Source organism: Muntiacus reevesi, chromosome X (genome assembly GCF_963930625.1).
Source record: "Muntiacus reevesi chromosome X, mMunRee1.1, whole genome shotgun sequence".
Lineage (NCBI taxonomy): Eukaryota > Metazoa > Chordata > Mammalia > Artiodactyla > Cervidae > Muntiacus > Muntiacus reevesi.
Genome location: NC_089271.1, coordinates 104,376,045 through 105,529,477, shown reverse-complemented (window position 1 = coordinate 105,529,477; position 1,153,433 = coordinate 104,376,045). Strand labels below are relative to the sequence as shown.

The window sequence follows — 1,153,433 nt, the reverse complement described above, 5'->3', positions numbered from 1 at the left end:
GCCCTCTTTCCCCAGAGGTCCACCTCCCCTTCTGCTCATTCTTTTCCATGCGCTCATCTTTCCCATGCTCAGGAAAACACTGTTCTTACTGTTCCTTTTTCTTATGAGGCTGTGTCATTCCCCCTGAAGCTTTTTCTGTCATGCGTGTTCTTGTCCTGACTCTTGAATTTTTCATAGTCTAGTCAGTGGGGAGATCACTGCCCTCTCAGACCCGGGGCTCCACATCTTATCATGTCTCTTGATGTCATGGGTGACATGTGACATGCTGCTTTCTTCCTTCATGGACTAACTTTGGGCCTGTGGAGGACCCCTGTGAATACCACTTGAGGAACCTCTGTCCTAAAGTGCTTTGAAGTTCAGAGAAAAACACCAAAGCTTCACTGACAAGCTCCTGTTTGTCCATTGAATGTTTCTGCCATTGTTTACATGGGGGGGCTTACTCTCTACAGTACCACTTTTGTTTGTGAATGTCATTCTTCCTACATTCTTCATCTTGAACATCTTAAAATGACAGTCATTTCTATTCTTTTATTTTGCTAACCAGAGAAGCTTACTTTGACTTGAGGGAACCCAGATGTATATGTGTGTGTTTGTGTGTGTGTCCCTGCGTGTTTGTGTGTTCATGCCTGTCCACTCATTTCAGGGGATTGTGTTTCCTTGTAGGGACCTTGACTCTGGAGATACTTCTAGTGCCCATCTTGATGCTTACAAGCCATGTGACTTTGGGAAGGTCTTTTTACTTCTTTCCTTTGTAGACAGTCAGGACTTTGTGTTGTTATGGGGAAGCAATAGAAGAAACAAGCTTATTAGGAAACACATGCATGACAAAAAGAGGAAAAAAGATTCCTCACTGGTGAGCCATGGTCTTCAGTAAGGAACTACTACCCACTCTCTGTCCCCTTGCCTCAAAGTGGGCAGTCCTGAGTGGATGGAGAAGCTAGGTTACATGTGAAATTGTTTCATTCTGAACACTCTTAGAGAAACTAGTCAGGCTTTCTTTCAATACTATAGACATGCTATCTCATTTACATTTTAATGCAAGCAGTGGTTGGAAATGATGGCTGTTTGCCTCTGACCATAACCAGGCTCATTCAGTTTTTAAAAATTTTTGCTATGTTATTTCAAACAGAGTAACCTTATAATTAATCCCGATGTACTTTCCTGTATTGGGCTGAGTGGATGTAATCAGAGTCGGGATGTTGAATTATAAACCAAAAGATCCTCATTTTCCTGGTGAATCTATCACAAAGCCCTTGTGTGCCCCTTTGTCTTTTATCTGCAGCCAGTAATGGGTCTTGTTTCCACTCTCTTTTGTCCTAACTGGGGATTCAGTTGCCTTTTATTCTCTGCTTATCTTTGTTTGAGGAAGTATGAAATGCAGATGGAAAGGGCTGATTCTCCTTGGACATAACCTTGGAGTTGGACCCTAGAGGGTCCTAGGAATTTTCTAATTATTTATTCCAGTGTTAACATGTTTTATGATCTCCCTGGGCTCTTCTCTGCTCATACCATCTCTGGTTAGGAGATTGGATCAAGTGACCTCTCATTAAGTGAATACTATTGCCCTTGGTTTCTTAATTTGGCCGCTGGCCAGTATCTGTTCCTTTCTACCTTTGGGTCTGAATTGTGTCACCTTTGGGTCTGAAGCTGATGCTGGGATTATTTCAAGTCAGAAAGGTTTGTTTAAAACAATTGAAAGAATCCATCATTTTTAAATACTTCATATTATTTGGTCATTGCTTCATACTCTTTTCAAATTCTTTTTAAAAAAATTCCTATATAATGGTTGGGAAACCTTGTGGTAATGCTGGCTCTCTTGAATGTACAGCCACTTTGAAATATACTGATTAAAAGAAATTATTTATTTTAATTGGAGGATAATTGCTTTACAATATTGTGATGGTTTTAGCCATATATCAACATGAACTGGCCATAGGCATTCATTTGTCCCCTTCATCCTGTACCCCCTCCCACCTCCTTCACCATTCCATCCCTTCAGGTTGTCACAGAGCACCGGCTTTGGTTGCTTTGTGGAAATATACTGACTTTTTATTTTTGTATGATCTTAAGAACTAGAGGATATTTCATGATATCATTGAAGCCAGATTCTGCTTTTGAGAACTCTTCTTAAATTATCCATGATAGGTAGTTGCTCTCTGAGGGTACACAATTCTCTAAGAACATTTGAGAGCATATTCCAGTGTCTGGGCAGTTGAAAAGAGGAGACTCCTCAGATCTTGTTGTGGTGCACTAGAAAATAAATGAGATTCTCACTCAATTTCTTTGAGTTAACAAAACACCAGCCAGTCATCTGCTCACAGAGCCTCGGCTGTGAGGATTGTGACATTGCTCACTAGAGTTGATTCAGCTGTTCTAGCAGACTCAGAGGCTGTGCTCTTCCTCCCTTGGTGCTCTGGGCTCAGCTGAAGAGATCAGCCTACCAACGTCGTGGTAACAGGTCGTAACACCAAGCATCAGCTTGTGAGCTCGAGTTCATGAGAGCCTTATTGTCTTATGTAAAGACATACCAGGAATTTGAGTCCTTACAAGCACCAGAAGGGCCACATAATGTTGCTGTCCTGCCAGCATCGACTCCTGTGAAATGCATTTGGTGTGCAGTTTTCCAGTGGTGCTCCAGGGACTCTATACTCCATTACTTCCTTTGGTACCTTCTCATATCTTTACTGACTTGGGCCATGCCTCAGTGCTCCCAGAAAGAAGGCTTAGAATTGGTTTCCATGTGCTAGGCTGCTTGGGGGGCAATTTTAATACTTCAGAAGATTTTCCTTCTGGTCCTTTGTTAAGTCCCACAACTTTCAATTTCTCTGTGTTACCCTGAAGAGACAACTTGCATGAGCCTTGCCATTGCTGATGTTGTGGTGGAAATAAAGATGTGGCTGTCCTCAACTTGGCCATGGATCCCTAACTTGGGGCTGACCTACCTCTGAAGCCACGCCTCTCCTCACTTACATCATTAGGGATACTCTCATCATAGGCCTTCATACCTGTTGGTTTCCTAGTTTTTGAAGTACTTTCCTTTTCATTACCTGACAGTCTCATTTGCCTGGTTAGCTCCACTGTCCCGACTTATGTGCCACCTCCTCAGGGCTGCATTTCTCAACACCAGAGATTATGTCAGGACTTCCTGGACCATGTATGTCCTTGGAAGGCCTTGTCTGAGAGGGCAGTTACAGCTTTACTTGCATTATCACTTCATATGTTGAGGAATGGAGAGCAACAAAACTTCCCCTAAAGTCAGATGCTGGGCTGGGCAAAGGGATGTCCTTTTTTGTAGCTCATGCTAATACACGTGTACTTCTGAAAGATTCTTGGATCAATAGAGACACTTGCTCCTTGGAAGAAAACTATGACAAACCTAGATAGCGTATTAAAAAGCAAAGACATCACATTGCCGACAAAGGTCCATATACTCAAAGCAATGGTTTTTCCAGTAGTCATGTATGAATATAAGAGTTGAACCATAAAGGAGGTTGAGCACTGAAGAATTGATGCTTTCAAACTGTGGTGCTGGAGAAGACTCCTGAGAGTCCCCTGGATTGTGAGGAGATCAAACCAGCCAATCCTAAAGGAAATCAACCCTGAATATTCATTGGAAGGGCTGATGCTGAAGCTGAACCTCCAATACTTTGTCCACCTGATGTGAAGAGCCATCTCATTGGAAAAGACCCTGATGCTCGGAAAGATTGAGAGTAGGAGGAGAAGGGGACAACAGAGGATGAGATAGTTGGATGGCATCACCAACTCAACAGACATGAGTTTGAGAAAACTCCGGGAGGTAGTGAAGGACAGGGAAGTCTGGCGGGTTGCAGTCCATGGGGTCACAGAGTCAGACATACCTTTGCGATTGAACAATAAAACCAACATTAAGTCTATGAATGCCAACAGATTGTGAGGGTCTGTTGTATGATTTTAATCTGGATGGCATGTTGAGAAACATTTGATACGTTTTCTTTCAAGTTAAATCAGTGATTATCAAACACCCATGTGCAGTTCTGTGCTAGGTATGTTGAAATAGAATCAAATATATAAAACATGGGTCCTACCTTGTGCACTGCTTGTGTTAGCTTTGTGATTTGGTTGCAATAAGAGAGACAGAACACTCAAAAAATTATGACTGTTGTAGGTTATTTACTTTCATAGCACTTGGAGTTTTTCCTTCATAACACTTTTTCAGTTTGCTACTATGGTGAGCAGAATTCTATGGTGATCCTCATGCTCCCCACCTCCTGGTGACCAGACTTTCAAATATTATTCTCTCCTTGAATATGGGTGTGGCTTATGACTTGCTTCTTACCAATAGGATATAGAAAAGGAGATGGTTTCTCTCTGATTACATGTCCATGATCGCATAATCCAGCCTGTCTTGCTAGAGTCTTTCTTTGTGTTGTTGGCATTGAGAAACCAAGCTACCATGAATCCTATGGTCATGTGCAAAGAAATCAATTTTGTCAGCAACCTGAGGAACCTTGAAAGTAGGTCCTTCCTCTCTGGAGGTTTTAGATGGGATCCCAGCCCTGGTCAGCACCTTGCTCGCGACCTTGTGAGAGACCCTCAGCAGAGGGCCTGGGGAGCTGTGCTCAGACTCCTAGTGCACAGAAATTGTAAGATAAGTGTGTGTTGTTTTAAGCCTCTGAGTTTGTGGTAATTTGTTACATAGCATAGAAAAGTAATACAGCTATTGAATACTTATTTGCATAATTACATTCCAATGTTTATCTCATATTTTATGAGTCCTTTGTGGAAAGGAACATGTCTCTCTCCCTTACTGCTTTATCCTCTGTGTATACTATAATCCCAGACAGAGTTACCATTAAGTAAACACTGGTTGAATGAATACACTTATGAATATATGAACAAATGAGTTGAAGCATGAGGCTTGTTTCTGTGCATGGAGAGAAACATTTAGCCAATTTTTGGATCTTCACTGGAAGGTTGGAAGATGCTGGATGTAAGGTAGAGTGTGTGTGTGGTGGTGGTGATGGTGATGGGGTTAATGATTATAGCTGCCCTTTTAGGATTATTCTGTGAGGTGGTAGTAAATTCCACGTCACTTGAGGTGCTTAATAAGAGAAGGGTGGAGGAGGCGGTCCTAAGATGGCAGAAGAATAGGATGGGGAGACCATTTTCTCCCTCACAAATTCATCAAAAGAACATTTGAACACTGAGCAAATTCCACAAAACAACTTCTGAATGCTGGCAAAGGACATCAGCACCCAGAAAGGCAGCCCATTGTCTTCGAAAGGAGGTAGGACAAAATGTAAAAGATAAAAAGAGAGACAAAAGAGGTAGGGACAGAGATCTGTCCTGGGAAGAAGTCTTAAAAGAGGAGTTTCCCCGGAGTCTTCTGTTGTAATTTGTTAATTTCCTGCATTTGTCACCTACACAGCTGTAAGGGAGAAGTGAGTGAAGTATCTAACCAGAAGTTTAAGAAAAATTAAAGACATGTGTTCTAATTGTGCACAGTTAGACAAGCAAAACAATAGTTACTTTTTAAAAATTAACAAGACATTTTTAAAGTGATTTTATTTATTTATTTATTGGCCACACTGCCTGGCATGTGGGAACTTAGTTCCCTGTCCAAAGATGGAGGCTGTGCCCCTTTCATTGGAAGCATGGAGTCTTAACCACTGGACCACCAAGGAAGTCCTCCAATTAACAAGACATTTTTAAGTTGCTAGGTTAGGATTTAGAATTAGATCCTAATTATGAGTTAGAATTATGTCTCAGCCTGATAGTAGCCACATCACTGTGAGCAGACCCTTCCATTCTCTGCGGTTTCTCCTGTTAAAATGGGTAAACTCTCCTCCATTCTGCCCTCACGGGGTTGAGGTATTATTGAAGGAAAGTATTTTGTCAGTAAAAAAGGCTTTTCTTAATTGTAAGAAATACCATCCATTTCTCATAACTTCTCAGTCTAGAAACTGTGATCTAACATTAACAATCATTAACTGGATGTCTGTGCATTCAGATCCTCAGAATAGCCCTAAGATTGGGGAGGGGGCTTGTCACCCTGGTTTAGAGGGGACAGATCCCCAAAGATGAAGTAATTTTCCTGGAGTCATGTAGTGAGTGGTATAGCCGGCATTCAGTCCCAGTCTGTCCAAGCTGGAACCATACCACTTTCTCAGCACTGGCTTGGTTGTGCTCTTTCTCTACTTAACTCCAGCTTTTTACTCTAAAGGAGGAAAAAAAGGATTTGAGAAAGCAGTATTTGTTTTGCAAACTTCTTTACATAAAACAATGATAGAAATACTGTAGAGAGGAGTAAAGAAGGAAATAGAAGTCACAGGATGCCACATGGAAAAAAATGTATCTTAAAGAGCAAAAAATTAAGTTACTTTACAATTTAATATTTACACATAAATAAAAGCTTTTCTCTTAAACTCAGTGATCGACAGTTGAATATTGATTTCATTATTACTCCTTGAACTGAACATATATATTTTATATACTTGTACATGTAGTTTATAATCCTAATAAAAGTTTAAAAAGAAAAAAAAAAGAGGCTTTTCCAAACACCAAGAAACATTCTCACCGGTGGGTCTGTGGGAAGTCTTGGAATCTCAGAGGGCAACATAACAGGGAGGAAAAATAAATAAATAAATAATTAAACCCCACAGATTATGTGCCTAATGGCAGGCAACTCCCAGTGCTCGCAGCTGCCACCAGGAAGCAGGGGCTGAACAGGGAGGCACAGGATGCATTGCTTAGGGTAAGGACTGGGGCAATCTGAGGGAACTAACGTGAGATAGCAACCCAAACTGTGGGATAGCTAGAGAGATAGAGAAAAAGAGAGAGAGAGAGAGAGAGAACTATCCTGCAAAAAGCCCTAACCTAAGACACTGCCAGGCCCCCTCACAGAACAAAGGACTGAGCAAATATCAGAGGAGAGTTAGCTGGCTGTGGACTGTCCCATCTCCCACCAGAGACAATCAGGTGGGGGAGGGGGGAGCAGCCAGGGCCAGAAAGGGGACAATTGGAGCCCCAGAGTGGCATCCTCTACCAAACTGTAAGCAGGCTTTGTTGCTAACCAAGGCTTCTTGGGATTCTGGAAGGTTGACATCCACTGGGAGGGTCACAGCCAGAGATCAGCTCCCCAGAAGAGACACACTGCACAATTGAGAAGGCACGCCCATTATACACCCAGAAAACCGAGTGGCTGGGATGGGGGAGGCAATAAGATGCACTGCCTACCTGGGGATGACTGCGCTAATCAAGCACCTGGTCACCTGAACTGCTTGAACCTAGGAAGGGCACAAAATGCAGGCCTAACCAAGTCTGCACCTTTGTGGAGTACCTGAGAACCTGAACCTGAGTGGCCTAGTCCTGGGAAATGCACCAAACCCAGGGCCCACCTCAGACAGTTCCCGGCAGAGCATCCTAGAGCCTGAGAAGTACAGACCATGAAAGCACACACGCTGTGAGCAGGGGGCAAACCCAGTGCATTTGAAACACTGTGAGCATGTGTTATTTGTTTGCAGTATTCTTCCCTCCCCACAGCAGGACTGAACAAGTGAGCCTAAAAAAGTGACCAACATTGCCCTCTTGTGTCAGGGCAGAATTAGACACTGAAGAGACCAGCAAACAGAAAGCTAAAATAAACAGGGGGAACTGCTTTGGAAGTGAAATGTGCAACAGATTAAAACCCTGTAGTTAGCACCGGCTACATTGGAAGGGGCCTATAAATCTTGAGAAGTATAAGCCAGATCGAGGAACTGTCTGAAACTGAACTGACCCCACGCAGTCCACAACAGCTCCAGAGAAATTCCTAGATATATTTTCGCTATTATCAGTTTTTAAATTAAAAAAAATATTTTAAGTCCTCTATTACTCCTTTAATTTTCATTTTTATAACGTACTATTACCTTTCAAAAAAAGACCCCATTTTTAAAGCAAACTTCATATAAATATTTTATAATTTTTGTGACTTTCTTTTGTTTTTTAATATTGTACTAACCTCTATTCTAGATTTTTAATCTTTGCTTTTTGGTATTTGTTACCAATTTTGTACCTTTAAGAACCCAACCTTCAGTACCCATTTTTACTTGGGAGTGTGTTTACTGGCTTGATTGCTCTCTCCCCCTTTGGACTCTCCTTTTCTCCACAAGGTCACCTCTATCTCCTTCCTCCCCCGTCTCTTCTCTACCCAACTCTGTGAATCTTTTTGTGTGTTCCAGACTGTGGAGAGCACATAGGGAATTGATTACTGTCTAGCTTGTGCTCGTCCTTTTTGATTCCCCCTCTTCTCCTCCTGGTCACCTCTATCTCCCTCCTCCCTCTTCTCTTCTCCATGTAACTCGGTGTACCTCTCCGGGTGTCCCTCACTGTGGAGAAACTTTTCAGCATTAACCGAGATGTTTTATCAACAGTGCTGTATAGATGGAGAAGTCTTGAGGCTACTGTAAGAATAAGTCTGAAAACCAGAGGCAGGAGGCTTAAGTCCAAAACCTGAAAATAACAGAGAACTCCTGACTCCAGGGAACATTAATCAATAGGAGCTCATCCAAAAGCCTCCATACCTACACTGAAACCAAGCACCCTCTGAGTCAACAAGCTCCAGAGCAAGACATACCATGCAAATTCTCCAGCAACACAGGAACATAGCCGTGAGCTTCAATATACAGGCTGCCCAAAGTCACACCAATCCCACTGACATCTCAAAACTCGCTATTGGACACTTCATTGCACTCCAGAGAGAAGAAATTCAGCTCCACCCACCAGAACACCGGCACAGGCTTCCCTAACCAGGAAACCTTGACAAGCCACCCGTCCAACCCCACACAAACTGAGGAACCTCCACAGTAAAGAGGAACCACAAACTGCCAGAATACAGAAAGGCCACTCCAAAAACAGCAATATAAACAAGATGAAAAGGCAAATAAATAATCAGTAGGTAAAGGAACAGGATAAATGCCCACCAAACCAAACAAAAGAGGAAGAGATAGGGAATCTATCTGAAAAAAATTCAGAATAATGATAGTGAAAATGATCCAAAATCTTGAAAACAAAATGGAGGAACAGATAAATAGCCTGGAGACAAGGATTGAGAAGATGAGAGAAATGTTTAAAAAGGACCTAGAAGAAATAACATAGAGTCAATCAATAATGAATAATGCAATAAATGAGATCAAAAACACTCTGGAGGGAACCAACAGTAGAATAACGGAGGCAGAAGGTAGGATAAGTTAGGTAGAATATAGAATGATAGAAATAAATGAAGCAGAGAGGAGAAAAGAAAAAATAATTAAAAGAAATGAGGACAACCTCAGAGACCTCTGGGACAATGTGAAATGCTCCAACATCTGAATCTTAGGAATCTCAGAAGAAGAAGACAAAAAGAAAGGCCATGAGAAAATACTTGAGGAGATAATAGTTGAAAATTTCCCTAAAATGGGGAAGGAAATAGTCATCCAAGTCCAAGAAACCCAGAGAATCCCAAACAAGATAAACCTAAGGTGAAACACCCCAAGACACATATTAATCAAATTAACAAAGATCAAACACAAAGAACAAATTTTAAAAGCGGCAAGGGAAAAACAACAAACAACACACAAGGGGATTCCCATAAGGATAACAGCTGATCTTTCAGTAGAAACTCTTCAGGCCAGAAAGGAATGACAGGACATACTTAAAGTGATGAAAGAGAAAAACCTACAACCCAGATTACTGTACCCAGCAAGGATCTCATTCAAATATGAAAGAGAAATCAAAAGCTTTACAGACAAGCAAAAGCTGAGAGAATTCAGCACCACCAAAACAACTCTTCAACAAATGCTAAAGGATCTTCTCTAGACAGGAAACACAGAAACGGTGTATAAATGCAAACCTAAAGCAACAAAGTAAGTGGCAATGGGATCATACTTATCAATAATTACCTTAAAATATAAATGTGTTGAATGCCCCAACCAAAAGACAAAGACTGGCTGAATGGATACAAAAGCAATACCCCTATATATGTTATCTACAAGAGACCCACCACAAAACAAGGGACACATACAGACTGAAAGTGAAGAGCTGGAAAAAGATATTTCACACAAACAGAGACCAAAAGAAAGCAGGGGTAGCAATACTCATATCAGATTAAATAGACTTAAAACAAAAGCTGTGAAAAGAGACAAAGGAGGATACTACAAAATGTTCAAAGGAGCAATCCAAGAAGATATAATAGTTATAGATATATATACACACAATATAGTAGCACTACAATACGTAAGGCAAATGCTAACAAGTATGAAAGGGGAAATTAACAATAACACAGTTTTAGTGGGAGACTTTAATACCCCACTCACACCTATGGATAGATCAACTAAACAGAAAATTAACAAGGAAACACAAACTTTAAATGATACAATAGACCAGTTAGACCTAATTGATATCTATAGGACATTTCACCCCCAAACAACAAATTTCACCTTTTTCTCAAGTGCACATGGAACCTTCTCCAGGATAGATCACATCCTGGTCCTTAAATCTAGGTTTGGTAAATTCAAAAAAATGGAAATCATTCAAAGCATCTTTTCTGGCTGCAATGCAGTAAGATTAGATGTCAATTACAGGAGAAAACTCTGGGAGTTTGTGATGGACAGGGAGGCCTGGTGTGCTGTGATTCATGGGGTCGCAAAGAGTCAGACATGACTGAGCAACTGAACTGAACTGAACTGACAGGAGAAAAACTATTAAAAATTCTAACATATGGAAGCTGAACAACACGATTCTGAATAACCAACAAATCACAGAAGAAATCAAAATATGCACAGAAATGAATGCAAATGAAAACACAACAGCCCCAAACCTATGGGACACTGTAAAACAGTGCTAAGAGGAAGGTTCTTAGCAATACAGGCTTACCTCAAGAAACAAGAAAAAAGTCAACTAAATAACATAATTCTACACCTAAAGCAACTAGAAAATGAAGAAATGAAGAAACTAGGGTTAGTAGAAGGAAATAAATCTTAAAAATCAGGGCAGAAATAAATGCAAAAAAAAAAAAACAAAAAACAAAAAACAGAAGGGACCATAGCAAGAATCAACAAAGCTAAAAGCTGGTTCTTTGAGGAGATAAATAAAATTGCCAACCCTTTAGCCAGACTCATCAAGAAACAAAGGGAGAAGAATCAAATCAAGAAGATCAGAAATGAAAATGGAGAAATCACAACAGACAACACACAAATACATAGGATCATAAGAGATTACTATCAGCAACTGTATGCCTATAAAATGGAAGACTTGGAAGAAATGGGCAAATTCTTAGAAAAGTACTACTTTTCAAAAATGAACCAGGAAGAAATAGAAAATCTTAACAGACCCATGACAAGCATGAAAATAAAAACTGTAATCAATAATGATCAGCAAACAAAAGCCCAGGACCTGACGGCTTCACAGCTGAATTCTACCAAAAATTTAGAGAAGAGCTAACACCTATGCTACTCAAACTCTTCCAGAAAATTGCAGCAGAAGGCAAACGTCAAAACTCATTCAATGAGAACACCAAAACCCTAATACCAAAACCAGACAAGGATGCCACAAAAAAAGAAAACTACAGGCAAAATTCTAGCAAACAGAATCCAACAACCTATTAAAAAGATCATACATCATGACCAAGTGGGCTTTATGCCAGAGATGCAAGGATTCTTCAATATCCACAAATCAATCAATGTAATACACCACGTTAACAAATTGAAAGATAAAAACCATATGATTATCTCAATAGAGGCAGAGAAAGTCTTTGACAAAAGGCAACATCCATTTATGATAAAATCCCTCCAGAAAGCAGGCATAGAAGGAACATATCTCAACATAATAAAAGCTATATATGACAAACTCTCAGCAAACATTATCCTCAATGGTGAAAAATTGAAACCTTTTCCCCTAAAGTCAGGAACAAGACAAGGGTGCCCACTCTCACCACTACTATTCAACATAGTTTTGGAAGTTTTGGCCACAGTAATCAGAGCAGAAAAAAAAAAATAGAAGGAATCCAGATTGGAAAAGAAGTAAAACTCTCACTATTTGCAGACGACATGATCCTCTACATAGAAAACCCTAAAGATTCCACCAGAAAATTACCAGAGCTAATCAATGAGTACAGTAAAGTTGCAGTATATAAGATTAACACACAGAAATCCCTTGCATTCCTATACACTAACAATGAGATAACAGAGAGATTAAGGAAACAATTCCATTCACCATTGCAATGAAAAGAATAAAATACTTAGGAATAAATCTACCTAAAGAAACAAAAGACCTATATATAGAAAACCATAAAACACTGATGAAAGAAATCAAAGAGGACACAAATAGATGGAGAAATATACTATGTTCATGGAATGGAAGAATCAATACAGTGAAAATGAGTATACTACCCAAAGCAATCTATAGATTCAATGCAATCCCTATCAAGCTACCAATGGTATTTTTCAGAGAACTCGAACAAATAATTTCACAATTTGTATGGAAATACAAAAAAACCTCGAATAGCCAAAGCAATCTTGAGAACGAAGAATGGAACTGGAGGAATCAACCTGCCTGACTTCAGGCTCTGCTACAAAGCCACAGTCCTCAAAACAGTATGGTACTGGCACAAAGACAGAAATAAAGATCAATGGAACAAAATAGAAAATCCAGAGATAAATGCACGCACCTATGGACACCTTATCTTTTTTTTTTTTTTATTTCTAGGTATTTTATTTTATTTATTTATTTTTTAATATCATTTTATTAGTTGGAGGCCAATCACTTCACAACATTTCAATGGGTTTTGTCATACATTGACATGAATCAGTCATAGAGTTACATGTATTCCCCATCCCGATCCCCCCTCCCCCCTCCCTCTCCACCCTACTCCTCAGGGTCTTCCCAGTGCACCAGGCCCGAGCACTTGACTCATGCATCCCACCTGGGCTGGTGGTCTGTTTCACCATAGATAATATACATGCTGTTCTTTCAAAACATCCCACCCTCACCTTCTCCCCCAGAGTTCAAAAGTCTGTTCTGTACTTCTGTGTCTCTTTTTCTGTTTTGCATATAGGGTTATCATTACCATCTTTCTAAATTCCGTATATATGTGTTAGTATGCTGTAATGTTCTTTATCTTTCTGGCTTACTTCACTCTGTATAATGGGCTCCAGTTTCATACATCTCATTAGAACTGATTCAAATGAATTCTTTTTAATGGCTGAATAATATTCCATGGTGTATATGTACCACAGCTTCCTTATCCATTCATCTGCTGATGGGCATCTAGGTTGCTTCCATGTCCTGGCTATTATAAACAGTGCTGCGATGAACATTGGGGTGCACGTGTTTCTTTCAGATCTGGATTCCTCAGTGAGGACACCTTATCTTTGACAAAGGAGGCAAGAATATACAATGGAGAAAAGACAACCCCTTTAACAATTGTTCTGGGAAAACTGGTCAACCACTTGTGAAAGAATGAAATTAGAACACTTTCTAACACCATACACAAAAATAAACTCAAAATGGATTAAAGATCTAAACATAAGATCAGAAACTATAAAATTCCTAGAGGAAAACATAGGCAAAACCCTCTCTGACATAAATCACAACAGGATCCTCTATGACCCACCTCCCAGAGTAATGGAAAGAAAAGCAAAAATAAAGAAATGGGATCTAATTAAACTTAAAAGCTTTTGCACAACGAAGGAAACTATAAGCAAGGTGAAAAGAGAGCCTTCAGAATGGGAGAAAATAATAGCAAATGAAGCAACTGGCAAAGAATTAATCTCAAAAATATTCAAGCAACTTCTGCAGTTCAATTCCAGAAAAATAAACGACCCAATCAAAAAATGGGCCAAAGAACTAAACAGACATTTCTCCAAAGAAGACATACAGATGGCTAACAAACACATGAAAAGATGCTCAACATCACTCTTTATCAACGAAATGCAAATCAAGACCGCAATTAGGCACCATTTCATGCCAGTCAGAATGGCTGCTATCCAAAAGTCTACAAACAGCAAATGCTGGAGAGGGTGTGGAGAAAGGGAATCCTCTTACATTGTCGGTCGGAATGCAAACTAGTACAGTCACCATGGAGAACATTGTGGAGATTCCTTAAAAACTGGAAATAGAACTGCTATATGACCCAGCAATTCCACTTCTGGGCATACACACTGAGGAAATCAGAATTGAAAGAGACACATGCACCCCAGTGTTCATCTCAGCACTGTTTATAGTAGCCAGGACATGGAAGCAACTTAGATGTCCATCAGCAGATGAATGGATAAGAAAGCTGTGGTACATATACACAATGGAATATTACTCAGTCATTAAAAAGAATACATTTGAATCAGTTCTAAATAAGTGGATGAAACTGGAGCCTATTATACAGAGTGAAGTAAGCCAGAAAGGAAAACACTGATGCAGTATACTAACACATATATATGGACTTTAGAAAGATGGTAATGATAACGCTGTATGCGAGACAGCAAAAGAGATACAGATGTGTATAACAGTCTTTTGGCCTCTGTGGGGGAAGGTAAGGGTAGGATGATTTGAGCGAATAGCATTTAAACATGTATATTATCATATGTGAAACAGATCGCCAGTCTAGGTTCGATGCATGAGACAGGATGCTCAGGGCTGGTGCACTGGGATGACCCAGAAGCATGGGATGGGGAGGAAGGTGGGAGGGTGGTTCAGGATGGGGAATACATGTACATCCGTGGCAGATTCATGGCAATGTATGGCAAAACCACTGCAATATTGTAAAGTAAATAGCCTCCAATTATAATAAAAATAATTTATAAAAAATAAATAATAAAATAGAAAAAAGAAGAGAGAGAAGAGCAACCACGTTTTAAGTCTGTTCTAAAGGGGATAACTTTGTTTAAGTGACTTACTGTCCAGTTGGGAAAAAGACATATATGGAAAGAAGATAAATATCAGCAAGATGTTATACTGAATGTCAAATGATATGTAGACAGCAACTCAAATCTGAAATACTTTAGAGGGTGACATGGCCTGTAAGAATGAGCAATTTGTCGAATAGTTTGTGGAAGAGACTGTGTTTGAAAGAAGAATAGGCCTCAGATATGTGAATCCAATGGGTGATGGTTGGGGTGGATTTTATCTAAGAATAAGAACGTGCACAAAAGATCAAAGGTGAGCACACTCTAACATCATATAACTAGGTCCACATGGCCATGTCCTGTTTAAAACCATTAGTTTAAAACCATTAGTAGGCTGTATTCTCTGATTGCCAACCATTTCTCCAGAATGCTTGGTGGGTGCTCCCCTTCTTTCAGTCAAATATTCCAGCTTCTCTGGGCCTAAAATTGCATAGACTACCAGAACTTCTTGGTAGCTATGTGGGTTTCTTTTTCAATTATGAATGAGATTACACTTCAGCTGAAAACACAGAGTAATTAGTCATGTGCTTTTCCAGTCGCAACAGTGAATTAATGTGAGATTTGAACACATTTCTTAGCTCCCCCAGTTTTTAATTTCTGCTACAAAATGGTAATGCGTCTTGGTTTCTCACTGAAACCTTAGTGTGCCAAGTATTAACTAAGGAGAAATAGCAGTAACTGGCATGCTTTCGGTCGACTCTGTTACCAAAGATGTCATCAACAGGCATGATTCCTAAGCCTTCATTCTTAGCCACCATGGTGGGTTTTTTAGAGAGCTGGGATACCAGGGAAAGAATTGCTGAAGGCTGGTGAGGAAGTATTCTTTGGATGGAAAAAAGAGTTTTCCCTATTTCAGAGTGATTTCTTGCCTTTTAATGTTGGGTTAGTTACTGATTTATGGAGGAGCTTCTGACAACACTGAGACCTAGAATTCTCTTTACAGCATGGTTACCAGCAGCCTGAACTTTTTCCCTATCCTACCCCTAGGAACTTTGACCCCCAAAGGGCCGTCCTCATACTTCTCCAAAGTGAAACACATATGTCATTCTATGTTGCCAGAACATTTTAAAGCAAAATAATGTAATTTAAGATCACCTGTCTGGGAAAATATCTATTTGGGTAACAGCCAAATTCTTAATGCATGGACTTTCTTATTGACTGGAAATTTGGAACTGTCTTTTCTTGTGTGGTGGCAAGTGGCTGTGTCTGGGAGAACAGATGAATGGTCTTTGTCCAGAAACTTTCTCCATTAACTTCCTTTGGCTTTTACCTAGATCTTGTTGACTTCATAATATAGTTTATATTAGTTTTCATATTTGTGTCCTTGAAGTCAAGCACTCCGTGTACTATTTTAATTTAGATGTGATAGACTGACTTAATGTCATGAGCTTATTTTTTTATGCAATAGGTTTCAATCTTATAGAAAGATAAAAATTAATGATTGAGGATCAGTAAGTAAACACAGGGATATTACCACTAAGGGCAAATAGGGAGGTCTGTGTGAACAATATAGAACAAAGAGATGTGTATAAGTGGGCAAAGATTAAGAAGGCAAGAGTGCGGTCTATTGTTTGGTTAAGTTAAATAAGCTTGATCTAGCAACACTTAGACTGGAAAATAGATGCCCCTACTAGGTCAAGCATGATTCTTCAACGATGAAACACCATTGTTTAGGATGGAAATGTTATTCTATCTCTGGCATCTATCACAGTGCCTGGAACACAATATAGGCTTAGAAAATATTCAAAGAAATAACGAATGAGTTAGTCTTTCCATTTATTTGTAGCTCTGTCTGTGACTTTAGCTTCAGTCTTGAAAGTACTTTAGATCAAAATGATTCTTTTTACAGGAAGTGGTGACTAGAATATTCTGGTTTTTGAATCTATGAGTAATTGGTACATACTAAGTTCTTGATAAATATTTTCCAAATGTAGCTGTTAGTGAAGATTCTTACTATTTTTCAACTTCCAAGATATCCCCCCTCCTGATTTTGTTTGGTTATTCCCACGAACCTTTGTGCAAAGATCAAGTTATTTTATACCCAAAGGGAGAAAAATCTCTCGGTGTATGTGGTATAGAGTATATCATGGATTCGACTGGCACTCCCACTCCAATGATAAAATGAATGCACATACAAATTATGCAGAAAATTAAAATTGGGGGTGGGTCAGGATACTGGTGAGTTAAAAATAGTTAGTTAGTTCAGTCGCTCAGTCGTGTCTGACTCTTTGCGACCGCATGAATCGCAGCACACCAGGCCTCCCTGTCCATCACCAACTCCCGGAGTTTACTGAAACTTATGCCCATCGAGTCAGTGATGCCATCCAGCCATCTCATCTTCTGTCGTCCCCTTCTCCTCCTGCCCCCAAACCCTCCCAGCATCAGGGTCTTTTCCAATGAATAAACTCTTCACATGAGGTGGCCAAAGTACTGGAGTTTCAGCTTCAGCATCAGTCCTTCCAATGAACACCCAGGACTGATCTCCTTTAGGATGGACTGGTTGGATCTCCTTGCAGTCCAAGGGACTCTCAAGAGTCTTCTCCAGCACCATAGTTCAAAAGCATCAATTCTTCGGCGGTTGTGGCTAAAAGAAAAGAGATGAGTGGAGAAATATTCTCTTTGTTGGGAAATATGGGTAGTATAAATAACATTTCATGAATAAAAATCATATCCTTCAAGATGCTCTTTATATACATACCTGTCTTTACCAGTTAGGTGAATGGGCAGTGATGAACGTCAGTCATGGGTGATTTGAACTTGCACTTGCATCATGCCAGTGGCTTGTAACAAGAAAGTAATTGCAAAAAGTCAGCACCCATTGTTAGACGAATTTAGGAAATAAGTTCTTAGTGCAATTATAATGCAGTTTAGAAGGACAGTCTTGGATTTTCTTGTAGTCTCTGTGCTGAAAAGGCAATGGCCACCTTCATGCCCCTCATACTCATTGAAAAACAGCAACCATTGTTGACCTAGAGCAGATTTTCTCAAAATGTGATTCTCCATTGGAACCACTGGCAAACATGTTAAAAATGCAGATCCCTTTAGAGAGAGAATTAGAGAAATGCAAATAAAACCACAAAGAGATATCACCTCACATCCATTAGGATGGATGCTATTTTTAAAAAAGTCAGAAAATAAGTCTTATTAAGAATATGGAGAAATTGGAATGCTTGTGCATTGCTGGTGGGAATGTAAGATGGTACAGCTGCTGTAAAAATTAGTATTGTGGTTCCTAAAAAAAAACTGTTACATAATCTGGAAACACTACTTGTATATATTCAAAATAATGGACAGATCATGAAGCAATATTAATATTATACACCTATGTACATAGAAGCATTATTCATAATATCCAAGAGGTGGAAGCAATCCATGTGTCCATCAACCAATGAATGGATAAATAAAAATGTGATTTTGATATATATATATATACAATAGAATATTATTCAGCCTTAAGAAATGAAGGGAATTCTGATCCATCCTGTAACCTGGATGGACCTTAAGGATGTTATACTAAATGAAATAAGCCAGTCACAAAAAGAGAAATATTGTATGATTGCACTTGTATGAGGTATGGAAAGAAGTCAAATTCATAAAAAGAGAAAATAGAAAGGAGGTTGTCAGGGGCTGGGGGGAAGGGAAGCAGAAAGCTGGCGATCAAGCTCTGTAAATCTGTTGCACAAGAAAGTGAATATACTTAGCACTACTGAACTGTACACTTAAAAAATCAGTGAAGATGGTCAATTGTATATTGTTTTTTAAACCACAATTTTTTTTAAAGAAAACCCCAGAACCCTATTGCCATCCTGCTTACCCAAGTCTCTGAGGCAGTGGCACTGGGAATGTACATTTAAACAAGCTCCCTGGTGGGATTTCCCTCAAGGTCCAGTGGTTAAGACTCCATACTGCCAACAAGCACAGGTTCGATCCCTGGTTGGGGAACTAAGATCCCACATTCTGTGCTGCACAGCCAAATGATTAAAAAAAAAAAAAAAAAAAAAAAAGCTCCCTGGTGATTTCCAGGGACACACCAACTTCTGAGAACAACTAAGCTTGGCCTTTCCAATTCACAGGGTTCTTTCTGCTTGCATTTTCTCATTTGATACACCAACTCTGTAGGTGCCTGTTATTGTAATCACTATTTTGCTAATATGGAAGGTCAGAGAAACTAAGTGAGTGGCCTCAGGTCCCCGAGTGGTGGAGCTGGGGTTCACCTGGCATCACACTCATCTTCCTTCCATGTATATTTCAACTTGTGATGCCTGCATGCCTAAGTTTCATTTTGTACATAAAAGTTAGACTTGATCTGATCACCTTCACATGTCTGACAAAATATTGAATATCTCATAGTGGTTTTTGTTTTGACCTCTTGTGGTTACTCACATTAGCAGTTTTAGAGGATGCTCATCCTTATTTATTACTGTCTGTCACTTGCTCTGATGCACAGGTGTTTTTTGATATTACCTGAGTTTTTCTTCTATTTGGATTGATGATCCCCATGTTTAATCACTCCGTGTACATAACTCATGTGGTTCCCTATGTATATTCATCTGAGGTTTCCTGTATTTTTCCCCTCTAACTTTTAGATATAACTTTCAGCTCTGTTGATATCTCTCACAAGTAGTTACTGAATTAATTTATGTCAATCTTCTACTCATAAATCTTTAGTGACTCTTGAGTAAAATTCTACCAAATTGTCTACTTAATACAGTAGTGTCCAAATTCATAATCTGGTATGAGGGACCTCTATAATCTGCCTTCCAGATACTTCTGTAGATTTTTTCTTTTCCACATGCCCAACATTATGTCTAATTGCATCTGGAATATTTCTCATCTCATGAATATGCACTGGATTTTCCTACCTACCTGCATTTGCTCCTAGAATCCCCAGTATTTAGAATATTCATCTCTTATAACCATATTCACTCATCTTTAGAAATCTGGCCCAATTCTACTTCTCTGTGACTTTCCTTGCATATTACCCCCTCCTAAAGTGATTCCTCATCTCGTGTATTTTTACTGCATTTAATGTGTTCTAGGCCTAGATACTTTTAATCAACTGCCTCATGTTATTGCAGTTTGCATGTGTACCCAATTTTCTCTATTCAAATATAAGAACTTCAGGACATAGACCTTGAATTTACAGTCCTTAGTTGAACAGCATTACTTTTGAACCTAATGTGTGTCACCCACTCTGCCATGAGCGCCACTGAGATGAAAGGTAGTTTCTGCCTTCATTGGGTTCAGAGCCTAAAAGAAGAGGCAGAGAAGTAAGAAAGTATATATTTTACACAAGTATACCCCCTTGGATTCACCCTAAGAAATGCCACTCTGTACATATCCTTAAACTTTAATAGAGTGGCCAGTAATTTAATTTCTTTGATAATTGATTAAATGTTTCCATCAGATCAAAAACTGCTAGTCAGAAACAACTTAGAACTTCTGAGCTGGCACCAAATTTAAGTGGAAATTCACTTAAGTGGCCTCGGGTAATTGAATTCACATTTCTAAACTTGAATTTGACCTGCTAATCCCTCTTCAATAGTGAATAAACTTTTTGCACTGAAGAATAAACATTGAAGAGTGACTATTTCTTATGTACCAATAGATGGCTGTGGATCTGATATTAACTTATTTAGTCAAATTTTCTTTATAACCTATGATTGTGCTCATCTGTAGGTATGAAAAACAAATCAATATGGTATTGGACTGGTTTTGGATGGGAGGAGGGTGGATTGGGGAAACAAGAAAAGATCAGACCCAAATACAATGGCTTCATGAGAAAGAATTACAAACAGATAAATACACGCTGAGAAAGTCCTAGAGTGAAATTGATATCCCTCCTATATTCATGTGTTGTTTGTTTGTTTTTTAGCATTTGTAGTGACGCTTAACAAAACCTTTCTTAGGCCTAAGAAAATTGTCCCCATGGACCATACACTTAAGATATGTCTGTTGGTTTAGCAGTATCTGTATTCTAAGTGATGGAAAGTTGATTGTAAACTAAAAATAACAAGAAGCATGGAGTGTTTGGAGCCTTTTGTTACTGGAAATGACAATAGGTAGTGCTCTTGGGTATTGCCCTACTATTTCTCGAAAAAGAGCGAGGCTGTCATTGGGGCCCCCGGCCTTCTGGGGGAGATGGTTATCTCTATTACTGTGTATTTGTTTAGCACTCCATGCTGTCAAAGCCCTTTCTTTGTTCACCTGCTGGATATGTCAGATGTATTAGTGAGATGTTTTAAGTTACAATTCATTGGTTTCTTTCCATTTTTGGATCATGATGAATGTTAAAGTTGGAATTACTGACTGGGTCTAAGATCACACAATATCTTTAATTAATGGAGTGCCTTGGCAAACAGAAACACTTCTGACACAAAGAAAACTGTATTTAATGATACTCCTCAGCTTGCTAAAATTCTTTTTAGAGAATTTCCCAGGGAACTGATTCTATTTTTAGGCTTCATGTTCATCCATTTAAGTCCCAGGTAAATGATGAATATACACACATGTTTATTTATGTATATGTGCACACACATATGCCTCTCTTCTGTTTTGCCTGGCCCTTCAAACTCAGCTAACCCATTTGCATGCTCCATCTGGAAATTGTGGAATAGCTTTGAAGATTCTAGATATTCAGTGATCACCTAGACTGGCAGTCGCAAACCATTTTAGCACCAGGGACTGGTTTTGTGGAAGAAAATTTTTCCACGGACTAGGGTGGGATGGGGATGGTGTCAGGAGGATTCAAGTGTAGTAGTGTTTGTGCTCCTATGAGAATCTAATGCTGCCACTGATCTGACAGGAGGCAGAACTCAGGTGGTAATGTGAGCCATGATGGGGAGCAGCTGTAAATACAGTTCAGTTCAGTTCAGTTGCTCAGTTGTGTCCGACTCTTTGCAACCCCATGGACTGCAGCAAACCAGGCCTCCCTGTTCATCACCAGCTCCCAGAGTTTACTCAAACTCATGTCCATTGAGTCAGTGATGCCATCCAACCATCTCATCCTCTGTCTTCCCCTTCTTCTCCCACCTTCAATATTTCCCGGCATCAGGGTCTTTTCAAATAAGTCAGTTCTTCCAATTAGGTAGCCAAAGTATTGGAGTTTCAGCTTCAGCACCAGTCCTTTCAACGAATATTCAGTACTGATTTCCTTTAGGATGGACTGGTTGGATCTTCTTGCAGTCCAAGGGACTCTCGAGAATCTTCTCCAACACCACAGTTCAAAAGTATCATTTCTTTGGTGCTCAGCTTTCTTTATAGTCCAACTCTCACATCCATACATGACTACTGGAAAAACCACAGCTTTGACTAGATGGACCATTGTTGACACAGTACTATATCTGCTTTTTAATATGCTGTCTAGGTTGGCCATAACTTTTCTTTCAAGGAGCAAGCATCTTTTAATTTCATGGCTGCAGTCACAATTTGCTGTGATTTTGGAGCCCCCCAAAATAAAGTCTGTCACTGTTTCCTCTGTTTCCCCATCTATTTAACATGAAGTGATGGGACCAGGTGCCAAGATCTTAGTTTTCTGAATGTTGAGTTTCAAGCCAACTTTTTCACTCTCCTCTTTCACTTTCATCAAAAGGCTCTTTAGTTCTTCACTTTCTGCCATAAGGGTGGTGTCATCTGCATATCTGAGGTTATTAATATTTCTCCCAGCAATCTTGATTCCAGCTTGTGCTTCATACAGCCCAGTGTTTCTCATGATGTACTCTGAAGAGGAAGCTTCAATCACTCAATGACTGCTTACCTCCTGCTGTGAGGTCCCGTTTGTAATTGGACATGAACTGATTCTGGTCTGTGGCTTGGGGGTTGGGGACCCCAGACCTAGGCTGTCCTCCTACCCATTCCCCATTTGATTTTGACCTTGACTCTTTTCTCCTTCATTCTATAGCCTGCCTCCTTTCCTTTCTCTGGTCACTTTGGGCTTTGACATCCTTCCTTCTGGATCCTCGTCTCACCCTAATATATTGTGGTTTTCACATGATGTTTTAGCTCTTGTGAGTTCACTTAACCATAGTGTTTTTGTTACCTTATAAAAGAAACCTCCTGCTGGTTGAGTCAGATGCTGGATGTACACATACACTGGATTACTGGTGTAAGAAAATAAGAGGGGTAGGGGGTGAAAACATGGAAACACTATGGCATTTCACTTTGTGTGGGGCCTCAATCTATATTTAATCACTGATAAAATAGTTTATTGAACTGAACGACCATCTGCAATACTTCGGTCTTCCCCCCTTCAATCCTATAGTCCAAGTACCACATAGCAGTAGAGTGCTTTTATAACCACAGAAGCCAGAAATCAGATACTGCCACTCACTGGAGCTGAAACCCTCCATGGGAAAATGGGATAAGAGCAATTTCTTAACTGTGGCCTATGAAGCTCTATATGATGTGGCCCCTGCCTACCTCTCCACCTCATCCCTGCCCTCTCTCCACTTTGCTCACTCTGTTTCAGCCTCTATAGCCTTCCTGCTGTTCCACAAAAACACCAAACTCTTTCCTACTTGAAAGCTTTGTATCTGCTCTTTAGTCTTTCTGAAATACCCTGCCCTCTGATCTTCACACAATGGATTCCTTCTTGTCATTCAGATTTCACGTAAGATATCACCTTTTTGGAGAGTTTTTCAGCCACTCAGTTGGTGTGTCTCCTAGTCACTCTCTACCATATCATCCTATTTTCATCATATGTTCTTATTCATCCATATATTAAACTGTTTACTGTCACTAATGTTTGAATTCTATAAGAATAGGCACCTTGTCTGGCTTGTTCCTTAATGAAAGCCCAGCAACTAGAACAATGCCTGGCATTGAGCGGGATTCAACAAATATTCCTTTTATTAATTGCGTCTCACAATGGGCCTGTAAGATAAATGACATAATCTCCATTACATAGATTAGGAAACTAAGGTCCAAAGTGTGAAGTGATATACATGCGTAGGAGGAGGTGGTGCTAGTGTTGGACTCCAGGTGTATATGATGCTATATTAGTTTTCCGTTGCTGCATTACAACTTTCCACAAACATAGCACTTGACATGACACTCATTTATTAACTCACAATTTCTGTAGGTCAGACATTCAGGTGTAGCTTTGTTAGATTCTCTGCTCAAGGTTTCACAAGGCTATAATCAAGCTATCGTCTGGGCTGCATTCTCATCTGGAAGTTCACTTAGGGAAGGACCCACTCTCAGGCTCTGATTGTTGGCAGAATTGATTTCTTATGTCTGTAGAATACATGCCGGCTTGCTTCTGCTAATCCAGCAATGAATAGAGTCAGTGTCTCTGGTCCTTCAAGTCTCTGACTTCCAGGAGGATTGAGATCTTGCTTTAAATGGCTCACCCGGCTAGGTCAGGTCCACCTAGGATTATCTCCCTTCCAACTAACTAAAGTCAACTAATTAGGGGCTTTAGTTACATATGCAAAATTCTATCACTTCTGCCATATTCTATTGATTAGAAATAGGTTACAGGTTCTGCCCATACTCAAGAGTAGGAGATTATGCAGGGATGTGGATCAGTGGGGGTCACCTTAAAATTTTGCCTACCATTTGGTGCCAAAGACCATGCTTTTTCTATTCTGTTGTAGTCTGGGTGAAAGGCTGGGATCAAGATCCTTTAGAATTTTAAGATATAATTGAAGCAATAAAAATGAGAAGGAATAACTCCCAAGTGAGTGAATGGTTTGGGAAGAGCTTCCCCAAACTGTTGTGCTTAAACATATAATGCAAATCACAGGAACTGGATGGAATGTTGTGGAAGATCCAGTCTAGGAGAATGACCCTCACTTCGCGGTTTGGATCACAGTTTGCTTTGCAGTAGTCCAGTCTTCCTGGCCATCTCATTTTGTCATTTGAAATGGAGCCACTCCACTTTAGAGGTAAACTCGTGTTGTCAGATGTGTGCCTTACTGAAGCAAAAAGATGGCCTCTATGAGAAGTGAGCAGATTTAACCAGGCAGCTGCAGTAAAGACAGACATTTGAAATGCCTTTTTGAATTTTCTGCTTTGAAGACTAGAAAAAAGGGATGAACTGTGTCTAGAGAGTCCACCTGGATTCATTCAGTGAACTTGTGCAGGGTACCTACCAGGCGCCAGACCCACAGAGCCTAGGCACAGAGGCCCAGAGATGTAAGAAGAGGATGCCTTGCTTGAGGACCTTTCTGTTGAGTGGGAGAAATAGATCTGTCAGATGAGTGGCATAAAGATGTGTGTGAGAAGAGGTTTGACACTATGGGAGTGGCCCTGGATTGTGCTATGAGTGGCCTCATTCAGGAGTAGGCCCCCTGATCACACTCAGTGATGATGGGACATGGTCTGCCATTATATGCTCCTGCTAAGAATTATTTACTAATGTAAGTAGCATGGTGCCAGCAATGCCCAAGGACTCCCTGAGGAGGGTGTGGTGATGTCGGCAACTTCCTTCTATAAAGCTAATCAGTGAAAACCTGTGAAACTCCTAATGCTGCTTTTGCTTTTCGTACCATTTCAATTGAAATCATGTATTCTCTCCATCCTAAATAACCAACACTGACAGTTTTATAAAATTGGAGTGTATGGGGAATAAAATATATACTTTATTTCTATTCATTTCTTACCCATTGAAGACCAAAAAAGTTATCCATTTGGATTTATAATATTAAATGTCTTTCAGCATGAATGTGCCTGCTTTTATATTAATATGAAATACATGAAATTGATGGAAGGAACTGAAAGAGCACGCAAGACCCTGCCTGGTATGCCTCTTAATGCTCACTGGGTGATTCTCATGCAGTGCTTTGAGTGAGTGATGCCAGGCTGGGTGTTTGCAGTAGGGGTTTCAAATGACTCTAAACCTGAAACCCAAGAGGCCAATAGACTGGGTATATGTGTCTGCATTTACAGAGGTGTGAGTGGATGGCAGCAAAGTTGAAAATGAGCTCAAGACACATAGCTCTATCACTTAAAGTAATGTTCCACAAAGATTCCTTTTTTCTTTTTCTTGAAGAGTAATTCATAATTGACAGATAACATGAAAAACTTGTAAGAAGGTCAGGATTGGGAACGTGCCAGATTCTCCCACTTCTTAGCTGTTTTTTCTTGTGGATTTGGGGAAGCCACTCACTCACCTTCAGCGAATTCCCGCTTCCTCGATTCTAAAATGTGAATGATATTTGTTTTGAAGTTTCACTAAATGAATTATGTGACAGCATCAAGAATGATGAGAGCACACACTTTGGAATTATTTCTTTATTCAGTAAGCACTGAAAACCATAAGAACATATGGTTACCAGGGGGAAGGGTAGTGGGAAGGGATAATTAGGGAGTTTGGGATGGACGTGTACACACTGCTGTATTTAAAATGGATAACCAACAAGGTCCTACTATATAGCATAGGGAACTCTGCTCAATGTCATGTAGTAGCGGATGGGACGGCGGTTTGGGGGAGAATGGACACATGTGTATGTATGGCTGAATTCCTTCACTATTCATCTGAAACTATCACAACATTGTTAATTGGCCATACCCCAATTCAAAATAAAAAGTTAAATTCCATTATTGCCATGAGAAATTTAAATTATTTGGGGCTGATACTACAGACTATTCTGGATTGAGGTTCTGTGGATTTTCCAGTGCCTTCTCTGGTGTTTCAGAACATTGAGACTCCCCTCTAATCTGCCCTCAATCCATTTAAGCTCAAGGAATAATATTAACTTCAACATTCTAAGACCATATAATTGTAGCCCCTGCAGAAGCTTAATATGAAATCTATTCCAACCTCCTTAATTTACCAATGAGAAACAGAGGATGATTGATGCCAGCACGGACTATAACCCTGCCCTTCTGACTCCAAGTTGACTGATCCTTCTACCTTCTCACTGCTGCCTTACAGAATGAAGAGAAAATGCAGCAGATGTCCTGCAAACAGTATATGACACAAAGTGAATGGTGCCTTAATATGCCCGCATGTAGACTGATAGCAAAAAGAGGGATTGCTTTATAAAGGGATGTTTGCCATCAAGGTTATTGATACTGACTTTAGTTTTGTAGTTTTTGTGTTGGGGAGGCTCAACTGTAGTTGGTTTCTGTTTTCTGTTTAGTTATTGGGATCTAGGACATCAACATAAGTCTGGTTTGTGATTAGCTAATTTATTGAGTTGGCCAAAAAGTTCATGCAGGTTTTTCTGGAACATGTGATAGAAAAATCCAAATGAACTTTTTGGCCAACCCAATATATTTTCTGCTGCCTATTTTACTTTCACCTTCAGCTGTAGAATGGCATCGTGAAAACACACAGATTCTGAAACCAGTGACAGTGTGGACTCAAATTCCTGTGCTCTCATTTATTTATGTGTGGGTGACTTGAGGGATGTTGCATAACATCTCTGAGCCTCAGTTTGCACATAAGTAAAACCCAAGTAATAGTATTGTGCGGTTGTGGTAAGGGATAGATGAATTAATCCATGTAATGTGCTTAGACTATAGAGGAAGTGAAGTCTCTCAGTCGTGTCTGACTCTTTATGACCCCATGGACTGTAGCCTACCAGGCTCCTCCCATGGGATTTTCCAGGCAAGAGTACTGGAGTGGGTTGCCATTTCCTTCTCCAGAGGATCTTCCCCACCCAGGGATTGAACCCGGGTTTCTGGCACTGTAGGCAGACACTTTACCATCTGATCCACCAGGGAAGTCAGACTATTACCTGATACCTAATATGCACTTAATAAATATTAGCCATTAAGAGCTTCCTGTCCATGGGGTCACAAAGAGTCAGACATGACTGAGTGACTTTCACTTTCACTTTGGGCTTCCCTCATAGGTCAGTTGGTAAAGAACATGCCTGCAATGCAGGAGACCTGGGTTCAATTCCTGGGTTGGTAAGATTCCCTGGAGAAGGAAATGGTAACCCACTCCAGTGTTCTTGCCTGGAGAATCCCATGGACAGAGGAGCCTGGAGGGCTACAGTCCATGGGGTTGCAAGAGTCAGACACGACTTAGTGACTAAACCGCCACCATTGTTAATGAACCCATATTTATGTACAAGACTATCACTTGGCAATTGCTACCATTTTAGATTTGATGCTATATTGAGAAGCATGGGCTTTGCTGGTGGCTCAGTGGTAAAGAATCCACCTGCAATGCAGGAAACGCAGGCAACACGAGTTCGATCCTTGGGTCAGGAAGATCCCCTGAAGAAGGAAATGGCAATCCACTCCAGTATTCTTGCCTGTGAAATCCCATGGGCAGAGGAGCCTGGCAGGCTACAGTCCTTAGGGTTGCAGAGTCAGACACAACTTAGTGACTAAACAACAATTGAGAAGCATGAGACTATGAAAATCTTTTGCTATGGTGATAATGTTTTCTTATCACCTTAGCCTCGGACAACACTCTCACTTTCTAATCTTTCCACATGTTAGTAAATATGGATTGAGTGCCTGTTCTGTGCCAGGCACTGTTTTATCCCTGTGGAAAGAGATGGGATCAGTGTAATTATCTCCATCTGAAAAAGGAGAAAGCATGTGTACCAAGAAAGTAGTGGATTTGCTTCAGGTCATGCTGTTTTTAGTAGTCCAGTTGGGGCTGGAGCTCAGATCTCTGGACTTTCTATCCGAAGCCCTTCCAGCCTTATCCTGCTTTTGAGCCTAGCACAATGGGTCTTGCCAGAGGCAAGCTAAGTCAGTATCAGGGATGCTCCAAGGTGACTGCTAATAAAGAAGGCTAGGAGTCACAAAGAGCTAGAGAAGTGTCAGAAATGTAAAGTCCGGGAGGAGAGTAGAGTTCAGAGGAGCAGGGAGCAGTCAGGTGCCCGGAGCCCAATAGGGTGATGGTTGCAATGTGAAGCCAAGGACTGTTACGGATGGCCTGGCTGACGTGGGTGGGGTTCCTGTCTCAGCGGCAGCTTTTGTCCTGAGGCAGAGCAGGACTCTTGCCCTGCACAGGCGCTTGCTTTTCCATCAAATGTGCCTCCATGTCGAGGCAAACCTTTCTCTTGACAGGGTTTCTTTTGTCTTGATTACAATAAAAAAGACTAGCATCATTACAAATCCACAGAATTTTATCATTACAGGTTAATTACAGGTGAACCCAGGAACCACAGACTACTCTGGCAGTCATGATGCCAGTGAATGAAGTTCAACGTGGGAGAGGAAAATCCAGCAAAATGAAATAAGCTGTCCTGCACGTCTCGAGATGGCTCTCCTGATTTCCCATCGTCCCTACAGCCACGAGGATGGGCTGTACGGATCTGGCCACATTTTCCCCTTAGCTCCCGTGGTGACCAACAGCACCATTTGCCAGATGGTTCAGTGGGGTGAGGGGACAGCATGCGGCTGTGATATGTGATGGAGTGAAGTTCACTGACCCATATGGGAACTGGACTGATAGCTTTCATATAAGGCTTTCAGAATCTCATTTCACAAAAACTATAGAATTAAACCAGAGGTTATGTAAACAGATCCAAACCAATTGACTTCAGAGTGAAAAAAACCATAACAAAACACAACAGCATTCATTCTGACTTCTAATTCTCATCAATTTTTTAGACAGATGTCTGGGATTAGGGGTCCAGACGAAGACTTAGTTTGAAAATGACTGGGCCCTCATATGGACGCCAGGAAGCCTTAGGTACCTATCAATTGCTAGCTAGTGAGAATATACTGTTGGCCCTGAGCAGGCAACTTTAAATGTCAAGAGGTTCAGGAGTAAAGGGCTGAACATCCCCTAAGTCATAGTCTTCAAATCTCAAGGTTCTTAACCCAATTGGTCTTGATCTGTGGCGCCTCTGTGGAAGAAAACACTGGCTTTAAAGAGCTCCTTGAATTTCTTGAAGTATGAAATTCCTCTCCATGTTGAAAGTTCTTTTCCATTTCTGTGCTGCACATCTACAGACGCATGGGAAGCAAAGCCAAACACGCAGTCACACAGAAAGTTCAAGTTCCACATTTTGTGGCAGGTAAGGATTCTGCTCTGCAGTTACCTCTGGCGTCTTCCCAGCCCCAGTCCTACTCTTGGGCCTCACAAAACACAAAACCAACAGCAGCATTTTCAGGGGCTCTGTGGTATCATCCTTACCCCTGGCCTCCTGCTCTTTGCCCCCCTCCTCTTCCACCCTTTGCCCCGACTTGCAGGGGGGTACAGACTGGATTGAAATTCACTTGTCCTTCCATGTCCGTAAAAACATTTCCTCCTTTCCTTCTCTACAGTGTCTCTAAATCTAGCCCAGTTTTTATAGTAAGGCTTCCCCACCTGCTTTCAGTTGCAGAATGACCTTGAAATCTTTCTCTGGGGGACCTCTTTTGCCTTGTGGCTAGTCATTAGTGTCACATGATGTAAACTGCACAGGTTACGGGTACAGCTAGGAAAGGTGAGAAATGCTTTTGGCTTGGAAATGTTCACATCCCAATGCGATAATTGGGAAACTTGAGCGGTGAGCCCATGCTACTATATGTATAATACAAACATGTATATAGAATGTGTACATGTAAATATACATACCTCTCTACATACACACATACACATCTAATTTGTGATAGGATACGGCTAAGGCGCAACTTGCCCTCATCCTTCCATTTGGAGCCTAGTTTCTTCACACTGCAGTATTCGTTTGGATAACCGTGCAGAGACAGATGGCATTTTGTCCTCCTTCCAGAACAGAGGAATAGTTTGCCGAGCTATAGCTGGTATAATGAGGAGCTGTGTAAGTTGAAGCTGAGGTGAAAGCAGAGCATCTGTCAGTCCTCGCGTGCCAGATTGGAGATGCTGCAGACAAACTAATATTTCAACAAAAAGTTGAAGCGAGTATAGATTTGTGACCAAAATGATTGCATTTGATAACAATGCCATAGCAGATGTCCTAGAGTTCATGCTTGGTTTTTATTACTGCTCTGTGAGTGTTTTTGGAAGCGAGACCTACCGGCACAGCTTGTATGGAGCGTGTTCGTTATAAAATTTTATTTTACAGAAAACAATGAGATGGAAAATTTGTAGCTAATTTGGTACTTTCCTACTCTGTCATGTTTCTTCACTTATTATTTAGGGAAAGAGTCTATTCTTGTTTGATTTACATTGGCGCTTCCTTGCCTAATGAAAGAACATCATGTTAATTTGAAATAGAGAATGAGAAACCCACGTTAATGCTCATTATCTAATATTATGTTTTTGGTATGGACCCTGGGAAGACGTACCTTAACCTCTTCAGCACCCTCCTTTTCAGCCTTTCAGATATTTGTGTTTTGTTACTGAGGGTAATTTTCTAAATGCCTTTTTAAAGGATTCCCTGATTAGAAGAGAAAGTGGGGATATATGATTTACCGATTATCTTTCATTGATAGTGTGATTAATAGTTGATATTGTCTCAGGAAAGCAGTTGTTTTTGATCCTTTGATTTAAGGTCTTGGCATATGGTGAAGAATGTGTTGTAAGTGTACATCATCCTTTTGGGGCTGAGTGCTACACAAGGCAGTGTTAATATGACCATGTAGGAAAGTCCCTTACTCAGAACCCAGTTCCCCCAATGTGTGCATTATAGGAAGGGCCTTTATTCTGGGTTGTGGTGGAATGGGAAATAACTATATAACCTGACTGCTTTCGAACAGATTCCTTATTGGGAGAAGGCAATTATTTTCAAAGGTTGTTGAATGTTAATAAAAGGTTACACGTGGTAGTCAAAATGTTACAGCATTGAGTTTACATATAGGGAGATAGTCCAGTTCCATAGAGAAATGTTTCCTGTTCCAGGGCTGTTAGGACCATGCCTGTGCCATCTCTTGTAAGTGAACTGTATTCACAGACTTGTGTTCCTGTATTCGTACATCTCAATGGCTTTGGGGAAACACATGTTTTAATTTCTGGCAGTCTTCTTTTTGTTTCCCTTTGAGGTCTTATATAATTCTATGTCCTAGAATTTTGGGGTGTGGAGTCTTCGGGTTACTGTGAAAGCAATAGGTCATGGTTTGCCTGAATGGGTTGATACGCAGTTGTTTTGTGGAGTGCTAAACCACACTCCCAGGAATTCTCAGTTTGAATTGGAAATGTTATGATGTGGTAACACACTAGTGTGTTAAAATAGATATGTGTATAATTAAATAAACATGTCTAAGCTGAAAGAAAAAAAAACAACCCATTCAATTTTGCTTTCATCTACTTAAAGACAGTCTCTCACTTGTCTGTTGTCCTTACATTGCCTGCTTTCTCAAAGCTCTTTTATTAAATGATTTTTTGGGTTTTTTTTTTTTTAAAGGATTGAATCTTGTGCTTTTTTAGACAATGAATCTAATGTAAGTAATTATCAAATACATCTAATGTTATGAACGGCATATCTAAGGCATGAGGTTTCTGAAGCTTTTAAATAATTTAAATTTGTTTTTCTGAAAATGTTTACATTGCATTGCAGAGAAGTTTGGTGTAGTTTTAACTGTCATACTATAGAAAAATTCCTTCTCCTCCCCTTGGATCTGATCAGATCACTTACTTGCTTATAAAAATTCAAAGGCCAGAGGAAAAACCCAACCTAAAGGAGAAGCTTCTTTGTACAGCATTCAAAATCTTTCACACCTGCCCCCTACCTTCCTAACTGGCCCTGACTCTCACCGCCCTCCCCTATCCATCTCCCACACTTCACACCCTTCCCTCCGGTCCTCAAAACCCAAGTCACACCAAGGCTTCCTCATGCTCCAATCCTCCCACCTAGGAACATACCATAGCCTCTGAGTAAATTGCCGTTTCTATTCCCTACCATCTGTTCTCTCCTTTAATTGCCCCATGAGACATGATGGGCTTCCCAGGGGGTGCTAGAGGGAAACTATCTACCTGCTAATGCATGAGACATAAAAGACACAGGTTCAGTCCCTGGGTCGGGAAGATCCCCTGGAGGAGGGCATGGCAACCCTCTCCAGTATTCTTGCCTGGAGAATCCTATGGACAGAGAAGCCTGGCGGGCTATGGTCCATAGGTTTGCAAAGAGTCAGACATGACTGAAGTGACTTAGCATGCATGCACACATAGATGAAAAAATTGGGGCTCAAGGAAGTTAAGTAGCATGTTTAAGGTTAAAAAGTAAGCTAAATCCTGTATTTGGGGACAGAATCTGTTTCTGACTGTGCCTCTCCTTTAGATTTCTGCTTTTGGATTTTAAAAATATTTATTTATTTGGCTGTGGCAGGTCTTAGTTTGTGGCATGTGGGATCTAGTTCCCTGACCAGGGTTGGAACCCGTGCCCCCAGCATTGAGACTGTGGAGTCTCAGCCACTGGACCTCTAGGGGAGTCCCTGCTTTCGCATTTTGGATTGTTTTTTGTTTTTGCCCTCCAGTCCTTGATTCCACCCTTGCCTCTTGGCAATGGGCCTCTTGGCCCATACTATGTGCTCTCTTTGCTCTCAGCTGCCTGGGAGGTGCACTCCATCTGGCTGATCCCTCAAGATCTGACTCTGACCACTGGGCTCACAGCAGAAGCAGGGAGGGAAGAGTTAGGCCACTTTTGGACCCATTTTGATTAAAAAAAAAGATACAAACAACTGGAAGATCACTTTCTCCTAAATGACTTTTCATGTTAGGATCAAATAGACATCATTTTCCCTTTTCCTCCTTTTCCTCTAATTAATTATTTAAACCCAAGATAGAAGTAAATTGTTTTTCTGCTATATCTGCCCAGATGTGAGTATGCAACTATGAACCAGGTTGATGATTCTGTGTCCGTGTGGACAGTTGCCGTGCTCAAAAACTTACCTTTAGAATGACTTTTGCCATTTGGCCACTTATTAAGCAAAACATGTTAATTAAAAATAAGAAATCAAAGACAGTTTGTGAAAGGATCTGCCTGCAGGGTAGGAAGAGGGCATATTGTACTCTCTCAAGGCCAACCCTCAGGTGGAGTTTCTTATTAGATAAATAAATGGCATAGGCACAAAGATGACCCAGGAAAATAGGAACAACCTCATTTTGTCTTCTGATAACTTAATCCTATGCATAATGTTAACCTCAGGCCCTGCAGTATTGCTTTTGCAAGACCAGGGTTAGCTTGAAAAACAAACAAATAGTAAATTAAATTCAGAATTGAAAGAAATTATTTGAATCTCACCTTTTTTGGGGTCAAAATAGGCATATTCACACCCCAAAAATAAACTCAGTTATACTAACAAAGTTTACAAATAAGTGACTTGGCAGAATCTATCTATTCTTTCCTCAAAGTAACATAATTTTAGAGAGGGTAAGATTCTCTTAGGAGTGCTATAAGGGAAGTTTCACATAAAAATGGGCAGCGATATTAAAGAGGTATCTGTACCCCAACGTTCATTGCAGTATTATTGACAATAGCCAAGATATGGAAACAACTTAAGTGTCCACCAATGGATAAAGAAATGTGGTATATGTATACAATGGAATGTTTTTTAGCCACGAGAAAGAAGGAAATCTTGCTATTTGCAATAACATGGATGGACCTGGGGGAGCATTATGCTACGTGAAATAAGTCATACAAAGAAAGACAAATACTTTATGGTATCATTTATATGTGGAGTGTTAAAAAAAAAGGTCAAAATCATAGAAATACACAGTAGAAAAGTGGTTGTCAGGGGGAAATTGGGAGAACTTGGTAAAAGGGTACAAAACTTTCAGCTATACGATACATAAGGTCTAAGCGTCTAATGTGAAACATTACTATAGTTGATGACACTGTATTGTATAATTTGCTAAGAGTGTGGAGTCTTTTCACAACATATCTGTATATCAAATCATCACTACACACACTTTAAATATCTTACAGGTTTGTCAATTATACCCCCAACAAAGCTGAAATAAAAACAAAAACAAAAAACTGGGTAGCATATCCCAGAGTTATCTACTGTATTAAGTTTGGTGAGTCTCATTTCTGGGGATCTGCTGAGGCAATTCTGGACTGTTTACAATGAAGAGCTCACAGCCAGCCTTGGTCCATGTCACCATTCTTTTACAATCCCTGTGCCTTAATTATGGTTTCTGGTTCTTGTGACATGTTAGGCATTTCTCACCTCAAGCTTTTGAGAAAAATTTAACCAAATGATCTTTCATAACCTTGATATTGTTTTTTGTTGTTATATTTTAGATCCATCTGAATTGAATTTGATATGAAGAATCAGGGAGAGTTTTAACTAGTATGTAGCTTTTGATTTCTTCTCATACACAAAATTTACTAGTTTAGTTGGGGCTGACTTTTTAAAATATTGACCTTTTTCCCATTTGCTATCCAGTTAACCAAATGCTATTTATGAAATAAAAATTCCTTTCCTAAATGAATATGTGCATATGATAAAATTACCATATATGGTATGTTCTATTTCTAGACTGTACTTAATGTAATTTTTGTATTTACTTTAAAAGACAGTATAACCTATTAGAAAAAGCATAAGTTTGAGGCCAGTCTTATTAGGCATGTTTATATCATTTTGAAGAGAACATTTTTGAGTGCCTCCTACCTTATATATGGTTCTATAATCTCTAAACTGTTTGACCTTTAGCTAGGCACTTAAGTTCCCTGATCTTCATCTGTGACATTTGGCTCATATACCTACACCCAAGGCTTTTTGTGAGTCTCACATGAAATAATATAAGGCAGTCCTTGCTTTGCACAATAGTGCAGAACCATACAAGTGATAAGTTGTAAGGTGAAACCATGCCACATGGTCCCACTGATTAATGGGAAAATTGTGACTGTTCCATGACCTTTAAAATTTTTGTAAAAACATTGCAGACTCTTTTATTGTCAGTTACAAATATATAGCGGAATGAAATAAAACTGTAAATGAATATGTATTTAGTATTCTATGATTTAAAACAGTAGAAAAGTTGCAAGTTAAAGTCTTTATTAAATTTTTCTTTATTAAAAAAGTATCGAGAGTAGTCTAAACAGTGTTTGTCTTTTTCTTGTGTAACTTACAATAGGGAAAAACCATCTTTTCTGTGCCTTGGTGAGTTGTTATACTCTTTTTCAAGTTTGGATCAATTTTCAGTATTTTAAACTTTGTACTTTCAGTACGGTGAACTATCTCCAAGAGTCTCTTTGATGCGAAAATTTTGCCACTGTCACTTGCTCCGGAACAACTATTTTTCATGGTTTATCAATAGCCCAAACAGAGGCAACACAACAATGACACACTTTGCTGTATGTCCTTGAACTAAATAGCACACTCAGTGACCAACCACAGATTTTGAAAGAAGTGACGTAATTCATCACTAGTCATGAGGCACAGCTGTTAATTCTGTGGTGATTTATGGGCTGAAGAGCTACCAGTGAAGTTTGTACTTCATGTAATTACTCACAACTCATAAACTGTAATAACTGAAATTTGAACTGTGTTGTTGGGGACAATTGTCCCTTAACTGAACTGAGGTGACTGTAATTTGTGCATATCAGAATTGTGTGAAATAAGGACAAAATATATACCACAATGCTTGACATGCAGTGTTATTCACTCAGTCATATCCGATTCTTTGCAACCCCAGGGACTGTAGCCCACCAGGCTCCTCTGTCCATGGGATTCTCCAGGCAAGAATGCTGGAGTGGGTTGCCATTCCCTTCTCTGGGGGATCTTCCCCACCCAGGGATTGAGGTGCTCATAAAAGATAAGTTCTCTCTCCATTACCCTTCAGATGACTCTAAATAGCCCTACCCAGAACTTTGGTGTTGATTGGGGTTAGTCATTGAGTTATTATTTGAATAAAGGAGATAAGTTTGGAAGGAAATCTGTGAATATATGACCTACACCATATGTTTCTATTTCCATATTATGCATGATTTTTTGCACCCTAAATATAGCCTTTTCCTTCAGCTACTACTAACATCCCCACACTCCCTCCTATCTTGGGAGTTTCCTTCCCCAGTTCGGTGCATTCATTTATAATATTTTCAGGTTGATTTCTGCTATCCACCCTGACAATTTTTGACAAAATTCAAGTACATATTGGGCTTCACATCTAACATTTTCCAACCATCATTTAGAAATACTTGAGTTTTAAAATTAAATCTTCTCCCTCAAAAACCCAAATGTTCCCCAAATCCCATATGCATTGTTAAGAGAACAAGTGTGTTTTATCAATAGGAGCAGAATGAGGTAGGTGACCAAGCAGAAAGTTAATTCTAGTGACAATGTTTGAAAGTATTACTTTTAATGATATTGGATTTGAATTATTTATAGGCTGTAGGAGACTAGAGTGTTGAATTTATTGTGTAACTTTGAAATGTCTTGCTGTTCTTTTTGCTAGCACCTTGGGACAGGTACACCATTGTCTCAGTGCCACTTCTTCCCCTGTTGGTTTTCATTTAGTATAAGAAATGACTCGAAATACAAATTGGAGACACATCATGGTTTCTCTTCCACAGAAAGGTAGACCACCATTTTGCCATTCTTCCCTGATATTCCAATTGCTGTTAAGTTAAACTTTCTAGAAACAATAGTAGTTCTCTGGCATGATGACTCTCATGGCCATCTGTTAGGGTGGCACTGTGCCCACCCATAGAGTGGTATGCCAGTTTCAACAGGGCACAGGTGCCAGCCAAACATAGGTTTAGAAGGATAGCCTGCAAGAACTCGGCAAGGAGATCCTCCAAGTGGTTAGTGATGCCAAATTAGACCCACATGCTTCATTACAATGGAACACATCTGTTGATGCTTGTGGGCATTATATTGTCAATTAAGGCTTTCTTGTTCTGTTTCTTTATTCATTCCAACTCTGGACAGGGAATACAGAAAATCAGGGGCAAAATTCATCCTTGGCCAGCAAAACAATCAGTATTTCCCATGTCTTTCCCTGATGTCTGTCTTCTGCAAACCCAAACTTTATTCTGAATTATGTGACTACTAGGATACAGATGACGTTAGCTTACGAGGCTCTCTGTTATTAAAGATAACATTTAGGAAACAACCAGCCAACTCAATCTCAGATTATCAGCAACATTTTCAGAATTTATCTTCTGGAACTAGAGACTGTGATTCAAGTTAAGCATGTGTCTTATGTATAATCTGTTATTTCGTTATTGAAGGATTATTTTCAACCAAGAATGAGACAGACCATAATGAGTCATTCATTATCCAGTGTTCTTGCTCAGGTCTGGGCTGCAGTGCATGGCTTGACTCCAGAAGAGTGTTATTACACCTTTGTGTGTTTCAAATGACATTACAGGTTAGGTACATGAGGCATGAGGGAAATACAGCTATCTGTGCCATAGAGAAAGATAGAAAGCTTGAAACAAACATTTTGGAGATTTAGTACAGGCAGGGCAATGGTAGGAGGTCTTATTACTGCGGTAGTAAGAACCCATCCTTTAATTATGGGATGAAATTTAAAAGGTTACGTCAGCCACTTTCTTCTCCTTCAACTGTTTGTGCACCCAGATTACAGATAAATTCATGAAAAGTCAACAATATCATAACTTTCATGAAAAAGACCTGACAGGATTTGGGGATTTATTCCTGACCTTTGTGGCTGCTAGTTTGCTGTGCCAAGTTTTTTTTTTTTTCTCTTCCCATTTTCCCTAGTATCACGACCATAAGCAGAAATCAGAATTAGCATGGAAACAGCCTTAAGGGATGTGGATGGTGGGATGGAAGAGAAGGAGGATACAATGGTAAGCACACCAGGCATTGGTATAGCAGAGACCTGGGTTTGAATCCCAACTTTATTAATTATGAATGCTCCTATTAAGGCTACTACCAGCTTGGGGAAACCACTGAAACGCTCTGGTCCTCAGTTATCTAATCTGTAAAATAAAGATTATATATATATATATATCTGGCACATAGTTGGCACTCAACAAATGGCAGTTATTAGTATTGTTTGTTTGTTGTTTGGTCGCTTCAGTTGGGTCTGACTCTTTGCAAACCCCTGGACTATAGCCCACCTGGCTCCTTTGTCCATGGGAATCTCCAGGCAAGAATTTTGGAGTGGGTTGCCATGTCCTTCTCCAGGGGAATCTTCCCAACCCAGGGATTGAACTCACTTCTCTCAGCTCCACAGCCTTACCAGATCTTAGTCTTGTTGGACTTTAAAAGTTTTACAAATCTGCTGTTGTAAAATTATACTTTATTGTGGTTCTAATTTGTGTTTCCCTTATTACTAAAGAGGGTGGGATTTTTCCCACATTTATTGGCCATTTGTGTTTATTATTTGTTGAAATGCCTGTTAATCTATTTTACCCACTTTTCTGTTGGCTTGCTTGAAGTGATTCTCTTTAGTAATATTTTTGCCTAATAGATGATTTTATCTGATGTTAATGAATGATTCCAGCTTTCTTTGAGGTAGCAGTAACACAGTGCAGCTTTTCCCTCTCTGTCATTTTAAACATAAAAATGTTTATTTTTATTTATTTGTGCCCAGTGTTAGTTATAGCACACAGGATCTTTGATCTTCATTGTGGCATATAGGAGCCAGTTCCCCAACCAGGGATTGAACCCAGGCCCCCTGCATTAGGAGCCTAAAGCCTTAGCCACTGGACCACCAGAGAAGTTCACTCATTGTATATTTTAGATATGTCTCTTGTAACTAGAAAATAGTTTTTTAAAAATTCAGACAATTTTTTATCTTTTAACTGAAGGATTTAGTTCATTTATATTTAATGTAATTAATGACATATTTGAGTTTTTTAAAAACCTATTGTTTTTACACTTTAGTCTTTTCTATTTAATTTTCCTTGCATTAATAGCTACCTTTCAGAGTGCATGCTTATATTTTCATTCTGTCCTCCCACATCTACTTGTTGAGAAGTATATGCCCTATATTTACTATGCTAATTATATATTTTACTTCTATTAATTTAGGTTATCATAAGCATATCAAACTTATAAAGCCTAATGGCAATGAATAATTTTACCTTTCCCCTGGGGAGTGAAAAGAACTTCAGACATTTTTACTCCTTTCATCCTCCTCCCAACTTATACTATGATCGAATATTTTATTTCTGTCTTGTTTTTAAGCCCACTGGATGTCATGACTAGTGACAGTCAGTGCTCATTACATTTGCCCACACATTTACTATTTCTTTTTTTAATACTTCTTGCAGCTCAGACCTTCCATCTGTGATCACTACTCTTCTGCTCAAAGTATATGTTTTTGTAGAATTTCCTTTAGTGAGTCTCTCTCTGCTGGTGGTAACGTCAGTTTTGGTTTATTTTTAAATGTCTTTATTTCCCCTTCATTCTTGTAATATATTTTTCTGGGTAAGGTAGTTTTTAGCATGTTGAAATTTTTATTACTCTCTCCTCTGGCTTCCATTGTTGGTATTTCTCTGGTTTCTTTAAAGGATTTCTCTTTGTCCTGTGATGTGTCAGGGCATAGATTTCTCTCTCTCTCTCTCTTTTTTTTTTTTTTCCTACTTAGGAGTTGTTGTGCTTCTAGAATCTGTGGATTAGAGTTTTTAGTTACAGAAAATTCTCAACCATTATTTTTCAGACATTGTCTCTCCTCCATTCTTTCTAGTTTTCCCCTCAGAGTAGACTTAGGCTAAACCTTTTTATACTGTATTCCAGAACTCTTATCTTGTCTTTCATATTTCCTCTGTGCTATAGTATAGATAATTTTTCCAATCATTGTTTTAGTTTATCATTTCTATCTTTAGCTATATTTAATCTGTTCCTTAAACCACCCGTTAAGACTTTATATGAATGGTTGTATTTATTTTTAGTTCTGTTTTTAATTCTCATATCTTCATGTTCATTGTTGATAGTCTTATTTTCTCTCATTTTTTGCTTCTGTGTTGTTTTTTGAAGATTCATATTATTGTATATTTTCCCTTATCAGTAATATTTATACTCCTTAAAGGTTTAACTTTGTTCTTTCTTGTTTCTTCTGCGTCTTATTCATTGTAACTTGTTCCTTGTGTGTTGGTGATTATTATTGTGTGTTTCTATTTAGCTGTACTTATTCCTCTGTGAGACTCCTGTAGATCTGGGTTGAGGAAGCTTCAATCATAGATGATTTATATGCTTTTGCTGGTTAACCAAGGTGCTACTATACTGAAATAACTTCTAGGCTTGGTGTTTCTCAATCATGGTGGTTGAATAAATTAAAATTTCAATTCCTTCTAAAGCAGATCTCTAGAAACAAATTCTTGGGGTGTAGTAGACACTCCTACTGCTATTACTATTATTGATTTCTGTTCTTCTGTTACTGCAGTGAAGAAGGGTTTCTTTGTGGGCTTGCTCTGCAGGCTACCAGGTTTTGTTTCTGGACTGCCTTTCACTGATGAGGGTGAGCCTTCAGGAGGGCCAGGTTTAAGTAAGGATCTCAGTTCAGTTTCTCCATTTGCCTAAGCCCAAGGATTCAAACTCATTTCTAGCTCCTAAAATTTTAGGTTGCTGGTTTCTTGTCACACTGAGCCCTATTTGCTTGCTATTCTACTCTGGTTTCAGATTGTTCCTCCTCCTATTTCCAACTCCTCCTGCCCTGCCCTGCCTCTCTTCATCCCCTATCTCCCTTCTTCCCCTTCCCATTGTCCTTCCCCTACTCCACCGGCTTGGGTTTCCCTTATTTTCCTGTGAGCTCAGCAATGCATTTAAAAATATATTGTTATAATTCATCCAGCATTTAGGAGTTTTGAAGTAGGAGGGCTATTTAGAGTATCTTATTCACAGTGTTGCAAAAGCAAAAGTCTACCTCTCTCTTAATTTGCAACTCTCAAATTATAGTGCCTTTTTCTTGCAAGTTAGCACCTCTTTTTGTGTTCTTGATCTTGTCTCTCCTACCTCCTCTGGAACCTCATTTTATTACATCTCTCACAAGTCTCTTTCACTTTCAGCCTTTCTTCCCTTCTCTATTCAAACACACTTGTATCTCTTCCCTCCCAAGATAAGTTTCCTACAACCCTGGTACCTATTAAACTACTGTTATCTCTAGCTTAACTAATTAATCAATATTATTATTATACATTTGTTATGTACTAGGTACTACACTGGGTTTTAGATGTTGTCAGATAAGACAGTTAAGGGCCCTTCCAGAAGTGGAACTCAGATTTTTCTTACTTTGAAGTCTGGAATCTTTCTACTGCAGCTTGCTTCACAGTTTAAGAATGTTCAGATGTATATTAACTTAAGCAAATATTTAATGAATACCTACTGTGTAGCAGATAATCTAGGGGTTATAATACAACAGTAAGAAAAGATGAAACATGGTCCTCACTCTAATGGAGCTTGTGGTGAGCAGTTAAACAGAAGAGATGTACAAGGTGGCAGCAAAAGATGTAATAGAGTGATGTGAGGTGTTCTTGGGGTCAGAAAAGGCATCTCCAAGAAGTAACAAGAGTGGTTGACCCTCTTTACTTATACTTCCTCACCACTGGTTCAGCATTTCTCTAAAATGCTGTCTTGAGGATTATTAATGAAACTCAAATGTCTGAATCTCATGACTTTTTTCTACTTTGCTTATTGAATGTCTCTGTGGCAGATAGTATTATTTGATGTCAACCCTAACCTGCCTGCCAAAGAAGGAGATGAAGGTTTGATTCCCAGGAAGATCCTCTGGAGGAGGAAATGGCAACCCATTCCAGTATTCTTGCCCATAGAATCCAGTGGACAGAGGAGCCTGGTGGGCTACAGTCCCTGGGGTCACAAAGAGTCGGACACAACTGAAGTGACTTAGCATGTATGCATGCTCTCTCTTCTTTGAATCCTTGAAATCAGTCTTTGAATTTCTCTCTTATTTATATACAGGTTCCCCAATCTTATATGAAAGGCCTTCTTCTGCAATGTATTTCATAGTCAGTATTTTCTTTTAAAAAAATTTATTTATTTTTGCCTGCACCAGGTCTTCATTGCTGTCAGGGCTTTTCTAACAGTTGGAGTGAGCAGGGACTACTCTCTAGTTGCAGTGCTCAGGCTTCTCATTGTGGTGGCTTCTCTTGTTGCAGAGCACGGGCTCTAGAGCACAGGCTCAGTAGTTGTTGTGCATGGGCTTAGTTGCCCCATGACATGTGGAATCTTCCAGGACCAGGGATCAAACCTGTGTCCCCTACATTGGCAGGCATATTCTTTACCTTTGGACCACCAGGGAAGTCACCCTAGCCAATGTTTTCTGTCCCCAAAATTGGCTCTAGTTAGGGAACTTATCATCCTTGGACTAACTTTTTGTTACATTTTGTGATTCTAGCATGCAGCTCTGAGTGTGATCTGTTGCTCTAATCTCATGGTTCTCACAGTTTGAAGTGCATCAGAATCCCCTGGAAGGCTTATTCAGACAGAGGGCTGGCTCGACCCCCAGCTTTTCTAAGTCAGTGAGTCTGTAGCAGGCCTTCAGTTCTCATAAGCTCTAGAATGAGGAGGATGAGGCTGGGCCAGGGATCACAGCTCTAGTTCTGTAGCCATTACCAAGTTTTCCTAAACAAGAGGTCTCATAGTATCACTCTCCTGTCATAAAACCTTCAAGGGCTGCCTGTGAGCTATCAAAGTAAGTACAGACCATTCATCATGGTCTTCAATGCATTTTACCACCTGGTCCTCGATTCCTGTCCTGCTATATTTCCAGTTACTTCTTTGCACCAACCATACAGGAATATTGGCCCTTCTTTAAACACACCTGACACTGTCTTGCATTCATGTATCTGCTCATGTTGTGATCTTGGCTGATACTTATTCCCATGTGTTCACCTGTTGGAATTCCAACCATCCTTCAAGGTTATGTTGTATAACTCCCACAATGATACTTGCTTACCTCACTCCCCAACTCCCAATACACACACACCTATTCACATTCTCTCTCAGTCAGTCACTCAGTCTTCTCATTCAGTATCACAATTTTCCCATTCCTTCACTGGATCTCCCAGAATCTTTGTGTGAGAGCTGCCCAACATGATCTTCCTCATATTATTTGCCTTTATGCTTAAGCTTCCCCCACCCCAGCCAACTAAATTATACATGCCTTGAAGGTAAGGAAAATGTCCATGCTCAGTTGCTCAGTCGTGTCCAACTCTTTGCGACCCCATGGGCTGTAGTCCACCAGGCTTCTCTGTCCAGGGGATTTCCCAGACCAGAATACTGGTGTGAGTTGCCATTTCCTTATGCAGGGGTTCTTCCCAACCCAGGGATCAAACATGTGTCTCCTACATTGGCAGGCAGACTCTTTACCACTGAGACACCAGGGAAGCCCAAGGTAAGGAATGCTTTGTATTTATTGGGTTGGCCAAAACGTTTGCTCAGGTTTTTTCCATACGATCTTATGGAGAACACCAAACAAAGTTTTTGGCCAACCCAATATCTTCTTATTTGGAGCTTCCCTGGTGGCTCAGATGGTAAAGAATCTGCCTACAATGTGGGAGACCCAGGTTTGATCTCTGGGTTGGGAAGATCCCTGGAGAAGGAAATGGCAACCCACTCCAGTATTCTTGCCTGGGAAATCCCATGGACAGAGGAGCCTGGTGGGCTATAGTTCATGGGGTCCTAAAGAGTCAGACACATCTGAGCGACTAACACTGTCACTTTCACTCAAAGTGTGGTCCAAGGCCCAGGAGCACTGGCTTTCTCCCGGATACTCACTAGGGATGTGAAATCCCAGATCTCACCCCAGAAGTACTGAAACAGAATCTTCTTTTAGAGACTCTCTGGGTGAATCTTATTAAAGCTTGAGAAGAGGTGCTATAGTGCCTAGAACAACTTGGCACATAATGAGTCAGTGGTAAACATTCGCTGACTTGAATTACCCAGAATAGAAAGTACAGCAGAATAAATCAGTGTTTTTTCCACCTCCCTCAGGGATGCAGCTCTTCAAACTGCTTCCTGCATCTTTTTGGCAATAAACAATAGGACTCATGGAGTCAAAACAGTGTCAGAACCCAGGATTAGGTGCACTGGGGACATAACCGAAAGCAGGAACACTTCTCTGGAAGAATGTGTAATCTAACTCAGCAGGTTCGCTAGGAGAAGCATGTCACTTTGGGGTGACCAGATCATAGCCTGGTTACAGAACATTTCTGCCCCAACATGCCAAGCCCCCACCACCTGTGGGCCTGAAGCACAATGAGGAGTGTTTCTCTCCTTCTGGAGTTTTGGGCACCTCTCTTCTTGAACTCTTTGACTTTTTATTCAGAATCCTAGAAGAGAGAAATTGATCAGCAGGAGTATTGCCTGGTACCAGTTAGTCCCCTCATAGTAAGGGACTTCCCTGAATTTGTACATATCAAGTCAATGAATACGATTATCTGTCAAACATTTTCTTATTCCACACTTGATGGTACAATCTGTGTACACAGTCCCCATTGCTGGCTTTCACGGACAGAGATAAAATGTTCACTTAACCAGTAATTACTTTTAAAACATTTATTTAAACTCTTTCATTGAAAACATTTCAGTGAACATTTCTGCAAAGGGTTTGAGAACTTTACCATCTTTACCATCTATGTGAATCATGTGTGAGGAAAGTAGACATGAAACATTTTAAAACTGAAGTCTGTAGAAAGAATAACGCTCAGACATAGATATTCTGAATCCACCCATACCCGAAGCTTTCAATAAATATTTGTTAAATAGGTGAAAGCAAAATCTGTATGGAAGCTTAGGTCAAAATAGGATACTTCAAAATAGTTCATGCTTGTTGCTGGTGTCATCACAGGAAAATGCAGTTAGACCCTTCTGCAGCTAGGACACTTTAGTGGGAAAATTTAAGACATACTGAAATAGTTGTGACTCGACCCAACAGAGCAACCACTTCTAGTCATGTGGAAGGCATAGTTCTTCCTTCATTCATTTACCTATTCCTTTTTCTACCCAACCATGAGGTCAAAAAAAGATGTATTAAGTATCCAGTTACTGGGGCCCCAAATGAGAAGAAATAAGTTTTGATGATCAGATATGTGCTTTTTGTTATAATTATGACCAGCAAGAATGGTGAAAAAATAAATGAACTAGCTATTTGATGTGCAAACAACTAAAGTTTGATGTACAAATTGACTGCTCTTTTTCTCCTATTGAGATGATCGGCCTCATACAGTCACAAAATAACTTTCATTTGGTTTGCTGTTTTTATTTTTTACTTTTTAAGATGGCTCCCTTCACTGTTTTCTCAGTGTCATGGCTGTATCTCAATATTAGCAGAGATATTTCCATCTTTCATTGGCTGATATCCCCAACTGTCTCAAATTAACTTGTGGAACCTAGTGACTTTTTTACCCTCTTCATGCTATAGAATGAATTTTCAGTGGCTGTGCTGCTTAAATAAGCACACAGCATTTTTTGAGAGAGGAGATAAGTGGGGCATCAAATAAAATAACAACAAGATAAGGTGCTGTACTCTAAAAGATTGGAAATTACTCATGTTATCTTTATAGAGTCAGCTTCCATCCACGATCCTCTCTCTCTCCTTTTGTCTCTTTCAGAAAAATCACAGCCTGACCCTGTCTGTAAACAATGAATATGTTACTCTAAATTCAATAATATTTCAGCTTAAAAAATAATACATGATCACTTCTTTGTTGTTAATCACTTGCCCTACTTAATTCATTCATTATACTCTGAAGCTCTGAGATTAAGCCCCCAGGCTGGAGAGCTTCATATGAATCCTTTCTGTTTTATCTGTTCCAAGTTAGATTAAGTCTAGGTCCTGTTTAATGAGGTGCCACTTGCTGGGTTTTCATGCAGAAAGAATTCCTCATCCTCAATGATATGTATATAGCAAATAAATTATCATTTTAAAAAGATTTCCGTCTACTGCTTCCTGTAGGAATGACTATCATTATGAGCTCCCTGGGATCTGGGCAGCTGGATTGCTTTGATTTGGATTTTTTTTTCCTTTCATGAAAACCCTATCCTGTTTTTCATTATATTTAGGGGGTGTGAGATTCTGAAGTGATTTCTAGGCAGTATTAAGCTCCATGTCATGGTGAACATGGGGAACGGGGCATGTATAAGATGAGTCAAGTTATGGGGCTCCCCATGCTCCAGGATGTTTGTACTCTTTCTGGTAAAATTTCCTTTAAAATGAGCACAACTGCTTCATGTTTCAGCCCAAATCCTATCATGTGTGTGTGTGCGCGTGCACACGTGGATGTTGAGGGCAGGAGGTATTTTTTCATTCATTATTGTACACACAGAGTCAAAAAATGGATTTCCCCTTAAATGCTACCCTTTGCTGAACATCCTGGCTCCAGACTCAGAAGGCCCACGTGGGAGTGTTTGCAGAGTACACCACATCCTGTCAAAGACTAGACTCATAAGGTTCTATTACCACAACCATGAGTCATTGTCCTGGCTCTGCAGACCTGTTCATGCCAGCTGCTTACACAATGGTGGTACTTCCCCATAGGCCTGCTTGGCTAGACTGGGACTCAGTAGCGCCACTGTAAGGCTGGAAGTAGTCAGGGAGACAGAAAACAGAGTGAAAGCGTTGAAGGTGGAGGTCAACGAGAAGAGGTTCCTATGACAGGCAACAAGATTCAGTAGTGCCCTCCTATGACCCCCAGTGGCACCACTTCCGGCCCATCCTAGACAGCCTGGATCTTCAACTTGCATTACTGTGTTTGGTAAGGACCCAGTAGTGATGCTTCCCTGGTGGCTTTCCAGGTGTCTCAGATGGTAAAGAATCTGCCTGCAATGTGGGAGACCCAGGTTCAATCCATAGGTTAGGAAGATCTCCTCGTGAAGGGAATGGCTACCCATTCCAGTATTCTTGTCTGGCGTATCCCATGGACAGAAGAACCTGGTGGGCTATAGTCTATAGGGTTGCAAAGAGTTGGACAAGATTGAGCGACTAACATTTTCACTTTCACTAGTGATGAGGCCAGAATCACAGGTGATGTTATTATATGGTCTACTTAGTTTTGTATAAAGGAAAAATCATTTCCACACACTGTTACTGCCACTAATCACCAACTAAGAAAACCAAGAGAAAATGCAAATGGTGGAGTGCGGCCTACCACTCACAACTGGAAATCAAACCTAGAAGCAGGATATATGTGATTAAAGCCTGTTCTCACAAAACAAATTGTAAAAGAACAAATGAATATTACCATGCTTGATATTCAGCTGTTTTAGGGTTCTGTCCTAGCAATGGCATTCTAGAGCAGTGCTTCCTCAACTTTCTCACGCCATGGAACAACTAGACTGTAATAATATCTTTTCAGCCTTCTTGGGTAACCAGAAGAGGCTGCACATGATCGGAAAAGACAGGCCCAGGGGTCCAACTGGCTCAGGTCTTAACCCAGCACCATGAAGACTGGAGGGATCAAAATAGGGGCAGTGTAGCCACTAATTGGATGAGCTCTGTTCTGGAGCATTTCAACACAATGGGGTTCTAGCACTTCATTTTGAAATCAATTTTGAAAGGATTACTCTGCCAACCACATTTATCTATTAATATTTAACCATTTGGATTGTGTGTGCATGCATGTGTGTGTGTGTGTATATACGTATTTCTGTGAATACATTTTAATTTTTCCCTTAAATCATTCCTCTTTCAAATTTCTACTTCCAAGACTGAGTCAGTCATGAGGTTTATTGCCTCAAGGAAGGAGAGGGCCAAACCTGCCCAAAGCAAAGAGGTTGTTGATCAGTTTTAAGTCTCAAAATTGACTATTTTAAAACCAGAGAAAAAGCATTGTTTTGAAAGCCCTGCTCTGTTGCGAGAGAAAATGATTTCCTAAATCCCTTTAGCTCTCATTTAACATATGACAAACTGGTCACAGCTGACTGGATCATGGATGTTTACTATATTCTCAGAATAGAACTCAGAATACGAGAAAAAAAGTAGAAAACCTTTTCCTTCTGGTCCTGGTGGGGAAAGGAGAGGGGAGGGGGAGAAGGAGTTCCGATGTGGAGGTCTTTGTTTTCCCTCTCTGGGAATGCAGGTTAGTGTAAGGTGGGTATCTAGAAGTCTCCAAGTTGGTGTGGAGGAGTCTGGAAACCTCAGGATGTAGAGGGTCAAGGAATTCTTGTTGTAGTTTCAGGAGGCCTCAGATGTCTGGTAAAAGGCCTACCCAGGGCCACAGCCAACACGCTGCGGGAGGAACAGTGCTGTGGGAGGAACAGTGCAGCGCTAGTCGAGGAAGGCAGTCAGACCAGAATTCCCAAGGACTGACTGTGGAAGCTGGAAGATTGCTATACCGGAGCTAGGGAGTGAGGTCGGGCCAAGGATGCCTGGAGTTAGAACAGAACTGACTCTAAATAAGGAACCCAGTTTGGAGGAAAATGACTATGGATGTGAGCTGGTTGCCCCAAAATGTCAGATGGAGCTCACTCTACCAGAGCAGATGTCATCAGGCCAAGGAGCAGAGCACAGTGATCTGCTAGAGATACTCGCTAGAATCTGGGGGACACTGTATGGACCCCAGAGTCTTTTTTGCTACTGCTGTCATGAAAATGGCAAAGAGGCTCTAAAATGGTCCCCCTCTGTCCCAGCTGCTGGTTCACAACCTTGTATAATACTCTCCACCTGCGTGTGGTGGGGGTGGGGGCTTGTGATTTGCTTCTAACCAACAGAATGGTGATGGGATGCCGCTCCCATCATAATGTCAACAATGAAGTGATGTCATGGCTGTGATAATGCTACATTATGTAAGACTTCATCTTGCAAACTGTCTCTAGTCTCTTAGCCCTGTTGCTGACTTTGAAGAAGCAAGCTGTCATCAATTGTCCTGCCAGAGAGAAATAAATTCTGGAGATAGTCCAAGTGATCTTGGAAGCTGGTCCTTCCCCAGTTGAGCCTAGAGATGAGAAACCTCAGCTGCAGCTTAAGGAATAGCTTAATTGTAGGCTTGTGAGATACTGACCAGAGGACCTAGTTAAGCAGTACCCAGACCTCTAACTCACAGAGACAGTCAGATAATGAATGTGTGTTATTTTAAGCCACTGAGGTTGTGATATTTTGTTACACAGTATAGGAAACAAATATGCATAGTATCATATAAACCTCAGCCCTCTTACACACCATCTTTAGGAGAAGGTAAGTAGGAGAGAATCTGGAAGATCTAAGAGAGACTGAGTTAAAAAGAGACAATTAAATGAATTCCAGCTTATACTTCTTGATATGGCTGATTCATGTCAATGTATGGCAAAACTCACTGAAATGTTGTGAAGTAATTAGCCTCCAACTAATAAAAAAAAGAGACAATTAACATCAGACTTCCCCAGCAGTCCAGTGGTTAAGACTCCATTCTTTCAAAGCAGGGGTTGAGAGTTTGATCCTTGGTTAGGGAACTAAGATCCCACGTACTGTGTGGCATGGTGAAAAGCAAAACAGAGCATCTGAAGAGACTGGATCAGACTGAGTTTATGCAACTGCAGAGAAATTTGTTAGAATATCCAGGAATGTGGGAGAGTTTTGATAAACTATAGAGAATTATGGAAACTTATGTGCATCTGAGTCTACTGGGAGTCAATGATACACACACACAAACACTTCAGCCCTAGTATTACTGTTATCTTGGAATTTATGTCTCGAGTCACTTAGGGGGCTGCCATCCTTCTTGGATCCATTGTTATGTCTAAAATACCTCTTTACTACAACCTGATATTACATAGAGATCAACCTGTGAACATAGAGGAGAATGAAATAGATTAAAGAGCCCCATAAATATCCTGTTTCTTTGAACACAGTTCAATAAAATGAATAAAGCCCAATATTGATGGCTTTTGTTTGTGAGATTTGGACACCTCAGTATAATGAGCCCTCATTTGGGAAATTGTATCTTCATTTGTAAGAAATCTTAAGATATGGAGAGAGCATGAAGCTGGCCCAGTTGATTAATTTACACTTGGATGGAGTTCAAATTTGTTCATGGCAGTGCATCTGGGAAATAGGACCCAGTGACAGAGTTCAGGCATCCTTCAGCAGCCATGTGGCTTGTGTTGACAGGGTGAAATGAAGGCTTTGCCCTCTTATAGGGACACCAGGATAGATCACAAGCAGAGTTCAGATTGTTCACTTGGCCGCCCCTTGGTAGATGTGGATCTCTCCAAAAACATAGCAGCTGATGGAGTGGTGGTGCTGTTCAGTCACTCAGTCGTGTCTGATTCTTTGCGATCCCATGGACTGCAGCACACCAGGCTTCCCTGTCCTTTGCTATCTCCCGGAGTTTGCCCAAGTTCATGTCCATTGAAACAGTAAAACGAAGGTTGGCACAGTGATTGATTTTCCCACCCAGCTCTGCCAGAGCCAATTGTTCCTGTCATGTTTCAGGGGGTCGAACTGTTGTTGAGTGCTGGGTTCTGTGCTTCCCTGACACCTCACTTCATGTGGGCAAGATCAGTGTGTCCCCATCCATCCAATACCTGGGGAAAGATTCATTTCCAGACTCCTCCAGTGGTGATCCAGGATCCCGGGGAGACCTGGTCTAAGAACATATCTCTGGGCAAGCATGGGCTGGAAGGAGACAAGAGGATGTACCATTGTCCTTCCAGAAATGGACATGAAAATGAGGTAGAAGAATTCCATGGTGGAGGGTGCACCTGGCAGTGGCCACACCAGCAGCTGGCAACTCCACCAGGTGGCAAACCATGGGTGCAGCTCGGGGCCTTCAGTGCAGCAAAGCAAGGGGAGGATAAATCAGGCAGAGGGTTCTGTTGTGAGGTTCTTCCACCTTCCAGTTCACGTTCAACAAAGTTAAATAGGCAACTGTTAAACTCGATTGTTCTCACATTTATATACATCACTAAGAAAGAAGTTCTGCTGCACAATAGATGCACCCTGAATTCTCTTCATTTCCTCAAAAATAGCATCTTGAATGAGAAAATGGTCCTGTTGAGACAGTGTGATGGTAAGAGAGAGGATGCTTTAAGACATTTGAAAGTACAATGGGGGCTTCCCTGGTAGTCCAGTGAGTAAGACTCTGTGTTCCCAGTGCAGGAGGTCTGAGTCTGATTCCTACTAGTCCCTGATCTAGTCAGGGAACTAGATCCCACATACCACAACTAAGTTCCTGCATGGTACAACTAAAGATCCCAGACACTGCAAGGAAGATGGAAGATCTGTGTGTCACAACTAAGACCCGGCATGGTGTAGCCAAATAAATAAAATATTTTTAAAAGGTATATTTTTAAAAGGTACAATGGATTGATTCACTTTTCCATGAAAAAGTTAAAGTTAGAGATGGTGGGCATAAAGGTAGGGAAAGGAGAAATGATTACTTATCTCCATGTGTCTGTGTCCATGGCTATGTCACGTGTGTGTGTGTGTGTGTGTGTGTGTGTGTGTGTGTGTGTGTGTTTTCTAAAAACAGCTACACTGCTTCGGGTATTGCCCCATTCATATATTATTATCCTTTCAAGAGCTGAAGCAGTCTGTTTGTTCAGGAGGAATAGCAAAGCCTTCACCTCATTTAGTATCTGGGTACTGTATTGGCAGCACTGTGCAGGAGGCCCGCTTCCCACTGACTTCTTTAGAGAAAAGAACAGTAACATTTCAGCTCCATAGTGGGATGTTATCAAATATTTTGAACTATAATCTTGTAATTACTATTAATGTTGCATTAAAAGATTATTTAATGAAGGAGATCATGCCGGGAATAAGCATTATAATGGCTCCAAGCAGCCTGCCTCCCACATACCTGGAAAAATTCCCTACTGTTGTGGAAAGTGAAGACGAGCCAGTTCTAAACAATAGGCTTCATACTAAATGTGTTAAGACCTGTTGCTTTTGGCAAACACACACACACACAGGCACACAGACACACACTTTGAAGACATGACTAAAAAATTTATACTGGTGGCTCAAGACAAGTTGACACAAGTTCTAGTGTCTAAAATTGCCGTGATTATTCTGAGGTTGTTGTTGTTTAGCTGCTAAGTTGTGTCTGACTCTTTGCGACCCCATGTACTGTAGCCCACCAGACTCCTCTATCCATGGGATTTCTCAGACAAGAATACTGGAGTGGGTTGCCATTACCTCCTCCAGGGGATCTTCCCAACCCAGGGATCAAACCCAGTTCCCCTGCATTGCAGGCAGATTCTTTACTGTCTGAGCCACAGTAGGTGACCTGCCATAAATAAATAAATAAAATTGGGGGGAAAAGGTGGATTTCCCCAGCTGATCTCCCACCAGTCTCTGGGTCCTGTTTTGTTTCATAGTCAAGTTTTCAGAGCCTGGTGCCTAATTTTGGAGTAAATGCCATGGCTATGTGTCTTACAGAGGAATTGGGTGACAAAGCAGGGAAACTGCCCAACTGCAAACTAGTAGAGGTGTTTATTTCTGCAGAAATTTGTTTCTGTTTGGGGCAAAATGGTTTTTTAGGACATATGTTTGATTGGTGTAGTTTACAATCCTTTCTTGGGGAACTCAGTTGAACATTCACCTCTGTAGGTGGAGAAAAGAAATTTCTGCAGACCAAGCTAGGAGTTTGGTTTCCATAAGCAGGTCCTCTGGACACCAAGAGCTCGCCTGTAGGCACCAGGGGAAAAGGAAAGGGACTGTCCTTTACTGAACACTGACATGTTCAGTAGCTGTGCTCTGCCCTGTTGACATCTGAGGCTAGATGACACTTTGTTGTGAGAAACTGTTAAGTGCCTTTTAGAATATTGAGAGGATCAATGATCTGCACCCACTAGATGCCCATAGCAGTCCCTGCCCAGTCCTGACAACCAAAAACATCTCCAGACTTTGTCCTCCAGTAGGGAAAGCCGAGGTGCCCCCAAGTGGGGAAGCACCATTCTGGTGTGATCCTCCAGCTTTTTGGAGCATGAGATATGAGTCTCACCATTTTCAGGATAGGGAAGCTGAAGCTCTAAGAGGTGGTGATTCACCAAAGTCACATAGCTCATGTGTGGCAGAATCCCTAGCTCCTTCTGCTCTGCTGGCATCTCCAGGCCATCAGATCATGAGGACAGCAAAGTGGGCCTCAGTGTCAGTTTTCGGCCACCTGGAAAGCAGGTCACTTCACATGCTGAGCCCTGAGTTTCTGTGCAGTGGAGGTGAGGTGACTCTGGCTTTAAAGGGAGAGCCCTAGAATCACAACTAGGAGCTTGGGGTCCTGCCCAGAATCGTGTGCTTCAGATTCAGCAGTGGCCGTCATCATTGTGATCATCATCACTGGGATGAATTCCTCTCTAGAGCTAGGTCCTGCTGTCTTTCTGGATGTCTGGAATCCACTTCAATCCAAATAGAATGACCCAGCAATCCCACTGCTGGGCATACACACTGAGGAATCCAGATCTGAAAGAGACACGTGCACCCCAATGTTCATTGCAGCACTGCTTATAATAGCCAGGACATGGAAGCAACCTAGATGCCCATCAGCAGATGAATGGATAAGGAAGCTGTGGTACATATACACCATGGAATATTACTCAGCCGTTAAAAAGAATTCATTTGAATCAGTTCTAATGAGATGGATGAAACTGGAGCCCATTATACAGAGTGAGGTGAGCCAGAAAGATAAAGAACATTACAGTATACTAACAGATATATACGGAATTTAGAAAGATGGTAACGATGGCCCTATATGCAGGGCAGAAGAAGAGACGCAGAAGTACAGAACAGACTTTTGAACTCTGTGGGAGAAGGGGAGGGTGGGATGTTTCGAAAGAACAGCATGTATATTATCTGTGGTGAAACAGACCACCAGCCCAGGTGGGAGGCATGAGTCAAGTGCTCGGGCCTGTTGGGCTGGGAAGATCCAGAGGAATCGGGTAGAGAGGGAGGTGGGATGGGAGACTGGGATGGGGAATTCGTGTAACTCTATGGCTGATTCATATCAATGTATGACAAAACCCACTGAAAAATAAAAATTAAAAAAAAAAAAAAAAAAAGTCCACAAGTGTGCCAAACTATCTTAAAGCAATAAATCCAGCAGAAGATAGATGTATTTAACCAAGCAAAATGAAAAAATATTTCAATGGCAAAACCGTCCCCTAAAGGTCAACTGAGAAACAGCTATTATTAAAAATCATTTCAAAAGTTGATAATGATAGTATGAAGAGGCATATTATTATGTGGGCATATAATAATAAAAATAGACACATCAAAAAAAAAAAAAAAAAAAGAAGAGGGGTGAAGCCTTAGGAGGACTGGGTTCTGATACTGTGGGACTCTGTACAAAGCCTTGCCCCTCTCTGGACCTCACTTGGACATGCGTATAAGGATAGGGTGAGATTGATCTCAAAAGGCCATTTCAGGTCTATCCATCTTACAAGACGTCTTAGCCAGTATTAATCCTTCATGTCTTAGGTGTTCCTGGGGTCCCACATTACTGGCTTACTGGCTATGGATTGGGTGAGCAGCTTGGGGAAGACTTTTTTTTTTCTGGCCACGCTTCATATGGGATCTTTGTTCCGTGACCAGGGGCTGAACCCATGTCCCCTGCACTGGTAGTTCGGAGTCTTAACCACTGGACTGCCAGGGAAGTCCCAAGACTTATTAAAGAGTGGTTAAAGGTCCCTCCCTTCAGCAGGACCTAGGCACAGTCCAGTTCTAGGAAAAATGCACAGAGAGGAGAATTCTGTGTCACTGCTTGCTTTTTCTATGTTTGCAAAACTCTTGCCATCAACCTGGGGAAATGCCACTGACTTGGCATCATAAAAAGAGTGTAAAGACTTTTTCTCATAGAGCTGTGGTTTTTATTAGGGTGCTAGGGAAAGAACAACAGAGCACTTCTTATTATATATCTTCAGGTCAGAATTTTATTGCTTTTGGCCAAAGGCCTTTGCAAGACATATAGAGTCAAGGGTACATATGATAGGCTTTTAAAAAATAAATTAGATCAAAGCAGAATTAAGTTACAGTCAATCTCTGAGTGTAAGAGCTGGAAACATTTTAACATTGTTTTCAGAAAAGGAATCATCCTCTCTAGGTTTTAAATAGGGTCTATAATAGCCCAGGCTTCAGTAGTTGAAGAATTCAATACACATAGATGCTTAAAATATATGCCTGCAAAATATGAGTGGTTAAAAATTAGCCCCCAAAATTTTCAGTTATTTCCAGAAACAGATCATTTGTGTACAAGAAGGGCTTCACACATGTGTGTGGGTTACCCAGGCTAAGGGATTCTTGTTGGCACTGCCTTCCATCATGGAAGTGAGGGTGTTTTAGCAATAGAGTTCTGTAATACAGTGGTCCTCCACCTTGACTACTTTTCTGAAGCCCCAGGGGAGTTTTAGAAACTACTGTTGCCTGCGTCCCACTACCTGTGATTCCCACTTAATTGGTCTGGCATGTGGCCTGGGCATCAAAGTTTTAAAAAGTCCTGCCAGTGACTTTAATGAACAGCCAACATAAAGATTTGTGCTTATGAAGGTTTGTCTCTGAAAAGTAAGTTTTCCCAAGTAATTTCTTTTCATTATTCCACAGCTTTTTTTTTTCCATTTATTTTTGTTAGTTACCTGGGAAATGATAAGTGAAAGTTGCTTAGTCATGTCTGACTCTTTGTGACCCCATAGGCTATAAAGTTCATGGAATTCTCCAGGCCAGAATCCTGGAGTGGATAGCCTTTCCCTTCTCTAGGGGATCTTCCCAACCCAGGGATCGAACCCAGGTCTCCTGCATTGCAGGCAGATTCTTTACCAGTTGAGTCACCAGGGAATTCCAAGAATATTGGAGTGGGTAGCCTATCCCTTCTCTAGCAGATCTTCCTGACCCAGGAATTGAACTGGGGTCTCCTGCATTGCAGATGGATTCTTTACCAACTGAGATATTAGGGAAGCCCTGGGAAATGATATGTGGCATGCTAATAGTTCTGGGCACATAAGGAGTATTGAGTCAGTGTATATTCTGTCTGCAAGTCCATCAAATGGGGCATGTGATCAAAGATCTCTTCGTGCTTCCACTTCTTACCTCAACTCCACTGCTCTACATGCAGTTTTTCAATGGACACCCTCTTCCATGTCTTCTGAGGACCTCACATTCCGTATGCTTGAGCCCCAGCTCATGATCATCCTTCTCAAAACCTCTTCCTCTTTTGGGGCTCTTCATGGGCATTGAGAGACACCATCACCCAAATATTGTCTGATTCTTCTCTTGAATCTCTCTCAACTCTCATATCCATTCAACCAGAGCCTTTTCAATTCTACATTAGCAATGTCTCTTTCATTGGTCTCTTCTTTCCTTTTTTCTTCATCTACATTATCGTTGTTTTAATACAAGCACATCTCCTCATTGATTGGTGGAGTCCCTGGAGATCACATTTCTGGCTGTTCATTGGAACCATCTGGGGGAACTTTGAAACCATCCCATTGTCTGAGACCACCTCCAGATACTAGTTGCAAATGCTCTGACATGGGTAGGCACATAGGCATGTTTTCCTACTTTCTAATATGTGACCGGGGTCTTTTAAACTTCTTTTAACAGCCTCCCTGCCCCCAAACATGTATATTTTGTTACCGTCTGACATGATCTTAGACAATTCCCATTTAAGTCCTTCAATGTCTCCTCTTGACCTCTACGGTGAAGTCCCCACTTTTTGTCCTGTCCTTCACCGTTTCCCTTTTGCACTCTCCTCCATTGGCTCATATACCTATCAATTGTTCCCACTGCTTCCTCTCCCCTGAGTGCCGTTTCATCCTTCTCTGCCCAGCATTAGTTCGTCAAGATCTTCATTGGGATTCCCAAAGCACATTGCTCATCCTTTCTTTTAGTAATGATTATACTGAAGACTAATTAAAATAGCTTATGTGTTTATTTTTACACCTCTCTCCACTCCAACTAATTGTGATCTCTTTGAGGATGGGGACTGTGTTGTATTCACTTGGTATCCCCATTGCCTGGGTCACAGCATTGTGCACTGTAGAGATTCAATAAATTGATTTAACTAATAGACTAGTAGTGCCTACCCTGACCCTGTAAATCAAAGATAATAGAATAGAACTGACACAACACACAAATTATTCATAAAATTTGTTCTTCCTATTGTGAAGCTGAAACCAACATAAATTTAAGACTTAGTTCTCAAGGGAAAATGGCTAGATTTTATTATGGTCCCATGAGTACAGAGTCTGATATAAATCCGAAAAGACTGAATTAGTGCTTCTGAGGTACTGAGAGGTGGTGGTGTTGGTAAACACAAGCGTTTTTAGGAACCATTTTATAATGTTGCCAGGTTTGCACTCTGTTGATTGTCCCAGTCCCATTCCTTTGTTCAGATAGAATTTGGGTCACTAAATACTACCATGGAAGTGTTTTAGAGAAAGATCGATTAAGTGGCCCCCCTTCGATGCAAGAGAGTTTCTGTCTGTCTCCTCCAGATTTAGTGACTGTGACCTCTAATGTCTTAGTATGTCATTTCCCAGAAAGTGCTTAGTTAAAATAAATACCTAGCTGCTATTTAAATACCCAGTGCCAATCAATTGACTGATAATATAGAGCCCATTAAATTACTGGTTTCCCCCCTCCCAATCATCAATTTTCTTTTTGGATAATTAATATTTAATGATGATTCTTTAAGTAAACCATACCACCTGGATATGTGTGTGTGTGTGTGTGTGTGTGTGTAAGTGAATATGTTTAGATATATTTACACTACTACTCATTTTACACAGGACAAAATTACATAAAAATTAGGGGAAAATTGGGGATTGTAAAGGCTATAAGCTGTTATAAAATATTAGCAAACACGAGGGTAGAGATTCTAGATAGGGTGAGGAAAAATACTGAGCAAGATATCATAGCTTTGACAATTTTTCATTAGATGTTACCCTGGATCTTATAGAATAAATTATGCTGACTGTTTTAGAAAATATTTGTTAAGGTGGAAAAAGTTTCACAGCTGCTTAGTCTGTATTGTTTTGATTTACACATTAAAGTTGCAAACAAGGATGATTAGCAGTATCCACTCAGGGATTTTTTAGGATTCCACGTCCAAGCAACAAGTTGGAATGCTCTTCACTGCTACCTTGGCAGGCCAGCCAAGGACTGGGGGATACTCACTTTTTTAAAGAGACAGAAAATATAAATAGCAGAGAAAAGTCATGAGGAACAGCTACTGTAGTAAATAAACTGAATAATAAAAGCAGACCTAAAACTTAAACTTTATATCTTACACACAATAGCAATTTAGAAATTGTATGGAGGTTCTGCTTCATTGACTATGCCAAAGCCTTTGACTGTGTGGATCACAATAAACTATGGAAAATTCTGAAAGAGATGGGAATACCAGACTGCCTGACCTGCTTCTTGAGAAACCTATATGCAGGTCAGGGAGCAGCAGTTAGAACTGGGCATGGAACAACAGACTTGTTCCAAATAGGAAAAGGAGTACGTCAAGGCTGTATGTTGTCACCCTGCTTATTTTTTTCTGTTTATTTTTATTAGTTGGAGGCTAATTACTTTACAATATTGTAGTGGTTTTTGTCATACATTGACATGAATCAGCCATGGATTTACATGTATTCCCCCACCCCCATCCCCCCTCCCACCTCCCTCTCCACCCGATTCCTCTGGGTCTCCCCAGTGCTCCAAGCCTGAGCACTTGTATCATGCATCCAGCCTGGGCTGGTGATCTGTTTCACCCTAGATAATATACATGTTTCAGTGCTGTTCTCTTGAAACACCCCACCCTCGCCTTCTCCCACAGAGTTCAAAATTCTGTTCTGTACATCTGTGTCTCTTTTTATATGCAGAGTACATCATGAGAAACGCTGGGCTGGAAGAAGCACAAGCTGGAATCAAGATTGCCGGGAGAAATATCAATAACCTCAGATATGCAGATGACACCACCCTTATGGCAGAAAGTGAAGAGAAACTAAAAAGCTTCTTGAAGAAAGTGAAAGAAGAGAGTGAAAAAGTTGGCCTAAAGCTCAACATTTAGAAAGCTAAGATCATGGCATTTGGTTCCATCACTTCATGGGAAGTAGATGGGGAAACAGTGGAAACAGTGCCAGACTTTATTTTTGGGGGCTCCAAAATCACTGCAGATGGTGACTGCAGCCATGAAATTAAAAGACGCTTACTCCTTGGAAGGAAAGTTATGACCAACGTAGATAGCATATTAAAAAGCAGAGACATTACTTTGCCAACAAAGGTCCGTCTAGTCAAAGCTATGGTTTTTCCAGTGGTCATTTATGTATATTGAGATTTGGACTGTGAAGAAAGCTGAGTGCCGAAGAATTGATGCTCTTGAACTGTGGCGTTGGAGAAGACTCTTGAGAGTCCCTAGGACTGCAAGGAGATCCAACCAGTCCATCTTAAAGGAGATCAGTCCTGGGTGTTCATTGGAAGAGCTGATGCTGAAGCTGAAACTCCAATACTTTGGCCATCTCATGTGAAGAGTTGACTCATTGGAAAAGACCTTGATGCTGGGAGGGACTGGGGGCAGGAGGATAAGGGAACAACACAGGATGAGATGGCTGGATGGCATCACCGACTCGTTGGGCATGAGTTTGAGTAAACTCCGGGAGTTGGTAATGGACAGGGAGGTCTGGCATGCTGCGATTCATGGGGTTGCAAAGAGTCGGACACGACTGAGTACTGAACTGAACTGAATGAAATACCCTGTAATCCGATTTCAAGATTAAGTATGTCATTAAGGTGAAGGTTGAATAGAAGCTGTATTATGATATGCCCTTGCTTAAACCCTTGGTCAAAAAACTGGAAATTTCTGCCATTATTTTATCAGGGGTGCCAGCAAGAAGCTGCTAAAGGAGAACTAAGAGATGCCTATCAATGATGCGGCAAGGCCATCCAGCTGGAGCTGATTTTTGGTGACAAAGCCAAAGACTGCCGTGAAGTCTACAAATGCAGCAGAGTTGTGTTTAATAGGGCTTCGTGTACTTTGTTGCACAAAAAGGCAAAGAATTGTTTTATTATATATAAAATTCTATGGGCACTGAGAGCAAGTCATGCTAAATAAACTGATAAGGAAGCTGTGGTACATATACACCATGGAATATTACTCAGCCGTTAAACTAAACTCAATGCCTTTAAAAAGAGTTTACAAGGCTATTACTGGATCCTTAGGTCAGCAGAATGCTATAGATGTAATATTTAATACATCAGGTTTTCTGCACAGTGCTTGATATTTATTCATTCAGCAAATATTTATTAAATCACTACTATCTGTTAGTCTGTGCCACACACTCTTCTAGGTACTCATTGTACAGCAGTTGACAAAACAGTCCAAAATCCATGTTTCTTGGAGCTGACATTCTAGAGTGGAAGAGAGAAAACTAAACCAGCAAATTGTATGTCTGCTGATGTTAAGTGCTGTGGGTTAGAGGGACCATAGGAGCTTGGGGATAGAGCAGAGGATATTATTTATTATAGGGTGACCAGGGGTGGCCCCTCTATTAAGGTGACTGTGAGCAGAGACCTGAAGGGTGAGAGCAAGCCATGTGTGTGTCTGGGTAGAGCATCCAGACCAGAGGGACAAGCAAGTGCAAAGATCCTGAACTGTAAAGGTGGGCATTTCAGAACTGCCAAGGAGGCCAGCATGCCTGGAGCTTACTGAGCCAGGAGGAGAGTGAAGGGAGAGGAGGAGGGGGTTGGCAGGCGATGGGAAGTAGGGGGCACGTCAATTTGTTCAGTCATGGTGGAAGCCTTGGACTTTACTGTGAAGAGAACAGGATGCTGGGGTCTCTTATGGCATCTTGAAGACGGAGAAATGAATACTGGCTGGAAGTACATTAAAGTGAGTTTCTGGCTGGTGGAGCCACTACATCCCATGTTGATTACTGGGACAATGTAAAAGTAGATGGAGATCTTTAAGTGGCGTTCCTAAAGCTCTGCACTTGGCTACACCATCATACACAAGGCTGTCCTTTGACTTGGGTTAAACAATCGTGCTTATACTAATAATACGGATACTTAAATAGAACCTAGTGCAAGCCAAGCACAGTTCCAATTGCTTTACGTGTATCCACACATTAAATTCTTACAGCAGCTGTATGACTAAGCACTATTTTTACCATCCCTTCACCAGTGAGGCAACAGAAGTACTGGAGGGCAAAACAAAGAGCCCAAGGTCACAAGGCAAGCAACATGGTGACTGGGCTCCAGACGTCATCCTTGTAATCATCCTACCATGCTCTCAGTATACAACACAGAAATGGTCACCAAATTTTCAGATAAAACAACACTAGACTAAGTCCTATTGTATTAGTTGACAAAAGCAAAGTTCATATGAAGGACACTTTTACAGTGTCATCTAGAACACAAACACATACACACAATCTCCAAAACACAAGTTCTATATGACAGTACTTACTTTTACTATGTGAGATGTACTCTGATTCTTTCTTCTCTAATTTTATTTTGTTTAAATAGGACATGACAGCCAAACAAATTTCACATCTCAGTAATGGGTCCCAGCCAACAATTTGTAAAACACTGACCTAGAGCCATGTACTAGTGAAGCCTAATCCTTTCAGGATGCAACGTACCCTTGCATTTGTCATTTGACCCACCAACACACTTCCTATCCAGGTATTTTCTGGGTATTGCATTCACTAACTGAATAAAGAGGAGCTGTATGAGTGGGCTGAGTGGAGAATAGAATTTTGGCTATATATAAATTTGCCCCATGGAGTAGAGAGTCAATGACCAGTTTTCTTGTTAGAATAGCTGAACCAGTGGGGACAGCAGGAAGGCATTTCTGAATCTATTTGTGTAGCACAGGCTGGACCATGGACTATATTGTCCCGTCCAGTGTCAATGACTTGGCAGTTGCAGTTGGTAGACATTACCTCAGGATTTTGTCAGTAGACCCGCCAACAGCCTAGTGTTCCATCCTTTCTTGAGTGTCTTCATAGAACTTTTAAGAGAGAAAGAGCTGATGATCTCTATTGTGATGTGGTAGACGATTTTTGCTAAAGTTCAATATTTATTATTGAATTAAGTAGTAGTATAATTTGGTCGTTTTAGATTTCAGTTCCTTCCTTCCCTCCCTCCCTTCCTTTGTGGCATAGCAAACCATCATCTGGGTCCCAATCATTAATTTTTACTTTATAACAGGGAACTAGACTTGGGGTGTCTCACTGTGGCTCAGAAGGTAAAGAATCTGCCTGCAATGCAGGATACCCAGGTTCGATCCCTAGGTTGGGAAGATCCCCTGGAGGAGGGCATGGTAACCTACTCCAGTACTCTTGCCTGGAGAATCCCATGGACAGAAGAGCTTGGAGGGCTGCAGTTCATAGGGTCACAAAGAGTTGGACACGACTGAAGCGACTAAGCAGCAGCAGCAGCAGATTTTGGGTAATCAGGTATTTATTTGAAGAAACAGTAAATTTAATATCCCTAAATATAACATATTAACATAGAAAAATGTCATTTAATGAGAACTTCATCTTTACATATTTAAAAATACCATTAACTTAACAACTTGGTAGGGATATCTCTTTGCAGTGTGAGTGTGCAGTGCCTGCTTTGCTGCAGCTTCGTGGGTACTTGCTGCATCTATAGGACCAAGGCCACATGGCATCTCCATCCTCATTGCCCTTGGTCCTCTTTGTATTACCCTCTTTTCTCTTGGTCTTCCATCATGGCATTTGACCTTCACTTGGTACCAAAGCTTTTATATTAAAACTCAAGAGTGAGTTCTGAGAGTCTATTCTAGTAATAAGCTATGAAGTGGCCACCAGATGAAAGTGATTCCTTTAGATTATAATAACTAATGAAAATGCACAACTAAAAATTCTTATAAAGCTTCAGGATCCTGGAGATTTTGTCATCTGATCTCAGTTTCAGATACATCTAGTTACACAAATCATGTTTCTAATGAAAGGCACTACTATTTCTTCAAGGGAAACGAAGTATTTCATGGTGAGGAATTTTAAGTTTCTCCATGGTTGGTACATCAAAAACAAGGCTGAGTGTCATATAATTCTTTCTCATGACATTATGAGCTCATTGAAAGTGACTTTGATGGGGCAAAGGCTGGTTGGTTGAAAAAGGTGGTTGAAGCAGGCACCATGCTGGTGGCTGGGCTTGATCTCAGGGGAGAACACGGAGAAGGAAGAAAGGTGTCTGGTAGGTCATTCAGCATGGTGTCAGGGTGACACTGTGCTTTGAGAGCAGAGACTGATCCCCCAAAAAAAACACACACACAACAACCCCATAGGTTGTAGAGTCACAGATCTGGGTTTTAAATCCTGGCTCTATATTCTAGGCTGGCCTCTGTTATTTTCTCATTAGCCTGAGACACTTAAAATATTTCTAATTGGCACCAGTGTGACTGTAAAGATAAAAGCCAACATGGGAGCTGAAATTAGAAGGCAGTGCCCAGCTAGAGGTGGTCATCCAGATAGTTGGTAAAATGCTTATAGGTGATATAATTGTTTAAATCTTTTGATTGAAATTAAAACTCCCACTTTAAGACATTCTTATGGAATTACAGAACCCTAAGAACATGGCAGTGAACTTCAGGTAACAGTGCATTAGATAAGGCTTGTTAGACCCATCAGAGTTGGGTGACCAGGGTTCAGCTCTAGGGCTAAAAAGGGAATTTACTCAATGCTGAAATGGATAAGGAGTGGGCCGGGGGAAGTCCTAAAATTTTGTGGCAAACCTTGAGTCAAAAGGTACCTTGCCTTATTTGAGGATAATTAAGTCTAAGATCTAAGAAAACAATATATTTAAACAAGACCAAAGAGAGTATACCTTACAGCTTGGCTTCTCTCACTGTAATGTGCACAGGAGTCTCAGTGCCTCTTGTCAGATGCAGATTCTTATTCTGTAAAACTGGAGCTGAGGCTGAGATCCTGCATTCCCGAGTCCCCAGGTCATGTTGGTGCTACCAGTCTGTAGAACATTCTTGAGCAGCGATGGTTTAGATCTCTGGTTCTCATATTTGACTACCCATTTCAATCACCCAGAAAGATTCAAAATACCCTGGGGTGACACCTGAGGTTCATCTTCAGTGATTCTGACCCAAATGATATGGAGTTTGACCTGGGCATCATGATTTGTAAAAGAGTTCTGAGTGATTTTTATTATGCAGCCAAGTATGAGAAACACTGCATTATAGACAGCTTCCAAAAATGGGTGGATGGAGGGGTGACAAAGGTCTAGAAATCATGCCACATACATCACACAAGTTGATGGCTTCTGACCCTTTGGGCTGTCCCACAGAGGAACAAGCTATCCCAGAATGTGGTAAGTTCCTTATCACTCAAAGTGTGGTTCCCTAGCTGGGTTTCAGAAGGATTTGCTTCAGAGCACAAGGATTTGGACTTGTGTGACCTCTAAGGGGCTTGTGGAAACCCCTGAGTGGACCCCAGCCTCTGCCCTAACCATGCATGTCAGGTTTTCACTCTTGCACTTATTTTATTCTTCACAAGTTTTAGTGACTTGGAATATAGATATAGCCAAAGAGACCTCACTATCTGACTAGGGCTTTAATTATACGATGACTTTCTTTTCTTTTAAATTTGAATGGTACATCATTTTTATGCAGTTGATTAAATAATAAACCTACCTTCTCACCCTTATTTGTGATTGCATTCATAAGCCATGAATAATTAGAAATAATATTTGAAACAAAGGCCTTCTGGGCTTATCTCTTGAAAAAAATAATTAAACCATAATGAAACTTTGTAAGAATAATCAGCTTCCCTACCCCCCAACCCTAAAGACCACACACACATGCACATACACCCCACTATGTTTAATATTTCTCAGAACCAGGAGAATCGGTGTAGGTAATTTGTTCTTCCTTGTGAGGCGTGTGTTCTGAGCACTGTAGGTGATTCAACTGAGCCCTGTTAGATTCACCTTCATTTTGTGTTGACCAAGTGGGCCAATCTTCACAGAAGTAGCCCACTTCACAGAAGTAGCACAGAGGAAAGAGACTGGGGCTGGGGGTCAGAGGACACTGGGGTGAACCATGGGGCTGCCATCTCTTAGTTGCCCCATGGTCTTGGGCACTGCTTAATGCTTCTAAGTCATGGCAGCAATACTGCCTTTATAGGGCTGTGGCCATGATCACTGACATAACACCTGGTAATTATCTAGTGCAGAGCTGGGCATGTTTTGGGGCTCAAATAAGGGCAGCTTGTGCTATATTGACACTGGTGTTTAAACCCCTGACTCTCAGGCACCTCAGACACATAAAACAGTGCTGCATAATACTGAATTGTAGCTGCGCCTCTTGCCTCAATGTGGCCACTCTTCTTCTGTTGCTGATTGAGAATACCTGAAAAGTGATGAACCTAAAGACGTGTCTTTACTGTGCAGATATGGAAAATTAACAAATCCTCCTATCTAGGTCTCTTCCAGTTCCTACTGTCATGGAGGGCAGAAGTGATGCTAAGGATGAAGGCAGCAGCAGTAACCATGAACTTAACATTTCTTTCTTTCCTTTTCTATTTTTTTTTCAGTTTTATTGAGATATAACTGACATACAGCACTGTATGAGTTTCAGGCATACAGTATAAAATTTGACTTACTACCTACATTGTGAAATGATGACCAAAGTTTAGTTAGAATCCATCATCTCATACAGATTGGATAACAAGAAGTGGAGATTTTGTTTTTTCTCCTTATAAGAGAACTCTTAGGATCTACTCTCTTAACTTTCATGTAAAGCATACAGCAGTGTTAACTGTCATCAGCATGTTATGCATTACATCCTTAGTATTTCTTTGTCTTTTAACTGGAAGTTTGTACATTTTCACCACCTTCTTCCAGCTCCTCGACTCCCCTCCTCCTCTCTCTGGGAACCACAAGTGGGATCTTCTTATATGAGTATTGTTTTCTTAAGATCCCACATACACATGGAGCATATAACATCTGTCTTTGTCTCTCTGGCTTATCTTGCTTAGCATAATGCCCTCAAGTTTCCTTGCATGTTGTTGCAAATATCAGAATTGGAAGATGGTGGAGGAATAGGATGGGGAGACCACTTTCTCCCCCACAAATTCATTGAAAGATCATTTGAACGCTGAGCAAATTTCACAAAACAAATTCCGAATGCTGGCAGAGGACAGCAGGCACCGAGAAAGGGAGCCCAATCTCTTCAAAAGGAGGTAGGACAAAATATAAAAGATAAAAAGAAAGGCAGAAGAGTTACGGATGGAGACTCATCCTGGGGAGGGAGTTGTGAAGGAGGAGAAGTTTCCAAACACAGGAAACCCTCTCACTGGTGGGTCTGTGGGGAGTTTTGGAATCTCAGAGGGCAACATAACCTGGAGGGGGAAAAAAAAAAAACCCACAGATTATGCGCCTAACTGCAACTCCCAGGGGAGAAGTAACCCAGACGCTCGTGTCCACCAGCAGCAAGCAGAGGCTGAACAGGAAGGTGTGGGCTGCATGCTTAGCGTAAGGACAGGGCCTAAATGCCCTGAGGACAATCTGAGGGAGCTAACATGAGATAGCAACCCAAACTGTGGGATAGCCAGAGAAAGGAAAATAGAGAGAGAGAGAACTTTCTCGTGGAAAGCTATAAGGCACAACCTGGCCCGCTCACAGAACAAAGAATTGAGCGAACTCCAAAGGAGAGCTAGCTGGTTGCGGACTGACTGGCCCCTGCCCCTGCCAGAGGCAGAGAGGCAGGCAGGCGACAGCCAGAGCTGGAAGGTGAGGGGGAGACTTAGCCCTAGAGATGGCATCCTCCAACAAACTGTGAGCAGGCTCCCAGTCGCTAACCAAGTCTTCCTGGGATCCTGGATGGTTGACATCTGGGAGAAATCAGCTCCCCAGAGGAGACACACGGCACACCTGAGACGGCACTCCCGCTGCACACCCAGGAAACCAAGAGGCTGGGACTGGGGTTGTGATAAGATGCACTGCCCACCTGGGGAGTGAGCCAAGCACATGGTTGCCTGAGCTGCTCAAACCTGGGAAGGACACAAAACGCACGCCCAACCAAGTCTGTGCCTTTGTGGAGTACCAAAGAACCTGAACGTGAGCAGCTTAGTTCTGGGAAATGCACGCAACCCAGGGCCTGCTTTAGACAGTTCCACTGTAGAGCAACCTGGAGCCTGAGCAGAGTAGACTGGGAAAGTACACATGCCATGACTGGGGGCAAACCCAGTGTGGCCCAGACACTGTGAGCACTCCCCACACAGGCCAGTGATATTTGTTTGCAGTGTTCCTTCCTTTCCACAGCAAAACGGAACAAGTGAGCCTAAACAAGTGATCACCCTCACCCCCTTGTGTCAGGGCAGAAATTAGACACTGAAGAGAATTGCAAACAAGGGAAGCCAAAATAAATAAAGAAGAGGGAACCGCTTTGGAAGTGACAGGTGCAGCAGATTCAAACCCTGTAGTTAGCACCGGCTACATTGGAAGGGGCCTATTGACCTTGAGAAGAAGTATAAGCTGGAAAAAGGAACTATCTGAAACTGAACTGATGACACACTGCCCTCAACAGCTCCAGAGAAATTCCTAGATATATTTCATTATTATCATTTATTAATTGTTTTATTTTCAAGTTATTTATTACTCCTTTAATTTTCATATTTAAACCTATTACCTCACAAAAAAGACCCTATTTTTAAAGTAGATTTCATATATATATATATATATATACATATATAAATAATTTTTTAAATAATTTTGTGATTTTGTTTTGATTTTTTAATTTTGTATTTTTGAGAGTCTACCCTCTACTCTAGATTTTTAATCTTTGCTTTTAGGTATTTATTATCAATTTTGTACCTTTAAGAATCCAATCTTCAGTACGTATGTTTACTTAGGAGTGTGATTACTGATTTCATTACTCTCTCTCCCCCTTTTGATTCTCCTTTTTCTCCCTCAGGTCACCTCTATCTCCTCCCTCCCCCTACTCTTCTCTACCCAACTGTCTGAATCTATTTGGGTGTTCTGGGCTGTGGAGAACACTTAGGGAATTGATTACTGGCTAGATCTGTCTCTCTCCTTTTGACTCCGCCTCTTCTCCTCCTGGTCACCTCTATCTCCTTCCTCCCCCTTTTCTTCTCTATGTAACTCGGTGAACCTCTCTGAGTGTTCCACACTGTGGAGAGCACATAGGGAATTGATTGCTGGCTATATTGCTCTCTCCACTTTTGATTCCCCCTCTTCTCTTCCTGGTCACCTCTATCTCCTTCCTCCCCCTTCTCTTCATGTAACTGTGAACCTCTCTGGGTGTCCCTCACTGTGGAGGATCTTTTCACCATTAACCTAGATGTTTAATCATCAGTGCTGTATGGATGGAGAAGTCTTGAGACTACTGTAAGAATAAGACTAAAAGCCAGAGGCAGGAGGCTTAAATCCAAAACTTGAGAACACCAGAAAATTCCTGACTCCAGGGAACACTAACTGACAAGAGCTCCTCCAAAAGCCTCCATGCCTACACTGAAACCATGCTCCACCCAAGAGCCAACAAGTTTCAGAGCAAGACATACCAAGCTCATCCTCCAGCAAGGTAAGAACATAACCCTGAGCATTAAAATACTGGCAGTGAAAAGTCACACCAAACCCATAGACACCTCAAAACTCACTACTGGACACTTCATTGCACTCCAGAGAGAAGAAATCCAGCTCCACCCACTAGAACACTGAAGCAAGCTTGCCTAACCAGGAAACATTGACAAGCCACTCGTCCAACCCCACCCACAGGGAGGAATCTCCACAATAAAGAGAAACCACAAACTTCCAGCATACAGAAAGGCCACCCCAAATACAGCAATCTAAACAAGATGAAAAAGCAGATAAATGTTCAGCAGGTAAAGGAACATGATAAAATCCACCAAACCAAAGAAAAGGGGAGGAGATAGGGAGTCTACCTGAAAAAGAATTCAGAATAATGATAGTAAAAATGATCCAAAATCTTGAAAACAAAATGGAGTTACAGATACATAGGATGGAGACAAGGATTGTGAAGATTCAAGAATTTCTTAACAAGGATCTAGAAGAAATAAAAAGGTCAATCAATAATAATGCAATAAATGAGATGAAAAACACTCTGGAAGGAACCAACATTAGAATAACAGAGGCAAAAGATAGGTTAAGTGAGGTGGAAGATAGAATGGTGGAAATAAATGAAGCAGAGAGGGAAAAAGAAAAAAGAATTAAAAGAAATGAAAACAACCTCAGAGACCTCTGGGACAATGTGAAATGCCCCAACATTTGAATCATAGGAGTCCCAGAAGAAGAAGACAAAAAGAAACCCCATAAGAAAACACTTGAGGAGATAATAGTTGAAAATGTCCTTAAAATGGGGAAGGAAATAGTCACTCAAGTCCAAGAAATCCAGAGAGTCCCAAACAAGGTAAACCCAAGGCAAAACACACTGAGACCCATGTTAATCAAATTAACAAATATCAAACACAAAGAATAAATATTAAAAGCAGCAAGGGAGAAACAACAAACAACACACAAGGGGATTCCCATAAGGATAACAGCTGATCTTTCAATAGAAACTCTTCAGGTCAGAAGGGAATGGCAGGGCATACTTAAAGTGATGAAAGCGAAAAACCTACAACCCAGATTACAGTACCCAGCAAGGATCTCATTCAAATATGAAGAAGAAATCAAAAGCTTTACAGATAAGCAAAAGCTGAGAGAATTCAGCACCACCAAACCAGCTGTTCAACAAATGCTAAAGAATCTTCTCTAGGCAGGAAACACAGAAAGGGTGTATAAACTGGAACCCAAAACAACAAAGTAAGTGGCAACAGGATCATATTGATCAATAATTACCTTAAATGTAAATGGTTGAATGCCCCAACCAAAAGACAAAGCTTGGCTGAATGGATACTAAAACAAGGCCCCTATATATATTGTCGACAAGAGACCCACCTCAAAACAAGGGACACAAACAGACTGAAAGTGAAGGGCTGGAAAAAGACATTCTATGCAAATAGAGACCAAAAGAAAGCAGGAATAGCAATATTCATATCAGATAAAATAGACTTTAAAATAAAGGCTGTGAAAAGAGACAAAGAAGGACACTACATAATGATCAAAGGATCAATCCAAGAAGAAGATATAACAATTATAAATATATATATGCACCCAACATAGGAACACCGCAATATGTAAGGCAAATGCTAACAAGTATGTAAGGGGAAATTAACAGTAACACAATAGTGGGAGACTTTAATACCCCATTCACACTTATGGATATATCAACTAAACAAAATTATCAAGGAAACACAAGATTTAAATGATACAGTGGACCAGTTAGACCTAATTGATATCTATAGGACATTTCACCTCAAAACAGTGAATTGCACCTTTTTCTCAAATGCATAAGGAAGCTTCTCCAGGATAGGTCACATCCTGGGCCATAAATCTGACCTTGGTAAATTAAAAAAGAATGAAATCATCTCAAGCATCTTTTCTGATCACAAGGCAGTAAGATTAGATGTCAACTACAGGAAAAAAACTATTAAAAATACAAGCATGTGAAGGATAAACAACAAGCTTCTGAATAACCAACAAATCACAGAAGAAATCAAAAAAGAAATTAAAATATGCATAGAAATGAATAAAAATGAAAATACAACAACCCAAAACCTATGGAATTCAGTAAAAGCAGTACTAAGGGGAAAGTTCATAGCAATACAAGCATACCTCAAGAAATAAGAGAAAAATCAATAAATATCATAACTTCACACTTAAATAAACTAGAAAAGGAAGAAATGAAGAACCCCAGGGTTAGTAGAAAGAAAGAAATCATAAAAAATAGGGAAGAAAAAATGAAAAAGAAACACAGGAGACCATAGCAAAACTAAACAAAGCTAAAAGCTGGCTCTTTGAGAAGATAAATAAAATAGAGAAGCCATTAGCCAGACTCGTCAAGAAAAAAGGGGAGAAGAATCAAATCAACAAAATCAGAAATGAAAATGTAGAAATCACAGCAGACAACACAGAAATACAAAGGATCATAAGAGACTGCTATCAGCAACTATATGCCAATAAAATGGACAACTTGGAAGAAATGGGAAAATTCTTAGAAATGTATATCTTTCCAAAGCTGAACCAGGAAGAAATAGAAAATCTTAACAGATCCATGACAAGCATGGAAATCGAAACTGTAATAAGAAATCTTCCAACAAACAAAAGCCCAGGATCAGACGGCTTCATAGCTGAATTCTACCAAAAATTGAGAGGAGAACTATCACCTATCCTACTCAAACTCTTCCAGAAAATTGCAGAGGAAGCTAAACTTCCAGACTCATTCTATAAGTCCACCATCACCCTAAAAGCAAAACCAGACAAAGATGCCACAAAAAAGAAAACTACAGGCCAATATCGCTGATGAACATAGATGAAAAAATCCTTAAGAAAATTTTAGCAAACAGTATCCAACAATATATTAAAAAGATCATACAGCATGACCAAGTGGGCTTTATCCAAGGATGCAAGGATTCTTCAATATCCACAAATCAATCAATGTGATACACTACATTAACAAATTGAAAGATAAAAACCGTATGATTATCTCAATAGATTCAGAGAAAGCCTTTGACAAAATTCAACATCCAATTATGGAAAAAAAAAAAAAACCCAGAAAGCAGGCATAGAAGGAACATACCTCAACATAATAAAAGCCATATATGATAAACCCACAGCAAACATTATCCTCAATGGTGAAAAATTGAAAGAATTTCCCCTAAAGTCAGAGACAAGGGTGCCCACTTTCACCACTACTATTCAACATAGTTTTCAAAGTTTTAGCCACAGCAATCAGAGCAGAAAAAGAAAAAAAGGAATCCAGATTGGAAAAGAAGAAGTAAAACTCTCACTATTTGCAGACGACATGATCCTCTACATAGAAAACCCTAAAGACTCCACCAGAAAATTACTAGAGCTAATCAATGAATACAGTAAAGTTGCAGTATATAAGATTAACACATAGAAATCTCTTGCATTCCTATACATTAACAATGAGAAAACAGAAAGAGAAATTAAGGAAACAATTCCATTCACCACTGCAACAAAAGGAATAAAATACTTAGGAATAAATCTACTGAAAGAAACAAGAGACCTATATATAGAAGCCTATAAAACACTAATGAAAGAAATTAAAGAGGACACAAATAGATGGACAAATATACCATGTTCATGGATTGGAAGAATCAATATAGTGAAAATGAGTATACTACCCAAAGCAATCCATAGAGTCAATGCAATCCCTATCAAGCTACCAATGGTATTTTTCAGAGAACTCGAACAAATAATTTCACAATTTGTATGGAAACACAAAAAGCCTCGAATAGCCAAAGCAATCGTGAAAAAAAAGAATGGAACTGGAGGAATCATCCTACCTGACTTCAGACTATGCTACAAAGCTACAGTCATCAAGACAGTATGATACTGGCACAAAGACAGTAATATAGATCAATGGAACAAAATGAAAGACCAGAGATAAATGCACGCACCTATGGACAACTTATCTTTGACAAAGGAGGCAAGAATATATAATAGAGAAAAGACAATCTCTTTAACAAGTGGTGCTGGGGAAACTGGTCAACCACCTGTAAAAGAATGAAACTAGAACACTTTCTAACACCATACACACAAATAAGCTCAAAATGGATTAAAGATCTAAATGTAAGACCAGAAACTATAAAGCTCCTAGAAGAAAACATAGGCAAGACACTCTGACATAAATCACAGTAGGATCCTCTATGACCCACCTCCCAGAGTAATGGACATAAATGCAAAAATAAATGAATGGGACTTGATTTAAACTTAAAAACTTTTGCACAAAGAGGGAATCCATAAGCAAGGTGAAAAGACAGCCTTCAGAATGGGAGAAAATAATAGCAAATGAAGCAACTGGCAAAGAATTAATCTCAAAAATATACAAGTAATTCCTGCAGCTCAAATCCAGAAAAATAAGCGACCCAATAAAAAAATTTGCCAAAGAACTAAAATGTGCTAAAGAACTAAATTTCTCCAAAGAAGACATACAGGTGGCTAACAAACACATGAAAAGATGCTCAGCATCACTCATTATCAGAGAAATGTAAATCAAAACCCCAGTGAGGAACCATCTCATACTGGTCAGAATGGCTGCTATCAAAACGTCTACAAACAATAAATGCTGGAGAGGGTGTGGAGAATAGGGAATACTCTTACACTGTTGGTGGGAATGCAAGCTAGTGTAACCACTATGGAGAACAGTGTGGAGATTCCTTAAAAAACTGGAAATAGAACTGCCATACAACCCAGGAATCCTACTGCTGGGCATACACACCAAAGAAACAGGAATTGAAAGAGACACGTGAACCCCAGTGTTCATCGCAGTATGGTTTACAATAGCTAGGACATGGAAGCAACCTAGATGTCCACTGGCAGACAAATGGATAAGAAGCTGTGGTACATATACACAATGGAATATTATTCAGCCATTAAAAAGAATGCATTTGAATCAGTTTTAATAAGGTGGATGAAAATGGAGCCTATTATACAGAGTGAAGTAAGCCAGAAAGAAAAACACCAATACGGTATATTAACGCATACATATGGAATTTAGAAAGATGGTAACAATGACCCTATATGCGAGACAGCAAAGAAACACAAGTGTAAAAAACAGTCTTTTGGACTCTGTGGTTGAAGGCGAGAGTGGGATAATTTGAGAGGATAGCATTGAAATGTGTATATTATTATATGTGAAATGGATCGCCAGTTCCAATTTGATGCATGAGACAGGGTGCTCAGGGCTGGTGCACTGGGATGACCCTGAGGGATGGGATGGGGAGGGAGGTGAGAGGGGGGGTTCAGGATGGGGAACACATGTACACCCATGGCTGATTCATGTCAATGTATGGCAAAACCACTACAATATTGTAAAGTAATTAGCCTCCAATTAAAATAAATAGATTAATTTAAAAAAAACAAAGATCAGAATTGCAAATACCATTTTTAGCGACTGAATAATATTCCATTGTACATATATATTTATATATATAGCATATATATATATACAATATGCATACAATGTATGTATATATCACAGTTTCTGTACCCATTAGATAAATGATTGTCAATTGATAATTAGGTGAGATAACATTTCTTGAGCTCTTATCACATCAGGCACTGGTCAAAGCTTTCCGTACATTGGCTCCTTTATTATCGTATTTCACAGATGAGGCAAATGAGGCTCAGTCAGGTGAGGAAATTGCCCAGGAATGAACAATTGGTAATGTGTACATGAAGGTATAGGGTTACAATCTCTCATCTACAATTCTGAAATCCAATGTGGATAGGAAACTGGATCTTTTGGCAAGCTTCCAGCAAACTGGTTTCATGGCAAAAGATGACCTGAATTGACTGTAAGTTTATTTTGAATCTGTTTATCCTATTTCATCTGAGAAATCACCTTCTTCACCTCAGAAAGTTTATTTACTGTCTTGATTACTGGATCCTGCTCCCAATCCCAATCAGGGCATTACATCATATACAGTATATATATATTGAGCTCCATTGCTAAAATTCAGACAGTTCTGATTTTTGAAACATTAGACAGAAAGCATTTTAAGTGAGGAATTGTGGCCCTGCTATTGGAAATATCCTTATTTAGGCTACCTGTGGGTCAGTTAACTATTTTTGAGTTGGACTGGTGAGCTTACCAAGTAAGGGACTGACTGACCAGTGGAATTTTGGGACAGAATCCTCTAAATTAGCTTCTCTACCTAAAAAATCCAAGGAGAAGAGATTATCTGGGCCCTGTCCTCTGTAATGTGCTGGTGTTGAAGAAAGCTTCTACTAGGATACAAGGTCAAGGACAAGGAAACCTAACTTGCAAACAACTGCAAGGAACACAGTCTTATTTCCATAAGGTTAAATGAGTGGTTTGGAGAACAAATATCCTATGATATTGCTTATATGTGGAATCTAAAAAGAATTGTACAAAACAGAATAGAGTTACAGATATAGAAAACAATCTTATGGTTACAAGGGGGAAAAGGGTGGGGAGGGATAACCTGGGAGATAAGGATTCATATATGGGCTTCCCTGGTGGCTCAGATGGTAAAGTGTCTGCCTACAATGCGGGAGACCCAGGTTCGATCCCTGGGTCAGGAATGTCCTCTGGGGAAGAAAATGGAAACCCACTCCAGTATTCTTGCCTGGAAAATCCCATGGATGGAGGAGCATGGTAGGCTACAGTCCATGGGGTCGCAGAGAGTCAAACATGACTGGGTGACTTCACTATACACACTACTGTGTATAAAATAGATAATTAATAAGGACCTACCCATATAGCACAGGGAGCTCTACTCAATACTCTACTCTATGCCACATGGGTAATGACCTATGTGGGAAAATAATCTTAAAAAGACTGGGTAGAGTGGAGATGTGTATATATATATATATATGATGTGTAGAGTGGAGATGTGTATATATATATATATATATATGAAAGTTGCTCAGTCATGTCTGACTCTTTGGGACCCCATGCACTATACAGTCCACGGAATTCTCCAGGCCAGAATACTGGAGTGGATAGTCTCTCCCTTCTCCAGGGGATGTTTCCGACTCAGGCATCGAACCAGGGTCTCTTTACCAACTGAGCTATCAGGGAAGTCATAATATATATATATGTGTGTGTGTGTGTGTGTGTATGCATATATATGTGTATATATATATATGTATGTATATGTGTGTGTATGTGTAACTGATTCAATTTACTGTGCAGAAGAAACTAACATGACATTGTAAATCAGCTATACTCCAATTTAAAAAGAAGAAAGGGAAGGTTGAAAGTGCAATTTCATTCCTCAGCATCTTGAAGTACTTCTATATTTCCTGTTGACCTTTGCTCCTAGGATTGGGGTAGAAGCTCAGCGGTGTGCAGAGAGAGGTAGCACAAAACTGTCGTTTCTTTTCTTTTTAAAATTGGATATATAATTGCTTTATTTTTTTTATTTATTTTTATTAGTTGGAGGCTAATTACTTTACAATATTGTAGGATATATAAATGCTTTAAAATGTTGTGTTAGTTTCTGCTGTGCAGCAACATAAATCAGCTATATGTATACTTATATTCCCTCCCTCTTTTTAAAATTGTTATTTATTTATTTATTTTTGGCTGTGCTGGGTCTTCATTGTTGTGTGAACTTTTCTCTAGTTATGGCAAGTTGGGGCTACTCTTAGTTGCAGTGCGTGGGCTTCTTATTGCAGTGACTTCTCTTGTGGAGCACAGGTTCTAGAGCGCACAGGCTTCAATAGTTGTGTTGTGTGGGCTCAGCAGTTGCATCTCCCAGCCTCTAGAGCACAGGTTCAGGAGTTGCAGTACATGGGCTTAGTTGCCATACAGCATGTGGGTCTTCCTGGACAGATATCCAACCCGTGTCTCCTATATTGGCAGGAGGATTCTTTACAACTGAGCCACCAGGCAAGCCCCATCCTCTCTCTCTGGAGCCTCCCTTCCCCTGCCCTCCATCCCACCCCCCAAGATGGTCACCAAGACCTAGACAGGGCTTCCTGTCCTATACAGCAGCTTCCCACAGGCTATTTTACACATGGGAGTACATGTACATCGATTCTATTCTCTCAATTCGTCCCACCCTCTCCTTTGCCTGCCTTGTCCACATGTCTGTTCTTTATGCCTGCATCTCTGTTCCTGCCCTCCAAATAGGTTCATCAGGGCCATTTGTGTAGATTCCAAAGCTGGCCTTCTTTATCCCACAACTACAGCTGTCACTCAGCCAATCAACACCTTCTTTGGGGGCATTCTTCGGGGATTTACCTACGACCATGCACTAGGAAAGTAGCTCTTGTAAGTTGCTGCAACCTGTCTGCTCCTATCTTGTATATGAACTTCCGCTTTGCATATTTCAACAGGATTTATTTGGCTGAGGAAGTAGCTCTCGAGGTTTTGAAGGAGAGAGAGAGAGGGAGGGCAGGGCGTGGAGGAGGGGCCACCCAGGCAAGACATAGGCAGTCTCCCTGAGGATTAATCAATTCCTTAAACACAAACAGGATGAGGTCTTTCCCCACCACAGTTGGTATTTCCCACCAAAATATTGGTTTTATTTTGCTTCTGTTTTTCTCTCATTTCTCCTGTGCAACTTGGCACTTCTAGCTGTGCGTTTCAGGTGACAGGATGAAGGGGACTTAACAACTTTCAGGAAAACACAATAAAATCGGGAGTGAAAATTGAATGTGATTTCTTGTGGTGCCCAAACAAGAACCAATATCCCGAGTCTGTTCTAGTACATTCTTTCTAACCTTTTAAAGTGTAAAAACAGCTAACGTGTGTTCAGGGCTGATCTTGTGCCAGGCATGCTTCTTGATACTTCATTCATTTATGCCAATCAACAATCTCAGGCCGTGAGGCAGTAATTTTTTTTTTCTTTACACAGATTCATAGAGGTATAATTCACATAAAATCTAATTCATCCATTAAAGTTTACCATTCACTGTTTTTTTTAGTGTATTTACAGATATGTGCAACAATCAGCACAAGCAATTTGAGAACTGTTCATCACCCCCCAAAGAAACCCCATATTCAGTAGTAGTCACTCCTTAGTACCCCTCCCCTCACCCCTAGAAAACATGAGTCTATTTTCCTTCTCCATACATTTCCTTACTTTGAACATTCATATAACTTGAGTCATGTAATATGTGACTATTTGTGCCTGGCTTCTATCATGGAAGATAATGTGTTTGAGCTTCATCCATGTAATAGGATGTACCATACTTCATTCCTTTGTATGGCTGAATATTCCACTAACACATTTGGGTTGTTTCCAGTGTTTGGCTATTGTCAATAATGCTGTCATACACATTTCTATCCAAGTTTTTGTGTGAAGGTGAAGTCGCTCAGTCATGTCCAACTCTTTGCAACCCCATGAACTGTAGCCTGCCAAGTTCCTCCATCCATGAGATTTTCCAGGCAAGCATACTAGAGTGGGCTGCTATTTCCTTCTCCAAGCTTTTATGTAAATAAATGTTTTTATTTCTCTTGGGTATAGACTGAGGAGTGGAAGAGAATATTTTCATTATCCTTATTTTACAGGTGAGAGAAGTGGATAGTTGAGAGCAAAAGGCATGGGACCCAGGAAGGGTGGTGTGGAAACTCACACTGGCTATAATCCACTAGGTTGCAAATCTCTTTTTCATTGGAAAGGCAGTGCATTGAGTTTCACGGCTCTAGTTGAGCATACTGGCTTTAGAGTTACACTGATGTGAGTTAAATGCTGACTGTCTCACTTAATTACCAAGTGATGTTGGACAAGTCAGTTTATCTCCATGAGCCTTGGTTGCCTGTTCTGTAGAACTGCACTGAAAACCATATTGCTGCATCATGGACCACTGTTTTTGTGAGTATTACAGGAGATATTACATGTGAAATGCTGAGCATAAGACTTGCCTGGTGCACAGTGCTCAGCAGGTGTTAGCTATGATTATTGTCTGTCTCTCCCACAGCACTTAAGATGGTACCAGTAAAGCATGGTTGGAAGTAACATTATCAATGTTGAGCTGTCACTGAGTGGCAATGGTCTCTGTGTGCTAAAGGAAAATGGTCTTTATGAATTGAAGGGACTCCAGTAAGTACCCTCTGAGCTTGAAGACTGATCCAGAGGAAGAGGAGCCCACAACTGAGCCATCAGGAACACCACTCTGGATGGACTTGGTGAGCAGACCAGGAGGCCAGCTCAGTAGCCATCATAAAGGCTTTCCTTCCAGCCAATCAGTGTTTTCAGGAAGTCCAGGCACCTTGGTAAGGTTTCTCATACATACTTGATGTACATGGTTGACACAAGTGATATTGTATGATGGGATGCATAAAGGCAGGGATTCTGACATCACACCATCTGTATTCAATGCTGCTTTATCACTTACTTGCTGTGGGAAGTTGGGTGAGTCATTTAGCCTCTCTGTGCCTCAGTTCCCTCACTGGTGGAGTGAGAATAATTACACTGCCTACTTCACAGGCCTGTTGTGTGGATTAAATGAATTCATAGATAGAAATCAGTAAGAACACTGCCCAGCACAGGTTAAGTCCTATATACAGGCCCATTGTTGCCACAGTTCCAGACCCCTATCCTGTTGAATTGTAGCCGAGGGTCTTTCTAAAGGCCTGTAGGCCCTGTGAGATGATGATTGCGTGGATTGCTTCTTCTGTTACTTCTGTTCTGCATGCTAAACCACTCAATTGTGTATGACTCTGCGCGACCCTATGGGCTGTAGCCCGCCAGTCTCCTCTTGTTCATGGAATTCTTCCAGCAAGAATACTGGAGTGGGTTGCCCTGCCCTCCTTCAGGGGATCTTCCCAACCCAGGAAAACCCGTGTCTTTTGCATCTTCTGCATTGGCAGGTGGGTTCTTTACCACTAGTGCCACCTGGGAAGCTGTAGCCCCTGTTACTATTACTGCAGAATAAATGACCCCAAAACTCAGTGGCTTAAAATTAACAACCATTTTATTAAGCTGACAGATCCTGTGGGCCAAGAATTAAGGTGATTCTTTTCCTTCTTGTGGCATCAACTAATGTTCTGCAGTGGCATTCAGCTAGTGTATAGATTGGTCTGGAGTACTTCTGATGCCATTGCTTCCATCTCCAGTGGCTGGGTAGGGGTGGCTCAAATCAGAACCACCGCCAGAGCACTTTCACCTTGCCTTCCCTTGTGGCCTAGGCTTCCATACTGTAAGAATGCAGCAGACCCTTACAGGGCAGCTCATAGCTCTGTACGTAAATGCTCACTTGCACAGATAAAAGGTGCATGACCTTTGTGACTGAGCCTGGGCAGTCACACAGCGTCACCTTGCCATGGAGCTTATAGCTTGTAAAGCCAAGATTTGAACACACATCTGTTTGGTAGCAGAGGTTGTATTTGTAATAAGCCTTTCTGCTTGCTCCAGAGAGAAAATAGGATGTGTAGAAAGATCTCTCATTGATATGGTATAATGACAACCACACATGGCAGTTTTCACAGAAATCAGAAATTATTCTCTTGATTTCCTCCCATGGTCACTTTATTACAGATAAATTCAGCTGACAGTTCCATTGCATGTGATATGATTTTGAGAGAGGGGGAGAGAAACAAAACAAAAGGAATTCCTTTTTCTCAAAGACAGTCAGGTTTATTCTTGCTGCCAGAGAGCTCTTAGTTTTCACTTAACTTAAAAGAGAGAGAGAAAGAGAGAAACCCGTGAGCCAGTTTGAGGAAGAAGCAGTTGGGAGCTGCTAAGATACATTTCTCTGAATTACCAAGTGTTATGTGTAGGGGGGAAATGGATTTATTGAAATGCAAAAATATACAGTACATGTTATGCTAAAAAGTGCCTATGGTGTAATTTAAATTTGGTATGCTACTTCCCCGCCCCCCAAAATGTATTGTGGAGTAGGCTTGCTTTTTCTATCTTGAGATTGTCTGTCTTTAGATTGTCTGCCCCTAATACAATAATTATCATGATTGCAGAATCATTGTTTAGAGGGATCAATGATTTTTAATATGACTGATGTCATGTGTATTGAGGTCTTTTGAAAACATTATGCTTGTGAATGACACAAGGCCAAGTGCTGTTGAAATGTGACTACATTCAGGTTTCTTTGTTTCATTAAGATGACTTCATCTGGTAACATGAAAAAGGAATTTATATCAACTGTTTGGCAATTTTAGTACATAGGGTCTTGAATGTGAGCTTCACCAAGCCCTCAAGAAGAAGAGGGTTGAGGATTTAAGGTTATCAGATTTTATTAGGTTGATGGTTCAAGAGACATTACCCATGGATTGAGATTCTGGTAATATTTCTTGAGTCCTTTCTCTGTTCCTGGCACTGTGCTAGGTATTTTCACCTGTGCTAGCTCAGTGACCCTTCCTCACAACTGTTGGTGATCACCATGATCAGCTCTGGTTTTGTCGATGAGGCAACTGAGACTCAGAGGACCCTTTTGGTGGGGAGTACCACCTTTGTGATCCTGAGCAGCCTCATTGTTCTGTCTCGTTTCACCTCTGCTCCTTTTTCAGCTGCTCCAGAGTTCTCCACTCCGTTTTTTTAAATTTTTATCAGAGTATAGTTTGTTTACACTGTTGTGTTAGTTTTTGCTGTACAGCAAAGTGAATCAGTTATACATATACATATATCTGGGCTTCCTTGGAAGAAAAGCTATGACCAACCTACACAGCATACTAAAAAGCAGAGACATTACTCTGCCAACAAAGGTCCATCTAGACAAAGCTATGTTTTTTCCAGTAGTCATGTTTGGATGTGACAGTTGGACTATAAAGAAATCTGAACGCCGAAGAACTGATGCTTTTGAACTATAGTGTTGGAGAAGACTCTTGAGAGTCCCTTGGACTGCGAGGAGATCCAACCAGTCAATCCTAAAGGAAATCAGTCCTGAATATTCATTGGAAGGACTGATTCTGAAGCTGAAACTCCGATACTTTGACCACCTGTTGTGAAGAACTGACTCATTGGATAAGACTTTGATACTGGGAAAGATTGAAGTTGGGAGGAGAAGGGGACGATAGAGGATGAGATGGTTGGATGGCATCACCGACTCAATGGACATGAGTTTGAGTAAGCGCTGGGAGTTGGTGATAGACAGGGAAGCCTGGCGTGCTGCAGTCGATGGGGCTGCAAAGAGTTGGACTCTACTGAGCGACTGAACTGACTGACTGACACATATATCCACTCTTTTTCAGAATTCTCCCCTCTTGAACCTATTCTGTTCTTTTTCAATTCTCAGTTTCAGACCTTTGGTTTCCTCTGCCTGGAAGACTTTTCCCAACTTGCAGAGATCCTTCAAGTCTGGAGATCTCCCTTCTCCAGGGGATCTTCCCAATCCAGGGATCAAACCCAGGTCTCCCACACTGCAGGCAGAGTTTTTACCTGCTGAGCCACCAGGGAAGCCCAAGAATACTGGAGCGGGGTAGCCTATCCCTTCTGTGGATCTTCCCGACCTAAGAATGGAACCGGGGTCTCCTGCATTACAGGCAGATTCTTTACCAACTGATCTATCAGGGAAGTTATACATCTACATAAATTCACTCTTTTTCACAATTCTCCACTCCTGAACCTACTCTGTTCTTTTTCAATTCTCAGTTTCAGACCTTTGGTTTCTTCTGCCTGAAAGGCTTTTCCCATCTTGCAGAGATCCTTCAAGTCTCGGTTTGAATGATCCTCTCCAAAGACCTCTTCCCCAACTCCTCAGATGGAGCTAGGCCTGCTGCCATTTGCTTCCAGAAAGTCCATACTGCATGTTCATTCACAGTTCTTTGCATAATTATTAAAGTACCTGGGTGATTCCTTGGTTACTTTGTTTCTATCACTAGTATTTATTGTCTAGCATGTCAGGGGCTTTTGCCTGCCTTGTGCTTCACTGAGTCTTCAGTACCTAGCCTATTGTCTAGCACATGAAAGTGTTAGTCACTCAGTCGTGTCTGACTCTTTGTGACTCCATGGACTGTAGCTCGCCAGGCTCCTCTGTCCATGGAATTCTCCAGGCAAGAATAATGGAGTGGGTAGCCATTCACTTCTCTGGGGGATCTTCCTGACCCAGGGATTGAATCCAGGGTCTCCTGCACCGCAAGCAGATTCTTTATCGTCTGAGGCACCAGGGAAGCCCTGGCATATAGTAGGTGCTCAATAGATATGAATTGGCAGACTGATCCATGGAGAATGATTGACTTATCTAGGACCACATGGTTGGCATCTGCAACAAGGAAGAACAATTAGCAAATTCATGATTCATGTTTCTGTACTCCATGATTCATTGCTGTACTCCAGCAATAAACTAGTAGTTTAAGGATTAGATACTGTCTGATCACAAGTGTAAGTTGCAGTGACTGAGTCAGGTTTCGAGCTAAGAAGTATTGAGGCATGAAAAATAGAAATCAAGTTTTCTTTTTTCAAAAACTTTTATATTGCAGTATAGTTGATTTATAATGTTGTGTTAGTTTCAGGGGTTCAACAAAGTGACTTAGTTTTACATATACATGTATCTATTATTTTTCAGATTTTTTTCCTATGTGGGTTCTTACAGAATATTGAGTACAATTCCCTGTGCTATAGTAGATCCTTGTTGGTTATCTATTTTATACATAGCAGTGTGTATATGCTAATCTCAAATTACTTATTCCCCACCTCCAACCTTTCCCCTTTAGTAACCATCAGATTGTTTTCTAAGTCTGTGAGTCTGTTTTGTAAATAAGTTCATTTCTGTCATTTTTTAGATTCCAAGTTAGTTTTGATAGAGAAGATTCTTGCAGTGGTTTAGAACATGGCCTTTGGAGCCAGACTGGGTTTGAATTCAGTGCTAGTATTTGCTCTGTGTGTGACCCCAGGCAAGTTACTTAGCCTCACTGTACTTCAGTTTCCTTATCTGTAAAACAGGGATAATCATAATAGTATCTACCTCATAGGAAAGTTGTGAGGGCAAAGTAATTTAATACAAATAAAATACTTAGAAACATGCTTGCCATAAAGTGCTTTACAAGTGGTATTTGTAGTTCATTGAATAGTGTCCCTTAAAAAGTTGTGTCCAGCCTGAACCTCAGAATGTAAACTTAGTTCGAAATGGTGTTTTGGCAAATGTAATTAGTTAAGGATCTTGAGATGAAATCCTCCTGGATTTTGTATGGGCCTTGCCTCCAAGGACTGATGTTCTTCTTTTTTTTTTTTTTATGTTCTTATAAGGAAGGGAGATGATGCAGAGACACAGAAAATGAAGTCACATGGAGATAGAAGCAGAGATTGGAGTTACGCATCTGTAAACCAAGGACTGTCACAGATTGCTGGCAAGCACCAGAAGCTGAGAGAGATGCCCGGGACAGACTTCACTGGTGAGAGGGAAGGGCAGCTGAGTGGCAGATTATAATTTACAGTGAGCTGTTACCCCTGTGGCCTTTCCAGCTCCACCAGTGCCCACCTTGCAAGGCCTCCCCAGCCCGCTCCTCTCTGCCTTCTTGTCACCACATTCCCGCTGTGTTTCCTTCTCTTCACTTTTCCTCCCTTGGCAACCTGACCTTCCTGCCAGTGGTTTTCGCTGGGCCCATTGCAGGCTTTGTCCTGGGCTTAGGTGTTTTCCTTACAGAAACAACCTTTTCATGGAATGGTCTCCTCACTTGAAACCTGCCTCCAGTGGGAGCTGCCCATTGTTCACGGGGTTAGGAGTCCTTTCCCCAGCTCCCCGTTCACACATGTTTCCTGTGGTGTTGTAACCAAGTGCCATCAATTTTGGGGCTTAGAACAAAAGAAATGTATTTTCTCAAATTTTGAAGTCTAGAAGTGTTAAAGAAGTTTCACAAGGCTGAGATCAAGATGTCAGCAGGTCTGCACTCCCTGTGGAGGCTCTAGGGGAGAATCATTCCTTGTCTCTTCCAGGTGGTGGCCCGATCACTCCAATCTCCACCTCTGTGAGCACATTGGCTTCTCTTCTTGTGTTGCTGGTTGTCTCCCTCTGCCTCTGTCTTATCAGGACTCTTGTGATGTCATTTAGGGCTTGCCTAAGATGTTCCAGGATAATCTCATCTCGAAATCCATAATTTAATCATATCTGCAGGATTCCTTTTTACCAATAAATCAGTATTCATAAATTCTAGGGATTAGTCTGCAGATAGATGTTTGGGAACCACTGTAGGCCTCTCACACAACTTCTGATCCTCCTTTGTGGCAGGCACCATCACTCTGGTGTTGAACCACCTCCCTGCAGTCACCTATGATGCTGTGGTCCTGCCCTCACAGTTCCTCCTTGGGGGCTTGTTCTTTACTCTAAAGCCAACCATGTCCTGGGTGGCTTCAGTCTTCATGCCAATAGCCCACCCACCAGGCTTGTCTCTCTGGCCCCTTACATCCTCATGAGCATGTATACTCTATGAGACTGACTTGCTACCTACTGTACCAATGAGGCACCTATGAGTGTCTATATTCTAGGTGCTTCTCATATTCATCATTAATGTCCCCTTGAAAATGGAAACAGCAGCATTTTATTCTCTGGCCACTCCACTCATCTATCGTCTTTCTCACACCCTTGCCTCTCTATTCCTGCTTTAAAAAATAAAATGTTAATAGCATTTAACCAAGTATGAGGCCCCGATGGCTCAGCAGATAAAGAATCTGCCTCTAATGCAGGAGGCACAGGGGAAACAGATTTGATCCCTGGGTTGGGAAGATCCCCTAGGGAGGAGGAGGATGGCAACACACTCCAGTATTCTTGCCTGGAGAATCCCATGGACAGTGGAACCTGGTGGGCTATAGACCGTGGGGTCACAAAGAGTTGGACACACCTTAGTGAGTAAGCATACACACACACCCAGAGTATTATCATTTCCACATGGAATCCATTTACAAAAGTATTAATGAGAGATTTTACTTTCTTTACTTTATGCAAATTGCTCAAAATTCAGAGTGTATATTGTACTTATGGCATGTCTTAATTTGATGCTAAGTTTTCATTGGAAAAACTTTATCTGATTTTCAATGTGGCTGGTTAATGCACCTGAGGAACTAAATTTTTTATTTTAATTTTAAAAATTAGATTAGATTTAATTTAAAAATTAGATTAGATTTAATTTTAAAAATTACAATTTGTTCCATTATTGGAACACTTGTAACTCTCTGTTTGGGACAATTCAGATATGTGAACATTTTGCTGTTTGTTTGATCACTATTTGACCTCTGGTCCAGTTACCCCCCATCTTGGCTTCACTGCCATGAATGGTCCAGCTCTCCAATGACCCTTTTTGCCTTTTGGCACATGTCTCTCTTCTTTTTTTGTGACATCTACCCTGTAAAATTCAGGAGCAGCTCAATCATCCAAACTCTTGGCTCCCGTACTCACTTGGGCAAGTGAGGATGGCCAGAGGAAAAGCACAGTTCTGTGGAGAAGGGGCCATACTGACATCAGAGGCCCCAGCATCACCTGGGGCCTGATAGTCCTTCCCTGATTTCTAGTTAGTGTCCTTGTCCATGCCCCAGAGCAGTGAGTTCAGATACCTGTATCCTACAAAAGCCATATGCCCTTGGGCTATGACAACCTTACTGGGCATCTGGATTATCTGGGAGAGGTTTTATAAATCAGAACTCTCAACTCCAACTCTAATAGACCCTGTATTCTCTTGGCTTAGACATTCCTAGTGGCTTTGAATCATCCCTGATGTGTTTTATATAAGGAGGTCAATGCATTTGTGTGTGTGTATGTGTGTGCTCAGTCCATTCAGTCGTGTCTGACTCTTTGCAACCCTATGGACTGTAGCTCACTGGGCTCCTCTGTCCATGGGATTCTCTGGCAAGAATGCTGGAATGGATTGCCATTTCCTTCTCCAGGGGATCTTCCCAACCTAGGGATAGAACCTGCATCTCCTCCATCTCCTGCATTGGCAGGCAGATTCTTTACCACTGAGCCACCTGGGAAGTCCATCAGTGAATTTACATTTTGCTAGTTATCCTCTTACTATCCTAGAGGGGAAAATAACAATTGAGCACTGTTAAAATACAAAACAACAAAGCTGAACTGTGTTATTTGAATCCCAACCCAACTTGGGTAAAAATGCAAATACCTAGACTCTCAATATGTTTAGCCTGGCCTCCTACAGGATGAGAAAAATACACATAAGTAGGAAATGATTGTTCTACATGAACGTAACTTTATCAGTTGGTTCTTTCTCGTTCTGTGTATAAGTCTTCCAAAGAAAGGTAATGTTTGAACTCCCCTGACAGTCTGTCCAACGATTAAGACTCCTTGATCCCACTGCAGGGGGCATGAGTTCTAACAATGGGCGAACTAAGATCCTGCATGCTGTGCGGCCAAAACAAAGAAAGGCAATGTTTCTTTATTTTGCAGCCTCATTTTAGTGATGAGAGGTGGGAATGTTGGAGTCCAAAACAGTTTCTGCAGCAATGCTCTGCAACACCATCCTCTGTCCCTTTGAGCCACCCCTACTGCTGGAATTGGTACCTCTGAAGCAGCACATGGAAGTTTCCTTATACAGTTTTATCTCATCCATTGCATTCCCTGTTCTTGATTTACACCTGGGGACATTCTAACAAATGAAATAAAAATAACCCAAAGAATTCCTGCAGCGATAAAACCAGACCTCCAAGACCAAATTACACTCTGTTCTGGTGCTGAATTTACTGTGAGCCTCTATCCAGCAATTCAGGCCTTTCCCTCCATTCTTGGTCTTTATGGATAGCTCGTTTTGGATCTTCCCTCAAGGATATGGATTCAGCTGTCCATACTGGGGCTAGATTCCATATTTATGGCTTTCAGTATTTTAACATTTTTTTCAGAACCTGCCTTGTCCAAGGTACTGAGCTGGGTACACAGATATAACTAAAGATATGGCATCTTCCTGCAAGGAGCCTGTGGGGAATAGTAGCAGAGATGTGCTGGATCTAGTTTGAGTCAGCTCAAAAGAGCTCATCATTAAATTTTTAGGAATTTTGAGAACAGATTGTTAAACACATCCATTATTGAAATTTAGATTATGTAAGCCTATAATAAATGTTTTACAGAAAACAGAGGTAATTCATTCATTTCTCATTGTTTTTCTCTATTTTATTATTGTCTATAATCTTGAGACTATTAACCTCTATTGTATCTGCATGGTGGAAATACCATAAAATTGTTTACTACCAAACATCTTTTTCTTTATAACTCTGTGTTCAGTGAGTGACATCAGATTGATAACTTGAGATTGACCACAGTGGAAATATTTGCATCATGGAAATTGGCAAATGCTGTAAATAAGGGCCTTTTCCCCCCAGAGTCTAGTGTTAAATACATACAAGTGCACCACTGGGTTGGGTGGGGAAGGAGTGAGAGAAATGTCTCAGTAAGAAGTACCATTACAGAAATTCAGAACAACTCCTCTGTTACAATTAGGGGAAATGCTTCAGGGAGGTGAAGATATTTGAGAAAGACCTTGAAGGATGGATCAGATTTTAGCAGGCAGAGATTGATAGGTCTGATATTCTTGACAGAAGGAATACTGAATACGGTAATGGAGGTAAGAAAGCACTGGGCACACTTGGGAAAGAGCTAGGAATGTATCTGGCTGACATATGAGGCTAGTGTAAGGTGGTGCTAAAGATAAGGGTGGGAAAGCCTGTTGAAGCCTAACTGGGGAGGGCTTAACAGTCACAGTGAGGAACTTGTACAAAAGTCAGTGGGAAATGGAGAATCATAGGAGATTTCTGAGCAGAAGCATAGCCTCCTGAAAGTTGTGCTTTTGGAAGATTACTGTGTCTGGTATAATCAATGGGGCCAGAAGTGCACGGTCCTTGCCTAGTTGGGAAGTCATTGCTTCAGTGCTGTGCAGTTAATAAGGACATGACTAAAGGTACTGGTTCAAGAAGGAGAAAGGAGATTTAGATTTAAGAGATATTTTCAATGTAGATTCCACAAGTATTAGCTTGTGATCATCTACCTTGTGATGCCAGCAGTTGTATAAGCTTGCACTATTATCTGGTCTCTTGGCCATTTGATAAAAATATATATCATCAGATAATATGCATGCTTTTAATGGGAGCTATCAAGAAGTGTTTCACTCATCACTTTTTAATTCAACTTTCCAAAAGGAGATGTGCCTGATACCTTTAAGATGCTTTCAGGAGAATGAATAACAAGATTTAAAATCTTTTGTATGGCTAAACTAATTCTAGGAGTCAGTGTATTAGGCAGCTCCTATGGCCATGGTTCCACAGCTTGACCTTTAGAAAATTAGTATGGTAAAATGTTAATGTGTGGCCTAGAAAAGCCTCTCTCTCTCTCTTTCCCCCTCTTCCTCCCTGCCCCCCCTCCCCACCTCCTTTATTTTTCTCTGAAAATTACATCCATGTTCTTTTTTCTTTAGCAATATCCATGTGGAGCCATTGGATTCCAGGAGAGGTGTTTGGGTGTCCTCACCACTCCCTAAGAGGGGAAAAATTAAATTAAGTATCAAAAATTTCATTCCAAGAAGAATTGTATGTAAAATCTATCTTTTTTCCCTCCTTTCTCCCCCTTTATTGAAAACTCAGGAATCTCATTTGTGTCAAAAGGTGGTGGTGGTTTGACAAATTCATCGTCAGACATCAGCAGACATGCATTTGGCACATTCAGTCCCTCAAGAACACCAAGCTTCATGCCTTACTTCTGAGATTTCTTAGCAAAGGCAGCTCCCCATATTCCTCTATCTTAAAACAGAGATAATACTGCTGCTGGCACCAAGGATTATTGTGCCTACATTTACTGAAGGGACTTCTGGGGAAAGGATATGAGGGAGATCTGCTGGCCTGGTGGTCTGTTTGACATTTGAGTCCTGGGACCTGGCACCTTGGAAGTAAGGTTGTTTTCAGAATGTTGCTCTGGGAAGTAGACTGCAGGAGGGATGTGACATACTGAATGTTTGTGTCCCCCAGCCCAAATTCACATGTTGAAATCCTAATCCTGAAGAGGATGGCATTTGGAGGCGAGGGCTATTGGGAGATGACAGAATCATGAGGTGGAGCTGTCATGAATTAGGACTCTTAGAAGAGGAGGTTGTTGTATTTTTCCACCTTGTGAAGATGCACTGTAAAGCTGGTAGTCTGCAACAAAAGAAGGTCCTGACCAGAACACCACCATGCTGGCACCCTGACCTTGAACTCAGAGAAGTACATTTGTTATTTAGAAGCCACTCCATTGGTGGTACTTGGTGACAGCAGCCTGAATGGACTTAGACAGAGGGTGATGGAGGCGCAGGGGGAACAGTTAGGCGACTACTGGAGAGAGGCCTGCTGACAGTGGCCGGGAGCCTGACTAGTGAAGCATCTCGAAGCTGAACAGTAATCATTGTGACAACAGGTTCTGAGGGCTGTGAGAAGAAGGGAAGCTGAAGAAAGAAATTTTAGACATCGGATACATCTATTTGATGCCAGAAAGGGTCAGCGGCACATACAAACCTGGGACCCTCAGTGCCAGAGTGTGGTAACTTCAGGTAATGACAGTCATGGCCTGTGTGACTGGCAGCTCATGGGCCATGCACCATCTTTGAACTCTGTTTTCCTGAACTCACCTGGACCAGACGTGCTTCCAAATGGCAGTTACATTTGGAGTGGGTACCAACCTTTTCCTCTTTGTGTTTCATTTTTTCCAAAGCCAACCTCAGGTTCTGTCTCCACATGGTTTCCTAAATTCCTGGCCTGATGTCCTTGGGGCCGCCCCTGGAGAGGCCCTGAAAGCCTCAACTTTGGCAGAGAGCCAGGTGGGGTTAGTGGAAGCCCAGCACAAAACACTTCTTCCTTATGTGTCAACTTAACTTTGGACTCTATCTGAGAGCCTCCAAGAACAATTTGAGAAAACTCCTTTGTCCTTGGCTTACAAAGGTAACACAGTGACAGGGTAACCCAGTTCTCTTCCCCTGAAAACCAGATTTGTGTCTGCTGTCACTGTCTGTATGTAACTCAAGGTGCAGGTTTCACACTCCAATTCCCAGAATAAAACTGCCATTCCAGCAGGAATCTCTGTGACAGAGTCCCCAAGCCTAGGTGGTGGTGTACTTATTCCAAGTAGCCGTCAGTGTGACACCAGCATGACATTCCAGGGCCATAGAAGTGCCTGGACCATGTCTTGGACTTGTTATAACCAAATTCAGTTGTAGAGTCAACCAACGCCAAGCCAACTTGGATCCTCCACTGAGTTGGAGCATGGTTCTCACCTGAGGTGAGGAAGCTTCTCATTGCCTGTCCCTGAATTGATCGCAGTGGTATAAAAGTCCACCTTTTCCAATATTGTGTTGGGCAGTGGATATAGTTACCTGGTAACCTTTATTTCATCCTGAAGCCAGACCTTGGTTTGGCTTCTGTTATTCCAAGAGCTGGTGGCACTAGTGGTAAAGAACCTGCCTGTCAATGTAGGAGACATGAGATGGGAGTTTGATCTCTGGGTTGGGAAGATTCCATGGAGGAGAGCATGACAACCCACTCCAGTTTTCTTGCCAGGAGAATCTCATGGACAGAGGAGCCTGGCAAGCGACAGCCCATGAAGTCACAAAGAGTTGGACATGACTGAAGTGACTTAGCACGCAGTACATAGCCCATACAAGAGCTATAACCAGAGGAGCAGTGAGAAGAGGGAAAGGAAAGTTTGGCAGCAAGAGATATTAGTGGAGGGGAGAACTTCCCTGGTGGTCCAGTGGTTAAGATTCCACGCTTCCATTTCAGGGGGCCTGGAATTCGATTCCTGTTTAGGGGACAAGATCCCACCGGCCATGGGGTGCAGCCAAGAGAGAGAGAGAGAGAGAGAGAGAGAGAGAGAGAGACTATTGGAGATTTCAGAGGGAGAAAACATTTGTGAACTATGTCTTTTATAATAATTTCCTTTGTTCTCATTATAAACCTTGCATTGCCGATTCTTAACCTCTCCTATCCACAGGAGATGGAGAGTGTTTTGCTACTATTCTTTGCCTTATGCTTTGGCCACCTGAGTGCTGCTTATTTGTTTGATGACTTTTCAGTGCTTGCTTCTTGATGGCCGCAGTTCACCAGCATTTATTTTGGCTTAATGGCTCATCACCCCATTTTATATTTCCTAACACAGTAAAACCTGAGTTATTAGGTGAAAGAACTCAAATTTTCTTTAGGTAATAGTTTGTTTCTCCGTTCACAGTGATCTCCTACCCTTTTGTTGGGGGGACTGGTTTAGGTACAAAAATGAAAGAAGTGAAAGTGTTAGTCACTCAGTCCTGTTGGACTTTTTGCGACCACCATGGACTGTAGCCCACCAGGCTCCACTGTCCCTGGAACTCTCTGGGCAAGATTTCTGGAGCAGGTTGCCATTTCCTACTCCAGGGCATTTTCCCAACCCAGGGATTGAACTTAGGTCTCCAGCTTGGCTGGTAGATTCCTTACCACTGTGGGAAGTATAAATGGGTTTCCCTGATGAATGAATGAAAGTTGCTCAGTCGTGTCTGACTCTTTGCAACCCCATGGATGGATTCTCCAGGCCAGAATACTGAAGTGGGTAGCCATTCCCTTCTCCAGGCAATCTTCCCAACCCAGGGATCAAACCCAGGTCTCCCGCACTGCAGGCAGATTCTTTACCAGCTGAGCCACCAGGGAAGCCTAAGAATACTGGAGTGGGTAGCCTATCCCTTCTCCAGCAGATTTTCCTGACCCAGGAATTGAACCATGGTCTCCTTCATTGCAGGCTGATTCTTTACCAACTGGGCTATCAGGGAAGCCTACATAGCCCATAGTGGGTAATTTCATATAAACCTTGATTATTTTCCATTGCTGAGCTTGTGCAATCATAATCTTTTCATCTAACATATTCCATCCCCTTAGACTTATTAACCCCCTATTTTTAGCCCAGCTTTCTTCTTTGGTATAGCAAGGTTGTGGCATTTACTCTATCAAGCCTAGGACTTTTAAAACTGCCTATGTTTTATCTGTCTGTATGTAAACTGTTTTCTTTGCTTCTTGGTCAGCTCTGTGATTTCCCTTTCCAATTTGAGACCTGGGAATCTGAGACCTATGTTCCCTGCAATGAACAACAACTATTTCTTGAGGATATTATGTAGTATCCACTGGCTGGACCTCTTTGGCCAGACCTGGAACCTCGATATTCCACATTCCAGGGCCTATTAAGTCTTCTATCTCAAATTCAGATTCAATCTGTCCCTTTCTTTTTTTTCTGTTAAAATCATTTGATGATGAGGGTAGTTCCTTTGCCCTTCCAGAAACAGAGTGGCCCCTAACTTAGTTAATAAATCTCTTCTCATTAAAGGGATGGGGCAATCAGGCACAAACAGAAATGAATGTAAAAACAACTGACAATTAGCATTGCGCAAAACAGGCTCCAGAAAATTGTCCCTGTTTTTTTTTTTCCCCTGACAACCCCATTACATATTCTTATGATTGCTAAGTTTTCCAATCCTTTAGGTTAAGACTGAGAAGGTTGGACTAGTGTCTATAAGAAATTCTACCAAGTGGCCAGCCACATTAATGATCACCCAAAGCTGGACATTAATTATGTAGACAGTATCTCTAGGCAGAGCTACTTTTGGCTTTGGGTTCCGTTGGTCTTTTGATTGCAAAACCAACAATGGTTGAGGGGCCCCCATCACTTTCTGGTGTCTGGGGCATTCCGTGATGGCTCAGTGGTAAAAGGATCTGCCTGCCAATGCAGAAGGTGCAGGAGATGCACGTTTGATCCCTAGGTCAGGAAGATCCCCTGGAGGAGGGCATGGTCACCCACTCCAGCATTTTTGCCTAGGCAGTCACGTGGATGGAGGAGCCTGATGGACCCCAGTCCATAGTGTCACAAAGAAGTGGACACAACTTAGCAACTGAGCATACACACATGCAGGCCCATAAACTACAGGTTTTAAGATGAGCTATGCCAATAGCTGTGGAAGGAGATCCAACCAGTCCATCCTAAAGGAAATCAGTCCTGAATATTCATTGGAAGGACTGATGCTGAAGCTGAAACTCCAATACTTTGGCCACCTGATGTGAAGAACCAACTCATTGGAAAAGACCCTGGTGCTGGAAAAGATTGAAGGCAGGAGGAGAAGGGAATGACAGAGGATGAGATGATTGGATGGCATCACTGATGCGATGGACATGAGTTTGAGTAGGCTCCGGGAGTTGGTGATGAACAGGGAGGCCTGGCATTCTGCAGTCCATGGGGTCGCAAACAGTCGGACTGAAGTGAACTGTGCCAATCGAGTTCTTTATTCTTCCAAGGGAGATAAAGGGAACAGTTGATTCTTTCTGTCTGGGGTGGCTTCCAGAGAGGAACTTAAAGACAAAATGCTTTCATCTTCGAGTAAACCTTACAAATCCTAGGCCCCTTCTCCCAAGGATATTCCTTATACCTCCTGAGTTTGCCTTTCCCCAAGTCATTGAGTTGGCCACTTGTCATTCATTGCCTGAGTCACATACCATTAGGTGCTCCAGCAGTAAATCATGCTGTCTTTTTTGTCCAAAACAATCTCTCACTCCATATGTAGAAATTCCAGTGGAGGTGATGGCCATATCTGTCCTGAGAGATGCTGAGGGAGGCTAGCCACCTCCCAGGACAGGCTCCACATACATCCGTTGCAGCCACAGTAACACTGCTGTGTCTCTGAAGGCTTGTGAACTTCCTAAAGGCTTTCCCATAAACTGTACATTTCCTTGAGGACTGTTTGAAGAAGCTGACTCCCAAATGGGATATGTAGGCTGCTTATTGACTGCAGTAAGGAAAACTAATTTTGTATCTCCTAAAGCTACTAAACCTTGACTATGAGAACTTAGGAACCCTGATTTCCAGCACTCAGCTGTTTGCTGCCTGGCAAACAAGATTATTCTTCTCATTGGTCTTGAATTCCCTTTTAGGTTTCTATAAATATATTTGTACTATTTGTTGGAATATAAATGTGTCTCCCAAGAATAGGATTTTCTGTTGCCTTATTCCTTTAGTGGTGGTTATTGTTACTGTGGTGAACCTTACAGAAAGACAGGGTATCAATGGGAAGATTGTGTTCATTTTCAAAGGAATGAAAGCACAGAACAATATCAAGCTCAGGCAGCCTATGATGTGAGCTTACAGCTGCAAATTTCTTATACCCTTAATTATGATTCTTTATGTTCTTTGTGTTTTATCACCTTTCAGATGCCATTGTCAAAGCAATTAAGACTCCTAGGAACTTAACCATTTGAATATCTCTTTCTTGATCTGAGGAAACTGATAAGTGACATCATTTACTGTGAGAGCAGTTTGAATTTTTGCTTCCCAGTCAACATATTTGCAAGCATCCTTGGACTTCTGGCTATTAATTTTAGGGATTACCATAGTTTGTATTCTGCCATTCTTCACTCAAGAAATTAATATCCTTCATGAATGAGAAAGTGTGCACCAAACTGGAAAGTACTGGATAGCTATGAGGATTCAGAGGGTCAGGGAAATAAAAGCCCAAATCCTTGCTAAAGCAAACTGTTCTGATCTCTTTCCTGCAAAATCTCTCCTGTTTCCTCTTAGATCCAATCTTGTACATCCCAAAGCCAAATGCCTTATTGCTGTGAATAAGAAGTCCTCTTTTAGAATGTGCCTGTGTCCTGGCAGGGAGGGGAGAGCCTGGCCTGATTGCAGCTGTGGGGGCTCTTCAAGGCTGAAGTTTGTGGAGAAGCATATCTTGCCCAGAACATCTGGGTCCAGGAAAATCAACAAGGGGTGCATCCTGAGGGAGAGGGGCATGGCTGAGGTCAGGACACCAGAGCAGGTCATTAGAAAAAGAGAAAGACTGAGAAGCTACTGTGGCGACAGAGAAGAGGGGAGTTGGTGGCGGTGGTGGCTCGGGGGTGGGGGTGGGGCGGGTAGGGCGCAGTCAGAGGTCATGGATTCAGAGGTAAGCAAGTGGGTGAGCCTGGGAAAATTCTTATGTAGTAGGTGCAGGGAGTTGTGACATACATCTGGCTTTTTATTTGCTTTCCTTGCCATGTGCATGGGAGAGCCAATCACATTTCCAAGTGTGGTCACTGACCCCAATCAACTCTGTCCTGGACAGGGCAATCACATGCCTTCCTCCAGGGGCGAGCAAACCTTTGTTCACAGGAAATCATTTTAGAAAATAAAACTATCTCTTGACCTCATGTTTCCCCATTCAAAATGAAAATTGCTATATGGAGTTCATGGTAAAAAATGCAAATGCTTAAAACTTAGCTTGAAATGAAGTGAAAGTCGCTCAGTTGTGTCCAATTCTTTGCGACCCCATGGAACTCTCCAGGCCAGAATACTGAAGTGGGTAGCCGTTTCCTTCTCCAGGGAGTCTTCCCAACCTAGGAATTGAACCCAGGTCTCCCACACTACAGGCACATTCTTTACCAGCTGAGCTACCAGGGAAGCCCAAGAGTACTGGAGTGGGTAGCCTATCCCTTCTCCAGCAGATCTTCCTGACCCAGGAATTGAACCAGGATCTCCTGCATTGCAGGCAGATTCTTTAAAACTTAGCTTACCAACTTTATTGAAGAACATGTATGAGAAAATCAGCACTGCTTTTTAGTCACTGAAGTGAGTTTCTGGACACATTTGAGAAATTGCTCACTGGATGGCTGCCTTATAATATTTCCTCCTGAAATGGGAGCACAGGCCCTCCATTTGTCTACAGGTCCTGAATTGTTCCTGGGGCTTCCCAGGTGGTGTTTATGGTAAAGAACCCGCCTGCCAATGCAGAAGACATAAGAGATGCAGGTTAGATCCCTGTGTTGGGAAGATCCCCTGGGGGAGGAATTGGCAATGCATTCCAGTATTCTTGCCTGCGAAATCCCATGGGCAGAGGAGCCTGGCAGGCTACAGTCCACAGGGTTACAAAGTGTCGGACATGACTGAAGCAACTTAGCACACACACCTGTGTTGCTCATCACTCTCGGTTGCACCAGAATGAGTGCTGGATATACTCTGAAATGGTTTCTGATTGGCTGCTAGGGCAATAATGGTCTCTAGAGTTCTGGAAAGTAGACCTCAGTGAGAAGGTAATATTTAAGAAACATTTATAGAAAGTGAGGACTTGACCCAAGAGGATATCTGTGGAAGAATATCCCAGGCAGAGGGAATAATAAGTGCAAAGGCCCTGAGACAGAATCTTTCCTGGCCTCTTTGATGAACAGTAAGGAGGCCGATGTGATGTGGTCCCTGGGCACTCTTCACAGAGATGGGAGTGCTACCAAGTGGGGAAATTCTTTGGCCAAAAGCATTTTTCATTCTTGTCATTGGCACCATCTGAGACCCTGAGTGAGTGAGAGATGGAGGACTCTGGAATTCACTGATGACAGACAGTTAAAATGAAGAGACACAAAAAACTGGTGAAAAGCAGAGGCTTTGTAAAATTTTTTTCCAAGTTGCTCTGTAAAAGACACTTAAGAGAATGAAAAGATAAGCCAAGACTAAGAGAAAATATTTGCAAGTTGCACATCTGAAAAAAAGACTCATGCCAAGACCATATAAAGAAACCCAACAGCAAGAAAAGAAACCAAGCAATTTTTAAAAGGGTAAAATAGATACACAGATGGCCAATAAGCACATGCAAATTAAGACAACAAGGAGATACTAGTACACACCTATTAGAGTGGCTGAAATCCCAAACACTGACAGCACCAAATGCTGTGAGGATGTAGAGGAACAGGAACATTGCTGGTGGAGATGCAAACTGGTACAGCCATTTTGGTGGTCTATTATAAGGTTGAACATATGACCTAGCAATCACACTCCTAGATATTTATTCAAGTGAATTGAAAACTTATGTCCACAGCTCTTGGATGTTTATAGTAGTTTCATTCATAATCACCAAAAATGGAAGCAACTAAGATGTTCTTTTCAGTAGGTTAATGGATAAACAAATTGTGGCACACCCAAACAAAGATATACTAATCAGTGATTTTAAAAAAGAATGAACTGTTTGGACTTCCCTGGCAGTCCGGTGGTTAAGACTGCAGGCGTCCAATGCAGAGGATTCAGGTTTGATCCCTGGACAAGGAACTAAGATCCTATATGCCATGAGGCAAAAAATAAATAAAATATCATCATATATCCCTCATATTAAAAAAAATATAAGAATCTTATAGGACTTTCCTGGTGGTCCGGAGGTTAAGAATCTGCCTTGCAATTCAAGGGACACTGGTTCTATCCCTGGTCCAGGAAGATCCCACATGCCATGGAGCAATGAAGACGGTGCACTACAATTACTGAACCCGAGTGCCCTAGAGTCTGTGCTCCTCAACAAGAGAAGCCACGTCAAAAAGAAGACTGTGCACAGCAACAAAGACCCAGAACAGCAAAAAATAGAATAAATAAATTTTTAAAAATTAAAGGAAGATTCTTATAAACTCAAAAACTTGAATGAATCTTAAGTGAATATTGCTAAGTGAAAGAAATCAGCTTAAAAGTGATATTTTGGGAAAAGCAAAACTATGGAATCAGGAAACAGATCAGGGGTTTCCAGGGATTTGGGGAAAGAGGAGCGTTAATAGATGAAGTGCAGAGAATATTCTTGAGATGGTAGAACTATTGTGTGCGATATTATACTGGTGTATTTGACTACCCATTTATCAAGACCCAGAAATTTACAACACAAACAATAAACCTTAATGTACACAAATTTTAAAAAGTCATTTTGAAAGTGGGAGAATCCTAGAGTAGAACACAGACCATCATAGAAGACTCTAACTGCACTGATAAGTATATGAAGTCATTTCATTGAAGAGCATGGGGAGGAAGGTACTGACCTGGGTAACTTTGGAAATTTGTGGAGTTTTTAACAATATGGACATAAGCACTTAATTCAGCTAAGAAGTTGTTTACTACAGAGATGGTGGTTGTTTAGTCACTAAGTCGTGTCTGACTCTTTGTGACTCCATGGACTACAGCATGCCAGGCTCCTCTGTCCTTCACTATCTCCTGGAGTTGGCTCAAATTCATGTCCATTGTGTTGGTGATGCTGTCTAACCATCTCATCCTCTGCTGCCCCCTTCTCCTTTTGCCTTCAGTCTTTCCCAGCATCAGGATCTTTTCCAATGAGTTGGCCCTTTGAATTAGGTGGCCAAAATATTGAAGCTTCAGCTTCAGCATCAGTTCTTCCAATGAATATTCAGGGTTGATTTCCTTTAGGGTTGACTTGTTTGATCTCCTTGCAGCCCAGGAGACTCTCAAGAGTCTTCTCCAGGACCACAGTTCAAAAGCATCAGTTCTTCGCCACTCAGCCTTCTTTATTGTCCAACTCTCACACTCATACATGACTACTGGAAAAACCATAGTTTTGACTGTATGGACCTTTGTCTGCTAAGTGATGTCTCTGCTTTTTAATATGCTGTCTAAATTTGTCAGCTTCCCTTCCAAAGAACAAGTATATTTTAATTTCATGGCTGCAGTCAGTGTCTGCAGTGATTTTGGAGCCCAAGAAAATAAAATCTGCCACTGCTTCCACTTTTTCATGGATTAACAATTCTGATACTACTAAACATATATCCTGGAATAGCCCTGCAAAGAAAATGGATGGCAGGTGATGGGCACCAGGATCTCCCTGTTGGAATGAGAGGAATTCAGATGAGCAAAGGGAGGAAGCTAGAATGATCCATGGGATAATGAATTGAAGTTGGGGACATCAATAAGAGCTCATGTCTAGCTTTTTATATATATATGAAGATGGTTACACACAGAGCTGTTTATAGATATGTTTGTATCCATGGATAAGATATCCCATCTTACTGGGCCTTTGTTTTATTCACAAAATAGAAGTAGAAGAAATTGGACCTGATAGAGTTGTTGTGAGAAATGTCATGAGGCAAATGGGACAGCGTGTGTAATCCACATGGCCATGTTAGAAAACACTCAATTAGTGGCAGGTATGGGTTCAAGTCATGGGTGCTTCTGCTCCCCAGTGAGGAGGTAGGGGATCCTGGGGTACCTGAAGGTCTCCCTAAAATGGAGTCAAAGCAGGGAAAAGGGCCTGCCAGCAGCATCACCCTGAAGCACAGTATGGAGCCAGGAAATGGGGATGGAGTTGAGAATCTGAGACTGTGTAGGCAGTCCAGCCCAGTTTAGCTTCTCTCCAAAGTCTTGCTTACTAGAAGGCCACCTGTGTTTACATACTCCCTGGTGGGTGAGCCAGTGAGCAAACTGCTTAAAGCGGCACTGTCATTGTCTCAATCAGTCTTTCTCTCATCTGCTCCCTCTTTTATTATTCTTTAATCTTTTGGTCTCATTCGATCTGATGCCAGTCTTTCCAGTGGGATGAAAATAAAGCCATGGCTCAGAGATCTGAAGATCTGTTGCTTATTTATATTATTTGAAAGGAAGTGTCATGGGCAATATATTATCCAGTTCCGGCTTGGGTAATAGTAGCCAGGGTCTCAAAATATACAGAGGTCAGGCTCCAAATTTGCATGTACAGAGTTACTCTTTGAAAATGAGCTCTACCAGTCCTTGCTTCATTAACTTTGTGGTGCTTACTTCATTAACTAATCTCGTTTTCACTTCATTAATTTGCCCAGAATCTCCTTAACTTTTTCCATGCCAGCAGCAATTCCTCGTCCACATCTACATAATGAAAATGCATGCTTGCATTACCCTTCCCCCCTTGCTCTCTTTCTTCTGAAGTCTTCTATGCATACCATACTTGATTTTGCAACTTGCTAATTATCCCTGGGAAATATTTAATCCCAGTGTTTGTTCTCAGTGTTCCCAGGATAGTTTTTTTTTTCCCCTGTGTTTAGTTTTCATGTGCAGGGGCAAAGCCTAAAAAAAGACCTAAAATGTTTTGGCTATAACATCAAGGTCAATGCCCCTGAATTAGATGTTTCTGGGACTTTGAATCTAGTTTCTTACCTCTTCTAAAAAAGGGAGAATGTCATTTTGTTCTTTTGAATTCATGCTGTGCCTATAATGTAATAATAACCTACACAGATACTATGTGTCCATGATCAGTCTCTTAGTTGTGTCCGGTGCTTTGTGATCTCATGGACTGTAGCCCGCCAGACTCCTCTCTTCATGGAACTTTCCAGGCAAGAATACTAGAGTGGGTTGCCATTTTCTACTCCAGGGTATGTCTTCCTGTGTCTCCTGCATTGGCAGGCAGATTCTTGACCACTGCGCCTCTGGAAAGTCCCAGATACTATGCATCAGGCACTAAATACTAGCAGGGGGAAATCCCTTTATAAAATCCAAACCTAATTTGCAATGGTAGAAGGGAATTACAGAAAACCTCAGAGTCTGCACTTGAAGAAGACAGTTCAGACTGTGATTTTTATACAATGTGTCTCACTGGGTATGGCTAGAAGGAGATATGAAACAGGGAGAAATCAGGTGCACAAGTCGAGCAATGCATACCTGCATGAACTCAGCCCATGGGATAGTAACCACCCTATGGAAAAAGTGTTGGTCTTCTGAACTCTTTTGGGATTCAAGTTGCTCAGGAACAAAAGGAGTCCCTTGTTATCTCATTGCTTCACAGCAAATGCTGTTCTTTGCCAAAGAACTGAGCCAAGACCTTCTTTGGTGGGCTTTTATAATTTAGACTTGATTATTCGTTGTCAGTTCTGCCTAGTTTTTTTTTTTTTTTTTGAAAGAACATTTTCTGATGTATCCTACAGCTGAAATCAAAGGCTGAACTTAGTAGAAATTTTCAAAGAAATATCATCTATTTTAAGAAATTACTATGGGAAGCCCCACATACCAGACTGGATGGATGATTTGCCTGACCTGGTAGGGCCTTCTTTTTGCAAAATAGCCCACCATGTGTGTTCCTCAGCAAGGGTAGTATATAGGGGAGTATGCAATAAATCTTGGTAGAGCAAATGGAACTATTATAGAATGCAATTTGATGCTTGTTATATATGCTATAGAAAATTCACATTTGAGAAGTTTTAGAAGAATTTGCATCCTGGCTAAAGACAGATTAAAGGAAGAATAAGTAGCAACATAATAGATTTCCTTCCTGTACAAGTGAGACTCTGTGTTGAGGACAGCCTCTTAGTCAATGAAAGCTGCTTCTTTTTCATGGTAAGTTTGATAATCACAGGTGAAGCATTTATAATATAGGCAGGTTCATCCAATTTTTCTTTGGATTATGACATTTGGTAAAGCAGGAGGACCTAATTAAACAATGGTTAGCTTTTAGACTAGTAATCTATTCTCAAACCCTGTGAGTTAATTAAATGCAACAAATTAATTTGATCTTTTTTTTTCCTACTTGGCTAATATTTGACATTTGGTATATTAGTTGTAAAATTATCAACTCCAAATTTTGACTACAAAATCAAAGGGTTGTTTTCTTGTCCTTTTCCTTTTTTTAAACAAAGGCACCCGAATTTTTCTCATTCTAAATGAGTATCGTTCTTCAGACTCGTCTCCTTGATAAAAACACACTCATTCCAATGATGTCGCAATTGAGCAAACCATTTTTGGAGCTCTTCTCTTCATCTGTTTATCCCATAAGCATTTATTAAGTGCCTACTTTGTGTCAGGCGCTTTGATAGGTCCTGAAGACAGAATGGAGAACAAGACTTGGCCTCTGATTTCTCACTTTTCAGTCTAGCCTCATAGTAATGCCTTCAGACAGTGTGGTCCTCATAAGAAAACTACTTCATCTAATACTTTTTCTTGCCAAATACTTTCTATCAGATGATTCCCCACCTGATTCACTACACATGTGTCTGAATCAACTTTTATAAGACAACAAAACAAAAAGGAATGACCATTTTGTTATCTTTGTTTCTCTCTAGTACCCTGCCTCTTCTGGATTAATGTGACTGATCTCCCTGCTCACTACCATTTAAGCACCTTCAAAGGCTTCCTATTACTCAAAAGAGAAAGTAAGCACTACCTTTCTGGTATCATCTCTTGCCTCATCTCCTTATTTTCATGCTCAGTAATCTGTGCCTCCTCGTTATTGGGTTTGCTGCATTATCTAAGACCTTGCAGACCTCAGGCTACCCTTCTGTTACCTTTACATGTTTAAGAAAGCTTTGCTGAGTCTAAATTCTTAGGTCACCAGAATGACCTACTCTCTCAAAACCCTGTGGATATTGCTCCTTTGTCTTTTGGTAATTATCGTTAAGAGCAAAGCATGGCTACTTTGATTTGAGTGTTTGTTTATTACTTGAATGCCAACAGGAGTCTTTCCAACAACAATTTCCCAGGACATATCTGGATATATGCTGATCTCTGTTTCATAATTTTGTTTATAATATGGGACATGGTGAGGTTCTCCAATATCCAATCTCAGTAATTTTTCTAAATGAGAAAGCTTTCTTGTATTATAAACTTGATTATTATTTCTAATTCATTTTCTCCATTTACTACCTCAGAGACACCTGGTACTTGTAGGTAGGTTGTGTGACCTACCTTCCACAATCTCTACAGAGCACTTTAGTGATATGTCTTGTATTTATTTGTTTACTTCAGTAATAAAGATTTCTGTGGTGTCTAGTGTATTCAGTGCTTCTGCTTCATTTTTTGTCATCTTGATTATTGCAGTTTTTTGTTTGGTTGCATCACAGGTATGGAAGATGGATAAATTTCTAAATAAATATATAATATGATCATTTTCTGTTTTTACTTTGGTTGCAGAGAAGACTCATTTCCACCCCCCCCCCTGATTATCTCAGTTCAGTTCAGTCTCTCAGTCCTGTCCAACTCTTTGCAACCCCATGGACTGTAGCACACCAGCCTGATCATCTCATAGTATTATTAATGGCGATTTGGGGGAGGAATTTTCAAGTGACCTCACTCATCTCTCTGTCTTCTTGGAAGACATTTAAACACAAGTACTGAATTCTGGAAATTTTATTACCATATTTTAAAAGCACAGATATGCATTTGCTGCGTTAGCCATCACCTGGATAGGGTCCCCATTTTCTGTAACTATATTGCTAGTTCTTCACTGTCAGTTATAGTACTTCATGCTGGTTATTATCTTTGGACAGATCATACATGGACACAAACTCATTTTTCCTCTCCTTGTTTGTACTATTTTCTTATCCTCTCCATGTCTGTTCCTTATTTCTTAATGATTTCAGCACCATATGTAGTTCTGCTAATAGCTCTATTAAAATACTACATGAAATTTTGATCATTTAACTTGCCCTTTTCCAGTTGAAAGTGACTTCATTGTTTCTCTGATTACAAAAGTAATACATACACATCCTATAAAAACAAATTATATGGAAGCAGATTACTTGTTCTATAAAAGTTCATGGAAGGGATAAATGATATAATATAGATGATAATTTTACTTCTGGGGGGTATTAACGGAAATAAATTATGATGTCTAGGAAAGAAATATTTAGATAGATACTGTTTTTATTCATTGTATGAAAGCCTCAAGATAATGTTTAGGCTTCGAGAATAAGCAGAAAAATCTTTTGTTTGGAAACTCTCAGAAACTGCTAAATGTTTAGAAAACACAAATATATAATGCTCAAGAAGTATGTAATTCAGCTATCCATTTTAAACTGTGATCCTGGTCATATTTCTAACTAGCTGGGCTGCCTGCATGTTTATGAGAGAGTGAGCATTTAATGGGGTTAGACAGACTGGAGTTCTCGACTCCAAAATACAGATGATGAATTGCAAATTCCTCAGCTTGATCCCTATGGGTTATGGTTCCCTCCTTAAAAGCTGTATTTGAATGATATATAGTGGCTAGTAATAGCATCCGGCTCTAACCTTGTAACTCCCTTTGGGACTTTGCAAAGCTTATAGGTTTTGTTCATATTCCTTTATTTTAAAACTATAGCTTCCATGTTCTTCTCCAAATGAGTATTATTTGAGGCAGCAGTTAGTTGGGCAATTAATAAGTCCTTTCAGACATAAATGTGTATGTATGCAGATATAAATGTAAATATAAATACATATATTGATAATGTACATCTTCAAGAAAAACAAAACCTTTGACCAGTTGCATGATATCTTAGCACCAACTGAATGACTGATGAAATCATTCTGACTTTATTTTCATTTTTAATGTAAATGTATACCTTTTGCTACCCAGTTGATTACCCATCATTTCCAGAGAGCATGAAATTTGCCATGGGAACATTGTTTCTCTGCGCATTCATTCCTTTACCTATCCATTTAATGAGAACCTGTTAAGTGCCAGGCAATATGGCAGCTTCTGGGTAAACAGACATAAAGGAGAAGGGATTTTGTTTTCTGTAAGCTAATAATACTCTAAAGGAGTCTATGGATAATCACAACACAGTGTGCTAAATTCAAGGACAAAGATGGCTCCATGATACCAAGGGAACACATAGTAGGGACATCTCATAATAAGAGACTAAGATGTAAAATGTCTTCTTATCAATGACAACCACTGGTTGAGTTTCTATCATTAAGAAGGATCCCATGTGGAGTTCTGAGTATCCAAGGGCTATATGACCTTGCTTAAGTTGCTTAAGATCAAGTTGGTGAGAAGGAGGATTTTCATGTTTAAGGAATAATGAATAGAGGTAGTATACAGGACTCTTGTAGGGTAAGAGTAGGAAATACAGTTGAGGAGGTATTTTAGGGCCACACTGTGGGAGCCCTGAATGTTACAAGTTTTATACAGTATTCAGTGTACTCACTAGTGAGGGCCAGTTGGAGGATTTTTGAGAGGGGATGATTATGAACGTCTAGTTTCTCTGCTATAATACAGCTCGAAGAATCAAGAGGCCATGCCTCCCTTGCTTATCACTGTCAGTCCAGATCCCATTGTAGTACTTAGCACATACTATGTACTCAATAAATATTTGTTGAGCAACTGTATTGCCTGTATACAAAAGTGTGTCTTAGGAAGACAAGCCTTGCTACTGTTAATAGCATGTATTGAGTGACAGACTAGAGTCAGGAAAACCAGTCTGGGTGCCTTTGAGCAAAGTAATGAAGACCTGAACTTCAGTGGGATTATCAGAAATAGAATGAGGAAATGATTGCAAAGAGGAAATGGATAGTACTCTATAACCGGAGAGGTAGTGGGCAAGGGACCTGGAGGAAACAAGGATTATCCCAAAGTTTTGAGAGGGTAGCCGAAATGAGGTGTTGGCAGAAATGGGGAGCCCAGTGAGGAAGCTAATTTGGGGAGAAAGATTATGAGCATAGAGTTTAAAAATGTGAAGACATAGTGTTGGATACCAGTCCACAAGTTTTCCACTAACCTCTAATAAACTAGTCATGGAAATGGCAAGTTACTTCTCTTGTCTGTTCTCATATGACATAGTGGTTATATCTGAGCCATCAGTTATAGGTATGGCCTGATGCCAAGGCCATAGTATTTTTCACATATGTGGCAGTAGGCAGAAAGGCCAATGTGCCTTCCAAGATTGAAACTTTTGAAATGTGAAAAAAGAAATGAAAGTTGCTCAGGCGCTCTTTGAGAGCCTGTGGACTGTAGCCCGCCAGGCCCCTCTGTCCATGGAATTCTCCAGGCAATACTGGAGTGGGTTGCCATTCCCTTCTCCAGGGTATCTTCCTAACCCAGGGACTGAACCTGGGTCTCCTGAATTGCAGGCAGATTCTTTACCATCTGAGCTACCAAAGAACCCAATGTGGAACAAACTAATCAATTTGGGGAAAGTGGAAGCAACTTCCACAGCAACTCAGTAATAATGATAATAATAATAACAATAATAAAAATCGCCCACTATATTTCAAAAGCCTAACCATTGGAATACTATCTTTTGAAATGCAGTACTGTAATTTCAAGGTCCAGTTCCATTAACTAGCATAATGAGGAAAAAATGCTATGTATGTCCTTATAGAGAACTAGCAGTTGAATAGTGTTTAAAAAATAGTAATAAAAAGATAACAGCCATTTGCTAAAGCAATATGTCATAACTTTGATTATATAAACAGTGAAGTGGAGTGTAGTGAATTTGAGGTCAACTTTTTAAACAAGTCATCAGGGGGAAAATAAGAAAAGTGCCAAAGAGCTAAATATGCATGAAGCTGCTATTGAAGTTTAATGGAAAAACGGGGCTCTTGTTAGCTAGCTGAGTACTTAATAATGTTAACACCACTACAAACAAGTTGTGGTTTATTGCTTCAATTTCCTACGTACTGGCAAGAGAATTAACAAGACTGATGCATTAAGATCTTAGATTTCAGTCAAATTAGGTGACTAAGAGGGTGATGAAAAAACACTTGTTCTCAAAGGGAACACAACTCTATCAGGAACTTGTTACATTCTGCCTCTGATCATTGGTTGAGCTGCTGATTTAACAGTTATGCTGAAAAGGAAACCCCTTAATCAATTTTTTTTTTTGGTACTGGAACTATTATGTATTAGGTGATTTAAAGAAATACTATGCAGAAGTAGGGAGCACAGGTATATCTCTGAATATGTGTGTGTGTGAATTCAGAGAGATGAATAAAATGACAGAACCTTTGTGAATATCCCTGTTTTATTTAGAAGGTAAGATACTAACAAAGTAGATTTTTTAAAGGTGAACTTGCTTTCATTTTCTCTCAGATTTCATGGGGGGATCTCCAAGCAATTAAATGACCCACCAGGAATCTCTTGGTCAGATAGAGGTTTTTGCCTTCAAGTTCTTTCTCAGCGCCAGTGTGGATGACGATTGTCTCTGTTATCCTCAAGCATCTACCTTTTCTAGTTTGTAAACCAGACAGAGAAAAAAAATGGATTGGGCCATTATAAAATAGAGTACACATCTGACCTCTTCAGAAAAAGGGAGTACAAACAAAAGACGAGAATAGTAGACTGATTGATGGAGGGTTGAAGATACTGATGAGACAGAATGATTTCAGCTTCTTCAGTGAAAAATATCCTTGTTGTGTACTTGAATCAATTAAAAGTCACTTCATCATAGTATGTGGAGGGAAAAAGAGACTGTCATTGTCCAGATATTACGTTTCCCCTGTAGAATATGGGAGACCTATCCTAATTTGCAAGTTGATATTTTCTCTGGAAGATTCATCGTTTGATTATTTTATTGGAATCAAAGTTACAGATTCATCGAATCATGAATTGTTGAACCTTAAAGGCCAGTAGTTTAAAATTTTTCATGGCAGAATCCTTTGTAAACCAAGACCTTGCGTGAAAGCTCATTATATGTATGGATGAAAAGACAGCTGCTTCGGGAAAAATGGGGGAGAGCTCTGTATCCAACAACTGTCCCTCCAGTTCTGCAGCATCTTAGAGGAGCCATAAACTAGTAGATGTGAGTGGGAAACACCAATTTCATACATGATCAAACTAAATCCCAGAGTAGTTAAATGACTTGGCTAAGGTCATACAAACAGCAAGGTTGGGGTAGCAGTTAGCACTAGATGCCAGGTCTTCTAAGTTTGGATAGCGATAAGATGTTAACGGACTTCTCTGGTGGCTTAGATGGTAAAGAATCTGCCTGCAATGAGAAAGACCCAGGTTAGATCCCTGGGTCAGGAAGATTCCCTGGAGAAGGGAATGGCAACCCACTCCAGTGTTCTTGCCTGGAAAATCGCATAGACAGAGGAGCCTGGCAAGCTATAGTCCATGGGGTCACAAAAAGACAGACACAATTGAGCGATAAACATTTTCACTTCACTTTCACTTTGAAGATGTTAACAGCCACTCGCTGAATAGGTAAAAGGTGACTTATCTTTCTAGGCCTCTCAAGCTGTCATTCTGTGGCAACTTTTAGAAATAATGAACACAAAGGAGAAAGCCATGTTAATTTCTGTCTCCTTAAATAGATGCTTTAGGAGTAAAAGGCAAAACAACTTTAGACTAGTGTGTGGTAGTTCTCAATTCCATGGAGGAAAGGAAGAGGTCAGGCACAGTCATTAGAAAGGCTTCTTAGAGAAGCTGAAGTTGCTTGGGAAATTGCAGAACCATTGACTAGAATACATCAAGTACAAAAGCGAGATGTAATAATAGAAGTTATGTGCCAAAGTCCTGAAATGTAGTGTTACAACCATCCTGAGAGGTAATCACTCCTGTCGTTACTAAGCTCTACCATTGCTCAGTCTGGCATGACAGACGGCTTCCAGCTCAGTCTCATCACAGGTGGATCTTGCTTCAGAACCCCAGGTTCTTATAGCTCAACTGGGGTTCAGACAGAGGAGAGGAATAGCCACCCTGGCAGTTTTCCACTGACCTTTAGGTATTGGTTATAGGCCTACTTAATTGAAATAAATGATTTTTTTTCATTAGTGCTTTATGGAGCCATTTAAAATTATAATCTTTCCTGTCCGAGAATTAGTTTAATATGATCCACTATGATTACTTCTAATTGGATTTAATTTAGATTGAAATGTTTGAGCTCCTATAATGGAGAGGGCTCTATGGCTCTGTGTGTGTGTGTGTGTGTGTGTGTGTGTGTCTATGTTTTCAAATTTCAGGAGATTGATTTTTCTTGCTATCGACTGTTGCAATTGTATGTTACTAAACCCTGGGCTAGCAAAACACCCTAGATGTTATTTTATTCCAAAGATAGTTTGTCCTTGTTGAAAGTTGTAGTTAGAGAACATACAGTGTACTAAAATTCTATCTTTGGAAGGAACAAAATCAGAGTTGCAGGATTCTCTTGTCTCCCTCCTCTTGCTCTCAGCCCTGAGGGTACCTTGTGAAGTATATTTTTATATCCTCACATCTCTCTAAACACTGGAGGGTTGGTTGGCCATCTCTAGCGTGGCAGAAGCATTTAACTGGGGGAATCGACTTGGAGAAAATAGTCCAGGGCTCTAAACACTGGTGAAATGCTCTTGGTTGTGAAAGATTAGGGTCTAATTGTTGGTGTTACGTGAATCCGCTCCCAGCACTTAACAGCGCTGTTTGCTTTCTGCTTTCTTCTAGGTGCTGAGTAGATTTTTCCTTGTGTCTTGCTGTTTCTTTCCTGTATGAAGGCTATAAAATGACTTTGTCTTACCATAATCAAGTGACTAAAACATTTTGGTGCTTTTCCAAACATGTGTTTTTAAAGTCATTTACACAGTGACACTGAGTCTTCAGAGCTTGGAGTCTCACCAGGGACCCAGCCTTTACGGCTCACTAATGCGCTGACCCAGCTCCCTTTCTTACAGGAGGCACCAGCTAAAAGCTTGTTCCCACCTCAGGTTGGTTGATGCTAAAACCCAACTGGCCCAGACAAGCCTTATTTTAGTGATTAAGACTTCACATGGATTACCCCCGACTCGGGTGCTGTGGGTGGATTTGGTTATCACAGTGTGCAGATTGAAGACTTGCTATTGAAGACCACAGAGATGAGTTATCAAGATGGCTCCCTGTAAGATTGGAAGCACTGTGTACCAACCAGATCTTCAAATGACACCAAGAAAGGGCAGGAAGAGAAAATCTGGTTCCAAACCCAATGGGTTTCTAACCAATCTTTCCTAGCTTTCTGGGAGCTATAGTTCACAGCCTTGGAAATCTGTTACAATGGGTTTCAGAATATTGTAGGACTGAAAAAATAAGAAATTGAGGGGGAAAGTGGTACCTTCATGGAACCAGGCAAATTTACTGTTACTCCCTTTACTGTGACTTTGCTCCACCTGAAAACATCCAGGCACTAGGGCAGTAGAGAAAGTTTTATCTGGACAACAAGTGAGCTGCTAGCATTACTACCTACACGTTGGTCCTGAAAACCCAGAAGGGAGAGCAGAAATTTGATAAATTATCTTTTATCTTTCAGAGACTGATTCTCCTCAGAAAATATTACCCTCAGGGTGAGATGCTGATAGTAACCAGACTTTGCATTTTACCATGGAATTTTTCTCTCTTTGTTTAAAGATAGACAGGAGGCCTCAAGGCAGATGCCATTGTTGTCAAGAGGGATGGGTGATCCTCATTCACTATCCAGAGAGGAGGTAGTCCAGTTTTCATTTCCTTCTGTGAGATGGAATAAATAAAAAACTGAACACCTCTCAAAGACCCTCTGGATGCTTCTGTTTAGTTTACAGCCAAGGGTAAGGTTCAGTATGAAGGAAAAGCTAGCTATATATTTTGGAACTTACATAATTTAATAAACTAGCTACTGAACAAAATAAATGAGGGAAAGTACAGTAGAATTGTAATAGTAGTAAGGAACTAGTAGCACAAATAAATAGTTTCCTGGGTGGTCAGGAACTTATTTGTTCATATAAATCCAATCTAGATTGTGAACTAGGGATTCCGTTTCTTCTGTAGTTGAGATGCTGTGTTCAGTACTCTTTCATGCCAGCCCCTTAACTCTGAATCAAAGTAGTAAGGGACATGTATATGTTAAATTTCTCATTAAAGTGAACATGCATTATTGTTAGATGGACAAATAGAATCTTAAAATTTTCTTTAAGACAATCAGAGGCACTCTGAGGTGTCACAAAACCAATATTGGGAAACTGAACTATGTGTTCCGTTAAATTTGGTTTAAAGTGTTGGTGACATTCAAATTTGTAATAAGTATGTTTAGAAATCATGAGGACAAACTTCCTTTGGGTTTTAACCGATTTCACCTTTTACTACAGCTCTTCCAAAACTGCAACCATCTGTTTTGAGGTGGGACTGATTAAGTCCCACAGGGAACTTCAAATTTTTAACTTTTTTCTTTTTTTTTCATTTGGTGTAAGAGACATCCTGGTCTTGGATCCAGATCTTTAACTAATAGCATCCATATTAGAAGTCACATTTAGTGATTTTCTGCATCTGAATGGACAAAATAAGAACCTGCCATGTGGTATTGGTTGATTATTAGTGCAGCCAGTCAGAGACCCCATAGCTGTGATCCATCGTTTGATTTTGAAAAGGGTGAAAGGAAGATGAATATGACCAGTGGAAGCTGTTATTGTCATGTTTATCATCATCATCATTGTTATAAAATAATGCACATATCAAAAATTCTAATAAATCTTAAAACATAAAAAGTAAGTTCTCCCCAACTCTCACCTCCTCCAGTATATTTCCCAGAGAAGCTACTTAATGGTTTTAAAGATTCTGGAAGATATCACCAAAATGATAAATAATATGACACTCTTGATTTGTCAATTTTTTTTGATTTGTCAATTTTTGATATCACATATTAGCTATATTTTCTATTCGTATGACAAATGAGGAATTTCACATATTACACTGTTTTCCACATCTCTCCTTCCTTCCACTTCTTTTATTTAAATATTTATTTTTCTATCAAATATATTGCAAACTGTTTTTTTTTTTAATTGGCCACGCTGTGCAGCTTGTAGGATCTTAGTTTCCCAACCAAGGATTGAACCTGTGCACCCTGCAATGATTTCATGTGCAAACTTTGAACAAGGTACATCTAGTTCTATATTTTGTTTCATCAAATGTTGACACTATGTAGTTGCTCCATACCTTGTAAACAAAGGAAGCTAGCAGGTACACATTTATCACCACATCTCCTTCTCCCCCTCTGCCTCCTGATGGTTGTCTCCCATGTCATTACTTTTATGTTGTCAAGGTTCATAACATTTACAATCTATTCTGTAACTGCTGAGTTGAATCATGTGAAATTATCATTTTTGTATATCGAAATAGCCAAACTCCAGCCATTTCCTGTGGTTCAATCTAATATATTTTCTGTGCTTCTCAATAGCTTAATTCTAAACATTGAAAACCAATAGACATTCATAATAATGGATACATGGATGTAAGTAGTGTCATTGGACTCATGTTTTTAAATGCTATTTAATGACTCCTAAATATAGATCCTCACATCCAACCTCTATTGTGAGGTACAGACTCATCATCTCATTACCCATTTGATACATGTGTGTCTACCTGCCATCTTAAACCTGTCAAACAGTTTTTCATGTCTAGCCTGCAAAACCATCTCTCCATTTTTTGCCATTAAATGGCACCATTACCATAGCTCAGTCAGTAAAGAATCTGCCTGCAATGCAGGAGACGCCAGTTCGATTCCTGGGTTGGGAAGATCCGCTGGAGAAGGGATAGGCTACACATTCCAGTATTCTTGGGCTTCCCTTGTGGCTCAGCTGGTAAAGAATCCGCCTGCAATGCAGGAGACCTGGGTTCTGTCCCTGGGTTGGAAAGATCCCATGAGAAGGGAAAGGCTGATCACTCCAGTATTCTGGCCTGGAGAATTCCATGGACTGTACAGTCCGTGGGGTTGCAAAGAGTCAGACATAACTGGACGACTTTCACTTTCACCCATCAAACTCCACACTCTGAGATTAGAGTCATCTCATATGGCTACCTTTTGCACCCTACTCTGCCCTTAGATAAATGTATTGACTCCTCCTTTAAAATATATCCTGAATTGGTGAGTTCTCAGTCCTTCTAGTACAACACCCTCATTTGACAAACCGTCATCTTTCATAGCACACTCCAATAGTCACCTAACTCCCTGCTTCTATCCTTGTTCCCTCCCTACAATCCCTCTGCAGTTCATATTTCAAAGTGTAGTGACATGATCCAGGGAAGGTCCTTTATATTTATGAATGTATAAATACATTGGTTAGAACAGCAGCTGGCATGAGTTTCTTTTGTAGCAGTGTATGTACATGTCTTCAACAGGCTATTCTCTGGACTGGGAGTACTGAATGTAGGCTGTGGAAGGGAGCTGGGCTGGTCAATTTGCAGCTTCTCTTTATGGTGTCTTAGTGGATAGTAGGCAGGCTGACTCAGAAGTCCTCCACAGAAGTGATAGATTAAGGAGGGCTTAGAAGTATTTCAGAGTATTTCAGATTTTGTTCTAGAAGACTTTAATGTATTTCATTTCTTGGTGGAGTTTCTTTTCCTTGTTTTTTTTTTCTTCCCCAAATGAGGTATAGTGTATCCTACTTTGTATCCTGCCTCTTTACTTATGGTAACACCCATACTGTTGGTCCTCTCCAGACAGATATTCTACTCTGATGAGGAAACTGTTCTTGGGATGTGAGCTTGGAGCAGGTGTTACAGTTAACTACTTAGTATGCATGAAGGTAAGCAGAGAACAACTGACTGTGTTACCCATTGACAGTTCTCTAAGGTGACCACTCTGATTGCTGCCCCATGGCCATCTTTTGCTCCTATTATCTTCTGACTCTGAATTTGGAGCCTCTCAGGGGCTCTGCCAAAAATGTATCTCCCACCTCCCTTAAATCTTCTTCCATATATATATATATATATATATATATATATATATATATATATATTTGTCTGACACCACGGAGTTTAGTCCCAACCCATACACTATGCTGCTTCTCAACAGGGCATTGGGTTAGTTCCTAGGTTCTCTGAGCCTCTGCTTCCTCATCTGGAAAATGGGGATATTATTCACTTCATAAAGCTGCTGAGGATCTTAAATGAAATACCCATGGAGGGCACAGACCAGTACTTGTCTCCCCAGCCCTAGCGTCTATTTTCATTCACCAGAAAGAAAGCAAAGGTGAGCCTGTGGTGGGATCTATAGCTGGAGGTTAAGGACAGTATGTTAAAGAGAGTTTGATACAGTAAACATATGACTAAACAAATTGGAAAGACAAGAAAATACTGTAGTTAAAATTGGAATATGGCCTCAGGACTTTTGGTTCCACATGGCTGTCTGAGCACATGTGTTTACTTCTCTGTCCTGCAGGACAGAGTTTATTTATCAACAGTGGCTAACTGGGCCTGGAATCCAAGTCTATTCAACTTCATTCCTATGTGCTTGCCATTATCTCCTACTCCTTCCCCAACTCTTTGCCATTGTTCTCCACCATAGCATACAACTCTGGTCAACTTAACTGTTATCTTTGTCAGCATTCAAAATAAAAATTAGAATGTGAGCTTGGTTTGTCTGAAAACCATTTTTATAAGCTTTAATTGGTGACTATTTAGGTTTCTTAGTATTTTACCATCTTTATTCTTCATCTATGAAACATTTGTTGTAGATTCAGTCACTAAATTGTATCCAACACTTTGCAACCCCATGGACTGTATGTAGCCTACCAGGCGCCTCTGTCCTACACTATGAAATACATTGTTTCTCAAGTTTCATGTTTTCTCTGTTTCTCAAGTTTCATGTTTTCTCTGTGTGGTGGCTGATAATCTGTGCTCCTTCTTTCTTTCATAGGTTGAACTAATAGTCAATGAAATTCTACTGAAGGGAGTGGCTGTGTTAATACTTCTGGTCATGTATAGTCCAAGTCTGCATTTCAGTCAGTGGCTCAGTTTTTCCAAATAGACAGTTTTTATTGACTAGGAGAGTGGCTGTCCTAAAAGAGCTTCATGGTTGCTGCCCAGCCATAACCAGCCAGATTCTCTGGACATGTGCTCAATTGTGGAGCTTTGGCCATCCCCGAAAAACAAAGGTCCAAACAGATCAAGAGAAGAGTGTGTTATATGACTCAGAAAAGAATGCCGGCTGTAGCAGGAGCGACCCCCCATATTGGGGCCGCAGAGGGGAGCTAGTCACACCTCTCCATTTTGCAGCCTCTTCTCCACTGACTGTTACTGGACCCCTCCCAGTCCCACGTGCAAGCACCCGGAGAACCCAGGGGGTGCACTGTACAGTGACCGCAGCAGCCACTTGTAGCTGCAGGAACGGTGACATTTGGGTGCTGGTGAGGCTGCTTCTGGCCCTCTGTGACTCCCTTTCATGCCCCCATTTCTCTTTCTTTCAGGGAGTTTGCCTATGTTATTGGGGACTGTAGAGCTCAAGTGCAACAACCTTACGTTGGTGGTGGATCACCTTATATCTGGTTGGCCGAAAAGTTCATTTTGAGTTTTCCCAAAAGATAGTATGGAAAAACCTGAACGAACCTTTTGGCCATCCCAACAAATACTTATTCAGTGCAGGCTACCTGTCAGACATCAAGTCTGAGGCTAGGATGAGGTAAGTGACGCACTCCACCCTGGGCGCAAAATTGAAGGAGTGCAAAAAAAAATAAATAAAAAGAAACCCAATCATCAAGATGATACCACCTAAATACAGTAAAATTTAAAAAAAATCAAAGTGAATGTAAAAAGTTTCACGATAAACAAAAATCCTACAAAGTCAAATAAAGACAGGATGTGACAGGTCTGGGTTGTTGGAGAGGTGAGCAAGAGGAGCCGCACAAGTTCAGCTGCTGATCCTGTCAAAACGCTTTCTTAAAATTTGAAACAAGGGCAAGAAATGTCCTTTTAAGACTTTCAATGAGAAAGAAATCTCAAAGTGTTTTCAAAAGATCTTAAGTGTGATAGAAATGTAAAATATGACTGTGTCGCTATAATCATTGTAACCAATAATGACTGCCTGGTTGGATTGACATTTTCAACAAGTCTGTTCAAGTCTTTGTGTCACTAAAGATTTACACTAATTTGACTTTTTTTTCCCCTCTAAGTCATACAGAAAACAATGAGGTGGCAAATGTATGCCGTAAATGTCACTCTAAGTAGGAAGAATGCCATCTATTAGAGAGCCTTCAATTCAACTTGCCACCCCTTCTTTCTTTTCTTTATTACCATTTACTTAAAACTCCAAACAGAGGGCAACCAGGTGCCGGCTCCCAGTCACAGTTAGGCAGATGCTATTTGCAATCCCACACTGAGAACAGAGAAGATAGCAATTGCATTTTATAAGTAATTAGAAGAACCTCTGGATTTTCCAAACTCTTTTGTGACTTGGCATCTTGGTGAAATCTAAAAGATTTTAATGTTATTGCTGAAAGATGGTAAGAATCATGTCTTGTGATGTAGAAAATGTAAGTTCCTTCCAAAGCTGTATTAATGAGCCAATTTACCTAAACTTCATTAAACCAACTGTAGCTGCTGTTCAGTTCTGGCCTGTCCTGTGGTTATTAGAAAATGGTGTCAAAGCAGCAAAGATTTAGAACTGACAACTTAAGACTTAGTGTTCAACTCCAATCTTTGAACTACCTTGAAGTTATCTTCTAATTTAATTAAGGGTATTTGTGAATTCAACAAGCTACCTGTCTCATGTCTTGGAGTGCATTGCAGGTAGTCTAGGAAGAGAAGAGAGAAATGAAATTATGTTTATACAAATACAGCATACCACAGGTGTTACTGGCTCCTAGAGATACTGGATTCCTGTGAATGAACATACCATAGCAGGGATTTCAGACAAGCCTAGAAAATTACAGACTAGATAATTACAAAATAGTGAAAAGAGATAAAGCTAATGTAAGGAAATCAGAATCAGCATTAGAGTGGGGAGTGTGTTCATTGAACTGTATGTAGCCTGAAAGTACAAAATAAAACTGAACCTCTAATTGAGATAGCTCAAATTTGTCTCTGCAGAAGCATGGTATTCTTCTCTGTTGTTCCTCTTGTGATCCATCACCTAGGAGCATTCAGAAGAATGAAGGTCAGTCATTTTCCTTTACATCAATTATAGTTGTAAGGAGGCCGGTTCTTAAAGATGCTCATTTCTATGTTCCCATTGGAAATGAACATTCCAAACAAATATCCATTTAAACAATCCTATGTTTTACTGTGCATTACAAATATCTCATTTATATACATTTTTATTTTTAAATTGGAGTATAGTTGATTTACAATGTTTTGTTAGTTTCAGGTATACAGCAAAGTGATTCAGTCATATATATACATATATCTATTCTTTTTTAGATTCTTTCCCCATATAAGGTATTACAGAATACTGAGTAGATGAAAACTCAGATAATACTTCTCACTGGTTCTCATGCATTCATGTAAAATTTATTGGGTGCCTCCTCCATCCTGTGCCCTTTGCATACAGAGGTGAATATGCTATGATCTGAACTTTTAAGGGATCACAGTCTAGGGAGCCGTCAGATTTAGAAATGGATAATTAAATAATAGTGTGATTAGTTCTATTAGTCTCTGCCAGGTTGGGACAAGGCTGAGGCACGTGAGATGCTTGCTTAGGACACACAATTTAAGAAGACTTCAAAACTCACTATTGATCATGGAGTCATTTCCTTTGATGATTAACAACATTTTAATGCAATATTTTTTAAAAAATCAAAATGACTGCCAAAAAAATCCATGATGAACAACAGTGCCCTTTTTTGACTTGTAGGGTAATGCATTCACTGGTTCCAGGGATTAGATCAGGGGCATCTTGGCAGAGGAGCTAGTATTCAACCTCCTACAGATACTGAAATGAGGGAGGCACTTTGTGGGACAGTGCCTGTGAGGGGCAACACTTGTCTTCCCATTGAGTCTTCTAGCTGTTAGGGGTGTTGGCAACGACTTAGCTTTGGGTGGAGGTCTGTAGGATTGTTTGTCTTGCCAAAACAGACTAGGCACTGATTGGATTTGGCAATCACTGCTCTGGGAAATAAAAGCAGGGGCTTGCTTAGAAATGCTCCACCTTGACAGGATGCTAGCTAAATGCAGTATGACAGCCATCTGGAGAGATGACTAGCGATGGGGGTTCCATATGTGTTCAGGGGAATATTTTTTTGGATTGGTCAAGGCAGCAACTGCCATGGTGCCTGAAAGGGGCAAGATTGAAATGTGTGAGTAGATCAGAGCTGTTACCTTCAGAATGGCATCCTTCGGATTCTGTGTTTCACTAAGTTATTGAGGGCCAGAGTGGACAAGGGGATTCGTGTGAATTCAGAGTCAAATTAGTGCAAATTTTAGAGGCAGCTTCTAATAGGCAGCAGCTTGAATTGAGTTCTATAAAGTTAGCTTGCTTGCATTGGAAAGAATTGGTCTTAGTTTGCTTCACTTTCAGCATAAGATCCATAGCAGTGTGATTCTGATCCAGTTAAAGCAGATCTTGCAAAGGGCCAGGTTCCCTGACCCACATTTCTCCTCTCCTGTCCTGCCCCCACATTCCATCCACATGGCATCCACCTGGTGTAGAACCCTATCAGAAGGTACGAGTTTCATTTCCCAAACAGAAATGATTTTCACAGGCTTCTAGAAGGCCCTTATTCATACTGTGTATCTACTCCAAGTCAGGGCCACCTCAAGATCAGCTAAGAAACCTCTTATTTTTTTAATGCAGTTTTCCATTACAAAAGTCACAAATATTCATTATAGAAAACTGGGCAAACATAAAACAATGAGATAAAGGGAGAGATCATATAACCTGGCCTTTGAAAGTTGATCATTGATAATGTTTTAGAAGATTTCTATTCGGTTTTTTCTTATGCATCAGAATATATGCATATGTGTATATGTAGATATAGATTTGCATATGTGTATATATGTATATGCATGTGTCCATATAGTTTATAAACACTCACATATGTATAATTAAGGATGGTTCCAATTTTTTGCTCTATTTTTTTTAACTTACTGTTCTTTGTTCTCATCAGCCCACACAGTCAACCACTTCCTTCTTGAAACTCTCACTTCCCTTGGCTTCTCCTACGTTTCCTCTGATTCATTTCTAACTTGTTAAGCATCGTTTGTCTGACCATCAAATGGTGGATTCTGCAGAGCCAAGGTGTTCCCCTTCTTCTCTTTTTATTTTGCATTCATGTTTTCAGTGACTTTACCCGTCACCATGACTTTAAATATAATTGACAAGCAGATATGTCCCACATTTCTATCTCTAGCATAGACTTTAAGATCCATGTTCACACATCCAGATGCCTACTTGACATCTCAACCTGAATGTTTCCCTGGCATCTCAAACCCAGCAGGTCTGCAGGGAGATCTTGACTTCCTCTTCTTGTTCCTTGCTCCTCAGTCTTACCCATCTCAGTAAATGGTACCACTCTCCACCAGTGACTCCATCCAAAAACTAAGGAATCATCCTTCATGTCTCTGTTTCCTTTATGTCTCACTTCCAGTCCATCACCCACTCCAGCCTTCTCTACTCTAAATTATATCTTGAACTGACTCACTCCTTTAGAACTCCATTGCTACCCCTTGGGCTTAACAAATATCTTTTTTACCTAAATGTTGCCCCCTCCAACCCATTCCCTACACAGTCATAATTACCTTTCTAAAAGACAAATCATATTATGTGATAAAAATCATTCAATAGCTAAACATTGACTGGTTAAATGTGTGTTCCTACAAATGGAAAGAGCTCTAGGATATATTATCAAGTGAAAAAAAATCAGTGTATAGAGTAGTATATATGGCATGTCACTTCTGACATATGACATAGAGACAAATCAACAGTATGTATTTGTATCTGCATTGAAACTCTGAAAAGATTCATAAGAAACTAATAAAAATGGTTACCTGTGAAAGAATTCCATGGTGGTCCAGTGGTTAGGACCTTATGATTTCACTGCTGAGGGCCCAGGTTCAATCCCTGGTCAGGGGAGTAGGATCTCATAAGCCATGGTGTGGCCAAAAAAATGGTTGCTTGTGGATAAGTAGGGAAAAATATCCAGTGGATAGGTACAAGGGCTGAGAGAGAGCAAGACTCATCACTCATCAAAAAAGTAAATCTTTTTTATACTGTTTAGATTTTTGAACCATGTGGATATATTCCCTATTCAAAAAATAAAAATAGAATGATCCTCCCGTTGCACTTAGAATTCAACTAATACTCTGTACCATGACCTACAAAACCCTGCCTGGTCAAGCCTCTGCTCACCTCTCTACTTTCCTCTTCTATCATCCCTGTCACTTTCTTACTCCTCCCAAATGATCTTCTTTCAATTAATCAAACTCGGCCTTTGTGTTTTTCTTCTCAGTGCTTTTGCACTGTCTTTTCCTTTTGCCTTGACTGCCATTTCAACTAATCTTCACAAGGCTATTATCTTTACATCTGTAAATCTCTGCCACCTAAGAGATATCTTCACTGGCTGCTTCATCTCAGTATATTCGCCCCATCCTACCTTTTATTCTCTCTCAGTCATAGCACCATGGTCTCTTTCTCTATAGCACTCCACACCATTGTTTATTGTTGATTTAAGTGAATTATTTATTTTGTTGTTCATCCACCAGAGACTAAACTTCATGAGAGTTGAAACCATTTATATAATTTTCACTGCTGTATAACCATCCTCTGTCCAGTGCTTAGTGCATAGTGGGTGATCAGTAAGTGTTGACTCAATATATAATTGTGGATGCCTATGTCATCAATGATCTTCCCTGGTGGCTCAGTCGGTAAAGAATCTACCTGCAATGTAGGAGACCCGGGGTTGATCCCAGGGTCTGGAAGATCCCCTGAAGAAGGGAATGGCAACCCACTCTAGTATTCTTGCCTGAAGAATTCCGTGGACAGAGGAGCCTGGTGAACTACAGCCCGTGCAGTTGCAAAGAGTCCGACATGACTGGGCAGCTAACACACACACACACACACAATGTCATGGACATTTACCCATGTCATTACAAAAATTTTAGAAGTATTCTTGTAACAGTTGCATAATATCCCATCCAGTGGATTTAGCACAGTTAACAACCATTTTCATATTTGTTGACAACTAGGTGGCTCTTGAAATAATATATAAAAGTAGGTTTAACTTCAAAATTGTTAGTATGCCGTATTATCAGATTTAAAATATTTTTATTTCTGTGATATCTTGAAAAGTGATATCTTCAAAAAATTTTAATTTGTATTTCATTGACTACTGATAGCTCTACTTGTTTTCCATATTAACCACTCAGATTTCTTTTATGGATTGTCCACAACACCTTTTGAATTATGTCCTTCTTTTTCCCCAGTGCTAATGTCTTAAGCCAGGTTCTTACCATTTATAACCTGAGTTGCTTTCACAACTTCCATATTGGTCCCATGACCTCCAGTCTTGTCTCCCTCCAATGTATCCTTTCTCCTGAAGTCAGAATTGTTTTCTCTAAAATGCATATTTGTTTACAGTTTACAGTTTTGCCTACTTACAACTCTTGGAATCTCCATTGCCTAGAAAATAAAAAGTAAGGTCTGCCATGTTCTGGCCTATAAGTTTAGCTTCAGTGGGCTCCAGCTGAAAGTCTCACCTTCATCTAACCTCATGCATCATGCCTCTTGATCTACTTAAAGTTGCTCTCTTTTTCTGAAATATCCTTACGCAGCATCTCCTGTACAACTATGGAGCCCTTTCAAAACTCACCTTTCAAAACTTCTTCCATGAAACTTGAGTTCCCCAAACTTGGTAAACCTTCCTTTTGTTACACTTCTATCTCATTCAGTCTTCTATCATCAAAACTCTGATGCTTGATTGTGCCACTTTTTAAAATTAAAAAAAAATTTTAATGTTTAATCTCTCTGTAGATTTTAAGCACTTCAAGAGACAGATCAGTTCTTATAAACTTTATATTCTATAATGTCTAGCACATGTCTTGAAATATAGTCTGTATCCAGTGACTATTTGTTCAGTTTTGTATCCAGTTATTTGAGTATTAGTACTTTCCTTATATATTTTGTATGAATTATTTTAATTGTTAAAATAAGACTTCTTTATTTATTATGAATATTTTTATCAGTTTTCAAATTGCTTTTTATGTTTAATTATGAAGTGATTGAATAATTTGGTGTTAAGAGAAGTTTTTAATATGTAAAAAGTCAAAGTTATTAATTTTTAAATTATTTCTTCCATATTTCTAAATTTAGAAATTTTTATTTCTATTAGTTATTTGATAAATACTCATTTCTGTTTTATTATGGCTTTATCATTTGAAGTTTTCGAACATTTGACTCAATAATTCATCTAAAAATTACTTAATGCTGTTTATTAATAATTTTATTTCTTTTTCCTGAGATATTTAACCACATTTTCCAATATCATTTATTACTAACCTTTTTCTTCCCCCTTTTTTGAGATGCCTTCTTCATCAGTATTAATTTCAAATATGTAGTAGGATCAGCATTGGGGATATATAGGATTCCACTGATTTGTATGTCTAAATTTGTTTCGGTATCCTGTCTTTTAATAATTGTAGATGTATAGTGTGCATTTTGCATGCAGTAGACTACAAATAAAAAAGTTAATGTCTGATAGGGCTAATTCCAGGGCTTCCTTGGTAGTTCAGCTGATAAAGTATCCGCCTGCAATGCAGAAGACCCCGGTTTTATTCCTGGGTCAGGAAGATCCCCCAGAGAAGGGATAGGCTACTCACTCCAGTATCCTTGAGCTTCCCTGGTGGCTCAGATGGTAAAGAATCCACCTGCAGTGAGGGAGATCTGGGTTTGATCCCTGGGTTGGGAAGATCCCCTGGAGGAGGGCATGGCAACCCACTCCAATATTCTTGCCTGGAGAATCCCCATGGACAGACGAGCCTGGCGGGCTATAGTCCACGGGGTCACAAAGAGCCAGGCGTGACTGAGTGACTAAGCACAAGCACAGGGTAATTCCATTCCATTTCATTGCTTTTCTTTTTCAAAAGCTTTCTGTGCACTTTTCTTCCATTTGCTTTTCCTATTAAATCCTGGGATCATTTTGCTAAGTCCCCCAAAGAATCCTGTTAGTGTTTTGATTGAAATTCAACTAAAATTATAAATAATTTAAGAACAAATTGATTTCTCTTTAGCACATTCAGCCTTCCAATTGCAGAACATGGTATGTCTCCTTACTTATTCAAGTCTCTTTTAATATATTTCTCAGTAAAGTTTTATAGTTCTCTTTTTATAGGTCTCACATGGTTCTAATTAAAGTTACTCTTAGGCATTTTGGATTTCATTCAGCAAACTTCTCTGGTATGACTGAGAATGCCCATGCAGCCCACTGATAAATCTACTCCAGGGTATTGGGGTGCATATTTTGTAGGCCAGGTGGTCTGACAGTAATCGAGGCCATATAGTGTAGTGGTGTCTAGGCAGATCTATTTCTGAATCCTGGTTCTGTCACTTATTAGCTATGTAACCTTGGGCAAAATACCTAAATTCTCTGTAAACTATATCTCAGTGGATTCATCTGTAGAATGGGCTACCCCTGCCAGGAGCTTAGGGTGCGCAGGTTAATGAAAGGGAAGGTTTAGTCTGGCACTTGGCACATGATAAGTGCTCAACAAATGTGAACTATGGTGCTGATGATGGTGATTGATAGGAATTGAGCATTCAGAGAAAAACTGGAAATAAGACTGTCTAGAGCAGTTCAGATTGTCAAAATCATAAAGAAGTGAAAAAGAAGAAAGACTTAAAAAAGAATGAAAGGTGAAGAGAGAGGAAAGAGGGAAAAGGGAGTTGCTTGTGGTCAGGAGTTGTAAGACCCCTCTTCTCATGGGAAGAGCATGTATGGGAAAAGACTGTGTTATTGTTGAACCGCATAGGAGGACCATTCTGGGGCAACCCCCAGACCCTGGGGAGAGGGAAAGGGAAGCAAACAAAACACCTGGAGAGTTGTTATTCACACAGCTGCCCATCTGCTCACCCAGCTGGGCCTCCACCCGAGATGGAGAGAGAAGTTCATCTGAGAGCTGTTGGAGGGATGCGTTCTGGTAGTCATGGGAAACTATGGAGCCAGATTTCTACTTGCAAGAGATGCTTCTTTGGGATTGTGGAGGTCAGAGTGCAGCTGACTGATTCTCTGAGAGCAGCCACAAAGGGAGGCCAGCATGGCTCTTGGAAAGAGATGGAAAAGTGTCTCATAGCCCAACCCCTTAAGCTGGGAGGCTGTGGATTTGGCTCATTACGATCTTATTAATCATAGCATATGTTGCTTGAGAGTGTTGGTGCCGTTTAACTAGGCCAAATCACTTCTTAAATGGTGATGGGCATGAAGTAGGGAGTGGGGAGGATGGAAGGAAGGGGGGAGAGAGAAAAAGAGAGGTTGCTATCTCTATGGGAATGCTTACACAACTATAGATTCGATTTAGTTGTATGCACAGCACAGCATGAGTTTTCCTCTGTAGTTGTTTTTACACAGTCAGTTGCAAGTAGGAAGTTTTATTTATTGTGTGTGGCATTGTTTTGGGACAAATAGAACTAACATCCTTAATTTAATTGGAGGTACAAATGGGAAGTTGAAGGACAAAGATTCCTGTAAAGAGAATATGAGAAACATCCTATTGCCTAATGAGTCCTGTTCTAATTCTGTTATATTCCCAAGAACATCCTCAAGACGCAAGTCAACAATGATTTTTCCTGATAAAAGTTCCAATATTAAAGAGCAGACAAGGCCAAAGATCTAAACAGATATTTCTCCAAAGAAGACATACAGATGGCTAACAAACACATGAAAAGATGCTCAACATCACTCATTATTAGAGAAATGCAAATCAAAACCACAATGAGGTATCATTACACACCAGTCAGAATGGCTGCTATCCAAAAGTCTACAAGCAATAAATGCTGGAGAGGGTGTGGAGAAAAAAGAACTCTCTTACACTGTTGGTGAGAATGCAAACTAGTACAGCCACTATGGAGAACAGTGTGGAGATTCCTTAAAAAACTGAAAGCAGAACTGCCATATGACCCAGCAATCCCACGCCTGGGCATACACACCGAGGAAACTAGAACTGAAGGAGACACGTGTACCCCAATGTTCATTGCAGCACTGTTTATAATAGCCAGGACAAGGAAGCAACCTAGATGTCCATCAGCAGACGAGTGGATAAGAAAGCTGTGGTACATATACACAATGGAATATTACTCAGCCATTAAAAAGAATTCATTTGAATCAGGTCTAATAAGATGGATGAAACTGGAGCCCATTATACAGAGTGAAGTAAGCCAGACCAGAAAGATAAAGACCAATACAGTATACTAACACATATATATATATGGAATTTAGAAAGATGGTAATGATAACCCTATATGCAAGACAGAAAAAGAGACATAGATGTATAGAACAGACTTTTGGACTCTGGGAGAAGGTGAGGGTGGGATGAGCTGAGAGAATAGCATTGAAACATATATATTATCAAGGGTGAAACAGATCACCAGTCCAGGTTGGGTGCATGAGACAAGTTCTCAGGGCTAGTAACCTGGGATGACCCAGAGGGATGGGATGGGGAGGGATGTGGGAGGGGGGATCGGGATGGGGAACACATGTAAATCCATGGCTGATTCATGTCAATGTATGGCAAAAACCACTATAATATGTAAAGTTATTAGTCTCCAACTAATAAAAATAAATGAAAAAAAAATAAAGAGCAGATATTCGAGAGATTCTTGGATATCATCATATCCTATATCATTAGCACTGGAAATGCCCTTTGAGATCAACCAGTGGAGCCAGTGAGGTCCAGCAGAAAGAAGTGACTCACGTATGGGTGTGTAATGAGCTGGTGGCAGAGCCACAACCAAAACTCCTGGCTCACAGGGCCCTTTCTTTCCTCTGTGACATTGAGTCTGCATAATTAAAAAAAAAAACAAAACAAAACACTGTTTATTTTGTATTGGGTTATAGTCAATTAACAATGTTGGGACAGTTTCAGGTGAAGAGTAAAGGGACTCATATATGATATATATGTACATATATATGTATCCATTCTCCCCAAACTCCCCTCCCATCCACATAACACTGAGCAGAGTTCCCTGTGCTGTACAGCAGTTCCTTGTTGGTTATCCATTTAAAATATAACAATATATACATGCACAGCCCAAACTCCCTAAGTATCCCTTCCCCTAATCTTTCTCCCCAGGCAACCATAAGTTTGTTCTCTAAGTCTGAGCCTCTTTCTGTTTTTTTTTTTTTTTTTTAAGTTGGAGGCTAATTACTTTATAATATTGTAGTGGTTTTGTCATACATTGACATGAATCAGCCATGGATTTACATGTGTTCCCCATCCCGATCCCCCCTCCCACCTCCCTCCCCAACCCATCCCTCTGGGTCTTCCCAGTGCACTCTTTCTGTTTTGTAAATAAGTTCTTCTATATCTTTTCTCTTTATACTCCACGTATAAGGGGTGTCATTCAATATTTCTCGAATTTGCCTACTTTTGGAAGCTCCTAAGACATCCTGTCTCTTTGCACTTCCTCAGCCTTTGCTCTGTGACCTTCTAGAGCATTTAGAACCTGTGTTATAAACCCACCCATGTGATTTTCTTTCTTCGGAGGAATAGGGTCATGGGAGTATCATATGGCCCACATATAGAAAAGGAAGGAATATTTTCCTGAAGCTTAATTATCTTTTTATCCTCTAGAGATATTTCTGAAGAGATACTTTAAATTATATAAACATTTTCATTTCACAGCGTAAAGACTGGTTCGTGCAGGTAAGGTTTCTCATGCAGTCTGGAGCACAACTTCCGATGTTACCTGTCACACTGTGTGGTAATTAGTTGAGTTCATAGCATGACAGCATTCTCAGTCTTTGACCTAGCTGTGATCTCTTGCAGGACCAGCACTAGGCCTGATTCCCTATCCCCAGTGAGGGACAAGGACCCAGGAAATAGCTTTGAATTGAATCCAGGAGCAGAGGGGATGTTAGGAAGAAGCTCAGGTTTTAGGCTCTGGGCTTGTAAATTTGTTGCGTAGCCACAGGTCAGTCCATGAACCCTTCTCTGCATTGTTCTCCTTTATGTAAAGGGATGTTTATGCTAGAACCACCACTGCCTCCAAGAGGAATCCTCCAAGAGGATGAATGAGACTGTGGTTACCAAAGCTCTCTGTGAACTGAAAGGGCCACTTACAGAAATATAGTGTTTGACAGTAGTGGCTAACATTCTAGGAGCACTTGTTGAGTGCCAGAAAGCACCTTCAACCAGCCCAACAGCCATATGAGGAAAGGGCTACTGTTATTCCATTTTATAGATGGGAAAACTGAGGTATAGGGAAGCAAGACAATTTTTACAAGATCCTATATCCCCAAGGACACAGATCTAGTAAGTGGTTATGATATTATAAGCTAATGAGAGGTTATAACTTGCTCAGACTGACACAGCCAAGTTTCAGAGACAGCATTTAAATCTAGGTCTCTTGACTCTTGGTCCAGTGTTCTGTCTACTGAGCCCGATGCTTGATGTGCTGGGAAAACCATACCTGGTATCTCCTACAGAAGCATGCTTGGGGTAAGGTACACCACTGCTCTGAATATGTCCTCTTGCCTGAGGAAAAGATATAGCAAGTGGAAATGATACATTATCCCTGGGTTGAAGGATTTCAAATCATGAGTCAGTTTTCAAAAGGAGCCACTGGGGGCCTGGGGGAGGGTGTGTCATCCCAGGTGGGTTGGTGAAAATGAAAAAGCTCAGTTGGTCTAGAAAGAAATGACACATTTCTCTCTTATCTATATTTCTATCCCAAACAACCTAGGTCCAGAACACACACACACACACACACACACACATATATTTTCATGTCAACTTGCTGAAAGGTTATTTTTAAATAAGATATGACACCAATATAACTTGGCCAATAGCAAGCACCTTTGTAATACAATTTGACATTTCTAATAAACACCCAATAATGTGGGGCTTATTACGTGGCCTTTGTGTATAAAGCTAGGACCTTCATTCTGTTTCTGAAAACAAATACCACAGCTCGGTGCCAATCTAAAGACCCTTTACACACTGCAAAGGCATACAGTCATACTGTATGGCCATTTCTGGGACACCTACCCTGAAGTCTTGCTATGTTGAGGATACAGAGGTACAAGGAAGTGATGTACAGTTCCTGTCCCCTCAAAGCTTAGCATCAAGTGAGAGTGAAATGGCTTTTACCTACAGAACACTAGTTTTCTTCCAAGTCTGTAATAAGAATTATAATAATATTGCCCACAGAAGGATTTACAGGTTTTAAAATACACACATTCTATTCTAAATAATTGTATTGATTTCCTGTTTATAAATGTGTTTGGTCTTTAAAAAGCCATGAGGACTATAGTAACATGCAAATTAGACAGTGACTGTCCTCCATAATCCCACAATCCCACATAATTTGAGGTAGTCATCTCAGTTAACCATGTAGGGTCTATTTCCTGTAGACTTTGTTCTCTCTCTCTCTCTCTCTCTCTCTCTCTCTCTCTATATATATATATATATATATATATATATATATATATATATATTTATATGCATATATATATGTATAAATATATATATAGTTTATTTTCCAAATATTGAGCTTTAAGCCAACTTTTTCACTCTCCTCTTTCACTTTCATCAAGAGGCTTTTTAGTTCCTCTTCACTTTCTGCCATAAGGGTGGTGTCATCTGCATATCTGAGGTTATTGATATTTCTCCCAACAATCTTGATTCCAGCTTGTGTTTCTTCCAGCCCAGTGTTTCTCATGCTGTACTCTGCATATAAGTTAAACAAGCAGGGTGACAACATACAGCCTTGACATACTCCTTTTCCTATTTGGAACCAATCTGTTGGTCCATGTCCAGTTCTGACTGTTGCTTCCTGACCTGCATATAGGTTTCTCAAGAGGTGGGTCAGGTGGTCTGTTATTCCCATCTCTTTCAGAATTTTCCACAGTTTCTTGTGATCCACACAGTAAAAGGCTTTGGCATGGTCAATAAAGCAGAAATAAATGTTTTTCTGGAACTCTCTTGCTTTTTCGATGCAGCATCTCTTGCAACATCGATCCAGCGGATGTTGACAATTTGATCTCTGGTTCCTCTGTCTTTTCTAAAATCAGCTTGAACATCTGGAAGTTCACAGTTCAAGTATTGCTGAAGCCTGGCTTGGAGAATTTTGAGCATTACTTTACTAGCATGTGAGATGAGAGCAATTGTGTGATAGTTTGGGCATTCTTTGGGATTGCCTTTCTTTGGGAAATAGATGGGGAAACAGTGGAAGCAGTGTCAGACTTTATTTTTTTGGGCTCCAAAATCACTACAGATGATGATTGCAGCCATGAAATTAAAAGATGCTTACTCCTTGGAAGGGAACTTATGACCAACCTAGATAGCATATTAAAAAGTAGAGACATTACTTTGCCAAAAAAGGTCCGTCTAGTCAAGGCTATGGTTTTTCCAGTGGTCATGTATGAATGTGAGAGTTGGACTCTGAAGAAAGCTGAGTGCCGAAAAATTGATCCTTTTGAACTGTGGTGTTGGAGAAGACTCTTGAGAGTCCCTTGGACTGCAAGGAGATCCAAGCAGTCCACCCTAAAGGAGATCAGTCCTGGGTGTTCATTGGAAGAACTGATGCTGAAGCTGAAACTCCAATACTTTGGCCACCTCATGCGAAGTGTTGACTCATTGGAAAAGACCCTGACGCTAGGAGGGATTGGGAGCAGTAGGCGAAGGAGACGACAGAGGATGAGATGGCTGGATGGCATCACCAACTCGATGGACATGAGTTTAAATAAACTCCAGGAGTTTTTGATGGACAGGGAGGCCTGGCGTGCTGTGATTCATAGGGTCGCAAAAAGTCGGACATGACTGAGCAACTGAACTGAACTGATATAGTTTATTGATATTACAAAAAGGGGAGCATGCAATGTGAGGAGTTTTGCACTTGTTTTCTTTCACTTATCTCAGAAGGCTTTTCAACCCCATAAGAGGTGGGAAGGGAAGAACAAGCAAAGGGAAGAGATTGTGTTGTTTATCTGAACGACAGCAAAAAGACCTTAATGGCAGGCACAAGTGGGGATCACTTCCTTTAAGTCAGACACTGGGTCAAGTGCATACCTGCAATTACCTTAGTGAGGCAAATCCTGGCCTTGTGCTTTCATGGCAGAGTGGCCTCAGCTCAGTCCCTTAACCTATCTGAGCCTCCATTTCTTCAACTATAAAATGGGAGTAATGTCATTAGCCTCACAGGTGGATGTGCTCAGCGTGTGCTCAGTTGTGTCTGGCTCTTTGTGGCCACATGTCCTCCAGGCTCCCCCATCCATGGGCTTTCCCAGGCAGGAATACTGGAGTTGTGTGCCATTGCCTTCTCCAGGTGATCTTCCCAACCCAGGGATTCAACCTGCATCTCTAGCATCTCCTGCATTGTCAGGCAGATTCTTTACCACTTGTGCCACCTGTGAAGCCCTCACAGGTGGATGGAGAGGGTTAAATAAATAAAGTACTTGTAAGAGTGTTGAGAACATTGCCTGGTGCATTCCCAGTACATGTTACCCATTGTCATCTTTGTTGCTATCATCATCATAGTTGCTTGCCTAGAACTTGGGGTGCTTTTATTATTCCTGCTTTACAAAAGATAAAACTAAGGTTCAGGGGATTTGCGTGACTTGTCTGGAGTTTTATGGCGAGTATGTTAGAAGAATGGTGACTCTGACCCCAGGTGAGAGCTCAAACACTGCCTTCTACTCCAGGCCTTCTGTGTGCAGATATATCACCCATGCGGCTGGTTTAAATGTAGGTTTTTGGGTCTTCAGGCCTGGGGAGGGGCCTGAGAGTGTGCACTTCTGAAGGTCTACCAGGGGATGCTGAGGCTGCTGGTCCTCAGGCCATGTCTTGGGGGGTTGGGCTCTGTTGCCTCTCTGTCGGAGACCTGAGCCTTCACACTGAATAGATTCTTCTTAAGAACCCCTAGCTGAATTTCCCAACTCTCTCCTCATTGAGTTTAGAACATTGGCTGTCAGGGTTTCTGCATGTAGATATGGGTCTCACAGGATTCAATTCAGCTTATCCTGTAGCTCACCTTCATTTTCAGATGTGTCTTTTGAATCAGCAATACATTAGCACTCACTGAGCTATCCCTGCTTTGTAGGTCAATTGCTTTTAGTACTTATCAGATTAATTTCAGCAATGACAGTTTCACATTGTTAATTAATACCATTTTACTTTTCTGAAAAGTAATGTAGGTAATTTCTTTGGTTCTTTTCCTAATCTTTCATTTAACAAATCTATATTATGTCCCATGGTGGGCCAGGCACTGTTCTAGGCACTCAGGATAGACCAATAAACAGAGACAGAAATGCCTGTCTTCAGGGAGCTTACATTCTGCTAGCAGGGAAGGCATGAAACAGATAATCAAAAACACTGGATAGTGTGTCAGATGAGAAGTCCCAATGGAAATAAGTTAATCCAGGCTAGGTAGGGAGAGAAGGCTGGGTTGGGAGGTGCTCTTTCCTATAGACCAGTAGATGGTAGGGAAGGCTCACAGCTAAGAGGGTGTTTACACAGGACCTTCAGGGAGCTGAGAAAGCATGAAGTATGCACGCTTACTGTGCCTGACTCTTTGTGACCCCCTGGACTGTAGCCTGCCAGGCTCCTCTGTCCATGGGATTCCCCAGGCAAGAATACTGGAGTGGGTTACCATTTCATTCTCCAGGGGAAAGAGCATAGCAAATGGCTATTTGGGAAAAGAGTATTTCAGGTAGGAGGAGCTGCAAATGCAAAGACCCCAGGGCAGAATTCTGCTAGCCAGTTTGGAGAACAGCCTGGAAGAGATTGTGGATGTGAGAGAGAGAAGAGGAGTAAGAAGCAAGTCTGCAGAAGTCCTGGGTGGTGGGTCAGGCTGGAGAAGAACCTTAGAGAGCCTTGTGAGGATCTGGATTTTTTTTTTTTCCTGTTATGGGAACCATAGCAGGATCTTTTCTTTTTTTAATGTATATTTATTTATTAGGCTGCACCAGGACCTTCAGTTACAGCATGTGAATGCTTAGTTGCCTCATGTGTTCCCTGACATGGGATCGAACCTGGTTCACCTGCCTTGAGAGCAAGAAGTCTTAGCCACTGGACCCCCAGGGAAGTCCCCATCATGAGATTTTGAACAGGCAAATTTCTGTAAGATCACTGTGGCTTCTGTATGAAGAATAATGGGAGGGGAGAGTTTGTCTTGTCGGTTCGGAATGGAATAGAGACACCAGCAAGAGATTGGAAATATTTGCTTTACAATCTTTCCTGATATAATTAAGCATTTAAAAACTGACAGAGTGACTGGGAAGAACATTAACAGCTAGCACTAACTGCAGACCTACTCTCTTCTGAGCACATGGATTATGGCTTCACATGCTGTGATTTCATGGAATCCTCACCACAACTTTTATCAAATAGGCCACTTGCCCCTTTCAGAGAAGTAAACTAAAGTTCAGAAAGATTAGTTCATTTGCTCAAGGTTACGCAGCTAAGAAAGGGCAGAATCAGGAGTCAAGCTTTGGTCTCTAGTTCTACAATGCTCCCCTTCCATCGCTCATCCTAGGGATCACAATTGAAGAAAGATTGAAACCACTCTCTACTTTGCAATTTATCTTTATTATCTATCTTTAATACTTTAAAAAAAGTCTATGTCTACTCCCCTGATTTTATGACTAGCTTTTAAGTTAGAGTGCTGTAAAAGAATATTATGAGTGCAAGGTCCTAGGTTGGGAAATTGGGCCCAGTTTCATCCGGCGCATCCCCTGGCAAAGGAGAAAAAGAGTCTGTTCTTAGCTGACTGATGAGCTTTTCCAGGCCTTTCGTGAGGACAAGCACATTTGTGTGTTTCCTTGACTCTAATTCAGGTAATTTCTTCAGCTACTTATATGAAAAGTAAGTGGCCAGTTCCCCCTCTGGACACTGCTGGTTAGTGTATGCTGGAGACCATCTCATCAGCTTGGCTATGTAAGTGTCTTACCTTTCTGAAATGACATTAAAGAAGGCAAAAGCAAAGCAAAGTTCATATTGCTTTTGAAGCCTGCTGTTGGAGTCGTATCCACAGTGGATCATATGCTCATAGAATTTGCTGTAACTTTTTAAGAACTCTATAGTGCACCCACTGCATCTTGGAAATTTAACTTAGTTATCAGAAGCGAAAGTTACTGCTATAATTTTTAAGGTCACATCCAATTGGAAAAACTGGAAACTTAAATAGGGAAAAGATACTTTGCTTCTAGGTAGAATAAATCTACTAAGAGATCCACTTAATTCAATCCTTCCTTGCTCTCTGGAGCATGTGTGCACACTTGCGCACACACACAGACACAGTCACAGAGACACACACAGGAAAAGCTGCAAGCTGTCTTTATAGACTTTCTATTGCTTCAGAAGCCACTTCCTGGCCTGCGCTTTCATCTGAAATCTCGGTATGATATCTCAGCCGTGAAGGCAGTTATTTCTGTTGGTCTCTGGTTGAGAGATAGGAAACGTCCCATCTCAGAAGCTTCACTCTGTGGGTTGAATAGCCATGTTGCCCCTCACCCCTACCCCATGAACCTGAAATGAAGAATGAAACTGGTGTCCACCTAACTTTTTTCTAAAACTGAAAATCCTTACTATTTCTTGCCAGTGAATAAGCATCCTGTGGATTTGCGTGTTTTTCTGGCAAACGCTCAGACATTCGTGCCCAGCTATTGCCTAAATTCCAGTGCCTAATGTGTTCCCTCTGGGCAAAAACTGCAAACCTTTTATCTGGAAGATGGCAAGCAAACCTTAAGGCTTTGTCACTTAACTGCCTTGTGACCACAAGCATGCCCCTTCAGCTCTCTGAGCCAGTGACCTCATTGGTAAATGAGGGAAATGGTGCACTACTCATTTGTACCCTGCTGGCCCTCACTTGCTCCAGGGAAGGTCTTCTGGTTTGGTGGTCAGTTTCACACTTTGACTTATCTTGAGTGCAGTCTACAGATAAAAGGAAAGGAGGAAGTGGCAGGCGAGAGCAAAGACCTGGTTGGCCATATGCTCCTTGATGCCACAAGAATCCTTGGACCCACATCATGTCCCTCAGTTAGAACACAGGTCTCCTGCGACCTTGCAGAGACACTGAGAACTCAGCCTGTGGAGGAGAGTGTGCTGAGTCAAGTGAGCCGAGAGCAGAGCCCCACAGGCCAAGGTAAGTGTATTCTGGGCTTCTGGGCAGAGCTTTTCACTTTACCAAAACTTTTACCATTCTTGATCTCATTTAAGCCTTCCAGAGTGCATGACAGAGGCAGGGCAGGTGACACTATGCCCATTTTTACAGATAAATAACCCGATACCCAGAAAATTGAAAGGATTTGCTCTTGGAAACAAGAGTCAAGTCCTAGAGACCAGCTTCCTTTACCATAAAGGAAGTGCCTTTTCATTGGATCCCTACCTCACGGCTATGTCTGTCCATAAATTTGAAATGGGAATGTGGCTCCTTTCCCTCCATAATGTGTTTGGGAGAAATGATGGGAGCTTGAAAGTCTTCTCTGTCTACATTTAGTCACTCATGATCTCATGGCTTGAAATGCTATTGACGTACTGATGGTTTCTCTAGTGTGGACTCTTCTAGAGCTCCTGATTAATCTATCCAAAACTGCCTACCCACTGGGCATCTCCACTGGGGTTGCTAGGAGATATTGCAAATTTGTCAGGTTCCAAACTAATCCTGATCTCCCCCAGCTCCATGCCCTCAATGGGCCATTCCTACAGTTTCTCAGGCCAAAATTCCCAGACTCACCTTTTGTCACCTCAAGCTCTCACATCCCACATCCAGGCTATCAGCAGGTCCTATTTGGTTATACTTTCAAAGCATATTCCCCAGTCTAAGCATTTCTTCACCCTCCACTTCTGCCAGCCTGGTCTGAGCCACCATCATCTCTCACCTATCAATACATTGCTGTATTAACCTCCTACTCTTCTGCCCTCTGGTCCTCAACACTTAATTCCTCCCAGTCAGTCAGTTCAGTCACTCAGTCATGTCTGACTCTTTGCAACCCCATAGACTACAGCACGCCAGGCTTCCCTGTCCATTACCAATTCCCAGAGCTTACTCAAACTCATGTCCATTGAGTCAGTGATGCCATCCAACCATCAAATCCTCTGTTGTCCCCTTCTCCTCCCACCTTCCATCTTTCCCAGCATCAGGGTCTTTTCCACTGATTCCTCCCAGAGCAGCCAGAATTCTTGATAAAATGTGAATCAGAGCACGACCCTCCTCTATGCAAAATCATCTTGTGGTCTCCCAACTCACTCAGAGTACAAGTCACCAGTGGTGGCTGCTGAGGCCTAATTTGGCCCAGCCATCTTATTACCTCTCAGACCTTCTCTCCTATTATTCCTCCTTCACTGCTCTTGCCACTCAGTCTACTCTGCCCATCGAGCCCACCAAGCATGCTGCTACACCAAGGCCTTTGCCTTACTCAGCTGGTCCCTTTGTCAGGACCACTTACAGTCTTCACCCCAGTGTCCTCAGACCTACCTCCCTCAGCTCTCAACTGTTTGCTCATGTCTTACTAACTAAGCAAGACCTCCCAAGTTATCCTACTTATAATGTCACCTACCTCCAATCAGGCCACTTATTGTGCTCTATTTTCCCCTTAGTCCTTATAACTCTCTAACATATAGAATTAACTTGAGTATTTATTGTCTGTCTTCCACCTCCCATTAAAGTATAAGATCCACATACAGGGATTTTTTCATCTTGAACACTGATGAATCCCAAATGCTTAAAGCAATGTCTGCCCCAAAAATATTGTGACTTGAGACATTTTGTTGAATATTTGTTGAAGGTAGAAAGAGAGAGAGAAAGCCAGTGAGTGTCATAGATGAAGAATGAAAGGCACCCTATCATGCTATTCATGCTGATATCTTAGTATTGGCCCTGTTGCATTGTAAGTTATGGGTTTGCATATGTGAATGAGTCAAGGTTAGGGTCATGATTAGAGACAGGGACCTTCTAGGCTTCATCTTTGAAATCCTGGCTTCTAGCGCAGTTATTGGGGTACACTGAGTGCTGAAGGAAATGTATTTTTTAAGGTGAAAAAGTAAAAGTCAGTCATGTCCAACTCTTTGGGACCCCATGGACTATACAGTCCTTGGAACTCTCCAGGCAAGAATACTGGAGTGGGTAGCCATTCCCTTCTCTAGGGGATCTTCCCAACCCAGGGATTGAACCCAAGTCTCCTGTACTGCAGGTGGATTCTTTACCAGCTGAGCCACCAGGTAAGCCCAAGAATACTGGAGTGAGTGGGTAGCCTATCCCTTCTCCAGTGGATCTTCCTGACCCAGTAATTGAACCGGGGTCTCCTGCAATGCAGGCGGATTCTTTACCAGCTGAGCTACCAGGGAAGTATTTTTTAACTGTATTTATTTCTTTTTATTGGAGGATAATTGGGCTTCCCTTGTAGCTCAGTTGGTAAAGAATCTGCCTGCAGTTTAGGAGACTGGGGTTCAATTCCTGGGTTGGGAAGATCCTCTGGAGAAGGAAATGGCAACCCACTCCAGTATCCTTGCCTGGAAAATCTCATGGACAGAGGAGCCTGGTGGGCTACAGTCCATGTCGTCGCAAAGAGTTGGGCACAACTGAGAGACTAACACACACACACATTGGAGGATAATTGCTTTATAAGAATCATTTTAATAAAAATAAAACTTAAAAATAATAGCAATATTTACTTCTAAATAGTATGAGGGTTAAGAACATTTATTCTGGATCAGACTGCTTTATGTATATTAACTCATCTCATTCTAAAGTAATCTTCTGAGGTACATATGTGTTATTATCCTCATTTTCCCATTGAAGAAGCTCAAGTATTTCAGAATCAAGAAACTTGACCATGACCATGTGTGGCTAGTTAACTTTAGAGGTAGAATTTGAACCTACGCAGTCTGATCCAGAATAAATATTCTGAACTCTCATACTATTTAGAAGTAAATAGCATTAATATTTTTGAACTTTATTTATTATTAAAATGATTCCTATAAGATTATTATAAAGTATTTACACTATTTTCACATGCTAGAGAAGATTAAAGGGGTGGTAACACTAGTAGACTTCAGTATTTTCCATTGTTTTTGATACCTTTATTAGACTGAACTTTTAGGTTTCCTTCTTGTCTAATGTTTGACAAGCTGTGGTATAATGTATTTTTCTTGACTAATGTTTGACAAGCTGTGGTATAGTGTACTATTTTACTTGCTGTTTTTTAAGCTCATTGAAATGTATGGGTTTGCATACCTCTGTGAGTCAAGGTTAGGATAATATTTGGAATTAGGGTTAGGAGTTGCCCCTCAAAACAGGACCTTCATTTGCTTCATCTTTGAGACTCTAGCTTCTAGCACAGAGGAGCCATTGTTAAAAGAAGGATATAAAAGTAAGTGGCTTTGTTCATATGCCCTCCTGAAAATATCATTGCTGGACCATGAAATGGGCTGCCTTTGACCTAGGCTAGAATGTCATCTTTCAAAGGACATGAGTATAAGGTATGTAAACTTGGGAATTGTTTTGAGACCCAAGGACTAAAATGCTATGGAATTGCCATGCAGTATAGAACTCCACCAAGATGAGTACATATTTATGCCAAGCAAGTGGAAATTATTGGTGTTTTCCTTTTGGTGGTTGTTCTTTGAACATCCTGGGGAGATAGGCTAGCAAAATTTATATGCATTCTTTTGAAGCCTTTTAAAAACATGTCACTATTACTGGAATGATGAAGGGACTCAGAAATATTCAATGTTGTTATCTTTAGATTGCATGATTTAATGTATGGGATTTTAAAGTTAGATTCCCATTATAGTGTTCCTTTCAGCCAGTAAAAACATTACAAGTACAGTGAAAATTGAATCAATGAGATCACATTATATATACTCTGTTGCACACCTTCATTGACCAAAGTACAATGAAGAGGGCTGTGTTGTGGTTTTATGTGACTCTGTCTGGGTGGTCCTCTTGAATAAGCATATTCTTAGACAAGTTAATACTTTCTGTTAAATATGTATAGACAATAGTGAACAATAGGTCCAAGAGATTACAACCTGAGTTTTGTGCTACAGTCTCTGTTTCTATGGCCATCCGTGTTTCAGTATAAATGACTGGACCAGGTGATTTGGACACAGGAGGCGTCCTATGCATTATGTTGAGAGACAAAAGCAATGAAAGAGTTGAACAATACCCTAGGGTAGTGGTTCCTGCAAATTGCTCTGGTTTTGCATTCCAAGGTACTGGATATATGGACAATGTTTTACTAACTTGGCAGAATGTATTTCTGTTATGTGTAGTTTCTGATGTAGAGGTTGTCCTCTTACCTCATACACAAATGACGTCATTCATCCCCATTCAACAGCCAATTGCAAAGTGTCTGCTCTGTGCCAGGCCCTGTGCTGGGCTCTGGGGGCACAGAGATGGAAAGGCTTAGTCCTGGTCCAATTTGCAGCACTTCTCTGGGATTTGAAAGAGTATCTAATAGCTTTAGCATCCAGTGAGAAGCTGATTTGTTGCTCTGGAAGGTAAAGGTTTTGTTTGACTCGAGGAGGAAGGACTTATCAGGATGTTCTGATTCGATTGCCTGACATTTTCTCTTTCACATTTTCACCAGTGAACAATGGCTTTCTGTGCAGAAATGAGATGAGTTGGCAATTTGTAATGTGGGTGATTAAGGATTTTCCCAAGAAATGTGGAGTTGACAACAGCTATAAATAAAGGTTTAACTATTCATAATTAATCTAATCATAGTTTATGTACTACTACAAATGTTAGTAATGTCACTTGTAAATGTATTATTGACTTGAAAATAGAAATGACTCGCTGGATTTTTTTGTTCATTCTCTATCAATGTAAAATTGTTTCCCCCTATGTTTTCTTAATTGTTTAAGTCAATCAGTCATGTTTTTAATGACTTGATATATTAATAAATTAAGATTTGGGACCCACAGAGGGAAAATGTATACACATATTAGAGTAGATTATGTTCCTTACAGGAGATTATATTCCTGCCAATATAGGAAATATTTGCTTTGAAGAAAAACAAAAGAGACTTCAAATTTTAGAAGATGGTGTTGAACTTAATATAAAAGCTAGCAAGCAAATTATAGTTATTTATAGGCCTTTTATTTGAGTAAAATGAACACAATTTAATACTTTACCTAATCTTGTGACAATATTTTTGTTCCTTTTAGTATTGTGGTTACATATTGGATGCCATGTACCTTGGGAGTTTTTCAAAACATCCTTGAATAAATGAAAGAACAATTAATTGCTTGGGATATGGGGTGATTCTGCATCTTTAGTATCCCAGCTTTTATCTAATACACAGTAAAGTTCCAGGTTTTTCACACTATTCTCCTACTGTGAACTCCAGTATCCTAATTATTACCCCTAAACACCGTCTGTTGTGTCCTATGGGTCACTAATCAACCAATCTCTTTCTCTCTCTCTCTCTCTCAGTTGGTTCCCTTCTTATTTCAGTACATCTTTCACCTTCTCAGCTGGTACCCAAGGTAGAAAAATAACCTCTGGACAGAGCCAATTAAGCAACTATTGATACAAATCTCAAAAATTAGTCCAAGAATAAATGAATAGAAGGTCAATGATTGGACTTGACTGTAATAGAAAGCATGAATTAATTGTGGGTACATATAGTCTTTAAAACATGGGGTGTTCAGTGCTGTGTGACAACATAGAGGGGTGGGATGGGTTGAGAGATGGGAGGAAATTCAAGAGGGAAGAGACATAAATGTATGCCTGTGGCTGATTCATGTTGATGTATGGCAGAAACCAACACAATATTGTAAAACAATTATCCACCAATAAAAAATTTAAAAAACAACATGGGATATTTCCCAATACCCCAAATCATTTGAAATTTATATGAGACTTTGTTTTCTTCAACACTTTGAGTACAAAGAACTTTGTGGGAAACAAAAGCAGACATAAAGACCAATGGATGAAGCTCAAGCTGGAATCAAGATTTTGGGGAGAAATCACAATAACCTCAGATATGCAAATGACACCACCCTTATGGCAGAAAGCAAAGAGGAATTAAAGAACCTTTTGATGAAGCTGAAAAAAGAGAGTGAAAAAGCTGGTTTAAAGCTCAGCATTCAAAAAAGGAAGATCATAGCATCTGGTGCCATCACTCTATGGCAAATAGATAAACAATGGAAACAGTGACAGAATTTATTTTCTTGGACTCCAAAACTACTTTGGATGGAGACTGCAGCCATGAAATTAAAAGATGCTTGCTCCTTGGAAGAAAAGCTATGACAAACCTAGACAGGATATTAAAACCCAAAGACATCACTTGACTGACAAAGTTCTGTAGAGTCAAAGCTATGTTTTTTCCAGTAGCGATGTGTGGATGTGAGAGTTGGACCACCAAGAAGGCTGAGTGCTGAAGAATTGATGCTTTCAAACTATGGTGCTGGAGAAGACTCTTGAAAGTCCCTAGGACTGCAAAGAGATTAATCCAGTCAATCCTAAAGGATATCAATCCTGAATATTCATTGGAAGGACTAGGCTGAAACTGAATCTCCAATACGTTGGCCACCTGATGCTAAGAGCTGACTCACTGGAAAACACCCTGATTGTGGGAAAGATTGAAGGAAGTAGGAGAAGGGGGCAACAGAGGATGAGAAGATTGGATGGCATCATCAATTCAATGCACATGAGTTTGAGCAAACTCCAGGAGATAGTGAAGGACAGGGAAGCCTGGCATGCTGCAGTCCATGGGGTCACAGAGTCAGACATGACAGAGTGACTGAATAACAACCAGTCAAAGGGTAGAAATTTTCAGTTATAAGAAGAATAAGTTCTAAGGATCTAAGATACAGCATGGTGACTCTAGTTAATAACATGGTATCGTGTACTTGAAAGTTGCTGAGTAGTCTGAAGCATTCTCGTCACATACACACAAAAGAAGTTCACTGCTTGAGCTGTTGGATTGTGTTAATTATCTTGATCTTAGTAATCATTCTGCAATATATGTGTATATGAAATCATGTTTTAGACTTTAAATATATACAATTAGGTTTGTCAATTATTCCCAATTACACCTCAATAAAATTAAAAAAGAGACTCTGGTATATAAACACAAGGGAATGCTATACATCCATAAGAAGCAAAGAAATCCAGCCCTTTGTGACAACATGGATGGACCTTGAGGCCATTATGCTTAGTGAAATAAGAGAAAGACAGAGACTGTATGATCTCACTTATATGTGAAATCTAAAAAGAAAACCACCAAACTCGAGACTTCCCTGGTGGTCCAGTGGTTAAGACTTTGCCTTCCAATGCTTGGGATGTAGATTTGATCTCTGGTCAGGGACCTAAGGTCCTGCCTTCCTCAAGGTATGGCCAAAAATTCGACAAAACAAAACAGAAACAAACTCGTAGAAACAGAGAGTAGATTGGGATGGACTGTGGGGGAAATGGGTGAAGATGGGCAAAGGGTACAAACTTTCAGTTAAGAGTAAGTTCTGGGGATTTGATGTATAGCATGGTGACCGTAGTTAACAATGCTGTACTGGATACTTGAAAGTTGCTAAGAGAATAGACCTTAAAAGTTATCACCCCCCCAAAAATGTTAACTATGAGATGATGGATTTCTTAACTAACTTCATTGTGGTAATCATTTCACAATATATATGTATATCACATCATCACATTTTACACATTAGTGTTAGTCACTCAATCGTGTCCGACTCTTTGCAAGCCCGTGGACTGAAGCCTGCAGGCTTCTCTAGAATACTGGAGTGGGTAGTCATTTCCTTCTCCAGGGGATCTTCATGACCCAGGAATCAAACTTGAGTCTCCTGGGAAGACCCAGAGGAATCGGGTGGAGAGGGAGGTGGGAGGGGGGATCGGGATGAGGGATACATGTAAATCCATGGCTGATTCATGTCAATGCACGACAAAAACCACTACAATATTGTAAAGTAATTAGCCTCCAACTAATAAAAAATAAAAAAAAAAAATAAAATAAATGAAAAACAAACAAACAAACAAAACTTGAGTCTCCTGCATTGCAGGTGGATTCTTTACCTTCTGGGCCATCAGGGAAGCACTGTGTATACTTTAAACTTATACAATGTTATATGTCCATTATAAGTTTAAAGTGTACAATATGATGATTTGATATAAATAAATATTGTGAAATGACAATGTTGTATGTCCATTATGAGTTTTCCAAGTGGCGCTAGTTGTAAAGTACCCTCCTGCCAATGCAGAAGTCATAAGAGATGTAGGTTTGATCCCTGGGTCAGGAATATCCCTTGGAGAATGAAATGGCAACCACTCCAGTATTCTTGCCTGGAGAATCCCATGGACAGAGGAGACTGGTGGGCTACAGTCCATAGAGTCACAAAGAATCAAACATGACTGAAGCAACCGAACACACATGCTTGCATGTCATTTTGAGTACTGTAACTTTGTAGTATAATCTGAAGACAGGTGTGTGATATCCTCCAACTTTGTTCTTCTTTCTCAAGATTGTTTTGGCTATTCAGGGTGCTTTGTGGTTTCATGTGACTTTTAGGATTATTTGTTCTAGTTCTGTGAAAAATGTCATGGGTATTTTGATAAAGATTGCATTAACTGTGTAGATTGCTTTGCGTAGTATGACCATTTTAACGATATTAATTATTCTTATCCAAGAGCATAGAATATCTTTCCATTTCTTTGTGTCATGTTAAATTTCCTTCATCAGTGTCTTATAGTCTTCAGAGTATAGGTTTCACTTCCTTGGTTAAGTTTACCCCTAGGTATTTCATTTTATTTTTGACATAATTTTAAATGGGGTTAAAAAAAACTTTCTCCTTTTGATATTATGTTATTAGTGTGTAGAAATATGACAGATTTCTGTGTGTTAATCTTGCATCCTGAAACTTTGATGATTTAATTTATTGGTTCTAATAATTTTGAGGTGAAGACTTTAGGGTTTTCTATATAAAGTATCATGTCATCTGAAAAATGTTTTACTTCTTTCCTTCCAATTTAGATGCATTTTATTTCTGTTTCTTTTCTGATTGTTGTGGATAGGACTTCCAATATTATGTTAAATAGCAGTGATGAGAGTGGACATTGTTGTCTTGTTTTTGAATTTAGAGGAAAGGCCATCAGCTTTTTACCACTGAGCATGATTTTAGTTGTAGGTTTGTCATCAATGGCCTTTATTCTGCTCTTCAGAAGTTATTTCCACCATTTTATCTTCCAGCTCACTGATTCGTTCTTCTGTTTCAGATATTCTGCTATTGATTCCTTCTAGAGTATTTTTAATTTCAGTAATTGTGTTGTCTCTATATGTTTATTCTTTAATTCTTCTAGATCTTTGTTAATTGATTCTTGCATTTTCTCCATTCTGTTTTCAAGGTTTTTGATCATCTTTACCACCATTATTCTGAATTCTTTTTCAAGTTTGCCTATTTCTTCTTCATTAATTTGGACTTCTGTGTTTCTAGTTTGTTCCTTCATTTGTGTAGTATAGTATCTCTCTGCCTTTTCATTATTTTTTTAACTTATTGTGTTTGAGGTCTCCTTTTCCTAGGCTTCAAGGTTGAATTCTTTCTTCCTTTTGGTCTCTGCCCTTCTAAGGTTGGTCCATTGGTTTCTATAAGCTTTGTATAGGCTGAGATTTGTGCTGAGTTTTTTTTCCCCCTCTGATGGGCAAGGCTTAGTGAGGTGACAATCCTGTCTGATGATGATTGGGTTTGTATTTTTGTTTTGTTTGTTGTTTAGATGAGGCATCCTGCACAGAGTGCTACTGGTGGTTGGGTGATGCTGGGTCTTGTATTCAAGTGGTTTCCTTTGTGTGAGTTCTCACTATTTGATACTCCCTAGGGTTAGTTCTCTGGTAGTCTAGGTCTTGGAATCAGTGCTCCCACTCCAAAGCCTCGGGGCTTGATCTCTTCATCTAGGACTGATGAGATGAAAATGACCTCTTTGTTTTTTAGACTTCCTGTTGTAGTTATTTCCAAAGTTTGGTTCACTACATCTTCAGTTTCTCTGCATCCAGCATGCCTCAGCCTTTATATGATCAATGGCCTTTATTATGTTGAAATATATTCCTTCAATACCCAGTTTGATGAGAATTGGTATCATAAACTACCATATGATCAAGCAATTCCACTCCTGGGCATATATCCAGAAAGAAACAGAAACATCATTGTTAAAGATAAATGTACAACAATGTTCTTGGCAGCACTATTTACAATAGCCACAATATGAAAGCAATCTAAGTGCCCAGCAACAGATGAATGGAGAAAATGTTTGTGTGCATGTATATATACAATGGAATATTAATCAGCCATAAAAAAGAATGAAATTCTACAATCTGCAGCAACATGGATGGACATAGGGATTAGTATGTTAAGTAAGACAAATATTGTATGACATCAGTGCGAAGAGGGACACTTCATCCATATTTGTCTAGGCAAGAAATAAGATTCTAGGATGTTGGTACAGGAATCAAAAAGTCTTTGTCACTTGGATGGCCTCTTCCCTCCCTCTGGATTCTGTGGGAATGCAGATTTTCCCTTGTATTGCTCTTGTTGTGACCATTGGACTCAAGGAGGGCATCATGTGTTGGTTCTCTACAGCCCATGGCAATGACACAATTTCAAATAGAACTGGCTTGAATTCCTAGGACCATGTTCTTTTACCACACTATGCTGTTTCTGTTGAATACAGTGTTATTTTTAAAGTTGCCTTCATTATTTGTAACCCCTGGAATAGGAAATGGCAACTTGCTCCAGTATTCTTGTCTGGAAATTTCCATGGGCAGGGCGGCAGGGCTGCAGAGAATCAGACACGACTCAGTGACTAAACACATCATTATTTTTAAATTGCTGATTAACAATTTTCTCTGTACTTTGTACATTCTGTCTGGCAGTTTCATTTGGAGCTGGCTTCTGCATATGAGATCAGTCTGAGGGACTGGGTTCTCCCAGCGCAGATGTCTGAAACAGTCTGCCTTTTCCTCTCCACTCCCCATGCACCTCTTAGCACTCAGGTCTACTGTCTTAAAATACTTATTACCACTTAAAATTTTCTTAAGTTTTATAGTTATTAATGATCTGACTCCTCTACCAGACTTTGAGCCTCACGAAGGTATGAAATTTCTCTGTTCTGTTCCTACAACTATATCCAAAATTCCTAGAGCAGTGCTTGGCACCCAGGAAGCCTTGGATAGGCCATACCAGGAGTCTGTGAGAATTTGATACTTGTCCATTCTCAAGGAATAGAATTTGTAATAAATACATAACTCTATAAAAGGTGATTTTTGTAACATGTCTTGTGTGTTTATTCATCCTTTAAATAAATTATTGAATTAACACTATGGGGTATATAATGAGTTATGTGTTTAGAGTATAACAAATGTATGACATATATGACTGCCTTCAATGAAGGCTTCCCTGGTGGCTCAGACAGTAAAGGAACTGCCTGCAATGAAGGAGACCCAAACTGGATCCCTGGATTGGGAAGATCCCCTAGAGGAGGGCATGGCAACCCACTCCAGTATTCTTGCCTAGAGAATCCCATGGCCAGAGGAGCCTGGTGGGCTACAGTCCATGGAGTCTCAAAAAGTCAGACATGACTGAGTGACTAATACATACACTACCTTCAAGGAACTCATACACTAGGAAGGAAAGAGACATAATAAAATATGGAAATAGGTGATAAAAAGCACCATCTTCAAAGTCCATATAGTCATCTTTGACTTCATTAAAACTATCCAGAGAGGCTTAAAAATACTGATGCCCCAAAGAAGCCAGACACAAAGTACAAGTTCAGTTGCTCAGTTGTGTCCAACTCTTTGTGACCCCAGGGATTGTAGCCCAACAGGTTCCTCTGTCCATGAGATTTTCCAGGCAAGAATCCTGGAGTGGGTTGCCATTTCCTTCTCCACGGGATATTCCTTACCCAGGGATCAAACCTGCATCTCCTGCATTGCACGCAGATTTGTTACCACTGTGCCACCTGCAGGATCTTAGTTCACAGACTAGGAATCAAATCTGTGCCCCTTGCATTGGGAACTCAGAGTCTTAAACACTGGACCATCATGGGAGTCTTTCTTCAGCCTTCTTATAACCTTGAAGCACTAAAATATGAAGCTCTCAAATAGTTCCATATTGATAATGTTCAGCCCTCACTTCTCTGTTGGCATGCTTCCTTCTAACTATAAATCCAGACTGCCATGCCAGGGGTCCCCTCTGGCAAGCCTACATATTTTGAAGGGAGCCATGCAGTGACCAAGGAACTGGTGTCAGAATGTTTCTTACCAGTCTTATAATTTCCTCATGACAAACTGCCAAAGTCTCCAGTTTTCACTTCTTTTCTGCTGCTTTTATTCCTGTGCACCAATGTCTTTCAGCAAAATATTCCCTTATATACAATTGTGAAAGATTCTGATGAACTCTTCTTCCATGTGTGCCTCTTCTGCTGATACTTTTCCATTTGTGTCCCATGTTTATAGATATGTGTTTTGTTTCAGCAATGTAAGCCTACTCTATATGTTTTGAATCCATGCTGCCTCTCTTCTGCTACTCTTGCCACAGTGATGTAACACATCAACTCAGTCAGCTGTGACTGGGGTGGTTGGCTAAAGGAGGCGATGACCTGGGCCAAAATGGAAAACTCCTAGTGCAAGTGTAGAGAAGTGGAGATTACCCCATGAGATTCAGCAAAGTAAGAATTTCAAGTTTTCAAAAAGTTGACATTGGGCCCAGATATATACTCTGTATAGTGTAAGTTATCCCTGGGTGCTGAATACTAAATGTCTTAGTCAGCTCCGGCTGCCCTGACAAAATACCACAGACTGCATGGCTTACACAACAGAAGAGTATTTTCTCACAGTTCTTAAGGCCAGAAGTCTGAGATTAGGGTGCTGGCAAAGTTGGGTACTAGTGAGGACTTGCTTTTCAGCTTGTAGGTGACCATCTTCCTGTTGTGAACACATGTGGTGTTTCCTCTGAGTGCATGGAGAGAGGGAGAGTGAGCTCCCTGGTGTCTAGCACTAATCCCATCATGAGGGCCTCACCCTCACGACCTCACCTAACCCTAATCACCTCCCAAAGGCCCCATCTCTAAATACCATCACATTGGAGGTTAAGGCTTCAATAATGAGGCTCTGCCTCACTCTTCGCTTCCCATTTATTTCTCTTCCCGCCTACTTTATTCTAACTTTTCTGACTGTTGATCCTGGGCATGTAATTGCATTGACATTGACTAAGTCATTTATTTATTCATTGACTAAGTCATTTTGCCTTTCTTGAAATATTTTAAGTGTCCGCTATGTGTCTTGTATGGTTCTGGGCAGAGTGTAGAGCAGTCAACAACAGAGGTAAAAACTCTTCCCTTGTGACACTGGCATTAGATAGAATAGATAGAGGCATTAGATGGATTGTGCCGAGTGCAGTGGGGGAAACAATACAAGTAGGATGCAAGTGGGTAAAGAGTGCTGGGGGTTACTTTAAACAGGGTGGTCACTTCACCACAACTGAAAGAGAAAGTCAATGTTTGTTGAGAATCAGATGAATTTTTCTTTATTTACCCACAGTATCCTTTCTAACCTCCCTCTATGGACATTTTCTGCCGTGTCTCAAGTTCAAGCCTACCAGTTATCTCTGGATAAAGTTCCACTGATAGCCTTGCCTGATCTTGGGTCTAGGTTTGCTGCTAATTTAATGTAGTTCGCTTTCAATAATGCCAGTGGTATCCAATTTTTCACATTCCTCATCTCTCTATGAAAAACTGTTGTCAAACCCAATAGCAATACCAAGAGTTATTATATACCAAATGCCTACCATGTGCTAGATACTTTACAGATGCTGTACCACCCAACAATTAACCAACAATTTAACATTTAAGATAGATATTGTTATTAACCCTTTACAGATGAGCATTCTGGGAGAATTAACTTCCTGTCTCAATTTATAAAGTCAGACTAGAAATCCACATCAATAGATTTTTCTCTTTTCACCGCACCAGGTTTCAGTTCTCCTGAGATAGGTTGATCCCCCATATTAGAGTTTCACAGAGTTCATCCTGAAGACTCGCTCTTGATGGTGCATATCTTGAGAACTTGACAACTTTGTCTTCTCAGAGCGGGTCCTACCACTCCCTAACATCTTAGAAAGCACATAAGCTTCATGTTCTTTGATCTTTTCTATCACCATAATTTAAATTCTGCTCTGTTCTAATAGTAATGTACAGCTGTTCCTTATATCCATGTCAAGTGTTCTGTCTTTCAAGAAATTAATTTCAGTTATTACCAGACTATAATCAGAAAAGTCAGGCCCTTTCCCTTTTATTTTATTTTATTAGTTGGAGGCCAATTACTTCACAACATTTCAGTGGGTTTTGTCATACATTGACACGAATCAGTCATAGAGTTACATGTATTCCCCATCCCGATCCCCCCTCCCACCTCCCTCTCCACCCGACTCCTCTGGGTCCTCCCAGTGCACCAGGCCCGAGCACTCGTCTCATGCATCCCACCTGGGCTAGTGATCTGATTCACCATAGATAATATACATGCTGTTCTTTTGAAACATCCCACCCTCACCTTCTCCCACGGAGTTCAAAAGTCTGTTCTGTACTTCTGTGTTTCTTTTTCTGTTTTGCATATAGGGTTATCGTTACCATCTTTCTAAATTCCGTATATATGTGTTAGTATGCTGTAATGTTCTTTATCTTTCTGGCTTACTTCACTCTGTATAATGGGCTCCAGTTTTGTCCATCTCATTAGAACTGATTCAAATGAATTCTTTTTAACGGCTGAGTAATATTCCATGGTGTATATGTACCACAGCTTCCTTATCCATTCATCTGCGGATGGGCATCTAGGCTGCTTCCATGTCCTGGCTATTATAAACAGTGCTGCGATGAACATTGGGGTGCACATGTCTCTTTCAGATCTGGTTTCCTCGGTGTGTATGCCCAGAAGTGGTATTGCTGGGTCATATGGCAGTTCTATTTCCAGTTTTTTAAGAAATCTCCACACTGTTTTCCATAGTGGCTGTACTAGTTTGCATTCCCACCAACAGTGTAAGAGGGTTCCCTTTTCTCCACACCCTCTCCAGCATTTATTGCTTGTAGACTTTTGGATAGCAGCCATCCTGACTGGCGTGTAATTGTATCTCATTGTGGTTTTGATTTGCATTTCTCTAATAATGAGTGATGTTGAGCATCTTTTCGTGTGTTTGTTAGCCATCTGTAAAAGAATGAAACTAGAACACTTTCTAACACCATACACAAAAATAAACTCAAAATGGATTAAAGATCTAAATGTAAGACCAGAAACTATAAAACTCCTAGAGGAGAACATAGGCAAAACACTCTCTGACATAAATCTCAGCAGGATCCTCTATGACCCACCTCCCAGAATATTGGAAATAAAAGCAAAAATAAACAAATGGGACCTAATGAAACTTAAAAGCTTTTGCACTACAAAGGAAACTATAAGTAAGGTGAAAAGACAGCACTCAGATTGGGAGAAAATAATAGCAAATGAAGAAACAGACAAAGGATTAATCTCAAAAATATACAAGCAACTCCTGAAGCTCAATTCCAGAAAAATAAATGACCCAATCAAAAAATGGGCCAAAGAACTAAACAGACATTTCTCCAAAGAAGCCCTTTCCCTTTTGATTAGACACTACCTATTCTAGTATTCATTTCCTAGTCATTCTGCTAACCTGCCTATTTTTTTGGTAATTTTTTCCACAGAGGATATTGGTAGGTAGCCTTCATTTCCAGATTCATCTATGCCAACTCTAAATATTTGGCATGTTTTTGCTGCTTTCAACATTATCATCCTTTTTTTCATTGATATAATTAATGATTGCCTCCCACCATCACCCCCTGATCAAGAAACCTGTGATATATCTCCTCTTTACCATACATTTTGCCTTTTCATACTGTTCATGGGGTTCTCAAGGCAAGAATGCTGAAGTGGTTTACCATTCCCTTCTCTATTTTGCCTACAAAGATCTGTATAGTCAAAGCTATGGTTTTTCCAGTAGTCATGTATGGATGTGAGAGTTTGATCCTAAAGAAGACTGAGCACTGAAGAATTGATGCCTTTGAACTGTGGTGCTGGAGAAGACTCCTGAGAGTCCCCTGGGCTGCAAGGAAATCAAACCAGTCAATCCTAAAGGAAATCAACCATGAATATTCATTGGAAAGACTGATGCTGAAGCTGAAACTCCAATACTTTGGCTACCTGATGTGAAGAGCCAACTCATTGGAAAAGACCCTGATGCTGGGAAAGACTGAAGGCAGGAGGAGAATGGGACAACAGAGGATGAGATAGTTGGATGGCATCACTGATTCAATGGATATGAGTTTAAGCAAACTCCAGAAGATGGTGACTGACAGGTAAACCTGGCATGCCACAGTCCATAGAGACACAAAGAGTCGGGCACAACTGAGTGACTGAACAACAACAACAAGCATACATTTTAGGGATTATAGGATTATATCCATTCCCAATGTTGATCTTTTCCACTCTCATGTCTGTGTGCATGTGTATCAAGTACCCAAGCAATATACCTTTCCTTCTTCTAAAATCATAATGCCCTGTTAAATCCTCCATCACCCTCTGCCATTAAATCAGTGGATTTAAGTGCTTCAAAAAGGAGCACTACTTTTTAAAAATAGTCATTACTAGGCTTCCATCATCAAGTTAGGTGTGTTTAAGTCCTCTTGGAGACAGTGGCCTTTAGAGTCAGGAATCTCTAAATTTCCAAAATTCATTTTATATGTCAAAAGGAAAAACTGATATTCACTTGGACAACTATAGCAAAAGACTGATCATCTAAGTGCTGGTGTGGATACAGGGCTAAAGCTGCATTGCTGGTGGGAGCATAAAATATTGCAGCTACTTTGAAAACGTGTCACAGTTCCTCAAAAATTAAACATGGAGTTGTCTATGACCCAGCAATTCAAGTCCTTGATATATTCCCAAGAAAAAGGAAAACCTATGTTCAAAGAAAAGCCCAGATATGGATATTCATAGAAGCATTATTTATACCATCCTGTACACTTGTCTATCAGCTGTTGATTGAAATTGCAATGTGTGGTCTGTCAGCGCTGTGGAATATTATTCAGCCACAAAAAGGAATGGATTCTGGTACAGGCTGCAACAGGGATGATCCTTGAAAGCATTGTGCTAAGTGAAAGAAGCCAACCACTAAAGGCCGTGTATTGTGTGATTCCACCTATGTGAAATGTCCAGATTAGGAAAATCCGTAGAGACCAAAAGTAGAATAATGGTTGCCAGGTACTGTAGAGGGAGTGGAATGGGAACTGCTAATGGATGTGTGGTTTCTTTTGAGCTTTTGAAATTGTTCTAAAATCAGATAGTGGTGAGGGTGTGTAACTCTGTGAATATACTATAAACCTCTGAATTGTATATTTTAAAATGGTAGCTTTTATATAGTAAGTGAATTATATCTAAATAAGGCTGTGAAGGAAGGAAAGAAAGAAGGGAGAAAGGGAGGGATAGAGTGAAGGAGGAGAAAGGGAAGAAACAAAGGAAGGGGCAAGACAATTTAAATGGGGCCCTAGAGCTTTACTCTAAGGCATCACTTTAGGAAACCCAGAATATCTCTATGAGGCAAGCAAAGTAACAAAAGTGGAGCACACTGCAAAGTGCCAGAGAGAGAAATGAAAGAGAGAAGTATGAGTAAGAAATCAGACCGTGGTGTGCCGCCTCCACCAGCCACTCCATATTGATGAGTGCAACCTGGAAGGTGAGAGGTGGAGGTCTGATGAAAGTGTTGCCTACAAAGTTTAAGGAAGAATTGACAACAGACTGCACTGGACATCTTTGCTCTCTAGGACTCTGGGAGACCACCATTCAGAGAGCTCCTCCTCAACGAGGAGCAATCATAATAGAGGAGAAACCCACGCACACGGAAGAGCCACTTCTCCCTCAGCTCCTGCCTGACACAGAGGGATCCAGATGTTTCCACGTGCTCCCAAGTGTAGGACCTGGATGGGCCCTGAATGTTGAGAACCAACAGGCCTGCCATGGTGCCACCGTCGGAAGGGGAGAGTTGGCCCCAGGGCAGAAGCTGCAGGTGGACAAATTAATCCAGGGGCTGAATGGAGGATGTGCTGAGATTCTGAGGACCTGAAGGATAGTCATAGGCTGTGGCAGGGCCACGTCAGCTATGTGGAACACAACATCGGGCCAGCACTGGTCCAGGAGAATGGACTCTACATTTTGCAAGCCCTGAATCTCATCACTGGATGTCAGGAAGGTGCTGAGTGATGGAGTGGAGCTATCTGGGGGTATTACTGTAGAGGCCAGTGAGGAGCCACAGAGGGAGCCCCATATCAACCTCTGTCACCATCTTGGGGAGATTGAAATACAGGGTTAGGCTTGGAACCCTTGTAACACTGAGCATTTATCCGAAGATACTAAGTTAACCCAGAAGAGACTCTGACGGACACAGAACTGAGTTTACATTCATTAGGAGGTTGAAAGATATCCCTTGTCACCACCATCCATAGGAATAGTGATTCCACATGGAGATGAGAATACTTACCAAGGTTTCTTGTCCTTGGCACCACTGATGCTTTTGCTTCAGTTAACCTTTGGTGTGTGGGTGGTTCTGGGCATTGTAAGATGTTTAGCAGCATCTGTGGCCTCTACTCACTAGACGCCAGGAGCACCCACCCTACTCCATTCATGACCATCTGACCTCTGGGGGACAAAACTGCTCCCAGTCAAGAATCACTTCATTCTCGCAATAAAGAAGGTTATGCATCATAGACATCTCTCTACAGACATGTCCAGCTCCGGCCTCAGATATGCTACACGATGTGAGCCAGGCAAACTTTCTCTCCTGTCTGACTTCTTCCCCCTGTTGACCACTGCAAAGAGCCTGCAAGCCATGTCCTTTCATACATAATACATGTCCTTCTTTGTATTCAGTCTTGTTTCTTACACTAAAATTACATCCTTTTTCTTTGCTCTCAGAGCCCCACAGGCTCTGTCTTGAGCTTCCAATTATTTGTACTACCTGTTCTAAGATGCACCCTTGCCGTCCCACCCCATGGTGTTATTTTAATTAGCCCTTCCAGGTTTCTTTTTACCTCTCCCATCTTTCTTTCCTCCTCTTGCCTCCATTTACCTGCTACCCTTCCTTCTGCCCTTCTGCCTCTTCCTTCTCAAACTGGGCCCTTCTCTATGGGCTCATCTCCATTCTCTTCTTCTCTATGGGTTTCTTGGATGCCCCAACTTGCCCCACCTCCACCTGCGCTTCCTCTATGAATGAACCTTCTCTTCCCAGGGAAGGCTGAGCCTGCCCTGCCTGTCCCCACCTCTCCTCTTTCTCCCTAGCTTCTTTCCCTATTTTTATTCTTTATTTCACTGCAAGCTGAAATTCAGCTTCTTCCTTCTTTTCTACTCGTTCTACATGTCTGTGGCCCTCCCTGTGTCCGCAGCCAGAGATGGACAGCCAGGTGCTGGGAGGAGCACAGTACTGGTGTCAGTCACCCAGGGATATGGAATGAGATTGTACACTTGATGTCAAACCGGATGTACAGTGAATATTTGTCAAGTAGCTGAAAAGTTTCATCACTGATATCTCGTCCAAGGCCTGGGGCACAGGAAGTGCTCAAGGCAAAAATGCCCTTGAATTGAACTCGGTAGCACTCTCCCTCCCACATTAGATTCGACAGTCCAGACCTCAAATCCGAATCTTACTCTCTTCCTATGTCACACAGCCTCTTCTTTTTGAGGTTGAACCTTTCCTGCATCTATGATTTGACTCCTCAAGAAAGCAAAGACGTTGCCTGAGCCTACCACACAGAATCCTCCTTAAACCATCCTGCTGCCTTTTCTCCTAGTGCACTTTCCAAAATCAATTTTTCTGCTGATCTGAAGCTTATATCAAATGCCTTTACTTTCTGGGAATTTAATTACGACAAATATGTCCCCAGGGTACCCGCCAGTTGGATTAGTAATCTGTGTCCCCAGAACAGGATCTCCTCCATGCAGCATTAGAAGTAGACCTGCACGCCAAATCTTCCCTTTGAGGACTGTCCCCACTCGCCACCTCCCCACTTTCCCCCCTGTTCAAAGGCTTTCAGATCTTCTCTCCTTCTCTGGCTTTCTCTCTGCCTGCAGCTCTCTCAGATGCAGCATTACCTGCTTTCTTGCCTCTTTCTTCTTCTTGTTCCTCATTCTTTACTTTTGTCTTCCCTCCTCACCCTGCTGCCATTCTCCAGCTTTTTTTCTTTCCCTTCTGATTTTTCAAGTCAATTTAATCCCCTTGGATAAATTAAGCAGTTGGTATTAGCTCCATTGGCAGATGAGGAAACTGAACCAAGAAGCAATTAAGTGACTTGGCACATCACTGCCAAAGCTGAGATTACAAGTGAAAGCCCCACTGTTTGCCTGTGACTGTTTCACTTTGTCTCACCTATATTGCTGTGTCTTATTTATTTATTTTCTGTGGGATATTCCAGTATGTGGGATGTTAGTTCCCCAACCAGGGATCAAACTCATGCCCCTAGCAGTGGAAGCACACGGTCTTAACCACTGGACTACTAAGAAAGTGCCCCAATAATAATGAAACAATCTGCGTGAATTCTCTCTAATACTTGTATAGAGTGGTGCTCAAGATCATTAATTCTTTCCACCCACCTTTGTCATTTGTTCTTTCAAAAATCATTTGTATAGTAAACAGGAAATGGTCATTATAAATTTATAGCACTTCAAATCAATAAAGTCCTTTCAGAAGTCATCATTTCATTAGAATCCTCAAAACAATCTTAAAAGAGGACCTTATTAGACCCATTGTATAGATTATGAAACTGAGGCTCAGAAAACTTCAATGATTAATGTAAGACACAGCTGGGACATGGCAGTGCAGTGAGTTCAACACTTTTCCTCTTGACTCTGAAGTTCATATTCTTTCAATTTTAACATTCTGCTTCACACATGAAGGGGCTGCATTTGTAAAGCCCATTTGGCTTAGATTATGAATATTTATTGTTAAGAGTAGAAATGCATCAAATTTACAGACAAACAAGGTAAAGGCAAACCAGTAATATTATGTTTAGCTATTGATATAAGATGGAGCTGCTTGCAAAATTAGAATTCATTAGAGGCAATAGATCTTTTTCATGACTAGGCTGTGCTGGATCTTATTATCTTGTAAATAGCACCAAAATAAAAGACTTGGGGTTTAATAGGGTAATGAAACAAGGTGATTTAGGCCCCAGTTGAGTGTGGTGGGCCAAGGTCTGCCTGAAAGCTCACTTATAGTTCCCAAGAGGGCTGTGGCAGAGTCTGGGGGACCAGACTGGGCTCTGCTGAACTGTATGTGAGTCACCTGCACTTTTGGCACTGGAAGTCTGATCAGGATTTCTGTAATGAAGTAAGAAGCCATGAAGATTGGAAACTGGACTATATAGCTATTTGAAAGCTTAAGATTTGTTTCTATGAATCACTGGAATAGAGTTATACACCACATTAAAATACCATATGCCTGAATCCACTTGGTACAAGATGTGGTTCCCTCTACATCAGAGATTCTGCATGTTTGGTCTGTGGATGAACTTCAGGTGGCATGTGAGAGTGCTGGCCATCAGGGGCCCCACTGAGTGGGCTTAAGTGTGTGTGTCTGCATAGAGCCTTTGTAACTCTTGTCTGTTCCACCAAGGGGGCTAGAGAGAGCAGTGGGAGCTCTCTCTAGTGGCATGAGTGAGCCCACCTGAAGGGAGTAGGGTCAGGAGAGGATCCAAGCAGAACCTTGGAAATCAACCAATGATATGCCAGATGTTTTCATAGAATGATTCTCAAGTCAGTGTCACATAAATCATTTCATGACGAAGGGTGATTATTGGTGACTCTTGACCTGAAGCCTATGGATGCTCCGTGGGAAGTTCATAAACTCCCTGAAACTCAGAGGTGACATTTTGCATGTCTGTTTGTGAACATATTTCTAAGAGGAGCTCCTACTTTTATCAGAGGCTTAGAGAGGCTCCTTGGTCCCTGAAGGTTAAGAATCACTGAAGTGGAAGAACTGTTCATGAAGACTGGAGATTCTGGTAATGACAGTGATTTGGGCTCCTTTCTATGTTCCAGTCCCACCTTGATAGAATCACTTTTCCATCTCTCTTTCACTTGCCAAAGCAGTGTGCTAAATGCAGAATAATGCAGTCCAATTGCAATATATGAGAGCTGAGAAGGAAGAGCTCAAGGGGAGATTCTGAAGGGATTAATCCAAGACTTTCTAGAAGAGGCCTTTTTTGAAGTGAGGTTTAACAGATCTGCTCAGCTGAGTCCTGAACTAGCACACCAGAAGAAGCCATGTGGGCTGAAAGGCATGGACGGGTGGGCTGGAGCTGACCATGGAGTTGAGTATTGAGTTCACATGCAAGACGAGGGATTTCCCCTTTGACTGTGCAAGACATTTGAAATGAGGAAGGTCATTGCCACACAGAGCACTTCATGGGCTATTTATCACTATAAAGCAGGCAGGAGAAATTGACTGACCTGGTGGGTTAATCAGAATTCTGAGCAATGGCTTCATTACAGGATAATTCAGCACACAAGATTTATACAGCCCCTGACTTCATTAGTGATATAAATATTTCTTTAAAGTAACATTTTGGAATTGAACACAGAATCATAATATGTTTCTTCCCTCACTGAACTGCTCTGAATTGATTCTCACCTAGTTGTGGGGATGGAACTTTGGCTCCAGCATTCCCAAGAACCAGCTACCAGGCATGAGTTACCGTGCTATCATTCACTCCTTGCCAGGGTTTCTAGCTCTCATAAAAGAAGTTGTCTTTGGCATCCATGGGCGATCTCCAGGAAAAGACTGGCTCTGTGACAGGCCTGCCTCAGAATAATCTAGAATCCAAATGGTGCCCTCGAAAGTCCCAATTCATTCCCAGTAAGAGCCGGAGGTTGCTGCTAGTAACGTTCTCATTTATGTCATAGGTGTGCTTCCAAAAAGCACAGAGTAGATTACAAACAGAAACAAAAATCATGAAGCTTTGAGTTAAGAGAATGTGGTCACTATTGCAGGACAAGGTTTTGAAAAGTCCACTGGCTTTCTGTAATGTGAATCTCACTACTGATTTTATAAGCGTGGGTTTTTGTATATGGAGTTTGCTTAAACAGAAAACAAGTTATATGTGCTGTCTTCATGTGTTCAAGCCAATTGGGTCAATATTTTCATAGACTCTCTCACTGTTATAAATTGGGAGCAGATAGTCCTGTCACATGAATAATAAGATGAAAATTGAGCACAAAAGAAAAAATTAATATTTATTTTCTCCTTGCAAAGAAGAAAGGGAAAGATATACCCAACTGAATTCAGAGTTCCAGAGAATGGCAAGAAGAGATAAGAAAGCCTTCTTAAGTGAACAATGCAAAGAAATAGAGGAAAACAATAGAATGGGAAAGACTAGAGATCTCTTTAAGAAAAGTGGTGATATCAAGGGGAAAATTTCATGCAAAGATGGGCACAATAAAGGGCAGAAATGGCAAGGACCTAACAGAAGCAGAAAAGATTAGGAAGAGGTGGCAAGAATACACAGAAGAACTACAAAAAAAAGATCTTCATGACCCAGATCATCACAATGGTGTGGTCACTAACCTAAAGTCAGCCATCGTGGAGCTCAAAGTCAAGTGGGCCTTAGGAAGCATCACTATGAACAAAACTATTGGAGGTGATGGAATTCCAGCTGAGCTAGTTCAAATCCTAAAAGATGATGCTGTTAAAGTGCTGCATTCAATATGTCAGCAAATTTGGAAAACTCAGATTTGGAAAACTCAGCAGTGTCCCCAGGACTGGAAAAGGTCAGTTTTCATTCCAATCCCAAATAAAAGCAATGCCAAAGAATGTTCAACATACCATACTAATTTCACATACTAGCAAGGTAATACTCAAAATCCTTCAAGCTATTTTTCAACAGTACATAAACGGAGGACTTCCAGATGTTCAAACTGGCTTTAGAAAAGGCAAAGAACCCAGAGATCAAATTGCCAACATCTGTTAGATCATAGAAAAAGCAAGGGAATTCCAGAAAAACATCTACTTCTACTTCATTGACTACACTAAAGCTTTTGACTGTGGATCATAACAAACTGTGGAAAATTCTTAAAGGGATGGGAATACCAGACCACCTTACCTGTCTCCTGAGAAACCTGTTTGCTGGGCAAGAAACAACAGTTAGAACTGGACTTGGAACAAAGGACTGGTAAAAAATTGGAAAAGGATTACATCAAGGCTGTATGTGGTCACCCTGATTATTTAACTTATATGCAGAGTACATCATAAGAAATGCCAGGTTGGATGAGTCACAAGCTGGAATCAAGATTACAGGGAGAAACATCAATAACCTCAGATAGGCAGATGATACCACTCCAATGGCAGAAAGCTAAGAGTAATTAAAGAGCCACTTGATGAGGGTAAAAGAAAAGAGTGAAAAAACTGGCTTAAAATTCAACATTCAAAACTCTGAGATCATGGCATCCAATCCCATCACTTCATGGCAATTAGATGGGGGAAAAATGGAAACAGTGCCAGATTTTATTTTTTGTGCCTCAAAATCACTGTGGACAGTGAGTGCAGCCATGAAATTAAAATACCCTTGCTCCTTGGAAGAAATGCGATGACAAACCTGGCTGTTATTGTTGTTGTTCAGTCACTCAGTCATTTCCGACTCTTTGTGACCCCATGAACTGCAGCATGCCAGGTTTCCCTATCCTTCATCATCTTCTGAAGCTTGCTCAAACTCATGTCCATTGTGTCAGTGATGCCATTCAACCATCTCATCCTCTGTCATCCCCTTATCCTCTTGCCTTCAATCTTTCCCAAGATCAGGATCTTTTTCAGTGAGTTGATTTTTTGCATCAGGTGGCCAAAGTATTGGAGCTTCAGCGTCAGCATCAGTCCTTCCAATGAATATTCAGGATTGATTTTCTGACACACGTAGACAGCATATTAAAAATCAGAGCCATCACTGTGTTGGCAAAGGTCCATATAGTCAAACCTATAGTTTTTCCAGTAGTCATATACAGATGTGAGAGTTGGACCCTAAAGAAGGTTGAGCACCGATGAATTGATGCTTTCAAACTGTGGTGCTGGAGAAGACTCTTGAGAGCCTTTTGGACAGCAAGGAGATCAAACCAGTCAATCCCAGAGGAAATCAATCCTGAATATTCATTGGAAGGACTAATGCTGACGCTGAAGCTCCAATACTTTGGCCACTTGATTCGAAGAGCCAAATCATTGGAAAAGACCCTGATGCTACTAAAGATTGAGGGCAGGAGGAGAAGGGTGTGACAGAGGATGGGATGGTTAGATAGCATCATTGACTCAATGGACACATGTTTGAGCAAACTCTAGGAGATAGTGAAAGACAGGGAAGCCTGGCAATTTTCAGTCTATGGGGTCACAGTGAGTTCAAACACAACTTAGAGACTGAACAACAGCAGCAACACTCTTCACTGCCACTCTACCCAGAGTCTCACATCCATTTATGGATTCCCTCATTTGTTCAAAACTTAGTACTCAACACCTACCAGGAGAAAGCACAGAACTAGGCATGGGAGATGCAGCAGACCTGGTGCTTCAGCAGAGAAGGTCACAGTCAAGGGACGCACACACCAGTGGGAATCTAGGTGGACATTGCCAATTAGATACAAGAGGTTCAACTGGTCCAGTGACACTCTCTTGTTACCTCCCCTTTCCTAGATGAGTTTCACACATTCTTTATCCAGAATCCTTCAACACCTCTTGCCCCATCCTCCCTCTCAGTCAGTGACTTTCCTTTTTTTTAAACTTCACTGAAAACAGTACAAAGAGAACTTTTGCAAGTTTCCATGATCATCTCTCCCCAACTACCTGCATTTGAACCATGTACCCACCTTCTTTCCCATTACACTGCATAGGTTAGTCAGGGTTCTCCAGAGAAACAGAACAATAGGTTGTGCACATATGTGTGTGTGTGAGAGAGATGTATATAATTATACATGCCTGCTTGCCTGCTTAGTCACTCAGTCATGTCTGACTCTTTGCAACACTATAGACTACAGCCTTCCAGACTCCTCTGTACATAGGATTCTCCAGGCAAGAAAATTGGAGTGGGTTGCCATTCCCTTGTTCAGGGGATCTTCCCAACCCAGGAATCAAACCTGAGTCTCCAGTGTCTCCTGCATTACAGGCAGATTCTTTACCCACTGAGCCATTGGGGAAGCCTATGATTATGCATATTTATATATAAATATATTTTAAATATTTATTTTATTATGTTGCCTTGGCCAAAATGTTCTAATTTTTCCAGAAGGTGTTTCAGAAGCATCTTGAGCCTTGAGAGGGAGGGGAGCATGGGGACTCAGAGGACCTTGGAAAGCTGTTGTGACTGGAGAATCAGGGCAGCATGAGAGCATGCCAGATGAGACTGGTCAAAGATGAAGTGTCTTGTGTATTTCACAAACAACACCTAAGGCAACACTTCCAGAGCTTTATGTCTAAGAGTCACATGTTAAAATGCAGGTTATGGTTCAACAGATCTGGAATGGGACTTTTGATTTGCATTTCACACAAACTCCAGAATGATGTCTAAGTAGCAAGTGTCACATGCCACCTGGAAAGTAGAAGGGCATGATCTCATTAGAGCTGAGTGTTTGGATGAGGAGTTTCAAGGGAAGGAAGGAATCAAGGATGATTCTGGGCTTCTAACTTGAGTAGCTCTCTGGTGTCTCTTACTGGGAAGGGCAGACCAGGAACCAAGGAAGTTTCAATATGGGGAGGATGAATTAACTCTTTGAGTTGAATGTGTGATGTCTGTGGAACATTTACATGTAGAAGAGCAGGTAGTTGAATATTCAGGATTGAAGCTAGAATGTGGGAAAGGGAGGTTGGGTTAAGGAATGGTTTTTCAAAAGTAGATGAGTGAGACATGAATATAGGCTTAGGGGAACATATCAGTGATGGGTCAGGATGTTATGGGGGTGAGTCTAGAGAGTTTGCTACCCTTGGGCAGAAAGGGGTGGGGTATGACATGTATGAATAGGTATTTATGCAAATGTGTTGGGTGGGGTTTGAGAATATTCTCACTGCTAGCCTCTAATTTTGTGACAAAGGAAGCAAAGTCTATGAAGGGAAAGGGTTGATAAAAGAAGAAGGGGAGGAATGAATTTATGGCATGTGTATGTGTGTCAGTATATGTGCTAAATATCAAAAATTTTCATCTTCTTATAAAATTGTATTTTATTATACTTCAAAGAACCGGGTTAAGTGGTGTTTTGGAAAAACCATGGAACTTAGAAAGAATCAGCAAAATTTCTACCGTCCTCCTATTTGACCCTTGGCAAATCCTTTCCCTTCTCTCTCTGGGCCTCAATTTCCTCACTTGTAAAATGGGAGAAAAAATTGCTCTCTAAAGTGTCATTCAGTTTAATGGTTCTGACTCAATACAACAAAAGATTTTAAATTTAAAGATAAAGAAATAATAGAAATATTTACATTTTATCTTGGATCTTAATGAGGAATACCTTCTCTACTTAGAATTGGATGACAGTCAAATAAACATTTCATTTCAAATCACCCTAAAGGGATTCAATGCATTATAAAGGATAAGAAATATGTAGGGATTTAAGTCTTGCAGAATTTTCTGTCTAAGGGTACACGATACTATACAACACTTATAATCTTCAAAGTGTTTGGTAATTGTGAATCTGTCTTCATGAAATGCCCTGGGAGATTGTTGCTTCCTTTTAAGATGGTATAACTGAAACAAGGAAATTGTGACTTGTCTAGGGCTTTGGAGGGAATCTTGCAATCCTGTTCATTAAAGGTAGGGACTGAAGAAGAGTCATAAACATGGCTGATTTTCTTTACTTGAAATGACAGGGCTCTTGTGGAAGCCCATGGGGGACCTGGACCCCATCACCCTCACTTTCACATAATGACATAAAGTATATCCCATAAACAGGGTTTCCTTCCTTCAGGGAATATTTGAGAAGCTTCTGTAGAGCTGGGACCATGTACAATTCATCCTGGTATTTCTTAGTTGAATAAGAATGTTTTTCTTTTTAAGCACTATTTTTTAGAATGAGAAAATTATATTTTTCCCAGTTAAGGTCTGGCTACAATCAGAAAAGCAATGACTATTCCTCAGGTTCTGAGTTTTGCTTACAGAGAACGTGGTTCTTAAACTGAGTTCCTGGCAAGAAATTGGTTTTTGCCCAGTCTCCTCTCTGAATAAGAAAGAGGATTGGTCTTTCTCTAAGTTTTGTTTTCCCATCTAGAATTCCGGAGCAATAGGGCTTCCTCCTGTTGACCTCAAAGGTTTTTGTGAAGATAACTCTTAACTACTCTGAGCTCTTAGAAAAAAATAAGTGTTTTATCTATATGCAAAGTATTATTATATATGCACACTAGTTTATATACAAGATAAATTTTAAAACAAAAATAAAAAAAGAGCTTGTAAAGTACTTGTTAATAAATGTAAATCGATATACGGGGATGTATCTCTTTCACAGGGGAGTTGAAAGAAGTAATTGATGCTTATAAAGTTCCTTGAAGTCTTTAAATTAAAGAGTCTAGAATTTGCAAGCTATGATTACCTTCTGTATTATAAATGGTATAATTAATATGCACACATATTTTCCTCAGATGCAGAGCTAGGATTTGTTCATAATGAACAAATCATTTAAAATGAATATTTTGGGGAGTAGCCTCTGTACCCCTCCAGAGTTCTGACTTATTTGGGTGGGCACCAATTGATAGGGATTCTGGTCTTACCCAAGTGCATTTACCACCTGTATTTTGTAATTTTAGTAATCTGCCTTGCATTTTCATCAGGAAGAACTGAAATAACCTTGTGTTATGATTTATTCAAACTTGACAGAAATCAGGAGCTAAATAAAAGGGAAGACAGATATTTCTCCATCTAACAAGGTTACCTCAGATTGCTTGATGTTCTCTGTGACATTTGCTTGAAAAATGTTTCTCTAGCTTCATTAAACTGTCTTAGGTAGGTAACAACTAAATATTCCCTGGAGTCTACATTTTCACATTCCCAAACGCTTGGCCGTGGAGTTGGAAGAAGACAGATACACGAGTGGATGGGCTGGAATTGAAGTAGACAGTGGGGTCAGTCATGGGGCTGAGTGACCAGTGATCTTTAATCAGCAAAGACCTTTAGAAATTTTGAGGAAAAACACTCTAATATTTACAGTCATTTGCTGAGGAAGTAGATACATTTTGTTCAGATTACAAACAGCTGTCCAATCTAGGTACATTCTGTTCAGGACAGAGAATGGAATGCCTCTGTGCAAGCTCGCCTGGTCAGAGTGTACTAGGGCAACACCAGAAAGAGACCGCTGCTTTTCTCATTCCAAAACACTTGAATGCTGTTTGTTGTAGAAGTCTTTGAAGGTGGCTATAGACTTGAAGGTTTTCAAATGTTGGAGGAAAAAGATAAAAAAAATGCTTCATTACTCCTATTCCAAGACCACCTCTCCCTGCCTGAGACCTCATCAAATACACAGAATAGGAACTCCCCAGTGGCTCAGTGGGTAAAGAATCTGGCTGCAATGTAGGAGACACAGGAGACATGGTTCGATTTCTGGGTCTGGAAGATCCCCTGGAAAAGGACATGGCAACCCACTCCAGTATTCTTGCCTAGAGAATCCCATGGATAGAGGAGACTGCAGGCTACAGTCCATGGGGGTCACAGAGTCAGACACAACTGAAGTGACTGACCGTGTACACACAGATCTATTTAACTGAATTGTAAGTTATATATTTTAGAATGTTCTTTGCACTTTTAAAGTGAAGATTAGGCATTTCTCTTCCATCATCTATGGTGGTGGTGGTTTAGTCACTAAGTTGTGTCCTACTCTTGCAACACCGTGGACTGTAGCCTGCCAGGCTCCTCTGTTCATGGGATTCTCAAGGCAAGCGTACTGGAGTGGGTTGCCATTTCCTTCTCCAGGGGATCTTCCTGACCCAGGAATCGAACCTGGGTCTCCTGCATTGCAAGCAGATTCTTTACTGACTGAGCTACGAGGAACACCCATCATCTGAAGAAACGACAGTAAGGTTTTTAGAGGCATGCATGGTAAAAGGTCCTTAAACATATTAATCATACAGGAAATAGGAAAGATAATGACAGACCTTCACATACCCATTATTAAATACCTGAGTAGCCAAAGGTGACCTGAGATTTTCCTTTTTGGAGATGGGTGAAAGGGAAAGGGGAAGGGGGAAAACAGTTTGACAGGAAATTGAAAAAAGCGGTAGTTGTCATTGTATCGTGTACCAGGTGGGTTCTTTAAAAACATGGATTGACTATTTAAAGTCAGTTAACTGAATCTCATTGTTGAATTATTTTTGAAATTATGAAGACTGTATTTTCCAAACCCCAAACTGGGACACATACTTTGAAAGTTGGACTACCTGGAAAATTCTGGATGGGTGATATACCAGCGCTCTGCTTCCTGCCTGTCTCTTTGGACTTCCTAGGGATAAAAGAAAACATTTGCAGTGAAGTTCTAGGAAGATTTGTCATGAATCTCATTTTGTGTTGAGGGACAATTGGCATTTTGAATTGGAGTCCTGGAGCTGAAAGCACGTGTGCCTAATGTAAATATCTTAATTATCATTCATTATGTGTCTTTGGGAGGTATATTATTATACATAATTATGCATATGCCTCTAAAGAGGTAGGCTCCTACCTACAAGTGACCACATTTCCCAAATCCCAAACCGAGAAGTGTAATTGCAAACGTGGTGTAACAAAGAAATTGGATTTCTTAAAAAACTCTGGGCTGTCCTGGAAGAGCTCAAATATCCCTTGGCAGTCGCTATGCCCCATGTGCATGCACTTTTTCAACTAAGTACTAGGAGACTTAAAGCTACGCTCAAATCTTCAAGACCCTAAAGCAAGGCGGAGAGGGTCTGTTCTCCACAAGGAAAAGGTCAGAAGGAGGTCATGACTGAGTGACCCCAGAGCCATTTGGTTGTGTATCCTTTGCAGCTGGGGAGAGTGGGGGAGTCCTGTAACGGAAGTTTCAGGAACCAGAGAACAAGGTCTCCTTTCGGAAGGGAGGAGACAGGGAGAGCAGGAAACAGCAACTAGTATTTCCAAGGGCAGGCAGTGCCATGGGAAGAACCTCAGTGAGGCTGGGGCTGGGGCCCTGGGCTCACTCTGAGTGGGCACACCAGCTGTTATGTGCAGAATCACACCCCCTCCCCTGGACTCCAGACCCCACAAAATTTCTATGTGGAAGTCCTAATAGCCAGCACCTCAGAATGTGACTGTATCTGGAGGCAGGGTCTTTAAAAAGTAATTACACTAAAATGACATCATTAGTCTGGGCCCTAATTTAATCTGAATGGTGTCTTTATAAGAAAAGGAGATTAGGACACACACACAGAGGGAAGAGCACGTGAAGAAACAGGGCAGAGAGGGTCATCTACAAACCAAGGAGAGAGGCCTCAGAAGCAACCGACTCTGTCAAACCTTTGATCTTACACTTCCAGCCTCCAGACCTGGGAGACAATATATTTTTGTTCTTTAAGCCCCCCAGTTTGTGGGACTTAGTTGCGAAGCCCTAGCAGACTACTGCACAGGCATAATATCGATGAGATGCAGGAAGTCCAACAGAAAGGGAGCCACATGCCCCTGGGAGGGGTTAGGCTGTCCGGGCTGGCTTGACTCTGATGTTGTCCTCAACTGCTCCTTACAGCAAACTTTCAGGAGAAACTTCTTAGAAAATGGGACACTTCCCGAGGCCTTACAGCCTGTGAGCTTTCTACCCCTGGCTTCAGCTTCTCCAGAGTGATTTGAGCATCACGTGCATCCTGTACGAAGCTGGACCACGACACACAAGGTACATGAAGCCAACTTGCGAAGACTCTGAGAAGCTTGTGTGGGATCCCCAGTGATCGAGGCGATAGATGTTCCCCTTTGGACCCTTAAAGAGGGTCACGGGATTGTGAAATGGCATCATCTTCAACTGACACTCCAAGAACTACATGTGTTTGATCACACACAAAACAATATTTTGTTTTAGTTAACTTGCTTTCATCAGTTCCTAGGATACCTGCTTTTTCCCTAAAGACATGGGATTGAAGTTTACCAGGACATCTCTTGACTGGGTTTGGTGTGAAGTCTGGCCTTGTCAGCCTGAGAAGACAAAGGCTGAGAGGGAAAAGGATGCAGGGAGGCAGACAAGAAGGAAGGGAATGAAAGATGCCTCCTGACCTCCCCTCTCTCCCTCCTCCGAGTGTCCCCTGTTCAGGGCTGCTCTAGATGTGTTCTGTCTGCTTTTCTTCTCCCATCCAGTGTACGAAGTGGGGGCTCTCATAATCTACATTTTTTAGGTGAGAAAACAGAGGCTCAGAGAGTGAAAGGACCAAGGGGCAGAAGCCAGATCCACATGAATCAAAGTTTCTGCCCCTCATTACCCTGCTTGCCACCTTCCCCCTTAATGGATGTAAATAGATCATCCTAGACATAGTCATTAAATCCTGGGATGCTGAAACAAAAGACCAACTTCCTTCTGGAAACTCCTTGTACCTATCCTGAAACTGAAAGGAGATACTTGAGGATAAATTAAAGGTGGTCGGTCATTTTTGTGTCATGGGAAACAAAAATACTACTTGTTTTTTTAACCTCAAGTTGTAAAGCCTCAAAAGATTGGCTTGAGAGGGTCTAGATCAGGCCCCTGGACACCAAGAGGGTAGAAATGGGGGAATGGCTAAGTCTCAAAGCAAAACAAACAAAAGTGCTCCAAACCTGACAGAGAATTTATATATAATCCCCCTAGGACTGTGCAGGCAGCCAAAGCCACAAGTGCTTTGACCTTGGGGTGAAGTTTTTGTTGAGTTCATTAATTCGGGCTTTAGACTGGTAATTTAGTCTCATCTTTGCAACTGTCATAGCTAACTGGTCTTGAGCTCTCCCTGCATACCAGTCTCTGTTCAACCTCATTGAATCTTCTCAGCAATCCTGAGACCCTGACTATCATCACCTCCAATGTACAGATTGAGAAACTTGAGACCATCTCACTCTGACAAGAAACTGCTTGACAGCTCCCCAATTCTTTTAGAATTCATTTTCTTAAAAGGGAAAATTTAATTAATTATTACTCCAGAAGTACAGTTAGTAAAGAAAGTTATTCAAATAATTAATTGCAGGCTGATACGGTGAATTGTTTTAAAATGTCTGCCTCCCAATGGGGGGGGGTGGAAACCTAAAAAAAGATGATGATGAAAAGATGGAACTGTTTGCTGGCTTAGATCTTGTCATGAGTGATAGCCTCACCTTGGACTGGTAGAGAGGTCCAGGAAGTATAGAATAAACCCCAGCTTTGAGGGGCCACTTCTAGGAGAGCAGCAATCACATTCACTCACAACTCATCCCATGGAGTCTCTAAGCTGGCTGAGACATTTGAATGACCTATTTCTGATGTAAAAACCCAGAATATAAGAGCTCAGTCATCCTATACCACCAAGATAACTCAAAGATCCAGGAACATGAACAGAAAGGCCCACATGTACAATAAATCTGTGACTCAGGCCTCATTTCTACACTAGAATTCACCACTCTCGCCCCCTCTTCTACTTACTGTCACAGGCTACACTTTGATCTAAACCTCCGAACCATTGGGGGTGGAAATCCCAAGCATAGCAACAGTGTCCAAGCAGAAGCAGCAGTCAAATGTCCTTAACTAGCAGGGGGAAGGCCTGAGTAAGGATAATTAAGCTCAGAAGCTGGATCAGAAGTGAGTTCAGTTATAGCAGGTATGACTGGGGAACCATGGGGGCTGTGAGGGAGAGGAATGTGAAGGAGGGGCAGGCAGGCCCTGGCTTTTAGGTTTTTGCACTGAATCTAGGAAAATTTTGTGCTTCTTGGCAGCCAGTTGAATGCATCTCAGCTAGCCAAGAGAAAACACTGTCAGAAAGGGCCTAATAATCCTCAGAAGTAACAATAATTGCCATTGAGAGATGATGTACCATATGCCAGATATTATTGTGAGCATGCATTATCTCGTTTAATTTTACTAAAGGATAAACAACAACCCTATGAGTCAGACACAGGTGTTATACCCCATTTTACATATGTGGAAACTGAGGCTCAGGAAGGGCAAGTAACTTCTGATGTGACACAACTTCACAGTAGCAGGATGAGATTTCTAATCTTGGTATGTGTAAATTCTGAGTCCAACTCTTTACCCACTAGGCCGATGATAGCAAACTTTTCTGTAAAGGGCCAGGTAGCAAATATTCTCAGATTCACAGACCACATGGTCTCTGTCAAAGCTATTCAACTCTGTTATCACAGTGCAAAAGCAGCCAGAGACAGTGTAAACAAATAGGCATGGCTGTGTTCCAATAAAACTTTATTTAAAAGGACAGCAGTGGGCCAGCTTTGGCAGTAGTTTGCTGAGCCCTGAACTAGGTAAGACACTTCCCTAATTGTCTACAGCAGCAAGTTATTCTGATCTTGGAATTACACACTCTAAAATCAGAGACAGTGATCTAATGGAATGAAAGCAAACTGAACTGAAGAGTTTGGGCTCAAGCCCCAGTAGTGCCACTAACTTTCTGTGGGAATTTTGTCAAGTTAGGTAAAGCCTTTGTGCCTTAGTTTCCCTATTTGCAAATTAAAACAATCACTCTCTGGAATATATGTTTTGAGGAGGATGGGAAAAACACAGATGGCCTGCATGATGAAAAATGGAATTACCTTTCGAATCTTAGGTGCTTACTTTTCTTAAACTGGGGAGTGGCCAGCTGCCTGGAGCCCCAAGCCGCAATTTCCCCAGATGTCACATTCTAGGCCTGGTGCCTTTGGAGGAGCAGCAGCAGAGTATCCATATGAAAGTCGATTCCTATGGCAACAAACAGAATCAGAAGCTGCTCCCATGCTGTGCCAAAGAACAATATGAGGATAGCAAACCCAAAAGCAAAAATCAGACAAGATAGGGAATTGCACAGAGAGACGGTTGAGCCCAGCTTGAGTGGCTGGTGCTGATACCAGAGTAAACTGCTGATGCTGATAATGTGCCATCTCACTAAGCGATAGCAATTGTTTTCATCGGGTGAGAGAGAGCTCTTGCTTTGTCAAAGCATGTGTTTGTGACACCATTAAACACTCAAATAATATACTCCTTCCTGTCTGAGGCGCTCTCCTCAGAGCCAGTTGCCAAGAGAAAGCACTTCCTTTTGCATTTCTGTCACATCTGGGCATGGGGATGAAGCTCCCCAACTAGTCCCAGAAAGCTCAGCCCCTAGAAAGAGGTTGCAGAGAGGGGCTCAGAAGACCAGCACACTTGAGTTGTAATGGCCTGGAGAGATGATTTTGTCTAATGCTTCATGCTTCCAGTAGAGAAACTGAGGCCTGAAAAATGATTGGTTGAAGTTCGTCAGGTGTGAATAACCCTTGCAATAGAACCCAGGTCTCCTGACTCTTCCGCCCCGTGAATTGTCCCATAGTTGGAATCTGAAACAGCTTCTTCAATATACTTCTGCGCGTTGCAGCTGTTTTCACTGACACTCGTTGATATTGGCAAGCAAACCCAAGGCAAGAATTTCCTTATATGTGATTTATTTCTGCAGATTTTCAATGCACAGTCAATTATTGGACCTCTTTTGTTCAAAAGTAATACAGTAAAAGGTTTTCTACGCCTCTGTGTTCCCATGAAGTAGTTTGAACAATTGGGTTGCAAGCAGCATCTTGTTCTTTTCTCTTTGTTCCAGTTGTTATTACTTAAGGTGACATTGAAATAGTTGACACTACTCTTCAATGTTTTAAGAGAACAAGTAGTATTGACTGTAAGATAACTTTGCTAGAACTTTCCTTAACTAATAATTGGTAGATCCAACCACTGTGCAGTACCTTTCAAATAATAGTCTATCAGGCCATTGAAGTTACCAAACAATATTTTCTCCCAGCTTTGATGATCTATGAAGAAAAACAACAAAACCTCTCAGTGCCTGGACATGGCAAGCAGTGAGAGTTCACTTATAATTAGTTCACTTATAATTAGCTTCTTGACACCTGTGCTTGTTTGCACAGAGCTTAATTTTTTTCCAATATATCCAGGTATGATATTTTCTGAATATTGCCAAGGTGTTCATTTGTATCTTATGCATTGTATACTTGAGGAAATGTGGGATCAAGAAGAGGTTAAATACAGTGGTTAAATATTGACACGTGCGATTTAGAATCAGAGTGGAGTTCAAGACCCAGTTCCTCTATTTTCCTATTTGTGTTACCATGGGAGAATCATTCGAACTGCATCCTCAGTTTTCTCAGCGATGAACTGCCTCCAAGGATGGAGTTGCAGGTGAGATGAGCTGATGCAGGCAAGACTTAGTGGAGGTGTGCTCAATAGTGGTAGCCATTTTCTCTTTGGGGAGCCTGGGAAGTTTATAACTACTGATTTTCTATGATACAGGAATAAACAGAAAATATTTATTTTGAAGCTGTGAATAATGTTTGATGAAAATACAGAAATGCCGACTGTTAGTGCTGACATACACACCCTCTGTGTTAAGCCTACTTAAAGTCAATTTCTCCATCAGAATTCCGTACTGTGAAACAAATTTTTTTCTCTCTCAGCCGAATGCCTTCCTGTTTTCAATGTAACTGGTGTGTTTTATTATTGCTACATTATTTTCCACTGAAACATCATTCCTCCAGAGCATGTGATGTCATTTATAGCTACTGGCAAACATTTTTTCCATAGTTTGTCAATTAAGCATGTCGCAGGATTTAATATTTACAGTCTTGTATGGTTCACTGAGCTACTTGGAGGAAAAGACAAGGAGAACAAAACCAGAGATTCTACTCTCAGCACCAAAGAACTGAGGATAGAATCCTACCCTGTTGACTTCATTGTCAGTCACTAAGTTGTGTCTGACTCTTTGCAACCCATGGACTGCAGCATGCCAGGCCTCCTTGTCCCTCATAATCTCCTGGACTTTGATTTCATTAATGAATATTAAATATAATTATGAGGCTTGTAATGAACATACTGATAACTTTGGTAAGCATTTCAAAGAACAAATTAATATTTAAATATTTAATATCTGAAACTCAAACTTTTACACTGAAGCTTGCCAATTTGCTCTTAACAGACAAGACTTGCCTTGAGAAACAGATGGCACATCATGCTTGTGCAAGGTAAAACTGCTTATTGCCAAAACCTGGGTGGTACAGAAGCAAACTCATTCATGTTGGTAAGATGGGTGTGGTAACATCGGCAGGTCACAGAATTCTTTGGTTTTGATATAAGTAGTTATGTCTGAAATAGTTTCCCCTTAACTTCACGTGTTGCAATCCTAATTCCCAGTAACTCAGAATAGAGCTGTGTTTGGAGACAGGTCTTTGGGAGGTGATTGAGTTAAAATGATGTCATTAGGATGGGCCCTAATCCAATATAGCTGGTGTCCTTAAAAGAAGAGATGTCACCACAGACACAAATAGAGGGAAGAGCATGTGAAGATGCAGGGACAAGACAGCCGTCTACAAAGCAAGGTGAGAGGCCTCAGAAGAAATCAATACATCTGACACTTTGATCTGGGACTTCCAGCTTACAGAACTGTGAGGAAATAATAAATTTCCTTTGTTTCAGCCACCCAGTCTCTGGTACTTTGTTATGGCGGCTCCAGGAAACTAACACATAAGCCCAGTCACTGATGCCTGGACTGCCTCAGTTGAGGCAGAGAGTCATGTTGGTCTTGTGTTTGCATATCCTCTACCTCAGTGACTCAGTGAGTGAGGAGGAAAGCTGTCACAACACCCATCCAGCTTTGGCTGAATGACTGCCCCTCAGAATACAGAAGAGGTGGGTTTTTCAAACAGAGGTCAGGCATAGGACGTCAGAGAAGGGTCAGGAGGTCAAAAATCGAGGTGGGCAAGGCAGAGGCTAAAGCAACAGGGAGTGTCAGGAGTCAAGGTAGAAAGAAGGGCTGTGATCCAGGGTGGTGGTGGGGGGAGACTAGTGACAGACTCTTCCCCATAGTAAATGTGAATCTCAAAGGATTATGCTCTGATGGAAGGTAGAAACCAAAGGCACTCTTCTTCAGGATTAGCAAGAGCAGTGGAAATAAAAGAAGAAAAACTTGTCACTTAAAATTGTGGCCATGGTCCTGTCCTCACATTGAATTGTAGCCTGGATTTGCATTGCCTGAGTTGTCTAAGATATATCAAGCTGTGAACTTGACTGAAGATAGTACTGGACCAGTAATGCTCCCAAGCACATGACAGAAGTGTGTACAAATCCACTGAGAAGAAACTACCTTCATCTTCAGGCTAAAAGTTTTCCATAAGTGATTCTTTTATCACAACGAATTGTATATTCCTATTTACTCCTATTTTAGTTTAAAGAAAAATAGAGAAATATTTAAGCAACACATTAACCAAATGTGACCTAATAGATTATATATAAAATATGAATATTCACAGCTTTAGAATGTACATTCTTTTCATGCATATATGGAACATTTAAATACTTTGACAACACCTTTGGCCAAAAGCAAATCTAAACACATTTCAAAGTACTGCCGTCAACTCAAGGCAATAAGTAGAAATCAATAGGAAAAATACAACTAGCATAGCCCCATATGTATGGGTTTTATATTTTTTCATCACTTTAATTTAAAATGTAGACATTTAAGCATGACACAATTTTTACATTCTTTTGAAATTTCTTCATTTTCCATTGAGCTACAATATGCATACAGTCATATACAAAGTACCATACTCTTTGGTGTATGGCTTTATTTTTTATTTCTAGAATTGCTGTTGGTCACTCAGTCATGTCTGACTCTTTTGTGACCCCATGGACTATATCCCGCCAGGCTCCTCTTTCCATGGGATTTCCCATGCAAGAATACTGGAGCAGGTTGCCATTTCCTTCTCCTGGGGATCTTCCCTACCCAGGGATGAAACCTGTGTCTCCTCCATTGGCAAGGGAGTTTTCTTTACCATTGAATGATGAGGGAAGCCCATTTTTAGAATTAACATATAGCAAAATGGATTCTTTTGGTGTACAGTTATATTAATTTTATACCATTTATAAATTCATTTAACTACCACCACAATCAAAATAGAGAATTGTTTTATCATGCTACCTCTAACCCTTGGCAACCACTGATCCCTTCCCCATTATTAGTTTAAATTTTGTCTTTTCAAGAATGTCATTAAAATGTTGCAGAAATACATATATGACATAATCTTTGAAGACTGGCTTTTTTCAATCAGCGTAAATCCCTCCAGATCCATCTAAATTGCTGCGTGTATCAATAGTTATTTCCTTTGCATTGCTGAGTTGTATTCTATGGTATGGATATATTAATAGTATAATTTTTAAAAGTTATTTGCTCATTGAAAGACACATGAGTTTTATTTCAAGTTTGGGGTGTTATTAATAGAGTGACTATAACCATTTATGTGCACATTTTTATTTGGTTACACATTTTCATTTCTCTAAGCTAAATGCCCATGAATAATTCAATGAGTTGTTTAATTACTGGGTTATATGCCTTATCTATGTTTAATTTCATGGGAAACCGTCAAACTGATTTCTAGAGTGGCTGTAACATTTTAAATTCCCACCAGTAGTATCTGAGTGATAACAATTGTTCTGTATCCTTGACAGTACTTTAAATTTTCAATATGCTTTTTTAAAAAAGATTTTTTTTTGATGTGGGCTCTTTGGTGTCTCAAATGGTAAAGACTCTGCCTGCAATGGTAGGAGACCTGGGTTCAATCCCTGGGTTGGGCAGATCCCCTGATGCAGGAAATGGAAACCCACTCCAGTATTCTTGCCTGGAAAATTCCTTGGATGGAGAGGCCTGGCAGGTTACAGTCCATGGGGTCACAAAGCATCAGACATGACTAAGAGACTTTCACTTTTCATTTTTAAAAATCTTTATTGAATTTGTTACAATATTGCTTGTGGGTTTTTTATGTTTTGTTTTTTTTTGGCCAAGAGGCATGTGGGATCTTAGCTCCCCAACCAGGGATCGAATGTGCACCCCCTTCATTGGAAAGTGAAGTCTTAATCACTGGACCACGAGGGAAGTCCCTAGTTAGACTAGTTTGTACTGATCTGCTTTCCATCCTAGTTTCTCCTGAAATCCTTTTTGAAAATTTTATTTGCATACATTATTTGTTATACATATTTTTTATGGTCATGCATTCATAACCATTGACAAGAAGGAACAGACCCATCACTCTAAAGCTTCGTTTGTATAGCTCTGATTGCACTCGGTTATTCCTGACAATCACTGATAAGTTTTCCATATCTAAATTTTTGCCTTTTTCAGAATATCATATAAATGGAATCAGAGACTATATAGAAAACATATAGTCTATCTGACTTTTTTTCACTTTGCAATATACATGTATGATTCATTCATAAATGTGGATTATGTGGATTAATAGCTCATTCATTTTTATCACTGAATAATATTGCATTGGGTAGATAGGCCACAGCTTGTCTATATTCACCTATTAAGTGATATTGTTTTATATTTTTACTTTTAGCTTTTGGCAATGATGAGTAAAGCTGGTATAAACATCCACATACAGGTTTTGATGTGTATGTAGGTTTTCAATACCCCTGAGGATATGTAAGATTGACATTGTTGGTTGTATGGCAAGTGAATTTTTAAATTTACAAGAAACTACCAGAGTGACTGAAACATTTTACATTCCCAACAGCAATGAATGAGAATTATTACTCCACCTCCTTTCCACATAAATTATTGTCTTTTTTTTAATTTTAGAAATTGAAATAGATATGTAGTGATTCTCACCAAGGTTTTAATTTGTATCTGCTTAATGACTAATGAGGGCTTCCCTGGTGGCTCAGTGGTAAAGAATCCTCCTGTCAATGCAGGAAATGTAAGTGATAAGGGTTCGATCCCTGGATGGGGAAGATTTGCTGGAGAAGGAAACAGCAACCCACTCAAGTAATCTTGCCTGGACAAGCCCATGGACAGAGGAGCCTGGCAGGTTACAATTCATGAGGTTGCAAGAGTTAGACATGACTTAACAAATAAACCACCACCACAATGGCTGATGAACATCTTTTCATGTGTTTATTTGCTTATATCTTCTTCAGTGAAGTTTCAGTTCAAGCATGTTGCCGATTTCCTAATTGGGTAGTTGTTTTCTTACTATAGAGTTTTTAGAGTTCTTGGCATATTCTGGATTCAAGTAATTTGTTGAATATGTGCTTTACAGGTATATTATCCCAATCTGTGGTTTGTCTTTTTATTTTACTGACAGTGTTTTTGACAGAACAAAAGTTTTTAATTTTTACAAAAGTCCACTTATTTTTTGCCATGTTTGAGAACTCATCTCCTAACTCTATGTCATGAAGACTTTCTTCTAAGTTATCTATTAAAAGTTTATTTCTTAGGTTATGCATTTAAGTTTATTTTCCATTTTGAGCTAACCTTATATAAAATGAGATCTAGATTCAGAATCGTGGGTTTATGTTTTGCCTGTGTCTGTTTGTTAGTTGCTCAGTTGTGTCCGACTCTTGGCGATCCTGTGCACTATAGCCTGCCCAGCTCCTTCTGTCCTTAGAATTCTCCAGGCAAGAATACTGGAGTGGATAGCCATTCCCTTCTCCAGGGGATCTTCCCTGTCTAGGGATCAAACCTGGTTCTCTTGTGTTGCAGGCAGATTCTTTACCATCTGAGCCACAAGGGTTTTGTTTTGCCTGTAGATACCAACTTCTCCAGCATCATTTTTTGAAAAGACTATCTTTCTTCCATTAAATGCTCGTGTTTTCTTGTTAAAAGTCAGTTGGTCATACTTGTGAGGGTCTATTTCTGGGTTATCTATTCTCTTCCACTGGTCTATGTGTTTATTCCTCTGCCAGTACGATGCTCTCTTGAGTGCTATACACTAAGTCCTAAAATCAGGTAGAATGGTTCCTCCACTTCATTCTTCTTTTTCAAAATTGCTTTGGCTGTTCTTGTTTCTTTTTTGTTGTTCAGTTGCTAAGTTGTGTCTGACTCTTTGCGATTCCATAGAGTGCAGCATGCCAAACTCCTCTGTCCTCCACTATCTACCAGAGTTTGCTGAAATTCATGTCCATTGATTTGGTGATGCTATCTAACCATCTCATCCTCTGTCATCCCCCTCTCCTTCTGCCCTCAATCTTTCCCAACATCAGTGTCTTTTCCAATGAGTCGGCTCCTCTCATCAGTTGGCCAAAATATTGGAGCTTCAGCTTCAGCATCAGTCCTTCCAGTGAAGATTCAGGGTTGATTTCCTTGTTCCTTTACCATTCCATATATATTTTCAAATCATCTTTTCTATATCTACAAAATAAGTCTTCTGGCATTTTGATAGGAATTGTATTAAACCTATGTATGAATCTGGGGAGCATTGACATCTTTACTATGTGTGTGCGTGAATGCTCAGTTGCTTCAGTCGTGTGTGATTCTTTGCAATTCCATCAACTGAAGCCTGCCAGGCTCTTCTGTCCATGGAGATTCTCCAGGCAAGAATACTGGAGTGGGTTTCCATGCCCTCCTCCAGGAGATCTTCCAGATCCAGGGATTGAACCTGCATCTCTTATGTCTCCTGCATTGGCAGGCATGTTCTTTACCACTAGCGCCATCTGGGAAGAGTCTTCCAATTCATGAACATAGTCTGTATCTCCCTTACTTAGCTTTTTTTTTCTTTCTTTCATCATTATTGTTTAGTTTTCAGAATATAGATTTTGTGCATTTTTAAAAATTGGATTTATACCTAAGTAGAGAAAAGAGGGGGGCTTCCCAGGTGGCTCAGTGGTAAAGAATCCGCCTGCCAATGCAGGAGACCCAGGTTCGATCCCTGGATTGGGAAGATCTCTTGGAGAAGGAAATGGCAACTCACTCCAGTATTCTTGCTTGGGAAATCCCATTGGCACAGGAGCCTGGTGGACTACAGTTCATGGGGTCATAAAGAGTCAGACAGGACTGAGCAACTGAGCCCACACACACACACACACACACACATGCATAGAAAAGAGCAGGGCAATGGTGTTCCAATTTCGGGTAGGATAGTCAAGGTGATATTTGCAAAAAGATTTGAAACACATGAGAAAGTTAGTCATGGCAATATCTGAGAGAAGAGCTTCTCCAGTAGTGCAAAACCTTTGCCAGTACAAAATCTCCAAGGCAGGAGCATTCTAGCCATGGGGACACCAAGAAAGCTAAGGGAGCAGGATAGGGTGAATGAAAGAGAGAGTAGTAGGAGAGACATTGAGAGAGATACTGGAGCAGCAGGACTGTATAGTAAAGGTTGCCAGCCCTGGGCCATGGACTGTACCAATTCATGGCTTGTTAGGAACCAGGCCATATAGTAGGAGGTGAGTGGCAGGTGGGTGGGTGGGCAAGCAAAGCTTCATCTGTATTTACAGTTCCTCCCCATTGCTTGTATTGACACCTGAGCTCTACCTCCTCTCAAATCAGCAGTGGCATTAGATTCTCATTGGAGCTCAAACACTACTGTGAACTGTGCATATGAGGGATCTAGAATGCACACTCCTTATGAGCATCATCCCGAAACCACCCCACTCCCCAAGTCCATTGAAAACTTGTCTTTCTCTTGAAACTGATCCCTGGTGCCAAAAAGGTTGAGGACTGCTGCTTTATGGGACCTTCTAGTTCAAGCCTCATGTAAAACTTTGGCTTTTATTCCTATCCTGAGTGAAATGCGAGCTCCTGGAGGAATCTGTGCAAGGGATGGCCATGATGTGACTTTGCTTTTAAGAGAAGCCCTCTGGCAGTCGTGTTGAGAATGGACTGCAAGTGATTAAGGATGGAAGAAGCAACACTAGTTTAGGAGGCAATCGCAGTAAGCCAGAAGTGTTAGCTCATTCAACCAATAAGCATTGACCAATGGTGGAGGCTGTAAGAAGTTATCAACACAGCCACCAAAACTCAGGCAATGATCTGGTAAGTGACAACTGTGAAACCAAATTAGGGAAGGAAAAATACAACAGCATGAATAAACCATCTAATTACAGGTGCTAAAACTAATTAGTATTCAGTTTATCACACCTAAGGTGCAAACAGCAGCGTGTGGGAAGCCTCGGATGCTGTCGGACCCAGCCTCTTCGCTTGGATTAACAGCAGAGTCTCTATTGTCTGCAATGGGTCTCTGCAGAACTATGTGTGGTGTGTCTACTAGCTTTGCAAAATGGTAAGGACTCAGCAGGAGAAATCAGGCAATTGATTTGTTCAAAATAGCACTATGCCATTGGGTTATCCCTTAAGAAAACCAAAACTTGAATTAAACTGAGGCAGTCCTGTTCATTTGAGGAGAGAAGCAGAATTTTACTTAGCTTTGTTTCTAATCCTCAGCTGATGATTTGTGATCCCAAATCACACCTCTAGTTTTTGGTGTGTGCATTCATAAATGCTTATCAGGGGCCCTGATATAATTAAATGGATTTTCAAATGTTTTTCGAGGTACATTGCCCCTCCATCCTCAGAGTACTATGACCATTATACCGTAGATCCTCATTAGGCAAAAGCTTACAAATCTTCAGTGACTTCATAAGGATGGGTTATAAAATTAAATCAGGGTTTTTAATGTTGAAACTTATGAGCTGTAATTTTATTAGGGCATATTTTTCTTCCTCCTTCTTCACATATCTGCAAATAGCATATACTCTTTGTATAATCCCAGTACTAGTTATAGACTATTTACTTCTTTTAAAAAGTAATTTAAACTGGAATGAATAACTGTGCTTAATGGATTTAAATATGTTGCAGTTATTCCTTTGATTAGTTCATCAATTTTTTGGTATGGAATTTTCCATAAGGTGACTTAAAACCTAATGGAAGCCCCCTGAAATAATGAAATAGTAACTATGGATTCTCTAGCTCATTATGGACTCATTGGGTAATATCATCTTAAAAAGACACTTAACTATTGTCTAGACCCATATTTTCCAAAGGAACAAATCCTTCCCCGTTTCCCTAAGAATTAGTCATCAAGCCTCTGTTCATACATTTTCATCAATGGGGAGTTCATCACTGGAACAATCCAGTCTTATCAAACCTGTTTTGCCAGCCCTCTTATCAAATCTGTCTTACCAGCCCTTCCACTTACTGGCCCTGCTGGAATAAATCAGAGCTGATCTATACCATCTTCTACCGGAGAGCTCTTCAAATACTTGAAGTCCACTGTCATTGCCCTTGAGAACTTTCCCCAAGCTGGCTGTCTTTTATTGGAGGTGTGTATGGTAAATTTTCTTCCTCCCTCCCTATTGATATCCTTTGTTTGGGTTTTTGTTGGGAGTTAATTGACATGCAGCATTAGGTTTAAGGTGTACAGCATAATGACTTGACTTACACGCATCACAATATCATTGACTTAGAATACCAAGCACTTTGGTATCTCAGTTGGACCTTCCTGGAGCTCCCTATGGTTTCTATATCAGAAGTCCAAAAAAAAATCCTGCAATGTTTTCAGCTCTGAAAGGGGAGGGAACCCAACCATCTCAAAGCCAACGTAGCTCAGAATAATGCAGGATAGTCTTCAAATGTGCACAAGAAGCCAAAAAATGAGAGTACAATAAAGTGTTTGGGTACTCCTACACCAGAGAAGGAACTGGCGACCCACTCCAGTACTCTTGCCTGGAAAATCCCATGGACGGAGGAGCCTGGTAGGCTGCAGTCCATGGGATCGCGGAGAGTCGGAGACGACTGCACAACTTCTCTTTCACTTTTCACTTTCATGCATTGGAGAAGGAAATGGCAACCCACTCTATTGTTCTTGCCTGGAGAATCCCAGGGACGGAGGAGACTGGTGGGCTGCTGTCTATGGGGTCGCACAGAGTCGGACACGACTGAAGCGACTTAGCAGCAGCAGCACTCCTACACAGCTCCCTCCCCAAGTCTAATCAACCGAATATATTTGCTTGAATCTTCTGAAACCTTCCTGTACTGTAGCTAATTGCTAGCTGTTTTATTTGATGGTAGTGAATTAGACAAGTAAATGTCCTATTTAATTACTAAGGTGATATAACTGGCCCATAAATAGTTAGGGTAACGTTACCTTAGGCTTCTCAAGGGCTGAACTGAATCAATTAATCAGCCATTTGATCTGCTCTTCAGTGACTGACCATCAGGAGCAAATGCTAATTAGTGTGGTTTGGGTTCATTAATAATCCCTAATATTTATTTATTGTTTATTATGTGCAAGGTAATGTGTTAAGCATTAGGTCATGCAATTCTCATAACAACTTTATTAAGGAAGTTTCATCATCCACATTTTACAGATGAAAAACTGAATGTTCAGAGAGGTCAAGGGACTTGCCCTGGGTTACATAGTCAGTAAATAGTAAACAGAGGATTCAAATCTGAATCTGTCTCACGGCAGAAGCTCAAGCATTTGATCTTTATATATTTTGTCATACCATGTGGAATACAGTTTTTTTTTCCATTTATTTTTATTAGTTGGAGGCTAATTAGTTTACAATATTGTATGGTTTTTGTCATACATTGACATGAATCAGCCATGGATTTACATGTATTCCCCATCCCAATCCCCCCTCCCACCTCCCTCTCCACCCGATCCCTCTGGGTCTTCCCAGTGCACCAGGCCCGAGTACTTGTCTCATGCATCCAACCTGGGCTGGTGATCTGTTTCACCCTAGATAATATACATGTTTCGATGCTGTTCTCTCGAAACATCCCACCCTCGCCTTCTCCCACAGAGTCCAAAATTCTGTTCTGTACATCTGTGTCTCTTTTTCTGTTTTGCATATAGGGTTATTGTTACCATCTTTCTAAATTCCATATATATGTGTTAGTATACTGTACTGGTCTTTATCTTTCTTACTTCACTCTGTATAATGGGCTCCAGTTTCATCCATCTCATTAGAACTGATTCGAATGAATTCTTTTTAATGGCCGAGTAATATTCCATGGTGTATATGTACCACAGCTTCCTTATCCATTCGTCTGCTGATGGACATCTAGGTTGCTTCCATGTCCTGGCTATTATAAACAGTGCTACGATGAACATTGGGGTGCACGTGTCTCTTTCAGATCTGGTTTCCTCGGTGTGTATGCCCAGAAGTGGGATTGCTGGGTCATATGGCTGTTCTATTTCCAGTTTTTTAAGGAATCTCCACACTGTTCTACATAGTGGCTGTACTAGTTTGCATTCCCACCAACAGTGTAAGAGGGGTTCCCTTTTCTTCACACCCTCTCCAGCATTTATTGCTTGTAGACTTTTGGATAGTAGCCATCCTGACTGGCGTGTAATGGTACCTCATTGTGGTTTTGATTTGCATTTCTCTGATAGTCTACGGCCATACCACCCTGAACACGCCCGATCTCATCTGGAATACAGTTTTATAGTTGTAACATCAGGTTTAAAGCTCATTGTGCAAGTCTGTGGCTAGGGTAGAAGTAGAGAGCTCTGAATAAGTGAATAAGTAGCAGAGATTGTGTTAGTTCATTATTAACTTTTTTTTTAGCTATACCTTGGGGCTTGTGGTATCTTAGTTCCCCAACCAGGGATTGAACGCAGGCCCTTGTCAGTGAAAGCACAGAGACCTAACCACTGGACTGCCAGGGAATTCCTAATTCATTATTAACTATTTTTCTATTTTTACCCTCAGTATCATTATTCAGGACCTGCTAGGGCATCATTTCCACTCTCACCCCTCATTACTGGATATCATCCTTCACAAAAAAGTTCTCTCTGAATTCCAACATGTGAAATATATCATAGGATAAACAAATTCATCCTGATATGTGGACAGGAGATGGCTAGAGTACATATAAATCAGACTCTTCCTTCTCCTCTTGGTAACATGTTCATATTTAATGGGAGACTTCTGGATTCATGCTTCCATGTTAGATATGTAACCTTCAACAATGACTAAAATGGTGGGAGTTTCAATGAGGGAAATTCTCCAGCTAGTAGGTGGAGGAGGTATGTTGGATCAAGTATTCCTTTGGGAGCCTTCATTGATTGACTCTATTCATAGAACTAATTCTGCAGATGCCTAATGAGGGCCATCAGTTAAGAATTTATGTATTATATCCATTTTGCATAAGGACATACCTTTTACATGCAGAGGTTGGGTAATATTTTCATCTGTGATAAAGCCACTGATCAAGCAAGCCACTTAACTAGGTTGATCAGGTTCTTTGGTTTCCTATCACAAAAATTATATTGAATAATAATGCTTGCTTGTTGTTTACAGTATAAAAGATAAGATGCTATGTGTGTGTGTGTGTGTGTGTTTAAATACATTTCAGATAACAAGATAACCAGATTATTATCACAAAAATCTAGGGTATATTGGCCATAAAGTAATATACTAAATATCACTTTCCAGTTTTCAGTTGTAAGGTATGAAATAGATAAAGTACATACTTTTATCAACAGCATTACAAAATGCAAATCTACTGGAATAGCAATAAAAAGTAACTGGTGTTAATGAAAAGAGACCCCTTTAAAGGAAATAATAGATGTTGGGAATTCTTTCTTACCAAAGATCTGTTTCAGAAGGTTAAAGTTTATTTTTGCAATTGACTCCATGTGGAAAACTGTTTTCCAGGAATGGGTCTCATGTTGTTCCAAAGTGAGCAAAGGGGGATATGTAGAAACTAGGATTCTAAGGAAGCAGAACAATGTAAAAATGATAAACCCAGAGGAGCAAGAGGAATTAATGTAACAAATAAATACTTTAGCTTGAAGGTCCATTCTGCACAGTGAATATCTCTAGATAGTTTATTATGAATAAACACTGTAACATAATTACAGCTTCACCTAGAGGTTTTAAAAAATGATGTGATACCCATTTGGGGCATCAATCCAGAATGGCTTGGTATTACAACTCCATTCTTAAACAGAAGAGCCAAAGTAATTTTTGTTCAATGGGACACTAACTTTGTTACATAATGCAAACCAGAGCCAGTGTCTATTAATTTCCTAGGGTTGCCATTACAAATTGCCACAAACTTTGGTGGATTATAGCATTAGAAGTTTATGGCCTCACAGTACTAGAGGCTAGAAGTCTGACGGTGTCAACAGGGTGTCAACTGCTCTGAAGCCTTTAGAGGGAGGATCCTTCCTTCTTCTTCCAGGTTTAGGTATTGCCTGCAATCCTTGGTATTTCTTGGCTTGGAGATGCAACACTCTAATCCTTGCCTATGTCATCACATGGCCTTTACCTCTGTGTGTCTGTGTTTCTGTGTCTACATTCCCATTCCTCTTATAAGGACACCAGTTGTTGGATTTAGGGCCCACACTAATCTATTATGACCTCACTATAACTTGACGATATCTACAAACAACTTGTTTCCAAAAAAGATCACATTCATAGGTACTGGGGATTAGGACTCCAATATATCTTTTGGTGGGAGACAATTCAGTTTACAAGTGTCCTATAAAAGAACTGTCTTAATGGCTGTATCAGTTTACATTCCTATAAACGATGCAAGAGGGTTTCCTTTTCTCTACATCTTCTGCAACATTTATTGTTTGTAGATTTCTCAATTATGGCTATTTTGACCAATGTGAGGTGATACCTCATTGTGGTTTTGATTTACATTTTTCTAATAATGAGTGACATTGAGCATTTTTTTCTCTTGTTTATTGGCCTTCTGTGTCTTTTTTGAATAAATGTCTGTTTAGGTCTTCTGCCCATTATGGGCAGGGGGTTGGGCTGTTTTTTTTCTGATACTGAGCTATATGAGCTGTATATATGGAGATTAACTCTATGTCAGTTGCTTCCTTTGCAATTATTTTCTCCCATTCTGAGGGTTGTCTTTTTTGTTTAAAGAAAACTATAAACAACTATAGATATAAACAACTATATCTTGTTTATAGTTTCCTTTGCTGTGCAAAAGTTTTTAACTTTTATTAGGTCTCATTTGTTTATTTTTGTTTTTATTTCCATTTATCTAAGAGGTGGATCAGAGAGGATCATGCTGTAATTTATGTCACAGTGTACTTTCTATGTTTTTCTCTAAGAGCTTTATAGTTTCTGGACTTACATTTAAGACTTTAATCCATTTTGAGTTTATTTTTGTGTATGGTGTTATGGAGTGTTCTAATTTCATTCTTTTACATGTAGCTGTCCAGTTTTCCCAGCACCACTTATTTAAGAGGCTGTCTTCTCTCCATTGTATATCCTTGCCTCCTTTGTCAAAAATAAGGTGCCCATAGGTGCATGGGTTTATCTCTGGGCTTTCTATCTTGTTCCTTTGGTCTATATTTCTGTTTTTGTGCCAGTACCATAATGTCTTGATGACTGTAGCTTTGTAGTATAATTTGAAGTCAGAAAGGTTGATTCCTCCAGCTCCATTTTTCTTTCTCAAGATCGCTGTGGCTAATCAGGTTTTTTTTTTGTTGTTGTTGTTTGTTTGTTTCCATAGAGACTGTGAAATTTTCTTGTTCTAATTTGATGAAAAATGCCATTTGTAATTTGATAGGGATTGCACTGAATCTATAGATTGCTTTGGGTAGTATAGTCATTTTGATATACTGATTCTTGTAATCCAAGAAGATGGTATATCTCTCCATCTGTTTGTGTTATCTTTGATTTCTTCCATCAGTGTCTTATGGTTTTCTGCATGGAAGTCGTTTGTATCTTTAGGTAGGTTTATCCTTAGGCATGGAAATTCCTTAAAAAAAACTAGGAATAAATCTACCATATGACCCAGCAATCCCACTACTGGTCATATACTCTGAGAGAACTACAATTCTAAAAGATATGTGTACCCCAATGTTCATTGCATCATTATTTATAATAGCCAGGACATGGAAGCAACCTAGATGCCCATCAACATATGAATGGATAGTGAAGTTGTGGTATATTTAAACAATGGAATATTACTCAGCCATAAAAAGGAATGAACTTGAGTCAGTTGTATTGTAGGGAGGTGGATGAACCTAGAGTCTCTTATACACAGTGAAGTAAGTCAGAAAGAGAAAAAGCAGTATCATATATTAACACAAATATATGAAACCTAGAAAAATGGTACTGATGAACCTAGTAGAGAATGGAGTTGTGGACACAGCAGGGGAAGGTGAGGGTAGGATGAATTGAAAAAGTGACATTGACCTATATACACTATCATGTGTAAAATAGTGGGAGGTTGATAAATAACACAGGGAGCCCAGCCTGGCGCTCTGTGACAAGCTAGAGGGTGGGATGGGGGCAGGAGAAGGAGGCTCGGGAGGGAAGGGATATAAAATATATGATTATGATGCATTTGTCTTGTACAGCAGAAACCAACACAAAATTGTAAAGTGATTGTTTACCAATTAAAAAATAAATAAAATATAAAAAGAGAAGAAATTTAAAAATATATGTAAATGTTCTTTCTGTACAAATAACAATATTCTTAGACACACACACACACACACAAGCACTGTCTTTTTGGAAACCTCTTTATGAAAGAGATGCCAAAGAATTGCCCTTCAAGGATGGTGTATCTGCAGGACAGATTTGAGAAACTTGAATGAGAAATTAACAAAGGGCAAAAAATAGAACTTAGAAGAAAGTGTGGGTAAATATCTTTGAAGTGACCACACATCCCATCTCTGAGCTTTATCTGATCCCCATTTCTCACAGCACTCCTGATTAAGAGCACTGGCAATAGAGTCTGATTATTTAGCTTCAAATTTCAGCTCCCCCTCAACCTATTAACTGATTCTGCCTCTCAGTACCAAGTACCAGGCAAACTGGATGGGCTGGCACTTTTTTTTTTTTAGTTGGATTTCTTATAAATGAAGTTGTTTAATGAATTCCATCATCTGGAATCAGACTAACTGCTACAAACTTGTTATCTTTGGGACACTTTATTTTTTATTTTTATGTTTTCATCAAAGAAAAACATGGTTCTTGATGCAGTACATTCTTTAATTCACATAAGACTGGATGTCTAGCTCTCTGTTCTAAACCTACTGTTCAGAATGTGTTCTGGCCCACTGACCCTTGCAATCTTGTGGAGATCAGCATAAAAATATTTTGGGGGGAGTTCTTTTTTTCTAAATATTATTTTTGACAAGTGCTGGATATTCTAACTGATCTTTGCCTTAAACCCTGGCAGTCTTATCTTTTATGTCCTCCTTTGCTCTTGTGGATGCGTTAGGATAATTATTCTGAAAAGAATGTCAAAACATAGCAAATGGTTTAGAATAACTCTGTTTATATCCCTTAGAGTAAGAGGGGAAAGGTCTTGAGAGAGAATTTATAATGTCCTATAGCTGCTTGCAGGGGACATCAGACAAATTGATAGTGATCTTGTTTTTACTGCAAGATCGTGCTAAATTCATAAAGACAAGTAAAGCTGCAGAGACAGAGGCTCAGATCAGATGTAGGGGGTGTTCTGTGTGGGTCTGGGCTGTTCATTCGCAGGAATGATGGGAATTCAGAGACGAGATGGGTGGTCAGTAGATTCATTGGAAAAATGTATTTATGGATGAGAATTTATAGTCAGCATCAGAGTATATTTGTTTTTGTCGACATTGTGAAATTATTCTGAACAATTTTGAAATTCACTGGCTCCCATCTGCATCTCATGGGAATGCTTCCAAGCCACTCTGAAAGGAGCTTTATCTTGTTCTTCTCCCAGGTCACTGAGGATTAATGGGACAGATCATCATTCCATGGCATGAGCATGTGTATCAGAAAACAGGAAGTCACCCTTTAATCAAATAAGAAAGCACCAATATTTTCTCAGAAGGAATCACAATCTTCTTTTTTAATGAGTTCTGATAAAGTCACAAGATTCAGGGCTTTCTTTGCTTCTCTCAAGTCAGTTGGGGGTCCTTGACTACTATTTCCAGGAGACATTCTCTGCCTCCTGGCCTCCCAAAGAACCCCACCTCTACCCAGGAAACCCTATTTTACTTCTAAAGCACAAAGTGCAATGAAAGCTTGAACTCCAGGGCAGGAAATGGCATGAATGCACCCTCAGTTCAATGTAGAAGTTGTAAGAAGAAAAGAGTTGACATTTCCCAACAAAACTTGCCCCTGGAGGGGGGCAGCAATTTCCAGAAACTTAGGTAGAGAGGCAGGTGTCCAGGCTTCCCAATTCAGCCTTCTCATCGGTGCCCTGTGTGACCATGTACAGGCTGTGGTCAGTTTCCCCACATACAACATGAACAGGTTTGACTACGTGAAAGAGAAGGAGCTTTCTAGCTCTCAAGCTGAGGCGCGCCTGGTGTCCTGATGTGGATTTTGGGGTCCACCCCTGAGCCAGGCTCTGTCCCTTGCTTCTTCAGAGCCTCCCCATGCTCTACCATCTTTCTCATGGTTCCATTGCTATGGTTGAAGTGTGAAGAGGGGGTTCCCCCAAGTCAGCCAACTCTTGTAGCCTGCTAGGCTCTGGAGCATCCCTCTATAAAGGAGAAACCAAACTAAATGCATACCAGAAGAATCCCAGAATTGCCAAAAATGGCAGGGAAATCATGATACCTAAAACCTGGGCTTGAGTCAGAAACTAATTTGGGGTAAAAAAAAAGACTCAGTAAAATAGACTTTTAGCATTCATACAATAAACTATCAAATAAACTTGGCAATTGTCATAATATTTGGTTTCATTGAGAACACAGACTGTTAGCAACAGGGAATAACTTAATCTGTTAATTGAATGCAAAATTCAGTTCTCATAAAAACATAATAATTAGCCTTTTCTTACCTTAGTATATGTGTGTCAGCAAACACAAGAATTTCTCAAGAAGGGAAATAAGGATGTTCTTAGGTCTGCGGTGCTCAGCATGGCTTTGGCACTGTAGCTTTGCAAGTTCAGTACTCAGAAGACTGACTTTTCCTTAGATGCTTTTCTTTGCAATTAGGGTATGCTACTGTCTGGCGACAGTCGATGACTCAGTTAAATTCATCTTGCTTGATCTACAAAAGATTCATATATTTTAAGCAAGAGTCTTGCTGAGAATTTCTACTGCTTTAAATCCAACCAACTTGTGTGTGTGTGGGGGGGGGGGGGATTAGTTTCTCAGTTGTGTCTAACTCTTTGTGACCCCATAGACTGTAGCCTGGCAGGCTCTTCTGTCCATGGGATTTCTCAGGCAAGAATACTGGAGTGGGTTATCATTTCCTTCTCCAGGGGATCTTCCTGACCCAGATCTCCTTCATTTTGGGCAGAATTTTTTTTTTTACCATCTGAGCCACTAGGGAAGCCCAACCAAACTTTACCCACCCCCTGAAATTCATATTAACTTTTAGAAGCAAATTAAGTGACCATTAACTGGTAAAGTGGCTAATTATGTAGGACAAGATCGAAAGGATAAACATTTGACACAGAATGATCTGTAGAGGAGGAATGGCACTGTGGCTATGCAGCCAGGAAATAAAAATATCTGGCTTCACAATCGAATTCTTCCACTTATTTAGCTCCAGGGCCAGAGGTGGGCCACCTCCGTAACATCTTGAAGCCTCCTCCCCTGTGTGTGTGTGTGTGTGCTAAGTTGCTTCAGTTGACTATGGACTGCAGCCTGCCAGGTTCCTCTGTCCATGGGATTCTCCAGGCAAGAATACTAGAGCGGGTTGCCATGCCCTCTTCCAGGGGATCTTCCCAACCCAGGGATTGAACCTGCGTCTTTTGCATTGCAGGTGGATTCTTTACCCACTGAGCCACCTGGGAAGTCCCTCCTCCCTTGGTCTGTGGGTAATTATATGTACGTCTTGTAGTACCACAGCTGTGAAGATGAGCAAGAGAGGGTGAATGAAGCTTTGGCACAGAGCCCTAGGAGCACAGTAGTGGCCCTGTGTTCCCATCTTTGAACTACTTGTGGTTTTCCACAAAATCCAGGCTCTCTCTTGTCCTTCTCAAGGTCTTATGGTCCCTTTCTACTCAGCCAGAAACAGAAACTGCTCTGCCCATTGCTTTCTCCTGGCTCCTTCCTCTGTGTTCACAAGGCATGTCTTTTTGTGCCACTGTGCTTAAGAAGTCTTCCTCATTGTGAACTGAGTTTTCCACTTTCCTCAAAGAATGAAATTTCCACCTTCTCCCAACAGCTTTAAGCTGCAGCTTTGGTTTAACAGATGTGATCAGAACACTTCCTTAACAGTTCCCCAGCAATGACCGTGGCTTCTGGAACCATCATTTTCTAGGTTTTGAATATAAATTTAAGGCATGTTTATGACAGTGTTGGTAGTGCTGCCTATAGGTCTCCAAAACATCTGCTTGCCTGACACTTTTAGATTATGAATAAAAGCAAAAACATATATTGATAATACATAGTGTGTTTCTGAAGCTCCAAACCCTGATGTCAGGATCCATTCCATTTTGTTGTCAAAACTCTCTAGCACTGTTTTGCCCATCTTGAAGCACGGAGGTCTTTCATTATCACATAATTAAAGGCAAGTGGGTCAGTCATTTAACAGATGTCTTTAAACTCGTGTGCCAGGCCCCATCCTAGGCACCAGGAATATAGTAGAGGACCAACCATACAAACGCCTCTGCCCTCATGGAGCTTACATTTTGGAGAGTTCCACTAGTTTCATTTTAGAGATGCAAATATCACAGTCGACTAAAGAAGATGCACAACGTAAGAGTTGCAAGTTAAGCTTTATTTGGGGCAAAATGAGGACTGCAGCCCAGGAGACAGCACCTCATATAGTTCTGAGGTATCGGGGGAAGGACAGTATATGTGATTTTGGTGAAGGGGGAGTTCATGCAATCATACTTACTTTGCAAAAGGTTTTCTGCTAGGGCTTCCCAGGTGGCTCAGAGGTTAAAGCATCTGCCTCCAATGCAGGAGACCCGGGTTCGATCCCTGGGTCAGGAAGCTCCCCTGGAGATGGAAATGGTAACCCATTCCAGTATTCTTGCCTGGAGAATCCCATGGACGGAGGAGCCTGGTAGGCTACAGTCCATGGGATCCCAAAGAGTGGGACACGACTTCACTTTCATTTTCACTTTTCTGCTAGTCACAAGGAGCCTATGTCACCATGAAGGGATTCAGTGCTTTTCTAGATACAAGGAGATGCAAGGATTAGAGTCTGAAATCAGTTCCTGAAAATATCCAGCTATCTAAAGATCTGTTCCACTTGCTTTCCTGGAGCAAAGAGTGCCTCACTCTCCACCCTGAACTGCCTTCAAGGCATGTTGAAGGTCAGTAGCTGCAGCAGCACAGGGATCAATCTCCTCAGAGGCAGAGGGCATATGCCCTTGGCAAGTGCCAATTTGTAGTTGACACCTGGTATTGGAAGTTCTCATTGGAGTTGTTCATTCTTTTTTATTATCTCTCTCTTTTTTTTCTTGTCATGCTGCTTTGCTTGAGGGATTTTAGTTCCCCAACCAGGGATCAAACCCAGGCCCCAATAGTGAAAGTGCCAAGGCCTAACCACTGGACCACCAGGAAAGTCCGAGTTGGTCATTCTTGCACTACACTCCTCCCTTCTCACCTGCTGGTCAGGAACCTTGTCGTCATCATTTTCTCTCCTTTCTGCACCACCCATTTTCTTTTCACTACTGGATCATTTACATCCACATCCCCATATCACAGTTTTTCCCAATTAAGGAAGAACTCTCAATGCCACATTCCTCTCTGGTTACCACTCTTCCTTTGCTTCTCAGCAGAGTGAAAACAGGAAAAACTCCCAAAAGAAGTTGCCTGTGCTCCCCATCTCCATTTTCTCTCCTCCTGAATGGTCACCTGCTCTTCTCTCATCTTCCCTAGAATCCAGTTGTCTCAGCCTTTCCACTCCATACAAATGGCTTTTCTCATGGTCCCCACTGACCTTTACTCTGTTAAACCCAATGATCCACTCCACGTTCTTATTTTGATTGACCCACCAGAAGCATTTGACTGAGTTGATCAGTTTCTTCTCTCTGAAACTCACTGAGAACACCATAGTCTCCTGAGCTTTCTCTTCCTTCACTAGCCATCCCTCTTAGTTTCTTTTGCTGGCCCACCCTCTTCTCCCCATTTTTTATCTTTACTCCATCTGCACTCCTCCCCTCCTTCTGCTCATGGCTTTAAATACCATCTTTGTGCCCATATCTCTCTCTCACCTAGACCTCTCCTATGAGCTCTCAGTGCAGACTTCCATCTGTTTGCTTACCATCCCTCCTTTGGTGTCTAGTAGACGTCTTCAGCTTCACAGAACTCCTACTGACCTCCTGATCCTTCACTCCCCAAATATGCTCCTTCTGGAGTGTTTTCCATCGCTATAAACGGTAGTTCTCGCCTACCATTTTCTCAGTCAAAAAACCCTCAAGTCCTGCCTCAATCCACTCTCTCTCTTGCCCATGTCCGATCCTCTGGCAAATCCTTTCAATGTTCTGTTAAAAATATATCTAGAACTCGATCATTCTCCTGACCTCTGCCTCTCCCATGGTGGTCCAAGCCAGCATCATCTCTTGCCTGAATTGTTATTAATACAATAGCCTCATAAATTACCTACGTGCCTTACTCTTGCCTTCTACACTTAATTCTTTTCAAAGCAGCCAGAGTGGATGTGTTAGAATATAAGTCAGATCCTGTCATTCCCCTCAGAGCCTTCCCATTGCTTCCTATCTCATTTACAGTAAAAGTCAAGTTTCTACAATTGCCTCCAAAAGCCCCTGCATTTGCTGTTCCTTCTGCCTTGAATACTTTTCCCACAGATACACAGGAAACTTGCTCCTGCCCCTCCTACTGGTCTTCATTCAAATGTCGCCTTCTCAGTAATACTTCCCATGACCAGCCTATTGAAAACTACCACCTTCATATCCACTCCACTTCCTACTCCCTCCCCTGTTTCATTTTTATCCATAGCACTTGCCATCATGTAACATACTGCATATTTTATTTTCCTGTTTGTTTTCCACTCTGGCCACCAAAACACACACTGAGAATGTAAACACCAGAAGTGTTAGGGATCTTTATCTGTTTTATTCATTGCTGAATACCCTGTGCATAGAACAACATCTGGCATTTGGTAGGCGCTCAGTAAATAGTTATCAATAACCTGTATGAATGAGCGGGCACTTATGCACAGGAGATACAGTAATCAATAAGACATGGTCCTTGCCCCAAGAAGCTCACAGTCTAAAGAAGAAAAATAGAAAAAGTGAACAGCATTTCTTCTCAGTATGTTAATTGCAATACTAGGGATGCATGTCAAGAGGGCTATGGGACTACATGGTAGACATTCTTGTTATATGTTGAATGAATGATTTCCGGGTAGTTTTATTAATATTAACAGAAATGCTTCTCTTGAAACACTAACACCCTCCTAATGACTTCTGTCGTTTTTGGCCCCTGGGGAATGGCTAGAAGCAAAAGAAACTCTATTGATATAACCCTGTCCAGAGCTTCTCTGCAGAACCTAAAGCATTGATCTTTGATATTTGTTAAAATCACAAAGGGAAAATAGAGTGAAACCATAAGCAAAAGACAAAAATGTGCCACAATAGGTGGTTCCCAAGAGAATTGCAAGGAGACATATTACTACGCATTAAGATGTAAATTGCATAGTCCTTTGAGTCAATATGTGCTGATTGTATATTTCTTGTAGCCAAAGGTGAGTCAGTTTGAGGAGGGGAAAAGAAAATAAGAGCTTGAATTGCTGAAATGGAACCTTCCCCCTGCTGCTAAAACTTTGCACTGAAGCTGTGTCTGACAACAAAGCAATAGGTTGAAAATGAAAAATTGAGTCAACCAATTGTTCTGTCCACATGACACATTCTCTGACTTCTTTCTCCACTGAATTGATATCGTGTATATGTGGCTTGAAAGGTAGAAAATGTGCCGATGGAGAGGAGGGTATTATGAGAGGTATTTGGTTCCAGATCCTTCTCGGTCTCCTATTGTCTGGCTTTTTCTGGGTGATGGGAGATTGGGAATCAACATAAAGTGTTCTGCAGCTTTCTTGAACATAGTTTGCAGATTGAGGTCCCAGATATTCCTGTTTCACGTTTCTTTACAGCCTGGGAATAGTATACCTTGATCTGTACTAGAAACAGACAAAGATGTTGCCCAGGCCATTGGTAGCTGGTGTGGTGGAATAGGGATGCAGAGAGTGGAAAAAGAAGAGGACTGAGGCAGGTTCTTGGGAACATGGATGTTGAAGGGTCCCAGAGAGAGAGAGAGTATGAGGAGAGAAGTCAGAGGAGGTGGAGGAGTGGTCCATTTCAATAGGCAAGGGAACAAAGGATTGATAAAGGAGGAGAGCAGTGTCACATGCCTCTGAAAGGGCAAAAAAGACAAGGACCAGCCAAAAAAGAAGCAACATAAATTTGTCATTGTTTAGTCTCTCAGTCATGTCTGACTCTTTGTAGTCCACCAGGCTCCTCTGTCCATAGGATTTCCTAGGCAAGAATACTGGAGTGGGTTGCCATACTCTTCTCCAGGGGATCTTCCCGACCCAGGAATCAAACCTGGATCTCCTGTGGCTCTTGCATTGCAGATTCTTTACTGCTGAGCCACTAGAGATGCCCATATATGTAATCTCTTGAACAGGTAAATCCATACAGACAAGAAAGCATATTCTTGGTTGCCAGGAGCTGAGGGGAAGTGGGGGGTCTGGGGAGAGACTGCTTAATGGTTACAGAGCCTCTTTTCAGTATGATAGAAAATGAAAGTACTAAATGCCACTGAATTGTACCCTGTGAAATGGTTAACTTTATCTAAATGTGAATTTGACCTCAATAAAAAAAAGGTGAGGACTGAGATGTGGTCATTGGATTAAGAAGTTGTGAAGACTTCTGTGAGAGCAGCATCGGTGATGTGGTGGGAGCAGAAGTCAGACTCCAGGCAGCTGAGGCATGGCTGAGGTTGTGGAGAATGGGGATACAAGGAATACAGAGCAATATTTCAAGAAACAGGAAGATAGCATTAGAGTTGGAGGAGGTTAAGGGAGTGGGTTGTTTCTTGGCTCAGTGTGTGTTAGTCCCTTAGTCGTGTCCGACTCTTTGTGACCCATAGACTGTAGCCCACCAGGCTCCTCTGTCTATGGAATTCTCCAGGCAAGAGTACTGGAGTGGATTGCCATTTCCATTTCCAGGGGATCTTCCTGACCCAGGGATTGAACCCAGGTCTCCTGCATTGCAGGCAGATTCCTTACCATCAAATCTTTGTATTAAACAAAGAGAAGGAGCCAGTAGAGAGAGAGGGGTTGAAGGTACAGAGTGACATTGGCTGTGTGATGAAGCAAGGTCCCTACGGAGGGAGGAGCCTTAAATGGAAGGCAGGACTATGCCTTCCCTCACAGGGGAGGCAGGAATAAGGGGTACCAAGGTAGATGGGGATGTGGAAAGGAAGTTGAGGATGTTCTCGTCTACTGGCATTGTCTCCATGAGATAGGGAGCCAGGGGAATACAAAGGTGAATGATTGCAGCTGGTCACTTGAAATACCTCATATGGTTCTCACAAGTGAAGTGACTTCCTTTCCTCTAATCCTTAATGAGGGAACAAAAACTTGTCTCCAGAGTCTTTCATTTTGGTTTATTTCAGTTGTCTTTATTGGGCTCATATTTTCTGAGCCATATTTCTTAGGCCACCACATGTATGAATTTAAATTTTGAATTCCATTTGTCTCATGAACAAACATAATTGTAGTGATAAAAATAACAGTAAGTTCTGTGAGTACTCCAGTTGCAATAATCTTAAAGTACAGCTTCTGAGACATCTAAAGTTCAGTACCTTAGAGAGTTAATTAAGCCAAGTTAATTGGAAAAGATCTAATCTACAGATAGGTAACATGGTTGATTATCTTATTTATGCTTAAATAGAGTAGCAGAGGTCATTACAAGACTTTAGAAGATTATTGATTGATATATAATTTCTTAATTAATTTTTATTGACAATATCTCTTGCTGCTTGAATCCACTGTCCCCCCTTTTGGAATCTCCTCAACACAACTGATCTATAGAAATCATGACAATTTTGTGAATGGTTTATTTGTATAAGCTAGTTTTAACATATTCAAAACCCCTGGCATTAGGCCTTTGACTGTGACTCTGTAAACCAACAATATCACACATATGTTCTGCCCAGGGCAGAACTGGGAAGACCGAAATTTCTGGGAGCAGTGGAGGTATCAGTGGGTGGTTGGAACAGGACTTTTAGTCAACTTTAAGGTTCATGGCTTCTCCCCACTCCCCATCCACGTCAAGTAAACACACACTCCGTGGTAAGCACAACATGCTTGCTTGGCAAGTCCATTTTCAAGACATCTTCTCTTCCCAACCAGTCTGCTCTAGAGAAATGCTGGTACCATTTCTGGCTACTCTGCAAGGCACCCATTTCTAGCAATGAATCTGGAACAGGCTGCTCTGTCATTGGAAGGTGCTGTATGCAAGACACAACGTCTGTTTGGGAGCCTCTAGAAACAGTTTCTAGTTTGGATAGGAGTCTAGACTAATGTGATCTTCTGGGTGTGTTTCATTTTTAATTCTTTATTTCCAAGATTGACAATAAAATTGAAGCAAAGAGGTCTTGAAATCATTCAAATTTAACTATGTGTGTGTATCTGTGTGTATGTATGTGTGTATTTCACCAAGATCTCAGCAGTATGATATTACAACTATTAAGATTCTTGGTCATCTAGACCCATCTTTTAATTTTTTCCAAAATATTACTTAACCATAAAATTTATGGTTATAAATTACTTTCTTTTTTTTTAAATAAAAATAGCTATTTATAAAAATACATCCCTAAAATAAGTTCTGAAGGCAAATGAACTTTCTTTTCTGGAATATTCCATATATAAAGGATATTGATTTCAAAATATTTATCTGGGAGAAACTTTTGGAATAAAAAAGCTCACGTGAATTCTAACTCGCTTCGGAGTGCTCACTTCCGCATTTGTCAGTTACCTTCACTAAGTGTCTGCTAGTCTGGCCATTTTTGAAGTATAAAAGCTGCAGTCCAAAGGATCAAATTGAAAAGAATGGAGAAAATTGAGAATAATACATAAAGCAGCTGTGTTGAAAAAGAAACCTTGAAATATTCCCCACCTCATCACTGGCACAGCTGTAGGGGAAACTGCTGTAAATGAGCTTGTTTTGCATTTGGACAGGATAATGAATTTTCCCATAACACTTAAGCAATTAACTAAGCATTGGTGTTTTACATAGAATTTTTTTCTTGTTATAATAATTTCTTACATGTTTATATTACTTCAGAGTTTACGATGTGCTTTGATGTATATCGTCTCAGTTTAACAAGTTATCCAATGATTTCTCTGTGCCAGGCGTTTGAGGCACTGAATCCTCTATCTCATTTAACCCTCACAACAGCCCCAAGCAATAGAGCCTGTGATCTCAGCTTAGGAATGGGCAGACTGAAGTATGGCTTGGCTGAATGCCCTGTGCCTGCTGATGCAGGTAGGAGGCATTGCCCTACTAATAACTGATCCACATGACCTATGGCCCATCCTCTTCACCACCAGGCTCTATAGCCTCTGAACCTTGACCTCTCTTTTCTGCCTGATTTATCCCCACCTCTTACCAACTGGGGGTCCTTTTTTCTATAAAAGCTTTATTGTTAGTCACTGTGGAGAAGGAGTCCTATGAAAAAGAAAAGTGCTACACAATGGCAAACTGAATTATAACAGTAATAACAGTAGTTAATATTTATTGAGGGCAACTGACTATCTGGCACTGAGTGGGGGCTTTTGATTTCTTATCTTATTGAGTCCTCACGTCATCCCTGTGTTGCAGTTGAACCTTACTCAGTCCTAGAAGGCTGGCAGAGCTAGCATCATCCTTCACTATACAGACCAGAGGTTCCTTGAGGTTAAAGGACATGTCTAAGGTCATAGTCCTTAGTAGGATGGATACGAGCATCTAGGTTGTGTATCTTCCTGTCAGCTACACTTTCTATCTGTGTACCTCTCACAGATGCCAGCGCTTGGCCCCTGGGTACTGCAGATGATACTCTCTATGTTTGTTTTACCATTTTATTGCTACGGCAGGCATCAACAGTAGAGAAAAATTAATGATTGTGTTCCTTTTTGTGCTAGTCTATTCAAATTGCTTTTACCCCAAGGATAAGCCAGTGATGTCCTCTCTGTGCATCTGTGTCTCTTTTTCATTTCATCTTATTCCTGACAACAAATTGAACTTCTGATGGGGATAGATATGATTCTGACTCACTGAGCTGTGAGGCAAGAATGACTCAGTAGATTGAATGTGTTCTCTGGGAAGTCTAGAGAAGTGCCCTTAAGAAGAGTATGTACTAAGAAAACTGTTTTTCTCCCCAGGAAGTGTGGCTGACTCACTGCCCCAAAGCACATAATCCATTCAGTCCAAGGTTCCCTGAGACACTGAAGTACTTGTCAGTGGAAACTTGACAGTTTCCCTTGTCAAGGAGGAAGCAAGAGAGCAGGGGACAAGAGAAATGGGTTCTAGGCCCAGATGTACCACATACTAGCTGTTCGAGCTCTCCTTTAAGCCTAAGTCTCTTCATTGGTAAAAGGAAGAAATTGTACTAAATCAGCCCTGAATACCTTCCTGCTTCAAGCATAATGATAGCTAAGGTGTTTTATAAAAGCTTTTTTACTGTTATTTCTTTATTTATTTTTTGCTGTGCTGGGTCTTCCTTGCTGCATGGGGCTCTTCTCTAGTTGTGGTGAGCAAAGGCCCTAGAGCAGTCAAGCTTCAGTAGTTGTGGCTGCTGGGCTCCAGAGCACAGGCTGAGTAGTTGTGGCATACCGGCTTAGTTGCCCTGAGGCATGTGGGATCATCCCGGATCAGGAATTGAACCTGTGTCCCCTGCATTGTCAGGCAGATTCTTTACCACTGAGCCACCAGGGAAGTCTGATAGCTAAGGTTTGTAGAAGACTTTGTAAGCCACTTACATAAACCTCATCTCCTTTGCTCATCATTACAAACTTGTTTTTCTCCATTTTACAGATGAGGAAAAGACCAAGACTCAAGAGCATAAGGAACTGATCCAAGGTCAGAGTTAGAAGTGGTGGAGTTAGGAATTAAACTCATCTCTCTTTGATCTTGAAGTCCATCTTCTTTTCACTATCACACATCTACATTTGCTTACCCTATTTTCATACACTTGTGCTAAATATTTGTCTAGATGTTACTGATTGATGTGACAGTCCCAACAGTTGATTCAGTTGTTTGTATAAATTTTTCTTTTCCTAAATGGACAATCATTACCTTAATTTGTTGACTTCCAAGGTAGTACAGAATATGCTATAATTTTGTGGGAGAATAACCTTTTTAAGTAGGGGCAACAGAGAAAGTAAATAATCTCCTGGAAAAAGTTGATTTTTAAAATTGGAGTATAATTGCTTTACAATGTTGTGTTAGTGTATGCTGTACTACAGCGTGAATCAGCTATTTTTTTTTTTTTACTTTTTGTTTGTCATTCAGTTGTGTCTGACTCTCTGTGACCCCATGGACTACAACCCACCAGGCTCCTCTGTCTGTAGGATTCTCCAGGAAAGAATTCTGGAGTGGGTTACCATTTCCTTCTCTAAGGGATTTTCCCAACCCAGGGATCAAACCCAGGTCTCCCACATTGCAGGCAGATTCTTAACCATCTGAGACAAGGATGCATATATCTTCTTCCTCTTGGACTCCCTCCCATTCCTTTAGGTCATCACAGAGCAGTGAGCTGAGCTCCCTGTGCCACAGAGCAGCTTCCCACTAGCTATCTATTTTATGGACAATAGTGTATACTTTTCAATCCAGAAGCTGGTATTTACAAACATTTTCCTATATTTAGGGCTTCAGCTTACTCAGAATGCAATGCATCCAGAAGACAATTTCTCCCCTGCAAAGCCAACCAAGAGCTGCTTCTTAACTTATTGCAACCTCTGCTTCCCACACAAAAGCCTGAGATAGAGACTCTGGCTGATACATAGCACATCATTCATATCTGTGACAGAGCCCTGGGGGATTCAGGTACAGCCAGAGAAACAGATAGGTGGATTTTGGCTGAGTTTCTATAAGGGAATTCCATCTTCTCTAAAGCAAAAATAGAAAAGTCACTTCCTTTTATTACTTGGTGGGAGCTAGCAGGATCTATGGTTTCAAATGCTCTTGGTAAGTCTGACTCCAAAAATGTGTACTGGTTTCACAGAAGGCAAACTTTGTGCTTAAGTGTAGGAAAATGGAAAGATGAATAAAGAGAAGTTTCTATGTATAAGGAGCTTGGATCCAAGTGGAGAAGACAAGCAAATCTTAATTACAAGTTCACACAGTATGGAGTAAGTAATACATGAAAATAAGAACAGTGAGTGGGCTATGGAAGCCTAGAGTATAAAAAAAGATAAATCTGACTTGGCAATGAGTGAGGATTGGAATTGATTAAGGGATCAGAGAAGGTTTTGTAAAAGAAGTGACTCTGGAATTGTGACTTAATGAAGGATATGACTGCAAGAGATGGAGAATGGAAGAAACATCCTAGGATGAAAAAAAAAAAAAAAAGAAAACAACAACAAAAAACAGCCCACCATGTGAAAAGTCACTTGAATGTGGAAAGAGGCAAGGGAATGCAGATTGAGATCTAGACTATCTGAAACTCCATGCTATATCCTGTAGGCACTAGGGAGGCATTGTAGGTATTGAGCAAGTGATGAATGTGCTCTGTGTTATTGTTCAGTCGCTCAGTCGTGTCTGACTCTTTTGAGAGTCCATAGACTGTAGCCCCCAGGTTCCTCTGTCCATGGGATTTCCCAGGCAAGAATATTGGAGTGGATTGCCATTTCCTCCTCAGGAGATCTCCCTGACCCAGGGATTGAACCCTCATCTCCTGCATTGGCAGGCAGATTCTTTACCATTGAGCCACCAGGGAAGCCTGTGGTCCATGTGGGGTTTAAGAAAGAAAACCTAGGTAGGAGAATGGAAAAAAGAATTAGTGGGCAGGGGAGATACAGGAAAAACTGAATGTAATTATGAAATTATGGGATGATGAGTTTTTTTTGAAAGCCTAAATGGCAGTAATGATGGAAATATATATATGAATGCATTTTTTCAGTAGTTTTACACTGAGTGGGATAATTTAATCATTTGGAGATGGATGCTATCTAGGGTGACTTTCAGATTTGGGTCCTTGGGAACTGGGTCAGTGACTTAATTCCACCAACAGTAACAATAATGACAATTTTAGAAAAACCCCTACACAGTACTTACTCTAAGCCAGATCCTATTCTAAGTACTTTATGTAAATGAACTTATTTCATCTTCACAGAATACTATGAGATAGAGCCAGTTATGATCCTCACTTTATTATAAGAAGAAAGTGAGGTGAAGAAAGATATGATTATCTGACCAAATTCACACAGATAGCTTTCTGATAAAACTGGGATTAGGATCCAGGCACGTTGATTCTTGAAATCCACGCTTTTTTAACCACTGTACTATGGAGTCAATTGGAGAAGGAAATGGCTACACACTCGAGTATTCTTGCCTGGAGAATCCCATGGACAGAGGAGCCTGGTGGGCTACTGTTCCTGGGGTCACAAAGAGTTGGACACATCTGAGTGACTAACCACAGCACAGAGCCAAGAGTATGTGAGAGTGCCTATAAACCTATAGCTTTGAATATACTTCATATAATGTCAACAATGAACACTGATGTAAGTATAAATATCTATTGTTCTTTGAATTTATATATTGGCTTGATCAAAAAGTTTGTTAAGGTTTCCCATACTATCCTATGGAAAAATGCAAACAAAATATTTTGGCCAATTCAATAATTTTATTGTTGGTAAGATGCAACAGCTTTCATACATTTATTTGCCATTTAAACTGCGTACTGCCTGGTTGTATTTTCTGCTCAGTTCCTTACTTCATTTTTTTCAACATTGTAGAACTCTTTATAAATGAAGAACATTAGGTCTTCATTATATATAATATATATATATATTAGATTAAATGATATGGAATTGACAATATTTGACTGTTTGACCTACAAAAATGGTAATTTCATATGGCCAGCCTAATGTAGTCATTTAATTAGTCATAATCAATTCAGTTCAGTCGCTCAGTCATGTCCGACTCTGCGATCCCATGAATCACAGCACACCAGGCCTCCCTGTCCATCACCAACTCCCGGAGTTGACTCAAAATCAAGTCCATCGAGTCAGTGATGCCATCCAGCCATCTCATCCTCTGTCGTCCCCTTCACCTACTGCCCCCAATCCCTCCCAGCATCAGGGTCTTTTCCAATGAGTCAACTCTTCACGTGAGGTGGCCAAAGTACTAGAGTTTCAGCTTCAGCATCAGTCCTTCCAATGAACACCCAGGACTGATCTCCTTTAGGATGGACTGGTTGGATCTCCTTGCAGTCCAAGGGATTCTCAAGAGTCTTCTCCAACACCACAGTTCAAAAGCATCAATTTTTCGGTGCTCAGTTTTCTTCACAGTCCAACTCTGACATCCATATATGACCACTGGAAAAACCATAGCCTTGACTAGACGGACCTTTGTTGGCAAAGTAATGTCTCTGCTTTTTAATATGCTATCTAGGTTGGTCATAATTTTCCTTCCAAGGAGTAAGCATCTTTTAATTTCATGACTGCAATCACCATCTGCAGTGATTTTGGAGCCCCCCAAAAATGAAGTCTGACACTGTTTCTACTGTTTCCCCATCTATTCCCCATGAAGTGATGGGACCAGATGCCATGATCTTAGTTTTCCGAATGTTGAGCTTTAAGCCAACTTTTTCACTCTCCTCTTTCACTTTCATCAAGAGGCTTTTTAGTTCCTCTTCACTTTCTGCCATAAGGGTGGTATCATCTGTATATCTGAGGTTATTTTGATATTTCTCCTGGCAATCTTGATTGCAGCTTGTGCTTCTTCCAGCCCAGTGTTTCTCATGATGTACTCTGCATATAAGTTAAATAAGCAGGGTGACAATATACAGCCTTGACGTACTCCTTTTCCTGTTTGGAACCAGTCTTTTGTTCCATGTCCAGTTTTAACTGTTGCTTCCTTACCTGCATATAGGTTTCTCAAGAGGCAGGTCAGGTGGTCTGGTATTTACATCTCTTTCAGAATTTTCCACATTTTATTGTGATCCACACAGTCAAAGGCTTTGGCATAGTTATAATAACTGATATTTATTTAGTACTTACTATGTACAAAGCACTGTGATTTCTTTATACGCATTGTGTGCATGCATGCTAAGTTGCTGTCACATAACTCCAGGAACTAAGCCCCTCTGGTTACTTTGTGCCACTTTCTTCTGGAAGAATCTGTTTGGCTTTGTTCATTTGGCCCCCACTATGCTGTGAAACCTCCTGCAATGCGGGAGACCTGGGTTCGATCCCTGGGTTGGGGAGATCTCCTAGAGAAGGGCATGACAACCTACTCCAGTATTTTTGCCTGGAGAATTCCATGGACAGAGCAGCCTGGCGGGAACAGTCCATGGGGTTGCAAAGAGTCAGACATGACCGAAGAACTCAGCAGACGAGAGCACATGCTCAGAGGGCAGGGAGAGAGCGTCACTAGCTTCTCTTATGGTCTTTGGCTCTCCTTGATACACCCTTTACCTCCATGCATCTTCTCAGGATGGCTCTTTCTAAGGGTTTGGCTAGTATCTTTATTCTCTTGGAATATTTACCCTCATGCTGGGATGTCTAGAATCAGGGCAGGCCTGGATTGGGATATTGACCATTTCCTGGCTATCTGTTTTCCTTTTGTTTTGGTAGCTTAGATGTCTCCTCTGATAATGGGTAGACAGAGGGAGGGAGAGGTGAGAATGAACAGTTCACTGTTTTTTCTTTTTTAAAAGAGATCAGTCATTAAAAATATAGACATTGGAGAGAGATACAAATATAGCTCCAGCTTCTTCCACTTTTTAGGTCTGCGGTGTGGGTCTGGTTACTTAGTCTTTCTGACCTTCAGTTTCCTCATCTTTAGAATGAAAATGACACCATTTTATGAGCATGGATATGAGGAAACAAACTTACCAAAAATGGTGATTTTTTTTTCATCTTGTTATAAAGAATATTTTTTAAAAAGCACAAATGGTCACAGAAGTTGTCTAGTTGAAAGCACTGTGGATTTGGGACACACACAGACCTGGGCTGTTGTCTGGGTTGTGTGACACTGAGGCAGTCACATAGAATTTCAGAGCCCTAGTGGTATTCTGAGTATTCATCTTCTTACATTGAATTGAAGTCAATATAAAGGACACAGGAAATCTCTAGTGCAGCTTTTGACACATAACAGACCCTCAGCAATTGTTGTTCAGTCGCTCAGTCATGTCCAACTCTTTGCGACCCCATGGACTGCATCACGTCAGGCCTCGCTATCCTTCACCAACTCCCAGAGCTTGCTCAAACTCATGTCCATCAAGTTGGTGATGCCATCCAACCATCTCATCCTCTGTTGCCCCCTTCTTCTCCTGCCCTCAATCTTTCCCAGCATCAGGATTTTTACCAAAGAGTCAGCTCAGCAATTGTTAGCTATTATTTTGATCACCATCTTCATCCTCATCATTGTAGTCCCCATCATCATTGTTTATGAAAGGTGATCCAAACAAGGAGATTATGAGTTTTGGAATGTACACTAAACATCTTTGCATTGCCAGTTTGGGTGTGTCAATAGCAGCAACAAACATTTATTTGATGCTTATTCTATTCAAACATGTATCTTCTGTCATGCCAGTTATTAATTAACAGTTGAATAGTCTTGCGTAATGGGAAAAAAAGCTCTGCAGTTGTTTGGCTTGTGATATCTTGTCATCACCTGCCAAGATGACATACTATATATAGAAAGTACCTAGAAGACTTTGTCCTCAAAAACATGAGTCCTTCGCATCACAGGGAACAGGTAGTGTCAGCAGGTTCTGAAGCAATTGCTATCTATTTTTAGTCCCTACATTAAAGGGTTTTCTTCCCTGCTCTTTTGTATGCATATGTGATGAGTGGGGTTGTTCAAGGAACTGAGCTTGAGGATAGAAATGGGCTAGATCTCTTCCCTCTTTGTCATTTAGGAAAATGATTCAACCTTCCATTTTGGGGTATATTTAAGGGTCACCTTTAGCCAATTATGAGTCATTTTCTGTTTTTGTGTTATATTTTAAGACTTGAAAATTTATACTAATGGGATCTTTTCTATACGTATTCTTAATGTTGGTGGTGACTAAAACTCACTAAAAGTGAATGACCTGTGTGAGGGTGTCACTTAAATTTGGAAAAAGATATGTTTTATAGAAAATGAAACTCTTTTATAGGTAATGGTAATTCACTTTCCTCTGATAATGCCAAGGGAGTGAAAGAATTATTTCAGATATTTTAAAAAATGGATAGGCTTAATTTTTCACATCCTGAATTGTTAACAAAAGAACAATAACAAGAAATATTTCAGTAGGCAGACATGCGAATCCACCTGGGGCCAATTAAAAATTTTTCCTTCCTCTTAATCAAAACACCAGGGCTCCTGTCTCTCATAGTGGACCTACATTCTCCAATTTTTAGTCTTTGTAAAATGCTGTTTTTAACAAGCCAAATTTACTGGATTTATTTAAATCTAGCTTAAATGTATTTAAATCAAAGACTAACACCTCACATTTGGATTGATTTTACAAATTTCAAATGACTTCCATGTGTTATTTCATTTGATATTCAGGATAGATCACAGACAATAATAATAATACTCTTGTAAGGTAAACTGGTCAGGCAGTTTTTTTTGTCCCATTTTATAGGTGAGGAAGCAATTTTACACAGTATAGGATCACACATAACAGAGAGTCAGACTCGAGTCTGGGTCATGTGAGAGCCTAACCCAGGGCTCTTCCAAATGCACTCCCACTCTACTTCTTGGTTATTCTTTGTTTCCTTTCTACTTCTTTGAAATCTCGAGAAGGAATTGCATTAGTTTTCTGTAGAGTCTAAAACCAAGTGTCACAAACTTGATTGCTTACAACAAAAGTGTATTCTTTCATGGTTCTGGAAGCCAGAAGTCCAAAATCAAGTGTAGTAGACCTAAGCTTCCTCTGAAGACGTTTGTTGTTGTTCAGTCACTCAATTGTATTTGACTCTTCAAGACCCCATTGCAACACACCAGGCTTCCCTGTCCTTCTCTATATCACAGAGTTTGCTCAAATTCACGTCCATTGAGTTGATGATGCCATCCAAACTTTTCATGCTCTGTTGTCCCCTTCTCCTCCTGCCCTCAGTCTTTCCCAGCATCAGTGTCTTTTCCAAGGAGTCGGCTCTTTGCATCAGGTGGTCAAAGGATTAGAGCTTCAGCTTTAGCAACAATCCTTCACTCAAGGAGTGAATATTTCCTCTCTTCTTCCTAGCTTATGGTGGTTCTGGCAATCCTTGTCATTCCCTGGCTTAAAACTGCATCATTCCCCTCTCTGCCTCCATTGTCATATGACCTTCTCCCATTTGTCTCTATGTCTGTGTCCAACTTTCTCTCTTTTCCTAAAATCACTCAGTCAGTTAATTTGCTCAGTCCTGTTCGACTCTTTGTGACTCCATGGACTGCATCACGCCAGGCTTCATTGTCCTTCACCAGCTCCTGGAGCTTGCTCAAACTCATGTACATTGCATTGGTGATGCCATCCCACCATCTCATCCTCTGTTGTCCCCTTCTCTTCCCGCCTTCAATCTTTCCCAGAATTAGGATCTTTTCCAATGAGTCAGTTCTTCGAATCAGGTGGCCAAAGTATTGGAGTTTCAGCTTCAGCATCAGTCCTTCCAATGAACACCCAGGACTGATCTCCTTTAGGATGGACTGGTTGGATCTCCTTGCAGTCCAAGGGATTCTCAAGAGTCTTCTCCAACACCACAGTTCAAAAGCATCAGTTCTTCAGCACTCAACTTCCTTTAGAGTCCAACTCTCACATCCATACATGACTACTGGAAAAACCATAGCCTTGACTAGATGGACCTTTGTTGGTAAAGTAATGTCTCTGCTTTTTAATACGATGTCTAAGTTGTTCACAGCTTTTCTTCCAAGAAGCAAGCGTCCTTTAATTTCGTGGCTGCAGTCACCATCTGTAGTGATTTTGGAACCCAAAAAAATAAAGTATCTCACTGTTTCCACTGTTTCCCCATCTATTTACAATGAACTGATGGGACCAGATGGCATGACCTTAGTTTTCTGAATGTTGAGCTTTAAGCCAACTTTTTCACTCTCCTCTTTCACTTTCATCAAGAGGCTCTTTAGTTCCTCTTCACTTTCTGCCATAAGGGTGGTGTCATCTGCATGTCTGAGGTTATTCATATTTCTCCCGGCAATCTTGATTTCAGCTTGTGCTTCATCCAGCCCGGCATGTCTCATGATGTACTCTGCATATAAGTTAAATAAGCAGGGTGACAATATACAACCTTGACGTACTCCTTTCTTGATTTGGAACCAGTCTGTTGTTCCACGTCCAGTTCTAACTGTTGCTTCTTGGCCTGGATACAGATTTCTCAGGAGGCAGAAATGGTGGTCTGATATTCCCATCTCTTGAAGAATTTTCCACAGTTTGTTGTGATTCACACAGTCAAAGTCTTTGGTGTAGTCAAAGAAGCAAAAGTAGATATTTTTCTGGAACTCTCTTGCTTTTTCAATGATTCAGTGGATGTTGTCAATTTGATCTCTGGTTCCTCTGCCTTTTCTAAATCCAGCTTGAACATCTGGAATTTCACGGCTCAAGTACTGTTGAAGCCTGGCTTGGAGAATTTTGAGCATTACTTTGCTAACATGTGAGATGAGTGCAATTGTGTGGTTGTTTGAACATCTTTTTGCATTGCCTTTCTTTGGGATTGGAATGAAAACTGAACTTTTATAGTCCTGTGGCCACTGCTGAGTTTTCCGGATTTGTTGGCATATTGAATACAGCACTTTAACAGCATCATCTTTTAGGATTTGGAATAGCTCAACTGAAATTCTGTCACCCTCACTAGTTTTGTTTGTAGTGATGCTTCTTAAGGCCTACATGTCTTCACATTCCAGGATGTCTGCCTCTAGGTGAGTGATCACACCAATGTGGTCATCTGGGTCATGAAGATCTTTTTTAAAGTCACTAATGACATTGAACAAGGGCCCACCCTGATCCAATATGATCTCATCTTAACTAATTACATCTACACCAATGCTGTTTCCAAATAGGATTACATTCCGATGTACTAGGGGTTAGGGCTTTCACTTCAATCATATGGGGATGTACAACTTAACCCATAACAGGAATGAACCATGGCTTCTTTTTCTGCAGTATAATTTGATAAATTATACTAAAGACCATAATATGTTAAGACAGATAGAATGGGAGGACAAATACTGACAAAAATCACACAGAAATAATTTAATCAGAGGTAAGTTGTTTAGTGATTGGAATCAATACCAAAAATGACAAGTGAATTGGTACTTTCTGGGCATTCTCTTGTGTGGGTGCATGTTTTCTCCCATCACTTGTCCCCTCTTCTTTAAAGGGTACAAAACCCTTTTAGTTCCCAAGGGACAGGGAGGTTACTAAGTTTGGATATTTTTTGGAAAATTTCTTAGGTATTTATTGCATCTTTCATAATGCTTATCTAGATATCATGGGAGCTGGAAATGATTTGGTGTGGGTATGATTTCTGCTTGAGCATCCTTCTCTGGAGCAATTGCCTTTAGAGGGTGCTTGGACAGATTTTGTAGTTAGAGAGCAGTCATCAGAAGGTATCTCCTTCAGCTGCAGCAGGAGGGAAAGTTCAGCTTTGAGGGATGGCCCTGGTCAGGGTTTTGCAGTGCAAATCTCCATGATATTAGTGACCTCTGGCCTTACAGAAGGCCTCTAAATAAAAATGGGGTTCAGTGTAATGAACATTTACTGAGTAGTTATTCTGTGGCCACCCAAAGGAGACAACCCTGGCCTTTACCATCCAGGGAATCTACCTGTCTTTTGCTTACAAAATACTGGCAACTTCCTGTGTATCACAAACTGTAAAGGCACCAGTGATGTGAAGGAGAAGAAAGAGGCAAGAAAACTTCCCAGGAGGTGCTCAACTTCTAGTGGTGGGGGAAGGCAAATCAGAAGTCATGTAGAATGTTCTGGACCTACCTAAAACAGTAGGCCCAGGCTATGATAGGACAGAAGAGGTGCACGTAAGAGAAGCTGGGACCTCAGGCAAGTCCACTACATTGCATGACTCTGAGGGACTTCAATCACATGACTGGTGACCTGAGAGTTTCTGCTCAGTAACAGGTAGAGGGTGGAGATAACTGCCACTAGCTCATACCTTTCTCCATAATGGTTGCACCACTCCTACCACCAGTGCAGGAGGGCTCCCTTTTCTCTTCACCCTCTCCAGCATTCTACCTTATGCAAAGCACCCTCCCTATTACCCTATGCCCTCACCCACTGCCAGTTGCCTACACAGTGTGAAGCTCCCCCTTCCCTCTTAAGAGGACACTGATTTTGTTCATGTATTTACCCCTCTGAGTTTTAAGGGAAGAGGTCCAGGGATGGGCATGCTTGTTCTACAGCTTACTGCATTTCACTTGCCAGTGATTGACTGAGGAATGGACATGTGAACCAACTCTGGAAAACTCATTTTTCACTCAACAGGGATTTTATGCACACTGTCTTATGGGATATAGCAATGAACAAAACAAATAAAAATATCTGCCCTCATGAAGCTTACATTTTAGTAGGGGGAAGAGGCAAGGACCTAGGGCCAAAATACTGTGAGTGACTGGAAGTTTATTGCAATAATCCAGGTCAGAGATGATGACTGTGGTGACAGTAAAAACATGAGAAGTTGTAGATTCTGGATATATTTTTAAGGTGCACATCTGTGCATACTAAGTCACTTCAGTCATGTCCATCTCTTTGCTATACAATGGACTGTAGCCCACCAGGCCCTGTCGTCCATGGAATTTTTCAGGCAAGAATGCTGGAGTGGGTTGCCAGGCCCTCCTCGAGGGGGTCTTCCTGACCAGAGGTCAAACCAGTGTCTCTTACATCTCCTGCATTGGCAGGCAGGTTCTTTACCACTACTGCTACATGGGAAACCCCATTTTAAGGTATAGATGATAGAATTTCCTGATATATTGAATGTGAGGGATAAACAAAAGAGAAGTGAAGGATGATGCCAAGATTATTTTGCTGTCAGTAACTGGATAAGGCAGATGGAAGATGCAATGGTCTGAATGCTTGTATCCCCCTCAAAATGTAAATGCTGAAATCCCAGGTGGGGCCCCAGGTGATGGTATTAGGAAGTGGGGCCTTTGGGAAATGATTAAGTCATGAGGGCACAGTCCTCATGATTTGTATCAGTGCCCTGATAAAAGATGCCACAGAGTCCTAATCTGTTGCCCCTCAGCCATGTGAGGTGATAGTGAAAAGTCAGCCATATATGAGGAAGTGGATCTCAGCAGACACAGAATCTGCCAGCATCATCATCTTGGACTCCTCAGTCTTCAGAACTGTGAGGTGTCAATGTTTGTTGTTTGTCAGCCATCTAGTTTAACACATTTTTGTATCACAAACAAAAAATATGTCCAAACAGACTTATGGCACAATAGGCTGGGTTTGGGGGGAGGGTGGACTGGGGTGGTCAGGAGTTCCATTTCAGACATTTAAGTTTGAAATGCTTCTTAGACATATAGGAGGAGATGTCAAATAGCAATTGGTTATAGAGATTCTAAGGATCCAGATTGGAGATATAAATTTGAGAGCCACTAGCATTTAGGTGATGATTTAAACTTGAGACTAGCTGATAAGACCATGACACTGACTTGATGGAAAAGAGAAAAGAACTAAAAAATGAACCCTTAAGCTCAAATGTGCAGGAAATGAGAATGAGCAAAGGCAACAGGAAAGATGATCAGAAAGGTAGAAAGAAAACTAACATGGGCTCCTGCAGGTCGAGTGAAGAAAGTGTTTACAGGAGGACAATGTGATCAATTGTTTCAAATTCTACTGAAAGGTCAAGTCAAATGGAAATGGCAAAATGACCATCAGATTTACTCACATAGAAGTCACTGTTGAGCTTGACGAGCATTTGGGTTACAGGTAGGGTTACAGGTTACAGGTAGGGTGAGCTTGATTGGAAGGGATGGGAAAGAGAAGTAATAGAAGAGAAACTGAAGACTGGGAGCATAGGATAGTCTTTCAGACATTTCACTGAAAAAGGAAGGAGAGAAATTTGGTAGTACCTGGAGGGGAAATCGGCTTCCCAAGCGGCGCAGTGGTAAAGAACCCACCTGCCAGGGCAGGAGATGCAGGTTCAATCCCTGGGTCAGGAAGATCCCCTGGAGTAGGAAATGGCAACCCACTCCAGTATCCTTGACTGTAAAATTCCATGGACAGAGGAGCCTGGCAGACTACACAGTTCATGGGGGTCTCAAAGAGTTGGACATGACTGAACACGCATGCACAGAGGGGAAATTAGAGTCAAAAGAAGGTTTAGGTTTTAAAATTTTTGTCAGATGGGAGAAATAACAACATATTTTTATGCTAATAAGAATGATCCAAGAGAGGAGAACTTGAGACGAAGGAGAGAGGGGAAATTCGTGGGAACAAAGTTTTTGGTTCTGTGAGAGGGGACAAAGTCTACTGCACACTCTGTTCATAGCATCTGAGCAGAGGATCTGGGTGCAATTGCAAGTATTAATAGGTGGGAGCTTATGGAAAGCCTCTTCTGTTTTCTCATTGAAATAAGAAGCAAGGTCACAAACTAAGATGGGGCTCAGGGGAGAAGGGTGGGAGGTATGAGGAAAGAAAGGAAGCTATAAAAGAATTTTCCAGGACAATGAAGGAGAGACTGGACTAAGAAAATAAGATTGCCAGGCAACATTAAGAGTTTACATAAGGTAAGGACCATTAGCTTCAAATGAGACCAATCACTATGGTTGTATTTTCTCCTGGGTCGTTCTACCTGGTGGGTAGAGGGTAAGTATGAGAAAAGATAGATAGGATGAGACATGCAGACAAGCCTACCACAGGACTCTGGGAAAGTGATCCTCTCATTCGAGTAGCAGACCCAGGTGGTGTGGGAATTGCAGCTTTCATAGTCTGAGGTGGGTATTCATTGTGAAAAACAATACAAAATTGCAAATATAAAATTATTTATAAAACTTGATATTTAGATGAGACAATACATCACAAGTTAAGGACTTTGTGAAATCTGACCTCACAAGATTAGCAGAACAACTACCCAGCAGACTACTCTAATTTTTTTTCTGAATCTTCTTTGATCACCTCTTTTAAGGATAATGATTGTATAATATTTTCTTTGCAAAGATGAACTAGTCCCTTTCTCTAATGTGATTAAAATTTTATTTCTCATCATTGGTAATTTAGAAACAATGCTTTCAGCATCACTGCTTGATGTTAGTAACATCAAATAGATTTTTAGAATTGTCATATTTGGAGAAAACCTCTACCAAGTTTCTTTCATATATGATGAAAGATTTTCCAGGTTTCTTGTGCAAAGGTCACTATGAATTGATCACATTCATGCACCTGTTTGTGGAATGTCCTAGTAATGACAAATCAAGTTTTATATTTTCTTTGTCAATGTCCTAATTTCATAGCAAGTCAGAAAAAAATTTTACTTTAAATATTTTCCAATATGCCTTTGTGCTTTATTCCCCTTCATTAAGTGGAATATCAAAAAATCCAAGGTTTTTTTATTGGATGTTTATAATTAGTGATCATGCTGATGAATGAGAACTTCCTTTTTGTTAGTTTTAAATGAAAACCAAGTTTTCCCTTATAATTTTACATTTTTGATGGTTGGAAGAGTTTCCCACAGACTAGCTTCTAGCTCTGAATGTACCTTGTTTCTTCTTCAAAATCCAAATGTTTCTGGGGCTGGGCTTGGTAGGACCTAAAATACCATGATATGATTTTTGTCCAGCACCTTCACTTCATGATACAATGTAAGGCACTGCAGTGGTCAATGGGATAGTTAAGTATGTGCAAAAGTAACTGAGAAAACATAAAACCGTATTACTCAATCCAAACTAAATGTATCAACAACTCAGCTCTCCCTTAGCAGGATCCCAAAAATTCCCATGGCCATTCCAGTGCCACCTGTCATAAAGGAAAGTGGGACAGAAGGGATGTGAGTTGGAAGGAGACAGAGGACTTAACTTAAAGTGGTTAAAATCTCTTATCTTTTAAAATTTTACAAAAACCTATGACCATGTGAACACATTGCTAGGCCCTCCCCAGGGCTTTGGAAAGAGTTGATGCCTATGAAGGACCCAAAGCTTCACCAAGCTTCATTAGCAGCACAATAAAGCTTTCTTTGTTCTTCTGAGAGGCTGAGCAGAGGGATATCTCACTCTCCTGGACATTGTCCCATCTCTTGTTGATACTTAGAACTGGAGCAGCATCTTGCTTCCAAGCCAGAGAATGAAGCCAGTTTTAAAATGATAGAGCAGAGATGGAGACTACTCAGATCCTTGATGGTATTGTTGAGCCATCGATGAAACAACCTTGGAGCCTGTCTTAGCTCTGGATTTCCTGTGACATGAGATAATACATGATTTTACTGTTTTAGTCATTTTAGTTTCTGCTAGATATATCTGAAAACATCGTGATTCACTATTTTCCTCAAAGTATTTATTATTCCTTAAAATCATATTTTGAGCTTACTTGGTGTTTTAGGGGGCTTATTTTGGTATACCTAAATGTTGGTTCCATAAGACATTATCTTGTTTGATGTGGTATCTATATAACTTAAATCAGTGCTCAGCTCATAGTAAGTGATGGGTAAATATTTGTGGAATTGGAGGAACGAATGGAGTGCAGCATTAATAGTGAGGGAGGCTGGCAATCAGTTTTCACTTTCATTATGTTTTACACTCCCAGCTATGGACCTTCACAGAAAGGAGCCCATGTCCCTAAAGATATTCTCCTGGTATTCTGAGGTTGCTATGCTGAGGCACTGTCATTGCAGACATTGCTCCACTCAAGGCCAGTGACTCATTGGTTTCATCCTGTCGACAAGGCCCAGAGCTGCACTATTTTGTCTCCTATGAGAATTAAATTATGGGCTAGCTAATAGTTAAAGAAACTAGACTTCTTGGTGGGGGAAAGAAGCAAATTTTCTTTGGTGAGTAACTTTTGGCTCTTAAGTATGCTTTGTTCCTCACATCCCATCTGTCCACCATGTTCTGACATTTCTCCAAACAGAACATCATCTGTGTTTGCCCTCTTCTCTCTATTCCCTGAGTTGGCTCCTTTCTGGAATTATCTAGTATCCTTAGCACTTCAAGAAATGTTCTCCAGCAATTCACTCTCCATCTTTGGCCAGTTTCACCCTTAATTTTCTACATCAATAAGTGCTTTCTAAAAGAACCTTTAGTAGTTCCCTGGAGTTTTGGGGGTTAAGGTCACATTTGTTTCCTCTCAGCTTTAAGAAAAAGTTGTTGGATTCCCTAGAGACAACGATTGAGGTCTGTAGTACTAGTGCTAGTGATGACAGGCCATTCCTATTAGAAGCTTGGCAAGGCATAGGACCATACTGCAAACTGGAGAATACCACCTAGGTATGGACCTATCTGTCTCTTTCTTCCTTCCTCCCTCCCTCCATCTTTATGACCCTCCCCATCTCTTTCTTTCTTTCTCTTTCTTTCCTTTCTCATTTATGATGTGTCAGACACTATGGTCAGAGCTGAGGATACAGAAGAGAATGACAGGGTCCTTGCCATTAAGGCACTCACTGTCTAGTCAAGGAGACAGACACATAAGCTGTTGTTTACAATGCAGTGTGATGAGGATATGCATTAAGTTTTATGAGATCCTTTAGAAGGGGCATCAGGCCCACTCCTGGTGACTCAAGGAGTGTTCAGAGAAGTTGAATCCTATGGTAATCTATCAAGGATGAGTAGATTAGCTCAGTTTTGGTGGAGTATTGACGGCTTCCCTGGTGGCTCAGATGGTTAAAGAATCAACCTGCAATGGGGGAGACCTGGGTTTGATCCCTGGGTTGGGAAGAACCCCTGGAGGAGGGCATGGCCAACCCACTCCAGTATTATTGCCTGGAGAATCCCCATGGACAGAGGAGTCTGGCAGGTTATAGTTCATGGGGTCACAAAGAGTCCAAGCGACTAAACACACAACATAGAGTATTGATGGAAGATATTCCAGAAAGACAAAGCAGCATGAACAAAAGTCTCCAAGCAAGAAAGTACATGGCACATTCAAGGAACTAACAAAATCACTATATCGCTGTAGTAAGTTAAAGAGCTGGGAGAATAAGGTTGGTAGAGTGGCATTAGACGGAACAAAAGAGGGATGAAAAACCATAGCCTAGAAGACTCCAGGAGAAATGGATATGCATTCATGGGTTTTTAGCAAGGAAGAGACATGGTCAGAGTGGTGTTTCAGAAATGTCATTATGGCTAGTCTAGAGAATGGATTGGAAAGGATTCTCATAGTAGGAAATCTAGTTAGGAAGTTGGTGCAGTAGCTTAGGTGAGTGATATGGTGGCTCGACCTGGGATGATAGCAGTAGATGTAGAAAATACTGAACATATTGGAATTTATTTTGGAAGCATGGTTTATGAAGGAATTGGTACTAGTTGTTGAGTTGAAAGAGAGGGAGAAGTCAAAATGAGGATGCAGGTAGGCAAGCATATCTTAAACGGGACATACATTAAAAAGCTGTAAGGTGAAAGATTGATATATTAACTTCATTAACGTTAAGAACTTCTATTCATCCAGAGATACCATTCAGAGAGTGAAAAGGTGAGCAAAAGACTAGAAGACACCCACATACATATGTCTACTGGATAACTCATGTCTGAATATATAAAGAAATTCTACACATCAAGAAAAAAAGACAACCCAATTTAAGGTTTGGGTAAAAGAGTTGAATAATCACTTAACAAGAAGCCTTTCAAATGACCAATAAAAGTATTAAAAGGTGCTCAGCCTTATTAGTCATTAGGCAAATATGCATTAAAACCACAATAAGATACCACTACCCACCCACCAGAATGACTAAAAAGGCTACAATAGCAGAATGTTCATAAGAATGTGAAACAATTACCCCTTTCATATACTTCTGTAGAAGTGTAAATTGGTACAAGCACTTTGGAAAATTGTTTGACAGCATCTACGAAAGGTAAATATATCTATTTTGAGACTCAATGGTTCCACTTCTGGATATATCTGGGATAAATGAATGGCTGTGCTTACCAAAAATTTGTAAAAAAATGTTCACATCATTGTTATTCACAAAAGTGCCAAATATCCATAAGCAACCCAAATGTCTATCAACAGTGGAATGGATAAATGAATTTGGATAATAGACACACAATAGAACATTACTGAGCAATACAAAGAACAAGCTATTGATAAAAGTAATAATGTGGATGATTCTCAAGGATAGAATGTTAGTGAAAGACAAAAGAGTACCTACAGTGTGAACCCACTCATGTGAGCTGGGAAAACGAATCAAATGTGATGGATTCAGACTAGTGATTCTCTTTGGACGTTGGGAAGGGGCACTAGGCAGCCTTCTAGGTACTACAAATAGTTCATATCTTGATACAGGTGGTGGTTACATAGGTGTTTATATATGTAAATATTCATTGAACTTTATATATAAATTGTTTTCCCTTTACTGTATGTATATAATACCTCAGACATAATGAAATAGGAGTCAAGGATGATTTGCATATTTCTAATTTGAGCAACTGAGTGGATGACAGTGCCACTGGCTGACTTGAGGAATATAACCGTACTAGGCTGGGGCCAGCAGAGGGGTTTCAGGGAGAGGAGGTCAGATGTGGACACTGAGTTGTAGATGCCTAAACATCCTGAGATGTATCAAACTGAAACTTAGGAGAAAGATCCAGGCAGGATTCCTCAAATTAGTGAGCATTTTCACATACAAATTTGTATCATAGCCATAAAACCTGATAAAAGCACGGAGTCTCTGAGATCCACAGTCTTGAATGATCTCTGCTTTCACACAACTTCACGCAGAAAATAGCATGGAATAATGAATAACACTGGTGAAAAATAGTGAGGCTAGTTGATGAAGGGTCTTAAATCTTAATCTGAGGAATTGAGAATTGATTCAAGATGTTGTGGGAAGCCATTATGGGTTCTTGAGCCTATGGAGGAACCTAATCAAAATTCTCCTTAAGAGAGATTATCCTTGTAGCCATGTGAAAGATGTGCATGAGAAGGCCAAGACTGGAAAGGAGTAGGCTAATGAGGAGGTCAGTGGTCATTCAGGCTTGAGGTCAGAATGCCTGGCTGGAGGACTGCCACTGGTAATGAAGGGAAGAGGATACAAAACCCAGAAATGGTGAGGAAGAGTCAGCAGCACTTGACGGCTGATGATGTAGGGATGTGAGAGAAAGAGACAGTCTAGCTGCACCTGAAATAATATGAGCTAGCAGACTTCTTCAAACCAGCACTTGAATCTATTTCATAGTTGTTGAGCATATTTAATGAGGTAACATGTGTAAAGTGGTTAGCACAATGCCTGACACATGCTAAGCATTCAATTAAGTTAGCTGCTATTATTCTATCCACAGCTGCTCACTGCTGGAAGAATTCATGTAACAAGGCAAGTTGATTTCACTTTAAATTCATCATGACCAACCTCAAGTGGGTCTTTAACACAGCTTACTCCTTTACTCACTATACCCACTGTTTCAGATCTTTTCTGCCTTCCTCAAGGGCCTTGCCCCACTTAACCCTTTCATTCTTGATGTATGACCTAGCCTCTTGCATTGCAGGCAAAATAGATACCATCAGAAAATGGTCTCCGTCAACAGATCACCACCCCATTCACATGTTTGACAGCATCTGTCCTGCCCTCTTCCCAACACTTGCTGTTTCCACAGAGAGGTGTGTTACCTCTACTTCCTGCCTACTCTGGATCTTTAGGAAGCCTTGGATCAATCTATCACCTTTATCTTTAACCTCTTTGTCTCTAGAGAAAAGGGAGTAGATGCAAGGGCTCTTACCACCTGAGTTCACACACTGACTCTGTCACTTACTAACTGTAGGATCCTGGGCCAGTCTCTTAATCAGTGCCACCATGTCTTCAAACTGTCAACAGTTATCGACTGTGAATAAGCACCACCTTATTGGGTTGCTATGAGCCTTTGATGAGATCATCCATGTAAAGTGCTTAGCCAGTGACCTGTATGCATAGTATTCATTACTGCTTGGGTCTATCAGAATTTTAATATTCTCAAGTGTTTCCCATCTAAAAACAAAAACTAAAAGCCCTTGTAGACCTCACATGCTCCTCCAACTATTGTCTCATTTATTTGTTGTAATATAACAAATGAATGAATAAGTTGTACATATTATACTTGACTCCTTCCCTCCAATTCGTTCTTTAAATCCTTCAAGTTTTTTCAGGGTCACCAAGGGCTGGAATGTCATGGGATCCAACAGACACCCCTCTGCCCTCATGTGATTTTACCTTTCAGCAGAACTCCATGGCTTTTGAGCATGCCTTCATGTTTTACTGTCTCAATAACTTTGCTTTCAGAGTCTATCATGAACTTAGTTCTTCTACCATTTTGGTAAGTGCTGCACAGTTTCTCTTAAATTTTATTATTTTTTAAAGACTTCTTTGATGTGAACCATTTTGAAAGTCTTTATTGAATTTGTTACAGTGTTGCTTCTGTTTTATGTTCTGGTTTTTTGGCCAGGAGGCGTGTGGGTCCTTAGCTCCCTGACCAGGGATTAAACCTGCACTGCTTGCATTGGAAGGTGAAGTCTTAACCACTGGACCACCAGGAAAGTCCTGCTGCACAATTTTTGTTGCCCAGTGTTCCTCTGGTTCTCAAAGCTCTGTCCTAGACTCTCCTGTCACTTTAATTCTCATCGGCATTAGTATGGCCTGTGTTATGCTATGGCCACAAATTAGTCTTGAAATCGCAGGGACTGAACACACAACCTTGTGAAGCACAATTTTTCACAAGCTTTTCACACTTCCTCCACCAACCTCTATCTCCTTCCTGGAGGAGATTATCCAGTCAATCACCAAGTTTCTATTTATTTCAAAGCCAAAATAGCTCTTGAATCCCACCTCTTCTCACAGAAATAGTCACGCTACACCACCCCCCCACCCGCTCAGAACTATTGAAGGACTTCTCATTACTCCAAGATAAACCCAAGCCTTCTCCCATGACCTGCACGGCTTTGAGTGACGCCGACCTTCCTTCAGTTCCTTGAACACATCTCAGACTCTCTCCTTTGGACCTTGTTTGTTCTTCCCCAGATACTCCTTTTCCACCTCTGTGCAATTTAATTTCAATAGGCAGTGTAGCATCCTGGTGGCAAGAGCAAGTTCTTCGGCTTCAGAATCTGGGAGAACTACCTACATTTTCTATGCCTCAGTTTCTCCGTTTGTGCAATATGACACACAGATGCCTTCTGTGCAAGTTAAATGGGTTTGATCATGTAAAGCCTGGCACATAGCAAGTGCCCAATAAACAGGTTCTTTTCTTATTCCTTCCTTCTGGTCCAGTTTCAGTGTCCAGTCTTTAGGGATGACACTTATACCAGGACCATGGCAGATGTGACCGCGTGCCTCTCTGTGTGTCTTCACCCCCCTGAAGTGAGAGTTCGTCCCTTCACAGGTGATCTGCTTTTGGTGGTTAAACACAACATTTTAACACAAATCATGAAGCAAAGTCATACACATACCTCACACCACTCCACAGACATATCATCATGTATACTAATATGTACCCTGAGCTCTGTAACAGAGTTTCAACACTTATCCTCAAATAAGGTAGTGCATGGAAAAAAATAATATCCTATGAAACACAGAGTATCACAGAGATTTTACCAGAATGAATCATTTGTATGCCTATCTCTGTGAAAGAGGCTTCCAGGTGGTTCAGTGGTAAAGAATATGCCTACCAATGCAGGAGATACAGGAGACACAGTTTTCAGCCTTGGGTCCGGACGATCCCCTGGAGGAGGAAATGGCAACCCACTCCAGTATTCTTGCCTGGAGAATCCCATGGACACAGGAACCTGGCAGGACTACAGTCCAATGAGTTGCAAAGAGTCAGATACAACTGAGCACGCATGCACCTCTGTGAGAAATGATTTCATTGTGTCCCTTACTGAAGTGTGCTGATCCTAAACAGTTTCACACAGTTACCACTGTAAGGAGGCGTTCATGCACCTGGCTGTGTTAAACACTGTTTTGGTATATGTCATTAGAGACAATAGTGTGTGTACCACACATTGCAAAACACAGCATCTCACAGAGATCACACTATGTTGAGTAACACATGCATATAGTTCTCGTGAACAGAGTATCTTTGGTAAGAATATTTGGGAAGGAAGGAGTTGGTCATTGTGTATTCCTGAGGATGCTGCTTCTTTGTCTTGCCTGTACCTTCTTGCTGCCTCCATTTCCACTGGCTGCAGTTCCCATAGGACTGTTTCTGTAGTCCAAGTGACTATCAATGAAAAAATTTAATCTAGAGTCTATGTAGGAAAGAAATGGAAATTTTTATTTGCGCCAACCTGAGGATTATAACTTGGGAGACACTCTTTCAGGAAGCTCTGAGGACTGTTCCTCCTGTTAGAGAACAAAGCACAATTATCTAAGTTTTGGAGACAAAGGGCTGTGTGTCAAATGACTTATTGATAGTTTACACAATTCAGGTCGACACATACTAAGTGAGTAGTGTATTATCATGATCACTTAGAAGATTAATGAAGAAAGTAGGCTCCTAAGGAGTTAGAGTTGAGTCGTGGGTCGCCATGACTCTATAAGATTAAGAAGGCATGTTCCTAAGGAAGTCTGGTGAATGCAGATGAATAACACACACTGAAGGGGAGGAAGGAGGCCCGCCTGGGCAGAGAAAATTTTTGTGTTTAAATTTGTCTTGGCTTGCCACCAAAAAAATGAATTTTATTTCAATAGGAAAGCTTACATAAGCTTTCATAGGACATCCACTTGTGGGTTCACTCCAGTGCTTAAGAATGTTTCATGGTCCTTAGGCTGGAGCCCTGCACAGCCCTCATCTCCACAGAGAGTACCTCCACCATCAGATCTTATCTGTGGGCCCCCACACAGATTTAGAGATGGTCACCCCTACCCAGAGGGACTGGGCAGGCCCTCAGTAGAACCCATGCCTTCCCCACTGGGCTACAATGATTGCCCACAGCTCACATCCCAAACTGCGGTCTTGTTTGAGAATAAACCATGGGGCATAGGTCGGGGGCTTCCTCAGGACCCCCAGACAGGTGACAACTCTCCGCTGTCAGGGCCTGTGACAGCTTCCCCCTGGACTGAAAGGCTCAGTTCACGTCTTTGCCTTCCAGGTGTAGTGTATTATCATGATCACTTAGAAGATTAATGAAGAAAGTAGGCTCCTAAGGAGTTAGAGTTGAGTCGTGGGTGATCTGATGGGTACTCATTGGAAAGAGACACAAGCATGTTTACAGACCTATGCACATCCCCAAAGGACCCATACAGCTTCTCCGAACAGGGTTGTCTACATCCTCATTAAGGAAGAGTCACATTTCCTGATTCCACAGTGATCAACCCAGTTGACTCAGGACCGCTGTGAAGGTAGCATTTACTCTCTTATGCAGAGCTGGGTCAGTCCCCTTTGTTCCTTTTTAGTGCTTCCAAGAGTTTGCCTGGGGGGCCTCTAGGCACAGAAGAAATGGAAGCCATTATCAGGCTGTTTACTTCTTAATGGCTGTCACTTAGCTACACAAACACCTGGGAAACCTTAAAATGAGAAGGGTTTCCTTTGTCTGGCCTTTTTGAGTGTAGTCCCTTTACTAGGCAGGGTGCTCAGCTGTCATCTCAGTGGGCCCAGGAGACTCCAAAGTGAGGGGTCAGTATCTCGTTGCCTAAGTAACTGCCTGGGGTGGAGATGCTGACACGACAACCTACAAAGTGATTTGAATGATTATCTGCCTTTGCCTCAGACTGGATCCTCCATGTTTGTCCCCATTTCCTAGTGCCTGGCACATAGTAAGTGCTTAAAGAATATTTAATCAGTGAACGAATACCTAAAGTGTGAGTAGGTGATTATACTTTCAGAGATAAGTGATGAAAGAATTGGGAGACTTGAAGTCTCAGGCAAGGCTGGTGGTACAGGCTACATAGTGAGCAGAAAGGAGACTAGCTGAGTTCACTAAGTGTTAAGGACCAGGTGTTAAAGGACTCTACTAGGAGGTGATTTTGTATAGGATTTGTGCTGCCAGTCATCATTAGTCCAGGTATGGAGGTCAAGGCTAGAGGTTCAGGGCTGGAATGAGGACAGAAACTCAGCATCATGAAGTGACAACTTTCCCAGGGAGTAGATGAATGCCAGGAGGAAACGGGTGAGTTTCAGAGGCCCGAGCAATCAACCTGGTGGAGAAACAGTCCTGGAAAATGCAGAACTGTGTACTGGCACTCAGAGAAGTTGGTAACAGGAAGCAATCTGTAGGCCCAGATGAACTTACTGACAGAAGTCACCAATTCATATATCCAGAATATGGATCCTAAGCATAGAAGTATGGTGTCTGAGCAACAGGCCCAGAGCAAGCAGCAACACTTAATGTTGTGAGATGGAGGTTGTGCATCTGATCTGAGGCCAGTACTAGACACCAAGTGTCGGCTGCATGGAGCCCCCAAGTGGAAACTGGATTGGCTGTGGGTAAGTTTACCAATGGAGGGCAGGGAGCCAGCAGAGGATCATGGGATTAAAAAGAGCACCTGAATTTTTCTGACCCCTGGGCATGGTCTCTTTATTCCTACTCATGTTCTTTTGCTTTTGCTCTTCTCTTTCCACCTTTACATCAATTCCATTCTGTTACTTCTATTATTATTAAATGGGTAATCTATGAATATCTTTTTATGTTCATTTATAGAAGACTCTGACTTACTGTTCCTCCTCTGAAGTCTAGCTCAAGATCAGTCTGTTCTCAGAAGCCTTTCTGACCCTGACCCCATTCTGATGTTTTCATGTGTATCCTTGGAACTTCTGTGAATAATTCTCTTCTTTGTTGGGGAGTTCCCATTACTAAGAAAGAGGAGAGTGAAAAAGCTAGCATAAAACTCAGCATTCAAAAAACGAAATCATGGCATCCGGTCCTATCACTTCAAGGCAAATAGAAGGGGAAACAGTGGAAACAGTGACAGACTTTTTTGGGGGGCTCCAAAATCACTGTGGATGGTGACTACAGCTGTGAAACTGAAAGATGCTTGCTTCTTGGAAAGAAAGCTATGATAAACTTAGACAGCATATTAAAAACCAGAGATATTACTTTGCTGACAAAGGTCCATCTAGTCAAAGCTATGATTTTTCCAATAGTCAAATACAGATATGAGAGTTTGATCATAAAGAAGGCTGAGCACTGAACTATTGATGCTTTTGAACTGCGGTGCTGGAGAAGACTCTTGGGAATCCCGTCGACAGCAAGGAGATCAAACCAGTCAATTCTAAAGGAAATCAACTCTGAATATTCATCGGAAGGACTGATGTTGAAGCTCAAATATTCTGGTCACCTGATGTGAAGACCTAACTCATTGGAAAAGACCCTGATGCTGAGAAAGATTGAAGGCAGGAGGAGAAGGGGATGACAGAGGATGAGATGGTTGGATGGCATCTCTGACTCAATAGACATGAGTTTAGCAAACTCATGAATACTGAAGGAGATACTGAAGGACAGGGAAGCCTGGAGTGCTGAAGTCCATGGAATTGCAAAGAATCGAACATGACTTAGCCACTGAACAACAACCCATTACTATGATGTCAATTATTGTCACTTTGGAAACTTTCTAGAATTTCATTTATGGTCACTAGAAGCTTTCAAGGATAGAGTTTATTTCCTGAGTAAAACCCATCATCAATTCATTCATTCAAAGTATATGTTGACTATTCTCTACTGGATGTTCTTCAATCTTCAGATTGTTTTCAGAAGGAATAGCTGCTGACCAACACAGAAAATATATTTATTGTCAGATCTCTTTTTTTAAAAAAAAATGAAAGAAGATTGTAGTTAATATTGTGAATGCTGATTAAACAATCAAGATGAGCTCAATTTTCATTAAGGAGTAATAGCTGGTCCAGTCTAACCGGTTTGGCCTTTTGACAGCTCTTTTTGCACAACCTCAAATGGAGCCCTTTGATACCTGTTCCCCAACAGGAAAGTTAGCTGTTCTTGCTAAAGGTCATCATTATTGCAGGCTGCTGTAGTTTATTGCTCCTAACCTGGGAGAATTCCCTTTAAGAGGTTCAATTTTCATAAAGTCTTTTCTCCTTTTTGGAGCAGTCATAATTTAGTGTTCCTGATTAATTGAGGAAGCTAAAATTTCATACATAGTTAACTACACCTTCAATCAGTATTTGGTGCCTAGAAAATAAGTCCCCAGTGGACATTTGCCCCTACGAGTCATACTGCGCTAAAATACTGGGGCCTGATTGCACACTGTTTCTCCTTCAAATGTTCAAGTTCAGCAATGATAGCAGGAGGCCAGGTGGAGAGTGGTTCCAAGAAAAAGAGCACTCAATGCCACTCTAGGGTATCTGGCAGAGAAATGGAAGTGACTTTAACTTCCTCCAGGTAGACGAGTCAATGGTTATAATGTCCACTCTTCAACCCATGCTAAATGAGTGAAGGTCCCCAAGAAACTATTTTTTTCCAATGGGTTACAAATGTTTGGTAGAGGCAGTTACTCAAGCCAGTGGCTGACAAGCCCTCACCCATTATAGAGTGTTCAGATATGGCAGCTCACCCTCTGTACTCCTTCAAATTCCTGGGAAGAAATATTTTTGAAATGTTCACACAGATCTCTGACTGAGATGGCCACTGTGGGGCAGGGATTGAGTCCTGGCTGGGAACTCAAGAGCTCTGGGCTCTGGATACATCCCTGCACTGACTCCTTGCTTGAGCTTGAGTCTGGCCCTTCCCTAAATCCTGGCTCTTTTTCCCCAACTCCAGGACACTGATCTCTGCCAGCCATCACTACATACTGTGAGCGGATTTAAAACAGGTCCACACAATGAATGTTCGTAACTGCATTGTTCATAATAGTCCAAAAATGGAAACAACCCAAATGTCCATCAACTGGCAAATGGATATACAAAACATAGTATGTCCACACAAGGGAATATTATTCAGCCAAAATGAGGAATGGAATTCTGGTACATGTAACAACATGGGTGAAGTTTGAAGACATTGTGCAAATGGAAAGAAGCCAGACACAAGTGACCACACATCCCATGATTCCATTTACATGAAATGTGAAAAATAGGCCAATTCATAGAGACAGAAAGTAGATCAGTGGTTGTTGGAACTGAAGGAGAGGGAATGAGGGGCAACTGCCCAGTGATTATGGTGTTTGCTTGTGGGGAAGATGAAAACGTTCTGGAATTGGATGCTGGGGATGTTTGCACAACTTTGTGACTATGCTCAAAACCCCTCAACTGTACTCTTTCAAGTAAAAGACTCCTCAGAGTAACTTGTTGAAAACTGAGATTCCAGGCCCCTCCTTTAGAGATATGGTGGGCAGAAAATCAGGGGTGGGTGCTCAGTTCACTTCAGTCGCTCAGTAGTGTCTGACTCTTTGTGACCTCATGGACTGCAGCATGCCAAGCTTCCCTGTCCATCACGAACTCCTGGAGCTTGCTCAAACTCATATCCATTGAGTCGGTGATGCCATCCAACCATTTTATCCTCTGTTGTCTCCTTCGCCTCCTGCCTTCAATCTTTCCCAGCATCAGGGTCTTTTCTAAGGAGTCAGTTCTTCACATCAGGTGGCCAAAGTATTGGAGCTTCAGCATCAGTCTTTCCAATGAATATTCAGGACTGATTTCCTTTAGGATTGACTGGTTTAATCTCCTTGCTGCCCAAGGAGACAAGGGGGTGGGTGCTGGATACGCTATATTTTTAACAAGTGGCCTGGTAAGTGGCCAGATAAGTTTATAAGACACTGTGGTAATGACTTTTTCCTGAGGGTTCATCCAGGTTTCTGCTACTTTTACAAAATAAATATTTGTTTATTTGGTTGTGTTGGGTCTTAGATGTGGCATGTGGAATCCAGCTTCCCAACCAGGGATTGAACCCCAGGCCCCCTGCATTGAGAGCACGGAGTCTTAGCCACTGGACCACCTGGAAAGTCCCCAGGTCTCTATTTGACTTCTTTGCTAAACGAATGCTCCATTTGGTTATGATGTGCCAATGCTCTGTGCACTTGAATCAGCACACCAGATACCTCCCCTGCCCCTGCCCCACCCCTTGCCAGAGGTAGAGGTGGATGGTGTCCACAGTGTTTTTCCTCATGGAACTTACATTTAGTTCTTTGAGTACCAGGGATGCTTCTAAATGCCTTTTATATTTTAATTCACTTTCTTTCAAACATCCTACCAAGCTGCTAGGGAGACAGAGTCCAGCACATCTACTTAATAAAATCTTTTTTAGGTGGAAAAAAAAAGATTCAGGGTATCCAATGTGGCTTTCAACCAAATTACTCTCCTTTGGTCTAGTGTCGCCGAATCCATGGCCGACTTTCACAATCCCTTTGGTTAAATTACAGAGAGGCTGCCTGGTCTTTTGGGGGAGCACAATAATATGGACGACTCCACACTGAGACATCATTTCTGAGGCAGCTCTAGTCGCTGGCAACACAGAAAGCTGAATACATTGGAGCTTTGGGGGAAAGCCGCCCCAGCTCCCTAGCGGGAGGGGGCTCGTAGCAGATGCCTCTCTTGGCTCTCAGAAGGAGCTGCTTCTCACAGTATCAGTCGCTGTCACAAAGCCTGGAAAATTCTAAGGTTGCCTTGAGAAAGATATGAAACCGCTACACAATGGTGAGATGGAAATTTCAGAAAGGGTGTCGTGCTATTAATACTTAAGGTTTGGATACACATTGCCTGCAATGAGGTTGATGGTTTCAAATGCAATAGAAAAACATCTATTCTCAATCAAGAGTACACACTCAGTAAATTTTTACAATTGAGAAAACAGACAACAGAAGGCTTAAAATAAGGGAGGGGGGCTGCCCCAAGGGTTCACAGAGTTTCCAAATTCCTGGTTAATTCTGGTGCCCATTTTCTGGTCATTTTGTGAGCTGTGTGGTCTTCACAGGGGCTCTACATGGCTACAGGAACAAGGTTACAGGAGAAGGAGAGAATGATGTACCCAAAGCATTCACTTTTCCTGCAAAGTGTTCTGCTTTGGATAGAGCTATTGAAGACCATCTTCTTTTAAAACTAGAATTCTGGGAGGCTCATGAAACTCTTCTGGTTCAATCCACTCTGCCTCTTGACAGAACTAGGATGGGCAAACTGCAGCAGGAAGACCCCATCCGGAGACTTGTATCACTGTGCAGGGACCCACCCCTATTTCTCTCTCTGCCTTTTCTCCCTCTGTTCCACTTCCCTTCTTCCCTTTTCTTTTGGTCTGTGATCTGGGGAGCAAGGAGTCAGAGATGAGTTACCCTGGTCCTTGCCCATAGGAAGACCTGCTGTCTGTGGAGGGACACAGCAATCAAATGAATAACAGGCAAAAATGATCCCTGCCTAACAGCCCTGTGGATAGGAGCCTAGACCTTTATGCATTTGTGTGAGCCTTTCCAGGAATGTAAGATGCAAAGGAAACTGACTTACTGGCTTCCACTGGAGACTAGTGGTCCAACTTTTTTTGCTTCTTTCTCTGTTCTTTTGCCAGTTCATTGCTGCAAGCATCTTAGGAAGCATTGTTTGTGGGCGATTTATTAAACATTTCAAATTAAATGCTGTTGGTGGAAAGAAAGTGAAGTAGCTCAGTCGTGTCTGACTCTTTGCAACCCCATGGACTGTAGCCCACCAAGCTCCTCCATCCATGGAATTTTCTAGGCAAGAGTACTGGAGTGGGTTGCATTTCCTTCTCCAGGGGATCTTCCCCACCCAGGGACCGAACCCGGGTCTCCCACATTGTGAGCAGATGCTTTAGTGTCTGAGCCACCAGGGGATCCCGCTGTCTGTGGAGGGTTATAGAAAGTTTGTTTTGTTTAAGCAGCAGGGGAGTCTTTTCTTTTTAAGGAAAACGCTGCCCTAATTCCCAGAATGCCATGAAGTAAGGACACCTGTTTCTTTCCTTGGAAGAAATGTTTTCAAAAGCAAGACACCTTTCAAATTGCTGAGAGCTCCTTGGTTCTTAGACGGTTGTGAAATGAATGTTTTCAGGATAGGAATATGCCTGGGCTTCCCAGGTAGCTCAGCTGGTAAAGAATCTGCCTGCAATGGAGGAGACCTGGGTTTAATTCCTGGGTCAGGGAGATCCCCTGGAGAAGGGATAGGCTACCCACTCCAGTATTCTTGGGCTTCCCTGGTGGCTCAGATGGTAAAGGATCTGCCTGCAATGCGGGAGGCTTGGGTTCAGTCCCTGGGTTGGGAAGATCCCCTGGAGGAGGGAAAGGCTACCCAACTCCAGTATTCTTGCCTGGAGAATCTGCATGGACAGAGGAGCCTGGCAGGCTACAGTCCATTAGGTCTCAAAGAGTCAGACACGACTGAGTGACAAAGCACAGCACAGCACAAAAATCATAAAATAACAAGGCATCTCTCTGACTACTAGATACTTGGGTTGTGGACTCTTCGATGTGACAAGCTAGAATTAAGGCCCTGAATTTCCCCTTCTGTCTCGTGTGCTACAGATCTGACAGTGCTGGGGAGCTTGGTAACTCACACAGGGCTGTTGTGTCACCCCAGTTAGTGCTGAGAAGTCAGAGCAGGCTAGTACACATTGTCTGAGAGCTTACCTCTAGCATAACTTCGAGTTCAAGTCAATTCATATTGGTTCAGATTTTATCTAGCGGAATCCTTAATTGTAGAGAATTGGGAAACTTAGACCTGGACAAACCCTGCAAGATCTTCTTCCTGGGACTGAGACTGTTAATTAGGTCCTTTCAGTCTGCTTTAAGCTCATCAAGCCCTGCTTACATATGCATTATTATTTTCCTCTTTAGATAAAATCTGAAGAAATGGTAATACAGTCATGAGATACTGCAAGTAATCCGATGAGAAAAACAGAGACATATTGCTTATTTCTCACTTTTTTCTCGTGTTACTGAATGCCCTTCCCTCCTCTAGTTGTTTTCTTGTGATTTTGTGCCACAGTTTAACACCGCACATGTCCTAATTCTGCAGTACGGTTTGCTGGGTATCTCTAGGCGTGGAGAATAGAGCTGAAATAAAATGTATTTTTAGCCCACAGTTAACTCCTGATTGACTGTGCACAGAGATGCAGCACTACCAAGGACATGGGCTTTGGGAGGGAGCAGAAGCTTTGTAAGGACCTCAGTCCTGCCCTTCAGGTAACAAATATTCGTTGAACAGCTGCCATTTTTCACTTCTTCATGTGTAACATACTTAACCTTTCTGAAACTTCGTTTCTGTAACATGGAATGGTAGCTATCACTTAGTATGTACTGGGCATTGTTCTGATTCCTTTATATACATAAAGTCCCTACATCAGAAAAACAACTCTATGATGCAGTTATAGTTATTATTATTATTCCCATTTTACAGGGGAAGAAACAGACACACAATCAAGTTACTTCCCCCAGTATGTAAATTACTTAAGCTTTCTGAGCCTCAGTTTCTTCATCTATAACATGTGATAAGTGCCAAATTTATGAAATTGTGAAGATTAAGTAGGCTAAATAGATTAAGCCACTTAAAACAATGCTTGGCATAGAAGAAGTCCACTAGATTTCTATTTTATTAACTTTAAGGCACTTGGCACTTTCTGAAATTAGCTTATATACATATATATATATATATATATTTGTTTATTTTCAGTATCTCTTACTAACTGTGAAGTCCCATTAGATCAGGGCCTCTGTCTAGGTTCTTCCCTGTTATATCTCTAATGCCTACAGGAGTGGCTGTACACAGAAGGTAGTTATTAATTATTTTATGAGTGAATTCATGACTATGTTAATGACTTCTACAATTATCTGTTGGGGAAATGACAAATTTGCCACATTTCCATTTCATTCCTCCACCATAGCTAGCCTGACTCTTTGCAACCCTGTGGACTGTAGCCCTCCAGGCTCCTCTGTTCACGGAATTTCCCAGGCAAGAATACTGGAGTGGGTTGCCATTTCCTCCTCCAGGGGATCTTCCCGACCCCAGGATCAAACACATATCTCCTGTGTCTCCTAAGTTACAGGCGGATTCTTTACCAGCTGAGCCATTGGGGAAGCCCAGCATAATACATACCCCAGCACAGATGTAAATTTGAATCACAGCAAGGCTCCCCAAGGTTGGAACCATGAGTCCAGGGAATCTGGCAGGGGAGCATGGATAAATGTTTGGAGACTGGGGTATGTTAGGGACCCAGTCACTTTGGGATGTGAGTCCAAAGGTACAAGAAAGATCTGGAAATTAATTTATGACAACAAAGGATAGGGAGTTTGGTCCAGTGGCCCAAATTTTGGAAGTGTAGTTGATTAAGGAGGAACCAGACCACCGATTGGTGAGGAGAGGTCTAGTGAGAAAACTAAGGATAGGGGTAAAAATGCACTTGCTGGGATGAACTGGGTTGTTGTTGTTGCTCAGCCACTAAGTCACGTGCGACTCTTTGTGACCCCATGGTCTGAAGCATGCCAGGCATCTCTGTCCTTCAGTGTCTCCTGGAACTTGCTCAAACTCATGTCCATTGAGTCACTGATGCCATCCAACCATCTCATCCTCTGACGTCCCCTTCTCCTCCCGCCTTCAATCTTTCTCAGCATCAGGGTCTTTGCCAATGAGTCGGCTCTTCATATAAGGCGGCTAAAGTATTGGAGCTTCAGCATCAGTCCTTCCAGTGAATATTCAGGATTGATTTCCTTTAGGATAGACTGGTTTGATCTCCTTGCAGTCCAAACTCTCAAGAGTTTTGAGAGTCTTGGAGTGCTAGGGTCTTCTCCAGCACCACAATTCAAAAACATCAATTCTTTGGTGCTCTGCCTTCTTTATGGTCTGAATGGGTTACTTATCATAATGAGCCTCATTATGTCCCTTCCATGTTCAGACTCCTCCAATGTCTTCTCATCACACTCAGAATAACATCTGAAGTCCTTAACGTGGCCTTGGCAGTGTTTCAGAAACTATCCTGGAGGTAAGACCTATCCAGAGTTTTTGTTAAAAGAATTTAATTTCACTCCAAAACACAGTATCTCCCCTGTACCAAAATGCTGTTTTCTTGTCCCAGTCCTTGGGCGACTAACCCTAGTTTCTTTTTTTAGTCACTCTCTCTAATACTACTCTTGTATTAATTATTGGCAATTTCAATAGTGACATAATTAATCCTTTTGACACTCTGGTCTCTCAGTTCCTTGACCTCTTCTGTCCTCAGGTGACATAGATCCATGGCCACACCCTTATGTTGTAACAAATAACTGCAATTCTTACAACTGCAGTTTTTTTGCATCCTATTCTCTTCCCACCACTTTCTATCTTCAAGGCGTATTCCCTCCATTGCCTGATCACCAACTGTCTCTTCAACCATAGCAGACCCTATCACCCATTGATTCTAAAAACTTTTCACTGTCTCTCACCCATCTCATATCCTCTCTCCTCCTGAATTCCATGGTTGAGCACTATAATTGTTTTGTGTATATATCCTCAATAACTGTGCTCCCCATCACTTTCTTAGAAAGACTACAACCTACTTTGCAACTGTAAATGACTAGGAAAAACCTCACCAAGATGCTGGCTGGTCTTACTTGAATTTCACAGCCATGTGCCTAAAGTGGATCCTTAATATTGCTCAGCAGTTGTGCACTATTTGTTAGGTCTTATACTCTCCCACTTTCCAAGATTACCATTTCATACCTTCTTCTCACTCCCCAAGTTTCTATCTCTTCTTTTCCATCTTAACTTTCACCTGATAACCATGCTTCCTCTTCCTTGAGAAAATGGAAGCAGTCAGAATGGTTTCTGTAGACTCCACCCCATCCACCTGCCTGTCTTCCTTCCTATTAAACTGATAAGGTCTTGGTGCTAAATCTCATGGACAGGTTTTAGTTCTCATCTTGCCTGACCCAGAAACAACTTGTTGACACAGCTGAGTATTTGCTTCTCCTGGAAATGCCTTTTTCACTTAACAGTCAGGACACCACACTCTTGGTTTTTCTCCTCACTCACTTGCTGGCTTGTCTTCAGTCTGTTTTACTGACTCCACCTCACTTTCCCAATCTCCAAACTCTAGTAGCCCAGAATCAGTCCTTGGACTTCTTCTCTATCTATGTTCATTCCCTTGGTAATCTCAGCCAGTCTCACAGCTTTCAATCCTCATCTACATGCCGACAACTCCTCAGTGTCTATCTCCAACCCAGACTTGATCATCCTGTACACAGTTACAACCCATGGACCAATATCTAGTGTACAATATGATTTTAAGGATGCTTATTTTCTGTCTTCCCTATTAGACTATGCCTCACTAAGACAGAAAATTTTGGTCTGTGTGTTTTTTTTTTTTTTTCCTTTTGCTATATCCTTAGTGTTCCACATGACACCTCCCATATAATATATGTTGAGACTATTGAATTTGAATTTCTAGAGGAAAAGCCCTTGTAATTAGCTTATTTAACAGGGGCTCAAGTTAATTGCCATGCATATCAGAGAAGCTGGGGGAATCCTGACCTAATCAACTCCTCTATTAGCTGGCTTTTCCTCTTCTCCCTGATCTAATTTTATCCTTTCTCTCCATTGCTCATATTGCTTTACTACTCTGAACTTTTCCTGCTTTCTGTAGCATTCCAAATATCTTCTTAACCCCAGGGCCTTTGTACTTGACAGTCTCTCTGCTTGGAATGTTCTTTACACTACTTGCTCATTCAGGTTAATCAGAATGATATTTCATTTATTCATTTGAATTCAGTTTATTTACAGCTAAGAAATATTCAGGGCTATGCTTAAAAGACCCTCTAGGGGGATCTTTCCTGCTCCCAACATTCTCACTCTCCTCCGTGCTTTATTGTTCTTCCTAGCACTTATCACTGCCTGGAATTAGGCAATTTATTTGGTTTTTTGCTCTTGTAGATAACATTGTAAAAATAATAATAGTTAACAGTTGCTACTGTCCAGATACTATTAAAACTCCTTTGCATATAATAGTTTTTTTCCCCTTCACAGCAACTCCAAAGTCAATTATTACTGATACCATACTCACTTTGTAGATGCTGAAATTTAAGCACAGAGAGGTTAAATAGCTATCTCAAGGTCACACAGAGTCAGTATTAGAGCCTGGGCAATTTAGTGCCTGAGTCAACCTCTTGTTAGGTGACTTAAAAATCAGGATTTATGTCTATTTTCTTTTCTTTTAAATATTCAGCAATTATTTAATTATTATTATTATTATTTTTTATTTTTGGCTGCATTGTATGTGGCATCTTAGATCCCCGACCAGGGATCGAAACTGTCCCTTACACTGGAAGTGCAGAGTCATCACCACTGGACCACCAGGGAAGTCCCTGTGTCTATTTTCTTTACCATTGTCTCTCCATGTGCTCCATAGCTGGGCACAGAAGAGGTGCTCAATAAACAATTGTTAAATGTTGAATCACTGTGTCTTTTATTAACTTGTTAGGGCTGTTTTAACAAAATACCACAGATGAGTGTTTTTAAAAAGAGAAAGCTATTTTGTCACAGTTTTGGGTGCTGGAAGTCCAAGAAGGTGTCCTGAGGTTTGGTTTCTCCTGAGGCCTCTCTCCTTGGCTTGCAGGTGGCCACCTTCTTACTGTGTCTTCACGTGGTCTTTCTTCTGTGTGTCATAGACCCTTGGTGTATCTTCCTCTTCTTGTAAGGATACCTGTCCTATTGGATTAAGGCCTCACCCTTAAGACCTTATTGAACTTTAATTAATTACCTCTTTAAAGGCCTTATTCCAAATACAGTCACAACGGGATTAGAGCTTCAACATATGAAATTTGGAAAAACACAATTCACTCTGTAATAGGGCTGAAACCCAACTCCTGGAGAATTAGGTTACCTGGATCAGAATTGCTACCAAGGACAGGACATGCCAGGACATGTAGAGAAATCCCTATACTATGTAGTCCACTGGTTTTCAAGTTTTTCTTTTTTAGAGACTGGGTCCGTTCTCAGAAGAATCCCCCCATGGAAGACTATCATAACAAAGATGCAAACAGTGGCTGCAGTACCGGGAGCTGAGGTGGGTGGTCACATGAACCTCTGTGAGCACTGTCACTAGAAGGTACCCTGCAAGTCCTAGCACTTCATGTTATAGAAAAGGTGTGTGAGTCTATAAAGCAACTCAGGAACTCCACATTTCCCATGTCTAACAACAGGCTTGACTTCGGCTCAGAAAGGGTGGCCTCATCCCCAACTCTGGATCTACAGGTTCCAGCTGGAAGCCTTGGAGACCTTGGCTGCAGGATTATAGGTGGCCTTTAAACCAAGGGAGCCAGGAAGGTGCCCATCGTGACTGTAGCAGGTAGAGCTGCAGAAGCTTGACCTCACCCAATCAGAATAATGACCAGGCTGCTGGGCCCTTTGTATTATTAGCAAGTCATCATTTTTAATGAAAGGTTTAGGCTGGGTTGAAGTGAGACAAAACACTTCAGTTAGAGTTCTCGGATTGTATAGCTCCATATCGCCTTCATTTGAAAGCACAGGAACTGTTGAAAACATTATAAATCACTCCCAAGTGCCTCAGTTCAAATATTATTTCAGTATGCAAATTACAGTCATAAAGCATAATGAAGCACATTTGAATATCTAGTACAAAAGTCACCATATAAATATAAAATAGGAACGAATGAATATGGTCAATGTTTTATTTTATAAATGCAATTTGCCTCCTGAAGCCTTTAGAGAGCTTTTGGCCAATATTTGGAGGGCTCAGCCAAATTCCATGACCAGAAATTTCATTGCTGTAATTATGAAAGAAGCAAGAGCATGAATATATATTTATCTGTGTATGCATAAAGATATAGATATACACATCATTGTGCCCTCATCTCTAAATTTCATACTACCTTCTGTATTTTAGGTAGATTGTCTTGGCTGTTCCTTAATTCAGGGATTCTTACTTTGGAAATCAGAAGTATACCCTGGACCACCTTGCTGGCAGGGCTGGGATGTGGGAAGATCTCAGAGAAGGAAGTCTGCAGGGTCATGTGAAAGCACTGAATATGAGGCTGCCTTGTAGAATGGGTTCACAAGTAATAGCCATCACACTGAAGAGCCCCTGGGGACTGGGACAATTTTTGTCCCAGGAAATGCTAACAGCATAATCTAGAATCCCACTCAAAACTTTGGTTAAGTCCCTTGGTGTGTGTGTGTGTGCTAAGTTGCTTCAGTCATGTCTGACTCTTTGTGACCCCATGGACTGTAGCTTGCCAAGCTTCTCTGTCCTTAGGATTCTGCAGACAAGAATACTGGAGTGGGTTGCCATTTCTTTCTTCAGGGGATCGTCCTGGCCCAGGAATCGAACCTGAGGAATCGAACCTTTTGGTTTCCTATATTAGCAGGTGGGTTCTTTATCACCATCACCAGCTGGGAAACCCTAAGTTCCCTGGATTTTTGTTTAATCCCAATTGGTAGACTCCCCATGGATGACTGAGTTTGGAGAGCCTGCCATTCCAGGAGCATAGGGCCTCGGAAGTGGTCTCGGAAGTGGTTTAAAGAGAATATTAAAAAGATATGACTCCAAAAAGTCTCTCATGTCCTCCTACCCATATCTGTGTCCATCTCTGAACATAAATGAGAGTGAAGGTCTCATCCTTGGTCTTAGATTTGCTTTCGTTCTTCTCTTTCCTTCCTTCTCTTTGTCAGTTATACCCTATTACATCTCTTATATTACATTCATATTATACAAGATTCTGAACTTACCATTGCTTCTGTCAAGACCCAGCTCAAGACTGATATTTTCTAAGAAATCTTGCCCACCCTGGTCCTTATCTCATGTCTTAATGTCTGGCTCTTTGGAACTTTATATATTAGCTTATTCCCTATTATCAAGATTCATTATCTATCATTTTGAAAATATTTTGGAGTTTCTCTCACATTTTATCTCTCAGATTACCATCTTCACAAGCAAAGGGCTATATAAGAGCCTTTTATTTAGTAAATAAAGTCTTGTGCTTAATTCAGTAATTCAAAGCATTGTGGAGTGCTGGTTTTGTTAATGAACAGAATAATTGCTTATGGAAAGAGAAGCTTATGATCAGGTTTGGAAGAAGAGAGCCTCAAAGACCGAAGTATCCAAGCTTCATGAACTTTGCTGACCTTGTAGTCACTCCCTTTGCCCCTAGATCTAGAAGGTTCTATGTTTCTTGCCTTTAGGTAATCTATCCTTGTCCCTGGACCATTCTCTGTCCTTTACTATTTGTCTGAAGCTGAGTCTCTGTTCATTGGTAAAGCCAGCCAAGCCATTACGAAATGTATCTTTACTCTTTGTTCTAAACTATGGTTTGGATCACTCTCTTTAGTATGAGTTCTCTTGAAATGTGGTCCAATCCCTTAGTATGCTAATGCAGATTCCTAAACCCACTCCTGGACCTTCAAAATAATACCTGTGATGGGACCAGAGAATCTGCATCTTCACATATATTTACCCCAAGTGATTCTAAAGCACACCAGTATTTGAGCTACCTCTCTAGTAGCTCTGTAGCCACTGTGCTAAGTTCAGTTCGACTCTCACTGTCACTGCTTTGTCTCCTCTTCCTTCACCCAGAGAACATACAACCTCCTCTTTCTGAATAACTGTCTCTAGTCTAGCAAATTAGCTCTTGTCTAGATGCAAAGCAGATCTGCCAAACAAAGACTGTGCTCAGTGGCCAATCAAACCCATGGTTGATATAGCCATGTCTACTGGTCATTTCTTTGGCTATTTTTCACTCATTTAATAACCCAGCTCTTTTCAGGGGGATGGTTTTCCAGAGGCTTTCATTATTGGGCCTATACTCTAGTATTTTAAACGAGCATTAGTCATGATGTAGGCAACAATCTCCCCAAGGAAAGGAAAATTTCTATGGGTGTTCAAAGCCATGTATTCACACAGAAACCATTGCCAACATATTCAAAGCACTGTATATGTGCATTAATTTCAATACTATTTATCTTGGGTGCTTTATGTGCTGGATAATATGCTAGGCAATATGGAGCTTTAAAAAAGTATTAAGGAGCAATTCTTACATGTGGTCAGTATCTTCACATTCTGATTGTTGTTTGGCTGCTCAGCTTCTGAGGGAGTTGAGTCAAAAGCAAAGAAATCAACCTTTTATTCAGTAAATATTTAACAAACACCAGGCACTGTGTTGGGTTTTGGGGGCACGGTGGTAACCAAGACAGACATGGTTGTGGCCCTCTTGGAAATGACCCTGTAATATGGTATATAGGAAATAAATAGATAAATGAGCTGAAATGATTACATATTGTGAAATGCATATAAGCAATGCAAACAACTACGTGGTATATTCTAGGGGCTAGAGCAGAGATGAAGAGAAGTGGATGGATTCAAGGTATATTTTGGAAATGGTGCCAACATGGTAACCCATGTTCAAGGGCAAAGGATAAGCCCCAGCAAGACAGTCAGTCAATCAGTCAGTCCTGTTGCTCAGTCGTGTCTGATTCTTTATGAGCAAATGGACTGCAGCATGCCAGGCTTCCCTGTCCATCACCAACTCCTGGAGCTTGCTCAAACTCATGTCCAGGTTCCAAATAGGGAAAGGAGTGAGTCAAGGCTGTGTATTGTCACCCTATTTATTTAACTTATATGAAGAGTACATCATGAGAAACTCTGGGCTGGAAGAAGCACAAGCTGGGATCAAGACTGCTGGGAGTTCCAGATTTGGAACCAGTCTGTTGTTACACATCCAGTTCTAACTGTTGCTTCTTGACCTGCACACAGATTTCTCAGGACGCAGGTCAGGTGGTCTGGTATTCCCATCTCTTTCAGAATTTTCCACAGTTTGTTGTGATCCACACAGTCAAAGGCTTTGGCATAATCAATAAAGCAGAAGTACATGTTTTTCTGGAACTCTTTTGCTTTTTGATGATCCAATGGATGTTGGCAATTTGAACTCTGCTTCTTCTGCCTTTTCTAAATCCAACTTGAACATCTGGAAGTTCACAGTTCATGTACTGTTGAAGCCTGGCTTGGAGAACTTTGAGCATTACTTTGCTAGCTTGTGAGATGAGTGCAATTGTGCAGTAGTTTGAGCATTCTTTGGCATTGCCTTTTTTTGGATCAGAATGAAAACTGACCTTTTCCAGCCCTGTGACCACTGCTGAGTTTTCCAAATTTGCTGGCATATCGAGTGCAGCACTTCCACAGCACCATCTTTTAGCATCTGAAATAGCTCGACTGGAATTCCATCGCCTCCACTAGCTTTGTTTATTGTGACACTTCCTAAGGCCCACTTGAAATCACATTCCAGGATGTCTACCTCTAGGTGAGTGATCACACCATTGTGATTATCTGGGTCATGAAGATCTTTTTTGTACAGTTCTTCTGTGTATTCATGCCACCTCTTAATATGTTCTGCTTCTGTTAGGTCCATACAATTTCTGTCCTCTATTGAGCCCATCTTTCCATGAAATGTTCCCTTGTTAATTCTAATTTTCTTGTGGAGATTTCTAGTCTTTCCCATTCTATTGTTTTCCTCTATTTCTTGGCATTGATCACTGAGGAAGGCTTTCTTATCTCTCCTTTCTATTCTTTGGAACTCTGCATTCAAATGGGTATATCTTTCCTTTTCTCCTTTGCCTTTTGCATTTTTTCTTTTCTCAGCTATTTGTAAGGCCTCCTCAGAAAACCATTTTGCCTTTTTGTATTTCTTTATCTTGGGGATGGTCTTGATCCCTGCCTCCTGTACAATGTCATGAACCTCCATCCATAGTTCTTCAGGCACTCTGTCTATCGGATCAAACCCCTTGAATCTATTTCTCACTACCACTGTAAAATCGTAAGGGATTTGATGTAGGTCATCCCTGAATGGTCTAGTGGTTTTCCCTATTTTCTTCAATTTAAGTCTGAATTTGGCAGTAAGGAGTTCATGATCTGAGCCACTGTCAGCTCCCAGTCTTGTTTTTGCTGACTGTGTAGAGCTTCTCCATCTTTGGCTGCAAAAAATATAATCAATTAGTAAGAAAATTGGTAAGAGGGAGGAAATCACATTTAGAATCAAACCCCATACCTGCCAGAGACACTCAGAGGACTTAAACAAATCTTGTGTGCACCAGAACCCAGAGACCCCAAAGAGACTGAGACAGGACTGTGTTTGAGTGTCTCCTGTAGAGGTACAGGTCAGCAGTGGACCGCTGCAGGGGCAGGGGCTCTCAGTGCAGTAGACCTGGGTATGGCATAAGCCCTCTTGGAGCAGGTCTCCATTAATCCCACCATAGAACTGCCAAAACTTACACAGGACTGGGGAAACAGACTCTTGGAGGGCACAAACAGAAACTTGTGTTCACCAGGACCCAGGAGAAAGGAGCTGAGACTGGCCCAGACTTGCCTGTGAGTGTCCAGGAGTCGCTGGTGGAGGCCTGGGTCAGCGGTGGCCTGCTGCAGGGTTGGGGGCACTGAGTGCAGCACTGCGTGTGTGGGACCTTTTGAAGGAGGTTGCCATTATGTTCATTACCTCCACCATAGTTTGGCCTCAGGTCAAATAACAGAACATTGGATTAAAAATTTACTGATAATGGCCCCGCCTATCAGAACAAGATTCACTTTCCACCTCAGTCAGTCTCTCCCATCAGGATGCTTCCATAAGCCTCTTATCCTTCTCCATCAGATGGCAGACAGAATGAAAACCACAGTCACAGAAAACTAACCAGGTTGATCACATGGACCACAGCCTTGTCTAACTCAATGAAACTATGAGCCATGCTATGTAGGGCCACCCAAGATGGACGGGTCATGGTGGAGAGTTCTGACAACACGTGGTTCACTGGAGAAGGGAATGACAAACCACTTCAGTATTCTTGCCTTGAGAACTCCATGAAAAGTATTAAAAGGCAAAAATATAGGACACTGAAAAATGAACTCCCCAGGTTGGTAGGTGCCCAGTGTGCTACTGGAGATCAATGGAAAAATAACTCCAGAAACAATGAAAAGATGGAGCCAAAGCAAAAACAACTCCTAGTTGTGAATGTGACTGACAATGGAAGCAAGGTCCGATGCTGTGAAGAGCAATACAGCATAGGAACCTGGAATGATAGGTCCATGAATCAAGGCAAATTGGAAGTGGTCAAACAGGAGATGGTAAGCGTGAATGTCAACATTTTAGGAATCAGCAAACTAAAATGGACTGGAATGGGTGAATTTAACTGAGATGACCACTATATCTACTACTGTGGGTAAGAATCCCTTAGAAGAAATGGAGTAGCCATCATAGTCAACAAAAGAGTCCAAAATGCAGTAGTTGGATGCAATCTCAAAAATGACAGGATGATCTCTGTTCGTTTTCAAGGCAAACCATTCAATATCACAGTAACCCAAGTCTATGACCTGGCCAATAATGCTGAAGAAGCTAAAGTTGAATGGTTTTATGAAGACCTACAAGATCTTCTAGAACTGACACCCCAAAAGATGTCCTTTTCATTATAGGGGACTGGAATGCAAAAGTAGGAAGTCAAGAAACACCTGGAGTAACAGGCAAATTTAGCCTTGGAATACAGAATGAAGCAGCTCAAAAGCTAATAGAGTTTTACCTAGGGAATGCATGGGTCATAGCAAACACTCTGTTCTAACAACACAAGAGAAGACTCTACATATGGACATCACCAAATGGTCAATACTGAAATCAGCTTGATTATATTCTTTGCAGCCAAAGATGGAGAAGCTCTTTAACAGCCAGCAAGATCAAGACTGGGAGCTATGGCTCAGACCATGAACTCCTTACTGCCAAATTCAGACTTAAACTGAAGAAAGTAGGGAAAACCAATAGACCATTCAGGGATGACCTACATCAAACCCCTTACGATTTTACAGTGGTAGTGAGAAATAGATTCAAGGGATTAGATCTGATAGAGTGCCTAAAGAACTATGGATGGAGGTTCATGACATTGTACAGGAGGCAGGGATCAAGACCATCCCCAAGATAAAGAAATACAAAAAGGCAAAATGGTTTTCTGAGGAGGCCTTACAAATAGCTGAGAAAAGAAAAAAAGCAAAAGGCAAAGGAGAAAAGGAAAGATATGCCCATTTGAATGCAGAGTTCCAAAGAATAGAAAGGAAAGATAAGACAGACTTTCTAGTGATCACTGCAAAGAAATAGAGGAAAACAATAGAATGGGAAAGACTAGAAATCTCCACAAGAAAATTAGAAATACCAAAGGAACATTTCATGCAAAGATGGGCTCAATAGAGGACAGAAATTGTATGCACCTAACAGAAGCAGAACATATTAGGAGGTGGCAAGAATACACAGAAGAACTGTACAAAAAAGATCTTCATGACCCAGATAATCACGATGGTGTGATCACTCACCTAGAGGTAGACATCCTGGAATGTGATTTCAAGTGGTCCTTAGGAAGTATCACAATAAACAAAGCTAGTGGAGGCGATGGAATTCCAGTTGAGCTATTTCAGATGCTAAAAGATGGTGCTGTGGAAGTGCTGCACTCGATATGCCAGCAAATTTGGAAAACTCAGCAGTGGCCACAGGGCTGGAAAAGGTCAGTTTTCATTCTTATCCAAAAAAAGGCAATGCCAAAGAATGCTCAAGCTACTGCACAATTGCACTCATCTCACAAGCTAGCAAAGTAATGATCAAAGTTCTCCAAGCCAGGCTTCAACAGTACATGAACTGTGAACTTTCAGATGTTCAAGCTGGATTTAGAAAAGGCAGAAGAAGCAGAATTCAAATTGCCAACATCCATTGGATCATCAAAAAGCAAAAGAGTTCCAGAAAAACATGTACTTCTGCTTTATTGATTATGCCAAAGCCTTTGACTGTGTGGATCACAACAAACTGTGGAAAATTCTGAAAGAGATGTGAATACCAGACTACCTGACCTGCGTCCTGAGAAATCTGTATGCAGGTCAAGAGGCAACAGTTAGAACTGGATGTGGAACAACCGACTGGCTCCTATTTGGAAGAGGAGTACTTCAAGGCTGTATGTTGTCACCCTGCTTACTTAACTTATATGCAGAGTACATCATGCAAAATCCTGGACTGGATGGAGCACAAGCTGGAATCAAGATTGCCGGGAGAAATGTCAATAACCTCAGATATGCAGATGACACCATCTGCATGGCAGAAAGTGAAGAACTAAAGAGCCTCTTGGTGAAGGTGAAAGAGGAGAGTGAAGATGTTGGCTTAAAGCTCAACATTCAGAAAACTAAGGTCACATCACTTCATGGCAAATAGATGGGGAAACAGTGGAAATAGTGGTAGACTTTATTTTCTTGGGCTCCAAATTCACTGCAGATGGTGACTGCAGACATGAAATTGAAAGACAGTTGCTCCTTGGAAGAAAAGTTATGACCATCCTAGATAGTATATTAAAAGGCAGAGACATTATTTTGCCAACAAATTTCTGTCTAGTCATAGCTGTGGTTTTCCCATTAGTCATATATGTGAGAGTTGGACTATAAAGAAAGCTGAGCACCCAAGAATTGATGATTTTGAACTGTGGTGTTGGAGAAGATTCTTGAGAGTCCCTTGGACTACAAGGAGATCCAACCGTCCATCCTTAAGAAAATCAGTCCTGAATATTCATTGGAAGGACTGATGCTGAAGCTGAAGCTCCAATACTTTGACCATCTGGTGCGAAGAACTGACTCATTTGAAAAGACCCTGATGCTGGGAAAGATTGAAAGCAGGAGGAGATGGGGATTACAGAGGATGAGATTGTTGGATGGCATCACTGACTCAATGGACATGAGTTTGAGTAAGCTCCAGGAGTTGGTGATGGGAAGGAAGGCCTGGCGTGCTGCATTCCATGGGGTCACAAAGAGTTGGATGCGGCTGAGTGAGTGAACTGAACTGAACTGAGAAAGGCCTAAAGTAACAAAGTTGATTTTTAGAATTCTGTCCCAATGAACTGATTGGGTAGTGGTGCCATTTATTTGTATGAAAAAGACAAGGCATGTAATATTTTGATGATAGAGGGACTGGGGAATGAAAAGCTCTAAATTAGATGTGTTATAGTTGAGATGTTTCATGAGGAAAGCAAGACAACACAGTAAATCCCCTACATATGAACCTCAAACTGTGAGCTTTCAAAGATGCAAACATGCGTATGCATGTCCAATCATATAAGCTAGTTCATGTGCCTGGTGTACATTGTCCCGTGCAAGCGTATTCTACATGTCGTTGTGCTTTGTATACTTTACTGCATAGTACCGTATAGAGTACAGTAGTACAGTGTTTTTATTTCAAACCCAGGTTGTTCAGAAACAAGTTTCAAAGGTGTGGTGATGTGGCTGATACTGTGAAGAAGTTCCAACTGTTGGACTATACCACTGTACTTATCAAGATACTGTAGTGTAATATTAAAAATGTTTTATTTTTGCATTTGTTTGCTTTTTATGTATTATTTGTGTGAAAAATATTATAAAACTATCACAGTGCAACACTTTAGAGCCAATTGTGTTAGTTGGGTACCTAAGGTAACTTTGTTGGACTTATGAACAGATTGAACGTACCAATGCAGCCTCAGAACCTAATTCATTTTTGTGTAGGGGACTTACTATATTTTGATATATGGTTGTGGAACTAAGGAAAGGAACAAGGCTGGAAATATAAAGTTTGGAGTCATCATCTCAGAGATAGACTAATTTTTCTGGGTAGATAATGTGGAGACAGAAGATAGAGAGAAACCAGGAATGTAGAAAGCATTTGAAGAGATGCTCAAACTCACTAATGATAACAATGAGATCACCCAATGGGAAATGTAAACTTTAAAAAGTGGGAAATGCCAAATATCAATGAAGATGTAAGATTAAGTAGCCCTCAGGTACTATTGGCAGGAGTGGAGACTGAATTAGCCATTTGGGACGGCAATCTGGTAATACATGGTGAAATTAAACACATACTCCATGACTTCTCAATTCAGTTCCTGGGTATGCAGCTGAAAAGGTCAATGGGAGACACTTGCAAGGATGTTCAGGGCAGTACTGACAATCACAGTGGTGATGGTGAGCTGGTGATAATCCATGTGCCTACCTTTGGGGGAGTGGACAGGCAAGATGTGGTGTGAGTAAGCACCCCATGAAATACCATGCAACAGTAAGGAACAGACCATATGAATCTAACTCATATTGAATAAAAAAAAAAAGTACAAAACCGTATGTCACCTATAAAGCAATACCATTTACATAAATCAAAATTTATGTATACAAGATGACTCTCTGTATTTTATAAGAACACATGAAAATAAAAAGATAGACATTGAGTACGTAAGAATGGTTATTCACGCAGTCAAAGGGAAATGATATTGGGAGATGATGTTGAAAGGGAGTAAATATATAAAGCAAGAGAAGGGCCTTGTGCAGGCTAGTGATAATGGGCCATGATCTGAGGACTAATAAAACTCAGTCTTCCACAGGTTCCAATAAAAAGGAGAGAAAAGATGAGAAAAGTAAATTCCAGAGTGAAGAGAAGTGGCATTTAGAAGTTAGAAGAGGTGAATGCATGAGTTCACCGGGTAGGTATCATGTCCACTAGGCCTAAGAACACATGCATGAAGCATTTACATGTTGGTCCCCTGTGGGAGGTCAGTGGTTTCTCCCTTCCTATTTTTTGGATCTCCAACCACTCCCATCCCAAGGCATTTATGGAGATAAATGACACATAAGTCAGGATAACCATTTCTGATTTATCTCAGGAGAAACTATCCTTCAACAATGTAAGAGTAAGTGCTGTACTGTGCTAAGTCACTCAGTTGTGACTTACTCTGTGCGATCCTATGGATTATAGCCCACCAGTTGCCTCTGTCCATGGGATTCTCCAGGAAAGAACACTGGAGTGGGTTGCCGTTTCCTACTCCAGGGGGTCTTCCCAACCCAGGGATTGAACCTGCATCTCTCATGTCTCCTGCATTGGCAGGTGGGTTCTTTACAATTAGCACAACCTGGGAAGCCCTAAGAATAAATGGGGCTACAAAAGTAGGCTTGTGCCACAATTCTCTCAGATATGAAATGGCAATCACTTGACCCTCCTAATCTCTTGCCTGGACTATACCAACAGCCTCTGAATTGATTCTCTTGCTTGAGAGTTCTCTCCTTCAATCCACCCTCTATGTTGTGAGGATGACAGTTCTAAAGTTACAAATGCAATCTAGTCATTCCCCTCCATAAAACTTGTGTGACTCACCAATGTCTTCAGGAAAAATATCCCCTGCCTGGAGCAAGGCATTATGATATCAGAAGACCAGGGACTTGGGGGTTAGACAGGGCAACTCCATCATCAATTGGCTGTATGACCATATGTAAGTTATTGCACTTCTGTGAATTTAGTTTTTATACCTGCACAATATGAGATAGGAATTTCTACTTAGAAGACAGTGTTACTCACATTGCCTTAGAAGCCCCTGGAGGGCTTGCTAAAAGAGGACTGGGACCACCCCACCCCCACCCACCAGAGCTCCTGGTTCTATAGGTTGGGGATGAACTCAAGAAGCTGCATTTCTTGTAGGTTCCCAGGTGATACTGACACTCCTGGACCCAGGATAGCACTTGCTGAACCACTGTTCCAGGTTATTTTGAGTAGGAGAAATGATGCATGTCAAGAGCCTCCCTGCTCTGCTCTCTGTAAATGGAAGTGGCTCTTGGTGCTTTCATGTCCCTCCACTGCGTGGTCTCCACTTCTCCAGTTTCATTGCCCACCACCAGCCTGCACACATCCTGTGTGCCAACCACAGTCAACCATTCATTGTTCCCTGAACCTTCTGTACAGTTTTCACCCTTGGGGACCTTCGCCCATTCTGGTCTCTCTGACAAGAAGGTCCCTGCCCTTTCGCCCACGCACTTTGGAAGAACCTCCTCCTCTTCAAGGCCCAACTCAAATGCCCAGGAAGTTTTTGCAAAGCTTCTCCAGTTGGGATTAATTGGTCTTTCATCCATCTGTTCATTTATTCATGCATTTAGTAAATATTTAGTGACTGTCTACTCTGTGCCAGCCTCTATGCTAGCTGCTGGGAATGCAGTGGTGAGCAGAAATGAAATCTTTCCTGCTCTCAAGGAGTTCAAAACCTTAGAGGAGAAAAGGGATATTATTCAAATAAACACAAATGATTTTCAAATTAGTGTAGTCAGAAGCAATTGACAGGGATCAGTGGGAGCATGCCACTTGAAGCACTTAGAGGAAGGGTCACAGAGATTTAAAATGAGTCTTTCCACATATAAATTGTTGAACTTTGTAAGGTTGGAATGGAAGAACCATCCAAAATTGTTTGGGCTGGCTTAGTGCCTTTTGTAGCCACCAGGTGGTAAAGAATCTGCCTGCAATGCAGGAGACCTAGATTCAATTCCTGGGTCAGGAAGATTCCCTGGAGAAGGGAATGGCTACCCACTCTGGTATTCTTGCCTAGAGAATCCCATGGACAGAGGAGCCTGGCAGGCTAGAGTCAATGGGGTTGCAAAGAGTCAACACATGCCTTTTATGCAAATAACTTATTTTTTTCTGGCCCATTATGAAGTTTATTTCATTAATTCTCATAATAGCACAATAAGCAATATCTGGCTAACACTTAACACATACTATGTCCAGAGTGGTATTCTTGCTAGTGTCAGAGGTGTCAAGAGAACTGAGACATTGCTCTTGCTTCCAAGTTGCTCATAGTCCAGTGGGAGAGGCTGTACTGCACACGAAGCTCAACCTCAAGGTGTGACAGGAGAAAAGGCGGAAGAACCTCCTCCTTCCATCCCCCATCACAGTTCACGCCCCAGGCAGAAAGTGCCAGTTTTCCGCTTGGGGTCAAGACCAGTACCTAGTGGACAGTGGACAAGAACTCACTCACCTCTGTGAGGTGAATGGATCCATCCCCATCTCCCACACTTGCTGCCCTAGCTCTTCGCAGTTCACTGAGACTGCAACCTGGGATACCTGACTCTGGAGATGCTGCCTTCAATCCATCCCTCATTAAAAAGCAAAAACAAAACACAACCAGGCAACTCTCCCTATTTAGAACCTTTAAGTTGCCTTCTCAGGGTTCTCTAGATTCCTCAGGTGGGCTATAAGATCCTTGTGGTTTGGATCTGATATGTAGCTTCTGCCACTGTGCTCCACATTATTCCAGTCAGAGTCGTGCTCCCTTGAATGTGCCAGACTCTTTCTCTTCTGGAAACTCCACCCCTCACTCCCATGTCCGTTGGCCACTGCTGGTGAATACAAGCTAAAAGCTGAATTTCCCTACTTGGGGATAAACGTGCCAAAGACTTCCTCCTATCCTTTCCTACATTCTCTCTTTCAATCTTGGGGATGGGAGAATGGAGTTGTGGATTAATGATGATGTCACTAACAAGGGAAAGAGAATTCCAATATCTTACAGAACCCCAGTCAGTTGTTGAGTTCAGTTCAGTTGCTCAGTTGTGTCCGACTCTTTGTGACACCGTGAACTGCAGCACACTGGGCTTCCCTGTCCATCACCAACTCCCGGAGCTTGCTCAAACTCATATCCATGTTGGTGATGCCAGTCAGTTGTAGTCCCTGATTTAACAATCCTGTTCTCAAATTCATTTCAGATGAATATGCAATAGTTTGATGAGTGGACACAAGAGTGTCCACAGAAGTGAGGTAAGTAACAGTGACCAGGCTTTAAAGAGAAGCTTCCCTATGTGGGAATCAATAATGGACCTACAGCCTTGTCCCCTGGGCTCTGCTAGGGACAGAGAATATCTCTGCATTTCAATTTTCTCAACTTACACATGGAAAATTGATGTCTCTTTACCCACAAAATGCCTCAGGATCCCAAAGGGATCTCCTCCATAAATTCAAAGTCTAATATAGAAAAAGGCAAACATGAAAGTCATGGCCAGATCATGTGGCTGCTCCTTGAGGGAAGGTTCCAGTCTCTTAGGAATGTCTGTACCCTCTTCCTGTCATGTTGTTGACTGTTGGCACCTGGCTTTCAGTGCCACAAGAAGAAACTGCATTAAAGTATTTTGGCACTTCTGCTTTTAGTAGAACTGGGAGGCTGTGAAGCATGCAAACAGGGCATGAAAATGAAATACATCCTGAGGAAGGTTATGAAACTTTTTCAGACCCAAGAAAAGTTTCACTTCAGTCTGCATTTTGGTTTGGGTGGGAATCTGCACAATTTCCTTCACTTAAGCCCATAGATCCTCGGCTATGCTCTGACTAACCTCTTCTTGGCTAGGATGCCCTATTGACCTTCCTGGGAGGGACTTGGGCCCAACAATGTAGAGACAGGCCACTATGGTCCATCATCCCTGTCCTAAAATGTCAGACTGTAAAGATTGATTCAGAGAATTCTGAGCAACTAGCCTGTGAGCTTAACCAATCCTGAGTGATCAGGTTGCTGTTGCTGAGTTGTGTCCAACTCTTTGCAACACCATGGACAGCAGCACTTCAGGCTTCCCTGTCCTTCACTGTTTTCTGGTGTTTGCTCAGATTCATGTCCACTGAGTCCAGGATGCCATCTAACCATCTCATCCTCTGTTGCCCCCTTCTCCTCCAGCCTTCAAACTTTCTCAGCATCAGGAACTTTTCCAATGAGTCAGCTCTTTGCATCAGGTAGCCAATGTATTGGAGCTTCAGCTTAGGCATAAGTCCTTCCAGTGAATATTCAGAGTTGATTTTCCTTTAGGATTGACTGGTTTGATCTCCATCAGGAGGGTATCCTGAAAGGAGCCGCAGGCACCAGTCAATCTTTATCTCACAATATGGTTGCCTGTGTGCCTGTTTCTCCACTAGCATGTAAGACTTTGTAAGGCAAGCGTTCTCATCAGTCTTTGAGCTTCTTATCTTTCAACCTTTACCACAGCCATTCCAGTTGCACCTGCTACTCTCCGCTTCTGCACAGTGCCTTATAGATCTTCAGGGAATTTGTTGAATTTAAAAGGTTATATTTTGGACCTCCTTGGCAGTCCAGTGGTTAAGACTTTGCCTTCCAATGCAGGTAGTGCAGGTTCAGTCTCTGTTTGGGAAGCTAAGATCCCATATATCTTGTGACTCCCACCAAAACAACAACAACAAAACAAAACATAAAGCAGAATCAGTATTTTAACAAATTCAATAAAGACATTAACATAAAACAAAATAGCTTCTCTTCATGTTGATGTGCTGACCCCTTATGCAAGATCCACTTGCATTTGCTGTAGAATAGAATACTGTCTGGGACCTCATTCTTCCAGGGGGTTAATAGTGAAGCTCCAGAAAGACTTTTCAAATCACAGCCTCTAACATAGTAGGGAAGTCTAACATAGTAAGGAAGCTTCCAAATGGCAAAAATATACCTCTTTCCCTCAAAATTTCCTTTTCATTCAATTAGCAAAAAAAAAAAAAAAAAAAAAAAAAAGAAAATCTGGTTACTATTTTTTTACTTTCTTGTAATGATGAGAAATATGACTGTCATATTATCCATTTATAAATATATTGACAATGAAATATCAGGATGCTGAATTTTTCTATTCTTTTGTCATATTTGAATTATCTTTATGAAGTCACTTCACCTAAACAAAAGAAATGGTCCCTGCCATTCCTCTGTTTCTGCTAGTCTGGAAGGTGACACATGAGTTCCTGGACACATCCAGGCAAGACCTGGAAGCATAGAATGTTCTAGGGTTGCAAATGATGTGGCGAAACCATTCTGCCACAGCCAATAGGTAACAGCAAAAGAAGCCCTGGACACTGCATTCTGATAGGCTGCTGGTGCTGAAATGTACACAGCATTCTATGTCCTCTCTGTTTCTAATGATCACGTAATGATTATGAAGTGGCAAACCATAACATTTGGATGCTTAGATAACTGCATTTTTGATGAGCATCCATTTTATCTGTGAGGGGGGCTGAGAGCTAAGTCAGATGAAAAGGTTCTAGAGATTCCCATTCAAAAACCATTTTGGAAGTTTGAACTTGGCATGTGCCTGGAAAGTCCTTGTGGGTAATTTTCATCTTACCTATTCATTGTTGCTCTGGTTACCAAATGATAGCAGTGAAAACTAACACAGAAATAGATCTCTCCATCAGAAAGTTGAGAAATTGTTGGCTCACATCTGAGCTGATGGTTCCTAGTCTGACTCGGTCTTTTATTTCAGCTCTCCAGTTCCTCTGATCCTTGAATCTATTCACACAGTCCAAATCCAACATATCAAGGAATCCTGTTGGGTTTACCCTCAAAACATGTCCAGAACCTAACCAATTCTAACTACCTGTACTGCCATTACTCTAAACTACCATGGACTCTCACCTGGATTACTCACTGGCCCCTTTCTTAGATATGTGGGTTTATAGTTTACACCAGAATTGGACATTTTTTGATGATTAACTCGTCAAAATTTTTCCTGCCCTCTCTCTCTTCTCTTTGGGGACTCCAATTACACAGGTACTGGCAGCTGAAAGTTGTCTCATGGCTCATCTATGCTCTGCTTACTTTGGGGGTGGCTGACTTCTAGGTTTCACTTTGGATGATTCTTATTTCCTTGTCTAACAAATTGGTTAATCTTTTGTCATTCAATGTCTAATCTGTTGTTAATCCTAATCCAAGGTATATTTCATTGTTTTCATCTCTAGAAGTTCAATTTGTATCTTTTTTATATGCTCCACTTCTTTATTTAACATGTTCAGTCTTTCCTCTGGCTTCTTGAGCATATGAAAAAAAAGTGAAAGTTAATCACTCAGTCGTGTCCGACTCTTTGTGAGCCCATGAACTGTAGCCTACCAGGCTTCTCTGTCCATGGGATTCTACAGGCAAGAATACTGAGCATCTGGAGTACAGTTTTAATGTCCTGATCTATTGGGTTGGCCAAAAAGTTTGTTCGTGTTTTTCCATAACATCTTATGGCCAACCTAATACTAATATTTTCATCTGTGTTAATTCTGGGTCAGTTTCAGTTGGTTGATTTTGCTCCTCATTCTCTATAGTATTTTTCTCCCTCTTTACATGTCTGATCATTTGTAATAGGATGCCACACTTTGTAATGTTTTTCCTTTGTAAGCTACTGTGTATTTTTGTTTTCCTATAGATATTCTTGAGCTTTGTAATGACCACAGTTCAGCTTTTGGTTGGGGATGGGGTTGCTATATTTGTAGGCATCTCCATAGTACCCGAAAACTTTTCCACTAAATATCTAATGTTACTGTGGGGTTTGGGGCTTTGGCAGAAACAACCGTCTAGAAACTATCTCATGTTCCTTGATTACTTCTCACATCTTATGGGGGTTTTTATACTGGCATTGGCACTGTTCTATTCACCTCCTTTCCATCTTTGCCTCTTCCCTATGCATTTATCCCCTCACGGTCCATGCAGTTGTTTGTGGTCCTGGCCTGTGAGTGTTAATGAGCATAGCTAAAAGGCCTGGCCAGATTCAAACTCTGTGATACTACATGTAGGTATATGATAGTCCCTGAAAGGCCCAAGAACATCAGGAGTGTCCTTTTCAGTTGCAACATTTAAGGCACAATTAAAACAAAACAAAACAAAACAAAAAGACTAGATGTGGATATCTCAATACAAAGAACATGATTATAAGCAGGATTTTCCACATTTCTAGGAAGTATCTACTCTATCTGCTTCTGATGCATTTATCATAATCAGTATTTTAGTAAGGATTGTACTTTAAATATTCATCATTTTCAAGCACATACACATCATGTTTGTTAAGGGAGCAATGAATGATGACAAATGGAATGGAACCATAGCATTTCCTGAATCAGACTATTGAAATATGCTGTAATGTGTAAAACAATAGATGTCACAAATGTATTCCATCTTGAAAGTCTTGAGTTGTATAATTTCTGTGAGGGGGAAAAAAGGATAGATGACAGTTAATACTTTTTGTAAATGAAAATAGCATCTAGTGTCTGCCTGAGGAAGAATTGTCTATGAAGATTATATTTCTGAATAAAAACAGGATTTCCTTTGTGGCTTAATTCAATGAGCAATTATGGTACAACATTATTAATTCATATATACTCATTTTCAAAATGTGATCTTTTGGACACAGTGGACTGAAGTTTTTCTTTTTGTCTAGCAAACTTCTTCATCATGATTTTTAGATAATTCTCATCACTGCCATTTCTTTGGTCATTATTCATAACTTTATCTTATTAAGGTCCCATTCTTGATAATCCTGTTTTCTTTGTTAGCATCCTAGCTGCCTACCCTGCCAGGTGATGCATTTGTGACTCACATTTTTATCTTGATATCAAAGCCAGGACCCCATGAGCCACCTTGATAGTGATCCTTCAGAAGTAGAGTACTTTCCACTTTCCAAAGACTTTAAATTTGTATTTCATTTAATCTTCACAAGTTCTTCTCCTCCCCATTTTACAGATGTCAACATTGAAATTCCATGTGGTAGTCATTAATACCACTCACCAAATGTTTCTACTTCTCCCCCTCATGTGTAGCTGCTAGGATGGCATGTCTTAGCTTGTTTATGGTTGTGTGACTGATACTCACCAATAAGTATAAGTACCGAAAAAAGTTTGTTCAGGATTTCCCATTACATCTTCTGGAAAAATGTAAACTTATTAGCCAGCCCAATAGTGGAAGTGACGCACACTTCTGGGCTGAGCACTCAGTTACCAATGTCATACCCCCTAGAACTCTTTTCCCTTTGCCACAGAGACTGGCAGTGTTGGCACCAGCATCTCCTAATACTAGCATGAAATTTTGGGATTTGGGGGTTCTAAGTTATTGTAAGCATTCTGATTGCTTTACTTTGTCATAAATGTAAGTTGGACCATAATGTAAGTCTCCTTGCCCATTCTACACTAGTGTCTCCAGAAGACAAAAATGTCTTCTAGTTGACAGAGTTACAGTGTTCTGTTTAACTTTGTATGTTCAGTTCTCTAAATATAAAGATGCACTTTGGATGTCTAAGACGTAAGTAGCATACAAAACTTTCCAAAATTATTTAAGCAGAAAACCTATCTTTTTTGCATAAGAACTTGCAGGATTAGCTTCTGAAGAGCATAATTTGGGATACGTTGCACTAGATGCCCTGTGCTAGTCTTCATGTACCTCTCTTCACCTTGCTGTGGTTAAGGGCTTTGGTTAGGGAAGTTAAGTGGAGGTCTAGAGGGAGAGTAGGGTTAGAGTGAGATCACTTACCAGCAAGATCAGTTCAAGCTGTGTAGGGCAGTGGCTAGGGGGAAGATCTAAAGAAGCAAGACCAAGACAAGCTGTCAGTTAAAATGCAGGGTGAACATGAAGAGGGGAGGAGGGCAGCAGCCTAGAGAAAAGCACAGATGATGACCCATCAAGTGATCCTCCAAAAGACTGTTGATGGAAGAATCTGTATGCCCATCAGTCAGTGAGCATGGGAAAGGCAGGGTCAGAGATGGAGCCTTACAAACAGCTACTATAACAATAAGGGGAGTCCCCATTTGGAGAACTCACTCAGTGCTAGCTACTTTGATTAGCACTTTACACATTTCATCACTTAATCCTGAAGGCACTATTAGTAGCCCCATGTTACAGCCCAGGAGCTTAGCAAGTATCACCTGCATTGTGACTTGCATCCACATTGGTCTCATTTCAACACCAGGTTTTTAGTCACTATGCCCTACTGTCCCCTGCCCCCGTAGTTCATAAGATACAATTCTTACCAAAGCTATTTCCTGCTTCTTTGGCTTTTCTCCCTACTAGCTGAATTAGTGGAATCTGTGTACACTAGCAATGCAGAACCTAGAGCAGTAGCTAGTTTTCTTCTCAAAAGTCAGTCTCATAGATAAATAATCTTCCAAAATGGTGGTAGGCAGTAAACAAAATACTTTCAAAATACCTTTTATGAATAGAATCACTTTCTAATTTAAGTCAAATTCATTTTGGTGTCGAAAAGAAACTCTAGTGTGGTTTATGACAGAAGCAGAAACTGGTGACAAACCGATCTTTCTTGGGCAGGTGGTTTTGGTCATTTGTAATTGGAAAACTAAGTTTTAAATTGCTAGGCCTCTAAAAGAGATGATTTCTTCTAATTCAAAAACTCTTTATTCTTTCTGCTAAAAGGCTGGATTTGGATCATTTAGTTTCCCCCTCTACATTTAGTTTCTGTGATTAGGTTCACAGAGGTCAAGAGACATGTCATAAACTTTGAAATTAAAAGGTCTCTGATTCATCTAGAATTTGTTGAGTAGATGAGTCAGTGTATTGATTAACTTGAGTGGCTACTGGACTTTTCCCTTTCATTTCTGGTCATCCAGACCCAGGATTTGTGCTGAGATACTATTTTGTACTTCTTTATCCTCAGACTTTGTTTGCTGTGGTTTGGTAAGGTTTTTAAAAATTGCTTGGTTGACTCTTCAGTGCTGAAAATCAAGCTACAAACAAAGGGATTGATTGACTCGGTAAGTTAAATCACTTGGTGTTTAATTACGAACTACTTGGAGATGGTTAAAAATTCATGCAGTCTTGTATTTGTGGCAGTACAGGTTTAAAAGTCATTAAGAAACAGCATGACTAGCTTAGATAATTAATATTTGGCTTGAAAAATAAAAACATTGCAATTATGAACAGCATGACCCATGGTCAATTATCTATCACATTTTTTTTTTTTTTTTTTTGCAGTGAACTCCACAATTCAAAGTGGCTTCCCCAGTGACTCAGTTGGTAAAGAGTCTGCCTGCAAGAGACTATTTTGCAGGAGACCTGGGTTTGATCCCTGGGTCTGGAAGATCCCCTGGAGAAGGAAATGGCAACCCACTCCAGTATTCTTGCCTGGGAAGTCCCAGGGACAGAGAAGCCTGGCAGCTGTATGGTCCACAGGGTTGCAAAGAATTGGACACGACTGAGTAACTTTCACACACAGCCACAATTCAAATAGATTTATGATGAAATCATTCATTCAACAGGCATTTATTATTAATTACTAGATGTTAGGAACTGTGGCAAAAACTTTCAAGGACACAGAGACAAACAAAATCCTTTCTTGTCCTCAAAGAGCTTACCTAGCAGAAGAGTTAAAACCTCTTCCCACAAAACACATTTTAATACAAGATATATGTAGAAAATTATTAATAACAGTAAAACACCAAGGTAGTTCAGATATTGTACTTGTGAGGGGAGAGGGAGAAATAGGAGAATCTTCATAGTATATATTTTATTCTGAGAAGCAATAATAGAGAAATCAAAAAGTCATGGAAGGTAAGGAATATTCAGGAACCAAAACCATAATATTTTAAAAACTACAAATGCATAGTGAAGGGCAGTGCCTTCCAAACTCTATCATTTGTAAGAGTCATCTAAAGATCTTGCTGTTCATTTTTTTTTCATTTATTTTTATTAGTTGGAGGCTAATTACTTTACAATATTGTAGTGGTTTTGGTCATACATTGACATGAATCAGCCATGGATTTACATGTATTCCCCATTTCAATCCCCCCTCCCACCTCCCTCTCCACCCGATTCCTCTAGGTCTTCCCAGTGCACCAGGCCCAAGCATTTGTCTCATGCATCCAGCTTGGGCTGGCGATCTGTTTCACCCTAGATAATATACATGTTTCGATGCTGTTCTCTCGAAACATCCCACCCTCGTCTTCTCCCACAGAGTCCAAAATTCTGTTCTGTACATCTGTGTCTCTTTTTCTGTTTTGCATATAGGGTTATTGTTACCATCTTTCTAAATTCCATATATATGCATTAGTATACTGTATTGGTCTTTATCTTTCTGGCTTACTTCACTCTGTATAATGGGCTCCAGTTTCATCCATCTCATTAGAACTGATTCAAATGAATTCTTTTTAATGGCTGAGTAATATTCCATGGTGTATATGTACCACAGCTTCCTTATCCATTTGTCTGCTGATGGGCATCTAGGTTGCTTCCATGTCCTGGCTATTATAAACAGTGCTGTGATGAACATTGGGGTGCACGTGTCTCTTTCAGATCTGGTTTCCTCGGTGTGTGTGCCCAGAAGTGGGGTTGCCGGGTCATATGGCAGTTCATTTTTTTATGTTTTAACATTTTATGCAGATTCTTTTTTGGTAGATCCAGAGTGGAATATACAAGTGTGTATTTCTAACCAGCTCCCAAGTGATATCCATGCTTTTAGTCCATGGACCACATTTTGAGTAACAAGATCCTGGAGAAGAAGTGGAAGTGTTAGCCTCTCAGTCATGTCCAAATCTTTGCAATCCCATGAACTAGAGCCTAGCTATAGAGGAGAACCATGCTCCCCTGTCCATGAAATTCTCTAGGCAAGAATACTGGAGTGGGTTACCATTTCTTTCTCCAGGGGATCTTCCCAACCCAGGGATCAAACCCAGGTCTGCTGCATTGCAGGCAGATTCTTTACCATCTAAGTCACCAAGGAAGCCCAGCAAGGTCCTATGGTACTGCATTAGGGGTCAAACACCAAGGTGTGTGAGTGGTCAGTGGTATGAGATAGATGGTAGGGACTATCAGATTGTATATGAAGGTGAAGTTAATGAAAACTGGAGTGGTTAGAGAATGTTTCATAGAAGTAGAGCTAGGATGAAAGTGTAAAAGAATAGAGGACTCAGTTAAACATGTTTGAGGAGGCAGAGATTCTAGGTGGGTAAAATATGATAGACGAATATACAGAGGAAAGGATGCATAGGATGTATCCAGGCAACAATAAGCAGACCAGTTGGACTGGAGAGAAGGCATAGTGGAGGGGATTAGTGAATTATAATGCTAAAAGCATAAGGTTAGTCTGGATCATGGATGGACTTGATAGTCACACTAAGATGCTTGGATATGAGCTTACATACAGGCTTTGCATGATGAGAGTACTCATCAAAAAGTCAGCAGAAACTGCACAAAAGTACCATCACATTATTAAGCCATGTACCCAAAGTGCTATGCCTGCAAGAAAGGAGCACTTTTTAAAATTTTGTACAGAGCTGCCAATGTGAACATGGCAAGGAAGATTAGTTAAGTGAGGCTGGTTAGTTTGAGTATATTTGCTAATACTTAATACTACTGCATACTAGAAGGTCACATTAAGAGTCAGCTAGACTTAAAGGACGAAAGATAAGGAAGAAGGTCGGGGGAAAATTAAGATTTAGAAGGCTATCATTTCAGCCTTGGAGGATGATGAAATTACCCAAGGAGGAAGACAAGAACAGGAGTTAATAAATTCTGCAAGATCATGGACCCTTCTGAAATCTGATGAAAGTTTTGGACCCTTTTGCCCCAGTGAATGCACAGGTGCACATGCAAACACAATCTGGCATAAATTCACCCAGGTTTCCTGAAACTTTCTGAAGCTTGTTTATTCAGAGAATAAACTCTCTGAAGCTTGTATACTCTCTTTATTTCTAAGTTTAGAAACTCTAGCTTCTGAAAAGGAATAGAAAAGAGGTGGAAGTATGAAGGCCTGGAAGAGGAAGCCATAAAAACAAACCAAGAAGAGTAAGAAGAGAATATAAATACTTCAGTATAGGATTTCCAGAGCCAAGGGGAAAGAAGAGTTTCTAAAAGGGAACAGGGCATGTCAATATTATCACGGGTCGGTAAGGAAGAGCACATTGGATCAGGCAAAGTCAAGGTTGATGTGCAAAAAAAATTTCAGTAACATGTTGAGAACATAAAACCCTACTAAGAGTTAAGGAGTAAGTGGGCAAGGAGGCAGTAGAGTTGGAGAGAAAGGTTTAAAACAGAGAGAGATCCTAGAAGAGATGAGTAAGGCAGAGAGGAATTCTATGTAGAAAGAAAAAGTTCATCTCAGTCATTTAGAGGGAGAAGTCAACTGAGGATGGTATACAGAATTGGCAGCTTGAGAAAATGTTGGAACTGACCATTATGAACCTAGGGAGTTCATCCGAGATGAAACAAAGATTTGCTGTCAATATTTGATAGAATACTAAGGAATAAATGGCTGGTGCATTTGAGTTTGCGATGTTTTTCTGTGCCAAGTGCTTCCCAGGGATCAACCACATATATATAACGTGACCAAATGCAGGGCTAAATTCTTGGGACAAAATTCTGGGCATACGTGCTCCAAGATATACTCATCTCATGTTTCTGTGAGCCTGTTTTCTGTAAACAACTTTCCAAGAGTGGTTATGTCATCCTTCTAGTCAAATTCTCTCCATGGTGAGGCAGTGTTATCTGTATAACTGACCCACTGGAGAGCGGGCCATTGTCAGTGAAATAAATATTGCACCTATTGTACTAAATTCACTAAATTGGGATGACTTTATAAGCATGCATATGGGGTACACTTTGATATGAAAATGTGAATGTAAATCATGAGACTCAGATAGCCCATCAGCAGGAATTTGGAATATATAATGGTTATTGGCATACTACCCAGTGTAGTGATAACAGTCCAATTTGGAGAGGACTGAATATAGGCAGATTTTGGCTTCATCTGCTTCCTGGATAAGGGTCTGAAGGTCCTGAGGGGGATGTTATGAGAATCAGAATGGATAAGGGACTGATCCTGGCTAACATGGTGAGGTACACATGCATTTTGCAGACAGAATATCAGTTTGTGCCTTCCGCAATTGGGAATGGATTTGTAAGACTGATTGAAATGTAACAATTGCCTCCAGTGTAGACAGTCTGAAATCATCCCACTAGGCTGTTATCAGCTTTGATGTGCGGTGCCCACGAAGAGGGTGTGCAGAAGGCACCTGGCTTGGGCTTGGTATGCACTGCAGATTCTTAAGGAGGCCACTTTCTTCATTCTCCCTTTTAATTGCTGATTCCAGGAAGGAAGTGCTGCCGTTTTGATAACAGCACAGTTAATCCAGCTTCAGCAATTAAGGTTTCTACCCCTGTTAAAACTGAAATTTAATTTTAATTCATAAATAGTTAGATTTTTTGAGCCTCCACACAAATTTTGTCGACATTTGTCCACATTACAAAAACACAACGCCAGATGACACATCTTGGCACTGCATTTCATCTCCATTTGAGAGACAGAGAATTGTAATGGGGAGTTGGCAGAGGTGTGTATCTGCATTTTGAGCTGGTGGTAGCATTCTGTTCCTCTTTGAAGCTCTAAAAATTCATCAGTTCTCCAAAGCTGTGAGACAATGACTAGACTCTCCAAGGTGTCAATATTTTAGCAGCATCAATTCATCCAGGACCCAAGAACATGCTCCTCAGCCATCTCTGGCATTCTAACAAAATAACCAAAGCAGAGAGCTGTAAAATTTGGTGTCGCAGTCTATTGACCACTCAGCACAACATTGTCTCCATCAAAAAACATTTGCTAAACACCCAATTGCCATTTTGGGGTGATTCTAGGAAGACAAGGGCATAAAACCAAAATCTTTCAAGAGGAGAACATGGGCCCTGAGACCTTGGAGATGACAAATGCCCACAGGGTCAGTGGAACACACTGACACTGGGCTCAGGAAACGTGCTTGGCCATGTGTGACTGTCTAGTCAAGCATGTGTCACGGAGAACTTCCTCATTTGACATCTTCTTTCCTTTTTGGTGTCTCACAATCAGTTAAAGATTATTTGAGAGGGTGTGCTATGGGCCAGGTCCCAGGTTTGTATCTGCGGCGATCTCTTCAACTGACTGGACTCAGAAGACAACCCGGTGGCCCTTGTTAAAACATACACTATTTTCTATGGAATTTTCAAAGTTTTGGATAAAAGGATAAGGAGGAGTGATGAAAACATGAGCTCAATGTTTTCCTTAATTGAAAGAAATATATAAGGCAAACAGAATCTTGTCACTAAAATATTAGATATTAATGTTAAGATGGGCTTCCTAGGTGGCGCTAGTGGTAAAGAACCTACCTGCAGGAGACTTAAAAGACATGAGTTCATTACCTGGCTGGGAAGATCCCCTGGAGGAGGGTGGCAATCCACTCTAGTATTCTCGCCTGGAGAATCCCATGGACAGAGGAGCCTGCTGGGCTACATTCCATAGGGTCACAAAGAGTCAGACATGACTGAGTGACTAAGCAACAACATTTATATATATATATATACACACATATATATATACATATATACATACATATATATGCATACATATATATATACATGTATATATATATATATATATATATATACACACACACATACATATATTCAGAGCAGGAAGCAATTGTTAGAACTGGACATGGAACAATAGACTAGTTCCAAATAGGAAAAGGAGTACGTCAAGGCTGTATATTGTCACCCTGCTTATTTAACTTACATGCAGAGTACATCATGAGAAACGCTGGATTGAATGAAGCACAAGCTGAAAACAAGATTGCTGGGAGAAATATCAATAACTTCAGATATGCAGATGACACCACCCTTATGACAGAAAGCAAAGAAGAACTAAAGAGCCTCTTGATGAAAGTGAAAGAGGAGAGTGAAAAAGTTGGCTTAAAGCTCAACATTCAGAAAACTAAGATCATGGCATCTTGTCCCATCACTTCATGGCAAATAGATGGGGAAACAATGGAAACAGTGTCAGACTTTATTTTTAGGGGCTCCAAAATCACTGCAGATGGTGATTGCAGCCATGAATTGAAAAGACGTTTGCTCCTTGGAGGGAAAGTTATGACTAACCTAGAGAGCATATTAAAAACCAGAGACATTACTTTGTCAACAAAGGTCAATCTAGTCAAGGCTATGGTTTTTCCAGTAGTCATGTATAGATGTGAGAGTTGGACTATAAAGAAAGCTGAGTGCCCCCAAATTGATGCTTTTGAACTGTGGTGTTGGCCAAGATTCTTGAGAGTCACTTAGCCTGCAAGGAGATCCAACCAGTCCATCCTAAAGGAAATCAGTCCTGAATATTCATTGGAAAGACTGATGCTGAAGCTGAAACTCCAATACTTTGGCCACCTGATGTGAAGAACTGACTCATTTGAAAAGACCCTGATGCTGGGAAAGATTGAAGGCGGGAGGAGGAGGGGATGACAGAGGATGAGATGGTTGGATGGCATCACTGACACAATGGACATGAGTTTGGGTAGACTCTGGGAGTTTGTGATGGACGGGAGGGCCTGGCATGCTGCAGTCCATGGGGTCGCAGAGTTGGACACGACCTAGTGACTGAACTGAACTGATACATACATATATATATACATATTATATATATTTATATATAAAATACTACACTCATATTCCATTTTCTTCATGGCCATAGTGAAAGGACGCTACTGAGGAAATGAGATCCAAATTCTCAGCTTCAGAATTTCTGAATCAGTTCCCCATTACCCACTCCCTGGATACATATTCTCTGAGAGGTGCAACATGACTGGCAGATGCAAGCTGTATGAATTCAAATCCTTACTCCACAATCTACTAACTTCATGAGCTTAGCAAGACCCTTAACCTCTTTGTGCCTCAATTTCCCTGTCAGCAATATGGTGATAACAGTACTATATACCTCAGCGGGTTAGTCTGAGGATTCAGTTTGTATTCAAGACAGTACATGGTATATAATAATAGCCACATTCTATCAGTGCTGATCATTCTTAGGTGGGGGCGGGGAAGGAGAGGGAGTGCGGGGAAGCAAGAGGGTCTGTCCATGAGATGTAGACTCTGATCCCCAGCTTTGAGGTGGGGGTGGAGGAGGATAGGATTATGGGAACTGAGGGAAAGTTCTGGGATTTCAAGAACACACATGACTTACGCTGCAGTTTGTAGATGGTGCTCTGGGTGTTAGCAAGCCCCAGGATTTTCCTCCTAGCCCAGCATGACTCAGGAGAAAAGTTTAGAAACTCCTGGGGGGAGGTCCCTAGGCTGAAGACACAGGGGCAGACTTACAGTCTCCGTCAGCTAAAGAGCAGCCCGAAAAATTACAGAATTCACAAAACCGCAGAATTCACAGTTGAGAAAGAGCCGGGGTGGGGAGAGGGTCCACAGTGGGGTGTGAGGGCTAGAGCAGTGGCAGCTTGCACAGACGCCCGCAGGGGAGGACACTTCCCTCCCATGACTGGATGCACTTCATCCCAGCACCCCAGTGCTAAGTGAGGAGAGAGAACCCCTGAACTGACTGAGACAATGTGTCTGCCACAGAGCAAAATAGGGATCAGAAAAGAATTCATTTATAGAAAAAGAAGTCATAAATCCTGCACACCTGTGTTGAGGCCTGAGATTCACACCTGAGATGCATATTTAGTTCTTTTAATAGTCACAACCATGCTGCTGCTGCTGCTAAGTCGCTTCAGTCGTGTCCAACTCTGTGCGACCCCGTAGACGGCAGCCCACCAGGCTCCCCTGTCTCTGGGATTCTCCAGGCAAGAACACTGGAGTGGGTTGCCATTTCCTTCTCCAATGCATGAAAGTGAAAAGTGAAAGTGAAGTCACTCAGTCGTGTCCGACTCTTAGCGACCCCATGGACTGCAGCCTACCAGGCTCCTCTGTCCATGGGATTTTCCAGGCAAGAGTACTGGAGTGGGGTGCCAGTGCCTTCTCCACACAACCATTCTAGGCGTTGGTTATTACTCTCCTGACTTCACAGATGAGGGATGTGAAGCCCACCCAGGAAGGTATAGTAACTTACCCAAGTTCATGAGGCTAGCAAGTGACAGAGCTAGGACTCCGGCCAAGTCTTAGCACCTGAAGGCCCAGAGGGACTGTGCAGGTCCAGATCTCAGTAAAGTCGGACAAAGTTGTGTGTGTGTGTGCTCAGTCACTTAGTTGTGTCCAACTTTTTGCGACTCTATGGACTGTAGCATGCCAGGCTCCTCTGTCCATAGAGTTCTCCAGGGAAGAATACAGGACCGAGTTGGTCTCCACCAAATGACAGGAAGCACACAAGGTGCTTTCTGCTGGGTTTGTGTCAGAATGAACTGCCCAGCCAGGCGAGTCACCTCTGCTCCGCTTGCCTTTCAAAACTCACCTGGCAGGTTTCCCAGAACAAAACAAGGTAGGGTCATTTCACTGCCCAGAAAGGAGCTAGATAACACTCATTCGAGCTATTTTCACATGGTGCTATTTCTCACTTTATGAAATAAATATGTCAGGCATCAGGCTCTCAGTGACAAGAAATCAAGAACATCTTGGATACTGTTTTTGATAAAAGACTTAGTCCAAAGATCGGTGTGTCATTGGAACAAAGATACCTTAAACCCTTAAGCCTGGAATTGTTTTGGCAGCTAAGCTATGTGCCGCCTTCTGATTCAGACAGATTCTCTGATTGATTTGCATCTCTACAGGCCTCTGTCTTACCTTTAATGTTGTGTCTTCTTGAATATAGCTTCTGATAATTTCACATATTAATGTACATATGAATCATAGCTCAAAAACTTGATTAAAAGACATTGAACACTGGACAGGAAAAAATTGATACTAACACAATGATCTGGTAACAAAGGAAACCCCAGTTCCAGCATCCACCCTGATAATTAGAGATTGGGTGAACCCAAGAGGAGAAGGGCAAGCATTGGAAGGCATGGGCCACATGTCTGGCACTGAAAAGGCCCCTGGTAGACAGTCATTACCTCAGTTGAGTTTACCTGATTTTCATCAAGCTTTACACAGCTATTAGTATCTAAGCCACAGAATTTAAACACATTGTAGAAGCATACATAATACATGAGGTGTTTTTATTTGTAAAAATCTCCCCTACTTATGCACAGAATCAAGTCAGTTGAGTTCAGTTGCTTTGTCGTGTTCAACTCTCTGCGACCCCGTGGACTGCAGCACACCATGCCTCCCTGTCCATTACCAACTCCCAGAGCTTGCTCAAACTCATGTCCATCGAGTCAGTGATGCACAGAATACTGAATCTTATTTCCTTTCTGTTTTTGGAATTCTGGCTGAGCTTATTTGAATCTTCCCTGATGTACCTTTAAGCAGAATCTCATTTGAATACTTTCATTGCCTAATGCTAATAGTATACTTTTTTTGGGGGGTGGGAAAGAGGAGAAGAAAGGACTTATTACTTATAGCAAGTGAGGATAACCACAAAGATCTCTTCCCAAAGCAGCATCTACCCCCAGTAGTACAGTTTTTCTAGGTGTTTTTGGTTTTATTTTGCTTCATCATAGGCTATGTCATTTACAGGTAGGTGTAAATGATTAAAAGCAAAATAATGCAATGAGGGATTTAGATACACAGAGAAATACTTTGTGCTTTCTGTAGATGGTAAGACGCTCCCCCCAGTTATGAAGGCATAACAAGAGTGAACAGACATAACTCTCACCTTCTGCATATAGTATAATAGAGTCAACTCCTGCCTAGCCTGGATCTTCTCCCTTATGTGAATTGAGTTAATTTTTGCAGTGCCTGTATCATCTTCTCACAACCCCATTCGCTTTTCTCCCAGACCATCTCTTCCCATTAACTGGAATTATTTACAGTCTCATTTAATGGGAATACTGACTAAAGTTAAAAACATGAGACAGAATTAGGAAAGTAGGATAAATTAAAAGACAAAATGTTCTAACCGAAGATAGTACACTTCCAAAGTCAAATATAAATGACTTTGGGCTTCAGACATCTTGAATTATCTGTATTACAATTCCTTTCCCTTTTATGGGTTATGGAGCATTGGCTGCAATTGCCATTTGGTGTCGAATCATGCACATATGAGCAGACTTAAGCCAGGAAACATGTACATCTTCCATATGGAGCTGTTACAAAAATTACCTAGCTGATTTTGAAACAGTGAAAATAAGAGGCCGATCTTGCTGGAATGGTAGAAATAAAGTTAAAAGACCAGAGGATAGAAAAGTTTACCTCCATTTTCTTCTTTTTCCTCTGTTACTCATTTTTGTTCTGCTTTTCAAATAAAAATACCTGTTGGATATAGAGATTTGGGTGATATTCATTAAAAGCTGCATTCTAATTCTTCAGCCACAAAAATAAATGAAATATTGCCATTTTATACAATAGAATGGACCTACAAAATCTTATGTTTAGTGAAATAAGTCAGACAGAGAAAGACAAATTCTCTATGATATCACTGACCAAAGTGTTAGTAGCTCAATTGTGTCCGACTCTTTGTGACCCTATGGATTGTAGCCCACCGGGCTCCTCTGTCCATGGAACTCTCCAGGCAAGAATACTGGAGTAGGTAGCCATTTCCTTCTCCAGGGGATCTTCCTGACCCAGGCATCAAACTCAGGTCTCTTGCACTGCAGGGAGATTCTTTACCATCTGAGCCGCCAAATGTGAGTCTAAAAAATAATACAGATGAGCTTATATACAAAACAGAAACAGACCCACAGACATAGAACACAAAGTAGTGGTTACCAAAGGGGACAGGGAGGTAGGGGAAGGAAAAACTAGGAATATGAGATTAAGAGATACAGACTACTATACATAAAATATATACGCAACAAGGATTTACTTTATAGCCCAGGAAATTATACCCCAGATCTTGTAATAACCTATAATGGAATATAATCTGCAAAAAAAATCAAACACTATAGTGTACATCTGAAACTAACACAATATTGTAAATCAACTATACTTCAAAAGAAAGTTGCATGCCAGAGGGCAAAGAAAAGAGAGCACTTCAGTCCCTGTGCACATGTTGGCATCTCTCTGAATACTTGGGCACAGTGAACTAAGGAAACTGTGTTTGTGCCATGATTAACTTAGCAAACCATTCTTCAGGTATCTGTGAAAAGTTCAAAAGCTTTTTCTGAAACTCTATTTTATATGGGAAAGTGAATCTGCGTATTTGAAAAAAGTGCTTAAGGAGATGTTATGTATTGTCTAAGTAATGTGTTAAGCCTTTTAATAAGATTTTTCTTGGAGACTAATCATCATGTTAGGTAAAATTATACAGACTTAAAATAAGTTTATGTTCATCCAAGACAAACTTGAAAACCGGTATTTGTTGTAAACTTTGGTTAAATTCATTCTCACTTTTTTACTCTGGGTCTTTTTTAGAAGTTCATAAAGAATATATTTAGTCAATACCTTTAAGCAGTATCTCAGTTGAATGGTATCATTGCCTAATACTAATTTTACAGGTTTTCTTGATGTTTTTGGTTTCACCTTCCTATTATCAAGAAGGAAGAAGAAAGTCTAACAGTGGGGTTTGTTTTTTCTATCTATCTTGGTTTCATCTTACCTTACATGGCTATGACAGAAATATCAGAGGCATCATTTTTTTGTATTATCTGTTGACATTGCTTTTGTAGGTAAATAGTATCATGATTGTGCTGTTGGCAATCAGCTCTTGCCTTTGGGACCTGTCTAGCTTATGTCCAACTGGAAAAGCATGAGAGCTAGTACAAGAATGACAAGATATTTTCTTTACTGACAGGAACAGTGAGCCAAAACACTTGATGTTGCATTAATTCCTTTGAAATATTGGTTCCAAGCAGACCACAGGATTGAGACTTGAAGTTTTGCAGCACAAGACAGGAAGTAAACAGGTTAGAAGCATATCATTTCAAAATGACCCATGAAGTGGTCCAGGAAATAGCCTGAAGGGGTGGAAAGAGCAGTGGGTGAGGACCCAGGAAACCTGAGGCCAAGTCCTGTTGCTTTCACTAAGAAGCCAGAGGACTTTGGACAAGTCACTTCCCCTCTCTGAGTTCAAGTTTCTCATCTGCAAATCAGATGAGAAATGTCTCCTGTTTTCTTGTGAGAGTCAAATGAAAGAGTTTTGCAAACCGTAAGATACCAGAGAGTTGTACTGGATTCTTATTATTGAGAAAGGGTATTGCTATTCTCCTAAGAGAATAAAGAAACTGTTTCTTGTTTATCTTTATGTCAAATGTAATATATGACATGCTGTTGTTTAATAACTATAGAATGTTTATATTCCACTAGGATGCCAGCTGGCGGAGTTTACACTGAAGTCAAAACAGACAAATAAAGAAATGGATCATATTAAAAGGAAGAGTAGTAGGATTCTTAAGTGTTATATGTTAATGGTTATACTTAAATCAGTTTCCATGTCCCATTGTTTAGTTAATAATTTATGAAAAGTGGTTTGGTTTCTTTGACCTTCTAAATTCTATTCGGATGCACTGTTGTTCCCCAATCCAAGTTCCTTCATTTTGAAAGCCTATAAACCATTAATAGCCCTAGCAATTCAGTTCCCAGAATTTGCAGTGTGCTCTAGGTATTATCAATTGGTGATACTCAAGGAGGAATCACGTCATGTTTGTACTCATCTTTTTTTTCCAGTGGCATAATGTCACTGTGACATTCTCAGCCTCTTAATCACTCAGGTCAGACAGTGTCACTGTTTCTATATGCTGTGCTTTACATGCAAACTCCCCACACTTCCACTGAACACCGCATGTCACCTTTCCAAACACCCACACATCTAGGTATGTCTTGGTACCCCTTCCTCAAGTCACATTAGTCTTAAGTGAAACAGACTGGTCAGAATGGGGAAACGTTTGAAACTCCATGTCTTTGTTATAGTAGGCAGTCTTAAAGGATTAGTGACAATTGCTGTTATTTTGGAAGCACTTGAGCTGATAATATCCTTTGATGTATTTTCTTAAACTCCTAGTGACAACTATTCTGGAATCATTAGCAGACATTGCTGGTTGGCAAATTCAACAGCCATTTTCAACTCCCTTTTCACTGCTGCCTGTAGATCCTGGAAAGTGAGGTTCAGCCACAGGATTCAGTTCTGACAGTGAGACATAGAGGGAATCTGTCGTATGATTTGGAGGAATGTTTGTTGTCTCCTGATAACAGGGCACATATGACTTCTCCTTTTCATTCTTTCTAATAAAATTCAGACAAGGTGTCTGAGGCTATGGCAGCCTTCTTGTAACTATGATCTGATAAGACTTCATCACCCCCTACACATACATACACTTTGAGTGTAACATACAGATGAAAAGAGCCAAAATCCATGAGTCCGTGAGGACATTGTTGAGTTATCTGCCCAACTATGAGGCTGCCTTACTTCATACCTGCTTTTTAAATGGTTGGTAAATATCCTTGTACTTTCAACTGATATTCATCAGGTATTAGTTACTTTCTGCCAAAAACATTCCCAGTGAATATATAACCCAAGACTGAATGATAGTTTCAGAAATGCGAAGATACTTTTTCATATAAATATCCATGACTTCTAGCTCCTGGTTTGCCAAAGAAGCTATACAAAGTATACTTTAAGGTAGAATGTTTTCATGAGATATATAATTTTTATATCTAAAATTTAAATTGTCTCTTGCCAGTGGGTAGTCCTCCTACCCCAATTTTAAATCCTTATACTTTATTCTCTATTGAATTGTAGGAACATTGCTGTTCTTATTACTCCCATCCGCAAAAGGGAGCAAAGTTAGTTTTTTGTAAGTTGAAATAAAAAGCATCCTTAAATTGCTTTTTAGTAAGAAAACACAGACATCAGGTAGATGACAATGATTACAGCATAACTACCTGCTTCCTAATACATGCTACCACAATGATTAAAAGAAAAAAAAAAAAAAAAAAAACAGATATTTGAAAGGGAATCTACATGAAGACCAGACCGATGCTGAAGCCAATACTTTGGCAACCAGATGCAAAGAGCCAACTCATTGGAAAAGACCCTGATTCTGGGAAAGATTGAAGGTAGGAGGAAAAAGGGGTGACAGAGGAGGAGATGGTTGGATGGCATCATTGACTCAGTGGACATGAGTTTGAGCAAGCTCCAGGAGATGGTGAAGGAAAGGGAAGCCTGGTGTACTGCCGTCCATGGGGTCACAAAGAGTTGTACCCAACTGATGACTGAGAAATAACAATAACATGAAAACCATGCCCTTAGCATAACTTGAAGACAAAGAATGTGCCCAAACTTAAAACAACTGTTAAAAAAAAAAAAACTGTAAGTGGAAAGAGAAAATTCACCAATTCCCAATGTGTGATCTGTTATAGTTCTAGCCCTTGCCTGGGTTACTGTGAGGCTCTACGGCAAAAAAAGATAGACCAAGAAAATCTTAAAAGAAAATCCAACAGAGAAGTTAGCAAAAGGTCCTAAGTTCATTGTAAATCTAATGCCAGCAAGTCTAAGTCTACACTAAGTCTGAAAATACTAGCAGTAAAAGTTTCTAGGAAGACCAGAGCTTGAACTACAAAGAAGGAACTTCAAATTATACATGATTTAGAGGGGGTACATGTGGTTTAAAGTGTTCAAGCCCTATCTAAGCAAGGAGGAATGATGTAAAAGGACAGGCATGATGTGAATAAGCAGTTTTCAACATTCATAGCTTTGATGGGGGAAGAAAAAGCACAAGAAGGAAGGGAGAATTCAAAAAGACTGAAAAGGAAAATGGGGAAGTTTAGGGTCCTGCAAGAAAAAGAGAACCACAAGACCTGAAAACTTCCAACAGCCACCACCACTACAGAATTTGATGGGCTTTGCTCTACTGAAAGAAGAGCAAAGCCTGTATTAAGGCAGCTTGGGCTATCACAAGAAATACCATAGGCTGAGTGGCTTCTAAACTACAGACATTCATTTTCTGATAATACTGGAGCCTGGAAAGTCTAAGAACAAAGTCTGGCAGGGTTCAGTTTCTACTGAGAACTCTCTTCCTGGCTTGCAGACAGTTGCCTTCTCACTGTGTCCTCAAGTGGCCATCTTCTGTGTGAATGAGGGCTCTACACAAGACCTAATTACCTCTTTAAAGACCTCATCTCCAAATACAGTCTCATTGGGGGTTAGAGTTTCAACATATATGGTTTCCCCTGGTGGGTCAGATGGTAAAGAATCGGCCTGCAATGTAGGAGACCAGAGTTCAATCCCTAGGTCAGGAAGATCCCCTGGTGAAAGAAATGGCTACCCACTCCAATATTCTGGCCTGGAGAATTGCATGGACAGAGGAGCCTAGTGGGCTAGAGTCCATGGGGTCGCAAATAGTGGGACTTGACTGAATGACTAACACTTTCATATAAATTTTGAGGGGACACAATTCAGTCCATAGTGGCACCATTAAATTAGAAGTCTTGTAAATAGACTTAATACCATAAAAATGAACAAGAAAGCTACGGCAGAAAATAAGGAAATAAAATATCATATACATGAACTGAGGATAATATCACCCTTCAAATAAAACAAGACAAAACATGAAGCATAAAAAAACCCTATATGTCATCTACCATACATCCAAAAATATACTCAAACAAAACCTTAATAAGGTTTTAAAAAACTATGTTGAATCAAATTAAAAAACTAAAAGAAGCAATGGATTGAAAATAAGGAGAAATAAAGAGATTTGAATGGACTTTGGAAATAATGAAAGAAAAAAACCAAAATTATCTCATAAAGTAAAAATAAATTACAAAGGGCTCAAGGAATGGAGAATTGGTTGAAATGAAAATTTTCAGAGAAGGGATAAAAAACCAAGAAGATAAAAATGCCACAAAGAAATAAGTACAAATGGTCAGGGAGAAGACAGTGGGAAGGGAAGAGATACAAAGGCAAAGATTAATATTTGTGTTATTGGAGTTCATGGAAGAAAAAAAGCAGAAAAACTGATGCAGAACTAAGATTTAAAATGATAAAGCAAGAAAACTTCCCAGAAATAGAAAAAGACCTGAATTGACCCATGGGTACCTAGAGAAATTAATAGATAATGATCAGCTCCATGACATGATCCAATAAAAGTATTAGATTTCAAAAACAAAAATAAAATATTCAAGGGCTCCAGGCAAAAAAAAAAAAAAAAAAAAAGAATCAATTAACATATGAAGCAATTAGACCAACATTCACTTTTATCAAAACCACATGCAAAGCAGGGCAGCAATGGAGCAACATTAAAAAAACAAACAATGAAAGAAAGTATATATCCAATCAGGCTGTCCTTTGAGTTTCAAGACTGTAGAAGAATAGCTTTCAACATACAAGAACTCAGGGAATTCAGAAGTCATCAGCTTACTTTGAGAATATACTAGGGGATGAACTTCATCCAATCATGTTACTATTGGGAAGCTTCTGTAAAAGGATTAATGGTAAGCATATAAAAATATATCTAAGACCAAACATAAGAATAATGGTAGACTATTAATGCACAGAATTATGAATTGTGACAAAGTAGAAATGATGCTAGAAAAGAGGAAAAGCTCTGTGCTATATAGGCAATATGGCTTCCCAAGTGGCACTAGTGGTGAAGAATCCACCTGCCAGTGCAGGAGACATAAGAGATGCAGGTTCGATCCCTATGTTGGAAAGATCCCTTGGAGGAGGGCATGGCAACCCACTCCAGTATTCTTGCCTGGAGAATCCCATGGACAGAGGAGCCTGGTGGGCTATCGTCCATAGGCTCATAAAGAGTCAAACATGAATGAAGCGACTTAGCATGCACGTTTAGGCATGCATGTTTAGGCAACTTAGCATGCATGTTTAGGCAACAGGTATGTTTTAAAGCAATTGGAAAACAAACAGGTAAAACAAGTAGTAAAATGTGAAGTGAGAAATCCAGGCAGGAAGTACATTTTTCAAAGAAGTATAACAACAATAGTATATATAAAATAAAAGTACAAACTTTGGTATACAATAGAAGAAAATTATTTAGAAAGAATTTATATCTTATAGAGAAAGACACAGAAAATATAGCAAAATTAATAATGATACAATATCAGAGAAGATTCGAGAAAAAAATTAATAATATCAGTAAATGCAAACAAGTAACTCAATTAATTATTTCTTTTTTTTTGTCCCAGCCATATGTCATGTGGAATCTTACTTCCCCATCAGGGATTGAACCTGGGCCCCAGCAGTGAAAGTGCCGAGTTCTAACCACTGGATTACCAGGGAATTCCCCAGTTAATTTTTTATTAACACTTTAATTGTCTGGGCTTCCCTGATAGCTCAGTTGGTAAAGAATCTGCCCACACTGTGGGAGATGTGGGTTCGATCTCTGGGTTGGGAAGATCCCCTGGAGAAGGGAAAGCTACTCACTCCAATATTCTGGCCTAGAGAATTCCATGGACTATATAGTCCATGGGGTCGCAGAGAGTTGGACATGACTGAGCGACTTTCATTTCACTTTCATTGGCTCACAACAGAAGATCCTACTACAAGCCATATATAAAGCTGGACCTTAAACAATCTGAGTTGGAAAGGCTAAAAATAAATAGATGGATAAAAGAATAGCAGACAAATGGCAATCAAAAGATAGTTAGGACTTCCCTAGTGGTTCAGTGGTTAAAGACTTTGCCCCTCCAAGACGGGGGCTCCAGTTTTATCACTAGTTGGGGAACTAGGTTCCCATAGGCTGTGCTGCTTGGCCCAAAATTTAAAAAAAAGATAGTCCTACTGATACCAGACAAAGATGATTTCAGACCACAAAGCATTAAATGTAAAGTAGTAGGAAACTTTATTCTTGTTAGTTTTTTCTTGGCCAGGGTATTATCAATTTTATTACTCTTTTCAAAGAACCATCTTTTGGTTTCATTGGTTTTTCTTTATTCTGTTTCTGTTTTCATATAATTGATCTCTGTTCTAACCTTTATTATTACTTCCGTTGCTTTGGGTTTTATTTGCTCTTCTTCATCTAGTTATTTAAGGTGAAATCTCAGGTTACCAATTTTAGATCTTGTTTTCCAGTTTATGTTTACTGCAATAAATTTTCCTCTGACACTGCATTAACTGTGTCCCACAGATTTTGATATGCTGTCTTCTTATTTGTATTCAGTTCCAAATACCTTTTTATTTTCTTCTGAGAATACCTCATTGACCTGTGGGATATTTAGAAGTATATTGTTTTATTTCCAAATATTGTGTATTTTCCAGGTATTTTTTCTTTGTTATTTGACTTCTACATAAAAACTGTTACAGTCTAAGAACATACTTTTATTATTTCTCTTCTTTTGACTGTGTTAAGTTTTGTCTTTTGACTCAGAATATGGTCCATCATCATGAATAGTCCATGTGCACTTAGAAAGAAAGTATATTGTGTTGTTGCTGAGTGGAGCATTCTATTAATATCAATTAGGTAGAGTTGGTTGATAGTGTTGTTTGGGTTAGCTAGATGCTTTCTGATTGTCTGCCTACTTGTTTTATAAATTGCTAAGAGGGGAATATTGAAGTCTCCAACTCTAAGTATGGATTTGTCTACTTATCCTTTCAGATTGATCAGTGTGTTTGCATCATATATTTTGAAGTTCTGTTTTAGGTGTATAAACATTTAAGATTGTCTGTCTTCTTGAAGAGTTGATTTTTTATCATTATATAATGTCACCTTTTATCCCTGATAATGTTCTGTGGTCTGCTTTTTCTGAAGTTAATGTAGCTTCCTTTTAGTTGGTAGTTTCATGTTATACCTTTCTCCTTATTTTAATTTTAGTCTATTCATTTACTTATATTTAAAGTGAGCTTCTTATAGACAAAAGAATACATATTAGTGCAATAGGTCATAATTCACAATAGATATATCAGTTATGAATATTTATGCACAAAGTAAGACATCAACCACCTTCATGAAGCAAAAACTACAGGAGATGATACTAATAATGGAGAGATGAATAAATCCTCCCAGTACAAAAAAGATGAAGTGGAACAAAATTAAGTAGGTAGAAAGAAGATCTAAATAGCATAATCAAGCCGGTGGATCTTATAGTGAATTCCATTATAACAGCAAACACACCTTTTCTCAATAAACCATAGCAGAGGCACTATATTGATCAATGCTGGAAAGTAAAGAAAGTAGTTTCTATAAAATAAAAATATTACATGCAACACTCACTAATCACAGTGTAATTAAAGCAGACTTTTTTTTTTTTTTGGTCACACCACACAATATGAGGGATCTTAGTTCCCCAACCAGGTTTTGAACTCATGCCCCCGGCTTTGGAAGCAAAAAGTCTTAAACACTGGACCACCAGGAAAGTCCTGTAGACATTGTTAAAAAAAAAACAAAACACAAAAGATAGAAAATGCTTTTCAACCTTAAATTGAACAGCTATTAAAACTATCCCAGCTCTTGAGTGAAATAGACAATGTAAGCTTACATTACAGAATTAAAATAATACAATAACTACATTTAATGTGCTACACGTCAGAATCTATAGAATGCATTCAAAACACTGATCAGAGAATAATTCATTGTACTATACACTGTAATCAATAAAAATGAGACAGTAAATAAATTGCTTGACTTAAAAAAACTAGAATAATAATAGATGCAAACCAAAAAAAATGAATAAACAAGGAAGAAAATAATAAAGTTAAAAACAAATTTATGAGGCATAGAACAGAAAAAGAGTAGAATTAATAAATCAAAATCATTGAAGATTTTTCCTTAAAAAATGTCAAAATTAAGTCAATAACTAAAGGAAAAAAGGAGAAATTAAAATTGTACAAAACAAGTAATGACAGGATGGAAGAAATCTAAATACATCCTGAGATATTACTTTTCAGACCTATGTAAATACATTTGAAAAACTAAATAAAATGGATGATTTCTTATTCAGGTTACTGAAAGTGAAGTTTTGGATTTAAAAAGCTTAAATCTTAAATAGAAGGAAGAGAGAAATTTTAAGGATTTACGACCACCTGCCCCCAACCACCCAAAAAAACAAATACCAGACTCAAATGGTTTTACTGGGGAATTCTACCAAATCTTCAAATATCTTTTTGTTCCAATGAGTTGTATATCATCCCTGAGGCTGAAAAGGAAGAAAATTTTTGTAACTCCTTTTATGAAGTGAGTATAGCATAGATACCTAAATCAGATTCAGTTCAGTTCAGTCCCTTAGTCATGTCCGACTCTTCGCAACCCCATGGACTGCAGCACGCCAGACTTCCCTGTTCATCACCAACTCCTGGAGCTCGCTCAAACTCATGTCAGTCAAGTTGGTTATGCCATCCAACCATCTCATCCTCTGTCGCCCCCTTCTCCTTCTGCCTTCAATCTTTCCCAACATCAGGGTCTTTTCCAATGAGTCAGCTCTTCACATCAAGTGTCAAAGTATTGGAGCTTTTCCTAAGTATTTCTGGGAAAACTGGGAAGTCATTTTAAAAAAGATGAATTATATAGTCATCTCATGTAAAAATTGTGAACAGACTCCAAATGGATAGGGATTAAAATGAAACCATGTGAGTACTGGACAAATATTAGATGAACACCTCTTTAGCCTTGGGATATGGAAGCATTTCTAAATATGACTCAAAATTCAGAACCAATAAAATAAAAGATCAATTAGCTTGACTACATACAATAAAAAAAATCCATGGCAAAGAACAATATAAACAAAATCAAAGACAAATGATAAACTTGGGGAAAAATATTTGCAATATATTCCATGGACAAAAAGGCTTATGCCATTATATAAAGAACTCTTAAAAATTGAGGAACAAACTATGCAAGAACCCAATATAATAATGGAAAAAAAACAAAAAGAGAGAATTCACACACAAACACACACACACACACACACACACACACACACACACACACACACACACACACACATGCTTCCTAGCTCTGTCTACAGAGAAGATCAAGGTGCAGTGATACCCCAGTAGTGATAAAAGAGATACTGTACCCTGGTCTCTTGGTCTCTAAATACCTTTCTCCCATAAAAGAAGTCAGGGATCCTGAAAGAAATGGTTGATTCCAGAGCTTTACTCCAGAGCTGGAGCAAAGAAAATACAAGACAAGCCTGGAACATCTTGTGATAATGAAAAATAATGGTGCATATAAGAAGGAAAATAGATTCCAAAAATGGAAGAGCTCTCCATGGCCAAAGGTGAAACAATGTGAGAAACCAAAGAAATTATGATAGTGTTAGATTATAACTCATAAAATACGTGTCTGTGAGTCTAAATAATTCCATATATGGGGAGCAGCTCTTCCTTAGAGAATGATGCCAAATCATAAATGTAGAAACATGAATTCCCTGGCTGTCCAGGGTTTAAGACTCAGCGCTTTTACAGCTGAGGACCCCAGATTAAATCCCTAGTTGGGGAACTAAGATGCTGTAAGCTGTGTGGTGTGGCAAACAATTTTAAAATAAGTGTAGAAGCAAAGAGGGAAATAAAAATCTCCATGATAACATCACAGTGATAAGTGTTGCAGCAAAATCCACTGCTAGGTGTTAAAATTAGTGAGCAAAGATTTGAGGAGAAACAGATGATTTCCATAGCCTGAAAGTATCTTCCTTCAGATATTTATTAATTACAGAGGGAAAAATCGTTACTTCAGTATTGGGGGGAAACCCAGCAGAAATTTTAAATATGTGATAATAGTGATAATATGTCAGTATCATGAACTAAGAAAGGTACAGTATTACTCATGTAATATTCTTGGCAGCAATGCGTAACTTCAGTCTAATCATGAGAAAACAATATGAAGCCAATTGAAGGACATTCTCCAAATAAGTCATTAGTACTCTTTAAGATTACCAAGGTCACAAAAATCTAGGAAAGGGTGAGGAACCATCATAGATTGGAGATTAAGGTTGCAGGATATCTAAATGCAAAGTGGGATCTCAGATTGGATTTTTGTACAGAAAAAATTTGACATTGAGAGAAAAGTAGTGACACCAGGGTAATTTCTGTAGTTTAGTTACTAGTATTGTACCAATTTTGATTTCTTGTTTTTGATCATTTATGTATTTGATCATTCATTGTTGACATTATGGGAAGCTGGTTGAATGAAGGGTATACAGCAGCTTTCCATAACGTTTTTACAATTGTTTTGTATGTCTAAAGTCATTTGTAAATAAAAAGTAAAAAAACCAAAAAAGAGAGACAACAATATTCCCTTTCTGAAGCTACCATCCTGATGGGAAAAACAGAAAAAAAAAAAACCTCCTAAGTTAAAAAGAAAACTGAACCTACCCTCTCAGGAAATACAGAGATAACCTGGGGTAATGGACAGTCTTAAGCCTTTGGTGTGATAGGCAGGCTGGAATTCCTGCACTTTGATAGTTTCTGTTTGCAGACTTGAGTTGCTCTGTGGTTCTTTTAGGAATCTTTGCTGAGTTTTTGACATTAATATGAATATATGGGAGTTTTCCAGGTGGCACTAGTGGTAAAGAACCTGCCTGTCAATGCAGGTAGAGGTAAGAGATGTAGGTTTGATTCCTGGCTTGGAAAGATTCTTTGGAAGAAGCCATGGCAACCCATGCCAGTATGTCCTGGGGAATCCCGTGGACAGAGGAGCCTGGGGGTCTTCGATCCATAGGGTCACAAAGAGGCCCGGCTGAAGTGGCTTGGCATGCACGTACATGAATATATGGAACTCAACAGTTTGAATCAAGAGCAACAAAGACTTTGTTCCTGGTTTCCCCCACCTCTTTCAACTTCCTTTGATGGAGTCTTCCTGAAATCTCCTAATATCCATCTCTTAGAGAAAAGGAGGCAGATTCTTGATATCCAAAAAATAGAAATTGACCCTGGGGGATTCTGAGGAGGCCCTACTGAATTGAATTTTAGAGCATAATTAAAATTTTCATATTAAAGCTTTTTGTAAGTTTTTTTTTAAGTTTAAAAGGTAATATAGGAGAATTATAAAAACTTTGGAAAACACAGAAATGTGGAGGAAAAAAAAGATCATCAAATTGTCACTCTTTCACCTCCTCACAGAGACTACTGCTTAGTTTTTGGTATATTTGCTTTTGGTCTTCAATCTATGTATCTGTTTTTTGTGTAGTTCAGAAACATAGTGCTTATATACTTGTGTAACATACATTTTGCCTTCAGTAAAACAAAATAAAACTTTTCTTTTGGATTACTATGAATAGTTTGTAAACAGACTATAATGAATGAAAGGTATTAATATTTCTTCTTGGGGTTATGGATTCACATGGAGGAGTCACTCAGCACTCTTTCAGAGGATGTCAATTACAGGAGAGTTTTCTGGACAAGTATGTGAAGGAGAGGAATGAGCACTGGATTTGAAGCAGGACACAGAGGCCCTATAATAAGGATATTTTTTGGTTAAACATTTCTGTGAGGTTGTCAGCAATCTCTAGAATTGTGTATATCATATATCAATATTGATATTGACATGTGATACATCAAAGTTTATTTAGGACATATTTATATTGTTCCAAATGCCAGGGAATTCTACCTATGTAGTTTTTGTTTTGCTAGGAGGCGCACTCTTTAGCACCTGAAAACTCAAAAAACTTTGAAAGGTTTTATATATCATCTCCTAATTTATAGAAAGTCCTAGGTTGTATATTCCACCAGGTCTTTTGACTAATGGACTCACCATGAGAAGCTTGTTCCTTGTTTTATGGTTATCTTCAAGCTTCCTAGAGATTGGGAACTTCTTGTCACTATAAACCATCCTGATGCCTCTTTAACCTTAAAAAATGTTAATGATAAGCCCAATTCTTAGAGAAAGTTTCTATCATCATCTTATCAGCAAACTTCGAGAAATTACATTTTTGTTAGTGCTATGCATAGATTCTAATCGGCTACTTGGAAGCCTATTAATATAGGTTGATAAATCTGTAAAAAAAAAAAAATCTACATGCTAATAATTGCTTTAGATTGGAGGCAGATACTCTGAGCCAAACTGTATTTGTGCATCCTTCACTAGTTCTTGAATATGAGATCAAAGAAGTAAAAATAAAAAGAAAATGTTTTCTTCACACATATCACCTTTGTCTCTGATACACTTGAGGTGGGGAAGAAAAGCAAGCAATGTTTTGCCTGCCTCAGAGATAGAATATTACTGCCAGTTGGTCTTGGTGAAACACTTGCCCAAACATAATTAGGCAAAGCAGAATGGAGAGGGAAAAATTCTATCCTGATAGAAAGGAAAGGATGGATTTAGGGAGACAGAAAGCAGACTGTGTATGGGCCCTACATTGGCAAGATTTTTATCACCCACATATACTGTGTAAAAGGTACCATGTTGGATAAAACACATTATTGACAAGATTGATGGAAAATGGAAGTCTAGCCAGAACATTTCCCTCTCCAGAGACTGTGGCTTTGCTTTTGGTTTTCTTCTTAATTGAGAACAATTGATACTTTGGCACCTTACACTCAATAGAGCCAGTATAATTAATTTCAGGAAGACCTGCTTTAAATAAGGGGAATTGGATGTCTTTTCTAAGTAGCGCTTACCATTTTCTTGTTTCAGGCAGTGCTATGGGGCAAAGTGTGTATGGAACTTGGGAACTTTCAGAGCTTAATGAACACTTGTTGATGATTATTGACTAGAGAGAGCATCGTTCTTAAAAAAAAAAAAAAAAAAAAAAAAACCACCCAAAACCAAAACAAAACATCAATAATTATCTTACAGACGCTTAGGTAGAAATTTGAGTATTTTCCAAAGGTCAAGATTTTCCTTAATTAGTAGGTCAAACAACAATTATTTTATGATGTAATTAAAAGTAGTACCAGTTGCAATGTTTTAAAATTTCAGGATTGCATGACAGATATTCAACTGAGACTTAGGAGATCTGGTTATAGTTCTGACTCTGATATAATTAGCTACGTGATCTTGGTGAGCAATCTGGGCTTTTGTTGGTCTAGAGATAGTCAATAAGTTTCCTTGTCATGCTGAAAGCCTGTGATTCCATGGTATATAAAACTAAGCTCTGGCTGAAATGAAAAAGGTGATGCTGGGGGCATCATCCTGTTGATAAATTTAAATTTAACTTTGAAAATGTCATGATCTAATAAATCATACAGTGTGGAGAGTTAACATAAGGAAAATACTACTGAGGCTGAAGTGGGACAGCTTGAAGTGTAGCTTGGTTAGGAGTGTGGTCCCACTTTTGGCTGTAGTGTCTCAGAAGTTTGTGAAGATACTGTGGATTGGAAGACATCCTTTAATTAGATCCCTTAGAGCAAAGCAAAGTGGATCCCCAGGTAGATGCACTTGAGGCTTCACAGTAGATCCTGTTGTCATTGGCAGTGGATCCAGAGGCACCTGATTCATTGAAGCGGTTGGAAGTTAAGGGAAAAAGAGCCTAAGTGGGGCCGTTGGGTGAGTGGTAGAAAGCCTTCTCGACCATGCATCTGCAATGGTTCAGGCCAACCTGGGTCTCTTCTCCATGATCTGCCTCAGTTGCTGTGAAAAAACCACCGAGTGGAAAGGCACCATGGCCTCTTTGTGTTTTCTCATTTGTTTGTTTTCTCTTAAATTTTATTGGAGTAGAGTTGATTTATAATATTGTTTTATATATAGTTTTTTAGACTCTTTTTCCATATAGGCCACTACAGAGTATTGAGTAGAGTTCCCTGTGCTGCACAGTAGGTCCTTATTAGTTATCTATTTATATTTAGCAGTGTGTACATGTCAATCCCAATCTCCTAATTTATCACCCCCACCTACCTTATCCCTCAGTAACCATAAGTTTGCTTTCCAAGTCTGTAACTCTATTTCTGTTTTGTGGATAAGTTTATTTGTAACCTTTTTTAATGATTCCACACATCAGCAATATTATATGATATTTGTCTTTCTCTTCTGACTTACTTAGTATAATAATCTCTAGGTCCATCCACGATGCTTCAAATGGCATTATTCATTTTTTTTTTTTGTGGCTGAGTAATATCCCAATGTAGACATATACCACATCTTCTTTATCCATTCATCCATCAATGGGAATTTAGGTTGCTTCCATGTTCTGGCTATTGTACATAGTGCTGCTATGAATATTGGGGTACATGTATCCTTTTGAATTATTGTGTTGTCTGGATATATGACAAGGAGTGGGATCAGCATGACCTCTTTGGAGCAGCAGTTCTCAGGAGGTCATGTGATTAGGCAAGAGTTCCCCAGGCTGAGGCCTCTGCTCTCCCTTCTTCCAGGGAAAACCTGTACAAACTGTACTATAGATCCATTTCTGAAACTTTCAGTTATAAGATGAATATGTTCTGGGGATCTAATGTAGAAGAAATGTGCAGAGATCTAATACACAGATCTAATGGTATTCATAGTTAATAATGTTGTATTGTATACTTGAAATTTGCTAAGAAAGTGGATCTTAAGTGTTCCCACCATACACACACACACACACACACACACACACACACACACACACACTCAATGGCAACTATGGGAGGTGATGGCTGTGCTAAGTAGCTTGATTGTGGTTATCATTTCATGATATATTTGCCTATCAAACCATCACTTTGTACACCTTGCATGCTTAGTTGCTCAGTCATGTCAGATTCTTTGCAACCCATAGACTATAGCCCTCCAGGCTTCTCTTCCCGTGGGATTCTCCAGGCAAGAATACTGTAGCCATTCCCTTATCCAGGGGATCTTCCTGACTCAGGGATTGAACCTGGGTCTCCTGCATTGCAGACAGATTCTTTACCATCTGAGTTACCAGTGAAGCCCCTTGTACACCTTAAATATATACAAATTTTGTCAACTATACCTCACTGAGGCTGAGAAAAGAATAATTCAAAGCTGGAGGGCCTTATCAGTGCATTCTACTTTATGAAAATAGACAGAAGCAGCTAAAAGTTGACTTTAGGTGATCTTTTAATTTCTTCTAATGTCATTAGTGATGATTTGGTTGTTAGCAACTTAATAGAAAATCCAGGTTCACGTGATACTAAGATACAGGAAGTCTTAAACAAAATCACTTTTAAAAAGTTTCACTGTGAAAATCAGTGGCCTGAACTGCCTCCAAAAAATGATTAGTGCATAAAAAGAAGCTTAAACTTCTTAATACTGTTTTGACAGCATCAAAACTTACAACTTATTAACCAGGTTCTGGGACCCATGGCATGTGTCCCCATTTGCCAGACAGACAAGCGGAAATAAAAATCTAAAAAGAAAGGAAAACCCTATAAGTACAGCCAGCACACTCAACACTGCTGACCTCAGCTGATAGAGAAGGCTCTGAGATAGCAATCCTAGGGATGGTGAGAGTGTGCACTTATATGGGGCTTTTTACCGTTTACCAAGCACTTTTGTATACATTAGGTTCCCTTTCTGGCTGCTGGGAAAATGCTTGACTTTCCTCTGGAATCCAGCCCTTCAACCCCGCAGAGGGGGCTCTGGGAAGAGACTCTTGGCAGCCACGCTGCAGAATGGGTTTATAAGGGCAGCCCGGGGACAGGGCTCCGAGCTGCAGGAAGCAGATGTCTCAATCACTGGATCAGGAATGGAGATGATGGATCTGGGTAATGGAGGTGAGTCTTCACTTTACCTCCCTCGTCACTATAAATGAGCAGTCTGCTTTGGTCATGGACGGAAGGTTGAGTAAAGGGACTTCAAATCAAAGAGCCATAGAATGTCAGAGCTGGAGTCGTTCCCAAAGCCCTGAATTTATAGACAAGGGAGTGGAACCTTGGAGAAGTTAGGAGAGAGCCACAGATTTGCAGTTCCCCAGCTACACAGTCTTGAGCAGGAGAATTCCCCATCACTACCACCAGCCCACTACCATGCACACCCACACAGTAGACAGAAGAGGTATGTTAGCTCTAGATTTCTAATCTCCAGGAAAAAAGCCCATATGAGTCTCCTTAAACGATGAAGCAAGAATTACTCCACCATCTTCTTGCTTCCTGTTGCCTATCTGACTGACTTTCTTTAATATGAAGGCATGGGTCGGCCAACTGCCTTCCCCTAATTCAGCCACAGTTGAGATCAGGGAAATTGCACCACGATAGTTTTTTTTTTTTTTTTTAATCCAACAGTAAACTGATGCCACTGCAGTCCCAGACTCCCAGAGTGTTCACTAGAGTGGCCTTGGGATCATAAACAATAATGTGGTTCACAGAACGAGCACTGAACTTGTGCCTAAATGACAGCTGCCTCCCCCTCAGCAGCTCTGCCACCTTGTGATCCTGGCAAAGTCACTTCACTTGTTTCCTCAACTGTCAAATAGAGATGATGGTTCCTTCCTTGCTTACTTTCCCTGGAGTATAGTGATATGAAACCCTTCATTTGGACAGAATGGAGACACTGGAGGCAGCTTGGATAAGTACAGGCAGTTAGGCAGGGAATAAACTTGGGGCCAGCACCCGGCTACAGCACTTGTGAGCTCTGTCACTCTGGGCAAGTGCCGAGTCTCTTAGAGCCTCAGTTTCCTGTTGGAAAATAGGTGTGATACTAGTGACTACCTCAGAGAATTATGGTGAGGTGTAAATGAGATAATGTTTGTAAAATGCTGAGCACTCTGTCTGATATGCAAAAAGATTCAATCCATGTTATCTCTATTTATTGTTATGCTCAATATGTACAAGGAATCATAGCAATACACCATATAAAATCTGAATAGCATCATCTTCAAGTACTGTAAACCTAGTTAAGAAGTGACTGACATAAAATTATATGGTCTTTCTCCCTTACCCCATACACAGAATAAACTCCAAATGGCTTAAAGACTTAAATATAAGATGTGACACCATAAAGCTCCTAGAAGATGATATAAGCAAACCGTTCTCAGACATAGATCGTACCAGTGTTTTCTTAGGTCAGTCTCCCAAGGCAATAGAAATAAAAGGAAAAATAAACAAATGGGACCTAATAAAACTTACAGGTTCTGAAAGCACTGACATGAAACAAGAACAGACATTCTCTGAAGTTAGAAAAGAAGATGCTCCTTCCATAAAGGATTGTTCTGGATACTGTGGATCATGTGTGGAAACTGCCCCACGTTCACAGTTGAATTGCTCCGTTGCAACTCAGAACAGTACCATGGTGTACTATCAGAGGGAGATCCCCAGTAATGGGAGTTGATACTTCCCAAGGGAGCCCATGGAATTTTTCAATCTTCCTCAGATGAGCTGTAACCTTGATCATAATTTTCTCCTAGAAAGTAACTCAGCCTGACTGCACACCAGGTCAGAAACAAATACTTAATATTTTAAGTTGAAATTAGAGGTATGACAGGATGACACATGAATCATATGCTGTCAATTTGTTCATTTCGTGGAGCTGACATTCACAGAGAAATTTTCTTAAATTAATCTTAATTTGTAGACACTATCTACCAGATCCAGAATGACAGTGCCTTTATTCCCACTATAAGAATGGAGGAGTTCCAGTTCTTTGAAATAAACATCAGTACCTGGAGACTCCAAATTAAACTCCTTTGAAGTAATTCAAGTCCAAAATCCCAGTTCAGAAAGTCTGGGAATCAGCATTTGCATACAATCAAGCCTCTTAGAATGATTTCTGGTTTTACATCTCAAGAGATTGGACCATGGAGTCTTAGTTTTGATTCTGGCCTCTCTGAAAAGATGGCTTGCTCTTGGCCCAGTGGTCCTCCAGGAGGTCTCTGAATGGAGGAGATAGGTGAGGTGCGGAGCGGGACCCAACAGAGAGCGTGGGAGAAGCCTACTGAGAGCAGGGTCAAAGGGGAGAGGTTACAACTGCAGAAACATTGGGTTGAGCTGAGAGTTGTGTAGTGAGATCAGAGAGGGGCTTTTCCAGGCAAAGCCAGGACAGCAGCCTGAGCCACAGGAACCTTCCACCTTTGCTCAGATGCCCCAGAGAGTGGAATGAGAGGGCAGAAACCTGACCCGTGCGAACTAGATGGCAGAGCTGCCAGAGTGACAGCAGCAGTGAGCTCTGATTCCAGATCCCCTTTTCACTTCCTGTTGCTTTTGCTCTCCCTGCAACTTGCTTTCCCTTCCCTCCTGCCGGTGTGCTGGAGGATACAGGGCTTGGATGGCTGTCTGAAGGTTCACTGAAGAGCCCAGTTCTAAGACTCCTGGCTCCATCAGAGTTGAGAATGGGCAAGAAGAGGAGGAGGAAGGGAGAAGGTGAAGCTTGTCCTCTGCCCAGGAGCAGATGTTCAGACAGTGAGCTGGGTTTGGGCTGGCTGGTTGGCCTTAGGGATAGCCTGGTCCCTTCAGGGCTGCCTCTCCCAGCTTCCTCCCTGTTCCAGGAGGGTGGCTGGTAGTGGGAACTCCTTCCACCCAGCGCAGCCTCCCCTCTTGGTTTTGATCTCTGGAAGGAAAAGCCCCAGCCCCTTTTTTGAAATGGCAGCCGGCACCACTTGTCTCCTCTCTCCTTCCCGCAGGCACTTCTGTTCAGAGTGCTGCCTCTCGCTGGTTCCTTCTGCTTCTGCTTGGTCCTCCCGCTGATTGGGAAGAAAGTGCACCAGTGGGGAGATAGGGGTCTGGAACTCTTAAAGGAGCAGCTTTAGTTCTCTCGAAAATTTATTTACCTAGCACATAATTTTTTTCTGTATTCCCCCAATCAATATAATCTGGCGAGAAAAGTGAATCAGATACAAAGTGACCATAATCACCATTTAAATGTTAATTGTAGATGTTCTGGTTTTCCTCTAAAGATTTTCAAGCAGATCAAGCATTAGCCCAGGCGACAATCATTATTAGCAATCAAATCCAATTCGAGGATCATTTACTAAGGGAATTAAAGTTGGGAGCTGTGGATCTGAGCAAGGAAGTCTCTGTTGCCTCAAGGGCTCAGTCTCAGGCTGAAGACTGGAACTCCACAAGTAAAGAAGGCACAGAGAGAATCTGAAAATCTCTGGCACCATTTTTACCAATAGCTCTTTTGCCCTGGAGTCTTTGACTAGAGGAGTTTACAAGTAGCCAAATTGACAAGGTGATTTGAAATGCAGTCTTCCCTGGGCTGCCCATTGGTTGATCTGCAGTCAGTTAACTAGTTTTGTTAAGAACTTGACCCTATGGAAAATAAATAAACAAAACAAAGCATCATCGGATGCCAGAGTTGCAGAATCTTAGTGTCTTGTCTGTGTATGTGGGTGATGTGCTTTTTCCCATACGAAGAATATGAGAGAGACCAAACTCTGGGCCCCTTCAACCTCAGATTCTCAAGTCCTCCACCTCTTGGAGCTGTAGCACCTTCCACTGAGTTCAGCCCTCCCTAAATGGGCTTCCCAGATTCTTCGTTCTAATCTCGGTTCCCCTTTCAGGAGAAATGTCAGATCCAGTGCAAATTACCCAGTCTCAGAGCCTCAGTTTCTTCCGGGAAAAAAAAAAAAAAGTAAAGAGAAATTATTAAGATGATTTTGAGAATATGAGATAATATTAGAGAAGCATATTCAAATAGAAAGGAGAAAGCTGGAGGTGCAGGAGCCAGATGGCGACTCTGTCAAGTCTCTGTCTTTTACAAAACGAGGCTCAGAGAAGAGCCTCCTTGCTAGAGTCACACGCAGAGCCAGTGACAGAATCAGAGTCAGAACTGGCACCCAGCTCTTGTCAGCACTCAGGCTACCGCTTTGCTAGAGGGTCCTCGCCTTAGGATTTCAATGATGGGCCAATACTATTTTGCCTGCGCAAGGACGTGGGGAAGGTCTGGGACTCCGGGTGCTCCTGCTCCCCGAAGTGTCAGACTCCGCCCGTTCTGACGCCGCTTTGGGCATCGGAGGCCGGAAAGCTTTCCCCAAGGGTGTTGGCTAAAGGGGTCCACCGGTCCTGGACCACCAGTGGAAGCTGAAGGGAGGGAGGCGGCTGCACGCGGAGCCGGCCAGAGGGAGACAGGCAGCCAGAGGGTGGGACAGAGGGCACACTCTGTGGGATTTCCCATCTCCCAGAGCTGGGAGTGCTGACGCCTTCTGCCCAAGGCACGTGGTGGTTGTGCCTAGAAGGTGGTAGTGCCACCCAGTTTCCAGCGAACCTGAGGATCACCCAGGGTGGTCATCCGTGCCGACCCTTGCAGTCTACAGAATCCAGGGCCCAGAGCTTGCGGACCTACTAGGTGCGCACCGCGCCCTGCAGTGCGGCCACGGCGGCACTGCGGCATGCCTGGCCGGCCTGGGTGCAGACACGCGGCGCCGGGGAAGGTGAAGGTGACCGCCTTCTTCTTCCTAGCCTCGAGGGCTCTGCGCTGCGGGGCCGAGGGATGCTCGGGGCCCACCAAAGTTCGCTCCCAGTGGTCGGGGGCCCCAAGGAGTGTCTGGGGACAGGGACTGTGCGCGCCGCAGCGGGGGGTGGACCCCCATCCCCGCGTCACTTTGTGCACTCTTTTCGGGTCCCGAACCTTAACTCGCAGGGGTGGGAGTACGTGGGGGTTCCGAGAGAGGGTGTCCTTCCGGAAGCCGGCCTCCTGGCCCCGCCGGGCCCCCGCCCGCCTCGGTGCAGCTGCCCCTCCAGCCCGAGCCCCGGGGCGCGAGTCCCCAGGTCTGCGGCCGCTCACACCAGCTGATTTTGACAGAGGGGGGTCCCGGTCGGCGCGGACGGGCGGGGCGAGCCCCTGCCAGATCCGGGGATGATAACGTGCCGGCTCCATGTCGCGGCTTCGGGCTGTCCAGGCTCCGCCCCCTGTGAGTGTGTAAGTGTGTGATGCTGCCGCGGCCGCCGCCGCCGCCGCCGCCTGTGCAGCCGCCGACGCTGCCGCCCCGGCTGCCGCGCCGCGCCGCGCCGCTGCCGCTGCCCCGGCCGCCCCTGCCGCCGCCACCGCCGCCGCCAACCCGCAGCCCGCCAGGCGGGCGGCCCCGCCGGCCCGAGCCCGCCGCGCCTGCCGCCGCAGCGTCGGGGCGCTGGGCGCGCGGGCAGCCGCGGACCGAGCAGACCCGAGCGGGCGGTCAGGCACTTGCCCGCCCGCTGCCGCCGCCGCCGCCGCCGCCGCCCAGAAGCTCAGGACCCGGCACCTCCGGCGCCCGCCCTCGCCGCCGATGCGGCCCGGGCACTTTTAGCCGGGCAGGAGGGCCGGAGAGCGGGACTGCCCAGAGCAGCGCAGGAGCCGCGCCGAGAGCCACGCAGACCCGCCGCGAGCAGGGACGGACGCCCGCCCGCCGCCACCGCCGCCGCCCGGCCGCTATGGATCTATTCGACTTTTTCAGGGACTGGGACCTGGAGCAGCAGTGGTAGGTGTTGCTTTTTGCCTTCTCCTTTGCTGCGCGGGTCCCCGCGCTGGGGCTGGGCTTTCCGCCTTTGTTAAGAGGAGCCGGGGCTTGGTGGGGGCGCCCCGGACGCCCTCCCACTTGCTCTCGGCCACCTCTGGCCCCAGCCGCCGCGACTCCTCGGTCGGGTGCCCGGGTGGGGGTAGGTGCGGATGAGTGAGGAATGCGGGTCCGGAAGGCGTCGCTTTGCACTCCAAGTCCGAAGAGTTGCGTTTGGCCCAAATCGGATGCGCTGCTGTCCGGGGTTTGAGCCGCGCGACCTCCGCCCGGGATTTTCTGCCCAAACGGCTGGCCTGGCGGCCTCCCAGCGCACCGGATGCTGCCGCTCGAAATGCCCCCAACTTTCCCAGGTGCCCGACGCCGGCGGCGGGTCGCGGGGGGACAGGCAGCGACCAGGTGCCACCGGCGGCCCTCCGCGTCCCCGGCGGCCACCGCCCCCGCCGCCACCTCGGTCCCCGCGCGGCGCGGCGCGCACACCTTCCCTTCCACCCGCTCGCAATCGGGAGCCTGGCGGCGGCTTCTGGGGCCACTGCGCGGGGGACCCCAGGTTCCGGGCCGACTGCGGCGTTGGCTTTCAGTACTGCGGGGTTTTGAAGTTGGCCCGTAAAGTTGGCCGCTCCGAAGTCAACGCACATTTAATTAGCTCCTGGGTCCTGTCCGCACACCCCCACCTCCCCACTGGGAGGCAGCTACCGGTTTGTGTCATAGGCACCCAGCTCGGATTCAAAGGTTTAGTCAGCTCTTCCCCAAATACCATCAACTTGTCGCCGAGAGGGCTGTCTGTGAAAGAAGGTGCAGAGGTGACTGAGAGCTAGAAAGTTGTTACTCTGCGTGCTGTGCGCGCGCGTGTGCATCAATAGCGATGCACATATCTATTAACTTTTACAAAAGCCTCACCTCCTGCACCAACGTTATCACTGTTCATTTGTCATAACATTTTCTCGTATCAGTTTGCCCCCACAGCCTATGGAATTAGATGAGGGGAAGGCACGGCAGTAGCGACTTAGAATTGCACGCTTCGCTATTGGCTTTTTAAATGGAGTTGGAATAATCTATAGTACCGACCGGCAGTGCGAAATCTTTTGCAACGTTAAACTCCTGGCAGCCGTTGACTCTGAATGCTGTGTTTTTTTACAAGGATTTCCCTCGCTGATGTGATATTTTAGGCAATTTCCTTCTTTAGAAAAGGGTCACACTCTTAGCCAATAGCTTCATTATGACAATCATGACTCTTTTAGTTGAAAATCCAAGATAACCAGAACTTAAAAACATTTTATTTTACAGCAATTCCGGGTAAATCCTTGAAGCCACAAATTACGCTGTATCAGTATTAATCTATAAGGCATTTTTTGATACCATGCAGGGTTTTATCAGCTCTGCAGAAGAACACGTTGCAATTTTTAATAACCACGCTGTTATTTAAAAGTAAAGATCACAATAAAATTACTGCCCCATTAAATATTACGCTCCTGTACACAGCCTTTACTTTGTTTCACTAATTTATTTTGCAGGCACCTGATAACCACAACATTACTATTTGCATACAATTTGCCTAATATACAGTGTGGGTAACATCATTAACTTAACAGACGTTGTTATAATTGATTTTGTGGGTGTAGTTCAAATGCTAAACATATATACAATGTATTAGGTTTTTAAAAACATGTTTATTATACTATTTTAATTTCCGTTTAATCTTAGGCACATGCAGTTGCATATTTAAAGGGGTGAGCTCTTCTGATTTGTCTTTTCAGAAGACTACATCTCGCTCCTTTTTTGGAAACTATCTTTTATTATATTAAGGAAAATGCAAAACCTGATTTCCTCTAGATGCCTAACTGCCACATCAGTTAAGAAACATGTGGACTCAGACACTCTGTGGATATTATGTGAATACTGATGAATTAGTATAACATGTCTGCATAAATCAGCCAGCCTTTTCCCTCTGTGCACACGTTCCAGGAACATTTCTCCTTCGATTGTGAGGGGCAAGCTTCCTTCTACATCTGTGTTTGTAAACATTTGCAATGCTGCAGTTGTGCATCTGTGTGTTGTACACCCCCACAGAGAAAGGGAACAGAAATGTGAATAGTGGGTGAATTAAAGAGCTTGCTTATTGCCTTGCATGAAAGTCTGTACCTTTCCAAACTCTCTTGCACATCCAGAGCATGGCAATGGCATGTTCATTACATGTTTACTTCCCCTCCTGGGGAGTAAGTAGTTGCTTAGAGGGATGGCATCCATTGCTCCCCACCCCAAACCTCCCGAAGATGCCCTAGGAAGAAAAAGGCACCAGCCAAGTTAAGGATCTCATTTCCATTGGACCTCTTCTCAGCATTCATTTGTGGAACAGAGAGCTCTGAGCCATCTCTACCGCAACCCTATATGTCTGACATAATAACCAGATCAGGCCAGCTAAAAAACAAACTCATCTTCCACGACCTAATGGAGAAAGACTTTACAGAAACAGGCATATGTGTCACTTACAGACACTAGACTATAGTAAACAAAAAGCGTGTGCCCATTTAGAAACATCCACATTCCTCAGGAGGAAAGCAAATGGGCAGGACGAGGCATGGGTGACTCTTCCCAGCCTGGGCGGTTAAGAGTGCTCGGCGCTAAATGGAACAGAGCCCTGAACTTCACACACGGCAAGAATCTCTTAATGGGTCATGCTCTTGACTCGATTAAAGGGCCAAAGCTCTCATTCTTGAAGATTCCTGGGTGAATGAGCAGTGTTCACCTGTGTCTGAATTTAATATGAACCATTCTGTGAAAAAGAGGAAGGCGCAGATGGCTGTGTACACCAAAGATACCACTTGCTCTTAAAAAGTGAAAAAAGGATAAGGGAAAAAAGAATCAAATTTGATCGTTTAAATCATTGCGTACACTTGCCTGTGCTAACCCAGTCAATGAATTCTTGAGGTGTCTGGAGATCACGTGGCTAGATTTGGACTCCTTTACCAGCAGGATCTGAGGGTCTGCCAAGTGTCCAGCCTTTCTGTCAGCAGGCACCCCTCCCGTATTGATGAGATGTTGCTTTGTGACAGGCCGAGGTTCTTTGCAGGGGTGCTTATCATCATTTTATCATTGAAAAAGAAAGATGGAAGGAAAGAAGGGAAGACCGATACAGGAAGGGGCTCACACTAAAAAATAAAAATGGAAAAGCAAATCACCATGAGAGCAAAATCACCATGTTGCAAAGCTTGATGACAATTGTAGTTAAGCCAGGATGACAGTGGCCGACTTTGCCTGTGAAGGACAGAGGCCAGCATCCTTGGTTTGTAGTTTTTATGTGATGTCTCACAAGTAGCCTAATTAGAGGCGAGCTTGCAAATGGGCAGTTATACAGGAAGAGAGTTAAACTCACTAAACTGTTAGATAAATAGAAAGTTCAAAGGTCTGTGTGGGGCTGTTGAGGCTGGGAAGGGGCCATGTGCGGGCCAGGCTTCTCCTCCCCTCCCCCTCGTCCGCTGCCACAGTGGCCCCCACTTTGCTCAGGTTCCCTCAGCCTTGTGGGAGGCGGGGACCCTGCTCTGCAGACAAAAGTGAACTGTTCCAGCTTCAGTTGGGCATGGCCCATCTGCCTCCGCCTGTTCTGTGTGCACAGATCTGGGAGGCCTCCCTCTCTTCGATCCTCTGGAAGAGTGGCAGAGGCCTGTTGGTGAATGGGAATGTCTGGGAGGGACTGAGAAGGCAGCCCACCTCTACCTGGGATTGGCGGGAATATGGAGGGGGCCGAGGAGGTCCTGGATCTTGCCCCTGGATCTTGTTCTGACCAAGGCCCACAGGTCGCCAGGGTTTCTCTTTCTCTGCCTCCATCCATTTATCTTTCCCTCTTCCCCTCTATTTGTTTTCCATTGAAAGGAAGACAGTCAGTGGTCTCTTTTTTCTTGCTGGTACAATATTCATTCTCTAGTGTGTCTGAGCTTTCATTCAAAAAACCGCTTGAGCTGGAGTGTGTAGTGGGGTGGGGAGTTAAGACTCAAGGTGGTGAAATTAGCTACTGATAAAGTCTGCTCTACACCCGGCTGAAACCCCCCAAAGAATAAATGCTATCTCTGTAAATCTTAAAAGGCATGTCTGTTGGACAAGGAAGAAAATTATCTCATGTTAGAAATCAGTTTAATGATACATGAATTGTTTTGCTAATGATTCAGTCAAGCATTTAACAAGTCTAAAATATACAAATCAAGATTGAAAATGACTGCCTCAAATATGAATCTGTCATTATAGACATAAACGAGATTCCAAACATTTAAACATGTTGTAGATGGATAAAAATTATATTATATTTAAACATGCTAATTATTGTTGAATAGAAATGGTTTTAATATGCTGAACCTTTATTTTATGCCCATTATTCTTAGCTAAGACTATTGCTTGCATGCAGAATCTGCATATATTTAACACATATTTAATTGAAAAAATCATAAAAGCCCAATAAAATGACCATCTCTGGAACAAACTAGGAACTGTACTCCCATGAGCTTATAGCTGTAGATTGTACCTCAGAAAGGGAAACCACCACATACTTGATGAGCTTGTCACATAGACAAAACAATGGGTACAGTGAGTACATTTTTCACTCTTAATTTTGTTTTTTTCTGATTCCTGTGGGATAAAGAAAGAGATTTAAAAACTTGTTTACTGAGAATGGAAAGAAGTTTATTGCTGATATAAGAACTCAAGACCACAATCTGGAGAAACCTTTTTGAGGAGTGTGTGTGTGTTTCACCTGTGTATGTGATAAGTTGCATCATCATCACTGTTGTTGTTATTTGGGTATCTACTCAGTGCCCCAAATATGACTGAGTAGCTAGTGCTTTAAATACTCAATTTTACTTAATCCTTTAGACAGCTTTATAAGATGGGTCCTAATATGACCTCCATTTTTAGATGAAGAAATGGAGGCACTGGCTCCTCAGTTATGCAGTTCAGATTCCAGCCTAGATGGAGCTGACCCCCGAGTCTGCATCAGCAACTGACATCTTGTCTGAGCCTTTCCAACAGGTGCCGTCCTTCCTCGTACATCATCTCTTTCCATCATTGTGCATCAGAATGCGCAGGTGTTATTCCCATTTTACAGATGAACAAACAGACCTAGATAGGTTGATTGACTCACCTAAGTTCACACAGCCTGATTTGTATCAATGGTAGGGCTGGATCAGAAATCCACATCTCCCACTTTCCAGTTTAATTGCCTTCCCGCACACCTTCATTGCCTGTTTTTTTAATTGTTATTATCGCCTAATATTTATTGTTACTGGGTGAGCTGGAGCATCTGGCTCTCACTGGAACAAACAGATTGGATTGTGTATGTTATGCTTGTGTGAAAAAAAAATTTCTGTGGAATGACCATGTAATCAACTAGCCATGGAACTCTGCTTTTTTCTTTTAATCAAATAAGGAACAGTTTATGTAATGATACAATCTCTTAGCACTTGTTTATGGATGCTTCTTTAATGAGAAGGTATGAATAGCACACTATATGTATATTGTAATTTTCCATTCATATATGTATAGTATATATCATATATATAATTTTCCATATACATATGTCAAAACTCAAATCCTTGAGAACTGTCTATTTAAATTCAAATACCCAAATTTTGAAGATTCAGTACTTGAACTTAAAGAAGACCACAGTATATCTGTCTAGTTAATTGGAAGCCTCAAAGCTGGGTGTAAGGGGTAGATAGCATTTCTTTCCAAAGCTTTATAACTTACCACATCTATCATTTGATTTGATCCTCACAATAACCTTGTGGGTTTGCCATGACTGGTCTTACTGGCTTCATTTTGTAGATGGCAAAAATGGCAGCTCAGAGAGGTTAACTGACTTGCCTGTTTTCACAGTATTTGGATGGTCTTAGGATTTGTGTTTATTGTTCTTTTCACTGTATCACTACTGTTGCATTAAGTCATTTGTGTTTAAATATTCACACACCCACTCACATCATCTTGGACAGTGCCTTTTTCATTACAGATGCTCAAGAAACATCTGCTAATACGAGAATCCCACCAGCTCCAAGAGTGGTCTATACAAATACTACTGTCTTTCAAAGATAGTTGCAAAAATCCTGGTGGTAATACCACCCCTCTACCTGTTTGATAGTGTTTTAATTGTTTTGTAATTTTTTGACAGTCTCTTAGCCAGTCTGGTCTCTTTTGAGTAAAGGAATGAGAAAGAACGATGGTAACCCAAAAAATGCTTAATAGGAAAAGGCAAAATTAGAACCCCTGTTACTTACCCCTGTGCTTAAAAAGAGAAAACCAGATTCCTATGAATTCTAAGATATGCTTAGAACTGCAAACTGCAGCTTTGAAGGTTGAGGCGTCCAGGACTGTATTGTGTCTCAATCTGTGTGGAGAACGTTAAAGAAGAATGTGTGATAAAAATCTGAAGAAGAATTGACTGATTGGAGGCTTGGGATTCCTCCAGCTTTCCTTGAGTTTCAGCCTTTATGACTTGTATTTCATCATGAGAAGGCTGTTTTTCTACTTAACTGTAGCAGATCCACGCCATAAATTATCATGACTGTTAAACAAAGGTCTAGCACTGGGTTCCTCTAATGTAAAACTTTTATGTTGCACTTTAATGAAATTTTATATGCATGTTCAAAGCGAGGCACACTTTATACCATGGAGAGGGCGATGCTCTGAATTGTTGAATTTATTTTAAGGTAAATCTTTTCGATGACCTTAGCTGCTAACATCCACCTACTTACTGAGCTGAGAAAAATTATCTGAGTGCTTAAATAAAATGGCATGATTTAAGCAGAGCTGACACTAGCCCTCCAGCTAGAATCTGATTTTGATTATGGATTGCTTAGTTTATGGAATGCTATTTTTCATATACCTGTGCATTTTGCTTCATTTGGAAAAGAAAATCAGCCAGTGATTGAAAGTTATCTTTGATGTGGTTGTTTGATAGGCGTGTGCTGGTCTTGGAAGGTGTAAGGGCCACACACTGGGAAATAGCTAAGGAAACTTGAAATCGCTCATCTGTTTATTTTTTCAATGTTCATTTTACTGGAGAAAAGGAAAAGAAGAAACACATCGCTTCCATCCCATAAAGAGTGGTTTGTTTTCTTAGATTTCTAAATAACAGTTGTCTGTATCATCGACCAGCTTCAGTGAAAACCAGATCTCAATAGCAGGTATGTATGGTGGCATTGATGAAACCCTATTTCTGGAATCCGAATTTTGTATTTTGGAGGCCACATATCTCCTGTCAGTAGCATTGAAATGGTCTCTTTTTTATATGAATAAAAATAAAATCCTGCTCATCTTGTAGTGGTGCTGCAGTTGCAGCCTGGGCATTAACAGTCACCAGGAGAACTTTCTTAGGAATCTGACGCCTCTTTGGTCTTTGGGTCTCTAGTATGATTTGATCAAACTACCCCACTGGAAGGAGTGTGTTTTGAGGACAGTTTAACCTTCTGACTGTGGCAATATGTACAGGATGACCTAACTGTCTGCTGAACAATGAGAAATGCAATTGCAGAGGCTTTATTTCTCCCTCCAGGATGTCAGTCAATGAATTTTTTAAAAAAATTAATTTTCCAAAGGGACTGGTGGTTTCACACCAGGTCGGCACAGCCATGGTAACTAAATTAAATTCCAGCTTGATGGATGTTTCTGATGACGTGCCATGGAATCCTGGAGAGGTCTCATCAATTAGCCATTATTTATTTGCTGGCAGAAGTCTTGGCTTGGGTGTGTAGATATTAATAAATGCCTCAAACCTAATGTTTGAAGACTGGAGGGCTTCACCATCATCTGGTTCAGCCTCTTCATCGTACAGATGGGGAGACTGAGGCCAAGGATGGGGAAGTAACTTGCCCAAGGATGTATAGTCCACACGTGACATTGTTGGGTAGGGTCTGGAGCCCTTGTGCCCTGGTTCAGTATTTGTCACTCTCTCCAGAATTGTTTCCAGGGTTTCCCAGGTGGTGCTAGTGGTAAAGAACCTGCCTGCTACTTCAGGAGACATAAGAGACTCGGGTTCAATCCCTGGGTTGGGGAGATCCCTTGGAGGAAGAAATGGCAACTTACTTCAATATTCATGCCTAGAGAATACCATGGACAGAGAAGCCTGGTGGGCTGCAGTCCATAGGGTTGCAAAGAGTTGGATGTGACTGAAGCGACTTAGCATGCACGGCAGAGGTGTTCGCTTCGTGTACCAGCTCTGTGCCCAGTGCTTTGCTAGGCAGTCACTCTTAGAGGGAGAGGAAAGGAATGTAGAAGGTGACCTCTGGCCTCACTGACTTGCCGTTGGAATGTAGAACTAGTTTAGGGGAAATAGTATGACATAGATGTAAGTAAAGTAGGAATTCAGGGAGAGAGACTGTGGGCTAGAGGAGGAGAAGCAGTCTTCCTCAAGGCCAAGAGTGAAATGGAAAACCAGAAATGTGGGCTATTTAGAAGACCAGGAGCAGCAACACTTGCTCTTCAACAGTTGTCTTTGGACCCACAGTTATCTGGTTGGATAGTCGCTCACAGTCATCACATAATTGCTGAAGTTATGTTTTGCTATGTGAACAGAGTTACTGTCATCACCCACTGACCACCATTGGCTGTGAGATAACCACAAAATTCTGGACAATCATTTAACTATCTGTATTATGTAAATATTGATGCAGGCATTCTTCAAAGAAATACCAAATGAAAGTTTGTTTTCCCGAATCAGTTGAAACAAATGTTTGTCATTTGGCACCATTGCTGGCAAAGTAGCTATTTTTGAAAGATGCATATATTGTGGCTCTTGACATGTACCCAGATATATTTGTTCTTTTGTTCTTTTTCTTTTGAAAAAATTATTAGCTTGTTTTTCTGAAAGGTGTGTATTGATGTTTTTCCTTTTGCCTTTTTTTTCCCCCTAAAGTTGGTGCCTTGGTACCATCTGATTGGCATTTATATCTATGTTTATAATGAATTGTTTGGCCACAAAATAATTCGTTGTCTGGCTGTCTCCTCCTTCGAATCTGAGCTCTGTCTTGGAGAAGTCACTGGCTATAATTCTCCTGCCTCTCTGCCCCTAAACTCACATACTCTTGCCCCGTTGGGTTAGACACCCCTCCTCTGAGCTGCCATGCTGCCCTGGCCAGAGTTCCAGTGCACCTGAGTTTTGAGGGATGAGAATATGTCTTTTATTGATGTAATCCTAGTTAGGGTCTGGCCCAGAGTAATAACCTAATGAAGCCAATCCAAGGTGCACCATCGTTTGCTTATCTGAGTCATTCAGGCATTGCACTAGGTTTTCCAAATATTATGTCTAGGTGGGAAGCCATCATAATAAGTCATATTAATAATAGCGAGTGAAAATAATAATCAGAGCTAACATTTCTTCTGTGACAGGCTCTGATTTGTGTTCTCTGAGTTCCCCAATTTGCAGGGCGGGGAAACTGGGACAGAGAGGTTCAGCAACTGAGAGTAGGTTACAGAGCTGAAATGAACACACAGGCTGTGTAAATCCTTCACTGTGCTGCTTGCCCATGATAATACCCTGGCAGAGATGCTAAAGCAGCGGCAAGCCCTGTATGCCGTGGGGCTTGGCAGCGGACGAGGCTGACGAGGCCTTTGTCACTCTTCTTTAGTATTTACAAGCCAGCATCGGGTTTTCATCCATAACCATATACAAGGTCTAACTGGTCTGATATCTACTCCAGCAAGAGACACTCGATTCTGCTCCTCTTTGGTGTAAGCATGAGATTCAGTGCTTGGGAGGAAGATGCATTCAATATGGGCTCCATGAAGGTGGAGTCTTTTTGGGGGTGGTATGATTTACTACTGCAGCTTCACTGCTTAGAACAGTGGCACACAGTAGGTGCTCAGTTACTTTCTGCAAAATCAATTAATGGTTTGATATACAGTAACCTGCTTAATGCTTTGTGTGATCAGCTTTGTGAGCAGAGCTGGGAGGTGCAGACTGAGGTCTAAGAGAAGAGCTAAAATCACAGTGGTCAGACAGGCCAGTACAGGTAGATATGTTCCTAAAACAGCATGCTTATTAAAGTTTTATAAAGTCAGTCTCTCTATGTGCATCTTGCTTGCCAGAAATCCTGCGGGGAATTCTTTGTTGATGAGAGTAATTGCTCCTAACAACCCTAAACTTACCAGTTTTGTGATTTTAGATGGTTACGCATAGCATTTTCTTTCTGCGAGGTATACCTACATTTATTATCTACAACAATATCATGAGGGTAACTTTTCAAACTTTTTTTTTTTTTAAAAAGATGTCTTAAATTGTTATTGTCACCAGAATGAGGCTTTCCTCTAGTTCAAAGTGGGGGGTGGGTGGTGAAAGAACATGCCTTCAACATTTGCTCAATATTTTTTTCCCCACTTTTATACCATGGTCTGCTCTGAGGCAGATGCCTTATTTGTTTTTTATCCTTCTTTCTTTCTTTTAAAAATAGCTCCCGCTTTGGAGGCTAACCTGGGATTTGGATTTTCCTAACATATTTGGGGCTTCCCAGGTGGTGCAGTTGTAAAGAATCTGCCTGCCAATGCAGGAGATGCAGGAGACATGGGTTTGATCCCTGGGCTGGGAAGATCCCCTGGTGGAGGAAATGGCAGTCCATTCCAGTATTCATGCCTGGAGAATCCCATGGTCAGAAGAGCCTGGTGGGCTACTGTCCATGGGTTCACAAGGAGTCGGATATGACTGAGTGACTAAACACACATGCAACGTGCAACATATTTTAAGACCAAACGCATTTTCTACTTATGCCTCTGAAGGATTCAGATTGCAATTTCATCTTCAGGATGTGCAAGAACGTTTCCCTGTGTGTTCATTTTGCAGCACTCTGTAAGATGGTTTGAGTGCCAGCATGAGAGAAGTAGCATTTTGCCAAGCACTGTGTTCCATATTTTACACACATCACCTTATTGAGCAAGCACCCCCAGAAGATAGATGTTTTTTCCCGCTGCTTTCAAAGAGTTGGACATCAGCTGTCTCAGAGTTCATGGGTAACTTCAAACTTCAAGTGTAACTAAAATTAATCTTGGGGGGGAAACCCTCTAAATGTTATTTATTGTTTTTACAGTATACATTTAAAGGTCACGAGATTCAAGTCAAGAAAGAAAGATAAAAGGCGTTAAAGAAATCTAGGACATTTTGTAGAGATAAAGTACATAGTTAAATTAACTCAACATTAAGGTACATATTTTGAGGAGAAATTGTAGGTACTTACAAGTTTATAATAAATTAGGTCTCATATCAGAAATGAAACATATCCAAGTATTAACAGTCCAGGGGGAATGCAAGAGCCATGACAGTCTTTAAAAAAAAGTGAACTGCTAAATATTAACTATATCCCTTTTGGTATAATTAGACATTTTGGCCCATTAGTTTTTTGCAATTCTAAAACAGTTTAAACTTCAATGGTGCACATATATTCAGACTGCGAGGGATAAAGTTCCTATCAAGAATGATGAAGATTGTTATGGCTGGATTCTGATTAGCATTTTACCCCGAAATTACAATGAAATGCCATTGCACACTCTACTGCCATTGAAAAAATGACACCCGTGGCAGACTTATACCATACAGACTTTTGTAAACAGTTGCAGTTACTCACATATTTTGAACAAAAAATTGAAATGTGATGAACCTATCTCAAGAGGCTTGAAAAGTTAAAGTGAATTCTAACTGTAGATTAGTAGCAAATGATGACAGCAGCACCAGTATTACCTCAGCTGATTAATTTATAGGGATACTGGTCAATGATTTTAACCAACAGCTACGCATAGTAGAATCCTAATGGGATCTGTCTGTTAAAATTACATAAAGTAGGGCATTTGATTTATTTCATAGTTTCTCAAAGTTCAATTTTAACTTCATACAAATAATGCATTAGTCACCCGGGATAAATGACACATTGAATAAAGTTGGGATTTTGTCTGCTTCTCCTAATCTGATTTAGCACAGGACCACATCTGGCTCCCTAGTGTCTTCGTATCCTGAACATTTGTAGTAGAATGGGATCTTTACATATCTCATCAGAGGAGACTGGATCATGTAGGCCTTGCCCTGACCTTGGTTTTCTTGGGTGTGTAAAGAAGGCTTACTGCTTGGGTGTAGCATTAAGAACTGCCATTGCTACAGCGAGATGCACAAGTGTTTATAGACATTGCTGCTCTTAATACACAATTAGCTGAAAGATTGCATTTTAAGTTGGTAACCAGTTTGAGACTGGTTAAGTATTCAAATCTGAAATATGTATTATGAAAAGTAAACTTAGTAAAATAGCACTAAAATCCCTAAAATTCACCTTACCATGTTAAAATGTGAGAGTACACCAAACTTTGCCTAGATGCCCAGACCAACTCTAGCCCACCAGTTATATCTGTACGCTTGACCCTGGGACTGGGGAGTCTTTTCCTTGGGCTATGAATGCCTCACAGCGTCACCTTCACCATCCAGTTTGAGTGCCCGAGATGTGACTACCTTGTACACTCTGATCACTGTTATCGTCATCTTTCTTTGGGTTCATTACGTCCATGGAAGATGGAAAGGTGAGTTTGTCCAATAGAAAAACTTTGAAATCTGCTCAGCCTGCAATTGCACACCAAAATTGGAAGGTGGTGGGGGAGGTTTTAAATTCATGGCTGGCTGGAAATATGTAGGTTTATATTTTTAAGTTTTAAAAAACACGATTAGTAAGAAGCCCATAGAACTTTGTGGATGTCAAATAACTCTTAAAAAACGAAGGCAAATGATGAAGTATGGGGTAAGTTTCCTGAAATTGAACATAATCATAAAAATCCAAGGAAAAGCAATATATTCTGCAAAATTTATGAGTTTTTTGGTGGGGAGAGTTTGCAAAGCTTGACAACCCCCAGTGCATCTGGCCTGGCACATTCCTATTTGTAATGAGAACCTTATGGGGTGCCGGGCCTCGGTTTTCTTAGGCAGGCCTGCTCCCCAGGGGTATCATAAATGATATGCGAGTCAGAAACTTCATGGCTCATGGCATTTCTCAGAGATGTTTTAGTTAAGCTGCCTCACCCAGCTACAGGGGCAGAAGGTGGGAAACAAGTCTCCTCGTAAATCTTCATTGAGCTTTAATTAATTAATTTTGTTTTTTCTATTGTTCATAGGAATTAGAAAGGGGAAGAGTAACTGAGTGAATGTGCCTACATGACTCCACAGATATGGTCCAAGTTATCAGGAGTTCCTGTGGCTTTTATTATTTCATGGACACACATTCATTTAACAACAACAATGACAAAAACCCAGAAAATCGCAAATGTGTAAATACTGGTAACAAAAAGTTGCCAAAAACAGAAGAAAAGGGGCAATGCCAATGTTAGGGCTACTTTTCCAGTTTTCCACAGTCTCTTCTTTCCTTTTATTCCCCACATGCTATGAAAGCTTGAAATGTGTCCCAGTCTCACTTGTGAACTTGGGCCTCACCTTGTGGGCTGTGTGGGGTGGTATGGCTGGTAGGTCATGAAATGGAGATTTGTGAATTCGTGTTTGTTCAAATACGTTCCAGCACCTGGATTTCCTGAATGAAGTTCTGATGTTACTTTTTTCTCAAAAGGAGTTCCAGCCATGTTGGTGGTGTGGTTGGGGGTGGGGAAGTTCCACCTTGAATGGGCCTGTATACTGTCGACCCTTTAACTTACTCGGCCTCTGCTGTGACTTTGGGCTTCTCTCTCAATAGGCCTGGGGAAGCCCGATGTTAGTTTTAACTCCTTAGTGCTCTGTCACCTCCCCTTCCGTCTCTGCCTTTTGGATTCCTGACATTTATTCCTATGAAAGGCTTATTAGCTACAGTTTTATTCCCTTCCTTGGGTAGGTCTAATGCATTGAGAACAGGACTGCCCATCTCATGAGTGTCTCTGACCTCCTCATTGTCTTCCTTTTAATCATATCTGTTACATGTGATACATTTTCAGACTTGTTTACCCTTTATTAGTGAGCTGGGATACTTACGGCAGTTTTTCGAAAGGGGAAAAACAACAATGCTTTCTGGTAGCCATTTAACTAATTTCTCCTGAAGACTATCTATGCATTTTATGAGGGAAATGTTTAAAAGGTTGTCGTGAATGAGGCAGCCGACACTGAATGAGAAGATTTGACAAAAAGAAACATTTTTTTTCAGAGGAAAAAGAAGCAGTTTTTACATTTCATAAGCTTATTTTGAAAGGGTAATAAAGGAATTGCTCTGTTTCCTCACTGGGGGAAAAAAAAAAGAAAAAAATAACATATTCTGGGGACAGAAGCCTTTAATATCTTGCAGGCTGTTTCAATGAATTCCAAGTTTCAGGTCCAAAACTCTTGTGGCTAATGGAGATTTATGCTCCATCAGTTTTAAAAATCCAAGAAGGCATCTTGAATTTAAATTGTCAAATTATTAGACCTTCATTTTCAACGAAATGGAAAGACATTGGAAATTCTAGCCATTTTGCTTTGGCAAATTAAGCCACACTTGTTGGTGTTGCTGGAGTTTAATAATAAGGCAGAATTTTCATAAATAGACAATGGGTGTTGAAGCCTTCTTCCATGACAATTAAGCAGAGAATTAAGGCTCTCTGTGTGCCTCAGTTTTTTTTCCCCATAATGATAATCTCCCATTTAAAACCTGAATTGTAAAAATCGGCAGAGGTATAAAAATCTAAAGAGAAATAGGATCAGTTTTCATGAATCAACGTGAACTCCTTACAGTTGTGTGATGGTGGAGGGAGAGCAGAGGCACATCTGCTTCTCTGGAACACTTGCTCCCAGGTCCATGTCCCCGCGCTTGTCTTAGAACTTCAGACCTTCTGAGGAATGGGGCCTTGGCGGGGGCCTCGGCTAGCTCCCTGGCCATGCCCTTCCCCTGATCTCCCTAGCAGTGCTCACCCAGCTTCTGTCAACCCAAAAAGCAAACCAGAAAATGGGAGAATAAAACCTCCTCTCAAGGCAGCCCGTTCTTTCCTATCTGGGCAGTTCAGCTACACCTTCCATCATCTGTGTGAAAAGGCCTCTCAAGCTTCCAGCCCTTGGTTCTAGTTCTTCCCTGAAGGCCACACAGAGGATGTGTCATTGCCTTGGCTCACGTCAGCCCTCCTGGGTCTGAGGGCAGCCCTCCTGTGTTCACTGTGTTCTCATTTCTCAGGGCAGAACATTCCAGTACGCAGATAACGGCCTGCAGGGACTCATGGTTGTCCCTGTATAGATATGCGGAGCAGAAGTGGCCAGGCCTGGCAGGCTGGAGCATCTTCTTCCAAGATGGGGATTGGATCTGAATAGCATCCCACTCTGACCTACATTCTTGAGTGGTCCCACTCTTCTTGCAATATGTGCCACAGCCAAACCTTTGCAATGGGTAAAATCTTAAGTGTTATGGGGATCTTAGGGTTTCCCTGGTGGTTCAGATGGTATAGAATATGCCTGCAATGTGGGGGGATCTGGTTTCAATCCTTGGGTCAGGGAGATCCCCTGGAGAAGGAAATGTCAACCCCTTTCAGTATTCTTGCCTGGAGAATTCCATGGACAGAGGAGCCTGACAGGCTACAGTCCATGGAGTTGCAAGAGTCAGACACAATAGAGTGACTAAACCACCACCACCACCATGGAGATCTTATGGTGGCCATTGCGTACATGGCTCCTGGAGCCAGATCATTAAATACTTAAACTAGGATGAGAGTTGGTTCTTCAAGGCACCCAAAGTCATATCTGAAGATCTTTCCAATTGCAGGGATTACAGCCCTCTTTAAGATGACAAAAACAGATACTCCTTGCCCAGCCTTCAGGGCCCTGGTTGATGATTCCTGCAGGAGATTTATGTGAAGGAGAGCGACATGACAAAGAGGATTGGCTGGAGCCACAGCAAACCATTTCCAAAGACACTGTTCTGAAAGGGCTTCAGTCATCAATCATGTGGTGAAACGCACGGCACAGGGCATCTGGCTTTCTTTTTGACTGCCAGGAAGCTAGGCTGACCCAGCACTGCCTTGAGTAATTTCTTCAATGGCTAGCACTCATTATTTCCACCTGCTTCATGAGAGGGAGCTTAAGTCAAAATCTAGCCCCTATGATATTGCACCGAATTGTTGATTACTGCAACCTTTTTGTCAGTATTCAGCAAACCACTTCCTGTACTGCACTATTGATGAGTTATTGTCAACCTTTGAATTCAGCTGTACAGTACTGAGTCTTTTTGCTAAAGGGACACTAAATTGGAAAATAATTTTTTTCACTCATCTTTTTCACAGCTTTTCATGGGGCATCCTAAGATGAATGGTTTTTTGCTACCAAATGCCTTTTAGAAATACTCACTTTAGATCCAGACTCAAGACTCATCTTGACTTGGGCGAATACTCTTTTAAAGAGACTTTAGATTCCATTTTGTTCTGGACAGGTCTTGGCACTGGAGTGTGGATTTTGCTAATAAGACCAAACAGAGCCAGCTGTGTTCTTCCAGAGAGCCACCTTGAGTATCAGTGTGGATGACAGATGACAGCCTGTGCATTAAGAAGTTTATTGTATGTAATTGGGCCATGGTCTATTGTATTTGCAGTGCTTGGCATGGTCTGTCCCTCCCGCAAGAGACAGAATGACTGTGGGTCATTTATTGCAAAAGCATAAGAGTCTTCTTTGCTCTGCCCAGAGCAATGACCCCACAGATGACTGCACTTTGATGGGGAGGGGAAGGGATGGCGTGTGGTGTCAGGTCACTTTCCACTTGAGTGGATGTTGCCTTGTGGAGTTTTAGGTAGAGAAGTATACATGTCTGGTATTTAAGCTAAGACTAGATGACCCTCATCAGGAATGCTGTAGACGGGATTCCAGCGTTAGATAAAGGCTGAACTAGATGACCTTTGAGGTTGTTTCAACTGCTGAGTTTTTATGATGCTTTAAAATTCCTCAGGAGAAAAGCTGCAGCAGAGGGCATTGGCTGTGAATCTCAAGCTCGCAATTGTCAGATAATAATGCTTACATCAGATCACCTTAAATTCACTTTAAATTTTAAAAATAGAGAGCTCACAATGTTTTGCCTGATTTGGGGGAGGATCTGATTTTGGGGAGGAAGTGTGAGCAGGAAAACATGAAGATTACTGCCACATAAAATACAACAAACCATGAAATAGCATCAGCAGTCCAAATTAAAAAAAAATAGTTTTAATTAAAAGAATTGGGAATCACTGACATATATAGGCTTTTAAAATTTTTCTTGGCTCATTTTTGAGCTCGACACATGGAGCCTATTAATTCCTATTGCCTCCTATTGGCATTTTAACGGCACCTTATATAAATAGAGGCAGAGAAGCTAGTGGCTGCTCGGCCCAGACTTCTCACTCTTGCATTCCTGGCTTCGTGCCGGAACCTGACTCCATTTGGCTATTGACAGGCTTGTTACAGAAGGTGTTGACCATTCTCTGGTCAGGAGTGATGCGTCAACATCCTCTGCAAAGGAGAATGGATATTTATCTCCCTCTTCTCCACTTACTTCCTGTGTGTCTGTGAAATAAAACCTACACCTCTTTTTCATCTTGGTTTGTCACATCATGGAATAAATATCACAGTCTTTAAGCACATTTTTTGGTGAATTCCCTGATAGCAATTTCCAGTTCAGATTGGCTAGTAGTGACTTTCTGTCCTCCAGTTGTGAAAATAATACAAAGTAGAAGGAACTACAAATTTAAAAAAGCAAAAATGATAAAAAGAGAACTTAAACATTCAAAGAGGAATTTGAACTGTTTCTTGTGTCCATGGCTACAAACTCCACATATGGAAGTAGGATGGGCCATTCAAGACCTATCTAAGGAAATAAGTTAATGTTTACCTGTCTATATATGTGTGTGTGTGTGTGTATGTACTTACACTCACGTGTATATATACACATATCTGTACACACACAGACGTGCATGCCTCCATAAGCTAGCTTTGGATTCTAGGCTTTTGTGAAACTTGAACTCTTAAGATATATGGCCCTGATATACTATCCCACCACTCTCCCCTGTATATACAAACAACCTTTCTTACTCTGTTAGCCTTTGCCTGGTTGAGGGCTGTTTTGTCTAAACAAATTATGCCATTATTTTATTTTAAATGCTTTTTTAAAGAATAAAATAATCACAATCAATGCCAGGTGCCCTGAACACTTGTGCATTGAAAGGAGAAAAATCATATAAAACAAACTTACATCTGAGATGCTTCAAAGAGGGAAACTTAACTATCCAACATTTTTCAAACTTATAAAATCCATTAATGTCCAGGATGCATTCTGGGCCTGCTGCCTGCCTAGAACTATTTTCAAACACTTTTGCATTCAGGGAAACCCAAATGCGTGTCGCCTCAAGCCCTTTTCCCCTCTTTAATTTTGAGACCCCTCTGTGTTCGGAGGGAAATGTAATCCATATGTTTTTGATTCATTTACACTTAACTCATCAAAATGTTGTTTGTAAGACCCATTTGATGTTCTAGAAGCATCTGTGCATTTAAAAAAATAAAGCTTTTTAGAACTCCTCCCACCAACCTCCCTCCCACTTCCCACAAGAAAGGTGTATTTGGTCAGGGGATAAAATATGATGCATAAATGCCCGAATAGAAGAGATTCACTTCTGAATTCCTTAGTGTGTCAGGGGCCTTCAGGTGGCAGGCGCTGGGCTGCCATGTTTCTATGCTGGGTTGACCATACTTAGAGCTCACAGGCCTCTTTTGGTTCTTATTAACACTGGCTTAGCTGCCTCTGTTTTGAATGCAATAGAATGACTTTCTAAATAAATTAAAACGGAACAGGGAATTGCCTCCCCTTTACCAGAACTTTCATTCAGCTCTTCACAGAGGGAAGGCATTTGTCCTAGTTCGCCATCTGAAATTAAAGGTCTTCAAATGGAAATAACTTCCATGCCTCATTATAGTGTGTCTTTTACTGTAGACATTAAAGCTTTTGCAAAAATGGTTATCACTTCACCTGCAGTTACCTCTCTTTTTTTTCCACTTAATAAGGAATCTGATATAAAATGATCAGAAACAGTCTTGACAAATCTCTTTGATGGCTGCTGGTGGCTCTGGTCTTTTTCCTAAAGTAATTTGTTTATGGTTACAATTACAAAGCCCTCTGACAAGCCCATTCTGTAATGACCCAAACAGCGCCCCTGAGAAGAAGTCTTTGTGTGAAAGTCAAACAGTTGTGTGGAGCATAAAGGCGACACCCATGGCTCAGGCCGCTGCAATTGGTCTTCTGTGTGTGGCCTACTACACACTGGAAATGAACTTTGAATAGACGCGGCCCTAAACCTGCTTCCTGCTCATGGGCTGTGGTTTGAGAGAAGCCGGCCTTACAGGGCGCAGGCAAGGGAGGGTAGAGGCAGAATACCAGACCGGGTACCCTCCCAAGGGAGCCTCGCCCGGTGCTACTGTCACCCTCCCTGCCCCCTGTTGCGACACAGGGGACTGGCTAACGGCAAACCCAGCGCAGCCTCTATCAAACACTCCAGCTTCAGGTACATTCAGGTGTAACTCAAGTTCTGCAGCCTGTGGGGTGGGGGGGGGCACTTTTGTCTTCCTCTTGCTAAAAAGTTCACTTAACCACCACAATATTGTAAAGTAATTAGCCTCCAATTAAAATAAATAAATTTTAAAAAAAGAGTATGTCTGCTTTCAGGAATTAACACTTAAACATATTTCATATGAGATCATTTTTGTCACCAAGACATAGTCACTCTCGATCATAAACATTAAGGCCTAGAACCAAGTTATATATCCGTGTGTGTGTATGTGTGTGTGTGTGTGTGAGAGAGAGAGAGAGAGAGAGAGAGAGAGAGAGAGAGAGAGAGAAAGAGAGAGAGATCTTCAGGGATTTCCAACCCTGCTAATGCCAGTCCTTGGACTTGTCCTGGTGTGAGAGCCAGTGGTGTGACTTGACCACTGAGGTTCTCAGTTGGGGCCACGAGAAACTGCATGTGAATATTTCACGTCAGACTGAACCTCATTGTAAATTCTCATTTTTCTGCTTCTGAGTGTGTGGATTCCGTGTGGAAGAGGGAGAGAACACAAGTTGGGAAGGCATTGTGTCTGTGGACCAGGCCTTACTCCCCCAACGACCGCCCTGTGGTCCCCTCTGTTCCATCCTTTTTCTGCAGAGTTCATTCCCTTGCCAGATCAGGGCAGTCAACAGGGGCAGGGAGTTTCCCTTGTGATCTCTGCCAGGGCACCTTGCCTGGGGTGCTGAGGGCTGCCCAGACCTCACCACTGGCTTCCCTGGGCCCCAAGGGGCTTGAGCATGCCTTTGGACACCCGTAGCCTCCCCCACTGTTCTTTTCCTAAGTGTGCCCTGAAAAAAAATCTCATGCAAAAGAGTCAAACTGTGGTTGCTGTTTGCTGGCCACCTGTCCCGATGACAAGAGGAAATTGGGTTACCCTGCTGGACCTCAAGTCTTCACTTCTTCCCCAAAAGTTGCAGGTGTGCAGCGTACTATCTTTAACCCTGTGGCTGTCACAGGAGCACTTGACAAGGCTGTGCACCCATTTGTGTGGGGCATGATGACCAGGTCGTCTCCAGCCCATCTGCTGATAAGCACAGTTTTACATTCTCTGTGTTTTCTCGAGCATTTTGTATGAAGCGGTGGGCATGCGCTGTCTTGTTTATGGAAACAGGCACACCTCGTGTCTACAAAGGACAGAAACAAAAGGCTTTGAGGGAAAACTTCAGTTCCTTCCTGCTGGGGGACCATGCTGGAGGACTTTGTCAGTTTTGTATTCACTGTTTTACTCTTCGTTTTAGGGCTACAGCTAGTAGGTGTTCAATTTTAAATGCACATCAGGTCTTTCGAAAGACTTTTAATGTACAGTGGCTGGTACAGTTCCTTTGCATTGTAAAATTGCACAGTTTCTTATGATTCATATGTATTTCCAGTGATTCAGGCTAGTGGCATCACTAGCTTTGTCCCAGTTTTTGCCAAAAAACCTCAGCAACCCGATTTTACTGATATTCCTATCTTATTGATATGATCATGTTTGTATGTTCATTTATTGCAACTTAAGCCTTTTGGCACATATTCATTTATGAACCATTCCAATACCTTAGTGTAAAGAACTGGGCTATGTGATCACACACACACACACACACACACACACACACGCGAGGTCTAAAAAAAAAGCAAAAAAGAGAAACCTAGGCACAGAGGAATCATTGAACTTTCCTGAGACCAAATTTTGTGTCAATGAGAACATGGAGAAAACATCTCTGAAATTGGAATTTGACTCCAGTTGCTAAAACACTCGCTCCCGGCAGCATCTTTGTGGAATGCAAGGGTGATATATATGCATATAAATCTTCATTAAGATGAAAATGAGATATTATTCTGTTAATGTTAATATGTATTTTCAACATTAATAACCAAATGAGCAAAATGAGGCCAATAGATCTAGGTTCTGTATGTGATTAAAATGATTTATTTTCATTTTCAGTGAAAATGTTAAGTCAACTGCGTGGTTTCCTTTGGATTTGTGATAGCGACATTGTAAAACATACACGTACACACATACCCCATTCATGTAATTAAATCGTTTCATCAAACATACTGTTGAAGAATCTCTTAAACGTGTGGGACAGAGGATTAATTAACTCAGAAGCATGTAAACTCAAAAAGTTTGTCAGTCTATTTTCATTATACATATGCTCCTCCATGTATGATTGGTGACAGCTTAAGGACAGATGGCCCAGTGATTTACAACTCTGACTTCAATTATATACCATGGAGCTCAAGCGAAAATAGCTTTCTTGCAACACAGATAGAGATGTTAACAGCCATTTATAAGAAGGGTTCTGAAATTCGGATCAAAGTCGAAGCCTGCTTGGTTTGATTTCATGCAAAAAAAAAAAAAAAAAAAAAATTTGGGAACGCCTGTTCCTAAAATAATCCCCCAATATTAATCTCTGTTCCTTGGTGGCTTTAAACTTTTTCAAGTTTAAAAGTGAATTATAACTGCTTTGCTTATCTTTCGTGTAGTTCATAGCAAAGATTTCAGCCCTGTCACTGCTTCAGAAAATCTTTGGATCCAGTTCCTCGAGATTGAGAAAGAAATGACATACTCATGAGGGTCATCATCTGGGCCGGGAGGATGAGGGTGGGAGAGGGGAGAGAATTCTCTTCTGTGTACTGGACCCTTTGATTTTGAAAGTGGCTCTTAGCTGTCAATGTGATTCGCATTCAAAGCATGGGACACCACAGAAGAAGAGCCTTGTTTCTTGCCACTTAAACTTACTGTTAGCATTTCAGTACTAATCAGCAACATAGCTTAAAGTCTCTGTGTGTGGTTGGGGAGGTGGGGAGGTGGTCATGGTGGTGATGGTGGTTTGAGAATTTTCTGTGTCCCTTCTACAGATTTTAACCTAGACTTTCAATTTGGGAGAGGGGAGGTTAAAAAGTACATTAAATGCCCACAGACAGAGGAGGAGTCATATATTTTTACCTTTCCATTTTTAATTTGCCCATTTTATAAATGTTGTTCCAGAAGGCTTTGTATGACTTTATACTTTCCAGAAATAGTCTATTTTGAGAGGCTAATGGTTTAGTTTACTTCTCATTTCTTCGTTGCTTTTCAGATAAGTACTTCCCCAGGAACTTAGTATTAAAATTTGCCTTTCCAAATGTACCATATGGAATTCCCAAAGGAAATTATTTTTAAAGTGTCAGTCTCACTCATGAATTTGGCTGTAGAATTGAGTTCTTTTCCTAGCACCCCTCTCCTCAATTGAAAACGTTTTCATAAATAAAGATACAGAGGGACTGAAAAAAGGATCCCTGGATACTTGATTTCCATGCACATTTAGTCGTGTCAAATTTTCCAGAATATTTCCACCATAAAGGGAATGTAGAGACAAAGTCTGAACTGACAAACTTAAAACTACATAAGAAGCCAGGTGTAAAGAACACTTTCTCATTCTCAAGGCTGTTTTCATACAGAAACTAAGAGGCATTTTATACCCAGGCTTCTACAAGCAGCAGGCAGCATGCCTGTCTTCTTGACTCGGAGCTGTGGCTGCCACATCACCATTTGGAGCCACGACTTATGAAGTACTCAGTCAGCTTGTCGACAACTGTTGTGGGCACCTCTCCCTTTTAAGTGTTGTTCTAAAGTAACGAGTTTTGAGAAATTAGGTCAGTTGAATTTTCTAGTATTTTTGGAATGCAAATTACCCATACAGAAAGATTCAACTGCACTTGTAATTGTAGCTTGTTAAAAGTGAAAAACAGAGACATCAGAATTCTGTTAGGAAGAAGTAGTTTGAGTAATATTTTCCTGCTATATTGGCCATGCTAACTGTATAAAAGCAAGTAAGTACAAAAATTTCATTTGTCTCTGTGTATCTCGTGTGTGTGTGTGTGTGTGTGTGTGTGTGTGTGTGTGTGTGTGTGTGAGAGAGAGAGAGAGAGAGAGAGAGAGTATGTGTGTGTATTTAAGAGTCAGTAACTGGCTTCCTTTTCTTCCTTTCCATAACCAAACATAAGACATTAAAAGAGCTTTGACGTAACATTTAAAATCTAAACTGCAGCCAATGTCAATATTGTACAGCTAATATTGACTTTAATCAAAAAGGTCTGGCTAATGTTAAAGCTTATAAAGAGCAAACAAAATTGAGACGCTTATCACTAAACTACCACTGTACAAGTATGTCGGTGATAATCTCAGTCCAGTGAATGAGCTGACTTTCAGAGAGAACAGTGACATTAGTCAGATTGGGGCATTTTCCTTATCTATATTATATAAAAATAGTTTATATTTAAAGAATCTGAATGAAAGAATTCATAAATAGATATTGGATCTTTGGCTATAGATTTCAACACTATTTACATATAGATATGACTACTGTAAAGAGATGGAGGTAGCAAGTTAACACTCATGTGTTTTTTAGTATCATTGAAAGAGATCACATCTGAGCCATAATTATTAAGATTTTAAATGTTAGAAAAACAAACGAATTGTAAAATCCACAGCCGAAGACTGGAAGGACATTCTGAATAATTCATCCAGTTTGGAGATGAATTAAGGAAGCAACAGGACTATATTTCCATATGTGTGTGTGAAGACCCAGAGTTAGTAGGCTAAAATGACATGAGGATCTGGAAGTCCTGAGGGCTGTGATGTTCAGAACCTCTGCAGAGTACCAGATCTTCATTGCCAAGTTCAGGACTTCCAAGACTCTGAAATCACCAAGGCATACCAGTCACAACTTAGAGAGACCAAACCTTAGATCTGGTGACATCTGTAGATGTTTCTGAGAGCAGTCGCAGGAATTGTTTTGATTCAATGAAATGATCTTCAGCGCATAAGAAAATATTGGTAGAAACGGAAGAGGAAAAATGGGCAAAAAGCTTGATTTCTACTCTAAGCTCACTCTTGGATTTGTTTCTATACTTAATCAGTGGATTATTATTTTATTCAGTCAGTTAATATCTAGTACTATCATGAGTTATATTTATTTGTTTTTAAAATTTGAGATAATTGTAGATTCATATGCAGCTGCGAGAAATAATATAGAGAGATCCTGTGTACCCTTATCCAGTTTTCCACATGATAATATCTTACAAAACTATAGTACAATGCCACAACCTCATTTTTTTTTAGTTTGATGTGTAAATTATCTCAGACTTCACCCATGGGAGTGCCTTCAAGTTGGTTCCTGTGTCCTTTTGATCTTTGAACACTTAATTTCTGGCATAAAAAATAGCTCCAGGCTCATCATATGCTTCTCTGCTACAGCTCTGAAATCAGCCATTTCTCTTAGGACCCCTGGTTCCTTTTATTGGAAAACGGTTTTAGAGAACAAAATGTGGGGGCCAGGTGTGCATTTTACTACCAGAGTGTCATAATTTCTAAGTCACTCTGCAGACACAGGTAGGAGATATTTACATATGCATATTCACATACTTATACACACATCTATGTTTCTATATATGTGTATATATATATATATATGTATATATATATATAAATACCATAAAGACATAGGGATACCACCTATTTCAAACACATACCACTACATTGCAGTCTTCCCCCTTTTCTTACTTGTAACTCCCTTCTATAAAAGTGAGAAACTCAGCTCTCATTATCCACAGTATACTTATTTATGTGCTCAGTCCACATGTGCTAAACCAGACTACTGTGAGAAATTGATTCAGGCAAGAATCATTGATGGAATCTAAAGACAGTGGATGAAAGTTTGATGAGTAGTGAGATATTTACATAATTTCTAAGTAGTTCCCCATAAAACATATATTAATGTCAGAAGGAAGAAATAGTAATCTGAGGGTAAAGAATCCTGGGAGATACTACCTTCCTCAAGTGATCAAAGGTACCACCCTCATATTAAGACAAGTTGACTTCATATGCCTCCTGACGTGAGGTATTGAAAAGGACACATCACTTCTGCCAAACATGTGTAACCTGAATCTAATCCTAAAGAAACCTCAGACAGCAAGCCCAAATTAAATAGCATTCTACAAAATGAGTGACCTACATTCTTCAAAAATGTCATGGTCATGAAAAACAGAAAGGAACAGAAGAACTTGTCCAGGCTGAAAGAAACTAGAGATGTGACAACTAAATGGAAGATATAAACCTATATGGGGGCTTTCCAGGTGGCTCAGTGGGTAAAGAATCTGTCTGCAATACAGGAGATATGGGTTCAATCTCTGGGTCAGGAAGATCCCCTGGAGAAGGGCATGGCAAACCACTCCAGTATTCTTGCCTGGAGAATTCCATGGACAGAGGAGCCTGGCAGGCTACAGTCCACGCAGTCACAAAGAGTCGCATATGACTGAGCACAAGGCCATGTTGACTAAGCACAGACGCACAATGCCATCTTGACTGCTTGTCTTAACTCTAGTGTTGGCTCAGATGAGCCGACCTCTAGATTGCATTTCTCCTGTTGACTTCATGCCTCTCTGGACTGCAGAAAAACAATTGAGGGGCAGTGTACATACACATTGCCCCTTCGACTGCCTCTCTTTACCAGCTCTAAAAAAGTGACCACGTGCCTCTGGGTGGCCCAAGAAAGTGATGATGCTGCAAGCCATAGGTGAGTAGTCCTGTAATTGCAGATTTTAGCTTCTTCGATATACCCAAAGTAGCATGAGCAGGTAACCATTGTGCCAGGCAGAGAGCACAGAACATGGTAATTTACTTTACTTCTTAAATTCACCTCTAGTAAAGGAAAAACAAGAGGGCAAATTAAAACTGGAGTGACTTGTTAGTTTGTTAGATATTTACCCTCACAGGTATACCTTACTTTATGTATTCTATCAGCTTTGGGAAATCTTTAGCACATTAGTAAATTGTATACTGCTTTTAACTGAGTATAGTGGGCTTCCCATTTAAAGTGGAATTGAGATACATACTTTTGTAAAGGGCTTCCCTGGTGACTCAGATGGTAAATTGTCTGCCTGCAATGTGAGAGACCCAGGTTTGATACCTGACTCTAGAAGATCCCCTGGAGAAGGAAATTGCAACCCACTCCAGGACTCTTGGCTGGAAAATTCCATGGATGGAGGAGCCTGGTGGGCTACAGTCCACGGGGTTGCAAAGGGTTGGACATGACTGAGTGACTTCATTTCACTTCACTTCTTCACTGGTAAAACTAGTCACCCCGTCCTACGTTTGACAACAGAAATCCTCACGGTGTTCTTGGTGTCCAGCCTGAGACTGTAGACAGACTCCTGCTCACAAGGCCTTGAAAGGTAGAGAGTGAAAATTGGCACTGGTCATGATGCTATAGGAATCATCTGGACCAGAAAACCTTCTAGAACTGGTGGGGGGTGGGGGGACAGAGCCTTCCCAGTAACATTTTGGATTCATTTCAGTTTATTATTTTCCGTTAGTAGTTATAATTGTTTAAAACAATTAATATTTCTAAAAGAAACTATTGGTTCTCAACTCACTTAGTCCAGAGTATTTCAAAAGCCACCTAGGTGCTATTTTTCATTCAGAAGATTACACAGCTGGCTAGGAAATTTGCTTCAACTTTGCCATGAATGCAAGTGGCCCATATTTTTTTAAAATGTGTTTTGTGTGTGTGTGTGTGTGTGTGTTGTGTGTGTGTGTGTGTGTAGCTGGGAAAGAAAAGGGAGATACCCAGCCTGTGTGCACATCCATACAGACACCATTCAAATGACTGAACTGGAAAATATCACATGCTGATAAATTCTTTTAGCAACTTTCCTTCTGTAGTTTCTTCACTTTTATTTCTCTGCTCATAAAGTAGAAACTCAGAACCTAAAATTATATTGATACAAATATCGGAGATTCCACAAATGAAATCTCACTCAACATCAAGGTTTTCACATGAGCTGCTGAAAAAAGCTGACCTGCTCCAAGGGTGTCAGAAAATCCGTGCCAGCTAGGAGCTGGGAGAGTGATGACTGTAGCCAGCCCCACAACCTTCGTGCCAGTTCGACCAAGCTTTCCTTCAGTCTTCCTCATCCTTCACGGGTGACACGAGGCTGTGTCGACTAGGCGTCAGGAGGCTGCCACCCGCTGGCCCTGGGCCTCAGCTTCTGGTGGGGGGGGGGGGGTCAGAGAATTTCTCAGGCACCTTTTCTGTTTCTATTTAACGGGTCCTTTCTACACAAACACAAGGTACAGATAAACACAGCCCCGCGACTGGCCGAGGAGGAAATGAGTAGACAGTCACTGTGTTGACATTTGTGTTTCCAAACCTAATCCTTTGTTTGTTTAACTGATGGTTGTTAACATATCACAACTGAGCTTGAGAAAGTGATAAATCGGGTGTGTGTTTATTCTCTTGTCTCTGATGCGAAATGAGTTTTGAACAATCACTTTTTGATGTACCCAGATCCTCCAGTGGGGCAAGAGGGGGAAATGAATGATGCCGCAAGTAGGCGGGGTCCCACCACGTGGCAAGGTGCTTTGAAGTTCCGGGTACCCTCAGCACCGACCAGGTTTCCAAACCGAAGAAGGAAGCATCTTGGAAACCCATCCAGGCTTTCCTAAGCATTACCAAGTGGTCTCAAAGATTATTAAAACAAAATTGGAATGCTTTTTTTTAACCTCTGTTGCTGGAAACGAAGAGACATAAGTGGTTCTCTGGGAACAGCTCGTTGCTTCCTTGTCGCTTTGGCGCCTGGCTCTGGGGTGCTTGTGGCTGTTAAATATGTAAAAATACCGAGAAGCGTGCCTGGCAGGTGGCCTTCCTCACAGGGCTTTCGCGAGTGTTAGATTCTGAGTTCATAGCTGTCAAGTGTCTAGAACAGTTCCTGGGTTATACTGAACACTCAAGAAATATTAGCAGCTGTTATAATTATTATCCTTCTCAGGTCATCTGCACGCAGATTTGCTGCTGGTTTCAACATAAGAGTAGGTGCTCGATAAATGGTAGCTATAATTATTCTATAATCTTATGCTTGGCAGGTAATAACTCCTCAATACATATTAGCATCATTACTATTAAAGTTATTACTGCACTAAGAAAATGTCCAAGAATATCCCGTTTCATTGGGCTGAAAACATTTTCCAAAGTAGATGACCCGGCAAGTGTCGCCACTGTATTTATTCCCCTGCAGTGACTTCCTCTTTTCATGAGAATTAACCATCTGTGTTGAGATCTTGATGTGGTTGCCTTTAGCCTGATTGCAATGTCTAGTACAGTGAAGCTGCATTTCCCTGTGTGGCCAGCAGGGGCTGACGACTACCCCTCAGATTTCAGCCTCAACATTTAAGATTGGAAGCTTGAAATTCAGGGAAACCAATAACGGCCGTCCTTGGTCCATGATGGAACTTGTGTATGAATGAATGAATTGGCCCACGGCAAGGAATGCTGTAGGTGTGGTGCCCTGACTATTTTTGTGAGAGAAGTTAAAGCTGAAAATCTCTTGTTTTTGTTTGTTGGATCACTTAGCAGATGTTTGAGAGTCTACTGTCTGCAAGGTGCTCAGCTAAGTCCTCTGGGGACGGATGATAAGGAAAAGTAGAAAATAGTTATTAACCTTGCCCTGGGTTTTTCTTTTTCTGTAGGCACACACACAGGAAAGTGGTTTTTATGGTATTTCATTCAGAAAAATAAACTTCTGTTTATTAAAACAGACTTTCTTTTTTAAGAGCATATCAGCAAGATGAAAGCAAAGATATACAGTAGAAGTCAGAATATAACATTCAAATGAACATTGGGATGGTGAGGTGGAGGTGAACCCAGGTGCTGCAATGTCTCTCTGTCCCCCATCTGAAATAGTCTTCACAAAGCACTGAATTTACTAGGAGGATATTCAGTTTCACAAAAGAAGGCAGAAATAAAATGACCAAGTAAAATGAATGATCTGAAAATTTTCCTACTGTAGCTTTCATGTGGCAATGATATATGTCTCAGTTTTCTAACCTGTCCTTTGTATCTTATATAGAAGATTAAATATTCTTCAGCATCACTAGGAATGTTACCATGAATTCCACTGGGGCAAGAGGAATATATTAATAAATATGCATTCATTTGTGCATGACCACTTCCTATAGGGAAGGTCTGATGTAGAGGGAGGAGCATGAGACCTCTATGAGCCTGAATCTTTCCATTTGTGTGATGGGATTGTTGTGAAGGTCCTAGGAGGCAGGGTAGGTGAAAAAGCACTTGTAGACTCTTAAGTAATATACAAATATGGAGGGGTGGTTAAGGGGTTAATGCTTTTCCAAGTATTGGTTTTATATTTGGAAATATTATGGTTGATTATACAGGATCTAAGGCTTCCCAGGTTGGGCAGGGGTAAACAATCTGCCTGCCAGTGCAGGAGACACAAGAGATGCGGGTTCAACCCCTGAGTTGGAAAGATCCCCTGGAGAAGGAAATGGCAATCCACGCCAGTATTCTTGCCTGGAAAATTCCATGGACAGAATAGCCTGGCAGGCCACAATCCATGGGGTCACAAAGAGTTGGACACGACTGAGCATGCACCCCAAGCTATGCAATACAGCATCTGTCCATTTATATAAGTTGAAAATATCAGTATTACCAGAGATCAGATATTTGATTGCTTTAAAATCTACAGAACTCAGCTGGATTTCCTCAACTTTTATTTTTATTTATTTTTTATAATGCTTATGTAAGCATGTGGGAAGAATAAGTATTTACAAGAGATTGTGATTTGCCCTTTAAAAAACATAAAATATTGGACTAGTGTCTGCCTGTCTTATTTGTTCAAGTGTTGTCAACATTCTTTGATGGTGGTTTTTAATCAGTTCATCATCACCACCAAAAAGTACATCACTGAAATCTAGATTTAGTAACAAAGCAAGACAGGACATACCAATTGACATTTGTACATTTTTATTCCCATTTTGTGCAAAGCTAACTTAAGATGCCAATGACTCATAAAACATATTGTTTAAACATGTTCAGATTGCTAACAGACCATACTGTTATGCCTTTTAGATTCCAATAAACCATATGAAAATGCTAATTATTGAGTCTACATTAATTTGTATAAATTATGCAAATTGAGTAGCAATTAAGCACTACTGTGGTTGAGGTGGATTCCATGCTATTTTTTAACTTAATGTTGGACTGACATAGACTCTGTTCACTAAAATAAATTGTTTTATTGTTGAGTGTTTACAAAGCAATTGCTGATGGTAATTGGTTGTAGATGACACTATTGTGCATTTCAGTAAGATTTATTTAACCATATGCACCACAACCAAAACACACACAGGAAGAATGGTCAAGGCATGGATTTATGGCAATTCATTCAGAAAAAAAAAATAGAGCTTCTGTCCATTAACAGAGACATTCTTTATGAAAGTTACTTTAGAAAGATGAAACAAATAAAGGTAAATGGAGAGTACCTGAGAGATGTAGTTAATAATATTTGAAAAAAGTAGAATGTAGCAAGAGGTCAAGGCATCTCATTCAGTCTTTTAAGCAGAATATTAGGAAGCAATTGTAATTTTGGATGCTTCTTAGGTTTGTGGATGAGAAATGCAACCCTAATTTGGTGAAACCAGTTGTGTGTGTTTTTATTTGGGCACACAGAGGTTTTTCCCAAATCACTTAGGAATATTCAAGCAGATATAGCGTGCTTGAATGCACTCCTGTGTGTGTGTTTGTGTTTAGCAGTGAATAGCACACCATCATTATACTCTATCAAACGTGAGTTAAATTAAGTGTTGTTGTCTTGGGAGCAGCTTAGCCAGTTTTCAGTGGTGGTTCCCAGAGGACTAACTCTGGAAGACATCATCTCAACCCATTTGTTTGGGAAATAGGAATCTGCAGTCCTGTTCTGTTATCTCTGAACAGAACTCAAGGCCATCTTTCTGTCTCTGAAATTCAGATTGCGCTTTTCAGATGCAAAGGTTAAACACGTTGATGCAATAATTATGAGAGGAAAATAAATCCTTCCTTTTGCCAAAAATTATCGTGTGAAGGAGTGTGTGAATCATGATTTGCAAGTGTTGGTAATGGCTTTAATGTTGAAATGTGGCTTTGTGGTGTTGAGTAGATCATGTCAGTCTTTGGTAATGTATTTCATTTTAGCTTCTCTAATTGGCAATGAATTTGGGGAATCTAGATTCACAGCAAGTGATCTTCCTGAGAGTTTAACCAAAATAAAGAGAATATGTTATGGATTTTCCACTAAGGTCATATTTATGCCATTATTCTAATAAGAACTTTAGCAAGACAGATCTACAAATTGATTAGTTTTACTGCCTTCATAAATTTATTTTCCATAATCTCCAAACCGATTTTCATTTGCTTTGGCTTAAAATATATCAGTATTCTGAAAAATGTGAAGAGTAAATCATTACATTCAATATTTGTTACTTAATATCTTAATAATGGATGATAAATCTCCTGAAGCACTTTTTCAGTTAAATTTTATGGTTTGATATACAGCTCAGTAAATCCTTTGGTTTTCTTTTACAAACCACACTTAAATTGTAATCTCTGTTGTTACTTTTAACTAAGTGAAAATTGCTTAGTCATGTCCCACTCTTTGCGACCCCATGGCCTATACAGCCCATGGAATTCTCCAGGTCAGAATACTGGAGTGGGTAGCCTTTCCCTTCTCCAAGGGATCTTCCCAACCCAGGGATGGATTCCAGGTCTTTTGCATTGCAGGCAGATTCTTTACCAGCTGAGCCACAAGGGGAGCCCAGATTTCCCTCTGCCCCAGCTAAATTCATCGGAGGAAAATGAGATTTTAGAACATGGTCTGGACTTTGAAAATTTCATTCACACTAACTCATTAGATCATGTCGAGCCAAAGGATTTGAGAGGAATTTAGCCTTTGGTGAAAGGGGAATCTATGGGGATATGGGTCCGAGCTTTGTTGCCTTCCTCAGATAGGATAACTGCATGCTATGGTGGGCCAGCCCTGAGCCAAGAGACCAAAGACCTCTGTCTAGCACCAGCTTCCTGGGTTTATGCAGGTTGTTCAAACTCTCTATGCCCATGTATCCTCATCCATGGTGAAGCTCTTTGGAAACCTGTGAAGGATGTGTAAATGCATGAATGACGTATGACTTAGCTAATAGAGCAGGGTTTTGCAAAGCAGGCATCACGTGTTGGTTAAAGAGCAAACTCTAGCGCCAGATAGCACTCCCCCTGTTGAGATGTGCAGTCATGGATGTGCCGTTTAGGTCTTTTGGTCTCAGGTTCCGTGTCTGTGAAATAACAGTACCCACCTTTTAAGATTGTTTTAAGTATCGAACTAATTGTTGTCTGGCACGTAAAAGGCACTTAATAGAGGTTAGCTGCTACACCTGGGACACACAGTGTTAATGATGACAGAATAAAACTACTTCTACTTTGATAGGTACTGAAAGATGTCTGATAAAGTTTTATTTCTTTTGTATTCATTGTCTACCTCCCAGGAGTCTAGATCCTCACAACTTGATGAAATTCTCTCGGCTATCCTAGATTGGCCAGCATAGTTCTATTTTGTTTCTAAATCAAGGATCCAGTCTCGTGACCTACTTGCTCACTGGAATAGGATGGCTCCACAAGGGACATCCTGAGAGGTTGTATAAATAAATGATAAAAAAGCATGGCTCTGTGATTCAAAAGATATGAATGCAGATGCCTGTTCTTCCCCTTACTGGCCAGGAGACCTTGGAAAAGTTTCTTCAATTCTTCATGCCTCAGTTTCCTCATTAATAGAATGGAGATACCTAATGGTACCCAAGACATAAGACTCTTGACTGTGAGGTGATTGACATAGAGACTTGCCATAATACTTCATCATGATCGCTGCTCCCATTATCACTGTGGTTATTCTTCTAAAGATAATATTTTGATTAAGAATTATCAGTACATCTGAACTCTGGAGACTGGCATTTCATAGACAGCATTAACTCATATGTAGCTTTGGTTTTTCATTTTACCTTGTTACCCCAGGTCCTGTAAAAGTTATTTCAAAACCAAAAGAGGAGACATTGACCTGGCCTAATTGTTTACCTTGCCACCGTGAACTTTGGTCTCTGTACATGACTCGTATATACCCAGTATGACATCTGCACTTTTGTTTAAAACAGTTTAAGCCAATAGAAAAAAAAAAAAAAAAAAGATCTTTACCCATCTCAGTGAGCAGTGAAATCTGAATCTATAGCTTGCAATTGAAACTATTTTTCCCAAAGCCTTTGAGGGCTGTTAATCAGTCTGGTGTAAACAATTTATTGTTAAAGTCCTAGAATATTTGCATTTTAATTAAGGAAAAGTTTAATTAAACTGGAAATTTTACTCAGAAAAGGCAAGTTTGGGCAGCTAGTGCCCTTGCATGCTAAGGCACTTCTTCAAAGATGCCACCTACTCCGGGAATTCTGTGCTTGTGTAAGACTACATGCATGTGTGCATGCTAAGTCACTTCAGTCATGTCTGACTCTTTGTGACCCATGGACTGCAGCCTGTCAGGGTCCTCTATTCATGGGATTTCCCAGGCAAGAATACTGGAGTGGTTTGCCATACCCTCCTCCAGGGGATCTTCCCAACCCAGGGATCAAACCCTCATTTCTTATGTCCCCTGCATTGGCAGGCAGGTTCTTTACCACTAGAGCCACCTGGAAAGCCCCCAAATGGCATATGAGTCTGTCTTGCTAACTTAGGTGACAGTATCTCTCGGGAGCCTTTGGGGACCCTCAGGTGAGGGAGACTGACTGAAAGACTGCAGACTGACTATGGACTGAGATGTTTTAGACAGACAGACATGGAGATGACAAATCAAAATATCTTTTGTGTGGCTAAGTTAGATATTGAAAATATATATGTCTACCTTGACCGTGAAAAATAAATTTGATAGTCCTGAAATTAAATATTTTTGCTAAATAGCCTCATCAACAATTGCTCAACATGACCTGGAGGTGTGGAAGTGGCCCAGGACCTCTAAAAGGGAGGAGGCAGCAACATTCAGGTCAAAGTTCTGCCCCTGAAAAGCTGTGTGACCTTGGCCAGGTCATAGAATAAAGATTGTAGAGCTCACACCTCTCTGGACTTCGGTATCCCCAGCAGTGAAATGCAAATGGTAACTTTTGCCCTGCCCACTCCACAGAGGTTGTGTGATGTTCAAAGGATATCATGCATCTAGAGACACATGCAAACACAAGCATGGGACGTGTGCGATACCACTTAAAAATATTTTGGTAAGATGTCTGAGCAAACTTAACAGAAAGTACAAAAACAGAATTATTTAACCTTTAGGGGGAAGTTGCTTTTGTTTCTAAATGTAGTCATGAGACTGAAAAGCCTTCTTAACATCCTGCAGGCAAATTCAGTAGAAATGGCAACAGATATCAAAAAGAGGGCCTGGTGAAGCAGGAGTGAAGTTCAAGGATGGACAGAGCTTGGGATAGTGGTCCGTATACACAGGGACAAATATTTTCCGACATCCAGGCTCTTGGTTATAAGAGATCAAAGATGAGGCTTTCTGAGATGATTTGCATGGTTCAGGTGCAAGCCACTGAGAGCCTGCTCTGCGATGGAAGCTGAGAGATTGGAAGGAAAAGGAGGAGGAAGAGATGCCTAAATTTGGTTTGTCCAATGTGTTCTTTCTCAAGAGTGCTTATGTAATTGGGAGCCCTTGGATCTTGCCGTGGCACTTCAAGGAAAATAACACGCAGTGGAGGTCCTTGTTTATTTCCAGGAGCTTTGACTGAGGTTCATTCTGGCCAGCCCCTGGCGGCAGCTCTGTGTCTCCTCCCTGCTGCTTAGCTCCCAGCTGTGGAGAGAGCTCAGCTCTGTTGGGGACGTGGGAATAATGAGGGAGGACCCTTTGTCCCATCCTCCTGAAATGAAGCACTGAGAGAAGAGGGGGAAAAGGCAGTGGGTTAGTGAGAAGCAGAAATGGCCCCATCAGTAGTGTAAGATTAAACAATTCTAGCATCTAATGATAGGAAATGAGGCATTTTCTGTGAAGCAGGCTCTGATAGCCATGTCCTTGTGGTCCCGCACAGGATGTGAGGGGGTGTAGGTGGTTTGTAATGAAGTAAGGTAAGAAATAGACCCAGATGTGGGCCATCTTCCTCCTCCCCCAAAGGCGGATTGAGGTGTGATTAGACCAACCTCCCACCTACTATCAGAGTCTCTTAGAGACACTGACAGATATTTGACTCAATCCAAGAAAATCTACCCATTCTGATATAGGAACTCTTTACCAAGAATTGAAATCAAACAGATATTTTGGGGTGTGTATTGAATGTTTGGGTTTCCCTGGTAGCTCAGACGGCAAAGAATCCACCTGCAGTGTGGGAGACCTGGGTTTAATCCCTGGGTCGGGAACATCCCCTGTAGGAGAGCATGGCAACCGACCCTGGTATTCTTGCCTGGAGAATCCCATGGACAGAGGAGCCTGGCAGGCTACAGTTCACAGGGTTGCAAAGAGTTGGACACGACTGAGCGATTAAGCACACACACACTGAATGTTTACTATATGAAAGGTGCTGGCCCTCACAGAATTCTGACCCCCTCCCACCCCGGACAGCTAGAAACATACAGATTGCTGGGCCCAGCCCCAGACTTTCTTGGTTCACTGGATCTGGGTCAGAGCCCCGGAGGCTGCTTACACAGTTCTCAGGATCTACTGAGTTGTGATCTGCTTTTTTTTTAACCCCATAAGATCGGCTGGATCATTGAAAAAGCAAGAGAGTTCCAGAAAAACATCTATTTCTGCTTTATTGACTATGCCAAAACCTATGACTGTGTAGATCACAATAAACTGTGGAAAATTCTGAAAGAGATGGGAATATCAGACCACCTGACCTGCCTCTTGAGAAATCTGTATGTAGGTCAGGAAGCAACAGTTAGAACTTGACATGGAACAACAGATTGGTTCCAAATAGGAAAAGGAGTATGTCAAGGCTGTATATTGTCACCCTGCTTATTTAACTTATATGCAGAGTACATCATGAGAAATGCTGGGCTGGAAGAAGTACAAGCTGCAATCAAGATTGCCAGGAGAAATATCAATAACCTCAGATATGCAGATGATACCACCCTTATGGCAGAAAGTGAAGAAGAACTAAAAAGCCTCTTGATGAAAGTGAAAGAGGAGAGTGAAAAAGTTGACTTAAAACTCAACATTCAGAAAACTAAGATCATGGCATCTGGTCCCATCACTTCATGGGGAATAGATGGGGAAACAGTGGAAACAGTGTCAGACTTTATTTTTTGGGGTTCCAAAATCACTGCAGATGGTGACTGCAGCCATGAAATTAAAAGGCACTTACTCCTCGGAAAGAAAGTTATGACCAACCTAGACAGCATATTAAAAAGCAGAGACAATACTTTGTCAACAAATGTCCGTCTAGTCAAAGTTTTTCCAGTAGTCATGTATGTATGTGAGAGTTGAACTATAAAGAAAGCTGAGTGCTAAAGAATTGATGCTTTTGAACTGTGGTATTGGAGAAGACTCTTGAGAGTCCCTTGAATTGCAAGGAGATCCAACCAGTCCATCCTAAAGGAGATCAGTCCTGAGTGTTCATTGGAAGGACTGATGTTGAGGCTGAAACTCCAATATTTTGGCCACCCAATGTGAGGAACTGACTCATTTGAAATGACCCTGATGCTGGGAGGGCTTGAGGGCAGAAGGAGAAGGGGACAACAGAGGATGAGATGGCTGGATGGCATCACCGACTCAATGGACATGAGTTTGGGTAAACTCCGGGAGTTGGTGATGGACAGGGAGGCCTGGTATGGTGCAGTCCATGGAGTCGCAAAGAGTCGGACATGACTGAGCGACTGAACTGAACTGAAAGTTTGAGAAGTACATTGGTGCTTCTAATGGGCCCTGAAGCCTTGCTATTCCAAGTGTGGTCCAGGGGTTTAAAAAAATGCAAAGCCCATTGATGTGCTTGACAGAACAATTGGATCCTGATCTGTCAAGACCAGCTTTGAAAAAGACTGGGCTTCCCTGGTGGTCCAGTGGTTAAGAATCTGCCTACCAATTCAGGGGATGTGGGTTCAATCCCTGGTTCGGGAACTAAGATCCCACATTCCATGGGAAACTCGTGCACTGCAATAAAGACCCAGTGCTGCCAACAAAAGAGATAAAGCAACCCTCAATCCCCAAATTATTCCTAATTATGAATCCTTACAGGGACAAAATCTAGTGCTAGATGCCCTATGTGCCTTATCCCATTTAGTCCTGACAAGAACTTATTAAATGAAGACAACCTCCATTTTACAGATGAAACAACTGAGCCTCAGAAAAGAGATCACTCAGGCTACGTGCATTTGTGCTCAGTCGCTCAGTTATGTCTGATTCTTTTGTGACCCCATGGACTGTCTAGCCCACCAGGCTCCTCTGTCCATGGGATTTCCCAAGCAAGAATACTGGCCTGGGTTGCCATTTCCTTCTCCAGGGGACCTTCCCGACCCAGGGATCGAACCTGCATCTCCTCTGTCTCCTACATTACTGCTGAGTGGGAAGCCCCCACTCAGGGTGCATAGCTAAGGAAATGGCTCCAGGTCTGAATGCAGGTGTGGCTGATCTTAAAGTCCCATGACTTCTCTTTGCTACCGTCCTCTTTCCCTTAATAGCTATGCAGTATCCATTCTGAAGACATTCATTTGATATTCAAACTATCTGCCCTCTGTCAGTCATGTCCCTTTCTTGTCTCTCTTTGACGTGTTCTCAGCTAAACAGAATCTTTATGGCTCCACACAGATAAACAGACAGCCTCTGCCAACTAGAATTTTTTGTGATCCTCCAATAAACCTGTGGTGGATTATAGAACTGTCATTTTTCTTAAACTCTAGGCAGTCTTCAAATTTAGTTTGTCTTAGGAGAATTATGGGCAGACAAAACAGTATCATATATTAAGCCTTATTATATACCTTGTGCTTACCTGTTTGCTTTTTTAACTCTGCTTACCACCCTGAAGGTAAGAATTATCTTCCCCATTTTACCTATAACAACTAGAGACATTACTGACCCATTCAGTATCATACAGCTAGAGAGAGGCTGAGGTGTGATTGGAAGCCAGCTCTATGGGATTCCAAGGGCATGCTCTTTCCCCTGTGCTGTACTGCCTCTCAGTTTCCTCATCTGTCAAATGGGCACAATAAAAGCCATTACACACAAATCAAAATACCTGGCATTCATGTGGTGGTCAATACTGGTAGCTATGTATTGTTTTTATTATTTTGATGAGACTCAATGTGGACTGGAAGCAGAATAGATCCACTGAAATTCTCCACCAGAGTCCCCACTCCTCCCCTCACCCAAGAATCTCTAAGATTGAAATATACCCTCCCTAGTCTACAGTTGGGCTTCCCTGGTGGCTCAGCTGGTAAAGAATCTGCCTGCAATGTGGGAGACCTGGGTTCGACCCCTGGGTTGGGAAGATCCCCTAGAGAAGGGAAAGGGTACACACTCCAGTATTCTGGCCTGGAGAATTCCATGGCCTGTATGGTCCATGGGGTCACAAAGAGTCAGACATGACTGAGTGACTTTCACACAGCCTACAGTTTGGACATATGTATCTTCAGGTTAGTAGCTTTCACTCTTGCCCTCACAACTTCAAAGAGTACCATTTGCTTCCCATTAATGAAGGGCAAATGCCACATGTCACTTTGAAAGTTTCAGTGTTACATTCTGCTTGTACTCGAAGGACAGGGTCTGAGTCGCTAGATATGAGACGTCATCTGTTTTCCTCTCCCATAGCCCGCCACACCAGCTTGTTTCAATTAGAAATAACTGTAAGGCATCTGCCAAAAATATGTGCACTTTCGTTAATCTGGGGTTACTCAAGAGAATGGCAAAGGGGTTTATATATTACATTTGCTAATAAAGAGAAATGTTAAATATAAACAGTATTTCAAGATGAGGACGAAAATGAAATACCTAAAACCTTACCAAGTCCAGCTGGTTCATATTTACATTGCCAGAAGGAGGGATTAGGGAAGCACTGCAAATGCACACCACCTTCTGAATTCTTAAAATTAAAGGGACAAATCGTTATCTGCCGTGAGCTGCGTGCCAGAGGGGGAAACGCTAACGATATCAGCAGGAACAAAGACCGTCACTGACCAGCTCAAGATTGACTTGTTTTTTTCATTTTCTCTGATTCTGAAAGAATGAATCCCATTAAATTGCATTAAAAGATAGGACCAAAATATAACAAAGAAAAGCCACTCCAGTCACAGATGTCAGGTTTCTACTCCTCACAGCAGAGATCTTCCTGGAGTATAATTCACATCACCCCAGCCCCTCCCTCCCTGGAGCAGACACCACTTCCTGGGAGTAAATGAGGCATTTTTGGTAGCTGCTTTCCCTGTTGGCCTCAGGTCATCCGGGTCCCATTCAGTTAGTTATTGCTTCAGGACACTTAACGGTGCCCTAGTGGCCCAAAGTGAATGAATGCAGCTTCTAAAACGTCCTAACTACCAGGAGTAGCTTGAGTACTGGAAAAATCAGTTTCCTCCTAAGGTGCGCCAAACACACACCAAGACATACTCCAGAAGCTTCCAGAATCCTGTTACTTCCAATGCAGAGCTGTGAAGCAGCCATACTGGGTACCTTGGTTAATAAGAACCACTGATATCCTTGAGGAAAGTCACCAAGATGTATGGAGAAAAAAGGGGAAAGGAAAGGTCTACAGATTTAAGACCTTTCAGCTACACCAGATGCTTTTGAAAAGAAAGGACTCAGTCATTCAAACAGCCTGATTTTATGAAGTGACATTTTAGATTATGATATGACATTGCAGATTTGACATGATTGTGCTAATTGTGAGAAAATATGCTACTCTGATCAGACTAGAAGGAAGGAAATAAAAAGACATTGTGGTTCTACTTGTAATAAAGAGAAGCTCATCGTCACAGCTTTTTGATTGTTGCCATAGCTATCTCTTCAACATGGCATGTACAATACACTTAACATTGCATTACCAGTAGCCTGTTGCGTGCTTATTGTTAAAAGGAATTTAACTTACAAGCTTTCGTATGGGTGGTTCTCCTAATTCTGATTCCTTGTGTTGACTGGCATGGGCCAGGGAGCTGGACTGTATTTAACTGGTTTTATTGTGACGTGACTATGATGGATGTGACAAGAGCCTCTATTATTCGCTGGGGAGCGTGGCCATTAATGAAGCCATTAGCTGAGCTAAGGGAAGTGAAGAAAATAGGGAAATTACCATTATTCTGAAGCCATTAAGTTGTAATCCACCACTTTCTCTCCTTTCTCAGAAAGGCCTCTTCTTTTTAAGGCCTCCCTGACTGTCCTTTAAAGATTCATTAATTCATTAACTTTCCAAGGAGGTGGGGGTGGATGGCAGAGTTAAAATTTTAATCAGTCCGGCATATCATATTATTACCATTCTGCCAGTGTCTGTGTTCATTGCCTGGCACATCAGGTTAATTTTAAACAAACCGCGTTATAGCAGATGTTGTTCTGTTCCACGGGTAACAGAGAGAACTTCCATTTGTAGAGGATTTCAGAGTTCACGGAGCTCTTTCAGGCTCAGTAGGTACACAGGGCAGGCTCTGTGGTCCTGTTACAGATGAGCGAGCTGGTGCTCAATGAACCTAAAGGGCCTGAGGAGTGGCGGTGAGCTGGGTGGAAGTGGGCTGCACACTTCCATCCTTCTGGAACCTCTGCTTTATGACCTGTGCCTTCCCCACGTGTGTTCTTTACCGGAAAAGGAAACCAACTTCTAGTGAGCACAGTTCTTTGGAAAATGAATGACTTGTGTTGTATTCTGTGCTCAGTGTATGCCACCCATCTCTAAATCTCTCTTTAGTCAGAGTTAACCAGAGCTAGGCATGTTTTGTTCAACAATGGTCGCATGCTAGTTTTGGCTCCTAGGAGCATAGTCTGCTACTTCTGCATTTATTTTGAGGACAGGCATTGCTGGGTATGCGAGTTATATATGCAGTACCAGGAAGCATGGCCTGTGGGTGGTTTCAGTTGCCTCCAAAAAAGTTCTTTTTTTTTTTTCACAGTCAAATTGAGTGAGGTCTTGTTGTCGTAGTTTAGTTGCTAAGTCGTATCTGACTCTTTGCCACCCCATGGACAGTAGTCAGCCAGGTTCCTCTGTCCATGGCATTTCTCAGGCAAGTATACTGGAGTGGGTTGTCATTCCGTTTTCCAGGGGATCTTCCCAACCCAGGGTTTGAACCTGTGTCTCCTGCTTTGGCAGGTGGATTCTTTACCACTGGGCCACCTGGGAAGTCCTGAGTCTACTTCTTGGCAAAACAGAGTGTCCCTAAAGACATAGACCTGGGTTCTAAGCCCTTAGGAAGTCATCATTTCCCAAGCCGCATTTAGAATACTTTCTCCTTTAGAGAGGGGATGGCAACTCACTCTAGTATTCTTGCCTGGATGGAGGAGCCTGGCAGGCTACAGTCCACAGGGTCTCAAAGAGCCAGAAACGACTGAGTGACTAACACTTTCACTTTTTTCTCCTTTAGAGGGAGGTGCAGTTGGTCCCTTCCTGAGTCATGGAGGTACTCAGGAAATTTGCCCCCAGGAACCCAGGCCTCAGCTCACTATCCTAGCATGCCCTCAGATGGAGTTTTCAAACCCATGAGTGAAGGTGCATTGCACATATAATGATTACACACTTCAAGGTAGCTTGTCTACACTGGGGCATGGTTCTTTCACAAGGGAGGTAGTGGACCCACAGCGCCCCCCTTTGGTTGGTATCCATCTCTGCACATACGTGCTGGTGGGCTGAAGGGCAGTCAGAGGACAGTAGGAAGTGGTATGGGAACTGAAACTTAAGAATATTTCTTGTCTTATTTTTATGAGTTTCCCTTGGTGGGGTGAGAGCCTAGCCCCAAAGAGCAATTCAGTATGTATTTGTTACAGAAATGCATGAGAAGGACAAGGACATTGGTGAGAGTTCAGCCAACCCTCAGTGTTCTCGGGGCCATCCCCGTCTTCTTCACCAGAGTCCACGTGTGGAAATGGAGCTGGGTCCCCCGCATCACTGGGTTAATCACTTAGGGTAGAGCTGCAGTGAAATCCTGCATTCCCCTCAGGCCCGAATCTGGCCACCTGGCCTTGGCATCATAGTGTGAGTTAGTACTTTCCTGACACTTTCCTGACAACTTTTCATACAACTTTTCATACTCTGCATGGCAGAGCCGTGGCTGGAGTGTGGGCTTCCTGAATTCCAGACCCTGGCTGTTCAAAGCAACTTACAGATCAGCAGTGCCAGCCTCGCTTGGTGTAGCTTGTTAGAGATGCCCAGTGCCAGCCCAGCCCGACCCCCTGAGCTGCCAGCAGTGTCACAAGAGACGCAGGTGATGTAGATGTGGCACTTGAGTGCACACTGATGATAAAGCTTGACGTCCATTGAAACCTAAATCTTGTAGCAAATGAGCAAAGCTTATGTCCTTTAGTTTTACTTTTGCAAAAGAAGGGAAAGGGAGCTGATCTTTAAAAAACATATATTTTATATTAGAGTATAGTTGGTTTACAATTTTGTGTTAGTTCAGGTGTGATTCTTTTATACATATGCATATTTCCATTTAAAAATGTTTATTTTTTTTTTCACTTATTTTTATTAGTTGGAGGCTAATTACAATATTGTAGTGGTTTTTGTCATACATTGACATAAATCAGCCATGGATTTACATGTATTCCCCATCCCGATCCCCCCTCCCACCTCCCTCATGACCCAACAATCCCACTCCTGGGCATACACACTGAGGAAACCAGATCTGAAAGAGACACGTGCCCCCCAATGTTCATTGCAACACTATTTATAATAGCCAGGACATGAAGCAACCTAGATGCCCATCAGCAGACAAATGGATAAGGAAGCTGTGGTACATATACACCATGGAATATTACTCAGCCATTAAAAATGTTTATTTTATATTGGAGCATAGTTGATTAACAATGTTGTGCTAGTTTCAATTGTACAAGAAAGTGATTCAATTATACATATACATATATCTACACATATCCATTCTTTCCCCATATGTGTTATTACCCAATATTGAATATAGTTCCCTGTGCTCTACAGTAGGACCATATCGGTTATCTATTTTATATATAATAGTGTGTATCTGTTAATCCCAAACTCCTAATTTATCCCTTCTCCACCCTTTTCCCCTTTGGTAATCATAAGTTTGTTTTCTTTGTGAGTCTGTGTTATTTCTGTTTTGAAAATAAGCTCATTTGTATCATTTTTTTTCAATTCCACATATAAGTGTTAACATGTGATGTTTGTCTTTCTCTGTCTGACTTAACTTCATTGAGTATGATGACCTCTGGGTCCATACATGTTGTTGCAAATGGCAATATTTCATTCTTTTATGGGTGAGTAGTATCCCATTGTATACACACACACACACACCACATCTTCTTTATCCATTCATCTGTCATTGGACATTTAGCTTACGGGGGCTGGTTTTGACTGAGCCCCAGTTCCAAAATGTGCTTGGCTTATTAGAGACGTGTTTGTCAGCCTTCCAACTACCTTTGAGCCTGAAGGGCACAAAGCAGCATGCCCAAAGTCCCAGGGGATCTGGGATTTGAAGTGGATTTGAACCCACTTGTGAGACAAGGATCTAAAGCCTTCCTGGAATAGCATGCTGCAGGAGGTAGCAGAGAGACACCATTTGGAAGAGACAGAATAACCTAGTTATTCAGGGGATATCTCTGGAGGAATGATGTCATTATTGTTATTTACTAGCCCCAATGATTAGGGTGATATTATTTTATAGCCGCTTTCAGCATCTGCTGATAAACATGCAAGAATCGTTATTTGGTGGTATTGTGAAAAATCCCATTGGGCTCAAAAGGTGTTTGAGGATAGATGCTTCAGTTGAGTGCTCAATTATCTGCTCATCTTACTTTCCACTCTTTATGAACAGGGTTAAAGTAGGTGATCAAACCCTTTGCTGCCACCATCTCTTTCATTTGTTTATTTTTGTCCCTCCATGTTTCATGAAGGCAGAAGTCTTTTAAGTCACAGCATCTAATTACCTCCCGTGGGAGGAAGCTGGAAAGACAAAAGCATCGAAAAGGGCAAGTCTGTTTAAGCTGAGGATTTGCCACTGCCTGAGGTGAGGTTGTTGCTTTCGAAATTGAAGTGAATGGTCAGTAAGCAGGAAGCCTCACAGGGCCATCCTCTGCATCAGGTGTTGCATTGTATTTCTTGGCCTCTCTGCCCAAACTCATTCTATGGTTACATTTCTCCTGAACAAAATACTTACTGGTTTAAATTTAAACGAACCCTTTCCTAGTTCCAGTCATTTTGGGATTCCGTGTTTGCATTACCCACATGATTTCTTTCTTTACTTCTAATTATTTCTTAAAGGCATCCTGGGAGGGGGGGCTTCTTTGGTGGTCCAGTGCTTAGGACTCTTGGCTTCCACTGCAGGGGTCATGGGTTTGATCCTTTGTTGGGGAACTAAGATCCCGCATGCTGCATGGCATGGCAAAAAAAAAAAAAAAAAAATCATCCTAGGGTCCTAGGTGGGAAATGACTTGATGCCCTAAAAAAAGACAAGCAGGTGAGTTTCTATCTCTTTCGGGTGGGGAATTTCTGCCACCAAAGTCCCCTGGGATTCCCTGGTAAAGAATCTGCTTGCAATACAGGAGACCTGGGTTCGACCCTTGGGTTGGGAAGATCCCCTACAGAAGGGAATGGTTACCCACTGCTGTATTTTGGCCTGGAGAATTCCATGAGGTCGCAAAGAGTCAAACACAACTGAGTAACTTTCACTTTCTTTCACTTTCTGCCAGAGACCGAGTCAGAATCTCAGAATGGGTACCTGTTTATGGGGGTGCCTGTCTGTACACATCTGCACCTCAGTCTTTGTTTAAGGTTTTGGGGCTGCTGCAGAGCAGATTGTGACAGCGAAGTTCCCCTACATGTTCATTGCTCACGAGTTTAGTATTTTCTTCTGCATGATATAGGACAATTCTGTGTGAACGAACGATCATCTTTTTTTTTTTTTTTTTTTTTTTTTGTATTTTGAGACTTTGCCAGCTGCCATGCTACCAGGCTCAAGAATATCTAATTAGTCATCTTCTCACAAAGCTTTTAGTGAGAAAGACATGAGACTGGGAGTCGGTTCACTGAGTTCAGTTTGCATGGCAATTGGCAGAGCAAATGGCTCCATGGGACAGTCTGCACGGTCAAGCGCTGTGCCCTACCCCCGCAGACTCTCTCAGTAGGTGTGGGGTGGGGGCCTAGAATGGACGCTTACAATAAGCTCTGAGGTGATGCTAATGCTGCCTTTGGGGGACCCCTCTTGGAGAATGGCTGTGCTAAGCCTTGGACAGCCATTCACAGGGAAATGGATGAATGGATGGATGAAGGCTGTCTGCTGTGTGGCAGGCACTGTCCTGCTTGGTGAGGGGCAGATAGTCAGTGAGGCAAGTGAACAGTGGCAAGCACAAAGTGCCCTGCCAGTAGACACCAGAGACACCTGACGTATTAATAGATCTGGGACCCCCGCACCTGAACTCTGAGAACAAGGCAATATTAAGGTTCTGGTACCTTATGAAATTTTTATTCTAGGCCATTCTACAAGTGTGGTGACAACTCAATTAATTGGACACCAGCCAACCGAGAATTTAAATTGGCACTTTTCTACTCTTGACTTTTATTTAAATTCAGGAGATCAGGAAACAATTGCTATCAGCGGCTCCCAGCATAGGCAGGCAGTATTCATCTCAGTCCTAAGCACAATAAATAAATACATAGATACTTGCTAAGATGAACTGGATTCTATTTCTCTGTTATGTCATGGAATAAGGCTAGACTTATTCTGTTCTGCTCCCCTTTTGCATGCACAGAATGATACATACCTTATTACTGTTCTTATTAACACAGAAAAGTAGAAGGGAAATGACACGTTTTCAAAGGAATTTTAACAATATGGCATGGAATAAAAAATTTTCCACAAGTCTTTCACTTAACAAGAAAGTGCATTAGGACAACCTATCTTTCAAACACTGTATTAAAATTAGCTTTCCTTGGGGCTTCATAGCTTATATATAGTGATGGGGGTGTTAGTTTTTCATCATACCACCAGGAAGAGTACTTCACAGATCAGTTACTCTAGCCATGTGTATTTGCAGTAAGAATCTAACCTTCAAGCTCTGTTCCCAACAGGATTTACGTTTGCTTTGGAATCTGTCCTTGAACATTATTTATCCTTGTATTACCTGGTTTGTGGACACAGTGATAAGACCTCAAGCTGACATCATGGTTGTTGGGTGTCTAGGCTCTTGCTTGGGTTAGGAATACTTTTTCAGGGCTGAGTATTTGTCGTGGGCTCCTTCCCTGTCAATTAACCAGAATTAACAACAGATACTCTGTACTGTGCCTGTTTTGTACAGCTGACATGGAAACAGAAATGGTGGGCCTCATCACCTCCAGAGCTAGAGACATACTGTGTGATGAGTATGTTGATTAGCATCATGAAACTTTTTACTTGTAGGTATTATTAATGTTTGTTGCTAGAATGTAATCTTTTGTACCTTGGCATGATGCCATGGGATATATTTATTTTAAAATATTCTTCACTTTTCCCAACTAGTAAATTATATTTATAGAGATGTAGTTAGTGACACAGGTAAGATAGTAGTAATAGCATTGCTAAATATATTATTGTACACAAAAATGATATCAATATTTTCAAGTGCCATTAATAGTCCTAAATGGTGTCAGATACAGCCACCTTTGATTTGAATGTAGCTTGTAAACCTTGCAAAGCCTTTTTCTCCTCTACAAATTTTCAACTTTACATTGGCTCTCATTTTCATTTAAAGGGAAACAGAATCACTTAGAAGAGCCAACATATCTGCATTTATAGCAGTGACTTTGGGGACACAGTTGGTACCTGCCCTCCTAGATGGCCTGGGTAAATGGCTGTTCTATCTGGTTGGCTAAAGACATAAACTAATATTGTACACTGTTCCTCATGTGGAGGAGACACTCAAGATGGATGTGTGTGTACACACATCACTGACTCTGATGATGACCACACACTTAGCAATCTTTCGTTTTGCTTTTCCTTGATAGAAACCAGTGTTCTACAATGGCATCTCCAGCTTTTAAGAGGCTGCCATATGTGTTCTGCATTGCTCCTCATGTAGGAGAAGAATGTACAAGAAGAAACTAATGCCAGAATTGAATTTGAGATGCAGTTTATTGTTTTCTCTCTTGAACCATGCCACATGGCATGTGGTATCTTAGTTCCTTTACCAGGGATCAAACCTGGGCCACAGCTGTGGATGTGCAGAGTCCTAACCCATACTGGACCGCCAGAGAATTCTGAAGACCTACTGTCTATTGTATCCATCTGGAAGTTCTCAATTCAAGTACTACTGAAGCCATGCTTAAAGGGTTTTGAGCATAATCTTACTAGCATGGGAAGTAAGCGCAATTGTTTGTGTGTTACCAGATATGCATTTATTGAGCAGCTAGTGAGTGCAAGGGGCTGTGAAAAATAGACACATGACTAAGACATTGATTTTGCCCTCAAGGAATTTACAGTCTGATCAGAGAGATGATACAGCTCACAATCACATAAAAGTAGACAGAGTTAAGAGCTGTGACCAGGAGCTTCAAAGAGCCTGCTGGGAAATCAAAGGAAGGGCTGCTCCCTTCCCATGCTGAGAGTGGCCCTGAGATTGACTTTGTCCATGAGGAGATAAGGAAGGACAGTTTAAGTAGAAACTACAGGGGGCAAAAGGCAAAATATATATACACCTCCAGGGAGCTGTTGCATATTCATTTGGCTGGCTGCATGACAGGGACTTTGACAGGAGACCGTGGGTCCACTGTGTATGTGTATGTGTGTGTGTGAGTGTGTATGTGAGTAGGGGGGTTGTTGGCTGTAGGCAGACAGTAGGTGAGGGTAGCACACAGCATTGTGGCCACACTGTTGGCAACCTTGGCTATTCAGGCAGAGAATGCGGACCCTGGGAGCCACTGCAAGTGAGCAGGGAGGGGCATTAGACCTGTGGTCTGGGGCAAATTTCATTTATGTCCTGAGTCAGAGGGATGGGACCAGGAAGTCCAGTTTGGCAACTAGTTGGAGAAGGGAAGGTGATGGTTTTAGCAATCAATATATTTATAAGTATAGGCATTCAGAACCTCCCTGTGGTTTTGGAATGAGCCATTTCTCCTCAGTGGAGGATTTTGTCTGAATATAGTTGCTTGAAAGTGTAAGATAAATGATCTGGAATAGGGAACTGTGTGTGTGCTTGGGATCCATCCTGATTGAATGGGTCTCAAGCCCTAGTGGGCCTAAGGATTGAGCCTGGAACCCTTGGGAGAATTTTTGATTCTGTGGTCTGGGGATTGGCCCAGGCCTCTGCACATGGGTCGTTCTGAGGCTCTGCCCTTGGCACTTTGAGAAATATTGTTCCTGGCCACTGTGCATGTAAAAAGGCATGTGTCCCTACCTACCAGTGATCCACCTGCCACAGAGGCCGGAGAGACCTGGACATGTGGAGGGGACCAGTGCCCCTGCCATGGGTCCCTGACTGTGTTAGGCGTCTTCTATACCTTCTCTCGTTTCACCCCACAGTGGTTCTGAGGAAGGAAATTCTTTATTCTCACCTTTCAGGAAGGCCTGTGAATAATTTTCAAGAGCAGAGCTCCCAACATACTTCCTAGAAGAATGTGGTGTCACTGAGCAGTGATTCAGGAAGTTTCCATGATGTGGGTCTGGTCCCCAGGCTCCTCCATGAAGTTGGAAGTGGTCAAGAAAGAAATGTTGACTTTCCAAGTGTCCAGGTTTAACCAAGTTCAAACAAGGAAAAAAGCCCTTCCTTGGAAACAGGATTTTAGCTGGAGGCATCACCTTCGCTTTTGTGCTACCCACCCAGCTAGTGGTGTCCCAAGAAGAGAACCCCACCTCCTCTTCATCCTCCATCTGTCACTCTCGTCTGCTCTCACTACTGAGCTCTGGTCACTGGACATCTCCTTTTGATTTGACCAGAGGCCATGTGCTAAGCAAGACTTGGCAGTGCTGTGTGGCCCATTTGACTCAGTCCTCTTGCCATTGCAAGTCTATTGCAGTTGCCTAAAATAGTTCAGCAAGCTTTGTGCTATCTCCATGTCATGCTTTGAGACACTCCTGGGTTGGAGGGCCGAGATCAACTCCTTCTGTTCCCACCACCACTCACGGCCATCGAACTGTGCCCTCTGCCCAGTGGGTCTCACCAGCAGACATCCTGTGGTGGGGAGATTGGAGAAAATGTTTGATATCCAGCCACTCCTTTCCAGTGATTTGCCACATACAGAGTTCTCGTGATTTGCATTTTGGCTCTGCCTGCTTCTGCAGTGTTCATCCATGTCTAAGGATGAGGCCATATAAAGAAGCCATTTCTCATTTCCTTTGAAACATGTCTAGTGTTCTGGTCAGCATCACTATAAGACAGGGGTACCTTTAATGGAACGGATTCTCACCAGTTAGCTCATAGACTCAGGAGAATGCTCAAAATGTCATCTTTTTACATGTGTGTGCCTTCATGTACACTGGCTAGATATATCTTTTACTTTTTACCCCCAACTTTACAAAGATCTTTGTTTCATGAATTTAAGTTGCTCATTTTGTCTGATAAAAAATTAGAGGTGAACAATGGCTTACATTTTAAAAATAGATCAACGTTGTTATTCCCCTAGTTCCATAAAAACAATGTTGATAAAAAAGATTTGTACATCTCGCTGATGAATTCACATAATGCTCTAGTTCCTTGATCCTTTGATTTCCTCTCTTCTACCATTTTAAAAAGACTTCAAATATAATCTCTCATTAAAAAATTGATTGGTATAAAATATTTGGTTTTCATAATTTTTGTTTTACTTTATTAAACACTAAAGGTCATACAACTTAAAGGAACTTTTAGAGATTATCTGACTTGTCCTCACAATATAGGGGTTAACCATTCTAGGCAAGGCTTCTCAGGTGATGCTAGTGATAAAGAACCCACCTGCCAATTCAGAAGACATAAGAGACATGAGTTCGATCCCTGGGTCAGGAAGATCCCCTGATGGAGTAAATGGCAACCCATTCTGGTATTCTTGCCTGGAGATTCCCATGGACAGAGGAGCCTTGCGGGCTATAGTCCAAAGGGTCACAAAGAGTTAGATACACCTGAAGCAACTTAGCACGCATGCAGGCATTCTAGTGAAATGGAGGTGCCCTTTGCTTCCAAAGGTGTCCTGAGAAAGTTTTCACAACCTTGAGGGTGGAGCTGTGGCAATTATTTCTGTATTTCCTTCCTTAACTGAAAATATCAGGGGCTCATATATGTTAACAAGCCTTTATTGGAACCGTATTGAATTGTCTAGCCAATGAGTTCTGAGCGTATATTTGTGGAATGGATGCCCAGATGAAAGAAAGGATGGACAGCCACTCGGACATTTTCCACTATAGCTAAGGCAATTTCCTTATGTCACAGATAAAATCAATTTCTTCTTATTCTGTTTGCCAAGTGTTTAAGTTAATCTCCACTACTGCTCACCACCCTCTACGTGTTTGAAAGAAGTTATGAATTCTTCCCTCGATCTGCTCTTCTTCTGGCTATATCATCACAGCCTTGTTTCCCTTTCTTCATAGGCTCATCTTTCCAGACCTGTAGCTGTCTCTGGGGCTCTCTGATCCCTCGGTGCATGGTAATCCTCTCTCAGTTGTGGATTCCAGGCCTGGCTATGCCAAAGCAAGATTTACAGAGGATTAGCCAGCATTTTGCATCTTAACCTGGATGATGACAATCAGTCCTCATTAGTACATAAAGATAATCATAAGACAGTGGAGGTTTTGTGAGGAGTCTTTTCAAACTCTGGTTTGACCATTCTTGGCTCATCCTTTCCCTAGTTGCTGTTTCTAGAACTCATGATTGTGATCAGACAGCATCAGAAAAGGAGGCTACTGCCTTTCTCTCTTGGTTATTGAAACTGATATGCTTAATCGTTTATTAAGCATCTTTGAATAACTTCCTCTAAGGACTGGAGGAAGATTTTCCCTCTCCCATATAATTCTGTAGCTCCAAAATGGTCCTTTAACTTGAAGATATTGATTTGCTATTGTTTAGCCCCTAGTGGATTGTTTCTTATCTCCAAGACTGGATTTTTGTTAGAATGAGAGTTGACAGAATTCAGATTTAGCCTAGTGAAGTATGTCAGGGTCAGTAAAATGTTAAAGATTGAGAACAAATGGGATATTAACCAAGAAATTCCATGTGAATGTTGTGAAAAGAAGTGATATCAGGAATCAGGACCTTCGTGGTGTACATTTGTAGAAGATAATTATTTAAATGCCCTAGTCTCCTTGCAGAGGTAGGGAATTGATTTCCATGCCTGTGTTTAAGCAAGTTCAATCATTAAGCAGGCCTAACATGGGAAACAGTCCAAAGTTTAAGCAGTCAGAGAAGAAATGCATCAAATTTGGCACATCCATATACTGGGCATTAGATTTTCTTCTTTGAACTTCTTTGAAATTTCTGATGTTGCTTGACAATGACTGTATGTTACTTGTATACATACTGATATAATAAATGAGTGAATTCTAGTGAATGAGACCTTGTTCCTGAGGCTGGACTCAGGTACCCCTGATCCAGCCACATGCCCTCTAACTCATAGACAGTGAGGGGTAAGGTTACAGTTGAATCGTGGTATGAAGACCCCCACACCTGTGGCCTTGCCCATGTGTGCTAGCTCCAGTTGGCTGGCTGGCCAGAACTGGCCACTTGGCCCTTCTGGAGTCAGAGTCTTCCCGTGCCAGAGGGTCAGTGGACTGGTGCCTCCAACGGGAGCTGACTTCTGGCCAAGGACCCCTTCTTTCCCGTGGAATCACAGTCATGAGGGTGCAGTGGCCACATAGCCTTTGCCAGGCAAGCAGGACAAAAGTGGGGTCTTTGGTTCTAGTATGTTCTGAGCAGGGTTCCTGATGGCCCAACCCACTCGCTGGGCTGCTCACTTGGCTCCTTTGTGTTCAAGTGGAGGGACCGAATTTAATATGACAGACCCAGTCCTGGCTTCACAGTGCAGATGCCTTTGTATGAAAGAAAAATCAAATCTAGGAGGATGGAAGACTTTCTGGTTTTCTAGTTATCTCAAATATGTTTTGTTCAAAGCCTGTTTACCTCTAGATGTGGAAATCAGTACATCCCTTACTCATGACCTCTGTGGGGACGGCTGCTAAGTCAATGAGGGTCTCCGCTCCATTCTGAGTATTTGTTGCCTTGTGGGAGGTAAAGCAAAACAATAGGAAATGAGAGAGTTTTCCCTCAGTAGTTTGATCTTGGTGGTGAGGCAGGGAATTGCACCAAAGACCTGACATCTAATAGGATTTAAAAAATGCGCAGGATGATTTTCCCCTTTATGTCAGAATAATCTTTGAGGATGAAAAAAAGATTAAGACTCTTCTGTAGCTGTCTTTCTCTCTCTGCCGTGTGTGTATGTGTGTGATTTTTTTTAAACTGAACTTTAACACACAATAAAATGCACAGATCTTAAGTCTTCAGTATGATTTTTGAAAATTGCATGCAGCCAGGTGACTATCACACCAAACAGCAATCAATGCAAGCCACATATGTCATTTAGAATTTTCTAGTAGCCACATTAGAAAAAGTCAAGAAAGAAACAGGTGAAATTGAGATATTCTGTCTTTAACCCAATGTATTTAAAATATTATTTCAGCAGAAAATTAATGTAGAAATTATAATAAGACTTTTTATACTTCTTAGGTAACATGTCTTTGAAACTTGATATGTCGTTTATACTTATAACATCTCAATTAGAACGCTGACTTAAAAAATTTATTAAATACGTGTAACATCAAGTTTACTATGACTGTCTCTGAAAGGGGTATAATAAAGTGCAGGAGCTGGATGAATAGGGACTTGCTCAAACAGAATGCTCTCCCTGGATTTCCATTTTCCAGTGACACTGAATTTTAAGTCCCTGTGGACAGAGGCAGACATGTGACATGATCTGAAGACCCAAACTGTACCTGAGCTGTTCATTTCATCCCCATTCCCACTCCTCAGTTTCCTTCTATGAATATTCATGAATGCTTCCTAAGTACAGGGTATCCTTGGAGTACTGCAAGAGAAAAAAAAAATCACCTTGTCCAGGCCCCAGAGTGGCTCACAACCCAGTGGAAGAGGATACTTCTAAGCACCATTTCAGAGAAATATGACATAGCCCTTGGTCTAGAAGAAACTTCTGGAACACCTTTAAAGCATGGTCAGAAATTGATGAGGCAAAGGGACAGCAGAAACAATAGGGATTAAGAATGAATAGAACAAGAGTTAACAGTCAAACTGCTGGCCAGCTCTGTCACTTACCGGCTGTGTCCCGCCTTGGGCCAATTGATCACACCTCTGGGCCTCTTTTCCATCATCTGCAAAACAGTGATAATGATACTTACCTACCAGAGATGTCAAACAAGAAATCAAACAAGATTGTTAAAAATCTGTTGCCATGATTGGCTCCTGCATTCATTCATTCATTTGTTCAGCAGATACTTGAAAACACCTACCCTGTGCCTGATGTTGGGCTAGTTGCTAGGGATACCACAGCATGGTCTGTAGCCTCCTAAAACTTGATATCCATTGGAGGGGTTAGTGAACAGTAGTTGTTTTCTCAGGAGGAAAAGCAGACCTGAGAAAGGCCATGGGCTACTGGGGAAGACTTGAGAGATTTCAGCCAGGTTTACATGTGCCTGGTGTGTGTGTGTGTGTGTGTGTGTGTGTGTGTGTGTGTGTGTGTGTGTGTGTGTGTGTGTGTGTGTGTGTGTGGTGGAGGTTGGTTTACATATGCCTGGTGTGTGTGTGGGGGCTGTTGGGGATTAGTGGAGGGAGGTAGCAGTGGAGAGGTAGAATGGGGACCCCCTCACAGTCTCACTTCTACTGAAAACATTTTGAAGATCTTCTTCAATATTTACCAATAGTTGGGATTATTCAAATATTTAAATAAAACCAGAATAACTTGTACACTTGTAGGGATAACGGAGAAGACACTTGGGTTGAATTCGCATTTGCCACATTTTACCTTTCAGATTTCAGGCTCTCTGAGGTTAGGGACCACACTGTACTCAGTCTGTCACCCTATTCCTCACTCAGTCCTTCTACAGTGCTGCCTGGGTTTCAGTTTTTTTTTTTTTTTTTTTTACTTTTTTATTTTTATTAAACATAAAATTCACCATTTTAACCATTAGCCATTTTTAACTGATTAAGTGATATTAAGTACTTTCACCTTGTAGTGTAGCCATCACCACCATCCATCTGTAGGATGATTCTGTCTTCCCAAATGGAATTCTGTTCCCATTAAATAATCACTTCCCATTCCTTACTCCCCTTCAGTTCAGTTCAGCTGCTCAATCGTTTCCTACTGTTTGTGACCCCATGAATCGCAGCACGCCAGGCCTCCCTGTCCATCACCAACTCCCAGAGTTTACCCAGATTTATGTCCATCAAGTTGGTGATACCATCCAGCCATCTCATCCTCTGTTGTCCCCTCCTCCTCCTGCCCCCAATCCCTCCCAGCATCAGGATCTTTTCCAATGAGTCAGCTCTTCGTATCAGGTGGCCAAAGTATTTGACTTTCAGCTTCAGCGTCAGTCCGTCCAATGAACACCCAGGACCGATCTCCTATAGGATGGACTGGTTGGATCTCCTTGCAGTCCAAGGGACTCTCAAGAGTCTTCTCCAACACCATAGTTCAAAAGCATCAAATCTTCAGTGTTCAGCTTTCTTTATAGTCCAACTCTCACATCCATACATGACCACTGGAAAAACCATAGCCTTGACTAGATGGACCTTTGTTGGCAAAGTAATGTCTCTGCTTTTTAATATGGTATCTAGGTTGGTCATAACTTTCCTTCCAAGGAGTAAGCGTATTTTAATTTCATGGCTGCAGTCACCATCTGCAGTGATTTTGGAGCCCAGAAAAATAAAGTCTGGCACTGTTTCCACTGTTTCCCTATCTATTTCCCATGAAGTGATGGGACTGGATGCCATGATCTTAGTTTTCTGAATGGTGAGATTTAAGCCAACTTTTTCACTCTCCTCTTTCACTTCCTTTTTTTTTTTTTTCGTTTATTTTTATTAGTTGAAGGCTAATTACTTCACAACATTGCAAAGGTTTTGTCATACATTGACATGAATCAGCCATGATTCATGTATTCATGTAAAATCAGTATTTACATGTATTCCCCATCTCGATCCCCCCTCCCACCTCCCTCTCCACCTGATCCCTCTGGGTCTTCCCAGTGCACCAGGCCCGAGCACTTGTCTCATGCATCCCACCTGGGCTGGTGATCTGTTTCACTATAGATAATGCACATGCTGTTCTCTCGAAACATCCCACTCTCGCTTTCTCCCACAGAGTCCATAAGTCTGTTCTGTACATCTGTGTCTCTTTTTCTGTTTTGCATATAGGGTTATCATTACCATCTTTCTAAATTCTATATATATGTGTTAGTATGCTGTAATGTTCTTTATGTTTCTGGCTTACTTCACTCTGTATAATGGGCTCCAGTTTCATCCATCTCATTAGAACTGATTCAAATGAAATCTTTTTAACGGCTGAGTAATATTCCATGGTGTATATGTACCACAGCTTCCTTATCCATTCGTCTGTTGATGGGCATCTAGGCTGCTTCCATGTCCTGGCTATTATAAACAGTGCTGCGATGTACATTGGGGTGCACGTGTCTCTTTCAGATCTGTTTTCCTCAGTGTGTATGCCCAGAAGTGATATTGCTGGGTCATATGGCAGTTCTATTTCCAGGTTTTTAAGAAATCTCCACACTGTTCTACATAGTGACTGTACTAGTTTGCATTCCCACCAACAGTGTAAGAGGGTTCCCTTTACTCCATACCCTCTCCAGCATTTATTGCTTGTAGACTTTTGGATAGCAGCCATCCTGACTGGCATGTAATGGTACCTCATTGTGGTTTTGATTTGCATTTCTCTGATAATGAGTGATGTTAAGCATCTTTTCATGTGTTTGCTAGCCATCTGTATGTCTTCTTTGGAGAAATGTCTGTTTAGTTCTTTGGCCCATTTTTTGATTGGGTCATTTATTTTTCTGGAATTGAGCTGCAGGAGTTGCTTGTATTATTTTTGAGATTAATCCTTTGTCTGTTTCTTCATTTGCTATTATTTTCTCCCAATCTGAGGGCTGTCTTTTCACCTTACTTATAGTTTCCTTCATTGTGCAAAGGCTTTTAAATTTCATTAGGTTCCATTTGTTTATTTTTGCTTTTATTTCCAATATTCTGGGAGGTGATTCATAGAGGATCCTGCTGTGATTTATGTCGGAGAGTGTTTTGCCTATGTTCTCCTCTAGGAGTTTTATAGTTTCTGGTCTTACATTTAGATCTTTAATCCAGTTTGAGTTTATTTTTGTGTATGGTGTTAGAAAGTGTTCTAGTTTCATTCTTTTACAAGTGGTTGACCCGTTTTCCCAGCACCACTTGTTAAAGAGGTTGTTTTTTTTCCATTGTATATCCTTGCCTCCTTTGTCAAAGATAAGGTGTCCATAGGTTCGTGGATTTATCTCTGGGCTTTCTATTCTGTTCCATTGATCTAGATTTCTGTCTTTGTGCCAGTACCATACTGTCTTGATGACTGTGGCTTTGTAGTATAGTCTGAAGTCAGGCAGGTTGATTCCTCCAGTTCCATTCTTCTTTCTCAACATTACTTTGGCTATTCGAGGTTTTTTTGTATTTCCATACAAATTGTGAAATTATTTGTTCTGTGAAAAATACCATTGGTAGCTTGATAGGGATTGCATTGAATCTATAGATTGCTTTGGGTAGTATAGCCATTTTGACAATATTGATTCTTCCAATCCATGAACACGGTATGTTTCTCCATCTGTTTGTGTCCTCTTTGATTTCTTTCATCAGTGTTTTATAGTTTTCTATGTATAGGTCTTTTGTTTCTTTAGGTAGATATACTCCTAAGTATTTTATTCTTTTTGTTGCAATGGTGAATGGTATTGTTTCCTTAATTTCTCTTTCTGTTTTCTCATTGTTAGTGTATAGGAATGCAAGGGATTTCTGTGTGTTAATTTTATATCCTGCAACTTTACTATATTCGTTGATTAGCTCTAGTAATTTTCTGGTAGAGTCTTTAGGGTTTTCTATGTAGAGGGTCATGTCATCTGCAAACAGCGAGAGTTTCACTTCTTCTTTTCCTATCTGGATTCCTTTTACTTCTTTTTCTGCTCTGATTGCTGTGGCCAAAACTTCCAACACTATGTTGAATAGTAGTGGTGAAAGTGGGCACCCTTGTCTTGTTCCTGATTTCAGGGGAAATGCTTTCAATTTTTCACCATTGAGGGTAATGCTTGTTGTGGGTTTGTCATATATAGCTTTTATTATGTTGAGGTATGTTCCTTCTATTCCTGCTTTCTGGAGAGTTTTAATCATAAGTGAGTGTTGAATTTTGTCAAAGACTTTCTCTGCATCTATAGAGATAATCATATGTTTTTTATCTTCCAATTTGTTAATGTGGTGTATTACATTGGGTTTCAGTTTTGATTTACGTCACTGAAGTGTAACCACTGGCACCAAGCCTGGCACACAATGTTTGCTCTAGATGTGTGTTGGGCAGCTACATAGGCCGGTGGGTGAACTGCTGCCCATGACCATTGGCAGAATCCGTGAAGCACTTCCATGGTGCTCTGCTGATTCAACACCTGCGGAGGTGAGGCCTCTTGCTGCCCCACAAAAGGAACCCTGGCCTGGAAGTTGGGATGTCTGGGTTCTAGCCCTTTTTCTGCCATTCACTGACTTTGTGATCTGGGGCAAGTCACTTAACTATTCTGTGCCTGTTGCCCAACCTGCAGAGTAATGGGTCCAGCTCCATGACCTCTGGAATCATGTGTCATGTTCCATGATCACCTGGATCCCAGGATTCATTTCTTTCACTGTCCCAACCTCTGGCCTCCACACATTGTGTGAGAGCTCACAGTGCTCTAGTTGGGGAACTGAACTCCTGCCAGTTAAGAACAGAGCATGTTAACGAGAATTTTGGTGGAGATGGCTGATTCCACTGTTGCTACAAAGGCTAGTGAAAGGACAGCAAGAGGATTCCAGGCTCTCTTAGAACCTATGTTTGGCTCTTTCTCTTCTCATCATTCACCCACTGAGTACCTGATCATTGATGTGCACCATGAAGAGGGAGAATGCACCCGCATCTGACCTGTATTTGAAAGTACATACTGTCCTAGAGTGAGTGGAAGTTCTTCCCTGAGAATGCGGTTTCGTCCAGCTTTTCCATATGTAACAAACTCTGCTTCCTGATTGGAGCACCAGGCTTGGATTCGTCAAGATATGTTCTAAACCAAGACTGACATTTCTCTTTGGGGACTGTGACAAAACTGTTTAAGCTCCCAACATTGGGGAGATGGACGTGGAGAAAAACCACAAATCTGAAAGATGACAGCAACCAATGACTTTGTGTCCCATCCCAGTCAGTCCTCCCATGAAACACTAGTATCACCAAAAAAAAAAATTTCTCCATGTGTAAGAGCCTGCATTTTCAGCCCTGGAATATTCATGCTGTTTTTATGCATGAAATTATGCACATGCAAATAACCTTCTAATTTACTGATGCTTGCTATTAGGTTTTGTTTAAACGAGTTCTTTCCAAAAGGAACCAGCTTCTGTTCTGAAGAAATGAATAAACCACACAAGGTAAACTTTCATACAACTGATTTTCTACATGGAGTTTTTAGGGTGTAATTTAGACATAGCTTTGGTGGTTTATGAGCACAGAAAATGTAGGAGGCTACACGGATGTACTCATGAGTGACTGGAAGCCAGAGGGCAGAGAGAGAGATCCAGAGATGGGGATTTCAGCTGTTTCACATTCTACCCTAAGGCATTAGATGCTGCTAATTCTTCAAAAGCCGAAGATTTGTTTTACAGAAAAAAAAAAAAAATCTGATTTGATTAAGATATTGCTTCCAGACCTAATGTTCCTTTAGCAAATCATGCCTACATCCATGATTGGAAATAAACTGCATGTTATCTAGGCATAAAAAACCACCTGATTTGGAACTATTCTACAGAGGTAACATTTAGTGTAATTACAGTACATTTAGATTAATTATAGCACTGGTTTAGGGCGCCATCATCCTTAAGGTCATATCAGCATTTTCGTTACTAACCCTGTATGGAAGAAGTTCTCTCCTTCTGTGTAGTGTTTCCTTCAAAAGTATTTGTGTTCTATGCATCTGGCTAGATCTCAGTGGAATGGCCTTTCTGCTTTTAGGGTAACTTTAAAAAGAGATGATTTCAGAGGGATTATTATTGCTGAGATTGCTGTTTCTATGTAGACACTCAAAATAGGCAGAGAATAATTTTCAAAAAGTGGAAATGGTCACAATGTTTAATTAGGAAATAGACTTGCTATAAATGGCTGTAGGTCTCCTAATGTTAATGGGAAAGTGGCTGCTCTTTAACGGCCACATCCAGAACAAGGGTACCTGTCCAACCTGAGTTTGGCTCTATCCAATGTGATATCCTCCAGATTGGTAAGAGTTGGCAATTTTTCTTTGTGAGTGGCTTTTGAAATCTGTATATTGTTCTTTATGAATATCATTCTGGGCCTCAGATTTTTATCTCCTGAGAGCAGTGTTGTTTTTTTTTTTTTTTTTTTTCCTGAAACACCCAAATGTCATTTGGAGCCAGATTTGGCCAGTAAGGAGGCTGATAAGGTCGAGTACACATTTTACTGAAGAATGAATGAGCTGGAAAATAATGAGCCTCATTTTCATGCCTGGTTCATAACTATTCTTGAAGGTAATTCCCTCGGAGGAATTCCAAACTCGGTTGAGCAATGTCTGTCTCCTTGAAAATAGGGTACAGTTTCCTCATGGTGCTGCTTCGAAGGTGCCGGTATTCATTTGAATGTCAAATGTATGCTAGTCTGTTATCTGAAAAGCCTCATTATTTTATGATTCTACTCCATTTAAATAAAAGGAGGTTTCTTAATTCTAAGTGATAGACTGTAATGACACTAAAAACTGTCCTGACCTGTTGTACCTGTTAAGAACAGTTCCTAAAGTATATCTTTATATAAATGAATGTAAATATTCTTAAAAGTGTCTGTTAATAGTGGTAGCATTTTGTTGAATATTTACCATGAGTCAGGCATTGTGTTTGCTATGCTTTCACTCATTAACCCATGGCTTTTTGAGAACCTTAGGCACTCATCTTTTCCAAAGGTGCCAACATTAAGTAACTTGCCCAGGGTGCACAGCTCATAAAGGGCCAGGGTGAGATTTGAACTCAGGCTGATGTAAGCTTTCACCCCATCTGATGCTTAATTGCCTTTAACAAACGCGTGGGTCTTGGATAGGGTCACAGCTCACTGGTCCCCAGCATTTGAGCTGGCCCCTTGGAGGATGAAGGCAAAAACTGGGACTGTTGAGCCCAGTTTTACAGAGCAAGTTGTATTAAATGAACAAAAGCAGAGCAAGAGCAGTGAATTTGTCAAGTCCTCACTCGGTTTGATTTTTCTTTTCCCTTTCTAGTTTGCCCTGCTAGGTTATATTTTACCTTCTCCTGGTAAAGTTGTGCAGGCGAGTAGTTCTTATCAGGAACAAATGATGCCATAAATCCGGACTGAAATCAATGAGGTTATGAGCTCTAAGAGTGAGAGGCAGTTATGTGGGCCTAAGTGTTTTCCCTGCTCACCATGCTGTATCTTTGAAGCCAGAAGCCAGAGGCTCATTTACAGACCTATCTATAACGGCTCTGTCATCAAGCTGGGTTCCCAAGGCCCACCTTCCCCTTTTAAACAAGAGGAATATTTAGAAGAAATAATAGAGAGCACATATGCTCTCATGTCTGTCTCCAAATGTATAAGAAAAGAAACAGAAAAGGATGTGCCAAACAAAACCACCTCTTGGTAATAAGACTGTAATATAAAAATTATAGCCTGGAATTCTTGGAAATGGCTCCATCTGCCCTCCCCCTCGAAGAAACTGGCACCAGCTTTTTAGCTTTACTCAGCTAAAGGGAGCTTATTTACCAGTGCCAAATGCATTCATTTAGTAAAAGGGAGGAAAATAGTAATGGGTGCCATTCAACTTTCTGATGAGGGGGATGACCATTTTTCTGAAGTACTGACTTCACTTAGAGGAAAGCCATTAACAGACACCAGAAATCCAGGGAGCTGGCTGTTGAATGCTGTGTGTTCAGTTCTTGGTACCTTGTGTGTGTTAGATAATAGAGGGCACATAAGGCTTCCCAGGTGGCGCTAGTGGTAAAGAACCCCCTTGTCAGTTCAGGAGACATAAGAAACCCAGGGTCGGGAAGATCCTCTGGAGGAAGGCATGGCAACCCACTCCAGTATTCTGTCCATGAAGAATCCCATGGACAGAGGAGTCTGGTGGGCTACAGTCCTTGGGGTCACAAAGAGTCGGACATGACTGAGCGACTAAGTATACACATAGGAGTGATCAGTGAGGTTTCTATGTCAAGAAGCCAGGTTTGACTCTGCCAAGTAGTGCCAGGGAAGTGAGTTTAGTAGTTCGTGTTAGTCTGTTCTAGTTCTGGGTTGAAAAATGGACTGATTGTCTACCCCTTATCACACACATTGCTTGGCTTAGGGAAGGTCTGTGACTAGGGGGAGGGAGGTCCATCACCCCAACCCAGCATTTCAGGTAGCATTAGTCATTGAGACAGTAATATTTTGATAGGGCCTTTGTGAAAAATCAAAATAAAAAAAAATCCACAATGAAAAAAAAAGATCTAATTTTTAAATGATGACAGAATCAGAATATTCTCAGGGACATTGGAGCCTGAGGCAAAAGGAAAAATAATTGCATTAATTTTGATTTTTAAGAATTTGCCTTAAAATTCTAATGTACTTGATGACTGAGTTTTTGGGTACCTCCTGCTAACCCTGAAAGCCCAATTCTAATGGCCCCTCTCTCCAGTTTTCCCTAATTTCTTTCTCTCCCCCTCCATGGGCTTCTTGGTCACAGTGTATTTTACCTCTGGGCTTCCCCAATACTTTCTGCAGCTCTCCCAATAGTGTGATAATTCGTTTGCAGTATTGGCCTCTTTCAGAGGACTCTGGCTACCTTGAGGATCAAGGCCATGTCTTAGGCTCTTTGTATCCACTGTGCCAGCCTGACATTCAGTAGGTACTCAAAAATATTTCATGGTTGTTAAAAAAAACAACTGAGTGAAGAAGGAGTTCAGTGAATAAGTGAAATCAGCCTTTGCATCTTTGAAAACTTGATCTGTTTTCCATGGTGATTCCTAGCTACAGTCCTGGGTCAGGTGGGGACACTGTTTGGGAAACACGAGTCCCATGGAGGGAACCACTTCTAGAGACTGTCCTTTGTGAGGGCGCACAGGGAGTCAGGTTCAAGGAGTGGTGATGACGTGCCCCTGGTGACCCCATTCCCGTGCCCATCTTACTTCCTAAGAAGGCTTCAGTCCCAGCCAGGGGGAAGGCAGGGTGGGGGGGATGATTCAGAGATGGGGTAGGGGTTTCCCCAACATGCCAGGCGTTCCCTAGGCCCCAGCTCACAATGATGAAACAGGCCCTCTGGATGGGGGTGGTGATGCCCTGATCCTGAAGGGCCATGGATACCCCAGAACATTAGGAATCTTCCTGAGGGTTCCGTGTGCTCAACCTGTTTGAGGGGGTGCTTGGCTTTGTTAGAGAGCCACATTCCTTGACATATTTTTGTGATAGTGACTCAATGGTGAGCTGCTCTTAACGGAACTGGTTCACCCAAGGGTACTCACTTTAAAAAAAAAAGTAGGGCAAGTTATACAGTATTCATGATCACTTCAAATCAAAGACAGTGAAAGTCAGTATAGAAATGGCCACTTGCACGAGGAGCTCATGTGATTAGATTTCAGGGTCGATGAGTTCTAATCCTAGTTATAGACCTTGTGAAATTATTTAACCTACTTATGGGAAGATGTTAATTGCAGTGATGAGTTCCCCAGCATTGTTAATTTTTTGGGGGTGCAATTTAAGACAAAACAGGCATGCCAACACATGGTAGCATGGCTCTGTCTACCTGATGTTGAACCTGTCTACTGACTGTTTTCTTTTTTTTTAAACAACATTTATTTAGTTGGTAGGTTGCTTTGGCATCAAGTAGACACAATGGGTACTGTCCTGGGGGCTGTATATTGGCTTATGGTTAAGAAGCCATAGTTGAATGGTGAGTAAAAGTCATACAACACTACAATACAAACCCGTGGACACAACAGAGTTGGCTGCCTAGAGTCTGGCCAAGTCCATCAGGAAAGGAATACCTTCAGTATCTCCCTTTGGCTCTCTGACTCCTGCAAGCCACTCTAAGAAAGAGCCCAACATCACTCATCCTTACAGGTGACAATGCACCAATGGGCTATAGTCCTATCCCTTTGCTTGAGTCAAAAAAAACAATTTGCCTCCCATGTTCCCTTCCCTCTTCCAAGCCCTATGTCAACCAAAGTTAGACAGGCCAACTCCACCATTCCAGAAAATCAAACCTGAAAACAAATGCACTCAGGTCAAAGGAAACGCCGTTCCATTTCCTCTCCCTCCTCCTTCCCTCCCTCCTCCTTCCCTCCCTCTCTCCTTCCCCTTCTGTCCCCACTTGCTAGGTGCTGAGTGGCCAGTAGGGAACTTGGTGCCTTTTTCATGGAGCTTATATTCTAGTCCGAGTGGGCAGATGTGAAAAAAGCAACAGGTGCTCTCATTTTCAATTTCTGTACGTGATTTGAAGACAGTCAGATCGGATGGTGTGATGCAGTTATGGAAGTAGAGGAGGCTGACTACAGCCGGGTGGTCTGAGAAGACCCTGGTGGGACCTGAATGATGAGAAGAAGCCAACGAAGCAAGGATCTTGGGGCAGCTCTTCAAGGAGATGGCAGCACAACACAAAAGGCCCCAAAGCAGGGGTATTCTTGGCTTTTTTGAGGAACAAAATGAACCTTGTTAAGGAGGATAACCTTCCAGAGGCTGAGGTCATGGAGGTATGCAAGGACCAAATTGGTGGGTACTTCAAAGACTGAGATGAGCAAATTGAATTTTATTCCATCTGCAGTGGGAAGCCATTGGAGGAGTTGAAGGGGGGAAAATCATGATGTAATTAGCATATTATAAGGGCACCTTTGGAGAACACACTGGAGGGAGGTGAAGAAGGAGGCAAGGGAGGCCAGATCTTGAGGCTGTTGCAGTGGGGCAGGTGAGTGATGATGTGCACGGGTGGAGAGAAGTGCATGGATGCAGGAGATGTGTTAGAGGTGGAGTCAATAATAGTTGCTGATGAATCCCATGTGTGTCTCTGGAGGGGAAGGTTGACTGAAAGGGAGGAATTGAGCATGTCCTCTCAATTTTTGTCTTGAGTGGCCTGGAAGACCGTGGTGCCTTATGTCTGTATAACTACAGGCTCTTGAGATGTGTTTTTTTTTTTTTTTCCTATAATAAAGAACTAGCCTTTGTGAAATAGTGATTGAAGTTTTATCTTTGGTGAGACAAGAACAAAATAAAACTGTTTGTAAGCAAGCCAGTGGGAACCTTTTGCCCCTCCATTCCATGCACTCATTTGTAAGCCTGCAAACATCTTTGTACTGAATTTCAGCCTGGGCTGTCTCCCCAACAAGACTGCTTGAGGGTAGCAGGGAACACTTTCTTATACCTTCTGGTGCATCGAATGTCCAAGTTGGTGTCTGGCACATGACAGGCGTTTGGTAAATGCTTGGTGAAAGGCAGGAAGGAACGACAACAGACCCTCTTTAGAACTTGTCTACCTTTTCTTTCCAGAGGTTAACAAAAATGAAGGGGATACCAAAAAGTTAATCAAGTTAGGGAAACTCTGCAGACTGACACAGAAACCTCAATATACCCAGAAAGGAAAGCTACAATTGAAGAAAACAACAAACATGCTGTAAATGATGTTTCTCTCACTGTGGAAAGACTTAATAAATCCATCGTGAAAGTTACCTGTCTGGCAATAGCAGTGTTTTAGGACTAAACTGCAACTCTATTTGATCATTTGAATTCAATCCCAGATATATTTTAAATATCTATTTTGGTCATGTCTAAGGCACTTAGGATGACAGATATACTATCATTAGACTATAAGCTAGTAAGTAAGTGAAGTCGCTCAGTTGTGTCCGACTCTTTGAGACCCTATGGACTGCAGCCTGCCAGGCTCCTCTGTCCGTGGGATTCTCCAGGCAAGAATACTGGAGTGGGTTGCCATTTCCCTCTCCATCATTAGAGTATATTCAGTAATTAATAAAGAAATTGGTAAGAAAGTGAAGTCCAAAATGCCTGTGTAATTATAGAGGAGCTGCCTCATTCATTTGATGCAAGAGAGGCAGTGAACTGTCTGTAAGACAGGTGTTTTTCTACAAAGCATTTGGTAGTTCTTTCTTGATTAGAGAAAAAAGCATTAAGAGTACTCAGCATACTATTTTGGAGGCATTGATGTGGCCTCATCTGCCCTTTCTCACCACACCTTCTGCTCTGCCATTTCATACTTGTAATTACTTATTTTTTGTTCTTTCCTTCCTCATCTGTGCCTTTACTCTTGCACTTCCAAAGGTCAGGAAGAGATCTCTCACCTTCTCCATCACTGCTAACCTGATCATCCTTCAATGTTCAACCCAAGTGCAGCCTTCCTGGATTTCTCCAAGCTGAATTTATACCTTCCTTCCTCCATGTTTCCTCTGGTTTATATTATGTTGAGAATTATGCTAATGACTGGCCAGTTATTGTCAACCCAGGAAACTGTCAATGCTTGACTTTGTGACTACAGCCTAAGATTTTGCCATAGTATATAGTTGAACATTTCTATGCTTGAAGGAGCATTATATAACATATATTATATATATATATATATATATATTTATATGATAAAAACTCATGCTATCTCCCTTGTGGTGTATTTTCTTAGGTTGTAGGATACTGATTCTTTCAAACACTTTAGTCAGTAGTTCCCTAAAGGCACCAGCAGCAAAAATTTGTGAATATATTTTTTTATCAGAGATGATTTGGTTTTTATTCCTAGGAAACAGAGTTAGAAAAAATTTAAGGTCATTGTTGTTGTTGTTCAGTCACTAAGTCATGTCTGACTCTCTTCTACCCCATGACCTGCAGCACACCAGGCTTCCCTGTCCTTCACTATCTCTTGGAGCTTGCTCAAACTCACGTCCATTGAGTCAGTGATACCATCCAACCGTTTCATCCTCTGCTGTCCCCTTGTCTTCTTGCTCTCAGTCTTTCCCAGCATCAAGATATTGTCTGATTGGCTCTTCATATCAGGTGGCTAAAGTATTGCAGCTTCAGCTTCAGCATCAGTCCTTCCAGTGAATATTCAGGGTTGATTTCTTTTAGGATTGACTGGTAACCATAATAATTTAAAATACATAGTCATTTGAAGATGTTAGCTTTAGCTTTTAGGTTCTTTGCTATCTTTAGCTTTCTCCATTTTATTTTAATAATGATAAAATGTCATATTTGTTAACTTTTCTTCATTCTAAGCTGTTTACCAAACTTTAAGGATGCAAATACAATGTAGTGATCCATATGCTTGCAACTAGGTTTATGGCCTTGAGAGCATTCAATTACAATGATTTCTATTTCATTGATGTTGCTCAGAGTCAACAGAAGGATTGGGTCCCAAGTTAATGGGTTGTATTTAAAAATAAGAAAAAGAGTGCAAAGGTGGAGGTGTTCACCTGCTGCACTAGTATGGTTATTGTTGAGAATGTTTGAAACAAGGTATGGGAACACTTGGCTGTAATAGTCTAACCAAATAGGTAACACTCATAGGCTAGTGAGTACAATTGACAGTGGCATTTGGGCCTAAAGAGAAATTGGTTACAGATAAAATCAAGGGATCACCAACATTGTGAACAGATAAGAGTTTCTGCTGACAGATCCAACACTCAGAAATATTTCCTCCTTTCTCAGGAGATTGGGAAAGGCAGGTAAGAGTATTGTCTTTCCAATAAAGAGAAGGAGAAAATCAAGTGAGGAGCAACAGTGAAAAATGGGTATACAAGCCTAGTCTGGTTATCTTGAGAAAGCTGCCTCCTTCAATGGCTGTTCACCTCAAGTTCTGAAAATCTGTATTTTCAGGTTACCAGTTTGTGTGCAGGTCCATCCAGGGCTTGACACTTTCTTTAGATGTGACACGTGAATCCAAGAGTCTATTCCTTGGAGTCTGGCAACACAATTGGTTAGTAGTACCTGATAGGGGTCTTCCCAACGAGGCTGAAGGGAGTCTTTCTGGAGGTGTATTGTCCCATAGATAAAATCTCTAGGTTGTAAGGAGTGATGTTTAAGGTCTTTGTCTCCAGAGAATATGAAAGATGGGAGACACTGTGAAAAGACTGTACTTCTAATGCATGGTAATTTTCAACAGAAGCAAGCAATTAAGCCTTTACAATATTGAAGTCTGATCTCCTTTTATCAGTTGTGGATCAAAAGAAGCGGAAGCCAGGTGCATTGGGCATCCTGTGATTATCTCAAAAGGTGAGATTTTATGGGTTCCAAAAGGGTTTGGACCTGAGATTTAGAAGGAGTGATTGCAGCACCTTTGGCCAGGGTACTACAAATGGAAAGGTTTTTTTACAAATTTTGTGAATTGAGTCTTAATGTTGCCATTAGTGCATCAGACCAGCCCTGAGGATTGAGGGTGGGAAGTATGGTGAAAATGTGGTAGGACTGGCCAAACAATACAGACTTGTTGTGATATTTAACCAGTTAAATGAGTTCCCTGGTCACTATGGAGCTCAAGAGGAGTTCCCCAGGTAAGGATAATCTTTTCTAAAAGAATTTTAGGCACAGAAGAGGCAGTAGCTTGTCTACATGGGAATTCTTAGACCCAGTAGGAAAACATATAAACCATGACTGAAGCATATTTACACCCATGAGATGGGGGAAATTGAGTAAAATCTACTTCCCAAACCTCTAGTGTCAATTGGGCAATTTAAAGTGTTCAGGAGCACTGCCAACAGGTTTTCTTGAATCATATATGTTTTGGGCAGGTGGGGCAAGCAAAATAGGCACTTTTTGTGGCCTTATTGTTATCTGCCACTAGTGTTGATCATTTTATCTGTGTTTATCATTTTATCTGTGGACCAATGGTTTAATGCATATACAGCACTGAGAATTTTAGAGTCCTTGGCTAGACTGGATTGTTATTTGGCCCAAATCAGAGTTCTCCCTTTTATTGAGCCAACAGTTACTAAATTTCCAATCTTGTATTTCCTTTTCTGGAGCCAATTCTTGGGCTCCTCAAACCAATTTCTTGAGGTTATCATTTGTCACTTTGGACATGACAGAGGTTTGATATTTCAATCCTTTGAGGGCGGCATTCTTGGTGGAAATGTCAGCAATGTGGTTTCCTTTAGCTTCCAGGGAGTCAGGTTTGGAATACCCAGGAACCTTAATCATAACTGATGTGACTGACAAGAATATGGCCTCTAATACATCCTGGACATAAGAGCCATTGAAAATCTTATGCCCACTAGAAGTAAAGAGAACTTGCTGTTTCCACAGCACTTTGAAGTCATGGGTTACTCCAAAGGCATATCTACTGTCTGCTCTTTTGCCCTTTGATGAAATTCAGGCCCAAGGATCATATATTTCAACCTGTTGGGCTGAAGTAGCCAAAAGCAAAAGTCCCACCTTGATGACTTTAAAAGGAGTTGAAACTGCATATCCAGCACAATATTTACCATTTTAATTCTTTAAGAATCATTCATAAACCATGAAAACAGCATTGGTTAGAGGAGTTTCCTGTGTATCATGGCAAGGGGGCAAAAGGTGATCTGTCAGAGTCAGTCATGAGGAGGGTAGTCCTTAGAGAAGGGAAGAAGGGTGGCAGAACTAAAGTGATCACAATGAGAAAGTTATATGAGGAGTGATTACTATGAGGATTTCCTAGAAAGTAAGATGACTGGCTGAAGGGTGTTGTGAGAGTGATGAGAATTCAGGAGGGTTCTACTGCATGGGGTACAAAGATGGTTAGAAGGGATCCATAACTATCTCTTTGGTGGCCGTAATTAAAAGGAATGTGGCAGAAATGGCTCTGAGGTAAGGAGTGTCCTCATATCATAGGGCCTGTCTGCTGGCTGTAGTACCTTATGGGACAATGGTGAACCCCATGTTTTTGGTGACTACTCCTAGAGTACTTGTCTCCTTCTCCAATATAAAGTTGATAATTAGAATGTCCATGGGTAGGAAGATGTATCAAGCTTTCCTTTAAGGTATTAAAAGCTGGGTCATGTAGATCTTCCCAAGCAGTAAGAGTCAGGTTTGCTGTTCTTTAGTGGGGCATATAAAGACTGGGCCGTGAAAGAGAAGTTCAGAATCCAGTCCTAACCATAAATAACCAACCCAAGAAAACCTCAAAACTGAGTTTGGTACTGGGCTTTGGGAAGTTCAGGATGCCATGAAGCTTATCTGGGTCTAGGTGCCCAGCTGCTCTCCCATGACCAGATGCCCCAAATAACGAACTTGGGTTTGAACAAACTGTAGTTTCTCCTTAGAAACTTTATGTCCCTTTGAGACTAAAAGCTTCAACAGGTGATGCTGTCTTCCTAAAAAAAAGATCTGGGAAGGGGAGCAGAGAAGCAAATCATCTACATACTGTAATAAAGTAGAACCTTCAGAACATTTTATATCATCTCAATCAGCTTTCAAGATTTGTGAGATGTAAGAAGGACTTTTGGTAAAATCTTGGGTCATTACTGTCCAGGTATATTGTTGTCCTTCCCAAATAAAGGCAAAGAGATATTGACTAGCATTATCTGTAGAGATGCTAAAGAAGGTGCTACATATTAATAAATCACTCACAGGGAGAAATTTGCCTTTGGTGGGTATGAGGCTGCAAAAGTATTGGAATTGGAAACAACAGAGTGACAAGGGATGACAGTATAGTTTATGGTCTGGAGATCTTGGACAAATCTCCATCCTTGGCCACTGGGTTTCTCTTCAGGTGAAACAGGGATGTTGCAGGGACCGTTTTTGTTGTTTAGTTGCTAATTTCATGTCCAACTCTTTGCAACCCCATGATCTGCAGCCTATCAGGCTCCTCCCTTTATGGGATTTTCCAGGCAAGAATACTGGAGTGGGTAGCCATTTCCTTCTCCAGGGGATCTTCCTGACCCAGGGCTAGAACCCACATCTCCTGCATTGGCAGGTGGATTCTTTAACACTGAGCCACCTGGGAAGCCTGTTGTAAGGACTAGTGCACCAGATAATGAGACCCTGGGCCATATAATCATCCATTATTGGCTTAATGCCCTGGAGGGCCTCTTTATTTATAGGGTATTGGTTAATTCTGGGGAGAGGCTTTGACGGATCTATTTGCATCTTAATAGGAGGACTCTGCCAATATCAGCTGAGGATTTTGCCCATAAGGAGGTGGCAGCTGATCTTATAGGGACAAATGATTAGTTTCCTTAGAATTAGGTTCAGTGCCATCAGAGGTGGAGCAAATAAAAGATGTTGAAGGGTCATATGATTCACTCAGTAGGCGGCTATTTTGGTTGCTATTATTAAATTCTAGAATTATTCTCCATTTTTTGGGAGAAAGAACATCCAGAATGATATTTTTCTAGGAAATCTCAACCCAGTAAATGAATAAGAGTGGAGGAACTAAGGAGCAAAGGCTGGATATCTTTTAGAGGGCCTAAATCAAAAGAGATAGGTTTAGAAACAAGAACCTGTTGACGTTTATTTGGGATCACCACTATTTGACCCTTTTAATACTGTGAGGCAGGGGCTGCTTAATAACAGTGGGGAATCAGTGTCAGACTTTACTTTTTTGGGCTCCAAAATCACTGCAGATGGTGATTGCAGCCATGAAATTAAAAGATGCTTACTCCTTGGAAGGAAAGTTATGACCAACCTAGATAGCATATTAAAAAGCAGAGACATTACTTTGCCAACAAAGGTCCATCTAGTCAAGGCTATGGTTTTTCCAGTGGTCATGTATGGATGTTGAGAGTTGGACTGTGAAGAAAGCTGAGCACTGAAAAATTGATGCTTTTGAACTGTGGTGTTGGAGAAGACTCTTGAGAGTCCCTTGGGCTGCAAGGAGATCCAACCAGTCCATCCTAAAGAATATCAGTCCTGGGTGTTCATTGGAAGGACTGATGTTGAAGCTGAAACTCCAATACTTTACCACCTCATGTGAAGAGTTGACTCATTGGAAAAGACCCTGATGCTGGGAGGGATTGGGGGCAGAAGGAGAAGGGGACGACAGAGGATGAGATGGCTGGATGGCATCACCGACTCGATGGACATGAGTTTGGGTAAACTCTGGGAGTTGGTGATGGACAGGGAGGCCTGGTGTGCTGCAATTCATGGGGTCGCCAAGAGTCGGACATGACTGAGCGACTGAACTGAACTGAACTGAAAGCATTGAGGGTGTAACTCTAGTGTCAGTAAGGTCATAGAAATATTCATTCCCAATCTGGAGAATGATTTCTTCAAGCTGATTAAGAGGGAGGATTTGGAAGCACACCTGTAGTTTCTTAGGCTTCCCACGTGGTCCTCTTGGTAAAAAACCTGCCTGCCAGTGTAGGAGACATAAGAGACATGGGTTTGATCTCTGGATTGGGAAGATCCGCTGGAGGAAAGCAAGGCAATCCACTCCAGTAGTTTTGCCTGGAGAATCCCATTGACAGAGGAGCCTGGTGGGCTACAGTCCAGCGGGTTGCAAAGAGTCAAATGCTACTAAAGGGACTTAGCATGCACTCACACTGTAGTTCCTCAGAGCCCCATCACTGGGGGTTAGAAGGGCATTGGAAAGGCTGGTTGGAGGGCTGAAGGTACCTGGAGTGCTTGAACTTGTAACTGTCTTTCCCCCAATGTCCTGGCTTTTGGCAGTGATGGCAAAGACCAAGAGGTTTGTTTTGTTTGTTTATGTACCTCCATTAGTTGGAGTCAGAAAGTGAAGATTTTAGTGGTCTTCCTTTTAGTTGAATCATGCTGGGTTTAGACAGACTTGTTTGCTAAATTAATTAAATTTGGCATAGATGTAGTTTCCCATTCCATCCTGGTCGTTTTAACTGGAAGAGAAAGATCCTGGTTCAGCCCTTAATTAACATAGAGGTAAAGCCTACCTGAGTGGATTCAACATCCATAGGCTAGAATTGTCCTTAAAAATAATGTGGAATTGACTGTGATAGTTGTGCAGAGGTTCGTTTGGGTTTCTGAGTTCAAGTCTGAATCTCATTTCAATTAATAGGTTTTTGGAAAGGCCTAGAAGTTGCCAAATGATGTCACTTGGCAATTCCCTGAGTTTGATCATATAATAGAGAGTTGGCCTCTAGGTTGTACTCCTAGGAACTCTTTTGAATTTACCCAACTAGCAGTTTTAAATCCAGTATTCAACTTGATCTTCACTGACAAGCATGTGAACTAGCAGATATAAGTCAGAGAAACCAGGCTGATAAGTATGAATGTCCATATTAAATTCCTCAGTGAATTTGTAGGGATCCTCAGTTACTTTGGGAAAATCTGACTATAGCTTGTAGTTCAGCATTAGTACAAGGAACACAAGACATTAGGGATTTATCATTTGAATCTTCAGTGGGCCTAATTTAAAGAGGAAGATTTTTAATAGGTTCAGGTGAGGTGAAAGTAGGGAGAAGTTCATAGAAAGTAGGAAGTTCAGTGAAAGGAATAGAATGAGAAGATAAGACAGCACAGAGGAAAAAAGGAAAATGGCACCAGGGTCAAGACCTTGGCACAAGATGGCTGCTGTGCACCTGGAGACATAGAGGGGAGGGGAGGGGGAGAAGAGACCTTAGTAGCTTTTTTATTTTTTCCAATTGTTTATTTTCCTCAATTAATTTAGAAATAGTATTTTGTAAAGAGGTGATTTTAGAGTCTTGAATGTATTTGGAAGCCTCCAGGAGCCAATTAAAATAGGCATTTCATTCAGTCTGTTTAATTTGAGAGATGTGGTCTTCTAATTTAGTTCTGAGAAAAACAAATTTGGGGAGGTCAAAAGTTCCCCATAATGGCCATTGGAATTCTAAATTATTTTGATAAAATTGGTCCATTTAGTTAAAATGTGCATAAGGAGGGACCATAGCTTTTAAACATAAAACCAGCTGGGGTCCCAGAAGGGAGACACTCTAGAGAAAATTGAAGAGAGTTTGACCCTTAAAAAAGAGAAGAATAGTCACCAGAAAGGGAAGTGCCTTCATGGAAACAAAAACAGGTCCCAAATAAAGTCAGAGAGCTTGACCAAAGGAAGGGAGCTTAGATCCAAGAGAAGGCTTACTCAATTTAATAGAAAAAGATAACTCACAGAAGGAGAGAGTACAAGCTGCTCAGTGGGTACTCCAGACAGTTCTTAGGGTCATTATCTCCTCAGGGGATTGTCACCTTTGGATCCCACTTCTGACACCATGAAATGCCAACCTTAAAAATAAAATAGCTAGTTATTTTACCAGCAAAATTAGTTTGAGAATAGCAGAGGAATTGCAGTCAGCATAAGCAAACTATGTGATGCCATAGGCAAGCCTGGAGAACAAAGGAGAGGAGCATACTTTTATAGAGGAAAGGAGGAGGTTGGGAAGGGTTGTTTAAAATGAAAGTTAATTGGAGTAAAGCATGAGTTCATGGTGGTGGCGGCTTCTCATTGGCTAAGTTTGGTGTTTTCTCATTGGCTGGACTGTTGCTAGGCCAAGAGAAAATCTTTCTTCCTCCTGCAAGAATGTGTAAACTTCTTGCAGTTTGGAAATACAAGGTACACTTCTTCCTGCTGAGGTCTGAAAGTGGCAGAGAGTGGTAATGCAGTGGCAGAGAGTCCCCTTTCAGGGCTTCCTGACTCCATTTTAAATGAGGTTTCCTTTATTTTCACAATAGCAATAAGGTAGGAAGAAATACACACATACATATTTATAAAATATGTATAGAAATGTAGATCAGTTAAAAGTGCATTTTCAGGTGTGTGCATATCCTAAGGCTTTGTTTTCTGAATGTTTACTGCACCAAGCACTGTGCCAAATAGTTGACATGTATTATCTCATTTAACATTTGCAACAACCTCATGAGTTATTATTATCCCCATTTCACAGGTAGAAAACCAAGACTCAAAATGTTGTATAATTTGCCCAAGTTTATACAGTAATAGGTGGTGCAGTTAGGGTTCAAACTCAGTGTGTCTGATTTTAAAGTTCATGCCCTTTATCGATATGCATTTGTAAGTGTTTCTTTTTTTAACCAGATACCAACTTTGTCTCAGAAGTTCAGATTCAGAATAAAAGAAAAAAAATGAAGAGTATGAAAATGATAATGGTTGTGTGAATAGCAAAACTGGATCGCCATGAATACCAAGGATTTATTTTATTGTTTATGTGTTTTATGAGGAGAGAGTTAGTCCTCAGACTCTGGTGCTCAGTCTGTATTGGCTTCAGAGCACGAAATACAGCATTTCAGTGCAGTTGCATCCCCTCCTCGCCCAGTTTAAGACCACTTTATGGGTGAGTTACTTTATGATGTGGTCCTTTGATATCTTGGTAGCTAAGATGGAATTCTCAGAGTTATAATATGTTCAAACACCAGATGAGCCACCAAAGAAGTCTGAAAGCCTTCATTTTTAAGAATCTCCAGATTGAGAAAGCCATTATCCTGAAGAGCTGAGTCATTCACCTCTCAAGATTTCTGAGAAGTCCTGTGATTTTGCAAAACAGGTACAGGTTTCAAGATAATTTCATCTGAAGTCATTCACCTCTCAAGATCTCTGACAGTTTCACGATTTTGAAATGCACAAATTTCAAGTTAATTTCATCTGAAGTGAAAACCCTGCTTTATATCTCTTTATAAACAATGTACTAGAAAAACACCCAGGTGTCTCTGTGACCCCTTAGACCCTACATTAGAGTCCCTCTTAGGCAGTCAGTCCTTTTGCTTCATAGGTTTCTTAGTACATTGTGTGAGTATTTGTTTAATGCCTGTCTCCCGTGCTGGACTATGAACTCCGGGTGGACAGGGACTGTGTATATTGCTCAGTGCCACATGTTATCCACAGTGCTTGAAACCCCATGTGTGGCAAGTAGTTGACACTCAATTTTTATTGAGGCAGGAATAAATGAATGGAATGTGATAGAAGAGTATACACATGCAACTGGGTAGCAGATTTAATCTTGATTTATGCCACAGAGATTTCCATTTGTAGTTTTTAAGCATGGCCCTAACAGTACCTCTTTCGTGACCTAACAGCTCTGGGGGTTTTCTGTGATGGAGGACAAGTCTGTTTGCTTGGTAATTACAAGAGGACAGATACAATATTTACTAGCCTTAGCAACTCTTGAGCAAATGTGGTCCCTGGAGAAGGGCATGTGATAATAATACAGGGAAACCCAGTTGTTATCTCAAAGCTAAGCCACACAGGCATCAAGGCCATGACTCACGTTCCTGTGGTCAGAAGCCATAGAGTTTTCAAGGATAATTTATGGTGATGCTGATGAGACAGAATTCATTGAAATACTGTAACTGCTGAAGTATTCTGAAGTGGAAAAGTCAGCCCGTGGTGGGGTAAATACCTTGTTGACCCCTTTTCCCTCTCCGATACACCATCGTTTCAAGTATTTACTCTAAAATACTTGAGTCTTAAAGTGACCCAGGAGAGATGAACTGACCATGGCTGCTTAATGCACGTTAAGATTTGGTTTCTGAACACGAAGGACATGCTCATCTTTACTCAGCCCATTGTTCTTTGATCGGTTAAATGATGCTATAAATGGAGGACAGTGATAGCAAAAAATAAATGTTTTATACAGTGCTAGAAAAAGCTTTAGGGGAAAATTTTCGCAAAAGAACAGATTCTTTCTTGTTTCTATAGAAACCAGTAGCGATCAGGAGGAGCGAGGTGTTCTTTCAAGTGTACATGGTAGTAAGGCCAGCTCAGCAGTCCCCAGCACACTGGAGGGCTGGTTAAAGACCCACTGTTGGGGGGAGCCTCTGTCTGTGTCCCTTTGATCTCACTGGCAGTGGGGGACATCTTGCTGGAAATCCCGGCTTCCCCATGGACTGAGCAGGGCTGCGGTCCATAGTCGCTCAGCATCATAAAGCCGGAAAGGCTCTTAACAGGAATCTCTGTTGAAAGAAGAAGAAAAAGATAGACATAAGGAAAGCTCTAATATCAGCTGTCAACAGGCCATTCAATGTGCTCCTTACCATCAAGCAGTAAATGTCCTGGTTGTCTCCTGCCCAGATAACTGATAAACTGGCCAAAGCAGGCATTTGAGCCCTAGATGGTAGCATAATTTGTTTCTCTTCCAATTTGTCTCCTTCTATAAAATCTTTTTTTTTTCAAATGAAATTAGAATGAAATGCCTCCTTTTTGGTTTCATTTGTAAAGCTGTTACCTTCCTGACAAGTGAATGTTGAGCAAGACTTAAATCAAATTCCAAGGCAAATACTTTTCTAAAGCCTAATCAATACTACAGCTTTAAAATGATTTCTCCAGTCTTTTAAATGAAGTTTAGGTCAAACGTAATGACAGGATGAAGCAGGCACATTTTGCTTCAATCTGACAGGTCCCAGAAGGTAAGAGGAATATCTAGTAACTGACAAAAGGGTTTTCCCTTTGTTTGACATTTACTTTGTATGTAAACAATCCAGTATATTGGCATGTCAATGTATTAGTTGGTGGTGGTCCAGAACACAATGTAAATTCAGATAGTATTTCTTTCTGCTCACAAATACACACTCTTGATCAACAAGAATGCATTTATTGCAGTCTTGCCTTGCAGTTGGCAGAGCAAAATGAATCATTTTGAAATATAAACTTTCTCAGATCTAAAATATATCACTGGAAGACACAAGACATAGGAGGAGAAGATTATGAAATAAAAGGAAGGTATTTAGGAGTCTGTAAGTCATAAACATAATACACGTTCACTAATAAAATACTGGACTTCCCTGGTGGCTCAGACTGTAAAGAATCTGCCTGCAACGTGGGAAACCCAAGTTCAGTCCCTGGGTTGGGAAGAACCCTTGGAGGAGGGCATGGCAACCCATTCCAGTATTCTTGCCTGGAGAATCCCCATGTACAGAGGTGTCTGGCAGGTTACATTCCATGGTGTTGCAAAGAGTCAGACATAACTGAGTGACTAAGCACAGCAATAAAATACTGGGACAAATGTACAAGACTACACATAGTGAGGAGGTGTTAAAAGCTGGATATCTTTCTTGAAGCTGTAAGTTGGAAGCAGCATTTTGCAGTGTGGAAGAATATGAAGTGGCCTCTTGCTGGGTGTGTGACCTTAGGGAAGTCACATCCCCTCTCTGAACTTCAGGCTCCTCATCTACAAAATGGTAATAATACAAATGATGGCGATGGTGATGATGAGGAGGAGGAGGAAATGGAGGAGAAATGTGTTTCCCTCCTAGGGTTCTATAAAATTTAAGAGAATTCTAGAAAACTCTGCACATAAGAAGTACATAATATATGCCATGTTCCTTTCCCCCTTCCCCAAAAGTAAACAGATTATTATTGAGCAGTTCTTTTTTACCAAGCTTTCAGCCATCATTTTTCTGCTGTTCAATGAGAACTAAATTTTTGTTAAAATATACTTTGTCTGAAAAGTAAACAAACTTTCTTAAATTGGAGACATACATTGAATGAGAAATACCGTGTGTTTTCTAGACACATTTTGTTTTGGCTTCTTTTTCCCTGGGAGTAAAGTTTGGGTGAAAATCTCTAAAGTCCTTATACATATTTAAGATGAAAAAAAGCTGTAGATTTGCTGTGAGAGATCCAAAGCTTTTTTGGAGAACTGTGTGTGTTTGACCTCTCAGGTTGAAGTCACCATATCAGCTTCATCTGACATCAGTATTTAGAAGCTCTTCTTATTGGGTGTGCGTTGGTTGCCTAGTACATGTAATAAGGGCTCAATAAATACCTGCCTAATGAATAAATGACAATATCATGAAATAAAGTTAAAAATGTAATGCTTACCAAACAAGTCTTGATAAATTTGTTTCAGTGATCTTTTTCCTTTCACACAATTGTGTGTAATATCATCCCAAAGGCAATGTATTAAAAAGGGATAATGGTAGATAAAATGGAAAGAATCCTTGCCTCTATTTAACTGGCCTCATTAATTTATAGCAGTAGCGACTTGATTCATTGTATCAGTATTTGGCTTAAATTTGACTGGATCAGGATGCAGACTATTTACAGTTTCTACCAACCCAAAGTGCCTAGTATATATTTGCAGTGATTTATAATCTACAGACAGTCATTATCATTGTCATTTAGCTTTATTTTGATCCCCACTAGTTAAACAGCCTCACAATACCTACATGGTTATAGCCCTTCAATATGCCTATGATGAAATTTCATATCACCAAATAAGACATCCTCATTATTTATAAAGAATGAGTTGGGGCGAGAAGGCGGTGATGATTTCTTCACTGATTTCTTGACTTATTTAGCTCACAGCCTCATCAATTCGACCCAGACAACCATTACTCTTCCTTTATTACACACCAGACACACAGCCAGAACGAGACTTAAAGTCTCAGAACATTCAGTAAAGTAAAAATGTTCATCTTCAGACAAGAAATGTGGGGTGTATACCATGTATTGTTCCTTTTCATCCTTTCCAAGATGTAACTACTGACTGTGCTGTTGGTCTGGGCATGCCAGCAGCACTAGAATGACCACAATCCTTCCACGTGAAATACCCAAAGTCCTTCCTTTGCATGCTGCATGGAGCTGTGGATTCATTTTCTTAGGCTGCTGTGACAAAACACCACAAACTGAGTTTGTGGGTTAGAACAGCAGAACGGTTTTGTCTCCTGATTTTGGAGGCTAGAAGTTTGAAGTCAAGGTGTTGGTGTGGCCATGCTCCCTCCAACGGCTCTAGGGAAAGAGCCTCAGCTGTTCATTGGCTTGTAGATGCACCGCACTAATCATCTTTCACATCACCACCTTCTTCCTGTGTCATCACATGGATTTTCCCCTGCATATGCCCATCTCTGTGTCCCAATCCCCGCCCCCCCTTTTTTTAAAGGACACCAGTCATTTTGGATTAGGGTCCAGCCTAAAGACCTCATCTTAACTTGATCATCTCTGTAAAGACCCTGCTTTCAAATAGTCAGATTCTGAGGTCTTGGGAGTTAGGGGTCTGACATAGTGTTTCTTTTCAGAGACAGACAAAATTGAATTCGTAATCTATCATCCCAGAAATTTATGTGCAACTATGCTTCTGATACTTGTGGTCCAGACGAAGCCTTAGATGAGAAAAGCAACTCCAAGCCTGTGGGCTACTTCATTGTTTCCCAGGCCCTACTGTTCGGCCACTTGACCTAAGACCTTGTTTCCGTGGGTCCTTAAAGAGGGACATGATGACCATGCCCAATTAGCTACTGCAGTATTACTTTCTATATATGCTGCAAGTCAGTTTGGTCACAAATTCAGCCTGGATTGCTCTCTACCCTGCCCCCCAATGTACTTAGTCTGAGTTGGTAAGCTTAACTAGATCCAAATGATAGCAAGAAAATTTAAACTTTTAGACAAATTTAATTTAATGGGAAACCAGATGGTAAAGCTGTCTTGGAGTGTAAAGTAAAAGGTAGTATTGATTAAAGAGAGGATTTCTAAAAGTCTTGCAGCTAGACTGCATTCCTATGGGAAAAGCTGCTAACCCAAATCCTCCTGGCCAAATAATACCAAATTTTTTTTTAAAAAGCTCGGAGTTTACTTGCTCAAAAGCAGGTATTCACAATGCAGCATGATCATTTTAAAGCTACAAAAAGTTTTCTGAGAAGTTTGAGGAATTTCTTTGTCCTAAGGAAAGATGGACACCTCATAGAGTATTTATGGTCCAATCTAACTAACAGGATGGACTTGCCAGGTGTTGCAGGGGTAAAGAATCCTTGCTTGCAATGCAGGAGGCATGGGTTTGATCCCTGGGTTGGGAAACTCCCCTGGAGAAGGAAATGTCAACCCACTCTAGTATTCTTGCCTGGAAAATCCCATGGACAGAGGAGCCTGATGGACTACAGTCCATGGGGTTACAAAGAGTCAGACATGACTGAGTGACTGAGCAGGCACTAACTAAGGATTAGCATGGGGTCAGAGGGTCATTGTTAGTAAAACTATATCTCTAGGTCCATCTACATATAGGATGCACTTTTAGAAACTATGAAAAAATATTATTCAGCCTGAGGCATTAGCGATTATTTTAATTAAAATTATGTGTGTGCTTCTCCTTTGCATTGCAGGTAGATTCTTTACCACTGGTCCACCTGGGAAGTGCCAAAGCACCTATCAAAAAATTGATAGGGAACTTCAAACAACATCATCAAGAAAGTAAAAAGATGTTTCAGAATGGGAGAAAATATTTGCCAATCACATATCTGATTAGGTATTGGTATATAAAGAAAAAATACAACTCAATAATCAAAAGAGAAATGACCCAGTCAAAAATGAGCAAAACCTCTGAATAGACCTTTTTCCAAAGAAGGTACACAAAGGACCAATAAACACATGAAAAGATGTTCAACATCCTTAGCTATCAGGGAAATGCAAATCAGAACCACAATGAGCTACCACTTCACACACTGTAGGATGGCACTGCTCTAAGAGATAAGACACTCAAAAGTGTTGGTAAAGATGCAAAGATATTAGAATCCTTATACATTGCTGATAGGAATGTAAAGTGGTGCAGCTACTGTGGAAGTTGGGCAGTTACTCAAAAAGTTAAACACAGAGTTACCTTGCTGTGCTGTGCTGTGCTTAGTCATTCAGTCATGTCTGACTCTTTGTGACCCCATAGACTACAGCCTGCCAGGCTCCTCTGTCTATGGAATTTTCCAGGCAAGAGTACTAGAATTACCACATGACCCAGCAATTCTACTCCTAGCTATATATCCAAGAGAGTTGAAAACATTTGTACACGCACAACTGTACACCAGTGTTCATAGCAGCATTATTCACAGTAGCCAAAATCTAGGAACAATGCAAATGTCCATCACCTAATGAAAAGATATACAAAATAATGTTTTATCCATACAATGGGATATTATCCAGCCACAAAAGTGGATAAAGTATTGATACATGCTACAACATGGATGAACCTTGAAAATGTTATGCTAAGTGAAAGAAGGCAGACCCAAATGGTGATATATTGTACAATTTCATTTATATAAAATAACCGGAATAGACAAATCCACAGAGTAGTTACCAAGAGTTGGGAAAAGGGCAGAATGGAGGGTGACTACTAATAGGTACAGGATTTTTTTGGAGCGGGTAATAGAATGCTCTGGAACTAGATAGTGGTGTTGAGTGCACATCTCTGTGACTGTACAAGAGCCACTGAAGGCTATACTTTAAAATGGTGAATTGTATTTTTATGAATTATGTCTCAGTAAAACTGTTTCTGTTGTCAAAACTCAGCCTCTGTTCACCAGTGCTGAATAGAAACATGAAGATAGAGTTTTGGATGAAGCAGAAAAGAGTAGCTTTTATTGCTTTGCCAGGCAAAGGGGGCCACAGTGGGCTAATGCCCTGAAGACTGTGTGACCCACCCTGGAGGGGGTAGTGAGGAGTTTTATAGTGTTCAAGGAGCAGGGTATGATCAGCTTGTGTATAGTTCTTGAATCTGTCAGCATCAAGGTGAAGTTTCAAATATCATCAACCTTCTGATTTCAGCCAGTCTGGGGTCTATGTTCTTGTGGTCAGAAGTTTTCATCTGGAGGGGGCTCTGATTCCTGTGAAAACAGCTTAGGAATGTGTGTCAAGCCTTTATCTGTATCTTTCAGGGAACTGGGAGTTTGGGGGTGGTTCTGCTATGTGGCAGAATTATAGTCTAAATTGTTACCAGTTCCCTAGTCCAACAGCACTTCTTTGTTTCTACATCTTTACATTTCCCAATCATTACCTCTTGAGTCAGCATTTTCCTTCAAAGGACAAGGACACAGGGGCTTGTACACAGTTCCATTGCCAAAAAAAGTTTCACTTGCTAGTTTTACCATTCATTGATGATTCATTGAAACAGTAGCTAGATTCTTTGCTTACAATTAGCCTAACACAATTTTTTCCAAGGAGGGGTATTTTATCACTGGCATTTAGAATTGCTACTGCATAGTGATAATAAATAGCAGACAGAAATTTGTTAGGGAGATCACATTGGAACACATTAAGCAGTTTGGTTAGATAAGAGTCACCGTCGTCCGGAAGAAGATAGACAGAAAGGTTTCAGTGTTGGGCCAGCGAGCAGTGGCAGTCAACACGCAGTGGTTTGCTGTCTTTCCAGTTGGACGATCAGCCATTTAGCCTCCTTCAAGCCTCTGGGACCCTGGTGCCCAGCACCTCCACTAGAGGGGGAGCAAGCGAGATAAAGAATGCCTAAGATGAGTGTGGTGAGTTAAGAGCCTGGGGGAAAGATTGTGGAATGGAGAGAAACTTGGAATTCTAGGCTACTGCATAGCTTCTTATGTGTGTGTCTGTGAAATGCAAGTCGATACCAACCTTGTGCTCTTTAAAATGGTGATAAAATTTTTTGTCCCCAAGAATAGCATAGAAAAGACATGGAAATTAGAATCTGTTTGAATTAAACATCAGGGTTATTATGGGTTACTTTTTTGTTTTTAAAGCGTGTGGGGAGAAAGGTTACCATCTCTCTTATATCCACACATGGGGAACTTTAGTGTTTTTTGCAGTCCTGGAAACAAGTTCAGGTTCAATAATGTCGAGATTTTAAATTTTATCCTCTAGAAAGTGAAGCTTAAAAGATGTCAAATGTTGGAATATTTTGTATAATTTGAGGAGAAAGAAAAGTCATAATTTAATAAGAAAATCAGCATTAACCGTCACATTCTGATCTGACAATTGAAACTAAAAATATTTGGCAAATTTTCATTTCATGGAATCCAAACTGAAAAGCATAGGGCTGTATTTTTCCCCCTTAGCCTCATGTACTCTGCGTTGATAAGGAAGAGACAAAGAATAAGCCAACAATCTTTTAAGAGAATAAATAGAGAGGCTATATCAGAAGGATAGCGGAGATTTAGCTCAATCTCTATTTCCCACAGCAGCGTCCGGGTTTATGATGACCTGAATCATCCAAAGAAAGGATAAATAATGTTCAGTAAGGATTTAGCCACAACTAGATTTTATCATTGTCTGAATCCTAAAAATTGGTAACCTGTCTGTTGTGTCCTGATGGCTCATGAAAATATGCAGTGATCTGCAGCAGCTTGTTCATTCTTGACAGTATATCTTTAATTCTCACCAATATATGAACCAGATTGTCTGATATGTGGATTACTTCTGGCTCTCCCACCCTGGTGACAAAAGGGAGTGCTGGGGCTTTGTGAATGGAGCCGACTGAATAGCCCTAGAAGTGTTGGTGTTGACAAAGCCAAAGTTAGTGGCTTCTTCATTATGATTCATGGCCTCTTGTAGGCAGCAGCACAACAAACTTAGCCCTGGCCACAGCTCCTGGTCTCGTCGCTTTGATCCCCGTCAGTGACCTGGAAATCGCTCTTTATAATAGGAACGCAAGGATTCATTCTGTAGCCCGGCAACTTGTTTATTCTTGTTTGGGTCAAACTGTTCATGGAAGGGGATGTGACTATGTATGCTGCTTCTCAGGCAGGGGATGGTGGGCTGAATCGGTGGTGCTGTTCCCTGCCTGCGTGCTTCGTGAAATGACTGAACAATTCAGTGCCAAGTGGCTTTGACCTTAGCCTTTACTCACCTGTTAATATCTAATAATAACTACAATTTCCTGGTACTGGACCATGCTTTTTACTTACCTTGTTATTTAAGGCTCAGCGAAAAACTAAGAAGTACACATTAGTATTTCCATCGTAGAGATGATGAAACAGGATCTCAGAAGTCCTTATGGATAGTATTACCTGCCTCTTTGGGGATATTGTGCAGATTAATGAATACATGCATAGTGCTGGTGGACTGGGGGTGTGTGTGTGTGCCTCGTAGCTGAGCACCGTGCCTGGGACACGAGAAGGACACGAAGCCCCTCAGTAAATGAGAGCCATACTTCTTTTGTCTTGAACAGCACTGAGTATTTTGCCTAACAGGTTCAATAGATAGTAGTTGAATTGAATTAAAATCTCACTAAATAGATTTTGCAAGTTGGCTTTCCTGCTGTAATTAGCTTTCTGACAATTTGAGTGGTAATTGGTTGATGGGAAGAATAATTAATAATAAAGGCTGTTTATTTGTGGGGTAAGCATTTATCACACTTTTCACTCCTTTCCATCAGTATTTAATTCACGAAAAGGCTCATAAGTTAACTATAGAGAAATTATATTACTAAATATTGAATAGTAATTACAATACATGATATGTTTTCCCTTTAATTAGCAAATAGACTGTTCATTATGTTTTAGATAATTGTTACATATCATTTGATTTTATTTCTTTATCACTTGTGGCAGGTGATTACATTTCCACAGGGTGTAATTTTTTATCACATTATTTTGAAATTTGATTGCAAGATTATGCAGTACAGAATTCAGTGTATTCAAATCACCCTGATTTCTTTCACATTCTTTGCTTCTAGGAAATTTGCACTTCTTTTTTCCTCCCTATATGTGCATGATAAATAAGAACACAATATTAATGAAGCTGAATAAGTGTGTAAATCTCTGTAAGTGTCCTAAATCAGAGACCTTGGAACTTCTACTTGGAAACTTTGACTCGTGTCTCATTGCAATAGTCATCTCTTTGAAAATCAGTCTCTTTTGCCAATAAAGACAAAGAATAATATAATATCTAGTAATCTAAAATGATATATAATAACGTCATATAAGCATTACACAGTGCTCTAATGCAATATACAATGATATTATAATAAATGCAAATGAAAATAAATGCAAATGTTGTGTCTAAGCGTCTGTGACCCCGAAGGAGCTCAAGAACGTGTAGTGATAGCTGCTCGCTCCCCTCCTCATCTTTGAGTAATTGGACTGATAACACCCCTCATTGCCCTGCTGCAGGTTTGACACTGCGAGTTTAGCTTTGACAGGAAATCAGTAGCAGTGTGCATGTTGCTTGACTATGCTCAGACCTCCCTGCCTCTGCTTTGATAATGTTATTTATGATGAAGGCAAGATCACAGGCTGCACAAATTATGGTTATTGTGGTATTCAGTCATCGGCGTGTATGGCACCCAGCTGCCTAGTCACAATTTGTCTTATTAACTTGATTATCTGATTTCCTCCAAGTTCTGCAGTGTCGAAATGGCAGCCTTTGAGGGGAAAGTTTCATAGAAATGAGTGCTGTCCTATGCAAGGAAACCGACTTGGTTGAAAATCAGATCCTATCAGAGGAATGAACAGAGGCTACACTTTTATAGTCTTACAAAGACTGTGAAGATATTAAATGTGAAGCAAAACTCTTGCATTTGCTCATTGCATTTTGTTGCAAGGAGTTTAAATAATACTGCTTAATGCTATCAGGATGATGTTAGGACTTCAAGGGAATAACTTTCCTATTTAGATTTGGTCATGTAGTCTGTTTAACAGCTATTCCCTTTCTAATGGCATGTTGCGGTTCCCAGCATTCCTTAGGGCATGCAGGGAGAATGGCATGGACCTCTTGAATAATTAATATGATTTTCAGAGCAGTAGTCATGGAAACCCAAGCAGTGCCACATATTTGGATTGTAAGAATTAGGCACATTTTGAATATAACATTTAACCAAAAGAGGTGGCTATCCCCCAAAGACAAAAGCATTCTCCCCAACTCCCCAAGCTCAATGCAGTGAATATGGGCCTGTTTATATATTTGTTTTGAAGCATATGAAACTAATCCATGCTTCATCATACATTATTTTTATATCTTTGTGTTTGAATTGCTTAATTGGTTTCCTTCCCTGTGTATTTGGACTCTCTGTTTAATTGAGATGTTTTCACACGCAAACTTCCGTTTTCATACTTTCTCTAGTGCTGTTCACGACCACAGGTTGTTATTTTTTATTAAAGAGAAAATGTAGAACTTAATTTACGAGAAAATGGCATAGACCACTCACTGTGTTGAGTATCTCTAAGGAATCACATCCTTTCTAACACTGCCCCAAACCTCTGGTGATATTAGAATGCAGGATTTTCAAGTATTAAACAATTTCTATTCACCAAAAAGACTACAGTTTTCCCATGAAGTTTATAAACTGTTCTGTTAGAGCAGTTGCATGGCTCTTTTATTTGTCTCAAAAATTGTCTCTTCAGAATCAATATCATCATTACCTTGGGTGTGTGTGTGTGTGTGTGTGTGTGTGTGTGTGAGAAGTCAACCAGGCAAGAGCAAAAAGCTATCATCCAGTCTTCAGTAGTAGTGTACGTGTAAAGAATAAGAATAAATGGAAGTTATTTATAGAGTACAAACCCTCTGGTTTCATAAACCATGTTATACTGTTATTTGCTCAGGTTTATTCCACAAACAGCTTCAGTGTCTAAGACTCCCAAGCCTCTGCTTTCCTAGACTGATAAAGGAAGTGATTAGCAAGACCATTAACCAAGACTAGAAGATTAAAAAGGATTAAGGAAAGCAAAGACCTATTTTTGTTGCTACTTCGAGTTTTCTGCTTGCTTTTTAAAAATGGGCTTTCTCACAGAAATGTGTAGACTATTTGGTTCTGTGTTTCCGCCTGCCAAGTACCCCTGAGCCATGGGGTCCTCCTTGGAGCCCCTGATTCTCCTCTTGTCTTCGGTGATCCTTTTTCTCGGGTGAATTCGTGCAGCTGTATTGTCTTTCCCCCAGATGTCCTGACAACAATGCCACAGTGTCTCACTTGCTTGAGGCCCCACCTCCTTTGCACCTCTCAGACTGCGCCTGGGCTTTAATTAGGATTCTGACTGCATTGCTGGCCCGGCTTCCATCCATCTGTTGATAAGTTGCAGCTCCTCTGCGATTCTTTTTGGAATCACCAGACAAATGCCGTGCCGAGGCTGCAGCAGAAGCCCCCAGTCCTTTCTCTGGTCCTGCAGTGGGTGCATTATCTTACTGTTTCAATTTAGTTATGTGTTTGTGTTGCACTTAGTGTAGCTTTTTGGCCTTTTTAAAATATATATATATATATGCACTGATCCAGTCAGAAAATTCCAAATACCTCGAATTCCAAGTGCCCTTTCTGGTATCATTTTGCTCATGGTTTTTGGTTTTGGAAATGTGAGCTGTGTTTATGCAGTTTACCTGTTTGCAAGGGCTTGTTGACTTAGTCCCAGGTTCCTCTGTTGTATCCGTAAGGCCATCTCTTTACACCCCTTCACCCCAATCCTTCCTCTGCTTCATTGTTTCTGAAGGACAGTGGCTGTCCAGCACCTTCCCTCTCCCTCATCACTTTTTCTAGCTTTTTCCTACTGACTGGGAAGGTAGTGTTTGAGGATCATCTCTTCTTTCTCGTGGTACCCACCCCTCCCATACAGAACCAGATGCCCTTGAGCAGACTGTGCTCAGCCCTGGCACGTGTGTGAAACTGCAAGGCTCTTAAGGACAAGGGCCTTTCTTCTTTGTTTTTCTATCCCTGTCCCTTTGGACAGTGTCTAGCATGGAGGAGTTGCCCCATAACGCTCCTAGCAAATGTTGGTTCCATTTCAAACTCTGTGAAGATTTGTCAGACTGGTTTTGTTTTGACCTTGGGTGATTTGGGCGACCTCTAGATGTGGTCTGTTTGGGGAAAAGAAAACCACATCATGGGACATCAGATTTGTCACCTAGGTAGCACTCTGCAAGAGAAAGATATTTGAATACAGACTGTGAAACATATTGATTTTAAAAATGGAGCTATATTGAAATTTCTCACTGTAGTATTTTCATTTAAAAAAAAAAAAAGTAGAGAATGTCCAGTGACGTAAATATTACTAGAATCTGAACTCTTAAGCAAGTGTTTTAGAAAGATACGCCTCTCCCCTTTATTACAAATGAAAAGATCTCCCCTGAAGACCTGCTCTAGGGGCTCCCCTGGAAATGACACCTTTTCCCAGAGGCTGTGCTTGAGTATTACCTAAGTTGCAGACTTTGTTTCTAGGCTGGGGTTAGCTCCCTTGGAGCCATGCCACACGAGAGCCATAGCTGAACTGTTTTGAAGGATCAGACACCAGGGCCCTTGTAAACTTATGGAAAATGTGTCTCTGATCAGAAATGCAGCCGCAGACACAATCAAAGAGTAATTCTAAATAAAAATGTTTTTGTTGTGACAGTTAAGCACCACTGTTAGTCTCCATATGTTGAAGTGAAAATCCAAGTTTGTCTGTAATTGATGACTGAAATGGCTGAATATAGCCTCCGTATTTGTTACCAGATTGTCTCCAATATATTTTGTCTGTAAATAACATTGGAGTTGTACACACATCTCCGTGGAGCTAAATTTTACCTGAGCTGCACGTGCACAATTTTCTCTGAGTTCAGTGCAAGGCCAAGCACAATTTAGTTCAGGGAATAACAGGCTTTTATCAGCGACATGTATATCACAGCCACCCGTGTTCAGAAAAATAAAGTGATTGTTGTCATTTGCCATCGTAAAAAGAGAGTTGTCTGTAGTAATATATTTAAATGATGCTATTAGTCATTTATGCCCCCAACATAAATGCTGCTTCATGTTTGCTTTATTAAACATAATAATATAGCAAGAATCTTTTGATGCACACAGATCTACATGAAAACTGGACTAAATAAAATTAAAGAGCGATCATGGCACACAGCGTGTGGAAACCAGGTTAAAGATAGTTTTATGTTTTGTGACTGTGCCTAGAAAGCTTGTCATGAAACTACTGCCTTGGCTTTATTGCATTCAGTCTGCAGGGTAGTCAAACAACCATGATAAAATGTGAACATTTCTTTAGTGTCAGTATTGTGAGGTGCTATGAATGACAAGCAGAGGGGGCAGGATTCGGTGTGGGGTTCTTCTTGTGCTGAGGGTGACACAGAGAAGACGGGAAGCGTTTCTTTTGCAGTTACATTAAACTAATTTCCTTTGGGCCCTGAATCTCTAGCATATATTTTGGGGATAACATGTGGCTTTAAAATTTTTCCAGTGCTAAGCTATCTCCTCGCCTGGAAGTTGGTATTTGGTCAGAGACTTCACTCTGAGCCAGACATGCTCTGCTGCCTAAACCTAAGGTACTGCTATGGAACTAGCACTTAAGTTGTTTCTCCAAGAAGGGCCAGATTGGCCTGGGTGAACTCTCCTGTTCATACCAGCGTCCTTGTGCCCAATGCTTCCTAGTTGCCAGATGGCTGCTACTGGTTACAAGCCACTGAGGTCTGTGTTTATCACACTGAGCTCAGCTTGTGAGAGTCTCAGCTTCTAGGGGGCTTATCCTTAGAGTAAGCACATGCACTTTTTGTAAAAGAATTCCCTCCCCCCAAAATCCAGGTCAATGAATGTTTCTTTTAAGGTAAAAATTGTTCAAATGAAAAATATAATTTTCTTGTTCTTTAAAATGATGATTTAATCGAGTTGTGGAAAGGCCAGAATTTTTTTTTTTAAGGAAATTACTTGAAGTTAGCAACTTTGTTGAAGAAATAAGCTCCTAACAGCTATATTTAAAAAAGAAGAACTTAGATCAGTGGGTTAAAATTAAACAACTTAACTCTTAATATAAATAACAAGAAAGCTCAGCTATACACTATTATTAAAGTTCATTTTTTTTCTTTTAACTTGTTTTTTATCCTTTTAGACATACAGAAAAATTGCAAGAATTGTGCAAAGAATTCCCATATACCTGTCACCCAGCTTCCCCTGGTGTTATCATTTTACCACATCTGCTTTCTTCTTTCTCTGTATCTGTCGTTTATCTAATTTTTTCTGAATTGAGAATAAGTTATAAACATGGTACTCTTTACCCCCAAATAGTTGACTGTATATTTCCTGAAAAGAAAGACATTCTCTTACATAAGCAAAATTAATAGTGGTACAGTATATTCTCTAATTTAGAGATAGTCAGGTTTTATAAACTTTTCCAATACTGCCCTTTTATAGTAATAGAAGTTTGAAGATCATGTGTTACATGTAATCTTTATGTCCTCTTTAGTCTCCTTTAATCTGGAAACACTTTTTAGTCTTTCTTTGTTATTTTGTGACCTTCATATTTTTGAAGATTATAGGCTGGTTATTTTTCAGAGTGTCCTTCATGTTGGGTTTGTCTGATGTTTTCCTATTATTAGATTCAGCTTATGTACCATTGGCAGTAATATCACAGAAGTGAGGTTTTGTTCTTCTCACTGCCTCATATCAAGGGGCACATACTGTTGGCTTGTACCATACTGGTAATATTAACTTTGAGCACCACGTTAAGGTTCTCCCCTGTACAGCTTCCTACATGTAAAGTAAGTACTTTCTCTTTTGTAATTTATAAGTATCTTGTAGGGAGATACTTTGAGACTAGGTAAATTATTTGCTCCTCCTCAAAGCTTCACCCACTACCCAATTAAAAAATGGGTAAAGCATGTGAATAGACATTTCATCAAAGAAGATATACAAATGGCCAATAAGTACATGAAAAGATACTCAACATAATTAATCATCAAGGAAATGCAAATCAAAACCACAATGAGATCTCACTTTACACCCACTGAAATGACTAGAACCCAAAAGATATTCAATAACAAGTGTTGAGGAAATGGAGAAATTGGAGTCCTCATAAATTGCTTGTGAGAATATACAGTGGTACAGCTGCTGTGGAAAAATGTTTGGTGGTTCATCAAAAAGTTCAACATAAAATTTCCATATGATCCAGAAATTATTATACTTCTAGGAATATATCCAAGAGAACTGAAAACACACATCCACACCGACACTGGTACATGAACATTATTCATAATAGCCCCAAAGTGGAAGTAGTCTAAATGCCCATCAGTTCATGAATGGAAAAAAAATAATGTGCTGTATATATAAAGTGGAATATGATTTACCTTAAAAAGAAATGGAATTCTAATACATTCTACAACATGGATGAACCTTGAAAACATCATGCTAAGTGAGAGGAGCCAGTCATAAACAGCCATATATTGTATGATTCCATTTATGTGAAATGTCCAGAATAAATAAGTCTATAGAGACAGAAAGTACATTTGTGGTTGTCAAGAGCTGAGGGAGGAGGAATGGGGAGTAACTGCTTGATGGGTACAGGGTTTTCCTTGGAGTAATAAAAAATGTGCTGCAATTAGTGGTGATGGCTGCACAATCTTGTGAATATATTAAAATTCACTGAATTATCATTTGTTGATGATTCATTAATGATTCCATCGAATCAGTTATTGTGGTGAATGCCAAATGGTGATTTTTAAAATTTCATAGTTCTTTTGATATTTCTGTTGGCTCTCTACAGTGAATACAAACTTTCTTCTCTTCCCTTTCCCCTCCCTCCCTTCCTCCTCCCTTCCTTTTTTCCCTTTCTTTCACTGTGGATTCTGACATTTTTCAATGGGTTGTAATCCTGTATTATTATGTGTTTTGATGCTCGAATTGTTCCCAGTTTGAGTGAGAGCCCAAATAATGTGGTTTGTGTGTCCTTTTGACACACCTCCATCATTCTTTTAGTCTTTCTTTACTTTATGCATAGAATACCCTGGTTCGTCTTGTACTTTCTCTGTTCCAGCCCTGAAATCAGCTGTTTTCCAAAGAATACTTTCAGTGGAAAATGACATTTAAAAACCAAGGTCTGGGCACTCCATGTGCTTATTGCTACTGAGATACAATTGGTTCTAAGTCTTCGTAGCAGATAAAGCTAGAAGATACATGTATACAGATGTATACATATGTATATGCACACATGTATTCATACAACTATTATGCATTTCTCTATTTATCTGTCTTTCGTGTAGACTTCAGTATATGTTCATATAAACTTCAATATGTATATATTGTACACACATAGGCACACACACATTAAAAACCATGAGTTTGGACTCATTCCTCTAATGCCCATCTGACTCCACAGAGTTCACTCTGTCCTTTTCCTTTTCCATATTTATAATCTTATTTTCTGATGTAAAAAAACCTGGATCCCATTACTTTCCATATATTAGCTTATTTGCTCAGTTCTAGAATACATCAAAAGAAGTTCGAGAATTGCTAACCCATGACACTATGAAAAGAAGCCTACTGACTAGAATACAGCATTTGCTTAGATTTATTTTCTTTAGCCTAAAGGTACAGTGTCAAAATTGTCTCCCCCCAACTCTTTGCACAGTGTGGTTATGTTATTTATTTGAAATACAGTTCAGTTCATTTGTTTCTTTTGGAGTCTTGGAATTTATTATTCTTCTTTTGAAATCACTGTGAAACATTAACATGGTTCCAAGTGTTAGAAATTTTTCACTTGAAAATATAATCTTGGACCTTACTCCAAATCAGTTCATAGAGCTTGTCTTCATTTTAAAGCTTATTTTAATTAAACAAAGCTCTAATAAAGGAATTTCAAATAATTTATTGCTTCTTTACCTAAAAAGGTCTTTTTATTTTTTCTCCTGAAACTTATTTTCAGATTCCAGAATCCAGGACACATTTTAAACTGATGGCAGATAATACAGAGGAAACAATATCATCCAAAAGAGAAAACTAGGAAAATGGCTGATGTAATGATTGAATAATCAAGGAAGGAATTGAAAAGCTGAATTTTATTACGTCTGCTTAACAGCTGCAAAAGTGTGTTGCCAAGGTCAGCTTGACCTAGTTATGTGTCCCAGGGGTTAAATCAAATCATCACTTTTTTACTGAGTTTCTACTTTGTGCCAAGTGCTCTTTAGGACATAAAAGAAACATGAGATGCAGGCCCTGACCTTAAAGAGCATCAGATATAATTGGAGAAAGAAGCCAAACATGAACAAAAAGAAAGTCAGATCTTTCAGAATTCAAGAAAATAGAGGCTCTGTTCCAGGATATTAGATAATTATACGATAAATGGAGCGTCCCAGTTTCCAAGGAGGTCGTGAGTTGAAGAGCTCCAAGGACTGGCCTGGAAGGCAGATGTCTAAAGGATGAGATTGGAGATGATTTGCAGAGCACGCAGATAGGTGAGGGGCAAGGAAAGCCGTGGAGGGAGGTGGGACAGAGGATGGGTACCAACAGAGGCCAGTAGTTTTGAGGAGAGCACAGGAGCTGGTCTGCCTGGATTTCACCATCGGCTTTGCCATCTTTTAACCCAGTTGTTATGGTCAAGTCCCAGGTGATGCTAGTGGACCCACCTGCCAATGCGGGAGATGCAAGAGACACAGCTTTGATCCCTGAGTCAGGAAGATCCCCTGGAAGAAGGCGTGAAAATCCACCCCAGTATTCTTGCCTGGAGAATCCCATGGACAGAGGAACCTGGCAGGCTACAGTCCCTGGGGTTACAAAGAGTTGGACACAATTGAGTGACTAACACTCCACCTCAGACCTTAGGCATGGGCTTCCGAGGTGGCTCAGTGGGTAAAGAACCTGCCTGCAATGCAGGAGACGCAGGAGATGTGAGTTCACTACCTGGGTTGGGAAGATCCCCTGGAGGAGAGCATGGCAACCCAGTCCAGTATTCTTGCCTGGAGAATTCCCATGGACAGAGGAGCCTGGTGGGCTACAGTCCATGGAGTCACAAAGAGCTGGACAGGACTGAAGTGATCTAGCATGCATGCATGCTGTTACCCTCCTATGTGTCAATTACCTTTATCAGTAAAATGGAAGGATAATGGTGCCTTTCACACAGAGATTGTGTGAAACTTAAATGAAGCAATCCATGCAACATTTAGCACAGTGCTTGGCACGTAATATGCTCTCCATAAATATTTGCTACTTATAGCACAAAGCACATAGGTAGGAAAGCAGGGGCTATACCTTAAGAAGCATGAATAAGCCAGAATGTTCAAGACGGGAGCAGTCAGAAACAGAGCCCAAAATTATGTTGACAGTCCACTGTGACGGGAGCAGCATAGTAGCTAATATTTATATGGGGCTTCCTGTGTGCTGGTCACTCTTCTATGTGGTTTCCATATATCTATTCACTTACTCCTCTCACCAACTCTGTGAAATAAGTATCACTGCTATCCCCACTTGACAAATGAGGGCAAATTGAGTCACAGGGACGTTAAGTGATTTGTACAAGGTCACACAACTTCTAAGTGGAGGATCCTAGGTATCAGATCAAGGAGTTTGAATTTATTCTGTGGGTAATGGAGTGCTATTGGTGACTTTGAATTAATGTATAGGTGTGTGTGTGGGGGGTGGTATTTATATGAACTCTCTTGAGTTAAATCATTGCTTAACCAGCTTCTGCTGTTACATGTAAAAGGAGAGAAGGAGAGAGAAAGGGAAGGAGAGACCGCAAAAGACAGACAGAAAGAGAGACAGAGACATAGAAGGAGAGGGTGGTAAAGAGATATCACTTGGTCAATGGCTCTAGGACAAAGCATATGAATGAATAATGATAGTTCCCCACTTCTGGTCAACTCCTTTAGCATCTATGAAGTGAAGTGAAAGTCACTCAGTTGTGTCCGACTCTTTTGGCCACCCCATAGGCTATACAGTCCATGGAATTCTCCAGGCCAGAATACTGGAGTGGGTAGCTGTTCTCTTCTCCAGGGGATCTTCCCAACCCAGGGATCGAACTCAGGTCTCCTGCATTGTAGGCAGATTCTTTACCAGCTGAGCCACCAGGGAAGCCCCTTAGCCTCTGTAGTGGGATGTAATGGAGAAAGCATCTCATTGGGATATGGTTACCACTGTGAGCACACCAGGAGCCTGGTTTTGGTAGATGTACCTTCAGATGAAGTGTATGATTTTAGAATATTTTTCAAACTTGAGCAAATATTCATGTTTTAATATAAGTACTAGGTTTGCAAACACACAGTATCAATTGGACTTGACTTCTAGGGATTTTGGAGACTTGGAGAAACTTAAATGTCCTCACTTCTGGGAGATGACCATTTTGGAAGTGGGGGAATTAGTGACAGCAGTGCTTTAAATAGCAGAAGATAATCTCAGTCACACCATGATGGAAATGCTTTTTAAGCTTTGAGAGTTTCAGGAGATTAATATTCCACATGTGTTCATTTCAGGAGACATGAGCTTTCTTTCTTCTTATTAGTATACATTATTTCAAGAGGATGATACTGAAATTGTTGAACTTGAGTGGTGATAAGTGTTTTAGTAAACCTGTGGAAACACTTATGAATCTGAGCTCTGTCAGTCTACAAATTAAGCAAATATATACCCAGTTTATCTTTCCAGTGCAGTTTAAATATTTGAAATGAAGAATTCTCTAGTGTTTGGAAAATGGGACAGATACTGGACTAATAAGGGGCGCTCTTCTGAGTGCTTTTACATATTCATGGGTGAGCAAAGTACTTTTTATCTGTATTCCATTGACATCGTGGACAATGTACATCTCAGAATCATAGATGTAATTCTGTAAATCATAGAGGTAATCCACCTTTTAGAGGTGGCAGGATTAGAAATAATCTGGTCCACCCTCCTCATTTGACCCAATGAAGGGTGAGGTTTAGATGATCAGTGACTTGCCCAAAGTCACACACCAATTTCAGCCTTTCTTCCTTCCCTTTCTCCCTCCCTTTCTCCTTCTTTCCTTTTCTTTCCTGCCTTTCTTCTTTCTCTGCTCCCTCTCTCTCTTCCTCCCTCCCTGTTGTTTCCCTGCTTCCTGAGTTTCTTCCAACAAATGTTTGTGAACTGGGCATCTTCTAGGAGGCATACTGGGGATCCAGCAGTGAAAGAGGTGGCAATGCCCATTACTCTCACAACCCCAGCCAGAGACTCTTACTGCCTGTCTTCTACACTGGAGCTCACACATTCAGCTTTCCTTCTGCTAAGGATTCACTGTCCAAGGCAACCTAGAAGGGGAGATGGCTTTTGTATTAAATGAAAACACTTGTAACATAATGTGACCAGAATTTTGCATATTTTAAGAGATTGTTAGGTACAGACAGGAGCTATCAGTTTTACCTTGATCCTAACAGTATTTTCAAAGTCAGAAAGGCTGACCACTCCAAAAGTGGATGACCAATGGGAAATTACTTCTAAACATATTACTCATGATGAAAAAGCATGCATTTTACTGTATGAATATTTTATTGAGCAAAGTGCCTGTGAGTAGCTTCTGAATTTTTGTAATATGCAGCATGAAATATGTAATAAATTTCATAATTGAAAAAAGAAAGGTGATTACGAAAGTATGGCTTTACAGGGGCTAATAACCCCTAAAAAGCACACAGCAGTGCATAACTGTGGAATATTACAGCACTAGATTGCAAAAAAAGGGCCTCTCCTGAAAGTTTGAGTCCTTAAAAGGAAACATTACTCTGAATTTACATTCAGGTCTTTGCCAAGGGAAAGAAGCTCTAGGGTGGAAAGTGGCTGAACTCAACTGGACAGCCTGGCTCACCCAAAACACCTTTGAGAAGGAAAAGATAGAATTCAGAGTTCTGGGCCCTCCTGTTGAAAAAGCAGATGTATTGGTTTAGAGATTTCTTTGTTTTTCATGCATGCTTAGAGATCCACTCAGTGTTTTCTTAGGTGTTAGTCCAAGTCTGTGTGTTCACATCCCACACCCTCCTGGTTAGCCTGCATGCACTTGGCAGTAGGAGGCATCCCAGGCAGGCTTGTTGATTACGTCTGTTTTTCATGGATTTCTGCTTCTCCTCAAAGGCAGTCTGCAAGGTCGTCTTCAGGGAGCAGCAGTGAATGTTAGTTCTGATGTCTTCACAAGTCCTGACACTGGTTTTTTGGATGTTGTTAGTGGCTTTTTTAAATTTCTTTTTTACTTGGAGTGTAATTGCTTTACAATGTTGTGTTAGTTTCTGCTCTACAACAATGCGAATCAGCTATATGTATACATACATCCCCTTCCTCTTGAATCTCCCTCCCACCCCCGCATTGCTCTAAGTCATCACAGAGCCCTGAGCTGGGCTCCCTGTCCTAGACAGCAGCTTCCCACTAGCTATCTGTTTCACACATGGTAGTGTATATATGTCAGTGCTACTCTCTCAGTTCTTCCCACCCTCTCCTTTCCCCCCACCCCCGTATCCACAAGTCCATTCTCTATGTCTGCATCTGCATTGCTGCACTGCAACTAGGTTCATTAGTACCATCTTTATAGATTCCATATATATGTGTTAATGTACGATATTTGTTTTTCTCTTTCTGACTTATTTTGCTCTGTATAACAGGCTCTAGGTTCATCTACTTCATTAGAACTGACTCAAATTCATTCCTTTTTATGGCTGAGTAATATGCCACTGTTATATATGTACCACAGCTTCTTTATCCATTTATCTCTGTCAATGGACAGACATCTAGGTTTCTTCCATGTCCTGGCTATTGTAAATGGTGCTACAATGAACTTTTAACAGCAGGAAAATAACACGCTCTTTTGCTGTCTCCAACATCAGCTCTTTGGTAGTACATGTATTTGTGTGAACATATACATAGCGTAGCTTTCCAAGTTCATAAAATGTCAATGTTAATATGGAGGCAGCAATATTTGTTCATATGTGTCAAATGTAGACATCTCTAATGCAGTTATGGGAGGCAGCCATGGTCACTATTTGAAACAATGGAGTCTCAGTAGTGCTGTTGCTTTAAGAGTTTCATTTTAGGAACCTGACAGAGACCTGGCTGTGCAGCAGGCAGTGAGAGTCCCACAGCTGTCACTTCATCAGGCCCTTTTTTAGCCCTTCCGACTTTTGAATTTGCCACTTTGCACCAAGAGATCAAACCAGAAGGAACATTCTGTAAGCAAGAGAAGAGACTGACCTATGACTTCTGGATTCCAATAAAGAACACTGTGAGGCCATGCAGTTGTTCAGTGATTCAAGATAAATGGTCACGTGAACTTTTTTCCCCCAGACCAATCATTTCCTGTCCACATGAAAAAAAAATCACACTTGAGTATAAATGGATGAGTAGGCTTTCCTTTCACTGTGAAAAGTTGTGCTGTAAGTGAAGAGAGAAATATCAAAGCATGAGACACTTGACACTGACTTACCAGGGCAAAGTCATGTTTCTTTGGTCACCTGCGGGCCCCTGTCTTCCTTTTTCTAATCATCTGCCCTGGAATGTTTGAGAGAACTGATGTGAGGCTAGATTGAAGTGTGTACTAGGACCCCTGGTCTGTCTTTCAATGGAGAGCCACCAGTCAGGCTTGTAGGAATGCAATGAGGCACACAGAGTTCGGCCCTCCATGCTCACCGTGCAGATCAGATGGGCCTCTGTATGTCATTTACTAAAAGAGACAGAGTCGAGGCCATCCATGGATGTTTGTGGCATGTGGCCAGTGAAGAGCTGAACCAGGTTGGAATTCACAGCAGGAGAGCTGGAAAAGTGCCCTGCTCCTACCTAGCCCAGCAGGTCTCAGTGCAGTGACAAGACAATCAGCTTGGCAGGTTTCGAGAACTTTCCTCTTTCAACAGAAGGGGGAAACACGGAGGCAGTGAGGGGCCTTGCTCTGTGCTGATGTGACTTTTTCAATTTGCTGTCACTGGTGCCATGGATGTTAATTCTGGCAGGGTTAATTGTGAGAAATTAAAAAGCCACTCTGAACAGACTGTACCCTTCGCTCTCAGAGAAAGAGTAGGCTCTGGCATGAGCACGTTTCTTCATTAATACCTATCCCCAAAGGGCTACTCCATGCAGGTTCCAAATATGAATGCGGGAAGCCAGGGAGCTCAGACTTAGAGGAGGGTGACTGTCACTTCTACCCTTTCAGGAAAATATGGCCGCGCCTGCGTGGGAATCACCCAGCTGGTGACATTTGGAAAGGAGAATTTATTTATTTGCATGTTGGCATGTTATGAGGTTTGAAATATGGTTTGTACTGTGTTTCGTGTAGATGCCACTGCATCCGGGTTCTCGAGGTGGCTGTGTAATCCACGCACCCACTCACAGGTAGGTTTGCAGAAGCCCTGGGATTGTCTGCCACTTAGTCTATCACCCGGGACTCTAGAGTACGCATTTCTTGCTAGGAAAATCTCACCAGCTCCTGACAAACTAGGCTCTCTTCCACCAGCCTCATGTATTACACTAAAGAACAATCTTTTTACCCCAAATACGTTGTGGAAAGTCACCTGTGAAAAAAATACCAATATAAATAGTGTAGCTGTAAGGCAGATGCTTAATTTATAGGATTGTAACTTCAAAAGGCCACATTATGGAGGAACCCACCTAGAAATGCGGGGAGGTAAACCAGTCAAATGCTGCAGCATTTACCTTTCAGCAAAACCAGTGGATTCGTCACCAAGTCTGGTCACAGAGCTGCTCTCCACATCAAGAAGGTTCCAGAACATGAGTGTAGTTCTCCCTTAGCAAAGACATCTGCTAATCATTACCACAAAACACGCAGTTGGATAGACATTAAAATATACTACCTTCCACCGACAGCTGAGTTGGCAATGTGAACAGAGCTATTCTTGGATTTGCTGGCTGTCTGAGAAGACGAGACAGCCATTGGCTATTTGGAAAAAAGGAAAGAAGCAAATCCATCAATATGTAATTAGCCCTTCCCTTTTGTCTAAAGATTAGATTGCTCAGGGGGCCTAGACAAGACACCGCTGCTTTTCTTTCTCTGAGTCTCTTTAAGCCTCTCCTGTCCTGATGAGTGGGCATCTGCCCAGGCTTGGCTTCTGGCACTGCACCATGTACTGTGAGTGCCATGTTCTCTGCTCACTTTGAGGTGTTTCCTTGCCTCCTTCCTTCCTTCTCTCTCCCCCTCTTTTTTCTTTCTGCCTTTCATCTCTGGAGCCCTGGGAATGTTGGTGATTCTCCATGAAAGCATCCTCTCTTACCCCCATACTCTGCTAAGAACTGGGAGTGAACCCTGACATTGCCTCACTCAGGGCCCCACACTGGCACAGGGTATGGGGTTGCTCTCTTTAGAAGCCCCAGAGAATCATGAAGATGAGGCAGAAGAAGAGAGCCCAAGGGAAACCAATAACCAAAGTAAGGAATTTTCACATTTATTTTGTTCTTTTCTTTAAGAAATGCTTCCTACTGGTAAGACCCAGGAAAATGGATACTTTTCATTGATTTGATAGAAGGGTAGACATAGGGGGAGGGTCACATGTGCAGAATGACTGGATCATCATCTGGAAGCCACACAGATGTTACGTTCAAAGAGTATTTGTGCATGCTGGTCAGCAAGGGGGTACACTTTAAATTCTAGAACCCCTGTTTCCGATTGCCTTCAATGCAGGAGATGGTTCTTTCTCTTTTAATTACTCTTGCTGCCAACTGGGTGTTACAGAGATATCCATATTAATGAACTTGTACGTTCATCAAAACATTAACAATCCTCATCTAAAACCATTCAGTCTAATTTTCCTTCCCCTGAGCTTCCTGTTCTTGCTGTGCAGCTGTCACTGCTGGTGCTATCAAAAGATAATATTTAATCGACGGTCCATCCACACACATGAGCCACCAGGAATAGGGAAAATTGTTGTTGTTGTCGAGTTGCTAAGTCTTGTCCAACTCTTTGTGACCCCCATAGCCCACCAGGCTCCCCTTTCCATGGGATTTCCCAGCAAGAATACTGAAGGGGGGGGACATATTTCCTTCTCCAAGGGATCTTCCCAACCCCGGGATCAAACCCATGTCTCCTGCATTGGCAGGTGGATTCTTTACTGCCGAGCCACCAGGGAAGCCCAGGGGGAACATAGCTTATCATAGTTAGCTGATGTCAAGTTTTGTAGGCAGTGCTTGAAGTGAGAGAACACTTAACTGTGTCTGGAAGCTTGTCCACAAGTCTGTTCCCCTGGCCTAACTGTAAGGCAAAGAGTTCCAGAGCTCTGGAGGCTGGAGTCCTGGGTTCCAGACCCAGCCCCAGTCCTCACAGCTCTGGGTCTTCAGCTAAGTTAATTCACTTGCAAGAGCCTTAGTTGCTCTCTGTCTGGAATCAAGCTGATAGTCATTTCTACCCTGCTTTTCTCACTAAGCTTGAGACCAAATACAGTTCCAAGTGCTTTAAATAGCAAAAAGTGTCAGGCATATGCTGGTGCTTCTTGTGGCTTGTATATTATTATCTAAACCCCTTATGTAATGGCTTCCAACCATGATCAACTCCTTCGAGGCATGGACTGGGTTTATTGCATCATTAGCGAAGAAGTTGCCTTTTCTGAGAGGGCCAAGATGATGTTCTGTGTCACGTGGCCTTCCCTAGAAGCGCCCCCTTTGAAGTACTAATTTTATGTGCTCTTGAGCATTTGGCCAATGAAGTGGAACCTTTTCAAACAAACATCTTTCCATTCAGACAATTGTTTCAAAACACGGACCTATCATTTCTGATCAGAGCAAGACAACACACCATTTTCAACAGGACTTCTTTTTTTTCCCCCGTTAATAATGCAGCTCACTCACAACTTGTTCCTGTCTAAGGAAGACGCTTACCGCCACATTTTCTTGTTAGCTTTGCCTAAGACAGACGCCGGTGTCACAGCTGATGGAGCCTTTATGAGCCTTTTAGCCAAATGACTGATGTTTGCCTCGTTATGTCAGATCTGAGGTTACTCCTGGCATCTCTCTTTATTCCCTGTCTAACACCATCAATCGAGCAGCTGCCGTGCACCCATGATCAGGCTGATTATGAAAATGTGCTCAGGAACCTGACGCTGCCAATTGTCTTTTATCCTAAGAGGCCAGTAGATGCTGCCTAGGACTTGCAGTTCTGTGAACAGCAGATTTTGTTCTAAGATGGGCAGGTGAGAATCACCTGGGGCTGGAGGAACTAGGTGAGGGCCCTGCAGCTTCATTTTGGTTTAGTATGGGAGAAGCTCCTTGAAGGATGATCTTGTTCCTTTTAGCCATTTTTCTCTTCACCCCACAGAAGATACTTTGGTCCTTTTATTTTGATTTCATGTGTGGACAAGGTCATTATGCTGAGGATCATGGGAAGAAAGCTTGTTAAGCCCATGGCCCATTAATAAGAAATCTACTTTTTTTCCAAGTGTACTTTTCAAAAATGAAGGGAAACATTTGTTAATGGTACATGTCAAATTCCAGCTGGACCTTCACGAAGTTTCCCTGGATGTATGGTGACAGCTTTTGTTTGTTGCTAAAGATAAGAATGATGTGTGAAGTTCTGGGATTCTGGGCCTGCTCCAGGCTGGCCTGACCATATGCGATGGGGCCTGAGTTTTCTTTGGACCCCCAGCTTACCCCTCCCCACCCCCACAGCCATGTGCCTCCTGGGGAGTCAGTTCTGTGACCTTGACCTCCTCAACTGCATGTGCTCTCAGCTGTGCTCAGGCCCTGACATCGGTGATATTGGGCTGCCCATTGCTTTTCCTCTTCTGTCTTCTTTTCCCCCCAAAGTGGCCATGAGGCATTTTCCCCCTTGCCCACTTTTCCAGCCTCCCTTTGTATCCTTCTGGCTTGCAAGACCAGAAGCCTGTCTGAGATAATTTAGTTCAACCCCTCAGCCTGCCCTAACAGTGTTTGCAATAGATCATTCTGCATACCCTGTAGGGGGCCCAGGCTCACCACACAGAATGACCTCCCCCTGTGTTCAGGAAAACTTGGCAAGACTGTAGCTGGAACTTGACATGCTCATTTCCAGTCATTTCTGACCAGCTAGGAATTGTTGAGAACAGCAAGTTCCTGCAGTGGTTAAATAGTGGGCAGGGGAAGTGCTTTTTATGTTTGTTTAACACTTTTTCTAAATAGTATATCAGGATCGCATTTCTCTGTACTGACCAGGAGTCTAGAACACAGGTGTGAATAAGGACCTGGTGGTAGATGAAATACTCAGTTCAAGGCCACCTGCGAACTAGAGGGGGTTTGGTAAAGAGCATAGCTTTGCAACCTAGGGAGCCTGGGAAATACACCCGTGTCCAGAATCCATCTGGAGCAGTTAAGTCCAAATCTCTGGGGAATGCCTTGCCGTGGAGGTGTTCTCCCAGCTCCCTGGGAGATTTGATTGTGCATCCAGCTGTGAGAATCATGTGTGTGGTAGTCTGAGGTTCTGAGTCAAAGACGAGAGTTCTTAGCCTGATCTCTGTCCCTTGTTGGCATTGTGAACTTTGATAAATCACTTTGGCTCTCTTTTTAAAAGGTTTTTTTTTAATTAAAAAAATATTGAGATATAATTGCTTTACAATGTTGTGTTATTTTCTGTTACACAAGGAAGTAAATCAGTCATATGTATACATCTATCTGCTTCCTCTTGAGCCTCCCTCCCATCCCAACCTGTAGTCCCCCTCACCCAGATCATCACAGAGCACTGAGCTGAGATCCCTGTGCTATATAGCAGCTTCCCAGAAGTTATCTATTTTACACATGGTAGTGTATATATGTCAATCCCAGTTTCCCAGTTTGTCCCACCTTCCCCCCTTGTTCATGTGTCTGTTTGCTACGTCTGCATCTCTATTCCTGCCCTGCAGCAAGGTTCTTGTATACATTTTACTAGATTCCACATATATGTGTTAGTATTTGATGACCCTATTTTGATCGTCTTAGTGGCTGAGTAATATCCCATCGTGAATCTCAGGATTTTCGTTTGTTGAATGGGAATCAGGGTAATAGCTAATATGTTCCCAGGGCTCCCCATGTACCAGCCACATGCTGACTGCTTTGCTGGTATGATTGTCTTCAGTCTTCCTCAAACCCTTAGGACGTTTGAGTATGATAGTGATCTCCATTATATAGGAAGCTCGGAGACAGTGGCTGATTTGTCCAGGGTCAGGGTCATACAAATAATGAATGTGAAAGCCAGACTCTAACCCAGGTGATGCTGAGTCCAGAGCTGAAGCTCTTAACCATCATTGTGGAAAGTAAGGATGACCACCATCATGATGGTTTCTATGAGTCAATATATATTTTAGTACTCTGTAAACTGTACATGGATGTGCATGTGAAGTGGTTTATTAGCAGTGATCATAGTAGGAAAAAGACTCATCTGGGGATTTCAGCTGATGAGACGTCAGCCTCAGCTGAAGAGCTGAAGACACGTGTGCACAACTGTGAGAAGGATGCCCTCAACATCCACAGACTCTGCCTCACTTCGAATTAGAGGACAGCCCTTTGGAGCCACTCCGCCTGGGCCAGGCAGGCTTCAATAAGGTCGGAATCAATTCAGAAATGCATCTGGGACACTCGCTTCAGGACCTCCTTTATATTTATGTTTATGTCTGCTCAATTTCAGGTTCTTGCTCAGTTTACAGAGCTAACTGTGTAATATCAAGCACATAATTAATGTTTGAGAGAGAGAGAGGCTTGTGATTGTCATATGTGAATTAGCTGCTTTGAATTTTTTCAGTGGTGGATTGATCACATGCATCTAATTTCATTCCCTCTGAAAACTACACTAAAACTACTATGAAGGGACGTTTGAAGGGAATAAATCCCAAAGGACTGGGAAGATGGGAGAGTAAATAACAAAATTTGGGAAGTTTGAAAACCTTGGACAAATAGTTACTGAGCAGATCTAGGAATCATAGTCCTAAATTGGCAGAGGGAAAAGCTGATAATTGATCCACATCACACAGCTGTTAAAAAGCCCAGTAGTTGGTGGTACCAGTTTTCCGTCCAAGTGGGAGTGAATAAGGTCTAAAATATAGAGGACTAGTTGAAAGCTGTGTAAGACCTTAGATCCCTAATTCCCCTCCCTCACTCTGGGACCCTTTCATCTCGCCCCCCACCCCGGCAGAAAATGGGAGGTATATTCTTGAGGTAGGGGAGAGGGTAAGGCAGAAGATGGTTGTCCTGGGGTTCTTCCCTCCTAACAGGAACACGAGTGATCACATGCCTCCAGCACCACTACATTCAGAGACTGCCAGTCTGGTTTCCCCCAGGCCTCATTGTCACATTCCAGACAAAAAGAGATAAAGAGAAATTTCCAGAAGCTTCCATTGGGAAGGAGGGAGAGACATGGAGAGGGAGGAAGGAATGGAAGGAAAGAGGGAGGAGAGAGAGAGCGTGCAGGAGAGCAAGTATGTATCATACAAAGGGATGGAAGTCAGAATGGGTTTGACTATATAGCAACACTGGAAGCTAGAAGACACTTCTCAAGGAAAATCCCTTCCAACCTAAGAGTCCTACCTAGCTAAATTCTCAGTCAAGTGGGAGGGTAGTAGGAAGACATTTTCAGACACTCGGGATCACAAAACAAAATTTACTGCCAACCAATCAGTGAGCTATCAGAAGATGTCTTTGTTCAGCAGAGTGACAGTGAAAGCTCAGTTGTGTCTGACTTTGTGCGACCCCATGGACTGTAGCCCACCAGGCTCTTCTGTCCATGGGATTCTCCAGGCAAGAATAGTAGAGTGGGTTGCCATTTCCTCCTCCAGGGGATCTTCCTGACCCAGGGATTGCACCCTAGTCTCTTATGTCTCCTGCACTAGCAGGCATATACTTTACCACTAGAGCCACCTGGAAAGATTGTTCAGCAAAATGAAGGAATAAATTAAGGAACAGGATGACTTGTGTACAGGGAACAGGAGTGCCAACACAGGCAAGATTTGCTGCTGCATGATGTCAGAGAGAAGCCCGGATGTGGAGGGGACCAGATTAGGTTGGAACAGGTCTGAAAGCTGTGGATGAAATTTATCAAGAAGATGAAATTGGTTAAGAGTTGGGGATTTCATCATTGATAAGTGCACAGAAAAGTAAGCCAAACGCCAAAACAAGCCAAAGATGATCAACTCCAGAGAGTTGTGAAGGAAAGGAAAATCATGGCATGGTATATGGTTTAGTGGAGAACAGCATATTAAGAATGTAAAAATAAATGTTCAGGTAACTGAAGATAGAAATATGTTGGAAAGATAGAGGGATGGAAAGGACTTCACTGTGCAAGGGGGGAAGGGGAAAGGAAGAAGGCTAAGTGCTCATCTTCTGCACAGGGACATCAGTAGAAAATACCTGAAACTGAAAAATTGAGAAAACAGCAATAGTGTTGTGTTACTCAGAGAAAGGGGGGCAAGTGCTCCGAAAATGACCTGATGAAAAGTTGTACTAGTTGCCTCTTCAGAAGGGGAAGGAAGACCAGGGTGATATGCAGAGCGGGAGACAGCAGTTAATCTTCACAAATCTTTTTGGAAGGACTTGATGCTTTATCTCCATGTGCGTACAGACATTGGATAAAATCCCAAGCATCTGCTGCTTCCTTTGGAAAATACAAAAATAGAAAATACCCTAAGATAGAAAATGAACCAAGTAACAACAGAAACTTCTACTAAGCAGGTGTTGAACAGTAAGAAAGAAAGAAGAGAGGAAGGGAAAAGAAGCAGAGAGTGAAAGAAAGATGAAAAGTCCACCAGCAGAGAAGCAAAGTCTTCCTTAAATGTTAATTCTGAAGGAGAAACCAAGGAAACAGTTGCCAGTGCACTGAAGGGAGCCTATCCCACCACTTTAGGGCCACTAGGTTTGACTGTGTAGCCCAGGGATCAGGAAAACTGCACAAAGGGCCCTTCTTCTGACCAGGTCTCTCCTTTAATTGTTCGCAAATCCAATGGAAGCAACCTGAATACAGTGGGCACTTGAGAGGTTGCCTCTGAAAAGAGCATGGAGTGGATCTGCGATGTCTCCACCTTCTCTGTCCAGGATTCCGAGCATTTCAGCTCTCTCAGTTAGCCCAAATAGTGATACCTTGAACAGTGGGGCACACCCTAATTGCCAGTTAGCAGGGTTTAATGAAATCTAAGAATTCAGTGTTCTTAGTGAGAAATGCTGGGCTGGATGAAGCACAATCTGAAATCAAGATTGCCAGGAGAAATATCAATAACCTCAGATATGCAGATGACACCACCCTTATGGCAGAAAGCGAAGAAAAACTAAAGAGCCTCTTGATGAAAGTGAAAGAGGAGAGTGGAAAAGTTGGCCTAAAACACAACATTCAGAAAACTAAGATCATGGCATCTGGTTCCATCACTTCATGGCAAATAAATGGGGAAACAGTGGCTGACTTTATTTTTTGGGCTCCAAAATCACTGCAGATGGTGATTGCAGCCATGAAATTAAAAGATGCTTACTCCTTGGAAGAGAAGTTATGACAAACCTAGACAGCATATTAAAAAGCAAAGACATCACTTTGCCAACAAAGGCCCATCTAGTCAAAGCTATGGTTTTTCCAGTAGGCATGTATGGGTGTGAGAGTTGGACTATAAAGAAAGCTGAACACTGAAGAATTGATGCTTTTAAACTGTGGTGTTGGAGAAGACTCTTGAGAGTCCCTTGGACTGCAAGGAGATCCAACCAGTCAATCCTAAAGGAAATCAGTCCTGAATATTCATTGGAAGAACTGAAGCTGAAGCTGAAATTCCAATACTTTGGCCACCTGATGCGAAGAACTGACTCATTTGAAAAGACCCTGATGCTGGGAGAGATTGAAGGCGGGAGGAGAAGGGGACGACAGAGGATGAGATGGTTGGATGGCTCAATGGACATGAATTTGAGTAAACTCCGGGAGCTGGCAATGGACAGGGGAGCCTAGCGTGCTGCAGTCCGTGGGGTCGCCAAGAGTCGGACACAACTGAGCGACCGAACTGAACTGAAGAACTCAGTGTACAGGCAAATTATATTGACAGATATTTGTAGACTTTCACATCATTGGTGCAGCTCAGTTATTTTAACTGGGAGGATATTGAAATATTAGTTCCTGTTTTCACTTCCTTATGTATTTCTGCACAGTAAAACCCGACATGGTGATGGTGATGACCGTGTCTATTGTCTAGCTCCTTGGGGATCGTGATATATCTTGTGACAGTGAACACTTCCCAATACACTCAGGATCAGTAATGAATGACTCAGTGACAATGCGATGTCAACACTTCCTTTCCTGCCTGTCCCCAGGCAGCAACCAAGGGGTTACTACAGCTGGCCTCTAGAGAAAGGATTGGCAACATGGCATAAGGCTGCTAAGGATGAAAGAGCTGCCATATTTCCTAGACTGAAACTCCAGTCGGTTTGGTGGAGTTTACCAGGAACCTCTGCTCCAGAGCTTTGCCACATAAAGAAGAAACCTTTAAGCTGAAAACTGCTTAATAGCATTGAAAAATCTCCAGCCCTGCTGTTTTGGTGTGTCGCCAAAGAAAGGCGCTAGAAGCGGGTGGGGAAGCAGAGGTGAGCGAAGAAGGCAGTGCCAAGGAGCTGGCCAGTGACTTTCTGCCTGTGCACCAGGTAAAATCCACCCAGGAACCCTTAATCACGTGTTGTTCTATGGTGTTATTAAGCGAATACATTTTTCATGGCCCACCTGCTAGTGTAACTAATTAACAGCCATTCTCATTAATTACATTGATCGGGATCATAAAATAATTTCAAATTGCTGAACATGATCAGCAGGAGTAGAATGGTTTCACTTTAATCCCTGAATGATTTTTTTCATGATTAATCAAATGAAATATATGTAGTTATTTGAGCCACTTTTTTCATCTTGGAACTGCAACTCAGGGCAATTACAGCAGACATAAAGTTGATGCAAACAGAACTGCATTTCAGGCAGTGGCTAATTAAGCAATAAGGCACAATGGGGTGGGGTGTATGATTATCAGGAGATAATCACCCCCCTGAGGAGTCACAAAACGAAAGGTGCGGTTGAATACCTCTGCTGCCACGGGCCTCTGATTACTCTGGATCACCTCACACCCTGCTAATCGGAAACTCTTTCTGTTTTATGTAGAAATAAATTGAGGGAAAATGACTTTGATCATCGGAAATGGTTCACTACTGTATAGTGAAAGTGAAAGTCGCTCAGTCCTGTCCGACTCTTTGTGACCCCACAGACTGTACAGTCCACGGAATTCTCCAGACCAGAATACTGTAGTGGGTAGCCTTTTCCTTCTCCAGGTGATCTTCCCGACCAGGGATCAAACCCAGGTCTCCTGCACCGCAGGCAGATTCTTTACCAGCTAAGCCACAGGGAAGTCCATTGTATAGGGGTTTCATCTATTAATAGGGACAACACCCAGGCATGATTCAGAAGGTTGAAACGGTCCATCGTGCTGTTCTCACACCACCTGTGAGGATTCAGGGCAACTTTCAATTTATCATTTCCACTTTGGGGACTGTCTGCATTTGGTGGTTTGGGTGTGTGAGATGTCATCTTCAGATATTCAGACATCTAATCATGTTTTATCCAATGGGAAGGTTCTTGCATTGAAGGTCCTCAACCTTTTTTGGAATGAAATCATAGAAGAATAGGATGGTAACTTACAAAGTCGAAGAAAGAGAAAAAAATCCATCTGCTCGGTTTCAGCCATGATCTTTCGGGTTGCTTCCAACTCTGAGACTTTTGCTGCACTCTAGCCAGCTCTGGATGTGACAACAGGAAAGCATGACCCTTGAAGCAGGATAGAAGATTCTGGCACTTTCTAGGACATAGTTCCTCTCCCTTTCTTCCAAAGGAAAAAGGAATGAAAAAAAAAAATCAAACCCACACAATCCAGAACACAGTAAAATGACCAATATCCTTCCTGTGTCAGTGCCAACTGGTAGGCACTGTTTATGCATGAGTTTCTCTGTCCTGGCCTGAGTTCATCCCAACAGCCAGGCCTAATTATTTCTTCCTTTAGGGACCATCATAGGCTTAGAGCAGGGGTCACACAAAAGAAAAGCAAAATAAACAAACCTCCCACTGCTCTCACCAGCGGCTGATAAACAGCAAAAACGAGAGACTAACACCTAACAGGGTACCTGGCAGTGCAGTGTTCACATTTACTGTCCAGGAGAATTTCATTCTTATTGACTATAAAGATAGAAACCTCGTAAACTTTTTATAAACCTTGTAAACTTTATTTTGACCAACTACACTTCCCTTTGTATTATTAAAAATCACTGCATTTATCTGAGTTGTACCTAAAATGATCACATTTATTTCATTTCACATCCATCCTCCCAAAATCATTAGGGCTTTCTGAAAAGTGTGTGTGTTTTCATTTTGTTGTTGTGCTCAGTCGTGTGTGGCTCTTGGTGACCTCATGGACTGTAGCCCGCCAGGCTTCTCTGTCCAAGGGATTTCCCAGGCAAGGATACCGGAGTGGGGAGCCATTTCCTCCTTCAGGGAATCTCACCCTCCGGGATCAAACCCAAGTTTCCTGTGTCTCCTGCATTGACAGTCGGATTCTTTACCCCTGAGCCACCTGGGAAGCCCTTGTTTCTCGAAGATGTTCTTCCAAATTGGCCCAGGCTTGTTTACAAATGCAGATGCTGTGTGGTTCAGTGTCTGTGGACATCCTGAGTAAAATTTGGCCATGTACTTATTGTGACCCTGTGAAATGAAGATACATTGTCACATGCAGGATGCATTACTGATTTTATGACATTAGATGTGCAGATATTTGACAGTTGAGTGCATGCCTTCCATAAAAGTACCCTTTGATTGCTTATGTTGTACTTTTAGTGTAACTTTGTTAGCAGTGTAATGCATTGAAAAATATGTGGCTAAAGCAGTTGGACATCAGACCCAGAGTTTTCCTTTTAAGTGTCAGTTAGTGCTGTTTTTGAAAAGCAGTCTCCTTTAACCTCGCTAAACATTCATTTCAGGCTGAATGGCCTCATGAAGTCAAAGCATTTGGCCCTAAGTGGCTCTGCTTGGCATGGGGTTCTATACCACACATAAATACACTTTGGTCAGGGTAAAGAATGAACTAGATGTTATTAAAAAACAAAATAGGTACAAGAAGAAGATGGGTGAATAGTATGATCTTGAAACATTGGCTTCATACTGAGTCTCCTGGTCTCTTGGTCTCCAGGCTTATCTCAGGCTCACAGAGGTCCTCAGACTTACATATGCATTACAAAAAGGAAATGCCAGTCATTAACTTAAGTAGCATAGGTGCAAATTGTTAAAGGGCTTTTAAAGTGCCAAATGCTGAAAAAGGAAATTAAATATAGTTATTTATGATAGAGTTTTAGAAATACTTCAATTTGTTCTTGGTAGACCTGGCATTTTCGATTGTAAATTGTGTGTGGTCTTCAAAGTGGCACAATTCATGTAAAAATAATAATAAAGGCAGTTTTCCCTATAATCATCTAAGTTTGCAAGTGTGCATTTGGTCAAGGAATTTTATTCCCCGAAGCAATCAACCATCACAACTTTAGCCTTCTCTAAAATATAAAAAAACATCGTTGTATCTGATGAGTTGAAATGCGGCCAGGTGAAACTTAGACAAATGAAGGTCATCTGCAAAGCTTTGTCAGTTGAAAGTAAAGTTTTAGCTTTAAGTCCTGCTACTCATCAACTTTTGGTGGAGATTGTCTAGAGCAGGAGTCCCCAACCTCTGGGATCTAATGCCTGATGATCTGAGATGGAGCTGATGTAATAATAATAGAAATAAAGTGCACAATAAATGTAATGTGTTTGAATTATCCCCAAACCACCCCCACCCCAGTCTGTGGAAAAATTGTCTTCCATGAAACCCTGGTGCCAAAAAGCTTAGGGGCCAATGGCCTAGAGGAACATTTGCACCTGTAATCATTGCAAGGGTTTTAATCTTTCTAGGCTAACTAAGCAGAGCTGAGAAAGTCTTGTACAGAATCTAGCAACACAATAGGTCTTTAGGTAGATAGCCTGCCTGATGTCAATGAAGTACCATTTAGCAATTTCTCATTGGCCCAAATGAATAGGGGAGGATGGCCTGATGAGACAGATGGAAAGGGCTGCTTTAAGAAGGGATCAGAAAAGGCACTGCTCTTCCACTGGCCTAAATCCACTAATCTGATGTTATTATTAGCGATAAGGAGCAGTGGCCAGAAGAAAATCTTATTCTCTGCAAATGTCATTTAAATAGGACTCTGATATTTTCCGGTCAAGTCGACAGGCTTTAGTCAAATAGTGAGCACTTTATTTGTAAATGCGGGAGGGAAAGAAAAGATTCAGTTCAGCAGTTCTTAGGATGTCAGCTTACTAGTATTGATTAATCGTTCAGTAGTGGCAGCTGCTTCTTTATTAAATGTGTAGCTCGCCATACAAAAGATATCAGGTATAAGAAATGTTTGCTGACAATCCATCTTTTCTCCTGATGTTGGGGAGCAGACTTCTACATGTCCCTCAATGACCATTCTTGGGAATTCACCTCCTTCCCTCTCCACATGTCCACTACCTCCAAACTCCCAGCTGACCTCCAGGAGTTAGTTACTAGGGTGAACCTCCCCTAAACAGCTTATGACTACACAATTAAAAAAAAAAATCTTTTGAAATATTCAATATTTGAATTCAAATCTTTGGATATTAAAAAATATCCAATTTCTTTTTTGGTCATTGTTTTGCTCTGTGGGAAGATCTTGCTACTTAAGTACTAATTATAATTACAGATCGAGCACATATATTGGTGAGGAATCATGTTCTCAGAATTGTGATGCTACTCCTGGCTTGAAGAATGAAGCATCCTAAAGAAGCTGAAGGAACTCTTTGAAACCACTAGGGGTACTATTTAGCAAGCTATCTGCTTCATGTTTTTAAATTGTACCCCAGGAAGGGCAAAGCCTTTCTGAACTTTCCTAACACAGTCAGAGGAGAGTTTTCACACTTTAGAAGAATCTGGCATATATGTAACTCTTCAATGGGTTTACCCAAATGCACATTTAAGAAGCACAATACAAAAACTTTCTAACCCTTTCTCATCCCATCAGTTTTCCATTTGTCTGGCTTTAGGATTGCCCAGCTCCTTTAAATTCCTTTGGCATTTAACTTCTGTGGCCCTAACTTGGCACTCAGTGTAAATGACATGTGCATGTATTATATGAATCTTTCCCCCTCTTCCAGCTAGAGTGTCAGAACTTCTTCAAGAAATGGCTTTGACACTTGAAATCCATGTATTATGAATTTCCAAGTATAGTTTATTTTAGAAGATTTTAGCAAAGTTCCATAAACCATCCAAATGACTCAGAAATTTACATGTCTCAGTAGGCTAACAATGAATTCTAGATGCTTATTTCAGCAAGCAGCACTAAGATATTTTGTTAGGTCCTATTTCTCCATTGAAAAGACCCTGATGCTGGGAAAGATTGAAGGCGGGAGGTGAAAGGGATGACAGAGGATGAGATGGTTGGATGGCATCACTGACTCAATGGACATGAGTTTGAGTAAAGTCTGGGACTTGGTGATGGACGGGGAGGTCTGGCGTCCTGCAGTCCATAGAGTTGCAAAGAGTCAGACATGACTGAGCGACTGAACTGATTTCTCCATTATTGATATACAAAATATGGTCAATATATTGATTATTCATTCCTTATTCAATAAACTTATATTGAGTGGTACTGTCTGCTCCATGTTCTGGTACTTGTTCTTCAGTCACTCAGTCGTGTCCAACTCTTTGCGACACCATGGACTGCAGCACCCCAGGCTTCCCTTGTCCCTCACCATCACAATCTTCTAATTTCATGGCTGCAGTCACTATCCACAGTGATTTTGGAGCCCAAGAAAATAAAGTCTGTCACTGTTTCCATTGTTTCCCATCTATTTGCTGTGAAGTGATGGGATTGGATGCCATGAGCTTCATTTTTTGAATGTAGAGTTTTAAGCCAGCTTTTTTACTCTTCTCTTTACCTTCAACAAGAGGCTCTTTAGTTCTTCTTCACTTTCTGCTATAAGAGTGGTGTCATCTGCATATCTGAGGTTGTTGATATTTCTCCCTGCAATCTTGATTCCAGCTTGTGCTTCATCCAGCCTGGCATTTCATATGATGGCTTCTGTGGTGGCTCAGATGGTAACGAATCTGCCTGTAATGTGAGAGACCTGGGTTTGATCCCTGGTTTGGGAAGATCCCCTGGAGAAAGAAATGGCAATCCACTCCAGTATTCTTGCCTAGAGAATCCCCATGCACAGAAGAGTCGGGCAGGCTTCAGTCCATGGGGTGCCAAAGAGTCAGACAAGACTGAGCAACAAAGCGCAGCACTCCGCATGTAAGTTAAAGAAGCAGGGTGACAATATACAGCCTTCATGTACTCCTTTCCCGATTTGGAACCAGTCTGCTGTTTCGTGTCCAGTTCTAACTGTTGCTTCTTGAGCTGCACACAGGTTTCATAGGAGGCAGGTAAGGTGGTCTGATAGCCCCATCTCTTTAAGAATTTTCCACAGTTTGTTATGACCCACACAGTCAAAGGCTTTAGCTTAGTCAATGAAGCAGAAGCAGATGTTTTTCTGGAATTCTCTTGCTTTTTCTGTGATCCAACAGATGTTGGCAATTTGATCTCTGTTTCCTCTCCCTTTTCTAAATCTAGCTTGAACATCTGGAAGTTCTTCGTTCACATACAGTTGAAGCCTTGCTTGAAGGATTTTGAGTGTAGCTTTTCTAAAATGTGAAATGCATGCAATTGTGTGGTAGTTTGAATGTTCTTTGGCATTGCCTTTCTTAGGGACTGGAATGAATACTGGCCTTTTCCAGTCCTGTGGCCACTGCTGAGTTTTCGAAACTTGCTGGCATATTGAGTGCAACACTTTAATAGCATCATCTTTTAGGATTTGAACTAGCTCCACTGGAATTCCATCATCTCCACTAACTTTGTTCGTAGTGATACTCTCTAAGGCCCACTTGACTTCACACTCCAGGATGTTTGACTCTAGGTGAGTGATCACACCATTGTGGTTATCTGGGTCATGAAGATCTTTTTTTATAGTTCTTCTGTGTATTCTTGCCACCTCTTCTTAATATTTTCTGCTTCTGCTAAGTCCATACCATGTCTGTCCTTTATTGTGCCCATCTTTGCATGAACTATTTCCTTGGTATCTCTAATTTTCTTGAAGAGATGGCTAGTCTTAGCCATTCTGTTGTTTTCCTCTATTTCTTTGCATTGTTCATTTAAAAAGGCTTTCTTTTCTCTTGAGGATACAGTAAATGGCAAGATACTGCAAAAGGTGATAACTGCCATGGATGAAGAAGCATTGGCTAATGTGCTAGGGAGGGATTGGGTGAGATGGAGGAGTGGAGGCACTACCTTCAATAGAGTGCTCAGGAATGGCCTTTCTGAGAAGGGGATGTTTGAGCAGAAATCTGAAGGAAGAGCCAGGAGAAGAGTATGGCACCAATTGTACAGCAAAGACAAAGGTTCTAAAGTGTGAGTGAGCTTAACATTGTTGACAAAGAGAAAGGAGGCCAGTATTGACAGGAAGAGGGTTGAGTTGGAGTTGGAGTGTGGTATGAGATGTAGTGAGGAGGGAAGTAGGCAGGGATAGATAGATTTCATTCTGAGCACCATGGGAAACCATTGGAGAATTTAAGTCAGGCAGTGAGAATATTTGATTTCTGTTTTATTAATAAAAATTTGCTCCGACTTCAGTGTGAAGAATGAATTGGAGTGGGTGATGGTGGAAGCAGGCAGTTGTTCAGATGAGAGTTGATTCTGGCTTGGACAAGTCGTGGAATTACAGATGGAGGAAAAAGGAATCCTTTTGGGAGAGATATATGAAACTTGCTCAGGGGGTTGAGGGAACATGAGGAATTAAGGGCGACTTGTATGTGGCTGTTGAGGCCATCTAGTAAGCCGAGGATGAAAAAAGTGGGCAGTGTTGAGTCACAGTTAGGAGCTCCAACTTTGGAATGGCATGGTCTTATTTTGGATCCTTGGGCAAGTTAATTGGCTTCTCTGTGCCTCACTTTCCTCATCTGTAAAAGGTGGATAACAGCAGCTATTCCCTAGATTTTTAAAATGTAATCTGTAGGAACTAATGCCAATAAAATGAGCACAGTTCATCATTAATAAACACTCAGAAGATATTTAACAACCAAGTATAAGGAGACAGACAGCTTTGAAACTTCGTGTGAATTTTATTAAATAACTAATGAGGACCCCCATCAATGTAAAATTTTTCGTGTGACATGTTTAAAAGTCAAGTCAGAAATTGCACTGATCCGAGGGCAAATGTCAGCAGCATAGCTGGCTATCTTGGAATATTTTCCCACAAACCATGAGAAACCACAACAGAAGAAAAGTAAGTTCTACACTAAACCAGAAACTCAGCATCACTGAGAGAAAGGTATTGCCAAAAAGTGTGAAAAGGCTGTTAAGTAAAAAGGTAAAAATTGCCAAATCACAGCATGTGATCTCAGGCTTCTGCCCCACCCCTGCTCTAATACAAGGCTTTGCACTGATCAACAGGAAAAAGTTCAAAAAGAGTTGATGACCACAGAATTCCCTAACTTCATGTATGATGAGGTATTTTTCTGTCTGTAGCCTTGATATAACAGACTTGGATTGCATGCTGGCTAGATACAAATTCTAGCGACTTTATTTCATTGAATTTTTTAAAAATGCTGCTCCACTGTTCCCTTGGTTTTGTAAACTCTGACACCAGTCTCATTCTCTTGCTTTTGTAAGTTATTTGATGGTTTTTGTCTAGAGGCCTTGAAACTTTGTCTTTATTTTTCAAATCTAGTAACTTTACTACCATATATCTTTACGTTGATCATTCTGGGTAATTTTCCCAAGTATGTCGTGAGCTCATTCAGTGAAATAGATTTAGGTCTTTATGTTAGGAACATTTTCTTGCATTATAATTTTAAATGTTATCTGTTCCAGCATTTTGTTTTTCTTTTCCAGGGACTCCAGTCATAGGAATATTATTTTTTCTTTGCCTTCTTTCCATTTCCACTACTTTCTCTTTAACACTTTTACTTTTTTCCCCCCTGTGTCATTTTAACTCTCTTGGTTGTTTCCTACCTTTCTTCAGTATCTCTTGTTAAATTGTTATTTGAATATATTCTCCCCTCTGCATCTTTATTTGATACTTTGATTTTTTCCATATCTTTCCTGTATTTCATCAACTCACTTTTCTTTCCTTTCTGTTTTTCTTGTGCATTTAGAAGTTTAATTTCTGAATTTCTGATTCATGGTGGTTTTTCATATCTTCAGGTGCCTTTTTTATAATAATTTTTGAGTATATAGCATTCTTTTTCAGTGTTGGCTTACAGTTTTTTTGTGCTTCATGATTATTTCTTGGAAGGGGAGTTTCCTCAATTGATAAGTATAAAATTTCTCTTTCATGTAATGACGCATTCACAAAAAAATGTATTATGTATTATGTCACAAAGCAGACACCATCATTTTCATAAAGTAGAAATGGTGGACATAGCACTCTCCAGCCACAATGTAATAAAGCTAAAGATCACTAATAAAAACTAGAATTCCACTTTTATCCAGAAAGTTTAAAAGTTCCAGTTAAACAGCTCCTGCATGGAAGAGGAAATACAAAGATTATAGATTGAAAAAAATGGCAGCCAAAAAACTACACATGAAAATCTATGGGATGCATTTGAAACAATGATCAGAGGAAAATTAATTGCAGTGAACACTTTTACTAATAAAATGAAAGACTGGAAATAAATGGGAAAATACCCAGATCAAAAACTTGGGAAAGAACTACAAAGTACATCAAAAGAAAGCACAAGGAAGGAAGTAACAAAGATTAAAATGGAACATAATGAGATAGAGAACAGAAAAAGAAAAGATCTAATCCATAAATCAAAATCCATATCTTTAAAAAATTATGCAAATAGAGAAACCACTAGCGAACTTATCAAAGGAGAAGCAAAACTATGAAATGAAATATGAGAAGGAAGAAATATCCACTTGAAAAAATAATTTAACAAATCACAGGAGACTATTCTGATGTCTGTGCAAACTTAAACTTAGATAAAATGGATAATTTCCTAGACAAATATGGATTGCCAAAAGTTAGATCATTTAGAAAGTTTAAACAGATCAATATCTATAATAGAAATAGAGAACAGTATTAATGAATTACCTCACAAAAGAGCACCAGGCCCAGATATTTTCATAGTTCTGAAACTATATGTATATTAGGGTTGATCAAACATGTGAGTATATTGTAGATAACGAGTATAGTTTTCTCACTGTTGGAAAAGGGAGTTACAAACAAGCAAAGAGAAAAAGCTAGAAAGAAGCTTGAAATTGGAAGTATCGATATGAATTCATGTATTTTAGATAGGTAAATAGAAGATAGATGAATAGCTGATAGATAGATAGTGTGCATACATATTTTATTTTCTAGCTTTATCTGCTGTGAAAGCCTAAAAGCAAATAACATGCTCATAGCAGTGAGCATACCTAGCACTCAGATCTTAGTTTCAAAATGCTATATTTAATAAGTTGAACCAAGAATACTTTGTGAAGTGATTGATTTCAGCTGGGACAAGAAAAGGATAAAGTAAGTCTGGATGATCTTATGGTGCTAGAAGTACGGGAGTTTAAAAAATGATCAAGGCATGGCAAAAGGTCACAGGAGTCAACATGTAAAAGTGCAAAATGGTCAAATCCTGGACAATTTAAACAATAAAATAAATAATGATAGTAATGGGGTATAACTCATAGAACAAAATAAGTATCTATGAGTCCATAGTGCTGTGAATTGAGTGAATGAATGATGAGTGAAATACAAAGTCATCGTTTGAGAAGAATCATGGTATAATTGTGGTAGGCATTATCAACCAACAGATACTAAAATCTTTGAATGAATGTTTGAGAAGAAGCAAGATGTTAGTGTAATCTCAAAGTATCTCCAAATTTTGATCAGTTGCAAAGGAAATGAATAGTAATTTTAGCAAACTAGCAGACATCTCCTTTACAAAATGATGAAGGTTCACATCACCAGTAGTAAGGTATATTGATATCACAACTCCCTGTGGTGATGTACTGAGAAAAGGTAAGATGACTTCAATGTCACTGCTGTGGTATTCTCGCTGAAATTCATAACCTCCATATAATCATGATAAAATACCTGATAAACCAAAATTGAGAGGCTTTTTGCAAAATAATTGACCGGTATTCATCAAAAGAGTCAAGATCATGAAAGACAAGGAAAGACGTAGAATTGTCACAGATTGGAGGAGACCAAGGAGACACAACTAAATAAAATTCAGAATCCTGAATGGGATCCTGTAATGGAAAAACAGACATTCGGGGGAAACCTGGTGAAATGTAATGGTGTTTTAATAATTTGACTCCCTGTTCTTTTGATAATTGTATCGCAGTTATGTACGTTGTTAACATTATGGGCAGAGGATGTACGTGAATTCTCTGTACTATGCTTGCAACTTTTCTATAAGGTCTAATGTTCTTTCAAAATAGTGAAAGAAAGTAAGTCAGCTTTACAGGTAGATTTATTACACTTTTTAAAGCCAGCTCAATTTCTAGCAGCCTTCATATTTTACATTATGTTCTCAAGCCATAGTGTGTTGTTATGAACAGAATGTTCATACCTTCTGACAATTTATATGTTGAAGCCCTTCCCTCCAATGTGATAGAATTTGGAGGTGAAGCCTTTGGGAAGTCATGATGATGTCATGAGGGTGGAGCCTCATGAATGCAATTAATGCCCTTAAAAAACTTGCCTCCTCTCTGCTCTCCTTCTGTGAGGACACAAGAAGGTGGCTGTCTGCAGCCCTGAAGAGGGTCCTCACCAGAACCTGACCATGCTGGTACCCTGATATTGGACTTCCAGCATTCAGAACTATGGGAAATAAATGTCTGTTGTTTAAGCCACCTGGTCTATGTTATTTTTGGCATAGGAGCCCAAGCTAAGACACATACCAAGGGTCTGAAGCAGATTTTTTTCAATTTCTGTACCATACAAAGTTTCCCCATTTTCAGTTACTTAATGCCAAAACTTGATTGGATATAATTGAGTCTTTTTCTGATTTGGGTGACACTTCCAGATTTTGCAGTACCTCCAGGTCATGATTATGAGCCTTCAATTATCATTGTACTGCAGAAGAGATACACACAGCAGTGCCAATTAACAGAGATTTCTGGTTGACACAATGCCACATAAATGAGATTTTTCCTTATTTAGGCTCGAGTTAATGAGAGTGAAATAAATAACTTGCTCTCTTTTTTTTTAAAAAAAGGCATTCATTCTGAGGGCACTTGACCTCATTTCTGGGCCTTCGACACCTCTATTGCTCTAAGGCCATGATAAGAATTTGGCTTCATGTGTCAAGCACCTTTTTAGGGTTACATGCATTAAGATGGAAAGAAGATCGTTGAGGTCTTACTATAAGCTAAGTATTCCAAGAGGAGGAAACACAATCTCAGAAAGGTGGAGTAACTGACTGCCATGCTCACTCAGCTAGTATATGAACCTTTCACCCAAATCTTCCAGATCCCCAAACCCAGGTTCTTTGCATTATCCCAGGTTGTCTCTAGAATGGGATACAAAATCTTTTGACGACTTGGCTCATCCAGACTAGAGGGCAACATCAAAGTAGCACACCCACCACTCTCTCTAAATGCCTGAAGAATGTCCTATGGGTCACGGATACATGATGTACTACCAACTGTTTCTTTCATCATCTGAAAATTCATATCAATGAGTTTATTTTGTATTTCGTTATAGGGGAACAAGTCTCTTTGACACGGTTCTAAAACTCTGTGTGGTTTCTTTTCTCTTCCATAAGTTCTATACTGGTAGTGTGCCTGTAGGCCTTTGCTGTTTGATCATACCTAGAAGAGGGTTTGGACTGAAAATGTCTTTTATCTGCCATGTGCAGTTTTTCTAATAGGAAGAATAGGATGAGGTCTTGTAAGAAGTTGATGATCCCTTGCTGTCTTTAGACCTTCAGCTGAAAGGGAATATTTAACATATCCTATAAAGAGGAAATTGTATTTATGTGTGCTAGGAGTCAACATACAGCTGTAATCTACTCTTGTCTTTATGGAGACCCAGGGGGAAATAGACCCATGAGGCTTGGGTACTCATCATCACTGACCTCTCTCTCTCTATCTGGTATTTGATTAGGAAGGTTAACAATAGAGCCATGATTGGTTATTGGATTATGCATTCTGGCAAGGCTTACTCTGGAATTCTCAGCCCTAGTTTGAACATGCACCAGTGCATCAGTGGGTTTGCCCACATGGTATAATAAAGTTATCCAAAGATTCTCAAAGCAAAATTACTTTTAGTTAGTTTTTTTAAAAAAAGATATATAAAACCATGAAGTATCTCTCTAAAGGAATGGGGAGGGTGTCATGAAGTCTGAGAAACAGGGAATTTGAAATCTGAGAAACAGGGAATACTGTCCGCAGAATCACTGGGAAATTCCAGCTGCCCGGTGACTTTGGGGAAGTTGCCTGACTCTGGAGGAGGCAACAGTTTTGTTTGTTTATTTTTGGTAGATGAGTTGGTAAAATACTTTAAAATCTTCTGCAGTTACCCCTGATACATCGTGTCCTGAAATTCGATCTTAGTTTGTAATGGCATATATTTGTAAAGGTGCTTTTAACAACAGGAATGTTTAGCGCAGTGTAGAAAGTCTTTGGGCCAAATCCTACCTTCAGTGTGCACTTAAGTTTCCATTAAAGGAGAGCAGCAACTGAGCTTACAGAGCTGTGGGTAAAATTTGAATTCTGTTGTAGGAAATCAGAGTATTAGGACCGGGGATATTGAATTTCACTTTTCCCCATGCTGACATTGACTTTCCTCTGGAGCATCACCAACTAGTGAGATCTAATTCAGTTGCATGATTTTTTATTTTTTCCCCCACTAACCCAAATCCAGAGATACAAATCCAGAGCTTAGGGGGGGTCTCATGTAGATTTGTAATATTCCTGAGGGTCTGTAGGATCTTAATCACTTTCATATTTTATTTATAAAGCAAATGTTCCATGACATTGAAACATTAAACGGATTATACTCAGCCATGTGCAATGTATAATTTTCTAAAATCTCTGATTAATTTAATATGGGTGATTTTCATTCTTTGATATGTGACCTTGCTGTAATTTATAACAACCTATAAATATTTGAAATACCGTGGAAATGTGGTTTGGGGAATAGTATTAACACCTGCCTTATATGCTCATTGGGTTCTGTTGCTCTCAGTGTTCATGGGTTTGTTTCTGGGATGCTCTTTGTTCTGTTCCCCATCTGAACCTGTGTGTGTAATGATTGGCTGGATTATAAGGGGTTCTCACTCTTTTCTTAGCTTTTCATCCAAAATCAAGACTAAATTTGGGGAACTTTATGGCAGCATTCCTTCTTTTCTGCACATCTTAATTCTTGTCAAAGCAGAGCTGCCAGAGGACTTCCCTTGCAGACTTTTCCCTACTTCCCACATGCTCGCAACTCAGCCTGCACATCAGAACCAGGACAGAGGAAATGCAGTCCCTGGCTGAGCCTGTACCCCGAGACACAGACAACCGGGTGACCCACCCTGGGAACAAGGATGAGGACCATCTCCCCTTCTGATCCTTCCCTCCCTCACTGGAAAGGCAGCCTCCAGTCAAGGAGATGAGACTTCTCTCTGAGATCAGTGGCCTGCCCCTCCCACATCCAGCATGTCCTTAGGAAGACATGGAGTGCGTGCAAAGCAGGACACGTGAGAGCTTTTGGCTGTTTCCTCAGCGCTTTCCTGGCCCTGCCACTGAGTAATATGAACCTCACAGAACCTCGAATCCCTTATCTTGTAAACTCAGCTGGATTGTTCTAAGAACTAGGGACTGCACACAAAGAAAGAGTGAGAGCCTAATCCATAGTATGGGTGCATTATTGTCATCACTGATGTTCATTTTCTGATTAGACATGACTTGGTGCTGAGTCTCAGGTGGTGCAAATGGTCTTTGTATTATGACTTCGCAACTTGTAGTAACAGCCAATCCAGTAAGAGAATCTAGGATGCCTGAGTCCTGGTTCAGGGTTTATTCTACTTAATCATATTGCTCTCTGTCCTGTCAGTATTCAGTGGTAGATGATGGCTTTTTATGTATTTCTTCTCCAAACAAACAAACAAACAAACAGAAAAACAGAAAACAATGGTCCTTGCCAATAATTAACATTTAGTGAGGGTCTGGATAGTTGTACTTCTGTTTTCTGCTTTTTCCCTTTTATTTTGAAGGAGCATAAAAGATATGGCATTACTTCTTTTGTCGTCTGCAAGATGAGTGATTTATGGAATCAGCTGGGGGTTGATTCCTTCAAGTGAATTTCTGCCTTTCCAACTGCATGTCTAGTGCGTAACGTGCCTGAGAAGCTTGGGAATTGATGTAGCCAATATGCCAGGTGCTGCTACCACCTGGCATTTGAAAAATGGCATCAGGTTATCACTAGTCACATCAGCCTTTGCGATGTCTTCCATGTCAAGAGTTAGAATAGTATCTATTTTTCATATATTTTAGTCTCCACATAAACAATACCTTCCCCTTAAAAGGTAATTCTGGGAGCTTGTTAAATAGAAAATAAAGCTAAGGAAGAAAAAAACCTTTAAAGAAACGGTATGAGTGAGCCCTGAAAGCAGTATCTTATTAAAATTCTTATTACTCAGCGCAGCATTTTTCAAATGTTACTCTGTCTTCCTAGTGTTCCCAGTGGGAAATAGGAAACACGCCCGTTTAGGAATCACGTAACGTGACTTTGATTAGATAGACAGCTGAAGCTTGAACATTCAGGGTCTAGTGTGCCAGCAGGCCGGGAAGCCCTTGGCTGAGTACCTGTTGCTCTAGGCAGTGGAGAAGTCTCCAGGCTGCATTCTTGAGATACAGCTTTCTAATTCATGCGAACTGACAACAGCTGATGCTCTGAGAGTGGCATGGCCTGAGGATGTTATTCCTTGGAAAGTGACACTGCCAGGAAGGTGGTTGAATTTTGGAAGGTGAAGCTGACTTGTCACCTCTTCCTTCTCGATGGCTCTCAATAATGTGTTGTCTTGTCTACAGTTAGTTACTTTTTTTTTAATCAGGTACTGTGTTCTAATAATTAGCATCATAAATCTGTGAAAATGAGGAATATGTGTGTATACATGTAGGCAGTATTAGTTTTCAATGGCTACTGTAATATCACCACATGGTTAGTGGCTTCAAACAACACACAGATATTGTCTTATGGTTCTGAAGGGCAGAAATCTACAATGGTTCTGCACGGCTGTGTTTCTTCTGAGATGTTAGGGGAGAATTCCTTTTCTCGCCTTTTTCCCCAGTTCCTAGAGGCTGCCTGTGTTTCCTGGTTATTGACCCTGCTTCCAACCTCCTCACTTTTTTTCCTTCAGGACTCCACCTCACTCTTAGACCCGCCCATGTGATAACATTGGGCTGCCCAGATAATCCAGGATCATTTCACCACATCGAGATTCATAACTTAATCACCTCTGCAAAGTCCGTTTGGTCAGGTAAGGTAACAGGATGACAGTGTCTAGGGATTAGGATGTGGACCTCTTTGGGGGCTTCCCTGGTGGCTCAGTTGGTAAAGAATCCACCTGCAATGTGGGAAACCTGGGTTCAGTCCCTGGGTTGGGAAGATCTCCTGGAGAAGGGAAAGGCTCAGTATTCTGGCCTGGAGAATTGCATGGACTGTATAGTCCATGAGGTTGCAAAGAGTTGGACATGACTGAGCGACTTTTACTTTTCATCTTTTGCGGGGACATGATCCAGCCTGCCGGCAAAGGTCTATCTAGTCGAGGCTATGGTTTTTCCAGTAGTCATGTATGGATGTGAGAGTTGGACTATAAAGAAAGCTGAGCACTGAAGAATTGATGCTTTTGAACTATGGTGTTGGAGAAGACTCTTGAGAGTCCCTTGGACTGCAAGGAAATCAAACCAGTCAATCTTAAGGGAAATCAGTCCTGAATATTCATTGGAAGGAATGATGCTGAAGCTGAAACTCCAATACCTCAGCTACTTGATGCGAAGAACTGACTCATTTGAAAAGACCCTGATCTGGGAAAGATTGAAGGAGGAGAAGGGGACGACAGAGGATGAGATGGCCGGATGGCATCACCAACTCTATGGACATGAGTTTGAGTAAACTCAGGGAGTTGGCAATGGATGGGGAGGCCTGGCATGCTGCAGTCCATGGGGTTGCAAAGAGTTGGACACAACTGAGCGACTAAACTGAACTGATCCAGCCTGCCACACATACGACTGACCTTCTTGTGCCCCCATTTTCTTCATTTGTAAAGGACTGGCTCAAACGCCCATTCATCTTTTAATTTCCTTAATTTAGTGAAATACCTTTCTTGAAATGCCATAAGCACCTTGGAGGATGATTTCTATATGAATAAAACGTGGTTAACGATGATACACCAGATGAAATCTGAAAATTTGTCAATCCAGACGTTTCTTGATCTCTCCCACTGACCATGTGGTACTGCAGCTTTTTTCTATTTGTTGTCTCTTCCTCTTCTTGTTGTCTCTTTCCAAATAGGAAAGAGCTGTAGTGTGACATGGTCAGTGGGAGATATCAAATAACAAATGAAAGGTCAGGTAATAAAACAAGGTGAAACAAGATGCACCACCCCCCAGAAAAAACCCAGACTTTGCCCAACTTGTCTTCCTCTGCTTCCCTAAATTGGCTCTTTCTTCAGACAGGTTCGTGCACTGAGTGTCCACTGAGTGGGCTGGGTGCTGTCCTAGCCCAGGGTCTTGTGGCATCTCTGTCCTCAGGCCACCTCCAGCATCCTGCCCATCTCACGCGGCTCCAGTTCCTACTCCTCCACAAAGCCCACTCCAGCCTTCAAGGATTATCCCTTCTTTGAGACCTCCGGTAGTGATCAATAGCCCTCATTTGGCAGTTGTGAGGAGGTGTCTAATTTGGATAATCATCTTTATGTGTCCGTAGGTCTTATTTCTCCAAATAATTATAATCTTGAGATCAAGGGCCAGACCTTCCACATTGGCAAACTCTCCACTCAGCATTTAGCACCCAGTAAGCCTTAAATACATATTTCTGGATAGAGTGTGTGTGAATAGGGATTAGCATTTCAGGCCTTTTGTTCTGGGATTTATTTTCTTGTGCTTTTAATCAGGCACTTTATGCCATTTAAATATATTGACATTTAATTTCTTAGCTTGCACATGGAGGCCCCCCTCTGTCTCCTATAGAAAATGATGTCCTGGCTCATTTTTAGAACTGCACAACTATACAGAAGTTCATGTAAGTTCTATGCTAAGCTAGACAGACACCTCTTAAGAGTTCTGACAATAGAGACCTTGCCTAAGCTTCAGTCTGTATGGACAGACGAGACCTGTCTAAGGAGATTTTGAATCAATGGAAATTTGTTTCCCCTGCTGAATATGTCTGAATCCCCTATTAACAAAGTCCTCTCTTCTTCTTCTTCTTTTTAATATGTACATTTTTTTATGTGGACCATTTTTAAACTGTTGCAAAGAATCAGACAGGACTGAGTGACTGAACAACAACAACAAAATTTTTAAACTCTGTATTGAATTTGTTACAATGTCACTTCTGTTTTGTTTTGGTATTTTGGCCATGAGGCATGTGGTATCTAGTTTCCCAACCAGGGATTGAACCCAGCTCTCCCACCCTGTATTGGAAGTGCAGAGTCTTAACCACTGAACTGTCAGGGAATTCCCAAAGCCCTCTCTTCTTGAGCACCATTTCTGTAAGGGGAGTCTTGTCATTCCCTCCAAGGATGCTTCCCATATAAGGACATCAACTCTCTAGTCTAACAAAGTTATGGAAGATGCACCATTGTCTCCAGAGACCTGCCGCAGCTGCTACTGTTGCCAAACTGAGAAGTCTATACAGCCATAGTAGCCATCGGGGAAACTTTAAAGACAGACACTGAATGTTGGAGGAAAAAACATCTCTGGAGGTTCTGCCCTAGGTCTGTGGCCTCTTTAAGAGTTGTGTGTGTGACTTGCTTTTTCTCTGGTGGCAGCCCACTTACACAAGAAGACAGGACTGAAAGTTTGGTACAAGGCGGTTTTCTATTCAGTAAAAGACATAGGTAATGTGCACATATTCATGAGCCTGTGGGTGAAAATCGCCAACTCATTTGAGGCCCTGGAAAATGCAGCCTTCATGATAGGCACTTTTAAAAAATGTGGCCCTTGAAAAGGAGAAGGGGAAAGGGGAGGTGGTGGTCCTCCACTGAAGTTACAGAATAATTGCTGTATTTGTGTCCAAGCTGCCTTTTGAGGCTCTAATAATGATCACATCACCGATTTTAAGATGGTCTTTCATTCCCGTTTGTAAATCGGAGAGGCTCTTTCTGGGACACTCAATGGTGACCATAAGGATCGTTTTTAGACTTCATTATGGCCTGCCTCCATTTTACACTCTCAAATATACGAGGCCATAGAAATCAGAAGTGTGAATACAGCTTTTCATTTATCATTGCAGTTCCCCACTTATCGTTAAATCCTTAATTTTGAAGGCTCAAGTGGCCTATTGTGCTGGCAATTAGCCAATTGCAGGTGCAGAATCTTGAAGGCATCTGTCAGGAGGTCGTGATGGGAATCGTCTGAAGAAATGGATTAAGATGCCGTCCTAGGAAAGAATTGCTGAAGCAAGTGAAAATGAACATGAAATGCCTTGTCTGAGGGTTGACCTTATTTGACGAAGCCAAAGAGACCATTCACCCTCAATCCTTTACAATGGAGACGTTTAGAGGTGTACTCCGGCTCTGCCATCTGTCTGTAAGAGCTCAGTAAGGGTGCAGCCTTCCACCCTTCTCCCTCTCATTCAAAATCAAGACCAGATGTTTGGACTTGGAATTTGAACCCCAGCATAGCTTTGTCTCCCATCACACTTTCTCGGGAGACCTGTGCTCTAGTCTTCCGTTTTTCCTTCAGCTGTTCCCTGCTTGGAAATGCTTTTCCCTGTATTATATGCCTTAACTAACCTGTCAGGATCCACCTCAAATCCCCATCTCTTCTGAAAAAGTTTTCTAGGTCCTTCTTGCCAAAGGGAAAATCATCTGCCATGTTCCTGCAGCACTTGGCACCTTTTTAAAAATTCTTATTCTTGGCCTGAATTAGAGCGATTTATGTCTCATTCATGTGTATGGTCCTATAAATCCTAGCCTGGTGCTTTGGCACGAGTTCATTACATTAATAACAACAACCATATATCCAGCTTAGGAAAAAATTGGCATAAGCAAGTCTGAGCACATTTCTTTAAATAAAATATATAAAGAGCAGCTCATTAAGGATAATGGAAAGGCTGGGGGTGAAGGGGCACAACTGAGACACAGAGCTGAATTGGCAGGATATACTATCAATTGGTGATCAGTTGGAAATAAAGACCAACCATTTTTAAAATGATGGTCAATGAGAAAGTGGAAATTGATGATAGTTTAAATTACATGCAACTTTGCAAGAACACAGTGTCACATGAACCTGTGACACTGATGAGCTATATTTTGTTTGTTTTTAGCCGGCTATGCCTTTCTGGAATCACAGGCATTGTAGAGTTAGATGGAAAACTGACTTGTCCTTTTGATGACCAATAGTGTCTGTTAATTTCATGTGTGGATCTGATGCTGGGGGCCAGATTCAACAAATGAGATACAGGAGTCCAGTTTGCATCCCCTCCTAGGAATGGTCCCCTATCTGTAGGGTGAACATTTACTAAAATTTCCTCTTACCTTTCTTTCCAGGCAAAGATAAAGAACTAATCCATTTTCTCGAATGAATGATTCTGTGCAAGAGATCTTATATGCCATTTCCCCATACTCGCTTTCTTTTTATATTCTCCCAATGAAAGTTCATTTCTGTTAACTAGAATTATTTTTTGCTCAGCTCGAAAAATGTTGTTATCAATTCTTGAGTGTCTGCAGCAAGTTTATATGGCCTTTGCCACCTGGTACAATCTTTGCCTGCCTCTTCCTCCTGTCATTTCCCTGCTGAGGGAATTCAAGCCCATTTTTGGTTAAGGGAGTAAATACACAGTAAACAGAATCATAAACCCCAAGAATGCTCTCAGGAGCCAAGGACAAACTCTGCTGAGCCCAGGCACCATTGCTGAGCCTCTTTGTCACTGACTGACTTGCATGTAAGAGGCTGGAAAGAGCTACAGTGGAACTTTACACTGCCAGTGTCGTTCTGGGCATTTTCCAGTTTAGACAGAGTTGTCAACCCATTATCATGGCTCTGCATCATAATCCCCGAAAGAGAATTATGGTATGTGAAATTAAAATGAATCGTTTCTGATTTTCCCATCTCTTTTCTATTTGTGCCTTTAGGGGGCCTTTAAGGACTAGAAGGCAGAATATTATGAAAGGAGATATATTTATTCTACTCATGAGAAGGCTGGATGCTCTTGGCTTCACAGCCTGTGAATCATCATGTCTTTCCTCCCTTGAAGGATAAATATGGCATTCATTCCAACCCATTTAGCCCATTATTCTTTTGTATATAAAATAGGCCCAATTAAGACATTCTTGTGTTAATTTCTGCATTCTATGTATAGCTAGAAAGAGTTTAAAAATATCCATCACAGCAAACATCTCAAAATGCTTCATGCATACAGAACATACCACCCTGGCTCTCCTCCCCAACCAAAGGCAATAATTCACCCAGTCATGGAGATTTATGATTTTTCTCTTTTCCACTTACCTACATTAAGCTTTGTCTATGCACAATCCAATATTTAGATGAAAACATGTATTTGTAAATATCTGGGGTTTCGACAAAAAATTTCAGTTTTCATCCAGATGTCTGGCATTGTAGAGACCCAGACTAAGATTCTACTCTCTGCATGCATTAACTCATTCATGGTTACCCAAGTGCACAAACAGAAAGTGACAGGCCTGCCTCGTCCTTCCTTCCCTCATCTGTCTCTGCCCCCCTCCCTTCCCCACTGATGAGAGGGAAGGCTCATCACTTTCAGAGGTGTCCAACTGAAATGCCATTTGGAGTCTCCCACTGGTTATGCTAATTCATTAGACAAACCATATTGGGCAAGTCTGGAAGCCTGAGCTCTAATCCTCCTCCCACCACTTACTAGCTGTGTCATCTTTGGAAACTCATTTAACTTCTCTAGAGATCTGGCTTCTTCAATTTTGGAAGCTGTGGGGGCCCATGGAAGATTTGGGACCCTATAACCGCTGAGACCCCATTTCTACCCAAAATTATGTGAATCTGCTTTGCTCTACCCTGCATATGAAAATTAATTGTTAATGAAAATCACTTTGCAAGTGTGCTTTCTGGGATCCCTTATCCTACTTTGATGTTGTTTTGGCATTTTGTGGGTAAGTTGCTAGAGGATACAATAACTAAGAACATGGGTTTCAAAATTTTAAAATGACAGGGCGGCATTTTTAAAGATACTTGCATTTTTTAATGCTGATATGATCCACAGTTGCCTTACATTACTACTTGTAAAATCTTTCTCCTGTATACTTTTTGATGAACTCCACATATAAGAACCTCATAGAAAATATCTATCCCCAGGATGCCCTAATATTTTGTTACTAGAAAGATCAGCTGCCAGAAGAGATCCAACATAGTTCTTCTGAATTAAGATATAAAGCTTTGAATTTCAAAATGTTGCTTTCCATTGAAAAGTATCTTACAGGGAGAAAGCAATAAACCTTTAAAGAGACGTGACATTCAGTGAGAATATGTTGAGTATGTATAATAAACACACATCTCTCTCTCCCTATATATGTGTGTGTGTTTGTGTGTGTATATATATGTGTGTGTGTGTGTACACACACACATGTGATTTGTATTTATTCTATTTCTCCTGTAACTAACTCTTAGAAAATTCTAAATATCCATTTGAGCCATTAAACATAACTAATTTTCTTATTAGGGGACAATTGAAGCTTGTAAGACTTGAGACTGAATGAATCTAATTTTTTAAAAATGTACCTTTTCATTCCTTTATGGATCTTTTCCTGTCTGATGAAATAAGCAGAAATTGGTACCTGGTAGATTTTACAAGGGGACCTCATTTTACCTGGGAGGGTTTATTTAGGCTTGGTTGTAATGTTTTAATGAAAAAGACAATTGGACCAAACAAGTGGATTCTGCCATTGGAAGACTTGGGCAGGTCGTACACAGGAAGTGATTTCTACCCCAAATGGATGCCTACGGACCAAGATTTTGGGAATTTAACAGTTTGTAGCCCCTTGTGTTCTGATCATAGACCCACTCACTGCCATCAGGATAAGAGGATTACCCATGCTACTGAGGGGGGTTAGGGCCCAACTGTTCAGAGGACAAAACCTGTTCAATGTGAATCCAATACCCAAGGATTCTGGAGGCATTGAGATGATGAGTGTTTTCTGTTTCTTCCTCAGTGTCTTATATTCTGTTTTCCTTCACCAAGGCCGGTTATTCCTCTTTGAAATCCCTCAAGCTAGGAGTTTTGGAGGATTCCACAAATAGCCCTACATACAATCCCTTCTGGCTTTCAGAAAGATCTGATAATTTGTCCTGCAGGAGTCCCTTCTGACCTCTATTATCCTAGGACTACAGACTTTCCTGCAAATGACTCAAGTGCCAACATCAGCAAGGCAGAGCTTGCCATGGCTGTGGATGCTGAACTGGAGCAGGGACTTTTAACCAAATGCATGGCTGAGCCCTGAGGTTGCACGATGCAAATGAAATCCCCAACTGTCCCTCTTGAACTGATTTTTCCAGAAAACTCCAATGCATTTGCTGTACAATCTGTATAGAAGAGCTGTTGACAAATAAATGGAGAGAAAAATGAGTTCCAACTTTCATTCCTGTTCCTAATCTTCTAAAACGTAGTAGGATGGCCAGAAGATGAGAGAGAGGTGAAAGAGGAAATGCAGTGTTAATCGAAGACTTATCTATGTTGATCCCCTACATATGAATGAGGTCTGTTTCGAGAGTGCGTTCATTAAGCCTAATTTGTTCATAAGTCCAACAAAGTTAGCCTAGGCACCCAACTAACATAGTCAGCTATATAGTACAGTATAGTATAGTATGTAATAGGTTTGTAATACCTTTCACACAAATAATACGTACAAGTCAAGCACAAAAGATAAAGAAAACATTTTTAATCTTACACTACAGTACCTTGAAAGGTACACTAGTACGGTACAACAGCTGGCACTTCTTAGCAGTACCAGCCACATCACCACTGCTTTTATGTTTTCTTCCAGACATCCTGGGCTTAAAATGAAGATACTGTACTACTGTACTCTATACAATACTGTACAGTAAAGTACACAAAAGCACACTTGTACAGGATGCACATATGTGACAATGTACACCAGACCTGTGAACTCACTTAACTTGACTGGACACATGAACACACGTTTGCATCTTTGAAAGTTTGCAACTTGAAGGTTCATGTGTAAGGGACTTGGGCTTCACTTGTGACTCAGCATTAAAGAATCCACCTGCAATGCAGGAGGACTCAGGTTTGATTCCTGAGTTGGAGAAGCAAATGGCAACCCACTCCAGTATTCTTGTCTGGGAAATCCCATGGACAAAGGAACCTGGTGGCCACAGTCCTTGGGCCTTGAAAAAGAGATGGACACTCCTGAGAGAACTAAACAACATCAACAACAAGGCAGGGGGCTTACTGTACCAGCATATCCCACATGTACATTCTGTAAACAACCATGTGGGAAAGATGTATTGTCTGTGTATCTGAGCTCCCAGCTACACCAGCTCCATAGAGAAATCAAGGAGAAGATACATAGTAAAATACATAGCATCTGTTTTTGCCATCTTGCCTCTCTGGGTGACTTACCCAATTGTGACTGATGTTTCATACTCGGCTATGGGATTTTCTGAGTTCTGTGTGATCTACCAGCACATTTTTGTTTGTTCTAGCAATCTTGTCAAGAAATTCTTAATTGGGATTATTGTCCTGACAAAGCATTTTTCTCAATGTAATTACAAGTTCATCATTTAGGAGAATGACAGTAATTACCACCTCAACGCAGGCCCTTTAGTGCTTAGCTTGGGTGGACTGAGTCCTCAGCCCATCACTAACATGAGCGTGCAGATATAGTCAGTTTTGTCAAACTCTGGTATTCAGTCTGGGCAGAACCGTCACCAGGACAGGAGCCAAAAGCGTTCGTTTTTCTTGGGGAATTGTGCCTCGGGCCACTGGTTGTCTAAAATAAGGCTCATCTCTCATTCCTACTTGTGGTCTAGTAAGTGATTTTCTTAGGAAGTTCATACTTGGTGGTTTGTGGCTGACAAATGTGAAGGGACTGAGCAAGATGGCGGGAGATTTGGGTTTGTGATAAACATTGTTTTCATTTTCCCAAGAATTCTTCTCTCTCATTGCATTCTTCTTCATAGCTTTACCTTGAAACTCTCCTCCAAGTATAAGGTTAAGATCCTAGAAAAAAAAATCTGTGTTAATCCATTCATTTGGGAGACACTGAAATTATACATTGCTGCATTTTTTCTCGCCTGATTAATTTCTGAATCACTTACCATGGTTATGGGCTCAATATAGAATACGGCCAGATCCTCTTTTTATGGTGATTTTGAGTTGTGACTTAGAATGGCCTTACTCTGCAAAAGATGTCCAGATTGGAAGAGCTGGATTCTGCTAAGATTCTGATCATGCTTTGTGATTTTAAGCAAGTTAGTTTACATCTCTACTGGGACTTAGCTCCTATGCCTCTGCAGGGGCTCTAAAAGCAATGCCTATTTATTGTCCAATTTTTAGCCCCAACTGTGGTAACCACATGTTTCATGAAAGCCTTTATCATAGCTGCTGACTCATACCAGAAAGGATGGATGGGCCTTATCAATTCTTCTCTTTCCTGGTCTGCCCTATGTTGGTGCTATCAATGAGTGTTCTAATGATAGAAAGCACTCACAGGAGAGCTGTCCAAGGCAATTAACATTTATGAACCAAACAGATTTCTGGGGTCAGAAAAGGCAGTCTCAGAAGCTGGCCTGGTCATGCAGGAGGTAAGGACATCCTATTTCTGAACTGTGATCCCTGTATTAGAGCAGATGCCCTCCTATTGGATAAGATCAGGTCCAGTAGTTAGTTGACTTATCAAAAAGTCAGAGAAGGGAATTATTGAATGATGGTAATATATAAAATATTTTATTTAACATGTGTAGCATATGTCTTTATTTGCTATTTCTTGAAGTATTGATTCTGATTAGTGTTCCATGTTGACTCATGTATGAACCACAGTCATAATCCATTTCCAGTTTATTTCTTTGAAGGGCAACAAACGCTTAAAGACCCTTAACAAGCCACCTCATCCCTGAAATCTTCTGAATTTTTTACTGTTTTTTTTTAAAGCAATCCTTGATAGTTGTCTAATCCACAACTAATTTGACAGCAGTTAGTGATTATTTTAATCAAGTTTCTCAAATCATTAAGCTCAGTTTTTAACAGAAAGTCTGCTTTTCCACTCTTTTTAAATCAGTATTTACCTAGTATTTGTTTAGTTAGGTAATCATGCAGGCAACTACAACTGGCATAAACAAGTTGGAGAACAAACAGAAAATCCTTGTGATAAGCGTTCAACTCAACTACTGGGAACAGATGGGCCCAAGTACTCTGTGGAGGTGCCCCATAGCTATGGTTGTTGGGCGTTTTCTTTTGTTGTTGTTTGTTTGTTTTTATATCAAATGAGTTAAGATAATCTGTTGGTGTATTCATCCTATTTTTTGAGCACCTACTCTGTAGCAGGTACTCTGGTAGGTGCTGGGAACATATTTGTGAATGAAATGAACAACCGTCTGCCAGGGGGTTACGTTCTTGTGGGACAGACAGAAAATAAACAACTCAATATAGATGTAGAGGTTTATCTGATTTACTTGGGTCCATGTTGTATGACTTACAATTACTATTTTATGATGTCAAAACTTTGAGTGCAATTAGTTTGGACCACTAATTTCCCCTTAGTTGCTTTAACATTGTCAATTATTTACTTAAAATATAGCTCCTGAGTGGCTAAAAAGTTATGTATTCTCAAACCTGAAAAAGTCAAGGTGAGATGTGATGTGTTACTTATGTATCTATACCATGATACTGAAGGAGGAAGTGTAGGCACAGTTGAGGTGGGCCCTTCTGAGAGCTCTTGTCAGTGGTTTCTGTTTATTCAGGGCACACAGGTTGAGCAGTGTATTAGTCAGGGTTCTCCAGGGAAACAAACAACAGGAGATGCTATATATATGTATGTAAAAAGTTTACAGACAAGGAGAGAGAGATTGAAGAAATTGGCCCATGCAGTTGTGGGGGCTACTAAATCTGAAATGTGTATGGCAGGCCAGCAGCCTGGAAATTTGGATGAGACTTGATGTTACAGTCCTGGGTCCAAAGGTTGGAAACTTAGAATTCCTCTGTTGCAGTCTTGAGACAGAATTCCTTCTATTCTTGGAGACCTAAGTCTTCGCTCTTCAGGCCATCAACAGATTGGCTGAGGCTCACCCACATTATGGAGGTTGATCTGTACTCAAAGTCCGCTGATTGTAAACATTAATCACAGCTACAAAATACGTTCATGGCATCATTTAGACTAGTGTTTGACCAAACAACTGGTTCTCATAGTCTAGCCAGGTTGACACACAGAATTTACACCCTCTCTCTGAAGGTGCAGTGCTCAGTGCTAGGAGCAGAGAAACCAGGTTCAGTCTCTGTCCTCAAGGGTTGGGGTCTTCTAAGTCTGGATTCTCTGTCATGAGTCCCAGAACCCTTCAATGTAGAAAAAGTCCATTACTGATAACTTGTGCTGATGTGGTGCCTGCACAGCTGTTAGAATTTTGACCTAGGCTGTGTTTTCCTGCTTCTGTCTTCCTCCTCTTCTCCATGTCTCAGCTTCATTCTCTTGATCCTTGCACTCAGCACACTATTGGCCAGCCAAGCTCAGTACAGTATATTAGCTCAATGGTCACTAACCTTTCCTTCTAACTATACTGTAGGCACCTCAAAGACATTGTGAGTTGGCATCCAGGTAAGGGGATGGATGAAGTCGGGGTTGGTGGCATAATTGGGATGCATTGTATAGCCTCTGGTTCTAGGAGGAGTTGCCCAAAATTAAAAACAATAAAAAGCTTTGTTAGCCTTAAAGGCTTATGATAGCCTCGTAAAACATCACAGTAGGACTCAGGAGATCTGAACTGTCTTTCTGGTCAAATCAGTGCCCCCTCTCTGGCCCTTAGTCTTCTCACAAGTAAAATGAAAAGTCCAGATGAAGTGTTCCCTTAGCTAGTGGTTTGAGTTGACTTCCGTGCTGAAGACCGTGAATGGTCACTAATACTGGGTTGACCAAAAGATTGGTTTGTATTTTTCCATAAGATGTTAGGGAAAACCTGAATGAAATTTTTGGCCAAGCCAATATTAAAAGACTCACAAAGACTTTGTTTTTGAAACATTTGAGAAGCTTAGAGCTTGAAAGACATCATTGTACCTAAGATATGTAGGAAGGTGTGTGTAGTCGCTCAGTCATGTCTGACTCTTTGCAATCCCATATTCCTCGAAAAGGGGAAATGATGCATGCTTCCCCTCGTCCCATTGTGCTGACCTTAGCACCTGGTGTGGGGAAGATGCATGTTACTGTTAGCAGAAACTGACTGAAGGAGGAACCTAGGAATTGAAGAGTTTCTTTTAGTTCTAATGTTTTATATGGATGTATTATTATGTCCATTAGGTAGTGTGTATATATCTCCCACTCCAGTATTTGAATAAAGATATGTTCCTTTTCCACTTGGTCTAAGATGAATGATCACATGTTTATATCATCTCAAGTAATTTGAGGAACAGGGGAAGCTATAACAATAAAGGTAAGTAAAATAATAAAGAAAAACAGATAACCATAGGTAGGGAAGACCTACATAGGGATTAGTCATGAGCATAAAAGAAGCTGCAGCTTTTCAAAGTCTGTGGAGTAAGCACAGCTCCTGTGGAAACCCGTCCTCTTTTAACATGAAGTTTCATTATTTGGCCAACACGTGTGCCCTTTACAGCCTCCAGGGTTGGTGGAAGGTCTGCCATAAGCTGACAGTTTTATATTCAGATCGTGATTCTGTAAGTGCAATTTGACAAATGCCACACATTTAATTTAATTCTTAAATTGTTTCTAAACCAGTAGCTCTAGATGTAGCAAGCTAATGATCAATATCATAGGATAGGCTTTATTTTTTAAAGGACCAAGTCTTTAAAATTTGTGTTTTATTGGGCAATTTTGAAGTGTTGAGTGATGAGTCTTCTCAAAGTTAAGCTCTTTTGAATCAGGGGAGGTTTTGCAGTCAGCAGCCCCTCCTCATCAGCACCTCTAAACTTGTCACCAGCCACTCTTTCATTTGGATTGCTCTCCTTTGGGGCTTTCCTGGTGGCTTGGATGGTACTTTCCCCCAAAAATATTGTACACACAAAACTGTAATGATGTAGCTCTAAATGTTTTTGGTTCCAACACGAGTTGTTTTTTTTTTTTAAGACTTTCTTTGAATATAATATCATTAAAGTTGCTTCCACCTTTTAAAGGCAATGTAGCCATATTGCCAGCATTATTTTCCTTTTTAAACTTGCATCGATATACCTCTTATATTGCCTGTGCAGATCAAATTTCATTTTCTGATCATAAAAGGTTGAGTTTTAACTGATTTTTACATTTTTCCCTTTAGGTATAGGTCTACATTTTATAGGACAGTAATGATCAGAAGGAAATAAGACTAGATTGTTCAAAATCAATGGACTTAATCTCCATTGTTCTTTACATTTCGTTTTGCTTACACATCAATAGGATTTATAATGCCAAAATAATATTCACAGTTGCTTTCAATATAAGAGAAATGACTGCTGCTGAAAGCAGACTGCAGGGCACCCAACATCCAGATGGGAACTAAAATTTCTGTCATGTGTCTAATTTCCTCTATACGATGACGATCCTCTTTATATTTGGAGATTATCAACATTTTAAAATCATATTCAGAAAAATAGAGGCACCTCAGAACAGAGTTACAAAAACTGCCCAGGATGTCTTCAATTTTGTTTGTACTCAGCTGAGAACAAAATACAAGTGAACAAAGGAAACCACTAATCACTTGCAAAATGTTGAATCTCTGGTTAGGAACTCCATTTGCTCCACTGTTCTCGCCCTTCCCATGTTAATCAGATGACCTGCCCCTGGTAGGGTACAAGGCTTTTGAGCAACCTCCTTGCAACTAGGAGGGACCTAGGGCTTCCCAAGTGGCTCAGCAGTAAAGAATCTGCCTGCCAATGCAGGAGACCCAGGTTCCATCCCTGGGTCAAGAAGATCCTCTGGAAAAGGAAATGGCAACCCACTTCAGTATTCTTGCCTGGGAAATGCCATAGACAGAGAAGTCTGGTGGGCTATAGTCCACGGGGTCACAAGAGTCGGACATAACTGAGTGACTGACCATGCAGGCACAGGAGGGACCTACCACTCTTCACTGAATTTGTCCTAATAATTCGCTTCCTGTGCAGGCTTTGCTTATCCACAGGGATGAGCTACTCCAAAGAAGGGAAGGCTAACTTGTAACTCTCAGCCCAGCAGCCTGGTCCGGTCTTTAGCTGTGAATTCGGACCTCTAGGCATTGAGTGGCAAGATTGATGTGTCTGTCATCAGTTGAACGTGCTGGACATTTCTGAAACCAATGTGACTTGTGGAATTGTTATTTTGTCAGTGATAGATACACTTAGTGCTGGTGACTTTTGACCGGCTCCTCCCCTGTAAAAGGTCAAAGGAGCAAAAGGAAACTTCAAAGCAGAGGAGTATGGTCAGCCTTTGCAGGCAGAAAGAACATGTCCCATCATCAGCTTCATTATCAGTCACATCTTGCCTCGTGCTAATCGGAAGACACTTTATTTAGTGATCAAGTACTGCATGTCCTTTACGCCTCTGGACTGGACATCAAAGTCTTCAGATTCTCTCATTTCTCTAGTTTTATTAATAAGCTGCAAAAAAAAAAAAAAATCATGCTTTCTTTCCACTGTTGGAAAAATACCTTTGTTCCTAAAGATAGAGGATCCTTCAGCCATTCTGACTTCGAAGGAGAAGGTAAAATGCATTAGTTCAATTTAAGCACAAAAGCCAGTTATCAGCGATGACCTGTTTCAGTAGGGCAGATAGTAGGGATTAATGACAGACTCAGGGGAGCCAATGACCCACAGTAAAACCAAAGGGCCATTAACCCCCATCAGTCATTTAATTCCTGGGGAAGACTCATTCAGAGGTAATTATTGCTGTTATAACACCCCCCCAAAAAAATCAGAGGTGCATGGGTTCTGTGAATAAGCCCTGATCATTTTCTTTTATATTGTTAGCGCAAGACAAAAGTAAATGGATTTTTAAAATGAGAGTTTCCCTCTTTAATTTGGAAGGAAATACTCTTCCAGAAAATTTGGTTGTCCCAAGATAAGCCTCAAAGCTTGGCTACTCCCTTGCCTCTTCTCGGTTCAGTTCCTAATCCCAGACATCATGGACCACAGAGACATTGACTCCAGGTTGTGTTGTTTTCAAATGCCATCTCTGTACTTTTTACTTTGGATGGGATGTTTGGGTTCAGCATAGGGCTGAGGAGTATCAATTCAGCCACGCCTTCTGCTTTCCAGCTTACTTGCAAGTCTCTTCCTCCTACTGGAGTGGATTAAGGCCTCTTCTTCACTCCATCCTGCTTTCTCTCTTTTGCTCAATGATATTAAGTGAGCATCCACACTCACTGAAGGTGCTGTAATCTGTGGGGTGAGGCTGATGATAAAAACGCATTATAAAGGAAAAGGAAGTTAAGTGCTAGGATTTCTGAGGAGGAGGGGTTTATTCATTTTGTAGGATGGCTATAACAAATTGCCACAAACTTGGTGTCTTAAATAAGGGATCTGTGTCTCTTTCACAGTTGTGGAAGCCAGAAGTCCAACATAAGGTGTTGCTAGGGCCCACATCTCATGAAGACTCTAGGACAGAATCATTTCCTGTTTCTTCCTGCTTCTTGTGGCCCCAGGTGTTCCTTGACCTGCATCCACATCAGTCTGATCTCTCCCTCTGTCTTCACATGGCCCTCTTCTCAGTGACTCCAATCTCCCTCTGATTAGAACACCATTTGAACAGTATTGAAGTATACAGTTTACTGGCATCAAGTGTCTTCACATGTACTTGGACACAGGGCCCAGGAATTCCAGGATGTTTTTGCTGACAGCCTTAACTGATGCCATCTATACTGAAATGCCCTTATTTCCAAATAAGTTCCTGTTCACAGGTTCTGAGGGGCCAGATCTTTCAGAGGTCTCCGTTCAACACACTCCAAGGAGCAAATGCTAGGCATGGACATCAGAGAAGACTGAATGGAAGAGGTGTCCTTATTTAGGCATATAGAAGAAAGGTATTTCCAGGTGGGAGTTCATGAAGACAGAGACAGGACAGTGGAGGGACTGGGGCAGGGTTGGATGGAGAAGGACTGGATGAAGATCAAGTTTCCTGGGAGCAGGATAGAGAGACTGGAGGAAGACAGACTGGGTCCGTGTCATCACCACTGGCCTGGAAAAGACTGAATGCTGTCGAATCAGGCAGGAGAGTGTGCCAGTACTTGGAAGAGAAAGGTAACAAAAACTTGAATGAGAACAGTAACCCTAGGACTGATGGAGAGGTTTGGCTTCTGAAGGTGAAATGGCCTGGAAACATGTACATGTCCTAGAGGGAGGAGGGGGTGGCCTGGGAAAGAGCAAAGGCGGGGAGAGAGGCAGAGATAAGGCTTGGGTGACTGTGAAATCGATGAAAGGAATGAACAGCACAGGAAGAGGACCAAGCAGGGGCAGAAAGGTAGACAATAGGAACATGGAGTCATTGGAAGGTCAGGCAGAGAGGACTCTCAGCCAGATGAGATGTGGGGGCTTGAGTTCAGGAGGGCAGGAATCTTTTATGTGGACTCCTCCTCCGAACCTTGAGATTGGCCCAGGTGGGAAAGTGTGGGACTGGAGAGAGAGAGCAGGTACAGAGACAGGCTTGGGGACTTTGTCACTTATGGGATGGGAGGAGCAGGCGCTGTCAGGATGCAGAGCTGTTGGTCTCCACTTTCCAGAAGCCAGGCATGAGGGTGCCAGGAAAGTGGGGGAGGACAGAGGTTTGGAAATAGACAGTGGTGATGGCTGCCCGACCTTGTGAATATATTCAAGGCCAGTGAATTTTATGCTTGAACATGGGTAAAATGGTAAATTTTCTACATAAGTTATAGTTTTTATATATATCTCTACAATTTGAAAAATTTGATCATGTAATATACTCCCCCTCCAAAGTGGAACTGCTCAACAGTGTCACATACTGTGGATTAGTCTGAGGGAATGAGAATTGGGAAGAAGAAGAAGAGAAAGCAAACTACTTTGATAGTATTTGCCAGGATATTTGCCAGGTCTGAGAACCAGAATTAGAAAGGTCATTTAGTTGCCCCCAATTGTCCTACTTTTTTGGTCATTTGTGAAACATACTTGCATAGTGGGTTGCCTCCTCTGTTGCATAGCTTGCCTTGGCACAGAGTACAAAAGTCCCTAGGGCTGTGGATTCATGGCCTCTTTAGAGCCAGAGGGGTAACGTTCATGTTTAAAGTGCAGAGCAAGAGAAGGTAGCTGGGAGACAGGACTTTGGACCAGCATCCCAAGGCTTCTAGATAATGAGATGCTAATTGCCATAAAGATAGAGCAGCAGTTTCTTCAAGACTTTGCCACCTTCTCTGGATTGATGTAACAGCTGCACTGTAGTGGAAAACTCAGTTCTGCCTTGGCAGATGAACTGTGGTGGTCTCCAGCAGGCACTTCTTGGTATGCTAAGATACCAGTTGTACTTGAACTTCTTTTTGATGTGTTAGTTGGCATCACCCATAGGAACTAGCATTTACAACATATATAAATGTACTTTTAAAATTACTATCATATTTCTATTCAGTTCAGTTCGGTTAAGTTGCTCAGTCGTGTCTGACTCTTTGCGACCCCATGAACCACAGCAAGTCAGGCCTCACTGTGCATCACCAACTCCTGAAGTCCACCCAAAACAATGGCCATCGAGTCGGTGATGCCATCCAACCATCTCATCCTCTGTTGTCCACTTCTCCTCCTGCCCTCAATCTTTCCCAGCATCAGGGTCTTTTCCAATGAGTCAGCTCTTTGCATCAGGTGGCCAAAGTACTGGAGATTCAGCTTCAACATCAGTCCTTCCAATGAACACCCAGGACTGATCTCCTTTAGGATGGACTGGTTGGATCTCCTTGCAGTCCAAGGGACTCTCAAGAGTCTTCTCCAACACCACAGTTCAAAAGCATCAATTCTCCAGTGCTCAACTTTCTTCACAGTCCAACTCTCACATCCATACATGACGACTGGAAAAGCCATAGCCTTGAATAGATGGACCTTTATTGGCAAAGTAATGTCTCTGCTTTTTAACTTGCTGCCTAGGTTGGTCATAACTTTCCTTCCAAGGAATAAGCGTCTATTAATTTCATGGCTGCAGTCACCATCTGCAGTGATTTTGGAGCCCAAGAAAATAAAGTCAGCCACCATTTCCACTGTTTCCCCATCTATTTGCCATGAAGTGATGGGACCAGATGCCATGATCTTAGTTTTCTGAATGTTGAGCTTTAACTCAACCTTTTCACTCTCCTCTTTCACTTTCATCAAGAGGCTTTTTAGTTCTCCTTCACTTTCTGCCAGAAGGGTGGTGTCATCTGCTTATCTGAGGTTATTGATATTTTACCCGGCAATCTTCATTCCAGCTTGTGCTTCCTCCAGTCCAGCGTTTCTCATGAGGTACTCTGCATATAAGTTAAATAAGCAGGGTAACAATATACAGCCTTGCCGTACTCCTTTTCCTATTTGGAACTAGTCTCTTTTTCCATGTCCAGTTCTAACTGTTGCTTCCTGACCTACAAACAGGTTTCTCAAGAGGTAGGTCAGGTGGTTTGGTATTCCTATCTCATTCAGAATTTTCCACAGTTTCTTGTGATCCACACAGTCAAAGGCTTTGGCATAGTCAGTAAAGCAGAAATAGATGTTTTTCTGGAACTCTCTTGCTTTTTCGATGATCCATCAGATGTTGGCAATTTGATCTCTGGTTCCTCTGCCTTTTCTAAAATCAGTTTGAACAGCTCAAAGTTCATGGTTCATGTATTGCTGAAGCCTGGCTTGGAGAATTTTGAGTATTACTTTACTAGTGTGTGAGATGAGTGCAATTGTGCGGTAGTTTCAGCATTCTTTGGGATTGGAATGAAAACTGACCTTTTCCAGTCCTGTGGCCACTGCTGAGTTTTCCAAATTTGCTGGCATATTGAGTGCAGCACTTTCACAGCATCATCTTTTAGGATTTGAAATGACTCAACTGGAATTCCATCACCTCCACTAGCTTTGCTAATTCTAAACATATTGAAATAAAATATGCATTTCACAAAATATATCCTGTTTTAAAACATTTTCCAAGATCTATAGAAACCTCATAAAAATATCAATTGTCCTCATGTGATTTACAAGAGTATGGTGAAAGTTTGTATGTGGTGGGGGAGGGGAATTACAGGGTTAAGAGGTGATGACCTTTTTGGGTCTCAGTTTATTCTTATCTGTAAATGAGGGAATAGGACCAATTGACCTCTGAGAGTACTTTCAACTGTAAATATTATGTGCTCCTTATATTGTGAATAGAGGCAGCCACAGATATGCCTCAGAGTTTGAGATAAAGCTTTATAGGCTTTCAAGTGGCAAATTGTTATTTTAATGAATCAAAACTTTAAAAAGTCAAATATTTGATGAATTGCACCATTAATCTGTTCCTATAAGTCAATTGAAGTAAATTGTTTATTAAGTTAATTTCCAGCTGGTAATACGTAAATGTGTAATTTAATTAAAATCCCATTATGTATTTTCTTAAGAGCAAAGGCACACTGATACATAGTTCACTGAGTGAAGCATAGCTAATGCTGAGGCTTCAGCTCAGTTGCCAGAATGGTGGTCCCTTACCAATTTCTCTGCAGAGCAGAGCTGAGCCAGGCACCTCCAAGAATTGTGAGAAAGTAGCTTTTTAATTAATCTGGGTTCCATCTCACACTGACCAAGGAGTATGGCTCACACTGTCCTCAGAGAATCTGAAAAGGAGAATTGCAGAAGCCAGGAGCCTTCCTAAGACTCTTAGGTTCTTGCCTTCTTATTGGATTCAGACCCTCCCAACCTAGCAGTCCTGCCACCTGTGCTGGAGCTCCAGTGTCACCTCTGTCCCCTCTCCCCTGCCCTTCAGAGATGGAAATGCAGAGCCCCCCACGTCTTGTCTTTTTTAAGGCAAAGCATCTCCAGCTATTTCAACCAGCGTCTACAGACCAGCGTTGTGAGTCACATCTGCATCTTTGGAGCTAAGCCCACCCTGAGAATGTGCTAGTGCTCCCTGGAAGTGCTCCCTGTGGGGAGTCAGGGCAACAGATTCAACTGACTTCCTGAGGGGCCTTCATGTGAGCCTGGACAGCTTTCTGATGAGGGGGCAGATTGCCTACAAAACACCCGCAGTGAGGGTTTTTGTTCCTCACTGGGCTTCTAAATGCCCTGGGGAGTGGAGGGCTTGCTTTGGTTTTGATTTTCTGGATAAGCGTGGGGACCAGTGGTTGGGGATATAAACAGCATTTGTGCTTCCTGTGTAATTAGAGGGCTTTTGGAGAAATATTTCTCTTTGTTGTCCTCAGAGATGGCCGTCCCTCATTCTTGCAGGTGGAAACACTGGAGGCCACCTGGGTGCTGACTCTGATGATGGATGTTGCCAAGATGGGGGACAGCTGCCCCCCACCACTCCATCCCCCTCCTCAATCTGCTCTAGGTCAAGGTTACAAAGTTTCCCTGGGCACCTCCTTTTGCTTGCGGGACCCCATTCCTGAGGAGCCTTGCAGACAGTGACCTCTCCTGCCCCTTCTGGAACCTTCCTGTCCCTAGCCAGACTGCCCCCTTGTTTCTTTTCACTCAAGTTTCTGGGCAGAAAGAAAAGAAAACCTTCTGGCAAAGTCCGGATAGATTCATCCTCACTAACATTCCTGGGCCCTTCCTCCCTGCTACTGGGCAAGTCTCTGGTTCAGCCTGAGGTTGTCTTCATAGCTGTCCTTCCAGAGCTCCCCTCTCCCCGTGAACTGAGGTCCCCCTCTCTTCCTGCAGCCCTGAGCAGATGAACTCATCTTCTCTTGCTCTCAGGAGATCAGAGCTGTTTGGTCATCGAGCATGAGTTTCTTAATCTTTCTTCCTCTCTACCAGACACAGTACCTTGCACTGCTGCCAAGTAGCTGTGGCTCTCTGGCTTCCTTCTCACTTTCCACCTCAGGACAAGGATCCTGCCACCTTTTCCAACTGACTCCTCTGTCTCACAATGCTGGGTTTGGGTTTCCCCTTTTATTAGGGTTCAGGCTTCTAGAGAATTTGATTAGTTTGAAGACTGACCACCCTAGAAGCTCAATGCTGAATGAAGAAACCCTTCTCCAGCTAAGAATGTGTAGTGAAATTATATCAATAGACTGTTTCTGTTTTTACCCATGAAGAAAGGAGAAAACAGATTCCTACTTTTGCATAAGGTTGCTTTAAGGAAGTTTTCATAGAGGAATAACACATGTGACTGTCAAGCGCGTGCGCACACACACACACACACACACACACACACACAAGAACACAAGACAAGGACAAGACAAAGGCTGATTGACCTGGTTGGAAAAAAGTACAAGACCCCTCAGATTGAGCTGCTTCCATCCTTCCATAGACAGTGGGATGAAGGATAAACCAAAGAGGCCAGGACTTGACCTCTGCACCCCACACACTTAAACGGAAACAGAGCGAACTATGGGATACCCCTTGGCTGAAGAGTTCCTTCTCGATACAGCTAGGGGATTTTTCACTCCACAGAGCCATTCAAAGGGGGCTGGGGAGTGGATTGGCCAGAACCCAAGAACTGATGAAAAACTGCCTCCTGACAGTCTTCTGGAGGAGACAGGAGGTGAGTGGGACAGGCATCAGGGCAGCTCCTCATAGGCCTCAAGCCCTCTCATATTTTCAGAGGATTCCAAGGCTTCTGCTAACAGTCACATCAACTGTGGGTCACGGCGTTGCTTACGTGCAAGGTCACCAGCTCGCCGTGGCAGCGCCATATCCCTACAACAGGAAAGGAGCAGATAAGGCATATATAGATAACAATGTTGTGTCTTTAATGTCTGTTTAAAAGCCTGCCTCTGTGAGCCGTTGATTGTGTTGAAATGAGGCTATCATTTTGGGTTTCCGCACACTAGGAGCCCAGTAGTGACAGACCCCAAACTAATTTCTATCTAACTTAAATGCTAACTTAATAATCATATAAATACCTTCATGTTTAATGCTTAAGCAGAATGTCATTAAAATGTCTTTGACGTTAAGCCAAATTTTGAAGTGAATTGGAACTGGCTTGCATTTCTTAAATTGGTCTTTCTTTGGAAATAATGAAAAAGTGTTAGAGTCTTGGCCGAATTCCAGTGACTGTGACTCAACTTGTTAAAGTTAAATTTTAATATTTACACATTACATAGTATAATATTTATACTAGGAAACAGATTGGGAGTGTAGAATTCAAAATAGGATACACTTTGACTTGGAATTACAGTATGGTAGTCATTACACCCAGAGGATGGGGGGTTATCTAATACTGAGACTGGGGCAGCTTGAGCAATGGACTGTGATATATAAAATAAACACTGCTAAGCACACAGTTCTAGCTCATACTTGTGTGTTGGGTTTTGTGGTCGTGTGTGCTTTGTATTCTGGTTGATTTCTCTCTATTTTTTTTCCTTTTTTTTTTTTTAGGTTGGGGTATAGTTGATTTACAATATTGTGTTACTTTCAGGTATACAACAAAGTGATCATGTATATGTAAAGCATGTGTTTGTGCTCAGTCACTTCAGTCATGTCTGATTCTTTGAAACCCCATGAACTGTAACCCATCAGGCTCCTCTGTCCATGGGATTCACCAAGCAAGAATACTGGAGTGGGTTGTTATACCCTCTTCCAAGGGATCCTCTAGATTCTGGGATCGATCCTGCATGTCCTGACCCTCCTGCATTGCAGGTGTATTCTTTATCCACCTGCAAATACACACACACACACACAAACATATATATACACACACATATATATGTATTCTTATTCAGATACTTCTCCCTTATAGGTTATTATAAGATATTGAGTATAGTTCCCTGTGCTATACAGTAGGTCCTTTTTGGTTATATATATAGTAGTATATATCTGTTAATCCCATACTCCTAATTTATCCCGTCCCCTACCCTTTTCCCCATTGGTAATCATAAGTTTGTTTTCTTTATCTTTGGGTCTGTTTCTGTTTTGTAAATAAGTTCATTTGTATGATTTTTTTAGATTCCACACATAAGTGATTGTTGTGTTTTTTTTTAATTTTTTATTTTTCAGTGGGTTTTGTCATACATTGATATGAATCAGCCATAGAGTTACACGTATTCCCCATCCCGGTCCCCCATCCCACCTCCCTCTCCACCCGATTCCTCTGGGTCTTCCCAGCCCACCAGGCCCGAGCACTTGACTCATGCTTCCCACCTGGGCTGGTGGTCTGTTTCACCACAGATAATATACATGCTGTTCTTTCGAAACATCCCACCCTCACCTTCTCCCACAGAGTTCAAAAGTCTGTTCTGTACTTCTGCGTCTCTTCTTCTGCCCTGCATATAGGGCCATCGTTACCATCTTTCTAAATTCCGTATATATGTGTTAGTATACTGTAATGTTCTTTATCTTTCTGGCTTACTTCACTCTGTATAATGGGCTCCAGTTTCATCCATCTCATTAGAACTGATTCAAATGAATTCTTTTTAACGGCTGAGTAATATTCCATGGTGTATATGTACCACAGCTTCCTTATGCATTCATCTGCTGATGGGCATCTAGGTTGCTTCCATGTCCTGGCTATTATAAACAGTGCTGCGATGAACATTGGGGTGCACGTGTCTCTTTCAGATCTGGATTCCTCAGTGTGTATGCCCAGAAGTGGTATTGCTGGGTCATATGGTAGTTATTTGTCTTTCTCTGCCTGACTTACTTCACTTAGTATAGTAATCTCTAGGTCCATCCATGTTGCTGCAAATGGCATTATTTCATATTTTTTATGGCTGAGTAGTATTCCACTTTATATATGTACTACATTCTTTATCCATTCATCTGTCGATGGACATTAAGGTTGCTTCATGTTTTGGCTATTGTAAACAGTACTGTGATGAACACAGGGATGCATATATCCTTTTGAACCATGATTTTCTCCAGATATACGCCCAGGAGTGGGATTGTAGGATCATATGGTAGCTCTGAGAGGGTAACAGGCAGGAAGGCCAGGGGTCTCCAAATGGAGGAAGTAGGCTCCAACTGTCAGACATTTCTTTTTTTTTTGGGGGGGGGGCTCCAGTGGCACAATCGGTTAGCGGCGGTACTTATATGTCAGACATTTTTTATCTCTCTCTTAAGTGGCAGGAAGAAACAAACTAGTGTTACATTTTTTCCCCTTCTTTATACAAATTTAAAAAGAGGTTTCTCTAAAAATTTTATGTTGCCATAATGACACCTGGCTCCACCTTAACCTAACTTTTCTCAAACCTTGAGCTAACCAATGCATTTCTCTTATGGAAATGTTTGTCTTAAGCTATGTTAATGTACTATGCATTTACCCCAGACTCTGTCTTCAAGTAGGTTCTGCCTAAAGGCTCAGAACAGATTTGACAAACCATTATGTTATACTCATACATTGTTCTCCTAATCTATGTTAAAGAAACTATATATTTGTATGGGAATCTGCCTTTCTTCAAGATTCATGTCAATTGTTTTATGGCCTGGGATGACTCACTTGGTGCCAAGATTATCTCAGAATGCATCTTGTGGGTGAGATGCCTGGTGCCATTCTCTGAGTTTTGAGACATTTCCTTTCTTTAATTAGCAGACTGCTAGTAGCTATAACATTCAGCTAAGGACTAGCAGGGGAGTATTCCGTCTGCCCCCTTCTGATGTCTATGTCAGAAGCTGTCTCTATCTCTTTTATACTTTAATAAAACTTTATTACACAAAAGCTCCAAGTGATCAAGCCTCATCTCTGGCCCAGGATTGAATTCTTCTCCTAGGGAGGCCAAGAATGCCGGTATCTTTCATGGTTCAGCAACAACCTTTCAGCTCTAGTTTGTTTCTTCAGGAACCTCCATACTGTTTTCCATAGAGGCTGTGTCAATTTACATTCCCACCAATAGTGTAGGAGGGATCCTTTTTCTCCACATCTTCTCTGACATTTATTTGTAGACTTTTTGATGCTGGCCGTTCTCACCTGTGTGAGGTGGTACCTCATAGTTTTGATTTCCATTTTCTCTAGTAATTAGCACTGTTGAGCAACTTTTCGTGTCTCTGTTGGTCATCTGTATGTCTGGTTTCAGTCTCATTGAGATACTTAGATGCATATACAACACCATCCACTAGTTTGGGTGGTAGTGGAGTCTATGAGGCCTTTGGTGAGCATGCCAGGAGCTAGGCTGGCTCAGGGCTGGTGCAAAAGAGATGAGCTTACAATCAGAGGAGGTAGGGGAAGTTACCAGAAGGTGAGTGCAATTAGAGAAGGAACCTGGAAATATCCAGTACAAATGCTGTGTTTTCCATGTGAGGACACTGAGGTCCAAAGGGATTAAATAATTAGATTGAGGTCACCAAGCTAGTGAGTGATATATCTCAGATGAGAACCCAGGTCTCCAGACTTCAATCAAGGTAGAAGCCCATGTGCACTTTCCTGAGGTCTATCAGTTTGCAAATGTAAAAATAAATGGCAGGGTCAAACACTCCTAGATTCCTTAGGAAGGATGTTGTAAAGGGCATTTTCAGAGTCAGTTGGAGGGTGTAGTGCAAGTGGATGATATATCTGTTCCTCTCAAAACCCTCAAAATCGGGGTTCCAGGGGTGCTGTGGGTTTCCCTGATAGCTCAGTTGGTTAAGAATCTGCCTGCAATGCAGGAGACCTGGGTTTGATTCCTGGGTTGGGAAGATCCCCTGGAGAAGGGATAGGCTACCCATTCCAGTATTCTGGCCTGGAGAAATCCATGGACTGTATAGTCCATGGGGTTGCAAAGAGTTGGGCATGACTGAGCAATTTTCAGTTTCACTTTCAGGGGTGCTGTAAAAAGTCCCAGCAAGTGCTAGGGGGTGTGGTCTCCAACCTTTGGGTGCAGGGTCAGGAGGGGCAGGGTTCTCACCCAGCCACAGGCACGTGCACATGGATCTCTGGCCAACCTATGAGGTCATGAGCACCCTGAGTATGAATTTGCCATTGTTAGAAGAGGATTTGGGGAACTGACTTCTGTGGACTTGTCCCTTCAGAGAGGCCCTCCTATAAATTGGCCTTGTCCCTCAGATGTGGGTGTCTATGCACACCCACACTCAGGCTGGATATCAGAGTGATGCAGCTGATCTTCCATCGTGTTAGTGTGTTAGTCGCTCAGTTGTGTCTGACTCTTTGTGACCCCATGGACTATAGTTCACCAGGCTTCTCTGTTCATGGGATTTCCCAGGCAAGAATACTGGAGTGGGGTGCCATTCTCCAGGGAATCTTCCCAACCCTGGGATCAAACCTGGGTTCCCTGCATTGAAGGCAGATTCTTTACTAGAGTTGTACCAATCCTGACATTGAGCCAGGTCAGTGGCCTCAGGCTGTGCATACTATATGGCATGGAGAAACCAGTCACCAAGGTGACATTCAGGGCCCTGCTTGGCCAGAGAGTCCACACCTCTCTTATTTACTAACTCTCTCTGCCTTGTGCCAAACCATGGGCTTTCCTGGGCAGCTTCCAAGTTCCTCCTCTCCAGAAGGAATCCCACACAGTCTGGAATATGTCAGCCTTTTCACATGCAGTGGGTTCCTTGCAGACACTGAGTCCTGTTTAGTGATTCATGAACATTTTACAGGAAACTTCCCAAACCCATTTGATATGGCTGGCCTCCTCTTTAGAAACCACAGGAGAAAGGGCATGCTCATTTCACTTCCTCTTCCACCTCCCATTTCTCTGCCAAAGCAGTGAGCTGAGAGCACAGGATAAGGGTCAGGAAGCCCAAAGCGTGGTACAGTGAGGAGAGCTCTCAATGAAAAGTCAGGAGGCCAGGGCTCCCGTCCAAGTCCAGGCTCTGACCAGGTGGATGGCATTGGGCAACCCGCTTGCCCTCTTTGTACTTGATTTTCCCTGTAATAGAAAATGACGGCTTTGATCTTCATCCCCTCTAAAGACCCTTTGATTGAAGGTTGTTTTCATGCTCAATTTTCTCCTGTTTTCACGTTCCTGGTTGAACCACAATAAAGTGTTTTGCAGGTGTGTGGTGCCTTTCAGGATAATTTCACTCCTGTGGGAAGATGTATTGTCATGTCTGTTGTTGTAATGTCACAGAACCCTCTTATTAATCAATAAAATTGATGGGTTAATGTGTAGGGTTTTATAAATGCATAACCACAGATTTCATCCTGCTGGAATATGTAAACATGATGAACCCATCTTGGATTGTTGTACTCAGCTACCACGTAAGAGGGCAAGTGTGCCCCCACTTATCTTGAGCAATTGAGCATCTAGTTATTTGAAGTAATTTCAATGTCTTGTGTCAGTCTTTTAAGCTGCTTGCATATGAATAGGAAACATAGTTTCAGGTCACTTTCAGATGGTTATTTCTATTTAGTTTTACTGAGTAATAACACCTTACATCTCTATACAAGCGGGACCTTTCCCTCTTATGTCCCTCTCTCCAAGATCTAGTGTCTCTTCTCTTAGTGATGCAAGGATGATGCTGAATACCATGGAGAAAGCCATTTACCTTCACAGGCATAGTCACATATGTTCTCTTATTCAAGGGTCACAGCAGTTCCCAGAGACACTTACTGGTGAGCAAAGTTGCACCTTGGAGAGCTGAAATAGCAGCTGTGGATGAACAGGGGCCTCACCCACTGGGTGCTCTTCACATGTGAGATACTTTTCAGAAGAGACATTAGAAAGCTTTAATGAATCATTCTTATGCGTTCATTCAACTCTGCTAAGAATATCTCAGCCCTACTATTTGTCATGTAATAGTCTTAGGCAACAGGAGGATAAGAGTGATTCAAGTGTTGTACCTGTGGTAGGCAGAAGAATATCCCGCTTCAAAGGTCCATGTCCTAAAGCCCCAAACCTGTGAAAGTGTTAATCACTCAGTGGTGTCTGACTTCACAACCCCAAGGACTATAACCCACCAAGCTCCTCTGTCCATAGAATTTCCCAGGCAAGGATACTGGAATGGGTTGCCTTTCCTCCTCCCAGTGGATCTTCCCGACCCAGGGATAGAACCTAGATCTCCTGCATTACAGGCAGATTCTTTACTGTCTGAGCCACCAGGAAAGCACTGAAGCCCCAAAACCCCCAAACCTGGGAATATGTTACTTAAAAGAGGGACTTCGCAGGTGTGATTAAGTAAAGGGTCTTGAGCTGGGGAGATGTTCCTGGATGTTCTTATAATCACAAGAGTCTGCATAAGAGGGTGGCAGAAGGGAGGGTCAGAGTCAGAAGAGATGTGATGCTGAAAGCAGAGGTGAGAGAGAGATTTGAAGATGCTTTGCTACTGCTCTTGAAGATGCTAGAAGGGGCCATGAGCCAAGGATTGAAGGCAACCCTTAGAAGCTAGAAAAGACAAGAAAACAGACTTTCCCTCAGGACCTTTAGAAGGAACAAGCCCTGCTGATACCTTTATTTTTAGCTTAGTGAAGTTAGTTAGTGAAGTCGCTCAGTCATGTCATACTCTTTGCGACCCCATGGACTGTAGCCTACCAGGCTTCTCAGTCCATGGAATTTTCCAGGCAAGAGTACTGGAGTGGGTTGCCATTTCCTTCTCCAACTTTTGGCTTAGGGAGATCCATTTCAGACATCAGAGCTGCAGAACTATAAGAAGATACATTTGTATTGTTAGAAGCTATCATGTTTGTGTTGAACTGTTACTGCTCCCATAGGAAATGGACACAGTGCCTGTCTCAAGGAACTCACCTTCTGTTTGGCAGTGGACAGTTTCCTGAGGTGGGAGAGGAGCTTCAGAGTGCTAGGAGTTGAGACGAGCGACTCCATACCCAGCCTGGATGGAAGGTACAGTGTTAGGTGCGGGTTGCTCAAGGAGACAACATGGAAGATGAGTCACAAACATCTGGGCACAATTTTTCTGTGTCACTGTGCCCCAGGTAGAGCCACTGTAGAAGGAAATGAATAGCCTGAGGATTCCATTTGTCTGCTAGATGGGGGACAGAGCAGTAAAGAACCAAATGTACCTGAGAAATCTGTACCCTGGCCCCATCTTGGCAGAGTAATCCCACCTGTTTCCTTGGAGGCAAGTCCACCAGGTGGTCATCAATTATAGACCTATGTGAAATCTACAGACGTGCAATATATACGAGTGGCATATATATAACTCTCTAAAGGTCCATCTAGAGCAACACAGAATATAGATCAGCATCATATTCAACATCCATTAGCTTACGGACACATCGTGGAACTCGAAACAGCTGAAGCTTGAAGTTGATCATCTCCTTGCATTACGATGAATGGAAGCAATTATAGGCGGATTCAATGGCAGCGCCATCATTTATTGGAGTATAATTCCTCTAGCCAATCAGTGCTCTAAGTAACAATAAATTATATTAGCTTTCCAGTGCTACTTGAACATGTAAGGGGCTGTGGATCAATGGGTAGCTGATACTGGAAAAGCTTCACCATTCAGTTCTTGTTGAATCTGTAATTAACAAATGAAACTCAACTAATCATCGTAGATTGTTCATCTGACGACATTCTTGTTTTTGAGCACACTGTATGTGGGCCTGCACTATCCCCTGTCACGGTGCCCAGCAGCAAATGAATGCATCTCTCAGGGCGTTCGAATGGTGTGTTACTGTGATAAAACGCTTCATCCTTGCAGGCTGCTGATTCATCTGGCTTGAACAGTATGTGCTAATCAATGACTGTTTTATATTAAAAGGCACAGTTTAATTTTGCTACAGATTGGTTGGCAGTTTCCCAAGAAAATATCAGCAAACTGAGGAGTCTTGAAAGTAATGTGTGAAATAGATGTGAAACAGGTAGAAAGAAACTGCTGGTGGCTTCTGCTAATCAAAATTCTCCCCTGCTCCTCCAAGCACCTGGGGAAGAAAAGAAGCATAAAAGGCTTTACAATCGCACCAAGTTTCGACTTAAAGACACACTTATTGGTAGATTAAGTTCCACTCTATTATTTATTCTCTCTAGTTTCTCTACCCGAAAAATACCTTCATCTTGTAAAATGACATTTACATTAAGCCTGAAATAGTGCTTAGGCTCACTGGAAGTTTCAGAAAAGGGTGGGTGCTGAGACCCACTTGCTAGCACAGTGTTTGCAATGCTCATTACAAATATTAGGGACCACGATGTTCAGTAACTACTTAGCATAATTTTGTTTCACTCGTTTACTATGCACCAGTGATACTCAATTGAGTCTTAGCATTAATACACTCATAATATACAGTGCAGTGCCTCCATATGGCACATTGGGTAGAAGCATATTAAACATATTACACAAACAGAGCTCAACACCTCACATATTATTGATCAACAATGCACCAATTAGACAATACAGCAGTCATGAAAATAAACACTGGCATATGTGCCCAAGGTCTAAATGAAAATCAGATGGAGGGAACAAATGAAAATAGAGAAGGGGGATAACAGAACAGGATCACATAGGTTAGATTGTTGCAATGAACCCAAAGGCACAGGGTCTTCCATTGTCTGGAAACAGAGCACTGAAACCAACGTGGTCTATGTGGAGTGGGTTATTCAGTAGACCTAGAAAATCCCTCTTTTTAGGCCACTACTGCCCAGCAGAAATATGATGGGAGCCATAAACATAATTCACATTCGTTTAGTTTCAATTTTCTAATAGCCACATTTTTAAAACTTGAGAAGAAACAGGTGAAATTGCTTTCCATAACACTTGATTGAACTCACTGTATGCCAGATATCATTTCAACATGGAATCTGTTTAAAATTATTAATTCTAAACTTAATACTGTTTTCATACCAAGCCTGAAATTCAGTGTGTATTTTATACTTATAACACGTCTCAGTTCAGACTAGGCATGTTGTCCATGCTCAGCTTGGCTATGGGCTACCGGGTTCATGCAGTTTTCAATTTGCCGTTATAGTTCATCTCCTCCTCCCATACTGTGTGTTCTTCTGGATCAGTGGCTCTTGGAGGGCTGTGAGCAGCCCAGTGACTTGCTCAAGGTCATTCAAACTTTAAATGGCAGAATCACTCTCTGAGGTCTTTCCACTAGAGGCTCTCCTCCTTGCGTCCATCTGGTATGCGTCTCTCCATTTCATTGTTTTTCTACAAAGGCACATTTATGGATTATTAGTGCATTAATAATGATCCATCAAAAGCTATTTTCTCAAACCCTTAAAATAATGACTCTTTGCTCTAACACTTAGCAACTTTTCTCATGTTCCGGAAGAATAGAGTTAGCAAGCATTTTACAGTTAGAGCACAAAGTCTTATAGTAGGAAAAAAATAAACTGCTCCTGAATACAGACAGCTTGTCTTCCTTTCTGTTCCTGCCCTTCACTAGCTGAGCGACAGTGTGAACACTGGGCAGTCAGCCCTTCTGGAAGACACTGGATCTCAGTGTCTTCATCTGTGAAATGGAAGGTCAGAGTGCCCAGCTGGCCTATTTGCCAAGTTTGCTGTAAGTCTCATATCAGATCAGACTTGTGGCAGTGCTTTGTGAAGTGACAAGTACCATGCAAATGTGAAAGTCTGTTGCTTTTCAAGAGAGAAGCCAAATTTTTAAATCCTGGTATACACCAGATGCATGCATTTAGTTTTTTGTAGGGAGATCAATGATATATGAATCCACTCACCTACAAAAAAATTACACCACTACTGAGAAGATTAAGCCTTGCTCAACCAGCCCCCACTTTCTCCTCCTCCACCTTAGCACCCAGTGCCGGTCTGTCCTATGCAGGTATTCTGTCAAGGTGTGGACACTTGGGTGAAGGCCCAGCTCTAGATATGAAACAAGCCATCAGCACACGCATGCTTTTAAATCGGGTTGAGCTGGTAACCTCAGGTGAGCAGAGGGTCCTCACCTCCACAGCAGGGCACATCTATACTGATGCCAAGTGGAACCTGCCTACTGTGTACAGATGGGGATGTGCACACACACTGTGCTGAGACTCAAGCATGGATTATATACCGATGGGCGAATCCCCTGGATGAGACGCCGAGGACAGACCTGCCTCTCATATTGACTCAAGCATTTGTCACAAGATCTGGTAGAAAAATGAAAAACCAAAGCTTTCTTTCTTATATTAATAGGCAGCCATGTTGGCTATTAAACCTACAGTGGCAGTATTTGCTGTAGAGAATTTTCTCTTTATTCCATGAGGACAGTAGAGGGGAAGAAAAATCTGCCACTCACCGCTATCATGGCACCTTAAGTAATAATAAAGATAATGATGATCAGAATGATAGAAATAGGAACTGTTATTTGATCAACAATAAGAAGTCCTTTTGGGAGGGAGCTGGGAGGGGGGTTCAGGATGGGGAACACATGTAAATCCATGGCTGATTCATGTCAATGTATGGCAAAAACCATTACAATATTGTAAAGTAATTAGCCTCCAACTAATAAAAATAAATGGGGGAAAAAAAAAAGAAGTCCTTTTGGTTTCAACGTGAGATACTAAAATCTTAAATTGCAAGGTATTGTCCGTTTTCATTCACTGCTCCTCAGAGAGTCAATGCAAAGCGACAGAAGGATTTTAATAACAATAGCAAGCATACCTAGAATGAGCATCGTTAACCAAATTATTATCACAGATGTCATTAACATGTGTCGTGTTTGAAAAGATGAACGTGTTGTTTTAATTCGCTTTTGAAATATCCACAACAGGGTCTCCAAGCAGTTAAATAAAACAGAAACAGTTCATTAGAACAGAAGGAAACTATCCGGATGCATTGGTCACAACTTGCTTGCAAGCATTTCTGACAGCAGCCCTCTGTTGAAGGGGAAATTGCCCAAATTGCCAGTTATTATCATTTTTAATAAATAAGCCTTCTATCTCCTCCCGCCCTCCTTCTCTCCCTCCCTCTGGCTTCTCAGCAATTGTGTTCAACAAGCATATTTTCAGTGGGACCATTTCTATTACCGAGTGATTGAGCTCTGATTTACACATCAATTACCCACCTTCATGGAGATTTTCATGCTCCCCGAGCTGACATCAATGAAGCATAACTGCGTAAACGCTTTATTTCATACCAGTTTTGGATAACTGAGACTGATAACTAATCATATTGAGAGACAATGTGCTCGAATACAGGAAACAATAAACGCTTCCCTTGGAAATCTCATCTATTCTTTATGAGCTCACCATTCACATGCTTATCTCACTCATCCATTTCTCTCTGTGCTGCTCTTCCTCTCACTGGGTATCACAAGTGCAATTTGGGTTTGACCCTTGAATCCAAGCATTTGCAAAGACCAAACTCCTTTTCCAGATTCCTCAAACAGCAGAAAATCTTGCTGTCTTCCCACCTCTGTTGTAGGCCAGTTTTGCCAAACACGGCCAGTCAGAGGGACTGAACTTGGTTGCGTCTTTCATCTCTTGTTTAGTCACCCATCTTTGTACCATGGGACCTTCTTTAGTGTCACTTGGTTATTGTGTACTTGAACAAGCTGATGTTCAAGCTGGGGACTCTTCTACTGCTCAAGGCCTGGACCACAGCAGCCTGGTTTTGCCGCTCCACCCCAGGCCAACCTGAGAGTGAGCCCAGCGCACTTTGTTCCTATGGCTCCAATGTGTGTTACCCTGCAGAGTGATGATTTTAGAATGGACTTGCCTTCCCTCCTGGCCTGTGAATTTCCTGAAGACTCCTACTATTTCTTATATTTTTTCTGAGCACCAATCATGGTCTGTGGTGTGATGTAGGCATACAATAAATGTTTGTTGATTAAATAGACAAATTAATTAATAGCTTTGTCAACATTTGTCACCAAACTTGAGCAGAAAAAATGTTTATCTGTCATTTGTTCATTCATTCAGTCAAATAATATTTATTGAGAGCTGAACACTGAGCATGGCACGTTTCCAAATAAATGGGAAGCAGAAATGCATGATTCCTCTCCAGCGACAGTTTCATTTAGCACCCATGGTTCTCTTAGAGCAGGAAAAGGGAAAAGAAGGAAAGTCTAAGGAGAGTCGCGCTGGGATCGAAGCGAGAGGGGTGGGTGTCATGTCCATGGAGTAGGAAAAGTCTAAGGAAAGTCTAAGGAGAGTTGCGCTGGGATCGAAGTGAGAGGGGTGGGTGTCATGTTCATGGAGTAAAACAGATCATTTCTAAGGTCTTGATTATTCGTATTTACTGTGGTGAGGGCTGTGAATTGACTCAGTAATGCCATCCAGGGGTGCAAGGGTCTGCCAACACCTCCATAACTGAGTCTCATAAACTGGGAGGCTTAAACCACAGAGATTTTTCTCTCCTGGTTCTGGAAGCTCAAAGTCTGAATTCAAGGCTTGGGCAGGGTTGGTTCCCTCCAAGGGCTGAGAGGGAAAACGTGTCCCAGGCCTCTCTCCCAGCTTCCGGTGGTTTACTGGCCACCTAGCATGTTCCTTGGCTTGGAGAAGCATCATCCCATCTGTCTTCATCTTCCTATGTGGTTCTCTCTCTCTCTCTGTGTTCACGTTTCCTCTTTGTATAAGGACACCAGTCATGGTAAATGAGGGACCACTCTGCTCCAGTATGACATCTCATGTTTACTCGTTACATCTGCGTGATCCTATTTCCAAAGAAGGTCCCATTCGGAGGTCCTGGGGGTTGGGACTCCACTATACGAGCATTGAGGGAACACACTTCAACCCAAAATGGGGGGAGAGGTGGTAGCACCTTGTCTGGCACCTCATCGAGATAAGAGGGAGAAGTGTGACCCAGGAGCAAGTCCCAGTTAGGTCCATGGGACCAAGTGGGAAAGGAACGTGGAGTCATGAGGTGCAGAAGGCAGGAGAAGCAAACAGTGCCTGGTGTCTCTTTGCCATGGTCCCCATCTCATGCCCTGGCTGTGTGCTCAGGCTACTCGATGGGGTGGATGTGCCAGGGAGGGGCAGGGACCCAAAGAGGAAGCCTTTAGGGAGTGGAATTTGCCTGGGCCGAGTTTAGTGAGTACGCATGGATCAAAGGGTTTGGTGAGACATGAAAATGGAGTCCGCTTACGACTGTCAATTGTAAACTGCTTGTTAAGGGCATTAATTTCCTTAGTTTAAAAGTAATTAAGAATGCAGTTTCTGAGAAAATATTGCTTTAAATTAAGTAGTTATTGAACTCGTCTTGCTCATAGCTAACTGAAAATTAAACACCTTTTAAAAGTGTCATTTATGAGAAGTCAGGTTATATTAAGACTTTGACTTGGAAAAGAATTCCTGATATTTAATGGGGATGGAGAGGAAAGACTTCAGGCAGCTTTTTCCTAATTTGAAAAACAGAGTTGTTCTGTGTAGGTTGGCAGCAGAAGCAACAGGTACTGAGCAGGGGACGTGGCCCGTGGGATGGTGCCAGGATCCTTGGAGGCTGGACCAGGGATGATCAGGGGCAGTGGGCCAGGCCAGGCATCCTGCCTGCCACGAGGCAGAATTGAAACCACCAAGAATAATCAAAGCAGGACACCGCCTCCTCTTGCATGTATCCATGGAACCGTTTCTGATTAGGAAAAACGAAGGATCAAGATTTAGATCTTGCAGCTCTTTAAAGCTCAGCATTAGCATTGACTCTGATTCATTCAAAGAGAGAATTAGAAATGAGATAATTTCAAGTTGACACTAAGAAGCACAGGAAGAAGCACTGGATGAATAAAAAGAGGATAATGAAAATTCTTACTTCTGATTGTCATTTGGGAAACAGGGTAGATGCTGACAAAAGGGGCATTGAGAATAGTCTATCATTTTGATTTTTCTCTAGTTTTAATTTTTGAAGCAATTCAAAAAGAAACATATAAATAAATACACTTACTGTGTTCACTCTCAGAGTGTATATTCCTTGACTTGTATTATCCATTCCGGGCCCCTACTTGTCTTCAAGAAGTGTCTTTGAAAGCTTTTGAGTCATGCAATTATGCAGCTCTCTCGGCGTGGCCACAGTGAATGTAAGATGCTTGTAAGACATTGGTTTGTGTTACCAATGGGTCAGTGAGCCAGAAGGAGTGATGGTGAAGTCTCGTTTTTAATGGATGGATCAGAACTAGAGTTCTTTTTAAATGATTTTCTATGAAAATGGAAGTCAAACACCTAGGCTAAGAAAATATCACAAAAGCAGAAAAGGAATTCCGGCTGCATAGATATCTATGGTACAATGGCGTCCTCTTGTAGCATGGTCCCTGAGTGCAGAGGAGGAGGATGCTTGAAGGAAGATTCAAAGGAGATAAGTCACAACCTGGGCTGCTGGTGGAGGAGGGAAAGAATACTTGTTAGGGAGACAGATATCTCTCTCCAGCAGACAGGGATATTGTCCAAGGACAAAATAATTTAATTTCACTGGAAAGATTGCTTTTAAAGTGCATTTTAACAGACTTCTAGAAAGTTATTGATATGTTGAGTACAACTGCAGTCAGACCTTTGGGTTGCCAGAGTCATGGTCATTCTATATAAAGAAAAAAGTGGCATTTCCATTAAAATGGAATCCACTCAAAAATGAAATTTTTGTGCACTCTTGCAATATTGTTGCCAATCATTACTCTTCTGAGTATCTACCATGCTCCAAGAGCCCCCTCCAAGCTGAGATTTTCTGTTCAGATCATCTGAAGCAGGGAGTTGAGATTTTTGATGACCTACCTTGATCAACTATTCTGTGCTGTCCTGTGTGTGTGCTAGTTGCTTCAGTCATATCCAGCTCTTTGCAACACCATGGACTATAGCCTGCCAGGCTTCTCTGTTCATGGAATTTCCCAGGCAAGAATATGGAGTGGGTTGCCATTTCCTTCCCCAGGGGATCTTCCTGACCTGTGCCTGATCGAACCTGTGTCTTTTGCACTGGCAGGCAGATTCTTTTCCACTGCGCCACCTGGGACGCCTTTTTACTATTCCTAGATATATTCAATTATCTTCACACCTTGAGTTGGTATATGTTAGAGGTATTGCACTATTTGGGGAGTTTGGTAGGCTAGTCAAAATAATTTTGCCCTAAGCTGAAAGTCAAATACTTTTTAAAAGTGTCTTCCTCACACTATCTGTATTTAGCATTGCTTATTTATATATAAGAAGATTTGCTGTACTCACCTGTAGCATGCTGGCAGTGACTTGGAAGTCATGGACCTTTTCCTTAAGGAGTAGAGTGTCTAATGGGACACATAGAGAACCCCAGTTAAATCATTATCAATGCACAAGATTGAACCTCCTGAATGAGCATGGTGTAACTTAGGACCAGGAATATCCAACAGTAGAATATTATTTAGATATGAAAAAAAAAAAAAGGAATGGAGTATTGATCCATGCTACAATGTGGATGAACCTTGAAAACATTTTGATAAGTGAAAGAAGTCAGGCGCAAAACCCTACATCATGTGAATGAAATATCCAGGAAAAGCAAATTCATTCAGAAAGAAAGGAAATTAGTGATTGCTTTGGGCTGGTCTGGAAGGGAGGATTCAGGGTGGGGAGTAATGCCTAAAAGGTACATGGCTGCTTTTGGGCATCAGACAAATATTCTAAAATTATATCATGATGATAGTTGTGAAATGCTATGAATATATGGAAAACCACTGGTCGTATACTTGAAATGGGTGAATTGAATGGTTTGTGAATTATATCCCAGTAGAGTTGTTATAGTAATTTTTAAAACTGGGTGGGGAGTAGAAGAGAAGGAGAGCAGGTGAGACAAAAATAAAACATGAGGGGTGGTTCTTGAATTATCTGCCTGACCCCATTGGAGGATGATTTGACAAACCTCCAGGGTGAACTGAATCCGCTTCGTCTTTCAGAAGTAGAGGAACTGGGGTCTCCTCAAGGGGAATATTAAACATGTTTCCATGCAGGACTTCTGGAACCATGGATTTAAGGGAACTCTCAGAATGAGCATTGGCCCATTTCTCTAAGACCTAAAGAAATTGGCATGACTGGGTGGGCAGCTGACAGATGTGGAGAGTAAATGTCTCGTGTATTTTCTGTCCTTTCATTCCTATCTTTTTTTTTCCTTTTTAATGAGATCCAATGTCTGTGAGGAAGAGGGTCCATTTGCTGAAGAGAGTGGTTGTATGTATGTAACATTAGAGGTTCTACCAATATTAGAAACCCTTTTTCAAGGTCATGTTCATATCTCCAGATCCAAGGTTCTCTTGTGTTTTTCCTTATATGTGCAAAATAATGATAGCCTGTTTTTAGCTTTTTAGACTAGTTTGGAGATAGCACTTCACATTGGAATGCTCGTGGATAATAGCAGATACAATGAGAATTTAACTTGAAGTTGATTTTGAATGTATTAAATGGCAGAGGTTTTCTTTTTAATTAATTAATTTATTTTAATTGGAGGTTAATTGCTTTACAATATTGTGGTGGCTTTTGCCATACATCAACATGAATCAGCCACAGGTATACGTGTGTCCCCCCATCTTGAACTCCCCTCACACTCCCGTCTCTACCCTATCCCTCTGGGTTGTCCCAGAGCCCTGGCTTTGGTTGCCCTGCTTCATGCATCAAACTTGGAGTGGTCATCTATTTTACATATGGTAATATAGAGGTTTCAGTGATATTCTCTCAAATCATTCCACCCTTGCCTTCTCGCACAGAGTCCAAAAGTCTGTTCTTTACATCTGTGTCACTTTTGCTGCCTTGTGTATAGGATCATCATTGCCATCTTTCTAAATTCCATATGTATGTGTTAATATACCATATTGGTTTTTTTCTTTCTGACTTAATTCACTCTGTATAATAGGCTCCAATTTCATCCACCTCATTTGAACTGACTCAAATGTGTTCTTTTTTATGGCTGAGTAATAGTCCATTGTGTATATGTACCACAACTTTCTTGTCCATTCATCTGCCGATGGACATCTAGGTTGCTTCCATTTCCTAGCTACTATAAACAGTGCTATAATGAACATTGGGGTACATGTGTCTCTTTCAATTCTGGTTTCCTCAGGGTGTATGCCCAGCAGTGGGATTTTTTGCTAGGTTGTATGGCAGTTCTATTCCCAGTTTTTAAAGGAGTCTCCACACTGTTCCCCATAGTGGCTGTACTACTTTGTGTTCCCACCAACAGTGTAAGAGGGTTCCCTTTTCTCCACACCCTCTCCAGCATTTACTGTTTGTAAACTTTTTTATGGCAGCGCAAAATGACTGGCACAAGATGATGCCTCATTGTGATTTTGATTTGCATTTCTCTAATTTCATTTCTCTAATAATGAGTGATTTTTTAAAACTGAGAGAAGCTGTATAGACATTAGATCAGTGTTAAATTCAAAATAGTGCTAGATATTGAAAAAAATATGAGGTGGTTGGATGGTATCACTGACTTGATGGACATGAGTTTGTGCAAGCTCCAGGAGTTGGTGATGGATAGGGAAGCCTGGCATGCTGCAGTCCATGGGGTCGCAAAGAGTTGGACATGACTGAGCGACTGAACTTGGAAATGGATTGAAAAAAAAAAAGTACCACTTGGAATTCTGGAACACGCAGTAAACATAAATATCTTCACATTTTATAGAAGGCAGAAATTCATTCAGGAGAACCACAAAGAGTGAGTTATAGCTTATATTTTTCCCTTGGGTGAATTAAATATGTATTTTTATGCTTTTACAAAGACATTAGCCAAAATAAAGGTGTTTTAGTGCCAGCTGGATTAGAAAACAAATGAGACTGAGTTATTTACCTCCATGTACATTGTTACTACTGTAAATCCTATATTAGCAGTATAAACAAACTTGTTTTAAAATACCAGTTTTTTTAATGTTTTCCCAACTAGCTTTGTAAAATAACCAAATTAGGTAAGCAATGATGATTAAACTTCATGAAATATACACACCAAATGGACTTAAACTGGTTTTTACTCTCACTTGCTCAGCTTCTTCCCACAGTTGTAGTTAATTTTTACAATCCCTTTAGGCTCTGTACATTTTGGTATAAGGAAACTAATGGTTTTTCTATACTCACTCGCATCCAAATTAAACTCCTAAAGTTTTTCCTACTGGCAATTTCCAATAAAATACCATCCTAAGGAAAGTTGACCAACAGAGTGCAAATGGGACTAGTATTTATTCTTGAGAGTGATGCAAACATGGAGTCAGAAGGGACAAACCTTGGGGTATTAGGAAGAGGGCTAGTTTGGGAATCAGAAAACCTGAGTTCTAGTAGAACTCCCAGTTCTGCTACAGACATCCTGTGAGGCCCATTGCTTTCTGAGCACAATTTCCTCATCTGGAAAATGAAGGGACAAGAACAAGATGATGGTGACAGCCGAGTCTGCATTGTCAGCCCAGGTGTCCTACCGCTGTGAGCTAATAAAGACAGTAGAACTGAACTTCCTCCATTTCAGTGAAGCTATTTACATGTTTCCTAGGTCTTATCTCCCTACAAATGCGCCCATGGCTTCTAATGATGAAAGTAGGAATTGCCTGAGTCCAAGATCTGGTTTAAGGATGAGGATAGGAGAATATCTGAGAGAAGGAGAAGAAATCACTTGAACTTAAAGATGGAAGAGACACGAATTGGCATCTTCCTTTGCCATTCCCCTGATGAGGCCTTGGGCTGCTCTATTCCTCTCCAGAGGGTCACATATCCCTCTTGTGTTAGGAGGGCAGGTTCTCTGTAATTGGAGGCCAGGGAGACCAATGGGTGGGTGAAACCAGAGCTAATATAAAAGATCCATTCTTAGCCTCTAATTAGCAACTAATAAAAAAATCTAAAAAAAATTAAATAAATAAATAAATAAAATAGCAAAAAAAAAAAAAAAAAAGAGATCCATTCTAGAGAGTAACTTCTCATCACTGCCTTGTATTGGAATGAGTAACAGAGTACAGTTGGTCTTTGAACAAGGCGAGCTAAGGGGCACCAACCCTTTGGTATCTGCAGTCCCTTTCTGTTTGTGATTCTACATCGGTGGATTCAGCCAACCTTGGGTTCAACCACCTGTGGATTGTGTGGTACCTTACTATTTACTATTGAAAAAATCCGCATGTAACTGGACCCATGCAGCTCCAACTGTAGTTCAAGGTCTTGGTGACTTAAATGTATTTAGTTGAATGGAGCTTGTTCTTTTTTCTGTCCTTTCTCTGTCAGCTAGTAGAGATGTCAGTGAAGTGGGGACTCCAAAAAGATAGGCTATACAGGGAGAAAACCAAGGCCTTTGGCCAATGAAGAGTAAATTGAGGTGGCTTTTTTTAATGCATGTTTAACTTGAGATATAGTTGATTTACAATACTATATTTGTTTCAGGTGTCAAACATGACAGGCTCAACATTTTATAGATTATACTCCATTTAGAGTTATTATCAAATATTGGCTATAGTCTCTGTGCTCTGTAAAAGATCCTTTTAGCTTGTCTATTTTACATATAGTAGTTTGTATCTCTTGGTCCCATTCCCTGATTTGGCCCTCCCCCTGGATTTTGAGTGTTCAGTGTCACCATAATGTGCCAAATTTCCTTCTATCCTGTAGGAAATGGTTGGAAGAACATTCCTCCTTGGTAAGAGTGTAGAGGCCTCAGGTTGTGTTTTGGGGCCCAATTCCCTAATGTGAAAGTGAGTTTTCACACTGAGAGGACTTGTTTGCTCTGTCTTCATCAGTGTGAGGAAAGTTGAATTGTTCACACCAGTAACATGGGGATGAATTCTGATTTCTGGCTTGAGCATGTCTTCGTGGGTCATGGAGCAACGCCCCCCTCCCTTTTTTTCATGGGAAGATAAGCCTAGGCATGTAACAGGGCATCAGATCCTCAAGGGACAGACATCAGCTTTCCTGTGGTCTCTGTGGGGCTCACAGGTTCAAACACAACTTCCCAGAATCCGAAGAACTTTAATTGGGTAGATAAAGAGGTCCTCGTGATTATAAACTGCAGTAGGTGCAACAAGAGGCTAAATACATAACTGGGGTTTTAATTAGCTGGTGCTTCAAATTAGTCATTTTGGTTTCAGTCAGAAATCAGTGACGTTCTGCACTGTGAAAGCCTCATCACCACATGGTTCATTCCTCATTATACCTCGCCAGGTGAAGCTTTTAGTACAACGCCGTGCTGAGTGAGAAAGGAAAAAATTGGAGAGAGTTGGTTGCCTTCCAGGAGCAGTGGAACTCTATGGAGACGAAATTCACTCTTGCCAGAGATATGAGAATTAACTGTTCTTTGTTGTATGTGTTAAAAAATGCAGCAGGCAATTTGCTCGCCACAGATAACACCCATGTGCACGCTCAATCTGCTATTCAGATTTCTCGTCTGGAATCTGGTGGCTTAATGAACTGATGCAAAATGCAGCCGAGAGCCTCCTAATGCATCCAGCCTGGGTTGAAAGCACCAAGTGCCCTGAGTGCCGGCCGCTGAAAGGGTTGTCATGCATGTTGAAGCACATGTCCTTTCTTCTTGTCCTTTCCTTCGGGATTTTAATTATCTTGGTCCTCAGAGCTGGAGAGAGAGAGTTTGCAAAGCCAAGAGACTGAAGTCCTTCCGTGCTCCTTGTGGGAAAATGAAAGGCGATCCCCGGGCCTGTCATTCTGGGCTGTCAGATGCACAGAATGAACAGAGAGCTGGAAAACTGACATCTTGCTCATGTTCCTTGGAAGCATGATGCATTGGTGCTCGTGTTTGTGTGGAGGGTCTTGGCTGCTGAGGGCAAAGAAATGAAGTGTCTTTCTTCTCTGCAGCAAACCTTCCTCCAAGCCTCCCACTCCCACTAAATATTGCTTTAACTTGTCCCCCATCCCACCCTGGGCACCCCATCATTGTTTGGTTTGGGCAAATTGATGATGGGCTTGGGTTACACGCGGCCAGTATGTGATGCTGAGTCTTGTGCTCCACCCTTCATGCACCCAAAATGTTACTGCTGTCCACACGTCAGCATCCAATATGAAGACACTGTGTCACATGGCAGAGGTTTGGTGTTCTGATCTCAACTTGTGCATAGAAATGACAGGTGACACCAACAAACGTAGTATCTGTGGATGGCATCTAGGACTGTGAAGGATGGGCTGGCTTCCAGTACATGGACTCGGTGTCTTTCTTGACCAGGCAGGGCTCAGATGTGGGGCCTAGGTTTTGGGTGGACCTCTGGATGATCTTTGATTTTCCGAGGCGGTGATAACATTTGTTGGGCATACTCATGAGGGATCCAGGGAGCTCTTCTGTACCTGGCATTTTTGCATTATGAAAGGATAGCTGATGTTGTTGTTCAGCCATGTCTGACTCTTTTGCGACTCCATGGACCATAGCCCACCAGGCTCCTCTGTCCATAGGATTTTCCAGGCAAGAATACTAGAGTGGGTTGCCATTTCCTTCTCCAGGGCGTTTTCCTGACGCAGGGATTGAACCTGCATCTCCTGTATTGGCAGGCAGCTTCTTTATCACTGAGCCCAAACATCCTATAAATATTGCCATGATTTTAAAATGGGGAAATGAAGTGTTGTTTATCCAGGAGATAAAGCTGTCAAAGTCACTTAGAGTTTGTCAGTTCAAGTATTCCTGTGAAGAAAGGTGGATGGTTAAGTGTATTGGCCTCTTCCACTCCATCTATATCAATATCTAGTTAAGCTGCCATGGCTATCACATACTCTGGGCTCTTATTTTATAAATTAACATTATATGATACTCATGGGAAAAGTGGAGAAGAAAATGGCAATCCACTCCAGTACTCTTGCCTGGAAAATCCCATGGGCAAAGGAGCCTGGTAGGCTGCAGTCCATGGGGTCACAAAGAGTTGGACGCGACTGAGTGACTTCACTTTCACTTTTCACTTTCATGCATTGGAGAAGGAAATGGCAACCCGCTCCACTGTTCTTGCCTGGAGAATCCCAGGGACGGCGGAGCCTGGTGGGCTGCTGTCTATGGGGTCACACAGAGTTGGACACGACTGAAGCGACTTAGCAGCAGCAGCAGCATGGGCAAAGTAGGCTACCAGTGATAGGTATTAAGGTTTGAAATGTATTCAAAACCTGTTGACTGTACTTATATATTATATCAGTATATCTCTTGTAGTTCCTTTAGCTACTATGTTCTCTTGCATACTAATTACCTAATTAAGTCTTCACATGACATTACAGATTTCATCTGGTAGCTGAAAGTAGAGCGTTACTATAAAAACTCCAATAAGCAAAATGGTGTAAAAGTGAAGAGTATCCCCCACTTTCTGAAAGTTCTCATTATGCCACTTTGCTTTTATGAAAGACCTACATTAGGAAGGGAATGATGTTTTTCATAAAAGCAAAAATTCCCTTTGGATTATTTTTGGTTAGTGCAAATAGATACTAACATAGGTCTCTCGTAAAAGTGGCTTAAGGCAAACGTTTGGAAAGCAGGGGATACCTGTATTAACATGAGCGAGGAAAGCAACATTTATTCAGTACCTGCTAGGCATTTTATGTACATGTATATAATTAAAATTTTCCCAGCGTATGTGTGCTCACCTTGAGTAGGATTATGATCAAAAGCATGAGGAAAAACCCAATGAACAAAATAAAGCCCACTAGTGGGAGACTTACAGATTTTAGTTTAATACACATATTCTTGCATGATGAAAAAATAATTGTGCTCTTATTGAGGAAGTATTCCATTCTATAAAATCGAAGGACCAAGAATGTATCTTTGATAGAGTACTGATCCTCCAAAGGGAAAGCCTGAAATGTGATGAGAGTCAGAGTAACATGGTGTTCATAAAACATTTGTGCCTTAAGGTCATTTAAATCATTTGGCACCTCTTTTCATTAATGGGAGTTTGTTGATCAACCCAGACCCCCTAAAAGACTTCTAGTCACCTATGATGCAAACTGTGGGAAGAACAACAACAAAACAAAAAGGAGTGTGATTGACTGGGTGATTTGGTTTTTTGTGGACTTTCAAAGATGTTCTTAAACTCTCCTTTGATTTTTTCTTTTGGCCATGCCACATGGCATGTGGGATTCTTAATTCCCCGACTAGGTCCGGAACCTGTGCCCTCTGTGATGGAAGCTTGGAGTCCTAACCACTGGACTGTCAGGGAAGTCCTTCTCTTTTGACTTCATTACAACAGACTAATACTGGCTGTGGGCTCAGGACAGAATTCCCATTTATCTGCAATAATATATTTGATAATTCCTTTCCCTTTGGACTTAGTGACATCTGTGAATTCTGGGCCCTAGATAGTTGGCAATACAGTGAAACCTGAATTCAGTACTCTTTTGCACAGTGGACTGACTTTGAGGTAGGCTGTAGTAATTGCCTGTAGTAATTAAGCCAGGACAAGGGAAGAGGATTATGCTGTACTTAAATGGTCGTGACTACAATGTCTCATAAGCCAATTTCTGTTTCCTTTTGGATTCTGAAGAACTGGTCAGGATCTTTAACCTATTGGGAATAAAGAAAAGGAGGTGAGCTCTCTATTCAGTATCAGTTTGGGTAGCCTCAACTTGGTTTTTTTCTTCTTATTGATAACATGGCTTCCATGACTAATTCATCTTTGTCTCCTTTTGTCTTTTTCTTTGCACATCAGTCACTATGAACAAGACCGTAGTGCACTTAAGAAAAGGGAATGGGAGCGGAGGAATCAAGAAGTCCAGCAAGAAGACGATCTCTTTTCTTCAGGCTTTGATCTTTTTGGGGAGCCATACAAGGTAGCTGAATATGTATGTAATTTATCTTTCTGCAAAATGGTCACTTGTTATATTTTTGAATGCACTAATCAACACTTAACCTATTTTTGAAACACTCAAATCATTTCCAAGAGAATCTATTTTACAAATGAAATATATACCTGTGCTGTATTTGGGGCCATGACAAGTTTCTGAGGAAGTCTTCAGAGACAAATCCCATCTTCTTGGGGGGACATAGTAAGATTTGAAAGGGACTTATGAGACTGCCTGTCTCCAAGGAATTCTTTCCTGCCCAGCACTACCTCTAGCAAGGAATGCCCCCTGACGCTTGATCTCACTTTGATTATCATCAGCGAGGCAGCCCCTGAAGACTTCATCAGAAAGTCAGTGGAGATGTCTGTGTCTCCTCCCGATTGGTGCCATCCATCGCAAAACCACGGCTTCTTGTTTCCATTTCAGGTTGTTAGCAGCTGTTCAGTGGTTTGAGAGCTCTTCGAAAATCACTGTTCTAGGACAAAGGGAAAAAGCCAGTCATTTTTTGCTGGTGGTTAATAATCATGGGTTAGGTGATTGCCTCAACCACAGGGGGTAGTGTAGCTTGGTTGATTTTCTAGTGGACTTCTGGCTAGTGTGTAGCTCCAATAAAGATCCTACTTCTACATCTTCAAGTGTTGATTTCACAATGACTGCCTCTGAACTTTCTATTTGGAGTGGAGATTGGGAGAAGAATCCTGTTCAATTGCTGGTAGCTGATTGGTTTTTATTGAAATTTAGTAGCAGTGTAATTTTCTTCAGTGAAACAAAAATGGTGTAAGAGGTAAAACAACCATAGAGAAAATGATCAAGAGTTGTAATGTTAGAAGAGCACCATTTAGGGGATACTGACTGATGTAGACAGTGAGCTGTCTGGATCAGTGACTAGTGAGACCAGAGTCTTTGCTGCCTTGTTCAGACTAAGCAAGAAGCTCTTGATTGAGACACTCAGGTGCTTTCCAAATTTGGTAAGTCTGACAAAGAGACTAGTAGTTTTCAATTTGTCAATAGTAGTGTAATCTTTAATAATCCATTTTTCCTATTTCAGTTGGTTTAATTTCTGTACTGCTGTTGAATGTGTCCATGGTGAGATATGGTTAGTTTGACAAGCATTTATTGAAGGCCCATTGAGTGTAAGCTATGTCTTAGACTAGTGTCCAAAGGGAAAGAAGATCTAGTTCCTGCATTCAAGGAATTCCTTGTCCAGTGCAGAGATCATCACGAATGAGTGAGGGCATGACTGCATGGTAACTGCTGATGAGATAGGCAGGGGAATAGATGTCTGAAGACTTTGAATACCTAGGTGTCTGGACATGAGTCTGTACACAAAGAGAAGTCATCACCAATTTTAAAATCAGGAAATGGCCAAGACAGATGAAGACTTGTAAAGATGATGTTGGAAATGTGGGGAGTGGTGGATTGGAGGGAAGGAAAACTAAGGGGTGAAGACACAGGAGGGAGAGGTACTGATGAGCAGAGCAAGGTCCCAGGGCAGATGAGTAAATACAAAATTGAGAACATGTGTTGAGTCATGAGCCTTGGGTAGGAAAGTGGGAACGGAATATTAGGATAAGAATAAAGAAGGAGTATGGAAGACAAGAAGTTGTGGCCTCCGTTTTTCTCAGAAAATGGAAGTGAGGTCAAAGGATGACGGACACCTCCTCCCTTCTTTAGTGTTTTTTGTTTGTTTGTTTGTTTTTGCCACACCATGCAGCATGCAAGAACTTAATTCCGTGACCAGGGATCAAACTCATGCTCTCTGCAGTGGAAGTTCAGAGTCTTAACCACTGGACACCAGGGAATTCCCAACCTCATCCGTCCTTGAGAAAGAGGAATGGCCAGCTGAGTTTCACCTCTTATCTTTGGATGGGTTAGAAAAATGGGCTTTAGTCAAGGGCTCATTCTTCAAATTCAGTATCTACTCCATACTTGACACTATTATGAGGTGTAGAGCAGTTGAATTATTTCCCCCTTTATAATTTAAAGTCTTGTTGACTTAATGTCCTTGTACCTTTAAGGGAAACACCATCTCTTGTTAATAAGCCTGTAATGTAGATGCATACTTATTTTTAGATGTAAATAGTGTAATTTTGAGTAGGCAGTTAAAGAACCTGTTATCAACATTGTCAGAAGTTTTCAAAAGCCATCTGTCTTGATACAACAAAGGTCTGTCAGATAGAGACACAGATGGGAGCATTAGTCTAGGGCCAGGCCAGGCCTGCTGTGTGATTAGTAGCCTGGTGCTTTTAGGCTTCTTGATGGGGAAGAGCCTTTGCTTTGAAGTCGAGACTATGAAGAAAAGGAATAATGCTAACAGTTGATGACCTAGTCATTCTCTTTCTTTTACTGTTGCTTTGATGACTGACTGCCATCTTATGCTGTGTACATGGTCAGGGTTCCCTGGGAGATCACTGGGCAGTATGCTTCTCCTTTCTCCCATATCATGATACTAGAAGTGAGGTACACCTCCAAGAGCTCCCTAGACCCAACTGGTGTGGACACCCTTCGAGTATCTGGACATGCTGATGGCAGTGGGAGTTCTAGAGTTGGCCCACATCCACTGTAAAAATGAGGACTTTCCTATACAACTCTTGGTGAGGGTTGTGGCAGGAATGTTTGCAAAATTAAAAATCAAAATTCCTGGTGGTTCATCAGGAGTTTCAGGAAACTTCTTGCTACTCTAAACCTTAAGCATGACCTGATTGCTTATCTGATGGCATTGGTAGTTCATAAACTATCCAATGAGCACCTGTTCCTAGGACTGCTGTCCTTTCTTGGCTTCACTTCTATTACTCCCAGAGTGGAAAGAATGCTTAATTGGGGTGATGGTGGGTAACATCCCTTTGTGGCTGCTTTTGTCATTTATATTAGTAACTTTCAAGTCTGAGTTTGTACTGTGCTGCAGAAAAGGATGTGTTCAAAAGTGCTTGAGAAATATGAAGCCATTTGACATATGTAAATTAGTGTGGAAAGATGAGGAAGGATAAGGAACTGGCATGTACCAAGTACTTCCTCTGTACTAGAACTTTCTACAGATGCTTCTTTAGTCCCTACAGCAACTGGCTACACATTTTCCTCATGTTTCCCATGAGGAATTCAAAGCTCAGGAAGTGAGGTGGCTTCTCTGCAGCTTTATATCCCCATAAGTGTGCTTCTTTATCTGTAACAGGAAGCTGTTTACCCTCTGACAGGAAGTCAGAAGACCCGATAAGCTTACCCTGTGTGACTTTGGGGAAGAAACTTTATTTCTCTGACCTAAAGTTTCCTTGTCTCTGAAGTGAATAATAATACCTGATAGAAAAAATGATACCTGTTAATAGCAACAGCAACTGACATTTTACAGCTCTTCACAGATCAACAAGAATGCAGAAAGTGAGATGCAGAGACGTTAAGTTGCTTATCCATGGTCATTTGGGTCAGGGCATGTAGAAGGTAGATTAGACCAGAATGGCTCTGCCGACTCACATGGTGGTTGTGAGAATCAAGCCAAACAGCCAGGGGAAGCCTTGCTTTGAGATATGTAATGTGCTGTACAAATTCAAAGTATCATGGTTATTATAATTAGAGAAAGAAATAGCAACTCACAGCTTAGAAAGATTAATTGTAAAAATATTAGAGTTCGAAAAAAGAGGAATTACTAAATCACATACATTAGCCATAATGAAATAAAAGAAAAAAATAAACCCCAAAACTTAAATTATTTTGCTACTTTTATTAAAAAGAAATACCCTGGTACCATAAGGTCCTAACACATTAGTCTTGCAATGAAATTATACTACTGATTTGTAGATAACATTAGAAGCAAACTGAGGCAACTGCATTTCTCAAAGTAATGAGAGGCAAAAAGCTTAAATGAAGGAGTGCTGTTAGTCATGAGCCACAAACCAGACATGTAATTTATGCCTGAAAATACTTGGAAATGCATTTCCTTGATGATTGAGAAATTGTGATTACTTAGAAAATAATGGCTGCAGAGGTTACCTTTAAGGTATCGGTCAATTATCTAGAATGGGAAGTAAAGAACTGGCCAAATTGAAAGAAGCCTATAATTGATTGAAATGGCTAAATTTCCATTTTTGTCATATTTATAATGTGCAATCAGGACTGCTAAGAATCCCTTGCTCCTTAAAAGGATTGCTAAGACTCTGGAGAGTGAAGAAGATTTAGTGTGAGCCAGAAGTTGCTATGGTGTATAATGAGCATCCATCATGCAAATATAAATAAATGGATTTTCTATCCAGTGAATCTCACCTTGACATCTTGAGAAATATAAAAACTGGTTGACAGTTACCCACCTCCAGTGGTAACCACCTGGTCTATACTGTTAATTATTTTGAGGTTGTTGAGTGGTGAACTTCTTGAGGCTGTGTGTCTATGTGTCCTTCATGCCTAACCCTGGCTCTTGAGTGTTTGAAATTTACCAGTGTGTGTCTGAAGAATGACCCTGGTAATTGCTACTTGTAGCCACAGCACGTCTGTTACGGATCTTCCATCAATCAGCAACTCAAACTGTTGCCAGTGAAGTCAACCTTGAACTATCTGCTATGCAGTTCCAGTCACAAGTCCCTCTGAAATTGCTGTGTGAGGAAGCTAGTTGAAGGGAGTTGACCTCCTTCCACTCCCCCAGGTTATCCCAGCTTCATCCCTTATGCCATTAGTGCATGGGAAAGCCCCACTCTTGGAGCTGTGAGCCTGACCTCTAACTCCACGTGCAGACATGCACTGAGTTAGACTTTAGCAGTGCAGTGCTCTAGCTTTTTAGCCATCATAAGGAAACATGAGAAACATCTTTGTATCTCTTGTAAAAAACTGGTACTGAAAAAGAGACCTATTTTATTTTTCAAAGGTTCTTGTAACCAATCCAAACCAAACCAGTGAGAGGAATCCCTTTTCACTTGTTGGTATCCAGCAAACATGAGTCTCATTTAATCAATTAGGATGTGCTTCCTGCCATCAGACCAAGAGAAATCTATATGCTATGAGAATTTCCTGTTGGCCTTTAGCTACCAAGCAGCTCAATCTGATATTCAATCACAGTAACCAAATTAGCTTAACTTTTGCTTTCCTACTTATGTACCTTTGACTCCAAGCCATTGCAAATCCTTTATTTTGATATAGACAGGGTATGAATTATTATTTGATTCTGTTCAATTTAGCAGCATTTTGCTGAGGATCTCATATGCACCAGACATGGTGCTAAGTGTTGAGGGTATGAGGAATAAAAGGTGGTCTCTAGTCTTGATGAAAAGCTCATAGTTTTGTGCTGGAAGAGAAATCACGACTATAGTAGACCTGGAACAGTAGGAGGTGGATTTTCTATTTTATTCAGAGAACTTTCAGTTTTCTTCTAATTTTAGTCATGTACACAACAGTTTTAGACATTGGCCAGCTGAGAAATTCTCCTAATTTCAATCATATTTTAAAACCTGGAGATGGAAAAAAAAAGTTCTAAGCGTGCATCAGAAACCCAGGTCAGTATAACAATAAACTGAAGAGATGTTAGAACCTAATCAGGATGTCTCCACTGAAGATAACATGAACATGTCCCTTTTATTTACTGCTAAAATAGGAACAGGGATGTGACTAGCTTACTTGCAAACCAGTGGGCCTTGAGATTCTTGAGTCCTGATGATGTTGGCCTAGAGAGAATGAATGTCTTCTTAGAACTTTGAGATACTGTGGCATTCTCTGTGACATCAGGGGGCAAAGTTTTTATTCCAGTACAACTGTCTTTCAAGGAAAGTTCAATGAACTTTCAATGAGAGGTCAATAACTGAACTTCCTGGTAGCTAAGACCAAAAGGTAAAGGTTACAGAATTCTCTTTGCCTAATGTAGGAAACTTATCTTAATTCATTAAAGGAAACAGTAAAAATGAAAGCATTTAAAATGAGGAATAAAATGGTCTTGTTTCCCCTTGTTGGGTCAGATCTTTGAAGATAGCAGGTATTAATATTTTTTAGGCAGTCATCTGATATAAGAGGTTAACTATTTTAGGGACCAGAACAACCCTGCAAGTTTAAAAACTTGCATCAAATTCTACTGGGCCTTCACAATGATGAAATCTCTTTGTTCTGAATTTAGGGATTGAGTAGAGAGTCTGGATTTGGCTACTACTGCCTAGCTGGTTCGTGTACAACTCCATTGAAGGAGAACACTGTATACAATGTGTTTATTCCTGCCTAAGCTGCAAGATAACTTCTGCCTGTAAAATTGATAAACCTAGGGACTTTCAGGGAATAAAAGTGATTTATTCCTTTATTTATTAAATTATGACTTTCAAATGCACTTCTGAAAATGGAGCGATTATTCAGGTAAAGATTATTTGGAACTGTAATTGTTTAATCACTTCTTCAGCACCAAGGTTGCATATGATGCAATATAAGATGTTCTTGAGGATAAGAAAACTGAAACTGACATGTATTTATTTGATTTCTAAAATTTCCCATCAGAGTCCTCAGTATACATTTTGCATACTTTTCCTTAGTCTTTGAAATCATATTTCTCTACATGCCCTCATTTCTTTGAAAGTGTCCTATATGATTTACCACGTGATCTGTGTTGAATACTTTATACAGTCTGTGGCGATTATGCTAACAATGAGGCCAAGGTTCTCAGCTTGATTTCCTCTCTGGTTGTTCTTTCTCATTATCCTTTGCTGGCTCCTCCTCTTCTCCTAAGCCTGGTGATGATGGCTCAGATATTAAAGAATCTGCCTGCAATGCAGGAGACCCAGGCTCAATCTCTGGGTCGGGAAGATTCCCTGGAGAAGGGAATGGTCTTCTCCTAGTCTCTTAAAGGTTGATGTTCCACAGGCTCCCTCCTGAGCCTGATCTTCTCCTTCCTCATTTCCTTTCCCTGGGTGATTTCATTCATTTCCAGCTCTTCACCCTCTATTTATTCACACACTCTCCCATCTTCACTTACAGATAATAGCACTCAGCGATACATCTGAGGTTTAGCCTGGGAGATGTCAGGTGTGAATAGGCACACTACTGGGCTCCACACAGCTGTTAAGGGTGTTTAAGCAACCTTATATGTTAAACATCAATCTCCAGTGGTGGTTGTACTAATGGGGAGGTGGTCACCCCCTTCTGTGCATGGAGAACATGCATCTGACCCTTGGGACAAGGAAGCTACCAGGGTGGGCGTCTTCCCCATGCACTGGCCCTGCTGCCAGATGGCTCCATGGATGCAAGTAGCTTTCCTTCATTGCAATGGTAGTGCAGCCTAGGCACAAAGAAGCCCTTTGCCTGTCTGACTTCGGCAGCTGGTTTTGATAATACCTTTGGCAGGCAAAGAGAATATTAAAAAGTCATGTTCAAAGATGAAGAGCCAAACTTTTGACAGTCATTTCCAAGTATGTGGCTTTCCACCCCTTTTTAGCTATGAAAGCTATTCTTTTCTGTTACAAAAGCTCATGGAAATCTTAATTATTTAAAAAATCAATCACAACCATTCTGATAGGTGTTGTTGTCCATAGAATGATGTAGTTGCCAGCCTCACTTTAAAATTTAACTTTGTTTTAATTTAAACAACAGCTTAAATTCTTGAATAAATTTTTCTAAACCTTTGAAAAGACACAGGCAAGCTTGAGTCACTGTTGATGAACAATTGCACCATTTCAAATTAAATGAGTATGAATCACCAATATGTAAACATAGTTGTCCCCAGAATATGTAGGCAGACACCAGTAATTTACACATTCTTTGATTAAAAGGAATTGGATTCACTTTAGTCATAAGTTGGCCCAATTTGTTATTGTTTAAGCCCATGCCTTTTCTAAACTGAACACAGTCATGATAGCACAGTTTAATTGACTTCCTTATCCAATGGGCTAAGAGTTTTTCATGGTATAATGTAGCACAGAGGGCTACGTTATATGTCAAGAACAAATATAAATTGAACATTCTATTATAATTCCAGTGATCAGTAAGTGGAAGTTGTTAAAGTGTAGCATGTAGCAGTTCAACTCATTGAACCTAAAATAAGTTATTTTGCTAATAAAATTCATAAGCAACGTAATTTAAAACTCTCCCCCACCCCATGAGCATATTTAAGAACAGGCCAGGGAGTATATAGACATTCATTGCACAGTTCATTCCAAGAGGCTCTTTCAATAGTGCTATTGATTTTTTTTTTCTTACATAGCACATGAAAAGTATGAAATTATATGGCAGCATGAGAATTTTAAAGAACCCTATATGCTAGTCTACTTAGGACATCTGTTTGAAACATTAATAGTAGGAAACACAAACCTATTCATTCTCTCTCCTCCCACCCCCATCTTTTTGTTATTTTAGACAAACAAAGGTGATGCACTTGCGAACCGAGTCCAGAACACGCTGGGAAACTATGATGAAATGAAGGATTTGCTAACCAACCATTCTAATCAGAATCATCTAGTGGGAATCCCAAAGAATTCCATGCCCCAGACTCCCACCAACAAAAATGAACCCAGCTTTTTTCCAGAACAAAAGCACCGGATGGTCCCAGTGCACCAGCAGGATAACACTCACTCCTCAGCGCCAATGCCTCCACCTTCTGTCGTGATACTGAATTCAACTCTAATACACAGCAACCGAAAGTCAAAACCTGACTGGTCACGAGATAGTCAAAACACTAGCATTGTAGCAGCCAGCCAAGTCACTAGTCAGCCCAACAAGATGCAGCCGCCGACCCCAGACCAGCCCCCAGCCAGACTGGAAGACTTCTTTGTCTACCCAGCTGAACAGCCTCAAGTTGGAGCAGTTGAAGAATCAAACCCACTGGCAAAGGAAGACAATACTCTCAAGTCCAGTGGAGGGGATACTTTCAAAGAAATCTATCAGTCCAACTCACCAGAAGCACCGGAATTTACAGTGCAAGCGCCTGGATCTCCCCTAGTTGCCTCGTCTCTATTAGCTCCCAGCAGTGGCCTTTCGGTTCAAAACTTCCCACCAGGGCTTTACTGCAAAACAAGCATGGGCCAGCAAAAACCAACCGCCTATGTCCGACCCATGGATGGTCAGGACCAGGCCCCGGACATCTCTCCCACACTGAAACCTTCAATTGAATTTGACAACAGCTTTGGGAATCTGTCATTTGGATCACTCTTGGATGGCAAGCCCAGTGCACCCAGTTCAAAGACTAAACAGCCAAAGTTCACGATTCTTCAAACAAGTGAAGTAAGTAATTTTTATTTTATTTTATTTTTTTAACAAGTGAAGTAAGTAATTTTTAAAGTTTTATTTTGTTTCCTTTCTTCTTATTTATTTATTTATTTTTTAGTTCATTGCTCTAACGTCTATAATCAAGGCTTCCCAAGCAGTTCTTATTTACCCTTCTAGAGCTGTAGATGAGACTCTTCAAGGTCAGAGTCTTGATCTTCTGTCGCTTGTGACTTGACTGATTTCCACTCTGCAAATACAGTAAATCTCCATAATTTGGAATGATAAAAGACAAGGTCTGTCAGAGTGAATGAAAAGTTGGAGTTATAAAATAGTTTCAGAGACAGTATTTGTAGTAATATTGCGTATAAGTGAATCACATTGGAGATTTTCATTGGTCTTAAGCAGGATGAGATACATGAAAAGATAGTGGGTCACCCTAGGCCTTCACTAACAGATAGCATATCAGAAACATAAAATGCAGAAGTTCCTTAAGGTACAAGGTTGTACAAGTGTGATTTGCTGGAACCAGAAGTGGAAGGCATTCTTTAAGAACTGTAGTTTCTTGAGCACTTGCAGGGCTGTTTCCTGGCAAGACCTTAATATTAACTTCCGTTTCCCTCGGTCTTACTTTCTACATCACCTTCTCCAGGTGCCTACCTAACCCTCTTGTATTACCTTGATCCCTTCTGTCAAAACCAAAAGCATGATCCTCAGCCAAAATCCCACTGGGTTTAGAATGACTAACCATTTTACCTATCTCAGGAAGCATTACCTTATAAAAGAGAAGTCCAGTGGGACCAAAACCTTTCCCAGTGGAATGAATCACTAGTGATTGGATCCCAGGTCTTATGGCCCCTGGGTGGGGGGCAGAGATTGGGTGCCCCTCAGAGGCCACCAGGTAAGCAGCTATCTACTACACCTCAAGCACTTGACTGAAAGAAACCTCTGCTTTTACTGGTGACGAAAGGCTTGAAAAGACACAGAGGAAGAAAGTAGGTTGAAATTATCACTTGCTAGGAGTCACAGTCTGTCTGATTTGTCGCAGAGTCCAAGTTGGTGGTGTCTGAATTAGAGAAGTCTGACCCTATGTGCCCTCCAGCTCTTCTTCCTTTATTCATGCTCAACAGACGCTCTGATTGCATGGGATGATGAGAACCTAAGGGGAGGGAGGACTGGGGCTGTTGGCTGTATTTTCTGGATGCATGTTTAGAGTATTGCTTCATTTCTCAGACAGTTCTGTTGTTTGTATCATCATCCGTCATCAGTTCAGTTAGTTCAGTTCAGTCACTCAGTCATGTCTGACTCTTTGCGACCCCATGGACTGCAGTATGCCAGGCCTCCCTGTCCATCACCAAGTCCCAGAGTTTACCCAAACTCATGTCCATTGGGTCGGTGATACCATCCAACAATTTCATCCTCTTTTGTCCCCTTCTCCTCCCGCCTTCAATCTTTCCCAGCATCAGGGTCTTTTCAAATGAGTCAGATTTTTGCATCAGGTGGCCAAAGTATTGGAGTTTCAGCTTCATCATCAGTCTTTCCAATGAACATTCAGGACTGATTTCCTTCAGGATGGACTGGTTGGATCTCCTTGCAGTCCAAGGGACTCTCAAGAGTCTTCTCGAACATCACAGTTCAAAAGCATCTATTATTCGGCACTCAGCTTTTTTTATAGTCCAACTCTCACATCCATACATGGCTACTGGAAAAACCATAGCCTTGACTAGATGGACCTTTGTTGGCAAAGTAATATCACTGCTTTTTAATATGCTGTCTAGGTTGGTCATAACTTTCCTTCCAAGGAGTAAGCATCTTTTAATTTCGTGGCTGCAGTCCCCATCTGTAGTGATTTTGGAGCCCCAAAATATAAAGTCTGCCACTGTTTTCCCATATATTTGCCATGAAGTGATGGGACTGGATGCCATTATCTTAGATTCCTGAATGTTGAGCTTTAAGCCAACTTTTTCCACTCTCCTCTTTCACTTTCATCAATAGGCTCTTTAGTTCTTCTTCACTTTCTGCCATAAGAGTGGTGTCATCTGCATATCTGAGGTTATTGATATTTCTCCCGGCAATCTTGATTCTAGCTTGTGCTTCATCCAGCCCAGCATTTCTCATGATGTACTCAGCATATAAGTTAAATAAACAGGGTGACAACATACAGCCTTGACATACTCCTTTTCCTATTTGGAACCAGTCTGTTGTTCCATGTCCAGTTCTAACTGTTGCTTCCTAAGCTGCATACAGATTTCTCAAGAGGCAGGCCAGGTGGTCTGATATTCCCATCTTTCAGGATTTTCCACAGCTTATTGTGATCCACACAGTCAAAGGCTTTGGCACAGTCAATACAGTAGAAATAGATGTTTTTCTGGAACTCTCTTGCTTTTCTGTCCAGCTATTTGATCTCTGGTTCCTCTGCCTTTTCTAAAACCAGCTTAAACATGTGGAAGTTCATGGTTCATGTATTGCTGAAGCCTGGCTTGGAGAGTTTTGAACATTACTTTACTAGCATGTGGGATTAGTGCAATTATGCACTAGTTTGAAGATTTTTTGGCATTGCCTTTCTTAGGGATTGGAATGAAAACTGACCTTTCCCAGTCCTGTGGCCACTGCAGAGTTTTCCAAATTTGCTGGCTTATTGAGTACAGCACTTTCACAGCATCATCTTTTAGGATTTGAAATAGCTCAACTGGAATTCCATCACCTCCACCAGCTTTGTTCGTAGTGATGCTTTCTAAGGCCCACTTGACTTCACATTCCAGAATGTCTGGCTCTAGGTGAGTGATCATACCATCGTGATTATCTGGGTCGTGAAGATCTTTTTTGTTCAGTTCTTCTGTGTATTCTTGCCACCTCTTCTTAATATCCTCTGCTTCTGTTAGGTCCATACCATTTCTATCCTTTATTGAGCCCATCTTTGCATGAAATATTCTCTTGGTATCTCTAATTTTCTTGAAGAGATCTTTAGTCTTAGACATTCTATTGTTTTCTTCTATTACTTTGTACTGATGACTGAGGAAGGTTTTCTCATCCCTCATCACGTCTTGTCAAGTATATCTCCAGTCTGTCACCTCTTCACCCTCACTGCCTTCCAAGCTCCCATGAGTATCTCTTGCCTAGGCCACCTCCTGTCTGGTGTCCCTCCCTCTAGCCCCACCTCTCTTTCAAACTATCCTCCATTCAAGCTGATCTGATGGGCAGATCTGACCATGTGACTCCCTCCCTTGGAGTCTTTCATGCCTTCTCATGGTTTCCAGGAAAAAGTCCAATTTCTTAGTCCCACATTCAGTGCTCTTCACTCTGTGATTTCATACTCCGTACCCGACCTCATATCTCACCACTTCATCATATGAAGATGAGATCTCAGCTATGCGGATTGACCTGTGGCTCCCCATCAAGGCATGCTTTGTCACATTTCTTTGCTTCTGTGCCTGCTCTCTACTCAACCTAGACTGTCTCTCCCTCTGCTCCTCAATCTTCCCGGTGAAGTCTTGTTTCTCCTTCAAGTGTACTTGGTCATCACTCTCTCCATAAACACTTCACTGATGCCACCAGACTTAAGGACAAGCTCCTTTCTCTGGGCTCACCCAAGCAACTTCTATATAATTTGGCCCTTCTCTCATTGTATTGTAGTTATTCATTTATGTTTCTGTCTCTTCTATTAGACTGTGGGCTCCCTGAGGACAGGGAATGTCTCATATCTTTTCTGTATCCCAAGTGCCTAGCAAACGCCTAGCACATAGTACGTACTCAGTAAATGTTTGTTGAATGAATGAACTTCAAAAATGGTTACTTGATTATGTTTTCTAAACCACAATGTTAATCAAATAATGCAAACAAAGGTAAACTATCGCTAGAAAATTCATCCTCAGATATATTACCTTAGTTTCACCCAGTCTACCTGTGCCTCACTTTGCTCTTGTCCTGCATGGTCATTTGGAAATCCTAATCCTCATTTTCCCTGGATGACTTAATACAGGGGTGTGATACTTAAAAGGCAGAAAGAAACCTACTTTGAAAGAAGGGGCATCTAATGGGAGGCTGGGCCATCATTCTTGCCCCTTCTCTTGTCCTGGTATCTGCTGCTGTCCCCTCTTTACATGACAGTTTCATAACTAAGGACTAGTTTGGAAATAAGAGCACTGGCCCATCAAGAAATCTGGCATCTTGTATCGACACCTCATTGACAGAACGAGAGGTCACGGAACCAGTGAGATCCACTCCAGTGTAATCTTCTCTCTTACACATTCACAACACAGTTATCCCAGATATGGAAGAAACTTGGTGCTTTCGCTCAGTGCTCAGGTACACCAACTAGATGTACCTTTCCAAAGAGAGTCTGAGCTGTCATCAGCTCTAGAGATGATGACCCAGGAGCAGCCTATGTGCATACAGCATTTGGTGATGGTACAAACAGACTATGGTAGAGACTTGTCTGAAAAATGCGTCAGGTGCAATGAAGTCATGATAAGAGATCAGTGAAGAAAGTACTTATAAAATATGGTTCTCAAGGAAGGACTTGAGGGAGGGCTGGATAAAAGTTTGGGCCCCTAAGGTTAGGAGAATATACAGGCCTTAAGGGCAACATGGAAACCAAAAATAGGCAGAAAGAGAATGAGAAGTTAGCTAGCCTAAGAGACAATTTAGAAGAGTGTAGATTAAAACATGGGCAGCAATATAGACAGGGTGGGGCCTTATGGAGCTTTGAACCTAATGGAATTGATGTGGCTAAAACTCTGACCAAGTCTGGAAATTCATCCTATTAAATCTTGATGCACTTTTCAAAAGCACTTACCATTAGAATTCAGCCCCAGTCCCTGGCGCCAAGAGATCTAAGCGTGAGGTTCTGAGTCTCTAGTCAAAGTAGCCATCTTCGATGACTTGTAGCATTATTTTGAATTATTACTAAAAAAGCTTGTCCATAGAGAGGTTATGAGATTTCTTTGAGTTTTCCGAGCTCTTTCCCTGGCTGGAGACATAGGAGGCTGATGTGTGTTTGTGAAGTGCATTCGGGTGGAGTAAAGGGTTGAATAATCAGGAAAAAGAGACATTCTAAGATATCCAAATAAGCAGATATGATGATATTAGTGTGTTGAGAGACCAGAAACAATTACTTGAATTAAATGTACATGTGTGTGTGCTCATATTTGTTGCTGTGTCTATGCTTATGTACATAATGGGGACACTTTAGTTCCCATCCTTGAGTTTCCTTCCTTCTTATAATTTCTGTATTGATAATAAGGATATTAATAAATACTAATAAAATCCAACCAACTTTATTGCCAAAGGTCAGCATTTCAATTGAATCATGCTTTTTAAAGAAATGACATATTTAAAAACAATCTATTATCATTCCAGGCAACCAGAAGAAAAATAAAATAACTGTTCTGCAGTTGCACTTAGAAGAATTTTTGGGGAACTGCATCTGAAAATAGTAAAAGACCTATTTATATCAAGTGGAAACTGAGGGTTGCTTGCAGGTGGTGTTTTATTAGGAAATGAATTTGCTAATAAATGCAACGTTATACCTGGTTTCATTACAGATGTTTTGCTTATTTTTTCATTAGGATTAAAACTTTTTTCTGGTGTAGATAGTTTTGCGTTTTGGTGCAATGTGTTATTAGTGTCTTTTGGGAAGTAAATAATTCCAAGCAAATGGAAGGATCAATGACATATTAAGCATTTTCATCCTAGCTCAATAGGCTTTCAGAAGTACAGTAAGAATGTGTAGAGTGTCATCACCATAAAGGATCATTTGCCCTCAAAGGTACTCTTGGCTTTGACCTAAATCTATCTGAGGCTCCAATTGCCTCCAAATTAGGAGCCTTTAGAAAAGTTCAATGAAACTGATATGAATAATAGGATTTGGCTTTAGCTTATTATAGTGGCTAGCTTTGTCAACCAGCTGAAAAGTTATTGCTCACAGTTGTGACTGTGCTTGCCTTGTTTTATATCAGATGCAGTGAACACTGGGGTGTAATTAGCTTTATTTCTTATAAGTGAATAGGAAGCTCAGGTCCCTTGTGTGAGAACTATAGAGAATGCTGGGAACTTACCATTCGTTTACTGGTTGCATCCAAGCAGCTACACAGAAACCATTGAGGCAGATCCTTCAAAAAATGGAAGGCCATTCAGCTGCTGTGTGCAAGTCATGCTAAGCATTTCTTTACTTGATATACATTGCGAATTTATTTCTTTGTCCGTTCATATGGAAATAAGATAGTATTCAGTCTAAGACTGTAACTGGTGTAATTCCCACCTCATTGGTAATAAATGGAGACACCTTGGAAAGGCCCCACATATCAAGGGTGCCAGCAGAGACCTTGACCTTCAGATTTATTCCATTGAAGTATAGCAACCAGAAAGCTTTGTATATTCTCTGCCAGTCCATTTTCTAGCGGTTGCTTTTTCTTTATGCTTTGGACTAACTCTTCCAATTGCTTGATCTCATTGGGATTAAAATTCCTTTTCCTTACCACACCTCTTTATCTGCCGCGCCCCTCAACTTTAGTGTCCCCCTAAGCTGAATGAAGTGGCCTTCACTGAGCATCTGAAAAGAATAGTCAATAATGGAAGTAGGACTTGGAGCCTCACATTCTTTGTGATGAAGAGGTCAGAGCTGCTAGGAGAGGATTTAATTTAAGACTGTCATATTTCAGTGATTCAAAAAGGTGTTTTGGGAAGGGGTGGCTGAGAGCCTCTTCACAATCATAAAGCTGTCTCACCAGAAAGTGATGCATAGAAGTAACCCTGGAAGGTTGGAATTTAAAAAGATGGTAACGATAACCCTATATGCAAAACAGAAAAAGAGACACAGATGTACAGAACAGACTTTTAGACTCTGTGGGAGAAGGCGAGGGTGGGATGTTCTGAGAGAACAGCATTGAAACAAGTATACTATCAAGGGTGAAACAGATCACCAGCCCAGGTTGGATGCACCAGACAAGTGCTCAGGGCTGGTGCACTGGAATGCAAGATAGAGGTTTTAGTTTAATTTTTTATTTTATATTGGAGTATAGTTGATTTATAATGTTGTGCTAGTTTCAGGTGTACAGCCTGAAAAAAAGTGATTCAGTTATATATATATATATATATATATATATATATATATATATATATATTCAGTTATATATATATATATGCCTCTATTCTTTTACAGATTCTTTCCCCTTATATTCCTATTACAGAATATTGCTATACAGTATTACAGAATATTGCTATACAGTAAGTCCTTGTTGATTATCATTTTTTTAAATATATGGTAGTGTCTATATGTGGAGAAGACAATGGCAACCCACTCCAGTACTCTTGCCTGGAAAATCTCATGGACGGAGGAGCCTGGTAGGCTGCAGTCCATGGGGTTGCGAGGAGTTGGACACGACTGAGTTACTTCACTTTCACTTTTCACTTTCATGCATTGGAAAAGAAAATGGCAATCCACTCCAGTGTTCTTGCCTGGAGAATCCCAGGGACGGAAGAGCCTGAGGCTGCCGTCTATGGGGTCGCACAGAGTCAGACACAACTTAAGCGACTTACCAGCAGCAGCAGCAGTGTCTATATGGTAATACCAAGATCCTAAGTTTTCCTTACTCTTCCTTTCCCCTTTGGTAACCATAAATGTTTTCAAAGTCTGTGAGTCTTTCTTTTTAGTGATGTCAGACAGAAAGACAAATATTATATGATGTCACTTATATGCGGAATCTAAAAAAAAGATACAAGTTTACAAAGCAAGATAGATTTTGAACTTGACCTTGAATACTGGGTGGAATCACAATAGGTGAAAAGGAATCTGGAGGGCAAATCAGTTCACATGTATGCAAATGAGTGATGGGTGGAGAGTCTTGCAGGTAAAATAAAAGACAAGAACATGCGAGGTATATTCTGATGATAGACTGCTGTGTCTGCAACTGCGGGTTTGGACCAGAGTGTGACAGAGCTCAAAAAGCCAGAGTTGGTAGTGTCTTGAATGCCTGGGCAATGTGGCATCCAGACTATGATTCTGGACTTGAAGCTCCATTATCCCAGTGGCTTCATGGGGGCTAACCTAGGAACTCTCAGGCCAGTCACTGTCACCGACTCGAGCAGTAATTTCTGAGCTACTGTGTTCTCCATTCCATTACCCGAAAGCACATCACATTTCTTGCTCTGTTGGCGTCAGTTTCCTCACGTACTTTCTGGAGTCTCTAAAGTTGTGCTGAAATGTTGGTTTAAACCACTCTTCTTCCTTGTCCTCTGTTAGCCCCTCTCCCTTCATTCTCTCTAGCCAAACTCAGGAAGAGAGCTCAACCTTGGCTTCGTATAGATTATGTAAATACCTGACTCTCTCTTTCTTTCCTTCTCATTTCCTCAAGTCCTCTTCTTTATATATATATATAAAGAAACATCACAGATGAGCTAATCTAAATATATATAAAGCTAATCTAAATATATATATATATAATCTAAATATATATAAATATATACAAGTCCTGTTCTTTATATATATATAATATAACATATAAATATATATATAATATAACATATAAATATATATATATGTATTTCTTTTCTAAAGCTGTATGTGACTCCACCATCAGCATCCCAGAACCAAGTCAGCTGTTTCAACATGCCAATTTTTTAAAATTAATTTCAATGATTTGGTTCAATGCAATGATCTTGGAGTTCTGTGCTTGTAAATTCCTTGTCACTCTGAACATTTTTTTTTCAGTTGGAAAGATTGATTTATTCTTAATCTGAAAAAAGACCCTTTAATTTTTATACTATGCCAATTTAAATCATCACTAATAATGATACATTGTTAAAACATCACGATTTATTAGTAATTTTATTAATTCTTTGTGAGCTAACTGGAAGTAAGTCTTATGTGGGTGAATGTGTGGTGTATTACAAAGTATATTTTGAATGAAGTCTGCTGAGTTGTGGTTCCACTTCTAGTCTGGACTTGCTTGGTGAACTTGAGTGGTTTGACCAGTGTAGGCCTCTTGTTATTGGGGGTGTTTAGATTAGCTCATCTGTGAAGTTTCTTCTAGCCGTACATCTCTTAGGATGTGCTTCCCCTTTGTGGTTAAGGTGAAGGCCACCTTGTTTGTAAATTCCTTCAGCCATTGCCTCCCTCCCGCCTACCCTCTAAGAGCATGTGCCTCAGAATGACATGGAGGGTGTGAGGCCTGCCTGCCTGCAGCTCACTACCACCCTTCAGAACACTTGGGAGATTTTGAAGACTATGCCAATACAGGCAAACAAGAACTGGGTCTTCTTTTGCGGTTGGATGCCAATTCCTCCTGGATTATTAGTATATTTCAACTCATGTTTTTTAAAGAAAAAAAATAATAAAACAACTATAGGCTGCATTTCACTGGAAAACACCAAGCTGTGAACTCAGGAAATAGCCTCCTAATCCTTTTGTCACCACGCACTAACATAATGAAAGATGGAGAACTTCTATTTTCACATTACTTCTAGGAAAATATTTTGACAGATTCAGTATGCAGTAAAGTGATAAGCTTTTGTTCCGTGTGTTCCAAATCACCCTGTTATCACCGGATATATCGATTAGCTTAGTACATTCTGAGTCAGTCATAAAAAACAGACTGCTCACATTCTGTGTTCAAGAATAAGAAAAATTGACAGGTAGATAACCATATTGATTCATGCCAAATAGTGAATGTGAAGGGTTTTAGAGAGGAGTTATAAAAGTCTTTATGGCTATTGTAAGTCTCTTAAGCATTTTTTAATTGACATGAAAGCAAATGATCTTTAATTAACTATCTTTTAAAAAAGTGCTATGCTTTGATTACTGAATAGAGTTTATAATATAGGTGACAATAACAAAAATCCATTGCCTTTTATACCTAGAATTTACAATTGTTTTCATATAATTTTTTCTAGCTTTATTGAGGTATAGTTGACAACTAATGATTGTACATGTTTATGGTGTACAGCTTGATGTTTTGATATACATAAACAATGTAAAATAACCTCTACAATAATGCTAATGAACATATCCATCACTTCACACAGCTACCATTTTGTGTGTGTGTGCGTGTGGTGAGAATACTTAAGATCTACCCTCTTAGCAAATTTCAGGTGTACAATACGGTACTATTAACTAGAGTCACCATGCTGTATGTTGTGTCTAGAATTTATTCATCCAGCATCACTGAAATTTTGTACCCCTTTACCAATATCTCCCCATTTCCCCAAACCCCAGTCATCCTACTTTGACTGGATTCTCACAGAGCCTGGGATTACCATCATTCTCTTTTCACAAGGGCAGACATGTAGACTCAGAGAGACTAAGGATTACTAACCTAAAATCACTCAGTCAGCAAATGGCAATGCTGGGACAAGAACCCAGGTCACTAGTGCCATCTCCATGTTGCTATTTGGTGTCAAGTGTGCTACTTTATGTGTATGGATTAATTTTCTAAAATTAGCTTCTCTAATAGCACATGAGGGGCAAGAGAATAATGAGCTGAATCCAGCTTAGGTTGAAATTCCCCTGATGGGTTCATATTTCAAAAGTCAGGGGCCAAACCTTCCAACAGAGCAATTTTCCCTATGGTAGTACAGGTTACACTCACGTGTTTTTGGTTTACAAATATGGTGAGAAGTAGTGTTTTTGCAATATTCCTCAATGAGTAACATATGACACAACTTGTTAGAGGACCTTTTCTTGGTTCATAAAGCTTTGGTTTTTGTCTATTTGGTAGGATGATTTTAGCAGAATGCTCAGACAACAGAGCTAAAATCTGGATTTCTGCAGCTGAAACAACTATATTCTAGATAAACCTTAAATGTGAATGAAGGGTCAATTAAAAGTGGGCATGTAAATAATTGTTATAGAAGGAACAAATGTATCTCAAATGTTTGAGCCCCACCCTGAGTACAGTAATGGGAAAAACTTATAGATCATTGAATTCCAAGAGTAGTCAGCAAGGAATAGGAAGTCTCCCTCACTTTTATCTACATGTTGAATGGGTAAGTCTCCCTGTACCTTAGCAAAAGAGGACAGGGAATCCATACACTGCCTACTCAGAAAATCACTGATAATCCGTGAACTAAATAGTTGTGGAAGGTCTTTGAAATTTTTACCATATTCTGGAAATGGGAGATATATTGGGCTAGCCAAAAAGTTTATTCAGAATTTTCCAGAGGATGTTAGAAAAATGCAAATTAAATTTTTAGCCAACACAATATTAGTTTTCCATATGTGGTCTAACAAATGTATCATAAATTGGGCAGGTTAAAACACCAGAAGTTATCCTTTCACAGTTATGGAGGCTAGAAATCCAAAAAGATATTGGCAGGGTTGAGCACTCTCCAAAGGTTCTAGAACAGGATCCTTCCTAGCCTTTTCCAGTTTCTGGTGGCCCCAGGCATTCCTTGGCTTGTAGCTGCATCATTCCACTCTCCGCCTTTGTCTCCACATGGCCTTCTTCTCTGTATGTCTCTCTGTGCCCTCTCCTTTTCTTATAAGGGCAGCAGTAATTGGCTGTAGGGCCCACTCTGTATCCAAGATGACTTCATGTCTAGATCCTTAACTAATTACATCTGCAAAGCCCATATTTCCAAATAGTGTTACAGTCTGAGGTTCTAGGTAGACATGAGTTGTAGGGGGCCTTCAGTCAACCCACTATGAGAACTGTAATCCTTCACATTTCCTAAACTGAAGATGGAGGGGGGCCAGCAGAGTTCACTATGAAAAACCTTAGCCGGTCCATAAGAGGGAGGTGGGCTTCCACACCTCACAACTAAAATCAGGTTTAGTCTTTAAAGGTTCTGAGCCAGATTCTCTTTAAGCTCTTAAATTTGACTCTGGATACACTGTTAAATCCAGTGGTGGAGAAGTGATTTTTAAAAATCCTTTAGAATAGTAGCTATAATGTTTCTTTCTAATTAAGTAATAGAGAAAGAAAAAAAAATTATCAATGCAGTTGCCTTGATTATGAACTTGAGCTTAGGTGGACAATTTTTTTCCATGAAGTAAATATTTTCAGTCATGTAGGCCATACAGTCTGAGGCATATCCTCAACTGTGTCACTGTGGCATGAGAACAGACATAGACAATACATCAGTGAAAGGGCAAGGCTATATGCCAATAAAATTTTATATGTGAATACCAAAACTCAAATATCCTCTATTTTCATGTGCCACAAAATATCCTTTTGATTTCTTTCAACCATCTTGCAGTGTAGAAACGATTCTTAGCCTGTGAGCCATACAAAAAACACAGGTGGTTGGCTGCATTTGACTTGCAATGCAGTGTGCTGACTTCTGGCCTAGATCAAGACAAAGCTTCAGACAAAAAACATTGGCTTGCTCTACTTGTCATCAGTAGGAAGATGGCTTTGAGTAGAGAGGAAAGGAAGGTCAGTTGTGCAACTTGCAGAATCCTAGAGTCAAGAGAGGTGTGTTGATAGTGGGGGTAGGACCTGCCAGTGAAAGAGAGGCTCCCTCAGGCTTATAAGCAGATGGAGAAGAAGGCTTGATACCCAGGATTATAGTCTTCACACCACAAATCACATCTCTGTTCAGTGGGATTCTCTTTACTTATTGACTCATGGGATGAAGGGCATTTGATCTTTTACTTTCTTAGAATTGGAATGGCTCAACTCCTAGGGCAGGGGACCATTTGTGTGCCCAGTCTGGGCTCAGAATCATAGGAAGCAGAGATGATCTTAGAGATAACCACTAAAAGGAAGCTGATCCTGTCATTTTGTCTAGGGAGAAGAACCTAGTATAAACACAATTAGGATTCTGGTATCCCTTATGGATTGAGAGGATTGAAGTGTGTATTTGACTTGGATGTGGGGTGGGAGGGATTTCCAAGTTTCTAGGAATAGCAAGTCCTCTGGCACAGCCTGAGAATTTGGGTTAAATGGAGTGAAAAGGCTGGTGGAAGCCTCTTAGACTTTTTGTAACTGGCATATGGGGGTATTGTGTATGCATGTGTACATATGCATGTGCCATTGTCTGTGTGTCTCTCTGGGGGAACCACAGAAAGCCAGTGGAATTCTGAGAAGAGAAGGCTAGATAGAGAATGATGACTTTCTTGGTACTTCATGAAGTTTTTGCCCATCCTCCAAGGCAGTACAGTGTCTAAGTTTTGAGGTAACTTGGAATGAAGAAATAATAGGAGAAAGGATCTATTCTGTTGAGGTTTCAGAGGTGAAATGAGGTTGAGCTAAAGCTTCAATCTAAGATGCATGGGAAAAAAAAGATATCGTATCTTAGCCAAATGAAATGAATCTTGATAGCCCACTGCTTAAAGACTGTATCATTGAAGAATGTTACAACTGTTTTGCAATTTCATTAACTAGGTTGGCAATGGGAGAAGTAGCTGCCATCTTGCAGTTTTAGGCATCATCATTCACATAGGCTACAATGGGACTGATGACTACTGAAACTGGTTAAGGAGATGACCCTGGCTTTATGTCAGACCTTCCTCTGCTTGTCAGCATCTCCTGTTCATTCAGATCTTGATGCAAACTTACTGGGGAAGCCGGCTTCCCAAGGGACATCCAGATATGCCCTCCTGGACACCTGCTGGGAATGAAGACCAGGTTGCTCCCCTGAGTGGAGTCTTGTCATATGGTCTGTCCTTTGTGTTGAGACACCTAAACGACATCTCTGCGGCTCTATGATACGTATTTGAACAAATGTGGCCTCAGGATCCTTGGGAAAATGGGAAGATGTAATATCCCTTCCCAGGCAAGATTGATGGGTAAAAGGGACCCATATGAGAAAGCTAAGTCTGAATCCACAATCCACAATCCACCTGAAATAAGTCTCAAAGAAAATAGTTTTGTTGGATATACAAGTCCAAAACCTGGCCCGAGGACAAACATATAAACAACAGTGTAATGTTTCAAGTTGTTCACATTCAGCCTGATGTTATGAATTGGGATGATTTAAATCTGAAAATATTATTATATCTATTGTTGGAAAGACCCATTAGAAGAGAATGCCTGTAAGACCTCATATCTTCTTGATTGATTTGATTTATTCATTGTGTTCTTCCCACTGTGCTAAGAGCTGGAAGACTGAAATGCTGAAGACATGTTGCTTGATCTTAAGTAGCTTAAGTCAGGGAATATGAACACAAAAGCAGAAAAATCACAGTGAAATATAATATTAATAGATGGTTGTTCAGTATTCTGTGGGAGTGGAGAGAGCGACTAAGGGTGTCTGAAATGTTTAGGAAAGCTTCTTAAAGGAGGAAGTAACTTGCAGTGTAATTAGAAGTTCTCTTGGTGAAGAAGTGGCTGTACGGGCATTTCCTACCATGTAAGCCCACATCGAGTTATAAGTGGGCCCATTGACTACTGGGATTCATGAGACACAAAACAATAAGCTGTGTTTGGGGAGTTAGGAGGGGATATTGCTTGGGAAGATCAGGATCTTGATATCAGCTCTAGGTGAGGAGTTTGAGTGCTACAAGTACAGCAGATAATGTTCTAGAAGAGTCACGCTGGTGGGGGAATTAGCTGGGGAATGGGGGAAAGGGGTGGTCAGTGTGATAGGGCTTATAAGGTTTGAGGCAGAAAGACACTGAGCAGGCTGTTGAAATATTCCAGGCCAGAAATTCTAGCAGTTTGAATTAGAGCCAATTTTGAGATAGATTTTTTTTTATGTGAACCATTTTTAAAGTCTTTATTGAATTTGCTGCAATATTGTTTCTGTTTTATGTTTTGTTTCTTTAACTGTGAGGCATGTGGGCAAGGCAGGTGGGATCTTAGCTCCCCAACCAGGAATCAAACTCATACTGGAAAGTGGATTCTTAACCACTGGACCACCAGGGAAGCCCTGAGATAGATTTTAAAGGTTAATTTGATGAGATTTGGTGACTAATTCAGTTTTAGTTCAGTCGTTCAGTCATGTCTGACTCTTTGCAACCCCATGGAATGCAGCACACCAGGCTTCCCTGTCCATCACCAACTCTCAGACTCATGTCCGTCAAATCAGTGATGCTATCCAACCATCTCATTCTCTGTCGTCCCCTTCTCCTCCTGCCTTCAATCTTTTCCAGCATCAAGGTCTTTTCCAATGAGTCTGTTCTTCGCATCAGGTGGCCAAAGGATTGGAGTGTCAGCTTCAGCATCAGTCCTTCCAATGAAGTTCAGTACTGATTTCCTTTAGGATGGACTGGTTGGATCTCCTTGCAGTCCAAGGGACTCTCAAGCGTCTTCTCCAATGCCACAGTTCAGAAGCATCAATTATTCAGTGCTAAGCCTTCTTTATGGTCCAACTCTCACATCCACACATGGCTACTGGAAAAGCCATAGCTTTGACTAGATGGACCATTGTTGGCAAAGTGTTGTCTCTGCTTTTTAATATGCTGTCTAGGTTGCTCATAGCTTTTCTTCCAAGGAGCAAGCACCTTTTAATTTCATGGTTGCAGTCACCATCTGCAGTGATTTTGGAGCCCAGGAAAATAAAGTCCCTCACTATTTCCATTGTTTCCCCATCTATTTGCCATGAAGTGATGGGACCGGATGCCATGATCGTAGTTTTCTGAATGTTGAGCTTTAAGCCAACTTTTTACTCTCCTCTTTCACTTTCATCAAGAGGCTCTTTCGTTCCTCTTCACTTTCTGCCATAAGGGTGGTGTCATCTGCATATCTGAGGTTATTGATATTTCTCCTGGCAATCCTGATTCCAGCTTGTGCTTCATCCAGCCCAGAATTTTGCATGGTGTACTCTGCATATAAGTTAAATAAGCAGGGTGACAACATACAGCCTTGACGTACTCCTTTTCCTATTTGGAACCAGTCTGTTGTTCCATGTCCAGTTCTAACTGTTGCTTCTTGACCTTCATACAGATTTCTCAGGAGGCAGGTAAGGTGGTCCAGTGTTCCCATCTCTTGAAGAATTTTCCACAGTTTCTTGTGATCCACACAGTCAAAGGCTTTAACATAGTCAATGAAGCAGATTTGATGAGATGAGAGTTGATTTGATGAGATTTGGTGACTAATTATGGGCCATTGAGAGGAAGCCCACTGAGAGGATCTAAAATGACTTGGATTTCTTGCTAGGGCAACCAATGGCTGGTAAATACCATTATCTAAGATTCTTTTCTTTGACACCCAAATCTTCACAAAGCAGAAAAGCTTCTTCTTTCCTCTCTTTTATTGTCATGCTGTCATGATATTATAGACTTTGAATGTCATGATATTTGATTAATGTTTGCACAGTGCTGCTTGTTCAAAGCTTTGTATGAAAAATCATGATTATTTTCTTATGCTCCAATGAAGGATTTATTTCCTATAAGTGGCCTTTTTTGATTCACCACTTAAAATTAATAACTCAGAAAGATTTTATTAGTACTTTAGAGAGCATAGGAAAATATGCTGAGTACTTTCTTAGAAATCACAGAAAAGAAGTGAATTTTCCTATAAGTTATGGAGTATATTAAATATTAAATTATGTTTTGTATTTTGTAATTTTTGGAAGTCAAATGAGCACATTACCAGTTGCATTTCTCTTGTAGTAGTAGCTGTGGTCTTTGCTATGATCTTCCCTGAGTTTTTTTTTTTCCTTTAGACTCAGGTTGTCTACACAGGGCATCTGCTTCAAATAGAGAGTTGGGGTTAACTTCCAACTCTACACCATCCTCCCCGCTCTAAGATATACCCCTACTCTAAGATATAATCTTTAGTAATAAAGCACATCTTTTGTTTTTGGCAGACTTGAAAGTGAAAGTGTTAGTCACTCAGTTGTGTCCAGCTCTTTGTGACCCCATGGACTGTAGCCCACCGGGCTCCTCTGTCCATGGAATTCTCCAGGTAAGAATAGTGGAGTGGGTAGCCATTCCCTTCTCCAGAGGATCTTCCCAACCCACGGATCAAACTTGGGTCTCCTCATTGCAGGCAGATTCATTACCATCTGAGGCACCAGGGAAGCCCTGGTAGACTTGGTGTAGGATTATTATAACTGACCATCTGTACAAATTGTTACCTGGAAAATTGTTCAACTCCATTTCCTTGCTTTTATTTGGTGGACAGGTAGATTGCCATTCAGTTAAGATCATGAATTTCTGGTGTGGAGGCAGAAGAAAGGAATAGAACTGAGTTTACAACATTTTTGCAGTTCATAGTTACTGGGATTAAAATTGTGTTTTTCAATTATTGGAGAATTACTCATAATATATTTACCTTATTTTGCTTATCCACTCCTTTTCTCAACTGTTTGAAATTCTCTCTGTAGCTTCTTGATACTTCCCTGTTCAGAAATTATTCTAAACATGGAGAGGTTGGGAGCTGAGAGCCTCACATTTTGCAGTGAAGAACATGGAAAGCAGGTGTGAGAGGTCTCAGCGAAGACCACACCATGACTACTTACAGAGCTGAGCCTTGAACTCTAGACTCGTAACTCAGTACATTAAGTTCAAAGAACAAAGCCATCAGCATCTTAAAGAACAATGGCGCAGTTTATAGAATTATAGACTCTTGATGCTGGAAGGAGTCTGCAAAGCCAACAATGACAACTGGCTTAATAGAATTGCATTAGTCGGCTCTTCAGTTCAGTTCAGTTCAGTCGCTCAGTCGTGTCTGACTCTTTGCGACCCCATGAACTGCAGCATGCCAGGTCTCCCTGTCCATCACCAACTCCTGGAATTTACTCAAATTCATGTCCATTGAGTCGGTGATGCCATCCAACCATCTCATCCTCTGTCGTCCCCTTCTACTCCTGCCTTTAATCCACATAAATATGTTAATTCCTCCTGTCTTCAATCTTTCCCAGCATCAGGGTCTTTTCAAATGAGTTGGCTCTTAGGCTGCACATTTCTCACCCTGGAATGGGAAAGTCCTTAAAAGTCACAGGTGATACCTTCACATGAGAGCATGAGCATCAAAAATAATCAACTGCAAAGTGGCACTTGGCCACTTTCCACAATTCAAAGTTATGGATAAAAGTCCTTAGTTGGGACACTCCAGCAAATATATTAGCCATAGGGAAAAAAAAAAAAAAAAACAACATCTTGCTTCTTCTGTATTTTGACTTATGAAAGAAGCAGCATCCCTACCACATAAATATGTTCATTTCACCTTCTGGGAAGAAAAGAAATGAAATTGCAGCTGCAGTGTGTTATTGAATCTTCCTGAAATTAGCCTTTAGAGTTTGGGAAGATTGAAAGATTGAATGCCAGTGCTTTCTATACAGGCAAAACCACAAAAAAGGCATTTTCTACATTTTCTTATTACTGTTTCAACTCTTAAGTAGAATTAATGCAAATTGCTGTTAAAAATCACCATGTGTTATATAGCAATGCTTTATCACGTTAAAATACATATTGAGTTGGAGATAAATTATGAACAAACATAATAATAGATTTAGCTTGTGGATTTTAATTGCAACATCATCCCTTATGTGATTTACATAGGTAGACATAAATATATTTCTCTCCAAACCATATAACAATATACACATAAAAGTCATATAATAAAACAAGCCAAAATTACACTTAATCACTGCTTAGCAAAGATGACTGTTAATTTTTTAATGGTAATCTTGTAGTGAAGTCAAATGGTATAGGGAAAAAGAAGCTTCACCAAGAGAAGTTTTTAAAAAATTGCATCTTCATAAATCAAGAGGAGATAGCACTTCAAGCTCAAAATAACAGTGTTGTGCTTCCTGTTTTGAATAAGCCATTAGGCATTTTTGTCTTTGCATTTTCTATGTAACCTGTACAGCATTATTTATTGCAATAATTAGTGTTAACTTTCTTGGCAGTAGGCAATATAATTACCTTTAAAATTTAAATGGAATAAAAAAGCCTTGAGAACATGGTTTAAGAAAACTGTTAATATGTATTTTCAGTCTTCTCTTTAATTATTCATTTGTGTAGTATTTGAAAAATAACAATCTTGACAAATGGAAGGGCCCTGACAGAATAAGGTCCCAGATGAATGGCCTCAGTTTTTCTGTTGGTTGGGTAACATCCTGGACAGCTAAAGTGTTAGTGATGCCGAGTGGAAGCTCCACTACCCGCTCACCTTGCCAAACTAAACACATTTCCATTAGAACAGTCCACACTGCTTTTTCTTATTCTGATTCTTCTTAAAATAAGTTTCCATCACCCCTGCTCTCCTCCCTTCCTAGGCATGTAAAATCCCAAGGTTGTAGGTCACAGAATTATCAGTTTTGACACCTCCATCCCCAAGGCAAGGAGGCAGTAACTTCAGCTTATTTGAAGATTCTCAGTGCCATTTATGTGACTCTGGATTTCAAATATAAATATGAAGATGATTACTTTATTAACTCTATAAATTAATTAGAAAGTGGTTTTTAAGTTTAATAAATCCCATAATCCTGAACAAGCACACTAGTTTCAGAGCAAATCAATATTTCTAAAGATATAAGGAATAAAATGAGCCTGTTCTGAACTACTAGGAAGAACAAAAGCAATCTCAAGGTAAGATGGATAGTTATTCATTCATTTATTATGTATCAGGCACATCTACATGCATAATGAAATTTCAATCTTTATCAGGTATCTGAAGATGTTAGAAGAAGAGATGACTGGATTTTTGCCGATTCTAGTCAGAGTTCTTGGCAAAGAGTAGGTGCTCATTAAACATGTGCTGAATAAGTTAATGAGGCCTCTGAAGAATGGATGAGTCCATAGTATATTTGAGGCAATTAGACAGTAGCCAGAAGAACATGTATATTCAGTTGTGTGATAACAAGGCACAGATATCAGGGTATTTTGCGTGCAGGCCTTTCTTGAAGATGAAGGCCCTGAGACTGGCCAACAATGCAGGCTGGGATTTGAAGAGGTGAGGTTTCTGGGTGAGGGGAATTGAGCAAGAAGAGAAGTAAGAACAGTTTTGATAACAAACCAGTCACAAAATCAGCCTCATTTGACCTTTGTCAAGGCACACTTATGTATAGAAGACTGTTCTGGGGCTTCGAGGGAGACGAAGTTAAACAAGATTGTGCCCTACATTCCAGAAATTTACTTCTAGCAAGGCAACTGAGATTCATATTCAAGTAACAAAGCAAGGTAAAATGTCAGGGAACATGCAGAGTTCTATGGGAGGCCAGAGGAAGCAGGGGTGCAGGCTGGTCTAGAGAAGTACTGCCATGCGCACCAGGTCCTATGGAGCATTAGGGTGAAGTCACGGTAGCTCAGTTTTGTGTGGTCTTAGGCATGAGGTTGCAAAGAGTCGGGCCTGACAGAGTGACTAAACAACAACAGCAAGACATTTTTGAGAAGCTGATGAAATATCTAGCTACCCCATCCAACAAAAGGGGCAAAAGCATATACCCAGTTGTGCATACCGTTGGTTAGACTTCCTGAAAACAGTCTGTGGACCCTTTGAGGAATCCATGCGTACAAAACGAAGACCTTTGGTATAATAGAGGAAAATGGTGGAGGGTAGAGCCATATTTGAACAGCAGCTCCATCGCCTCTAGTTCTGTGATTGGGGCAGGTTTCTCAAGCTCTCAGAGTGTCAGTTTCCTCATCTATAAAGCAAGGACAGTGACCCCTACTTCATAGTATTGAGGCATCACATGAGATCACCGAAGTTACATGAGTCCATGGCCAAGTGCCAGGCACATGCTGCTTCTCACAATGCTGAGAGCAGGGGCCTGGGGCTTACTTAGGGTATTTTATTAAGAGCTGTCCCTCCTCTTTCTAGTCCCACCAGTCAACAAACTACTGGTGCTTTAAAAGAATCCCCAATATGTAAAAGAGAATGAGTATATGGGACAAAATTAACAGAAATATAATCCCACACTGAATTCCTAACATAAGCAAATTCTCAAATGAGCCTTCTATTTGGATGTTGACTGTCATGTGCTCCATCGGGTTTTGGGGACTCTTTGTCTCCCCCTCTACTGAGGGCTTTGTGCTTTCATACCTCTCACAGATACCCATGACCATCATCTGTGTTTGGTATGTTTTTGTTTTGATGTACTGATGGATACCTCAAGATTTAAGTAGGAGCACCCATACTCACACACACAAACCCAAATGTATACACATATACACACAAAAACCTGTGTAACAACAGAACAGAAGCAGCAGGTGACAAATACATACTGTAGTTGTTGTACAAACTTATTCTGTAGCTTTACAAACATGATATTTGGTGAAGGAATAAAAGGAGGGTGGCAATGGGTGGTTGGGTTTAAAATCAGAAGTTACTCAGCTGGTCATCATACAGGTGACTCAGGTTGGCTTTGTGTATGGTGAACGTTTTGATTGCAGGGCTTAAACATATGTAATCCTATTTTTAAGAAAATTAGTGGAATAAATACACATTACACAAACAAAAGCCCTTCCATTCAGCATTTCATTGCTTTGCACTTATTTTGTCCAAAATAAAATGAGTAATTATTCGAAAGGACTTTTAACACACACACCATGTGGGCTAAGCTTGTTCCTGACATCTACAATCCTTTGAATGGAAGTAGCAACGGCCCCCTGCCACCATGGGCCACAGCCAAGAGTCATGTGAATGAGTTCCTCAGATTACCTGAACAAGAAAGGGCTGCTGGACCAGTCGGCTCCTGAGAAAGATGCAAAATGCAGGCACTTAGAGAAGAGCAATGACGTCTTGTCCGAGACTAGACACCAAGTAGGTATTTCATACCTGTATGTTGGTGACTGGGTGCATGGGTGAACAGATGGGTGGATGGATAGATGGATGTATGGATGGAGGATGGTAGGCGTTTCAAGCAAGGATACTGATATAGCGAGATTGAAATCTTCATTATAGATCAAGGCATGCTTATTCACTTCCATGAAAAAGGAAATGCTTTTTCAAAACAAGTCTTGTGATTTGGTTTACAATAGTTAACTCTGTACTTTTGAATAAAAAAATTATATTAAATGATCCTTACCTCTATTGTTTCAGAGAGTTTTTTGGCTAGTGATTTGGATAGGCCATAATTCCTAAACCTCAGGTCTTTGGTAAACTGTCTTGAAGAATATCTGCTCAGGTAATAGCAGATGTTATTATTTCCATTTTTGTTATTATTATTAGGACAGTAGTTCTGGAGGGACGGGAATGACAGTGGATATGCATCTTGCCACACCAAACCCTTGCTGGAGACGAACTGAGTAGAGCAATCAGAAGAGATCTTGACCATTCATCATCCAGCTGATCTAAGTTGAGGTTTGGGGTCTTCTGATATTGGTCATACATACAAAATCCCTTCTCTGAGCTGAATATTTCTCCCCTCTATCAGAGGGAGAAGGAATCCCAGCTCTAATTTTCTTAAAAGGCTGTATGAAAATATACTGAGGTCATGGATGTTCAAGCTCTATTTAAACTGTAAAGTGAATTGTGTATGCAACGTGAGAGCTTCCCAGACCCTCTGTCTAAGCAGAGTGACATGTGTGTTCTTAATCACTGTGGTGTTATTAGCAGGACCATATCAGTCTAACAGAATGGATTGACATTTGAGGTTAAAATGCCTTGTATTGAGTTCTAACTTTGGGTATTTATGAACTTCGAGTTGCCCATGTGGAATTACTTTTTTTCCATTTTATTTTTTTTGTGGATGAGAGCCGGGTCTGGAGTGGCACTGGATGACTACTATGTTAATTTTGCTCATGCCAGTGTTAGGTAGGAGAGATGTCTTTTAAGTGTAGAGTTTGTATCCAGGGCCTGTTTCTCTAGTCTGCATTGTTAAGTTGTAACTGTAGTTCTTGTTTGGAAAGTTTCCAAACCTGGCTGACCTTCATTCCACTCAGCCTTCATCTTGAGAAAACAACAGCCCCAAATGCTTTGTCAACGTTTAGCCTTGAGCCCTTCCAAGGGTGAGAGACTTTCAGTTGGCTTGTTGCCTCTCAGAAGACCACTTTTCTGACATCACTGACTTGTGCTGGCTGTTGAGATTTGGGGAACTATTAAAGCATTTCTCCTTACGAGGCAACTTGTCCAAGAGAACCTTGCTTTCTGTTGACTTTTCATCATTAAAATGAATTTGTGCCTGACATGCATTACTTCCACCCATACCTAGTTGCCCAGAAGTTACCCTGTGTGTAAGCCTGTGCAAAAATTTTAAATGAAGATAGGCTGATGTACAAACTAGATCTGAAAAGCATTTAAAAATGTAAAAGCATCATCATTGAGAGGACATAATGGAGGCTATCTTTTTAAAAAGTAGAATCATTGTTATAAAATAATGAATGAATAGAATTACCCCTTACTAATCAGAAGGCTTTCGAATTGGTTAGAGGCAGCCCTTAGAATTACAGCTTCTTTGAATTTAGCCATGTCTAATAGTTTTGATTTTGAAGGAAGCTTTTGGTTGACCTTTAAATTTGTACGTGTGGTTTCAAATACAGAATGTTTCTGCAACATTACATGGGAGCCCCGACTGCGTTTGTGAGAAGTGGAATACATTTCTGCAAAACAGTTTTAGAAGGTGAGATAGCAAGTCTGACTGATTAAAGGGATCACCTGTAAGCACACTGAGCCAGAGTCCCAATTTCCTAACCTGGGCCCTCTATTCAGAGCACGAATTCCTGTAACCACTCAAAACAGCGGCGAGGCACTTAGAACAAATCTATGCCTGGCCACCTACACACCTATTTGATTTTCAAAATGTCAGAGTGGTGCTCCTAAGTTTGAAAGTGTCCCTCAGTCAGCAAGTACCAATTTCCAGAGTGAGTACCCCAGTAGCTAAATTGAGAAATGCAATTGTAATTATTTGGTAAAGTAGAAATCAGGTCATTGCAGCTGCACTTCGTTGTACAATACACTCAAAAGGGAAATGTCTTCATTTGACTAACCTTGCCCTCTTTTAACCTTGAGTTTGTTAGAGCCTGTTTTTCCATAGGCATTATCTATATTATACATGTTTAGAAACCAAAGCAGTTCTTAACTCCAGCGGCTAAGTGGAAGTAAATGTGTACTTGGAAAAAAAAAAATAAGCTTTTCTGATTCAAGTAGCGTAAATTAGAAGAGGATTCCAGGTTAGACTTTTCTGTCTAAAGGCACTTCTGGAGGTGCTTAAGTTCAAATGAAATGTGTTAAAACCCAAATTAAAGTCCAAACCAATGCAAGCCAATTGACTCTGAACCACAATCCTGAGCAGTGTGGAGTGATCTGTTAGGTCACGGTGAACTCAGATCCTGGTGCTGACTCCAGCCAAGAGAGTGGGTGAAGGGAGGTGAAAGGGTTGTGAACAGTGGCTAAAAGGGGTTTAATAATTACCTTCGTGCACTAGTTACTTCCTGCATTATTTAAACAAAACTAGGAATGTTCTCAAACCTAGTGAGTTATGCCTATTTCATGGCAGGACCCAGCGGAGGATGCCAAAGGGTCAAGTAGACTATTTGATAGCAATGTTAAGGTTTCATTCCTGATTAGCACAAATTACTTCAAGTGGTGACTTAATTCTTCTATGAGTTTGATTTTTTAAACATTGGATAAGGTATTCACAATGATAAATACATAAATGAAAGCCCCAAACTCTAGAATTGATGGATAAAATACCATTGAACACATAGCTGTTCTTTTTTATAATGAATAACAACAAATCTGGTGAACTGCCAATGTAAATGTGAGCCGTTTCCGAGTTCATGTTCATGTGTGTGTAAGGATTTTGGAATTTAATGCTCGAAACTGCCAAATATCTTCCATATAGTTCGTAGTTCCCTCCTAGATTCCTACCAAAATATGACTTTCATTTTTAAATTGCAGTTCTAGTTAACTATTTTGTAAACTTTTGGAACTTAAATACAGAATGTGTCCCGGTAAGAAAATCTATCATCTCACCCTCTACTCCTCTCTTTTCCCCACCCTCCCTCATACTCACACATAGGTATGTACTTCCATTTGTTTCTTTGAAGCCCAAAGGCCTATGCTTTTTTCTTTTCTTTTTTTTTTTCAATTTCAGAAACTGCTGACAAAGAATTCAGTAGAATACAGTTGGTAGAAATTTTCAAATCTGTGATTTTTATCAAAAATTGAAATGATTCTGTGATAACTAATAAAAATGATAATGAAATCATAGGTTTCTGTGATGGTTTCCATCCTAACCAACTCCTGATGATTTCATATATATCTGAAGCCAAAATTATGGAATGAGGTGAAGTCATTGATCTCATTTTCCAGGTGATGGATAATAGACCTGGACAGAGAAATGCTGCACAGTTTACAGCAGCGGTGGGCCCTTCTCTTTGCTGTCGACCTGGAATCAGGGAATCCTGCCACATGCAGGGACTGAGCACCCCATTCTGTGCTAAATATTGAGTACATAGGACCATATGAGTTCTTGTTCTCAGTGGGACACTTTTCAAAGCAAAAGCGGACGTGAACCAGTCCAACAGGCACTTGACCTCAGCTGAAGGACATTCAGACAAGTGATTTAGCATCTCTGAACCTCACTTTCTCCAGCTGTGGATGAGAATAACATCTGGTATGTGGACCATGCCCAACCATGCCCGGTGCAGTGTATCACCTCCAAAAAGAGTTTATTTCATTCTCTTCCCTGGAAGAATTCCCATGCCTGGAATCCTGTACAGTTTTGTCCCATGCTTGATGACCCTTAATGAATGCTCCTTCTGTTGGGTTGCTTTGGGTTTCTTTGTGTTTTCTTCTAAGGCTGTAGGGATCATAATTCATGGGAGAGCTGGGTCTGTGCCTTATTTATCTTTGCATTTACTATCAAACCATTGGTTAATTAATTTTTTAGTTAGCTATAGATTGAACACCTTCCTTTAATGAGCAAAAATGTTTAGAAACAAGATAGGTATAGATACATAGGCAGGTAAAATCTTTATTTTTATGTATGCCTGCCTCGAAGGAATACACAAAGACCTGGGGGCTTAAAAAGTTGATGTGGTCTCTCAAGACACTTTAGTCTAATGCTCAAGCAGTCACTTATGACGAGGGCAATTTTCCTGACTTCATTCAGACTTGGGAATCATCAGTTTTGTTTTCATAAAACATGCATTGGCATTTTCATTGGAACAAGGAGAGAGTAAATAACTAACCACCTCTATATCACAGGGTTGCCATTTCTTAAAAAAAAAATTATCAGGTTTCAGTTTCAACTCTTTAAAAAAGAGTTGTTTTAAAAACAAGCTCTTGCCAAGAGCTTGTTTTAAAACCTGTAATTTTGTCCATTTTGGGATGGGTTTGAACTTTTTAGACGTTTAAAAATAACAGAAATGACAGAAATTGAAAGTTTTCTCACAGTGGTGGTCTTGTTTCTTTATTTTTAATTAAAGTCAAATTAGATGCACATCAACGTGTTGATTTGGGAGCAGCAGAAAATTTAGTAGTGCCTTTCATAGTAGAAAAAATAATGTTGAAAAGTGTATCTTCAAATGTCATTTAGTTGATGAGATTTAGAGTTTTCTACATATTTAGTTTGCTCCTTAAGATGATATTGGTACTTAGGTAAGAGCTCATTATCTAGAGACTTTGATTTCCCTTCTACTTGTTCCTGCTGTGAAACCAGAGGCTTGTGACTCTAACTTCCCCGGTCTCTTTCTATACAGGGTTTTCCCTTTGTGACACAATTCAGGATGTAGGAAGGTGTGCCAACGGGTTTCGTAGACATTGATGTTGAAACACTGAAAGTTTTAAAGAAAACCAGCAGGGTGATGGATTCAGACTTTATGTAGGGTAAATCTCGTGACCTTCTGCCTTTCTCTTCCTCCCCCCCCCCACCTGCCTCCCTGTCCTCTGTAGAATACCTACTACACGCTAGACATCAGATATGCATATGCAGCTGCCGTGGAAGCATCTGAACTCAGATGTTCTCACAGGCATCCCCAACACAACACAGCCAGCACTGAACAGTTGATGGCACTACTATTAATTTCAGAAACTGGCAGCATCCTTCCAGCTCCCTCCTGCTCTCTCACCTACCGTCAAGTCCTCCCTCCCTCATTCACTTTGAAACTGCAGCTCCAATGCTTTGACCCTCACCTTATACCAGCTGAGCATCGTGTCTCACCTGGTTTCTGCTCCTGGTTTTCTGGCCTCTGGTCCTGCCCATCCCCACCGTGCCTTCTCCACCTGACAGCCAGGCTGAGCTTTTAGTGCCTTCCAGTGCCTAAGGACATAGATGAACGTCTGGAAAGGCCTTGACCTGACCTGCAGTGACTGGCTTCTTCTCTCAGCACTTCCTCATCCACTGCCTTCTGCCCTCACTCCACACTTCACACTCTCTCGGAAGACTTCACGAGTCAGACACTCCTCTTCTCCATCACATTCTATTTTGATTGCCTCTTTATATGTTTCTTTCCCAATAGCCTGGAAACTCCTTGAGAGCAGAGAGCGTAGATCAGGTGGCTGATCACTATATACCCAGCGCCTCACACAGCGCCTAGTACTTCGGTGGGACCCAGTCAATGCTGGCCACTGTGTTTTTGCTGTATTAGTCTACTTGGGCTGTCAGGACGAAGTACCACAGATCAGGGGGCTTAAACCACAGACATCTATTTTCTCCCAATTCTCAAGGCTAGAAATCCAAGATCAAGGGGTAGGCAGGGTTGTTTTTTTCTGGACCTTCTCCCTATGTCTTCACATGGTCTCCCATCATGTGTCTTTGTTTCCTAATCTCCTCTTATAAGGACTCTGCTTATATTGGATGAAGCCTTGCCATTGACCTCATTTTAACTTAATCATGTCTTTAAAGACCCTGTCTCCAAACATAGTCACATTCTGTGGTCCTCGAGACTAGGGCTTCCGCATATAATTTTGAGCAGGCACAGTTCAATTCAAACTTGACTTTCTGATACAGGCAGTCTGGCAGACAATTGCCCTGCCTAAGGCCTGTTTTCGTATGTGTGTATGGGAGTGAGATTCTCACAGTGGGCTTCTGGGATGTTGGGCAGGCCCCAGGTTTTAAGTGCATGTGCGATCTGCAAGACCAATGCCGGGCAGCAAATCTCCCTTTTTCAGCTGAGTTGGCTTGAGCAGCGATGCCGCTAGGTTGTTGTGGAGACCAAAGGTGGACCACAGATGTCCCTTAGTGATGTCAGTGATACTGCCAGTTGTGGAGGGCTGTGCCCTTACCCTCAGTACTCAAAACTATTTTACCTGTTTCATATGTGCCTATTAGCAGAATGCCATCTTTACATGATCAAATCTTATCATTTACTCTTTGCAAGCATATTTGGAAAACTTTATCCTTAAATCCTCTGAGTTGGCTTGCTGCTGTAGAGCACACTTGGATACTCAGAAAAGAGTTGGCTGACCTTGGAACATTTGTCACCTTATAGATGCATGGGATCTATTGGTTATTTGTTCATTGGGAAACATTATCAATAACCCATTGTCCTCCTGGTGTGTTTGATTGAATGGTGTTGTGTGCAGTCTCTAAAGGATTCTTGGTGTGCATAAAATTCCAGACACATGTGCAGATGAGATATGAAATTAAAATGTTACTGGAAGACTCAGCCTTTCTCAGCCAGGCCTGGCAGCTAATCCAATGGGAGGGCTGTTTGAATCAATGGGGCCCTGATGTCATATGACCCAGATTGCAGAAGACAAACTGCCGAGGATCATAGCTCTTCCAGAGGAAAGGGAATGGTTGCCTGCACTGACTGCTGTTTACAGAGAAGGATTGTCAGCAAGAGGGAGCCTGGTAAATGCAGCTGTAGTCATCAAATAATTGGGAAAGAGGGTGGTTCAGGTAAGTTTTTATTCAGTACCCTGGGTAAAAACTTTTGGTTTCTCACTGGACCTATCCTTATAATCAGCTCTCTGGCCAATTGGACTGTAGACTCCTTGAACCACATAGAATAAAGGAAGGATCCATAGGAAAACCAACTAGTCCAAACCTCTCACGTAGGCATTTGAGTAAAATGAGGCCCAAAGAGCGTCAGGGAATTCCTTGCGGCAATGTGTTGCGCCAGTAAATACGTCAGGGACCAGGATTTAGGCGTCATGACCCTCAGTTCAGCCAACTTTCTTCATCATGTCAGAGTGTTTGGACCTCTGCCAGCCCCCTCACTTGAGGGAGGGTGACTGAGCATCTCAGATGAGAGGCAGTAGAGCTTGGTAGATAAGAGCATTCACTGAATCACCAAACTGCCTGAGTTTGAATCCCATATTAGCTCTATGACCTTCAACAATGTACTTCATGTCTGTATTAGTTTGCTAGGCTGCAGACTGGGTGACTTAACCAGCAGTAATTTATTTCCTTATGGTTCTAGAGGCTAGAAGTCCAAGATCAAAGTGTTGGCAGAGTTGGTTTCTTCTGAAGGCCCCTTGACTTGCAGATGGCAGTTTTGGTCTCAGGTTTTCATGTGGTCCTCCTCTGTGTGTCTGTGTCCTAATCTCTCCTTATAAAGATACCAGTCTTATTTAACCTTAATTACTTCTTTAAAGACCTTGTTTGCAAATAAAATCACATTTTGAGATGCTGGAGGTTAGGATACAACATATGAATTTTGGAGGGTTCAATTCAGCTCCAAAACCATGACTCTAGGCCTTGGTTATCTTATCCAGAAAACTAGAATGATATTAGATCCTACCTCCAAAGAGTGTGGAGATTGAGTTGGTTTAATGTGCTTAGAAATGTAGCATGTTTAGAACAGCACCTAGTGTGTGGTAAGCCCTCGTGGGTCATAGATAATATTCTGGAAAGCTAGGTTCATAATAGTTTTGAAACTGTTTTGTTGTTGACTCTACAGATACAGTAGTAGTTTTTCTCCTCATTTCCAATGGATCTTTAATTCATAAACTGACAAAAACAGGATCTAAGGCTCCTTGTTAAACCATATTGTTCCAAATGGGTCAGTATAATTGGAACTTTCATACAGAGGGTTATGAGAGCTGGAAGCATAGTATGTATGTTTAAAGACACAGTCCTCGATAGTGTCCCTGAAAGGTAAAAATAATTAACAGAAGATGGAATAATCACTATGTTTGTGCTTCTAGTCCCATGGGCTGTTGTTTAATAAAGCCTTCCTTTTTGATTAGTTGACTAGTACTGGAAATATGTTTTGGGCCTAGGACCCCTAAGAAATATGGACTTAAAATGTAAATATATGTCCTACTTTAATTCATTTATTCAACAAGCATAGGGGAGTATAAGTGAGGGGCACAGTATGTACAAAGGCTTGTGCTTATGTGCTCAGTCGCTCAGTCGTGTCTGACTCTTTGTGACCCCATGGACTGTAGCACACCAGGCTCCTTGGTCCATGGGATTCTCCAGGTAAGAATACTCAAGTGGGTAGCCATTACCTTCTCCAGGGGATCTTCCTGATTCAAGGATTGAACCCAAATCTCCTGCATTGCAGATGGATTCTTCACTATCTGGGCCTCCAGGGAAGCCCATGCACAAAGGCTAGGGAATTGGAAAAAGCATGGTGGTGCATGGAGCCAGTGTAGTTTTCTGTGGCTGGATTATCAGTTGTGCTGGGCAAAATGGTATGCAATGAGAGAGAATTTTGTGTTGTCTCAGGTGGTTAGACTTATATCCTGTATGTTGGAGTTGGCTGTCAGTGATGACCAACATGACTAATGGATAGCAGCACTCATTCCCTGGGTGCCTGAGTAAAGCCTTAGAGCCCATGGCAACACAACCATTGCTAATTGACTGGAGGTGGCCTCTATCCCAGCTGGAGGCAATGGCAATTATTAATGAACAAAATTAAGCCAGAGACATTTGTTTTACCTAAAAACAATTAGTCTTGGGAATCAGAGTCTAAAATTGTGTCATTTTTTATTTTCCAAAATTTTCTTCATTGTGTGATTGGTAGATGTGACACAAGGATTTCTCAGAAATAACTGGAGTTAGATCACATATAGAAATTTGGATTTACAAGGGTTTCCTGAAAAAAAAAAAAAAGTAAAGGTAAAACTGTCCCCCCATGTTCATCTGAATTTATAAGGTTCTTAAAGGTCAATGAAATGTTCAGATAACATCACCATCTCGTGGGCATGGGAATCTTGGCCTAAAACTCAGCAGTGGAAGGTTTCAAAGAATGATTCATCATAGTATTTTTGCTTTTACTCTAAGGGATAAGTGATTTTCCTCACGAATTCAAATAAAACAAAATCCCTGGGATTACTCTCTATTGTAATAAGGTAAACATGTAGAACACAGTTGGTTGATCAGCATTACCAATTTGTTTCTCGAGGCCCCTGGGCTGTACATGATATTCTGGAAAATTTGACCTGTTTTTCTATGTGCTCCTTCCATACCCATGTTTTTGTTCAGAAAAGATGTTTTTATTAAGGTAAATTAAACTTAAATATCCACTTTTGGTTTTGCAGAGTTGTGCTGTAAATTTTTAAAATCATGCACTATTCATTTCTAGCAATATAGAACCACATTTATTTTAGTGCTATGCATATATTATATATAACCATATAAAACCTAAGATATAGCTGCATATTCTATTTACATTCTTATGTTGTACCATATAAGTAGGCAGAGACAAAAGTATACTATTAACCTACAGTGATGCTCAGTTAAGTTCAGTTGCTCAGTCGTGTCCGACTCTTTGCGACCCCATGGACTGCAGCATGCTAGGCTTCCCTGTCCATCACCAACCCCTGGAGCCTACTCAAAGTCATGTCCATTGCATCTGTGATGCCATCCAACCATCTCATCCTCTGTCTTCCCCTTCTCTTCCCACCTTCAATCTTTCCTGCATCAGGGTCTTTTCCAATGAGCCAGTTCTTTGCATCAGGTGGCCAAAGGATTGTAGTTTCAGCTACAGCATCAGTCCTTCCAATGAAATTCAGGACTGATTTCCTTTAGGATGGACTGGTTGGATCTCCTTGCAGTCCAAGGGACTCTCAAGCGTCTTCTCCAACAACATAGTTCAAAAGCATCAATTCTTCGGTGCTCAGCTTTCTTTATAGTCCAACTCTCACATCCATACATGACTACTGGAAAAACCATAGCTTTGACTAGAAAGATCAATTTTCCCAGGAAGTCAACTCTGAGATGGAGATTTGTATATGGGTAGTTTTTTGAGGAGTGTTTTTAGAATCAAAACTTATGAAAGAGTAAAAAAAGTGAAACAGCCCTTCAGAGTTTTCCTGAATGAAGGTCACGTGCCAGGCCTTTAAACCCTTGCATCAACCAGTTACTGGATGTTGGCTGTCCCCAAAGAGTGGATGAGGGACTTTCTTATGGCAAGGGCCATTCCAGGAAAGGTGACTAAATTGAGATCAACCAGCAGCCAACTCTGCCAGCTGTTGGAGGAGTGTGTCCTTCTGTCTGGAATAGAGGCAGGGATCTGGGACACTGGGGACATGACATGGACACATGTTTCTACACAAATATGCATATCCCTTCCATCTGATGGAGAGTGATCTTTACATTGATGGTGGTACATTTAATAGATGTTTCACTTATGACTTTTCATGTCTATTTTTAGTTCTTCCACCATTTGTTTCTGGAGTAGCCTGATGTGTGTGTCATTTCCTTTTAACTTCTTCGATTGACCCAAACTGATACTTGTTTCTGGCCTTCTGGACCAAGCCACTTGAGGATGGGCCATCATTTTCTATATATGGACATAGTTCTTTCTTTTGTATACTCATGAGAACCGAAGTTCATTGGTTGTACCTTTCAATGGAGAGGAAACTGTTGAATTTCCCAGAAAAAAAATCTGTTCTTTCAACTGGTCTCCTCTGGCAATAAGTTGTCATTTGGTGACAGCTGACACTGAATTCAAGTCCCTCTCCTCCTGCTACCCCTTCAAAATGCAAGTCAAATCGGAGTCCTATTTAAAAATGAAATACCCAAGGACAGAAAGCTGTGCAGTTGGCTAAGACCAGCCTATTGATGATGCCTTATGAAGAAGTCTCTGTTAGCTGGAGGAAATCCTTAACTCAAAGTCAGAGCTCTAGGGCCCTATTCGCTTTGAACTTGAAGGGATTGTTGCATACAGTCTAATGTCCATCAACCTTGCCAGGTGAGGGAGGGAGGGGTGGGCAGGGATGGGAGTGAATTTCTTAAAGTTCCAAAGCTACACTTGAGCAAAATGTTTTAGTATTTTCAATCTTATTAGTAAGAAAAAAAATATTGGCTTTGTTGGGCTCAGATCACCTGTGATTTATTTGAATGTTTTCATGCTCTAACATTGAAGAGATACATACACATAAGCATTTTGCATTTATGCTGCAATTGTCATGTAATTATAATGAATGGGTTTAGGAAAATTACTTGCTTAAACATTTCTAGGAAGGGTTTTGAGAATTCCTGTTTAATTTTTACAGTGGAAAATAGAATGTCTGTTTTGAACTATGAATGGTGCATTATAAGCACATTCTTAACAACCATGCAACCTGTCCACTCAGTCACCGTTTATGTCGACTAGGTTTTACTTCTAGCCTCATTTCCACTTTACAGATATCTCTCAAGTGCATCCTAAGTAGAAAGCAGCATTTGAACTATCATACCCCATTTAGTGGCAGGTAGTGAAGCTGACTATTTGGATGGTACAGATACCTGGTCATGATAGAATCTGTACCATTGGAGACAGGGTCCCAACTCTGTCTGAGATCATGATCCTTTCATCTAATGTGTGTATATAGAGTCTGAAGACAGGCCCGATGAACAACAGTACCATCTGACAGCAAATAATCAACACAGGAAATTTAGGCCACAGCAGCCTCCTTGCTCTCTAAACTGTCATGGTTGATTGGTTATTCTCATCACCCTTTGTTTAAAATCATTTCAGAATTAATTGGCATTCATTAACGAAAGTCTTTGCAGTAGAATTGCAGAAACAGTCATTAATGTAGCTAATAAACATAAAAAAGAAAAAAAGGTCCTATTACTGGGTCCCTACAGGCTGTTAACTAACATTTTGAGTAAGAATACATAAACATAAATTAAACATTTCTCAAACTGCTAAGAATGTGGGAATTTCACATGGTGGTCTGTAATAACGCTTTGAACGTATTCGTTCCTTTTAAAAAGGTGTACTCCAGAGAAAGTGGTTCTGGTTAGGTTTCATCATGGTGAGCCATCTTTCAGAAAGCCAGGACAAGACTGGAGGTAAGCCATCCATGAGCCAGTAGAATTTACCTAAAAGTAGAGCTTTTTGATGTAAGTAAGATAAAACCTGACTCTAATATCATGGCATTATTTGAACATAGAGTAGGTTCCTAATGTAAGTACTTTAATGAGATGTAGAAAAAGACTCATTTTACAAGACACAAGCAAATCTCTCTCTCTCTTTGATCTCACTTCTCTTTTTTTAAAAAAGTTATTTTATATTGGAGTATAGTTGATCTCTGTATATTGTCATGGGTTTCCCTGGCTTCCCTCATAGTTCAGTCGGTAAAAAATCTGCCTGCAATGCAGGAGACCTGGGTTCGATTCCTGGGTTGGGAAGATCCCCTGGAGAAGGAAATGGCAATGCACTACAGTATTCTTGCCTGGAAAATCCTATGGATAGAGAGGAGCCTGGCAGGCTATAGTCCATGGGGTCACAAGAGTTGGACTAAATCACCACTACCATAGTTGATTAACAATGTTGTATTAGTTTCAGGTGTACCTCATAGTAGTCCAGTTATACATATACATGTATCAATTCTTTTTCAAACTCATTTCCCATTTAGGTTATTACAGAATATTGAGCAGAATTCCCTGTGCTGTACAGTAGATATTTGTTATTATCTATTTTAAATATAGCCGTGTGTACATGTCTATCCCAAACTCTGTAACTATCCCTTCCACACACCCTCCCTCCATCGCTTGGTAACCATAAGATCATTCTCTAAGTCTGTGAGTCTGTTTCTGTTTTGTAAATAAGTTCATTTGTATTAATTTTTTAGAATCCACATATAAGTGATATCATATTAATTTATTTGTCTTTCTTTGTCTAACTGACTTCACTTATTATGACAATCACCACATCCATCCATGCTAATGCAAAAGACATTATTTCATTCTTTCTTATGTAACTGAGTAGTATTCCATTGTATATATGTACCATATCATCTGTATCCATTTGTCTGTTGATGGATGTTTGTACATTTAGAAGAAGAGATGCTTTCTTAACCAAACATCTCCAATGTGACTTCAGTCGGTCACTCAGTTAGTTCAGTCGCTCAGTCGTGTCCAACTCTTTGTGACCCCATGAACCACAGCATGCCAGGCCTCCGTGTCCATCACCAACTCCCGGAGTTTACCCAAATCCATGTCCATTGAGTCGGTGATGCCATCCAACCATCTCATCCTCTGTTGTCCCCTTCTCCTCCTGCCCTCAATCTTTCCCAGCATCAGGGCCTTTTCAAATGAGTCAGCTCTATCCATCAGGTGGCCAAAGTACTGGAGTTTCAACTTCAAAATCAGTCCTACCAATGAACAGCCAGGACTGATATCCTTTAGGATGCACTGGTTGGATCACCTTGCAGTCCAAGGGACTCTCAAGAGTCTTCTGCAACACGACAGTTCAAAAGCATCAATTCTTCAGCGTTCAGCTTTATCATCCATACATGACCACTGGAAAAACTGTAGCCTTGATTAGATGGACCTTTGCTGACAAAGTAATGTCTCTGCTTTTCAATATGCTGCCTAGGTTGGTCATAACTTTCCTTCCAAGGAGTAAGCGTCTTTTAATTTCATGACTGCGGTCACCATCTGCAGTGATTTTGGAGCCCAGAAAAAGAAAGTCTGACACTGTTTCCACTGTTTCCCCATCTATTTGCCATGAAATGATGGGACCGGATGCCATAACTTAGTTTTCTTAATGTTGAGCTTTAAGTCAACTTTTTCACTATCCTCTTTCACTTCATCAATAGGCTCTTTAGTTCTTCTTCACTTTCTGCCATAAGGGTGGTGTCATCTGCATATCTGAGGTTATTGATATTTCTCCTGGCAATCTTGATTCCAGCTTGTGCTTCCTCCAGCCCAGCATTTCTCATGATGTACTCTGTATATAAGTTAAATAAGCAGGGTGACAATATATAACCTTGACGTACTCCTTTTCCTATTTGGAACCAGTCTGCTTCCTGAGCTGCATACAGGTTTCTCAAGAGGCAGGTCAGGTGGTCTGATATTCCCATCTCTTGAAGAATTTTCCACAGTTTCTTGTGATCCACACAGTCAAAGGCTTTGGCATAGTCAATACAGTAGAAATAGATGTTTTTCTGGAACTCTCTTGTTTTTTCGAAGTTCCAGAGGATGTTGGCAATTTGATCTCTGGTTCCTCTGCATTTTCTATATCCAGCTTGAACATCTGGGATTTCACCGTTCACATATTGCTGAAGCCTGGCTTGGAGAATTTTGAGCATTACTTTACTAGCGTGTGAGATGAGTGCATTTGTGCGGTAGTTTCAGCATTCTTTGGGATTGAAATGAAAACTGACCTTTTCCAGTCCTGTGGCCACTGCTGAGTTTTCCAAATTTGCTGGCCTATTGAGTGCAGCACTTTCACAGCATCATCTTTTAGGAGTTGAAATAGCTCAACTGGAATTCCGTCACCTCCACTAGCTTTGTTCGTAGTGGTGCTTCCTAAGGCCCACTTGATTTCACATTCCGGGATGTCTGGGTCTAGGTGGAGTGATCACACCATCGTGATTATCTGGGTCATGAAGATCTTTTTTGTACAGTTCTTCTGTGTATTCTTGCCACCTCTTCTTAATATCTTCTGCTTCTGTTAAGTCCCTACCATTTCTGTCCTTTTTTGAGCCCATCTTTGCATGAAATGTTCCCTTGGTATCTCTAATTTTCTTGAAGAGATCTCTCGTCTTTCCCATTCTATTGTTTTCATCTATTTCTTTGCATTGATCAGTGAGGAAGCCTTTCTGATCTCTCCTTGCTATTCTTTGGAACTCTGAATTCAAATGGGTATACCTTTCATTTTCTCCTTTGCTTTTCTCTTCCCTTCTTTTCACAGCCATTGTGGCTTAGCTGTCTTATAATGCCAAATTTTCCACCACATCTCATTAGAACAAACTCCAGGAAAACATTACATCATTTTGGAATGATGCTGGCCTGCTTCTGTCCAAGGGCCAGGGACTAGGGCTTTTGAAGATTTTCAAGAGTTTTTAATGTGTCTCTTTGTATATCATCATGGGTTTCCCCAGTGACCCAGAGGTAAAGAATCTGCCTGCCAATGCAGGAGGCACAGGTTCCATTCCAGTGTTGGGAAGATCCCTCTGGGGAAGGAAATGGCAATGCCCTCCAGTATTCTTGCCTGGGAAATCCCATGGACAGAGGAGCGTGGCAAGCTACAGTCTATGGGGTACCAAAGAGTCAGACATGACTTGGTGACTGAAAAACAACAACTGTATATCTTTATAGACATAGCTCCAGTTCACTCCCAAAGGTATACCATTCTAGCAGTGATATACAGCCTTGCTAAGGAATCCATCAAAATTCCTCATTCCAAATTCAAACTTTAAACATATTTTTGCATATTTACTTTGCTACTCAAAGATATGGCAATGTTGTGCTTTTAAGAGCAGGGAAGGAATAGGAATGGGAAGAACCTTTCTTCCAATACTAAATACCAGGGAAGCAGCTACCTTCACTTGCCCTCACCCAGTTGAGAACTTGCGAGATTAGCCAGTATGCTATGCCCGTGGGGAATCTCCTACCCTGACGTCTGCACTAATGGCCCAAGGCAACTTGAGGTACACCTGCTGCTTCTGCTCCTGCCAGTTGAATTGTCTGGCAAACGGGAGTTCATTGTCTTTGTTGTTCCCAGTCCTGTTAATGCCAGCTGCACCTAGTATTGTAATTCTGTCATTTAATTCAGAACTGCACAAACCAAGGAAAAATGAGTGTGAAATGAAGTTGAATATTCTGGAAAAACTCAGTTTTATTAGTTTCTTATTGCTGCTGTCACAAATGACCACAAACTTAGTGCCTTAGAACAACTCATTTATTCTCTTAGAATTCTGGGGATCAGAAATCTGAGATGGGAATTATCAGGCTAAAATAAACATGGCAACAGGGCTCTGTTCCTCCTGGAGGCTTTAGGGGAAATTTTGGTTCTTGCCTTTTTTAGCTTCTAGAGGCTACTTGTATTTGCTGGCTTATAACCCCTTCCTCTATCTTCCAGGCCAGCAGTGCACTAACTTCAAATCTTTCTCTCTCTGACCTCCGCTCCCATCCTCACATGCCCCACTCTGTCTCTGCTCGTGGTGTCACGTGGCCTTCTCTTGCAGTGACTCTTCCGCCTCCCTCTTCCACCTTAGAGGACTAGTGATTTTATTGGCGTGGGATAGTCCAGAACAGTCTCCTCATCTCAAGATCCTTAACCACATCTGCAAAGTCCCTTTTGCAACAGAAGGTCACATGTTCAAAGGTTCTGGGTATTGAGAGGGACATCTTTTGGGGCATCTACCACAGTCCAATATCTGGCCCCCAAAGATTCATGCCCATCCCACATGCAAAACATACTCCCTCCATCCCAACATTCTCACAAGTTTCAAGCTGTCACATCAGTCAAGTTCAACTGATCAAAAAACTGCAATCAAAATAGGCATTGAGTAGACAGTCACTAAAGATTGAGGAAAAATTATAACAATGTAAAAGATTTTGCACTCAGATTGCCTCTTACGTGTCTTTAAGTTCTTAGTTCATTTTTAAAGAATCCCAAAGGAGAAATTATTGAGGATGCATTGTAGATTTTGTTTATGTGAGAAGTATGTGCTGGAAGCCCAGCCTGTGATCTGTGCTCAAAAGCCTTGGCCTTGGATTAAAAAATTTGTGAATGAATGAACAATTTTATGGGCGAAATTATGACATAGATTTTGATGTACCAAAATTTGTGATACCCCATTTAAATAATATCTTTTGATTCAATGGCCAACTCAGGGTTGTAATCAAGTTCAGTTGAAAGAGCTTCTCTAACTATAGAGGGTCATCATTCTAGACTGAGAGCTACTGTCCTAGATGAATGAATAAAGTTGGGAATTACAGCTCTTGTGTTTATGTCTTGCCACTACATTTTCTACAGCTGCCAGATCCACCAACCCCCAAACTCCTCTGGTACATTTTTTTCTCTCTACCATTGTTCATACCACTTTCTCTTGCTTGCAAAGCCTTCTTCTCCTCCCATTTTTCAGTCTCTCTCCTCCTCTCCAACAGGAGACATTTATCTTATCTATAGTTCCTTTTTAAAATGAGTCAGTTTAAGTATATTTACAATTACAAAGTTTGCCAATATGATGAGTAGTCTTCATACCTGAGTAGTTGAAGTCCTTGGGTTCACAAGGACCTGGTGGGGGTGTTGTGTCTCTGATAGACCAGAATCCAACCCAGATCTTCAGTTTTTTTGTCTACTGAGCATGATTTCAGAACATCTAGAAATGATACAACTACAGCTCTTTTGTAATATGTGTCATAGTTTTAGCCTAGAAAAATGTTTTGCTAATATATTTGAACATAAAATACCAGGACAGGTAATTTTTAAAGGGATGCTGATACACTTTTAATAAATGCCAAATCCCCTCAGAAGTACAAATGCTGAATGTGTTGTGATGAAACATAATTTTATTATAGTAACAAACACACACGTGTGTATCTAGAGTAGACATGTAATTGTAGGCATCATAGTACAGGGGATTTAATATTTAACTCTTAACTACAGCTAAAGTTGGTTCTGATGTGATAAAAAAAATATGTGTTAACCTTTGGTAATTAGAATATAAAACCAGGAGTACTAAAAATTGTTAGTCTAACTTTTGTTTATTGACTAGAACATCTAAATGGCTTTAGACATCACAAAACAATAAAAAATTGGGCTTCCTATTGGGTCTTTGATCCATTTTAATTTATTTTTGATGCTATATGCAGTTTCTGAATATCTTTTGTGGCTTGTAATAAAATAGCCGCAGTGCAATTTTGCATGTATGTCAAGCGACGCGTGACCTGCTATGCAAATTTAATACCAAGGTGCCAAAGCTGAATTCATAATGTTTCCCAGCTACAGAACTGTTTAAGGCAGTTTAGAAATCAATGAATATGTAATATGAAGGTGATAAGACCTAAATAAAAACCCTATTTAGCTACTATGAAAAAGTATTTATACACAGAATACTTAGCACAAGCAGAAAATGGACAGAGTTTCCAATTATATGGTTTGCATAAACAAATGTTAGACTGCGTGCCCTGCATAGATGATAATGTAGGCAGTCTCTCTGCATTGTGCTCAAAACTTTGAAAATGTTTACAAATATGCGCCTCCCTCTTAGGATATAAATAAAATGAAATGTGCAGCTGAAACAGTGAATGTCCTTTGAATTCCAGTATTTCTTCTGCCTAGTATGTTAACCTATATTGTATACTTGATATAGGACTGAATTTCTTTAAAACCAAGGAAAGCAGATATGTGTTTTTATGGAGTCTTACAGTTTATTTTGCAATAAGAGAGATCAATTGACAGCAATTGATGAGAGTGAGAAAATCTTTTTCCCAGGGGGTTTTGGAGCGTGTAATATTATATGGGCCTCAGCTTTTGATATGCCACATTTCAAGTCAATGTAATGCTACTGTTTCTGATGGAGTAGCTAGGCCATAATTCGAGTAAACATTTCAGGAGTTTGCTGACTGGTGCCGTGGGAAGAGATGGATAGGGGAAGACAGGGCTTGATTGATTGATGGGAATCAATTCTAGCTTTTTATCAGGAGAAAAATATATTTCTGCTTCTCCCAGGGGAGAGGTAGAAAGCAAGCTCATGCATTTGTGTGTGTACACACGCATATGTGTGAGTGCATGTGCGTGCGCGCACACACACACACACACACACACACACTCAGTTTGCACTGTTTTATGACACCCCTGCCAGTCAGATTCCAGACATATTTATATCTTTGGCTTAGAGTAAGCTGCTACGATAATGACTAATCGTGTGTAGAGCAGTCAAGGAAAATGTAGGAGCGGGATTTGAAAAAGGCATCTATAATGCTATCTGGGTGGCATTGATACTTGGAAGAGCTGGGAAGGCTGTATCTGGAGGCCAAGTGCTATCGTAACAAAGTCAGAGTAAAGTCCAAGTGATAGGGAAAGTCACGACTCTTGGTAGATCATGATGAACTTTCACACTGGGTCTGTGTTTGGGTCTTTCAGGGGGAAAAATCAGTTTTAGAAATTTAACACAGTGAAAGCCACAATTTGTCCTTAGACAAGCTGCCAGAGTAGACACTACTGCTAGGAAACTGGTGGGTTCCTGCCTTTGCATTTTCATTTGCCATATGTTTCCTTTGGAAAGCAGCTTACTCACCAAGAGCACTGCAAAATCAGACAGTATTTCTAAGGGAGGGCAAAATAAAGACTAAATATAGCCAATAGCATCTCAAGGTTTTAATATCAGATTTTGTTTGTATTGGTCTTTGTCATTGTATTTTCTGTTAAAGTTTAAACACACAGTAATTTATGCATTTCACCTGAAGGTTACATATTGCTTTCTAAATGAGATGTGATGTCAGATGCTGTTCATCTTATTTAACAAATGGGGAAAGTGTCAGGGTAAGTGATATGATCCTCAAAAGATTGGTGACATATTTGGGTCATGGAGACTGGTGAAATGGAGATTTGGCATAATTCTGGGTCATTTCATCAACAGAGACAGCCAAACTTGATAATTCAGACAAAAAATAATCTACCTTGGCCACTTTGATTGAACAGATGAACTGCAAAATTGCCAAATCTCTACTTCCTGATGCTCTGTTCAAACTAGCCTTCTCTGCAACAGGGCCAGGCAAGCAGGCTGTCACCCAGGGTAGGTGTTCGTTCTACTTAGCTTAATTAAATGTACCAGGCACCTGAAGTGATGGAGTTCCCCAAGAGAGTCTTTGAGCCCCTATTGATCCAAAGAGGGGTGTGCTGTGGAAGTGGAGAGATGCCATTCTTAGGGACCATCATATTCCTCACCCAGCCCCCACTCCTGTCTTGCCTCTGAAGCCCCGCTGCCTCTGCAGACTCCCCTTCCCTGCTCCCTTCTTCTCCATATTCTGACCTTGGCCTTTTGCCGAGGCTTCCAGGAAGAAGCTCACAAGGGGTGTTTTGGAATATAAGTGCAGAAGAGCATTGAAAAATTGTTCTGTTGTTGTTTAGAAAGAACATCTGTGGACTCAATTATTTTTCAAGATTCTAATTTACTGCTGTGCAAACAACAGGCCAAATTATATTATCTGTATTTAGCCCTACTCTGTTGCTGTAGTCCTAAGGATTTAATTGGCAAGCAAATGTCCTATCAAAAATGTTTTTTCTGTGGCTAGAAATTTTTCTAGCTCTTAGAGATTAGAAAGTTCCAGATTAACTAGAATTCCCCTAATAAAATTTCAGTTAGTCATGTAGGACCTTTGTCTTTTGAATTCTATGAAAGCCGTTCTTTTGTAGCTATCATGATAGGGTGTGTGTGTGTGTGTGTGTGTTGTGCCCATGTGCCTACACCATTATGATAAATTGCCTCAGTGAATTCCACTCAGCTGTATGAAGATCTGTAATGCTGGCAGGAACAATTATATCATATTCATAATATTAAAATGGACCTCCTAGGTTTAGAAAAAAAATGGTGTTTGGATGGGCAGACAAAATTGTGTTTTCAGTGATGGGCTAGTAAGCATTTTGATGAGCCTGAGCTTACATGTAGAAAATATTTGACCTGTCTCTCAATGCCTGGGTGAACACTGGCCAGCTTTAGCATTTCACATGCTCTTTTTTTCATGAGACTTTAAAATCTGTGTAGGTCCCTCCATCTGTCTGACATCCACTCCCTCAAGGAAAAGAAAAATGTGTTCATTGCTCTATTAGTTATTGCCATGATAAATGACAAAACTTTTAGAGAATCCATATAAAACCTGAATGAAAATGCTAATCCAAAGGGACTCAGCATTGAAAATAGAACACATTGATTATCTGCAATGATTATCCATGATTTGAGATTTTCTTTTTTTTTATATAGCAACAATATTTTGAAATGATCAGTATGCTTACCCAGAGGAGATCACTATTTTCCTGAAGATGATTTTTTTTCTAGACTTGTTGCTTTAGAATATAGTTTTCAGTGCATCATATGGAATTACCTTGTGACACACTCATGCACTCATTTATAACCCCAAAGAGTAATTTACTTAGCAGTTAAATTGATTTTATTTGTGGTTGTGTTTCTGTAAGTTAGTTTGTGACTTACTGTGAAATTTGCCATCTTTGCCATGACAAACCCATGAAATTTATCATTTGTCTTTCTGATTTACATAAAACTCCATTTACAATCATCAAACCCAATTCACAAGTGAGAAGTGTTAGACTAAACTCCTCAACATGGAAGCATTTTGACTTTGTATTTGTTGTGCAATGAAAAGGTAAATTATGAGAAGAAACCATGTATAGATATTTTGACATTTATATTTTTAGGTTTCATTTGATCTTAAGTGTGCCATCATTATGAATTCATTTGCTATTACTGGAAAAGTACTTAGTATAATGGATTCATTTGGTATCCATGTGGATGTCACATGTTCTTTTATACATGTTCTATAATTTTATTTCAATTCTACTTTAATTTAGAATTGGTTAATGGACTCTATCATAACTATAGTTCATTTTTAAAAAGCCAAACCTCCTAACTAAATTTTCTCATACTTAAAGCTGTTGGACTGTATTGCTCAGAATAAGAAATTTTATTTGATCCTTGTCAGAAATATTGAGTCACAGCAGCTCCATTAGAATGATGTGCTTTGTTGAAAACTGGGCACAATGTGACATAAATGTAGAAGTGGTTTTAAAGAAACATTGGTGGGGGAACAGAAGAAAGAAGCACCATTTCCAGGCACATTTTTCTGTAAGTGATATTTTTTCTTTTAAATGCTGCCAAACCAATCCCTCCTTTGTTCTTGCTTTTCCTATCTCCTTTTGGGGGGAGGCCATGCTATTCGACACATGGAATCTTAGTTCCCCAACCAGGGATGGAACCTATGCCACCTGCAGTGGAAGCGTGAAGTCTTAACCACTGGACTTTCAGGGAAGTCCTGTTTTTGTTTTCCAGTCTTAATGCTCTTTCCCTTCAGTGTTTCAGTAGGGGCACAGGTGGTTCATTTCACCTGGTGAAGGAATATTTAACGTTGTTAGGGGTTTCCCACGAAATCCCTTGCTGGTGCCTCAAGACCAGGCTCATTTGTCATTCCCTTGCCAACGATTCTTTTGAATCACTTGGACACAGTGAAACCTAAACAGCAGAATTACCCAAACCCACCCGATGAATGACAAATCTTCCTAACTCATCTTAAACAAGAGTGGCTTCATATCCGATTACACTGGCAAGGGCAAACAGCCTGCATCAAAGCTTCAGATTGTGAGAAACAATGGCATCAGGTCATAATTTTAGCTTGTTTGTAGAGCTGTAGTGAACTGTTTGCCCAAGATTCCATCTTAGGTAAACAAACTGCTCCAGACTCAACTGGGAACAGCCAGGAAACTCACCGAAGTTCTCTGCCTTTTAGGCTCAGGATAAAAAGTGAGCTTGAAAGCTGCCAATATTTATATATTGTATTTGATTTGGTTGTTTTATCTTATGGTAAAACCAGTCAGGGGGAGACAGAGACTAAGAGGACCAGAACAAACAAAAGTACATATAAAAGTATTTAATCAACATATGGTGTCAAGGCGTTTAGACCTCTCTGTCCTGCTGTCAGCATTTCTTGTTGCCTTTAATAATACGCTATTTTTCTACTCTAATATCTACTATAATTGCCTAGTTCAGGAGCAAATTATATACCAAAGTTCTTTTCATATCACAGGCTCTGAAAACAAAGTAATGCCAAGCTTCGACCAGAATAGTTTAGAGAATGGTGTACTTTTTTGCCCTGTATTCATCACTAAACAGGAACTGCTCCTCCCATTCATAAACAGAGAATATGTGCCATGCCAAATGGTTCCTTTAAAATGAAACTTGTTTCCCATATTATGGCTGGATTCAGGTCCCAGGGAAAATGACCCTCATGACTTGTGTGCAGCCTTTGAGGTACATTCACCCTGGAAAGTAAAACTGTAGGTTTATCCTAGGTGAGTCATGGATTTTGACATTTAGTTTTGGCTTCATAGCTGTTTGTGGGTGAAACTCTTGCTTTGTAATGACTGATCCACTGGATAGGTGGGATGTCCATGGTGAGTCTAATGTGATAGAATTCACCAGGGCGAACTATATGGTCCTCTCCCTGTCACCCAGGTTGATGATACCCTACTCAGATCACCTGTCCACACTCAAATTTCCAACTACATGTTGTATTTTCACCTGGATGCTTCACACATGGTAAAAAAAAAAAAAAGAAAACTATTTTATTCTTAACAGTTACAATTAGAGAATGAGCTATAATTATTAATGGAACCTTATATAAGTTGGAAAAAATATAGCTCCATTTTCTCTTATAATGACATTTTCCCCATTTCTGTGTCCTGGAGGACCACCATCTCCACAGGCCTCCAGGCTCTAAACCCTCCCCTCAACACCCGATCATTTCATGTCCATCAATTTACCCCCATGGCTCCGCCTCCAGCCACCCTCACCTCCATTAGTTCTTCAGCCCAGGCCTCCTCCCCTCTTGTCTGAATGACTTCAACAGCCTATCTGACCAGTGGCCCTGCTAGCAGTTTTCTAATTTCTCTTCCATCTAAGTCATTTTTCATATTCTTTAATTGATGATTTTTTTCAAAAACATGTCTCATAGTTTAGTTCTCTACTCAAAAACCTGGATGGAATGGTGTTTCCTGCAGAATGAAGTCCAAAGTCATCCAGACCCTCAGCCACCAACTTTAGTTCCATCCACCCACAAGCCTTTGCTCCCACCTGCAGTGTCCTTGGGCTCACTAAATGCTTTCACACCTCTGTGCTTTGGCACAAATTTACTTTCATTGGAATAACTTTCTATCAAAATTCTCTTAACCTTTTTTTTGCCACTTTATTTATTTTTTTTTAATTGAAGGATAATTGCTTTACAGAATTTTGTGGTTTTCTGTTAAATATCAACAAGAAAATTCTATTAACCTTTTAAAGTCCTTGAGAATAGGTCCTCCTTCTTCTGGGCCATTTTTAGTGTCCCCACAGCTCCTAAGCAGAGCTGATGATGCTTTCTTCTTTAGACCTTCTTGAATATTTTAGTCATAACATATATAACACCTTAATTTTTTATGGTAGCACCTCTGTCTTTCCTTCTAGAGTTTGTGTTCTCTGAGTAGGTCTTTTTTCGTATTCTTCAAGGTAGTCCAGATCCCTAACAGTATCCTTCCTTTGCAATGTAGGTATTTCATAAATATTTGTACATTAAATCCACTAAAATTAAATGGGATCCAAGTAAGTAGCAGAAGGTCAAGGTGTAACAGGCATGGCTTCGTGGTAAAAGCAGTCAGCTTCATGGTTTTTATGGGATATTGTGCTTTATTGTGATCAAAACAGCAGTCTCATAATTGGTGAGTAGAAAGAATCTTGCAGAAGGACAGTGATCACTGCAGTTGGCACTGTACTTTTAAAACTGTGACGTGAGAGTTTCACTGAGATCTGGGTGCCCCACAATTAATGGGACCACAAACTTGAATGAGTTAGGAGGAAGGGGAGGGCTCCAAGTTTTATCACATGAAGCAGAATCAGAGGACTCAGGGCAACAGAAGAGCTTTCAGCCTACAGCTGAAAGTGTCGAATGGAAGGAAGGAGGAAGTAAGCTTGTTTTGGGTGGTTCTGAGGGATGGAATCCCAATCATCTGTGGAAAGCTCCAGGGAGGCCAATTTTGTCTGAGTGTCCGGAAATGGAAGCCTCAGCTTGAGGCACAGGAAGCCTGAGTTCCTTATCGCGGAAAGGACATGAACTCGAGAGCTCTTTGATAAGAGAGGCTGCTCAAGAGAGTCCAGAGGATTTCAGTGGGGTGACCACAGTTTCAGCCCTGCAATCACATGGTTCTCTATGTCTGGGAGGGGCACTGTGTATCAGTTTATACAGTATTTATGGACTCAAGCTGTCGATGGACATTTTAATCCTCCAGCCAACAACTGGGTTTCTCCACCCCCTTATCTGGCTTCTGATGTCACACTCTTAATGTCAACATCAGAAGCACCCACATCCTCCAATGAACTCGGGAAACTTTGTTTCTCAGAGCCCTGCCCCACAGTCGCAACTTCAGAGGTGAGTGCTCCCTGAGGCAATCTTGGCTTTATCTCTTCCTTGGACCCTGTCCATCCAACAAGGAAGCAAGTGCTTAACCTTGGCATATGGAGCAGTAGAAGCATAGGTGAGAAGGAGATGTTCCTGGTTTCTGTGAACGATTGCCCACTGTCATGTCCATCAGCATTCCTCTTAGCATAGAAGGTCCATATCACAATAAGATCAGCTTACTTTGAGAAACTCACACGTTGTCACTTGTTAATGGCACACACAACCTAAGCAGAACTCCCATGACTGTAATGCCTGCACTTTAACTGAGTTGACCCAGATATGTTTAAATAGCTGTGCGTTTCATTTTCCAGACTGAAGATCTTCAGGTTAGGACCATGGGGTGTATTGATGTCAGATCTAGCTTGTAACCCATGAATAGCTTTTAGCGTAGAAAGAATAAAATGGGAGAACTCATTTGAAAAGAATATGGCTCTCTGTATTTCTATTTCTGCTTCACTGCCCATTTGCAAGGCTCTTCCACAGTGCATGAATGAAACTCACTCTTAAGTGTAGTGGGGAAAATTCATCAGCCAGTTTAAACAGTAACTGTCTACACATGTGGATGTCTGATTTACACACAGACAGAAGATTCTTATTTTAGGACAGATAGCATTCTTTCGTCTGTCTGGTTTTAGAGCCAAGCTGCCTCCCTCAGTACTCTGTCACCTCCTTGAGGGCAGAGATTATGTCTTGTCTTTGCTTGTATCCAGAGAGCCTATGAGAGTCACTTGCATCCATAGTAAGGGCTTTGGAGATGTTGGCTGGAGTCATTTGTTTTCATTGAATTTAGAAAGTTTTGATCTGTTCTAGCTTTATTTTTTTTAAAGAGAAGAATTTTTTTTACTATTATTATTATTTTATTTTATTTTTTCCAATTATTTTTATTAGTTGGAGGCTAATTACTTTCAATACTGTATTGTTCTAGCTTTAAGTTTGGTTTTAGATTCATACCAATAGGTCCAATTTGCAAACTGGAAGAGCCTAGAAGAATCTCAGAATGCATTAAAAAAACTACAGAGAGACAATCTAATTCTTATTTCTAGTAATAATAATAAGGTGACCTCAGACATTACTCTCAATACATTTCTTTGAGGAATTAAAATGACTGTGCTTTCCATATTGGTACAAAGATATCTTTTAATAAAGTTTTATCTTTTCTAGAGACTATAATTCATGTATTGTAATCATTAACATATTAATCTGCTTTAGTTCTCCAAAATGGAATCTCTTTGGCACTTTTGTGTTTGGGAATTCTATCACATAATTTGGCATATTTATTGCCTTACAAAGAGTATACCATTACAGAATTTGAAATAACAGATTTTTTTTTCTTTTTGGTCATTCAGGGAAAGTAAGGTAAATTATATTTATTGAGTATGTCGTATGTGCCTCAAGGTGTGGTAGGTTTTTGTATGCTTCATGTCATTTAATTTTTGTGGTTCTTTGAAGCAAGTACAGTAAAAAAAAAAAAAAAAATCAGTATGTTAATTTTATTAATGTCAAAACCAAGGCTGCAGGTATGAAATTATTTGGCCTGAGGTCACAGAATAATGGATTTGAACCCAAATCTATCCAGTTTCAATACCAGTGTTTCTTTACACTGCACCATACCCATTAAACTCAACTTCCAGCCAATGGCATGGTGTTTTCATTGTGTTTCAGTATGGATACAATGTCACCATTAGGACTTTGCAATGCCGGTCATTTCTTCCAAGAAGACCTAACATAAAAAGAGATGCCTAAAGGATTGTCTCTCAAATTTTAATGGTGATGGTGTCAGGGGCTGGGATTTCAAATGATTAAAAACATAAAGTAAACTTAAAAAATAACAAGAATAAACCATGTTTTCAGAATCACTGTGCAGGACCCCAAATCTTTTAAGGTGTATTAATTTGTAGCTGCATTTGTTCGCTATCATTGTTGGCAATGTGCCTGATGAACTATGGATGGAGGGTCATGACATTGTACAGGAGACAGGGATCAAGACCATTGCTAAGAAAAAGAAATTCAAAAAAGCAAAATGGCTGTCTGAGGAGGCCTTACAAATAGCTGTGAAAAGAAGGGATGCAAAAAGCAAAGGAGAAAATGAAAGATATACCCATTTGAATGCAGAGTTCCAAAGAATAGCAAGGAGAGATCAGAAAGCCTTCCTCAGTGATCAATGCAAAGAAATAGAGGAAAACAACAGAATGGGAAAGACTAGGGATCTCTTCAAGAAAATTAGAGATACCAAGGGAACATTTCACGCAAAGATGGGCTCAATAAAGGACAGAAATGGTAGGGACCTAACAGAAGCAGAAGATATTAAGAAGAGGTGGCAAGAATACACAGAAGAACTGTACAAAAAAGATCTTCATGACCCAGATAATCACGATGGTGTGATCACTCACCTAGACTCAGACATCCCGGAATGTGAAGTCAAGTGGGCATTAGGAAGCATCACTATGGACAAAGTTAGTGGAGGTGATGGAATTCCAGTTGAGCTATTTCAACTCCTAAAAGATGATGCTGTGAAAGTGCTGCATTTAATATGCCAGCAGCTTTGGAAAACTCAGCAGTGGCCACAGGACTGGAAAAGGTCAGTTTTCATTCCAATCCCAAAGAAAGGCAATGCAAAAGAATGCTCAAACTACCGCACAATTGCACTCATCTCACATGCTAGTAAAGTAATACTCAAAATTCTCCAAGCCAGGCTTCAGAAATATGTGAATGGTGAAATCCCAGATGTTCAAGCTGGATATAGAAAATGCAGAGGAATCAGAGATCAAATTGCCAACATCCGCTGGATCATCGAAAAAATAAGATACTTCCAGAAAAACATCTATTTCTGCCTCATTGACTATGCCAAAGCCTTTGACTGTGTGGATCACAAGAAACTGTGGAAAATTCTTCAAGAGATGGGAATATCAGACCACCTGACCTGCCTCTTGAGAAACCTGTATGCAGCTCAGGAAGCAACAGTTAGAACTAGATATGGAACAACAGACTGGTTCCAAATAGGAAAAGGAGTATGTCAAGGCTGTATATTGTCACCCTATGTATTTAACTTATATGCAGAGTACATCATGAGAAACGCTGGGCTGGAGGAAGCACAAGCTGGAACCAAGATTGCCAGGAGAAATATCAATAACCTCAGATATGCAGATGACACCACCCTTATGGCAGAAAGTGAAGAAGAACTAAAGAGCCTATTGATGAAGTGAAAGAAGAGAGTAAAAAAGTTGGCTTAAAGCTCAACATTCAGAAAACTAAGATCATGGCAGCCAGTCCCATCACTTCATGGCAAATAAATGGGAAACAGTGGAAACAGTGGCTGACTATTTTTTTGGGCTCCAAAATCACTGCAGATGGTGATTGAAATGGACATTGTATCCATACATGAAATTAAAAGACGCTTACTCCTTGGAAGAAAAGTTATGACCAACCTAGGCAGCATATTAAAAAGCAGAGACATTACTCTGCCAACAAAGGTCCATCTAGTCAAGGCTATGGTTTTTCCAGCAGTCATGTATGGATGTGAGATTTGGACTATAAAGAAAACTGAGCACCGAAGAATTGATGCTTTTGAACTGTGGTGTTGTAGAAGACTCTTGAGAGTCCCTTGGACTGCAGGGAGATCCAACCAGTCCATCCTAAAGGTGATCAGTCCTGGGCGTTCATTGGAAGGACTGATGCTCAAGCTGAATCTCCAATACTTTGGCCACCTCATGCGAAGGGCTAACTCATTTAAAAAGACCCTGATGCTGGGAAAGATTGAGGGGAGGAGGAGAAGGGGATGACAGAGGATGAGATGGTTGGATGCTATCACCGATTCAATGGACATGGGTTTGCGTGGACTCTGGGAGTTAATGATGGACAGGGAGGCATGGTGTGCTGCAGTTCATGGGGTCACAAAGACTCAGACATGACTGAGAAACTGAACTGAACTGAATTGTTGGCACTCCGATATTTTATTTTTTATTTTTCATGCATGCCTCGTCATTGCAAAATATTCTGGCAATTATATCCTTAAAAAATCCTCAGAGTACAGTATTTCCACCTTATCTGCAGGAAGGTACAATCCAAGACCCCCACTGGATGCCTGAGAACTCACATAGTACTGAAACCTATATATGCTATGCTTGTTCCTCTACATACATACCTATGACAACATGTAGTTTATGGATTAGGCACAATAAGAAAATATCCGAATTGCCAGCATGCCTCCTCTTGCAGTTTGGGGCCATAATTAAGTAAAATAAGGGTGACTTGAACACAAGCACTGTGAAACCATGACAATCAATCTGATACCTGAGCTGACTACTAAGGGACTAATGGCAGGCACACACTGGCCAGAAGGATGCTTCCCATCATGGGTGGGTTTGGAGCAGCATGGCATGAGACTTCATCATGCTCCTCAGAATGGCGTGCAATTCAAAACTAGTGAATTTTTTTCTTTCTGGAATTTTCTGTTTATTATTATGGGTCTGTGGTTGACTGAGGGTAACTGAAACCCCAGAAAGCAAAATCATGGATAAGGAGGTGACTCCTGTATTATAGATGAGCTTGTCTGTAAATTTACATGGATTAGAGCCTGAACTGTATATTTTAACATAGCGATATTTACAGCATCCTATAAAGCTATGCCATGGAATAAAAATAAGTGAAAATGAAGATTTACATTGCCTCATGTCACTCCATTAGAGACAACTACTCATATACACCATTGTAGTCCAAATGAAGAGTGAGTTTTACAAGTAATCACTTTCTTTCTTTGATCAAGTAAACTCAGTTGGAAATGCACAAGCAATAAGCAGATCTCTTGCAGGTTAACTCTTTGCCTCTCTTCTAATCTAAATGAATATATCACAGCTACTTCACTTTGAAAGAGAAGTCTAGAAGTATGATGCAAACCAGACCACTTCAGACCAAGATTTTACGAGTCAGCTTTTATGGTTAATCCAATTTTGGGTTAAGTGGATCCTTAGCCAAATGTGCTAGAGTCACTTAATTGACAGCTCTTAACTTGAATGTGAAAAGATAGGGTTAGAATGAGTACAGTGACTATTTTCAAGCATGCCTTCATATATCCTTGGAATCTAGCACAGTGGCTGACACTCAATAAATGTCTATTTCCTGACTGCATGAATTGGTGTTTTTAATGTGAGCACCTCCCAGGGAAAAACACAATCTATTATGTACCACCTCTGCAAAACTATACTGTAGCTATCTCATAGAGTTGGTGTAAGGCTAAAATTATATAATCATATAGAGTCACATGGATAGTATGTGGCATGCTATAATCACTCAGTAAATATTGGTGTATAAGGTATATAGTAGAGTAATGGCTTCTTGTAATGACTTTGCTGTTGAAACTATCAGACAAAGGCACATGCACACACACACACACACACACACACACATACACACACATGTGCTTGCACGTGCACACATAGCTATGCAGAGTGGCATACGAGAAATGGTAACGTAATAGTTGCCTGGAGAACTGCATTCTAATACCCATTCCACAGTCTGCATGTTCCCTAACCTCAGAAGGCATCATTACCTATCTTGCTTCAATTGCCTCTCCTGTAAAATAGGAATTAGAATACTTAAACTGCTTGAAGGAAAGCTTTTAAGACAGCCCCTCTCTAGAGGATTTTCCTAAGATACTTAATGGCCGTGAGTCAATGATAAGCTTAATATAAATTGTCAAAGCCTGATAGGAGACTGGATTGATTATCTATAAATACTCAATCTCAAATATGTCATTGTCATGATGATCAGAGACTCTACAATAGTCATAGATTATTTGAACTGAAAGGATTCCTTAGACAACAGATTTGGAAATGGAGACCCAATTAAATAAATTTTCCAAGGCTGGTCACGATTTAAAGGGAAGATTCTAGATTAGAAATTGGCATTTAACCTATGATGAGCTTGATCAAGTTATTCGCATTGCATCAGTGACTTGGATGAGAAAAATGGCACCACAGAACTGAAGACAAATAAGGCTCTTAAAACATATGCAGTGATAAAATGGATCTCTTGGAAAATGGATGATTCCCACTACCCTTCCTCTCTGCCTCCCTCGATAGCAGTTTCCATCCATCATACAGGCAATATAGATCTGAGAGCAACATTTATAATTTTCCCAGGGTTCTTTCTATCTTCATGCTTAGATGAATGGAAACATTTAAATTCTTATGGCTTTATAAATAGCATAGCATTTAAAACTTTTTCATTGTGGTAATTATATCAGTTCAGTTCAGTTCAGTCACTCACCCATGTCCAACTCTTTGCGACCCCATAAACCACAGCACGCCAGGCCTCCCTGTCCATCACCAACTCCCAGAGTCCACGCAGACCCATGACCATTGAGTTGTGATACCATCCAACCATCTCATCCTGTCGTCCCCTTCTCCTCCTGCCCTCAACCTTTCCCAGCATCAAGGTCGTTTCAAATGAGTAAGCTCTTCGAATCAGATGGCCAAAGTATTGGAGTTTCAGCTTCAACATCAGTCCTTCCAATGAACACCCAGGACTGATCTCCTTTAGGATGTACTGGTTGGATCTCCTTGCAGTCCAAGGGACTCTCAAGAGTCTTCTCCAACACCACAGTTCAAAAGCATCAATTCTTCGGTGTTCAGTTTTCTTTATAGTCCAACTCTCACATGCATACATGACCACTGGACAAACCATAGCCTTGAATAGACAGACCTTTGTCGACAAAGTAATGTCTCCGCTTTTCAATTTGCTATCTAGGTTGGTCATAACTTTTCTTCCAAGGAGTAAGCATCTTTTAATTTCATGGCTGTGGTCACCATCTGCAGTGATTTTGGAGTCCAGAAAAATAAAGTCTGACACTGTTTACAATGTTTCCCCATCTATTTGCCATGAAATGATGGGACCAGATGCCATGATCTTAGTTTTCTGAATGTTGAGCTTTAAGTCAACTTTTTCACTCTCCTCTTCCACTCCATCAATAGGCTCTTTAGTTCTTCTTCACTTTCTGCCATAAGGGTGGTGTCATCTGCATATCTGAGGTTATTGATATTTCTCCTGGCAATCTTGATTCTAGCTTGTGCTTCCTCCAGCCCAGAGTTTCTCATGATATACTCTGCTTATAAGTTAAATAAGCAGGATGACAATATACAGCCTTGACGTACTCCTTTTCCTATTTGGAACCAGTCTGTTGTTCCATGTCTAGTTCTAACTGTTGCTTCCTGAGCTGCATACAGGTTTATCAAGAGGCAGGTCAGGTGGTCTGGTATTCCCATCTCTTGAAGAATTTTCCACAGTTTCTTGTGATCCACACAAAGACTTTGGCATAGTGAATAAAACAGAAATAGATGTTTTTCTGGAAGTCTCTTGATTTTTCGAAGATCCAGCGGATGTTGGCAATTTGATCTCTGGTTCCTCTGCCTTTTTTAAAACCAGCTTGAACATTTGGAAGTTCACGGTTCACATATTGCTGAAGCCTGGCTTGGAGAATCTTGAGCATTACTTTACTAGCGTGTGAGATGACTACAATTGTGCGGTAGTTTGAGCATTCTTTGGCATTGCCTTTCTTTGGGATTGGAATGAAAACTGACCTTTTCCTGTCCTGTGGCCACTGCTGAGTTTTCCAAATTTGCTGGCCTTTTGAGTGCAGCACTTTCACAGCATCATCTTTCAGGAGTTGAAATAGCTCAGCTGGAATTCCATCACCTCCACTAGCTTTGTTCGTAGTGATGCTTCCTAAGGCCTACTTGACTTCACATTCCAGGATGTCTGGGTGTAGGTGGAGTGATCACACCATCGTGATTATCTGGGTCATGAAGATCTTTTTTGTACGTTCTTCTGTGTATTCTTGCCACCTCTTCTTAATATCTTCTGCTTCTTTTAGATCCCTACCATTTATGTTCTTTATAAAAGCATCAAGTTGACCATTTTAATCCTTTTGTGATGCACAATTCCTTGGCATTAAGTACATTTGCACTGTTGTGTAACCAGCACCGCTGTCATTTCCAAAACTTTCATTATCCAGCAGAAATGCTGCAATAGAGTATTTGGGGAAATAAAATACGTCTTGAATTTTGGAAAATTGTTTTGGGAGTGTGCATTATTTCCACATTGATCATTTGCGCAGTGGGTTTATTTTATGTGCCTTTTCCCCTGCTAAATTCTATTTAAAAAATCAGTTTTATCTTCTAGGCATATGCCATATTCACCAGAGGGAGTTTTTGTGTTTTTACATCTGTGAGATGTTCACAGTTCCATAGGATGGCAGGATGGAGGTTTTAGGTCAGCTGGCTTGCTGACCTATAATTATTATCTATCTTGAAAGTAATGACAGGGCTCATTTTAGTATTCTTCATACTGATTGCTGTTTTTATATCTTGTTTAATTATTTAGAAACCTCCTTTTTCAGTAACAAATTACACCTGATGAAGTTATAAGCATTAATGTTTGTTTAATTGTGCCAAGTATAGTCAAATATAATCGTTAAAATGCTTAACATGCCAAGTTTAGACAGAAAAGTCAAGAGTGACTGAGTAAACAAGGAATGAAGACATTGATTCCATATAGAATAGTTTTACCCTTGCTTGAATGTGTCATAGTTAACAAAATCTCTAAGAGAGAACAAAAAATCTTCCATTTGGCTTCAGGAGAAAAAAAAAAATCATTCTGTCAAATGGGTAAACTGCCATTTTCCTTACCTAGTGATTCATCATGTATTTCTAAATTCTGTTAAGAATTATTACAAGCCTTTTCTATGGCATTATTTGAAAATCTACATTATTATGTATGACAGACCATGTCAAAATAATTGTGTGTGGGACTAGTCTAGGTTAAGGGGAATCATATTTGATGTTACTAATTTTCACATTATTTCACCCATAAAAATTCTTCTAGCAGCAAAAGTTTTATTGCACTGTATTTCAGAGTCTCTAATTTATTCATGGGATAAATGTTTCATATAATGAATTTTCAAGCAAATGTATTCTGAAATTCATGCATAACCACGGCTGCTGTAAAACCATAAAAATTTGGTTAAAATTGAGGCGTCTCTCCATTCCCCTTGGAAAGTGCAGTGGGGAACCTGGAAGATTTTATGCTAATGAAGACAATATTGTTCAGCTTTCCTTTTTATCCAATATATCCCTTTTATTGAGTTCAAGCCATTATCGCAATTAATAACTTTAAATGCAAGCACTTCATCAATTGGGTTGAGCCACTGCTGCTGCTTAAGGAATGGTAAGTGCTGGTCTCATTTTGTGTCATTTAACACAGGCCTCTTGCTAGAGAAATGCTCTCTATGTTGTCTTCTGAATGTCTTGCGTGGGACAAGTTCAAGAGCATTCTGCCATTTGGTATTATACCCACCCTCCTTCCCTCCCCACCCCATCTACACTTCTGGATTTTTGTGGAGGTGGTGGTGGTCACTCAGCTGTCCACTGAACTAGAGTCCATGGTCATTGCTAAGAAGCATCTCTTAACCATGATCCACCTACCATAGACATGAAGATGAGTAATGGTTTCAAGCACTTGATTATACCTGCCTCATCCTCACCTAGAAGAGTGGGTTCATATTACTTCACCAGAGATTTTATTCTAGTCTTTTTCAACTCACAGATGTAAGAAGTAATCATAGGATTTGAAAGAATAGGGTCTGTGTTTATCATTAATGCAAAACTTGAAAGATCGAATGCTTCTCTACCTAGACAGCCTCTTCGGTTTGGAATCCTGCCCTGTAAGATGAACAATGGTCAGAATGAAATGGAAAACCCCTTCCTCAACTAAAAAAAAATAAAATTAGCTATAACACATAGTTTTTTCATGAATTTAACATTTTAACAGATTGGTGTCATTTGAAGAGAAGAACTGTTACATGTTCATTTTCATCCATTCATTAAGTCAGCAGTCTTTATTGTGGACCTGCTGTGTGCCTGTCACTTTTCTAGGCACTGGAGATAAAATGATGAATAAAACAAGCCGAATCCCTGCCCTCATCCACCTTACATTCCACAGAGGTGTGTGGATGGGAGAAGAAAATAAAATACTTATGCAAACTATAGAGTATTCAGGATGATGATAAGTGCAATGGAAAACAGGAAAGGAGTGAGGATGTTGGGGAGGGGCCCCAGTTCCAGTTCGAGTTCTGTTGCTCAGTTGTGTCCGAATCTTTGCAACCCCATGAACTGCAGCATGCCAGGCCTCCCTGTCCATCACCAACTCCCAGAATTTACCCAAACCCATGTCCATTGAGTCAGTGATGCCATCCAACCTTCTCATCCTCTGTTGTCCCCTTCTCCTCCTGCCCTCAATATTTCCCAGCATCAGGGTCTTTTCCAATGAGTCAGCTCTTCGCATGAGGTGGCCAAAGTATTGCACTTTCAGCTTCAGCATCAGTCCTTCCAATGAACACCCAGGACTGATCTCCTTTAGGATGGACTGGTTGGATCTCCTTGCAGTCCAAGGGACTCTCAAAGAGTCTTCTACAACACCACAGTTCAAAAACATCAATTCTTCAGTGCTCAGCTTTCTTTATAGTCCAAATCTCACATCCATACATGACCACTGGAAAAACCATAGCCTTGACTAGACGGACCTTTGTTGACAAAATAATGTCTCTGCTTTTTAATATGCTATCTAGGTTGGTCATAACTTTTCTTCCAAGGAGTAAGCGTCTTTTAATTTCATAGCTGCGGTCACCATCTGCAGTGATTTTGGAGCCCCCAAAAATAAAGTCAGCCACTGTTCCCACCATTTCCCCATCTAGTGGGGGCTTCCCTAGTGGCTCAGCAGTAAAAAATCTGCCTGCAATGCAGGCGATCAGGGTTTGATCCCTGGATCAGGAAGATACCCTGGAGGAGGACATGACAACCCCCTCCAGTACTCTTGCTTGGAGAATCCCGTGGACAGAGGAGTCTGGCAGGCTACAGTCCATAAGGTCTCACAGAGTTGGACATGATTGAAGCGACTAAGCAGCAGCAGTAAAGAACCCACCTGCCAATGCGGGAGATGCAGGTTCAATCCCTGGGTGGGAAGATCCCCTGGAGGAGGAAATGGCAACCCACTCCAGTATTCTTGCCTGGGAAATGCCATGGATGGAGGAGCCTGGCTGACTACAGTCCATGGGGTCACAAATAGTCGTCCACGACTTAGCAACTAAACAACAACAAAAAGTAGAGGCCCTGAATGATGAGCCTTGAGCACATGGGACTCTGTGTGGGAAGAGCCTACCAGACAAGGGGTACAGCACGTGCAAGGCTATGTGTGCAAGAAATAGAAGCAAGCCACTGGGGGTGGAGCAGGCACTCGAGGGGGCAACAGGAAGGCAGAGGCTGGTTTGACAGCAGGTCGTGAAGCATCTAGCAGGCCATCTGTAAGCACCCTGTATTTGACTATAAGTAACATGGAGAGTTTTGAGTTTTGAGTGAGCTAGACGTGGCATTTTGGTGAATAAAAAAATGCATCAAGTTTAGTTCTTTCCCTTGATAGGATAATGTAAACCTTGGTAAGAGAATTTCCTAAACCCCCTGTGTCCTGGAACCAGCACTGTCAGTGATGGGGGAGATCAGCCTTGCAGTGAAGGATGCACAGTTTGCCCTGATCTTAAATAATTAGCAGTAGATTTCATAGGAATTGCCTCTAGTATAGAATTTCCAGTGCTTCCTATTGCACTAGATACGCAAAATTTCTAACAATAAATTACATTCCAGAAACCACTAAAGTCAGCCTAATTAATTATAGACATCTAAATGATCCCTTCTATCCATCAGCATAAATAAACTTGAAAAGGCTGCCTAGTTATTGACGCTAGTCCAGGAATCAATGTGAGGTAGTCAGTTCTCAAATAGAAGGGGCTGAGAAGAAAGCAGGAATAAGATTGAAAAATCTCCCTCTTCAGAAATGGCAGGAAGAGAACATTTGCAGTCTTCAGGGGGGCATATTTCCTAGTAGCCTGTCTTTTAAGGGCCTTATTTAGGTAAATGAGTTCATCTTAGCCTATTCAAGGAGCTCTGTTACAGTGGTGCTTCCAGGGTATGAAAATGCAAAGAGGTGACTCTTTGGGTGACTGGATGCACGGAAGCATGTTTTAAATGACTACAGTGTAATTGATATATGCTGCTATCAGTTGTGACCCAGGTAATAGTGGAGCTAAAACAATTTCAAGTGGGTCAGGCTATCCCAGGAGTACCTGCGGCTATGATAGAGAATCTCCCCACAATGTGTCTTAAGTCCTGTAAATCATGTTAGACTTAATGAAACCTTCTGCAGGAACATTCCATTTCTATGATGCATTTAACGGCAGTTGTTGACATGTTGTATCTGGATTGAAGAAATATGTAAACTTTTGAGTAATTGCTATGGTACTAGGAAGATAAAATATCCAGAACACCAATTTTAAAAGGAAGATTCAGGGTCTGTGTCTTTATGTATAATTGCTCCCTAATTATTTAAACATGCTCCCTTAGATTATGTCTTCCTCCTTAGACTAATATTTGCATCTCTACTTTGTGGCTTTAGTTGTGATGCATATTCTTTAAGATAAAAAACTTTGAAACTCAACTTTGAACTAAAGTTTATTTTTATTGATTTGACATAGTTGGGTTTGATTTTAAAATAATTTTAGTTCAGTTGGGTTCTGTCAGATGGCTCCAGGGACTGTGGTTTGCCTACTATTTGCAACTTGGTGTTCATGAAGCATCTTCATGCAGACTCTTCGAAATGAAACACTATGTACCATGGCCCTAATATAAGAAGGTTACTAAGAACCAAAATTTTATGTCAGTGATCTGTTTACAGTCTCCTTCCCTCAGAATATCACCTTCTAGATCCAAAGTCTCTATGTGGACAGCCATTGATCACAATTGGAACCTCATAGATCTTCTTCAGTTATCTATGGTCAAGAGCTTCATGTGTCTTGTTCACTACTATGTTCCCAGCCAAGCTGACACATAAAATTAACCATCCCAGTGCTTGACACATAGTGCTTTAAAAAAGTGAATAAATGTAAGAGTGAATATTACTGAATGGCTCTAAGCTGGGATGAGAGGTGAGTAAGTCAAAGTTCCTTCCCTCAAATTAGTTCAGAGTCTGGGTGGAGTGAGGGAGACTGAAGATGAAGACAGGTATCAGAGAAAGATCAGGGGAGAGTAGCATGAGCATGCAGGGTAAAGAGTGAAGACAGAAAACAGCAGAAACCTGAGATGCCTTCACCATGGTGGTGACCTTCAGGAAGCTTCTCAGTGACCTTGAGCAGTACAGGGTGGAGAAAACCAGTCTATGCTAGCAGAGTGGCACTGATAGAAGTGCTGAGATGGGAAAGGATGTGTTATGTTTGTTGAACAGCAAGGGATCTGGGATAATTATCCAGATGTGTGAAAATGGATTTCAATAACCATGTTCTTCTAGTACGTTTTCTATTACTGAATTCAGTTTCTGGATAACAAGTTCAGTAGGTATTCCACCAAGAAAGCCTAAAGCTCAGTATGTATATGTATCTCCCTAGTCCCTCCAAGCTTATGCATGTGTATGAGTACATGTGCGTGCATGCGCACGCACACACACACACGCATACACGGGCTGCTTTTAAGTACAGCTTTTCCCTGATGCTACCAGACTAGGCCCCATCTTCTGATGATAGAGAGCAGACCACAGAGAAGGCTCTTGCACATCTCCCAACACAGTCTATATGTATGTGTTTAAAGAGGTCAAGGATCATGCAAACACTTATGTCCAAAGAGAATCTGTGATATTTTGGTTGCAGTCAGTATCTGTCCTTGTATAGACTCTGAAATCTAGATGGATGAATTCACTGTTTGATAGCCTAGGCATGAAATTGTTCAATCCATTTCCTATGAACCAGGATTCAAACTGTGGCCACATCACCCCTCCAAGAGCTCATCTTCTGGACAGATCATCTTTATTGTCCAGGTCTCACCACTGAAGTTGTCTGTGGAAGACTTTCATTTTAGACAGTCTATTTGATTTTAGATGTTGTCTGCACTGTGAAGGTTTTGCAGCATGCATTCTTTGATTACACAATGAAACACTTTGCTACCATAGAATTAATAAGAAAAGTATTAAGTACTAGGTAAAAACAGAGAAACAGTTTGACAGTTCTGAAAAAAGTTAAATATCAACTTACCATTTGACCTAGAAATTCCACTCCTATGTATGTATCCAAGAGAACTGAAAATAGGTCCACACAGAAACTTGTACACAAATCTTCAAACAGCATTATTCATGATAGCCAAACACTGAAAGCAACCCAGATGTCTATCAGTGAATTAATGGATAAACAAATGTGCTTTGCCCATACAATGGGATATTATTTAGCCATGAAAAGTAACAAAGTACTGATTCTTCCCATAATGAGGATGAACTTTTATAACATTATGCTAAGTGAAAGGAGCCAGACATAAAAGGTCATGTATTGTATTATATCATTTATATGAATTGCCCAGAATAGACAGATCCATGGAGACAGAAAACAGATTAGAGGTTGCCATGGGCTGGGAGTAGGGAAAATGAGGAATGATTGCTTAAAAACTACAGGGTTTCTTTTTAGGGTGATTAAAATGGAGGCAGTCAGGTGACCTGAGAAGAGCAGGAGATTGATGAAGAGAAGTATGGGTTTGAGGCCCAATCCTTGGGTCTGTCAGCTGGACAGCCTTCAACAAGACACTTAACCGCAAGGCTGAAGGAACATCTTCATCTAGAGGTGAAGATACTATAACTCCCTATCTCATGGGGTAATGTTAGGGATCATATGAATCAAAGATGTGAAAATTCATTGAGAAGTGTTGTTTGTTTACATAAATAAAAATTATTGTTGTTGTTCAGTCACTCAGTTGTGTCCAACTCTGCGACCCTATGAACTGCAGCATGCCCAGCCCTTGTTATTAGTCATCAAATATAAAAACTGTAATTCAGAAAACTTAAAATCTTATATCCTTCCTCTCTACAGCATCTGTTGGTATTTATATGTTGATAAGGATTGTTTTATTTTACAACAGCACACATGTAGAGACTCTGACCTCTAACATATCTTGGTCATCTCTGTGCCCAGGCAACCAGCAGAGAGAATGAGAACAGTAGGAGTTCAGTTAGGTTCCACTGAGTAAATGGATAAAGAAACCAACTGTGTTTTTAGTTACACATATCAAGTAATTGCATACAGTGTCCTAGGATTGACCAGGCACCCTGTCTGATTGGGAAATTGAACACTCATGTGTCCAAGAATGGACAGGGCAAGTTGAAAACCCAGGGTTGAAGTTGACATGATGTCATGATTGGCTTCTTTGCTGTCACCTAAAATGACGAACATGGTGAGTCCACAGTAGTTTTGGGGGCCAGTAGACCTAGGCTGCTTGGATCAGTATATATGAGTTTTGGTGGTGGGGACCCAGGGGAAAATCACAGTGTCACATTTGTGTGTCCCAATAGAAGAGTGGCTTCACCTCTTTCTGTTGGTCTGCAAAGTTCTAAAGGTGGCTCATGTTCCTGACCTTCAAGAGGAAGATGGGAACTATGAGTAGACAGTAGAAGATCTGCCACCAGCCAATGCTTTGAGGAGCTTTCTTCCCTCTTTACGCTTAAAACCATGAGTCGTTCATCACAGTGAGATGATCCCTTTGGTTTAACCGTATCCAAAACATGGGCTTAAATTCATTTCCTTGTAGGTAAAATTTTGTGGCTCCTCAGCTCACTAAGCAAGGAAGCTCAGACAAGCACTAGTTAAAGGAGTGGGGATGGTGGGAACTGCCTGGCTGTCCCTTATAGAACTAAAGAACACCAGGGTTTAGTGGATTGCATCTGAGACCCTGAAGTCATAACAGTGGACAGAAACAAAGTGGACATCATTTTGAGACTTCATTGAAGGATCATTTCTGTTTGCTCCTCTTTCAAATAGTGACAGTAACCCTTGCCCCACCAAGTGGTTGTGGGGACACAAAACCAAAACAAGCCATTTATTTGCTCTTTAAGTACCTATGCATCTGAGAATGATGGAATGCACCTACATCACAGGGTTGGGGTCATCATTAGTGTCTTCATTATCACCTAGATTTGTTATTTTCTCAATACCAACAATGACAATAGCTATGAAACAGCATATGTGAGCGCCTAGCTGAGCGCCTGGTGCATAATAGATGCTTATTGGTAAGAAATACAGATGAGCTGCAAGGAGCAATGCTTGGCATTGAGCATATGGAATGCTACAGAACACTCATTGTGCCCAGTTAGATGGCTTAGACCATTGGCTCTATGTTCTCTCCCTGCCTCTTTTCTTCACCTCGTCCTCTTCCCCTCCTGCACTTTCCCTCTTCTCTGTAGTCTTTTTATCTAACTCTTCCCTTCAACTCCACTTTCTCTCCCACCGCCATCTTTGGCTTGGTTCGCCAGTGAGAGTGATAGACAGCATACATCCCATCCACAATAATCCTCCTGCCTGAAATGGCTGCTGAGTTCTATTTCAAAGGAAGAGTGCTTATTTCTTTTTGATGGGGAGAGGTTGTTGCTGGGCAACTCACGGAAAAGGAGCTCTCATTCCTGGGAATTTTTGGAAGTCACAAATCCATACCCATGGGCACCATCTCCTTGCTCCCTTCTTCCTTTCTTTTCATCAGTCATCTATCCGTATTCCTATATACACATCTGTTTAATCTTTTGTTTGCAACTCTTGTCGGTTCTTTGTTTTTTCCCCTTTGAGCTTAATAAGTGTCTATGGTCAATGCTCTGTAAATGTTTCTTACGAGTAACAGTGATAATAGTGGCAGGAAGAGCAACATATGTGCTATTCCTCATTGCTTTTTATCTGATGTATCAAATTAAACATTCATGTTGCCATCAATTACTCCCCAAAAGATGATGGAAGCATATTTGTTAGTAATATTTTGATAATAACTATATAAATAGATATTTGTCATGCTATTCTGACTCCTACATCTTCATTCACAGAAGAACATTTTATTTACATTGTCAAGTAAGAGGGTGGCAATTTAAGTGAGACTTGCAATTTATCACTTGCTTTGCTTTCCAAGGGAGGTCTTGGGAATTGTGGGGTGTTTTTTTTTTTTTTTCTGAAATGGATCTAAGATTTTTCTCTTGAAATGTGTGTTTTCTGGGATGCTCAGATGGGGAAAAATCTATATTGATATATTTATATTTATATCCATATGTATATAGCCTCTCTCAGGACCCTGGGATACTCCCCATGCCTCAGGAAACTGAGTTGGTTCCAATCTACCAGGGTAACAACACGTTGAATTTCCTCTTGACATTACAGGTTTAAAACCTATAATGACAAGAGATTTCATCTCATTTGGTGGAGGGTGACTTTGAGAGTATATTGTATGATCAAAGCAAATATGTTTCACAATATAAAGGAATCCTTCACACAGGATATAGCATAAAACCAAATAAAATTGGGCAAAGTGAAAAATAATTCTGTATAGACAAATGGCAACTTGAACATGGTAGTGAAAAGCATAGGCTGTGGAGTGGGACCTAACTGACTTTACCACTTATTTGCTACATGGCATTGGAGAAAGCCCTTCTCTGGGCCACTGTTTGCTCACATGTAAAGTGGACATATTGGATGTTGCCTCGTGGTGTCATCATTAAGTGCAAATGAGATGAATGCATTTTTTTTTAGATGAATGCATTTAAAGTCACATGTAAGGATCATATGAGAGAATATTTATCCAACTGTTGTCACATGGAATCTGCTAATAACTGAGAGCCATTATTATTATGGTCCCAGGATATAGGTTGTCTATGTCAGCCCCCTATGAGGAGAGTACCATTCACCTAAGACCAGCAATGGAGAGCAAGGAAAGACTGTGAGCTGATGAATCATTTGGGGGTTTTAAGAATGGATCATTTCAGGCTTGAAGAGAAAAGTTAAGTTCATGGAGCAGGCATTATTTTATTTGATTGTTTCACTTCACAAGTTTATTCGTTTGCTAGGGCTACTGTAAAAATGAACCACAAGCCAAGTGACATCAAAAACAAAAATGTATCACCTCACAGTACTGGAGGCTGGCTGTCCAAAGTCAAGGTGATGGCAGAAACACTCACACCGAGGACTCCGGGAGAGGGTCGGTCCTTCCTTGCCTCTTCCAGCTTCTGTTGCCCCCATGTGTTCCTTGACTACTAACCGTCGGCACTTCCAGCTTGACCTCCATCCAATCTCAGCCTCCATTGTCACGTGGTGGTCTGTCTCTCTCTGCGTGTCTGTGTCTGTATTTCTCTTCTTGTAAAATTCTCCATCGTATCGAATTTAGGACCCACCTTGTTCCACTATGACTTCATCTAAACCTCATGAAGTGTATCTTCAATGGCCCTGTTTCCAAATTGGATCAGTCATATTCAGGGGAACTCAGGGTGAGGACTTTAATGTATCTTGTGGGGGATACAGTTCACCCGGAGCAGCAAGTAGCTAGGAATGTCCTACTCTGTGTTGAGTGCTACTCTGAATCCTGAAGGACTGGTAGGCAGCACTGAGGAAGGAGGGCTTGTACGTGATGGACATTATGTGAGCTGAAGGAAGAGAAAAGAAAGGTTTTGTTTAGGAAGTAGCACACTGATGTGCTTTGTTGTTCTTCAGTTGCTCAGTCATGTCGGACTCTTTGCAACCCCATGGATTGCAGCACGCCAGGCTTCACTGTCCTTCACCGTTTCCCAGAACTTGCTCAAACTCTTGTCCATCAAGTCAGTGATACCACCCAACCATCTCATCCTCTGTCATCCCCTTCTCCTCCTGCCTTCAATCTTTCCCAGCATCAGGGTCTTTTCCAATGAGTCGGCTCTTCACATCTTATGGCTCAGCTGGTCAAGAATCTGCCTGCAATGTGAGAGACCTGGATTCGATCCCTGGAGAAGGGAAAGGCTACCCACTCCACTATTCTGGCCTGGAGAATTCCATCTCTCAATCTTGGTATATTTGGCTTCCCTGATAGCTCAGTTGGTAAAGAATCCGCCTGCAATGCAGGAGATCCCAGTTCGATTCCTGGGTCAGGAAGATCCCCTGGAGAAGGGATAGGCTACCCAGCCCAGTATTCTTGGGCTTCCCTTGTGGCTCAGCTGGTAAAGAATCCGCCTGCAATGCGGGATACCTAGGTTCAATCCCTGGGTTGGGAAGATCCCCTGGAGAAGGGAAAGGTTACCCACTCCAGTATTCTGGCCTAGAGAATTCCAAAGACTGTATAGTCCGTGGGGTTGCAAAGAGTGGGACACGACTGAGCGACTTACATTTTCACACTTTCACATCAGGTGGCCAAAATATTGAAGTTTCAGCTTTAGCATCAATCCTTCCAATGAATATTCAGGGTTGATTTTCTTTAGGATTGACTGGTTTGATCTCCTTGCAGTCCAAGTGACTCTAAAGAGTCTTCTCCAACGTGCTTAGAAGAGTAGAAGTTTTGCATTTGAGCATGGTGCGAAGTGTTGCCAGTAAGGTGGGCTCTGTGACATGTGCCCAAGCCATGTGACATTGGGACTCACAATGGCTGACTCCTTGTGCCTTATTACTCAAGTTGAGGACTGGCCTTGCCTTCACTCAGGCTTGTGTGAACAAAAGCTGCAACAGCTTCTAGACCTCCTACCTCTTCCTACCTCCATGAGCTCTTCTTTATTTTTTTTTTTATTTTTTTTATAAGTTGGAGGCTAATTACTTCACAGTATTTCAATGGGTTTTGTCATACATTGACATGAATCAGTCATGGAGTTACACATATTCCCCATCCCGATCCCCCCTCCCACCTCCCTCTCCACCCGATTCCTCTGGGTCTTCCCAGTGCACCAGGCCCAAGCACTTGTCTCATGCATCCCACCTGTTTCACCATAATATATGTTTCACCATAGATAATATACATGTTGTTCTTTTGAAACATCCCACCCTCACCTTCTCCCACAGAGTTCAAAAGTCTGTTCTGTACTTCTGTGTCTCTTTTTCTGTTTTGCATATAGGGTTATCATTACCATCTTTCTAAATTCCATATATATGTGTTAGTATGCTGTAATGTTCTTTATCTTTCTGGCTTACTTCACTCTGTATAATGGGCTCCAGTTTCATCCATCTCATTAGAACTGATTCAAATGAATTCTTTTTAATGGCTGAGTAATATTCCATGGTGTATATGTACCACAGCTTCCTTATCCATTCATCTGCTGATGGGCATCTAGGTTGCTTCCATGTCCTGGCTATTATAAACAGTGCTGTGATGAACATTGGGGTGCACATGTCTCTTTCAGATCTGGTTTCCTCAGTGTGTATGCCCAGAAGTGGTATTGCTGGGTCATATGGCAGTTCTATTTCCAGTTTTTTAAGAAATCCATGAGCTCTTCTTTAAAGGTCCATCATTACAGGTGATTGAGCTGATCTTCATCTCCCTGTGCCCTTCCTGCTGGGAACACAACCACTTATTTGTCATATGGTTCTCTGCCTCCAGCCTCTTCTCCCTCGTTGACCTTCCATACTGCCACAGAGCTGAGCACATTGATCCCCTGTTGAAAACCCCTTCAGAGATTCTCCAACACTGGATATGATGCAATTCTGACTAAGTCATTTCAGTTGCTCAGTTGTGTCTTTGCATCATGTCAGTTGCTCAGTCTTTGTGAGCCCATGGACTGCAGCACACCAGGCTTCCTTGTCCATCACCAACTCCCAGAGCTTGCTCAAACTCATGTCCATCAAGTCAGTGATGCTATCCAACCATCTCATCCTCTGTCGTCCCCTTCTCCTCCTGCCTTCAGTCTTTCCCAGCATCAGGGTCTTTTCTAATGAGTCAGTCCTTCACATTAAGTGACCAAAGTGTTGGAGCTTCATATTCAGCATCAGTCCTTCCAATGAATATTCAGGACTGATTTCCCTTAAGATGGACTCGTTTGATCTCCTTGCCATCCAAGGCACTCTCAAGAGTCTTCTCCAACATCACAATTCAAAAGCATCAATTCTTTGGTGTCCAGCCTTCTTTATGTTCAAAAGCATCAATTCTTTGGCCTTCAGACTCCTTGGTTTAGCACAAATGCCACACAACCTCACCCTTCCACCCGCCGGGCGCCATTTCCCCATAAGCACCCTTCATTCCCGTCATGCTAAACTATGTCCCCTAGAGCCTCAAAGACACCATTCTGTATAATATTCAATGCTTTCCTCCACTGTGTCGCTCTGAGGAACTCCTTCCTTTTTTGAGTTTCATGGTCTTGTTAATTCCCTTTCAATGTTCATCATTCAGCTATCCCATCCAGGAAACAGTCTGCTCTGTGATAGGTGCTGCTGCTTCTGAAGCTTCAGGACTAGAGAGCTCTCATCACCTCCCTGCCATTTCACACAGCCCAGTGTGCACAGCCCTGGTTAACTCGAATTCCACTCCATCACACAGTGAGGGCTTGAGAAGGGCCTGTGGTTCATGCCTGTCTGTGGCCCCCAGGTCTAGTGCTGGGCCCAGCCCAGGGAAGGGGGCCAGCAAGTGTTTGGGGGCTGGGGAGTGGAGAGGCAGTGGTGGGCCAACCTCATGGTCTGCAAGTTACCCCTGAGAGGACTGACCCCTTCATCTCCTCTGGCAGAACTTCAGGTAGAAACATCTTCTATGCCACCTACAAACACTGGGATGAAGGAGGAATTTAATACAACTGAGAGATAAGGAGAGAATCTTTCTAATTATACAGCCCACGGGCCCTGGCATTTGGCAGGAATTGTATGCCATGCTCACATGTCTCTGTTTTAATTCACCACTTCCCAAAGTCTAATTATTGAGAACACATTAGGCAGAAGATGGGGAATGGAAAAAAACAAACAAACAAACAAACAAACCTTCCGTAGACAATCACCTTGTAAACATCTTGTGATGGGGCTGGCGATTAAACAGGAACGCTCGGTACCAACTGAAGCTCAGGCGAGTTTAGCCAAGCAAATCAATGCAAGTTAATCTTTCAGTGTCAGCTGGCTGAGTTTTGGACGAGTGATGAATGCCTTGACTGGAAAGATGGAATGCTGGAATGCCAGCCAGTGCTCTGACAGCTACAGATGGTGCCAATTACTGCCAGTGGAGCCTGTCCTGCTGTGAGCCCGAGATGTCTGATTTGTGGCCACAGGAAAATGAAAAAGAGGCCTTCCAGCTGGGCCTGTCACCTGTCCTTTATTGTTCTGTAACCAAAATTGTATTCAGGTGTGAACACTTTTTTTTTTTTTTTTTTTTTGGTGAAGGTGGGGTAGGAGGAAAGGGACCCATTGCCTCATGTTAATTACACAGCCATGTTAATTACCAAACAGCTGAGAAGGGTGGGGTAAGTCTGACCAAGTACCAAACTCAAGGTCAGCCACTCTTTCTACCCCATTCCCAGGAAAAAAAAGACTAATTGTAAATCATCCTGGAATATGGACAAAGGGAAATGAAAGCACCCCACATTCTCTTGATTTCCATGGGCCTTTATACACACCAGCATCGTCTGCTGCATTGTTTAAAAGGATGGCCTTGCTAGAAGGATTGCTATGATTCTTTGCTGGGGGAGACTTTAGATCTAGGCTCGTCTCATGTTTAGATCCTGGTAACAAATGAGCCCATGGTACAGGTCTGGGGTCTAGTTCCCTGATGGCCTAGTGGTTAGGATTCCAGGCTTTCACTGCCTTGGCCCAGATTCAATCCCTGGTCAGGCAACTGAGACCCCCACAAGCCATGTGCCAAAAAAATGTAGATTTGGGGTCTGGTACCCAAAGGCCCACTACTTTGCTCCTCCTCTGAGAGAGTACTTTGCATTCATACTCTGGAGGCTGTGACAAAGGTTGATATCTTGGCATAAATTGCATCCTCGCTGTAGGAGGAATGTTAAAATAATTTCAAAAAATAATACTATCAACAACATCTGTAGCCACTGTCATTGATTGAGAGATTTTGATGGGCTCTACCTAATTATCCTTCATCTTTCCAATGACATTGCCTGAGAGGTCTTGTGACCCCATTTTAAAATGCAGACACTGAGTAACATAGTGGTTAAATGGCTTGCTCAAGGCCACAAAATTAGTGAATGATGCCACCTACATTTGAGTACAGTTTTCCAAACCTTAAGAATGAATGTGGTCAAGAACAGAAGACAACTAGTTTCACTGTCACAGATTTCAAGAGTATCATGCTCAATAAATATTGGGAGGAACACTAAAGGTATTAATACTGAACTGGTTCCTAAGAGTAGAGTAGTCATGGGAGGCAATGAGGCAACAGAAGTGGCAGGAGTTAATACAGTATTTGAATTTGCACTGTTATTATTGGGAGCCACGTTTTATTTTTAATGTGTATGTGTGTGTGTTTAGTTGTTAATGGGCCACCACTAAATGTTATTATGATCTTGGCCCTTGACAATGGCTGGGCCCTGAGAGAGGTTTTCATGAATCAAGTGAGGAGATAGGCACAGCCAGCACCCAATAGCTTGAGTCAACAGCCTACTGGACTTGCTGAGCCACGGGTGGTATTGGACCCTTCCACAACACCTGAAGGCAGCTGCTCTAGCCATACTCACCAACAGCTCCATCAGTCCCAGGAGAGACCCTTAGATGTGCGGTGAGGAGCACAGATGCCAGTCCCAAAGCTCTACCCCAGGGAGCCTGGGACCAGTGTCACCCCCACGTGGCCTGGCCTTCTCAGCTCTGCCCACCAAGATGTTGCCCTCTCCCTGGAGGTGGAGTTGGCTGTAGGTGTCTGCTGGGGTCCTTTCCTGAGGATTTATGGGTACAGATCCTGGGTCTGGAAGATTGGATATTCCTTTAGCAAATGATTTCCCTTTCAATAAAAAAAAAGCAGAATCAGGCTCCAGAGATCTCTGGGAAAGCCTCAGAAACTTAGCACAATCTTTTAAAGGGTGTTCTGTCCCCTCCTCAGACAAGCAGAGATGGAGCCTGCATCCTAAGAAAACTTGGCTCACTAAGAAATGGCAATGGCTGGTCTCTTCAGGACATTTTCATTTTTGTGACATGATGTGCAGCACTGATAAACTTTCAGTACAGTTCTCCCTTTTCCTTCATTTTCCTATGTTTTATTTTTCTTATTCAACACAAATGATCACTTACTGAATGGTTTCTTTCCCTTTGTAATAATCAATGGAATTAGTCTAGACATCTGTAATTTCTAATAGCTTTTTGCCCCAAAAGGTAATTAGTTAGAAGAACTTGAGCAACTCAGAATTATCTTATTTGTCATATTGAAACCTTTGTAAACAGAGTATCTGAGTCACTTTATTTTGCTTTCTTGGCTTTTCAAGATAGCTAAGGGTATGCTGTCTAGACTATGATGCAGAACTAACAGCAAATGTATTTTTGAAGAATTTTATGTAAAAATAATCCAGTGTCTGAAGGGCAACAGGCCAGTTGTCCTCAGTAATGGCCACATGGGGATGGTTTCAGGGGTTTTTGAGATCAGCCAGGGGTCACTGGCTTGCTAGAAGGGCTCTTAGGACTTAGCATATAGTCATATTCATGGCTCATATTTATTCTCAAAGCACATCAAGGCCAGGTCTGTAGGGAAAAGATACATCAGTAAGACACTGAAGAAATCTATATTCAGGCTTCCTATGCTGTTTTTCTCCCATGAGGGGCCACACAAATGCTCTGTCCCTAGCAGCAAAAATGCAACAACACATGTGAGACAGGCCCAGGACAGCCATTCTGAAACTTAATGCCCAAGGCTTTTACTGGGTTCTGGTCTCACAGGCCCACTATACTTAGTGACTTTCAAAATTTCAGATTCCCAGAATCTGAGGGTATTCAGTGTCCCAAGCAGGCAAAACAGCCTCACCACTGAGGGAAAGTTTCCTATCAGTGTAGGGAATCCTAGCAACTTACCTTACAAAGCTGACTGGCTTCCTTCTTCAGTTTCCCCTAGGAGACTTTGCAACCTGGCCTGGGACACCAGTTCAGATATAGCATAACTCTGGCCAGAAGTCTGAGTGGACCTGAGCACCTGCCATGACTGAGATGGTGTCATGAGAGGAGATACACAGGAAGTACAGTTCCTGAGGGTACACATGGTCCCCTTGTAGGACAGGTTAGCAGAGTTCCTAGTGTGGCCTCAAAGGTAGGAGGAAGGCTTTATAGTCAGATTAAGATGTTTGTCTAGTATTCATTTAAAATTAATAATGACCAGTAGGTAATTAACCCTACTCAGGCGTAATAAGGTGGAGGTTGGAGATCTGCACCTTTTTCCTTTAAATCATCTGTCTGGAATTACCTAACTAACTGCTGAGAGTTTGTAAATTGAGATAGAGAAAGAGGCATTTTTGTTCGCAGTTTATGGTATCTGAGTGGTAGGAATTGAGCTCTTTTGCCCAACACTTCAAACATACATAGTTAGTAAATTTTAAGATCCATTTAACAATAGAAATATATCAGTAGACAAACGGTCCTATAAAAATGACCATCCAAGCATCTGAGAGTCAGGTCAGTGGTTCCAGATAAGACTTTGTTTGCCAGTTGCGCACATTACGTTTGAGACCATAACACTGAAGAATTGGTAGTTTCTGCTCCAAATGACTATGAATGCTAAATTGCAGTCCCTTAAATGAGAAATTGGCTTTGACATTAGAACATTTGGAAATTAAGATGAATGGACAAAGGGGAAAATGGGTCCATAATGACATAGCACTTTATAGTTCACGAAGCATCATCCCTTGGATTCCACCACTGTCCCCCGAGGTTAGCATTTTCATTCCCACTTTATAGGTAAAAAAAAAAAAAAAAAAAAAAAAATGGAGCTTGGAAAATACTGAAAATCACTCCCAAGAAACAACAAAGTTCAGATTCAAATACAGATACTTTGATTTCCAACTCTGCATGCTTTTCACTGCAACCTCAGGGCTCGCTTTTGAACTCTCAGCCCCTCATTTTGCTTCAGCGTGGAAACAGTTTCCAACATAGAAAGCCTAGGTGGTTCTTTGGTAGCTGTGTTTACAGCCTCCAAGTGTCCCAGGGCTGAAATTTCTGCTGCAGATATTTCTCACCTTTTCAATTCAAGGATCAGCAGAATTCCTATAGGAAGAGATAATGTTCTGTAGGTTTTTTGGTAGTTGACGGTGTCCGTGTTTCTGGTAGAGTGCTATAGAAGAGCTGTTGGAACAGGGAAGAAGTTGCAAAACACAGACCTAGAAAGACTTACCAAATACTATCCAGAGGGCAGAGCTAGTTGGGCTTGAAGACAGAACCTCTGGATGTCAGAGGGACTGGAGAAGCTTGGGGCTGGCCAACACTTCTGCCCATAGAGATGGTCACCTACAAGGCTCTTGGGTCTATTTGCCTCACTAGTAAAAAACAAAACCAAACGCTGCTCTAAGGTACTGCAGGTTGGAAACACGGATACAGCAAAATCACCAAATGCCTTCTCTTAATCGTTTGATGATGCATAGCTAGCTAAGGATGGAAGCTGCATGCGATTCTCGTTCCAAACAGAGTTGCTCTCATCACATCGCCAGGTTGACTGGCCATTTTCCTTTGTTTTAGGCTATTTAACAACAAATCTCCAGACTGTAGCCTTCCCCAGACCTGGCTTCTTGTTAATGGCATCTCTGCCGTCTCCTGAACCCATTTTCATTTCCTGCCAGCAAGAAGAGAGGGTATAAAACTGGCGCAGTCCACAGGCCAGAGGCCCCAAGTGGACACTTTTCTGGGGAGCTGGGAAGGACAATGGGCAGGTTTCTGTAACACTACACCCAGGCGGGCACTTCCCCACTTTGCTTTGGTCCAGCGCGTCTAGGACTTGGCACAAATTCGTGTGTTTGCGTTTCATTCCACTTGGCCCCTGGCCAGGAGGGATAATCTATTTTCATTTTGAAATTTCACTTGGCAGATTCTTAAAAGTCACCGGAGAACTTTTCCTGAGTAATAAAAAGCAACTTTTATTGAAAACTAATTATATTTTTAGATGAATATGCCAGCTGTTTGAAAATGTTCTGGTCATGTTAAAGCATATTTTAATGGTGTGCTTACAAATGCAGATCCAATTGTGAAATCCTTTTTGACAGTAACTTATAAGCACTTTATTCCAAAGTGCCTCTAAGCCTAGTTCCATGCAGCTCAAGAAATCTGATAAATGGAAAAAATATCCAGTCGTTGAGTAAATCAATGATTTGGGGAATGGACAAAGATTGTAAAATTCAATACAGAACTTAACAATGTTTTTTCCTTAGGAGCTAAGACAGACAGAATACATGCAGATTTCATTCACTGAGCAGTTTTAAACTTTTAGAAGGAATCAGGATTTCATGATTTAAGAAGGCTTGCGTTATTTTGGGTATGCTCGGTTTTGTGTCTTATGACTGAGAGCACCTTTGTATCTTTGGCTGTATGCACACACACAGGGTTATTGTGTGTTTCCTGTGTTCTAGGCTCTGCGCTAACCCCACTGAAACATGGAGATGAATTAGACATTGTTTTTGCTCGCCAGGAATTCACAGTTTCATGGGTGGATAAGAAAAGGGGTGAGAACAGAAATGTAAGCAAGCCAATAGGATGTCTGTATAAAATAAAGGTTGAAGGGATATCTTGGGCTTGCAAAGCTTGGGGAAGCAGAGACTTCTGACTGAGGGACTGAGGAAGAGCATGATTGGGGCGAGGGCTTGGAGGGTGTGATTCCTATTGATGAGTAGAATATGGAGCAAGGCCATTTCTCATTGGAGGAACAATGACAGAGCATGACGAGGTGGACAGGCATGGTGTCCAGAGGAGCATGTGAAAGGAGATGAGGCAGTATGGAGTGGATGGCGGAGGTCTCAATGTCCCCTCCAGAGCTTATAGTCTTTTCTGTAGAGGTTTGTGAGAAGGAGACTAGCGTGCTCAGGCTTTGTTTGAATTTTGGTGGCAGGTGGGGCTGGGACTAGAGGGGCCTGAAGATGGGAAAACAGACCAGTAAGCTGTTGCACTGGTTCTAGGGAGAAGTGATGAGGGCTTGAAGGGGGAATGAGAACAATTATCCAGTACATTTAATCCACACACAGACTGATCCTGGCTGATTCCAGGTGATGGCAGGGATGGAGGCAGTTTTCAATCACTGCTTTTTATTGGCTTGACTTGGGGACATATCATCTCAACTCTCCACTTTGCTCTGCCTATGTCACAGCCAGTGTACACGTGGACAAATTACTTGGTATCTCTAGGTTTCCTTTTCACCAGCTGTAAGACAGGGATAATAATTCTTGCCATCAATGGTAATTGCCTTGTAGGAATGCTCTACGCATTTGTGTGAGTGCTAGCATATTCTTGGCATGAAATTATCGTTAATAACATTGCTAATACGTCTGCTAACATACTTCAAGATCTTCAGAAAAGTCAACACCCCCCAGTACTGAATATTTTAAGTATGAGGAAACATTCAGAAGTAATAAAAGGGTGACCTTATTTTGTTAAGCAATAATCCCTGATGGCTTCCCTCTCATTTGCAAATCCTCTGTGATTCATTTTCATTGAATTCACAGAACTTCATTTCATAAGACAAATGCAACCTCCAAAGTTGCCTTGAGAATTCCTGTTACCAGCTCAAAGGATGTTCGAAGCTCCTTAGACTCCTAGGTGGTGAGTTTCCCTGTCTGTCTGTGGGTCTCAGATGAAGTTCAGGAGTATCTTGGAGCTTGGCAGACCCCTTTGCCTGTGGCCCAAGGGCCCAGTGACTGAACGGTGCTTTGCTTTTTGTTTTTTGGGGGGTTTTTTGCTTTGTTATTTTTCAAGATGGTTATGGCAACTTTGAGGACAAATTGCCTTTGTTAACTGACCTCAGGCTATTGTAGTGGGTTAAGGAAATAAATAAGCCAAATTCAGGGAAGATTTAGATTATGTTTTATTTCAGGAAACCAGCCTACTCCCCTGTGCCCTCTCCCCAAAAGGCAAAAAAGTACACATTCACAAGACGCACATGTGTTGTGATATGTTGATGTCAGTATTGCATTTTTCAAAACATCTGGAGTTGGCTGGCCAGTATTAGCTAGGCTGAAAGAAAAAAACATCTAAAGCCAATGGTGTATGTTAGCTTTGCCACCAGCAAACAAACAAGTGAAACTATTTTTGAGACTTAACACCAGTTCAGGTTTTAGGAGTTTGAGATTAACAGATACACACTACTATATATAAAACAGATAATCAACAAGGACCTAGTATGTAGCACGGGAAACTATATTCAATATCTTGTAATAACCTATAAGGGAAAAGAATCTGTAAAAGGGGGTGTGTGTGTGTGTGACACAACTGAATCTCTTTGCTGTATATCTGAAACTAACTATACTTCAATTTAAAAAATATGGAAAACAAAACAAAAATGTTGCTACCTTGGTTTAGGTCCTTTCGGACTGGTTCTTCACCAAAAACCAGATGAAATAGGAAATTCAGTTAAGTGAGAACTGAGTCCCACACTGCCAAAAAACATGACTTTCTGATGGTGGTGTGCCCTCAGGAAGGGAGGCTATGGAAGAAACTCCGTTTGTGTCACTGGCACCCCAGATAATGCTGAAACACCTGACTCCAAGATGAGGAGTTCAGCAGCCAAGAGGATTGTCTGCCCACGTATGGGTGGGACCCCAGAGGTCACTCTGCTAGAAATCAGCTCTTTCCAACAAGTCATTTCAGTGAAACAAGCACCTCCAAGTGTGGCATCCAGGTCCTCCAGTGGCCTGAATTTCCCTGATGCTTCTCTACCCCCCAAAGACTCCAAAGGATCTGTCCCTGGGCTTCTCCAGGTGCCTTCCAGAGCAGCATTTCTCTGCACATGTGTACCCGTCAGGACTTGGCCGTGCTGAGCCAAGTTGCCTGTACACTTTCCCAACTGGTTTCTGGTGAAGGAGCAGTCCCAAAGGACCTGAACCAAGATGGCCGGCATTTGAATCCAACCAAATGGGTTGCTTTAATAGGATTGGGAAGATTTAGTCTCTGAGAGTGTGGGACTGGCCTTGACTTGAAATCAGACCACTGGTTCACTGTTTATTCCACACCTCCAAGCAGCTAAGAAGTAGAATTTTTCTTCAGAGCATAACCTCCACCTTTTCTTTGAAGTAACAGAAGAAAGGAAGCATTTGGGACATAGCACTTACTTCTGAACAGAAAGCCCTGTTTCTCTTTAGAAAGGAAGGGTTTAGAAGGCAGTTTGAATACAGATTCAAAAGCCCCAGGGTGCAACGAGCCCCAGGTGCTCATTTTTTTTATTACTGTGATTTGGAGTCAATCATTTCAGCATTTTGATCTTCTGTCTCATATAAAATGGGACAGTCTGATATCTGCCCCACCAGCCTCTTAGCATTAGTTGGAGGACTGAAGAAGATGACCCCCCATACTATTTTTTTTTAACTCTCAAGGATTATTTATTTGAAAGTTTCTGTTTGAGATGAAGAATGTGTTTAGAGCAAAGGGCACATGCTTATCCAGGTTAATTACCTGTCACTAAAGGCAGGAAGAAGCCAATAAGTAGACCACTCTTGTATTCAAACAATACTGAATCACATGTTTGTGGCTTCCTTTCTCCTTATGTCTAGATAGCACCAGATTAGAAATGATTTGTTTTTTTTCCATTTTAAGCACTTTACATTTATTAACTCATTTAATCCTTACATCAATTAAATTAATACACAATTATGACACTTACAGTAAAATGAGGAAACTTAAGTATAGATGATTTAGATAATTTATCAAGAATTACAGGACTAAAATTATAGTGGTAAAAGATGTGATTTAAACTGAGGAAGCATGATCTGATCTTTGGTCAAGAGGTTATTACTGACCCTGGTTTAGACATGCAGTTAACTTTCCATCAATGACAGTGGTCGACCTCAAACAATTATAATAATTATTCTTTTCCCTACAAGGTTTCATCTGGAGGTGGGCTCACTATTTCTTCCCATCGATGAACTGGCAAGAATAAAATAGTCAAATGTTAGCTTATTTTCACCACTCATGCCACATACTGCCCACGTGCTTTACATTATCCACTTAGGACATTTGATTATGGACAGGTGAAACTGTTATGAACTTAGTCAACAAAGTATTTGTGACACAACTCTCAAGTCCCTAGCACTGTCACCTTAGGTGCTAAATACTGTAGGATCTTTCTGCCATAAAATACTATGTTTCTGAAGCCTAGTATACTTTTCTTTCTTTTTTTGTAAATATTCAAATGAATGGTTATTTCATCTAAGGAACTGAGCTGGTACTCTGCAGGTGGGGGAGGGGTTCAGTAGGCTTATCTATGATCCCTGACATGGAGGGGTGCATACAGGGATTTTTCTGAAAATGAAACAGAACACTACCAATGAGCAAAAATCCAATTTGATGAAAGCAAAAGTCACACTTCCAGTGATGCCATGATTTGTGTGTTTCTGCCTGTAGGTTGCTTTCTTTCCCCTTTGGAGTGTTGCCATGGTTTTAACCAGTAGAGGCACCACCCACCAGCAGATATAATTAATGCTTGGAAATTGTGGCTTTCAGTCTCACCAAGCACAGGGAAATGTCTTAATTTGACAGTGGGCCTGACCAAATGCTAATTTGTTCAGGGAAATAAAAGTAGCCAGTTATGTAGCTGTGTGGTGTGTTGTCTATAATCTGAAGGGAAGGAGACCAACACCTACCCAGCTATTATCATGCGTGGCCTCAGTTCTAACAACAGGGCTGTTCTCAGTAAGACTAGTAAATATCCTTGCATGGTATCATCTTATAGAAGTAAAACAGGGTGGGACTAGAAGCCTCTGTTCACCTCATGGGGACATCCTAGGCCACACGAGGCTCTCACAGGAAGGGTGCTCTGTAACCACTCTGCTCCCAGAGGTTGTCTGTGGAGTCATTTTCTGTAATAGGCCCTTCTTTGGCTCTTGACCTTGACATCTTATCTGATCTCAGCTCAGGAGATTGGCCCAAGTTTGGAGGAGGGGTGATGGGGATCGTGATACTTTGAGATGAGCCACTGATAATGGAAGAGAGTAGGAATAAAGTTACTGAGTATCGACTATGTGCTTGGCACTCTGCTAGGCCTGCATGCCTGCCATCTCATTAGAACCTCCCAACACCCTAGGAAGTAGGACTGAGTATTATATTTCTACTGAGTGATCAGCCAGTATTCCCAAAGCCATGAAGTAAGCATGGAACCAGAATTCAAGCCCAAGTCCATGTCAACTTCCCACCTTGTGATCTCTTCACTACATCAAGGAAACTCCCACTTCATCTTTCCCTGTTGAATCCCAAAATGATGATAGCTACTGAGGACAGGCCCTTCTCTTGGTTGCTCAGTGTCTTGATGTTGAACATGTTCACCAAAACCATTTCAGAAATTAAGAAGATTTTAAAAGTTCAGCTCAGTGTTTACCAATGAAAAGAGACTCTTTTCCCTGCTACTTCCACCAAATAATGAAGGTAATGAAAACTGTCTACCAAAATGTTGTTGCTGTTTGGTAGCTAAGTCATGTCTGACTCTTTTGTGACCCCATGGACAGCAGCCCACCAGGCTCCTCTGTCCATGGGATTTCCCAGGTAAGAATACTGGAGAGGGTTGCCATTTCCTCCTTCAGGGGATCTTCCTGACCCATGGATCGAATCCACATCTCCTGCACTGGCAGGTGGATTCTCTACAGCTGAGCCACCAGGGAAGCCCCACCTACCCAAACAGTCTCTTGTGAGCCTGATTTTCTATAAGTTATTTGCCTTTATATTTTTGTGTGACTTCAGACCTTTTGAATATATACAGAGAAACAGGTATGACAATGGGAAAAACCCTCTGAGAGCACCTACTGTGTCTGGTGGGTGAGTCAACCTGGATCCAAAGTCACAGAGCAAGCAAGCGGGAGCACTAGAACCTGCCTCTGAAGAAAATTTCAGTGTGTGCCTACAGCTATAAATTAGATGATCCAAACTCTGTAGGGGGAGGTTCAGATAAGAATAGACTGTTGAATTCTGCAGTGGCTTGACAGATCGGAGCAAGTGGCTTGTGTGGGAACCACATACATCTTAGGCATTAAAGCAAGCATTATACTGTGTTATCTTTGATGGTAAGAAAAACCAAAGAGCTGGTAAAATAATTATTCCTGCAAGAATAATGACAAAAATATTATCTAAGATTGTCTGATGCCCCGTTCTATTTGAGGCTCTTTGCTTGTTTTTGTATATAACTATCCTTTCTTTAGTTATTCTGCCTTTCAGTCCTGCATTTAGCTCTTTGGAATTTTAACACAGTCTGTGTTTTTTATTTCATTCTGTCTTGCATTTTGTTAAAACACAGTAACACTGCACTTGGAGTGGAGCATGGCTAAATCATACAGTGGTTATAGTTTATCATTTTTTAAAGAGGTCAAAGGGTTGGTACATATTAGAATATTAAAATTTGTTTTTCCAGTATCTCTACCTTTTTCCTGCTTATTTAAAGAAATGAATGCAATCCATTAGAGATGATGCATTTCTCTTTGTGCACATGAGTTACAATCAAGACTGTAGCTCCATATGTTCCAATGTATTAACTTCAAGACTTCTGTGATAATATGCATATGAATATCTGGCAGTGTTTTCCTGTGTGTGGATGTTTCACTCTCCATGTCTTGTTAAACAATAAAAACTTACATTTAGTAATGACCCTTTGAACTGTGGGTGAGGGGTGGGTGTGTTTGTGAATGTGTCAGGGGGGTGCACATGATGAATTTCCTCTTTTCTTCCTCTTTCTGCTCTCTGCATTTTACTGGAGGTCCCTGAGTTCTTTCTTCTCCTAAACAAATCTACTCACCCAACAACAAAGAACACTGAGGATATACCCATGTAGAAAACGCAGAAGCTCTAATGTGATCTATAAAAAGGACTTCGTTTGGGGATCACAGGAGGGCATATTAATTATATGATTGAAAATGGAGTCCTTAAATGGTTTCTATCACAAGTAGATTCCTAAGTGATTAGGGGTGTGGCATCCTGGCAAAGAATGGGAAAAAAACCCCACTAAATATAGAATGGATTAGTCTGAAAGACTTTTAAAAGAGTTGAAGTGAAAGTCACTCATCTGTGTCCGACTCATTGTGACCCAATGGATTACACAGTCCATGGAATTCCCCAGGCCAGAATACTGGAGTGGATAGCCTTGCCCTTCTCCAGGGGATCTCCCCAACCCAGGGATTGAACCCAGGTCTTCCACATTGCAGGCAGATTCTTTAACAGCTGAGCCACCTGAGCCTCTAGAGAATGGATTAGTTTGAAAGACTTTTTGTGGTTTTATTACGTTCTTTTCATTTTACTGGGATTTCTATATAGAAACAGTCTAAGAAATCCAGTAAGAGGTGGGGTTAGGGCTAGAACTTGGCTTGTAACCAAGTGTCTTACCTGTTTTTCCTGATGAAACTTTATTATTATATAATGTTAAGTACTCTGCATGTATACAAGGTATATAGAAGAAAACAAAGTTAAGGCATAATTTTGCCACCCGGAAATATTGACCTGGTGGCTTATTTGTACATGTATGTGCATCTAGGAGACAAGAATTGGGATTTTCATTGCAATCAGCTTTGCACCTTGTTTAGCTCCTCTTAAAGTAGTATCGTGAACATTATCCCATGTCATCTGATTGCTTCAGAATTATCACTTGAAGCTCTCAGTGCTTTTCTCCTAGTATGCGCCACCCCTTTGCAAGGTAACAGTGCCCCAATGGAAACATGGCATTTGCTAATATTCTAAGCACTTTTGAATATTTACAAAAAAAGGTGTTGTTGTATGGAAGAGTCACCTTAGTGTTTCCTTTGTGTTTCTGTTTTGTTTTTGCATCAGGTCCAAAGTAGAAAGATATGGAAGGGGAGTCTCTATAGCTGTTTGGCTTTAAGCTGGCTCAGCTTCCCTTTTTACCCCCGGACTTGTTATGATCACCTTCTGGTTTCTTATCTGTAAAGTAGGAGTGCCCCTCACTGGTGAAGGGAGGATTCAGTGAAGATTCTGGATCCTTTAACATGGAGAACTTCAGCTAAGTAAATAAAAGACAAGCTGGGATTTCCCAAGCTGTCTCTATATGGCATGGCAAGTGGTGATCTTTGTGCCCAGCTCCCTGCCTTACTTAGATGGGCTCTTGGCAGATTATTGCTCTGGTAAATATTCCTTTATCAATGTCCTTTTGTATTATAGATCAACTAATGATCAGCATTCCTAGGTTTCCATGTTGGCATGTTTCTCATCACTCTATGACATTGAACCAGTCATTTCTTGTCTGTGCATTACTCTCTAAAACACTGGAGTGTCTTGGGATTTCCCTGATGGTTCAGTGGTTAAGTTTCCATGCTTCCAATACCAGAGGCAAAGGTTCAATCCTTGATCAGGTAACTAAGATCCCATATGCCACATGGCACTGCCAAAAAATAAACAAACAAATAAATAAAATGTTGGACTGTCTGAAGATTTGGACTAACTGATCTCCCCAGACCTACAAGTTCTAAAATTGTTATCCATCTATCGTATTCCTGACAGTGAATGGCTGACCACATGTGAGCATCTGATGTTCCATAGGCATATATGGGGAAGTGGAAGACATTTTCTAATTTCCACTCACCACTTGCTCCATGGACCACCCTCCCTCCCCTGCCCTGGATTTCTTTTAGAAGTCAAGTGCTTCATGGCTTCTTGTAAAACATTTTGATGAGTTAATTTAAAATGAATTAGCAACATATCAACTTTATTTTACTTGAAATGTCCATTGGTTAAAAATGAAACAAAGACTTTGGCAAATGTTTTTAAAAGTATTTTGAAACTTAACCCAGACTTCCTGCACCAGTGCCTTTATATGACTCTTATGTTCTCATCTCTTTAAATCCTGAGGTCTGCAGTGTCTATAACAATTGTTGTTCAGTTGCTAAGTTTTGTCTGACTCTTCACGACCCCATGGACTGTAGCCCGCCTATGTATGCACTAAGAACCAGTAGATATAAGCTGACAGTCAAGCTGTTTTATTGGCAGGGAAAAAAGCATGCACCGTATCGCTTGTCAATGTAAAATAATAGTAGCCAAAGCTAAAAGTGAAGAAATATCAGTAGAAATGGCTTCTTTGTTAGTAGCGTGTGATGGTGCTACAGGCAGACGAGGAGCATAGTCTTCTCTCTATGTATATTCTTCATTAATCTTGAATCCCAGATAGGTTTTTCATTGAAAATTCTTTTTCTCCTTTGGATACCTGCTCGTGTTTATAAGATGACGCTTAGTTTTCACTCAGCTATGGACTAACCTTTTCTCTCTCAAGCCTTTAAAAAATGAATATTTCATAGCATCATTCGCCTTCCTTTATACTCAGAGTGTTTTGGAAGATGAATAAGAGAACACAGGTTGCAAAGCCAGACAGAATCCCTCCTCTTACTTTCATTGTATCAATCTGAGTGTTGGTTTTGCTAAAAGGATCAATGCCCTTTATCTGTTGGAGCACAGTAAACCCCTGCCTAAAGGATTTAGGCTAGTGTTTTCCCTTCTACAAAGAAATTACCACTGACATACAAACAGCATAGTAAGAGGTTTAAGGCATTTTATCTATTTACTTCATTCATTCATTCATTCTGCATTCCTGATATCTTCTGTCACATGTAGAAGACAGACAAGTAAATGAGTCATGACAATACCATGCCCTCTAACAGAGAAATGGCCAGGATGCTGTGGGAACTCAAGCAATGAGGGACTCTGCCATCAGGGATGGTTTCTCAGACTGGATTTGCTTCTTGAAGTCTGAGGGCCAACTCACTGGTAGAAATTGGTGGGGAACGATGTCCTAGTAGGTAGAAGTAGATTGTACCAAAGCACAGAAATGTGAAAGGATCGGCTGAGCTTGGAAAGAAGGAAATTCAGCCTGTGTAGTTATTGGTATGCTGGCAGAGAGGCAGACAGAGGCAGGAGTGGGGTTCCTGGAAGCAAGAGAAGCTTTAGACATTTTATTATTTCTGTTAGAGAATGCTTCCCTGATAGCTCAGTTGGTAAAGAACCTGCCTGCAATGAGGCAGACCTGGGTTCGATCCCTGGGTTGGGAAGATTCCCTGGAGAAGGGAAAGGCTACCCACTCCAGTATTCTGGCCTAGAGAATTCCATGGACTACAGTCCATGGGGTCACAAAGAGTCGGACATGACTGAGCGACTTTCACTTAGAAAAATACAAAGCTCATTCAAGTACGTATTTCACTGTGATCCTGTGGTTCTGCATGAAGCCTTCCTGATTCACATGCAGAGACAAAGGCATTGAGAAAACTTATGTTGGCAGGAAAGTAGGCTATTCCTCACGAACTCCTGCTCACCATTCAAGACCTAGCTGAAATGACACTTGCAAGGAAATCTCCCTTGATCCTTGACTTGCTGGTATCCTCACAAAGCACTTAACCACACATTATAGATGTCACTTGTGGTTTTTTTTTATTTTGCCACACCACACAGTATGTTTAATTTCTCAACAGGGATTAAATCGTTGCCCACTGCAGTGGAAATACAGAGTCTTAACCACCAAACCACCACAGAAGTCCCAGGTGTCACTTTTTTGAATTGCCTGTCTTGCTTACTGCTATATCTCAAAGCCCAGTGTGGTTCCTGATTCCCAGAAGAAGGTTAATATATATATATATATTTTAATTTTAGTAATTTTTGAATATACATTAAGTCCACTAAAACTGTATGAAGGATGCAAGTACAACCTTGAGCATATATGCCAAAAACCAATCTGTTAACTCAGAGAGCCAGGGAAAGGGACACAGTTTGAAACTTTATATATAAGACATGAACTATAAAGCATGAAGTTGAAGGGTTTTAGTTTTCCATTTGCCTTTCATAGCCCAGGTTCACATCCCAAATATTTCTGCCTGGGAATATTGTGTTGTTTGCAGGGGTTTTTTTTTGTTGTTGTTGTTGTTGTTTTCTTGCTGTTATTTTGATCAACAACCAATACTTTAATATGATGCTAAACTGAGTTATATTAGATCAGCTAGAAATCTTTTAGGCTTTCAAATCATGGACATTACATATTCAAAACAGGACCTAATGTTTCAGAGCTTCATATTCTACTATAATTATATGGTTCAATGCAAGTGATTATATCTCTTCTTCAGTAACGGGCTGAAAAGTTTTGGTTTGCTGGTTCCCTCATAATTTACTGCCTAGGTATAATAGGCCAGTCTTGCGGAAAAAAAGATGATAAATGATGCTGGCTAGGATTCATAGATTTATTAAATTTCTATCAAACAGTGCAACAAAAAAAATCTGCTTAAGTTAGAAATGGGCTCAAATTTTTTAATCAAAATTCATGAGTCCTGATGCTTGGTTCAGTAGGTCCAAGGAAGGCTTGAATTGAAGACTGATTAAAGAAAATAAAAGGCTTATTTGAAGTAATTTTTCAATGACGGCTTTTAATTGGATGTTAAATCAAATTCTTATCTGCCTTTGTGCAGATAGCACATTATATAAAATACAGTTAGTGCCACTACCACTGTAACGGATACACTGAATAACAATTTACTTCTCACTTTACACTGAGGGGGAGAAGGGCTGCGGTTGTCAGCCTGTCAAGAATTAAGTATGTAAATTAATGCTTAAGTGTATGAATATGAATATGATTTACAAGAGGCTCAGAGTGTTGTTGGGGGGAAATCCTGAGGTTTCTCTTTTCCCATCAAGGTTAACAAGTGCTTGGTGACCTTTATGGACTGTGCATGCAGGTATGGGTGTGCCCACGTGTGCACTTGGCCACCGAGCTTTGGCCGGGAGCTGAAATTCTCCCGAAGAGCAAATCCTGGACTCATTCCAAAACATCCCTTTCTGCCATCCATGAATGTCAGCCCATAAAAGCAATTTCATTAGCATTTCCTCATTTTCCAGTCTAAGCAGTGAATGGGGCCTAATAGTATGGGCCCCCATCCATCCTTTGCAGAGGATGGGTGCTGTGCTTTGGAGAGGGAGGGGGTTGGGGTGGGTGGGTCAGGGAGCATCCCATTCAGCAGATGGGAGCACTTGGGACCCTGTTTGGAGACAGAGGTGGATGTTTCTGGAAAAGCGTGTTTCCCATTGGAGGCTGGTGGGAGGGGAGGGGAGAACAAATGCCTCTTTCACAGTTGACTGAGATCTGGGCAGTTTGCAACAGTTAATGGAACTTTCCTAAGTGCTGAGTTTAACTCCCAGGATAGCGTTTACAAGTGGAGGGAATGGAGTTTGCATAGATCGGTTTTCTCATATACATTTTTAATGGTAGATCTTTAGTAGACAGCTCATTAATTTCATGGTTCTTTATTGCCAAGAATAATATCCTTTAGGCTTGGGAAAAGTTTCTCCCATTTTTGTTTTAATTTTCAGAGGAACTGTAAAAGCTGTGCTTCATAGAATTTTAAAAGGGGAAACCCCAGCCCAAAGTTCAGCCACAAATACATCTTCATTTTCCTGTTCTCCTAAATAGAATTGCATATGTATTGGCCTTTCATGTTTGAGATTATGCACAAAGTAATCATTCTGCTGCTTGAGAATTGTTCAAGGTAGTGAAATTTATGTTGCTTGACAAGTCTGTTTTTATTGCATATTTTGTTGACCTTTTTTGAGAGTAGACTTTAGTTTAATTGCAGATTTTAATTTCATTAATAATTATACTGACATCTGTTCCACAATCCTTGAGCACCTACTTTGGGCAGGCTAGTTACTTTATAAAACCTGGAACATCTGAGGAGTGGCCCGAGGCCACATGGGTGGGAGTGACCAAGCTGGCACCGTGACCCCACTTGCCCTGAACCCAGACTCAATGCTCTACAACCCCATGCAGCACACTTGCCTTCCTCATTTTCTCACAGCGTCTACAAGGTAGCTGGCATTGAAGTCTCTTTTACAGATGAGAAAACTGATGCTTGAGATGGTTAAGTGATTAAGAGTGTAGCAATTAAGATACTGATACGGAATCTGAGCCAAAATCTTTCTGTTTCCTCCCTTCACTCCTGTCACCTCCCCTCCTTACATTGTGGGCACTTTCTTCACCACAGTGCTGGATCTCACACCTCTAATATTCATTCAGAGTGATCCTTTCTGTTATCTCATCTTTCTTGATTTTCTTTTTTGAGGGGAGAACATTTCCCGCCCTTCTTTCGAGAACTCTTTCCTGGACATTGCATGTTGCTTGTTCTCATCTCCCCTTCCCATCTGTCATCCAGTGTCTTTCCTTGCCCCAGCCTGGTGGATCAGTTCAGTGTTTTGACTGTGAGCAAACTCAGCCATCAGATTTATTCATTCTCCGTGTGTCAATTCTCTTAACCAGGTGGTTGACCTGTGCCCTCTCTCCCAGACTCCCTTCTTGTACTTCCAGTTGTCTTCTGCTTGCCCCAGATTAGGATTTAAATCTGGGTTGTACAAAGTATTTACTGTATCACATTGGGAAAGGCAATGGACATCTCTAAGTCATACTTTTCCCAGCTGCAAACTAGAAATAATGAGTGCCTCATAGAGGTTTTGTAACAATTAAAAATGAGATAATGGAAGTAGAGGACTGAACCCTGTACCTGGCACACAAGAAGCACTTAGCAAATGGTAGCTGTTATTTCTGTTTTTGTTATTAGCACTCACTATTAGGCCACATGTCACAACCTGCCTTGTTATTCTTTTATTTATTTAATTGAAATATTGTTGATTTATAATATTGTGGTTAGTTTCAAATGTACAGCAAAGTGATCCAGTTATACTATATGTGTGTGTGTGTATATATATATAGACACTATATATATATATATATATATATATATATATATAGACACAATCACATACATATATATTTTTTTCAGATTCTTAATGTCTATGTCTCATCTCCCTGAGAGACCTTGAGCAACTTGAACTGGAGATATCTGTATATCAGTCTGCCTCCATAAAGCAGCATACCCTTGACTCCTCTTTTGGTGGCAAGCATTTACAGGATTCATTTCCATTCTTTGAACCGAGTATAACAATTTATGCATATTTCCCAATTCTCGAGTGTTTACAGATCATAATTGAAAGTACATAAAGATATCATGTTTATAGCACAGCCATGTTTAAAATTCTGCACTAGCACTGTTGCCTAATATTTCAAGGAACGAGCCAGTTTCTGTACAGAACTGCTAGTCTCACCGACATTTTTGATGCAGTTACCGACTTGCTTTGGTCACATGTGGCCAGTTCACAATGCTGGATTTGAAGTGATGTGCAGCTAATAAATTAACTGGATAGCCATTTGGGTCCTTTTCCCCATCTTGTTTTTGTTGTTCAGTCACCCAGTCATGTGCAACTCTTCTGAACAGCTAATTCATTAGCTGCATTCCAATATATATGAGAGTGAAATCTTTCCCTCTATGCTCTCATGGTATTTGTCAAATAAAATTGCCCCGGGAATGTGAAAGTGTGGTACTGGGATTCCTAGACTCGTGGTGCATTTCTGCACAGCTCTAAGATGCCCTACTGACCGTAGCAGACAGTGTGTGGCCGGGTCAGACTTCCTCTAGGAGAAGACACATTAGAGCATGAGAAGGTACTGAGCTGGCTCTGGGAGACAGAGCATGTGACTTGAGCATCACTGTGTATGTGGGTACCAGTGGACACAGAAGCTTCTAAATACAGAAGCCACCATCTCGTTTTGGGTGGCCATATGTCTAACTAATTGTGACACAGACAGCCCTCACCTTCTTAACGAGCCCTCTTGGATTCTGCCATGATCTGTTTGTTCACTGTCCAGGCCCTTGCATGTACTTTTCTCACTCTTTCTTCTCCACTAATTCATAGCCGCCTTCCAAATACAACAGAGCCAACAAGTCATTATATGGACTTCGTGAGTTCTAGCCTTTATCCACTGCTAGACTGTGCACCGATCTCCATATGTCCAGTACTCAGCACAGTTCCTTGAACCAAGGATGAGCTTTCTCAGTGTTTATAGGTAAAAGAAAGAGAATAGGGGCAGGGGGTAGAGTGAGGAAGGCAGGCTGAAGGGGGCAATTTAGTCAAACCACTGGGGGATCAAACAACTCGTTTAACAACTGTGGAGTTTGCACATCTAGTTTTATTCCTGAATAGCATCCCAATTAAAAAAAAAAACTGTATTTCAAGTGAGAGAATGTCATGGTCACATTAGTATTGAACGAGCCACAACACGCCCCTGATTTAATTATGTTATGTGAAAATTTAAACAGTGATGTAAGGACATAGCCCTTTTGGGGCATTTGCTGTTTTTTAATTTAACCTTTGTGGCAGCTAAAACCATCTCCTCAGTAAGGCAACATTATCTTGTTGCCTTGTTGAAGGCCCTAATGACCATTGGCAAAAATTCCCGTTTTTCTTTTAATGGCAGAGAAGAAAAGTAGTGTGTTACTTGCACAGATATGTTTCTAATTATAGTTTTTGCATTATACTGTTTTAATTGTCTTCTTAAATGCAGGATTTGACGTTCTGCCAAGAACTTCTCAATGATTTCTTCATAAAGAAGAGGATTTGTAGACATCGACTCCATTTCTTAAAAACTGTACCTTTTAACAACATTCAAATCCCCTCTCTCCTCCCAGAGTCCCGTTGCAGCCGATGCTTCTCCTTTCCCAGGACACCTCACCCCCTGTGCCCAGATGCAAAGGCCAGAGTCGGGAGCGCTTGAGCAGCCATTAGTAAGGCTCACTTCTCCTTTTTCAGCGCTAAGACCTGGGGGGTGATGTGGTGCCATAGCTGTTGATCTGTGGGGGAGGAAATAGGATGAAATTAAACTCTACCAGAATCACTCAAGTCCACAGTTTCATAGTATGCATAATCTTTCTATCCTTGTCTGGAAATCATGAAACATGTCCTTTATTTCTTGTTTTACAAAAATAACTGTCTCTGAGTGTTGATAATGCTAGTTTAAATTCTTCAAAAGAATCCGAGAATTGTAACTGCTCTGATAGTTCTGCGGCTATTTTTAAGTTTGTGTTTTGACTCAGAAAATTATACACTGTGGAGTAAATTGTATGCACAATTATATATTGCTGGAGGAAACTTGTGAGTCAATAACCTAAATGGACTTAGGAAGCAACCTCCCAGTCACAGGGCCCAGCTGATTTTGTCACATATGTGTCTGGTGTTATATGCTGTGGCACATCTTTATTTATCTCATTAGTCTGACTTTTTTTTTTCCCTGTGATAGCTTTTCTGATTTCTTTGGTCTTTTGAGGGAAGACAGTGCTGTGTCTGTTTTGGTCTCCTGGAATGCCAATGTGTATCCTGCATTTTACCAGGTGGCAGAGGGCCCTTTGTCATTGTTGATTATGACTGGGATAGCTAGTGGACTCTGAGGGTCTATACAACGCCCTGAACTGAAAATTTTTTTCCTAGATCGCTGACACCATGTTGAAGGTTTGCTCTAAATTCCATGGAAGCTGTTCCTACCTGGTCTGCCACTTAAGACTTTCAAACATCTTTCCCACTCTTTCTGGAAAAGTCATCATCTTCCAATCTTCCTAAATGTTTCTAGCTAAAATGTACATAGTGTAAACTCCAAAATGGCCCTATATTTTACCAATTTTTTTTCCTTTTTTTCCCGCACCTGAAGGAATATTGCGATATGGGCCTTCTGTTTCTGGTCAAGATCTTCCCTTTCAGTCAATCAGGGCTGTGATCAAGAGTAGACCAGGAAAGCAGAAAGCACAGCTGTAAGCTTCCAAAATCACTGGACCTAGTCAAATGATCTTCCAAATCCTATAAAAGAGCACTAATGTACAATGCACATTGATTATACGAGCCCTCATTATCCTACATATAATATGCAATACACACTAGCAGCCATACCATTAAGACTTTTTTTTTATCTCTATTAATCTAATAAGCTAACTTTAATAAGCATTAATTCAGCATTTAATTACCAATAATAGTATTTGGCTTCTTAGAGTCCTAAGAAACTTTGGGGAATTGATTTAGTTTTCCAGATCTCTAAAAAGTATTTTTTTTTTCTGGGAAATGTGAGCTGGTATCTGGTTTTTTTCTTCTTTGTAAATTTCCCTGTAGCAAAGACCATCAGGGTCATGCCCTTGACCTGAGAATTGCCCTCATGTGTATACCCGTTCTTTAGAAATAGCCATTGTAAAATCAAAACCCCTGGAGATCTCAGAAGGAGTTTCATGGTAACAGTCTGGGGACCAGAATACTCTTGATCTTATTTTCTGGGTTTTAAACCTCTCCTACTCCTCAAGATAACGCCCTAAAAAATTGAGGTTTATCTCTGAAGTGACTGGAAATCACAAAATATCAATTTTGTGGTGGTGGAAAAAGGAGGGAAAAAAGGGGCGGGGGATGGGGAGAAGTTTTATTTGTTTTGCCTTGAGGATCCAAGGGCTGTTTATGGGCTCCTTGTATGGATCCAAACATCTGACATTTCTTGATTCCAACTAATGGAATGAGTCAACTTTGACCCTTCTTTCTGCTCTCTCCCTCTCCCATTTCCTTTCCCAGAACCAGTAGGATGGAGTCCTGTTAGAAAATCCATTCAGCCTTAGTGTATTGGTTATACACTGTTGAGGGAACCATTAGCCTTCATTGAAGTGGTTGTGTAAAAGGGCTGAAAAGTGGTAAATTCTCATGAGTAGAGGCCCTTTTCTTTCCTATTGAGAAACTGTTCAATTTAAATGAACCATTAAGGAATACAGGAGGAATAATATGTTAACCCCTGTCCCCCTCATCCCAGAAATCATAATCTATTTGGAGGGCTAAGAGAAATACAGAAAGAATTATGATGAAATAACAGGGCTGTCCCCATAGCTTCTTTATGGGCTGTGGCTAAATCTGATGAAGACATGGACATGCTGATTGGGTTCAAGCTTGTAGATGGGGTTTTTCATGTTGATTGTAGTGGTGATTACATTTTTGCAGTTGTCAGAGCAAGTTAAGGGGATAGATTAATATTTGAAACTTCCTGATCGCTTTCCATCTTGGCATCAGGTTCTTGTTTTACCTGCACTCACACCAGAAACTCTCATTTTTAATCACTTCTTTCCATGTTATATATTTACTCCTGTCTTGATTATGACTGAAACTACTTTTATCAGTTCTGTTTGGAATGATACTGAGGCAGTTCAAGGCTTTGTCTGTGCTTAATTATGATATTTAGTTACAGAAAAACATTTCTGTTTTTCCCAATCTATCTTAATCAGAGCCTTGGGTCTGACCTCTTAGCTGTGGATCCCAGGGTATTTGTTCCTTAACAAAATAACTGAGAGGTTCCTGTTCAAGTTACACTAAATCACAAACTGGTGGGGGTGACAGCTTCTACAGTGAGCTGGGATTGCATGTTGTTTGATTTTTGACTCTATGGGCTAAATTTCTCGACAGAAAACATAAAAGACAGAGGAAGTCATTGCACATCTGCAGATAGTCTGAAGTAAGATCACAGTACCACAGTGACAGCATCTTATTCTTTAAGCAAAGGAAGTATTTAGAATTTTCTAACAACAGTATCCAAAATATGTAAGCATTGTTAAAAATATCATATAGTGAAATATCCATGTATATGTTTATATTCATGGGTATATGTTTATGTAAAATAATACTTATATATAATATATTATTAAGTATATAAATATTAATTATTATATTGGTGGTTATATATAAAATATTATATATTATTAATTTATATTTTTAAAATAATATATAATATCATACTTTTTGTGACCCCATGGACTATAGCCTGCCAGGCTCGTCTGTCCATGGAACTCTCCAGGCAAGAGTACTGGAGTGGGTTGCCATTTCCTTCTCCAAGATCCCTTTTTCCTGACCCAGGGGTCAAACCTGGGTCTCCTTCATTGTAGGCAAATTCTTTACCATCTGAGCCACAAGGGAATCTCATGTACACACACACACATATACATGTATATATCCATCTCTCTGTCCACTTGGTCTACCAAGCATCTTATGGGACATTTCTTAAATTTTGCTTGGAATTCCCAAATACTTTCCCTGCAACAAACATGCCATTGGTCATCTGAGCCCTTTGCTCCTTCAAGCAAAATTAATAAAGCAAAACAGCTGAAGTTGGAATATCGACTAGATATAAGGTTTATGATTAGTGATTATTTACAAGTTTGAGGTATTGGACTTGACAAAATATTGAAAGAGCAGGCCTGTATCAGTGAGGAGCAGTGTAAGAGGATTAGATTATACTAGGCTTTGGAGTATAACAACCTGCATTTACATCCAGGGACTGCCTCATACTCCTGTGGGCAAGATATTTAATTACCCTGAGTCTCATTTTTATTATCTGTAAAATGGGGATAAGGTAGGTGTTAACCTACCTTAGAGGATCAGTAAGGATTACACAGAATAAACCTTGTGAAGTACTTAGCAGAAAAGGTTAGCTGTGTTTTGATGGTTTATATACCATACCATATGGTTTATATGGTTTTATATACCATTTAAATAGAGCTTCCTTGGCCAAAGAACAGAGCTAGCTAAAGTTGGCAGACAGCAAGAACAGTTAGATGAGTACAGTAAATACCTCTCCTCATTGTGCCATGTACCTTGAACTCGGATCACGTGTGAGTTACTTATGCTTGCCTCTTAGCTGGTGAAGTATGAGTCTTCAGAGTTTGATGCCTCTGGGATGTTAACATTTAATGTGATAGTGGTTATTTATGTCCTTTATAATTAATAAAGAACTGTTGGAAATAAAAAAAGAAGACAATTAAAAGATTAGCTTATTTCCCTATGTTATCTTGATATTAGTGAATCTGAGTACTTACTCACCATGTCTGAACAGTATTGAAACCTGCCTGGGGATAGTGACCAAAAGTATAATTTTGAATTTTAAATATAAAATCAGTGAAACAAATGTTTTGTGGTGAAAGCTTCCTCGCTTTCTGGCTGATTAGATCTAGATGGTTGAGAATGAATATTTTGAGGGCTCATGTGACAGCTTCGCGTCCAAAATTTTGCGACACCATGGACAGTAGCCCACCAGTCCATGGGATTTTCCAGGCAAGAATATTGGAGCAGGTTGCCATTCCCTTCTCCAGGGGATCTTCCTGACCCAGGGATTAAACTCACGTCTCCTGTGTCTCCTGCACTGGCAGGCAGATTCATTATCACTGAGCCACCTGGGGTGCCCCTCATGTGAAACTGAGATACTAAATACAAGGAATGAACTCGACTTCTCATCATTCCATTTGACCCACTGACCCTGGTCACAGTGAATGTTTAGAAATGTCAGGGAGCCATTGCATAAGTACACAGTGTTCAATGAAAGGGTCTGAAGACTTGAGTTCTTGTCCTCCAAAAGGGAAGAATAACAGGAAGAAATCGAACTGTAGAAGTCTGTCCCCTCCAATTCCATTCTGCGTACATACTTTATTCTATGACAATATTGCCTCAGGATATAGCTTTTTGGCGTGGCCAGTACTATATTCAATTATTTAAACAAAAATTTTTCAACCATTTTATTGACACATTGAAAGCAGTCCATATTTAATGTATGCAACTTGATGAGTTTAGGGTTTAGTATACACCATGGAACCATCACAGCAATCTATGCCATAAACATTTCCATCATGAATGGAATATTAAGTAGAAAATTATACATGCAATATTAAGTAGAAAACAGGCAATATTAAGTAGAAACAATATATTAATATATAGATTCGGGCTTCTCAGGTGGTGCCAGTGGCAAGGAATCCACCTGCTAATGCAGGAGACACAAGAGATGCAGGTTTGATACCTGGGATGGGAAGATCCCCTGGAGAAGGGGATGGCAATCCAGTATTTCATTATTCTTGGAATAATTATTATTATTCCAATACTCCAGTATTCTTGTCTGAAGAATTCCATGGGCAGGGGAGCCTGGCAGGCTACATTCCATGAGGCCACAGAGAGTCGGACATGGCTAAGCACATATATAGATTACTATGTCATGCTCCTAACATGGTTGTTGTTCAATCACTCAGTCATTTCCAACACTTTGTGACCCCATGGACTGTATATAGCCTGCCAGGCTCCTCTGTCCATGGGATCCTCCAGGCAAGAATACTGGAATGGGTAGCTATTCCATTCTCAAGGGGATCTTTCAGACCCAGGGATTAAACCCAGGTCTCCTGCCTCAGGTTTCCGTTATTCAGCATTGTAAATAGAACTTCAGTAAGCAGTATTATGCAGGTCTGGCTTTTTTTTCCTAGAGGATAAAATTCTAGAAGTGGAATTATTGGATCAGGGGTTATGAGCATTTTTATTGCTGAGTGGACTGCAAGAGATCCAGCCAGTACATCCTAAAGGAAATCAGTCCTGGATATTCATTGAAAGGACTGATGCTGAAGCTGAAACTCCAATACTTTGGCCAGCTGATGCAAAGAGCGGACTCATTGGAAAAGACCCTGATGCTGGGAAAGACTGAAGGCAGGAAGAGAAGGGGACGACAGAGGATGAGATGGTTGGATGGCATCACCGACTCGATGGACATGAGTTTAAGTAAACTCCGGTAGTTGGTGATGGACAGGGAGGCCTGGTGTGCTACAGTTCATGGGGTCGCAAAGAGTCAGACACGACTGAGCGACTGAACTGAACTGAACTGACTGAATGTTCCATTGTACATATAGACAGCACATCTATTTTATCCATTCATCTGTCAATGGGAATTTGGGTTTGCTTCTATGTCTTAGCTCTTTTCAATAGTGCTACTGTGAACACTGGGGTACATGTATCTTTTTGAATTAGAGTTTTCTCAGTGTATATGCTCAGGAGTGGCATTGCTGGGTCATATGGTAGCTGAATTTCTAGGTTTTTAAGGCACCTTCATACTGTTTTCCCAGCTCCCAGGGTGGCTCTGCAGTAAAGAACCTGCCTGCAATGCAGGAGATGTGGGTCCAATCCCTGGGTCAGGAAGATCCCCTAGAGAAGGAAATGACAACCCACTCCAGTATTCTTGCCTGGAGAATCCCCATGAACAGAGGAGCCTAGAGACTAGACTATAGTCCTTAGTGTTATAAAGAGACACGACTGAAGCAACTTAGCACATAGGCACACATACATAGTGGCTGCACCAATTTACGTTCCCACCAACAGTATAGGAAGGTTCCCTTTTCTCCAACCCCGCCCCAGCATTTGTTATTTGCAGACTTTTAGCATCACCTGGAAAGTTTTGCTCTTTTGGCATTTTAAAGATTATAAGGAGTTTATAAATGTTTATTCCAAAATATTTTCCCTTAATTCTCTGTTAGCTATTAACTGATGCATTTGGAGATGTTCCAGTGTATAAGGCTGAATCTTTGCCATTCAGAAACCTTTTTGGACAGGGTGTCTCTCAAAAAATAGGAACATCCTATACTTTTTTCTTTTTGCCACTTGAGCCTAGGCCCAGGCAGTGATTCAGCCCCTGCTGCCAGGGAGGGAGGGTATGTCTGGGCAGAAGGGTATGTCCTGGGTATGTTCTGCATTTTCAATGCTATTCTAGATAGTCCCAGAGAAAGCAGACCAGTTGTTTGCCTTGTTTCCCTTGGTGTCACTGGGTCACTGGACGTGGATCCTGGAAATGTCAGACAACTGGTTTGTCATGTGAAGAGAGCCCTTCCAGAAAAGTACATTTCTGTGGAAGAGTCTTTGTCTTGGCTCACATGATCCTTGAAGATATTTACAAAATTATAACCCATTCTCCTTCAGGAACTTTCAAAAGTTTTTATACTGGACTTAATTATTTGCATGACTTTATGGATTCTGGGGCCTATTTTATCTCTTTTGAACTATGACCAAAAGCCACATTGAAACCCAAACCAGAAAGAATGAAGGATTTTGGCTCCTCAAGAAATATTGTGAACAGAGTTCAAGGATTGTTACTGAGATAAGAAGGAATGAACACAGCGTGACAATGAGGACGCAATGTGTTTGGAAAAGCAATGTGGTTCTGAAAGTAACATTTTCTGCCATCGTTCTTAGCTGACATTATTGTAATCACAGAATGCAGTGTGCACAGCGTTGATTCCAAATCACAGAAGGGGAGATCGACAGAGGAGACATTTTTCATTATGGTTTGAGGATGGAAGGATCATTACATTATCCTACAGATAGTTTTGTTTAAGGAAACGCCCCCGATCCTCCCTATATCCATCATAAATAGATTCCAGTCGCTTCAGGGACATTGATTCTGGGTCTCACTTCACTTCCCCTACGTCCTGTGGTTATGAGAAACCCAAGCCACGCTCTGTCTTGGATGAGAAATCATTGTCCCACCAAGTAAATCCAGCAATTTCATCGATTCTCAGGCACCTCATGAAAGAACCCGTGAAGCAGCTGACTAATGCAAGCTGCAGAGCTCCCCCGTGTTTCTGAAAGAGGATTTCTTGACGTCAGTGCTTTGAGCCACAGGTAGAGAGCAGAGAGGGTGGAAAATTCACCTGAAAGAGCTTATTCATTTTTCTAACCAAACAATCTGCCCCACAGCCAATTTTACCCTTTCCATAATAATAAATAGTCTATTAAAATTAAAAAACAAAACATGGAAACTAGGCCATCTGTGATTTTCTTCATTCCAATACACAGTAGTTGGAATTTTCATCTGATTGGAAAAGTCACTCACTCCCAAGCTGAGACCTATCTAATATACCAGGTTTAATAACCAAACTAGGCCCTCCCCAAGCCAGGGTTTAGAATGAAAACAGTGACACACCTCTTGAGGACTGGGAGGCAGCCTTGAATGGAACTGCTTCAGAAGCCAAAGTGGAGTTCTGGTGGGCCTTCTCTGAAAGAATTCTAATTCCCACCACTATTACCTAACTACAGAAAGCAGCATAAAGAGTGAATCAGAGATGTCGCCTTTCTTCCTTCTTTTCTGACAGAATTCACAAACATTTCCTCTGGCTTTCAACAGTCTCTCAGTATGTCCTCAGGGAGAAAGATGGCCTTCAGTCATTGTCACCTATCAACAGGGAGAGAGGCTTTAAGTGCCAACTGCATACTCACGGCTGGACGGACTCTATTAATTATCACACAATGACAGGGCCGGCTGTTAGCATTGTTGAGAAGAAGCAAAATCCCTGAAAATAAATTGGAAATTTTCTGTGTGTCAAAGAGTAAAATACTCTGATGTGTAGAGTGCACCCTGAGAGTTTATATCCTTCACTGACTTGAATGAACACTTAGAGCATTTTCAAAGTGCCTTAAGCAATGCACCATTGGCGAGTTTGTCAATACAGTAAATAGCATATGCAGCTCTTATTAAAGTTTGAAATCATGTCTTCCAAATATAAATATTCAGGCTTTTTTGATATGCCTATATTAAGCTGACACGCAGTGCCAAGCCTACAGTTATAGAGCCTAAGATGCTCTATTTGCCAAGAGAAGATTTTGGTGTAACTCTTCTGCTTCTGGATGTTTCTATGTTTCTTTCTCCATCCATGCAGCCTTAGAAGAAAAATGTAAAGCATAGTCTTACATTTGGATAACACTGTGTGTTCTGGCCTCAGTTACTTGATCTGAAAACAGCTTTATATCTCCCTGCCCCTTCCTGGATTTGTGATGATAATCAAGAGCAATGTTAGGACAAAAGTGTGGGTGGTGCCTGCTGTGTTCCCTCTTGTATCCTCAGGGTCAAGCCCATAACAGGTGCCCATAAGAGATTTTTTAAAAAATGTTTTATTGCTCTTGTACTTTCAAATAAATTGGCTTTGATTGTTTTTCTAAAATCATAGAAATAAATACTTCCTAAGGAATAAAAGTGTGGGTGGTTATAGCTTCAACTACATTTGAAATATGGAAACATTAGGGATTGCAGTATTTTTTTAACTTTTTATTTTGTATTAAAGTACAGCCAGTTAACAATGTTGTAATAGCTTCAGGTGAACAACAAATGAAATCAGCCAAACATATGCATGTATCCATTGTCCCCCAAACTCCCCTTGCATCCAGGTTGCCACATAACATTGAGCAGAGTTCCCTATGCTGTACAGTGGGTCCTTGTTAGTTATCCATTTTAAATAGAGCAGTGTGTACATGTCCATCCAAACTCCTTAACTATCCCTTCCCCCCTGGCAACTGTAAGTTTGTTCTCTAAGCCTGTAAGTCTTTTTCTGTTTTGTACGTAAGTTCATTTGTACCATTTCTTTCTAGAGTCCACATATAAGGGATGCCATATAATATTTCTCCTTCTCTGTATTATTTTTTTTAAATATTTTAAGCTATCAATATTTTTTGGTATTTTGCTGTTTGGAGAAAAAGTCATCATACTCATAGCTTACTCCTCTGTATCTATATTAGGTGGAGATGGGGACACAGAGTTATAAATAAACTGAATGACTGTGACTGTACACCCTTCAACTGTCTGTCAAAATAAAGTCCCAATGCCTCTTCCATTATTTCCTCAAGTGAAAGAATTCACTCTTCCTATTTCCAGTTCCGTTCAAGTCCTGATGTTAGTTCAGCTTCCTGTGATTCACTGACTCTCTGAACTTGTTCACTGATTTCTTCCACACGTGTTTATGGAGCCCTAATTCTATACCAGGCTCTGTGCTGTGTGTTGGGAACATCACAATGAATGCAGCGGATACTATCACTGTCTTCATGGAGTGGGAACAAAACCTGGATCTTCCACTGTGTTTAGCCCAGTGCTCAGTGTAGTGTCTGCTGCACAGGAGAACTTAGCCATGTTTGATGAATAGATGACAAACCATCAAATGAATTAGTATATGACTGAGAAAGTGAGTGATATGGTTCTCTGCAAGTTTAGACTTCATTGGCTCCTGACACCTTTGTCTGCCAATTAAGAACCTCATGGTACAGTTTAGCATATCATGGTGCCACTTAGGCATGAGCTGCTAAAGAGTCAGGAAAGAAAGTTTCTCTGTGTGAAGAAAAGGTTCATCTTGAGTATCTAATTGGCTGGTTCTCATGTCAGCATCTTCTGCATCTCCCAGCCTCTTGGGAGCCCCTCTTTATTCTGGCTGCCAGGAAACAGCTCCTTCTTTTTGAGCCCCTGGAGTGAGTATCCAGACTTTTGTAGAAAGCATGTAGGTTACTTAATCTTGATCTAATCCCACTGTCTATATTTCTTCTGTTTTTTGATGTCATTCTGTTTATCTTCTCAAGGAGCCTTACATTTTGTGACAGAACAAGACTGAACTTGTAAAATATTACATAGAAATGCATGTGACATGAAGTCATTGACCTTCACACCCCAGGCTGATGAAGCTTTTCTGGATAGCTTACTTCTTGAAATCTGAACATGCTTTGCTGAATTACTTTATATTTTCAAATAAATATACCATGTACAATCAAAACAACAGATATTAATTTTCAAAACTCTTCTGGGGTATTGAGAATCTCAAAGCATTTTACAGGCTCAAGGCATGTGGATTTGCCCGTATTTTCCTGGCTAAATTTTTTCGAGTACTTGGCAGTGTATTGGGCAATCAAAAAAATGTTTGCTGAATTGAATTATACTGCATGTTTTCAGTTCAGTTCAGTTCAGTCGCTCAGTCATGTCTGACTCTTTGCGGCCCCATGGACTGCAGCACGCCAGATCTCCCTGTCCATCACCAGCCACCGGAGTTTACTCAAACTGATGTCCATTGAGTCGGTGATGCCACTCAACCATCTCATCCTCTGTCTTCCCCTTCTCCTCCTGCCTTCAGTCTTTCCCAGCATCAGGATCTTTTCAGATGAGTCAGTTCTTCACATCAGGTGGCCAAAGTATTGGAGTTTCAGCTTCAACATCAATCCTTCCAATGACAATTCAGGCCTGAGTTCCTTTAGGATGGATGGTTGGATCTCCTTGAAGTCTAAGGAACTCTCAAGAGTCTTCTCCAACACCACAGTTCAAAAGCATCCATTCTTTGGTGCTCAGCTTTCTTTAGAGTTGAGCTCTCATATCCATACATGACCACTGGAAAAACCATAGCCTTGACTAGATGGACCTTTGTTAGCAAAGTGATGTCTCTGCTTTTTAATATGCTCTCTAGGTTGGTCATAATTTTTCTTCTAAGGAGTAAGCATCTTTTTATTTCATGGCTTCAGTCACCAACTGCAGTGATTTGGGAGCCCCCCAAAATAACGTCTGCCACTGTTTCCACTGTTTCCCCAATTATTTGCAGTGAAGTGATTTGACCTGATGCCATGATCTCAGTTTTCTGAATGTTGAACTTTAAGCCAACTTTTTCACTCTCCTCTTTCACTGTCATCAAGAGGCTTTTTAGTTCTCCTTCACTTCATGCCGTAAAGGTGGTGTCATCTGCATATCTGAGGTTACTGATATTTCTCCCGGCAATCTTGATTCCAGCTTGTGCTTCCTCCAGCCCAGCATTTCTCATGATGTACTCTGCATAGAAGTTAAATAAGCAGGGTGACAGTGTACAGCCTTGACGTACTCCTTTCCCTATTTGGAATGAGTCTGTTGTTACATGTCCAGTTCTAACTGTTGCTTCCTCACCTGCATATAGGTTTCTCAAGAGGCAGGTCAGATGGTCTGGTATTCCCATCTTTTTCAGAATTTTCCACAGTTTGTTGTAATCCACACAGTCAAAGGTTTTGGCATCATAGTCAATAGAGCAGAAATAGATATTTTTCTGGAACTCTCTTGCTTTTTCGATGATCCAACGGATGTTGGCAATTTGATCTCTGGATCCTCTGCCTTTTCTAAAACCAGCTTGAACATTTGGAAGTTCACGGTTCACATATTGTTGAAGCCTTGCTTAGAGAATTTTAAGCATTACTTTGCTAGTGTGTGAGATGAGTGCAATTGTGTGGTAGCTTGAGCATTCTTTGGCATTACCTTTCTTAGGGATTGAAAGGAAAAATTGACCTTTTCCAGTCCTGTGGCCACTGATGAGTTTTTCAAATTTGCTGGCATATTGGGTGCAGCACTGCCACAGCATCATCTTTTAGGATTTGAAATAGCTCAACTGGAATTCCATCACCTCCACTAGCTTTGCTCATAGTGATGCTTTCTAAGGCCCACTAGACTTCACACTCCAGGATGTTTGGCTCTGCGTGAGTGATCATACTGTCACGATTATCTGGGTCATCAAGATATTTTTTGTACAGTTCTTCTGTGTGTTTTTGCCACCTCTTCTTAATATCTTCTGCTTCTGTTAGGTCCGTACCATTTCTGTCCTTTATTGTGCCCATCTTTGCATGAAATATTTCCTTGATATCTCTAATTTTCTTGAAGAAATCTCTAGTCTTTCCCATTTTATTGTTTTCAGTGCAAAGGCTCTGATCACTGAGGAAGGCTTTCTGATCTCTCCTTGCTATTCTTTGGAACTCTGCATTCAAATGGGTATATCTTTCCTTTTCTCCTTTGTCTTTAATTTCTCTTCTTTTCTCAGCTATTTGTAATGCCTCCTCAGACAGCCATTTTGCCTTTTTGCATTTCTTTTTATTGGGGATGGTCTTAATACCTGCCTCCTGTTCAATGTCACAAACCTCTGTCCATAGTGCTTCAGGCACTCTTTCTATCAGATCTAGTCCCTTAAACCTGTTTCTCACTTCCACTGTATAATCATAAGAGATTTGATTTAGGTCATAACTGAATGGTCTAGTGGTTTTCCCTACTTTCTTCAATTTAAGTCTGAATTTGGCAATAAGGGGTTCATGGTCTGAGCCATAGTCAGCTCCTTGTCTTGTTTTTGCTGACTGTATAGAACTTCTCCATTTTGGCTGCAAAGAATATAATCAATCTGATTTTGGTGTTGACCATCTGGTGATGTCCATGTGTAGAGTCTTCTCTTTTGTTGTTGGAAGAAGGTGTTTGCTGTGACTAGTGCATTCTCTTGGCAGAACTCTATTAGCCTTTGTCCTGCTTCATTCTGTACTCCAAGGCCAAATTTACCCGTTATTTCAGATGCTTCTTGACTTCTTACTTTTGCATTCCAGTCTCCTATAATGAAAAGGACATCTTTTTTGGGTATTAGTTCTGGAAGGTCTTGTAGGTCTTCCTAGAACCATTCAACTTCAGCTTTTTCAGCATTACTGGTCGGGGCATAGCCTTGGATGTGTGTGATGTAGAATGATTTGCCTTGGAAATGAATGGAGACCATTCTGTCGTTTTTGAGATTGCACCCAAGTACTGCATTTTGGACTCTTTTGTTGACTATGATGGCTACTCCATTTCTTCTAAGGAATTCTTGCCCACAGTGGTAGATATAATGGTCATCTGAGTTAAATTCACCAATTCCAGCGCATTTTAGTTTGCTGATTCCTAAAATGTCGACGTTCACTCTTGCCATCTCCTGTTTGACCAGTTCCAATTTGCCTTGATTCATGGACCTAACATTCCAGGTTCCTATGCAATATTGCTCTTTACATCATTGGACCTTGCTTCGATCACCAGTCATATTCACAACTGGGTGTTGTTTTTGCTTTGGCTCTGTCTCTTCATTCTTTCTGGACTTATTTCTCCACTGATCTCCAGTAATATTGGGCACCTACCGACCTGAGGAGTTCATGTTTCACTGTCCTATCTTTTTACCTTTTCATACTGTTCATGGGATTCTCAGGGCAAGGATACTGAAGCGGCTTGCCATTCCCTTCTCCAGTGGACCACATTCTGTCAGACCTCTCCACCATGACCCGTTTGTCTTGGGTGGCCCTACATGGCATGTCTCATAGTTTCATTGAGTTAGACAAGGCTGTGGTCCATATGGTTAGATTGATTAGTTTTCTGTGATTGTGGTTTTCAGTCTGCCCTCTGATGAAGAAGGTTAAGAGGCTTACTAAAACTGTATGTTTTACCTCCTGGGATTTTCTCAGGCAAGAAAACCCAAAACCCCAAATCCTGGTCCCTGAGATAAGTATAGAACATGTTCATGGAGTGTTAAAATTCAAGCCTGTCACTGAATCCAACAACTGATGTTTCTTTTATGATTGTTGTTGTTTAGTTGCTCAGTCATGTCTCTCTTTGCGACCCCATGAACCGTAGCCTGCCAGGCTCCTCTGTCCATGGGGTTCCCAGGCAAGAATGCTGGAGTGGGTTGTCATTTGCTTCTCCAGGGGATCTTCTTGACCCAGGGTTCAACCTGAGTCTCCTGTGTCTCCTACATTGCCAGGCAGATTCTTTACCACTGAGCCACGAGGGAAGTCCTTCTTTTATGGTGCCACACCCCAAACGGTTTCTAATTTGAATGAATGAGAAGACCTTATGACAGGTCAAATTTGCTATCTTCCATTTCTTTCCACCTGATTATGCTTATGAAAGAGCAAAGCAGGAAATTAGTAACAGAAATTGAGGATGAATGCAGTGATGCTCAGGTTCCGGATCTCCAGATGCATAGCTTTGATACCCAAGTGATTAATTTTAATTTTTACCACCCTGTCTATAGTGATGCCAGTTAGAAGCATGGCATGCAAGGTGTCACCCAATAAAGGAATTTGCTCAGGAAATAAACTAACAGCCAGAAGGTTTTCCTTGGAGTGGAGGGAGTAATTAGAGCAATAACTTTTACAGACTTCATTTCAGAAAAGTTCATGCTTTAATATTCAAATAATAATTACATTAGTCTGTAGATTAGTCAGCTGAAATATTAAATCCTTTGGCAAAGGCTTAATGAAAATTGTCATAACGATGCCAAAAAGAAGTCTTATGGTTGCCTTTTAAATACTAAAGGAATTCCCCATTGTTGTGATAAAATACAGATGTGGCTTAGAAAGAAAGTTGCATAGTGAGCAGAAATAGAATATATAATTAGAACAAAGAGGGCTTAAATCAAATTAATCTTCATCTGACAGGAACAGTTACATTTACATCACTGAGTGCAAAGTCATAGCCAAAATTGAAATTAGAAACAGATAATTATGATAAGAGACGACACTTATGCTGACTTTTCTCATGCATAATTGGAAAGCATACAAAATGCAATGCTTGTTCTAATTAGAATTAGCATTAAAAGATGCCAGTTTTGATGAATTCTGGGTTTTGCCATAAAATTAGTTGTCTAAATAATTGAACTCTGGACATGCGGATTTATTTGCCTGTTTGTTCAAGATCAGAACAGGGAGTGAGTTCAAGAATACAGCCTTAATAGTAGCAGTGATAAGAATTATGTTCATTTTTTTCTGTTGATGGCATAGTATAATTTTGCTGACTTGGTTTTGTTTCTTTTTGTGAGAATCTGCTTTTATTTTTAAAATCTACCTTTCATCTCCTTTTGCAAAGTCTCTTTTTTTATGTGTACCTACATACACACATGCCTTATAGAAACTAAGAGTCCACTTGGTATGTACAAAAGGTGTTTGTGACAGTTTCAGAAATGCAGATGTCAGAAGACCTTGTGATACAGTCCTGTTATTTCATCTTGAAGTTCAAATTTGCTATTTCTGAATGACTATACTCAAAGGGAAATTTTGCTTCCCATTGACAAAGCCTTTTGAAACAGTTGTTCCTGAATTCCTAACTGGAATCAATCTCTTTGACTGAGTGACATTTCCAGTGATCCTGGCAGTTGAGAGAAGCAGGGTGAGGTGCTGACCCAAGTTCTGGGGCTTCTGAGTTATTGCTCTATAGTATTGCTTTACTACTCTGGACTCTTTGCTTTTCTCAATCTCTTGTCCCGTTTCTCTCCTCTTACTTTCTTTTTACTTCTCACCTTTTCCTTCTTCCAAGATGAAGCTTCCAGTCTCTTCAGTAGCGGCGGTAGGCTTAACTGCCTACCTAGATCTCCAAGGCTCCTTAGGGGTAATATCATTCTTTTCCATTAGATTCACTCTATTATATTGTGGTGCATGTTACTGTGGATTGTGAAATGCCTGATGCCATCTTTGTTGGCAAGAGAGCTGGACCCAGACACACCAGAGGAAAATTTTTCCAGAGTCCCATTGTGGGTAAAGAGTTTTATCTCTGCATAAACAAAATATACCTTAGTTGCTTTCCAAAAGTAGACGGATTGGGGTTTATAGAACCCCTTTTGGCATAGCATATTAGAGTTCTGTCTAGAGTAACATTGAATGCCTTACCATCTAAGGCCCTTTATAACATTGCCAAGGATTGCTATGTGAGGTTGTAGATTTCCTTCCTCAGAAGCTGGGAGGGTTCTGATCTGTCAAGGGTTATTTATTTAATGTGATTCTTCCCAAGGTTTCTCTAATTCTGTGATCCTGATCATTGTCAGCTTTCTTCTTTACTTAGTGTTCTCAGAATTTTCCAGTGCTCAGAAATGCCAAAAGTACTGACGTGCCGATTCCCCCTTGATTATGAGTAGCATTATCTTTCCTTGGTCATCACATTTTTGTTTGGGTTCTGTTTTTGTTTATTTCATTAGTTTTGGCCAAAGGGCAAAAAGCAGGAGAGAAAGTAACTAGTATCTGATTTTAAGGACCACAGCCATAGATATCCCAAATGCCATCTGAATATAACTTCTCAGATGATTATTATGTAGGTGATAAAATTATTGCCAACATTAATTATAGAAATGATTCCTTTATTGTACTTGGTGTTTTAAAAAAGGCATTCAGAAAAGGAAGAGGATTTTCAAGGCCAAAATGAAAAATGATGATTTATCATAAGGTCCAATTTGTATTAACACAGATGATGTAGATTCAATGATTGTAGTCAATTAAGAGGTAGTTATAAAAGCTAAGCATTTATAAGTTCTTAAGTAAAAGGACTTTGAGAAAACTACATCATGGAGGAAAGTATGACTATGACGTAACGAATGGCATCAATGTGACCATCCCGGGAAGATTTCTACTGTGAAGAAGCAAACAAAACACCTCCAATGCTGGACTCAGAAGAGAGTTTTCAGTTGAGAGATTTAGACGTAGAGGCTCACCAACAAAGGCCTCTAACATCCTAAAGCCCTGTCTTAATGGAGAGAGGCATTCCAAAGCCTGTGATTCGCTATATCCTTGCAACCACATGCTGAACAAATGAATTTGCTGAGAACTTAAAAAAGGCTGACAAATCACAGCCATCTTGATAGAGGGTGATTATTGGCATTACCACCTAAGTTGCTTATTCTTAATGAAATAAGACAGCTTGATTTTCACAACTCGGCTTGTAATGTGGGTGAAGAATATTGAATGCCTTTTTAATGAGTGATACTACACAGCTATATAGTCTTTTACATTTGCAGATATCATTCAAGGCAACTGTATTTCATTTTCTTTCGAGGGCTTCTGTGAAGTGAGTCATGATAACCATGCCCATTGTATAGAAAGAACGATTGTAAAGTGTGGCTCCAATATAATGAGATTTGATAACATAATCGGAATGCTTATCTGCTAATGGCCAGGGTCCTTAGGAGGCTGTCTATTAACACACTGGCTGGTGCCTCTCTCAGGCCACACGCCTCATTTGGGTTGTTCCTTCTGCCTGGAACATTGCACTTGGGTTCTCCCCACTCTCCTGCTTGAGCGAGTGAAAGTCGCTCAGTCATGTCCAACTCTTTGTGACCCCATGAACTATACAGTCCATGGAATTCTCCAGGCTGGAATACTGGAATGGGTAGCCTTTCCCTTCTTCAGGGTATCTTCCCAACCCAGGTGTTGAACCCAGGTCTCCTGCATGGCAGGCACATTCTTTACCAGCTAAGCCACAAGGGAAGCCCAAGAATACTGGAGTGGGTAGCCTATCCCATCTCCAGAGGATCTTCCCGACCCAGGAATTGAACTGGAGTCTCCTGCGTTGCAGGTGGATTCTTTACCAACTGAGCTATTAGGGAAGCCCTACTCTCCTGCTTGGTGAACTCTTACTCACTGCACAAAAGCCATCTCCTGGTCTCCTTCCTGAAGTTTACTCTGTTCCCTTCCCAGCGCCACCCCAGCTGTTCCTTCCTGTCTTCCCTGGCCCCGCCTCCCTCTGTTCCTATGGCTGTTAGTGCATCCATCATGAAGACTACAGCTGTCTCCTCACCTGGACTGCCCAGACTAAACCAGTAAAGCCTTGTGGCCCCTGCATCTGGGACTTGTGTCCTAGGTATATGCAGCTGGCCCTCCTCCTCGAACTAGGAGCTGAGATTAAGGTCTTCATTAATTCACCCCTCCAGAACCATACTCACAGGTCCTCAGAGGTACAAGGCTGTTGTCCCAACTGCTGCCCTTACTGAGAATTTCATAGAATATCTTGGTGGGTGAGTTCTCTTTCCAAGTGGAACAAAATTGTGTGCGTGCTTGCATGTGTGTGCGCGCACACACACACACACACACACACACACACACATTTCTAAGTCACTGTGGTCTGTAGAGCCTTTCAGTTTGAGAGGACTAATGGCTTAGGCTACAGATAAGGCCTTTCCATAGATATCACAGGAAGAATAAATTCCAAAGAAAAGTTGTTGTCTCATGTAGAGACTGGGAGAAGACAAAAGTGCAGCATTTTGGGTACACTGACCAAGATGTGTTTGCTTTGGTGAAAAGTTACAGGGATATGTTTTTGTTTACTTTTATTATTTTAATACCCCATGTGGTAGTCATTATTCTCCCTATTTTATTTATATTTATTAATTTTTTTTCATTTTTTCATTTATTTTTATTAGTTGGAGGCTAATTACTTTACAATATTGTAGTGGTTTTTGCCATACATTGACATGAATCAGCCATGGATTTACATGTGTTCCCCATCCTGATCCCCCCTCCCACCTCCCTCCTCACCCCATCCCTCTGGGTCTTCCCAGTGCACCAGCCCCGAGCACTTGTCTCATGCATCCAAACTGGCGTGGCGATCTGTTTCACACTTGATAATATACATGTTTTGATGCTGTTCTCTCAGATTATTATTTTTCTGACTGCACTGTGTCTCCGTTGTAGTGCTCAGGCTTCTCTACAGGCTTAGTGGCTCCATAGTATGTGGATCTTAGCTCCCCAACCAGGGATTGAACCCGAGTCCCCTGCATTGGAAGGTGGTTTCTTAACCACTGGACCTCTAGGAAAGTCCCATTTTGTTTATTTTTATTCAGTGGCATGTGATTCTTCTCAGACAACACAGACTTAGGAATCAGATCTTGCTTGCAGCTCACTTCTTTTTTATCCCAGACTTTCTTCTTGAATTCTCCTCTACAGCCCTTTGAAAGAGGTGGTGTGCCCTCCCACCTGCTTCCATGGTCAGGGGTGTCTAACTCTTTGTGATCCTATGGACCATAGCCCATCAGGCTCCTCTGTCGATAGAATTCTCCAGGCAACAATACTGGAGTGGGCTGCCATTTCCTCCTCCACTTACACATGAGAAAGTTGAGCTCCAGAGAGGCAAAGGAGCTTGGTGTGCATGCAGCAGGAGTGCATATCACGTGGACCTGGCACGTGGGCAGCCTGTGCATGGAGACTCTGCTTCTTCTCATCTCTCTCAACAAAGTGGAGCGGGCACCCTGCTGGAAGGAAACTTGATTGGTGAAAACTCATACTACAAAACATTAATTAGGCTTCTTTTTAATCGTACAAAGGTGTGTCATAAAACCCTTGATGATGTGGACTTGCTTTGTGAAAAGTAAGATGCACCTTCCATGTGCAGGGGCTCTTCTGAATACCTGGGGAGAAAAGGCAGCGATGGTGACTGGTTTTCATGAATGGCCAGAACACAAATCTGTAACAGAAGAGACTAAGGTGACAGGGTGTCAGGCAGTGCTGACAGTGATGTATTCTTGTTGCCTATGGATAAACTTTTAACAGTTTTTTAGTGCCTGCTGCTTTATGTCCAAATGTGTCCCTGGGTAATTTGGTCAGAGATGTAGAGCCATTTCTTAGTACACAGGGGACTGCCCTTCCACCCTGGATGTGGCTCCCATTCCCCTCTGGGACTGTCGGTTCAGTGGGAATCCAGAACAGATGCTCTGAATATTTGGGCATCCAGGCATGCTGCATGTTGGAGTCACTTGGAAAATCATGTTCCTCTGACTCTGGTCTTGAAATTGATTTAACAGCTTCCAAACCTAGGCCCCTTCTCATTACTCTGATATGAAATTTGGGGCTGACTTCCAGGAAAGATCCCAAGATTTTTAGCTGTCCAAATGGGAAGTTCATTCCAAAGAAGTCCATTTTACATTCAAGTAAAAATATTTTTAGAACACTATCATCTCTGCTGCTTCAGGCAGTGCTTTCCCTGTGAATGTGCCCCTTCTTTATGAGTCCAGTTATCAAAACAAAATTCATTCAGGCCAGTTCAAAGCCTTTCCAAGTTATTTGCTCATCCATCCATCCAGCATACACTTGGGCAGTGCCTACTATGTGCGAGTACTGGATTAGATGTCAGTAATATGTGGTGGGGGGAGGCCTGAGAGAACAGAAAATTATCCTGATTGGACTGGACCCTGCCTTCATCCAGCTTGTGGATTAGAAGGGAAAATCATTTGTGTGGCAAGATATGTGCACAAACCACTATAAGTCAAGCTAGAAACTGCTATGAGAGGTACAGATGAACTCCATCCAGGGTTATTGGGGGAGACCTCAGAAGTGGAAAATTATATGATCTGAACTTTGAAATATCTGTGACATTTCTAATTGTGGAGTTGGAGGGAAGTATGTGGTTTCAAGGGCAAAAGGCACCAGATGTGTCCAACTCTTTGTGGCCCCATGGACTATAGCCCGCCAGGCACCTCTGTCCATGGAATTCTCCAGGCAAGAATACTCAAGTGGGTAGACTGAACCCACATCTCTTGTGTCTCCTGCATTGCCAGGCAGATTCTTTACCACTGAGCCACCTGGGAAGCCCATGAATGGTAGAATCCCATGCAAATTTCAGTTGCATCATAAGTGATATTACTAAGGTCATCTGTGATCCAGTGAGAAGTTGAAGGGATGACCAAGGCTCCTATAGTCTGGAAAGGCCTCAAAGAAGTCTTGAATGGAACATTTGAGGGGGCTGAATGGGGTGAGCCACTCATGAGGATCGATTTTAAAACATATTTTAACACAGAGACTCCCTTGGCCTGCTTGGGGTGACTTCTGGTTTGCACACTGCGATTATTTGCAGTTCATACAGTATAAATGCATTTCATTGCAAGTGTATTCATACAAAAACTACTGAACATTGCAGTATTGAAACCGGAATCTTTAGAAGAGCCTGCCTGCTAGGTTGGGTCTTGGCTAGCCTCTGGGAACTTGGCTTTGAAGACATTCCCTAACTGAAAAAGTTGGCTCGTTGGGCCTAGACTGTTCCTGCAAACAATGTGATTTATGTTGAATACCTACTTTCTTTCTGGGAGTCTGGAATTTAGGTACAGGTTAGGCAGAGTGCCAAGTCTCCAATGGGCTGCCCTCAGCAGAGGCATCACGGGCCTGTGACCACATTTTCACTGTTGGGACAGAATTTACTCTATGTGGCCCTTTGTGGAAAGGAAAGAGCATAAAGAAGCCTGCACATGGATTTCTCCATATGCCACTTGTGTCTTTCCCCTTATTATACCATCAGTAACCTTAGCCGTGACTACAGCTGTATGTTGAGTTCTCCTCCAGTGTGGGTGATTTTATGGACATGGCAGAACAGGAGTACAATGTGCATGGGACTAAATGGCTTGTTTGTGTCATCTAAGAGAAGGAAATATCAGTTTTCAAATACAAAGTAATAGAAGGACCTAATGATTTGCCACAAACAGGACCAAGACTTGCATCTCCCCTTGTCACTACTTTCTCCTCTTTTCCATCTGTAGTTCCAAGAAGATGACTCCTCATTTCCATATTGTACTGTGGTAATGAACATTCCACCAACCCATTGAATTCCCAGAATAGAAGCCACCTTTGAGCCCCTTCACCGTTTTGTCTGTGTTGTGACTGGCAGTAATCCAAGTAAAGAGAGTAGTAAATATTTTTTTCCTCCTTTCACACCAGGTGATCTACAGTCAATCTGGTTGCTGACTCATTTGCTCTCTAGCTGTAACAGATGTTGCATTTGGAGATGGAATCAATGTTACAAAATATTACAAAAGGAGAACTTACAGGAAAGTGAACCCAAATGACTTCCTGCTTATTTAATACAGCAGGATCTTGGCCTCTTGTTATCTTGGGTTTTTCTAATAAATTTCAAGGGAGGTAATTTTAAGTAGGCAGTTAGTTCTCTGAAGCCCATACATGTGTCCTGGATATCTGGGAGTTGTGAAGATAGGAAGACGACCTCAATTTGATAAAAGAAAGATTGAAAGTTTACTTGCGAAAGACACCTGCAGAATTCATGCAAGACTGGATTTAGGCAGGGGACTGCTGGCCCTGCAAATGTGTTTTTTGACCCATAATAGGTTACAGCCTGATTTAATAGGTCACATTTCACTGCTTTTATGGGCATCCTTACATCTTCTTTTCAGGGTAATTATCTCAACACACATCTGATGTGGCAATGTAATTGACTCTTGCTTTGGTACAGTTATAGGTTAATGAACCAGACTGACTTTTTTAGACTAAATCACTCATGTTTTGTTTTTGAAATGAAATAGAAATGTATTTAGAAGGCAATGCTTGATACATTAAAAATTCTCAGATGGCTGACAACTTTGATTTCTCATCCTTTATGCATCACAGTGTGTAGCCATGAAGAAAGGATTATAGAGGCATCTGAAAGCAGCTTGAATGTTTGAAATGTAGAATCCAAGAGGAAAGAATGGCAAAATGCTGTTTTTGATGAGTTTAACATTGGCTGTTGAAAATACCATGTGATTATTATAGAAGAGTGGTTTTCATTTTCAAGGTTTTTCTTTTCACCTGAGCACCCTATGAATTTCAGGTATAACATTTGGTTACTTTAAAATTTACATCAAAAAACCTTTCCAAAAGTCTGTTTGGGATATAATCTTTTTATCCTCTAATGAAAGCTATATGATGATTTCTTTATCATGAATTTCCAAATAGTTGAAGGCAATGAAGAAATAAGAGATATCTAGGCTTAAAATTGTGACTGAGAAAAAAGATGCCTTATACATTTTAGCTTACATTTGTTTGTACTGTGGATTCCAAACCAACAAAAGACAGAGTGTAGTATCTAATCATCCATCCATTGATTAAGGAGCAATTGTTATGTACGGTATAATCATTATATGTTTTATTTTTTTTTCATTTATTTTTATTAGTTGGAGGCTAATTACTTCACAACATTGCAGTGGGTTTTGTCATACATTGACATGAATCAGCCATGGAGTTACATGTATTCCCCATCCCGATCCCCCCTCCCACCTCCCTCTCCACCCGATTCCTCTGGAAGACCCAGAGGAATCATTATATGTTTTAAAAATATGTATGTTAAAAAAAAAAAAAAAAAAAAACACTAGAAGACCATAAGCCAAGATGTTAATTCTATTAATTTCTAGACGGAGGTCTATAAAGTCTTCTTTTTCATTACCTGTATTTCCTAAATTTTATATAAATACCATGCCCTTTTTGTCATAAGATAAAATAAGATTATATATCTTGTTTTTAAAAAGAAGTAATTCATGTGGTAAACGCTGAAAGTAACAGTAACTATACATTTAATTGTGGTTACATTTTTTTTCTCAAATCTTTCTGAGGAGAAAGTGACCCTCCAATGAAGGCCATTTCCAGCTCTTATTAACTAGCCTCTTATAACCAAATTGAGGGCCAGGGCAATTTCACAAACACTTATGAAGAGGATAGCCTCCTGAGTAGTAAATGAGATTCATTCCTGAAATATGCAAAATTGGGAAGAGAATTAATCCGAATGACAAATGCAAATGATGAGTATGCTATAGAGATGTAAAGCTGCTGTTGAAAAAAAATCTGTTGTCAAAGGGTGGGTGAAATTAGCTCACATTTCAGGTGCAGGGAGATTTTCTGGTGGAAAATAAGTCAGAAGGTAGTTTTTTTCTCTTTGTCCAGGGTGAAAACCATCTAGGAAAGTATGTTAGCTCTCCAATATTCCTCTTTACTAAAAATATATAGAAAGCAGGGATGAGGAGGCCCCCAGATTCACAGGAAGCTAGGTTTTTCTCTGGAAATCACAGTTAGAAGTCGTTCATCTTGGGAAAGGTTAAAGTGTGGGAGATGAGTGACCTCCATGAAGGAAATATTGAAGGAAATAACTTAACTTTCAATAAGTTATTTCACATAGATGGTTTTGAGCTTTGGGGAGAAAACCTCTATTTCATAACTTTCTCTTCAAATGAAGATGCTGGACACATCTTGAGTTATTGCAGACACAACCAGCAGCACATACTGGTCAGAAATGGTGAGTCAGGATTACTGCCTATATCCTCTCATTTTTTAACTCACTTACTATTAGTGATAAATGTCCCAGCTTTCTCCAAAAATGAATTAATGCAGCCAAAAAACTTAAGAGGAATATTATCAAAGACAATTGACATAATGACTTAAAAGTTATAAAAATTATTTAGGAGGAAGAGACATGTCAAGAACCTCATATACAATCACCAGCCACAATTGAGCACTTATTTGATCTCTCATGGTTGTCTTTTAGAATGAGATAGATAGTATTTTCTCCTTGTATGAGGACAGACTGATGTGGAAGAAAATAAGAGTCTGGAGAGATTTGTGTCTAATGCGCTGTTGACCCATACAGTTTTCCTGTACATAGTGACAAACACTTTAATGTTCTTCTCTCTTTGTCTACTTTTCCCTCTTCCTTCCCACTTTGCTGACTTCTTATCCTCCCTTATTCATTAACCTTTCTTGTCTTTCTCATCAGATTTAAATCTGTACAAATACAGGTAGACTATATAGTTAGCAACTGCTATTGGAATACTGATAGCTATTGTTTTAAAAAGAACAACCAGATAGTCAAAGAGCAACCTGTACAATCCTGGAATTCCTCTTTCCTTCTCTGTTATGTTTAGGGGAACATAGTCATCTTGCCTGGGGGGAAATTTCATTTCTTTGGCCTCAGACCAGTAGGTTGGAAGTGCAGTTGATTACTAACTGGTCAGGCTGCTCTCCGCAGAGCAATTACCCAGTGCTATTTCTTGTTCTTAAGCCAAATGGCAGGAAAAAAAAATCAGTAACTGTTTTATCATGTAATGAACTTTGGGGGCCTTTTGAGCTATTGGAAAGAGTGAGTTGGATTTTATTGGGCTGGAACCTGTAGAGTATTTTTTATCGATTGGTTGGTTCAGCTTTTTGGCTTGATTCATTGTAATTATGAACAATCAACACATCCTTATTTTGAGTGATTATTCATGCAAATAGATCCGCCTTCAGTAAAAAGTTCTATTGTGTAGTGGAACCTTCTTTGTTCTTTTAGATATGGTTGATATCAAGGAAGGCATTTGTTATAAAAGTTGATTAACGTGGCCAGGAAAGAGTTGTTCACTTCTTTCAGTTCACAAATTCCTGCAAGTTATGCCAATCAATTCTACATGGGATACATTTCTTTTGCATTATCTGAAAATAGCTTATAAAATTAGAACTACTGAAACTGACAGGCTGAAATAGTTATGACCCCTGTGCTAATATGTCTATTGCTGTCCTCAGTAGCACATGCTAAGTGCTATGTAAGTGCTAGCCTTTTATAGTCTTACTAATTTGGAAGCTTATCACATTGAATCTGTGAGGTTAGCTAACCCCATTTTCTAGCTGAGCAAAGTGAGGTCCAATGTTGTATTAGTTTCTGATGGCTGCTGAAAGAAGTTACCCCAAACTGAGTGGCTTAAAACAGAAATTTATTCTCTAAGAGTTCTAGAGATTAGGAGTAAAATCTGAAGGTATCTGCAGGGCCCTCTGGGGGCTCCAGGGGAGAATCATTCCTTGTCTTTTCAGCTGGCTGCTGACAGTCTTTGGCTTATGGCCCCATTACTCCAATCTCTGCCTCCATCTCCATTAGCAACTTCTCTTCTGTGTTTGTATGTCTTCTACTTTTCTGTCTGTGTCTGTCCCCAAACTCCTCCTGCCTCTCTCTTGTAAGGTTACATGTGATTGTATTGATATTTAGGGCCCACCCAGATAATCCAGGATAAGCTCCTTCTCTCAAGATTCTTGACCTAATCACATCTTTTGCCATAGAAATTAATGTTCAGAGAATTGGACAGGGATAGACCTTTCGGAGATCATTTTGGGTTCTGCCACAAAGCAGATCCAACCAATTGGCAGAATTGAGACCAACTAGAACTAGTATTTTAAAAAAGCTTGTGTTTTTTCTAATACTGTCTGAAACTATACCTTATCTCTACGCTAGAATAAGTTCGGAGAGCAATCAATGTTACCACCTTTTAGAGGTTAGGACACTGACTCTACCTGAGGAGAAATGTTTTGGAAATAATATTTTCAAATCATAATAACAAACATAAAAACAAATTGGAGTCTCAGTTAATAGAGCAGAGCATTATTTTTCCAATTCTCTGTAAGGAAGTTAAGGGTTTTGCTTGATATATTTCATACTAAAGACTTTCAGATATGATTGGGACTGAACTAAGCTAAAAAATATTTTATTTCATTATGCATTTTAGTGAGCTTATCATCAGTAATATGTTTAGCATAAAATTTATTAGTGACATGCCCTTTAATTTAGCCTGTCTAATTGGTGCTAATTTAGTTAGATTGCATTAAATTACACCATTTAATGTAGCTATACGTGGGTCAAGAAATCTATTCCAACCAGTTAGGTAATTTTTCATGCAGCTGAACAGTAAAAAAAAAATGGCATTGAGGTGGCTGAAAAATGCCAGTATCCCAAAATAATAATTTTCCTGGAGTCTTGATGGAAAGAGCTTAGCACACAGAGCTTATCTTCTGTCTCCACTTCCCCAGTCTGTAAAAATTAGCCAAAGTACAAATGAGGAAAAGTGGATTGACATTTTTTAGCATACCAAAATCTTTAGATTTAGAGCTTATCTTCTGTCTCCACTTCCCCAGTCTGTAAAAATTAGCCAAAGTACAAATGAGGAATAGTGGATTGATACTTTTTAGCATACCAAAATCTTTAGAAATGTTCCTTGTTCCAGCCTTAATTTCTGATTTGCCATGCTATGGAGGAGAGAACACTGTGGGGAGGAAAAAAAATGGTTCTTCCCATCTTTGATCTGAATGTCTTTCTATTTGAATCTTACTGGCTAGATGACAGAAGTATGAAGCTATTGACATTTTCCCCTCAGTGCTTGAAAAAGAAAAATTGGCATTCAGAAAACAAACACAAAAGCAAAACATAACCTAAACCCTCTTGGTAGTTAAACAGAGGACAAAGAGCAGGTCCATGCCTCCTGTTTCTTCTGACCTCTGCTACGTATAATGCTAAGCACACATCTCCTGCAGATAACTGATGCTCATTCTAGAAGGTAATAACCATCTCCAGATGTGACATTTTGGTGTTTTTATTGGAGTGTAGTTGCTTTACAGTATTGTATTAGTTTCTGCCATACAGCAAAGCAAATAAACAATATATATGCATATATCTCCTCTTTTTTTGGAATTCCTTCCCATTTAGGTCACCATAGAGTATTGAGTAGAGTTCCCTGTGCTATACAGTAGATTCTTATTAGTTATCTATTCATACATAGTAGTGTATACATGTCAGTCCCAATCTCCCAATCCATTCCATCCCCCTTCTGCCCTTGGTATCCATATGTTTGTTCTCTTTATCTGTGTCTCTATTTCTGCTCTGCAAATAGGTTCATCTGTACCATTTTTTCTAGATCCAATATATATGCATTAATATATGCTAATTTTTTCTCTTTCTGACTTACTTCACTCTGTATGACAGTCTCTAAGTCCATCCACATCTCTGCAAATGGCACTACTTTGTTCATTTTTATGGCTAAGTAATATTCCATCATGTATATGGACCACATCTTCTTTATCCATTCCTCTGTTGATAGACATTTAACAGATGTGACTTTTTAACCTGTCTCTAGAAGGAAGAACTGCCTTCGTTTGCAGAGGATCTCCAAAAATTCAAATTAGAACATAGGTGGGTTTTTCTTCTGTTTCTTTTTAGATGCCATCACACTGGGCTGTATTGATGAACTGTGTACAGATTTGACCAGGATTTGTAGCTTCTCCTGAAGGTATCTGTGAGGCAACAGGAGAGTCAAGCACTGGGCCACTTGAGAACAGAGTGGGCTCCGTGAAGTGGTTGCAGCAGCAATAGCTGCCCTGGTCTCTCCATGGGTGTCCAGCACACTCTAGCTTCTACACTCTCTTCCTGAGCAGTCCACAGTAATGGGCCCAATTGGTTTTGCCATAGTGCATGTCTGAAACCCACACCTTTAGTGAATGTCCTTTTCAGTGGCCAGCGAGTCACTCACTTAGACTGAGGGTGACAAGAGAGCAGGATAGATGGAGGACATTGTGCCTCATGTCAGAGAACTAGGAAGGTGCCAGCCATGACTGCCAGCATCTGACAGTGTTGTCACTCCTGGCTTTGCCCTGCTCACTGGGGCCTGGCTGTGGGTATCACCTGGCACTGCCATGGCATTTTCTGGCCTTTTCCTTGCAGTAGGCAGGTGAAGTGATGTCTTTGTTCAGCCTCTAGTCCTGGGCTGGGTCACCCAACCCAAGACTCGAGAGAGAGAGGGCTCTGTTAGGGAAAGTCACAGGGAGTAAGTGAATTAGTAGCAGTGTTTTAAAGGAGAGGCAAAAACTGTTGGGAAGGGCACCCCCGACTGGGGCAGGCAGGGCTGGGGGAGAGGGTGCAGGCTGGCAGTGTTCCTGCAGGGCCAGCTGTGTTTGCTGAACCCTGCAGCTGAATCCCTTGAGAAGATGCACCCTTTCCAAGCACCTAGTGCTGGAGTACTTAAGGATTAGATACCTTTCGCCGAGTGCTATTCATTCTAATAATAAAATTAATTTGACCATTTGGAACAAGATTTAGTAATGGGCCTCATCCAAGCCTCTAAATATGCATATTCCACTTTGGAACCATACATAATTGCTCAATTGCACCTGCAAATCATGTTGTTAGCTTACTAATTATTCAAATAGTGGGGGCAATTCCACAATTGTGTGTGTAATTGTGTTCATTGTTAATGCAGTTAAGTACAGGTGCACCGTGACTAATTACACATGCAGAAGCCACTCCCCGGCAGCCCACTGTCTCCAGGCCTGGGCCATCCCTCTCTGAGAGACATAAGTGGGGGACACACACAAAGCCACAGGCCATCAGCAGGGCTCGATCTGGTGCGGCTTTCGCTTGGAGCTCAACATATACATTTGAGAAACAATCAGATCTTTGACTGGATTCAGCTGCCTATGCTTTGGCTTCTCTTGGACCTGGCCCCACAGCAGACAGAGATAGGGCGAACACACACACACACACACACACACACACACACACACACACTCGTTTGTGAAGCTGGCCCTACTTGTCTTTTCACTGGCGGTTCCTCTGCCTGGTAAGATTAGCTTTTAGGCAGGGATTTTATCACTGTCTTTCCCAGTCACCCATACGGTTTTAGGAATCTTTATTTATCTGAATCCAATATCCGAATATTTATTCCACTTCTAGGGTAAGATGCATCCTGGGAGTGAAATTTAGGTGATTTTTGGGACATTTTGATGGTTTATGTCAGTAACACTGAAATAGGGACTCTGCCACACCCACGCTCCACCTTTTGGCTCCTGTCCTCACCTGGTTCCACATCGTTTCACTTATGTGCTGGGTGCAAGGCACTGGTAAGGGCCTTCCCAGTCACAAGACAAGTCTGAAAATGCTGGAGTTTTCTGTGTCTGTGGGTCAGGAGCCCAGTGCGTGTCTCGTGCTGTGGATGATAAACAATAGATATGCCCTCAATTTGTCAAGACTGACCTAATTTCAGATATTCTGCCCAGTAGTCCCACAAACCAGAAGTTTTTAACTTTTGATGAATTGCAATCTATTTTGAAAGTGTGATCAAAATGACAGTCTCTGGCCAGAAAATAGGCGTGTGTGCACGCACACACACACAATTTAGCATGAGATTTCAGACCACCTTAAGCCCATTCATGGATCCCACGTTATGAAGCCATTCCGCAAACTCTCAAAGTCTTGGTACCTAGCAAAGTGCCCAGTTTATAGAAGAGGTTTGATTGAATGAAATATATTTTATATGAATTTTACATTATATGATAACTGAATGAAGTTTGTAAGAATTACAAGGCAAATATACTCAACTCCCTCCCTCCACCCTTACCTCTATTTCTCTCCTCTCTCTCTCACTCCCTCATAGACACACACAACAAAGAACTTTCAGATGATAATTTCTACGTTTTTGTTTGGAAAGATATGGTCAGCATAGCTATAGGTTTCTGTTATTGTCACAACCATCTGTTAGTTTCATAACACAGTTGGTAAATTTAAAAATGAGTATTCACAGCCAAGTACACATTTGATGATCTGGAGCTTGTGTGCTTGTGAGGGAGGGAAGAGAAGATGAGTTGGTGGAGGGGGGTGAGGAGTGGGCTGCAGGGGAGATGTTTATGGACTTGTGTAGCCAGAGACCCACTTGTACACAATGTGGGACTCCCAGGCTTCATGTGCCACATGCACACTGTACCTCAGGCCCTTCTAGCAATCAACATCTATTTATTATTTTGACTTTGTGGTCTGCACGCCTAGCTCTAAGGCACTGGCTCTCTTAGGAGAATCTCTACATACCCTCCCTGCTATAAGGAAGGCAGGTCAGCTGTAAAAAAAATAAATAATTAGTACTGGTTTGTGAGCCCAATGTCAAAATGAACATGGACCACACATAAGAGATGTAAGTCTGTGACCAAGACAGTAGAACCTTTTTAGGGAGCACAGAGGTTAAGGACAGGGGGAGGCCCTAAGTGTGGGCTTGATCTAGAGGTAGAGACGCTCTCTGTATCACCGCTGTATGGGAAACAGAATTGTCCCCCCGCTTCCCAGTTCTGCAGCCCCACAGATGCCCAGTGGCACACAGGGATAATGCTAGAACTCACATCACAAGGTTGCTGTGAGGATTAAATGAGATAATCCTTGTGTAGCATTTAGCACAGTGCTGAGCACATATTAAGTTTTGTAAATGTGACTGTGATTTGTTATCATTATTATCATTATGGTTATTGCTGTTATTTTTTCTATTGTTGTCATTTTAATCTGTAAATATGGGAAATTAACCCTGCAGTGCTGTTGTCCCCTCCCACCTCCCCCAACCATTAACTCTATCCCTCCTGCCATTAAAATATTGTTCATGCCTCTCTTTGGTCATGTTCCATAGACTGCCTTGTAGTGCAGGCCTTCACCTAGGCATCTTATCCCACCACCTAGGCTATATGACTGAATTAATTTGTTCAGGCAGCTGTAAGGAAATCCCACAGACTGGCGACTGAAACAGCAGAAATGTTTTGTCCCCCAGTTCTGGAAGCTGGAAGTCCAAGATCAAGGTGTGGGTCCTCTGTCTGTGGGCCGCGAGGGCACGGTCTGTTCCAGGCCTCTCTTCTGGGCTTGTGATTGACTGTCCTCTCCCTGTTTCTTTATAGTCTTCCCTCTATGCATGTCTTTGTCCAAATTTTCCTCTTATAAGGACTTTAGTCATATTGGATCAGGGCCCTCAGTAATTGACCTGGTTTTAACTTGATTATATCCGAAAAGACCCTATCTCCAAATAAAGTCACATTCTGAGTTCCTGGCAATTAAAACTCCAACGTGAACTGGGGAAGGGGCACAATTCAACCTATAACAATGACCATAAATGATATGATCTGTGTTTTATATATCTTTGAAAGTCATAACATTGTCTAGTGCCATACCTGGACTGCAATTGGAGAAATAATGGGCCTGAAGTGGTGGAGACCAACAGATTGGGTTCTAATCTCATGTCTTTCTACTCATGGGCCAGTTACCTGGTCTAAGTCTAATCCCCTCTCTAAATTCCTGTATCATGGGTTTTATGAACATTATAGCACACTTACACAAACATATATGTATATATCAAGTACCTCCACATAATAGATGCTTACTACAGGGTAGTTATTACTCACAAATGTTTACTGAATAAATGAATGAAAAGAATGTATGGATGACCAAAACCTGAGTGTCTAGTCACAACAGTTGGATAGAATTAGATTTTTAACTTCTTTGTTAAGGTGGTCTCTTTGTCATTGCATTTCTTAGTTTTATGCCCAGTACTTGTGTGATGGGAAGGACTTCGGGCAGTGGTTTGGAATGGTGTCAAAATTTAGTCAGCTTTCTAAACTGATTTTTTGAACAACAATCAATACTATGACCCTGTGTGTGTGTGTGTGTGTGTGTGTGTTTGAGCAATCTAAGTTGCCTCCTTGAGATGTGATATTTAATTTTTGGACAGGCAATGCCAGTTTTATCATGACTCCAAACTGAAACGTGTCTCCTAAATTTCATAAATATGTGTTATTATGGAACAAAAAAAAACTTCCTGTAACAATAATGTATCATAGATTGGCCACAACAGCCAATAGTTCAGAAGCAGGACATAGGCACTTGTAAGACTAGGAAAATTGAAAGTTCACATTGACCTTGTTCTTCATTCTAGTCTCAATTCATTAGCACAGGAGTGTCAAAAATCCAATTCAGATTTCCTTTCGCCTCCTTGTCTCAACATTGCAACAGTGGCTTAATGTGCATCATTTGCTATTTGGTTGAAATAGATCAGAAAATCACTAACACCAAAAAACCAACCTCATCATCACTGATTTTGAACATGGTGTCAATTGTTGTAAATCACACAGATATAGCTGCGTGTAGTTGTCATGTTGAAGGTGATTAAAGCTGCTGAATCTCTAATCACTACAATGAAAAAGGTTGTCATCAATAAGGAGACTCCAGAGCTGGGGAGTCGTATTGATCTGAGCAGAGGAATTTGCAAAGTCTCTTTCTCAGTTATTAATATCTTGTCCTTTCACAACTGAACCAGACACTTTTAAAAATACAGGAGCACATTTGGTGGAAGAAGAAAGTCCTTATGTTAGTTAAGGGGACTTGGTTCATTTTCAACTTCCTGGTCCTAATGTGAGCCCTCTTATTGGATGGCTAGATTATCATTGGTGTTATCTAAAAGTGGATCTATCTCTGCCTACTAAGCCCAGCTCCGGTACATCTGGCTGCACATTCTAATTGGCTTGGACCTCACAGAAGACTCATTTTGGGTGAGGCGGAGTTGGGGGAGATTTCAGTGGTTGTTTGTCTTTTGTCAGCATTATCCACAGGCGGTGATGGCTTTCATTCTCACTTGAAAGCCGTATAGAACAATGTGTAAAAATGCATACTAAATGGCCTAATGCAAGAAAAATGAAGCATGAGAGCAATCATTCTATTAGGTTTTCTGTTTTCAGGAGTTCCACAAAGCCATGTCTCAAGAACTGTGTCTGTGTAGATCCCTATTCTTATGAAATCTGTGTGATTCCAGGTCCCAGGGGCCATCGCTATTTCTATTTAAGGCCTAAACCGGCTTTCTCTGTGCCAAGTCAGCCCACCTTGCCACCGTCCTGCCCCTGTCCTCGCCCCCCTCTTCTGTATGCTTGGGTGGTCATATTTTGAAATTTCCCCAGGCCCCGTTTGTCATTCAGTCACGTTTCTCATCACATCTGAAGGGTGTTGTGCTTGGCATGGCAATGAGGCCCTCTTTGTTTCAGCGGCTGCTCTGCTCTGGGTGTGTCCCATCAGCTCCTGCAGTCTGGGGGCCAGGATTGTGGTGACCCAGCCCTGGAGGGCCTCTCAGAGTAAACAACTCACCTATTACTCGCTTGGGTTTTTAAAAACTGATTTACATCTGTTTCAGGTTTTAAGCTGCTTTGTTTACTCTGGTTGTTTTTTTTTTCCCCCCAACATACTAAAACAATTTCTGAGCATCGTTCTCGAGCCTTGCCTGTGTGGCCTGTGTGTGTTTGCCCAGATTATTATGCCCATGTATACAAATTCCTGAATATTTACAAAAGAGGCTGAATTCAGTGATGCCCACTTGAATCTGTTCTAGGGAGGAAAATGACACTCGGAGAAGGCATTAATTTCTTGATGAATTTAGGAGCTGGGATGGTATATTTCCCACCAGAATTGCTGAAGAATATGATCTTCTGTCTTCTCTTGAAATGATTGTTATTTGGTTTTAAACTGCTTTGAAATGCATCCTAAAAACATGTTCCTCTACAGACATGCAGTCTGTCAATTTCATAAACTATGTACATGTGCCTTATCTCAGAAATTCCAAATCTACTCTCACAACCCTTATCTAGACCCCAGAAAGTGAGTGGGAATTCAATCCAGGAAAAGGATGGTGGGTTTGAATTTTCTATGGTCTCATTTTTTCCCCCACTGGTTGATCGTACCACTGTTCTGAGAGGGTCTGTGTCCCCTGAATTAGGACAGTCATACTGGTTATTGCCAAAGGTGATGATTTCACCATAAAACTTCAGGAGGCTTTAAGAATCATAATTATATAAGCCCCTATATAATATAAAAGCCAGAATAGACTGCAGAGTGAATCAGACCCCTTCATTTTGTAGTGAGGAGACATTGGCCCAGAGAACAGAGGTGATTCACACAAGACACACAGCCAGATAAATGACACTTGATGAAAAATGGCTCCCAACTACCTGAATAAATAGTGAGGGATGGTTCAAATGGCATATTTTGAGGCTCTGAAAAGTTGCCTTGACAAAATAAGTTTAATAGCCTAGCCTTTATAGAGCGTTCTGGATGAAAGCATAACATGCTCTCCTAAAAGATATCATTACTTGTAGATTATTATAAAATCACTTACTCACAATCTTACTGATTATCAGTATCATTAATCTATTTGATCACCAATCACAATGTTAGTTTGGGAGGCTATGAAAATTTGGAGATACTCGCTCTTCCAGTCTGTTCATTTCATAGGTGAAAAAGTTGAGAGAGATCTAGAGAGAAGACTAGGACCAGGGCCCTCTGACCTCACCTGCAGGGTTCTCTTGGCTACCCCTCTCCTCCCATACTAACCCATACAATTAAAAAGTTCCCATTTATGGGTGGAATTAGGCGGGACCATTATGAGATATACTTGTTGTCCAACCTAGAACTCCAGAAACAGAGATGGAAATATAAGTCTATTGGTATTTTAAATTGACCAAAGAGTGAAACTGGTTGGCCGAGGGTTAGCCTGGCCATGGTCAAGGTCAAAGAAGCATTTCAAACATGATTGGACTACAAGATCTCTTCACTTTGAAAGTTTTGGGTGATAATAATACTGGAAAGAGTATATTTTCTCTGATTAGAGTCACATGGATTAAATAATTAGTAGTGAACCCATTAGAGGGAACATGTGAGAAAGGCAGCCTTTGAAAAATTAGGCTTTGAAATTCTCTTGAGGATCCATTTAAATGATCAGTTGTGGACTGCTGCTGCTGCTGCTGCTAAGTCACTTCAGTCATATACGACTCTGTGCGACCCCATAGATGGCAGCCCACCAGGCTCCCCCATCCCTGGGATTCTCCAGACAAGAACACTGGAGTGGGTCAATTGTGGACTGTTGCATATTTATTCTCGATAATACATTATCACATACATGTTTCACATTTGCCGAGACAAACACCAAAGTTTCAAATACAGAAAGCCACAGCAGGTCAATTAAATCTTTTTTAAACTCTCACTCCTGAATTGCTTGTCCTTATTCAGCAGTCTCTACATTGTCTTACCTTCTGGTTTGACTTAATTTGTTATATGAAAGAAAATGGCACCAAATTCTCTCCTAGCCATTTTAATCAGCTTCTCTTTGAGGTCTTATGAAATAGCTCATTGAGCTACACACTGTACTTTATATAGATTAAATTGAGGTGGTTGTATTGGCCATAGTAGTTGTGAAAGCAAAGAAATAGCCATATTATCTTGTTTATCCTACAGAGCCATGTATATATAACCTTAGGCTCATCAGAACAATGGAAGAATTGGGCTCATTGAACTGCAACTTGTATTTCATGTTCACTACATTATGTTATATTGGCACAACAAAAGAATTTTGCAGAGTGAAAATAGTAGAACTCGTATTTTTTAATAGGGGGCACTATATCCCTTACTTTTTGATAATACAATTGGGAATCAATCTTCTTATACAATGGTTAAGAACACAGGTTTGAAGTCATAGAGACACAGTTTTCTAACTTGACTTTATCACATCTGAACTGTGCAACCCTTGGCAAATTATTTATCCTCTCTGAACCTCACTTTCATCATTTATAAAATAGGGTTAATGATTCCTACATCATAGTATTGTCATGGAGATTAAGTAGACCAGACAGGTCTGACCCATTGTTAAGCACTCAACAATAGCCATTTATATGATCATTTTAACAGTAAGACTATAACAACCAAAGGTGTTGTTGAGACATAATTTGCATTTTTGCACCTTACCTCAAACTAAGTATAGTAAGCATTGTGAAAATAATGATGTAAAATGTCAATGCTCAGGTGATCTGCAGGTAGCATTCAGTGTGCCTTGGGAGCAGCTGCCACCAAGTGTTCATTCTAGAGTCTGAATGGACTAAGCTTGGAGGTTGCTATTAGGCCAGGGTTTGGATGATGGCATATACCCAATGTGTAACTAGGGAATCCCATTGAAACTGATCATTTCCCCATTGATGTGGCTCTTCCATTTAAGGGCTGGGTGTTAAGACTGCATTAGTGAAATTTGGTAGACAAGGAAGAGAAAGGAAGGAGATTTAAAAAGTTGCCTAATCTTTCAGAAATACCACTTAATGTGCCCAATTTCACTTTTGAAATAAATGCTACTAGAAAGGAGTCAGGATGGATCATTTACAGAGGTGGGGGCATTTGCTCCAATGCATGTCTCTCTAGAAATGAACAGTTACTGTTATTCTCTGTATTTAAGTCATAATTTACAAAACAGATTTATTCATCTAGCCTTTTCGTCTCATTATTTCCAGTTTGCTTGCTTTGTATTTCCTCATCTCCTTGCTTGGATTGGCTCAGTTGTTTAGACTGAACACGGTGCTATGGACGCCAAGGCAATGACCATGACCCATATGTCCCAGTGAACCTCACTGTGCTCTAGAGCCAAAGAATCTAATTAGGAGCTCCATCCAGCCTATTGTATGTTTTAACATACCTGGCTCAAGGTAAAGCTGGATTCTGACTTCCTGATGATAAACCTGTTTGTGGTGATGGCAGGTGGTAGGGGGTGAGGGTAGAGGGGATTCTGCACTGCTGGATGCCTGGAGAGCAAGCCTATCAAAAAGGTGTCAGACTTTTCCTCCCTCTTCTGTTCTTGCTTGTCCACTGCTTTCTCAGACACCTTTTCATCACAGTCTTAATAATCATTATGTCATCACCCTATTTAAACTTTTTGAAGAGTTGCTCCATTTAGATACCATTTTCAGAGATAAGGCACAACTCCCCTCCCCTCACTGCCCAACAGAATACAGAGGGGACTGTGTGGATAGATCTTCCAGTAGAAGCAGCTCAGAGCTTCTTGAGTTGCTTCATCGAATTGAAATAAATTGATTTAAATCAAATAGAATCATGAAATGAGTCCCCTGTCTTGGGAACTATGTCAGCAGTGGTTGTATAATATGACAACAAAACCTTGACCTTTTCAGCCCGATAGACCAGAGTCGGTCTCACGCCTTCCATTTGCGTGACTGTGTGAGCTTGGGCATGTCCTTTCACCTCTCTGTACTTCATTTGTCCCCCTTCTTTTAAATAGGCTGCACATTAGAGCTTGGAGTGTATAACCTCCAGGGCCCTTTCTCTGTCAAGAGTCTATTGGAAGATGAATGTATCCATTATTGGACAAGCAACTGGAAAGTGTTCCATTGAAAAGGAACCAGTAGCATTAGCTTTGCATGGGACGGATGGCTCATTTATCATAGTTATTTAATTTCTTACCTGGTCCCTCTCCTCTCTGCCCTCCAGCAAATTTAATAGATCATGGTCAGAGCTTTAATGTTTTGGACCAAAGACCTCTGTCTACCTGTAATGGCTATCAGGAGCAGGCTTTTTTCAGCATGTCCATCTCTAAGTAACCAAATTTCTCAGGATGGAAAGGTTGCCCTTGCCAGCTCTATTTGGCTATCTCTCCATTCCTTGAGTAGAACAATAAAAGGGGAAGGATATGTTGTGTTGAATGAGCAAGTGTCTTTCTTCATTCCAGCCTTGACATGGAACCAATAAGCTCATTTTCCCACCGATCCATGACTCCTCAAATCAACACTGATTCAGGTGTGTGTGGAAAGCCAGTTTTCATGGCATATCTGGACAGCCAGTGAACCTGTAGGAACTTCCTTCAGTTGGATGTAAAATGGCCAAGAAGCAAAAGCTAAAGGAGGAAACAATTACCAGAGGAGTGAGGTGTTGACTCACTCTTGAACCTGAGTCCTGAGTGCTTAGTGAGGGTGGAGACCTGGCTAGAGGAAGGAGCTGGCCTACTTGTGATGTTGTTGTTGTTCGGTGGCCAAGCCGTGTCTGACCCTGCAACCCCATGGACTGCAACACGCCAGTCTTCGCTGTCCTTCACCATCTCCTGGAGCTTGCTCAAACTCATGTCCATTGAGTCGGTGATACCATCCAACCATGTCATCCTCTGTTGTAGCAGGTGCTCTTCAAAACCCAGACTCTGAGTCATGATGGAATAGGTGGTGTTCCTTCAAGATGCTCTTTGTCTTCCCTTAACTTTTCAATGTGACATTTTGGGCATCTCATTTTAGACCCCTAAGGGATTTTTGCCTTGTAGGTTGGTAGTCAGTTTGGAATTGGTGATGACATTATTTGCCCTGTAACAGAGATGAGTATCATCTCATCTTAGAAGAGAACCTTCACTGTGTTTCACGTACTTGGCTTCTGAATTCCTCAGGCTCTAGTGGGTGCTCTGTGAGTAAGTCTGTGTTTACAGACTAGGAACATGAAACAGTGAAAGACACACTGGACTGGGAAGCTGAAAATCCAGGGGCTAGCCTTCACTGCTAAGTGGTCATAAAACCTCAGACAAGTCATATAACCTTTTGAAGTCATGGGATGTTTTTTCATCTTTGAAATGAAGCTCATTGTATCTTTTTTTTTTTTTAATTACCTGCTTATATGTTTATTTGGCTGCACCAGTCTCAGTTGTAGCACATGGGATCTTTACTTCCAGCATACAGGATCTTTGGTTGCTCCATGTGGGATCTAGTTCCCTGACCAGGGATGGAACCCAGGCCTCCTGCATTGGGAACTTGGAGTCTTAGCCACTGGACCACCAAGGAAGACCCCTTCATTGTATCATCTTTGCCTACTTTCATAGGATTGTCATGAGGAACAAATGATACAGGGTGGAGATGGGCAGCAGAGATGATGTGAAAGGACTTTGTAATCCAGCAAGGATCAAATTTCCGAGAAATTTTTATGTGTATGAGCCTTGGTCTTAGTAGCAATAATAGTAAAACATATTCTTAATATCACCCTCACATAAATGGCCTCATCCCTTTTGTTTTCATATGCCACAAAGGTGCTGTTCTTAGAGTTTTGAATTAAGGGGTTAATATACTCACATTAAGGATTTAGAAGATCTCGCTTGGGATTAGATTATCATTTAGAGAGAAGAGAAACTGAGAATGTTGCAAATGCTAATTGTGAAGCTTATCTTGACAAAATAGATGTTAGATGCTGCCTAAAAGCCTTGTAGCACCCTGATAAGGTGTCATGCTTTCCTTTTGAGCACAGATTGTAAAGCAAAGACAAAACATTTAGAAATTAATGAAATGTGTTTTAGAAGCATACCTAAGTGCTCAGTTAGATAATTTCAAGATTAGTGTGATCATAATCCATTTTTATTTATAGCCAGCCCTCAGCCCAGAGCCCTTCAGGTACCCAACTGAATACACAAGAAGTATTCATAATTGTATCATTTAAATTGGTATATCATTTTAAATTGAAAAAGTCCCTCTTCTTTATGATAATTCATTTGAATGAAGAAAGACCTTCAAAGTGATTCTAAAGATCTTCAAATAGCACTTTATGGTGTAATATATATCAGTGGATTTATTTATCTTGTGTTGGGAGCTTTTATAGATTCCAACTATATGTCTTCACCACAAATCTTGTTTTTTGTGCTCATGGCCTCTGTGAGAATAAATGGAAGTTGAGGAGTCCACAAAGGCCACTGGAGGGAATTTCTCAACCTCCTAATATATCAGTGTCTCTTCGTGTCTGTTTCTGATGGGGTCCAACAGCAGGTCAACATCCTTAGGTAAAGAAAGGCTTCCTGAGAGTGAGCTGCAGTCATTGAAAGTAAATTAATGAAAGCCAGTGACTGCTGATCTATTTGACAAGAAGGAATTCTTGCTGCCAACATTTAGAAACCACTGGAAGTGGTCTCCATTGGAAACCAGGTTTCGACTTTCTGCCCTGGGCTGCCAAAAGTATTGCGGTAGAAAATGCGAAAATAAGTTGAACTTTGAATTATAATTTCAGTGACTGTCTAGTGAAATGGATTCATACTCTGGCACTGCCCCTTTGAGGCTTTGGGTTGATTCGCAGAAGATAAAAATCTGTCTGGTCTGACAGTTGAAAAGGTTGCAAGCACACTTGATGTCTGGTGGTCCCAGCACATTCCCAAATCTTGATTAAAAATGGAAGATGTAGGAACTATTATGGGACTTTTCAAAAGCTTTTCAACCAGAGCCATTACTACATGCTTTGGCTTCAAGTATATGAACTTAGCCAAGTATAGATTATCTTTTCACTACCATTCAGCAAGAACTTCTAACTCAACAAGAAGCCCTCATATAATTGAGGCACTCTGTCTTTGGGGCCAACGTGTTATTTTTGAAAGTGACATCTAATTGTTATTGCAGTCTCCCTGATATGAAATATGGTACTGTCGACATTTTAACGTTTCCACTGAAGTCCTAAAGTGTGTTATCTGCTTCCATGTTGAAGATATTTGCCAGAATGACTTGACATTTGTACTTCTGTAGATCATGACGCAGGCTCTGTACCTGTAAAAATTATAGCTTTTGATTGGAGATTTCTTTTAACTAGAGATCAACTGGTGAACATAAGTAGAAGTTTTGAAATTAATTTGCTCTGGACCACAGATTGAAACTCAGTTTAACAGATTGGAGTTGCTTTAGAGCCTAGGTTCTAGGCCAACCCCTTAATTTTATAGCTAAGAAGCTGTGGGTAGCCCAAAGTTATACAGTGCCATAGTCACTATATACATCTCTTCTCTTATTCAAAGTTAAGGTCAGGTCCCACTTCCTTGCCTGACTACCCCAGAGCCATGGTCAGTTTCTTCTCCTGCAACTTCCTGTTACAGTTATTGTCAAAACCATTCATCTGTCTTTTAAAAGTAGTATCACTGCTTGGTCTGGGATTTCTAGGAGAGTCCTGATTTGATATAATCATTTTCATCCTCCTCTTATTAGATAGTCTGGACTTTCCCATATTTGGCCATCTAAGTCATGTCATCCCCAAATTAAAATTCCCCTTCTGTGCATGTGCCTGATTTAGGGATCAGAAAATATGTGCTAACTTATACTATCATGACTCACTTTTGGTATGTATGTCCTGTCTACTTTTGAGTAGATGTTCCCTTTGGGACATTTATTCATTATCTACCAAATTTCCCATAACATTTAGTTCATTGTACTGTGCATAGTGTAGATGCGATGTATAGTTTTCATTTAGGACAATTTTCTTAATGTGAACAGATTTTCCAAGCACCGCGTTTGGACATACTGCAACACATTGATCCTGGTCAGGACTAAGTGTGGTCATTTCACTGAATGTATTTTATTTGTATCAGTAAAGTGTTTTCATTGTACCTGGGATCATAGACACCTGCCAGATGTCTGTTTATCCTGCCTACTTTCACAGCTAAGAAATCATCAGTCCCTGATTTTCATGTGGAAGTGAGACCAGCTAGGATCATGGGGTCCCTGCATATGCTTCTCATGTTAATTGGTGTAAACTGTTTGGCTCCATAAAACTTGGGACACCATGTATCATTCCGTCTCTGATCTTCAGTGGACAGTGACATAATATCAAGGGTCTGTGTATGCAGAGTGATCTTCTGGAAAACTGCCATGCCCTTCCATGAGCCAAGAGTTTCAGAGTGTCCCATAAATGTTGGGCAGAAGGGACCCTGAGGTCATCTTTCAAGCTAACTGGAGATACTAAGGCCCAGGGGAAGTTTAAGAAATGGGAACTTCTTGTATTTGCTCTATTGATTTTTCTGTCAGCAAAGAAGTATAACAAATCATGGTGTTTTCAAATAAAAGCATCAGGAATAAATTCCAGTTTTAGAGAGCTATTTCCTGGACACACATGCAGGTGTATTTGAGGGGAGGCTGGATAAAGCTGGAGACAGGTAACCATGCCAGGTTGGTAAGGGCCAGGGTCATGAATCATTATTTATTATTGAACAAAGTAGTGATTTTGCCAACTGTCCATTCTCAAATATGACACCCTCCTGGTAATCAGATTACTCTGACAAGGTTTCCTTATCAGGAGACCAATCTGGGATTGTGACCTGAAAATGGAGGTTGTCGTTTAACTCATTTGAATTGCAAACTGGAGAGACAACCTATAGCTATGGTGGCATATTTTTTTTAAAGCAAAACCAGGCACCTACATTGACCTCCTATTTACATTTCTTTGAGAAGAAAAAAAAATCACATAAAAGCTATCAAGAAACACATTTCACAGCAGGCAAATTAATTGGTTTTACAGTATTTGAATGGAGGGTTTGTCAAATAAAACATGCCGTGACAGTTAATAGTGTCATTTAGAGCCAGAAAATTATTGGCTTATTTGTTATTGGATAAAAGGAAGGCAAACATTTTGTATTAGGAAGTTTTAATGTGTTTAAAATCCTCATTAGGGATTAATGGACATGCTTGCTTAGCATAGCGCCTCATTAATTTGAGGCTAAACAGTTACTTCTGTGTTTCAATCTCAGTGTTGTTTCTTAACATTTTTTTTTACTTCTCTTTAATTAGATCTTGCAGTTGAGTTTGGTCTCTACACCATTGGAGATGTAGAATTAATTAATGAGATTTATAAATCTAATGGAAGGGAGTTATTCTTAGCTATCGTTTCATTTTAGTGAGCAGTTAAACCACAGATCTGAGAGATTTCAGAAGTCTAGAAAAAATGTGAACTTCCCTGAATATATTTAGTAGTGTCACTTGGCATTAATAGATAAAAGTGTTTTAATTAGAGTTATAAATAATAGGGGAGCTGGTGAGGATTCACTTCGTGTGCACAGGGCTTGTTTTCTCAGATCATCACTGTCAGAGAAGAGCAATTGTAGGTCTGTTTCTGTGGCATCACGGTGTCATCCACTGGCAATTAAGACAATCCTAAGTGCAGGATTTAGAGAGTCAAGAAGGCGCCAAGTTCCTTAGAGGTTAGTCTGAAAGTGGAGCCACTTTCTATCAAGTGTATTCTGTTGTCACCTTTTTATTGAGGACATGTATTGGTACAATTTATAAAGTCTATTCCACTGATGTTGCTTTAAGGAAAATGTAGCTAGAGCAAAATCAAACTGAAATCTGGATTTCTTGTTTTAAAGGGGACATTTAAGTCATTAGCCGTGTATTTAGAAGACAGAGGTGTTTCTTTAAGGTGAAGGATTGTGAATGTCAAGGGAAGACCTTTCATTTCTGAAAGATTCTCAGAAAATAAGAGCCAAGGATACATATTTAAAAGGTTCTTTTCTAAATGGAGTTATAGCACGTAATTTAAAACCCCATCATATTCCTGCGGCAATGTCTTCAGAAGCTACCAGAAAAACCTGAGCTCCTACTTCGTTGCCCCCCTCTCCCCCCCCATCCCCCACCCCCCTGGTAAGGAAGTCTTGTATTTGTTAGAAACCATAAATCCTTAGAGGAACTTGTCAATCCAAGATGTATTAGAGAAGATAATCGTATTTTAAAATGTTTCATGCTAACATAGTAAATGGGTAAAACGTTTGCTTAAAGACAAAATATGTGAGTACTTAAAAACAGCTCTTTAAACAATTCGGAACCTCCTTCCTATGTTATCTGAGAATGATCTCTGTCAGGAGGATACAGTTTAATAAAATTCTCTACTTCCTTGGAGACAGAGTTGAATTCATCTAATCCCTAGAGAGGTGTTCCTCAGGCCTGGGGCCATCTTTGGCCCAGGGCTTCCCTTCATCCAGGCTTCTGGGTAATGTGGGATTCAACACTGTGGGATCCCAGAAAATCATTTCTCCTGCTCCTGGGTGCTCTGCTTGTTCCATTCAGAATGAAACCCTTATAGATGAGAGCAGTTGGAGGACTGTGAACTGTGGTTAATTAGCTAATCAGTGTTGCAAAGTGCAGCGGCTAATAGTGGGGAGCAGAGTGTCACCTCCTTCTAAATCTCCAGGGGCTACTTGGCCTCCAATTCTCTCCTTTCCCCCACTTCCTCATTCCTTTATCGCCAAACTGAGGGCATACAGCATCTCCTTCAGTGTTTCACTGATAGCTCGCTCTTTCTTGCCCTAAACATTGCCAGAGAGTTCTATTATACTTTCCCAGCATACCCTGTTCCTATTTTCCAACAGAACCATTTTCCACCTTACCTTTCCCCTCATGTTTCCAATAACCACCCCGTTCTCCACTGATGACCTTGCCACATACTTCATGAAGCAAAATAGATACAATCAGACAAGTACCCCCTCATCTTCTCAGCTTTAATTTCTCCAAGCCAACTGCTTCTGTACCTAAGGCTTTCTGCCTTCCCTCCTGTTACAATGGAAGAAGTGTCCACGCTCTTCTTTCAGGCCAGCCTCTCCATTTGTGTCCTAGTCTGCTGGCTCCTGCTCAAGGACTTGCTTTGACAATCATGCATTTTTTTTCTTTTGCGATGCTTTTTGCCTCTCCACTGAGTTACACCCATTGGTATATAAATAGGCCTTAATATCATCCCTCTTACAAAACAAAGAACCTTAACACTGCATCACCACATCCTATCACCCCATCTCTCTGCTCCCTGTCACAGCAGGAATTCTTTCTCCCCTCTCTGCATCCACCCCTCCCACTCCCTTCTCAGCACGCTCCAGTCAGCTTCACGTCTGCAGCATGCGACTGAAACAGCTCTGCCCAGTGTGGCCAATGGTCTAGATCATACCAAACCCAACAGTCCGTTCTGCATCCTTATCTCACCGAAGGGCTTCTTTTTCTTTGAAGCACTTTCTTCTCCAGGTTCCTGGGACACCACGCTTGCCTGCTTGGCTTGCTTCGTCCCTGGCTACTCCTAAGAATTCATGGGTGGCTTTGAAATGCATCATGCAAGATGGATCAGATGTTGTGCCATATGGAATGTGGACTCCTCACACAAGGGACAATAAATGGTCTTCTGGTTCAGTTTCATCTTAGGATGACTGAGGTGTGAAACGAGTTTCACAGATGAGGCCTGTGGTACAGGTATGCTGCCTGTCGTGTTACATAAGACTTGCCTGCTTTCTCATGTTTGTATTAGTACAAAAATTAGTTTGCATCCTCCATGAACTTGAAAACTTTCAGCAAGAGAAGAGGAAATGCACCCAGGTTTTGACAATTAGCTTCAGTGAGAAAATCACTGGAATTGGGAAGTGGATACTACATAGAGTAAAATACATGTAATAGAACAGGACAAAATAGAAGGTGAATAAAATCATAGAACCCAAAATATACCTGAGAGGATCATCTTGCTTGGCAACTGGTCCAAGGTGAAGGTGCTGTTATTCTGTGGCAAAATAGGAAATGTAAGACCAATGGTATGTGTGAGTTTGTTTGATGATGGCATAAGTTTGTTGTCATATCGTGTATGACAGATATGTAACTTTTGGAACTTATATCCTTCCTACCTTTTGGCTGTTGCTTCTGTAATGCCCTTTCAGAACAAGAAGGGGTAATCATATGTAGACCTCCTATTAGTTTTGTGAAGTACAAGGCACTGAATCTTGTAACAGATCCCATGCCATGGTTTTGTCACCTGGAGAGTGAGGAAATGAACTGTCCCAAATCAAACATCTAATTAGTTGTACTACTTGGACAGGGAAGTATTTCCTGACCATCAGGATGTTTTCCTTTTCATGACTTTTTAAGATCATAGTTATTAGCAATTGCTCCGAAGTATGAGAGCTTACTCTGTTCCTGGAGCTGTCAGGAGCATAAGAAAACTCTGAAAACCCCAACATTCACTCTTTAGTTGACAAAATTCAAAAGTGAATTTGCTTCCTGATGTATCTTTTTGATATATTTAGTCCATGTGTTGTTAGCTTTGTTTACAATGGCCAAGGATAGGGGTTCAGAAATTGCCTTACATGACTCCACTCTGTACATCTGTATTTTTTACAGTATCTTCTTTTACTAGAAGAGATCATGGACCTGCACACAAGATAGCCAGTAATGTTAATAGGAGTGCCCTAAGTAGGGATTTCAAGACTTTAACTTTAAACGGTCCTTGGTTTCAGCGCCAGGACCTGGACTGGCCAGAAGTGGGCATCTTGCGAGCCCTGAGGAGTCCTGGGCATGCCTAGGAATTTCAGAAGGCAGGGACCGTGGCTGGAAGGTCTCTGGGTTGTAGGGCAGACACGGAGAGCAAACAGGAGACTGAGAAGAGCACAGGCAAGAAGGGGCAGGCAAATGGGGTCAGAATGTGGGAAGCCAGCAATGAGAGGAGGAGGAGCATGCAGCTTGAGTGAGAGCAGCGTGATTAAGGCGTCTGGAGGAGGCCTGGAGAATGGGGGAGGAGGGGCTCTGTCCCTGGGGAGCCCACCCGGCACAGCCCAGGCATGTGTGTAGGAGCAGCGACAGCCAACAGAGTGGCCTCCCTGCCCAGCTCAGGTGACTAGAGGCAGGGCATCCTGGGGGAACTGGGGCTCAGGCAGCCAGCATCTTCCAGACGGGCTCTTGGTTTCCTAGTGTAATCTTTCTAGACGTGTACCTTATTTTTCTTTAAGACTGTCACTCCCCTCCCCGTTTCTACCTCACTCTTCTATAGAAACTAGTTATTAGACCAAATAAATGAACAGTGAGCTAATGGCTATTCAGAGCCCACTGAATTAAGCACTCTTCACTTTAAATTCCATCTGCCGTTAGGTCGCCGGGCTGATGATGGGCCTTTCTGCATATGCATTCTGCTGTTGCCCATACCTAATGAAGCCCACCCTTCCCCTTCCCCACCCTGCCCCCACTCCCTCTTGGCTCTCTGTTGTCTTACCCCCTCAAGTCCCATCTCCACCCTCCTTTGTCACCTTCAGTAAGAGCCACCAGATGGAGCAGCAGCCTGAGGCTCGTTATACACTGGGCCCCCAAGTAGGATTTCACAATTATTGGCATTCATAAGATGTCATGAGGGCCAGTTTCCAAGGGGACTAAACTAGGTACTCAGTGGTTCCAAGGCTCTGGGTGCTGACTTTCCAAGAACCTTAGAGGGAACTTAGAATAAAAGGTGCTGATGGAGCTTCAGATGCACCTACTGCCAAGCTAAGGTACTTTTATATGCCTTACTTCATCTCAACCTTATGACGGTCCTTGAAGTGGAATTTTATTCCCCTTATATAGACAGAGAAACAGAGGCTCAAAGAAGTTCAAGTGTCTTGCCCAAGTTCACAGAGCAAGTATCAGAGCTGGGATTAAAATTCAAGTCTGTCCAGCTTCAAAGCCCATGCTCTTTACACCCCTAGAAAATATGGTAAATGATCCTATTGATTTGCTCAAATAAATAAAATGTGATCACTGAGTCCTCCTTTTCAGTTTTAGTTCCATGTAAAGTTCTAGACACAGGGTCACTTTCTGTACTTGGCTTAAAATGTTAAGTTGTAAATTCCTTTAATCTTCATGCTCTACTTTGTCTTGCTTCTTTTCTTAGAGGGAATACTGAATATTAGCTTGCTTTACATGGGGTATTTTGACCATGGGATGCCCTTTAAAATTAGCTGGAAGCAGTATTTTAAACACCAACTCCTTGGACACCCAGGACTTTTGCTATATTAAAATGAAATGGGAAGATGAGCTGATTGGCTGGATCAAGTCACTATTGTGACATCTTTTTTGTTTTGATTAAAGTTCTATCACTTGAGGATTTCTGTCTGCAGTTTATGTAATATGAACTGTTCCCGTTTAACCAGAGACTCATGCATACAAACTAGAACAGGGCCAGGTTAAGATGCGACAGGAAACCAGGGACAGAAAGGTCTTAACCTGAACTTACCAGGGACTCCCTGGATGGGGGAGAGAGATAAGGAAATTTCAAATCATGTGCAAATAGGAACTTCAGAGGCTGCTGCTCCTTGTTTGCACAAATGACCGATCATGAGGGTTAAACATTTCAAAAAGATGGGAAACTCATTTCCTAGTTGAATATCATAACCTGCTTGCATTTTGTTAGTAATGCCCTGTCAGGGGACGTCTGTCAATCATGGGGATGAATGTGCCAATTTGTTATTGAAAATACAAATGGAATTAGTTTGGAAGCTGCCAGCAGTGTCAGTCGTGAATATTGTTTAACTGAGCCGGTAGCATGGATTTTGGTGTTAGTGATGTGTCACTCAGTGTCACTTGCACTTGTTGGGAGAATCCAGGCATTCACTGGCAATTAAACGTGAGATTTGTGACTTTCACTGGGCGAAGTCTTTGTCAAGGTGAAATGTGGGTAGAATAGGGCATTTTGATGGCAAAAGGATGATTTTAGAAAAACTGACCTCTCTTCCCTCGCAATCCCTTAATAATAATGTGCTCAGAGACACGCATCACACTCCTCCCAGTTAACTATGTGATGATCATGACTCTTAATGTTTCACATGAATCTTCGTGTTTTCTATTAGTGTCTCTCAATGCCACAATCAGGGTATTTTTGATATCTTGTATTACCCTAATCGCCAAGAAGTATGCTCCAAACTGATTAATTCCAGAATGATTAAAATATCCTATGCAATTCATTTATTGTTGCTTCAAGTTAATTGAATATTTGATGATTTAAAGGTACCTTGATTATTTCCTAGGATATGTCTTGATCACCAGGCAGATGATCTGCGCGTGGTCTGCCTGTGGCTACATGTGGTGGCTGCCTGCACTGTCACACGCCGAGAGGGTAGGCACTTGGGAGGGCTCCCGGTCAACTCACACCTGCCCGACGCGGACGCCCGCCACTCCTGGCCCTCAGAGGACAACATCCGTGCCCAGCCTGAGAGAGAGGGTCGTCTGGGGCCAGGAGTGAGAACACAGCCTCCCGGGCGGCATGCAGCTTGCTTTCTGCTCCTGGAGGAGGGGGCGGAGAGGGGGATGCACAGGGACGCAGGCTCTGAGTGGCTAACTTGCGCTTTGTGGACTATCTGAATACTCAAGAGTGCATTGAAAGGGAGGGAAGGTGGCTCTGGAATTAAGCGGCTGCTTGGCAACTCATCGGGCGGCAGTTCTAATCCCAGTGTCCCCACTAGTTCTCCTCCTGTCTCCTCTCACACCTGTCCGAGTGACTCCTCCACAGTTCCTGCGAGAGGAGGAGGGGTGTGAGAGACAGAAAGACAGACAGAGAGAGCAACGGGCAGCTGGGGCCGAGCCCTCAGCCTGAGCCCAGCTTCCGTCCAGAGTGCAGAGTGGCCCCGGCATTGCTTGGCCATGTCTGATCCTTGGCCTCTCACCCCCTTGTGGGGCGAGGACTACAGCGGGGACCTCGGCGGCTGGGAGCTCCTGTCGGACGTGGCTCTGTCCGTGAACCCGGTAGGTACTCTCTTCCTGACACCCAAGTCAGACCTCCTGTTCCGTATTGTCTGTTTGCCCCGTAACTGTTTGTCTCCCCCAAGTTACGTGGAGCCGCAAAGGAAGAAATTACGTTGCCTTTGGTGTCTTTAAATCCTCCCCTGGAACCATCCTGAGCACAGTGTGAGCTCCATCAGGATTTGTTGTCTAAAGAAATAAATGGGAGAACTGATGAATAGGCGGACCGGACGGGTGAATGAATGTGATCCTATTACCCTTGTCACCACCACCTTACAATGTACATCCCAGTGGGTCTCTAATTGTTTGTTTTCCTGTCCCATCTAGACATTTACCTCTGAGAGAAAGTGGCCAAGTCTGATAGTTCTTTGTGTCGCTGACCCCCCTCGCCCAGCACTCTTCTAGGCACAGAGGAAATGCTCCCTGGTTAATTCAAAAGCATTTGCGGGGGCGGGGGTGGGGAAACTCTTACAGCTCAAATGAGTGGTCTTGGCGGTGAAAAGATCCTCAGGGCAGGGCTAGATGAGTTTGTGGGACTGGTGACTCCATGTCAATGCTGGATTCCAGTATTTTCTAGAAAAGAAAATAAAATCTGAACACTCGGTATGGATGCATATTTCTTTGCCTGCCTGTGTCTGCAGAGTTCTGCCCCAGAGTCCACAACTCTTTGTATTTTGACAGCATTTCCCCATAAGGAAATGGATATTTATAATACCAGGTGTAGAGATGATATTTGCAGTTGGCAAGAGTGAGTCAGATCTTACCTTGAGCAGACAAGAAGACTGGGCTTCGGAAGACGCAGTTAGGAGACCAGCAGGGCAGGGGCTCATAACCCGACATACTATATGGGTCTTTTCCGGTTACAAAGCAAGTTCGCATACCTTATATTTCATTTGCTGCTCACAGAAACCCTGTGAGATTTGAAAACAGCTGGTATGATTATTATCATTCTTTTATTTTACTCAATTTTGTTTTTATAGTCGGGCAAACTGGAACTCAGAGGGTTAGGTGATAAAGTCCAGTTCCCGGGGGATAGGGCCAGGCCTCCCACCCGACTCTTTAGACACACAGGCAAATGTTCTTGCTGTGTCTGCATGTTCCTAATATTTTTTCCCATTTTTATTCCAAAGTTAACATTTGTGTGTTTGCATGGAAAAAGAAAAAACTAAGACTATTTTTTGTGAGACTGAGCCATATATGTTTAGCCTGGGCAGCCCAGCTGATTCAGTACAACAACTATACTGAAAATTTAAGTCTTGGCTATGATCATTTTGACCATTGTGTTTCAGGAAGATATACGTTAGTTCAACAACTATCTTAGAAAATACAGTTGCTGGAGCCTTGAGAGATGAAATGAGAGTTTATTTGCTGTTATGAATCATCAGTTGAGTTCTATAATCCTGTAATATGTTAGACCAGTCTCTTCTAGCATATATTCTGCAAACACCCATTCTATGGAATGGTGATCATTGTTAATTGAAAAAAAAATGAGAACTAAAACCCCAACAATTCAATGTCAAGAAAGTTGGGAATATGCTGCTTTAAACTGATATGATAGATGTCTCAGAGCCTTTAATCTGCATCATGGATTGCCAAGAGGGAAGTTGGTCTACACTTATTTGGACACAGAACGTCTCATTTTGCAGGACTGGTTATAGTGGTCTGTTAACTGTGATTCTTCACACCTCTCTTCCTCCTGATTCTGCAAACTCCACGAGGGGAGAAACTGTGTCTCCTTTTGCTTTTTCCCATTGTATCTTTGTCGAACACGAGCCTGGTGGCACAGTCCCTGGCCTTTAAAAAAATATTTGCTGAATGAATGAATGAATCAACTCTGCTAGATCAAACTACCTGTGATTGCTTATCAAAAACCTGTATTTAAAGTTCTTTACAATGTCTTCCCGGCCAGTTTGTCAGCCTTTCCTTTACTATTCTTTCTACTCAGTGCTCAAGTATTTGTATTCTTGGAAGGATGACTATATAATTTATCATCCGAATAGGGACATTTTTGAGGATGAAAGAGGACACCAGAATAACACATGTACACTGGAACATACCAGTTGACCCAGGCTGGATGGCCCCCTCATTGCTGGTGACTCTCTAATCCTCACTAGGGATTTTCTGGTGCTTGGAGCAGCAACTTTTATATGGAGAAGAAGAAAAAAAGAAGACGAATACACACTGGTTGAAATTAATGTATCAGTATGTACAGAAGTGATTGTTATGCTTATTTAATATTTAGTGATGACTGTATTTTTTTAAGATTGAGGGTGACTGATGCTATATTCTCTCCCCCATTTCCCCAAATATAGTTATATTTAGACTTGAATCTATCAGAGTAACTAGGGGATTGGGACTTAATTGCCCTTGTGAGAGACCTGGAACCTATAGCCCCTGTGGCAGTGCTCGCTTTACAGGACTGGCCTTTCACCTTCCAAGGCAGTGAATGAAAGAGACCAAATGTTCTCTCTACTGGAACTGGAGGAAAGTGGAGGTGATCAAAACCTGGAGTGGGTAAAAGGTGTGAAGAAGAGAGTTCGGAAGGTTTGGGGGAATGCCCATACCTGCACAGATGACATCATGCCCCGTAGGCTTTCCTCCAGGTTGTGGTCCCACTCTCAGGTCCCTCATCACGCCCAGCTATTGATTTGATGTCACTGTTTGGCATTTGGCTTCTTGCTTTCACTGACTATGGAGCTCCTGGAGGAAAATGCATGTGCCAGATGCGGAGTAAGTCCTCAGTACAGTTCTGCTAGTTGCTTGAATTTTGATTGATTAGGAAGGTGTGAGTCACACAGAGAAAAAAAACCCATGGCATTCAGTGTAGATATTTGTGAGATTCTGAGTGCCAGGGCAAGCATGCAATTTACACAAGAGTTTTGGCCTTAGTGTTTTGAACAAGAATTGTAGGCATCTGATTGAACTCCTGAGTTAAAAGGGGACTTAATTTAGTCACAAAACTATTTCATATAGGTGCCCTCTTTTACAAATCTGTGGTTATGAATAATATGGTGAACTACTATGTCAGAGAGTGGAAGAGGCCTCAAAGACCAGAAAGGTGAGCTCTTCCTTTGGAAGGATGAACAAAAAGAAGCCCAGGTGATGGGGGAGGATGGCTCCACATCTCAGAGCAACTTGGTGACAGAACAAGACTGTCTCCGCATCTTATACTGTGGTCTTACTGCTTCATTAAAGGAAAACAAAATTGGCCATTAGCTGATATTTACTGCATTGTATTTAATAGGGAGGAAAATCCACATCTACTGCTTTATTTACTTTCTTTACAATTTTTCCCACAGGGTAAAATATTATGCCGTCTGCTTTGCCGAGAATAACTAGATTATGCTTCATTTTCTTTTTTTTTTATTTGTTTGTTTATTTTGTTTTAGGTAAGCCTTCCCAGTGACCCAAGCTGTGTTGAAGAAATCTTGCGGGTGAGTTTAAACCTCTATTTCTCTGCCTTTGAATAATGAAGTAATATATCTGCTTAAGCTGCTCAAAGTAATTCCTCTTCTATTTCCAGGAGTGTCATGATGGGGAAATCCTTGCATTGCACTTCAAGACTCTTCTGTTTACACCTCCTGTCTCATTTCTCACCTCTTCTCCCTCTCTAGTCAAGCTAGTCTCCTGATCTGCCCCCTTATCGCATCATTCTGGCTCTTTCTTTTGAGGTCTTGAACAGAGACTTCCCACCTCCTTTGGGAAGTGTTCCTTATTCAAGCATCCTACCTGCAACCTTTGCCTTTCTGTTCTCTGGGATCTCAGGTCAGCCTCATTGCTGCCCCACGTTACATCATTGATGGGACTGGGTCATGGAGATAGTGGTCTGTAATGAGTGGATGAGATTTGGCAGGGTGGAGGGGAGGAGATGAGGAGAGAGTTGATAAGGATGGCAAGTCGTAGGAAATGTTCCTCATGGGGGTGACTTGGTTCATGAGAATGGCATGGAGGCAGCACAGAGCTGCAAAAGGTGGCAATGACCTCTCCCAAAATACGTGATTAAACCAAAAGGAAAAGCCAAAGCCAAGGCAGAAGCATGTATTTTCCCCCCATCTCTGGCTGCTGACATTCTAAGGTGACGAAGAATAGGAGTTGTGGAGTGAGTTCTGTCTCCAGCAGTTGTCCCTTCTGTGATTTGAACAGATAGCTTCATCTTTTTGAATCTCCCTTCTTTGTCTGTAAAAGAGGACAATAATGCCTCTCCTAATTCCCCTATAAGCTGTCTAGCTGTATATAAATGCTCCTTATTATGAGAAATGGTCAGTGTAGCCCAGAGAAAACTGTGCCGGCTTTCTACTGCGGAAAAAAAAAAAAAAAAAAAAAAACCTCTGTGCCAGTGAAAATGCTGCATCCCCTTTAGTCACTTACCCAAGTCCCCTCTGCTCCCCCGACACACCCCCTGCTAAGTGCCTTAGTGCTGGAAGCAAACCCTGTGGAAATACACCCAAAGGAATAAAAAGAGCAGAAACCTGTTTGTCATCTAGCTGACTGGCCATCTGATTTCCCCTACTGTGAATATTCGTGTGCCTTTTTTCAGCCCATGATCGATCGTTGTTGTTGACTGTTAAAGAGAAGGGTCTGACGGCATTTGTTCTTAGGATCTGGGTCGGGGGGCAGGGAACGTGGGCAGTTGCTGTGAATTCCACAATGTGATGCACCCTGGGAACCCAGCCACTTGCTCCCTGCCTCAGGTGTAGATGGCTCTGATGTACCCAATACACCAGACTATGAGGGTCCTGGCCACCTGCCTTTTTAAAAAAAGGTGATGCTGAAATAAACCTCTCCCTCTAGTCCCTACAGGAGTCTTGCTTTTCCAAATTAAGGCTGTGGTCTTTTCTGAACTCCCCAAAGAATGTCAGACCCATTTCACAATCACCACGTCATTTGTGACAGTTGAGATTCTCCGCTTCAGAGTAGCCCAGCCCTAGGTGGCCCATACATGACCGAGCTAGGGAAGACAGATGGACACCTGACAGAGCCTGGCAACTCCAGTCTGCTGGAAGAGCCACTTAGAGAAACAATAGAATGTCACTTAAACACGGAAAGAAAAGAAGTAGTTGCCTTAATAAGCTCATAAAAGATAGCACGCTTTGAGAAAGTAACAAAAGACTTTCTGTTGTTCTTGAAAGAGAATCTAGAGGAAAGGCTTTTTTATTTTTTTGAAGGGCTATAGATTGTGTAGAATTCTGGGGTTTTTTTGTTTTGTTTTGTTTTGTTTTGTTTTATTGACAATACCATTAATGAATAGGCTTTCCTTTATTGAAGAATGACACATTTCAATCCCCATGCTTGGAATGAAAATCAGTTTTCTGAAGTTTATGTCTCAGATTTTATGACTTATTCTTAAATTTTTATAAACCACATTACTTGGCACAACAGAGTGCTTACTGAGCATTTTTTGTTCTGGCAAGATCATGTGCCTGTTTGCAGGCCTTGGAGCCCTGTGGATAATTCCACAATAAGTCTGGTGGTCACCTTGCTCCCAGTCTGCCTCCTTCTAGCGAGGGTGGGGAGATAACTCTTCTCTGTCTCTCCTCTTCTCTCTGACCCCCTCAGCACTTTTCTACCTAAGCAGAGTCCAGAGCGAGGTCACGCTCTCTCTCTCTCTCTCTCTCAGTGAAGGCGGCTCTGTGGAGGAAGGCACTCTAGCCCCAGATAAGATCTTGCCTCCACTTGCTCCTGACATGATATCACTTCCTAACTGTAGGGCTTTTCACTTTCCTCGTTTGGGAAACAGGGCATCATTCTGCATCCTCCCCACAGCCCTCCCCCCCACTGTGAAAGTGTCTGTAAAGTATGCACACTATTGGTGTGTGTGATGTGGAGAGAGCGCGTCCGTCCACTCACCCAATTTCCCCACCTCCTTGAGTCCCCCTTTTTACCCTCTACAGCCCATCAGGCCAAGCCACTTCATCTCACACTGGTCAGACTTTTACTAACCAAGTGTGACACAACTGGCATCTCCCTGCTCTCAGCCCCTCAGTACTCAGGCAATGGAAATACTTTGGCCTAATGTATTGGATTTTGGCGCCCCACCTCCCTTTTCGAAACTCTTCTTCAAATTCAAGTTAGTGGGCTTCCTTTGAAAGTTCCTCTCACCATTTCTCCCCTTCAGACCCACTTTCCTCCTCCTCTTCCCACACTGCTGCTGCTTCTCATTCTACCCCAGAGCCCACGTTGTCTGGTCTTCCAGGGCCCACTCGCCCTGATATGGTGACTTTGTGTCCTAGCACATGACTGTTTTTCAGAGTATTTGAACCTCATTCTCTTCTTTTGATCACAGGAAACACAGTGAAGTAAAGTCAAGTCGCTCAGTCGTGTCTGACTCTTTGAAACCCCATGGACTGTAGCCTACCAAGCTCCTCCCATGGGATTTTCCAGGCAAGGGTACTGGAGTGGGTTGTCATTTCTTTCTCCAGAGGATCTTCCCCACCAGGGATCGAACCTGGGTCTCCTGCATTGTAGGCAGACACTTTACCGTCTGAGCCACCAGGGAAGGTTTTGATCACAGGAAACACGGTAGTCCCTAATTATTTCAGTAAATTGGGGCCAAAGAGAGGTTATACATGACCTGCCTCTGTGGGTAAGGCTAGAATATGACAGAAGCAGAAGGAGAATGTGGTCTTCACTTTGCACTTAACTGTCCACTGCCCTGTCACAAACCAACAATGAGAAACTCTGGATTCAAAACAAATGGCCTGGGTGGCTTGGCAGACTTACTTCCAGCAACTCTAACTGGAGATCTCAGCAAACTAACATAATTCAAGCCAGTCTTAGAAATGAGTTCTTCCCACCATCCTGAATATTTTAAAATCTCATTTCAGATAATACAATCGTAGCAATAACAAATTACTGCTACTAATTAAAAATATTAATAGTACTGTGCCACTTTATGCATTTAGAGTTCTTCAGTACATCATGTCATTTACTTTTCACAACAAAGCTGAAAGATTGTGTTATTAGTTACTTATTATAGATACCCAGAGAAGTTGAGTAATTTGTTCCCAGGGCAAACAACTGGCTTCAGTGACCCTCATGCTGTCCATTCCTTCTACTTTCTGTTCCTGTTGGCTTACCTGAACCCATCCTTATTTCATAAGCACCAGTCTATTTTATGATTGACATTAAAATGCCATCAACCGCCAGTTCATTTCAGCTTCTGTTGCTTCCTTAATTCGTATACATTCAATTATGCCAAAATAATTCCACATAGTTTCTCCAACAAACCAGAATACACCAGCCCACAACACCTTTCCCACCACCTGCCCTTTCCTGCCACCTGCCCTTCTCCCATAAGACAAGCTGTGGAAATTCAGATGGCTTTGCTCCTTGTCAAGTATATTATTGCTTATTATAAATTTTACAGATCAGAAACTTAAAGGCAGCAGTCTGCGCAGCGCAGTCAAGCCTGCATACCTGTTTCCATCAGCATGCCATTTTCTCTTTAGAGTCAAGCTACCCTCGAGTACAAACAGAAATGAAAAATAATAACAACTCTGGCCCTAGTGATGGCGTTCTGCAGTTACAATTCATTTATCATATGAGGGATTTCTAAGCTGCTCGTATGTAATAATCTGGGTGGTGGCAGCAGCTTCTTTTCTAGCTCTGCAGGGTTTTATGGGTCCTGGAGTAATCATTTCTGGCAGAGTTAAGCCAAGGAGAGCAGTATGCACTAAATGCTACTAGCTGAGATGCATGCTCAATGATTATTTGTTCTGCAGTGGTATGATTTATTTGTTCTTAGCAAGAATTTACTTAAAAATATCAACAGACTATCAATTAAATCCTTTCCAGAGTCAAAAATGCAGATACAGCGCTTCTCTTTGATCTGACGCTGAACAGATTGTGTTTCCTAGCAGAGTACCTTCCATAGTTGATAATTTCATAAGCAAACATCTGTATGGGTAATTCACTGTTTATGAGGGATGCTGAATTTGCTAGCTAGGATTTAGGGAACTTGATTTGATAAACTGTAGCATCTTACAGATCTCTCCCTGCCATATGGATCAGGTTTGTAAACACCGACATGGGCACCTCTTTTTGATTGCAGCATGATCTGTGTTTACAGCATTCTAAGTTATCGCAGTTCTGCTTATTAGGTCTGTGTTTAAGTACACAGTTTTAGCATGGAAAGGACTTACCAAATAATTACAGGATGACCATGTACAGTCCTTGCTATTTTTTTACTTTTAAAAGGGAAACAGTGAAAAAGCCCATCTCAAGAATGAGGGGGAAAATTGGATCTGGAAGCAAAATTGGTCAGACAATTATGTCTGAAAGGAAATTTGATTATATTATCATAACTATGCAGCATAATCAAGCACATTTCAGTAGAATTTCTTTGATAAATTTAACCAATAATTAGGCAATTGATTTTATATCCTGTCAAATTAATGTATAAATAATATTCAAATTGGAATCATGCAAGCGATTTTCTATATAGCCATCTTAAATACTAATCCTTCCAGGATGATTCAAAAAGCATCTATCCTATTCTGCTGTGGACGTTCAAAATTATAGTTTCTTGAAATAGTAATATAGTTTTCTATCTAAGAAAGACAACAATTGCTAAATATAATTTAGACTATAATTAATGTTAACATCGATGAAGTCAAATAAATGAACTAACTACTGATTGCACCTCTGCTATTCTGATGACTAGCTGTTACCTAATGATACTGGGAAATATGTAAATTTGTCAGCAGGTGAAAATGCCCTTGACTGGGTAAATTATGTGGAGTATTACCTTTTCTGAAGCTAATTCAAAGCACTAATGGACTTAATACATACTATGCATGTGTGAGGTGAGCTATTCATGGAACCAAATTGGCCCATAAGAGATATTACCCATTATTTGCCTCCCAATACTCATTTCTTCTTTTCTTATGTACAAACCAACCCAGAAGAAAGATGATAAATTTAATTATAACAACTACTATGTGAACAATATAGGTAAGCCATCCAGTGGGCTTCCAAATGCTCTTAGAGCCTGTCAAGCAGAAAAAATATTTTCATGTGGAATCTGAGGGTTTGCAGCTAGTATATGATGTGAATTTTAAATGATTATCCAGACGTTGTTGGGTAAATGAGTAACATGAGTAACGAGGTGACTGGCCCAGTGAATCATGGGAACCTGTCAAACCCGGGACATGTCAGGGAAGAGATGATGTCAAATACCAGTAACTTAGCAACTCAGCATTTAGCTGTCCAGGGATTGAGCAAGAGTAGGCCCTTTAAAATAGCTGAGTAAATATATGAGTTTGTATATATTTTGGATATGCTATAAAAATAAGCCTGTTTTCTGTCAACCTATTTCTTTTTCTGAATATGGTGATTTATTATTTTCTATTGAATTGAATGAAAGCAGGTGAGAATTTAAGCCACATGTAGAATTTACACCTGCTTTCTCTATCTGGGATGTACTGGGATGGTAATGAAATGATGTATTAGTTTGCCAAAAAGCAGTCTAGGCTTATCTGAAAGAAGTAATAGCTTCCAACTGTTGTTTAAGAACCAGTCTTTTTGTCCTAGCTGTGTTAGTGGGATTGGGTTGGGAAAACTATTGTAATACAAGGAGTTTAACCACTCTGTTTGCATCTGTGTAAAGGTAAAACTAGTGTCTCTGAAAAATGCATGGATAAAGTAGCCTCTCAAAATCAGTTTGATAGGCATCTTAGAGTTGTAATGAAAGCATCAAGCATGACTTGACCCACTCTCTTTTTGATCACCAAAAAGTATTATGGAGAATGAGAAAAAGCAATGGAAATTCCATAATTGCTCTAACTATAAGACATCCATAAGCCAAAGTTACAATTTTGTAAAGATCAAACAGGGAAGAATCCAAGAGATGATTCCATGGTCATAGATCTGGGACATGGGTGACGAGGCACTGATTTTCAGTGGCACACCACAGAAGACAAAAATGATATTGCAATAATGGGAGTGGGCTTAAAGGTTTTTGATGGGAAGTTGTGTGGACCAACTCTGAGACATGCAGATTTTGAGAAGTAGGAAAGGCAAAATTGAATGAGAAGTTACACATTTAACCCACAATTGTGGAAAACACTTTGTTGCTGAGATAAGTTGGAAGAGCCAGATGCTGCTGGAAAGCAGCCTGCAGAGCTGATGTCTCATGATAAGGCAGAAGTAAAGGCCCAAGCACTTGGTCACACACCCTGGAATTCAGAAGTGAATATCTGCTAGTCTGGTATTAAACTATGCCCCCCACTGCCACAAACACATCCTGCAAATAACTGATTCAGGAAGAATGCCTGTCCCTAAAAAAATTACTAATAATCAAAAAAGAATCACTACAAGAGCTATGCAAAACTATGTAGCAGAAAAAATGTTGCTATAGGACAAATTGAAGCTGTGACCAGTAAAGTAGCATGAACTGTTTGAAAATGAAGCAGTTTTATCTAACAGACAAGAGTCACAGCAGTGATACAAGAGCTTAAAGATGCTATTTAAAAAGTGCATAAATAAAGAACTGCAAAGTAATGGATTACAAACAGAAAATCATTAGAATTAGTACACTTAAGATTTGTATTTTTCCCTAAAAAAGAGTTACAGCAATAAATAATTTGGTATCCTTATCAAGAAAAAAAATATCAAAAGCACAAAACATGAAACAAGAAAAGAAAGAAAAATAACCTCCCAGATACAGAGAAAATTAAATAATCATGAATAACAATTTACTCACCTATGTACAAATAAATGTAAGCATCTAGGTGAGATAGATGAGATGGATGATTTTTCTAGTGAAATATAATCATAATCGACTGAAATTGACTTCAAAAGAGAGAAAATCTAAATAAAGTTATCACTGTCAATGAAATGGAGACTAGTCCTGCCCATTCAAATCGTCACTCCCAGATTTCATAGGGAAATTCAACCAAACCATTAAGGTATAATGTGACTCAGCTGTTCCAGAACATAGACTAAGAAACATTTGCAAAGTATTTTTCTTAGAAAAGCTAAACTAATACATAATATTGATACCAAAATCTGACAAAAACAGCATATACAAAAGAAAATTACAGAATGATATCACTTGTGAAACTTGATGCAAATTTCTTTAATGAAATATTAACAAAGAGAATCAGATAGTGTTTTAAAGGATATGTACCATGAACTAGTGGATTTTATTCCAGGAATATAAAGCTGGTTCAATATTAAGAAATCCATTAATATAATGTCTCTTATGAGTAGAATAAGAAAGAAAAAAATACATGATCATCTTTGTAAATGCTAAAAGATACTTGACAAAACTCAACACTTACACATGATAGATTGAAATAGATGAAAACATCATTAATATGATAAAATATATACGACTCGACTCAAAATCTAGTGTCACATTTCACAGAGAAAGTCTGGAGACATTCCCATTATAGTTAAGAAAAAGACTAGATGTTCTTTGCCATCCTTATTATTTAATATTGTTCTGGAGGTTAGCCAAGGTGATTAAACAAACTAAAGAAATAAGAGGTATTAAAATAGAGAATGTGTAAAATGATTATTTGTATATTATATATATTATTTTCCTGAAAACCCCAAGAGAATTAACCAAAACTATTGTTATGAATAATACAATTTTGCACAGTTTCAGTATGCAAAATAAATATATAGAAATCATCTATATGTAAAGCAACCAAGTGGCGCTGTTGGTAAAGAAATTGCCTGCCAATGTAGGAAACTTAGGAAACGTGAGTTTGATCCCTGGGTCATGAAGATCCCCTCCCTGGAGAAGGGCATGACAACCCACTCCAGTATTCTTACCTGGAGAATCCCATGGACAGAGGAGCCTGGCGGACTACAGTCCATGGGGCTGCAAAGAGTCAGACATGACTGAAGTGACATAGCACACAACTAACTCTAAGAAATAATGGGCAAAAATACTTCATTTATATCTTATGTGTTCACTTACAAGAAATGTGCCAGAGTTATAGGAATACACTAAGTACTAGGAGAGATACCAAAGAATAATTAAATGAATGGAAAGTCATACCATTCTGAGGTAGGAAAATGATATTCTAAACATCTTTATTCTACCTTAATCTTGAATCCTTTCCTCACACCATACAGCAATATTATTTCCAAATTCAGAAAGATTAAAAACACATAAAATATCAATATTAGAAGTAACTGTGTGGGAATTTTTACATTTTTCATTTCCAGCCTGTCTCCTGATAAGCTGGCAGGGGTAGGAGGCAGTCAGGGGAAAGTTCAGAAGTTTGAGGAGATTGGAGGTTAGAAATAGTCATTGAAAGGGAGAGTGGGAGCTAGCTAAATGATACATTATGAGGCAACGTCAAGGATTCAGGTGATCCTGAAGACATAAGATTTGTATAGGTTCCAATTTGTAGATTGTGTGATTTTTCTCCAGCAGTGTTTAGCTCATTACTCAGAGACCACTGATTAATGGGCAGCCTCAAGGCCTCAAAGAAGTTGAATAAATTGCTCCAGATCACATAATCGTATAGCTACTAAGCAGATGAAACAGGATTGGAACTCAGGTTGGTCTGAATTGAATGTGCACAGTAGTAATAATATCAAGCAGTTAAATAACAGGTTTTTTGGCACTTGGCACTGTTCTAAGGATTTGTAACTCATATAAAAACCATACCAATGAACAAATACTGTTATCGCCCCCTCATACAGGTAATGAAATGGAAGTAGTTTGAGCTTAAATGACTTTTCAACAGCTAACTAGTAAGATCTCAACCCAAGCATTCTGGCTTCAGAATCCATGTTGTTAACTGTTTTGTATTCTGCCTTTCACCGTGAGGATTGAGGGCTGAAAGAGTAGATTTTAAGTGATTATTACAGGGCTCAGACCCTGACCCAGTGGATAGCAATGAAGCTAGGTGAGATTGATGATAATGCTATGGGTCAAATTCAGGAAAACAGCTTACTAGATGGACTAATTCTAATAGAATGAAATTTCATAGATTATAACTATATAGTAATTTGCTTGAGTCCACCAATGTTCTTAGACCAGAAAAAGTTTAGCAGTAACATACATTGCTATCTAAAAATATATAGACTTCCCTGGTGGCTCAGACGGTAAAGCGTCTGTCCACAATGTGGGAGACCTGGGTTTGATCCCTGGGTCGGGAAGATCCCCTGGAGAAGGAAATGGCAATCCACTCCAGTACTATTGCCTGGAAAATCCCATGGACAGAGGAGCCTTGTAGGCTACAGTCCATGGGGTTGCAGAGAGTTGGACACGACTGAGTGACTTCACTTTAACTTTAACTTTTAAAAATGTATTAATGGAAGGCATATCTAGAGCAGGGCTTTTCCTGTAAAGGGGAGTTTTCCTGTAAAGGGCCAGATTATATATTTGACTTTGTAGGTCATATGATCTCAGTCTAGACTGCTCAGTTCTATTTTGGCATGAAAACATCCATAGACAGTAATGCTTGTGATGGTGTGGCAATAAAACTTTATCGACAAAAACAGGCAGGGGACCAGATTTGGCCTATGAGGGGAAGCTGGCTGGCCTCTCATCTAGAACACCTAGAAATATGAAGGAGACAAGGCCCCTTGGCTCTGTTCTACATAGATCACATTTGGCATGTGGTATTGATTTCTGGCCAGCATGTTAAAAAAATGTTAAATTCAGTAAAATTTACCTTTTATTTTTTAGTTACCCTTCTTTGAGTTTAAAATTTTGCACAGATTCCTGTAATCACCACCTTTACCAGAATATTAATACAAACAATTCCAATATCCCAGAGAATTCCTTCACATCACCCTTGTGCAATCAGAGTCTCCTCCTTTAGCAACCTTTGCTCTATTGTTCTCTGTCCCTACAGTGTTGTCTTTGCCAGAGTGTCATATAAACAGAATCGTGCAGTATGCAATCTTTCCATAGTGAGCCTTTCAGTCAGCATATAACTTTGAAATTCACTCAGGTTGTTGCATATAGCAATCGTTCATTACTTTGTGAGTGAGAATCCATTACATGGATGTACCACAGTTTATCCTTTCATACATTGGAGAATCTTTGGGTTGTTTCTAGTTTTTTGTGATTATTAATAATATTGCTATCAATAATCATGTCCAGATTTTTGTGTGAACATATGTTTTCACCTATCTTGTCATATACCTAAGAATGGGACTGCTGGGTCAAGTGCATGTTTAACCTTATAAAAAGTGCTGAATTGTTTACCAGAATGGCTGTACCAATTCCAGAGTGGCTGTTTATATGAGACACAGTTGTTCACATCGTTCTTAACCATTGCTTGATCTTGTTGTCATTTTTTTATGTAATCCTTACAAATAGGTATATAGTGGCAGATCATTGTGGTTTTACATTGCATTTCACAAATGACAAACGATGTTGAGCATCCTTTCATGTGCTTATTTTTATTTTTGTATATTTTTCATTCAATCCTTTTGTCCACTTTTAAAATTAATTTTTATTGTGGTAACATTGGCTTATAGCACTATATAATATTATTTGTATTTCTTTATACACGACAGCATGCTCACTACTAAATTTGGGTATCACATGGATTGATTTATGGATGTTGAAACATCCTTGCACCCCTGGAATAAATAACACTTGATCATAGTGTACAATCCTTTTAATGCATTGTTGGATTCTGTTTGTTAATATTTTGTTGAGGATTTTTGCATCTATGCTCTCAGAGATACTGGCCTGTAATTTTCTTTTTTGTGTTGTGTTTGTCTGGTTTTGGAGTCAGGGTAATGTTGGCCTCACAAAATGAGTTAGGAAGCATTCCCTTCTCTTCAGTTTTTTGTAAGAGTTCGTGAAAGATAGGTATTAAATTTTTTTGAGTATTTGGTAGAACTGGCCAAATTCTAAGGTTGTCTAATTCTAAGAACTCATCCATCTCTTCTGTGCTGGTCTTAGTCGCTCAATCGTGTCCCGCTCTCTGTGACACTATGGACTATAGCCCACCCGGCTCCTCTGTCCATGGGGATTCTCCAGGGAAGAATACTGGAGTGGGTTATCATGCCCTCCTCCAGGGGATCTTCCCAACCCAGGGAATGAACCCAGGTCTCCCACATTGCAGGCAGATTCTTTACCATCTGAGTCACCAGGGAAGCCCAAGAATACTGGAGTGGGTAGCCTATCCTTTCTCCAGGGGATCTTCCTAACCCAGGAATTGAACCAGGGTCTCCTGCATTGCAGGTGGATTCTTTACCAGCTGAGATACCAGAAAAGCCATCACTTCTAGGTTGTCCAATTTGCTGGTATATGGCTGTTCATAATATTCTCTTAAATTCTTTGTATTTCTATGGTATCCAGTGTTTTTTCCCTTCTTTCATTTCTGATTTTATTTATCATAGCATTCTTTATTTTGTTCTTAGTGAGTCTGGCTAAAGGTTTGTCAATTTAGTTTATCTTTTTAGAAGAACCAGCTGTTAGTTTCATTGATCTTTTGTCTTTTCAGTCTTTATTTCATGCATCTCCACTCTAATCTTTACTGATTCCTTCCTACTGACAGTGGGCTCATTTGTTATTGTTTGATTCCTCTAGGGGTTGGTTTAGATTATTTATTTCAGATTTTCCTTGTTCGTTGAGGTAGACCTGTATTGCTATAAACTTCCCTCTTATTACTGCTTTTGCTGCATTCTATACATTGTGGTATGTCATATTTTCAGTTTCATTTATCTTCAGGTATTTTTTGATTTCTCCTTTGATTTCTTCATTGACTCAGTAGTTGTTCAGTAAAGTGTTTTCAGTGTCAACATATTTGTGATTTTTCCATCTTTCTTCTTGTAATTGATCTTTAATATCATATCACTGTGATCAGAAGAGATGCTTGATATCATTTCAGACTTCTTAAATATATTGAGATGTGTTTCGTGTCCCAACATATGGTCTCCCCTTGAGAAAGATCTATGTGAACTTGAGAAGAATGCATATTCTGCTACATTTGGATGGAATATTCTGTAGAAATCTTTCAAATCCATCTGGTATAATGTTTCATTTATGGCCTCTATTTTCTTTGTTAACTTTCTATCTGGGTGATTTATACATTGATGTATGTCGGTGGAATATTAACATTCCCTACTATTATTGTGTTGTTGTCAATATCTCCCTATAAGACTGTTAATAATTGCATTATACATTTTGGTACACCTATGCTATGTGCATATATATTAATAACTGTTATGTATTCTTGATGAATTATCCACTTTATCATTATGTACCATCCATCTTTGTCTCTTGTTTCTTTTTTTGGCTCAAAGTCTGTTTTTTCTGGTATGAGTATGGCTATACCCACTTTCTTTCGACTGAAATTTGTTTGGAGTATCATCATCCATCCCTTCACAGTCTCTACAACTGAAGTGAGTTTCCTGGAAGCAACATACAGCATATGGATCTTGTATTTTAATCCATTCAGCCACCCTGAATCTTTTGATTCAATTCATTTTCATTTAGAGTGATGAATAATAGATAAGGACTTGGTATTGCCATTTTATCTTTTGTTTTCTGGTTCTAAATATCCTTTTTTTTACTTTTCCTTATGTTTCTATCTGCCATTTTGGCTTGGTGGTTTTCTACAATGTTTTTTTTTTCTTTTTCCAGTTTCCTCTTTTTTTATGCTTCATGTCTCTGCTCTATATTTATGTTTTGTGGTTACTATGAAGTTTGTATAAAACATCTCATAACCCTTTTTCTGCTGATAGCCTTTTATCTTCATTTGCCTATACAGGTTCCATCATTTTCTTTTTTCCTTATTTTACTTTTTATTATTTATTATTATGTTGCTGTTGTTTACTGCTAAGCTGTGTCAACTCTTTGTGACCACATGGATTGTAGCCCATCAGGCTCCTTTGTTTGTGGGATTTCCCAGGCAAGAACACTGGAATGGGTAGCCATCTCCTTCTCCATCTTTTGCTCATTTTAAAAATCAGGTTTTTTTTTTTTTTTTTAATCTTTCTGCTGAATTTTGAAGTTCTTTATATATTCTGGATGTAAATCTTTGGTCAAATATGTTATTTGCAAACAATTTCCCCAGTTTGTGGCTTGTCTTTTCATTCCCTTGATGGGGCCTTTAAAATAAGAGCAAAAGTTCTTAATTTGATGATGCCAAATTTATGATGTTTTTCTTTAATGAATTGTGATTTTTGGTGTCAAGACTATAAACTTGCTATTTAACCCAAGGTAATAAAAATTTTCTTCCATGTTTTATTCTAAGAGTTTTAGAGTGTTATTTTTTATATTTATGTCTTTCATCTGTTTTTTTTCCATTTATTTTTATTAATTGGAGGCTAATTACTTTACAATATCTTAGTGGTTTTTGTCATACATTGACATGAATCAGCCGTAGAGTTACATGTATTCCCCATCCCGATCCCCCCTCCCACCTCACTCTCCACCCGATTCCTCTGGGTCTTCCCAGTGCACCAGGCCCGAGCACTTGTCTCATGCATCCAGCCTGGGCTGGTGATCTGTTTCACCCTAGATAATATACATGTTTCGATGCTGTTCTCTCTAAACATCCCACCCTCGCCTTCTCCCACAGAGTCCAAAATTCTGTTCCGTACATCTGTGTCTCTTTTTCTGTTTTGCATATATGGTTATCATTACCATCTTTCTAAATTCCATATATATGCATTAGTATACTGTATTGGTCTTTATCTTTCTGGCTAACTTTACTCTGTATAATGGGCTTCAGTTTCATCCATCTCATTAGAACTGATTCAAATGAATTCTTTTTAATGGCTGAGTAATATTCCATGTGTATATGTACCACAGCTTCCTTATCCATTCATCTGCTGATGGGCATCTAGGTTGCTTCCATGTCCACAATTATAAACAGTGCTGCGATGAACATTGGGGTGCATGTGTCTCTTTCAGATCTGGTTTCCCCAGTGTGTATGCCCAGAAGTGGGATTGCTAGGTCATATGGCAGTTCTATTTCCAGTTTTTTAAGAAATCTCCACACTGTTCTCCATAGTGGTTGTACTAGTTTGCATTCCCACCAACAATGTAAGAGGGTTCCCTTTTCTCCACACCCTCTCCAGCATTTATTGCTTGTAGACTTTTGGATAGCAGCCATCCTGACTGTCATCTAATGGTACCTCATTGTGGTTTTGATTTGCATTTCTCTGATAATAAGTGACGTTGAGCATCTTTTCGTGTGTTTGTTAGCCATCTGTATGTCTTCTTTGGAGAAATGTCTGTTTAGTTCTTTGGCACATTTTTTGATTGGGTCATTTATTTTCTGGAAATGAACTGCAGGAGTTGCTTGTATATTTTTGAGATTAATCCTTTGTCTGTTGCTTCGTTTGCTATTATTTTCTCCCAATCTGAGGGCTGTCTTTTCACCTTGCTTATAGTTTCCTTTGTTGTGCAAAAGATTTTAAGTTTCATTAGGTCCAATTTGTTTATTTGTACTTTTATTTCCAATATTCTGGGACTTTCATCTGTTTTGAATTAATGTTGGTATGTGGTGTGAGGTGTAGTTTGAATCTTATTTTGTTCATTGTGTTGCAGCACCATTTTTTGAAAAGACTATCTTTCACTCTTGAGTTGATTTTGATTTTTTGTCAGAGGTAGATTGACCTTATTTATATGGATCTATTTCTAGTCTTTGTGGTCTCTTCTATTGGCCCATGTCCCTGGCCTTTCACCAATACCATAATGTCTTGAATATTGCAGCTTTATAGTTAGTCTTCGGTTCAGTTCAGTTCAGTCACCCAGTCGTGTCTGACTCTTTGTGAACCCATGAACCGCAGCACGCCAGGCCTCCGTGTCCAACACTAACACCCAGAGCCTACACAAACTCATGTCCATTGAGTCGGTGATGCCGTCCAACCATCTCATCCTCTGTCGTCCCCTTCTCCTCCTGCCTTCAATCTTTCCCAGCATCAGGGTCTTTTCCAATGAGTCAGCTCTTCGCATCAGGTGGCCAAAGTATTGGAGTTTCAGCTTCAACATCAGTCCTTCCAATGAACAACTAGGACTGGTCTCCTTTAGGATGGACTGGTTGGATCTCCTTGCAGACCAAGGAACTCTCAAGAGTCTTCTCCAACACCACAGTTCAAAAGCATCAATTGTTCTGCACTCAACGTTCTTCATAGTCCAACTCTCACATCCATATATGACCACTGGAAAAACCATAGCTTTGACTACATGGACCTTTGTTGACAAAGTAATGTCTCTGCTTTTTAATATGCTCTCTAGGTTGGGAATGATGCTGCCTTCATCCCAAGGCTCTGGGAAGGAAAGAACACAGGAGCCTTTGGAAGGGCCCTCCCCCCCAAAGCACTGCTATCAAAATCAAGAACTTGTTTCATATCGGCTCGCTCCTTTCCCTCCCTCTCTTTCATGCTGCCTTTCCTACCCTCTCCAGCTTGTCCATCTCTTGAGATACTCATCTAAGGTACATGCTTAATGAAAGGACCACATCAGCACTTGGACAGCTCCAGAGACTGTAGATGACCCATGACTTGATGGAATCCTATCAGAGACCTTTAATTCAGTCGCCGAGTCATGTCCAACTCTTTGCAACCCCATGGGCCACAGCACACCAGGCTTCCCTGTCCATTACCAACTCCCAGAGCTTGCTCAAACTTATGTCCATTGAGTCGGTGATGCTGTCCAACCATCTCATCCTCTGTCATCCCCTTCTCCTCCTGCCCTCAGTCTTTCCCACATCAGGGTCTTTTCCAGTGAGTCAGTTCTTCACATCAGGTGGTCAAAGTATTGGAGCTTCAGTTTCAGCATCAGTCCTTCCAGTGAATATTCAGGACTGATCTCCTTTAGGATGGACTGGTTTGATCTCCTTGCAGTCCAAGGGACTCTCGAGAGTCTCCTGCAACACCACAGTTCAAAGCATCAATTCTTCAGTGCTCAACTTTCTTTATGGACCAACTCTCACATCCACACATAACTGCTAGAAAAACCGTATCTTTGACTATATGGACCTTTGTTGGTAAAGTAATGTCTCTGCTTTTTAATATGTCATAGCTTTTCTTCCAAGGAGCAAGTGTCTTTTAATTTCATGGCTGCAGCCACCATCTGCAGTGATTTTGGAGCCCAAGAAAATAAAGTCTGTCACTGTTTCCATTGTTTCCCTGTCTATTTGCCATGAAGTGAAGGGACCGGAAGCCATGATCATTTGTTTTCTGAGTCTTGAGTTTTAAGCTAGCTATCTCACTCTCCTCTTTCACCTTCATCAAGAAGCTCTTTAGTTTCTCTTCACTTTCTGGCATAGGGGTGGTGTCATCTGCATATTGGAGTTTATTGATATTTCTCTCAGCAGTCTTGATTCCAGCTTGTGCTTCATTCGGCCTGGCATTTCGCATGATGTACTCTGCATAAGTTAAATAAACAGGGTGACAATATACAGCCTTGACTTACTCCTTTCCCAATTTGGAACCAGTCCATTGTGCCATGTCCAGTTCTAACTGTTGCTTCTTGACCTGCATACAGATTTCTCAGGAGGCAGGTAAGGTGGTCTGTTATTCCCATCTTTTTAAGAATTCTCCACAGTTTGTTGTGTTCCACACAGTCTAAGGCTTTAGCATAGTCTGTGAAGCAGAAATAGATGTTTTATTTTTTTTTTCTGGAATTCCCTTGCTTGTTCTATGATCCAGCGGATGTTGGCAATTTGATCTCTGGTTCCTCTGCCTTTTCTAAATCCAGTTGAACATCTGGAAGTTCTCAGTTCACATACTTTTGAAGCCTGGGAGAATTTTGAGCATTACTTTGCTAGCATGTGAGATGAGTACGATTGTGCAGTAGTTTGTACATTTTTTGGCATTGCCTTTCTTTGGGATTGGAATGAAAACTGACCTTTTCCAGTCCTGTTTGGCCACTGCTGCTTTCCAAATTTTCTGGCATATTGAGTGCAGCACTTTAACAGCATCATCTTTTAGGGTTTGAAATAGCTCAGCTAGAATTCCATCACTTCCACTAGCTTTGTTTGTGGTGATGCTTCCTAAGGCCCACTTGACTTCGCATTTCAGGATGTCTGACTCTAGGTGAGTGATCACACCACTATGGCTATCTGGGTAATTAAGAGCTTTTTTGTATGGTTCTTCTGTGTATTGTTGCCACCTCTTCTTAATATTTTCTGCTTCTGTTAGGTCCACACTGTTTCTGTCCTTTATTGTGCCCATGAAATGCAAATGCCCTAGAACTGGATTATTAATCTTGATATTGTCTAAGTCCTGTGAACAGCCATTCATGGCACTGTATTCTGGTGACAAGGCACATTTAATGAATCCAGGTTCCTTAGAGATGAATTTGTTTTCTTCGACTTGCCATCCAGGTTGTACAGCCCTCACATATGACAGTGACTTGAGAAAGTGGCATGAGTAAGGGCAGTTCTTTCCAAAAAATTATAAGATACCTCCTCAAACCACCCAGGTGTCCTTGGCATACAGGAAGCTAAGAAAGCCTGGTTCCTGCCACACATTCTACAACATTCCCTTTTAGAGGGCCCAGCCTTATGGAGCAGGATGGTGGTGAAAATAGTTCAGTGTGCAAAGCCAGACCCCTGGATGCTGATCCTTGACATAGTACATGCTGGTCATGTGACTTTATGCCAGCAAATCCTCTTCTCTGAGACTCAGGAGTTGGATCTGTTAAGTGAGAACAAGAAAAATGCCTTCCTCAGATTCTTGAGTGGATTAACTATGATAACATAAATGAAATTTGGTTCATTCTCTCCCCTAGATACACAGAAGAGTCTAGTGGATTTTACTGTGATTCTTCCTATTGTTGTTCAGCAAGTTCAAATATTTTCCAAGTGTGATGATGAATTCCATGCTTCAAGCCTTCATGGACTCCCAGTCTGGTTTTGCTGAGGAGTTTAAATTGCCCCATGATGGTTTTCTTAGTTATTAAATATGTAAGCCCCTTTCATGACATCAATACAGTGCAGAGTTTCTCTTTTCTTTTTCATTTTTGACCATTCTGTGCTTCACAAGGCACTTCACAGCTTTTTCAAATTGTCACATTTGTTTAATTAGCCCAGAGACCCTGCCATGTTCATTTCTGTCAGCCATACAACAGTCTCTGTGGGTAGCTTGCAGACTCCTGACCAGGACTTTTGAAAAATGATTTTGCTCATTTCTTTCCTTTCTCAAAGCAAATGAGGGAGAGGCGAGGGGAGCAGCTGTAAGCGGAAGAACGGGACAAGCTACCTTAGTATGGGGAAGAAAGATGTGACTAGAGCCCGCTATAAAACCATTGACCATCGGCTTTGGACAAGAGATACAAATTGATTACACACCACAGTCTGAAGCCAAGGCCTAAGAGAGACAATTTATGGGGGAGAGTCCTCCACCTGCTATTTATTTACCTTGAGCCCAATATGACTTTCCCTCACTGTACCCTCTCCGGGAAAGGGCTTGGCATTCCCAGCTTTCAACCTTCTCTGTGATGCTTTACTAAATTTATAACAGGGAATAAAGTGTCGACCTGGTGACCCCAAGAGATGGTCTAGGTGGAAAACACATACAGGTTTAAAGAGGATTTAGAGATATCCATGGGCAATGGATTCCCACGGTGTCATTAGGCATCCCCTCCTCGTGGTGAACAAATGAGAGTACAGGTGTGGACGCATCAAAGAGTTCAATGGGAAACACTTAATAAAAGACACTTTGATGATAGACTTCAAGTGCAATTGTTAACTTTTTATTTTTAAAAAAATGACTAGGGTGTGAAATGCAAGTATTGGATTGGATTTCTGCTTAGCAAATGCTTGGTGTGAATTATCTCTTTGCTACGTGATATGATTTCCAAAGACGTGTCGTGTCAGTAGCTTTTCCTTGCTTATGCAGTTTGGAAAGTGGCTGTTTCTCCTGAGGCAGAGAGAAACCTTCCTGGAAGATTTGAACACAGGACTTAAGCTTTATAGCAAGCCTATGGGGCAGGGTTTTCCTACCATACCACCTGCTCCTGGTGCGTTTTATACTGAGGTGAGAATGTTCTCTTCCTCCATTAGTCAGACATGCCTTTAGAAAAAGATAGGACTCTCACTTGTGGCACTTCTATGTGGAATAAAGAAGCTATTTATTTCCCATTATTTGAAGTAATTGCAGAAAAAATTAATCTGGAGAGAGGAGAGGCTGTCCAGGCATTCAGGAATGCTCAGCCTCTCGGGCATGGAATATTCCAAGGGGGCTCTCTCAATCAGTTTCACTGGGGCTTAGTTGTGGTTTTGATGTTAAATTCAGGCTATTGCAAAGAGTTTGAAGACTCCGTTGGTTTATTTTTCTGTTTATTACGGGAGTGTATGTGGCGGGAAGTTGGGCCTGGTGGTGTTCAGTTAGACTGACACCTTGTGATCAATTTGTGAGTTAATGTCATGTGAATGGGACAAACCGGTTCTCTTTTGGCCCCCTGGCACTGCGATTCTATAGTTCTCAGACTGAAATAGACAATTTCATGCAAATCATATTGGCTGAAGTTTCAGCTGTGTTAGTGGTCTGCTGCTTTATTTTTACTGAGCTCAGAAATAATGAGAGAGCAAAGCTACAGCCAAGTCATTCACTGGAGGCCTCTTTCCATGAAAATAGATATTACTTCTTTTTTCCTCAGCAACTGAAGCTTTGTTCGTTTTCAAAGCAGTTGTCATGAACTCCTCATTATCATTTTTCTTAATATGATAAGTGTAAACTAAAGAAAGCTATAATGTTTGAAAAGCTACAGCAGCCCTCAGAAATGGAATACTAATGCCTTGTGTAAGTCTTTGATTGAGAGAAATTTATCCTTCTGTCTCCATTTGCCTGGAATTGTCATTCTCCAGTGCCTTTCTCTTATAGCATAAGCTGGCATTCTAAATGACTGCTCTGTTGCTGCATGTACACTGTGTATTTGTCCAGCAGTGAGCGATCAGAAAATCACTTTGGTAATTTTTGGAAGATGGTAACATATTGCATGTTACTCTTAAAAAAAATAGAAAAACTCTGACAAGTTTATTTTAGTTCTACTTTTGAATCTGCCTGCAATGCAGGAGACTGGAGTTCGATCCCTGGGTTGGAAAGATGGCCTGGAGAAGGAAATGTGGAGAGGGAATGGGGAGAAGGGAATGTGGAGAAGGGAATGGAGAAGGGAATTCTCCACTCCAGTATTCTTGCTTGGAGATCCACAGACAGAGGAGCTTGGTGGGCTATAGTGCATGGGATCACAAAGGGTCAGACACAACTGAGCAGCTAACACACTTTCACTTTGAATGATAACTAATAATTGTCATTATCTTACACTGATTCTGATTATAAAGATTCTAACTATCAAGAGTCCATGCACACCCTGAGCCTGGACCTTGTCTAGCTCTAGCTGCCCAGCCATCAGAGAAGCCTAGAGAGTAGACACTCTGCTAGATGTTTTTAGAATGAATGAAATAAAATGTAGATCATTCAGGATGGTGCTAGGGGAGAAGCGAGGGAAGGTGCAAATTGGAGGTTAACCATAAAGAAATATCTCATGCTATGAGGATATAGTATGCCATTCCATCCAGTAAAGTGGCTCTGAAAAAAAGACAAAAAAAAAAAGTTTGTAACATTAGGAAAGCCTAGGAAATTGTTTCAAGCCAGTATATTGAAATTTTTTGTATTGAAGCATAATTTATTTACAATGTTGTATTACTTTCATGTGTATAACAAAGTGATTCAGTTATATATATTTATATATAAAAATACATATATATATACATGTATATATGCATATATATATCTTTTTTCAGATTATTTCCATTACTGGTTATTACAATATGCTGAATATAATTCCCTGTGCTATTCAGTAGATCCTTGTTGTTTATCTAAAGAGCACACCAAGCTTTGCAGCACACCAGGCTTCCTTGTCTTTCACCATCTCCTGGAATTTGCTAAAATTTATGTCCATTGAGTTGGTGATGCTATCCAACCATCCCGTCCTCTGTCATCCCCTTCTCCTCCTGCCTTCAGTCTTTCCTAGCATCAGGGTCTTTTCTAATGAGTCAGGTCTTGGTATCAGGTGGCCAAAGTGTTGGAGCTTCAGCTTCAGCTTCAGCATCAGTCCTTCCAATGAATATTCAGGGCTGATTTCCCTTAGGATTGACTAGTTTCATCTCCTTGCAGTCCAAGGGACTCTACTTCTCCAACACCACAATTTGAACACATCAATTCTTCAGCGCTTAGCCTTCTTTATGGTCCAACTCTCACATCCATACATGACTACTGGAAAAATCAAAGCTTTGACTAGACGGACCTTTGTTGGCAAAGTGATGTCTCTGCTTTTTAATACACTGTCTACGTTTGTCATAGCTTTTCTCCCAAGGAAAAAGTGTCTTTTAATTTCATGGCTGAAGTCACCATCTGCAGTGATTTTGGAGCCCAAGAAAATAAAGTCTGTCACTGTTTCCATTGTTTTCTCATCTATTTGCCATAAAGTGATGGGTCTGGATGGCATGATCTTAGTTTTCTGAATCTTGAGTTTTAAGTCAGCTTTTTCACTCTCCTCTTTCACTTTCATCAAGAGGCTCTTTAGTTCCTCTTCACTTTCTGCCATAAGGGTGGTGTCATCTGTGTATCTGAGGTTATTGATATTTCCCAGAAATCTTGATTCCATCTTGTGCTTCACCCAGCCTGGCTTTTCACATGATGTACTCTGCATATAAGTTAAATAAGCAAAGTAACAATATACAGCCCTGACGTACTCCTTTCCCAATTTGGAACCAGTCCATTGTTCCATGTCCAGTTCTAATGTTGCTTCTTGGCCTGCATATGGATTTCTCAGGAGGCAGGTCAGGTGGTCTGGTATTCCCATCTCTTTCAGAATTTTCCAGCTTGTTGTTGAGTATATCCCTTTGGTAACCGTAAGTTTGTTTTCTATGTCTGAGAGTCTGTTTCCATTTTGTAAATAAGTTTATTTGTATCATTTTTTAAGTTTTCAAATATAAGTGATGTCATATGATATTTGTCTTTAATCTGTCTGACTTACTTCCCCTAGTATGATAATTTCTAGGTCTATCCATGTTGCTGCAAATGGCATTATTTCATTCTTTTTTATGGATGAGTAGTATTCCATAAACAAAACTAAAAGACAACATACAGAATGGGAGAAAATATTTGTGAATGATGCAATCAACTATGGATTAATCTCCAAACAGCTTATACAGCTCAATATTAAAAAATAACCCAATCAAAAAATGGACAGAAGATCTAAATAGACATTTCTTCAAAGAAGACATGCAGATGGCCAATAGGCACATGAAAAGATGCTGAACATTGCTTATTATTAGAGAAATGCAAATCAAAACAATAATGAGTATCACCTCATACCAGTCAGAATGGCCATGATCAAAAAGTCTACAAATAATAAATGCCTGAGAGAATGTAGGAGTAAAGGGAATGTAATTAGGTGCAGCCATTATGGGGAACAGTATGAAAATACCTTGAAAAGGTAATAGAGTTACTATATGATCCAACAATCCCTCTCCTAGGCCTATATCTGGACAAAACCGTAATTTGAAAATATACATAGACCCCAATATTCATTGCAGCACTATTAAGATAGGCAGGAGATGGAAGCAACTTAAATGTCCAGGGTTGGAGGCATGGATAAAGAAAATTTGCATATATATATATATGTATGTATGTATACACACACATACATGCATAATGAAATACTACTCAATCATAAAAAAAAGAATGAAATAATGTCATCTGCAGCAGGATGGATATACACACATAGACACAATCAAACCAGTATATTTTATTTTATTATTATTTTTTTTAATATTATTTTATTAGTTGGAGGCCAATCACTTCACAACATTTCAGTGGGTTTTGTCATACATTGACATGAAATCAAACCAGTATATTTTAAATGATGGTCACTTGGTAAAATAATTTGAAAAAGAAGAGCTAAACACTTGACAATGAGGTTAAAAAATAGTTTTGAAAAGAGTAGCTTACAAATTTCCAAGTTAGCTTACAAATGAGAAAAACAGGTTCACGAGTGAAAAAAAAGCTAAGAAATGGCCTTTGGGTAATATAGATTCCTCTAATCCCTGCACTGGACTCTTGAGCAAAAGCTCTCCACCAAGGTTTCTTTCTTCTGATCTTCCCAAAACATTTCTTGATGGCCAGTTCTTACATTTCTTACTCTTGAATTAGTGCTAATACTGACTTTACCAAAGAAGGCAATTTCAATCTAACCACATTTCCTAGTGGGGTGGCCCATTTTCTGTTCTGATGGGTTCAACTGACTGAGACAAATGTCCTGATAAGGATTAATATTTTCAAAGCAATCATCTGTTGGGGGCTCATCGAATTAGTTGCATGGGCTGCGGCCTCACGTTGCTGTTGCTAAAATATGCAGAATTTGATGGATCTGGTTGAACTCTGCCCAGTATGTCACTATGGTGGTCTTGCCCCCTTTTGCTGCCTTTGGTGGTGTTTCTTTGTAACATTTAAATGTGGAGTGCCTGAGGAGTAACTGGTCCAAAAGAATTTGCATGTATAGGCCCTGCCTATGGCCATCCACATCCCCATTGTATTCAGCAGGTGAAATGGAATTGATTGCATCTGGCAATGGCAAGAAGATGAATTGATTGATTGAATGAGCACATGGTGAAGCTGTGGGGTCACTGATGACCGCTCCCCAATTGTAAATTAGAAGCAGGCTCTTTTTTAGTGGAACCCTGGTTTGAGGGCTGCCAGGACAAAGGCAGCCTGTGTGAGCTAGATGTTTTGCATGTACACTCCTAGGGCCGATGAAAAAGATTTCCAGATTCCCTGAGACAACTGCCAGTACTAAAGAGTTTTGAATAAAACAGTCAATTATTTATTTGAAGGAATATTGTCAGAGTTTTTATACCATGTCAGTGAAATCATATCTTACTGTTAGAAACTTTAAAAAGAATTAGCCTGTTTTTGTTTGTTTTCCTAGTGGATTGCATTTTGTGTGTTAGCTCATGGTTGGGAAGTTGTTTAATGTAACAGTTGATTTTCTACTTCTTCCTGACCATAACTTGCATAGACATCAGAGATACAAGCTCAGGAGGCTGTCTTAAGAGCATTCCAAACAGAAGAATATTCATTAAATTAAGGGGAACAGGGTTTTGAGACTACAGGACAGGTTTGGTAGGAGTGTTAGTTATGAAACCCAGGAAAGTCTATGGTTCCACCATTGTTGGACTTCCCTCAGTTCAGTTCAGTTCAGTTCAGTTGCTCAGTCGTGTCCTACTCTTTGCAACCCTATGAATTACAGCATGCCAGGCCTCCCTGTCCATCACCAACTCCCGGAGTTCACTCAAACTGATGCCCATCGAGTCGGTGATGCCATTCAGCCATCTCATCCTCTGTCGTCCCCTTCTCCTCCTGCCCCCAATCCCTCCCAGCATCAGGGTCTTTTCCAATGAGTCAGCTCTTCACATCAGGGGGCCAAAGTATTGGAGTTTCGCCTTCAGCATCAGGCCTTCCAATGAACACCCAGGACTGATCTCCTTTAGGATGGACTGGTTGGATCTCCTTGCAGTCCAAGGGACTCTCAAGAGTCTTCTCCAACACCACAGTTCAAAAGCATCAATTTTTCGGTGCTCAACTTTCCTCACAGTCCAACTCTCACATCCATATATGACCACTGGGAAAATCATAGCCTTGACTAGATGGACCTTTGTTGGCAAAGTAATGTCTCTGCTTTTTAATATGCTATATAGGTTGGTCATAACTTTCCTTCCCAGGAGTAAGTGTCTTTTCATTTCATGGCTGCAGTCACCATCTGCAGTGATTTTGGAGCCCCCAAAAATAAAGTCTTGACACTGTTTCCACTGTCTCCCTGTCTACTTCCCATGAAGTGATGGGACCAGATGCCATGATCTTAGTTTTCTTAATGTTGAGCTTTAAGCCAACTTTTTCACTCTCCTCTTTCACTTTCATCAAGAGGCTTTTTAGTTCATCTTCACTTTCTGCCATAAGGGTGGTGGACTTCCCTGCTACTGCTACTGCTAAGTCACTTCAGTCGTGTCCGACTCTGTGCGACCCCATAGAGGGCAGCCCACCAGGCTCCCCTGTCCCTGGGATTCTCCAGGCAAGAACACTGGAGTGAGTTGCCATTTCCTTCTCCAGTGCATGAAAGTGAAAAATGAAAGTGAAGTCGCTCAGTCGTGTCCGACTCTTAGCGACCCCATGGACTGAAGACTACCAGAATCCTCCATCCATGGGATTTTCAAGGCAAGAGTACTGGAGTGGGGTGTCATTGCCGTCTCCGGACTTCCCTAGAGCTGAGCAAATAATCAGATGAATTGGGTTGTTTGCTGTCTCCTGTGAGATAGTAGGCTCCCCCAGCACTTACCCACTGCCCCCAAGACTGTGATGAATTTCCTTAGCCAGTTTGGTCAGTCATGTTTACATGTCATGTAAAAGATCCTACTGCTCCAGATTGTTTTGTATCATCTCATCAATATCATTGCTTTTACAGAGAGAAAAAATAGAATCCCACAATTATATAAAGCAATGCAGTTAGTCCATGAACCCCACCCGGCCCCCCAACTTTCTAGGAATCCCTTTTCTGGTACCCTAGGCAGGGACTGTCTTGCCTTTAGAGATGGGTCACTCATTGCCTTCTGAAGGAGTAGGCTCTGTGGTTGGAAAGCTCACCTGATTGGAAATTCTTCCTTAGTTACAGCTAAAATTATTTCCCTGGTAACTTCGATCCATAGGGCTGGTCCTAACCTCTTGGTCCACAGGGTGGGTTCCAGATCTCTTCTGTGTGACCATGCTTCAGGTGTCTGAATGCACCACTCAGACCTTCTCTCAACTTCCCTTTCCTGTAGACTAAACTTACCTCGTTGTCTTGAAGGACATTCGTAAGTGTGATGAGCTTTCAAAGCTCTGATGGTCCCTTTTAAGAGCTTGCAGTATTCCAGTGCCCCTGCTGTTATGGGGCATCTAGGATGGTAAACTCTGTCTTGTACAATGTATTGTTATGGTATAACCAACAGTTACTTTCCACATTATGGGCATCATGCTAACCTACATATCACCTGAGCTGGCATTGGTTCTTTTGACTGCCAAATCCCTCAAATTGACTTAAGGTTAAACTAAAATCTTTGGGGTTTTAGCCCATGAATTACAGCCAAGTTTTTCTCATTTTACAGTTTTATACTTGGTTTGTGAGATATAATTGCAGTTTTCATCTACCTCTGTTAAAATTCATCTCATTGACTTCAGGCCAGTTTTGCAGGATCTTTCTGAATTTTGAATGCTCACAGTTTACTGTCACCTGCAATTTTGATAAGCAGGCATTCTATATGTTTAAGTTATTGATTGAAGGAGATAATTTTTCTGAAAGCGTTCATTTCAACCAAAGCCCCAATGTAAGTCATCATCATTATTGTCATTATTTACACACACATAGACACACATGAGACACAAAGAGTCAGACATGGCTGAGCGACTGAACTGAACTGAGACACACATGTATGTGCACACACACTGCTCCCCTTGCCTTCACTTGCACTCCCCAGAGCCTTTCCCAGGACCTCACACAGCAAACTCTTCCCTGACAGCTTAGTATGTCAAGCAGAGTGACCTCTTTGTGGAAGAACTTTGACTTTTAATGCTTTCTGGATCCTGGTGACTGGTACATAAGAGTATAAGTTAGTAGAACAAAAGGCAGGGAATCAATCAAAAGGAATTCTTTGCATCTGTTTCCTCACCTGCCCAATGAATATGATGCTAATCACTGCCTCTATAGTTTATGGTACAGAAAGGCCAACTGTGGGAACTAAGTGCCTGACATACTTGTTGTGGTTATTCGGTTGCTCAGTCCTGTCCAACTCTTTGCCACCCCATGGACTGCAGCATGCCAGGTTTCCCTGTCCTTCACCATCTCCTGGAGCTTGCTCAAACTTATGTTCATTGAGTCAGTGATGCCATCCAACCATCTCGTAGTCCTCTGAGATCCCCTTGTCCTCCTGCCTTCAGTCTTTCCCAGCATCAGGATCTTTTCTAATGAGTCAGGTCTTCACATCAGGTGGCCAAAGTATTGGAGCTTCAGCATCAGTCCTTCCAATGAATATTCAGGACTGATTTCCTTTAGGATGGACTGATTTGATCTCCTTGCAATCCAAGGAACTCTCCAGAGCCTTCTCCAACACCACAGTTCAAAAGTGTCAATTCTTCAGCACTCAGCTTTCTTTATGGTCCAACTCTCACATCCATACATGACCACTGGAAAAACCATAGTTTTGACTAGACCAACCTTTGTCAGCAAAGTAATGTCTCTGCTTTGTAATATGCTGTCTAGTTTGTCATAGCTTTTCTTCCAAGGAGCAAGCATCTTTTAATTTTTTGGCTGCAGTCACCATCTGCAGTGATTTTGGAGCTGAAGAAAATAAAGTCTGTCACTGTTTCCATTCCCCATCTATTTGCCATGAAGGGCACAAAAAAAACCTTGTACACACCAGGACCCAGGAGAAAGGAGCTTTGGCACACTGTAATGGCTAGGTAAATCTTGATATTCTTGTTATTGTTAATAATAATGATAATTCACACATAGAAACTTCAGAGACTAATAGTAATATCTCACAATAGCCAGTTACTATGTACTAGGCACTAGAGATAGAAAGGTGAATGAGATAAGGCTTGGCCAACATAGTAGACACTTGAAAAAACAGCCAGCTGTGTGTTGGATGAATCTGGGACATAACTGAGACCAGCAGGGTCTGGAATTCTGACTATTTCTGCCCCTCGGAGAGTGGGGCACCCAGCTTCTGTTTCTAAGTCCGGCAAAGCAAGGCTCCCCACAAGCTGTTTTGGATTTGCTCAAGTCCTAGTGCTGGAGGATCTGGTTGGAAAATAATTGCTAGTGGAAAATGGGCCTTTTTCTGATTTCTTCTGGGTTTGACTAGGGAGTCTTCAGATCACAGGAGGGTAAGCACTCTGACTTATTTTTAGAAATTGCATAGAATTCCCTATTGCTTGTGAAGTACTAAAAAATAAAACAGCATTGCTTGCTTAGTCCTTTCTCCATAAACCAAAGTTGACCTCACAAAGGGGAGATGCATCTACTGTCTTGGAAAGAGTGTGTGCCATGGACCTGGTCCCCAGCAATCACTTCTGGCCAGTGTGAGGCCCCACCTCTCAGAACCTCCACTACATTGATGGCCTAGTGCAGGGATGAATCCCTGCTTTGTCTTTCTCAGGGAGGATCAAAGGAGCCTAGAGATGGAGTTTCAGACCAATCTCACGTGTGTGTGTGTGTGTGTGTGTAATTTTTGTGGTTAACGGAGCAGTGATGCTTGGTATTGAGTACAGGTGCTCAGCCCTGGAGCATGTTGTCAAAGCTTTGGCAACACTTTGGAGCAGGTGCTCATTCCCGCGTGAAGAACAGGCAGATTACTACAGTTGGATAAGGAGGTGTGTATGTTCTTATCTTGGGAATAACAAGACCATAAAAATAGATTAATATCCTTCAAGTGTGAATGAAAAGAATAACAATGAAAAACCTGCTGTGAGCTTCGTACACGTTCTAGGTCTAACTCATTTTGAGAAGCAGAAGAGCTTGTGCCAAGGTTCCTTGCTGAAGATAGTCTTTCAGGAAATTATATTCCTTTAAGCTGCCTCCTCCCTGTCGTAATCAAATGCATCGATGGTACCATGGAGCCAGCTTGCCGTTTCATGAAAGCTCACGATTTCAGTGACTCAGTCGTCATTGAAAATGTGCAAGTATATGTAGCTTCATGTGGATTGGCCAGCAGAGAAATACACTCTAACAGTAATTCAGGATCAAATTCTGCCACTAAGTAAATATAGCAGACCTGAGGGAGAAGGTACACCTTCAAGAAGTGAGTCATCCATCTAGGTGTCTGAAATACCTTTGAATAAACCCTCTAAAGCCAGTGGTGGAAAGGGATGGATAACTAAGTTTCTCATTGATCAAAGCTTTCTCCCCGGTTGCTGAAGAAACAATACTCCTATCCCAAGCTGGGGCTTACTGTCTCAGTAGGACCTGTGCCTTTTAAATTATGAGACTAATATTGGAGAAGACCAGTCTTACTCAGGAAACACTATCTAAATTTTCAAAGAAATCATTGTGTATTTTAAAGACACAGAGTAACTAGAATTCAGCTTGAAGCTGTTGTCGTGTATAGTTACTTTGGACCAGTTTTGATGAATACATAAGTAGCATTTGTCATGAATGTTATCAACTGCATACAAATGCACAACTCGAAAACACTTGGAAATAGTCTATCTTTTAAGTAGGTTAAGCATCCCCTCTAAATCTGGTATGCATTTTTAATGTACTTACCGCCTCCTTTTAAATAGTGCCAGGTAGAATCCAATCTGTGTCAGGGCTCCTCTGAATCATACTTACAAATTCTGCTTCAGCGGTTCCACTGTGAATGAATCTGTGAAGTATCTCCTTGCATTACAACTCTTCAAACATCAAAGACTCTTTTTGAACTGGATAATTATAGAAGGGGGAAAAAAAACATGCTTTAGTGCTACCTGAGAGTTCTTATTAATATTACCTTTGAAATGACTAATTATGTTACCCATAAAGATTGGGGAAAAGTATTATGTAACTGACTCATTAAAAAGGCCTTTCATAAGCTTTGATCCCCTCCTCCCAAGTTTGCCTTTATTTCCATCGTTACATTGATTTTTAGATTTAATGTCCATATACCAAAATGTTTGATGAATTCAGCATAGGCTGGCACCGTCCAGCTTCACAAACTTTGTCATCTCTCCTAGCATATCCAGCTTGTGATTTAATTATCCTCACTATTCGGGGAAGTACCACGAGTCCTAAGACTCCAGCAAGATTTGAACAGCACCTCTTCTCAAAGCGAGTGTCTAAAAGAACTGAGGAGGTACCCTCTCTGCTAGTGGAGAGTGCTGGCAGGGGCCGTGCCAACATTAAGACTTCAGCTCACAAACACACTGTGTCAATAGCATGGTCCTAAACTTGTCACTAACAGTTAGAGAAATGAGTATCAGAGCATCCAGGATGAGGGTGGTGATCGTGCTGCCCTTCTCTGAGCTGGAAGATCACATCTGAAACAGGAGACCATGAGTCAGAAGAGCCCCAGGTAGTCCTGAGTCCCTCCTGGGAGCACCTGAGATAGTTGACAGAATGCAGAATTCAGGCATTAGAAGAGAAGTTGAAGGTTCCCTATCAATGAATGAACAAGTTTCCAATGTCTCCAACTGGAGAAAAGATGGCACCAAGCTGTCTTCCAACAGCTTGTCAGGAGAAAGAAGAAATGATGTGTTCTGTGTGGCTCCAAAGGGCAATCCCGAGGTAGAACTTCTCAGGAGACAGATTTTTAGTTCCCGGCTGGAAAGAATAATGTGATCAGGCTATCTGAACATGAGACTGGCTGCTTTGAATAGTAGTGAGCTCCCCATCACTGGCAATGTACAAGTGGATGTGGAATGGCCCTTTGTCTCAAAGATAGGCTTTAAGCAGCAGTGTGGAGCAGGGGAATGGACCAAATGACTTTAAGTTCCCCCGAAAAAATTTAAGCCAGTTAAGTCAGTAAGTATATAGAAAGGGCCTACCATGTTTAGTGCCAAGAAAGTGTTTCATTTTTTGAAGTTCCTGTGAATAAAGTTGCTTTGTTTTTCCTCATCAGGAGATGACCCATCCCTGGCCTACTCCTCTCACTGCCATGCATACTCCCGGAAATTCTGAGCAGAGCACACTTTCCATCCCAGGACAGGTCAGTGATCTTCTTGCTCCATTTCCCTTGCTATGATGTCAGTTATACTAATCTTCCCATTGGAATCTTAAAAACAGAAATGGCCTTGGTGTTCTACCACCATAAAATCTAGACTCTTTCATGTCCCTCAGGATGTTAATACAAATAGCATATTTATTGAAAGAGCATCTTTAAGACAATGTCCACCAGATGCAGGCTTGTAGGTCATTATTCCTAGAGCACCACCACTGGCCGAGCTACTGTCCCCAGAGCTGATGGACCAGAGAGAGGAGTGAACTCACCCCTTAAGAAAGACCCAATAGATGATGGAACAACATCCCAGATTGTTTTAATTAAAAATCCCAGTACTCTTCAGCCTAATGGATCAGTTTTCACTTTCATGTATCACTTCTAATCCTCGCTCACAAGCAGATAAATTTTCACATACCAACAAATCGTATTGACAGAACCTTTTCTCCTACAGTTCTAGTGTAGAACTGTCAAGTGTTTCATATAAATGAAACATATGAAACATATATGTCAAGTGTTTCATATAAATTTTTTCCTCACTTGCTCTCAGTAAGAATTTTTTCTCACCATTATTTTTTAAAATGCCTGAGTAGATGTGGATATTCCAATAACACATTTTCAAAGAAAAAATAACATTTTCCTTTCTCCCATCCAATTAGCCATCTATCCATCCATCCATCCACTCATCTATTCATCTACCCACCCATCCAGCCATTCACCCATCCACCTACCCACCCATCCATGCATCCATCCACCTATCTATTTACCCATTCATCCATCCATCCACCCACCCTTCCATCCACCCACCCATCTATCCATCCACCCACCCATCCATCCACCCACTCATCCATCCATCTACCTATTCATCTACCCACCCATCCACCCATCTGTCCATCCATCCATCTCCATTTATTCAGAAACCACTTACCGAGGACATACAGTAAAGTTAGGGATGAAGAAAAACATGAAATGACAAAGCAATATAGCATGTGCCTTCATAGAGAATAAAGGCCCTGAGAAGGATCTCATACTCCCTCGGGCGGTGACCAAGTGCTTAGAGGTGACATCACCTGGAAGCTGCTTACAACTTTGACAGGTGGAGAAGGGCCCAAGAGAAGGACGCTCCGTGCAGAACAGGAGAGCAAGGCACCTAGAGAGATCACAGTGGGATGTAGACTATTATGGTTTCAAGTGAATCCCAGGCACATAAGTGAATCTCTGGGAAAGGCCTTGAATGCCAACCGAGGATATTGGACTTTATTTGTAAGAGAAACCCAATCACATCCTTTAATTTTAGAGTCACTGTTTTGAGAGCAACATTGGCCTAAACTGCATTTAATCATCCCCTTCCACCTTTGAAAGGGATCAGAACTAAGTGAGCAGGGTCTGGGGTGTATCATTCCTTCCTGAAGTCCAACTTTCCATGGTCAGGCTGCCCTGGGTTTGATATCCTCCTTCCTGGCATCGCAGCCAAGCGATCAATTCAGGTGTTGAATCCAACGCTTGTACAGTGATTGCAGTGTTTTCAGCTGTAATTTTCCAATGTTGCAGATAATTTGTGCAAGTCGCAATTTTGACATTTGCAAGTGTTTACAATAGAACTGGTTGTTGAAATGGGCTTTTATAGTAAGTGCAAAATTTGGAATCAGGCCTGATCTGCATTTTCTGTCAATTATCTGTGCTACCATCAACCCCATGATAAAGGTAGATGTAAATGGGATAAAATGGTGAAACCAGTATGGCTACCCACCCACTCTTTTGTTTCCCTTGATTCCTGCCAAAATGTTGATTTGAAAGAAAAGTACATTTTAAATAATAATAGCAACATGAACAGAGCATATTGTGTGCCTCACTTGGTTCTGAGCACTGACTACATAGTAAATAATTCAATCCTCACTATACTGATGGATTTCCTGGTGGCTCAGTGGTAAAGAATCCACTGGCAGTTCAGGAGACCAGGTTCAATCCCTAGATCAGGAAGATCCCCTGGAGAAGGGAGTGGCTATGCACTCTTAATATTCTTGCCTGGGAAATTCCATGGACAGAGGAGCCTGTTGGGCTACAGTCCATGGTTTGCAAAAGAGTCAGACACTGCTGAAGTGATTTAGCATGTACATGTACACATGCACTATATTGAATTTGACTATCCCTAGTTTACAGAGGAGAAAGCTGAGGCACACAGTCAAGTAATGTGCTCAGAATCACTCAGCTAATAAATGAGTGAGCCTGTCTTTAGTTCTGGGTGTCTTAGTGATATGTTTATCATACCAGTTTATAGATGCACCGGTTCAGATCCCATCTTCCAAAACACGGGTGTTCCCCAGCAAATATGTGTGCCTGGGTTGCTGGTTCTTTCCTTGTGCTTGCACCAGGCCTAGGTCACACCACCCTCTCAGAAAGCATCCATTTCTTCCTTTCACTACAGAGCTTTCATGGAGGAAAGGGTCTTAGGAGCTGCAGACCTGGCTGTTCTTAATCCTGGTTCTGCCATTTGCTGGCTGTGTGGTTCTGTTCAAGTTCTTCTAAGCATCAGTTTCCTCATTTGTACTGTGTTCGTGTGCGTGCATGAACATGTGTGCTATGTGTAATCCCAGTGGATTTTTCAGGCCAGATAATCTATGATTCTATAAACTTACAAAAACCAATACACTTGAAAATCCTCAACTTAGTGAAATTTACTTATCCATCTCAAATTGAAATGCCACATTTTCAGATGGAAAATGGAAAAACTCTAAGCTACATTGAGGGAACTAGTAATGTCCCCTGGGGAAAGTCCCTTTAGACAGAAGTTGGCAAATGACAGCTCATGGCTTTTTAGATTTTTAAATGGTTAAGATTTTCCAAAGAAAAAGAATATGAAAATTACTAGTAATATGAATGCTATGAGATGCTATGAGTGATATGAAACTCAAATTTCAGTGTCTATAAATCAAGCTTTCATGGAATCTAACCACATCAATTCAAGAACGTCTTATCTATGACTGCTATCATACTACAATGGCAGGGTTAGATAGTTATGACAGAGAATATAGTCCCCTCAAAGCCTAAAATATTTACTAACTGGTCCTTTATATGAGAGGTTTGCCAACCCCTGCTCTAGAATCTAAATCCTACAGGAGTCTCTGATTTTATGATTAAGGCTATTATTTAAAATAGCCTGACATAAGGTTGTGAAAACATTTTGGCATTGTTATATTCTACTCCTAAAATTATCTGTGTGACATGTCCATGCAAGAAATGCACAGATCAAAGTCAGACATTTAAAAAGAATTGTATGATGTGCATCAACAATTGCTGTATGAACAATGCAAATTCTTCCCACGACCAAGCTATTTTTCAGTCAGGATTGGGTATGTATGCAAAGGAACTTGGGTAATATCTAAAGATGTTTCATTGGTTTGGAATTCTGGTTTGAAACAGTCTTACCCAGCTAAACATTAAAAACTGTATCAAGAATACATAACACAGTTGACTCAAATTCACTCAAAAATATAACCCTCCAATTTGTTTCATGCATCACTGCTCTGAAGCCTCGAACAACTGACTGTTTGGGTCTGATGTCCGTGATACATAGATGAAGGGTAAAAACTCAATCCAGATTTCTGGGAGCAGTACAAAGGCTGGCCATAATCAGAGATATCATTTATTTGACTCTGAATGTTGTTGTTTGATCCCTGAAGCTATGCAAGACCAAACTTGTCCTATACAATTGTAATGAAATCTTTTTTAAAAATAATGAGCATATAGTTATGGACAAATGATTAGCTCCTCATTTGTTTGGCACTCTGGGAAATGTGATGCTCTGGATAACTGAAATTCTTGGATAACAAAAGGCTATCCTTCCATCTGTCAGTTCAGTTCAGTTGCTGAGTCATGTCCGACTGTTTGCAACCCCATGGACTATAAAGTCCATGGAATTATCCAGGCCAGAATACTGGAGTGGGTAGCCTTCCCTTTCTCCAGGGGATCTTCCCAATCCAGGGGTTGAACCCAGGTCTTCCGCATTGCAGGCGGATTCTTTACCAACTGAGCCACAAGGAAAGCCCTTAGTTATTGTAGCATGCTGTAATATTATGTGCTTTGTCACTCAGTTGTGTCTGACTCTTTGCGACCCCATGGACTGTAGCCCACCAAACCCCTCTGTCCATGGGATTCTCCAGGCAAGAATACTGGAGCGGGTTGCAATGTCCTCCTCGAGGGCATCTTCCCAGCCCAGGGATCGAACCCAGGTCTCCTGCATTGCAGGCAGATTCTTTACCATCTGAGCCACCAGGGAAGTCCAAGTAATATTATACTATGCTGTAATTGTGTCCTCAGGAGCTATTGGCGTGGCTAGGAATACTTGCCTGTGTATTAAATGGCCATAGACTCTGGTGTATTTTCAGTTCTGACTGTGCTATGTCATTTGCTTTGGTCCCCTGTGCTGTCAGGTTTCACATCTCAATGTTTCTAGTGGCTGTGTTTTTAGAAATGTTTCCCCTTCCTCACCATGTATAATTTGCTAAGGGGTGGGAATCAAATGGTGAAGCCTGTTAGGGTCTTTAGTCAAAAGTCAGTTGTCTAGCAGACTGGGGAAAGGATGGCAGTGTGGGGTGGAGAAGCCTTTGAGCAGCAAACTACCTGGACTTAGTGTCAGCCCTTTGCTTGAGAGGCCTTTCCCATGTCTTGTGGAGTTTCTGCTCATCTTCTGGTGTGGTGATCATGCCAGAAGATAAGTGTCTTGGGTAATAGAATCATGCTACATAGATTGGAAAACTCACTTTCAATTTAAACACAACATCATCATCATTCTAGCTCACTTCTCTTACATAGCAGTATGCTGTGATCTTATTTTTACTCTATAGGGTGGTAAGATTAAGCTTAAAGAATAGATTATTTACAGAAGATTGATATAATTCTTGTAAATAATTTCTTATTTGAATTATAGTTGATTTACAATGTTGTGTTAGTTTTATATGAACAGCAAAGTGAGTCAGTTATGTAGACATATTTGTGTGTCTATGTGTGCGTGTGTATATGTTCTTGATAAAACTAATTCTTGTATTTATTTGAATTCATGGTCTCTGGTTGGAAAGACTTACTTTGCCTTTGAAATTCCCTCCTTCCTCCACACATGTGTCCATGCTCCCAGAAGGCCTGATGTGTGCAAATCCGGATTTCTTAACACACTTATAAGTCACATTGAGGGTGACTTTCAAGTAAAATTGAAATCTCTTTAGATCACGCGCTCCACTCGTGTAGTTGGAATTGCTCCCTATACATCTGTGATTTTGCAATGAAGTTTTAAGAACACTCTTCTTGTAAAAATAAGAGACATCTATTGCATATGTGTCACCGTCAAGGTGGAAAATTGGAGTTGTTTCTATAAAATGGAACAATTGAACCAGTCTATTAATTACAGTGTTATTTATACCTCTACCAAAGTCATGATCCTTTGTTTGAAACGAGTCCCCTTTACTTCCAGAGAGGCATCGTTGCCTAGCTAAGTGAGAAATTATACATTTGATTCTCACACACATGGGTCATTTGTTCCCACATTGCACACTTTTCCAAACAGATACCAGTCTTATGTGTAATTCTGATAAAATGGCACTTGTGGTCAAGTTGTAGCAGGTTTAGCTGGCAAATGTCTATCCTTTAAGTAGAGCCACAGACAGTAGCCTAATTAATGGACTCCTTAACAGTGGTTTCCTATTTGCCAACATTAGTCAAGTTATATCTTCAGCAATAACAAATAGACCTTTTGTTTCCTTTGTATCATTTAACTAATGTTTGTATTGTCTATGTTCTTCCTTATAGGAATCCCAACATCTGACTCCAGGATTTGCCTTACAAAGTAAGTGTTTTGAAAAAAATCTTCCTTGGCCAAAGCCATTATCTCCTCTCCTCCCTCACTTTCTTCTCTTTCCTACCTAATATCATGAAACCATGAAATAACAACAAGAAAAAGTCACATTGTGATATATCCAATTGGTTTCCTTTTTAATTCATCTGTTGTTCATGGCAGGATTCTGTGTAAAGTATAACTGGAAGGGCTGCATGTTCAAGACCAATATTGTTCAGAATTATTTGACAGTAGAAAACATGGATGGTAAATGTCTGTGCACTTTCTTTTCAGAGTGGAGTGACCCGACCAGCAGAGCGTCTACAAAGTGAGTACTGTTCAAGTCCCAAGTATTCAGGTTTCTGAAACAAGCATCTTCAGGGGCATTTGGCAAGGAAAGTGTGCTTTGGTGCTGAGCAAATCTTGTTCTCTCTGCTGCTCCTTGAAAACAGGAAACTTGCCTCTTAACAATGTGGAGTGTGATTAGAGGGGAGAATGAGACTTCCCACAATAAGCCAATAACAGCCAAAATGAATGAAATCACCATTAGGCTCTCTAGCATTGTAGATACAAGCTGGGTCAAAAATAACTGTGATTCTTGAGTTCTTTGAGCTATTTGAGTTGTTTGAACTGTGATTCTTCAGTTGTCTAGTTGTTTGAGCATTGTGTCACTCCAGCCACAGACATCTTTATATGTAACATTTGGCCACCACTGACTAGGATGGAGAAAGAAGCCGCCTAAGTAGCCGTGACTGAACATGAGGGCTTGAGTGCATTGTTCTGGGCAGTCAGCCTGGGACCTCGCTGTTCACAGGTCATCTGGTGACTGTATATTAAAGATAAACAAGGGCAGCCAGCAAGAGATGGAATAAGAGATTGCATGATACTAGGTTGAAGTTCAGAAGCCAGGGCCCTGCAATTCACTCCACGCTGTCTTCATTTTTTATTAATGTTCATTGAAGGAGGGGCCTGGAGAAACCAATTTCCTCAGATTAACTATTGTAGATTTTGTAATATCCATTTGTCCAAGAGTGTATCAAGGGAGTAGTTCTCTCACAACTTCTTTTATTCCTAATAATAGAAAATGGAAGCCAACTTTTCTGTGTGAGTAAGAGTCACATACTTGAAAATTTTCAAAATGAAATAATGTATGTCATTTGAGTGGCCTAATGGCACACTTGAAGTGAATTGCTCACCTTTTGGAAGATCACGAATAATTGCATAAAGCAACTGGGAATGACTCCCAAATAGACCAAGGCTCTGAGAAAGTCAGTGGCATTTCCATGGTCTTGGTTGTTTAGTACTAAATTCCTCAAAACGCTGACCTCATCATCAGTCCTCTTATTTGGTTTTCTGGCCTGATCTGTGCCTTATAAGTCAAGGTTCCATTTCAATACCCAAGAATTCTCCATTTAAAGAATCCAGGGAAAAAGAAAGAGACAAGGGTAAAATAAAACTATAACCTTGATTTAAGGGCCAAATTACATGAAAATGTGGTAATTGAAATCTTTTTTTTTTTTTTTTTTGGATGTGTTGGGTCCTTGTTGTGGTGCTTGAATTTCTCTCAAGTTGTGGCTTACAGGCTCCAAATCGCATGGACTTAGTAGTTGTGGTACACAAGCTTAGTTGCCCCATGGCAGGTGGGATCTTAGTTCCCCAACTAAGGGTCAAACCTAGGTCCCCTGCATTGGAAGATGGATTCTTAACCATTGGACCACCAGGGAAGTCCCAAAATCATCTTTGATATTGTTCATTCCAGCTTTTCCAGTCATCATTTTGCGTTGACCTCCCGCTTGTTATCCTAGTAGACAATAAACCTTATTCTCCTTACCTCTACTCCTAACTTGCTCCACTCTTATTCCAAAGCCAATATAATTCACACACACACACACACACACACACACACACAAAAAACAAACAAACAAACAAACAAACAAACAAAAAAAAACCACGCAGTCAAGCATTCAGGAAATCAGTGCAGGTTTCCCAACATGAAAACATATAAGAATATTTTTTCCATTGTAAAATGATTCTGCTCCTAAAGCAAGAGTTTTAGGCTCCGGCTGTGAAATATGCTGATTTACATATAGACCAGAAAATGCAGTATTTCAGTAGTTTGTAACTAACAGAAATAAACTTGTCAATTGTGGTTTATAGCTAGAGGCTGCATCTCCAGACGGTAGCACTGGGTATACAGTGCATTTAGTAGGGCTAATGTGCTCTATAGGCATTGTCAGTAAAGCTGGAAGACCCTGAGTCTGTTTAATGAGTGAACTGCTCTTCTTTTAGTTGCTTGATCTAAAGACAAAGCATTGTTTGTCAGACTCCAGCTGGAATAAATGACCTTCTTGTGGTAGGGTATAGGTTTAACACAGGACAGATCAGAGCTATAATAAGTATTTTCACTTTTAGCTTCCAAATTATTATCAACTTAGCCATTATGGTCATTCTCCCTTATTTTACTACACTGTGCTTTTGAAGTAAGTTTCTAGGCTTTTCCTTCTGGCAAGATCATCCTCCAGGCATCTGAGAACATCCTGCATATAGAGAGACTGTTAGTGGCTGGAGGTTGGTGGGAAGCAGCCCCAAGACAGCCCTTCTGCAGGAGAGACACCCTCCTAAGGCTTACGAATGTCCTGGACAAGCCCCTAGCCCTCACTGCAGTAGGAAGACATGGGAGCCCTGTAAATCAAAGTCCCTTTGCTACTGGCCTACTTGATTGTTTTCCTCATCTTGGCCTCATTTCCCCAAATGACGAAATGCAGATCTTCCATTTGGGCCTGGGTTGTTTATAAGGACTGCTCGGATCAGCACCAGGACTGAAAACACCAGCACAGGGTTTCCCGAGTGCAAGCTCAGAACTAACCAGGCTCTGTGATGCAACAGGATCACTGGCCTTGGGAGAATGGAAGCTCTTCTCACCCCAGCATGATCCATTGACACACAGTGCTTTCTATAGGCTGTGCATCTAAGTGGTGACATCCTACCTGTTCCATCTGGAACCCTGACTTCCCAGGAGGCCAGAGCATGCAACTGGGAGAGTTTCAAGATCCAGGCTTGAGTCTTTGCTCCATGACACTGATGGCATTGGGGGAAAGCAATGACCTCGGATTCAGAGGATTCGAGTTTAAATCAAGGAGGAATTTATTTTTATTTCAGAGTATAGAGAGAGAGCCCCTTGAGGGACATGAGGCAAAATAACAAACGTGTATATATGCATACTGGTATACATGCAAACGCTTGTCACAATTCAAATGTAAACAGTTATACTCTCTAGTAATTCAACTCAATCTCAAAGTGCATTGAATGTAAACTCTTAATAATTTCTGGAGGAAAGAAGACCCAGGAGGTTTTATTTCCCTCAGCTTGTTTAAGTCAGAGTTGTATTATAGTCTTGGAACAGGCCTCACTCAGGTCTTCTAAATCCAGTGGAGTTTCTAGCCTCCTTCAAAAAAGGTCTCTTTTCCCCAAAAGAGTGGAACATGGGCTATTGAAAGTCAAGTTGTATTTCTCAGGCTGTAGAGTTGTGTAGTTCTATAGTGATACCCTGTCTGTCCTGCCTCTAAAGCACCCATTTATTTCAGGGAAAAGATTCAAAGATTGAAGGGACACCCCAGACAATGGGTTACCTTCTAGTTTCTTTATGTCGCCATTAAAGAACAATGGAGGAGAAAATGGAAATCAAATCCAAAAAACTTGAATTTTCTTCATTGAGTTAGATGTCTTCATCTAGTTGACTCTATCATCTTGTCAATTATTTGTCAGTGCAGTAACTTCACCAAAATACATGACTTTGTTGGTCTTTTATGAGCCATCCTGAATAGGGACAGATCAAATTCTTTCTGTAAATCATTTTCAGACAGCAACCATGAGCTCAAGAGTATCCCTCTAGTCTTTCCTTGACTTTAGTTCATTTCGTGAGGACTGGTGAGAAGATGGCAGCTCCATATATGGATGTTTGGATATTTCTTTGTCATCCTTGGTTGTTTGCATTTGGATTCTGTCCAGCTGGAAATCATGCAGACCCCCTTTTAATCAGGTATCTCCTGTGTTTTAGGTCATGCTGTTGAGAATTCCTGGATAGTTTCCATAAAAGCCCAACATAAAGGTAGATGTAACCATAAGTCTGCTCTTTCCTTGCCATGAAACCAGTTTCTTCATTTATGGCACTAGCTACAAGTCTGAAAGCTTCCCAGCCATGGACCCAGACAGTTGATGAAAGGCCTGACAAAGAGAGTCTAGTTGTGGCCAGTTTACCTGTGGGTGACAGCTATGCATACCACATGGACAAATTCTTGAATGTAACACCAGATAGGAGGAAAAGAAGTTACACTCTCACAGGAATGGTAGACATCTGTGACAGTAATCACTGGATCATGGGTGAGGCGAGGTGCCAGGTCTCATGCCAGGTGCTTTTATATACACCACCCTATTATATTTAGCAGGACTTCCCTGGTGGCTCAGATGGTAAAGAATCTGCCTGCATTGCAGGAGGCCCAGGTTTGATCCCTGGGTCAGGAAGATCCCCTGGAGGAGGAAATGGCTACCCATTCCAGTATTCTTGCCTGGAGAATCCCGTGGAGAGAGGAGCCTGGTGGGCTAAAGTCCATGCCAACCTGGAGGGGTTCCCAATAATTCCCATTTTACAGATGAGCAAAGTGACACTAGAATATCATCCCTCCTTATGAAGTATACACAGTTCAGTGGGAGGACAAACTAACTGTTTATCTTGAACAGACACGTTAGCTATGAGTATACAGGAGGGCCAAATAAGTTACATTGCTCTTCATGGGAAAGCTTGCATGCTCAGTTCAGTTCAGTTGCTCAGACATGTTCGACTCTCTGCGACCCCATGAACCACAGCACACCAGGCCTCGCTGTCCATCACCAACTCCCGGAGTCCACCCGAACCCATGTCCATCGAGTCGATGATACCATCCAACCATCTCATCCTCTGTTGTCCACTTCTCCTGCCCTCAATCTTTCCCAGCTTCAGGGTCTTTGCCAATGAGTCAGCTCTTCACATCAGGTGGCCAAAGTATTGGAGTTTCGCCTTCAACATCAGTCCTTCCAGTGAACACCCAGGACTGATCTCCTTTCAGATGGACTGGTTGGATCTCCTTGCAGTCCAAGGGACTCTCAAGAGTCTTCTCCAACACCACAGTTCAAAAGCATCAAATCTTCGGTGTTCAGCTTTCTTTATAGTCCAACTCTCACATCCATACATGACCATACATAGCCTTGACTAGACAGACCTTTGTTGGCAAAGTAATGTCTCTGCTTTTTAATATGCTATCTAGGTTGGTCATAACTTTCCTTCCAAGGAGTAAGCATCTTTTAATTTCATGGTTGCAATCACCATCTGCAATGATTTTGGAGTCCAGAAAAATAAAGTCAGCCAATGTTTCCCCTGTTTCCCCATCTATTTGTCATGAAGTGATGGGACCAGATGCCATGATCTTAGTTTTCTGAATGTTGAGCTTTAAGCCAACTTTTTCACTCTCCTCTTTGACTTTCATCAAGAGGCTCTTGCATGCTCAAAGCCTTCTCTTTTCCCACTGAGTTGTCCCTCCTCGTGTAATCTAATGCAGTCATGGATTTGGTCACCAAATTTGGCATTTTGTACCTGGGCAAAAACCTTCAAACAGACTTGAAGGGCTGAAGTTGATTCCAAATCTGGTTAAAGTTGCTTGATTTAACTGAAAGAGCCTTATTTCTCATCTTTTCTCTATATGGTATGAAGACTTTCATTATCACAGGGAATAGAAAGATTATAAGAATGTTTTCTAGTTTGCTATGACCAGTAGCAAGTGCTACATAATTTCTTAGATGAATTTTTAAATAATTCTTTTTATCAATAGAACTCCAAAACACAAAAAACATGCATGAAAATTTTGACCATCTTTCTACAAAAAACTTTCATCATGGAAAATGTTTCCTTTGAGAATCTGATTTGAGATTTGAGCAATTTCATATGTTCTTTCCTAAATAGTTAATTTGATCTTCTACTTAATTCCATATATATGCATTAGTATACTATATTGGTCTTCTACTTAGATGTAATTTCTGGAGCAAAGTAAATGTGTAACAAGGCAGGGGAAAATTCCTGTTATTTTCATAATCAGGTTAATTCTTAACTAGAATAGATGATTTGGTACTTGGAATTTAGAAATACTACTAATCAGTTTAAGGCTTACAAAAGCCAAACTAAGCTCTCCCAGTAAACTGGTAATCTTGGTGACTGTCACTGGTCGCAGCCATTCCAACTTTCAGACTGAGACATATGCCAGCTCTTGCATTTAACCCATCTTGTATGCCCTGCATCTTAGAGCATGCCAACTTTTCCTAAGGACTTAATATATTTTTGGAAGTTCTCCACTACATCAGGGACAGCCACCTGGGAGCAGAGAAAACAAAATTTGGCAGCCTGTTCAAGCTGTGAATTAAAGGTAATTCACAGTTTGAAATGAATCAGCATGAGGTCCTTAAGAAGAGTAATCAGACATCAAGAGGATTTTATTTTGAGGACTGTATATTGGCTAATGTGACAACAAGCAATATTGGCATTTGCAATGTGCACGTCAAGAAGTATTGAAGCTGCTGGTGCTTGACGGGCGCCAAGACTGAAAACTGGGGCACCTTTGACAGGAGCTGTGGATTTCTGCTTTCATTACAAAAGCTGCAAACATAGATGTTTGTGCTCAGGGAGCATAAATCTTGAAAGATCAGATTTGCTTTTGTGTCTTTGTTCAGGTGCCCAAGATTTGTATGTTTCAGGTGGATTTTGAAACATGTCTGTAATTAGAAACAAACATCTCTCTTTCTCTCAGGAAAAAGTCAAGTATGTCATCTTTTCTACCTGATTTGCATCCATATTTATATTCATTCATTCACTATTTCATTCCTTACAACAAAAATACTTTAAGCCCCTATTATATGTAAGGCTCTGGGCAATGCAGGGTGGTAACTCAGAGTGAAACCGTGCACACTCCCCACCAATGAGCTCACAAGTTAGTGAAAACGTCCATGGATAACACCAGTATCTCAACCAGCTCCTACCCACTGAGCACCTACAGCAAACAGGTCAGGAACTCTCTCTCTTTACAGATCCATGGGAGTCAGCACCTTATATTCTACAGCAGCAGAAACCAAAACTCAGGGATTTTGAGTGAATCACCCTATGGGCCACAATAACAGAACCACAACCAGACGGACTCCAGAGCACATACTCTTGACATGCACTTAAGCCATCCCCTTGGAATCCACCTATGATCTTGCCCTGGTGTCAGACCAAAGTAGACTGAACACTTGGATGCATGCTCAGTCATTTGTCTTCGTGACCCCATGGACTGTAGCCCACCAGACTCCTCTGTCCATGGGATTTCCCAGGCAAGAATACTGGAGTGGGTAGCCATTTCCTCCTCCAGGGGATCTTCCTGAACCAGGAATCGAACCCTGTGTCTCCTGCATTGGCAGGGGGTTTCTTTACCACTGTGCCACCAGGGAAGCCCAAGCACAGTGTGGACTAAAGTGGACCCTGTCATTTGCTTTCTATTAGGGATATGATTAGATCAGAACATTGTCACTGAGTCAGGCTCTCTGACACAGAACACGCTCATGGGTGCTCATGGGAACACTCTGTAGATACCTCAGCCTCAGCTCAGGGCCAACAGCCAGATGTTGTCACATGCCTGGAAGATGCTTCCTTTGGTAAGGTGGAGTGATCCAACCTGTAAGGGACTTCATCACTCCTAGCAATTCCCACAAGGGTGATTTCGGTGGCCTGTGATGGCAACAACATTTCTCTCCAGAAATCTATTTTCGTATATGAAAGTAAAAAGAACAGAACTGATACGGGTTGGTTTTTATGACAGTTTTGTCCATCACCTTTCATGCTTACCAATGTGGAAATTGCTTTATTTTATTGAAAAGTTGCTTTATTTTACAACCTTATTTTAAAAAAGTTAAAAATTATTCCCAGTGTTATCAGTTGATGACCCTATTTCTAAGTTTTCCTAGAGATTTTCAACAGTAAATGGGAATGAAACCAATAAGGCTGGTGGGAGTTGCTTGAAGTGAATAAGCAAGAGACCAAAATAAAAATAACATTGGGCACAATAAAGGATAGAAATGGTATGGACCTAAGAGAAACAGAAGAGGTTAAGAAGGGGTGGCAAGAATACACAGAAGAACTATTTTAAAAAAAAAGATCTTAATGACCCAGATATCCACGATAGTGTGATCACTTACCTAGATCCAGACATCCTGGAATGTGAAGTCAAAGTGGGCCTTATGAAGTATTACTGCGAACAAAACTAGTGGAAGTAATGGAATTCCAGCTGAGCTATTTCAAATCCCAAAAGGTGATGCTGTTAAAGTGCTGCACTCAGTATGCCAGCAAATTTGGAAAATTCAGCAGTGGCCACAGGAATGGAAAAGGTCAGTTATCATTCCAATCCCAAAGAAGGTCAATGCCAAATAATGTTCAAACTACTGGACAATTGCACTCATTTCACATGCTAGCAAGATGATGCTCAAAATACTTCAAGCTAAGCTTCAACAGTACATGAACTGAGAACTTCCTGATGTACAAGCTGAATTTAGAAAAAGCAGAGGAACCAGAGATCAAGTTGCCAAAATCTCTTGGATCATAGAAAAAGCAAGGGAATTCCAGAAAAAACATCTACTTCTACTTCATTGACTAAACTAAAGCCTTTGGCTGTACAACAAACTGTGGAAAATTCTTAAAGAGATGGGAATAACAGACCACCTTACCTGCCTCATGTGAAACCTGTATACAGATCAAGAAGCAACAGAACTAGACATGAAACAATGGACTGGTTCAAAATTGGGAAAGGAGTATGTCAAGGCTGTATATGGTCACCATGCTTATTTAACTTATATGGAGAATACATCATGCAAAGTACTGTGCTGGAGGAAGCACAAGCTGGAATCATGCTTGCTGGGAGAAATATCAATAACCTCAGATATGCAGATGACACCATCTTAATGGCAGAAAATGAAGAGGAACTAAAGCGCCTCTTGAAGGTGAAAGAAGAGAATGAAAAAACTGACTTAAAATTCAACATTCAAAACTAAGATCGTGGCATCCAGTTCCATCACTTCATGGCAAATAGATGGGGAAAGAATGGATACAATGACAGACTTTATTTTCTTGGGCTCCAAAATCACTGCAGATGGTGACTATAGCCATGAAGTTAAAAGACACTTGCTCCTTGGAAGAAAAGCTGTGACAAACCTAGACTGTGTATTAAGAAACAGAGACATCACTTTTCCAATATAGGTCCATCTAGTTAAATCTATGGTTTTTCCGGTAGTCATGCAGAGATGTGAGAATTGGACCATAAATAAGACTGAGCACTGAAGAACTGATGCTTTCAAACTGTGGTGCAGGAGAAGACTCTTGAGAGTCCCTTGGACTGCAAGGAGATCAAGCCAGTCAATCCTAAAGAGAATCAGTTCTGACTATTCATTGAAGGACTGATGCTGAAGCTGAAGGTCCAATACTTTGGCCACATGATACGAAGAGCCGACTCATTGGAAAAGACCCTGATTCTGGGAAGGATTGAAGGCAGGAGGAGAAGGGGATGACAGGGGATGAGATGGTTGGATGGCAACACCAACTCAATGGACATGAGTTTGAGCAAATCCCCAGAGATAGTAAAGGACAGGAAAGCCTGGTGTGCTGCAGCCTGTGGGGTCACAAAGAGTCAGACACAACTGAGCAACTGAGCAAGAACAATCATTGAATGTAATGTTTTGATCTCTCTCTTACACACACACACACACACACACACACAAACCCCCCCACACACACCTGTGCACATCCTGTCTCCCAGAGTATCAAGCCCCTCTAATGTATCTGATCTAATGACGTGTTTGCACAGATGTGCACAATCTTTTTTCAATTACTGAATGTTAAAATACCATGACCAGGCCTACTTTTCACATGCCCAGTGATTGAGAATTTGATAGCACTTTCACACAATACATTAACATCATGTGAGTGTTACAGCAATCCTATTAGATAGCCAGGTGCAAAGAAGCCAGGCTCAGGGAGTCAAAAATATTCGCCAGAGTCCCCTAGCTACGGAGTGGCAGAACTGGGCCTGGAAGCACGGATTCTGCCTTTCATCAGAGTGTGCTGCCTTGTCCCCATGTTCTCCAGATGCTGTGGGGCCAGAACTCATCAGTCATAGCATAGACATGTCTTCCAGGACCAGGTGAAGAAAATATAGCCATAGTGCAAAATACCCCATGGATCATTCCTAGAAATTAAAAAGAAACAAACAACCCCTCCTGAAAAAAAAAATCCTACTCAACTGAATCTGGAGTAGATGAGAAGGGATATCCACCCTGCTTCTGAGCTATTCATTCTTCTTTTCCATCCTATCAAACATTTCACAGTCAGCCCCATACATTGCCCCAATTACAGTATCAGGAACATTCTGTTTAAGTGGTCTGCTCTTGACATCTTCTCAGAGCTGCTGAAAAGCCCTTCCACTTTACTAATGAGTGGATAGCAATGTCAGTAGAACATGGCAGGTGCTTGCATGATCATAGCCACAAAATTAGTAGAAAAATCAGACAAATGCCTTTTTCTGTGGTTTATGATTCCACTGCACTGTGAGGACCAGAAAAGGAAAAGGTCTCAAAACTATTTGATTGACATCTGCAAGTATGCTGCCAATGTTGGGACAGTGAATGGCAGGGTCGGAATATGCTTTGTGAAACCCAGTGGGACACAGTTGTTTTTTTTTTTTTTTTGCTGCCCTGTGAGATCTTGGCACCCAAGTACAACCCCTAATCCACCACTCAGTCCTCAGTGAAGTTCTAGGATGCCTGAGAGAGTGATGATGGAGCAAAGGTCATTGGAGGTAATGATTTACAGAGCAACCAACAGTCCTGTCACCACCACTGCCTAAGTTCAGGAGTTACCTCATTTTTGCAACAGTTGCCCACTTTTTAAAAATCCCTATTAGATAACTCAATATCATAACTATGTGGGATATTTCTATATTTTCAACAGAAAAATCCAGAAAAAGATGTAGTGCTTGTAATTTCTAGAAGTTATCTATAGTATCTAGAAATTTCAAGGGTCATTCTATATTTCTCCAAAATCATTCTCATATATCATGTAACATGGACCGAAGGGAAGCAAATTAACTGCATGTGAGCTGTGTGCCTGTGTCATGAAGAGTCACCTTTGGTTGTCACTGTGTTGGATCTTTGTTGCAGCTGCAGGTCCTTCTCTCTCTAGTTGTGGTGTGCAGGGACTTCTCTAGTGGCAGCATGAGGGCTTTTCTTATTGCAGTACAAGGGCTCTATAATTGCAGTGCACAGAGTTCTATAGTTTTGGTGCCTAGGCTTCGTTGACCCGCCATATGTGGAATCTTAGTTCCTGGACCAGGGATTGAACCTGCATCCTCTGCATTAGAAGGCAGATTCTTAACCACTGGACCACCAGGGAAGTCCTTAGAGTCATCATTTGCAGGCACCATCTGTGGGCCAGGTGCTGGGACCAACATTTCCCATGCATTAGCTGTGCCATCCTCACAGCATCTCTGAGGTGGGATGTCATCATCTCCACTCCCAGGATTGCTCTCTCAAAGGCTCAAAGACGGCATCTAGCAAACACCCCAGACACCTACGGACAGACAGCCAATGCCAGTGATAATGCTGGGACCAGGCCTGCCTTAAGTCCTCTGGGCTGTGCCACTGCTCTACTTCACTTGTTTCTTCCCCTGCTGTCTTCACCACCCTCTTTGTAAGAGGAAACTGATTTTATGGAGAAGGAAATTGCATCTCGGAGTCTTTCAATGACTGATTCAAGATGACAAAGCCAGGTATGATTGGAGATAGAGTCTCACTCTAGGATTCTTGGAGTACAAAACTCGAACTTTTCTTTCTGAGGCCCTGTCTGCCACACTTGTATAAGGTTTCAATTGAATAATTACGAATTAAGTACAGAGACAGACAATACTCTTCTGGGTCTATGACATTTTCTGTTTCCACACAGGGCATTATCTTTTTTACATTTGGGCTTGACTCAATTCTGGGAGCCAGAAGACAGAGGAGGGGCCTCAGCTGCTGGGCCTACACTTCTGGGTGGCTCAAATTGCAGCTCTTGCTCTTCCTGCCATGTGACTTGATGAAGTCACCTGGCATTTTTCTGAGCCTTTGTTTCAACAGATGTAACACAGAGGTGCACTATTGCTCAGACTCCATCATGAAATGCATCACCATTGGGGGACTCCTGAATGGGCTTTGCCAACCATCATTCAGCATTAGTTCTCACCTCACATTATCACTGAGGAAAGTCGTGCTCAGATGGCATAAGCTTGGGCCCTAAACTCACACAACTCACTGTTGCAAGGCTCGGTCCCACTTCTTGGGCCCTAATTGAATTCTCTTTTTGCTAGTATCTGCCACCACTTCTCACAAATGTTTTGTTGATGTGGTTTGGATCAAAGGATCAATTCCCAATGCAGACAAGAGAGTGATGCTGGACTGAAAGCCAGTTGTATGTGGACCACTCTTCTGCTTAGCTTAGATGTCTCCAGCACACTTCTCGATGCTCCACCCACAAGGTGTCATTCATTATTTGATTCATTGACAGTTTGAGCATTTGAAAAACAATCTGAATAGTTGTTGTTGTTTTTAATCACATACATTTTTCAATCTCACTGTCTTAGAGAATGGAATTTGGGAGTTATATTTACCCTATCTTCATGCTTTTGAGGAGGGGGTCTGGTTTATTCTGAGGTTGAAGAGGACCTGAAGCCAGTGACCTGTCTTGACCTTTACAACTGGATTAAAATTCCAGGTTGCTACTGTGGTAACCATACCTTGAAAATTAGATCCTGACAGTCACAAGAAATTTAAAAGTTCACTGCTGCCATGAACTTTGAAGAAAGGTCACTTAAGATTGTTAGAGACAGCTTCTTGATTTAAATAATCTGCCTTTATGTCTGGTGTGTGTGTGTGTGTGTTTGTGTGTTTGAGGGGGTGGCACAAAGAGGTTATATCTTGATGAATCTTAAATATAAAAAATGGTTGTGGTTTGAAGCAGAGCAGTTTTCTGCATGAAATTTAAATCAACGTCAGTTCAATTTATGGTATTCATAGAGAGTTGTGATATCCAGGGTGGCAGGAAGCCAAGAGACACAGAAAAGATGTAAAGACACTGAGAAAAGATACTCCTGGGGGGTCCTTCGCAGACAAACCTCAGTGGCCCGTGATCCAAATAGCAGCCACCGACAAACCACAGGCTACTGGGCCCAGGATTCTGCAGAGGAGGGAAATAACAGAGCAGGCACATGAAAGACTTGCAGATCAAGACAGCGGGCAGGTGCTGATTTGCCCAGTGGCATAAAGAGCTGCTCCCAAAGTGAGGGCAGTAGGAACCGAGCAATATGGGGCATCTCACCTCTGAAGCAGATGAGGGATTGAGGAATTTGAAATTCCAGAAATTCTCCATCCTTCCTTTTGTATTTCTCTCTCAAGACAAGCAGTTCATGGTGACTCTGGCTTTATAATTAGTTGTGGGCTCTGTCTGTGGTTCCATAACAGGCTTTTAAAATATTTGATTGGGCTTTTTTTGACACGCTACAACAGGATTGGAATGTGTTTCTTAGGCAACACATTAAAAAATACCTCTTTAACGCTCTGAAGGGAGCAGTTTCCCACCAGAAGTGATGATCTCACTCTGAAAAGTTGGCAGACTCTTTCCCACACAACAGAGAGCAAATATTCAACCTGTTGGACGATATCAGGTAGCTGGGGAAAGGATGCGAGGCAACAGGACGATAGATATCAGGTAGTTGGGGGAGGGATGTGAAGCAACAGGAACTCTTGCCTTCCACAGAGGGGCGGCTCTGGCTGAAGATCTGAGGGGAGATAACCTCTCACATCCCTTGAGTGTCTCTTCAGCCTGGTTTGGTCAGTCTGTGTGCCACGAAGACTGGGAGGATGATGACGGAATTGTGATATTCATACAACCCAAGAAATGCCTAAGAAAGCCCAGCAAACACTACCAGTATTCCCCTTGAGATGGTTCTAGAACCTCAGAAAGCACCTTGGGCTCTACTGACATAATAGGTTCACAAGTCTCTGAGCTCCTTACGGACAAGGGTGGTATGGATTCACCTGTGCTTTCTTAGCAACTAGTACACAACCTGCTGCATAGTAGATAACCAGAAATTGTTCTCAAGTGAATAGTACATAGTCAAATAAGGATCCAGAAGGTGTCAGCTATTCTGAGTGAAAAATAATATTTTTTGAGATCTTTTATTTTTAGATTCCTCAATCCATATTGAAAAGATAGTGTCATAAGAAGAACTAAAAATGTGTGAGTGTGTGTGTGTGTGTACATGTATGTGTCTAAGTAGTTTAGTCATAGAAATCTATGTAATGTAGAGATTTAAGTGGACAGGCTCCAGAGCCTGGGTTCAAGTCCCAATTTCACTGATAGCTCAATTGGTAAAGAATTCACCTGCAATGTGGGATACCTGGGTTCAATCCCTGGGTTGGGAAGATCCTCTGGAGAAGGGAACAGCTACCCACTCCAGTATTCTGGCCTAGAGAATTCCATGGACTGTATAGCCCATGGGATCACAAAGAGTCAGACATGACTGAACAACTTTCACTTCACTTTGGCCGAGTTACTTCACCTTTCTGTCACTCAGTTTATTCATCTGTAAAATGGGGATGATAATAGCACCTGCATGATAGCACTAAATGATTGAACTGCTTGTTATAGTGCTTGGTACATAGTCAGTTCTCATTAGACATTAACTGTTTTATTCATTATGCTTAAAGTTAATACTATCATTATTACTGTGTGCTCTGAGGCAGAGTCCTTTGTGCTGCATTCCGCTCTTCAGTCACTTGGGGAGCCCTTCCTTCCAATTCCCTGACTTGTCCCAGAGGCCCAACGGTGAAAATGAAGAATGGTGGAAATGTGTCAAATTCATCCACTTTGGGAACTAAGCACTTTCTTCTTCTTGGGAGCTCACCACAGCATCTTACCACAGACACACTTGTGCTTTTAACTCTGTGATTTAAAAACAACAACAAAAAAGCTAGGACTTAATGATGTCTAGGTACTCTGCTGAGTGTTTTATGTCTACTAACTAATTGAATATTCACAATCCAGTGAGATATTGGCACCACTCTTACCCACATTTTACCCAGAAGAAACGAAGGTTCATGAATGGAAACTAAGTTCTTCCAGCCAATAATGGTGGCTTCATGTCTTGAGCCTATGTCAGGCTGACTCCAGTAAGAGACTCCTGAAATGCCACCTTGCTGCCAATCCTGGAATCTACCAGACTCCATTGTCTTGGTAAATGCAACACCTTCTCAGAGATAACAGAGGACCAGAACTTGACCCAAGACGTTTTCTGTCTCTGATTCCAAGGATAACTTCTCACCTTTGGTGAAATCACCACTGGGGTAATTTCATAATTGTGGATTGCTTGGTTGACATCTCTGTGAATGACTATTTCTAAAATATTAGAGCAACATGTTGGCAGTGTTCTAATCAAGTAGCACAGAATCCTTTTCTGATTTCTCTCTTTTTCTGGCATGCATAAAGGATTCATCTGAATAACAACAACCAAAAAAACTGAATAAAATTTCATGAACAAGCCCCCACCATTCTGTGAAATAAGCACTCTAACCCCTCGCCTGGTCGAATCATTCCTGATGCTGCATATCTGTTTCCTTGGTCTTAAAAGACATTTCAGACTCTGCCTTTAATTATGATCAGACTTGACTCTGAATCCCTTGAGAAATAAGTTTGTTTTTGCTGAGAGGGAAAGTAAAGTAACATTTAAATAGGTTTTAAAAATAAGAATGAAATTTCAGAAGACACACTATTGTAGGACATACTGTATATCAAAATCCATCAGCACATATTTGTAACAGTAGTTTAGTAAACACATTACTGAGTGAACTATGATAAATAATCCACTGAGGTGCTATTTTGCTCAGTCCTAAGCACTTGAGTTAAGAGTATATCACCATAAAGTAGATAGGCAGTGTTCAAAAATATTTGCTTATGTGTCTTTTTAGAACATCTCTTCCAGGCCCAACAGACTAATTGTTTTTCCTCCCTTGCTAGGAAAAGTATACTATAAGGAATTTAGTTAAGTGGTACAATAAGTGAAGATCTAAAAGAGTTTTAGAAGATAACAATTCTGAGCAAAGAATTGTCTTTAGCAATCTGATTGTGAATGTGACAGAAATTAAGTATAAAACACAATCAAAGGAGGTTCAATGAAATCTTTCCAATCTGTAACCTAATTTAGAATCCAGCATCACTTGTATTGTCTACTGGCACTGCTATTATTATAAGAACCTGCAACTATAGGTAAAATAAATGTATCAGTACAAGTAAATTAATTTCCATGTTCTGGAGAGTGATTTTTTTTTTCCTCTGGACAGCCTGAATTATCCTGGTTAAGAGACCACCTCTGTGGAAGAGCAGGGTTCCTGAAGACCATTCTTTTGCATAGAGTTTTATATTAAACTCTTAGAAGTCCTGTTCCAAAATTATAGAATAATAGGAAGTATTTTTCTAGAACATTTTTCTATTACTCTTGCTAAAACTTTTAGATTTAAACTAAAGTAACTTGACTCTTAAATTCAAAATCATGGTTCAGTTCAGATTTGTTGTCTTTTAATTCCATGTAAACAAAAGTGTGATGAGACGTAATGAGAGTTCATTATGCACATCAGAGCATGTCAAACCAGGTCCAGTTTAAAGCCATAAGATAATTTCCCCCGTTTGAACCTATGGTATAAAACTATTTTCTTAGTTTAATTCCATAACGTGAATGGTACATATATACAAAGGTTTCAAAGCAGTGTTTCTCAGAAACAGCATTTCAATAGCTCCTCCTCTGCAAAAGAAGGCAAGGGACAAAGTTGACAAATCATGACAGTCTCTCATAATGAAAACCTGAGAATATGCACATCCACGTGCCCACTCCATCCTAGTGTAGTCTGGCTGAGTGATGGTTATCACTGAATGACTGTGGCTCACAATTTTACGTGGGAGAGGAGAAGAAAGGACATATAGAAAGATGTTTTCCCACTTGAAGCAAACCTGTCACAAAATTCTCGCATATATTTCCAAACAGATAAAAAAGGTAATTTTTCACCCTTAAAAAGAATCCTTCACTTTGAAAATGATTCACCACAGGTTTCCTCTAAATAGTAAGTTCATCTCATGCATTCACAATATGGTTTGATTTTCAAAACATCAATTTACATGCACTTTCCAGAAACAAATCTATTGTGCGAAGTGATGCTCACTTGTATAGCATAAAAAGGTAAAAATATGTGTTAAAAAATCGAGGTCCATAGTTTATAGAGTGTACTCATCATTAATATTAATTATATATAGTCCAGCAGCTTTCACTAACACAAGTAGAGATGGAGATGCCATAGGCTGCCTCAGAGGTGGTTCCATAATGCTCATTCATAATTAGAGAAATGCTGTTATTTCGACAGCAGTCAATCAAACACAACCTTGTTCTTGTTCTCATGGGAACCTAATCCTTCAGTCCCTTCTTCCCACTTCAGTTTGCCTGGTTCACGGACATCCCATGAGCTGAAAATCTAACAATAATTTAGGGACAAAATTAGAGCCATTTTTTATTAGGACTAACATTTGGAATGGAATGTAATCCTTGGGGTGCAGAGTATTCACAGCCAACGTGAAATGGACTGATCAGTAACTAGAGCCGTGGTGTAACATTGCTCAGATCAAGAATTCTCTAAAGAACCCTGGCAGACAATGTGGAAAGGTTACCTGGAATCGTCATTTAGAATAGAGCAAAATGCCATTGAAAAGGCAGCCAGGGCTGAGCTCCCTGCATTCATTGTGATGCTTTCATTCAGGTGCTGATGGCTTGGCTTTTTAACAACAGAGGTGTTTAGTCTCCGTTAGAGAGAGGGTCAGACCACGCAGGAAAACTGACAGCAACACAGCGATTGACGTTCTGTGGATTTGCTTGTCTTCTAAGATGATTTCTCTGGGAAACTTGTCTTCCTCTGCATGAAACTAAGCAATCTCTGAAACAAAGGAAAACCATCACCCGATCACTTGGCCAAACACAGTTTTGAACTTCCCTATGGAATTCAGCTTGAACAGCTTTATCAAAGGTTTTTCTGAACTGATCATACAGGATCAATTTTGGGTCTTTGATTTGTAGAGCACTAATTTCAGACTGATTCGCAGATAATTTCCAGGAACACAGTGGGTTTCTCCACTTAAAAGGTCTATTTCTGAGTTCAGTTGTGACCACTAGGCAGGTCTGGTGAGAGAGTCATAAATGTAGCTCTGGGTGATTATTTTGAGAATTTCAGCACGTTGATTCTCATCGCCTAATTGAAAAATCAGAGTTTCTTTTTACTGTGACTTTAAAAAAATCTTATTAGTGTCAAACAACTTTACTTGGAAACTTTGGCTGTATAGTCTTATTTATGCCATGTAAATGTTGTGAATATTTGAGACAAATCAATTCAGAGGGAAAGAAAATAGCCTCACTTTTCTGTCAATTATGCAGATATGTAAGGTAAAATTCTTTCAGATATGAAATTTCTAGATTTTACCTTTCCTAAGTGCTTTAGCATAAAATATTATTATAAAAGGATTACCATAGAATATTAGTTGTTATTCAGAAAGAAAAGGAGTTTTATGATCCAATATATTTGGCAAACAGTGGGTTAAAAAAGCCTAATGAGTCTTTTCATTGTAGGAATTCTTTGAGCCTTTAATATGCTAATGTTCACTGTGTTTCTACAATAGGGGTGTAGAATGGGAAGGGTTTCTATGACTTGGCCAAAGAATTTTTTTGCCCAGCGTAACTTGGGCTGTGCCCATCCAGATAACAACATCATCGTGGAATTCTCTGTACATATATCATATATCTAGATACAGCTTTGACATGTACCTTAAGTGGTAATACTCATTTTTTATCTTTCCACCCTCACTCCACTTCTCCAATTGCCCCACCAGATCAGAGAGGACGTTTAAAATCAAATGGCCCTCTTAGGCAGTTTAGTGAAATGACAATTTGTATGAAAAAATCATGGAGGGCTTATTTTTGAATTCACAGTATGGAGAGCATTCTGAAAGCTCACCAACTTTCTTCCTAAAGATTTCTTTGATGGGGACCTTTCCTTCCCCCTGCAGACCACCTGCAGCTAGAAACTGTCTCTGGGGTGGCTGACTCCAACACTGCCCATCATCTATTCCCCCACTATGGGGAGAAAAGCTGGCTGAATAGAGATAGAAATGCTGCCGACTCACCGAACATTCTTGAGAGATCATTTACTGCATGTTTTATAAAACCAGGGACTGGATGTGCTTAAGAGCTTTTTATTAGATATTGCCGAGAGAGATAATAGTCCTATTATCCTGGTGACTTTTCAGACCATTCTGAATGCTGCTATTATTGAAAATGCAGTAATGAAGTCACCTCTCAAATCTAAGCGGGTGGATTGTCCACTTCAAACTGTGACTGCCCCAGCTGGCTGGCTTCCCTCCTCCCTCTGTGGGAATGTGTTTTGGGAATGCAAACTTGCATAACCTTAGATTGAGAAAAAACACAATTAAAAGAGAATTTATTTTTCAGTGTAGGGAGGGAGGTTGGATCACACCAATCCAGAGTCTAAAGGAAAGCATTTCCCACGTTGCCCTTATTTTCTGTGTTCTGCTTGTCTCTAAAAGCACCAGTCCTCCAGAGCTGATGTATTCCCTTCCATACAGCCAAATCATATTTTCAACGAGGCCAAGAATGTGTCCTTAACTTTAAGTACTTTCTTGATAACAGATCTCCTATTATGGGGAATATTTACGATGTAGTTAAACTGGGGTTATAACCCCTACATTGGTATTTCTGGTCTTCTGAGCTACACACTTAAAACAAGATGTTTCTGTGTACACAGTACTCCATTTAATTATCATTGTAATTACTTTATTGACATAAACATTAGTTTGGAACACATTTTACAATAATGACTATAACATACAAGCAATTTATAATTTTCATTATGTCTTATCTCATGCACATTGTGTGAGGCTTGATGGTAGATAATTAGTTGATTGGATATGAAAGCACCCAAAATACTGATGGGTAGCAGAGATGAGTTCTGATTAGTTGGTTCTTTCTGCCATCATCAATTATATATTGTTCTTGTATTTATTCCTGATGGATACTGAGTAACATGCAGCTTGCAAAATTTGTAGAGAGATGGTACAGTGATTGTATTTGGAAGATATTATAACACCTACCTTGTAATATGGAGAAATTCAAATATTATTTCAGAAATTAACTCTCTGTCTTTAGATTTTCTCAAGCATCATTATCATTACTGATTTTATGCACACGTGTCACAGATACATTTTTGTAAATACCATGTTTCTCAGCATACTAGTAGGGTTAAAATAAGAAATCCAGCAATAGAAGGGTGAGGTACACACCCAAAATAGCAAAGATGAAAATAAAAAGTGCTCTGAGAGGGTGGTACAATACTCCTGTTTGTAAGACTGTGCCCTCTTCCAGGTTGGAAGTGGGCGAGGCAAGATGGTCACCATCACACACGTGATCTCGCTAAACTCACTGTCCAGACATCAGAGCTCTTCTTTACATTATCTTGGTAACTGGACTAGGAAGTGGCCATCTAGTCACCTTTAGTGTTTTCAAAATCTGTGCATTGATTGCTTATTCACTGAAGTCTGGTATCTCAGATTGAACCATCATCTGAGTAGCAAGTTACTTTTTCAAGGGCATTAAAGGCGCACCAGTAAACTTCCGATGTAGATTCATGGTTATTCTTTGAGGATTTACCGAGCATAGATGCATAGGCCCAGCTTACCTTGTCAAGTTGTGAAGTTTTGTAGGGATGCATCTTACTGCCAGTTGAGCCTTCTCATGCTGTCCTTATGTTGAGTTTGCCAAAAAGTACGTTTGGGTTTTTCTGTGAGAATGGTACAGAAAAACCCAAATGAACTTTCTGGCCAACCCAATACTTTGCTTTGTCCACAGGGAGAAGAGGATAGGGTGGAAATGAGGCCGGAAATCCAGGGGCCATGTGAAAAGGAATGCAAGGTTTCCCAGGTAGCGCTAGTGGTAAAGAACCTGCCTGCCAATGCAGGTGACATAAGAGATGTGGATTCGATCTCCAGGTCAGAAAGATCCCCTGGAGAAGGGAATGGCTACCCACTCCTCTATTCTTGTCTGGAGAATTCCATGAACAGGGGAGCCTGGCGGGCTGTGGTCCATAGGATTGCAAAGAGTCAGACATGATGGAAGTGACATCACACACACATTTTCATTTACAAAGAGAAGTAGAAATTCAATTTGTAGAAGTTGGGAGATTTTTAGGTTTGCCATTAGATAAAATTATGCCAGCAAATCCATTCGAGGGTAGATCTGGCCTTGGAGAATAAATTTCCTTATTTTGCTTTTCTTTCTCTGAGACTGAGTTCTGATGAAAGCCAAGGAAGAAATAAATGGAAAAGTATCACACCAGGGCTCAGGGCTTCACTGCTGCTGCTCTCTGTCATTTATTAAGGTCCAGTGCCCTCTGAGCACGTCTTCATCATCTGGTACATGGCAATGAGGGATATTTAACTCAAAGAAGCAGGCAGCATGCTGATCGAATGTCACACTGCCGGTTGGCCTACCTTGAAATACCAGAGTGGATTGGCTTCAGATGGGTAACCGATGTGGTTTTTTAAAGGGATATCCAACTCCAACTGGTTGGGGATGCAACTCAGCAACTTGAGATTGGCCAAAAAGGGTGGAAAGGCCTCCCTGCAATGGAGAACTAGGAGACTCAAGGGTGTGGTTAGTATAGACAATGTGCGTTGCCTCTGGGGCAGTGAACATTGCTATTTGAGGCAAAGCCCGGTGGTTTGACTTTTCCCCAGATTCCACCTACACAACAGTCTGAATCTATTGCTTTTTCACAAACATGCATTCCACTGTCCTATACACAGGTATAGATTTATGCAGATTAATTTGTCATAGTGCATCCAATTGCCGCTGTGAGTTACATTTTAGAATTACTTCCTAGCTCAGGCTAATGGTGAGAATCAAATATAGACATAAAAATAGGTTTACAAAGATTGTTTTATAAATCAGATAAAGCTTTCTATTACCTACCATTGGAACTGGATGCATTTTTGCAAGCAACATAAGGGTTGTGCATGTAATACTTTCATTATTTCCAGCAAAAGTAAAACAAAATAGAAACAAGTCCATTGAATTTCACCACCATTAAATACTATTAACTGTAATTTTTCTTGACAAGCTCTCTCATCTGATGATGAGTGGTAACATTGGGGAAAGTCTCCTGAAAAATTGCATAAACGTTAATGAAATATGCCCTTGTATTCTAAGTGTGCCAAGTTCAGACATTTAAAATAGAGCAATTTATAATGTGTTGGCAGTCAGAACTTCATCTTGTTTTAAATAAATTTGTTTTTCTACTTCTTGTGAGACTCTAACTCACTCTGAGAAGACTCATGACATTTCACTGCACGAGACGGGTCACAAATTGAATAATGTGAAATAACATTATTAGAGAACTGAAGAAAATGATATGGCAATAATGCGTTTTACAGTAAAATTTGATAGTCCTCTAAAGATCAATGAATGTGTTTGTTTACTTTGAAGTGAAAGGACAAAAGGCTTCATAATGGAATCTAAAAAAACAGCCGAATTAAAGGAATCTTTGCCAGATGAAATGAACAGATTTCCTAGTCTGCAGTGAATTCAGAAAATATACCACGTACTTGGCAGCAGGAAGAAATAGCGTAGGAACCGTCTGTGATAATGTGTCGTTATAAAGCTACCCTGGAATGAATGAAAGTTCTCTCCTGGCCACACAGAATAAAACAAGCTGCAAGTCACAAGGGTCCTGTCCTGTCCCAAACATTGATTGAAAGGGCACTTTATAAAGAGAGAAAGAAACAGCGGGGCACCTTCATTTGCATGACCAAACGCTAATGATGGAGGCGCTTTTATGGACCCACTGTATACACAGAATAGGTTCAATTAAAAAGAAGCTATTTTACACTGGCCTTTACCTCACTAGGATTAAAAAGAGAGAGACAAAACAAAGACCATTTATCTAGGTAACAATACATTACTTTTTAGAAAAATGAAGCAGAATATAGGGTAAGCAAGAAGCGTGGGTCTCCCATGGTTTTATCTTTGCCACTTCTCTTCTTGACCAGGGCATCTTAACACCTCACGAAGATTTTTCTTTCTAAATAGGGTAAGTATGAATGACGGTGAGAGTGTACAGGAATATAGTAGCCGATCCCGACTAAGAACAGGATTCAGAACTTCTTATGAGTTGAAAATCAAGCTGTATTAGCAGGGACCAACATGAAATGCTTTCTGATATTTTGGGGCTTGATAAAATGAGTCAGGGTGTTAGAGTTCAATGCCTATGGACAGATGTTCCACAGACAAAAAACCAGGCTCTTAATTGGCTCTAATTAGCACCCTTGTTGGCAGAAAGGATTGACAAGGTTATTTCTATGACACCCCCCCTCCCGCCCCTGACTCCCAGAGCTGTTCTTTACTGGACAAGGGGAGGGCAATGTAGGTAAACTTATGCTCTTAGTCTTCAAGGATTATTTGTGCCCCTAAACAAAGAGAGGCTTCACATTTCTAAGCTGTCAACTTAGTAAGATTCTTTGCCTAGGATATACATTGGCTTTTATTTTTAATTAAATAAAGCATAATTAGTGGGAAAACAATGCATCAGAGTGACAGGCACTTTTTTGTGGGTTTGTTTGTCTCTGCTTAAAGAAGCAGAAGCAAAAAGGAAAAAAAAAAGAAGCTGTATTAAGGATGAGAAAAACAATCTCAGCACATTCTAGATGTTCACACTGGTATAGAACATAGAAGATGCTTTGTACTGGCTCAGACCTCTGCAACATGCTGTGTGATACATCTTTTCAATGTTCTGTTTCTAATCACTTGCATCTGTAAAATGGGAAGTACCGTCAGCCTTTGAAGAGGGCTGAAATATTGCGAGAACAAGTGATGGTGGAGAGTCAGCATGTGATAAAGGAGTCTGTGGCCATGTTTTAATAAATATTAAGCTAAACTCTGTGGAAAGATGCTTTACATTTCAGCAAGGCTTCTTGCTATATAATTGCATACTTGGGAAATATACAAAAGTTGTTGTTTTTGCATTTATTCAATTTAGTGCTAATAAAGAACTCAAAGAATTAATTAAAACCATTGTTAGTAACATAACAGATTTTTTCTGATATTGTAGCATGATGGTGTACATTTCTGAAGAGCTGGAGAGGATATTAAATATGGATTAAGCCCTTACTTTCTTCTAAAAAGACTGAGGGATTAGATCTTGAAAATGAAATAGACCCAAAGAATTCCCATCAACAAGACCCATGGGTGTGAGACACCATATATGAAGTTGGGGTAGTTTGATGTCAGGATACGTAGAAGCTGGCCTTTCCTAAGAATGTGTGTTTAAAGAAAAACCTTTAAGAAATAGAAGATGGATAGAAGACAGCCAAGCAAAGAGCCTGGCTGTAGCCTGATCCCATGGAAGACCTTTGTCCCTCAGTCATTGGATGGGGGCTTCCCAGCCAAGAGCCAGGTGGCTCTGTCTTGCTAAGGGCAATTCTCTCAGGAAGAGCTCATCTGGGGAGGACCCACAGTGGCTAGAGACAGGGAGCAGCTGGTGACAGGGATGTGGGAAGGCTCCAGGGCTGCAGGCTGGTAAAGTAAGGCAGCCCTCTCCCTAAGTGGGGCCTTTTGGTGAGTGAGTGACTTTCAGAAGAGCTGGAATGTATTCAGCAGAACGAAGTCCATCCCAACTAACACAATTAAAATAGTCTTTCATGACCAGCATACTCTGCACATAGATGAGCCAAACAGTCTTTTCTTTCACATGAACAGTCCTGTTTTAAGTACAAGAGGGCAACCTGGAGGTTACGTGGGGTTCTGATGTGCTCATATGTTATAGAGACAGAGGAGTTGGCAGTGCTGCCGACAAGCTCTGCTCTTTCCTCCTGGCCTGCGCCTCATGTGGCATGCCTCATCTCTCGAGTCCTTCTTTTGTAGTCATCCCTCAGGGTGGCACAGCAACCCCTGACCATCCCAGCCGGAAGGCTCTCTGGATGCTGCATAAACAGCTCTTATTCTCAAGGCAAAGGGATGTTCCTCTCACCAGGAACCCTGGGAGCATGCTGTGATGCTGACCCTAGATCCCACTCAGGTCCTACACAAGTCCCAATACATTCTGGTGCCAGTCACTCCCTCCCACCAGCCCATTTCCAGACCTGTGAAAGAACCTCCTCCATAGGCCCCAGGCCCCAGTTCCCTCAAGGCCACACCCCCTTACAGATTCTAGACCTCCCAAGACTGCTACTTTCAAAGTAGAGTCACATGACCAGAGTCATGCTGTAGGAAGATTGCTGTGGCCCAGGAGAGAGATGCTGAAGGCTTTCAATAAGGTGTCAGTCAAGAAGAGAGGATACAGAGAGAAAGGATGGTCTGTGGTCCCATCATGAGGAGTAAGCGATTGACAAGATATATGATCTGAAGGCTAGAGTAGAAATTTTGAAATAACTGCCAGTTTTCTGACTTTAAAACATGGGTGGATGGTGACGCTATGGAGACAGGCAGAGTGTGAAACTTGGGGCTGAAGTGTTAATCCATGCAACAACATGGGCGAACCTCAGAAACTTTGTGCTAAGTGAAAGAAACCAGACACAAAATCCATCTATTGTATGGTCATGACTCGGCAAATCAAGAGAGGCTGGAGGTTAGGCTGCAGGTTAGAGGTTGCCTAGGGATGGAGGGAAAGAAGGGTGGGGGGTCAGTGATAGGAAAAGGGTATGGGATTTCCTTTTGGAGTGCTCAAAATATTCTGCAACAAGATAATGGTGGTGGCTGCACAACACTGTGAATGCACTAAAAAGCACTCAATAGTTCATTTTAAAAGGGTTAACTTTCTGTTATGTGTATTTAACCACAACAGTGGATGGGCAGATAGATAGATATAACCTCTGAGCCACCAGGGAAGCCCAGATAAAACAAAATGAATGTGTAAATGAAACAAACCAGGAGGAGAAGGAGGCTAAAGATGATGGTGGAACTGTCTAGCAGAGAGCTGGATTTGTGAGTCCAGAGCTCAGGGAAGTGTCTGGGCTGAAGATGGAGATGGCAGGGCAGTGGGTGATGTCTCCCAAGAAGAGTGGAAAAGCAAGCAGCTCAGGGGGAAGACTGTGTTTGCAGATGAGCAGGCAGAGGAGGAGAAGGCAGGCGGGATAGCCTGCATGGAGCAGCCCAAGCAGGGCAGCTCAGAACCATGTCTACAGCGGCGGACTCAATCACTCCTGGCGGGAAAATGGTAAGCCCCATTGCTGGCCATGCCTTGGGCATCAGTGATTATCTTGCATTCTTTGCTGGGCTTTTCACTGACATCATACTCTCTGGCATTTGACCTCTCACGCTGTGTGACTCAGCTCTTAGTCTGAGGTCTGCCGAGTGTGTGCCAAAAGGGTGACATGATAAGCTCTCCAGGGGACAAATCCATGCTATAAGAATGCTTTCAGTTCTAAAATAAATACTACTCATTTAAAGAGTTAGACTCTGCCCTCAGATGGCATTATCAGAAGTCACTGGAAGCCACACTCAGCTTTACCACTGGCAAGAATAGAGGTAAAATCAATGAGGATTACCAAGCGAAAGAACAATACTCTCACTTCACTAGAAGACCCTCCTAAACAGGGTGTGTGTGACCTGGAGTTTGCTTGCATTTTAGTTTTGGAGATGCTGTGGCAATTAAGAGGCTCAGATGACCCAAGTTTCACTTATTTTCCACTTTAGAAAACTGGTCCCTGGGATTCGCCTCTCCCATCACCTTGGTTGCTCTTTTCTTTGAGCAAGCCTGTTTGTGTCACAACAACTGCTTCTTTCCCCAGGTCATTAGGTGGTTAGGCAAGTATGTGAAAAGATACCCATTCCCCTCCAATCCACATATTTGGAGGCCCTGGATATAATCCTGTATTCGTTTGCTGGGGCTGATGTAACAGTCCCACATGCTGGGGACTGAAACACCCCCAGTTCTGGAGACTATAAGCTTGAGATCAAGGTGTGAGTAGTGTTGGTCCCTTCTGAGAGCTGTAAGGGCAGGATCTGTTCCAGGCCTCTCTCCTGGGCTTATGTAGATGGACATCTCATCCTTCTATCTCTTCATGTCACCATCTATATACAGGTATCTCTGCATCCCAATTTCCTCTTCTTGTCAGGACACCAGTTGTGTTGAATGGGGGCCCACCTTCATGATCTCATTTTCATTTGATCACCCTGTCTCCAAATATGGTCACATGCAGAGGTATAATCAGCCTGTTGCCTGAATTTGCCTTTCCTGCATGGCACAGGTCTCACGACCTTTGTTAGATGGGCTCCTTCAGATGGCAGGACGTAGTGATGAGCTGCTGGATTCTGTCCCATCCCCACCAGGGGTAAGCCTCACGAGCATGAAATCTGCGCCCCACCCCCAACACACACCCACCCACCCCAGGAAAGCCACGCTGAGCTCCCTTCTCCTCCACCCTCTCAGAATGACTCCGGTGTAGGGAGCTGACTCAGGCCACATCTGCAAACAGTAATTTCCAGATAACATTGTTACTGCAATTACCAAGTTAAGAAAAGGCTGCTCAGCCGCTACTTGGGCAATGGAGAAAGTAATGGAAAAAACAAACAGATTTGCTTTTTTCCTGTGGAGACGGCCCATGGAAGCAGCCCCAATCTTCTCTGCCAGCAGCTCTGAAGCAACCCTGGCTTCAGACCGCCCGGCTTGCTTCCTGGGGGCCAATCGTTCTTGGGCTTTGCAGCAGGAGGCTGTGCCAAGAGAGCCCGCTGGAGACCCAGAGACAAATCCGGCTGTTGCCCCACATTCTCTCCCCGCTAAATCACAGTTTTCTTTCGCGGGAAGGTGGCTATTGTGTGGCTGTCAAACTGAGGCAAGTGAAACGTGCCTGAGTGAAGGCACCCATTAGCAATAGCAGCTCCCTCTGTCACATGCAAGCTCTGAGGCAGCGACAAGGCAATTTGGCCCTGATAGGTGGGTGATTAAAAATAACAAAAGGCATGAAGAATGAGAGGGGAAAGCTCCTATTACCTCGTGGTCCCCAAACTGACGGGGTGGCCAAATACTCCCCATGTGAACAGAACCCCCAGTCAGAGGGGCAGACCTCAGAGCAGGGAGTCGTCCCTGAACCAGCCATGGATGGTTTCCTTGACCAGGTCTGGGAATGCAAGGTGGGTGGTGAGGGAGATGGCAGCAAGATCTGGGTTGGGTTCAAGGTCTGGGTCAAGACCTGAAAGTCTATGGTTAGAAACAGTGTTCCTGGCGGTGTGTGTGTGTGTGCTGGGGACTCCTTCTGAGTGTGCTCAAGACTTGTGGACACTTCTCACAGTGTCATGTCTCAGATGGGGAAGCTTAGATGATAACCAACCGGAAGAGGATTAAAGGCAAATTCTCTCTCAGCTCAAGGGAACCCTGGTTTAAATTGGATTTGTGATCTAACATTTGCATGAGTGTAGGAACCACATCACCAGTGCAGGGCCCTGATAGGAGCCCACCTACCTAATCCCATGTGTCAGAATCTGGAAAATCAATTAGGTAGCAGAGCACCGGGCATGGAGAGGCCTCAACAGAAGAGAAATTGCCACAGTCCTGGGCAGACTACACATCAGGCCAGCAAGAACTAACACCTTTTCCCCACCTCAAAATATGGAAAAGGAGTTTTAGAGTCCCAGTTTCCCTGTGCTTAATGAACCTCTATATATAACGATCAGTGAGCACCAAGTCTACATTCTCACCCTGGCTTCTCCTTTAACCACTAAAATGTGAGCCTCCTGCCACAGGTCCTAATTGTCCACTTAAATCACCTCATCTGCACCGTCAGACCACATGACACATGTGCCTGCCTGTGGGTTCATTGCGAGAGGACAGGAGATTTTTCCTGTGGGAGGAGACCTCTGTGCGGATGGATTCCTGTCTTTACTACCCTCCAGTTTGGAAATTCTAAAGTCAGAGAGGGATAGAGCATCTTTGCTAAAGGGTTCTGGGCTTGGTCCCTGCACCATCCAGAGAATTGTCTCTTTAATATAATGCTTTGTCTCTCCTGGAAAAGACAAAGCCCTTTTCCCCTGGTGAAGCTTCTGCTGGCTGTATCAACTGCAGTTTTAACATAGAAAAAATGGAAGGAGAAATGGATTGTGTGTGGGGAAAAATAGCTCATTTTCTCAAGGCAGTTTTCTCCGTGGATATGAGTAGCAAAGTATGTGAGAGCTCCTGTTAATCTCCATCAAGCAGGGCAGTGAGTAGAGTGGTTAGGGACATGGGCTTTGGCATCAGGCAGGTATGGGCCATCATCTCACCTCTCCCTCCTCCCACTCACCCAGTTGTGTGACTTTTAAAAAATAACAGCTTTATTGAGATTCAGGTACCATAAAATAACCTTTTAAAGTATACGATTTAGTGATTTGTGGTAGTCACAGACTTATGCCATTATCACCACTGTCTAATTCCATAATATGTTCATCACCCCAAAAAGAATTCTTGTGCCATGAGCACTCATTCCTCACTCCCCAAACCCCCAGCCTCTGGCAACCAGTAACCTACTTTCTATCTCTATAGCTATGCCTATTATGTACATTTAATGTACATGGAATAATTCAACATGTGGTCTTTTGTGTCTGGCTTCTTTCACTTAGCATAGTGTTTTCAAGATGCCTCTATGTTGTAGCATGTACCAATATTGTGTTCCTTGTTATGGCTGAATAGTATTCTATGCTCTGGCTATACCACATGCTGTTTGTCCACTCATCATTTCATGGATATTTCAGTTATTTTCACTTCATGTCTGTTTCCTCATGGCTAATGATGTTGTACATCTTTTCACCTGCTTGTTGTCATTCGTATATCCTCCTTGGAGAAACATCCATTCAGATCCCTTGCCCATTCTTTAATTGTGTTCAGTCCAGCTCAGTCGCTCAGTCATGTCCAACTCTTTGACACCCCATGGACTGCAGCACACCAGGCTTCTCTGTCCATCACCAACTCCTGGAGCTTACTCAAACTCATGTCCATTGAGTCAGTGTTGCCATCCAACCATCTCATACTTTGTCATCCCCTTCTCCTCCTGCCTTCAATCTTTCCCAGCATCCAGGTCTTTTCCAATGAAGCTCTTTGCATCCAGTGGCCAAAGTGTTGGAGCTTCAGTTTCAGCACCAGTCTTTCCAATGAATGTTCAGGACTGATTTCCTTTAGGATTGACTGGTTGGATCTCCTTGCAAATCAAGGGACTCTCAAGAGTCTTCTCCAATACCACAGTTCAAAAGCATCAATTCTTTGGTGCTCAGCTTTCTTTATGGTCCAACTCTCACATCTATACATGACTACTGGAAAAACCATAGCTTTGACTAGATGGACCTTTGTTGACAAAGTTATGTCTCTGCTTTTTAATATGCTGTCTAGTTTGGTCATACCAAGGAGCAAGCATCTTTTAATTTCATGGCGGCATTTTTATGGTTTCAGTTTCAGGTTTCTTTATGTATTTTTGATACTGGACTGTTATCAGATATATGACCCACAACTATTTTTCTCCCATTCTGTGGAGACATTTCTTGACTTTTCTGAGTTTCCTTAACTAAAAACAGCAAGTACAAGTGCAGCCTCCCAGATTTTTTGAGAAGAGTCAGTGAAGTGATCCATTGGCACACGTGGCAGAGTGAGTGTCTGGCACACAGTGAACTTACTTGAATAAGTCTTGTGATCATCCACTAGGATCAGCCAACTTAGATTCATGGGAGACAGAGGCAAGGTGGGAGCCCTGGAGCCATCAGTTGACATCTAATGAGTGTGATGTTCAAAGACCTTTGAATTGACTAACGTGTTATTCCTAGAATGACTGGAGCTGTTTTGTTTCAGACGATTACACTTTTATTCTAAGTATATTTTATAGCTTTAGAAATTAACTGATAATTCCTGGCCAATATTGGGATCTGCCACTTTCCATGTCTATATTTATAGCTCTCTCTGTTTCTATCTAGACAGCTAGCTGCCCATATATCACAAATGTGTCTATGAACAATAGGATAGAAATAGCCTAGTGTTGGGGCAAATATTTAGAATTGGCACTTTCTTACTTAAGGCAAATCATGAAAGGATAGACCTCCAATTTCTTAATATGTTTGCCAACAGTATGTAAAACTCACTTATGACTCTGTTGTGGCTGAAACTGCTTTCTTCAACCAGAGATCTGGTAATTTCATCTGCATAGATTCTTTTAATGCTTCTTTTGAATGCACTGGTATAAGAACCAGGATCCAATTTGTCCTAATACCATAATAATAGAAGTGGTAGCATTTATTAAGCATTCACCATCATACTCTTTTCACATTACTCTTCACAAAATCCATGCAAAATAGATATCAGGGACCTTGTTTTAGAGACCCAAAAATGGAGGCTCAGAGAGGTCAATCAGTTTGCCTACATTTGCACAGCTAGTAAATGCAAGAGCCCAGACTGGACCCCTCGTCCATGCAATTTCCAAATCTTTGTTCTCTCCTTTATATGGCCTTACACCTCTTAGGAGCTTATATTTACCAGAGTTCTTATTCATTAATCACCTGGGTTATTTCTGTGTTTCAGAATCATAAAGTCAATCCCTCCTAATCCACTGATAAAATGGTAGTACATAAAACCTGGTGTGCTGCAGTCCATGGGGCTGTAAAGAGTTGGACACGGCATAGCGACTGAACAACAACACAGAACAATTTAGATCTGTGTGTCACTCACTTATCTTGAGAATCTTCTCATCTCAGAACTTCAGCTCTTCTTTTGGAGTCAATGGCAGTTCTAAGATATTGGCTTTACATGGCTTCAGCAGGATCCCAGGGTTAAGAAACACCCACACTGTGTTGGTGAGCCACAGATAATTCATTTGCACCATGCTGAAGTTTGGAGAGAGATGGCCAAAATGATTCAACATGGCTGGCTTTCCACATCCATGTGATTGTGCCATGTGCTGTAATTTATAGTGTAAACAAGTTTTCTGCAGAAGCTAAATTTATCATGCAACTAATTTAACATGCACAGAAGGAGCTGTTAAATTATTTCAGTCCCATTACTCAAAATGTTCAGAAAATTCCTCTGTATTAGAGCCAGTGCAGGATTGGCTCTGCAGCCAAGTACATCAACATAAATGTTGAATTCCCTGGAGAAAATGCTTGCCTCATACTATTACTTAGGGGAAATATATGCCCAGACACTGTGGAGCCCCTTCTAAAACAATTCTCATTTTGTTAAAACAATAGGATCAAATTTTCTATCAAGTTACCCAGCATCTCTGCATTTATAAAACTTGTAGGCAGACCCAAATGTCAATACAATGGTGATGTGTTTTTAAAGGATTAATACTTTATGAAATGTGGAAGTGGAAACTGAGGGTTTTCCTGTGACTTTCTAATTTTATCTTTACCTACATGGGAAGAATTCCTCATGGAAGCCATATGTGATGCCTCAAAACTGTTTAAATTGGAGTAATTATCAGAACAAATGGTGTCATTGGATGATATTAGTCTGTTTGTGTTCCTTCTGCCTACCCAATGAATCAACATTAATACAGATTTTTAGAAACACTTGAAACAGTCATCTGTGATTCCATTTTTATTTTAAAATACACGTTTAAAAATTGATTTAACCTTTTTACCTACTAAAACATACCTTTAGATTGACAGTTTCCATTACATAGTCCTTATCCAGAAAAGATGTATCCTTTTCTACCCAGTTTTTAAAGTTCTGAATCAGGAATAGGCATGAAATTTTATCTGGTGTGTGTTTGGCATCTGTTGAGATGATCATATGTTTTTTATCATTTTATTTGTTGATGACATGATGTAGTTTATACAAATAGACTTCTCAATATCAAACATTTTATGCACTCCTGGAATCTGGTAGATTAATATTTTATGATATGCAGTTCTGTTTTATTTTATGTAGATTTGAATTTTACAGATTTGATAAAGTTGATATAATATTAATAGACTTTGTACTCAAAAAAATGGATCTACTACCTCTGATGTGGGAAAACTATTTGGGGCTGAGGTACAGTTCTTTTCCTTTCTGCAACTTTCACATTAACATGAAAACACACTTCTCTAGTTTTACATGGTTCCAAGTAAAAATGACATCTAACATATTCAGGATAGTCCAGGCTGAGTTATCTTGAGCCAATAATCACAATAGATGATAAAGTTGGGGTGATTCCCATGTGCTAGCATTGTCTCATTTAATAATTGCAGCAATCCTATAAGGTGTTAGTGTTAGGATTCCTGTCTCACCAAGGACTCACTCGGAAGTTCAAGGAATTTGATCTAAGGTGACGCATCCAGTAAGGGTTTGAAGTTGGGCCTGACTGCAGAGCAGGCTCTGGCCTTACACTCAGCCCCTCCCTGTGCTCAGAGACCACATGCAACTCAGCTGGCTCTGCAGAGAGGCAAGTCACTGGTCTCTGAGGACTCTGAACACAAGCTAGTTCTTGCAGATGCGTGTCCTTGTACTTGAGCTATGGCTGACTTAGTCCACATTCGTCACTCCTCGCAAAGACAAGTCCGTTAGCTGTTGTTCCGCTTATAGTAATGAAGTGCAATATGGGCATCACATTTGACGGGAAAGCTTCATAAATGAGCGTGTTCAGCATGGCCCCCAAGTCTGTACAGCTGGTCCCATATGGAGCAGGGAGCAACTGACTAGGATTTCCAGTAGTGTAGGGGAAGAGCTCTGCCAAAGTGCTGTGAACACCCCACAGGTATTCAAATAGGCCATGTAGGCCGAGGTTTGAGCCACAGATAATCTGAGTCTTGGCAGAACACCTAGTGATGTTCCATGAACGGGAGAGCACAAGACGATCTTGAGATGTACTTCAAGGCTATTTCCCACTTGCCTCCCCTCCCGTCTCCTCTGGGAGCCTGTTGTGACACAATTTCCCATGGCTTCTCAAGGACTTGGGAGATATGGAACATTCTGTGCCACCACCACCCCCCACACACCCCCCAAGGAAGAGAACTGCAGCCCATAAAACCCTTTAACTGAGGTCTAGAACTGGCCTCTCCACCACAGACTGCTTACTCTGCCAACATCCGGTTCCAGTGGTCTTGATGGTGTCCTTTTTGGCGTGAGGGTCAAAGATCCAGGGGCAGCTCGCAGACCTTCCTTGCTTTCATTATGTAAACATGTAACTACCTGACTCTAAAAGTAGCTGTCTCGGGCCTGGTGCACTGGGAAGACCCAGAGGGATCGGGTAGAGAGGGAGGTGGGAATGGGGATCGGGATGGGGAATACATGTAAATCCGTGGCTGATTCATGTCAGTGTATGACAAAAACCACTACAGTATTGTAAAGTAATTAGCCTCCAACTAATAAAAATAAAAAAAAAAAGTAGCTGGCTGGATCTTTAGCAGTCCCATCACCCGGGCTTTGCCCTGTCTTACATGTGTTGCATGACAGGTGCTCACCCATGCTCACCTGACGGGACACTCACAGGGGCCCTGGGCTCTGTGTGCCCCAAGAAAGTCCAGCTGTAGGATTTTATAGGGTTGAAACACTGTCAGTATGGGTTAGAAGACAATCTACCTCCTTTACCCTAAACAAACTGTGGGCATGTGTGTTTGTTGGAGGGGTGTTCATTTGATGCAAGCAAAAGAGCTGAACATATCAACCAGCTGAACTTTTCATAAGCAACCAGGCAACATTGCTGTCACGGTTTTGTGTAGGCCTCAGTGGTTAGGTTTGACTGTTGTGCTTCAACAATCTGAAAGACAATGTGGATTCTTTATGCTTCGGCCTCCAGGAAATCCTATCTGCCGTGTCAGTTCAGGTAAACAGCCCTTCTTGACAACCTTTCTCTAGAAAGGGGTTTGAGAAACAGTTTAAAGCACTCCAAGCTACAGTGCTGTGTTATCAGCTAAGGCTTGGCAGTGCCATGGATCTCACTAAGAACTGCCCCCAGCTCCCATCAAGTTTCATGGAAAGCACAGGGACTGTCAGCAGGCACCAGCTGTAGGGTGCTTAATAGCACCTTAATATTTCAGTTTTCAGTTTTGAAGCATTTCCTTAGATAGAGATTAATGGACCATCTCGATAAAGGAGCTCTTTACTTAATCCTTTAACAATTAGGAGCTGATGGGAAGAGAGAAGTAATGAAGTGCCCTGTGTTTTTGGGACATCCTTGGCAGGAACCGCAGGGGTTTCTGCTCTCTTTCAGCCACAGTTGCTCTAAGGAGCCTTCATGGAACAACATCTGCCTTACCTCATCAGTGCGGAATGGAACTTAAGAGATGTGTCTTCAGAGAGAGGAAGGTTGAGTATGAGAGACCGTCCCCTCCCCTTGTCCTAGGGCAGGTATGCAGCCATGGGAGCAGCAGGAGACACTCGTGAACAGAGAGGGACAGCCTAGTGTGAGGGGTGTGTGCGTGTTTTGGAGATGGGCAGAGTTCAGTGCCCTCAGAGTGACTGGGAAGACATTGGGCATCAAGATCGTCAGTGTCCCAACACAGCTGATTCTAACCCCAACATGTCTATAGAATCTGGTCCGTTCTCTCCCCCAAGCTGACTGTCAGTGTCCTGGTTCCCTGGACTATGACAATGGTGGTTTCCCAGATGTCTGTCTCCCAGTCCACCTATGGGTCCTTTGCTCTCAGAGATCTCTACGTCTGGCTCCCTGTGTACCTCCCCTGCTTAAAAACTGTGGTTCTTTCCCCTCTCTGTTGTTCTTCAGAATGAGGTAAGGTTTGGTCTCACCCCAACCTCCCTCTTAGACTCAGCCCTTTTCATTGGTGCCGACACATAGTATATTCCAACCAGACCAAGTGCCCCACTCTTCCCCAAACCTCAAGTCTCTTGCTACTTCTGCTTGTTCTCCTTAGGCTGCTCTTTCCTTCTTCCTCCCCTGGCAGTTCATTCTGCTTCAGAGGCATTGCTCAAAGACTACTGCTTCTGGGTAGCCTTCACTAGACTGAGTAGACATCAACATTCCTTCTTTTGAGTCCCTTCTTACAGGCTTCTAACATTGAACTTACAACATTGCATTGTTATTGTTTGTTTACCAAGTCTTATCCTTCTTAAGGTATGAGTTTTTTTAAGGGAAGGGGCCGTGTCATCTCACTGCTGCCTCCCCAGGGCCAAGCACAGTCATGACAAGTAATAATGATAGTAACAGTAATCATAGAGTGTCTACCAACCATCTCACATACATAATCTCATCTAATCTCCATGCCACCCTTCTGTAATAGGTACTATTATTGCTTCCATTGTACAGATTAGGAAACTGAAGCTATGATAAATAACTTGCCCTAGTCCACACTCAGTATGCTTTAGAAAGTGCAAGTGTTAGTCGCTCAATTGTGTTCAACTCTTTGAGACCCTATGAACTGTAGTCTGCCAGGTTCCTTTCTCCATAGGATTTCCCAGGCAAGAATACTAGAGTGGATTGCTATGCCCTTCTCCAGGGGGTCTCCCTGACCCAGGGACCAAACCCAGGTCTTCTGCATTGCAGACGGGTTCTTTACTGAATGAACCACCAGAGAAGCTTGTTTTAGCACTAGGGTTCAAATTCAGCACAGCCCAACTCTAAAATGTGTGCTCTTATGTGTTCCAACATTGTCTCACCCACAAATACCAAGCCCAGTAAATGGTCCTGAGTGAATCCCTATTACTCCGTGTGGATGACTCTCCATGATTCATTCAAGATGACTCGGACAGTCCTACTGAAGAGTTGGCACCATCTACTATTAAAATGCATGCTTGGTATATTTTTTAAAACAATAGATTCTCTTTTCCCCTTTGGAATGATCCCAGCAGCTGTTGTCAGGTCCAGGTTGGCCCAGTGGGTTATGATCTTCTCCAGGGAAATCCACTCTCAGATGTTTTCACACACACCCTGAAAAATGATACAATAATGTTTGGGTGTGTGTAACATTCTTGAAAGCCATCTGAATTCTATTAGGCAGTTTGTCTTTTGCATGATAACTTGAGTTCCCACATTTGGAGAAAATGTCATAACCCAGAGAAATATACCAAGAAAACGAAAATCAAATTAAAAATAAATCCCATGAAGGAGAAAATTGATATCGTGCTGAATTTATGTGATCAATTCAACAGAAGTCCAAGGTTGAAGAGGTGTCAGTTTGATACAAGTCAATAATCATATACATCAAGGTTCATTCTATGAGCTTGGGCTAATGTATGCAATATAGATATAAATTCATACATGCCATGCGTGTGGTTAGAAATCAGATACTTACTCTTTTGTTTCCTGCTGTTGCCTTGTATGTATGTACTCAGGACTCAAGCCAAACAGACTAGTCTGGATCCCTTGAATCTCTGAGATAGATATTGTTTTTATGCCTATTACATAAAGAAGTAAACTGAGGTTCAGAAAAGTTAAGTAACTTAACTCATGTTCTCTAACAAAATCCTTTGTAATATCCATGGAGCCATAATTACTCCCAACAAATAACTTGACCAGATGAGTTGTTTTCACAATATGTTCATCATCCCTGGGGTACCCCAGAGGTTCCCAAACCTGGCTGTGAGCCAAGCAGCATGACTCTTATTTGGGGTTCCTAATAAGATTTCACCTGGCAAGGGAGGAATCTTGGTTGTGGGAAAGTTTGAAAACCATTGGTTTACAGCACAAGTCAGCAAACTTTATTATGCTCAGATAGTAAATATTTCAGGCTTTTTGGGCCCTATCTTCTCCATTATAGCTACTGAACCTGGCCATTGTGGCATAAAAGCTCAGTTAGTATATACATGAATGGGTGTGGCTATGTTCCAATATGACTTTGAATTTGAATGCCATATAATTTTCATATGTCATGAAATATTATTCTTCTCTGGATTTTTTTTCTCAACCATTTAAAAATGTAAAACTAGTTTTAACTCACAGGCAATATAAGAGCAGAAGGAAGGCTAGTTTGGACTGAAGGCCTCAGTTTGCCAACCCCTGGACTAGATAGATGGTCCCTAAGGGACCTCTCAATTCTCTCACTAAGGAACCAAAATAACCTTATGAGATGCCCCATTTTCTGAAACCCCAAGAAGACCATCAGCTATAAAAGATACTCCTTCTCTGGTCTGTATGCCCATGGAAGGGTGCATGATCTAGTTGGGACCCAGGCTGTGGACCCACTGGGTGACACTGGGCTAGAGGTCCCATCTAATACATCTTGGAGATTTATCCCCATAGAATACAGTCTGGATCTTCAAACTATTTGTCACTGCCCCAGCCCTCAGACTCAGAATTTCCAGGATTCCCAGTGGGGTGGTCATGAAATCTGACTTTTAAGTTAAAACCTTGAGAAAATTAAATGCAGCTTCTCCAGAGAAAAGAGCCTTTACCTTGGGGAAACAGAATGAATGCTTTGAAAAATATCACAGCCTCTTCCTCATCGCCTGCCTCACTATCCACAAATGCTTCAGTGCTGCCGAGACTACAAAGCACTAGGTAGGGAAATAGACAATTCCCTGAGTAGTTCTAGTCCAGTCATATTTCATTCCTCCAACCTACTTTATTAAGAGGAAGTGTCCTTTAAGGAGTCAGTAGGACTAAGATACTATTCTAGAAAAGGGTCCACAGTAAGAGGCTGCCTGACAAGAAGGTTCAGGTCTTCAGGCACCCCTGAACTCTCTGGGATGCCTAGCCAGGCTCTGCTGTGTTACTCATTTGGAGAAAAAAATGAAAACACTTACTCTGATTGCTGTCAGCTCTGAATATTTATGAGGACAATGGTAATTTAAGCTAGTCCCCTGAAAACCCCAAAATAATTGAGAGAGAAGCTATGGTTCTCAGTTTTTGAGTGCCTAAAACCTGACTGAAACAGCCTCCTCTCCTCCCCCACACAATGGAACTAGAAGCACTGGCCCTACCTCCCAAGCCCATTGCACATCCAGTGGCCCGGTGTGGGCTACAGAGAACAGCACTCAGGCTACCAGATGGAAGCTATGAGATAGCAAAGGGCAACTCCTAGCTGGTCGAACTGAAAATAATTAAAGCTACAGTAGAAACAAATGTCTGACAGCATCAGACAAAGGCTGTAGCCGTACATGGGCAATGTTGTAGGTACCTCCTCTGGGTGACAGGTGATAGAGGTAACATTTTAGGCACTTTCAGCTGGAAGAGCCATGGTCCATCTATGCATCATCCACCAATATGGCAGCTATTTCCATCAACACCTGGAAGTCAGAATACAGCCCATATCAAGTAGTGCACCTGATGGGCTGTCTGCCCAGGGGGGCCCCATTTTGTAATTCACAAAAAGGCACTGTGCAGGCTTCTGAACCACTCGGGATTCAGAAGGTTGCTTCTGAGCAAGGATTCTGGGTCAAGTAACAGCTCATGAAGCCCAATCTTACATGTGAAGGTTAAAGTCAGGTGTGTCTTGGAACCACCTCCTGAGAGTGGTAGACCCAAAGACAGAACCCAAGGTGAGCACAATGTCCAGTGGAGGCCATCCTTGACCTCTTTCTCTGGGTCCACAGGTCACTCTGCAGATATAGAAGGGGGACATCAAAGACAGGCTTTTTTTTTTTTTTTTTTAACTCTCACTTGGAACTACCTAGGTATTTCCACTTGCAACTGGCCTTCAAATTCTCCAGGGAATCTTAGGCACTCTGGAGGATTTCAGGAAACCCAAAACAGCCACGATGTGTTTAGAACATTCTAGAAGAATAAATCCAAACCCTGAAACTTTCCAAACTCCTTAAGGAACTTTGAACCTCTCCTCACCTGGTCAAGGGCTTCCAATGATGCCTGCTAGCTGATGCCTTTGCCAGTTTTTGGGTTACCATCAGAACTTTTTTGGTATTATTCAAATGTTTACAGCACCATTGCTCAGGTACTAATAGCAACAATAGTAATAATAACCAAGATGAAAGCAAAAGCCACCTGTATTGACTCCAAGGCAGTTTGTACAAGCTTTATTTTTCAAATTCTTGCAAAAATTCTTCAAAGTAGATGTTATTATTGCTCATTTTAACATGTGAGAAAATTTAGATTCCAAGAGTTTAATTAATTAGTTCAAGACTGCAAGCCCATTAGAAAATCCAGTATTTGAACTCAGATATGTCTGCTCTTAAGCCCTTGCTCTGAGGCTCACGCTGCCACAACTAAAGGCTTCATTTTCGCAGAACCTTCTGGAATAATATTTCACACTGTCTGTTTTTTCCACTTCAAAATCACCTGACCATTAAATTCTGTGAAGTGGCAAGGTTTCTGAACAACAGATTTTACAGATGCAAGTAATATGGGGCCTGTCACACCATAGTGTCCTAGGGTTTCTGGTGCCAAGAGCCCTCTGAGGCCACCAGGATCTGCTCAAGGCCCAGAAAATTAGGAGCAGAGAAGACCCTGAACATGGCTCTTCCTTCCTCCTCCATGGCCTCCCAAGTCTTCTTTTTGTTCATCCCATCTCATCTGTCCCAACTTTCAGTATCTAAGCTTTTCTAGACCAGGACTTGTTTTTGTTGACACAATCTAATGAATTATTTTATTTCTTAATACTCAAGAAATGATGTCATAGATAAAATGAAAACAGAATTTTCACACAAAGGCAGACCCCTTGAAGCGCTAGATCCTGAAAAAACATCTGGAGTCACAAAGGATCACTGCTTTGTTCTGTTTTCATCTACAGTAAGTCCCCCTGTTCTGAGTGTGTGTTCATAAGTCCAATTCGTTTGTAAGTCTGACAAAGTTAGCCTAGGTACCCAACTGAAATAATCAACTGTACAGTACTGTACTGCAGTAGGTTTATAAAACTGTCCCATGTGGCTCAGCTGGGAAAGAATCCACATGCAATGACGGAGACATGGGTTCGATCCCTGGGTTGGTAAGATCCCCTGGAGAAGGGAAAGGCTACTCACTCCAGTATTCTGCCCTGGAGAATTCCATGGGCTACAGTCCATGGGGTCACAAAGTCATACATAACTGAGCAACTTTCACTTTCACTTTTCACACAAATAATACTTTAAAACAAACACACACAAAAAATAAAGAAAACATTTTTAATCTTAGAGAATAGTACCTGGAAAAGTACAATAGTACAGTGAAACAGCTGACACATAAGGGCAAGTTCACATCTTTGAATGTTCACAACTTGAAGGCTCGTATGTAGGGATTTACTGTAATTGAGAAGTGGGAGAACAATTGTTGTTGTCATTGCTGATGACCACACACGTGGGCAGGCATTCACCTCAGTGTGGTCTGTTCACATTTGGGGCTCTCCAATGTGTGCTGAATCTGTCTCTGGAACTATAACCTCATGAAAAGAGATTACCATTTTTCTGCTGAGACCACCTGAACTGCAATGGGCATGAATGGTGCTGCTATAATAATTAAATGCCAAATCTTTCATAATCCTCCACTTTCCCTAGAGTAATGTTCACCATTAGCTCTAGATGGAAATGCAAACAAGTACATGTAGATTCAATAATAAAGCTTAATAGATCAGGGAAGGAGTGGGATGAAATGAATGCTTAACACCTCCAGAGATAACTCATGATCATTTGCCTTTCTAGTGATTTCCTTGACTTGTGTTTGCCAGGACTTGAATCTATGCATCAGACTGTCCTTTTTTTATTAATAGCCAGCTCCACACCAAGCTTGTTGTACGGGAAGTGTTTAATGTCAATCAGTATACAGATTGGCTGGCTATTTCTAGAACTGTTCACTGGAGGGCCTTTCATTTCCATGTTAAGATCTTATCAAGTTGATTGGAGAGTCGAATCAGTGCTGAGTTCTGCTTTCCATGCCCTGGTTCTAACTGAAGGAGAGTAACCTGAAGATCATGAGCCCATTTCTGGATCTTAGAGACCCCTGAGACATTTCCTGAGTCACCACAGCAAACTTTGGGTTGGTTGGCAAATGAGAGAAACAAAGTCTCACTAAGACTTTGCTTGTGATGACTTGCTAACAGTTATTTCTAACTGTGGCAATTTGTTTCCAAACTAACAGATAATACCCTGCATTGTTTTGTATTTTCATTCCTCATACATTGCTTCATGTTATGCTCACTGCCACCACCCTGCAAGGAGTTTAATTATTAATATTATCCCATTTAACTGATGAGGGACATAGATGAGGTGCAGAGACAGTGAATGACTTATCTATATATCAGAGTTTATGATTAACCTGCAGTTGAATCCAGCATTTTGATTCCACATCAGTTTTGTTTTGTGGGGTTGCTGTTGCTGTTGATTTTCTTTCTTATTCTTCCCTTTTTAAGTTACATCCTCTAAGAAAACATTACATACTCTGGCTGGAGATGGTCTGGGTTCTGTGTTTGCTGCCATGATTTATGAGCTGTGTGACCATGAACAGGTTCCTTAAACTCTCTAGGCCTCTCTGTAGCCCCATTTTCCAGGAGGGGCTAATAATTTCCACCTAAACATGGGGCTAATTATTATTTTGAGAACTTCCTTCATAAGATCCAAATTGCATGCTGCTAGTCAAATAGTTAGGGCTTCCCTAGTGGCTCAGTGGTAAAGAATTTGCCTACCAATGCAGAAGACATGGGTTCGATCCCTGAGTCGGGAAGATTCCATTGGAGAAGGACATGGCAACCCACTCCAGTATTCTTGCCTGGAGAATCCCATGGACAGAGGAGTCTGGTGGGCTACAGTCCATGGGGTTGCAAAGAGTCAACACAACTGAGCGGCTAAACAACAACAGCAATCAAATACTTGGCACCTTCCCTGACACAGAAATAGATTCTCTAAAGGGTTAGAATCATTTAAACATTTATCATTTATTTTGCTGAACCCTTACATGTAAACTAACACATAGACATTGCCTACCAGAACACACATACACACAGAAAATGAAGCCCATCACAGGTCATTTTGAAATGTTTGAGTTCTATTCCTTATGAGAATGATACAGTCTTCATTTCCACAAGGAGTTGTAAAGAATTATTTGTTCAGTCATAAGCCTGCAACTGCGAAAGAAATGCTAACATGCATTTTGTCTACTTCTCTAAAATCTTCCAAACACCCACTAGTCTCTTGAAGGACAGTCATAAATCCTGCAAATTTCACTCGTCTGAAACCAATTCTAACAACTGTCTTTCCCACGAATCATCCTTTATATCCATCTTCCAGTTTCAGTGAACACATCCTGGTCTTAGGTGACTGAGCACAAAACTGGAGGAAGTGAACTTTTCATTGGAGATTTTCTGAAACCCACTGTGACCTGAATCCCTTTCTAACATTTGGACATAACCTCTGAAATAATGTGCTCTCCTAGTTATCAAATTAGAAGTTGCTTTTTGCCTTCCAGCTTCCCTTCTAGAAAATGCACACAAGTGGGAATCAGGAGATGGGAGTTTTAGGATGGGCTGTAGCACTAATTAGCTGTGTGACCTTGAACAAAACACTTGGCTTCCCTGAACTTTTCTTTGCTTGTCTGCAAAATGAGACTGGTGGGCTATATCATTTCTGGGAAGACACTGTGTGGAAGGCCGAGGTGGATAAGTTGCTGCCCCTGTGTACATGGGAACTGGGGGCTGGGGGGTGCTCAGTGGACAGTCAGTGCTGGGATCAGCCAGAACTGGGAGTGGGGAGAGGGAAAGAGGATTCTTTCTGAGATGGAGATTCTTTCTTGGAAGCTTTTGTGAAGGAGGTGGGATCTGACTGAGCTGTGGAGGGAAAAATAGAACTTTCAGAGTTGAAGAAAGGACTTCTAGCCGGGGAGTGGAGCCTGATGCTGAGTCTGAAAGCAAGAAAGAGCCAAGTATGCTCAGAAACTAGTAATCAGTCCAGTGAAGCTGGGGCTGGCCCCACTTGAAGCCTGGGGATGAGTTTGAAACTTGTGTTTAAAAAATAAAAATAGTAATGCCAATTGGTCTTTGAAAAAAGTATAACTGGAATTCTAAGACAGTTAGTCACTCTTCATGCTGTAGCTCAAGTTTGGAGTTAGAAAGAGGGTGGCACTGGAATTAATATCCCTATAGAAACAGAAGGCTCTGTCTGCTCGATAAACAATTTTGAAAGTGCTAGTTCATCACCCAAATTCCGACCACTCATATTTTTCAGGTACCTTGCCTTAGGAGAGAAAGATTTCTTGCACGTATCGTGGACTTACATCTTTGGGATCAAATTTTACGGGAAGAGATCGGTCATATATCAAAAGGTTAATGACGAGCCATTTCTCACCCAGCTATTTTGTGGCCACCGAGCTACCACAGTGCAGAGGGCACTGGAAGGCAATGGAAGTTCACTGGGCCTTTTGCCTCTGTCATCCATAGAGCCCCAGCAGGCTCCGACAAAAGCCTCTCCAGCCAGGGGCTGCTCTCATGCCCCTGTTCTTTCATGGCAGACTCGAAGCATCTTTTCTTGTAGAGATCCACTGCCACATTCTGCCTCCACAATGATTGATCAGTACATTTATTACACTTTCAGTAGTAAAAATATATAGACTCCAGTCATCTCTTGAGATGCTGAAATAGTCCTTTTTTTCCCTTGATTTAGGGGAAGGTAGAGAGGGAGGATGTGTGCAGAGTCAGACATAAATATAAGAGCTCAAATATCTAATTAGCTGAAAGAATCTTGGTTCCCTCTGCACCTTTGACAGAATTGCAGCTGTCAGATTGGAGCATCAATATTTTATCCTCGTCGCAAGATGTATCTGAGGATGATTTAGAAAAGACGCTTTCTAACATCAGTGCCACTGTTTTTTTTTCTTTTTTTCTTTGTAGGATGCTTGAAGACGACTTGAAGCTGAGCAGTGATGAAGATGACCTTGAGCCCATGAAGACCCTGACCACTCAGTGCACTGCCACTGAACTCTACCAGGTATGAACAGCATAGGGCTCATTCTGGACCTGTAGGGAGGGAGCTGAAGGAACTGGAATGGTTTTGCCATCCACAAGCCTACCTGCTGCTTCATCGCTGGGCTTTAGAGCAAGGGAAACAAGCAAGGGCAGGCAGAGTGTTCTGCACCAGGTCAACTCAGCTCACACTTTCAGTGAGGAGATGCTGAGCTCTTAATTTTGTTGTTGTTGTTGTTGTTGTTTTTATTAGTTGGAGGCTAATTATTTCACAATATTTCAGTGGGTTTTGTCATACATTGACATGAATCAGCCATAGAGTTACACGTATTCCCAATCCCGATCCCCCCTCCCCCCTCCTTCTCCACCCGACTCCTCTGGGTCCTCCCAGTGCACCAGGCCCGAGCACTTCTCTCATGCATCCCACCTGGGCTGGTGATCTGTTTCATCATGGATAATATACATGCTGTTCTTTCAAAACATCCCACCCTCACCTTCTCCCACAGAGTTCAAAAGTCTGTTCTGTACTTCTGTGTGTCTCTTTTTCTGTTTTGCATATAGGGTTATCATTACCATCTTTCTAAATTCCATATATATGTGTTAGTATGCTGTAATGTTCTTTATCTTTCTGGCTTACTTCACTCTGTATAATGGGCTCCAGTTTCATCCATCTCATTAGAACTGATTCAAATGAATTCTTTTTAATAGCTGGGTAATATTCCATGGTGTATATGTACCACAGCTTCCTTATCCACTCATTTGCTGATGGGCATCTAGGTTGCTTCCATGTCCTAGCTATTATAAACAGTGCTGCAATGAACATTGGGGTGCACGTGTCTATTTCAGGTCTGGTTTCCTCAGTGTGTATGCCCAGAAGTGATATTGCTGGGTCATATGGCAGTTCTATTTCCAGTATTTTAAGGAATCTCCACACTGTTCTCCATAGTGGCTGTACTAGTTTGCATTCCCACCAACAATGTAAGAGGGTTCCCTTTTCTCCACACCCTCTCCAGCATTTACTGCTTGTAGACTTTTGGATAGCAGCCATCCTGACTGGCGTGTAATGGTACCTCATTGTGGTTTTGATTTGCATTTCTCTGATAATGAGTGATGTTGAGCATCTTTTCATGTGTTTGTTAGCCATCTGTATGTCTTGTTTGGAGAAGTGTCTGTTTAGTTCTTTGGCCCATTTTTTGATTGGGTCATTTATTTTTCTGGAATTGAGCTTCAGGAGTTGCTTGTATATTTTTGAGATTAATCCTTTGTCTGTTGCTTCATTTGCTATTATTTTCTCCCAATCTGAGGGCTGTCTTTTCACCTTACTTATAGTTTCCTTTATAGTGCAGAAGCTTTTAAGTTTCATTAGGTCCCATTTGTTTAGTTTTGCTTTTATTTCCAATATTCTGGGAGGTGGGTCATAGAGGATCTTGCTGAGATTTATGTCAGAGAGTGTTTTGCCTATGTTCTCCTCTAGGAGTTTTATAGTTTCTGGTCTTACATTTAGATCTTTAATCCATTTTGAGTTTATTTTTGTGTATGGTGTTTGAAAGTGTTCTAGTTTCATTCTTTTACAAGTGGTTGACCAGTTTTCCCAGCACCACTTGTTAAACAGGTTGTCTTTTTTCCATTGTATATCCTTGCCTCCTTTGTCAAAGATAAGGTGTCCATAGGTTCGTGGATTTAACTCTGGGCTTTCTATTCTGTTCCATTGATCTATATTTCTGTCTTTGTGCCAGTACCATACTGTCTTGATGACTGTGGCTTTGTAGTAGAATCTGAAGTCAGGCAGGTTGATTCCTCCAGTTCCATTCTTCTTTCTTAAGATTACTTTGGCTATTCGAGGTTTTTTGTGTTTCCATACAAATTGTGAAATTATTTGTTCTAGTTCTGTGAAAAATACCATTGGTAGCTTGATAGGGATTGCATTGAATCTATAGATTGCTTTGGGTAGAATAGCCATTTTGACAATATTGATTCTTCCAATCCATGAACACAGTATGTTTCTCCATCGGTTTGTGTCCTCTTTGATTTCTTTCATCAGTGTTTTATAGTTTTCTATGTATAGGTCTTTTGTTTCTTTAGGTAGATATACTCCTAAGTATTTTATTCTTTTTGTTGCAATGGTGAATGATATTGTTTCCTTAATTTCTCTTTCTGTTTTCTCATTGTTAGTGTATAGGAAAGCAAGGGATTTCTGTGTGTTAATTTTATATCCTGCAAATTTACTATATTCATTGATTAGCTCTAGTAATTTTCTGGTGGAGTCTTTAGGGTTTTCTATGTAGAGGATCATGTCATCTGCAAACAGTGAGAATTTTACTTCTTCTTTTCCAATCTGGATTCCTTTTATTTCTTTTTCTGCTCTGATTGCTGTGGCCAAAACTTCCAAAACCAATACAATGTTGTAAAGTAAAATAAATAAATAGATTAATTTTAACAGTAAAAGAAAACCTTAGGAAAAACTCTCCAAGGCTCACCCACTCCATTCTCATCTATAATTGTTGACCCCATGAGAATGCTTACCATTTAGTATAATTTTAAAATTGAGTACATTTTCAATGTTGCTGCTGCTGCTGCTAAGTCGCTTCAGTCGTGTCCGACTCTGTGCGATCCCATAGATGCCAGCCCACTAGGCTCCTCTGTCCTTGGGATTCTCCAGGCAAGAACACTGGAGTGGGTTGCCATTTCCTCCTCCAATGCCTGAAAGTGAAAAGTGAAAGTGAAGTCGCTCAGTCGTGTCCGACTCTTAGTTGGCCAAATTCCCCTCTCCTTTATTTTCTCCACTTTATTCGGCTTGTATTTTGGATAATATGTAAAAATTGCATCTTTGTAACTTTGGTTCTTTATAAAGACCAAGCACCTTTGTCTCCCAGGAGCTTGTGGTACGTTTCCTGAATGCAAGCAATCCTTTTCCTACTTGGGCTCCAGAGCAAATGGAAAATGTGCACTTACATTCCCATGTGTGCCACTCCTGCTTTCAGCATTTAATATACCAGTGACCAGAACATTATAATGGCAAATAACGCCTCCAAAAAAATCCTAAGTCATTGATTTTGACAGATGCAACATGACTTTTTAATAAACACTTGCAGCAAGTCATCAACAGTGAGCAAAAGTAGAGTTTGGAGGTTGACTTCTTCATGTGATTATGCAAGTACAGTCTGCTGTTTTGACTTCTCGAGTTGTTATTTTCTGTATTTATCTGAAGAAGTGGCATTAGGTCAATTGGCCTGAATCCTTTGGGAGTTTACGATGTTTCAGGTGACTGTGTCAATGCCGTGACCCTCGGGTAATCCCTGCTGGTGAGTTGGCGGTGCTCTATGGCACACTGCCTTTAGCCTGGTCATGCCTTTCCCAACAGAGATTCTCATTTGAAGGGGGAGTTGACCTGGGATATCTAAAGTAAGGCAAAATGACAACTTATTCCCTCTAACTGGGTCTAGGAAACAAGAAGTGGGCATAAAGTTATAAACATTTGCAAACGAACCCTCCTTATAGAGTCTGGGGACTAGTTACAAAGCCCGAAGGCTCAAGGTCAGGAGACAGTGGTCCTGGGGTAGAAGGCAGGTACAGTGACACCAAGTTTTGGTGAGTTCTGGCTTTCTGGGATGCAATATTCTTTTTCAAAAATGCATAGATTGACATAATTTTCCTTTTTTTGTCATTGTGGTAAAACCTAAATAACATAAAATCCACTAATTTAAAGTCTAGAATTCAGTGACACTGAGTCCATTCACAAGCTTGTGGATCCAACACCGGTTCTAAAATATTTTTATCACCCCACAAGGAAATCATACATTGAGCTGCTACTCCCCAGCTCCCCTACCTCCCAGCCCTTGACAACCACTAGTCTACTTTTTATCTCTGGATTTGCCTTTTTCATTGGAATGAAATCATATAATACATGACCTTTTGTGTCTGGCTTCTTTCACTCAACATTGTGGTTTTAGGTGCATCCATGTTGTGGCCTGGATCAATACTTTCATTTTTTATGGCTAAATACTATTCTGCTGCCTTTTGTTCATCCATTCCTCAAGTGACAGACCCTGGGATCCACCTTTTGGCTCTCAGAAATAGAGGTGCCGTGAGCCTTGGTGTATACATTCTTGTTGAGCACCTGTTTTCAGTTCTTTTGAATTGAATCTCTCAATTCTCAGTCTTTCCCCCCAGAAGTGGAATTGTTGAATCATATGGTAATTTATGTTTAACTTACTGAGGAACAACCAAAATCATTTTCTTTTCCAATGAGATAACATGGCACCACATATGTCATATGGTACTATTCCCTCATCTTTTAGTTGAGCCCATCACATTTCCAGCCACATTAGAAGTTCTGAGCACTCCCACTGATCTATGCCAAACATGAAGTTAGGTGGTTGGTCTTAGTCAAGCCTCATGGCAAATGTTAGTGGTAGATTTGGGCCTCCAGTCCAAGCTGCAGAATTGCAGAATCATTCTATTTTTGGCAGGATGGTTGGATGGAAAGCATTCAAACAAATGCACAGGTGCGATAAATGATGTGTCTGAGCGATCAGACCACTCCATGGGTTTGAGCCGGCATTATGCATAGAAACTTTCTCAGAACCCAGTAACTACATTCAGACACACATAGTTCAATAAAAAAGCCTTTAACTTTCTGGAGACTTCCTCAGATCATCTCATTCATAATCATTGCACCTGGACTCACCTAAGGAAACCCAAATTGCCCAGATTTGGTGAGTATACATGAATCTTTTCCCCAAAGCTCCTAAGACCGTACATTATGGTTTGTGATATAAAGAATCCCGAGAGAATGCATTGTAAATGCTTGTACGAAAAGGAAACATGGGCTCAAGATGTGTCAGCTTCTAATTTGATCTTTCAGTCCAAGTCTCTCCTAATCAGAACACTATCCCCTCTCCCTGCCCCTCTACGGGCACCCTCCATGGTAGTATTGGCTGTGCTGAGTGGGTCCTGTGCACAGACACCAATAGAACCATTAGGATGTGTTTAAATGCTAAGTATTACTCCTGCAAACAGGGAAATACAGCAGGAAGCCTGAAGGGGAAGAGCATAACGTACAAATTAAAAACACCAAATGCTCAGCTATGGAGACCCAGGAATATAAATATATTTTTAAGAAGGTATTTTACCTTCCAGTGACTCTTTAAAGTCAGAGATGCATGATCATATATGCACATGGTTTCAGTGAAAAAGTCCTGGTGATTGTACCCTGAAAATATTTGTTAAAAGTTTACATACGCTCTCCACATTCCCCACTGCATTTTACTGTCTTGGTTGGGACAGTTTGGGAGGCAGCTGAGTTCATAGGTGGACGTAGGTGGACTCATGGAGGAGAGTGAGCGAGAGCATAGGTGTGCAGTCTGACAGGTTTGAATCCTAGCTCTGTCACTTGTCTGGTGATCTTGGGATAAAGACCTAAGTATCTATAAAATGGAGGTAATCGAGGTAACAATAGCCACTTCTTCATTGGATCATAGTGAAGATTCAATGAGTAAATGAATTAATACAGGCCAAATCATGTGAAATTATGGTTAGCACTTAGTACTCACCTCTTTACATCATCATCATCATCTGTTACTACTACTACTAATGATCTAAAGTGTCTCATATTTGAGAGAATAGTTACATTACTTTCTCTTTTCTTGTGAGGAATGGGAGGTGAAAGAGAGTTGCTGAATTAACTATCTGGAAAAGAATCAGTTTGTGGCAAACTTGAATGAAAAGATCTGTCTTCCTAACACATATTAGCTGTGTGCACCTTGCCATGAGGAATTGTAAATGTAGTCATTGGGAGCATAGCTTTGGAAAACTTATAGTTACTAAAGGGAATGGGATTGGGGAGGGATAAATTAGGAGCTTGAGATTAGCAGATACACACTACTAGGTATAAAATGGATAAATAACAAGTACCTACTGTATAGCACAGGAAACTCTATTCAGTATCTTGTAATAACCTATAGTGGAAAAGAATCTGGAAAAGAATATATATATGTAACCAAATCACTTTGCTGTAATTAACACAAATTGTAAAAAAAAATAGTTTTGTTTGTTTGTTTTTTTAAAAAAAAAGTTTTGAAAGAGCATGATTTTTGGACTAGAGCAGCCTGGGCTTCAAGCTCACTAATAAACTGGAATAACCAGTCTTGTCTAACTCTGAGGACAAGATGAAGATTGTGTATAAGAAAATGCTTTGAAAAACACAATTGCTTCACAAATTGGTGGTTGTTCTTCTTTATGGCCCTTTTAAACATGAGTTGGAAGCCCCTTCTTAGGGGTCCACTGGTAAATAGATCTTGCCCTTCATTTTGGCCTTAGCATTTAGTAGGATCTATTAGGAATTGGGTTGAATGTCCTAACTGCACCCAAAGATATCTATAGGGTATGGATGACTCTTCCTCCCCTCTGAGCCCCAGCGAGTTTTAACCCAGACATCCCAGGAAGAAAGGCCAGGTTGCCAATGACACTGCCCAAAGTCCTCCAGGAAAATTATGTGTCTAAAATGGAGCTTTTCTTCAAAGGACTAACATGGGTGCAGAGTTGCGTCATACCAGTTCTTATTTCTCTGAGTTCTCGCTGTGCCCTAGAGAAAGACTGTAGGGTTTACTGTGAAGCTCTAGTCATCTTGGTTTTCTCTCAGGGGCTTCCCATGAATGGGAAATAAATAATGACTTCAAGTTGGCATCGGACATTGGAATATTCAAGAACAATGCTTGAACTGGATGCAGTGTTTTGAATTTAGTCTGCATGAACATACATGTTGCAATGTGTTCTGTTTTGTTTTTGAAGTCAGCTATCAATAATATGGTTAGATGTATAGCAGAGATATTCAGTTATATATACATACATATGTATATATAAATTCTTTTTTGTAAATCAATGATACTTCAATAAAATTTTTAAAAAGTAAAATGGTTGGGATGGGAGGGCTCCATGATGTCCATTACCTAGCTGACTTCATTTTTCCTTCTCAACTGCCACTATTGACATCATAAATATAAAACCCAGCACTGGCCTTCCCCATCCAACACTTATTGAATTGCCATTTTCCAGCCAGTCTTGAAGGGTAGGCAGTGACACTGTGATAAATCCCCTGGGGTTTGGCTTGAGAGCAGCACAGCCCAGTAGGATGGGCTTCCTGCAAGTGTAGGTGTGGGGTTTTCTGCACATCCTCACCCCTCATACCACTGAACTTGGTCCTTTTTTCCTTTTGGTCCATTTTTTTTCTTCTATTTCTTGGGATTAAAAGAACTCCTGAAAATGAGGGGTTAAACCTTGAATCAATTTTCATTTACAGCTGAGAAGCAGTTATTGATGCTGTGTTTGCAGTTCAATAAAAGATCTAAAGATATAGACCCGGTGCTTCTCTTTCAATATAAGCCACCTAATCAGTCGCAAATGTTTTCTTAACAAATAAATTGTATTGACAGGTTTATTAAAATTGCTGTTTTTAAAGTTTTAAACTGTCCACAATTTGACCAATTCCAAAGGCTTCTAGTCTGTAGTGTCCAGACTCCAGAGCCCCCTCTGGTACATATTCATAGAAGTGGATAAATACCTTCTTGATGTTTCCTTGAATGTTATCCTGATGATTGATTTATGCAGCTCGAAGCATGTAATATCTGTTAAACTCTGGCAGTAGGATGGTCTGTGATACTTGGGTTTTGATGCCAGGTTAGATCTGGGCATGGTTGTCTTGTGACCTAATCATCTCCGATTGACATTAGCAGCAACAGAGTTTAGCATTACAAAAGCCATAAAAGAAATAGGTATTGTTAGAAACAACCTTTAGAGAATTTTAATATTAATACCATCTTAATGATTAATGTGAATGAGACTGAAACTTTAGGTGAGTTCATTTAACCCAGTTAGAAATTCAGAAAATGGATACTATGGCTGGAAATGTTCAATTAGTGGCAGGCTCAGCTAAAGGACTCTAGATAAATCTTGGAGTGGTGTGTTGGTGCTTTAAAAACAGAGCTGAACAATTTCAATTTGCTCTGAGCACAAAGACATTCTAATGAGTTGTGTCTGGACACATTATTGTAAGTAGCTCCGATGTACCCAATTTTATTTAAACCAATCTTCTTTCTTTTTCTGCCTAGGGATTGCCCTTAGAAATGTGGTACTCAATTCAAAGCATGTAACTGGGGATGTGTGGACTTTTCAACAGATGCTAATAACAGAGCTGCACCTCAAGCCTGTTAACATTTACAGAAAAATATTGTCCTGAAGCTCTTCTCCTCCACTTCATAATTTTACTTTTCATCTGAAGATCACTAATTATCTCACAGACACACAACAGCTTGTTTTTAATCCAGTTTCTTGACACCAGTTTGGGTGTTATACTGGATTTGTTTTTGTTTGTTTCTGTTCTTATGGGGCCCGTTCACTGAGTAGTTTGTTATTTGATGCATGCGTGTTGTGTCAGTTGTGTCCGACTCTTTGCAGCCCCGTGAACTCTGTCCTTGGGCTTTCCCAGGCAAGAATACTGGAGTGGATAGCCATTCCCTTCTCCAGGTGATCTTCCCGAACCAGAGATCGAACCCACATCTCTTAGGTCTCCTGCATTGGTGGGCGAATTCTTTACCACTAGGGCTGCCTGGGAAGTTAAAGTGAAGTCGCTCAGTTGTGTCCGACATTTTGTGACCTCATGGACCATAGCCTGCCAGGCTCCTCCATCCATGGGATTTTCCAGGCAAGATTACTGGAGCGGGTTGCCATTTCCTTCTCCAGGAGATCTTCCTGTCCCAGGAGTCGAACCCAGGTCTCCTGAATTGCAGGCAGACTCTTGACCATCTGAGCCACCAGGGAATCAGCCACCTGTGAAGCCCACTCTTATTTGGTAATTGCACATGAAATGATTTACATGGGAGCAGAAAACCTAAACATTCTGGGAGATTTGAGATGTGTTCCTTGCACCTGTGATGTATATTGAACTTTCCAAACCTAGCGACCAAGTTAAATTCAAGCCTGCTTTTCTGATTAAAGCTTGCTAATGGAAAGGGGAGGGGGCATACATTTTACTGCCGCTCTCAGCTGGCCCCTGACGTGCTATAGTGAATTCATTCGTTGTGACCACAGATACTCTACCCTGCTGTAATGGTTCCGATTTTTTAGCCACAGTTCTTCCCTTATCATGCTGAACAAGTTGTTACCTCCCCAAGATTTCTCTGTATTTCCATTTACTTTGTTATACGCAGAAAGGCTGGGGAAGGCCTCTTCCATAATGACATCAATGTGGCACCCACAGCAAGAAAGATCAGCCTGTCAGAGCTATAGAAACAGCAGATGGATTAGGAGGAAACCAGGTGCAAAATAACTTTGATAGAGTCTTTTAATGTAAACAGTTTATCTGTCATTGCCTTTCATTGAAATCCCATGCAAAATGAGGGCATTCAGGCTGTTCAGGCTGCAGAAGGTAGCAGAATAAAATCCATACGTTGTCATACTCTAACTCTCTAGCAATTAGAGAATGAGAAGATATTTTAATTTATTCATTAAAGACAGGAAAGTAAATAGGATAACATATAAGGTTAATAGAATAACATTGGCCTTCATATTCCCAAGATTGTGTTTCCCATTTGGCTGTATTAGCATAGAGACTAGATTAATAAGAAACTGCTTAGGGCTTGTATGATGTGATTTTTAATATGCTGCAGGCAAGTCTGTGACTGTTTAGAAACCTGCTGAATTTTTTCATTATAATTAGGTCTTCTACATTTAGTACGAAATATTTTGACTTGTAATCTCCATAGATTGTCTTTTTATTGTAATCGCCATACAATGCTTTGAGCACTCAGAGATGCAGAGGAGCACAACGTTTTCACACGTGTTAAATGTCCATCACCACTGATGACCCAATCCTGACTAATATCCATGACCATGTATGAATTGTCCATCTATGCACATTTCCATGGCAAACCCAATGGCTGTTTTGCTTAGCTGAACATTTTCTCACCATGACTGTACATCAGGCATTGGTAAGGATGTACTGGTTCCCCCAAGGTCCAAGTGGAAACAAAAATGGGTACCGTCTGTTGTTTCAGAAACAATAACTCCTGTAGGGCATGAATGACCACAGCCTTTTGTCTACAAAGAACACATAACACCTATCTGCCTCGGTAGAGAGGGTGGCAGAGGAATAACAGCCACCTACAGAAAGCTGAGGATCATGAAGTCTGTGTGAATCAAAGTGCTGGAAGGAACAGCACCGTGTTACTCTCGTCACTGCCTAGGCTGGGCTGGGAAGGAAGTGGCTGGACTGGGCTGGGCTGAAGGAAGTGGCTGGGTTGCATTGGTCCTCTCACTACTCTCACCTTCACTCTCTGTTTGGTCCAAGCTTGGTCTTTTCCTTAGGCCCCTTCATTGCCCCAGTTGGGTCCCAAATCCATGGCTGAATGTTCGGACTTAGTCATCAACTAACAGCCCCCAGGCAGTGTACCATGTGTTCCTAAGTTTTGGTAGTTCTAGCATCTATTAGAGTGATATGGATGCCTCCAGTAATAAAACTTTTGGCCACACTGACAATGTAAGATTTTCAAATTTAGCTGCTGGCTTGGAAAAGTGTACTGAGGCTTTGGTTTAGGACCTAGGAATGCTTTATTCTGTCCCCCCAAATATATGCCATCTGCTGGAAAATCAACCAGGCAAGCTGCAAACACCCAAGGACCTTGTCGTGAATGGAAAGCAGAATCTGTCTTCTTCTTAAGCAGGTGTATTTTTTTTTTTCTATTTCTTTAGCCAGAGCAAAGAGCATAAGTACTGTAAACACACAGAACATGTATCCAAATTTGAGATTAGCTATCAATCCCAGGTTAAGGATTCAAACTTCAAGGGGATGGGCAGGTAAGGACAGCAGACCTTTCCAAATGTATGGTGTAGCCTATGCGTCATGAAGGAGTTCCCAGGAATCTCTGAAACATTAAATATAAGCATTTATAAACTTGCTAATAGATCTTATTTCTTGCTAATTGTGGTGAACTCCATAATGGAGATTCCATATTTATCCCTGAATCATACATGTATGTATATGTGTGTGTATATATATATTGGAATAGAATAGTTTTGTATATTAAAATATAGAATACCAGACCTTAAAATGGTCATGGAGAGTCCTTACTCCAGCCAACAAGGACACTGAGGCATGGAGAAGTCAGTTGTACTGTGAGGTAATAGAAAATATATTAATACATAGTGGTCTCTGCCCCAGATTCCCGGTACAGAGCTCCTGAATTCCTTGTAATTTCTTAAATAATAAGACTGATAGGAGCATCTTTTGTTCTAATATTTGCTCTCTGGGTGATAGGGACATCTTTTATTCTAATGAGATGACTCTGTGTGGGCTCCTGGACTGTGGTCACCAGAGAAGCCAAGCCATGATTGGAAGCTTGGAATTTCCAGCCCTACCCTTCCATTCTCTACAGAGGAGAAAGGGGCTAGAAACAAAGTCAGTAGTCACTCACGTCTATGTGAGGGAGCCTCCAAAAAAATCCCAGTAGTGTGGGATTCAGAGGGCTTCCCCTGTGGCTCAGGGCTAAAGAATCCACCTGCAGTGCAGGAGATGGATTCAATCCCTGTATTTGGAAGATCCTCTGATGGAGGAAGTCGAAACCCATTCTAGTATTCTTGCTGGGGTAATCCCATGGACAGAGCAACCTGGTGGGTTACAGTCCATGGGGTCACAAAGACTCGAACACAACTGAGCAACTAAACAACAACAGTGGGATTCAGAGACTTTCCAGGTGGATGAACACATCCATGTACATGAAGTGTGACATGCCCCAACGCTGGAGGGATAAAAGTTCCTACCTGTGGGATCCTCCTAGACTCCACCCTATGTCTCTCTTCATCTCTCTGTTCATCTGTATCCTTTGTCATATCCTTTAATGAACTGGTAAACGTAAGTCACTGTTTCCTTGTATTCTCTGAGCCACTCTAGCAAATTAATCAAACCCAAGGAGGGGGCCATTGGAACCTCTGGTGTCTAAGCCGATTGATCAGAAGCACAGGTGACAACTTGGGCTGGCAACTGGTACCTGAGGTAGGGGGAGGCAGTCTCATGAGATTGAGCCCTTCACTGGTTGTATGTGATTATCGTTCCAGGTAGAGACAGTGTCAGAACTGAGTTACATGGTAGAATACCCAGCTGGTGTTGCAGAAACGTACTTGGTATGGGATGAACCCACACACGTCTGGTGTCAGTGCATTGTAAGTGTGGTTGTAGTATGAGAAAAAAGGAGAAACTCGAGTGGAAACATTACTGGGTTTTCTAATACAGATTGATAATAAAAATGACTGTAGCATCTTGCCCAGAGTAGAATACGCTCTAAAGGAACAGAAAGCCTGAACAGGCTAGTATGCTAGTACTGAAAATGCATCATCAGTACTCACTCCCATGTAGGTTTTGGAAAACATATTATTGAGTACATCTATGCACTAAAAATATGCTTCCCATTTCCCTGGTCACACAGAGTAAGGAGAGAGCCTCTATTAGGTCTCGATTGTCTCCCAGCAAAGGACACAGGTCATTTTGTGAGGGGGGCCTTCTTAGTATCAGGGTGAGAGGGCTTCGATTGGCTAGAGGAAAGAAAATTGAATTTTCAAATCCACAAACCTCAGGAGAACAGAGTAATCAAATGCCACTTACCTTGGCCCTTCTAATATGGAGAATAAAGAAGCCAACACTGAGATGCTCTGCCTCGTGTCTCCATATTTACTCCACTTAGAGAATGATTAGTGTCAGTAGATGACTCAGGAGTGAAATGTGCTTCTTCACCAAAAACAGTGCATTTTTCATGAAGTTACAATATACCAAAACTTGAGTTATAAACAAAATTTCCAGTTGACAAGTGAATCTTACTGAAGGGTTTTATATCCAGCCAAAGAGCGAGCCTGGAGGGAGCAAGGTTTCATGGAATGCTGGCATTTTTGAATTATGTTATCACATCATCTTTGGACAAGATGCTCAAAAAAAACTCCTGCCCTGTTGCCTGAGGAGGTTGCCCTGTTGGTGAAATACACATGTAAGGACAGGTAGGACCCGCTATGAGGCCTCTATTCAACTGGTGTTGGCAGGGTCATGAGAGGGTGAAGATGATCAAGAATTCAGTGAGACTTGGGAAGCCATGAAGGATTCATGTCCAAAGGGGAACATACAATGGGATAAAAATAAGGAGACCAGTGGCCCAAAGAAGAGGCCAGAGCTATTGTCCTGATGAGAAAAAAGAGGTCTCCAATGAGGCCATAGCTGTAAGAAGAGTGAAGAAGGAATGGACATGTACCCTGTCCAGTCTGCTCTGCATTCCCTCTTCACTAGGGTGTGAAGTTGAGCCTCGTGAACAGTTGCAGGATGGATCCAGATATATGTGATGCTGGAGCCCAGCTTTTGCTCTTTTCTCCTCTATACGGAGTTGGGTACCTACCGGCACTCTCTCATACCCAGAGCAGTCAGGCTCTCAGACTCCACAATCAGACCCAGATCTTTTACCCAGTCTGTGTTTATCGAGTGGCTATTAGGTGCAAGACACCTGAAACAAATTTCTTCCAGTATCTGCCTGTCAAAATTCGAATTCTGCACCCATCATGTCCAGCACAGGCCTGCCTTTTATATGCATCAAAAACAATGAATTAGGGCTTCCCCGATGGCTCAGTGGTAATGAATCCACCTGCCAATGCAGGAGAGACACAGGTTCAATCCCTGCTCCAGGAGGATTGCACATGCTGCGGAGCAACTAAGCCCATGACCTGCAACTACTGCGCCTGGGTTCTAGACCCTGAGAACTGCAGCTTTTGAAGCCTGCGTGCCTAGGGTGTGTGATCCACAACAAGAGAAGCCACTGAAATGAGAAGCCTGAGCACCACAACTAGAGAGTAGCCCCCACTTGTTGCAACTAGAGAAGGCCCGCAAAGCAATGAAGACCCAGCAAGCCAAAGTAAACAAATAATTAAATTTTTTAATGGATTGAATTAAAATGGGAGAAGCCTGATACTCCAAAGCTAGGGAAGATGTGTTGCTGTACCTGAGTGTAGTGTCAGAAATTCAGGCAGGCATCCAGGTGTTGTGAAATGCTGAGTGCCATTTTCTCCTCTTCAGCTGCAATCCTGACTGTGCGTGCGTGCTGCCAGCTGATACCTCAGCCTATAGGATATGATATAAGCCTCTTGCTGTTTCACTCATTCCAGTGAACTCTATTTAAATGCTATAATTAAGCAAATCATTTTTATATTTGGGCAAGTGCTCTCAGGATATGTCTCTTTAATTGATTTAACCAATTCTGTAGGTATTGATTTTTGACTATCTGAATACCCTAATGGTGAGTTCATTTGTTCATAGAGGAGTTTCTCTTCTGAACTTAGGCAATCAATTCAATTTACCAATACATGCCATTAGATGAAAGTATGGCTAGGTCTCACAGAGCAGCCCCATGAAAAGTTAAAGATAAAGCATAGAAACAGTAAGCCAATGCAGTTGACTGCTTGTCTCTCTTTTTTCCATAAAGTCTAATATCTAGTTACTTGAAATTATCTGAATGGTTGACTTTTCATTTTTTTTATCAAGAAGTGTATTATATAGACTCAACTTGGGTGTATCTGCTAGTAAAAAAAAAACATATAAACAGGGAATGTAAAAGGCATGTAGAGCAATAGTAATAGAATCACATTTTATGCTTGACTGACAGTATGGTTATTGATTAAGAAGATAAGCAGTCCCCAACCCTGTAGCCTTGCAAAATGAATCCATGGCTTCAATCGCTCTAGGCCTTCTGCGTGCTCACTTTGACAGTCTCAACGAACAGGAAACATACTGCACTAAGTTCATTTTCTGTCAGTCTCAGGGAGTATAATGGCATAAGTCTGGATATAAATGTTCAGGTCATGCTTCTTAAAAGCCCCAAAAGATTCTCTAAATATTTTTGTGAATATAATATACATGTCATTTGGACTAGAATAACACATCATGATATATAATAAGCAGGGCAAATTACCTTACCAAAGAATTTTTACAAAGTTCAATCAGTATATAGAAGATGACTAGCAAGCTTCCTAAGTGCTTTCTAGGTAGATTTGTCTCCCTAAAGAAATATGATGTTCTCTCTACACAGGAGGATGGGACTAAATAGAGAGCCACCTTCCTTCCTTCCTTTTTCTTTCCTTTTCTCTATTTTTTCATGAGAACTACATTTGATGGTTCACGTAATTCAGTGTGGTCCTTGAGTCACTTCAGGTTTGGTGCAGCAAAAGGATTCTCTACCTCACAGAGAGAAAAGGCCATTCTTTTTTGTTTTTGTTTTTTTTTTAAGAGGACCCAAGGAGGAGCTTTATTTTTGGGGGTTTTTTTTGGGGGGGGGGGTTTGTCATACATTGACATGAATCAGCCATGGAGTTACATGTATTCCCCATCCCGATCCCCCTCCCACCTCCCTCTCCACCCGATTCCTCTGGGTCTTCCCAGTGCACCAGGCCCGAGCACTTGTCTCATGCATCCCACCTGGGCTGGTGATCTGTTTCACCCTTGATAATATACATGCTGTTCTCTCGAAACATCCCACCCTCGCCTTCTCGCACAGAGTTCAAAAGTCTGTTCTGTACATCTGTGTGTCTCTTTTTCTGTTTTGCATATAGGGTTATCATTACCATCTTTCTAAATTACGTATATATGTGTTAGTATGCTGTAATGTTCTTTATCTTTCTGGCTTACTTCACTCTGTATAATGGGCTCCAGTTTCATCCATCTCATTAGAACTGACTCAAATGAATTCTTTTTAACGGCTGAGTAATATTCCATGGTGTATATGTACCACAGCTTCCTTATCCATTCATCTGCTGATGGGCATCTAGGTTACTTCCATGGCCTGACTAGTATAAACAGTGCTGTGATGAACACTGGGGTACACGTGTCTCTTTCAGATCTGGTTTCCTCAGTGTGTATGCCCAGAAGTGATATTGCTGGGTCATATGGCAGTTGTATTTCCAGTTTTTTAAGAAATCTCCACACTATTCTCCATAGTGGCTGTACTAGTTTGCATTCCCACCAACAATGTAAGAGTGTTCCCTTTTCTCCACACCCTCTCCAGCATTTATTGCTAGTAGACTTTTGGATAGCAGCCATCCTAACTGGCGTGTAATGGTACCTCATTGAGGTTTTGATTTGCATTTCTCTGATAATGAGTGATGTTGAGCATTGAAAAGGCCATTCTTTTTAGCAAGTTAGATTTAATGAGGGAGCAACTTAAGCATGTCCTTAGCCACATCATCCCTCCTGAGGAAATAAATTTGCTGCTTGGCAGGATACCACCAAGAGTACAACACTGGTAATGATGGAAGAATTAGCTCATGAGCACTCTTTGGAAGGAGACAAGTTCTTCTCCCTGGGAATATAATTTCTTGAGCTCCTATATCATGGAGGAAGTTCATCTCTGGAGCTTCCCAATCTCAGGGTCAAATGCTAGTGCAAAAGCAGAGAGCCGTCCTGATGGAGTAATGTATGAAAGGAAAGTGAAAGTGAAAGTTGCTCAGTCGTATCTGACTGTTTGCGACCCGATGGACTATACAGTCCAGGAAAATCTCCAGGCCAGAATCCTGGGAGTGGGTAGCCTTTCCCTCCTCCAGGGGGTCTTCCCAACCCAGGGATCAAACCCAGATCTCCCACATCGCAGTCCGATTCTTTACCCCCTGAGGGAAGCCCAAGAATACTGGAGTGGGAAGCCTATCCCTTCTCCAGCGGATCTTCCCGACCCAGGAATTGAACCGGGATCTCTTGTATTGCAGGCGGATTCTTTACCAGCTGAGCTAGCAGGGAAGCCCATGAGAGGAAGGACAGCTAAAGGAAGGGTCATCCGGAAAAGAATGATGCTTCCTAGGCTTCCTTGTAGGGGAAGAGAGAGTGAGGGAACTGGCATGCACTTGTGCTCCCAGAGCATCTCAGGTGTCTTGACCTCTCTACCACCAAAATGAACCCCAGCAAGGTTCAGAGGCCTGTATGAAGGTAGGGGGCCCTCTCTCCTGCTGGGCTAGGTCTGGCAGGATCTAAACACATCAAAGTCTTTCTCAAGTAGGACTTTGCAGACAGAAGCATTCTGTTCACCCCAGAACTACTCCTGATATGGAGAGAGGAGCAGAATGGTTTCTATAATCCTAGTTGGATTAACTGCATGGATTTGATACTGCAACCTGGTCAGTGGTCAGAAAGCCCATCAACTCTCTGGCTGTAAGAAAGATATGAATCTGTGGGAGGGATAAAAAAGGAGTTTGAGATGAACAAATACACACTGCTGGATATAAAATAGGTGAACAACAAGGACCTGCTGTGTAGCACAGGGAAGTCTATGCAATATCCTGTGATAAACTATAATGAAAAAATATCTGAAAATAATATGTATACAAACCACTTTACTGTCCACCTGAAACTAAGACAACATTGTAAATCAACTATAGTTCAGTTAAAATAAAAATGTATGCACCGATACCTGTGTGGAATGCAGTCACAATCAAGATGCACCTTTTTGCTTAGTATGCTCTGCTTTCTAGAACACTGTCATTGATGTTGGCTACTAACAACCACTCTTGGTGTAGACAGGGCGGGAATGATGGTCTTCATTTTTAAAATGAGGAAACTGAGGTTCACTGGTGTTAGCTGCATCACTAATGTCATGATGATGGAAATGTCATGATTAGGAAATGGGGAACCTGGTAATAGAACCCAGGTTTGTGGATTTCTAGCACAGCATTCTTTCCACATATAGCTCATTGCCTCTCATTGCACCATATTGGACTATGGTTTTTAACATCTTAATTTATCATCCTATCTTAGGCTAGAACTTCCTTGATGGAAAGATAAGTATCATGTTGGTGAAACATGACACCAAATAAGTAGAATATAGATTTTAAAAGGCATATAGACATTACAAATTAAAGCAGCGTGTTAACTATCTAACCTCCATTTTCCAATCAGTTTAAATTACTTTAATGTATGTTTTTAAACTCAAAATTAGCTCTAATCCCAATATGTAACCCTCTTAATGCTCACTGACTTAACGCTATATCATTTCACTTTGACTTTCCTCCTTTTCCAGCGTCTCACATTCCCAAACATGTGTCTGGAACTTGGGATTGTCTTTTCCTGTCCCAGGATTTCAAAAGAGGAATTTTCTCCTTGTATATTTTGTAGACTTAATTATTTTCCCTTAAAGTATTTTTATTTGCCTTAAAGTATTAATGTATACTTTGCACACAAATAATTCACTTAATTTTTCTTTGTAGCCTCTTAAGAATTCCTTATATTATATATAAAACAAAGTCAAAATACAGTGAAAGTGGAGAACACAAATGGTGAGCTGTTTCTCATGCCTGGCAGACATTCCCTGCAACCATATCGTTTGGAGATGAGCACATGGGAAGATGACAGGAGAGCATCTGACTAGAGCTGTGGGGACTCTGAAATGATCCTGGGTTAAATTCCAAAGGAGGGGGGGAACCTCTGAGCATAGATATTTTCCATCAATAGCCAAGCAACCCAGAAAAAATTAATTTGAATGAAGTTATTTTCCTATAATGGCTGTATAAAAAGACATATGTTTCAAAGAGACTGGTCTTGAACATGATTATGTACCTCCTAATCAGAGGGAAATAATTGGGTCTAATTGAAAGTCCTGATGCACAGAGAAGAGAGGACATTTTTAAAAGCGTGTCACTGAATCAAAGCTAGGTTAAGCAATGTCACTTTGATTTCTCTCCTTCCCATCTCCTGCCAGTGGCATGCTCAGCCCATCACATCCAGCTTGCTTTAAAAGGAAACCACAGGGACTTCCCTGACAGTCCACTGCAGGGGGCACAGGTTCCATCCCAGGTCAGGGAACTAAGATCCTGAATGCCCCGTGGCACGGCCAAAGCGATAGTAATAAAAAAGGAAAACCACTGGAACCCCATGCCCGTTATTTCATGGTAACCTTTCTTCTTCAGGAACAGATTAGTTTGGATTTTAAGGGATTCAGAAAAGTAGATTCATGCTATTCCCACAATGGCTTGTCTTCAGCCTACTGCCCTGTCTTATTCCACCAGCTGGGACTGGGAGAGAAAATGTGGTAGAAAAGGCAGACGTGGGTATGCAGCCTGGCTACATTCTGTAGTGATGGTCAAGGTCTTGCCCGGACTCCTTGCCAGAAACTGGCTCTTCCTTTCAGCACCCTTTAAGGGATTGCTCAGAGATAGGTATTCATATCCTAAACACCTGTGAGGAATGACGGGCCAGACAGACACTGTCCTTGTTTCCTCATTTTCACCTGTTACCTCATTCCCTCACTTTCTTATGATTCCACCATTTGCGAAAATTCAACCTTAGGCACAGATGGTGAGAAAATAACTTTTGCCTATCAAGCCAAAGTGAAAAGTGAAAGTGTTCGTCGTTCAGTCATGTCTGACTCTGTGCAACCCCATGGACTGTAGCCACCAGACTCCTCTGTCCATGGAATTCTCCAAGCAAGAATACTGGAATGGGTTGTCATTTCCTTCTCCAAGAGATCTTCCTGACCCAGGGATTAAACCTGGGTCTCCTGCTTTGCAGGCAGATTCTTTACCCTCCAAGCCACCAGGGGAAAAAAAAAGTACCCAAATATTAATGGGTATTTCCAATGGACTTCCCTCATGGCTCAGATGGTAAAGCCTCTGTCTACAATGTGAGAGACCTGGGTTCAATCCCTGGGTTGGGAAGATCCCCTGGAAAAGGAAATGGCAACCCACTCCAGTACTATTGCCTGGAAAATCCCATGGATAGAGGAGCCTGGTAGGCTACAGTCCATGGGGTCCCAAAAAGTCAGACACGACTGAGTGATTGAACTGAACTGATCTAGCAATAGAATCTGAGACTTAATAGAAGAAAAGGACTTGGATTTCCAACAGTAATGTCTAAACTGAGGAAATATTTCATTGATTTCAAACAAATTGCTTCCAAGTGCATTGGGTTGTTGTTATGGATTGAAAGGTTCGATATGCTTATGCACTGGTCACTCAGAATGTCAATCCAATGTTAGATTATAAATCGTCTCTGTTACACATGGTTGCTTCTGCCTTCTAATTTGTAACAGTATTCTCTTCATCTCTTAGCCATCACCCACCTCCAGGGTTCACAAATATAAAGGTCTCTAAGTGTATACCTTTTAAAAGGGTCCAAAGAACCCCGAGGTTGGTGAACCACTGCTTCAGCGCTCACCATTCTGAATGTTATTTCTACAGTCTAAAAGAATCTGGGGGAGTACTAGTTTTGTTCTGATTACATAATTATGCTACAGAAGTATGAAAAAAATCATCACTAAAACCCTCCAGGTGCTTAAACAGTTTGATAGACTGTAGCCATTCTGCCATCAGCGCCCCCAGCTGTGTTGCTTAGCAACATTTTAATTCCAGAAGAATCGAAGGAGATGCAATCCCTGTGGAGAGGGAAACAGAAATAAGAGGGCTGTTGACAGATGATCTGAGTTGTTTCTTCTAATATACTGTGAAGATCACTAGCTCTTTTCATGAATGATAAATGGACTGTACACAGATCAATGGGTTCAGCAATAAAGTGGGACCAGGCTCCATGTCTAAGGGACGCAGGCTGAGAGGCCCAGAGATTTCCTCATTTCGATGATTTGGTGTGTGTTTTCTTAAAGGTTCCATGGAAGGAAATTGATCCGAGCTGTCTGTCAGCTCTTGCCTTTTTGTGGTGTCTGCTAATAAAAATGATTTTAGAAATGGGTACTTTGGCCTTGCTATCACCAGGCAGGTACAACCAGGTGACTGGAGCATTGCAGGGTATGGAGTTTCCCGTCCTAGATCTAAAAGTCCCCAGATGTCCCCATGACCATTCCCTCTGTGCTTCCCTCCCCGTCCTGTCATAAGCCAAGCAGGTGCATACGGAGGAGGAGGATATTTCTAAAATATGGTGTGTGTGCCTGCATGCTGGGTCGCTCAGTCGTGTCTGACTCTTTGTGACCCCCATGGACTGTGGCCTGCCAGACTCCTCTGTCCATGGGATTTTCCAGGCAAGAATACTGGATGGGTTGCCATTTTATCCTTCAGGGGATCTTCCCGACCCAGGGATCAAACCGGCATCTGTCTCCTTCATTGCAGGCAGATTCTTTACCAACTGAGTCACCTGGGAAGCCACTCTGAAGTATTGGGAATGGCCAATTATATGAATACTTATCTCTAAGTCAATCACAATAGAGCTCCTTTATTGTAAGGGATTTAAAATCTAATTGGTTAGTGTTATCCAGAGATAGGAAAGTATTACATATTCACATAATTAGAGGGAAAGACTTTTCCGAATTACAGACATATAAACATACAGACAGACACAGAGAGCTTATAGTTTTCATTCTAAAATTTCAGTCATAAGTCAAGCATAAACAAAGTTCACAGGTCCATTTCAAAGACCTGCTTTCCTTAGTGAGTATATATCTCAATTTATTTGAGCTGAAAACACACACACAGAAAAAAAGAAACAATAAACCAGAGTCTCTGTTCTATTTTACCCAAGAGACAAGATCTCTGTAAGTCATCAGTCCCTTTACAGTGATCAACAGATGGTCAGACGAAATAGAAAGGCAAACCATCCAGGAAATTTCGGGGAGTCAGGAGGAAGGATGGAACTGAGTCTCAGCATGTGGACAGCAGTGTGGTCCTTTGAAATGAGCTGTTTTCCAGAACATGAAAGGATGGAGTAGAGTGGGGGAGTTCTTCATGATCTCTGTTTTCCAGAAGCACAGGGCTCAGATTTTTAAAAAATGGAAGGTAAAGATGAGAAGAGGAGGATGGAGTCATGAGCCTAAGGGCCCACTCGCATGGGCACTGCTGAACTTCCCAGGCAACTGTGGCCATGCTTGCCTGTATCTGAAAGCTGTGCTTGGACCGGTAACCATGCTCCCCAGGAGAGGGAAATTGCTTTCTGTGCCTCCGGCCTGCTTATCTCCAGCAGCCTGCCTTGGTTAACTCCTCACGTTTCTGAAGAGCATCTTATATTGCTTATTGTTTTGGTAACTAGTTGCAAAGATTATGCCTGCTAATGTTGTCTAATTGCATTTTTTTCTTCTGTTCACAGGCTGTTGAAAAGGCAAAAGCTAAGAATAATCCTGTGAAGTAAGTTATTTTTTTTATTAGTTGGAAATGTTAATTTGAATGGACTCCAAGCATGTGAAAAAAGGTCATAAAGAGACCTTGATTTTGAGTTCATCTCTATTCGTGACAATTTAAAAATAAAAACCAAAACAAGCAGGGAGAAAAAAAACCTTCAATGAGCAGGGACCAGCTTTTCAATTTTTCCTGTGGTCCCAATGAGGAAGTGCTCCAAGTTATGCCTGGTTTACATAAATTAATATGTGCCATCCATGAATAGCTGCCAAATACTATTATAATCATATTCAATGCATAGTACTTCAAGCCTTTGGGTTTTGCACATGCTAAAAAGATTACATTTTTAATTGCAAACCTTGGACCTATGACAGAGACGTAAGTGACTGAAAATGTGCCAAGTGATTTCCAGCCACGTGGGGAGCTTTGGCACCTTGGTATCAAGGCCTCGGCACTCTGTTAATGAAAAGCTCATAAAAATATATTTAACTGAAGGCTTTTCTAGCTAACAGAGAGCTATTTCCAAGGCATTTTATGAGACACTCTTAAATTATAAACAAGCTGCACAGCAGTCTTTTAAATATAGTACATCCTGTCTCCTCCAGAAGGGAGACTTTCAAATTAAAGATGTCTGTCTTGTCATTTGGCTTCATGACATCTGATTACCATGTTATGATGCATACCAGTTCCACCAGCATGTGGGCTAGGGAAGACCTGCTCTATTTGCTGGGTTACTACGGGTCGACTGACATCACATCTCTAGGAACTACAACGTGTTAATTTATGTCAGGCAACTTCCACTATAGTAGATACCAAATGGAGGAATGGAAGCGCATTGATTTATTTTTTTAATTTGTAGCTTTTAATATAAAGTGTGTCTCCTGTGGATGGCATATAGTTAAATCTTGTTTTTTCCTCCAGTCTGGCAGTCTCTGCCTTTTGGCTAGATTGTTAAATCCATTCACATTTAATGTTACTATTGATGGGGCTGGATATATATAGTTATATAGTTGGGAGTGCATTGGATTTTTAATAGTTTCTGGGAGAATGGATCAGCTAATGCCAATGACAAGAGGGTTGCTTGTGTTTTGTAAAAATAATTAACTTTTCCAAGTCACCAGGGTAGTGTTTAGCACACCATTAAATGCAAGTTCCGATTCATTTTTCCAAAAGGTTTTCTTTTGTACTTTGTGTTTAAATTTTATTTTCTGAGGCCTCAGAATATTCCTTATCAGCCTTTTGTAGCCTCTGGAGGGCTATCTGTGGTCTGGAGATGTATTTTGCTATAGTTGTCTATGGGAGCATTTTTAGTAGCCGAATTGTTGTCTGGTTGTTTGGTAGGGGGTGCAATCATCTCTGCAGCCTGATTTCTTTTCTGTCTATGCCTGGAAGGCTTCTCTACTGAGAGCCTGTGGCAGGCAAGCTCTGTGGATTAGAGGATGGTGCTAATGAGGCCAAGGCCAGAACTTGAGTCCCTCAGTGAGCCGTTAGTGATCTTCTTTCCCACAGTCCAACTGCAACCCTTCCTCCAGTCCACCCACAGGCAGATATATGCCCTAGGTCACAAGGGATGGGGCAGGGTCTGGAGGAGTGTAAATCTGGCCCTCAATGGGACAAACATCTCCAAGTTCAAGTCTGCCCAATAGGAAGTAAATCCCAAGCTCCTTCTTTGCATGCACAAGACAGCCCACTGGCAACATACAGGGCTGCATTTAATTACACTCTAATGGCCTGGAAGTAGGACCAGTTTTCTGTCTGTTCCTTGTGAGAATTCTACCCTACAGATAATTACATTTTTTATGAGTTCTGGTTAATTCGCAGTACAGACTCTATCTAATGTCTAACACTTTAAGGAATGTTGTAAAGAGAAAACAGGAAAATTAGAAGAGCCAAAGGATTACTAATAGAACATAAAACAATATTTTATTTTTAAATATATTTGAAAATCTGTTTAGTAATAAGCCTAAATCACAACCAACTGGTAGGTGTTTAGAGTTGTCTTCTAATTAAGTAAGAAACCACTCTCAGTGTGAGCTTGAGTGTCTTGTTGTGTTTGGTACGTAATACCTGCTACCTAATTCAGTTGCCTAGCCACAACCATCCGAGGACTCTAAAAAGAGAGGCTTCTTCAAGACCTCAGCTCAGGGACAAGAATCTCAGCTCAGAGAATGGTTCAATTACACTGCCTGATGGCAGAGCAGAAACAAGGCTTTAAAAAGTTTTGTGTATGGCGGTCCTCTTTCCCTTTCTAATATGTCTCTGTCAGACATAATGCACTGTGACCCTAAGTAGGGTTAGGGTTTGATATGCGTTTTTTGAATTAATAGACAAGTAAACAAATTGGGTGTATCCCAGAAAGCAGTCCTTTCAGGAACCCAGCCTGGAGGCTTAATAAGACCCTAGTGGAGCATCAGGACTGAAGGACTCTTGTGTTGTAACTGAGTAAGGTGTCCATCTGTTCTGACTCATGTTGTTCAGTTGCTAAATTGTGTCTGACTCTGTGACCCCATGGACTGCAGAATGCCAGACTTCCCTGTCCTTCACCATCTCCCTGAATTTGCTCAAGCTTGTGTCCGTTGTGTAGATGATGCCATCCAACCATCTCATCCTTCATCATCCCCTTCTACTCCTGCCCTCAATCTCTCCCAGCATCAGGGTCCTTTCCAGTGAGTTGGCTCTTCACATCAAGTGGCCAAAGTATTGGAGCTTCAGCTTCACCATCAGTCCTTCTAATGAACATTCAGGGTTGACTTTCTTTAGGATTGACTTGTTCAATCCCTTGCTGTCCAAGGGACTCTCAAGGTCTTCTGACTCATGCCACATGTTAAATATTACCACATTGCTCTGGTTTATACTAACTGCATTGCCTTTGACCACTTATTGGCTTGATCTTATACACGAGAATTAACACACAATCATTTGTGGGGCCATACATTGGAAAGAATGTTCAGCCTTGTTGGAAAAGTGGAGGTCTAGAATCATCATTTACAACTAAGGATGAACACAGATAGGTACAGATGATCATTATGTGTGATTGGTGCAGAGTTTGGCAAGTGGTGGGGAAAAATTCAAAAGAATACTATTTCATGACATGTAAAAATTATATTAAATTCAAATTTCAGTGTCCATAAAAGAAGTTTTATGGCACACAGCTACACTCATTTCTTCCCAAATTGTCTGTAGCTCCATTTGTGTTACAGTGGCAAAATTGAGACTGTGCAAACCAACAAACCAAAAATATTTCCTATCTGGCTCTTTACAGTTTGCTGACCCCTGCTCTGGTTAGTCAGGTAGGCAAAAGTGCACATGTAAGCTTTTCTATGACAGTGAATGTTAAACTATGAACCTTTCTCTTTTTGCCCTCTGAAACACTGAGTGCTCAATGGCTCAGTCATGTCTGACTCTTTGTGACCCCATGAACTGTAGCCTACCAGGCTCCTCTGTCCATGGGATTTTCCAGGCAGGAACAGTGGAGTGGGTTGCTATTTCCTTCTCCAAAATCATTGAGTAGGCACTATATTTACTGAGCTCTCATCTTGTGTTCGGGACTTTGTGTGGCCGATATATCACCTAATCCTCATTCAGAGTACAGAAACCACTCCAAATACAAGATCTTTGAAGATCATCATGGATATGAGATCCATTCATGGGACAGTGATGCCTCAGAAACTAGTAAATACATAGCTACAGTGTAATAGTAATCTTCCAAGTTGTGTGTAGATGAATATCTTGCAAAAGGCATTTTCTATAATTCTGTTACTTCCCAAGATTTAACTAAGGCTGGGTAAGCTTTCAGTTCAAGTGAGGGTAAATGATTCACAATATTATTTAGTTTGCATATTTTCTTCGGTAAAGGTTCATCTCCTCCCTCCCTATTTCTCAACCACTTGTTTAATTTCTTTTTAATAACTTCATGGTTGTAAGCTTCTTTCATCACCATAGGGAGAGGGTGGTACATGTTAATTACACTCCATACAAAGGAGAAATTAAATATATGCTTAGTGAATATAAGCACATAATGTACCTGGATACACTAATGACTTTACCTTGAAACATTCAGTATTACCTCTGAGGATAAGAATCAAAATTGTGTATTCTTAAGATCAGTGATCAGGACAAGAGATACTATTGTACTTATCAGTCAATTGGAACCATGCCGGTATCAAAGCTTGATTAGTATGTTCAAACTGTGCCTCTTTAATGTGTTAGAGAGACTTTCACTTGTATGTGAACATTCTGCAGCAATTATCTTCAAGCTTCATTGTGGAAATAAGGCCTGAGAGATGTACAGATTTCTTTTACCATATGTGACTTATCACATACATTTTTTTTTAAAAAAAAACACATTTCTGTTATTAAGACATATGTGATAGTACACTTCTGCAAATGTGAATTGCTTTTGGCTAAATGCCATGCACTAATAAGTTGAGTTGAATCTAACCGAGGTTGACATCTGTTACCAAAAGAGAGAGAGAAGGGGGTGGAAGGAGAAGCAGTTATCAAGCATACAATTCTTCCTTGCATTTACACGTTAACAAAGTTAAACAACGTGATGGTTGTCTTTCACAAATCAGGATCTGAATCCACTCTGCTTAGGAAATTGCAGCTTTATTTAGGAACCGATCCATCTTACAGATATGGTGGTTTCATTATTGAAAATGACAAATGGCCACAAAGATTTTCCTGACCGTGATGTTTGTACATTATTCATTTATTCATCCAATGAATATTTATTGAAGATCTCCAGCATCCCGGGAACTGTGATAGATGCTGAGGGAATTAAAAATAAATCTGACACAGGTCTTACCCTCGAGGAGTTTAGAGTCCAGGAGGAAAGATAAAATCGGTTTGTAAAGAACTAAATACAAGATAGAGAGAGGTTTGCTAAGTGGGGGACAGATAAAGTACATGGGAAGCTCTCAGGACAGAAGTGCTTCTAGTTATCACTATTGGAGAAGCTGGGGGAGGGGAGCAGAGGAAGAGACATTAGCACCAGGACTTCAGAGAGTGCTGACTTGAGAAACTGGTGCTGAGGTGGCAGATAGTAAAGGGACCGGCTGGGAACTGAGGCTCCAAAGAAATGATGACTTAGGGCCCTCGGAGCTTATCCAGATAAAAGAATGAGCTTGATAGAGTTGGATAGCATTGAAGACCTCTACCTTTTTACTGCAACTCATCATTAGTCCACTAGTTAGTTACTAAGCATAAACGAACCACCCTTGGACTTGGGGTCTAGTCCTGAACCTAACACTAGCTCGTAGTATGAAATCGGATATGTCCCTTCCTTCCTACAGACCTCAGCAACATTATTTATATGGTTCTTCCACCTCTTTAACATTAGCTAAAGCTTGAAATTGTGTTTTACAGTGATGTTTATTTGAGGAAATACTTGATGTTAGTTTCATGGAGATACATACAAGCACATGCGTTATAAACATTACACATACAATACATGTGTTTATACACACACATGCACATACACACATAATACTTTTTCTGTTAATTTCTGCCTTATGCATTCATGAAATGAGGGACAAACCACATTGTTTAAGTTTTAAAGGAATATGTTAGATTAATATAGCTTCAAGGATGTTGGGTTGAGCCTCTAGATGAGCCCTATGAACAAAGGTGATTTTGTGATTAGAGTCCGTATCTCTTTGGTCGTCTTGGACACACACACATTACAGACATGCAGAACATCCCCCTCTCTGGATGGTAAGGCCTTGGATTCTGTACTGTGTTCTGCTGAGTCAGGTGGGATTGTCTTCCTTAGGAACAAAAGGCTCCAGCACCACGGAGCATGGCAGACATTGCGCCATCCCCTCCCTGGAGTGCCTTGTGAATACTGCAGGCTCAGAGAGGTCCTGAGTTGGCCAACTTATCTTTGCCTTACCCAAGTTTTCCCAAATGTGTTGGAGCAGAGGGCACCTTTATCCAGCACCATGTTTCATGGGACACAGAATCAGATGCTCTGGCCCATGTGAAATAAAAGGACCACGTGGAGGCCTGGCCTCTGTAGGTAGTTTGAGAAACCTAGGACCTAAAATTTGGCATCCAGTCTCTAACAGGAGTATTCAAGATGAGCAGATTATTGAAAAAGTCAACCACAGGAGAGAAAGAAATCCCCCAGGTCTGAAATGATAGACTACCTCCTGTGTCTTTTACAAGTGTCATACTCTCGATGATTGTTATCACTTGTAGGTGTCCTGAGCAGCAGTTCTCAATGATGGTCAGAGACACTGAAGGTTGGGTCCCTCTGAATGAAATCCCTGAAGACAGCAGCCATCAGTGTGCTTTCTATGACGTCAACAAAAGTATAGTCAGCCTCCAATCAGCTCTGGCCATTTTAAGGGTAGTTAAAGGGAAGTGGAAGTGAAAGATGATGAGTTGTATCTGACTCTTTGCGACCGCATGAACTGTAGTCCATGGAATTCTTCAAGCTAGAATACTGGCATGGGTAGCTTTTCCCTTCTCCAGGGGATCTTCCCAACCCAGAGATCAAACCCAAGTCTCCCACATGGCGGGCGGATTCTTTACCAGCTGAGCCACAAAGGAAGCCTGAGAATACTGGAGTGGGTAGCCTATCCCTTCTCCAGCTGATCTTCCTGATCCAGGAATCAAACCGAGGCCTCCTGTATTGCAGGCGAATTCTTTACCAACTGAGCTATCAAGGAAAGATAACAATAAAACCTTTTTCTAAACAGCTCTGTAAAATAAATGGTGTTTTCTATGTTGTCCAGGTAGCTATAATTGGAGACAGAAGGTTCTAGCAGTCATCTTGACAGCTAATGAAACTTAAGCAGATTTCTGGACACCCACCTTTTCCTTGGTGGTTGGAATCGTATCACCTAGGCCATCTCAGAGGAGACAGCTGAGACCCAGAGAGCTGAATGCCCAGAACCCTGACATTTCAGCAGCTCCCTCCACATTGAACCCACCACCTTGTTCTCATCACCTGCTGGCACCTACATGGTCACTTTCAATGCCTATAAATCTGTTGCTGACTTTAAAAGTCTTACTATCTAACTTTGGTAACAGTTTGGTTTCTGAGAATATGGCAAGAAATGCTTCAAAAATTAATGACTCAGCACAGTTGCAGGCACTTTAACCTTCATAAGAAAGAGTTTCTGCAAAACTTCAGGCTTGCTGTTTTGTCTTATTATCAGCACTCATCTTTCTAAGAGTTTGGTGAGAACCTTTTTTTCTTTAAGTGGTGAATTGATACTAAGAGCCATGACAATAACACAGAAATATAAAGCATAGAAATAAAAGCACTCATTTATTGGTGCAGCACAGTGGCCTCAAGCTAGCCAGCCAAGGTGCAATCAAACCATTTTTAAAGGAAATTCAGCCACATTTTAAGGGACAACATTCCCAAAACACATCATCATACAATAATTCATAAAGTAGCATGTTATTTTCTAACTCTGAGCTTATTAGCATTTGCTGCTTAGACAAGAATGGATGAGTTTATTTAATTTATGCACAGAAGTCAACTCAGTCTTTGTTTTTAATTTATTTTGACTGTGCTGGGTCTTCATTGCTGCTTGGGCTTTTCTCTAGTTGCAGTGAGCAGGGGCTACTCATTGTGGTGGCTTCTTGTGTTTCAGAGCACAAGCTCTAGAGCACCTGATCAATAGTTGTGGTGCATGGGCTTAGTTGCTCTGCTGCATGTGTGATCTTCCTGGATCAGGGATCAAACCCATGTTTCCTGCATTGGCAGGCAGATTCTTTAGCACTGAGCCAGAAGGGAAGCCCCAACTCAGTTTTTGAGATGTAAGAGTTACACCTAGAATTTTAACATTACCATTCAGCGATCTTTCAGAAAACTGTTGAAAACTTAGAAGCTCATGGCTGGTCTGCTCAAGATTCCAACAAATCATGCCATGTGTTCTTTTACAAACATGAATTGTGCACCTACTCTGTGCCAGGCTCTGTTGATAGGGAAAGGAGTTAAGGAAAGTTTCTGCCAGGAAAGTCGGCGCACTCTGGGAGGAAATGGACAATCATCACCCTATAGAATACACAGGCTCTGCAACTGAAGCGCGTGCAGCATTCTCAGAGACTGGGATGCAGGAGTCCCAGTGAACAGTGGGGGTGAAACCATTCAGAAGAGAACAACATTTGCAAAATGCACGACCACAGGAAAACACATGCGTGTTTTGAGCAGCGTCTGGCAGGTCAAGGCAACTAAGAAGAGGAGGTATATATCACAGGAGCAGGAAACACCAAGTTTACCAGAAGTATCACACTGCCAAAGACTGGGGCCCCACTTTGGGCATGAAGAGGATAGTAGCACAGTAGACACAATTAAGAAAATGCTAAAAGGATTCTTTTGTTCTAGAAAGTTAAATGTGCGAATTAGTTAGGAATGGATTATAAGGCACCCTTTTAAAAATGTTTGCAGAGAAATAGACATCAAATCTTTCTGATTGCATCAGGCTAATCCTTGTATGTAAATCTGAGCTCCTGCAGGGCATTTCTGAGCCTCCAGCTGTTCCCTTGTGTCTTTACCAACCCTGGATTGTTTTTTCCATTTGAAAAAAGTTTTCATACAGTGCCTTTCACGTTATTCAAACATGTAGACTACAATGAAACATAGTGTTTTTGGTAGGCATGACACATAACCCTATTATTTTAACTTCATTTTCTGAATTTGTTCTACAAATATAAAAATTCTTTCTGAATGTTTATCAATCTACAAGTATAAGCACAGTGGTAAAGTGGTGAAGTGAAAGTCACTCAGTCGTGTCTGACTCTGCACAGTAGGGCTATTTTTGTTTCTAGAGAAATGACGCATGCCCCCTTGGTAACATGCACAGGGCTCTGGACACTAAATCTATCTTCCATCTACTGCAGCACACATTCAAAGTCAGGAGCCAGGCGTCATAAGTTATTTAGTTGACTACCAGATTGGGGAGACTGAGAACAGTGGAATGACTTACTTTGGCCATAGAATGAAATAAGAAACACATAGTTTCTACTTTATTAAAGTTTTTGCCTAAACCAACAGCAGTTATGTAGAGAGTCAACATTAAAAAAAAAAAAGGTAAATCTCTCTTCCACAGGAAAATGTTTCCATTTGTAGAATTTACAAGCATGGCAGTAGATTGTGTGTCATTATAATCCAGTTTTTACATGCACATACATTTATACACCCTGTACATCCATCTACCCTCACGCTCCATGGTAAATAATTCCAAGACAGAATCATTGCTGGTAGTGCTGCAGATCTTTTTTTCAGTGCCCATTCCTCTGTCCTCATCACCCCCTAATATTTTGACTGCTTTCCTCCTTCTCTTAGTCCCACATTCCCACATGTGGGGTTCAAGTAGTCAGGGAAATTATTTCAGAAAACTCATGGCATTTTGCTTATTTTGTTAGCAGCTTCAGGGAGTGAATGGCTGTCTACCTCCATGGCAGTCCTGTGAGTTACTGACAGGGAAGCCCTGGGCAATCAGTTGGACCTCCTCCACACCCATTGGTCTCTGTGTTATCAACTCCTACAATGGGAATGGCCAGGAATCTGCTAATAACAGCATCTCCCTGGAGAAGCACACCCTATTCATCTCTCTGCCACCAGCTGGAGATGTGTATTACTACCCACATTGGCTAAGTGAAAGGTAAACTGCCCTCAAAACAAGATGTGTGGGTTTACTAAGCAAATTAGACAAGCCGGCACTTGCTTTGAAGATCTCTGTAGATTTGTATATACTCTCTCTAAACACATACATGTATTCATATATAATTTAAGCCCCACCTACTTCTGAAGATGATTTTGATGTGATTGAAACAAGATTGTAGAGGAGGACATTTAAAAGATATAGGAAGAATATACTATTTCCTAGTACAGAAACATCTGTGTTCATATGTGATGCAACTAGAAAATGATACGTTTTTAAATCCACCCAAATGAGGGCTATCCTTCAATCACAGAGCTGAGAACTACTGGGCCCATCTGTGATGACATCATGGTGGCACAGAGACAGCGGAAAGATCCTCTTGGGGAGTTCCACCACGAACATGGGGCTCTTCTGCTGGTCCTTAGTGATGAGTGGTAGACCTTTGAATTGGGGTTGAAGTTTTGAAAACTAATCCAGGACAATGATTTAGAGTCATGGGTGTTGAAAAAGTGGTTAATCAAGACAATGAGGTCTTCCCAGGTGGCTCAGTGGTAAAGAATCAACCTGCAATGCAGGAGATTCAGGTTCAATCCCTGGGTCAGGAAGGTCCCCTGGAGCAGGAAATGGCAACCCACTCTAGTAGAGGAACCTGCCAGGCCAAAGTCCGTGGGATCACAAAGAGTCAAGCAGGACTGAGTGACTAAACAAAAGAAACTTAGTACCTCAGCAGTCCCTGAATCCAGTGAAAGTGTTACTCGCTCAGTCATGTCCAACTCTTTGGGAGCTGGCATACAGTAGGCGCTCTGTATTTGTTGAATCAATGAGTGCAGATGTCTAAGGATATGACTTTGAACTTTTACTCTCGTGGTTCATGAGTATGAGATTAGTCTCATAGGAAGCCTGATTTTATACTGCCATTTGGACAATCACTGAATCCTTATTAGTCTTCATGTGAGTTACTAACTTTTCCTAGAAAGGAAACCAGCTTTTTTTAAAAAAGCATCAATATTCCGTATGAGCTTAACTCTGAGGCATTTTAACATTACTTGTCCTGTGTTTACAGAGCTAGAATTTTCCATCTCAGGTGAAGTTTCTGGTCTCTACCCACCTTCCTACTCAGGATATAGTCCTGCTTTGGATTTTGAAGGGAAGGCGTGGTGGGGGAAATGAAGGAGCTTCTGTGGTGGCTCAGATGGTAAAGAATCTGCCTGCAATACAGGAGAAATGTGTTTGATCCCTTGGTCAGGAAGATCCCCTGGAGAAGGGAATGGCAACACACTCCAGTATTCTTGCCTGGGGAATTCCATGGGCAGAAGAGCCTGGCGGATACAGTTCATGGGGCTGCAAAGAGTCAGACGTGACTGAGTGAAAACAGAGAGGTCATTCAGTTAACAGCTGACAACACGTGATAGTTCTGATTTTTTGAAAGGCCATCTTGATGCTCAGAAACTAGCTGGATGGGACACCCACATGTTTGTCCTTGTCCTTAGTGGTGGAAAATCTGAGAAACTTCTGATCTCCATTCCTCCTCCCTGACACGCTTCACCATCACAGCATGAAGAAGCCTTTGGTCACTGTTCCCATTGGCTGATAGTCCCAAAGTGAGCATCTCTAAGGGAGCTGGGCTTTAAGCCACAAGGGTTTAGACAATAACTGTGGAGCAGTGAAAGGGAACAAGCCTACTTTCATCTCATATTATTTTCATGAATATGGAAGTAATTAAATTATTTGGTCACATCTCAGTGGATGGAGTTTAAAAAACAAATTCCTCACTGGATATCGATGTGTCTGAAAGAAACTAAAAAACAAGACCTTGTTTTCAAGAAATAACACTGCTTCAAGGTTCATTTTGCCTCATACAGCATTTCCTAAGATTGAATTGCCCGATCTCTCTTGGGGATTGCTCTTATGCTTGCAAAAATTGAGGCTGATTTTATTGGAAAATCATCGCTGGAGAATGTACTCCAGAGGAAACTTTGCACAGGACGAACTGGTTTCTGGTGTCTGTGGCATGTTATCCAGGCCGCTGCTCTGTGAGTTTCCAATCTTTCATCTTACTGTTCATTCAGGCAACACATTCATTAGCAATCCTTCAAGCAGGGTGAAAGGACCAGACAGATTAAGGAAATTTACTTTGAATTGTTTTGGGAACTTATTGACTAACAGGTCAGTAATCAAATTCTAGCTTTTAACATATACATTAAGTATTTGACTCATCGTGGCAGGACTCCCTGTAGTTTCTACTTCATCTGCTGATCATAAAAGCAATTTGGCACAGAGATCTAGGACTCGTTGCAGATCTAGGATGGATGACAGGACAGAATTATGGAAGGAAGATGGTGACATTAGCAGTGAAGTTCTCACACTACCTTAGTAGGCATGGCTCATCCATCAGTCATTTCCTGCTTGTTGACATTTTTTAATTTTAAAGAGAATCCAGAGTTATCTTGACAGCACAGTGCAGCCCAGCTGAACAGGAGACCCCAATTCAGAAATGTAGCTCAGCTCCCAAACTCCAGGAAGGGCAAACTGAAAACAGTATAGACAGGATACATTGAACCTCCAGGGTGGAGGAGAGGAAGGGGGAAACTGATGGAGAAGCCACACATCAGAAGGCTCTGGTAACCTTGGGGTGACATTGCTTCTTCAGACTGAAGAAAAGCTACTCGGAAGCTTATTTGACTCATGAATATTGGGGAGTTGGGGGGGTGGGGAGATGGAAAGGATAGTTATATGAACAAGAGCAGGAGACAGAACAGAGTAGATGCTCAAAGTATATACTGCATCTTAACCCTTGAACTTCTTAGGCAAAATCTATACTAGGAAGAAGACAACAGCAACTTGTGTAGCTGTTCAAAGTCTCTCTGCTTAGGGCCACTGATCAGAGTACAAGAAAACTTGATCAGAGATGATGGGCCCAGTGCCCAATACTCGGTTTAAAATAATTCAGACATTAAGTGTAAAAGTCAAGATATCAGTCTGTGCTGACTCCTTGGGACCGTTCTTTTATGAATTTTGTGCCCGGATTATTACTAAGATTTACTTTAACCAAGAGAGGAAAAGTATAACAATTCCCAGGGTCCAGCAGTCACAGAAAGCTCTTTTAACTACTGACGTAGGTGACATATGGCTTAATACTTGGGTTTTCAGCAATCAAGAAGCAGCCCTATGCAATATCTCCAGAGCGCAGTCCCCAGTGGGCATGACGGAGATGATTAGATATATTGAGTTCTTTGTGTCATTCAAAGAAAGCAGAATCTCATACACGTCGGTGTTAGCTTCCTCTCACTTCATTTCAATTTTCAATAACCAGTGTCATCACATGTAACAGTTTCTTCATAATGAAACTTCATGTCGAATTGGATTTGTCTTTCAAATGAAAGCACATTTTTGAAGGCTTCTGAAATCTGATCCTTGAAAGAATTTTTACTGCTACAAAAATCTTCAATATACCTCAAGTTCCCCCAAAACAAGAATAAAAGCAGCAAATAAATAATAAAAACAAAATTTCTGTGTTTGAAAAAAAAAATAAACTTCTGTGTCTGAAGTGCTGTGGTTAATCAAAATAAATTGATTAATGAAACTACCACGTGTAGAGAGAATGCTTTTCAAAGAGTTATAAGAGTGTCAATACCCTGATCCAGAAACAATGCCACACATAATCTAATCCTTCTTCCATGATTTAGGAAGCCCATGCAAGATTATCACAATGAACAGTTCTCATTGTGCCATTTGCGTGGGAATCCTGCTTGCTCAGATTTCTAGATGCTTACTTGTGTGTGTGTGTGTGTGTGTGTGTGTGTGTGTGTGTGTGTGTGTGTGCACTCACTCAGTCGTGTCCCACTCTTTGCAATCCCACTGACTGTAGCCCACCAGGCTCCTCTGTCCATGGAACTTTCCAAGCAAGAATACTGCATGGGTTGCCATTTTCTACTCCAGGGGATCTTCCCAACCCAGGGATCAAACTGTGTCTCCTATATCTCCTGCATTGGCGGATTCTTTACCACTGAACCACCTAGGAAGTGCACCCAATGATGGAGAACAGTATGAAGTTTCCTTAAAAAAAAAAAAACCAAAAAGCAAAAATAAAGGGCTTCCCTGGTGGTCCAGTGGTTAAGAATCTGCCTTGCAATGCTGGGGACACTAGTTTGATTCCTGATCCAGGAAGATCCCACATGCCTCGGAGCAACTAAGCCCCTGCTACTGAGTCCACATGCTGCCACTACTGAAGCCCTTACACCCTAGACCCTGGGCTCGAAAACAACAGAAGCCACCATGGTTAGAAGCCTGAGCAATGCAACTAGAGAAGGCCTGTGCACACAAAAAAGACCCAGCACAGACAGAAATAAAAATAAGTAAATAAATAAAACATTGCCTTTATAAAAATGAAAAATTTAACTACCTTTTAGATCCTGCAATCCCACTCTTGGGCATATACCCAGACAAAACTGTAATTCAAAAAGATACATACACCCCAATGTTCATTGCAGCACTATTCACAATAGCCAAGACATGGAAGCCACCTAAGTGCCCATCAACAGATGGATGGATAAAGAAGATGTGATGTATGTACAGTGGACTCTGAACAGCAGAGGGTTTGGGGCTCCCATCATCCCTCCATGCAGTCAGAATCCAGGTATAAATACAGTCAAATTCAACCAACTGTTCATCATGTAGTACATGTTTAGTGGGGGAAAAAAATCCACATATAAGTGGCCCCATGCAGCTCAAACCCATGTTGTTCAAGGGTCAACTTTATATCTGATGGAATCTTATTGAGCCTCACAAAAAAGAAAAATATCCTGTCACTTGTGACAATATGGGTGAACCTTGAGGTCATTATACTAATGAAATAAGACAGAGAAAGTCAAATACTGTTTGATCTCACTTACATGTGGAATCTAAAAAAAAAAAAAAAAAAACAAAACTGATAGAAACAGAGAGTAGATAAGCAGCTGCCAGAGGAATGCTGACTATAGTTAACAATGCTATCTGGATACTTGAAAGTTGCTAACAGAGTAGATCTTTCTTTTCCCCCAATTATTTTTATTAGTTGAAGGCTAATTACTTTACAGTATTGTAGTGGTTTTTGCCATACATTGACATGAGTCAACCATGGATTTATATGTGTTCCCCATCCTGAACCCCCCTTCCACCTCCTTCCCCATCCCATCCCTCTGGGTCATCTCAGTGCACCAGCACCGAGCACTTGTCTCATGCCTCCAACCTAGTAGACTTTAAAAGTAATCACCACACAGACCAAAAAAAGAGAAAAGATAATTATTTGAGGTGATGGATATGTTAACTAACCCTATTTTGGAATATAATATGGTATTTTGCAATATAATATGTCAGATCATCATGTAATACACCTTGGTAGTGGTGGTTTAGTCCCTAAGCCATGTCTGACTCTTGAGACCCCATGGACTGTAGGCCCCCAGGCTCCTCTGTCCATGGGATTTTCCAGGCAGAATATTGGAGTGGGTTGCCATTTCCTTCTCCAGAGGATCTTCCCAACCCAGGGATCGAACCCCGGTCTCCTGCATTACAGGCAGATTCTTTACCGACTGAGCTACCAAAGAAGCCCTTTATACACCTTAAACTTTCACAATGATATAGGTTAACTATATCTCACTAAAGATGGGAAAAACAGCTAGCTATGTAGGTGCAACCATGCTGAATATCACATCTCATAAAACCTAATTGTGTTCCTGGATTTGACAATTTGGTATTTAGTCACCCCTATGCTGGGCTGGATGAAGCACAAGCTGGAATCAAGATTGCCAGGAGAAATATCAATAACCTCAGATATGCAGATGATACCACCCTTGTGGCAGAAAGTGAAGAACTAAAAAGCCTCTTGATGAAAGTGAAAGAAGAGAGTGAAAAAGTTGGCTTAAAGCTCAACATTCAGAAAACTAAAATCATGGCATCTGGTCCCATCACTTCATGGTAAATAGGTGGGGAACCAGTAGAAACAGTGGCTGACTTTATTTTTTGGGGCTCCAAACTCACTGCAGATAGTGACTGCAACCATGAAATGAAAAGACGCTTACTCCTTGGAAGGAAAGTTATGACCAACATAGAGAACATATTAAAAAGCAGAGACATTACTTTGCCAACAAAGATCCATCTCGTCAAGGCTATGATTTTTCCAGTAGTCATGTATGGATGTGAGAGTTGGACTATGAAGAAAGCTGAGCGCTGAAGAATTGATGCTTTTGAACTGTGGTGTTGGAGAAGACTCTAGAGAGTCCCTTGGACTGCAAGGAGATCCAACCAGTCCATCATAAAGGAGATCAGTCCTGGGTGTTCATTGGAAGGACTGATGTTGAAGCTGAAACTCCAATACTTTGGCCACCTGATGCGAAGAGCTGACTCATTGGAAAAGACCCTGATGCTGGGAAAGATTGAGGGCAGGAGGAGAAGGGGACGACAGAGGATGAGATGGTTGGATGGCATCACCGATTCCATGGCGATGAATTTCAGTAAACTCCAGGAGTTGGTGATGGACAGGGAGGCTTGGTGTGCTGTGGTTCATGGGGTCACGAAGAGTCAGTCATGACTGAGTGACTGAACTGAACTGAACTGATGCTTTACCTGCTTCCTACCACTTCAGTGAAACTATAGTCAATCTCACAGTGACATGAAAACCATTGCGCTAGTTTCTGCACAAATTCTCCAATGTCCAGATTAGGGTGGTTTTGCAATGGATTTTTGAAAACACAACTTCCCCACATTTTTTTAGTGGCATAGATTGCAGAAATGCAGGTCTACTGATCCTTGTAACACTTGGGGTGACAGGACCCAGGAGACCTGGGGTTTCTTGACTACAAATCATTCTATTTCAGTCCTTTTCTGTGTGGACCAAGGTGTGGAAGTGCTAGAAAACACTGTTGTTTGTATTTTAGCATTATACATCCTTCATTTTTTTTTCTTGGATAACAAAACTGCAGTGACAGATTTATTAAAGAGATGCCCTTTCAACATTGACTTTTTAGTTATTTTTAATTAGAGGATAATTGCTTTACAATACTGTGTTGGCTTTTGCGATGCAACAATGTGATGCTTTAAAAGAAAATAATGTACTCAGATGCTAAAAGCTTCAAGGTCATAGTTTTATCTTCCTTTCACCAGTTGTTGATGGGCTAAGTTAGTGTTTCCCAAAGAGTGGTCCATGGATTCTGTTTTGAAGGATAACAGCTGTTATGCAGGAAACAAAAGAAACAGGTGCATGTGTGGGTGCATGTGTGTTTGGTGCAGAGTAACCAAATAAATATGGGGATGCTGGGTTTGAAAGTTTTCTTCTAAGTTGAATTTTCAGTCTTTTTTTAACTGGGCTACACAGAATATGGGGTCTTAGTTCCCCAACCAGAAATGGAACCCGTGCCCCCTGCAGTGGAAGTGCTCAGCCTTAACCTCTGGACCACCAAAGAAATCCCAACCCTTAATATTCTAATGGGCATTGTGCATATCTCAGAAGAGGAATATAAGTTATTGTAGTGTTTCCCAAACATATTTGACCTGGAAGCCTTCTGTCTAAAGAACATCAAAAGCTAGTTAGAGATATGCTGGGATCAGTAAACTTAGGTTGCATTAGTGATGCCAACTTATTAATAAGAAAAGCAAATTCATTCTCATTTGACAATATCTCACTGAGCCAGAAACAAGTTTCTTTGGCCCAACTGCTGTTGATATATGGAGTCACTGGGGGCACAACATGGAAGGTTCATTAGCTTATGAAGGGGGTCACTAAAGGGGCCACTAGTCTGAATCAACAGGACAGCAATCGTAAGCAGAGTCCTCAAGCCACAGCCCATTTTAAGCAGGTAAAGTGATTGGAAAATTGGAGTTATGGCCTAATGAATTACATCAATATGAATACCCATTTTGTGTAGATCAGCATCGCCTGTAATGTCTGTTGCTCTCTTAAAATTTTTCTCTATTTTAAACATAGAAAGTGGTGTTATTTAGATGATGACAAACTTTTTAAAAAGAGCTATTTGAGATGTAATTCACATAATATATTCACAGATTTGTACAACAGTCACTACAATCAATTGTAGAATATCTGCATCATCCTAAAAGGAAACACTGTGTCCATTCAGCAGTCACTTGCCATTTATCCCTCCACTCAGACCTTACCACTAACCTACTTTTTGTCTCTATGGGTTTCCCTTTTTCATTTGAATGAAATCATATAATGTGCGACCTTTTGTGTTTGGCGTCCTTTACTTAACATCATATTTCCAAGGTTCATTCATGCTGTAGCATAAATCAGTACTTCATACTGTTTTATGGCTGTTTCAGTTCAGTTCAGTCACTCAGTTGTGTCCGACTCTTTGCGACTCCAGGCCTCCCTGACCATCACAAATTCCCGGAGTTTACCCAATCTCATGTCCATTGAGTCGGTGATGTCATCCAACCATCTCATCCTCTGTCGTCCCCTTCTCCTCCTGCCCTCAATCTTTCCCAGCATCAGGGTCTTTTCCAATGAGTCAGCTCTTTGCATCATGTGGCCAAAGTATTGGAGTTTCAGCTTCAACATCAGTCCTTCCAATGAACACTCAGGGCTGATCTCCTTTATGGTGGACTGGTTGGATCTCCTTGCAGTCCAAGGGACTCTCTAGAGTCTTCTCCAACACCACAGTTCAAAAGCATCAATTCTTCAGCGCTCAGCTTTCTTTATAGTCCAACTCTCACATCCATACATGACTACTGGAAAAACCATAGCCTTGACGAGATGGACCTTTGTTGGCAAAGTGATGTCTCTGCTTTTTAATATGCTGTCTAGGTTGGTCATAACTTTCCTTCCAAGGAGTAAGCGTCTTTTCATTTCATGGCTGCAGTCACTATCTGCAGTGATTTTGGAGCCCCCAAAAATAAAGTCAGCCACTGTTTCCACTGGTTCCCCATCTATTTGCCATGAAGTGATGGGACCAGATGCCATGATTTTAGTTTTCTGAATGTTGAGCTTTAAGCCAAATTTTTCACTCTCCTCTTTCACTTTCATCAAGAGGCTTTTCAGTTCTTCTTCACTTTCTGCCACAAGGGTGGTATCATCTGCATATCTGAGGTTATTGATATTTCTCCTGGCAATCTTGATTCCAGCTTGTGCTCCCTCCAGCCAGGCATTTCTCATGATGTACACTGCACATCAGTTAAATAAGCAGGGTGACAATATACAGCCTTGATGTACTCCTTCCCTGATTTGGAACCAGTCTGTTGTTCCATGTCCAGTTCTAACTGGTGCTTCCTGACCTGCATACAGGTTTCTCAAGAGGCAGGTCAGGTGATCTGATATTCCGATCTCTTTCAGAATTTTCCATAGTTTATTGTAATCCACACAGTCAAAGACTTTGGCATAGTCAATAAAGCAGAAGTAGATGTTCTTCTGGAACTCTCTTGCTTTTTTAGTGAGTCAGCAGATGTTGGCAATTTGATCTCTGGTTCCTCTGCCTTTCTTGAAACCAACTTGAACATCTGGAAGTTCATGGTTCACATATTGCTAAGCCTGGCTTGGAGAATTTTGAGCATTACTTTACTAGCGTGTGAGATGAGTGCAATTGTGGGGTAGTTTGAGCATTCTTTGGCATTGCCTTTCTTTGTGATTGGAATGAAAACTGACCTTTTCCAGTCCTGTGGTCACTGCTGAGTTTTCCACGTTGCTGACATATTGAGTGCAGCACTTTCACAGCATCATCTTTTAGGGTTTGAAACAGCTCAACTGGAATTCCATCACCTCCACTAGCTTTGTTCATAGTGATGCTTCTTAATGCCCACTTGACTTCACATTCCAGGATGTCTGGCTCTAGGTGAGTAATCACACCATCGTGATTATCTGGGTCATGAAGATCTTTTTTGTACAGTTCTGTGTATTCTTGCCACCTCTTCTTAATATCTTCTCCTTCTGTTAGGTCCATACCATTTTGGTCCTTTATCAAGCCCGTCTTTGCCTGAAATGTTCCCTTGGTATCTCTAATTTTCTTGAAGAGATCTCTAGTCTTTCCCATTCTATTGTTTTCCTCTATTTCTTTGCATTGATTGCTGAGGAAGGCTTTCTTACCTCTCCTTGCTATTCTTTTGAACTCTGCATTCAAATGGGTATATCTTTCCTTTTCTCCTTTGCTTTTCACTTCTCTTCATTTCACAGCTATTTGTAAGGACGCCTCAGACAGCCATTTTGCTTTTTTGCATTTCTTTTTCTTGGGGATGCTCTTGATCCCTGTCTCCTGTACAATGTCATGAACCTCTGTCCGTAGTTCGTCAGGTACTCTAGTCTATCAGATCTAGTCCCTTAAATCTATTTCTCACTTCCACTGTATAGTCATAAGGGATTTGACTTAGGTCATGCCTGAATGGTCTAGTGGTTTTCCCCACTTTCTTCAATTTAAGTCTGAATTTTGCAATAAGGAGTTCATGATCGGAGCCACAGTCAGCTCCCGGTCTTGTTTTTGCTGTCTAGAGCTTCTCCATCTTTGGCTGCAAAGAATATAATCAGTCTGATTTTGGTGTTGACCATCTGGTGAAATCCACGCATAGAGTCTTCTCTTGTGTTGTTTGAAGACGGTGTTTGCTATGACCAGTGTGTTCTCTTGGCAAAACTCTATTAGCCTTTGCCCTGCTTCATTCCATACTCCAAGGCCAAATTTGCCTGTTAGTCCAGGTGTTTCTTGACTTCTTACTTTTGCATTCCATTCCCCTATAATGAAAAGGACATCTTTTTTGGGTATTAGTTCTAGGTCTTGTAGGTCTTCCTAGAACCGTTCAACTTCAGCTTCTTCAGCGTTACTGGTCGGCACATAGACTTGGGTTACTGTGATATTGAATGGTTTGCCTTGGAAATGAACAGGGATCATTCTGTCATTTTTGATATTGCATCCAAGTACTGCTTTTCAGACTCTTTTGTTGACAGTGATGGCTACTCCATTTCTTCTAAGGAATTCCTGCCCACAGTAGTAGACATAATGGTCATCTAAGTTAAATTCACACATTCCAGTCCATCTTAGTTTGCTGATTCCTAGAATGTTTATGTTCATTCTTGCCATCTCCTGTTTGACCAGTTCCAATTTGCTTAATTCATGGACCTAACATTCCAGGTTCCTATGCAGTATTGCTCTTTACAGTATCGGACCTTGCTTATGGCCATACAATATTCCATTTTATCGATAGATGATCGACCACATCATGTTTATCCTGTTTAGGGACATTTGGGTTGCTGTTACCTTTATGGCTGTTGTGAATAGTGCTGCTATGAACATTAATGCTCAAGTTTTTGTGTAGTCATTCTTTTAGGTATATACCTAGGAGTGGAAATGTTGAATCATATGGTAATTCTATGCTTATCCTTTTGAGAACCTGCTAGACTATTTTCTACAGTGCCTGCATCATTTACATTCTTACTAGCAGTGTATGAGGCTTGTAATTTCTTGACATCATCACCAACATTTGTTATCTGCCTTTTGTTTATTGTCATCTGAGTGGGTGTGAAGCGAAATCTCTCTGTGGTTTTGATTTGCATTTTCCTGATGGCTAATGATGTTAAGCATTTTTTCATGTGTCTATTGGCCAATTCTGTATTTTCTTTGTAGAGATACCTATTCAGATCCTGTCTTTTTGTTAACAAACTGTGATAATTCTTTATATGTCTTCTTTTTTTTTAAACATACTTTCAATACAAGTCCCTTATCATATATGATTTGCAACACTTTCCTTCTATTCTGTGTGTTGTCCTTTAACTTTTTAATGATGCCTTTTGAAGCACAAAAGTTTCTAATTTTGTTGAAATCTGACTTATCTATTTTTTCTCTTTTGTTGCCTGTGCTTTTGGTCTCATATCTGAGAACCCATTGTCTAACCCAAGGTGGTGAAGGTTTGCACCTCTGATTTTTTCCTAAGAGTTTTAAGTCTTTGGTCTTATTTTTATGTCTTTAACCCATTCTGATTTGATTTTTATATATGATGTGAGGTAGAGGTCCAAATTCATTATTTTGCATGTAGAAACCCAATTATCTCAGCCCTATTTGTTGAAAAGACATAAATATGAGAGTTTATTTCTGGACTCTTATTTCTGGTCCATTGATCTATATAGCTATCCTTATTCCAGTACCACACTATCTTGATTACTATAGCTTTATAGTAGATTTTGAAATTGGAAAGTGTGATTCCTCCCAATTTGTTCTTTTTCAAGGTATTTTTTGCTGTTGTGGATCCCAATTACACATTGTTTAAACTCGTTTTACTTGTATAAACACTGTTTCAGGTTTGAAAGCTAAACCAAAGAGTAGGTATTTAGACTTTGCATATGTGACACAAAGACAGAAGCCTTAGCAGTGCAGAAGTGGTTATGTCCAATTCTGAATCCAAGAGCCCTAAGAGAAGGGGATTGGGAATCAGACCTCAGACCTATTCAGTTGTCTGTGAACTAGGGAGTAATCAAGGACCTCTCCAAGCCTGTGTGTTTACACTCATGAATCACTGTGATTTGGATTTCTCTTCCAACTATGCTGGAAACTGCAAGTCCCCACAACCTCCATTGTGGATGAGAACCACTAGCTGACTCTAACTAGGGAATACCATGAGAAAAAAAAAATCTTCCCTTTCCTACATTCCAAATGTATAGCAAGGAGGCATTAATAGCATTTATAGTATATTGAGAGACTTTGCAACCAAAGAAATTATTACTTGATATATTTAAAAATATAATAAAATTATGTGGATCTTTCTCAGAAGCATCTAACATTTTATGGGCTGGTAAACTCATGTGAACTAGGAAATGCATTATTCAATTCTGTAAACTGTTCATTCTACTTATAAAGTGGGGATGGGGTAGATATTGCTATTGTATCACATATCCAAGGCTTCCCCATCCATGTTCTTACTTCTTGGCATTTTTCTATAATTTTATGAAATATTTTAATATGACAAAGTAACTTCAATTACACAGTCATTATAAGTTTTGCCAAGGTTGAGTGTGGATCGTTTTGTGTTCATTAGAGCACAAAATTAGAATTTTCATTGCTGCAACCGTAAACACTGTTTGGCTCAAAGGAATCAAACGTTTTCTCATAAAATCTCAGAGAGCTGATAATTGGTATTTTCCCTGTTTTCCAGCATATTTTAATTTTTTGAAACTATTTTCTGTTTTCCCCCCCTTGGTATATTTCTTTTGGCCTGAAAGTTGCGTAAGTCTTTCTCTTCCAAATGGATGGCATTGCACACAGTGCTTGAACTAGTGGGCACAACGAGAACCATCTCTAGAGTCAGGAAAAAGAGAATAAATTATTTCTTTAACTTTCTCAGCTTTGGCTGGCCCAAAGTCTAGCGTTAGACCTGAGTGAGTCTGGGGAAACCATCTGGCACACCTACGTCTGTTCTCACATTTGCTAATCAGGATTCATCAAAAATCAATGGCTCAAAAGCATGAAGCTCTTAAGAGGCGCTAATTTGTGGCTAAAGACTAATTCAAATGCCACACCATTTGGTCCTCTTGGAGTATCGTTTCAGTTTGGGGGAATTCAATGAATATGTTTCATCTTACTCTCTTATATTTTATGGAAAAACAAGAAAAAGTAAAAAGTTCATATCTGTGCATGCATGTGTGCTCAGTCATATTCAACTCTTGGCAACCTCATGGACTGTAGCCTGCCAGGCTCCTCTGTCCATGGGATTCTCCAGGCAAGAATACTAGAGTGGGTTACCGTTTCCTTCTCCAGGGGATCTTCCTGACCCAGGGATTGAATCTGCATCTCCTGCATTGGCAGGCGGATTCTTCACCACTGAGCCATGTGGGAAGCTGTAGTTCACATCTAAGGACCCTCTTTTCCATCCCTTTGTCTTTTCAGATACAAGAATGACTTTGCCTAGGGGGTTTAGATACCTTGGTGCTGTTTATTAACGAGCACTCTGACAGCCCTGCTCTGTCCTTGGTGATTAGGATGTTCTCAGCAAAACATCAAAACTGGAGTCTCAGTCATTTCCCATTTACCGTCCCTGTTCTCCAATTTTCTGCCTGTCCCTCAAAGTGAGGAACCCCTCCCATCCCCCCTCCCTCCTCACCAGCAATGGGGAGAGTTCATTCATTATTCATTGTTATGCTTCCTCTCTGCCAAGGTATATTCTCTTGCTTCAGACTCAAAAGAGCTCACTGGCTTGTGGGGAATCCAATAGCCACGGGTGGTAGAGCAAGTTTATTATGGGAAGCACATGGCTCTGCCAGATTTCACTGGCAGATTTTGAAGACAGCAAGCAATCGGCTGGCACTCTCCATGTATCAATGTCCTTTGGCCCTCACTGTGCTCATTGTTACACGGGTGCCCCTTATAAAGTACAGAGACATCTTTCAGATAACCAAACAAGTAATACCATTCACATACCAGCAACTATAGGGAATCGATGCCTCAAAACAAAATCTATACCGTGATGGTCTACATGTAACAGACTAAATTATGGTTTGATGCAATTAGAGATTGCTTTTATCAGACTTTGTTGATTGGGGGATTAAAATCATTTACTTTTGTACATCATATGCTTGGCATGAGAGATTTTGTCCCTGAGCTACTAAAAGTACCTTGTTACAAGGTGGTTTCACTAAAGATGCCATTCTCTAATATTACCTCTAGGGTCAGCTTTAGGATATGAGATGTAAGTGCAGGAATAGTAAACTGTACTACTGCGCGCTGAAATTTGGGAACAGAAACACAGCAAACCATATCTAAATCACAAGTAAGTAAAAACAAAGCATGCATGATAGTTAAAATATAGGCATGTTAAAAATTGCAGCATGCATTAGCGGAGTTGAATAGGGTCCCACAGAGATAGCCTAGGGACTCAAAAAATCCTTTAATTCCTAAGAAAACGTAAGATTGTTTGCTTTGTAGGACATATATACCCTTTGCCTAGAAGGTTTTTTTTTTTTTTTTTTTTTTTTTTTCTGCCAGGAAATCCACAGTGTACCCAAATTGCATTTTAAATCCAACCATAAGCTTATCTGATTACATGTGTTTATCACGCTGGTGAATGTCTAGACCTTAGAAGAAGACAACTGTTCATGTGTAGTAGTTCTTACAGAAAAGAAAGTGAAGGGTGATTCTCTGGGGCTGCTTTTCTTTTGTGAAAAGGTAGAATATGTCAAAATGGAGCCACAGCTGAGACTTTGGCAGTTGTCAGCAGATACATGGGGTCTAGTTACGTTGAGGACTTCAGTTCTATTGACAGAGATAATAACATTAGAAACGACCACCAAATTTTAGATTTTTCTATAAAAAGTGAATTGAATCTCACCTTTATATAGATGGATGAGTCTCAAATCCTCTTAGTGGAGTGGTGACTATGGGAACTCAAACTGTGAAACCCTTTTACTGTCTGCACTTTGATATGTTTCAGGGACGTAATTTATGACCAAAGATAGTGATTAAACCTTCCAGCTAATGAAAAGAGACTACAATGTGACCTACAGAAAAATCCATTCTGTGTATGTTTGTGTATGTGTGTGTGCATACTTTCAGCAAACATCAATTTTCCATCACTGAAGCAAAGCTGTTTAGCTTCAGATTCTTACCTGCATCTCATGTTTTCTATCTAGATTAGCAATGCTAGATTTTTGTGTAATTCTGCAAATGGAGATAACTTGGACAATTAGAACCTCTCCCAGGAAAGCATTCTGCATGATTCTTGGGCTGGAATTGAAATGTGTTGAGTTTCTACTCTGCTCAACTGTGAAGCAGAGGCTGAAGTGAGGACGCCAATCCCTGCTCACAGGGCCAGTGGAGTTATGTTGTGGGGTGGAGGAGGGGAGCTCAGATACACAGAAGCTTCCAGTTCTGGATAGATGTCAACCCAAGTGTGATAGAGAATAATTTTTTATTGTTAGGATGAAACCAGATCTCCCCCACAAATCCTGCCAGTTCCAGCAACCCTTGGGTAACGTGGAGTTACATTACTTCTGTTGAGTTCTAATTTCTGTGCTCTTCACCCCTCTCAGATTTTACCAGAAGGTTCTTCATAGGGTGAATATCAATAAAGAGCCCAGTAAGATTTATTCAATAAGTAAATGCATATAACAAGACACTTGCACACACATCTAGACCTAACCCTTCCACAGACAGTGATAAAAAGTAGGTCCACATGGAATCTGCATACTATTAGATGGAACTATTTTAGCAATTAGCTTTTAAGAGTAGCTGTCTGGTTAGCCTCCATTTTCCATTTTCTCTTGACTCCAATGAGAGAAGCACCTCCTGGGCTGTAAGGCTCCAGGCAGCTCTCGTCCTGTCTAATCTATGGATCCTTTCTGCTAATGTGTAGTTTCCTGTCAGTGGACAGTCATAGGGATAAATTTGAGGATATCTAGTTGTTTCATCCCAAATTTTAAAGATACCATCCAGAGACACAGTGTTATCATCTCTAAATTTTAGAGAAAATTAGAAAAATTGGAAAAATAGTTTGACTTTTTTTTTTTTTACCAATTTAGCACAAGGTAGGCATTTAATATTTGTTTGGATGAATGGATAAAATAAATAGTGAAGTTAATTTCAGCCTTTAGGACACACACACACACACACACACACACACACACACTTGTCCTAAGGGATGCTAATAGGTCACCTTCACAGCAAAATACTGGCTACAGTCCCTAGCCTCAGAAGTGCAGACCCTCTGCAAGGCTTTTCAAAGATCCCAAAGCGTAGTCTAGAGAAGTGTGGAGTCTGGGTTCAAATATTAATTCTGTTCCTTTCCCACTGGGTGTATGCATGCATGCTCACTCTCTTTAGTCATGTTTGACTCTTTGCGGCCCTATGGACTGTATCCTGCTGTCTGGGATGGACAGCCTGCCTCTGTCCATGGGATTCTCCAGGCAAGGATACTGGAGTGTATTGCCGTACCCTCCTCCAGAGCATCTTGCTGACCCAGGGATCAAATAGGTCTCCTGCATTACAGGTGAATTATTTACCACTGAGCCCCTGGGGAAGCCCTCCCCACTGGGTAGCTTTAGGCAAATGGCTGCACCTCTCTTTTCCTCCCTTTCCTCATCTATAAAATGGGGATAATGGTAGGACCTGCTTCATAGGCTGTGATGGAGATTAAGTGAGTTGATATGCATACTTGGAATAGCTAGCTATGCAAGTGTCTGCTGGATGTTCATCCCTCTATTGGAAAGCCTACCAGCTGGGTTCAGGTTCAGTGGCAAGAGCTCCGGACTTGGCCTTGAGTGATTTTCTTAACTTTTCTCAGGCTTTGTTTCCCTATTTCTAAAATAAGATAATGCCCCTTATCCTGTGGATAAAAATCCCTGACATATGGTAAGTGCTGGCTAAACATCTGCTGAAGCTGCTGGATGTGGTTTCTTAGTGCACTTGCTACAAAAGATGCTACAATTCAGTGGGTCAGATGTTTCTAGTATTTTCCTTGCCTTGTCCTGCAACTCTCCTGCTTCCCATGAACTGTGCCTTTACGTAAAAGTAAAATCAGGGCTGGGGAAGCATCAAGGCTAGACTGAAAGTTCCATTTTTGTTCTAAACTTGCTATGGCATAAAAGAAAATAACAAAGTATGTGTTGGTGTCCTTTGCCAAAAGCAGCCTCACCACATCAAAGGCCGACAAGTCTATTTACTTGGTCTCTTCTGAGATGAAAAGAGTGAGTAGAAATTCTCCCACTCTGCTTCACAGTGGTTGCATGAGTTCCCCACTATGGATACAGCTCTGATGGTGCAATTTAGGAGGTAGACAACCCCTCAAGTCACATCACCTTTCCTATGCAAAACAGAAAGGGAAGCCGCTCAAGTTCATGAGTCATTCTTGTTGAGGATCTATGGGGAAATCAGTTTCATTGAAGAGCTGAGATGGAAGTGGCTGTGGTTTCTAAATGAAGATGTAGCATATGGAGAACACAGAGTGGAATTTATAGCTCATAATTATAGAGGAGATGGGGTAGAGTCCATTTTGCTGGTGTTTGCTGCAATCCACTCATTCCCACATCAAAGTCTTGCCCAATTGCAATTACCTCCTCCTCACCATTTTCCCAGCGATTGAATCTTGCATACCACTTCAATCCATATTCATTGATTTCTGTTGCTCAAATGGAAGCTTATTGGTGGATCTATTGGGGTGACCTCTTAGAATAAAAGCCTTGATGTCACATGTAAAGTGAAGTGTTCTCCCCTGATGCTCTGATTGAAAATTGTACAAAGCAATCAGTTGGTGCCCTCCTCACAGTTCTGTTTCTTCCCTGATAATTTAATATTTTCCAACCCTGAGCCCTAAGGTCTCATTTTCTCTAGTGATGTGTTTGAGTTGTTTTTTTTTTTTTAATGAATTCTAGTCATTGGTTTACCTTTTGTGCCACTTTGAGTAATGCTGAGGGTTTTTTTTTATGGTAGGCTTGAGACTTACACTTTTCAATTTATTCAGAGAGCTAATAGATTCTAGAAGGAAGAGAAATTGGGACCTTGAACATAGACATTTATTAATAACTACTAATGCAATGCCTAGAGAATTCTTTAGAGAGAGAGAGAGTGCAGCTGAGGCAGGGTTCAAGATAGGAAATATGTCTTGGCAGAGACCTTACAGCAACCAGGCCAATAAGCTTCATAATTTTCCTATTTAAATAAACGACTCTATTTCCACAAATCTTCCTTCCCTCTCTACTTTCTTCTCTCCCCTTTCTCTCTTGTATTATGTTTTCTCTTTCTTTTTCTTCTCTGCCTGCCTTCCCACTCTTACACATTTCCTCAGAGTCTTTCCTTTCCTCTTCCTCCAGGACTGAAACTCAGCCTTGCTCTCATCACACTATAGAACAAAGGCAGAAATAACTGAAGGCTGGACTAGAGGTGAGAGGCCGCCAACTAGTCTCTTGCATTTGGTTATTATTTTGAGCACCAGACAGCCATTCAATCAAACTTGTGTTCCACATCCCAGCCAGATGTTGGCTTCTTTCATGGAGGGTCATGAGAAATGCTTATAACAAAAGCCCTGCCAAGCTTCCTACTTTAGTCGACTGAACAAATGATGTTATAATGTTTTTATGTCTTCCCAGTTAAATTGCACCTCATTTGAATGTAACAGTATTAGAGAAAGAATGACTAAGTAGACCAAATTGTCATTTTTCGGGCAGTATTTCCATGTGTTGAGTTTATGAGATGAATGCCAAGATGATGAGAGATTTTCCTTGTATCCTAGAACATAGAAATGGTATCCAACATCTCCTCCATGGAAGCTTTGGCTCTGTTTTTCATAAGCTTCCCACTCTGTTCATATATAATACTGTATCTTAAATATAAACCTATCATCAGATTTAGCAAATCAATACCATAAGAGTGTGAAATGGTCCCCGGAACTCTCCACAAGGGCATTTCACAGTAAAAGCAATTGAAAAAGAAGCGGCAATGGAATATCTTATGAGATAGCCATTTAGATCACAAAAGGGCCATAAAAGTCACAAGCAGTTTGTGTGAAGCAAGGTTCATAATATAACCATACAGGACTTGCTGGGAAGAAAGAGGAAAATTGCAAACCAATTTGTGGTTATAGCCTTTTCTGTCAATTGTATTGGGATTTAAAACTTGTAAAAGGTAGAAACTTCTGCCAGCTTACATTATGGAGAGAGTGTGTAGCTATAATCAAAGCAGCCAAACAAACACCAATTATTTGAAGCCAATAAAGTCTTTATTAACTTCAAAGCAATTAGTGCTTCTTGGGTTCATTTAGCCACAGAATGGGAAGTTGCCATGCTAGAACATTTGTTGGGAACAAATTTGGGCATCATCTCAGGATGTTTCATTTACATCTTTCAAAAACAGTTTTACAAATGATGGTTGAGTAGTTGTGTAATGAGTATATAGAAGTGTGGATCTGCTTTCAGAAGCCAGTAGAGACTCCAAGATTGTAAGATGGCGTGCAGAGGCAGGCCGTCCTGGGTATTTCCTACTGTCAGACAGCTGGCCTTGTCCATTGTGTCAGACTCTGCAGACACAGCTCGCCTTCAGAAAGTAATCCCAGCTGTGAAAGTGAAAGTATAGTCAGTTGGTCATGTCTAACTCTTTGTGACTGTAACCTGCCATGCTCCTCTGTCCATGGGATTCTCCAGGCAAGAATACTGGAGTGGGTCCCCTCCTCCAGGGGGGTCTTCCTGACCCAGGGATCAAACCCGGGCCTCCCACATCACAAGCAAACTGCTGTCTATACTGAGCACCTGCTGGGCATGACACATTTATATGCATCATCTCTCATTAGCTTAGCAACTCTGCAAGATTTTGTCCTCTTCCTTCATAGGAGAAAACTGAGGTTTAGATGCTTAATTCATAGTAATTGAGAATCCAACCCAAATTTGCCTGGGTTACCCACTTGGGGTCTTACCAGGATGCTAGGTTTTTCCTCCACTTGATGGCCAGAGCCACATTACACATCTTGCTATTTGGGTCACTCTTGATATTGCCACACTGAGATTTAATTTTTAAGTTCTCCCAGACTGGAGACAGAAGCCAAAAGATCTCCTGGTTATATAGTATTCTGCATTTCTTGTGTTGGCTCTAAATTAATCTCTCCAAAACAGTAAAGAAAACTAATTAGATTACATTTGCAAGTCATTCAGCATGAATCTTTATGATTCACTGTGGATTATAAGCTAGTGCTTTGCCAGTCTATGCAGGTCTTTATTTTCATCTGACCGATGTCTGGTCAGCCTGATCCTGTGACTAAAGGGTGCTCTCTGCAGATGGCTTTCTCGTCTGCACTGGACCAGTCCAGAATCTGGGATCCAGTGGGTGTTATCCCCTTTCCTTGCCTGCAAAACCAAAGATGGAAAAAGACCCAGATTCATAGGTAATCCAGAAGCCTTCTGGAAGTGTCCAGCCAGAGCTCATAGCCAGCATCTGACAGGCCCTACCCAATGAGTCAAGCCCAAGTGCATAAAGTGGGTGGGCACCCACTACCTGGACCACTTAAAGGCATGAAGCCAGCACACCTTGCCTGGGTGTGCCACACAGCATCACCACCTCCATCAGAGCTCTGCCACAAGAAGCCAAGTGTCTGACAGACCCAGACCATCCTCACACTGCTTTGTACTATCTCTGTGGTCTTTTTTTTCTTCTTTTTTCTTTTTTTTATTAGTTGGAGGCTAAAGCTCTGTGGTCTTGAACTAATCTAGTTTCATTCAGGACCATCACTTTGTTCATTGGTCATTGGGGGTAGTAATCTCTGCACTGACTTCTTCACAAGGATACTTCAAGGAAGAAGAAAGAATGTTCTTTGTCCAAATGATGTGTAAACTCTAAGAAGCTATAAACTAACATGAGATTATTCTCATTCTCATCTCATGTTGACTGGAGGGATGGATAACACACTGGGCCTCAACATGTCCCAGCCTCCAAGAGACATTACGGAGAGTCCCTTGACCATCTGGGAACTTCTCACCTTTAACCACAACCAGCAGTTCTCGGCAAGGATGGTGATGGGAGTCATGCAGGGCCCTTGCCATCTCTATGCTGGCAAGGAAGTACTCAGGGGCTAGCAGAGAGAGTCTGTTGTGACCTGTGTGGAGTTGGATGTCCTGGCATTCCTTCCCCAGCATGAAAACCAGTTTGCCTCAAGTTCAGTCCAGTTCTGTTCAGTCACTCAGTCATGTCCGACTCTTTGTGACTCCATGGACTATAGCATGCCAGGCCTCCCTGTCCATCACCAACTCCTGGAGTTTACCGAAACTCATGTCCATTGAGTGGGTGATGCCATTCAGCCATCTCATCCTCAGTCAGCCCCTTCTCCTCCTGCCCTCAATCTGTCCCAGCATCAGGTGGCCAAAGTATTGGAGTTTCAGCATCAACATCAGTCCTTCCAATGAACACTCAGGACTGATCTCCTTTAGGATGGACAGGTTGGATCTCCTTGTAGTCCAAGGGACTCTCAAGAGTCTTCTCCAACACCACAGTTCAAAAGCATCAATCCTCAAGTAGCCAAGGCCAATCAGTGCCACACCTGCAAGCCACCCTCTCCCTCCTCCATCCCATTCACCCCTGGTGTTATAACCTGCAGATTTCAATTGCATTGGTCCCAACCCATATACATATGTCACAAATAGAGCAAAGACTCTTTGAGGCCCCTGGCTAGTTGAACTGGAAAAATGCCTGTCATCTCGTGAGTCACTTACCTATGGATGGTGAGGGTTTAAATAATCCAGCACTTCCTGTCCCCTGGCCACTGAGGCAGTGCTATTTTGGCAGCTGTGGCTGGCTGACTTCAAATGGGGACTCTTAGGATGAGTGAAATTTTTGCAAACTGCAAATGCCTCTGAGTAATGGGTTTCATTCATTTCCTTGAAGACTATGTGCATTTTCCAAGTGGTTGTGCTAATAGAAGAATTTGAAAATTCATATACAAGCCATGGTTGTGACTTGCATTGTCAATACCAAATTATTTCACAGTCGATGCCTACAGCAGTGCATTGATATTTTAAACAATAGCTCTGCTTCTTAGAGTAAAAAGGGGGAAAATGTGAAAATTTTAATAGTCACTATAATCCATTTATCAGAGTGGTACAGTTATAAATAGTACTTCTCCAATTAATTGGTGGCCTTAGTCATTAGAAAAACAAATCACACCACACTAGCATCTTCTAATTTGCACATCTCACACCACTTTTATCATCTAAAATGACTAATTTTGTTGAAATAAATTTATTAACATGACTCAGAAAGACGAAGACAAATTATCTTATTTTCCTTTGGGATCATTAAGAAAAAGAAGGGTGAAATGTGTGGTTTTATCCTGCTCCAAGTACTGTATCATACTTGGAGTGGGGGTGGGGTTCTCTTTCTCAAAGAGAGAGTAGAGTCTTTGGATTGGCTAAGCACCAGAGGACTAGCTCAAACACTGTTATGGGCAAGACCACTTCAAAAGGAAAGGAGGCGTGTTGCAGTGTGTTCATCCTTAAACCCAATCATTTGTGTCATTTGTTTGCTATTTATGTGTAAGTGGGGCTTTATTTCTGTCTTCTTTGCTGCTGCTGCTGCTGCTATGGCTGAGGTCAAGAAGCATGACTCGGACCGGTCAGCCTCAGTAGGGCAAATATATAGTAGACACCACTGGAAGCCAAGAGACCAGCCATCTCCCACCAAATCTTCCCCCTTGCCTCCCTTCTCTGGGCCCCAGTTTATTCTGCCGTAAAGCCAGAGGAACAGATGAGACATTCTCCAAGTGCAGTTCTCTCAACTTCCATGTGCATACTATGATTTTAGGTTTACTTTTGAGGATGAATCCCATGGGACTGAAGGTAGCATAGTTCTAGATTGGGTATGGTTGGAGGCCACTTCAACTCCTGGGAATTTTCCAGATTAGAAACAAGCGAGGGCTACTCTTGATTTCTTGGACTTCCCAGATTTCACTAGTGGTAAAGATCTGCCTGCCAATGCAGGAGACATAAGAGATGCCGGTTCGATCCCTGGGTCGGAAAGATCCCCTGGAGAAGGGTATGGCAACCACTCTAGTATACTTGCCTGAAGAATCCCATGGACAGAGGAACCTGATGGGCTCCAGTCCATGGGGTCGCAAAGAGTTGGACACGACTGAAGTGACTTAGCATGGTACTCTTGGTTTCTTGTGACAGCTCACTCTTTTTTAGGTGTGGAAATAATAAGCCAGGTGGGCACCTTTCACTCTCCTTATTGCTCCTTTCTGCATATTAGTCAGAGATTTGGAGTCAGGCCAACCTGAAGTTGAACACTAGCTCTTCCCATGATTAACCGTGTGATCTCAGGCAAGGTTACTCAAGCTACCTGAGCCTAGGTGTCTTGGAAGCTGGATCCATCTACATACACTCTGATGAACCTTCCTTGCCTGCCCTGCAACATCAAACTCATACATCCTCTCCCTCCAGTTGGGTTCAACTGGGTCCCATCTCTTCAGAGAATTGCTGTGAGGGTTACAGTTACTGTGTCAGGCACTCAGCCCCTAGCATAGCATAGTTGCTCACTAAGCAGGCACTCATTCCTCTGTCAACCACTGAATCCACCAACCTTACCTAACTCACAAAACACACACTTGCATTGATTCACAGGTGGTGCTAGTGGTAAAGAACTTGCCTGCCAGTGTAGGAGACATAAGACACACGTGTTCAATCCCTGGGTCGAGAAGATCCCCTGGAAGAGGGAATGACACCCCACTCCAGCATTCTTGCCTGGAGAATCCCATGGACAGAGGAGCCTGGCAGGCTATAGTCCATGGGGTCGCAAAAGAGTCGGACAGGACTGAAGTGACTTAGCATGCACACACACACTCGCGCGCGCACACACACACACACACACACACATGTTGATTCACATGTATTTATGCATCAAATATTTATGGAATACCTCCTAGATGCCAGACAGTGTTGTAAGAGCTGGAGGTACAGCAGGGAACAAAAACAATCCAAAGCTCTGTCCTTGTCAAGTTGACATTCTATTGGGTATAAACAGACAAGATATGATATCAATATATCGTGAGAGAAGTCAGGGGAGAGTGCTTTTCTCGAGAGGGATGGAGTCGAGTTGCAGGTTTAAATCGGGTGGTCAGGGACGGCCCCATAGAGAGCTGGCATCTGAACAAAGATCTAAAGGAAACAAGACAGTGAGCCCACAGAGATTTGGGGAAAAGAACAATAGCACACGCAAAGGCCCTGAGACGGGAGGGTATCTGGTGTGCCTCAAAACAGTAAAGAAGATAATTCCGTTGAAGCAGAGTGAGAGTGAGGTCAAGGTGTTCACTGGGAGCCATTGTACAAAAGCAGGTAGCTATTAGAAAGACTTTGGCTTTGACACTGAGTTGGGAGGCACTGAAGGATTTTCAGTCTAGGAGTGATCTGATTTGTCATAACGGGATCACACTGTGGCTATTGAGGAGTGACTATGGGAGTCAGGGGTGGAAAGAAAGGGAACATTCTGTAAGGAGACTGTTGTCATAATCTATGTAAGAATAGTGGTGTCTTGGAGCAGGGTAATGGTAGTGAGGGCCATAAAGAGTGGGTGAATTTAGAGATATATTTTGAAACAACACATCAGATTTGTTGATAGGTTAATTGAATGGAGATATGAAAAAAATACACAAGTCAAGAATGAATCCACAATTTTTAGCCTGTGATTCCAATATTTTTAGTCTGAGCAGTTGCAAAAAAATGCTATTGCTATTTATAAATCATTGTAATCATGTTTAACAACATCATAAACCAGATAGAAATATGTGAATAATTTTTATAATACATGGACTGGAAGAATGTTAGTTGCTTATTATCTTTCTGATACTGATACTGAAGGGGAAATGCCCCCAAAGAAATAAGGACATTTCTCTAAAGCCAGTCACTCTTCAATTTAGACATACATCAGAATTACCTATGAAGCTTGTTAAGAAATCTAGATATGAGGTCACCCCCAAACCTGTGGAATCAGACTCTGCTTTAAGCACATACCCACATATACAGCTACACACATCATGTTGTCATTGTTATGTTTTTATATGATTGAGTCAGTCAAGTGCCTGGTTTGTGACTGATCACTGACCAGCTTTCAAAATAAAATAGCTGCTTATTTTAAATAAAGTATTTTTTCTCTCTGGGTTGTCTGTAGTCATCAGCTCCTGCCTACCATCAAAACAGAATGGCCCCAGCTGATCTTTTCAAGATGGGGATTTGGGATGTTCATTGACTCAGCCCTATGACCTTCAGTTCATTTAACATATTGCTAATTGGCCTTGGTTTCTCTTCTGAGAATTCAGAGAGATGAATTATGAATTTCCAGGATCCTTTACAGCAGTATGATTCTATGATACTATGATTCTGCTGTTATTATGAAATTTTATTAGAAGGTCATTTGCCTCTTCAAACTGAGCATTTACAAAACCAGAAATCTAAATGATGGTGATAGTTATTTTACTTAAATTACATTTTTAAATTAACCCAAGTCAATTCAATATAGTGTAGTAGCAAAAGATCACAGCCTTTGGAATCAGAAAGACCCTCATTCAAATCTGGGAGCAAGTTGCTTCACCTCTCTAAGCCTCAGTTTTCTACACCTGTAAGATGAAGATAACAGTATACATACCATAAAGCTGTTGTGAGGATTGAGATTTCATGAAAAGTGCTTGGCATGAGGCCTAGAACAGAATATGAGCATAATAAACGGTCATCATCACCATCACCACCACCATCATCATCTTCATCATTGCTATTCCTAAACATTATGCCTTTTCAGTTGTCATTAGAGAAGGCTGCAAATAAGTTTGTGAAAGCATACATTTAAAGAATTTAGTACTTGTTCTCCAATAGATCTGTCTGAAAGTACACATATGGATAGGAGATTGGCTAAAATAGAGCAACACTTTTCACACTATGTTCTGGTCGAACAAACAGAAAAACAACCAAAAGTGGGATTGTTTCCTCCTAGCCTCTTACTGGCTGTGAGATCCTGGACAAGTCATGGTACATATTAAGAACTGGGTAAAATGAAATACTAGGAGTATTATTATGACATAAAATCTGGGTGGTAAGAGTGATACAAGATTTTGGTAGTACGAGCATGTTAGACAAAAGATGTATATGCATCAGATCCTAACAACGTGTGTAGCTCTGCACTCAGGCACCAAACTCAGAAGAGAGAGAAATTTCTCCTATTCTGAAGTTATATTTGAGACTTTCTCTTTGTAAGCTATGGGTTATTAATAGATTAACAATGCACTTCATTTTTTTTTTTCTCATTTGAAATCATATGTGTATTAAGAATCCATGCGTTTTTAGATAGTTTTTAGCCCAGATTTCACATTCCCGCCATTCTTCTCTATTTCGGTAGCTCATTTTCAGGAGTGATGCTTATGGTGATCTCTGTTCTCCCGAACAAGTCTCCAGGACTTTCGCGCAGCCCTCTCAGCAGGGCCCCACGCCCAACTCTGATCTTCAATTGCAGGTGAATTCAACTCCCCCTAGAGGAAGGCGTAAGGAAAGGAAAGAAGTAAGCTCAGCATCCATGTCCCTGCCATGTAATCAGAAGCTTGCCTGCAATTTGAGTATTTCACCATAATTGCCATGTTTTCAATATGAATGATAAAAAGGCAGATATAAAGGCAAATATCAAGGCCTCTGGCTGACAAAAGCAGATTTCAGAGAGACATGTGAATATAGCAACTTACTTCAGCAGTAAAGAGAGTATATTTTACACTCTAGCTTTTTTTTCCCCCTGTTTTGTAAAATCATGACTTTCTAGTAAATGACATCCCAGAAGATATTTATCAAAGCAGGAAAGCTGTGGAAAGGAGCACCTCGCATTTGCTTTAATATTTTGCCTTTTCTTTTGACATTTTCTTGCCTGGAGATCTAATTCCATTAAACATGTACATTTTTTTTTTTTTTTTTTTGCTGGAAGTCTCCTTCATGTATCTTTCAGATAAATCTTAAAAGTACATAAGGTCTGGAGGGCAGCTTTTTTTAAAGTGCAAATGAAACACACAGTGGAATATTGTCTGTGAGGGTTTCCAAATTATTGATATTCCTGCAGAGCTTTCTCTTGCACTTTCTGTGATAATGATAAGGGAACAGGTAAGGTTCCAAGGCACCTTCTGTGGAACACTGTCAAACCACATTAGGCATATTTCATATCTGACATGCAGGAGCTTACTTTGGCTGATCACTTCTTTGATTGGTTTTATTAAGCATGGTCATAACTGAAACTTTGCCTGATGGACAAGGTAAATAAGCGTGTAACAGAGAGTCAAGGTAGCCATACATTGAATAATATGCCATTATGCTTTTGCCAATGGACATGGGCTGCCTACTCTGCTTTACCACTGGACTTCTCTAGGACCTTGGAGTGTGAGTGTTTGCTAAAGTGGAAAAATTACCCTCCAGATTCTGTAAACACTGTGAGTGAATTGGTATGTCTTCTAGTAGACCTTTTGAGCCTAAAAACTTGCACCCATAATTTCTTCTCTTGATTTTATTGTTCATTCCCTCCATCTTCAATTATTTCCTATGTCTACATGAAATCAAACTCCCACCGTAACAATTGACAAACATGGAATTTTTTTTTAACAGTTGTGTATTTATTACTGTTCAGCAAACTGGAATTACAACATAAATGAGAAACTCTACAAGGAATTAAGATTGTTGAATTTGTTCTTCTACTGTGCTGGTACCCACTCCCCCCGCTTTCTAAGGCAGCCATGGAAAAGGAACCATGTACAGGATACTGTTGATCAACCCGGGGGGGAACAGAAACCATTCTGGAATTTGCTGTTCATTCACCTTTCAGGCCTGCAGCAGTCTGGATGAGCAAGCCCCATGTGGGGTTTCATGACATCTTTTTGCTTTTTAATGCAAAAAAAGCAAAATGGCTGTCTGAGGAGGCCTTACAAATAGCTGTGAAAAGAGAAGTGAAAAGAAAGTAGAAAAGGAAAGATATCTCCATTTGAATGTAGAGTTCCAAAGAATTACAAGGAGAGATAAGAAAGCCTTCCTCAGCGATCAATGCAAAGCAATAGAGGAAAACAATAGAATGGGAAAGACTAGAGATCTCTTCAAGAAAATTAGAGATACCAAGGGAACATTTCACGCAAAGATGGGCTCGATAAAGGACAGAAATGGTATGGACTTAACAGAAGGAGAAGATATTAAGAAGAGGTGGCAAGAATACACAGAAGAACTGTACAAAAAAGATCTTCATGACCCAGATGATCACGATGGTGTGATCACTCACCTAGAGCCAGATATTCTGGAATGTGAAGTCAAGTGGACCTTAGAAAGCATCACTATGAACAAAGCTAGTGGAGGTGATGGAATTCCACTTGAGCTGTTTCAAATGCTAAAAGATGATGCTGTGAAAGATTTCACATGCTAGTGAAGTAATGATCAAAATTCTGCAAGCCAGGCTTCAGCAAAATGTGAACCGTGAACTTCCAGATGTTCAAGCTGATTTTAGAAAAGGCAGAGGAACCAGAGATCAAATTGCCAACATCCACTGGATCATCAAAAAAGCAAGAGAGTTCCAGAAAAACATCTGTTTCTGCTTTATTAACTATGCCAAAGCCTTTGACTGTGTAGATCACAATAAACTGTGGAAAATTCTTCAAGAGATGGGAATACCAGACCACCTAACCTGCCTCCTGAGAAACCTGTATGCAGGTCAGGAAGCAATAGTTAGAACTTGACATGGAACAACAGACTGGTTCCAAATAGGAAAAAGGAGTACGTCAAGGCTGTATATTGTCACCCTGCTTATTTAACTTATATGCAGAGTACATCATGAGAAACACTGGGCTGGATGGAGCACAAGGTAGAATCAAGATTGCCCAGAGAAATATCAATAACCTCAGATATGCAGATGACACCACCTTTACGGCATGAAGTGAAGGAGAACTAAAAAGCCTCTTGATGAAAGTGAAAGAAGAGAGTGAAAAAGTTGGCTTAAAACTCAACATTCAGAAAACTAAGATCATGGCGTCTGGTCCCATCACTTCATGGCAAATAGATGGGGAAACAGTGGAAGCAATGTCTGATTTTATTTTTGTGGGCTCCAAAATCACTGCAGATGGCGACTGCAGCCTTGAAATTAAAAGACACTTGCCCCTTGGAAGGAAAGTTATGACCAACCTAGATAGCATATTAAAAAGCAGAGACATTACTTTGCCAACAAAGGTCCGTCTGGTCAAGGCTATCGTTTTTCCCGTAGTCATGTATGAATGTGAGAGTTGGACTGTGAAGAAAGCTGAATGCTGAAGAATTGATGCTTTTGAACTATGGTGTTGGAGAAGACTCTTGAGAGTCCCTTGGACTGCAAGGAGATCCAACTAGTCCATCCTAAAGGAGATCAATCCTGGGTGTTCACTGGAAGGACTGATGTTGAAGCTGAAACTTCAATACTTTGGCCACCTCATGCGAACAGTTGACTCATTGGAAAAGACCCTGATGCTGGGAAGGACTGGGGGCAGGAGGAGAAGGGGATGACAGAGGATGAGATTGCTGAATTGCATCACTGACTCGATGGACATGAGTTTGGGTAAATTCCGGGAGTTGGTGATGGACAGAGGCCTGGTGTGCTGTGATTCATGGGGTCACAAAGAGTCAGACATGACTGAGTGACTGAACTCAACTGATATCTTTAAGTTTATGTCTTTCACCCAATTTGTGACATTCAGACATGGGAATTTAGAATGTCACCTTTTCTGAATGGTCACTTTGGGTGGAGTGCGAGGTGGAGAGAAGGATGATGTAGATTTGTTTTCTGTTGTACAGCAGAACTACTGCTTTGTTACTACATTATTTTCTGGGTGTTATCTTTACAGCAGGTGCGACCTCAGTGAAATGAGACAATGCCAAGTCATTGGATAATTAAAGTTAGTTATAGCACCGAGAAGCTTCTGCAAGACTGGAATATTCAGGTGGGCGTGTGATGTCACTCAGAAGCTCAGGATTGCAGTGCAGGCTTCATTGTTCTCAAGGGAGCCAACTTAACTGATGACTGCTGGCCTTGTGCCTGGGGTACGGGAGATGAGAACATTGGTAAAAGTCATTTTCCCTTTGCATTCTGAGAGCTGGAAACAAGTCTCTGTGTTATAAGGTTCTCTGCTTTCAGATGACCCATCTGAAGATGAGACATAGTGGAAATCTTAAATGTTCTCAACACACACACACACACACACACACACACACACACACACATTGTAATTCTGTGAGCTGATGGAGTGATGGAGGTGTTAACTAATCCTAGTGTGGTCATCATTTCACAATATATGCATATACCAAATAACCATGTTGTTGTTGTTCAGTCATTCAGTCATGTCCAACTCTTTTCAACCCCATGGACTGCAGCACACCAGGATTCCCTGTCCTTTACCATCTCCCAGAGCTTGCTCAGACTCATGTGCATTGAGTCGGTGAGGCCATCCAACCATCTCATCCTCTGTTACACACCTCTGTTATATCCATCTCACCATGTTACACACCTCAAACTTGCATGATGTTATGTCACTTATATCTCAATAAAGCTGAAAAAAAAAACACAAAGAAACAAGACATGTGAGAACCCAGAGGAAGGGCAAAAGAAAGGGGAAAAAAATCTCCTGTCCTAAACATAAATAAACCGTATCCCCCATGCACCTGAGACAGTTGGTTTGTCAAAGCTCTTTCATGAGAAAAGCTGCATCTTTGTTTCCCTCTGCCATGTCATACAGCTCTGTGTCTTCTCTTGTTATTGGATAATTGCCATAGCTTAACTCAACTCATTTTTCTATCACTGAAGACAAGGGTGTGTTGAAGTTACTGCATGGTGGAGGGGATGGTGGGAGGGAAGGGAGCAGGCAAAATCTGTTGCTTTTGCAAAATTGTCATGGAAAGGATAGCCAGAACATAAATGATACTGTTTTGGCTTCAAAAGGGTAAGCAGGTGTCTTCGAAGTCCCAAATGAGCTGTGTACAAGCTTGTACAAACAAGTGCAGAATCAGGCCTGTTTGTTATTCACACAAACAGAGTTGAAACCATCTGAATTCTACAGTTCCCAGGATTCAGATGGTGCACAATGGTCCATAATGAGCAGCACCTGTGCTTACCTCAATTACCAGACAGTTCTGAACAACGGCAGAAAGGGCTTACTAGATTTTTTTTTCAATAATAGATTTAGTTATGTCTTTCATAATTGGATTCAAAAGCTCAAAATTTCATTTTGCAACTTGTTCATAAAATGTGTATGAAAAAGTCTGGCATTTATTCAAAAGAAATAGTCTATGAAGGAAAAATTGCAAAACAGCCAACTGCTGGTAACTAAAGCAGCCAGATTATAGTCCAAGCACTTGGCAAATACACCATCTTTTTATTATTTCAGTAATTGAATTTCTGTTAAAGCAGGGAGCATAATTTAACATGAGGAATTTATTTATAATACAATAGCGTTTCAGTAATAAATGCATTATTATTGTCACTTTTAATGGAGTCTTATGTATTCCCTCTGAGACTGTGTGGCAGACTTGAAGAGAGCCACTGCACCAGTGTTGTTTGTAGACAATTGAATTAATTGGAGACAGGGTCATTAACTCGACCTGAATACCTCTGATTGCTTCTGTAAATAAGGTTAGAGAGCAAATGGCTAATCTTCATTGTCATTATAGATTCCTCTTACATTTTCACACTGCCTTGTATATTAAGATCATTTTGCTAAGCAGCTTTTCAGACTCTCCTCATATTTACAGTATTGTCTTGTGTGGCACATAACCATAATTGTATCACACTTATATTATATTCTCCATATCTTTATAAAACACCATACTCGAAAGGAACCTATGTTGAATCACAACTCATAAAAACCATCAGACCAATAAATGAATAAACCACAGTGTATAAACCATCATATTAAAGGAAAGTAAAATCATGGAGCAGAAGTTGCTTTGGTCTCCTCTTGCAGATCCGTGTACAATTTGGAAACACAATTAACACAGGCTGGGCTTCCAAAGATGTAACCTCTAAAGCAAAAAAGCACAGCAAGAGAAGCGGTGATTAACATCTCTTCACGTTGCAGTTGATGGCATGCCCTTTCTTGCCCTTCTCAAATGACATTCATAATATGCAAATTATAGGAGGTTGGGTTCTTTCTCCCTGCTCATTCTAGATTGGAGTCAACTAAGAACTATTTGAAATAGAAATGTTAAAAAAACTTTTAAATATTTGAGTTGTTCTTTTGCATAGCATTCTCCTGTTATAGGGCTTCCCTGATGGCGCTAGTGGTAAAGAACCCGCCTGCCAATGCAGGAGACTTAAGAGATGCAGGTTGGATCCCTGGGTCAGGAAGATTCCCTGGAGAAGGAAATGGCAACCCACTTCAGTATTCTTGCCCGGAGAATCCCATGGACAGAGGAGCCTGGCAGGTTATAGTCCATGGGGTCGCAAAGAGTCAGATATGATTGAAGTGACTTAGTACACCTCCTGCTATAGGCAAACAAGATATTTAGAAGGAATTGGGGGAAAAATTCTCCCATTCTGACTCAAATAATTAAAAAAATATATCCTGGAAACATTTCTATAAGTGAACTTTGTCAGGTCCTTTTGTAATACAATTCAGAAATAAAGGACCATTAAAAATGGACAGTATTATGAATATTGAGACTTTTACAAGTAAGATGCCAGAATGAGAGGAGGAGGAGGAGGGGAAAGAAGAAAGAGGGGAAAAAGTAATGCTATACTTTGGTATTTTTTCTTGACAAGATTTGTTTAATTACTGAAAATATCGAAGATGTCATCAAATCCTAGATCTGTACTGGATCATTTATACTCCTGGAAGAGTAGGTTGCTTCTATAGAAACCATAGCTCCACCATCAGGAATTTATCATTGGCCTATGACCAATCAGAAGGCTATCAGTTTTCCCCCTAGCTTTACTGAGCTATGATGGACAAATAAAAATTGTGTATATTTAAGGTACACACTGTGATGTTTTCATATGCACATACATTGTGAAATGATTAGCACAGTCAAGCTAACAAACACATCCGTGACCTCATCTGATAACCTTTTCTTGTGGTGAAAACGCTTGAGATCTACTCTCTTGGCAAGTTGCAAGTATGCAATGCAGTATTGTTAACTAGAGCCACCATGCTGCACATTAGGTCTCCAGAACATATTCATCATGTAACTGAAGGTGTATACCTTTTGACCAGTTTTTTACCTACCTTCCAGTTCCTGGAAACTACCATTCTATGCTCCATTACTATGAATTGGAGTTTTTCTTTAGATTCCATATGTAAGTGAGAATATGTAGTATTTTTGTTTGTGTCTGGTTTATTCACTTGGCATAATATCCTCCATGTTTATTCATGCTGTTGCAAATGGCAGGATTTCCTACTTTTTTAGGGCTGAATAATATTCCTATCTGTTAGATAGGTTGATTGATAGATACAAGGGAGCCTGGTGTGCTACAGTCCATGGGATTGCAAAGAGTCAGACACAACGACTGAACAACAACAAAATAGATAACACATTTTCTTTAAGCATTCATTTGTCAATGAACACTTCAGTTGTTTCCATATATTGGAAAGTGGAAAGTGGAGTTGCTCAGTCGTGTCTGACTCTTTGCGACCCCATGGACTGTAGCCCATCAGGCTTCTCCTTCCATGGGATTTTCCAGGCAATAGTACTGGAGTGGGTTGCCCTTGCCTTCTCCAGGGGATCTTCCCGACCCAGGGATCGAACCGAGGTCTCCCAAGTTGTAGACAGACAGTTTACCATCTGAGCCACCGGGGAAGTCTCCATATATTGGAAGCATACTGCTTTTCATGAGTTTCATGGCTAACTGAAAGAGAGTTGACATCTACCTTGAATATTTAATGAGTCATTTGACAGAAAAATAATCACCATTTCTGCTCTTTTAGACTTCTTGCTTTTATATATTCTTATTTCTACAACTAATTTTTGCATATATGATGAGAACCTGAATAGTATTTGACTTTCATACATGTGAATGTACATTTGTGCGTGCTATCAAAACATGACTAGAACTCACATGAATATTAATGTAAACAATGAACAACAACAGTATCTTCTTTATTTGATGACTTAATGCCCAGTGTGTGCTACAGAAGTCAACATTTCTGTTCTTAATCAATTAATAGCAGCATCATTTTTAAAATCAACATTGTGCACCTCATTTGAAGAGTGATATTTCTCTCAATATTGTTTTACTTTTTAGGTGTGTGTGCAAAGTTGTTTCAGTCATGCCTGACTCTTTGCATCCCTATGGACTGTAACTCACCAGGCTTCTCTGTTCATGGGATTTCCCAGGCAAGAATACTGTAGTGGGTTGCCGTTTCCTTCTCCAGGGGATCTTCCTGACCCAGGGAACCCACGTCTCCTGCATTGGTAGGCAGGTTCTTTACCGCTAGTACCATCTGGGGAGGCCTTAGGCAACTATTTTAATTCATGCTGAAATTATTTCACTTGTCTTGGTATTAGCCATATTGGATTTTAGCCAATAAATGCATCCACGCAGTCACAGGCATGTACACACATTCACACCTGGGTACACACATTCTCTATCATTCACATACCTTGAATTTAAGCATAGTTGTCTGAAATACATAGTGAAATATAATTGTAGTCAAAGGGAACATTTTTAGCATATACTACCCCATCAATTTTTTTCCCAAGTTTCCAACCAGCAGAGTAGTGTATCTAGGTCTTGTCATTATAAAGCCCAAGTAGTGCAGGTTGGTGGAAACTGCACGGGAATTTGACATCAGGCTAGAGAACATATCTCACTAAAAGTACACATCTCATGTGGTTTGTAAGTGAGCATATTTTTCTTGCTTTGGACATTTAAAACCCCGGCCCCCCACCCCACCTTGTGAATGCCTTTCTTCACTATAATTCCTAAGATGTACACTTGTTTGGGCTTAGCTGTTAGGGACCCTGTATAATGCTGACTTGCTACTGACATACTCTCAAGATAGGCGGATTCCTGGGTTTTCACATGACCACAAATATAATTTGCTTAATTTCTGAATGTATTTTTAATTGTCTGTTTAATCCTTTTTATTCTAAATTCTGCCTTCTTCAGAATGGCTAAATTTCCCAAATTCCTCTGTATGACAAGTTCCTCCACATGACAAATTCCTCTTAATGACAAAACCAAACACCCTGACCTTGTTATTACTAGCCTGTCATTAGTACAGATCCTGCAAGTTCTTGGAGAAATGCCTATGTTTGTTTCCATTTCTTTCTAGGTCAGCTTTTAAGTGGCTCTGGGTTCGTTTGTCATACAGGATTGCTGTTCTTACTGCTATTGATCTAGATTCAAGTGTAAACCCTGCCATTCCACATACAGGAATCTATGTTGAATAAGGCTGCCTGTACTTAGCTATTTTATTTCTGGTGGCCATGATCAGACTTTTCCTCTTGACGTCAAAAGCACGTTAGGCTTAAGATCAAAGGAGCTCCCAGAGTATGAAGAAAGTGTGGTCCCCTCTTCTTCTCTCATTTACACTTGACCTCCTTTAATTTAGCCTTGATGAGAAGGGAGACTGTTAGCTGGAAGGCAAGATTTTCAGGCAGATAGCATTACAGGATTAAAGATCCAGTATTTCCTTTGCTGTCATTCAAAATAACAGGCATAGGAAATTCTGTTTAAAATAGCTGGGCTTTTTGACTTAGAGGGCTTCTGTAGAGAAGATTTAAGATGTCAGCTTTAAACATGACATTGATAGTCTTAGGCAAAGAATGGGAGTGAATTCTTGTAGAAACTGTCTTTTTTCCCACTGCCTGTTTATTAATGATTTTTGTGATTTATTGTAAATGCTGGGGATGATTTTCAGGCCCATTTATCATGGGAAGTGAATACCTTCTTGTTCTTAATGTGAGTATGTCATAATTAGCAATGCATGTGGGCTAGGAGATTTAGTTCTGTCTTTTGTGAAAGTCCTTCAACCTCAAATTTAATCCCAAATTGATTGAATACTTTTTCTTCCATGAGGAAATTAATTACGCCACTAGAAAAACCATCAACTAGAAAGGGAGTTAATATCACACACAGTGTAGACCAGGCCGGTTAATGTATCAAAATGATATGATGAGAGTAGCTAACGTTTCAGACAAATCAGAATAACGGAATCATCATTTTAATTAAAAGTGGGAAAGTCTGTTTATAGATAGCACTCATTTTCAGTAAGAGCCACATCATTTATTTCTTATGTTCATGCATGTACATTGCACTCTGCACCCCATCGACAGCTGTTGCTCAAAGATACCAATTACATTGAAATTGTCTATCCAAATGGCACAGTGGTAAACAATCCACTTGCCAAGCAGGAAATGAGGGTTCAATCCGTGGGTTGGGAAGATCCCCTGGAAAAGGGCATGACACCCCACTCCAGTATTCTTGCCTGGAGAATCCCATGGACAGAGGTGCCTGGAGAGCTATAGTCCATGGGATCACAAAGAGTCAGACATGACTGAGTGACCAAGCACGCACACATGTCCATCCAAATATGCTATATTTTATCAGTGGAACTGAAGCTGAAGGAAGGGTTGGCCAACAGCCATCCAACCAATTAAAAGGTTACAAATCCATCATCGGGCAACCTATTTGCTTATGTTCATCAAATTAATTCTGACTCAGGATGTTTTGGTGTTGGGTGGGCTGTCCCAAGTATGACTTCTGTTGAGAGTCAGCTGTCCATAGACTTTTAATAATTAACCATTGCTCTTTACAAGCTAACCTTGTTTGTGCTGATTTTCTGTTCATTGTGATCATTCGGAGTGTTTTTTCATAACAAGAAGAGTATATACGAGTTACCATGCCAGTCAGTCTAGGGATACACAGAATGATTGTACAGTGTTGCCCCGCCCATCAAGGCATGTACAATTTTAGGTTAGCAGGCAAAATGTTAGCACAGTGTCATAATTCGAGAATTATTAAGTGATAAACTGTGATGAAGTAAGTGAAAAGAAATCAGAACAGGGAAGTATCTGGGAGAATTAAAGTCATAGAGAAGATTCATGGTATTTGAATATGAGCTTAAAAGATGATTTAAGGAAACAAAAGAGATAGAAAAAGTGTCATTCTAGATGGAATAGACAGGGTAAACAAAGGCATGGGAAATAAAGAGAGAAAAATAAAGACTTGCCCTAAAGTAGAGGGGTAATGGAAAAAGAGCTCTGAAAATCCTGTAGGAAAAAAAGCTGCATCTCCTTGCCAAGAGGTCATGGCGAATTCTGAAACCAAGAGATCGCAGGCTGTATATTGTCACTGGGCCCAAGTACAAAACAAATCAAAGCTTTCAGTCTAACATGGAGCGAGAAGTATGGCAAGAACACCTGATTTGCAACAGGGAGCAGGCAGGACAAGGGTTGTTGGTGGCAATTGGGACAAAGAGCTACGAAGCCTGATTGGTGGGCCTATAGAAGTTTCTAGGTGTGAGGAAGTGGCTCCATAGCTTGTTGACCACACTTTGAAGAAGTGTCCTGGTGGAAAACAGTCGGCAAACTGTTTCCTGATGTGGAACCTGCAGCCTGGTCTCACCCAGAGCAGCTTCTGCCCCTCCCAGCTCTGGGCTACGTTCCTGCCTCTTCTTGACGCTGGGGTTTAACACCGCACTTTTCCAAGCTGCAATTTTTGCCTTTCACTTCGATATTGCAGTGTTCATGTGTATATTTCAGACTTAAGAATGAAGGCACATTCAGTAACAAAACTGTAGAAGTTTTATTTTAGAAATTGTATGTATGACTTGGAATGCCATTCATCGAATGCCCTATCATCCCATATACAGGAACTTTATTTTTTAGGAATAACTTTATTATTTATTTTGGCTGTACTGGGTCTTTGTTGCTGTGTGAGCTTTTTCTAGTTTCATTGAGTTGGGGCTACTTTCTAGTTGCAGGGTGCAGGCTTCTTATTGTGGTGGCTTCTCTTGGTGCAGAGTTCGGGCTTCAGTAGTTATGGCATATGGGCTCAGTAGTTGTGACCCCTGGGCTCTAGAACATAGGTTCAGTAGTTGGATCACACGGGCTTAATTGCCCCACAGAGTGTGGGATCTTCCTGGACCAGGGATCAAATCTATGTCCCCTGCTTTGGCAGGTGGATTCTTAACCACTGGACCATGAGGAAAGCTCTACTTTTATAATCTAAAATACTTTCATTGAAAAGCATACCTAGCAATATTCATAGAATATTATTAATCTGCCTGCAATGTAGGAGATTCAGGTTAAAGAATCTGCCTGCAATGCAGGAGTCCTGGTTTCAACCCATGGGTTGAGAAGATCCGCTGGAGGAGAAAATCGCAACTCACTCCAGTATTCTTGCCTGGAGAATTCCATGGACAGAGGGGCCTAGCAGGTTACAGTCCATGGGGTTGCAAAGAGTTGGATATGACTGAGCTACTAACACTTCACTTCACTTCACTTCACTTCATTATTGGAAGAAACATAAGAAACTGATAATAGTGGAGAATATTGGGAAATTGTGTAACATGACAGTAGAGGGGCAGAAGATGTACTTTCCATTGTATCCCTCACTGTAGCTTTTGAATTCAGTACCATGTTTATTACCTATTTAAAGACAAATACAACTTTTGAATAAACACAAGGATGTGAAGCATAAAAGACATTTACATTTCCCCTATTTAATCCTTACAAGCTACTACTGTGTGTGGAAATAGTTATCATCTGTAAACTGGAAACATTTTCCTCTAGCCTCAGTGAGTTTTGTCATTTGAAGGAGTCAAATGCAACACGGCTTTCTTAGCCTACAGGGTGGATGGCCTTTAGTGTTTTGAACACTGAATTCTTGCAATGCATCTCATTAGGTCATTTAAAGAAGGCATTTGGAATTAATTCTGAATTCTGGTTGCCTTTTGGTATGATTATAGGGTGGATTTTGTGGTTCCTGTATTCTTTTCCATTCCTCAAGCTAGACTTGCAGTTTAAGAAAGAGTCCCAGTAGCTTGAGGAAATCACCATCCCCCCCCCCCCCTCAGAGCCCAGCTGCGTGACATTGGCTAAAAGGTCCTGGAGTATTATGGGTAAAGTAGGAGAATACCTATTTCATCTCTCCCCCTGTTCCTGTCCAATGTTCTTGTAGCAATCAAATGAGGTCATAGGAGTGAAAATACTGGAATATTATCAAGTGTTCTGTGATTAAGAAGTATTTGGTTTGGTTGATCCAATGATGACATTTGCTTATTGGGACCATAGGCAGTGGGTGCACCCAGGGACAGTTCTCCCATAGGTGTCCAGAGAAGACCTCTTTATGGCTATATTCTAGGTGGTCTTAAGCATACCAAACATCGTACAGAGTTTGTGTGTGGTTGATGAAGCCTCTGGCCTTAAAAGCTTACCCTCCAAATCAAGTGTCTCTGATACATCAGGTAACAAATCAGATGTGAAGGGGAGCAGACAATACTGATAAGGTGATTGGCGTTGAGAGACATCAAAGAAGAAATGTAGTCTAGGGGTATTGGAAGAGGGATGCCTGCTTTCCCAGTTGTGAGGCAGCTCTGAGTATTATGGGCAACAGAAAAGGAAAAAAAAAAAAACTCAAGCAAGGAAAAAGCAGCTCTGGGCCTCTCAGCAGTCTGCTTAGTACTCTTCTAGGGACTCAGACTGCCCGTGGCTGGGGCTCTGATGGGAGCTGGGTTCCATCTCCAGACCACTCCTATAGACACAATAGGGAGATTCCTAAAGAGAAGCAGCTTCTGGGTTTAAGTCACCCAGTCAAACTACTTCCCTGCTCCACCTAGGATTTGTGACTGAGGGAGTTCTAATGGGAAGGCTTTGACTTTGTTATGGATTCCTGACTTCTGACCGTCCCTGGGCTTCTTATGAAGGCGAACTGCAAACCTTTCATTCTCTGCTTTGCTGGAGATGGTTGTGGGAGTCCAGGTTCCATCCACTTGCTTACCTTCATTCTCTCTTGCCCGCATTTAAAAAAATAGACTTTAAAGGCAAAAAATACTTGTCTTTATTGATTTTTCCCCCATCTGCTTGCTGTTTGTTGAAACAGCTCTGACCAATAACAAAGAAGTCAGGAAGACTTCTAATTATTTCTAGAAAAATTTGAATACTGGTTTATTTTCCCTAATGCAAGCTGTGATGATCTCAAGATGTTGGAAAAGATCCTGATGCCGAGAAAGACTGAGGGCAAGAGGAGAAGGGGGTGACGGAAGATGAGATGGTTGGATGGCATCACTGACTCAGTGGACATGAGTTTGAGCAAACTCTGGGAGATATCGTGAAGGATAGAGGAGCCTGGTGTGCTGCAGTCCATGGGGTCGTGAAGAGTTGGACATGGCTTGACAACTGAATAGACAAAAAAATAAGACATAAATGGCTTATTAGCCAGCACTTATTAGCTTTGCTGGGAACACACTGGCCCCCTCCACAGTGCCATCTCATTTCATACTGCAGTGAGGTGGGATACAGACACCTTGGCTTTTTCCATTCCTTTGAAAGTATCCTTAAAACTATTTTTGAACTTGATGTTGTTGGTGCTATGTCTCAGTATTTTCAGCTATAAGATGGAGTAGTAAGAACATTGGACTTAGGGGACTGTTGTGAGGATTGAAAGAGAAGATGCAGGAAAGGTGCTAAACCTGCTTCCTTTTGCATCACGCATGCTCCATCTCTATTCGGTTCAGTTTAGTTCAGTCACTCAGTCATGTGTGACTCTCTGGCTTCTCTGTCCATCACCAACTCCAGGAGCTTGCTCAAACTCATGTCCATTGAGTCAGTGATGCCATCTAACCATCTCATCCTCTGTTGTACCCTTCTCCTCCTGCCTTTAGTCTTTCCCAGCATCAGGATCTTTTCAGATGAGTCAGCTCTTTGCAGCAGGTGGCCAAAGTATTGGAGCCTCAGCTTCAGCATCAGTCCTTCCAATGAACATTCAGGACTGATTTCTTTTAGGATTGACGGGTTTGATCCCCTTGCAGTCCAAGGGACTCTCAAGAGTCTTCTCCAACACCACAGTTCAAAAGCATCTTTTCTTCAGCGCTCAGCTTTCTCTATGGTCTAACTCTCACATCCATACATGACTACTGGGAAAACCATAGCTTTGACTAGACAAACCTTTGTCGGCAAATTAATGTCTCCTTTTTACCATGCTTTTTACCATGCTGTCTTGGTTTGTCATAACTTCCCTTCCAAGGAGCAAGTGTCTCTTAAGTTCACGGCTGCAGTCACCATCTGCAGTGATTTTGGAGCCCAAGAAAATAAAGTCTGTCACTGTTTCCATTGTTTCTGCATCTATTTGCCATGAAGTGATGGAATCAGATGCCATAATGTTCGTTTTTTGAATGTTGAGTTTTAAACCAACTTTTTCACTCTCCTCTTTGACTTTTATCAAGAGACTTTTTAGTTCCTCTTTGCTTTCTGCCATAAGGGTGGTGTCATCTATATATCTGAGGTTATTTATATTTCTCCCAGCAATCTTGATTCCGGCTTGTGCTTCATCCAGCCCAATATTTTGCTTGATGTACTCTGCATGTAAGTTAAATAAGCAGCGTGACAGTATACAGCCTTGATGTACTCCTTTCCCAATTTGGAACCAGTGTGTTGTTCCACGTCCAGTTCTAATTGTTGCTTCTTGACCTGCACACAGATTTCTCAGGAGTCAGGTAAAGTGGTCTGGTATTTCCATCTCTTGAAGAATTTTCCACAGTTTGTTGTGATTCACACAGTCAAAGGCTTTGGTGTAGTCAATAAAGCAGAAATAGATTTTTTTTTCTGGAACTCTCTTGCCTTTTCTGTGATCCAACATATGTTGGCAATTTAATCTCTGGTTCCTCTACTTTTTCTAAATCCAGCTTGAACATCTGGAAGTTCTTGGTTCATGTACTGTTGAAGCCTTGGTTGGAGAATTTTGAGCATTACTTTGCTAGCATGTAAGATGAGTGCAACTGAACATTCTTTGGCATTGCCTTTCTTTGGGATTGGAATGAAAACTGATCTTTTCCAGTCCTGTGGCCACATCTGAGTTTTCCAAGTTTGCTGGCATATCGAGTGCAGCACTTTCACAGCATCATCTTTTAGGATTTTTAATAGCTCAGCTGGAATTCCACCACCTCCATCTCTATTAGCCATTATGAATCATGCTCAGGTCCCCAGTCATGACCGTGGATGTGTGGATGTACTCTGATACCACCTTGACACTTGGCAGGGACAGTGGCAAGCCATGGTGATCCTTGGGACACATTTGGAGGAAAGAATTATGCACTTGGTCAAGTACAGGTGTAGGCAGGGAGTCTCAGGAAAATTATAAGCTGAAGTCAGTGCTTATCAGAAGGAATCTGATAAAATCTGTTCAGGAATAATTGCCCAAAGAGAGCTTCAACTTGATCAGGTTAGATTCAAAATGATAAAAGGCAGTCAACTTTCTTTGTTGCTAAAGAAGAACAGAATAATTATGGGGGAAAAATCCACAGTTGATCTCAAAACTGTGTTTTAGCCATTAGTTTCCAGTCCAGATCACCAACTTATTTTTTGCCAGTAGTTTATATCTGAATAGCCTCTGTACCCTTGGTCCTCTCAGTGTGGTTCACTGACCAGGATCATCTGTAGCACCTGGGAATTTGTTAGAAATGCAGAACTCAGGACCCATTCCAGGACTCTGTAACTAAAATCTGCATGTGCAGGAGATCTCCAGGTGATTCTAATGTATGTTAAAGTTTAAGAAGTACTTGGTAATAGAGTTCTGTCACCTAAATTTCCTAGCTTGGTCCTCTTATAAGCCTATGTGATATATTACCCCATTTTACAGATGAAGAAACTGAGATGCTTGTGTTAAGTGCTTAGTCTAAGGTCACACAAAAATAAATATCCAAAGTGACATTCAAAAAACATCATCTGACTCCCAATCCCATGCTCCTCTAACTGAACTAAAGCTTCCTCTTTAAAACCAGTAGAGTAAATGTAGCTATTTACATATGTGACTGAAGATGGGAGAAAGGACACAGGCAGGAAAAGAAGACAAAAGCCTGAGTCTAGTCAGTCCATCAAAAGAGTAAGAAAGCCATGATAGACTGTGAGTCAAATGTAACTCTGAAAAGCCATTGACAAAATCACTCAGCATTATGGTCTCTGAAAGGAAGTAAGATGCCAGGTATGTTAGGAGAAATACCTTACTGCTGGTGATTGAAAAATGTGAGGAGCTACTCATTTCTAGTTATCATGGAAGTTTCAAATGGTCAGCTTGCAGCTTTCTGGGAAGCTATAATCACTTTGGTTGCCCATTGCTGTGGCAGTAATCTACTAGAGTCTTCCTTACACCAAGGTCTGGTTCCCAGAGACTCTGGGATGACACTGGGGTCATCTAGATGATCCAGGACCATATCCCATTTCAAGATCCTGAATGTATTTATATCTGCAAAACCTCTTTTTCCACATGAGGTATCATATTCACAGGTTTGAGATTGGGGTGTGGACATCTTTGATCATCATTTTCACCAACCACAGCCATCTTCCGTCAGGCAGGGCTTTAATCTATATCACCTATGGTAACTTGCCCATGAAAATGAATGTGAGTGGATAGGTGTACATCACCTTATGTTTTGTAAGTAAATTGAGCAGACTCCATTCCAAACACCAGAATCAGACAAAAGGACAAATTCCCAGTGTACACACTCACTAGACAAAGATTATCTCCTCAGAGTCATGCCAGGGTGTAGCTTCAATTACAAGCGGATGGCAATCTGCTCATCAGTAGCATCATTGCATTAACACAGAACATACTTGATTCTGAGTTGTTTGTGAGAATATTGGGATATTCAGTGTTTTATTTTCAAAGTGTACTCAGGGGCCATCCAGGGAGGAGGAAAAGCTGCTGGGAGAAATAGAGCAAACCTGGTTTTGTCTGTCATATGTATTATGCTTCTGCCTAGCTCCCCGCCTGGTGGTTTAGCTGGTAAAGAATCCACCTGCAATGCAGGAGACCCAGGTTCAATCCCTGGGTTGGGAAGATCCCCTGGAAAAGGGATAGGCTACCCACTCCAGTATTCTGGCCTGGAGAATTCCATGGACTGTATAGTGCATGGGGTAGCAAAGAGTTGGACACGACTGAGAAACGTTCACTTCACTTCACTTCAAATTTCTATTGGACAACAGGGCTAAATGGATTTTCTGGGGTGGGTGGGGGAGATTTCCAAAGCTACCGACTCAGACCAAAATAGATCCCTCCCATCCTCTGACTGGAAGAGGCTCAGGGCTCAGAGTGTCTACCCCTAGTGGCCTACTGTGGTAAAGTCATTGTTTCAGTTTTTGGACCCAGAGTTCAAAGAGGAAAAGGAGAAAGAGAGAAAAGATCAGGTATAAATGTTGATTCCTTTGCACCAGGGCCAAACCTTTACAACTTAATGATGGAATCAAGTAAAGAAGCATTTCAAATTATCTGGTAGGCAGACATTTGATCTCCATAAAACCAGAAAAGGGTCACATTGATTAAATTTTTACAAGTCTCAACTAAAGACAAGGGTTTAATAAAAGAGTCCCCCATCAAGCATCTCATATTATGTCTCTTTGGCAATTTCGGGGTCTTGTAAAATATGCTGCCAAGATCTGTGCCCTGTGGCCTTGCTTGTCGAATCCTTCCCATATATGTTTCCCCTTAGAAAGTCATTACCCCTTCTGGGACCTTTCCTTTCTGATGCCCACACAGCTTGATTGAGCAGAATGGCCAATTCATCATCCCTGTTTATCTCCTGAGAGAGGAATTTACAGTTAAATTAAGAATCAAGTCAGATAGCACTGATGCAGATGTTTGGTTTTCTGTAGGCTGTTAATCTGAATTAGTGGAAAGTCTGATTTATGAAATAGCCCTACAAAAAGGCAGCTTTAATCTTCTGTGGTTCATATAAGAGCCGTGTTGCCAAGAGTAGGTCATTTCAGACCTGCCTTAAATGAGCGAACTGGGCAAAGGTCTCCTCACAATTTTCTCTAAGGTCCAAAGAGTCTCCCCTAAAATTTCCTACACAGTTTTGTTTCATGAGGATCATAATCTTTGAGTTGGAAGACACTTGAAAGATCACTGAACTCCATTGTAGATCAGTAATAGGAATCTTAATTGCCAGCTATCTGTTCACCAAAAGGTATCAAGCTCACAGGCCTACAAAGCAATGGCTTCTTCCTGTGGCCAACTGTAGATTTGTTAAGCCTTTTCTGATGCTGAGGTGAGATCATTCCTGGATAGATCTCGAACTCATTGATCCTAGTTTTACCTTGGAAGGTAAAACCTTCAGAGCTAGCCCACTCCCTTACCGGACAGACCTTCCAGTTTTTAAAGACTGTTGTCACATGAACCACCCTCCTCCCTGCCCCAGAATCTTCTCCAGGCAAAAAAGTCCCTGTTCCTTCATATGGCTTCTGGACTATCTTATGTTATCACATATTGAGCCTTTTATTGCAGAAGAGGCTTGGTCAGTATAAGCTTAGAGAGATTGACATCTGTTCCCCTGGTGCTCTCAAGCCTTCCATGCCAGGGTCAATGCTGTCTGGAGGAGGCATCTTAAAGGCCTCCCAAACTTCTCCACCACTGGCCTGCTCTTTGATCCCCTTCCCTCACCCTGGATTTCCCTTCTAGGATCATTGACTTGCTAAGCCAACTTCTTTGCCCTTAGTCTGACCCATGACCATGAAGACCTGCTGAATGGGGTTAGGATTAAAATGAGGCTACACTACACTTGGTACAGACTGCTTACCCCAATGAACACAATAGCAAAATCTGATCTTTGAAAAGGTTGAACAGTTCACTTTGAAGTTGTCCACAAATGTGTGTCCTTTGAGCAGTTTTATTACTTTCAGGGTGAAGTCACAGAGTACACTTTTAATATTTACAGACTATAGAGTGGATAGTTTAATATATTAAATGTTAATGATTTTTTATATCATTTATTATCTTTGTTGTAACCACTAGCATTCTTTTTAAAAGCAGTTTATTAAAATACAAGAGCAAATGGTGTGTGGGAAATAATTCTACTGCAGTTTGATAAATGAAGAATATGGAAATTGCACATTCGTCCTTCATCTTCTCAGCAAAATCAAGAGTTGTGTTTCCTAGTGTCGCTCATAGCCAGTTTAATATACATTTGAAAAATAAATTAGTGATACATGAAAGTAAATGTAGCAAAAGTGGGAATTTAACTAACTGAACAGCTAACGGGCTTCAGGGAAGAACTGAAAGTGAAATATGGTGATGATTTGCTAACTTGAAAGCTCCACAGTGGATTCTAGACAAGAATGTGGCCCTCGGTCAATCCTGATATTGACGTTTGTCCTGCTTGTGAAGACAATGTTTTGGTCTTGTACTCACTTTTTGGCTCTCGGAGGGGCCCCAGCTGGGTGCAGGGTGGGCCCACAGGAAGTGAGGGTCAGACTCAGACATGTGCCCTACCTCCCTTAACAGGCTGGGTGCAGCCAGATTGTTCACCAACCACAGGAAGAGCAGATGGATAGTGGAGGCAGAGGAAGGTACTGCAGAGGGCAGTTTTACTTTCATTTTAAGCAATGCCATTCTCTCCCACCAATGCTGGCTCTTCCTTGTTTCCAACTGTGCAACTGCCTGGAGAAAGCAATTCTTCCTCATTAAGATGCTGAAGTCCTTCACCCCCAGCTTGAGTTCTCATGGTGTTCTCTCTGAATTCAAGTCCACCGTCCCTCTCATCCCCAAGTATTTATGTCCATCAGTGTGGGCATGAAAAACTCGCGTACCTCTCTCTGTTCTTTCTATACTTGTTTCCCCTGAGTGGTCATTGTCAACGTTGACTGGCTGTAGGGTCCTTCCTGAGAACACGGCAATACATTTACCTGTAAGAAGACTTAGGGAAAATAATTTCAGGCCTCATTTCACTGGTTCTCAGTCAAGGTTACGCTTAGGTTTCAAATCATCTTTATTTTGTATCTGTGTCTGTATATCTATATTTACTCATACAAATAGTCAGTTTTTTTTCATATGTGATTTCTGTCCATGTCTACAATCTCTTAATCACAATTCTGAAATTCAGAAAGTTTGGAGAACTGTTGTTTTCAGTGACTTTGATCCAAATTCATTTGACGTCAAAACCTGACCTAAACTGATGTGCAGCTATTAATTTCAAGTCTTTATGACTGTGACTGTTAACTGCAGCAGTATTAATGAGTTTTATTAAAGGGTGCTACCCTGAATCCACTGGGGGGTATTATAGATATGGTATAGCTATCTATCTATATAGCTATCTATATCTATATTTTAATTAAACAAGAGGAATTGTTTAATTAAAAATCTAAATATCAAAATTCATCTCACTTCCAAAAGTCTTTGGATAAGGAACACTTATATACAAACACACACACACACAAGCCAGAATTTAATGCATAGATAGGAAACAAAAGTAGGAAACAACCTTTTCATTTGAAAATCATAAATGTGGGAATACATGTTAGATCTTAACTGTCAATCCACCAGCCAGGAGTCTCAGTGTTGCAGATGCTCTATGCTGTATCTGAAACTTTACTTGGGGAGAATTGAGGCCAAGTTAGCAAGCCTCTGGATTAGTCTGACTTAAATCTGTTGCCTCAGTCTTTAGTTAGTAACCAAAGACAAAAACAATTGATTAGATTTAGAGAGTACTTTGCTTAAATATGGAGTCATTATACTGCAAAGGAATACAGGGAAAGAGGCGCACTGAGTTGTATATATAGATCCCTGGCCCCACTGTCTCACACACACACACACAGACACACACACACACACTCACACACACACACAGTTTCCCAGGGGGTGTAGGGCCCTGTTTCTTCTGCTTCCCCTAATCGCTTGGTGTATTTGGCAGACGAATGTACTTGCAGATAGCATTTACTTAGCAGATAGCATTTTAAAAGGAGCTTTGGCTATATGAAAGAGAATAGCTACCTGGGAGATGAAAGGGGCTGTCTTCAGGGGCACGAGGCACATGTAATGAAAAGGCTCTCTGAGTTGGACGAGGCACCCATGCTGGTTTGAAAGGGATCCTCTGCCTTCCCAGGCAAGAGCTATTATGTTGAAAATGAGGCTTTGGTGAGAGGATGAAGTGGGGGCAGGTGAGGAATAATGGTCTGTAATTCCAGAGTCTTGGACACCGGAGGGCCCTTGGAGGCCCTCTCTGCCAAAACTTGCAGGTGGAGCCACAAGACCAGGTGTCCTCCAGGACCAGGACTGGGTTTTCTGGGGAAAACCAGGCAAGGAGCTGGGAGTCTGAGAGGCAGTAAGGTTCGGACGGCCAGCCAGACAGGTAGGAGGACCAGTCCAGCACTGCAGCAAAGATGCTCTGGCCCCCAGGCCACCCCTCTCTGTGATTTAAACTTCTCTCCAAAGAGGAGCCTGAGCTGATGAGACAGAGACAGATTAGAACCCTCCCTCAACTTTAGAGCCCCATGTCAGAGCAAAAACAGGAAAACTAGCCCCCAAAGATGATGAGCAAAATGACAGAAAGGCAGTGACGTATCCCAAAGTGCCAAGAGTCAGCTGAGGTTGATTTGTTATGGGGCACAGAGGGCAAACGATTAGTAAGGAAGAGTATGGATTATCAATAAAGACAGAGTGGCAAATTGTGTCAATTTCCTTGTGCTTTGCTTGGTCAGCTTTACAGATTTAAAATCAACCATTAGAGATGGTTAGTTCTGTATGATCATACTTCCTGGTTGGAGTTATCTGAAGAGGTTACAGAAATTCTGGTAGAAGAGGCTGTGCAGTGCACCCTCTCATCTCCATGGTAACACAGTCAACCCTGCTCACCTTGGGACTGGGCACTGGGCACCTGGCTGCCAGTGTCTTTACACAACCCTGCCCTTTGAGGGAGCTGGGAGGCTATGGTCCCAGTTTCACGCCTCTATCTAACTGTGAGGCTGCAGCAAGAACCCCTCTCCTCTGTGACGAAAGTGAGAATTCAACTCACCCCTTCTTGCTGAGAGGACTGTACTGCACGTATAACTAAGATCAGAGCCCCTTTACAAGCCTGGAGATTTCGGAATAGGATAGCAACTGAAAATGTATCTTAACAGAAAAAAAAAGAAAAACAACCTGGAACTGTGGGTCACTCCCTCCTGAGCCTCATAGTTCCCATCTGTAAAATGAAACAGCACACTCCACTCAGCCTGGCCCTCACAGATGATCAGTCTTCATGCCCACCTGGACTCTTCCAGCCAGTTTGGGAGTAAAAAGGCAATGAATGGTGTCATTTTCCTTTCAGCCCACTCTTGGCCACGCCCCAGCCCCCACCTGCAGCGCCCACCAGTGGGGGATCCGGCAGCTCCAGTGACTCGGAGAGCAGTTCAGAGTCTGACTCAGACACTGAAAGCAGCACTACTGACAGCGAAGCCAATGAGGCGCCACGAGTGACCACTCCAGAGGTGGGTGAGGAGCCAGGGCCCCGACACAATACCCCCGACACGCGCACACACAATAATGCGATAATAATAATATTCCAGCACAGTCGTGACCTCAGCACAGTAAATACTTCAGAAAAGCACTCAGGTATTTGATAGCACTTTTTTATTCTAGCACATGTATTTGTAAAGTTTCTAACGGACATTTCTTGCCATGAGACTGATGTGCCATGTGAGTCACTCAGCTACTCTGAACCTTGAGCTTCCCCATTACTATTAGACTGGAATAGTAATCACTGAGCTCAAAACTTCCCTTTCAAGAGAACCAACAAAGCAAGTCAAGGCCCACTTCTAGGTCTGGGGACACCAGCCCTTCCTCTAGCTTGAAGTGATGAATTGTCACTGGGCAAGTAAGATCCAAGAAGTGTGATGGTTGAAAGGTCACAGGTTTTTTTTTTTTTTATTTCAAAGAATATTTTTCAAATGTGCTCAATGGTAATTCATGAAAACATATAACATAGTCCCACAAAATAGCAAAATTATAATTTTGAGATCAAAGCCATGTCTTTCCCCTCCATCTTCTTTGACTGCCAGCCTCTCAGTTCTCCTGAGCTGGCACCTCGTACAGCAAGCTGATCCCTCAGTGACTTTGGACACATTGTTTGTCAATAGTCAGAAAAGAATAACAGAAGAAGATGCCACCATGACATTACTGCTGTTCATAAGAGCCCGCATTTTGTGAATGTGGATCATGTGCCAGGCTTCATGAGAAGCTCGTGACTTGCATTTTCTCATTTCATGCTCATGACAACCCTATAGGGTCCTGGCTATCATTATTCCATTTTATAGATAAAAGAATAAGGTTCTGAGAGGGTAAGAAAGAACTTTCCCAAGATCTCACAGGAAGGGCTGAAACCAGGGTGTGTGCTACGAGAGCTGGGGCCCCTAACCTCGAGCTCTGCTGCCAACAGTAGCAGCTGCTCTAATGGCCTCGACCCTTACCTACCACTGCTCTATGCCAGTTGGAATCATGGCCTACTCAAAACGTTTTGAATTCTGTCATCCTCTATTGGGTGGTGCCATAAGCCTCAGTTGATGGCTTGCAAAAAAAAAAGAGCAGTTCTAATAAAAAATGATGGCTCTTTTAGTTCAACAGGCAGAATTCAAACTTGGGAATCAAGCACCGAATTGTACGCATCATTTCCATGGCTTAGCAGCAGATGCTAATGTCTGCAAGCATGTCCACATAAACTGATTATTGCCCATACACCAAGGAAAGTGCAGTAGTTTTTTTGGAAGTCAAATCTTTTTATCCTTCAGTAAAAATACAAAAGGCCTCTTCTTTTTGCAGCAAATTACAACATTGTATAGGAGATCCTGACACTTTGGCAGAGAAAGACTTTCCTTTTGAATTACACTTGAGGCACACTCACATTTCTTTTCAGGGCCAGAGATCATTCTCTCAGCCTCCTGGTGAGAGGTTGAGTAATGAGTCCCACCAAAGGATTTTGGGAACCGGTTTCCCTCCCCAGCTCTCTACCCACTCTCTGGAAAAACTCTCTGTGCAAAATTCTTTCCTTGCTGGCCAGAGTAGGGGATAGTTTCAGAAAAAGTAGAACTTAGTATAGTGGAGCCACTTTGTGAAGTATTTGGCTGTCTAGGGAATGTGATAGATGTGAATTTCATGTATGTTTCTAAATGTGTGAATGGTCACTTGACAGCCAAAGCTTTTACCAGTTAACAGTCAGTACACTGAGGGTCCTCCTGACTTCTTCCCAAAGGTGACATTCATTCTTGCCACCGTTTCTCACTCCACAGCCTGAGCCACCCTCCACCAACAAGTGGCAGTTGGACAAATGGCTTAACAAAGTGACATCTCAAAACAAATCTTTTATTTGTGGCCAAAATGAAACACCCATGGAGACGATTTCCGTGCCTCCTCCAGTCATTCAGCCAATGGAAGTCCAGGTCAAGGTGAAGGCAAACCCCAGCCAGGTCCTGCCTGAACCCAAAGAGAGGCCTCTCCTTGGTCTCATCAGGGAGAAAGCCCGTCCACGACCCACCCCAAAAACTCCAGAAACAAAGGCTCTGAAGCATAAGTTGTCCACAGCACTTGAGACAGCGTCTCAAAGGACAATTGGGAAAAAACAGCCCAAAAGGGTCGAGAAGAACACCAGCATTGAGGAGTTTATCTGGCCCAAACCAAATATCACCAGCAGCACTCCCAAAGAAAAGGAAAGTGGGGAGTTTCCTGACCCCCCGAGAGGCCGCAGCAAAGCCGCTGCCCACAAGCCAGTTCCCAGGAAAGAACCGAGGGCCAGCATCCCCTTGGCTCCCGAGAAGAAGAAGTACCGAGGGCCTGGCAAGATGGTTCCAAAGTCCCGGGAATTCATTGAGACCGATTCGTCTACGTCTGATTCCAACACGGATCAGGAAGAGCCCCTGCAGATCAAAGTCCTGCCTCCATGCACTGCTCCAGGGGGCAACACGACCAAATCCAAGGAAGCCGGAGGGGCCAGCCTGACCCTCAGCAGCTTTCTCAGCAGTGGCAATGGCAACAACCCACCAGTCCCGAGTGAGGAGCCTACTCTGTCACCGGTCCCTGTCACACAAACCGAGGTTCTATCTCCTGTCCGAGATCAGGAGAATCTGAAAAATCTCTGGGTGAAGATTGACCTTGACCTACTGTCTCGAGTGCCTGGCCAGAACTCACTCCAGGCGGCGCCAGCCAAGCTAGACCACAAGGAGACGGCCTCAAAGCCCAAGCGGCAGACAGCTGCGGCGCCTGCAGAGAAAGCTGCCCCCAAGGGCAAGCGTAAGCACAAGGTAAGCCGTCCATCCACTCCGGCCAACCACGTGATCGGGAGCAGTGGCTGTCTGGGCTATTTTGATCTTGAGTCTCCTTTTCTAGCAGGCTGGTGTCAGTGGATTGCAGTCTTTGGTGAAAGCAACGGATATTAATACTTTCCCTGGGGAATGTAGTATTTGACATGACCAGGGAGGAAGTGTTAGGGATAATTATGGTTTTGTAACCAATGTCAAGAATATCCAGTATGGCACGTGAGGAATTATGATGTGTAGCAACAAAGAATATGAAGTCTCCTTCCCCAGGCAGCCAGTCTGTCAGGTCGGCTACTTAAGCTGCTCCTGCTTCCTGGATTCATGGGTCACTATTTTACAGTCTCCTGCCCCGGCAGCAGCAGGGCACCCAGGACTCATAAGGTCAAAATGCATCCTCTAGGCCTTGTTAATTTCTACATACAAGCATCAGTATCCTTGCCACCCAGTTCCATTTTGATTACCCTGACTCCTACTAGACACATGTTCTGTCCAGCCTGCTTGGCCCCCTGACCTGTGTGGTTGGCTTGACTCGTGAAAATCTCTCCTGCAGGACATCCAGGTTGGATTCCCGGGCTACAAATGTAATCAGAAGGTGAAACCCAGAAAGGCCTTTTCCATTGCACATCTATCAGGGGAACTGAGTTTGTGTCCAGTAGGTTCATTGCACACATCTCTGGGTGTCACAGTAGATTTTTAGCATAACATCATCTCATGGTGATTCTTGAGTAATATTAGTTTGAATAGCTGCCTTGGGGACTCCTGCAATGATGATTCAAGTCATCGTTCAGCTTTAAAGATTCACAGGCGGTTTTATCTCTGAGCTGTGGTGCCAACTTAACTAACAAGAGTATTCCAAAATAGGGAACAAAGTCTGGGGCCCTTGCCCTATCACTGTTTCCCTGCTCTTAGGACAGCAGTGCAACTAGGAGTAAAAGTGTGCCTTCAGAACCAATACATGAAGGTCCAAAGGTGTGCCTTACACATGGTTAATTTCCTTGCATACTGTTGGTTGTACAAGTGACCTTTGTGTGTTACCCCCAACCCCCATGTTGTTTGGACAGGATTTATGCCATGTTAGAATTGCAGTGTTAGTTTCTAAACTACTCATTTGTGGGGGCATTGTTGCTGGGAGAAGTGTCTGAAAATGACAGATTCTCTTTACTTCTGGTATGAGATCTCTGTGCCACCCAATCAGAGGCTGACATCACAGCTTCACCCTCTCTGATGCCAGCTTCTCGGTTGGAGTAGGCGAGGCAAGACGGATCAATTTTCTGTCTGATCAAAGATGTACTTTTAAGGTCCCTACCTAATCTAGGACTTAAAATAGAAGTGCATTGTCTCCCTTGCTCATTGTTTTTAAATGTCTGCCTGTGCCATGGATTTCAAACTCTGTGTATTCTTTTTTTTCCTGTTAAAGCCGACAGAAGTTGCAGAGAAAATCCCTGAGAAGAAGCAGCGCCTGGAGGAGGCAGCTACCATCTGCCTGCTGCCACCTTGCATCTCGCCAGCTCCCCCCCAGAAGCCTCCCAGCACTAAAGAGTGAGTTTGCCCCAATTCTATGATACTTTGCTGGTTTGGACTCCTAAGAAATCTCAAATGAACCCTTGAGGGTAGGGAGTCCTATCCCAAAAGAATGTTAGGTAAGAAACAGGAGTCATTCAGTTGTGTCCTGACAGCTGTCTCTGGCCACCGGCCTAACACAGGTGGGATAAAGGGTGGCCTTCAGGCTGCCAGGTTTGGGTGACCACTTGAGTTTTTTAGCAACGTTTCTTTACTCCAACTCAGATAGATGGCCAAAATCGGCCAAAGTGGATTTTTAGCACTGAGTGAAGGGTAAAAGGAAGAAAACCAATTTAAAGAACACCTTCCCCTTGAGTCAAATCACCTTCCTCTGGGCAACTTCCAGTTCTGATAGGGATAAAACCATCTCCCTTGGCCTCAATAGAATGACACAGCAGAGGCTTCCTCTTTGCTGTCAAATCATAATGCTGATATGAAGCTTTAGCACCAGAAATTTCATCATGAACTCCTCAGGGGCCAAGGGGATGACATGTCTGGGGAGGCCAGGGACATGAGCTGTCTAGGAGTGCCCCCCACCCCCAGGCAGTTCTGTGCTGAGAAAAGCCAGCTCGGGGTGGACAAATTAATGCTGATCAGCTGGCAGCTCTTCTCCTGTCTATCTCTTTGCAGAAGGTGCCGGAGTCAGGCAGGAGGCCTCCTTGTCCCCTGCTCACTTATAGGAACCCAGCCTTCCCTACCAAACATGGTGACAGAGTTCTTCTGTCTTTCACATATCACTTTCCTAACAATCTAGTGGGTAGCTATTCCCTTCTGCACAGGATCTTTCCAACCCAGAAATCAAACCCAAGTCTTCCGCATTGCAGGCAGATTCTTTATTGCCTGAGCCACCAGGGAAGCCCTCCCTAACAAACATGTCAGCTCCTGGAACTATTATATTTGGATAATTATTGCCATAAATTCATTCAGCATTAGAGGTAACTTCCATCAACGACCAATTTTGAAACCTATTAGCAGCCCAGAGTGGAGAGGCAATCTGGCTAACTGCTGCCAACAATGGATTTCACAGATTACTGTTTAACATCAGTGACAGGGCATCAGTCTGCCACAGATAAGATGTCGGAAATAAGTTATCAGTTTACATTTGTTTGGATCCTTGTTGTTTAGAGATGAAAGGTAAGAAAAGATCAATGACCACTAGATCTGCTCGATAAACTAAGGAGATTTGATCATGGGCTGCCAGGACCTGCCAGCCCAGATTTGGTCCTGGGATGCTGTTTCCCTGAGGACCCATAGCTCTTTGTGACACGCATTTGCATTCCCCGGTATAATTTGATATGAAATATCCCTTCAGATACTTGGAGTTATCAGAACTAGACACTCTTCTAGTAGAGCAAGCCGTGCCTCTTCTTGAGGAGGTACCACCACTACAAGGATGCCATTTTAGGTTCCTCCTTGGAAAGTAGGAGGGCCCTGGAAGGATGATGTTTAACCATTGGGAAAGAAGCCTATTTCCCTGCTTCTAGGCATGGAGAAGGCAATGGCACCCCACTCCAGTACTCTTGCCTGGAAAATCCCATGGACGGAGGAGCTGCTAGGTTGCAGTCCATGGAGTCGCTAAGGGTTGGACACGACTTAGAAACTTTACTTTCACATTTCACTTTCATGCATTGGAGAAGGAAATGGCAACCCACTCCAGTGCTCTTGCCTGGAGAATCCCAGGGACGAGGGAGTCTGGTGGGCTGCTGTCTATGGGGTCGCACAGAGTCAGACACGATTGAAGTGACTTAGCAGCAGCAGTAGCAGGCATGGTGATGGGCTTCCCGGTGGCTCAGACAGTATAGAATCCACCTGCAGTGCAGGAGACCCCTATTCGTTCGATTCCTGAGTTGGGAAGACCCTCTGGAGAAGGGATAGGCTACCCACTCCAGTATTCTTGGGCCTTTCTGGTGGCTCCATGGTAAAGAATCCACCAGCAATGAGGGAGAGACCTGGGTTCAATCCCTGGTCAAGAAGATCCCCTGGAGGAGGGCATGGCAACACACTCTAGTGTTCTTGCCTGGAGAATCCCCATGGATGGAGGAGCCGGGCAGGCTCTAGCCCATGGGGTGGCCAAGAGTTGGACAGGACTGAGCGACTAAGCACAGCACAGGACAGACATGGTGGTACCTCCTCAGTTCCCAGGCTCTCATCTCTTTGAGCCAGGCCACCAAAAGGCACAAGGAAGAGCTAGAGGGCTGTGGGATATTGCCACATCATCAGTCCCCATTGCAAGCCTGCTTCAATGACCCAGTAATCCCACACATTCCCCATTTCATAGAAGAGACATGATCGAGTATTAGGCAAATGTCTAATAATTCAAATTTGTTCTCATAAAATGGTATTTCACCTCATGATCCTTATGATCTTTCTGCCTTTGTAGTAGTTAGGAGAGCAATGTATACCTAGTATCCTTTACCATAAAGGAAGGACCTGAATTGGGTTCTTATTTGGGAAAATTTTGAGAATTGAGGGAGAAGGAAACCAGGACAGGCCTCTTGGAGTTGTCCTTGGAGCCCTCTCTTCGAGTTTTGTCTGCTCCTTGGTGCTTTGTTGATCCTTCAGATTAAATCCTTGGAAATTTCCATGACACAACATTCACTTTTCTCAATGAGCATTTTAAACCTACTGAAGGATACCACATCAGCCTGACACCTGGAGTTTCCCATCATCCACTAGAAGGGCCCTTATGTGTTCCTTTTCCCTTCTTTAGAGTTTGAACCATCATAAGGGCCTCTGAGGCATGAAAGGGGAGACTCTTTTTTCCTTCTGTCCTCTTCTGGCCTATACAAAAGATGCCCTTATAGTAAGAATTCATAATGGACAGAATAGTCCCTAGAAAATACCCTTTGGGTCAGGAAGTCATTAAAGGCCCCATGGTTACAGGTCACTATCATACAGAAGGAAAAGGGGCCAGATGACAGTGGCCACTGTACCAAATGTACTGTACTGTGTATGGTGTACTGTGTACAATGGCAGATGGGAAGGCCTAGCCCAATGACTGTGGCCAGTGGCGGGTTGACTGCCTCTAGGGAACAGCTCTTCCCCTTGCAGCCCCCATCCCCTTCTCCAGCAACTCAGGTAGGCCAGGAGTGGTCAAGTGGTCATAGATAAGTAACCAGTCACTCCTATAGGTGCCACAGCAATACTTGACTCCTTTCCATGTAAATTCTCCAAAGTGTAATTCCTCTGTAACGATTATACACAGTGTGGTCTGATGTTGCTGGAGCATCTTCGTGGACAAGCATCCTAACCTGTATTTTCACCATTATTTTCATCAGGCTTCCCTATTACGTTAAAATGGTTCTCCATGTCAAAGCAATTTTAAAAATCCACTGACAAACACTTTGTAATTAATTTTAATCCATTAAAATAATTACAGAAACAGTGAATTTTCTAAAAATTTGGCTGCCTGACAGAAATTGACATAAGACTGTGTTTATGAAACAGAAGACAGAGAAGATGGCAAATATTATTACAACTGGCAAATTTCGGCAACACAGCAGAAGTGGAATGAGGGGATTGCATTGGTGTCTACCATTTCAGGAAATCAAAACACTTGAGTGCTTGTTCATCTTTGATTTGTTGCTTTGAGATATTGTAAATCTATATTTCTAGACACTGAAATTGACCAAGAGGAAAACATAAATTCTTGTTGACTTAATTTGCTATTGAAAATTGTAGTCAATAATCATGAAAAGTAAATGGCTGCACAGTGCAATATTAGTTGTCTAAGAAAAGATTAAAATTCAAGTAATCTTCATTGATTAGTCGAAGAGAGTAACTAAAATAAAAATCCATGGCCCAATTACCATGTTAAGCAGCTAGCATAAGGTTTTAGTTGTTCTGTTTTATTTGAAGTCTCAGTTTATTTGATGGTGCCCATTTAATGGGCAGATAAATCAGTTTGAAAGCATGGGAGCACTTCTAGGACCACATATGTTTTGTGGCAAAATGACAAAATATTTTTCAAATGGAGTTTTGTAAAGCAGAGTACATCAGTACTTCAGTATAATAACTTAAGGTCAGGGGCTCATTATGCCTCCAGTAGAACAGTTGGAATATGCAATTTCCAGTGTGTCCCAGAAGTATTTAGTGCATTATTTATTTCTGGGTAATGTCTAAGTACTGTATTTCTTAAGAAAATATCCTTCCACTAATTGTTTATTGTACCATTTATTGTGTGACTGTGCAGTTAAGTCCTAGGGCAGAATAAGTAGGAACCATCCTAAAAAATGATGGGATTAAAGTCTGCATTGGATTTTCCATAAAAATCTAATTAACAGTAATCTTGAAAGGTTGCAAATATCACACTGGGGCAACACTCCATTAGACATTTCCATTTATCATGGAGTTCTGTTTCAAAGACCCGTGCTTATTCTTAGATTTTTGCATTTATCTATGGCTCAATCTCTAGGAAGGGCCACTTCTCTATAGACATCTATGTGTCTACGCATTTTCTATATACTTTTCACCCCAGGTAAAAGACCATCAGCCAACACATTACTTTAGCTAAACGTAGCAGCATCATGCAAAAGATCAGAATAAAGAGAGACAGAGTTTTCTGACACCCTGTACTTTTTGTTTACATAGAAATAATTCATCCAGGAGAGCAAATAGAAGAAAAGAAGAAAAGCTGTTTCCTCCTCCACTTTCCCCACTGCCAGAGGACCCTCCACGTCGCAGGAACATAAGCGGCAATAATGGTCCCTTCAGTCGAGACAAAACCATCCCTATGATAGGACAGATCACCTCGACCAAACCTAAGAGGAATGAAGGCAAATTCTGCGCTACTTTCAAAGGGATATCTGTAAACGTAAGCATCATAGAAATAATCTTCTCATTGTCAGGTAGAAACAAGTTGACCCAGCTTATCTAAGTCAACTTGACCTTTTGGAGATGTTGCAGGGGGGTGGGAGGAAGGGGCAGAGAGAAAATATTAACATGTGTGTGTACACAAATACACAAGCTCTCCGTTAGTTCCGATCTTGATTCTGTTAACTTCAAATGAATTTTTCATTCCAGTCTTACTTCTCCAAAGAGATGATTATTCAGAGGTTCAGGGCTTCAGACCTATCTTTTGGTCCAATCCCTTCAGATCTTGGGAGTGGGGGACACTTCTACAATACTGACCACAGCACATGGGAAGCACAGACTCTTTAGTGACAGTGAAAGACCAAGTGGATGGAATTGCTCAAGGTGAGGGAACTGGTGCTGGAACTCCAAGTTAACGTCTTTCCACACCCACCTTGGCTGATATGAATTGTGTTTTAAAATAGTGACTCAGAAGGATGGAGTTTAAAAGCTGAATCTGTGGCCAAAATCACACAATTGTGATTCTCTAAGCCTGACTAAAGGATTATCCCGTCCTTCGGATTTTCTGCACTGCTGCCTGATTAGCATAAATGATTGAGTATTTGTATCACTTTTCACATCCATACACAATGTCTTTTTATCTGCCCCAGGTATATGTACATGAATCATGGAAACCGTGAGTGATAGTGTCACTAGTGAATATTAATGGCAAATCTTTCTGCCTTTTCGTGTAGATGCATGTGTATGCAAATACATATGCACTTGATCCTTTAGTTCAGTTCAGTTGCTCAGTCGTGTCTGACTCTTTGAGACCCCATGGACTGCAGCATACCAGGCCTCCCTGTCAATCACCAACTCCCGGAGTTTACTCAAACTTACGTCCATTGAGTTGATGATACCATCCAATCATCTCATTCTCTGTCTTCCCCTTCTCCTCTCGCCTTCAATCTTTCCCAGCATCAGGGTCTTTTCCAATGAGTCAGCTCTTTGCATCAGGTGGACAAAGTGTTGTAGTTTCAGCTTCAACATCAGTCCTTCCAATGGACATTCAGGACTGATTGCCTTTAGGATGGACTTGTTGGATCTCCTTGCAGTTCAAGATCCTTTAAATGTAACATAAAAAGCAAACGAGTGAAAATCAATGAGTTTTCAAATGTCTACAACCAATCCAGTAGCCCCTGAACCAAAAGCACCCATTTAACACTTCATGAAAAGCCATGAGGTCTCTGAACTTTAAGGACCATAATTTATGGTCCTCCATCATCTGAGATAAATAGATAACATACATACCTAGGTAAATATTATTGGTGATATAAAAAAATGGCTCTATTATGAAGTTGTCATTTTCCAAATGAAATATGTTTGTGTGTGTGCCCAGATTATACTTTCATTCACATTTAAAGATGCTAAGTTACAGTGTTAGGAATGAAGCCTTCTATTCTAAGCGATAATTACAAAATCAGTCCTATTTTTCATACTGAATATAATTAATGTGATAAACTTCAACTGAGGTTTTTTATACTGCAACCTTTTGGAGGACACATACCCTACCTATCTAGGCAATTCTCTTCATATAGCACCTAGTACATGGTCACAAATAATCAGGTGCTTAATATGGATGTTCTTATGACAATGGTAATAAGAGGATCTGCAAAGGCATTTCTGAGAGCTCTCAAAACTACTGGGAAAATCTGATAAATATGATTACATTTGCACCTAGAAAACCTAGAAATGGATCATTTTCTTAAGAAAATCACTAGAATTCCCCATGATACGACTGAGTACTCCTTACCTCTTCCTTGGCCATGGCCTGCAATCTGAGAGACTGTAGAAATTAAGAGACTTGCTTGAAACATAGTGCTAACACTGCAACAAATCTGTTCTGTGACATTGAGCAAATTATGACACCTCTCTGAGTCCATGAAATGAGTACATTTGACTAGGTGATCTATACAGCTTCTTCCAGTTCCAAAAGTGTTTTCCATTTTGCACTCTTAGAGTCTTCTCTGTTCCATGTAACCATGAAGTCTTGTTTATTGACTCAGTGGATGGGTGAGAGTAAACAGAGGATGTATATATGACTTAGATGATTGTGGCTGAATGCAATCATTTCCAGTCAGATATGCCAGGACTGACATCAGTGCCATATGTGTGGTGGACGTGGTGTTTCAAGGTTCTTGTCACCTATCTTGGTCATAGAAACACGTGGCTGTCTCTTTGGAGCTGTCCTGCTGTTTCATCTTGGCCATCGGGTATTGGCAATAGAAGTGTAGAGCTGGCTTAGGAGTTCAGAAAGCTCTGAGTTTTTATGTGTTTGGGTTGAATAAAATCTGTGATGGACGTGAAACAATTTTCTCCATATCCATCATAACCACTTTTAAATGTGCAGTCTCTCAGCACAGTTATCATAATGAGCCCATCATGGTGAGAATTTTTGATAATTTGGAGATTTGGGGTGAAGTGGAAAAGATGAGACTTTCATGGATGTAAGAAATGTTCACAATTGACTTTTAGCTGAAAAGTGACCCTTTTGATTAAGGCAGGCAGGCCTGCAGTCAGCAAATCTCTGAGCACACTGGGCGGTGGGGTGATGGGACAGGGTGGGGGGTGTCACAAATCAGAGCTGGCTCCAATGCTGGAAGGGCTCTCACCCTAAGGTGAACAATGAGACATGCTCGATAAACTTTGATACAAAATAGCTGCTGATTGGTGTCTTAGGGGAGGCTTGAGACACACCTCTCCCATCTCCATGTATGTACTGTGGTGTCCGACTCTTTATGACCTCAGAGACTGTAGCCCACCAGGAACCTGTGTCCATGGGATTTCCCAGGCAAGAATACTGAAGAGGGTTGATATTTCCTTCTTCAGAAGGACCCATCTTTAAAGCGACAAGAAAGGTTTAAAGCACTTCCAGCCATAGACATAGGCATTTTTCCTGAGAAGGCATTTGTTGATCTGGGTTGAGCTGAGAGTATTAAGAGAGATAAGGAGGGTTTAGAAATGAAGGGAAGTAGTTAAACAGAGTGTGGTCTAAATTCACAATGGAATCTTATCCAGTCTTAAAAGGAAGGAAATTCTGCCATGTGCTACAACCTTGAACTTTGAGGATGTCATGCTAGATGAAATCAGCCAGTCACAGACAAAGAGTGTATGATTCCATTTGTATGTGGTAACTCAACGAGTCAGATTTTCAAAGACAGAAATTATAAGGGTGATTGCCAGGGGCTAGGGAGATGGGGATGGAGAGTTATGGTCTAATGGGCACAAAGTTACAGCTTTGCAACTTCAGAGTCCTGGAGATTGGTTGGAGGACAATGTAGATGTGCTTAACACCACTGAACTGGATATTTTAAAATGGTTGAGATGGTAGATTGGATATTATGTGTATTTTACCTCTATTTTAAAAATGAAAAATACAATACATTATAGCAAGGTGAAAGAAAGTAACAAGGAGGAGGCTTTTTCAACCCTAAGGCTTCAAGGGAACCAAAGCAGGATAGTGGAGAAATCATGATGAGTTCAGTGTGGTGACAGGTTCGTGGAAGGGAGCTGGAAAGGGTGAAGCCAGGTCTGAAGCCACGAGAGCCTACCCTTTGAGGTGTCATAGGAGGAGGGGACAGATGTAAGAGTAACTGGAAAGAGGGAGTGAATAAGACTTTGTAAGGGATTGGGTGAGGGTAATGGAGAGGGAGAAATATGAGATGAAATCGAGCAGTGGTTTCATAAAGAGTTTCAGGAGCATGATCATATTTTGAATTAATTTACAGAACTTCAATATCTAAATATGATTAAAGCAGAGCAGCTCAGATGGAAGGCATGGTGGGAAGAACCCTGGTTTATTTGTTCATGGCCCAGGGATGACTGGTTTGCTGGCATTTTGCTGCTCTAGATCTGGTATTTTGCAGAGTAACAAGAGGAAGTTTCTGGGCTGGCTTTCTTATCAAAAATATGCATGTCAGAGGGATTATCTTTCTCTCCCCTTCTCCCACTCTCTATCTTTCCCTCCCTTTCCTATTCGCCACCCCCTCCCCGCCCCCACCATATCCCCTGCTGGATCTAGACCTTTGCTAATGGCTTTCTTACTGGGATGATGGAGCTATATGGTCACAGCATGTGACTGGCTTGGTGTTTGGCATCATCATAGAACAAAAGCTGGTGACTGCCAGAGTTCATGACATATACCAGGATCACCTGTGTATCCTCAAGCCATGTGCATTGTTTTCTTTTCTCTCGCCTTGTTTCCTAGGGTGTTTGACATGCAAAGCATTTATGAAAAGATGCTCTAAAAATCTGAACCTAATGAAAACTCTTTGTCCTCCTTTTTCCCAGGAGGGAGACACTCCAAAAAAGGCAGCCCCTGCCACTGTCACCAACACTGCTATCGCCTCTGCCACTGCTACTGCCATTGTCACAGCCACTGCCACGGCCACTACCACAACCACTACCACTACCATTTCCACCATCACCTCCGCCATCACTACTGGCCTCATGGATAGCAGTCACCTGGAGATGACATCGTGGGCAGCCCTGCCCCTTCTGTCCACCAGCACCACCAATGTCCGGAGACCCAAGCTCACTTTTGATGACTCGTATGTTGTCCCCAGATTCTCTGGACCCAGTTGGGGAACAGCAAATGGGGGTGGGGGCAGTATGACTTTTCGAGCACCATGCATATGTCACCTGAAATAAGACCTTAGCCACAGCTATGCAGCTCCTATAGCCTTAAAAGTGCATTCCTCCTTCTCAAATACATATTTATCCCCACCTAGAAATGTCATTGGCTGATTTTAAACATGGAGCTCTGTTACTGTTTCCAAAGGCAGGTGCTGAATCCTAGGTTGCTTGGTCCTCCTTGCTTACCCATGTCCTCAGGTAGAACTGTGTGCCAACAAAGAGAATTACAGCTAGATTCTGTTGGATCTGTTTGGGCAACTTGAGTGGTTGGGGTTGGAGGATGTGAATATTTATCCTAATGGGGCATTAGGAACCAATCTCATTCACTGGATTATTTCAAGCTTGGTTATTATATGCATGACAAGCATCCATCAGCCCTGTTCAAGGCATTGTATAGGAATGGATTTATAGCCCCCCAAAGTATGACCATTCAGTCTTTTAATGAAAAGATGAAACATTGCTTTCTGAATGAGCTCATTTCATTTGTTTAGGGTTCACAATGCTGATTATTACATGCAAGAGGCTAAGAAGCTGAAGCACAAAGCTGATGCACTGGTAGGTTTCCTTATTGCTGCTCTGACATAGGGAGTTTGGAGCTGGTTAATTCCTTAGCACCACAAGTCCCCAAGTTCTTGGTGCCACATTGCCCTGCCATTCTTGGTTTTCCCACTCTTCTTCCCCTTGTTCCAACTTCAGAGGTGCTGAGGCTTATGCTACCTTTCAATTGAATTTGAAATGACTGTTGAAACTGCCCTGGAGAAGGTGGGTGCTCCCATGGTTTCTGATGAACTCCAAACTGGTGTAGACATGGAGAGAGTTGCTGAGAGCTGGCTAAGTGCCTCAAACATTGGCTTTAGGAAACTCAGGTCTGTAGAAAAAACTTGACTGCTTGCTGCGTTAGATAACCTAGGGCCCTGCACAGAGAAAGCATGTTCTGGATTTCCCAGGACACTTGGCCCCACTGCCTCCAAGGATGGTGGGTACCTGGATCAAGAGAGACCTGGCACAGAGAGCTATTTGATTGACTAAGCTACCTAATAGAGGGCCTCAATCGTGTGTGTTACAGTCACTTGGGGAGCTTTAAAATAGCCCTCATGCTCAGGCCACACCCCAGAGAAATGGAATCAGAATTTCTGAGACTGGGACCAGAGGTGGGTGTCAAAACTCCCAGGTGATTCCCAAGTGCAGCCAACGTTGAGAACCACTGCCCTAGAGAAGACCCTGAATTCAGAATCCCCACCTTTGACTAAAGCCTAGCATAATTTGAGGTGTCAGTTCAACTCCACTGGGTTAAAAAAATCATATCCTCCATCATTTTATTGTGTCCAGCCAAGACTTAGCTGCCCCATGCTGCTTGCCTCTGGGAGGGCTATAATGAAGGACCACAATGGTCTCTGCACCATCACTTGTGAGTGGCCACCATCCACTGCCCTCTCAAGGGCCACAGTACATAAGGAGATAGTTGGTATATCTTTAGTATTAAAATTTCAATGGAATGTGTGAAAAAAAAAGTCTAAAAAAACTCACTGAGTGGGAAGGGAGGGAGGAGGGAATGATAATGGGGGGAGATTGAGAAATACTCATTTAGAGGAAGATGTCTTTGCCAGACTAACATCTATACCAGAGTTAGACACTTCTTCGGAGTTCAAGCCCCTCAGTTATAAATAAGGAAACTGAAGCCCCGAAGAGGGTGTGACTCAGCCACTCATTGGCACTATGGCCCATGTAGTCCTCTCTCTGAACTTCAGTTTTTCCTTTTGGAAAAAGATTTAGACCAGGTGGTTTTTAAGGATCCTTCTAGCTATGGGTTTGTGAATGAAAAGTCAGTTTTAAAAATCAGAATGTAGATTTCCTGGTTTCCAGATTTCCTGTAGATTTCCTTAATTTCCACAGGGGAGAGCCAATCAGAGTTGGATGACCCAAGGAAGTTATCTTGTAAGGCAAGAGAAGAAGGAGATAATTTGCATATATACACAAAGGTTTTCATAAAATCAGTTTGAATTGGGCTGAAACTGATGTTTTTCCACAACAGCTTACAGAAAGGAAAGCACCAAATTCCTGCAGTACATAAAAGGGGAAGAACATTTATTGTAAAGAGAGTCATTTACAGCAAGAGATTCTGCAAGACTTGTAACTCATCATTTTATAGTTGTACTTAATCCTTTGCTAGAGACAGCTACTCTGCTGTTTTGAGAATTGAAACTTTCACAGTTGCATAGAAAATATTTTGATAAAAGGTATATAAGAAAATTAAAATAGCTCAACCTGCATTCTATTGGTTCTTTCACATAAAATTCCATATTAGTGAAATTCTTCCATCCAGCTACCAAAAATTGAAAATGTTAAATACTGTTATAAAATACTCACTATAAAAATGTCATATATAATATTCATTACACATAAAGAAGAAATCAGTATGTCCAAGTCAGTTTAATTGTAACCATTATCAGGGCTAAAACCTCTTGCAATAAAATTTTACTAAACTAAAATATTTAGTAGTGCTATATTTGGGAGCTTTTTGACACACTGTTTCAGACCATCATTTACAATGAAAGTGATGTGGTTATTGTCACCAGTCACACTGCAGCTTCCCATTTTTCATGACAATAGCATCCATTTGTTACTCTTCTCCTGGGGGTGGGGTTGACACACTATGCTAGAGTTCCAAGCGAAGACTAGATGTGTTAGTTGTCCAGGAAGCTTGTAAAAAGTGGAGTTTCATTGCAAACTCTGTCTAGACCAGCGATCCACAACCTTTTTGGCACCAGGGACCAGTTTCCTGGAAGACAATTTTTGCATGGACTGGAATGGGGGGGGGCTGGTTTCAGGATGATTCAAGCACATTGCATTGATTGTGCACTTTATGTCTATTACTATTACATCAGGTCCACCTCAGATCATCAGGCATTAGATCCTGGAGGTTGGGGATCCCTGTTCTAAGGACATTACGATGACCAGTCTAGTAACTGTGGTCAATAGAAACTAGTCGAGGCAGTGATTTGAAGTCTGCTCCACCAAAAAGATAACAAAAATAGGAATACCACAAAGACATGATACCTTGGCTACAGTTTTCTCTTCTTACCCAGCCTCCGTGCCATGACAATAGAACCTGAAATAAGTTACATCTTTGTTAAGACAAATTCCTAGTTGCCCGCACCGTATCTCAACCTTGGCACTATTGGGCCAGGCACTTCTCCACAGTGGGAGCTGTCCTGGGCATTGCAGATGTTTAGCAGCATCTCTAGCCTCTGTCCACTAGATGCCCCCCCCCATCACTAATGGGGACAACCAAAGAGGTTTCCAGACATTGCCAAATGTTCCCTGGGGGAGGGGTGTGAAGTTGCCCTGGGTTGAGCACCACTGCTTTCAATGAAGGAGAGAAGAGGAACTGTCGTGTTGATGAGTCTTCTTCCTGTTCCAGTTCGAGAAATTTGGCAAAGCTGTGAATTATGCGGATGCAGCCCTGTCCTTCACTGAATGTGGCAACGCGATGGAGAGAGACCCTCTGGAAGCCAAGTCTCCATACACCATGTACTCCGAGACTGTGGAACTCCTCAGGTTCATACTTTTCTGCTGCCTTCTTCCTAAGCTCTCTCTCCACTCATGATTAGAAGCTACTGTGTTTTTGAAAAATATCTTTTCCACCTAGTGATGATTCATCCAAGGCACCTTCTTCTCAGAAGTCATCATAATTAGTTCTTGCCATTTGATTCATGTCATGGAAAACTTATAACTGATGGACACTGCTTTTTATCAGTTATCCCCTTCAGAGGTTCTAATGTGAATGTTATAATTTGCGATATTCATAAAATGGAAAGGTAGTGGGTGGAAATAAAGGATCATCATTTTATAGTGTCGAGCGGGCCCTTCCTTGTCTTTTCAAAGCATAGTTTCATAATTCACAGAAAGCAGTCCTGTTGGGATTTCTGTTATAAATCATGTTTTCTAAGAATTTCTGCCTCTGTTATTAAAAAGAGAGGAGCACTGTTCCAACATCAGGGGTGGAGTAGACTTTCCAGGCATCTAGAATTTGAGGGACAGTCAAGGTGGTAGCAGGGGAGCCTAGAAGAGGCTGACACTAGGGAAGGGTGTATTAACACACAGATTATTGGTTTCATTTGCATTTTGAATGAAATTTTCTGGACTGTTGGTCTTGGTGCAGTGGAGTTTGTGGGTAATCAAAAAATTCCTGTAAGAAGGGAAAGGAGAAGAAGTGATACGTATTTGAGTGCCTTCCTGTAATCTGCAGGTATTTGTGAAAAGAATTTCATCCACCTCTGAATAGTGGATAAGCACTCACCCTCATTTGCTGGATGGACAACATCATGGTTTTTGACTGAGCGAGCAGTTCTTCATCTGATAGGCCCTTATATCCCAGGCACCTCTGGCTTGATTAACTGATAATGCCAGGCCTGCTTTTTATTGTGTTCTTGCATCTGCAATAAACCATTACAAATCTGAAGACACTTGTACCTAAACCTTCAGACAGGCATCAGACTGAAGTATGCATATTTTCTGAGGAAAGCACTTGAAAAGATCAAAAGAATGAGAACCATTATAAAGAAGATGAAGAGAAAAAAAAAAAAAAAAAACTATGATTACATAGACTCATAAGATTTAGCTAAAGCCACTGAAGTAGGGAAAGGATGAGGAAAGTTCCAGCCTTGCTCTGCCAGGCCAGACAGCCATCTTTGGTTTTCACTGCTCTGACAAGCATATAAAGTATCTCTCAGACTTACTTTATGTGAAAGCTGCCACTGCCATTTGTAGCTTTTAAGGGGAAATTGATTTCTCAGTGTCTATCCAAGGATGCCTGCAATTTTCAAAGATGTACAGGATGAAAATCCTGGCAAAAAATGAGGAATCAAAATGGAGGGGAAACTTTAATGAATAAACAAGGAGGAAAGCTTCACCTTCTATCCATCCCCAATGCAATTTAAGGCACTTTTAAATTGACAAGGAAATGTAAAAATGTTGGCAGAGGCTTCCCTTGTAGCTCAGTTGGTAAAAGAATCTGCGTGCAATGTAGGAGTCCTGGGTTCGATTCCTGGGTTGGGAAGATCCTGTGAAGAAGGGCATGGCAACCCACTCCAGTATTCTTGCCTGGAGAATCCCAGGGACAGAGGAGCCTGGCGGGCTACAGTCCATGGGGTCACAAGAATCGAGCACGACTTAACCACTAAACCACAATGTTAGCACACACACAAAATTATGATGAACTGAACCTCTTCCATGCTGATGGGGGGAATGGAAATTGATCCTTGTAAATTGAGGGCAATTTGGCATCATGTAGGAAAACCTATACAAGTGAGCATTCATATCTTTGAAGCCACTAATTCTAGAAATCTGAACTTCCTGTACTGAAGAAAAGAATTGTAAGAGGAGAATGAGTTATCCATAGAGTGTTCAGTTTGGCCTATGTTATAGCACCCAATTTGAAGCAAAGCAAATCATCGATAACAGAAGGGTAATTAACTACATCACAGTACTCTCAACAGAATAATTTGCAGCCATTGAAATGCAGCAGTGATGGAGACCATGTAGCTGCACGAAAATGTTTATAATATGAATTATAGACTCAATACATTTCTGACCACGAAAAGCATGTTTCTGCATGTGGATCAACTTGGAAGGGAAAAAAGATCATAACTGAAATTGGGGGTGAAGTTATGGGTGGTGTGTATATATATACACACACACACACACACACACACACACACACACACACACACAAGGTCACACATATTTTTCTTACACATGCACTCAGAATAGAAAAGCAAAACCTCACATTTCATTTTTGGTAAAAATACAATGTGAATCACTGAGTAATATTTATTTCCTTTAGAAAACACTTCTTTTCCCTTTATTATTTACAATTTCTTTTCTTTTTCTCTAAGTAGTTTTTTTTCCATGATATGATAGTTTACTCCCCCCATAGGGTATATTTTCAGTGGAACCTGGTAAAACTCGATGGATAGTTTAGAGATATTCACTTTAAAGTCAGTCTTTTGAAACTATCTTTTCAGATCATTGTAGATTCCTATGCAGTTGTAAGAAATGATACAGAAAGTTCACGTGTCCCTCTCCCCCCATCTCCTCCCATGGTACTATCCAGCATAGCTCTAGTCCAAGATCACGGAGGACACAGATATTGGTACAGTCCATCCACCTTTCTCAGATGCCATCAGGCCTTTTTTCCCCAAATTTCACCAGTTCTATGTGCAATCCTTTATGTGCCCTCTCTATATATAGAATTATATATTTTCTGCCTAGTGTATGTGTGTGTATTTGTTTCTGCCTAGTATATGTGTTTTCTTTGGAGAGAAATTTCAGTTGGGAATAAAATGAACTAAGGCAACTAAGTCTTCTTGCCCATGTAAGCAATTGGAACTCCACTGTCAAGGCATTTCAACAGTGGCTGCAATTAGAGGGTGACAATAATAAGAACATAGTTTTTAGTAGCACGTTTTACATTGAAGAGATTTTTATTATACTCTCCTTAATGGTAGAGCACCCTATGTTTTTCAGTGAAGTAATTTTGGTTGCTCTGAGGCTTGGGAATCTTCAGTAGAAATATACTTGTGAAAACAAGTGGGGTATCACAATGACTGACATTTAAGTGATCCAGCTGTCAAACACAGATTTATGACATCATAAAAACCCTTTTTACTTAATATGGCAATAACAGGAGGGACCCACAGCAAGTGCATGAGTTCTTTTGTCAGAAAATGTTCATTGGACAGGACTGGGGCAGTAATAGGGAGAGCAGGGCAATAGGGGGCATGGTGTTCTGGGGAGGCTGCTGAAAATGTGGGCTCACCAATGCCTTGTCATAATGGAGAGCTAGTCCAGGCTGCCTGAACATCTTCAGCTTCCTTCTGCAACAGTGAACTCTGCTACTTATTCCACCACAAGTTCCTGTGAAATTACATTAAAGCTCAGACAATGATTTTATGCAATGAATTGATTTTCAAGAGTCTAAATGCCCAGAATGGAATGTGCTCAGCTCAAAGAACAAAAATGGGAACTACTCAACCTTTGATTGCCCTGGTGTGGAACAGTAACTATTAAAGAGAATGGAAAGACAAAATATGCAAGCACCATAAATTAGGGGTGCTCAGACCTTCACCTGCTGTGAAATTGACCGCCCTTAAAAAAAAAAAAAAAAAACACTTCCTACAGGAATATAGTCCACACCTGAGCCATTAGAAAAGCCCTTTATAACTGTGTTGTAGGCCTCCCCATGCTCGTGTCAGACATCATTGGGTGATTGTTTACCTCAGGTGTCAAAAACTCAACTGAGACTGACGTTTGTGTCCACCTCTCATGGAAAGCCAATAATGTTGTTTAGCTGGAGTATTCTTAGAAACGGTATTTTTCCAGCATTTATACACAGGTGAAACCCACAGTAATTCCACAGCACTGTTCTAGAACATGGGCTCTAAATAAAACTGGCTTCTCCAGAGCAAGCTTCTATTGGTCACACCAGTGCTATTGTGACATACTTGTGGTCATCGTTTTGTGCATGTTTTCAGGAAAGCACGCTTTTGCCCACATGGCCTTCTCAGTCCTCCTGTCAGAGTCAATGTGGGCCTAGCTCATCCAAGTGATGACAACACCAATGGTGTTGGGGCTTTCTGAAGGGTCAGACAGATTCCATTTGAGCTTGTCCTTTTTCTTCAAAGGTATGCCATGAGGCTGAAGAATTTTGCAAGCCCCCTGGCTTCAGATGGGGACAAAAAGCTGGCCGTACTATGGTAAGTCTCATGAAGGTGACCAGGAAACAGCTGAAATGTCACAAAAAGATTTTAAAACTCAATTTAAGCTGCTTAAGTCATTATTACTGTTTTCCACTAAACTCTAAAAAATTAACTAATGGATTTCTTCAGTTGCTGACTAAACATCTACTCTCCACACTTATACTCTTATCAAGATGAAATTTTAATGCTTATTCTTTCTTTTTAAAAAAATAAAGCCACATAAATTTATTTTCTTGCAGTTCTGAAGGTCAGAAGTCTGAAGTGTGTTTCACTAGGCTAAAATCAGAGCATCAACATGGCTGCTTTCCTCCCAGAGGCTCTAGGGAGAATCCACTTCTGCCTTTTCCAGCTTCTAGAGGAGGTCTGCATTCCTGGACTTAGGGCCTCTTCCTCCATCAAGAAGTCAGCAATGTATCTTAACATATCTCCCTGACTTTGACCTTCTGCCTTATTTTTCCATCTTTTGTGAACTCTCTTTTTCTTTTTTTTAAATGTTACTGAAATATAATTGATGTACACTGGTGTGTTAATTTCTAGTGTACAGGAAAGTGACAGTTCAGTTCAGTTCCGTAGCTCAGTCGTGTCCAACTCTTTGTGACCCCGTGGACTGCAGCATGCCTGGATTCCTTGTCCAACACCAACTCCCAGAGCTTGTTCAAACTCATGTCCATCGAGTCAGTGATGCCATCCAACAATCTCTTCCTCTGTCATCCCCTTCTCATCCTGCCTTCAATCTTTTCCAGCGTCAGGGTCTTTTCTAAGGAGTCAGTTCTTTGGATCAGGTGGCCAAAGTTTTGGAGTTTCAACTTCAGCATCAGTCCTTCCAATGAATATTCAGGACTGATTTCCTTTAGGATTGACAGGTTTGAGTCCTTGCAGTCTAAGGGACTCTCAAGAGTCTTCTCCAACACTACAGTTCAAAAACATCAATTCTCCAGCACTCAACTTTCTTTATGGTCCAACTCTCACATCAATATATAGCTACTGGAAAAAACATAGTTTGACTAAATGGACCTTTGTCAACAAAGTAATGTCTCTGCTTTTTAATATGCTGTCTAGGTTTGTCTTAGTTTTTCTTCCAAGGAGCAAGTGTCTTTAATTTCATGACTGCAGTCACCATCTGCAGTCATTTTGGAGCCCAAGCAAATGAAATCTCTCACTGTTTTCATTGTTTCCCCATCTATTTGCCATGAAGTGATGGGACCAGGTGCCATGATCTTAGTTTTCTGAATGTTGAGTTTTAAGCCAACTTTTTCACTCTCCTCTTTCACTTTCATCAAGAGGCTCTTTAGTTCTTCTTCACTTTCTGCCCTAAGGGTGGTGTCATCTGTATAACTGAGGTTATTTATATTTCTCCTGCAATCTGGATTCCAGCTTGTGTGACTCAGTTATACATATATATTCTCTTTCATATTCTTTTCCATTATGGTTTATGGTTTATCACATGATGTTGAATATAGTTCCCTGTACTATGCTTATTCCTTGTTTTTAAAAAATTTTCTTTTTTTCACCTTTGTTCCTCAGTAACCATAAGAGAGGAGCTGCAGATGGGAGTTGTATTTTAGTGAATAGGTCTCAGGAAGTATTGGCATTAATGTGCTTCTTTCCTCATCATCACAGCTACCGATGCCTTTCACTTCTCTACCTGAGGATGTTCAAACTGAAGAAGGACCACGCCATGAAGTACTCCAGATCACTGATGGAATATTTTAAGGTAATCCTTATTTTGTGTAATTTATAGGTCCCGGGTGATTAAATTACTAATGAGATATGGCAGGCATGTTATGAAATGTCACGGTTGTCACTACTGAAGGCTGAACTTTCTGCATCCTGGCTGGCCATGGCCATCTCACCTCTCCTTTGGAGCTCAACAGAGAGCTTGGGTTTGATCCAGTTCCAGGGAGAGAAGGTACCATAGTTCAATCCCCTGATGATGCTCTGGAGTGAACAAGTGGCCCTGGGCACCTTCCTGGATCCAGTCAGGATGGTGATCCCTTCTGCCTGCACTGTGGACTGCCTGCAGAACATGGCTCATGTTACATGAGGTGCCAGCCTAGAAGTTTCTCAGCAATGAGAGAAGTCACCCAGCCACCCTGGGCTCTGAGGGCACAGTCACACCCCCAGGGGCCCTTTGGCCATGGGGAGTGTTGAAGATAGTGGTTGTAGTTGAAGACAACTGATAACTTTGGCTGTCAAAATAAACCAACAATAAATAAATAAACTCATCCTCTAGGGAGCTGGTATTTTTGATTTGCAAGAAAAATGAGATATTTGAACCACAAGATGCAATGCCAACATGTGGGAATGAGCCCAGATGAAAACAGCAAGCCTGGAGCTGGGCCTGGCAACCGTGCCGTGCCGGGTATCATTGGCTGAGGCTCCATGGACCTTCCGCAGAAGGTCCATCAATGCTGATCATGTGTTAGAGTTGAGGGCTCAAGGTTGCTGTTGGGGAGGTCTTGAAATAAAAGGATAATTTTATTTATTTAGTCATATTATTCTTTGCCAAGTGCGTCAGCTGACATGGCTCAGTTGCATCAAAGCAGTTGTTTGAAATGAATCAAATCCTAACCTTACCTCGGACATTCAAAGCCAGTGGGTAGGGGTGCATGATTATGTGAGAATGCCCATTAAGTTGGGAAAAGAGCAGCTCTCATGTGGTGTGGCCATCATAAAGCTAGTGCTTGTGAATGCAGTCAAATTCAGCAACTGCCCATGGCCATGTGTCTACAAGTCTCCACCTGGGCTCTGCAAGGTGTCTTGATGCTGGTGGTCTGGTACAGGTCCTAAGGATGGGCATTTTGAACAAGTCCCTGGGCGATAACGATGCTGGTCCTGTGGGGCACTCTGAGCCACAACCCTAGCCTCCATTCTCTGCGGCTTGTCCTGCACAGTTTTCAGTGCATTGCAAAATACCAAACAGATGTTAAGTAACTCACTCCTCTGGCAGAGCGTTGAGCTTCTTTGAGGTTCAAAACAGGAAGTTCCCACCTGCTGAGGTCATTCTAACCAGCTGATCATTGTTCTAGTGAGGTGGTGCTGAATATCGGGATTTCCCATGCTCCACGAGTGTACAGCCATGAAAACAGAGGAGGCCCATTCTTTTCTTAAAATGGATTGTGTTGAAGTGTAGTTGATATACAGTGTTGTGTTAATTTCTACTGTACAGCAAAGAGATTCAGTTATACACATATATACATTTTTTTCATGTTCTTTTTCCATTCTGGTTTATAGGAGGATAATGAATGTAGTTTCCTGTGCTAAACAGTAGGACCTTGTTGTTTATCCATCCTATTTATAATAGTTTACCTCTGCTAATTCCAAACTCTTATTCCTTCTCTTCCCCAACTCCCTCCCCCTTGACAACCACAAGTCTATTCTCTATGTCTGTGAGTCTATTTCTAGTCCTTAGATATGTTTGTGTCATTTTAGATTCCACATATAAGAGATGTGATATGGTGTTTGTTTTTCTCTTTCTGACTTACTTCATTTAGTATGATGTTGATCCCTAGGTCCATCCATGTTGCTGCCAATGGCTGAGTCATAATTTATTGTATATATGTACCACATCTTCTTTATTCATTCCTCTGTCAATGAACATTTAGGTGTACTTCCATGTCTTGACTACTGCAAATAGTACTGCTGTGAATATAGGGATGCATGTATCTTTTCAAATTAGATGTTTTTCCTGATATATGCCCCAAAATGGGATTTCTGGATCTTATGGCCATTCTATTCTTAGTTTTTTTGAGGCACCTCCATACTGTTCTCCATAGTGGCTGCACCAATTTACATTTCCACCAGTGGTGTAGGAGGGTTCCCTTTTCAAGGAGGCCCATTCTTTAAACCAGCCCATCAGAGGGAAAAGAATGTTTAGCATTCCACGGCGGGGCAGCGCTGGGCCGGTTACACTGCTCAACAGGGAAAACCATCAGCCATGAGGATATGCATGTGATGATAGCAAATCCAGGTGATATGCAGACACACACACAAAGGCTTCTTGGTTCTGGCCAGTTCCTGGGATTTTAGAAATGAGAAGCCAATGTGCATCCCAGGGAAAAAGTTTGCAACTGGAGCTAAAGGTGAAAAGCTTGTCTGTACTCTGAAGAGCTTGTTTTGCAGAATAAATTTCAGATGAGGATAATTAAACCACTTCTTGGAGAACTGAGTCTGATTTCACTGGGCCTTTTAGTGTATAAGATCTTTCATCAAGTGACTTTCATGGTCCTGATTGGAGCCCACTAATTATCCTAACCAGCTATTTTCATCGAGTGTGCGTCGTGGTGTGCTGACGTGCACATACATCCCAGCTCTGCTAACGAAACAGGAGGCATCCCAAAATGCTGCAATCAATATTAATGTACTCTAAATCACACTTCCATCTGTTTCTGAATTAATAAAACACAAAATAGATGTCCTCATTTCCCTCTCTGTTTCTCTCTTTTAGCAAAATGCTTCAAAAGTCTCTCAGATACCATCTCCATGGGTAGGCAATGGAAAGTAAGTATCTTCTGAAAATTGCTTTTTCATGAAAATTAGTGATTGAATAGACCCCAAATATTTGGTATTGACAAGCCGGACACAAAGGTAAATTCTGAGATTACAGTAATTTGGGTGCACACAGAATTCTAGGCTGGTTTCCGCTAATGGCAGGGCAGAAAAGTTTAACATGATGTGATCCCAAATTTCTTTCACTATTTGATCTTTAAGCCAAATGACGGCCATAAAAATATCAGTTAATGAGATGGCAAGCACCATGCCATTTCAGGGAGGCAGGGTAGAGTTACCTCCACTGCAGTGATTTTTCAATGATTCACTCAGTAATGAAAGACCAATGAAATATTCATTGATATATGGTAAGTGCTTTAATAAAACCAAAGGCATAATAGTGCTGAAAATGTGAAGGCACTTCGTCAGCCAATTATCTGAACCTTCATGATGATTTTTATATTAATACTAAAATACCCTGCCCTAAAATATAAAAGCATCTACTATACTGCCGGCCTGAGGCTCAATGAACTCACCCACTCCACAGCTGTCCTTAGAGCCATATTTGCTTGGAGCAGCTCAGCCCTCCAGCAGCAGAGTGGGAGCTGGTAAACCAGTTGACCCAGGCCCAAGGCTGCCCTCAGTTCCCAGGATGAAACTAAGAGAGCCTCTTCTCCCCGCAATGAAAGGCCAGACCCAATGACTTTGGAGCCTCCTCTGAAGAGAGGTTCCTTTTCAGAGGGCAATTCAGAATCCTAGTTCTGTCTCAGCCCTGAGCTAGCTTTGTGCCCACACTTACCTGCCTGAGCATTCGTTTCTCCCCTGAGTCCAATACCTCTCTGACCACTGCAAGCCCACTTCCCACCAGTAGATGTATTCTTTTGAAAAGAGCTGCTTTTCCCCCCATTTTTCACCACTTCAAAATTCTTATGTCTCTGATCAAAACACTTTCTTGAACAGCGAAATAGTCTCCTTTGCCGCTTTATAAATACCTACAAAGCACACTCCCAAAGGAGTGAGACTATGAGCTCTAAGATCTTAAAAAACATTCAGAATGAGGGGACAGATCCATTAAAAACTATGCGCCAACTCAATTACTGTATTGAAAGGAAGTACCATTTAAATTGTTGAATTAGGTCTCTCTCTTATATTGACGGACAAAAGCGAGACCACAGGCCCAGAGAAAGCTGTTTTCTCTGAACACGGAGTAAAGCAAGGGCAAATTCAGGTAAGCACCCATTCAAGAATCACTGGGAAAAAGTTTTTTAATTCTCCAACGAAAAACTCAAACACATTCTAAGCTTGTGAAGTCACATTGAAAACCTCCTGAAATGATTTTTTAAAGCAGCTTCTGTCTGAAGAAAGCACACTCCCTTTGGTAGGTCAGAGAGCTTTTGAATGAGGCAACTCAAAACAGTTGCCCAGGGATTACAGCACATACTTTGGGTGCATTTCCCTATGAGAGGCTGGGGAGGCACTGAATGCCATAGGCTCCCTGTACTCCAGAAGCGCGTGGTCCAGTGGCAGGAGGGGAAAGATCTGAACAAAGTTCTGTGGACACCCAAGAAAAAGAGAGCTTGGGCCTCCCTGGGTGGCCAGGGAGGGCTTCTTTGCCTGCTAGCAACACTATAGCCTGCATTCCCCAGTGAATGAGGATGGTTGGCCCCACACCAGACCTCTCACGATCCTTCCAGAAGAAGCCTCCCCTCACCCTGACTGTGAAGACAGTGCAAAGAATAAGTTGGAAGGAAAAGAAAAACCTACTCGAGATAGAGCAGGGGTCAGCAAATCTTTGCTGCAGAGGGCCAGATAATACACATTTGGGGCTTTGCCAGTCCAGACAAAAACTGAGGTTGTTATGTAAAAAGAATATGAGAGAAAACAAGTTTCCACAAAAATCTTACTGATGAAATTCTGAATATAATAGCAGTTTTAGAATACAAGTCTGTTAAGGAGAAGAAAGGAGTTTTGCAAAAATAGGATTTTGTGCTCTTGGGGTTCAAATGTAGTGTTCTCATTCATCAAATTGATTGCATATGTTCATCTTCTCAAAACATTTGTAGCTCACAGGCCATTCAGAAACAGGGGGTGCACCAGAGCTTTCAGTCCCAATAGAGAGTCATGGTAATCACATTTTGGAGATGCTAAAAAAGGGAGGGGCAGCAGTCTCAGATGTCACCCAGAGAGAATAAAAAAGAAGGCTATGGAAGGAGGAAAGAACAAGGCCATTTGAGGCCTTTAGAAGAGCTGTTTCAGTATACTGGGGGCCTTGGGTGCTATATAGAAAGTGTTGGAAGAGAAGAGATGTCCATTGTTGGGGACATTGACCAATAAAAGAACTGCAAAGAGTTTGGTTGCCACTGAAGGGAACATTTCTATCAAGCAAAACTTCTCCCCAAACTTAGAGAGGGCTGTGCCTGTGCAAACATGGGAAGAGCCTGGGGAGAGTGGTAGGAACAAGCCAACGTGGACTCAAGGGTGAGGCTCAAGGTGGACACCCACATCAAGGGAAGCTTGGTAGAGGGAAGGTAGGACATGGAGGTAAGTTGGTGGAATGGAAGGAAAATGGACTTTGCAGGAAAACAGACCTTTCAAATATCAGCTCTTTGACCATCTGCTGTGTGGCTCTCAAAAAAGGAACTGATCTTTTCTGAGCCCTCTTGTCATCTGTGAAACAGTGGCAGCAGAAACTCACCCACGGAGTTGTCATGAGGCTTAGAGGTAATTATCAGTGAAGCCCAGAGCATCATGCTTGGTGCACAGTACCTTTAACAAATAGCAGTTGCTGCCACTGCCATGTTTTGTTATCATTATTACCTTTTTAAGTTGGAAAACATAAGTGATCTTGCCCCTAGAACTCCCACAGCTCTTGGTCTACACATCACTTTTGGCACTTATCCTAGTTTGCCAGAAATTAATGGATTCTTCTCCCCTTTAGACTGTTTGCTCTTTTCAATAAGGAATTGCTCATTCTTTTATTCATCAAAGATTTATTGCCTGCCTACTGTGTATGAGACACTCTGCCAGGCACTTTACCAAAGTATTTATCCCCTATCTGTATGCTGCTCTACATTATTTTTCTTCCCTCTCCAGAGCACCTCATATGTAGTGGATACCATATAATAACAGAGGGATCACTGGAAGGCAATCTATCCACTTATCTAACTGGTATTAAGTACATGTTATGTATACCAGGTACTGTTCTACATGCTGGGAATGGCACTGGATGAAATAGACAGGGATCCCTGTCTATTTCACACTCTTTTGGAAGAGAAAGACAGTAGAAAAAGAATGCATATGCTAAATGATAAATGCCATAGAGGAAATTAAAACAAGGAAGGGGGATAGAAAGGGCTGCTTGTCTTGAGGGATGAGGATCTTCAATAGGGACACTAGGGAAGGATGATGAGAGAATGAGCTATGCAGAACCCTGGGAGAAGTGAATTCCAAGTAGCCAGACACCACCACCTTCTTAGATAGGGGCGTGGCTAGTGACTACCAGGGGCAACAGGGGGCTAGTGTGGCTGGGAGGCAAGAGAGGATAGTGGGGATCTAGAGTGCTCATGCTGTGAGTGGTGGAAGCCTGTGCTGGTGTGTGCACACTTGTGGCCATGTGCCGTAGACGTGAAGAAAAGCATAAGATCTGAAGCAGATCCACAGAGCGCGAACTCAAGAATAAAACCCCACTTGTGGGGAGAGCCAAGATGGAGCTGAAGGCACACTAAGAGAAATACTGCAACAGCCCTTCTGGCCAGAGGAGCACTGTCTCAGGCAGGCTTTGACTGGTGGATTTCACGTATATGTCTGGGAGTTCAGGCATGCTCCGCCAGATCAACTCACGGAGCCTCATGTCAGGTCAGTCATGACCAAAGGCAAACCATGCCCTCATTCTCCTCACCTCCACCACTGATTATTTAAAATAAAGCACCAAGTGGAAGGGAATGAAAGCCCCTCAATAGCTCCTCAGTGTTATAAACTGAAAAGGCCTTTTCAGGAAATATGAGGTAAACATAGGTGATGTGTTTCCCCTTGGGATTTCTGGGCCTGATTGAAAATCACTGAATCCAGCCTTTTCTTGCAGTTCATGAAGGCTCCTGAGGGGCTCAGGAGCCCCAGGCTGGAGTCTCAGTGCCTGGGATTCCAGAACTTTTCAAGCACCACATGGTCCCCGTTTCAACATTTGTGACATTGACACCTTTATAATCTTCTCTAGAGATTACAAATGAGGATGTTTTCCTTTCTTGCTGTAAATTGACATTTAAGGATTAATGACCACCACTGGGGTGGGGACAGGGGAGAGACTAGATAATAGCATTTCTAACCTGCCATGAAAAAAAAAATCCAGCATTCACTGCTTTTATGTTAACCTTCTATGCCCAGATCCCTGAGTTTAACGAGTTAAACTCCCAACATGTCCCTGAGGTCCCTCTGACCACACCCTACCTTGAAAATAAATCTTTACATCAAGAAGTATCACATATATCAGAAGTTATAAACAGAGCAGGCAAACCTTCACACCCTCTTACATCACACAAGTGCAGAGCAATTGTGAGGATTCACTTTACCCCTCATACTAGAACATACTGGAAGATATACTCTGTTTGTAGACGTGGACCAAAGCTCTCATGAGGCACAGCCTATGTGAATCTCAGGTGACCGTATCAGTTCAATTGCTCCCAGATTGAGTTATCCCCACTTCATAATTTTGGTACATGGGGATAGCTGTTCCCCCAAATCCTCTATGGGTGCCTGTCAGGGCGCACATATGTCCTAGGAGCAGGGGTTGGCTCTGAGGAATACAGCCACACTGGAATGTAGTTGGCAACAAGTGGCTGGTAAAGGGGAGGGAGAGTGAGAGAAGGTTCCTGATGATGGGAGGAGTGTGTTGGGAGGAAGAAAGAGTCCCAGAAACAGCTTTCCCCTATTTCTGTTATTCCCCCAAATGTTCAATCATAATAAAGTGTGCATTTTACTGGGCATTCAAAGCCTGGCTTTGAAGGAAGATGGAGAGAACAGAGATGTGTATTGACCTGGCTCGTAGGCACAGGCAGCAACCCAGCCTTTGGGACTGTCCATGACCTAAGTCCTCGCCCTCCATGCAAAGTGCAGCCAGCAGGTGACTTCTTGTTACTGATATTAAATAACTAAACAAAAATCTACCTCCAAACATTGATACTGCCCAAAGTAGGAATTCCCAAGACATTTCTTTATAACCCAGTGTGCAGGTGAACTGTCAGCAATTAACACCCATCCTGTAGCAGGTCTTAAAGAATCCTAAAGTGATATTCAGAATCTTACTTATTTCCAACTTCCCTACTACTGCTCCTTGGGGGCCTTTTACGGATTATATTTTGCTTATTGTGGTGACTGTATTTGGAGCCAACTGTCACCGTGGTTTCCACAAAACATTTTGATAAGAGACCAATATAGCACATCAAATTTTTCTAAGTGCCAGTATCCATTCTGGCAGCAGGTAGAGAAAGCATCTTAACTCTGAGCTGATTCTTTCTTTGGAACATCAGAAGACTTGTTATATGTATTCAAAGTAAGAGCTACATTTGTGGGTAGAATTAATGCCAGAGAAAGATTCACCCAGCTCTCTCTCTGGTATTTTAAAACAGAGTAGCAACATGCATGGAGTCATCAGTGGTTGCCAAAGTCAGTCAGACTTCTGTGTTTAAAGTTAGAAAAGGAGAAGGATGGCTCTTTCTACAGCCTGGCACTGTAGCCCTGGGTGGGTTGGTTTGATGAGGCCAGAACAGTGGGGAGGGGGTGATAATAAGCTCTTTATATACTGAGGTCTCTGGAGAAGACTACTGTGTGGGTGAAAGCTGTAGGATGTCCTCTGAGAAGAGTTGGTGGGATGCGAGAGCAAGCTTCATAGATATTCACCATGCCAAACCTCACTGTGGCAAATCACTTCCTCAAAAGGTCCCAGTATGATGAGGGAGGGCTAAAATGCTATTGTCACTCTCCCCTAACAGCCTAACAAGGCCTGTCTCTTCCCATCCCCCAGGAACACTCCGTCCCCAGTGTCTCTCAACAACGTCTCTCCCATCAATGCAATGGGGAACTGTAACAACGGCCCAGTTACCATCCCACAGCGCATTCACCACATGGCAGCCAGCCACGTCAACATCACGAGCAACGTGTTACGGGGCTACGAACACTGGGACATGGCTGACAAACTGACAAGAGAGAACAAAGGTATGCTGGTCTGTTCAACTGGTTGCTCACGGGCCATGGTGGATTCAACCTGCTTTGAAGGGCTTGAGTTTCTCATGATGACCTTCTCTTTCTGTTGGTCTAATTTCTAAGGCTAGATGAGGGAAGAGGGGGTGAGATCAGGGTCGACTCAGTGACCAGTTTTTGTGAAAAGAGTGAAAATATCTAGAATTGAGTTCTCCTTTAAAACTTAAAGTAACATGAATTATGATGTATTGTCAAATGTCTTCTTCAGATTTTCACTCAATGATAAGGATCAACATAGAGAAACAGAGCAAAGCAAAAAAGAATGATTTGCAAATTAATTGGGATCAAGATACTATTGATTTTTTTTTTAAGAGAAGTGAGGTTGCACCACGGCCTTCTACCTTCATTATATTCATCAGCTCCAGGGACTTCCCTGGTGGTCCAGTGGTTGAGACTCTGAGCTTCCAATGCAGGGGGCCCAGCTTCAATCCCTCGTCAGGGAACTAGATCCCACATGCTGCATGGCGCAGCCAAAATATATTTTTAAAAAATTATTAAAGATAATAATCATCAGTTCCAGGGCACTTGATAATGTGGTTTGCATTCAGAAACCAGAGTCAAGGGTCAGCTAGTGTTTTTCACTCACTGACACTTGGGACGAAGGATCAGGGCCCCATTCGTGAGAACACATGACGTTTGCTACAAAACAAATGCAGGGGGGACCCTGCTTCACAAGAGGGTGAATCAGTGGTCCTCCACCACTCATGCTGCATCTGTGACCCTAGCTGCCATCCAAGTTCACCCTGAAGTCTCACTATCCTAATGAAGATAGGAAGTTCAAAGAAACCATACTTTGGCCCTAGCCATTCAGTGGACTTTGATGATTCTGGAGCAGCAGTTAGCAAAAGACCCACTGTAGTTAAAGTGGGGACAGATGTGGGTCTTTCAGATCAGATTGCGAAGAGGTGACCTGAGTTTTAGAGCAGCAGAAACATCTGGCCAGATACAGGCAAAAATTCATGGCCCACACGCACTGGTGGCTCCTGCCAGGACATGACGTGGTACAAGCTGCATGGAGTAGGCTTGGGTCCCGGGAAGTAACAGGGATTTCATGGAATCAGGCTGGGGCTGCAGGCCACTGAGATGCAGAGGGAAGTTCCTATGAGTTACTGGCCCCTCCTTCAGGCTGTATCTCTACTGCAGGATCACTCAACAGGCAGGGAAACAGTCCCATGGAACTAGAAAGGGTGCAGATTTTGAAGCCTAATCATTTAAGTTTGAATCGTGTCAGTTACTGGCTGGGTGACCTAAGACAGTTACTGAAATCTGTGAGCTACTCCCTAGCTTCCATTTCTATAATGGATATAATGAAGACAGGATGACAATGAAACTACCCACAAGGGTGATAAGAGATGGGTGGAATAAAACAAGATGTGTTAATCACCTAGCATAAAATATCAGGTGTAAGGTGGAAATCCTACAAATATTTATTTCTCTTTCCTTATTCCATATGATGACATATAATTCAGATTCTGTGGCTATCAAAGCATATTCCATAATTTGGGACTTCAGCCCTCGACTCAGCTATTAACACTGACTCCTGGGGTTATTTGCATGTGTTGGTTCTATGTGTTCATGCAGCAATTTTTATATGTCAGGCACTGTACTCTTTGTTTTATCATTTGTCATCTCATTTATCCCCATTTCCTAGATGTAGAAACTGAGGCTCGGTGAGGTTCAGAAATTCACCTATGATATCACAGCTCATTAAACTGTCAGATTTCAGAGTCTGAACTGTTAACCTACAGGATGCACTGCCCATCTAGAGGGCAGAATTAATAATGCATCCTCAGAAACCTTCAGTGAGTTCTCAGTTATCTGAGTAAGAGACAGTTCTTAACTTGTCCACTTTCCTTCAGCTTCTGGAAATCAAAGACAACTGGCCCAGACAAGCAGGCCAATCCATGAGTTCTAGAATTAATCATGAAGGCATAAGCATCTCAAGTCTTGCCTAGCTTATCTACCTCCACTCTTCTCTGTCTTATGTTGTACTGGTAACTGGAGGGCAGTTCAGTATTTATGGATTTCCTTCATAATTGCATACATTTTCAAATCTGGCAAAGTAACTCCTTCTAACTTTACTGCAGAACTTTCCAGGAGCACTGTAGTGGCTGGGCTGATGTTTGAGTGAGACGGTACTCATCTTGTCCTCAGCACCTGTGTCAGGGAGTTGTTCAAGTCCCTGCCTACTACTGAGTCAACATGACTCTATCACTCCACCAGCAGAAATGCACTGCATCCCACCGGTGTGGTACAGAGGCTGTTCAGGGACCTGGACAGAGGACCTAGTTTGGAATCTTCTGTTTGCAGCCTTGAGTTTCACACACTTTATTATTTCTGAGCTGCTCAGAGTGAGGAACTCTTCCCATATCTGTCTTGTCTCCATAGATATGGGGAAACTGAGGTGCTTCCCTTTTGAGTGAAACTCTCCCTCCTTCCAGAGACCACCATGTATGTGCACCTTCCCCCACCCAGTCATGCAATGGAAATGGCTGAGGTTGGCTGTTCCAGTGGAAGGTCTCCACCCCTGCCCCCTGTCTGCCTGCCTGTATAGCTGCAGATGCCTCATTGCAGAAGATGGGCCAATAGGGCTGATTCTGCCCTCTGGCCTTTGTTCTAGAAGTCCAGTTCTCTATCTTCCCAGCTGCTGACTTGAAGCACTTATTAAAATGGTGACCTGGGTACCTAGTTAAGAATGCCACCGCAGGCTGTGTGCTGAATACCCAAGGGACATCTCATTAACATTCATTCGACAGCGACTGGGTCCTTTAACATTTTCCTTAATATTGTATTACAGAAGAAAGTATTTTCAATGCCCAAAATAATTCACTCCTTTATCAGCAGAAATTACTTTTATTGCATAGTACAGGTTAAACAGTATTACATAATCAAATGAACCTGATACATGGAGAAGGAGCCCATATGTTATATATAACATGAAAAATCAATGCATTGTTTAGTGAAACACCATCTGCTGAGCAATCAAGCACACATAACCCATGCATGGCAATTGCTTTACAAGAAGGCAGGAGAGCATCCCAACCACTTGAGGGTAGTCTCCAACACCTCCTCCCTCTCCCTCCACAAAGATACCTCACCTCCAGCCAGCAGAGGAGCCATTTTGTCATGGACAAGAGCCTGCTTCTCATGGAGATCGATACAATCCAATCAATTCAGACATACAAAGGGGAAGCCTAGCTGGTTTCTGAACATCAAAGAATTTTTCTGATATACTCCCCCGACCCTATCCCAAAACAGACAGTCTAAGACTCTGGTCCCACTGCTAGTGGGGAGGAGGCAGTGGGTGGGGTGCTCAGTGTTGTTCCTTGCCTGTGTCAGCTGGCGGGGAATCAGCAAGGCAGTCTTACCATCCATGTCCCAGGGGGCCGGGGGATGTGCTGTGTGACAGATCCTTACAGGTTATTTTCCTTCCCTAAAGGAATAAGACGAACCAAGTCAGATGCCTCCTAGACAGTGACTTGGCCTTAGATACCGATGGTGCTAACGGCGGTCCAGGCTCACTGGTTATATCTACATCAAGCCAAGAAACATCAGTGAAGTCATTTCATTTAGACAAAAAGAAAAGAGAGTATTTTCAATTGCATAACACACAGAATGAGAAACAGCTTGGTATCATATACTATTTTGTGTATAAAGACTCCTTTCTAACTATAAATTTATAATATATAAAAATATAAATTTAATATTTTATAAAATATATTTGATACACAACTTTATGTGTAGATTTATAAATATATGTTTCTACAAACATATATGTAAATATATAGACAAATATATTTTATGTGTAATATATGCATATTGTGATATATGTGTGTGTGTATCTCATAAACCTCCACAGGATTGTAATGTACTTTTAGAGGTCACAGTCTAAGAAAATGTATAGTAATTAGAAAAAAACTTACTATGAATTAACAGATTTGAGTGAATTTGTGTTTTCTTAATCACAGTAATACAGGCATGATTTATGCTATGGAGTTTGGGGAGCTAATAAAAGATTAAAATCATAGTGCTTAATATCCATATGAAGTTCGAATCACCTTGTAGGTACTCTGGAAATTGATGTCTAATGAATGAATGAATGAATGAACCAAGAATAACTCATCCAATGCCCGCGTGCTCGGGGTGCTGCTTATGGCCCTACTGTCATTTAAAGGCCTGACTAAGGTCTGCTCTGATTTTCAGAATTCTTTGGCGATCTGGACACATTGATGGGGCCCCTGACGCAGCACAGCAGCATGACCAATCTCGTCCGCTACGTTCGCCAGGGACTGTGCTGGCTGCGCATCGATGCCCACTTGTTGTAGTGGCTGCACCCCCATCTCCAGCCTTGCCACCCACCACGCTACCTCTACCAGAGCGCCGATGGGCACTGGTGGAACTCCACTCATTTGGGAAAGTTCTCTTTGATTATGTTTGTTTTGATGCTTCTTTTGATATCTGTGAAACACAGAAGTCATTGTAAGTGGACACTACACCTTGAGAGCAGTGTATCTTTTATCACTTAGTCATTTTTCTGTATTTTCTATGCATTTCACAGATCCCACCATCCTTTTGTGTTTGATGGAATGACAGTCCCTACAGTATTTTTTTAGGCCCACACTACCCAAAAGAAAGAATGGAAAGCAATTGTGAGAACAGGTTCCTGAGAAGTGAAACAAAATGTCATATATATATATATGTGTGTGTGTGTGTGTGTGTGTGTGTGTGTGTGTGTGCGCACGCGTGTGTGCGTGTGTGTTTATGTGTGTGTGTGTGTATATATATATATGTCATATGTCATGTATATGTCTATGTATGAACACAGACACAGAGGACCTGCAAAGATTCAGATTTTCAGCAGTAGCCATTCTCCAAACTGTGCTGTTCTGTCCAGATAAGAACATATTTCAGAATCCTTTGTTAAAGTTTTGTGATTCCCACAGACTCAGTTTTCAGATGAGAATTTTCATTGTTGAAATCCACTGGTTAGATGTTTTAGCAACATTGGAAAGTTAAGAGTGTTAAGAAAATTCATGAGCACAGCAATGCCACTCTGGAACAGTACTCTGGAATGCAGCCAGAGGACTTCTTAGTTAGTATCCCTTTCCTGAATCCCTATTTGAAAAATGTCAAGGATGAGAAGGAGTGGCAACATTTATATCAACAACTTTAAGGCATCAGCTGGCATAAGTCGTTTTGAACTCCATGATTTGAAGCGTAAATCCTCACCCGTGATTCTCTTTGTGTAAAGCTCTCCTTTGAAGGGCAGTTCAGTGGCGCATGCCCTAGTAGCCTAGATGCTACAACCCAGTTTAGAGATGAGAGATGAGAGGACTCTGGCAACTGTCCAGGGAATGCAAACTTCTGCCTCTTTTGCAGTTGATTGGTGGGTCCATAACTGGCAGGACTTTTTTTTTTTTTTTTAACTGTGTTTTACTCGAATCTCTGGAAACCAAAGTTAAGTTCTCACTACTAGAAATAGTCATATACAGTTTGCTTCCTAATGGCTTTAAAATATGGACTTCCCCAATTACTATCACATTTGCTATTTTACAGAATTTCTTTTTGACTTCTTTCTGTTTTCTTCTACCTCTGTTTTTTTCTACCTTTCTCTTCCTTTTTCTTTTGTTTCTTTTGATTTTGGCTCGTTAGCTTTTGATTGAAATACAATCACTGATTTTATTCAAGTCTATATTATCTTGAATCATTTCCATGAAAATCCCAATGAAAACTCCAAACTCTCTAAGTTGTAGCTAGTTTTTTAACAAAAAATGAGTTGGGGTAGTGCTTCACCCTAGGGTGGTTTTAAAAGAACTCTGAAGATGGGGAACAGTTCTGTTGATTTGGAGATATTTCAGAGTCACTTGAAACTATCCCCATCCCTTTTGATCCTCTGCATTCATTTTGTATCCCTAAAAATCACAATGTAAATATCATCTTTGGCGTTCCAACCCACTAGAAGAATCCCTCACACGTGGTAAAAACTATCCATACATTAGTTAGTTCCTTGTAATTACCTGCCGGTATCTAATTCCATGTAGCCTTTCATCAGCTGAGTTATTGGATTCTTTTCACTGAGTTATGACCAGATAAATAATAGATACATGCCCATAAAAGATGCAATCTTGTATGATTTTTGAAAGCAAGTCATGCAAGTGATAGGAACGACAAAGGATCCCCTCTACACTCTCACTGTCAAGGTTAGCTATTATCCCCAGTTGCAAAAGAGCCAGACTTGAGCTCTGCTCTGGTCATCTTTGAGCTGAAGGTCCTTTGTGGTATTATAAGGGCTGTGGACATTGTTCTCCAGTGGCTGAGGCCACGTTGTGAAGATGACAGCTGAGAGAATCCAAGCAGCTGACCCAGCACTTTTCATGCCCCCAGTGTGGTTGAGCTGGATGTTGGCAATTTCAGCATCAACCCTAACACACACAGACACACACTGACTAATGCAACCCAAGAGAAATCTTTTCTGAACCTCTTAAGTGAGGAACATGATCCTATGAACGACTCCAAATACCCAAAGTGGGTGTCACTTACACAGATGAAGCTGATGACTCTGCAGTGACTCAAGGTCTCTGTTTGTTTCCCACGGCTTACCAGGTGGAGTGCCTGACTATGACTATATGATGAATCCCACTGGTCTGACTTGCATGTTCAACCTAGACCACGATCCTAGCCCATCATGGATTTATGAGTAGATTCTTCTTGAAATTCAACCTCCAGGAACTAGACATTAAAATGTAGGGACAGTTTCCTAGGGATACAAGTATATTGCCTCATGAATGAAAGACTCGTATCTCTAGTTTCAGTGAGTCGTTCTATCTACCTGACACACGACAGGGAGACAGCAGAGCAGCCTGCTTGCTGCCTGATGTGTCACCTCTGGTGGCTGAGTGTAAAGTGTGTCCACATCAGCAGCACGATGATCAAATCTGACAGGCGAGCCTGGGATCACCACCTGATTATTTAGCAGACCCATTTGTAAAGCAGCTTAGAAACCAATTAAACATGGAGGATGAATTGCCTTCCTCTCCCTGGAGATGAGACATCTTTCAGTTTCCTGATTAAGGATTGTTGCTGTTTTCTAGGCACTCTATTCATCACGTTGTAAATGGTGATGTGTGTCATAGGTGTGCAGCATTTTGAGGGACTGAAATAATATTTTGTCAAGTAAATCTCTTCAGTGTACCAGTTTGTGGGAGGGATATGAGACATGTGGATGGTGGTGAGAGGTCCTGCCTCAGACTGTGATGGAGGCTTGATGAGACACATCTCACAGTAAACACATGGAGTTAGGGTCATGGGCAAAGAAATGGGCAGCTCCACCAAGCGAGCAAGTTCACAAAAGGATCTCAGCCCTGCAAACAGGACCCACATAGGGCCACCACTATGCCTTCACTTGTCACCCAAGCTCCAACCACAGAGAGTTTGACAAGTTTGTGTTATGATATTGGCTTGGCTTTGTATTTTAATTAACCTTGGATTTTTTAGTGGTTTTGTCATATTACTGTCTGAGTTCAGTAGGTAGGATTAATTTGAAAAGAGTATACTAGTGTGGTCCTCGGGGTAGAATTTAGCCGTGAGCATGTTGTTAGCCAGCCTGTAGACTGTTAATTACTTAATAATCTCATTGGGAAAATACTAGTAGTTTTCTATTTGGATGACAGAACTGGAAAAGCAGATTAGCTGCTGCTAACTTTTCAAAGACTTGAGGTTGGGATGCCTTTATTCCATGTAATGACATTAAATGATTCAAATCTCTGGTCAATAATCAAGTTGCTCAATTTGAAACCATTGGCTAAAATGCCTTTTGTTGACTTTCCAAATGGATGAATTTTCCTTTGGACAACACCTTACTAGGTGCATTGGACTGGGTCGTCATTGGGAAGATACTTGTCCTCTCAATATCCTTATCAAAGTTATCTAATTTGGATTGTGTTTTATTGAAATTTGCATCCCAGAGGTTGAAGTTGGAAAGTGAAGTTGGAAAGCATTTCTGAAGGCAGAATCGATGTAGATGTGGGGGTAGAGCCCTTACATATTTCACAATAGACATGATAAAATTCACCTGCATGAGCTGGCAGGTGGGAGACACCAAACTGGATCACTGGGTAGGACTACTCAGTAAGGCAACGAACTGCTTGCTTAGAGAAGCATCACCCTCCCCATTGAGAAAATGTGTGGCGAAACACTAGCGCTACACAACATTGAATGGATGGGTCAATTCCATGTCCCCAGATGCAGTTCTGTGGGGAAAAAATATGGAGCCCGTTGTCGCTTGCTCTATTGTGCGACTGGCAGACTAAATTCTTCTTCGTCGTCGTTATCGTTGTCGTTGTTGTTGTTGTTGCTGTCGTTCTCATTTCCACTCGCACAGCCTTATTCTCATAATGAAACTCTGATTCATTTGCTCTTTGGTGTTCGCAAACTCCAACAACAAAACTGGCATCTGTGTATTGATAATCAGCAATGACCCTGGCAGGAGGCTAATCAGACAGGCTGGTCTCAGACATCAATCCTACCATCTGAATATTTTCAGGGAAAGAAAAAGTATGAATTCCCTTTCTGTTCTCCTCCTCACAAGCCTAGAAGCCCCCTTTCCCAAGAGCATCATGTTTCCCTCTGTAATCCATCAACTCAAAGGAAATTGCATTGTGGGGAGGGCTGTAGGGGTGGGGTGGGGATTAGAGGGTAGGGAAGCCCTTCCAGGCCAGGCTGCAGTTCTTGCTCCTTTCTGCTTCTGACCTGAGATGGTAATGACTCCATCAGGCTCACCATGTGCTTAGGGGATACAGAACTACCGTTCCGATCCATGATCAATCATCGTTCTTCTAAGAGATTGGAGCTTTGCTGTTTCATTAACTGTGCAGTGTAGACTAATGGTGTTTAATAAAAATCATTCAAACTTTCAAACTCTTTTGCCAGTGACCTCAATTTTGTTGGCTCTTCGATTTGTACCAGACTTTGAGGAGGGAAGGGGGAACACAGGAAGCCTGCTGCCAGGACCCTGGCTCAATGCTGCGGGGAGCACCCCCAGGGCCCACCAGCACTTGCTGGTCAGGAGCCACATGTAGACCAACTGGCAACACTTGTGAAGAAAGAACGTCCCTGTGGATGCTTGTAGCTGGGGCTAGCATGCTCCTACTGAGAGTATCATTATTCTCCAGCCTCTGCAGCATGAAGCCAGCTGCCGGATCAGGTGCTTAATCAGAACTGCAACCTGTTCAGTTCTGGCCTGCATCACCCCTGTATCTCTGAATAGGGGAAACATCTCAGAGCCTAGGGCCCAGCAGGGTGCACAAGGCCAGCCAAATGCCCCCCACCCCAGATGCCGGTGCCCTTCTGTGGTTCTGCAGTACTTGTGACATCAGTGGGAGAGAAGCCCTTAGGCAGGAAGCAGCCTTGGGGAAACCCCCAAAGAGGCTGAATTGGTAACATGTTGCCCAGATCCAGAGTTAGCTTCTCCTTTGGTCTGTTCAACATGCTACCAGTGATCCATTGCTTAAACATTTAACAAGCTCTCTGAGAACAGAAAGCAGTTGATTTGTAGCATTTGCTAATCACATTGGTGTGACTGCTCCCACCATAGCCTATTTCCAGCCACATCACTGAACACAGAATTGGAAAGAGATAGATGCAAAGTTGGGAGACCAGGCAAACAAACTCCGACACAGGACTGATTGCAGCCAGTCAAAGGGGCTCGGAGTTCACACTTATGTTCTGTGAGCACACACACACACTTTAATGACAAACTATTACATCATTTTCAAATATGGGTCAATCATCTAGGAAATGTAGATAGTCTATGATGAGACCCTGGAGGTGTGGGTTTTAAGCTGGAAGAAATGAAGCCCTCTTGAGCCCAAAGCACAGATGCGTTGGCCCAAGTATGTGGGTCGTTTCCACATCTGCAAGGTAAAATGGAAGTGAAATAAGTGCTTAGAAAACTCTCATGGTTGGTTAAAAATAAGGATAGCTGAGTATTATTTTATTATTATTAAAATGCCCAAGTAGTACTTCAAACTTGTAAATGTCACTTGGATAAATGATTTACTATTGCTCCTATTAATGACAGTCTTCATCTAGTTAGGAAACATTAGGCCCTCTGTGGAGAATAGCACAATTTAAATGCACTGTGTTGTTTTCTTACTATATGGCAACTCAGTAATTCTCCCATCTCCCTGTTGTTGTTCAGAAGGTTTTTGCTTTTGCTATTAGTAATTGAAGTTATTTAGCATATGTTTTAATTTTAAAGTACCTATTTACTATCCTTGCTCTGAAATCAAACTAAAATGTCTCCTGGATCAGTTCCATGATTAATATTTAGAAATTATCATCCAAAGCAAAACAATTCCCTTTTCTACCCAATATATAGAAAGCAGTGTCATTAACAAGAAGACATAAAGTGCAGTGTATTTTTCTAAGACAACGAGGTTTTTGTTAAAAACCCACACACAAAATCTCTTTTTTTTTTTTCAAATTAGACCTCATTATAAATCAACTGAGAGTAGAACAAAAAGTCTCAAAGGACCTGTTCTCCTGGTCCCATGAATCTTCTACAGTTAATAAGAGGTTTGTAACTGGAAAGGTTGAAGAACTTGCTGTAAAATTCTATTTTTCTTTAAACATTTCCATGTTCTGTCTGGGCCTGTGTCCACAGTCAAGTGTTAGCCCTGAAGGATATCCGTATCTTTTATGCATTCTTTCCGGCCCCTCTCTATCTCCCTTGCCTCTGCAGTTCTTTCTGTGACCAGCATGATAACATAGTTGAGCAGGGGGTTCTTCAAGCCCCTCATGGTATTCCTGCAACATTTGTCCTGACTGGGTATGGTCCCATCTGGGTCTGGTTAATTGCTATCACACTCACACGGGGACTTGGCGTCCCCCAAGTCCATGGACCAGTTTGCATGGAGACAGAGAGCTAGAAATGTCTTCATCATCATCCGGTGATTTTCTATTTTAAAACCATCCTCATGAATCAATCATATCACCCACAAATATTACAAATGAGATTGATTCTGCCTCAAGATAATTTGTCAAATAGTTTTCTTCCTGAATGACTCTACTCTCTGGGTATTTTAGAAAGGGAAACATCTGAGATGAAATCCCCCACATTTGTTCAATTCCGCAAATGGCTGTTTTTATTCCTATTTTCCTCAGAATAAATAATGCTTCTGAAGATGGTTTGATGTAGTGTTGTCTTTGGATAAAATAAACCCTTTAAAAGTGAGCCTGGTGGAGCTACCATGCTCAGAATGCCCCTGGGGATCAGAAGATCCCTCAGATTCTTCCCCTAAGCACACTTGATGGTCTGACTGCCATATCCATAGGCTTCTCCAAGAAGAGACTGGTTTCTGTTCTGTTCTGTGCTGGTGGTTGTGGTGGCTGTGGCTGTTGCTTGTCTCTTTCTGTCTTGCTTATCTGGCTCTGGCTTTCACTTCCCTGCTTGGGCTCTTTCTGTCTCTAAATAAATGAATAGTTGAATTCAATGTGAACTTCTGAACTGTAACTTGTTCTTTCTTTTAAGACATAACAGATTAATAAAAATAGGTGTGTTCTGATTTCAAACATGCCACCTGGAGAGGCATGCTGTATTCTGAAACCATGATATTATAACAACTGCATTATCATATGGCAGTATAAATACTCGTCTGTTGAATTCATTTGTCCGGTTGTAGAACTTTGTGGAGCAGTGTTTTGACCTTGACGATGTCATTTTGGAGCAAGTGCAGTGGCTGCAGGCAGATGAGACACTTTACATCAGGATTTTTCAATGAACTTTAGCTGGAGGCCTGGCGATGGCAAACATTTTCAGATGTTGCTGTAACCATGATAAATGTGAAGCACAAATTTCTGTTCCAGAAATTTCCCAGAACTCTTCAGTCAAAGTGGTTTTATTTTAGGTTCATCTTTTTCTTTTTTTTCTTTCTCTTTTTCCTTTTTTTTTGAAAGGGTTTGTTATTATTGACTGAAGAAATATTTTGACTGTAATGTGTATTTCTCCTGTCTTTCCCTCTCTTTCCCTCTCCCCTCTCCCTTTGTTAAAATATTTAAATCTGGAGTCTTTTGCAAATCTGCATTAGATCAGGCCAGGAATGAAGTCTGAGTCTAAGCAGACATTGATGGGTTTTCAAAGAGGAATGTTCCCTATCCCTGTGGCCCTTCCATGCTCCACACTGAAGAACCAAAGGGCACTTTTCTTACATCGTTTGAGACCTAATGCAGTTTAACAAATGACTCCATGTGTTTTTCCAGTAGTCATTTGACTGAGACTTGAAAAATACCCCCAAGACTTACTAGGGGTGTCTTCTGCCTGGTCTACAGCGTGTGTGTTTGCTTTGTATCTTAGAGGCATATCCCTGTCTTGTGTGCTCATTTGAAGTATCTCCTCACATTCACATTAGTCTGTATATAAGAATCAGAGAGATAATCCCCTCACATGTTGTAAATGAAGATGTGACTCTATAGAACTTTCTCTCCTTCTTGAAAATAAAAAGACATTTTCACGCATATTTTAAACAGAAAGTTTGTATATTTAAGTGTCATGGAAATATTTATTGAGTAACCAGGATACAAAAGGGAATTTAATTGTCATCATATGCTTTGTGTGTGTGGTGGCGGGGTGGGGGGGCAGCTCGCCAGCACTGTGTCACAGGACAATTGTGGCTAGCCAGAGTTGCCCACGTAGAACATGTCATCCGTGTCTCTGTGTGTGTGTGTGTGTACGCACACACGTGCAACATGTCTGGCTTGCTGTTCTTCATGGGATTTTAGCTTTTCCTTCTTGAAAAACATGGCTGTACAGTTCCAGGAAGGCCATGGCTCCATTGCTGTGTGAAGGCTATTTGAAATATAAACTCTTCTCCCCTTGGAAACTATTATCACGGTGTTATGGCTCAACTGCATGGATTCCATTGGCCTTTGTGAGGGAAAAAAGTGAAAGTGAAAGTCATTCAGTCCTGTCTGACTCTTTGAGACCCCATGGACTGTAGCCTGCCAGGCTTCTCTGTCGATGGAATTTCCCAGGCAAGAATGCTGGAGTGGGTTGCCATTTCCTCCTCCAGGGGATCTTCTCAACCCAGGGATCAAACCCACATCTCCCCCGTCTCATGCGTTACCATCCAAACCACTAGGGAAGCTCAAGAGGCTCTGTTCAAATCCAGCTAAGTTTCCAAGAGAAAACCATAGGCCGAGATACACAGGGAGGCAGAAAGATGGAGGCTGTGGCATTTGAGCTGAGTTGAGCCCTTAAGGTTGGCATGAACTTGCCCTTGAGCTGCAGCTCAAGTCCCTGAGGCTAGTGTCCTGGCCTGGGCTCCCTCCGTGTCAGTAGATGAACAGAACCATCATAAATAGCCTGGCCTGGTTCCTGAGAGGTCCTGCCCCTAGTGGAAGACCCTTTTCACACTGGGGGCACCCCAAGTGGCCATGGAAATTTGATGATCATTCACAAGGCACCTCCTTTGTTTTACCAAAATCCAATTCAGCTTTTGAACCACTTTTTCTTGGGTGCAGACTTCTAATATTCATACTCATTGCAGATTCACCGACTGTCACTGTTCTTAACAAGCATGCTCATCTCATCAGAATTTCAGTCAGTTCCGATGTTCTGTATCGACTAAGGTAACTGTTCAAACATCAAGCAATGAATAAAATGGTACCTGGTTCCTCAAAACTGGTTTCATGTGCTTTACGTGAAGGAAACTGTATCTGCCTGTGTTGCTTTGCATTTCAAATGTGTGGCGCACAAGCATTTTGTTGGTGCTTTGTTCTCAGTACAGTAACTCTGTGTACAAACATTTTCATGTAGTTTTGTTGTTTTCCAACACGATGTCTCTGTAAAAATTATATTGGTTAAGTTGGCGCGTTGGTTTCTCTCATAGAGGCATTAACTATACTGCCAATGCATTGAATTATTGAAAAATGCAAAATAAAATTTTTATGAAAATCTCATGTCAGATATGTAGATGATTCTGCTTACAGATTTTCTAGCCATAAATACCAAATTACCACTCCTTTTGTGCTCTAAGGCATAGTTAACCCCCCACCCAATTACCTCAACAGCTTTAAAACAGAGCCAGAAAGAGAATAACTCTCACAAAGCCAATTCATTTGATGAGAGACCCTTGGTCTAGCATTCAAAGCCCACTGACGAGAACATGATCAAATGTTTAGTTATCTGAGTTCCTAGTACACAGCACAAAAAAAGGCTTGCAAAATATAAAGTCATAATTGCAATGGTTTTAAATTATAAAGCTAGACTAAAAACTGAAAAGCACAGCCAATGACTACAGCCATTTCCGGTGGAGGTGTGCAGTCACTGGCCTGGGAGGGCAGCATAAGCAATCATTTTAGGTGACAATAATGATGTCGAGTCATCAGGAAAAGGGTCAATTATTTTAAGTATATCCTTTTTACTAAGGCAGGAGAGCCAAATATTTAGAACTATTACCTTCAAAATGTTTAACATTTTCCAGGCAGTGCCAAGGAGGTTTCAGCTACTTAGAATTTTCATTTATAAAGAATCTCTTCCCTGGGCATGCAAAATGAGCAGGTGCAATGCTAAGACACTACATGGCACAAAGCACTTGTATGTGAACATGAAATTAACAATCAGCTGAGTTGAGCTTCCTGTGAGCCAGTGAAATGCACTTGGCGTGGCCGGATATTCTGACCCTGTTGAAATAATCCAGGTAAGAACACTGCTGTAGCTAACTGTGGCTGAAACTGAAGCTTGTAACACTATCACCAAGAATTCCGAATCCTTTCCATAATTTGAAGCCTACAATGTTGATAAATATGAGCATTTTTCTTAGGAGATAATGAAGAAATATTTAATCTGAGTAAATAGAGCTAAACAGAGTATAAATTTGTTCTTGAACAACCAAGTTGTTTTCGCCTTCACTCAAAAAACAGATGTCATAAATTATAATCATGCCTAGGTAAACGTGAGCTTGCGTGCAGAGAAGACCCAGGAAGAAAAAAGGCAGAGGGACATTTTTCAAAATTGGAATACTGGGATTATGCTAATTGATCAGTTTATGTGGTGGCCCTGTTCTAGCACTTTCTTATGTTAACTTATGTAATCCTCTAATGACCCTATGAGATAAGTATCAATACTATAATATTCCTGTTCCATAGATGATAAGACAGAGGCACAAGATTAAGCAGCTTGCATAACATCACACAGTCAGAATTTGGACAGTGTGGCTCCAAAGCCCTTGATCTTAACCATTACCATCTACTGCTTCTCACTGTCCTTCAGAGGACTCTAAAGGAAAGGCCTTGGGCCAGTCTTCCAGAAATGCCTCCTTCCATGAAGACTGAGATCAGGACCTGGCTGGAGACAGCAACTCAGGAGAGATGTGGTGAGACGGGACTCCTTATACTTGGAAGTAACAAATAGAAGAGAGCACCATCTTGTCAGCCCCCTGGATGCTCTGGTTGGGGTCATGATTAGGTCTTTGGCTGTCTGAGGTTTAAATCAGTCCTCTTGGAAGGCAGACCTGGTGTGGCTTAACTCCTGTGACCTGTATGCACAGAAGAGAGGCAGAACATCCCTGGGGAGCAAGTGTCCTGGGCTTTGAAAGAGGATTTTTGGTCAGGCTCTCGCTGCCTGACAAAGGAAACTCTTAACCTGTCTATGCCCCACTTCCTTCCTCTACAAGAGTTGATAATATCAGTCTTCTCCCCACTTTCCAGAGATGAGCAAGCTGTCGTCAATGTAGGTGTTTCTCATCCTACATCCCTTCCTGGGAACTCTGAGGACTGTGTTGCCCCAAAGAATCTCCCCCAACATGCTGCCATTATCAAGGTCAGAAAACTTCACCCCTGAGGGTGTTAATGGGGCAACCACCTGGTTGCCTTGCTGGCAGGGGCTGTGCCACAACTGGGTAGATGGGGCAGAATGTTCCACACAGGCAGAATGGGAGGAGGTGGGAAGCACTGAGACTCTTGCTTTGGTCCAAGAATATGTTGAGATTTGTGAGTTTCTCCAGGAAACACTTTTCAGGCTTAGTGGGCAATTTTATCCCCTGTCCCCCATTTTTTTAGTAAAGAAACTAAAATCTAAAATTTTTAGCTGTGATACAAGTAGGATCTAGGTAAGTTCTTTTTTTTGTTTGTTTTGTTTTTATTTTTTATTTTTTTTTGGTTATCCATTTTATTTTTTTATTTTTATTTTTTTTCAATTTTATTTTATTAGTTGGAGGCCAATTACTTCACAACATTTCAGTGGGTTTTGTCATACATTGACATGGATCAGCCATGGAGTTACATGTATTCCCCATCCCAATCCCCCCTCCCACCTCCCTCTCCACCCGATTCCTCTAGGTAATTTCTTAAGGGGGGGTTTTGCCCATAAGTTTCAGGTATGAACCCTGGAAAGTGGCATGCATTCTCCAGGCCCTTAGTACCTGGGATGGATTCTGTGTGGCTTGTGAACTGGGGGTCTACTGGGACTGAGACTCATAGGACCAGGAGGCAAGTGGAAGGCAGGAAATGACCTTCAAGTCATATCTTTCTAGTGGTGACTCTCCACCCTTCATTCTACCCACTTCCTTGGGGTGGGGGAGAAGATTTTGAGAGTTAAGAGGAAATAGGAGGTGATGGTGCTTGTAGTGCCCTAGAGAAAACATCCGGTAGGAACCCAAGCTCAGTGTCCTCTTCTCCAGGGAAGGGAGTATGTCTCCTGCTCTTTGACTCTCCAGGAATTGCCCAGGTAGTTCCGACCACAGTTCACTTGAACATACTCTCATTTCCCAAATAAGACAGACCCTGCAGCAGCCCAGAGATGTGAGGTTAGCCCCAAGAAGGGGCAGCTGCACCTCTCTGGAAACATTTTCCTGGGCAGGGCTGAACCTGGGCAGAGGCTGATGTGTGGTGAGCTGAGACTCTCTCAGAATTCCTGACTTTGAGGACACAGCGTAATCCAGGGAGCAGGAGTGGAGCATCCCTCATTGAGGTTCTGTTGGCTGAAACTGGTTAGCTCAAAAACCTGTTGATGAAAAGCTCAAACATTTTACACATCCATTCGTTTCAGATAGAGCCCAGAGAAGAACATTTTCCCCTTGGAGAGCATGCTTTACAGAACCCAGAAACTGGCCAACTGATTGCCCTAGATAAGGAAAACCCCAGGGTTGTAAAGACCCCAAGACACTGAGCACATCACCGAGATGCTTCCACCCACACTCTGACCGCCTCCTGGGAATTCCGTTGTTTTCCTCCACTCCTGAGTGGAAGCTGGAAGCCTCTGGAAGGTCTCATCCTGTGAGGGACACCTCACCCCCACATGAAAACGTGCCAGAGGGTCCCCGAGATGAAGCCTGCTGTGAGCTACTGCTACCTTGTGGCCATGTCTTTTTCCTCGCTCACAGCCCTCCACCCCCCAAGCCCTCATCCCCACCTGCACCCCTGCCAGTCCCTTGAACTCACTAAGTCCAGGTGGCAGAAAGAGTCCTAAAGGATCAAGTGACAGGGAGTGGTGGTAGACTCCACATGGGGTCCCCTCCTGACAGCCTCTAAGCACCCCAGACACCCCCTAAACTGGCCCAGTCTTGGCCTCAACTCACTGAACCAAGTCCTGTGCCAGCCACCAAACACATCCTGAAGCAGAGCTCTCACTGGGAAAAAGCCAGCTCCCCTCAGGGGTGGCCCAGACAACCCTGGCGCCCCTGATCACTCAGGCCCAGCTCCCACCCTACTAGCTGCCTCCCCAGCCACCACTTTCCAGCCTGCGGGGTAGGGGGCCTCTACGCAGGCTCTGGACTTAGGGCCCAGCTCATCTCCAGCCCTTTGAGCAGAGGTACCTCAGCCTTGACTGGGCTGGATGGCTTACCAATTCCTGGGTTCCAGCCCCAGAGGTTTTTGATTTGGGCCCACCCCCAAGGGTGGTGCTAGTGGTAAAAAACCACCTGCCAATGCAGGAGACATAAGAGACGTAGGTTTAACCATTCTTGCCTGGAGAATCCCATGGGGAGAGGAGCCTGGTGGGCTACAGTCCATGGGATCACATGACTGAAATGACTTAGCACTCACTTGAGCACTCAAGGGAGCTTACACAGGGCATATACACTGCAGGTGGGGGCCTGGGGGGGCCGTCTTAGCCTCCCACCCACCATGAGTCTCTTCAGCCCCAGAAGACCACCTCCTGCTCAGTGAACTCTTCGCCCTCCCCACGACCTCTGGAGCAGTGGACCTGGAGCTTCTGGAATTCGGACCCTGCCATCCACGTAGGCCTTTTCTCTCTGCCTTAGTTTCTCCAAGCAGAACACTATTCAAGCAAGCCTTACTTATGTGCTACTTAGAGGAGCATAACAAATTAATGGATTAATTGTGTTAAGTTCATTAGTTGGAAGAAAAGTGCTATCAAATGCAAATTATTATTATTTAGAAATCCTGTGGCTGTCATTGCAGAGTTTGCACTTAGTTATTAGACACTGTACCTTTGCCATCTCTCAGCCCCCGGTTCAAAAACAATGTTCCTGTTTTGCTTCAAACCATTAATTTGAAAATAACCACCTTGGTTCTCATGATGTGCTGATGGGGAATTATCTGCCCTGGGAACTTGCCATCAAGAACTATAAAAAGAGATTCACATTAGCTGAAGCTCAAAGAGGAGAACCAGCCCGAAAGCAGAGGAAAAATATCCACATCAGATGCCAACTTCTCTTCCAGGGTCTGCATAATGACAATGTAGTAGACTGGCTTCTAGCACCTTGCAACTCCCAAAGGGGCCTCAGGATCTCCATGGGAGGCATGCAGCCCAAGTGGTCTTTCCTTTTGACTACAGCTGCAGCTGCCCTAGATAATTGGAGGTTTCTTGGCCTGGGAACTCATCAGGGGCAACTTGCCTTCCTGGCCTCTGCTTCCCAGGCCCTCCCAGAAGAGCTGAGCTATGCTCCCCAGATAGACTCACCAAGGGGCCAGGCCCTATTCCTCCAAGTCTCCGTCTCAAGTTCCTGCACACTTCTGTCCCTTCCCTTGGGCTCTGCATCCCCTCTGGAGCTGTGTCCTTGCAACGCTGTCTCTCGTGTGGGTCCTGTGGGCTTTCTGTTCCACAGGTTTAGCCCTCATCCCTTGGGGAAGCACCCACCTCATTCCCAGCTTGATGCAATCCTCCTGAGTCCATTCTCTTCCTCAAGAATGCTCCCCAAGGCCCAGCTTCTGCCTCCCTAGCCCACTGTGGGAACTAGTGGTCAACTGTGAGGCAGAGGACTGGGTAGGACTATTGTAGGACTTGCCACAGGCTCTGCTCAGGCTCTTAGATGTCCCCAAACATGCCCATCAGCTTCACAGCCCACACAACAGTGCCATTTAGCACTTGTCTCCTCTGTGAGGGCACCCCCGAAGGACCTTTCATTGAGTGCGTCTATCACCAGGGGAGGGAAATTGTGATGAGAAAAAAGCCTGGAATCTGAGGCAAGAATGGGAGTGTCCAGATACTGGCTTCCATTCTCAGCAACTTAGGTCCATGAGACCTGCTCTTATGCACAGCAGAGGTGTCATGATTCAAAGTCATGAGATTGACATGGGTCTGAATCACCCCTCTGCTGCTTGCAAAGTCTTCTTGAACACATCACTTAACCTTTCCAAGTCTCAGTTTTCTCATCTGGAAAAAGGGAGGATGGTCAAAAAGATGTCTCCCAGTACTGAACCCATTTAAAGGGTATAACACAGGAGAAATCACTTCTAAGTATATGATCATTAACAGAGACTTCCTACCCCCCACACCACCACTACACTCACGTGTGGGATTGGGTTTGGGATTGGTTCTGGGACCAGCAAACAAACCTTACCCACAAGGGTAAACCTGCTTAGAGTAACAGATTGCTAGTAGAACACAGGTAGTACAGGGTGACAAGTCAGGCCAAGCAAGTTGAGCCCCTGCAGAGAGCGCATCTCCCATCAGGGCAAAGGCCAGTGGGATGAGGCTATAGCAGCCGAGGTGGAGAGACAGGGCTAGGGCCTCCCTAGGGCACCAGGAAGCAGCTGCTCCCTGGACCTGTCCCCAACCTACCCGGGGCCTGGCCCACCACCTCCACCCATGTGGCTGTATTTCCTTCCTACCTTTCAGGGCCTATAATATATGGCTTGGCAAACGCTGACTTCTTTGTAGTGGAGCCATTGTTGTTTGTTAGCATAATAATTTCTCAGAAAGCATGTCAATAAAGGCTGGGGAGTGAGACAGAAGCCACCACCCCCACCACCACCCCAACTGCTAAATAATTTCTGGAATGAGTTGTCAGGAACCTTTTATTTACTGATTTCGCGCATTTCATTTATTTCTGGCATGGGGCCAACCTTCCTGACAGTTAAGATTTATTGATTTAATTGCCTAGGGTAACCATGCAATAAAATCATCTCAAAGATAAATTTTCATGGCACTGTGCAGCATGGAGGTAATTTTTCAAATGCTACGGCTATATTTCTGCAGGTTACAGGTGCAAAATTTGCTTAAAGCAGGGATGTCTCATTACTGCAGTATAGGAACATCAGGGGGCCAGCTCTTTGGTGGAAAGTCTTTAGAGAGAGAAAGAGTAAGTGAGAGAGGAGATAAAGAGGGAGGGGGGGTGCAGAAAGAGAGAGGGAGGGAGGAAGGAAAGGAGGGAAACAGCCCTTTCAGGAAAGAAATGATATTTCCTTAATTGGTTCATAGATTCAATGCCCATGAGAAAGTGGGGCTTCACTTTAATTAGGAGTGGGCTTGGAGGTTATTTACAGTGTTCCGAGGAATCATTTGTTTCCAGCTGTGCAACGCTTTGTACTGCAGAAGCGTGGCAAGGTAGATGATTGCCACTTGTGACACTCACGTTTATTGCTTCTTTAGATCTTTTTATTTACCCTGTTAAAGTGATCATTATGGCTCTGAACAATGGGTAAATGAAAAACTCTGATTAACTCCCAGGTTAATGGTAACATTTCGGGAAGTCAGAAATAGTATAAACTTTTAACAATGTGAAATCTTTTCTTATCTCTCTTGATTTATTTTACAGTATTTTTGCTTTGATTGCAGGTTTCAGATGGTGCTGTTTAAAAGCTTATTAAACTTGCAGCCTAGCAGCTTTGCTGTTTGGATAAAATTTTCTTTTTGCTCAGGTGTAAATTTTGGAGCAGGTAGGACTTATTTTTTCCACCTCATTGCATTCCCAGGGCTTAGATCTGCCCGCTTTTCTTGGATGCTCCTGGTGGTCCATGGGATCCTGAAGGAGACAGTCTGAACCTGTTGTCCTGGAAACGTCACCCTTGCCCATCATCGTGGACAGGGTGACAAGTGGGGACTGGGGAAGGTGAACCTAGATGAGGAGCCAAGGACCACTTGCTGCATTTGAATCCCAGCCCAAGCCTCTCATTGCTCAGATAGGGAAACTGAGGCCCAGGGAGTTCAGAGCAGTGAGAGGTCTAAAGCAAATCTCTGGACACTCTGGGTGACCTTCCCATCTTCCTTCTTGCCGGTTTGCCCTCTTCCCCTTGTGCAGTCGTATGGTCCAACTATGCGTGGTTTCTAAACTTCAGTTTTCCCGTCGACAGATGAAAGGGGTTGGAAAGAATGCATTTTAAGTGCTCACCCAGCTCTGATGTCTGCAGCTGGAAGATGTGTGCACATCTTGCCAGCCTCACCCCTCCACCCAGCCACTAGTACAACTGAACGCCAGTCCCCCTGAATGATTGGACCCTTCATGAGTTCAATACCCAAACTCCCCAATGATCCAGGCTCACACCAGCACTGTATCATAGTTACATTTTCTCTCCCAATAGAGTGGTCGTGGCACAATGCAGAGGCTGTGATTTGCAGAACTACAACAGAAGCATCTTTCTAACATGCAAATCTGATTATACCATTCTCCACTTCAAATCCTTCACAGACTCCCCATCAATCCAAGATAAAGTCCAGAAGCCTCAGCATGACTTGACAAAGCCTGGAGAACCTGGCCCTTGGCCTTGTTCTCCAGCTGTTTCCTCCCCATTTTGTCTAACCAATTAACAACTCCTTTAGAGCTTCAGTGAATAGACCAGCAATCAACTCAGGAACTCACAGATGTACAGACACACACACGTGCACACATGCACACACATGTTATCTTGCATTTTCCCCTTCCCATAAACACTGATGTCTAATTCATCAATAAGTCCTATGAACTCTACCTCCAATACCACTTCCTGTCTCCACGTCCACTGTCTCCACTCTGGTTCAAGCCACCATCATATCTCACTTGCATGTTAGCATATTAAAGGCTCTTCAAATTCCCTGGAAAAAGGAAGTGCTTAGTCGTTCAGTCATGGCCAACTCTTTGTGACCCTATGGACTGTAGCCCACCAGACTTCTCTGTCCATGGGGATTCTGCAGGCAAGAATACTGGAGTGGGTTGCCATGCCCTTTTCCAGGAGATCTTCCCAACTCAGGGACTAAAGCCAGGTCTCCCACATTGCAGGTGAATTCTTTACTGGCTGAGTCACCAGGGAAGCCCCAAAATACTGGAGTGGGTAGCCTATCCTTTCTCTAGGGAATTTTTCCAACCCAGGAATCAAACCAAGGTCTCCTGCATTGCAGGTGGATTCTTTACCAGCTGAGCTACCAGAGGAAAGGGATGATCTATGGTTAACCCTCAAATTCTCAAAAGTGTTTGACAATGGCTTTTGTTGAACAGTTATTAACTTCACTCAGAAATCATTGGTTGAGTGCTTTCTTAGCACTTTGAGTTATCTAGGTGTTGAGAATAGATCACACTGCAAACAAAAAGACAAAATGAATGGTGACTGTGGAGAACAGAGTGAATGTTCCTTAAAAAACTAAAAATAGAACTACCATATGACCCAACAATCCCACTCTTGGGCATATATCTAGAGAAAACTCTAATCCAAAACACACATGCATCCCAATGTCATAGCAGCACTATTCACCATAGCCAAGATATGGAAGGCACCTAAGTGTTCATTGACAGATGAATAGATAAAGAAGATGTGGTATATATATATATATATATATATAAAATGGAATACTACTCAGTCATGAAAATGCAAAAAAAATAATGTCATTTGCAGCAACATGGATAGACCTAGGGATAGCCATACTGAGTGAAGTAACTCAGACACAGAAAGACAAATATCCTATTATATTGTTTATATGTAGAATTTTTTTAAAAGGGTACAAATGAACTTATATATAAAACAGAAGTAGAGTCATGGATGTAGAAAACTAACATGGCTACCAGAGGATAAGTGGGGGCAGGGATAAATTGGGAGTTTGCAATTGACATATACACACTGCTATATTTAGATAACCAACAAGGCCCTAATATAGCACAGGAATGCTGCTCAATATTCTGTAATAACCTAAATGGGAAAATAATTTGAAAAAGAGCAGATGCATGTGTGTGTGTTTTATATATATATATATATATATATATATATATATATATATATATATAACTGAATCACTTTGCTGTACACCTAAAATTAACACAACATTGTTAAACAACCAAAACAAAATGACAAAGTGAAGGTGATGGAGATTCTGTTCAGGTGACAAAGACAGGCAGAAGACAATCTCAGCTGGCTTCTCTAATGCTGTTGTCAGTGCTGCTAAAGTAGGCATTGAGGATGGTAGGAGAGGGGATAGACCAGAAAAGTGAGGGCTGTGTGCTGGACAGGAGCGCCAATGGTCCAGCCATGGTACCAGAAGGGAAGGCAGTGCATGTGGGTCCACACAGCTTAGAACGAAATATTCCAGCTGAGTCTTCCATTGATCTCAGCTCTCATCACCCACCTCCCTCAGCTGCCCCTCAGACATGCACTCCACTCCACCCATACCCAGCCCCTTTCCACTTTCCAAAGAAAATACCTTCTTTGACCACACTATTCTCCTGACCCGAAATGCCCAGCCCTCCATCTCTGCCTGGCAAATGCAGCACTTTTATGTCTCCCATCTCCTTCTTCCTGGCAGTTAGCACAAGGCCTTGCCCAGAGTTGATGTGCTGAAAGAGACTCTTACCTGAAAATCTCCTACTGTTTCCTCTGTCTAGTTAATACTTCCTTTCTCAGAGCCACACTACTTACCCTATTTTTTGAAAGAGAAAGCTAAGCTTCCCAAAAAGACCACCCACAAACAGGCTATCATGTCCCGGTTAAGTATCAAATGATATCATAAGCCACTGACCTTGCAGGGCCCCAAATTGCCCTGGGAGGAAGTTCTATATGAGGTGTGGGAAGCTCAGGGTTGCTCTATCCCTCCCCCACAAGTCCCAAGAGCCAAAACCAGCACACCTGAGTCTCTGGTCCTTTCCACCCTGACCTGGTTTACTACAGCTGCTGCTGCTGCTAAGTCGCTTCAGTCATGTCCGACTCTGTGCGACCCCAGAGACAGCAGCCCACCAGGCTCCCCCGTCCCTGGGATTCTCTAGGCAAGAACACTGGAGTGGGTTGCCATTGCCTTCTCCAGGTTAACTACAGAAGTGAAGTGAAGTGAAATGAAGTCGCTCAGTCGTGTCCGACTCTTTGTGACCCCATGGACTGTAGCCTACCAAGCTCCTCTGACCATCGGTTTCTCCAGGCAAGAATACTGGAGTGGGTTGCCATTTCCTTCTCCAGAGGCGCATGCAAAAGCCATAAAGGTCCTTCCACAAACAAATAAGACAATGGCCAATAAAGGACCAGCTCATGCCAAGAGAGGAGTTTGGGGACCACAGAGGGGCCAGACAGAAAACCAATCCCCATGAGAATTTCCGGGAGCTTATTAGTACCCAGTGAGTCCAAGGTGAGGGGTGGAAAAATTGAAGGTCTCCCTCATAGGGAAGATGTTAAGATTATAAGGCAGGAAGTTCATGGTGGGGAGGACATTAAAAAGCACACACTTAGGCTAATTTGGAAGCAGTCGGCTGGAAGAATGTGCAGGAACAGGACAGACCTGGCAGCCGCTTTCTGGCCTAGAAAGCTAGCGGAATATTTCTCAATGATCCAGTTCCTATAGGCGTTGGGCAGACTTCAGCTGCTGCCCCATCAAACAACTGCCCAAATTCCAAATGCACCAAAGTTTTTATGGCTCTGCATTAATATTTTAAAATATATTGAGACATTTGTGTCTAATTAGAAAATTTCTATCATCTGGGGTGCTAGGCTCTGGCCCAGCCAAACCATGAAAGACCTTTTCAGGGTGGCGGCCTTTCTACATCTATGTGGCAGGAATTGTTGGGGTCCTTAGCTTGTCTATGTGGTGACTTGATTAATGTATTTGGCCTGTTGCACATGACAGTGGTCATTACAGAGCATGCGTGATGCAGGTAAATTCAGGCCAGAAGCAATTAAATAAGTCACTCTGGCACAATGTCAAGCCTTGTCTGTTGTCAAGTGGGTTCCACTCAGAGGCGTGTGTCCATGCAGATCCTGCGTGAACCTGGTTAGTGTGGTGGCAGCAGCCAGATGATGCCCATTTCCCTTTGAATTGTGTCATTGCTACAGAGCCAAGCAAAGCACATCAGATGAGGTTTCATCATCCTGTAACAGTCCTTTCCAGGGTATCTATGACTCAACCTGGCCAGTGGGACCAGCCTGAGAGAAGCCAAGGGCATAAGCAACACGTCAAGGAGCTGGACTGGGCTTCAGGTACACGCTCATTGGTGAGTCCCATTCAGCCCTGACTTCATGATCTGCCAGACTTCTCAGCCCCCATCTTCTCTGATGTTTCTCCACTTATTTCTCCATGACCTCAACAGTCACAGGATGCCCTCTATGTGCCAGGCGCCATGCCAGATGTGGAGGATACAGAAATGAATGCAACAGGCTGCTCTCCTCAAGCAGAGGCAGACAAGAGGTTCCCACACCACCTGTGCTAAGCGATCTGTGGGTTTTAACGGCTCACTCCTTCCTCCCAACAGTAGATCTCAAGCTTTTTCCTGTCATGGAAGCTTTTCATATTCTTCAAAATTATTGAGGACCCCCAAAGAGTTTGTATTTTTTATGTGCATTATGTATGTTATGTTCAGCATCATCTATCATATTAGAACTATTAAAACTGAGAATAAAAATTAATGTGTTAATTCATTTTAAAATAAAAGAAACCCCGTACCTGGTAACATAAATAACATCTTTTTTTAAGAATAATAACTATTTTCCAAAATAAAAACAACTTGGAGACAAAAGAAGAGTTATACTATTTTACAGTCTTGCAAACTTTTAATATGCTCCTTTTGCACTGAATCTGTTACAATATGTTGTTTTAGTTGAAGTCTAAGAGGAAAATACACACAGATATGCATTTGAAAAAGTAAGAGCTATTTAAATAGACTTTCAGATAATTGTGGATATTCTTCTCTGCTACAACATGAAAATGTCAACAACAGGAAGAGTTTTGGAAAAATTAGTAACAATAAAGATCTGAAATCACAGTGATAAAAAAAAATTGCACTCTGCCATGTTAAAATCTGCTGGTCTCTCTTTCACTTTGAAAGTGTCTTTTGATCCATCATGATGTTGTAATGTTGTGCGCGGGGCACTTGGAGAACACTGGTGCCCCGACTTATGCCCACCTTCCAAATGGTGACCCCTTCCGCCATGTGACACCTACATTACTTTTATTAGTAGCATTACCAATCTGATGGGGAGAGTCTAAGTCTTGGGAAACCATCAAGCTCACAGTGGTGAATCCAAGTTTTTCAAACTTCTGATTTTTGCTGGAAATCTCAGATATTATCATTGGAAAAAGGTGAGCATCAGTTGTTTTCCTTAAAGTGACAGGCTCGCTTTGTTCATTTCCAGGAAGATATCTACTAAATGCCCAACTCTATATAACCATGGTCTGTCCTTCATTCTGTCAAGAAAAAAAAATAGAGTTCTATGAAAAAATTAAAGCCAACCTGTTTAGCTCACAAGTCAACAATGGTACCACACCACATAACGATGGCTTTACACAGAGTTCCTGCCAGACACAGACTCAAGATTTGAGCTTATATAAGATTAGTAATTGTTTTTCTACTTTATCAAGGGCATTCTTAAGTGAAACTGCTTTTTTTTTTTTTTTTTTTTTTTCGCTAACTGCAAGTGCACAGTGAAGAATATAAACACTCCTAGTACATTTTAAGGCCACTGGCTTGATTCATGCTCAAGGGCTAACAGTGGTCCTAAACACGCTCACTAAGTGGGAACATGGTTGGGAAAATGAAAACTCCACTCTTTTTCTTGCCAAGGTCATTTATTTCATGTGCACTTACTGACGATGCTGGCCTACTGAGGTCTGAATGATAGAGGAGAAGGCAAGGGAGGCCCCTCGGGCAGAGATGGCTGCACCTGAAGGGTGGATTGGAAGGATCCAGAAGGAGCTTCTCTCCAGAGAGCCTCAGACAGGAGAGCCACCATGAGAACAAATTCCATGTCTCAAAGGGAGATCACACAGGTTGCACAAGAAGCAGGAGCCATGGGCAGGAGACATGGCGACCTGCTAGGAGGTTTCCCCCTGTTCTGAGCTTCATGTAAGCTGGCACAGCCAACGTGAGTGTTGGGGAATAGGGGATCACATCTGATGTGGGAGAACTTCTCCCCAGCCTGGCGAATGCTGGACTCCTCTCTACACAAACAGTTTGATGAAAAACATGTACAACAAACTTCATGGCCCTTTGAATCACTATTCAAAGTATAGTGAATTGGAGCTTAAGATTTAGAACAATGGGAAGATAGGAGGGAGTTCCCTGTGTGTTTGTTGTCCTGTCAGTACATGTGGGGTTCGTGTAGGGTTCAGGCTTCATGTCTTCCTGTTCACATTCAGGAAACATCTCTTCATGTTCCTTATTGTCCAGGGCATGGTGCATGGATAATTCAACATCTCCCACTGAGAAGAAAAGGAAGTATTGCTGTTACTCACATGCCATGGCTTTGTAGGTCCCTGATGTCATCAGCTCAATGCTGCCTACACCATTCATGGTGATGCTGCCATGATCCATCAGGCCACCTGTGGACACCATCTCTGAACTGACTCTCAGACATGGTGACTATGATTCGTGGATGATGACCACAAACACAAGCCTTCCCCAGACTATGCAGGAAAGTGTGAATGATACGTCATTTTCTGGTCAATTTGTTCTTTGAATTTTGTAGTGTAAATGGAAAACAGCACATCTTCCAACTATGTCCTCTCTTGAGCTCCCCAGAATGTAATCACTGCATTCCTAGAATGGGAACTTTCTCCATGTTGACTACACCCTGCATTCCACATACTACCGCCAGAAAAGAGGACAGCTGAGGATGCCATCTTTAGAGCAAGAAGAGTGGTCCCATTTATGTAAGGAATGAACATGACATCATCACATGATTGAAAGTGAAAGAGAACATTTATCAGAAGGGCCCATGGAGAAATGAAGCGACCGTCACTTCCATATAAGTTCTTCACAAATGTCACAGACTCACGGAAGGGATGATATCCTGGTGACAGGAGGACACATGAGCACTCCTGCCACTACCTCCTGCCCAGCTGCTGTAGACTGGAGATGATCAAGGGCCCATAAACAGACTCACACATTCAACTCAAGCCCAATGGTTGGTGGTGGATGGACATGAGCCCAGAGTCCTGGACTCATCTTGTGTCAGTCACAAATGAGAGTCACATCAAGCCAACATGTCACACAATTATCACAACCCAATCTTGCACAATGCTGTGAAAGAAATGTCACACAACACGACCCATAGATATGAGTCCAGGAGCTTCTTGGGGCATCTGGTTGCCCCCACAATACAGAGTGAGGGTGTGATAAGTGAAATCGTTGAAGGGTGCACAGAAATAAGAAATGAGGACTGGGGCCAACCTGGGTCTCCATCCAGAATCACGGTGCCCTCTTCAGATGGCACTGCCCATTTGACTGGTCCCTGGAAGGGGACTAAGACATTTCAAGGAAGGCATTTGTAGTGGTCAGAACCACCAAGGACCTATCCCAGGCCTGGGATATCATGCTTAGGGGGCACTGCTGGCCCTGGCTAGTCCCGGGCACAGGAAGGGGATCTTAGAAAATGTCAGAAAGTGCTCCTAGTTAGATGATCTCCTGAGGGATGGGAACTGGCGCAGATGACATGCTCATTCATGTCTGAGGAAGGGATTACAACACAAGACTGGATTTAAAGCTCTCCTTACATCTAGGTGGGATTAGAAGACCAGTTCCCATCAATGGAATGAATGGAATGGGAGTTAGCTGTTTCCAGACCAAGCTAGGTAAAGAGCAGTTATGACTTGTGAAGCTTTTATTTCCACTTCTGTCAGCTGGAAGGAGAGTTGTCTGTGATCTTAGCTGTAGCATAGCCACAAGATAGAAAGGTTCTGGGTTCCCAGGTGGCACTAGTTGTAAAGAACCCACCTGCCAATGTAGGGGACATAAGAGATGCAGATTCGATCCCTGGGTCAGGAAGGTCCCCTGAAGGAGGGCATGGCAACCCACTCCAGTATTCTCCCCTGGGAAATTCCATGGACAGAGGAGCCTGGTGGGGCTACAGTCCATTGGGTTGCAAAGAGTTGGGAGCGACTGAGCTCAAGTGAAGGAAAGGCTGCCAGTCAGCAATATGCATGGTGCACTGTTACTGGAATTAGAAACATGGTGTTAAACTGTTGACATTGGGGAGGCTTGTTTGTTAGAGAACCAAGTGTTATCCAAAATGTACACCCCAAGTTTACATGAGCTTATCTTTACAATGGGCATGATACAGTGTTAAAGTTTTCCAAATGTGTTTTCTAGCATGGCGATAACTAGCGACCTCATTAAGGCTGCTGCAGCTTGAGATGCAACAGGACTGAGGTAGGTGAAGACACCAAATCCCTGGATGTCACAGCTCAGGGAAGAAGGATTAGCAGGAGTGGTAGGTGTGTCTTTTAGCTTGTTTGCATCTCTAGCCGTACAGTGCGAAACTGACTTTGCTGTTCTGTGTTCAGACAGCAGAGTCTCAGTTCTCCATGAAATTCCCTCAAAGTTTAGGAACCATTTCAGAAACAGAGGATCTATAACAATAAGGGTTAACTATGAGGCCAAAGAAACAGATGGAAAGAGGTACTGAAGTTGATTTGCATTCCCTGATTTTTGTAGGAAAAGCTTTGATGGACTACATTATTTTCTGGCCCTTCATAGTCACCATTTGTCTGTGAAAAAAGCAGATAGACTCTAAAAATGGATGATAATGATTTAATGGGGGATTTTCACGAAGAACAGACTTTTAAGAGATGCTACAGTACTTATTTGAAACATATTGACATTTTTAGTGGTTGACAGCATCCATGCTGAGCAGCATCCAGATTTACAGGGATACATGCTTGTAATGTGGAAAACAACCATGAAGATCATTAAGAACCTGAAATTAAGTTGAGAAAATTCTGAAAGAGATGGGAATACCACACCACCTGACCTGCATCCTGAGAAATCTGTATGCAGGTCAAGAAGCAACAGTTAGAACTGGACACGGAACAACAGACTGGTTCCAAATCGGGAAAGAAGTATGTCAAGGCTGCATATTGTCACCCTGCTTATTTAACTTATATGCAGAGTACATCATGCAAAATGCCAGGCTGAATGAAGCACAAGCTGGAATCAAGATGCTGGGAGAAATGTCAATAACCTCAGATATGCAGATGACACCACCCTTATGGCAGAAAGTGAAGAAGAACTAAAGAGCCTCTTGATGAAAGTGAAAGAGGGAAAAAAAAGAAAGTGAAAGAGGAGAGTGAAAAAGTTGGCTTAAATCTCAACATTCAGAAAACTAAGATCATGGCATTCAGTCCCATCACTTCATGGCAAATAGATAGGGAAACAATGGAAACAGTGACAGACTTTATTTTGGGGGGTTCCAAAATCACTGCAGATAAGACTACAGCCATGAAATTAAAAGATGCTTGCTCCTTGGAAGGAAAGCTATGATCAACCTAGACAACATATTAAAAAACAGAGGCATTGCTTTGCCAACAAAGATCCGTCTAGTCAAAGCTAATGTTTTTGCAGTAATCATGTATGGATGTGAAAGTTGGACTATAAAGAAAGGTGAGTGCTGAAGAATTGATGCTTTTGAACTGTGGTGCTGGAGAAGACTCTTGAGAATCCCTTGGACTGCAAGGAGATCCAACCAGTCTATCCTAAAGGAAATCAGTCCTGAATATTCATTAGAAGGACTAATGTTGAAGCTGAAACTCCAATACGTTGGCCACCTGATGTGAAGAACCAACTCACTGGAAAAAACCCTGATGGTGGGAAAGATTGAAGGTGGGAGGAGAAGGGGATGACAGAGGATGAGATGGTTGGATGGCATCACTGATTCGGTGGACATGAATTTGAATAAGCTCCAAGAGTTGATGATGGACAGGGAAGCCTGGCGTGCTGCAGTTCATGGGGTCACAAAAAGTCAGACATGACTGAGCGACTGAATGGACTGATGGGCAAGAATCCCTTAGAAGAAATGGCATAACCTTCATCGTCAACAAAAGAGTCCAAAATGCAGTACTTGGGTGCAATCTCAAAAACAACAGAATGATCTCAGTTCTTTGCCAAAGTAAACCATTCAACATCACAGTGATCCAAGTCTATGCTCCAATCACTGATGCTGAAAAAGCTGAAGTTGACTGATTCTATGAAGACCTGCAATACTTCCTAGAGCTAACACCAAAAATTATATCATTTTCATCACAGGAGACTGGAATGCAAAAGTAGGAAGTCAAGACATACCTGGAGTAACAGGCAAGTTTGGCCTTGGAGTACAAAATGAAGCAGGGCAAAGGCTAACAGAGTTTTGTTAAGAGAACACACTGGTCATAACAAACACTCTTTTCCAACCATGTAAGAGACAACTCTACACATGGACATCACCAGATGGTCAATACCAAAATCATATTGATTATATTCTTTGTAGCCAAAGATGGAGACCTTGAACTCTGTATGGAGATGGACTCTATACAGTCAGCAAAAGCAAAACAGAGAGCTCTCTGTGGCTCAGATCATCAGCTCCTTATTGCAAAATTCAGGCTTAAATAGAAGAAAGTAGGGAAAACCAGTAGTACACCACTAGTATGCCAATCGATGTTACCTAAATCAAACCCATTATGATTATACAATGGATGTGACAAATAGATTCAAGGGGTTAGATCTGGTATACAGGAAGTCTGAAGAACTGTGAACAGAGGTTCATAATATTGTACAAGAGGTGGTGACCAAATCATCCCAAAGAAAAAGAAATGAAAGAAGGCAAAGTGGTTGTGTGAGGAGGCCTTACAGATATCTGAGAAAAGAAGAGAAGCAAAAAGCAAAGGAGAAAGGGAAAAGATATACCCAACTGAATGTAGAGTTCCAGAGAATAGCAAGGAGAGATTTTTTTAAAGTCTTTTTTAAATGAACAATGCAAAGAAATAGAGGAAAACAATAGGATGGAAAAGATTAGAGAGCTCTTCAAGAAAATTGGAGATACCAAGGGAACTTTTCATGCAAAGATGGGCACATTAAAGGACAGAAACAGCAAGGACCTAACAGAAACAGAAGAGATTAAGAAGAGGTGGCAAGTATACACAGAATAACTATACAAAAAAGGTCTTAATCATCCAGATAACCATGATGGTGTGGTCATTTACCAAGAGCCAGACATCCTAGAGTGTGAATTCAAGTGGGCATTAGGAAATATTACCATGATGCTGGAAGATTTAAGGAGAAGAAGGAGGCAACAGAGGATAAGATGGTTGGGTGGCATCACTGACTCAATGCACATGAGTTTGTGCAAACTCTAGGTGATAGTGAAGGACAGGGAAGCCTGAAGTGCTCCACTCCATGGGGTCCCAAAGAGTCAGACACGACTTAGTGACAGAACAGCAACCAAACAACAACAACAGCTATCAGAGTCCAAGAAACACTACAGAGCTAAATGATGGAGTTATATGAGCAAGACAAAGACAGACAGTGTGAAAAGCAACATCTTCATCACTGAGTTTTCATCTTCTAAATATATCACTAGTCCCCTGGGCCTGGAATAGTCTCAGCTATCCATGCTTGAACCCTGTGAGCAATTACACAATAAATCTAACTTGAGGTGCACACATTGAGTTAAAGGAGGTAAACTTCACATTCATTGACTCGTTCATTCATTCAATACCTATTTCCTGAGGCCTGCTCTGTGATAGGCCCTGGGGATACAGAAAGAGATGAACAAAGCCTCATCCAAGCCTCAGGTATCATAGTCTAGCAGGGGACATACATGCAGATAAGGAAAATCCAGTTCGAGTAGCATGAATAGAAGTGTGCTGTTGTAGAATATTTAATGGCACATGGAATTGTTCAATATATAGCAGATTATTTAAAAAGATAGAAAACACTGATTCACTATTATACCAAAAAATAATGAAAGAGTATTTTTGCCAAGAAAAATTTGGAGACTTCTACTCAAGATGCCATTGTAAGTTCATACTTTGAGCTTTGTCTGACCACACCATCCTTTCTTGTCCCATTCTCCACACACACCAATGTGAAATCATACAGAGAGAGAAAATGTAAAAGAAAATATAGCCACACTCTAAAATAAAATAACATCTTTGGACTTAAAATGGTATAGAGAAAGTAGTGAGCAGGGATGAAGTATCCAGAAGGGTCCACAGTGCACTGGTTTTGAAAGCAACCAGAAGTGTCTAGAAGTTCACTACCTGATGGGTCATGAGTACAGGAATACAGTACACAATATAGAAAAAGGAACAAGGCTTTCTGCTTGGGAAAAGAAGTTGAAACCAATGATTCACTGTACCTGCAGCTACCGCTTATATAAAGCTGCACCAAACATCCAGGCAGAGAAGCAGGTTTCTCAAGAGGCAGGTCAGGTGGTCTGGTATTCCCATCTCTTTCAGAATTTTCCACAGTGTATTGTGATCCACCCAGTCAAAGACGTTGGCATAGTCAATAAAGCAGAAATAGATGTTTTTCTGGAACTCTCTTGCTTTCTCAATGATCCAGCAGGTGTTGGGCTTCCCTGGTGGTCAGTGGTAAAGAATCTGCCTGCAATGCAAGAGACAGTGGTTCAGTCCCTGGGTCAGGGAGATCCCCTGGAGGAAGGAAAGGTAAACCGCTCCAGTATTCTGGCCTGGGAAATCCCAAGGACAGAGGAGCCTGGCGGTCTACAGACCATAGGGTCACAAAGAGTTGGACATGACTTAATGACTTAACAACAACAACAGAAAGAGAAAGGGAAGAGTAACTGATAAAATGAACAACAAATTATGAAAAAGATATATGGAGAAATAAAATAATTATACATTAGAAATAGAAATGATATGTAAATATATATATAGAAAGAGAGACAGAAACAAAGACGGAAAGAGACAGAGACAGAGAGGAGACTAAAATAAAACTCCATAGCTTAGAAAGAGATGACTCAAACAGCAAATTAATAAACTGGAGGATAACACTGAAGAACCCATCTAAAAGTCAGCAGAGAGAAACAGATTTTTTTAAAAATGAAAATTTGTCATTTGCACCAACATGGATGGAATTTGAGGGCATTATGCTAAGTGAAATAAGTGAGGCAGAGAAAGATAAATATTGCATGATACTTATATGTAGAATCTAGAAAATAAAACAAATTAGTGAATACAACAGAAAGAAACAGACTCATGAATATAGAGAACAAATTAGTGTTTACCAGTGAGGAGAGGGAAGTAGGTAGGGGAAATATGGGGGTAAGGGGTTAAGAGATACAATGTATTGTATATAAAATCGTACCAAGATCATGGCATCTGGCCCCTTCATGGCAAATAGATGGGGAAAAAATGGAAATAGTGGCAGACTTTATTTTCTTGGGCTCCAAAATCATTGCAGATGGTGACTGCAGCCATGAAATTAAAAGATGTTTGTTCCTTGAAAGAAAAACTATGACAAACCTAGACAGCATATTAAAAAGCAGATATTACTTTGCCAACAAAGGCCCATATCATCAAAACTATGGTTTTTCTTTTTTTTTTTTTTCTTTTAAATATTATTTTATTAGTTGGAGGCCAGATGCCCATCAACAGATGAATGGATAAGGAAGCTGTGGTACATATACACCATGGAATATTACTCAGCCGTTAAAAAGAATTCATTTGAATCAGTTCTAATGAGATGGATGAAACTGGAGCCCATTATACAGAGTGAAGTAAGCCAGAAAGATAAAGAACATTACAGTATACTAACACATATATACGGAATTTAGATAGATGGTGGCGATAACCCTATATGCAAAACAGAAAAAGAGACACAGAAGTACAGAACAGACTTTTGAACTCTGGGGGAGAACGTGAGGGTGGGATGTTTTGAAAGAACAGCATGTATACTATCTATGGTAAAACTATGGTTTTTCTAGTAGTCATAATACAGATGTAAGAGCTGGACCATAAAGAAGGCTGAGTACTGAAGAATGGATGTTTTTGAACTGTGGTGTTGGAGAAGACTCTTGAGAGTCCCGTGGACAGCAAAGGAGATCAAACCAGTCAATCCTAAAGAAAATCAACACTGAATATTCATTGGAAGGACTGATGCTGAAGCTGAAGCTCCAATCCTTTGGCCACTGGATGTGAAGAGTTGATTCGTTGGAAAAGACCCTGATGCTGGGAAATATTGAAGGCAGGAGGAGAAGGGGGTGACAGAGGATAAGATAGTTGGATGGGGCCACCATCACCCTAATTCCAAAACCAGACAAAGATGCCACAAAAAAAGAAAACTACAGGCCAATATCACTGATGAACATAGATGCAAAAATCCTTAAAAAAATTCTAGCAAACAGAATCCAACAACATATTAAAAAAATCATACACCATGACCAAGTGGGCTTTACCCAAGGAATGCAAGGATTCTTTAATATCCGCAAGTCAATCAATGTAATACACCACATTAACAAATTGAAAGATAAAAACCATATGATTATCTCAATAGATGCAGAGAAAGCCTTTGACAAAATTCAGCACTCATTTATGATTAAAACTCTCCAGAAAGCAGGAATAGAGGGAACATACCTCAACATAATAAAAGCTATATATGACAAACCCACAGCAAGCATCACCCTCAATGGTGAAAAATTGAAAGCATTTCCCCTGAAATCAGGAACAAGACAAGGATGCCCACTCTCATCACTACTATTCAACATAGTCTTGGAAGTTTTGGCCACAGCAATCAGAGCAGAAAATGAAGTAAAAGGAATCCAGATAGGAAAAGAAAAAGTGAAACTCTCGCTGTTTGCAGATGACATGATCCTCTACATAGAAAACCCTAAAGACTCTTCCAGAAAATTACTAGAGCTAATCAATGAATATAGTAAAGTTGAGGATATAAAATTAACACAAAGAAATCCCTTGCATTCCTATATACTAACAATGAAAAAACAGAAAGAGAAATTAAGGAAATAATTCCATTCACCATTGCAACAAACAGAATGAAATACTTAGGAGTATATCTACCTAAAGAAACAAAAGACCTATACATAGAAAACTATAAAACACTGATGAAAGAAATCAAAGAGGACACAAACAGATGGAGAAACATACCGTGTTCATGGATTGGAAGAATCAATATTGTCAAAATGGCTATTCTACCCAAAGCAATCTATAGATTCAATGCAATCCCTATCAAGCTACCAACGGTATTTTTCACAGAACTAGAACAAATAATTTCACAATTTGTATGGAAACACAAAAAACCCCAAATAGCCAAAGTAATCTTGAGAAAGAAGAATGGAACTGGAGGAATCAACCTGCCTGACTTCAGACTCTACTACAAAGCCACAGTTATCAAGACAGTATGGTACTGGCACAAAGACAGAAATATAGATCAATGGAACAGAATAGAAAGCCCAGAGATAAATCCACGAACCTATGGACACCTTATCTTTGACAAAGGAGGCAAGGATATACAATGGAAAAAAGACAATCTCTTTAACAAGTGGTGCTGGGAAAACTGGTCAACCACTTGTAAAAGAATGAAACTAGATCACTTCCTAACACCATACACAAAAATAAACTCAAAATGGATTAAAGATCTAAATGTAAGACCAGAAACTATAAAACTCCTAGAGGAGAACATAGGCAAAACACTCTCTGACATAAATCTCAGCAGGGTCCTCTATGACCCACTTCCAAGAATATTGGAAATAAAAGCAAAAGTAAACAAATGGGACCTAATGAAACTTAAAAGCTTCTGCACTACAAAGGAAACTATAAGTAAGGTGAAAAGACAGCCCTCAGATTGGGAGAAAATAATAGCAAATGAAGCAACAGACAAAGGATTAATCTCAGAAATAGACAAGCAACTCCTGAAGCTCAATTCCAGAAAAATAAATGACCCAATCAAAAAATGGGCCAAAGAACTAAACAGACATTTTTCCAAAGAAGATATACAGATGGCTAACAAACACATGAAAAGATGCTCAACATCACTCATTATTAGAGAAATGCAAATCAAAACCACAATGAGGTACCATTACACGCCAGTCAGGATGGCTGCTATCCAAAAGTCTACAAGCAATAAATGCTGGAGAGGGTGTGGAGAAAAGAGAACCCTCTTACACTGTTGGTGGGAATGCAAACTAGTACAGCCACTATGGAAAACAGTGTGGAGATTTCTTAAAACACTGGAAATAGAACTGCCATATGACCCAGCAATACCACTTCTGGGCATACACACCGAGGAAACCAGATCTGAAAGAGACACGTGCACCCCAATGTTCATTGCAGCACTGTTTATAATAGCCAGGACATGGAAGCAACCTAGATGCCCATCAGCAGATGAATGGATAAGGAAACTGTGGTACATATACACCATGGAATATTACTCAGCCGTTAAGAAGAATGAATTTGAATCAGTTCTAATGAGATGGACGAAACTGGAGCCCATTATACAGAGTGAAGTAAGCCAGAAAGATAAAGAACATTACAGCATACTAACACATATATATGGAATTTAGAAAGATGTTAATAATAACCCTATATGCAAAACAGAAAAAGAGACACAGAAGTACAGAATAGACTTTTGAACTCTGTGGGAGAAGGTGAGGGTGGGATGTTTCAAAAGAACAGCATGTATATTATCTATGGTGAAACAGATCACTAGCCCAGGTGAGATGCATGAGACGAGTGCTCAGGCCTGGTGCACTGGGAGGACCCAGAGGAGTCGGGTGGAGAGGGAGGTGGGAGGGGGGATCGGGATGGGGAATACGTGTAACTCTATGGCTGATTCGTGTTAATGTATGACAAAACCCACTGAAATGTTGTGAAGTAATTGGCCTCCAACTAATAAAAAAAAAAAAAAAAGATAGTTGGATGGCATCACTGACTCAATGGACATGAATTTCAGCAAATTCCAAGAGATAGTTGACAAGGAAGCCTGGTGTGCTGCAGTCCATGGGGGGTCACAAAAAGTCAGACATGAATGAGCAACTGAACAACAGCAACAAATGTATAAAATACATAAGCTTCAAGTATGTATTTGTACAGCACAGTCAGTTATAGTATAATAATAAATGATGTATAACTTTCAAAAATTGTGAATCACTGTATTGTATACCTATAATTTATATAACATTGTACATCAACTATACCTCACAAAACATAACCATAGCGCTTTTCAAATGGCCACTTATAGGGAAAGAGGGGACACAGGATGAGAATAAAGAGATAAAACTCATACCTCTTGGAGTTATATATTCAGATTGCATATTGAACTTTGGAATGATACAAATTTTTTGAAAATTTATAATTTAAATTTAATTGTAATGCAAAATTAAATGAAACTGAAAACAAAAGCCATTCCTACAAACTGAAAATGAACTTGAACAAATGAACTGTGTTATTGAGTCGGTGGCTGAAACACACAGAATGAAATTGTTCCAAGTGGTAGTAATTTCACTGTTCATCCCTAGAGGGATATACTCTAGGACCAAAAAAAAACCCAAAAAAACTAACCGAACAAGAACAACAAAAAAACACACAACCAAACCCCAAACCCCTAGAACAGCAAAACAAGCAAACAAACAAAAAACCTCTTATACTGTCTTCAGTTATCATATTGGTAATTGACAAACTGGTTTCACTGAAGATTTCCTTGGTGATCTAGTAGTTAAAAATCCGCCTTGCAATGCAGGGAACATGGATTCAATCCCTGGTCAGGGAAGTAAGAACTTAAATGTTGCATATCATAACTAGAGAGAAGCCCACACGTGCAACTAAGACCCAATGGAGCCAAAAGTAAATAAATGTTTTTTTTTTTAATTATTATTATTCTTCTGAATCTATTATACATTTATCTATCAATAGGTCACAAAGCAAGTAAGGACTTATGTCAATGTCATTAGCAATTGGAATTTTCTGTACAAGACAGCAGTAATAGAAACATAATTTTTTAAAAAGTATAAAACCTACAATCTTGATTTTGAATTGCAAATATTAGTATAAACTTATAATGCATCTGGATTCTGATTTTAATAAACCAAATGTAGGTGATGCTAGTGGAAAAGAATCCACCTGCCAATGCAGGAGCTGCAGAAGTGAGTTTGATCCCTGGGTCAGGAGGATACTTTGGAGTAGGAAATGGCAACCCACTCCAGTATTCGTGCCTGGAGAATCCCATGGACAGAGGAGCGTGGTGGGCTATGGAGTATCATACAGAGTGGAGTAAGTCAGAAAGAGAAAAACAAATACCATATATTAACACATATATATGGAATCTAGAAAAAGGGTATAGATGATCCTATTTGCAAAGCAAAAATAGAGACACAGACATAGAGAACAAATGTGTGGATATAAAGGGGGAAAGGGGGTGGGAGGAACTGGGAGACTGGAATTTACATAAATACACTACTATGTATAAAATAGATAATTAATGAGAACCTACTGTATAGCACTGGGAACTCTACTCAGTGCTCTGTGGTGACCTGAATGGGAAGAATGTTCAAAAAGGAGGGGACACTTGTCTATGTAAGGCTGATTGATTTTACTGTACAGCAGAAATTTATACAACATCGTAAAGCAACTATACTCCAATAAAATTAATTTTTAAAAAGTCAATGAGAAGTTAATATGTTTTAAAAGTGTATATCCTGGGAGTAAGCAAGTTCATTCACTATATCAAGAGTTTATATCAAGATAAAGTGGTATAGCATTCAAGTCTAAAGGTAAGATAAAAGCATGCTTTTTTTCATATAAGAAACAAGAGAGGTTTCCACCAACACTCATGGCAGAGCTTCTCCCTCCCATACTTCCTTCCTGGAAGGGGCTTTGGGAAGTCGTAAAAAAGTGTGGGAGGCCTTTGATGTAAAATCTCAGAGAATTATTCCATAAACATTGGTAAATATCAGCTAAAGTTTTGCTTATTTATAGATATTTCACTGAGGGCTTTCCCTCCAGGTCGATCAAGAGGAAAACAGTAAGAAATCAACATGATCTGCGTGAGAGAGGCCTATGGAGAGGCCAGAGGAGAAACAAAACTAAGACCAAAGAGTAGAGACATGAGAATACTCAGTGAAGTTCATGTTGTTTTAGACTCAGGAAAAGAAAAACAAAACAAAAAAAAAAAAAAAACAGAGCAAAACAAAACAAGACAAAGAGGGTGAAGAGAGATTTTCAAATGCCTACAAGTGCTTGCCATGTGATTACTGGTGATTTTTGTTTTCTTTCTTTTTATGTGTTATTGTAAATTGTGAGCATTATGACATGTTTTTAATAATAATAATAAAGATATTTCTTCAAAAATGAAAGAAAAGGAAAATTTAAAAACTACCTTTATCTTTCTAGAATCCTGAGGGATAGAGTTGTTGAATACGGTATGATCCTTTTTTATCCTCCCCCAACACTTCCCTACCCTCTTTTGAAGCTCAGTCATATCCGACTCTTTGTGACCCCATGGACCATACAGTCCATGGAATTCTCCAGGCCAGAATACTGTGGGTAGCCTTTCCCTTCTCCAGGGGATCTTCCCAACCCAGGGATCAAACTCAGGTCTCCCACATTGCAGCAGATTCTTTACCAGGGAAGCCTCCTTTGAAGCTAGGTTTGGTTATGTGACTTTATTGGCCCATGAGCTATGAGCGCCAGTTAACTTGCCACTTCTTGGTGAAATTTGCTGAATTGCCTTCCTCTTACTGAGGTTATGATGAGATCTCACGCTGAGGTGAGACCTCCATTGTCCTGAGTCTCAGAAAGGCTGTAACCAGTATAGGAACTCTGCTGACCCCTGGTGAATACACAGTAGGAGCAAAACCCAGACCTGTATTATATTGCACCGCTCAGACTGGGGAGCTCTGCTCATCACAGCCATACAGAGATCCTCTTGAGAAATGCATGCAGGTGACGTCCTATTGTAGTTCATGTTTCTCATTTTCCTCCTGATAAATTTGAGAATCAAATGAAGTGGAGCAGAGAATAGGCCTCACCTATCGTCTTTCAAATTTCAGGCTTAAGATCACCTGATGACTTAGGTGTAAATTTTTAAGCCCTTCATGCTTAGAAGATTTGCTCCAATGGCCAAGGCTTCAGAAGGATCGGTTCCTGTTATTTACTCATGAAATGTCTCCAGTGCTCACAGAGCAAAAAAATCTCAGGATTGCTGCACATTAAGCCTTCTTTTTCTCCACACAAATGGCTAATTGCCTTGGAATCCCAGAGGCAGTGCAAGGCAGAAGGGAGATGGAGAATAAAAGAAAATTGCTTTAAATGGGCTAAATATACCTATGAAGGGAAAAAAAGGCAAATTTTCCTACAAGGCAAGTGCATCAATTAAATCTTTCAATGGGGAGATCTTACTTATGCTCTCGGCATTAGTCTGGAATATATATTACGGAACTCTATTTACTCCTCTAATTAATATAAATGAGCAGTTACCATAGCAATTATTGCATTATATGATGCACATAAAACTCTGGCTATGCTTAGAGCTAGGGTCAACATTTTAAATCACTCTTGACTCATCATGAATCAAATGTCCCTTCCCAGATATTCCGGTGTGCGAAGGTTGAGCATTTATTAGTAATAATAGAATGTAGAATTAATGTAGCACATTAGATCTTCAAAGTGCTTCAACTATTTTAACTAGCAAAACTCCACAGTGCCTCTTCTGTGAGCCTCTGCATCGCCTATCTTTCCAACAGAGAGCTAGAATGAGGCCTGCTGAAGGTCCCGGGAGCCATTCCCAGAGAGAGGAGTGACACTCTTTCCTATGGTTTGGAAATGCAAAGTAGTGGGTTTTACTATTTGTCACAGGAATGACAGAAGAAAGAAGAGTTTACATCTCACCAGAATTCGCAGCATCATTTTGGTCTATGCTTGAGGAGATGTTAGAAGCCTGGAGTAGCCAGGTAGAGGTGATGGGGGAGGGAGTTTGGCCTGGAATCCAGACCCATGGCCTGGGACTCGGCCAGGGAGGGGGAACAATGCCCAATGCCCAATGCCCACTCTCCCTCTGACAGGTATGCCTCTCTGCACCCCTTCTGCAGTGGGTTCCTTCCCACCGGAGACCCACACAGTGCTCCTCACAGCCCAAGGGTGACTCCTCTGCTCTGGGTGGGCTTGGATTCTGCTGTAGTCTCTCCAGCAGCTGGTTCACAGCCTGGGTCTGATTAGGAGTCAGCTTCGTGGGCATGCAGCCTGGGTAGCTGCCCATGCCTCTGAGTTGAGAAGGGCTCTGGGCTTGGCTTAATGTTCTCTGGCTACTGTCTTGACATTCTAAATCAGTTCATCTCTGACTTTACATTTCGTAAGTGAAGTCTGGTAGGTTAGTAAACTTGGGAAACTCACCTCACCTCCCATCCTTCACTCACCTCCCTGCTTCCAGGGCCCTGGTCCTCCTGGGCACCACCTGGCCTCTCCCTCCATGTCCCTCCCAGAAATCACTCCTGCCTTTTATCCCCTGTTGGGGCTGGGGGTAGGCATGGGGAAGGGCTGAACTAGGCATGCATGTGCTATGTAGTGTCAGGGTGGGATGTGGCAGCTACAGTCTCCTCTCCAGGCTGGCAGCATCACCATATATTCAGCAAGTAGGCAGAAATGAGCCTGTATCTTCCTTGAGCCAGGGATTGAGTCTGTCCTGGAGTGGAAGTCTCCTGTATGCCAGGGGGGTGGGGTGGTGATTGGGTGGCAAAGAGAAATGCCCAGCTTGACTTCCTGCCCTCAAACCTCCAGCCAGGGCCCTGTGTGGACATCTGCCAGCTGGATGGGAGAAGGAATCTGTCAGTTGGATATTGTGTGCCCTCACAGCACCTTCAAGGGTCTATACTTGCCTCACAAGTATCAACTGAATGTGACATTAAAGAATAAGTAAAGATCACCAGTATAGATCCAGAGAGACGGTGGGAGAAAGGAAATAAGTTTTATATTTTTGTTACTTTAATGGCACCTTAACCTGACTTTTGAACAAGGGGCCTCAAGTTTTAAGTTGTTCTGGGTATTACAAGTTAGGTAGTTGGCCCTGGCCTCAGCAGAGATTGATCAATAATAGTAGCTATGATTTATTGAGCAATTACCCTGGTTAGGCATTGTGCTAGGTGATTTACATGCATCATCTCACCTAATGCTTCAGACAAGCTTGAGAGGTAGATATCACTTCTCACTACCTCTATAGATCTTGAGTTTGGGGTCCAAATTACTTAGCTTTTATATGCCTCAGTTTTTTCATCTGTAAAATGGGCTATATTAGATTAACTCTATGAAATTGCCATTTTAGAGGTCAGAAATGGTCAAATAATGGTAATTTAGTATGATTCAACTTAACATTGCCTTGCTCACTGAATTGCAGGGAAGATTACATGATACAGTCCAGGAAAAGTTTTGAGAAAAATAAAAGTCCTCAACTCAGAATAAGCACTCAACTAATATTCACTACTGGGCTTTTATTATTAGTGGTCATCTTATTAGTAGTGTAAAAATTGTTTTATACAAAACGGGGACTCCTAGAAGTTAAGTGACTCAGCTAGAAAGTGATGGATCTGAGATAGGAACCCAGGCTTTCATACTTGGGCAGCATCACCTTGTTCCTGTGGGCTGTTTGGAGAAAGCACAGGGCTCTTCCCATCCTGGTGTGACCTTGGCCTAGGGAAGTGTGTCCCAAGGTGAGGTGTATCCTGTGTCTGAGGCTGACCCAGAGTTTAGAATCCAACCTTCATGCTGTCCCTCAAAGCACATTGCTTTGTCCTCATCTCTAAAATGACAGCACTTTCTGCAACCTGAAAATGCAGTGTGTTTGCATGCATTGAGGGAGGGAGGTCAGTTTGCCAGAAAGGTATTGTCTACAGAGAATATGGGCTTCCCTTGTGGCTCAGCTGGTTAAGAATCCCACCTGCAATGCGGGAAACCTGGGTTCGATTCTTGGGTTGGGAAGATCCCCTGGAGAAGGGAAAGGCTACCCACTCCAGTATTCTGGCCTGGAGAATTCCATGGATTGTATAGTCCATAGGGTTGCAAACAGTCAGACATGACTGACAGATTTTCACTCACTGGTTTCTTTTTATTAGCTGAGGATGAACTGGAAAAAAGAGTAAAAGTTCATGTTGGATAAATCCTCAAAAGTTCAGAAAACTCCCAAGATTCCCATTATATTTTCTTAATCTTCAACTGCTTTGTATTCTGTGCGATGATCCACATTTGCAAAGAGGGGTTGCTCTTCCCTGAGGGTGCCAGGCCTCAGAGTGGACTCCATTCAAATCACAGAGCTGATGGGCAGGGGCCAGTGGGGGAAAAGTCCTGAAATTAAAGAGATTTTAAAAATGAAAGGCCTTTGAAAAAAAAAGAATGTGATATTAAATTTTCCTGGTATGATCTGAGTTATGGTCACTGTTTCTCTTACTCATGGAAGAGTGAACAAAAACATCTTTTCCACTCTCATTTCCAAGAGTTTCCTAACACAGTCATTCCAGCAGTCTTGTGGAGTAGTTTTGAAAAGCACATTTTCACCCAGCCTCAGTCCTCAGACGCTGCCCTTGATGAGCAAGAGAGGAGGTAGGTAAAGTGACTTTGAAATGCCACATTTTGAATTGTGTCCTTCTACCTGAGGCAGTCATGGGTGGGAAAGCTCATGGTGCCATCTTAGAGTCATGAGCCCCACTTCCATGCCCTCACCCCATTCCCATTCCTGGGTCTATTTCTCCATCAGGAATGTGAGGGCCTGGATGCAGTGTCTAAACAATCCTTCAGATTCAACATCTTACTTCAAAACTTTCAGCAAGTTATAATCATAATAATCATATAAGAATACTGCATGTTATTAAGGATTAATGATATGCACTGTCAGCACTTGTGTGAATTTAGGGCAAGTTACTTACGTTCTCTGTGTCTCAGTTTCCTCATCTGCAAAAGGCAGAAACCTGACTCACCTCCCACATAGAGTTGTCATGAGAATTAAATGAGTTCATCCAGGTAAAATCCCATGTGCCTGCCACATCAGAAGGCCTCAAGAAATGTTCCCTGTTATTAGTATGCTGTTCCAGGTATAATGTGATGTGTTTCATGCAGATGTAGACTGTCTCTGCCCTAATGCCAAAATCACTGCTCAAATTAGTGAAACTGTATCTGGGGAAATAGGATGCCTGCGGGGCAACAGAATCAGCAAAAAAAAAAAAAAAAAAAAAAAGGATACTTTAATTAAAAAACAAGATTTTTAAACATCTTAAATGTCTTTATTATTTAATCTACACTCAAAGATAAATGTCCGTGAGAAGGAACAGTGTCTTCACAAAAATTCTGGGAGCCACAGCCCCTAAACTGCATGTGTCCCCAGCTAGGAATACCTGACCAATATGATGTCAATTGACTTTCCTGCTGTGGCTTCTTTGGGGAGCCTGGGACAGATCCAGGTAGAGTAGAAAGTGCGTAACAGCCTGGGTCCTCCTCCCAGCTCTACTGTCTCTAGCTTTGGGCCTCAGAGTAATGCTTCTGTTCTTTGAACCTTCATTTCTCTGACTAGAAAATGAGGGGAAGACCAGCCAGTCTTAAAGATCAGTCTTGCCACCATAAGATTGAATAGTTCTAGATGAAATTGTATCCATAAACTTGTACTGATGACTCTGACTACTTTAAGTAGATTGCAACTTTCTTTAACAGTATAAAATTTACATCCTTCCATGTTGGCAATCCCTGTTATGAACTGACTGTATCCCTCCCAAATTCATATGCTGAAGCCTTAATCCCCAACATAATGGTACTGGAGGTGGTGCCTTTGGGAGTCAATTAGGTCATGAGGGTGGAGCCCTCAGGATGGGATTAGAGCCTTTACAAGGAGAGACACTGAGGAGACAACTAGTCCCTGTCTTTTCCTTGTGAAGATATAATAAGAAGACAGCCGTCTATGAGCAAGAAGAGGGCTCACACCAGAAGCAACCATCATGGCACCCTGATCTTGGATTTCCAGCTTCCAGAACTATGAAAAATATAATTGGGTTGTTTAAGTCCACCTATTGTATGATATTTTTCTCAGAGCAGCCTGAGCAGACTAAGACAAGCCTCACACCAGAGGGAGACCCTTCAAGTGAGAACATTGACTCTCCAAGCTATAACTTACCCTGAACTGAAACCCAAAAGCCCCATTCATCATCTGACCTTCTCACTGATTCCTGATGTGGCTCATACATTGGCCTTGTTGGAGGTTGAGAGTGGGCATGGTGATGGCAGTGGGCCTGTCCTGTTATCCATCATTCTGGCTTGAGTGTGGACATGGGACTTTGCCCACAGCAGAGACATGGTTGGTGCATATACATAAGACTTTATAGGACTTTATTAAGGACTCGAGAATAGCAATGGGGAAATTATCAAAACTAGGCTAGAGATCTAGACATTTACCTTGAAACTTTTGTTTTACTCTCTGGAGAGTATCTTGGCCCTGTCCCATCTTAGTTCCCAGTCCACCTACAATCTCCATAAAAGCAATCTCGGCAAGCATCCAGTAGTTGCTCAGAGAGACGACTCTAACCAGCAGACTCAAAAATGCCAATTTAAAGAGAACTCGCGTCCCCTTACCTTTTGCTGCCCTCCACAAGGCCACTATCCACTTATCATCTAAGAATCATCCACCTTTTCTAAGGATAGACCCAGGGAATCAGGGCAGAACACAGCTACCAGGACTCAGACCACTGGATTGGAATGGATCACAGTGATGGCTCCTTACAGCTACAATAAGAGCTAACAAATGTGAGTGTCTGTGATGTCCTGGCATTGTTCTAAGCATATTATACATGGCAGCTAATGTACTTCTCATAACAAGGCTATGGGATTGATACTATTATCCTCATTTAACATATGAGAAAATTGAGGCCCAGAGAGTGGTAGTAGCTTGTCCAAGGTCACAAAGCAAATCATAATGGAGTTGGGATTCAAGCTCAGGCAGTCTGACTCCAGAGCCCACATGTATAACTGCTACACTGTGTGGACACACACCCAGAAACAGCGCAGAGCTAAGCAGGCCCTGAGGTGAATTAGAGCAATGGGTTCAGATCTAGTAGCTGTTAGAAAAATAGCCATCTTATCTCACACTGCTCAGAAGCTAGAGAAGAGAGACAGACATGTGGACAGCAATATAATGCCACATAGTCCAGGGGCCAGTTACTGCTCCCCTTGCAGTGTTTATAGAGAGCGTCAAAGAAGAAGAGACTTCTATGCTCATAGTCAGAAGAATGGATAAAGATGTAGTCTATATATACAATGGGATATTCCTCAGCCACAAAAAAAAAAAAAAAAGAAAAAAGAAATAATGCCACCTACAGCAACGTGGATGGACCTATAAATTATTATACTAAGTGAAGTAAGTCAAAGACAAATATTATATTATATTGCTTATACATGGAATCTAGAAAATGACTCAAATGAACTTATTTACAAAACAGAAACAGATTCATAGACTTAGAAAACAAGTTTATGGTTACCAAAGGAGAAACAGGGAAATGATAAATTAAGAGTTTTGGATTAAAATATATAAACTGTTAGATATAAAGTGCATAAACAATAACATCCTACTTTACAGCAAAGGGAAGTATATTCAATATCCTGTGATAAGCCATAATGCTATATATATCTATATATATCTCTATATATATATCTTAATCACTTTGCTATACACATGAAATTAACACAACATTGTAAATCAACTATGGTCCAATAAATAAATAACTTTTTTTAAGAAAAGAAGAAGAGAATTTTGCATTAGATATAAAGCTTAAAACAACTTAAAACAACAACTACTGGGGCTTTCCTCCAGAGTAAGCAGATGAAGTCTCTCAGAGTCACTGCTGACACACACACACAGAGTATATTGTCCCTCAGTATTTTGATGGAATTCTGTAAAGTAGGTCACATTTCACATGTTAAGAAATTATTGCAGAGCAAAGACAGAAATTTAAAATGCATAAATATCCTAATACCCATTAGGAGAGCTACTATGAAAAAAAGGAAATAACATGTGTTAGTGAGGATATGGAGAAAATGTAACCCCTAAGGGTGAGAATATAAAGTAGTGTCAATGCTATGGAAAATGCTACAGCAGTTCCTCAAAAAATTAACCAGAGAATTCCCCTATCACCCAGCAAGTCCACCTCTGGGTATATATCCAAAAGAATTGAAAGCAATATCTTAAAGAGATAATTGCACATCTGTGTTCATAGGAGAATTATTTATAATATACAAGAGGTGGAAGCGACATGTGTGTATCAGAGGACCAACAGACACACAAAATGCAGTGTATGTGCACATTATACTATGATTCAGACTCAAAAAAGAAGAAAATTCTGTCACATGGTACAAGGATGAAACTTGAGGACACTATGCTCGGTGAAATAAGGCAGTCACAGACAAAGACTGTATGATTCTGCTAATTTGAAGTAGTTGGAGTAGTCAAATTCATGGAGACAGAAGCATGGTGGTTGCCAATTGCTGGGGGTGGGGGGAATGTGGAGTGTGGCTAAAGGATTGGAATAGAGTTTCAGCTTTGCAAGATGCAAAAGTTCTGGAGATTGCTTTAGATAATGTGAATATATGTAACACTACTGAACTGCCTACTTTCACATGGTTAAGATGGTAAATTTTATGTTAATGTGTTTCTTACCACAATTTTTTAAAAGTACACTATAAACCATGGCAACCGTGCTGCAATTCTGATCGAATACGAAACCATTTTGAAGTGATGTTTACTGTATTGCTGATTGCTAAGGAACCTGTGTTCACACTGATGCTACCGTGATTTCTAAGCTTACTATGAAATGGAAGCCAAATGCACCTGGAATCCACAAGTGACTCCCACTTTGTCCTTCTTTTGTAGCTAAAATTTTTTTTTTCCCCCTCATATTAACACGTTATTAGCAACATAACATGGCACCTGTTCAGTCAAGAAGACGCAGCTACATCTTAATGATCGTTGGGTTCAATAATCGTAACGGTATTTATTCTGGATGAGATAAAGATCACCAGTCTTGTAACAGGCCTCAAACATGGAACCAATCACCTTCCCATTTAAATTGGAAATAGGTACCTACAATCTGTGCTTCATGTTAAAGAATCAAAGCCCTTAAAAAGACAAAAAATCGCCCCATGGAGTGAAGACTGGGATCTCCCAGCACTTGATTCCAGCTTGATCCCTACCAGCGTCCAGTCAAGAGGTCTTGGGGGTGAACGGAGTGTTGGAAGGTTTCTGGTGGACCAGGCTGTCAGTCACCTCGGACTCACTTGAGTGGGGCGGGGGTCTTGGGAAAAATCTCTGATTGAGCTCCTGCTCTCAGTAAGGATGTAGTCTCATTGGGAAAGACAGTGATGGGATGGCTTCTGGAGTCCAAAAACTCCAGATTCAAATTTCAACCCTTTCCACCTAATAGTAGTGTGTTATTAGAAAAATAATTTTCCTCTGAGTTTCAATTTCCTTATCAGTAAAATATGAATAAGAGGACCAGGTTCACAAAGTTTTTGTGACGATTGATGGATTATATATGTGAAGCACTTAGCATAGTACCATTACATCCTTCATATATTTTTTTTGTGTGTGTGCTCAAATTGCTCAGTTATCTGCAACTCTTTTGCAATTACATAGACTGTAGGCCTCCAGGTTCCTCTGTCCCTTGAACCACAAGGAGATCCAACCAGTCCATCCTAAAGGAAACCAGTCCTGAATATTCATTGGAAGGACTGGGACTGAGGTTGAAGCTGAAGCTCCAATATTTTGGTCACCTGATGTGAAAAACTGACTCATTAGAAAAGACCCTTATGCTGTGAAAGATTGAAGGCAGAAGGAGAAGGGGATGACAGAGGATGAGATGGTTGGATGGCATCACCAACTCTATGGACGTGAGTCTGAGCAAGCTCCAGGGAGTTGGTGATGGACAGGGAAGCCTGACGTGCTGTAGTCCATGGGGTTGGAAAGAGTTGGACACAAATGAGCAACTGAACTGAGCTGAGTCAATCAACATTACTCCTCAACATTGCCACAGCATTTGCCAAGCTGCAGGGCTTGGTGTCAGCAATAGAAAGACTTAATAGCCAAGGTCTCCATCGTAGAGCCAAGGCAAGTGTTTCTAGATCAGCCTTGAATGTCCAGACCACCATAGACAGAATGCCTTCCTCGCCTGCTAGAGCTTAGTCACTCCTCAAAGAATTACTAGGGTTTCCTCAGACCAGTTGGACAGCTGTTTGGCTCCAGGCTGTACTTGGAATAGACCAGGTCTTAATTATTTCTTTCAGCATGTGGGATCTTAATTTCCCTGACCAGAGATCGAACCCAGGGCCCCTGTAGTGGAAGCATGGAGTCTTAACTATTAGACTACCAGGAAAGTACCAAGTTTTCAAAATTTTAAATAGTATCTTTCATTCCCAAAACATTTGTCCCAAGTCAGGCATAATTCTAAGCACTTAATGTGTATTTACTCACTTAACGCTCACAAACAACCCTATGAAGTAGATGCTCAAAGAGGTCAAGTCTTCCAGCAATCCTTCTCTAGACTGCAGCTGGAATGAGGTTTCTATAGCTGCCCAGTTTCTCAATCAGCAAAATAACCCTGATGTAGGAGATGCTGCTAGGCATCTTCCCAGTCCAGACAAACTGCCCTCTGCTTGTGAACTGAGGTCAGCAGAGATTAAGGTAAAAACAAAAAAAAACAAAAAAATGGGAGAAGCATTATTTTTGGGGAAATGAGTTATGTAAATGAGGTGGAGCCCCAGCACCTGGTGTATATTCCAGAATAGAATATACAACTGAGAAAGTATATGTAGGCCAGGTGAACAAGTGAATGAATGAATGAAGCATGCTATTTTTTCAGCAAAGTTTTATGGTAAATAATTCACAGTATGGGTCAAATGCTTGTGTCCTCCCCAAGTTCATATGTTGAAATCCTAACCCCCAAGGTAATGGTATTAAGAGGTGGGATCCTTGGGAAGAGATTAGGTCATGAGGGTGGAGCCCTTTAATAAGATCAGTGCCCTTATAAAACAAGCTGAGCAGAGATCCCTTGTCCCTTCCTCCACATGAGGAAAAGCAGGTCCAACGTCTGTAACTCGGAAGAAGGCTCTCACCAGAACACGACCATGTGGCACAATGATCTTGGACTTCCAGTCTCCAGAACCCTGAGCAATAATGTTCTGCTGTTCATGAAGCACCCAATCTGTGGTATTTGGTTATAGCAGCCTGAACAGGATGAGACAATCCAATAGCTAAATATACCAATAGAAGCATGTAAGTAAGAAGAGACTTTTCGTTTCTACCTTTATAGGGCACAGAGAAATAATGTCTTGGTTCCCAAATCCCTGCTGTGGCTTGAATTGGAAATGGAAGAGGAACTGAGGACTCGGGAACAGAGGTGCTTGAAGCTTGGGGCAGCCAGGCACTGCAGGATGAGACAATAAAGGTGGAAGTTGGCTCTTATCCCTCAAACCAGAAGAGGTCCTGACCCCTCTATCACAAGAGAGACTGAACAGGAAATTGGAGGATGGCTGCAGGCCTCACAGGGTTTTGTTTCTGGCCAGAACCCCCCTGAAAGTCTTGTTGTCAAAATTCTATTTCCCAGGGAACTGCCTTCACGAGCAAGTCATCACAGTCTTGAGATAATAGCTTCAGATGATCTGGGTGATGGAGCTTTGTCATCCTTCATCTAGCGAGTCAGCCTGATCCCCAGGAAAAGCGCTTTGAATCCTGGTTTCAGTAAACATCTTCTCTCTAATCTGTAAGCTATTTATCAAATATGAATGCACTTTTTGAAATGAGTAACTCATTTCCCTGGTGTTTTTGTTCCAAAAATAATTGGAAGTGACAATACAAAGAATTACACATGGAGTTGAGTCATCATAAAATAAACATAAAGTTGGAACTGCCCTCAGAGGCTGACTCTCTGGTGTAGCTTCCTCTCGGAGGAGTCACGGGTACTTCCATAGGCAGAGCTGTGTTCCATTATTGATTAGCTTTTAGACTCTTGTAACTCATTAGATTAGGATGGCTCTGTGAATAGAGAATGAATAATCCAACCGCACATACAAACATCTTAAGGAAGAGCTTCTAATGTGATATTTTTGTAAAAAAGAAAACCTCATTTGGGCAAAATTGGAGAAAATGACAGTGTCCGTTAAACCCATGCTCTGGGTGACTGCTTACATTCATGTTCTGTTCTTCACAGAATGAACCTAGAGACTGCTTTTACCCAGTTTGGCACATCAGCATAGGTGAGTGACTATATGTGTGTGTGTGTGATTGTGTGTGCGTACGTGCATGTGTATGCATGTCAACCACTTAGGGCAGTTTGAAATGCAGGTATGAGATAATATGCTCAGGGAGAATCAATGATGCATATTATGAGACTATACTTTTAGATTAAGCCATTAAAACTCAAAATGTATATTTAAAGGGGATTTCAAGCTCAAATAGACTGAATTGAGCCAAAAACATTTGGCAGCACCTCTTTCTTTTGCCTCCTCTCCCTCTCCAGCTATTAGTTTTCCTTTCCTCTTATTGGAGGTATATCTGCCTTAGAAACTGCCTGGGCGAGGGACCAGTGAACCTTGGAAAGTTGTGCGGGCTTAGGTGGTCCAATGTCCAAACAACTGACTGGATGTGTGGCTGTTTCACAAAATCCTGATGGTTGGCTTGAATTCCAATTTACTCATTCTAGAATTCATTTCTACTGGTTAGAAAGGCACAGACTATATCCCTTGATGCGTCATTGTTGTCCTCCAACAGGGAGAATAAGCTTCCTGACCAGGTCTTTGTTGATCAATATCTGAACTTGTACTGATTTGTATGACTGCTGGAACAAATTAGCCGAAGCTTAGTGGCTTAAACCAACATAAATTTATCCTTCAGTTGTGGGGGCCAGATGTCTCACATGGGTCTCATTGGGCTAAGATCGAGGTATTAGCAGGGCTGTTCTCCTTTTCAGAGGCTTTGGAGGAGCATCTGTGTCCTTGCTCTTTTTAGCTTCTAGAGACTGTCTGCACTCCTTGGCTTATGGCCCCTTCCTCAGACTGCAAAGTTAACAATGTTGCATCTCTCTGACCCTTCTTCCATTGTGACATCTCTTGCTGACTACAGTCAGGAAAGATTCTCTGCTTTTAAGGACTCGTGATTGGAGTCAAGCAGGTCCAGGATCATCTCCCCATCTCAAGATCTTTAACCTTACTCATATTTGCAAATTCCCTTCAGCCATGTAAGGTAACATATTCACAGGTTTTGGAATTAGAACATAGATAACTTTGGGGACCATTATTCTGCCTTTCACAGAGCTTCATCATTTTTGTTGGTGTTGATTTTCTTAGGAGATCCACCTCACTACCAACGGATCTGAAAAGAACACCACGACTTACTCAATTCAGTGAACTTAGGAAGGACTTCTACTCTTTTGACCACCATGGTGGTCATTAAGATCCTCATTGGCCAAGGCCCAGCAGCAAGGTGAGAAGCTCATCTAGTTGGTTCTGATGGGCTGTCACACTTAGGCCCTTCAGTGTTTGGGGCCCATGAGACAACCTGGCTACCTAATAGCTCTTCCTTTCTGAGATGAGAAATTATTTCTGCATGGATGGACATTTTCAACTTCCCTTTAAATGCCTACTCAATGGCAATGTAATTTGTATAGAGGGAAGAGGATGCAAAACTCAGTTGAGATGCCATAATCACCTTTTAAGTCAAATTACTAGGCTTTCATTGAATCAGGATTCCAGGGCAGTTAAATGTTATGGCTGATGTTGAGCAGGAGATAGATTGCATTTTTAACACAGGGAAGTAATGTATTTGCCCTCAAAAAGTGCTTAAGTAATAAAATATTTCACAGTACAAACTGGCTAACAGGGGAGGGGGAACCAGTAATTCCCAGGTAGGCTCAGTGTGGGAGTTGATCAAGGCGATGCAACTCACACATAGAAATCCAGGCTGCCAAGTCCAGAGCACTGGCGTTGTCTTGCAAATTTGGGCAGTTCACACTGTACAATTCAGGTTGAAAAATAATCCCCCTATCCTTCATTTCCTATGTAATTAAGGAAAGCACTGGCTTTGTGGCCTGTGTAATTACAGACCTGGGGTCCTGACCTCAGGCTGTCTACACCAGTGCCAAGAGAATCACCGGAAAAGTGAAAAATATCAGACAATCAACAGGTGGCTTTGTCACACAACTGGTTTAAATGATTTCCTTCTGCCTGTCTCTTTCAAACTAGGGACAGAAGGTCTATTGCCCTGAAGTGTCTGCTTTGGCACCTGCACTCTACGTCACTTGCACACACACCTGACAAGGACACTCTCGGGTGTCTGGCATTTTACACCAGCTGGCTGCCTCATTGACCCAAACCTGATGATGACACTTATTTCCTCTTGTGTCCCTACTTTATTGAGGAAATCAAGAGAAAAGGCATATATTTTTACTTCAACTTCCCTCTGCCCATCTGCTAGTATATTCTCTAGGTCCATCCTTAATTCTGTCCCTCTTATTAGTTGTGTGACCTTGGACAAGTCATTTCACACCATCGAGCCTCAGTTTGTTCATCAGTGAATAGGGGCGATTTGAAGGTGCACTTACATTTAGTGCCATAGGAAATATGAATGAGGAGGACAAGGGTGTTGTGGTCATGCTGACTCTGCTGTCTCTTGAGGGAAGGAGAAAAGAGACACTTGCCCCTTTCTCCACCTCTCCACCCTGCATCCCATCTCAACTCACTCCCAGAGGGGAGAGAAGTGGAAATAGTTGAAACATGGAGTTCAGAGAATCTTTGGGGCCATGAACTCCCTTTCCTTTGGAAAAGACTATATTGAATGGGAAGGTGTGGGAAGAAGAGATTTTGAAGCTGGATGCACCTTCTGGCTGGAGAGTGGCCCAGGCTGGTCCAAGAGAGTAGCCTCTGCATCCTGCTTCTTGGTCCTGAGCCAGCCTGGAAGCGATCATGTCACCATTCTGTTCTCTCCCCCCAGAAGAAGGATACAGATTTCATCTTGTGCAAAACAATGATCTTTACTTTATTGATGTCTCTTCAAGTTTTATCTGTCAAAAACCTCCATATTATGAAACCCAGAAAGAAAAATATAATCAACCAAAAGCAGAACCATCAACTTCATAATCCAAATATGCAAACCAAACAGGAGTTACAAAATCATAGCATTTCTCTATGACCTGGTTTCTGTAATTCAGGTAGAGATAGGAACACCATGTGCTATGGAATCTGGGGTGTGTTTTGAAGGTTTAGTTTCTCATGTGCAAATCTCTATGATATTGGGCTACTCAGTTTACCTCGAGAAGCCTTGGTAGTCTCACCTTTAAAATGGGTGAGATTATAGGTGTTCTGGGCTTCCCAGGTGTCTCAATAGTAAACCCAATGCAGGTGACATAAGAGACACTGGTTTGATCGTTGGGTTGGGAAGATCCCCTGGAGGAGGAAATGGGAACCCACTGCAGTATTCTTGCCTGGGATAATCCCATGGACAGAGGAGCCAAGCAGGCTACAGTCCACGGGGTCACAAAGCCTCAGACGTGACTGAGCAACTAAGCACAGCACACAGGAGCTACTTGGGACAAATGGAACACAGTTATACCTTATTTTTTGTCTTAAATTAAATTTAAACTTTAGAATAGTTATAGATTTACAGAAAAATTATGAAGATAGTGCAAACAGTTCTTTTGTATTCCACATCAGTTTTCTCCGATTGTTAATGTCTTACATTAGCACATTTATCACAACTCATGGGCCATTATTGATGCATTATTATCACTGCAGCCCATATTTTAATCAGATTTTCCTAAGTTTTTACCCAATGTCCTTTTTCTGACCCAGAAGCCCTACAGGATTAGGTGGAGTTGTTCTGACTCCTTAGGTGTCTCTTGACTGTGATAGTTCTGCAGGCTTTCCTTGTTTTGATGACACGGACAGTTTTATAGAGAGCTGATCAGGTATTTTGTCAAAAGACACTCAGCTGGAATTTATCTGATATTTTTAAGAAGATTAGACAAGGGTTACGTGTTTTGGGGAGGAGGATCAAAGAGGCAAAGTGTGAGTTTTCATTTCAGCATACCAACGGAACATGTTATCGACATGACTTTTCACTGTTGACTTCGACCCCAATCACCTGGCCAAGGTAGTGTTCATCAAGTTTCTCCACTGCTTTCCTCCTCTTCATGTTGTCCTCATTGGAAGGAAGTCACCATACACAGTTAAGGGGTGGGGAGTGATGCTCTACTTCCCTGTCAGGGTAATAACTATATAAAATATTTGGACTTCTTCTGTAAGGGAGATTTGTTCTCTTTCATTTAATTTTTGATTCAATCATTTATTTATGTCAGTATAGACTCTTGAATGATTATTTAATGTTTTGAGTTATAATCTAATATTCCCTTACTTATTGCATTGCTTAGTTTGTTCCAGTTTTGGCCATTGGGAGCTTTTTCAGGTTGGCTCCTATGTCACTTTGACATGTCCCGATCATTTTGTATTTTTGAGCATGCCCTTACTTTATAGCCCTACAAGATGCTCCAGGCTGATCTTACCTATTTCCTTCCCTTGCCCTGGAATCTGCCATTTCTCAAAGGAACCCTGGTTTCTTTCTTTGGACAATGGAATTAGACACTACATTCTAGATGCTAGATTTGCTTATTGCTATGAAGGTATCATTGCCTCTAGTCTGTCTCTCTAGTGGAGAGAGGCACATAGTATATCTATACATATGAACCTGTGTATATACATATTAATATATCTGTAGTTATTTCTCTGTCAGTCTGTGTGTGTATCTCCATCCATATCTATATCAAGCTAAACATGAGTTCGCACTATTGTCTCTGACTCTATTCCAGGGCCAGGGGGTTCATTCCAGCCTTCCTTCCTTGCTTGTCTGTATCCTCTCACTCAAACAGTGAGAAATATGGCTCATACCAAATGTAGCTCATTTATTATTTTTTCAAACACATTATACATAAACAGTGATTTGAGGATTGTTAACTCACACAATGGGAAGCGACTTCAACTAGAACACAGTGCTATGTACAGTTCTTTTTGTCTTTAGACTTAACAATTCCACTCATTTCCAAAGTTACTTAGGTCAGCATCCTTGTCCCCTACTCACTTCAGTGCAGGTATTTTGTACATTTGTAATATTGTTATTTTGTCACAGTCTACCAATTGGAGTTTGTGATCTACAATTGTGATCTACAATCAATTAAAAAAAATTCATACTTTGTGCTGTCTGGTTCTGTGAATTTTGACAAATGCACATTGCTATGTATTCACCACTACTGTACCATAGAATACTTACACCAGCCTAAGACATCCCTTGTACTTCACCTATTCAATGTTACCTCCTCCCCAAACTTCTGACAACTACTCAGCTATTGTGTATCTCTTGTCTTTTCCAGAATGTCATGGAACTGGAACCATACAGTGTGTATCCTTTGCAGACTGGTTTCCTTCATAGCACATTCCTTTTTATCATTGAATTGCATTTTATTGCTGGCTGTACCACAGTTTGTTGATCCATTTGCCTCCCAAATAACATCTAGGTTGTTTCCAGTTTGGGGGGATTGTGAATAAAGCTGCTTTATTCATATGATTATTAATAAATATTCATACATTCCATAAATAAACTGTATTTGACTGATTATGAATAAACATTTGTGTACAGGTTTTTGTGTAAAATAAGTTTTCAAATCAGTTGGGTAAATATCTAGGAGCACCATTGATGGATTGTATGGTAAAAGTATATTCAGCTTTCCAAGTGAGTGAGTGAAGTCACTCAGTCGTGTCTGACTCTTTGTGACCCCATGGACTGTAGCCTACTAAGTTCCTCCATCCACGGGATTTTCCAGGAAAGAATACTGGAGTGGGTTGCCATTTCCTTCTGCAGGAGATCTTCCTGACCCAGGGATTGAACCTGGGTAGCCCACATTGTAGGCAGATGCTTTACTCTCTGAACCACCAGGGAAGTCTAGCTTTCCAAAGGACTGCCAAACTGTCTACCAAAGTAGCTGTCCCACTTTCCATTCTCTGCAGGAATGGATGAGAGTTTCTATTGCTCCGCATCCTCACTGGCAATTGGAATTGTTAGTTTTCTGGATTTCAGCCATGCTGAAATGTTTAGTGGTATCTCGTTGTTTTGATTTACTACTCCATAATGACCGATGATATTGGGTCTCTTTTCACATACTTATTTCCCATCTATATGTCTTCTTTGGTGAGGTATGGGGACGGATCTTTAATAGTTCTTTGTGTATTTTTGGATACAAGTTATAACTTTGGATTTTCCTAAGAGTGTATTTTTTTACAGAGCAAAAGATCTTAATGTCAGTAAAAAATTCCAAGTTATTCACGTTTCATTTCATGGATCATGTTCTTCTTTTTCAGGGTTGTGTTGGCTACTATAGGTCTTTTGCTTGCTGTGTAAGTTTTAGAATTACCTTGACAATATCTAAAACCTTCCCTGAAAAAAGCCTTGCTAGGTATTTAATTTGGGTTATGCTGAATCTACAGATCAAATTGAAAAGAACTGGTGTCATTACAATATTGTCTTATAATCCTTTAACATGGACTATCTCTCAATTTCTTTAGATCTGCTTTGATTTCTTTTATCAGTATTTTATTGTTTCTGTGCACAGATCCCACACATATTTTATTAAACTAATAATACCTTAGTATCTCATTTTGGGTTGCTATTATAAGTACTGTATTCCTAAAAAATCTAATTTGAATTTTTCATTGCTGGCATATAGGAAAGCATTTGACTTCTGTATATTGAGTTGTACCCTGCCATCTTCATACATTCACTCATTAGTTTCAGGGGTATTTTGTGAAGTATTTGTGGTTTCCTGTAGACAACCATATATCTTTGAATGAAGAAATTATTCCTTTCCAATCTCTACACATTTTATTCTTTGGTCTCATTTTATTGCATTAGTTAGAACTTCCAGTACAATGTTGAATAGAAGTGGTGAGAGAGGACATCCTTGCTTATTGCCTATCTTAGGGAGAAAGGATACTCCATTCAGTATCATTTAGCTATAGGTTTTTCATATATATACTTTACTATGATAATAAATAAAACATCTATTTCTGCTTTATTGACTATGCCAAAACCTTTGACTGTGTGGATCACAATAAACTGTGGAAAATTCTGAAAGAGATGGGCATACCAGACCACCTGACCTGCCTCTTGAGAAACCTGTATGCAGGTCAGGAAGCAACAGTTAGAACTGGACATGGAACAACAGACTGGTTCCAAATAGGAAAAGGAGTACATCAAGGCTGCATATTGTCACCCTGCTTATTTAACTTATATGCAGAGTACATCATGAGAAATGCCAGCCTGGATGAAGCACAAGCTGGAATCAAGATTGCTGGGAGAAATATCAATAACCTCAGATATACAGATGACACCACCCTTAGGGCAGAATGTGAAGAACTAAAGAGCCTCTTGATGAAAGTGAAAGAGGAGAGTGAAAAAGTTGGCTTAAAGCTCAACATTCAGAAAACTAAGATCATGGCATCCGGTCCCATCACTTCATGGCAGATAGATGGGGAAACAGTAGAAATAGTGGCTGACTTTATTTTTTTGGGCTCCAAAATCACTGCAGATGGTGATTGCAGCCATGAAATTAAAACATGCTTACTCCTTGAAAGGAAAGTTATGATCAACCAAGATAGCATGTTAAAAAGCAGAGACATTACTTTGCCAACAAAGGTCCGTCTAGTCAAGGCTATGGTTTTTCCAGTGGTCATTTATGGATGTGAGAGTTGGACTATAAAGAAAACTGAGCACCGAAGAATTGAACTGTGGTCTTGGAGAAGACTCTTGAGAGTCCCTAGGACTGCAAGGAGATCCAACCAGTCCATCCTAAAGGAGATCAGTCCTGGGTGTTCATTGGAAGGACTGATGTTGAAGGTGAAACTCCAATACTTCGGTCACCTGATGTGAAGAGTTGACTCATTTGAAAAGATCCTGATGCTGGGAAAGATTGAGGGCAGGAGGAGAAGGGGACGACAGAGGATGAGATGGTTGGATGGCATCATCGACTTGATGGACATGGGTTTGGGTGGACTCCAGGAGTTGATGATGAACAGGGAGGCCTGGCGTGCTGCAGTTCATGGGGTCGCAAAGTGTCGGACATGACTGAGCAACTGAACTGAACTGATTTCTAGTTCTAGATTTTTGAGAGTTTTTATCATGAAGTGTGTAGAACTTTGTCATATGCATTGTCTTCATGTATTAATAATCACATTGCCTTTCTTATTCAATCTGTTATTATGCTGACTTGCACTGATTGATTTATTAATGTTAAAACATTTCTGTACATTCCAGAAATGAACACCACTTAGTTACAATCCATTACAATCTCTTTATGTACTGTTAGATTCAATTTGCTGGTATTTTATTGAGAATTTTTACATCTATGTTCATGAGAAATGGTAGTATATGGTTTTCTTTTCTTGAAAAGTCTTCTTATTTTGATATTAGGGCAATGCTTACCTCATATGATGCATTGTGAAGTGTTCCCTCTTTTATTTTCTGGAGGAGATATTGTCAAATTGGTATTAATTCTTTCTTAAGTTTTTGACAGAATACACAAGGATAATCATCTGGACCAGGTGTTCTTTATTTTTGGAAGGTTTTCAAGTGCTAATTCAATTTACTTTAATGAATATAATACTTTCAGGTTATCTGTTTCTCATTGAGTTAATACTCATAATTTGTGCCTTCCAAAAAATTGGTTCATTTTATCTAAGTTATTAACTTTGTGTGGTTGTACAGTTATTCACAGCTTTCCTGTACTATCTTTTTAATATCCATGGGATCAGTATTGATGAACCTTTTTAAAATTCCTGATATTGGTAATTCGGGTCTCTCTTACTTGTATTCATTAGACTGGCTAGAAAGTTATCAATTTTATTGACCTTTTCAAAAAAAGCACCTTTTAGCATTCTTGATTTTCCCTAATATTTTTCTGTTTTCAATTTCACTGATTTCTGACTTATTTTTTTATTATTCCCTTTCTTCTGCTTACTTTAGTTTATTTTTTAATTTTTTCCACTTATTTTTATTAGTTGGAGGCTAATTACTTTACAATATTGCAATGGTTTTTGCCATACATTGTCAGGAATCAGCCATGGATTTACATGAGTTCCCCATCCCGATCCCCCCTCCCACCTCCCTCTCCATCCCATCCCTCTGGGTCTTCCCAGTGCACCAGCCCTGAGCACTTGTCTCATGCATCCAACCTGGGCTGGTGATCTGTTTCACCCTTGATAGTATACGTGTACCCCAATGTTCATCGCAGCATTGCTTACTTTAATTTGTTGTTCTTTCCCCCTTTATTTTTTTAAATACAATAAGGCATTATTTATTGAGGTCTTAAGTCTCATCCCTGAACTTTAACGGGATGAGGCATTTGGAAAGAGGTTGGAGGAGACAGAAAACAAAGTCGAGGGACCTTGAGCCCACTGCCTAGGCAAGGGCTTAGACATGCTGGATACTGGGCTGCAGGAAGGAAACATTCCTGGGAGGTTCCAATTTCTGGGCAGGAGCATAGAGCTGCTCTGTGTGAGGGTGGGGGATTAGGAGGAGAGGAGAGGGAGAGGTGCCACAACTACTTAGGTTCGCATCTTCAACTAATCTCGCTTCCATTTGCAAGCTCGTCTCACCATGCCTTACCCAGCAGGAACACTGGTTCTCCTTCTGTTCCTCTCTTTTCACACATTCCCTTGCCTACTATTCCCCTGTCTACCAGTGATGGCTTCTCCCCCAGTCACTCCCATACCGCTCATCCCTCCTTCTTCACACTAACTGCACCCAGGAGACACTTTGCTAGGAAACCAGACCTTATCACTCAGTTCACCCCAAGACCAAGGGCCCTTGGGTTCTTCTGCCCCCTGGAAGAATCTGGATAAGGGAATGGGGTGAGCAGGGAGATGAGATAACCAGTCCAGAGGTCTGCAACCCTCCAACAAAAACCCTACAAACAAGTCCTAAGCAAACAAGGACCCAGACCATTTCCAGCCCCACTCATTTATTTCTCTAGTCTGGCCATCCTCCACTATATACTCTTCCTTAGTAGTCTGGGAGTCTGGACCAAATTGTTCAGGCTGTGGGTACATCCCATCTGTAGCTGCCCCATCTTTCATAGCTGCAATCTCCACTTCCTCCATGCTATTTGTACCATCATCCTTATCAGTCTCTCTGGCTGTAGTCAGTCCATTGGCTCTGACCTTACACTTTCTTTGGGTGATGAGAGAGACCATCACCTTCAGAGCAGCCATGTCACTCCTCTGAAAGTGGTAGAACATGGTCTGTAGCTGCTGACTCACCTGGGGCAGACTACCACTTCCCACAACCATATTAAACTCATTCACCATTAGCTCCCTGAGGAAGTCCTTCACCTCATCTAGCTCCAAGCCAGCATTGCGGAAGAAGTACTCCTCCACTGCACCCCCCAGCCATACAGCCTTCTCCCGGCTGTGCACAACCCCAAAGCCATTCTCCACAGCAATCTGCAAGGTGGACCAGGCCTCCAGCGATGCACAGACCACAGTCCCTAAGAGCCTCTTTCTTTATTTCCTAAAATAGAAATGGGTTATTAATTTTAGATCATTCTTCTTTTCTAATATTTGAATGTAATTCTATAAATGTCCCTCTAAACATTGTTTTAACTCTATCACGAAGTTTGATAGGTTGTATTTTCATTCTCATTTAGTTCAATATGTTGAGACTTGTTCTTTGATCCATGGTTTATTTAGAAGTATGTAGTTGAATTTCCAAACATGGGAATTTTCCAGCCCTCTTTCTATTATTGATTTATAGTTTAATTACAGTTTTGTCAGAGAATATACTTCATATGATTTCTATTTTTTTAGATTTCTCAAGGTATGTTTTATGACCTAGAATGTAGTCTGCCTTGGTGAATGTTTCATGTGAACCTCCAAAGAATGTCTATTCTGTTGTTGTTGGATGGATTATGCTATAAATGTCACTTAGATCAAGTTGATTGATAGTACCCTTCAGGTCATCCATATCTTTATTGATTTTCTGCTTGCTGGATCTATCAATTAATGACACAAGGGTTGAAGTCTCCAACTGTAATGGTGGACTGTTTCTCCTTCAAGTTCTATCATTTTGCTTCATGTATTTTGATGCTCTGTTGTTAGGTACATAAATGGTAAGGATTGCTATGTGTCTTTGTAAAAGTAACTTGTTTACCATTATATAATGTCCCTCTTTATCCCCTGTTAATCTTTTTTATTTTGAAGTATGCTTTGTCTAAATTTAAGATAGCCCTCCAACTTTCTTTAGATTAGTGTTGGCATGGTGTTGTTTTCTCCATCTTTACTTTTTACTAAGTATGAATCTTCATAATTAAAGTGGGTTTCTTATACACAGCATGTACTTTGATTTTGTGTTTTGTTGTTGCTATTGTTGTGGTTTATCCATTCTGACAACCTCTGCCTTGGATTGGTTTAGGTAGAGAATTCACATTTAGAGTAATTAATGATCTAGCATCTTTGTGACTGCTTTCTATTCATTACTTTCAATTTTTTCTTTGATTCTCTCTGTCTCTTTCTGCCTTCTCCTATTTTAATTGAACATTTTTTTATGGTTACAGTTTTGACCCTCTTCTGATAAAAAAAATTTCATTTTTAAAAAATTTTAGTGTTGAAATATGCCTTACAATATACATTTTAAAATAATATATGTCCACCCTCAATTGGAACAATAGACTGGACATGGAACAACAGATTGGTTCCAAATAAGAAAAAAAGTACATCATCAAGGCAGTATATTGTCACCCTGCTTATTTAATATTTATGTAGAGTACATCTACAGTACATCATATATGTAGATGCACTCTACATATATGTACTGTACTTATATGTAGATGTGCTCTACATATATGTACTTTACATATATGTAGAGTACACCAGCTGGGCTGGATGAAACACAAGCTGGAATCAAGATTGCTGGGAGAAATATCAATAACTTCAGATATGCAGATGACACCACCCTTACGGCAGAAAGTGAAGAACTAAAGAGCCTCTTGATGAAAGTGGAAGAGGAGAGTATAAAAGTTGGCTTAAACTCAATATTCAGAAAACTAAGATCATGGCATCTGGTCTTATTACTCCATGGCAAATAGATGGGGAAACAGTGGAAACAGTGACAGATTATTTTTTAGGCTCCAAAATCACTGCAGATGGTGACTGCAGCTAAAGACACTTACTCCTTGAAAGGAAAGTTATGACCAACCTAAACAGCATGTTAAAAAGCAAAGACGTTACTTTGCCAACAAAGGTCTGTCTAGTCAAAGCTATGGTTTTTCCAGTACTCATGTATGGATGTGAGAGTTGGACTATAAAGAAAACTGAGTGCCGAGGAACTGATGGTTTTGAACTGTGGTGTTGGAGAAGACTCCTGAGAGTCCCTTGGGCTGCAAGGAGGTCCAACCAGTCCTTCCTAAAGGAAATCAGTCCTGAATATTCATTGGAAGGACTGATTCTGAAGCTGAAACTCCAATACTTTGGGCACCTGATGCGAAGAACTGACTCATTTGAAAAGACCTTGATGCTGGGAAAGATTGAAGGCAGGAGGAAAAGGGGACCACAGAGGATGAAATGGTTGGATGGCATCACCGACTCAATGGACATGAGTTTGAGTAAACTCTGGGAATCGGTGAGGGACAGGGAGGCCTGGCGTGCTGCAGTCCATGGGGTCACAAAGAGTTGGACATGACTGAGCAACTGAACTGAACTGAATCCTCAAATAACATTATATCAATTCTCATATAATTAGTGGAGTATTCTCAGTTCCTTCATTCTTTGTCTTGTGATATTGCATCCATATTTGTTTGTTATAAACACTCAATACATTTTTGCTGTAATTGCTTTAAACAAACATTTGTGCATGCACATTAAGTCACTTCAGTCATGTCCAACTCTTTGCGACCCTATGGACTGTAGTCCTCCAGGCTCCCCTGTCCATGGGACTCTCCAGGCAAGAATACTGGAGTGGGTTGCCATGCTTTCCTCCAGGGGAACTTCCTGACACAGAGATGGAACTCGAGTATGCTACAGCTCCTACATTGCAAGTGGATTCTTTACCGCTGAGTCAAAATATATGCTGTGTACAGGAAACTGACTTTAATTATGAAGATTCATAATCAGTGAAAAGTAAAAATGGAGAAGCCCAAACAAGCATTTATCTTTTACCAGTTAAGAATAAGAAAAATGCTTCCTTTTATTTTACCTTCATTTATTTATTTATTTTATGGCACTTTTTCTTTCTTAACTCATAGTTTCTGTTTAATATCATCTTATCCTGTGGAAATAACTTCTTTTAACATTTCTTACAGACAAGATAACTGCTGAGAATCAATTGCCTTACTTTTTGTTCATATGAGAATATCTATTTCTCCTTCATTTTTGAAGGATAAATTTCCTGGACATAGAAGTTAAGTTTAGTGATTTTTTAGCTGTTTATTTATTGACATGTTGCCCATGTATCATGAATTTACCAGTTAAAATGTACAATTCATTGATTTGTAATTTATTCATAGGTTATATAACCATAACCACTACCATATTCTAGAATATTGTCATCACTCCAACGGGAAATGCTGTCCAGTCGGCAGACATTTTCCATTTCTACCTTCATCTGGCCCCTGGCATCCACTACTCTATTTTCTGTCTTTAGAGAATTACCTAATCTGGGACATATTCATTCATATGAACAGAATAATGCAATATGCAGCCTTTTGTGCCTGGCTTCTTTTAATTAACATAATCATTTCAGAGGTATAGCATGTTATAGCATGTATCAGAGTTCCATTCATTTTATGGCCAAATAATATTACATTGCCCGTTTTATTTATTTGATCACCAGTTGGTGGACATTTGAGTTGCTTCAGCTTTTTGACTATAGGACTGCTATAAACATTCATGTTCAAGTCCTTGGGTAAACATTTTTTTTCATCCTTTGTGGTGTATACCTAGGAGTGGGATTGCTGGGTCATTTGGCAACACAATGTTTAACTTTTTAAGCAACTTCCAAAGTGTTTTCCACAAGGGCTATACTATTTTGTATTCCCATAAATGGTGTATGAAAGTTCAATTTTTTTCACATCCTCATCACACTTGTTCTTGTTCTAGTGAGCTGTTCTCTCACTAGAGCCATCATCTTGGTGTGCAGTTCTTAGTTATCATCTGTATATCTTCATTTAGTGAATTTCCTGTCCAAATCTTTTGTCCATTTTTTGCATTGTTGCCTTTCATATATTTTGCCAGATTCTTAAGTTTTTCATGCTTAAATGTTATTGTTAATGTTACTATTTTTATTTTAATTTTCAATTGTCTATCCTACTATATAGAAAACAATTCATTGGATTTCATATATCAACTGTATATCTTGCAACATTGCTTAAATTACTTTTTAGTTTTAGTTATTTGTTGTTGTTGTAGATTTAATTGAATATTCTATACTGATGTCGCCTGCAAATAAAAACAGTTTAATTGTTCTTTTCCAAACTGGATAACTTCTCACACATTTTCTAATATGATTTCAGGGACAGATATTCAGTACAATGAGAGTGGACACCTTTTTGTTTTTTTGATCTTAGAAGTAAAGCACTCAGTCTTCTACTGAAAGAGTCAATTACATAGGAAGGTTGATAAGAAGTTCAGGGTCCCCAAGAAAGAGAAAGGGGTCCAGACTCTCAAGGAAGAGAAAAAGACAAACATTTTTTTTTCAATATTGCTTTGTCTTAGTCAGTATAACAATGTATCTTGCTCAAGGATATGTTTCTCTTTAACAAGAACCTTCTGACTAATCTTGTTATCTTAAAACTTGTATACTGTGGGAGTGGGTCTGGTAAGATCTTTCTATTGTTAGTTCTAATCCTATCATCTAAAAATGCAAATTGTGAGAGTCAGTCTAATAAAATATTTACAACCTTGAGACATCCTTTTGATTTATCCTAATAACCAATTGAAAAAGTATATAACTCCCTTTTCTAAGAGTAGTGAGTGGGGCACTCTTTGTCTCCCTTCTGATGTCTATGTCAGAAGCTTTCTCTGTCCTCTTTCACTTTAATAAAACTCTGCTACACAAAAGCTCTTGAGTGATCAAGCCTGGTCCCTGGTCCTGCAGCTAAATCTTCTTCAGAGATCATGAATCCGACATCATTCTCGGTAATCTATCATCTTGAGGGCTCGCCCGGGATCTTCAGGAAAAGGTAAAAACATTCAGAGCTCTAGCCTCCTGCTTTCTCAGCATACATGTTTTCTGCTTTACTTTACTAACTCTTTGGTGTGCTGTGTGAATGAATGACATGACCTGCGCGAAGCAAGTGATGAGTCCTGCTGTGTAGTTTTGAGGTGCCTTTTAATGACTGAAGGCAGGCCCCAAAAGGGGAGCCTTGTTGGGGGTTTATATGGACCTGCCAATGCCAAGAGACATCCAAGGTCCCTGTGAAGGGAGTGGCCAGAAATGGGCGAAGCGTGTGCTCCAAACTTTCCTTTCTTGGTCACCTTTTCCTGGTCATTTGAACCACTTCATAATTGCGTGGGGAATTAGAACTACTAACCTACTCTGTCAGATCATAGACTTCCAAGGGACTTGTGATCCATACAGCTACTGTATACTTTTACTTAGACCCCTTGTACAGAAGTGCCTAGCCTTGCTAGGAGCCAAAAGTTACAAGAGCACGTTTGGGAGTGAGGCGGAGCTCTAGCTCCAGGAACATCTCTCAGGCTAGAGGTCCGTCTCTTGGCTGCCTGCTTCAAGGGCCAGCAACCTAAAAGTGAGTCTTTGTCATGGCTGTGCCTCTGATCTGTGTGGATACAAGCATCACTGGTAACCATGAGGTTTTTGAGGACACAGATCTGGAATTGCAGGACCTGGTCAGATTGGAAGTGCAGTGGACTTCTTCCTTTGGTAGTGCTAGCTCTTAGCAGACCAGAGAAAGCTCTTGAATGGCTTCTGTCTCAACTTTTTAGGTATTTCTTTTGTGAAAGCTGTGGAAATGAACTGGAAGCATTGACCTTAGTAGCTTGATGACAAAAATCACTTTTTCCTCACTGGCTGACCTCGCTGGTGTGGTGACACTCATAAGGGACATCTTGGTTGTTGTTCATCCTTTTATGACTCACCACTCCTACTATGGTCAGGACGGTACTCAGGAATGTGTATGGGCACATGTAAGACAGATGCTTCCCCTAGTAGTCTTAGCTTGGGAAACATTCTGGAAAGCTATTCTGCTCCAACCTGGGTGTCATCAGAAGAAGAGGGCAAATTAAACAGAGGTCGTGGTGGTAAGGATCTGAAAATCAATCTGGGATGCCATCAGGTCTACCCTTGATGCATCTCCACCCTACCTCAGTGGTAGAACCAGGAAGGATGAGTAAGGTGCCTGCGTTGGTAAGGGACAGACTAAGTCTGGCTAGGGAAGGAAAGCTTTGGTGGAAAGTCTGTCTACACTCCCATCTAAAGCAGGGAGGGACACCTCTGGTGGAAAAAAGCCATGGCTGTGGATGCCACTTTTTTCTCTCTTACATATGGGAGCTAGAAGTTCCAGAACCAGTCCTTTAAAATGTATTTTTAAAAAACTGGGACAAGTTTGATCCTCAAAATTTAAAAAGACATGCCTGAGATTCTGTAATACTGAATGGCTACAATATCCTTTGTGAGACGTGAAACACTGGCCAGTTGAAGGGTCTCTTAATTATAATACTGTTTTACAATTAGACCTGTTCTGTAGAAAACAAGATAAATGGGTAGAAGTGCCATATGTGTTGCTCTTTATCTCTTTGTGAGACTTGCCAGACTTAGGTCCTAAGGGTACAGATTTGGGCATGAAACCCACAGCAGCTGCCTCCTGTCCTCGTACTTTGCCCCTATATCTGGGGCTCCCAACTGAACAGGCTGAGAATACGTGCACCCTTTCAGGATGGGTTGTCTCAGTCTTGGTAGAAATTCAAGCAGTACCAATTGTGGTCAACACTATCTAGAGGATCCAGAAAAGTTCACAGAAGCCTTTATGGGATTAATTTTACTTTATGACCTTTCTTGGAGAAATGTAATATATGCCTTGGGGCAGATGCTGACTCCTAACTCCTGACTTGAAAACTCAAGTTTTAGGGGAAGCTACTCTTTTTGGTGTTGGTGATGGACAGGGAAGTCTGGTGTGCTGCAATCCATGGGGTCACAAAGAGTCAGACATGACTGCGTGACTGAACTAAGTGAACTGCTTTTGGAGATGAATGACTTAAGCGTGAGGCAAGGAAAAAGAAGGAACATGAAATATCCCTCCTTCTTACTGGGAGCCAAGCAGTTCCAATAACAGAGCCACTTTGCTGGATGTATTCTTGAAGGACTTAAACAAGTGCATGCTAAGACTTTAAACTATGCTAATTGGCTGACATAGAACAGGGAGAGAAGGAAACTCCTGGTAAATTCCTAGATAGATTATGGGAGGCTCTTCGTAAGTTTACTGACATTGATTCCAAAAGTTAGAGGGAAAAACAATCTTGAAAGATAGATTTCTCAGTCAACTCCAGGTATCTGCTGTACACTACTAAAACAGGCATTCAGACCAAATCAGTCTTTAGAAAAACTGTTGTAGCTGGCTCAGACAGTATATTATGGTAGAGAATATGAGGAGGAAAATAAGAGCAAAAAACAAAAGAACCAGGCAATAGACTGAAGCCCCAACAATGGCTGTTTGACCTGCTCTGAAACAGCCTTTGGAAAAATACCCAGAGGAAGCCAAGTGAAAAGGGATGGATTGGTTACTACTATGGAAAGGATGGGCATCTCAAGTAGGATTGCCTTCAGGTATCTAAGCTGCCCCAGCTCGTTGTCTGGTCTGCAAAGGACCATACTGGAGAAGAGACTGCCCTCCAAGGTGTAGCCCCCAGGGGTCGGACTTTCAAGACAATTGGGACTGCAGATGCCCCAGGGTCCCCACACAACCTCCCATCCTAATTACACCCGAAGAACCCCAGGTATTAATTACTGTGGGGGGGGGCAATCAGTCAATTTCTTTTGGACACTGGGGCAACTCTCTCTGTGCTCACTGAAGCCCCTGGTCTGCTTTCTTCCCAATCCACTACCATAATGGGACTGTCTGGATGATTCAAATGTTATTATTTTAGTTGTCCTTTAAGGGGCAACTAGGACTCTGTGCTATTTTCTCAAGTTTCTAATTGTGCCAGAGTCTACCTCACCCCTTCTGGTGAGGGATACACTGAACAAGGTCCAGGCCTCTGTTTTCATGAATATGGAGCCTGCTCTTTCTCTCCCCTTAATTGAACAAAATGTAAATCCTAGACTGTGGACTGATGGAAAAACTGGGTAGAACACAAAATGCTGTTTCTATCATTATCAAGCTCAATGACCCTCACCTATTTTCACATCAAAAGCAGTATCCATGAAAGCCTAAGGTTAAGGGTTAACACCCATCATTGAAAATTTAAAGGAAAACTCCTATTTTGGGTGTGAAAAAGTCAAATGATAAATGGAGACTTGCTCAAGATATACAAATAATAGATGCCTAATCCTATACTTTATTGTCTGAAATTCCTAAACAGGCCAAATATGACTTTAAGACAACTGAGAGGATTTTGGGGATCACAGGCTATTGCTACATTAGGATTCTGGGTTATGGGGAACTTGCCCAGCTTTTATATAAACTTATAACTGAAATTCAGCAGGACCAAACCAACAAGATAGTTTGGTCCCCCAAGACTCAAAAGGCTTTTAAGACTCTTCAAACTGCTCTCTTGCAGGCTCCAACTTTGAGCTTGCCCACAGAATCAGAGTTTAGTTTTAGTGAAAAAAGGCTATGGCCACATTCCTTAAGGGTGATCACTGCTATTGTTTTGCTAATGCCTAAAACTCATAACTCCAGAAAGAAATAACTCCAGAAAGAAATAACTCCAGAAAGAATGAAGGGATGGAGCCAAAGCAAAAACAATACCCAATTGTGGATGGTGATAGAAGCAAAGTCCAATGCTCTAAAGAGCAATATTGCATAGGAACCTGGAATGTTAGGTCCATGAATCAAGGCAAATTGGAAGTGGTCAAACAGGAGATGGCAAGAGTGAATGTCGACATTCTAGGAATTAGTGAACTAAAGTGGACTGGAATGGGTGAATAACTCAGATGACCATTATATCTGCTACTGTGAGCAGGAATCCCTTAGAAGAAATGGAGTAGCCATCATGGTCAACAAAAGAGTCTGAAATGCAGTACTTGGATGCAATCTCAAAAACAACAGAATGATCTCTGTTCATTTCCAAGGCAAACCTTTCAATACCACGATAAGCCAAGTCTATGCCCCAACCAGTAATGCTAAAGAAGCTGAAGTTGAATGGTTCTATGAAGACCTACAAGACCTTTTAGAACTAACACCCAAAAAAGATGTCCTTCTCTTTTTTGGAGACTGGAATGCAAAAGTAGGAAGAAACACCTGGAGTAACAGGCAAATTTGGCCTTGGAGTACGGAATGAAGCAAGGCAAAGGCTAATAGAGTTTTGCCAAGAGAACACACTGGTCATAGCAAACACCCTCTTCCAACAACACAAGAGAAGACTCTACACATGGACATCACCAGATGGTCGACACTGAAATCAGATTGATTATATTCTTGGCAGCCAAAGATGGAGAAGCTCTATACAGTCAGCAAAAACAAGACCGGGAGTTGACTGTGGCTCCGATCATGAACTCCTTATTGCCAAATTCAGACTTAAACTGAAGAAAGTAGGGAAAACCACTAGACCATTCAGGTATGCCCTAAATCAAATTCCTTATGACTATACAGTGGAAGTGAGAAATAGATTTAAGGGACTAGATCTGATAGACAGAGAGCCTGATGAACTATGGACAGAGGTTCATGACATTGTACAGGATACAGGCATCAAGACCATCCCCATGGAAAAGAAATGCAAAAAGGCAAAATGCTTGTCTGAGAAGGCCTTGCAAATAGCTGTGAAAAGAAGAGAAGAGAAAAGCAAATGAGAAAAGGAAAGATATTCCCATTTGAATGCAGAGTTCCAAAGAATAGCCAGGAGAGATAAGAAAGCCATTCTCAGCGATCAATGCAAAGAAATAGAGGAAAACAATAGAATGGGAAAGACTAGAGATCTCTTCAAGAAAATTAGAGATACCAAGGGAACATTTCACGCAAAGATGGGTTCGATAAACGACTGAAATGGTATGGACCTAACAGAAGCAGAAGATACTAAGAAGAGGTGGCAAGAATACACAGAAGAACTGTATAAAAAAGATCTTCATGACCCAGATAATCACAATGGTGTGATCACTCACCTAGAGCCAGATATCCTGGAATGTGAAGTCAGGTGAACCTTAGAAATCATCACTACGAACAAAGCTAGTGGACGTGATGAAATTCCAGTTGAGCCATTTCACATCTTGAAAGATGATACTGTCAAAGTGCTACACTCAATATGCCAGCAAATTTGGAAAACTCTGCAGTGGCCACAGGACTGGGAAAGGTCAGTTTTCATACCAACTCCTAAGAAAGGCAATCCCAAAGAACGCTCAAACTACCACACAATTGTACTCATCTCACACACTAGTAAAGTAATGCTCAAAATTCTCCAAGCCAGGCTTCAGCAATACGTGAACCATGAGCTTCCAGATGTTCAAGCTGGATTTAGAAAAGGCAGAGGAACCAGAGATCAAATTGCCAACATCTGTTGGATCATCGAAAAAGCAAGAGAGTTCCAGAAAAATGTCTACTTCTGCTTTATTGACTATGCCAAAGCCTTTGACTGTGTGGATCACAACAAACTGTGGAAAATTCTGAAAGAGATGGGAATACCTGACCACCTGACCTGCCTCTTGAAAAACCTGCATGCAGGTCAGGAAGCAACAGTTAGAACTGGACATGGAACAACAGACTGGTTCCAAATAGGAAAAGGAGTATGTCAAGGCTGTATATTGTCACCCTGCTTATTTAACTTATATGCAGAGTACATCATGAGAAACGCTGGGCTGGAAGAAGCACAAGCTGGAATCAAGATTGCCTGGAGAAATATCACTAACCTCAGATATGGAGATGACACCACCCTTATGGCAGAAATGAAGATGAACTAAAAAGTCTCTTGATGAAGGTGAAAGAGAAGAGTGAAAAAGTTGGCTTAAAGCTCAACATTCAGAAAACTAAGATCATGACATCTGATCCCATCACTTCATGGAAAATAGATGGGGAGAAAGTGGAAACAGTGTCAGATTTATTTTGGGGGGCTCCAAAATCACTGCAGATCGTGATTGTAGCCATGAAATTAAAAGACGCTTACTCCTTGGAAGGAAAGTTATGACCAACCTAGATAGCATATTAAAAAGCAGAGACATTACTTTGCCAACAAAGGTCCGTCTGGTCAAGGCTATGGTTTTTCCAGTGGTCATGTATGGATGTGAGAGTTGGACTGTGAGGAAAGTTGAGCGCCGAAAAATTGATGCTTTTGAACTGTGGTGTTGGAGAAGACTTTTGAGAGTCCCTTGGACTGTAAGGAGATCCAACCAGTCCATTCTAAAGGAGATCAGCCCTGGGTGTTCATTGGAAGGACTGATGCTGAAGCTGAAACTCCAATACTTTGGCCATCTCATGCGAACAGTTGACTCTTTGGAAAAGACCCTGATGCTGGGAGGGATTGGGGGCAGAAGGAGAAGGGGACGACAGAGGATGAGATGACTGGATGGCATCACCGACTCGATGGGCATGAGTCTGAAGAAACTCCAGGAGTTGGTGATGGACAGGGAGGCCTGGTGTGCTGCGATTCATGGGGTCGCAAAGAGTCAGACACGACTGAGCGACTGAACTGAACTGAAAGCTCATATGTTTACTAATGGGCAAAATCTTACTGTACTGACTTCTTATGAATGGGATCTTAAACTCTAAAGTTCAGAGCAACAATGCTCTGTTTTTAAAGCTACTGTAACTCAAGGAGTGTCAATACTCTAGGAATAGAATATCACTTACACTGTTTCTGGATACCCCAATCTTCAGAAAAGGTTGAAAAGTTTAATGACATTATTAAGAGGCATCTGTGTAAGCTAACTCAGGAAACACAGGAGAGTTGGTTTAAAGTTTTACCCATAGTTTTAATGAGGGCTTGAACTGTTCCTAAAAAGGGATTGCCTCTATGGTAGACCATTTTTGTGCAAATATTGTCATAGGTATCATAGATCTTTCATAGATCCTGAAGCCTTGAAATTAACTATGTGACTAAACTTTTAGCTTTTCAACAGACATTCCCAGGAGGCTAACTCCTGACCCATCCTTTAAGTCAAACAAGCTGCTGTTTGAGCCAAGCACCAAGGTCCTGATAAAAACATTGGGATCTGGAGGGCAATCTTTTAAGCCCCTCTGGGAAGGCCCTTACCAGGTTATTCTTTCTTTTCCCACAGGAGTCAAGGTGCCAGGAATTGATTCCTGGGTGCACCACACTTGAGTTAAACACTGGCACCCTGACCAAAACTAAAACAATGTCATTTTATGTCTTCATCCTCTTTGCATTCACTTTTTACTTTTCAAATAGACCTGATGATCTATGTGGGCCTGCATCTGCTGAGTCCAAAATTCCTGAGTCTACCATTTGACATTCAAGAAAATGCCTTCCTGTCCTGGGCTCAGTCTTACGCTGCATTCCATAATTGGTCTAATTGCTGGGTCTGCAGGGTGTTCCCCTCTTCATCAACTGAAGGTTTCACATGGTGGGTTTCTCTGCTTCAAGGAAAGGACTTTCTTCAACTCTGCATATACCTTCAACAACAACAATCATTTGTGACGCCTCTTCTTGATCTGATGACATCTAACAATCCTAAGATTGACTGATGTAACTATGGACATAACGTAACTTTTAATTTTGATGATGTTTTAACTTGGTTTAATGACTATTTCGCCTTACATCTGTAACTGTATAACGGGATTTGTTTCTAAACATTTGAAAGCTTTTAAGTTACAAATGGTTGTTCAAGCTCCTACGAGTGCTTCAGCCTCCTCCAACTATTTTTTGGGACCCCTGGATCAGAGATCCTCAATATGAGGGTTAGAAGAATATGTTGCTTCAACAATTTAGGGACAATGCCCCTCAACAGCAGGAAGTATTTATGGAACAAAAACAATGCCCCTTTCCCTTGGTAAAATAATTTTCCTAAAAAAAGGGGGGAATGAGAGAGTCAATTTCTTGGAAGGTTGATAAGAAGTCCAGGATCCCCAAGGAGGAGAAAGGGGCCCAGGGACCTCGAGAAGTAGAAAGGGGTGAGGCTCTCAAGGAGGAGAAAAGAACAAACATTTTTTTTTTCTACATTGCTTTGTATCTTGCTCAAGGATATGTTTCTCCTTAACAAGAACCTTCTGACTAATCTTGTTATCTTAAAACTTGTATACTGTGGGAGTGGGTCTGGTAAGATCTTTCTATTGTTAGTTCTAATCCTGTCATCTTAAAATGTAAATTGTGGGAGTGGATCCAGTAAGATCTTTACAGCCTTGAGACATCCTTTTGATTTATTGTAATAACCAATTGAAAAAGTAACTCCCTTCTCTAAGAGTAGAAGTGGGGCACTCTTTGTCCCCCTTCTGATGTCTATGTCAGAAGATTTCTTTGTCCTCTTTCACTTTACTTTTTTCCCCTCTTTCACTTTAATAAAACTCTGCTACACAAAAGTTCTTGAGTGATCAAGCCTGGTCCCTGGTCCCAAAGATAAATCTCCTTCAGAGATCACATATCTGACATCACTCATTGTAAGCCATCAATACCATAAAGTGTGGTGTTAGTTACACTGTTTATTATCTTCATCAGTTTGAGGAGGTTTTCTCTTTCTAGTTTACTGAGAGTTTTTATACAGAATGTGCTCAGTCACTTAGTCATGTCAAACTCTTTGTGACCCCATGGACTGTAGCCCACCAGGCTCCTCTGTCCATGGGGATTCTCCAGGCAAGAATACTGGAGTGGGTTGCCATGCCTCCACCAGGGGATCTTCCCAGTCCAGGGATTGAACCCAGTTCTCCTGCATGGCAGGCAGATTCTTTATCATATGAGCCACCAGAGAAGCCCAAGAATACTGGAGAGAGTAGCCTGTCCCTTCTCCAGCAGATCCTCCCAACCGAGGAAGATGTTAGACTTTATCAAATTATTTTTCTGCATTTATTGAGATGACCCTATAGCTTTTCACTTTTAGTTCTTTTGTTTGTTTCTGTTCAGTCGCTCAGTCATTGTCCAATTCTTTATGACCCCAGGGACTGTAGCATGCCAGGCTTCCCAATACATCACCAACTCCCAGATCTTGCTCAAATGCTAGTTCATGATTGATGCCATCCAGTCATCTCAGCGTTTGTCATCCCCTTCTCCTCCTGGCTTCAATCTTTCCCAGGATGAAGGTATTTTCCAATGAGTCACTTCTTCACATCAGTTGGTCAAAATATTGGAGCTCAGCTCCAGTATCAGTTTAGTTCTTTAGTAATATGAACTATACAGACTGATTTTTAAATGTTTAACCAGTCCTGCATTCTTGGGAGTGGGGAGACAAAACTCAATAGATTATGGTGTGTCATACTTTGTATATATTGATGGGCTCAGTGCTTCATTTTAGAGATGTTCTATTGCTACCTCTTCAAGTGCACAGTTTTCACCAGCTTCCCTGTTTAATCTGTCATCTATTCTATCCACTGTTTTTGTAATCTGACATGACAGGTTTCATATCTATAAGATCAATTTAGTTTTATTTTATGATTTCCAGCTCTCTATTTAATTTTAGAACATACAAAACAAAATTATTCCAAGCATTTTAATGTCTGTGTCTGCAAATTCTAAAATATAGGCCACTTCTGGGTCAGTTTGATTTTTCAAGGGAATTTTAATTTGATTTTTCTTTCCTTACTGAGATTAAATATCTTTCTAATGTGGTTAAGGGCTAGTTCCGTACCTTTCTTGTGAATTGGCTGCTCATGTCTTTTAAACATCTCTTAATAAAGTTAAAGTTCAGTGCTACATCTTTCTTATAAACTGTTGTGGCTTGTGTGTTTTTCACATTTTTCTATCAGGTTTTATGTTCCTTGTTCTAAAAATTTTAAGAGTCATCTTTTGGGCTTGTTTTTGGTGTGTTTTGTTCTACCTCTTAAAATTTTAAACACTGTGATGCATCCTGCATGAATAAGCAAGCAGTGGATACTAGGAAGTGAGCACTTCAGAGGAAACTCAGGAAGTCCCACTAAGCCAAAAATCTGTCCCCAGGGTCACACCTCAGGCTGGCTGACCCTGCTAGTCAATTAGGAACACAAGGAGTATGGTGAAGCACACAAACTCATTCCCCTTTCCTCCAAAGCCAACAACCTCAATGAGAGACCTTGGGAATTAGATGCACAGGACATGATTAGCCAGTGTTTCCTCCAAGAAGCTGGAAGTTTGTAGTAGCTCTTCATGGAAATGAATTCCACCATGGTCTCAACTGTGAGGTAAGCTCCAATGGAACTGCCAGCAGGAAAACAAGGTGAGAAAAGAGATTTGTGCAGGCACATGTTGAGAAGACCTTTGCACAGGAGGCTCACACACTTCCGGGCAAGCTCCACCCCTTCCTGGGAATACTAATCAATCTCTGGTTGTCATCTCCTGCATGGGATCACCCAGCAGAACCTGAAGCATGCATTCATCTGCCCCATCCCCATTACCCTGTTCAAACCCAAGCCTGGATAGTACACCTAGTGAGGTGACCATGAATCCTAGACTTGAAACAAGACAGCTCCAAGTGGAACAAGAGCAAGTGTATTCAGTGCAATCTCACAGCCTGAAGACAGTGCTTTCAGACTGGAAACTAGAAGACTGAGGAGAGCTATGTGAACACTGAGGAAAGGAGGTGGGATGGAAAAGGTTTCTGGTAGGTGGCCCAGAATTAAATGATCTTCAAGGTGCATTAAGACCACCTTGTAGGACGAAAGTGGAATGATTCTCATTTCCACAGACACTTAAATAGAGCCTAATTACCACGGACAGATTTTAGGCAAGATATTAAAAACTAGATAATGGTGAAAGGTGAGAGAGAACAGAATGAAAGCCTGAATACTGTGGCTGTGGGGAAGGTTTGGAGGATACACACTACCCCTGCCATGTGACACATCAGAGTTGACTTAGAGAGATGAGGATGGCAGGTGAGTTTGGAGGGCTCTTTGGGGGCATTAAAAATACCTCATTTCTCCCACCAAAACATCTGAGTTGCTCCCCATCCTCCCCTGAGGTGTCAGGATAGGGCTTTGTGATGTCAAGGCTCACCCAGGGCCACCATTGGCTGGGGAAGTGACTTGCTGATATCATAAAGCATAAGGGTGTGGCCCCCTGGGGAGAGGTATATATGGGGGTGCTCAGGGACTCTGCAGCAGACAACTGGGAGCTTTCAAAATGACTAAGGTGACTGGGACGCCACAAAGCTCTAGAGAGGTTATGGAGCAGCCAACTCCAGATACACAGGACAAAAAGATGAAGACCTCTTATCAACTGAGCTCCAAAGAAAGTGTCAAGGTGAGCTGAACCCACCCAAGCTCCCCATGCCCATTGACACCACCCCATAAGACACCCTCCCCTGTCCTTGCCTGGTACATACCCCTTCTCTGCCCACATCCCTTCTCCTGAAGCTGTCATTCCTATTCATCTTCACCCTCTTCCCCAAACCAGTGCCATTCTGTGCTCCCTCTCTTGTTTTCTCCAGGTGACCAGGGCAACCGTGAGGGTGAATAAGCACATTCAAGAAAAGGTGGCCAACAAATCTTCTCAAAAAACTGCCACCTATAAGAAACTTAAGAAAATCAGAGGTTCAAAGCTCTGTAGCCAGTGTTCCAAGGTGAATGAAGAGCTGAATCAGAACAACTGGACCAGTGGGCAGCCAGGGACCTCAGAGCATGGCTAGAGACCTCAGAAATCTTCGGGGGGCTCACCGTTAAGAAATGACCAACAGTACAGACATTGAAACTTATACCAACAGCATGCATTAATAATGAAAAGTAAATAAAATTAACTTGCTGTTAAATTATGTATGTCTCTGAGCTCTCTGATAGATAGTGGGGCGCAGAGAGGGCAGGGAAGGCATGTGTGTGAAGAGGGAGGGAGATGGGTCCTGTGGAGTTGGAGATGGGACCAGAAGGTCCAGTTAGCCATAAATTAGGGGGGAAGAACTGGGTCCAGACTGAGCCCCAAAAATATACTTCCCATGGGAGAAGAAGAAGAGGACTTGGTGTTTCTGTGTGAGAGTGCAGAGATGGGAACTTAGCTGGGGAGCCATGTCATGTGCGGGGTGGCAGTGCCATTTCCTAAAAAGGCATACAAAGTAGTTGCCCCTAGGGCACCTACCTCATAGTAGTGCTTATTACACCTCAAGATATGATGTCGGCAACTAACAGCCTCAAAAACTCAATCTTGCTTACTAAAAGATAGTCCTTAGGAGTAAAATAATGGCAATTTTAAGTACGGAGATTTCTCAAAACTCTAAAAATAAAACAGCACATGACCTAGCAATTTCATTTTGGTTATATATATATTTTTAAAACCCATGACATTAATTCAAAAGACACATGTACCCCAATGTTCCTTGAAGCACACCATTCACCAAGACATGGAAGCAACCTAAATGTCCATCATATGATAGACAGATGAATGGATAAAGATGTGGTATATATGTACTATGGGACACTCATCGTTGTTCAGTCACTAAGTTATGTCCCACTCTTTGTGACCCCATCCAGGATTCTCTGTCCATGGAATTTTCCAGGCAAGAATACTCCAGCGGGTTGCCATTTCATTCTCCAAGGGATCTTCCTTACCTAGGGAATGAACCCACATCTTCTGCTTGACAGGCAGATTCTTCGCCACTGAGCCACCAAGGAAGACCTATGGAATACTACTCAGCCATAAAAATAATGAAATAATGCCATTTGCAACAACATGGAGGGTATAATACTAAGTGGAGTAACTTAGAGAAAGGCAAATACTCTATGATATCACTCATAGAACCTAAAAATACAACAAAGTAGAAAATATAACAAAAATGGAGGCTCAGAGATAAAGATAACAATCTATTGGTTACCAGAGGGGAAGGGGAGGTGGAGGGGGAGGAACAATATAGAGGTAGGGGAGTGGGAGGCACAAAATGTTAGGTGTAAAATGAACTCAAGGATATATTCTGCAACATGGGGAATAGAGCCAGTATTTTGTAATAACTATAAGTGGAAGGTAGACATTAGCAATTGTATAATAAGAAAGAAAAGAAAATAATGTGTATGTGTATATATATATATAACTTCATACAACCACAGCTTTACTAGTTATCTTTAAAAATTCATTATCTTCTAAGAGGGAGTTAATTAAGAGAAGACCCTGTTAGGCAGTTGCCGCCAACACAGGCCACCATGGTTACCACTGCTCCATTCCACAGAGCATCCTTAATGGTTTGGAAGGCCTTGAGACCACTTCCTGTACAGTCTGCAGTCCCTGAAGGAAGGTACTAAGACACAACCCACGTTCAAACAGTTGATTTTAAATACACAGTAATACCACAAAGATTGTCAAGGTAAAGACACAAAATGTGCTTTTATTTATGTCTAAATCAGTGAAACTAAGTATTCACTGCAAGGTACAAACTTTTTTAGCTTGAAAAGTACATCTTCTTATATTTGAACATAAATATCTTGCTGATTTTGAAAAATATGCTTTATAGTGAAATTCATTAATTGTCAGTTATTTTGAGACTGTGGAACAAAGAAAATAAAATTACGTTAATTTGGTCTGCTTAAACTGTATCTTTTACAGATATTTTTTATTAAAAATTCCCTTACACTTTTACAGATCATAATTAGATAAAAAATGATTAATAGATTTTCTACTATGTTTATTTTCTTGACATTATTATTTCCTTTATTTTGTGAATTATAACTATTATTTCCTTTATTTTGTTCTATTGAATGGATATTAAAAATTACTCCTTTCTCTTCTGTGGAATACACTGTTTACTGTTAGGAGAGATTTTATTGCCTAAAACCTTTATAATTCAGCTCTAGTGTCTAGGCTTTTTTTCTAGTGTCTTTGCTTTGTTTAGGTTGATAACTTTCTCATGTATTTCTGGTTTCTTAAGAGTTTCTTCGAGGAATGTTTGCTTAGTCATGATTGATTCTTTTTTGACCCCCTGGTCTTCAGACCACCAGGCTCCTCTGTCCATGGGATTTACCAGGCAAGAATACTGGAGTGGATTGCTACTTCCTCCTCCAGGGTATCATCCCGACCTAGGGATCAAACCTGCCTCTCCTGCATTGGCAGGCACATTCATTACCACTGAGCCACCAGGGATGCCCAAGGAACGTGCATTGTATATTGTCAAATACTCTTTCTGCATCTATTAATATGATCATACTCATTTAATTTATAGCTTGTTAATGACATGAGTTACATTGATTTTCAAATGTGTAATCAACCTTGCATTCCTGATACAAACTCTACTTGATCTTGGTGTATTATCCTTTGTAAACATTGATGGACACTCAGTGTTTCATTCTAGATGGCTCCTACTGCTATGTCTTCAAGTACACAAACCTTTCCTTCTGTTATACCTGTGGTTGTTGTTCTTGTTGTTCAGTCGGTAAGTTGTATCTGATTCTTTGTGACACCATTGACAGCCTGTCATGTCATTTCCTTCACCGTTTCCTGGAGTTTGCTTGAACTCATGTCCATTGAGTGGGTGATGCTATCCAACCATCTCATACTCCATCACCATCTTTTCCTCCTGCCCTCAATCATTCCCAGCATCAGGGTCTTTCCCAGTGAGTCGGCTCTTCACAACAGGTTGTTAAATTATTGGAGGTTCAGCCTCAGCATCAGTCCTTCCAATAAATATTCAGGGTTAACTTACTTTAATATTGACTGGCTTGATCTCCTTGCTGTCCAAGGGACTCTCAAGAGTCTTCTCCAGAACCACAAATTGAAAGCATCAATTCTTCAGTGCTCAGTCTTCTTTATGGTCCAACTCTCATATCCATATATGACTACTGGAAAAATCATAGCTTTGACTAGACGGACCTTTGTCAGCAAAGTGATGTCTCCGCTTTTTAACACAATGTCTAGGTTTGTCATAGCTTTCTTTCCAAGGAGAAAATGTCCTTTAATTTTATGGCTGCAATTACCAACTGCAGTGATTTTGGAGCCCAGAAAATAAAATCGGTCACTGTTTCCACTTTTTCCCTTTTTATTTACCATACATGATGGGACTGGACCCCATGATCTTAGTGTTTTGAATGCTGAGTTTTAGGCCAGCTTTTTCACTCTCCTCTTTCATTTTCATCAATAAGCTCTTTAGTTCCTCTTTACTTTCTGCCATTAAAGTGGTATCATCTGCATATCTGAAGTTGTTATTTCTCCTGACAATCTTGATTCCAGCTTGTGAGTCATCCAGCCCAGTATTTCATATGAAGCACTCTGCATATAAATTAAATAAGCAGAGTGACAATATAGAGCCTTGACATACTCCTTTCCCAATTTGGAACCAGTCCATTTTTCCATGTCCAGTTCTAACTGTTGCTTCTTGACCTGCATACAGGTTTCTCAGGAGGCAGGTAAGGTGGTCTGGTATTCTTATCTCATTAAGAATTTTCCATAGTTTGTTGTGATCCACACAGTCAAAGGCTTTAGTGGAATCAATAAAGTAGAAGTAGGTGTTTCTCTGGAATTCCCTTGCTTTTTCTATGATCCAATGGATGTTGGCAGTTTGATGTCTGATTCCTCTGACTTTTACTAAATCCAGCTTGTATATCTAGAAGTTCTCATTTTACATATTGCTGAAGCCTAGCTTGAAGGACTTGACCTTTACTTTGCTAGCATGTGAAATGAGTGCAATAGTGCAGCAATTTGAAACTTCTTTGGCATTGCCTTTCTTTGGGATTGGAATGAAAACTGACTTTTTCCAGTCCTGTGGCCACTGCTGAGTTTTCCAAATTTCCTGGCATATTGAGTGCAGCACTTTAACAGCATCATGTTTTAGGATTTGCAATAGCTCAGTTGGAATTCAATCATCTCTACTAGTTTTGTTTGCAGTAATGCTTCCTAAGGCCCACTTGACTTCACATTGCAGGATGTCGGCTCTAGGTTACTGACCACACAATTGTGGTTATCTTGGTCATTAAGAGCTTTTTGTACAGTTCTTCTGTGTATTCTTGCCACCTCTTCTTGATCTCATCTGCTTCTGTTAGGTCCTTGCTGTTTTTGTCCTTTATTGTGCCTATTTTTGCATGAAATATTCACTTGGTATCTCCAATTCTCTTAAAGAGATCTCGGATCTTTCCCATTCTATTGCTTTCCCCAATCTGGCAGGGATGCAAAACCAGGATGCCAGCTGTTGGGACCTCCTGATGTATCTGGAACTTGTTTCTTCCATCACCAACTGAACCCATATCTTGAAACGCAGCACAGCCCTGCAAGGGGGCAATATGAACTTCCTGCCAGAGTTGTGTGCCTTGAAGACTCTGGACTTCAAACTTCAGAAATGAAGCCGAAGCAGTGGTGGCTCTGCTTCTGAGTCAGAAAAAAAGGGGCTAGTGAAAGTTTTGTCAATTATCATGACATCAAAAGGCCTTTAGACCTTTTTATCATGGCTAAATAATTCAGCTACATCTGGATGAAATTTCACCTCAATACTTACACGTTTATAACATGAGGAAAGGGAATAAACAAAATAAGCAAGTCAGACTCCAAAAGCATCAAGGCTGTGGGGACACCAGATGAAACTGCCCTGGACTCACTCATGTGCACATCAAGCCACATGGAAGTGCTTTGCCCTTTTTGGAAAGCCCATTTCTCACCAACCATCCTAACAGCCTTTGGGATAGGAGAAAGCAGATTTCAGACTCTAATGACCACGTGCTCTTGAGGATGAAGTTCAGGGCACCCACAGCTACTCCTTTCACACTTTTCGTTTTCTAACAGATAGGAGCTATCACCTACCATGCAGAACAGAAACCATGTTCTCTATTCCCTGTTGTAAGTTGAAAGTGACCCAATTACAATACTGCACAGTTTGCACCTGCCGGACACTTCCCCTGGAGCAGCTCCCTCTGCACTGTGTCCTCCACTAAGCCTCTTCCAAGGTGAAGGAGGAGCTTGAAGGTCCTGCTTCTTATGTGGCTCCTGGAACAAAAGCACTAGCTCATACTAGAATTCCCATGACTGCTTCTATTTCGGCATCTCTCTTAATGAGTTGAGCTGGAACATCTGAAATTTGGAAGAGAATGGATTTTGTTGTCCCTCCCCCCCTTACCCCCAGTGTCTAGAGCTGAAGCACTGTGACAGTGGGCTTGGCAGTGGTGATCATTGGTAGTGTTGTCTCTGGCAGGCATTTCAATTCTGACCAGTGACAGTGCTCCTGGGAGTGCTGGATGAATCAGTCTTTCTGCTCCTTCATTTATGGCTTATAGTCAGAGAGGCACATTCACAGGAGTGGTTGACTTTTCATGTGAAAGAAAAGGAAAGAGCCCATTTTCAGGTGTTGGACCCTTGAACCTGGTTTGTGAACCACTCTTGTCACCATTTCTCACCAACAGGAGGAGACCCATCTAACTGAAAAGACAGTGCAATATCAGTCATCAGAGAGCAATCTCTGAGGCAGGTTGGGCCAGTTTTTTCCAAGTCCTCAGCACAGCTTTCTCTCATCAGAGAGACCAATTCCCATAAGTGCATGAATCTCCAGAGGACAATTGACTCTTTTCCTATTCTTTATCAGGAATAAGTTCACAGTACAAATAAATATACTCTTACAAATAAATATGCTCCACACTGGGAAGGCAGAAAAGTGAACACAAATCCCTTCCAAAGACGAGAAAACGACGAAATCATGTGGTGTCCCTGCTGGTACTTTGTCTCTCTTGCCTCTAAGGATCTTGCCCCACTCCTGCAATATGCAAAAATGCAGTAGGCAAAAAAATAATAAGACTAAACCACACTTCCAAGTATGGTCATTATTTTCTGCTATGTTCAGTTGCTCAGTCGTGTTTGACTCTTTTTGACACCATGGACTGTTGCCCACTAGACTCCTCTGTCCATGAAATTTTTCCAGGTGACAATACTGGAGTGGTTGTCATGCCCTTCTCCAAAGGATCTTCCCAACCCCAGGATCAAACCCACATCTCATGTCTACTGCATTGGCAGGCACATTCTTTACCACTAGCACCAGGGTCATTATTTTAAAAATCAACAACAAAAAATCCCCCTCAAAAACCCAGAAAATATCAAGAGTTGGCAAGGATGTGGAAAATTGGAAACCTTATACTTGGTTGCTAAGGATATAAATTTGTACAGCCGTTATAGAAAACAGTATGGAGACTCCCTTCATAATGAGAAATAAACTATCACGGGAGCCAGCAATGCCACTACTGGGTATATAGCCGAAAGAATTGAACACAGGATCTCAAAGAGATATTTATAATCCCATGTTCACTTCAGCATTATTCACAATAGCCAAGGGGTGGAAACAATGTAATATCTATCAATTGATGAATGGATTTTTAAAAAATCGTCTATACATAAAATGGAATATTGTTCAGCCTTAAAAAAAGAAAAGCCAGAAAAAAAAAAGAAAAGCCTGTCCTATGTGACAATATGGATGAAATTGAAGGCCATTATTCTGAGTGAAATGGGACTTCCCAGGTGGCACTAGTGGTAAAGAACCCGCCTGCCAATGCAGGAGATGCAAGAGATGTGTGTTTGACTCCTGGATAGGGAAGATCCCTTGGAGGAAGAAAGGGCACCCTATTCCAGTATTCTTTCCTGGGAAATCCTGTAGACAGAGGAGCCTGGTAGGCTAGAGTCCATGGGGTTGCAAAAGAGTCAGACATGACTGAAGTGACTTAGCACAGTACACAGCATGTTGAGTGAAGTAATTCAGTCACAGAAGGACAAATACTGCATGATTCTACTTCTATGAGGGACATAAAGTAGTCAAACTCACAGAAGTAGAAAGTAGAATGGTGGGTGCTATTCCACTTGGGGGAGTAGAGCTTGGGAGATGGGAAATGGGTTGTTGTGCATCAGACAGAGTTTCAGTCATGCAACATAACAAAACTCTGGATCATCTGTCCACCATCATGCCATGGAAGACAATAATGTAGTGTGCAATGAGCCTTTTAAGAGGATAAATTTCATGTTATAGCAGATGATATTCCCCAAACCAGAAGAGTCGGGGTATGGATCCCACTGCCCTGCCATCTTCCCCTACTTTTCATGATTGGTTAGGAGACATCATTCTTCACCTTAAACGAGGCAGATTAGAAGTAAAGAAGCATGGAGAAAGGCCGCTTGAATCACCTATGCTTTCAAACACAACTCAAGTGCAACATGGATCCCTGCAGGCTCCAAGGGGAGGCGCTGGTATGAGAGAAGATTGGGGACAAAGTGCAGAGCTCAGACCTTGGACTTCACCCGTGGATCTCCAAGCTCTGCTGAGACTGCAGCCAGCTGATCTCCAGGCAGCTTCTAGCTGGGATGGCTAGGGTTTGCTGAGGATGGTTCCACATTTCCAAGCCAGAAAGGATTACTTGACTGAGCTCATATCTGTCATTCATGACACCGTCTCCTTGTGCATCATCCCTCACACATTTGCACATACTGTGTGTGTGCCTGGTACTGTGCTGGGCCCAGAGGAAGTGGCAGCGGGCGGTGACTGGAGATGCACGAGAGAAGTAAATTCATTGGCCTGGACTCAAGACCACTGTTTCCCAACTTGCAAAACTGTGGGTCTTTGGTGTTAATGCAGAGGATTCAGCATGGAAAGTGGGCATCAATCCTGGACTGAATACATCACACATGTGCTTCATAAAGGTATTATACTAGGTGGTCAAGAGCATGGCCTTGAAACTGGACCCTGAGTTCAATCTCAGTTCTGATATTTTAGCGGTTCCTCACTTTGCCATGTCAGTTTCCTCATCCATGTAATAGAGATAAAGAATCATATGTACCCAAGAGTCAGCATACGTGAAGCCTATTAATAATTTGATCACTACTACAGGCATATCACACAGTTTCAACTGTCTATAGTACTATTATAATAAATAAAACATACATTTGTTTCAAAATAGAACTGAGTCTGAAGTAGTTTATTGTCATTCTATATTTTCTCAATCAACTTTTGCCAAAAATGTATAATTACTGCCAAGTTAGGGCCTCATGATTTCTTTGGATGGACAGCATAAATGATCACAGGTCTCTTTCATGTCATTGCCCCCATGACCCTGGGGTTTATCCAGCCATTTCTCTAGCTGAACAGAGTCTGAGGTTAGGGGCTGGTTGGGCCCAGACTCTCATCCCACCTCCACTCCCCTGTCAATCATTCAAAAACATTCATTAGAACCTAATTATACTAGACCCAAGTTGAGAAACTACTTCTTAGCTGGGAAACTTGCAACAAAATATTTCACCTGTGAAATGAACTTCTAACTTCCAGTTGGTTTTGAAAAGTAGATGAATAACATGTGTAAAATCATCTGGCACAATGCCTGGCACAGACAAGATACTCAATAAATGTCTGTTTTCTTCCAGTTCCTGACATGACAATTGAAGAAAAGTTATATAACTTGCCTCATCTCCTAAACAGGAGAAATCATGTATGGTTTCATGGTAGTTAGGAGAACTGACATGTATCCTGCCCTCCTCAAGCAGGGGCTGGGGATGCAATAAAAATTAGATTCCACTAAGCAGATCTTAGTCAAGGGCTGTTGCTGTCTTTTGTAGGAAAAAAATCTAGCATGCAGGCACTGGAAGAAGAGATCCTAGACTGGAATTGCTCAATTACTCAGACTTTAATCAACTTGCATGTCAACATTTTGTTATTGATATGACTCCTATGGCCTTCCCTGGTGGCTCAGCTGGTAAAGAATCCGCCTGCAATGCAGGAGACCTGGTTTCAATCCCTGGGTTGTGGAGATCCCCTGGAGAAGGCTACCCATTCCAGTATCCTGGCCTGGAAAATTCCATGGACTGTATAGTTCATGGGGTCACAAAGAGTCAGACATGACTGAGTGACTTTCACTTTCATGACTCCTAAAGGAACTCTGATCTACATCAATATCCTTTAGAGAAATGTGGGGCCTGAAGGCCAAAGGGAGGAGGAGTGGGACTCTGAGTGCTGGGATGAAGGATAGGAGGAATGATGGAGGGAGACTGGGAACATCCATTGACCCCAGGCACAGAACACTCTTTTGTAATCTCATCCCATAGTTTGCATGCCATTCAAGGGTATGCATAAATAACATGTCAGTAATGATGATAAGTCCCCACTGAAGCAGGCATCAGGGTGACATGTGTTATTAGCTTTCTAGAAGCTAGTTACCCAATCTGGTACAGGGGATACAAACTGGGCAAAGATCCTGCCCTCAAGGAGCCTGCAGTCTAGTCAGGAGACAGGTGAAAAACCACAACTATATAATATCTTAGGGTGATAAGCACCGTGAAACAAAATGAATCAGGGTGAGGGGTCAGTGAGTGACACAGTAAGTGAGGCTGGTGATAGAGGCGCCATTTTTGGAAAGAGTGGTCAATGAAAGTGTCTATAAAGATATGGCTTTTGAACAGAACAGAGAATTTGGCAATGGTGCCAGCCCTGTGAAGATCTGGGGAAAGTATCACAGTCAAATGACCGAGCAAGTGCAAAGACTTTGAGGTATGAATGAGCTAGTGATCAGGAATAGTGAGGAGAGTATACCCTCTCCAAACTAATTCAATCAGAAAGCCTAGAAGTCAGTGCCAGGCATGAGAATTTTTTTAAAACAATCCTCAGGTGATCCCAACGTGAGGCTAAATTTTTAGTCCCCAAAGGTAGCTGAGGCCCCCTTCACCAGGGAAAACACAGGATACTGGCCCCAGATAGCAAAGGTACATATCAAAGGAACGATTTCAGTGAGCCCAAACTCTTGCATCTTCCCATATATAGTAAAGCACTAAATTCCTTAACTTGGGATATCTGATTTCCCTTTAATTCACAATAATCTTTTGATGTTTAGACTACTTGCCCTTTGTTGCAAACTCCTGTATATCCTAGCTCTCTGCTCGCCTCCTCGGAGCAGTTCTCTCAGGGTTACTTGAGATGCTGCCTCCCAGGCTTGAAGTTCCTAAACATTCCCTCCAAATAAAACATAACTTTCCAAAAAAGCATTAAAGTTATACAAAATTTAGCAATAATCTGACAAAAATGTACAAGTCATCTGTGCAGATAATTGTAAAATAATATTGAGATAAATTGAAGAACATGGAAACAGATGGGGAGATATTCCATGTTCATGGAATGAAAGATTCTACATTACAAATGTGTTAATTAATTCTCCCAACTAATCTGTAGATTCAGTGCCAATTCTATTCAACAAAGGGTTGTGTGTGGGGAGGAGGTATAGAACCTGACATGGTGATTCTAAATGTATATGAAAATGCATAGGACTAAGAATATGAATTGAAAAGAACAACATGGGAGGATTTTCTATAGTATATATCAAGACTTGTTGTAAATCTACAGTTGTTAAGACAGTGTTGCATGAACACATACAGAAATGAAGTGATCAGAATAGAAAGCCTAGAAATAGACCCACCTATATTTGGACAGTTGTTTCCTGTAAAAAGTGGCTCTATAGAGCACTGGAGAAAGGACAGCTTTTCCAATAAATGGTGTTGGATCAACATGATAACCATTTGAAAAGAAAAATGAAATTGGGCCTGTCCCTCATTTATGCATGAAAGTCAATTATTATTGTGTCATAGAGTTAAATGTGAAGGCAAATAATAAAGCTTTTAGAAATTAATATTGGAGTGCATCTTCATAGACTGAGAATTCAAAATAATTAAAAATGGGATACAAAAAGCACTAAACAATCAAGGAAAAGATAAGTTGGAACACAGTAAACACCTGATTTTTATGAAAAGTGAAGTGAAAGTGTAAGTCACTCAGTCGCATCTGATTCTTTGCAACCCCATAGTCTGTAGCCCACCAAGATCCTCTGTCCATGGAATTCTACAGGCAAGAATAGTGGAGTGGGTATCCATTCCCCCTCCAGGGGATCTTCCTGACCCAGGGATTGAACCTGGGTCTCCTGATTTGCAGGCAGATTCTTTACTGTCTGAGCCATATGAAAAGACCTCATTAAAAGTGTGTTCACCTTGACTGCTTCTACTCTATTATGCATATTGCAGACAGTGATCATTGAAAAATAGAAACCAGATTATATCACTCCCTTGCTTATGCTGAAAAAAAAATGGACAATGTGAGAGCCGCAAGTTAAGTTTTATTTGGGGCAAAATGAGGACTGCACCTTAGGAGACAGTGTTTCAGTTCTCTGAGAAACTGCTCTGAGAAGGCTAGTGGAGAGCTAGGATATATAGGACTTTTGCAACAAAGGGCAGGCAGTCTGAATGTCAAAAGATTATTGTTAATTAAAGAAAAATTGTGTAAGAGTCTGGGCTCACTGAAATCATTCCTTTGATATGCACCTCAGCTGTCTGGGGCCAGTTTCCTATGTTTTCACATCCTGAGTTTCCTCGGGGCTCTCCATAGGGAGTGGCTGCATTCTGATGGCTGCTAGATGACAGATATTCTCTTCTTTCTTGAGCTTTCTCAGGGCTCACAGGCTCACTTTGGAGAGCTATAATCCTTCATGACTGACATCCTTGTTTACTGATATGTAAAGAAATATTCTGTTTCTCACTTAAAACTTTGCAAACTTCTTACCCTAGCTTGGAATTCATTCAGTACCATTATCTTTTGTCCATTATAAAGGACCTATGAGAATTTGTTTACTCTGTCTCTCTTTCACTTTTCACTTGACCCTTTCACTCTAATCCTTCAGAACTCACCTTCAATGTCTCCACCCCAGAAAAGACTTCTTTGACCATCTTATTTAAGGAGGTCTTCCCATTATCTCTTAGAATGTCCTGGCCTTTTCCTTCATACTTAGTATATATTTTCATTGTATATATCAGATATTTTACTTATCCACTGCCTTTCTGTTTGTATTGGACTTATAAAGTATAGTGGGCTTCCCTGGTGGCTCAGCTGGTAAAGAATGCGCCTGCAATACGGGAGACCTGGGTTCGATCCCTGTGTTGGGAAGATCCCCTGGAGAATGGAATGGCTAGCCACTCCAGTATTCTGCCTGGAGAATTCCATGGGCTGTTTATTCCATGGGGTCACAAGAGTCAGACATGACTGAGTGACTTTCACTTTCACAGTGTATTTACAATGTTAATTTCTGCAGACACCAAAATGATTCAGATATAAATATATATATATATATATATATATATACACACACATATATATGTGTGTACATATACATACATATGTGTATACATTCTTTTTCATATTCTTTTCCCCTATGGTTTATTACAGGATATTGAATATAGTTCCCTGTGCTATACAGTAGGACATTGTTGGTTACACATTATCTATATAATAGTTTGTATCTGCTAACCCCAAAACTCCCACTCCATTCCTCCCCCACTCCTCTCCACCTTGGCAACCACAATTCTGTTCTCTACAACAAATGTTTTTGAAAGAACTACTTGAATAAGTGGATGTGGGTCAAGCCATTGAATGAGCAGATTTAGGATAGAAAAGAGAAGCCTGAGGTCATAGTGAGACTCTTATGTACATAAACACTTTAAGGTCCCATAGAAATAAGATTCAGAAGAACAGTTTTCTGTGTTTCAGTTGTGGCTTTCTTCGCAGTCAAGATAGAGATGGCAACATGTTCTGTAATGTCAACAAGTTTTTATTCCCCTAAATTTGCAAATGAGTCATCAGTTACTTCTGTCGATTTTTCTCAAGTATCATATAACAGCTGCAGTTTGGAAATTACATTGTTTACTGAGTCAACTGTTGTTTCCTGTGATTGTCTAAAAGTGGTGTGTGTGAGCCATTTTGGCAGACAGTCTTCCAAGATATCTTACTAGTGGGCAAAAAAAAAAAAAAACTGTCAAGAGAAATTAAGACAATGGTGGTAAAATATGGCTGTGAATTTTTTGACACTCTTCCCATTGAGATATGGAGTCCATGCCCCCTTTAAGTGTGGGTGGGCCTGTGACTTCTTTGACAATTAGAGAGTAAAGAAGAAGTGACACTGTTCTAAGACCAGTTCATAAAAGACCTTGTAGATTCTGTCTGAAAGTGAAAGCATTAGTCACTCAGTCATGCCGGACTCTTTATAACCCCATGGACTATTGTAGCTTCTGTCCACAGAATTCTCCAGGCAAGAATAATGGAGTGGGTTGCCATTTCTTCTCCAGGGGATATTCCTTCTTTTGAAATAGTTGCTTTCTTTGAAAGCTCCATCTCGGATGCTCCTTCTCAGAAAACAGCTGTCCTATGATGAGATGCAGTTCACATGTAGGTACTCTGGTCACCTGTCCCAGCTGTATCTACCCTTGAAGACATCATAGCCCAGGTGTTAGATGTGTGAGTGAAGAACCTTCCAGGTAATTCCAGTTCGTCATCAGCTATTCAAGTCTCCCTGGTCATATGAGTCTTCCTAGCTAAGGGCCTAGAAAATGTGGAACAATCCCCACTGTGTCCTGTCCAAGTCTTTGACCCACAGACTCCATGAGCATAAATAATGAATGGTTGTTGTTTCATAGGCTGGTTAGGGTAGTTTACTATGCAGCAGTAGTAGTTGGAAAAGAATGAGAGAACGAATATTTTGGCTGAAGCACTGAAAGGTGGCCACATCTTCATGTGGAATGTTGAAAGATGAATAAATAAATGAATAGATTATATATAAAGTTTCACAAGGCAGAGTGGGAAAAATGGCTTGGCAGCAAAAGCCTCATTTTCAAGGTTAAATTATTGGATAATGCCCCTGGGTTATGAGACTATTAGTATTTGACCCATAGTTTGTACATGTGTGTGCTCTGTCACTTTAGTCATGTCCAACTCTTGTGACTCCCATGGACTGTAGCCCACCAGGTTACTCTGTCCATGGGATTCTCTAGGCAAGAATACTGGAGAGGGTTGCCATGCCTTCCTCCAGGGGATCTTCTTGACCCAGGAATCAAACCCACATCTCCTACATCTCCTACATTGGCAGCTGGAATATTTACCACTGAGCCACCAGGAAAGTCCCTGACCCAGAGTTTAGGAAGAATCAAACACTCTACTATTTTAATTATCCAAAGGTCAGTGTTCTGATATCCTCAGGCATCTGGAACACAGTCATAAATCTAGAAGTGAAAATAGCTATGTATACAGTCATCAACAACAACAAACCATGTAAGATGAATTGATGAATGAGTAGAAGGATGGATGAATAGAAGGATAGATAGATGTATGGATATAGCAAGTATAGTGATAAAGTAAGTATAGTAAAAGATTAATATAGATACATGGGAGTACATTATATTTATTGCTGTGTAAACAAATAACTCTAAAAGTTAGTGTCTTAAAATAGCACACATTATTTCTAAGTTTCTGTGAGTCAGGAATAAGGGCATGGCTTAGCTGGGGTCTTCTGGCACAGAGTCTGTCACCAAGTTCCAATCAGTACTGCAGGCATTTTAAAGCTTGACTGAGGGTGGACCATGTTTATTCAAGAGGTTACTGATGGGATTCAGTTCCTCCCAGACTAATGGCCAAAGGCTTCCCTTGGTTCCTTGTCACATGGGCTCCTTCCTAGGGTGGCTCACAACAAGGCGCCTGGCTTTCCTCAGGGTGATGCAGTGACTGAGCAAGAGAGAATGCTAGCAAGACAGAAGGCATGGTCTTCTGCGATCTAATCTTGGGAATGATATCTAATCACTTCAATCCTATTCACAAATTATAAGTGAGTGATCAGGCCCAGCCCACTCTCAAAATAAGGGGAATGACTATACAAAGTTCTCAAAACCAGAATGTGGGGATCACTGGAGAGGGGTTATCTTGGAAGGCTACATGCTATAGGGGGTCTGCTATAAATTAAACATTTATATTATAAAATATAAAAAAATATAAAATCTGAGGAGCATTTACATTATGAAACGGTTGGGGGAAATTATTATACATCTCTCTACTTGTTCTATACACTGTGGGAAGCCATAGCAAACTTCAGGCTTTCATGTGATCAGTTATACAAAGTAAAGCACCAACTTAGCAGCATTGAGGCCTGTACACAAAGAGAAAAGCAGCAGCTAATATATAAATTAAAGGAAGTGATATGTGTCTTTCTGACTTGCTTCACTCTGTAAGACAGTGTCTAGGTCTATCCATGGCACTGTTGAGAGACAGAGAGAGAAAGAAGGAAAAAGTTATCTGGGGCTTTGTACTGCTCTGGCAAGAAATTCCACTGAGTGCATTGCTGGGTGTAGGTAAAATAGAAGATAATAAAATAACAATAAACAATACCCACAAAACACCATTGTAAACCGTTTACATAGATTAAGAGATTTAGCCCACATAACAAAACAATGAGGAAGGTAATGTTAATATCCTCATTTACAGATGAGGAAATTGAGGCACAAAAGGGTTAAATAATTTTCCCAAGGTCATAATGTCACTCTGAAATCATCAAGATGAATTTACATTCATCCTTTTAAGAAGGCAAGGAAGCATGTACTATGCTTTAGAAACATTTCCAAGAGCTCAAATAAAAAGCATTCTTGAGCTGAAGCCTATAAACTTGAGTTATCTGAAATGTTCCCTTTCATGGAACAGCAGCATTCTGCTGCTTCTGAAGAGGAATTCCTTGAATTCTGAAGATTCCCTTATTCCTTCTTAAACCCCTGCCTTTTTGTTCCAGCATCCTTGCAGCCATGGCAACACACCAAGCTTGTGATCCTTACCTAGGGTTGTGAGACAAAATATAGAACTCAGGATAAATTGTCATTTCAGATGATTAACAAATACTTTTTTTAAGTGTAACAATGTCCCAAATCTTGCACAGGACATATATGAAAAAGTATTCATTGTTTATCTGAAAGTAGACTTTAATTAGACACCCCAAATCTTTATTTGCTCATCTGGCCACCCAATCTATCATAGAACTTTCCTGTAGAAGCCCCTGAACCTCCCACACCCCTTCTCTTTGATTCCCTCCAGGACTTTCCACCTTCCAGCTGAAGGAAAGAGGGACTAGGGAGTTTAGGCTCCAGCTACCAGACGCTAGAAAGGGCTGAGGAGTTGCTCCCAGCATCCACAAATAGCTTGGGGAACACATTTTCCCATGAAAACAATTATTTTAATGGCGCCTGGCTCCCTAGTGCTATGGGCCCTATAGTCCAGCCATATTCTGGGTTAAATAGGCCTTTAGGACTGGTCTGTGAACCTTCTCATCATTTGTAACATTGTTTCCATGGGAAAAATGCTTCTCCCGGTTCCAAACAACTGATTTACAAACAAACTTTTGGAACAAAATGGTAAATTGGGGAAGACCATCCACTCTCCTAGAGTCATTCAAAGGCCTGTAACTTCACACCAAGATGTAAGCATCCTTTAGGACTACTTAGCATAGCAAAGAGGGCCCACTGGGTTTGCCAAAGAAACTTTAATAAGCCAACAGACAAGATTGACAGATCTATAATAGACAGTCTGACTCCACATTTGATTGGCTGCACAGGCCAGTATTTACAAGGAATGATTTTTCCTTAATCAAGTGCAGGCCTTATCTGGACAGGCAGGACACTTATCCAACTAAGTGGGTGGTTATTAAGGAGATAGCAGGTACTCTGTAGCTAATCGTATGTGGAGTACCCTTTCACAGACACCAGCTCCAGAGGAAAGACAAGTTGATTTTTTTTCCCTCCATTGTCTGAGACTTTCAATGTTTCACTGGTTCATTCACCTTCATGAAAACAGAGCAATTATGCAGCTTTCATCTGCTTCTTTGAAAGACATATGGAAAATTCTGCTTTCAGGAATAAAATGTTAATTCTAAAAAAAGTACTTCAAGTCATTCGGAGAGGCAGCCTCCCATATTGCTGAAACTACAGGCAGCTTTGGTGCATTTGCATAGCAAATGTGACAGGAAGGTTACTTCAGAGACACAAACTAGAGGAATAAAATGTACGACGCCACCTCCTTTCTCATTAATTATTATTCCAAATGAAATGGAATGCCAGGAGCAGAGGGTGCCAGAAGTAGAAGACAGAAATACATCATCACGTATTTAAAACCTTTCACAGAGTATAATAATAATTAAGAAATTATGACACTACTGATCTTTTAGAAGTAGTGTGGCCACCTGTTCACACCTTTATTAATCACCAGTTTTCTTCTTCCTTAACGCTGCACAGCAAAGATCGTTAAAGGGAAGAATCCAAGAATGGAGGAGACATAATTTATATCACATAGCAAAGTATATTAAAATGCATCATTTTAATTAAGACTTTCACTAGAAGAGAAAGTCATATTTCAGGTCTGGTTTATAGCAAAATATAATTTGACTTAAAAGAATAGCAATGCCTATTAGTAATTATTATTGTTGATATTATTAATTTGCTCTAAAATGAGCTCTAAGAGATTCCTTTTTCTCCTTGGAGTAGCAAGCAATCACTGCCATAAAAGTGTGTTTACTGGGTGATTCAGAGGGATGTATTCAGTCAGAACTGTCAGCAGGGGAAAGGAAGGTACTGAGTTTCTCAGGGGTGGGGGGGGTGTGAACTAGCACACTGCAGGAAAGCTTGACCCTTGCAACGAATTGGCCGAGTTCCTGCCCAGGTAACTAACTGGTGTGTCACCTGACCCTTATGGTTGCTGGGGAGACATTGTGCCTCATGATGCCGAAAACACAGCCTCTGTGCCCAGGTGCCAAATTGAATCTCAGAGACAGTTTTGGGTGAAGTAGAAAAGAATGGCTTTATTGCTTTGCCAGGCAAAGAGGGACACAGTGTCCCTCAAAACTGTGTGTCCCAACCTGGTGGGAACATGATGAGGAGTTTTATTGACATTTTCAAGGGTGGGGTTGCTGATAAGGATCAGAGCCTGCAAATCTTACCTCAGTTGGTCTCTTGCTGAGCTTATCAAGGTTTTCTGGAATAGAATGCTGACATCTTCCATTTATCAGGGTTTTCAGTTCTATAAAGAACACAAAAGATACTTTTAGGTGTTTCCCTTGAGGTGGAACCAGGACCCTGCCCAAGGTTGCATTATTGTTTCTTGACTGCTCCCCACTTGTCTCTGCATCCCCTCCCTTCTCTGATTAGGATAGTTCAGATCGGCCCTTTGGAACTCAGGGATGCTCATGGAGGCTGAAGGCTATTCCCTACAAACAAGAAAAGGGGGACACAAAAAGTTCTTTGTACCCAGGAGTCCCACAGGGTCCTGCTCAGTTTCAGTGATAGCAACAAAATGCCTGGGAAGGAAGTGGGAGCTGGGTAAGTTACTCAACCTCCTTCAGACTCAATTACTTTGATTTTTCTTTTTTTCAGAATCTCTCCAAATTTTTACAGGGCTTCCCTGGTAGCTCAGCTGGTAGAGCACCTGCCTGCAATGCAGGAGACCCTAGTTCAATTCCTAGGTTGGAAAGATCCACTGGATAAAGGATAGGCTACCCACTCCAGGATTCTTTGGTTTCCCTTGTGGCTCAGCTGGTAAAGAATCTGCCTGCAATGTGTGAGACCTGGGTTCTACCCCTTGGGGAAGGGAACATTCCCTTGGAGAAAGGAACGGCTACCCACTCCAACATTCTGGCCTGGAGAATTCCATGGACTATATATCCATGGGGTGGCAAAAAGTTGGACATGACTGAGTGACTTTCGCTTTCACTTTTTTTTCCTCCAAATTTTATTGGAAACATCCCAAAGGTCTTGGCTATTGTTATTTTAAAAGTTATCTTGGAAACTGCTTGCCAACAAATGAAAGCAATTAAGGTATATTATAGCAATAATGATCATAATGATATAGCAGAATTCTCTGGTTGCTCAGTGATGAAGAATTGGCCTGCCAATGCAGGGGACAAGGGTTCGATCCCTGGTCCTGGAAGATCCTACATGCCACAGGACAACTAGGCCTGTGTGTCACGACTACTGAGCCTGACTACTGAGCCTGTGCTCCAGAGCCCAGGGGATGCAACTAATGAAGCCCACTGGCCCTAGAGCTCATGCTCACGCAACAAGAGAAGCCACCATAATGACAAGCCCATGAACAACTAGAGAGTAGCTCCTGCTCTCTGAAACTGGAGAAAAGCCCTTGCAGCAACAAAGACCCAGGACAGCCAAAAATAAATAAATACATTTATTTAAAAAATCATCATATAAGCATTAACATGCTTTACAGGTTGAATTACAAACTTGATGCTTATTTTAAGTTAAAGTCGAATTGACTCTGGGAGTATATAGTTATGTAAAATGGACATGAGTTTGAGCAAGCTCTGGGAGTTGGTGACAGACAGGGAAGTCTGACATGCTGCAGTCCATGGGGTCACAAAGACTGGGACACGACTGAGCAACTGAACTGAGTTATGTGAATCTTAACACACATATGAAAGTTAGTGTTAGTCACTCAGTCGTGTCTGACTCTGTGCGACTTGATGGACTGTAGCCCACCAGGCTCTTCTGTCCATGGAATTCTCCAGGCAAGAATACTGGAGTGGGTTGCCATTTCCTTCTCCAGGGGACCTTCCTTACCCAGGGATTGAACCTGGGTCTCCCGCATTGTAGGCATACTCTACTGACAGAGCCACCAGGGAAGACCTTAACACACATATAAATTCATGTAACTACCACCACAATCAGGACACAGAACAATTCGATCACTCCATAAAGCTCCTCTCACTCCTGCTATCCCTTTATAATGACACTCCCCTGACACTAGCCCCTGGCAACCACTGATCTGTTCTCTACTACTACAGTTTTATCTTTTCAAGACTGTCATATAAATGGAATCACACAACATGCAACCTTTTTGAGATTGGCTTCTCTCACTTGGCATGCCTTTGCCATTCATCCAAGTTGTGTGTATCAATGGATCTTCCCTTTTTATGGCTTTGTGATATTCCATTGTATATGTGTACTACAATTCCTTTCAATTACCCACTGAAGGACTAGTTTATGTTTCCAGTTGACTACCCAATTGATTATGAATGGATTCAAACATTCATGTGCAGGTCATGTGTGATGTGTGAACGGACGTTTTCTGGGTTTTTTTGTTTGGTTGGGTTTTTAACATTTATTTATTTTTAATTGAAGAATAATTGCTTTACAATATTGCATTTGTTTCTGCCATACATCAACATGAATCAGCCATAGGCATACATATGTCCCCTTCTTGAACCTCCCTCCCACCTCCCACCCCTCTAAGTTGTCCCAGAGCCCTGGTTTGAGTTCCCTGAATCATATAGCGAATTCCCACTGGGTATCTATTTTACATATGGTAGTATATATTTTTCTATGCTACTCTCTCCATTCGTCCCACCCTCTCCATTCTCCTGTGTCCACAAGTCTGTTCTCTATGTCTACATCTCCATTGCTGCCCTGCAAATAGATTCATCAGTACCATCTTTCTAGATTCCATACATATGTGTTAATATGCAATATTTGTTTTTCTCTTTCTGACTTACTTCACTTGGTATAATAGGCTCTATGTTCATCCACCTCATTAGGACTGACTCAAATGTATTCTTTTTATGGCTGAGTAATATTCCATTGCATATATGTACCACAGCTTCCTTATCCATTCATCTATTGATGGACATTTAGGTTGTTTCCATGTCCTAGCTATTGTAAATAGTGCTGCAATGAACATTGGGGTACATGTGTTTTTTTTCAATTTTGGTTTCCTCAGGGTTTATGCCCAGTAGTGGGATTACTGGATCATATGGTAGTTTTATTCCTAGTTTTTAAAGTGATCTCCATACTGTCTTCCATAGTAACTATTAAATCTATCAGTTTACATTCCCACCAACAGTGTAAGAGGGTTCTCTTTTCTCCACACCCTCTCCATCATTTATTTGTAGATTTTTTGATGATAGCCATTCTGACTGGTGTGAGGTACTGTGTAAACATAACTTTTCCCTTCTCTAGGGAAAGGTGATTGCTGAATCATATGGAAAGTCTATGTTTAACTATATAGACATTGCCTGTTTTTCAGGGTTGACTACAATTTTCCATTTCCATCAGCAATACATAAGAGTTCCAGTGTTTCTGCATTCTTGACAGTACTTCATATTGTTAAAATTTTTTATTTTAGTTGTTTCATAGGTTTGTAAAGGAATTTCATTGTTGTTTATATTTTACTAATGCCTAATGATGTTTAGCAACCCACTCTAGTACCCTTGCCTGGAAAATCCCATGTATGGAGAAGCCTGGCAGGCTACAGTTCAAAGGCTCACAGAGAGTTGGACACGACTGAGCAACTTCACTTTCTTTCACTTCCTAATGATGTTGATGATCTTTTCATGTTCTTATTTTCTATCTTTGTATCTTCACTGGTGTTGTTTCTGTTGAAGTATTTTGCCCTTTTTTCCCCAATTAGATTGTTTCCTTAATGTTGTTTTGAGAATTCAATATGCATTCTGCATACAAATCCTTAGTCAGATATATGGTTTAAAAATATTTTCTTCCAGTCTGTGATTGCCTTTTTATTATCTTGACAGGGGCTTTGGCAAAGCAACAATGTTTAATTTTGATGAAGTCTGATTTATCATTTTTTCTTTTTTGGATTGTGCTTTTGGTGTTGTGTTGAAGAATTTTTTTGCCTAAATTCAGTCCAAGTTTTTTTTTCAAAGTTTTTGCCGTTTTAGGTTTTACATTTAGATTTATGATACATTCCAGTTAATTTTTATATAAAGTAGAAAAATTAGATCACAGTTTATTGTTTTGCCTATGGATGTCCAATTGCTCCAGCACCATTTGTTGAAAAGGCTATTCTTCCTCCACTTAATTGTTTTTGCACTGTTGTCAAAAGTAAATGGGCAACATAATCTCTTGCCTAGACCAAAGATCAACAAACTATGGCCGTGGACCAAATTTGACCCACCATCTATTTCTGTATCTACAGTTTTATTGGAATACCTATATAGATAGTCATTTGTTTATAAATTGTTTAGATATTGCTGAAGACTGCTCTCAGGCTACAAGGGCAGAATTATACAGTTGTGACAGAGACCATATGGCTTACAAAGCCAAAACTCTTTTCTGTTTGGCCATTTATGAAAAAGTTGGACAATCCTTGGTCTAGGCCAGTGCGGTAGCCCCTGCAGTGCAAGGAGCAGAACTGTCAGACTATGACCTTAACAGTTCATCCTCGGTTGCCCAAAAAATGAACTACCTGGGGATGAGGGCTCCCTCTTCTCCTGGAAGGGAAGGGACTGTACCCAAAGTAGGTTTCCACGAGACCGGTATCTTCTTTACTCCCACAGTGGAGATTGTAACATTCCTTAGGCAGCTAGCAGTCCCAGAAAACTCTTGTAAACCATTGGCACCCCAACTCCAGTTTGACTGTTGCTCAATGTCTTGTGTAGCACCACCCCCATGGACAAGACTACTCTTTCATGTCTGCTTTATAAAAGGGGGGACTGTCAGGGGATATGTTCTCCTTGCTGAAACCGAGTAGTGCTCTGGGTCACTGCTCCATGGAATGACAGGAGACTATTTACTTTACAAAACCCTAAAATAGCTGCTCCATGTATTAGGTCTAAATTTTATAGCTACAGTCAGTAGGAGAGACAGGGTGGAGTGTGGTGACTTCATCTTACCTGAAACCAAGACTCTCAGCCTCAATTCAGCCACTGGAGAGCTGAAACTACCTACAGGCATACAGTTTAACTGGATTAAGAACATGACTTACTTTCCATGAAATTCTTATCCAAGAAGATGAAATTAAACATTGCTTTCTGAATGTTTCAAGGGTTGAAAATTAATTTATTTGAACAAAAGAATACTCAAGTAATTCTCACTGGAATAATATTTCCCTTCTCAAAAACACAGGCCTTTCATTAGATTTATATGATTGTTATTCTTCAAGGCTTGCTTCAAAACTCTTACCTCACTGTGTCCATCAGTTCCAAACTATGAATATATCACACACTATGTCCAATCTTAATCATGCCTCCGCACTGCATAACCTACCTTAAATCAGACTTTGCTTGATCAGCAGAGTATTATGATGGTGGGTTATATTTTTGAGGTTACTGATTGACAGATGCTACCCTAAAACAGTCTCAAGGAACCAAAGTAGCAATGAAAGACCCTTACCATTACTTTCTGCTTTCACAAAAATAAAGCAGTTAAGACAGACCACTAAATAAAGATCTCAACAGGAGTTTATACATCACAAATGAGAGACGTGAGACTGGCCAATTCATTTACACACACCAGTCTTTACTAACTGGAAATTCCATGGATCTCAGTCTCCCAGCATTGCCAATTAGAGGTTTCTACATTTGTGCTGCTTTGTTATATGTGATATGGAGGAGGTAATTGTATTTTTATGTCTGGTTCTCCATTCAAGAACTTTCACTTCTTAAAGTCATGTGGTTTACTTCCACATCTTGGGTCTTGCCCAAGCTCCCAACACCCACCTCAAAGCACATGTTAACTTCTGATCCCTTCATCATCAAACCAATACTTTGTTGCAAACCAAGCCGTAATTATTATATGCTTACCTTGCAAATGCCACACACTAGTATTTTAATATAGGCATGTGTGTAATTAAATAATTATGTCTAGGCTAAAGGAAGAAGAATAGCTCATTCAAACCTTACTCCAGTTTATTTACAGGTAACTGTGCTTGTCTATTCTTATTTTGCCTAATTCTTCAAAGGTTAATTTCTCCCCTTTTTTCTTTTTCTTTTCAAGAGAACTAACACTTCAGAAAATTATCATGTAAATATCATGTTAGGCATGGTGTTATCAAGATGTGAGGGACTGTGGTTCATTTTGATATCTTTGCCTTTAAATTTTTGCTTCACATTTTAGAGCTGTTTTCCGTAGTTCAAACTCTCCCGTTTCATTCCCTACCCCAAAGGCTCCATTCCCCCCACATTCCCCACCTCTATAGGGAATGACTCACATCTACTCACACAGATTTATGGGTAAGTATACAGAGATAAAGCTAGGTACAGTACAATTTTGCTTGAAGGGAACTCACAGTGGGAAGAGGATTTGCATAATTCCATTGGGGGGGGGAGGAGGAGGGGACTTTATTTCTATTCTCTGGGCTTCTTATCAAGCAAATTCACAGGGCTCTTCTGTGTAATATTCTCATTCCCCTGTTTACAAATCACTTCCACATGCATTTGATCCTCACAAGGACTGCTTGAGATGGAACACCATTGCTATTTCTGAACCAACTAGAAAACTGAGGCTCACCCAAGAAAGAGGGTGTCATGAGCCATGCGCTAAACCAAGCAGCTTGCTCATGATCACGTCTGAATTTATCCATAATTTATTCCCTAGATATCTTCTGCACTTTTAGAATGTGCTAGTTTCTGTGCCAGGTGAGAGGCCCAGCTCCTGTGTTACACTGACACTCCTGAAGCAGACAGATGCCATCTCTTCCTCTATAATTTAGGCAACAAGATTTTTTTGACTTAACTGACTTGTTATTTCCAGATCAAGCCCAGTTATACTTCAACCCAGCCCAAGGTGAATTGGAAATTAATGAAAAGAGGCAGGAATAGCCAATTGGGGCTCAGGATTCAGCCTTTAACTGCAAGTCTGAACTTAGACATCACCATTGGCCTCAGTTTCTTCATTTTTAAAGGGAAATGTTATACTAAGGATATTGATAACTCTAAGAATCTGTCTTTAAAGATTCATGTTAATTGGCTCTTAAGATCTATTCAAAGATACACTAGGTCATTGACTCTCAGTGAGGACTGGGTGTTACATTCCCCCAAGGTAGGGGCATGACAGATTCTGGAGTTGTGGAATTTTAAAAAACACTCTAAATATTATGGCATTATCAATGGCATCATTGACTCAATGGACACTAGTTTGAACAAACTCCCGGAGACAGTGAAGGACAGGGAAGCCCGGCGTGCTGCAGTCCATGGGGGTCACAAAGAGTCGGACATGACTGAGCAGTTGAACAGAACAACAACTCTAAATATTAAAATTGAACATTTAAAAGGTCGGGGGTGGGGAACCTATGGGCTTTCTATTGCAAACTGCAGAATGCAAAGTTACTGGAGCCTTCTGGACTCATGAGAACATGTACGCAATTTTAGAGGTAAGGTAGGGGTGGGAGGACCAGCAAACTGTATTGACCTAAAGGGTCTTGGATTTTATTCATAAAAAGTGCAGGATGCTCTGCTTGGCTGCAGACCTCTTGACCATTCTTTCACTGTCGGAGCCTCTGGTGGACTGTGTGCTGGAGATGACCCTCTCCTCCTTCCCTGAGGTCCCTGCCTGTCACGTGGGGGTTAGAGGAGGGATTTTTGCACCTGCAACCCTCCCCCCTGCCGCAGCGTTCCCTTCCCACCAAATTCCTGACTGAACTCCTGCCTGCTGCCTGCCAAGTGTCTAAAGACTTAATGACCATTTACCTTGTTTTGTTGTCTTCCTTTATAGACAATTTAATTTTGGTTTTGATCTCCATATTGTGCTTTTTCCTCTTTGGGCTCCCAACTTGTTGATTTCAGCACGTATGCCCTTGCTACCCAATCTACTCTTTATTTCCTCTCTCATTGCATTTCACCCATCTGTTTACACTGGCACTCACTCTTACTATTTTTCATCTCTGCTTGACCAATGATCCCTTTGGTTTACACCCCCTCTCCCATCCTCATGAGCTGCTTTTGTCTAGCTAGCATTCATCCATCCATAGCTTTCTGTCATATTCACCAGACCTGAAGCATCGATTTTCCCCCCTTTTGCCTGATAAAATAGTTACTAGCTAAATAATTGTGCTTTTTCAAGCTTCCGCTATGAGAAGCCCACAAATGATCATTGATCAAGGATCTTCATTAAGGGCATCATTAAGCAAACACTATTCTGTAACACACAGAAATGTGTCTTTCCCAGAAGAAAGGAACAGGGGAGAAGAGCAGGGCAATTCTGATGTGAACTTCTTCATCCAAATGCAGCATGAAGAGCAGCCCTTCATCTCAATGGGGTTCTCTCTGGTCTCCACACGAGCACATCACTGACAGTGACATAAATCAATTTTTTACGGATTAACACAGGCTTCCGTGCAGAAGACAGGCAGGGTTCCTGGTGACTTGTATCTGAAGAATGCTCCCGATTTCTCTTCTTGCCCCCTTTAACATGAAATAAATGCCAAAGTTTGGAGTTGAAAGTCTCCTGAATGGTGCCCAAGTTCTGTTGAACAGAGCCCCTCGCCACACACTGCTGAAACATCCTTGGTCCCAGAAATGCCCCTCAGCCACTTTCCAAACCTCGGCAGCATGCCTTTGAAAAGCCATTGTTTCTATTACAACACCACCACATGCCCACTGACTCCTCATTTACCCGTTTGAAGCTCAGCAAAAAGGGGATGTTGGAAGGAGGAAAGCACCTGGGAGAAGCCACCCAACAGCAAATTTCAAACTGTCATCACTCTGCCTGGGAGGGAAAAAAAATCAGGGAGGCCCAGGGGGAGCCAATATCACGGGTTTCTTATTCCTGAAACTCCAGCAGGCTTCACTCTGCCCAGACCAACTTTTGAAATGGAAAGGAGAAAAAAGAAGAGGGGGTGATTAACAAAGAATAAGAGCCATGCTTAGATGATACTTTTATTTCCCAGGTTCACCTTTCCTGCCTCGTTAATCTAATATACCCCTGGAGTGGATGAAAGTACTTGGCATCCGAAGCAAGTAGTAATGGTCCATCAAGAGATGTCAAGTCAGTTTCCTAATGCTTTCTCAAAGGTTTATTGAAGAATCCAGTCATCTTGCTACTCTCACTGGTTTTAAACAGCTACATGAAGACAAATGAAATGCCCCTTTCCCTCATGCATTTTCCCCCAACCATTTCTGACAATATCTTTCATGTATAAATCATACTTCTCTGATAGCATTTGGCTGAGTCTATCATATTAACAGTGGGACCGAGACAAGGCCAGAGGTCTGAGGAAATGTGTTACATTCGTTTAAAGATGCAGAAGTGTCTTCACAGTGTATTAACCCCCAGAGAGCAGTGGGCTGTGTCGCAGCAAGCTACAGTATCACTCATGCTGGAACTTGTGATTTGCAGATTGGAGAAGGAAATGGCAACCCACTCAGTATCCTTGCCTGGAAAATCCCATGGACAGAGGAGTCTGGCAGGCTACAGTCCATGGGATCACAAAGAGTTGGACCGACTGAGTGACTAACACACAAATATATTATTGGGAGCTGTTTCAATAGATGGAGTTGTGACTATGTTATTAACAACCATAAAATGGAGAAGCTCTGCTTACAGAGGTTTTATTCAACCCAAACTTAAGTGATCATTTACGTCTTTGTCCCTATGTAGTAGTGAAAGCAGTTTCACCCATGTGCCCAGACTGGGAGGCTCAGTTCTCCAGAAACTAGCAGTGGGTCTAAAGTCTCTTGTGTACTAAAGACCATTGCATCATCACCCTGCCTGTTCCTCTGGCCCCAGACATTGAGCCATCTTTGGCTTCTTCCTATTCTTTGTTCTCTGTGTCTCATCATGGCTATGGCCTCTTGTTTCTAAGCTGTACTGATGCTACTGGCTGCTCCATCTTCTGTGCTGTTGCATTCAGCATCACCCCCTGGTGGGAAACTGTAGTGATCTCCCTGGGCGTCCTGCACCCCTGCCATTCCACCCAATGGTTGAGTCTGTGCTGCCACCCACCACACAATGGCTGAGTGCCTCTCCTGAAATACAGCCCTACACCCAGGCCTCTTTACTCACCACTTCCATGGCAAAACCTTCAAAGGTTTCAATTAGTTTGCAATTGTAAAAAAAAAAAAAAAAGCCTTACTGCCTTGTCCTGGCCTTCAAAATCATCCTCCATGGGAGTCCAGACAGCTCAAAAGCACCACCTTTCTGTATCAATATTTTGCTGTTACCATCTCCCCCTTCATGTAGTATCTCTTCCATCCAAACTAAGCTACTTGCTGTTCCCCATACACATCACAGGATTCCCAAGCCTTAATTTGCTGCTTAAGCTCATCCTTCCCTCTTTCACATCCATCCCCAACCCACTGCTGCATATTTACATCTCTTCCATCCTTCAAGACTCCATTCAAAGGTTGGTTCCCCCAGGAAGTCTTCTGTATTCCACAGCCAGAGGTGACTGCTCCCTCTTATGACCCTCCCCCCCACCCAGAATACTTGCTCTTTGCCCCTGTTGTGTGCTGTCACTGTTTAGCTTGTATTCATATAATTCCTCCTTCACATACAACAACATTATTTTATTTAAAAAAACTGTTATATATCATATGATCTTCTTAACAACCCTGTGGGATAGGTAGGCTTTGCTATCCCTATTTTACAGTTAAAGAAATTGAGGCTTAAAAATGATGAAAGGACTTACCCAAGGTTCCACACTGTGTGGCAGAGTCAGGAGCTAAATCCTCCAATTCCAAGTCTTTATAATACCTGCTTGTCAATATGTAAAACAAATGTGGTCAAAGTTTCTTTTTGACAAGAGAGACAGATTCGTTTCTTTTCCTCTTCATTTTTTTTTTTTTTCAGTTGAAGTATATAGTTAGATAGCTTCACAGACTCAATGGACATGAGTTTGAGCAAGTTCCAGGAGACAATGAAGGACAGGGAAGTCTGACATGCCACAGTCCATGGGGTCACAAAGAGTTGGACATGACGGATCAACTGAACAGCAACAATAGTTGATTCACAATGCTGTGTTAATTTCTACCACACAACAAAGTGGTTTAGTTATACATTTAGTTCAGTTCAGTTGCTCAGTCATGTCTGACTCTTTGCGAGCCCATGAATCGCAGCACGCCAGGCCTTTCTGTCCATCACAAACTCCCGGAGTTTATTCAAAGTCATGCCCATCGAGTCGGTGATGCCATCCAGCCATCTCATCCTCTGTCGTCCCCTTCTCCTCCTGCCCCCAATCCCTCCCAGCATCAGGGTCTTTTCCAAAGAGTCAACTGTTCTCATGAGGTGGCCAAAGTATTGGAGTTTCAGCTTAAACATCAGTCCTTCCAATGAACACCCAGGATTGATCTCCTTTAGGACGGACTGGTTGGATCTCCTTGCAGTCCTAGGGACTCTCATGAGTCTTCTCCAACACCATAGTTCAAAAGCATCAATTTTTCGGCTCTCAGCTTTCTTCACAGTCCATCTCTCACATCCATACATGACAAGTGGAAAAACCATAGCCTTGACCAGATGGACCTTTGTTGGCAAAGTAATGTCTCTGCTTTTTAATATGCTATCTAGGTTGGTCATAACTTTCCTTCCAAGGATTAAGCATCTTTTAATTTCATGGCTGCAGTCACCATCTGCAGTGACTTTGGAGCCCAAAAAAATAAAATCTGACACTGTTTCCACTGTCTCCCCATCTATTTTCCATGAGATGATGGGACCAGATGCCATGATCTTAGTTTTCTGAATGTTGAGCTTTAACCCAACTTTTTCACTCTCCTCTTTCACTGTCATCAAGAGGCTTTTTAGTTCCTCTTCACTTTCTGCCATAAGGGTGGTGTCATCTGCATATTTGAGTTTCTTGATATTTCTCCCAGCAATCTTGATTCCAGCTTGTGCTTCTTTCAGCCCAGAGTTTCTCATGATGTACTCTGCATATAAGTTAAATAAGCAGGGTGACAATATACAGCCTTAACGTACTCCTTTTCCTATTTGGAACCAGTCTGTTGTTCCATGTCCAGTTCTAACTGTTGCTTCCTGACCTGCATACAGGTTTCTCAAGAAGCAGGTCAGGTGGTCTGGTATTCCCATCTCTTTCAGAATTTTCCACAGTTTATTGTGATCCACACAGTCAAAGCTTTGGCGTAGTCAATAAAGCAGAAATAGATGCTTTTCTGGAACTCTCTTGCTTTTTCAATGATCCAGCAGATATTGGCAATTTGATCTCTGGTTCCTCTGCCTTTTCTCAAACCAGCTTGAACATCTGGAAGTTCTCGGTTCACGTATTGCTGAAACCTGACTTGGAGAAGTTTGAACATTACTTTACTAGTGTGTGAGATGAGTGCAATTGTGTGGTAGTTTGAGCATTCTTTGGGATTGCCTTTCTTTGGGATTGGAATGAAAACAGACCTTTTCCAGTCCTGTGGCCACTGCTGAGTTTTCCAAACTTGCTGGCATATTGAGTGCAGCACTTTCACAGCATCATCTTTCAGGATTTGAAATAGCTCAACTGGTCAGGGGCGGCGGCCGAGAAGAGCTACCACACGCCTGAGGTCAGGGGCGGTGACCGAGAGGAACTACCCCACCCTTGAGGTCACGGGCCCCGCCCCGAGAGGAGCTACCCCACGCCCAAGGTCAGGGGCCGCAGCCGAGAGTTATACATTAACTATACATTCTTTTTCATATTCTTTTCCATGATGGTTTACCATAGGATATTAAATACAGTTCCCTGTGTTATGCAATAGGACCTGTTGTTTATCCATTCTGTATATACTAGTTTGCATCTGTTAACCCCAAACTCCCAAACCATCCTCTCCCATCCCCTCTCCCTTGGCAACTACAAGTTGGTTCTCTATGTCTGTGAGTCTGTTTCTGTTTTGTAGATAGGTTCACTTGTGTCATATTTTACATTCCATATATAAGTGATATCACATGCTATTTGTCTTTCTGACTCACTTCACTTAGTATAATAATCTCTAGGTCTATCCATGTTGTTTCAAATAGCATTATTTCATTCTTTTTTTATGACTGAGTAATATCCCATTGTACATATGTGTGTGTGTGTGTGTGCACGCATGCTAAGTCCCTTTAGTCGTGTCTGACTCTTTGCGACCCTATGGACTATAGCCTGCAGGTTCCTTTGTCCATGGGATTCTCCAGGCAAGAATACTGGAATGAATTGCCATGCCCTCCTCCAGGGTATCTCAATCCAGATATCAAACCCACATCTCCTGTATCTCCTGCATTGCAGGCAGATTCTTTACTGCTGAGCCGCCCAGAAAGTCCATGTATGTATGCATGTATATATATACCATCTTCTATATCCATTCATCTTTTGATGGACATTTAGATTGTCTCCATGTCTTGGCAACTGTCAATAATGCTGCTGTGAACATAGGATATATGCCCAGGAGTGGATTGCTGGATCATAGGGCTACTCTATTTTTAGTTTTTTGAGTAACGTCCATACTGTTCTCCATAGTGGTTATACAAACTTACATTCCCACAAGCCATGTGGGAGGGTTCCCTTTTCTCCACATGCTCTTCAGCATGTTATTTTTAGACTTTTTAAGGATGACCATTCTGGCTGGTGTGAGGTGGTACCTCATTGTAGTTTTTAATTTGCATTAAGAGACACAAATTTTAATTTGAATGATAATTAGTTATTTGACTCAATTCATCTACCTATATCCTCCCTCTAAGTGATTTGGGTATATAATACAAAAGGCTAAGTTTTAAACTATGTTCTGCCACCTTCAACTTACATGTTCTTGGTGAACTACTTTCTTGCATTGGTTTTCATTTTCATGATCTGTGAAATGGACATAAATGTGCTTACTTAGCCAGGACCAAGAGGAGAATATATTTGCTAAGCAAATATTGTGGCTCAGATGGTAAAGAATCTGCCTGCAATACAGGAGATCTGGGTTCAATCCCTGAGTCAGGAAGACACACTGGAGAAGGGAATGGCAACCCATTCCAGTATTCTTGCCTAGAGAACACCATGGACTGAGGAGACTGACGGGCTACAGTCCACGGGGTCGTAAAGAGTCGGACATGACATGATATGACACACACTGTGTGTGTGCTCTCAATTGCTCAGTCAAGTCTGACTTGTTGCAACCCTGTGGACTATAGCCCACCAGGCTCCTCTGTTCATGGGATTTTCCAGGCAAGTATACTGGAGTGGGTTGCTATTTCCTTGTCCAGGAGATCTTCCCAACCCAGGGATCGAACCCAGGTCTCCTGCATTACAGGCAGATTCTTTACCAGTGAGCCACCTGCGAAGCCCAAACACATATGTGATATTCAACAAACATCAGAGGATCAGTTACCCCCACCCTTTTGCTTATGTGCCCTGGGAGTTCTGTGAGGCCAGAGGAATTCATTGTACTGCTCCATATCCTTTGGGAAATGAGGAGTGAGGCGAGAAATACTCTTATCCTTACACAAACTTTTATCTGACTTTGACCCTGGGGTAAATCAATGCAGTAAGTTGTTTTCTGACCTTTTCTAAGTGAGATGTGCTATGAAGTATCCCAAAGAGCCAATTTTCTTTTTTAGAAGCCACTTCATACAAATGATAAGGCTTTGCTCATAGGTCTGACCAGAGCACATCCAGGGCTGGGAGTCAATCATTTGGATTTGATGCAAAAGACCAGTTTGTGATAGGGCCATGTTGTAGGGACAGCTTAATTTATTTCAGTAATTTAAAGCACACAGTACTCAACAGAAGTTCCAGATTGATCTACGTGTGGGCCACTTGGCCACGTAACATCCAGTCTCCCATCCAGTCTCCTGCTACTTTGTTTTTTTTTTTTTTTTTTTCCTGCTACTTTGTCATAGAACCTTTCTCCTGGCCAGTTAGCAGGAAACTGAATGATTGATTCAAAGTGGGAATAAAAGAGACAGAGATCAGAGGAAAATAGGATAGGATTTTTTAAAAGTACAATATACAAACAAAGGGGCTTCCCTGATGGCTCAGTGGTAAAGAACTCACCTGCCAATGCAGGAGACGAAGGTTCAATCCCTGGGTCGGGAAGATCCCCTGGAGAAGGAAATGGCAACACACTCCCGTATTCTTGCCTGGGAAATCCCACGAACAGTGTAGCCTGGTGGGCTACAGTCCATGTGGTTGCAAAGAGTCAGACAAACTGAGTAACTAAACAAAAATGACATACATACAAAATTATAAGAACTGATGAATTTTCAAAGCGAACTCCATCCAAGTCAAGAAGTAGAACACTACCTGGATCCCCAAGGTCTTCCTCATGCACCCTTCTAACCCTACTCTCTACTCTGCTGCTGCTGCTGCTAAGGTGCTTCAGTTGTGTCCAACTCTGTGCGACCCCATAGATGGCAGCCCACCAGGTTCCCCCATCCCTGGGATTCTCCAGGCAAGAACACTGGAGTGGGTTGCCATTTCCTTCTCCAACTCTCTACTCTAGGGAGGATTAATGTTGCAAAAAGCCAGATCAGGAAGAAGTGAAACATCTGAAAGGCCATCAGTATAGAAGGTGAGACACAGAGCAATGAGTAGGCCATGAGCATATGGTTCTTAACTGTCAGGCTTAGTCACACAGTTCAATGGCAGTCTAGGATAGTGCAGTGAGACCTGAATGTGCTGGCAGTGTGAATGCAGACAAGTTACTTCTCTCTTCTCATTTCCCCCCATTGTAAAAAGGAAAAAGAAGAATGTCTACCTTGAAGACTGCTGAAACCATTAAGTAAATCATGCATTTCTATTTTACTGTATAAGCTTAGTAGGTGCTCAATTAATAGGAGCTATTGATTTACCATTATTTTATTGCTGAGTTACATGATGTAGCAGATGCCAAACCCAAAACTTGTGTGCTGCTGGAAGGACAGCCTATGGTTACCTTCATCCACTACAAAAAGCATATTATTTGAGCACGCTATTTCTTTACTGTTTATTTAAACCCTATCAAGTGTCTTGAGTGGAGAGTGTTGAGTGCAATTTGAAAGTTGACGCTGCAGTCTAACAACTAGCTTGTGTATTTTATTTAGCAAGCAATCATCCTTATTAATTGCCAAGAAAAAAAGTTTTCATTCTATTTCACAAACATTGTTATTTGAGGACCGTGTCTTTTGGGTGACACCAGTAAAAAACAGCAGTGACCCTTCTATACACTTGGGCTTGTTTGACATCTTGGAGATTACCTCCCTTTATTTCAATGGGCCTTAGCCTCAACCCCTGATAGTTCCCTTCACTAGAGCTTTAATTGACACCCCAGCTTTAATCTATGTCAATGGTAGAGACTGCAAGAGGTGAAGCCTTGTGGCTGTGCTCGCCAACAGATATGAGGCTGGTTCCTACACACATTCCTGATGGCCAGGCTACAGATGCCCAAGAGTTAATTCCTCCTGCTTCATCAAATAACCGACACGTTTCTAGGCAATCAAAGCCCAATCTCAGCTCTGCCACTAGCAATTAGTTAGGACTGCAGACAAACATTGAGCAGAGACAGATAGCAATTCCCCATGGGGAGGGCTACAGGAGCTCTGCAGGAGTGCTGGGGAGAGAAGAAAACACAGAGGGTCCAAGGACTGTGATGGGTAACCTGAAAAAAGCAGGGTGTCGTGTTAAGGATGTCTTCCTCAAAGCATCTTTGTGAGTTATTCAAATCTTGCCTGGGCCATTTCTTTTTAGTCACATGGATTGGGATGGGTTGAGAAATGTGCTCCCTCTTTTGTTCTTCCAAAGTACACAGAAGCAGGTGGGGGTCATGACTGGTTCAAATCCATTTTAACAATTAATGACACTAGTCATGGCCTCCTTTTTCAACAAATGGTGCTGGGAAAGCTGACTATCCACTTTCAGAAGAACGAAATTGGATTCTTACCTAAAACAGATACAAAAATGAACTCAAAATGGATCAAGGATCTAAATGTCAGACCTCAAACAGAACAAAAGCTTCACAACATTGGATTTGGCAGTGATTTCTTGGATATGATACCAAAAGCACAGGTAACAATGACATCAACAAACATAGACAAACTGGACTTCATGAGAACTATAGTTTTGTGCATCAAAAGGGCTTCACAGGTGGCACTAGTGGTAAAGAACCCACCCGCCAGTGCAGGAGACATGAGAGATCTGGGTTGGAAAGATCCCCGGGAGGAGGGCATGGCAACCCATTCCAGTATTCTTGCCTGGAGAATCACATGGACAGAGGAGCCTGGTGGGCTATAGTCCACGGGGTCACAAAGAATCAAACACAACTGAGCAACTTAGCATGCATGCACATGCATCAGAAAACTGTCCACAAAACAAAAAGGTCACCCACAGAATATGAGAGAATATCTGCAAATCATATATATTATAAGAGACTAATATCTGAACCATGTAGATAACCCCTAAACTCAACCACAAAATTCCAAACAACCTGGTTCAAAAATAGGCAAAGGACTGGAATAAACATTTTCCCAAGGATATTCAAATAGCCAATAACATTAAAAACTGCTCAACATCACTAATCATCACGAAAATGAAAATCAAAACCACAGTGAGATACCACCTTACACCCTAAGGATGCTACTATTAAAATATCATAAAACAATGTGTTGATGAGGATTTAGAGAAATTAGAACTCCTATGTACTGTTGGTGGCAATAGTACAGTTGCTATGTAATACAGTATAGTAGTTCCTCAAAATATTAAAAATAGAATTACCATATGATCTAGCAATTCTGCTTTGTGGTATATACCCAAAAGAATGGATAAGTGTCTTGAAAAAGTTTTTGTATAACCAAGTTCATAGCAGCATTATTCACAATAGTTAAAATGCAGAAGTAATATGTATCTATTGATCAATGAATGGATAAACAAGATGTGGTCTATCCACACAATGGAATATTATTTGGCCTTAAAAAAGAAGGAAATTTTGACACATGCTACAAGATGGATGAACCCTGAGGACATTATGCTAGGTGAAATAAGTCAGTCACAAAATATAAATACTGTGTGATTCCACTTGAATGAGCTACTTAAGAGTAGTCAAAGTCATAAGGACAGAAAGTAGAATGGTGATTGCCAGGGGCTTGGGGTAATGGAGAATTGGGAATTATTGTTTAATGGGTTTAGAGTTTCAATTTTACAAGATGAAAAGAGTTACAGAGTGGATGGTGGTAATAGTTGCATAACAATGTGAATGAATTTAATATTTATCAACTGTACACTTAAAATAGTTAAGATGGCAAGTTTTATGTTATGTATATTTTATCACAATGAAAAAATTTTTTTAAATAGCTATGGATTCCATGATCCTTCACGCCAAACCTTCAAAATAGATATTGATAATGTCTGGTCAGATGCTTCTTGCCCTGAGAAGAAGGGAAAGATACGTTCTCTGCTTTCTGACTTCCTTGTTACAATGCCCAGCCTCTCCTCCCCATCCAGTCCCATCTCATCTTTGGGCCCATCCTACCTGAAGCTCCTCCAAGCCCCTCTCCTCACCTTACTATCTACAGTCCCAGCTCTGCAGGGCCAGATATGCTGTGATTTTCACTTAGGGTGGTTTGGAGGCTCCTCTTTGTAAACACTGGGATCCTTGGCAAACCTTTGCTTTTCACAAAGATAAGATCCAGCTCATGTTTCTGCCCCTTTGAGAAGCTTTCCTGAGCCTACATGAGAAAACTCAACCTTTGCCCTCCTCTCCTAGCTGCCGCTTTTATAGGCCCCAGAGTCCAGCACTGACCCCTTTGCATGGGAATGGATTGTTCATGTCTTGGCCCCACACTCTGTGAGCCCCTGAGGGCTAGGGCACTGTTTATTACTCTCCTCCACTTCTGCAGCTTTGAGTCCAGTGCATGGCACATACAAGGCACATGGCCATCACCTGGGTTGATGGATGGATGAGTATCTGTGCTGATCATTCACGATAAAAAATGTCAGGCATCTGCTCCTTTTGTCTAAATTTTTCCCTCCTGGGTTTGTATCTAGAGAAAATCATAATTTGAAAGGATTCATGCATCCCAATGTTCATAGCAGCAATGTTTACAATAGCCAAGACATGGAAACAACCTAAATGTCCATTGACAGAGGAACAGATAAAGAAGGCATGGTACATATATACAGTAGAATATTACTTAGCCATTAAAAAGAGTGAAATAATGTCATTTGTAGCAACATGGATGGGCCTAGAGATTATCATCCTAAGTGAAGTAAGTCAGACAGATAAAGACAAATATTTCCAATATTTATATGTGGAATCTAAAAAAAATGATACAAATGAATCTACATACAAAATGGAAACTGACTCACAGACATAGACAACAAACTTATGGTTACCAAAGGTGAAAGGGGTGGGAGATAAATTAGGAGTTTGGGATTAACATATGCACACATAAAATAGATAAAGATATACACACTACTATATATAAAATAGATAAACAACAAAAACCTGCTGTATAGCATAGGGAGCTCTACTCCATAGTTTGTAACAACCTGTAAGGGAAAAAAATCTGAAAAAGATTGTTTACATATGTATGAATCACTTTGTGGTACACCTGAAAATAATGCAACTTTGTAAATCACCTATACTTCAATAAACAAAGGAAAAACAACAAAACCAATTTACATTTCCAGTAATCCTTACCACCCCCGATCCCACCAACCTCCCTTCTCTATTGCCAGCCTCACTTCCCTCTTCCCTTCCAGCTCACCCAGCTGACCATGTTGGACCTAGTCTTATAGATTCATCACATTCCTTGACTTTAACTATTTGACTGTGTGCCTGCAGGGCTGGAAGAATAGCATTCAACTCTCACGTCAGCCAACATCCAGCATTGTCCTACAATTGACCCTCAAGCTACTTATCCAGCTTCGTATCACAGTACCTTCTTTTATAACATAGATAATCAATTTTCATGTCTTCATACTTTTGTTCAAACTGGTCACTCCTGTAACTTCCTCCCTTGTCCTTTGGGTTCCCTGACATCTTATTCTGGTTCATACCAACCTCTAATGTTATCTCCACCATAGAATGAACCTTCTCCTTCTCTATGTGTCCCTAACACTTTGTATCAGTTCAGTTCAGTTCAGTTCAGTTCAGTCACTCAATCGTGTCCTACTCTCTGCGACCCCATGGATCACAGCACGCCAGGCCTCCCTGTCCATCACAAACTCCCGGAGTTTACTCAAACTCATGCCCATCGAGTCAGTGATGCCATCCAGCCATCTCATCCTCTGTCGTCCCCTTCTCCTCCTACCCCCAATCCCTCAGGGTCTTTTCCAATGAGTCAACTCTTCCCGTGAGGTGGCCAAAGTACTGGAGTTTCAATAATTTGTATACACTCCCCCTATTGCATGTATCTTTTGTATCTTAAAACATTGCTATTCATGTGCCTGCCTGCTGGCTGCGCTAGTCTCCATAATTCTGTCCTCTCCACGTCAGCATCTCTAGTAACTGTCCTGAGTGGCAACCCAGTGAATGCTTCTTAAACCAAAAGACCCATAATTTGTCCTCCAAATGTCATTTTATGTAACATAGATTTTAGAAAACTTAAGAATTGCTTATATAAAATCAACAGAGTGTAACTTTGAAACAGGATTTCTCTGTTAACTTTTTCTGACAATGGTTTTACTTATCAAGACAAAGCAAGTCCATCATCATTAGCTGGGAATTCTTTTGTAAGATTTTTTCAAATTAGTAAAGATGTCATTAGCTGAATCACACAACCCTCATTCCTTTATCATATGTGACGATGATTCAAATGTCATTAAGTAAGAATTAAAATATTTTTTGGATGATCTTGATTTTAACACGCATTTTAATATGTATTGATGGTGCCCTAATGAGGACTCTAGGCAGTAGAGTCACCATAGATTAGAAATCATTTTTTTGCTAATGCCAATTATTAAGGGTCAATTGACATTTTCCTCTTCAGATGTGATTTTCAGGTACAACTGGCCCAGAGATGCGAGCTGAATATGAAATACTTGATTCTGAAAGGCAAGCCACAGAAACCGTGCCGTTTTGGGAGATTAAAAGTTGTTGCCTTCTTTGGGATCAGCAGAGAAAAGAAATAGCCATGTACGGAATGACTTCTCTTTGGGGAAATTGCTTTATTTTTTAGTAGTTAAACCAGATTTATCTTCAGAAATGAAATGTTTCTCTGAATAATGTCTGAGGGATGCACTGCGATTGAAGCTTGCCCCTTTGGCAATCAGTTTGCCCTTTCATATCACGCCATGCTCACTCACAACCTTCCCATAAACCAAGTAACCAGTAGCCTCCTGCCAGTAAGAAGAGATGGAAAATATACTGACGACTTCTCCCCACAAGGTCTCTGGTTCAGAAACTCCCCCACCCAAGTCGAGGGGAAAGCCTGTTTGAGGTTCCTGAGCTGTTTTCTATCCATTTAGGTCACTTAACACCTTATCAAGCCAAGTCATTTAGAGCGCATTAAAATTAATGTCCGAGAACATTAACTGTAAGTGAACATATCCGGGAGATTTAATCACTCTGTCTAATCAACCAAAAGGCTCTAAAAGCTAAACAAGTAGTCCATGCCAGGACTTCGAGCAGAAAGATCAACAGGCACCGACATCCCTAACACCAGATCACAAACTTCAAAACAAGGGCCAGTCAAAAGTGACAGATTCCAGCCACAATGATGTATGGAGACTTTCTCGGGTGACCTGAGGTGGCAACTCCCAATGTAATGACTCATCAGTGAGGAAGAAACAGTGGAGAGGGTTCAGGAAAACAGTAATCTGGTTCTGACATGTAATGTATGCCCAGAAACGAGTGTCAATTTCACCCAGATGGCCTTTTTAGCCTTGAAAAATTGGACCAACACAAATGAATGGAGTTCTGAAAGTTCAAAAGGTTTTCTTTGAGAAAAAAAAATAGATTGCTTCCTTAAAATCAAGCACTCAGATCTGCAATGCTATTTCTTCCAAATGTCTCTCATTACCACTCTGAATACTTTTGTCTTGGATTTATAGCAGTTTCAGTTTGTTTTCCCTCAAATCTTTGTTTATCCAAACAACCCCTTATTTGTAACTTGGAAAAAGATTAATTCCCCACAGATACTCAAAGGCCATTGGTACCTACTGCAAATTCTACTTTCAAGTGGGATTCCATTTTGAGTCAGTTTCAACCTGAATCTTTTTGTTCTGTGCAGTGGAACACACGGATTCCTATTTCCACTGCCTTTTGTACTTTTCTTGTTAAGACTTCTAGGTCCTGAATCGAAATTCAAGATTTTGAAAGCAGATTAATAAAAAATTAGGAACAAGAAAAGATTTTTGTTCTCAAGAACACACATAGCTACCCTGAAGTCCCTGGGAGCAGTGGGTATGAGAAACTGGAGTCTGACTTGGCAGACAAATGTCTTTATTGCATCTACATCTTAGTCATGTGGATTGAAAAGACAAAGTCACTTAACAATTCACTTATGGAACCAAAACCCCAAGACCTGTTTCAACTTGGAAGATGTTCACATGCCTTCCAGATGTTGACAACATGAGTAATCATGAAGCCTGTTGTGTGTGGTGGGGGTGGGGGATGGGGGAACAGGAGGTAGCAGAAGGTGTCCCTCAGGAAATTCATCACTGGAGTGACTTTTGAGTAGCAGTGAGGTAGTCTTTGTGTGGGTTGGAAGACTTTTAAAATGCAGAGTTTGCAGAGAGAAGATGGTAAGACAGAGTGGCCCCAGCCCATCCACTGTATAATTAGCTTCTGTTGAAATTCAAGGCTCTTCAGTGATATGTTATCTTGTTGTCAAGTTGAAAATGTTTGCAAGAGATTTAACTCAAATCGCACTATCCCCATCCTGCCCACCCTTCACACACATCACCCACCCCAACACACACACGCACACACACACAGACGCACACAAAGGATCTGTAGGTTACATTTAGAGTAGGTCTGCCCTTCCCCCATCCTGCTGAGTAAAATCTGCTACTTCTTTTGCAAAGTGGATAGTCGTTAGTCAGATCAATATAGACGAAACTATACACTCAAGAAGCCCACGTGTAAAATTTTCCTTTGAGTTGTAACTGATATTATTTTCCATATATTTAGTCCTAACAAATGCAGCTCCCAGCCAGCTGGAGCTAACTCAGTTTCCAAGAGTGTTAGAGATAGCCCACTTTTTTTTGGTGGGGGGAGGGCTATTGCACTTTAGTTACACTGAGGATTTGAGACTTTGAAGTGATTCCCTGGGTTCATTTCCAGGTTGGGGGCAGGGTGAGGTGGGGATGGGAGGTCGGTTCAGGCTGGTTTCCAATCCAATCCTGTTTGTAAGGGAAACCTGATCTCGCATACACAGGGCTCCTCAGAGCAGACCTTTGCTCTTAGAGGTGGGGGTCTCCAGTTTCAATTATTTTTTAAAAAGGGAAAACCTGGACTCAATCCATCTAAGTGAAGGGCAGGGTTTATTTTAGCTTATTTAAGTCTCAAAGGAAAAAAAAAATCTCCCTTAGACATATCTCTTTGGTTGCAAATCTATTTTAACCTTTTCCAGGCAAGACACATTTCCCTCCCCAGTTTCCAATCTGTAAATCTAAGGAACAGGGCTGTGCACAGGAACGGCCCTTTCAGATCATTAAAGCATGAAGTTAGCTCTTCCTTTATCAGGTGTTGACCAAGATGGCGTCCTCACAACACACCCTGTGCTAACTTCTGACAGATTGTTGTCCTTGAATGTGACCACCTGACTTGTCTGTGGGATTATTTGCCTCTCTTAGAGCATATATTACTGGAATTCTCAAGAGTTAAAAATGTCCAGACAGAAGGGAATCTTCCACAAAGCAAGGGGAAAATGAATTAGCAGAAAACCAGCAAGAAGTGAACGAAAATCTAAATTGCATTCCATAGATATATGCATACTTGGCTGAAACATGGCAAAATGGAGCCAAAAATTGAATGTTTTTAATCTAAATACTGCATCAATCGACTGGTTTAATATAATATCTCACTCCTTATAAATATGGTTAAAAGTGATGAGCACAATCCTGAAAAAATAACCACAGCCAACAATGAATGCTTAAGAGATGGGCTGCTGGGTTTAAGGCACTGAGTCTGTCAGGCAGGAAGGAGAAAGCTCCTCTGGGAGAAGAGAGACTGTTACATCATTTGTAAATTGGTCCTGCTCATTTTATGAGGTGTGTGACAGAGTTAAAAAATCATTTATGCACAAATATGTGGCCCATAAATCAATAAACAGAGGTATCATATCATTTCTAAAGGATAGTGCAACACAGATTCAATGACTTTTCCTTACTAATAATAACTTCAGAAATTGTTTCCATTCATTGCAGATTTTTATGAGGAGAATTTACAACCAGATCTCCATAATATTTCATGCAAGACAGCTTCGTTGGAGGGAACATTGCATTGGGCCACAGTGCATTGGCTCAGATATAACTCGGTGTCTTGACTTCTTGGAATTGGCTAATAGAAGACCAGGGTGAGCACCTCCAAGCCATGCCCCAAGAGACTCTGGAATCAAGATCAGTGCTCCACAGATAGACTTCAAGACATTTTAAGAGATAAGGTGGAGAAAGGGTACTAAAATGATCTGACATAGAGGCAGGGTGGCATACTGGTTCCACATATGGACCTCAGAACCCAACTGTCTAGGTTCGAATCTAGGCTCTCCTGCCATATGAACATGGACAATTAATGCTCCCAACCTCCAGTTTTCTCATCTGTAAACTGAAGAGTATCACAACACCTGCCCGAGAGGATTGTTGTAAACATGAAATGAGGTTACACATATAAAGCACTCACAAGGTGACAGAGAGTAAGCACTAAGTGAATGTTTAGCTCTTGTTTTTTGCCAATGGATAGGGGAAGTACCCTGACCACTGCTGGAAGAGGAATTTACACGTGGCTGCCTCTGAGATTGTATCCACAGGGTGTGTGCATACTAAGTCGCTTCAGTCATGTCTGACTCTTTGCTACCCTATGGACTGTAGCCCACCAGCCCCCTCTGTCCATGGGGATTCTCCAGGCAAGAATACTGCAGTGGGTTGCCATGTATCCTCCAGGAGCTCTTCCTGACCCAGGGATCAAACTGCATCTCTTTTGTCTCCTGCATTGGCAGGTGGGTTCCTTACTACTAGCACCACCTGGGAAGCCCATCCACAGGGTCTTACTGGTCAAAATCTCCTTCTGGCATCAATATAAGAGCAAGAAAGGACGCAAATCAACTATACTTCAATACAATAAAAAAAGAAACCAATTGACCACATTAAAAAAAAAAGAGAAACAGGAAAAGAGAAGTGTGAAGGCATAACTTGTACTTTTTTGCTGGGCAACAAGTGCTTTCTTCCAATCAGTTTTTGAGCAATGGATATGGCTCTGGGACAAGTAATAGACCAATGAAACAAATAGATGTCATCCCTTGATGGGTGAGTCTTATAATCTACTTCTTCCTCCCACTTGTGGGCCTGAGGAATCTGGAATAATCTTCTGCCACACAGAGATCACCATATCCCTCCTCTAGAGCCCCTGTGGTTTGGGACACAAGACCCCAGACAGTTCACAATATAATACAGAACCATCTGCTTTCAAAGTTTCAGGGGTTAGTGGAAAATGAACAGGCAATATCTTGATAATTTCTATGCTGTTTACTCATGTTTATGTATTTGTTATTTTAAAACTGCTTAGTTCTCCAAAGGTCATGAGCCAACATAAATCATATCCTCTACAATAAGACAAAAATAAAGTGGAGGCTTGGCTCAAGATAGCAGATTAAGAACATACTTCTTCAACCCTTACTGCCTAACTTCATTAGAAAATACAGAAGAATATGTTTTATAGGAAGGCAATCAATGTAAAGCGGTGCTGATAAACAAGAGAGATTGCCATCAGGAGACCAGAAATGTTCAGGAATCTCTGGAAGATAGAAAGCAGATTGGACTGAAACTAAAGCCAATATATGCACATGAGATCATTCCAAGCTCACAGACAATAGACAGAAGTGGCTGGAGGGGCTCCAGGATAACTCTTGGGGTAATTAACTGGGCAACTGTTTCCAATAAGAATTCTAGAAGAAAAGATGACAGAGATGACAGAGGGAAAAGAATAAAGAAATAATGGAAGAAATTTTCACAGAGCTAGAGACAGACATGACATTTTAATGATACAAAAGACTACCAAGTATCAGAGAAAACGAAAGAAAAAAACATTCACTTAGATGTGTCCTGGTGAAATTTCAGAATCCCAAGAATAAATGAAAAACCCTAAAAGCTGTCAGAGAGTACACACAAAAGAACAAGAATCAGATTCACATCAGACTTCTCATCAATGATGTTAGAAGTTAGAGGATAATGAGATAATGAAAATGAGTTTGAATCTTATCCCTAGACAAATAAGTTTTGATGCAGAAAGGTAAAATAATTTTCAGGCATGCTTGGACTCAGAAAGATTTCAATCCACAGTCACTTTTGAAATTCTTGATGCAGTAGTTCAGCAAAGTAAGTGATACAGCACAGGGATTATAGTCCATCAGGTCAGTTCAGTCACTCAGTCATGTCCAACTCTTTGTGACCCAATGGACTGCAGCACGCCAGGCTTCCCTGTCCATCATCAACTCCTGGAGCTTACTCAAACTCATGTCCATTGAGTCAGTGATGCCATCCAACCATCTCATCTTCTGTTGTCCCCTTCTCCTCCTGCCTTCAATCTTTCCCAGCAACAGGGTCTTTTACAATGAGTCAGCTCTGTGCATCAGGTGGCCAAAGTATTGGAGCTTCAGCTTCAGCATCAGTCCTTCCAATGAATATTCAGGACTGATTTCCTTTAGGATTGACTGATTTGGTCTCCTTGCAGTCCAAGGGACTCTCAAGAGTCTTGTCCAACACTACAGTTAGTTGTATAAGTTTCTACTTATATGTAGAAAAGTATGCAAAAATAAAGTACAAATAAGATATGATGGAAAGAAATATGTACCATGTTCCTGGAAAGAAAAGTGAACATTATAAATGTGTGAATTTTCCTGAAATTAACCTACATATTTTGTTCAGTTCTCATCAAAATCCAAATGGGATGGGTTGGGAGATGGGAGGAGGGTTCAGGAAGGAGGCGACATATGTATACCTTGGCAGATTCATGTTGATGTATGGCAAAGGCCAACATGATATTGTACAGCAATTATCCTCCAATAAACAAAATAAAAATAATAATTTCTTAAAATTCTGATAAGATTTTTAAAAAGTTTATTGGAATATAATTGCTTTACAGGGTTGTGTTGGTTTCTGCTGTATAACATTGTGAATCAGCTCTACATATACATATATCCCCTCCCTCTTGAGTCTCCCTCCTACCCATCTAGGTCATCACAGAGCACTGAGCTGAGTTCTCTGTGCTGTACAGTTGCTTTAAGGAATCTCTGGATGTTAATCTTCACACAAAACATCATGCCAACTTCACCTTGAAGGGGGTCAATTCAGACTCTTCTAGTTAAAGAACCAATCACTAAAATGCCCCATTTAAGCAGGTCTGTCAAAGTCAGAATGGTCTTCACTGGCATTATTTTTCTATCTTAAAGAGAGCCCATCCTTTGTTGCAAAAACACATGTAGCACCTTTATTTTTAAATTGAAGTATAGTTGATTTATAGTGTTGTGTTAATTTCTGTTGTAGAGCAAAGTGACTCAGTTATACATAGATATACATTCTTTAACACATGTAAGCATCTTGACCCTTGACAGCCATCATACTTCAACTTAGAAAAGCAGTGTCTTGAATTCACTGCTTAATTCTTCTCACAATAGCTAAGAAGGAAGTGAAATCCAAGGCCATGTTTTGATCATATTTCTGATTGTCACACTTCCTTTAAAAACTGAGACACAATCAGGAAACAGGTTGTTAAGCATCAGTTGTTTTCCAAGAACAAATCTGCTCGGGTGTTCAGGCACAACCTCTAATTTCTTTGTTTTCCAACACCTTTCCTTGCTGTACACATCACAGATTCTCTATCAAGACTCACCCAGATGCACTGTTTTCCCCAGTAAAAATCATCACTCACAAAAGAATCACTAACTAAATGAAGAAAAAACACTCTCCTTCTGTACTCTGGGTTGTCAGTGATGAACAGAACAATAATAAAAGTCATTGAATGCAACAATCATATATGCCCCACACATGAACCAAGAGTTGATTTATGCTCTAGATCAGTGGTTTCATTTAACTATAGTGTGGTATGCCTGCTTTCAGGTACATGGATAGTAAGTGCTCTTCCTTTTGTTTGCAACTGATGTTTTGTAACATCCAACAGTGTTGTTTAACACCTTTTTTTTTTTTCTTTCTCTCTAAACAGAATATTTGTCATTAAATTTGCAGCTGCTAGTGCAATCTTCTGGGCAATCAAATAGCCTATACCTGGGTATTAAGTCTGAATATGTGCTTAACTCCATGAAATAAAAACTAAAATTAACAGAGTCTTCCACAGAGTAGAAGTTGACTTCTATCTCATATAATAGTCTGGACTTTTAGAAGGTTCAAGATTGCCCTGGAGGCTCTGTTTCAGTGAGTTATCCAGAAATCAAGGCTCCTCCTAACCTATTATCCTGTCTTCTCTCAAGTGTTAGCCTCACCTAGATGGTCCAGTATGGCTCACCACGACATCTCATCTTCATCTCGAAGGGTGTCCATTTAAAAACACACCCTAAAAGTTGCACGCATCACTTTCCCTCAAATCCCATTGGCTAAAATTCAGTCACATGATACATGGCTTCCAAGAAACTGAGCACTTGTGTATTTATTGTGATTGTCCATGTATCCAACTAACACAACAATTTCTCTTTCCGTAAATGAAAGGGGAACATGGATCTGAATGACCTCTAGGAGCCTCTGTCACATCCTGATTCTGCTATAAGGTGGAAATCCTTGGATAATGCACCTTTAGTTTGGCATGTTCTTTGCTTTAGTGAAAAAATATTAATTTGTTACTAAAAAAGCATTATAATATACTTGCATTGGAAATATTCAATATTATATGATTTGTTAAAAAAAAGGACACAAAAGCTGTGATACCTTTATGCAAACCTTCATGCAAAGTTTTATTTTTAAACTTAGTCATCAGCATATTTCCTAGTCACACTTTTCTCTTTTTTTGGCTGCTAATGTGAAAATCAAAATCACACATTCACTTGTTACAGAACACACAGATACACAGTCTATATTTGTAATTGAGTCTTGCTCACTAAATTTACACTATTTTTAGTTATATTTATGTTGCCATTTTCTTGAGTTCTCTTATACTTCATTGGACCATTTAGAGTCATTGATCCAGTTTTTTGAATTGAGAACATATGAGCACAATAAACAACAGGAACAACAAAAAATATAACATCCACAAAATAACATACAAAAACAAACAGCCATCTTGTAACTGAATGATTAGGCAAGACAAGCCTAATCTGATAAATTCTGTCCCTTAAGACTGCAATGATCTTTAGGAACATTAAAGAATTTCTGTGACCATTATAATTTATCTTATATTTTTAATCTTGGGAGTATATGTGAATGAATTAATTTCATTGTCTTTTCCATAAAACTATGATACTCTCGGAACCGCTTGAGGGAGACCATCAGGGACCCATTAATGGTCTGAGGCCTGCGCTTTGAGAAACACTGTTTCCTTAAGTTGGCCCTAATGTGGTTAATGTATTTATTTGCAGGGCTCAACTAATCAATTTCAGTCTTTGTGAGGTAGGAGGGTGTATGTCTCTGTTTGGGATGGAGGTGGGGGTGTAGTGGGAGATTAGGAGCAAGGGAGGGAGACAATCCATAATATTTAACTCCTATTTAAATAAAAATCCCATTAACAGAGATTTTAATAGCTCTGAAAATTAGCTTGAACCAGTCAGTGGTATAGTGCTTTACAAATTCACCTTTGCTACCCATTTGTTACTCTTTTCCATCTTTACAAAGTTTTGGAGAGATGCTTTAGATAAATATGCAATCTAAATTTCAATGATCCTTGAGCTGTTTAAATCTCTAGCAGCACTACTAATAGACTGACATTCCAAGAGTAAAGTCCTTATGAAAAATAGATATCAAAATAACTGTCGTCCTACCAGTCTTCCCTTGTGAACTTCATAGTGTGGGGAATTTGCACAAGTGGAATATAATCTGCTAAAGACCATCTCCCTGGCATGTATTAAAGTTGAGGAATGCATGGCTAGTGAATGGCTTCCCTCTGGAACCTGGAAAGCCAACTGGGTCACTTTGCTCAGTTTCCTTCTCTTGACCTTCACTGAATGATAGCTCCAGTGCTTTGGGGAGCCTTCACCAAACTTTTGGAGATGATTAAGTTGATCTAGAGCAGCAGCAGTATAGATAGTTATTTTCCAATCTGAAAGAAATCTGAAAGATTCTGAGCAGCTAGAGTGAGATTGATATCTACTTTAACACACTGGATTCAATAGAGTGTTTTTCTGATTGAACTAAAATTGTGAAAATTGATGGACCAAAAGCCATTTTCTCACTTCACAAATTCGAGAATCTAAGGGCTATAAGAGACTTTAGATGTATGTATAATCAAACTTTTCTTCTACTCTACTCCACCTGGTAGTAGTGATTATAATATGGTACTGGTACCATATGGTGTGATACTGGTATGATTATATGGTATTGGTACTATGTAACTTAGATGTTACAGTATATGAGGGGTTTTTTGATGTTCTAGCGGGTATATCATTAGATCTATAGATCTGGAGAAAAATGAGGAAATCAGATTAGCACTGCCATTCTGTAATACTAACACCGCACACTTTTGTTTTTGAGCTCTGGAAAACTAAACAAGTAGTCTCCAAATCCCAATATAGGAAGTAGCTCTCAGAGACTAGTGCCTTGAAGAATGATCTCAAGATAATTTACCAATATTTTTGGACTATATACTCTTGAAGGACATTGCTGCTCCCCTACTGAAAGGTGGAGTGTATTTCCCCTCTTTCTGAACCTGTCAGGCTTTTATTCCTTTTTTCACAATGTAGACCAGGTCCTAAAAGGCAGTATGACTTCCGCCTGCCCATTCCATCCCTTTCTTGGGATGCTTGCTCTTGGAACTCAGCCAGCATGATGTGAGGAAGCCATGTGGTCACATGGAAAGGCTACTTGTGGGCAACTGCAAGATATTGTGAATAAGTGAATAGGCCCTCCGATGATTTCAGCCTCTAGCTGTTGAGGCATTTGACTGAGGCCGAGTAGAGCAGAACCCCACTACTTAAACTGCATACTCATGAGCAAAATAAATGTTGTTATGTTAAGCCACTACGTTGAGATATTTGTTATGCAGCAATAAATAACTGGAACATAAGGATAGCAGAGAAATTTGACAGCAGCTTGAGGGATTGTGGGGACAAGGGAGAATGGAGATGGAAGTTAATAGAGGATGTGTTGAGAGGTGCAGAAGGGTAATGATGAGTTTGATTTTAGGTGTTCTGTGTGTGAACTGCCTGAGAGGAGTATCTGAGTAGAAATCTCCAATAAGCATTTGGATATAATTGGTCAGAGAAATAATATATAATGGGTGAGAGAAGTTACCTCTCTGAAAAGAATATTAGCCTGGGAGGTGAGAGACCTTGGTTCATTTCTGACTCAGCTACTAACTTGCTTGATGGGCAAGCTCTTCTTCATCTCTCAGAATCACTGTCTCTTGTGTACACTAAGAAATGTGGAATTTTAACATCCTGTTCTTCTCTAACAAATCTAACTTGAATTTCTCAAGGTAATGTCTCCAATTACCACATAAGAAGCTCTTGTATATTCAGAGAATATAATTTGCCCTGAAATATCAGCCTTAGGAAATTCTCATGTTATAGTGTGCTGCCCCAGCTACAAACAGGAATAATACACTTCTACTTTTCTAAGCATTCCTAACCTAGACAGGTTGGAACATGTTGTAACCATTACTCTCAAACTGATTATACTAAATAGTTTCCAAAGTTGGCTTCCTGCCTTTATCCATGGAGTTATTCCCAATATCATGAGTTCAATGTGATTCTTAACTTTGGGGGAATTTTTATGAAAGCTAGATGGATTCTCTCCAGAACAATGAACATATATCTTTACCACAACTTTTTGAACAACGTTGATTAGTTCACAGACCCTTCTCCCCATGTTGAAGCCAGAACTCAGGCCATCAGGCTCAGACCTTACGTGAATTAAGACCATCCCATGATCTTTACCAGTAGATTGACTTCTAAACAATACTTACTGTGTAAACATGAGGAGATTTCTTAAATTTCCTGCCCTCCTGTCTCATTTATTGTTTCACTGTAATCTTTTTTTGAATTCATTTTATACATTAGAACAGTTAACAGGTCACAGCAAAATCAAGTAGAAAGCATAGAGTTCTCATATACTCCCTGCCTCTGTACACTCCCAACTTCCTACACCATTAAACTCCCAAACCACATGCTACATTTGTTACAATCAGTGAACCTATGCAGACACATCACTATCACTCAAGAGTCCATAGTTTGCATTAGGGTTCACTCTTGGTGTTGTATATTCTATGCATTTTGACAAATGTAAAATGACACGTATCCACTATCATAGGTATCATACAGAACAGTTTCACTATGCTGCAAATCTTCTGTGATCTTCCTACCCATCCCTCCCTCCTAACTCTTGACACCACTGATCTTATAATGTCTCCATAGTTTTGTCTTTTCCATAATGTCATATAGTCAGAATACATGTCATATAGCACACAGTATATAGCCTCTTCAAGTCATCTTGTATCACTTAGTTTTCATCCATGCCTTTTCATGTCTTGATAGCTCATTCTGTTTTAGCACTAAATAACATTGCATCACCTGGATGGACCACAGTTTATCTATCCACTTCCTAAAGGACATCATGGTTGCTTCCAAGTTTTAGCAACTATGAATAAAGCTGTTATAAACATACCTGTGCAGGATTTCATGTGAACAGAAGCTTCCAAATATCCAAGAAGCAAACTGCTAGGTTGCTAAATAAGATTATATTTAGTTTTGTAGGAAAGTACCACACTGTCGTCCAAAGTTGCATTTTGCATTCCCACCAGCAATGAATGAGAGTCCTATTGCTCCACATCCTCACTAGCATTTGGTGCTATCTATGTTTTACATTTTGTCCATTCTAATAGGTGTATACTCAGGCAGAGAAAGACAAATATCTTATTATATCATTTGCATATGGAATGCAAAATATGATACAAATTAACTTATTTACAAAACAAAAATAGGTTCACGGACATAGAAAACAAACTTAAGGTAATCAAAGGGGAAAGAGGGTTCAGTTCAGTTCATTTCAGTTAAGTCGCTCAGTTATGTCCGACTCTTTGTGACCCCATGGACTGCAGCACGCCAGGCTTACCTGTCCATCACCAACTCCTGGAGCTTACTCAAACTCATGTCTATTGAGTCGGTGATATCAACCAACCATCTCATCCTCTTTTGTCCCCTTCTCTTCCTGCCTTCAACCTTTCCCAGCATCAGGGTGTTTTCAAATGAGTCAGTTCTTCACATCAGGTGGCCAAAGTATTGGAGTTTCAGCTTAAACATCAGTCCTTCCAATAAATATGCAGGACTGATTTCCTTTAGGATGGACTGGTTGGATCTCCTTGCTGTCCAAGGGACTCTCATGAGTCTTCTCCAGCACCACAGTTCAAAAGCATCAATTCTTCGGCACTCAGCTTTCTTTATAGTCCAATTTTCACATCCATACATGACCACTGGAAAAACCACAACTTTGACTAGACAGACTTTTGCTGGCAAAGTAATGTCTCTGCTTTTTAACAAGCTGTCTAGGTTGGTCATAACTTTTCTTCCAAGGAGAAAGCATCCTTTAATTTCATGGCTGCAGTCACCATCTGCAGTGATTTTGGAGCCCAAAAAAGTAAACTCTGTCACTGTTTCCATTGGTTCCCCATCTATTTGCTATGAAGTGATGGGACCAGATGCCATGATCTTAGTTTTCTGAGTGTTGAGTTCTAAGCCAACTTTTTCACTCTCATCTTTCACTTTCATCAAAAGGCTCTTTAGATCTTCTTCAATTTTTGTCATAAGGGTGGTGTCATCTGCACATCTGAGGTTATTGATATTTCTCCTGGCAATCTTGATTCCAGCTTGTGCATCATCCAGCCTGGCATTTCTCATGGTGTACTCTGCATATAAGTTAAATAAGCAGGGTGACAAAATACAGCCTTAACGTACTCCTTTCCCAATTTGGAACCAGTCTGTTGTTCCATGTCCAGTTCTAACTAGTGCTTCCTGACCTGCATACAGGTTTCTCAAGAGGCAGGTCAGGTGGTCTGGTATGCCCACCTCTTTCAGAATTTTCCACAGTTTGTTCTGATCCACTCAGTCAAAGGCTTTGGCATAGTCAATAAAGCAGAAGTAGATGTTTTTCTGGAATTCTCTTGCTTTCTCGATGATCCAACAGATGTTGACAATTTGACCTCTGCTTCCTCTGCCTTTTCTAAATCCAGCTTGAACATCTAGAAGTTCACGGTTCACATACTTTTGAAGTCTGGCTTGGAGAATTTTGAGCATTGCTTTACTAGCATGTGAGACGAGTGCAGTTGTGCAGTAGTTTGAGCATTCTTTGGCATTGCCTTTCTTTGTAATTGAAATGAAAACTGACCTTTTCCAGTCCTGTGGCCACTGCTGAGTTTTCAAATTTGCCAGCATACTGAGTATAGCACTTTCACAACATTGTCTTCTATGATTTGAAATAGTTTAACTGGATTGCCATCACCTCTACTAGCTTTGTTCATAGTGATGCTTCCTAAAGCCCACTTGACTTCACATTACAGGATGTCTGGCTCTAGGTGAGTCATCACACCATCTTGATTATCTGGGTCATGAAGATCTTTTTTATATAGTTCTTCTGTGTATTCTTGCCTGCTCTTCTTAATATCTTCTGCTTCTGTTAGGTCCATACCATTTCTGTCCTTTATTGAGCCCATCTTTGCATGAAATATTCCCTTGGTATCTCTAATTTTCTTGAAGAGATCTCTAGTCTTTCCCATTCTATTGTTTTCCTCTATTTCTCTGCACTGAGGAAGGCTTTCTTTTTTTTCATTTATTTATATTAGTTGGAAGCTAATTACTTTACAGTATTGTAGTGGTTTTTGCCATACATTGATCTTATCTCTCCTTGCTAGTGTTTGGAATTCTGCATTCAAATGGGTATATCTTTCCTTTTCTCCTTTGCCTTTCACTTCTCTTCTTTTCATAGCTGTTTCTATGGCCTCCTCAGACAGCCATTTTGCCTTTTTACATTTCTTTTTCTTGGGGATGGTCTTGATCACTGCCTCCTGTACAATGTCACAAACTTCTGTCCATAGTTCTTCGGGCACTTTGTCTAGCAGATCTAATCCCTTAAATCTATTTCTCACTTCCACTATATAGTCATAAGAGATTTGATTTAGGTCATACCTGAATGGTCTAGTGGTTTTCCCTACTTTCTTCAATTTATGTCTGAATATGGCAATAAGGAGTTCATGATCTGAGCCACAGTCAGCTCCCAGTCTTGTTTTTGCTGACTGTATAGAGCTTCTCCATCTTTGGCTGCAAAGAATATAATCAGTCTGATTTCAGTATTGACCATCTGGTGATATCCATGTGTGGAGTCTTCTCTTGTATTTTTGAAACAGGGTGTTTGCTATGACCAGTGCGTTCTCTTAGCAAAACTCTTTTAGCCTTTGCCCTGCTTCATTCTGTACTCCAAGGCCAAATTTGTCCATTACTCCAGGAAAGAGGGTAGGGAGGGATAAATTAGGAGTTTGGGATTAGCAGATACAAACTACTATATATAAAATAGATAAACAACAGATTCATACTATATAGCACAGAGATAGCATATTCAATATGTTATCATAAACCATAATGGAAAAGAATATGAAAAAAGATATATAAATATTATATATATATATATACATACACACACACATATTGTAAAACTGAATCAGCTGTACACCAGAAACTAGCCCAACACTGTAAATCAACTATACTTCAATTTAAAAATTAACTAGGGACTTCTCTAGTGGTCCAGCAGCTAAGACTCTGCACTCCCAAAGCAGGGGGCCCAGGTTTGATCCCTGGCCAGGGAACTAGTTCCCACATGCCACAACTAAGAATTTATGTGCTACGAGTAAAAGTCCTGCTTGCCCAAATGAAGATCGAAGATGCTGTATGCCACAACTAAGACCTGGCACAGCCAGATAAATACATAAATATTTTAAAAATTAACTGAAAGCAAAAGTATAAGAATAAATTTAGCCTGTTGTGATGGATTATCGTTTGTTTTAAAAGCAGTAATTAAAAAGGAAAATAATATCTACCTTGTGGTGTCAATGTAAGGTCTAAATTGTATAATATTATACACATAAGGGGCCTAGCATCACACCTGGCATGTACTAGGAGCTCAGTAACTGGTAGCTTCTTCCTTTTGAACTCCTCCCACATGTGAAAACCACTGACACTGAAGCCCAATTCCCAATCTACTCCCACGGAGGCTCTGAATCCCCTGCCAGAAGAATATTCTGGCAATGAGAGTAAGCTACCACCGTATTACAACCTTAGTCCTCTGATTCTTGAAAACTTATCACAAAGCAGATCTCATGGTGCAGTGCCTGTATTGTGTAATTGAAACAATTCTTGTCAATACATCTCCAATAGCAAACCCAAAAGGAACAAAATTTGTCTGAAAATCTCTAGTTTCCAGAAGTATGAAGTTCACTTCTTTGGAACACTAGTTTCTCCCCTGAGTACAATAGCTCACATAGTTTTCTCATGCTTAGTAGGACGAGCATCTACCAAAATCATTAGAATCAGCTGATAAATGGATTTGACCTCATAATCTGTGAAGTACCACACTGACACAGTGGAGCAAAAATCCATGGCTTAGAGTTCACTGATATTTGATTCATCTCAGAGAGTGTTTTCAGGGGACCAGATCCAGGGAAGTGACTCAGTGCAGCTTTCAAACATGTTGGCCAGAAAAAGGATAGGCTCCAATAGGAGTGTTGTCAGCAGTAAATCACTCGCACACTTTAGGAAACAGGGTGAAAAAGGGTAAATGTTTTCTTGGGCTGGTTGTCATGGCATTCAGAAACAGGCACACTTGAAAGATTAGGGCTTGTCTGCTCCATCTTCTATACCTTATGTTGCATATAAAACAGAACAAGGATGTCACATGGAGTAGGTTCAAGCCAAAATCTACCAGAAAATATCCTAAGGCCAATTTCGATCTTCCCTGTGGGTCCCAGAGCCAGGCCCGCCCTCTGAGGAGCCCTGCCAGGAGCCTCTACGCCTGTGTGTGTGGGTTGTGGTCTGCTGAGTCACTGCTCTTTATTATAATTGCAACTCATGAGGCTCTGCTTTGTAGGCAATTTTGTGATCCTTCCTTCAGTTTCCTTAGTTAGGAAGTAACTCAGAACTCTAAGAAGCTGCCTTCTTCCTGAATTTATGGGTCTATGGAAAGGTATTGTCCTATGCCAGAGGCACCAGAGAAGCTGTCACAGCAAAAGTCATTCCTCATTCCAGGCAGTAAACACCTACAGGCAGTCCCATGGGGTTAGGCCTTGGATGTGGGCGGCAGGTTGAAAGGGCTGCAGCCAGGAAATGGGCACAGTCCTTGTTCTTGCAGAGCCTGCTTGGAATCATCAGCGATGAAAACAACTAGTTGGAAAACCAAGTGGACCTGGGAAATCTCCAAAAAGCCTTGCATGTAAATACTGTCAGCCCCAGGAAAAGAAGGCCAGCTCTCCTTACGCCATTTCTCTATTAACATTTTGCCACAGCTCTGAGGAACTTTGAGAAAACAACTCAAATTCGAATCATAACTCTCCATATGTTACTCCATCCTACTTTCTTCCCAGCTTTATTGAAATACTATTGGCATATAATGTGAAAATGTACACATATAATGTGAAAGTGTACACATAATGTGAAATGTACAACGTGATGATTTGATACATGTGAATATTGCAAAATGATACCACAGTAAGGTTACTTAACACCTCCATCACCTCGTGTACTTAGTGATGGGTTTTAGTTTTGTTTTTGGTGAGAATGGGTAGGAGCTACTCTCATGTACACAATACAGTATTGTGAACTATAGTCACCATGCTTCATATTAGATCCTGAGAACTTATTCAAAGAACACGAATGAGTGTTTTGTATGGCTAATGGCACTTTGAAACTCTTCTAGGCCAATATAATTTTTGCTGCAGCTTAGGTTGTGGAACTAGATGAAGTAGCTGTGAAGAACATGCTCAGTTGCTATACTTGTGTCCAACTCTTTGTAACCCCATGGACTGTAACCCGCCAGGCTCCTCTGTCCATGGGGTTCTCCAGGCAAGAATACTGGAGTGGATTGCCATGCCCTCCTCCAGGGGATATTCCAGACCCAGGGACTGAACCCATGTCTCTTATGGCTCCTGCATTGCAGGCAGGTTCTTTACCACTAGCGCCACCTGGGAAGCCCACTGTGAAGAAAGCATCCTGGTTAAATCGTGAATGCCAAAGCCAGATTGTCTGACTTCAATTTTTGACTCTGGTACTTACTAGCTATGTTACCTTAGATAAGTTATTTAAGATATCTGTGCCTTAATCTTCTCATCTATAAAATGGAGGCAGTTACAGTACTTATCCCATAGCATGAGCAGCATTGTGAGCAAAATTCTGTCTAAAACGAGATTTTTGTATTATTATTGAAGTATAGTTGATTTACAATGTTGTCTTAGTTTCTGGTGTACAACACAGTGAATCAGTCATATATATATATATATTTTTTTCATGTTCTTAGCCATTTGGTTTATTACAGGATATTGATTATAGTTCCTTGTGCCATACAGTAGGTCATTGCTATTTCCTTCGTATTGAGCAGTTTGTATCTGTTAACCCCAACCTCCTAATTTATCTCTCCCTTACCCTAAAAGGTGAACTTCTATCTGGGTAAAAATACTGGTCTGTAAAATTAGCTTTAATAACATTACCTACTTGCCTACAAGCTAAATTATATCGTTCTTACCTTAACAACTAAACAGAATACTGACGATATTACAGAGCCACAATCTTGAACTGTATCTAGTAAAACTCCAGCAAAGAAAGTGTGAAAATTAGAAAAAGAAACATATGAAACATCTTATTCATATACACCTCTAGGTATTGTAATCTTCCACCTTTATTAATTTAGATTTTAACAAGACAAAAAGTAGCCTACTGAATGGGAGAAGATATTTGCAACTGATGTGTCTGATAAGTTGTTAATAGTCAAAATATATAAAGAACACATACAAATCAATGTCAACAAAACAAACAATCTGAATAAAAAATGGGCAGAGGACCTGAATAGACATTTTTTCAAAGAAGACATACAGATGGCCATAGGCACATGAAAAGATGTTCAACATCACTAATCACCAGGGAAATTCAAATCAAAACCACAATGAGATATCACTTCACACCTGTCAAACAGCTATCATCAAAAAGACAACATGTAACAAGTGTAAGTGAGGCAGTGGAGAAAAGGAAAACCTTGTGCACAGTTGGCAAGATCAATGGATATAATTGAATATGAAAGATTCATTAATATGGTTTCAGAATACACATTTTAAATTTTAAGAAACTACAACTTGAGTTTGGTGAAATATAAAAGAATACCCACATTTACATAAAGAAGCTATTAGAATATACGTCAGTTTTCCAACTATGTATCTGTGTGAGGCCAGATTTCTTTTATATATACTTCAGCCAAAACAATATAATGCAACAGACTGAATACAAAAGCAGTTATGACAAACTAACTCTCTGTTATTAAACCAGACATTAAAGAGATTTGCAAAGAATTTAATGCAGTTTTGACCAAATGTGTATGGATTCAAGGTGATTCCAATAAAATTTCTGATTTTTTCCCAGGGGAAGTTAAATTGATTCTAAATTGTATATGAAAAGAGCAAATATCTTAAAATAGTCAATGCACTCCTAAAGAAGAACAAGGTAGGGAGACTTACCTGATATCAAGATCAAATTTTAATCTACACTATAAAAGATAAGTTTAGGATTGGCCCCAGGATAAGGAAATATACTACACCTGATCTTAACCAAAAGGCCAAGAAGCGATAAGATAAGCAAATATACTAGTGGAACACAGTAGATATTCAAGGAACCAACTCACACATAGGTTAAAATGATATAGGACTGAATTTTCATTGCAGACCATTGGGAGAAATATCATTAAACAACTAGTACTGAGAAATTAGCTATTCAAATAAATAAAAATGTAAAATTAGATCTTTATCTCAGCATACTAAAACACCAAGTCCAAGTGGAGAAATAAAGACTTGCTTGTAAACCATTGTTGTTCAGTCACTCAGTCGTCCAACTCTTTGCAACCCCATGGACTGCAACACACCAGGCCTCCCTGTCCATCACCAACTCCTGGAGCTTGCTCAAACTCATGTCCATTGAGTCGGTAATACCATCCAACCATCTCATCCTCTGTATCCTCTTCTCCTCCATCCTTCCATCTTTCCCAGCATCAGGGTCTTTTCTAATGAGTCGGCTCTTTGTATCAGGTGGCCAAAGTATTGGAGTTTCAGCTTCAGCATCAGTCCTTTCAATGAATTTTCAGGATTGATGTCCTTTAGGATTGACTGGTTTGATCTCTTTGCAGTCCAAGGGACTCTCAAGAGTCTTTTCCAACACCACAGTTCAAAAACATCAATTCTTTGGCTCTCAGCCTTCTTTATGGTCCAACTCTCATATACATACATGACTACTGGAAAAACCCATAGCTTTGACTAGATGGACCTTTGCTGGCAAAGTAATGTCTCTGCCTTTTAATACGCTGTCTAGGTTTGTCATACTTTTCCTCCAAGGAGCAAGCATCTTTTAATTTAATGGCTGCAGTCACCACCTGCAGTAGTTTTTGAAGCCTAAGAAAATAAAGTATGTCATTGTTTCCCCATCTATTTGCCATGAAGTAATGGGACCAGATGCCATGATCTTAGTTTTTACAAACTGTAAAACAATGTAAACTTTTGAAAACAATATTGGTAGATATCTTTACAACCTCAGAGTAGTGAAATTTTCAAATAAGTTACAAAAGGCACAAATTATAAAGAAATCAACTAATAAATACATAAAAATTAAGATCTTTGGTTCAGTAAATAAAGTAGAAAAACATCTACCTAACGATATCTATCTATAGATATTTATAACTGCTATTACATACAAGTACTTCATATCCAAAATATATAAAAGACTCTTACAAATCAATCATAAAAAATACACACATTCAAAAGCTTTACAGACAAGCAAAAGCTGAGAGAAGTCAGCACCACCAAACCAGCTCTTCAACAAATGCTAAAGGATCTTCTCTAGACAGGAAATGCAGAAAGGTTGTATAAACGTGAACCCAAAACAACAAAGTAAATGGCAACGGGACCACACCTATCAATAATTACCTTAAATGTAAATGGGTTGAATGCCCCAACCAAAAGACAAAGATTGGCTGAATGGATACAAAAACAAGACCCCTATATATGCTGTCTACAAGAGACCCACCTCAAAACAAGAGACACATACAGACTAAAAGTGAAGGGCTGGAAAAAAACATTTCACGCAAACGGAGACCAAAAGAAAGCAGGAGTCGCAATACTCATATCAGATAAAATAGACTTTCAAATAAAGGATGTGAAAAGAGACAAAGAAGGACACTACATAATGATCAAAGGATCAATCCAAGAAGAAGATATAACAATTATAAATATATATGCACCCAACATAGGAGCACCGCAATATGTACGGCAAATGCTAACGAGTATGAAAGAGGAAATTAATAGTAACACAATAATAGTGGGAGACTTTAATACCCCACTCACAACTATGGATAGATCAACTAAACAGAAAATTAACAAGGAAACACAAACCTTAAATGACACAATGGACCAGCTAGACCTAATTGATATCTATAGGACATTTCACCCCAAAACAATCAACTTCACCTTTTTCTCAAGTGCACACGGAACCTTCTCCAGAATAGATCACATCCTGGGCCATAAATCTGGTATTGGAAAATTCAAAAAAATTGAAATCATTCCAGTCATCTTTTCTGACCACAGTGCAGTAAGATTAGATCTCAATTACAGGAAAAAAAATTGTTAAAAATTCAAACATATGGAGGCTAAATAACACGCTTTTGAATAACAAACAAATCATAGAAGAAATCAAAAAAGAAATCAAAATATATATAGAAATGAATGAAATTGAAAACAAAACAACCCAAAACCTATGGGACACTGTAAAAGCAGTGCTAAGGGGAAGGTTCATAGCATTACAAGCTTACATCAAGAAACAAGAAAAAAGCCAAATAAATAACCTAACTCTACACTTAAAGCAACTAGAGAAGGAAGAAATGAAGAACCCCAGGGTTAGCAGAAGGAAAGAAATCTTAAAAATGAGGGCAGAAATGAATGCAAAAGAAACTAAAGAGACCATAGCAAAAATCAACAAAGCTAAAAGCTGGTTTTTTGAAAAAAATAAACAAAATTGACAAACCATTAGCAAGACTCATTAAGAAACAAAGAGAGAAGAACCAAATTAACAAAATTAGAAATGAAAATGGAGAGATCACAACAGACAACACTGAAATACAAAGGATCATAAGAGACTACTACCAGCAGCTCTATGCCAATAAAATGGACAACTTGGATGAAATGGACAAATTCTTAGAAAAGTTTAACTTTCCAAAACTGAACCAGGAAGAAATAGAAGATATTAACAGACCCATCACAAACAAGGAAATTGAAACTGTAATCAGAAATATTCCAGCAAACAAAAGCCCAGGACCAGATGGCTTCACAGCTGAATTCTACCAAAAATTAAGAGAAGAGCTAACACCTATCTTACTCAAACTCTTCCAGAAAATTGCAGAAGAAGGTAAACTTCCAAACTCATTCTATGAGGCCACCATCACCCTAATTCCAAAACCAGACAAAGATGCCACAAAAAAAGAAAACTACAGGCCAATATCACTGATGAACATAGATGCAAAAATCCTTAAAAAAATCCTAGCAAACAGAATCCAACAGCATATTAAAAAAATCATACACCATGACCAAGTGGGCTTTATCCCAGGAATGCAAAGATTCTTTAATATCTGCAAATCAATCAATGTAATACACCACATTAACAAATTGAAAGATAAAAACCATATGATTATCTCAATAGATGCAGAGAAAGCCTTTGACAAAATTCAACACTCATTTATGATTAAAACTCTTCAGAAAGCAGGAATAGAGGGAACATACCTCAACATAACAAAAGCTATATATGACAAACCCACAGCAAGCATCACCCTCAATGATGAAAAATTGAAAGCATTTCCCCTGAAATCAGGAACAAGACAAGGGTGTCCACTCTCACCACTGCTATTCAACATAGTGTTGGAAGTTTTGGCCACAGCAATCAGAGCAGAAAAAGAAGTAAAAGGAATCCAGATAGGAAAAGAAGAAGTGAAACTCTCGCTGTTTGCAGATGACATGATCCTCTACATAGAAAACCCTAAAGACTCTTCCAGAAAATTACTAGAGCTAATCAATGAATATAGTAAAGTTGAGGATATAAAATTAACACACAGAAATCCCTTGCATTCCTATATACTAACAATGAAAAAACAGAAAGAGAAATTAAGGAAACAATTCCATTCACCATTGCAACAAAAAGAATAAAATATTTAGGAGTATATCTACCTAAAGAAACAAAAGACCTATACGTAGAAAACTATAAAACACTGATGAAAGAAATCAAAGAGGACACAAACAGATGGAGAAACATACAGTGCTCATGGATTGGAAGAATCAATATTGTCAAAATGGCTATTCTACCCAAAGCAATCTATAGATTCAATGCAATCCCTATCAAGCTACCAACGGTATTTTTCACAGAACTAGAGCAAATAATTTCACAATTTGTATGGAAATACTAAAAACCCCAAATAGCCAAAGTAATCTTGAGAAAGAAGAATGGAACTGGAGGAATCAACCTGCCTGACTTCAGACTCTACTACAAAGCCACAGTCATCAAGATAGTATGGTACTGGCACAAAGACAGAAATATAGATCAATGGAACAAATAGAAAGCCCAGAGATAAATCCACAAACCTATGGACACCTTATCTTCGACAAAGGAGGCAAGGATATACAATGGAAAAAAGACAACCTTTTTAACAAGTGGTGCTGGGAAAACTGGTCAACTACTTGTAAAAGAATGAAACTAGAACACTTTCTAACACCATACACAAAAATAAACTCAAAATGGATTAAAGATCTAAATGTAAGACCAGAAACTATAAAACTCCTAGAGGAGAACATAGGCAAAACACTCTCTGACATAAATCTCAGCAAGATCCTCTATGACCCACCTCCCAGAATATTGGAAATAAAAGCAAAAATAAACAAATGGGACCTAATGAAACTTAAAAGCTTTTGCACAACAAAGGAAACCATAAGTAAGGTGAAAAGACAGCCCTCAGATTGGGAGAAAATAATAGCAAATGAAGCAACAGACAAAGGATTAATCTCAGAAATATAAAAGCAACTCCTGAAGCTCAATTCCAGAAAAATAAATGACCCAATCAAAAAATGGGCCAAAGAACTAAACAGACATTTCTCCAAAGAAGACATACAGATGGCTAACAAACACATGAAAAGATGCTCAACATCACTTATTATCAGAGAAATGCAAAAATCAAAACCACAATGAGGTACCATTACACACTAATCAGGATGGCTGCTATCCAAAAGTCTACAAGCAATAAATGCTGGAGAGGGTGTGGAGAAAAGGGAACCCTCTTACAGTGTTGGGGATAATGCAAACTAGTACAGCCACTATGGAAAACAGTGTGGAGATTTCTTAAAAAACTGGAAATAGAACTGCCATATGACCCAGCAATACCACTTCTGGGCCTACACACTGAGGAAACCAGATCTGAAAGAGACATGTGCACCCCAATGTTCATCACAACACTATTTATAATAGCCAGGACATGGAAGCAACCTAGATGCCCATCAGCAGACGAATGGATAAGGAAGCTGTGGTACATATACACCATGGAATATTACTCAGCCATTAAAAAGAATTCATTTGAATCAGTTCTAATGAGATGGATGAAACTGGAGCCCATTATACAGAGTGAAGTAAGCCAGAAAGATAAAGAACATTACAGCATACTAACACATATACATGGAATTTAGAAAGATGGTAATGATAACCCTATATGCAAAACAGAAAAAGAGACACAGATGTACAGAACAGACTTTTGAACTCTGTGGGAGAAGGTGAGGGTGGGATGTTTTGAAAGAACAGCATGTATATTATCTATGGTGAAACAGATCACCAGCCCAGGTGGGATGCATGAGACAAGTGCTCGGGCCTGGTACATGGGGAAGACCCAGAGGAATCGGGTGGAGAGGGAGGTGGGAGGGGGGATCGAGATGGGGAATACATGTAACTCCATGGCTGATTCATGTCAATGTCTGACAAAACCCACTGAAATGTTGTGAAGTAATTAGCCTCCAATTAATAAAAAAAAAAAATTTAAAAAAATATATATTATTTTAAAATATATTTAAATATAAAATAAATTTAAATAAATATATTTAAATAAGAAAAAAAATACACACAACCCAATAGGTTAAAAATGGGGAAAAGAACTGAATAGCCAGTTTCCAGAAGATTAAATATAAATGACCCATAAGCATCTCTCTCACATATGTAGAGATGCTTATTCTCATTAGTAATCAGAGAAATGCAAATTGAGAGCACAAGGACATATCATTTCACACACAAACCATTGGCAAATATTAGAAAGTCTGACAACACTGTCAACAAGAATGTAGAGAAATAGGAATTCTCATCCTCTGGTGGGAGCATAAATTGGTGCAGCCAATGACTGTGGCAATCATAGAAGTGTGCCATTCAACCTCCCTTCAGGACAGCCTGCTGCAGACAGCAAGGCTGATGGCTGAGCATTACAGGGGTACTAGCGGTGGACCATCCCTGTTTAGAGGCAGGACATCTCTAACTGTGGAATTGGTACAGGAACACCTCACCAGTCTGAGACTCTTCCTATTCAGTTCTCTTCCTTCTCTCCTTTCACAGAGTCCAGAGCAACATTGAGGTCTGAACGTTCTCTCTGCTTACACCTCTCTGCTCTTTCCCCTTTTCCCTTCCTAGGCATTCCCTCAGTAGATCCTTTGCACATTTGCTCCTCCTCTCCATGAACTGTAGCCAGCCAAGGAATTTTCCAGGCAAGAATACTGGAGTGGATTGCCATTTCCTACTCCAGGGAATCTTCCTGACCCAGGGATTGAACCTGAGTCTCTTGCGTCTCATGTGTTAGCAAGCAGATTCTTTGCTACTGTGCCACCTGGGAAGCTTGTTATAGTTATAAACAAATGTTATCTTAATAAAAAATAAATCTAAAAGTTAAAAAAATACACTGGTTAGAGATATATGTACAAGTGCAAAAATGAAAAAGAGCAAAGGAATGACAGAAAATTTAGGAGAAAGGTTACTCCTGGGGTGGAGGTGGAGGGACAGGGAATACAGGGGCCATTAAGTTACAGGCAATGTTCCATGGCATAATGTAGGTGGTGGGTTCTAGTTATCAATTATTATTATTTTGTGTGCATATTTCACAATATTTGGAAGGCATTGGAAGCCCCAGGTCATAAAAAGTTAAAACAACCTATTTGCTACTCCCTCTTAAAAATCAACGCTAATGAATTTCAGCATATCCTTTCCTAGGTTGGGGCTAGACCTGATTTGGGGAAAGGAATGATAAGCTTATGCCAATTTCCATATTTTTCCTTTTCATGCAGAGTGAACACATGCTCTGGGGAGCAGAGATCACCACAGCAGATGAAACAGGTGTGCTGCCCGATGCTTCTCTCAAGTCCCAATTAGTCATGCAGGAAAAGGAACTCAGAATAAGGAAGGCGCATGCTCTGTTGCCACTTAATAGTTCAAAAGGTTTCTTTTTTTTAAGTATTATGTGTGAATGTTTCCCTTTCAGAGTTAGAGAATTTGAGGAGGTGGGTTGATTAGGGAGCTCTCTCATAAGATGCTGCTGCAGAAATGAACCCTCCCCTCATTTCCACAGACAGAATTGTTTGCAGGCTGAAGCCTTCCTTGGGCCTCAGTCTGGGTATGGCCAGTTGCTGGAGTCCTATTCCAAGATTTTTAACATCCTCCACAGTCCTGGGGTGAAGATGCTCCAGGAAGGTCTCCCGCAAGGAAGGAATGCCTCCGTTGAGTGAGAACTTTCCAGACTGATCCTGTGTTTCAAGAAGCCTGAGATCTCCAACTGCCGCAATCATTGCCACTAACTTTGTTGTCCTGGTAACAATATCAATATACTTTTGACAGAATTATCACATTGAAAGATAAGAAAACAGAATGTTTCATCAAATCTAGTTTTCATAGCAGTCTTACAAAGTAGATACTTATTGTCCCCATTTTGCAGATAAGAAAACTGAGGCACCAGAGGGGAATTAAAATGCCCAAGGGCACCCAACTTATGAGAGGTATAGACCTCATAGCATTTGATCTCAGAGCTCACTTCTAGGCTCAAGCTCATCCAGCATGAGTAATACTCACTATGTTCTGTGGATTCTGTACCTCAAGCCTCTCTTATCTATCTTCTCCTTTCCATTCCTACCTGCATTCACTTCCCTAAGTCTTTCAACACTTTTTTGATTTGACTATTGCAAAAGCCTTCCAAAGACTTCTTTCTGGCCTCTTCTGTTCATCTACCAGCTTGTCCAATGACTGCCTTCTCTATGTAGCGACCATGAACTGCACCTCACATTCCTTCCTTTGAGCTCCCATGGCATTATGCTTAAACCACTTTTGAGGACTTATTTCCCCCAGCTTTGTACACAGCTATCTCTCCCAAAGCTAACACTTCATATACCATTTTGGGTAATGCAAATTCATTGTGCCTTTTTAGCATCAGTGTTAGTTTTAGTTCCAGTGCATCTGAATCAGGGGTCATTCCTACTGACAACAATATGAAAGAAAGAGAACAGGAAAGAGGAAACCAGCAGAAGGGAAAAGAAAGGGGAGATAAAGAAAGAGACAAAAGAATTGAGAGTCTGATAAGGAAGCCTGGGAGAAAGGAAAGAAGCTAAGGAAGGGTTAAGCAAGGTCAAGATCAGTACTTTTGGCCTTGCAATTACCCCACACAGAGCCAAGGCCAGTTAAGGCTCTATATTACAGAGGCATGGGCAATATCTCTACCATTGTGGAGATTAGGGCGAATGGACTTTGTCTAATGAGGAGAGGAACCCATTGGTGGGAGTCTCTACAGCCTTAGATCAACCTGAGGAGGCCCTGAGCATGATTCCTGATCTCAGTCCCCTTAACCCGTTTTTTTCCCCCATGAAGTCTAAAAATCTTCAGGAATGAAGAATTCTGTGTAAATAAACATAATAATAGCAGCTTCAATTCGTTTAATATTAACTATGTGCAGGCACTAGCTGAAACGTTTTGTGCACATTATTTCATTAATCCTCACAACACAAACAAGTTAGGCATGATCATTTTCTTCACTTAATAAATAGCAAGTGAGGTTTAACAGATGTAGTACCTTGCCCAAGGTCACAGCTCATGCAGGGAAGTTCTAGAATTTGAACACAGAATCCTGGGATTCTAACACCCATAAGGCTCATTCCAGGGAGAATGAGACCAGAGTGACAATGGAGTACCCTGTGACAATGCTGTGGGGTGGGGGGCGGGCAGGGAGAGTTTTTTTTCCAAATGAGTAAATCCAGAAAGACTTTGAGGAGGAGGTAGGTTTCAATGAAATACACTGTCATTAGAGACACCTCTGGACTGCTGCCCTTGACAGGGTCAGTTCTGTTGATTGCCTCTAATAGAGACGATCAGGAGCACATCCACAGTTAAAGAAATCAGAGTTATTGACTCTTTGCAATGAGGTGATCACATACCATAGGGATCTGTGTCGTGTAACATAAGAGGCAGATAGCGGTCATTATAACACTTCTGATTTCATTAGGTAATTTGGGGAAGGGTTCAAAGAAGTGGACTCTGCTATGAATTGGATGCTATCAGTAAACTGGGACACTTTTATGACTGAGAATAATAATAATTATCTAGAAGGTAGGAAAACCAGAATGAGGCTAAGGCTGTAAAATTTTTTTAAGCAGTAGTTATTCATGTCCCCCAGGATATTGAGATGTTCAGTCCATTTAGTGGTTTGGACAATGCTCTTGCTTCTGCCTGTGCTCAGATTTGATTACAAGTAGTTTTGATCTTGTCCTGATCCACCAGAGTCACAGAATGTATTGTATGATGTTGATACTCTGTGAAATTGCTTCTGTTCAACACCATTAGCATGTATTTATCACTATAGCTATTTTATGCTTTTATAATTTAAATTCTACACAAGGATTAAAAGGTAGTTTAGGCACCATTACTATATGATTACAGGATTATGTATTTACCTATGTATTTACTTTTACCAGAGAGTTTTATATTTCTCTATGCTTTTTGCTCTCTAGCTAGCATCCTTTTGTTTCAACTTGGAAGACTCCATTTAACATTTCTTGTAAGGCAGTTCTAGGTATAATAGACTCTCAGCTTTTATCTGGGAAGAATGGATATCTTTATTTCTCCTTCATTTCTGAGGGGCATTGTTGATGGATATGATATTCATGACTAGCATCGTTTTTTTCCTTTCAGCACTTTGAAATGCCTCTTCACTCCCTTCTGGCCTGTAATATTTCTGTCAAGAAATTCCCTAACAATCTTATGGGAGCTTCCTCGTACGTGATGAGTAGCTCTTGTCTTGCTGCTTTCAAGATTATCTCTTTGTGACTTTGACAGTTTGGTTATAATGTGTCTTGGTGTAGGCCTCTTTGTGTCCATCCTACTTTGCAGTCTTTTGACTTTTTGAATTTAGATGTGCATTTCCATTTTCAAATTTGAAAAATGTGCACAATATTGTAAAGCAATTCTCCTGCAATAATTCTGTTTTTAAATTTGGGGAAATATTCAGCCATTATTTCAAATAAACTTTCTGTTCCTTTCTCTTTCTCTCTTCCTCCTGGACTGCCGTAATGTATGTATTAACCAATTTGATAGTGTCACATAAGTTCCTTGGGCTTTTTCCACTTCATCCCTGTTTCATTCTGTTCTTCTGACTTGATAACTTCAAATGACTTGTCTTTGAGCTTGCTGGTTCTTTCTTGTGATTGATCAAGTTTTATTAAATCCCTCTAGCGAAATTTCAGTTCAATTATTGTATTCTTCGGCTCAAGAATTTCTATTTATTACTTTTTAAAATAATTTATATCTCTTTGCTGATTTTTTCATTTTGTTCACGCATCATATTCCTGATTTCATTCAATTGTCTATCTATGTCCTCTTATAGTTCATTGTTTCCTTAAGATGATTATTTTTACCTCTTTGTTAGGTTATTCATATATCTCTTTCTTTAGGGTCATTTTCTGGGGATTTATTGTGTTTCTTGGATTGGTCTATGTTTCCCCGTCTCTTTATATGCCTCATTTTTTTTTTCTTTTGCTGGGATTTGTGCATTTTGAAAAAACAGCCACCTCTCCAGGTCTTTATGGACTGGCTTCACACAGGGGAAGAATTTCAGCCATCAGCCTGGAGAGATTCGATATGTCTCTCCAGCCTTTTCTGGGGATGCATCTTATCTGGACATGTGTATGATATTTCCCCGTTAGAGAGGTTAGCATGGTTCCTTTCTAGAAGCTCATAATCCCTTGCTGCCTCTAGCGTTTGTGTGCAGTACTGCAGGTTCTCTGCTGTGGCAACAAGCCACTGAGCCCTGTTCTTAGAAGCTCTCAGACATCCAAAGCATGCCAGTTCTCCATCGTTGCTCTGAGTCAGACAAATCAGAAACCAGTCCCTCAGGCAGCTCTCCCAAAAGCTGGAACATCAGACGCACTTTTCTCTTTCCCTTTCAAGGGAGAAGCTATGAGTTAGGTATTTTCTCTGATAAAATGTAGTGGATTTTCTCATCGATTTTAATGTGACTGTTATTGTATTCGTGTTTGCCTGAGGGTACCGCAATTTCTTAACTGATTTCTGGAATTCTCATAAAGGCTTTTTGGATCAGATATTGTTGTAAGGTTGGCATCTCTGTATGGGAACAAGGTCTGAGGCTTTTTATTCCATCATCTTCTTCTATCACCATACCTTTTAAGGGACAATGAATTTGAGACTTAGAGAGATAAGATGAATTCCCCAAAAATGCACAGTGAGGAAGTTTCAGAACTGGATTCTGAAAGAGGAATAATCTGGGCACCAGTCTGTGTGCTTGGCATCTGCATCCTATTATGCAGCTGGCAGTTGAGGAAAAGGAGAATCATGCAATCTGAGGCCATTCTGTGCAGGGGCAAAAAGGGCTATGATGCTGAGTCAAATAGGAAAAGATCTCCTTTTCTACTGGACATGTTGTTTACTTAGACAAATTAATACATTTTTTAAATGAAATTAAAGAGGTCTCCAATTGCGAATCTAGACAGTTTTCTTTTTAATAAAGTGGACTCAATTTTATTACATGTTATTAGGTATCAGGCTGCTGAAAGTGAAAGTCACTCAGTCGTGTCCGACTGTTTGTGATCCCGTGGACTATACAGTCCGTGGAATTTGTCCAGGCCAGAATACTGGATGGGTAGCCTTTCCCTTCTCCAGGGGATCTTCCCAACCCAGGGATCAAACCCAGGTCTCCTGCATTGCAGGCAGATTCTTTACCAGCTGCGCCACAAGGGAAGCCCAAGAATACTGGAGTGGGTAGCCTATCCCTTCTCCAGCAGATCTTTCCAATCCAGGAATCGAACCGGGGTCTCCTGCATTGCAGGTGGATTCTTTACCAACTGGGTTCTCAGGGAGGCTGATCAGGTTGCTGAAAGGATTTATAAATTTTTGACTCATGAACTTATTTTTATTGAAGTATAATTAATATAATATTTATATTAGTTTCAGCCATAAAACACAATGATTCAATATTTGTATATGTTGCAAAATGACTAACATGTTAGCATCCATCTCCATGCAGATTTATAGTCTTTTCTTGTGATAACTTTGAAGATTTACTGTCTTCAGTTCAGTTCAGTCACTCAGTCGTGTCTGACTCTTTGTGACCCCATGGACTGCAGCACACCAGACCTCTCTGTCCATTGCCAGCTCCCGGAATTTACTCAAACTCATGTCCATTGTGTCAGTAATGCCATCTAACAATCTTATCCTATGTTGTCCCCTTCTCCTTCCACCTTCAATCTTTCTCAGCATCAGGGTCATTTCAAATGAGTCAGTTCTTCACATGGGGGGCCAAAATATTGGAGTTTCAGCTTCAGCATCAGTCCTTCCATTGAATATTCAGGGGAGATTTCCTTTAGGATGGACTAGTTGGATCTCCTTGCTGTCCAAGGGACTCTCAAGAGTCTTCTCCAACGCCATAGTTCAAAAGCATAAATTTTTCGGTGCTCAGCTTTCTTTATAGTCCAGCTCTCACATCCATACATGACTACTGGAGAAAATATAGCTTTGACTAGATGGACCTTTGTTGGCAAAGTAATGTCTCTGCTTTTTAATATGCTGTCTAGGTTGGTCATAACTTTCCTTCCAAGGAGTAAGCATCTTTTAATTTCTTTTTTTTTCATTTATTTTTATTAGTTGGAGGCTAGCCTCTTTTAAGTTCATGGCTGCAGTCATTATCTGCAATGATTTTGGAGCCCCCTCCCCAAATAAAGTCTGTCATTGTTTCCACTGTTTCCCCATCTATTTGCCATGAAGTGATGGGACCAGATGCCATGTTCTTAGTTTTCTGAATGTTGAGCTTTAAGCCAACCTTTTCACTCTCCTCTTTCACTTTCATCAAGAGGCTTGTTAGTTCTTCTTCACTTTTTGCCATAAGGGTGGTGTCATCTGCATATCTGAGGTTATTGATATTCCTCCTGGCAATCTTGATTCCGCCTTGTGATTCATCCAGTCTAGTGTTTCTCATGATGTACTCTGCATGTAAGTTAAATAAGTAGGGTGACAATATACAGCCTTGATGTATTCCTTTCCCAATTTGGAACCAGTCTGTTGTTCCATGTCCAGTTTTAACTGTTGCTTCTTGAACTGCATACAGATTTCTCAAGAGGCGTTTCAGGTGGTCTGGTATTCCCATCTCTTTCAGAAGTTTCCAGACTTTGTTTTGGTCCACTCGGCCAAAGGCTTTGGCATAGTCAAGTGGAACTCTCTTGGTTTTTCAATGATCCAACGGATGTTGGCAATTTTATCTCTGGTTCTCCTGCCTTTTCTAAATCCAGCTTGAACATCTGGAAGTTCACAGATCACATAATGTTGAAGCCTGGCTTAGAGAATTTTGAGCTGTCTGCTTTAAAATATAATATGGTATTATTAACTATAGTCACTGTGCTGTACATTATACCCCCATGATAGAGATGGCTTCTGAGTGGTTTACACTGATATGTTTTCTATATAAAATATTATTTTCTAAAGTTTGAAAAGGGATAGTCTTTAGGGTTTTCTTCAGATCACTTATTTTATAGGTGCTTTCTATCCTAGCTCCATTGTCACCTCCCCATATAACCTACAGCAAGTCACATGGCTAGGAAGTGAGCCTGGTTATAAACCTGTAAGCTACAAGTTCTTACATTTTTTTCTTCTTTTTTTTTCCTTCCCTCTGGCATTTCTTCCTTCTTTCCTTTCTCCTTTCCTTCCTTCCTTTCTTTCTTAAGTAAGGGCTTCCCTGCTCATCACTTTAATAAATAGATTGGGGGAGGGGGAGTGGATAAGAACTATGCAACACGGGGCAAAAAAACAAAGTTCATAAAATGTCCTCCTAGTCATGGTTGCTGGGTTACACTCACTGAATTATTTTATGAAGGATGTTCCTGATCTCCTTTTTCTCCAGGTATTTGTTTAAACCTATTATGACTATTGTTGTGCCAATAACATTACAGAAATCAAAAGCAAAATAATTCTCCTGGGATTCCACCAGTAAAAGGAATAAAAGAGAATTCTATAGCTAGAAGACAATCAAATTTTGAGTCCTGAACCTGCCACTACCTAGAAATGCACTGTGCAGCTGCAGAATAAGCAGAAAAGGACTGACCTCCCGGTGTTTTTGTGAGCATTCAATAAAATAATGTGCAAAAAAGTACCTCATAACTGTAGGTTACTGGGTACTTTGGTTATAATTATTTTTTCCTTTTATATTATCTTCCAAATCTTGCCCACAGGCATACAATCTTTCCCAGCTCTGATAGTCATACACAGAAGTTCATTGCTTGCCACTTGCACTTACTGTGGACTTACTTGCCTCTTTCTACATCATCACTATCGTCATTTTGAAGGTAGTGTGCTCTCTTAAGTGGATGTGCCATAACACATCAAGCCATTTCTCCCCTCTTGGGTGGTGTATCTATTCCTGAAGTTTCACCATATAAATAGATAACAATGAGCATCTTTTGATGGTTTGTATTCTTTGGACATCAACAGGAAATGTTAAACTCTAATTTAGAGATCTGTAAGGGCTAAACTTTTCACTTTCATGCATTAGAGAAGGAAATGGCAACCCACTCCAGTGTTCTTGCCTGGAGAATCCCAGGGACGGGGGAGCCTGGTGGGCTGCCGTCTATGGGGTCGCACAGAGTCAGACACGACTGAAGCAACTTAGCAGCAGCAGCAGCAGTCAGGGCTAAAAAATGTTCTTCTGAGAACATAAGTGGCCAAAGTCAGCCTTGCTGCCAGTGAGGCTTTCACAGGCCAGAGTCTCAGGACCCATCAAGGGTGCTTTGCGCCCCTGCAAAGTCAGGAGAGAAACACAGAGAGGGGCCTGGGCAGCGACTTTTCAATGTAAGTCTGGGAACTGCTGTGCCTGTGCCTGGGAGCACTCATTTAGAGATGGGAATAGATGTAAACACAACTTTCAAGGACCAAAAGCCAAAGTCTTGGTCTGCAGAGGTTACAATTCAAAACAGTCTACTCGGGTGTGGGAATAATGAGCAAAATGGCAAGTCACAAGGCATATAAAGATGGGATCAGTGCTGTAAGAGGCTTCACCTGAAGGCAGGTCTGAGACAGGCCAGAGTCAGAAGAGCCGTTGGAAGAAAAGGAGGCCAGAGCCAAGCTCCACTCAGGGCAGGAGAGGCTCAGGGAGAAGAGGTGGTGCAAGAGGAATCACAATCCATTCACAGGGAAAGAGGCCTTTTATAAGCTGCCTCATTAGGACAGAGCAGGGGGAGTGGAGGCAAGTGGCCTCTCCTGGGAACGGGAAGAAACTCAGCTGGCAAGTGGGTCAGGAATTTGCTGGTCACAACATATGGAAGTAGGCCCAGAGGACGAAGGTGCCAACAATCGAATAAGCTCAGGACAGGTCCACGCTCAGCCTGGCTCCCTCCACTGTGACACATGGAAGAGGTAACAGGAGCAGAAGCAATCACAGGCCAACCAGACAGTGTCATCCCTGTGCACAAAACTCTTCAAAGCATCCCCTTTGCTCTTTTTGCTCTTAGGATATGGTCTGACTCCACCCTGTGCCAGCCTCCTGTCATCCCTCCACCAGTACACTGGCTCAGAGTCTTAAAATAAATTGTGAAAAGGTCTGGTTTGGGGTCAAGTCTATGATCCACATTTCCCTGGTACAGATCCACCACAGTGAAGGGCTAGAGTACAGGCACCGGTGAGATGTACTGAATGGGTACAGTGGAAAGGGTAGAGGACAGGGAGACAGGTTGGGGTGCCAACTCCAGCTCTGCTGTGCTTTGGGCACCTCTCTTCTCCCGGCTAGGCCTCCGATTTCCCTGAACATAAGTCCTTTTCATTCTAGTGTCTTATGGTTTGATGGGCAGCTTGGATACACAGTTGCATTATGGGGGATGATTCACCCCAAGGCTGTTGCTAGCCTTTATGTAAATATGAAAAAAGGCACTCTTTTCACTAGGCATTTTACTTACTTAAGTTAGAAAATTATCATAAGAAATATATAATCTTTGCTATCTACTAAAGGAAGAGCATCCACTAGGATGGTGTATTATAGAACCTACATAAATTTTCAGCAACCCTGGACCCACATGGTACTCATGTCAGAAATTAGGGGCTGCTTATGGAAAATAGTATAGAAGGTCCTTAAAAAACTAAAAACAGAAGTACCATATGATCCTGCATTCTCATTCCTGGGCATATGTCCAGAGAAAAATCATAATTTGAAAAGATACATGCACACCAATATTCACTGCAGCACTATTTACAATAGCCAAGACATGAAACAACCCAAATGTCTATCAACAGATGAATGGATAAAGAAGAAGTGGTACATATATACAATGGAATACTACTCAGCCAAGAAAAAGGATGAGATAATGCCATGTGTAGCAACAGGGATGTATTTAGGAATTACCAGGCTAAGTGAAGTAAGTCAGAGAAAGACAAATACCATATGATATTGCTTGTATATAGAATTTAAAAACATGCAAATGAACTTAAATACAAAATAGGAATAGGACCACAGATAGAAAAAAAATTTATGGTACCAAAGGGGAATGGGGGGGCATAAATTAGGAGTTTGGGATTAACACATACACACTATTATATTTAAAATATATAATCAACAAGGATCTATTGTATAACACAGGGAACTCTAAGCAATATTCTGTAAGAACCTATAAGGGAAAAGAGTCTGAAAAATAACACACACACCTATAAATAACTGAATCACTTTTCTGTATACCTGAAACTAACACAACATTGTAAATCAACTATACTTCAGTTAAAAATAATTTGGCTATTTTTTTTAAACAAAAGAGATCAGGGGCTGGGAAGGCCAACAGTCTGGCCCAGTGAGGCATATCTTACTGGTCCAGGACCAATAAGGAAGAATTTGACTTTTGAACTGAGCAAAGTAGAATAGAAGAGTCTGTCATTAAGCAAGAACCAGAAGAAATCTCATCAACAGAGTGATGGTGGCAGTCCCACAGACATCTCTTCTTTGTGGGCCAAGCAAAGCTCTCCAAAATGACCCAGCCAGAGGCTATCATTCGATATGGGGTCGGACTTGGGGAGGGAGGAATGTCATTCCTTGAATGGTCTGATTGCTGACATGATAGGAAATGATAACCTCTCTGTCACTGGCCTCTTTCTGGATGACAGCAAATACTTGACCAGGTCCTCTCAGGCAAGACTTTCTCAAGGTCATTTCAAACAAGCCCTAGACTCTGGAGACCTCCTCAGACACCTCAGATGCACAGACATAGCGAGAAAATGTGGACTTGCCAGTGCACCAGCCCTGAGCACTTGTCTCATGCATCCAATCTGGACTGGCGATCTGTTTCACACTTGATAATATACATATTTCCATGCTATTCTCTCAGATCATCCCACCCTCACCTTCTCCCACAGAGTCCACAAGTCTGTTCTATACATCTAGGTCTCTTTTTCTGTTCTGCATATAAGGTTATCGTTACCATCTTTAAAAATAAATGAAAAAAAAATAATAAAAAATAAAATAAAATAAAATATGAGTCCAAAAAAAGTGGACTTAACACAGAAGTCTCCTAAACATTTTAAAGAACTGGTGTTTCTTCCTCTACCAATGAAACTTCCCTAGCACACAATGGGTACATATATCTAGGATGGACTTTTTCACCAGCAACAAAAACATGAAATTAGCTGGTCCCTAAAGGCATTTTGTTCTTCCCTGCCTGATGCTTTAATAAATCTTCCCAATCAGGGAGGTCAGGAGGTGTTGGGGAAAGGTACCACATTTGCTTTCAATATTCTCACATTCTGCATGAGCAAGCATTTTCCATTTAGGGCCTGTGATGATCCCCTTGAGTCTGTCTGTGTGATCATGTGATTTCTAGTTTCTGGGGGCCTGGCCATGTGTTTGCCTTGGCCAACTATAACAGGAAACTTTCCTTCACATTTTTGGGTTTCAAAATTTAAAGTCCTGGGAATATTTTAGAAACAGGCCCCTGACCAGGACAATGTTTCTACTGTAATAGAGCCTAAAATGGATGATTCTCAGGAGCATAATCCTTCTCCTTCCCCAGCCATACTTTTGAAGAGAGCAAAAAGAGACTTGATTTGAATGTTCATATTTTCAGTCCATTCCCTGGCTGCTGTGAGAAATGTGAGTGGGCACAAAGTACTCTCCTCTTGTGTTGACAACCCAGGAGCCCCAGAAGATGCTATTTTTTTCTGCCAAATAGTAAACTGAGGAGCTGCTAAGAGAAAGAAAGACTTAGCATGGTCTGGCCCTGAGGATGAACATAGCAGCAGTTTATATTCCAGAGATGGTTCAGTGATAGCGTTGGTGGTGGGGATGATGATGGAGGTGGGGATGGTCATGGTGGTGGGAATGATGATGGAGATGAGGATGGTGACTGTGGTGGGCATGGTGATGGAGGTGCGCATGGTGATGGCAGTAGGAATGGCTGTGCTAAGATTAAAGGGGTCTTTCTTCTGGGCTGAGGGGGTGGGGGGGGGAACCTATAAACTGTAAGCCTTAGCAATCCATCTGGAAATATAGGCAATGTGCAATCTGTCTGGGACTCCTGAATCGAGGAGTTCATGATCTCTGGTAACTCTGTTCTCCAATGGAAGGGAGCACGGCAAATCACTGGTACATCCTGAGGATTTTGAAAGCCAAGAGGATGTGAAAGCAAAAGGTCCTTGACTTACCTTGGTCCCTCTTCTTAGGTCAGCATTGCAATAACTGAATTGGAATTTCCTTATTAGATATTTGTATTTTCTTGTATTTTGTGTGTGTGTGGGTGTGTGTGTGTGTGTGTGTGGGTGTGTGTGTGTGTGTGTGTGTAACAAATGAGAATCCCTGTTGCCAGGATTTGGGAATGAGGAAGCTCATTAGCCTTTATGATCTTACAGGGCATTCTTCTGAATATCTAAAAACAAGTCACTAAATCTTTTGCTATGCCTTCAAAAAAATTCCACAAATCAAATCATCACTCATGTAATTTGATAGCTATTTCCCCTCTAAAATTACAGTTATTGTTCAAAAATCCTTGATAAAGAAGTACATATGCTACTATATCACACACTTGAAACATTTTATAAATGTGTTTAAGCATTATTGCTTCCTTTTCTAATCTCATGTATTTTATACATTTAAAGACCTTTCTGAAACTGTAGGCTTTAGCAGACCACTGAGGGGCCAGGCACAACCAGATTAAGACCTCCTGCAGGCTAAGTCACTTCAACTGTGTCTGACTCTTTGCGACCCTATGGACATAGCCCACCAGGCTCCTCTGTTCATGGGATTCTCTACTAGAGTAGATTGCCATTCCTTCTCCACAGGATATTCCTGACCCAGGAATCGAACCTGCATCTCCTGTGTTTCCTGCATTAGCAGGCAGGATCTTTAACACTAGTGCCACCTGGGAGACACTAAGACCTTGTAACTCACAATAAATGGCTCTCGTGGTCCCAGACAGGCTAACTGCCAAGGGTGAACAGTTTAACACAAACTCATCACCAGAGCAGCACAACTCAGAGCTGTTCTGTAATAGCATGCCGCTCACAGGCTTGACTCAAGGAAGGAGCAGCACTCATGCCCGAGGAGCTAAAATCATGCCATCCATCAACACCAAGCCATAGCCACAAGCCCAGTCCCTTCTTAGTAACCCCACAGGAGGTTTACTATATGATCACCTGGGCTGCTGTGTCATTAGCCTGTGTAGACTGAGTTCTGCCCCTCAGTGGGCCAGAAAAAGGCAAACCTGATTCTTCATTCTAGCAAGAAATGATTGTCCCTGGACTTGTGCAAGAGCATGGTTTCAAAACAACTGATCAATAGAAACAAACCAAATGTCCATCAACAGATGAATGGATCAAGCAGATGTGGTACATATATAAAAGGGAATACTACTCAGTCTTAAAAAAGAATGAAATAATGCCATTTGCAGTTAACACCATAGATGGACCTAGAGATTATCATATGATATCACTTATATGTGAAATCTAAAATACAACACAAATGAACTTATATACAAAACAGAAATAGATCAACAGACATAGAAACAAACTTATGGTTACCAAAGAGGAAAGGTGGGGAGGGATAAATTAAGAGTTTGAGATTAACAGATACACATTACTGTATATAAACTAGATAAACAACAAGGGCCTACTGTATAGCACAGAGAACTACATTCAATATCCTGTGGTAAGCCATAATAAAGATTGAAGGCAGGAGAAGAAGGGGATGACAGAGAATAAGATGATTGGATGGCATCACTGATTTGATGGACATGAGTTGGAACAAGCTCCAGGAGTTGCTGATAGATAGGGAAGCCTGGCGTGTTGCAGTCCATGGGGCCACAAAGAATCGGACACAACTGAGTGACTGAACTGAACTGAAGCCGTAATGAAAAAGGATATGCAAAATAATGTATCTTATGGGCATCATGGTGACTCAGATGGTAAGGATGCATGAGACAAGTGCTCCGGCCTGGTGCATTGGAAGACCCAGAGGAATCGGGTGGAGAGGGAGGTGGGAGGGGGGATTGGGATGGGGAATACATGTAAATCCATGGCTGATTCATGTCAATGTATGACAAAAACCACTACAATATTGTAAAGTAATTAGCCTCCAACTAATAAAAATAAATGGAAAAAATTTTTTAAAAATTAAAATGCTGGTACTAAAAAAAAAAAAAAAAGAATCTGCCTGCTATGCAGGAGACCTGAGTTCGAACCCTGGATCAAGAAGATCCCCTGGATAAGGGAAAGACTACCCACTCTAGTATTTGTGCCTGGAGAATTCCATATATCTGAGTAAGTTTGTTGTATAGCAGAAATTAACACATTATAAATTAACTATAATAAAATAAAATTTAAAAAATAATAACATCAAATACATTTCAGTGTATGCCCTGTAAAACCTACTCACCAAGATTGGACACTGGGAGTGAGTGGGGAGAATGCACCTAACTCTGGTACTTGAAGAATGTTTCTCACTGGCACCATCACCTTTTCCCTTACTGCTCCCTCCCTTCCCTTTCACTGATTGGTCATACTGGGAGATAATGGGGTGCATTCCTTTGGGGGGAAGGTAAAACTGTGAAAAATGTGCATTCTCTCTCATCTTCCCTCATCTTCCAATATTTATTTTTAATCCAAGAAATAATGTTTTTTTTCATGCATTCAACCAACACGTGGATTCCTATTATAGCAAGATCTACTTTTATACACATTATTTCCTCATCTGGACAGAAAACACTCTTATTTTCATATGAGAGAAATTCCCACAGATTAAGTTAGGATGTAGTAACAGTTTCTGTAAAGGAGTGGCCATATGTCAAGTACTAGAAGAGAATTTCACACTTTAGACAACATGTTGCAAACAGCACCCTAATTAATATGCCTGACTCTGTCTCCACTTTAGATAGACAAGGAGATAAAGTCACTTGCCTTGCCCAAGTTCACATGGACAGCCAGAAGCAGAGCTAGCACTTGGACTTGGCTGTCTCACCAAGAGTCTCCACGTGGCCCAACAGCTACAGGTTATTGCACTTTTAAGATGGTGCTGGGTAAGAAGACAGCCACATTAGTCCTGTCTCACCAGTAGATGGGGTTCTCTTCCAAATCCTAAGATGTCTGTCTAGAGACATGCCCAGAGTCCTAGGGCAATTCGGGAAGGAATTTCCCAATTGGAAGCACAGAATATGAGCAACAGAGGAATTAAGGGATGGGCCATTTAAAGGTTTCCACCAAACTTTCTCTCTGGATATATCTGTGGTTCCTACAGCAGTCTGATGGGAAATGTCCAGAATACACCTGTAAATACTCAACTGCTGCTACAATTATGGGAGTGAGTGGACCATCTGTCATTTGGAGAAACAACTGTCTAATTGCATCCTTAACTGATTATTTGCAGATGTGTTCAATACGTGCTAAAGAGAAAGCCACTTGGAGTCATGACCAAGGGCTTCATTATCACATTAGCAAATCCTTCTTAAACAGCCCAGAAGAGACCTGCAAGTCAGAAGCTTTCCCCCAGATCAGCCATCCTAGTGGGACAGAGAGAAGAATGGGAGTGGGACAGAAAATGAGAGAGAAAAAGAGAGCAAGTCAGATTCTCCTTCAAGGGCCTGAGCCAGGCTTCTGGAGTGGTCAGCCACAACCAGGCACACTTTCTGCAAGAAGAAGTGACCTAAAGTCCTGGTCTGGAGAAGGAGAAGGAAGGGCAACTGACCTCCCACGTCCTCAGACCATGCGTGAGACAATAGCACTGGGCCAACACATGTATAGTTCAGTCAGATCCTCCAGAGCAACCCTACCTTCATTAACAATATTAACTGAAAGATGACTGTGGCTCTGAATTGCTAGATCTACCCACAGAACTGCCTGGAGCATATGATACTTAAAAATGACAGAGATGCCCAAGATTTGGCTCAGACGGTCTTTTCTTTTATGGTCACTGAAAGAATCGCAGAAGGGCTTCACCTGCCCATATGTCTCTCAGTACCATGATCACACTTACCTGTTGGTCAGACAGCTGCTGCCTGTCACACCTGACAAATCAGAGAGTCAAGAAATGCCAGAGCTGGGAGGGCCCTTGGCGAGCACTAGGGACACCCTCATTTATTTTACAGGTGAAAAAGTAGTGGTGGGGAGAGAAGAGGCTTGTCTGAGGTTACGTAGAAAGTTAGGGGCAAGATCAAGACTAGAATCTAGGTCTCCTGGGGCAGGGGTCAGGACGCCATGTGCTTACTGGTTGCTAATATTAGGCAGGTATGTGTGATGGATCCTTGACAGAGCCAAGACATGTCACCTCCAGCCTCATCCCCCTTTCAAACCTGTCCTGAGGAGCACCTCAGTTCTGATGAATATTTGTCAGATGGAATTTCCTCTACCTGTGTTGTCCCAAATATTCCCTAAGGCTAAAGACGCTGGAAATATGCACCAATTAATTAGGACTGTAGATGGCAGAATCTCGTAGCAGGCAAAGTCATAAAAATCTAGAAGAATCTTCCCTAGGTATAGATATAAAAACTCCTCTGGGAACATCTCTGCAGGAAGAGTATTTCTATGACACCAAGTTAAAATCTAAATTACATTGTGTGGACTAGTAAATAACACACAAACTAAAGCAGCGCTTTATGAGGAAAGCTCATCTGATATTTCAAGGATTTTCCCACTCTTCAATTCATTATATAATATGGACACTTTGAGCCACAAAATTTCTAGAGTTTATTCAATACTTTTTATGTGCTTTACAAGGTCATTAGAGAATGTATTTGCTCTTTCCCTTACAGATTGGAAGGTGGGTAGTGATATATGAGGTTTCACATTTTATTTATTCACCAAACTGTTCCAGATGTGGTCCCATCATTTATCCACTGACACATCAAACCTGCTGGGTGCCCTGCACACTGACCTCCTCCCCACGTTCGCTTTCATGCTCTTAAAGTTATAGCACAGCTCACTTCGATGAGAAGACAAGAGAATTGCTATTTGGGGAGAGTTAGGTGGCAGGAGGGAGGCGATCGAACTTTGGTAATAAAAAATTTAATTGCTCGGCTACAATTTGAAAACGATATCCAGGTGGAAAACTGACCCAGTACCTTTCCGCCCAAACCATTGCTTCCCACTTGCCCTCCAACCAGGACTGCGTTCCTCAGATTTGGAATGTGCAGGATCTGAATAAACGGAGTTGAGCAGGTACTAAATCATTTTCCCCTTTTCCTAGTGATTTGTCACCGTAATAAGCATTCTGAGGGTGATAGACCTTTTATTACTCTACACTGTTCAGCAGGAAGGAGGCTGCAATGGATTCCTGGTGCTCTTTAGGGAAAATAATTATCCCATACCGACATTTTTTTTAAAATATCGATTTAACAGAAAGAGTTATATTTAAACCCAAGTGCTTATTTAGTGCAAAATATGAAACTCTATTGTGTTTGTATTGGAGATACATACCATAGTCCATGAGATATAATCCATACTTTCCCCAAACACTTCCTATATATTGTTTGGTGAGGACAAAGGGAGCAAGGGGTGTTCTCACTGCAGGAGCCCCTCTCTAATGCCAGCTCTGCTGGATACTATAGTATATATTATGCCATATCTAAATCCTGGTAAGGTCATCTGATATTTATAATTTGCCACTGTCATGTGCATCAACACATCTGACCCTTACAAGATTCCTGTGAGGGCTTCAGGGTTCATGTTATTAGTCCCATTTTCCAGAGGAGAAGACTGAGGCTCAGAGAGACTGAAATGAGGATACAAAAAGTATACATAGAAATGGTGCTATAGCTTGGGTTTCTAAACTTAGCAAAAAAATAAAAAGGAAGAAAGAAGGAAATAAAACATATTATATTATATGGGACATATTATATGGGACAAACTAAAAAATTATTCATTGTTTATTTGAAATCCAAATTTAAGTAGACATCATATATTTTATCTTACAGCCCTAGGTAGAGAGGACCACCAAAAGGAGATGCCCTAGCCCCTTTCTGCCCTCATGGCTTTGTTAAGAAAGCATGGGTGGTTTGCCCACAATCCCATGTCAAGTAAATGGCAGAGATGAGAATTCAGTCTGTTTCTGAGACTTCTCAGCTGAGTAATTTCAAATTCTCCCTTACTTCCCCACCTTTCCCCCAGGACCAGAGACAGGAGAGCTGGCACAGGCTGTGACACACTCAGCCCGACTAGGTGGGAAATAGTTCTGTTAGGTCTTTGAGGTCCCCAAGCCCACACAGCTGCCCTGCTCCAAAGACAACCTTGGTCTAGTATCCCCCACGCTTAACCCAGTAGAGTGGCATCTGAATACAACCAGAGTACTTGAATGAATGGTTCTCTTAATGTGGGACCAAGAAAATACACTCAGTTTCCCAAACAAACACATAAATGTACCTCAAAGCCATGCAATATTATTTTCTGCTTAGTGGATCAGCAAAACCCAAGGCTCTGTTATACTCCAGACTGGTGCAGCCAGGTGGAAGCAGGCCTCTCATACAGAGTTAGTGAAAGTGTAAAGAGATGGCATCTTTCTAGGGATCAGTGTGGCACTTGTCTATAGCAATTTAAAACACATACCTTCTGGCCCAGCAATTTCACATTACTGGAAATTAACTTGCCCACGCAGATGCTTACACAGTCCAGCCCTATCCATTGGCCAAAAAGCCTGACTAGACAAATTCAACATGACCTTCTTTGTCCTGCCAACAAGAGCACCCACCATTAGCACCAGGCACGGGGCCAAGTTCTCCACACAAATTTATTTCATGTAAGCCCACAGAGTCTTTATCAATATGAACCCCATTGTACTTGGGTGGAAACTGACACGTCAAGACATTCAGAACTCAGTTCAGATCACATAATGAGGAAGTGGAGGAGCAGGTATTGGAACCCAAATCAGTTTTACACTGAAGTCTGCTCCTTACCCTTTTTCACACTGAGGCTCAGAGAGAAAGTGACGAGAGAACGAGCCATAGCAATAGATTTCCACGAGAACAGGAAATAGCTACTCCTCTCCCTGGTTGGATTGTGGTATTTTCTGTTATGGTTCAGCTGCTCAAACTTCTGGAACAAGTCATTAACAGGTAGGGGAAGTCTGAACAGAATCCAGGGTCCCCAGTAACTCTCCTCGGGAAGAGAAGTACAAAATGAATGAATGCATCAGTAATAGATTTCTGCTTGCCAAAGTGATCCATTTCTTTGGTTTCAGTAAAAAACAATATGGCAATCCTTTTTATTTTATTTTATTTTTTGCATTCATTCCATCAAAAGCAAATGACAGGATAGTATAAACTGTAAATTTTGAGGCATCAGCCTGAGGAAACACTGAAAACATTTGGAAGGGCTGATGTTCCTGTTATCAGGGGGAAGAATATTTTAAAAACTGTTCCAGTGACATTGATTAACCCTAAAAATGATGTAACCTTGGTAGGTTAGTTTGTTATTTTATGAAGTAAAAGATGAATGGCTTTAAATGAGCAAACGTTGAAACATTTCAACTCTCCTCCCAAGCAAAAAGAAAAAGAAAAAAAAATGGTGATTGAGTACTTACAGTATGCAAGGAAGACATTGTGACAGGCTTATGCCCTAACACAGTGTCATAGTCCTGCCCTGACACACGTCTTAAACCACAAATCAAAGCAATGTAGGTGGGACTTCCCTGATGGTCCAGTGATAAAGAATCTGGCTTTCAATGCAGCAGACATGGGTTCAGTTCCTAGTTGGGGAACGAAGATCACATATGCAAATAGAGAAGCCCACACTACAACTACTGAGCCTGCACACTCCAGAGCCCATGCTCCACACCTAGGGGAGCCTGAATACTGAAACAAAGACCCAGTGCAGCCAAATTAAATAAATAAAAAGTAATTAATTTTTAAAACTGCAATACAGTTGAGTGCAAAGACTTTAGATGAACTACTATGGCAACCCACTCCAGTACTCTTGCCTAGAAAATTCCATGGATGGAGGAGCCTGGTGGGCTACAGTCCATGGGGTCACAGAGTCGGACATGACTAAGCGACTTCACTTCACTTCACTTCACTATGTCCTCAGAAAAAATTTCTGGAGAGCTCAAATGCCATGGGTTGCAGAGGATGTCATTTATAAGTGGTGGGTGACTCATGTCCAAGCAATCCTTGGACTACCTTGAAGGCTGGAGTGTCATGTGTTAATTGCTCCTACTAGAATGGTCCGCTCCTACTGAAGTGTCCCCAGAGAGCTTCTATGGATTATTGAGCATTGCTATCATTTCCTTTGCATGTCTTGTAATTGTGGTATAATTGAGATATAATAAATTGCATTTATTTAAACTATACTCTTATTTATGAATATATAAAATGCTTTAAATGTTGCAATACTTTTATATTATATCTGCTTCACCTGTTAAGTCAACTGTCTATGTACATTTCCTCACCATAGATTTATATTTCTTCCTGTGTATCCTGCTCAGGAAGACTTTGCTCTTTGTGGCTGTTGACTTTGTATTTAGGTTTTCATTTGTTTCACTCTGTGTAAAATAGAAGCATTTTGGGGGACTTCCTTGGTGGTCCAGTGGTTAGGACTCCACTATTCCACTGCCAAGGGCTCAGATTCAATCCCTGGTCAGGGAATTAAGATCCCACAAGTCACACCATATGGCCAAATAAATAAATGAAATAAGAGTATTTTTGCACACAGCTTCACTTTATCAGTGTATAGATGTTTATTTTTTGTCATCTCTATAATAATAATTGTTATCTATTTATAATCTTTTACTATCCACATCATTTCATCTACCATCAAAACATAACCACTGTATAACCATACTTTGAATTTTCCCAATTTAGTAGGTCTTCTTCAGGAAATAATTTAAGTACTAAACTACTAGTGTACTAACTGAAGAATAGAAGAATTTAGGTATGGCAGTTTAGGGCTTCCCCAGTGGCTCAGTGGTAAAGAATCTGCCTGAAATGCGGGAGACCCGGGTTCGATCCCTGGATCGGGAAGATCCCCTGGAGAAAGAAATGGCAATCAGCTCCAGTATCCTTGCCTGGAGAATCCCATGAACAGAGGAGACTACAGTCCATAGGGACACAAAGAGTCAGACATGGCTGAAGTGACTTTGCATGTGTAGCAGTTTAATGTTTTTGCTCTATGGATAATGCAGTATTTCTGAGTGTACCCCAGAGCTGTCTGCAGGGAGGTTGCCAAAGCCTAAGTCCATCTCAAGGCTGGTGTGAGAATCACATGCAGCTATGAAGAGACACTCTTTGTGCTCTGGACAGTGCTCTCCCCATGTGAAGAATCATTTTTACCTAAGCCACTCATACTGTCAGCAAGAGGAATCACACTTTCAACTTCAAAAGGCCAAAATGGCAGCATCCAGGAAGACGCCACCATGCTGTTAAATTCAGTGGTGGACACCTGTCTGAGATCACAGGTGCTGAGTTCTGTGAAGGTTTCTCTTGCACACAGCCAGGGCCTTTTGATGTGTTTCATGACTCACCAAGCCACACGACTATGACCCAGCCCCCTTCACCCTGTAGCTGTTTGTGGTACAGACGCATCTCATTTGAAGCTGGTGAATGCAATTCAGTGACCTAAGAGCAAACTGAATCAGACAGTGGCTAAGTCGATGGCCTCTTTTTGTCCAGTGATGAAACACATGCTTGGCAACTGACATCCTGGGATATAGGAAGAATGATTCTCTAAGGGAAGAGCATAGAGCCTGGGAAAACCTGGATATGAGGGACTGACTCAACATGCTCAAAAACCAGAAAGGCCCTTGTGGTACCAGTGAGTCTCCTACCTTCTAGAAGTCTCCTCATTGTCAGGTTTGTGGTCCGAGGACAGGATATTGCAACACTCAGGTGAGAAGTGATGGTGGTCCTGACTCTAGCAGCTAGCTGTAGGCACAGATGGGAGAGGAAACTGTGAGAGCTACGCTGAGAACAGCAACCCCAGTCCTCAGCTGCCTGTCTGCATCATCCAGTTTTAAATAGATCCAAGCATGGCATGTTTCTCCATGACTAAGGCAAAACCCAACTTGAACTTGAGGCCAGGGAGATTCATAAGCTTCATCTATCCCACATACTGTGAATATTCACACATTTTACTGCAGAAGCATCACTTGTTTGATGACGGGGTGCTGCCCTAGTATTAGGTAATATATGAAATAGTGCAATATATTATCTTTCTAACATTTGAAATGTAACTCTCTGAACCACACCTGGCTCCTAGGTAAGGGATTGTGAACATGTGTAGCATAGTGGTTCAAAAGGTGGGTTCTGAAGACAGACTGCCTGTTTCTAATCCAAGCTATATCATAATCTAATATCTGTGTGACTTAGGGTAAGTTATGTCACCTCTCTAAGCACTGGTGAAGATAACTGGGTTGCTGTGAAAATTAAGTGAACAAACATAAATCCAGGGCTAGAAGGTGCTTGACAGTATGAAGAATGATCTGGGGACAACTGGCATAAACCAGGAAGCCAGGCTCCTACATCCTTAGAGTTCTCAGACATTATGAAGGAGGTGAGTGCTACTGGGGACCCTGGACTCTAGACCCTGGGGACTCGGGATTCTGGAAGGGAGCAAAAGGAAGTGTTTACTGGTAAAACTAAATATCAACTGCCATCTCTTGAGGGTATAATATTTGAGACCTGATGCATTCTTTGTGATCTAGACTTAACTCCAACACCATTTTATGCTGTGACCTTGAGCATGCCATTTGCCCTCCCTCCTCTGGATCTTTGGAAAGAAATGGGTAAATTCAATTTCTGAAAGCTGTCCAGCTTGAACACATTGATTCCAACAGGAACTCGCCACAGCATAGCAACCCCAGTTGGGAATATGAAAACCTCTCAGTTGCTCATTCCTGGGGGCTAAGGCAACACAACCCTTGTTTTCATAACCCAAAACTACATCCAGGGCCGGATCAGAGCAGCAGATGGACAGACCCAACTCCTAGATGTTTGTAATTGATCAGGACACACTATAATGAAGTAATTTTCTTGTCTTCATTCTCCATGTCAGCAGGGATCTGTCTGCCACGCAGGAAGGGTGACAGAGTAATCTGAGCCGCAGCTGAAAATCTGCTTTTTCTCCACAGTTATTTAGCCTGCCACGAGCTGGGGCAGGTGGTGGGAAAGAGTCCAGACAAGCAGGGGAATTTGGTTGCTCTCAAAATATCATATAGGAACTTTCAAAATTGAACTGATTTATGCTTTGTAATGTTTTCGATAATGTGTAAATTAAGGTAGAGTTTAAATCTGGGCTAAAGGAGAAATTGTATATGTTACCAACGACAAAAGGAGCACAGAAAAATCTAATTGTATGATAATGTTCCCTTTGCTGTACCAAGAATTGCACTTGGCATAATAAAGGATTCTGGGGAAGAATATGGAACATGCATCATTTTTCAGGATCCAAGAATGCTCAGAATTACCTGGAGGTCTGAAAACACCACTGGAGCTTATGAATCTCTGGGTCGAAGGCAAAGGGATCGCCACTGCAGACTACCAGCTCTGCAAACTGAGAGCTCTGCCATGGCAACTTGACACTAGCCTTAATCTTGTCAACTGAGGCGTGGACATTCCAGACACATAATCTGCTCCAAACCAGACTCTGGACAGGGAAACCGGCCACATTTCTAGTAGGAACCTAGGTAGATGCTGCTACTGCTGCTGCTAAGTCGCTTTAGTCGTGTCCGACTCTGTGCGACCCCATAGACGGCAGCCTACCAGGCTCTGCCATCCCTGGGATTCTCCAGGCAAGAACACTGGAGTGGGTTGCCATTACCTTCTCCAATGCATGAAAGTGAAAAGTGAAAGTGAAGTCGCTCAGTCGTGTCCGACTCTTCGTGACCCCATGGACTGCAGCCTACCAGGCTCCTCTGTCCATGGGATTTCGCAGGCAAAAGTACTGGAGTGGGGTGTCATTGCCTTCTCTGAGGCCCCCACTAACATAAAAGCTGGGTTAGTTGCCCAGTTGTGCAACTCCAAGAGCTAAGGCCCTAGAATACCCTTTCAAATGCACCATCTGAGCCAGGGGCTCATTTTTTCCCTACAGTATTAGGATCTGCCACTTTTTTGATCTCTGAGAATTTTATAATAGCTAGGTTTAAGACAACATAAAACATGACAACAGCAGGGCCAGTCACAAAGGGATCGGCTTTGATAAGATAATATTGAAACAGAGAGTTAGAAAACTAAAGGGTACACAAACCTACATGTTGTAGTCCATTTGTTTGTATACCCATCTCCCACCAGCCCCCCTGAGACCCAGAGACCCTGAGTTTGGTCACTGAAATAAATTTCATTTGTTATTGGTCTGATTTGAGGAGAGTGTAACCCATCCCCAGGGAGCATTGTGCTTCTGCTTTGCAAAATCTTCAGCACAGCCTCTGTTGGTTCCTATAGGAACCTTCTAATAGGATCTTATCCAGCTTATCAAAAGGCAAAGAAAATTTGGCATTCACATCACTAAACGCCTTCTCTAGAAGCTGGCATTCTAGCTCATTCTGAAGCGAACTAGATGTTTCACATGTGAGCGAAAACCTTTGGTAGAGCATAAAGCACTGCAAAATACATAGATGTCACATGAAAGCTTTGGCTTGCACAGGTTACCACTGTTGTAATTTTCCATCATAGTATTTCAGTGACAGTGTGTGAAGGACAGTAGACATCACTCAAGGACTTTACCTCCTCTTCTGGGAAAGGACTTGACAAGTGTTCACTTGTGTGCAGGATAGTTGTATCATGGAAGACAGAATGACAATCTTGATATTATCTTCATTTGAAGATTAAGTATGGTTTACAAAGATGTGTATAGGTGCCAAGTTGACAAGGAGTGGACTCGTGATGGCTAATTTCAAGTGTCAATTGGACTGGGCCAGGGAAGCCCCAAATATCTGCTTACACAGCATTTCTGGATGTGTCTTGATATGTCATGAACTTTGAGATGTATGTTAGGCGCAGGATGGGTCAGGACATGAGGAAATCACAGAGAAGGTGTTGACTGCTGATGAAGCAGTCAGAGAAATGGGGTCCCAACAATGGGAGGGGAAGCCCTGGAGTTCAGATTCTGGATAGAGTAGAGGTGGTTGTGCTCTGGGTAAAGCCAGGGGCAGGTTAACAATGGTGTAGATGGGAAAGATTAGATCTCTACCTACTGGCGAGGTAGGCTTGATATGGTAAAGGCTGAATGGGTAAGCCCTCACCAAAGAAGCTATGCCTGGAACCCTAGACCCACAGCAGCATTAGTAGATCCAGACCAGCTGAGGCCCCAGCCTCATGCCTAGTGGCCCATCTATGAACAAACATCCTAGCCACACTCACAGCCAGCCCATCAGATGCTTGCTGGTGATCATTAATGGTAATACAAGCCTGGCATAAATTCAGAACTTGTGCTTTTCAAAGCGTTTCTCCATCAGTGAATTCACTTTTGTCTTCATAGAAAATCTTAAAACAGGTAAGGGAGGTTGCACAGAGAGAGATATTTTTTGACCTAAGGCTACCCAACCAGCCAAGGTCAGAGGAAAGTGGCCTGGCCCCTAGTCTCAGATATTTCCACCAACCTCACCCCCTTTGTAAGGAGTGACTGGCACAGAATCGGCCAGGTTTCCACAGGGCCTCCATATCAGGGCTGCTTAGAACCTGAGCCCCTCATTCCCCAATAGGTCTGCAATTTAAAGACTGGATTCTGATGAGAAGTATCTAGAGTCTGATAAAGGCTAATTACAGTTAAAGGATATGAAAATTGGGAACTCGGAAGAAGATTGGCTCTACTACTGCCTGGGCAGAATAATCAAGAAATTAGCAGAAAGTGATGGCAGCCATAAAGAGGCACTAGAGGATAATTGAAGTATTAAAATTAAAGATAGGCTGGCAAGCGGTCTATCCCTGGAGGCTGCAGGCCATCTTTGCCATCAGGCCGTAATATGACTGAAGAGCTTTTCAACAAGGAGAAAGGGGCTCTGTGGAAGCATGGGCTCCTAAGCTGTCTAGACCTGGGGCTGGACCTGACAAACTCTGGCTATGGTTAGGATTTTCTGCATGACATATGGGGACCCTGGCTGGGCCCCATGCTTTTCGGATTGCTGTGCCAAAGTAGATCAAGTCCAGAGAAGGTCAATCAGAGAAAGGAAGGGTCTGAACTCACAGCACAGGAAAACCTTTCAGGATGACCAGGGTTTCAGCTAGTGGGGCGATGGTTCCAGATGGGTGCTCTGTCAGTGTATTTAGTTCTATTAGTGGGGACAACACAAGGAGAAGGGATTGTATGTAGTCACCAGAGTCCCAGAGGAAAAGCTCAAACAACATGTAAAGATTTTATGTTTTATTTATTTATTGGCTGCGTCACGTGGCATGTGGATCTTAGTTCTCTGACCAAGGATTGAAACTGCACCCTCTGATTTGGAAATGCAGAGTCTAAACCAAGTATTATTGAACTCCTTTACCGTGCCAAACAATGGACATACACTTATATGGTCTCCTTGAATACTCAGGCCCATCCCATGAAGAAGTACAATTATTCTTCTCTAAAACTGATAAAACTGGGCCTTGGAGAGACAATGGGATTTGCCAAGAGTCAAGCAAGGGGAGACTGAGTCTTGACTTCAGTTCTGTCTTCTACGCTGGCCAGTGCTCTTTCCATTATACCACTTAGATCTTAATTTGACAGAAGAGACACTCAACATTTAAAAAAGTGCAACTCTGGAATCCGCACTTCATGAGGTAGTGAATTCTCTATCATTTGAGGTATTCCAACAGAAGCAAGATGATAATAGCCAGGTATTCAGACACTAGGTGCAAGTTAGACTCCATAGCCCCCAACATCCCTGCCGCCACTGAGCAGTTCAGACCTGGCCACCTCGAAAGCATGTGTAAAGTGGGTGGGACACATGTTGTAAAGAAATCCCTGATTGATCCTTGTTAACTGAAAAGAGGTGAGATCAATGACTCACAAATCATTGTAAATCCTTCTTTGAGCCTCCTAATCCACAGGCTATTTACTACCCACTTCAGAAAGTTCACTAATTTGATGGCAGCCTTCCGTGTTCTTGCCCTTTAAGACAAGGTAGAAAAATGTTCATAGAGGAAAAGAGGAGCAGACAGTCCAACCTGGATACCCAGCTTAGCACTGAACACAGTTGCAAAAAAGTCCAGGGGACAAAAGTGAGATGGCCCACCTTGACACAGGACCTACCAATATTGTCACAAGCTGACCATCTTTCAGAAGGCACAGGGTCTTAGTCTAACTAAGAAATCTTAATCTTTACCCTCCAGTTTCACAATAGGACCCTTAAGAGAAATGCCCTTTCAACTAAAGTACACATACTAAACTACAAATGCCCTTTCACATCCCTGTCATCCTCCCAAGGAATGGGGCCCCCACATTTCATTCGGTTCTTTGGCAACCCTGAACACTGTGAGCTCTGAAAGTGCTTCTTGGCTGAACCTTCATGTGAATTCCAACACAGTTTCACGTGGTGATGAGATGGAAGCAACCCCTCAAATAATTAGCCTTGGAAATACAAATGCATGTGGAAATGTAAACAAAGTATGAGTTTTCTAAATTTTTATTTTATATTGGAGTATAGCTGATTTAGGGCTTCCCTGGTAAAGAATCTGCCTGCAATGCAGGAGACCCCAGTTTGATTCCTGGGTCAGGAAGATCCCCTGGAGAAGGGATAGCCTACAAACTCCAGTGTTCTTGGGCTTCCCTGGTAGCTCAGATGGTAAAGAATCCACCTGCAATGTGGGAGACCTGGGTTCAATCCCTGGGTTGGAAAGATCCTGTGGAGGAGGGCATGGCAACCTACTCCAGTATTCTTGCCTGGAGAATCCCCATGGACAGAGCAGCCTGGAGGGCTACAGTCCATGGGGTCACAAAGAGTCAGGCACAGCTGAGTGACTAAGCACACAGCACATACATAGCTGGTTTATAAAATTAGTTTTAGGAGTACAGCAAAGTGGTTCAGTTATACATATACATACATTAATTCTTTTTCAGATTCTTTTCTCATATAGGTTATTAGAGTACTGAGTAGAGCTCCCTGTGCTATACAGTAGGTCTTTGTTGATTATCTATTTTACACACAGTAGAAGACTCTTGAGAGTCCCTTGAATGCAAGGAGATCAAACCAGTCAATCCTAAAGGAAAACAAGCCTGATTATTAATTGGAAGGACTGATGCTGAAGCTCCAATAGTTTGGCCACTCAATTCAATATGCCAACTCATGGGAAAAGACCCTGATGCTAGGAAAGACTGAGGGCAGAAGGAGAAGGGGGCAATAGAAGATGATATGGTTGGATGGCATCATCGACTAAATGGACATGATTTTGAGCAAACTCTGGGATATAGTGAAGGTCAGGGAAGCCTGGAGTGCTGCAGCCCATGGGATCACAAACAGTCAGACATGACTTAGCGACTGAACAACAACAACATATAGTAGTGTATATATGTTAATACCAAACTCCCAATTTATTCCTCCCTTGCTTTCTCCTTTGGTAATCTACCTCTCCAGAAGGGTTTTAGGCAACCTAAACACAATATTTGAGTGGTAATACAATGAAATGAAAATTGTTTAAACAAGAGCTATAAAATAGAAGGGCCAGGTATTAATAAGGAATTGAGGGGAGGAAAAATGATGACATGGAAAGATCTGGGTCAGAGGTTGCAAACTCTACAGGCACCAGGCAGGCCGCAGAGATGTGCAAATCAAGATACATTTAAGACAATTGAGAGATATCTTAAATGTATATATATTCTACATGTAGATATATTCATCCCAAAAGCCATGTGATTGTTTTTAAATGCAAAGCTAGCTGAATGTTAATCATCTATATGCAATATTTGGGCCCCAGTTTGTGACTCCTGACTTAGATGAAGAGAAACTGTTTAAAATGAGCACCAGTTAGACTCTGAGGTTCCTGAGAGATAAGGTGAACAGGTGATGGCCTAGAGGACCTCAAGCAGCTCACAAAAACTAGTAGACAATCTGTTTCTCATTTCAGAACTTTCAGAAAAATTTGTTGCCTAGGTCTTTGCTTAAGGGAACTCGAGTCACATAATGGATGGTATATTTAACAGAACTTTTTACCCAAGAAATGTACCAATAGTCCACATATGCTATCTATTATGTGGACCCTCAGGGAAATCCAAATGTATAATGTTAAGCTATAGTTCTGTGAAGGCAATTCCACTGGGGGACAGAGTGATAGAGACCAGGTCTGTTGCTTCCTGGAGTTCTGGAATGATATAGAGATACAGCTTTGAAACATTGGAGGAATTCCCTAAAACTGGCACTCTTGAATATCAATGGCTTCCTCTGGGTTTTGACAGGAACTGTAATGCAGATAATTGAAACTAGAGGTTCTGAGAGATGGCTGGAAAGAAGGGGAGGTGCTTTTCAATGCTGACAGAAAGACAATCCATCTCCAGCTCAGCATCGTGGTATCTAGGGGATCCCATGCAAGCTGGGCTTGGACTCATCTCCAAGGGCAGCTTCATTCATACATTTGGGATGGATTCTCTCTTTCCCAGGCAGCCTTTAGCTACAACACATGTGTGCATACCACAGACACACAAGAGACCATGATTACATCCATCCCTATGGCTTTAAATACCAGCTCTATACACATGGTTTCCAAATTGATGTCTCCAGTCTACTGCTGTCTTTACATCTCCCCTGGGGGGTCTCATGAACATCAGCATGAACATCTCATAAACATCTTTGAATGGGCCAAACTACACTTGATTTTTTTTCTTTCTCCAAATGGATTCCTCTCAAAGCCACATCCACCTCTGTACATAACATCAACATCTCCCCAACTGCTCCAGCCAGAAACCTAGGCATCATTATCTTTGATTCTCATTTCTTGAGATTACACTAGGGCATACAAGAGAAGAGCCTAGGCCCTGAAGTCTATTGGCGGTGTTCAAACCCCAAGGTCACTTTGAAGCAGTGGTGTAACCCTAAGAAAGTCATTTGAAATCACTATGGTTCAATTTTCTTATTGGTAAAATGAGAAAAATAATAACACCTAGAGTTTTAGGAGGATTAAATGAGATAGAGCATGGTAAGCTTTTGGGATAATAGCTGATACTTAGTAGCACATGTTCAAAAAACAGTTGCTGCTATTAACCTCTCTCTCCTTTGGTATTCTCTCTAGTAGCAGTCTTCTCCCTCTGTAAAATATAAATAATACAGCCTCTCTTTCAGGTATATTTGGATAGTTAAACAAGATGAAACACACACAACATCTGAGTGGAAGACCCTCAATAAATAGTAGCTTTTATTAGTGACAAATTTTATTTTTGCTGAGGCATCAAAGAGTAGTAAAAAGAATTCATTCACCCATTCATTATTCAACAAATATATTTCAAGCATCATTTCAGCATCAGGCATTTTTGTGCTTGAAATAAACTGATGACCAAAATGAAGATCCTTGCCTGCTCGAGATTTTACATTCCAGTGGGGGTATGGACAGACAATTAAATGTAGTAAACAAGTCATTACATTGTATGTTAGTTGGTGAAAACTTCTATTAGAAAGAATAATACAGAGAAGGTAAATAAAGGTTTGGGAGAGGGAAGGATTATAAATTTAAACACAATGGGCAGGCAAGTCCTCCCTAAGAGGGTAACATTTGAGGAAAACCATGAAGGTGGGCTTCCCTTGTGGCTCCGATGGTAAAGAATTTCCTGCAGTCTGGGAGAAATGGGTTTGATCCCTGGGTTGGGAAGATCCCTTGGAGAAGAAGAAATACTGGGTACTCCAGTATTCTGGCCTGGAGAATTCCATGAACTGTATAATCCATGGGATCACAAAGAATCTGACACGACTGAGCGACTTTCACTTTCATGGAGGAGGGGAAGAGAAACCAGAAGAAAGAGGATTCTAGGCAAAGGAAAAAGCACTTGCTAAGGCCCTGAAGCAAGGGGAGGATCAGCTTATTTGAGGAACAGCAGGGGCATGCACGGTTGCAATGGAGGCAGTGAGGAAGAGAGTGGTGGCCAATGAAGTCAGAAAGACAGCAAGACACCAGAGCATGGAAGGCCTGAGTGAGCCTCAGTTCAGTTCATTTCAGTTCAGTCACTCAGTCGTGTCCGACTCTTTGCAATCCCATGAACCACAACACACCAGGCTTCCCTGTCCATCACCAACTCCTGGAGTTTACTCAAACTCATGTCCATTGAGTCGGTGATGCCATCCAACTATCTCATCCTCTGTCGTCCCCTTCTCCTCCCGCCTTCAATCTTTCCCAGCATCAGGGTCTTTTCAAATGAATCAGTTCTTTGCATCAGATGGCCAAAGTATTGGATTTTCAGCTTCAGCATCAGTCCTTACAGTGAATATTCAGGACCGATTTCCTTTAGGAAGGACTGGTTGGATCTCCTTGCTTTTCAAGGGACTCTCACGAGTCTTCTCCAACACCAAGGCTCAAAAGCATCAATTATTCAGTGCTCAACTTTCTTTATAGTCCAACTCTCACATCCATACATGACTAATGGAAAAACCACAGCTTTGACTAGATGGACCTTTGTTGGCAAAGTAATGTCTCTGCTTCTTGCTGTCTAGGTTGGTCATAACTTTTCTTCCAAGGAGCAAGCATCTTTTAATTTCATGGCTGCAGTCACTGTCTGCAGTGATTTTGGAGCCCAAAGAAACAAAGTCTGTCACTGTTTCCACTGTTTGTGCATCTTTTTGCCATGAAGTGATGGGACTGGATGCCATGATCTTAGTTTTTTGAATGTTGAGTTTTAAGCCAGCTTTTCCACTCTCCTCTTTCACCTTCATCAAGAAGCTCCTTAGTTCCTCTTTGCTTTCTGCCATAAGGGTGGTATCATCTGTGTATCTGAGGTTATTGATATTTCTCCTGGCAATCTTGATTCCAGCTTGTGAGTCATCCAGCACAGCATTTCACATGATGTACTCTGCATAGAAGTTAAATAAGCAGGGTGACAATATACAGCCTTGACATTCTCCTTTCCCAATTTGGAACCAGCCTGTTGGTCCATGTCTGATTCTAACTGTTGCTTCTTGACCCACATACAGGTTTTGCAGGAGGCAGGTGAGGTGGTCTGCTATCTGGTATGTCTTCAATAATTTCCCACAGTTTGTTGTGATCCACACGAAGTCTTTCATGTAGTCAATGAAGCAGAAGTAGATGTTTTTCTGGAATTCCCTTGCTTTTTCTACAATCCAATGGATGTTGGCAATTTGATCTCCAGTTCCTCTGCCTTTTCTAAATCTAGCTTGAACATCTGGAAGTTCTAGGCTCATGTACTGTTGTAGCCTAGTTTGGAGAATTTTGAGTATTACTTTGCTAGCATATATCATGAGTCAATTATGTGGTAGTTTGAACATTCCAAAATGTGCTCCACTGGAGAAAGGAATGGGAAACAACTTCAACGTTCTTGACTTGAGAACCCATAAACACTTAGATGAAATGAATCAATCCTTGAAAATCACAGTCTACCAAAACTCATCAAATATGAAATACGTAATCAAAATAGCACTATATCTATGAAAGAAATTGAACCTACATTTTAAAAACTTCCCCCAAAGAAATCAGTAGTCCTTGGTGGATTCATTGATGACTTCTACCAAATACTTATAGAAGATATAAAGTCCATTTTATATAATCTCTTCCCAAAATTAGAAGAGAAGGAAATACTTTCCAATTCATTTTATGAAGCTGAAAGTAATTATGAGAAAAGCACAGCCTAATATTCTTCATGAATGCAGTTTCTCAACAAAATATCAGCAAATCAAACTCAGCAATATGTAAAAGTAATAATGTTGCAAGCAAGTGGGATTTATCCTGAAATCACAAAGTTGGTTCAATATTCAATAATCTCTGGATAAAATCCACAATATTAACACCCTAAAGAAAAAAATGACATGATTCTTTCAATAGGTGCAAGGGAATCACTTGACAAGCTCCAGCAGACATTTGTGATAGAAACTTCCTGAACTGACAAAGGGCAACCATAAAGATACTTATGGTTAACAGCACAGCAGTAGAAGATGGAATAAGTGAAATGAAAGTGAAAGTCGCTCAGTTGTGTTCGACTCTTTTCGACCCCATGGACTGCAGCCTGCCAGGCTCCTCTGTCCATGGAATTCTCCAGGCTAGAATACTGGAGTGGGTTACCATTTCCTTCTCCAGGAAGACCGAATGACTTCCCCTTAAGATTGGGAATAAGGCAAGAATGTCTGCTTCTACCACTCCTATCCAACATCATACTGAAAGATTTAGTGCAATAAAGAAAGGAAAAGAACTAAAGGGCATGTGGACTGAAAAGAAGAATTAAAATTGACCCTATTTGCAGATGATGTGATTGCTTACATAGAAAGTTCCAAGGAATCTACCCAAAAACCTTCCTAGAACTAGTAGGTGAATTCATCAAAGGCACAAGATACAAGGTCAACACACAAAACTCTGCCATATTTCTACATACTAGCAATGAACATTTAGGAGCTCAAATTTTAAAATTATATCAATTATAACAGCTTAAAAATGAAGTACGTAGGTATAAATTTGACAAAACATGTACAGGATAGTATGTTGAAAATTATAAACACTGATAGAAAAACATAAGACAACCTAAATAGATGGAGAGACAAACTATATTCATGGATTGGAAGACTCTACATATTAAAAATGTGTGTTTTCCCAAAATTATTTTACAGATTTAATGCAATTCCAATAAATATCTCAGAAAGACTTTTTGTAGAGATAGGCAAGCTGATTATAGAATTTATATGAAAAAGGAAGAGGAACTAAAATAGTCAGAACTATATCTATATACTTACTATATATATATACTTACTCTATAGCTATAATACAACAATCAAGACTGTGATATTGGCAAAGGGATAGAAACATAGGTCAATGGGCCTGAAAAAAATCCAGAAAATGATCGTCATAAATGTGTTCAACTGATTTTTGACAGAGGAAAGGTTATCTTTTCAACAAATGTTATTGGAAACTTTGGTCATGTAGAGACAAACAAAGCAAAATGAACAACCCTATCCCACTCCCCACAAAATCTAAATATCTCAATCTCCCTAAACCACATTTTATAAAAAAAAATTAAATGGAACATCAATCTAAATGTAAAACTTAATACTATAATATGTTTAGAAGAAAACACAGGAAAAAATTCTGTAACCTAAAATTAGGAAATAGGTTCTTGGGCATGACACCATAAAGGACGAATTGATAAATTGGATTTCATCAAAAATGAAAGCTTTTGCTATGCAAAAGACCCTGCAGGAAAATGAAAAGAATCTAAAGACTGGGAGAAATATTTTTCAAATCACATACCTGATAAAGGACTTACACTGAGAACATAGAAAGAAACTCAACAACATGAAAACAAGCAATTCAATTAGAAAATGGGTAAAAGATCTGAACAAGCACTTGACCAAAGAGGATATGTGGATGATAAATGTGCACATGGAAAGATGTTCAGCATCACTAGCCATCAGGGAAATGCAAATTAAAGCCATGAGTTATCACTACATACCTATCAGGATGTCTCAAACAAAAAATACTGACAGAGAACATGCTGAGCAACTGGAACTCTTCCACATCATTGGAAGGAATTCAAAAATGATATGGCTACTCTGGAACACAGTTTTGCAGCTTTTTAAAATAAAGTCAAATTATGTACAAATCATATGACCCACCTATAGCACTCTTGGGCATTTTTTCCCAGAAAAATTAGAATTTAATTCCATACGAAAGCATGTGTATTGCTGCTTAAAGCAGCTTTATTTATAATAGTCATAAAGTGAAAACAATACAAATGTCCCTCAGCAAGAGAAAAGCTAAACAAATTGCAAGACATCCATATAGTGGAACAGAAGGGATCAATCGCTGATATAAGTGTCAATTTGGATGAATCTGAAAAGCATTGTGGATGAATCTTAAAGGTATATCCATTTATGTGACATTCTCCACAAGGTAAAAACATTAGTGGTGGAGAACAGTATATGAGGGTATCAAGTTCTAGACTCTATTCTGTTACATTGATCTATATGCCTACACTTACTGCTGCACTGAGTTCCTCAAACACAATGACCATATTACACTCTTCTTTGAATCTTCAATACCTTGTATTTAGTGGGCACTTCATAACAGTTGCTGGATGGAAGAAAGGGGAGTTCCAGATTCACATATGGAGACACAGGTGGGCAGATCCAGAAATAGGAGCCAGGTCATGACCCTACATACCCACACTGCACATCTTCTCTAAGATTAAGTGCTCTCTCAGCTCCCCACATTATAATTGCTGTGCATGACAGCCACACTTCTTAAAGATAATTCCATCACAGAAGTAGCCTGGTCCTAAGCAATTCCATACCTTGACAAGCTGAGCTCCTACTGAGATGGTTGAGGGGACTTCAGTAGTTCATCTGCCTCCTTGACTGGGAAATTTGTAGTAAATTGGCAAGGCACCCTCAGCCATATGGCAAACATTTTTTTTTTTTTTCCCAAAAGCCACCAGTGGCAATTTTCAGATGGGTTATCATCTCAGATTTTGATGACTGCAGGCTAATCTTAGCATAATTTTATAGACAGCACAGAGTGTCAATTTTGTGAATCTTGGCAAGTCATGTGTTGCTTTTTCCTTGGCTTAGAAAGTTGGTATGCTTTATGCTTTCGTAGATCGGAGGCCAAAATCCTGCTGTTGTCCATTTGCTCGTGTTTATAAGATTGGTAGCTGATGGTTGCACACATATATCACATCACTATTTGTGGAGATTGTGGCAATCAGATTATGGCCACATTATACCATATCAGATAATCAAGCTTTTTTTGACCACCCAAAATAATTATATGCCTAATAAATTAAAAGGGGGTTAAGATCTAGTCTTCTTTGTTGTAAATGCATTCCAACATTCTTAAGGCAAATAACCCAAAATAAATGAATTCAGAAAAACAAATCCTTTTCCAAATTAACATTACAAATTCATTATTTACTCACTCAAAGAGCTAATCCTGTAAACCACTATCTGCATGGAAGCACCCAGGAAGGCTCCTGGGTCTCTGTGGCAAGCATTGCTCAGGGAAAGCCCATACATCCACAGTCAGAGGCTCATGTGTGTCTGAAGCTTGGTGGTACTTGCCTGCCTATGCATCCAGGCTGGTTGGGTCACTGCTCTGGATAGTGCCATGCATATCATATGTTAAAAGTGGTGAATTGAAAGAAATGGAGACTACTGAAGTTTCCCAGGTTGACTACTTGGTCTAGATCACTTGCTCTTGCTTTGCCATTGTCTTTAGCTGAGTGGTCCTCAACCCCGGCTACACAATAGAATCACCTGGGGAGTTTTTTTAAAACAGGCCTATGGCCAGAATCCACACCAACGGTTAATTCTGAATCTATGGAGGTGAGACCCAGGCATTCATATAGTACAAAAGCTCCAGGTGTTTCCGTTGTGTAGCCTTGGTTGGGAAGCATTCCTCTGAATCCACCACAGTTACAGACCCTCCTACTCAGTTCTGTGGCCCCTGTTGCAACTATGGCCCCTGTTGCAACTCCAATTTCATTAGTAATCTTCAGATTCTAGAAGGACTTGATGAAATGGATTTACTTTCTGAGAGGGGCTTGGACTTCCAAAGAAAGTTCTATTGGTAGAACTGTTAGGAGAGGAAGAGAGAAATTTGTGGTTAAATGGCAACCCCTGGGCTCTCCTTGAGGTCCATTCTCCAAGCCGTGTCTTCCTGTCAGGCACAGTCTGCCTGCAATGTAGGAGATGTGGGTTCAATCCTTGGGTCAGTCCCTGGAAAAGGGAATGGCAACTATCTCCAGTATTCTTACCTGGAGAACTCCATGGATAGAGGAGCCTGGCAAGCTACGGTACATGGGGTCGCAGACTCGGACACAACTGAGTGACTAACACTTTCACTTTCTTTCATTGCTATCTCCAGTTGGAGAAACTGAGGTATAGAGGAGTGAAGTGAATTGCTCAAGGTCATTAAGCTAGCAAGTGGCTGAACTTGCTATGAAACTCAAATGAAGGTAATTTGTCTCCAGATCGTGAAGTCACTTTGCTCCCCCTACTCGCAAATCCTTCTCTTCACCCATGCTGGGTTTGACCCTTGTTTGGTTTTGTATTTCAACTTCTCTTCCTGTTTTGGCCCTGAAGCTGTTGCCCTGTTTTAGACTTGTTTTCTGCTTTGATGTTGGCCCTCTCCTTGTAGTACAGCCCCTCAGATCCTTGCCCATCCACCAGGATGACACATCATGCCCATTCCCAGTGCCTCACCTTGGACCCATGAGCCTGACCCCTTCAGACTGCTCCTTGCTTACTGAGGATCAGGTACTTAGTGAAAAGCAATTAGTTCTCACTGAGCCTTCTCTTTTCTGGGTTAAGTATCCTCATGTACCCTCTCCATCCTGACCCACTGTTTCAGACATGCTCCATCCAGTATGTCCTTAACCCTCCCAGACTGACATGTTTACACTGACCCCACCACTGGGTGAATTTGAGCAGAGTGCTGTCTTCTCCCCCCACACTGGGCTCACATACCCCGATGGACATCCCATGACCACACTTGCCACACTATACGTGGCATGGCATTTATGAGGCATCCAAGAAATATTTGCTGAATGACTAACTGATAATTTAATTTTCTGTTTATGCGTCTCTCTGCCATACTAAACTCTAAATGTCTTGAGACATCTTGCCTTATTTATATTTGAATACATTATTCCATGCATATTGTAGTAAGTCAACAATTAAGTGAAAAATTATTTTTAGTTTCTTTTCCTCAAGGAGTTTTGTAATAATAAGTACCACCAACACCATGGCATTACTATGATTTGTCCCACCCCTTTTTCTGGGCAGCTTCTTATTGAGAAAAAATTCACATGGCTTACTAAGTGAAAGAAGCCTATCTGAAAAGACTATATATTATATGGTTTCAACTGTATAACATTCTAGAAAAGACAAAGCTATGTAGATAGTAAAACAGCTATTGTCAGGGATTAAAGGATAGGGAGGGACAAATCAGCAGAGCACAGATTTGTAGCATGGTAAAACCATTCTCTATGCTCTGTTAATGATGGGCACATGTCATTAACATTTGTCGGAACCCATAGAATGTACACCAGGAGTGAACCCTACTATAAACTATAGGAGATATGGGTTCCACTATAGACTATAGACTCTGAGACTGAGTGATTATGATGTGTCAATGTAGGTTCATCAATTATAACAAATGCACATCTCTGGTACAGGATGCTGATATTGGAGGAGGTTGTATGTTTTGGGAGGTGGGAGACAGGGAGTATGTGGGAAATCTCTGTACCTTTGCTCAGTTTTTTCATGAATATAAAATTTAAATAAAAAATAAAGTCTATAAAATTCATATAACATAACATTCACCATTTAAAATGCACAATTCAATGTGGGGTTTTTTGTATGTTCACAATGTTGTAAACCATTATCACAATCCAATTCCAGAACATTTCCATTACCCCACCTCAAAAAAACCCTCACCTGTTAGCAATCACTTCCTACTCCCCTCCCTATACTTTCATGCCCTGGCAAGCACTAATCTACCTTCTGTCTCTATGGATTCACTTATTATGGATATTTAATGTAAATGGGAATCATACAATATGTGGATTTTGTGTTTGACTCCTTTCACTCAGCGTAATATTTTCAGGGTTTATCCATGTTGTAGCTGTGTCAGTACTTAGTGTCTTTATGGCTGAATAATATTCCATTGTACGAACATTTGAGTAGTTGGACTATTATGAATAATGGTAATCTGAATATTTGCATACAAGTTTTGTGCAGACATATGTTTTCATTTCTGTTGGATATATACCTAGGAGTTGAATTGCTGAGTCACATGGTAACTCTATGTTTAACTTTTTAAGGAACTGCCAAACTGATTTCCACAGCAGCTGCATCATTTTACACAGCCATCAGCAGTGTATAAGGATTCCAATTTCTATACATCCTTGCCAATGCTTACACTATCCTTTTTTTAAAAAATTATAGCCTTCCTAGTGTTAAGTGGGATCTCATTGTAGTTTTGATTTGTATTTCCCTAATGATGGTGAGCATTTTTTCATGTATTTCTTGGTCATTTTCATATCTCCTTTGAAGAAATGTATACTAAGATTAATATGTCTATTTGCTAATGTGGCTATTTGTCTTTTTATTACCAAATTCTGTTCTGGATACAAATCCCTTATAAGCATATGGTTGGCAAATATTTTCTTCCATTATGTGGATTACTTTTCACTTTCTTCATAGTGTGCTTAGCTTTTATATTTAGGTTTTTGATAGATTTTGAGTAAATATTTGTATATGGTGTGAAGTACAGATACATTTATTCTTTTGCCAACTGGATATCCAGCTGTCCCATTTGTTTAAAAGACTATTTTTCACCATTGAATTTTCTTGCCACCCTTGCCAAATATCAATTGACCATAACTGTAAGGGTTTATTTCTGGACTCCTGATTCTCTTCCATTGATCTTTATGTCTGTCTCTATGCTTACTACTACACCGTCTTGATTACTGACACATTGTAGTAAGTTTTGAAATCAGGAAATGTGAGTTCTCCAACTTTGTCCTTCTCTTACAATATTGCTTTGGCTATTAATGTTCACTTACGTTTCCATATGAATTCTAGGATCAGCTTGTCAATTTCTGTGATAGATGCAAGTTAAGTAGAGATTGCATTGAATCTTTATATCAATATGGGGAGTGTTGCCATTTTAACCATATTATTATGTCTTCTAATCCATCATGCGAAGAGTTGACTCATTGGAAAAGACCCTGATGCTGGGAGGGATTGGGGGCAGGAGGAGAAGGGGACTACAGAGGATGAGATGGCTGGATGGCATCACCGACTCGATGGACATGAGTTTGGGTAAACTCCAAGAGTTGGTGATGGCCAGGGAGGCCTGGCGTGCTGCGATTCATGGGGTTGCAAAGAGTCAGACATGACTGAGCGACTGAACTGAACTGAATCCTTTAGCATGAACTGTCTTTCCATTTATTTAGGTTCTTAAATTTCTTTCAACAATGTTTTCCCGGATATAGAATCCTTGGTTGAAAGACTTTTTTTCCTTTTGCACCTTCACTATTTCATCCCACTGTCTTCTGGCCCCACATAGTTTCTAGTGAGAAATCAACTATTAATTTTATTGAGGCTCCCTTTTATGTGAGTAGTCACTTCTCTCTTGCCACTTTCAAGATTTTATCTTTGTCTTTCAACAATTTGATTATGATGCATCCAGTTTATTTAAGTTTATTCTACTTAGAATTTGTTGAGCTTTTTGGATGTACAGGTGAATGCTTTTCCAAAAACTGGGTATTTTTCCAGTCATTATTTCCTTAGATGTTCTTTTTGCTCCTTTGTCTCTCCCCTCTTCTTCTGGGACTCCTGTTATGCAAATGTTGGTAGACTTGATGGTGGCCCACAGGCCTCTGAGGCTCTGTTCAATTTTCTTCCTTTTGCTAAAACTGAATGATCTCAATTTTGGGAGCTTTATACAACACTTATAGACATCTCAACCCCCAGCCTTTCCCCCAAACATTTTTGGTTAGTCTAGTGTTTGTCCCAATTGTTACCAATTGCCTCAAGCAGCAGAGACAAAAATATTTGCCTGTAAGTGTTTTTGATATGTGTTCCAGGGTAGCAACTTTAGCACTGGGTGAATAAACAGAAAGCTTTTGAGTAGATCTTCCGAGGAACCACCAGACAGATGAAATAATGACAATTCTTTCCTTGAAATCTGTTCTGCTCCCTCCAGAATCAGGAATATGGGCTGTTAATTTCAAGACTATCTCTGCAGTGGGTGGTTGTGGATTGGACTAGGGTCAGTGAAAACACCATAAAGCTTGCTGCTATTACTGAGATTCAGTTGTGTACTTCTAAAAATAAGTGTTCCCCTGGGTTGACGAAAACATTTAACTTGCATATTTCCAAAGTTGATTCTCATAGTACTGTCACTTTTTCACTCTTTTTCTGAAGGGGCAGAGTTTTAGATTTTCTTATTCTGGTATTTTGCTGAAGTCACCTTCTATACCATTCTTTTAAAACATTCTCTGTGTTACAGACACAGAAGTATCTATTTTTATAAAGATCTCATTTCATCCTTATAAAAACCTATTAATATTAATAGTATTATTCATATCCTTTAATAGATGAGGAAAATGTGATGAAAATGTTCTAAAACTGAGTTATAGTGATGGTGGTGCAACACAGTAAACTCAATAAAAATCATTGAACTGTACACTTAAAAAACACATGAGGAAACTGAAACTCAGAGAAGTTAAGAAATTTGCCCGAGATCACACTTGCAAGTTGCAGAACCAAAATGTGAATCCAGACCTGCCTAATTAAAATTTTTTTTTTCTTTCCACTATGTCCTATGGCCTCCATGGAGAGGCCAAGTTGAAAGTCTGCTAAATTAGAAGCCAGGACATTTAGGAATGTTGTTACCAGTTGAGGGTGGAAGTGAGCACCATAGATACTCACTTTCTCACAGGGAATAAATACTCCCAAAAGTTTGGCTCAAGTTGTTATCAGATGGAATGTCAAATGGGGAATGTATACTTAAAATGAAGCTGACACCTGCTGTAAGCTACTCCACAAACGTGCCACATGGCCATTCCCCTCGCTTGCCAAGAGTAGTGATGTTGTCTGTAAAACTGAACTCTGTCTCTATTCAATTGTCCTTGAGGACAGGCCTAGCATCTCTGGCTACCTAGAGGAAGATCCTGGAGGATCTAAGAGATTTGATCATGAGAATACTTCCTCTGAGAGCCCTTCCTGATCCTTGGACCAGAACTTGTCATCACTGCAATTTTACATTTATTACTATGACTATTGATTATCTATTTCCCCCACAAAAATGCAAGATCTTTGAGGATAGGGACCTTGACTCTTTTCACCTCTCTATCTGTGCCTGACACATAAAAGGGGTTCAACAAACATTTGTGAATGAATGAGTGCAGAAATGAACAAACAGGAAACTCAGCTTCCTTTTTTGATACAGGCTAGTCTTGTAACTCCATTAAAGAGGCTAAAAGGTTAAAAATAGAGAGCACTGGTAAGAATAAATCAGATGAAATATAGTACAAGTGGACACAGAAGAGAACAGTCAAATCATTCTTCCAGGAATGAATCCAAGTTTTGTTTGGCATAAACCATATACAATTTGAAAGGAACCTGTTTAACCTGAATTTGTCTGAATTCAGAATTGCTAGGATTTCCTCTCGCTCACAGACACAGGCACAAGTCAGCAAGCACTTTTAAGTGGGCAACAGCCTGTGGAAGCTTCTACTTACCAGCCCATGCAGAGTCCTCAGGGAAATCCCACCTGGAGCCATGAACCCTGGTCATGGGTGCAGAGAGAGAGCATGTGATCTCCAGCAGCTGTGGAAAGGGTCAGTATGTTGCTATTCCCTTCACAGATTCCCAGGGAGCTGGCAGTGCCACTTTCCCATCAACTTTCCTGGGTTCCAGCTACCCTAGGGGCCTATTGTGATTGTCCCAAATTGTAGAGTGCTCAGAAGGGTCTTTTGGTTGCCAACTCTGCTGGAAGAAGGAAGAGAAAATAAACCTTCCTTTTGGGGAAGCAGAGATGGGTTGAAAAGGCTTATTGTAAAGACTAAGGGGCTTCCTGAGAATAAGACATAATGATACATAACAGATATTCAAGAAATACCTGTGGCATCAAGATGGTCAGGACCTAACAAATAGAGTCGCCCTCTGTCTCTGTTCCAATCCCAACCCTCCATCCTAGCAGGAGGCTGCAGGATTACTTGGGGTTTGCTTGGCAATCATCAAAGCTTCCTTCCCTCTGCAACCAAAGTTACATCTCCCTAGTTTAACTGAGCCACATAATACAGAAGCCTCCTGATATTACTTTAAAATAGTACCCTTTGCAGCAATTGTGCCATCAATCCAAAGGACGTGCCTCCCTCTGGGAACAGCAAGGCCAGAGACAAATAAATGGCCAGTGAACATCATGAATTCCCCTGTGACAGGGCAGCCCAGAGAAAGGGATGGAATTCAGCACATTTGTATAAAAATAAAAATGGATGGTATCTGTTCTACTGCGATCTGAATTTCAGCTGCTCTGGCATCTAAAAAATGGCTTGCTGGTCTTCTTTAGTGTCAACTACAGCAGAGCACAGGCTGTTTGTCAAGACTTCCTAGTGGAAATATATGAACTTCCAAAAGGATCCCCACGCCTTTTGCCAACAGGAAGGCAACCAGACCTCCCAATTTCTGTAACACAGAGCTTGCCTGTGGACCCATGTTATCATCTACAGGAAGGAAAAAGAAGCACCAGGGCACTGGACAGGGGCATCCAATTGTCATGCCTGCAAGTTGCTCCACATTTGTCATTTCTCCATTTATATTACAAACATTTGCTGTACCCAAAGTAGCAGGGGACTCTGTGATCTCCTTGTGGGCAGAGATCATGTAAGAGACCATGAATATAGCATGGAAGAAGATGTGATCTTGGACTTCAAAGAGATCACAAAGTAACAGGAAGAGATACATATAGTCCAATTAAAATTCATTGTGAAAGTTGCTCAGTTGTGTCTGAATCTGCAGCCCCATGGACTGTAGCCCACCAGCCTCCTCTGTCCAAGGAATTCTCCAGGCAAGAATACTGGAGTGGGTACCCATTTCCCTTCTTCAAAGGATCTTCCCGACCCAAGGATTGAACCCAGGTCTCTCACACTGCAGGCAGATTCTTTACCATCCGAGCCACTAGGAAAGCCCAAAATTCATCGTGATCAACATGCTAATTAAGATAGGTAAGGTGCTAAGCCAGCACTTAAGATGGGGGAAGTGGCATCTAGGATGAGATCAGAGAAAAGAACAACACGGTGTCAAATGAAGGGAAATAGAGATTGCAGGCAAAGGGAAGCACATGGTCAAAGGCCTTGAGATGAATAAGAACAAGACACATTATGGGGACCTGATGAAGTTTAGTCTGCTTTGAGAGCCAAGTTTAGTCTGACTGAGGAGGGAGAAACAAGAAACGATGCTGGAGAAACAGGCCAGAGCCTGATCAAGAAACCCCATTTAAAAGTTTGAATTATCATTGCAGTAATGGACAGCTGTTGAAAGGTTTCAATCAAGGAAGTAGCTGGTTAGATTTTCATTCTAGAAAGACCCCTCCAGCTTCCAGAAAGAGCAGAGGATGGATTAAAGGAGGAAATACTCTCCAGACATGGGAAGATTGTTGAAATAGTCCAAGTAAGAGACAAGAAGTTTAGATAACATCACCAACTAAATGGACATGAGTTTGTGCAAACTCCGAGAGATAGTGAAGAACAGAGAAGCCTGGCGTACTGCAGTCCATGGGGTCTCAAAGAATTGGACATGACTTAGTGACTGAACAACATCAAGAGACAATGGGGGCCTGAACTGAGGTAGAGATAGCGGGGAATGGAGGGAAAGCAGACAGATGTGAGAGGGAATTTAGGAGCTGTGTTCAGCAAGACATGTTGGATGAAGAGAAAGAAACAGGGCTGAGTGTTTCTATTCCACAGGGCTGAAGTGAGAAGCTGGTGGAAGGGTTTAGGAGGAAAAGCAAGTTCAGATATGGATCAAGAGATGGCTGCTACCAAGAGATCCAAGGAAGCCAAAGCCAGTAGCAGGACTCAAGGGAACAGATCATTACTGGAGCTAGGGAAGCCGTGGTCTGGGTAACCATTGTGAAGGAAGACCTAGCTGACAGTAGCTTGAGGGTGTCAGGAATTGTGTCCTCAAGGAATAGCTAGTTCCTGTGGGCTGAGGGACAGGACCCAGAATCACACCATGTGGTTCCATGTTGATAGTTCCAATCAAGATAATCCCAGGAACGAGAGCAAGCCAGAGCCCTAAGGTGATGTTCCTAAAGTAGATTCAGCTGGAGGAGACAAAAACAAGACAAAATTGCATCATCTTGTGAGTAAACCAATAGCTGTTATTTGTCTGTAACAAAAAGGCAAGTTTCAATGGAACAAAACCATAAATTGAAAGGTTTCTCCATGGTTCTCAAACTATAGCGGTTTCATAATTACATTTTCTTCCTCTTTATGGTTTTCCCTGAGATCCTCTACTGAAGAATAAATAAGATGGTGGCAGAGAACAGGGGCCATGTGCAAAAATGGAAATGTACATGTCAGTGTTTCATCAAAATCAGTGCTCAGGAGGGAAGAGAAAGAGAAAGAAAGCCAGGGCATACCATGGCAAAAGATGTGGGCTCTTGAGAGTCTCTGATTCACAGATCTGAGATTGCTTTCGGTTCCAGGGTTTAATGCCAGACCTTCAGAGATATCCTGCGACTATGAGGCCTCTTGGTGCCAGAAGGGGCCATGCGCCACACATGGTGGATGCCCTCCTGAAACCATCTTCCCAACCAAACGCCCCCTTGCAAATCCCAACTCAGATGAAAAAGTAAGAGCTGTCAACTCTGTTATATTAGGAAGACAATTCAAGCAGCTGCTATTTGTATTTTATTTTTAGACATCCCCTTTTTTTCCTTCAGACTGATCACAATTCCTATAATATTATTCCTTCTTCTAGGTCAAACAACATCTGTTCTATAAAAAAGAAAATAAACTATTTCACATTGTCAAATTTACAACTTCCATTTTTATTGTGCCACAGCAATATCATGCAGTTATTTTATTTCCCCTCCAAAGAAGTTGTTATGGTCGGTGATATCAATATCCCATGGATTAAGGGGTCCCCAAGCAGATTGTGACACCTTGTTGAGGTTTTAGTGTCAATAATCCTTGGCTCTGATGTGATAAACTACAATAGCTTCAAATGAGAAGCTCCTGTTTATCATTAAAATGGAACCCTGATTATGCCAAGGGATCCATTCAGAAAGTTCCCTCTCACCACATTTGTTTCTCTCTGTCTTAGAATCTCTGGTAAATAAGAAATGTGGATGAAGGCATTCCTGCAGCTTAGCCCTAATGGTGAGGAAGGGATGCTATTAAAAGAACCAAATGAGCAAGTTTTCGACTAATGAGCAGGTTACTCTAGCTAAAAATTACCGAAGAATCAACCCCTCTGGCCTCCTTTTAGTTTGACACACAAGCTATTTGCTCCTTCTGCCTGGAAAGCACTTCCCTCTTCCTTTCCTAGGTAATCTACACATCCTTCAGAAACGTCAGCTGTCACTGTCGTCCTTAGTCCCCTCCCCCATAGAACAGGTCAAATCCCCTTATTATACATTCTCACCAAGTCATGTACCTTTCTGTTTTATCATTTACCACAGTTGGAATTTTATTTATATCTGTGCAGTCGTGGAACTGGATGTTCAGAGTGCAGGGATCATGTCTGATTGGCTCATTCCTAGCATGGGCTTCCCAGGTGACGCTAGTGGTAAAGAACCTGCCTGCCAATGCAGGAGACTTAAGAGACACGAGTTTGATCCCTGGTTGGAAAGATCCCTGGAGGAAGGCATGGCAACACAGTCCAATATTCTTACTTCGAGAATCCCATGGACAGAGGAGCCTGGCGGGTTACAGTCCATAGGGTCACAAAGAGTCGGGCACAACTGAAGCGACTGAGCAGCAGCAGTAGTACATAACATGGAAGGTGGAATATAATGGGCATTCAATAATTATTTGATGAATCATCAAAGTTCTCTGTTCCTGTATTGCTCAGGACAGGTAGAACTAGCTGCTGTGACATACAATCCTCGAATCTCAGGTGTTTAACACAATAAAGATGAATCCCTCATTGACATCAAGATCAAATGTGGACTGGGCAGTTTTCATTGGTGGTGCTTTCCCACATCGTGATCCAGAGATCTAGGTTAACTCCATCTAGTGATGCTGCAGTCTTCAACAGAGAGCTTCCACAGTCTCTAAACAAGGGGTGAGGAGAACGTGGACAGTCATACAGGAAACTTTATGGCCAGGCTTAGAAATGCCACACTGTCACTTCTGCCCATATACTGTTGGCCAGAACCTGATCATATGCCCCAAGGTAACCACAAAGTTGCCTGAGAAATGTACTCTTCCTCTGTGTCTAGGGAGAGAAAGCATAATTAGTGAGTATCCAATCCATCTTTGCCATAGTCTGCTATAACTTACCATCTTCTGCAACCATGGGCACTGTATTAGAGTTCTCTGGAGAAACAGAATCAATAGCATATAACTATATATATATATATATATATATATATATATATATATATACACTTCATATATATATATGAAGTAAGAGCTGTATCACACTGTTACAGGAGGCCAAGAAGTCCCATGATCTGCTGTCTGCAAGCTGAAGATCCAGGAAACCTGGTGGTGTCATCCACTCTGAGTGCAAAGAGCCTGAGAATCAAGAAGCTGACATTACTCTTGGATAACATGGAAACTTACATCACCATATGTAAAACAGATAGCCAATGGGAATTTGCTGTGTGGCTCAGGAAACTCAAACAGGGGCTCTGTATCAACCTAAGGGGTGGGATGGGGAGGGAGTTGGGAAGGAAGTTCAAAAGGGAGGGGATGTATGTATACCTATGGCTGATTCATGTTGAGGTTTGACAGAAAACAACAAAATTCTGTAAAGCAATTGTCCTTCAATTAAAATTTAATTAATTAATTTTAAAAAAGAAAAAAAGTAAAGACAATCCATTTGTAAAGTGGATTACTTCTGATTGAAAATCTTGACATAAAAAAAAAAAAGCCAATGAAGTTGTGGTCTGAGTCCAAAAGCCTGAGAACTGGAAGCAGGTACCTCCAATGACAGGAAACGATGCATGTTTCCTCAATGTTTCTGTTTCCTCAATGTTTCAATGTTTCCTCAATGTACCTATGTTTAAGCATAGAGACTGAATTCATTCTTCCTCTAAGTTTTTGTTCTAGTCAGGCCTTCAAATGATTGGATGATGTCCTCATGCATTGTTGAGGGTGATTGTCTTCTCTCAAGTCCACTGTTTCAAATACTAGTCTTCTAAGAGAGACACCTTTGTGGATACACTCAGAAATCATGTTTCACTAGCTAACTGAAAATCCCTTAGCCCAGTCAAGTTCACATATAAAATGGGTACCCACAAGAAATGCAATAAACAAATAAACAGCTAAACATTCTGCCTAATCCCTCTCCCACTCTCATACCCTACCTTAGCCATTCCTGATCTCAGATAGGAGTTGTGGGTTTTAAATTACTGGTGTCTTGATTAAATGTTGTCTAAGAAGCAAGCACACACCTAGAATATTGCAGAACAGAATCAATCCAGGTCAGATTCCCTGATCAAAACCTTTCATCAGATCCTCATCACCTAGTCACCTAACACTGTCCCTTCAGGGATCACAGTCTTGTCATCGTGGAGGGGCTTGTGTAGCTCAATGAAGCTATGAGCCATGCCATGCAGATGATACCACTCTAATGGCAGAAAGTGAAAAGGAACTAGAGAGCCTCTTGATGACGGTGAAAGAGGAAAGTGAAAAAGCTGCCTTGAAACTCAACATTCAAAAAACTAAGATCATGGCATCGAAACCCATCATTTCACGGCAAATGTAAGGGGAAAAAGTAGAAGCAGTGACAGGTTTTTTTTTTTCCCTTGGGCTCCAAAATCACTGCGAATGGTGACTGTAGCCATGAAATTAAAAGACATTTGCTCATTGGAAGGAAAGCTATGATAAGTCTAGATAGCGTATTAAAAAGCAGAGGCATCACTTTGCCAAGAAAGATCCGTCTAGTCAAAGCTATGGTTTTTCCAGTAGTCATCCACAGATGTGAATGTAGGACCATAAAGAAGCCTGGGCACTGAAAAACTGATGCTTTGAATTGTGGTGTTGGAGAAGACTCTTGGATAGCAAAATCAAACCAGTCAATCCTAAAGGAAATCAGTCCTGAATATTCATTGGAAGGACTAATGCTGAAACTCCAATACTTTGCTCACCTGATGCAAAGAGCTGATTCATTGGAAAAGATCCTGATGCTGGGAAAGGTTGAGGGCAGGAGGAGAAGAGGATGAGATGATTGGATGGCATCACTGACTCAATGGACATGAGTTTGAGCAAACTCTGGGAGATAATAAAAGACAGGGAAGACTGGCATGCTACAGAATGGGGTTGCGAAGAGTCAGATATGACTGAGACACTGAACAACAACATTTAACACTGGCTTACAAGCTTTTCCATGACTTAAATCTTAATACTTTTCCAGAAGCAAGCAGCAAGTTTGTTTAGGGTAACTCATTTCATTTCAGTCACTCAGTCGTGTCTGACTCTGCAACCCCATGGACTGCAGCATGCCAGGCTTCCCTGTCCATCACCAACTCCCACAGCCTGCCCAAACTCATGTCCATTGAGTCAGTGATACCATCAAACTCATGGTAATTCACCATGTCTTAAATATTCATGTGAAATTTTGACATTCTGCTATAATATATGCTCGTAGGGGGTTTAAATCTAAACCATTTCCCTTGAAATTTTTAAATAGAATTATGGTGCCAAGAAGATGCCCAGGCTTTATCCAGTGGTTTGAGACACTGCAAAGTTCTAACCAGTACATCCCTGTAAGCCCTGAATAACTGAATGGGGAGTGACTGTATTAGGAAGAGCCCGGCAGGGACAGTCCTGTATTAGTTTGATTGGGCTGCCAGAGCAAAGGTCCACAGACTGGGGGGCTTAAACTAGAGACATTTATCTTCTCACAGTTCTGGAGACTTGATCCATCCATGTCCAGGACCAGGGTGGTGGCAATTTTGGTTTCTTTTGAGTCCTCGCTCCTTGACCTCACTTTATCTTAATCATTGCTTCAGAGGCCCTATTTCCAAATACAGTCACTATCTGAGCTCCTGGGGATTAGGACTTCAACATAAGATTGGGGGGTGGGGAATCATAATTCTGCCCATACCAGACTTCAAGGTTAATCTAAAGTGCAGGGACAGCATTGTACTGCCAAAAGAGGAAAACTTCCTGAATTTATTGCAAGAAACAAATGGTCCCTCCCTCCACACACACAGCGATACGACCACATCTGGGCAGGTTTAGGGTCCTAGCATTTTGACTCAGGGAATCTTTGCATCTGCCAACAGGCTGTGGAGTTCTGTGCTTTGTGGCTTTGTTTTGTGGTTGGTTTTGCCATGGCCACTGCACAGCTCAAGCAATAAAAGGGATGAGAATTGCCATCATTTGCCCTGGCTCTGTCTTTCACATTGCCCTGATTTGGTTGTCAAGCTTTGGAGGAAAATCACAGTTACACACACACTTTCTGTGCTGATACCTGCCACCCCTCTATTTGTTTTCTGATAAATATGCCCCTTCCCTGGAATTCTACTCAAGTGCAAGGCTGTGATCGATTTGAGTGCCTGTCTCATCCCTGTGTTCTGACAGCCCTGCCTGCCTCCAAGGCCCCACCCCTTCGGAGAGATGCACTCTGAATTCAGGCTCCTGGTCCCTCCCCCTGCCAGAGTTAGGCAGCTGAGGAGCAGAAATGGATTTGGGGAATGGCAGTGTGACAATGACACAGGTACCTGGGAGGACCTGGAGCTCTGGTCTCAGCTGCATGACAGCTTCAGGGAAATGAAGCACAAGCTATTTGGAGAATATTTCTCCCTCGAACATGATGAAGTCCCAGAGGTGGGAGTGCGTGGACAGTGCCAGTCTGCTCCCCTCTCCTCCCCTCCCCCAGCTTCCAGAAAGAAGAAAGAAAAAGCTGCCACTCAGTATTTGATATTTAGAATTAATTAGAGCCCCAAATCCCACACCAGCCAGCAGGTTTCTTAATGAGGCCAAAGTATTCATCTTCTTCAGCCTACTTCTCCAATCCATAGCCAACCCACATGGGGACCATCACACTGCCTCGAGATGCCACATGGTTTTCAAAGCGCTACCACATGCTGTTGCCTCATTTGGCCCCCACAATTGCCCTGGTAGGTGGTCAAGACAGGACTCATTCTCCCCACTTCCTACATGAACTTTCAGGGAGGTTGAGTCACTTCCTGAGGTCACATAATAAGCAGCAGATAACGGATTCAAACTCAGCTGCTGTAACTCCAGGGCCCACACAGTTAACCACTGCTCTTCGACCTCCTCCCCAGAAAGAGGCATGGCAGGAAGCCAAGCCTGACCCCCAGGTCACAGGGCTGCTCAAAAGGCAGGAGGCTGAATCTGAACTTTAGACAAATGAAGAATAAATTTTGAGTATACATATATAACAGTTATGCTTATCTCAAATACTGTATGGCTTATACTTCTACATACCAAAAGCTTATTTAATGTTTATCTGAAAAGCAAATTTAACTGGATACCTGGTTTTGCATTTGCTAGATCAGTCAACAGCATCCTCAGCACCATCCTCACAAAGCTGGCCATCCCCCAGGCCTTCTGATTAGCACTCCCTGTGTTTATCTGCAGTCATCTTTCCCCAGCAATCCTGGCTTCAAGCCTGCCAGTTAGGCCTCCTCCTTCCTCCTGAATTCACCTGTCCCACCTGTTACCAAGTCCCATGGAGTCAGCAATTGCTTTGCTTCTTGCACCCAGTCCTTCCTCTCCACACCCCTGACCAATCTCCTGATCCAGGAGTCTAGTCCCGCTAACCCCGCTCATGACCAAACCTCTAGCCACCCCACTCAGCAGACAGCTGCCAGACATACATCAGAGTAAAGCACAATGGACCTATTGAATCCCTCTGAAGACTCGTGAAGTTCCCTTGTGTGGCTTTCAAAGCTTTCTGGATAGAAGTTCAAACTAATGCTGCCACCGCTACCCTGCCCCCCACCACAGTTGAGTGTGGACCCCAAGCCTGAGTCACATGGATGATCCCAACTTCCCACAATAATATGCTTGTGTCTGTCTCTACACTGATTTTGAATCCTGCTCCCTTGACATCTGCAAGTCCAGCCTCCAGGAAATCTCACACTCTCCCCACCCACAGCCACAAGTCACGCTACCTCTGGCTCAACCCTCACACCATCTCCTAACCCTTCCTGTACATGCTATATTATGTCGTGCTCTTGTTATGTCATCGTGCCTTAGCTCCTCTGTCCACTGTCTTCCATCCCTAGGGGACAAGAGCTGTTTTGTGTCGTTTGCTTCCCCTCTAGCCTTGCACTGTTTCTGGTACCTGCTAGATGTTCCATAGAAAGATGTGGATATGAGTGTATGGTCTGACCCCACACATTCCCCAGTCTATGATACCTAGTCTAGGTTTGCCAAGACTGGGCCAAATCATGGGGGTGGAGTGATGACTAAGATTCGCTCCTCAAAGCATATTCTGAAAGCAGAGAAATCTGTAACTGGAAGGAAACTGGCTTACTCTGAGGCTAAGCTCAGCCCAGTGTTTCAGTGAAAGAATCACCTACCCAACTCCAGAATGCTTTAAGGAGTAAGACAGAACTTTCCTAAGGGACCCTGGAGAAGGCTGGGGAGGGTAGAGGGGACAAGGAGGAAAATTTATACTATAGCATATGCAACAAAATACCCCGAGTCATCTTTCCACCTTTCCATCTGAAACCTGCTCTTTGTGGTCACTACTCACCCCGTTTCTCTCCTCTTTCTCACAAAACTCCAATAGTGGCTCTTGGTCAGCCTTAATGGTGCTCCCATCCTTTATCCTCCCTTCTCTAGGGACTAAGCTTTTTAAGAACTGCTGCACACTTCATCATATTGAGACACTGAGACCTTTGTCAGTTTCCATCACCAGACACTACCTGCACAACTGACTTTCTCATGAGGTCAAAAGTTTTAAGGTGATTTATTTGTTCCCACCATAAATTGATGAGGCACACTGTGAGGATGTTTTGGAGGTGAAGAGAAGTCCTAAAAAGAAGAAAAGAAGGGGACTGTTGAAAGGAAGGTTTGAAGAGGGTGTCAAGTACTTTTCCATCTTCGAAGATAACTTCTCTTCCCAGGTCCCCTTGCAAATGGCAGTAGGTGGCAAGGAAGGTGACCTCTTAGATATCGTCTAGTGGTCCCTCCTCATGGTATTCATGCCCCTTGGATAATACCCTCATCCTAGATTTGGACTGGACCCAACAGCTCACTTCTAACAGATCAGAATGTGGCAGAAGTGATGGCATGTGACTTCTGAGATTAGATCATTGACAGTCTAGTTTCCATAGTAGTTTTCTTAAGTTCTCATACTCTCTCACTCTCTCTTGGGTCACTCCTGGGGAAGGCAGCTGCCCTGCCAGGACACAGCCATTCAGAGAGGTCCATGTGAGTGAGCGGAGAAGAGGATCACTGGCCCCCTTAGTCAAAGCTGGAGGTGATTGTAGCAATCATGATGGCAACTTTTTTTTTCTTATTTTTTCCCATTTATTTTTATTAGTTGGAGGCTAATTACTTTACAATATTGTAGTGGTTTTTGCCATACATTGACAGGCCTCAAGTTAGTGGCTCCCAGCTAAGTTTTACCCCAATTCCTAACCCAAACAAATCCTGAGATAACAATTGTTCATGGTGTGAAGCCACTAGGTTGTGGGGTGATTTTGTTCTGTCTCTGTAGATACTTAATACACAGCTGGAGCCTCTGCCTGTTTCTCTGTGACTCAAAAGAGATTTGATGCCGCCAGCTTCAGGAGTCCAGCCAGCAGGCAGGGCTGACTGCCGCCAGTGCACCAGCCCGACTCCACGTCCAAATGTCATTGGATGATGCTGCAGTCAGCATGATAAAACTGGTGGTCCCCAGAGACAGCCGAGGGCCTTTTATAGCTATTACAAATCCTGCTTCAGGAATCTCAGACTCACTCGTATGCAAATGGGAAACTCAACCTTTGATAAGCCATTTGATTTCTCTTTTAGTTAATGAAGTGAAAATACATGATTTTACACTAAGATTAAATTGCTAAAATGTTTCATTCTGTCCCCAGTTACTTGTAATTAAAAATAGAAATAGAAGAACAGCAAAAGTCACTTGCTCTCTCCTGGCATCTCGAGGCATGGAAGGGGAAACTTGGGGTCATCTGCCACCCCTGAGTTGAGAGAATGGGAGAGGACAGTGAGAGCAGAGGGTGGGCTCCCATGGCTGCAGCCCCTCATCCCCCCTCCCCCCGCAACCTGGGATGCCCAGTAAAGGCATCACGGGTTTCCCGGGAGAAGAAGGGAGGGAGGGCACTTCGCTTGAGATCCACAAACACCAAGGAGGACATGGGTGGCTCTTAAAGGGCCTGGAAACATCTGACATGCAGCAAGAACTCGAATATATGAAAAAGTGTGTATGTGTGTGAATGTATGGGTGAGGATGGTGTATATGGTCACTCATTCAACAGACACACTGTGAGCACCCACCTTGCACCAAGTACCTTGCAAGGAAGCAAAGAAAAGAAGTAAATCAGAAGAGGTTCCCCTCCCAGGAACCCTCAGCCTTCATTGATGATTCTCCAGCTTGCTCCCTTCTCCACGGCTTTCTAAGAACCTTACTACCATCCCAGGCCTTTCCCAAAATCCCTTCTCTGTGCACAATGAGTAGACATCTACATGGAAACCAAAGATCACAGCTGGCCTTTAAAGATGGAAGCATAACAACAAGGTCCTACTCTATCACACAGGGAACTATAATCAATATCCTGGGATAAGCCATATGGAAAAGAATATGAAAAAGAATGTGTATGTGTGTGTGCACGCGTGTGTGTGTAACTGAGTCACTTTGCCGTACAGCAATAATCAACACATCACTGTACATCAACTATGCTTCAATTTAAGAAAAAGATGGAAGCATGAAGGGAAGACATGGCCCAGTGTGTAGGCACTCTATTAACCCACAACACCCAGCCAGGGAGGCCAAGCCCCAGTTTCACAGGCAATAAAGCAACAGAACCCACTGTAGCTAGCAATCTACCTGTGAATACACTTCTACATTACACAAGGAGGTGCCGTGCAGCACCCCGGGAGGTCTTTACAACACATTACAAAGATTTCCTTGTCCAAAAGGTTACAAAGCACTGCATTGCTGCAAGGGCAGAGTGGTTCTCAGATTCTGCAGAGCTTGCGAATCCTTGGGCAGTTTGTTAGGTGTGTAGGTCCCCCAGCTCTGCCCTCAGATGCTGAGTCAGGAGCCTGGCCAGGGATCCAGGGATCTGCCTGTTTCTACCCACAGGTGATTCTTATGCAGGTAGGTCCAGAAAGAAATGTCAGGATGGAATCACAGAGATTCGGAGTGAGAGGAACCACAGAAGTCATCACCCCACAGATCAGGAAACCAGGTGAAGAGAAGGGAGGTGATATGTTCAAGGCCACACCCCTAACAAATGATGGGACACAACCCAAACCCTGCTCTCCCACCACCAGTTCAGCACTCTCTCAGTGACAGCCATGCTTCTCAAACAGGAGATACTGGAGGACCAAGTGTATGTGGAGGGGGTCTTTCCAGTGCCCCCATTCCATGAGGTCCTTGAGACTTGCTACTACAGTGAGCATCAGTTGGCAGGTGTTAATTAGATCTTGGGAAGTCATGGTTATATGTAGGTTTGAGATCATATTGCATCCCTATTGCGCTACTGTATTCAATAGTTAAGGCAAAGGGCAACACAGAAGCAAGAGCCCTGCATGGGGGGAGTTTTAGCTGGGAGTCCAAAATGCTGTACCCGGGGTTCCCTTTCTAAGGTCAGAGCCAGCCCTGCAGCTGGTTGAAGAGGCTGAAGTTCTGTTGGCAAGAAATAAATGGGCTCATGGACGAGTCTGGCTTGAGAGAAACTGAGTGTAGCCATTGGCATTTCGTAGGAGAGACCCTTCAAAGACACACTTACAAAAGGGCCAGGTGCTATTTTTAATTCAGCCCTCACACCACCTACCGGCCTTCCCTATTACCCACGTCGCCCATTCATCTCCAAGCCCAACACTGTCAGATGCTTTTTAAAAATCCAGGCACGCTGTAGCCCCTGAGTTTCCTTTATCTGCCACGACAGCGATGTCTTCAAAGGACTTCTGCAGGTTATTTTAAAATGACCTCTGCTAGCTGGGAGCTTGGCTTCCCAGAGAGCCTTCACTTCAGCACAGGATGCGAGAGGGGAGGACCAGGGGGTGACGGGAGGTGAGCTGATCCGGCAGCCCTGCTGGGGTCACATGGCGAGCCCCGCCGAGGCCTGCGTGGGAGGCCCCAGCATCAGGACTGCTGGCTGGGGAAGACTCTGCCCGCATTGTGAGCACAACTCCTTAGCTCTTAGTGTTCTCACCTCCACAGCAGCCTAGCTGTGGGAAAGGTGGAGCCGCCTTTCCCCCCTACTCCACCAGTGCATTCCTCATGACACCCCTAGACACACAGGGGCCTCTAGTGACAAAGCAAGAGTCACAAATTGCCAACAAAGAGCCCAGCCGGGCTGCAATCCCATACTCTGCTTGCCCTTTTCCCTGGCTGTGCCACGAGGCAGAGGGTAATCAGCCATTAAGCAACTTGGGAGTGCAAAGTGGGTGGGGCACTGGAAGTCACCTGTGTGGCTCAGGGAAGGCTGGGCCCTAGGAAGGACAGAATCTCAAAGACAGTCAGGGTTGTCATCAGCTTTACTGGCTAGAGCACAGAACTGTTGATTCTACTGGGATTTTCCCATCATACATTCTGCTTAATACGGGGATTGGCTGACATCTGATTTCTGAAGCTCTCTGGCCTTCACTGCCCAGTCCCACCTTTTGGGGTCTCATAGCTCTTTCCCTGAATCTTGCTACAGTCCCTGCCCGTTGTGCTCCCTACATGACTACCTCTACCTGCTCCACTATCAGGATAAACCTCTGGAAGACAGGACCTTTTCGTCCTGTATGCACCTTGCCAAAGGTCCCACGAACTGTGGGTATCTAGAAATGTGAGTATCCCTGGTGCTGCTCCCAAATCAGATGTTCAAAGGCCCCTCCACTGTGGGCCTGGATGTGTTCACTCTGTTGTGGGCGACATCCCATCCCATGAGAGGGTACCAGTCGTCAGGGGACAGAGTAGGACGTGGCACCTTAAGGCTGTCACCTGCCCAGACACAGGCATAGTATCTCAATCCTCACAACGGCCCTGGGAGTTAGCCTCAGATTACAGTTGAATAAAACCAAGGCTTGGGAAGATTTCGTCATTTATCCACACAGGTAGTAAACTGGCAGAGCCAGATGGGAACCCAGGGTCTAAGGACAATTAAGCAAAGGACTTGCTGTCAATCCAGTGATTAAGAATCTACCTTCCAATGAAGGGGACATAGGTTTGATTCCTTGTCCAGGAATGGAGATCACACATACCTTGCGGTGAGGTCAAAATAAATAAATAAATAAATAAAGTTCACTCCTTTAAAAAATACATAAAAAGGATCAAGTGAGTCTGTGCAGGCACAGCACTTGCAAAATGCCAGTAATGGTCCATGCAGGCTGGTGTGAATCACTCCTCTCAGGCGACAGGCCTCCTTTTCTACACCCATAAACTAAAGGAGGCTGGATCACTTCTGAAGTCTCCCTCTCTGAAAATGCTTGGTTGCTGGCAGGTGATTAGAAAGAAGAAAGCCTCAAGGGGAAGGGTTGGGAGGCCTCTAAAGCCACGAGGTTCTTTCCCCACCCAGCAATAATTCTTTAACTGAGTCCGGGGACAGGCTTCAAGAGTGTTACAAATCCCTGAGGCAGTCCACATGCTGCTATGTTCTTCTGCTGGAGTGGATATTTTTTTGAGAAAGAAGCTCTAGCTTTGAGTCCAAGTCCCCAAAATAGGTAGTAGAGGAGATAGTCAATGCCTCAGGAAGGCACCCAATCCCCATTGGCCAATCATTCTCCAGCTCAAGTGTCTTCATCACTGTCAAGGTCTATCCTGAGTTAGAGCTGAACTGGTGAGTTTGGATACCATTTATATAAGGATGAAGTCAATAAAGGGAGGACCTCAGAATCTGATAAACTGAGATTCAGTGGCAGCACTTCCACTTGCTGGCTGTGTAATTTCAGTCCAGTTACTTCCCCTCACTGAAGCCTCAGTGCCCACACCTGTGTAGTGGACATAATCCCAAGAGAACTGTCCTGAAATTTCTATGAGAAGTATTACTACCTGGCATACAGTACGCATTGGGTAAATACTATTTTCCTTCCCCTTCTTTTGAGTCTAATTGCAATGTAAAGTTCCAGTATTCTTCAGAGTAGGCACTCTCAACTCTGAAATTATTATTGCTGCCATAATTATTAGGTAACATTTATGGAGTGATTACTATACACCGGGCACCATCCAAAACGATGCACATACATTTATTCATTGAATCATCACAACAACCCACAAGGGAGGTGATAATTTGATCTCTAATCTATAACTGAAGCAATGGAGGAGTGCACTGAGGGACTGAGTTCCTGACTCAATGTCACTCAGCTCATAAGAGGCAAAGCAAGGACTCCCATCCAAAATGATCCCAATGCAAACACGTGTCAGCTGTCACACAACACTGACTCCGGTTGGCTACCAACAGGTGTTTGTGAGCCTTAGCTTTCTTCCAGCTTCTGGAAGAAACCTGGACTTATCCCAAATGTTAGGTCCCTGAACCTCAGCAAAGACCTTCAGGTTCATGGCTAGACCATTGGTACCAGCCCAACTCAGGAAGCCAGACTCATATCTCTCCTGCCATTACAGTCTATGATCCACTCATTCACTTATTCGTAAGTAAATGCATGACATTATTCACTTATTTAATATCTCTTTCCCTTTTTGCATTACTCCTCTCCCTCTGCTATCACACACTCACTTCTGCCTCATCCTCTATAACACCTGGTCAAGCTGGACCATATCTTTCCATATGTTTCTACATGCTCACATAATCATTTTGGATAAATGTGCACACACACATGTACATGCAGGCTCAAATACATTTGGGTCAGTTGGTCATTGTTTTACAAAACTAAGACCATACTGTGCATACTTTTCTTCACCTTGCAGGCCTCATTCAGCAATCCCTCCTGTAAATCCCTCCAGGGCAACCAGCTGAGTTCTGGCTCAGTCTTTTTCATGGCTGTGGTCATACCCATCAGCCACCTTGATCTTTCATCTGCACTGAAGTACTGGCCACCCCCTGAATACCCCAGATTGGGCCCTGTCCCTGTGTGTTTGCCCCTCCTGCTCCCTGAACCTAAAGGGCCCACTTTTCTGTTCACCTAGAGGATAACCCTTCATCTGTCAAGACTCAGCTCATGGCAAGCCTCTCCTGGTCATCAACTGACACTGAAGAACTGACCTTGCTCTCCTTCTCCTTCTGGTTTTCAAGTTTCCCTGGACAGAATGTTATCTGAGAAGATCTACCCTGTGAAGTCACCTGCTGATGTCTGTCTCCCTCAACTAGACTCTAAGTCTAGGAAACATGACTTATCTGTTTTGCACACTGATGGCATTCTGAGGTACCAAATAAATATTTGTTGAATGAATAAGGATGATGAGACCATGAACCAAAGGACCAGCAGCAGACGGGAGTGGTATGGGTAGACTTCAGAGCTATTATGAGGCAGACTGACAGGATGTGGCAATTGACTTGTGTTTCTTATTTCCACGAGAATATAAGTGACATGGAAGATCACACCTGTCATTTTCATAGTTTTGCCCTTATTGCCTAGATTGAACAGTATCTGGTATGTAGTTTGTGCTCCATGCTGCTGCTGCTGCTGCTAAGTCACTTCAGTCGTGTCCGACTCTGTGCGACCCCATGAACAGCAGCCTACCAGGCTCCTCTGTCCACAGAATTCACTAGGCAAGAATACTGGAGTGGGTTGCCATTGCCTTCTCCATGGTACTCCACAAATATTCATCAAATAAATGAAATCTACTGGATCCAGGGATCCTGGCTGGGCCTTGTCCCTGATCCAGAGACAGGCAATCTCCAGCAGTGCAAGTGTCTGATTCTGCTGGATCTCAAAGACTTCTGCTCTTACTTGCCCATCTGAGCTCTGATTGCAAGGTGCATGATAACTACTCCTCGGAACCTTCCTGTGGTCTGTACCTCAATGGGTGCAGCTGTCTCCAGCCCAGGTCCAGGGCAGAGGAGTGGCTGCGTGTGCATGCAGCCATGTGCAGGTGTGCTGCTGCTTTGTGTGTAGATGGCTTGTGTGCGTATGACGTGGGATCCCCAGCAGGGAGGCTCAGGATATTTCCATCACACAGAAAAAGAGGAGGCACAGCTCAGGGGTTCTCTTATCCAATGTTCCTGTGCTGTGGGGTGAGGGCAGGCAGAGCTGCCTCATTCTCCTGTCACCACCAGGACAGAATCTGAGGTACGAAGAAAAACCTTTAGCCCAAAGCCAACTCAGAAAGTAGACCTCACTGCAGGATAATCACCCTGGGCTACCCTTAGGAACTCTGGGGTCTTGGAGCAAGTATAAAAGAAAAGACCAGTTTATAAGCCAAGTTCAAGGAGGGCTTCAGGAAGAGAAGAGCACCCCCTCCACATATTCATAGACTCACCCACAGGAGGGGGCTCCAGAGGCTAAACACTGCTCTTGTAGGGGAAGGAATAGGGTAGGGAAGAGCAATTTCTTTTGGGATCCATGGCCACACTCGCCTACAGCCCCTCCCATGAATCAAGGCTAGAGGCCCAAGGAACTCATCATCCTAGGACAAAGCAATGGTCTGAGCAAAGGCACTGATGGTGAAGAGCGTGGAAATTTCTGCAGGCTACAGTGGGGAGCTGTTTGTCTGGAGATACATGCAGGAAAGGTATCAGACATTGGGCTCAACCATAAAGTGGAGGCTTCATCCTGATGGGAGTGGGAGAGTAGTCTATAAAAGAATTTAGTCAGGGGTGTGGCACGATCAGCTCTGGGTCTGGTAGCCATGTGAAGAGCAGACCAGAAGGCAAGATTTAGGCACAGAGGGACAAAGAGGAGACCACGATAGTTAAGGACATGGGGAGGAACTTTCCTTCTGGTTCAGTGGTTAAGAGTCCACCTGCCAATGCAGGGGACACGGGTTCCCTCCCTGGAATGGGAAGATCCCACATGCCTCAGGGCAAGTAAGCCTGAGCTCTAGAGCTCGTGCTCCATAAGAGAAGCCACTGCAATGAGAAGTCCACACACTGTAACTGGAGAGTGCCACTGCTCACTGCAACTTGAGAAAAGCCCACACAATCATGAAGACCTCGTGCCGTTCTAAATAAATTAAAAAAAAAAAAAAATAAAGACGTGGGGGAAAGTGGACAGATGATGACTGAGGAGACATTTAGGAGATGGACTTAGCAGAGCTGGAGCAGTAGTGACAGGGTAGAGAGCAGGTCCGGATGTCAAGGAGATGATGGTGAACTGTGGAAGATGGGTTTGATTTGACTGTGGGAGGCAAGAGTCCAGTCAGACGTGACTCAAGTTTACAAAGAACCAGGACCGGAAATGATGAATGGAGGAGTGGGGGGTTGTGTGGTTTGAGGGGCTTGGGGGCAACAGGGGTCCTGACCAGTTTGTACTGGAAGTCTCAGCAGTCAGCTGGGTGCACATGCCCAATAGGCAGTTGGGGAGGGAGGTCATCTCTGGAGAGAGCAACATGACCTTGACCACATGAGATGACTCAACCCTCAACCAGGCCAGAACGATGTCACTGACTTGGAACAAAGACTCAGACAAATTGGGCAATCCTGACCTTCAACTTGGCATGAGGCACATGCCATGAAGCTTGATGACAATGAGTTCTCACAACTTAAGATCCGCCTCCCACATAGATAGCTTGAAGGAGATGCATTTAACTTGGGTTAGGAATATAAAATGTTTATACAACCATTTATTCCATTAGTACATTCACTTCCCACTTCAGAACTAAATGCCTTTACTAATTAAATACATTTATTTTTAACTGCAGAAGCATTTATTTCCAAAATAAGGACATGTTAATTATCTGCAGAGTGAAATTAACCCCAGGATGCTAATCTGTACATTCCTCTGTCTGGATATATATTACCCATGGCTGCTCAGTTGCACTGCCAACCATTCCACAGCGCTGCTCAACACACTCCTGAACACAAGTCCTCTTGCCACCTGGATCCATATCCTTCTTGTTATCCTTTCACAGAAAACTGCGTGGTAGTGTGGAATGTGGAGTTTCAATATTACCACGCTCATTCCAAACCTAAGAAGATTAGAGTCAAGATTTGCAAGAATGTGCCAATACAATTCAAGGGCATTTTTGCTGGGAGAGAAGGTAACTGTCTCCAATCACCCTGAAGAGTTTTTTGCTCATGTTTTATGAGAACTGACACCTTAATTCTCTTGTCACTGACACTTCCTAGACACGGGTACATATCTGTAATTCTCATGATAAGTCATTAGTATTAATTAAGCCACATCAATAGCATAATTTAGCTAGTCAGTCAACATCTTCTGAGAGCTCACAGTGGGGGCAGACCCAACTCAGAGCATTGGAGAGTTAATAAGGGAAGAAATGCAGCATGGGAAAGAGAGAGTTTTCTAGAATGATAGACATTCTCACCTTCATAGCCACTGAGGAGTCACCTGCAGAAAGCTCAAGGAGTGAGGTCCTCTTTTACCATATGACATGTTTTTGCTCATCTGCACAATGGAGCAGCAATCCCTTGCCACTGCCTGGTTCCAAAGGGGAGGAGCTTCTGAGAAATTCTAAGGCAAGGGACTCAAGCAGGGATTTGGCAACTCTATGGGTCAAATTCTGGCCTTTGGTCCATGAAGCCAGCTCCTTTAGAAGTGAAAAGATTGAGCACCCTCACAGTGAAAAGGATCCCTGTCTTCCTCTCTTCTCTGCCTTCCTCCTTCTCTCCATCCCTCCCTCCTTCTCTCCATCCCTCCCTCCTTCTCTCTTGCTCACTCCCTTCCTTCCATTCTTTCTTCCTTCAAGAACATTTACTGAGCATTTACTATGGGCCAGGCACTGTGCTAAAGAGTGGAAAGACATCAGTGAGCAGAAAAAAGTCCCTGCTCCTAAGGAAGTGAGCTCTGAGTGAGTTAATTTATAAATAAATTGACTATCAAAATCAAACAATATGCAGGCAATAAGACATCCTATAAAGAAGTAGAAGGGATGATAAAGGGCCAGAAGTGATGAGAGCAGATGTCATTTTAGCATCAGGAGTTCCTCTGCATCAGAGTGATGTACAAGTGCAGCATGGGAGTTCCCTACACCGACAGATGCACAAATCCAGTGAAACAGCCTATACAGCATACAGTTACCCTGGCTCCATGAGGGGGTAGATATTCACCGGGTACTGGAGATCTTTAAAATCTTCTTTTTACATCACCACTCCCAGTCTCCTCTGGGATGTCAAAACTTTGCCCATAGCAGGGATTAGATGGGTTGGACCAGTGGCTTAACTGAAGTGTGGAGCCTTCACATGTATTTGCTGTGTGTCCATCAGACTGAATTCTCCTGAGGGCACAGTGGAAGTCAACAGGAAGGATGATTTGTCCGTTCTTGGATACCTAGACTCAGGAGGCATGCATGTAGTAATTAGTAATAATTGGAATAAATCTAAATTTTCTAAAGTGGTAGCTGGGGGCTTTTCAAACTACAGACTTTAACCACACAAGTACCATGTGCCAATACCTATAGAAAACCAGAGGCCGTTACCATCTATTTTCCCCTAGGGTAGCATATTTCCCTTGGGGATCTCCTGACTCCTGATGAGTACTAAGACAAATAATGAGATGTTTCAACTTCCAGAAATGACAAATTGGTTGGGCTCAAGATGAGTAAAAGAGGCTCAAACTAAACGGACCTTGATCTTTAGGAGAGCAATCTAAAATGGCACTGTCTGACGTCAAGAACAGGCAAGGCTGTATTAAAGAATTCCCAATGAAGGATTCAAGCTCCAAATCTCATGACCTGATATTCATCCTTGACCGTAGAGTGTGGAAGAAATCTGGCAAAATATGGATGTGTGTGAGCTGTGTTACACTTAATTTTTTAAGCACACTAAAGTAGATTCACATGTTGTACCCTAAATTCAAGGTGCTTGAATTCTGTTTGGCTTGGCAGACAGCGGTTCTGAGGACTAGACTCAAGGGGTACATACTATCAAATCCCTCTAATACATGAGGACAGAGGAAAGACTGACTTCAGATGCCTAGGGATGCCCACAACCTGAAAGGAAACCTCATGTTACTGAGGCTCCTGTCTTGTCAGTGGCAGTGGGAAATGTTAACTGAAGATGTAATTATCTGGATGACTTAAGTCTAACTAGATTATAGCTATACTGCTCTAAACTGTTCCTTTGTTTTTGCCCACCTCTTCCCACAAGAATGAGTGCTCTATGATCATTTTGTATACTGCTGTATCCCCCATGCTTAAATAAAGTCTGGCCCAGAGTAGACACTCAGCAAATGTTTGCTGCATGAATGAAGGATGTAACTGTTTGCAGCAGATCTCTAGAACACAAGCTTCAATACTTGAAGGTGCCAGGCTACCAGGAGAGGGCTTTCATCTTCCTACTATACACTTTTGAGAGTTCTCTATGTATTGTGGATAGAAGGCCTCTGTCAGATATGTGCTCTGCAAATATTTTCTGTGCCTTGTCTTTTTATTCATTAACAGTGCCTTTCAAAGAGCTGAAATATTTAATTTTGACAAAGTCCACATTATTTGGTTTTTCTATGGCTTGTGCTTTGGGTGTCATACCTAAAATTGCTTTTGCCTAAGTCACAGTAACAAATATCTTATCCTTCATTTTCTTTGAGAAGTTTTTCAGTTTTAGGTTTGATATTTAGGTCTGTAATTCATTTCAAGTCAGTTTCTGATGATGGTGAGGTAGTGGTAAAGGTTTAGATTTTTTGCATTTGAATATCCACTTGCTCCAACAACATTTGCTGAGAAGATTACCATCTTCCTACAATGCAGCAGTATCTGTAATCGCACACTATGGGAAGCAACATAAATGTTCCTCAGTAGGGGACCAGTTAAATAAACTCAAGTACATCTATCCCATGGAAATCCACAGCACTATTAGAAACAATGCAACAGCTCTATATACACACTTAAAAGTAAAATTCATCTGCTTTCCATTTCTATGAACTGTCAGTTCACATCCTTTCATTTAAGAAATATTCATTGAGATTGTGTGCCAAACACTGTTCTAGGCACTGAGGAACCATCTAGTGGTAGGAAACAGATAACAAAGCGTTAGCAACACAGTCTGATGATGAAAAGAACCATCAGTTCAGTTCAGTCACTCAGTCATGTCCGACTCTTTGCGACCCCATGAACTGCAACATGCCAGGCTTCCCTGCCCATCATCAACTCCCAGAGCTTGCTCAAACTCATGTCCATTGAGTTGGTGATGCCATCCAACCATCTCATCCTCTGTCATCCCCTTGTCCTCCCACATTCAAACTTTCCCAGCATCAGGGTCTTTTCAAATGAGTTGGCTCTTTGCATCAGGTGGCCAAAGTATTGGAGCTTCAGCTTCAGCATCAGTCCTTCCAATGAGTATTCAGGACTGATTTCCTTTAGGATGGACTGATTGGATCTCCTTGCAGTCCAAGAGTCTCTCAAGAGTCTTCCCCAACACTACAGTTCAAAAGCATCAATTCTTCGGTGCTCAGCTTTCTTTATAGTCCAACTCTCACATCCATACATCCATACATAAGAACCACGGAGAGAAGTAAATCAGGGTAAGAAACGTGGGGAATGTGGAGTAGGAAGGTTGCAATTGTAAATGTGATGGACATGGAAGGCTTTATCAAGAAGGTGCCATTTGAGTGGAATCTTAGACGAAGGAGTGAGCTACATAGACATCTGAGAGAAAAGCATTACAGGCTAAGGGAGAAGCAAAGCCCTGAGGTAAGAATTGTTGGAGGAGAATGAAGAGGCAAGTATGACCAAAGCAGAATGAGAAAGTGGAGGGGAGCAGTAGATGAATGAGGACAGATGACAGGTTGAGTAGCCTTGCAGGTTATTGTAAGGACTTTGAGTAAGATGGGGTGAACCTGGGAGGTTTTAGCAGAAGAGTGACAGGTTTACCTTGTTGATTTACAGGCACTCTTTATATATTAATGAGATTACTTCATCACCCACATACTTTAGAATGTATTATTCCCCATTTGTCATTTGTCATTCAACTTCGCTTATATTTTTCTATGTAAAACTCATTAATATTTTAGTTAAGTTCAGTCGCTTAGTCATGACCCCATGGACTGCCATAAACCAGGTCTCCTGGTCCATCACCAACTCCCAGAGCTTGCTCAAACTCATGTCCATCGCGTCGGTGATGCCATTCAACCATCTCATCCTCTGTCATCCCCTTCTCCTCCCGCCTTCAATCTTTCCCAACATCAGGGTCTTTTCCAATGAGTCAGTTCTTCACATTAGGTAGCCAAAGTATTGGAGCTTCAGCTTGAGCATCAGTCCTTCCAATGAATATTCAGGACTGATTTCCTTTAAGATTGGTTTGATCTCTTTGTAGAGATTAATATTTACTTAGGCACATTTGTCAGCCTTTTGCATAACAGATAGCTTTTGTTGGCCCATCCAGAATTAATTTTTGCTTCAACCAGTAATAGGCTACAATTTTCATTTGGGATCCACCCCTATCTACTCTTGCAGTATGCATGGCTTAGAAGCCTAAAGTCTGCTAGATATAATCAGCCTTGGCCATGTCAATCATGGCATTCCCTAGCATCTGCTTTCCCCACAACAGGGACTGGTTTGAGACAAGCATGAAACCTCAGGGGCTGCCAGGGTTCAGCTGCTGCCTTCCAGTTGCATGTCCTCATCTGAACAGGAGATTCAACTTTACAGCAGGCTACCTAAATTTCCCTGGGCCCAGCTGCTTGCAGGGGGCCTACGGGACTGAGATTCTACTTTTGCATACTCCCTACCTCCTTCATATATAAACAATAGAGCTAAGCAACTTCATGATCAGATATCCACAATGCATGCATGTATGCTAAGTTGCTTCAGTCTTGTCCGACTCTGTGCCACCCTATAGACGGCAGCCCACCAGGCTCTGCCGTCCCTGGGTTTCTCCAGGCGAGAACACTGGAGTGGGTTGCCATTTCCTTTTCCAGTGCATGAAAGTGAAAAGTGAAAGTGAAGTCACTCAGTCCTGTCTGACTCTTCGTGACCCCATGGACTGCAGCCTACAGGCTCCTCCGTCCATGGGATTTTCCAGGCAAGAGTACTGGAGTGGGTTGCCATTGCCTTCTCCGCAAACTTTATATACCTTTCCTTTAACTCTTTATTCAGTCACCATTTTCCTACCCGATGTATAATAATGGCTACTTCATAGAGTTATTATGAGGTATCAAGTGTGTTAATGTATCTAAACCACCAAGGACCTGCAATAAAATGTTTTAAATGTGCTATTGAGGGACTTCCCTGGTGGTCCAATGGTTAAGAATCTGCCTTGTAATACAGGGGACACAGGTTTGATTCCTGGTCAAGGAACTAAGATCCCACATGCTATGAGGCAACTAAGCCCACACAGCACAACAAAGATCCTGCGTATTGCAACTAAGACCAAATTACAGATAAATATATTATTTTTTAAAGTGCTGTGGATCTATTATTATTATTATTTCCCTAGGATGAACTTACAGTGTCTCTCCTTCCAAGACCACCTTAGGTTGATGTTTCTGGTTGCCATTACATCTTTTTAACTTGGGGAGTGATATAGCATCTTAGGTGAACTTTTAAGCACCTGAGCAGTGTTTCTTCGGCGATAAGCCTAACAGAACTGTTTTCCTCCAAGTGTGTGAAAGTGCATTCCATTTCTATGGACCTATGAGAAGCTACATGTTGCCTTTCTATCCTGCTGCTGCCACTTGGCTTTCAGCCCACCCAATTCTTTCCTCCAATGTCTTTTTACTTTTGGTTTTGTTTTTGGCAGAGACCTGCTTTTTCTTACTACTTTTTGCCATGTCTAGGTTTTTCTAAAACACTATTAAATATTGAAGATATTGTTTATTTAAATTGATTTTATGCCTCAAAAGTTGCATTGAATCTATATATTAACATAGGGCGATTTGACATCTTTGTATTATTGAGTCATTCTATACAATGCCAGAATATGTCTTTCCATATATTCCCATCTTCTGCTATGTCCCTCATTTTTTCTCATATAAATATTGCATATTTCTTGTTAAGTTTATTCTTGTTTTTTTTTTTTAATATCCTTTTTTGGATGATGTCTAGTGTAATCTTTTCTCTCCTTGTTCTACTGATGCATCAGAGATAGCCAAACTATGGCTTGCAGGCTAAATCCAACCCACATGCTGTTTTTGCAAATGAAGTCTTACAATAACGTTTAAATAGCCATACCCATTCACTTGCATGTTGTCTACGGCTGCATTTGCTTTACAGTGGCAGAACTGAGTAGTCCTAACAGAGGCCATATACCTCACAAAGTCAAAAACATTTACTATTTGAACATTTACAGAAGAAAGTTTGCTGACTCCTGCTCTATATTTTTAATCTGGCTGTTGTTTGAGTAAAGGAAAGCTATTAATATTTGTACATCAATTTTATAGGCTTCCCTGGTGGCTCAGTGGTAAAGAATCTGCCTGCAATGCAGGAGACCCAAGTTCAAGCCCAACGTCAGGAAGATTTTTTGGAGAAGGGAATGACAACCCACTCCAATATTCTTGCCTGGAGAATCCCAGGGACAGAGGAGCCTGGTGGTCTATGGTCCATGGGATCGCAAAGAGTTGGACACGATTTAGCAACTGAAGAATAACTAAAACATCTTACTAAGTGTTTTTACTTTTTAATAGCTTTGCAGTGTTTTTCTCAGGTTTACCAGGTATAACATCTGCAAATGTTAATTCTATTTGCTAGTATTTTACTTAGAATTTTTATATCTATATTCACATGACACAATGATTTTAATTTTCTTTTGTGTTTGTGAATCTGGATTCACTCAGAAAAACAGAGCCACTGAAACATCCCAAGAGAGTTACTTTAGAAATCTGAGTTTGTTTTAATTTGGAATTATTTGGATTTTATGAGTTATTATTGCAATACTAATACAAGGGGTAGGGGTGGATTCCAAATGAAAATTAGGGCCTATTACTGAATGAAACAAAAATTAATTCTGGGTAGCCAACAACGATTCATTATGCAAAAGTTTAATAAATTTGACTAGAGATTAGTTTGAATTATTTGAATTAATGTAGGAATCTGGGCTTATTTAAATTTGGGGGAAGTTGGTAGTGCAGGTCAGCAGTAAAATCTGCGGTTGGAAGTTCCAGAAAGCAGACACTGGAAATCCAAGTCTTAAGCATTGGAAGTGAGTGAATGAGTGAAAGTCACTCAGTCGTGTTCAATTCTTTGCGACCCCATGGACTATACAGTCCTTGGAATTCTCCAGGCCAGAATACTGGAGTGGGTTGCCTTTCTCTGCTCAAATTCCTACTTGGAAGCTGCTGAAATTCTCAAGAATCTCTGAAAAAACTCCTCTCCTGCAGCAAAAGAAGTGGTAGTTCTCAAACTATCAACAAGCAACCACCATGAATCTCTCATTTGTCCCTATGTCTGATTGGACTATTTCCAGAGACAATTGATCTCTGCTTCCCTTTGGTCTCCTAAATCTCAGGAGAGTGTTTCTCATTTGGCCAACTCTACCCTGGAGCACTTGCAGGACAGGTGATTCTGAGAAATGTAGTCCCTTTGCATCCAAGGGTTGAGGGTGATGCCAAATGAGCAAGACAATCTAGCATCTTTTTTGGTATCAATGCTTCCTCTGTACTACAAATATACAATCAGTTTTTGTGATTATTTCAAGGGCTCTTGAAAAGAAGATATATTCTCTAATTTCAGAATATAGAATCAATCTACCTTATTGATTAGCCATTAATCAGGTAGATTTAAAACTCGAGTTTAATAATACACCTTATAAATTTGGTGAAGTCCACTACAATTACTTATTTTTTGACTATTTGTCATAGAATAATGAAGCTAAATCTAAAACTCCTACTCTGTAAGTGTTTCTAATTCTCTTTGTATTCCTCTACATTTTGTTTTATAACTTTTGATGACGTTACTTAATGCATAGATATTCATTGCTTTTAGACTTTCATTATGTATTGTATTCTGCCCTTCTTTGTCTTGTTTTTCCTTGAATTCAACCTTGTCTAATACTGGTCTAATAGTAATTTTCAGATGTCTTGCTCTCCTTTAATTTTCATTTGTCTTATGTGTCTTTGCCTACTATTTTTGGAGTCATTCCATTTTGGTAAGTATCCTATAGTCAGTATTTAATTGGGTCTTGCTTTGTCAATTCAATATGAGAATCACTTTTTCTGTGTATTAACATAGTCGATATGTTTGCTATAAGTGTTACAACTTTTAAAACTGAATTTCTGCTTTGTTTGGTATGGTGTTTCCTTCTGTTATTTTCAAAGGTGTATAGTTTCTTTCTAATTCTAGTGAAAGTCTGTAAGAATAATTTTATATATGTAACCCTCAATTTATTTAGCTAGTATCTATTTACTCTTCAATAACAGTAATAAACTAAATGAATATACCTCTATTTCTAAATTCCCCTCCCCTCCATCTCAATTTTGTGGTGTATGTTATTTATCTTAGTACTTCTTCTAGTTCTTTTAGTAGTTATCTTTATCTATTTAAATATATTTGTATTTTTTAAAATTTTAATTGTCACTCTTAAAAATAGTTTTGGCCTCTATTATGGAAAATAAGAAAGCCAAGTTATATGTACAAAATCACTTTCCCTTCCCTTATACCTCCTAACTTTTGTTGGTTATTTTAGTATTTCTCCATTATGATGTTTGGCTGCATTTATATTTTGTCTTTAATGGTAATTCCCCTTATTGTTATACTCTTTAGCCACAGTTTTACTTGTGTTTTTGCCGCAGCTTTTACCCTCCATTTTGCTTTAATTTCATCTTTTACTAGTTTCTTCAAAGATGTGTTCATGAGAACTATACACCTGGGTTCTTGCATATTTGGAAATATTTGCCTTTTGCCAATATAACTGAAAGGCAATTTAGCTGGTAAATATTATTGGGTCATATTGTCTTCTCCTGAAGACTCTGTAAGAATTCCTTCACTGTCATCTAATGTTTAATACATCTAAAGCCAACTTGTGCATTTTATTTTATTGTTATAAGTAATTTGATCATTTTTCCCTGGGTGTTCATAGGATTTTTTTCCCTTTATCTTTCAATTCAAGAAATTTTACCAGACTATGATTCTATGCTAATTTTTTTTCCTTAAGGTTCCCTGTGTCCTGTCACTCTTTAGATGCAAATCTTCTTTAATATCAAGAAAGACTTAAAAATTACATCTTTGAAAATTTTCTCATTTTTTCTAGGTTTTCTCTTCAAGAAAACATTTGTGTTTATGTTGTTTCTCTTCGCCTGTCTTCCATATCTACAATTTTTCTCTAATCACTTTTAAAATTTTCCACTTCATTTTGCTCAGTTGTCTCAAGGCTGCCATCCATATCCTTTTGTCTATTTGCAAGGCAGCTATAATTTCTAATTTTAGTTTTCTTTTCCACTTTGTGCCCTAAACACAGTCAGCTCAGTTTTAATCTCCTTCCGCTACCTTTCCTGATTCCTTACACCTCTGCATTGAGGTTTTATTTAACATAGGACTTTTTGTTACGTTATTTGAATTCTTAGACAAATATTTATTCATAATTTTCATCAGTTCCATATCAAAATGCTCATACCATGTAGGCTTAGTTTGCTTTTTGTCCTATTTTATTTTCCACCATTTTGTAATGCTTTGTATGGATCTCTTGGTTCCTTTTTCGTTATTGGTCCAATGAGCAGAATTCTGCTCGAGTGAGCAGAAATCTCCCTAGAGCAGATATTTGAAAGGAATTGTGTGGGGGAGGAGCCAGGACAATGTTCTGGGTTAGCAGAAAATCCCCTGATTTCCAGTAAAGTCCTTTACAATTTATGGTCTTGTAGGAGAAGATGGGGGGAGTGGTATGTAGATGTGTGTTGTGTGTGATAGAGAGTGAATGACCAAGAGGTGGTTTAACTCTTCTTTGTTTTTAGCTCACACACACACCAAAAAAAGATGGCTGCCATTGAGTTGCTTAATACCCATCAAGTTTTCCTCCACACACTGTACATCTACAAAGATGGGACATCTGTGAGTTTTCTCACTTATTTCTACTAATGTCTCTGCCATTTTAAAGTATCCAAGAGGGCTCAGGAGGCTCCTGTAGCCAAATATACACCCCAATCTTATTGTTCCAAGTAAAAACCTGTTGGATTTGCCCATAGAGTAAACTGTCTACTTCAGAGAGCTCTGTGCTCTGCCAGCTCTCCCCAAGATCTGGAAAGGCATGTATCCTCTATTGGTGTCCCCATTACTTCAAGCCAATGTTCACTGCGTGTGACATACTGTCTTATTTTTGTGGTTCAGGATTATAGGTGTTTCCAATTCAACATAAACAGAGTTTTCATTTTTGTTTCTTATACTTTTTTTCCTCTAATTTGGCTTCAGAGAGAAACAAAGACCTTTTTACTCCAATATCTTTAATGTCTGGAAGGAATCTAGACTGCTCAACTTATACCTGCTGTGCTGTACATGGTGGCAGAGACTGTTCACCAGAATCTATTTCTTCCTCTTAAATACACAAGAAGACTACATTTCCCAACATCTCTTGCAATTATATGTGACCATGTGATTGAGATTTAGCCAATGGAATTTAAGTAGAAGCAAAGTATGCCAATTGTAGGCATTGCCTATTAAAACCCCCAACCTGCACTCTTCTATGCCTTCTTCCTTCTGTCTGATTAAGCTGGAGATAACCGTGCAAAGACTAAAAATCACATAATAGAGAAGGCAGAGCCTCCTTCAGCCTGGGCCTCTGAGTGGCAAGATGAAACAGAGCTCCCTGCCAACCTGGGACCATCCTGGATTGTTACGTGAGCAAGAAATAAACTTTCATGTGTCCAGCCATTAGATGTATGGGTTTATTTACTACTGAAGCCTAGGCTAACCAAAATAATATAGTGAGGAAGGCAAGACAATGGGGAAGCCTATTCAGTGTATAGTTGTCCCTAGGGCCAACTTATAAAAATTATTGGGATCAGAGACCAATGCTGGTTGACTCACCACAGGCCGGAATAAGCAGTGATATGATGCCAGAAAGAGGTGCCATGCTATAACAAGGGACTGCCTATTGCTATGGTCAGAACAGTAAGAACAAAGTAGCCGCCCACTGGAATCCTTGTCTTATGGAAGGCTGGGACTTACTTGTATATAAAATACAGGAAGGAAATGAGACAGGGTAATCGAGGTGAATCACGGGTATAACTCTGCCTATAGGAGAACTGAAAGGAAATGCTTCCTTTATCTATTTCACACTGAAGGGGTCTTCCAGGGCTTAAACTGTACATAAACAAGAGTACATAATCCAGACCTCCTGGGACCCAGACATGAGTTGGACCAGGTGGTCGATGGGTAGGAAGGAAAAATTCCAACCCACAGAGAGCAGCCCTTTTGACCATTGCCACCCATGTCCAGTACATGTCCTCAGAAGAACAGAATAGAAAAGCATCATTTTCAAGCTTCCCCTTCCCCCAAAGTGGGTTTGAGCTACAGACTTCCTCCTAGATCGTGTTTCTGCTTCTTTTCCTATAACCTCCCATCACTGAGGATCTACCAGACACTGTGTGTTGTACTAATAAGAAGAAATACAATGATGGGAATGAAGACATGACCACCACCCCCCAAGAAACTCGTGGTGTCCCCTCAGGCAGTGCACTTACTCCCCAGGCCAAATGGACCAGGGGAAAGCAGTGATCTTCGGTGGATTGATTGGAAAGCTACTGAAGATTCAGAAAAACAGTCCTTATTTGCAGGGACCCCCTTCCAAGGCCTTCCACTTGATTTTGTATTAAGGATTTTGAATTATTTTTCTCAAAGAGGTCCCCCAAATTCTATAAGCTTCTGGCCTTATAAAACCTGGATCTGCTCCCTGGAAGGCAAATAACAGGATCAGAAATAACTTCCAGGGCTCCCCGGGTGATGGAGCAGTCATGGTTAGATATTTGAATAAAAATGCAGAGAATCTGCAGGAACTTCAGGCTGAAACCAAGCCTTTTCTGCTGATAGCCTAACTGCCAGAAAACAGAAAGTAGGCCATCTCCATCTGCTGGCAGCAGATCAGAGCTGCAGCACAGCGCCTTGACTGCAGACAGCGGGCTTTGTTTCCCTTTAAGTGAATAAATAAAGCCAATCAAGTGACATCTCATGGAGTTAGGAACACAGAAGGATTCAGGACCACTCCTCCCACAACAAAATCATCACTTCCATTTTGAGTAACCTCTTTCCAGTCCCTGTTCACAGGTACTCAATTTTACATTGGTAGAATGCTGTCTAGACAACCCTGCTTTGTAGAAGGCATTTTCCCACAGATCATAAGCATTTTACATGCTTCTTAATTGTTTTCACAGTCAGCTGTTTTAATTGCTGCATCAGTGATGGGCCCTGAGTGGTTTGGCAGCCCTATGTCGTTAACTGCCATACACCATTTTTAGAAATGACGCTGCTGTGGCCACTTCTGAGGACAAAACTTTGTCTTTCACAGGGATGATTCTGAGGGAACTGCGGTGATTGAGGGAACAAATCCCATTCCATAGCCCGGCAGAGGGGAAGCAGGATTTCAAAGGACAGGGAGTCCTGGCCTAGACTCAGCACATGCATCGTGGATGAAAAAATGAATGAAGAAGGGGAGGAGTGAGTCTGTCAGTCAGCAAATGACAGGCAAAGCAACCCCCAGGGCGTTTTTCCCATTTGCACAATCCCTGGACCATTTTGACCACACTCTCATCAACACAGACAGCCATCATTCAGAGAATTTCCACCAGGAGGATTTCGCCATTCTGCTCGTGAATCTCGCCTTTAACAATTTACATACTCAGTCAAATGGAGAATCTAGTGAATTATTTATAGCTATTTCACTCCACATACTGAAAGGGCATTCTACATTAATCAATTACGAATCATAATAAATGGCTTTCTAAAAACTGTACACGCAGAATGCAGAAATCACCAAGCCCTTTTTCCCGGGCACACCCATATCCAGTGTACAGGCCTCCAGGCCATGGGTGCTGGCTAAGAGATCTGGCAGAATGCACCACACAGTGGACACGGCATCAGGGGACCTGCTTTTCTTCCTGTTCCTACCATGGCTTTGCTCTATGACCCTGGACAAGTCACAGCCCCCTCTCTGTTCCCTTACTTCAAACATAAGCAGTAACACGGTTGCTTTCTGCTGTGCTTAGTCGCTCATTTGTGTCCAACTCTTTTCCACCCCATGAACTGTAGCCCACCAGGCTCCTCTATCCATGAGGATTCTCCAGGCAAGAATACTTGAGTGAGTTGCCATGCTCTCCTCTAGGGGATCTTCCCAACCCAGAGATTGAACCCAGGTCTCCTGAATTGCAGGCAGATTCCTTACCATCTGAACCACCAGGGAAGCCCTTGCTTTCTGAGACCCTTCTAAAACTAGAGCTCTATTATTTATTAGATCAGATAGCATCTTGGACCTTGCTGAGATTATCAGGTCTAAAAAAGTCCTGGGGCCTCTCCTTCCTGGGTGTCTTCACACCAGGCAGCAGGATGGGAAGTGCAAGGCCAGCAAGGACTCCACTTTAGCCCACCTCATTGAGACAGGGTTGAAACAGCCAAGCTCAAAAATGAAAACCCAGCCCCCGGAGAACTTTGGAGACAGGAGGCAGGATGTTTGTCCCCAAGCTGCTCACAGTCTAGTGAAGAGTTGGGCCCCCAGCAGTTCTGAATGTCCAAAAGGACTTGCTGAGTTCTTCAAGAGAGTTCCAAAAGGCACAGGGTGAACTTAGTTTAGATGGGATAGGGAGGTGGTGAGAGATGGTGCCAGGGTAGGTAGCCTGAGGAAATGTCACCTGTGACCTTGTAGACAAGTGAGATTCTGATGGAAAGTAGTAAGAAGGGCAAGGGGGCGGTCCTGTCAGGAAGCTCCACCCCCAGCCTGCACAGGCTCTCAGGCAGGCGAGAGTCCTCAGTTGCTGGGAAAGGAACAGATCAGGCCTGGTCCTGTTGAAGACAGAGGCCAGCTGCTGACCATGGCTTCCTGCATCCCTATGTCATCCCAGATTCTAAAGGCCATCCCAGGGTTGCGCCAAGAGGGGTGTGCACGGGGATGTGGTCAAGAGTCTCTATCTGGTTTTGTTGGCTTGAAGAAGAACTTAGTGAAATCATGAGGTCTCCTGAGAACAGGCAGAGCCAGGGTGGTCCCCAGAAGGCATGGACGGGGGAACTCCTCCACCCTGACTGTGCTCACCACGCGGCAGCTCTTTAGTCGGTGCCCCTGCTGCCAGGCCTGATGCTTCCCATATGGTCAGCTCAGATGCATGAGGTTCCTCAATTTTTATTATTGGAGCAATATAATCATTATTGCTCTCATTACCCCAAATCATATAAACACTCATTTAAGAGGAATGGAAGGATTATTTTCTCTTTTATTTGATGAGATCATCTTTCTGGGTGGCTCTTCTGGTAGGACAGGTGGGCAGTGGGGAGCAGCCTGCCTCATCACACAGTCTCCTGGGCCTGTTTTTCAGCCCCGTGCCCCACAAACCACTCCCTGCAGGTTGGGGAAGGGTTCTCAGAGGCCTCCAATGACTGAGCAAAACCAGAGGTTTGTCCAGGCCTGATACCCTGGACTGTCCCCAAACAGGAGTCCTGATTGTTTAGGCTAGTGGGCAACCCAGTGATCCGCCTACATCAGGAACAGCTGAAGGGATTCACCTTACCCTGGTTCTGAATGATTGGGGTATCTGCCGACAGTGCTGTGTTGAGAAGGACTCTGAGGTAGCATCTGAACCCTGTATGAATATGCTCTCCCTGGAGAGATGAAGCTTTCAAGACCTATGGAAGGGCAAAGGGAGGGATTGCTAACAGCATCAGAAACTAAACACCCACTGTGTGTCAGGTGCTGTAACCACTCTCCTTCACAACCCACTGTGCGCTTGTACATGACCATACATACATGCACACACCCCTCCTTTAGGGAAGAGCTAACATGTTAGGGCACTTCAGCAGGCCCGCTCCTGGACATGCTTTCTTTTAATTAACATATAGTGGATTTACAATGCTGTGTTAATTTCTGCTATACAGTAAAGTGATTGCATCAATTACCACACACCTGGCAACCCCTGGGCAGGACTGGAATGACACTGAATTCAAATACTAGACCAAGAAACACGGCCCTGTGTGGGGCCCTCAGGAGACAGGAGCAGCACATAACCTCAAAGGGGACTCCAAGCTTCAGGAACGGCAGGACCATTAGAGATTGGCCAGGCTGTATCGTAGGCTGTGGAGAGTTCGTGTCTTGGGACTGTCCTAACAAAGTCTCACAAATTCAGTGGTTGAAACCATGGAAATGTCTCAGTTCTGGATGCCAGAAGTCTAAGATCAAGGTGTCAGCAAGGATCATCGTAGTCCATGCCTTCATCTTCACATTCCATCTTCCTACTTGCAAGCCTATCTCCATGTTCAAATTCCCCTTCTTGTTAGGACATGGGTCATATTAGCTTAGAGACCACCCTGATGCCTTCATCTGAACTTGATCACAACTACAAGGATTTTAATTCCAAATAAGGTCACATTCTGAGATATTGGGGGTTAGAACTCCAACATATGAATTGACAGAGGACACAATGCAAACCCTAGGAGCAAGGATAGCCAGAGGTCAGAGGTCAGCAATGAGCAGGGAAGTTGTATGAACCCCAAAGGCTTTCTAAAGGAGAACTGGCAGCCCAAAGAGAAGGGACTTATCCACAGTCACATAGTGCATTAGAGACAGACCTAGAACTCGCTCCCCAGTTTCCAGCATTTTATAAGAACTCCATGCTCATGCCAACAGCCAAGCCCAATGTTCTTTCTACCAATTCCCTTCCATCCAGCATGTCAGCTTGCTGATCTTGCCAGGAAGTTGGTAACCTTTATCCCCTCACCAACTGGGCACTGGGTGCTGTCTGCAGGGGCCTCCTAGAAGCCCACCTTACTCCAAACAAGAGGCTCTTGGTGGTGGGGGTGGCATTTCCAGTGTTGTATTGAAGAACAAGCTTTGTGCAATTACTGAGTCACCACCTATTTCTGTCAGGTGTCACTTCCTACTTTTTGGCAGCCTGCCCTTGGAAACCTGTCACCTTGCAGCTCACTCCTGTTTCTGCTTGGCTGGGAGGTGGACCGGACAACAGACTTCAAGTCCAGACTATGACATGGAGGCCATAAGAGGGACTTCTGAATGCGGTCATGTCCAGCAGAGCATGAACTTGGCTGGAACCACTTCAGTTATTGGGGTTCAGGGGCGGGACAGGTATGGGGGTGGGGTGGGAGAAATTTTCCATTTTCTCCTTCTTGATTGGCTACTGCACAGGTAACAGCATAGCTGAATTTGGAACCCTAAAAGGTGAGTGAGGAAGGGTCCATGGAGGCCAATGTCCCAGCCCTTTAGGTGCTGAGAGTTGGCACACAGCAGAGGACCAGGGCTGCTTGTCACCCAGGAGAAGGGGCCCTCAGATGCTTGGTGCTCATAGTAGTCCCAAGGGAACAGCGTGTTCTACAGAGGTGTGTCCTCTTCCCCAGGGGAGTCATCGACCCTGTGCCAGGATGCTTGTCAGTGAGCCATTTGACGAAAAAGCAACCTTTGTAAATGTTCCTTCAGCAAGACCCACGACACACAATTTGTCTGGGGACACTTGCTTTTGTCACCTCTCTAACTGCCAACTGTTATTAAAGGCATTAGAATAGACCTAGAGTAACTATTGCACCATTAACAGAGATGGCTTTTAAGTTGTCCTGGAATAAAAGAAATCGGAAGGTCCTTCAAATGCATGAGGTCAAGCACCTAAGTGAGTCACTGTCCCATTTTTGAAAGTATCTACCAATTTGCATGTAAGAGATTTCATGCTATAAAGGGAATTGAAAAGGGAACATGAGAATAATGTTTATCTTAACTTTCTCAGCCACAAAATGTTTTAAAGAACTGAGATGTCATGCTAGCACAATGCATTTTTATAAGCTATCCATTTACAGTGGCTTTTAAATAATGCCTCTGCTAGATTCACCATCAGAAATTCCTCACAGTCATCCTTATTTTAAGGTCTAACCAGAAAATGCAGTTGACAACCAATTCATTGACTGGCATGCTATTGACATGTATTGAGCTGTATGGTCCCACACTGAATACCTTGATATATTATCTCCTATGCTCTTGGCAACAATCCAGTGAGGCAGATATTAACACCATTTTACAACTGTAGCAACTGAGACTCAGAGAAGCAAATAACTCTCCCTGGGTCACACAGCCAGCGAGAGAGAGCACCAGGATTTAAACTGATGACTGTGCTCTTTGGGGCTTCTATTTGTCCAATAATTGACTAATAGTAGCCATCTGGCTCCGTATAGACCACCCTGAGGAACTACTTGGCCAGGGCTCCTTTCCCCTTTGGAGGATGAGGGACTAGTCTTCATAGTCATGTAAACTGGGAAATGCCTCTCCTGTTTCATTTCACATCTAACCTCATTGACAAGCCAGCCCAGCACTTCCACCTGAGGAGACATGGAGGGAGGAAATGTTCCGTCATGAGGATGAGTCTGCATCACCCTCCAAATGGAGCCAGGGGATGGGGAGCTGCTGACAAGCCATGCTTGGGCATCCTGGCTCCATGATTCATCCTCTTCTCTGGATTAACACCTTGGGGCACTACCTATCTGAGAATGCATAATATGTGTTCATCCAATGAATGAATAACTGGGAATGAAAAATGATAACTGGGAATGAAAAAATGAATGAATGGGCCTGCTCCTGGATTCCCCACTCCACCCCCCACCCCGTCTTCCTATCCTTGGAAGTAAGTTTCCAGGGCTCATGCATGCTTCGCAGCCCATAGCGGCCAGCCCAAGTTTGCACAATAAAGAGGTAACTACACGGCATCCTGGAAATAGAGAAAAACAAGGAAAATGCAAAGAACTGCCTTAAGACAGGCTGAGTTTTGCCTTTGAATCAAGACCACAAGTTTCTCATCAAGGCCCTTTCTGGTCCTGTCAGAGTTGGTGGTTTTCTAGATGTGTGAGTACACAAAACCTTTCCTCTGGATGTAGAAATAATCTACAGGAAAATTCCCCTTGCCTGCACACAGCTAAGAAACAACATAATGGGTGATGGAGGCAGGGTGCTGCAGGGTGGGGGTCTGAAGGAAGGTTGGTCCCTGACAGCAAGGACTTGGGTGTGACCTACAAATGAGGATAAGAAAGTTTTAGGATTGAGTCAAAGTGTGTAGAAGGAACAGCTAGAGTCCACAGCCCTGAGACCCATTATAGAAACAGACGGGGTTGGAATGGATGTGCTGCGTTGATGAATTCACTCATTACAACTTGCATCCTGACTCGGTTGCAGATCTCAGATTCTCGTCTCTCCCTGTGGGTAGAAAACATTTCCGGAAGAAATGGAAAACATCTGGGGAAAAACGCAGCCTGGCAGTGAACCTCAGATGCCATCTACCAGATTGGCTCCTGAGATACATTTCCTTTGGAAGAACAATATGCCCTTAATGCAATTAGTTCATGATACAGCAAGCCAACCAAGAAGCTAAAAGGCATAGGTATCTCCCTAAGTTCTAAGTGGCTTTGTGTGCACCAGGTTAACTTTCCACTAAGATTTTAGGAGTGTGACATCGGAGCTTATGAATTTAGATAGCTCATTGGTTGTGGGACACTAACCACACACTGGTGTCAAGTATGTTTTCAGATCCCTCCAACATGGGGAGAATTCAGGTAAGGTACCACAGACTACCACCGACTGCAGACTCGGAGGCAGCTCTGAATTTCTATTATGGCCTTCACCATAACTTTCAGACTTCATTAATTTGGGTAGAATTATGGTTTGGCTTTGGGTTTTTTAAAGGTTGTGTGTGACAAAAAAAATTATGCTTTCAATTTGTAAAACCAAATATCTACGTGGGACTTGTCACGGCCAGAGTGAGCTGCAGATAGTCACTGTGATGGGGTTAATTGCCATTTTAAAATAATTCACTGCCTCCAGATTGATTCTTCTGTTTTTTGTCTTTACACAACATTGCTGTGTCTCACTCTAATTATTCAATGCTAAGTTCATACTTCTGAAGCAGGAGACTGGAGTCAGAGGAAATGGTGCTTGATTTGTTGCCATGGAAACATCTTGCTGTAGATGGACTCTAATCCCATGACAACTCTCTCTCTTAAGAACCATTTTTTTTCTGACATAATAAAAATCTTATCAAGGTCAGATTTAATAACCATCTCAATTCCCAGACTTTCCCCTGTATATGGTGTCAGGGAGTCATTTTTGACGAAGATGCTTAAAAGAACTTTTCCTGGCTTGCTGTATAAAATTATTGTTTATGCCTCTCAATGCATAAACCTGGCTCCATGTCACATTAATTTGCAGGCATACCTTTTGTGATTGCATAATTTCTGCATTAAATGAAAGTTACTTGTAATTGTTTGCACTGCGTTGGCAGATGTTAACATTTTGTGGTGCATTGTTCTTGCTAATACATACATTAGGGGTATCAATAAAGCTTATCGTTTGCCAACAAATGGTGTTTACAGTATTAACAAATGCCACGACCATTTATCTTTCAGTTTGCACTGTAATAATTTTCGGAACTGATTATCATGCAAAGAAGGAGTTCGGTGAGACAGGAACTGTGTGATGCCAAGCTGAAATGAAATAGTACATATTGGAGAAAGGTAAATGAAAAGCATTTGCCATGTGACCTTAAGCAAAGTCCCTCCTCTCCTTGGGCTCTGTTGGTCTCACCTGTACAATGAGGGCTGAGACCACATGGTCTCCAAGAACCTCCCGGCATCTGGCAGCTCCCTGCTCTACACCAGCTGTGCCCAGTAGGGGTTGTAAGCTCCTGGGCTCCTGCCTGGCCCCTCCTCTTGAGGATTTCACAGGGTCCTAAGCCAATAATCAGCTCTCCTAGTTGCCACACATATGGTACTTGGTCAATCCCAAATGCCTTTAATTGGCTTAATTGTAGTCTTATGCTCATCCTGCAAAGGGGGAGGGCAGGAATTTTTAACTCCAATTTAGTGGTGAGGTACCTGAGATTCAAAGAGGTTAAGCTACCTTCTCTCAATCACACAGTTTCTCTGTAGTAGAAACAGGTCTCAGATCCCTGTTACTGAACACTACCAAGGAGTCAGGTTAGTGAAACATTGTCTAGGAATACAGAGGCATCCAATCCCTTTCACTTCAGAATTCTGAATCCCAATTCTGTGTCTTTCCACTGATGTGTCCTGGGGGTAATTATTTCACCACTCTCTATCTCAGTTTACTTATCTGTAAGGGGAAGCTAACAGGACTACTTAACCAAGCTGTAGAGAAAACCGAATGAGATCATCCACATCAAGAGCTGAGCTCAAAGGCCAGTGCACAGTAGTTGCTCATAATGTCAGTGATGATCAGCATCATCCAGATAGAGCCAGCACCGCACCTCACTGTTGCCTTTCCATCATCCTTTCAGTAGTCTCTGGAGACTGGGGGCTTTCTCTTCTTTTCCCAGGCTTTGGTGCACCCATCATTCCCAATGACTACAAATCTTACAGGAAAACACCAAACATAAAATAAACCAGATGCTTCTGTGCTTAAATCATTCCACTCCTTGACAGTTGTTCTGTAAACAGGATTCTGATCTCCCTTTAGATATAAAGGCTTCATGATTTGTGTGACAAATGTAGCAGATGCAAATATTTTTCTTGCCTACTTTCCGGCTTTCCTTCCATCCATCATCAACGCTTGTTTCACAGAAATCTGCAAAGGTGGCATTCTCAAGAGTGAGAGTCATCTCAAGGCCAGGTCACCTAGAGTCCATTCATCTGGACAGGGGGTTTTTCTCCCAGAAGACTTTGCTCATTCTGCAGTTTAATAAATGTCTGAATTCTCTGGCCTGGTGCTAGGCATGGAGCAGCACAGAGGGAAGAGGACAACTTTTCATTGCTTAGGAAGACATGGAGTCATTGCTTTGCTTCCCAGAGTGTGGCTCTGGGGCCTCTGTGAACTGCACACACAACATTCTTCCTCCAGTATACTGTCCAATCTCCTCTCCAGTATACCCAACCTCAAAAATAAATGGGTTGGACTACCCTCCTCCACTGTTGATGGGAATGTAGATGGGTGCAGCCATTATGGAGAACAGTATGGAGGTTCCTTAAAAAAATAAAAATAGAACTACCATATGACCCAGCAATCCCACTCCTGGGCATATATCTGGAAAATATGAAAACTCTAATTTGAAAAGATACATGCATCCCAGTATTCATAGTAGCACTATTTACAATAGTCAAGACATGGAAGCAACCTAAAGGTCCATTGACAGATGAATGGATAAAAAAGACATGGTGTGTATACACACACACACACACACGCACACACACACACATGCACACACACACACGATGGAGTATTACTGAGCCATAAAAAAGAATGAAATAATGCCATTTGCAGCAACATGGATGGACCTAGAAATTATCATACTAAAAGAAGTAAGTCAGACAGAGAAAGATAAATATCATATGATATCACTTATATGTGGAAACTAAAAAAAAAGATATGATGAACTTATTTACAAAACAGAAATAGACTTACAGACATAGAAAACAAACTTATGTTTACTGAAGGGGAAGGGGAAAGGAGGGATAAATCAGGAGCTTGGGATTAGTAGACACACACTATTATATGTAAAATAGATAACAAGGTCCTACTGTTTAGCACAGAGAACTGTATTCAATATCTTGTAATAATCCATAATGGAAAAGAATCTAAAAATGAATAGATACACACACACACATATATATATGCATGTGTATATATATATATATGTACATTATATATATATATATATGTACAGCAAAGTCATTCAGTTATATATATATATATAACTGAATGACTTTGCTGTACACAGGAAACTAAAAGAACTTTTAAACCAACTATACTTCAATTAAAAAGCAAAATTTTAAAAAGAAAATGGATTGGACTAGATGGCTTTCAATCACCCTTCCTGTTTCACCAGCATGGATACAAGTCTGGCTGGCAGAACTGTGATAAATTGTCCTCAGAAGACTCAGGAAAGGACAAACATGGAGTCACTTTTAGCCACTATTCTTGTAAAAGTCACTTGCCTTCTCTAAAAGGAATCAATGAAGACTTATGTTAAACACAGAGTAAAACATTGTACAGACCCAGGGCCTGGGCTTTTGCTCTCCGAACATTAGTGCAGAGAATACCCTGAGATGCAGGCAAGGTATGAAGTGGCTGCACCCTGCCTTCCTCTTGAATGAGTTTTGAAATAACTGAGTGAAAGGTTTGACAGAAGGCTCTCATAGTAATAGTATGGAAGAGGAGTCAAGTGAAGAGACCAGACTTCCCGCCTCCCAGTCAATCATCCCTCATGAATTATCCAGTCTGATTTGGGGGCAAGTGAAAGTTTACAAAATATTTTCAAAGTAGAACTACTTCCCTAATATCATCTAAGTTAGCCATCTCTCCCTTTCCTCTGCTACTGCCATAAATCAAATATTTACCACTTCTCTATTGGTCACCATACCAACCTCCTAGCTGATCTCCCTGTGCTCTGTTACTCTTCTTCCTACTCTATTACCAGGGACATCTGGCTAAAATACAAATGTATCAAAAATAAAATGTAGACCTTATTATATCCATGCCCTGCTTGAAGAAGCTAAGACAACTCAGGATCAGAAAGTAATGGTCAAAATTCTCTAAGCGAGGTTTCAACAGTATGTGAACCAAGAACTTACAGATGTTCAAGTTGGATTTAGAAAAGGCAGAGGAACCAGAGATCAAATTGCCAACATCCATTGGATCATCAAAAAATCAAGAGAGTTCCAGGAAAACATCAACTTATGCTTTACTGACTGCCCTAAAGCCTTTGACAGTGTGGATCACAACAAACTGTAGAAACATTTCTAGAGATGGGAATACCAGACCACCTTACCTGCCTTTGAAAAATCTGTATGCAGGTCAAGAAGCAACAGTTAGAACTGGACATGGAACACAGACTGATTCCATATTGGGAAAGGAGTACCTCAAGGCTGTATATTGTCACCCTGCTTATATGCAGAGTACATCATGCGAAATACAACGCCGGGTGGGATGAAGCACAAGCTGAAATCAAGATTGCCAGGAGAAATATCACTAACCTCAGATATGCAGATACACCACCCTTAGGGCAGAAAGTGAAGAAGAACTGAAGAACCTCTTGATGACAGAGGAGAGTGAAAAAGCTGGCTTAAAACTCAACATTCAAAAAGTGAAGATCATGGCATCCAGTTCCATCACTTCATGGCAAATAGATGGGGAAACAATGAAAATAATGACAGACTTTATTTTCTTGGGCTCCAAAATCACTGCAGATGGTGAGTGCAGCCATGAAATTAAAAGAAGCTTGCTCCTTGGAAGAAAAGCTATGAACAACCTAGACAGCATATTAAAAAGCAGAGACATTACTTTGCTGACAAAGGTCCGTCTAGTCAAAGCTATGGTTTTTCTAGTAGTTATGTATGGATTTGAGAGCTGGACTATAAAGAAAACTGAGCACTGAAGAATTGATACTTTTGAACTGTGGTGTTGGATAAGACTCATGAGAGTCCCCTTAACTGCAAGGAGATCAAACCAGTCAATCCAAAAGGAAATCAGTCCTGAATATTCATTGGAAGGACTGATGCTGAAACTGAAATTCCAATATTTTGGCCACTCGATACAAAAACTGACTCCTTAGAAAAGACCCTGATGCTGGGAAAGATTGAAGGCAGGAGGAGAAAGGGACGACAAAAGATCACATGATTGGACAGCATCACTGACTCGATGGACATGAGCTTGAGCTTGAAGCTCCAGGAGTTGGTGATGGACAGGGAAGCCTGGCATGCTGCAGTCCATGGGGTCACAAAGAGTCAGACATGACTGAACAACTGAACTGAACTGCTTGAAGTCTTCCTTCAACCCTACAGTCTTCAAAAGAAAGCCTAAGGTCTCCCACGGGGCCCACTAGGCCCACCTGATCTGGTCCAACCAAGCTGTCACAACTCAACTCTTGTCTTCTCCCATATGCTAAGTCATATCGCTGTCTGGTTCATTCATCAATCACTTCACTAATTCTCTTTCTCTGCTGATGCCCACCCACATCCCTAACCAAGGGGTTCACTGACAGTCATTGAATACTCTCTGTGGTAGATTTTCTGGAAAAAAATGGTTGCAAATCATTTCTCTCATTCCTGTAAACACATGCCCCTCCTCCCATCAACAAGTCAAGTTGATTTGCTCCATTCCTTGTGCCTGGAATAGCCCTGTGACTTGATTTTGCCCAGTAGAATGTGGTAAAAGTGGCATTGACTTCTGAGCTTAGGCCCAGAAGTTTTCATTCACAGAACATGTTCAGCACCATGTTAGGACACTTGATATAAGTGACTGAGGAGCAACAGAACACGTGAAGAGACCCAGGGACCAGTCACAATCATTCACCCCAGCATTGTGGCCAGCCCCTGGCCCATCTACCAGTTAAATCCAACCCCAAGAGGGAGCCCAAGGAAGATCTGCAAAAAAATCACACAGTCAACTTGCAGAGTTGTGAGAAATAATACACCATAGTCATGTGAAGCCACTAAGTTGTGGGGAACTTAGTGATTCAGCACTGGATAACGAATTTCCAGGTTGAAAATTGTGATCTGGATTCCATCTTTTTTTAAAAGCTTACCAGTTTAGATTGTTATGTGGCAGGCTGGAGGGGAGGAGAGTTTGGGGGAAAAGGGATACATGTATATGCATGGTTTAGTCCCTTCGCTGTTCTTCTGAAACTATCACAGCATTGTTAATCGGCCTATTCCCCAATACAAAATAAAAAATTACACAGATAAATCAGCAATTGACTAAAAATAAATAAGTAAATACAAAGCATACAGCCTAGTCCCTTTGACCTCACTCACACATGAACAGCAATTAAAAGGAGAGGAGATTGTCTCTAATTATGAGGGCAGATGGTGTTGAGGAAAGTGCCAGAATCTGGGTTCACATCCCAGCCTGACTGAGTAATCCTTGGAAATTCATCCTCCCACTCTGTGTCTATGTTCTTCCAAGGACATGAAGGGGTTGCCCTCAAGCTCTGAAGGAAACGGCAGCCCTGAGTCCACCCATGTGTGAAATGCTCTTGGTGAACCATCTAATGGTGATGAGAGAGTGACATGGGAAGAGCTCATGGAAAGAAATCCAAAAATACTCAGCCTATGAGCAAATCCTTCACCAGCAGGCACCCTAGTGTTGGGCACAGCACCCAAGGTAGACACGAGAAGTACAGCAATCAATGCCCACAAGCCTTCTTGTGATTGGCCTGACACAGCTATGATCAGGGCAGGGAAGGGGCTATTGAGAGCAGAAATCATTCAGATCCTACCACTTATACCACCTTTGTGAGCTTGAAAAAAAACATGTCACCTGCTTGGGCCCCTTGACTGTACAATGGGCAAGAAGCTGACAGCCCTGCCTCCCTCGTGGGAACATGAACAGACCCAAGGAGAGTAAAGGGCTCCATCCATTGTCCATGCAGGCAGGTGGTGCCCCTGGTGACCCAGCAAGGACTGAGCCATCTGAGCAGGTTCCTCAGAGAAGGAGACACATGGCTGAAAGGTTGGCAAGGATTCTGCAAGGTCAGAAGGAAAATAAAGGAGCTTCCATGGGTTGAAAAACTCAATGACAGCCACAGAGACAAGCCTGTCCTAGGATGAGCCACCCAGCAGGGGCTGACTCTACGGCCGAGAGAACCACAGTCCTTTCCCCGTTATTTGTCCCAAGTATCACTGCAGACTCAAAAGCAGATCATCAGACACCCAGCACTGGAAAGAAAATGAAGAGTGGAAAAGGGCTCCTCGATCCTGAAGTGCCGTCAGCAGTCTGGTGACCAAAGCCATCATTTTTATCTTTTACTGATCCAACTTCTACAGACCAGTCTAACTATTTTGTAAGAAAACATGTCAAATAATTTATGACAAGAGCCAAGAACAGAAAAGAAAGTTGCCACAAGCACATTCGAGCCACTGCTGTGACAAAACACACGCAGATTGGTTTGGGCAAATATTGGGAGATGTGTCACCATGTCCCAGTTAATACTGGGAAAACACCCTACTGCCAGGAAGGTTGGTGTGGGATGTGAGGACACAGAGCAGGGGCGACAGAAAGCCCTGTAACCCAAACCCCAGCTACATTCACCAGCCAGTGCTCAGTGCTGTCTCCCCACCGGCGCGCTCCCCATCCTCCTCTGGGAAAGCTGAACCAGGAGCCAGGAGATCCTGCCTGGAGTCCCTGATTTCCTCCAACAAGCTGAGTGATCCTAAACAGAGGCCTGGACCACTCCAATTCTCAGTTTCTTCGTCTGTAAAATGGGGAGCCCACCCCACCTCCACCTCCTAGCTCAAGTGAGAGAGGAGAAGGCTCTATACTTTGAAAACTGTAAAAATGTGAGACAAACAGAAGTGATTTTTATTATTAAATCAAGCCTTGGAATTTATACATTCATCGCCTGCTCAAGGTTGAAAACAGAGCTCAAAGGTCAAGTCCAATTCATTAAAGCCTATTTAGAAGACAAATTGTCTTTCCTCTGATTCATGGGCTACAGAATCCAGTAGCTTAAGAAATAAGGATGCTTTATTTGAAACTCTTTGTTAATTCAAAGCTGCCAGGATCTGTGGAGCCTTCAATTCAACATGGATGAGAAAGCGAGGCCACATAGAAACACGAGACAGAGCTTGGGGGCTGGCACTGCTGGAGGCCTGAAGCCCTAGGCCAGGGCTCCCTTGAGGACTGCAGTCCTCTCTAATTGGGAAGAAGTCAAGACAGTTCTAAACAAAGACCTTGAAGGACCCAAAGGGAGCGTGTGGGTTGGCAGAGACAGGAGGCAAACAGAGAAACAGCAGACAAAGCAAAGCAGCAGAAATAGGGAGATGCAGGCCTGAGTCTGGCCTGCCTGCGGCACACACAGCATGCAGAGAAGTTGATTAAATGTGGCCTGGCCCTGGAAGCCACAAAGATGATACTAGGAACCTGGCCTTCTGTTGGTCCTCGGCATAGAGCTGTAGACAGCCATGCACTGTCAGCAATGACTCCATGGACTCTGATTTTCTTATGCTGGCTGCAATGACTTCAAAGCCTTTCTGTTTCCCTGTACTGACCTCAACCAGTCTTCCTTTACTTCCAGAATCATCTATTGAGCACTCTAACAGCATTTTGGTACATCAATTTAGTTAGGCTCAAATGTAGTCCCCAGTTAGTCAAGCAAACACTAATATAGGTGCAACCATGAAGGGGATTCTCAGATGTGATTAAATTCCATAATGAGTAGATGTAAATTAACCCAAGGGAGATTATGCTAGACGGGCCTGGCCTAATCCAGGAAGCTCTTAAAGGAAGTTTTACGCCTTCCCTGAGGCAGAGACATCAAACAGCTCCTATTCACAGGGCTTCAACCTGCCCAGGATTGTCCCCCTTGACTGCAGGCTGAGGATAACAAGCTTCAGCCAGGGCCTGTGCAGCCCCAGCTGGCTTGTGATTTCCCCTTCCTGACTGCCTGCCCTACAGACATGCTTAACCAGCCTGGACAACCACATAAGTCAATTCCCGGTATACTACTGTATATAACATATTAACATATAGTATAGTTCTGACACACACACACACACACACACACACACACACACACACACACACACACACGTATTAGCTTCTGCTTCTCCAGTTGAATTCTGATGATAGCAGCTACCCAGTACCAAATTCTGCCCAGCATTGAGGGTACAGGGGTGAATAAAACATAGCCCTTGTCCCCAAGAAACTCAAGATGTATTCAAGATGAGACAGCAAATCAACTAGCAGTTTTCAAGATGGCAGATCTATCCAATGTGTATCAACTTTCAGTTATGCTAGATGAATACGTTCTGGGGCTCTGCTGTACAATATTGTGCCTATAGGTAACAATACTGTATTGTGCACTGAGAATTTTGTTAGGGGGGTAAATCTCATGTTAAAGGTTCTTTGTTGTTCATTCACTCAGTCTTGTCTGACTCTTTGCAACCCTAAACTGCAGCATGCCAGGCTTCCCTATCCTTCACTATCTCCTGGAGTTTGCTCAAACTCATGTCCATTTAGTTGGGGATGCCATCCAAATATCTTATCCTCTGCTGCCTCCTTCTTCTCCTACCTTCAATCTTTCCCTGCATCAGGGTCTTTTCCAATGAGTCAGCTCTTCGTATCAGGTGGCCAAAGTATTGGAACTTCAGCTTCAGCATCAGTCCAAAAGACAGCAGTAGCTCAGTACTGGAAAAGAATGGCATATGGGACCACAAACAAAGAATGCTGAAGCAAGAATGAGGAGATGAGAGATGCTTTAAGAAGCATGATGAAAAAGTTGGCTAAGGATTTTGCCATTTGGATGGGGAGAAGTAGGAGCTCTCAGACAGAGGAAGCTCTGTGGTCAAGACAGTAGCTAGTACTGTCTCATACATGTGAAAGTTGCTAAATGAGTAGATATTCAATGTTCTCATAGCAAAAAGAATGGTAATGATGGGATGTGATGTCACTGAGTTACCAGAAGTATAAAATATCTAAGTGTATCAAATCAATCCATTATATATTTCAAATTCACCCAATATATGCCAACTATATCTCAAGAAATCTGGAGAAAGTCTGAATTTTTCAGACTTCCCAAAGTTTGAACTAGATCAACTGGAAAGAGACCTATCTGGTCCAGATGTGACAGGATGTTACAGGATGAAAAGGACCCTGGGAACAGGAAGTGTATGGATGAGTACAGGCCAAAGGAAGAGCATGTGTGATACTAATCCAGGAGTCAAAGAAAAAAATGCAAGGGGAAAAGAAAAGGTCTGGCTGCATTAAGAGGACAGTACTATGGTACTGCAGTACTACAAAAAATATTTGACTCAGAAAGATCTAATAACACTAGTGGAAGCAGTTTAAAAGCGCTTGACACTGCTCTACAGAACAAAATTGGTGAGCTATTGATCCTTCGAGGAAATGACTTAAGTCCCCCAAGCAGCTCTCCCCGGGAAGATTTCTCTGAAAAAGAAGGAAACCAACCAGTCTTGTTCATGGTGGGTCAATCCCACTGATCCAAGTGACATTTAGCTGTTGACATTTTAGAGTCTGAAATCACACTTAGCAAAAGAAAATTGCACTGGCAAAAACTACTGACACAATGGTGGTGCTATACCTGCGATTCCTTTTGTTTTCCTTCCCAGATCTCCAAGGCTAAGCCTCCTGTCCTCATCCACATGACCCCACCTCATGCCAGTCACTAGAACTCTAAGGATAAAGCAGTGACAATCCCCACCCTCAAGAAACATTCCCTTGAGACCTGAGGGAACAAAATCAGAGGAAACACTGGGAGAAAACTCTGTGTGGGGCTCCAAGGGAGTCAGTTCTACTGAAGATGGACCATTCCCAGGTGGGGTGGCCATTGACCAGGTGGACAACCTTCAGAGGAAGGAGGGTAGCTCCAGGCAGAAGAGGTCATGGGAGGAAAGGCTCAGAACTGGCAATCTCTTGAACTAGGAGTGTGTTCTACTAGCTGGAGTATTGAGTGAGAAAGGCCAAGGTTGGACCATTCAAGGCCCATTTGCACCATGTTAAAGAGGGCAGAGTTGATCCTATAAGTATCTCTGCTCACTTGGGAACTTCTAAGAAAATGACTCAACTCCCTTGAGCCAAGATCAAGGCCAAGGGTGGCAAAGCCAGGCTGGAGACACTGAAGAACCTTTGTGGGGCTTTTGGTGGTAAAGGCCATGTCTGCCAGGTCCCAAGTGATATTTAAAGTCTTAATAGGCATTTCAGCCCCAAGTATTTTCCATTCAAACCTTTAGATGTGATGAATGATATTAAATTAAATTTTTTTTCAACCTGCCTTCTTCACAAAGCCTAAAAGAGTATTTCATGTGAGACTGCCCTGACACAACAGGGACAGACCACTTTAATTCATCTCAACCACAGACAAGCCTGACTCTCAATGTCACGAGCGTCTCGCTTTTAATTTTCCTACTCTTGCCTGACAGGATATAGGACAAAGGCTTGCCCTGTGACCTCCCTTGGCAGCAGCCTCGGTGTGCAAGGAACTGGCTTGGCTCGCTGCTCCCAGGAGCTGTGGGGAAAAGGGGTGGAGAAGAGTAGGCTTTCCCAAAGCAGACTTGTTGGCCTCCATAGTCATGTGAACCAATTCCTTATAATAAACCTCCTCATATAGATACACACACATGCAATTGGTGCTTTTCCTCTGGAGAGCCCTGATTAATACAGAAGGCTACCCCCATATGGTGGGAGTAGGAACACTGGGGGAGGTGTGACCAGAACTCCAATCCTACCCTGCAGTAAAGAGGGACTCCTCCAACTCCCTGCCAAGATTCTCACATCCTCTGGATAGGAATAGGATCCTATCCTATCCTCTGGATAGGAATAAGAATCAGTCCCACCCCCTATGACAGGTGCCAAGTGGTAATAGCGCATTTCTTCCCCACCCAACCAGAGGTGAATTAGTAAAGACCAAGTGGACAGCATGAACTTCAATCTTCACCCAGTAGTAAGAAGAATCCCCACCCAGGGGAAAGAGAGGGTGGGACAAATACAGATTAGCATTGAAACATATAGTGATAGTGAAGTTGCTCAGTCGTGTCCGACTCTTTGCAACCCGGTGGACTACAGCCCACCAGGCTCCTCTATCCGTGGGATTCTCCAGGCAAGAATACTGGAGTGGGTTGCCATTTCCTTCTCCAGGGGATCTTCCTGACCCCGGGGTCAAACCCGGGTCTCCCGCATTGCAGGCAGACACTTTAACCTCTGAGCCATCAGGGAAGAAATATATTACCATATGTAAAATAGACAGTTGGTGAGTATTTGCTGTATGACACAGGGAGCTCAAACCCACTACTCTGTGACAACCTAAAGGGGTGGGATGGGGTGAGAGGGAGGTTCAGGAAGGAGGGGACATATGTATACCTATGACTGATTCATGTTGACATATGACAGAAACCAACACAACAGTGTAAAGCAATTCAGATCAGTTCAGTCGCTCAGTCATGTCTAACTCTTTGCGACCCCATGAATCACAGCACGCCAGGCCTCCCTGTCCATCATCAACTCCTGGAGTCCACCCAAACCCATGTCCATTGAGTCGATGATACCATCCAACCATCTCATCCTTTGTCGTCCCCTTCTCCTCCTGCCCTTAATCTTTCCCAGCATCAGGGTCTTTTCAAATGAGTTAGCTCTTCTCATCAGGTGGCCAAAATATTGGAGTTTCAGCTTCAACATCAGTCCTTCCAATGAACACCTAGGACTGATCTCCTTTAGGATGGACTGATTGGATCTCCTTGCAGTCCAAGAGACTCTCAAGAATCTTCTCCAACACCACAATTCAAAAGCATCAATTCTTTGGTGCTCAGCTTTCTTCGTAGTCCAACTCTCACATCCAGACATGACTACTGGAAAAACCACACCCTGGACTAGACGGACCTTTGTTGGCAAAGTAACGTCTCTGCTTTTTAATATGCTGTCTAGGTTAGTCATAACTTTCCTTCCAAGGAGTAAGCGTTTTTTAATTTCATTGGTGCAATCACCATCTGCAGTGATTTTGGAGCCCCCCCAAAAAGTAAAGTCGGCCACTGTTTCCACTCTTTCCCCATATATCTGCTGTGAAGTGATGGGACCGGATGCCATGATCTTAGTTTTCTGAATGTTGAGCTTTAAGCCAACTTTTTCACTCTCCTCTTTTACTTTCATCAAGAGGCTCTTTAGTTCTTCTTCACTTTCTGCCATAAGGGTGGTGTCATCTGCATATCTGAGGTTAGTGATATTTCTCTTGGCAATCTTGATTCCAGCTTCCTCCAGTCCAGCATTTCTCATGATGTACTCTGCATATAAGTTAAATAAGCAGGGTGACAATATACAGCCTTGACGTACACCTTTTACTATTTGGAACCAGTCTGTTGTTCCATGTCCAGTTCTAATTGTCGCTTCCTGATCTGCATACAGGTTTCTCAAGAGGCAGGTCAGGTGGTCTGGTATTCCCATCTCTTTCAGAATTTTTCACAGTTTATTGTGATCCACACAGTCAAAGGCTTTGGCATAGTCAATAAAGCAGAAATAGATGTTATCATCCAATTAAAAATACATGCATTTAAAAAAAGACCCCCCACCCACCCTAGGTGTCAAAAAAGACCCAATGGTAAATTGAGAATTCTACCCTCATCTATCAGTAATGATGTGATGCCTCTGTTCCCAATGAAGCTGAAATTCGATTGGTTAGGCCTGTTGTGGATGACAGCATGGGAGCAACAACTCCAAAACTACTTGTAGTGTATTAATAAAATGGGTAAATATCTTAACATTGTTGGAAACCACAGTTCTCACTCTGAAAGAAAAGAGATATAAATATGGGGAGATTGGATTGAAATTCAAGGTATTAGGATCAAGTTGCAACTTAAAATTAGATGGTCAGGTCGGGGATGCAAAGGGCATGTGTACTTCCTAGAAGCATGGCTGTCCTAGTAGCAGGGAGTTCACCTAGGCCCCAGACATTGGTTTAAATTCCCCATTCACAGGCATCACAGCTGCTTGGAAAAATGGCACATTCCAGGCTGGGGCAAGATATGGTCTATCTGTTGAGTGAGCCACTCAACTGCAGTCAGAAGCCTGCTGGCACTATGGTGACATGCTGGAGCTGAAGGATCCTGGGCTAAAGGACAAAGGAGAACCAGCCACTTGGGATTCTCCTGAGCCTGCATGTGGCAAGGCATCCTAGCCACGCTCTCTTGGTGTTCTGTTGTCTTGAAGACTGCAGACGGCCTCAGCTGTGCCACAAGTAACTGTGAGAAGAGATTTGTGTCCTCATCTGAGCTGAACATAGTTTAGGGGACCTCCAAACCAGGGCACTCTCAGGAGGATCTTTGGTGACCCTGTCTTTGACAAGAGTGTCTCTTTCTAGAATCCTTGGCTTCTTTCTGGGAGACTCAGATTGCTCTTACAGTAGGAAAGGGTGGTCTACAACAAGCTGGTGAGAGGTCTAACACAGTCTGATGTTTTGTTATCAATTTTAGCTCCTGATTACTTTCACATTGGGAAGTGATTCTCACACTTTTACACAGTGGGGGCCTGGAGAAGGGAAATAAGTCCAGAGTCAAGCTTTCTCATCATTGTGTATGACAGGTATGGTGAGAGGAGGGGACCATGGCTGCTCTGTTGGTATTGAGGGGGATTGGGATGTCAGCTCTAACCTGACGTATGGCTAGGATTCTCAGCTAGCCAATCCTTCCTTCAGAACCTACTTTTTACTGAGCATCACTTTGATGTCAGTTAAAAAAAAATACTGAGCAGCTATTTTGTACTGGGAACTGGAGGCCAAAGACAAGGAAAAGGTGCCCTGTCTCAGCCAGCTCAGGCTGTCACAACAAAATACTATAAACCATTTTCTCACAGTTCTAGAAGCTGGAATTCCAAGATCAGGGGGCTAGCAAAGTCCAGTTCTGATAAGCGTCCTCTTCCTGACTTATAGACAAGTGCCATCTCACAGGGTGCTCATGTTACCTGTCCTCAGTGTGTACATTTGGAAAGAGAGAGCAAGTTCTCTGGTGTCTCTCCTTATAAGGGCACTAACCCCATCATGAGGGCCCCACCCTCAGGACCTCATCTAAACCTAATTACCTCCTGTATGCAATCTCTCCAAATACTATCACATTAGGGGTTAGGGCTTCAGCATATGAATTGAGGTGGGCAGGGTACACATTCAGTCCATAACATGCCCTGTCCTCAAGGAGTTCACAGTCTTTGGCCAGAGATAGAGAACTAAATCAATAAGTACAACATGGCATGGAGTATTCTGTATAAAGGCAGGGTCAAAATGCAGTTACACTGAGGGACCACTTTTCGCCTCCTGATGGGCAGAAATCTTAGAAAAGGCAGATATCAAGCAAATAACACCACCAAGACAGGCATAATTACAAACTATGAGAAATGCTGAGAGGGGAAGCCAAGATGCTCTTCCAGAAGGAATAGTTCTGGGGCCAGAAGATAAGCTGAGTTCAGTTGGGATGTGTTGAGTTAGAGGAGCCTATGAGGTAGTATCTGCACTTTGTATTATAGAATGGATTTTTATTAGGAATCAAACCCCAAAATAAGGAAGTTTGTTCCTGTGTCTCCCAACCCCCTTGGCATTGGCAACATAAGTAACAGAACCAAGAGTTGCAAAGGACACAAAATGCCCTTGGGCAACTGTGAATCAATACAATGAATTTTATGACTAATGAATCAAGGCTATACCCATGGATTCTCTTCAGAAATAAGGACTGCTGGGTCTCAGAGATTGCCTACAAAAGCCTCTTCATTTTATGGCTGAGAAATCCTCAGCACAGTGAGCAAGTTCCCGTAACTGATTTCTGAGATGTCATACACTTGACCTCAGCTACTATGTGATGTTGAGGAGATGCCTGAGTTCCATGTGCTTGAGTTTCCTCAGTAGTCAAGTAGGAGTGGTGACAGCATCTACTCCATAGGCATGCTGTGCCACTTCTGCAGATCCTTTTGCTGGCACCAGGGTCTGTGTCTTCCAGCTGAAGTCATCCTTTAAAGTCAGCCTCCTTGATGAATAGCCCTGTAGGAAGAAGGTGATGGGGCACTTTGCTTGTCTGCTGGCAGTTTTAGTGTCACAGCTTCCTGCACAGGGATTTGGGCTGTGCGGAAAATACCCAAACATCCATACCCATACAGTGTGGATTACAAATTTAATCCATGGCAACAACAGTAATAGCTAGCCCATGCTGAACATCCACCATCCCAGACATTGTGTGAGGGACATTACTCATGAAGGCTAGCCATCAAATCAGCCTTGCAAAATACATAGAACCATCTCTATTTTACAGAAGAATCTGAAGCAAATGAGAAACTAAATATTCCAACAAATAACACAACTGTATATCCTTAATATACAAAAAGCTCTCATAAATCAATAAGAATAAAATCACGAAAGAGACAAATGACACAAATAGACAATGACAACACATACATAATACAGTAAACATTAAAATGCCCAATAAGACTTGAAATCAGAGAAATGCAAAATGAAAATGAGACACCAATTTTTCTTTTTTGTTTATCACATTGGCAAATATTTTAAGCATTAGAATACACACAATTGACAGGGGGCAGGGATAAATGTATTGTGATGATAATGTCAAAGTACTAACCAGTAAGACTTCTCTGAATGGCAATTTGACAAGTGACGTAAAAAGTCTTAAAAACTATACTGTTTGAGTTAATATTTCTACTTATTTCTAAGATGTATCCTATGGGAATAAGTAGAAAAATGTACCCATTTATACAAGCATGTATACATCTGTATGTGCACAGAACAATACTGAAAGAACACAGATAAATATGGTAACAAAGGGAACTCAGGGATTTAGGGTCACTGGTGATTTAATGTTTTCCTTATTTTATTGTGTTTTCCAAATTTTATTCAGTGACTTTATAATCAGAAATATATACATTTTACCAAAGGGCAGCTGTAAGTTATTCTAAATAAGTTCCTATCTCCTGACCTGGCAACTGACCAAAATAGAAAGGAAACAGTTGTAGTCTGTCAATCCTTGAGGTACTTCTCCCAAAAGACTACAAATGACACCAAAAGAATAGAAAAGGCAAAATTTGCTTCCAATTTTCCAAAAAGAATAGGTGGCCAATTCTATACATCACAGTGCTGTTGAGTGTACTGTGCACCCACAATTGTAATGAATTCTACCATGTTAGTTAAGGAAAAACTGGAACGAAATTTTTGGTCAACCCCATATGTTGAAAAGTATAAGGACACATGCTCATTTGAAAGGAAGAATTGCTAAACTGAAACTCTGAAGAAGAAGTTTAATCAAGTTAGTGCAAAGTTCTGCACTTAGGTCCAGAAAGTCCATGTTTTTAGGGGAAAATCTGAATTCATGTTATGCATGAAGACGACACAGGCCAAATGGAAGGGACCAGTCTTCACTCCCTGCGTAAGTGTTCCTGCCTTTTCCCATCTCCCTACATCTACTTCTGGCATATGCCTGGCTGGTGGAACTCTGCACCCTGCCCTCCTCTCCATCAGGCCCGCCCTCTTTTCCTGCAGGCCCACCCTCACCCCTGCAGACATTCAGCCTATGGCCCCTTTAGACCAATAACCAAGGATACCAGGCAGCATGCATTCTCTCCAGGATATTGGCAATCCCTCACGTTGGTATTCTGCACCCCAACATGGTCCCTGCTCAATAGTGGTCTGGCCAAGAGAGCACAGATGCAGCAGTGCAGCCACAGAGAGCTGGGAAGGCCATTAAGTGGAATGATATTCCAGAAGGGTGTGTGTGCTGTTCTGTCCCCTATTATCCTGCTTGCTTGTACCTCTTAGGTTCTTGACAATTTATGGTACAGCAAAAATCCCATTAGAACAGGCTATAAGAGGTGCTCAAATTGTGTCACCGTACTGGAATTTTGGCTGTGGAAGGCAGTTCAGAATGAAAGAGCCACTGGCCAGGACTTCAGCAGTTTCCATTTGAGTGGAATTTGACTTGAAATGTCCTTAACGGAAACCAGATCTTCCCGGTCTTGATATTGCCTATGGAATGAAGTGATAAATGCCTGGATAGACATGGGAACTCGATTTTGTAAAAGCTAAATATAGTTGTTTGAGTGTACAGTGAGAGTGTGCGTTAGGTAGCTGAGGATGAGTGACGGATGGGAATTTGACTTCCCCAGTTCAGGAACCTGGGGCAGCCTGCTTATGTGTGTAGCCACAAGCAGGTGACTCTTAGGTGACATACATCATGATGCTCAGCACTGGCTGGATACTGATATTTTGTGTATAAACAAGACGGCCTCTCTTCCACTAGTCTGAGGAATCTTTGATAATTCACATGTGAAATTAAAGGCATCTTATTCATTCTGTTATTTATTATTCTCTGTAAAATGAGTTAGGAATTTGTCCCCGTGAATAATGTTAGCCATAATAGTTAATTTACTCCTATTCATTGGCAGTAATAAAAATGTACAAGGGGAGGCAGAAACATTATTATTTCTTGCTTGAAGTGCAATTTCATGTGGTGAGAAAAACATGTTAATATGCTGCAAAGTGCTACAGGAATTTAGTTCTCAAAGGAATGGTGGTATTAAATGTATTCTGACAAGAAGGAGCCTCGGAAGGGAAACATTTATCTTCATAAAGTCATTAAATTTACTGAGCAGCATCGCATTCTTCCTGCAATCTGCTCACTCCATTAAAGGCGAAGCTGGGAAACTGACTCTGTCAGAGGAGAGGCCCCCACATTTCTGAAAAGAGGAGGAATGGGGCTCTTCCCCTACAGGAAAGGTTTCCCCCTCAAAACCAATGAACTCCAACCCAGACACACACATGGGTTCTCTGTTACCTCCTTCCAAAATAAATAAATGGGGTACTGACAAGTTTCTTCCTTTACTCACAGTCAGATGATTCTGCAAGGGACTAATGGCTGACAGATTTTGCAAACCCGCCTGGTCCACAATTTCAGGGGACTCAGGGCGAGGGGGATTCCATCCAGCTGACCTGTACCCAAGGTGACTCACACCAGCCTGGATCTACACGATGGTGTGAGCTGTTGTGTGAAGCAGTTTTCTGTATGTGTGTTTCATAGTCGAGGGATCCATATCCACCCAAAAATGTCGTAAATCTGCATTCTTGAAAATTACCAAGGGAGAGAACTCGGGTTCCTTGGAGTTGCCTGTTTCTCTCGTATTTCAATAGCTCTGTGTCTTTAATGGGCTTCCCTTGTGGCTCAGCTGGTAAAGAATACCCCTGCAATGTGGGAGACCTCAGTTTGATGCCTGGGTTGGGAAGATCCCCTGGAGAAGGGAATGGTTACCCACTCCAGTATTCTGACCTGGAGAATTCCATGGACTGTATAGTCCATGGGGTTGCAAAGAGTTGGGAACTCAAATCACCATGAAATGCCAACAGACTTCAGAACCAAAGCCATGCTGCCCACTCTTGGACACAAAGTAAGGAATGAAAGCAAACTGAGCAGCTTTCAATACCCTAGAGGACATGTCCCACCCATCAGATGCCTTGTCTTCCTCAGTTCAGTTCACTCAGTCATGTCCGACTCTTTGTGACCCCATGGACTGCAGCACGCCAGGCTTCCATGTCCACTGCCAATTCCCAGAGCTTACTCAAATTCATGTCCATCGAGTCGGTGATGCCATCCAACCATCTCATCCTCTGTTGACCCCTTCTCTTCCCACCTTCAATCTTTCCCAGCATCAGGGTCTTTTCAAATGAGTCAGTTCTTCTCATCAGGTGGCCAAAGTATTGGAGTTTCAGCTTTAGCATCAGTTCTTCCAATGAATATTCAGGACTGCTTTCCTTTAGGATGGACTGGTTGGATCTCCTTGAAATCCAAGGGGCTCTCAAGAGTCTTCTCCAACACCACAGTACAAAAGCATCAATTCTTTGGCACTCTGCTTTCTGTATGGTCCAACTCTCACATCCATACATGACTACTGGAAAAACCACAGCCTGGACTAGATGGACCTTTGTTGGCAAAGTAATGTCTCTGCTTCTTAATATGCTGTCTAGGTTGATCATAACTTTTCTTCCAAGGAGTAAGCGTCTTTTAATTTCATGGCTGCAGTCACCACCTGCACTGATTTTGGAGCCCAAAGAAATAAATTCTCTCACTGTTTCCATTGTTTCCCCACCTACCTGCCATGAAGTGATGGGGCCAGATGCCATGATCTTAGTTTTCTGAATGTTGAATTTTAAGCCAACTTTTTCATTCTCTTCTCTTACTTTCATCAAGAGGCTCTTTAGTTCTTCTTTGCTTTCTGCCATAAGGGTGGTGCCATCTACATATCTGAAGTTATTGATGTTTCTCCTGGCAATCTTGACTCCAGCTTGTGCTTCCTCCAGCCCAGCCTTTCTCATGATGTACTCTGCATATAAGTTAAATAATTAGGGTGACAATATATAGCCTTGACATACTCCTTTTCCAATTTGGAATCAGTCTGTTGCTTCATGTCCAGTTCTAACTGTTGCTTCTCAGCCTGCATACAGATTTCTCAGGAGGTAGGTCAGGTGGTCTGATATTCCCATCTCCTTAAGCATTTTCCACAGTTTGTTGTGATCCACACAGTCAAAGGCTTTGGCATAGTCAATAAAGCAGATGTAGATATTTTTCTGAAACTCTCTTGCTTTTTTGATGATCCAACAGATGTTGGCAATTTGATCTCTGGTTCCTCTGCCTTTTCTAAATCCAGTTTGAACATCTGGAAGTTTACGGTTTATGTACGGTTGAAGCCTGGCTTGGAGAATTTTGAGCATTACTTTGCTAGAGTGTGTTGAGTGCAATTGTGAGGTAGTTTGAGCATTCTTTGGCATTGCCTTTCTTTGGGATTGGAATGAAAAATGACTTTTTCCAGTCCTGTGGCCACTGCTGAGTTTTCCAAATTCACTGGCTTATTGAGTGCAGCACTTTCACAGCATCATTCTTTGGGATTTGAAATAGCTCAACTGGAATTCCATCACCTCCACTAGCTTTGTTCATAGTGTTGCTTCCGAAGGCCCACTTGACTTTGCATTCCAGGATGGCTGGCTCTAGGTGAGTCATCACACCATCGTGATTATCTTGGTCATGAAGATCTTTTCTGTATAGTTCTTCTTTGTGTTCTTGCCACCTCTGCTTAGTATCTTCTGCTTCTGTTAGGTCCATACCATTTCTGTCCTTTATTGTGCTGATCTCTGCATGAAATGTTCCCTTGGTATCTCCAATTTTCTTGAAGAGATCTCTGGTCCTTCCCATTCTATTGCTTTCCTCTATTTCTTGACATTGATCACTGAGGAAGTCTTTCTTATCTCTCATTGCTATTCTTTGGAACTCTGCATTCAAATCAGTATATCTTTCCTTTTCTCCTTTGCCTTTCCCATCTTTTCTTTTATCTTCCTAACATTCCACAAATAACTGCTGTTCTAAGGATGAAGACACACATCTTATCTACCAACACATCATAAGAAAGAAGGCAATCTTGGGTGTGCTTCAGAAGAGGACCAGGGTACGGGGCACAAGATGAAGATAGGAAATAAAGAAGAACTGTGGATAGAGTTTTAAAATTCCAGTGCAAGTTTATCTGGGGAAGAAAATGGCTTTAACTGAAACAGGAGGGCTAAAGTGTCCCCCACACATGTCACAAGCCACAGCTAGGGCTGTCTCAGGACAGATCCAGAAGAGTCAAGCCATTTATTTGGTGACATGAAAAGAATATCCAACAGTTGAGACTCGGTTACTGGTCCAGTGGTTAAGACTCTGCGCTTCTAATGCACAGGACAGGGGTTTGATCCTTGATCAAGGAACTAAGATACTGCATGCTGCATGGTGTGGCCATAAAAACCCCAAAACACAAAAAGAAAAGGCATCACAGCCAACTTCTTACAAAATAGAAAAAGAAAGCAAAATCATTGAGGGGAGCTAACTATAAGCTGTAAGAAGTCACAGACAATATTGGTTGCTCTAATAGTACCAATACCTCGCTCATAGGAGACACTCCACAAATATTTGTTCAGGAAATGGATAGATGCATGCATGCATGGCTCAGTTGTGCTCTGGGGGGTGGCAGGGCTAGATGGAGACATTCCTGATCTGGCACTCCAAGTGACACTGGCCCGTCCAAAGAACACTGCATTTTGTTAGCAGGATGAATTTTGAAATGTTTGACCAGGTTGATAGAATTTCCAGTGACCAATTCCCAGGATTCTGACTCTGTTCAATGAAAAGATTGATATTTGTTGAATGTCCATCATGGGCTAATTATGTGAACTATGTTTTCACTGAATCCTGAGAACAGTCAATTTTGCAAGTGGAGAACCTCAGAAAGGTTAAGTAATTTGCCTAAGAGCACACAGTCAGTGACTGGTCCTCTTCTTATTGCCAGGCTGACCAAGCAAGCAAGACAATGTGTTCTCTGTCTTCCCAGCCAACACTATAGAGGGACACTATCATTACACAATTAATAGTCCAATTAATGACATAGCTACCCTGGTGATCAGTGCTATGAAGCAGCAGCACTCGTTGCCAGGAGACCCAACAGCAGCCAAGACTAACTTCATCTCGGAGGAGAATCACACAGGCTTCTTGGACAAAGTGACACTTGAGTAACACTTCTAAGGCTCAATGAGCCATAACTAGATAAAAAAAAGAGCAGAAGGGGTATTCAGGCAAAAGAGTCATGTGAGAAGGCAGGCCCAGAAGCAGAAAGGAAGACACATCTTATGACGAATCCCAGGGCAGCCTGTGGGACTGGACAGCAGACAGTAAAGGGGGAGATGGCCCACTGTGAGGCTGTCAGAGGCAAAAGGGACCATGGCGTTGGTGTTGAGGATTTGAAGATGTAGCCCAAGGATCATAGAAAGACACTGCAAGGTTTTCAGGAAAGAGACCAATCATATCTGCATTAAGAGGTCCCTGGAGCCACTAAATGGAGAACAGATTAAAAGTGATTAATGGAGCCAACTGGGAAACTAGGATTCTTGTCCTGAGGAGAGGAGACAATGATGGCTGGGCAGAGAGGAAGAAGGAGGGTGGACGAGGGGAAAGTTTTTTAGAGGACAGACTCTCCAGAGCTGAGTGGTAGATTGACCGCAGGAAACTAGGGAGATGCAGGTGTCGAGGATGACTCTCAGATTCTGAGTTGAGGACCTGAATACAGGAGACCACTCTCCACTGAGATAGGGCTTGAGAGAGGGAAGAGGACCCTCTGCCTGCCTGGCATCTATTTCTTCTCTATTCCAGCAGGAAATCCCTTTCCACTCAAACATGGAGAATATTCCCTCCCTGGCCTGGTGATTGGCAGCATTTTTTGAGGTGAAATGTCATTCTCACTCAGGAAGGCATCTGAACTGGTCAGTGGAAGCTCAAACAGCATCACGTGAGAAGACCAGGGCCCCTCCAGGTTGCAGACCAAGGGGTTATTCTTTAAAAATGATGCTAATTGTGTTGTGGAAGCCTCCCCATCACTGCCAATAAGCAGACAAAACCTCTTTGGCATCTTCATGGTTTCACAACCAGGTTTCCCAGCCTGGGCCATCATGGTTCAGTTAATAGAGCTTGCAGAACAAGACACTGGTGACGTGCCCAAGTGCTTGTTTTTGCTTAACACACTGTTAACTGATTCTTTTAAAGACCTTTGAAACATTCAAGTGCATACAGGCATTTTAGACTATCTGCCCTCTGTAACTGATCTGGCCAACTGCCAGCTCATCTGGAGGCCCACTAAGGAGAAAGTAGAAGAGGTTTCAAAACCCAGACTGTGCAAAGCTCAATGTTTAACCCAGTGACTCTGCAAGATGATCTATCAAGAGAGAACAAGTTGAACAATCTTTGCCTGAACAGGATGATAGCCGGATGGCCCTTCAAAGAGGCACTTGTTCCAGAAAACAAGATCATTTGCTTTTAGTGCTATTTTACTCCACATTTCTTGTCAAGAACACAATCTGACCTGAACCCAAGCTTAGATTGTACAGAACATCAGATTCCTACATACACTGTTTATCTAAAGGCGATTCATTTAGTCAAGATACTAGACGTGAAAATGCAAGATTAAATGTTTAAAAGATTCGCTCATCATATCTGAGCAACAGGGCCATCATCCTGCAGGTCCTTTGTGTATTATGATATCACCCATCACTTCCCACTCAGTACTCCACATCAGGCTCTGCACCCCATCTCTGCTGGCCTTGGGGCCCCAGTTTGGCAGCCTTCTAGACTACCTTCTCTGGCTTTTTATTAGCTCCGTGTTCTTCCATGAGTTGAAATCAAGGCTTCCCCTCAATCCTCAGCTTCTTAGAACTCTTCCAGTTGGACCACACCCAAGTACAAGATCTCAGTAGCCCCTGAGCCCAGGACTGCATTAACTAGTAGCAGGCACAGATATACATATGCATATACGTGAACCTGGGCTCCCCACATACACCTCCCAATCACCTTGTGTGGGAGGCTACTGACGTCACCCGGGTTAATGTGTCTCAAGGAGGCAAAGCTGGTAGCACAACGCAGTCACCAACCCAGAGGAGCTAGACCTATATGGGCCTAAGGTACTGGACCCACCATGACCGCACACCCCGGGAGAAGTCTTAGGATGTGAAGAGGCAATGGCTCAGGAAAGGATGGCTGAAGATCTCACTGATGCTGATGTAGGGCCAGAAGAGACAACCTTCTCTGAAGGAGTCCCTGGGCCAATGGCAATGCAGTAACAAGGGTGTGGCAGACAAACTCTAAGGTAACCTCCAATGCTTCTTCCAATTCCTGGTGTCCATGTCTTTGCCTACTCCGCTCGCTCTGAGCATGGGTAGTATGTATGACTTGCTTCCAACTTACAGAATATGGCAAAGGTAATCAGATGTCACTCCCACAGTTATCTTGTTATGTAAGACTCCAACTCACCAGACTGGAAGGAGGATTCTCCTTGATAAAAGAAAGTGAAAGTCTTAGTCACTCAGCTGTGTCTGACTCTGCGACCCCATAGACTATAACCCACCAGGCTCCTCTGTCCATGGGATTCTCCAGGCAAAAATATTGGAATGGGTTGCCATTTGTTTCTGCAGGGGATCTTCCCAACCCAGGGATCAAACCTGGGTCTCCTGTACTTCAGGCTGATTCTTCACCATCTGAGCCACTAGGGAAGCTCTGATAAAGGAAGCAGCCATGTTGAAGAAACCACCTAGCAAGAATTTCAGGTGGCCTCTGGCTTATGGTCAGCAAAAAGCTCAGGCTGTCAGCTCAACAGCCATGAGGAAATTAATTCTGCCACATCCTGATGCTTGGGAGCTGATTCTTTCCCAGTCAAGCCACTAAAAGAGTTCTCAGCCTTGACCTTGATTTCAGACTGTGAGACTCTGATCAGAGGCTCCAACTAAGCTGTGCCCAGACTCCTGATCCACAGAAACCAGGAGATAATTAACATGTGTCAGTTTAAGCTGTTCAGTTTGTGGTCATATGTTATACAGTAATGGAAAACCCGTACATAAGACATATGGGAATCAAGGATTCCAGAATCAGTAAGGCCAGGCAGACCTAGAGCTGTGTGGGAGGAAGGAAGGGATGGCAGGAGTAATGGTAGGTAGAAGGAAAGGCAGAGTTGGAAAGATCTCAAATATTAAAGCAAATCAAACATCCCTGTCTTGAACCCTGCCTCAAGCTTTAGTTCAAATATGCACACATCTGTACCCTCCAGTCTGGCATTCCACCCAGAGAGCCTAAGCATCTCTTCTGTGCCAGACCCTTTCTTAGATCCAGCAGGGAGATGACAGGGAAAAGTCAAGGTGACTGGCATCTAGGGGTTCTTGGCAAGGACTTGGATCTCTTTAGGAATTGACTAACTCAGGATGCTTATTTAAAATATGATCCCCCAGGCTCCACCCACAGAGATTCAGTTAGTAAGTCTTGGGCAAGGCCCAGATATTCATATTAAAAAATACATATATCTCAAGTGATTCTTCTGCAGGTAGTCCAAGGACCACACTCTTAAGATTAAACAGTGACATGTAAGACTAGTGCTAGGTTTTCAACAGAGGGATGACAAGATATGGCTTGAATATGAAGAGGCTCACCCTGGGCTGTTGCATACAGAATGGATTGATTGGGGGCAGGGATGGAAGCAGGGGCCAGCAGGGGCTGTGGTCTAAAAGCAATGATAGTGACTTGACCAGGGTAGGAACAGTGAGTTGGGAGAGAAATAGGTGGATAGAGGTTATACTATGGAGGTGGAACCAACAGAACTTAGTGATGTGTTGAAGGAGAGGGAAGTATTGAGGATGCCACCATTATTTAGACCATCATGTTTGTGATTATTCAAGTGACATACCCATTGGAATTGTGCTCACTCTACAGTATAATACTCACAAAATGGAAGAGACAGATAAATACAAAGTCAATCTTTTTCCCATCAAAATAATTAGGATAACAAATTGGAACACACTGATTTCCTTAATTCAATAGGTGAATCCATCATCATGAATGAATCAATGTTTTAAATATCATCTCCCAGACAAAGTAGCAAAAGTACCTGCTCTTTATGAAACACATAACTCTTTCAAAGAAGTCAACTTTATTCAAATTGTTTCAAACTGTTCATAAAATTTTTCAAGGAGAAATCATAAAATTCTCAAGACTGCAAAACTAGATAAGGACCCTTCTTTTCTCTAGACAAGGAAGCAAGTACAGAATTACAGAAGAGAGGCGTGTAAATATATGATTGCCATAGAAACCTTTTCAGAGTAGGGCAGACTAATTTGGAGAAGGAGAATTAATTCCTATTGGGTGTCTGTTTAATTTTTTAACTTTGTGTGTGTGCATGTTTAAATTTTTTTTCACGTTATCTAACAATGATCCTATGGAGTAGAGATCATTACCATCTCTATTCTACACTCAGGACTTGATAACGGTGGCAGAATGTCAAATAACTACTAACAAATGAAAACTTTTTGCCTCACCTCTTCCATTCAAGAATATTCCAATCAATTAAAGAGTCAAGTTTTAAAAGAAAGCTATCAAACAATCCATCAAAATGGGTAAATATTTACCAGCTCATAGGATGGAGATATTATAGATTTTATAAACATGAAAACATGAAGCATAAAGCAAAAACATTAATAAATTTGCCTACAGATATGTATTTAAAATCTCCACATAAAAATATCACCAGCCAAATTTAAGACACAAATGACAGAGGGTAAAAATATCTGTAGCCACTATAATACAGAGTTGATATCTTTCCACAATGCAGTGGTTGCTTTGGTATCAAACTACTTCAATTTGAATCCTGGCTCTGCCTTTTACTTGCTGTGTGACCTGGGGCAAGTTGTTAGATGTCTCTGCTCCTATTTTCCTCATCCATATAATGGGAATGATAAGAGTACCTACTTATTTATGAGCCCTAAAAATGCTCATGACCTTTGACACAGTCAAAGATGACTTCTAGGAATCTACTCTAAGGAACCTATTAGATAAACAAATTGAAATGTGAAAAGAGCCTATACTTTCAACAACAGAGGAGTAGATTGTGGTACCTCCATACATAAGAATAGTACATTGCTGCTAAAAATCACATTTAATCTCATGATATGTGGAGATGGTCAAAATATAGTTAATCAAACAAGTGGTATACAAATCATTTGGATCCCATGCATATGTGTGCAGGTGGCTATGTGTCCAAAACATTCTGAAATATCTTCACACTTTATTAACACATTTTATCCAATGAGTGTGTATTTTTTTATTAATTTTTTATTTTGTCATGTCAGGAGGCTTGTGGGATCTTATTTCCCCAGCCAGGAATTGAACCCAGGGTCATGGCAGTGAAAGTGCCAAGTCCTAACCACTAGACTGCCAGGGAATTCCCTGTATTGTTTAACAAAGAAAGAAAAGTTAAATGCATTTGGTTCTAGCATATTTGAAAATTTAAGAGAAATTCCAGGAACCCAAAAAAGACAAGACTAGGAGACAAGAATCCATATATAAAGTTTCCCTCCTCTAGTGACATGATCATCAGAGATTATGGAGGGAACCTTGGCATTGACTCCTTGGTGATCGCAACTTCTTTGCAGCCAGGAATGTAAAATGCAGAGGCCATCCCAATACTACCCTTTCATATAGCAACCTTCTTACCTTCTTCTCACTTCTCGCTTCTGCACTCTCACGCCTTTTCCATTATGTTGGAGAGGAGGTTACAGCCCTTTCCCCATCCATCTAGGAGAGCTCTGAACTCAGAGGCTGAGAAGCTCATTCATGCCTTTGTGGTGAGAGGATTAAATGCACTCTTCATTCTGTCATTGGGCTAGTGCCTGGGCCTGGAGTCCTAGCCATGAATGGTGTTAGTCCTCTGTGTGCTATATACATTTCCAGTGCTCATATCCGGAATGTTGCCCCTTACAGTACAAAGAACACTATGTTCCTTCCTATAGATTCTCTCAGCAAAAAGGTTGCCATTTGGCTACTTGGTAAGGACTCACACTCTATTTCAATATTAACTAACCCCAAGGAGTCTTCTAGAAGAGGTGAGGCCTGTGACCAGACTGGGACTAGCAGGATGAGAGTGAGGCATCTAGTGCCTCTTTGAACTGTACACCCTGTGTGCTCAATTACTGAACCCTAGTCTCCACCCTGAAGCATGAGGCTAACATTTATCCCTAATAAAATGTCCAAGGTCTTCAAAATATTAATAGAAAATCAATTGTAAAAGAATGAAACTAGAACACTTTCTAACACCATACACAAAAACGAACTCAAAATGGATTAAAGATCTAAATGCAAGACCAGAAACTATAAAACTCCTAGAGGAGAACATAGGCAAAACACTCTCCGACATGAATCACAGCAGGATCCTCTATGACCCACCTCCCAGAATATTGGAAATAAAAGCAAAAATAAACAAATGGGACCTAATGAAACTTAAAAGCTTTTGCACAATGAAGGAAACTATAAGCAAGGTGAAAAAACAGCCCTCAGAATGGGAGAAAATAATAGTAAATGAAGCAACAGACAAAGGATTAATCTCAAAAATATACAAGCAACTCCTGCAGCGCAATTCCAGAAAAATAAATGACCCAATCAAAAAATGGGCCAAAGAACTAAACAGACATTTCTCCAAAGAAGACAAACAGATGGCTAACAAACACATGAAAAGATGTTCAACATCACTTATTATCAGAGAAATGCAAAAATCAAAACCACAATGAGGTACCATTACAGGCCAGTCAGGATGTCTGCTATCCAAAAGTCTACAAGCAATAAATGCTGGAGAGGGTGTGGAGAAAAGGGAACCCTCTTACACTGCTGGTGGGAATGCAAACTAGTACAGCCACTATGGAGAACAGTGTGGAGATTTCTTTAAAAACTGGAAATAGAACTGCTATATGACCCAGCAATACCACTTCTGTGCATACACACTGAGGAAACCAGATCTGAAAGAGACACGTGCACCCCAATGTTCATCGCAGCACTATTTATAATAGCCAGGACATGGAAGCAACCTAGATGCCCATCAGCAGATGAATGGATAAGGAAGCTGTGGTACATATACACCATGGAATATTACTCGGCCATTAAAAAGAATACATTTGAATCAGTTCTAATGAGATGGATGAAACTGGAGCCCATTATACAGAGTGAAGTAAGCCAGAAAGATAAAGACCAATACAGTATACTAACACATATATACGGAATTTAGAAAGATGGTAATGATAACCCCATATGTAAAACAGAAAAAGAGACACAGAAGTACAGAACAGACTTTTGGACTCTGTGGGAGAAGGTGAGGGTGGGATGTTTTGAGAGAACAGCATTGAAACATGTGTATTATCTATGGTGAAACAGATCACCAGCCCAGGTTGGATGCATGAGACAAGTGCTTGGGCCTGGTGCACTGGGAAGACCCAGAGGGATTGGGTAGAGAGGGAGGTGGGAGAGGGGATCGGGATGGGGAATACATGTAACTCCATGGCTGATTCATGTCAATGTATGACAAAAACCACTACAATATTGTAAAGTAATTAGCCACTAATAAAAATAAATGAAAAACAAAAAGAAAAAAAAGAAAATCATTGATAGAAGAAAGCTTTTAATTTCTTTAAATCTTGGTCCATTAAACATCTTGTGTCAGAAGTTGAAAGCATTCATTCAAAAAGATTTCCCTGGAGGTCCGCTGGTTAAGAGGCTACACGCCCACTGCAGCATGCAAGGGTTCGATCCCTGGTCAGGTAACTAAGGTCCCACATAACATGTGGCGCAGCCAAAAAATTAAAACAACAACAACAAAAACAACTTGACATACTTGTATGAGGTTCTAGGGACCCAGAGACTGACAGGATGGGGAAGGGGTGGGTGTGCACAGGGTCATTACAATGCATTCACAAGGCCACATGTTTTGTAAAATTTGCAAAAGATTTTTCATGACAGCTGGTTAAGCCTACTGCTCCTCTCACCTCCATTTCCCCTTGTGGCAGGTGGCATCAGAATGGCCTCACACATTTTGGGGAGTGAGCTAGAGGAAGTTGACTTAGGATAGATCAATTTTGAGTTTAGTAAGACATATTTATGGGGTTTGCAGTTACTTCCGTGACTAGTTACATTATCCCTAAGCATCTCACTGTAGGAATGACTTGTGGAATGTTTGTACCATCCACTAGGCTGACTCACCTGGAGCCATGACATAATGGTATGGAAGTCATGTTGTCTGGGCACACATCCTATAGCAGCTGGTACCAAAAGTGGGCAGTAGTGGAAAACAATCAGGGCTATAGTGCACCGAGTCAGAAGCTTAGTCTTTGGAAAATTCTTTCAAATCTTACATATAGATTTAAAGAGAGCAAGAGAGATTTTCCTAAATTTGACAATAGAAACAATTTGTAATTAGATGAACTACCAACAAAGAGTTGTGAAGCCGGGAGGGAAAAAAAAAAGATTTTTTAAACTAACAATGATATGAAACAAATTCCAACCAATAATGATAGAGGAAAGAAAAATGATCTTCCAAGTCTCTCCACAGAGAATACTATAAAATTGTCATATGCATAAGTGATTAAAGAATATGTCAGACAGTTGCTTATTAAAAATATTGTGCTACTTTTCTGGACTTTATGATGTCTGTGGTATTTGTAAGCCTTCCAAATTTGTGATTTATGTGATTTATTTTCCCTTTCTAAATAAACATTGACTTTTGTACCGAATTTTGAATTTGTGATTTAGGTTGCTTTTCTTAAAGAGAGTCACACAAATTTGGTAAGCCTCAGGCCTTCCAAATCTGGACCTGCTTCGGGTAGGAGATGAAAGATTACAGAGATTTGCGAGTATATTCATGATTTGTGTAAGTCCTCCACAAAATTTTTTTTAATAATAAATAGTGAGTTATGCATTAAATTCCTGGCTTGTCTCAGTTACCCACACCTGGGGAAAGGCTTGCTTGGTGCACCCACCAAGCAGAGTTGGGCTGCCCCGCCTGAAAACCATGCCACAAGGAGCAAATCGTCACCCCTGTGGGGAGCCACAACTTGCCTATCACCCAGAGCATTGTTTGCCAATTACACACAGAAAAAATTTCACCACCCCCCACACTTCTTCTTGCATGTGGACTCAAAGCCAAAGTATTTACTGAGAATGCAAGACTCCAGGTCACCTTGAGATCAAGCCAGGCAAGAGGGTCAGGAGAGATGGGGTAGCTGTGTGGTAGGAGTACCCGAGAGGAGGGATGAAATCTAGAGAAAAGACAAGTGAAAGTGAAGTCACTCAGCCGTGTCTGACTCTCTGCGACCCCATGAACTGTAGCCTACCAGGCTCCTGTGTCCATGGAATTTTCCAGGCAAGAGTACTGGAGTGGGTTGCCATTTCCTTCTCCAGGGGATCTTTCTCACCCAGGGATCAAACCCAGGTCTCCCGCATTGCAGGCAGACGTTTTAGCATCTGAGCCACCAGTGAAGCCTGAAATCTAGAGAGCTCGGCTAACTTTTGGAGAATCAAGTGGGCAAAGGTCTAAGGGAAGGAAGTTCTCCCCTCACTAAGGGTTAAAATGGCTTCTCGCTAGGAGACAGAGGGGAGTGGGGGCCAGGAAAACCAAGTTCAGTTATCATTCTTCATCGGGTGCCTGCTCACAACAGCCCACTGGATCTGCAAGGGATGGCGGAAATGTGGCCAACTGAGCCCCAGAGTGAGGGGCATGGAGCATGGCAGGCCTGGAAGACTGGTGTGGTGGTACCCAAGACAGTCACTGGAAGTGGGTTGGAGCCTGGACTATCCCCGGCTTCCTATACCCCAGCTCCTCCCAGACCAGCCCTTTACAGGAAGCCAGCAGTGTGACATCGCCCAATAGCATGGATTGTGGGGGCAGACAGGCCTGAGCCTCAGTTCCCCTCTTCTAGCTGTGTGACCCAGGGTAAATGATTTCATTTCTGTGCTTGAATTCTCAGCTCTACATGGGAGCTGATGATACCCACCTCAGAGAGTTCTTACAAGGAGTATTAAACTAATATTAGCTGTAACTAACATCTATTTGGCCAGACAGAACACAAAGGGTTTCACTTGTTTGCTTAAAGCATTAATGCAATCAACCAGAACAACCCTTTCAAGTTTTCCTCACATTCCCACTTCACAGATAAGAAAATTCAGGCACAGAGAGGTTGAGTAATTTGCTCAAGAACACACAGCTACTAAGTAGCAGAGCCAAGGTTTGGAATGCAGGTGGTTCAACTCCAGAGTCTGTACGCCGAATCACTCCTTCTCTCCTGTCTTTCACTATCAACACTTGCGACTGGTTTTTCAACAACAGAAAAAGCAGGCAAGGATAAATTACAGCCACTAAACAGAATGTACATGCTATTGACCTTGCTGGCAGGGATGTAAAATTATACCCGGTCTATGGAAAGAAATGTGGCAATATTTAACAAAAATATGTGTGTGTTTACCTTTTGACCTGACAATACCAAACCTAAGAATCTAACCCATAGATAACACTGGCAAAAATATGAAAATGCATATACACAGAGCTATTTGATGCAGAACAACTTGTAAAAGCAAAGACTGGCAACAGCCCAGATGTTCCTCGATAGACGATTGGTTGAGCAAACAATGGTGCATCCACACAAAGGAGTTACACAGCTGTTAAACAAATGAGAAGATACTATAAAGTGATTTCCAGGATCTATTTTTAAGTGGAAAAAAAGCAAGGTGTAGAAAATGCTCATATCACAGTATCTTTTTTGCAAGAAAGGAGGGATGTAAAGATACATACATATAGGGAATCCCCTGACTATCCAGTGGTCAGGATTCGACACTCACTGCCAAGGTTCTGGGTTGATTCGGGGTTGGAGAACTAAGACCCCACAGGCTGCCCAGTGTAACCAAAAAATATATATATGTGTATGAATGTGTGCATGTGTGTATTCAGTCGTGTCTGACTCTTTGCAACCCCATGGCCAAGCTCTTCTGTCCATGGGGTTTTCTAGGTAAGAATACTGGAGTGGGTTGCCATTTCCTCCTCCAGGGATCTTCTCCATGCAGGGATTGAACCTGCATCTGTTATGTCACCTCATTGGCAGGCGGATTCTTTATCACTACTGCCACCTGGGAAACTCATCCAAATGAATATTCTCATTAAAAAATGGAAGGATGAGCCCTAAGATATTTTTTGAAATGGTTGCCTCTAAGGTGAAGAGGAAACAGGATGAAAGGGGCAAGGATAGAAGCTAGATTTATTTGAATATATGTTGGCTTACAGATTTGACTTTGGAATCATGTAACCATATCACATAATCATAAAATAACATTAACAACTCCACAAAATAGAAATTCCCAAACTGGAAGCAAAATGAAATAGATGAACCTAATTGTGTGTGTGTAGTTGGTGGCAGAGAGAAATTATTTCCAATGACTTTTAAACACAGTCATTTGATAGCAGATCCCTAGTGAGATTTGCTGTAAGTACAAGAATTAGAAAAATGTGTAAATTATTTATAGAGATCATATTGCGGTGGTAGCATTAATATTGTTATTCTGAGACAGTTTTGTTTATATGATGAGATAAACTGAAAAAGTAATTGTGTGATATTTTAATTGTATTATCCCCAGTGGCCTTGAAAACTGGGATTCTTAGTATAGAAAAAAGGAGATGTGGATGTAAGATATTAATAGAAGATGTTACATAAATGCCCTGTAGTTCTGAATTTGAAGTGGAAGTATCGTTATGAATTCATGATATGTTTTACTTTAACTGATACCCTTTTGGACTTCCCTGGTGGTCCAGTGGTTAAGAATCTGCCTGCCAGTGCAGAGGAAACAGGTTCAATCCCTGGTCTAAGAAGAGTCCACATGCCACAGGGCAACTAAGCCAGTGTGCTGCAACCACTGAGCCCTTGCCCCAGAGCCTGCGCTCTGCAACAAGAGAAGCCACAGCAATGTGAAGTCTGCACAGAGCAACTAGAGAGAAGATCCCACTTACAGCAACTAGAGAAAGTCTGTGTGCAGCAATAAATTAATTAAAAAGAATAATACACTTCCTAGCTCTTCTGCTGAAAAGTTCTAGAAAGAATGACAAACCCAGTAGCAATGGGGCATCCTTAAAATGCAGATTGTAGTCTTGAAATATCATTTATCACTAAAAGAAACAAGGGCTTCCTGGACAAATGGCCGGTTTTAGATCTGGGGCAGAAGATGTACAAGATGAAACTGGAGAATATTGTCCTATTTGAGAACAAGGAAATGATCAAAAGCTACAGGGATCAGGGCCAAAGGACCCAGGAAACCAACTTAAAGAGGCTTCTACTGGCCAAAGATGGGCTACTTTGAATATCAAAAAATAATGACTTTCATGGATTGGCAAACTTAGGATTACCAGGGGAGAAAGGTGGAGGGAGGAGTAAGCATTTGGGATTAACAGATACACACTACTATACATAAAATAGATAAACAACAAGGACCTAGTTTGTCACACAGGGAACTGTAATTGTGTATGTAGTTGGTGGCAGAGAGAAATTATATTCTATAATAACCTATATGGGAAAATCGAACCCAGGTCTCCCGCATTGCAGGAGGATTCTTTACCAGCAGAGAACAAGGGAAGCCCAAGAATACTGGATTGGGTAGCCTATCCCTTCTCCAGTGGATCACCCTGACCCAGGAATCAAACCGGGGTCTCCTGCATTGCAGGCAGATTCTTTACCAACTGAGCTATCAGGGAAGCCCTTAAAGAAACTAACACAACATTGTAAATCAACTTTACTCTGATATAAATTAAAAATTTTAAAAATAATAATAATGACTGCAATGGACTTAAAATATATTTAAACTCACAATTTCATTATTAAAAAAAATCTACTTAGTCACTTTAGTGCCGTGAAAGGGAGCCAATTTATTCTTTTGGAAATTGATAATTAGAGAAAGAATCGGGTATTAATTCCACATTTCTCTATGGACTAAACCACTGGGCAACCAAATAGTAGATGAGGGAAATTTCTCTTTATAGAAATATTGTAGCTATATGTAAGATAGATAAACAATGAAGACTGACTGTATAGCACAGGGAACTCTATTCAATATTCTGTGATAACTTGTATGAGAAAAGAATCTGAAAAAGAATGAATAATGTATAACTGAATCACTTTGCTGTACATATGAAACTAACAAAGCATTGTAAATCAACTATATTACAATAAAATTTAAAAAAAAAAGTATTGTAACCAATAAATGATGTCATTAGAATTAGAATAACACCACTGCACAATTGGTAATGAAGCAATGGATATAGGTATTGAACAATAATAACTGCTAGCATCACCAAGAAATAAGGAGGTACCTGGAGAGGGTGTGGGGTGACCAACATCATCTATGACATCATTCTTGCTGCTCCCAAATTAAATTTGCATCAGATCAAGCCTGGAAATACAACTACCAATTCATAAAAAACACTAAGGGCAGAGGAGAGTCAATCAGCTAAGTCCAGATTGTGAAACTCTCTACAGGAAAACATCATGGTTTCTTTAGCAAATAAATTATGAGGGGGGGATAAAAGAAGAGGGTTCCCACACTTAAAAAGTTCTAAAAGACATGTTAACCTTAACTGATTGTGATAATTTAGAGTTCATTTGGATCCTAATTCAAACTGTACTGTGTGTGTGCACGTGTGCATGTACACACATGTGCATACATGTACACACACGTGTGTATAACTGGAAATTTGAACAGTGAAGAGCTACTCAATCATTTTAAGAGATTACTGCACTATTTACATTTGATAATTGTATTTTGGTTGTTATAAAACTATTTCATATCTTTTAGAGATACATACTGAAATATTTGTGGACTACTTGATTCATGAAGTCTGGGATTTGCTTTAAAATAATACAGGAAGGAGGAAATAGATGGGGCCAGAGATGTAATAAAACTGGCTTTGAGTTGATAATTGTCAAAGTTGGATAATGGGTGTATGGTGGTTTATCAAACTATTCTACTTTGTATATTTTTAATTTTCCATGTTTTTAAGATCAAGAAGTTTAGTGGTAGAGAGAGGAGAGATGGTGGGGGTCCTATCAGGACTGGATCCTCCTGTAAGCAAGGGAGCTGCCATCATTAGAAAAATCTGCTTCCTGGGACCTCCTGCTCTCTGGTGCTGAGAGGCATGTGGCACTCACCTGGCTAGACCTTCAGTGTCCTTCCATCACTCTGACTCCTGTCTCCAGAGACCTAAAGTTTCTCAGAAGAAGCCTTTATTCCTAAAATAAGGAAGATAAACTTTTCTACAAGAGCTTCTCTGTTCTGAAGACCAAGACTAATCTGAAACACATGTCTGCGCATGCTCACACAGGCCTCCCAAGGGCTGACCTGAGTAAAGCCCCGCTCTAGTCCACCTCTCATACTGGTGAGGCAGGTAATTGCAGTCCCCTTCCTGGTGGGGCCTGGAGCCTGAATGTTATTTGCATACTGAGTCACATTCCCTGGAGAAAAGTGGGATTTTTTTTTTGATCCTTGCAGGTGTGCGAGGGTAACTCTTGCTTGGTAGAAAAAATTTCAACATACAGCCGGTCTTCCAGCCAATTTGATCTTTCTCCTGGGAGCTACAACAAGAGAAGGGGCTTGAACTTGCTAGGAGCTTACTAGCACCCCAGGAAATTCTCTTGCAGAGATTCAGAGTCAATGACCCAGACGTTTTCCAGAGTTTTCCAGATTCTAAGGCACTTTCACAATCAGTATCACTCTTAGTCCTCTGAATAACCTTGTGAGGTAGATATGAACAAACCCATTTTACAGAGCAGGAAACTGCACTTAACTGTCGGTGCTAAGTCACTTCAGTCTGACTTTGTGCGGCCGTATGGACTGTAGCCCGCCAGGCTCCTCTGTCCATGTGATTCTCCAGGCAAAAATACTGGAGCGGGTTGCCATTTCCTTCTCCAGGGGATCGTCCCAACCCAGGGATCAAACCTTAACCGTAAAGCACTCCATCTGACCTTGCACTTTCTCTCTCCCAATCTCTCTCTCTCTCTCTCTCTCTCTCTCACACACACACACGGATGCACGTCCACACGTGTACACATATCCTTAGTGATTTCCAAGCTCAAATTCAAATACAAGTCTGGACACCACACTCCTACCCCACTCCACTACCTCATTACTTCTTCCTCCTTTACTCCGCAGCCAACAATCCCCATCATTTCCTAATTTAGTCACCTTTTCTGTGGCTCCCTCTCACCTAAGGAGTTTTATGACCAGACTAGAACCAAGCCCTCAGGCCGGAAAGATGAAGATGCCTGCAAATGACCTGGCAGCTTCTGTTTTTAACAGTTTAATTTCAAAGGAAATGGACCTCACTTAACTAAATTTCCTTTTCTATTTTTTCTAGCTATTAAAGAACTTGCATATCTAATAAATATTTAATAGGAATTCCCCTCCAGCTGAATTCAGGCCCCTCGGCATCTCATTACCGTGTCTTAGAATAGTATCCTCATTGTCACTTGCTTAATTATGCTAAGAAAGTTGAATTGTGTGGCTGTTGGGATCAGAAAGCGATTAAATTCACTTGGCAAGACTCTGGATATCTCATTATGGTCCTCATTTAGCACTTCTAATGGAGTTATTTTTCCCCCAATACTGACTTGGGAAAGGCTTGCTAGGTGGAGCTAAGTATTTCTTTAAGCCTTGCACAACTTTGCACTGTGCCAGAAAAGATCAGAAGTTAACTTCACACATCATTTGCACTCACAAGAACACCAGCTATTCAATGAACAACAAGAAATCTGGAGAAAGGGGTGAGGTAGGTGGGCTTTTCAGATCAGCCAGTGCTGTGTCCTCTGATGTTTGAATTCCCTCTGCAACATCATTGTCAAGGGCTAGTCCAGGGACTTCCCTGGGAGTCCAGTGGCTAAGACTCCGAGCTCCCAATGCAGGGGCCCGGGTTCCACCTCTGGTCAGGAAACTTGATCGCACGTGCTACAACTAAGAGTTCACATGCCGCAACTAAAGACCCCAAGTGCCACAACTAAGACCCAGTGCGGTCAAATAAATAAATATTAAAGAGGTGAGGGACTAGTCCAGGCCCTGCTTGAATTCCTCCAATTTAAGAAACTCACTTCTCCCTAAAGAAGGTTGTTGGCTCTTTGGACCTCTCAGTTAAGTTTTTCGTCGCTTTCAATCACTGGTCCCCTCCCCGCCCTCTAGATCTTCCCTGCTTTTTTTTGATAACAAAGAAATATATAACAAATAATAAAGATAATATAAAGATAATAAAGATATATAACAAAGATAACAAAGAAATGTTAACTCTCTCTTAGATGATTCCTTTGGTGATTTGAAAGCTTTGAAATCCAGTGGGACCCTGTGTGGTCCTCCTGGGTTCCAAAGCCTTTCTGTGTCCCCATTTTCTGGCTTGTAGGAAAAAGGTCTCAGCCTCCAGCCGATTCAAATAGCTGCTAACCGTGGAAGGGATGGGAAGCAGAAACAAAGGGTGAGCAATCAAAAAACAATAGTACAACAATTAAAGCAGGAGCTGGCTCCTCCTCAAGGGATATGTATGTAACAGTACATTTGAGTTCGCCTGCAGGAACTAAGAACCCCCACCCAGAAAGAGGACTACAGCTTCAGTCTGAGCCTAAGATTCCCAGAACCCTGCCCTGTTACCTCACCACCAGTGGTCAAGTTTGCCGGTCTCACTGCCCTGGGTCCAGCACCTAATCTCATGGGCAGGCATAGACAAGAAAAGAAGGGAGGGAGGGAGGAAAGCATAATTTGGATGAGGAATGAGCTGGAAATCATGTCAGATGAAGAATGAAGGAAACAAGGATGCAGAACCGAGAGAAGACTCAGAGAGGCCAAAGGCAAGATTATTGTTGAATGGCAGACATTGATACTAGTGACAGAAGCTTCATGGGAGTAACAAAAGACAGGAGCAGCAGCTAAGATGTATTGAACTCAGACTCTGCTCCCACTCTGCGCTAGGAACGCTCCATGGATTACTTCTCTTAGTGTTCATGATGACCGCAGCTACAAAGGAAGCAACAGAGGTACAGAGAGGTTAAGTAATTTCTCCAAGATCAAACAGTAAGTAGCAGATGGAAGATGTAAGCCCATAGAATAAATACACTGTTATTCGGGCCTCTGAGTACAAAGCCCAGATTTGGTTTCAATCCACCAAGTGACCTCTGACCAGTTAAGAAAGAGCACAGTATTTCCCTCCTGGACACTTTCTGTCCTTGTTCCCTTCTGAGCCCTCTTTCTTGTCTTGGGAACATGTCCCTGCCATGTGCTGGTTCTGAATCTGCTGGCCACCAAACCTAGAGAGGCTGCTGGTCTATTTCTCACCCCAGGGGCCCCTCACTGAGCTGCCACCTTGTGACCTCCTCTAGACCTCCCCTCAGCAAAGCTCCTTCCAGCCCCTTGCACCCAGGCACACAGGCCTGTAGGACCAGGGTTTGGCCAAAGAGAACTGATTCTTGGAAAAGTGACCTAAAAGGAGGTCCCAACTCTCCCCAGCATCCCTGGGACTTCTCAAAGCCTGAGGAAATTGGATTTTGTTCTTGTCTGTTCTGTAAGAGACCCTATCTTGAGAGAAGGTGCACATCTCAGGGAGGGGGGATAAGTGGTTGAGAGGCCAAGTTGAAAGGCATGTAACCCAAAGGAAGGCAACTTTTTGGATAAGGAGTACCACCTGCAAAACTGCAATAGGCAACCCCTGTTCTGCCTGCAAGTTGGAGCAAGCCAGTCTTTGTGGGCCCTTCTACCTTAAAACAGGATAGGTTCCGGACTGCTTTTGATGTGCTTTGTCTTCCAGAAACATCCTTGAGTCCTGTGGAGGAGGGGTGAGTTAGTTCTAGGGAACAGTGGACAAGCAGGCTGATGCAGCCTTTGTGATGCAACACTTCAGGCTTCCTGAGACTCCTTTTTGCCCTATTGCTGATTGTTTGCAAGGACCAGTCCCATGCCCTGGGAAGCATTGGCACCACACCACAGGCCAGAGAGAGGGGCGGCCCAACCGCCACCACAGACTGCCTTCTAGCAACTTCCAAGCTGCCTTTCCCAGTCATTAGCCAGCTTTGAGATGACAGGTCCTTCTAGTTGACCTCTGCCCAGACCAGGGAGGAGACAGAACTTTCCAAAAACATACAGAACCATTGTTAATGTTCACCACTCTTAGAGCTATTGCCGGTTCTCAAACAGTGTGGTGATGTTTTGAAAAGAAAAAAGTGTGGCTCAAAGGAATGCAAAGAGTGTCATTGGGATTGGCCTGCCAGCTAACCAAAGACCAAACAAGCTGGCACTTGGGTGAATACATGGGGCCTGGTCCACACCACTAAGCTTCTATGCTAATGCATCATGATCTCTGGGTTGATTGACTGTGGGAGTGAAGGTTCTTCACAAAACTGTGAAGGTTCTAGGGAAGGACATTAAAAGACTCTTGACTGGATGACAATAAGAACTAAAACTACCAATGAGCCTAGACCCTCTCATCCATGGGTGCCAGGGAACCAACTCACCGTGAGAGTCGCCTGAGGAACATGGAGGTACTGCCAAGGGTCCTCAGAACATGCACCATCTCTCAGGGGCTGGATGCCTCCCTGGGGATAGAGGGAAATTGAACCAAGCAGTCTTGGATGTCCCATTCAGCCCTTCAAATGCAGACTAACCATAAGTCCTCTCAGATTTGCAACCCACATCCCAAGAGAGCCCTCTCCCTCCGAACTTGGAACTTCCCCCAGTGCAGCCACTGCCACACAGCAGCCAAGGCTTTGCAGCTAGGCTCCATTCAAGAGTCTCTGCTTCTGTCCCCAGTTTTTCCTCCTAGGCCTCCCCATCCTCGGTGTAGTAACAGAAACATACAAACAGCCCTCAGTGCTGAAGTCATTCTTAGAACTTCCGTAGACTCGGCTGCTGCTTTCAAGAAAATGGAATATGTTGTGAGATGTTCGTACCTGAATAGTCTTGCTATCCAATGGCCCAAATCTCTTCAAACAGCCGCATGTGATAAGCACAGAGTTCTAATATTTCCTAACGTTGAACACAGTGACTTCACTTACAAGACCCTTTCCTGCAGGCTTACCTCACCCAGCCTCGCACTGAGGACTGCAGAGTGGCAGCTGTGGGCTGGGAGGGCACGGGACAGGCTCAGAGGCCTGTATTTCAGAGCTCAAGCTGGCCTTGACGAGGTGGATGACCTTGGACCAATCCTTTCATCTCTCTGAACCTCAGTGTCTCTATCTGCAACGTGCTGAGAACAGACTTGGTATGAAAAAAGCTAGAGAACAAGGAAGACATTTATTTGACAGTGAATAAGATGTTCACGTTGTACCAGACACTGCCCCAGATCTTTTACAAGTATGAACTCATTGACTCTGTATTACAATCTTTTGAGGTAGACACTATTGTTATTCTCTTGTTACAGAAGAGGAAACTAAGGCACAGAGAGGTTGAGTAAATTGCACAAGATCACAAGGTTGATGAGCAGTGGAGCTGGGATTTGAACTCAGCTCATTTAAGTCCAGAATGTACGATTCTGTGCTGAGAAACAGAGACTGTTTGCACTCTCTGTGATTTACAGATTGCTAGTAGCCACAGACTTCATCTCCAATGCTCCCTCCCCTACTTGGCACCACCTCCCGCAAACCCTGTGTACTCACTGCCTTGCTCAGACCAGAGATCAGTATTCCAAGGGAGTGGGTGACACTCCTGTGACATCTCACAAGAGACTGGCTTCTGAGATTCAGGGCTCTGATCTTATAGCTGTGACATTTATCATGGCTCTTTAATCAACAGCAACTTCAGCAACTGCAACTTTGGGCCAGTATTTGTGGAGATGACATTTGGCTAAGGCAAGTCCTCTTTCAGGAGACAGGTGCAGCCCCCTATCTGAGAGAAGCTCCCCCAGGCATCAGCCTTTCGCTCTTCAGAATGTGAGGTCACAATTTGAAGGTGTCACTTGGCTTTCAGATAATAAATATCTGTCTTGCAAGATTAACAGACTTCATTTCCTTTTCCCTCATTTTATGCGGTCTGCTTGGCTTACAGGTAGTTTTAATAGCAAGAAAAGGAGTTGGAAACATCTTTGGAAAACAACACAGAGCTCTGCTGGGCTTCTGCAAGAGACTTTCTAGAATCTTCTCCTCCTCCACCTCTCCCTTCAGAGAGCAGGACTATAAAAGGCAGAGTGCCTTCTGTCAGAATCTGCAGCCTGGCAGATAATTCTCCTGAGACACACACCAAGTAACCAGCTCAGAGCACGCGCCTGCCCCCAAAGCTTTAGAATATATTTCACAGCCTTCTCAGAATCCTCATATCTAAATACATTCAGGTAATAAAACTACTATAAAACTACAATAGCATAGTTAAACAAAAATGCCTGGTGATTTTATTTTTCTTTTATCCTTCATCTCCGCGAAGGAGAAATACCATGCAGACACTTGAACAAGAGAGCCCCACCTTGAGAGCAGATTTTAATCCACAACATCTTCATTACCAAGGTCGTCTTTCTAAGATCACTCTGGCCAGGAGAGGCAAGACTTCAACATAAAAAATAACTCCCACGTCAGGCTTTTTTCCAAGTCTAAAATGAATCCAGACATGATGAGAAATTCTCTGTGATGAGGGGCAGGGAAAATACCAGGAAAAGAGGAAATGATTACAAACAGGAAAGAAGATGGCTGCTTGTCGATTACATTTGGAAGTTTGCCTCTACAGATAAATAGCCCCATCACACACTCTTTAAGAAGAGGCAAGACAGCCTCCTTGATGGCATTCAATCAGGGAAATAATGGATGGAAGAAAATCAATATTCATTGAGTTTCTACAGAGCTGAGGGCACAATGCTAGATGCTTTCCTGTGTCCTGCCTCCTTTAACTGCAGAAAGCTCCTGTAAAAGAAGTACTATCACCATTCAGTTAACAGATGAGGAAACCAAGGTCCAGAGAGGAAGTGGCTTACTGAGGGCCACATGACCAGGAAGTGGCAGAGCTGAGTTCAAACATCATGACCCCCTCCATTCCTTCGGAGGAGACTATAGGAAATACAGCTTATCCTTTTGATTCGCAGGACACCTAAGTTGCCTGTTTATCTAACACCTTCACTTAATGATCAAGAAGATGCTTGCCTGGGTCCCCTGTACTCTGAGGCAGTAGCTATTCTTCATAGGTATCCTTGGAGATTCAGCTATTCAGTTACATGCTTCATTCTTTAGGTATTTTCCAGAAGTCATAGAATAGATCTGTGGCCACCTCCATTGCTCAGGAATCTTTTGGTTGCAACTGACAGAAATCAATATCAATCTAGCCTAAGTCTCCCTCAAAAAACTATGTTTTAGATAAAAAATCTAAGGCCCGGAAAGGACGTGAATCCTCAGAAACAACAGGAAGTAGGGATTCAAATGTCATCAGCTAACTCACCCATGTTGTTGCTACTTAGTCGTTAAGTCGTGTCTGACCCTTTTGTGACCCCATGGACTGTAGCCTGCCAGGCTCCTCTGCCTGTGAGATTCTTCAGGCAAGAATACTGGAGTGGATTGCCATTTCCTTCTCCAGGGGATCTTCCTGAACCAGGGATCAAACCCAGGTCTCCTGCATCTCCTGCATTAGCAGGTAAGTTCTTTACCACTGTGTGGATCCCTATCTCCTATTTTATCCCACCTTCTACTTCCCCCCTTGCAGTCCATACATTTGTTCCCTACATCTGGGTCTCTATTTCTGCTCTGCAAATAAGTTCATCTACACCATTTTTCTAGAGCAAGATAGGAGCACAACCCCACCTATCAGCAGACAGGCTGCCTAAGTTGTATAAAGCTCACAGTCACCCCAAAACACAAAATCGGACATGGGCTTTCCCATCAGAGGGCAAGAGTCAGGGTGGTATCTTGTTCCTCCAAGATCAGAAATGATTTTCAATCAACCACATCTGAAGCCAGGACCCCATCTTCTAGCTTGACTGGGAGCTCGGAGTCTCACTGGGTCCAGTCTTAGGAAACAATCCAGGCTGTCATCTATTCTTTGCAGAGCTTCCCTTCCCCCGGCACTGAGGTGAAGGCTCAATCCCCTTGTGCTGCAGCCTGTGGCCCTCTGGTACTTCTGTCTCTCCTTGGCCCATGCCTGGTCAGTGGAGGAATCACAAGGTGTTTTCCTCCATCACTCTGCTTGGTACCTTGAAACTTCCTTCCTCTGACCTTGGCTGAAAGAGAAGTTCCACTACCTCCTTCTGGACTGGAAGGACCAGAGGCTCCTTAGGGCAGAGTTCATTCCTAGAAATCAAACATCCCTTGAGAAAGGACCAGTCAATTCTTCTTCAACAACAATTCCATGCCCCCCCACCCTGTTTGGGGGCTGTACCAGGCCCCATGCTCAGTGCTTTACATGGAATTAATCATGCAGACATCACCTATGCCTCATGGGACAAGTACTCTTATTACCCCTGTTTCAATTTCACAGGTGAGACTCACAGCAGGCAATTAATATACTCAATAACACCTCATTAAATAAGTAGCAGATCCAAAATTTGAACCCAAGCCTGTCCAAGACCAAAGTCTCAAACTCTTAATCACTAAATCCAGGCTTCTCAAGAATAGGACGAATCTACAGTATCTTGTTCAAAGGCAGATTCTGATTCAGTGCCCCTGGGATGGGGCTTGGGAACCTGCATTTCAGACAAACTTCCAGAGGATTCTGATTCCATGATCCCCAGACCACACTTGAGTGGCAAGGCTCAAGGGTTTTCTATTTCACTGAGGAAAGAGCCTATAAGTGTGGCTTTCAACCCTGGAGGCATGAAAACTTCTAGCATGTAGACCTCTGGTCCACCAGTCAGGGAGATCACTCGTCAAAAGCCATGATGGCCAAGAAATGGGCTTGATTCTCAAACCTTCCAGGAAATAACAGAGAAAGAAAGCAAGCTAAAAGGAAAGGAATCACCTCTAAATCCCCACACATATGGCCATTCAATGTTTCCTCCCACAACGCTCTAGTAAATCTCTTACTTTGTTATATGTCAAACCAGGCCTAAGAGTTTAAGTCCCAAGTAATCTCCTCTTTGAACTGCAAAGCAAGCATCTGGAAAGTCTACAGATGTCACCCACAAGCTGCTAAAATGGTCCCAGACAAGAGACCATAGGAATTCTGGGGCTCTGTATCGTAAAGACCTTTGCCCAAGACTAAATTCCACTAAGACACTCCATCTCTTGTCACCAAAGCCCATTTATCCAAGTGTCAAAGTCACTTCACTTGCTATAAATGTACCTCCCTTAAATGGGAACATAGGAAAAACCAAATCAACAAAACAAGTGTTTTGATGGCAGCAGCAGGTCAGATGAGAGTTCCGTTTCACAAGACAGTTCACCATAAGCTTCAAAGTTCGCTTAGCCAGTGTATGTATAGATGAGGACAAAATCCTTCTTGAAAAAGCTTGTTCTGAACCTCTCAAGGTCACCCTTCCAAACTAGAAGTGGACAGTAGGCCCAAATCATCCTTTTGTGGGTCTTCTCTCTTTAGAAAACATAATAATCTTTCAGACATTTCAGAGACATATGGACGATGAAAGTATCCCATTTCTTGGCCTGCTATTATGCAAGGAGCCAACCCTAAGGTAAGGGCATGACGATGTGAATTCTCAGCAGAAGCAAAGTGTGAAAGGCTCTCTGCAGACTCTGATAATGGAGTGTGTTTCATTTGCTCTAAACAATGTTGTTGTGGTATCTTTCAAGCAGGAATTCTACAACCAGTCTGCATCTCCTTAGTTCTACAATGTCTCAGAGTTGACAACTAATAATTAATTCACAATGAACACTGTCTTGCTGCCCATCACAATGACTGGCACACTCTGCTCTGAAAAGAGAAAGATGTGCTAACGTGGCAGCTTGCTAATCCCCACAGCCTTCAGCTCAGTGTCTGATGTGACAGGGCACATCCATGCTCAAGACAACTCAGCAAAGGGAGGGTAGAGAGCACCAGCTTTCTGGAACCAGGTTACTGAAGCCACCTGCCCATGGGCACAAGTTCATGGTCCAGAAGCTCAGCAGTAACCAGCCCCTTTCATTCAGCAATTGTACCGTCTTCCTCTGAAGTTCTCCTCTTACCTATAAGCTCAATTCTGCCCAAACTTACAGAGGGTTTTCCATGTGTAAGGCCCTGAAGACTTAACATTAATAGGCCAGGTGCCTCAAAGTGCCTCTTGGCCACTAAGCTGGACTGTGGCCAATGGGAGTACAGGAAAAGAGTCTTGCTGACTGTCCTTGAGTGAGCCCTGTGCTGTGTTTAGTTGCTCAGTCGTGTCCGACTCTTTGTGACCCCATGGACTGTAGTTAGCCAGGCTCCTCTGTCCATGGGACTCTTCAGGCAAGAACACTGGAGTGGGTTGCTATGCCCTCATCCAGGGGACCTTCCCAACCCAGGGATCGAACCTAGGTCTCCTGCACTGCAGGCAAATTCTTTACCATCTGAGCCACCAGGGAAGCCCTGAGTGAGCCCTGTCAGGGTCCTTTCCTAGTCTCTCCTTTGAAGGCTTTACACACCTCTTTTGAAGATCTATGGACTTAGGTACACACACAAAGGGGCAGACCTATGGCACGTCCTCAGGTGACTGGTACCCAGAGCCATCTATCTGCCTGGCAAGGAAGCTGGAGTTTTTAGGATGAGAGAAGGGAAGATGGGGGGCATATGCTCAGATCACTTGGGGGACTTTAACCATGGCCATAGCACAGCCAGGAACAGCAGCAGAGCTAAGACATAAAAGGCCTAAGCACCAGGGGCGCTGTGTTCTAGCCTGGCCCTGCTGCACACTTGCTGCGTGACTTCAAGCAAGTGCCATCCTCTGGGGAACTGAAGGGCCTATTCACCATGAGAGTGGATTGGACTGGAGGATATTTGCACCTCACTGTATCCCCAGCAGCGCCCCCCCCCCCAAACTGTACCTGGCCACCTATGTGATGTCTTGAAGAATTTGCTGCATCAACATTCTGCTATGGCTCCTTCCATCACTAACATTCCAGAACTCTGTGGGATCTTTTCCCTTGGAACTGTGCATCTGCCTTCCCAGCTAGGCCATCTAATAATGGAAACTTCACTTGAATGGGAGAGTTTTTAAAACTCATGTGACATCCATTTGAGTTTCTCCGTTACTTTGGAAATCACTCTGTGGCTCTCAGCTGCCTCCTCCAGTCACCCGGGAGACAGAAGTTCCCTGCACCCATGTACATGCCTCTGTACACAGATACTGTTGAGGTCTGTAAACATAAGGAAAGCATTAGAGATGAAAACCTGGGCCCTCTAATCCGCAGCCCAGACACCACATCACACAGCCTCGCAGCCAATTCATACAAGGCCAGGAGGCAGCAGACAGAAGAATATTAACACTGTCAATCTGAAACTGTGGGTTTAAAATTAGGAAAGGGAAAAAATATGTCAATCATGACTCAGGCAGCATCACCGATTGCTTTGCATGTTCCCTTCTCAACCACACAACCACTTGAAATCCTTCAAAGCCAAAATATCGCCTGACCAAAACCAGTGCTAAGAAGATTGAGCTTGGGTGCGTGTGGTCTTTAGTCGCTCAGTCGTGTCCAGCTCTCTGCAACCCCATGGACTGTAGCCCACCAAGCTCCTCTGTCCGTGGGATTTCCCAGGCAAGGATACTGGACTGGGTTGCCATTTCCTTCTCTGATCAGGCTTGAGTGAACCACGAAACAACAACAACAAAAACCTCACAGAGAAGAAAGGCAAAGCCCAAAAGGAGAAATTTAAATTACAGATTAAATGTGTGATTACTACAATTACCTTTCCCTGTTACCAGAGAATTCTGGATTTGCTGGAAACAGTAAAAATGTAAAAAGAAGAACTAGGGGAAATTTTGCTGCTGAGAGAGGAGGGCCCTGGGCGGGTGGGTAGTGTTCATGAGATTAAAGCAATTCTTGATGTCCGTTCCACCTCTGTTCTCAAAAATATAAAAGGAGGTTGGAATCAAGCAGCAACAGAGAGAAGCATGGCACTCACATGGAAGCCTTGCTTATCATGCTGAGAGCGGATGAGAAACTCTTGAGGATGCTCAGTGAGGTAGAATGGCAGGAGGCCTGTTAGGATTCTGGCAGTGGTGGGGTGGGTGGGGGAAGGCAGGAAGGGGAGAAAGTTCTTTGCACTTCACAAGGCTGCCAAAGCCCCCTCCCACTGGGACAAAAGGCTGGGAGAGAAAGGAACGTGCCCTGGAAGCCCACACATTCACTCTAACTGATCAGAATGTGGAAAGTCAGTCCCTGCAGGAAATTTGATATTGACCACCAGCACTGGCATGGCCAAGGCCCTAGGAGCTGCCTGCCTAGCCCTTAAATGCACACTCACACTTGCCTCAGAGAACAGATACAAGACAGGGAGGCTCAGTCTCCACTCTGCCATGGACCCAGCATGTCCTTTCTCAGGCAAATCCAGCCGGTTTCTATCTTGTGGGGCACAGGAGGTGGTCTCATAGGGATCTTCCCAGATGGATCCTTGGAAGCACAAGAAAAGCCCCACCCTTGCCTGAGCCAGGTGAAATTGGGGGTGTGAGCTCCAAGCACAGGGCCCAGCAAGGATGCAACACAGTGGCCCTGCAAATGGCAGTGGGCCTGACCGGAAGTATCTAAATCCTGCCCTGGCCTTAGGGTCACTCCACTAGCCCAGAGCAAAGTGCTCATTATCAAGTGACCCAAAGGCACCCCCTGCTCTCCTCACACATGTCCTGGCTGATGCAGGCCTGCTCTGTCATCCCATGGACAGCCTAAGCTGCATCTCATAATTAGGAAAAAGCTGTTCCTACCATCATTCAGGAGATCCATTTCACAGAGACAGCTTCTGCATGGTGAATCGGTATTTCAAACAAAAAGATTTCAGATACCAAAATCCAGGCACTCGAGACAGTCACATCTTGACAGCCTGGTCTTAGGTGACTCAATATCCTTCAACTTGCCTCTCTTTTGCTCTAGACAAGAAATTGCCCTGCTTTTTTCAGGGCCAGGATTATTCATACCTTTAAAGTAATTCTTGTCAATCTGTCTGAAAATAACATTTGGCAAGGGGAAAAAATTCTTAACTGAGATGGTAGAAAGATGTTACTTCCTAGACATAAAGAGTCCTCTTAACTAATACACACACACACTCACACACACACGCACACACATGCACACAGAGACACATACATTGCAACATTGAAATTTTTAAAAATAAACTATGACACTTATAAATAGGGACATTGTATAGCAAGAGCTTCTGAAACACCGTTTAATAAGAAATCAAACTTGAAGGCAGAATATTTACTCAAAGTAATCATGCCCACTCAAATCTTGGTTAGCCGCATGCCTGCTAATTTAGGATTCACAGCAGACGAGAGGCCATTTCAACCTACAGAGTGAGTGTTAAAAGTTCTGAAATGGGTATTAGGTGTTTAAACAAGAACCATCAAAGAACCAAAAAAAATTGCCCACCTGACTATCATTTTCATTCTGTAAATCACTGCACAGATGAAGGACTGAGGGCTTTCTGACTTTAATCAAAGGAAACTTTCTTTTCCAGGAAAGTCTAGAGTCATGTGATTTCATCTGCCAAATCTAAATGATGGTACATCTCAATTTAAGCTCTCAACTCTTCAGATTCTCATTGGAGAAAAGAGGTGAAGAGCAAGCAAAGGCAACAGCATTATTTTTTTCCCATCTGACTATATAAAATCATAGGATTCTTTTGTCACCAAACTCTTTTCTTCCAAGACTCAGGCAAGAAGTTATCACTTCCTCCTGTGAGGAGTTAAAGTCAAACATTTGAAGCAGCTCCTACACTTCTCTTCCTTGTCTATGCTTACTATAAACAAACAAGGTTTATAGCCTGTGGGCCAAAGGCAAATGGAATGAAGACAAATTTAGTGGGAAAAGAGGAAGGGGGTTTCCTTTGCTGCTCCCCTGTTCGACAAGCTCAATAGCAGACACATTCATTCATGTCACAACCCATAAATGTTCATTACAAAAAATGTGGAAAATACAGAGGAGGGTAAAAGGAAAATTGAGTGTTTCCATCCCCGAGTGACCAGTGTTAACATTGGTACAATCCTTTCTGCCTTTTTGGTTATAAATAAATACTACTTGCTTGGCATGGTTATAATCAGTCATATCTACAATTTCGTATCTTGCTTCTTTCACATGCAGTTATCAGCATCTCTACATGTTGCAAACATCATTTTGAGAACCACATAATAGTCTGTGACGTGGACGTGATGGAGACAAAAGGTACACTGCAAGTAGTTAAGAGCACTGACTTTGGGGTCAGATGGAGCTGGGGTGAAATTGTACCTCTGTTACTTCCTGGCCTGTGGTCTTGCACAAGTGATTCACTCTGAACTTTAGTCTTCTTCTCTATAAACCAGGGATGACAATAGCATAGTACCCATCACCATGGCTGCTTAGAGGCCTAATGAGCTAACACCATAAAGCACTTCAGACTGTGCTGGTAGTAACTCCACAGTACGTGTTAGTTGATATTGAGACACTTTACTCCTGTGCTTGAACCTGGACAAACAACTCCTTGAGCAACAAAACACATAGAAACTATAAAGAACTAAAAACTGCATGTAGGTACAGCGTGAGCAGGGGCTGCCCATGTGGCAAGAGTGGTAAAGAACCTGCCTGCCAATGCAGGAGACATAAGAGGCATGGGTTGAATCTCTAGGTCAGGAAGATGCCCTGGAGGAGGAAATGGCAAGTATTCTTGCCTGGAGAATTCCATGGACAGAGGAGCCTGGCATGCTACAATCTGTGGGGCCACAAAGAGTCAGACACGGCTGAAGCAACTTAGCACACGCATGCATGCACAGTTGGAGCAAATTATGAACCATAAGATACAAAGAGATCAAAAAACCCAACTGCCATTTCTGAAGAATTGGGAGCAAAAGCAGGGTACTGTGCATGCTCCTGCACTCAGCACCACCAAAGGGATGGGCAAACCATGTAAGCCACCCCTCCAGCCTGACCCCTGGATACACCCCTACCCTCACCCCATTTAAGGAACCAACTCACTCTGCTTCAGGAAGCAAGCAAGGGAACCTGTTAGTTGTTTTTGGCCCCCCTGCTACAGCAGGAGACCTTATAAAACCTTGCCTGAATTTCTTGCCTGGATTCTAGTCAATTTCTATTGGTTGGAGGTCAAGAACCCTGGTCAGTATCAATATTATTATTACTAACTACCATTTTAAACTAATCCAATACTTTTTGGTAGCCATTGGATAGCTTCCAAATTTCCTATTTGGACCACTCTGCAAGGTGCACATAAATAGAATTCTTTTCCTTATATTTTCCCAATGTGACATTCCTGTGGATATTGGTATATTGCCAAATTTGTTGGCCAGATGAATATTGCTGTACCAGGAATCAGTGTGGAGATACCATCAAGATCAAAACTGAGGGACCCTTGAAGTCCTTAAAGGTCTTAGAGCTATCAAGCCCTTGAGGGGCACCAAGTGCAATCCTGTTTACATAACTAATGGGAGACACCTGCCCATATCAATGTCTTTGGCCTCATTTGAGCTGAGACCTCATAGACCACAGGACAATATGCCTGTGAAGCAGTACAGAGCAAGGCACAGCTGTAAACCCTCATCATCCCCACCCACAGGCTACTAAGCATTTGAACTGAAATCCTGTACTTTGGGGGCTTCCCAGGTGGTGCTAGTGGTAAAGAACCCGCCTGCCAATGCAGAAGACATTAGAGATGCGGGTTCCACCCCTGGGTTGGGAATATCCCCTAGAGGAGGGCACTGCAACCCACTCCAGTATTCTTGTCTGGAGAATCCCATGGACAGAGGAGCCTGGTAGGCTACAATCCACAGGGCTGCAAAGAGTTGGACACAACTGAAGCAACTTAGCATGCAAACACCTGCACCGTGGGCCCTAGCCTCTCCCTGAAAGTCAAGGGCATATCTTCACAGCCTCTTGGTACATCTCTCTCTAGTAGGAAAATTTCTGGGCATAACAGTGGGGGACCAGCATGGGTGGGTGGTGCTTGTGTGAAGTTCTTTTCCCGAGTTTTGACTGGCTACCTCCTTCACATCCTTTAGGTCTCAGCTTGTATATCATCTCTTCTAACAGGTGACAGCAATCTGTTTTGAGTAGGTACCCCATCCCACCCACAATTCTCTACAGTCATGCAAATTAATTATATTCCAAGAACATATCACAACTTGTGATCATGTCTCAATTTGTGCATTATTTACAGTGCATCTCCCCAGCTAGACTGTCCCCTCCAGGAGGGGTGGGATTGTGTCTCAGTGTTGCTTCGTCGTATCCTTAGTCCCCAGGTAGCAAAGGGCCTGGTAGAGAATAGGCACTCCTGGCCCTCATTGCCTGCTTGGTGCTCAGGACCCTCTTGGCCACCCTGACGACTGGGTGGCCAGGGGTACAGGAACAAAGGAGTCCTCAATCTTTTGCCCTGTAGAGTCTTCCCTGCTCAAGATGCTGCAGTGATCATGTGCATGTGAGGTGAGATTGCGATAGAGAGGCCAAGAGCTTATCATGGTCAGCTGGGGAGATGGGGAGTCTGCCAGCTTGGTGGCCCCACAAGGCCCCTCTGAAGAATATTGATGGAGGAGACAGAGAGAACACCACACCTCCTGCACCTAGAGCTAGACTTCTTGACTAAGAAACTCTCCTTAGGCCTCTTGAAATAGCTCTCGGGTTGGACTTTCTCGTACACTAACGAACAGCTACTTGTTTTCTCCAAGGCAAGTTTTATAATCAAATAGGCAGTATCTTCACAGCAGGCAAAAGAGATCTTGAATTGATGAGCACAAAAGCTCAGATGAGCCACTGAATGAATGCCCCATTCACCATGTCAGTCCTACAGAGGAAGTCACATCCAACTGCAACCCAGGCTTCTATTCCTAATTCCATGAAGTATGTGTGTCCTGAGTTATAACAGATGGTGTTTGCAATGCATGTGAAAGCTTCAAATAGCCAAATGGTGCAGCCATGGAGATTTTCCAAAGAGAAGACCAAAACAACAACAACAACAAAAATACTCGCACCAGTGAAAATCTGAAGAGTGTTTACATTACTTCCTACTGTGGCAAAATAGAGAACATCCGATTAGTGCAGTGGTTCCACTGTCTGGGCAAAACCAACCAAGTGTGAAGGGGCTGATGCCACTAGAAGAGAATACCTGAGAGGCACACTCTGACCCTTTCAAGAAGAGATATTACTTCAAAGAAGTGAAAATTCAGAATCTAGGCCTCATCATTCTGCCAGTAGATCTGAAACGTCCTCTACAGGCTAAGGTTGCCAGCTCCATGTGTTGACTGTTCTAAGAAGGCATGGCAACCCACTCTAGTAGTTTTTGAGGTAAAGGAGCTGAACATAGAACAGTACACAAAGTTTGCAGCAGCTGATCAGAATGCAATCCAGTGCTACCATGTCATTTATGATGATAAAAGAGCTACTCCTCAGAAAACATTGGATCATTTTTTTCAAGAGGATAAATAGAATTGAATCCAGCAAGGAACCAGAACCTGAACCATCCACATCAGGTGTGAATGAAATTAAAGCTTGTCCTCCATCTCCTATTGCTGGTGATCCTTCAGCTCCACCATTTCCCACCTCCTCTTCCTCCTCCAGTCAGTAGCTCTTCTTGCCTGTTCACTTGATACCTGATGTGTAATTATACTACTGTACTTTTCAAGGTACTATACTGTAATATTTAGCATGTTTACTCTATTTTTTGAGTTTGTTTATGTATTATTCATGTGAACAGTGTTATAAACCTATTACAGTACAGTACTATATAGTGGATTGCTAGTTGGACTTTGTTGGACCTAGGAACAAATTGGACTTATATGCTCTCAGAATGGAATTTGTTCGTGTGTAGGGGACTGACTGTAATTCCACTTTCCATAGCACCCAGTAAATCTCATTCCTTTCCATCACACAGACACAGTTTTCATATCCCTCACTACCTTAACCCTATCAGAGCCTTCTCTCCTCTGCATGAATCATCCCCATCTTCTTCAAAATGACCTCATAATTCATGGTTTCCAGCTCTTCAGAGGGCTCATAAACTCAATTCCCATTCTCTTAAAAATAAAACTAGAGAAGATTTTGAATCCATCACGTGTTTTGATTTAGACAATCTGCTTATACTATTGCAGCTCTGATCATGGTCACATTTTCATTGGCTGCATGTCACGTTATGCCAAGCTGTGGCCAACTAAAATCCTTGGATTATGTTCAAAGTCAGAATCCTTCCTTAGGGATGTTTAAACACTGACAAGAGAACAAAGATGTTTTCTCTTTCCTCTAGGGTCTCCAAGCTGGGATTTCGTAAATCCAGGGATGCCAGAAGCCATGTTCTCTGCCAGACCAAGAAAGCTCATCTGCAACAGCAAAGTTTGGAGCTGGGAAGAAATAAGTAGAGATGTGTGTGTGTGTGTGTGTGTGAGAGAGAGAGAGAGAGAGAGAGACTACAGGAGCATATAAGCACACAAGGCTATCAAGTCTCTAGTTTCAATCCCTGAAGTTTCCTGATTTGCCTTGGTTCCTGCAGCTCTTGTACTGATTCTGGGAGCTCCCTCAGTATCCTTACAATAGATTCTCTTGTATGCTTCTACTAGGAAGGAATGTTTCTGCCATTTATAACAACAAGAAACTTGACTCCAAATTGCCTGAGATCTTCACAGGGCAGGTTTCTTCACTCCTTTCACATCACTGATTTAGACTCATGATGGAGGCTTTCCTTGCTGAGTGAGACAGCAGACCAGGAGTGTGGACAGTAGGAAGGGAAGAAAGAAGAGAAAGTGTGGCCATGGTTGAGACCTAGAAACCAAGTCTTCTACTTAGCCCTTTGCTGAGAACCAACCCAAGTCCCCTCTGGGCTCCTGCAATGCTTCTCCATCCCATGAAGCCGAGAGGGTACAGGACCATCACCTTGCTTTTTGCAAAGATCTCCACTCTAGATGGCAAGCTTGGGAAAATCAGGGTTTCTGGGTGGAGGAGAACTGTCTGGGAAAATTACAGGGCCTGTGACACAGTCTGGGTGTGTCCTACTCCCAGGCCCTGCAGATTGTCATGGCTGCCCCCAAACATGTGACATGGAACATCCTCTGTGTTCTGCCAAAAAGAGTCTAAGCCACCTCGAGCTGGATATGGCACAAACTAATGTTTGGGTTTGTAATGACTGGCAGCAAGATAATCAGGTTGAATCTCTCAAGTGTCTTGCACTCTTCCCCTTTTAAAGTGCTCTGTGCACACATGACCAAGTGATTTGGCTGGAAGACCAGCAGCTAACAAGTCTCAGAAGAACAACTTCCAAGCTGACTGTTTGCTAACTTGAGCAGCACTGTCCAGAAAGATAGTCCATATGATGTTGAGTAGCGAGCAGTATTCCTGACACAACTGTCCCCAATGTGGCTAAGATGTGGGCTGGCATGTTCCATTACCATTAGTACTTAGAGGAACTATGGCCACCTAATGGCTCTGCAGTTGTAAACTCACTCAGAAGGGATCATGTGCTCTTACTAACACAGTAGTGTTGGAGTGAGCTTTGCTCAGTTACGTACTTGGCCTCAAGCTTTCTATTCAGGGCATTACAAAAGCATCTCTCACAAACTCATCTACTAGCGAATCTGGCTTTTCCTCCTACACCAGTCCTAGAAAACCACCAAAGAAAGATTTTATTTGCCCATTAAGCTTGCACATGCTCGTTGTATTTCAGGAAATTATGATGCTTCTGGAAGCACCAAAGGATGAGGTACAAGAACATACTATCACCCATTTAACCCAGGGAAACACAGTTCTCACATATTTATAAATTCTTTCTGAACGCTAATGGATTGCTAATCTTTTGGAGGAAATGCTGACAGCCCAGATGGCAAAAATCTGAAGGGAGGGGAGCTAGTGAGTGGCTTCAGATAAAGCTGAATAATAATGACAAGGAATTTATAGACACACTGGGGTATACGTATTTCCCAGATGGAAAGAAAGAATTTATTTTTTTGTGTAGATTTTTAGCAGCCACTTTCCCACTTAGGAGGCTTTGATGAAGCAGCCTGCTCACTTAGCTACAAATTATCTTCAAGCCTGTACAGGCAGACCTCAGAGGTATTGCGGGTCTGGTCCCAACCACTGCAATAAAACAAATATCACAATAAAGTGAGTCACACAAATATTTTTGGTTTCTCAGTGCATATAAAAGTTACATCAACACTATACTGTAGCCTATTAAGTGTGGAATAGCATCATGTCTAAAATATAATGCAAATACCTTAACTAAAAAATAGCTTATTGCTAAAAAATGCTAACCAACATCTGAGACTTCAGCATGTACTGATCTTCTTGCTGGCGGAGGATTTGAAATATTGCTAGAATTATCAGAATGTGATACAGAGACGCGAAGTGAGCAAATAGAGCTGGAAAAATGGTGCTGACAGACTTGCTCAGTGTACAGTTGCCACAAACCTTCAATTTGTAAAAACAAAAAACGCAGTATCCGTGAAGCTCAATAAAGCAAAGCTCAATAAAATGAGGTGCCTTGACTTGGCCCCTTAGAGCTATTTAAGAAAGCACAGAAACTAAATAGGTCGTGATTATTAAACTTAATATTAATCTGAGAATGAAGCACTTCATGACTCCTTCAGAAACAGGGTCCTGAGAAACGTGTGAAGCAGCTACGGAGAAGGTCTGGGAATTTGGTAACTGTTCTAAGCATTTTTCATATTATTGATGCTGTATCACAAAATTGACTTAGAGAATGGACTTGACAAAGCTTCAGCTGATAAGCTAGACAAACAGATTCGTGTTGAGGTCTTCCAATGTTAAACTTTTTGGTCTAATACATATCCAAAATTCAAGATTCAAGTCATGGATCTCTGCTTTCAAGACAAGTCAGTGACGACTGTTTTTAAGTGTGTGATTACCCTAAAAACAGACAGCAGCTAGGTACATGAGATAGTATTCAGGAAACTGTGAGTTCTTTCCAAATGAGTGATATAGATAAAGCAAGCATAGGTAAATTATATGGTATATGAATACATTTAAGTAAAGATGTTGAAAAAATAATGGAGTGTTTTAAAGAGGAAAAACAACAATATTGTACTGGAATTTATAATATATGTAGAACTATAACATATGACAATTATAGCACTAAGGTCAGGAGGGGAGAAATTGAAGGATACTTCTGTATGATCCTCATATTTATTTGAAACAGTATAATATCACTTGAAAACATATTGTGATAAGCACAAAATTTATATCATAAACTTTACAAGAAACACTGAATAATAAAACTAAGAGTTAGAGCTTTTAAGCCAGCCAAGGAGATAAAATGGAAATACAAAAACACTCAGTTCATCCAAAAAGAAGGCAGAAAAAGAGAAACAAAGAACCAATAGGACAAATAGAAAACAAATAGAAAATGATAGATTTAAACCTAATGGTATTGATAATCAGAATACGATAAAGGATAAACGTCACTACTACTGAGCCTGCACACCCTAGAGCCCATGCTCCACAACAAGAGAGTCCACAGCAATAAGAAACCTGAACATTGCAACAAGAGAGTAGCCCCCATTCACTGCAACTAGAGAAAGCCCACATGCAGCAACAAAGACCTAGGGTAGACATAAACAAATAAGTAAAAACCTGATGCCTGATTCAACTCCCCAGAAAGCCTGCTTTACTTGGTCAACTTTGTGACCAGAGCATTCAGTTCAGCTCAGTTCAGTTCAGTCACTCAGTCATGCCTGACTCTTTGCAACCCCATGGACTGCAGCACACCAGGCTTCCCTGTCCATCACCAACTGACGGAACCTACTCAAAGTCATGTCCATCGCGTCAGTGACACCATCCAACCATCTCATCCTCTGGCGTCCTCTTCTCCTCCTGCCTTCAATCTTTCTGAGCATCAGGGTCTTTTCCAAACAGTTGTTTGCATCAGATGGCCAAAGTACTGGAGTTTCAGCTTCAGTATCAGTCCTTCCAATGAACATTCAGGACTTATTTCCTTTAGGATAGACTGGTTGGATCTGCTTGCAGTCCAAAGGGCTCTCAAGTCTAACACCACAGTTCAAAAGCATCAATTCTTCAGTGCTCGGCTTTCTTTATAGTCCAACTCTGACATCCATACATGACCACTGGAAAAACCATAGCTTTGACTAGACTGACCTTTGTTGACAATGTCTCTGTTTTTTAATATGCTGTCTAGGTTTGTCATAGCTTTTCTTCCAAGGAGCAAGCATCTTTTAATTTCATGGCTGCAGTCTGCATTGATTTTGGAGCCCAAAGAAATAAAGTCTCTCACTGTTTCCATTGTTTCCCCACCTACCTACCATGAAGTGATGGGGCCAGATGCCATGATCTTAGTTTCCTAAATGTTGAGTTTTAAGCCAACTTTTTCACTCTCTTTCACTTTCATCAAGAGGCTCTTTAGTTCTTCTTTGCTTTCTGCCATAAGGGTGGTATCATCTGCATATCTGAGGCTATTGATATTTCTCCCGGCAATCTTGACTGAAGCTTGTGTTTCATCCATCCCAGCATTTAGCATGATGTACTCTGCATATAAATTAAATAAGCAGGGTGACAACATTCAGCCTTGACTTACTCCATTCCCGATATGGAACCAGTCTGTTGTTCCATGTCCAGTTCTAACGGTTGCTTCTTGACCTGCGTACAGATTTCTCAAGAGGCAAGGTAGGTGGTCTGGTATTCCCATCTCTTTATGAGTTTTCCACAATTTGTGGTGATCCACATGGTCAAAGGCTTTGGCATAGTCAATAAAGCAGAAGTAGATTTTTTTTCTGGAGCTCTCTTGCTTTTTAGATGATCCAACAGATGTTGGCAATTCGATCTCCGGTTCCTCTGCCTTTTCTAAAACCAGCTTGAACATCTGGAAGTTCATAGTTCACATACTGTTGAAGACTGGCTTGGAGAATTTTGAGCATTACTTTGCTAACGTGTGAGATGAGTGCCATTATGTGGTAGTTTGAACATTTTTGGGCATTACCTTTCTTTGGGATTTGAATGAAAACTGACCCTTTCCAGTCCTGTGCCCACTGCTGAGTTTTCCAAATTTGCTGGCTTACTGAATGCAGCACTTTCACAGCATCATTTTTTTAGGATTTGAAATAGTTCAGCTGGAATTCCATCACCTCCACTAGCTTTGTTCATAGCAATGCTTCCTAAGGCCCACTTGACTTCACATTCCAGAATGTCTGGCTCTAGGTGAGTGATCACACCATCATGGTGCTACTATTCAACCTTGAAAATGGAAATGTGCAGCTTGTGCCAATAGGATGACCATAACAATTCATTTCCATCAAGGCAAAGGGGGACAGCAACCTCAAAGGGAATGATTCAGCCTGGGACCTAGCAACAATGGGTACTATACACCTCCACTTCCCTGCCTTCTCTTCCCCTACCAGATTTCAGTGTACCTCCCAACAACCTCATCCGTAGACCTGTGGTTTAACAGGGCTGTCCAAGGGATTCCCAGACCCTCTCGCTAGGACAGTGGGAAAGCTATTCTGGAGTAAGGGTTTCCTGGCCCCAGGTTCTCCTCACTGTTTTCATCCAAAAGTGATGGCATTTTATTTTATAACTGACCCCCTTTACCCTTTTCAAAAGATACAAACTTCTAGGACTTCCCTGGTGGTCCATGCTTTCACTACAAGAGGCACAGTTTCAATCTCTGGTCTGGGAACTAAGATCTCACATGCTTTGCAGTGCAACCAAAAAAAAGTTTTTTAAAAATGTTTTAAATACATCAAATTTTCAAAATAAATAAATGATTTTTTAAGTACAAACTTTGTTATAAATTAAATGTCATGTACACCATAGTGGCTATAGTTAATAATGCTGTCTTATTGTTTGAAAGTTGCTAAGATATTAAATCTTGAAAGTCCTCCTCACAAGGCAAAAGAAAAGAAAAAACTGCCATAACTTTGTGTGGTGACAACTGGTAATTATACTAATTGTGGCAATCACTTTGCAGTGTATACAAATATTGAATCATTATATTATACACCAAAACTAATATAATGTTAAGTGTCAATTATGCTTCAATTAAAATAATATCTCCAGATATTGCCAGATATCCCCTAGGGGACAATATTGTCCTTGGTTGAAACCACAATTCTATGAATAGATAGAATATCACACAGTCTTCACAATGATAGGCTTACAAATTATGTGTAATAAAAAGTGCCTACGCAGCAATATAAAAAAGAATAAAAATATATATTCATACAAGGACACAATAGGTAATAAAATAATGTGTGATTAAAAGTTGTGAATGTAATAAACACTGAATGAAAAAGTAAATGTCCCTTTAAATGGATGGTGAACACCAAGACACTGTGTGGTAGCTGTTCTGTAGATAGCTTGAAGTCCATTTCAGTACAAAGAGCCCAACACTCTCCCACCTTCACCGTGAACTGTCTGCTTTGAGCAGAGCCAGCCACTCTGTTCATTCATGCCTGAGCAAGCAGTTGATGGGAAGGTAGCCTGATGCAGGCAGACATTCAGCTCTGGACATCCCATGGATGAGTGTGCGTATGTGTCGCCATTCCTTTGGTGCAGATGGGACACCTGATACTCATTCACTCAGTATGAAGGGCTGGCCCAGATCTCAGGACCAACTCAGCAGCAGCAATCTGTCATCTGTCAATCACCTTCTTGGGTTGCCTTTCTCAGCTTGGCTGGAGCCTCTAAGCCATGCCCCAGTAACCATTTCAGAGATTGCCATAGACACTAGAATTCTGTTGTGGTAGAAGCTTCCAGAAGACAGATGCCTCCAAGAGAGGGATGGTGACCAAGATTTCTGGGCATGCTGACACCCAGCAGCACAGTATAGTGAAAGTGAAGTCGCTCAGTTGTGTCCAACTCTCTGCAACCCCATGGACTGTAGCCTACCAGGATCCTCAGTCCATGGGATTTTCCAGGCAAGAATACTGGAGTGGGTTGCCATTTCCTTCTCCAGGGGATCTTCCCGACCCAGGAATAGACTGGCACAAACTGGAGAGATTTTGAAGACACAGAGGAATTGGAATAGTCCCATGCACAGTAATGCAGGTGCTTGCAGGAACAAAGAAATATATAGCTGCCAGGGCCTCAGTTAGCTCCCTATTAGATGCAGCAATATGACGGAGAGAGAGATGGAGATAGGACTGAACATGAGTGTGTGAAAATGATGACAGAGAGAATGTGTTGGACCACAGCACATCAGAGAATGGCTGCCTTAGGTCCCGTTTACAGCACTGATTTCTGTTCTTCATGGATTCCTGGACATTCTAATACTGTTACTTCACAGAATGATTATCATCGAGTGCCCAACTTCCTACTGTTTTTCTCTCTTTGGGGTTCTGTTCGCCACTCATCTTCCCTTCCATTGCTCTGTGTCCAAAAATGTGATGTCATATGATACAGAAAATTCATTTCAGTAAATCTGCAGTTTTTAAATTCCTTATTAATTTAAGAAACAATTCTTAAGGTTCTACTGTGTGCAAAGTCCTATGTTGGGTGTTGGGACTATTGTGATGAATGAAACAAACATAGTCCCTGATCCGGTGGGATTTGCTTTTTTTAAAACTTTTTATTTTGTACTGGAGTATAGCCAATTAACAATGTTGTGATAGTTTCAGGTGCACAGCAAAGGGACTGATCAAACCAGTCAACCCTAAAGGAAATCAACCCTGAACATTCATTGGAAGGACTGTTGCTGAAGCTGAAGTTCTGATACTTTGGCCACATGATGCGAAGTGCTGACTCACCGGAAAAGATACTGATCCTGGGAAAGATTGAAGGCAGGAGAAGAAGGACGAGATGGACAATGGACAAGATGGAAGAGAAGGACGACAGAGGATGACATGGTTGGAAGGCATCACGGACTCAATGAACATGAGTTTGAGCAAGCTCCAGGAGATGGTGAAGGACAGGGAAGCCTGGCATGCTGCAGTCCATGGGGTCAAAAGAGTCGGATACAACTAAGTGACTGAACTGAATGTGGACCTACTGTATAGCACAGGGAACTCTGCTCAATGTTATGTGGCAGCTTGGATGGAAGAGGAGTTTGGGTGAAAATGGATTGTTGTTGTTATTCAGTGTCATATCTTTTTGCCTTTTCATACTGTTCATGGGGTTCTCGAGGCAAGAATACTGAAGTGGTTTGCTATTACCTTCTCCAGTGGACCATGTTTTGTCAGAACTCTCCACCATGATCTGTCTGTGTTGGGTGGCCCTACATGGCATGACTCATAGTTTTTTTTGAGTTAGACAAAGCTGTGATCCATGTGATCAGGTTGGTTAGTTTTCTGTGATTGTGGTTTTCCATTTTAAATATAGCAGTGTGTACATGTCCAAAATCCAGGGGAGTTACATTCAATCAAGGAAGAAGGATAGTCAGAAATAAGCACATAGGCATAATAGAAATATCATCAAATAATGAAAATGATTTGGAAGACAGTAACAAAGTGACTATAAAGACAAAATAGCACTGGAGTTAGGGTGGCCAGAGAAATCATCTGTCAACAGATAACCTTTGAGCTGAGAGATGAATGAAGAGAAGGAGGAAGCCACACAAAGACAGGGCCAGAGGGAGAAGCATTTCAGGCAGAGGGAACAGATGATAAAAATGGCAAGGCAGAAATGAGCTTAGGTTGTATAAGGAGCAGCAAGAACAAGGAGGAAGAAAGGAGGAGGGGTCAGAGACAGCACTGGATAAGCAGGGTGGATATGGGTCATCTAGGTCAATGGTAATATGTTAAGGTTCTATTGCAAGCCAGATTATCATTTATAGGAGAAGATTAAGCATCCATCCCTCCATCTTTCAGTAATGTCACCACAATTTCCTTACTGGATTCCCCAAAGTGAAGAGTTGAGGTTCAGTTTAGGGCAAAATAGCAGTGAGGTGGTGGTGGATGGCTTCAGGTATTTATTGTGGTGAGGAGGTGGAGCTGCAGTGGGTATTTGTGGGGGCAGGGGGCAGCTGGGCCTTTCATGGTTTGAAATTCCCAGTGGTGCCAGGACAGTCCTGGAGAAGGGCATGGCAACCCACTCCAGTATTCTTGCCTGGAGAATCCCATGGACAGAGGAGGCTGGCGGGCAACAGTCCATGGGGTCGCAAAGAGTCGGACATGACTGAAACAACTTAAAACACATACACACCAGGACGGAGCACCAGACTTGCTCAGATACCAGGCCAAAGGGAAAGAAGGATGAATGAGGCTTAAAGCTTTCAGCAGTCAAAAACCATGGGACTTCCCTGTTGATCCAGAAGTGAAGACTCCACACTCCCAATGCAGGAGGCCTGGGTTCCATCCCTGGTTGGGGAACTAGATCCCACATGCTGCAACCAAGAGTTCACAGGCTGCAAGTAAAAGAATGCCACATGCCTCAACTAAGAACAACAGAAACAAATAAATTAATTAAACAAATAACAAGTAAAACCTTTACAACAGGGCTCCGTACAAATTAATTTCTAAGAGCCTGCTAGGCTCCTCTGTCCATGGAATTCTCTAGGCCAGAATACTGGAGTGGGTAGCCTTTCCCTTCTCCAGGGGATCTTCCTAGCCCAGGGATCGAACCCAGGTCTCCTGCATTGCAGGCGAATTCTTTACCATCTAAGCCATCAGAGAAGTCCTTAATAAAAATTAAATGCTCTAACACCATACACAAAAATGAACTCAAAATGGATTAAAGATCTATATGTAAGACCAGAAACTATAAAACTCCTAGAGGAAAACATAGGCAAAACACTCTCCGACATGAATCACAGCAGGATCCTCTATGACCCACCTCCCAGAATATTGGAAATAAAAGCAAAAATAAACAAATGGGACCTAATTACACTTAAAAGCTTTTGCACAACAAAGGAAACTATAAGTAAGGTGGAAAGACAGCCCTCAGATTGGGAGAAAATAATAGCAAATGAAGCAACAGACAAAGGATTAATCTCAAAAATTTACAAGCAACTCCTGCAGCGCAATTCCAGAAAAATAAATGACCCAATCAAAAAATGGGCCAAAGAACTAAACAGACATTTCTCCAAAGAAGACATACAGATGGCTAACAAACACATGAAAAGATGCTCAACATCACTCATTATCAGAGAAATACGAATCAAAACTACAATGAGGTACCATTTCACGCCAGTCAGGATGGCTGCTATCCAAAAGTCTACAAGCAATAAATGCTGGAGAGGGTGTGGAGAAAAGGGAACCCTCTTACACTGTTGGTGGGAATGCAAACTAGTACAGCCACTATGGAGAACAGTGTGGAGATTTCTTAAAAAACTGGAAATAGTACTGCCATATGACCCAGCAATACCACTCTTGGGCATACACACTGAGGAAACCAGATCTGAAAGAGACATGTGCACCCCAATGTTCATCACAGCACTATTTATAATAGCCAGGACAAGGAAGCAACCTAGATGCCCATCAGCAGACGAATGGATAAGGAAGCTGTGGTACATATACACCATGGAATATTACTCAGCCGTTAAAAAGAATTCATTTGAATCAGTTCTAATGAGATGGTTGAAACTGGAGCCCATTATACAGAGTGAAGTAAGCCAGAAAGATAAAGATCATTACAGCGTACTAACACATATATATGGAATTTAGAAAGATGGTAATGATAACCCTATATGCAAAACGGAAAAAGAGACACAGAAGTACAGAACAGACTTTTGGACTCTGTGGGAGAAGGCGAGGGTGGGATGTTTTGAGAGAACAGCAAGTATATTATCTAAGGTGAAACAGATCACCGGCCCAGGTGGGATGCATGAGACAGGTGCTTGGGCCAGGTGCACTGGGAGGACCCAGGGGAATCGGGTTGGGGGGGGAGGTGGGAGGGGGGATCGGGATGGGGAATACATGTAACTCCATGGCTGATTCATGTCAATGTATGGCAAAACCCACTGCAATGTTGCGAAGTAATTAGCCTCCAACTAATAAAAATAATTGAAAAAAAAATAAAGTCATAGTAAGAAACAAAAAAAAAAAATTAAATGCTAAAAAAAGATTAAATGCTATTATTTTTGACATTTTTAAAAGCACTTTTTTTTTGCTTTCCTAAGCCACTATTGGAGTACTCCAGAGGCTGCTTCTGAGCTCTCTTTCCTCAGTCTACACTTCCTCCCCAGGGTGATTTCATCAGTGCCTAACCTTTTCAATCGCACACAGATGAACCTCTGCCCAAGATCCAGTTCCCTACCCACCACCTCTACCTGGACCTCTAATAGGCATCTCAAGCTCCATCAGTCCTCTCCTAATCTGAAGCCGTGATCTTCCCCTGCAAATACTGGTCCTCTGGCCAGTCTTCCCTACCTGATTGGTTCACAATACTTTCCTTTAGGTTGTTCAAGCCTCTGATAAGGATACATGGGACTACATTTAGAGCCATTCAGGTAATCCAGGATAATGTCTTCATCTCAAGATCCATAACTCTATCACATCTGCACAGACCCTGTCTTCAAATAAGGTAACATTTCCAGGTCCCTGCAGTTAGGGCCTGATGTCTCAAGGAGCCATTTTTCAGCCTACCACGCATACATTGGTGCCCATATGTCCTTGTTCCGACCTCCAAAAATCCTTCTGTGGGGGAAAGTTGTCCAGTAACCCAGCCAGGGATGGCAGGCACCTTGATCAAACAGCTATACTATTCCCAATTCACAGACAACTGGACAGAGAGAACAGTAGAGCTCGGGGAAATGGGGGGAGATGAGTTTGTACTTATTTCTGCCAATAGGACTACTCCCTCACTACCTGCAAAAAAAACTCTTGGGTCATTAATAGCAAACAGGCTGGAAGTGAAAAGGCCCTCTGCAGTGTGGTTTGCTGACCTGAAAGTGTTGGAGGAAAAGAAGAGAAAAAAGTCAAAACCCAAAGACACCAATTCCTCAGTGTACACTGAGCTGATCGTAATGGTTGAGCAGAGCAAAAACCTTGAACACATGCAGGGAGCTAGCAAGCAGCTCCAACTTACAGTGAATGTTCAGATTTGTTGACATGGAAGTAAAGCTATAGTCACTATTCACCACTGTACTTTTAGTAAGCAACACATACTAAATTTACCTCAGTAGTTACCTCGACAGTAGTTACTCTGATATATTTTTTCATAATTATCAGGCTACCTTTGACATTTGTTCTTCACAGTTCTTTACCAGTTTCCCCTGACAGTTAATCTAGCCCATATGACTAGCTGCCTCCTTCAGCATTCCTCAGTAAGGCTGGATTAAGTTCAATTTCCCCACTGAAGTGAGAAGATCTGGGTTGAAGCCCTGGTTTCTGCCACCCTTACTGCATAACATGAACCAAATCCTCCCTTCTCTCTAGGGTTCAGATTTTGCGTCCAAAAAATAAGGGAGTATGTGGCTCTTATTAAAAGCACACAATTCTTTATAGTGGCTGAATTATCCTGGACCTTCCCGGGAGAGAAATGATCTAAAAGTCAACTCAAACCACAGCACCGCTGACCCACACAGGAGACTGCTGCTTTTGCAGTGTCTCAAGCTGGTCCTGATTCTAAGACGTGGCATTAGGCAGGGACAGGCCATCATTCTTCTTTACAATGACTGTAACAGAGCTCATTCTTGGCAATTACTGTAGGTGAGAAGGAGAAAATTTTTTCATGATGAACAAAAGCTTTTGTGTCTTTTCCAAGCAATGGAAATCTGCCTAGATGGACACACCAAACTACTCTGATGGAAGAATGTCTAATTTGAAAAACAGGCATGTGGCAAGCCAGTGCAGGGTTCTGCTTCTCTTCTCCTCCATCTCTTTGCCTCTCCCCTACTTCTCCCTCTCTGCCAAAATGAAATCACCTTTTCTCCAGAAACTGTGAAACTTTACCATAATAGTTTGTAGTGGTTTTAAGTAAGTACTAAATTCACTAGCAAAATTGTGCAACCAAATAACCAGTTCAGTGTGCTCCTGGATGTGCAGCCTTTAAAGAGGCTCTTTATTTCATAGCAGTTAACTCCCTCTAGCATAGGACAGTGGGGACCTGGGTTTTGAGCCTGATACAGTCATGCTACCATTCGAATTCTATGATTTCCTAACTGTGTGACTTTGGACAAGTTGTTAACCTTTCTGGTCTTCCATTTCCTCATCTATAAAGTTAGTCTCTTAATAGCTACTCACTATGGTAAGCGATTTACATGGATTCTATCTTGTAATGTTCACAGCAACTTCAGAGGTTGGTGTCATCTGATTTCATTGTGAGGATTAAGAGAGATAACTCAGGTAGGTGACCGGTAGGTAGTAAGGTGTTCGAGAAAATGGTGGCCAGTTATTCCTGCATGCTCAGCTTTGTGCCAAGAGCTATAAAGCAAATCTCACTGAGCATGAATTGAACACCTACCATTTATTTATTTAAAAAGTGGAGAGGGGGGTGTCCAGAGAAAGCACATGACTCAGTTTCTCAATCTTGACTGGTTCTCTTGTGTTTGGAAAGGCTTGGGTGAGGTTGGATTAAATACCTCTACTGGCCAGATGAGCCTCTAAATCTCATAGGTTTCTCTCCTGTATATCCTAGTTCAGAGCTAAGTCTACAAACTGGGAATTGATGTGCTGGTGGGGAGCGGGGGTGTGAAGGAGGTCTCACTGGTGTTGCAGACAAGGCTGGATAGAAACCAAACTGAGGGCAGAAAAGATTTGGGCCATTCAAGTGGTCTTAACAAGAGAAGGCGAGGCTTGCACTCCTCTCCTGCACAGAATGACCTTGGCCCACTGACTCTCCTTCCTACCTCCCCATCTGTCACACAGGCTCCTTGCAGATCCTGCCAGACCCCCACTCTTTGATCTTCTTGGCATCTTCAGTTATTCCCTAGGTCTGGCAGAAGACTTTATATGCCCATTGAAATTCAACTCATCTTGCGAGTTTGAATGGCCCCTCTGGGGACACTAGCGGTACTAACAGTTGAGGCTGCCTTTCTATGGCATATGGTGAGAATGGCAGCTCTTTAATATGATGTGAGCTGATTAGAGTTTAATCCATATTAAAGCCATCATAAATGTATGGTTAATTTTTTAATAAAAATAAAAGTGGTATTTATGTAGTATGCATAAACCAATTATGAAGATAAATCAATTAATAAGAAGTATCTGGTGGTACTCCACACCAGATGTCAGCTTATTGCCAGATGCCAATATTTATAACCTTATCTCTCTATATCATGCACATAACCTGCTGCATTGATTAGCAGAAACGCTTTTGAATGATATGATTACATGTGGTTTATAGATTTATATATGAGAAAACACAATTAACCAAGGGAAAAGCTATGAAGATGGTTGAGACACTAAATAGTCTAGACAGCAAAAGAATGCCAAAGATTAGACTACGGTAAATGCAAGCATCAGTGATTTAAAATGAGAAATGTTGTGTGTAAGAACCTCACACTTTTAGGCTACCATGACTACAAGAAAACTCTGGTTCCAAGTTGCAAAAAAATAAAATAAAAGTTTTTATCCACTTAATTTTCCTGGGCCACTGTAGTGGGTTGAATAGTGCTGTACCCACCCCACACCAACCCCAATTCATGTTTACTTGACACCTCAGACTGTGATTTTATCTGGAAATAGAGTTTTTGCTGTTATAATTAGTTAAGGATCTCAAGATGAAACCATTCTGGATTTAGGGTGAGTCCTAAATGCAATGGCTGTCCTCATGAGAAGATGAGAGGACACAGAGAGGCACATGGGGAAAGCCACCTGGAGATGAAGGCAGAGAGTGGAGCAATGCATCTGCAGGTCAAGAAATGCCAAGAATCACTGACAACTCCCAGAAGCTAATAGAAAGAGGCATGGAACCAATTCCGCCGTAGAGCCTCTAGAAGGAACCAACCATATCTACACCTTCATTTCAGATTTGAAGGAACCAACCATATCTACACCTTCATTTCAGATTTCTGGCCTTCTGAACTGTGGGACAATAAATATCTGTTGTTTCAAGCCACCCAGTTTGTGATAACCTGTTACATCAACCATTGGAAACTAATACAACCACCTTAACTTTTATATCCAAACCTAACAAACCACCAAAAATGAGAACTAAAAATCTAATTTGTGAATATAAAAGCATAAATTCTAAAAGAAATATCAGCAAAGCAATTCTTGAAAAATAATAATTTTTTAAGACTAGTTTACTAGGATCAGGTAGGTTTTATTTTAGATATTTATTAAAAAATTCTATGATTAGTATTCATCACATCAGAATATAAGCCATATGACCATTCTGATAGATGTTAAGAGGATATGTTAAAATCCACATGAGTTCTTAATAATCACTCTTAATAAAGTGTGATTATAAAGATATATCCTTAGCAGGACATACAATATACATCTGAATGTGTATATATGTGTGTCTGTGTATACACATGTGAACTTCCTAGCTCTGTCTACTGAGAGGACCTAGAAGCAATGACCCCAATGGCAATGACCACACCCAGTACCCAGATCTTGATTTCTGAATATCATTCTTCTTGGAGAAATGGACTGGGGCAGTAAATGTACAAGATGTGCCTGAAGCATCTTATATACGAGAAAGTAGCAACTGTTCAAGGGATAAAAGGATGAAGACATGCCAAAGGAATTTAAGAGCCAACCTGAAACAAGAGTCAATGGTTAAAATTGGACCAATCTGAGCAACAAAATAAAATAGTATTGCAGTACAACCCAAAGTATAAAATAATTAATACTTGATTGAATGAATAAATGAGGTAGAAAGAAAAGCTCTTTCAACTTATAAATAAAGGCAAAATAATGAAAATAGAAAATCAACATTTGGCAAACACCACAGTTTTCAACAAGATGCTAAAATTAGTACATGAAAGTATGATGAGCAACAGAATATTTACATAGTCTCAAAATATTTTACCACAAGATACTTTTAATTACTAAGGGAAAAGAAGTAACTTTACAGTGAAAAAAGCTAGCAAACAATGATCAAAGTTAACATGATCAGCATGGGACATATCACCATCACCCACCTCCTGATATGATGCCCTAAAAGGGCACAATATCACTTCTGCATATTCTTGCCCCAAATGCAAAGTATGAGTTTAATAAAGGAAACCTCAGACAAACCCAAATTCAACAACATTCTACAAAAGAAGTGGATAGTTCTCTTCAAAGTTCCAGAAACAGTGAAAATAAAGATTAAAGGACCATCCCAGATTATAGAAGACGAGGGAGACATGAAAACTTCATGTGATATGTGACCCCAATGGTCCAGTGATAAATAATCTTCTGCAATGCAGGAGAGGGGGGTTTCAATTCTTGAGTCAGGAAGATCCCCTGGAGGAGGGCATGGCAACCCATTCCAGTATTCTTAGCTGGAGAATCCCATGGACAGAGGAGCCTGGTGGGCTACAGTTCATAGGGTTGCAAAGAGAAGGACATGACTGAGCATGCACACATGTTCATTCGTTCACACCAAAAAAGGAAAATATTAGTGCAACAATTGTTAGCATCTGTATAAGATCTTTAGATTGCTTAATAATATTGTATCAATGCTAATTTTCTGGTTTTGATACTTTTACTATGATTATGTAAGATGCTAACATTTGAGGAAACTGGATGGAGGGAATATGAGAATCCTTTGTACTATTTTGCAAATTTTTGTACATCTGAAATTATTTCAAAGTCAAAAGTTAAATAAATTGATAAAAGCCCTCTCAAAGTTTTTAAATTATATTGTATATCATACAATAGAAATTTTATGCAAGTATTAAACTCAGGGTTTTCTTAAAGCAATAAGGTACCAATGAGGAAATGTTCACACTATATTAAATGAACATATGCTATGTATGTAAAGTTTGTGTGTGTATAATCCCAATTCTGTATAATTATTCATAGATATACAAATAGCAAAGCAAGAAAAATGAAGGTAATACTGGGAAGAGGGAGACAAAATGGTCATATTTGCAGGTGTTATCATACTCTACTTAGAATTTCAGGAGAATCAACTATAAACTCAAGAGAATTCAATGAGGTGGTTACAAAACAAATGTATATGATTTAGAGTATCCCATATGTCTGCAATTGCAAGTTGGAAAATACAATTTTACAAGAAACTCACAACTCACAGTAAAACTTTTAGAATATTAGGAATAGATTAAGATTTTAGCAAGAGGGATTTGAAATCTAAACTAGTAAAGAGTTTGGACGGGATTGGAAGAATTGGTTAAAAATGGGAAAAAAGAAAGTGAATCAATATCCTGCACTATATGCCATTGAAGAGCAGAAGAATATGTCACCCCAAAATGTGACTCTTTGTTGAGGATTACTTTGAGCTGATTATTTTCAGAAACTGCAGACACATGAAAAGTTCTGAAAACAGAGTAGCAGCTACCCTTTTGTAAGAGACATTTACATTAGAAAGGAGTCTGAGCCAGGAAGAGAGCTATTACTAGAGATCATTATTTTCATCTGAGACACTTTCCTACATGGCAGGGAAATTTCTATTCACTATAGATTTCCTCTTCCCACCTTCCTGTGAGTGGCTTTCTTCCCCTTTGAAGCCCCAGAGCAGTGTCCCTTTCCTTAGCCCAGGATGGTACATAAGCCTGAAGTACCTGGCTGCCTTTCTGAGACTCATATCTTTCTAGGACTCCTGTATGTAAACATGTGCATACATAATTAAAATCGCTTGTTTTTCTCCTTTTAATCTGTTTTTTATTGCAAGAGAGTCTCGGCCAAGTATCTAGAAGGGTAGAGGGAAAATTATTGTTCCTCCTCTACACCATTATAAATATCCTATGAAATAAATAGTTAAATGTGAACTAGTTAACTGTTAGGGGGAAATAAGCTACACAGCATTAAGGTGACTATTTAATCCCAGGGGAAGGAATAATTTTTAAAGCATAAATTGGTAGAAGCTATAAAGGAAAAGAGTGCTAGTTTTGACTACACTGAAATTTTAAATTTATTTACCTCAACAAGACCATAAATGAGAATAAGAAAAGTAACAAATTCAGTGAAAAACTGTAATATATGTGAAAAACAAGGATCAATAACTTAAATATGTAGAGTGCTTACAAATAAGCAGGATAAAAGACTTAGAATAAAGAGCGAATCCTAAAGTTTCCACCCAAAAACTATTAGAACTAATAAATTCAGCAAAGAGTGCAAGATACAAGAGTAATATTCAGAAATCTGATAATTTTTTTTTTTGCCATGCCCAGCACTATGTAAGATCTTAGTTCCCTAACAATGGTCAAACCTGTGTCCCCTGCAATGAAAGTGCAAGGTCTAAACCACTGGACTGCCAGGGGAGGCCCTCTGTTGCATTTCTATTCACTAATAGTGAAATAGCAGACAGAGAAACCAAAAAAATAAAAAAACCCATTTACAGTTGCCTCAAGAAGATGGTTGCTTTGGGGAAAAAAAAAGCATCAAAAAATAAAATATCAGTAAAATACCTAGGAATAAACTTAACCAAGGAGGTGAAGGACTGAAAACATTGATGAAGGAAATTGAAGGTGATTCAAAGAAATGGAAAGATATCTTGTGTCTTTGGATTGGAAGACTCAATATTCTTAGTTTGTCCATACTACACAAAGAAATCCACAGATTTGATGCAATCTCTATCAAAATACCCATGACATTTTTTTACAGAACTAGAACAAATAATCCTAAAATTTATATTGACCCACAAAAGAACCCACACTGCCAGAGCATTTCTCCAAAGAAAACATACAGATGGCCAACAGGCACATGAAAAGATGCCCAACATTGCTCATTATTAGAAAAAATGCAAGTCAAATTCAGAATGAGATACCACCTCATGCTGATCAGAATGGCCATTATCAAAAAGTTTGTTGCTATTGTTGTTGTTTAGTCACTAAGTCGTGCCCAACTCTTTGAGACCCCATGGACTGTAGCCCACAAGGTTCCTCTGTCCATAGGATTTCCCATGCAAGAATACTGCAGTGGGTTGTCATTTCCTTTACCAGGGGATCTTCCTGGCCCAGGGATCAAACCTGCATCTCTTCTTGGCAGACGGATTCTTTATCACTAAGCCACTTGGGAAGCCCCTTCAAAAAGTTTGCAAATAATAAATGCTGCAAAGTGTGTGGAGGAAAAGGAACCCTCCTACACTGCTACTGGGAATGTAAATTCGTGCCCCCACTGTGGAGAATAGTATGGAGGTTTCCTTGAAAAACTAAAGTTGTCATACAATCCAGCAATCCCATTCCTGGGCAAATACCTGGAAAAGACAAAAACTCTAATTTGAAAAGATATATGCACCTCCAATGTTCACAGCAGCATTACTTACAATAGCCAAGACATGGAAGCAACCTAAGTGTCTATAGACAGATGAATGGATAAAGAAGATATGGTATATATGTACAATGGGATACTACTCAGCCATAAACTTGATCTGTGTCATTGACACTGCTGCAGCAGATGTATTTGACATACAAATACACGAATAGATATACAACTACAGATTTCAGTAAGTATCTTGAAGAAATATTACAGGTTAGTACTCTAGCACATGGGCTTCCCTGGTATCTCAACTGGTAAAGAATCTGCCTGCAAAGCAGGAGACCTCGGTTCAATTCCTGGGTTGGGAAGATCCCCTGGAGAAGAGATAGGCTACCCACTCCAGTCTTCTTGGGCTTCCCTGTGGCTCAGATGGTAAAGAATCTGCCTGCAATGCAGGAGACCTGGGTTCAATCCCTGGGTTAGGAAGATCCCCTGGAGGAGGGCATGACAACCCACTCCAGTATTCTTGCATGGAGAATCCCATGGACAGAGGAGCCTGGCTGCTATAGTCCATGGGGTCACAAAGAGTTGGACATGATTGAGAGACTAAACACAGCACAGCACAGCACTCTAGAACACAAAGGGGGACTGCTTTGTTAGGAGGGTGGGGGTGGTTAGAAGAGCATATAAAAAGAACTATGTTTCTTTCCAAACATTGAAAGTGATTATTATTTTAATGGAATCTCACTAGTAATCATTAGTGATTTTTCTTTTTTACAACTTTTTTTGCTATATTTCCCTAAATTTCAGCAACGAACCTGTACTACTTTTGTAATCAAAAAAGAATATAATACTTAGGAGTACACTTAACCAAGGAGGCAAACGGCTTGTACACTGAAAACTATAAAATACTGATGACAGAAATTAGAGGAGATACAAATAAATGGGACAATATCTCATGTTCGTGGACTAAAATGTCCATAAAACTCAAAGCCATATACAGATTCAATGAAATCACTATCAAAATCCTAATAGCAATTTTTACAGAGATAGAAAACACAATCCTAAAATTCATATGGAACCACCAAAGATTACACATAGCCCAAAAAATTATGAGCAAGAGGAACAAAGCTGGATGCAACACACCTCCTGATTTCATAATATATTACAAGCTACAGTAATCAAAACAATGTCACATGGCCATAAAAACAGATATATAAACCAATGAAACAGAAAAAGGAAGCAAGAAATAAATCCACAAGTACATAGTCAACTGATCTTCCAGAGGGTGCTAAGAATACACATGGAGAAAGGATAATATCTTTAATAAATGATGCCTGGGAAAATGGATATCTACATGTAAAAGAATGAAATTAGACCCTTCTATCAGACCATACACAAAAGTAAAGTCAAAGTGGATTAAAGACTTAAATGTAAGACTGGAACAGAGGATGAGATGGTTGGATGGCATCACCAATTCAATGGACATGAACTTGGGCAAATTTTGGGAGATGGTGAGGGACAAGGAAGCCTGATATGCTGCAGCCCATGGAGTCTCAAAAAGTCGGGCACAACTTGGCAACTGAATAACAAGACCTGAAACTGTAAAGCTCCTACAAGAAAACCCAGGGAAAGAGCTTCTTTGCATTGGTCTCAGCAATGATATTCTTGGCTAGGACATCAAAAGCCCAGGCAACTAAAGCAAAATAAACAAGTAGGATCACATCAAACTAAAAAGCCTTTGCACACAAAGGAAACAATACAGTGAAAAGACAACCTACAGAATGGGAGAAAATATTTGCAAACCATGTATCTGATAAACAGTTAATATACAAAATATAGAAGGAACTCAAAACTCAGGAGCAAAAAAAAAAAAAAAAAACCCACAAATAATTCAATTAAAAACTGGACAAAGAACTTAAATAGACGTTTCTCCAAAGAAGACATACAGATGGCCAAGAGGCATATGAAAAGGTGTTCAACATCACTTATCATCAGGGAAAAGTAGATCCATACCACAGAGAGGTGTCACCTCACACCCATTAGGATGAATGGATAAAGAAAACATGGTTGTCTTAGTCAGGATGCTATAACAAAGCACCATAAACTGGATGTCTTAAACAACAAACATTTATTTCTCACAGTTCCAGAGGCTAACTGTATTATATTATATACTTAAAATCTGCTAAGAAGATAGATCTTTTGTTAAGTGTTCTTATTAAAAAAATAATAAATAAAGATGGTGGTAGAAAACTTTTGGAGGTAACAGATATGTTTATGACATAGATTGTGGTAATGGTTTCATGGGTGTATACTTGTCTCCAAACTCATCAGGTTATTTATATTAAACATTAAATATTGATATATATTGATATATATTGATAAATATTAAATATTGATATATACAGCTTTTAATGCCCCACTGAAGGATTTAAGACATAAACAGTAGATGTGAAAGAAAATATAAAAAAATTAAAATAAAACAGATTTTTTAGGGACTTCCCTGGTGGTCCAGTGGTTAAGACTCCATGCTTGATCCCTGGTGAGAGAAATAAGATCATGCATGCCCTGTGGCATTGCCAAAAAAACCCCAGATATTTTAAATATTACTGCTTACTGTTCCAATCCTCCAGAAGTCATACTGTCTAACAAGGACAAGCTGATTTGCCTAAAAAGTGTCCCTGTGTACATCCCCACACTGTGGCCTGATGAATGCAAAGGGACACCTGAGCCTTGTCCCAACTGCCCCTCAAGTTGTCTTTTAAACTTAGTCATAAAAAAATAAATAAATAAACTTAGTCATGACATTGATATCTCCACCACTGGCTTATCTCAAATGCAAAAAGAAAGTCTCTTCTGAATATACTGGGAATCTAGTGCAAACAATTTTAAACATAGTTGAAATTTAAATACTGATATTATTAATAAAAAAAATTAAATCATGATTTGAAGCCACCTTTGAAGTAAACTCCAATTGGATGAAAATATATTGGGGTATCTTTTTGTGTATTTAGATATCCTCTGACGTTTATAGGATGTAGATTCAAAAGAGAAAGGAGGCTGGTTCAGACAAAGTGTGACCCCTAAGAAACAATTAATGACATTAGGTGGAAAATGGAAATACACTGTTGTCCAACCAATACAAATGTATCCTTGTGTGTGCTCAGTGACTCAGTCATGTCTGACTCTTTGTGACCCCATGGACTATAGCCTGCCAGACTCCTCTGTCCATGGGATTCTCCAGGCAAGAATACTGGAGTGGGTGGGTGTTTCCTCCTCCAGGATATCTTCCCGACCCAGGGATCGAACCTGAGTCTCTTGCGTCTCCTGCATTGGCAGGAGGGTTCTATTTACTGGAGTCTCAAATTGAGAAATACTCAGTGAACAAAGGGCCAGAAATCAAGCTTCTGGTCACACATGTAGTGGGACTGAAGTTACTCAACACCTTTGGAGAATTTAAGTTGTATCTTCCCATTGGAAGCTCCATGAGTTGATGGACAGGGAAGGCTGGCGTGCTGCAGTCCAGGGGGTCGCAAAGAGTCAGACACGACTGAGCGACTGATCTGAACTGAACTTCCCATTGGGGTTGACGAAGTCCTTGATTCGGCCAATGAAATGTGCAAGGAAGTAAGAAGATACTAGTGCCATTGTGATCACAGATGCCTCTGTACAGGGATGGAGCCAAGTTTCTGTGAGCTATCAAGCAAGGCACATGGGCAACAAATCTGTTTTTCTGCTAACCCCCTGAGGTTTGAGGCTTATACGTAACTACATCAAAACCTAACCCATGCTGACCCATACAGTTATTAATCCAAACCATCAGATGTCTTGGATCAAATTTATCTAAACCTTTATTTCTTGTAATAGAAAGCTGAGTTGCTGGTATCTAGCCAGTTACAAAAATGACATTGGTCTAACTGTCTCAGGAGAATGAGAAAGGAGAGCTAGTAATTAATAGCACAGACATTGGAGCCTGAAAAAAAAAAGAAAACCGTATTCAAGTCCTGGCTATTTCTAGTTATTCTGTGCCGTGGGCCAGTCATTACTGTCTCTGAGCACCAATTCTTTTTCATCTCGTAAATTGCATAGTAATAACAACTATTTCTCAGGGTTCTTTTGTATGTATGTGCGTGTGTTTTTCCTTTCTCTTTATTTTTTTTTATCTTTTCTTGTATTTTTTTCTTTTTTATTTATTTTAATTGGAGGCTATATCTTTACAATATTGTGGGGGTTTTTTTGCCATACATTCGCATGAATCAGCCATGGGTGTACATGTGTTCCCCATCCTGACCCTCCCTCCCACCTTCCTCCCCATCCCACCCCTCAGGGTCATCCCAGTGCACCAGCTCTGAGCACCCTGTCTCATGCATCAAACCTGGACTGGCAATCTATTTCACATATGATAATATACATGTTTCAATGCTATTCTCTCAAATCATCCCATGCTTGCCGTCTCCCATGGAGTCCAAAAGTCTGTTCTTTACATCTGTGTCTCTTTTGCTGTCTCGCATATAGGGTCATCTTTACCATCTTTCTAAGTTCCATATATATGTGTTAACATACTGTATTGGTGTTTTTCTTTCTGACTTACTTCACTCTGTATAATAGGCTCCAATGTCATCCACCCCATTAGAACTGATTAAAATGTATTCTTTTTAATAGCTGAGTAATATTCCATTGTGTAAACGTATCATGGCTTTCTTATCCATTCATCTGATGATGGACATCTAGGTTGATTCCATGTCCTGGCTATTGCAAACAGTACTGCGATGAACACTGGGGTGCACATGTCTCTTTCAATTCTGGTTTCCTCAGTATGTAAGCCCAGCAGTGGCACTGCTGGGTCATATGACAGTTCTATTTCCAGTTTTTTAAGGAATCTCCACACTGTTCTCCATAGTGGCTGTACTAGTTTGCATTCCCACCAACAATGTAAGAGGGTTCCTTTTTCTCTGCACCCTCTCCAGCATTTATTGCTTGTAGTCTTTTTGATAGCAGCCATTCTGACCAGTGTGAGATGGTAACTCTTGGGGTTTTGATTTGCATTTCTCTGATAATGAGTGATATTGAGCATCTTTTCATGTGTTTGTTAGCCATCTGTATGTCTTCTTTGGAGAAATGTCTGTTTAGTTCTTTGGCCCATTTTTTGATTGAGTTTCTTACTTTTCTGGAATTGAGCTGCAGGAGTTGCTTGTATATATTTGAGAGTAATCCTTTGTCTGTTTCTTCATTTGCTATTATTTTCTCCCGTTCTGAAGGGTATCTTTTCACCTTGTTTATAGTTTCCTTCATTGTGCAAAAGCTTTTAAGTGTAATTAGGTCCCATTTGTTTATTTTTGCTTTTATTTCCATTACTCTGGGAGGTGGGTCATAGAGGATCCTGTTATGATTTATGTCAGAGAGTGTTTTGCCTATGTTTTCCTCTAGGAGTTTTATAGTTTCTGGTCTTACATTTAGATCTTTAATCCATTTTGAGTTTATTTTTGTGTATGGTGTTAGAAAGTGTTCTAGTTTCATTCTTTTACAAGTGGTTGACCAGTTTTCCCAGCACCACTTGTTAAAGAGATTGTCTTTTCTCCATTGTATATTCTTGCCTTCTTTGTCAAAGATAAGGTGTCCATAGGTGTGTGGATTTATCTCTGAGCTTTCTTTTTTTTTCCATTGATCTATATTTCTGTCTTTGTGCCAGTACCATACTGTCTTGATGACTGTAGCTTTGTAGTAGAGCCTGAAGTCAGACAGGATGATTCCTCCAGGTCCATTCTTCTTTCTCAAGATTACTTTGGCTATTCGAGGTTTTTTCTATTCCCATACAAATTGTGAAATTATTTGTTCTAGTTCTGTGAAAAATACCGTTGGTAGCTTGATAAGGATTGCATTATATCTATAGATTGCTTTGGGTAGTATACTCATTTTCACAATGTTGATTCTTCCAATCCATGAACATGGTAAATTTCTCCATCTATTTGTGTCCTCTTTGATTTCTTTCATCAATGTTTTATAGTTTTCTATATATAGGTTTTTGTTTCTGTAGGTAGGTTTATTCCTAATATTTTATTCTTTTTGTTGCAATGGTGAATGGAATTGTTTCCTTAATTTCTCTTTCTGCTTTCTCATTGTTAGTGTATCGGAATGCAAGGGATTTTTGTGTGTTAATTTTATATCCTGCAACTTTACTGTATTCACTGATTAGCTCTAGTAATTTTCTGATAGAGTCTTTAAGGATTTTCTATGTAGAGGGTCATGTCATCTGCAAACAGTGAAAGGTTTACTTCTTTTCCAATCTGGATTCCTTTTATTTCTCTTTCTTCTCTGACTTCTGTAGCTAAAACTTCGAAAACTATATTGAATAGGGCATCCATGTCTTGTTCCTGACTTTAGGGGAAATGCTTTCAATTTTTCACCATTGAGGATAATGTTTGCTTTGCTTTATCATATATGGCTTTTATTATGTTGAGGTATGCTCCTTCTATGCCTGCTTTCTGGAGGGTTTTTATCATAAATGGACGTTGAATTTTGTCAAAGGCTTTCTCTGCATCTACTGAGATAATTATATGGTTTTTAACTTTCAATTTGTTAATGTGGTGTATCACATTGATTGATTTGCACATATTGAAGAATCTTTGCATCACTGGGATAAAGCCCACTTGGTCATGATGTATGATCTTTTTAATATGTTGTTGGATTCTGTTTGCTAAAATTCTGTTAAGGATTTTTGCATCTATGTTCATCAGTGTTATTGGCCTGTAGTTTTCTTTTTTGTGGCATCTTTGTCTGATTTTGGTATTAGGGCAATGGTAGCTTCACAAAATGAGTTTGGAAGTTTACCTTCCTCCACAATTTTCTGGAAGAGTTTGAGTAGGATAGGTGTTAGCTCTTCTCTCAGTTTTTGGTAGAATTCAGCTGTGAAGCCATCTGGTCCTGGGCTTTTGTTTGCTGGAAGATTTCTGATTACAGTTTCAATTTCTGTGCTTGTGATGGGTCTGTTAAGATTTTCTATTTATTCCTGGTTCAGTTTTGGAAAGTTATACTTTTCTAAGAGTTTGTCCATTTCTTCCAAGTTGTTCATTTTATTGGCATAGAGTTGCTGATAGTCTCTTATGATCCTTTGTATTTCTGTGTTGTCTGTTGTGATTTCTCCATTTTCATTTCTAATTTTGTTGGTTTGATTCTTCTCCATTTGTTTCTTGATGAGTCTGGCTAATGGTTTGTTTTTTATTTATCTTCTCAAAGAACTAGCTTTCAGCTTTGTTGATTTCAGCTATGGTCTACTTTGTTTCTTTTTCATTTATTTCTGCCCTAATTTTTATGATTTCTTTCCTTCTACTAACCCTAGGTGCTTCATTTCTTCTTTTTCTAGTTGTTTTAAGTGTAGAGTTAGGTTATTTATTTGATTTCTCTCCTGTTTCTTGAAGTAGGCTTGTATTGCTATGAACCTTCCCCTTAGCACTGCTTTTACTGAATCCCATAGGTTTTGGGTTGTTGTGTTTTCATTTTCATTCGTTTCTATGCATATTTTGATTTTTTTTATTTCTTTTGTGATTTGTTGGTTATTCACAAGTGTGTTGTTTAGCCTCCATATGTTAGTATTTTTAATAGTTTTTTTTTCCTGTAGTTGACATCTAATCTTACCACATTGTGATCAGAAAAGATGCTTGAGATGATTTCAATTTTTTTGAATCTACCAAGGCTAGATTTATGACCCAGGATGTGATCTATCTGGAGAAGTTTCTATGTGCACTTGAGAAAAGGTGAAATTCATTGTTTTGGGGTGAAATGTCCTATAGATATCAATTAGGTCTAACTGGTCCATTGTATCATTTAAAGTTTGTGTTTCCTTGCTAATTTTCTGTTTAGTTGATCTATCAATAGGTGTGAGTGGGGTATTAAAGTCTCCCACTATTATTGTATTATTGTTAATTTCACCTTTCGTACTTGTTAGCATTTGCCTTACATATTGTGGTGCTCCTGTGTTGGGTGCTTATATATTTATAATTGCTATATCTTCTCCTTGGATTTATCCTTTGATCATTATGTAGTGTCCTTCTTTGTCTCTTTTCACGGCCATTATTTCAAAGTCTATTTTATCTGATATGAGTATTGCTACTCCTGCATTTTTGTGGTCTCTATTTGCATGTAATATCTTTTTCCAGCCCTTCACTTTCAGTCTGTAGGTGGTCCTTGTTTTGAGGTGGGTCTCTGGTAGACAACATATATAGGGGTCTTGTTTTTGTATCCATTCAGCCAGTCGTTGTCTTTTGGTTGGGGCATTCAACCCATTTACGTTTAAGGTAATTACTGAAATGTATGATCCCATTGCCATTTACTTTGTTGTTTTGGGTTTGAATTTATAAACCTTTTCTTTGTTTCCTGTCTAGAGAAGATCCTTTCGCATTTGTTGAAGAGCTGGTTTGGTGGTGCTGAATTCTTTCAGCTTTTGCTTGTCTGTAAAGCTTTTGATTTTTCTTTCATATTTGAATGAGATCCTTGCTGGATACAGTAATTGGGGTTGTAGGTTTTTCTCTTTCATCGCTTTAAGTATATCCTACCATTCCCTTCTGACTTGAAGAGTTTCTATTGAAAGGTCCACTGTTAGCCTTATGGGGATCCTCTTGTGAGTTATTTGTTGTTTTTCCCTTGTTGCTTTTAATATTTGTTGTTTGTGTTTGATCTTCGTTAATTTGATGAATATATGTCTTGGGGTGTTTCACCTTGGGTTTATCCTGTTTGGAACTCTCTGGGTTTCTTGGACTTGGATGGCTATTTCCTTCCCCATTTTAGGGAAGTTTTCAACTATTATCTCCTCAAGTATTTTCTCATGGCCTTTCTTTTTGTCTTCTTCTTCTGGGACTCCTATGATTCGAATGTTGGGGCATTTAACATTGTCCCAGAGGTCTCTGAGTTTGTCCTCATTTCTTTTAATTCTTCTTTCCTCTCTGGTTAATTTATTTCCACCATTCTATCTTCCACCTCAGTTATCCTATCTTCTGCCTCAGTTATTCTACTGTTGGTATCCTCCAGAGTGCTTTTGATTTCAGTTATTGCATTATTCATTATTGATTGGCTCTTTTTATTTCTTCTATGTCCTTGTTAAACTTTTCTTCCATCTTCTCAATCCTTGTCTCCAGACTATTTATCTGTAACTCAATTTTTTTTCAAGACTGGACCATTTTTACTATCATTATCCTGAATTGTTTTTCAGTTAAACTCCCTATCTCCTCCTCTTTGGTTTGTTGGGCTTTTATCAGTTCCTTTACCTGCTGAATATTTCTCTGCTCTTTCATCTTGTTTAGGTTGCTGTGTTTGGGGTGGCTTTTCTGTATGCTGGAAGTTTGTGGTTCCTGTTTATTGTGGAGGTTCCTCCCTGTGGGTGGGGTTGGATGAGTGGCTTGTCGATGTTTCCTGGTTAGGAAAGCTTGTGTCAGTGTTCTGGTGGGTGGAGCTGGATGTCTTCTCTCTGGAGTGCAATGAAGTGTCCAGTAGTGAGTTTTGAGATGTCTGTGGGTTTGGTGTGACTTTTGGCTGCCTGTATTTTTGTGCTCATGGTTATGTTTCTGCTTTGTTAGAGAATTAGTTTGCTATGACTTGCTCTGAAACTTGTTGGCTCTTGGGCGGAGCTTGGTTTCACTGTTGGTATGCAGGCTTTTGCATGAGCTCTTGTCAATTAATGTTCCCTGGAGTCAGGAGTTTTCTGGTGTTCTCGTTTTGGATTTAAGCCTCCTGCCTCTGGCTTTCAGTCTTATTCCTACAGTAGCCTCAAGACTTCTCCATCCATACAGCACTGATGATAAAACGTTAATGGTGAAAAGATTTTCCACAGTGGGGTCACCCAGAGAGGTTCACAGAGCTACATGGAGAAGAGACAAGGGAGGAGGGAGATAGAGGTGGCCAGGAGGAGAAGAGGGGGATTCAGAAGGGGAGAGAACAGTCTAGCCAGTAATCAATTCCCTTTTTGCTCTCCACAGTCTGGAACACTCACAGAGGTTCATGGAATTCCATAGAGAAGAGAAGAGGGAGGAAGGAGATAGAGGTGACCAGGAGGAGAGGAGGGGTCATCAAAAGTAAAGAGGCCAATCTAGCCTGTGATCAGTTCCTTAAGTGTTCTCCACAGCCTGGAACACACAAAGAGCTTCACAGAGTTAAGTAGAGAAGACAGTGGGGAGGGAGGAGACAGAGGTGACCTGGGGGAGAAAAGGAGAGTCAAAAGGGAAGAGAGAAATCAAGCCAGTAATCACACTCCTAAGTAAAAATGGGTATTGAAGATTGGATTCTTAAAGGTACAGAATTGATTACAAACACCAAAAAGCAAAGATTAAAAATCTAGAGTAGACATTAGACTTTCAAAAATACAATATTAAAAAAAAACAAAATTGGAAAAGTTATATAAAAAAATGAAATTTGCTTTAAAAATAAGGTCTTTTCTTGCAAGGTAATAGTAGGTTTTAAAAATGAAAATTAAAGGAGTAATAAAGAATTTAAAAATTAAAAAAAGTTAAAAAATTATAATAGTGAAATATATCTAGGAGTTTCTCTGGAGCTGTTGAGGGCAGTGTGGGGTCAGTTCAGTTTCAGACAGTGCCTTGTTCCAGCTTATACTTCTTCTCAAGGTCAATAGGCCCCTTCCAGTGTAGTCAGTTCTAACTACAGGGTTTTAATGTGTTGTACCTGTCACTTCCAAAGTGGTTCCCTCTTCTTTGTTTATTTTGGCTTCCTCTGTTTGCAAGTGTCTTCAGTATCTAACTTCCGCCCTGACACAAGGGGGCGAAGGTGGTCATTTATTTCAGCTCACTTGTTCAGTTGTGCTGCGGGGAGGGAGAAACACTGCAAACCAAAATCCCCGGTGTGTGTGGCGAGCGCGCGCAGTGTCTGGGCCACACTGGGTTTGTCCCCGTTCACGGCATGTGTTCTTCCCCAGTCTACACTGCTCAGGCTCCAGGTTGTTCTGCAGGGGAACTGTCTAAGGCGGGCCCTGGGTTCCGTGCACTTCCCAGGTCTGTGCTGCTCAGGTTAGGTTCTCAGGTACTCCACAACGGCACAGACTCGGTTGGGCCTGCATTTTGTGCCCTTCCCAGGTCTGAGCAGCTCGGGTGACCAGGTGCTTGGCGAGCACACTCTCCCCAGGTGGGTGGTGTGTCTTATCACTTCCCCTGTCCTGGCTACTCAGTTTCCTGGGTGCACAGCAGCGGAAGCCCCGTCTCAGGTGTGCCATGTGTCACCTCTGGGGACCTCATCTCTGGCTGTGACCCTCCTGGCAGATGTCAACTGTCCAGGAACCTAAGAAGACTTGGTTAGCAACTAGGAGCCTGCTCGCAGTTTGGTAGAGGATGCCATCTCTGGGGCTGAGTTTTCTCCTTGCCGTCCAGCTCTGGTTGTCGCCCGCCTGGTGGGGGATGGGCCAGTCTGCTGCCGGCTAGCTCTCCTCTGGTATTCGCTCAGTCCTTTGTTCTGTGAGTGGGCTGGCAGTGCCTTAGGTTAGAGCTTTTCAGGGGAAAGTTCTCTCTCTCTCTTTCCTCTCTCTCTCTCTCTCTCTCTCTCTCTCTCTCTCTCTCTCTCTGGCTATCCCATAGTTTGGGTTGCTATATCACATTAGCTCCCTCAGGTTGTCCTCAGGACATTCGGGCCTGGTCCTTACCCTAAGCAATGCATCCGCGCCTCCCTGTTCAGCCCCTGCTTGCTGGTGGCAGATGCAAGCGTCTGGGCTACTTCTATGCTGGGAGTTGCAGTTAGGCACGTAATCTGTGGATTTTATTTATTTATTTTTTCCTCCCAGTTATGTTGCCCTCTGAGATTCCAAAACTCCCCACAGACCTGCTGGTGAGAGGATTTCCTGGTGTTTGGGAACTTCTCTTTTACAACTCCCTTCCCAGGACGGGTCTCCATCCATAACTCTTTTGTCTCTCTTTTTTCTTTTATATTTTATCTTACCTCCTTTTGAAGACAATGGGCTGCTTTCTGGGTGCCTGATGTCCTCCACCAGCATTCAGAAGTTGTTTTGTGGTATTTGTTCACCATTCAGATAATCTTTTGATGAATTTGTAGGAGAGAAAGTGGTCTCCCCATCCTATTCCTCTGCCATCTTCGACCTTTCCCCTCTCAGGGTTCTTGTAAGGAGAAAAGAAGACAATGAATATAAAGCACTTGGCACAGTTGGTGGAATATGGTGAATGTTCAGTGACTATCAGTATCATCATCATCATCATTATTATTACTTCTGTGTATATATTTACAATCCTCCTTTTGAAATAACATAAGACTGATAACTCGGTAGCCTTATGGTTCTCCACATATCAGGGGTAAACATTTTTTTTTGCATGAAAATGTACTATATTTACTGATTCCTCTGTCTCTCTTCCATGGAAGAAAAATACTATTGGTAGAAACAAAATATCAGCCTAAACTTGTACAGATAGCCAAGATCTTGTAAGTCATTACAATGTGTTTTTGAGAGTTGCCATGTCACTGCTCTATAAAAAGCTTCCTGGAAAAAGTATTAACAGATGGCCTCTTACTCCCTGAGACTGTTAGTAGCACACCAGATGGCAACCCAAATGAGAAGATTCAACTTAAATTCTCCAATCTGAAGGAAATGTGACACTATCTTTTTAATAGGTATGAAGCATTAAAGGTAGCAAAGAAATGATCAGTTAAGATAAAAACTCATTTTCTCTCCTCATTTCAGCATGGAATACAACCTTCCTTGATTCACCAGTTTGCCAGGTCATTCTGATAAAATGCTGGAAATGGTTTGCCCAACACAAACAGAAAGTTTATTTGAAAAGACTGACAGATTTATGAGGTGTAAGGCTAGTCTACAGAATGAAAATACAAGGCAGTGCCTCAGGGACAAGTGCTCTGTGCTGCGACACTCCTTCTTCTCCAGGACCAGTCATTAGTCTGCAACATTTTGATCTTATTGTTAGAAATATTAAGCCTCAGCTCAAATGTCAAGCCTTTGACAGGGAGGTAATAACTGTTCTAAGATACTCATCATCTTTCCAGATGGCCAGCTCACCTACTGATGAATAAAAGCTTGGGCTGGTGGTTCCCTTCTCAGGCATTGTTACTAGACCAATTCTCCCAGGTGCCCTTGTATGCCAAAATAACCTTGCCCCTTTAGGGTTCAGAAAAGGCCAAGGGAGTCTTCATGTGGGCTTAGAAAGGCATCTTTCTACCATCTTAGGTTACAAGAGTCAATGAAGGTGTTTTTGGATATCAAAGAATACTCAAACATCAGTGTATCAGGAGGCTATGCAACCCCCAAAGTTGGCACTCAACTATTTCATTTTGCAGGCCCTTTGGATCTTCAAATATGGAAGCCAGTGGGGTACACTGTGCAGGTGGATTTTTGGCAAAGTTGCTGGAAATGTGGTCTGCAGCAGAAACACACCACATTAAAATAGGCATATATATGCTCTGAATCAGTCATTTGGGGAAAATGGTAGATCATAGCCTCCCTGACCACGCAGGCTGCTGTTCTCTCCTGTCCCAAGTGCAACTCTACTGCAGGGCTGAGGTAGACACAAAGGAAACAAGAAGGCCACAAACCACATCAAATAGTCAGGAGCTCCTTCCAGTTTTCTTGTAACCACCTAGGACAGCTAGAGGCAATGAACACAAGGGATGGGCTCCATCCTCAGCTCTCATGAACCTTCCATACCTGTGATCTTGAAGCTAAGACTGTGGGCATCCTTTAGTTGGAGGACACACATGGCTCCAGGGTTCCAGGGAACAGGAAATTTCTAAAGAAAGAATGAGTCCATCGAGGGGATTGATAAGCCTGGAAAATCAAGTTCAAAGAAGTGCAGATTGTCATGTATATCAATCACCATTTGAAAGACAGAGCTCCTGGATCTGGGTTTGGTAAGGAGATGGTCTTTGCTCAGGACAGGAACAGAGCAGCAAAGTCCCTCAGTGCTGGAATAAAATGCTTACCCCAAGCCACCCACCTCTCCAAGCAATATTTGGCATAATGATTCTGCTTCTAAAGTCTCTGGATATCAAGAAGGAGACACAAAAACACTGATTATTATAAAGAGGGAAATACCATTATAGATTCTTTGACTTCTTGCTGATATTTCAGTTTGCATGAGTCTGTCCTCACTTCTGGCACCCTGATGTGACACAGCTTCAGACTGAGAACTAGACTGCAGAAACTGGAGGCTACATCTAGGGTTCATGTCCTTTTAGGAGAGGTCTTTAGGAGTTCAAGGAATTCCATAAAGTTACATGTATAAATGTGTGCACAGGGGCATATGAGTATGTAGTGATATAAAGTAAAAAAATAAAAAAGTCTTTCAGATTCCCAAAGTGGCCCATGACTCAAAAAAGGGTTAAAAACCACTTCTTGAGACTTCCCTAGGGGTTCAGTGGCTATGAATCTGTGCTTCCACTGCAGGGGCATGGGTTCAATCCCTGGTCAGGTAACTAACATCCTACATGGCACACAGTGAGGTCAAAAACTATGAAAAAAAAAAAGAATGCAAAAAAACAAAAACAAAAACAAAGCTGATTTAAAAAAACACACCAGCCCAGGTGGGATGCATGAGACAAGTGCTCGGGCCTGGTGCACTGGGAGGACCCAGAGGAGTCGGGGGGAGAGGGAGGTGGGAGGGGGGATCGGGATGGGGAATACGTGTAACTCTATGGCTGATTCATGTCAATGTATGACAAAACCCACTGAAATGTTGTGAAATAATTAGCCTCCAACTAATAAAAAAAATTAAAAAAAAAACCACATCTGTAGCTTCCCAGTTGATGAACACATGTAGGTGCTGGGAAGATGGCATGCCCAGAGAGCATATAGAAGGTCCATGCCACACCCTACACCCATAATACCTTACCCTATGCATCTCTTTCATTTAGCTATTTCTGAGTTGGGCCCTTTATAAGAATCCAGTAATAGTAAGCTTTTAAAAAATCCCTTCTCTAGAATGGGGTGACCCAACCACGAAGCTGATTTTGAGGAACCCCGCCACCACTAGCCATCTCCCTAGATGGCATGTAGGTATCTAGACAGTATCATTGCATGCCAAGTTGCTTCAGTCATGTCCGACTCTCTGCGATCCTATGAACTGTAGCCTGCCAGACTCCTCTGTCCATGAGATTCTCGAGACAAGAGGACTGGATTGGGTTGCCATTTCCTCCTTCAAGGGATCTTCCCCAGACACCATCACTGCCACCCCACCCCCGCAACTGCAACAATACAATGCCTAAACCATACCAGGCGGGACTATGTCTTTTAGTCCTAAAGACTGTCAGAAAAGATTCTACCACTTCTCTCAGTTACAATCCAAAAAGACAATTGTCCTCAAAGTGAATAATAATTCTATTATTTGCTACCAAGCCTCACCCCACAGAAAGTTTGTCTTTTCTATATTTCTGGGTCTTAGCACAATGGACTCATCTTCCAGGAATTATAAGAGAGGTCTACTGGAAGAGTAGCTTTTCTTAATCCAAAAAGGTCTGGGTGTTCTTCACCATGTGATGTATCTGAGCTCAAAAAGAGGTAATCTTTTTGCAGTAATCTTTTTTTGCAGTAATCTCCTAACAATTAAATGAATCTGTGATGACCAAAGAACAGCAGAGAACAATGTATGAACTTGCAAACCACACACATTTCCTCTCAGACAAAGAAAGCATTTATAGAAAGTCAAATATACTGATAATAACATAACGTATTTATCACAGTGGTGGATGCAGGCAAAATCCCACAGAGAATGCCTTCCTCTTGCCTTGGGCCTTGGCCGCCAGCCAAAATTCACAGACTATAAACAATGAAAACCTTTCCATGAAGAAAGTCCAGAGTGGAACTCACTCGGGGTCCACAACTTTCTCAGGAAGTGCTCAAACCATAAGTCAAAGTAACATTTTCATCAGCCCAAGGTGGCAGGCAGGATAAATGACCTGGCCATGAATGCACACGTTGAGAGGGAACTGTGACAGAGGCCCTCAGGAAATACCTGAGAACTCTGACTCCCATCTCCGTGGGCTGCATTGGAGATGAAGGCCCCATTGAATGTGTTACCCCACCATGGGAAGTGGAGCTCCTCTGAGCCTGTCTAACTCCAGTCAAACACAACAGCTTCATTGTTGACTTTCTATAGAAATAAGGTTCTGATTTCATAAGCAGCCTAATTCAGGGAACGTGATGCCTGGCCTTGTGTGTTATATGAAGCTAAGAAGGTTGAAGATGGCCCTAAGTTAGGTCATGGGCCCTGAAGCCTAATCATGCCCTGGTCCAGAAGATCACAGTTCTGTGATCACTTCCACTCCATGCGAGCAGATGTCCACAGATTTTCCACTCTATTTTACCAAGGTGTTGACGTTTCCCTGCTTTTGAAGATGTAAATTTGTGATGTGTGAAATGAAAAGTCCAGTACTTCTTCCTTTGAAAACATAAAAGAAAAAAGTCACTTAAAAAAATTCTTTCCCCTTGAGGTCACTGGGTTGATTCCACCCCAGGCTGGTTGTTACCCAAGTTCATTACTCAGACAATTTCTAAATATCAAGGTTTCAGTGTATTGAGAAGGGAAGGGAGAAAGGGGGGCTGAGAGGAGGCTAAGGGAAAGATGAGGGCACCAGAAGTCTCAGCAACTGGGTCAGTTTGGGTCCAGACTTCAAAGAAGGAGTTCATTATTGTTAGGGGGCCAGAACAATGGTCTCAAGTCCATGTGGAGCCTGTGGGAATGAAACCTCCTCATTCTTTTTTCCAGTAGTGAAATATCTGCAGGGTGTTCTTAGGATGAAGGAGGGGATCCCGGCCTCTCCTCCTGCCCAGTGAATCACAGTCACCCCCTGCACAGGAGTGTTTTCACAATCCTGGTCTCCCACTGGGGACAAGTAGAAAGTCAGAGGTGATGATTAATACTTATGACTCCCAGAAGACTTGCCATCACAGAATCAGGGTTCAAAGATGACTGTGATACATAGAGTCATAGAGTCCCCAGAAAAAAGAGGTATCACTGGAAAATTTAATGGGCATTTTTGAATCCTTAATTAGAGCTTTTCTGTGGGCAGGGATGGGTAGAGAAGGGCAAAACCATGTGAACCTGCAGATGCTGGATCCTGGGCTAGCCTCCTTTCCATATACCAACCTCCCAGTGCCTCCATCAGAGTTCCAAATGCCAACATATTCTGGAACAATCATTGAAACCACATAAAATATATATACCCCTAAATGCCAAAGTCCTACTGAGTATGTCAAGTGCCTGGCATAGTACAGAGGAATCAGCACATGGTAGACATTATTATGACCACATAGTTGTTTGAAACTGTTCCAAGCTTCTTCAACTGGACAGAGATTCCTGAGAGCAGATACTCCTATCTCCCTGCTGTACAGAGCACAGTTGCAGAAAAATAGAGTCAATGTAGACAGCATTCAATAAATGTTTTTCAATGAAAGAATAAATGAAAGCATGGAAGGAAAGGAAGGAAGAAAGAAAGAAAGGGAGAGAGGGAAGAAGGAAGAAAGGAGGAAAGGAAGGAAGAAAAAGCACTGCATAGTTATTGCATGAAAAAAAGAATTTTCTTTCATCCTGCACACCAAATCAATACTGCTGATTTTACTCCCCAACATCTTTAAACCCATTCTTCCACTTCCTCTATCGCCACTGCCACCATCTTGTCATCCACTCCAGCCTCACCTCTTCAAGTCTGATGACCAGTCTTCCTTCCATCTGTTTCAATTCCCCTTCCAATTACACTCCACTCCGTAGTCTAAAGGATCTGTGTAAAATTCATATCAATCACTGTGTCAACCTCCTTCTTAAAACATTTCAAAGGATGAACTGCACTTGGAACAAAGACCAATTCTTTACCATGGTGTGGCCAACTCAGTGTATGCTGAGAAGACCAGCATGGCCACAGTTGTGGCACTCTTAAAAGCAGAGCACACTAGAGGCTAATTCAATTTCTGAGGAACAATATCCACTCCAGGGGAAGGCAGCTAGGCAGCAGCTGCTGAAGAAAGCCTGTGGCTGAGACCAAGAAGACTCAGAAATTAGAGAGAAGAAATTGTGGGCTTTAATTTCTTTGGAGTTAAGAATTCTAAGGTTTGGACTTCACTCGAGAACTTTAAGACTACCCATTTACTAATCAACAATTGCCACGTTGATAAGAAGTCCTAGTGTCTCTTCATTAAAGTGAGTTTTCAAAGATAACTTCTGATCCTGGTCTGAGTCATTGTATGAATTTATTTTACAACAATTGCTGATCCATAACGGATTTCAATAAAAGTTTTCTGCTATATCCTTTTCATTTTTTTTATCAAATATTTATTGAGTACCTACTATGCTTCAGGTACTCTCTTAGGTGATGGGGTATCAGTAGTATAAAAAAAAGAGAAAGAGAGAGAAAGATATGGTTCCTTCTTCCAGGCTGGGAAGTGCTCTGAAGGAAAAGAACAGTGTGGTTTGAGAGTGTATAACATGGGACCTGACCTACCCAGAAGGGACAGAGAAAATAAGACATTCTCTCTGAGATCAGAAAGATGAATAGGAATTAGCCTGACATGGCATCTGTCAGTAAAATCTTGGCTAAATGGAATATTCAAGGAATAATGGATTTAGGTAAATTGAAACCTCTAGATTTTAAATTAAATAATTAATAATATTGGTACCTCATTCATAAAGATTAAAATTCCAGTACTTTCATTTCTATTTTCTCATCTTACTGTTATAAACTCTCACTGAAGGTGATTGAGAATGGGACTATTATTTTCTCTGGTTTTGTAGACATTTTCAGGGTTCTATTCTTTGTCCCTCAGCCCTCATGCACACTGGCCCTGCTTCCAGGTGCCAGTTGCTTTGCCTTGGCACTGTCTCTGACCACTAGCATCTGCTCCACCTGCCCATGGGGCAGACCTGAAGGATGACGAATTCACCCTATGCTGGGAGCAACTCTGAACCCATAAATTGTGGGAGTCGGTATATGAATGACCTAGTCCTCCACCTCTTGGGCTGCACCATTTGAAGACAGATGTTCTACTCTAGAACCTAGAGAACTCCAGAAGGATTAAGCTCCCATTGTTCACAGTGATGACTGACTTCATAACACACCCTTTGGTGGCTGCTTTCCTTCCCCGTATCCTCTCTTTATTCCTCTGTAGATGTTTTCTCAGATCACCTCTCTAATGATTAATTTTATATGTCAACTTGGCTAGGCCATGGTGCTCAGTTGTTTGGTCAAACACCACTTTACATTTTCTATGAAGGTATTATTTAGATGTAACTAACATTTAATTCAGTAGACCTTGAATAAAGCAGATCCTCCCTTCATGTTGGTGGGCCTTATTCAATCAGTTGACGGTGTTAAGAATAAAAGATTGAAGTTCCCCTAAGGAGTAAGGAACTCTGCTCTGGATGGCCTTCAGACTTGAGTTCCAACATAAATTCTTCCTTGCATTTCTGGTCTGCTGGCCTGTTGTGCAGATTTCAGACTTGATAGCCTCCAAATCCTTAAAATACATCATAAATCTGTAGCTATATCTATGCAATTATATACATGCAAATATACATACAAAATGTATACATAAACAAATATGTATATACATATATGTATTATATGTATACATGTATATATACATAGAGCTAAGTGACTTAGTGAAGCCACAAAATTTTTTGATGTAGAGCTCAGATGAGCAACCCCATCTCCTCAATGGCATTGTTTCAACTTACGAAGATTTGGCAAATGCTTGCTTTGCCCGCCTCTTCCTGTGTCCATGTAGACACTGTGAGTTGATCTTTTCCTCTGGGCCCAGTCACATCTTCAGAAACTTTCTCAAGCTTCACTCTGGACAGCCTTTTGCAGTCGGTAGGGCCTGGTGTACAAGAAGAGACTGTTCTCCATCCCCCTTCAGACAGCATTCAGAACCTCTCTGAAACACGTAGCCGTGCTTTCTGACTTTGGCAGCAGCTGGAAGAGTCTGACTAGTTCTCCCCGCCTCTGATGCCTCATTGGCAACTTGAAACTGGAATCAATGGTGACTTCTAGCCCCACCCTACCCTGCCTACCCTCACCACATACTTACATGCCCATTCCATTTCCTGGAATTCCCCCCTGAATAACCCATGCCCAGAACACTGAACTGTGATGAAGTGACATTCCCAGAGCCCAGCTGGCACTCATGGTAAAGAACCTGTCTGCCAATGCAGGAGATGCAAGGGACACAGGTTCAACCCCTGGGTTGATTCCCTGGAGGAGGGCATGGCAACCCACTCCAGTATTCTTACCTGGAGAATCCCATGGACAGAGGAGCCTGGCAGGCTACAGTCCTTGGGGATCACAGAGAGTCTGACACAACTAAGCGACTTAGCACACCCAGAGCCCAGATCTGACAGCCCATCCAGAGCGGGGTTCTAGTGTAGACCTGGCAGGAAGATGTGGTACTCAACACTGATGGGCTGAGAAAAGCAACTCAGAAAGGAACAAACAACACAGGGAGTTATTTCCAAGGTTCTCCCTCCTATGACCTTTAGGAGAGCTAAGAAAAGAACAAACTAGTGTCACAGAGCTGATCCTGTTCTTCTCAAGTCCTCACTCATGAGCCTAGAGCTTGTTCAAATATTTGCCCAAGTGCTTACAGATGCTGCAACTTCTCTTGTTATGGACTCTAAGGCCACAGATTTGGGCAAGTGGATTCACAAGACAAACTCAGCAGAGATGGCAAACCCTAGGGAGTTAAGAGCAGCAAAACAAAGGGGGCTGGTGTAGGGACCCCTGGCCCAACCAAGAATCTTCTGACTGCCCCCAGAGACAAGGCTGCCCACGTGGTCTGGGTCACTCCTGGAAGATGCAAGTAGGCGTGGAAACAGCTGGCCCCTCCCCCATCCAGGCTGTGGGTGAGCAGCACACACAGCTGCAGCACATCAAGAGAAAATGAAGAAAATGAAAGGGCTCTAGTGGCAGGTCGAGGGGGACATGAAGATAAGGATAGTAGGAACCTTCCATGAGAGGAAATACTTTAGCAAACAAGGCCGGGCCTCTGAGCCCTTACCGCGCCCTGTCTGACGTGCTTTGATCAGCACCAGTTGAGGCTCCCCATTTTCAGTGGGAAAACCATTCAGCTGTTCTCCTACGTGGGTACATATACATAGTTTGTCAAGTTCACGTTGATGAGACCATGAACAGTGAACCAAAAGCCACCTGGGTCAAAGATTAGGAGACCAGGGTCCAAGTGTCAGCATGGCCACCGACCCCCAAGCTGACACACACAGTGTCAAGGACTGTCAACGTGCCGGGTGATGTCGCAGTAGCAGAACCTCTCTAAGGCTTTGGGTTTGGACAGTCTGTACAGGTCAGTGGTCTGAGCAAATCCTAGAAACAACCCAGTAAAACAGGCAGACATATCATCTCATTTTACACATGAGGTGACTAAGGCTCAGAGAGGTTAATGCACTTACCTAAGGCCACACAGCTAGTTGGGGGTAGGGGGGTCAGAATTCACTCTCAGATCGGGTCTGTTCTCACCTGCCATGGTTTGTCTTATAAGCTTTCAGACAGTGATCAAAAATTGATGCAACAAATATCCAGAAAGTTTTTTCCAGATTTTTCTGTTACATCTTATGGAAAAACCCAAACTTCTTGGCCAATCCAATACTCCTCAAGCACCCTCGGGGCCCTGATTTGAGTGCTGACTGTGAGAAGGCATGGTAAAGGAGATACCACAAGGTCTCTGTTTTCTGGATCTGATATTCCAGTGAGGGAAATGTACAATGATCCATTCATGAGAACAAAACAAGTTCAAAATTAGCAAAACCAAGTAAGATGAGAGAAAACTGCAGCAGCATGTCTGAAGACTGGGCAGGCAGGAAAGTGGGAAATTGGGCTGTCCAGATCAGGGACTGGCCTTTGGAGGTGAGGACTCGCAGGGTAACCCCATGACCCCACCTCTTTTGCCAGAAAGCCTCTCCCAGGCCTGGGAGCTCATCCTGGAAGTGGCCCTCAAGCTGCAGGCTGACCTGGTGTCAGGCCAGCGCTGGCCCCTGCTAGCTCCAGGAAGTCAGGAAATGTGTGTGTGTGTGTGTGTGAGTTTGGTTTGAGGCTAAACTCATCCAAGCCTAGTTTATAAAGAAAGAAGGAAAATAAACCCCAGAGATCATGTTGCTGCTCATAGTAAACACAGCTCTTGTTGGGAGAAGAGCTGGCCTTTCACAGGACTCTTGAGGGTGACAGCTGGGCAGGATCAGCCCCAGATGGGGTGGCCCAGGCCCAGGAAGGAGATCTGTCCCAGGTCACCCCATGGGTCATGGGCAGGGTCAGGGTCAGGGTTTCAGTGTCAGTACTGAGAAAGTAGAGATGGAAACACAATCCCTAACCTCCAGGCAAACAATGAAGGAATGTTTCAAATAACTGCCATAGACCTTAATACTTAGAGTAACTTTATTGCCTAGCTATTTTTTGTAGAAGTATCCTCTGACCAGAGACCTCCTTCCCTCTTACTATTCCTATGCCAGCAGTTGCAGCTTGGAGTGTGCAGATTCCTCACTTTCAAGAGGGTCCCTGATCTCATGAAGCTTGGAAAAAGAGGCCAGACATTGCCAGGAGTTGGGCGATGGGGAGAGGGGTGTGACACGTTGGAGGGGGCGTAGCTTGCACAAGGTCATTCAGCCTCCACGTGGCAGAATGGGATCAACCCTGATCTGTGTGGGCTCTTCTGGACCTTCCCAGGGTTTCTGCTTAGACATCTAAAGGCTCAAGCTGACCAAAAGAGGGGGCCAGAGACAGGGTTCTCCTTGGGAATCTGATTTACTTGCCAAAACCAGAAGACAAAAATTCTGTGGTGGCACATCCCCACTGAGTCCTGGACTCCTCCAGTCAGATGGGAGAGCCTTGTGAAGAGTCTGGAGATGTGAGCAGGAGTATGTTGGGACTCCAGTGATCTCAGGAGCCCCACATTCAAAATGCCTGCTGTTGCCTCCTGTAATACCAGGTAAACGCCCCTTGACAGGCTTCACCTCCTTCTCAGGTCACCCAGGTTTAAATTAGTGCTGGTTCTTCCACTGTGGGGTGTCCATGCCAGGGGCAGGGCCTGTAGCAGTGCGTCCTGTGTGCACAGGCCCTCCCAGAGCCATAACTGGGTGACCAATGGTTGAACTCGGTTGAGCGCGGAATAAAGTCCCCTGAAGCTGGTGTCTCTGTGTAGGTGTTAAATCGAGGGCAGTAAACAAAAAGAGAAAAGTCGAACACTACCTCCAGTTGTTTCTGCTAATTGAGACTCCCATCTGCTAGGTGGGTCTAAGGACCTATATGTTCTCTGAATGAACTGCCCAGCTTGGACTAGAACTCTCAGTGCCTGGTTTCAGCCCCAACTGCTCCCAGACTCTAAGTCCCCTCAGGGCAGCTCACTGCTACCCCACCTGAGTCATCCTGCCAGCGGAGGGTGGGCAGAATGGGCAAATCATAATCCCAGATGCCCAGTTAAATTGGAATTTCTGACAAACAACAAATCATTGTTTAGTTAAGCATGACCCATGTGACATGTGGGACGTACTGATAGTAAGTCACGTATTCATTGTTCATCTGAAATTCATATTTAACCGGGTATCTTGGATTTTATCAGGCAGCGCTACTCCTGCAGCCCTCTTGGTGGCTGGCACCTGCCGCCAAAACTGGAGAAACAGTAAAATATCCTGCTTTGCAAAAGTACTGGGGGATAAAATACTACAGGCTACAGCCGCGGTTTTTCTTCCCCTGTGTCATTTCTGGAGGGCGTTTTCACCATACAGAAAGCCTGCATCTCGTGGGATACAGATGAGACCCAGTCCCAGAGGGGGAAAATGAGTTAGAAAGTAGCTAGAAAACAACCCCAGGGAAGCCGAGACCCGCACTTCATCTGCCGAGTCTTTTCTTCTCGTTAATTCATAACACCATCCTTTATATCCTGGACTAGAATTCAAGAACTGTCGGTGCGTGAGTGTGCCAGTCTTCCTAAGGGACTCTCACTCCGCCAACTGGGCGCCCTCCGCGCGTTCTTGGTGCCACAGTGGCCTCCAGTGGTCGATCGAGGAACCGCAGTCGGTCTCCGCCGCCTGCCAGAGCGCGAGGCCGGCCCAGCAACTGCTGTAGGCAAGACACCTCCGCGGCCTGGGCTGCGTGGGAGGATCGCAGCCGAAAGGCACAAATCCAAGTGCGCCACGTGGAAACAAAGCTCTTGCCTGTGGCTGTGAAGCTCCGACCAGACCAGGGTTATATTTCATCTTGCGTGCCAACGTGGAACGCGTCTGGTGACCCAGTTTTACAGTCGTTCTCTTCCAAATGGACTCGGCTTTGTGAATCTTCTTTAACTATCAAGCCCTGATGATGGAAACGTCAAAAAGCATTTAAATAGAGAGAAGACTGGCCTCGGAATTGATTCTTATTCTACCAGCTGGTGATATTTAAAGGGCTAGCTGGGAGGATGTGGGCAAGGTAAAACCACTGGAATGAGGACTCCCACCCCCACCTCTTGCCTCTTACCTCCAACCTAGCAACAGTCTCGCTTCATTTCCGAGCAAGGGCTGCACCGCCGATCCATTATTGGAAACACATGACTCCCAGAACCTTGTTCATTTTCATATATGCAGCTCGGGGCAAAAGGTTCTCTGCCGCAGCTTCCCTTTGATTTGAAAGCAATACAAAGAATAAAGGGAAATGAAAAATATGGCCATACAGGGGCCGGCTCTTGATCCTTAAACACACACACGCACACATACACGTGAATCTTCCAGGTACATACAAAGGCACTTTTCCGAATGGGTGGTCACCAGCCTTTCCCCTTTCACAGTGTGATATTCCGGCAGTGCCACAGCTTTGAGCCGGCCCGTTTGCACATCATTTCAGCTGAAATCTACCTCCTGGGTGGGGAGACCCAAGGAGAGGAGCTGACGCCCTTGCAGCAGCCCTTGCTGGGAGGCCACGGATAACCGGGTCACAGGTGGTGGGAGAAGTGTGTGGACCTGGGTCTGAGGCGGCACTCCCCCCTGGGGTACCTGCTAGTCCTTGGCCCAGAGGCTGCCGGGCTCTGCGCTTCAGCGCCCTCTGGTGGAATAACGAGCTGCCTGGGCGTCCTCCCTAGTCTAGTCTCTCTGAATGCACTGGAGCCTTTGTGCGTGCGTGCCTGCTCAGTTGCTCAGTACTATAGGACTCTTTGGGCTCCTCTGTCCATGAGGTTATCCCGGCAAGAATACTGGACTGGGTTGCCATTTCCTCCTCCAGGGGATCTTTCCTACCCAGGGACTGAACCCGCGTCTCCTGCATCTCCCACACTGCAAGAGGATCCTTTACCCCTAGCACCACCTGAGGAGCCCCAAGATGCCTTTAGTCTTCTTCAAATTGTCATTTTAAAAAATTCTTTTGTTCATTCATTTCACAAACATCAGTTCAGTTCAGTTCAGTACAGTTGCTCAGTCATGTCCGGCTCTGTGATCCCATGAACCACAGCATGCCAGGCCTCCCTGTCCATCACCAACTCCCGGAGTCCACTCAAACCCATGTCCATTGAGTTGGTGATGCCATCCAACCATCTCATCCTCTGTTGTCCCCTTCTCCTCCTGCCCTCAATCTTTCCACCATCAGGGTCTTTACAAATGAGTCAGCTTCTCGCATCAGTGGCCAAAGTATTGGAGTTTCAGCTTCAACATCAGTCCTTCCAATGAACACCCAGGACTGATCTCCTTTAGGATGGACTGATTGGATCTCCTTGCAGTCCAAGGGACTCTCAAGAGTCTTCTCCAATACCACAGTTCAAAAGCATCAGTTCTTCGGCACTCAGCTTTCTTTATAGTCCAACTCTCACATCCATACATGACCACTGGAAAAACCATAGCCTTGACTAGACGGACCTTTGTTGACAAAGTAATGTCTCTGATTTTTAATATGCTGTCTAAGTTGGTTATAACTTTCCTTCCAAGGAGTAAGCGTCTTTTAATTTCATTCCAATCCCAAAGAAAGGCAATGCCAAAGAAGGCTCAAACTACTATCGCACAATTGCACTCATCTCACACACTAGTAAAGTAATGCTCAAAATTCTCCAAGCAAGGCTTCAGCAATATGTGAACCATGAACTTCCAGATGTTCAAGCTGGTTTTAGAAAAGGCAGAGGAACCAAAGATCAAATTGCCAACATCCGTTGGATCATCGGAAAAGCAAGAGAGTTCTACTTTATTGACTATGCCAAAGCCTTTGACTGTGTGGATCACAATAAACTGTGGAAAATTCTGAGAGATGGGAATTCACAAACATGAGTGTGCCTAAAATGTGCCAGGCATTGGGTTAGAGGCTTAGCATAGGGAAATGAATAGAGAATGTCCCTTTCCTGAGAACAAGGTCATTGCAAAGTGACAGAAAGTGTACCTGAGGAGAGGGATCAGCCTGGTGCACTGCCCTGCTGAAGGGAGTGCAAATTTGGGCCTTCCTTTGGAGGCCAGTTTGGCATCAGCTTCTAGATTGTCACATGCATACCTTATATGAGCGAGGAGTCCTGGTTGCTTGAAAGCAGAAAAGATGTTGGCTTTCTTTTTCTTAAGGCTATGTAGTAACTCACAGGGTCCCAGGGGAGGCTGCAGTCTCAGGCTCAGGTAGGGACATAGGTGAGCAGGCAGCTGCCACGACCAGAGCCGAAATCACACCACGAAATAGTTGGGTACTGGTGGCCACCACTTGCCTGCTGTGGGTGCAGAGCCTGTGTGCTGCACCACCATCACCTCCTATGGCCAAATGGGGGGTGGGTGTCTGCCTAGCTGGGTGGACGTCACACACCTGCTCTCTAGACACAAGGGAGTCACAGGGAAGGTGGGCACCCAACATTTTGTGCCTCTGCAATGGCAAGTGGGCTATGCCTTCCACCCAAAAGTAAAGCCCCAAAGATGGTGATGCTGGTGGCCAAAATCATGACAAATGTCCCCCACACACACGTTGACCTGGAAATTCCATTTCTACATTTTAACCATTTAGAATTACGTTAATACTTCACAGGTACTCATTTATCCCACAAATATTGGTTGTATATATTACCATGTACTAGGAACTGGGAGATAAGAGTGCAAAAACGGACACTCTGTGCCCCCATGGAGCTTCCTGGGGAAACAGATATAAATGAAATCAGTCCCAAAGCAAGTGTGAAAGTACAAGTAAGCTGAGGGCTATGAAGGAGTTGGGTGGGCATGATGCCACCTGGCCCAGTCAGAAGCAGCAGAGACGAAGGCTCTTGGGAGGTGAGGGTCCAGCTGGCCCTGAAGACAAGAGGAGGAGGCATCAGGACCTGGAGGCCTGTCTGCAGGAACAAAACCATGAAGTGCCTACAGAAAGGCCAGGTTAAATCATTTCTGCTTGCCCTCATTTCACTGGGAAGCCATTGACACATTTGGAGGTGGTGGTGGTGGTTTAGTCACTAAGCCATGTCTGACTCTTTGCAACCCTATGGACTGTACCCTGCCAGGCTCCTCTGTACATGGGATTCCCCAGGCAAGAATAGTGGAGTGAGTTTCCATACCCTTCTCCAGGGGATCTCCCAACCCCGGGATCGAACCCAGGTCTCCTGAACTGTAGGTGGATTCTTTACCAACTGAGCCACCAGGAAAGCCTGTGAGGGATGTACAAATGGTGACACGATCAGATTTGCATTTTGCAAAGATCAGGAACTGTGTGAACTGGACTGGGGTGCAGAAGGAGCAGGAAACCCAAGGAAGTGGTTATGCATCCAAATGATTGGAGATGGCAGCAAAGACTATATGAAGGTCAGTGCTGGGCAGAGCAGCAGTTTTGGTGCTAACCTTTATAGAAATAGCCCCATGGATTAGCAGTCATGAGAGAAAGGACATACCAAGTTTTCAGGCTTTGTCCTCCAGGAAACAACATCACTTGCTCATATGGAAATGCGTCAGACTTGCATGTCAGAAAGTTGAGGTTGGGGAAGCCCTTAGAGATCATACAATGAGAAAAGCAGGTTGTAAAATATGGAGAAAAACAGGATGCAGAACAAGGTCCAATCATTGCATATATTGTGCACAAGAAGGGCTACATCGAGTTCACTGTGGTGTTAGATTATCTTTGTTTTGTATATTTTCTGTGATAAATATGTAAATACTTTTGCAATAAGGGAGGAATTCAATCTTATTTTTTAAAATAAATTATCTAGTATATATATATATAACTCTTTTGTTATCAGAGAGGAAGCTGAGATGGGAAAATCTCTGGACAGGAAGAAAGGAGTAATCCAATTAATTACTACCATAGAAGCCTTTTGTTGTTGTTTGAAAATGTTCACCTGTATTTGAAAACTCCTTGCCCTCTTGAAAGATTTTTTTCAAAGCTATATGCAAAGGGCCACTCCCCTTATATACCCAGCACACTACTTTAATAATTGAATGTGTCTTCCCCAAATCATAAAAGTTCCAGAGACAGAAGGGGTGTTTCGAGTCAGCTGTGCTCCAGCAAATGATTACCTGCCAGGGTCTCTGGATCTTGGCACTCCTGCCACATGGGCCAACTGACTTTTGTCCTATGCATGCTTCCTATCCTCCCTGGCCTCTTACCACTCAATGTTAGCATCCCTCCCCCAACTTGTGACAACAAAAAATGACTCCAGACATTGCCAAATGTCCCCAAGGGAAGAATAACACATTGAGAACCACTGGCTTAAGTGTTGCTTACATACCTCAGGTGACACAGACCTCACTACACCTATAAGCAAGCTTTTCCAACCCGGAGTTGCTGTTGGAGAGTTCAGCATTTCACTGAGCGACCATCTGTATCCCTCCAGCTTCTTTCCTTGGGGCCAGTAGCAACCGTGTCCAATCCCCTTTCCTGTGATGCTTCTGCAGAGATCAACAAAGTGCCCTGCTCTGCTCCCCATTGCCCCCCGCCACCTACTGCCAAATCTTTTCTTTCCCAAGTTGAGCATTCCTCCTTCAGCTGTCCCTAACAGGACACACTGGGTCTTCTGTGGGTCCATGACCACTCCAGGTCCTCAGTTACATATGATGCTTCAGGTGCTGGCTGGCTGTGGACTGATCACCTCCCTCCTCTTGGATGCTCGTTCATGTAGTCTGCAGCTACGTCACACCAGGACAGCCTTCTAAGCTGCTGGTCAAAACACTGAAGCTTTATGTGACACCGTTCTCTTGGGTAACTCTTCACACCCACACCCTCCCCCTGCCTCATTATGACTACGTTTATCCTTCTCAAATTTCACTTCACAAGAAGTCTGTAACCATGCTTGTCTCAGGAGACAGCAGGGTGGCTAGGGACAGGATGGAAGAGAAAATGAATTGCACACAATGAAGACTGCATACACATCTGTGCTTTTTAAACTTTTTGCTGCATGCATGTATTCCCTGGTCACCATAAACAAGCCAGCAAATAGATCCATGGGACATACTTCACCTGCTTAGGGTCACCCAGTCCATCCAATCTGTCCTGACCCATTTGGAAAGGGATGATGGATCTTCCAGAGTCCTCACTTTCATCCTCAAAGACCTTCCAATTCTTCACTTAAAGTCATCCACAAGGCCAGGTGGAAAGAGACAAGGCTAGGCTCACCAAGGCACTTTTAAATCAAGATACTGAGTGGTGACTTTTCCAGCTGGGACCCCAGGATTCCACCCGTTTCCTTCAAGAAAACAAGTTGGCCCTCCTCTAAGTCATTACTATTGCATATCTGGTTTCCCTAAACAGAGACCCACTGACTGGCCACCTTGCTCGCTTCCTCCTTTCTGGGGAGTCTCTAACTGCAGGGCAAGCTGGCAGAAGTATCACCACCCAGAAAGGTGCTTCTAGAACACTCTGGTGCAAGTCACCCCTCTCACCATGACCCCAGCTCCTGCAGTCACCCCACGGCACACCTGGACTGTGGCACTGAGAGTTGCTGAAGGCCTCATTCATTTAAGGGCAGCAGCAAGCCATCTTGAAGCAGCAGTAAGAATTGCACACACTGGTAATGGCAAATTTATGTGATTTATTCATACAATAACTCATGGTGCACTTAACACACATACAAGGCCACATTTTCAATAGCGTGGAAGAGATTAATTGATAAAACCTGTTAAGTAAATAATGAGTTTTGAATATAAATCACTCGCAAAAGGTTCTGTCCAAAACACTCGAAACAATGATAAATTAGGACAAGGGTTTGGTAAATGTCAGCCTCGGTCCTGCTGCAAACCCTCTCCCCTGCATAAATCCCAGTGCCTATTGCAGGCAGGAAAAAGCAAAAGCCCTTATTAACCCTTGGCCTTTGTTCGCATCCTAACTCTTGCTCTCTGGCCAGTGCCAAGTACACTAGGCCTCATCTTTGTTTCCCAGGGCTCTGCTCCTCCTGCCCGGGCTGTGCCACGTGATCCTGTGCGGGTACCTCATCCAGAGCCAAGCCAAACCACAACTATCTTCTCCAGCTTGGACTTGTCTCCATCAGAGGCCCAGAATCACAGCCCCGAATCCAGAGCCAAGTATGGCCATCGTCTGGTGACTAGGGCCATTAGCTCCCAGCCATCTTGGGCAGGAAATCCTGTTTCAAAGAAAAGCCCTTGAGGGTGGGCTCTTGAGCACATCAAAGACTCGACAGGGAGGCAGCCTCTGCCCCAGCAAGTAAGTACATGGAAGAGACACCCAAGGAGCTTTGTTAGCATGTGGAGGGCAAGTCCCCAACAAAAGTGAGGGCTCTGAGCATCACAACAATATGGTGACCCGAGCGCCCCTATCAGTGACAGCCCTCTCAGCTTCAAGGTCTCATTCACAGAAGAGACTGCCCAGGGTGGGAAGGGTGAGGTTGACAGCAGGTTCAACCACAAGGGGCTGTACCTAAGGCCCAAAGAGACGATGGGCAGAGGCCAAATTGGCAGCTGGCTTCCAGCTCAATGTGAGCCCAGGCCAGAATCTGAGACTCAGAGGAGGAGCTATAACCAGTTGGACTTGGGCACTGGAGAAGTAGCTGAGTCTCATTTGGGAATGGGTACCCCCTCATTCTCACACAGTGAGGTAGGACAGCTTGGACACCTGGCAGGCATCGCTGAAGTTGGCCTGAAGGAGGAGGGCCAGCCCCTTGCTAGAGTCTGGAGAAATCCTGCCTTCTGTAGCCAGCTGAGTCTTATCTCTCAGCACACCCCACCATTTTTAACTGCTTAGAGGTGAGCATGGGCTGGGTATTTGTACACACACGTTCACATCAGTATTATTTGCAGCAGCCAAAAGGCAGAAACACCCCAAGTGCCCTCAGGAATGAATGGATAAACATAATGCAGTCTATCCATGTCATGGAACAGTATTCAGCCTTAAAAAGGAAGGACATTAAGGTACCTGCTACAACGTCGGTGAACCTTAAAGATATTATTCTAAGTGAAAGAAGCCAGGCACAAAATGCAACTAAATGCATGATCTCACTGATATGAGGTTTACAAAGTAATCAAATTCAGAGACAAAAAGTAGAATGGTGGCTACCAGGGGCTGTGGGAGGGAAAGAATGGGCAGTAACTGTTGAATGGGGACAGTTTCACTTTTGCAAGAGGAAGAGTTCTGAGGATGGATGCTGGTGACAGCGGCATAACACTGACTGTCCTTAATCCATGGTGTGTGCACTTAATAATGTGTGAGATGGTAAATTGGACATTATATGCATTTTACTACAGTTTTTTAAAGCATACAGAAGTTGAGAATTTCTGTCAAGAAAAAAAAAAGATTAACGTAGGAAGGGTGGTGCAGTCATGACAACTGTTAACCAAGAACTGCTGGCAATGTGAAAAAGCAGACTAACATTACCTTAGACCAAAACACCTGAACACAGGATTTAATGTGGTAGGTGTCCAGGTGTCTGGAGGTGGCTACTGGTCATCTTCACCATTTCCCATGTCTTCCCAATTTTACAAAATGAGCATATATACTCTTCTGATCATGGGTGGAGAGACAGGGTAAATTAAGTATAAAAATCAACCACAAGAAAAGGAGAGGAATATGAATATTTATTAAATCTCTAGATTGGGATGGGTCTCATGTTTAATAGGAAAAGACAGGGGAAAAATCACATAGGAAAAAAGCAATTTGTTTGATTACTTAAGAAAGCAAAACCCGAAATTTAAAGGCAAACTCACATGAGAGATACAAATGCCCAACAAATGTACACAGAGAACAATGATCAAGGCCATTAATAAGTAAATAATTCAAAGCTCAAATAGGATTCTACTTTCAGCTCTTATTGGGAGGGTGGGAGTTTTTGTTTGTTTTTATGGTCTGTATTATCTGTATGCTTGTTTGCTTTATTTTCAGTTTTACTATCCTAAGGGAGCAGGAGAGGACTAAAATGGAGATGCTTTCAGCAACTTGACACTAAGTGCCAATCCTAAGAGATTAATGTGAAACACACAAAAACATTTTATTCACAAAGTTGCTTATCACAACATTATTTACAATACTGAAAATCTGGAAATTGACTAAATTGCCAATAACTGAAAGAAAGTTTAGGAAATTATGATAAAACTATACAATATACTACCACCAATATAAAGTATCTGTAATAACCACATAGGAATATAGGAATATAAAACTGCATGATAAAGCACATGGTATGATTACAACAATGTAAAAAATTTACACCCCCAAAAGGCAAGATATTTAGTGACTATCTTGGTGTAAAATACTGATGTGTTTTCTTACCTTTTATTACGTTTCTGTTCTCCATTTTTTTCTAAAATTAACACATTAATTTTACAATCAGAAAAAGAAACCCTTTTATTAAAGTAAGGTGTCCACAAGATTCTTCAGTGACGTTCATCTCATCCAAGAATGCAGTCGAGAGAGTTCAGAGCCCTCATCCTCTTGGAAGTAGAAGCATAGAAGCGGGCTGAGGCAGATGATTATGTATGGATGGATGGTGAAGTGGGGAGGGAACAACCTAGGGGCGGGCCGGGAGGGAGGGATCGGCAAAGGAGAGATAGGCACCAGCTCACAGACTGGCCAGCCAAGGAACGGGGCTTTGTGGAGTCAGGGAAGACTCTGACTGCTCAGCGGAGGTCTGTGTAGACCCAGAAGTAGGCACTAACGGTGTTCTCAAAGGGCAGGATCAAAGAGGGATTTCAGGAAGACACATGGATTTTGAGGGGAGCAGGGGAGGAAAGAGGGGGGGAGGTAAACTACTTGGGAAGGAGGTGGGAAGGGCTGGGGTGATAGCAATGGTGGTGGAAGAGGAAGAGGTCAGTTGGCAGAGGGAACTCCCTGCTCTACACTTACATCAAACACATGTGGCTCCTCGCTGGACAAGCCTTTGCGGGCAAACAGGAGAGAATCAGCCCATGGGAGGAACCGGTCAACAGCCAGGTGGATCAGGTCAACCAGTTTAGAGTTAACCTAGGGCAGCTCTGTTCAGTCCACTTTCTGCCACACAGAAAGGCTGTAGATCTATCTCATACGTGTGATAGGGCACTGTGATAGGGTGTCCCAGTGCCCTACCCACACTAGCTCTTGAGCACTTGAAACAGGGCAAGTGAAACAGAGATTCTGCTTTTGAAATGTTGGTTGTAATTTCATTCATGGAAATTTAAAGTCACTGGGGCCTAGTGGCTACTGGTCAGCAAACACGTGGCAATAGTTCTCAAAGGGCACTCTTTGGAGGAGCAGGCTCAGAAGTGCAGGCTCTCAGACGGCCGCCCAGACACCCTGAAGCAGAAGCTGCCCCCTCGTGTATCTGAGCCTCTGAATTAGGGCCACTCAAGATTTCTGAAATCACTTGTCTGGGTTTCAAGTAAACTGCATGAAAGACCCCCTGGCTCAAGTGAAATAGGGATTTCTACAAAGAATGACTAGAGAACCATTCATAAAATGTGTCCAGTTCAGCAGGATTGGAGAAAAGCTATGTGATGCAATGAAAATGTGGTTTCCCTAAGCCAGGTCAAGATAAGGAATGTGGTCAGCTTTGATATGTGAAAACCAGAGGGCAGCTGCTCGTCTGGATGAATGCTAGAGACGTGCACAAGTGGCTCCACCCTGGCATCAGTGTCAAAAACACAAAAAACAACCATCACCTGTGAGCTGATTTAGAAGAGCATGCCCCTGCATGTGAAACGCAGCCGAGTTTCTAAAAGGAGACATTTGTGAAGGGAGGCCAAGGAAAGCTAAGACCTAAGGAGAGAAGAAGCATTCTGAGTCTGTGCCCTCACCGAGAAAAGAGAAGACAGAAGTTCTTCCTGCAGAGTCAGATCTACATGCAAAACGCCCCCGAGCAGACCCAGCAGTGGCTTTGGTCACGCAGGTGAGAGACAGCCAGAATGCGAGTCACTCTGCTCTTTTCAGCACAGTTCAGCTTACAACTTCAGCAAGAGGACAATTTGGAGATTTTCTGATACTAGAATGTGCTTCAAGAAATAAAGAGGAAAAACAATAAACTGTACAGATGATAGTCAACCAGAATTCAAAATAAAAGCTTCAAAATAAAAGCTTCATAACTGTAAAGTAAGAGATAAAGGTAAATACCCTGAAAAGACATCACGAGAAACTGAACTGGCTTGTAAAATTCTGCATCGAAGCGATGTGAGCAATAGAGAGGATGGAGAAGGAAAAAGAAAAGGCTGAGGGACACCATCCACAAAAGCGAAGGCTTCCAGAAGAGAGATGGGATCAGCAGAGAGGAACAGGGCCCTTCACTTCACAAGTACAAACTGTTGGCAGAACACGAAGTCACTGAATCAATTAGAAGACTGTTGTGTCACCATATACGCCTCCACTGTAGGCTTAGTAAAAACAAAAATCTGTATTTGAAATTTTACTGATTTGGAGTAATCTTATAATATCTTGCCTTTTTGGTTACAATGTAATACAGTGCAGTAAATTAATTTGCTGTATTTTGGTTCACAAACATTTACCTTTTAAACACCAAAGCAGCACGTGTAAAGAATTACAAAAAGTTACTTTGATAGAGGACTACTACTCTGTTTATTAACAGAGTGCTTCACTCTTCTGATGACTACTGATGACTGATCAACATGTAGTGAACATGACCTGTGAATATCCCATTATTTTTAAAATGACATAGGCTAAGCTTATTACTACTACCTGCCTTTCCTGGTAACTTTATTTAGTGAATACAGAACCACCATCTGGGGAATTAGAAATCACCTAATATGATATTAATGAATAGCTTTCACAGTTCTCAAAAGAATTTAGAATTTACTAAAATTAATGTTATTCGTAATAGCAACTAACAGTAGACTATTTCCTTCCTGCCTCCTGGATAAATACATGTTTGCAACCAAGAATCTCCAGAGAAGAAGAATGCTAATGGTTTTGAATGTCTCAATTCAGGTGTACAGATACACCTTCAACTATTTTCCACTGTGAATAAAGATGACTTTTAAAGATGGCCTTGGTGTTCAAGGGTCATATTACTTGCTAACAAATTACTGTCTGTGCCAGAAAGTCTCTGAAAAATTTTAACTAAATTTCTCATACATGGCATGCCTCTAGTTTACTTAGCATTATTTATTATTTGATACAGAAATTCCATAGTAATCACCTCATGCATATTTTGTTTTTGGATTTGAAGATTTGCAATCTTGAAAAAGTTAGAGCTAGACTTTCAGGTATTGGCATCTAGCATTATTAAGTTTACATTAAAAAAAAAACCTAGGGTACATGTTGATATAATATTTTGAGTATATCAGGCTAAATTAGATATATTATTAAATTATAAACAAAAGAACCAGGAATTTATAGTATCAAACCTAGTTTGACATGTGGTTACATTTTGAAATGTACTACATTTCACAAATAATTGAAGTATTATATTTCTTGAGTACAGTGCTATGTTCAGTTACTATGCTCTTGATAGCTGAAGCTATGACAATTTCAACTTGCTCACTCTGTGCTTATTCATTCAATAAATAAGCTATGACTGTTACAAAAAAAATAAAAAAGAAAGAAAAGGTTCAGCCCAATTACAATGACAAAATCAAGTTGCAGCTGTTACATATTCTTAGGCCAAATTACTGATGCAGGTTGTGACTCCCTGCCCCTGGGGTTGATTCCAATAGTATGGGTAATCATGAAATAACCAGCTCTAATCCCTTCTCTCACTGGCATTATATATGATCACTGTGGTTGGCAAACTCAAGGCATGAATGATTGGGGAAGGGTTCCACCCAGAGAATCATTATACACATTGTGATCCTGCAAAGGGTCAGAAGCTACAAAATACAGTTCCCCTGCATGGATGTCTGAAAAATTAGCCAGAAACTCCTGGGGATTGAAGCCCACCCACACAGTATACCTGTAGTCTACCGTGCGTATGGAATAGCCCATGACCTTTATATCTTCTAAGCTCGGCTTGTCAGAATTCCACTGAGGAGAGTCAGCGGGCCGAGGGTACTGGCTATAGGCAACCAACTCCCGGGGATTACCACGGACATGGGGCTCCTCTTCCTCACCACGGCCCTCAAAGAGCTTCAGGAGGTTCCGGCCTTCTCGGCACAGCTCCATGTGAAACGAGGGGATGGGGCAGCGTGGAGGAACACGGAGCCCTGCAAGTCCAGTGAGTGTGGGGAAGAGAGAAAGCAGCTCCACCAGGTCCTCAGTTTGCCGGCCTGAAAGAGGAAGCCACCCCGTGGAGCAGGTTACAGCCCCACACGCTGACTTGTGTTCTTTTACAGCATTTAGTTTTAGCCCAAGAGCTTTAGAAACAAAGCCAATTCAGGTTCTCACCCAACAGCAGGGGAGAATAAAGGTGCCCTCAGCTTGCTGGCACTTTTAGAAACGATTTAAATGTAGGACCCACCAGTGTGTGGGTGACTCAGGCAAGGCCCAGACTGCTGGGGAAAGTCTGTTGAGGATAGTCTCACAGCATTGCCTGGCTGATCCTTCCTTTCTGGGTATCTGCATCTCATCCATTTCCCTCTTATTGTTGTGTAATACAAACAACATGAAATTTGCCACTGTGACCAGTTTTTAGTGCCCAGGCTGAGGGTACTCAGGACTTTCCCACTGTTGTATGGCCATGCCCACCACCCAGCACAGAACTCTCTTCACCTTGCGCAGCTGAAACCGTCCCTGTGAAACGACACCTCCAGCTCCTGGCACCACCCTTCCACTATTTGTCTCTGTGTGTCCACTGCTCTAGGCCCCTCACAGACATGGAATCACATAGTGTTTGTCCTTTTGTGCCCTGGCTTCTTTCACTCAGCATCATGTCTTCAGAGTCTACCCGGGTCGTAGCATGCATCAGTTTCCTTCCCTTTTAAGGCTGGACAATAGCCCACTGTATGGATGTGCCATATTTTGCTTATCCATTCATCTGTCAATGGACACTTGGGTTGCTCCCACCTTTGGGCTACTAATAATGCTATGAACATTCTTCTACATAGTTTTCTTGGAGTACCTGGTTTCAGTTCTGTGGGATATATACCTAAGAGTGGAACTGCCAAGTCACACGATCATTCTATGTTTAACTTTTTGAGGACCCACCAAACTCTTTTCCACAGGGACTGGACCATTTCACACTGCCACTGGCAAGGCCTGAAGGTTCCTATTTTTCCACACCCTTGGCTGCCGTTTTCTGCTTTGATAACAGCCATTCAAACAAGTATGAAATGATATCTCATTGTTGCTGATTTATCTTTAAAGGCTAAATCCTGAACTTTATTGGGACTCCTGTTAAAATTTACTGTGACTCTGGGCCATAACTCTAGCCTTTCTGGATCTTTAAGAGTTTTCTTTATATGGCTCAATTTTATTTCCAACACATTTGGTTTGTAAATAAAATAAAAATAAAGGTAAAGACTATTTTTTAAAAGATACCTTTACAACGGCAAGGTCGGTCTAGCACAACCACCTTAACCAGATAGTCCAGCTTGACATCACTAATAATGGCACAGGCCACCATGAAGTGTCCCCAATGGGATACAGGTGGAGCCCACAACCTCACAGTGTGCAGCATGTGTCCAAAGGGTTTACCCTGAATCTAGTTCTCAGGAAGCAGTCAAAGCCAGACTGAGGAATATTGTACAAGATAGCTGCCCTGGATGTTTGAAAAACATGAGTTCAGGGAGATACGGGGGGCCCAGGTGACAGCCAGCCATTGTAATAACTTTTCACTCAGAGTTGAGACAGGCATGTAGGAGGCCCCAGAGTAGGGTTCTGAAACCACCTGCTTGGGATTTAACAGGCTCACTGAAGCTGTTAACATCAGGCTCACTGAGGAAAAACTCTAGGGATCAAGGGCACAAGTCAGGAGGTTTTAGCAAGAGAAGATGGCAGTGTGGTGCATGATGGTGGCAGTAAGTGGGAGAAATGGTGTAGACAGATTCTGAATGAAGAGTGGTAAGAGTGCTGAAAGACTGCTCATACAGCGCAGACCGTAAGAGAAAAGATGGGCCGCTATCAGCATGGTTTTCTGGCCTGGGCAACCACTGCCATTTCCTGAGAAGGGGAAGAGTGTCAAAGGCTTAAAGTCAAAGGTCAAATATTCAGCTTTGGGCACGTTAGACTGGCTGTTGGAAATCCAAGTCCAAAGATCAAAGAAGACATACAGGCTTGAGAGAAAATTTGGAAAGAAATGGGATGACAGTGCAGCAACATCAATTTATAAACTGCTCAACACCTCCCCTCTGAAGTTTCAAAAAGGATTCTCAACCTGTCAGAAGATTTCTCCCACCAAATAAAGGTCTATGGTCATGTCTTCAAACTGTTTTAACATTTTTATCAATGACATGAAAGAAGACAGTGCATGCAGCACACAAAAATCAAAGGTTCAGAAAAAAACTGGGCAGTAGAGAGCAAACTTGGAAAGATCCAGAAAGGCCAGAATGATGGGCTAGAACCAAGAAAAATTTAAACAAGAGCCATTGATGGAGGAGCTGAGGTGGCTAATGTCCCCTTGCAGAGGGCTGAGTCCCAGCTAGAAGGGCGCAGGTAATGAACTTCTGCTCACCTGTAAGGGGGAAGCCCCTGCCCCCTGCCCTGAGCTCAGAGCACACTGCTGTCACCTCCATGATGGCTCTCCCCATCTTGGGGTGGCCCCTACTCTGCCCCTCCCCCTTCCGAGCCCCCCATGGACAGGGGCCACCCTCACCAACTCTGGCTCTACTGCTCCCCTGCCCTAGGCAGAAAAAGCTGCGCTGGGTGGTGAGGGGGTTTCTGTACCAACTAAAGGCACCCCTGCTGTCAAGCAGCATCACTTCTGCATTTCCATACCTGGCTCTGGTGCTTCTGAGACGGAATCAAAAGGGTCGAGGTAAGGGAAAAACTTCTCGCCTTCCACCGGAAGTGGGGCTGTCCTTCCGGGAACATAGAACATCAGAGGCACTCGTGTAGTGACATCAAAATTACTGTATTTCGCCCATTCTCCATGTTCACCGAGAGCCCATCCTGGTTCACAAAAATCAGAGCATGACAGAATATGAATCAGCACCTCACAGCTTGCTCACTTCAGTCAGACACCACTTCATTCCCTGTTGTAAAAGCCAGAGGAAGCAAAAACTCAGCATCTAGAAGAAATTCCGCTAGAATTACCACACAGAAAGATAAGAGGTGGAGTCATTGTGACTCAAATCACACAAGCTCAGGTTTACACTTGTAGGTGTGTACCACAAAAACAAGATCTCTGAGACTGAGGCACAATTTCTCACATTTTAAAAAGACATGTGTATCTTTTTCAATTTTTACAAAACACCACAGACCAAAGAAAATAACTTCTGGTTCCACATGCTTAACCTTGATTTAAAAACAACTCCTAAGCCTCCTTTAAAATACCTCTTGCAAAAGACAGCTTGAATACCCCAAGCTGGCAATTTCCAATCACTTCGAGTGCCCTTTTTGATATAAAAAATATAAAACAGAGAGACTGTACATTAAGTATTTCATATTAAAAAATAAACAAAATCATGTCAAGCTGCCATGTACAGGTTCAAGAAGGCTTCTGTAGTTCGGATGTAGGCAATCCCAGGAGGGCCCTTTGGGAAGGGCCATTTGTCATCAAGTGCAACTGCCTCAGAGCAGAAGCTAGGTTCCAGCTGGCCTGGCCTTCACAGGGCTTCAGGGGCCATGGTAGCACTGGAGGAGGAAACTGGGCACTGAGAAGGGGGTTCCAAAGGTGATGGCAGATCATTAGGGAAACAGTGAAAACTTATGACACCTCCATACTTAACTTATGAGTCTTTATAAGGTGTAAGGTAGGCTTGTGAGAAATGACACAGAGAATTGCCTATAACATTAAGTGGAAAAAACAAACCAGGGAACAAAACAGGACATAAGCACAATCGATCTTGCCATGTTTTATAGCTATACATTATGCACATACACACTCATGACATAGAGTCCCATGTATATGAATGACGAAGAATGGATGCCTATCTGTCAGCACCAGTTAGCTCTGGGCAAGTGGGATAAAGGGCAGTGTGCTCTGTGTGCTTCTTTCTCATCACAATGAACACATGCAACACATGCTATGATCTAAAATTGTCCCACTTCATATATGACAATATTAGAGAATTATTTTCCTGTTTCTAAGTAGGACACTGATACTATAGTCAAACTTCAAAAGAGCCAAATTTATTAGAGATACTGTTTAGAAAACTGAACTACCTGAGCCTGGCTTGAAAACAATTTGGGGATAGGGGTGTGGGTGAGGATGAGACCAACAAGACTGCTGTGAGTGGATAACTGAGGCACAGGTACATGGGGAAAGGGACTCACTGGCCCCAAACACACCTCAGAAAAGAATTCTTTTAAAAAGATATTTTCATTATTGGAACAAGTGGGAAACTGCCTTAGAGACCCAGAGTAGTGAGCCCCAGGATCCCAGCAGACAGGACAGCGGGGATCAGGCCTGAAGGCCATGTTGGGCTCTGCCAGCATTGTTCTGCACCCTCCTCAGACAAACTAAGAGTCCTCCAACCCTCTCGGTGAGAAATGGGGGCTCCTGCTGAGTTCACCAAGAAAGAAAGATTAGTCCCACCTACCCACTTCCACCAGCTAAGATACTTCTTTGACTCAAAAGAGGCCTGGCCTCCATGGAGAGAAGTCCTGGGTCTAACAAGGTGGATACAAAAGCACCCAAGACTGCAGACTCAGGGCACTCCTGATTCACGGAAGAGAATACACATCTATTTCACGCAAGCTAGGGAAGTTTTCACAGACAAGTTAAGATGCTTTGAGTAACTCGCCAGGGCCATTTCAAAACACTTACCATGATCTGAGGTAAGTGCCACGATCGTGCTGCTGGCCAGCTGAAGGTCATCCAGAGCACTCAAGAGGCGGCCGACCTGTGTATCCAAATATGATACACAGGCAAAGTAGCTCTGGCGGATTTTCCGCTGCAGATAAAAAACAGTAAAGCAAGTGACTACAATTTAATGTGTATGGCATACCCAGATACAGTGCTTGTTTGAGCGCCCCTCCTGAGCCTGTGCCCTTGGTGACATTTTCAACAAGAATAGAATACTCATTCCCTCCCCATACCCTCGCCTCCACGTATGTATGTGCTAAGTTGCTCAGTCGTGTCTGACTCTTTGTGACCCCATGGACTATAACCCTCCAGGCTCCTGTGTCCATGGATTCTACAGGCAAGAATACTGGAGTATTCTTGTCCGAGTGGGTTCCCATTTCCCTTCTCCAGGGGATCTTCCCGACCCAGGGATTGGAATTGCATCTCTTATGTCTCCTGTATTGGCAAGCAGGTTCTTTACCACTAGTGCCTTCCACAGCCACAGCCAAATTCCCACTTTTGAGGGCAAGTCAGCAAATTGGCTTTCACTTTTGGGCACAGATCACAGTGGATAGATATGCCTCTTACTATTCACTTCTGTCTCCTTCACATATCCTTATGAGTCCCAAAAATGACCATGTACACAGAAACTGACGCCTCAACCTCCCAAACTCTGAAGTGAAGTGAAGTGAAGTGAGGTCACTCAGTCGTGTCCGACTCTCTGCGACCCCATGAACTGTAGCCCACCAAGCTCCTCGATCTGTAGGATTTTCCAGGCATGAATACTGGAGTAGGTTGCCATTTTCTTCTCCAGGGGATCTTCTCGACCCAGGGATCGAACCCAGGTCTCCCACATTGTAGGCAGATGCTTACTGTCCCAAACTCTGAGAGTCACGCCAAAGATGCCATAAAGCTGTACTCATATCCTGGGCTGCTCTAACAAAGTATGACATACTTAGTGGCTTAAAACAACAGAAACAGATTGTCTCCCAGTTGTGGAGGCCAGAAGTCTGAACTCAACGTGTAGGCAGAGCTGGGCTCTCTCTGAAGGCTCCAGGAGAAGAATGTTCTAGCTTAGGGTGGTGGCTGCAATCTCTGGGGCTCCAGCCTCTGCCTCAACTACCCGTGGAGTCCTTCTGCTGTCTCTCTCCTCTTCTCATGAGAACCCCAGTCACTGTGGATGTGGGCCCGGCCTATGACAGCATGAGCTCACCCATGTCACATCTTCCAAACAAGGTCACGCTCTGAAGCCCTGGGGGTCAGGACTGTCACAGATCTTCCTGAGGGACACAACTCAACCCTAAGGGGGGCCATGAGCAGGCCTCTCCTCTGGGTCGTTTGTCACCTGGCAGGAGATAATAGCCATGTTCTCTCCAACAAGCTGCCTACCGCGCACCCTCCCCAGACTCTCGGCCCAAGTGGCTCCTGGAGCAGAAGGTGTCTGCTGACCTGACTGCCCCTGCCTTTTTCATGGGAAGGAAGAAGATCATGTTTTCAGTGTCTTCCTGGGCCGCCTGCATCAGAATCCCCATGAAGATGTGTGGGCTGCACGGTGTCCTGGCCCCACTTTGACTCAGAGAGCTGGAAGCTGGGAGTGGAGTCCGAGAACCTGCATTTCCCACAAAGCACACCCGGCGATTCCAACGGGAAGACAGTGTGAAAACACTGTTGTCTGCCTTCCCATGTAGAGGGCCCGTTGGAATGTTCATGTGGTAACAGAAGGGCAGGGCCACATATGGAATATTCCAGAAAGTGTGTCCTCAACATCCGCTTTGCACTTCAGGGAAGGGGGGGCTGACAAGTCAGCACAAGGATTCCAACTCCTGAATTGCTCTATCCCCACATCATGACAAATGGACCCCAGACACAGCAGCTAGACAGCGCTGGCCATGTGTGTGCCCCGCTCCCTCTGCAACAAGGCCCCATCACTAAGCCAGCTTTCCCACAGCTTTCCCAAAGAGGAGACTCACCAGGACCAGCAAACCCAGAGTTTCAGCTAGCACAGGAGTCACCAACCACCCTCTACCTGACAGACTGTCACCTGGATTCAACAGCATCTCCCATTAGTGAGGGTCACCCAGGGCTCATCTCCATCCTGGGGCCCCAGCCAGTGAGTTCCCAAGTCTCCCGACAACCCCCTTCTTTGGAATAGGGATGCTGAAGGGGAGATTTGTCAATCTACCCAGCACATCCACCCCTGACCCCTGTGCTCCACAGGATGCTTCACACATAGAAACTTGGTACCTGAAAATCAGCAGGAATAGGGCCATAGGGCACACTGAGATTTAAGGCTTGGACGTCCTCCCGCTGCCTGAGGTCCATCCAGGGGTTGTAAGCCACCAGAGGAAGACCAGCGGGGACCTGGGGGTCAGGAGCCAGGCTGACGTTCTCCAAGGGATATAGCTTCTGAAATTCCTTGGGGGAAGAGCACACAAAGCCACCAGGTTGTCACTATTCTGGCAAAGGCACAGGCTGGGCCTCTTCTCTCCACCTGTGATGCACTGACACAGGTGTCTCCCCGCCTGAAAGTCACTGTCACGAGACACCAGTGCTAATGCAATCACTTGACTGGTTTCCTGCAAACCAATCAGTGACAGTTCTCTTCCTTCACAGGGACCGATGCCCTCCTATTTCTGTCACCACCTCCCCTCCAACTAGAAAACATGTGGAGAGTTGTTGCCAGCTCCCCGAACCACTCTCATGTTCACAGTCACTGGGAGAGCTCACAGGTTATGATTATAACAGTGAAAGCATAGGAGACACAGCAAAGGGGACAGTCTGGGGGACACCAGGAACAGCCCCAGTGCAGTCACACAGGATGTGAGTCATTCCCCCAGCAATGAGTTGTTTGACATTTATGCCACACTGCCAGCAGGGAAGCAGAGGATCATGAAAGCCTCACCGCCTAGGGCTTTGACGAGGCTGCTCACCCAGGTACTTTCTGCCTGCACAGATCAAAATCTCAGACTTGAGGCAGGAAAGCAGGGGTTTCTGTGGACAGTCCAGGCCTAGAGAGCCACTCAGCAGTTTTGGGAGAGGGGAGAACACTCACTCCCAGGAGTCAGGTTCCCCAAAGCTGGGCCAAGGTCAAACCTCATGAGCAGGCCCAGAGGTAGGCTAACTCCTTCTGCATGGGACACAGAAGTGAGTCCCCCTCTGGCAAGGGGGCTGACAGGTCCTGCAAGGAAGGCCCGATGCCCTGGGCCAGTCAAAGGCAGACAACCACAGCATCAGAGAGCAGCCTCTGGTCTCCACTCCCATCGCAAACAACAGGCCTGCTTTGTGAAACCAAAAGGATGGGCTGCTTAGGCCCAGGGAAAACATGATAGGGAAAACTGAAAAATATTCTGCAAAAGAAGTGACTAAATACTCTAAATAATATGCATGTAAGCACAGGATTTGAGGCTCAAACAAGCCACACAGGGCCCTGTGTTTCAAAGCTCAGGGGAAAGGCAGTTAAGTTGACTAGGGTTGCACAGCCCCTGGAGGGGTGTCCCAGGGACCATCCCTTATTGTGGGCTAGGGTGGCCAGCTCTGTCGCCCTTCTCCATGATGATTTCACCATCCACCCCTACATGACTCACTGTATCCAAGGAAAAAACCCTCCAGTGGAGGAAGGAGAAAACACAGCATTTCCAACTAGATTACTATCCTAAGTCTCCTTAAGAAGGAGCCTTGACCTCTGAAACCCAGCATCCCACCACTGAGTACACCAGTGCCATCAGGCAGCCCTGGTGACTGGGGATGGCCAGATGTGGCCACCTTTACAATGACCCAGCTATCACAGCTGTGCTGGATCAGCCCTCAGCCAGCTCTTCACCTTGGGGTATCTGAAGGGGATGTGTGGCTTATGGTACCCCACAGCCAGGAAGAAAGGACTAGCCAATGTTTTCATCTTTCCCAACAACTGTATAGCTTGCTCAGTGCTCTGCATATCAGGTAGGGTGCCCTCAGGCACATCCAACACATCCACGGGGCACAGCAGGTTGGCATGGAGTTCTCCATCCGGTCCCCTACAGGTCTTTCAAAACAAAACATATAAAATCAACTTTTTAAATGCAAGAAACAGAAGCCATGAGAGTTTCACACAACCAATTCAGCTTTTTTTACCTCTAGAACATTAAGTATTAGACTAGACAGGCACACAGGAAGCAGTACCGAAACACAGAAGTGCTTCTTGTTTTCCAGGCAGAGGCCAGAAGTCCACCAGCACTTAGCTTCCTGTTGTGTATCTTCTGTTTCTACATCATAATTAATTAAAGGAAACGCAAGTAAACTAATGATAAAAAAGATAGCTGTCTCCAACTCAACAATAAAAAACATAGCCAAAGGACTTGAATATATATTTCCCCAAAGAAGATAAACAGATGGCCAATAATTACATGTAGAGATACTTAATGTCATTAAGGAAATGAAAAAAAAATGTTTTCAATTTCAAAGCCAGACTAAAGCTCCTAAATGACAGGGCTGCAGTTAACTGGAAAAAGTGATAGTTGGTAGAATTTTGAGGTCCTCATGTACATCATGCACAGGATGGAACTGAACCTACTTCTTCATTTCCTAAAGCAGACACGTTGGCCACAAGGCCAATTTCAGTTTGGACCATGGTTTCTACCTCACAAACACCCAGAGGCAGTGGCAGCTGCTGCTAGGTCTCGCTGAGGAGCATCCTTTCACAGGCCTGCCTTGTCCACGCCGCCCTGGCCAGGACAGCCACCACCTGCCTCTTAGTACCCACTCAGCTGCCATGTTCACATGGTCTTGCAACACCCCTGGGGATGTGGTGCAGTCAGACCCATCACTTTTGAGAATGATATGAGGGATGGGTTCATGGACCTGGCATTTGTGAGGCCACTAAAAGTAGGGAGATGATCTCAGGGAACAGAAGGCTTGAGATGCAGTCTTCCAACCTTATTCTGTTAACACTCAAGCTATTGGCCAAAGGTCAGAGCCCCCTGACTTTCACTGTATTCTGAAATGAAAGTTTTCATGAGTTTAGAAAATTCTTCTGCATCTCACCAATCTCCCCCAGTCCACACCCTTCTCCCACATGATGGCTCTAAAAACCTCCAAGAAACATGTCACTTCTCAGTGCTCTAGCTGGTGTTCTGAATTTCTTAAATGTGAGTTTTAGTTGCATTTATACACTGGGGGGATGGTGAATCCTCTGAACCGTCACTAAGTTTCCTTATAGACTCCTTTTTTTCATAATGCTCTAAAATTTTAAAGGTCTATCAAAGGTCTATCAAAGGTCTCAGCACCAGAACACATCCATTAGGCCTGAGACAGAGAGACAGACAGTTGGAAAGCCTTTCTCCCCATCTGGGCTGAGGCGCTCAAAGCACAGGTCTGTCTTCTCCCTTCCATGTCTCACCATCTCCTCTAACCCTCTGCACAGAGTTTTCTCCAGAGGGAGCACAAAGGAGCCATTAAATAAGTCTTACACATTAGAGCAGAAGTTTCTAGAGTGACACATCCCAGCCAGCTTCTAAAAACTCAGCCACCTCTCCACTGGACCTAATGCTAAAGATCCTAACACTTGTCTCTGTCAAGTCATGAACACAAACCAAAGCCACAAAGCTCACCATAGAACCAGCTAGAAAGAACATAGAATACATGCAATAGTTAACTTTAATCTGGTAGACAGAGAATAAGAGGTTCCTCTTCAGAACAGTACCCCTTTCAGAGTCTCACCTTGGTGTTTTCATACTTTTCAGAGGAGGGATGATAAGGTGGAACAGACCAGCTATATGGAGAATCATCACTATGATTGGAAGATATCCCTTGGGGGGAAAAGGAAAAGTCATTAAATACAGCATGGCGGGTCCCTCAATGCCCTCCCCACCCAAAATGTACACTTTGCACACAACTGGGGAAGGGCCAACCCCCTCTTCTGGCCTCAGTCACCTCATCTATGAGATCAGGAGCTAGGCCAGATGACAAGAAGTCCTCACAGGAGCTGTCCCTCTGGGCTTCTTCCTGAGCCCTGAGCATTGGACCTGGCCCTGAAGAGCCCTCACTGACACCTCTCCCCACCCAACGAGGAAGGCAGCAGGGGCACGGGCACAACCAGGGATGGCTAGGCCAGGGAAGCTCCATGAAGGGGGAGCCTTGTTGGATACCAAACAGACAGGAAGCGAGGGGAATGGGACTTGAACCCCTGACTTAGGACATCAGGGCCAGTGCTCGTTCATGACACAGAAACCCACCCAACCTCAGTAGTCCACAGTCTATTTGGGAAAACAACATAACAAGGTGCAATACCCAGGAAGGACAGCAGCTGCCTGGGGAGGAGAAGCACTGTGGAAGCGGGGAGCCCTGGGCACAGAGGGGACATGGGTCCGGGCAGGGGGGGCATTGAGGGCCCTGGACAGAGGGAGGGAGAGCCTGTGCGGCTCAGTGGGGAGGAGCGAGGGCAGCACGAGCACACAAGGGGACTGCCCTGACGAGCTGGGCAAGGTGGGCCTGAGGCAAAGGCACATCAGGCAGAGGGCTTCTCAACAGCACAGGCACCAAGATGTGGCTCACAGACCTGCTCCAAACCCCAGCACTGCCCTCCGTGCCCGTGCAACCTCGGGCGAGTGACCTGATCTCCCCAGCCTCAGTTTCCTCCCTGGGGAAGTGACACCCATGAGAAAACCCCACCCCCAGCCTGCCAGAGGATCAGGGTGGTGGCCAGGCACTCAGTCAAGAAAGCCAAGTCAGCCTCGAGCAGGCCCCTCCCTGACAGAACTGGTTCTTGAGAACAAAGACTCTCTTGAAAAATGTGTCTTCACGAGGGCTGCAGTGCTACATTTGTCCCCACTAAGACAATCCCATGAGCTCATTCTTGGGAGGAAGGAGGCCCCCTTCCTGAAGCACCATCTCCCCTCCACTGTGTCTCCTTTCTCGGGCTCTCCCTCCAGTGGTTCTCAGGCGAGGGTGTCAAGATGGGAGCAGAAAGTTCTAGTGCTGCCAGCCTTTTGGCCATGCAACATGATTCCTGGCAGATTCGCCTTCAAAACTGGGCCCAATTTTGCAGCCCCTCCTGATAAGTGCTACATGGGACAGAGCTTGGGCTCACAACGCACCCCCATGCTCCCCTGGGAAGGAAATCAAGGCAGCTACCACTCCAGCTTCCCAGAGGAGGAATGGGAGAATCAAAGATGATGAACGATTTGCCCGAGGTCAACTGCACAGCTAAGCAGTGGCAGGATTGAAGGCAGGAGGAGAAGGGGACGACAGAGGATGAGATGGTTGGATGGCAGCACTGATTCAATGGACATGAGCTTGAGCAAGCTCCGGGAGTTGGTGATGGACAGGGGAGCCCTGTGTGCTGCAGTCCATGGGGTCGCAAAGATTTGGACACGACTAGGTGAGGAACAACAACAAAGCAGTGGCAGAGCTGGGACCAGAAGCCAGGGGCCCACACCCCACTGCTACTGTCCATCAGCAGTTCACTCTGCCTCCAGAGATGCTCATCCAATGGAAGTGAGGGAACCTGAAAACAAGGGGGACTAAACTACTGTACATGTCTCTGTTAGACCACCATGCTGCCATTAAAAATGATGGTGTGAATAGTCACTACATGGGAAAATGTTTGTGCTTAAAACACTCACAGCATATAACTATATATACATATACAGGAAAAGCTCAAATCAGAAAAATAATGCACTCATCAAAATACAACTCTTCTCCATGTGCCACAAGTACAAGTAATTTATATTCTTTAGTTTATACTTTCCTTCTTTTCCACCCAACTTTTTGCAAAATAACCATGAATTACTTCAAGGTAAAAAAAAAAATTAAAGTATGTGCTTCAGCATTCTCATTTTGGCATTAAAGAGAGCCAGTTCACCAGGTAGTGTTGAAGGTCAGAGACCCTGGTACCAGCTCACTCCCCTCTTTCTGACCTAACTCACAGACAGTGGGCAGACAACCCCCCCAAAATTGCAGCCTCTTCACCAGGCAAGTCAACAGAGCTGCCCAGATCTTACTTTATTGCCAGAGAGCCCAGGGTACAGGGGGTCAGGTGCAGAGCTGGACTCACAGGCAATGCTGGCCCCCGCTTCCTTCCCCCCATCACCAGTATCCGAAAGGAAGAAAAAGCTCTTCTACCATTTCTCACTTTGGGTGAGAACACAAAGTCAAGGTGAGAAGTGCTACCTTGGACAAAGACATCAGTGACTAACAAGGTGTCCACCAAGCCCAAAAAGGCCTCTGCAGAGAGAACTCCAGCCCCAGGAGGGGTCTCCAGTCCCCAGGCACGAAAAAAGAGAGAACCCAGACTCTGCAGGGCAAGCAGTACCAGGGTGAAAGACTTTTCCAACCGACATGGTCACGTAGCCGTTCTCCTTGAAGTACTGGGGGATGGTGGAGAAGTTTCCAGCGTGCACCCTCCAGTAGGAGTTGAAGTCATACAGGCGGGTAGTGTCTGGTCTCCTCCCAGTGAGGAAGGACACGCGGCTCGGGGCGCACACGGCTTGCTGGTAGGGAGCAGAAGCAAAAGGACACGTCCTCAGAGGAAAACAACGTCTGGCAGCTAAAAGGTAACCAGGCAACCTCCCGGGTCCTCAGCTAACAGCTTGGCGGCTGAGTCATGCAGATCTCAAAGCCAACCAGCTGGATTTGGGCCTCATGCCAGAAAGAAGTCTTTCCCGAGAGGAGCGGAAGGCCTCAGCCCCTCCATCCAGCAGATGACTGTGTCCTTCTGCCTGATGGCGTCTCTCTGGGGCCCGGAGCGGGCAGGGTCTTGGGGGGCACAGGGGGGAGGACCACCATGGCAGCACCCCCTCCTTCTCAGTACCAGGCCATCCACACTGTGGGGAAGAAAGCTGAGCACTACAGTAGGACCAGGGCACACCCTCCACCCCAGGAGAAGTTCCCTTTGAAGGCAACCAGCTGTCTTGCCAGTGGACAACCAGGTTTTCTCAACCACCATTTCCCCTTTAATAAAGAGACGCCATCCCACAACCCTCAGTGCACAGTGGGAGGGGGGCACACCCAGAGGTGCCCAGACATACCTGGGCAAAGGCATTCTGGAAGAGAAGGCTGCGGGAGGCCAGCTGGTCGATGTTTGGGGACCTTATGAGCTTGTTCCCGTAACAGCCCAGGGAGGGGCGTAGGTCATCCACGATGATGAGAAGGACATTCAGAGGATCTGCACGGGGGAAGGGCTGCAGTGAGATCACCTGGACTGACACCTAAACCCCACCAGTGGCAGATGCTAGGGTACCAAGAGGCCTAAGGCTGGCACCGAAGCCTTGACAGCCCAGCCAGCCAAGCCAGGGAGAGTGGAAGCGGGCGCACAGAGGAAGCCCCAGTGCTGGGTGGCAAGCAAGGTTAGGCTCTGGCCATGGCCTCAAGCCTGGATGAGGGAGGGAGGGAAGGAAGGAGAGTAAGAATAGGGAGGGAGGGCACGAGGGATGGGAGAAGCGATGGTGGGTAGGAGGGAGGGGAGGAAGGATGGACGGAATGGTAGGAGAGAAGGAGCGAGGGAGTTAACGAGGGACCTAGCCAGGGAAGGAGACGGAGCCCCGCAATAGGGACGAAAGACGCACCTGTGGCATTGCCTGGCGCCGCGGGTTCGCGGGAGGCACAGACAGCACCCAGCACCAGGCCAAGCCATAGCAGGGAACGGCTGGATGGCGGCATTTCTGCCCCAAAGCAGCCGCTCCAGGGCGACGGCTACAGGTTTCGGCAGGGCCGGGCCGCCCCCGCCTCCTGTCCCTCATCAGAAACTCGGGAAAGCGGCGAGAGGCGGTTATAAGCCGCCGCACAAGCCGAACCCTAGCCGAGCGCGACTACGCCTGCGCGAGATCCGGGCCACAGTGGGCGGGGCCCTGGCTCTAGCGAAGCGCCCGCCCCGCCCCGCGGCCCCGCCCACCTGGCCGACCTCCTCGCGGGGAGCGGTGGCCCCGCCCACCTGGCCGAGCGTCTCGCGGTGGCCCTCCGCTCCTTTAGGACAGGAGCACAAGGAGTCTTTCCAGGTGTCCTCAAAGATTTCCGTTGCAACCACTGTCCTCAACCAGCAGTTTCCCACCTCTTTGCCTTTGCTCGTGCAATGCTTTTCACCTGGAAGTCCTTCCCTTCCTTCTTCTGTCTATAAAAGTCATACTTTTCCTTGCAGATCAGCCCGAATGCCATTCTCCTTCCATGGTGTCCTTTAAGAGCCCACCTTGCTCCATCTAAAAGGACTCCTCTCCTATGC

At 41.5% G+C, this 1,153,433-nt stretch overlaps 2 protein-coding genes, 3 non-coding genes and 2 pseudogenes across 6 annotated transcripts; 2 read left to right on the top strand and 5 right to left on the bottom strand.

Moving 5' to 3' along the window:
- The first annotated feature begins 189,947 nt into the window (after positions 1 to 189,947).
- TRNAW-CCA (transfer RNA tryptophan (anticodon CCA)) lies at positions 189,948 to 190,019 on the top strand. The gene has a single exon. It is a non-coding gene; the product is annotated as a tRNA-Trp (tRNA).
- A 96,531-nt stretch (positions 190,020 to 286,550) lies between these two features.
- AFF2 (ALF transcription elongation factor 2) lies at positions 286,551 to 812,977 on the top strand. Its single transcript, XM_065915233.1, has 21 exons — positions 286,551 to 286,669; positions 456,331 to 456,451; positions 464,765 to 465,628; positions 608,378 to 608,422; positions 639,560 to 639,646; positions 645,455 to 645,491; positions 645,774 to 645,807; positions 690,338 to 690,434; positions 712,488 to 712,525; positions 771,811 to 771,970; positions 773,765 to 774,772; positions 776,205 to 776,326; positions 780,938 to 781,160; positions 785,489 to 785,748; positions 786,325 to 786,388; positions 789,255 to 789,391; positions 793,519 to 793,590; positions 795,214 to 795,307; positions 798,041 to 798,093; positions 804,098 to 804,288; positions 808,537 to 812,977. Exons 1-21 carry the CDS (start codon positions 286,623 to 286,625, stop codon positions 808,656 to 808,658), a joined length of 3,876 nt encoding a protein of 1,291 aa, XP_065771305.1. The 5' UTR covers positions 286,551 to 286,622; the 3' UTR covers positions 808,659 to 812,977.
- TRNAC-ACA (transfer RNA cysteine (anticodon ACA)) lies at positions 611,413 to 611,485 on the bottom strand. The gene has a single exon. It is a non-coding gene; the product is annotated as a tRNA-Cys (tRNA).
- A 53,721-nt stretch (positions 812,978 to 866,698) lies between the features above and the next one.
- LOC136154661 (pre-rRNA-processing protein TSR2 homolog pseudogene) lies at positions 866,699 to 872,851 on the bottom strand (annotated as a pseudogene).
- Positions 872,852 to 941,369: 68,518 nt separating this feature from the next.
- Positions 941,370 to 941,525, bottom strand: LOC136155003 (U2 spliceosomal RNA; annotated as a pseudogene).
- A 114,690-nt stretch (positions 941,526 to 1,056,215) lies between these two features.
- Positions 1,056,216 to 1,056,288, bottom strand: TRNAE-UUC (transfer RNA glutamic acid (anticodon UUC)). The gene has a single exon. It is a non-coding gene; the product is annotated as a tRNA-Glu (tRNA).
- Positions 1,056,289 to 1,124,504: 68,216 nt separating this feature from the next.
- IDS (iduronate 2-sulfatase) lies at positions 1,124,505 to 1,153,032 on the bottom strand. 2 transcript variants are annotated; one of them, XR_010660392.1, is made up of 11 exons: positions 1,152,784 to 1,153,032; positions 1,152,247 to 1,152,383; positions 1,151,532 to 1,151,709; positions 1,148,939 to 1,149,027; positions 1,147,065 to 1,147,265; positions 1,145,489 to 1,145,659; positions 1,143,227 to 1,143,353; positions 1,141,234 to 1,141,407; positions 1,129,892 to 1,129,986; positions 1,126,549 to 1,126,687; positions 1,124,505 to 1,126,386 (listed from the first exon to the last, which is right to left on the bottom strand). XR_010660392.1 is itself a non-coding variant. In XM_065915183.1 (9 exons), exons 1-9 carry the CDS (start codon positions 1,152,875 to 1,152,877, stop codon positions 1,138,156 to 1,138,158), a joined length of 1,644 nt encoding a protein of 547 aa, XP_065771255.1. In that variant the 5' UTR covers positions 1,152,878 to 1,153,032; the 3' UTR covers positions 1,134,004 to 1,138,155. The 2 variants fall into 2 exon arrangements, 1 of the variants encoding a protein (XP_065771255.1); XM_065915183.1 differs by lacking the exons at positions 1,124,505 to 1,126,386; positions 1,126,549 to 1,126,687; positions 1,129,892 to 1,129,986 and adding an exon at positions 1,134,004 to 1,138,628.
- Positions 1,153,033 to 1,153,433: the final 401 nt, after the last annotated feature.

What these genes read in the sequence shown, in the direction of transcription:
- AFF2 (XM_065915233.1), top strand. Translation starts at nt 286,623, where the DNA reads ATGGATCTATTCGACTTTTTCAGGGACTGGGACCTGGAGCAGCAGTG. An exon ending in CGATTCTTCAAACAAGTGAA is followed by an intron (nt 465,629 to 608,377) that starts GTAAGTAATTTT and finishes ATTTTGTTTTAG; the next exon opens with GTAAGCCTTCCCAGTGACCC. An exon ending in CACTTTCCATCCCAGGACAG is followed by an intron (nt 639,647 to 645,454) that starts GTCAGTGATCTT and finishes TCTTCCTTATAG; the next exon opens with GAATCCCAACATCTGACTCC.
- IDS (XM_065915183.1), bottom strand. Translation starts at nt 1,152,877, where the DNA reads ATGCCGCCATCCAGCCGTTCCCTGCTATGGCTTGGCCTGGTGCTGGGT. An exon ending in GGCACTTACCTCAGATCATG is followed by an intron (nt 1,141,408 to 1,143,226) that starts GTAAGTGTTTTG and finishes TTTGTGAACCAG; the next exon opens with GATGGGCTCTCGGTGAACAT. An exon ending in CTCAGAAGCACCAGAGCCAG is followed by an intron (nt 1,138,629 to 1,141,233) that starts GTATGGAAATGC and finishes TTCCTCTTTCAG; the next exon opens with GCCGGCAAACTGAGGACCTG.